Raw genomic sequence first — 1134534 nt, forward strand, 5'->3', positions numbered from 1 at the left:
GAAACAAAAACTAAGCTACTTTGGACACACACAATTCATTAGAAAAGACCTTAATGCTGGGGAAGATCGAAGGCACAAGGAGAAGAGGGCGGCAAAGAATGAGGTGGATTGATGGCATCACAGACGTACTAAATTCCAGCTTGGAAAATCTTCGGGAGGCAGTGCAGGACAGAAGAAATTGGCGTATTTTAGTTCATGGGGTCATGGAGAGTCGGAATCGACTAAACAAATAGAGAGAGAGAATAATACTTCCTGCTTGTTCAAGAACATTTTTTCTTGAACAAGCAGGAACGAACTAGAGAGTAAGAAACTGTTTTGTTTTATGCTACACATGCATTCTGGCATAAGTCATAATATAAAAATAGGGCTTGCCTAGTAGTTCTCAGCACATATAGCAAGAGAATTACGAATAACGAAGACTAAGAACATGAGGGTAAAAACAAAGTACTAAAATACAGTTTTGCAAGAGCATTTTGGTTAAGCCGGGTTTCGGTTAAGTGGGGTTCTACTGTAGTAACGTCTAAATATTTACCAACTTCAACAACACTTTTCCCTCCAAGTTCATAATCCCTCTTTCCTGTCATTTGTTTTGTACTGAAACACAAGTGCTTGCTTTTTCTGCTGTGGGTTTTCATTTGATTTTCACGCACCCATTTTTCAATTGTTTCCAAATCCTGCTGAAGCAATAGTTTGTCCTCTTCTGTCTTTATCTCCTGATATATGATGCAATCATCAACAAAGAGGTGCATTTCCGATTTTATCGAATCAGGCATACCATTCGTGAAAAGAATTGCCCTAATAACGCTACCCTGAGCCACACCAGACATAACACTTATTGGAGAAGATAGAGTTTCTCCCACACGCACCCTCTGAAGCCTTCCATAAAACCATGCTACCCCTTAAATATCATTCCAGAAGAGTCCCATTTTAACCTCAAATAATATAATATTAAGTGCCCCATTTGTTTGCATACGATTGACGTCAAACTTACCGGTCTGTGGTTCTTCAAGTCGCTGTTGTCACTCCCTTTGTGAATAGAAACTACTATGGCCGATTTCCAATCTTCTGGTACCTTTGTATTGTTCAGTGATATATAAAGATTCTTATTAAATATGGGAGGATTGCTTCACCCCCGAGTTTAAGTGCCTCCCCGGAAATAAAATCTGGCCCACAAGATATACTTCTTCTGAGTTTAGAAAGACCTTTATGCGATAATGAAGCTTTAATTTGGAAATCATTATTAGTTTTCAGAAAATTGTCCCTGAGTAACTGTGCCGTTGGATTAAAAACCTTTCCGTAGTGCTTATTTAATGCTTCCGCTTTACCAATATATGTTGTCGCCAATAAATCCCCTCCTCTACAAAGAGAAGGAACTGACTTGTTCTCTCCCTTCAATCTTCATATACAGGGTGAACAAAAAATGCCGCATGTGGAGGTCGGCATGCGGATTCCTCGTCGAAATTCACGACAAAAGCTTATCTTGCAAAACCTAGTCCTACCAATAGGTTTAATAGAAATGCGAGTTGAGAAACGAGGCTCTGGCAATGCTGTAACGGCATACAGTGTGACCAAGCACAGGTCGCATGAACTCGGCGTTCTGCCGGAGCTGTCTCATTAGCTCAGTGAAGCTAGGTAATGCCATAAATGCTGGTTGTGCGGACACGCCGATGTTCGAGTCGCGTTTGCGCCAATTTTTTTTTATAGTTAATGTATCAAATTGTATCCAATGTACACCTCCACTATGCAATACACTACGTTCTGTCTTACTGTTACAGTTACCTTTATTTAATCATTCAAACATAACAATAACTTCTTACAGACGTAAACGACCTCTTTGTTTCATTCATGGCACAAATAAAGCCAATACGTAGAACATAATAGAACATAATAGTGGATACAGAAACATCGTCTCTATCCAATGAGGTACAAGGAAACACAATACAGTACAGTAGGTAGGCTACACTGGATTGTCCATTATGCTATGCACAATTGGACCTCCACGACCAATCCATTTCCCTGGAATCGCTTCATTTAACCAGATACGCACAGTCATTCCAAAGTGTGGCAGTGCACCATCATGCTGAAAACATAGCTGTTGCCAAACACCAAGTGGAACATTTTCTAAACCGGCAGGCAAAGTATAGCGGGGTGCATCAACTTGTCCGGCAATAGGTAAGGGCCTAAAAGCACTCCTCCCACGATTCCAGAATACAGGTTTATGCCAAAGCGTGCCTGAAAGCCACGTTCATGGGCGACATGTGGGTTGTGGTTAGACCGATAATGGCTGTTGTGATGGTTGAAAATACCTTTCCGAGTGAAGTTTCATTTGTCACTCCATATCACATACTTTATAAAATGTTCGTTATCTTTAACTTGTTGCAAAAGCCATTCACAGAACTGTATTCGTTGAATGCGGTCTTCTGGCTGCTGGTGTTGAGTTAACGTGTAATGATATGGATGCAGTTTTTCGTCGTGCAACACGTCAACAACCAATGTTTGAAATACCTGGAACTGCCTTGCAATATCACTGGTACATTTTTTTTTTTGCTATATGCTTTAAGTCGCACTGACACAGATAGGTCTTATGGCGACGATGAGACAGGAAAGGCCTAGGAGTGGGAAGGAAGTGGCAGTGACCTTAATTAAGGTACAGCCCCAGCATTTGCCTGGTATGAAAATGGGAAATCACGGAAAACCATCTTCAGGGCTGCCGACAGTGGGGTTCGAACCCACTATCTCCCGGATGCAAGCTCACAGCTGCGCGACCCTAACCGCACGGCCAACTAGCCCGGTCACTGGTACTTTGCCGAGGTGATTGGCGAACGGCTTCAAGAATATCATCCTCTGTTTGTAGAGTACGTCTAGTCCTTAGATGACCTCTGTCCACTACTTGTGGACGAAGATTACCGATTTCCCGCAGGCGTTGCACAAGTAGACGAAAAACATTCTTATCGGGATGGCGCCTTAGAGGGTACCATGCTGCATACTCACGAGCAGCAGCAGAAGCTTGGTTATCGGATCCACCCAACACTAAAAGCATATTGGTGTATTCGCCGTTTGTGTTTTTTTTTTTTTTTTTGCTAGTTGCTTTACGTTGCACCGACACAGATAGGTTTTATGGCGACGATGGGAGAGGGAAGGGCTGGGAGTGGGAAGGAAGTGGCCGTGGCCTTAATTAAGGTATAGCCCCAGCATTTGCCTGGTGTGAAAATGGGAAACCACGGAAAATCATTTTCAGGGCTGACGACAGTGGGGTTCGAACCTACTACCTCCCAAATACTAGATACTGGACGCACTTAAGCGACTGCAGCTATCGAGCTCGGTCGCCGTTTGTGTACTCCATCAGAAAGCCACCCTACCTGCACTTGACAGGACCAGTTATGGTTGTGCACTGAGTGGTTAGTCGACTCATGCATTCAGTTGAATGGATCACACTGTCATGTGTTCGACTATTATCATGTGACAACAGGTTGTCATGCTTACAAACGCAGTTACACGACGAGAACTAGAGACCTGATGTCACACGCACAAAAGAAAAAAACCAACCTGACGTAGATTCGAGCCGTAGCTCCATGGTGCATGTGGGTTTGATAACCCAGCAGTCTACCCAGTAAGCTGCAAAGTTGGGTACGGCAGAGCGGGATGATGCACTTTATCTATTACATTAAGATGCGCTGCAGGATGTGACTGTTGGCAGCTTCTTGTTCTTGACTTTTTTTTTCCAACAGCAACAGATCTGATTTGGCTCTAGAAACTTTTGTCTTGCAATGGGATGAGGAATCGCATGCCGCTCCAAGTGTGGCATTTTTTGTTCACCCGGTATATTTAAAAAAAGGGTTCAAGGAATTTCAATTTTCATTTAGGATATTGTCAAGATACTTCTCTTCTGCCCCTTTCTTTTCTGCCAGCAAAAGCTTCACCAACCTTCTATACTCCGCTTTGCACGCATCGTTATTATTTCTTCTGTTGAACGCTCTTCTAGTCTTACGTTTAAGCTTCCTAATATTTTCTTTTTGCTATTTGTTTTACGTCGCACCAACACAGATAGGTCTTATGGCGACGATGGGACAGGAAAGGCCTAGGAATGGGAAGGAAGCGGCCGTGGCCTTAATTAGTACAGCCCCAGCATTTGCTTGGTGTGAAAATGGGAAACCATGGAAAACCATCTTCAGGGCTGCCAACAGCGGGGTTCGAACCCAAGATACTTCTCTTCTGCCCCTTTCTTTTCTGCCAGCAAAAGCTTCACCAACCTTCTATACTCCGCTTTGCACGCATCGTTATTATTTCTTCTGTTGAACGCTCTTCTAGTCTTACGTTTAAGCTTCCTAATATTTTCTTTTTGCTATTTGTTTTACGTCGCACCAACACAGATAGGTCTTATGGCGACGATGGGACAGGAAAGGCCTAGGAATGGGAAGGAAGCGGCCGTGGCCTTAATTAGTACAGCCCCAGCATTTGCTTGGTGTGAAAATGGGAAACCATGGAAAACCATCTTCAGGGCTGCCAACAGCGGGGTTCGAACCCACTACCTCCCGGATGCGAGCTCACAGCTGCGTGCTCCTAACCACACGGCCAACTCGCCCGGTAAACTTCCTAATAGTCACGGTGTAGTATGGTGGATCTAAATTTTCCCTAATTATCCTTTTGGGAATGAATTTATTCAGTCAAGTATTCAAAATGGTTTTGAAATTCTCCCAGATGTCGTCCATCCTCTTGCCCTGCTTTAACCAATTAGTATAGCACAACCTCAAATAGTTTTGAAAACCTACGGAGTCTCCCCTCGCATAGCACCAAACAGTCTTAAAAATTCCCACATGCTTCATATTACAAGTTTCCCAAGAGAGATCGGTACCACTGCATTGTGATCACTAATCCCCTGAATTACATCACAAGATATAACTATGTCATCTGGTCTGACCAGAAAAACATCTAAAAGTGCTCGTTTACGTGTGTTCCTACGTGGAGAATTACTACTTCCTCATTCCCGTCGCATTCATCCTCTATTTTCCTGTTCAACTGTTCCGTTCGAATTCCCGGCATGCACATCGCTTTCATTGACCTATTTTCCCGTCCTAGCCGCACGATAGAATCGCCTATCGCCACACAATGTACAGGTCTTATATTCTCCACATAGAATGGCGATGATGGGACGTTTGGGTCTATAAAATTCTAAGATGTCATCATCTTGTTGATTGTAATATGTGACAGGTTAAACTTTAGTCTTTACAAAGTTTGAACGTTTGTTGTCATTTAACACCGGTGATGTTGTTTTTGATTATGTATTTGTCAACATCAAAAGCTTTGAAGCAATGAATTATTGATTATACTAATTTTTCAATTTATATAGCCATTGGTACGAACGAACCACCAATGAAATCTTTCAAGCTGCTGTTTCAAGAGTTATCATAATCAATTGGATCACCAACCTTTGTACGGAGATGGTGTCCTAAGAAGAAGTAATTTATTCTCAAATACAATGATGTGTGTGTACTAATTGGTCATCCTGAATTAAATTAGATCAGTAAAACAGACAGTTGTTTATTTGTAATAAAAATAGTGAAGTGGGATTAGACCTCATGTGTGATGTATCATTGTAATCGGCATGAGTCAGCGGACCAGATACTACAGGTTTCGACCTCCGTTGGGAGCATGCCAGAACATCTGTGATAGTACACACTTGTATAAATCTTTATAAATTTCTTCTTGTAGTCATTTGCTGCACGACAATTGAGACCAGAAGTCACACGAAAATGGAGGATCAGTTAAATGTGCTCTTCGAGATGATAAAGGACATGAAGGAAGACCAGAAGGAGATAGCAGAAAGTCAGAAGATGATGATAAAGAAGATGGAAGAATGCCAGGAGAGGACAGCAGAAAGCCAGGATAAAGGGGATGGAAAATGGAAGAAAGTCAAAAGATAATGGAGATAAAGATGGAAGATTGACAGAAAAAGATCAAAGAGGGTCTCCTTTAAATAAAGCAAGTTCCACAGGTTAACGCTCTGTCCCAAAGACCCTGTCCAGAAAACTCCAAGTCCTACTCAAGAGGGAGGGTGAACACAAAGTTCCTTGCTGAAGGACCACCACGGAGTTCGAGGGAAGCTGGAGCTGCAGTGCCTAGATAGAAGCGCAGAGGCACTGGGATCATCACCTTCTCCCATTCCTCTTGGCATATCGGTTCGCAGTGTATGAGGTCATGGGATATACACCTGCAAGGACACTGTTTGGAGGAGAGCTGTGCCTCCCAGTGGATGTAGTGTTCAGCCAACCTGTGAACCATCCTGCCCTAACCGACCAGTACTGCCTTGATCTGACAAAAAAAACTGGAGGATGTGCACGCTACTGTCCATAAGTGTTTGAGAATAGAGAGTGACTGAACGGAGGGACAATAAGACCAATGAGCGGATTCTTCTGGAAATCATAAAAATGACTTAAGGCTGGCTGTATAACCCCATAAGGAAGTGAGGCTTGTCTCCAAAGCTCCAGGAGGCATGGGAAGATCCTTATTATATAGCGAAGAGACAAAATGACGTTATCTATCACATGCAACAGCGCCCAAGATACACGATGAAGGTGGTACATCTGGATGGACTAGCACCTTACTGAGGAACAGCTGAAAAGAAAACTGATTGAGGATGATCAGTTCTCAAAGGACGGCAGTGTTGTGTGTTCAAGCGGCAATTTTTTTCTAGTTGCTTTACGTCGCATCGACACAGATATAGGTCTTATGGCGACGATGGGATAGGAAAGGCCTAGGAGTTGGAAGGAAGCGGCTGTGGTCTTAATTAAGGTACAACTCCAGCATTTGCCTGGTGTAAAAATGGGAAACCATGGAAAACCATCTTCAGGGCTGCTGACAGCGGGATTACAACCCACTACCTCCTGGAAGGGATGAGTGAATCAGGCTGGTGGCATTCCAGCTAGCCTGGGGGGCATGGCTAGCCTCTTCTTTTTGTCTGGTTTCTCAGTGGACATTCTCAAAATTGAAATGAGGATGTTCCTGCTCTTGTTGCAATAGGAAGATTCCAGTACTTCATCAGCAGGGATATAAAAAAAAGGAGGCTAGCTGCAAACAAGGGAGTTGGAGCAGGACAGCAACAGTGCTGGCTGTCACCGGCATTGTTGTATGGTCGCTGTTCAATGGTCAGTGTTGGCGGCAGTGTTGTTGTGAGACAGTGTGTGTCAGGTTAGTTATTGTGGGAGCAATTGAGCAGTAGTAGTGCTTGTCATTGAGTGTGTTGGAGGAGTATGACGGAGAATAATGTTAAAGTGTGGTCACTGTTGTTTAGTGGTGCTGTGTTATTGTCCTGCCGAGTAATATAGGTTGAGTAGCCCACTGAACAGAACGGCCACTGTTGACCGTGGAATAATCAAGTTTACTATGCTGATTGTGTGAGATACCGAACTCGTGAGCCACAGAACAGTAATTGTGTGTTGTGATTACTAACAGATTATGTGTTCAAACCTGTGTGTGTGAAGCTGCTGTGAGGAGTGACCAGTAGTGCAAGATAAGTGAAAGCCAACCTGTCAATCAGGATTATCACTCATCTCAGGCAATACCAGCGAGCCAGACTATTCACAATGAGGAGGACATACTTTGTAAATAGCCACTAATTAAGAACTGTTGCCGTTTTATTTGATCATGGTAAATGACTTAGATGAGAATGTACAGACAAATAGTGTCCTACCGAGCTCGATAGTTGCAGTCGCTTAAGTGCGGCCAGTATCCAGTATTCGGGAGATAGTAGGTTCCAACCCCACTGTCGGCAGCCCTGAAAATGGTTTTCCGTGGTTTCCCATTTTCACACCAGGCAAATGCTGGGGCTGTACCTTAATTAAAGCCATGGCCGCTTCCTTCCCACTCCTAGCCCTTTCCTGTCCCATCGTCGCCGTAAGACCTATCTGTGTGGGTGCGACGTAAAACAACTAGCAAAAAACAAAATAGTGTCCTACATGCAGACGACTCTATTTTTCTGAGCTCATGCAAAAATCTTAATGAAATATTGTTGTTGTTGTTGTTGTTGTTGTTGGAACAGAAATTACAGGAAGCTAAATCATGATTTAAAATAAATGGTTTTTTTTTTGCTATTAGCTTTACGTCGCACCAACACAGATAGGTCTTACGGCGACAATGGGACAGGAAAGGGCTAGGACTGGGAAGGAAGCAGCCATGGCCTTAATTAAGGTACAGCCCCAGCATTTGCCTGGTGTGAAAATTGGAAACCATGGAAAACCATCTTCAGGACTGCCGACAGTGGGGTTCGAACCCACTATCTCCCGAATACTGGATACTGGCCGCACTTAAGTGAGTGCAGCTATCGAGCTCGGTATAAATGGTTTGCTTCTTAATGAAGAGGAAACTCAAAACCTAATGTTTAATCATAAAAATCAAGGGAATGAATTAAAGTATGTTAAACTTCTTGGATTACATGTTGACTAAAATCTGACAGTTAACCATATTTGTGTCAGCTTATCCCAAGTAGTATGTCTACTCCATCATCTGAAGCATGTAGTGACTAAAGCATGTGCACGTTCAGTATATTTAGCATTTTTTTTGGTATGGTCTAATTTTTTTGGCAACAGTTCACACATAGGTAATATTTTACAGTTGCAAAAGAAAGCTATTCACACAAATTGCCTGCATTCCCCCTTACTCTCACCATAAACCACTATTCACTAAGCTGTCTATCCTAACAGCAATCAATTTATACGTGTGTATATATATATAAAAAGTAAGCCCAGTAATGATTTACCAGGATGTTGGAATACCATTTATACCTATGTTATTATCTCAATATGCCATGGTGTAGGTTAAAGAAAACTCAAAAATGTCATACGGTGTTAAGCATAACCCTATATAATAAATTAGGTCAAGAATTCCGTCAGCTACCATTGAACATTTTCAAACAACGTCTTTATAAAGTGTTGTTGGTAAATCCATGGCACTCCATTGCCACCAGGCAACTTGGCCGTGCGGTTCGAAGCGCACAGCTGTGAGCTTGCATCCGGGAGATAGTGAGTTCGAACCCCAATGTCGACAGCCCTGAAGATGGTTTTCCGTGGTTTCCCATTTTCACACCAGGCAAATGCTGGGGCTGTACCTTAATTAAGGCCACGGCTGCTTCCTTCCCATTCCTAGGCCTTTCCTGTCCCATCATCGCCATAAGACCTATCTGTGTCAGTACGACGTAAAGCAAAATAGCATATACTCCATTGCCGAATGCATTGAAGAGGACTGGAGTAGTCTACACTAATTAGGTGTATAATGTCTTCCATTGTACTTGCTTAAATATGATGTATATCTTCTTCTCCTTATTCTCTCGGTGCCTATCCGTTTCGGATATTGGCGATCATGATGGCTATTTTCGTCTTGTTTGTGGCAGTGTGGAACAGTTCAACTGATGACATATTGCACCAGCCTCTAAGATTGTCAAGCCAAGATATTCGTCTTCTTCCAGGACCTCTTTTGCTGTTGATTTTCCCCTGGAGTATTTTTTGGAGTAGGTTATATCTATCTGTGTTGCACATTATATGTCCCAGATACTGCAGCTTTTGGCATTTCACTATCTTGATCAACTGAGGTGTTGTGTTCATCCTTCTCATTTCCACGTTTGTCATTCTCTGGGTCCAAGATATTCTCAGGATCCACCTATAAAGCCATGTTTCAAAGGCCTGCAGCTTCTTCTCTTTTTTAAAAATGTAAGGTCCATGCCTCTACACCATATAAAAGAACAGAAAATACATAACAGTGCAGAAGTCTGATTTTAGTCCCTAAAGTCAGATTGTGGCTTTTAAACACATTACTCATTTTCTGGAACACACTTCTTGCTTTTCCAATGCGTACCTTGACTTCTTGTAAGCAATCCCAGTCTTCGTTTATTATGGTTCCAAGGTATGAATATTGTTTTACCCCTTCTATACTCTTTTGATTTATAACCAAGTTTATTCCGGAAATATTTTCCTTATATATATATATGTATATCTAGTTATTTAAATATGGTATGCATAACTGTATTCATTGCCGATGTCTTTAACAATTGTTTTTGTTCTGATTTCATTTGAATGACAGTCTTTGCTAGATGTTATCAGGATTCAAAGCCAAGATGGACTGACTGGGAGCATGGATGGACATCAACATCACTGCACCACTGATGGACAATTCCTTTTTTTCTACAATTCCATAATTATTTTCTTGTTACTCTCATATCTGTCAGTTGAGTAATTTATACACAGAGCATAAATGTATGTTGATATATAGAAGTATATCCATTGGCATGTAAGATATTTGGAGGTGTTTATAGTTTTACTAGCTGTAGTACCCGTCGTTGACAGGACAATCATATAGCATGTGCAAAGTTATCTAATTCTCCATCTACTTTTCGCCAATATTTAGGCATGCTGTTTTAATCGGGATGCAACAGTAATCCCATTTATTGGAGATGAGTGACAGCAGAAGAGACAAATCACATCACAACAGGGGTCAATGTAATGTTATTGTTGATCAGTTTTATGAGCTTTTGATATTGTAGGCCTTCACAGTTTTCTTTCGACTCTGGGATATTAAGGCATCTAATGTAAAGGGAGTCCTTCCTTCTTTCATGGCGCCCTCTTGTCTTATTTTTCACGCGAGCGTTCGTTCAGGATTTTATCTCATTTTTTTTATAATCATGCCATTTTACACTTAAGACAATCATGACAAAAACCATCACCAGTTAACATGACTGAACAATATTTCCCTGTTAGCAATGCTCAGCATTGATATGGACTAAGCAACAAAAGTCTAAATTCATGAATTCTATTATTATTACGGTAAAAATTAAAAAATACATGGCGTATGGCTTTTAGTGCCGGGAGTGTCCAAGGACAAGTTCGGCTCGCCAAATGCAGGTCTTCTGATTTGACACCTGTAGGCGACCTGCGCATCATGATGAGGATGAAATGATGATGAAGACCTCACATACACCCAGCCCCTGGGCCATCGAAATTACCCAATTATGGTTAAAATTCTAGACCCTGCTGGGAATCGAACCTGGGACCCCTGTGACCAAACGCCAGCATGCTAACCATTTAGCCATGGAGCCGGACATCATTACAGTAAAACTGTATAACACATAAATGATCGAAAAAAGTATTCTTATGTAGTACTTTTCGATAGGACCAATAACATAAGTATTTAGAAATTAAATTTTAGGTGCCTTCCCCTAAACTACCACTTCACTCAGTGTGAATAAAAATTATTTAAAGCCCAGATTGTAATGACTCATCCCCGACTTTGCATACCGATTTTCATTAAATTCTCTTCAGTCATTTTCTCATGATGTGCATGCATACATACATACATACATACATACATACATACATACATACATACATACATACATACAGAGATGACTGAAAATTAAAAAGCGCATTTCCTTGTTACTGTAACACACAAGCGGTCGATACAGATATACCATTATTTTTAAATTCCGAGCAATGTACAGAAAAAACTCTATTTTTTATATATAGATTATTGAAGGCAAGGTTAGCATAAGGATCATGAAGAACATGCCACAGATAGGAACAGCATTTGTAATCAATAACTTCAGTTATAGACTTCCAGTCTCCAAATGGAAGGGTCTCACTACAAACCATTAAGTGTGCAAAGAAAATATACACCCTCATTAATGCTCATGTGCCAATTAATGATGACAATTGAACTAACCCACAAAAGGTTGATGACTTTTGGGAAGAATTAGAATTGGTGACATCAAAAATTCCTGATAATCATGTGAAAATACTACTTGGGGATTTCAACGCACAAGTAGGACGAGAAAAAGTCTACAAGAGAATAGTGGGGGATTTCCCAGCTCATAGAAGAACCAACAGAAATTAGCAAAGACTTACAGAGTTCTGTAGGAACATTAATTTGAAACTGATATCCAGCTTTTCAAGAAGCTTCCTAGGAAACAAACGACGTGGGCATCACCAAACAAACTATTAGGAGAATATCAAATTGATCACGTTGCAATCTCCCATAGAAGTCAAAAAGAAATCATGAATGTTAAAGTTAAGAAAGAAACAGATCACTATTTAACAATCATCAAGATAAAGTTTATTCCCAGCAGCAAGAAGAAACGCACAAACAACAGATTACTAAGATTCAACACTCAAAAGCTGAAACAGAACAACAACAAGTACCAAGAACTGATGAACATTGAAACAACTGAATGGAAGAAAATGCAGCAGACCATGATAGAAGCAGCCAAAGAAACAGCATTAGTCAAGAAATCACGAAAACATCCATGTGGAATGAAAGATGTGAACAGGCAATATCACTCAGACTACAAAGATGGAAAAAATGGTACTCATCAAAGAAAAGGGAAGATTATGACAGCTTCAAAGAACAAACAAAATCAACCGCAAAAATCATAAGAGGAGAAAAAAGAAAATTCGAGAAAGAACACCTGGCTGCAATAGAACAAAACTTCCAAAAGAATAACACGAGGGACTTTTACAAGATATTTAAGAGGAGCCTTTCTAAATACCAACCACCCAGCTTGTGTTTCAAGAAAGAGGATGGCACCATCGCAACAAACAATGAAGAAAATTGCCAACTGTTAGCAGAATACTTTAAACAGCTACTTAACTGCCCAGTGCCAGAAGACAAGCTCGCCACAGAACATATGCAACAGAACCCTTCAACACCGCCAGATGAAACAGAAATCACAAATCTAATCAAGAAGCTTAAGAACAACAAAGCAGCTGGTGAAGACTCAATAATGAGTGAACTATGTACACATGTGAGCCCCCAAATGATCAAGAACCTATGCCAGTTAATGCAAGAAATCTGGAACACTTGTAAGATTCTCGATGATTGTAAATTAGCCTTAATACACCCACTACACAAAAAAGGGGACAGAACAGATGTCGGCAATTACAGAGGCATCTCACTCCTTGAAGAGACATACAAGATACTACGAGTATCTATGGCACTGCTATCAAAATTAGAACAACAAATTGAACACAAAATTGGCGAATACCAGGGAGGCTTTTGGAAGGGACGATCGTGTGTGAAACAAATTTGGAACCTCAAGACAATACTGAAGGATGGAGTTGCCAGGGGCAAGATGTATGTAGCATTTTTTGTTGACTTCAAAAAGCATATGATTCAGTTAATAGGAGCACATTGTTTAACGTCCTTAGAGAAATGGGTACAGATAACAAGATGTTACAGCTAATAAAGGATACTTTAACAAATATGTACTCAAAGGTTAAGTTTATGGGAGAGATATCTGAACCCTTTGAAATCAAGACAGGCATAAGGCAAGGAGACTGCCTATCCCCACTGCTGTTTAATTGTGTCCTGGATAAGGTCATCAAAGAATGGGAAAAAGAACTTGCGGAAAAAGGCTTTAAAGACCAAATAAGGATGGGATACAAGAAAGAGAACATCACTATCAACTGCTTAGCATTTGCTGACGATATTGTACTGTTATCAGAAAATATTGAATCAGCAATAATACAAGTTAACACTTTAAAAGAGGTAGCAATGAAAACCGGCCTGCAGATATAATTTGAAAAGAAAGACACGTTTCATGACCAACATTACAGAAGCTCTAAGATACATAGTAACAACAAATGGTAAGATAAATAAAGTTCTTTAATTCAAATATCTTTGTGATATAATACAACCTAATGGGCTTGATAAAGAAGCAAATAGCAAGAGAGCCAGAAAAATGAAGCTTGCAATCCACCTTACAAAAAAAACACATACAACAAGAAAGCGATCTCTATTAGGACAAAACTACGCCACTATCAGGCAGTAATTCAACCAGAGTGCTTGTATGCTTCAGAATGCCTGGGATTAACAACCAGGAAAGACATTGAAGAAATTGAGAAGAAGGAAAGAATGATTTTAAGAAAAATCTTCAGTCCAAAGAAGTGTACTGACACATATGGATTATGCAGTAACAAAGAAATATATAAAACATGCAGTAGGATTTCAGATGCCATTCGAAAGCGAAGAGTTAAATTTTTTGGACATATTTCAAGAATGCCTGATGAGAGACTTGCTAAGAAAATCTTTAACCACTTCAATAAGCCCAATAGGAAAGGCAGCTCTTATGAAAAATGGTTTGTTAATACGAAGAAGGATTTGCAAGAAATGAACATCTCACATCAAGACATCCACAATAGAACCATCTTCAGAAGAAAAGTTACACACATTTAAGGGTTTCCTAGAGCCAAAAACAGCGACCAAGAAGAAGCAACAATAGATGGCTGAAAGGAAAGAAGCAGCAAGCAGGAGGATGAAGGAGTACTGGTGCGACAGAAAACTTAAATCATGAGGAGTTATTTGCGTGGCCCACAGCTGGCCAAAATCGATAAAAATAGAAAATTACTGGAGAATGTTTTCAGTTTATATGGAAAATATATGTATTAATGTGTGTGTGTGTGTGTGTGTGTGTGTGTGTGTGTGTGTGTGTGTGTGTGTGTGTGTGCGCGCGCGCAATTGGAAATATATTGAACATCTCCCTTGGTAAGTTATTCCCATCCCTAACTCCCCTTTATATAAACAAATATTTGTCTCAATTTGTCCTCTTGAATTCCAACTTTATCTTCATATTATGATCTTTCCTACTTACAAAGTCACCACTGAAACTCATTCGTCTACAAATGTCATTCCATGCCATAGTAATAATAACATCCTCCAGTGCAAGATAATTCACCATTCACTGTTCCATATTAAAACTGGAGTGATCAACTGTATTTAATTAACCCTGAAATCCAATGTCAAAGAAGTATTGGACCACTAGATCATATGATATCCCTGAGTTACAGGACCTCCTATGGTTAAAATATATATTTAGTAAAAAAATGACCAAATATAAATGTGGATAGCTTCTACACTTTTAAATGCATTTGGCTGAAATTAAGTATACACATTTTCAGAACTGTGTGTGATATTGTGGTGCATTTTTATGACTTAATTTTGAAAATTTAAAAAATAAATATATACATACTGAACCCTATCGGTCATTGTTATAGAGGCATGATTTTAGCGTGTGGTATCACGTACATTCAAGACCACCCTGATGAACCTTGGAGATCTTTGTATTTTAATTTATTGCCTGGGAGTAGTTGAGTGGTGCAGTGCGCGTGGGAATGGAACAGCTAAATAATTAGGAAATCTCTGGAATCTCATAAGACAAATTTATGACCCCAAGCCAAGCGAGTTAATTTAGACGCAGGACGCTAAACCCTTTTAAAGAGGTGGCGTGTCAACAAAGATTTGGAGCGAAAAAGAAATGAATTTATATCTTAAAGCACAGAAGAAATGCATTTAATCTGAGAAGAAAATTGCAACCTCCATAAACTGAGCAAAATTTTGATATGCGACTTGGGCATAACTAAAAGTGCATATGCGAGATTAGTACTTAGCGCGCTTCTTGCAAGGAGACCGCCGGAGGGAGAATCTCGCGGGGAAATCATTAGCTTGGGTACGCGAGACGTGTTATAAATATGCAGCAGTAGAGCACTCGAGACGGCACTCTTTGACTGTCTCGCAACTGCGACGGTGTGATACGACTCCAGGAGGACATCGTGAATCAGATCTAAGCGGCGAGCTGTTAACATCCAGTACAATCTACTTGGGAATCGAAGTAAGTAAATAATCTGCATAATCTAGTTGAATCTTTCAGACTACCTGTGTTTGTTTGCCTGTCATGGAAATGTACTGCCAATAACTCCACTATCTCGCTTGTAATTCGAATAGCTTTAAGGGCCAAGTATTAGAAACAAGGTTCGTAATCTTATTATAGCTCAGATGATTTCTGGCCGTTTGGAGAAATATTTCTGTGATAGAAAGACTGAATCTAGGCACAATATGTGAAAATGTGAATGATGGGTGTACTTGACGTCGTTCTAAAAGGAGCTTTAAAACGTGTGAAAAGGGCGTGAGTGGAGACTGACATTGTAGCAGAACTCTTGGTAACTTATGTCTCTTTTACAGTTTCCCTTCATGTATACAACGTGAGAAACGTCGCAGAGAATGAGAGAGAAGAACAGCAAGCTGTAGCAACGGAGCAGCTGTCGAGACAACCGAGCATTGACGCAGGGACTCCAGGAAGGTGAAGCTCACCACAATACCGGAAGAGACACTGGACCACTTTCACGGAAGCTGTCGAAGAATCATTCACCAGCCAGCATGAATCCAGCGATCTACATAACTTCGCAGATGGCAGTGTCATCTGTCAACATGAGATAAGTTCCTGGGTTCCATAGAGAGCCGCCTCACAATGTCATCGGTACTCCCAGGTCAGACAAACCAAATTTTTAATTAGCATGGGCTAGATTAAAATTAAAATTCAAGGTGGCGTCAGCCACGACAGTTATGTAAATAATGGTTTGTATAGGATAGGTTTGCACAGACCTCGAACTCTGGACGGTAGAAATGGTTGTAAATTTTTATATTTTCACCTTGTATTATGTTTGTTTCTGTTCGCGGCATCTTTTATGCATTGGTCACGTTAGCTAGGTCTTTTAGCCAGACACGGGAATTTCAGAAGCAGAGGATTTTTATTTCATTGGTTATTGTACGTAAGTTTTTCATACTGGAGACAGATTCCTTGACTTGCACAGGTTGGCATGGCTGGAGGTGTTAAACATGGTGCTAGTGCTTCATATGCACGGTAGAGATAGCTAATCGCACACATGGACATTATATGACTGAGTGCTGTTGATATGATGAATAATTTTGGTAGTGCCAGGGAATTGAACCCAGGTGTCATGATGAAAAGCCCTATGGAGGCAAAGTATGTGAGAGTAATATGTATGCCCAAGCCCTATGAAGGCAGATATAGATGATTTCAGCACTAAATGGTTAGATGTGGGTTAATGTAAGGGGGTAAGAAGTCCCTGTAGTTGAACAGCTGTGCGTAGTGTAGGATTGCGGGGGGAAAACACTCTGCCATGTGACTTGTGCGAGGCAGGGCAGTCAAGTGTGACGTCAGAGACGAGAAGATTTGGTCTCTGTCTGCGTGTTTGTTTTGTTTTCAAGTGCTTAGGGGGAGTCGCCCTCGGCTTGTGACCTTGACTGTAGCTGCCTGTTAGGACCGCAGTTCGTTTGTTTGGTTTATTTTTTCTTGTCTACTTAATCTCGCCACATGTTTACTTCGCCACGTATTGTTGGAGCGGGGATATGTTTGGGGTTTATTGATAAGTGTGTGTACCTTAGTTAGGTTGGACTGTGAGCTTTTATCCAGTCCAGGTCTTTTACTGTAAAGCTTTGATTACGGAAGAGTATGGGTTCGAGGTCATGTGATGCAACGTTTTTACGCAGGGGAGATTGCCTTTTGATTTTTCCTTTTGCCCAGATAGTTCTCTTATCTTCCTATTTCGACTTATTCTGTTGTTCCAACCTTGTTTCAGCCCGGCAGACCGATGGTTTTGTGACATGGAGGTCCTCGGCGATATCAGATTGGAATATATCAGATATTCAAACTCTTTGTATATATAATTTTGGATTTAAATTTTTGTAATAAATTCATCGTGTTATTTTATGAATGCAGCTTGGTTTCTCGTGTTTTTGTCATTTTTATTTTAGATTATTCTTACCTGATATGTCACATATCCTGTTGTTTATCGTAATTTCGCCCTTTGTTTTCCCTTGAACCCCTGAGATGTGCGTGACTGAGTTGCTGTGCGAGGATATGTGTTCAGGTAAGACTATGTGCACAAGCTTACGATTGTGGGAGTTTTTTCACTACTGTGCTCTTGGTTCAAGACCAGTATCCATCTGGCCGGAACCATAGGGCCCTGTAGGGCACAATACATTATCATTAAAGACTGTTATGCCTTCCAGCGTTCAGTCTGCAAGCCTCTGTGAATTTACACTAAACGTAGCCACAATCCTCTATTTGCAGCTAGTGCTGTGGCCTCATTTAGTTCTACACCTCTTATCTTTAAATCGTTAGAAACTGCATCTAACCATCGTCGTCTTGATCTCCCTCTACTCCTTTTAGCCTCCATAACAGAATCCATTATTCTCCTAGGTAACCTATCCTCCTCCAATTGCCTCACATGACCTCACTACCCAAGCCGGTTTATGCGTACAGCTTCATCCATCGAGTTCATTCTTAATTAGCCTTTATCTCCTCATTCTGAGTACCCTCCAGCCATTGTTCTCACCTGTTTGTACCAGCAATCATTCTCGCTACTTTTATGTCTGTTACTTCTAACTTATGAATAAGATATCTCAGTCCACCCAGCTTTCGCTCCCGTAAAACAAAGTTGGTCTGAAAACAGACCGATGTAAAGACAGTTTCGTCTGGGAGCTGACTTACTTCTTACAGAATACTGTTGATCGCAACTGCGAGCTCACTGCATTAGCTTTTCGACACCTTGATTCAATCTCGCTTACTCTATTACCATCCTGGGAGAATTTAAAGATATCTTATTGTTGATCCTGGGAGAACATACAACCTAAATATTTGAAATTATCGACCTGTTCTAGCTTTGTATCACCAATCAGACATACAATTCATTTGGATGTCTTACCTACTAACATCAATTTAGTCTTCAAAAGGCTAATTTTCATATTATACTCATTGCATTCAAGTTGCAAGATATTAGACTGCAGACTTTCGGCACAATCTGCCATTAAGACCAAGTCGTCAGCATAGGCCAGACTGCTTACAACATTTCCACCTAACTCAATCCCTCACTGCCACTTCATACTTTTCAGTAGATGATCCATGTAAACTACGAACAGCAAAGGTGAAAGATTACAGCCTTGTCTAACGCCTGTAAGTACCCTAAACAAGGAACTCATTCTACCGTCAATTCTCACTGCAGCCTAATTGTCAACATACCTAAATGCCTTTGATTGATTTTAATAATCTACACTTGGTCCCATAGTCCCCCAGTATGGTGAAAAACTTTTCTCTTGGTACCCTGTCATATGCTTTCCCTAGATCTATGAAACATAAACACAACTGTCTTTTCCTCTCCTAGCATTTTCAATTACCTGGAGCATACTGAAAATCTGATCCTGACAGCCTCCCTGTGGTCTGAAACCACACTGGTTTTCATCCAACTTCCTCTCAACTACTGAACGCACCCTCCCTTCCAAGATGCCAGTGAATACTTTGCCTGGTATATACTAATCAATGAGATACCTTGATAGTTGTTGCAATCCTTCATGTTCCCTTGCTTATAGATAGGTGCAATTACTGTACTGCTTTTGTCCAATCTGAGGGTACCTTATCAACACTCCATGCTAATCTTATTATTCTATGAAGCCATTTTATACCTGCTTTCCCACCGTATTTTACAATTACAGGTCTAATTTCATCTATTCCTGCTGCTTTGTGATAATGGAGTTTATTTACCATCCTTTCCACTTCCTCAAGCGTAATTTCACCAACATCATTTTCCTCCTTCCCATGAGCTCCGTTGTTCAGGACACCACCATGAAGTTTTATGTTGAGAAGATTTTCAAAATATTCTCTCCACCTGTCCAGTGATTTCCTGGGATCTATTATGAGTTCACCTGAATTACCCAAAATACTGTTCATTTCCTTTTTTCCTCCCTTCCTAAAATTCTTTATTACTGTCCAGAAAGGTTTCCCTGCTGCTTGACCTAGCCTTTTAAGGTTATTACTAAAATCTTCACACGACTTCTTTTTGGATTCAATAACTATTTGTTTCGCTCTGTTTCTTTCATCTACATACAACTCTCTATCTGCCTCGGCCCTTGTTTGGAGCCATTTCTGATAAGCCTTCCTTTTACGTTTACAAGCTGCTCTCACTTCATCATTCCACCAAGATGTTCGCCTTTTCCCATCTTTACACACAGATGTTCCTAGGCATTCCCTTGCTGTTTCTACTACAGCATCCCTGTATGCCACCCATTGTCTTTCTATATTCTGAACCTGCTTACTGTCTACTGTTCGAAACTTCTCACTAATCAAATCTATGTACTTCTGTCCAATTTCCTCGTCCTGGAGATTTTCTACCCTTATTCGTTTGCAGACAGATTTTAAAATTTTCCACATAATCAAAACTTTATGGTGCATTTGCTTGAGAATGACTGGGTATTTTTTCTGATATTCAGCATGTTTCGATAGCCTCAGCTTAAAATCCTGTGAACAAAATGTTGTTATCTTTTAAATCACTTACATTAAAAAATGAACCTTTTATATTTTTAAATTCCGTTTTAAAATGTCCATATTCATATTCTAATTTCTATATTAAATCATCAACTGAAAATTTGTTGCACAGAGTTGTGCAAGTTACCATTCTCTTCATGCAGTAGGTTTTGAGAAAGTGCACCTTTAATTCAAAAAAAAAAAACATACATACATACATTATCATTATAGACTGTTATGCCTTTCAGCGTTCAGTCTGCAAGCCTCTGAGAATTTACTAAACGTCGCCACAATCGTCGATTTGCAACTAGTGTTGTGGCCTCATTTAGTTCTATACCTCTTATCTTTAAATCGTTAGAAACCGAGTCTAACCATCGTCGTCTTGGTCTCCCTCTACTGCTCTTACTCTCCATAGCAGAGTCCATTATTCTCCTAGGTAACCTACCCTCCTCCATTCGTCTCACATGACCCCACCACCGAAGCCGGTTTATGCGTACAGCTTTATCCATCGAGTTCATTCCTAAATTAGCCTTTATCTCTTCATTCCGAGTACCCTCCTGCCATTGTTCCCACCTGTTTGTACCAACAATCATTCTTGCTACTTTCATGTCTGTTACTTCTAAGTTATGAAAAGATATCTCAGTCTACCCAGCTTTCGCTCCCGTAAAGCAAAGTTGGTCTGAAAACAGACCGATGTAAAGATAGTTTTGTCTGGGAGCTGACTTCCTTCTTACAGAATACTGTTGATCGCAACTGCGAGCTCACTGCATTAGCTTTACGACACCTTGATTCAATCTCACTTACTATATTACCATCCTGGGAGAACACACAACCTAAATACTTGAAATTATCGACCTGTTCTAGCTTCAAGGGTTATGAATTTCATGTTGTTGGTCCGTACTGAACTGAGAATAACATATGAATAGTAACACAGTAAGGTTTCCACCTATTCAGTACTAATATGTATTTACAATGTTATAAATTACATGGAACTAGTTTCGACCCGCCTAGGGGTCATCATCAGCCATATTAAAGCATACATACGTATTTTGTCGAATCCTAAAAACATGTTATTTTTAACTGTAATAATCGTATGGATTTTATAATTTATAAAGTGAAGTTTGGTAATGAGAAATGTTAGTATGGTACAGGTGAGTAGTAAATAATAATATATATACAAACAAGTTTGGAACAAAGTACTAGTGGGGTGCATAGAGTTGTAAAATATAACCTCGTGGATGTCAGTAGTCCTCGTACTAAAGAAACAATGTAAAATAACACATATAAACATATATACAAGTATGTACAAAGTCTGGAGAGTAAAGAGTGATACTCTTTTTAATGTTTATCCATCGAGTTCATTCCTAAATTAGCCTTTATCTCTTCATTCCGAGTACCCTCCTGCCATTGTTCCCACCTGTTTGTACCAACAATCATTCTTGCTCAACATTAAAAAGAGTATCACTCTTTACTCTCCAGACTTTGTACATACTTGTATATATGTTTATATGTGTTATTTTACATTGTTTCTTTAGTACGAGGACTACTGACATCCACGAGGTTATATTTTACAACTCTATGCACCCCACTAGTACTTTGTTCCAAACTTGTTTGTATATATATTATTATTTACTACTCACCTGTACCATACTAACATTTCTCATTACCAAACTTCACTTTATAAATTATAAAATCCATACGATTATTACAGTTAAAAATAACATGTTTTTAGGATTCGACAAAATACGTATGTATGCTTTAATATGGCTGATGATGACCCCTAGGCGGGTCGAAACTAGTTCCATGTAATTTATAACATTGTAAATACATATTAGTACTGAATAGGTGGAAACCTTACTGTGTTACTATTCATATGCTGTTCTAGCTTTGTATCACCAATCTGACATTCAATTCTGTTGAATTTCTTACCTACTGACATCAATTTAGTCTTCGAGAGGCTAATTTTCATATCATACTCATTGCACCTATTTTCAAGTTGCAAGATATTAGACTGCAGGCTTTCGGCACAGTCTGCCATTAAGACCAAGTCGTCAGCATAGGCCAAACTGCTTACTACATTTCCACCTAACTGAATCCCTCCCTGCCATTTTATACCCTTCAGCAGATGATCCATGTAAACTACGAACAGCAAAGGTGAAAGATTACAGCCTATTCTAACTCCTGTAAGTACCCTGAACCAAGAACTCATTCTACCATCAATTCTCACTGAAGCCCAATTGTCAACATAAATGCCTTTGATTGATTTTAATAATCTACCTTTAATTCCATAGTCCCCCAGTATGGCGAACATCGTTTCTCTCGGTACCCTGTCATATGCTTTCTCTAGATCTACGAAACATAAACACAACTGCCTATTCCTCTCGTAGAACTTTTCATCCACCCTACAGTCCCGACCTAGCGCCATGTGACTTTCATCTATTCGGTATGCTCAAAACGGAGCTCGGTGGTCAACGTTTCCAGACCGATGAGGAGGTGAAGGCCGCTGTCTCCGAGTGGTTGCAGAACGCTGGAGGAAATTTCTATGCATCCGGCAACGACAAGTTGGTTGTGCGTTCGCAGAAATGTTTGGAGTCTCTTGGAAACTATGTGGAAAAGTGACATTACAGTGTATGTCGTTAAAGTCGTGTTGCTGTTGTATAGGTGGTGTAATAAATGGCCATAACTGGGAAGTGCAACTTATTTTCTGATCCGCCCTCGTATAACTTTTCTTCTTGTTAATGTCTGGTAAAATACCTTCATTGTTTTATTTATTTTTAAGTGCATTCACTCTTATTAAACAATCAGTGAGACAATTTTCTAAACTATATTTACACGTTAAATCCCATTTATCTTCATTGCATAATACTTCACATGTATGTATGTATGTATGTATGTATGTATGTATGAGTTGCTACCTAAAGTTTCAGAGAATTTGAATATCCTGTGTGGTACCAAGTTCTGAGGCTAGATGCCTCGTGATGTTTCCTCTATTTGTCTGCTAACTGCACATGTTTCTGAGTTTTGGTGCTTTTATTTTACACTTCACACTACTGCTTCTGTGAGTCCGACTCGTTCAGCGGGTCCCAGGTTCGATTCCAGGCCGGGTCGGGGATTTTAATCGCTTCTGATTAATTCTTCTGGCTCAGGGACTGGGAGTATGTGTCCATCCCAACACTCTCCTCATCATATTCAGACAACATACTACACTACCATCCACCACAGAAACACGCAATAGTAATTACATCCCTCTATATATGGTTAGCGTCAGGAAGGGCATCCGGACGTAAAACAGGGCCAAATCCACATGTGCAACGCAGTTTGCACCCACGACCCCGCAGGTGTGGGAAAAAGCGGTAGCAACAGAAGACTAGTGCTTCTGTGAATTTCGAAATGGTTGGTGTCGAGCAAAGAAACTGTACTAAATTTTGTTTCAGGCTCAATTAAACTGCAACTGAAACCTATCAAATGCTAAAGGAAGCTTTTGCTGACAAAGTTTTAAACCAAGCAGAAGAATCTGAGTTGTTTAAAAGAAGGCCGGGAATCTGAGTAAGACAACTAACATTCAGCTTGGCTATCATCATGCACAACTCTCACAACAATCTCAAAAGAGCATTAATTTATATGTGCAGAGAGAAGACACAAATAGCCTGACATGTGGAACAATGGAGACTGGTTACTGCATCATAAAAATGCACCTGCACACACCTTACTCATCATCAGGGACTTTCTGACGAAAAACAGCATGATCACTATTTCACAACTCCCCTACTCACCTGATCTCACCCCTGGCAACTGCAACCTCTTCTTTAAAATGAATCTTCGGTTCAAACAATGGTATTTTGATTCCACTGAAGAGATCCAAGCGGACTTGCAAGAGGTGCAGAATGCAATGAAGCCAGAAGACTTCCGTGAATGCTTCCAACAATGGGAAAATCTCTGGAATCACTGTATTCAAGCCCAGGGTGACTACTTTGAAGGTGATGGTTTTTTTTAATTTCGTGTGGCTATTACTAGCCGACTGCAGCCCTTGTAAGGCAGACCCTCCGATGAGGGTGGGTGGCATCTGCCATGTGTAGGTAACTGCGTGTTATTGTGGTGGAGGATAGTGTTATGTGTGGTATGTGAGTTGCAGGTATGTTGGGGACAGCACAAACACCCAGCCCCCGGGCCATTGGAATTAACCAATGAAGGTTAAAATCCCCGACCCGGCCGGGAATCGAACCCGGGACCCTCTGAACCGAAGGCCAGAACGCTGACCATTCAGCCAACAGGTCGGACAAGGTGATGGTGGAAATTAGGCATTCATAATTGGTTTACAGTTTCAGTTTCCAGGGCGCTGTTGACAAGCCTCTTCCATTCTCTTCCATTCATAAATGTCCTGTTCCTAACGACATCATCCCCAAACTGCAGTGTCGGTCTTGACCGTATCCATTCAGCAAATTCTAGGTCTTCCAATCTGGCATTTTCCTTCTCTCTGTCGCTCCAAGTGCACTTGGGCTGTGCCATTTCTTAACTTGTCCGTATCTTGGTATTCTGGACAAAGGACCTTGGAAACTTCATCTGCAGTCTTAATGAGTATCTCTAAATGAGGGCACATATTTTGATATCTTAAGTCAGATCTGTATGAAGTAGTTGCTTAACATTGAAATTTTGCTTTCTTTGGAATTTTAACATCCCAAAGAAATAATATGGGCTGTTGAGCATATGCCGTGTCAAGAAAACAAGGTGAAACTCTTTACATTTCACAGAGAACTTTGCTCTGTGTCTTCAGAAGAAAATTTGTACTGTTTCCGAGGAAGTCTTCTACAACAATGAGGGTTTGAATTTAAGATTGTTTTACCATTGGAACTGTAGTGGTATGCTCGTTCGTCACCAGGTGGCTCACTGTATGCTGGCACAGCGTTCCAAGCAGGAGCTGACGACAGCATTACGCTGAGAGAGAGAGAGAGAGACACTAATAGAATAAAATGCAACAAAAGACACCAGGACAGATGCATTTCCACAGCTTTGTTAATCCTAGACCTGTAGTGTTTAGTGTGGGTAAGAGCTTGAACATCTTTGAACACGACATCATGACCCGATGAAAGGGCGTGCTCAGCTACTGCTGACTTGTCTGGCTAGTTGAGAAGGATTTCTTTGGTGTTCCTTGCGAGTCCCTATGGACCAACATGTTTGGCCAATGTATACCTTGCCGCTAGTACAGGGAATTTTGTACACCCCCGGATGTAATAGTGGGGACAATTTGTCTTTGCTTTCACCTAAATTGTCAGCAATTTTAGTGACAGTGCCAAACACGGTTTTTATATCATTGTAAAAGACTTCCTTAGGAACAGTCAATATTTTTTCTGATGATGCGGAGCAAAGTTCTCTGCAAAACGTAAAGAGTTTAACCTTGTTTCTTGACATGGCATAAGCCCAAGAGCTCATATCATGTCTACAAGTACGGGCCATGACAGCATCAATGTTAACGTCCCAAAGAAAGATCCTCACTTGGTGGTAGAAGAGGGAACTTTTGTGGCTAAGTTGTCTCTGGAGATTATACTGCCGAGGGAGGTGGAACTGTCCATGCTCTCCACCTGGTGGTCTTTTAGTTTGATGCTTGCTGGTTCATATTCATACATATTCCTGTTTTTGTGAGCAAATTCTCAGAAATTGTGGGTAGCAGCGTGTATGTTGTTTTGTGATAAAAGCATTAGGACTAAACCAAAGATGTTAGGTATACAAATTCAAAACATCAGTCTTTGAGTTTTTACTATTCAAAGTGAAGAGTAGTCTACTACATAAATCATACATGAGCTGATAAGAATAAGAAGAAAAGTCACAACAAAAATGAAGCATCCTGCCCACTCAATGAATTAGTCTGATTCAGTAGCATATGTAAGTCAGTTTTATTATAAAAAGAAGTTCAAGGGGGAAAATATTGCATTTTCAAGCCAGAAAAACATTTTGTTTTCAGGTGATCTCTTCTTTTTACATATCGACAGTAAAATAAATACATCCACAAACACATACCTAAAAATATGCAAGCACAGCCATCTTTTGACTGAATACAATTATTACAAACACTATTTGTTTCAAAAAGGAAGCTACCTCCAAATAAAGCCATCATGCAATTTTATTTTTATTTGTACTATAACAGTAAGCCACAACTGGATGAGAAATGGTAAATGCTGACTGGATGAATTATTGTCTTAGAAATTCTAGCAAATGAATGCTTCTTGATTTTTCAGCCATCCTGGAATCTCAACCACAAGCAGTAAGTGAATTAATGCTTTGTACAATGAATACCATTGCATAACCATTGATAAAGACATTACATGATGCCAGAAATTATTTGGCAATTTCTCAGACTAAAGCTTGAACATTTAATGATAATTTGTTCTTTGGACAGCCTAGCACATCTAAGTATTTAACATAACATTCAGGTCTATCTTAATGCTATCCTCTCCTCACATCAAATTCTGAATGGCCCAAGTTCTACAGCATCCTCAAACAAAACAATAAACATGAAAAAAAAAACCAACAATCTTATTATCTAATTTTATTGTACAAATTTTCTGGGTTTGTAGACTGTGGTTCAGAATGGATATGTGGTCTCCCGACAATTCACCAATATCCGAGTTCAGCATTCTCAAGTATCCGCTCTCTCAGAAGGTCAGCAGTGGACTGAGGCTGAGCTCTTTTGCTCCCCGTATTTATACTGCAAGTGCCGCTCTTTCTCTGCAGGGTCCATATTGTAGGATGGGGTGCTTTCAGTTACTTGATTTCTATATTCCAAAGCACTGGAATTCAGGCTTTGTTAACATGTTCTGCTTAAGCAGTTATGTTGGTTTCTAATGTTTTGTGAATGATAGTTATTAAATGAAAATTGATATTTTGTAATGACTTTTATGTACATTTATTTACCTACTCAGCAATCCCAGGTCATATATTTAACAAATAATCTCCCAAGCAATACTCCACATTGCTTAATGACTACTTTGGTTGTTTTTTCCCTACATGTTTATATTTGTAATGTGTGTTTATTAAAGGTCAAGAATCTAAGCTCGCAGAATAAAGAAATTGAGAACTGCATTACATTCTTGGATACCGTCATATCTATTTGCTTTACTCTTGTCTGAATACCGAGTGAGTTGGCTGTGTAAGTCAGGCTTTTTAGTTGTTATCTTGCGTTCAGAAGAAGGTGGGTTCGAACCTCACTGTTGGCAGCTCTGAAGATGGTTTTCCATGGTTTCCCATTTTTACAGTAGGCAAATGCTGAGGCTATACCTTAATTAAGATCACACTTACTTCCTTCCCAGCCCTAGTTCTGTCCTATCTCATCGTCAACATAATCCCTTTGTGAGATCGTGAGACAAAAAAACAACAGCAACACATCATGTGTCTGAGCGGCATGACCCCACTGGCAGTGTTTTAAGTCATTACATCTCTGAAGCAGTATTGCCATTCTGCATGGTCATAAGGATTTCATGGGCACTCTGAAATGCTAAGCCAGTGATTGCTTTTACTTATCTCACCGTCTACTTGCTTGTGGTCTGTTACAATCTGGTCACCTCATCTATGCAACATCTGGTGTGATACTGCTTCACACTTCATACATTTCTCAACAGTCTAGCAAACCTTCATAACCAGAAATGAGATACTTTAACCAGTTATCAAGGGCTGAAGGCAAAGTAGAAGTATTAAGCACAGTACTATTCTTTCTCCTTGGTGTAGCATTTTCCCATAGGTGCAGAGTCACTAGAGCTTGATGAGTGCCATTTTACACAATCATATGCAACGTTCGGTTCAAGCTTGGTGATCTTTATGTCAGTGAGGTCAGTGAGTAGAGAAACTGCCTTAGTGGATCGGCGGTAGAGTGCCTGACTCATGATTATTCATGGGTTTGATCTTGGCTAAGGTAGTAGATTTTCAAAGAGGGGTCAAAAAATCTTGGCACTCATGTCATTATTTCTCTACTGGCACAGTGAGTGTTGCCTGACAAAAATTAAATTACTCAGCCATTCAGCCATAGCATCTGTCTGACAGAATTTTGCTTTCTTGCTACATAACAGCACAATCAGAATGTCAAAATTGGTAGGCAGGCCACCTAGACGGGACCACCTCAAAAGGCATGCAACTTGGTTGCTGAGGCCATATGATATTATTTTCCTTTGTTACTGGTTTTATAAGTTGCACCAATTCAGATAGGTCTTATGGCAAAGATGAGTTAGGACACGGTTACCGGTATGACTAGGCTAAACTATGGCTAGAAAGGAAGCAACCGTGGCCTTAATTAAGATACAACTGGAGCATTTGTCTGGTATGCTAATGGAAAACCATCTTCAGGGCTGCTGACAGCAGGGTTCAAACCCAACATTACCTGAATAAAAAGTCACAGCTAAGGGATCCAAACTGTGCAGCCAACTTGCTTAATTATCATCATCATCATCATCATTATTATTATTATTATTATTATTATTATTGACTAGTGTATTTTGCCACCATTGCCTTGGTCTTCCATGTGGTCACTTGCCCTTGATGGTGAAATTATAGATATCATAAGCAACTGTACCAGTCACTGCTCCCAAGACAAGGTCTTACCATCTCAGGTGTTCATCCTGCATTTTCTCTTTATTAAGACCAGTGTAACATGCATCTTCACAGTGTGTAGAGGGCACTCAGCATTTTTGATGACTGCCCAGCTCTTAGGTCCATAGTGCAATATCATTTTGATTTGAGGTGGACCAGCACATGCTTATCACATTGTACCTGCAACTCCCTTCCTTGTCCAATAATAATAATAATAATAATAATAATAATAATAATAATAATAATAATAATAATAATAATAATTATAATAATAATAATAATAATAATAATAATAATAATAATAATAATTTTTTTTTTTTTTTTTTTTTTTTTTTTTTTTTTTTTTTTTTTTGCGAGGGAGTGTGGAAAATCTTTCATAAGACGCTTGTGAGGGTCCGCACTCAACAAGTGTGTGGAGATTCTTACCCACTAAAAACCACACTCCCTTTTCCCACGACGTTTATCTCCGCCCCGGAACCGCTCTCGCATTACTTCAGGGCGGATGTCGTGCTTAATGCATCTTGTGCTTCATCTTCCTTCTTCTGCTTTACTATCTGTCGTAATCGTCCAGGTCCTTCTTCTTCTGACGCAGAATATTTTCTACGTAGACTGCCACCTGGTCCCAAGATTCTCGACTTCGTAGCATTACTGACACGACCCCTTCTGGCGTCAATTCTCCGTGCATAACTTCTAAGCATCTTCTTTGTGGCAGCCAATGAACACACACAAAGAAAGTATGTGATACGTCATCGATATCGCCGCAGTATATACACACCGGACTAGTTGCTAGCCCTAGCCTATGAAGAAATTTTCGGAAGTATCCATGACCTGTCAGGAACTGTGTGAGATAGTAGTTCACTTCACCATGATTTCGGGCAACCCATACGCCCAGAGAAGGTATCAGTCTTTTCGTCCATTTCCCTCTGGAATCATCTTCCCATCTTGTTTGCCATCGTTGCATTCTGCGACTATGAGCCAAAGCCTTTGCCCTTTTCCTTCCTAGCTCTTCTTGTGTGAGCCAAATTTCTTGTCTTTCGAAGGCCAACAAGTCAATGGGAGCTACTGCTGCTACTACTAGAATCGCGGGTTCTGATACTGTGCGATATGCGCAAGCAATTCGTAAAGCTGCTCTCCGTTGTACAGCCGCAATTCTTCTCCGATATTTCACAATTTTTAACGATTCAGCCCAAATTTCCGAACCGTATAGCAGTATCGATTGAACAATTGACATGAGAAGCCGCCTTTTACTAGATATCGGTCCCTTGATATTTCCCATGAGTCTGCTCAGTGCAGTCATGGTTTTCGCTGCCTTATCTGTTACCTGTTGGATGTGGTCCCAATATGTAAGCTTAGTATCAAGCGTTACACCAAGATATTTTGTGCTCCTAGTTGTTTCGATGGCTATCTGTCCGATCTGCATCGGTACAGCAGTATTAATCCTTTTCCTCGTCAGGAGGACAATTTCCGTTTTGTGATCTGCGAGTTCTAACTTGTGATTTATCATCCATTCTTTGACACGTCGCATCACCTGATTCAATTTAAATTGAGCCAGCTCTAGGTTTCGGGTTACTATCACAGCAGCCACATCATCAGCATAACCCACAAGTTTTACATCTTCTGGCATCTCCAGCCGTAATAAATCATCATACATGATGTTCCAAAGGTGTGGTCCGAGAATTGAGCCTTGCGCTGCACCAGCTGTGAGCCGTTTTCTTCTCTGACCGTCTTCCGTGTCGTATAACAATGTACGGTCTTTCAAATAGTCTCGCAGTATATACATGAGATATTCTGGTACCTTGAAAGTTTCTTCTAGAGCTTCCAAAATATCACTCCATCTTGCCGAGTTGAAGGCATTTTTAACATCTAGAGTCACAAGAAGCGTCAGTTTCCTAGAATAATGATTACCCGTTTGAGCTCGTTCTGCTGTCTTCACCACTTCCTTCACAGCATCTAGCGTTGAGTGACCTCTGCGAAATCCATGTTGTTGGTCGGATAGGTCGCCAGCTAATCGGACTGCTGCTAGTATTCTCGGTTGTAGAAGCTTCTCTAAACCTTTCCCGGCAGTGTCCAGCATACATAGAGGTCTGTAACCCCCAGTTTTCCCTTTACTGATCAGAACCAATCTAGCTATCTTCCAACGAAAGCTAAAAATTCCCGCTTTCAAACAATGATTATACATTCTCAACAGCAGTTGAGGACATAATTCGGCTGCCACCTTTAGTACTTCTGCTGGAATACCATCTGGACCAGGGGCTTTCTTATTTCTAAGGGAATTAATTGCTGTTATCAATTCTTCAATTGTAAAAGGTGGTACATTGTCTAGTTCTTTCTCGGCCTCATCATCAATCCTCTCTGCATGATCAGGGAATAGTGTGTGTACTATTTCTTCCATGGTGCGTGGATCCATGATAGGGCTTGGTATCATCCCGAATTTCTTCATGACAATTTTATACCCTAATCCCCATGGATTTTCATCCACTTCCTTGGACATTTCCCACCACTTGTCGGCTTTACTCTTTTTAATTGTATTTCGCAGTCTTTTCTTCATAGTCTTATACTCTACTGAGAGAGCTGGGTCGTTATGTCGTGCTCTTTGTGTCCTTCGTCTGAGTCGCAGGCATTGTTTCCTCAACTCAGCAATTTCTTCATTCCACCAATATGCTGGACGCTTGCCTCTCCGTTGTTTGATTCTGGTCATTGATGCGTCGCATGCTTGCTGTAGGAGTCTCATGGTGTGTTCCACGCATTTATTAGCAATAATGCTTCTTTTGCCTCCGTGACATGTATCCGTCATACAATCCATTCCATTCTGTATTACTTCATGAAATTTTTCTCTGTCCATAGTGGCTATGTTCCATCTTTCTGACTTGGGCGTGGTAATCCTTAGATTCGGAGTCTCTTGAAGTACACAAAAAGTGATATACTGATGATCGCTTCCAGTATATTCTTCAATTACTCGCCATTCAGTTATCCTAGACGCAATGTCTTCAGAAGCAAAGGTTACATCTGGTATGGTTCCCTGACACCCTGGTCGCCGAAAGGTTGTCACATTACCAACGTTGATAACCATTAATCCCAATCTCGCGACCATCTCCATTGTACGCCGCCCTCTAGAATCTGTTTGAGGCATGTTCCATTCAACTGCTTGGGCATTAAAATCACCAGCAACAACTAGGTTAGTGTTCATCCCTTGCAGAGTATCTTCAAGCACATCTAGTTTTGTCTGGAAGTCAGAAATAGCCTCGTTCGGGGTAAAATAACAGCTGACAAAAATTACCTTCTCAACTTGGACCCAGACGAACCCATCTCCGCATCCTTGATTTGTAACTGAGTATTTTCCAAGGTCTGGTACCCATATCGCAGCTGTCCCTAGATTGTCTGAAAACCAGCCTGGTTGTTCTCTGTCTTGATATTGTTCGCTGAGAATCAAGATGTCTGCTCCTATCTCATAGATTATCTGCGTCAATAGATCATTGGCAGTTAGACTCCTGTGTATATTGGCTTGAAGGATCTGTACCATTCACCACTGCTTTTTGGCCTTTTCTAGTGCTTCACGAAACACAATACACTTGCCTGAGCCAAGAGCATGATGTCGTTTTGGCTCTTCAACGCCCATATCTGTGCAAATTATGCATCGTGGATTCGTTTTGCATCCTACTGCCTTGTGACCAGCTTCTCCGCACTTAAAGCAGAGCTTACTTCTGTCCAATCCTTTACAGTTTCGTGCTTGATGCCCATATGACAGACATCTAAAGCACCGAGGAACTACGGCCCACCGTCTTACTCTGCAGTATAGCCAGCCTAGTTTAATTTTGCCTGTGTCTAACAGCTTTCGTGCCTCGCTATCTTCTATCTCCACGATGGCGAGTTTTTGTCCCCTGCTGTTCGGATTTGTGATTGAGACCTTCAATTCTTGATTAAGATTTTCTAATTCACGTCTTACAGCCTCCTCTACGTCGGAAATAGTGGTGGCACTGTCCATATCCCGAATTTCCAATGTAGTTCTAGGCGTTAAAACCTTTACTTCGCCATCATGTCCAAGAGCGCCTTTAAGTGATTTATTAAAATTGTCTCTATTCTCCTTTTCCGTGGCCTTATTAAATTCAAGAAGAACTGCTCCAGACATAGTTTTCCTGATCGATCTAACACTGGCGCCACTGTCTTCTGGGTTCACCTTGCTGCGGATATCCTTCACAACATCTGCAAAAGTCTTGCCATTCATCGGTTTAATAAGTACGGCTTCTGGGCGGCTTCTTATAGTTGAACGTTTCCGTTGCTCGTTCTTTTTAACAGTTTCACATACCGGTACTGGTTCAGGTTGAGTACCTTCATCTTCATCTGCCTTCTTCTGCCTCTGTTCCCTCTTCTTCTTCTTCTTGGATAAAGCTATTTCCCAGTTATCCTGTTCTACGTTTCTGTTTGCGGTGCTCTGTTCTACTTTCTCTTGATCGGTCAAATCCTTTTGCATTAATGCTCTAGTTGCTTTCCAGGCTTTTCTGTGCGTAGATCCCGCATCCAGGGCTTCCTCCAATTTCCTTAAACCTTGCTGAATTTCAATCTTCATATTTTTCTGCTGAATTGCAAGAATACTTTTCAACAGGCCCCTGGCGATTTCCAGTTGTTCTTCCTCTTTTAGCATATCCTCCATAATTTGTTGAGTGATATCAAGCCTCAGATTCGTTTCCGCATTCTGCTCAATACTTCTATTGCATGTATCATGCGTGCGCTCCACGTCCATGATATTGTGGCCATGTTCCATAGATGCTGGATTCAAATCCACAGAATCGCACTGTATTCCAGCTCCCGACATCGTGCCGTGAGTAGGGAGTCCAGCTGGCCGTGATTCAGGTCGCAGAGATATATCTATTCTCTGTTATTTTCTATGACGAAACTAGGTAACCTTTAAACGCATTTTCACTAACACACAATGTCAATGTCTTGAACTTTTCACCCACTACCGTAGTTTATCCTATTAAATATTGAAAGCACGGATATTAAATATTACTTACACTCACTTTCCATGTCAATATCCGGGTGATTACCAACGAAATCTTCGATCATTTCATTTTCTATGATGAAACTAGAACTAGGTAACCTAAAAACGCATTTTCACTAACACACAATGTCAATATCTTGAACTTTTCACCCACTACCGTAGTTTATCCTATTAAATGTTGAAAGCACGGATATTAAATATTACTTATACTCACTTTCCATGTCAATATACGGGTGATTACCAACGAAATCTTCGATCATTTCATGCACAACAGACTTACTGATCTTGTCTATAATAATAATAATAATAATAATAATAATAATAATAATAACCGTGCCCGGTCAGCTTGCGTGGGGGTCTAGCTCTGAACTGAGTAGGAGTTAGGCATAACTCTATGCAAGACACTGGGGTGGGGGCCCTCAACCCCGACACGGCGCGTCCCAATGGCTGATAGGGAAAGTTCCTGTAGATATGCAGGACAGGTGCGAATAAGGCATAGCCAAATAAGCACCCGCGGATCAACTGAGGGAACAAGGAAAATGGTCAACGGCCTCGACGGCATAAGAGGATTCATCCCGATGGCGGAGAGGGCGGAAGAACCGACTGAAATCCACTTCGCGTCTGACTTGCAGCAAGCGGCAAAGTGGTCAGCGTCTGTTCACCAGAGGTGCGGCTGGAAATGTATGTTCTGGAACTATCCACTCCAGTCCTATGAAACTGGACTACGGTCCAATACTTGGATAATCAAGTACCATGAGGCGTGGCAGAAAACAAATTTGTACCCCAGGTGGTAACCAATCCACTGCTGACATTAGCAGCACAACCAGACTATCGGATTCTGGGGAGTCTGGCTGGACACGCAAACAGAGGGAGTCGGAGACCTCTGGCCAACTTCGCCCAAACAGCAAAACATTTTTCGGAACACTGAACATAAATTCTCTCTTGCGGGCAGGGAAGTTGTACGAACTAGAGCAAACCCTAAATGATCAAAAAACAGAAATACTGGCACTCCAAGAAACGAGGCTGACTGACGAACACGCAATGGATTTCGGGAATTACAGACTCTTCAAAAGTAAAACAGACAAACGGATTCTCAAAAACACACCCCATTTAGGAGTTGCATTTGCAGTCAAGAAGAGCATACTTAACTCAGTAATAGGTGTGAAATGTGTAAACAATAGGCTAATGACAATCACCCTAAAGTGTGCAAACAAATCATACACACTGATCAATGCACATATGCCAGTCAATGAAGACAATAAAACAGATCGCGAGAAGGTAGACAAATCCTGGGAAATACTAGAAGAAACAGCATCAAAAATTCCTCAAAACCACGTCAAAATTCTGTTAGGAGATTTCAATGCTCAGCTAGGCAAGGAAAGGAAATACAGGAAAACAGTTGGAAAATTCCCAGCACATAAATGGACGAACCAAAATGGACGGAGATTAGTCGAATTCTGCAGGGCATTCAACCTTAAAGTCATGTCGACTCACTTCAGGAAGAAACCTTCTAAACAAATGACATGGAGATCACCCAACTCCCTCTTGGGCGAGTTTCAAATTGACCACGTGGCAATTTCGTACCCAAACCACAGAGAAATTATGAATGTCCAAGTAAGGAAGGGTGCAAACATAGACTCAGACCACTATCTGACAAGAGTCAAACTACAGTTGATACCCCAAAGGTTCAGAAGAAGGAAGCAAATAATTCCGAAATTTGATACCAGTCGGATCCAGCCATCTCTCACCGAAGAATTAGAGAAAAAGCAGTCCAACAATTGGCAGCAACTCAAGACCAAACTAATTGAAACAGCACAAACACTGATTCCTCTGCAGAAAAGAAAAAAACACCCTTGGTGGAACGCAGACTGTGAACAAGCCATCCAATCCCGGCAGAATGCATACAATAAGTGGAACAGCAAAAAGACCGATAAGAATCACAAAATGTTTTTGGCAGTCAGGAAAGAGGCAGCGAAATTAATCCGACAGACCAAAAGGAAATTCGAGAAAGATCAACTACTGGAAATTGAAAAGGACTTCGAAAAAAACCACACACGAAATTTCTACAAGAACCTCAAAACAAAGCTAACAGGGTATCAGCCACAAAACCTTTGCTTTAAGAAAGTAAATGGGCAATTTGCACTGAACAATCAAGAAAACTGCACCGAACTTGCAAGGTATTTTGAAGAACTGCTTAACTGCCCAGAGCCAACACAAAGATTTCCACCGCAGGAACCTGACTTCAAAAACCCAAATTCAGTGCCACCGGATGAAGAAGAAAAAATGAATAAAGCTGCAGGTGAGGATGGGATCATAGCAGAAATTCTCAAATCAGCAGGCCCAAATACTATAAAAGAATTCACCGGTATCATCCAAGAGATTTGGGAAACAGAACAAATTCCAGAAGATTGGAAAAGTGCACTAATTCATCCTTTACATAAGAAAGGAGACAGAACAGATGTAAATAACTACAGAGGAATCTCATTGGTATCTGTTGCCTACAAAATTTTATCTCAGTGCCTTCTCGATAGAGCCCAACAGCAACTAGAACCAAAAATTGGAGAATATCAAGCAGGTTTCAGACCAGGCCGTTCATGTCCAGAGCAAATTTTGAACCTAAAGTTAATCCTAAGGCATCAGAGAATTTGTAGCAAAAATGTAGTTTGTACTTTTGTTGATTTCAAAAAGGCCTATGATTCAGTTGATCGTCAATCACTGTTTCAAATATTAAAAGAACAGGGTCTAGACCGGAAAACACTCGCAATTGTAAAAGAGACATTGACAGACACAAAATCTAAGGTTAAATTCATGGGGGAAATCTCAGACCCTTTTCCGATCAAAACAGGAGTAAGACAGGGAGATGGGCTCTCTCCACTACTCTTCAACTGCGTCCTTGAAAAGGTAATACAGGAATGGCGCAAACAGAAGTCTGCCCTCAAGATTGACCAACCAATCACTCTTGGTAGGGGCAAATTAGCAGTAGACTGCCTGGCATTTGCGGACGATCTGGCAATCTTAACTCGTGACGTTTCAACAGCCATAAACCAGATCGAACTCCTGAAAGAAACAGCGGAAAAAGTCGGCCTCCAAATATCGTTTGAAAAAACTGAATACATGACCTGCAGCAAAGAAGCCCCTAAATTCATGGAGACAAAATATGGCAAAATAAAACGGGTCCGGCAATTCAAATATCTCGGTGAAATAATTCAGGAGAATGGAATGGAAACAAAAGCCAATGAAGTTAGATGCCAAAAAATGGAAACTGCGTATAGACTCACCCAAAACATCTATAACAAAAAGTGTCTCTCCAAGCATGCTAAACTACGACACTATAATACAGTTATTAAACCAGAATGCCTCTATGGATCAGAGACACTAATTTTGAACAGGAAAACTGATCTAGAAAATATTCAGAAAAAGGAACGCAAGATCATTAGAAAAATTTTAGGCCCAAAACTCGTAGATGAACAGTACCGCCTTAGAGGGAAACAGGAAATCAAACAATTTTCTAACATTCACAGCGACATCAGAAAGCGCAGATTAAGATTCTTTGGACATATAAAAAGGATGAACCCAGATAGACTTACCAAGCAAATAGTTGAATTTTATGAAAACCGAAGTAAAGCTAAAACGGACACAATAAAATGGATTGGCGAAATTAAAACAGATCTCAAACTGGCAGGAATTACACCTGAAGACATCCAAAGCCGGGTTATCTTCAGAACCAAAGTTCATAAGTGGCAAGTTGACCAAGAGGAAAAACCAAAGAAGAAGACCGGAACAACATGGTCTCAAGAGAGAAAAGAAGCACACAGCAAACGAATGAAGGAAGTGTGGGCACAAAGAAAGGCAAATGCCTGTCTCTAAGTACTTTGCGTAGTCCTAATGGGCTCATTCGCAATATTATAATAATAATAATAATAATAATAATAATAATAATAATAATAATAATAATAATAATAATAATAATAATAATAATAATAATAATAATAATAATAATAATAATAATAATAATAATAATAATAATAATAATAATAATAATAATAATAATAATAATAATAATAATAATAATAATAATAATAATAATAATAATAATAATAATAATAATAATAATAATAATAATAATAATAATAATAATAATAATAATAATAATAATAATAATAATAATAATAATAATAATAATAATAATAATAATAATAATAATAATAATAATAATAATAATAATAATAATAATAATAATAATAATAATAATAATAATAATAATAATAATAATAATAATAATAATAATAATAATAATAATAATAATAATAATAATAATAATAATAATAATAATAATAATAATAATAATAATAATAATAATAATAATAATAATAATAATAATAATAATAATAATAATAATAATAATAATAATAATAATAATAATAATAATAATAATAATAATAATAATAATAATAATGTTATTGGCTTTTCGTCCCACTAACTTTTACGATTTTCGGTGAATCTGAGGTGCCAGAATTTACTCCCGCAGGATTTTTTTGTGCCAGTAAATCTACCAATACGAGGCATATTTGAGCACCTTCAAATGCCACCGGACTGAACCAGGAACGAACCTGCAAAGTTGGGGTCAGAAGGCCAGCAGGCCAGCGCCTCAATCGTCTGAGCCACTCAGCCCGACAAATGCAATGTGCAACAGATTGAATGCTACTTCCTTAAGTTCCCTCTGTAAATCAGTAGCAGAGTGTCAGCATACAGATCCCAAGATCACAGGTTCAAACATGGCAGAAGTAGTCAGATTTTTAAAGGGCAATACAAAGTACATTCAACACTCCATGTCGTACGATGTTGGCATGTAAAAGATATTCTGACAACACATTTGGTCTTTACCTGGCAAAATTAATTAAAAACTCAGCCAGAGACCACCCAGCAGAAGTCTTCAACACAACATCCCACCTGCAGAGCGACAGTGATATTGATTGGGAAATGAGTCCAGTATGACTTTGATGGAAGGGAGTTGCAGGTAGATGTGATAAGGATGGAACATCAAAACTGGCATACAGGCAGCCTAGATTTTGTTAAATTAAAATGACTACACATGGTAGCTGAGGCAATATGATTTTATTATTATTAATAATCTTAAAAGAGATTAAACTACCAGCAACTGTGAAAGAGATATTTCTGCTGAAAAATCGTCTAGCATTTGGAAAGAATCTAGTCTTCCACATTTTTTTTCAGTTTTCTGTCATCACCGAACAGCATTTAGGGCTGTCATCCAGGTGACAGATTCCCATTCCAGGATTAATAACAACCCACTGTGTCATAGCTATGTGAATGCTCACCTTAACTCTTTGAAGTTAGAAAAGCAGTTGGGAGTGATGAAATTTCTGGGAATATACTAAAGGAAATGGTTGGGATATAGCGCCATACCTGAAATACTTTGTTGATTACTGTTAGCATGAAGGAACTATAACAAATGAATGGAGAGTTGCTTGGCAGCCCCATCTACAAAGAAAAGGGTGATAAACATAAAGCGGATAATTACAGGCCTTGACAAGTTGTTTGATAAATGAATGGAGAATTGCTTAGTAGCCCCATGTACAAAGAAAAGGGCGATAAACATAAAGCAGATAATTACAGCCCTTGACATGTTGCTTGAAAGAACTGGAGAAGCATTCTTTCTAATTAAATTACACACATTTTGTAAAATGACTAACTGGTTTGAAAGAAGGCAGTTCAGGTTTGGGATTTCACAGATGATGTATAAAGTAGTGAATAAGTTACAAGATAGTGAGCTACTGCAATACGACCTCGACAAAGTTGGAGATGGACAGGAGCAAATGGTATGATGGCAAACAGGATGAAAAGTCAGGTTGTAAGTTTCACCAAGAGGAAAAGGTCTCTCAATTTAAATTAATCTCGATGGAGTGATAGTACCTCATGGGGATCACAGAATGTACCTAGGTGTTAATATACAAAAAGATATTCATTGAGGGTAATCACATTAACAAGGTTGTAAATAATGGCTAAAGACCTCTTCATTTCATTATGAGGGTATGTAAGGGTTGTAGTAAGGAATTAAAGGCAAATGAAAAGTCTCTGGTAAGACCCCAATTGGAATATGGTTCCAGTGATGGGACCCTCACCGAGATGACTTGATTCAAGTAGTGGAAAAGATCCAAAGGAAAGCAGCACAGTTTGTTCTGGGTGATTTCCGACAAAAGAGTAGTGTTACGGAAATGCTGCAGACTTTAGGCAGGGAAGACTTTGGAATAAGGAGATCAGCTGATCGATTAAAAGTGGTACGTTCTGAGCTGTCAGTGGAGAGATTGTGTGGAATGACATTAGTAGAAGATTAAGCTTGAATGGAGTTCTTAAAGAAAAGAAAATCATAATATGAAGATATAGTTGGAGTTCAAGAGGACAAATTGGGAAATATTCATTTATAGAAAGAGGAATTGGAATAATTTATCAAGTGAAATGTGTGATAAATTTTCAAGTTCTTTGGAATCATTTAAGTAAAGACTAGATAAACAACTGATAGGGAATTACCACCTGGGCAACAACACTAAATGTAGATCAAAGATGATTGTCAGACTGATTCCTTGAATGACATAGGCTGTTTTTCTCATATATTGACTTCATCCTGTCACAGCTCATCCAGTCATCAACTGAGGAGGAGGAGGTTTAGGATAGAAACTTGCATTTTCATACAACAACAAAACCATTCACTATGAGGAAATAAGTTCAAAGTGGTTTTATGTTTCACAGATTCAAAAATATGTTGAGTACATCTTTTCAATTCAGTGAAATACAGTAGAAGTCCGTTATAACCAGCACGGCATATAACAAGACCCCCTCTATAATGACAGTTTTTGTCTGTCCCTTCAAAATTCCTATATTAAACTGTACATTATCCTTCGGTTACAGCGAGAGCCCTATCACTGATGCATCCATTATTACGAGCAATTAGGTGCGCATGATTTCTCCGTTACCAACATTTATGCACCTTGCGATTATATTGTATACAATCGATCATTCTTGATATTGTTTCCTCGCAAGCTCTCTCATTGAAATTTGAAGGTGATGTCGGAGTCGATAGTAATACCCGTCGACTGCTGTTCTTAAAGTAAAATGGAAATGAAAGATGAGAACATGTGTTCGTAATAAATGCATAAATAACATGTCCGATAGCAGTTGTTAACTCTTAAAAATAAAAGCTGAAGTAAACAATCACTTAATTTTAATGCTAAATACTGCAATTAAGTAAGAATGGGATACACCTCAAGATATGGCAGAGGGCATCGTTGATTTCAGAGGTTAGTTTTATATTTTCTCACATCTGTTAAATTTTGGAAAGGCTATTATGTAAATTTATAGCGAGTAGGTTATAATTTCTCTACTGGCACTTGATATATATTTTCATCGTAGACCTACATATGCGGTTAAGTTTGGTTAGGTGACGCTGTTTGAATAAAGAAAATTGAAGCATTTACCACAAAATGCAACCTTTGGTATCGTTTTCTCACTATGTGCACTTACGAGTTCTCTCGTCGACATTCAAAGGCAATGTCAGAGTCGGTCAGTAATATGAGTCAACTGCTGTTCCATAAAGAAAATTAGAAATGAAAGAAGAGAAGATGTTTTCGTAACAAATACGTAAATAACATGGTCGATAGCCGTTGTTAACTTGTTAGAAATAAAGGCTAAGTAAACGATTGCTTAATTTTAACACTCTACACTGAAATTAAGTAAGAATGCGATACACCTCAAGATATGGCAGAGCGCATCACTGATTTCAGAGGTGAGTTTATATTTTCTCGCATCTGGTTAAATTTCGGAGAGGCTGTTCCCATGTCAATTTATGGCGAGAATGTTATCATTTCTCTACTGGCACTTAGAATCTGTTTTCATGAAACACATAGTACGGTTAAATTAGGTGATGCTGTTTGAATAAGAAAACTGAAACATTTGCCACAAAATGCAATCGGTCATCTTTGGTATGGTATCGTTTTCTTGTAATGTACACTTGGAAGTTCTCTCCTTGACATTCGAAGGCGATATTGGAGTCGATTAGTAATGCCTGTCAACTGCTGTTCTCTAAAAGAAAAATCAAAATGAAAGAAGATAACAAGTTTTCATAATAAATGCATAGATAACGTCGCCGATAGCAGTTGTTAATTCGTTAGAAATAAAGGCTGAATTAACGATGACTTAATTTTTAACGTTATACACCGAAATTAAGTAAGAATGGGGTACACCTCAAGATATGGCAGAGTACATCACTGATTCAGAGGATAGTTTATATTTTCTCGCGTCTAGTTAAATTTCAGAAAGGCTGTTTCCATGTAAATTTGCAGTGAGGAGGTTATCATTTCTCCATGTGCGCTTGAAATACGTTTTTATGATACATATTTGGTTAGGTTAGGAGACGCTGCTTGAAGAAGAAAACTGGAACGTTTGCTGCCGAGGCCTCCAGAGTGATACTATAAGTTTTCAGAATTAAATTAAACATACACTTTCACATAGTATCGGATTTCAAAAAATAACAAACGAGCAAGCCGTAGTGTGGATATCCGTGAAAAAACAAGTTTGATTCTTGTTGTTCTAAGTGGTCTAACATCGAAGGTCATCGGCCCAAAAGGCAAGTTTTGAACAAACGGATCGCCGTTTCATACTGATTTTAATGTGTATGGGGGTTTTGCTGACTTTTACGAAAAATCGGATATAACAACAATCCGTTATAGCGAGTAAATTTTTTTGCCATTGTGAATTCTCGTTGTAATGGAGTTCTACTCTAGTAAAAATTTTGAGCATAAAACAAATATTTTGATGATATGTGTGCATTTACTGATGTCAAATGTACAGGAGCTGAGAAGGTTGGTGGTCTCTTGCTTGGAGGAAATGCCACTGAAGACCAACGGGCAGCATCTGTACTCCATGTTAGGAGCGACTGCAAGAGGTGTCTGTTCCCATGTAGGGGCAGGCTAGCAGTAAGTATAAAATGCCCTTGACGACAGGCTGAGTGACATGCCATGTGAGGCATTCTTTATCTTATCAACAAGCAGTTGACTCCTCTTTGCATGGACATAATAATGCTAGGGCAACCCCTGTAACTGAACTATGTGAAAAATGGATGGGAACTACTGTACTGATGTAAGGTCAACATCGGCTAAAGAAAATAGATTAAAAACATCAAAACAAATCCAACTAGCCACTTTCATTACTGGACAATGACGGGCCAAAGCTGAGAACTGCCTGCCTCTTTGATGCAGCAGTATGTGGACATATCTTGCGTTCATGAAATCAGATGGAAGGCTACAAGCAAATTAACAATGGCAAGAAAAGAGCTAATGTTGCAGGTGAGATAGTATGACAGCTGATATATGACAGCATCTCTAAGTAACACACATCAGTGATAACCCGATGTCAATGAAGATCAACTTGGGAATAAGTTTGAGTTGTGACATGCTATGTCCCACAGATTGGCTGCCTTGATGAAGAGAAAGACAGATTTTTGAACAGTCCTGCATCACACATTTAATCCACTAATGATAGTGAAATTACTTTCATTGGTGGAGATCTTAATGGACAATTTATCATTGCAAGGGATGACTTGAACGAAATCATGGAGGCCATGGATATGGTTGCAGAATCTTAGATTTTGCTGTCTGTAACAAACACCTGTTTTAGAAAGCAGAATTTCACACCTTATCATCTACTTTAGTGGAAGCCTAATGTCCCAAATAGACTACTAAATAGCAAGGCAAAGATACTTCGTGAAGGTCACAGATACAAAAGCGATCCCATACGACAGCATTGCTCTTCACTACTGACTACTTTTATCAGATGCCACAATCCATGTAGATTATGTTTCTATGAGGCCCACCACCAAATGTGAATGTATTAAAAGGTGGAGACTACAGTAGAAGAATATTGAGATACTAGCATTGGAATCATAAATCATCAAGCTCAAATTCTACAATGCCATTAGTAGAAGATAGATGAAATGCACTATCTGAATCCACAACCACCTACGTGTTACCAAACCAAATCAATACCTTATTGACAAGCAGATCTGGTGGTGGAATGATAATGTGCAGCAGGCAACCAGGACAAAGAAGGCTGCTTGTAGCACATGGCATAAGACATGCAGCACAGAGGATTTAGAACAGTACAAGCCCCTTAAGTCCACCGCAAACCAAGCTGTAGGAGCTTGGTTTGACAGGGTAGTACATTACCAAGTCATCTTTGACCAGCTAGATAAGCCTGGTAGAATGAATAGAATCCTTTCTTGCAATCATGCCAATCAAGATCTAGGGCATGCTGTCAATATCAAAGACAAAAGTGGGCTGCTGCTATAAAATGTAAATGACATACTACATCACTGGAAGGAGTATTTTGAAGATATGTACAATAAGAGTTCCCTTACCCACCACTATCTACAGCTGATCCTAGCCCCAGCTCAGTGCCCACTATCACTACTGTAGTGTCCGCTGCCATCAACTAAATGAAGCTTGGGAGAGCACCTGGCTCACATAATATCCCAGCCAAAGTATGGAATCTTGTTACGGACACAGTACCCAAGGCCTGGCAGACCTTTATCACAATTCCAATTTGGAAAGGCAAAAGAGACATACAGTATATGAATGCTCAAAACTTTGGCCTTTTTATGCAATACTATGAAATTTTTTAAAATGTGTTCTCAATGCAAGATTATAAATCGTTGTCACTGTCTCACTTAACCAATGTGGCTTTGTTAAAAACAACAGAACAACAAATACCATCCATGTACTTTGTCTATTGATGGGAAGACACCATGAGAAAAGGAAGACTGTTCATTTGGCCTATCTTGATTTGGAAAAGTCATTTGACAGGGTACCACATTACCCCCTCATCTGGCTGGCAATGAGACTGTACAATGTACTTGAAGCCTATATCAACTGGGTATAACTTCTGTACCTAAAGTATGATTCGACTACCTTCTAAATCAATGTTGGCGTCCATCAAGGATCAGCCTTGTCCCCATTGTTCTTCATACTCTGCGTATATGCCATCACAGATGACATCCAGACAAGGCATCTGTCGACATTATTATATATATTATGTTGATGATGCCTTGGTAGCTAATAAAACATGTAAGGGCCTCGAACAGCAAATACAACAGAGGAGATGCATCTTGAAGAATTTGTGATGAATTTAAATCTGAAGAAGATGGAGTACCTAGAATGTAGTGAACAAACAGATGGTACGATACTGGGTGCAGGGTTCAAGTTAATAAAGTAACCTGATTCTAATACCTGGGGTCATGCATCACCTCTGACTGTACTACAATTCATGATGTCATGACAAGCGTCAGGGCCATAAAGATGAAATGACGCCAGGAGTCCTATGTGATAAGAAAATCCCATAGCATCTGAAGTTTACAGCACAGTGGCCAAACGAGTGGCTCTTTATGGAGCCAACAGCTGACCTACAACATCGAAGCATGAACAGGCACTTCATGTAGTGGAAATGAAAATGTTGCGATGGTCCATTGATTTTACTCAACTAGACCATGTTAGGAACAATGATGTGTGAAAGAAATTCAAAGTTGCCCCAATTACAGAGAAATGCAAGAATCACATCTCCATACCATTGAAATATTAGTTGCAAAGATCATCCTTCAGCTGAATGTGAGGACGACCTCAAACATGCTGGCTAGACGAGATGAGAGATGACATGCCCTTCACAAAACTCAACCCCCAGGACATTATGGATCAACAGGATTCTGAGAAAGTTACAAAGCTACAATTTATAACTTCAACAGTTAAATACACTGAAAAAAAAATTAATAATAATAATTACCATCAAAATAAGGAGATGTACAAAAGAACAGGAGACCTGGAAACAACAATTAGGAAAAGACTGTTGTGATTCTATGGACACATGGTTAGAATGGATCCAGCAAGGTTAAATAAATTTTTTAAAATAAAATAGGCCTATACTACTTGAAGATCCAGGGGGCATATACCAAGCAGTTGAAGGAAGAACTCAAGAGGTTAGGATCTGCAGATGAAGAACGTCGTGATAGAGACCAAATCAGGAAGACTTTCCAACATAAAAGTTCTTGTGGAAGAAAAGAAACAGCGCAGAGGGGGAAGATGGGAAGAGTGCAACATTCTGAAAGTATGAAGGCACTGTGGAGAAAGAGGAAGGAAGAAGGGATGATAAGAAGGAAGTGAAGTGGTATTGGCGTGGTCCTAAGTTTGGCCGGTTCGCAAGAAAGAATGATGATGATGATGATGATGATAATGATAATGATGATGATGATGATGATGATGATACGTGCCAGCACTGTCATACCTCCCTTCGATATTTCTTGGAAGGGATAAGTAAGTCAGGCTGGTAACCTCCTAGCTGGCCCGATGATGTGGCTAACCTCTCCTTGTATTGGTTTCGTCTGGTTTCTCCGCAGGTTTTCTCGAGGGCAAAACAAGAATGTCCCATCTCTAGCTTAGCTCCAATGATTCTGGCGTCCCACCACCAATCATATAAAAGGAGACCAGCCGCAAACAAGAGAGAGTTGTTGGAGTTGGATAGCAGTAGTGCTGGCTGTCGTCAGTGTGGTAGGTGTTCCACTGGAGTCAGGGTCAGAGTATTGTTGTGTTGGAGTGTTGTTGGAGTAGAAAGAGAGAGTGTGTGTGCATGCGAGTGTTTGTGCTGTGTACTGCCTCAAAGTACTGAGTGGAGTATTGTATGTGTACCGATGTGGAGTCAGTATGTAGAACAGTTGATGTGTGTGAATAGAGTTGGAGTAATGTCAATTGTTGTCACTGTGAGGAATACTGTAGTGCTGGCTAGCATTGTTGAGCTGTTGCAGTTATGCGACTGCTGTTTACTTGTCAGTGTTAAGTAGTTCACTGTGTGGAGCAGTTACATTGTCTGTGAATTAACTAAATTTATTGACTGTGTTGACTGTGTGAGTTACTGGACTCACCTGGAGTCAAACCAAGGAACAGTCATTATGCGTTGTGACTGCTAACAGTCTGTGTGTAGCTGCTGAGTGAAGTGACGGAGTGTGTGAAGCGAAGTGAAAGTGAAAGGCAAACGGTCAATCAGGATTACTGCCGTAATAACAGCGAGTCAGACTACCTGCTGTGAGGACAGAGACATAGTAAATAGACAGCAATTAGTGGAGTTTGGTCATTCATGGTTGAATATAATTGTGTGTGAATATCTATGTGTATGTGTTCTAACTGGGTCATTCTAAATTAAATTAGATCGATAAAACAAACAGGGTTTTATTCGTAATAATAATAATAATAATAATAATAATAATAATAATAATAATAATAATAATAATAATAATAATAATAATCAAAACCAAAATTTTCAACAACATAAAATCACATTAAAAATAAAATGGAAAATGCAAGTTTCTATCCATTTGATTTCAAAGGACATAATTTAAAGGGCAGACAAGCTCAGTGCACAAAACATTCTAACAAAGAACTCCTTCACACACAAATTCATATTAACAACAAAACAAACTCAACAGAGGAAGTTAAGTACATAATGATGTGTGACTGGCAGTTGTACGAACAGGAACTGGAAAAGAAAGAGACACACTAGAATTAATTAAAAGGAACTAAACATACAAAAGAATTATGTTGCTTTAAATCAACAGTCACCAGACTACAGGAAATATGTAGGACAATTTCAACTGGTACTCAGATCCCAACAAAATAAGGCTTAAAATGTTCCCAGTAATACATTCTTCATATTCTTTAAAGAAAATATTTAACATTTTTGACGAAGTTTCAATCATTAATAAAATGTAAAATAATGTCCTTGAATTTTGGCAATATGGCTCCCCTACAGTCAAGATCTAGGTGATCAGTTATGAACAACAGGTAAGTAAAGCTACACCAATACAGGTAAAATAGAAAACTGATGAGGCTATATGTAACTAAGGCTAGCAATCTGTTTCACAGATATTCACCAAGTCCACTAAAAGTATTTTCAGCAAACTTAGATCTATGTGAGTGACGGCACCTCACCAGCATTTCAAGGATTAAGAACACTTTTAAAAAATTACAGTAAACACATTGGCAATCAATGAGGCAATATCATTATGGGAATTACGGAAGATTTACGGAATTGACTGAGTCACCCAATAAGGATTAAATTAGATGAATTAGCAGTTAGTGATGCTCAGGTAAGAGGAAAAAATATTAAGGTACGGTACATCATCACTTGTGTTTAATCCCTTTTAAAAAGGCATAGGGCATATAGAGGAACAACAGAGCTCTTTATAAGGGAAATCAATACATACAAAATAATTTCTGCTAAGCATATAAAAGAATAAGGTTTTTATTTTTAAAAAAAATTTTAAATTATTTTTTATTATTACAATTTCCTTTACATCGCACCGACACAAACAGTTCTTACAGCGAGATGCCATAGGAGTGGGAAAGAAATGAAAATGACCATCTGCCTGGTGTGAAAATGGGAAACTACAGAAAACCATCTTCAAGGTTGCCAAGAGTGGGGTTCGAACCCACTGTCCCCCAAATGCAAGCTCACAGTTGTGCAGCCTTAACCACACCGCCAACTCGCTCCATAAAGAACAAGTAACGTGGGTATGTTTGGGGACTGAGAAAATGACAGCTAAGAACTGCCTCACTGTATTCACAGATGAGTTCTATAAGGCACTGTGAAATATGGTAGAAAAACTCAACAACAAATCATATGCAGTAATGACAAATGATTTCAAAGCCATGAGGACAATGGGATTAATAGCCTTGCTGTATGGGCTGTTGCTGCTGCTGATGATGATGATGATGATGATGATGATGATGATGATGATGATGATGGTGATGATGGCAATGAGATGATTTACTTTAGGAGTTTGCAGTGTCTTTAGCTGTCAAAACTCATTTTTGGACCAAAGCTGGATGGGACAAATTTGTACTGATGTATACGAAGGGATGGCGGACCCATAGGGAGAAGCATTACTGCTGCTACTCCATAGAAGCTACTGGCTATATTATCCATCACTGATGAATTATTGGGTAACTAACAAACCAAAGGGTTAGCAAAAGAAGCTCTAATGATGAAAAGGGCCCTCATACTGTTGAATAAATTTTTGTCTTGCCCGCTCCTAGATATTTCATTCTTGGGACCACATTGCTCATATGATGATGATGATGATGATGATGATGATGATGATGATGATGATGATGATGATGATGATGATATTACCCAAACAAAATTTAGGTCAGTGATCGACAGATTTCAGGGATTCCATGACAAACCAAAACTTATGATATACTAACAATTTGTTGGTTGTTTTGATCCACCTTTTCAATACAAATTACAGTTTGTGTTGCTAAGTTGTAATGTTACAACACTAATTTACCGGGACATGTTTCGCTTTATTCACAAGCATCATCAGCCTATACAATTGTCTCAAGGTTTGTCATATTTGGATTGTTGTTACACAAATTTCATTATATTGAATGTAAATCTAATTTCAGTGACAACAATATTTAAAACATAAGAATAATATACACATTAAAAATTATGACAAAATGATTTGCAATGTTAAAATGGAGTAACTCTTAATTCTAAAACACATTGACGTCCAAAACACAGTTTATACAATTTGAAAATTGTTTGCAATGTTAAAATAAAATTGATTCAATTATAATTTGGCATTAAAATGTGAGTCATAAATATAAATATTGGATGTTAATATATAGGAGCCATAGTTTCTAAAGTGCGTTGGTTTCTAGAATACAGTAACATTTCAGTATTGAGAATTTTAGTTAAGAATTGTGCTCTCTAAATAATGTTATTTAAAAAGACTGTAATTTTGCATTATGCGTGATTAGAGTCATGATGATAATCTAGAATTGAAGTCTTGGGTTCGTTGGAGAATGGCTTCTAGATTTGATGAGGCTTGCTGCTGCAGTTTTGCAATTTGATCAGAAAAAGTATTGACATATTTAATTCTTGTTTGTAGCGACCAGACTCTCCGTTGGAAGTTGATTGTTTTAATGTAAGTTATGGTTAAAAGGGGCTTCAATCCAAATTTTGAGTATTTGATTATATTTCTTCTGAGTTATAGAATGGAAGAAGCATCTGGAACAAATGGAAATGAACTTAAGTAATATTGTGTGTGTGTGTGTGTGTGTGTGTGTGTGTGTGTGTGTGTGTGTGTGTGTGTGTGTGTGTTGTGCTTGTAATGTGAGTGTTGATGTTGCATTATTACTTACCCCTTTGTCTGCTGCTACAGAATCTTGTGGACCTTATTGCATTACTGTGACTATTGTCTGTTGTGGTTCTACTCCTTATGTTGTACGTATGAAAGAGCTGTTGTGAAGGGCGGGTAGGGGGTTGAGGGGAAGAGATGTTGGGCGGGGCGTTTGCTATTGACGTGCTATGTGGTAGGGAATTCTTATCTGTTGTCGAGGTGGGGGTAGAGGACGATCCTGTAGGCGGGACGTTAAGCTTTGGCGTGTTATGTGGAGGGGGATTTTTTTTGCGTTGCCGAAATGGTTTCAGTTGTGAGTGTATTTAGATTGAATATTTTACATTATTTAGAGAGCACAATTCTTAACTAAAATTCTCAATACTGAAATGTTACTGTATTCTAGAAACCAACGCACTTTAGAAATTATGGCTCCTATATATTAACATCCAATATTTATATTTATGACTCACATTTTAATGCCAAATTATAGTTGAATCAATTTTATTTTAACATTGCAAACAATTTTTAGCCAAATTTTCAAATTGTATAAACTGTCTTTTGGACGTCAATGTTTAGAATTAAGAGTTACTCCATTTTAACATTGCAAATCATTTTGTCATAATTTTTAATGTGTATATTATTCTTATGTTTTAAATATTGTTATCACTGAAATTAGATTTACATTCAATGTAATGAAATTTGTAACAACAATCCAAATATGACAAACCTTGAGACAATTGTATAGGCTGATGATGCTTCTTGTGAATAAAGCGAAACATGTCCCGGTAAATTAGTGTTGTAACATTACAACTTAGCAACACAAACTGTAATTTGTATTGAAAAGGTGGATCAAAACAACCAACAAATTGTTAGTATATCATAACATAGTTCAATACGGGTCTAATCATGAGATTAGTCACATGTAACCAAAACTTAACAATGGGTGGACGGAAGAAAGAAGACAGGCTGCCAGAGAAAGGATGTTAAAGTTCTGGGCTGTGAGGAAGGCTTCCAGAAAAATGTAATTGTTACCTAACATGGTCTCTAATGGCTGTAAACGAATATTATAAACAACAACAACAACAACAACAACAACAACAACAACAACAACAACAACAACAACAACAACAACAACAACAACAACAACAACAACAACAACAACAACAACAACAACAACAACAACAACAACAACAACAACAACAACAACAACAACAACAACAACAACAACAACAACAACAACAACAACAACAACAACAACAACAACAACAACAACAACAACAACAACAACAACAACAACAACAACAACAACAACAACAACAACAACAACAACAACAACAACAACAACAACAACAACAACAACAACAACAACAACAACAACAACAACAACAACAACAACAACAACAACAACAACAACAACAACAACAACAACAACAACAACAACAACAACAACAACAACAACAACAACAACAACAACAACAACAACAACAACAACAACAACAACAACAACAACAACAACAACAACAACTTGAAGATCAGTAAGGCTACCGGATTCTAAGGAATTCTGTTCAGCTATTTTCCCGTGATGTCAAAACTTTATACTTACAAAAATTGAACTGAACTTACATTTAACCGAGCAAGTTGGCTAGAATGTTACCGACTGAGTTGGCTATGCATTTTGGGTTGCATACCTGTCAGCTTGCATTTGGGAGATAGTGGGTTGAACCCCACTGTCAACAGCCCTGAAGATGGTTTTCCATGGTTTCCCATCTCCACACCAGACAAATGCTGGGGCAGTACCTTAAAGATCACAGTTCCTCGCTCCCAGTCCAAGCCCTCTCCTATCCCATCATTGCCATAAGATATGTCTGTGTCGGAGTGACATAAAAAAATAGAAAAAATTACATTTGACATTTGTATATCCAATCTGAGATAAAAACGAAGTACAGTGAAACCTCGGAATGCGAGTAACTTGGTCTACGAGTGTTTTGCAAGATGAGCAAACATTTTAAACAAATTGTAACTTGATAACCAAGTGAGGTTCCGCAATGCGAGCGTCACGTGTGCCTAAATTTTCCCCACACCTGTTCGTTTGTTGAATGGATGAACGAGGTCTTTGGTTCTGTAGTGAAGAAATACCTTTCAGAAAATAATCTGCCACTTAAACTCTTGCTGGTTATGAACAATGCTCCTGCTCATCCTCCAGGCCTTACTTACTGGAGGAATTCAAGTTCCTTTATAAGGTTAAATTCCTTCCTCCCAACACTACTCCAGCCTATGGATCAGCAAGTCATTTCGAACTTCAAAAAGCTATACACCAAAGCACTATTTCAGCGATGCTTCGAAGTGACCGAAGAAACAAACCTTATCCTCCGAGAGTTTGGAAATCATTTCCCCATCGTGAACTGCCTGAAGATCCGATAAAGCCTGGGGTGGAGTCACCAGGAGAACTCTCACTTCCGCTTCGGGAAAGCTGTGGCCTGACTGTGTTTTTGGACGTGACTTTGAGGGGGCTGTTGGTGACAATGAGCCATCGACTGTCGATGAAATTGTGTCCTTAGGGAAGACTATGGGGCTGGAGGTGAATGACGTGGACATTCAAGAGCTGGTGGAAGAACATAGCCAGAAACTGACCACCAACGAACTGATGGAACTGCATCGCGAGTAACAGGTGGAGGTTATGGAGATCTCGTCCAGGGAAGATGAGGAGGATAAGTCAATGGAATCTCTCACTTCAACTGAGATTCGGAGAAGTGCAAAATGTGGGAAATGGTGCAATATTTTGTAGAAAAACACCACCCGAATAAGGCTGTAGCAGTGCGAGCGATGAATCAGTTCAATGACAATGCAATGTCACATTTTCGTGAAATACTCAAAAAGAGGCAAAAGCTACAGTCATTGGACAGGTTCCTCGTTAAAGTTGCACGAAATGAAAACAATTCCAGTGAGCCAACAGATATTTTAAAAAATTGCAGTGATTCCCTTAGTGAAATTCGTGCTACACAGTAACTCTTCTCATGTCATCTCTCGTCTCCCTCACATCAACAATGATTCTGTTGTAAGGAAAAGTGCACTTTAATTTGTTTTAGAAATGGTATGCGAATAAATATTGTGTTGTGGACGAATCATCCGCGTTTCAATTGTTTCTTATGGGAAAACTTGCCTTGATATACGAGCGCTTTGGATTACAAGCATGTTGCCGGAACGAATTATGCTCGCAATCCAAGGTTCCACTGTATGAGGCAATTTTTTAAGCGAACAGAGAAAATTATAATTTTATTTATATAGATGAAAATAGTCATCAGCTCCATTTAATTGCATGTAAAGTCTGTCTGATAAGCATAGCTATTATAGTGTAGAGTTGCCATATCACCAACCCACGGAAAGAGGACCACCAACCTGAAAAAAGAGATCACTGCTCCTTAATTACTTTTATTGGCTTCACTTTCATCACAGATCATTGGCTTATTACCTTTGTCATTGATGGTTTTTTTTTTTTTCCCCTGTGTCATTCGTACTTTTCTGAAGATGAAATCTTCTGTAAAAATGCATTTTGTTCTTTAAGAAATAGTGGTGAAACTGGATTCAACTGAAATGTTTGAAGTTATACTGCAAACACACTACACCTTTAACAGTCTCAACTGTGAACCTGTTTCTGTCCTAGGCCCACTGTGAATTAACCAATGAAAATATTCATTCTGAGTTTGCATTATGACTTGGGATACAAAAGAAAAAAATTCAGCTAACTTCACGAGTTCTGAATGGCATGATGATTTTGGTGACTCATTAAATATCTGCACCACAACTGAGCTGCTGATTCCTATTGCTTGTTTTAATTTTCTCATAAAATTCAGAAAATTACAAAACTGATCAAAACACAGTATATCATCAATTTTGATATCTGTACTATTCTATTCACATAAATGTACTATTCACATAAATGGGATTGTAAATAAAGGGTACAGATCTCTGCACATGGTTATGAGGGTGTTTAGGGGTTGTAGTAAGGATGTAAAGGAGAGGGCATATAAGTCTCTGGTAAGACCCCAACTAGAGTATGGTTCCAGTGTATGGGACCCTCACCAGGATTACCTGATTCAAGAACTGGAAAAAATCCAAAGAAAAGCAGCTCGATTTGTTCTGGGCGATTTCCGACAAAATAGTAGCGTTACAAAAATGTTGCAATGTTTGGGTTGGGAAGAATTGAGAGAAAGAAGAAGAGCTGCTCGACTAAGTGGTATGTTATTACATGTAATAAATATCATTTTTGGTCCGTATTGATGATATTAGATTGAAATAATAACATTAAGTTATTTATTAGACCACCTAATCAATACAAAATCGTCTTGGATGATTTACATAAATTTGTTAGCTAATAGTGGGACATGTTTCGCCTTCCCTGAAGGCATCATCAGCCATAGTCTTAACCTTAAATTAAAAATAAGCGTCTAAATAACATGTAGTAATGAAATGAATTTTTAAAATCTTGAAGAGATTTGAAGTAAAATAACATTAAAAATAACAATGATGGTTTGAAAATACAATGTGATGAGATACAATAGTGGAAGTATTAACAAAATTAACATTAGAAGGCTGCTAAAATAAGTACAATGGATAAAACAACAGATTGTTATACAACAAGTAGTAAGATTGCATAAAAGTAAAGTTGATAGTCATGGCGGTTATAATTAGACGATGGCGAAAAATCTTATATAATCAAAGTAAAGAGGAGAGAATAAAAGTCAAAGTTAGTCGAGAGATCCAAAGTTCATCATGATCTTGAAGATAAAAGACGAAAGTCAGATGCATATGGTGAAGTTGTAGAACACGTTGAGGATATGAAGTAGGTGGATAGAAGTTGAAGAACAGTTTCAAATAGGATCACTATGGACCATCTCAAAATTTGAAGTGATGTTCAAATGTTGTAAATTGTGAGTTTGTAGATATTCTAGTTGAAAAAGCATATAAAAGTGGAATCATTTGACGGTGACAAAGATAGCTTGTAATATTATGAGTAATATTATGAGTTAGAAGAATCTTCTAACTCATAATATTACAAGCTATCTTTGTCACCGTCAAATGATTCCACTTTTATATGCTTTTTCAACTAGAATATCTACAAACTCACAATTTACAACATTTGAACATCACTTCAAATTTTGAGATGGTCCATAGTGATCCTATTTGAAACTGTTCTTCAACTTCTATCCACCTACTTCATATCCTCAACGTGTTCTACAACTTCACCATATGCATCTGACTTTCGTCTTTTATCTTCAAGATCATGATGAACTTTGGATCTCTCGACTAACTTTGACTTTTATTCTCTCCTCTTTACTTTGATTATATAAGATTTTTCGCCATCGTCTAATTATAACCGCCATGACTATCAACTTTACTTTTATGCAATCTTACTACTTGTTGTATAACAATCTGTTGTTTTATCCATTGTACTTATTTTAGCAGCCTTCTAATGTTAATTTTGTTAATACTTCCACTATTGTATCTCATCACATTGTATTTTCAAACCATCATTGTTATTTTTAATGTTATTTTACTTCAAATCTCTTCAAGATTTTAAAAATTCATTTCATTACTACATGTTATTTAGACGCTTATTTTTAATTTAAGGTTAAGACTATGGCTGATGATGCCTTCAGGGAAGGCGAAACATGTCCCACTATTAGCTAACAAATTTATGTAAATCATCCAAGACGATTTTGTATTGATTAGGTGGTCTAATAAATAACTTCATGTTATTATTTCAATCTAAGTGGTATGTTCCGGGCTGTCCGCGGAGAGATGGCGTGGAATGACATTAGTAGACGAATAAGTTTGAATGGCGTTTATAAAAGTAGGAAAGATCACAATATGAAGATAAAGTTGGAATTCAAGAGGACAAACTGGGGCAAATATTCATTTATAGGAAGGGGAGTTAGGGATTGGAATAACTTACCAAGAGGGATGTTCAATAAATTTCCAATTTCTTTGAAATCATTTAGGAAAAGGCTAGGAAAACAACAAATAGGGAATCTGCCACCTGGGCGACTGCCCTAAATGCATATCAGTACTGATTGATTGATTGATTCTGCAGGTATAATATACTTCATCTGCATCTTCCCATGTTGGAATGTTCCCTAGTTTCATCCATTTAAAATGGTTGAAATTGTTCTTACTGAAGCAGCCACTTTTTCAGATACTATTTATGGCAAAATAATACTTAACTAGGACGAAATTCTAAAAGAATTCAAATATATTAGGTCCACCTATTCAATACACTTCTGCCATTTATTAAATGTTCTGTTTAAAAGTTACATAGCTGTTTAAAATACCTTGGACATGTTTTGACCTGGCTTAGAGGTCATCATCAGCAAAATGTTCGACTTGTTGGCTGAACGGTCAGCGTACTGGCCTTTGGTTCAGAGGGTCCCGGGTTCGATTCCCGGCCGGGTCGGGGATTTTAACCTTAAATGGTTAATTCCAATGGCACGGGGGCTGGGTGTATGTGTTGTCTTCATCATCATTTCATCCTCATCATGACGCGCAGGTCGCCTTCGGGCGTCAAATAGAAAGACCTGCACCTGGCGAGCCAAACCCGTCCTGGGATATCCCAGCACTAAAAGCCATACGACATTTCATCAGCAAAATAACAATGAAGACAGTGATACATAAAAATTCGAGATGAAATACAGTCAACAAATGCAATGGGAGTTTATGTTAAAATGTACACAGCTTCAATATTAAAAATATGTTCAACAAGTACAATGGAAACTTAAAAAAGACAAAATAAGTTATGAGTGTGGATCCAACCGTATTTAATACAATATTAGTTGGATGGAGGAAATACTTAAAGAATAGTGATGACAGTTGGATGTTGTTCTAATCTGTCGTATTTCTGGAAAACTGAGTAAAGTTTTAAAAACATCCATTTACTGCATCACAGAGAACACAAGTATAGCCAGGATCTGAAAGATGAAATAAAAAGCCGAGTATGAGAACAAAAAATAAAGCAGAGGTTAAAGATAGTATGAGGAGTCGCAAAATATTACTCACGTCCTCTTTCCTCCAGCCCTATGCTTGTGTAGATCGGGTTGGGTCGGTGTTGACCTGCACACTGACTGGCAACTGTTCCGATGTTGCGTTAGGTGGGAGAGATGACGGGTGAGGGGAGGGAGAGTGAGTGGAAGTGTGGGAGGACGGACCGGTAATGTGTGTTGTGACAAATTTAATTGAGCTTTGCTTAAAATCTCTCTCGATTATTGTGTCAACCAGGATGTTCGTTTTTTCTTGGGTTTCGTTAAGATTATAGATGAGATTTGATTTTTGATCGAAGTTTATATAAATGTTCTAGTTACAAGTAGGATAATTAGATCTTTATCTATGGTGGAGAATGAGCGATTGTGATCTTTCATGTGTTCACTCATAGTGGAAAATCTTTTATATTTAGCTGCATTAACGTGTTCTCTGTAGCGGATATGGAAGTTTCTCCCTGTTTGTCCGATAGAGCTGGCGTTGCATTGGTTACATGTCAATTTGTAGACTGACTGCAAATGTTTGTTGGATTTGTTAAATGTGTTTGTGTTATAGAAAAGTTTAGAGCAGTGTAGTTGGTTCTAAAGGTGACATTAACGTTCTGTTTTTTTAAAAATGTTTGAGATTTGGTATATGTTACTGCTGTTGAAGTGTGGATGGTTTTCATTTCTTTCTTATAAGCTTTCTTGGACATGGAAATGTTCAAAGCTCTATATACCATGCTATAAAAAGAGGCCTTTTTGTGGGAGCCAGGTAGCAGTGAATCTTGTCGGATCATGTTGGCTGTCTGGGTGGGTTTTCTTAAAATTTCAAATTTTAGATGCTTGTCGCTTCTCCTAATTTTAAGATCTAGAAAATTTAAGGATCTATCTGCTATTCAGCTGTGAATTTTATGTAGAGGTCACAAATATTTAGCTTATTGAGGAGGGTTGTATGATCAGTGATACGTTGATCAATAATGGTAAAATTGTTGTCTACATATCTCAACCAAAGGAATATACCTGGTAAATTACTGAGTATTGTGGGTTTTTCCAGATTGTCTATATAAATTTCTGCCAAAATTTCAGAAATAGGGGATCGCATAGGGAGTCCTTTCTGCAGATAAATTGTGTTATTACATACATACATCATCATTATAGACCGCTATGCCTTTCAGCGTTCAGTCTGCAAGCCTCTGTGAATTTACTAAATGTCGCCACAATCCTCTATTTGCAACTAGTGTTGTGGCCTCATTTAGTTCTATACCTGTTATCTTTAAATCATTAGAAACTGAGTCTAACCACTGTCGTCTTGGTCTTCCCCCACTTCTCTTCCCCTCCATAACAGAGTCCATTATTCTCCTAGGTAGCCTATCCAATTCCATTCGCCCCACATAACCCCACCACCGAAGTTGGTATATGCGTACAGCTTCATCCATCGAGTTCATTCCTAACTTAGCCGTTATCTCCTCATTCCAAGTACCCTCCGCCATTGTTCCCACCTGTTTGTCCCAGCAATAATTCTTACTACTTTCATGTCCGTTACTTCTAACTTATGAACAAGATATCCCATAAAGCAAAGTTGGTCTGAAAACAGACCAACATAAAGATAGTTTAGTCCGGGAGCTGACTTCCTTCTTACAATTACAAAATACTGTTGATCGCAACTGCGAGCTCACTGCATTAGCTTTACTGCACCTTGATTCAATCTCGCTTACTATATTACCATCCTGAGAGAACACATATCCTAAATACTTGAAATTATCTACCTGTTCTAGCTTTGTATCACCAATCTGACATTCAATTCTTTTGAATTTCTTACCTACTGACATCAATTTAGTCTTCAAAAGGCTAATTTTCATACTGTACTCATTGCACCTATTTTCAAGTTGCAAGATATTAGACTGCAGCCTTTCGGCACAATCTGCCATTAAGACCAAGTTGTCAGCATAGGCCAGACTGCTTACTACATTTCCACCTAACTCAATCCCTCACTGCCACTTCATACCTTTCAGCAGATGATCCATGTAAACTACGAACAACAAAGGTGAAAGATAACAGCCTTGTCTAACGGCTGTAAGTACCCTGAACAAGGAACTCATTCTACCATCAATTCTTACTGCAGCCCAATTGTCAACATAAATGCCTCTGATTGATTTTAATAATCTACCTTTAATTCCATAGTCCCCCAGTATGGCGAACATCTTTTCTCTCGGTACCCTGTCATACGCTTTCCCTAGATCTACGAAACATAAACACAACTGTCTTTTCCTCTCATAGCATTTTTCAATTACCTGGCGCATACTGAAATTCTGATCCTGACAGCCTCTCTGTGGTCTGAAACCACACTGGTTTTCATCCAACTTCCTCTCAACGACTGATCACACCCTCTCTTCCAAGATGCCAGGGAATACTTCTCCTGGTATACTAATCAATGAGATACCTTGATAGTTGTTGCAATCCTTCCTGTTCCTTGCTTATAGATAGGTGCAATTACTGTACTGCTTTTGTCCAATCTGAGGGTACCTTATCAACACTCCATGCTAATATTATTCTATGAAGCCATTTTATACCTGCTTTCCCACTGTACTTCACAATTACAGGTCTAATTTCATCTATTCCTGCTGCTTTGTGACAATGGCGTTTATTTACCATCCTTTCCACTTCCTCAAGCGTAATTTCACCAACATCATTTTCCTCCTCCCCATGAGCTCCGTTGTTCACGACACCACCATGAAGATTTCCACAATTAGAAATAGGAAAGGATTTCCACCTATCAATACTTGTTTATTGCACTTATTATGCTACAGGACCAGTTTCGACCCTTTACATAAGGTCATCTTCAGCTGAACCATGCATACATATCTATGTGATGAAGCTATGGTTAAGATTGCATTGTCAAAGGAATGCCATACGATAATAAACATTGGGTCACATCCAAATGGGGCATGCCGTAACGTGAACTGGCGTATATGTCACTATGTGCAACAATGCATTGTATGTCTAAAATACTGTGTTTAAGGTCTTAAAATTAGTTGATAAAACACATCGCTACTTAAAACTAACATATATATATATATATATATATATATATATATATATATATATATGTAGAAGATGAATACAATATATGGGAGCACTTCATGCACATGAACGTTCGTGTCTTGTTTGTTATTCAATTCATCGGCTGACTCCCGTGTTCAAGTCTTATTTACACGGTTGTACACTCAGCTGCTGTTCCTGGAGTTTAAATGATATGGTTTGCTTGTAAAATTGTATAAGTAAAAGATTTGTCTTCATGTATGTACATGGAATAAAACACTTTCCAGTTTTAAAAAGGTGCCAGGCGTATGGATAAAATTAGGCTAAAATATGTTCAGCTCTGCTGTGTGTGTTACCTTATGTTAAAATCAAATCACGTTGTCCTGTGACGTCCATAGAATTTGAGTGACATTGGGTTCAAAGTAGTGGCTCCTTTCCCATTTGTAGCTGTGCAGTGATGTTATATTTATTGTTGTTGGTGTGGCCGAGATGTGTTTGATATGCGAGCTTGTTGTGTACTACACAACATGCCCCATTTGGATGTTTGGATGTGCTTTTCTTTGGATTTTTTCCAGTTCCTGAATCAAGTAATCCTGGTAAGGGTCCCATACACTGGAACCATACTCTAGTTGGGGTCTCACCAGAGACAAATATGCTCTCTCCTTTACATCCATACTACAACTCCTAAATACTCTCATAACCATGCGCAGGAGATCTTTACCCTTTAATTACAATAATATTTATGTGATTACTCCAATGAAGATCTTTCCTTATATTAATACTTAGGTATTTACAATGATCCCCGAAGAAAACTTTCACCCCATCAACGCAGTAATTAAAACTGAGAGGACTTTTCCTATTTGTGAAACTCACAACCTGACTTTTATCCCCGTTTATCAACATACCATTGCCTACTGTCCATCTCACAACATTATCGAGGTCATTTTGCAGTTGCTCACAATCTTGTAACTTATTTATTACTCTGTACAGAATAACATTATCTGAGAAAAGCCTTATCTCTGATTCCACTTCTTTACACATATCACTGAAATAAGAAAATATAAAGGTCCAATAATACTGTCTTGAGGAATTCCCCTCTTAATTTTTACCAGGACAGATAAAGCTTCACCTACTCTAATTCTCTGAGTTCTATTTTCTAGAAACAAAGCCACCTATTCAGTCACTCTTTTGTCAAGTCCAATTGCACTCATTTTTGCCAGTAGTCTCCTAAGATCTACCCTATCAAATGCCTAACACAGGTCAATCGCGATACAGTCCAATTGACCTCCTGAATCCAGGATATCTGCTATATCTTGCTGGAATCCTACAAGTTGGGCTTCAGTGGAATAACCTTTCCTAAACCCAAACTGCCTTCTATCAAACCAGTTATTAATTTTGCAAACATGTCTTATATAATCAGAAAGAATGCTTTCCCAAAGCTTATATACAATGCATGTCAAACTGACTGGCCTGTAATTTTCAGCTTTATGTCTATCACCCTTTCCTTTATACACAGGGGCTACTATAGCAACTCTCCATTCATTTGGTATAGCTCCTTCAATCAAACAATAATCAAATAAGTACTTCAGATATGGTACTATATCCCAACCCATTGTCTTTAGTATATCCCCCAAAACCTTATCAATTCCAGCTGCTTTTCTAGTTTTCAACTTTTGTATCTTACTGTAAATGTCATTGCTGTCATAGGTAAATTTTAATACTTCTTTAGTATTAGTCACCTCCTCTATCTGGACATTATCCTTGTAACCAACAATCTGTACATACTACTGACTGAATACTTCGGCATTTTGAAGATCCTCACATACACACTCCCCTTGTTCATTAATGATTCCTGGAATGTCCTTCTTGGAACCTGTTTCTGCCTTAAAGTACCTATACATACTCTTCCATTTTTCACTAAAATTAGTGTGGCCACCAATTATGCTTGCCATCATGTAATCCTTTGCTGTCTTCTTTGCTATATTCAATTTCCTAGTAAAGTTCCTTCAATTTCTCCTTACTTCCACAGCCATTTCTAACTCTATTTCTTTCCAGTCTGCACCTCCTTCTTAGTCTCTTTATTTCTGTATTATAATAAGGTGGGTCTTCCGCCATTGTCCGGTCCCAAGTCCGGAATGAGAAAGGAGGAGGGTTTGCTGGTCTGGCACCCAGCTGTAAAATTGCCAACGCCGAGTGTTGGGCGGCGGGAAATAACCTGACTCCCTAAGGGGGCCAACGGCTTCGGGCGAATGAGCCCCTTTGGGTGGGGTGATGGTCCCCACAGTGGAGGAAATGCCACTGGAATCCATTATGCAGCGTCTGTTCTCCAGGTTAGGGGTGGCTGCACAAGGCGTCTGTACTCCAGAGGAGCGGCCTCATTATCACCTCACTGGATCACATCCAGAGTTGTAATTTGGGACCTAGTCCCACACAGGTGACACCTTGACAGTCAACCATGGAAGGTCTTTTAAGGAATACTCCACCGGCTGAACCAAGAGTTCAGAGAAGGCAGCATTCGGATACGGTGGGCTGCCACCTGAAAGATACCGTGAAGTCGGAGGCACGGAAATACCCCAGTACTACATACACGAATGAGACAAAATCAAGAATCAAACCAAAGCAGATAACATACTTCTCTACACACAACATAAACTCACTCATGCAAACCGGTAAACTAAAAGTGATCACCGACATAATGGACCAACACAAAATTCTTATCATGGGATTACAGGAAATTAGAAACACTGACCAGGATGCCTTGGAATCTCAAGGATACAGACTTTATAAAGGTATACCCGGGAAGAGAGTGATGAAGAATGTCCCACAATTTGGAACAGGATTTTTGGTCAGCCTTAAAATAATAAACTCAGTTCAAGAATTCAGATCACAGTCTCCACGACTCTCAACGCTCACCTTAAAGGCATCTAATAAAATCTATACTATAATAAATGCCCATGCTCCCACTAATGATAAAAACAACTCCTCAAAAGACCAGAAGGAAACAGGAGAATTTTGGGACCTATTGGACCAGACCATAGATAACATCCCCAAACACCATATAAAATTATTAATAGGCGACTTCAACGCTCAACTAGGCAGAGAAAGAAAATACCGTGACATCATAGGAAAATGGCCAGCACACAAGAAAACAAATAAAAATGGAGAGAGACTAGTTGACCTGTGTAGAAACCATAATTTAATCTCAAAATCTACATGTTTTAAGAGGAAACCTCAAAAACTCAAAACATGGAAACACCCTGACTACACTAAAGGAGAATGGCAACTGGACCACGTCTGCATGGACAAATACCACCACAAAGAGATCTATAACGTCAAAGTCCTCCGAGGAATAGACACAGGTTCAGATCACTACGTAGTTAAAATTAAACTCACTCCCCAGAGGAGACAACAAAAGCAAGCCCTTAAAACTAAAAGAAAAATAGGTCCTACCCAGCTAATCAACAACAAAAATTACCAGAAAGCAACTGAAAAAATAAAAATCACAGACAAACTTGAAGACTTAGTACACAACCTTAAACAAATTGCAGAAGACCTAGCTCCAATTAAACCACGTAAAAAACACCAATGGTGGAACAGTGAATGTGATGAAACAGTGGAGAAAAGACATCAGGTATGGCTATTACATCAGTCCCAAAAGACAGAAATATCCTATCAAAAGCTAGTAAAACAGAGAAAAGAAACTACCCAAGTCTTAAGAAGAATAAAAAGACAACATCATAAGGACACCCTGCAGTTAATTGAAGAACAGTTCAGTAAAACTAAATCAAGGGACTACTACAAAACCTTCAGAAAGCAGCTCCAAAAATATGAACCCCCGACCCTACTGATGAAGGATGAAGATGGTAAGCTGGCCCATAACAATAAAGACAATGCAGAAATTCTGGCTAAACATTTCAACAAGCTTTTAAATTGTGAGGAACCTACAGAACTCCTTCATTTGGACACCAACACCCCGATAAAAACATCACCAGAAAACATCAATCCCCCCACAATAAAGGAAGTCTACCAAGCTCTGAATAAATTAAAAAACTACAAAGCGCCAGGAGAAGATCAGACCTTTGCGGAAATCTGGAAATATGCAGGAACCTCAGCAAAAGTTGCCCTCCATCAACAACTTGTCTCTATCTGGATTAAAGAAGAACTACCAGAACACTGGACAACAGCCCTCATTCATCCTCTGCACAAAAAAGGGGACAAAACCGACCCTAATAACTACAGGGGAATCTCTCTCCTAGACATAACATACAAAATATTTTCAATAATCATCCTTAATAGGATAAGTTTACAACTTGAGAAAGAACTAGGAGAATATCAAGGAGGTTTCAGACCCTGGAGGAGCTGTCCTGATCAGATCATGAGTCTTAAGTTGATAATGGACTATAACAGGAGAAGAAACAGAGATATGGTGATAACATTTGTAGATTTCAAGAAAGCTTATGATTGCATCCATAGAGAATCTCTGTTTAAAATTTTAAGACACCTTGGACTACACCCCAAATTAATAAACATGATAAAATTGACTCTCACCAATACCAAGTCAAAAGTGAAGTTTAGGGGTGAAACATCAGAGACATTTGAAATTAAAACTGGACTACGGCAGGGAGATGGGCTCTCACCACTATTATTTAACTGTGCTCTAGAAATGGTAATGAGGGAATGGTTTAGAAAATGTCCCCCCAAAATAAAGATTGGCCGAAAAATCAAAACAAATTGCCTGGGTTTTGCTGACGATTTAGCATTACTAGCAGTGGACATAAAAGAAGCAAAAACCCAGATATCAGAACTTCAAAACATTGCAAATAAAATTGGCCTCAAAATATCATTTGAAAAAACAGAAATTATGCCCCAAAAACCAACACAGCTAAAAGAAGTCACCATAAATGGTAATAAAATCAAAATAGTAACTCAGTTTAAATATCTTGGAGAAGTAATAACACATAACTTAAATGAAAAAATCTCAATCCAAGTAAGAACAAATAGATTAGCTAAAGCACAAAAATTAACATGGGATATCTACAAAAAGAAATGTCTATCAATAAATACAAAAATAAAACACTACAACACAGTTATAAAACCGGAAGCTACATATGCAGCAGAAACACTCTTTTACCTGAATAAACAATCAAAGACTGACAGACTTCAGAAAATTGAAAGGAGGATTGGAAGAACCTGTATCAACAAAAAATATCAGAAAGATGGACAGTGGCGGTTAATACCTAACAAAGTCGTGTACAAAGAGCTAGAACCCATTACAGATACTATGCGTAAGAGGAGACTGGGATTCTTTGGACATATCATGAGGATGCAGGACTCGAGACTTCTGAAACAACTAGTACAACACAATCTCGTCTCAAAAAATACCACAACAGGATGTAAATGGATCAGAGAAGTAAGAGAGGATCTGAAGGAAATAGGCCTTACAACAGAAGACACCAAAAATAAGATAAAATTGAATACAAAACTCAAGAATACAAACCTCCGCTTTACCCTTACACAAAACAAACCAACAACACGCACATTTTCAACTGAGGAAAGGGCACGAAGATCGGAGCGTCTGAAGAAGTACTGGGAGGACCGCAAAGCCCGAACAATCCCTTCAAAGAGACCTGAACGACGGACTGACTAAAGTGATCCTATGTGGTCATAAAAGAAGAAGAAGAAGAAGAAGAAGAAGAAGAAGAAGAAGAAGAAGAAGAAGAATACGGTGGGTCTTTACCATTCCTTACCACCTTGAAAGGTACAAATCTATTTTCACATTCCTCAACAACTGCTTTAAACCCATCCCAGAGTCTGTTTACATTTTTATTTACCATTTTCCACCAATCGTAGTAACTTATTAAAAACTCCCTCATGCCTGTTTTATCAGCCATACATACTGCCTAACAGTCCTAATTTTAATCTCTTCCTTTCTTTCACATTTATTTCTAATTATCACAAAAACAGCTTCGTGATCACTAATAACATATATTACTTCGGTTTCTCTATAGAGCTCATCTGGTTTTACCAGCACCACATCCAGAATATTCTTCCCTCTAGTTGGTTCCATCTTTTTCTGAATCAGGTGCCCCTCCCATATTAACTTATTTGCCATTTGTTGGTCATGCTTCCTGTCATTCACATTACCTCCTCAATTGACATTTGGTAAACTGAGATCACCCGCTATAATCACGTTCCTTCCCTTATCGTTTCCCACATAGCTGATTATCTTATCAAATAATTCTTAATCAGCATCTGCGCTACCCTTTCCTGGTCAGTACACTCCAAAGACATCAAGTTGCCTATTATCTTTAGAAATGAGCCTTACCCCTAGAATTTCGCGTTTGTCATCTTTAACTTTTTCGTAGCTTACAAATTCTTCTTTCACGAGAATGAATACTCCCCCTCCTACCATTCCTATCCTATCTCTATGATACACCTCCAGTTCCGTGAGAAAATTTCTGCATCCATTATATCATTTCTCAGCCATGATTCAACTCCTATTACAATATCTGGTAAGTATATATCTATTAAATTAATTCTATTCCTTTCTGTACAATACTTCTACTTAATGGTAAAAGTTAAAGCATATCTCAGAGACCTAGTAATAGTACAGGTTTACTTCCCTAAGTTGAACAGCCCTGAAGAGGAAGCAGAAAAGATAACAAATCCATTGATGATACTTGGAAACTAGTGAAAGAATCAGATAATGTTATTAGGGGAAATTTTAATGGCATAGTTGGATCACAGTCTGTTGAAACTAATTTTGAATAAAAAGTATAAACTACCTGAAAACATCATCAATGTCCCACTCCAGTCGCCCAGGTGTGGTTAAGAAGCCTCCTCCACTCCTTTCTGTCCTTCCACTTTTCCTGCTCCATTACTTCTGCCACATCCAATCCAGCTTCTCTAATGTCCTTCCAAATCTGATGCATCCAACTTCTTCTTGGTCTTCCAACTGGTCTCTTTCCCTTAACTTCTCTTTCCAATTCCCTTCTTGCTACCTGTTCCTTTCCCATTTTTTTTACATGTCTGAACCATCTCAGTCCTGCTTTCTGTATGTTCACTAACGGTTCTATATTTAGCTCTTCTCTGATTTTAATATTTTAAATTCTATCTCTTCTTGTCTTTTTAACCGGGTTGAGCAGCGGTCGCTTGGTAGGCCAAGGCCCTTCAAGGGCTGTAGTGCAATGGGGTTTGGTTCTTAAAAATTTCATTTCTACTGCTTGGATCTTACTATCTTGTCTCTTATTAGTTACCAGCGTTTCTAGCCCGTATGTTACAATTGGTATAATATACTGTTTATATAATGTTAACTTCTTTCTCTTCAGTACTTTGTCATCCCATAAAAGCTCTCTGGCTTGATGATAAAATGTTGTACCTTTACTTAGTCTGTTATTAATTTCAAGGTTGATTTCATTACTTCCATTAATAATGCTACCCAGATATGTAAACTATTCTACATTCTCTAACCGTTATCCATCTATGTTCACTTGGCTTCTCGTTTTCACAGTGTATGACTACAGTTTACTTTTTACTAATTACCATTCCAAACTCCTTCAGATTTTCATTCCAAATGTCCAGTCTCCTTAGTACTTCCTTTTCTCCCTTTCCCCAAATCACCACATCATCTGCAAATACCAAAGCATTCACTTCATCACTACTGATTCTCTGTTTTACACATTTTATGATTTCATCCATCAATATAATAAACAATAATGGCGACAGTGCACTTCCTTTCTTGAGACCTCATGTGTATAAAGTATTTCAGAGTCAGCACTCCCTACCTGTACACTGCTTTTACTCTCATGATACAACATTTTTATCTTGTTAATTAATGATTTTGGTACATCCCTTTTCAGTAGGCATTTCCATACATGTTTTCTCTTAACTGTATCCTAAGCTTTTTCCAAATCCAAAAATACGAAGATGATTCCTTGTTCCTTTCCAGATGTCTAACTGTGTTTCTATTACATCCCTCAGTCTTTTGTCAATGATTTTCTCCATTATTTTTAGCCCATGTGATATTAGGGTTATACCTCTATAATTTTCACATTTCTTCCTATTTCTTTTTGAACAGTGGTACAATGCTTCCTTGTTGCCAATCTTCAGGTATCCTTTCATCCTTCCATATGGCACTGAGGGCCCTGTATAGCCACTGTAGTCCAATGCTTCCTGCTGCCTTAATCAGCATTGAATTTGTCTTTTCCGCTTGCTTTACGTTTGGTCATTGCTTTCGCTGCTCTTTCATGTTCCAACCATGTTATTGGGTTCTCTTCTTTTTCTCCATCTATTGTTTCTATTTTCTTATCTCCTTCTTCCTCCAAGCAGTCATCCTCATTATGAAGTTTTTCAAAATACTTTGCCATCACCTTCTGAAGTCCCTTTTCGTCATGTACTATCGATCCATCTTCTCTCTCTAATGCCTTGATTTTTTCTTCATTTATTCTTTTCAATTTTATTACTCTGTATAATGGTTTCTGATTTCCTCAACTATGTTTCTCAATTTTGTTGGTAAACTCTCCTCAACGTTTCTCCTTTTCTTCCTTGATACACCTTTTTACTTGTAGTTTCAATCTTTTGTATTCCACATGTAACCTTTCTATCTTATTCTCATCCCTCTGATATGTTTTTTGCTTTTCCTCATCCATTTCTTTCTTCATCTTGTTCCTTTCTTTTATTTCGTCTATCCACCACCGTGTCTCCTTTCCCTTAATCTTTGGTTTTGTTTTCCCGCATACCTCAATGCTGCTTTCACAAAGGTCTGTCTTAGATTGTCCCACTCTTCTTCTCCATTTCGTATTTACATGTTAGGCAACTTCCTTTTTATCCAATCTTGGGATGCCATTTTTTATCCTCCTCCTTCTCCAATTCCCAAATCTTGATCTTCGGTTTCTTCTTCAATATAATTTTAGGGATTTTTACTTGTTTTAATTCCACAATCAATAATCTATGATCACCTTCCATACTTTCACCGGGGATTATCTTCGTATTCATGACGTATCTTCCCCATTCTCGGTCTGTTGTTATAAAATCGATGAGTGTTCCATACTGTTCATCCCAACTATATTGGCTGATCTTATGGCTATTCCTCTTCATAAACCATGTGTTCTTTATTATCAGGTTATTTTTGATACAAAAGTCCAACAGTTTCTCTCCATCTTCATTTCTATCGCCATAACCATGTGGCCTAAAACATTCTCGTATCCCATTCTATCAGTTCCCACATGAGCATTCAGATCTCTCATTATCATGATCCCATTTCCATCAATATGTACTTCCATTTCATTGAGGAACTCTTCTTTTTCTTCCACGCTACATCCTGTCTGTGGAGCATACATCTGTACTATCTTCAGTAGTTCCTTGTTTACATGTATGTGCATTATTATAATTCTTTCATTGATACTCAACTTCAGCTATTGGTTTGACATTCTGATTCACTACAAATCCCAGTCCATTTCTTTTCTCTTTATTGTTACCCATCCAGTACAAGGTGTACCCATTTATTAATTTCTTCATTCCATTCCCTTTCCATTTTACTTCACTTAATCCCATGATGTCGAGTTTCCGTCTCTCCATTAGGTCAATCAAATAATTTTCCTTCCCATTCATTGTTAAAATATTTATTGTTCCAAATAAGGTTTTGCTCTCTGATCTAACACTTGCACGAACATCAGCATTACCATCTTACTGTGCAACTGTAGTCAGAGACTTGTCAATTCCATTTCCATTTTTAAACTTCCATCCGAGGCTTGTATTGTAGTTGAAAGCAAGTACAAATTTACTCATCTGCTGACCTATTAAGCTTAACGCATCTGAGGATTTTCTTTCGGGGTTTACTCCCTTAGCCTTTGAAGATCCCTCTTCTCCACAACGCAGTGGTTTCCTCTTCTAATTTTCCCCAGAGAAGATGGGTTGCCTCATCCACCATCTTCACCATTCCGAAGATCTCCTCTGCCTAAGTTGATGTTAAGGTCTTCACCCGTAACCTTGGGCATGGGTTCCTCGTTATACCCTATGAGACTGGGTCCCTGCCTGAATTTAGCTCTCCACACCGGCCTACTGATGTGGAGGATACCACCCACGCAACGTGGATGCGCCACACAAGAATTACTCAAGTGAAGAATAGGGAAGATGACCCTATCTCCCTTGAGCTGGGTTAATGGTTGTGTATGATGCCACAACCAATACCTGAAAACATATGGTAACATAATTATACCTGAAAAAGAAACAATTCTGGTATAATTCTGTTACCACATGTTTTCAGGTAGTTTATAAATTTATTTATTCAAAATTAGTTTTACCAGACTGAAGAACCTAACAGTTATAAATTATCTTGGAAGTAGTGAGACAATAATTTTCCATACCCTCATTTGTTGGACATATACATTTGTGTGTGGGGACTTTTATCTGCAATTCTCGGCCATTGTTTGCATTGCCGTTAAATTATGTGCCTGAAACTGTGGCGATTTAAAATGTATCTTCTTGCCATTGTTACGTCGGTTGCTTCGAAATTCTGATTGGCTCAATAACCAAATTTTTGACTTGAGCGTGCGCAGTGTCGATCTTCAACTGAGCGACCCGCGGCTTGACTGGACTGAATGCCAGTCTGTTCCCGGCAGATCGCCAAGATGGACGCGTTTGGAGAAGTTGTGTACAAAATGCAATTGAAAGTTGTTGGAGTGGAGTTTGATAAACCAGGCTAATAGCCTCGTTAATTAAGGCATTGCCTTAATTGAAGCGCGATAATGTTGTGTGTTTCATATTTACAGTTTTTTTAATATTAGTGTGACCGAACTATCTGAAGGAGGGTTCTTCATTAAAAAATGAGCTAGAATGTAAGCTATTGGATTACAGTATATTAAATTGGACACCCAAAAATGTAAGTACAAGTATCTACTTAATTGTTTCGAAACTGTTCTGCTGCCGGATTATTTGGAGAAGTACGTGTGTATCAAGCTATCTGCGACAACTATTATATTAGAAGAAATGTTTTGGCAACGCTGTTAATATTACTTCGTCTCTACTCCGCTACTGTAATTGAAATTAGGCCTATAGTTTATGGACCTGGTGACCACCGTTTATTCATTAAATTAAGCTGGACTTTCTTCTTCATCGGACATTTTAATGATATAAATTGTATCTGCTAAATATTAAAATGTAACTTAACGTGATTTTGGTAATGTTCTATATCCAAATTATTCTTATGGAGTAATTCTGGAACATGGTATATGCGCGGGTGAGAGACCTATTATTCCATTACTTTAATTTAACTGAGATTATCGTTGTGCTGCCTTTTTCTGTTTCTTAAAGTTATTATTATTATTAATTTTGTTGGTGGATTACCTTTTACATTTCTTGGTTCATATTTGTGGCATCCGATGGACTGTTGACAACGTTTTGAAAGACGTTATGTACTAGTATTGTTTTCGTAATGGCTCATTGTTTAATTACTTAATGGGATAGTTTATTTCCGGTCTTATTCGGCCATTACCGTTTTCCAAGGCCTCCTAAAATTAAAATTGTGTAACCGGCATTTAAATCCTTTATTAATATTTTGGTTGGAAGAAATGTTAAATTTAAAAGACTATACATAATTATTGTAATATTCTGGTTATAATAAACTGGAATTTGTTCCCTATTTCTTGATGATACTTTTGCCCTCCTCAGATTATTCGCGTCCGTTTTTCTTTCCTTCTTCTTTCATTATTGCGTGCCATGTTTTTATCTTATCTCCGGTACGCTAATTTTGTGTGGGCTTTGCCTATTGTCTCTTTAAGTCGGATGTTGGCTTCGGTTTTGGGAAGCTGTATGCTTCGTGTGTACCATTGTTTTGTTGTCGGTGAAATTTTATGTGTTTCCCTTCGTAATTTGTAGTTTATTTGAGACATATTTTTATTCGGGTTCGTGCGATTTTCTCTTGTGTCCTTTCAATTATTTACGTGTGGAACCTTTTTTTGGGTCTGCTATCGTTGCCTTAAATATTGAGTGTGTTTCCGTGTTTCGGGGTGATTGAAATCCTTGTGTACTGGTTCCGGAAGCAAATTCCAGTTTATTGTGATTAATTGTAGTATACTTACTCACAAAGAAAAGCTGGCCAGTTATGTAATTAATATTTAATGCACGGACCCGTTTTAACATTTGTCATTCATTGATTCTAAGGCAAAGTGTAGCTTGTAATCTGAGTGTGTTTTCACGATTTTATTTATCCTAAAAATAGACATTTGTCTCCTAATTTAATGAGTTGAATTATTACAATTTTTATCTTTCTTCTATTTACTTATTTATTACTACATAAAAATTATTTTACGTTGTTATCCGAGTGCGCACTCATAGTATATTTTGCTTTGAAAATTGATTTTTATCTATAATTTAAAGACATTATTTACAGATTTATTTTTTTTGCTCTGCAGTTTTCATTCCTAAATTCTGTTTAAATTTTTCCTAATTATAAGTAAAGTTCAAGTTATTTAAACATTAATCTTGCTTTCATTTAGCAATCTTGACCTGGCAACCCCTCAAGTAGTTAGCTCGATCCAGTCCTTTCCCTTATGTTCTGTGCCCTCCACGCTGGTTTTGTTAATACTGCTCCTGCTCGATGGTAAGTATTTTGCTTCTTGTGCACATTTGGTTATATTTATGGGGTTTTATTATCATTCCTGTTTTTATCTTTGTCGGGTTACAGCAGTAGTATAACACAAAACAACAGGTGTAGTATGGAGATCAAGAGGAGGATAACATTGGCCAAACAGGTGTCACCAACAAAGCAAATTTGCAGGCAAGTAAGCACAAATATTCACATCAGAAAGTCCTTCACAAAATTCCTGTCTGGAGCTTGCTGGTAAATGAAATAGTTGTGAATCCTGGACATTAAGTAAACAAGACAAAAAAAAGGAAGTTTTGAAGTGTGGGTCTGGCGATGAGCACTGAGGATTAATTGGACAGAAATGAGATCCAAGGAAAGTGTTCAGCACAAAATCAAAGGCAAGAAAGATCTACTCATGATGATGAGGAAGAGGACAGCCAAATTCTTTGGGCATAACCACCGAGCACAGAATAACATAGAGATGACAATGTGTCGTCTGAGTTGAAGTCAGTGGACACAAGCGGCCGCCATGTTGTTTGTACCAAAACATTGGAGACCAGTTAGTGTAAGTAAGTGAACAGTGCGCCACGTGTGAAGTAAATAAAGGAAGTTGTGTTATGATTTTAAAATGCCGACTTGTGTAGCGTATGGATGTGCAAACAGAGCTTCAAAGAAAATACCAGGGATAACTTTTCACAGGTAAGCAATATCTTTTTGCGAATATTCAGTGCCGAATTGTTTTCCACTTGCACATGCAGTACAGGTTAAGAAGCCCCTTTATCATTTACAGTTTTCCTAAAGATAATGAACGACGGAAGAAATGGATAAGAGTTATACGAAGGGAAAATTGGTACCCCGCACCTTTCAGCACCATATGTTCAGCTCACTTTTCTGAACGTGATTTTGATCGTACTTCATTGTGTGTCGTATGGCTGAGGGAATGGGCTGTGCTGAAAGGCATAAGTCTATAATGATAATGTATGTATGTATGTATGTATGTATGTATACATTACAAAATAATCCTTGAGATGAATTAATTAATTTCATCAAGTGTACTAATGTAAAAATATTTCTCTATTTTTTATATGATTTACTTGGCTCAACAATTCTATAAGAATTAGGCCTATTTACCTCATACTTACTGGTCTTCCAGGATATCTTTATTATTGACCGTGTATTATTTTATTTATAAGCCTAAAGACTGTGTATATTTTTATTGTATATGAAATTTTGAGTGGATTTGTACTGTATATGGTATCTACATAAATATTCATGGTCCATAACCTGTCTTGTTCTTTCTCTAAAATAGGTCTTTATGAAAATTTTTCATTATTCTGAGCTGCACCTTGCAAATCAGCAATTCGTTTGAGCTAAATATAATCTGATACAATAACAGGCTATTTGAGCTCGTATTTCTGACTTTTAAACTACCGGTACTGCGATTAAAACAGTGTTCTGGGCTGTCCTGTGCTTATCATTACGACTAAGGTACTTTTCTACTGCGTTAGATACGTTAACCAATGAAATAATGTTACAGAAATCTTTTAAAATGACAGACTCGGATAGGAATTAATTCGTTTGAGCTAAATATAATCTGATATAATAACAGGCTATTTGAGCTCGTATTTCCGACTTTTAAACTACCGGTACTGCGATTAAAACAGTGTTCTGGGCTGTCCCGTGCTTATCATTACGACTAAGGTACTTTTCTACTGCATTAGATACGTTAACCAATGAAATAATGTTACAGAAATCTTTTAACATGACAGACTCGAATAGGAATTAACTAGCACGGCTGGTAATGCCAACATGGCGATGCGCGCAAAACTCGGCTTCAGCGAGCCAATGCACTGCGGTAGGCATTGCCATCTCTATGTTATTCTGTGCTCGTTGGGCATAACCTACCAACATTAGTGAGGGAAAGGTTCTGGGAAAGAGAAGGTAGGAAGATCAAGGACTATTGTACTTTCAAGATCTGATGCCAAATCTTTTGTATACCCCACCTACCATGAAATGAAGCACAAAGCTCAAGACAGAACTGCAGTTGCATTGGCAATATATTGTCTTTAGAAATTAATAAAAACCCAATAGGTCAGCACATCATCTATGATTTGCTCCAATTCTGTTCAAAGTAAACAACGTTCTGTGACGCAAATTCAGAGTACCAGGTTTAAAAAGGCCTCTAAGAAAACTATGCAGCTCCCCATTATAGCTATGCAGCTATTCATTCATTCTTACTTCCAGATCTTGACTGGAGGTTGTCTAGTACAATGCCTGTTTATTTTAGTGCCTGTAAGATCCTCATGGAATAGCACAATAGGGATGGCAGTTATCTAGTTATCTTCTGTTGTTTGTTGTCTCATACACTTTTATCAGAGCTTATGACTGGAATAAGTATTCTATGACTTGGAGGTAAACAAAAAATCAATAGACTTTCATAAAATCCACTGCAAGTTGCTTTAGTTCAGAATCTTCCCAGTCCCCTTATGCAATATGTATTAAAAGAAGTGGTATAGGATGTGTGCTCAGTTGTTCAGAGCAGCATACCATACTGTAGACAACAAAATAGGATGATGAAGTTTTGGTGATAATTCTGAAGTTCACAACAATCAAATGCTTGCACAATTTACCTGAAGTCTGACCCTGTAATAGTTGAGAGGGGAGTTCCTCAGGGCAGTGTTATCGGACCTTTATGTTTTCTTATATATATAAATGATATGAGTAAAGGAGTGGAATCGGAGGTAAGGCTTTTTGCGGATGATGTTATTCTCTGTAGAGTGATAAATAAGTTACAAGATTGTGAGCAACTGCAACATGACCTCGAAAATATTGTGAGATGGACAGCAGGCAATGGTATGTTGATAAACGGGGCTAAAAGTCAGGTTGTGAGTTTCACAAATAGGAAAAGTCCTCTCAGTTTTAATTACTGCGTTGATGGAGTGAAAGTTCCTTTTGGGGATCATTGTAAGTATCTAGGTGTTAATATAAGGAAAGATCTTCACTGGGGTAATCACATAAATGGGATTGTAAATAAAGGGTACCGATCTCTGCACATGGTTATGAGGGTGTTTAGGGGTTGTAGTAAGGATGTAAAGGAGAGTGCATATAAGTCTCTGGTAAGACCCCAACTAGAGTATGGGACCCTCACCAGGATTACCTGATTCAAGAACTGGAAAAAATCCAAAGAAAAGCAGCTCGATTTGTTCTGGGTGATTTCCGACAAAAGAGTAGCGTTACAAAAATGTTGCAATGTTTGGGTTGGGAAGAATTGAGAGAAAGAAGAAGAGCTGCTCGACTAAGTGGTATGTAATACCAATATAATGGTCCGTTATTGGACATTATAAATTTTCCAGCTAACACATTCTTGGTTGCCTGCGTTTCGCCCTCGTGTGCTAAGTTAGGCTCGTCAGTTGGGACTTAGCACACCACCCAAGATGCAAGGCTAGTGCATACCGTGGAGGCCACTGCATAGGCTACTTGAAGCCACCAGCAGTGCCAATGCACTATGAGAGCTATGTCTCATTTTCAAAAAATGATGCCTGCCTGGCCATCAAATGATGTAGATGTTGATTCCCATGAGGAACCTAAATTATTTGTCCCGAATGAGTAAATTTATAATACCAATATAATGGTCCGTTATTGGACATTATACATTTTCCAGCTAACTCATTCTTGGTTGCCTGCGTTTCGCCCTCGTGTGCTAAGTTAGGCTCGTCAGTTGGGACTTAGCACACCACCCAAGACGCAAGGCCAGTGCATACCGTGGAGGCCACTGCATAGGCTACTTGAAGCCACCAGCAGTGCCAATGCACTATGAGAGCTATGTCTCATTTTCAAAAAATGATGCCTGCCTGGCCATCAAATGATGTAGATGTTGATTCCCATGAGGAACCTAAATTATTTGTCCCGAATGAGTAAATTTATAATACCAATATAATGGTCCGTTATTGGACATTATAAATTTTCCAGCTAACTCATTCTTGGTTGCCTGCGTTTCGCCCTCGTGTGCTAAGTTAGGCTCGTCAGTTGGGACTTAGCACACCACCCAAGACGCAAGGCTAGTGCATACCGTGGAGGCCACTGCATAGGCTACTTGAAGCCACCAGCAGTGCCAATGCACTATGAGAGCTATGTCTCATTTTCAAAAAATGATGCCTGCCTGGCCATCAAATGATGTAGATGTTGATTCCCATGAGGAACCTAAATTATTTGTCCCGAATGAGTAAATTTATAATACCAATATAATGGTCCGTTATTGGACATTATAAATTTTCCAGCTAACTCATTCTTGGTTGCCTGCGTTTCGCCCTCGTGTGCTAAGTTAGGCTCGTCAGTTGGGACTTAGCACACCACCCAAGACGCAAGGCTAGTGCATACCGTGGAGGCCACTGCATAGGCTACTTGAAGCCACCAGCAGTGCCAATGCACTATGAGAGCTATGTCTCATTTTCAAAAAATGATGCCTGCCTGGCCATCAAATGATGTAGATGTTGATTCCCATGAGGAACCTAAATTATTTGTCCCGAATGAGTAAATTTATAATACCAATATAATGGTCCGTTATTGGACATTATAAATTTTCCAGCTAACTCATTCTTGGGCGAAACGCAGGCAACCAAGAATGAGTTAGCTGGAAAATTTATAATGTCCAATAACGGACCATTATATTGGTATTATAAATTTACTCATTCGGGACAAATAATTTAGGTTCCTCATGGGAATCAACATCTACATCATTTGATGGCCAGGCAGGCATCATTTTTTGAAAATGAGACATAGCTCTCATAGTGCATTGGCACTGCTGGTGGCTTCAAGTAGCCTATGCAGTGGCCTCCACGGTATGCACTAGCCTTGCGTCTTGGGTGGTGTGCTAAGTCCCAACTGACGAGCCTAACTTAGCACACGAGGGCGAAACGCAGGCAACCAAGAATGAGTTAGCTGGAAAATTTATAATGTCCAATAACGGACCATTATATTGGTATTATAAATTTACTCATTCGGGACAAATAATTTAGGTTCCTCATGGGAATCAACATCTACATCATTTGATGGCCAGGCAGGCATCATTTTTTGAAAATGAGACATAGCTCTCATAGTGCATTGGCACTGCTGGTGGCTTCAAGTAGCCTATGCAGTGGCCTCCACGGTATGCACTAGCCTTGCGTCTTGGGTGGTGTGCTAAGTCCCAACTGACGAGCCTAACTTAGCACACGAGGGCGAAACGCAGGCAACCAAGAATGAGTTAGCTGGAAAATTTATAATGTCCAATAACGGACCATTATATTGGTATTATAAATTTACTCATTCGGGACAAATAATTTAGGTTCCTCATGGGATCCAACATCTACAACATTTGATGGCCAGGCAGGCATCATTTTTTGAAAATGAGACATAGCTCTCATAGTGCATTGGCACTGCTGGTGGCTTCAAGTAGCCTATGCAGTGGCCTCCACGGTATGCACTAGCCTTGCGTCTTGGGTGGTGTGCTAAGTCCCAACTGACGAGCCTAACTTAGCACACGAGGGCGAAACGCAGGCAACCAAGAATGAGTTAGCTGGAAAATTTATAATGTCCAATAACGGACCATTATATTGGTATTATAAATTTACTCATTCGGGACAAATAATTTAGGTTCCTCATGGGATCCAACATCTACAACATTTGATGGCCAGGCAGGCATCATTTTTTGAAAATGAGACATAGCTCTCATAGTGCATTGGCACTGCTGGTGGCTTCAAGTAGCCTATGCAGTGGCCTCCACGGTATGCACTAGCCTTGCGTCTTGGGTGGTGTGCTAAGTCCCAACTGACGAGCCTAACTTAGCACACGAGGGCGAAACGCAGGCAACCAAGAATGAGTTAGCTGGAAAATTTATAATGTCCAATAACGGACCATTATATTGGTATTATAAATTTACTCATTCGGGACAAATAATTTAGGTTCCTCATGGGAATCAACATCTACATCATTTGATGGCCAGGCAGGCATCATTTTTTGAAAATGAGACATAGCTCTCATAGTGCATTGGCACTGCTGGTGGCTTCAAGTAGCCTATGCAGTGGCCTCCACGGTATGCACTAGCCTTGCGTCTTGGGTGGTGTGCTAAGTCCCAACTGACGAGCCTAACTTAGCACACGAGGGCGAAACGCAGGCAACCAAGAATGAGTTAGCTGGAAAATTTATAATGTCCAATAACGGACCATTATATTGGTATTATAAATTTACTCATTCGGGACAAATAATTTAGGTTCCTCATGGGAATCAACATCTACATCATAAGTGGTATGTTCCGAGCTGTCAGCGGAGAGATGGCGTGGAATGACATTAGTAGACGAATAGGTTTGAATGGCGTCTATAAAAGTAGGAAAGATCACAATATGAAGATAAAGTTGGAATTCAAGAGGACAAACTGGGGCAAATATTCATTTATAGGAAGGGGAGTTAGGGATTGGAATAACTTACCAAGGGAGATGTTCAATAAATTTCCAATTTCTTTGAAATCATTTTGGAAAAGGCTAGGAAAGCAACAGATAGGGAATATGCCACCTGGGCGACTGCCCTAAATGCAGATCAGTATTGACTGATTGATTGATTGATTGATTGATTGATTGATTGATTGATTGATTGATTGATTGATTGATTGATTGATTGAAGTTCAAGATTGAGGGGCTCGGGAGTAAATAATGGTAAGGGACATGGCAAGTTTAATAGCAACCAAAAATTTGCCAACGTTGTGATTCATTTGTGGTTGATATTAAATAAATAACAAGTAATAAATAGATAAATACACCAAATGAGTAAATAATGATAAGGGGCGTGGCAAGTTTAATAGCAACCATAAGTGAATCATGACGTTGGCAAGTTTGTGGTTGCTATTATACATGCCATGACCCTCCCCATTATTTACTCCCAAGACCCTCAATTAATATTTTAATAAATGCATTTAACAAGTGGAACAATGTTTGATCAGTCCTTGTAACTCAAGTGGTAGGATTTTCTTACCAGTTTAGGTGAGCAGAACCTTCCAGTCAAACCTCATATTATTGGAATGCGTGACAGGAGGGAATGGAAGTTCTTTCAGTTCCCACTTGTGTTCACTCGTCTCCTGGATAACCACCATACTGCAGTAAGGTATCCTCTGAATAAGTCGCGTCATCTCTTGACTCGTACGGGGGGCATGACCAGTCAACTGCCGAGAACACACATCTAAGGTTGCTGAATGACCCACTAACAAGATGTTACCTCCTACAAAAGAATACAGCATAACACTGATAAAAATGACTTTAAAAAAATAACAACAAAAGAAAAAATAGGTAAAAAGGTTTATAAATACAGTAGAAAGTCAATTAGAGAGATGTGAAAAGTCTGTACTTCTTTACAAGGAATATATGATTCTTTTAATTACTAAAGATTATAAAATATTAGATTAAAATAAGTATATTTTAAAAATAAATCAATTCATTTAACCCATTCACATCATATCTAAATTTGTGTTTACTCAGAAACTAATTTATGAATTTATATATGTTTTATTTTATGTGATAATAATAATAATAATAATAATAATAATAATAATAATAATAATAATAATAATAATAATAATAATAATAAAACTTAAGTGGCTATAACGTATGAAATTTCATGGGGAATTCGGAGGACAAGTCCGTGGGTATGCTCCTCAAAAGCTGGCTTTCAAAAGATCAGACGGAAAACTTGCACTCAGTAATCAGGAAAATTGTCAGGAACTAGCACTTTACTTCGCTGATCTCCTCAACTGTCCAGAACCCCTCACAAGATTCCCTCAAGAACACCCAAGGCACACTTTCCCAGACTCTCCACCACCAACAGAGGAAGAAATCCGTGGCCAGATCCACAAACTTAAAAACAATAGGACCTCCGGAGAAGATGGCATTATTGCGGAATTTCTGAAATATCTTGGACTTAACTCCCTCAAGGAACTCACTCAAATCATTACAGATATCTGGCAATCGGAAGAATTACCTCAGGACTAGAAGTGTGCCCTCATCCATCCATTACACAAAAAGGGGCATTTCTCTTCTCCAAGTGGCATACAAAATTCTTTCAGCTTGCCTTTTGAAGAGAACGCAAGAACAACTTGAACAAAGTATTGGCAAATATTAAGCAGGCTTCCGCCCTGGCCGCTCGTGTGCAGAACAAATATTCAACTTGAAGGCATCACTTAAATACAAAGCATCGAGGAACAAACCGGTCATCTGCATTTTTGTTGACTTCAGGAATGCGTACGACTCGGTTGATCGTCGGTCTCTCTTCGTTATTCTTGAGGAACTGGGGCTTGATTCCAAGACCCTCAACCTCATCAAGGCAACACTCACTGACACTATCTCTAAAGTTAAATTCATGGGGGGGGGATCTCTGAATCATTCCCGGTTAAAACTGTCATCAGACAAGGTGACGGCCTATCTCCGCTTCTTTTCAACCTCATCCTAGACAAAGTCATCCGCAAGTGGGAGAAGGCATTCAAGGACACGGGATACTGGCGCCCCATATGACTAGGATGACCCAAACACGGTATTGAGATATCCTGCCTCGCTTTTGAAGATGACCTGGCCATACTAACAGATGATGTAGTCACAGCCGTTAAACAAATTGAAACCCTTAGCGAGTGTGCTGGAAAGGTTGGCCTACAAATTTCCTTTGAAAGGCCGAGTTCTTCTGCTCAAAACTTGACATCCAAAATTTGAACACGACATATGGGTAAATCAACCAAGTACCACACTTCAAGTACTTGGGAGAAATACTTGAACCAACGGGAGGTGAGAAGGCCGCCCAGAAAATTTGCCTACAAAAATTTCGGAAAGCCTACGGTAGGGTTCACAATATACACAACAAAAAGTGCTTGTCCCGCCATGCAAAGATCAGACACTATAATACAGTAATCAAGCCCGAAGTCTTATATGCCAGTGAGACCCTTACACTTAACGGGAAAGGTGACCTAGAAAACATTTTAAAAGAAGAAAGAAGAATCCTGAGGAAAATTCTTGGCCCATGAAAAACAGAAGATGGATATAGACTGAGGTCACGCAAAGTGACAGAAGAGCTTTCCAACATTGCAGCAGACATCTGCAAAAGACGTCTGAAATTTTATGGGCACGTCCGCAGACTGCCGGTAAGTAGACTGACACACAAGATTCTCCCCAACATAGAACATCTAAAAAATATTTCATGGGTAATGGAAGTGAAGAAGGATCTGGAAAAAGCCCAGGTGAACTCTACTGACACTGCGAACAGAAACCTCTATAGGAAAAAAAATAATGGATGGGAAGTGCAACCAGAGAATGAAGTGAAAAAGAAGACTGGAGCAAAGTGGACAGAAGAACGAACAAGGATCCACGGAGAAAGGATGAGAGCTGTTTGGCACCTCAGAAAACAGAATTGTTAGAGCTTTGCGTGATCCATTGGGTCCATACGCAAATGATGATGATGATGATGATAATAATATTGGCATATGGAAACAAGTTAGATACATAAATACAAGTATATAATATTTACAAATATACACAGACAAGAAACATTTTTTATAGCAGAATGTCCAGTTGGGAGATCCACTGTATGGCTTCCTCTGTTGGTTCCAAGAAGTACATTATTGCTTCACATCCATAGGTTTAACCTCAAAGTGACCTACATGTGACCCCCGGGTGGTGCTAAGAAAGCAACAACTTTGGCTGCTGGACCTATCTTACAACAACAACAACAACAACAACAACAACAACAACGACGACGACAACATCAACAACAACAACATCAACAACATCAACAACAATAATATTGCTTTACATCCCACTAACTACTTTGACGGTTTTTGGAGACGCCAAGGTGCCAGAATTTAGTCCCTAGGAGTTCTTTTACATGCCAATAAATCTACCGACACAAGGCTGACGTATTTGATCACCTTCAAATACCACCGAACTGAGCCAGGATCGAACCTGCCCAGCTGGGGTCAGAAGGCCAGCGCCTCAACCAACTGAGCCACTCAGCCCAGTAGCAATGATTGAAAACATACAGCCCATATTTTATTGACCCCCAAAAGTGTATCATTAATGTCTATCTTATGTATATCATATCTAGGCTTGTATTAATTCACAGCAATCAGTGATATGTATAATTTATACAAGGCATGGTTTTTAAGTACCATTTTGAGATAGAAAAAATTAATGCAGACGCTACAAGTTTCCCTCTTCCGCCACCGATGCCGTACTGAAGTCCACCTCACTGCCACTGATGCCGTTGGGGTCTTCATCCCTACCCTGGGCTTGGACCCTCCATATTTGTGATCAGAAGGCATGTGCAGAACTTCCCCCGTTATTACTCTGTTAATTTTACAGTGTCCAACATGCACTTTAAACTACTTCTCAACATAAATTTCAACTATTTTAAGGCTCTTGTCATATTGTGAAACCAGCTTCTGAATTCCATCCTCATAGAAATCTGCCGCCTGATATGCCAGCCACTGCAGCCTGGTCGTTTTTAGGTCATCGTCATGGTGCTGGCCTCGTAAATGCTTTTAAAGTGCAGGAACAAATGGTGGTCACTAGGTGTTAGGTCAGGACTATACGGATGATGATAAAATTGTTCTCAACCAAATGAAGCGATGGGGTATCGGGTTCGATTAACCGAGTGAGGTCGCGCATTGTCACGAAGCAAAAGAATCCCCCTTGTGATGATGCCACACCATTTGTTTTGGATTGCACGACCTGTACATTCAGATCTCCCATAATAACCACTTCCACACCTGAAATTTCTCTTTCTACTTTCTCCAAGAATCCTTCAATATCTTCTTCCTTGTTTCCTGTCTGTGGTGCATACACTTGTATGAAGTCCATCACTTCATTCTTCATCTTTAATCTAATCTTCATTATTCTGTCACTCACCCATTCTACCACTACAACTTACTCCTCCATTTAATTTGAAATAATTAGTCCCACTCCCGTTTATTGCCTCTTGGCCACCACTCCAGTATAATGTGTATCCTTTCCTCAATTTCTTCCTTCCATAAACTTTCCATTTCATTTCACTCAGCCCCATCATTTCCACCTTCTTCTCCATGAAGTCTACTACTTCCTCCACCACCGGGCGAATTGGCCGTGCGGTCAAGGGCATGCGGCTGTGAGTTTGCATCCAGGAGATAGTGAGTTCGAATCCCACTGTCGGCAGCCCTGAACATGGTTTCCCGTGGTTTCCCATTTTCACAGCAGGCAAATGCTGGGGCTGTACCTTAATTAAGGCCACGGCCACTTCCTTCCAACTCCTAGGCCTTTCCTATCCCATCGTCGCCATAAGACCTATCTGTGTCGGTGCAACATAAAGCAACTAGCAAAAAAAAAAAAAAAAAAAAAAAAAAAAATTCCTCCACCTTTCCTGTCAGGGTCATAAGATACTGGCCGCCCAATTCTCACAGTTCCCCCCAGTACACTGAGAATTGCACGTCGCCTGCAGGGGACGCCCTAAACTTTTCCGAGGTTGATTTACTAGTACCATATCATGTATAGGTATTATTACGATGGGGTCACCACTCTCAAAGGCATTTTATACCTTTATACCTACTGCCAGGTGTTATTCTAGGCTGCTCCACTTGAGTACCAACGCCTTCTGTAGCCGCTCCTCTGGAGTACAGACGCTACAAGTTTCCCTCTTCCGCCACTGATGCCGTACTGAAGTCCACCTTCTCTGCCACTGATGCCGTTGGGGTCTTCATCCCTACCCTGGGCTTGGATCCTCCATATTTGTGACCCCTGGAAATAGGGGGTCCCAGTAGTTTAAAGCCCCCAGGAAAAGGGCTGCCTGTTGGTCCGCGGATTGTATTGGGTATTTCAACTAGCCCTACTGAATTGTAGGGCCTCCCTATCCGCCACCTGGGGACGTGCCCCCTTGGGTTTAACAGGCTCCCCCGAGGGTTCACATTGCATAATCCCTAAATATTAATGTGTCTAACCTTTGGGCTTTCAGATTAAATGTGTTGCTTAAATAAAAAATCTGAATTTAGAACCGAGACAAGCATTGAACAATAGCATTTAAAATTTCCATACTTTTCTTTAAAGTGATGAGAGAAAAATAAATAATAAACTGCACTGACTAATCTTCAATAAAAGTTAACATTCAATCAGCCAGTCAATACTATTAGTTTATTACAAGTATTGACTAGCTGACTGATTTTTATTTATTCTTTTTTTCTTAAGAAGGAAGCCATTCTTTTCAGTATTTACTCAGTTAATGTAGCTTTAAAGCTTTCTAGTCTGTTGAAAATACTAATTAAAACAAAACACTGTAATATACCAGTAAAAGCTACACAGTATTAAACAAAGAATGACATGTTTTGTTTTATAAGAACATCCTCAAATTCTATCAAATCACTTTAAATCATGTGCATATACTGTATGCACAATATTGTTTACTTGCTTAAAATTATCAATGATTATGTTTTAGTTAAGTGTTTTCAACAGACTGAATAGCTTTAAAGTTACATTGGCTGACTGAATGTTAACTTTTATTTCAAATACTCTACTTTTCTTTGGAATACACTTCAGTCTTTCACATTATTTTCGTAGTTTGATTTGAACTGACCTATTTCTGCCGTGCTCTTGATCACACTCTGAGCTAGATAGAAGCTACGCATGTAGTACTGTTCTGCACTTTCTCGTCGATCATGAAGTTCTTCTAACCGAACAAATGGTTTGTAATTGGTTCGCACATTATAACCGGCAGCTTGGAAGTCTTCAATGGTCATCCAATCAGGTAAGGAATCAGGATACCAAGCCAGCCATTCAAATAAACCAGGTTCTATGGCAATAGACTGTTCTGAAGTCTGGCCAAGTCCTAAAAGGATAAACACACTTAATAACAAAATCATATTTATACAGTGGTTTTAAACAAAATATATCAACCCACAACAGTCTCTAGTCATGATCTGGGCCATGCTATGTAGCAATGTTACACAGGGACATGATCAACGTCCTTTAACCCCTCAGTGTCGCAGCCATTTAAAGAGCTTCCTACCTCGCGGCCGGATGAGATTTCAACTACGCGCGACTGAAATACATTGATTCACTTACAACGTTACTACAAGTATAAGAGTAGACCAATATTCACGAAATTTGGAATTCCTTATGACAGAACTAAGTACGTGGAGATAATTAAATAATTGTTTCACATTTCCTTAGTACTTTAGTTCCGTTTGATAGAGTTCGAAGCACTCTTCGAGACAGGGACCCAAGTCACACTCCTGGCAGCAGTACACTGATGTCTTCTTTTCGTCGTGTTTTTAACACACGAAACAACGTCTCTGAGGTTTGTATTTCTCACTCTTCGGTGCTAATTTCCTGATAAAATGTATTTTCTGTAACGTTGGAACTGTATTATCTGATGCGCGCCGGCCTTGAATATTTCTTTCCCCGCCCGAGCGAGCGTATTTTGTAAACAAACCTTTCACCAGTTGCTCCGATAAGGTACCCCTAATTGCTCAATATTTGTCTCTGTGACATGTGTGAATATTATTAGAGAATTTAAGAATCATAATTCACTGTTGAAAATTTCCCTTTGACCTGTATAATTATCTATAGTCTCCCACACGAAATTTCTAAGTACTGTTTCCTCCTCATCGTCACTCTCATCATTTACCACTGCCACAATATCTATTTCATTATCAGTGCTGCTAATACTGTCACTACTACTTCCGACTAAACGTTCATCTGAATTATACAATATTCCAAGCATGTTACTATCAGTCAAACCACGGCTGAGCGCGGCGCGCCAGACTGATAAAGCTGCAGCGAGACCGAAAGCAGCAGGACGAAACTGAATGAGGGGAATAACACTTACTGTATGCGAAACAAACCAACTCGATACATATTTCAGATGAAAGGTCGAGACATAGCCTTTCAAGTGAGATATATACCATGAACAACTGGCTCTCGTATCGTATGACAGAAAGCAGCACTTCCTGATGCCTACACAGAGCGCTCGTGGAGAGTTACGAAAATATTACGAGCTGAGAAATAAAGACAAATATAATAAATAAACCGCACTCCCAATGTTCAAATAGAGCAGAGAATATCACGCGAAAAGACAAACTTCTCAGATCATCATTTCTTTATTTTTTTCTGTGGGAAAGAATGAAGCAAACAGGCTTTTAAAAAAAGCAGAGATTAGTGCTCAGACTTACTTGACAAACAATTAACCTTGCAAAAACAACTACATTATAACGATTTTCAATTCTTATTTACAACACTGATAAACCTGAAAATGTCTTCTTGGAAACAAAACAATTTGCATATCAATAACTACAAAACTCTTCGCGCTATAGTCGTAAATGTGAAACCATGTATGGGTCTATACCACGTATAGAGGTTGGCGGCTACGGAAGGAAAGGGGGTCTATACCACGTATAGAGGGCGGTGCTGAGGGGTTAACTAGACATAGTTACTTGTATTTCAAAACAATAATGAACTATTGTTGACTTACATCAGTCAACATTGTCTGGTTAAAGAAGTCAATCAACAAAATAAATATATACAATGTCATTAAATCTTATTTATAACTAGTTAAAGTTCTTTGTATGGATTTATGAGCAAAAATCTGCTCCCCCCTTTCTCCCTGACAGGCCTTGGTCTACAAAGCGACCAATGCTCATCCTGAAGGCCTACAGATTACAAGGTGACACACGGTCTGTGCACTGAATCCTCTCTGTCATTATTCTTGGTTTCTTTAGACCAGGGTCGCCATCTCACTGTCAGATAGCTCCTCAACTGTAATCATGTGGGCTGAGTGAGCCTAAAACCAACCCTCAGGATCAGATAAAAATCCCTGACCTGGCCAGGAATCGAACCTGGGACCTTCGGATGAGATGCAGGCATGCAATTCCTAGACCGTGGGGCCATACATGAGCAAGGATCAAAGTGGTTAAATTATAAACGACTTGAAAGAGGAAGAAAGACAGTCCAAACCTACAACAAATGAAGTTATCAGCAAAGAAAAGGGAAGAGCCAATAAAGGTGAACTCAATTCCCCATTAATAATGATGATGAATAATAAAGAAAGAAAGAAGTTACAAGGCATTTGCAAAGAAAGCTTGCATCCGGGAGATAGTGGGTATGAATCCTACTGTCGACAGCCCTGAAGATGGTTTTCCGTGGTTTCCCATTTTCACACCAGGCAAATGCTGGGGCTGTACTTTAATTAAGGCCACAGCCGATTCCTTCCAACTCCTAGGCTTTCCTATCCCATCATCGCCATAAGACCTATCTGTGTCGGTGCGACATAAAGCCACTAGCAAAAAAAATCTTCTCCTTTTGTTTTTAATCAGCTCTTCTTCATTTCTTTTCTTTTACAACCTCTTTCTTGAGGATGAACAAAACTATTATTATCCATTTAAGATTAAGATGTTATATTCATCTTTGTACCTACTAGAATTGGGATTCCATATTCACAACCTCATGCAACAACGATGCAACAAAACAACACACTATTGTTCTCAGCCTCAGCTACTCTGTTTACAAAATAATAACCAGTGTAGACAACCTGAAAAACAAAAGCATCCCAGCCAAATTTGTTATTGTGGCAAATCAGTCCCGATTAATACAGTATAAGGTTAATAAATACACAACATGGAAGAGGCATGTTTTGAAATTGAAATTGAAATAACAACTTCCTTTGCCATATTTATACACTGCAGCATATGACAGTTTTTGGAATGGAGTGGAGAAGGCATGTATTGCAATAAATTAGTTGAGGATTAGACTACTTTTGGAATAATATTTTGTCAGTGTTTTTCCCTGAGATAAGTTTTTTCTTCTTTTTTATACAAACCAAGAGTTGATATCTGTAGAGCTTCTGCCATTTTATAATTTGGTGTAAATATCTTTTTTTTGGGGGGGGACAGGTTTTGGAACTATACGACTCATATACAATTTAACTGTAAGTGATAGGAGAATATGAATGTACATATGTATGTCCTACCCTTGTAGTGTTGCTCTGCACGGTTGGGTATGAAGTGAGATGAATCTTCGTAGCGAGTTTTTATGACTGGATGCCCTTCCTAACATCAATCTTATCAGAGGAATTAATGAGATGAAATAAACGATACGATATATGATAGTAGGAAGGAAGAGGGTGAAACTTGATGCCAGCACATAGCCTGCTCCTGTCGAAAAGCACCAACAGGTCTGCTGAAGGCTTAGCATCGCCATCTGATGGATGAATCACCATCAACAGCAACGTATGCCCTCATTCCATACGGACACTGTGGAGAAATGTGGAATTGAATCCAGGCTTCTGGCATGCAATCTAGGGATTATAAATTGTATACCACCACCTCTCCTATCCTGCCAGCCAACATTCTGATGGTGAAAATTCTTTTGACCAATGGGGCGTGAACTGGGTAAACATGGTGTCAAATCATATAGACTTGATGCCTTAACCATGGCCACCAGACGGGCTGATAGGAGAATATGAATGATATGTTGTTTGATTCCCTAAAACAGTGTCGCTCATTCATGAACATGACAAGTTAATTTTTTATATTTTCTTTTTATAATTTTTTATATTTTCTTGTTATTATTCTGATTCATCATAAATATAAATTTATTCTTTTTTATGTTATGTTTTATATCAATATAAGGTAAATGTACAATTCTTTTTTTATATATATAAAAATGCAATTTGTCTGGGGCGTCGACCTATGAAGATCTTTTGCCCCTACTGGCACCATATATGAGGAATATGTATGTATTTGGAATGGTGGTAGTGTAATGTGTTGAATGGGAGGAAAGGAACATTAAGGGCCATTTTCTCCAAATCAAGTTAAACCTGGTATAAATTAAACCCGTTTAACTTTAGTACCTAGTTTAAAGTTGAGTCCATTTTCTCCACCAATTTCTGACACTCGTTTAGTTTAAACGGGCGAGCTGTCGTTGGCGCTAACGTTGGCTGCACTGAAGGAATAGTCGAAGGCATGGTCGATTGGAATTGGCCAATCAGAGCCAAGTAATTCATGACCGACATTTTTGTAATAATATCAGCTGTTTGTGGCGAATTAATGCTATCGTACGTAGTGAATAAAGAACAAATTCGGCGGGATATTAGCTTTACTGATAAATAAATTGTTTACATTTGTGCGAAGTGTTGTGTCATATAATTCCACCTCTAGCTGTCTACAATTTATTGGAACGCACTTTTATTTCTTATTTTTCTCTGTCATGCTTTACCATAAACAAGTACCGTGGGCCTAATACGTGTCTTTTGATGTCTGTATTGTCTTACGGAACACACGGGAACGTTGAAATATTAAAATCCTGGTCTTTCAGCAATAGACCTACGGTATTCCTTTCCTCAGAAAATCAACATTTATGTGAATTTCAAGTAAACAAATTCCAAGCATGCTCGGGATCTATCTCCTATCAAAATCCATCGCCCTCGGCCGGGATCAGTCTCACAAACCTTGGATCCAGCAGACAGACCACTGAGGATGTATTATTTTGAGATGTATTACTTGATTCCATATTCGTTTATAACATAACCAAGTTCGCGATATGTTGTACTGTATGCATAATACTCTTCTCCCTATAGCATTAATATTTCTATTGCTGGTATGCTGGCAATAGATACGATGAAACATTCTTAACTATAATCTATTCTATTACAAGTTTACTAGCAAGCATGAAATACTTTATTGTTTTTCTGATCCTATAAATATACAATCTAGCGATTAGAAATTGTATACCACCGCCTCTCCTACCGTGCCAGTCAACATTCTGATGGTAAAAATATTTTAGACAAATTAGATTCGAACCGTCTTGTCACAGATCCGGACGATGCTGACTTCACGCTTTAGCGACCACAGCCACCAGGTACCGCATGAAGAGTATACATATTACACGACTTATGTAGGAATATTTTTTTGCTTCACATTACAGTATTCATACCACCAACAGTATTTTACAGTATATAATATTATAAGGAGACTGCAATTATGGTCTGTGGTCCCCGTTGTTAATGAAAAAAATGCCTGCTGCATCATATCTTAAAGCAACCAGAATCATTGCTTCTAGCGAAATAGCATTATTTCGTGCAGTTGACGTTTTAAATGAATCCTTCTTCGATACTAGACAATCCTTGCTGTTCGCTTATGAATTATAAATCCATCAAAGAACTCCGTTACATCCGATTTTCCAAGATTGTAAACTTTTGTTGGAACGCGGTTTCTTAACCTCTCTTGCACATCAAAATTATTTCCTATTTAACCAAAGCCTTCAATAAATTCTCCCATTTTTCTAATGCTAATACTAGGTTATAATTTTAGTACGTTTTTCATTAAAGTGCTGCAGTACTGGTAGTCAAAACTAACCCTTCTATTAGGAAAATCACAGATACGTTAATAAAATGTCAAGAAGGTTGAATATAAACAGCAGTTTAAACCAACAATATAGAAGGTTTAACTCTGAGCCAGGTTTAAACTTGATACAAAGTTTAAACCAATATGGGGAAAATGAATGTCAGTTTAAACTCAGACTTAAACCAGATTAAAATAAACCTAGCTTAAACTCATTTGGGAAAAACGGCCCTAAGGATGATACAAACAGCCAGTCCCCAGGCCACGGATATTAATCATTACAATTAAAAAACCCTGACCCAGCCGGGAATTGAACCCGGGGCCGCCAGGTGACAGGCGGACACGTTGTCCCCTACACCGCGGTGCCCGACACAATTTTATTATACTTTATGCATTTTTATTTCACTATTACCTGTATACAAATGCAATTTTAATTTAACATTAATATTTTCAATTATTCATATTATTAATATTATCAGAATCAACACTTAACTCACATGTTTTTTTTGTTTTTTTCAAAATGGTACATTACAAATGTTTAAATGCCACAAAATGCTAAATTTCAGATTTCAAAATTCACAAAATCACCACCCCTATATTTCCGATCAAACTCTGAATTAACAGTACCTTTCTTTAGCCTTGTGCCAGTCATAACATGTTTTTTTTTTTGCAAGCTGCTTTACATCGCATCGACACAGATAGGTCTTATGGTGACGACATAACATGTTATTAACGGTACTAAATACTACCTGGAAAGGGAGATCATTTACTCAAAAACAAAACAAAAAAGAAACAATAACACATTACACATAACACAACTTGTTCACGGCCTCTTACGTTCGTATCTACTCTGTGTAAGAGCACTGAAAGAGAAAGAGTGCTGACATCTTGAACTGTCCTGAGTATACAGATAGCACTTTGTATTTTGCCTGTTGCTTACCTGTGAGAACACCAGCACACGTCTGAACACACCTCAGTGATGGTGAACAGAAAGTGTGATGGATGGTTATGCCTGCTTCCTTCATAGCTTCTCCTGTCAGTGTGGCTTGCAGCATCCCAACATTTGTGAGTGGGCAATCTTTGAAAAAGCCCAATGGCCAGCTCTTACGCTCAGGAACTGTCTTTGGCATATTAAGATCCTTCCGCACATATTTCCCTGTAATAATAAATACACTTTATCATCATCATCATCATCATCATCATCATCATCATCATCAACAACAACAACAACAACAACAATAACAAAATTCTGGCTCTGTTCATATTTTGAAATTAATTAATTTAGCATAGCCTATAGAGTCTGATATCTCAAGTTGAGAAATTAAAAGATACATAAAAGACATACGCATCAGAGATACTCTACATAAAAGACACTAAATATTAAAACAAATTTAAATTTATACAAAAGTAAGACTACAAATGATTTGAAGGGAAAAAATTGATTTATCCAAAGCATCACAATTTAAATTTCAAAGTCCAAATTTATTATTCAGTTTAGTGCTTCTGACGATGTTATCAGGATGTAATTCCAGCTTCTGTAGTAGGCATGAGGCCACACTCACTCATAAAAGGAATGGTTTAGCAAGGGGTACTACAGTCACACTCGGCAGATTGAAGAGGCGGCAAACTATCGATAGTAATCGATAGTTTTCAAAAAGTGGAACGAATCATATCATTATGCCTGAAAATAGAACATTTATTGAACACAATCCACAAAAATCAGTAGAAAGCACAACTATTTCATGCTATGTAATTTCTGAAATTCAAATCGGAATCGCTCATAAATCTCTTCAGTGGCACGTCCGAGACATTCTCGGGCTGCACGCACTTGCCCATAACAGGACCGCCCAAGAAATTCTCGTTCAGCTGCAGTGTCCATTTTGCGATCGCCCTATAATTTCTCGGGTGCGAGGGCTATGCCGAACGTTTTTAGCAGAGTGTGAGAAAAAAAAATGATTTGCGAAACAACAATTACAACTTTTCAAAATACTCTCCATTAGCACGTATACATTTTTCCATTCTCTGAAACCACTTAGAAAACATTTCAGTCCAAGCTTCTTTTGGGATGTCACTTAGTGCACTCTCGTACACTGCAATGGCCTCTTCATCTGACGAAAACCGCTGCCCACGTATTTTTTCCTTGGTCTTAGGGAACAGAAAGAAGTCACATGGGGCCAGGTCAGGTGAATAGGGGGGATGAGGTAACATTCGCACTTTTTCTCTTTCAAAAAAGTCCATTGTTCTGGCAGCCCTGTGTGCAGATGTATTGTCATGATGCAGCAGAAGGTGCCCACTCTTGGACTTTAGGTACTGTGACCTCCAAGTGGCGAGGACTTTGGGAAGACAGTCATTCACATACTATTCAGCATTGACTGTACGATGTGTGCCCAAGGTCACAGAGGTGAGATACCCCATTTTCGTAAAAAAAAAAAAAAAAAAAAAAGTTGCCACCATCTTCTTTCCGGAGCTCCGACTCCGTCGAATTTTTGTGGGTGGTTCCTCCCCAGGAAAGCACCACACAGAAGACTGTCTCTTTGTTTCAGGGTCATAATGGTAGACCCATGTTTCATCACCTGTGACAATATTGTAGGTATCTTCGGACTGCCCTCCATTGAATTTTTCTAGCATGAAATGACACCAGTCCACTCTCTCCTCCATTTGGCTTTCTGTCAGAGAATGTGGCACCCAACGGGCACATCTCTTGGTATGGCCTAAATAATCATGAACGATGGTCTGCGCTGTTCTTGACCCAATATTTAAGGTCCCTTCAATGTCACAAAATGTAAGATGTGGATCTGCTTTGATCATTTCCCTCACAGCATCAATGTTTTCTTGAATCACAGCTGTTGCTGGGCGACCAGGACGAGGTTCATCTTCAATTGACTGCCGACCCCTTGAAAACTTGCGAAACCAATTTCCAACTGTGGCTCTAGAAGGGGCAGCCTCACCAAAAACGTGCAGCAAAGAAGAATGGCATTCTTTGGCACTTAATTTATTTTTATAATCATAAAAAATCATTGCTCGAAAATCGCGGCGCGACAGATCCATCTTGCACCGTGTCTGACTCAGCACTGCCTGTGCTTTCTTCCCTCGCTGTGGAGGAACTACCCCTAGGAGGGGTTGCGTGCGCATGTTCCAAGGTCGAAAAACATCGCTCTTTCAAATGAAAATAATCCCATTGTCCTCAGAATTACGGTTTACGCGCTGCTAAAAACTTTCGGTATAACCTTCGTATTGTAATATCTTTGGAAAAATGTTTTACAGCATTCTCAACAGATGGCAGGAGAGTCTTCTTTTAGCACTATCGATAGTTTTTCGCCTCTAGCAGATTGTATTTTCCACTAATGTACCTTACTGTAGAGAGCGTTTTATTCTTATTCTATTGAGGGTAATCATTTTTGGGTCTGCTCATGGCCACAAGTGTTTTTTATTAAAAAAAATATGTTTACATCATTACAAATTTTCAAAAAATTATTCAAAAAACCAAAATACAGTATTCCAAGTACAATATAGTGACTGACAGACTCTGCTGAAAGCTTAAATTGCAAGAATTTTATTAGAAGCCCATGAATACACTATGAACAGAAAGCACAATAGCAATATACATACTGTAAATTATTTCTTTTAGTATATGCCCTCTAAGCTTTTCAAACTGATAACAGTCCAAAAAATTGAACTTTAACAGCCTAGGCTGTTGTCACAACACTTTAAACTGTTCGTATAATTCAGAAAACATGTACCACATAAGGAAACACAGGATTCATCCAGTGAAGTTTTGATTTTCATACGTGAAACAAAAAATAGCCACTGACAATGTTGAGTATGAGCAGAGGGAGCAAATTTATATATATATTTTTTTTTTCTTTACTTTTCCATTCAGTAATATATACTGTACATGATAGAATTATCTTCTGTCTCTTTTTATAGCTGAGCATTGCTCGTTACAGTCCAAAGCCATGCCAGTGATTGGCTGCACTGATGGACAAGATCAACCCTCATTTCTACAGTAGTGTACAAATAAATCTGAGCAAGATACCAAAAAGGTACCCTGTAACAAACATACAAACTAAAGAAGATAAGTTCTGCAAGTAAAGAAAAATCATGCTTTAGTACTTGGTGTGACCTTCTTTGATTTTTAGAATAGCAATGACATATTTAAGCATGGATTCCACTGATTTTGGGAAAATATTATTTATTTCTTCATCATAAAAACACACCTAGATAAGGGAACATATTATCATGTTCACTTTCCTTTAATTTATCCCATTTTGTCATTTTCTTAAAAATGGCCCATGTTTGTATTAAAAAGACATCTTTGTGAACTATGTAGTTTAGAGTTTACCTAATAATAATAATAATAATAATAATAATAATAATAATAATAATAATAATAATAATAATAATAATAATAATAATAATATATTATGTATATTATATTATATGTATATTAATATATTATTATTATTATTATTATTATTATTATTATTATTATTATTATTATTATTATTATTATTATTATTATTATTATTATTATTATTATTATTATTTCTGATAGAAATAATCTAAAATAAATATACTATGGCATATTTGGATGATTTGATCATTAGTTTAGTTACATATCGTAACATCTGGCGACCATGACAGGATGATCTTGCAAATATGGATCAATCAAAGAAGGTACAAAGTGTTTGTTGTCGTGCATATAACCAGTTATACAAGAAGATAGCTGATCACAAAAATCCTGATTCCGCTGAAATTGAAACAAAATTCAACTTTCATGGAGTAAATCGGGAAGAATTACGTATACTTGATGAGTGGAAATTCAACCTACTTCTTGAAGAAGATGCTGACGAAGATGCACTTCAGAAAGAGCTTAATGCTTCCGATGACATTACAGGTTAATTCAATACACCGACTGTACTGATATGTTTCCATCTAATTTCACCTTTCACACTCACCATATGCCTATTACTACCTTATTTTATACTGTAATTGTAATTTTGGTAGTGTTGAGAAAAAAACTTGTTTAAAGTTGTAAATACCTGAATCATCAAAACAATAGGGAATCCAAGTTCCAAAAGTGAAGTCGATTCTCTCTCCATGGCGAATAATGTATATGTGACGTGGACCAGGAACAGGCTCCAAGGTTTTTGACAAAGGAGTTTGTGTCTGAAATGCAATATTAATATTGAAATCAATATTTTTTAAAGTCATCATCATCATCATCATCATAATCATCATCATCATGTCTGACTGACTGACTGACTGACTGACTGACTGACTGACTGACTGACTGACTGACTGACTGACTGACTGACTGACTGACTGACTGAATCCTAACTGGCATTTCTAATGTCAGATAATATCCTATCAAATAGTGTAATACCCTGATTATATTTTCATTTTTTAATGTTTCCTTCAAGTATTTGCTAAGTTGATGAAGTTCCTCTTCTTCCTCCTCACCTTTTTCCCTATTTCCTGGGGTCGGCACTTTGTATAGATTCAGTCAAGTTTTTTGGCCAGATGCCTTTTCTGATGCCAACCATATGGTAGGGAAGATTTCACTGTGGGGCATTTCTGTGGTGGTTTGTTGTGTGATGTGTTGTATGTAAATGAAGATATCTATTAAGAAGAACACAAACACCCATTTCCTGAGTTAGAGGAATTAACCAAGCTATATTAAAATCCTTGACCCAGCTAGGAACTGAATCCAGGGTCCTCTGAACCAAAGGTAAACTAAGAAGTCAGACTGCTATGTTACTGAAGTTACAATTATGAAATAAAATATGATTCATGACCCTTTAACATTTGACTTGACAAAATAATGAATTTGAAGCATTTGATTATATTGCAAAAAGATTTTTAAAAATACCAATGATCAGTGTTAACTCATACAGTGGGCTAATTCACAATCGGTAATTTATTTTGTTTGATTTTTTATGTTTGTCTCTTATACAGAATACTGATGAAAGTTTTACTCTATTTTAACAAATATTTATTAATATAAAAACCTAAAGACATGACAAATTGTCACTTAAATTATTAGAATAGTATAAAATAACAGATTAGAATTCTTCAAGCACAACATAATGTACAACAACACTATTTAACAAGACTGTTCTACCCAGTCATAAAAAAAAAAAGAAGATAGAACATAAAAGGGACGTTAAACATATTAAGAAAAATGTTACAGTTTAAAGTCACTAATTACTGACTCTCTGGACAAGAATGTACTGTAGTATAACTTGCTACTCTCACAACAATATACGGTATTCTATATCAGAGGACAGAAACTTTCCTCATTTGCAGTACGATGATTCCAAATTTTCCTTATTTCTGTAATACCAATTAGCATGTCATGAAGTGTTATGAGTAGGGCTCGGAAGTTGAAGACCTATAAAATGCCTAAAACAGACCTAAAAATATCCAAAATGACCTAACACATAGCCAAAATGACTTAAAAATGCAATCCAAATTCATTCATAATGAAGGAATATAATGTTTAAAAAGGCAAAATTCCGGTGGCATGCATCATCATCATCATCTGGAGCAGTTTCCAACCACATACTGGGTTTGCTTGGAACACAAACCTCTCCATTGTCTTCTGTCCATTCACCACTTCTCTTCTCTTCTCTTCTCTTCTCTTCTCTTCTCTTCTCTTCTCTTCTCTTCTCTCACTGTCGTCCAGTTCCCTCCCTTGCCTCGATACTCCTCTTTACACCTTTCAGCCATCTCTCCCTCGGTCTTCCTCTAGGTCTTCTTCCCTTTAACTCCATCTTTCTTGGTATCCTCTCTTTTCCCATTCTCTTAGCATGTCCATACCACTGCAGCCTTGATTTTTCTATCTTTTCCTGCAGGGTTACCTCATTTACTATTTCCCAAACTCTCTCATTTCTTAGTCTGTCCATTGTAGTTAAACCTAGAAACTTCATTTCCACTTCACTCCATTTCATTTCACTTTCAAAACTTCATTTCCACTGCTTATATTCTACCTTTATCCCTCTCCATCACCCACGTTTCTGATCCATATGTCAAAACTACACACAAAATAGGTCGTGTAGATAATTCCTTTACATCTCTGTTGTACATCCCTGTTCCATATCAGTCCTCCCACACTCATAAAGAATCCATTTGCACACCTTCCTCTTTCATTGATTTCCATTCTGTTCCCTTCAATTACACTTCCAGGTATTTAAAGCTTTCAGCTCTTTTCAACTGCTCCCCTCCTAATGAATGAATATTTATTGCAGCAAATAAACAAAACCAAAACCCCATGGCTCTACAGCCCTTGAAGGGCCTTGGCCTACCAAGCTACTGCTGCTAGGCCTGAAGGCCTGCAGATTACGAGATGCTGTATGATCAGAATGACAAATCCTCTCGGCCGTAATTCTTGGCTTTCTAGACAGGGGGCTGCTATCTCACCGTCAGATAGTTCCTCAATTCTAATCACGTAGGCTGAGTGGACCACGAACCAGCCCTCGGGTCCAGGTAAAAAATCCCTGACCTGGCCAGGAATCGAACCTGGGACCAAATAACCATAAATATTAATTATCTCAGTACAGATTCCAAGTTATTCAGTTCATAGTTCATAGTTAGTGATATTTGCCTTTCCCTGCATTCACTAGCATGATATCAACTACATTGATCATTGCAAAACTCACAGACACAGTCCTCACTTGGATGGTGAAATCTCTTGCTGGCCTACATCTTATAGTGAAAACCGTGTACTGCAAAGCATGTGATAGTGTGTCACAGTTGGTAGTTGACTTCTTTCCATTCTTCTTTTATCATCGTATCCGTAATGTCAAGCTATTATACACTCGGTTCTTGTTCTGTGTCGTTACCAGCACTTCACTCTTTTATGCTGAGAACTTCATTCCATAAGATGACACAACTTCCTGCCATACGTTTAGCTGTTTCTGCACTTCACTTTCACTGTTTCCCCATATTAACAGATCATCTGCAAACAACACTGCATTAATTTTTCTCTCCTCAATGGTCTGTGCTACCTTCTGTATTGTATTATCCATTACCACAATAAATAGCAGAGGTGAGAGGGCACTTCCTTGATTTACACCATTTGTTAACTTAAACCATTCAGTTCTTTTGGTTCCAACTTTAACACAGCATAACTGATATACTGACTAAGATTCATTGGGTAACTGGTAAAAAAACAAAAGATCCTCTGATGGATAAATTAAATAAATCAGAACTAATGATTTGGTAATGATGCTCTAAGAGAGAATGGCACCAAGATATTAAAGTAGGCCTAGACATTTTAATGCATCTACGGAAGGAAACTTGAACTAGCACAAGGGGCATGTGACACTTTCAGAAGGATAACCTTGTAAGGATTGTCTTAGGGCAAACAGAATAAAAACATAGCCACATTTTTACAACCCTTCAAGAAGTACAGGAATAGCACTACAAAATTAAGAAAGTTCTACTACCACTTCACTGCATTTCAATGTCAGTTCACAAAACTGTTAGTGTTTAACACATGCAAAATAAGGTTAGGTTAAACTTAGGTGATATACACAAAACACACTGAGTACCTAAAACTTATTTTAAAAATATTACAGGGATGTAAAAGACTGTTATAAACTGGGATGTTATATGCAAAATTTTGGGAAGTTTAACACAAAATTACTAATTAATTAACATATTTATCAGAGCCCAAACTCAATGAAGCAATATGGCAGCACAACAGTCGACAGTATTATTTATATATTATTTATTTATTTACTTACACTGTTTACGCCTACATTGAAACTCCAAAATCAAACCCTATACAACAAAGTCTTCAAAGAATAAGTTCAGTTTTTAACACTTGACAACTTTTTCCTTTCCCAAAACTTCTTCATTCTGGATGATCTTGCGGCCCGTTCTTCTGCAGATATAACATACTGCTTATGCTGCGATACTTTTAGTGATGGTCTTGTGTACTTGTTATTTAGAATCTGTTTCTCTTCTATATTTTCAATTTGATCTTTAGTCATTTTCAATTCATCTAAATCCATCTGTATTTCTTTAAACCATGTGTTTTTTTGTTTTACTATTCCAAAAAAAAATCAAAAAGTTGTTTCAGGAGTCTAGTATTTGATAAGTGGTATATGTGTCCAAAGAATGCAATCCTCCGTTTTTTGTATCATGTCAATGATCAATTCACTTTCTTTGTAAAGTACTGAATCTGACAAAAGTCTCCACTGGCAATCAATCTGATGTTTTTTATTAATAATTGTCTGAAGAATTCTTCTATCAACTTTCTGCCGTTTGTCTGTTGTAGACTGGATATTCAGTTTAAATAATGTTTGACTTGCATATGTTGCTTCTGGCTTAACAATGGAGTAATGATGTTGAAATTTAGCATTAATCAAAAGAGACTGTTTCTTGTAACTCGGCCAGGTAATATGTTGCACTCGTCTGAATTTCTGAGTTCTACTATCTATTGTACCAGGAAGGCCTAGGTCCTGGCACATATCAATTGAAAAATCTTTATTTCAGCATACGATTTCTGTCCGCCATGCGATCAGCTGAGCGAAGGAACATTCCAGTACGTACCAAACTCCATGACCGACCAGGCGAGGCCAAGTGACGTCACCTACCGCTTGAAACTTGCCTCCCCTACAGATATTTCTCAAAAGAATTTTTCTCTCGTGAACTTTTTAACACCTCAACCGATTTGAACAGGACCAACGCCAAATTGCAGCAGACATCGTAAAAGTAAAATCCTGCAAATTTCGAAGCAATCTGTCCAGTAGTTTCTGAGTTATAACAATATAAAGTTTAAGAACATCGAGCGCTCTCGGTCACATGACTTGGAACCCCACCCCTCCTAGCGCAGATATATATGTCACTAGGTCAAGGCTAACAAGCAGTTCAGTTCAGCAGTACAGTCTGGCAGTGCAGCAGTGCAGAGCAGTGCAGTATGTGTGTGTGAGTGAGACAGAGGGGAGACTGACCCTCGTACAGAATGTCCGTGCAGTCTCGAAGACAGTACTTTCCGTCGCGTTTCGCGGAGACGAAATTATGGGATAATCAATCGCTGTCGCACTTGTAAAAGACGTCGCACCGTAATTAGTTTATCGTGCCGCGACTACGATATACTTCACAGACATTTCGGAGTATAACACGTGTGAAATTATTGAAGTACGGAGTTAAATATTGGACATTCACAAACTAGAACACGACGTGTGGACTTAATTAATTTCACTTAATATTAAATTACTACAATAAACAGAAACTGTCGTGTACAATAACTCTAACTACTCTAGAATTCATTTTTTTTTTTCTAATACAGTACATCCTTGAACTGTGTCTCTTTATTTTACGTGTCATATTAGGACATGACTTACTACAGTGATAAACTTGGTGAATATTAAGAACTTTTTCTAAAGTAATATAATACCATCACCACCAGAAAGTCAGTGTTATCTGCTAGGATAACGATTCAAAGACTGTGGTCAGAGACGTACACGTAACTTTTTCAAGTGTTTGAACTGCGTATTTATGGACATTCTCAGTGACGATTTAAAATAGTGTTTTATGCAGCAAGGACTGTAATCATTCATTTGACATCATAAAATTAACATACGAACTGAACTGTGTTTAACTGTGAATGATAGCATCTGTAAATACTACTTGCACTAAATGAACGTTCCATGTGCTAAAATCACCTCCACGAGCAGCGGAAATCTTGATGAAATTCTACAAGATCCAGCTACCTTCAACATCATCTCATCTATGGTACCCATCGAGGGACGTCAACGTGGTTTCTTCGTGGAACATCGAGTTCGAGTCTTCATCCGCACCCCGCGGAATGTTCCAGATTCCCATCAACATTTGTAAGCCAAATTTTCTTTATTAAGTGAGTAGTCACAAACTGACTGACTTTTTCTTATCAATCTTGAACAGTGATTTACTCAGTGCTGCGTGTGACGATATTTCATAGTTTTTCACCATTTCTCAAAAGTTCATCTTTAATAATAAATTTATTTTATTAAAAATTTAATATTCATATTACATAGAAGAACTCTAATTTTTCAAGTGTTCTATATTTCAACGCTAACAAACTGAGAAACTTTCAACAGAAATTTAAATTCTTTTTTCAATTTTCAATTATAAGTGTGTGTTCATTTCATGAATTAATGCTTAGAAAGACTTTAGGTGAAGAACTGACACTTCGTGTTTTCACAAAAGACTATAGAATCTGTGAGATTTATTTATTTTCATAAACTGAATTCAAGAAGATTTACGTTAACATTTTTGATTTCAACAAAATATCTGAGTCCTATATTGATATTGCAGGGTGCTGAATCATTTAACATTCTTAATAAATTGTTTGGAAAAGGTATAACCATCTATTATTCGCCCTGCGATTCTATCCTGCTCTGTACCGGCTCCAAAATCAACTTCCACTACCTGAGATCCTTCTCATGCCCTACACCCCGAACTTTTCCTGGTACACTATGGATGCTTTTTCGTTAGCATTCCAAGTTATAATCCCACCAAGATATTTAAATTTGTCTACAACCTTTATCTTCTGAGTATTATTTAACATAATATGTGAAGTGTCAAATTGAAAAGATGGCATCGTTTCTGTTTTCTCAAAATAAATTTTCAACCCAACCTTCACTGCTAATCGTTCCATTTCCTCTATTTGAAATTTAGCTTCTTCAATACTATTTGCTAATAATGCTAGATCATCAGCAAATGCGAGACAATTTAGTTTAATATTTCTTCCAATCTTATTCCATTCACGCATAATTTTTCCAGCACACAATTAAACAATAACAGGGATAATCCATCTCCCTGCCAAAGACCAGTATGAATTTAAAATGGCTCAGAGAATTTCTATTTCTGAACCTAACTTTAGATTTTGAATTCCTAAAAGTGACCGCAATAAGGTTAACATGTTTCCGATGTAAACCAAATTCAGTAAGGATATGCAATACTGATTCACGATGGATATTATCACAAGCTTTTTGAAAATCAACAAAAGTGATTACTAAATTTTTGCTCCTAATCCTTTGACGTTTTATAATCCATTTAAGACTGATAATTTGATCTGGACAGCTTCGTCCTGGACGGAAACCACCCTGATATTCACCAAATTCACTATCAAGTTGTTCATGAATTCTGGAATATAAAATCTTAGGAAAAAGAAATTCTTCGATAATTACTAGGATCTGATCTATTGCCTTTTTGTGTAGTGGGTGTATAATTGCAACATTCCATTCTTCAGGCAATTTTTTGTTATTCCATATGTCAATGAGATGTTTATGTAAATTCCAAATAGTCTATACATTTGCATTCTTCCAAATTTCCGCTACTAGTTGATTCTCTCTCGCCGCTTTAAAATTTTTAAGTGAATCAATAGCTGTACGCACTTCATCGTAAACTGGTGGTATGATCTCTTCCAGAGGTGTTTTATTTCTGTGATACAGATCAAATTCAAAATAATCTTCAGGTTCATCACTATTAAGTAGTGTTTTGAAGTATTCAGCCGAAATTATTTTAGTGTCATAATCATTATGGGCCACCTTTCCGTTTGTATCCTTCATCAGAAGAGTAGGGGGAGTAAAATTTGTTTAAATGTCCTATAACAGTCTCTTGTTTCATGGCGATTGAAAGCTTAATCAATAGATTTTAATGTTTCCTTCTAATGGTTACCTTTAACCCACCTGATTTCTCTGGCCGTTAATCGTCTAGCATCGATTAATTTTTCCCTAGAACTTTCAGTTTCTTGTTGCTGGTCATACAACCAAGCTTTATGCCAGCGTAGTATTACTACATTACACTCTTCATTCCACCATGCGTGTTTTTTCATTTTATTATACCTATATTCATCAACATCATCATCATCATCACCATCATCATCATCATCAATGTCCCACTCCAGTCGTCCGGGTGTTGGTAACAAGCCTCCTCCATTCCTTTCTGTCCTTCCACTTTTCCTGCTCCATTACTTCCGCCACATCCAATCCAGCTTCTCTAATGTCCTTCCAAATCTGATCCATCCACCTTCTTCTTGTTCTCTTTCCCTTCTCTTTCCAATTCCCTTCTTGGTACCCGTTCCTTTCCCATTCCTTTTATATTTTATTATTACATTATTACATATTCAGTGCAAAATATAAGTCAAATACTTCTTCTTTAAGACATTACACATTTCAGATTAACACAATAAAGGAATTCCATGTTTGATAAAAAAGTACTTGCAGAATTTAGAATTTTTTCCCCACCTAGAATGAATTCAGCGAACCAGCAACGGACATCCTGGAGAAATAAATTGAAATTAGTACAACTGGAATCATATTTGGCTTAACCACACTACGGTTACAGAAACTGAAATCTGGCTTTGCAGTATATCACTGTAGTCATCTCCAGGTTCTTAGGCATACAGGATCGTCAGTTTTCAAACTGTACGTTGCGAAACATCAAGAAATTTCTTATCGTCGCCATAAGACCTATCTGTGTCGGTGCGTCGTAAAGCAACTAGCAAAAAAAAAAAAAAAAAAAATTTCTTCCCACATCAATGGATGTTAAGGGTTCATACTTGAAGCAAGTGACATCTTACTCTTCAAAAACACTCACATCAAAATTTTCTCCTCTCAATATTCCACTTATCTTGCACATAATTTGGTACTCCTGATTTTTTCAAGCACTAGTTTCATTTTTTAATTTCATTTCATTTTCTCTCTTGTCAGATATGGTTTAAATATATGTATTTACTAGAGAAAATATGTTTAAGAGGTAATGGATGAATTAATGATAATTCAAATTGAGAATGCGCAGTAAAATGCAGTCAAAAGAAGGTCAAGTTCCACAAAAAGCCGTTAAGACCTAGAAATGCTAAAAACCGGTCGAGTTGGCCGTGTGGTTAGGGGCGCGCAGCTGTGAGCTTGCATCCGGGAGACAGTGGGTTCGAACCGCACTGTCAGCAGCCCTGAAGATGGTTTTCCGTGGTTTTCCATTTTCACACCAGGCAAATGCTGGGGCTGTACCGCTTCCTTCCCATTCCTAGGCCTTTCCTATCCCATCATCGCCATAAGACCTATCAGTGTCGGTGCGATGTAAAGCAAACAGAAAAAAAAAAGAAATGCTAAAAAAGGAACATTAAAAGAAAAATGCCAAAAAGGCAAAAAAAGGAAAAATAAAACTGCCCATTTTCTGGCCTACAATGACCCAGAATGAACATATACTATGTTGAGCCTTGTCTTCGGATGTTCGAGATAAAAAGGATTGTTCCTCAACTTCTGAGTCGAAGTTATGAGTTACTGGTGCTGCTTTACAGAACTGAAGAACAGACACTATACCATTTGTCAATGAACCAACTGCAGGTCTTTGAAATGTGGATGTATTGCACAATGTTCAAGATCCCATGAGTAGACCACATTACCAGTGAGGAGGTACACCATCAGGCAGGGAATCATGTGGAGTTATAACCCTCACAGGAAAGCAGCCTAATTTCGTCGCATCTTTGGAAATGACAAATCCAGCCTAATACATCTGATCATGTAAGGGAAAGGTGAATGTTGCTGGAAAAGATTATGCAGGCTGTGCAACTTCCAACATCGATTTGACATCCACGATAAGCAACTGATGCAGGAAACATAGAATAGGAAAACTTATTTCATGATGGTTGCCAACCTTCTGTGAGATGATGACACAAGAAGAAGAAGAAGAAGAAGAAGAAGAAGAAGAAGAAGAAGAAGAAGAAGAAGAAGAAGAAGAAGAAGAAGAAGAAGAAGAAGAAGAAGAAGAAGAAGAAGAAGAAGAAGAACCCTTAAAATGTCCAGATTATCTAGAAATACAGAAATGCCAGGCAAAGCTTCATAAAATTAATGGACAGAGAACTGAAGAAGTTATCACCATAGATGACCTGGCCCCTGAAATATTTCTGAGAAAGGGAATAAAATTTTACTAAACCAGTTCTCAGACATGGTTAAATCAAACCATCTGCTCATGTTTTGGTAGTAAACACCTCCCTTGATCCCTCCTCTGTCCAGGTATCCTATAGATGCTCGTTTTTCCAGACAGTGAATGGTGATAACACTGCTCCGTCTGCTGTCACAGGCACTGTAACATCGATGCTGTTTGGATGTGTGTTAATTCCACTTAGGATATTTAACACCCTGTTTCATGACTGTCTTCACTTGACCTGGATTACAGCTATACTTTTTTGTCACAACTAATAATATTTGAAAATGGGACTCCTTCCAAGGTTTTCTCTAGGTCCTGAAAGTATTCCAGCATGATGTGCCAGGTAACAGCTACCCTAGCTCTTTCGGTATCCTCCCCAAGCACCATCGTGAGTTTATGATTGATCCAATTTTTAACACAAAACTAAATTAAGACGCAAGTTATAACTGGTGCAACAAGCAAGTTGGCAGTGTGTACAGGCGATATAGCATTTAGTTTGCATTTGAGACATGATAGATTCAACTCCAACATCGGCAGCCCTAGAAATGGTTTTCTGTGGTTTTCCATTTTCATACCATGCAAATATCTTAATTAAGGCCATGGTCATTTCCATTCCTGTCCTAGCCCTTTCCTATCCCATCATTGCTGAAAATGAGTTAGTACAATATTAAACCACTAGTAAAAATATAATTGGTACAGAGTTTTATGAAGTTGTATTTAACAACAACAACAACAACAACAACAACAACAACAACAACAACAACAACAACAACAACAACAACAACAACAACAACAACAACAACAACAACAACAACAACAACAACAACAACAACAACAACAACAACAACAACAACAACAACAACAACAACAACAACAACAACAACAACAACAACAACAACAACAACAACAACAACAACAACAACAACAACAACAACAACAACAGTAATCCCATCATTATCATCAGTATTTTAATAATCCTTTAACTACAGATGATTTTAAGAGATACTAGGATGCTAGAATGTTGTCCTCATGATATTGCAACGGTTATTCCTCCAAATACAAACTGTATTTATTTGAATTTCTCTCTAACTTTTCCAAGATTGCCAATCCTACTTCTGACAGATTCATGTGTGTTTTCATTCACATTCAATCAAGCTGTTTTCTTTGACAAGTTGACAACAGACAAGAAGCATAACTGCCATTCACATAATCCATATACAGTATTGTATTTCTGTTTTACTCTAGTTTATTCACCATATGGCCATATGGCTGATAAAGCAGGCATGAAGCAGTTTTTAAAAAGTAATTATGATCGGTGGAAAACGGTAAATAAAAATGTAAACAGACTCTGGGATGGGTTTAAAGCAATTGTTGAGGAATGTGAAAACAGGTTTGTACCTTTAAAGGTGGTAAGGAATGGTAAAGACCCACCTTATTATAATACAGAAATAAAGAGACTAAGAAGGAGGTGCAGATTGGAAAGAAATAGAGTTAGAAATGGCTGTGGAAGTAAGGAGAAATTGAAGGAACTTACTAGGAAATTGAATCTAGCAAAGAAGGCAGCTAAGGATAACATGATGGCAAGCATAATTGGCAGTCATACAAATTTTAGTGTAAAATGGAAGGGTATGTATAGGTATTTAAGGCAGAAACAGGTTCCAAGAAGGACATTCCAGGAATAATTAGTGAACAAGGAGAGTGTGTATGTGAGGATCTTCAAAAGGCAGAAGTATTCAGTCAGCAGTATGTAAAGACTGTCAGTTACAAAGAAAATGTCCAGATAGAGGAGGTGACTAATGCTAAAGAAGTATTAAAATGTACATATGATATCAATGATATTTACAATAAGATACAAAAGTTGAAAACTAGAAAAGCAGCTGGAATTGATAAGATTTCTGGGGATATACTAAAGACAATGGGTTGGGATATAGTACCATATCTGAAGTACTTATTTGATTCATCAGTCTAGCTCGAGCGGTCGAGGAGAGAGGTCGTGTAGAGTAGTGCGTGCGGTGAATATGGTTGGCATCGAGCAATACCGGGCCGCTATTGGCAAATGGCAGGTGAAACGGAAGAAAGAGAACAAGAATGGATTGGTGATAAGTAAGGACGGATTAAAAATGAGTGAAACGGTGCTGGTAGTGGCAGTGGTAGCGGTGCTACTGGTTATTGGGGGGGTGGAATTAAACCCAGGCCCAAATACCAGTGGAAAATATAACACAGAGGATTTGGCCGCACTCAGGGTGGTTGTGAGTGAAGTCATGCAGGAGAAATGCCAGTGGGAGAAAGTGCAGGAAATAAAGGACTTGATGGAGGAGCAGAGAAAGGAGATAGGCAACATGAAGAAATGGCTGGAAACGAGGACGGAGGAATCAAGCAGAAGAGTGGATAATAATGAGAAAGAAATCGAGTTATTGAGAGGGGAAGTGAAATATTTGAAAGAGGAGATGATGAGGATGAAGAAAGAAGGGGAGGAGTACAAGCAGGAGAGATGGAAGAAAGCCATATTTATATATGGAGTTGAGGAAGATGTGAGGGAGGACAAGTTGGAACTGATAGGCAAGGTGATCGAAGTTATACGTGATACAATGAAGATAAATTTCAGTAGTGCTGACATGTAGAGAGAATTGGTAAAACTAGAGGTCGGAGGCCAATTAGGGTAAAATTTTTATCTACCCTAATGGCAGAAATTGTGGTAGGTAACAGTAAGAATTTACAGGGACAGAGAATAAGGGTGAAAAGAGACATGGGAAGAGAAGGAAGTGAAAATATGAGGATCTTGAATAGGCACCTATGGAGAGCGAGGAACCAGGGGCTAAAGGCCCGAATAAGAGGCCTGAGGTTGGAGGTGACAAATGGGCGACGTTGATAGGTCAAAACGGTATGGGATGATGTGGTGGCTTTTAGGTTTGCAAAGGAATACAGGGTGGATACGGGGGAGAGATAAGACAAGGTGTGTACTTTGCAGAGATGTGAATGATGATTTTCACTTGCTAAGAGACTGTGAGGTAACGAGGGGGTTAAGACATGGATTATTGAGTGCTGAGCATCGGGAAATATTGGGGAGAGGGGATGAGAACGCAATCCTGAGATGGATTATTAAACAATGGGAAAAAGGGGGGGAATTGAACAGGTATTTATGTGCGACAAAAAAGGCCTGCGAGAGTAAAATGAAGGAGAGTGAGTTAGAGGGTGGGCAGGGGAATAGGGGGGTGGAATAGTTATGTATATAAGGGAAGGGGATAGTGTGATAAAATTCTAATGGATTAGGGAATATAGGGACCGAGTACTTAGTTATGTGGAGTTGGATAATGATACAGGATTGCATGGTCTGTTTGTTTTAAAGTTAGCTGGAATGCAAGTGCTGAAATGCTGAGTGTTGTTGTTTGATTTATTGATTAGGTGTAGGTCAGGAACAATAATGTGACGCAAGTACAGAGCAGAATAAGGACACTGGATGAATATGTTTGAACATTGAGTGAGTGACTGCTACAGCTAATGACTGCTAGAAGAATACTATATTATTATTATTATTATTATTATTATTATTATTATTATTATTATTATTATTATTATTATTATTATTATTATTATTATTTATTTTGCTCTGCATGTGAACATGTATAGGGGCGATGTCGCCTGTTATGTTCAATAAATGTTCAATATATACTTATTTGATTATTGCTTGGTTGAAGGAGCTATACCAAATGAATGGAGAGTTGCTATATTAGCCCCTGTATGATAAAGGAAAGGGTGATAGACATAAAACAAAAATTACAGGCCAGTAAGTTTTGACATGCATTGCATTAAGCTTTGGGAAGGCATTCTTTCTGATTACATTAGACATGTTTGTGAAATTAATACCTGGTTCAATAGAAGGCAATTCGGTTTTAGGAAAGGTTATTCCACTGAAGGTCAACTTGTAGAATTCCAGCAAGATATAGCAAATATTTTGGATTCTGGAGGTCAAATGGACTATATCGCGATTGACCTGTCTAAAGCATTTGAGAGGGTGGATCATGGGAGACTACTGGCAAAAATGAGTGCAATTGGACTAGACAAAAGAGTGACTGAATGGGTTGCTATATTTCTAGAAAATAGATCTCAGAGAATTAGAATAGGTGAAGCTTTATCTGACCCTGTAATAATTAAGAGGGAAATTCCTCAAGGCAGTATTATTGGGCCTTTATGTTTTCTTATATATATTTAAATGATTTGAGTAAACAAGTGGAATCAGAGGTAAGGCTTTTTGCGGATGATGTTATTCTCTATAGAGTAATAAATAAGTTACAAGATTGTGAGCAACTGCAAAATAACCTTGATAATGTTGTGAGATGGACAGTAGGCAATGGTATGATGATAAACGGGGTTAAAAGTCAGGTTGCGAGTATCACAAATAGTAAAAGTCCTCTGAGTTTTAATTACTGCATCATTGTAAGTATCTGGGTGTTAATATAAGGAAAGATCTTCATTGGGGTAATCATATAAATGGGAGTGTAAATAAAGGATACAGATCTCTGCACATGGTTATGAGGGTGTTTAGGGGTTGTAGTAAGGATGTAAAGGACACGGCTTATAAGTCTCTGGTAAGACCCCAACTAGAGTATGGTTCCCGTGTATGGGACCCTCACCAGGATTACTTGATTCAAGAACTGGAAAAAATCCAAAGAAAAGCATCACAGTTTGTTCTGGGTGATTTCCGACAAAAGAGTAGCGTTACAAAAGTATTGCAAAGTTTGGGCTGGGAAGAACTGGGAGAAAGGAGACAAGCTACTCAACTCAGTGGTATGTTATAATATGCTTACAATATTGTGATTTTTTATTCCACCTTTTCAATACAATTGGTTTTATGCTACAACACTATTTTATACGGACACATTTCGCTTGAATTTCAAGCATCCTCAGCCTATATAATCATATCAAGGTTAAGACCAGTCATATTTGATTTGCTTTGACAAATTTGTGCTTAATTATAATTCTAAAATTAAGTAATAAAATATATAAACATAGGAATTTATGAACATATTAATAGTTTAACAACATGAATGACTACACTAAAATTGGAATAACAACAATTGTAATTTGACTTCTATGTTAAAATTTGAGTCATAATTATAGTTAAAACTTATTGGTGTCTGAAGATTAAAATCTTGGATACGTTGGAATTCAGTTTCAAGTTCTTTTTTTTTTTTTATATAGGATGAGCTCGTTTGACATTACTAATATGTATTCAAACATCCCTATTAAAGAAACAGTGAAAATTATTAATTCAAACCTCTCCAAACATAGTAACCTAAGTAAGCACGAAATAGATGAATCTATTAAACTACTTAAATTCATATTAAATAATAACTATTTCACTTTTAACAAAAAATTTACCACCAGTTGAGTTTAGCTACGGGTGACCCCAGCTCAGGGAAACTGAATATGGAAGGACTCTGCCTTTGGCTAAGATTTGTAGATGACGCATTCGTAATAATAGATAACCGGAAAAATAATAGCGAAAAAATCTTACATTTTTTAAATAATATTGACAGTTACATAAAATTTACTAAAGAAGACGAATAAGACAATTAAATTTCCTGGACGTTACCGTAACATGCTTAAATTCTAAATTTGATTTTCAAATATTCAGAAAGCCGACACACGCTTCAGTAACAATAAGAAATGATTCACTCCACCCGAAATCCCACAAACAGGCAATCTTTGTTAGTATGGTCTACAGAGCTCACAAAATACCCTTATCACCCACGAATTTCACGATGGAACTAAATTGAAATTCAAGCGAAACATGTCCGTATAAAATAGTGTTGTAGCATTATGATCTAACAACATAAAACCAATTGTATTGAAAAGGTGGAATAAAATATCACAATATTGTAAGCATATTATTGCAAATTCAATACGGGTCTAATCATGAGATTAGTTACATGTAATGAGTGGTATGTTCCGAGCTGTCAGCGGAGAAACGGTGTGGAATGACATTAGTAGACGAATAAGTTTGAGTGGCGTCTTTAAAAGTAGGAAAGATCACAATATGAAGATAAAGTTGGAATATAAGAGGACAAATTGGGGCAAATATTCATTTATAGGAAGGGGAGTTAGGGATTGAAATAACTTACCGAGGGAGAAGTTCAATAAATTTCCAATGTCATTGAAATCATTTAAGAATAGGCTAGGAAAACAACAGATAGGGAATCTGCCACCTGGGCGACTGCCCTAAATGCAGATCAGTATTGATTGATTGATTGATTGATTGATTGATTGATTGATTGATTGATTGATTGATTGATTGATTGACTCTGTTCTGATGAAAAGCTGCTCTTACCTCAACATTCTCATATGCAGACACAACCTTCTCATCACCTGAATCACTGGTCACATCTGATGGCTTGTTGCTGCTAGTAGTGTCCCCCATACTTGATAACCTCTCCATATGGGTAGCAGGAGGAGGTGAACTATTTCTACCAGTCTCTGGTGAGCCTTCTATACTACATAAACTAACTGTCCTAGAAAGAAGGAAAAAAATGGGCCACATTTAATGCTTTACTTTGCAAGTGCCTTCAGTTTCGTGAACATATACAAGTAGTTGTACTTCTGACCCCAACTTGACAGGTTCGATCCTGACTCAGTCTGGTGGTATTTGAAGGTCCTCAAATACTGTATATCAGCCTTGTGTCAATAGATTTACTGGCATGTAAAAGAACTCCTGCAGGACCAAATTCTGGCACCTCGGTGTCTCCGAAAACCATAAAAGTAGTTAGTGGGAAGTAAAGGAAATAACATTATTACAAGTAGTTGTAGATTTTTACATTAATTATAACAATCAAGTTCATAAAAATCGTTGTCAAATGTTAGTTGTAGAAACTTTTATGAATTTATGGATTTTGTACAGATACTAGCATGTACCCGTGGCTTCGCCTGCAATTACTAATTCAATCATTAGATGTTTTTAAACCATTTTTTTTACAGCAAAATTTTTTAAAAAAATAACACACATTGTTTTTACATGGTACCATGAATTACATTTTTTCATTTTTAATTTTATTCTTTCATTCAATGCTTAAGATACCGGACTGATGGATGGTGCAAACAATATTAAAACAATATATAAAACATATTATTTAAAAATCAAACTAATTTTTCCTTATAGAGCTTAGGGATAAACTGTTCAACTCTTGAACAACCCACATACAGTTGACCATGATAGAAGCACCGTTTCCCAAGATTGAGTCCTACAACTTTAAGCGACTGTCCTCGTCCTTGTACCTTGTTGTTGCACATAGTGAAACAGAAACAAATGGGGAACTGCAGACGACTAAACTGAAATGGTGTCCAAAGAGATGATTTGAATTAGAGAAATTAATACTACTTTGCTTGCGGCATGTCCAGCCATGATGATGGCTTCAATAATATTTGGCATCAGTTTCTTGACTGAGAGTCCTGTTCCATTGCACAGGAGAGGAGGATTCATATTCGTGAGAAGGATAATTGGTGCCACAACCTTCAGTTCCAAGATATTAGAGGGTACTTCAGGTTACTCTAAGTTGTTCAAAAGCTCTATCATGTAGTTGAGAGCATCAGCTGTATTATATGTCATATTGATATTCTTGTTAATATGTAGAACACTGGGTAATTCTTATAAAAATTTGCTTGTTTCTTGGAGCAAGAATTGCTCTTTGACACAATCATGTATGATCAATAGTGAGGGAATTTTAAGGTGCAGCCATTTTCACACAGATAGCTCAATATATGTATTTGGGGATATGAAATTAAAGAAAATAAACACAAATTTTGCACCTTATGCACATTTTTGTGAGATTACTACTTCTGCCACTTTTTCCCTGCTGTTTCATGCTTCAGCACCTTTGCCCCTCACATTTATTTGACTTTTTAAAAGATTAGACAGTTTTTTTCTCTTCTTTAACAGATTTTTAAAATGTTATTTAATCAAAAGTCAACAATAGTAAATTAATCAGCAATTCACATCCCAGCAATAATGGTCAACCTCAGCAAGACTGGCCAACCTGCATGTGTAAAACTGAATTAAAATTTAAACAATGATGCTGTAATGATTTAAACTAGGTTCATTTGTACTGGCATGAATTTAACAACTCCACTTATCGACTGTGTACTCTCTTGTTGGCCGTGTTAGTGTTTCATCAGTCCCGATCAGAATGTATTTTTCACAACACAAAATCATGCCGAAGGTTAAAAAGGAGAAGTTGTATGCACTTTTAGAAGAATTCAAGATGTAATTTATCAAAACTGATGGCATCATTCTTCAATGTGCCTTCTGCAAAATAAATATTGCAACCGATGACAAGCATCAAAGAAACCGAAACATAAGCAAACCATTCTGATACGTGCCTTCACTTCATAATCTGAAAAGCAGCTGTCATTGCATGGGTTCAGTGTGGTTCTTACCATGGCATTAATCCATTCAGGAATTCCAGTCCAAAAGGTATACAACCCTGCATTCAAAACATTCCTTGAGAAGTACATGCAAAGGTCAACACCAGATGAGAGCACTCTGAGAAAAATTACTGTACATACAGCCAATTTATGAGAACGTCTTCAAAAAAATAAAAGAGGAGATCAGCAAAGATGAAGTGGGATTCATTTTGTATGAAACTACTAATGAGCTGTAAAGACGTATTTTGAATACCGGTATATTTCCATTACCTGGTGAATGGGTGAAACCTATGCTTTCGAAAAACCAACTCAGGAATACAAATGCCTGCACAATAATGCAATCATTCAATGAGTCATGTATGAGCTGGTGGCCAGCAGGCATAGAATAAGAAAATGTCAGGGTTGAGGTGACTGATCAAGCACACTACATACTTTTGGCTTTCCAACAACTGAAAGACATATACCCCAACCTCAGCCATATGACATATATTGCATATGGACTACACCATGTTTGTGGAAGTATCAGGGAGAAATACAGTAGAATTCATTGCTGCTCTGAAGTTCTCGTAAAGGCTCCAAGTTGTCAAGTTTTGTACCAAGAAGTGACAGAAGTGACAGAGCTCCAATTTCGACAGTTTCCTGTCATCACAAGGTGGGGTACTTGGATAAGATATGCAGTTATCTTTTACGATGATAAAAACAAATGCTTCATATGTGCCCAAGACACAATAGACACAGCAGGCATCAAGCAGGCCCAACAATTACTCAACAACAACAAAGACCTAGAGTTGGAACTATTTGCAGTGCATGGCTACAAGTATTTGCCTGATGTGATTCAGAATTGCAGGACTGCATTGTATTTTCCAAATAGTCTTTAAAAGATAATGAGTTCTTCCATATTTAAATTTTGTTCAGTTTCTGATTTGAGTTTTGTAATCTACCACGTGATTTTATGGCTGAACCTACTGTTGGTGTTTACGCTATTCGAATTAAACAATAAATTATTATTATTATTATTATTATTATCTGTCCTAAAGGATACATGGATATTGTGTTTTCTAAATAGTTTAACCAAACTGTATGATTGTTTATTAATGTAAGTGAATGTAGCGAATTTCTTTTTTTCTTCCTTATTTACAAGTAGAGTGTTAGGTCTATTCACGACCTTACTCTTTATCCTATTGACATAGCTTTTGGGGTAACCATTTCTTTTGGCAATATCTTATATAATGTTTATCTCTTTATTAAAATCATTTCTGTCTAATGGTATTCTTACTGCTCTATTGATGAAGCTGTAAAATGCCGCTTTCTTATGTTCTCCTGGGTGGTTCGAGTCTTTCCTAATAACAACATCTGTGTGTGTAGGTTTTCTAAATACTTGGTAAATCAGGTTTTTATTGTCTCTAGTTAATGTTACGTCTAAGTAGTTTAGACTTTTATTATCTTCTGACTCGATTGTAAACATTATATGTTTATCAAGGTTGTTTAATTGGTCTAACAGTTCGTTTGGCTTGAGTACTTGTTCGTTAATGATAGCGAACGCGTCATCAACAAACCTTAACCATAAGTCTAATCCTTTTATTTTACCGACTATTTTATTAGATTCCATATGGTCCATAAATATATCTGCAAGGATACCAGACACTGGTGATCCCATGGCCAACCCATTAACTTGTTTGTACACGTTGTTGTTGAAAGTAAAAAAGTTGTTTTCTAATATAAACTTTAATAAGTTGATGAATTCATCAATTTCTACTTTACTCAACGAACTATGTGTGTTTAAGTTGTTTTTAACAATGTTGATAGTCTCCGTAATCGGAATATTCGAATACATATCTTTCACATCAAAGCTATGGGTAGTATTATATTGTGATAAAATTAAATTTTTTGTCCTATCACAAAAATCTATGGTATTGCAGAGACTTGTATCTACATTAAATCTGTAATGTTTCTTTAAAAACGTGTGTACAAATTTGGCCGTTTTATATGTAGGACTGTTTCTGAAGTTTACAATCGGTCTAATAGGTATGCCTTCTTTGTGTACCTTAGGCATAGCCCTCAATTTCGGTAATCCTGGGTTCATATTTACCAAGCGTTTTGTTTAATTCGAATTCATCAAAAAATTAGTGTTAGCTAAAATTTGTTTGAAAGTCTTTTGCATGTTGTTAGTGGGGTCCTTCTTTATCTGACGAAAGTTGTCTCCCTTCAAGAAATCATTCGTTTTACTGATGTAATCATCTTTATTCATTAAAACTACAGTGTTACCCTTGTCAGCCTTCGTGACAATTATGTTATTATCTTTAATCTTCTTATTAATCTTTCGGAGATTGTTATTTGTGTGGGTATCTGCGATGGTTTTATGTTCCATTATTTTACAAATTTTATTTTTAGCCTCGAACCTCATGTTCTCTTGTTCGTCTATAGGTACCTCTGCAATTGCTACTTCAGATTCCGCTATCAGTTTCACTAGTTCTCTATTTTGGACAGTCTTACTCGTGTGTGGCCAGTTATGTTTGGGACCCTTACTTAAGATTTCGACTTCGTCATCGTTGAAATCAACGTTGGTCAGGTTTTTGAGTGGCGGATAAAATGTGTGTGTTGTCGTGTATGTGTTGTTGTTTCGCATTTCATCTTTGGTGATGCATTTGTCTTCAATGAGCCTCTGGTATTCTCTATCTAAAATATCTAAAATATATTTTAATCCACTAGCTGAAGAAGAGAATGCATAATATTCTCGAAACATGTACTAGATGTTAAGGTGAAAGGTAAATAAATTAATAGTACTGACTAGGCGGACTATCTTCCAACATATTTACTGTTACTAAGTCAATACGGATCCAATCCCGACCATCATGGTCAAGATTATTAATAATAATGCAGCAATGTCGATGTTAAGTCTTGCTAGCTCATGAGTGACAAGAGCTGTTCGCCTTTCAGGTCTGGTATTACTGTCTAGTAAAGTTTTGATATTGAACAATCCTATAAGCAAAGTTCTCTCATGTTTACGACCGCAAAATTGGGGTGTCCCTCTGGCTGCAGTTTCCCAGCCGGGATTTGAGTGTGGCTACCAATGTTTAGACCACATTTTCTAGGGCTTTCCCCATTTGGGGTGGGCAGCGGTGATCCTAAATAGGCCTGCCCAGACACAGATGAAGGAGCGGATCCCTGAGTAGCCACTAAGGAAAGGCGACCATCACACATCTGCCGCCAACGTGCAGGTCCAGACTAGAAGCTCCCGATTTCACCCTAAATCTGCTTCTGCCATCTTTATCTCATTGCCGTTGGACTTTGTAGGAGTAGAAGGAGAAAATGCCACAGGCATGACTTTGTTTAACACGTTCAGTGCGGATCACGCGCTGGGCACGTGACGCTACTTTATAAGCACGTGCGGAGCACGCGCCTAGCGCATCATGGGACAGTTGCTAGGAAATGGGAATCGCAGGTTTCTCGTATAGTAAGAAAGGCTCTAATTGTCATCCCACACATTGTGTAAGTCCAGCCTACTAGCAGATTCATCCGTAGCCATATTTGCGCATGCATATTCTGTTTCCCGCGTATTTCCTCTCCAGAGTTGTCGTCATACGTCATCATTCATTTATGGGATCTTCGAGCAGCAAGACCACTTCAATGTGAGGTAAGACACTGGATTTTCTGTTTATTAATTATTTAAGAGAATTACGAGTGATTCTGCTTTTGAAATAAATAAATTCCACTATTGCAATATGTTCAGTAAAAGAACTGAACTTGTAATTGTCATATATTCTTGCATCATATATGTGTATAACATGAAAGAACTTCTAATTGTTATTTATTCCTGCATCACATTTATAAGTAACTTGGAAGAACGTACAGTAATAATTTTTGACTGCGTCGTGATGCTTATGTTATCGTTTTATTTATAATTTTTCAGATGGTTCCTTCATCATGAGACCCACCCAATTAGCTAAAGTATTTCATTTTTGTTTGTCAAATTCTGCAATAGAGAAGTGTAAATATGAATATATTTATGTCTGTAACATACTTTATGCATCTGTTTGCTATCCGTGGTAAATAATGCACAGGAATCTACCAACGCGCGTGGCGTGTGATCTGGTGACCAGTATTACTTCTCTATTTCAACCACCGTGCGGGTCACGCACCAGGCATGTGAGTGGGATAAGTCCACAAGTTCGATAGAACTCATCCTACCAACGTATAAAACTTCGATAATTATAACTTTTAAAGAGTCCCACACAAATATTTGTCTAAGGTTGGCGGGTATGTCACGCTCTGCTAATACGCAGTGAATGTGTTAAGGTGGACCTCAACTAGCAGGGAGGAGGCCTACACACTATGATTTCAGAACCTTTCACCGCGGCACATATAGTATAAGAGAGGCAGTAGCAAGCTCCAAAACTGCAATGGACTGCCGCAGACTCCAAATTAGTTGAGTAGCGCCTTTATAGCCAGTCTGTCTGGCTTTATCATCTTCCACCTCCACAGCCGTTGTATGTATGTTCAGTCCATCAGCGATTCTGTTGGTGGGATCCTCAACAGCTCTGCCATCAGCTGTCATAGATGGCCTAGGCATCACTGAAGAGGCGTACTAGGGAAATGAAGAGTGAGGTAGTTTCCCGTTGCTTTCCTCACTCCACAGCCGTTGGAGAACCTTAACATTGGAAATGGATCCTCTTCTGCCTGTTTACCAAACAATGTATTCACTTATTAAAGGAATATACAGTTATATGTCAAGGAGGACATGTTTCGTCCTTGATCTAGGACATCTTCAGCCTTAATAAGAATATGTAAGCTTTGTCTTTTTTGGCAGCCTCCAAATGGGGGAAGCAGAAATAAATGCATTTCAATGTAAAATGCAGAAGAACCAGTTACAGATAGGAGATGGTATGGAGATGTCTGACAGATGGAGGAACAGCAATGACCACAGTGTTTGCTTAGTCTCTACCAGGGAGATAATGTCAAGGGAGACTAAAGGCAAACTGGAGGGGAACAATAGCTAAAGCTATGGAGAGGAGAGATCTTTCTGAAGAAGACTGGCAGTGTAAGGAGATGTGGCATCTGAGAACAGACAACTGCTGAAAAGTGGAAATGCCTGCAAACATAAAAGTAAGTTTTTGTTTTTGTGACTTGAAGCATCAGTAGCAGACCAAAAAGATATTTTTTTGTTGCAGGTATTCACAAGAACCACAAACACTGTAAGGTGCCAACAAGTCTACAGCAATAGCCTCTGCTTTGGTACAGCACAACTTGCGAGATATAGACAAATCTTCAAATATCACTTTTGTTCAGCTTGTTTTGAAAATCAAGGCTATTGTAGCTGTGATGATGACAAACACCATGATATAAAGATGCCACTTAATTTGGAATTACATGTAAAATACACAAAAGGTGTAGTTGCAAGTTTTATGAATTATGTCACACTAGTATGTAAGCCTGTTTTTGAAAGCCAAAATTAGCACGTAAAATGCAATTGGAAAATTGAAATGAACATGCTAATATATCTAAGGGAAAAACTTACACTTCTTATGTTACACGCATGTTAAATGTATAGAATCATAAAAGGTATTATGAAAATTCCGTATGAACCATACTGAGTGTAGCTGTAGATGGGAGTTGTAATTTGACAGCTATGGATCTGTGAACTCTTGAGAAGGTTCCATACAGATGTCCACAGACAAACACCGGAGTAGAGAGATTTATCACAACGTTGTCCCTGTGGCTTGTTAAATGTGAAAAAGAATAATAAATTTAGAAGAAGAATGAATAGGATGTCAGAATTTGCAAATCTATAGATGGAATTAAATACACATTCTTCCTGAAGTTAAGCCCATCAGAATTTCTGCATGATCAATACTTTTGTCTAGATTTACCACAGTCAATCTCATTATGCTGCACAACCAGCATTAGTATTTAGAGAGTGACGAAGAATATTACAACACATCCAACTTTTATGTCTAACTTGTGAGATGGCACGGCTGAAGGATTAAGAAATTCAACAGGATAATGAACTGCTTCATTAACATCAATGCATTCTACGTAGTCAGCTCTAATGTACGTTACAATGACACCTTCGAAAATGTTCAGAACCTGTTGGTTGATGACGTTAACATATTCTACAACTTTTGGAAAAGAAACTGAATTCAGATTTGGAAGCAAAGGAAAACAAAATAAATATTGCTCAACATGTTTTGAAATCTGGTTTTATGAAATCTTAATTATGTCATTTTAGCCCAGTTCTCAACTGCTAAGTTTTAGAAGCCATTCTTCTTCTTCTCATTATTATTATTGTTATTATTATTATTATTATTATTTTTTTTTTTTTTTTCCCGTGATATAAATTGGAATAAATCTACAGCACTTACATAATTTCCTATTATAAAAATCTAATTTTGGGCCATAGAAAATGATATTTTAAAACTGACTGAGCAGGGTTTGGAAACAGCGCAGACATAAAATCCTGCTGGCACTGACATTTGAAGAAAGTGATATTTGAAAATATGTCTATATCTCGCAAGTTGAGTTGTACCAAAGTAGAGGCTATTGCTGTTTCCAAAACTTCTGTAGCTAATTTGACCATAATTTTCAATTTCAAGTCATGTATATACAAAGTGATGATTTTCTTTCCTAAGTACATACCTTCCTGTTTGTTTCAACTGCTTTCAACATCTCAATCAACTCAAATCATAATATGGAATTACTGTATTTACTTTAAACATTATAAATTGATCAATAATAGACAGGCAACCAGTCTATAATGTTTTAGCTGTCGGAAAAAGAAAGCCACGTGTCCATTGGCTTCAACTCCTGCAACAGTGATGATGTGTTCTACCTTATTCTGTGCTAGGTGGCTCTCGCTGATGGTTTTGCTAATGTGGCAACAGGGATAAAACTTGGCTTCAGCAAGTGAATGCATTGCAGTACACGTCACCATCTTTATATTATTTAGAACTCTCTCTTAATCTTTTGTAGAAGATCTTCATCCTCCTTTCCCCTTATCCAACCCTTGCCGGGCTGGAGCATTTATGGCCCTTCTCCACATTCCTCCCTCTTTCCACCATTCCTCATCCATCACTTTGTCCCAGTCCAGGTTTCTTCTTCTTGCACTCCACTTTACTGAATCAATCCACCTTGTTTTAAGTCTCCCTTTCACTCTCTTTCCCTCCAACTTCATTTCCATCATGTGTTTTGGTATTCTTTCCTCCTTCATCCTCTGCCCTGTTGCACCTCTTGTTAATCTGCATATCCAGCCTTGCATTCTGCATTAATTCACTCCCTAGGTATTTGAAACTGTCAACAATGTCAAGTCTTTGACAATAAATTTCCACAATCTTTTGTATAAGATACATACAATATTAATTTGTATACTTTGTCATAAGAGGCAACCCATACTTATGGGAAGTACTGTACAAGAAAATAAGTATGATCATTGGCAACCACCCACAATGGAGCTTTGACCCTAATTTCTAAGAACAAGGCTACAAAATCAGCATTCTTGAATGCCTATTATGCACAGATTACAATATGCAGGCCAGAGCATGAAAATACAGGACAAACCCTAAAGTTACCTAACAGCACCAGTAACTCTCAGCTGTCTACCGAGTGAGACGTATATTCCAGATGTTTCAAGATGCCCCATGGGGACTTACAGCCAGAGGGAGAGGAGGCTATTTAAAGGTGAGGTATAGCAACAACATTTGTAATTGATTGTAGCTTCCTGGGGAGACTGATACCTTGGATCAAGTAGGGGTACATTAGTTGCCTTGACAAAGAATACTGCAATGCACTTGAAACATCAGTGAACTGTACATAAGGCATGTGAAACAAAAATGTGGTTCAATCCAGAAGAACTAAATAACTAACCAAACCACAGAAGCTTAACATCTAACATTAAGCTAATTACATCATCATCATCATCATCATCATCATCATCATCATCATCATCATCATCATCGTTGACCAACTCCAGTTTTCCAGGTGTGGTATACGAGCCCCTTTCATTTTGTTCTGTCCATGAACCATTCTTCGTTAACAATCCGTTCCCAATCCTGACCTCCCTCCTCTACACCCTTCTTCACTAAGTCTGTCCATTTTTCTCTAGGTCTGCCCACTGGTCTCTTTCCCCTGATTTCTCTTTCATACTCCTTTGTTGCAGACCTGTTGGCACTCATTCTTTTTACATGAGCAAACCACTTCAGTCTTGACTTTTGGATCTTCTGGAGTAAGGAGTCTTCTAGTCCTACGTCTTCTCTAACTTTCATTCCTGATTTTATCCCTCCTGGTCTTCTGGATCATTGTGCGTAGGAACTTCATTTCTGCTGCTTGGAGTTTCGTGTTGTCCTTTCTTGTTAATGTAGTGGTTTCCAGGATGTATGTGAGGATAGGGGTGTAGTATGATTTATACAGTGTCATCTTGGTTTTGAATGGTACTTGTTTATCCCATTGTAGCTGTCTTACTTGGAAGTAAAATTGTATTGCTTTGCTGATTTGCCTGTTTACTTCATATTTAGCTAAGTTATCCTTGGACATTATACTACCCAAGTATTTAAATTCTGTCACACTGTCCAGCTTAGTGCAATTTAGCATGATTTCTGGCTGATTGTCACCCTTCTGTACCTTCAACACCACCATTTTAGCCTTGTTGATGTTTAATTCATACCTCTCAAACTCCTGACTTCATACCTGCAGTCTCTCTTCTGCATCTTTCTCTGAGTTACCCCAAATTACTACGTCATCTGCAAATGCAAATGCTTTTAAGTCTTGTTGCCCCTTTTCTTTTAGCGCCTTTAATATGGTATCCATTACAATGATAAATAATAGGGGCGACAAAGCACTACCTTGTTGTACTCCCCTTTGTGTCTCAAACCAGTCTGACAGTCCAGAACCGACTTGTACACAGCTTCTGGTTTTCTCGTAAAGCACCTTAACGTTTGAAATTAGACTGACTCGAACTTCGAGCTTTCTCAGGCACTCCCAAATAAGCTCCCTTGGTATGCTATCATCGGCCTTTTCTATGTCAAGGAACAGTAGATATAAAGGCTTCTCTTTTTCCCAATGTTTTTCCATCAGCATCCTGACAGCAAATATAAGATCTGTTGTTGATCTTCCAGGCCTAAAGCCATATTGTTCCTCTTCTAAAAGTGGTTCTACAATTTCTCTATAGTCTATTCTCTATAATTTTTTCCAGAATTTGTAGTCCATGAGAGAGTAGAGTGACGCCACGGTAGTTGGTACAATTCCGTCTGCTGCCTTTCTTGAATATAGGTATAATTATACCTTTCTTCCAGTCTTCTGGGATGGTATTTTTCTGCCATACTATATTTAGGAGTCTAAATTGCTCGGGTTCCTCCTGCTCTTAACATGTCCACACTTAACTCATCTATTCCTGCAGCTTTCCCTTTCTTCATACTTTTAAGGCTCTTCTCTATCTCCAGCCATGTGATTGGTGGCTCCATATTTTTACTGGGCTCTTCACTTTTTCCAGATTTTTCTCTGTTTTGAATTACATTTGATGCTTCTCCATTCAGGAGCTTGTCAAAGAAGGTCTTGAATTCTCTCCTGATTCCATCTTCCTCTTGTACTACTGATCCACTGCCGTGCTCTATCACCTTGATGTCTACTAGATTATTTTGCTTGTTTTTAATTACTCTGTAAAGAAGTTTCTTGTTTCCTCTGCTCTCCTCTTCCAACTTTTCCACAAACTCATTCCATTTTTTCTCTTTCTCTTAGCTGTAAGTTTTTTTGCCCTGTAGAGTTCCTGTAGTTTAGTTATTTCTTGGCCATCTGGATCTTGTGCATCTCTTTGCTTTTCTTTGTCTATCATCTTTTTTGCCCAATTACTCTCTTTTATAGCCAATCTGACTCTGTCATTCTACCAAGGTGTCTCTTTTTCTTTCATGGTCGATCCTGTTACTCCACAAAGGTCTTTAGCTTCATCCACCAAAGTATCCTTAAAAATTTTCCATTCTTCTTCTACTGTATTCATTGCTCCTTTTGGTAAGTGTCCCTGTATCCTTATTTTATATTCTTCCTTCAGCTTGGTTTCTTCTAATTTCCAAGTCTTCACTTTACGTTTTCTTTTTCTTTTCTTCAGAGCTGTGTTAGCCACATGATTTAGGTCTGCAATCAATAATCTCACTGTCCATACTCTCACTGGGGATAACTTTGACATCAGTTAGTGATGTTAGTGATGATATAGTCAATGAGAGACATATGTTTTCCATCCCAGCTATATCTTGTTATCTTGTGGCTGTCTTGTTTTTGGAAGAAGGTATTTTTGATGATCAATCCATTTCTTCTGCACAAATCAAGCAGTTGTTCACCTTCTGCATTTCTGTTCCCAAACCCATGTGGTCCAATGATTTCCTCATAACCAAGTCTGTCTGTCCCAACTTGTGCATTTAAGTCCCCAATGATGATGACATTTTCTTCATCAATTATATCTTCTAGATCTTGACAGAATTGTTCCTTCTCTTGAGCACTACATCCAACCTGTGGTGCATATACCTGCACTACCGTGTAATTTGTGGACTCCAGCTGCATAGGTAATTTAATGATCCTATCATTCTTATAGGATACTTTGGTAATGGCGTCCATGTCTTTTGTTATCAGGAAAGCTACACCATTTCTGGCCTCTTCCTTGTGTCCACTCCATACTAATTTGTAGCCATCTCTGAGAATCTTGCTACCTGCCTTTCTCCATTTTGTTTCACTCATTCCCAATATGGACAGATTTTTACTCTTCATCATATCGATAAGTTCTTCAGTTTTTCCAGTCAGGGTCAAAATATTCATAGTCCGAATTCTTACATTGTTCTTCAGACATATCTGTCTTTCATAGGAGCCATGTTGGCCGTCATACCTGCCAGATCTGCTCGAAGACTTTGTCAATTTTGGTATTATTTTTGATCTCCATCCGAGGCTCGTTTGATTGTTGAAAGCAATTCGAAGACACTACCACTGGCTTGCTAGGCCTACCATGGATCTTCGCGTTGATGCTTTGTTATGCACTAGATGATCAGTGCCTGAAACGCATTTCCTCATGTCAGTTAAGTCTATGGTTTACCCGCTACTAATGACTTCATGAAGTGAAATTAAAAATAGATACAGTAGTTGATGTAAGGTCATCACAGCTGGACAAACACAGATGGAGAAAAGGAATCTAACAGATCAAAGTAATGGAAAGGAAAAAGGAAGTGATAAGTCATATATATATATACTCCCAAAGACTACCAAAGATTATTATTACAATGCAAATATTGTAATGAATGGTCATCTATATATATATAAAATAAGAGTTTTGTCTGTACATTGCTCAGAATTAAAACAGAATGGTATTTCTGTTTGGTCATGTCCAAAGCAACAAGGAAATGCAATTTTTAATTTTTCGTCATCTCTGTCTATCTGTCTGTCTGTATATGTGTACATGCATCACAAGAGAGTAGATGAACAAAATTTAATGAAAATCAGTATGCAACATTGGGAAACAAGGCACTACAATCTAGGCTATAAATAATTTTATTCAGGCTCGGTGAAATAGTAGTTTAGGGGAAGTCCTAAAATTTAATTCTCAAATATCTTTATTAGTGGTCCTATCGATAAACACTACACAATGAAAGTTATAGATAATACAATATACTATCACTTAGGTCTTATACAGTTTTACAGTACCAGCTATGATAATAGAGATATTCATGAATAAAAACCATGAGTAAGTTTACCACGTCAGAATCCTTCCATTAAATTCACTATGGAGATATATTTGAACAGATGCCTTCCATTCTGCGATATTCTAGTGAAAAAGAAACCGGGTGGCTCCCTAGAACACACCATTGATTGTAAGCCCACCCACTCAGATCGCTATCTCCATGCAGATTCTCACCACCATCCAGCACAAAAGTAGGGTATTCTGACAACACTCACCATGAGAACAAAACAAATTTGTGAGCCATCCACTATCCAGGTAGAGATGGACATACTCAGAGTCATGTTGAAGGATAAATGGTTACAGTGATGTACAGATTTATAGAGCTCTGCATCCCAGAGGGACTAAGCAAACCTCACAGAATAAAGAAGTGAAGGGAACTGCCTACCTTTCTTCTATCCACAATATCACAGAGATATTCATGAATTTAGATTTTTTTGATGCTTAGTCCATATCAACGACAAACCACGAGAAAATGGCTGAACAAAATTTAATAAAAATCGGTATGCAATATTGGGAAATAAGCCACTACAACCTAGGCTATCAATAATTTTATTCAGGCTGGGTGAAATAGTAGTTTAGCAGAAGTCCTAAAATTTAATTCTCAAATATCTTTATTAGTGGTCCTATCGATAAACACTACAGAATGAAAGTTATAGATAATACAATTTACTATCAGTTAGGTCTTATACAGTTTTACAGTACCAGCTATGATAACAGAGATATTCATGAATTTACATTTTTTGATGCTTAGTCATATCAACGCCAAACCACGAGAAAATGGCTAAACAAACTTTAATGAAAATCGGTATGCAATGTTGGGAATAAGGCACTACAGTCTAGGCTATCAATAATTGTAATCACGCTGGGTCAAATGGTAGTTAGGGAATGGCCTAAAATTTAATTTTCAAATATAGTTGTTATTAGTGGTCCTACTGACAAATACAACATAACAAAAGTTGTAAATAATAAAATTTCCCGACCATTTATGTCTCGTACAGTTTTACCACACCACAGAGGTATTCATAATTTAGACTTTTGTTGCTTACTCGCTAACATGGAAATACTGTTCAGTCGTGTTAACTGGTGATGGTGTTGCTTTTGTCATGATTGTCAAAAGGTGAAAAAAGCACATGCTCATCACTGCATATTGGCAAGAAAAATTGTAAAGATGACTATCGAAATAAGAAAAAGTCGTGAAGGAACATAATGAAAGGAGGAAGGAGGACTCCCTTTACATTGGATGGCCTCATATCGAAGTCAAAAGAAAACTAGATGTGAAGGCCTGCAATATTGGAACTCGATACTTAGCTCTCTTTACACCGGAAGGAAGAGATCAAATCAAGATCAGCAATAATACAAAACAAAACACACGAAACTGTTAAGGGCCACAGAGAGCAAGGAAGCGAGTACGTCACTACAAGCCACTGACAGGCAAAGGCATGCCCACTTACGTGCCTCAAAATCTTGGGAACAACATGAGGGGTGGACAAAAAATTTAATCATTCACATGCTAAGTAATTATCCCGTCAACGACAGGTACTTCAGCTCGTAAAATACATACTTCTGCCATTTGGTCTATTTTGTCATTTGAAATAAAATCTCACTCCATATACATACATACATACATACATACATACATACATACATACATACATACATACATACATACATACATACATACATTATCATTATAGACTGTTATGCCTTTCAGCGTTCAGTCTGCAAGCCTCTGTGAATTTACTAAACGTCGCCACAATCCTCGATTTGCAACTAGTGTTGTGGCCTCATTTAGTTCTATACCTCTTATCTTTAAATCATTAAAAACTGAGTCTAACCATCGTCGTCTTGGTCTCCCTCTACTTCTCTTAGCCTCCATAGCAGAGTCCATTATTCTCCTAGGTAACCTATCCTCCTCCATTCGCCTCACATGACCCCACCACCGAAGCCGGTTTATGCGTACAGCTTTATCCATCAAGTTCATTCCTAAATCAGCCTTTATCTCCTCACTCCGAGTACCCTCCTGCCATTGTTCCCACCTGTTTGTATCAACAATCATTCTTGCTACTTTCATGTCTGTTACTTCTAACTTATGAATAAGATATCCTGAGTCCACCCAGCTTTCGCTCCAGTAAAGCAAAGTTGGTCTGAAAACAGACCGATGTAAAGATAGTTTCATCTGGGAGCTGACTTCCTTCTTACAGAATACTGCTGATCGCAACTGCAAGCTCACTGCATTAGCTTTACTACATCTTGATTCAATCTCACTTACTATATTACCATCCTGGGAGAACACACAACCTAAATACTTGAAATTGTCGACCTGTTCTAGCTTTGTATAACCAATCTGACATTCAATTCTGTTGAATTTCTTACCTACTGACATCAATTTAGTCTTCGAGAGGCTAATTTTCATACCATACTCAATGCACCTATTTTCAAGTTCCAAGATATAAGACTGCAGGCTTTCGGCACAGTCTGCCATTAAGACCAAGTCATCAGCATAGGCCAAACTGCTTACTACATTTCCACCTAACTGAATCCCTCACTGCCATTTTATACCTTTCAGCAGATGATCCATGTAAACTACGAACAGCAAAGGTGAAAGATTACAGCCTTGTCTAACCCCTGTAAGTACCCTGAACCAAGAACTCATTCTACCATCAATTCTCACTGAAGCCCAATTGTCAACATAAATGCCTTTGATTGATTTTAATAATCTACCTTTAATTCCATAGTCCCCCAGTATAGTGAACATCTTTTCCCTCGGTACCCTGTCATATGCTTTCTCTAGATCTACGAAACATAAATACAACTGCCTATTCTCCTCGTAGCATTTTTCAATTACCTGGTGCATACTGAAAATCTGATCCTGGCAGCCTCTCTGTGGTCTGAAACCACACTGGTTTTCATCCAACTTCCTCTCAACGACTGATCGCACCCTCCCTTCCAAGATGCCAGTGAATACTTTGCCTGGTATACTAATCATATAAAAAAGCAGAAAAAATTTGAAATCATGTCAACAATACTGAAAAATATTAACTACTTCAGCTATTTTGAAAAATTCAATTGGAAGACTAGGAACTTTAAATCAGCAGTCTATTTTTGAATTTTACTTCATGAAGCTTAATATGTTTAATGTCATGTCCTTGTCTTTATATGTTGTAATCTTTCCTAATCTTCCTTTCAAGAGATAGTCAGTAAAAGTTACAAAACAAGAAATGGTAATGACAATTTGAAAGGGGGAAAACAATTGAAGACTTGTACCTCACCTATGAAGGGTCCAGGCGTCTGATTCTGCTGTTCTTTCTGTGTAGTTTTCTGGAAGGTAGCCACTACACCCTAGAATAATACACAATATTACTATAGCTTGATAATATTTTACTCACTGAAGTTCACATTCATTAACATCATCTGCTGACTATGGATGATAATGAGAACAGGAAAATGTATGTTTTAATATATTTCCTTGTCTCTGTTTTCTGTTACTCTACCCCCTCTACCAACACCAGCATGTCATTCAGTTTATCCTCAAATTTGTCTGTCCCTCTCTTTCATCCTATCATCCTATCATTCCCTATCACTAAGAGACCCTGATAATTTCACATCTGCCAATCCTTTAATAACACCAGTACATATTCAACCAGAATGATACTTTCTCTTTGCTCATGCATTCCTACAATCAAACCCTAATAAATTAGGAGGTGTAATTGCATTAGTAATATCTATTGCTATTCTCCTTATTCTCCCTTTTACTGCTAACAACAAATTCCCTGGAATGTTTATAATACAGTCATCATCAATCATGAGAGATCTGTTTTAGGGCTGTCACCCAGACTGCAAGTTCCCTATCATTGTCTATCTCATCTTTTCTTAAATGATTTCAAGGAATTTGAACATTTATCAAACATCTTGCTTAGTAAATTACTTCAATTGCTAGTTCCTCTTCCTACAAATAAATATTTGCTCCAATTTGTCCTCTTGAATTGTACCTTATCTTAACATTCTGATCTTTCCTACTTTAATATGCTTCAGAGGAGTATGTTATTGCAGGTTACCTATACAGTGTCAACTCGAAAGACCTGCCCCAGGCCTCTCCGAAAGCCACACAATATTATTATTATTGTAAAAAGTACACGTGAACTTCAAAGCTACAGGATAGCTCAAGAAAGTGAGTTTATAATGTGAAGGTACTTACCGAAGCAGGTTTGTACCGTTATTTTAAGCTCCATTGTATGGTAGATGTATTTGTTTACAATTGGGATGACAGAATATTGAGTGAAATATTGGAAAGCTTGTGGTGAAATAATCTTGTTGTGAGCAGCCATTTTTCCAAAGATCAAAATCACGCAGAAGAAGCACTGCAGTAGATAGACGATCATTTTCCAGTGCAAGCACTCCTAGCGCTCACTCAAGACACCATCCCCTCGGTTCAAGTCACGACCAATTAGACTCCCTCATTGGCATGATGGCAGAAGCAGAAATTCAGTGTGATACAGTAGAGCTGTCTGGAGTATCAAGGGGAAGCATCCACAATGTCGGAAACGGTAGGAGCATTGACTTAAATCTGATTGATGATATCAGTCGGCACAACGCGGAGAAACAGTATGAAGGAGAGGTGCATCTTGAGTCTGCAAGATCACTGTTGAAGTACATCATGGCTATTCCTCTTAAGAATCTAAAATGGGAAATAAAAAATGGCCTCATGAAGTTGGAAGAAGCTTTAGAGGCTGGAGTAATATGTAAGATGTCATGGAAGAAATCTACAGAAGAACTGAAGCAGAGATCAACTGCCACGGAGAACAAAGAATTGTCCAGGACATCACCAGTGATAAATGACATGGAGGAAGACCAAGGAAAGTGGGAAAAGGCTCTATCCAAGAAGAAGAGAAAGAGTGAGGATAGGAAGCACAAAGATATTCCAACAAAACGGGCCGGAAACGATCTTGAAGGTACAGTGGTTAGTGAGAGTGGAAAACAACCTTATTCTAAATCAAGAAGTCGTTCAGAAGCCGTAATCATCAAACCAATGAACAGTAAGACTTCCGTTGATGTTTTGAAGGATACTGGGAACAGGGTGAAGCCAGACGACAGTGGAGCAGGCATCCGATCTATTCGCAAAATAAGAGCTGGGGTTGTTCTTCTTGAGTTCAATAAAACAACACAGACTGAAAACAGGTAGATATTCTGTAAATCTCTGAGAGATGCCCTCAGAGAAGATGGCGATGTAAAGGCTTTAATCCCCCGAATTACACTGGAGATTCGAGACATGGATGGCGTCAATACCGCTGCAGATGTGGAGGAAGCTGTAAGATGAGATTCTGGAAATCCTCATGGCGAGCTGAAAATATCGGTTACAAAACCAAACAGCTGGGGACAGAAACTTGCCATTCTAAACTAAAGATGAGGATGTTCAGAAACTACTGGAAGCAGGAAGAATTAAGGTAGGATGGCTATACTGCAGAGTACGTGCTAGAACCACGTTACCTCGCTGCTTTCAATGCCTATCATACGGACACCTGGCAAGAAACTGCACAGGCCCTGACAGAAGTAAGCTCTGTTTTAAGAGAGGAGAAGCTGGTCATAAGGCAGTAGACTGCAAAAAGAATAATCCGCGATGCATGCTTTGTACAGACAAGGGTGTCAATGAAGCTAAACGAAATCATGTTCCTGGATCGGGTGCATGCACAATATTCTGTGAAGTTATTGAAAAGGCCAAAAATCACAGCAAATGACACCAATCCTTCAAGCAAACATGCACAGGAGTCAAACAGTTAACGACCTTCTGACACAGCTGATTTATGAGATGGAAGCAGACGTTGTCATTATTAGCGAACCATATTAAGAGAGGAACCATCCAAGGTGGTTTGTGGATAATCTTGGAACAGCTGCAATTTGGATACCAGATCTAGGAAAATTTTCAATAACAGAGCATGGAAGCGAAGATGGGTTTTTTTGGGTACAGATTGGGAGAATCACTATGGTAAGCTGTTATTTTATGCCAAACTTTCAGATGAAACTTGATGGCCTTGAGGATGCATTATGCGGAATGGAAAACAGACTAGTGGTAGCTGGTAATTTTAATGCTCAAGCGTTGGAATGGGGCATGCCACAAACAGACTCCAGAGCACGACATATAATGGATGTGGCAGCCAGAACGGGTTTGGTGGTCAACAACATTGGAAATGTGCCAATATTTCGACGGCCTGGATGTCAGGGAACAATACCGGATGTAACCTTCTCATCGGAGGATATTGCGCCTAAGATTACGGAATGGCAAGTGATTGAGAACTATACGGGGAGTGATCACCAATATATCATCTTTTGACTGCTCCAGGAAGCTCCTCAAGTAAGAAACATCTTGCGCAGGTCAGCATGGTGGAGCATAGCCGGTATCAATGAGGAAAAGATTCTTGTTGTAATACAGAATGGAATGGAGAACATAACAGAAAAATGTTTCGGCTGTACAGGGAAAGAAGCAGCTGGTGTATGTGTTGACCTCACCATGCAGCTAATGCAGAAAGCATGCAATGTCTCAATTTTCCAAAAGAGACCACGAACTAGCAAGCCCCCAGTGTACTGGTGGACCGAAGAGATTGCTGAACTGAGAAGGAATTGTCTGTGAGTTCAACGCAAGCTCAGAGGATGAGAGGCAGTCCAGAGAATACCTCATTCTCAGCGGAGTTCAAGTCAGCGAAGAAGGAACTCCGTAACGCAATTAGAAAGAGAAAAGCCGATAAATGGTGGGCACTGGCTAAGGAAGTAGATGATGATCCACGGGGAATAGGTTATAAGATTGTAATGAAGAAACTCGGGACATTTTCAAACCCGAGCATGGATCTGCAAACCATTAAAGAAATTGTGGATACACTATTCCCCGACCATCCAGAGAGGATTGAATGTGATGATGAAAAAGAACTGGATGATATACCCCTCTTCATAGCAGAAGAGCTTAACAGAGCTGTTAGCTCTCTTAGAAACAAGAAGACTCCAAGACCAGATGGTATACCTGCAGAAGTGCTAAAGATAATATCAGAACTCTGTCCAGAACTGTTGCTGAATATGAAGAATCACTACCTGCAAAAGGGTGTTTTTAGTCCCTGATGGAAAATGGCCTGATTGGTTTTGATCAGCAAAGGACAACCTGGTGGTTATAGACCTTTATGTATGCTGGACACAGCTGGAAAGGCCTGGAGAAACTTCTGCAGCCCAGAATTCTCTCCAGTTCAGCTAGCAGGGGACTTATCTGTTTACCAGCATGGATTTTGGAGAGGGCACTCGACGATGGATGCAGTGTGGAAGGTGGTGAATACAGCAGAAAGAGCAAAAACGGGCAATCATCATTTCCGTAAATTGACACTGCTTGTGACCCTGGATGTGAAGAATGCTTTCAACTCGGCAAGGTGGAGCGACATGTTGGAAGCTCTTGAAGGAACTTTCAAGCTACCACAGTATCTTATGTGCATAATGAGAAACTACTTCAAGAATCACACTCTGCTGTATGATACGGAAGACGGACAAAGAACAAAACGGCTGATGGCTGGTGCAGCGCAGGGATCGATCCTTGGCCCAGATCTTTGGAACATCATGTATGATGGCTTGTTACATTTGGAGATGCCAGAGGATATGAAGCTTGTAGGCTACGCTGATGATGTGGCTGCCTTGATAGTGGCTCATAATGTTGAGATGGCTCAAATCAAACTGAACCAGGTGATGCGGCGCATAGAAGTATGGATGATGAGTCACAGGCTAACACTAGCAGAACACAAAACAGAGATTGTTCTTGTGACGAGGATAAGGATCGAGACTCTTGTACCAATGACTGTTGGAGAGTTAGTGATTGAAACGTCTACGAGCACAAAATATCTATGAGTGACACTTAACTCCAAGCTCACATTTTGGAATCATATTCAGAGAGTGACAGATAAGGCAGTAAAATACATGACTGCAGTTAGTAGACTGATGAGAAATATTAAAGGTCCGAAATCCAGTAAACGACACCTTCACATGTCGATGGTTCACAGTCAGTGTTCCTGTATGGCTCTGAAATCTAGGTTGAATTCTTGAGATTTGCTTGGTATCGGAGAAGGATAGCTGCCGTACAATGGAGAGCAGCTTTATATGTTCCATGTGGATGCCACATGGTTTCTGAACCTGGAATCCTCACGATGGCAGCAATAGCCCCAAAAGATCTACTTGTATTGGAGCGACAAGAAATCTGGCATACCCAAGGATAGCTGGGAAAGAAATGTGCAGAGAAGCATGCCCTCAGTCAATGGATGAGGCGATGGCAACTCAGATGGGAAAGTGACACTCGGGGTAAATGGACCAAGCGACTGATACCATGCTTGAATATCTGGGTTGAAAGGGTTCGTGGTGAAGTCAACTATTACCTCACACAGTTTCTAATAGGACATGGATATTTCCGGAAATTCCTGCATAGAGTGGGTGGAGCGAGTAATGCAGCATGCATATACTGTGACGACATTGATGATGCACTTCATATTGGATGATAAAGAGGAGATGTGTCGAAACTGAACTGGGAGAACTGACACCAGATAATATTATTGCTGTGATGCTACGAAACCTGGGATAGGGTGGCAGTGTATGTGGAGGATGTCCTTCGTCAGAAGAAGAGGGATTTGGAAGCGTACGAACACCCATAAAGGCGCAATGAAGAAAGAAGAAGGCTGAAAGACTAAGTAACCACAACATCACACTGAAGTAATGTGACAGCAGTTCTGGGGTGATGATACAAATTGTAGAACAAAGGGTATGTGGTTTTTAGTGGGTAAGAATCCCACACACTTGTGGAGTGCGGACCATTCACAAATGTCTTTTGAAGATTTTCCACAGTCCCTCTTGAAAACATTATTATTATTATTATTATTATTATTATTATTATTATATCTCATGTATATACTGCGAGACTATTTGAAAGACCATACATTATTATATGACACGGAGGATGGTCAGAGAAGAAAACGGCTCACAGCTGGTGCAGCGCAAGGCTCAATTCTCGGACCACACCTTTGGAATATCATGTATGATGGTTTGTTACGGCTGGAGATGCCAGAAGATGTAAAACTTGTGGGTTATGCTGATGATGTGGCTGCTGTGATAGTAACCCGTAACCTAGAGCTGGCTCAATTTAAATTGAATCAGGTGATGCGACGTGTCAAAAAATGGATGATAAATCACAAGTTAGAACTCGCAAATCATAAAACGGAAATTGTCCTCCTGACGAGAAAAAGGATTAATACTGTTGTACCGATGCAGATTGGACAGATAGCCATCGAAACAACTAGGAGCACAAAATATCTTGGTGTAACGCTTGATACTAAGCTTACATATTGGGACCACATCCAACGGGTAACAGATAAGGCAGCGAAAACCGTGACTGCACTGAGTAGACTCATGGGAAATATCAAGGGACCGATATCTAGTAAAAGGCGGCTTCTCATGTCGATTGTTCAATCGATACTGCTATACGGTTCGGAAATTTGGGCTGAATCGTTAAAAATTGTGAAATATCGGACAAGAATTGCGGCAGTACAACGGAGAGCAGCTTTACGAATTGCTTGCACATATTGCACAGTATCAGAACCTGCGATCCTAGTAGTAGCAGCAGTAGCTCCTATTGACTTGTTGGCCTTCGAAAGACAAGAAATTTGGCTCACACAAGAAGAGCTAGGAAGGAAAAGGGCAAAGGCTTTGGCTGTTAGTCGCAGAATGCAACGATGGCAAACAAGATGGGAAGATAATTCTAGAGGGAAATGGACGAAAAGACTGATACCTTTTCTGGGCGAATGGGTTGCCCGAAATCATGGTGAAGTGAACTACTATCTCACACAGTTCTTGACAGGTCATGGATACTTCCGAAAATTTCTTCATAGGCTAGGGCTAGCAACTAGTCCGGTGTGCATATACTGCGGTGATATCGATGACGTATCACATACTTTCTTTGTGTGTGTTCATTAGCTGCCACAAAGAAGATGCTTAGAAGTTATGCACGGAGAATTGACGCCAGAAGGGATCGTGTCAGTAATGCTACAAAGTCGAGAATCTTGGGACCAGGTGGCAGTCTACGTAGAAAATATTCTGCGTCAGAAGAAGAAGGACCTGGACGATTACGACAGACAGTAAAGCAGAAGAAGGAAGATGAAGCACAAGATGCATTAAGCACGACATCCGCCCTGAAGTAATGCGAGAGCTGTTTCCGGGGCGGAGATAAACGTCGTGGGAAAAGGGAGTGTGGTTTTTAGTGGGTAAGAATCTCCACACACTTGTTGAGTGCGGACCCTCACAAGCGTCTTATGAAAGATTTTCCACACTCCCTCACAAAAAAAAAATAATAATAATAATAATAATAATTTTATTATTATTATTATTATTATTATTATTATTATTATTATTATTATTATTATTATTATTATTATTATTATTATTATTATTGTTGGACATGAAAAGACAAGTGAACTTCGCAGCTACAAAATAGCTCAAGAAAGCGGGTTTACATTGTGAAGGCACTTACCTAAACGAGCTTGTATGGTTATTTTAAGCCCCATTTCATAGTAGATGTGTTTGATTACAACTGGAACAACAGAATATTAAGTGAAATATCGAAAAGTTTGCGTTGAAATAATCCTGTTGTGAGCAGCCATCTTGTCAGAGATCAAAATCATGTAGAAGGTATACTGCGGTAGATGGACGATCGTTTTCTAGTGTAAGCGCTCCCAGCACCCACCCACAACTTCATCTCCTTGACTTAACACACGGCCAACTAGACTCCCATATTGGCATGATGGCAGAAGCAGACATTCTGCGTGATACGGTGGAGCTCCCTGGTGTATCAAGGGAAAGTATCCACAATGGCCGAAATGGTAGGAGTATTGGCCTAAATCTGACTGATGATATCAGTCGGCAGATAATGGAGAATCAATACAAAGAAGAGGTGCATCTTGAGACTGCAAGAACACTGTTGAAGAAGATAATGGCTATTCCTCTCAAAAACCTAAAAACGGAAATAAAGAATGGCCTCATGAAGCTGGAAGAAGCTTTAGAGGCTGGAGCAACATGCAGGATGTCGTGGAAGAAATCTGCAGAAGAAAAGGAGCAGAGACCAATTACCAAGGAGAATAAGGAATTGTCCAACATATCACCAGTGACATATGACTCGGAGGAAGATCAAGGAAAATGGGAAACGTTTCTGTCCAAGAAGAAGAGAAAGAAGAAGAGTGAGGATAGGAAGCACAAAGATATCCCAACGAAACAGGCCAGTAATAATCCTGAAAGTACAGTGCTTAGCGAAAGTGGGAAACGACCTCATTCTAAATCTAGGAGTCGTTCAGAAGCCGTAATCATCAAACCAATGAACGGTAAGACTTTCGCTGATGTTTTGAAGGATATCAGGGACAGGGTGAAGCCGGAAGACAGTGGAGCAGGCATTCGATCTATCCGTAAAACAAGAGCGGGAGCTGTTCTTCTTGAATTTAACAAAACAACTAAGATGGAAAATAGGGAGGTATTCAGTAATTCTCTGAGAGATGCCCTCGGACGAGATGGCGATGTAAAGGCTTTAATCCCCCAAACTACACTGGAGATTCGAGACATGGATGGTGTCACTACCGCCGCAGACGTGGAGGAAGCTGTAAGACGAGATTCCGGCAATCCCCATGGAGAACTGAAAATATCGGTCTCGAAACCAAACAGCTGGGGACAGAAACTTGCCATCTTCGAAACCAAAGACGAGGACGCTTAGAAACTACTGGAAGCAGGAAGAATCAAGATAGGATGGCTATACTGCAGAGTACGAGCTAGAACTATGTTACCTCGCTGCTTCCGATGCCTATCATATGGACATCTGGCAAGGAACTGCACAGGCCCCGACAGAAGCAAGCTCTGTTTTAAGTGTGGAGAATCTGGCCACAAGGCAGTAGACTGTAAAACGAACAATCCACGATGCATGCTTTGTTCAGACAAGGGTGTCAATGAAGCTGAACGAAATCATATTCCTGGATCGGGAGCATGTGCAATATTTCGTGAAGCTCTTGAAAAGGCAAAAAATCATAGTAAATGATGCGAATACTTCAAGCAAATATGCACAGGAGTCAAACAGCTAACGATTTTATGACACAGCTGATTTACGAGATGGAAGTAGACATCGTTATTATTAGCGAACCATATCAAGAGAGAGACCATCCAGGTTGGTTTGTGGATAACCTCGGAACAGCTGCAATTTGGATACCAGATCCAGGAAAAGTCCCAGTAACACAGCATGGATGCGATGACGGTTTTGTTTGGGTACAGACTGGGGGAATCACTATTGTAAGCTGTTATTTTACACCAAATGAATCTGTTTCCAACTTTCAGATGAAACTTGATGGTCTTGAGGACGTAATACGCAGAATGGAAAAAAAACTAGTGGTCGCTGGTGACGTAAATGCTCAAGCGTTGGAACGGGGCATGCTACAAACAGACTCCAGAGGACGTCGTATAATGGAGATGGTAGCCAGAACAGGTTTGGTGGTCAACAACATTGGAAATGTGCCAACATTTCGACGGCCAGGATGTCAGGGAACAATACCGGATGTAACCTTCTCATCAGAGGATATTACGCCTAAGATTTACGAATGGCAAGTGATCGAGAACTACACGGGCAGCGATCATGAATATATCATCTTTCGACTGCTCCAAGAATCTCCTCAAGAAAGAAACATCTTGCGCAGGCCAGCACGGTAGAACATAGCCGGTACTGACAAGGAAAAGTTCATTGATGTAATTCGGAATGGAATGGACAACATAACTGAAAAATGTTTTGCTCGTAGAGGGAAAGAAGCAGCTGGTCTATGTGTTGAACTCACTATGCAGCTAATCCATCAAGCATGCAACGCCTCAATGTCCCGAAGGAGACCGCGAAACAGCAAGCGCCCAGCGTACTGGTGGACCGAAGAGATTGCTGAACTGAGAAAGAATTGTCTGCGACTTCGATGCAGGGCTCAGAGGATGAGAGGCAGTCAAGAGAATACCTCACTCACAGCGGAGTACAAGTCAGCGAAGAAGGAACTCCGTAATGCAATCAGAAAAAGTAAAGCCGATAAATGGTGGGCACTGGCTAAAGAAGTAGAAGATGATCCATGGGGACAAGGTTATAAGATTGTCATGAAGAAACTCGGGACATTTTCAACCCCGAGTGCGGATCCGCAAACAATTAAACAAATTGTGGATACACTATTCCCAGACCATCCAGAGAGGATTGATTGTGACGATGAGAAAGAACTGGATGATATACCCCTCTTTACTGTAGAAGAGCTGAATAGAGCTATTAGCTCTCTTAGAAACAAGAAAACTCCAAGACCAGATGGTATACCTGCAGAAGTACTAAAGATAATAGCAGAACTATGCCCAGAACTGTTGCTGAATATGTACAATCATTGCCTGCAAATGGGTGTTTTTAGTCCCCGATGGAAAATTGCTCGTTTGGTTCTGATCAGCAAAGGAAAACTTGGTGGTTATAGACCTTTATGTATGCTGGACACAGCTGGAAAAGGCCTGGAGAAACTTCTGCAGCCCAGAATCCTCTCAGCAGTTCAACTAGCAGGGGATCTATCTGTTTGCCAACATGGATTTCGGAGAGGACACTCGACGCTAGATGCAGTGTGGGAGGTGGTGAATACAGCAGATAGGGCACAAACGGGCAACCATCTTTCCCGTAAATTGACACTTCTTGTGACCCTGGATGTGAAGAATGCCTTCAATTCGGCAAGATGGAGCGACATGTTGGTAGCTCTTGAAGAAACTTTCAAGCTACCACAATATCTTATGCGCATAATGAGAGATTACTTCAAAGATCGCACTCTGTTGTATGATACGGAAGATGGAGAAAAGACAAAGCGTCTGATGGCTGGTGCAGCGCAGGGATCGATCCTTGGTCCAGATCTTTGGAACATAATGTATGATGGCTTGTTACGTTTGGAGATGCCAGAGGACACGAAGCTTGTGGGCTACGCTGATGATGTGGCCGCCTTGATAGTAGCTCGTAATGTTGAAATGGCTCAAATTAAACTGAACCAGGTGATGTGGCGCATAAAAGAATGGATGATGAGCCACAGTCTAACATTAGCAAAACGGAGATAGTTCTTCTGACGAGGAAAAGGATCGAAACTCTTGTACCAATGACTGTTGGAGAGTTAGTGATAGAAACATCTGCGAGCACAAAATATCTAGGAGTGACACTTGACTCCAAGCTCACATTCTGGACTCATATTCAGAGAGTGACAGACAAGGCAGTAAAATACATGACTGCACTTAGCAGACTAATGAGAAATATTAAAGGACCAAAATCCAGTAAACGACGTCTTCTCATGTCGACGGTTCAGTCAGTGCTTCTATATAGTTCTGAAATCTGGGCTGAATCCTTGAGATTGCTTGGTATCGGAGAAGGATAGCTTCCGTACAACGGAGAGCGGCTTTACGTATTGCATGTGCATACCGCACTGTTTCCGAACCGGCAATCCTCACGGTGGCAGCAATAGCCCCAATAGACCTACTCGCATTGGAGCGGCATGAAATCTGGCGTACCAAAGGAGAGCTGGGAAAGAAATGTGCAAAGAAGCGCGCCTTCAGTCAACTGATGAGGCGATGGCAAATCAGATGGGAAAGTGACCCTCGAGGCAAATGGACCAAGCGACTGATACCACGCTTGGATATCTGGGTTGAAAAGGCCCATGGTGAAGTAAATTACTACCTCACGCAGCTTCTAACAGGACATGGATATTTCCGGAAATTCCTGCATAAAGTGGGCAGAGCGAGTGACGCAGCATGCATATACTGCGATGATATTGACGACGTATATCACACCTTTTTTGTATGCGGCCATTGGACGATTCAGAGAAGATGTGTGGAAACTGAACTAGGAGAACTGACAACAGATAATGTTATTTCGGTGATGCTGTGAAACCAGGAATCCTGGGATCGTGTGGCAGTACATGTGGAGGACATCCTTCGTCAGAAGAAGAAGGATTTGGAAGCATACGAACGTTCGTAAAGGAGAAATGAAGAAAGAAGACGTCTGAAAGACAAAACACGATATCACCCTGAAGTAATACGAGAGCGGTTCCGGGGTGATGACTCACATCGTGGGAAAAGGGTGTGTGGTTTTTAGTGGGTAAGAATTCCACACACTTGTGTAGTGCGGACCCTTCACAAGTGTCTTTTTGAAGATTTTCCACAATCCCTCGTAAAAAAAAATTATTATTATTATTATTATTATTATTATTATTATTATTATTATTATTATTATTACTATTATTATTATTATTATTAATGTCATTCTTTACCGTGTCTCCAATGACAGCTCAGAACATACCCCCTTAGCCAAGCAACTTGTCACCTTACTTCCAAGTCGTCTTTGCCCAAAGTTCGCAACATCCTCATAACTTTACTCTTTTGTCAGAAAATGTAACTTTAAAATGTTTCAGTCTGTCAAAAACACTAAATATAACACTAGAATATACCTGTAAAAAAAATACATTCTATTAAACAAGGAATGAGATGTTTCATTCTACAAGAACATGCACACATTCTATCAATTCACTTTAAATCATGCTCATATATGTACAGTATTGTTTATGCAAACGAAACATGTCATTCTGCTATGTAATAGTGTTGTATATGTTATAATTAGTGTTTTTGACTAACTGAAAAACTTTACAGTTACATTGACTAAGTTGACACTGAAAATTTTGGCTTCCTTCTTAACAAACTTATGTCAGAAATCGAAAAAGAAAAATTGTGCTGCTTTCCTTCGAGTCTTTTCCAGTTCTCGAATCAAGTAATCCTGGCCAGTGAACACTTTAAATTCTAGAAGTTAACTCTGTAAAAATTAAACTACCGAGCTCGATAGCTGTAGTCGCTTAAGTGCGGCCAGTATCCAGTATTCAGGAGATAGTGGGTTCGAACCCCACTGTCGGCAGCCCTGAAGATGGTTTTCTGTGGTTTCCCATTTTCACACCAGGCAAATGCTGGGGCTGTACCTTAATTAAGGCCACGGCTGCTTCCTTCCCAGTCCCAGCCCTTTCCTGTCCCATCGTCGCCATAAGACCTGTCTGTGTCGGTGCGACGTAAAGCCAATAGCAAAAAAAAAAAAAAAAATTAAACTTTAAATCCTAGGAAATTAGCTCTGTAAAACTACAGTAATTATATACAGACTTTACTGTATACAAAAGAAATTACAAATGGATCATACTTTTACCTGTGAGCCAAGATGTTCCTTCTACCCAACCATCAGGTGAAAGAGTAAGAGCTTCACTCTGGATATAGATGTAGTCCCCAATCCTCAGCTCTAACTCATCAGGTTCCCTTGGTGTATGTGCATATAGTACTTTGTGTACCTAGAATTAAGATTTGAGCATTTGTTTATGAAAATACTGTATTTCATACATACATGAAGTTTCATGCATCACACATCTATACATATAAAATAAGAGTTTTGTCTGTACATTGTTCAGAATTTAAAAAGAATGGTATTTCTGTATCGATCATGTCCACAGTAACACGGAAATGCAATTTTTACTTTTACGTAATTTCCCTCTGTCTATATGTATGTACATACATACATACGCGCATCACGACAAACTGGCTGAAGAGAATTTTATGAAAATCGGTATGTAAAGGTGGGGGATGAGCCACTACAATCTAGGCTATAAATCATTTTCACGCTGAGTGAAATGGTAGTTTACGGGAAGGCTTAAAATGAATTCTCAAATATTTATGTTATTAGTAGTCCTATCGATAGGTCCGGCCCCGCGATGTAGGGGGCAACGTGTCCGCCTGTCACCTGGTGGCCCCGGGTTCGATTCCTGGCCGGTTCAGGGGTTTTTAATTGTAAATGATTAATATCCCTCGCCTGGGAACTGGGTGTTTGTGTCATCCTTAGTGTTCCTTTCCTCACATTCAACACTTTACACTTTCACCATTTCCAAATACACGCAGGTTCAAAACATATGGTGCAAAGTAGGGGCAAAATATCTTAGGTCAACGCCCCGAATAAGTAGCGTTTAAAAAAAAGTCCTGTCAATAAATAATACATAACTAAAGTTACATAGAATTAAATTTCCCATCATTTATGCCTTATACATTTTTATAATACAGTCTATGATAATACCCAGGTAGATATACACATGAATTTGTATTTTTGTTGTTAAGTCCATAACAAAGCCGAGCCACAAGAAAATGGGTAAACAGAATTAAATGAAAATCGGTATATAGAGTCGAGGAATAAGAAACTACAGTCTAAGCTATAAACAAGTTTGGCCCCGCATTGTAGGGGACAACGCGTCTGCCTGTCACCCGGCGGCCCTGGGTTCGATTCCCGGCTAGGTCAGGGGTTTTTCACTGTAAATGATTAATATCCCTGGCCTGGGGACTGGGTGTTTGTGTCGTCCTTAATGTTCCTTTCCTCACATTCAACACTCTATACTTCCTCCATTCCAATCACACACAGGTTCATATCACATTGTGCAAGATCTCTACAGGTCGATGCCCCAAACAAACAGCATTTTTTTTAAACTAGACATTTACAATAAAAAATCACTTTTTGTAAAATGAAAATCCAACTCTAGAACACTCATTAAACGAGAATGCGTTCATGTAGTGGAACATTTAGATCTAATATTTTTAAAGGAAAAATTTAAGAATTAGAGAAAAAAGAGACAGGAAAGTACTAAAGAAGATACTTGGATCAATGAAAGTTGGGAGTACTTGGATGAGAAGGAGAAATAAAGAAATATACAGTCAAATGGGAAAACTATCAGATGCCCTCAGGAAAAGAAGAGTTACTTTTTATGGTCACCTGGTCTAAATGAATATGGAAAGACTGACTAAAAAAGATATTTGACTATTTTGACAATAATCCCAAAACACAAATGAGTTGATTCATTGAAGTGAAAAGGGATTTAGTAGAAATAAAGATTACAAAAGCAGAAAATCTAGATGGACATTAATTTTGCAATAAGAATAGAAAGTTTGGGTTTTTTCAGGAAAAAGTCACAAAGTGTGCAACTCTCTGGATGGATAAAAGAAGGAAAGGATACAGTGCAAGGATGCAGAGACTTAAAATCAAGAAAGAAGACAAAAACAACAACAGTTAATAACAGAAATAATAAAAGAAGAACGGGTACAAATTGGGGAAGAAAAAAGAATAAATCATCATCTTCCTCCTTGTTAATGAACAGAATATCCAAAGTGACACTTCACGTAAAGAAAGTCGGTGGAGGAACCAGAAGAATGATTTCCTACAGCATAGTGTCCTTACACCAAATCCCTTCTTTGTACACTAATGATCAACTTACACGATTGAATACCAGGCATTTCCTACTTGCTGATGATCTGTGAGTTGGAATTCAGTCCAGATCATTTTGGGAAGTAGAATCCAGTCTGCAGAACTGCTTCAATGAATTGTCCAAGTATTTTTTTTTTTTACACTCTGCTTTACATCGCACCTACACACATAGGTCCTATGGCGACGAAGGGATAGGGACTGGTTAGGACTGAGAAGGAAGTGGCCATGGCCTTAATTAAGGTACAGCCCCAGCATTTGCCTGGTGTGAAAATGGGAAACCATGGAAAACCATCTTCAGGGCTGCTGACAGTGGGGTTTGAACTCACTATTTCCCGAAATGCAAGCTCACAGCTGTGCGACACTAACTACACGGCCACTCACTCGGTTGGACAAGTATTACAGGGACAACTACCTCAAGCCAAATCCTAGGAAAACATAGGTTACACTTTTCCAACTACTTAATCATGCTGCAAATCACACACTTTACATCAACTGAGAAGGCAGGCAACTGTAGAGTTCACCCTTGACATCAAATACCTTGTAATTTAGTTGATCAACCTCTTAATTTTAGTGAATATTTTCATTCTGTCAGTATGAAGATCAGAATCAGAAAAAGAAGGTAAAACGGAAAAGTAAAAAAAAAAAAAGAAGGAAAACTGAGTATGTGGGTCAACTCTGTCCATTCCAAGAAAGTGGATATTGGTCTAAATAATATGTACTATGCAATTTCTGGCTGCCTCAAACCAACAAACGTTGAAAATCTATACCACACTTGTGGCATTTTCTTTCTTTAATTGCTACTTGTTTGGGGCGTCGACCTAGAAAGATCTTTTGCCCTACTTGCACCATATGTTAGGAACCTGCGTGTATTTGGAAATTGAGGAAGTGTAAAATGTTGAATGTGAGGAAAGGAATGTTAAGGACGAGACAAACACCAAGTCCCCAGGCCAGGGATATTAATCATTTACAATTAAAAACCTCTGACCTGACTGGGAATGGAACCCAGGACACTTTTGGCATTGTACCACCTTCAATGCAATGGTAAGTAGCAACTGAAATTGAGAAACTCAAACAAGAGGTGGACAACCGTCATCCTTTCTATGGTCATGAAATAGTACAACATGGAGGAGTTTCATTAACAACACCGGGGCAGTTCCAGCCACACCAAGCATTCTTATAAATCAATACTAGCAGCAAGTCTGATTAGAATCAGCCAAGAGAAGGAACTTCAGCACATACTTTGCAATCTTGGCCTGTCTGTAAGACCTTTAATAAGATCTAGAATGCCTTTTTTTTTTTTTTTGCTAGTTGTTTTACGTCGCACCGACAGAGATGGGTCTTACGGCGACGATGGGACAGGAAAGGGCTAGGCGTGGGAAGGAAGCGGCCGTGGCCTTAATTAAGGTACAGCCCCAGCATTTGCCTGGTGTGAAAATGGGAAACCACGGAAAACCATCTTCAGGGCTGCCGACAGTGGGGTTCGAACCTACTATCTCCCGAATACTGGATACTGGCCGCACTTAAGCGACTGCAGCTATCGAGCTCGGTCTACAATGCCTAGAACCAAGTTTACACTAAACAATGTGGAAACCCAACATGAAGACTTCATTGCGGTCAGTGATAAAGCTATTGTGACTACTTCACAATGGAGCATTTTCAACATCTGATTATGCTTGGATTATGATCACCGTTGTCATCATCATCATCATTAAAAAGAAAATTGAGAATCTTTATCTCCCTATTCTTCTTCATGCTCTTTGTACACCGATATGTGTAACTATAGCAATTATATACGTCATTTCCTGGTACAGGATTGGGGATGAGGTGAGATGAAATTATACAGCATGATTTTATGGCTAGATGCCCTTCCTTATGCCAAACTCAGTTGAGGAGTTAATGAAGATGAAATAAGTAAACCCGTGTCCTCATCTCAAGGTGCTGCAACTCCTTTCAGGCACACCCCCAATAGTGGTGAGCTGCACATGCCATTTTAACAACCTGCCAGCCCTCTGCCTTTCTTAAATCTGCGGCAGTACTGGGAATCAAACCGAGGCCTCCCAGGAAATCAGCTAATAGTGCGACTGCCCCCCCCCCCCCCCCTCCCCCCTTGCTGCTACTGTTCATAGATGCCTGGTGTCTCAAGAGGTGATTTTTCTTCGATTGATTGAAATAGGGATTTGAGCTTTTGGTCTGTGGTCTGCACCATATTCTGTCAGTTATACCTGCCATGTGAGGAAGAAGACTCGTTAATATAAAGTGGCTTTAATCCAGAAATAAATATTTATTTATTTATTTATTTATTTATTTATTTATTTATTTATTTATTTATTTATTTATTTATTTATTTATTTATTTATCTGAACCATTGCTGTGCCGATTCAGTTAGACCCATGTTGCTGTCGCCACCTTGTATGTTATAATGATGTATCTTGATGTTCACAGCATGTTTCTAATTTCAGTACTATTTGTTTTGCAGCATACTGTATCTTCTGGCAATGATCTCTACAACTGTTTTTCATCATGTTCTGGGCCTGGCTCTTGGTCTCCTTCTTACCATCTTCTCATTGAAGTTTTGTCTTTGGGAATTGCTCTTCTGTCATCCTCCTCAAGGCACCAAACCATTTCAGTTTGAATACACCTATTTTTTTTTTTTATTAGTTCCTTCTACTATTACCTACCTGACCTTCATTCCATACTCTTGTCTCTCCTGATTTTGTCCAACATACTCTTTAGAAACTTCATTTCTTCAGACTGGATTTTACTCTGTTGATTTGTTTCAGTCCAACATAAGTCAGGATTGGAATGTGGTATGCTTTATACAATTTCTTTTTGCATTATAGGCATTTCTTTGATAATATTATACAGAATGTAATTGAAATATTGTTTTAAAAATTATGTATTAAAAGCTTACCTGTTTTGAAGTGACCCTTGTATCTCGAGAGTACAGTCTTATTTCCCATGCAGCTGAAGCTGTAGGATCCAACTCCTCCACAAGGACCTTGAGAGTTGGAAACTGGGCTTGAGGAAATTGGTAAGCCAACGTTAAGTGAAGGGACTTGACGTGCGGTTCTAGAGTGATCGCTGAAAAAAAAAATTTATATACACACACTGTAAAGTGAGGTTATTCCAATCAGATTGTGTGAATACGATCAATTAATGCTTTTTTTTTTTTTTTTTTTTTCAACAATCAGAAATCTACGTGCAGACCATAACAAAATCCCTTAGCTGATCACTGTTTTGAATTCTAGACTAACTGGTCTACAATAATGCTAAGCTGTACCACACAGAACCAACAATTGTGAACCTGGGTGCAATACGTGGTCTAACCAACCTCACCATGATTTTTGAAATTTGTATAGTTCATAAATGCCAAAGGGAATTATTGCCTACCTAGCAATTCCGAATGGAAAATTCTAAGTTCCCATGGAGGGAATTAATTAATAATTCCATTGTGGAGATTTATCTCCCGTATGCAGTTATCAGACTGTGCCTCTTATAATGGGCATCTGATAAGTTCACCTGCATACACCTCAGCGTCAGTGGGTAGGGTCTGACACATCCCACTCTGATGAGTCTAGTGTCAGATCTAAGACGAAACACTGATTAATAGAGCAAATGTCTGAAAAGCCTTACATCTGATCTGTATATGAGAATGTGGCATTTCCCACATAGTTCACGGTTCAATCCCGTGTCCGGTTTGTAATGGCCTATCACTTTGCAGATTTTATAGTAATAGCCTCTCTGGCTATTCACAAAATGTCGGAGCGCTTGATTCGTGCCTGTCCAAGATCGGTTCATCATGGCCTCTACTGAATAGGATTCCAGTCAAATATTCTTACGTTTTTTTCTCTCTTTCTTGTAGTAGTCTCATCCAGCAAACTGTAGCTGGCAGGTCAAATATCAGTCATAAATCTTCACTAAGGAAAACCTCCACAAAAAAGAGGGTTAGACATCTGTATTTTGTTGGTAGTGCTGAAAGTGATACATAAGAAACAACATTTTAGAGAAAGGAATTTGCTGATAGTAATGTTTAATTTGTCTTTCTTGAAAATGAACATGCACCTTACGGAGAAAAAGCACAAACTGTTCGATAAATTGTACTGGGATATCGATTTTGTCCCAGATTCTAGTCACAAACTCGCATGATTGGATTCACCCTGCAAAGCTGCAATATTATAATTAGATATGAGTAGTGTCGAAAAGGTGTTAACTATGGACACAAAAATAAATAGTAGTATTTAAGATGTTCGTATATGAATAAACACATCAAAACTTAACAATTCCGCAACTGAGGTACTTAGAATTTATAAATTTAACCATATTGATGGTTTATATTGGTCCATATTGAAACTTTCAGTGGTAAACTTATTGCACTGAATAAACAGGAGATAAAGAATCCGCCTTGGCAATACTAATCAAAAAACGATTTAATACAGTTTAATACATGTCAATTACTCGTACATATTTCAAGAACATCGTACATGTTTCAAGAACATGTTTCATGTTTCATGTTTCTTCACCGATAGTAGGTATTTCACAATTTCAATGAATTTATTAAATTAAATACGTGTTCAATTATTATCATAACATTACTTAAAGTGCAGCACACATGAGAAATATCGGCTGACAATGACAATTGTTACTGTGTGCTATACCATACCATTATTGTAGACCAGTTCGTCTAGACCTCAAAAGAGTGATCAGCTATGGGACTGTTGTCACGTACCGCACCAACATTTTCTCTTGTTGAAAAGTAGGTAAATGATCGGAATAACACCACCTGATCAGAATCATCCCATTTTACAGTACACAAAGTAGAGTGCATCAGCCTGTTTCTGAGTGCCATTACAGATACATATCTAACCGTGATTCAATATGTTATTTGGCATACCAAGCCAAAATATGTGCAAAGACTAACAAAATACATATACAGATAAAGAGAACAAGTGATGAGGGATACAAGAAAAGGCTTTGAACTCAAACTAGACCAACAAAAAAGATGATGAGTCAGCGTAACATGCAGGATAGTAAACGATCAAAAGAAGATCCATCTATTGTGGTAGCTTCTTGTTTAAAAAAAAAAAGGCAGGTGCAGTGTTAGAACTCAGGAGTGCACAACATGGGCACAGGTAAAGCAAGTATGTTCTTATGGTGTGAAAATGAAGCTAGCCATGGAGCAGATGAAATAATGTCTTGCATTCATAAGTTTGTGTCCAACCTGTCTTCAGATACACAAAACCTAATACTTTACTCAACTCTTGTTTTGGACAAAACAAGAACTTTTACAGCTGTGGCAATGTTTCCTAGTCTTGTAAAGAACTGAAGATTCGATAGTGTGGAACACAAGTTTTTAGAGTCGGGTAACACATTTATGGTCTCTGACTGGAATTTTGGACTAATTTTAAAAAGAAAAATGGAAATTACAGTATTTCTTCTTACATTGTGAATGGATTGCTGTTGTCATTGATGTTGTTGCAAAAGGATCGACTTGAAATTTTGAAATTTACAGAAGAAACAGAGCAGTTTTCTAGACTTTATTACAAAAGCATACTTTGACAGATAATAAATGAAAGTGGATTTTCATACCGCCAAGGTTATCTGTATCCAGAAACAGGCTCCCAGTTTCATCACGTGGTCTCACAATAACACTGATTTGTTTAAAAATATAGACATATTAAAAAAATATTTTAAAAACCATGCCGGCCATAAAATTTTGTTAAAAATTTGCATGAATAGATGTTCAACTTTGGCAAAAACACTCTGCACAAAGAGAAGTTCAGGCTACAAATTTCAAAGATCTCCAAAATCTTCCTCAGTTTCTTCCTCACCGGGTGAGTTGGCCATGCGGTTAGGAGCACGTGGCTGTGAGCTTGCATCTGGGAGATAGTGGGTTCGAATCCCACTGTCGGCAGCCCTGAAGATGGTTTTCTGTGGTTTCCCATTTTCACACCAGGCAAATGCTGGGGCTGTACCATAATTAAGGCCACGGTCGCTTCTTTCAACTCCTAGGCCTTTCCTCTCCCATCGTCGCCATAATAAGACCTATCTGTGTCGGTGTGACATAAAGCAACTTGCAAAAAAAGTTTGTTCCTCCAGCATTTCTGCATTTCCATAATAGTTTTGCACACAGAAAAATAACCCTAACTGCAGAAATTGAAGATGATATTTTAGATTTTGAGGACTTATGGCGAGTGAGCACATGATAACACTAATGTTACAATAATAAACGAAGTGATAATGGCACTATAACATAAGAGTTACAGTGCACAATTTTCAATCAATAACTACAACCAGTTTGTGTAAAAGACTGAAAAAATTATAACACCGCTTTCCTCCTTTATTAAACACTTGTATTTATGTCCCTTTAAACAATAATAAATAATTTATTGTAAATAAAGTAGTATGGCTAAGTTGGGTTTTGTGAGAAGAATGGTACTATTATGGGCAACATAGTTTTGGAAGAAAAACAGAAGGAAAATTACAAGATATGGTTGGGGTGACAGAAGAATAAAATCAGAAATTGATTACTTTCTGGTGGAAAGGACTATGCGCAGACAGTTGATGGATATAACAGCTTTATCAGGAGAAGTATTCAATAGAGATCACAGAGTTGGGATAGCAAAATTGAGAGTGGGAAAAATAAAAAAATTAAAGGAGATAAGAGATCATCATCATCATCATCATCATCATCATCATCAATGTCCCACTCCAGTCACCTGGGTGTGGTTAACAAGCCTCCTCCAATTCTTTCTGCCCTTCCACTTTTCCTGCTCCATTACTTCTGCCATACCCAATCCAGCTTCTCTAATGTCCTTCCAAATTTGATCCATCCACCTTCTTCTTGGTCTTCCAACTGGTCCCTTTCCCTTTACTTCTCTTTCCAATTCCTTTCTTGCTACCTGTTCCTTTCCCATTCTTTTTACATATAAAGAGATAGTAAAATAAAAGTGTGAAAATTAAAAGATAATAAAGTAGAGGAAGAATTTCTGGAGAGACTGAAACAATAAATTCCAGGTACTGAAGTAGGAAATATAGAAGATGAATGGTCGAACTTCTAAAGGGCATTTGTTAGTGGGGCAGAGAGGGCCAGTGGTAGAATGAGGCTGAAAGAAAAGGAGACACTGTGGTGGAGTGAGAAGGTGAGAGAAGCAGTGAAAGAAAATATGAAAGCATGGCAAGAATGGAATAAAGATGAAAAGAAAGCAAAAGGATCTTGATAATAAAAGGAAATGCTAGAAATTTATAAGAGAAGAAAAGTTTACACAAAAGATGCAAATGGATGGAGCTGGCAGTAAAAGAATGCTGTATGGAATTTATACAAATATGATGAAAGAGGAAGGTGGAGAGTTGACAAAACATCCAGAAGAAATAAAGAGAAGATGGAAGGAGTAATTTCATAAATGGCTGAATGCAGGGTGCGAAATCGCAGGGGGAAAGGGAGAGTTTTCCCCCCCACCGATGATTTTATCTCAAAGGTTCCCCCTGACTAAAATTGCCCAGGGGGCTTCTTACATTATAAAATGAGGAAAATGTAACGCATATATTACTGAAATCAGTGCTTATTTTTATAAAAACAACACCAATAATACACATAAGATGACTGCCAGACCTTGAGCAATAAAACAGCTCCGCACATGCAGCCTATATTTCACTCTGGCTGGTCCATCTGAAGCCCAGGAATATTTTTCATTAGACACCATTCTTATTATAACAACAGAATTCAAACAAAAACATTTAAAATTTATATTTTTCAGGAGAAGGGGGTAATTTACTTACAAGGGAATTACATATCCCGTCCCCAGCCGGGTACTGCTTGAAGTAAACACTAGTAGTTAAGCCCTATGATCCTTCCCCCCCCCCCCACCATTTTTTTCCAATTTCGCACCCTGGCTAAATGTGATAGATTGTGCAGAGGAGACAGTAGCAGACATGGCAATTTTAAAGTGTAAAAAAAATCAGGAGAAATTTGGCAGTGAATCGTGACATATTACAACACATCACTGATGGCAGAACATGTGCTACTTCATTATAATTCAATACATTTAGCCTACATATACATATTTTTCATTATTTATATGTGAATACCAAATACTGGACATACCTGAACATTAGGAACATGTGACTTCTCACCCTTCAACATGCTGAAAACATTACGACTAACTGTTGTTCAACACACCCGTAGCTGACTTAGCCCTCTTCGGATACTCGGAACTAAATTTTGGCTCAAATCACTTGCCTTGCTGAAGTGATTTCAAGGTTAAAGTTTATCCAAAGTTTGTTCAGACAGCAAGGATCTGAACTGTGTTTTTGACTTTGTAACTCTGATAAAAATCCTTTCACATTCTGCATTGCTATGTGGAATTGATAAAATAGCAAGCATCATCTTAGAGTCGGTCATATTTAAGTATACCATCAGCTGATTTCACCTGACCTACAAATGCCCACTGAACATCAATTCTTCCTTTTGCCAGGTCTGTTTCTTTGAGCTGAAAGTTACAGAACTGGGGGTGCAGAATATCTGTTTCTTTATCTAAATGTTCCGTTTCACTAGTCAGAATGTTTGGAAACTTGTTAATCAAAAATCTAAGGCTAGAAAATGATACCTGACTTACAGCAGAAATATTAACTTCTGCATTACTTAAAACTTTACCTTTAAACAGAAATTTGTGTTCCATGTAGTCACATGATGAAGAGAAACACTTTCTAACAGACTTAAAGAATATGCACTTTTCCTCAGACTTCAAAGTGCTCACCAAAATAAATGCAGAGTTCTCTATGATCAGATCACAATCATCCTTTTGATTTGCTGGAGTATTATAATCTACAAGATTTTAATAATGTGTGGTTTCACAAACCTTGCCATCACATTCTTCAATAGTTCCTCCAAAACTGAGTTAAGAGGATGTGCGGCATACCTGAATGAAGAACTACATTTGGATTCTCAAAGATATCCATAAAACTTGAGAGAAAAAGGCAAAAAGATTTATTTTAATTTGATGAAAGGAAAATGAACAGTTGTTCTTCACATGACAAAGCACGGCTCTTAGTGTCATCAGTAGTTTCATTTATTTTGGGTGAAAGTGATGACTGGGTTTTCCTTTTAACTGAGGAGCGTGGTGAAATGCTATGACAATGCTTCACCTTTTCAGACAAACAAAGACACATCTGCACTTAGACTGCTTAGGTTTTTGTAAGTCCTCAAAGTTACCATCTGAGAATCCTTACTCACAATTTTGCTACTGAATAAAGTAACCAAAGGGTCCCACTGCAGCAAAATCCTATATAAACACCTTCTTAGTGATAACTAGTACCCAGATTTCCATGCACTACCAAATCTCAAAATTTGCATGCATTCATGCACTATCAAATGATGAAACATGCGCAATAAATCGGAAAATATGCACTATCAAAGTTCAGTTCAGTATTGTTATATTTTCACTTCCTTTTGAAACATTGTACAATAACTAATTTCTCCACATTTTCTTCATTCAAATTCATTTGTTTATCTGACACAAAATTCCTAAACACATAAAATGGTCTTTCTATCTCACAAAAAGTGACAGGTTCAGACTTAAATGAAGACATTTAGGACAAAGTATATCTGAAGTTATCTCTTTTCGAAAATTAACTTAGAAATTCCTTACCTCTGTCCACTTAGACACGAAGACTTCCATAGACTTTTAACACCAACATTTCACAGCACAGTCCAACACTAAGTTGCAATTTCAAGCGTGTAAGCATGCTGCTTTCCAACTCCCTTCTTTTCTCAATTATTTTGGCCTCAGACATGTGAAGAGTGAGAGTTCGGAGTTCGGGGTAGGAAATTCCGGGAAAAGAAAACGGGATTCAGAGCAAAACAAAGGTTCGTAAGCTGCTATCTCAGTAAAGTGGCGTTACAGTAGTGTGATTCAAGTTTTGATTTCTTCGTCTAACAGTTTTTACTGGGACACCTTGTTTCTAAGGATTAGAGCGGTCGTCATAGGGTCTTCCCGCTTATGTCAATGTATACTCAAGCACCAGACAAAGTGCTTGGCTAACTGGATTATAGGACCTTTGGTTGTCAAGTAGTATGTCAGGAATACATTTCCTTTCTCTCTCTCAATAATATACAAATAACGTGGATGTAGGTCCCTAATTCTGCAAACCCATGTCAAAAAAGGCACTATCATGCAAGTTAACATAATATATGCATCAAAGTAAGAAGAAAAATCATATAATCCAATACAAATGTCCAATTATTTGCTATTAAATTCAAATTGTCAAAATATGCATTATGCATGAATTTTCTCCCAAACAGGCCAAAATATACAAACATGCCCAAAAAAAGTACGATTGTTTGGAATTGATTAGTCATAAAACGAATATTTGCAAAGTTTCAAATGTGTAACCAGCTTATTTAGGAACATGCATTTGCATGGAAATCCGGGCTCTAGTGATAACCATCGAGTAGGCACATGCTTCAGAATTTTCCTGATCTCTGTGTTGTGTAAACTCTGAAATTCTCTGAACTTTTCTTTCCTCTTTGCAATCCTTTCCAGATAAAAAAATAAATCAATTATACTTTCACCTACATTTACAGACAAGCACGCTGCACCCTTCACTGCAGCAAGATTAATTAGGTGACAAGAGTAGCCTACGATGATTATGTTACTATTTTCCTGCTTAAAACATCCTGCCACACCATTCTTTAATCCTACCATTACAGGAGCATTATCAGCACCAAGAGCTAGGCAGTTTTTTAATGGAATGGAGAATTACTGAAAAGTTGAGAGCAAACGTTTGGCAATGTTAGCTCCTGTAGCATCCCCTTCTAAATTAGGCGCGGAGAGAAAACAACTCTGAATTTCACTGAATTCAGGCCTAAAAAATTTTCCAACAATAGAATATATTTTCAAGTTGCTTTTATTGCTACCATCAGTAGCAACAGAAAATGCATTCACCTGCAGATGTGATACAATTTTCGCCCTTTCTTCCATGTACGTTTCTGTAATGACATGCTTTTTTCATTCTAGCACACCCATATCGTTTAGCGATTTCCAAATCAGGAAACATTTTGTGAAACAAAGGCCCCAAAAAAGCCTTGGCATTCGTACAGGATTTACATCCTGATTTTTACATGAAAAGTTCAGTGTTTGGTTTCCTTCTACACACTGGACACTCTCCTTAATGTTTTTTGTTTGCACATGTTTAAGTATATCGCACTTCCTGTCGTGCGCAAGTGAAAAATCACAGCTACATATAGTACAGAATGTGAACGTTGGTCCCTTCCTGGATTCACTGAACCACGGAAACTCTTCCCTATAAGCGCTTTTAAATGATGCATCATATATCTTTTTTGACATTTTGACCAAAACAAATATTAAGACATACAACCAAGAAGCACTACTACATGACGTAACATGAGCAGTTATGCAGGTCCTGCCCTGGGTAGACGTCTATGGCATGCTACTTCTGAGGTTAGGTTACTCATTTGCGACTTCCACTTCCTATTATTAAGCTATTTGAGTATTTGACTGTATTATAGACCAAGGAGGAGCACATGGCTGGCCACCGTGCCCCATACTGGCATCCTATTGTGATTATTAGAACTACTATCGACCAGCCATACTCAGCCATACATCGATAGAATGAGGAAACGCGCGGGAGTTTAAAATAATACAAAAAATACTGAAACTGCTGTGAAAATTGGGGGATCGGTCCAGGAGATTGGGAAGAACGATGAAAAAATCGGGAGTCTCACGCTTAAGTGCATATGGTACTGACTAAGTCCTACTTTTACAAAATTTCCTTCTATCGTATTTATTTTTAACTATGACATAAACAGCTTCATGATCACTTATACCTTCTATCACTTCAATTTCTCTATAGAGCTCGTCTGGTTTTATCAGCGTGTCTAGAATTGTTTTTCTTCTAGTTAGTGCCATCACGTTCTGATTCAGCTGTCCGTCAAACATTATCTTATTTATCATCTGTTGATCACGTTCTCTGTCAATCACATTACCTTTCCAGTTAATATTTGGTAAACTGAGATCATCGGCTACAATAATGTTCCTTTCTGTGTTGTTCCACATACAGATGATTATCTAATCAAATAATTCCACATCAGCATCAGTGCCACTTTTTCAGGTCTATACACTCCAAAAACATGAAGTTACCTAATACCTTTAGAGACAAGCCTTATACTTTGAATTTCATGTTTCTCATCCTTAACTTTTTTGTAGCTTACCGATTCACCCGTAGGAATACTCCTCGTTTTAGCGTTCATATCCTATCTCTCTGATAAACACTCCAGTTCCATGAAAGATTTCTGCATCCATATCACCACTTCTAACGAGGGAACGGTACGAAGTCGGACGGCGAATTTCGATTTGATTTTTACATATTCGTGAAGGTCTCCTTAAGCTGAAACAGGTAGTGGAAGTCTAATTTTTCGCTGGTCCTTTTTAAGGGGCCATTTGGGAGTCCAAAGTTGGCGGTGCGCGCAATGAATTGTACAGTACATGCCGGCACACGTCAGCGCTCACAGCCAGCGGCTGTCTTGCCTCGCCTTCCCTCTCCACTCCTTCGGTTCTCCTCTGTCTCCCACCACATACGCACATACGGCTGCCTACAGTTGTGTACACGGGATTGCGGGTGAAGGCTGACGTTAGTTGGGACATTTTCTTTACAAAGATGAATTCAATATGGAATAGATAAACAATAAAAATAGTTTGCAAATCACTACTTAACATACAAATAATACATAATCAAATATCATCCGCATCATCATGACATTCAAAGTGTTCAAGAAATGACGTTTTCTAACACAGTATGGCATTGGTTCATTGTTCATGGCATGATAGTGAAAATCTAACACAAAATGTGAATAACAAAGCACAAGACAACAATGTGCGCACCTTGTAAACGAAAAATTGGTACAATCATTTCCAGCACACTTTTTATCAGTCAAATCATGAAAATTCGTTTGAGAGACAGTATGAAATTGTAGTATAATATCATTAATGGAATCACCACCCGCTTTCCAACCATATTTCACCATTGGTACAACACAATCAGCTTGTAATTGGTTATGCGCTAGTATTTGATTAGTTATAATGAAAAGTCTGTTTTTTGGTTGTAATTTTGCCTGACCGTGTAAATTCCTTACCCGGCAAATGTTTTCCATTCGACGGACTAAACATTTAGTTGTCGGAAGAGTCCAAGATCACACGGCTGGCAAAGATACGTAGTTTCTTTCGGTATGTATTCAATGTGTACATGTTTGTTCGTCAGGGATTCAAGTTGTGCATTTTTGCCCTGGCCACTGAATGAATCTATGAGAAGAAGATTTCTTCCGTCTTCCTGTAATTGCGGATGGAAAACGTTTTGGAACCAGTCACGTACATGCCCTTTCCCCATTTTACCGGAAGATGAACAATCAATTACGACATATTTAAAGGCATCCATGTAGGGTTTGATACTTTATTGTACTCTAGGTCTAAACTTTCCATTAATTTTTTGGAAAACGATCAAGAACAAATGTCCCATTTCTCCGGCTTTAGAAATGTGATATTGCACTGTGTGGGAGTGCATAAAACTATTTCGGCAAACAACCGTAGCAAGAACGTCTTTTATACCACGAAAATCATAACTTCTCTGTGTTGCCATTTCGTACACAAATCGGGGCTGGTCCGAATTCCAGATATTGGCCTCCGGTATCTCTTTCTTTTCTTACACTTCATTAATGAATGTTACAAACTTTTTAGCCACTTCGTGTCGAACTTCTTCGTCTGTTTTAAACGTTTTACTCACTAGTTTGGTTACTTTTCGGAACCGAATTTTCAAACGCCTTTTATGGTTTGTCAAGTGTGAGTCGCTTTGGAGAGAGTGTTTGGGGCAATACAACTCTCTACCCTCACCAATCCAACGCTCAATGTCCGATTTTGTGACATATAAATAACGCATCCTTGCCTTGGTGAACTCTTCTTTCACATAAGCTCGAACCATTGTACATTTCCTAATTTCTCCATTGTGTTCAACGTGGTTGACGATTCCAAAAATTTGTCTCCGAGTCTTCTTATACTTCCGTACAGCGTACATAGGTCCTCGTTCCTTTATTTTTTGATACATGTCCAGCAATGATTCGGAATCATAATCTTCCACTGACTTACAGGATCTTCCTCGGCCATTACAAGACTTATTATCTTCGTTAAACTCATCTCCGTGTTTGCGTTTTTTCGGTGATGTTGTCCCCTTTTCAACGCCATCTTCGTCTTCTGAATCAATGAAAACGGCTTCTTCCTCCTGAATAAATTCGCATTTTCCCTCCAAAATTTCATCAAACTTTGTCTTTATTTGTATATACAGCACATAATTTGCTGTTCATCAGAAAGCCCTGTAGCTTTCTGAATATTAACACCGAAGGCATTAATAAGAGCTGCACTAATGTTGCAAGCGGCCATAACAAAGTGAATAATCCAATGCGATCTCCTGTATGTGGAATAGCCATCAGTCGTGGAGAACTTAACCGAATAGAATAGGACTCGCCGTCCCATATACACAACTGTAGACAGCCGTATGTGGTGGGGGAGAGAGGAGAACCGAAGGAGTGGAGAGAGAAGGCGAGGCAGGGCAGCCGCTGGCTGTGAGCGCTGACGCGTGCCAGTATTCATTGCGTGCACCGCCAACTTTGGACTCCCAAATGGCCCCTTAAAAAGAACCAGCGAAAAATTAGACTTCCACTATCTGTTTCAGCTTAAAGAGACCTTCACGAATATGTAAAAATCAAATCGAAATTCGCCGTCCGACTTCGTACCGTTCCCTCGTAAGCCATGATTCAACTTAAATTACAATATCCGGAAAATATACCTTTATTAAATTATTTCATTCTATACAATACTTCCACAGTTTAACACCAACAAGTTTATGTCAAACTTACTTGACTTCCAGCTTCCTAGTCCACCATGTTTCCCTGAATATACCTCCTTATAAATCTTCTAACCAAACCCCTAACTCATACATACCCTTACAGTTCCAGTGAAGGCTCTTTGAGCATAGATCCCTATCTACTACCCACCCATTAGGATATACAAATCTCATTCCCAATTTCCTACATACCCACTCCATTGTCTCATTTAAATCCCACTCATCCTCTAGTCAATATCCCTTCTACACAGTACCCCACTGATAATAATATCTGCTCCTTTAAACTTCTCCCACCCTGACATAATCAGATTCCACACATCCCCATTGACTTTAGTACCTATTCCTATTTTCCTTATGCTGTTGGTACTTAGCTCTTAACTGCAGCCTGTCCAAAAAATAATCCTTCACCAGAATAAGTTGGTAGCATTTATGAACACTCTTACCTTCTCAGAGGTTCTTCTGGTTCTTTGTCATTTACTGACAGGACTGCAAGAATAGTTAATATTCTACTTTACATGAAATTAAACACTTGTAGAGGTTAAGGCAATATTTATTAAATCAAGAAAAATTGGAGAGTAAACTTTCTTAATTAACGGGAATGATATTTATCAAAATCTGTGTCAGTATCTCTGGGTCACATGGCCAAGTTCCTCACAATGTTGCCTGAAGGGCTAAGAAGAAGAAAACCATCATGAGTAAATCTAACTTCCTCCAAAAACCACAGTAATAACCTGAAAGTCGGTGTGTCAGATTCTACTAACAACCATGGGTTGTTCCATATGATTCTGTAAAGTTTAGCTCCTGAGACTTGAGCTCGAGATTTTATTTTAATTGTTAAGGCAGTTCACTAACTTCAACATTGTACAGGATAATTGGAGTCAAATGAGCCCTTAATGGAATCGGACTGACCTCGGATGTCCTTGTAGATTGACTGTCACAAATACCGTAGTTTAAGTCAAATCGACTGAATTGTTGGATTGAAGATCCCAAATATATTAATTGTATCAGCATGCCAAAATAAAGAAGCTAAACATGACTTGTTAATTATTCAATAAATGTTCAAAGGCATTTGTCAACAACAAAACTCCAATAAAACATTTAAAAGTTAATCATTTGGAAGTGAGGCTTTCACAATAAAATATACAAATGAAAAGACTTTCAGATTTAACACCTACTTGACACTTGGGATTAAGTTTGTGACTATCACCACTACACCTAACAAGATTTAATTATTAACGGTAGATTTAACCTGACATGGATGTCATTAACAAGCAAAAATATAAGAGGAAAATGGTTTTCTTACGAATTTAATTACAAAGAAAAAAAACTTTAGTTGGTTGTATTACTTCATTTAATGGTCAGATCGCATTACCATCACTCGTCTGTAGCTTCCTGAAAAATAATACATGTGCTTCAAGGTAGCGGCCATGGCCTTAATTAAGGTACAGCCCCAGCATTTGCCTGGTGAGAAAATGGGAAACCACAAAAAACCACCATCAGGGCTGCCGACAGTGGGGTGCAGTAATTTTAAGAAAAGTGTTGTGAAATAGTGACAAAATTATATACTGTATATCATACTGCATGTAATAAATTGGAGGAGTAATAATTAACAAATCAGAATACTACAGTACTGTGTACATCAATCACGGATAGTCAAGCATCGTGAGTAGGCAGATACAGGTTAAACTCTAAATAATATTTAAAAAAATAATGTATCATATTTTGTGTAACAGTGGTTGTTTTAAGGCAAATAAACAATGTTTTGTGTAGTGCAAAAACTTGTCTAATTCATAAAGAATAAAATTTGGTCCCTTCCAATTTCGCTTTGAGCAAGTTATACTGTATACACTAAGCTGCATCGATAATAAAAATATTATTCAATTTAGTATATTATTTTAAATATCTAACTGAACATTACAAACACTCAACTACTTCATACAAAATGAGAGAATGCACAAGCACAATCCACAATTGATTTACAAATCTAAATATTCACATTTAAAACACCTAACTAAAGTAAAATCCTTTAATGTTCATCATGTCACATATGAACGACATCAATCAACTACGGCAAAGAGTAAGCTAATGGTTTTTGGTAATATCTACTGCATACACATCTTAGAATTTAAAATGCTTTCTTTGGCCACTTATACATTTACATTTTATTGGCTGCAATATAACATACTAAAAAAATATATTACAAGACAAACAAAAAAAAAGCAAACCATGCACCATGCTGTAACAACTAAAGGTTAAAACTGCACCGTACTTTGTGGCTTGCAATGTACTCCCCTTGGGACGTATCTGTCTGTAGCAGTAGTGCACCACGGGAAACAAGCCGACAGTGCATCAAGGTGTTCGTAGTTATCATTAATTACTGGAAAAGAAGTAATAAATGTCTCTGATTTTAAAAATCCAAATATGTATAGATCACAGGGCATCATATAACCCAGGCCATTCCAAGTGGGCAACCTGCATGCTCGACCCAGGGCAGCTACGGGCTCTGAGGGCTGAGAGCAAGCCCCGAAGGAGAGAGACGGCCAGTGAGTGAAAAAGAGATGGAGGGGAGGAAGGTGTACAGCACATTTTATGAAACGCAGAGAGAATTACAAAAAAAAACCTTTAAAAATAAAAACTTTTTTCTTCCCTACATTTAGGATAACACCTGACATTTCTTTAATTTCACCTGTCTAGTGATATCAGTGATGGAAGTCCACTTGGAGGCCAGGATTTTTAAGGCATCAAGTCTGCACACCGTGGTTTTCTGGTTCGAGTCATGTTGGTAGAAATAATTTCACCACCAGAATGTTATTTATTATTTAGCATATGATGAATAGAATATTACATACAATATGTACAACTACCATCTCAAGTTCATAACTAAAGTTCCATACCAACAGTTGAGAGCCAGAAGAGAGCTTCGCTTGAGAATGTTGACTAGCAGGGTAGGAGTGGTGGTGGTAAACTATTACTAATCACTAGATTGTGCACCATAAGTCTGGATTCAATTCCATACCTCTCCATAGTGTTTGTACGGAGTGAGACGCTGTTGATGGTTATTTGTCCGACAGATGGGGGAACGTTAAGACTTGAGCAGACACCTTGGTGCTATTTGACACAAGTACGCTATTTGCTAGCACCAGGTTTCACTCTCTCCCTTCCTACTAACATAAATCACATCATTCATTTCATCACATTAACTCCTCTGATGAGGCTGACATCTGGAAAGGCACCCAGTCGTAAAAACTCGCTACAAAGAATCATCGAACATCATATGCAATCCCGTAGAGCAACGGGACAAGGGTTGAACATACATACCGTGATGCCAGGGAAAACTGTTTGAGCAGAATGAATGCTTAACACTGCTTCCAATGCAACAATGGTATGACATTAAATGGGGTGAAAAGTCAGGTTGTTGGTTTCATTAGGATGAAAACTCCTCTCAATTTTAATTACTGTGTTGATGGAGTGGAAGTAACTCATGGGGATCACTGTAAGTACCTAGGTGTTAATATTAAGAAAGACCTTCAATTATTATTTTTTTTGCTTTACATCGCACCGACACAGATAGGTCTTAGGCAACGATGGGATAGGAAAGGCCTAGGAATGGGGAGGAAGTGGCGGTGGCCTTAATTACGGTACAGCCCCAACATTTGCTTGGTGTGAAAATGGGAAACCACGGAAAATCATCTTCAGGGTTGCCGACAGTGGGGTTCGAACCCACTATCTCCTGGATGCAAGCTCACAGCTGCGCGCCCCTGACCGCATTGCCAACTCGCCCAGTGATCTACAATTATCAGGGTTATAAATAAAGGCTACAAATCTCTTTATATGGTTAAGAGGATATGTAGGGGTTGTAGTAAGTCACTGGTACAACCCCAATTAGAGTACGATTTCAGTGTATGGAACCCTCACCAGGATTACTTGATTCAATAATTGGAGAATCAATCAATCACTACTGATCTGCATTTAGGGCAGTCGCCTAGGTGGCAGATCTGTTGTTTTCCTAGCCTTTTCTTAAATGACTGCAAAGAAATTGGATATTTATTAAACATTTCCCTTGGTATGTTATTCCAATCCATAACTCCCCTTCCTATAAACATTTGCCCCAATTTGTCCTCCTGAATTCAAACTTTATCTTCATATTGTGATCTTTCCTACTTTTAAAGATACCACTCAAACTTATTCATCTACTAATGTTATTCCATGTCATCTCCCCACCCACAGCTTAGAAAATACTGCTTAGTCGAGCAGCTCGTCTTCTTTCTTCCAAGTCTTCCCAGCCCAAACTTTGCAACATTTTTGTAACGCTACTCTTTTGTCGGAAATCACCCAAAACAAATCAAACTGCTTTTCTTTGGATTTTTTTTAGTTCTTAACCAAAGTAATCCTGGTGACGGTCCCATACACAGAAGATCCAAAGGAAAGCAGCACAAATTTCTGTGAGTGATTTCCGACAAAAGAGTACAAAAATGTTGTAAATTTTGGGCTGGGAAGACATGGGAATGAGGAGACAAACTGAGACGGCATGGAAATAGACAAATAAGCTTGGAGTTTTTAAAAGAAAAAAGAAAGAAAGAAAGAAAGAAAATCATATGAAAATAAAGTTGGAATTCAAGAAGACATATTAGGGCAGATATTTGTTTATAGAAAAGGGAATTAGGAATTCTAATAATTTACCAAGAGAGACGTTCAATAAATTTCCAATTCCTTTGAAATCATAGAGTATGGAAACAACTGATAGTGATATGTAAATTGATGCTTTCACAGCCCATGTTGATAAACATGCTATCTTATGGGTTTTTGCCATGTCAAAGGAAGAAAAGATAAATTATTTACATTTCATGGAGACTTTGCTCTGCGCCTTCAGAAAAGAAAACATATCTGTCCATAAGGAGTTCTCTAATAACTAATAATGATGGTTTGAACTTGAATATACTGGACCACTGGTCTATTGTAAGTGGTACTCTCATTCATCACCAGATGGTTCACTGTGCATACTTTTCCTAGTGGGAAGGTCATCACCAGATGGTTCACTGTGCATACTTTTCCTAGTGAGAAGTGACAATTACATTTTGACTCAAAAGAAGATGTTTTGCTTACAATACATATGTGTGTTGCAAAACAGACAACAGTCATCAGATTAATCAAAGATAATGGGGGAGGAATAAGGAAGAAGAAATAAACAAAATGAACTGCAATGAGATACCAACAAGAACAAAAGAATAGAATTGAAGAAAACAGTAAGGGGGTGAGGGTGGGAGGAAGGACATACTATAACAAAGTTGAGGAAACGAGAGTAAAAAGAAGTAGTAAGAATTAGTACAGTAACCGGTGCACATAGATTGTGAAAATACTGATATGAGTACCAATGGACCGACATGTTTGGCCAATGTACACCTTGCTGCGAATAGAGTGAACCATTTAGTGATGAGGAGAGTAATAAATTTTGAAATACCAAAATGAAATAATGGCATTGAAGGGCATGGAAAAGAACTATCTACATAAATCTTCAATAGCTGTCAATTGCTTAACTGATAGAGTCCTTGTTAATATTATTAAGATTTTTATGTATATCCACCACTTCCTGTATGATCCTAGACCTGTAGTGTTTTGTGTTGGTCATCATCATCATTGTACAGTTCCAGTTTCCCGGATACTGTTAATGAGCCTCCTCCACTTCTTCCTGTCCATATACAACTTGTCATGTCCATCCATCAAGTTTCAGGTCTTCCTGCAGGTCTTTTCCCATCCACCTGTCTTTCCAAACTTATCCCGGCTGTTCTTGTAGGCTCCATCCTCATCAAATGCCCGTACCATCATAGTCTGGATGTGCCAATTCTGTCTAATAGGGATGTCTTTATTCCGGCTTCTTTCCTCACCTCCTCATTTCTTAACTTGTCCATCTTGGTCTTCTGGATGGTGGATCTAAGTAATTTCATTTCTGATGCTTGCAGTCTTGATGAATCTCTTTTTGTGAGGGTGCACGCTTCAATACCATACTGTAGGTCAATATTGTTATGAAATAGCTGTTAAATATCATCAGTTTGGCCGGTTTTGGAATCGTGTCATCTCATAAAAGTGTTATTACTTGTTAGTAGAATTCTGATCCCTTTTGCACTCTGTTTGTAATTTCCTTTCTGACCAAATTATCACTGGAGATTACACTTCCAAGGTAAGGAAAACAATCCACACACTCTAGCTGGTGGTCTCCTAGTTTTACACATTGCTGGACGCCCTTCTCTGTTGACTGCCATTGCCAAAGTCTTGGTCTCGCTGATGTTGACGTTATATTCCTGAAACTGGGATTTCCATATGTTGAGTCTGGTCTGTATTTCCTCTTCTGTTTCACCCCAAATCATATCATCAGCAAAGGCCACTGCATTCAGTTCACCTAACTTTTCCTTGATGTTCCTCATTATATTGTCCATAACAGTGATGAACAGTAGTGGGGACAGTGCACTTCCTTGTTGAACTCCACTCTTGGTCTCAAACCATGATGATTGACCTTCCCCAATTTGTTACAAGATACAGTCTTTGTACAACATCTGAATTTTCCTTACCAGTCCTTCAGGCATATTTCTTTTCCTCAGGAACTCCCAGATCTTATCTCTTATAACACTAGCATAGGCCTTTACTTTCTTTTTTCTTTTTGCTATTGGCTTTACGTTGCACCGACACAGATAGGTCTTACGGTGACAATGGGACAGGAAAGGGCTAGGACTGGGAAGGAAACGGCCATGGCCTTAATTAAGGTACAGCCCCAGCATTTGCCTGGTGAGAAAATGGGAAATCACGAAAAACCATCTTCAGGGCTACTGACAGTGGGGTTCGAACCCACAATCTCCCGAATACTCGATACCGGCCGCACTTAAATGACTGCAGCTATCGAGCTGGGTAGGCCTTTTCTATATCCAGGAATACAATGACCAGGTTCTTGCCTTTCTCCCAATACTTTTACATCAGCATGCGGATGCTAAAAATGAGATCCATTGTGACCTATTACTTCTGAATCCATATTACTCCTCCTCTAACTGTGTTTCAATGATGGTTCTTAATCTCCTTTCTATGACCTCTACAATTTTTAGCCCATGAGACAGCAGTGTTATTCCTCTATATCTGGTGGGTTTCCACCTGTTGCCTTCTTAAACAGGGGAATTATACCACCCTTGTTCCAATCTGCAGGTTTTTTGTTGTCTGTCCATATGGCATTTAGTATTCTGTGCAGCTATTGTATACCCTGCATGCCTGCTGCCTTTATCATGTCCACATTTACTTCATCTGCATCTGAAGATTTTCCTTTAGGCATAGATTTTAAGGCTGTCTCAGTTTCTGTCCAGGTGATAGGAAGTTCCTCATTGTAGGCTTGGATTTCTGTTTCTGTATTTTGTTCTTGAAAGGGTCTATTCAGTAGGTGGTCGAAATGGTTCTTCAGGACTTCTCTCATGTCACTTTCTGTCCTAACCAGATTTCCATTTTCATCTTCAAGTGCCTTTACGGTATTCATTGGTTTCCTTTTACCTCTGATAACACTATACAGTAGTTTCTTATTGCCTCTGCTGTCTTCCTCCAGTTTCTGAGTGAATATATTCCATGCCTTGATCTTTTCTTCTGTAACTGTTCTTGTTTTGGTATAATTGTTCAAGGTTTCTGATCTTTGCCTCGTCTCTAGTATGATCGGGTTTATTTTTCTCCTGATCCCTTTCTTTCCCTGATTGCTGCTCTCACTCTTTCATTCCACCACGGTGTTTCCTCCTCCCTTGTTTTCATACTTGTCTTTCCACAAACTTCAGTTGCTTTCTTAAACAATGTGTCCCTTAGTCTGGTCCATTCTGCCTCTCCATTTTTCCTTTCATCCCTTGGTAACAGGGTTTTTATCCAGTTCTGATACTCAGTTTTTTTTATCTGTTTTCTGGAGTTCCCATACTTTGATTTTTGACATTTTCCTGTTCTGTACTTTTGGAACATAGAAGTTTCTCAGGTCCACTATTAATAAAGGGTGGTTACTGTCAAGGCTCTCGCTGGGTATTACTCTGACATCTGTTACCATTCTGCTTTCTTCATCTGAGATGACATAATCAATTACAGTCTTTTGTAGTCCACCCCAACTGTATCGTGTTATATTATGGCTCTGTCTCTTCTTGAACAAACTATTTTTCACCACCAACCCATTCCTCATAAAGAAGGACACCTTCTATATTTCTTCCACCATATCCATGAGGTCCCATTATGTTCTCATATCCTATTCTATCTGTCCATGTGCATTCAGATTTCCTATAATGATTACTCTCTCTTTACTAATCATCAAGAAACTGATTCTTATCCTCTTGACAACATCCAGTTTGAGGTGCATACACCTGTACCAAAGTTAGTTTTTCTTTCCCTACATGCACAGCCACCTTTAGTATTCTCTCACTAACATACTGAATGTCAGCGACTCCTTCTAGATCTTTACTCATGATGAAACCAACACTATTCCTCATCTCTTTGTCATTTCCATGCCAATACAGTGTAAACTGTTTTCTTAATTTCTTCATTCCTTTCCCTCTCTATTTGGTTTCACTCAGCCCCAGTATCATTAATTTCCTCCTTTCCATGAGGTCAACTAGTTCTTCACATTTTCCTGTGAGACTGAGTAACTTGATGGTCCCAATCCGTGTTAGTCTCCTCCGATAATTTTGCAAGACTCTGTCTATCATCAGGCCACACACCATCATCCCTGACATGAGTCTGCTCATGCTGGCGTCTTAATTTAGTTGATAAATGCGTTCCGAGGCTCTTATGTGTTTTGAAAGCAACTACAAATAAGCTCTTTTACTGGCTTGCTAGGCCTAACATAATTGAGGATTTTCTTTCTGGGTTTTCTCCCTTAGCCTTTGAGGATCCCTCCTCATCCCACAAGGTAGTGGGTTCCATCTGTACTACCCCCAAAGGAATGGGTTGCCTCCTTCGCCAGTTCCACCGTACCAAATCATATTCTCTGCTTTTGCTGCCGTTGAGGTCTTCATTCGTCACCCTGAGCTGGGACCCTATACCAGATGTTACACACCAGATCAGTGTGCTGTGGAACTCACATAGGCAGGGGCGCCACTCCCTGGGCAAGGCTGCCTCTAAGAGGGTCCCTACCTGTTACCTGTTTTGTGTTGGTAAGAGCTTAAAACATTTTGGAACATTTCATCATGACCTAATGATAGGAAGTGCTCAGCTATTGCTGATTTTTATGGCTGGTTGAGATGATTTCTTTAGCAATCCTTGATACGAGTACCAATGGACCAGCATATTTGGCTTGATGCAAGTACAGAGAATTTCATACACCCCAAGATGTTATGGTGGGGACAATTTGTCCTTGCTTTTACCTACACTGGGACCAATTTTTGTAATGGTGCCAGATGCAGTTTTTATGGTATATTGTGATTGCAGGGATCTTGGCAATTCGGTCTGTGATATTGTGGATAGAAGAAAGGTAGGCAGTTCCCTTCACTTCTTCATTCTGTGAGGTTTGCTTAGTCCCTCTGGGATGCGGAGCTCTATATATCCTTCAACATGACTTTGAGTATGTCCATCTCTACCTGGATAGTGGATGGCTCACAAATTTGTTTTGTCCTCATGGTGAGTGTTGTCAGAATACCCTACTTTTGTGCTGGATGGTGGTGAGAATCTGCATGGAGATAGCGATCTGAGTGGGTGGGCTTACAATCAATGGTGTGTTCTAGGGAGCCACCCGGTTTCTTTTTCACTAGAACATCGCAGAATGGAAGGCATCTGTTCAAATATATCTCCACAGGGAATTTAATGGAAGGATTCTGATGTGGTAAAGTTACTCAGGACCTCCTGTCCAGACCACAAATGTAACATCAACATCTCCACCAAGCCATGGGTTTGATGGATGCCAAAGAAATAGTCTCCTCATCAAAATGTTCTGTGAATACATTAGGTATGACCAGCAAAAGTGGACTTCCCATAGCCACACCATCTTTCTGCTCATAAAATTGCCCATCCTAGAAGAAATAGCTAAAAGTCATGCAGTGGTGAAATAGCTCAGTAATGTACGCAGGGAACAGATGGGACTGAAGCAATTTGCTTGGATATTTTGCCGGAGCATATGTAGGAGAACTATCACATTTTTACTATTGGCTTTAAGGAAATGTACTTTCTTAATTTGCATGCACCGTTTACTGTACAAATCTCACTTCCTTTTACTCTCATTTCATTAATTTTGTTGTAGTATGTCCTCCTTCCCATCCTCACCCTCTCCCTTTTCATTTCTATTCTATTATATTATTTTGTCCTTGTTGGTTTATTGTTGCACATAATTTTATTTTTTTCAACCATATTCTTACCCCATCATCTTTGATTAATCTGATGATCTCGCTGACTATTTTTTAACACACAGTCATATTCGGCGTATTGAACAGAAACATCTTGCTCTGAATTACGATAGCATCATAACTTCCCACTTGGAAAGCTAGTGATGGTGATGATGAATGAGAGTACCATTTACAATAGACCAACACTCCAGCTGATTTAAGTACAAACCATCATTGCTAGGAAAGTCTTCCTCATGGACAGATATGCTTTCTCTTCTGAAGAGATGGAATAAAGTCTCTGCGAAATGTAAAGACTTTTGCTTTGTTTCCCTTAACACGGCAAAAACCCAACAGATTATCATGTCTAACTGATAGGGAATGTGCCACTTGGGTGATAGCCCTAAATGCAGATCAATGCTGATTGATTGATTGACTGATTGATTGATTGATTGATTGATTGATTGATTGATTGATTGATTGATTGATTGATTGATTGATTAGTTGGACCAACGTGACTTATCTTTACTCTTATTCAGGTTCATGACTGATAATATCTGGTCACAAGGGTATGTAAAACCAAACATAGTAATAATTTTATAGACATGATACTGTAAAGCCTATACAGTATCATGTCTATAAGTATGGGCCATGAAAGCATCAGTGGCAACAATAGTAATAATTTGTATGCCAATGCATGGAAATGCAGAAACTCCTTCTGTTCCAAGTCCTTAATGCAAGGAGGCCACCCGGAATATTGTAATACCTATATTTCAAAATTTTTTTACACTGAAGCATTATCAATTCTCTTTGAAACCTCAATGGAGCCTGCTCAAAATTTACAGAAAGGAAATCATTAAAATGTTTAATCTGGCGACATTTCTTCAATATTTCTAAACCACTATTTAAAACCTTCACAGTAACTATCAATGTTACAATTGGACAAGTCACATGGTTTTAAAGATGAGAATTCTTCAACATCTTCCTTCTGTAAATGTTTTTTCAACATTTATGCATAAATTCTGTCCCACACAGCACTAAATGTTTATATCACCCAAATGGTTTGTAATGTTGGCTAAAAAAGACCAGGTCCGTAACCCACACCGTGCATTTATATATTACAGCCACAGCGACAGAGAGTAGTGGCAGGGTCAGCTCTGGGTAGACATGGGGCGGTGTCAGGGGTCCCTAGCCCTCAAAAGCTTAGTTGGAATGGCCTGCTATAACTGATGATATTTTCGGAAGATGTTCAAAATTGACTACAGATTCAAAAACAATTTATAAGAATATTACTTAATTTGTACAAAGGAATACAGGAACAGATTTTTAAAAATTTATACCTATTACTTCAAATCTGAATTAAAAGATATTTTACATCCATAGTTGCATGTTTAAAAAAAATTGATTTGAAATTGCTTGAATGACTTGCACATTAATAATGGCAATCTGTTCTCCCTAGGTCATGTCACCTTAGTCAATACTACAGTTTGAACTCCTAGGAGTAAAATAAGAACATTAAGTCAAAAACTGATCAATCCTAGGACCCTAAATACGTAATGTTGAGGTCTTGTATTTTTAGAGAAATTCTTAATTTCTTCTTTCTAAATCTGGACATTTTATCATTCTTCATCCGACATGAGTTCTCCACTGACACATCATATTCAGCTAGAGATTATTTTTATTGTTTTATTACCAAACTTATATATTCATGGCAAACCCACAAAGTTAACAACTGATGTTAATTATGAAAGTTAATGACCAAAGTAAATAATGTTTAAGTTATGGAACCACACTTCTGAGTTGTTGGACTGCACGTGCGCACAGCACTTTGCCCAGAGTATGCCATCTGGGCTCATCAGATGGCCTGGAATACCTTTCTAAGATCTCAGTCCACTGCGTTAGCAAATAAGGATTGCTAACCTGCTAAATGAGAAGCGTTTCTTTGTTATCCAAAAATTTTGTGCTCCCCATAGAGATACAATGAAGACTCTCACAGCTGCAGAATTTAAAATCACAGCAATGGAATCAATGGAACCCTATCAGTAGCAGTGAAAGCCCTAACTGGCATTGTATCTCTATGGGGAGTACAACATGTTTTGATAACAGAGAACACATCTCCTTTAGCAGGTTAGCAATCCATATTAGCTAACAGAGCAGGGCTGAGCAGACAGTTTATCACTGCTAAGCAGCATCTTGGAGGAGAGATCTGCCAGTCCAACCAATTAGCCCAGATGGCACACGACTTAATAACCCAAAAGCATGTATCCATTGCTGTGATTTTTCAATCTGTGGCCATGACAACCTTAACTGACAGTGTTAAAATTGTTGATACATCATTATCCACAAAAATTAACTTCATCTATGTTCTATACCAAATTAGGTTTAGCACTTATTAATTCCAAATACATTGGCGGAAAAAAATATCCAAACACCAAGAAGGGGTTGTGCTAGATTAACAAACATTGGTAGGCGTGTTCATCATCTAAAATATGATGTTGATTCTAATTTCCTGCAAATCCCATTAGTGTGGCGCTAGTAGTGGCCCCATGATGTTACACATCAGGTTTGCTTTAAATACGGGCTGTACTGTGCGAGAGCGTTACTTACCTGTGAGATTGGACGGAGTGACTGTGGGTGGGTTAAGAATGCCTCTACAATGAAGAAGAGACCAGTTTCAACAGCTCACTGCGGTTAAACGAAGCGGTATAATGGGGCTACGTGAAGGTGGATTTTCCTTCCGTGCTATTGCAGAATGACTTGGCAGGAATGTCTCCAGTGGGCATGAGAGGTGGCAGCAGTGGCCATGAGAAGAAGAAGACCTAGCTCCAAACGTCCCCGTGGCACCACCGAGGGGGAGGACCACCATATTCGGCGTATGGCTGTGGCGCAGCAGACTGCATCTGCAGCAGGAATTTGAGTGGCAGTTGGCACCACAGTGACGCAAAGAACTGTTCAAAATCGGTTACTTGAAGGACAGCTCCGAGCCAGATCCTCTGTGGCATGCATTCCACTTACCTCAACCACTGCCACCTGCGACTTCAGGTGGTGTCAAACAAGAGCTCATTGGAAGATGGAGGGGAGGTCCGTTGTGTTTTCCGATGAAAGCCAGTGCCGCCTTGGTGCCAGTGATGGCCGTGTGTTGGTTGGGAGGAGGCCAGGTGAGTGCCTGCATTCCACCTGTTTGCGGCGTCAACACACTGGACCTACACCAGGTGTTCTGGTCTGGGGAGCAATTTCCTATGACAGCAGGAGCACTCTTGTGGTTATCCCACACACCCTGATTGCAGGTGTGTACGTCCATCTGGTGATTCGACCTGCTGTGCTGCCATTCATGAATAGCATTCCCAGTAGTGTTTTCCAACAGAATAATGCATGCCCCCATGCTGCTGTTGTAACCCAACGTGCTCTACAGAGTGTCGACATGTTGCCTTGGCCTGCTCGATCTCCCGATCTGTCCCCAATCGAGCACGTATGGGCCATCATTGGACGTCAACTCCAGCATCATCCATAACTGGCATTAACTATCCCAAGAGCAACAGGCACGGAACTTCATCCCATAAGCTGACATCTGGCACCTGTATGACACAATGCATGCAAGTTTACATGCCTGCATTCAACAGTAAGGCGATAACATTGGTTATTAATGGACCAGCATTGCACATTTGCGATAGCTTTTCTCGCGCGTGTATTAACCTGTAATCTTGTACCTTTAATGAATTAAATGTTACCTCGACAAATATATTGCCAAAATTTCCATATTCTGCATTCCTTATTTCATGGTGTTTGGATATTTTTTTCCGCCAGTGTCAATATACACAAGAGAGATGGTAATGTTGTTAATTCAGTAACACCAGGGCAAGTTATCAAGTGTTGGAACTTCCATAAAGCTCTGTTGTACAGAGAATGTAGTTCCATTTTTAAACACCATGCGTCGCACGCATTGTTTGGCATGTCATAGATTATGATTTTAATTTCCGTGGTGACCCAAATCCAAGAACTTTCTTAAAGTGCCAAGTGTTTCATGTCATTGTGTACGTAATTTGTCATTATGTTTTATGTCAACGTATTGATATGTATTTAGGCAATTGCCATTGTGTATATAATTTTGTCATGTTTCATGTCAACCTATGGAGATGTATGTAGGCAATCCTTATGATGATTGTTATCAAATTCCCTTTGATTTCATTATTCTACAAGAACTGACGATGACTCCAAAGAAGTCAAAACCGGTTTTCGCTTAATAAATTTCAAATATTTTACATTGTGTTGAATGGTGGAACATCCTTCTAACTCTATTATACTGTTTGGCCTGAATGAGTAGCTGTTGAGCTGTTGTATAGGCGGGACGCACTATATTAGAGCGTAAAATATTATTTACGTGTGAAATGAGTGGTGTTATTCATTGTAATCATCATCGTGAACATGCCAGGCTGTTTTGTGCCAGGTCGTAAGTCTGGATATAGTAAAGGGGATTGTAGGTACTTGTTCAGACCTAAGAAAATTGTTTGAGTGAATGGAGCAGAAAAATTCCAAGGAGTGATAGACTGTTAATTTTGAACAATCGTGTGTGTGACATACATTTTAGTGACGACATGCTGATCAAAGTGGATGCCTTCATTATAGATGGAAAAACAGTGGAATTGGTTTGTAACAGGATGAAGTTAACATAAAACGCTGTGCCATATCATTTTCCGGGAGTACCAAGCTACTTAAGTTTTGAACCCCATAAAAGGAGAGCCCTGGTAAATTGCTCTCTACCAACCAAGAAAATATAAACTGTTAAAGGAATTGAGGGGAGTTTGACAGAATCGAACAATACTACCACCGTATTTAATTATGATAATTCTCTGTCACCTAACAACTTTGGAAATGAAGTGATACGACTGCGCAGAGAAATGAAACTTTTAAAAGGCATCATTGTTGAAAACAGCAGAAACGTTGTGATAAGGCCAAAGAAATGGCTAAATTAAAGTCTGTCGTACTCAAATATAACACGGACAATTTACCAGACAAGATAAAACTTGTAATTCGCACCATGACTGAAAAAAATTCTAAAAAATCGCATGGATTGTGTTATGAGCCAGAATTTATTTTGGAAAGTTTGCTCTTCTTGATAAAATCCAGAAAAGGATATGAACATTGCAAAAAGCATCAAATGCTTCCCTTTCCAACACTCTCATTATTAAGAAAATGATCTTGTATACTGAAGTGTAACTATGGTGTAAATCCTCATGCTTCAGCAGCTATCCGCAGTGATATGGAGGGAAGTGACGAAAATCACCGTAACCGTGTACTTATATTTGATGAAGTGAAGTTAAGGGAGGACATCCAATATAACTCTGCCATGTGCAGTTTTGATGGATTTGTACACAAGGGTGAATTCACAAAACATGAAGATAAAAATGTTCTTGGTAACCACGCACTCATGTTTTTTGTTGCTCCACTTATGAAAAACTGGGTCAACCTATTGCAATTTTTCTGAGCAAGAATGCAACTGATGGCTGTACCATTGCAAAACTGATTTTGTAGATGTTCATACAGCTAGAAAACAACAATACAAGGGTAGAAGCCTTTATTTGTGATGGTAGTAAAGCCAATAAAAAGGCAAAGAAGGAATTTGGCATTTCAGGACAGGTGGTAAATGTGAAAAACCATGTATTAAATCCGTGTAACACAAGTAGAAAAATCTTTGCTGTGGGTGATATTTGTCATGAGATCAAATGTGTGCGAAATCATTTTCATAAGAACAGAAAGCGAACGTACAACAGTCACACTGTGACTTATGAATATTACAGGTAGCTTTATGCCACTGAAATTAGTTCAAATGTTAGCAAGAGAGTTGCGCCGCGTTTAAAGTTTGCTCACATAAATCCGAAGGTTTTTCAGAAGATGAGTGTCAAGCTGGCAATGTAGCTTCTAAGCAGGTCGGTTGCAGTAGGTCTTGTGTTTTATAGAGAACTTGGTGTGTTTAGCTTCGAAAACAACCAAGCAACTAAAAGTTTTATGCATGATATGAACATTTTCGATGCTATGAATTTGAAGTTGCCAATTGAGGTTCTCCAAAGAAATGACAAGCATCACAACACTCTGAAAGAGCACCACGAAGTTATCCTACATAGTGATAACACTTTTGCATCTGTCGTGGCTCTAGAATCGCTTTGAGTCACCCTCAAGAACACAATGGATTTGGCTGACTTCCTTTGGTCTTCAGGATATAAGTATGTCTTAACAGCAAAATTGAACCAAGACCCTACTGAAAGGCACTTTGGTCTTATACAGGGCTTAAGCAGTGACGACCATCTCACCTCTACAGACTTCTTTCACCTCCATTTGCTTCAGTCTATATATGTTTCTTTCCTCTACAGTGAACTGAGAGGATGTTGTTGACCACAAGCTGTCATCCTTTGCGCAACAGATAAGATCAATGGCATGAGATGAAAGACAGAAGTAGGGATGTAAAGGAAAATATTCATGAACAGATAAGGGGCACTACTACCCTGACAGATATTGAACCAGGCCTCAGTCCCATAGGTCTGTGAGTTAATAATAACAGTTCAGCTAAAGCAGGCGATAATCTCATATATTATTTATGTGGCTACTTCATTCACACAGTGGCAAAGAAACTTGCATCTGGCAGTGAGTGTGTGAAATCATTAGAATGTGATTCTGAAACTCAGTGTGTCCTTAGTGACATGAAAATTCTTTCCAAATTATGGGACTTTGACGGTAGTGTATCTAAATGCCTCAAAATATCCTTCGTTAGCCTTCTACGCGTGATGAAACATGTAGATGCAACTATGAAAGAAAAGCCGAAAGGAGAAAGCACGTTGTGGGTGATTTTCAGACTCATGTTTCAATATTCTGGAACATTTTTGCCAAAATTGTTACTTGTTTAGCACCACCCAGGGGACACGTACAGCTTAAGGTAAGCTGCGGACATGACTAATTGTGTGTGACCTACATTACATGTTTTACCATTTATTTCTGTAAACACTACATTAGTGCGTTGTATAGTGCTTCCAATAATAACTGCATTAATGTGTATTTAAATTATGTACCAAAAGCTCTAGCTCTAAGTGTTGATTCTGTCATCATGGAAATGGGAGGCAGTGTTGAGAAAAATGAGAGAAGCGGGGAGAGATCTGACATTTTAAATGAATACATATATTGAAGTTATTTAAACTTTCAACTTTCAGCCACAATCCTTCTCATGTTGGAATAACAGGTAATGAAGAGGCAAACAGATTAGCCAATAAAAGGTACCGCACTACAACAACCTGCCAGTCACACTGATTTTATCTCAGCAAAAAGGATTCTGAAAAATACTGTTAAAAACAGGCATGAAGAAATGGCAAAGAAAACAACAGAAACCAAATTATGGAAAGATAATGATGCTAAATAGGATCAGAATAAAATAATACCAAGAAGAGAAGCTGTAGCCTTCTTCAGACTTAACACTGGCCATGACTGTCTTGCAGCTCATCTGAAACGAATCAACATCCTGAGATCTGAAAAATCTCACTCAACTATACTGGAACACAAGAAAGCTGATGGATTGGAATCCGAACTAGCCGTAAGATACAACAATAAATATTTTCAGATTGTGTGGAGATGATATACGAACTTCCAGTGTTTTGAAATTTGTGCTGCTCATAGGATCATCTGCTAATATATTTGCCCTTAAGTGCAGATTTATTTTTCGGGCACAGGAAATCAAGAGAGGCTAAGTCCAACTCGCCTTCTAAAGCAGCAAGAAAAGTACTGAAAGTTTCTTCCAATTAGAGGTAAAGCATTTTTAATTGTGTGTGCCCTACATTAAATTTCTTACCATTTATTTCTGTAAATTTCTGTTTTAACCCTTTCAGACCTGAAAGAAAACTGGAGGTGTGAATTTTTGTTTGTACGTCAAGAACTGACTAAAATGCTCCTCAATACACATATTAATAGTTTATTTTACAAAATAACAACTAACATCCGAAAAACAGGACCCACACAATTGTGCGTATCAAAATTCAAAACCTTGTTGTATCACGTACGACGGTGTAGCTTCAAAATTTACGTTCACTAACCAATGTACACACTTCATTGAATATATTCCGGTATTCAGTAAAGCTTCTAGATTAATATAAACGCAGTAAATAAATACTTACTTTCGGCACTACTGCTTCCTGCCATCTCGCCGATCAACTGTGCTTTTTAAACTCTTCTTCCTTCGCCCTGGCGGTCAAGCGCATACTAAAATCAATTGAAATACACGCCACGTGTCCTGCACAATCACTGCAGTCCGGTGTAGCGCCGAAAAAACATCAAATACGGTCAGGGATAACTAAAATACGAACCCGCACAATTGTGCGTACTCGGTCTGAAAGGGATATAGGGCTCACAGTAATAATTGCACTAATGTGTATTTAAATTATGTATAAAAGCTCTAGCTATTTCATGTTACGGTATGCAGTATTGCAGTCGCGTTTAAGGCCAACTAACACTAGCTCCACCGTGCGGCGGGAACGTTGAACTGCATGAGTTCCACCGCTTAATATTTCATTTGCCCTGATAACAGTAATAATATCAACATAATTTCTGTACTTTCTATAAAGTGCGTTGTGAAAGGGGTTTCAGTCAAATTAACCTTGTAAAGAGTATCGTGTCATCCCTGAAATTTGAAAGTTTAAATAACTCCAATATATGTATTCATTTAAAATGGCACTTCTCTCATTTTTCTCAACACTGCCTCACATTTCCATGATGACAGAATCAACCCCACTAACTATCAACAGTTCCTGCAATATGACAGTTTCCACCCATACCACTGACTCCTTATGGGCCATAAGTGGTGGAATTTGAAGTGTGTAAACCTCATAAATGAAGTCAGCCAATAAACACAATCAGTCATAGCTCACTTTCATCTCTTCATAAATAATATCTTCTTGGTATTCCTTCCACTCCTTTCTGTAAGCAATCATCTTGATATTAAAGCCATGAAAGGGATGAAATATTAGGGATAAAATTAATTTGTGATAATATGATGGAGGTGGGAATTATAGGAACATACAGGCCAGGAAGAGAGGAAAGGGACGTGGAAATATTTGAGAAAATAATAGATTATACTCATAAAAACAATAATAATGATGTGGTAATAATTGGGGGAGATCTAAACTTACCTGAAGTTGAATGGAATGGAGCTACAAGTGAAGCCCATGAACAGAAACTGGCAAATAAGTTAATCTGGGAGGGAGGATTTACACAAGTAATACACGAACCAACTCGTCTCAATAACTTACTAGATGTATTCTTGATTAAACCATGGGAAATTGTTGATAAAACTGAGGTAATTGACAGAATAGGTGACCATAAGGCTGTAATAATGGATGTAGGACTGATACCAAAAAGGCTTAATAAGAGGGTCACACAAGACAAGAAATTGTACAGAAAAACTAAAGTTGATGAATTTGGGACTTACCTTAAATCACAATTCAGTTGTTGGATAAGTGAAGGGAGTAATGTGGATACACTTTGGGCTAAATTCAAAGGAATCATTTGGGAAGGAGAGAAGAGATTTGTACCTGTTAAGAAGGGTAAAATGACCTCAGACCCTGTTTATTATACAAAGGAAATAAGAAAATTTAAAAGAAAATGTAGAATAGTAAACAGGAAAATCAAAGAAGGTAGGGAGAGTAGAGACACTAGAAAACAGCTAATGAGGGAACTGAATAGAGTGAAAAAGGAAGCAAAAGAGAATTATATGAATGGCATTCTTCAAGAGCGTAATGACCACAAAGGGAAATGGAAAAAGCTGTATTCATATATCAGGAATCAAAAAGGAAAAGGAATCCAAATTCCTACAGTGGTGGGAGAAGCGGGTGAACACTATTTAACAGATACTGAGAAAGCAAACCTCTTTAGTAAGGAATTCAGATATTCAGTAGATGATTGTCAGGAGTTGGAAACCAAAACAGAAGATACAGAAGGAGAGACACAGAGGGAAACAAGAAGCTTCTCATTCACAAATGAAGATATTTTCAGAGAAATCCAACTGCTTCAACAAGGAAAAGCAGCAGGAAGTGATCAAATTACTGGGGAGGTGTTAAAGACAATGGGGTGGTACATAGTGCCTTATTTAAAATTTCTCTTTGACTATGTCATAAATAATAGTGTAATACCAAAGGAATGGAAGGAATCTATAATAATACCAATTTATAAAGGAAAGGGTGATAAAAGGAAACCAGAAAACTACAGACCAATCAGCCTGACCAGTATAGTTTGTAAAATACTGGAGAGTTTAATATCAAAGTACATCAGAGGGATATGTGATGATAAAAATTGATTCCCATTTTCACACCAGGCAAATGCTGGGGCTGTACCTTAATGAAGGCCACGGCCGCTTCCTTCCAACTCCTGGGCCTTTCCTATCCCATTGTCGCCATAAGACCTATCTGTGTCGGTGCGACGTAAAGCCCCTAGCAAAAAAAAAAAAAAAAAAAAAAAAAAAAATTGATTCATGAGGAGCCAGTATGGATTTAGAAAGAAATTTTCTTGTGAGGCACAACTGGTGGGATTTCAGCAGGACATATCAGATCAATTGGATTCAGGAGGCCAGTTAGATTGCATAGCCATAGATCTTTCCAAAGCCTTTGATAGAGTGGAACATGGAATATTATTAAAGAAATTGGAGGGAATAGGACTGGACGTAAGGGTTACACGTTGGGTGAAAACATTTCTAAATTCAAGGGTTCAGAAAGTCAAAGTAGGAAATAATGTATCTCAGGAAGAGAAAGTTTGGAAGGGAATTGCACAGGGTAGTATAATTGGTCCGTTACTTTTCTTAATATACGTAAATGATTTAGGGAATAATATAACATCAAAAATAAGGTTGTATGCAGATGACATAATTGTTTATAGGGAAATAAATACCATTGAGGATTGTTCAGAATTACAAAGGGACGTTGAGAGTATCCAACAATGGGTTGAAGAGAATAATATGAAGGTTAATGGAGGCAAATCAACTGTTACAACATTTACAAACAGGAGTTTTAAAACTGAATTTGAATATACTTTGGATGGGGTAGTTATCCCAAAAGATGGCAAGTGCAAATACTTAGGTGTAAAATTTGAAAGTAATTTGCACTGGAAGGGTTATGTTGATGACATTGTTGGGAAAGCATACAGATCATTACATGTCATAATGAGGCTACTTAAAGGATGCAACAAAGAATTAAAAGAGAAAAGTTACCTAAGTATGGTTCGTCCATTACTGGAATATGCAAACAGTGTTTGGGATCCTCACCAAGAATACCTAATAAAAGAAATAGACAGTGTGCAGAGGAAAGCAGCAAGGTTTGTAACAGGGGATTTCAGGAGAAAGAGTAGTGTATCAGAAATGTTAAAGGAACTAGGGTGGGAAACTTTAAGTAAGAGAAGGGAGAAAACTAGACTTATAGGGTTATATAGAGCCTATACAGGAGAAGCAGCATGGGGAGATATCCGTGAGAGGCTTCAGTTGGAAAATAATTATATCAGCAGGACTGACCACAAATGTAAAATTAGAAGAAATTTAGTAGAAGCGATTGGGGTAAATTTTCTTTCATTGGGAAGGGTGTAAAGGAGTGGAACAGTTTACCAGGGGTAGCGTTTGATACTTTTCCAAAATCTGTACAGATATTCAAGAAGAGAATAAACAGCAACAGAGAAAATAAATGAAATGTTAGAGGGCATTCGACCAGTGCAGGTTAATGTAAATAAAAAAATGTGTGTGAATAAATTAATTCCATCCCCTAGTCTAAGGAGTTTGGACAGCCAAAGTAGGGGACTGCCTGTAGGGGTGAAGTACAGTGGGGACTTTGAGGGCCCTGGGACCGCTACGGTAGCTGTGAAGGCCCTTCAGGAACTCTGAAAAGTGGTGGCAAAAGGGGCTCTGGTTAAGACGCAGCAGGTCGTTATGCTACTTAGGTTCCAGAATGGGTAAAGGAAAACAGAAAAAAGTAAATAAATGCAATGTAAATTTTAATCTTATACCAGTTGTACAGTATCATTTGAAGTAATTCCACATAAAGTATATCAGTTGACTATATTTGTAAGTAGTACAGGAGATATTATTAGTAGAATTTTGTAAACAATATAAATTTACTAAGGATGAGCTGTGTGTTTAATAGAAAAAAATTGTTAGCGTAAATTGTATAATATTGTATTATAGGAAAATTTTGTTCTCTTGTTAATTTAATATTTAGTGCTTGACAATAATGTATTTTAGTGTACCATTTGCCACCGAGGTAGGCACCTCATTTGCAAATAAAGAGATTTTGATTTGATTTTGATGAGTGCTTTACAAATTCGTCATGCAAAACCGAAAGAAACTTTTATCTTCTTCTACCGCTTTTTCCCACCCTGATGGGGTCGTGGGGGTGAACTGTGTCATACATGTGGACTTTGTTCAGTTTTACGTTTGAATGCCCTTCCCAATGCAACTCTATGTGAAAGGATGTACTGTATTCACTACTGCATATTTCGGTGATGGTTGGTAGTGTGGAGTGTTTTATATATATGAAGAGGAGTGTGTTGGGATGAGCATAAACATCTAGTCCCTGAGTCCGGGTGAAGTAACCAGGCATGATTAAAATCCCTAACTCAACTAGGAATCAGACTCAGGATCCTCTGAATGGAAGCTCTCAATGCTGACTATTCAGCCAAGGAGCTACACTGAAAAATCCTTATACAGTCGAACCGACCCAACGGACACCTTTATTCAGCATTTTTCCATGGAACTGATTTTATTTTTCATAAGACACATGTTAAATAAGCCTCATTTAAATGGACACCTTGAATTCCAGACAGCGGAAATCAACATTAGTTCCATCCACTTGTCTTAAGCGAACAATTTACACATTCCCAGAAAAAATGCACACCCAGGTATGTTGTACTTTCTTTTAAAACCATTCTACAGACAGAAAATCCTTTTGAATTTTTGTACTATTTCGGGTCCAAGGAAAAAAGAGAAAAATGTACATAAGAATGATGTAGTAGCCAAGTTAATTCTTCTGTACAGGGCTCTTTCCAAACTTTTCATTATGGTCATTACGTTCTAATTAGTGTACATTCTGAGAATTCTACTTGCCCAGGAATGCTGGCAGTGACTCTGTTTACTCACAAGATACCAAGGGATTTTCCAAACTAGCTTGCATCATTCTGTTTATAATTCAGATTGTTGCTGATAAGGTTGAGGTCAGGTAGTTCAGTTAAACTTAAGAGGAAGAGACTTGTGTGCTTTTATTGTTGGGACAGAAAAACAAACGCCTAAAAAGCCTTACATCTGATATGTTTTTGACATTTTTGACATGCTCTATTGGTGAAAAATATCTAATTCCCTCCATGGGAATTTAGAATTTTCCATTCGGAATTGCTAGGCAGGCAATAATTCCATTGTGGAGATTTATCTCCCATAAGCAGTTATCAGATTGTGCTTCTGATAAGTTCACCTGCATACACCCCAGCGTCAGTGGGTAGGGTCAGACACATCCCACTCTGATGAGTCTAGTGTCAGACCTAAGACGAAACGCTGGTTAATAGAGCAAACGCCTGAAAAGCCTTACATCTGACATGTTTTTGACAGAAAAACCATGCGCTCAGTAAACATGAGTTACAAGTGACAAGGGCTTTCAGGGAGAAAGCTCTCTGAAAAATTCAAATGCAGGAAAAGTCAAACACAACTGTAAAGAATTAAAATGAAATTTTAAGTCAGTGGGAGGAAAATAAGAATTGAGGAGTGAAAAGAAAGTGGGAGCGATTTTTGCACAAGTGAACGTTGTGGTATATAAGTGGTTCAAGTGTGTTCAAGCAAAGAAACTGTGAGCAAGTGGGCCAATGTTACGAGAAAAACAGCAAGAAATTACAAATTATCTGAAAGTTGAGATTCTTCAGTAGTTGAAGAATTTACATGTCACGCTGGATCGCGAGTATGGGGATACAACAATGGAACAATTTAACAGAATTTATTCCCTTTTCGAGAATGTTGCAGTAAAGAAAAACTGTGCTAAATTTACACACACATTACTTCCCGAAATGGTTCATGTTTGTGGGTTACTGTAGTCACGTCCTAGTTCGTGAACCATGGGCAACGGCTGAGTGGCCTAGTAAGTGGTCCTGAGAGTCGGGATACCAGTTGCTATGGAATGGGAGTGGGCATCTCGGACATATTCTGAGTCATGGCCCTCCTTGTGCTCAAGCGGCTAGGACTATACAATCCACCGGTGGTCCATAACCCGTTAGAGGAGAGATCCTCACTTGGACTATGTGCAAGTAGGGCAGCATCCTGCTTCATGAATCGACCGAGCTCAGAACATTTTAAGCAAGCCTCGGACCTATGGGAGTAACGGAGTCCCAGTCCCATTTGACAGGCGAGGGACTCCTTGGAAACAACTTGGCGAACGAAATGGAATTCGATGGGGAGCTATCAATATTAATGGGGCTTATGGAAGAAAGAAAGTAAAACTGGCTGAGTCACCAAAGAGGATGCATCTGGATGTGCTAGGAGTAAGTGATATTCGGGTAAGGGGAGATAACGAGGAAGAGATAGAAGATTATAAAGTGTACTTGACGGGTGTTACAAAGGGAAGGGCAGAGTCTGGGGTAGGGCTCTTTATCAGGAATACCATTGCACGGAACATAGTTTCTGTTAGACACGTAAATGAGCGAATGATGTGGGTAGATTTGTCAGTTGGAGGAATTAGGACTAGAATTGTGTCCGTGTATTCACCATGTGAGGGTGCAGATGAGGATGAAGTTGACAAGTTTTATGAAGCATTGAGTGACATCATAGTCAGGGTAAACAGCAAGGATAGAATAGTGCTAATGGGCGATTTCAATGCGAGAGTTGGGAATAGAACTGAAGGATACGAAAGGGTGATTGGTAAATGTGGTGAAGATATGGAAGCTAATGGGAATGGGAAGCGTTTGCTGGACTTCTGTGCTAGTATGGGTTTAGCTGTTACGAATACATTCTTCAAGCATAAGGCTATTCACCGCTACACATGGGAGGCTAGGGGTACCAGATCCATAATAGACTATATCTTAACAGACTTCGAATTCAGGAAATCTGTTAGGAATGTACGAGTTTTCCGGGGATTTTTCGATGATACAGACCACTATCTGATCTGTAGTGAACTAAGTATCTCTAGGCCTAAGGTAGAGAAAGTGAAATCTGTCTGCAAACGAATAAGGGTAGAAAATCTCCAGGACGAGGAAATTAGATGGAAGTACATGGATATGATTAGTGAGAAGTTTCGAACAGTAGATATTAAGCAGGTTCAGGATATAGAAAGTGAATGGGCGGCATACAGGGGTGCTGTAGTAGAAACAGCAAGGGAATGCCTTGGAACAACTGTGTGTAAAGATGGGAAAAGGCGAACATCTTGGTGGAATGATGAAGTGAGAGCAGCTTGTAAACATAAAAAGAAGGCTTATAAGAAATGGCTCCAAACAAGGGCCGAGGCAGATAGGGAGTTGTATGTAGATGAAAGAAACAGAGCAAAACAAATAATTGTTGAATCCAAAAAGAAGTCATGGGAAGATTTTGGTAACAACCTGGAAAGGCTAGGTCAAGCAGCAGGGAAACCTTTCTGGACAGTAATAAAGAATCTTAGGAAGGGAGGGAAAAAGGAAATGAACAGTGTTTTGAGTAATACAGGTGAACTCATAATAGATCCCAGGGAATCACTGGAGAGGTGGAGGGAATATTTTGAACATCTTCTCAATGTAAAAGGAAATCATCCTGGTGGTGTTGTGAACAGCGAAGCTCAAGGGGAGGAGGAAAATGATGTTGGTGAAATTATGCTTGAGGAAGTGGAAAGGATGGTAAATAAACTCCATTGTCATAAGGCAGCAGGAATAGATGAAATTAGACCTGAAATGGTGAAGTATAGTGGGAAGGCAGGGATGAAATGGCTTCATAGAGTAGTAAAATTAGCGTGGAGTGTTGGTAAGGTACCTTCAGATTGGGCAAAAGCAGTAATTGCCCCTATCTATAAGCAAGGGAACAGGAAGGATAGCAACAACTATCGAGGTATCTCACTGATTAGTATACCAGGCAAAGTATTCACTGGCATCTTGGAAGGGAGGGTGCGATCAGTCGTTGAAAGGAAGTTGGATGAAAACCAGTGTGGTTTCAGACCACAGAGAGGCTGTCAGGATCAGATTTTCAGTATGCGCCAGGTAACTGAAAAATGCTACGAGAGGAATAGGCAGTTGTGTTTATGTTTCGTAGATCTAGAGAAAGCATATGACAGGGTACCGAGGGAAAAGATGTTCGCCATACTGGGGGACTATGGAATTAAAGGCAGATTATTAAAAGCAATCAAAGGCATTTATGTTGACAATTGGGCTTCAGTGAGAATTGATGGCAGAATGAGTTCTTGGTTCAGGGTACTTACAGTAAGCAGTCTGGCCTATGCTGACGACTTGGTCTTAATGGCAGATTGTGCCGAAAGCCTACAGTCTAATATCGTGGAACTTGAAAATAGGTGCAATGAGTATGGTATGAAAATTAGCCTCTCGAAGACTAAATTGATGTCAGTAGGTAAGAAATTGAACAGAATTGAATGTCAGATTGGTGATACTAAGCTAGAACAGGTCGATAATTTCAAGTATTTAGGTTGTGTGTCCTCCCAGGATGGTAATATAGTAAGGGAGATTGAATCAAGGTGCCGTAAAGCTAATGCAGTGAGCTCGCAGCTGCGATCGACTGTATTCTGTAAGAAGGAAGTCAGCTCCCAGACAAAACTATCTTTACATCGGTCTGTTTTCAGACCAACTTTGCTTTACGGGAGCGAAAGCTGGGTGGACTCAGGATATCTTATTCATAAGTTAGAAGTAACAGACATGAAAGTAGCAAGAATGATTGCTGGTACAAACAGGTGGGAACAATGGCAGGAGGGTACTCGGAATGAGGAAATAAAGGCTAATTTAGGAATGAACTCGATGGATGAAGCTGTACGCATAAACCGGCTTCGGTGGTGGGGTCATGTGAGGCGAATGGAGGAGGATAGGTTACCTAGGAGAATAATGGACTCTGCTATGGAGGGTAAGAGAAGTAGAGGTAGACCAAGACGACGATGGTTAGACTCGGTTTCTAACGATTTAAAGATAAGAGGTATAGAACTAAATGAGGCCACAACACTAGTTGCAATTCGAGGATTGTGGCGACGTTTAGTAAATTCACAGAGGCTTGCAGACTGAACGCTGAAAGGCATAACAGTCTATAATGATAATGTATGTATGTATGTACTTCCCGAAGCTGTAATTTTGCAAAGGCTGGAAAATAACTTCTAATATCTCCCAGGCAAATATTTAGTTAGAAATGATTTAGAATAATCAGAATAAAAATATATGCTTATATTTAAGGTGGATGTTCCTTGACATTAAAATGTTTGATTAATTTTTACAACCTTGTTTCAGTGGACAGCTCTCTTAATGGACATTTTTATACGGAACCGATGGTGTCCGCAGAAGAAAGGTTCAACTGTATATATATATTTTTTTATTTTTTTATTTTTTTGGTATAGAAAACATTGACAGAGGCACAGATTGGGAATGAAACAATGCAGATGGTAATAGCACTGTATCAAAATTGCAAAAGCTGTTACAACCAAAGTGGGTCAAACTGAATGGTTCGGAGTTGAGACAGGCTTAAGACAGGGAAGTGTATTGTCTCCCTTACTCTTTGTTATCATCAAGGATAGAATTCTACATAATGTCAAGGAGAAGATGATTGGTGAGCAAGTAAAGTCTATGCTTTTTGCTGATGACATTGTAGTTTGGGGAGATAATGAAGAGGAAGTACAGACACAAGTTGATTTATGGATCAGGATATAAGAAATTTTGGAATGAAGATTAGTACTGCAAAAAGCAAGACTTTGATCGTAACAAGAGGTAACAAAAAATCCAGGGGACCGATAAAAATAGGAAATGAACCTCTTGAAGTAGTGAAAATTTTTAAATATTTGAGTAGCATGATGTCACAAGATGGAAATTTGGATGGAGAAATTGATTTAAGAATACAGTAGTCTGCAAGTTTCTACCAGTGTGTGAGAGACATTGTATGGAACAAAGATGTGCCAATGAAGTGCAAGAAGGTTTTATACTCGTCCTATTATAAACCTATACTGACCTATGCTTCAGCAGCCTGGATGTTGACTAAGCAGAACCAAAGTAAGATACAAGCAGCTGAAATGAGGTTCTTGAGGAGCATACAGGGAAAGACAAGAGGAGATAAAATATGAAATAAGGAAATAAGGAGAAGTGTGGGAGTGTGTAAACTTCAAGAAGAGATTGATATAGTAAAGCTAAAATGGTTTGGACACATGATGAGAATGTCAGGAGAGAGAATACCAAAGAGAACATTCATGGATACAGAGACTGCAAAGAGGCCTAGGGCACAGCCTAGAACGAGATGGAGGAGTTCTGTTGTGAAATGTATTGCAAATAGAGGAGTCGATAGCAATGAAGTACTAGATGAGGAGTGGTGGAAAGATCGAGTAAGGTGGAGGGCTTTAGTACACTACCCTACCCAGAGAGAATCTGGAAAAGGAAATGGAAGAAGAAGAAATACTGTATATCCCTTAATTGGTCTTCTTTAAACCGAAAAGAACTTTAGTTACTCAAAAAATTAGTAATAATTGGAACTGTTTTACAGAAATAACACAAACATTCTCTTGCAATTTTAAAAATATACTTGGTAAGAAAGGCATCACTATTTGTATATCACTTTTCATTTCATCTTATCCAGCCATACTAACACCTCACTAACTCGTCCTTTCTATCATACTTCTTAGGTATTTCATTTTACTGGCTTGAATTCTACTCTTCTCTCAGTTCTCAGCCACGTAAGTCAATATGAGTACTTAATATATTTTATCTCCCTACTCTCATATGCTTCCTTTGCATCCTTTACAATTTCATCCATCATCATTAATAATAATAATAATAATAATAATAATAATAATAATAATAATAATAATAATAATAATAATAATAATAATAATAATAATAATAATAATAATAATAATAATAATAATAATAATAATAATAATAATAATAATAATAATAATAATAATAATAATAATAATAATAATAATAATAATAATAATAATAATAATAATAATAATAATAATAATAATAATAATAATAATAATAATAATAATAATAATAATAATAATAATAATAATAATAATAATAATAATAATAATAATAATAATAATAATAATAATAATAATAATAATAATAATAATAATAATAATAATAATAATAATAATAATAATAATAATAATAATAATAATAATAATAATAATAATAATAATAATAATAATTGCTTTACATCCCACTAACTACTTTTATGGTTTTCAGAGACAATGAGGTGTCGGAAGTTTGTCCTGCAGGAGTTATTTTACATGCCAGTAAATCTACCGACAAGAGGCCAACATATTTGAGCACCCTCAAATACCATCGGACTGAGCTAGGATCGAACCTGCCAAATTGCGGTCAGAAAGCCAGTGCTTCAACCATCTGAGCCACTCAGTCCAGCCCATTAGAAACAAAAGAGGTGATAGCACATTCCCCTGTCTTAATTCATTTTAGTTTCTAAACCATTCTGTTTTCCCAACCAAGTCTGAACACTGCTGACACAGTTTTTGTACACTGCTTGCACTATTTCTACAATTTGTATACCTAGTCTCTTTTGTTAGATCTAGGAATGTCATGGATCGTGCTCAGATACTTTCCATATTCCTAATTCTTTTCAATTAATTGCTTCATGCTGAAGATATGATCCATTGTAGATCTTCCACTTCTAAAGCCATACTCTTCCTTTTGCAACTCTCCTTCTACCTACCTTCTCATACTCTTGTCTAATATTCTTCCCATTATTTTGACCACTTCTGATAAGTGTGCGATTCTTCTACAGTTAATAATACCAATATAAAAGGTCCATTATTGGCCATTATAAATTTTCCAGCTAACTCATTCCTGGTCGCCAGCGTTTTGCCCCAGTGTGCTAAGTTGGGCTCATCACTGCACATTTTTTGGTCCCTTTTTGTAAATACGGATATTATTATTCCCTTTCCCCAGTCCTCTGAGACATGTTTCTGTTTCCATATGCACTTTAATGTATGTATACCCATTGTAGTACAATAGGTCCAGCAGTATAATTTCCACACTAATTTCATCCGTCCTTGGTGCCTTCCCTATTTTCATTTTACGGACTGCTAATTCCACCTATAACATTGTTATATCATTTTCTACTGTTTGAGTCATCACACTGTATTATTCCCATCTCCTCTGCAATTATTTTATTTATTTATTTTTTTTGCTAGTGGTTTTACGTCGCACTGACACAGATAGGTCTTATGGCGACGATGGGATAGGAAAGGCCCAGGAGTTGGAAGGAAGCTGCCATGGCCTTAATTAAGGTACAGCCCCAGTATTTGCCTGGTGTGCAAATGGGAAACCGCAGAAAACCATCTTCAGGGCTGCTGACAGTGGGATTCAAACCTACTTTCTCTCGGATGCAAGCTCATAGCTGCGCACCTCTAACCGCACGGCCAACTCACCCGGTGCACAATTTCTCACATTCAGCAATTTATGAAAAGACTCCTTCCATCTCTTCTTTATTTCTTGTGGATGTGTTGGACATGATGGCATCTCTCATAGTTTCTTATTTTGTTCCTCCTTGTTTCCTGAATCCTAGTTCTTAAGAACCTCATTTCCACTGCTTATAGTTTTCTGATATTTCTGTTGGTTTGGATGCAGATTTTTTGACTGTATGTTGTAACCGGTACAAAAAAAGCTCTTGTAGAGTACTAATTTTGATCTTAATGGAACTTGCTTATCCCAAAGGAGTTTTCTCAAAAGATGATAAAACTGTGCTCCATTCTGGACTCTACTAGTGATTTCTGCAGATGGTCAGCTGTGTGTTGTTACTACACTGCCAAGATAACAGAACTGATGGACGTGTTCCAACTTGGTTCCATGTAGAGTGATGTTAGTATGGATGTTCTGTCAACTAACAGACAATACTGTTGTTTTGGACTTGCTTATCTTGAGACCAAATTGCTTGAATATAGCATTCCAGTCATACAGCTTCATTTTGGTTACTCTAAAGCATTCATAAACATACTTGCCATAATAGCGCTCAAAGGTTCCATTAGTATATTAAGGAAGCATGCTTATGAGCCTTAACACATGTCATTGTAGGATGATTTTACCAAGATCATTTTAAGTAAGATTTCTGAATACCAATATGTAATTTTACAGTGCAACTTGGGGGTCAACCTTAGTGCAGAGGTTAGCTGCTGGCATTCTGCCCGGACAGCCCAGGTTGGAATCCCAGTCGATCGTGGGTTGGAATTTTCACCTGAAAACTCATGCGGTGCCAGGAAGAGTATGTGGCCTTAAAACCCTGGCCAAAACCTGGCTCCAGTGACCCTAGAAATATCTGGAAAATTATGAGAGAGAGAGAGAGAGAGAGAGAGAGAGAGAGAGAGAGAGAGAGGAGAGAGTGTGTGTGTGCAGTCAAATGTCAACGCAATCAATAACAGTTGAACAAATTTTTCAGTTGAATGAAAATAAATCATAACCCCCATCTACAGTTCCATAAGGCACAATGTCAAATACTTTCATACACTGATAGGACAAGGATTTCATTAGAACATAAAGGTTGAACAATATTTTTAATTTTTTTTTTTTTTTTACATCTCCAGTTACTGTGTATTGTGAATCATAAGCTGCATAAAGGCACAGCCACTGTCTGAAAGCGCCATTACAGTATTCTTACAAGGAATGTGAAGATGTGGGAAGCAGCCAATATGAATGGAATGTATTAGCAATTAATAATAATATTTAATATTAAACACAATGTGTACATACGATTTTAAAAACATAGAAATTCACTGTCAATACAAGGTTTCACCTTTAGCATAATGAGAAAGAGGAAGTGTTCTTTGTGTGCTGCCGAACAAGTGGTAGAGTGAACAATGCGAACCGCAGATTTCACAAATACAGTCGTTGGATACCTGGTGAAAACCTTTCTTATTACAAATACGGTGATGAAAACCATGAATTGCTATTCTTGTATAGAGGTAACGTAGCTCAAAATTAGCTCATTTCCATTCATCATTGTTCATGGCAGGAGTATTAAAGAATTATAGATCTATTTCTGCAGTTTTCTGGAGTCATTGGTCCATGAACCTTTTGGTAGCTGGGGTTGGTGTCAGGTTATAAGTTGTCATCAAGTCTTCTAGCTGGTATACAAGTCAATTTGGTGAAAACTTTGAGATACAGAGTGCTCTTTTTATGTATCCGGCTTTAGTTCTGTCCAAATTTTTTAGATTTCTGTATGAAAGGTACGGCCATGTTATCTCAATTGCATACGATGCTACTTGTGCAACTTTCAGCTTGAATAATGACATTGCTATTTTTAGTGAAAGGCATTTGAGATTGTGAATCTCCATTGCAGCCTTTATCGCAGTCACAGTTATATCTTCAATGTGCCTTGTGAAAGTGGATCCAGTGAGTGGTAGAGACACCCCTAAATATTTGAAAGATTTGACTATTTCAATTGTTTGGTTTCTGCAGGTAAATATATCCGTTGAGGAGCGTTTCCCTCCTTTCCGGAACTTTATAACCTTCGTCTTACTCTGGTTTATATGCATATAATTTTTATGAGACCATTCCACTAGTCTATTAAGAGATTCCTGTAATGAGCTCTTGCTGTTGCTCAATTTAACTACATCATCTGCATATAAGAACATATTCACATCTCCAGTTACTATCTTTTTGTACTACATCATGTGTGATCATATTACACATCATGGGGCTCAGGGGGTTACCTTGTAGTATGCCATTCGTTTGTATGATGTCTTTTGACTGAAGAAGACCATCACTGATGTTTATTACATTCCCTTCAATGATGTTGATTATTAACTGGTGGAAATGATCTTCAGGTCCTAAAGCAGCTTCGAGCTTCTCTATGATGATAGCAAAGCAAAGTCACCTCCGTACAGGCCATGAAGGCCCTTGGAGGAGTGGAAGGTAAACGCTTCCACCATTGGTAACCTCGGCACGTGATGGGGTAGAGTGGTTAGCTCTATGCCCGGCCGCCTTTGCCCCCAGGAATTAACCTGGTACTCATTTTTGGTGTAGGCTGAGGGAACCTCAGGGCCATATGCACCTCCAGAAATGGAAATCTCGTTTCTTAAATTTTACGACTTCCTGACGGGGATTCGAATCCACGTCCTTCCGGGCGAACCGAGCACCGGTTGATCCCATCAAACATCCTTGTACAGTCGATGAATACAGCGAAAGCGTGCCCTTTTCTGGTTTCAAAATATCCCATTATTTCCGATATCATCTACAGTCTACTATCAATCATTTACTGTTGATGGGGGGGTCCAGAGAGAGTTACAGCATGGAATTACTTTAACCAACTGTTACATGATACAAATTTCATTTTGTATTCACATTCACACTTTCACAAAGTAAATGTTTACTAAATCCTCTTGTTCAATCATTTAGAAATAGCATATTAATAGGTGAAATGTATTGTTATGAACAGGAGGATTTAGTCAACATTTACTTTTTGAAAGTTAACCAAGTGTATATGTACAGTACTGTATTTCCAGACGAGGGTATTGCTTGTGGTCTTGCACAATAAGCAAAACTGTTTTGTTGTTATATTTGTAGGGACAACGATGACTGATCCTATTATGTAAAACTAGATTGTAGACAGTCATCTCATCTACAGTTAACATGGATAAGAGCTCTCGAATTGTAGGCCCTTCGTTGCTAATTTCAGTATGCAGAGAGTATGTTCTGTGCACACAGTACAATTTGTATCCTTAGGTCATGTATGTCAGTTAACTCAACAGGGAAGAAAAAATACAAACAGTTCTCAATAAAGGAGAAATTTAAATTTTTAGGAGAAGTTGACGAAGGTTACAAGAAGTCTGACGTTGGAAAGAAATATTCCATCAGCGCATCTACACTTTCAAAATTCATTAAGGACCATAAAACAGAGGAGAATGTTGAATCTGATGCTGTTGGTCCGCAATGAAAGAGAATGAGAGCCGGAGACTATGAGGAAATTGACAAAGTTGTTTATGCATGGTTCGTGCTCAAGCTAGATCTTTTGCATTTAAATGTCACTGACTTCAAAGGCAGCACCAGATTGTTACATCATTTTAGAGAGGGAATCGTCCAATGGATGACTGCGGAAACTTATCACTTGTGACTGTTTGGACTGAAAAAAGAAAAAAAAAAGCCTGTACACAAAAATTGTTGTTGACTTTTTTTTTTTCTTACAAGTTGCTTTATGTCACACCGACACAGATAGATCTTATGGCGACAATGGTACAGGAAAGGACTACGAGTGGGAAGGAATTGGCCAGGGTCTTAATTAAGGTATAGCAGAAAACCATCTTCAGGGCTGCCGACAGTGGGGTTCGAACTCACTTCACCTCACTTCTAGTAGACAATTGCTCTTCCCTTTACAATATTCCAAGGCAGATGGAGTTTGGTGAAGTGATGAAGTTATCATGTAACTGTACATCTATACTGCAGCCTCTCAATCAGGGGATAATCCATACAATCAAAGTGCATTGTTGGTCACAATTAACTCGGTGAATTCTCAGAAGACTCCCTGTTAAAGGGAGTACAAACATAACCTTTCTAGAAGGTATGGAAATATTCACAACAGCATGGAGAAGCTCGCCTTCGATACTGATAATGAATTGTTGGCGTAAGTCAGGGATTTCATCTGTGATCGAGAATGAATTAAGGAAACAATAAACCTGTTGATGTCATAGAAGAACTGGACTCAGAAATTTGGAAAAAATTCCACCCCTGCAAATGTAACCATAGATAAGTTTACTAACATGAACAGAGGAGTGATTGTGGAAAACAAAATTACAGAATAGCACATAATTTACAGCGAGATGCAAGAAAAGGAAGATAGGGATGCAAGTGAAAATTGTGAAGGTGACGATGGTACTAGTGCTGGTGAAAGTGAAAGAAAAATCCTGTTTCTTGCCGAAGCTTATAAGTGTTTCTTAGTGAATTACAGCATTTTTCTAAATAAACAGAATAATGTTCCTTATAAGAGATAAAGTGTGTAAGTCTTATCATTGATGATTACCTAGAAGAGTCCACCGTAAAATGTTCAGTGCAAAAGAAAATGACAGATTTTTTTTCTCTAAATGAAAGAGTAGAGTTATAATACACTCAATATGAAATTCAAGATTTCTGATAAGGTATGCCTAAGTAAATAAGTATATTTGTACTTGTATAATTTGTATATTGTTGTGTATGCTTGTGTACGTGTACAATTTCATGTCTAGAATGGTTAGTTGTTGTGTATGTTCAGTTGAATGAAATTTCAATACAACAAAAATAATTTCACAGACCCTAGCATTTTGTTATACTGACATTTGACTGTACACAGGCTTGCAGACTGAATTATGAAAGGCATAACAGTCAATAATGAAGATGTATATACTGTACTAGCAAAACCCAACAGACGTTGTCCTGCCTGTGTACATTTATTTACCTCAGCATATACGACACTAATATTGGTCGTTTTCGATTACTTTTACATTTCATCCTCTTCCCTTGGGCTGGGAGGGGTATCCTGAGCCCACACTATTTGATAAAAGCAGAAATAAGTTTTAAGGAACACATCATCTTCACATACTGTTGGGTAGGCAACCCGCTGATCGGACTTGTCTTGCAGTTTGCTTATCTTCCCCTATTTTACTTTTCACCCCTTAGTGCCGAACTTCCAATCAGATTTCGTTCAAACCACTTCATAATCCCTCTCAGATGTAATAAGAACAAATTGTGAAAATTTCAGCGAAATCGGTCCAGTAGTTTTTGAGTCTATTAGCTTCAAACATACCAACATCCAATGTATATAGATGTACTGTATATAATTATCACAGTCCCCTGCAAATGCTGCATAAAAGATTATTTTATCTCTATGATTTGAAATGTAGTCTACTTCTACATAAATATTGAAAATACTGAATTATGGTTATACAGACAACAAGTATTAGTCTAGTATACTTTTTAGGTAAGATAATATAGTTTCATGACAATCAGTGTTGAGTGACAGGCTATATGGAATAAAAAAAGAAAAAAATATGTCTAAATGCACTCACTTGCATTAGAAACTTCTTTTACATACTGCATAGCTATTCTCTTCAGTATATCTGCATGTTCTTCAGCAACAAAGAATCCCATAAAGTTCTGTGAAATGTACGTTTCCAACTTAAGAGGCTCGCTAAGGTTCACTCTCTGTAATTCCACAACATGCTTCAAAGTCCGAGCTAACTGCTGGGCACATTCATCTGGTGCCTGAAAAATGAGCAAAAAAATTATTATTATTATTATTATTATTATTAACAACAACAAGAAACAACAACAACAACAACAACAACAACAATAATAATAATAATAATAATAATAATAATAATAATAATAATAATAATAATAATAATAATAATAATAATAATAATAATAATAATAATAATAATAATAATAATTTCAATAAACTGACTAACAGCAAAGATCCACGGATAAATGGCCAAGGGTGTCTTCAAAACAAAGAAACAATGATTCAGTTCCACCAAATTGGGAAGAAATTCTGAAGATAGTTGCGAAGTGAAAAAACAATAAAACATCCAGAGAAGACACAATAACAGCAGAGATGATCAAAAGTGGTGGTGAAAGCACGATCAAATTATTATGCCTAGAAATGGCAAAAGTTTGGGAAACGGAGAAGATACCTGATGATTGGAAAATGGCAATGATTCACCCTCTATACAAGAGAGGTGAAATAACTGAAGTCAACAATTACCGTGGTATTTTCATTTTACCAGAAACATATAAAGTACTCTCTAAAGCACTTCAGAATAGGCTAGTGGGACAGACAGATCACCAACTTGGTGAATACCAAAGGGGATTTAGGAAAGGAAGATCATGCGTTGAAGAGATATGGAGTCTGAAATGAGTACTGGAAAATTACATCTCAAAGGATATACTAGTAATCTTTGCAGATTTCAAAAAAGCGTAGGATTCAGTTGACCAGGAAGTACTACTTAATATCTTAGCAGAATTTGGAGAGAACTTGAAAACAACAGACATCGTCAGAGAGACCTTAACACACTCTCTCAAAAATATAATTCACGTGAGAAATTTTTAAATTGTTTGAAATTAAAACTGGAGTCACACAGGGTGTGTTAGAGAAAATTATCTGTGAATGAGAAGAACAACTTTCCAAGGAAGGTTTATTAAACAAAGTACACATTGGAGGATCAAAGAGCAATGTCAAGATCAATTGCCTAGCATTTGCTGATGACCTAGCAATCTTGCCCTGAAACACAGACACAGCTACAGAACAGATCAATCTACTTGAAAAACAAGCAGGAAAAGCAGGGGTCTAGATTTCCTTCGAAAATACAAAGTTCATGACAAACATTAAAGCTGCACCCCATCACTTAAAGACAAGGTATGGTAGGATTGAAATTGTTGAGAGCTTCAGATACCTTGGTGAGATTGTTCAAAAGAAAATATGTGAAAGGGAAGCCAACAATAGCAGGCAAGAAAAGATGGTTACTGCTTTTTGTAGAACTTAAAACCTTTATAAGACGAAAGCAATCTCATTACAAGCAAATATCAGACACTACAATGCTGTGATTAAAAAGGGAGTGTTTATATGCTGGTGAGTGCCTCTGAATGACTGGGAAGGCTGGTCTAAGAGACAGTGAGAAGATTGAGAGAAAAATCCTTTGCAAGAAGATAATGGGTCCAAAAATTGTAAATGGACAACATAGGTTAAGGAAACATGAAGAACTGTATCGGAAAAATGAATGACTGATGGAGACTATTAGGAAAAGAAGACTGAAATTCTATGGACACCTCTTCAGAGTGCGATTGATGAAACAAATCTTTCAGATACTTGATAGTAGGCCTAAAGTTTCTGACAAATGGTTCCAGGAGGTGAGGACGATCTTCAACAAGGCTGGACAAAGGCAAGAGGATACCTCAAACCGAGCACAGTAGCAGTTACATATCAACAACTTAAAAAGCTTCCGTGAAGAACAAAATCAGAACAGTGGATGGACGATGAAAAGACGGCAGGCTGACACGGAAAGAATGCAGCGATTCTGGGCTGCAAAAAAAGACTTTCAAAAATGTGTAACTGTTATTTAGTGTTATAATTGTAGCCCACCTGGTGGTCATGATTGTTAAGGCATCACGTTTATATGGTCTGACACCGTGGGTAGCCGGTTTGGAGCCCCGTTGGTCGAAAACTGTTCATAATCAGAATGTTGACCGGCAGGGTAGGAGAGGTGGTGGTATAAAATTTCTGATCACTGGATTCGCCTGGATTCCATCCCAAACCTCTACTCAGTGTTCATATGTAGGGAGGGCATGTGACGCTGTTGATGGAGATTTGTCCATCGGATGGAGATGTTAAGCCTTGAGCAGACCCCCTTCGTGCTATTTGACAAGAGCAGGTTACGTGCCAGCACCGGGTTTCATTCTCCCCCCTTCCTACTATCATATATCACGTCATTAATTTCAACTCATTAACTCCACTGATGAGGCTGATGTCAGTTGATGTCAGGAATGGCATCCGATTGTAAAAATCACTATGAAGGCTCGAGGTTCATCTCACTTTATACCCGACTCCATAGAGAAAACGGGACTAGGTTTGTGGATGGGGGGGGGGAATAATAATAATAATAATAATAATAATAATAATAATAATAATAATAATAATAATAATAATAATAATAATAATAATAATAATACTTTCCCTCCATCCATATCTTCAACTAAATTAAAAGAAACCAACAGCAAAGCATATGCTCTTTGATCTCAGAGATTATGCAACTACAGAAAACCTTCACTACTGACATTAATCCACACTACCAAAAGTATTCTTACACAAAAAGATATTTTTAAAAAAGCAAATGATAAAAGAACAGAGCAGAAAAGAGGGATAACAACATTGCCATGGCTTCAACATCAGGCAGTGGTACCTCTCTGGCTACATTGGGCCACTGCAATTAGATACAGATGAGAACAGCAAATAACTGATTAAGTACCATTCTAAATGTAGTCTATGAAGTTCCAATACAGACTTGTCAATTTTTATGACACGGTGCATTATCAAACCTGTTTGATATACCTTTGAATATTGTAGCTTCTATTTGTTTAATCGCACTGTCCTATGATAATATTAGTTGCTTATATATTAAATGTACTATACTCTGCAGTATTTCAGATAACAACAACAACAACAATTACAAAAACGTAGATTTATTTAACCATTACAGACATAGTATATATAATGTAATACAATAATGTAGAGTTTGGTTAAACGTCAACACGGAAAGAAGATCATAACCTACGATGTAATACAGTATCATATCCCTTATTATTGCTTGAGAAAACTATTTTAGGAAATATTTCTATAAATAAATGAGACTTTCAATTATTCAGACCAGGTTTTGCCCCATATTAGTCTGAAATAGTCTGGCCAGTTAAATCTGCTATGGTAATGGAGTAAACCATACAGCCAGTGTCTCCACGCCGAGCGTTAGGCGACGGTATATAGCCTGACCCACTATAAGGACCAACGGCTAAGGGCGGAGGAGTCCTTATAGAAGGGAAATGGGCCCTCAGTAGAGGAAATGCCACTGAAACCCCATATCAACTGTAGCATCTGTACTCCAGAAGAGCGGCTACAAAGGGCGTCTGTTCTCCATGTTAGGAGCAGCCTACTAGTTTCAGCTGGCAGTAGCTCTAAAATGCCTCTGGGAGTGGCGAACCCATCGTAATAAAAGCCTATATAATGACAAGTGTACTGAAACCTCGGAAAATGCAAAGGACGTTTCCCACAAGCGACGTGCAAAATGCTAGGGCGTTCCCCACAAGCGACGTGCAAAATGCTAGGGCATTCCCCACAAGCGACGTGCATTTCTTGTGGTGCTGGGAGAAATGTGAGAAATGGGCGACTGGTAAACAAATACATCAAGATAGCGACCATCAATTTAGTGTCATTAACAGGTAAAGTGGAAGAAATTGTAGATTTTATGGTTGACAAAGATATAGCATTGCTGGGAAGCAGTGAGACCAAATTAAAAGGAAAAGGTGAGAGGAAACTAAAGAAAGGATACACCTTATACTATACTGGAGGAAGAGAAGCCAAAAATGGTGTAGGTCTCATAATTAGAAACGACCTAAAGGAATACCTAGAATTGGTGGTAAACATAAATAGCAGGTTATTAAGGTCAGATTGAGACCTGAAACTGTTGTTACAGATATAATTCAAGAGTAGGCTCCATAAACAGGAAATACAGATATGGATCTACAGAAATACCTTGAATATCTGGAAGGCCATATACAGGACAAACAAGTCATGATCATAGGAGACATGAATGCTCAAGTAGGTCAGGAAAAAAAAAAAAAGGAGATGAAGAGATTATAGGACCATTTGGATATGGGAAGAGAAACAAGGCTGGTGATATTTTGGTAGACTTTTGTAGAAGAAATGAGCTGATCATTGGTAACACATGGTTTCGAAAGAAAAACAGTCAGAAGATAACAAGATATAGTTGGGATAACAAAATCAAAACTCTGATAGATTACATTTTGGTCAAGAAAGGTAACAGGAAAATGTTGGTAGATGTAACAGCCCTCCCAAGTGAATCTTTTGAAGGAGATCACAGAGCTGTGATAGCTAAGTTAAAGATGGGAAAAATACAAAAGATGACTGAGATTAGGCAGAGAAAGCTAAGGGTGTGGAAATTGCAGGAGAAGGAAATAAATGAAGAGTTCCAGAAACACACTAAAACAAGTATACCTAAGGAAGATGTCGGAAGGGTCAAAGAAAAATGGGCGTACTTTAAAACAGTCATGGTGGAGTCTGGAGAAAAGACCTGCAGATGAGTATCCGTAAGGAAGAAAGATCAAGAAATGCCCTGGTGGAATGACAGGGTAAAAGTTATAGTTAAACAGAAGAAACAAGCTTGGAAAAGAGGGCTGAGAAACAGAATAACAGAATGCAAAACAGAACACAGGCACTGCAAGAAGGAGTGCTACAAGGTGGTTCAAGAAGAGAAAAAGAAATGCTGACAAAAATTCACTGAATCTTTGCAAGAAGATACAACCAGAAGCAAAAAGATCATATTCCAGTCGGTAAAAAAGAAGAAAAACCCAGGTGAAGGAGCTAACTTCATTAAAAATGAACATGAGGAAGTGATGACACAGAAGCAGGATATATTGCAGAGGTGGGAAAAATACTGTGAACAGCTTTACAACATGCAAAATACCTCGGTACAAGGAGAAATCGAAGAACCCGATTTAGTGCAGATGGAAGATAAGGAAAACGAGGTGTCCCATGGTAGAGATTGAGTGGGCCACTAAAAGAATGAAACAAGGCAAGGCAGCTGGAATTGACGAGGTCGCCATTGAAATGATAAAGCAGCAGGAGCAGTTGGTCTACAGTGGTTGTACAGACTCTTCAGAATGATATGGAGGGAAAAGCTGTTCCAAAAGAGTGGACAAAAGGGGTCACTATACCAATTTTCAAGAAAGAAGACAGGAAGCAATGTGAAAATTAAAGAGGGGTGACACTGATATTTCATACAGCTAAGATCCTTGAAAGAACTGGATAAACAAATAGGAGACAGAGTAGAGGGAAAATTGTCAGAACACCAGTATGATTCACAAGAGGCAGGTGAACATTTGACCCAATATTTACATTGCGGCAAATGATGGAAAGGTATTGGTAGTATGGAAAGGATACGGTAGTAACGTTTCTAGATACTGAAAAGGCATATGAGAGTGTCCTAAGGCATTTGGTATAGAAAACATTGACAGAGGCACAGATTGGGAATGAAACAATGCAGATGGTAATAGCACTGTATCAAAATTGCAAAAGTTGTGTTAGAACCAAAGTGGGTCAAACTGAATGCTTCAGACTTGAGAACAGGCTTAAAACAGGGAAGTGTATTGTCTCCCTTACTCTTCTTTATCATCGAGGATAGAATTCTACATAATGTCAAAGAGAAGATGATAAGTGAGCAAGTAAAGTCTATGCTCTTTGCTGATGACATTGTAGTTTGGGGAGATAATGAAGAGGAAGTACAGACACAAGTTGATTTACGGAATGAGGAAATTTTAAAATGAAGATTAGTACTGCGAAAAGCAAGACTCTGATCATGACGAGAGGTTACAGAAAATCCAGGGGACCAATAAAAATAGGAAATGAACCTTTTGAAGGAGTGAAAATTTTTTAATATTTGGGTAGCATGATGTCACAAGAGCCGGCCCCGTGCTGTAGGGGTAGCGCGCGTGCATCTTACCCGGAGGCCCCGGGTTCAATTCCCGGGCAGGTCAGGGATTTTTACCTGGACCTGAGGGCACCTTATTTTCTTGACACGGCATAAGCCCAAAAGCCTATACAGTATCATATCTACAATATATGTTGTACAAGATTGTTATTTTACAACATAGTTTATTTGTGGTACCGGTTTTAACTCATTTTCTGAACTGTTGATTTTTACCTATGATGACAATGACATTTACAGTAAGATACAATATTTGAAAACTAGAAAAGCAACTGGAATTGATAAGATTTTTGGGGATATACTAAAGACAATGGGTTGGAATATAGTACCACATTTGAAGTAGGCCTACTTATTTAAGGATTATTGTTTGCATGAAGGAGCTATACCAAATGAATGGAGAGTTGTTGTTTTATACCAGTCACTGAGAAAATAACTGATGATAGACTCTTTACAATAGTTAGTACCTTCCACAAAGAACACTGATTACTAAATTATCCAGCTCCAGTCTCATATTTTTATCTGAAACTTCTTATCAAACAATCTTCAAAATATATGGATGAATTCACTGCGTGATGTTTATCATTGATAATAACTGATAACATATTTGAATTTACAGGCCACAGTAATGAAATGCACTTAACACTACATTTAATTTAAACTATTTGAACCCGACATGAATATCAAGTGCTTTCTATTTCCAGTTTCCTTTGGTATATTCTCAGCATTTTTTTCTTTTTAAGTTTAAGCCAACAGTTTATGTTCATTCAGTACAGCTCATGGAATCTACAGTGACTCACATAATTATTCGGACATGTTAGTAATTATAGTCTTTGCTACACACTGGCCCTGTATTTCAGAAAAAATATCCTACACGCAAACTAGTTTCTGACAGAACCCAGTTTGACAGATTCAACACGACGTTCAAATGAGTACTTTTAGAAAACAGGAGAGAACCAGTGACCACGGAACCTCAGAACGCAGTTAACGTGCTTCAACAAAATTATTCGGACAAAAGTCAGTTGCTGTGCAGAGGTCGTATGTAAAAGAGCCACGGACAGTGTGAACATAAACATTCAGTGTGTTAGAGTGCTGTGTACAACGTAGGTGAAAATGGGCCGCAGAGGAAGGGAGAGCACAATCGAACAGTGGCAGCTAGTAACTTTTCACCGTGCTAAATGTAAAAGTTGTCGTAAAATTGCTGAAATGTTATAAATGAAGAAAAGTACAGTCTCTGATATTATCACAAGATTCCGGAAGGAAGATAGGATTGACATCTACCACATACGGGACGTCCAAGAACTTTTTTCTGTGAGGGAAGAGTGTTATACCATCAGAAAAATTAAAAAGGCACCTAAGTTAAGTGCTCCAAAACTCGCTACGGAGATTGCTGCAGACACCGGAAAGAAGGTGCATCCATAAACAACACGGGAGTGCTCAGAAGAAGTAACTTTCACGGCCATATTGCAAGAAGGAAGCCCTTCATAAATCAAGTAAATCGAAGAAAGAGAATGCTGTTTGCAAAAAGCATGTTAAAGAAGACGCTGTTTGCAAAGACAGAGGTGCCAACCTTTGAATGGGCTCTTCAGTAATACCCACCTACCATCAAAGTTTTCGAGTCAAATCGAAATCACCCCTTCTTCCCTCCCGACAAAAATCTATTCTAAGTTATATCATATTACACAGTAAAAGTTGCACATTATCAGTCAGTTCTGTCATAAGACATTCTTAATAGATAGTTTTTTGCAAACAGCAGCTACTTAATGTGGGTTTTCTAGCTGCGTCCTTCCCCCTGTGATGACATTTTCGTCTTCTGATCAATAAGCGAGTTCAGTGCAGATGTTCTTAATGTAGGCCTTAATTCCTTTAGTTTTTTCCTATTAACACTGAAAACTCATTATGTGGGAGACTTACTGTCAAGTACACTTAATCCTGGAATAATACATTACATTTTATAGTGGAGAAGAGCAGAGTACAGCTCCTTCATTTACAATGAATTTCACAACGCTCACGGGTAGCAAACTGAAGTGATGACTGAAATATTGTTGCCAACTCACAAGCAATGAAACGAGGAGGATTGAGCAGTAACCCTCGAAACGATATTTTTTTTTCCTTTTTCCCGTAGAAATTATTTTTTTCGTGACAATGTAGCTTTTCCGTAATAATTTCCCATTAGACCGTAATACCGTAAACTTGTGGAGAAACCCGTAATAATTACGGATAATCCGTAATAGTTGGCACCTCTGCAAAGAGCATGTTAAAGAAGACAATTAGTGGTGGAATTACGTTACATTTGCTGATAAGAGTAAATTTAACATATTTCAATCTGATGGGAGGATAACAGTTTGGCAGCGTCCTAATACTGAGCTTCACGAGAAAAATCAGAAAGCAACTGTGAAGCATGGTGGTGGACAGGTAATGGTGTGGGGGTGCATGTCAGTGAATGGAGTTGATGAATTGGTTTTTATTGAGGGTAAAATGGACCAATTTCAATGCCTTAAAATACTGAAGGACAATATGAAAAAGAGTGCCGAAAAGATGGGGATTGGTGAACATTTTAAGTTTTATCAAGATAACGACCCAAAGCATATGGCCTGGAATGTAAGGATGTGGTTATTGTTTAATTGCGCAAAGGTGCTTCATCCTCCCCCTCAATCACCAGACTTGAATGGGATTGAGAATCTTTGGGACAAACTGGATAAAGAAATAAGGAAAACAACAATCACATCTAGAGAATAACTGAAAAATGGACTTCAAGAAGAGTGGCAGAAGATATCTCCCGATTACATCTGGAAATTAGTGGAGAGCATGCCAAGTCGACTCAGGGAAGTAATTAAAATGAAATTAAAATTGCTGAAATGTTACAAATGAAGAAGAGTACAGTCTCTGATATTATCACAAGATTCCGGGAGGAAGATAGGATTGACATCTACCGCATACGGGACGTCCAAGAACTTTTTTCTGTGAGGGAAGAGTGTTATACCATCACAAAAATTAAAAAGGCACCCAAGTTAAATGCTCAGGGAAGTAATTAAAATGAAATTAAAATTGCTGAAATGTTACAAATGAAGAAAAGTACAGTCTCTGATATTATCACAAGATTCCGGGAGGAAGATAGGATTGACATCTACCGCAAGAACTTTTTTTCTGTGAGGGAAGAGTGTTATACCATCATAAAAATTAAAAAGGCCCCCAAGTTAAGTGCTGAACCTTTAGGACCATAAGTAAAACGGCAAGTGTCTGAATAATTCTGTGCAACATTCGTTTTGATTTTGATTTTGTTTTTAATGATTATATTCTCATTGAACGTGTTCATTAGAAGAATGATAGATGTTTAACTTTTATATTCCATACAGAAACTTGTATCTAATTTATATGAGTGCTTTATTATTACTGAAACCACTAATGCAAAGGAAACTATAATAAATCATGTCTGTCCGAATAATTATGCGAGTCACTGTATATTCTTTTACATCCAATTATATTCAATACCTACCTTGAAAAATGATACCAATGTAATATGGGGCATATAGTTGTGAGCTCCATTCCACCCACACTGTGCATGGGACTTATCCCAAAATCTTTGAAGCTGATCGAAGAATGAGCCTGTTGGGCATGCATATAATATATATTCGCGAGGGGAGTTGTCATCCAATGCAGGATCATTTACATGCGCTAATAACCAGTCGGAAGCAAGCTGAACGCTTCTGTGTCCTGTTGCTGCCAATGCTTTTTCTCTGAAACATAAATCCCATTTTCAGTACCTGTATGGTTTTGAAATTTAAATTCATAGTAATTTTTATAATAAGTTCATCGCACAGGTATTTATCAAAGTAGCGGCGATATTCTGAAGTAAAAGTGGTTGCCAGGTGAAAGTTATAACATACACATTTTGACAGAACTACCTACAGTTTGAGGTTAAAAATGACAACATGGTTGTTGCAAAATTTTATTACTTCTGAAAAAGCTTTAAAAAAGTATTCTTACGCTCTGTGTTTCGGAAAGCCCATCTGTAATAAAATTTGCAATGGAGATAAGTGCTGTTTATGTATTTTTGTTGGTGTTGAATTTTTTCTGGGTGGAAGAGTCGCCATGATTGCACTTTACTTCCAAGTCATGCTGAACACAGTACTCATAAAGATAACAAGTATTAATATGCTAATATTACTTCAAAGTAAATATTTTGAATGAATGATTATACTGTAAATATAATATGGTCTTATTTTTATATGATATTATTACTTAGGACTTTGTAAAAGAGAGCTTTTATTTTGCATCCGATAGTAAGTTCCGTTTAACCATGGCGGGTGTGCTTTTTGAAGATATATTCAATGTGAAGGATATTGATCCTGAAGGGAAGAAATTTGACAGAGGTGAGTAAAGAAAACTACATAATATGCTAATTATAGATAATATTCATGCTAATGTCCAATATCACTGTGGTATGATGACCACAGATGAAAATTCCTCGATGACATTGATTGAATAGGTTATGGTCGTCAATCATAACAACGTGTTTGGCTGCTGCTCACGTTTGACAGAGTGGTTCGGTGTTCTGATGTTATCAACTTCATCCCTTATCCCGTTTCTGTACGGGGTCGGGCATAAAGTGAGATGAGTCTTCGGAGGGAGTTTTTAAGACCAGATACCCTTACTGTCGTCAACCTCATCGAAGGAGTTATAGTACCATGGAATTAAATGAATGACGTGATATCTGATTGTAGAAAGGGTACGGGTGAAACACGATGCCGGCACATAGCGTTCTGTCGAATAGCACCAGAGGTTCTGTTCAATGTTTTACGTCTCCATCCGACGACGGATCACCTTCAACAGGGCCTATATGCCCTTACTTCAAATGCACACTTCAGAGAGGTTTGTAATTGAATCCAGGCTTTTGGCACGCAATCTAGTGATAAGAAATTGTTTACCACCACCTCTTCTACCCTGCCAGCCAATACTCAGATAATGATTTTTTTTTATTTACCAACTGTACTCAAACACTGGTGTCAGACCACTCCAGTAAACCTGATAATATGAATATTTTCTAATCCTTTTCATTCATTTTGTTCTTGATGTCCTAGATAGGCAACAATGTCATTAGTAGAGACCACATACTGGTATCTATTTTCTTTCCTGGCTCTGAACTTTGGAGCGTGGGTTGGCAACCACGGGGCCCTTTGCTGAGTCCTGGCATTGCTTCCACTTACTTATGCCAGGCTCCTCACTTTCATCTATCCTATCCGACCTCTCTTGGTCAACTCTTGTTCTTTTCTGACCCTGACGCTATTAGGTTTGCGAGGGCTAGGGAGTCTTTCATTTTCACGCCCTTCGTGGCCCTTGTCTTCCTTTGGCTGATATCTTCATTTTTCGAAGTGTCGGGTCCCTTCCATTTTTCTCTCTGATTAGTGTTATATAGAGGATGGTTGCCCAGTTGTACTTCCTCTTAAAACAATAATCACCACCACCACCACCACCTTTTCCCAATCATCTGAGTTCTGCACTCTGCATACCTATATGGGAACAATAACTTATTGTTGTTATTGTAGTATTATCGTTCCTTTAAATTGTGAAAATGTACTCTTCTGTAATAATTAATCTTTAACTTTTTCACTCTCATTTCGTTTAGCCCCTTAAACTGTTATCCATGCACTTCATCATATCGTTAGCTTTCTTTTAAAACCTTGTATGTCCCAATGCTATTGCTACCCATTATATTAATTAAGACTGGTCATGCCTCCCAGCCACGTATTTATATGCAGCTCATCAGAATAATTTTTGTTCCCTTCATTTTCCATTGCTAATGTATAAAGGAAAATGGACCTTATCATACCGCATTGTAGGGATGCCATTTGCTTAACGAATTCAACGCTCTCCTACACTATAACGTAAATTTCTTTGAACTAAAAAAAAATATTCACAGAAATCATAAATCTTTGGCTACCCTGTAAATATAGCTGGCCCATTGACACATTCCATTCCACTCAAAGGAGTAGAATGTATTTGTCACAACACAGCAGAGGAAGGCACTGTGGAGTGTTTCACCTTAAATTGTTCCTTTTCTTTTGTTTGTTCTTTGTACACTGATGAGTTCATCTGATAGCACATTGAACTTCTAAAGCATTGTTACTGAACACCTGAACACATTTTGATTTGTGATTTTTATCTTATTTTTGTTGTAAGTATAATTGCATGTAGTTCATATAAGTATTTATCAACAAGTTTAAAGGATGTCATCTCTTATAAGGGAATGTTATTGACGACTAAAGTTAGAAAAATGTGACTCCTACTCTCAAGATGATTTTTTGCTGGGGTGATTGACTCAAATGGTAAAAGAGCCTGCCTTCTGAGTACCAGTTGGCAGGTTTGATTCTGACTCTTTGATATTGATAAAACTGCCTGTAGAGAAATCTTTAGTAAAAGATCTGAATTACTATGGAACTAACTGTGATATGTATAGGTCTCCAGCAGCTTACATAATAGACTGCGTGCTTTTGAAAATTCATCATCGTATGGTCCTATGGACATTGTGTTGAGCAGCAAATATTTTCTGGAATAGGCTTGAAAATAGTTAGGTCTATACGAGGAGTGCCCTCAAATATATAACCTCATGGCTTTGCAGTAGGTTTCCGCTTCTGGTAGACCAAATGGAAATGAGTTTGCAGTTGCTTTGACAAAAAGGATGCGAAAATCTGTGTGAAGACATTTGAATGAGTGAAGCAAGGAAAATAATGGAATGGACAGGGAATGCCCAATATGACATATTTCTCTACTTTAATATCTACAAGCTCTACTGATATGCCAGAACTGAAAAGAAATAATTTTACCGTTACACATTGGAGAATAGATTACTGACCAAATAGTTGATACTAGTGTTAGGCCTACTCGACAATTATAGTTTGGTATTATCTGATTTTTAATTGTTTTTCTTCTATTCTTTATTGTTGAGGAGCTGTATATTTTGTAGACAGTTATAGCTCAGTTTTGAATTATTGTATTGGAGAAACTTTATTCACGTGATAAAATATTGTGCTACTTTATATTGTGCTTATTCTTCTAGCAGAGGAAATTTATAGGATGCTGAGTCGAGTAAAGAAAATAGATGCCTGATATTCATTTGCATTGGCGCTCTTGGAATCTAGACTAGCACTTGTTGAATGGCAGGTCACAATACTTTAGTAATATTCTTTTTTAAATTATCAGTTTAAAGTATTTTTGAATCTGGAACTCCAAATCGTTGGGTTCTGTTTGCGTATTCGTACATTAAGAGGAAAATGTCCTCTGTGACTGAGCCGTAGTACGTGGGTTAGGGAGAGAGTGTCAGTTTTGAAAATATTGGCACAGAAAATTTGGATTAAACTGAGACTATCATTAGTTTTTATGTGACTATGATATGTCAAACTGGATGAAATGTATCATTACTCACCGGGCGAGTTGGCCGTGCGGTTAGGGGCGCGCAGCTGTGAGTTCGCATCCGGGAGATAGTGGTTTCTAATCCCACTGTCGGAAGCCCTGAATATGTTTTTCCGTGGTTTCCCATTTTCACACCAGGCAAGTTCTGGGGCTGTACCTTAATTAAGGCCACGGCCACTTCCTACTCATTCCTAGGCCTTTCCTGTCGCATCGTTGCCATAAGTCTTATCTGTGTCGGTGTGACGTAAAAGCAAATAGCAAAAAATATTATTACTCATAGAATATCTTTAGTTATTATAAGACTTCAGTACAGCATTATCTGGGCTTGAAAATTATATGTAATAATGGATAATGTTTCTGTTCTTTTCTCGATTTTGGCAATCTTAGGACCACGTAAAATAACCCGCTGTATTCATTTCCTGCTTCTTTTCTTGTTTCCCAATACTGCTTCATTATTTCACTGCGTTTTTTCCTCCTATCCTTTGTCCAGATGTTCTTACGTTCCTACCTTTCTTTTTCCTCGAAAGCATCGAAATTTTGTATTAAGCTCCTAAAAGTTATTCTGCCCTGTTCGTTTCAAATCTGCTTTTCGTCGCATCGACACAGCGACGATACAATACGATAGGAAGGTTACGTGCCAGATGCGACCGTGCCGGATGCGACCCGGCCATTATCGTGCCAATAGCGACCGAGCGGATATGCATCGTGCCGCATGCGACCCATCAATCACTTACAACTGATCTGCATTAAGGGCTGTCACCAAGTGGCAGATTGCGTATCAGTAGCTAACTTACCGAGCTCGATAGCTGCAGTCGCTTAAATGCGGCCAGTATCCAGTATTCGGGAGATAGTGGGTTCGAACCCCACTGTCAGCAGCCCTGAAGATGGTTTTCCGTGGTTTCCCATTTTCACACCAGGCAAATGCTGGGGCTGTACCTTAATTAAGGCCACGGTCGCTTCCTTCCCAGTCCTAGCCCTTTCCTGTCCCATCGTCGCCGTAAGACCTATCTGTGTCGGTGCGACGTAAAGTCAGTTGCAAAAAAAGTAGCTAACTTGGTATTTTCTAAAATAAAGAAAGAAAAATATGGTAATGTTGCTGGCTTTACGTCCCAGTAACTACTTTTATGGTTTAAGGAGACGCCGAGGTGCCGGAATTTAGTCCCGCAGGACTTATTTTACGTGCCAGTAAATCCACCGACACAAAGCTGACGTATTTGAGCACCTTCAAATACCACCAGACTGAGCCAGGATCGAACCTGCCAAGTTGGAGTCGGAAGACCAGCATCTCAACCGTCTGAGCCGTCGAGCCACTTAGCCCGGATGAAAAAAAAAAATCACTATGAGAATGTAGGCCGGCAGGGTAGGAAAGTTGGTGTATACAATTTGTAATCACTAGATTGCGTACCAAAAGCCTGGATTCAAATCCAAACCTCTTCGCAGTGTTCAAATGAAGTGAAGGAATATGATGCTGTTGATGGTGATTCGGCCGTCGGATGGGGACGTAAAGCATTGAGCAGACCCCTTGGTATTATTCGAGAGGAGTAGGCTACGTGCCGACACCGGGTTTCATCTTTCCCTACCTCATTATCATAATCTCACATCCAGACGCGCAGCCCTCCCATGTGTGTCAGGTAGAAAGACCTGCACCAGGCAAGCCGAACACGTCCTCGGACACTCCCGGCACTAATAGGACACGATAAGTAAGTAGGCCTAAGTCGTAAATAATTTCAGAGAATTAGGACTTTTTTTTTTTTTTGCTAGTGCTATAACGTCGCACCGACACAGACAGGTCTTAAGGCGAGGATGTCCGACTCGTTGGCTGAATGGTCAGCGTATTGGCCTTCGGTTCAGAGGGTCCCGGGTTCGATTCCCGGCCGGGTCGGGGATTTTAATCTTCATTGGTTAATTCTAATGGCCCGGGGGCTGGGTGTTTGTGCTGTCTCCAACATCCCTGCAACTCACACACCACACATTACACTATCCTCCACCACAATAACACGCAGTTCCCTACATATGGCAGATGCCGCCCACCCTCATCGGAGGGTCTGTCTTACAAGGGCTGCACTCGGCTAGAAATAGCCATACGAAATTATATATATTATAGGCGACGATGGGAGAGGAAAGGGCTAGGACTGGGAAGGAAGCGGCCTTGTCCTTAATTAAAGTACAGCACCAGCATTTGCCTGATGTGAAAATGGGAAACCACGGAAAACCATCTTCAGGGCTGCCGACAGTGGGATTCGAACCCACTTTCTTCCGGATGCCAGCTCACAGCTGCGCGCTCCTAACCGCACGGCCAACTCGCCCGGTAGGAAATTTATTGAACATCTCCCTTGGTAAATTATTCCAATCCTTAACTCCTCGTCCTATAAACAAATATTTGCTGCAATATGACGTCTTGAATTCTAACTTTATCTTCATATTGTGATCTTTCCTACTTTTAAAAACACCACTCAAACTTATTCGTCTACTAATGTCATTCTACGCCATCTCACCGCTGACAGCTCGGAACATCCCGCTTAGTCGAGCAGCTCGTCTTCTTACTTCTAAGTCTTCCTAACCCAAGATTTGCAACATTTTCGCAACGCTACTCGTGTGTTTTGTTACCAAACATTATCGATTGTTTTCTGAAAGGGATTCAAACTTAATTTCGGAGTCCCCGGTACAGCGTAATTAGATTCTGATACAAATTTAGATACGACTAGCTAATGTACCCGTGCTTCGCTATGTAATTCTACATTGTATTTAGAATTCTATGTTAAATACTCTACACGTTGTGAATAAGATTATATTAAACTGCATAGCTCTTAAAGTTACTCAGAAAAGCGACGGGCAAGTCACCATACGTATTTTCGCATGTGAAGACTTGGTCAGAAAATTGTAATGGCAGGTCCTCTTGCCTACCGTCAGTCACAATCAACTTGGTAAGTTTTCATTATGATGGTAGGCCCACTTACCTACTGCCGCCAGTCAGTGGAGTTAGGCAGTTTGATGATAATGGCAGACACTCACTTTCTACCTGTCTTTTTACATCATCAGAGACTGTCTTTGTGGTTTTGCCAAGTGAAATCATCATAGGTCATTACAATGAAGTCAACAGAAATGTTGTAGTTACAAGCAATACTATCATAATTATGAAATACTCGATAAAATAGAAAACCGCATATTTTCTCACTTTTAACAGTACTATGCTGCCGATCTAACAGTCCAAAGTTCCCGACCTGGAATGACGAGGCCGCAGACAGCCGTGAACAATCCTCTGCCATTATTCCTTTAAGTGTGCACACTGCTCATTCCAATCAGTGCCACAGAGTAGGAATCAAATGCGTGGAGTACTATGATAAACCAGTATGTTACGTACCAGTAGTACCAGAAAATCGATGAACCAGAGGAAAGTCATGCTAAAGAAGAAAGTTATCTAACTCCACATTCCCCTGTGGAGGGGGGCGGTAGAATTACACCCACGGTATTCCCTGCGTGTCGTAAGGGGCTCTCAACTTGGGAGCGTGGGTTTTAGTGACCTCGGGGCACTGAGTTGAGTCCTAGCACTGCTTCCACTTACTTGTGCCAGGCTCCTCACTTTCATCTATGCTATCCGACTTTCCTTGGTCAAATCTTGTTCTATTCCAACCCCGACGGGATTAGAACTTTCTAGGCCTAGAGAGTCGTTCGTTTTCACGCCCTTCGTGGCTCTTGTCTTTCGCTATCTTCCTTTTTCGCAGTGTCGGATCCCTTCCATTTTTCTCCCTGATTACTGTTAAATAAAGGATGGTCACCTAGTTGTGCTTCCTCTTAAAACAATAATCACCACCACCACCACCACCACCACCACCACATTAACACGTAGCATTTCTCCTCTAATAGTTGGCGTCAAGAAAAGCATCCAGCCGTAAAAGAATGCCAAATCTGCTACACACCCTGACCCGCAGTAAGAACCGGATAGAGTGGGGAGTAATAGAAACGAGCCCAGTGGCATCACTGCTTGCTTCTTACCAAGGCAGTCCGGGTTTGATTCCCGGCCAATACGTGTGGGATTTACGAAATGAAATACCACGCCCATTTTCCTGGAGATGAAAAATGGGAAACCACGAGAAATCATTTTCGACGATGGCCGACGGGGTATTCGAACCCAGCAGCCTACCGAAGTAGCTGTAACTAGTCGTCCGGCAACGCACTGACCTAACCTGCTTGGTACCTTCTCCCAGACATGGAGGCGCAGCTCCATATATGGAGATATTTTAGGAAAATACTCTGTATTTTCTAATGGCTTTACGTCTCACCGACACATATAGGTCTTATGGCGACGATGGGATAGGAAAGGGCTAGGAGTTGGAAGGAAGCGACCGTGGCCTTAATTAAGGTACAGCCTCAGCATTTGCCTGGTGTGAAAATGGGAAACCACGGAAAACCATCTTCAGGGCTGCCGACAGTGGGATTTGAACCCACTATCTCCCGGATGCAAGCTCACAGCCGCGCGCCTCTAACCGCATGGCCAACTCGCCCGTGGGAAAAGACGTAAACGCATCACCATGTTTCGTGTTGTAAAACGAGTTTCCCCCAGAAGTGTTATGTAAAGTAGGGGCAGTAGCTGCTTATAAGACTTTTTGAAATTACAGTACACTTCGCTTAGCTTACCTTGGGTGATGACTCAACTTATCAAATGACAATTTGCTTGTCAACGCCGGTCGCATCCTGTCAACGCCGGTCGCATCCGGCACGGTTACAGATTATGCGGTCGCTAGTGCCACGGGTCGCATGCGGCACGGTCGCATCTGGCACGCCACCGATAGGAAAGGGCTCGGAGTGGAAAGGAAGCGGTCCTCGCCTTCACAGTCCCCGCATTTACCTGTGTGAAAATAGGAAACCACGAAAAACCATCTTTAGGGCTGCCGACAGTGGGGTTCGAACCCACTCAACTTCCGAATGCAAGCTGATAACTACTATCTACGCACTTTTTAGCGATAGATTTACACTCTTAGTGCTGAAGCGGTCGAACTCGGCAATCTTCGAAATTGGTACTGGCAATCTTTGAAACACAAACTAAGAATCGCTCATGTTTCGCTGTGCGACGTCTGGCGTACACTTTACGTACTAGTACTGTTGTTATTTACACGCAAAGCCAAACTATAGAATTCACTCTACGAATAAGATTCGCATCGAGAAATGTTTTATAATGTTATATAATGTGTGTGTGACACAGTTGTTGGCTTAAAATAACAAAGGTTTAGAAAATTCATATCGATCGATCATATTATCGATTCAATTCAGATTTCATTTCCATTCAGTTGGCAGTACTAACGGAACCGGAAGTGCTCCCTCCTTACTCCTCAAACCCGTACACAAATCTATCGCTAAAAAAGTGCGCAGATAGTACGTGACCCAAACCGCGCGGCCACTTGCTCGGTCTGCCCTGTATTATCTTTAAAGTGTTCACCAAAACAAACGCCGAGTTTCCTATCATCAGTTCACAATCATCCTTTTGATTTGCTGAAGTATGATAATCTACTTAACGGAGAAAGGAGGAGCTTTTAATAACCTGTGGTTTCACCAAATACAGTATTTGGTTTCACAAACCTTGCCATCACATTCTTCAATAGTTCCTCCAAAATTGAGTTAAGAGGATGTGCGGCATATTTGAATGAAGAGCTTCGTTTGGATTCTCAAAGATATCCATGAGAGAAAACGCACAAAAAGATCTATGAAAATTTGATGAAAGGAACATGAACAGTCGTTCTTCACGTGACAAAGCATGGCTTTTAATGTCATCAGTAGTTTCATTTATTTGTGGGTGAAACTGATGATTGGGTTTTCCTTTCAACTGAGGAGTGCATATTCTTTAAGTTTGTTTGAAAGTGTTTCTCTTCATCATGTGACTACATGGTACACAAATTTGCGTTCGAAAATGTTTTAATTAATGCAGAAGTTGCAAATACTTCTGCTATAAGTAAGACATCATTTTCTAGCCTTAGATTTTTCATTAACAAGTTTCCGAACATTCTGACTAGTGAAACGGAACATTTAGATAAAGAAACGGATATTCTGCACTCCCAGTTCTGTAACTTTTAGCTCGAACGAACAGACCTGGCAACAGGAAGAATTATTGATGTTCAGTGGGCATTTGTAGGTCAGATGAAATCAGCTGATGGTGTACTTAAATATGACACTCACTAAGGTGATGCTTGCTATTTCATCAATTCCGCATAGGAAGGCAGAATGTGAAAGGATTTTTGTGTTGTTTGAGTCATCAGTCCATAGACTGGTTTGATGCAGCCCTCCATGCCACCCATCCTGTGCTAACCTTTTCATTTCTACGTAACTGCTGCATCTTACATCTGCTCTAATCTGCTTGTCATATTCATACCTTGGTCTACCCCTACCGTTCTTACCACCTACACTTCCTTCAAAAACCAACTGGGTGTCTTAAGATGTGTCCTATCATTCTATCTCTTCTTCTCGTCAAATTTAGCCAAATCGATCTCCTCTCACCAATTCGATTCAGTATCTCTTCATTCGTGATTCGATCTATCCTTCTCACCTTCAACATTCTTCTGTAACACCACATTTTAAAAGCTTCTATTCTCTTTCTTTCTGAGCTAGTCATCGTCCATGTTTCACTTCCATACAATGCCACGCTCCACACGAAAGTCTTCAAAAACATCTTTCTAATTCCGATATCAATGTTTGAAGTGAGCAAATATCTTTTCTTAAGAAAGCTGTTCCTGGCTTGTGATAGTTTGCATTTTATGTCCTCCTTACTTCTGCCATCGTTAGTTATTTTACTACCCAAGTAACAATATTCATCTACTTCCTTTAAGACTTCATTTCCCAATCTAATATTTCCTACATCACCTGCCTTCGTTCGACTGCACTCCATTACTTTTGTTTTGGACTTATTTATTTTCATCTTGTACTCCTTACCGAAGACTTCATCCATACCATTCAGCAACTTCTCGAGATCTTCTGCAGTCTCAGATAAAATAACAATATCATCGGCAAATCTCAAGGTTTTGATTTCCTCTCCTTGGACTGTGATTCCCTTTCCAAATTTCTCTTTGATTTCCTTTACTGTCTGTTCTATGTTAACATTGAAAAGGAGAGGGGACAAACTGCAGCCTTGCCTCACTCCTTTCTGGATTGCTGCTTCTTTTTCAAAGCCCTCGATTCTTATCACTGCAGACTGATTTTTATACAGATTGTAGATAATTCTTCGTTCTCGGTATCTGATCCCTATCATCTTCAGAATCATGAATAGCTTGGTCCAATCAACATTATCGAATGCCTTTTCTAGAATGCCATGTACGTGGGCTTGTCCTTCTTGATTCGATCCTCTAAGATCAGACGCAAAGTCAGGATTGCTTCACGTGTTCCTACATTTCTTCTGAAGCCAAATTGATCATCTCCCAACTCAGCTTCAACTTGTTTTTCCATTTTTCTGTAAATAATACGTGTTAAAATGTTGCAGGCATGAGATACTAAACTAATGGTGCGGTAATTTTCACACCTGTCAGCACCGGCTTTCTTGGGAATAGGTATAACAACATTCTTCCGAAAATCAGATGGGACTTCTCCTGTCTCATACATCTTGTACACTAAATGAAATAACCTTGCCATGCTGGTTTCTCCTAAGGCAGTCAGTAATTCAGAGGGAATGTCATCAATTCCAGGTGCCTTGTTCCTCCTTACGTCGCTCAAAAGCTGTGTCGAATTCTGACCTCAAAATTGGTTCTCCCATTTCATCAGCATCAACAGCCTCTTCATGTTCCAGAACCAAATTATCTACATCTTTACCTTGATACAACTGTTGGATATGCTCCTGCCATCTTTCTGCTTTGTCTTCTTTCCCTAGAAGTGGCTTTCCATCTGAGCTCTTAATATTCATACACCTAGATTTCCTTTCTCCAAAGGTTTCCTTGATTTTCCTGTATGCAGCATCTACCATTCCCAGGACCATACAGCCTTCGACATCCTTGCACTTCTCCTTCAGCCATTCTTCCTTAGCTACCTTGCACTTTCTATCCACTTGATTCTTTAATCGCCTGTATTCTTTTCTGCCCTCTTCATTTCTAGCATTCTTGTATTTTCGTTGTTCATCAATCAGGTCTAGTATCTCCTGAGTTATCCACTGATTCTTAGTTGATCTTTTCTTCCTTCCTAACATTTCTTCAGGAGCCCTACTGACTTCATTTTTCATGACTCTCCACTCTTCCTCTATAGTGTTTCCTTCAGCCTTTTCATTTAGTCCTTTTGCAACATGTTCCTTGAAACAATCCCTCGCACTCTTTTCTTTCAACTTGTCTAGATCCCTTCTTTTTGCATTCTTTCCTTTCTTCAATTTCTTCAACTTCAGATGGCATTTCATGACCAACAAGTTGTGGTCAGAGTCCACGTCTGCTCCTGGGAAAGTTTTGTAATCCAACACCTGGTTTCTGAATCTCTGCCTAATCATAATGAAGTCTATTTGATACCTTCCAGTGTCTCCAAGTCTCGTCCACGTATACAGCCGTCGTTTGTGGTATTTGAACCAAGTATTGGCAAGGACTAAATTATGATCAGTGCAGAATTCAACCAGCCGACTTCCTCTTTCGTTCCTTTGTCCCAATCCAAATTCTCCTACTGTACTACCTTCTCTTCCTTGGCCTACAACTGAATTCCAGTCTCCCATCACAATTAGATTCTCGTCACCTTTTACATATTGTATTAAATCTTCTATCTCCTCATATATTCTTTCGATTTCTTCATCATCCGCTGAACTTGTAGGCATATAGACCTGCACTGTTGTGGTGGGCATTGGTTTAGTGTCTATCTTGACGACAATAATTCTTTCACTATGCTGGTCGTAGTAGCTTACCCGCTGCCCTATTTTCTTTTTCATTATTAAACCAACTCCTGCATTTCCCCTGTTTGATTTCGTGTTGATTATTCGATAGTCGCCTGACCAAAAATCCTGATCTTCCTGCCAACGTACTTCACTTATACCAACTACATCTAACTTTAGCCTATCCATCTCCCTTTTCAGATTCTCTAACCTACCACAACGATTCAAACTTCTAACATTCCACGCTCCGACTCGCAGAATGTCAGTATCCATCTTCCTGATGATCGCCCCCTCTCGTGTAGTCCCCACCCGGAGATCCGAATGGGGGACTAGTTTACCTCCGGAATATTTTACCCGGGAGGAAGCCATCATCAGTACATCATTCATACAGAGAGAGCTGCATGTCCTCGGGAGGTAGTTACGGCTGTAGTTTCCCGTTGCTTTCAGCCGTGTAGCAGTATCAACACAGCTAAGCCATGTTGAGTATTATTACAAGGCCGTATCAGTCAATCATCTGGACTGCCGCCCTTGCAACTACCGAAAGGCTGCTACCCCCCTTTCGATGAACCAATCGTTAGTCGGGTCTCTCAACAGATACCCATCCGATACGGTTGCACCTGCGGCTCGGCTATCTGCATCATTGGGACACGCAAGCCTCCCCACCGCGGCAAGGTCACATGGTTCGCAGAGGAGGAAAGGATTTTTAGCAGTCACATAGATAAAAACATAGTTCAGATCATTGCTCTCTGAACAAACTTTGGAGAAACTTTTAACCTTGAAATCACTTCAGCAAGGCAAGTGCTTTGAGCAAAAATTTAGTTCCAAGTTTCTGAGGAGGGTTAAGTCAGCTACGGGTGTGTTGAACAACAATTAGTCGTAATGTGTTCAACATGTTGAAGGGTGGGAAGTCCCATGTTCCTAAAGTTCACATATAAATCGTAAAAAGAACATATATAAGTAGGCCAAATAGAGGTGTTAATGTATTGAATTATAATGAATTAGAACATGTTCTGCCATCAGTGATGTGTCGTAGTACGTCGCGTTTCGCTGCCAAATTTCTTTTGACCTTTTACTTTTGAAAGTTGGCATGTCTCCGAATGTGTTTCCGTTTGATTTGCAATGACCTGTACATATGGTTTATATTTTACTTACAGTTTAATATTTTGTAAAATAGTATTAAATGTTTTAAGTATTCTTGTTCTTCTTCCATAGGGTTATACCGGCGTATTTTTTCACCACATTGAAATATACCGCAAAATTCTAACATTTTATAAATACGTTTTGAAAGAAGTAATTTAAGTTGGTGTATCATATTTGTAGACGTGTAAAATGAGAGTCAAAACAACGCAGCACCAGAGCGGAGGTAAGAAGCAGTAGACACTGTAAGATCCGATCGACTGAATCCTTCAGAAGCTTCAAAGTCCTATAATATTCCACGGACTATATTACTTAGACATAACAATGGATTGTGCCCTCTGCCTTCTGTACCAAGGAAGAAGAATACACGCAAGTCGCGTTGATGGCTAGAGGATGACTTCTGCACAGCATATAATAGAAAGAAGAAAGCAAAATTAAACCCCTTTGCATTGTGGCATAGTGATTTTGTATATGAAAAGTGTTCATTAGCAACATTTTTATTGGTGTCCGGCTCCATGGCTAAATGTTTAGCGTGCTGGCCTTTGGCCGCAGGGTTCTCGGCTTCGATTCCCGGCAGGGTTGGGAATTTTAACCATCATTGGTTAATTTCGCTGGCATGGGGGCTGGGTGTATGTGTCGTCTTCATCATTATTTCGTCCTCACCACGACGCGCAGGTCGCCTACGGGAGTCTAATCGAGAGACGTGCACCTGGCGAGGCGAACATGTCCTCGGTCACTTCCGGCACTAAAACAGCCATACGCCATTTTATTTTTATTGGTGGGCATATTACAAAACTGTCCTCTAAAATGGCCTATTGTGTCCTGTTACACAACGATTACAAAGAAACAGGAAAATTTGATCCTCAGTGAGTTGACATATTTATTTTCGCTCTTCAGTTGTGTGAGCTGGTACTGGGCGGTTCTGAGGGCTCCACAGATTCACTTCCCTGAAATGAATATTTCTGGCCACTAGTTACTAATGATCGTGAGTTTAGAGTAACCACCACCGAGGTACTCAAACTTGTTCGACCCAGATGTGTGTGTGTTTATTCCGAAATATGCCTTCTAAACCACTGAGGATTGAAGGGTTGAACTAGGCCCTGCACCATTAGTCATATGAGTTTCTAGTATTTAACAGTAGTTCTCTTTTTTCTTACTTTTTTACTGCTCATGTTCATTATCCAAGTATTCAGGATATGTACTCTTCCAGGATGATAGTATACTAAGCGCAATGTAATCAAAATGTAGCAAAGTTAACACAGTAAACAAGCAGTTGCGGCCAACAGTATTCTGTGAAAAAGAACTGAGCTCTCGGACGAAATTACCTTTGCATCACCCGACTATGCTGTACAGGAGCGAAAGCTGGATTGACTCTGTTGATGAATTGGAAGTAACATACATGAAAGTAGCGAGAATGATTGCTAGTAGTAGGAGACGGAAGCGGAAAGAGTGAATAGATATTGCAAAGAGAAAAGACTTGAGAGAATAGCGGAAACCATAAACAATCTTAAGAGAACTAGGTATACGGGGAAGGGAACAAACATAGAGGAAAAGGAGTGGGTAGGATACTTACAGTCTTTTGAGTGGGAGAGGAGACTGGCAGGAGGTAAGAAGTATGACACATATCCGAAGGGATTTACAAGTAGGAGTGCAGTTACTAGATGGAGAAATAACAATTCAACAAGTAGTTAGTGTGTTAAGTAAAATAAAAACGAAAGCAGCGGGCGGGGCGAATGGTATTAACAACAGAGTTTGGAAGGAAGTAGGAACAAATGAATCGATGCTGAAGGTGATGGTAAATTTTTTTAACAAGATATGGGAATCGGCGAAATTTCCTAGAGAATGGAGAAAAGGAGTATTATGTCCGATATACCAGAATAAAGGGAGTCGAAGTGATCCTAATAACTACAGAGGAATTACACTCCTGGACTCGCTATCGAAGGTGTATACAGGAATTTTAGCTAATAGGATTATAAATTGGGCAGAGAAATGTGGAAGGATTTCGAAGTTTCAAAATGGGTTCAGAAAATAGAGAAATACGGTGGATAATATATGGATTTTGGATACCCTAATTACGAAATATGTCAAGATAGCAGGGATGAGATTATATGTAGCAGCAATAGATTTGGAGAAAGCCTTCGATGCAGTGAATAGGGAGACGTTGTTTACTAGGTTAAGGGATATTGGGTTATCAAAGAAAATGAGGATGGCAATAGAAGGGATATATGAGGAGGTAATGGTAATGATTAAATTGATTAAGTTGAGTAAGTGCATAGAATCCAAAAGGGACAAGGCTGTAAACTGTCACCGATTTTATTTTTATTGTTTATAAACAATATATTAGATAGACATGGGGGGGGGGGAGGTCTGGCAATGTCCTTGGATAAGGAAACGGGAAATACCGGGTCTGCTTTTTGCGGATTATTTATTGATTTTGCAGCAATGGAACATGGAAGGAACAGACCAAAAGAGCTTTATTAAAAGGGCGAGGAGCACTTGCAGTAGTGGGGGTTTTAGAGAATAAATTCCCGGAAATTAAATATAAAATTCAGAGAATGGTGTTCCAATCAATGGTGAAAGGAAAAATGCTATATGGAGTAGAAGTGTGGGGATTGGAAGAGAATAGAAAGGAGTTAAACCGGGTGGTGGCAAAATATAGTAAGATTATGATGGGGGTTCATAACTGTACAGCTAATGTTGGGTCTAGATTAGTATGTAAAGAATCGGTAGATATTACTATAGCAAAGAGGATAATGAAGTATTGGATGAGATTGGAAGAAGGAAAGGGAGGAGATTTAGTTCAAGAGGTGTATAGGTTCCAGAAAAGTATGGAGAACGAGGAATACTGGGTGAATAAGTGCAAAAATATACTACGAAGGATAGGGTTAGGAGAATGGTCTGAAGGATGGGGAGAGAGGAAAGAATGGGTATTGAGAAAAGTGGAAAAGAGAGTGGCTGATATAGAAAGACAGAGTTTAATAATGGAATGTAGGGAAAGAAACTCATTATCAATATTAAACAAATTAGTAGAAATTACGAACCCGAGAACTATATTTGAGGGTAGGAGGGATAAAAGAGGTTTATACTGGTGGATTATGGGAATTCCAAAAATATAGGATGGATAGGTCGAGAAAATAAGAATAGATGCTATGTGGAGAGGGATGGTCGGATATGCATATATTTTCTAAATGTAGTGAATTAGAAGAGATGAGAAGGAAAGTATTGAATAAGAAAGATAGATATAGTAGAAAAGGGTTATAAGATGACGGCATGGCTATGCAGAGAATGGGAAAGAGGATCTAATATATCAAAATATTTAAATTTGGTTAGAGCTAGGTTTGTAAAGAAATTAAGTGAACAATAGAAAGATGTCATGTGCCGGAAAATGAGTGTCAGAAGGAAAGTTTGTAGAATTAAAATGGTAATAAGAAGTGGGTTTTTTATATCTTTAAGTCTAAGAGATGTAAATAGGACGAAAGATCGGTGAGGAACAAGGAAACTGTAGAACTATTGACATTTTGTGTTGAAAAATGGTGTATAAAATATGAACTCCAAGTTATAATGTTGTCAATATAGTGGATAAGTTATGTAAAAGTATTAGAAGATAGTTGAACATGTGTAGGTATAGAAGGGAGTTGGAAAGATGTGGAAAAGTGAGGGAGGGGGATATAAGAGGGAAGGATGGGGTGAGAAAGACCCATCCCTAGATGAGATAAGCAAACATGCCCGCATATAAATGGAGAGTCATGATGGGAGTAGGCAATGTGTAATAAGACGACGTTGACTAGTAGACGGGGCAATAGACAAGAACGAGACGAATCGCATGATGGTCTGGGTTCCAGCTCAGCGATTCGCCACGCAAAGAATGGGAAGGAACACATTGCAATAGAGGTTTAGGTGGGGATGACATCTGACCCACGGATGTGGCTGATAGCGGCATCATGGGTGGAAGGGGTTCCCTCATTACCAGGGGATGCCGTGATCAGCCAGTTGTTTTCTTTTTTGCTTTTGTTTTTAGATGTATGTAGTATAACTTTAGATTTAGCGAAGGGTGGTGCAGCTTATGGTCCGGCTTTCCGCCTCTGCTGCGCCACCAAATTAGAGTAGTGAAGGGTGGTGCTGCTTATGGTCTGGTTAACCGCCTCTGCAGCGCCACCAAATTAGTTAGAGTACTGGAGTTAGTGGTTTTATAGTAGATATATTGTTTGTTTAGTGTAGGGTGGCGTTGCCCATGGTATGTTTATCCACCTGGGTGGCGCCACTAAATTAGAAGGGTATGTAGTTAGTAGTTTAAGGGGTATAGATTAGAGATTGTTTGTCTAAAGATGTTTTTGTTTTTTGTTTCTGTGTATTTTGTAGTATTTATTGCCTGAGATTGTTTGTCTAAAGTTTTGTTTTTTGTTTCTGTGTATTTTGTAGTATTTATTGCCTGTAAGCCGATGGTGGATACTAGGGTGGGCGATAAATAAATAAATAAATAAATAGATTGCTAGTACTAACATGTGGGGACAATTGCCGGTAGATAGCAATGTGTTAGGAATGAACTCGATGGATGAAGCTGTGCGTATGAACCGTCTTCGAAAGTGGAGACATGTGAGGCGAATGAAGGAGAATAAGTTACATGGGAGAATACTGAAGTCGGTCATTGATGATAAAAAGAAGCTTCATCAATCAATCAGTCACTACCAATCTGCATTTAGGGCAGTCGCCCAGGTGGCAGAATCCCTATCTGTTGTTTTCCTACCCTTTTCTTAAATGATTGCAAAGAAATTGGAAATTTATTGATTTTCTCCCTTGGTAAGTTATTCCAATCTCTAACTCCCCTTCCTATAAACGAATATTTGCCCCAATTTGTCCTCTTGAATTCCAACTTTATCTTCATATTGTGATCTTTGCTAATTTTAAAGACACCACTCAAAACTTATTCGTCTAATGATGTCATTCCACGCTATCTCTCCTCTGACAGCTCGAAACATACCACTTAGTCGAACAGCTCGTCTCCTTTCTCCCAAGTCTCCCAGCCCAAACTTTGCAACATTTTTGTAATGCTACTATTTTGTCGGAAATCGCCCAGAACAAATCAAGTAGTCCTGGTGAGGGTCCCATACACTGCAACCATATGCCCCTCCTCCTCCTTCTCCTCCTCCTCATCATCATCAAAAGTGGTGCATTTGTGTAGAGTGCAGAAAGGAAGGAGTGCTATAACATTTTTTTATAATTAGGCACTTTCATCCTATTCCTAAATTGGAGAAACATTGTACTTTCACATATAATCAATGATTTTATTTTGAAACAAGAACTGCAGCCAGGTTAACACATTGCGCTTGTATGCTGACCTCATTGGATTATATCCGTGGTGTCAACAGACATACTAGAATGTCACTTGAATTTTGTAGTGCGTTTTACGAAATCATTATGTTCATTTCATTTGTATAATTGTCAAATCGGCAAGTAGATCATGGCAGTACAGTTCGAGAAACACTGGTACTTTCAAATTACTATTGCATTTCAAATGTGAGCCAGTCATTCTACGAATCAACTCTCCAGACGAGTAAAATCGTAGTAGTGAATGCAGTGAGTATTGGAAGGAAATCAGAAAAAGATAACCCTGGCGCTACAGCCGTGAAAGGCCTTGGCCTACCACGCGAACGCTGCTTTATTCCAAAAGCCTGCGTATGGCGAGGTGACGCGTAATCAGCACGACGAATCCTGTCAGTCGTTACGCGTGGCTTTGTGGATCGGGGCCGCCATATCATATCACCGTCAGATAGCTCCTCAGTAGTCCTCTCGTACGCTGAGTGAAACTCGAACCAGCCCTCAGAAATTGGAATCGAACCCGCGGCTTCCTGGTAAAAGGCAGTCTGGGTAAAAGTATATCTGATTGTTATGTGAGCCTGTTCAGTAATAGTAATACATTTAAATAAGACATGAGGACTTCGATCATGTTGGCTATTGAACTCTTTAAAGTTGGTGCCTACCAAGTGACCGCTGCTCAGCCCGAAAGCCTGCAGATTATGTGTCGTGTGGTCAGCACGACGAATCCTCTCAGCCGTTATTCTTGACTTCCTAGACCGGGCCTCTACCTCACCGTCAGATAGCTCCTCAATTGTAATCACGTAGGCTGAGTGGACCTTGAACCAGCCGTCAGATCCAGGTGAAAAATCTCTGACCTGGCCGGGAATCGATCCCGGGGCCTCCGGATAAGACGCAAGTACGCTACCCCTACACCGTGGGGCTGGCGACCCAGAAGTTAGATCCCTTTAAACATCAAGCATCATCATCATCAAACATTTTATTTTCACATATAATCAATTATTTTATTTTGAAACAAGAACTGCAGCCAGGTTAACACATTGCGCTTATATGCTGACCTGATTGGATTATATCCGTGGCGTCAACAGAATTGCTTAGAATCTTTCCAAAAGTTCCATTTTTAGCTTTCAATAAAACCTCTACTTTTCCCTATTTCTTGCTAAGTTGTTGTTTGTTTAATTATTAATACATGAAATGAAATGGCGTATGGCTTTTAGCGCCGGGGGTGTCCTAAGACAAGTTCGTCTCGCCAGATGCTGGTCTTTTGATTGACGCCCAGAGGCCACATGCGCGTCGTTATGAGGATGGAATGATGATGAAGAGGTCAATACACCCAGCCCTCGATCCAGCGGAATAAACCAATTAGGGCCTATGGTTAAAATTCTTGACCCTGCTGGGAATCGAATCGGGTTCCCTGTGACCAAAAACCAGCACGCTAACCATTGAGCCATAGAGCCGGACATTATTGCTACATATATCGGTACTAAGGACATGAAAGCTATCTCTCTCTCTCTCTCTCGTGATTTTTTTATCATAGTTCCGTATCCGAAGTCCCTGAGAGAAGGAAGAACAGCAAAATATGCAAGGCTAGTGTCATAGAGTTGATATAAGGCCGCACAAATAATATTTTTTAAATTGAATGGGTTCCTTCTACCTCCGTATGCAGTGATTCAGCTAAAAGTATAGGATTTTTAATGTGACCACTGGCAAAAAGCAGTAATCAGACTATAGAGTTACAGTTGTATCAACAATTTTGGCTCGAGATAAATGCAGCTATAAGATAAACATAATTTCATACCATCGCTTTAGCACATTATGTAACGGCTATGCTGCGTAGGTAGGAGTATGAGAATATCCACGTTGTTGGCAGCCAGAATAGCGCTAGTCACATGTTGATGTTAGGACGAAAATAGAATTGGTTGTACATATGCGAACAGCTTAATCTTTTCAAGCATTGTCATTCAAATATCTTGGATGTTAAAGAACATTAGGCATGGCCATTACTGAGGTGAGTAACCGCATGTTGTTGGAGTAGCGTAACAAAAATGTTGCAGAGTTTGGGCGGGGAAGACTTGGAAGAAAGGAGACTAAGGGCTGGTTCTACCACCTACTGGTAAAGTAGCGCGTAACCTGCCCTCCGCGTAAAAGGATGTTTCCGTTCGACCACCCCCAGGTAGCGCTATCGGCAGCATAAATCGTAGTTACCCGGCGCGTAATTTGTCGGCCACTTCGAGGGCCCGATAAGACTTTTGTTTTGAGAGTTTTGAGAGTTGAACATTATTAACTATATTTTTCTGTTGACATACAACTTAAATTAGCTTAGTATACTGAGAAAAGCATGATAGTGTAACAGTGACCGATACTGTATTGCAGGATCTTGAACATTAATGCTTCCCTTGAGTTGCAACGGTCACACCAGCCTCTCGCATCGGTAGCTTAGGGAGCAAGCACATTTTATACGTCAAGCTTTCGTAAAGAAACTTTAAGAGAATATAAAATCAAAATCTATGTGGAAATTATTTCAAATGAGCTTTAATTTTCTACTTTTTCAATTTTCAGACACGAGGTATAATTTAATGTATGTATCCTAACTACCTTCAGCGTTCTTGTAGCGTAATGGCTAACACGCTCAGTTCGTAGTACGAAGTATGCAGGTTCGAGTCTTTATAGTGATGAATCTTTTTTATTTCTATTATTAGCGTTGTGTTAATCTGCATGCCTCTTTTCATACGTTCTTTTGTTAATAATATATTTCATTGAAATATTTAATCACAATATTATGTCTACTAGGAAATTGCTTTATATGTATGCTACTTATAGAAAGTGATGTTATGATTAATAGCATATAGGACTGTCGCCCATGTAGCAGATTCCCTATTAGTTGTTTACATAATCTTCTTGGAAATTATTTCAACGAACCTGGAAACGATTCCATTCCCGAATTCCTCTTCCTATGAATGTATATTTATCCCAATTAGTTCTTTACATTTACAGTACCTTCCAACTTTATCTTCATAAAGTTAAACATTAGAATGAAATGCATTATCAATAAATGGAAGCATTTGGAACTAAACAAGGTCACAGAACTAGTTGCAAATAGAGCATCGTGGAGATACTTAATCAATTCACAGAAGCCTGCAGATAGAATGCTCAAAGGCAATAAGTCCGTAAAGAAGATGTGTGTGTGTATACACGTATATGGAAGCGCGTAAAAGAGAGTTAAGAACAACGGCAGGGAACGAAAATACATTGTAAAATGTAAATTAGAAATACGTTGAAAACCTGCATACCTTCTATTACGGAGCGAGCGACTTGACCAATCTACTACGGTACGAGAATACTTTTCAAAAACGCTGTCTTACATGACAGGTTGTAACTGGCGTAAGAAAATGTAATCTCGAGATTTTAATCCCAATTAGGTATTTATATCGAAGATCATAGATTAAAATCACGAAAGCTTGACATAAATCGTTGTCCATAACTCTTAAGACTCCCCTTATTAGGCATTTTGGTGATAATTAGCAGACGCAAGCACAGGAAAATAAGATAATCGAAATGATTTTCATACATCTGACGAAAGATAGCACCACACTCGAAAGCGAGAAGTCGCTGAAAATCAGTCTAGCCAACTTCGTATATCGGTGTCTAGCTCCGGGTAGCTACCTAGCGCTTGCGCGGAGGTGGTTGGACGCAAGCCAAAATACCAGCCGATTTACACCTCCAGGTAGTTTACCTCCCGGGCAGCTACCAGCCACTTTACCAGCAGATGGTAGAACCGGCCCTAAGTGGTATGTTCCGAGTTGTCAGTGGAGAGATGGCGTGGAATGACATCAGTAGACGAATACGTTTCAGTGGTGTCTTTAAAAGTAGGAAATATCACAATATGAAGATAAAGTTGGAATTCAAGAGGACAAATTGGGACAAATATTCGTTTATAGGAAGGCGAGTTAGGGATTGGAATAATTTACCAAGGAAAATGTTCGATAAATTTCCGATTTCTTTGCAATCATTTAAGAAAAGGCTGGGAAAACAACAGGTAGTGAATCTGTCACTTGGGCGACTGCCCTAAATGCAGATCAGGATTGATTGATTGATTGATTGATTGATTGATTGATTGATTGATTGATTGATTGATTGATTGATTGATTGATTGATTGATTGATTGATTGATTGATTGATGAGGGCTCGGAGTTCCTGTTCGGTGACCGCTTGGCATAGGGCACTGATTTGTAAATTCCGCGGATTATACATAGCACTAAACTTTAAAGAATTAGCTGTGGTTTCCATCAGCTATCCACATATTGTTTTATACGTATGCTTTGCGAAGAGAAACAGATAAACTGCCATTTTATTTTAAAAGCCATACCGGTATTTCTGGCATTGGGGGAGAGAAATTCACTTATGTTTTATGTGACGATTCCAGCCATATTTCAGGACAATCACCTCAAGTTGTTAGATGTTGATCGAGACTAACGTTACGTTGCCTCTGACATGAATTTGGTTCTTTATATTATCTTCGTTTCGCTTGGTCTAGATTACACATATATGTGCCGAGTTCCTTTCTTTTTAGACACGCCATTTTAATGTCAAGTACTTGGAACCTGTTTCTGCTTTGAAGTACCTATACATACTCTTCCATTTTTCACTAAAATTTGTATGACCTCCAATTATGCTTGCCATCATGTTATCCTTAACTAAATTCTTTGCTAGATTCAATTTCTCCTTACGTCCACAGCCTTTTCTAACTCTATTTTTCCAATCTGTACCTCCTTCTTAGTCTCTTTATTTCTCTGTTATAATATAGTGGATCTTCACCATTCCTTACCACCTTCAAAGGTACAAACCTATTTTCGCATTCCTCAACAATTGCTTTAAACCCATCCCAGAGTCTGTGTACATTTTTATTTACCATTTTCCACCGATCATAGTTCCTTTTTAAAACTGCCTCATGCAGGTTTTATCAGCAAAATATGCAAGGCTAGTGCCATAGAGTTGATATAAGGCCGCACAAATAATAGTTTTTAAATTTAATGGGTTCCTTCTACCTCCGTATGCAGTGATTCAACTAAAAGTAGAGGATTTTTAATATGACCACTGGCAAAAAGCAGTAATCAGGCTATAGAGAGTTACAGTTGTATCAACAATTTTGCCTAATAGTCCTACTTTTAAGACTTTCTATCACATATATTAGTAACTACGACAAAAACAGCTTCCTGATCACTAATACCGTCTATTACTTCGGTTTCTCTATAGAGCTCATCTGGTTTTACCAGCACCACGTCCAGGATATCTTTCCCTCTAGTTGGTTCCATAACTTTCTGAATCAGCTGTCCTTCCCGTATTAGCTTATTTGCCATTGGTTGGTCACACTTCCTTTCGTTCGCATTTACGTCCCAATTGACATTTGGTACATTCAGATCACCCGCTACAATCATATTCCTTTCCATGTCGTTACCCACATAGCTGATTCTTATCAGACAATTCTGAGTCCGTATCAGTCCTACCCTTTCCCGGTCTGTACACTGCAAAGATATCAAGTTCCTTATTATCTTTAGAAGTAAGCCTTACACCTATATGTCTTCACGAGAGTTTAATCCTGATGTAAACAAATAGGCGGAACACGTTGCCTTTACACGTGGACGTGGTTGACTGGAGAAGGAACCGTCGCACTCACTCGACTGTATGAGAGCTCGAAGGAAAAGTAGTACGTGGCATTAATTATATTTTATTTTAGTTTATAACATTTAGAGAGTTTGGAAGAGTACGTAATCAAATTAAAATATGGTTGTCATATATACCGGTGTATATATGTTTTTAAATATAAAATAGTGATTAAATAACGAGAAATGAAGGTACAAGGCATGGTGTAATACAGGAAGTCTTCTCGCAATGAGGGAAAGTCCCAAGCTGTACAAAGGGTTCTGTAAAAGTTGCGCCGAGTAAAATTTGCGCCGTGGAGATTCCTCGCAGAGAGTAGAAGTGGTTTTACAACGGTCTTAACCAACTGCTACCTGCGCTGCACCGCAGGGGCTTATTTCCAGGTCCAGCGAATGGTGTGAATGTCTGTAGTACTGAGATTTTGAAATTAATATAAATAAAATGTTACTCACTCTATCAAAGTTAGTTTCTTGCACATTTAGAAGACCTGTATGTATGTTTAGTCCTCAGCCCGAAGGCTGGTTGGATCCTCAACAGTTCCGCCATAAGCTGTCATAGATGGCCTAGGCATCACTGAAGAGGCGTACTAGGGAAATGAGGAGTGAGGTAGTTTCCCGTTGCTTTCCTCACCGAGCCAGAAGTTAGTATTACACATCAGTCTGCCAAGCCCACTGAAATGCATGCACCAACTGACCCTATGAGCAATATTTCACACCATTCATAGCAGGGACTGGCTGCAGAAGGAATGGAATTACTAGCATCACTCATACCTCAGTCACTTTCATTTTGTCAAAGTCAAGGATAAAGCTGAGACAGATCAATGAAAGTAACAAAATTGCTCTAGCCCATACCAGAAGACATAGTGCACTGTAAATACTAGGTCCCGCCAGCAAAGGCTGCATCGTATTTATATCAGTGTGTGAAATGTGTATAACTACGTAGTTTAACTTTATTTACAAACCAAGTGTCGAAACATGGAATCAGCCTTTCAGTCTTACGAAGAATATCCACAGCCTGTTTGTAGCTAACTGACAGGGTCAGGAATACAATAAATGAAGAATGAAATACCGCTAAAGGAAGAAAATGCTGCCGAATGCGAGGTCTGACATGCTTTTCCGGACAAAGATTAATGGATGGCAAATGAAATGAAATAACGAATTTGTTGAATAAAGAATGACCAGTGAAAACAGAAAAAGCTATCTCACCCTACGTTTCCCCCGATATGCACCCCTTATGAAGTGATAGGGATCAAGAATGAACCATAACTACTGCCAAGGAAAGAAAATTGTGTGCCCTGGCGAGGTCTTTCGCATTCCCCGGGGTATAAAAGGTTAATAAATGACCAATGAAATTGTTTCAAACAGTGATGCTGATATAAAGATGAAGAAACCAGAAATAACCAGCCTTGTCCAGCATAAATGCTACCTAAAGTGATCGGACATTGAACCCTCGAAGCAGTGATGGGAGGCCTACGTTCCACCATCAGCGTCATGAAGAAGCTTTTTCAATCTTAACAATAACTGAAATTTACAAAAGTATTGTAAACATTCGTAACATCGCCATACATTTTTCAGAATATTAAACTGAACATGTATTACATTGAAATTTTCCTTCGCAAATGTTCATTCGATCTGCGTTGTTTCATTATGTCTTATTGAGACGATCTCCGTTGAATTTAAAACAGCCGCTTAAGTATTACTTGAATGATTTGACATTTTTTTAACAAACCAAGTCGAGCAAGTGGCTGGAAAACACTGATAAGAGGTAAGTAGGCAGTGGACACTGTCACATTCTGAAACACGAAACTTCCCTGTGGAATTCCCAGACAAACAAGACCTCTCGCTAATGAGATCCTGGAATGATTAATGACCACGGCGCAAGTTTTACTGATTTTAACTCGGCGCAAGTTTTACGACACCGTACAGAGTGGAGATAAGGTGTTGCATCTTGCAGCAGCAGTCAGTGTCAGTATTCATAGTGAGAGAAATGGAGCAATAGTTAGGACCATCGCGTGCAGTGAAGCACAAATAGGAAAACCGCTCAGAAGTGACCATAGGCAGTGCATTGTGCATGTGTTCAGTAAACTAAGTGAAGAGAATCCAGGTTTAGTCGTTTATTCTGAAGTGCAGATCTCTCTGTTATCGTATGCGATGCGCAGCCCTGTACGGCCGAACACAAGACGTTGACGGGGTGGAAGTCGGTACTACACGCTCAGCGAATCACTACTGTTTCTTTGGCGGAGGCGTGGACATACCATGTTTACATCAGGATTAAACTCTCGTGAAAAGACATATAGAATTTCATATTTGTCATCTTTAACTTTTTCGTAGCTTACAAATTCTTCTTTTACCATAATGAATACTCCCTCTCGCACTATTCCTATCCTATCTCTACGATACACATTCCAGTTCCGTGATAAAATTTCTGCATCTATTATATCACTTCTCAGCCATGATTCAACTCGTAGTACAATATCTGTTATGTATAGATCTATTAAATTACTTAATTCTATTCCTTTCTTTACAATACTTCTACAGTTCAACACTAACATTTTTATGTCATCCCTACTTGACTTCCAGATCTTTGTACCCTTATCACCGCTCCCTAGACCACCCCGTTTCCCTGAATGTACCTCCCTATTACCCTTTCAAACAAATTCCCTAACTAAGGGCCGGTATTATAATAGAGGTTTAAACTGTTCGTTCAGTTTAAACTTCGGTTTATCTGTTAGTCGTGTATTATAAAACTCAATCTCAAGTTTAACTAGAGATTCATTTTACTGCCACTCAACTACCGTTTAAACTGAAGTTTAAGGATGCATAACCTTACAACATGGCAGAACGAATGGATCTCGAAGATATTTTCAAGGTGTTTGAAGAAATGCTAAGCGATGATGAAGAAGTGGTTCAAATTATTGAACGACCACGAGCACTACGAGTTTTTCGAGCAAGGGTACGTCACCTTCATATATGGAATGAAAAAAAATAATTTTTAAATAGGTTTAGGCTTTCAAAACAGACTGTCTTAACCCTATTTCAGCAAATTGGTGCAAGAAAAGGTAAGAATTTAAAAATGACCTTTTGAACGGTTTGAATGTCAAAAGTGTAAATTTTAGAAAATAAAGTAACTACCTTCTATTTCAGAAATCATGCTGTAGAACCCCTCAGTCGGCTACTAATAGCATTGCGGTTTTATGTCTCCCGTAGTATGTTTATTACAATGGGAGATTTCGGAGGAATTCGTAAGGTCACTGCTTCACGGACTGTATAAATATTTCTGTACTGAATGCACAAGCAATTCTATTTCCTTACAAGTAAAATTAGGACAACGTTAATATTGCTTTTATCCGCCATTTTACCTACAACAAGGAAACAAAAACATCGTTAGTCATCTTTTCTTCCAAGTCACTGCAAAATATTATCGACAATCATCTTTTCTCGCAAGTCACTGCTACCAAGATAGTATAATTCGTTCTTCACCTCAGTTTAACTCAGGCTGGCCATTATAAGACTCAACATCGGTTTAAACTCAAGTTACAGTTTAACTCAATCTTCAGTTTAAACCTTCATTATAATACCGGCCCTTATACGTACCACTGCGGTTTAAGTGAACGCCATCTGAGCGCAGATCCCTATCTCCTACTCACCCATTAGGATCTAGAAATTTCACTCCCCGTTTCCCACATACCCACTCCATAGTCTCATTTAAATCCCCAATCACCCTCCAGTCAGTATCCTTCCTACACAGTATTCAACTGATAACAATCTCCGCTTTCTTAAACTTCCCCGTGCTGCATTTACCAGATCCCACACAACCCCAACTATATTGGTAGATTACCCACACCAGCTTGCCTTACGTTGTTGGTACCAACCCTCCTCCTTCTGTTCTACTTTCCTCAACATCTGCCTCAACCTAATTCCTGGATAACACACTATCCTGGTTCCCTTTCCTCCACACATTACCAAGCGAGTTGGCCGTGCGGTTATGGGCGCGCAGCTGTGAGCTTGCATTCGGGAAATAGTGGGTTCGAACTCCATTGTCGGCATCCCTGAAGATGGTTTTCCGCGGTTTCCCATTTTCACACCAGGCAAATGCTGGGGCTGTACCTTAATGCCACGGCCGCTCCCTTCTAACTCGTACCCCTTTCCTATCCCATCGTCACCATCAGACCTATCTTTGTCGGTGCGACGTAAAGCCAGTTGTAAAAATACCACATCCCATTACCATCACAAACACACGCGATAGTGAATACATCCCTTCACACAGGTTGGCGGCAGTAATGGCATAAAACAGGGCCAACTCCTCATGCGACGCTGTTTGCATCCAAGGTTCCACCAGGATATGGCAAAAGCGTCGAAAGTAGGAGAGAAAGGAAAGGGAAAAGAAAAGTGCTGTCCACACAACCTTGAAACGTGGGAACAATTGGGAAGAGTCAGAAATGAAAATTAGGATGTGTAACTGGTGGTAAATAGCCAGAATTTTATACCTCCTTTTTTTCTTTCAATATAAGTGATTTGTGTCCTTGAATTGGGCTCACCTCTGGTCACGTCATACTCTTTGTCCGTTACAGTAGCAACGGCTGGATGAGTTGATACGTGGTTGAAAAGTTAGTACTGTAGGCCTGCATCAGTTGGTAAAGATTTTGAATCTTGGATGTATTAATTGTCGTCTTTGTGTTCAGATGACTAAGCATTTTAGGTACGGCTAAACAGGCCTACCCAGTTCACATAGTGCAGTACATGCCTGTGTTGACGATCATCTCTATAGTTCCCAATGTTGCGAGGTCGAATGTCGGCGTTGTTGGTTAGCATTTTAAAAGTATTCGTACTTAATGCATGAGAACCATGCCAAAATATTTATGGGCACGGTAAGGAACCTGATTCCTGCACTCCTACGTCTTATATAGTAAAAAGAATGAACAATGAAAGGACCATTGAAGTGCGTTGCAATCTGTATAAGTATACCTAAACAGAAACGTATTGTACATACAACCCATTGAGACTTGACTTACCAAGATGATAGCTTTCATTCCCTGTGGAAGGGGGGAGGAGGATGGGGGTAGTCATACCAGCGCATCCCCTGATTTTCATAAGACGCGACTGAAAGTGATAACCCCCGGGGACTGTCAGCTTTAGGAGCGTGGGTTCGAGATAACAGGTCCCGTAGTTGTGTCTAGGCTTGCTTCCATTTGGTTGTGCCTGGCTCCTCACTTTCATTTTCCCTGTCCGAACTCCTTTGGTCAACTCGTATTCTTTTCGGATCCCGACGGTAGTATGTTTCCGAGGCGTAGGGTGTCTTAAATTTTCTTGCCCTCAGTGCCCCTTCCCTTTCTTTAGCAGGTACCATACCCTCGTTCCTTGAAGGGTTAGCTTTATTCTGTTTTTCGCCAAGAGAGGATGGTTGCCCAATTGTACTTCCTCTTAAAACTGTACTTACTATCAACACGACTACTGCCTATCCTGATGGTCTGCTCTGGAGTGAACCATGGTCAGCGTAACGACATCTGTAGCCACATTGCTCGTCTTTTTTGACCGAGGCCGCTGTCTCTCATATTAACAGCACCTAAATTGGGGTCACGAGGGTGGAATAAACCCCGTTCCACCCCTCAGTTCACTTTTAAAATCCGTGGACGAGCCTTCGGGTAGAGGCAGACACACTACCCTATACTACGGGTTTGGTACAGTGATTAAGTAAGGCTGGCAGCAATTCTGCTTGCAGTGTTATCATCTTCCTTATACACTATATAGGTTGTGTTAGGAAAGAACGAAATATGTAGTATTTTACAATGCGGGAAGTGCACTGGGAGAATATTAGTAAGATTCGTGTTTATTAGATAAGAGGAAAAACAAAGGAAATAATCAGGTAAGGAAGATTGGGGAGTAGAACTGCTCAAACCGATGACATGCTGAAGTCAGTGTTTGGATTGTTCAGGGTATTCGTAGAAAATTCTGTCAGTGTTTTAGATGCTACGTAATAAAGTAATAACGTGACCAGTAGAGTTGTATTTAGTAATGTGGCAACGACTTTGAATAATGTTGTTAGTTGTACAAGTTGCTTAGCCCACATTCTACAGTGTAATGAGACTGTAGGTGGTTGACCTTGACCGCCACAGCAGCTCTATCGACCCGGGGAGAGGCTCCGCGCAGCCGCGGGCCCGGGGTCGATATTATATCTAACCTTCGCCTTCAAAGCTGTATCACTACAGCTATTTTTTTAATCAAATTTGTTTTTCCGTGGTATTCTTTTTATTTCGTTGTTCTAGATATACAAGTAACGTGTGGTATTTAATTAATGCCGTAATAAGGTCGTGTTCCTAATGGCGACTTGGGACATTATGGCCTCTTGTACTTATTCTGCGTGTGGAACGTGTCTGATAGCCTTGGGTGGCATGATGTTTTCGTAATAGACTAATACAGAGAGGAATTCGTGATAGGCGTGATTTCAGGGTTGACCGTGGATGGGATTTGATAATAGTTTTATGGGTCCGGCTCCATGGCTAAATGGTTAGCGTGCTGGCCTTTGGTCACAGGAGTCCCGGGTTCGATTCCCGACAGGGTCGGGAATTTTAACCATAATTGATTAATTTCGCTGGCACGGGGACTGGGTGTATGTGTCGTCTTCGTCATCATTTCATCCTCATTGCGACACGCAGGTCGCCTACGAGCGTCAGATCGAAAGACCTTCATCTGGCGAGGCGAACTTATCCTCGGACTAAAAGCCATACGCCATTTCATTTTCAGAGCTTTATGGACGACTCTATAATGTATTGGCATGTCCTTGTTAGTAAATAATAATAATAATAATAATAATAATAATAATAATAATAATAATCGTTATATGGCCTCAGCTGCCGTGTGTAGGCATTAGCATTCAAATTTGTATTATGTTTTATTCTCCTTTCATCTTCACTTGTTGCTTTTCCCTTGTCGTGTGTTCTCGCATTCGGACGAATATTCTTTTTTTGATAAGAAAGAGCTAGCAGTGGGAAGGAAGCGGCCGTGGCCTTAGTTAACGTACAGCCCCAGCATTTGCCTTTGTAGAAATGGGAAACCACGGAAAACTATCTTCAGGGCTACTGACAGTAGGGTTCGAACCCACTGTCTTCCGAATACAAGCTCACAGCTGCACGCTCCTAACAGCACGGCCAACTCGCTCGATGAAAATTCTTCTGAGTTGCTTTATAAAACACCTCATGTTTTTGACTATCAAACAAATATTTGATGTTCCATTTTAATTACTGGGAACATCAGTTGTCATTACCGGGTTAAATGTATGTTTTTCTGTATTATCCTGTTGTTTGTGAGGCAATGTGTGTGTAACATTATTAGCCCCAGATTGGAACTTGATGGCCGGGACATCAAGTAGATATTATCCAAGCATTTTCCTACAGTGGAGAGGAAAACTGGGGAAAGGTTCGCACAACGCCTAACGATGTTGCTTTCTGCTATACTTAAAATAGACTTTGCAACACCATAAAGGGATGGGACTGCAATGTTCCACTTGAACATGCAGGACGAGAATTGGCGAGTAAAAATAAATGCATGTCCTCGCTTTTCCCCGACGTGGTGGAGGAGGTTTTTGCAAGTGCACCCACAATGCAGATGAGCTGCATGAACAACATGTCAGGTACCCTCTCAACCTCAAGTCTCTGACAGAGTTGGGATTCGAAACCAGGCTTCGAGAATGGCAGCTAATAGCTTGCTAAGCATATCACTACGGAGTAGACACTTTGGTAGTGTTGTATACGGGTTGTGACAATCTCGAGCTATGCCGTCAATAAGGTTATGGATCACTTCTTGCAGAATTGCGACCTGTACTTGCTGCACCGCAAGGCTCAGTTATTCCACAGTTTGGCGTGCTTGAGAAAAATTGTTTCGTTGTCTGCCCATCATGTCTCACTCATCATAAGAACAACCTTTGGATTCTGTACTCTTTCATCATATTGTCGAGAACTTATACTAGAATCACCTAGGGCTCTCTAAAGACTAGGTATGCTCGCCCGCCATTATGGTTCATTCCTACACTACGTTGAGAAGGCAGTTGACCACCCCAGCCTTGTATATCCTTCTTTTTTTACCGTTCTCCAAGTCGGAAAATAATGTTAAACTAACATAATGTAAAAATACTCATTCTCTGTATTACTCAAACGGTTACTGAACATAAATGTTAGTATATTTCGTACATTGTTGTGTAGTTTTTAATCGAGACGGTAATTGTAAAAGCAAAGTCGACAAGTCGTTGATAATTTGCCTTTTAAGAAACAAACAAACTAGGCATATGTTCTCACTGGAGAAAAATTAGAAAAAATAGCTTACTAATAAATCGGTTTTTATTAATATTATTATTATTATTATTATTATTATTATTATTATTATTATTATTATCATATATTTTTGATAAGTAGAATAGGTTGTTCGTAACCTATGTGCCGCGGTACCGTCAGATGAAACGAAGGACACCGTGGTGTTGATATAGGCTACTGTCATTCTTAAGCCCTGATTAAAATTTCCAGTCATGTTACACAGGTACCGGTACCACAGAATCTTAAGTGTAGGCCTATTTATTAACAAAACAAAATCCTCAAACATGTACACCTTGCCTACCTCCACATCAAAACTATCAAGGGCTTATGATTATTGAGACAATATTTAAAATAACATAGTGGTAGGGAACAAAAAAAACAAAACAAAAATTTTAATGGAAAAATCTTTACTTGGGTGGACAGAAGTATGACCTTTCTAAGTATGCTTTTTATCAGCGTATAAGAAACTTTTATTCTGAATTAGGCATATTACGAGCAAATTTTAGTATGTTTTGAATAGGCATTATTCCCATGCAGATAGCCTCTCTTCTAAATCTATACGGCTATTATCGGTAGTTTGCCCTTTTTCATTAGACCAAAGCTGTATCATGTCAATGCATAAGAAGTGATAATTGATCGTACTGTGCATACTTGAAAAGAATACCGATAACAGAGCTACAGTGCTAAAAATAAATTACTCTTCCCAGCTTTAATCATTAAAAAGGTACAGTAATTCTAACCCAGTATTTAATGTGAAATAACTTATCTCACAAAGCCTCGAAGTTGATGTTGGTTTCCACCTGTCACGTCTACAGTTTTGAAGCCAGATTGCTTTCCTAGAACTTTCAGAAGGGAATCTAAACAACTCGTATCCTGAACTAGAGACATTACTACAATTAGGTGCAGAACAGCCCACCATTATGTAATAAATATGCACACACACATATGGCACTATTCTGTCCAAGCATGTGGTGATTAAAGCGATACCTTCAATGTGAAGATGCGAGCGCTCTAGGAGAAACTAGAGCCCATTGCGCATGTTGAACCAAAATGGCGGCTAAGCATACCCATCTTTTAGAGCCTTAGAATCACCCGTTGCCTACGTTATAATACAAGGCCTGGAAATAGAGCCCGTAAAACGCTATGGAAGTGGTTACACTGAAGTTCAATGCCGGGCCGCTAGGATCGCTATCTTGCCCCCTGTCTACCAGGCTCGCGCCTTTAAACGTGTTCATTAACGGAGTTGGTTGTGAATGTATTATGTATTCGTCTGATGTTGAGCATTCGCAGTTCCAGTCATGGTTTATTCGCGAGAAATTAAAGGTAGTGGAATTTCGTTTCACAAGTTTCCAGTGAATGTTCAATGTTCGAAACATTATACAGAGGAAGTATTACGCATGAGATACGACTTCAAGCTGATCGAAGTACAGTAGGCCCCTGTTCCTAAGTTTTGATCCGAGTTACGTCATAAGAATCGGGCGATCCCAAAATTTGTCACTGGACTTTTTTTAAACTCTGCTACCGTGACCGGCAATCATTTGAGAGGCATCTTCAAACTCAGAAATCTTAAATTAGGAAACCAACGAGGAAAATAATGTGCCCAACAAATTTCACGAAAATGAATGTAGCAAGAGCTAAAAATATTGTATTTTACCCTGAAACAATCTCTGGTTTGTAATGTATGGAGGTGGTTTTGTCCCGAGAGCATAAAATACAGTTTAAAATAAGCCATTTGTTTTATGGAGCATTTTATTAAATTTTTGAATGCGCATAACGTCTGCAACACCTCACATGGGACATATTCAGGAACGAGAACAAACGAGCATCTTTTAACCGGGCGAGTTGGTCGTACGGTTAGGGGCGCACGGCTGTGAGCTTGCATCCGGGAGATAGTGGGTTCGAATCCCACTGTCGGCAGCCCTGAAGGTGGTTTTCCGTGGTTTCCCATTTTGACACCAGGCACATGCTGGGGCTGTACCTTACTTAAGGCCACGGCCGCTTCCTTCCAACTCGTAGACCTTTCCTATCCCATCGTCGCCATAATACATATCTGTGTCGGTGCGATCTAAAGTCACTAGCAAAAAAAAAAAAAAAAAAAAGCATCTTTTAGTACTGAAGATGAACTCATCAGTTGGTTAATTAATGATTTCCTGTCATATATTAAGAAACTTAAAATGCATTCAGGGAAAGTAAAAAAGAATCATGAGAGAAATGTATCAGGCATAGATCTTGACTACCAGTCCACTGTGGCCTGCGTAAAATACCTCATAAGTATACATTTGCATTATGCATTGATGAGGAACCTAACGAAATATGACATCGAGCTCTTCTTCAGCTACCTAAGACGCCAAGCGGAATACAATTACATTATGGTTCTTGTGGCAAAAGAAAAAACAGACTGTAAAGGCTGTTTAGAACATATCTGTTCTCCAGCTACTCAAAGCCCAACATTGTGTCTTATTCGTTTTCAAGATCGAGGAGCCCTCAGATACCGAAAATCGTCTGTGGCACTTCTGCAGCGAACGACGGAATTTGTCACTTCCGCTACGCAGTACTTGTCCCGAAGAGTGTTACTAAAAGGTGTATGTTTATTTTTTCGAAAGACGTGTTCAACAGTGAAATTAAGTGTGGAAAGTGTAAAGGCGACAAACCACCTCTTTTTCTACTATGAAATTTCTGAGACTTCTGTTAGACAACATTGCTTTGAGCCACTCAAGTAGAAGAGAGAAAGTTTTGAAACTTGATAAGAAGCCCCTCAGAAGGAAAGTTTTGAAACTTCAATGACATATCCAAGCCAATGCAGAACCGCTCTAAAAACAAAGTACTGCTAATACTCGCAAAAACATTCAGTTCTTTTTATTTAGGATATACTTTACTTATTGACATATACGGCCATGCGAATACAAGGGGGCAAGACCGCGATCCTAGCGGCTGAATGGTGAACTAGGATGCAACCCGTTTCCACGAGTGCATTTCAAGGCCTTGTATTATAGCGTAGGCAACGGAATCACCAGTTACGATTTCACACAGAAGCCATCTATAGTGGAACTGAACAATCTGGAAATCATCGGCTTCAATCTGAAGAAGGAAGGCGACCTAAAAGGAAGGTCCAGCGAAGTATTCAAACAAAGCGATCTCTTCCAGACCTGCATGAACAGTAGTAATAATCATCGTTATTGTCGGGCGATCTCTCGTACACGAGTATGATGTTCTTCCTATGCAACACACTTCTAAGGGTGTGTCTTCAGATGGCTGAAATGACCAATACTTGAATCGCATATTTTTCCACAGTGCGGGCAGGCTTTCCGGCCTGGAAGATATCGCTTTGCATACCTGCCAACTTTTACGGTTTGTCCGTAAAATTTACGGAAATTGCAGCATTTTACGGTTTTACGGATGGACGGTGTCATTTTACGACTTCGCGGACAAAAATTTGAAACGTTAACATTAAATAATCGCTCCACTTCCGTACAATCGATTGTTTGCGTGGGTCGAAGCACGCTCGGTCTTGGCAAGACCGACTACAATATATCGTAGTTTGTCTTATTATTATTATTATTATTATTATTATTATTATTATTATTATTATTATTATTATTATTATTTATTTATTTTCCACTAATTGTAGTTACAATTTAGGGATGGTGAATGGAGAAAGGGCATAGCCCCACATACACAAAAGTGCCTCCATCACCACTTAAAATTATAATATACAAGTATAAAATTACATTCTACATGGTGTTCTTATATAAAGTTACCGTATTTACATAGGCATATTTACATAATACTCTTGGTCGAAGGCAAGTCCACGATAGTCAATAACTCATTCTTTGATATGATTGGCAGTTTTAATCGTGTGATGTTTGTGTCGTTGTTGGAATTGAATTTAAAGCCGGGATAACAGTTCTTCCGTGTGAATCTTAGGTGTCGGTAGGCTCTGCTCCGCAAATTCTTTGTTCCGGTCCGTTCGTTGGATTGTGGAGTGAAATGTCTGAGAGTTATAGGCTGCTCTTTCCCTTTTTTAATCCTTTTTATACAAACTATTATGATGCTCCGTTCGCTTGTGATTTAACCTATATTATTTGACCACGTGATTGTTGTTCTCTGGTGGCCTTTTGAGGTTATGACATATTTTAATGAAGGGTTCCAGGTTTTGTGTTATAACTTCGTGCTTCGCAGTTTACTGTATTCCTTGGACTAATCACACTCGTTCCAATGACTGGGTATACCGCTATTAGTGAAGCCCCTTAAATTACAAAGAAGAAAAATAATTACATTCGTTCCACGTGTGTATGTTTTTTTTTTTACCATGTGCACATTCTTCATTCACGAGGTTGGCGTCGTGTTCATTTAATCTTTTAAGGCTTTGTGTGCTTTGCCATGTTTTAATGAAGTGTTTGACTGCCTTGAGTGTTTGTTATAATTTTATGTGACGTTCAGTGATCGATGTTTGGATGGATATAGAGACATTTTTTTCTCGGACATTTTCATACGCTATATTCCTATTATAGGTTATCATGAATAAATCCAACAAGAAACAGTACTTCCAGACATTTAAAGAATCATACTCTGTTGATTTTCCATGCATACTAAAATCAAGAAAGGGAGAAAAATTTGCCTTTTGTACGGTATGTGGGTGTGATATTAATATTGCACATGGTGGAAGAAACGATTTAAGTAATCATGTGAAGTGCGGTAAGCACGTAGGTTACGTTAAATCGAAGGATGATAACAAGAAAATCAACATCTTTTTTGCCAAGTCTGGAAACGTCGACAGTGACGTAATTAGGGCTGAGTGTCTGTTTACTTCCTTTTTGGTGGAACACAATGTGCCTTTAAATGCGGCTGATCATGCTGGGGCTTTATTTAAGAAGATGTTTCCCACATCAGAAGTTGCAAAGAAATACAGTTGTGGTCGCACAAAAACGGCATGCATTGTGAATAAAATGGCCAAAAAAATGCATCGTCTGAAGTTAAGTGCCTTCAGAATGGACCATTTTCTTTGGCAACAGATGGAAGCAATGATACGAATGCCAAGTTGTATCCTATTGTTGTTACATTCTACGATATTTCGCGGGGAAAAGTAGTGAGCACTGTGCTATCCATACCAGCGTTAGAGGGTGACTCAACAGGGCGAAATATAGGTAACCTGATGTTATCACAGCTGAATTCTCATAACATACCGATTGAAAACTGTGTGGCTTTCTGCTCCGACAATGCTCCTGTTATGATATGACACAAAAATGGGGTTTCAGCAGTTCTGAAGGAAATTCAACCAGGTATTGCCGTCATTGGTTGCATTTGCCACCTGATTAATCTAGCAGCTGAAAAAGGTGCTGGAAAATTACCACTTAAAGTGGATGAGATCCTTGTTGATATATTTTATTTCTTAGAGAAGAGTGTCAAAAGGAAAGAACGCCTTCAGAAATTTCAGAACTTGCACAATAAAGAGGCAAAGAAAATTCTGAAACATGTATGTACTAGATGGTTATCTTTAGGCAGATGTTTGGATGGACTACTTGACCAGTGGGATCCGCTTCTTTCTTTCTTCAAGGAGGAAGTAATATTATGTAGTACGCAAAGCATTTCCACAGGCTTGACATCTTTCAAACTAGAGTTGAACAAAGTGGATCCAAAGAGTATCAGAAGAAGAGAATTCTTGATTCTGCTACTACACATGGCCCCAAAAGAATAGCATATTCTTCCAAATGTGACAAACCCATCCTAAAAAGCAAGACTTCTGCTAGAACACGTGAGGAAAAATTGTTTATGTTCCTATCCTCAAACTTGAACAAGGCCTTTTGCACTTTCCTTCATGTGACTATTCCTGTATTTGACAAATTCAATGTTGCCCTTCAGACTTCTTCCCCACAAGTTAATTTTTTATTAGAACTTCTAATGGATTTGCTAAAGCAGTTGTTCACCAAGTTTGTTAAGCCCAAAATTGTCAAAAGCTCCTCATTGCTTGAAGTTGAGTACAACCTGATTAAAAATCAAAGAAGTGATGATGTGTTAGTTATTGGCATTCAGACTTCGAACATAGTGAATGATCTCCATCAGTGAGAAACTACTTTTGTACTGCCTGTGACTACATCATCAACAAGTTTCCACTCAAGAATGATGTGTTAAAGCATGCTCAAGTTGTTAGGTTAGACAAAATTGAAGATGCACAGTTTTCTTCCATTCGTTTTTTTCTTGGAAAAATTTCCTATCATGTAATGCAAGAAAGAGAATGAAACTACAGATGAGGTGGTGAATGAGCTTCAGAGGCAGTTCACAGCTCTTCAGGTAGATGACACTTTGGTTGCAAATCAAGACGCTGCGAGTGATTCCAGTTGGGCACAAATATCAAGAATTCGTGGAGCCGATGGACTTCTTAAGTATAACCGAATTTCTAGGGTAATGTTCTCTATTCTCACCATACCCCATAGCAATGCAGAATGTGATCGTGTTTTCAGCCTTGTGAAGAAAAATAGAACAGAGTTCAGGTCATCCATGTCCATTGAATCTCTGGAGTCTCTTTCTGTTTTGAAGACCAGGAGTTCTGGTCCCTGTTATGAGAAAATATTTTCTCAAGACTTTTTGCTGGAAGCTAAAAAGGCCACAACTATGAGTTTAAAGTCGAACTAGCGTGTGATTTGCAGTGTGTATTATATTTTTTCTTGCCTGTGTTACGTTAAACAAGTTTTATTGTGTAAAGCCTTTTTCGATTATCACGTATCTGCTTAATTGATCAAGGATGTCCGGTTATGTATGCTCCAAACTAATATTCACCACGCCTGCTGCTGTTTAACACGGATTTCTTCTTGATTGTTATTTCCATCTACAAATCATTGGCTTATGATGTAAGTAGATTTGATTTCATTGAAATATTCTGTTTAAAGCATGAATTATTATATTTTGTAGCCCAGAAGTATTATTATTTTCGTCAAACCGTGGTATGTCGAAAATCTGAGTTTTACTGATAGCCCTTTTCAAAAGTTGGCTGGTATGGATTTGTTTGAATACTTCGCTGGATCTTCCTTTTAGCTCATCTTCCTTCTTCTGATTGAAGGTGAGGGTTTTCAGATTGTCCAACTTCACTATAGATGGCTTTAATCCAACCAGTGCGATCGTGAGCAAGATCTTCCCAGTTGTTCGAGGAAATGTTACAGACTTTAACGTTTTACTACGTTTTCAAAACTTTTTTTGGGACCACCAATGTTTCTTTACCTTCACTTAATTCTGAGTCCCTTTTACAGTTTTCGGAGGCGCTGAGGTGCGGGAATTTTTTGAAGCAGGAGTTCTTTCACTTGTTGGTAAATCTTTCGACGCGAGGCTGGCGTATTTGAGCAACTTTACATACCACCGAACTAAGCCGGGTTCGAACCCGCCAACTTCATGGGCTTCTTTTGTTCGAGTCTCTCAGCCCGGTCGTCTTCCCATACCATAATGTTGGGTGTTGTCCCCATCTACCTCTCGCATTGGCCCTTCTATCAGGTACGTCGTTTGACACAATTGCGATGCCCTTTGTGGCCATGTTGGAAGTGTTTTTCATCCCGAAAGACTATTCATTGGCCCAGTGGGATCTTTTCCAACATTGAAGGCCAATTCTACTCTTCTGTAAATAATAATAATAATAATAATAATAATAATAATAATAATAATAATAATACGACTTTAGATACTGTACTGCAGACATTTTGCGTGTCATTTTCAACGTCTAGACAGCAGAGAAACCAGTAGACATACTCTGTTTGGGTGACCTATGAGCGAGTTTAATTCATTTTGTTAGGCAAACACCAAACGTGTAGCCAGAGATAAACTCACCGGACAAAAAATTAATCACCCCTGGAGAAATCATTACAAGCATCATTTAATACTATGTTTCTCCGCCTCTGGTCTTGATAACCGTCCGGATTCGATTAGGAAGTCAGTCTACAAGGTTGTACAGGTACGTCACATCCAGGTTAAGCCACTCGCTGAATTGCGATTCCACCAAAATGCGGGGGTGCTAATGTCGGCGTTTTACCCGCTGTTCCAACATGTACCACAGATTTTCATTGGGGTTCAATTCAGTCAGGTCAATCCAGATGTAATAGGGTGAGGAAGAGTCCATAAAACTAGTCACATATGCGTCCAGCCCATTGAACTTTGCTGTTGTCATCTTGAAAGATCGGGGTATCAATAGCATACTCATCAGGCAGATATTGACTGAAAGACAACACATGAACAACCAGAATGGTTTTTTTTTGTTTTTGGTAGTGGCTTTACGTCGCACCGACACAGATAGGTCTTTTGGCTACGATGGGATAGGAAAGGCCTAGGAGTCGGAAGGAAGCGGCCGTGGCCTTTATTAAGGTACAGCCCTAGCATTTGCCTGGTGTGAAAATGGGAAACCACGGAAAGCCATTTCAGGGCTGCCGACAGTGGGATTCGAACCCACTATCTCCCGGATGCAAGCTCACAGCCACCGTCACCTCAGTGAGCGGACCCAATCCATCATACGAAAAACACCCCCGAAACATCACAGACCCATCTTCGGCTTGAACCTGATCTTGCACACTCCCTGAATTAAATGCTACATTTGACCTTCGGTGCACTCGACGATGCGCGCCGTTGGAATACAGACAAGAACATGATTCGTCAACCACATTACGTTCCGCCAGTCAACGACTGCCCGCGTTAGATGATTTTCTAGCCCATTGAAGACACGTAGCTTTATGTACCTATGTGAGCAATGGCCTCTTGCGAGGTGACCTACTCCAACTGTTCATTGTATGCAGTTCCTGTCGCAATGTTCTCTTGCCAACAGAATGGGATGGACCTTCATTCACTGACTGCAGCAATTCCTGTCGGGTTTGGAAGCGATTTTCATTCACAAGCCGCGAAACGCGTTTCCGGTCCCTCTCAGTCAGGATCTTTATCCGACGTCGTTTTTCGTGGCCACGTATAGTACACCACTGATTGTAGGCACGTTTAACAGTCCGCTGCAAAACACCAACAAATCCAGCAACTCCACGCACCGTATGGCCATGGGCACGACCAAACACGATTGCCCCTTTTTGCCACTCTGTCACAATTTTACATCTACCCATGTTGACGTACTCTGTCCGCTTGAAACATCAATGTCTCACTGATCGCTTCTCCTAATGCTCACGTAGAGCCAGTTCGCGTGCGGTTGAGCACGGGACTCGTTCGCTTCTCCATCTGTAGGCTACAGGCTTAACGATCCATCTGTGCATGCGCACTAGGGCGACTGTTTCTTTCAGTGAGCTTAATATACATGTCGACATCGTATGCTATGAATGTTGTGGCCCTTGATCTTGGGATCCGGAGGCCGGCACAACGCCTCTGGTACTCTTCACTGATCCATGCTGTGGGTTGAATGAAACACTTGCTAAGGGACGCAGGCCGTAAGCCAGCAGTACGCGATTACCGTTTCTTGCGTAATGTGGGGCGCCACAGTTGCTCAAATTTGCACCGATGTGCCCATAGGTCCTTCTGTACTGTTGTTTGGTCCTGCGCCAGATATACGAGCTTATATGCCTTCATTTTATCCCTGCTTTCGCACACTTTGTACTATATGTGCATGTCGACCAACAGGTGCAACTGCTGTTCTTAAGATGGTTTTTCATTGTTCCCCATTTATACACAAAACAAATACTAGAAGTGTTCCTTAATTAATGCCGTGCCCGTTACCTTCTCAGTCCTAATCTTCCCCATCCCAGCGTCGACGAAAACAAATCAATGTTATTACGACTTTAAACCGCTGGCAAACACAACAAAAAGGAGCTCTCACACAGAGCCGTATTAACTGAGATGGTTGATATCGTGTTTTCCTCTGTCATCAAAGTGGAGGATGACTTACCTGCACTTCACTTTCTAGCTGATGTGAGTAGGTCAATCCACAGAAGCGCTGGCCTTCTCTATTTACAAGAGATTCTCTTTAAATATTTTAAAACTCATAGAAAGAGCTATCTGCCGAGATACTCTTATGGTTAATGGATCCACATTTCTGTACTCTTATCACGATAATGATTGTGAATAGCACCGAAGTGTTGCTTTCGCTATTTACAAGGCCAAGAAATAGAAAGAATATCCTCAACAAAACCTGGTCGTAGCCAAGGCGCCGTTCATGTAATATTGTTACATGCCAGGCCTGTGGTAGCCCCTTTCGGTGCTTCCTAGAAGAGACGAGTGAATCAGCCGACTGGGGAACTCCCAGCCGGCCTGAAGGGCATGGCTGGTATTTCCGTGTATTGTTCTTATCGGCTGGCTTACCTGCGAGTTTATTTGAGATTAAACGGGAATGTTCCGCCTCTAGCCACCTCGTGAATGGGCTGGTTCCCATCACGTGAGATATAAAAAAGGAGGCTAGCCGCAGACAGTCAGTCAGAGTTCGGCTCCGCGGTGGAGCTTTAGCCAGAGTTTGGCTCTGTGGTGAAGTCACTGTTGGTGTTGGACTTGGGGTCAGTGTTGGACTCCGTGGTGGAGTCAGTGTGAGACTCAGTGTGTCGAAGTTCGGCGGCTGGGTTGCTGGGATGAGGGCGACAGACGTGTTGGCTGTCGCTAGTGTCCCACCGAGGTCTGAACGAGGAGCCGTCGTTGTTTATATCGGAGTGTCTAGAGAGTAGCCGCACTGAAGACGCTGTGCGAAACGGAAGACTGTGTACTACTTGAGAGTACTCTGTGTTTGTGTAGTTCCGTGAACCGAGGATCGCCGTGAGTCAGCGAGGGAAGCCGCTATCGTAGGTGTGAGGGTAAATGGACCTGTGTTAATATTCGCTGTTGTGAGTATCGTCTTGCTGTTGAATCCTGTTGTGCCGTTGCTGTTTGATTGTTCATTGCATGTGACTGTGTGAATTACTGGACTCTCTCTGGACTCGAACCAAGCAATAGTCATCGTGTGTTGTGTAGCCCAAAGCCCTGTGTTCAAATCCAGCCGTCTACACATATCTGCTTGTATTGGGTGACTGGACTTGGGGAAGTGAAAAGTAAGGATTATTCGTCCCCAGGTAATAGCAAGGGGCCGAACCGCTTACTGTACCATAAGGAAGAGAGACTTGTAAATAGACAGCAATTAGTGAGTGTGGCCATTCATGGTTAATTAGAAATGTGTGTGTGTATACATTTATTGGGTCGTCTTGAAATAAATAAGACTAATGAGACAGACAGAGTTTTATTCGTAACAATATCAAATAGCATGCTATATCAACCATCATTGCATACGAAGAAACTCAAGTTAAACGTATAAATTCCCTCTCTAGAAGTAATGCTCATTAATGTGTATATTGGAGCTTTATTGTGTTTTGTGGCAGTTCAGTGCCGTTATAGAAGAACCCGGGAGTTGTGTCTTACAGCAATACAATCAGGCGTGCTTCTGCGTGGAGATGTCTCATTTACAGTAATGCGACCAGAGGTTTTTCCGTGTTCTGTTACAGCTTTATACTAGTCATTTAACTAACTTTCATTCGTCACACATTAATGTATGAATAGGAGCTTTATTTTGTGTTGTCGCAGTTTATTGGCTCAGCCTGTATTGATCTTCTTTTCTTTGTTGGATCATTGTTACTGAAATTACGGCCCAGTAACATATCATTTTGAAGCCTGTACAACATAATTTGTTAAGATATATGCTATTTTATTTGGAGCTTTTGTAATCCACAACTCGACTGTGACTGGCAGTAGGAGACAGGATTTGACGTTTTAGTGAGAACTCCCCAGCTCGACTTGACTTGCAGTAGGAAAAGGTACCTGCCATTATAACCAAAACTCTCCAACTTTATTGTGACCGGCAGCACGCAAGGGGACTTGCCATTATAATGAAAATAGATACACCCTAACTCGATTCTGACTGGTAGCAGACACGTGGGGCCTGACATAATGAAAACTCTCCAACTTGGTTGTGACTGGCAGTAGTCGGGGGTGGGGACAATATAATTAAAGTTTTTTTTTTTTTTTTTTTTTTTTTTTTGCTAGCGGCTTTACGTCGCACCGACACAGATAGGTCTTATGGCGACGATGGGATAGGAAAGGCCTAGGAGTTGGAAGGAAGCGGCCGTGGCCTTAATTAAGGTACAGCCCCAGCATTTGCCTGGTGTGAAAATGGGAAACCACGGAAAACCATCTTCAGGGCTGCCGATAGTGGGATTCGAACCTACTATCTCCCGGATGCAAGCTCACAGCCGCGCGCCTCTACGCGCACGGCCAACTCGCCCGGCAATTAAAGTTAAAATAACGTGGACTTTACATAAGGAACGCCTTATGGCGACCTCCCCGTAGTGTTTCTCGGGTAAGGCAGAAGGCCATGTAATTTGATAAAATCTTACAACTTTTAGAGTAATTAATATACAATTCTATATACAATGTAGAATTACGTAACGAAGCACGGGCACGTTAGCTAGTTATTAATAATAATAATAATAATTTCACATACTGCAGGACAACTAAGCTGCACTCAGTTCCATTCTGAAATATTTTTTTATTTTTTCAATTTGCTTTAGGCTACGTTGCACCGACACAGATAGTTCTTATGGCGACGATGGGATAGGAAAGGGCTAGGAGTGAGATGGAATCGAGCGTGGCCTTAATTATGGTACAGTCCCAGTATTTGTCTGGTGTGAAAATAGGAAACCACGGAAAACCATCTGCAGGGCTGCCGACAGTGGGGTTCGAACGCACTATCTCCCGGATGCGAGCTGAGAGAGAATGGGGTGGGAGATGGTTGCGTATTTCATTAAAATATTGTTCAAGTTTTGTTGCGTTGAAAATTGCTGTCTACCTGGAACCTTAAAAGTGACGCTCATGTAACCATTCGCAGGACACGAATACGTTCCTGGTCGTGGTTGGAGGAGTACCTTTTTTCACTTCATGTATTATAGGTATAATTATAGATATTATAACTGTGTTGTACACTTCCAGAGTCAATTAATGAAAGACAATGAAACGATCAACATCTTCGTACAAAAATAAGACAGGTTGAACAATAAAATGTGAAAGGAACTTCTCAGTTATGGCTTCTGGGATAATCATTCCTGTATTCCGTTACTGTTAGTCTGGTGAAAGTCGTTAAATCATTACGTTATTATGACTACGAAGCACTTAAGTCATACGTTAGTACTTAAGTTTCATATTAAATGGAGGTCGATGCGAGTTCTGCATTGATCACGCTTTTTATGAACGCCTCTGCAGCAGCAGCAGCGGTAGCGCTTGAATAACTCGCCGTTGTGAGTGGGCTGGAACACAGCACGAAGCGTAACCATGGCGACAGTTAATTGGTCGACGTGCACAAAAGCCTTTTGTCGTCTCGCTTCTAAGAAAAAATAATGATTGACTTATTTTTATCTTTGTGTTATTGTGTAATATTTACATAACTGCCGAACTCATCTCGCTCTTTCACCATAAATTAATTAGTTTCCTTTGGTGTTATGACAGAGGATGTGCTGCGAGTTGTTGCAAGAAAGAAATAAACATTGTAAAGTACTGAGCTTAGTATAAGCCAAGTTTGGAGTTTAAAAATATATTAATCTTAATTAGGTTACGGGTTTTATATATTTATTATGTGGAATCAAAATCACTGAGATGTAAATTTCTGTTTCGAGAATCCTTCTTACCTTTACCAGGGATTCGAATCACCGGTACTTAGGTGAAAAACTAGTGACGACCGAGCAAGTGACTGCGTGGTTTTGGTCACGTAGCTATCAGCTTGCATTCGGGAGACAGTGGGTTCGAACCACACTGTCGACAGTCCTGAAGATGGTTTTCTGTGGTTTCCCATTTTCGCACCTGGCAAATGCTGGGAGTGTACTTTAATTAAGGCTTCCAACGCCTAGCCCTTTCCTATCCTATCGTCGCCATCAAGACCTGTGTCGGTGTGACGTAATGGAAATTGTTAAAAATGAGTGACAAAATCACTTCGCTGTCGTGTGCAACTAACAAGGTTATTAAATGCACGACTAATTCAAGTAAACTTCGATTTACTTTTGAGCTCAGTGTGACATACACAATTTTTTCAGCTTGCCTTTTGAAGAGAACGCAAGAACAACTTGAAAAAAGTATTGGCGAAAATCAAGCAGGCTTCCGCCCTGGTCGCTCGTGTGCAGAACAAATATTCAACTTGAAGGGAACTCTTAAATACAAATCATTGAGGAACAAACCGGTCATCTGCTTTTTTGTTGACTTCAGGAAAGCGTACGACTCGCTTGATCGACAGACCCTCAGCCTCATCAAGGCAACACTCACTGACACTATCTCCAAAGTTAAATTCATGGGGGAGATCTCTGAACCATTCCCGATTAAAACTGGCGTCCGACAAGGTGACGGCTTATCTCCGCTTCTTTTCAACTTCGTGCTAGACAAAGTCATCCGCGAGTGGGAGAAGGCATTGAAAGACATGGGATACTGGCTCCACTAGGACGACCCAAAGACGGTATTGAGATATCATGCCTCGCTTTTGCAGATGACCTTGCCATACTGACAGATGATGTAGTTACAGCCGTTAAACAAATTGAAACCCTTAGTGAATGTGCTGGAAAGGTTGGCCTATAAATTTCCTTTGAAAGGACCACACTTCAAGTACTTGGGAGAAATACTTGAACCAACGGGAGGCGAGAAGGCTGCCCAGAATACACAATAAAAAGTGCTTGTCCCGGTATGCAAAGATCAGACACTATACTACAGTAATCAAGCCTGAAGTCTTATATGCCAGTGAGACCCTTACACTAAATGGGAAATGTGACCTAGAAAACATTTTAAAAGAAGGAAGAAGAATCCTGAGGAAAATTCTCGGCCCCCGAAAAACAGAAGATGGATATAGACTGAGGTCACGCAAAGTGACAGAAGAGCTTTCCAACATTGCAGCAGACATCCGCAAAAGACGTCTGAAGTTTTATGGGCACGTTCGCAGACTGCCGGCAAGTAGACTGACACACAAGATTCTCACCTACATAGAACATCTAAAAAATATCCAATGGGTACTGGAAGTGAAGAAGGATCTGGAAAAAGCCCATATGAACTCAAGTGACACCGCGGAGAGAAACCTCTACAGGAAAAAAAATGGATGGATGGAAAGTGCAACCAGAGAACGAAGTGAAAAATAAGACTGGAACAAAGTGGACAGAAGAACGAAAAAGGATCCACGGAGAAAGGATGAGAGCTGTTTGGCAACTCAGAAAACAGAATCGTTAGAGCTTTGCCTGATCCTTTGGGTCCATACGCACATCATAATAATAATAATAATAATAATAATAATAATAATAATAATAAAACCTTACATCCATTGTATCCTGGAGAGGTCGTGCATTAGAGAAAGAAACCCTGGAATATCGGGACAAAGCATGGAAACACCTTTCCAAAAACCCGTATATTAGTACAGATCTATCTCATAGCACAGCAAATATCGCCACTACACTACAGAAGTGTGTTCTGAAGCCTTATATGGCTCCGAGTGCTTGAGCCTCACACACCAGGGTGAAATAGGTGGGGAGAGGGTAATTAAAACTGAGGAATTCCTTCGAAGGATCCTGAGCTCTTGTCAAAATTCTGAGGCCGAATATCTCCTGAAGTCACTCGTAATGAGGAAGCGCTGTCCCATGTTTATGGTCGTATCTTTCGAATGGATTGATGAATGAATGGATGCTTCGCATATGCTTATCTTCAATCATGGATGACCACCAACTGGGGAGAGTGTATTCGTTTATAGTAGGCTAATCATAACAATTACATGCAGTTAGGTTCCTTAGTATTACAAAATACCACATGTATTCCAAGTAACAAAGCGTGTCAAAATAGCATTTACTGATACAGTACATATCCCATGAATAGTACTTGAACATATCTTAAAAGTTGGACAACCTTATCCTTCTGAGGTATTTCCTGGACTTAACTACGTTATATAGTCAAGGATACCTTCTCATATATATCCTTACTACACAGGCCTATTAACTACGTGTATTGTCTTTGTTTTCGCCTTCTTTAGATTTCCTTTCCCATATCCCTCTGATAATATTACGTTTTTTTGCTGTTCTTTCTGGTTTCTTCCATTCTGTAGCTATACTTTAGCTAGAAGTGTGTAAGGCGCAGGTTAATTTTCAGTTTCACCTATTTATTTCCCAGGGTTCTCTCTGGTATTCGTTTATGTACAGTCTTTATTGCATAAAATCCATTGGTTTTCGTTTTTTTTTGTTTTCCTCGAGGCTTTATTCTTGTGTAACTTACTCTCATTAATCACCAAATTATCCCTTTCATTTCCCTTTTTTTTTTTAACATTTCAGTCCTTATTGCTATATTTTGTCTTATTTTACAAAATTCTACTATTGCTATTACAGTCTGCCCTCATTGTTTGTCTTTCTGTGTCTTTCACTCTTTAAACAACCTCCTTACACAATCTTCTGTTATCTCTTGATAAATTTCTTTCCGAGTAGTGCCCCATTCCTATGTAAAGTAGTAGCTGCTTCTCCCCTTTCACCAAATAGCCTTCATTTTGATGTTTCATGTGGTGCTTATCGCTATAACTAGAATTTCACCTCCTGTCCCCGTTTGTAGTCTGAACCAATACTTAAATATTCGTTACACAATATCTATCCTATACTGATCCCTTCGCACATCATTCTCGCTCCACTGTGTGCAGTACAGATTGACAGTGCCATAATTATTTTGGTTTACTTACGACTACATCTAATGCTACACTTCCATGATTACTCCCCAAATGTATGCTCCATACAATAACTTTGCTTTAACTGCTGAATCATATGCGTTTCTTAAAACTTTATGTTCATATTTGGCATCTTTCTATCCAGTATTTTTAGACTAGCAAAAGCACATACTCCCTTCATTTGTACTTTCTTTGTCTGTTCTTCCCTGTGCCATTGCTGCGTATAATTGTCCCTAGGTATTCATTTATATTTTTTCCACAACTTCTAGCCTTGTCTTATTTATCCGCCGCTGTTGACCCTTTGAAAGCTTGTCACCCCTTTTAGAAACCATGGCTTTGCTTTTATATGGATTAAATTCTAGATTCCACTCTTGGGTACGTTTTTATCTCATTAATAATATTTTGCATCTTGACAGGTGTTAAAGCGAGTAGAAGGATGTCGTCAGCAAAGATCAAGCATGGATATCTTGGTTGTCGAGACACCGAGAAACTTCTTTCTCAACGCTTTTCGTTTGGAGATACCATTAATAAACAATAAAAACAGTATTCGCGACAGTTTAAAACCCTGTTTGAGACCTAATTTTGATAATATCCCCTCCCCCACTACCACTTTGACTTCGATAGAACATTTCAGTTACGAACATGCATTTTCATTTGCTCTTATTTTTGCTGATATTCCGAACTGCCTCAACTTTTAGATGACAATCCTTCTACTTACCGAATCAAAAGCTATCTGTAAATCGACTGCCACAATGTACAACCCGTCTTTTCTTATTGTATTCATCCATTTTTTTACCTCCATTGTATTATTACTTGTACTCATTTCATTTCTAAATCCTGTCTGGAGTCTCGACAGGAATGAGCTCCTCTTTGCCCAATTCGTTAGTCGTTTTGCCATTATCCTCATGTATATATCTTGCTTAGTGAATCTAACAATGTTATCCCTCGATAATTACTTTGATTTGATTTTTCACTACCTTTCTTACGTATAGGGCAGATTATTCCTTCATGGCATGTATTTGGGAATCTCTTTTTGGACATTTTATCTGTGCTTTCAAGAATAAAATTATTCTTACATACAAACAACCTAGATATAAAGATACAGTTTATTTTCTTAAGCCGGCCTCGTGGTGTAGGCGTAGCGTGCCTGCCTCTTACCTGGAGGCCCCAGGTTCGATTTCCTGCCAGGTCAGGGATTTTTACCTGGACTTGAGGGCTGGTTCGAGGCCCACTCAGCCTACGTGATTAGAATTGAGAAGCTATATGACGGTGAGATAGCGGCCCCGGTCTAGAAAGCCAAGAATAACGGTCGAGGGGATTCGTCGTGCTGACAACACGACACCTCGTATTCTGCAGGCCTTCGGGCTGAGTAACGGTCGCTTGGTAGGCCAAGGCCCTTCAATGGCTATAGTGCCATGGTTTTTTTCTTCTTAAATCAGTAAAGTCATACGCTAAATAAATAAATAAATAAATAAATAAATAAATTCTTACCTACTTCCTTCTAAAATTCGTTGTTGAGTAGCTGAAACCCGTCATGTCATGACGGTCAATGAGGTAAATATTTATTGATGGATTTCCTTATATGCGACATTCCTTGTACTTTTTTTCTTTTTACAGTTTCTATACGTCGCGCCAACACAGATACGTCTTAATGGCGACGATGGGATAGGAAATGGCTAGAAGTGGGAAGGAAGCGACCGTGGCCTTAAGATATTGCCCCAGCATTTGGCTGGTGAGAAATTGGGAAACCACGGAAACAGTGTTCAGGGATGCCGACAGTGGGGTCGAACCCACTATCTCCCGAACGCAAGCTGATAGCTAAGTGAACTAAACCGCTAAGCCACTTGTTCGGCGCATTCTTTGTATAATTATTACCTTTTGGCACTTACAACTTTGTTAAACAGTGTAATTACAAGCAATCACATAGTAGTTCATACAAAATGTATAGAATATAACTTAAAATATTTCCTTCGTAACAATTACAGCGCAGTCAAGAAATTCACTCGAAATGTACAAAATATTCCATTACGAGTAATGTAGCATTTCTTTTTACAAGTTGCTTTACGTCGCACCGACACAGATAGGTCTTATGGCGACGATGGTATAGGAAAGTGCTTGGACTAAGAAGGAAATTGTCGTAGCCGTAGAGGTACAACCAGTAATGTAGCATCATTACCAATACTTGAACTCTGCGACTTATAGTAGAATAGATTGAGTAATATGACGATTTACTATTAGCTTTACATATAATTACAACAAGATCATATAGAAATGTATTGTTGAAGTTTTCACTTGGGAAAGCGTTCTAAGATTTTTACAGGTAGTGCATTCCAACTTGTTCGTTTCATTTTCAGTTTTTACTAGAAAACTGCTGAAGAATAAAGAGAACTGTTTAACGAAAAAATAAAGGTATGGTGATCCCAATCAGTGAGTGACCAGCGTAGTCATCTATGTTGGTTCGAATATGACACGATCTAGACCGGAGGTGCTCAGCTGAGCGCTCGTTGAGGCCCCTAGTGCGGCTTGGCTGGCCTGACATAAATGCGGGCAGCTTACGTAGCAAGCGTACGTCACAGTGAAGCGAGAGAGCGAACACAATTTGCTGGAAAAGGAACAGTGCCGTTCGATTGTGATTACAAAGCTTTCATCCACTACTCAGCGAAATGCTGATTGGGATAGAATTATTTTTAAAACGCTCTAATCGCAAGAAAACTGGCCTTTTCAAGATATTCCGGTTTGATTTATACTGCGCTCGATATACAGTGTTTTATTTCCTTTAGTTTATACACTCATGGAAAACTGACAAGCTATAATTTACAAAGGTACAGAATTCAAGCGTTCAAGCTACGATTTACAATTTCTTGGATGGGAATGACAGTATTCCCATTTAAAAAGTAAAATTCCTGTTATTCATTCAGCAAAAAGTAATATAAATTCAACAAGTTTACTGCTTGATTTTGCAGTGTTATAGTGTTGTGTGACTTTCCCTGTTCAGCGAATTTCTGAAAATAGCAAGTTATTTCAAACTTGCCAGGCGTCCGATGACAATAGCATCTAAATGGTCAGGGAGTTTCATCACGAGTGAGGACATAGACGTTTACTCTTCTTCTTCTTCTTCTTCTTCTTCTTCTTCTTGTCCTGCAGCTTTTCCACACCTGTGGTGTCGCGAGTGCGAACTGCGTCGCACATGTGGATTTGGCCCTGTTTTATAGCACGAAGACATAGATGTTTACTATTCAAGATTAAAGTACAGTAGTGTAAATGTATCTACCAAATATCTACACTTTAATCACCGTATTATATTATATTATATTATATTATATTATATTATATTATATTATATTATATTATATTATATTATATTATATTATATTATATTATATTATATTATATTATATTATATTATATTATATTAGAAATGTTTCTAAAGCTGTTAACGTTAATATAGGTAGACTCATAGAAAAGGACCTAATACTAGATTCTAAATCTTCAATCCAAACCAAACTCCATGGGACTACCAACTACCAAGCGACCGCTGCTCAGCCCGAAGGCTGAGGTGTCGTGTGGTCAGCAGGACGAATCCTCTCGGTCGTTATTCTTGGCTTTATAGACCGGGCCGCTATTTCACCGTCAGATAGCTCCTCAATTCTAATCACATAGGCTGAGTAGACCTCGAACCAGCCCTCAGGTACAGGTAAAAATCCCTGACCTGGCCGGGATTCGAACCCGCGGCCTCCGAGTGAGAGGCAGGCACGCTGCCCCTTACACCACGGGACCGGCTAAGTCTTCAATAAGAGGAATTAAACCTAATGAAATAAAATATCAGGAAGTTACTTTCAGTGAGGAAATAAAATTTAATCAGGGTAAAATAATAATGGACTTCGTAATGACTTGGAGGTTTTTGTGTCTTCTCCACCGGGCGAGTTGGCCGTGCCCGTAGAGGCTCGCGGCTGTGAGCTTGCATCCGGGAGATAGTAGGTTCGAATCCACTATAGGCAGCCCTAAAGATGGTTTTCCGTGGTTTCCCATTTTCACACCAGGCAAATGCTGGGGCTGTACCTTTATTAAGGCCACGGCCGCTTCCTTCCAACTCCTAGGCCTTTCCTATCTCATCGTCGCCATAAGACCTATCTGTGTCGGTGCGACGTAAAGCCCCTAGCGAAAAAAAAAAATTGTGTCTTCTCCAATACTACACCTTGACCAGAAAATAAATTCAGTCAGTCAATATTTGTGGCCAGTGCTTGTTTATTCCTTGCAAATGGCGCCATTACATCAACTGTCGCGATTGTTCTTGGAGGACGTTGGTATATCAATTCGAAGCTCTGTTAATGAAATGTTATTTTTGTTTGCTGATATTCCCAATAGTATGCTGTATTATAACAAGAATGTAAGAGGCCTTGGGTTAATTTGAGGTACATGGGAGGCCTTTTCATATCACTAACATATGTATATCTTTAACCCTCTCATGCATCATGTCCACTACAGTGGACGGCTACTATTGGCTGATAGTAGAGCTCACTAGCACTTTATCCGTATCCCTTATTGCACGAAGTCCACTCTGGTGGACGTGTTCTATTCAGTGCTGCTTTCTTATGGCGAAAAAGCAACTATTGGAGCAGCAGGCGCCTTTCTTCTACAAGTGTGTGACCAAAATGGCGGGGAGAAAGGATGGCTATGTACATGGTCCAACAATAACAACAAAATCCTTCTGTGGAAGAAGTAAAGATAGGGTAAAAAATCGTAATATCTTTTATCATAGTATATAGGGTGTTGTGAGACATTTCCTTTATCCAGAAACATCCTCACTGTATGTGTACTGCGCTATATGTTCATGTCCACTGTGGTGGACGTTATGCATGAATGGTCACAACCATATGCATGGCTGTATCCACTGTGGTGTACGTCATACATGCGCAGTACTCGGGATTATTCTGATTTCTGTAGTTAGTATGGTATATCCGTGTATTTTAAATTTGTTTTTAAAACCGTACCTATACTTATAATAATAGCCTAACATTAGAAATATAATGTTAGAAATATAATGAGTATATTTGCTCACTGATTTGTAAAATCATCATGTAGTTACTTTCAACCATCATATGTTTATTACATTATTATTATTATTATTATTATTATTATTATTATTATTATTATTATTATTATTATTATTATTATTATTATTATTATTATTATTATTTATTATTATCTTTTTCCAATACGGGTGATAATTTAAAAAATTCTGGATGACTGACTGTACAATTGCTGATGATAATGACGCAGATAAAGACTGAGAAGCAACACCTGTGATCCCCCCAATGTCGTTATTCCCGAGTCCAGAAGAAGTTGAGGAGGAGGAGAACGAACAGCATTTTGATCCCCCTGCTACAGATACATCCCAAAGGCAGGCATCCACTTCTATGAGACGGAAAATAAGCCCAGTTCCACATGGACAAGGACAGACAATAAGTTTTGTGGTTCTCTTCCTCCATATTTGGGAGAACTAAGTGTAATGTGTCACTTTGTCCAGACAGCTTTGCCATTTTCCACACAAGAAAATGAAAGACAGTGAATGAAATGATATGCATAGGATGAATCATGCATGAAGTCCACTCCAGTGGACATGGTGTTATTTCCATGGTGTTTGGTGTAAATTACTGAAATAATGCTTTGGGTGATCCATTGGACCCCAGATATTACAAATACACTGTATTTAACATTTTATCCTCATCCCATTAATTTATGCATGAGAGGGTTAATTAAAGCAAATAGTCTTTTTTTTTACAACTTGCTTTACGTCGCACCGACACAGATAAGTCTTATGCTGACGATGGGGCAGGAAAGGCCTAGGCGTGAGAAGGAAGTGGCCGTGGCCTTAATTAAGGTACAGCCCCAGCATTTTCCTAGTGTGAAAATGGGAAAGAACGGAAAACCATCTTCAGGGCTGCCGACAGTGGGGTTCGAACCCACTATCTCCCGAATACTGGATACTGGTCGCACTTAGCGACTGCAGCTATCGAACTAGGTAGCAAATAGCCTAATCCATACAGTCTAATCCATACATCAATGTCTTACGCTCCCTTCAGGAAGAACTTCAAGCTTCGTGTAAACATCTTAGTCTACCTCAACCTGAAGTTTTGTTAAAAACATCAGGTGCTTCCTAAATATCTAAAAACTCGCGAATTTGAAACTTGGAAGGCATTACCTGGACAAGGTAGGGGGTGTTGAAGTATTAGCAGATGTATCTGACTCTAACAAATGAATTTTTAACTAATTTGGATTATCCACATCTGAATGGATCACTTGCCTCAAAAGGAACGCAAACGTGGCGGCTGTCCGGACCATTCCAGGCAGATTCTTAGTCGGTACGCAATGCAGATACTGCACCGAGAACGAATCGCTTGGACATGTGTTAGGTTTCTTTGACAGAGGAACATTACTACGTAATTTACGCCATCACATGGTGAGGTCTAAGATCGCTAATGCTTGCGACAGAAAGGCTGGCAAGTGCGCGAAAAAATCTCATGCGTTTCCTCAGATGAGTCTACTGGAAGAGTTGATATTATTGCATATTATAACACCTCTAGTCGTGGCGTAATATTTGACCCTTCTCTCCGATTCCAGGTTGGTTTTCAACAAGCTGAGGAGGTGGATAAAGAAAATATGAACCTACTGTCAGTTATTTCAAAGACAGACATAAACTAATATCCATTTATGTAATAATAATAATAATAATAATAATAATAATAATAATAGGAGCACGAGCACCTCGTTTCTTGGAGGAATTTCGAAAAAATATCGCATTCAAACTTCCGTACGAGATGAGATAGTCACCACAGTCCTCAAGAAGAGTTGTCAAATTTTGAATCACCATGCTAATCCACGCTTCTAGGTGTTTGAAAATTTCCATAATATTATAATATTGTAGTTCTAATTATTATTACTGTCCTGTGGATATACTGAGTCCTTTAGGACTACCTCCATTGGGAGGCAGTTTTGAAAATACAATAAATATCACACGCTCAAACTGATAGCACAGTTGTACGGAATATAGGGTAGTAGTATTCACCTATGTCCGCCTCTGTGGTGTAGTGGTTAGCGTGATTAGCTGCCACCCCCGGAGGCCCGGGTTCGATTCCCGGCTCTGCCACGAAATTTGAAAAGTGGTACGAGGGCTGGAACGGGCTCCACTCAGCCTCGGGAGGTCAACTGAGTAGAGGTGGGTTCGATTCCCACCTCAGCCATCCTGGAAGTGGTTTTCCGTGGTTTCCCACTTCTCCTCCAGGCGAATGCCGGGATGGTACCTAACTTAAGGCCACGGCCGCTTCCTTCCCTCTTCCTTGCCTATCCCTTCCAATCTCCCCATCCCTCAACAAGGCCCCTGTTCAGCATAGCAGGTGAGGCCGCCTGGGCGAGGTACTGGTCATACTCCCCAGTTGTATCCCCCGACCAAGAGTCTGAAGCTCCAGGACACTGCCCTTGAGGCGGTAGAGGTGGGATCCCTCGCTATGTCCGAGGGAAAAACCGAACCTGGAGGGTAAACAGATGATGATGATGATGATGATGATGATGATGATGATGATGATGAGTATTCACCTATGACGAGCAACACGCGCCTTCCCGCCTTGCATACCTCCCGGATCAGACCAGGCCTTGGCTTTGGCTGTTTCCATGGTGTGTGAAAGGGGTGATAAGCTTCCTAGGAATTAATAATAGTGAGTAAGTTAGAAGTTATTAAAAGAATTTGATATCTACGGACACTGATAAGCAGCAATGGCAAATGAACAGAGCATATACATTGAGCAGAAATTACTTTGGCTAGTGTAAAAATACTGGACAGAAAAATGTCAACCATTGAATTCTAAAGTACACTGACTGACAGAGCAAATGCAACACCAAGAAGGAGTGGTCAGAACTTTATGCCAATTGCAGGGTAGACTGACGTCACTGAGGTATGCTCATGATGTGAAATGTGCCGCTGTGCTGCGCACGTAGCGAACGATAAATGGGACATGGCGTTGGCGAATGGCCCACTTCGTACCGTGATTTCTCAGCCGACAGTCATTGTAGAACGTGTTGTCGTGTGCCACAGGACACGTGTATAGCTAAGAATGCCAGGCCGCCGTCAACGGAGGCATTTCCAGCAGACAGACGACTTTACGAGGGGTATGGTGATCGGGCTGAGAAGGGCAGGTTGGTCGCTTCGTCAAATCGCAGCCGATACCCATAGGGATGTGTCCACGGTGCAGCGCCTGTGGCGAAGATGGTTGACGCAGGGACATGTGGCACGTGCGAGGGGTCCAGGCGCAGCCCGAGTGACGTCAGCACGCGAGGATCGGCGCATCCGCCGCCAAGCGGTGGCAGCCCCGCACGCCACGTCAACCGCCATTCTTCAGCATGTGCAAGACACCCTGGCTGTTCCAATATCGGCCAGAACAATTTCCCGTCGATTGGTTGAAGGAGGCCTGCACTCCCGGCGTTCGCTCAGAAGACTACCATTGACTCCACAGCATAGACGTGCACGCCTGGCATGGTGCCGGGCTAGAGCGACTTGGATGAGGGAATGGCGGAACGTCGTGTTCTCCGATCAGTCACGCTTCTGTTCTGTCAGTGATAGTCACCGCAGACGAGTGTGGCGTCGGCGTGGAGAAAGGTCAAATCCGGCAGTAACTGTGGAGCGCCCTACCGCTAGACAACGCAGCATCATGGTTTGGGGCGCTATTGTGTATGATTCCACGTCACCTCTAGTGCGCATTCAAGGCACGTTAAATGCCCACCGCTACGTGCAGCATGTGCTGCGGCCGGTGGCACTCCCGTACCTCCAGGGGCTGCCCAATGCTCTGTTTCAGCAGGATAATGCCCGCCCACACACTGCTCGCATCTCCCAACAGGCTCTACGAGGTGTACAGATGCTTCCGTGGCCAGCGTACTCTCCGGATCTCTCACCAATCGAACACGTGTGGGATCTCATTGGACGCCGTTTGCAAACTCTGCCCCAGCCTCGTACGGACGACCAACTGTGGCAAATGGTTGACAGAGAATGGAGAACCATCCCTCAGGACACCATCCGCACTCTTATTGACTCTGTACCTCGACGTGTTTCTGCGTGTATCGCCGCTCGCGGTGGTCCTACATCCTACTGAGTCGATGCCGTGCGCATTGTGTAACCTGCATATCGGTTTGAAATAAACATCAATTATTCTTCCGTGCCGACTCTGTTTTTTCCCCAACTTTCATCCCTTTCGAACCACTCCTCCTTGGTGTTGCATTTGCTCTGTCAGTCAGTGTACTTTGTAGGGTACTCTTATATGGAAATCAGAATGCATTTATACCATTGTCATTTCCAAGTGTTTTGAAATGTACCTTCGCCCTCTCCCCTCCCACCATCCCCCCCCCTTTTTTTTTTTTTTTTTCTTTCAGTCCATCCTAACAGTTGTTAGACTAGTATATTGTATTGCATGTATGGTTGCATTCAAATTGCATGCGGTTTAGTGTCACGTACTCGCAAGGCTAGCCAGTCTAATTGACGAGCAACACGCGCCTTCCCGCCTTGCATCCCTCCCGGATCAGACCAGGCCTTGGCTCTTGCTGTTTCCATGCACTTTCATATTTTGAGCGACTGTGGGCTTGTTGCCAGGACATGGATCACAATGGCACGATGTTCGCTTACAGCCCAGGTTGCATTCATTAATCATGCCGGTGGGTTCCAAGGCCTACTACTGGGTGCATCGAGAGTCCGCCGCACGGTCATGGCTTCTGCAAAAGGCCTTGCACGGTTGAGTTCAACATTTTGCCTACCCACGCTGGACTTAGAGCTTTATTAGGTTTGATTGATGTTAAATACTTTGTGCTAATTATATTGAAACTCTCGTTACTTTTACGTTCATTCTGTACTCAGACAAGCTTTTTAGTTTCAAGTTATCGACGATGTCCTATGCTTTGTATAGTTTAACTAGAGCACCAAATTTCTCGGTCTCAGATATCCAGAGATTGAGAACAGTGTATCTTACTATTTATTGTAACGGTCTGCTTTAGGTACGATTTAAAAAAAGAGGTCTTAAAACATACTATAAAAATACCACAACGTGGGTAAATCAGTATATTGATAAAATACTAATATATATATGTGTGTGTGTGTTTGTGTGTGTGTAAATGAGGTTCGCAAAAGAGTGCTGTATAATATAAATAATGAACTCCTACTGTAAACAGAAAAAGAACATGCTTATTCATGGATGCCATGCAATATATTGATATCATCTGCTTGGAGTTTTAGGTAAATAGATATTTTCACTCCAATGACATCTCTTAATTGCTTCGTAAATATAATCTCCAGAGCACAATATATATCTACATTTTTATTTTACATAAAAGTATTCTGTGAAAATTAATATATGAAACATTTTCATATAACTACATAAAGACTTCCTTTTAAGAAACGACAGTCACACGTCTTACATATTCGCAGAATTATTATTATTAAAGATTTTTGCTTGTTGTCCTCATAAAATTATTCGTTGACTATTCTACTTCTTAACTCATTCAGTTCTCTGTGCTTCGTCTCGATGAATCCCTTGTGTGAGATTTATCGGCGTCATACTTCATATTACTTCATAACATTGATATGAATTTCCGGCGCTATGGCTAAGTGGTTAGCGTTCTGGCCTTTGGTCCAGTGGGTCTCGGGTTCCATTCCTGGCCGGGTCGGGAATTTTAATCTTCATTGGTTAATCCGATGGCTCGGAGGCTTGGTGTGTGTGCTGTCTTCATCATTAGAATTCATCATAGGTAGGGCCCCATCCTCATAGAGGCGCAGGTCGCCTATACAGTGTCTGCTCATGTCATGTCTCATTGGGACATGGAGTGGCAGGCCACTCCGCTTCCAAATAAGCTGAGAGCGATAAAATCTACGACGAAGGTATGGAGGACTTCCCTTTGGGCTTCTCAGTGGGAAGCAGTGGTATTATGTCGTCTTCGGGTCGGCCACGGTATAGTAACGCACTCCTATTTACTGAAAAGGGAACCGCCTACGGTGTGTACTTGCGGCGATCATCTTACCGTGATACACATCCTTACGGAGTGCGTGGACCTGCTCGATCTGCGCCGTAGGCTGAAATTCCCGAGTACCATCTGCCTCATCCTGCGGGATGACGAGCAGTCAGCAGACCGCATCATCCGGTTTATGAGGGATAGTGGTCTTTTTTATTGTGTATAATAGTGTCGTTTGTCTTGGTGTATTTGTGTTAACTGCGCTTTTATCCCATTGACTATTTTAGTTCCTGTTTGCGTATTTTAATGTGTTATTCTAACTTCTAACATGAATTATATATAGACTATATACAGGGTGAAGCGTAATTCGCGCACTCGGGCGTCGCAGCGCGACTCCTCACATGCCAGCAATAAAAAAATGTCTCTTACAAAATTTCGTCTTGCGAGTATATCCGGCAGAAAAACGACGTTGAAGAGTAGCAATCTGGCAACACTGTAACCACATGTATGGTAACTACCTCTGTCAACAGCAGTTAGGCGTACTGTACAGTTGGTGCAGTGGATCGAGTTTTGGGTTACCATGCAGGAGGTCGAGTGGTCGATCCTGGGTTCAGGCGTATGTTTTTTCTTTCGTAAATGTAGTCCAGGTTGTATGGTATCTGGCATCTTAATCGTCAACAGCGATTGCAGTGGGTCCTCTAGAAACCATTTGCACTTACATACTACGATCCTAGAAATGGACGTTAGGGGCCGATGACCTCCGACGTTAGGCCCCTTAAAACAACAAGCATCATCATCATCAGAAATGGACGAACAATCGTTTTCATTGGTCAGCTTTGAAAGGCGCCCTTTCCACGTCGTGAGCGTGAATTTATTCGCACCACTTCATCTACTAGATGTGAAACCTGTTTGTTTCAGCTGTTTATTTCTTATTAGTCTAACCAGATATTTGTTGTTTCAGCGTTACAAAATGTTGTAAATGTAGGACACATGTCACCTCAGAAACGGTGTCTTACTGTATGACAGTTTGTAATGTCAGTTGGAAATGGCAAATAAAAAATGCGCCTCAACCCAGGATCGAACCATCGACCTCCTGCATGCCAACCAAAAACTCTACCCAATGCACCAACTGTACAGCACGACGTGAATGTGCTGACAGCGGTAGTTACCCTACATATGGTTACAGTGTTGCCAGATTGCTACTCTTCAACGTCCGTTTTCTACCGGATATACTCGCAAGACGAAATTTTGTAAGAAACAATTTTTTATTGCTGGCATGTGAGGAGTCGCGCTGCGACGCCCGAGTGCGCGAATTACGCTTCATCCTGTATATTGTAACCGTAACTGTTGCTCTTTGTGCCTAGACGAGCATGAGACCAACGCAGGGCGTGTGCGTATCTGGAGTGTTACAGGGAGGGAGAGGTTTGCTTGAAATAAGGAATTCAAAGAGAGCTGATGAATTTATTAACAACAAAGAAAGTTCAAATTTCATATCACCTCTGTACAGGAGATATACTGGATATGCCTTCTCTTCGTCCTGAGCTGGCAAAATGCGTTGTGGTACCGCTGCGGTTCTCCTTCGATCCTGGAACGCCTTCCGATGGAGATCTATACGGTCTGGATGATCTGGAAGTTCTCGAAATTCTGGATGGTCTGGAAGTTCACGTGATATGAGTGTTGGTCGATCTTATATACTCCGCACTTGCGTGTGTTTGAGTTATACGAACAGCTTCTGCACAGATGAAAATTATTATAGAAATAGCCTCAGAATGATTTGCAACACTTATAGATCGTGCACTCAAAGAATTAATTAATTCCACTCGATAGAATGTTAATAAAATCTGACTTGTGTGCTGAAATTAATCACTTGAAAGAAATTGAATACGGTAGAACGTCACTAAAATTGAACACGCAACTCGACATTGCTTCTGGAAATGTTAGTGGACTGAGTCGAATGTCAATAGAATCGAACTCCTAACACAGAATAGCCACTCAGAAAATCGTATAATTGTATAGCTTTGCACTGTCGAATGTCACTGGAATCGACTTAAGAAGTAATACAAATAACGGGATACTTGGCAAAATAATTTTTTCACCAGGTGATTATTCACAAGTTTACACGATGTCTTATAAATGTTGAGATAATCGCTTCAATTAATTAGCAATGAAAATGTTCATCCTGTGAAATTAGTCTCGTTCACTTTAGTTAATCACAAATAACATCGTAACACAAATGGAGTTGAGTCTGTTTATAGGCTGTCCTTGGTTCGACTGCACGAAAATTAAATACTATTTACAGAAGCACAAGTTTAAATATATTGTTCGTAGTCGAGAACCTACGGAATGTTTAGGAAGTATGTGAGAAATGATCTCCACTTCGCGAAAATACAAGTTCATTGAAGCATCCAAAGTACTGTCTCAGTCGTCTATCACTCAAGAAATCCTAAGCTCAACTATAACGTTATACTTTGTCAGAGTATTTCAATCACTCGATTAAAACTTAGGTTTTAATGCACTGTTCGAAGTCTATCATTCGAAGAAATATTATGATCAATTTGCAATGTAAGCACTCGGTTGTTTAACGAAATATTTCAATCACTTTGAAACGTAAGCATTGGGTAGAAAATAATACAAGTCCCAGAAACACATACCTTGAATTAAAGAAATGATTAGTCACTTGGAAATGAATCCAAGTTAAATTACACTGTTGAAGTTCACGTTGAAAAGTTTTATCACTCGCGAATGGACAACACTGAAAATTAATAAGTCCGGTTTATGTTACCGTGCAGTTAAAGTTTTCTAAGTACGAAGAACTTCATCAAAGGCTTGACATTCGGCGAAACCGTAGTTTTGTGATGAATATTGCCACCAGCCGACCGTCCGGTCTCGACTGTTGTACATGACTGACTTTGACCTGCTAACTGGCCCTTTTTTAATACAAGAATCGTGGGAATTTAAGTTATTGTATTCTGTTGGAATATCTCCCTCGATTCTAGTCGGATTCTTCGGATTCTCGTCAAAGTTGGTGGAAATGGGGACATAAAATCGGTCAAACGATTATTTGTGCTCTTGGTTTTATGTTAACCCCCAAAAGTTATTAGCAATAGAACGTTTCGAATGTTCTACCGTCTGACGTAATCTAGCTGTGACAAGATAAGGTGGGATGTGACGTCAAACGTTCCACGTCGCACTCTGCCTGCTGCTGCAGCCAGCTGTGAGCTAGCGCACGGCGCGGCGCGTAGTTCGATTTCAATTGGCAGGGACTGACTTGGACCAGCGTTCCTGGTACAGTATATATATGTACTTCCAGGCAGTGCCTTATTCCATTGTCACCTGTATTTTCTATAATTTTATCATAAAATAAGGAAGGCATTGCGAATTAGATTCACTGAATGTTTTAATCTCATAATCATTTCTCATCACCATTTATTTTAAATTCTGGTCAGTGGATACATTTTAAAATTTTAATTATCAAATCATGTCGCTCATCTCGTACCATTAGGGGCCGATGACCTTAGATGTTAGGCCCATCAAACTTAAACGTAAGAGATATGGGAGAAAACTTGTGTGACTCGTGAACGGCCAAGTTAAAGGCTAATGATAACCAGTGTAAGGAAATGTCCCAACGAGAATGATCTTCGTGGTGGAAAGCAATCAGAGCAGATCGAGGATTACGATTAACCTGCTCAGCTAGAGATGGCTGTGGGTAGTACGCAGACGTCGTGACTTGTGAGATAAATAGATAGATAGATAGATAGATAGATAGATAGATAGATAGATAGATAGATAGATATGGTTTATTTTAACTGGCAAATTTAAAGACACTTGTCCCTGTCTTACACTTAACCAGTGAAACACATAAATAACATAAAATGAAAATAATTAAAATATTGAATAAAGGAAAGGAAAGAGACTTAAATGAATTACTATGCTAACCTACTGTACATAAAATATCTTCTACAATGTAATATATAAATGAACGTTTTGCTTCCTAAGTACAATAATATAATATCTACGAAGAGATTAAAATGCAGTGAATTAAAATAATAATATAAACCTACTATTATGTACAATTAATTTGTGTAATTCCAAAACTTTCTCACACTGACGAATGTTACAGTCTTCATGTTATAATTGTGGGAGAAAAACATTACAAAATGGGGATCGGGATAAGGATAACTATGCAGGGAACCTCAGCTGAGTACCCTCTAACACTATTAATGAATGATAGAAGAAGAAGAAGAAGAAGAAGAAGAAGAAGAAGAAGAAGAAGAAGAAAACTGTCGTACAACGAGCTCGTCTCATGGTGATATTTTGAGCACCTACTTTTAAATCTTCCATGGTTTGATATCCCTCTGACCTGCGAAAGGAAGTTGCATTCACGGCTGGCCACAACAGTGAAGGAATTATTGGAGATTGCGAATTTGTGTTTAGGAATAGCGAGCAATGTCGAGTTCAGCGTTCTAGTGTTTTTATCATGGTGTTCAGAAAGTCTATGAGATCGTCCATACAAGTAAGTTGGGGATTGTAATGTAAGGATTTGGCGCAATAAAGTCACGGTAAGCAGCGTAGCCATCCGAAGTCGACGCAAAACTGGGGTAACGTGATCTGAAAATTTTCATATTAGATATAAATCTTACACAGGCATTCTGTGTACGTTGTAGTTTATCTCGAAGTTCGGCTTTCGCGTCTTTGTAAACTACGTCACAATAATCGAATATTGGAAGAACGAGGGCTTCGACTAGTTTCTTCTTTAAACTGAACGGGAAAGTAAATTTGAAATTGTTTAAGTGTGCAATAAGATCGAAACAGAACTTACGAAATAAATTAGAAATATAGCGTTATCAGAAACGATATATTGACAGGATCCAAACGTGCAAAAATAGTATTGAGACAAGAAATAGTGGACTGAGCAGTGGCAAGCGTAGTCGGAAACTGCCATGAGAACCGTGTGAAACTATGTACACACACACACACACACACACACACACACACAAGAATGAATTTATTCTCATTCCCTTTAGATTGAGGGAAGGGTCCGATATAATCTATGTGTAATCACTCTATAGGGCGAGATGCTTTGTGTGGTGTCAATAGATAGCCCTATCTTAGTAGACAACGTGGGCTTGCTAATTAAGCAAGACTCACATGTTTGAACCATTTCCCTAATCTCGCCCTCCATACTCTTCCAAATAAACGTTCCCCTTATCTTCTCTCTAGTTTTGAAGATGCCCAGAAGTCCCCCTTATCGGGTCTCTTGGTAATAGTTGAAAATCATGGGCTCTAGAACAGCTGGTACCACAATTCTCATTTTCTGATCGTGCCTCATAGGGCAACACAGAGCCCCATTCCTCAATACATAAGGGACAACATGTTTCCAAGAAGAACGGGTTTTCATAGTAGGAGCAGCATCGGATCTTCACGTTGGTATTTTGCTGTACAATGAAATAGCATAGGGGCATCAGTGAAAATTGCATTTATACTGAGAGGTATGGAAATAGAAGGTGAAGGACTTTCCTCCGGGTCAACAGAATCAGAATCGCCAGAAAACATTCGGCTTAATCCATCGGCGATCACATTCTCAGATTCTCGAATGTGTCGCACGTGAAACTGAAGTGCTGAAATTCGAATCGCCCGACGGACGATTCGCCCGGTACGACGGGGCCTATCCAAAACGCAGCTCACAACCTGATTGTCGGTCTCTAATTCAAAATTAACATGCTCAAGGTAAAGACGGAATTTTTCTAAAGCAAACAGGACGGCCAGTCCTATCTCATATATAGAGTACTTGGCTTCTTGAGATGACAGGGTAGACCTGTGGTCTACGAAACTTGGAACATGTACGACGTAGCTAACTGGCCACAGATCATCATCTCATCCTCGTCCAACCCAGCACTATACCTAATGCAACGATACGTACGGTCTTTTACAGAGTCAAGTAAACATATCAGTCCTTGCAAGCTATCAAGTACCGAGCTCGATAGATGCAGTCGCTTAAGTGCGGCCAGTATCCAGTAATCGGGAGATAGTGGGCTCGAGCCACACTGTCGGCAGCCCTGAAGATGGTTTTCCGTGGGTTCCCATTTTCGCACCAGGCAAATGCCGGGGCTGTACCTTAATTAAGGCCTCGGCCGCTTCCTTCCACTTCCTATGCCTTTCCTATCCTATCATCGCCATAAGACCTATCTGTGTCGGCGCGACGTAAAGCAAGTAGCAGAGAAAAAGGCTATCAAGTATGCAGCCTTACCACATTCCAGGCAACTGGTTGTTAAAAAATCTTATGTGGGATTCGAAACTCCTGCCTCGAGCACTGTTCACTGTCACATAACTCCCCGCCCGCTTGCCAAGTGAGCTACTGCGACATTTTACCTACGGTGCCCACTTCCCAGCCTATATAGTACCGTGCTCCCGGTCTGTGCGTCCACCTCCTGTTTTAAAGTACGTGTTCTGCGTATCTGTACTCGTTTTACGGGTTCACCCGAGGTACCCGTAGTGAATGAATGGTGGCGCTCACGATTCCTGCTGTCTTCTAGCCCGTAAACACACATCTCGTTATATTACCCCGGTGTAGGGAGAGGGGCCGATATCTTTCAGAATTATAGTTAATGTAAAGGGATGCATAAAACTGGATCATAAGGGGCTGGTGGACCACCCGGTATAAGCAGGGGAACAGAAAGGATTGCAACTGCTATCGAGATACCTCTGTGATCAGTGTACTTTACAAGGTGTTCTCAGGCATTTTAGAAAATATAGTACGAAAATGGTGGAGAGGATGTTGGATGAAAACCAGTGTGGTTTCAGACCACTGAGGGGCCAGACCAGATTTTCAATATGCGTCAAGTAACTAAAACATGCTACAGTAGGAATAGTTAAGTTTGTTTAGTAGATCTAGCAAGCCGTATACCATCAAATGAAAAGAAAGATGTTGACCATACTGGTGAATTTTGGGGTCAGCGGTAGGTTATTACAGCTGTTGATGTGGGAGGTGAACTTTGATTACGAAGGTGCATGATGTCCGACCGACACAGTACAGAGGAGCATCTCAACCCCTACAGCGTTTGGTGCTCCAGAGCAAACGGATGAACACTGCACCGTTGCCAACGAAGATGAATCGGCGGACAAGGCTATTAATTTGCACAGCATTATCGGTATTCGACTTCCGCTGATCAGCGAAGTGTTCACTTCTCCTCGAAGTCGATTAGGACTATCTGAGTTATGCGTACGAATAAGTGGGTGGAGTTTCCCTCAGACCTGTTACAGCTGTAAGCTAACAGGATATATGAATCACACAGAGCAATAAAAGAGGACACATCAATTTTAAACCTTATTACATCCATCCTTGCATGTTAGCAAAACTAAAAGTTAATACATATCTCCAAAATCCTTGCCTCCCTCACTAGGCTATTCATCGAAATGAATCACCGTGGCTCACTTAGCATCTGTTGTGCTCGCCGTAATTTCAGAAGTTATCCACCCAAAGATTTCGATCCTCATTCCCTGAAATTAGAATTATATCTGTCGTTTGAAGATCGGGGATAGATTGCACTCACCCTCGAGAGCACGACAGAATGTGAGATGAGAAAAAGTTAAAATCCCAAGAAGACATTTTGAAACACTTCCCTTAACTGTGAGCAAAGTACACTGTACAGTCATTGTAGCATGTGACTGTAACATACTAAGACTGTTTTCTTGTTCATTAAAAACAACTGCACTTCTACCAAAGTATCTAGCAACTTCCCTTAATGTTGTATTGGTACCTTTTCCTAACTAGGATGACGTTTATACACAAGTCAGTGGTGGCTGGTAACCACAAATTTTAAATTATCTCGCAATCGGCTCATTTGCGGATCCATGTTTACTAAAACTATTTTGTTTCTGGTTTAGTGTTCTTACAGCTGTTTCAGTTTGCATTAGTAATTATGATACCGACCTCGATAGTTGCAGTCGCTTAACTGCGACCAGTATCCAGTATTCGGGAGATACTGGGTTCGAACCCCATTGCCGGCAGCCCTGAAGGTCTTCCGTGGTTTCCCATTTTCACACCAGGAAAATGCTGGTGTTGTACTTTAATTAAGGCCACGGCCGATTCCTTCCCATTCCTAGCCCTTTCCTATCCCATCGTCGCCGTATGACCTATCTGTGTCGGTGCGACGTAAAGCAACTTGCAAAAAAGTAATTATTTGTGATACACCCTGTATCATTCCCATCAACTGTTCCGCAGGTAACATTAATCAGCTGTGATTTGCGATGAAAGCTTAAATTACTTCTTGCACCAGAACGAAATGGTGGTTGATTCATTTTTTACACGTCGATACAATGCGGTCGTAATACATTTTTCTTACACACTTTCAATATACCATTGTCGATCTCCGTTCTGGTATATTTCCAGGTTTAATAGCGGAATGTAGTAGACTAACGACGGAAGCTGTACTCGCATCATGTTGACATAAAAATCTATAATTCGAAGGTCTTTGCCTTGTTAGGAGCGTTGGCTGTAGCTTCAAAGCCTTTCTATGCTATACGATATAATGGGACGATAAACAAATTCTGGAGAATTTACTTGTAACATAAAATGTGCGTTGTGAGTGACAGAAGTTGCATGTGTGCTTGCTGTTTAAATTAGTAAGTTGCTGCAGAAGTTTGCAAGGAACTACCGTAAATCCTGCAGTACATTTTTTGCATTTTTAAATGAGTGCTTTCTGTAGCTTTTAAGATATAACATTTTAAGGAACCATTTCTCTTTTTTGCTACACTTTTATCCTATTGAAATAATTTATAATCGCAGTTAGGACTGGAAAGATGCAACGTTCTGAAATTCGAGTTTCGAATCCAGGCGCTGAATGTGGCTATGGTTATTGTGGGGTTTTCTTGGAGTTTCTACGTAATGACCTTATATCTTACAGTATTACAGCTCCTGCTTTACCTATTCAACTTCAGATACAGTACTCAGACTTTTTGATAATATGTGTTATCGGGTGGTTTATCCACACAAACACAGAGTGAGCAAATACCCTAAGCTCTTTATATAAATCGGTTACTACTACTACTACTATTTTAATACTACATCATCATTGCGAAGTATTGTTACGTGGCAGTCCTCTCGTAGCTCCCTGCGGTATTTCCTGGAAGGAACTAGTAAGTTAACTGGGAACTCCTAGCCTGAGGGCGTAGTGTTGGCCTCTCCCCTCTATTGTTCTCTTTGTCTGGTTTCCCCCTGCACCGTCTGGAACACGAAATGCGAATATTCCATCTCTAGCCGGGCCCCGAATATTCTAGTAATCCATCATCAGTATATAAAAAAAGAGGCTAGCTGAGTTCGGTTTTCGGACTAGAGTGGCAGTAGTGTTGGCTGTCGTCAATGTCCCACCGCTGTCAGAGTATCTGTGCGTGTACTGCCTTGTAATACTGTGGGTATATGCTACCGTGGAGTGTACACTGTCGTGGAGTCAGTGAATGGAACAGTTGGTGTGAGTAGAATTGGAGCAGTGTTAACTGTCATTGTTGCGAGGAATATTGTAGTGCTAACTAGTACTGTTGTTTGTTGTTGTTGTTGTTGTTGTGTGACCGCTACTTGGTTTTCAGTGTTTAGCAGTTTTCTGTATTGAACATGAGAGTGGTGTACTTTCTGTGGAGTTGAACCAAGGGACAGTCATTGTGTGTTGGGGTCAACAACACTGTGTTCAAATCTATCTGCGTGTAGGTGTTGTATCTGAAGGGACTGAGCGTGCGAGCGAAAGTGAAAGGTGGAGCCTATCAATAAGGATTATTGCCCGTTCAGGTAAAGACTGCACAGCTGGAGTCCTGCTGTAAGGCACTTGTAAATAGACAGCAATTAGTGGAGTCTGGTCATTCGTGATTCAGTAGAATTCTGTTTGTTTTTATATGTGTGTTTACTTATTGGGCCATCCTAGAAGTAAATTAGAGTGATAAAACATAGTGTTTTATTTGTAATGGTATGGAAGCTGCTGTGTCAAGAGTAAGACATTCAGAGCACGACTAGTGAGTCTAGATGCTACCAACACTGTTACTCATGAGATCATTTATGCTACAATAGCACTTTCTAGCTCGATGAGGAAAGCAATGGCAAACTAGCTCTGTCCTCATCTTGCATAGTATGCCTCATGACACTGCTATAGGATTTTGCTGTTTCTGTATATCTACATAACCTTCGGTGGAGTTATGTGAGTATCCAATCAGCCTACAGGCTGATTATTTGACGGAACACAACTACCGCGCTTGACTCAGGCCTTTAGTAACGTCATGGCCCGCAAGTAAACAAATGAGATTTTCTCAAAAGATACGATAGCTGTTGGTGATATTACAACGAGGCATACATTTGGTAAGGGACATGATGGAAGGAAGTGGACGACAACATTAGGATTTAATTCTTACCTAAACATGGCAGCATACTAAAGAGTGTCAGAATTGTGCGATTATTTTGAGTGTAGGTGTGTTACTCAGCAAATATTGTTTTTTTGCTTTTTCATGCTATGTGAAGAATACAGCAATGCTGTTTGGTAGCACCTGGGTTATATTATTGATATGTTTAAATCTATAGCCCACGCAGGCCTAAAGAACCTTAGATCTGTTGGTGACTACTGCTGCTAAAAATAGAAGCAATAAACATCTCCACTATCAGCTGTCATAGATTGCCTAGGCGTTCTTGAAGAGTATATTAGGGATTATGGAAATGAGGAGCGAGATAGTTTCCTGTTACTTTAATAACTGAGCCGGAAAGTGCTGTTACATTTCGGCCCGCCAAGCTCACTGAAGTGCACCGGCGGTGTGTGAACAACACATTCACACCATTCACTATAGGGACTGGCTGCATAAGGAGTGGCTTTACTAGCATGGCTCATACCTTAAGTCACTCTCATGTTGGGCTAAGCCAAGGATAAGTCTGAGATCGGTCAAAGAAAGGCACGATGTTTCTCAGATCTGCCATAGAATTTGACAGGCCCTCGGCTATAAAGAGTTACACGTTAATCACAAACCTCTGCAGATATACTGTTATTGTATCTTAGATACATTAGACTCACCGCAGTCTCAATCCTCTATAGAGATTGAGACGGCGGTGATTTCCTCATTTCAGCCTCACATTTTAGTATGTGGAAGGAGCAGTATTTTGTATGTCGAGAACATTTCAACTGGTTTCTCTTCATGAGAGGTCTTTACAAGTGTAATTGAACTGTAGCGTGCTGGTACCATATTGATTTTATTTTCTTCGTCTCATGGTATAGTAATTAATAGTGCAGTCATTATGAAATTACTGTATTGTTAGCCACGTATTTATCGCTCGTATCATACCAAGCACGAGACCGACAGCGTCTGTAAGCCTGTGGGCAGACAATCCCGCTAAGCTTAGCGGTTGGGTGGGCGGCATAACGTGTACGGCGCTTGTCAGCACACAGCATCCAGTCTTATCCAAGACCGTGTCAATCCAAAGACCTATTGATATGGAAATGAAGTGGTTCTGTTTAATCCATAGTGAAAAAATAATGGAAGTGAGTCTTGTTTGCATACTGTGAGAATGAAGAGTATTTTAAAGACTGTGATATAGTCCGCGACTAGAAACGTAGTCGTTCGTCTTATTTACTACACTTTAAATTAAAATATCTAGTAACTCATCTTTCCCATCTCTAGATATTGAACAAATGATTTTATTATTTACCAAACGTGGGATATGATTTCATTTCAATACCTTATTGAGTCAACGCTCCGATGAAGTTGAAAATAATTGAAACTCATGACCCTCATACTTCGTATCGATTTATGTAACAAAGATAAGGAAAACTGATTGTTTTTAGAATAGCGTGAGTTTGTAAACGAGGTTATGAATGTGGCATATAATATACATCATCAGAGCCCTTTCTAGAATTAATATTTTCATTCTGAGTTGTGTATGCTTCATAAACTGACTTCTTCCTTCAACGCCTTCAGAAGGTAATGATAGGAACGTATTAGACGTTGAACTTGACCCGAAGTTTTAAATCATTCAGGTTTTGTGTGAGGAAGTTTCCAACTTTACAATGTTATCTCCAAATTAGTACACATCTGCAGTTACCCCAATGCGTACTCTTCCAAAGGACATGCGATGATAGGTGTAAAATCTGTTGAAATAAATTTCACGCCAGACAACACAATTTTAATTTCTCGTACATTCTCGAATATAATGAAAGAAATGCGTTTGGACCTATATTTGTGTTGTATGCTTGTGTGTGGTAAAGTCGAAAATATTTCATTGATGAAATACAAAAACTCAGAATTTCGCGGTGCGTAATTTACATGAAAAATATATGGCACTGAGATGGGATTTTCTCATCTACAGTGTGATTCAGCAGCCCCCTCCAATATCGTTTGCTGTATCCCAACTCACGTGCACGTGGTTATATGAGTTATATTTCCCTGCAGGCGTACTGTATGGTACTAATGTTCAGTGAGCTCAGTTTGCACACGATTCTGAACTCTAGCGAAATGTTATATCATCCGTTCGCAAAACATGACGCCTTGAAATCGTGTAGCTGGACTGATGGTGGTGGTGATTAGAGGAAGTACAACTAGGCAACCATCCTCTATGTAACACTAATCAGAGGGGGAAAATGGAAGGGATCCGACACTTCGAAAAATGAAGATATCGGCCAAAAGAAGACACGGGCCACGAAGGGCGTGAAAATGAAAGACTCCCTAGCCCTCGCAAACCTAATAGCGTCGGGGTCGGAAAAGAACAAGAGTTGACCAAGGGAGGTCGGATAGGATAGATGAAAGTGAGTAGCCTGGCACAAGTGGAAACAATGCCAGGACTCAGCTTTGGGCCCCGTGGTTACCAATCCACGCTCCAAAGTTCAGAGCCCCTGGGGCCCCTTTTAGTCGCCTCTTACGACAGGCAGGGGTATACCGTGGGTGTTATTCTATCGCCCCCACCCACAGGGGGATAGCCGGACTGAATGGCTCAGACGGTTGAGGCACTGGCCTTCTGACCCCAACTTGGCAGGTTCGATCCTGGCTCAGTCCGGTGGTATTTGAAGGTGCTCAAATACGTCAGTCTCGTGTCGGTAGATTTACTGGCACGTAAGAGAACTCCAGGAGGACAAAATTCCGGCACCTGGGCGTCTCCGAAAACCGTAAAAGTAGTTAGTGGGACGTAAAGCTAATAGCATTATTATTGAAATCATGTAGTGCCGGGCTGAGTGGCTCAGGCGGTTAAGGCGCTGGCCTTCTAACCCCATCTTGGCTCCCGGCTCAGTCCGGTGGTATTTGAAAGTGCTCAAATACGACAGCCTCGTGTCGGTAAATTTCCTGGCACGTAAAAGAACTCGTACGGGACTAAATTCCGGCACCTCGGCGTCTTCGAAGACCGTAAAAGTAGTTAGTGGGACGTAAAGCAAATAACATTATTATTATTAAATCATGTAGCAAGGTCCTTTTACCGTGTAACTATGTTGATGTGTCGTAGCATAGAGAATGTGGTTAGGCGTTCGCCTAACAATCGACGGAGTGTGCCAGCGGCGGTTCGAATCCTGCATGGTTCAAATATTTTTGTATCGGTATGATGTTCGAATACGTAAACACAGGCCTACGTTTGCCACATTCAAAGAGTAGAATGACGCTATTATTCTTCTTGTGCCCTGCGCATACGTCGCTGGTTAGGGCCTGAATGTACTGTAATCTCTGCTGTCATTCAGCATGTTTTCCACAGAAGAATACGTTGACATGCTCCTCATTTATGGGGAAGCAAGACAAAACGCGTGTGAGGCACTACGTGTGTACCAGGTAGGCCCATTACATCGGGTGAAACAGAAGAGGCCGTTTTGGAGGCAGCTCGTAATAATCCACACATCTGTACAAAGGCGATTAAACGACAGGTGAACACCATCCAACCGTCCGTCTGGCGAATACTGCATGAACATTCATTTCACCCATACCATCTTGAGCTACACTGAGAGCTCCATGCGCGGGATTTCGAAGCTCGAATGGAGTTCCGTCGGTGGCTGTTAGGCAGGCTGGACAATGATGCAGCATTCGTATCGCATACCTTGTTCTCGGACGAATCGCGCTTCCACAATAATGGGAATGTCAGTCGCTGCAACATGCACTATTGGAATCCGGACAATCCTCACTGGTTGCAACAGGCGGCCCATCAAGTACGATGGGGAGTGAATGTTTGGTGTGGAATCTTGGGGGATCGTCTGATTGGAAGGGCCATTGGACGGGCTCATGCTACCTGCACTTTCCTGCGTCAGGAAATCCCACTGCTGCTGGAGTATGTGCCCTTGCACGATCGTTTGACGATGTGGTTGCGACACGATGGAGCTCCACCACATTCGACTCTGCCCGTTCGTAATCATCTGAACGAGGAACTGCCAGGGAAATGGACAGGACGAGGAGGCCCTGTTTCTTCGCCCGCCAGATCACCGAATTTAACGCCGTTAGACTACTTCTTGTGGGGACATTTGAAGAACGTCGTGTACACTCAAGCGTCGAAAAATCTCGACCAGCTCCGGCAACTCATAACGGACGCCTGCCGAGCAATTACACCGGGAATGCTTCAGCGCGCAGGACGATCTATTGGACACCGGGCTCGTATGTGCATAAACCAAAACGGTCGTCACATCGAGCATTTGCTGCGATAAAACATTATCAGGGCAGTTGTGTTTCTATTATTTCCGGTCTGTATGTGTCCGGCCTGCTAACTAATCGGTCCTTCTTAGGGCCACAAACACATTCATTCACATACAATTTGCATGAAAGCGGGTATTGAACTTATATTGCGGGCGGTATGTATTAAACAAATATTTCAAAAATGTATATTCTTCGCCGCAGAATAAAATCACCCAGCTGACATGCAAGCCCTCTCCGCTACGCCTTTACCAACTACACTACGGTTCCGTACGGCACACTGGGCAGCTTATAGCAAGTTTTAGGTTTACTGCGATCACAATATCAATTTAGTGTTTCGCCGGCTTGTCAGGTTCATATGAATCGAGACGGCGCACGCATGTCTTCCAATGTTTAATACGGGTATAACATTACGGCGTCCTATCATGGTGAGGCGATAAATACCAAGAAATCCGGTTGTGTTGTCTGAGCCTACCGGCAGGGCAGATGTTTTCAGGGCGGAATGAATATTATGGGTTGCATAAAACTACCTTGGAAGGGGCAGCTAATCACCCTGTAGAGTGCTTGGATACTGACGACCTTCCAAAGAACCACAAACAATATTTAGTAACAAGAGCTGTCGAGGTTTAATTAAGCTCGTTAATATATGTATTATTCCCCGCCATTATCAGAAGAATGCCGTGGTCCGCCTCTCCGCTTTTGCGTGTTGAAGTAATTGAGGCTTGGCAAAAATCCTCTTTAATTTGAGAACCAGTTAAATTGGGTGTCGGACCAAGTTTAATTCAGGGTATTATATTTCGAAATTCAGCTATTCAAAGCATATATGATTTTGTAACTTATTATTACTAGTAACGTTTTGAAATTAAAATTTTGTTTTTCTGAGTTCTGAAGGAACTTACCTGTTTTGTTTTGTTTTTCCCTGACCCTTCACATAAAGTTCAAGTTTAGTTGAGCCGGCTGAGTGGCTCAGACGAGAGATTGCATGCCTTCTCAGCTCTGGTTGGTGGATTCTATCCCGGCGCATTCCAGTGATATTTGAAGATGTTCAAATACACTAGCCTCGTGTCGGTAGATTGAGTTCTCACCTCGAAAGCTGGTTGGATCGTCAACTAATCCATCATCAGCTGTCATGAAGTGAGTAGTGAGGTGATTTACCGGCGCGTAAAAGAACTGCGGAACACATTTGCAGCACCCGGCGTCTCCCAAAACAGTAAAAATAGTTAGCAGGCCATACAACTAATACCATTGGAATACCGTCATCATAATACTACCACAACAACAACAGTATTATTATTAATAAGAATAAGAATAATGCATTTTTATAGGTTTAAGTGTCGGGCTTCTTCGCTGAATGGTCAGCGTACTGTCCGTTGGTTCAGAGGGCCCTAGGTTGTATGCCTGACTGGGTCGGGGATTTCTACCGCTCTGGCTCTCCTGCTCGGGAACTGGGTGCTTGTGTTCATTTTTAAACATTTACATACATGTCACACTACAAACCACTTCAGAAGCACGCAGTAGTTAATATATACCTTCATATACGGCTCGCGTCAGGAAAGGGACCCGACCGTAAAACTTTGCCGATCCACCGAGCTCGATAGCTGCAGTCGCTTAAGTGCGGCTAGTATCCAGTATTCGGGAGATAGTGGGTTCGAACCCCACTGTCGGCTGCCCTGAAGTTGGTTTTCCGTGGTTTCCCATTTTCACACCAGGCAAATGCTGGGGCTGTACCTTAATTAAGGCCACGGCCGCTTCCTTCCCAGTCCTAGCCATTTCCTGTCCCATCGTCGCCATAAGACCTATCTGTGTCGGTGCGACGTAAAGCCAATAGAAAAAAAACTTTGCCGATCCCAGGTAATAGGGAAACGTCAAGGAGTAATAATAATAATAATAATAATAATAATAATGAACAACATACGAGAAGAAGAATTATTGGAAAGAAATATTTTTAGGAAGAAAGTCTTACAAATGTAAGGATTCCAAGGGAGGAAGGAAAGGAAAACAGGCACAAAGTGGACTGAAGACAGGAAAAAGAAACACAGTGAAACAATGAAAGAATACTGGAAGAAAAGGAAAGAACAACTAAGGAGGAACAATTGAAATTGTAACGTGGTCCTTAGAAGGCCGGAACGCAAGAAGAAGAAATAATAATAATGTTATTGGTTTAAGTCTCACCAACAATTATCGGTTGTCGAAGACGCTGGACTGAGCTGGAATCGAACTCGCCAAAATGGAGTCAGAAAGCAAGTGCTTTACCGTCGAGTCACTCAGCCCGGTGAGATACTAGAAGTTCCAAATTGGAATAAATATAGTTCGTCTTAGGTTTCTTTAGTGATGAGTGCTGGGAAGTTGTAAAAGGTATTGTCTGTGATTATGCTTTTACAAAGTTCTGAAATAATTGAAGGTGAGTTTACTAAATTGTATTCAGTAAAATTCGGTTTGTGTAAATAAGGACTGAATTGCAGTAACCTGTCCCCTGTCATATAATGGACTAACTGATTTACCAGTGTTTCGCTACGGAATTCTACGTTGTATACAGAATTCTAGGTTAGGCAGTGTACACGTTGTGAGTAAGATTTTATTAAATTGAATAGGTCTTAACCTTACCCCAGAAATGCGACGGGGAAGTTGCCTTGCGCCTTTTCTCATGTTAAGACTGGGTTAGGACATTTTCAGTGTAATAGCAGGCGTTCTTGCCTACCATCAGTCACAATCAAGTTGGGAATTTTCATTATAATTGTACACCTCACTCTCCACCTGCCTTTTTACATCCTCAGAATGACTGTCTTAGTGGTTTTTCCATCAACTTAGGTCATTACAATGACATCAGTAGGAATGTGGCGATTAAAAGCAATGCTGTCATATGAAATACTCGATCAAATTTAAAACCGCACATTCTAACAAACAGTACTATCTTGCCGATCTAACAGTCCAAAATTCCAGGGCTGGAATGACCAGGCCGCAGACAGCCGTGAACACTCGTCTGCCATTATTCCGTTAAGTGTGCACAATGCTCATTCCAATCAGCGCCTCTGAGTAAGGATCGAATAGCTGGAATACTCTGATGGACCAGTATGTTAGGAACCATTAGTATCAGAAAATGTATGAACCAGAGGAATGGCATGGTAAAGAAGAAAATCATCTATCTTCCCAGCTGTTTACCGCCAATATTCATGCAGGCTGTTATACTCGGTACGCAGCAGTACCCCATCAGTCGGAGATGAGTGATGGCGGAAAAGACAAAGAACATCACAACAAACAATGGTCAATGTAATATTATTGTTGATCAATTTTATGAGCTTTCGATATTGTAGGCCTTTACATTTAGTTTTCTTCCGACTCTGAAATACCACTCTTATCATAGTCGGTACGGTTAAACTGAATAAAGCATAAATGATCGGAAGTTGTTTTCACTGTAACTGTTGTTATGTAATACTTTTCGATAGGACCAATAACATAGTTATTTAAAAATTAAATTTTGGGCGCCTTCCCATAAACTCCCATTTCATCTAGGATGAATAAAATTATTTCTAGTCTAGACTGTATTTTCTTATTCCCCGACTCTACATACAGATATTCATTAAACTCTGTTTACCCATTTTCTCGTGACTCGGTTTTTATATGGATTAACAACAAAAATACTAATTCATGAATATCTCTGTTATCATAGCAGGTACGGTAAAAATGTATAAGACATAAATTGTCCAAAATTTGATTCTATAATATAACTTAAATTGTGTATTATTTGTCGATAGGACCACTCATAGCATAAATATTCGAAAATTAAATTTTAGGCCTTCCCCTGACCTGCCATTTCACTCAGCGTGAATAAATGATTTGTAGCCTAGATTGTAGTGGCTAATTCTTCGACTTTACATACCGAGTTTCATTAAATTCTCTTCAGCCATTTTCTCGTGATGCGCGTACCTACATACTATACGCGTAAGTTTTAGTGATACTTTGGCACCCTAGTGCTGAATCGGTATACCTCGATCATCTTCGAGATTCGTATTGTCAACCTCTGACGCAAGAAAAGATTAATCGATTATGCATCGTCGTGAGACGTCTGGCGATATTATTGCAACAGTTTAAATGCTGTTGCTATTTACACAGCAAAGTCAAAATATAGGTTAAGCTTGAACATGAATGAAGATAGTCAAAGTACATCACAGGAACAACGTAGAACTCCTACACGGAAACGACGGTTTAGAAAATTCATATCGATCGATCATACTATCGATTCAATTCAGATTTAATTTCCATTCAGTTGGCAGTATTATCGGAACCGTTGTAACTAGCTCCTTAATCCTCATCCCCCTCGTAAAACGAAGTGCCACTAAAAGTTTCGCGGATAGTACATATATACAGACAGACAGAAATGACGTAAATTTAAAAAGTGCATTTTCTTGTTATTATGGACATGTCCGATGCAGAAATACCATTCTTTTTAAATTCTGAGCAATGTACAGATAAAACATTTATTTCATATATATATATATACAGTAGATGGACGGCTAAATGCTGCCAGTTGGGAGGTAGGCCAGTCAGTGTATCGAAATTGAACTTGCAAATGATAAACGAAAGTGGAATATTCGTACGCTGTCACCGAACAAGTGAAGAGTTGATGAAACGTATACGTTTCTAGAAATGAATATGATATAGGCCTAGTGAATGATTTGTGTAAGAGAAAGATACTGAAGCGTAAATTAAAATGAAAAAGCAACATATGCATATTTTTCTTCCTGAGTTTTCCCAATTTAACGAGGTCGGCACTTTATATGGATTTAGCCTAGATTTGGTCGGTCGGATACCCTCCTAACGCCAACCATTTGTGAAAGAATGTATTCACTACTGCGTGCTCCTGTGTTGAATGGTAATGTGATATCTTATAAGTAAATGAGGATATGTATTAAGACAAACAGTAACACCGAGTCCCCGGGCCATTGGAATAAACCAGACATGGCTAAAATCCTTGGCCTGGCCTCGTCGGGATTCGATCCAGGGCCCTCTGAACCGAACTCCACTATACTGACCATTCAGCCAGAGAGAAAAAAAAAGTGCTGTTTAGACCAAATTCATTACCATAAAGACTATTATTATTAGGATTTTACTTCAGTGATCTAAGGAGTACTAGGCCCTAATTAGGAACATTATGATTGGGCATGTCGTTGTTAATTGCTTTTTCTTAAAGGATTATCAATTATCATACATTCGTTCCTGAAATACCCTGTCTGTACAAGAGTCTCCCAGTTGACGAAATATGAGTGCTTCTGATGAATCATTGCGAGCTTATCAGTAAAGGACAAAGCCTGATTGGATAGCCCTCTAAGCTGAAGTTAAATTACTTCAGCTAATGTCCCTACCGCTTATCCGCTCTTCTGGGTAACTAAAAACATAATATTTGAAACGAACTCTTAGTAATCTTAGAAACTCATTGTGCCGAGAAGACATGTTCTGTATTCGAATCCATGACAGCTCGACTGATCATTTGGTATATGATTTCTGCACTAGCGCGGATTAGGCAGAAATCAGTATCAAGAAAGCTTATATTCGACTTTCTAGTAATCAGTTGTTCCCGGGTTTCGAGTTCACAGTGGATCTTATATTTTAACATTGGGATATTTAAAATACATTAGTAACTGACATCGTTGTGCGCCATAATCTCAGCATTAGCTTTGCTGTGTCTGTATGGAGTTATAATTTTGACCATTAACTTTGCTCATTTTCCTGTCGTAGGCCCGCTGTACAATCAACGCAGCATCGAGCTAGGTAGCTGCAGTCGCTTAAGTGCGGCCAGTATCCCTGACGATGGTTTTCGTGGTTTCCCATTGTCACACCAGGCAAATCCTGGGACTGTACCTTAATTAAGGCCACGGCCGCTTCCTTTCCACTCCTAGACCTTCCCTGTCCCTTCGTCGTCATAAGACTATCTTGTGTCGGTGCGACGTAAAGCAGCTTGTGAAAAAAAAAAAAAAAAAATCAGTACAGTATGCAAATAACGTCGTGCTGGGAACCGAACAACATTCAGGTACACCATTGTTTTAATAGTGGCAGTCCTTGTGCTCTGAGCTCAATATCAGGATCAAAGACTAACAGTATACAACACTAAAATTGATTTATATATGGCTCGGAAACATCGAACAGAATATTCTGCGTTGAGAATTCCTTTAGATTACGGAAGGGCTGAAAATAGCTCAGATTAACGGCTTAGTCCAGTCATTTCAGTAGATGTTGCTCTTGGAGGCGCCCCACTTTCGCTGTGTGCACGGCTTGTTTGTGGAGAATTCTATTACAAGCCTTGCCTTGTCGCTGAGTCCTGATGGAACGAAACCGATACCCGTTCTTTACTGAGGGCAGTCTTGTCCACACTATGACATATGATGTCCTCGTTTCCCTTAAATGTTAACTCTACTGGAGCTAATGGACTCTTAATTCAGTCCCGCAGTTTGTCATTACTGGGGTTCATCTGCCGCTTTAGAACTTTATTCGTTCATCTACTACCGCAGAGCTGGGTAGAGTTAGAAAATGATCCGTAAACGTGTTGAAATGGCGTATGGCTTTTAGTGCCGGGAGTGTCCGAGGACAAGTTCGGCTCGCCAGATGCAGGTCTTCTGATTTGACACCCGTAGGTGACCTGCGCGTCGTGATGAGGATGAAATGATGATGAATACGACACATACACCCAGCCCCCGTGTCAGTGAAATTAACCAATTATGGTTAAAATTCCCGACCCCACCGGGAATCGAACCCGGGACTCCTGTGGCCAAAGGCCAGCACGCTAACCATTTAGCCGTGTTTATCGTCCGGAAAGTTATCCTACCTGCATTAGCACTGTATACGCATACCAGTTATCAAATTATAATACTTAGCAACACTCACTGGTGATCATTAATACATATTCGTTCTCTCACTGATTGGCTGTTCTGTCTTCAACTTCCACACAATATGTTGTTGGAATTGTATTACTATACACAGAGTACGAAAAATGCCGTCCAGTAAACACCATCTGTGATAAAGGGGATCAGAACAATTAAAATGTGAACGGGAGCTAACTATATAACTCACAGTTTCCATCCAGAGTCAGCAGGGGCTATGGCCCAAATATCCCCTGAAATAAATAAATAAATAAATAAATAAATAAATAATAGTAACATGTGGCCTCCGGAGAAGCCTGGTGCAGGTCTTTCGATTTGACCTGCGCGTCTGTGGCGTTGGGGCCCTACCTGAATTGAATTTCAATATTGAAGACGGCACAGACCTCCGGCCCCGAGCCATAGGAACTAAATAATGAAAGTTAAAATCCTAGACCTGACCGGGAATCAAACGCGGGACCCCTTGAACCAAAGGCCATCATGCTAACCTTTTAACCATGGAGCCGGGAAATCAATCACCATTGATCTGCATTTAGGGGTGTCGCCCAGATAGCAGATTCCTTATCAGTTTTTACGTAGTCTTTTCTTAAATTATTTCAAAGAACTTGGATATTTATCGAATATTTTCCTTAATAAGTGATTCCAGCACCCCGTCCCCAATTTATCTTCCTATAAATTAATATTTACACTCGTTTATCCTCTCGAATTTCAACTTTATTTTCATATTATGATCTTTCCTACCGTTAAGGACTCCACTCGAGCTCATTCGTCTGTTAATGTCATACCACGCTATCTCTCCACTGACAGCTTGGAACATACCGCTTAGTCGAGCAGCTCATCTCCTTACTCCCAAGTTTTCCCAGCCCAAAGTTTGCAACATTTTCGTAAAACTACTGTTGCGCTGTTTTCCTTTAGAAATTCTGCAGTTCTCATATCAAATAATCCTGTACCCTGAATGTAAAGGAGCGGGTGTATAAGTATCCGATAAGTAGAGCTCGGAAGGTGAGAAAAAATCCTTTTTTTCTCGAATGTCCGAAGGCGAGGCCTAATATATGTTTATTGTGGGTTATTGTAGGCCAGAAAATGGTGGGGTTTGTTGTTTCCTTTTTTAGCTTTTTTAGATCTTACCGGTTTTCTTGCTACTTCACCTTCTTTCAACTACAATTTTGATACCCTTTCTCAATTCCGATCATCATTAGTTTATCCATCACCTCTTAAACATCTTTTCTCTAGTACATATGTTTCAACCATATCTGAAAAGAGTGGAAATGAAATTAAAATGAAATGAAATGAAATAAAAAAATGAAATTAGTTCTTGGAAAAAAACAGGGGTATCAAGTTGTGTGCAATATAAGTGAAATATTGAAAGGATGTCGTCATAAATCGCAGGTATGTAGCGAAATCCTTTGTTTCGATAATTATGGTTTATGAGACGTCAAAATGCATCGAAATCCGGAGGTAGAAGAAGTTTTTCTCTAATATAATATTCCGTTAACTCCTGTTGTCGTTCGGAAAAAAAAAAGGAAAGAAAATTGTCACCTATCAGAAAAACCGCGGAGACTCCCGCCTGACAAATCGTGCGTAACATTACGTTGACTCTGGATGAAAATTGCATGTTATTGGGCTGATTCCTAGCCTCACTGTAATTGCCCTGATTAGCTTTATCACCTGGGCCCGTGGTCTTGGGGGAGCGTGTCTGACTTTTACCCGGAACCCCCGGATTCAGTTCCCCGCCATGTCAGGGATCTTTACCTGGATTTGACAAATTTATCCCCCTGTGGGTGGGGTGGTGAAATGCACCTGCTATATCCCCTGCATGGCTTTTAGCTGAGTCTGGCATTGCTTCCACTTGTGTCATGCTCCCTGATTTAATCTTTCTTGTCCGACCTCCCTTGGTCAATTCTTGTTCTTTTCCGACCCTGACGATATTATATCTGGGAGTCTTATTTCCACGCCGTTTGTGGCCTTTCCCTTCCTTTCCCCTATGCCTTCGTTCTCTAAAGTGTCGGACCTCTTTCATTTTCCTTCTGATTAGCGTAGTATTAATAGAGGATGGATGCCCAGTTGTGTTTTCTCTTAAAACAATACCCGCCGCCACCACCACCACTACCACTACCAAGCCAACTTTTACAGGTTTGAAACTAATAATTCAACAGAGAGCGCTCTATGAAATCAGTTGTATGGCGAGCGTCGTGTGAGATGGAAGTAACCCGTGTTGAGCAGCGCGCATACATCAAAATAGCCGGAGGAGAAATGCGAGAGAATGTCACAGTGAATTGGTGGAAACCCTTGGAAATAATGCCCTCCCATACCGTACAGCAGCATGATGGGTAGGAACGTTTCAGCAAGGACGTGTGGCAACCGGTGATCAAAACGGGACGACTTGTCAGTGTGTGGACGGACGTTGCTTGCTTCTTGTTTAAAGAGGCCTAACATCTAGGTCATCGAACAGCTCATAGAGGAAGACAGGTGATGGACGCTACTGGAGGTATAGAGAGCGCAAGTGGCATCGAGAAACGCACCATTCATAGGATGTTGCGGACAGAGCTGCAACTGCGCAAAATCGCATCGCGGTGGGTACAGCATGCAACTGCTGCCTGCGTGCTAGCTCGTCGGAGCATGTTGCATATCGCATCCACCGTTGAACTTCCGTTAGTGCTACGGTGGAGGGCATGCTTGTATTGTTTCATTGTTATAAAAACTCTGTATGTTTTCATGAATACGATTTAAATTTGTTAAGCATATTTTTCGAATGCTTTGTATACCATTCCTGCCCCTGCAATACTTGTTCCTGTGAGTTCTCAGATTTGTAGCGTGTATTTTTGGAGTGAATGTTATTTTAATTTAGTATTTAACTCTTCTGGGCAGTTAACAGGTGGGCGACGTTATTTTATTTCTCTTCATGTTCGTGAACTTCTGCGGGTCTGATTGTTCTTAATAGCTCATAAATCAGAAGACGATAAGGTCGTGTTATTTACATAACTTACTGCCGTAAATCATGTGTTATCCACTTATCAGAACTCCCGACATTCAGAAATGAAACATTTAGTCATGATGTTTGTCGTTTATGAAATGTTCTGAGAAATAGTGAGGATATTACATCACTACATTACCCAGTGCCCATGATGAGTAAATAATAATTTCAATCGAACTGAAAATGTACATCTTTGAGCCATGAACCTGTATCCTCAGATGTCTTTAATTCCTGGTCGCGAGGATTCAGACATCCATTTTAAAATTGGCCTTTATTTGAAACTTTCATATACCCCGAAACCACGTCTGATAGGCTATTATTACAATCCTTTGTCATGTTGACGTTCTAGGAATTAATTATAGTTTATTCTTGGTAGTTCGCAGCAGTTCCGAAAATGTCGGATGTATCTTATTAGTTAAGTCTTTGAAAGCTGAGAGAGATTTCAATGTCAGCGTTTTGCGAGAATTTAGTTTCGGTTTTTCAGTTATTTTTTCACGGTGTCCTGTTTATTTTATATTTTGTGGTTTAAATTAAACGTTTCAAATTTATTTTGCTTGTAAATATATCGTTGTCTTACTTCTTTAAAATGTACAATTACCACCTATCGTCTTTAGTATTCTCCACACCTCTTGACTTGTCTCTGTCTGCTACCTGTGTGACCCGTGGATCGCTGTAGGTACCCAGATATAAAATGTAAACTAATTCCGTTAATATGGCAAACGAAGATTTTTATCGTGAGCCTGTTAACTCTATAAGCTCCCATCTCGCTGTCAAATTTATCTGCAAGGCCGTGCGAGTTTTGTGGAAAATTTTCTGATCGTGGAATCGCATTTTAGTCGTTTTTCGGTGTCATGATGGTGGGTTAGATATCGTCTGAGGTCAGCAGCATTTGAGGGTGTTTAAAATTGACACCTCCATGTCATTGGGTTCCAACACGTTAAATAATCTATTGTTATTTGTTGTACGTCTCACCGACTCAGGCAGACCTCATAGCGACGATGGGATAGGGGAGAGCTAAGGTTGGGAAAAAAAACGACCATGGACGTAATTAAGGTACAGCGCCTGGTATGAAAATAGGAAACCGCGGAAATTCATGTTCAGGGATGCCGACTGTGGAGTTCGAACCCACCATCTCTCGAACCTGCAAGATCATAACTACGTGATCCAAACCACGTAACCAACATGTTCGGTCGTCTTATAATGTGTAGTCATTGAAAATACGTTAAGCAGATAACAGTATTATTCGTTTCAGTTTGATAATATGATCCTAAAAAATGTCCCTGCAAGTACTTAACATTGAAGAGAGTAGATAATTGGTAAGTTTCTTGAGTTTAGTGACAATAATGATTATTATTTGTCATATTAGAAATGTTATACTGAAGTGCTGTAAATATAAGTGTTGCAGTGGTCTACTGATTAGAGCACTAGCCTACTGATGGAATTTCTAGTGGCAAGACACAAACAAGATTTACACCGATTGCATTGAGCAGTGAAATTAATGAACGGGTGTCTCGATTCCTGGTCGCCTTCGGGGTCGACGGCCAGAGTTTTCTCCCCAGAAGCCCCTTTCTTGATTAGCAATTCCGTAGAAGATATAGTTCGTGGCGAGATGACGAAATAAGGAAGCTCCGTGATGGAACCGCCCTCATTAAGACAACGATAGAGTAAACGGGTAATGGAGGCTGCGACGTTCGGCAACATGGCTGTTAAGATAGAACAGTAGAAATCCTGGAACTCCTGCAAAGGAGTAATCATCCACAGTGGTTTGGTTATGGCTTTCGATGAAGACCTGATCAGCGATCTTTCCGGTGTGAGAAGGTTACGGAGGGGAGTCAGTGATAAGCTTCTCTATACGGGCACTTCCACCTTGACCTTCGACGCTCCAGCTCCAGAAATTCGGCCAAAGCTCATTGTGTTGTCAAGGAGCTTCGACCTGTGGGATGTGCAGATAATGCGAGCCTGCTGGTATCGAGTGCACCTGTGCGCGTCAACTGCATGGGTGAGCATACTCCAAAATCCAAGAATTGTCCACTTTCAGGGAGGGGAAGAAGATCCAGGAGATCAGAACTTTTTATACAAATTATCGTATCAAGAGGCTCGGAAGAAATTCAAATCTGTGACTGTTCCGGTGTTCCTCGTCTCCGCTGGAAAGGTCGCGAGGGTCTTATATCTGTCGATATAGTAACCACCAGTAATCTAATGAAAGTACGAGTAATGACGGCCCCGAGAAGGTACCCATACCTCTTACGAAACCATGTAGTGTGTCATTGCTGACGTCTGTGAAGTACTTTTCCAAGTCACGTTGGGCTGGGAAGTTCTGCCCCACCAGCGCGGGGGAAAAGACTTCCCCAAGTAGCGCTGGAAAAATCTTCCAGTCGTCCTACCAAAGCCCAGACCAAGAAAGGGAAGAGGGGGAAGCCCTACTACTCCACTCCAACACGATCGGGGATCCCCACATCCTCCCAAGAGCACAAAGAAGTTGCGCAAGAATGAGATGACTCAACGCCCTCTTGCTCGATCCCTTTCTGAGGAACCTAGTTCTACGAAGGTCTACCGTTCCCGTTCAATGAGTTAACCATCTGCGGAGTGAATAAAATAACTGCACTACGATCTACGATCTTTAATGCTGAAACATATGAAGTACAAAGAAAGATGCCCAATATAATTACTCAATAACTTCTCTCGAAGCTACGCTGGAGACTTAAACTACAAATATCGGAATATGGGAAGGGGTAATTAATTTTTACTAGACCGTATGCCAACTGTGAAATATTTGAATACGAAAAGCAGTAATGACCACTGAAAATGCAAAAACCATTACTATCTTGCTAGTGAAATATCGTATATTCTTTGGAAATTCTTTTTTAAAACAAAATGTACAAGGCTAGTGTATTATTTATTTAAATAAATTATTCTTCTTCCTTTCTTTCTTTCTTTCTTTCTTTCTTTCTTTCTTTCTTTCTTAATCTGTTTACCGTCCAGGGTTGATTTTTCCCTCGGACTCAGCGAGGGATCGCACCTCTACCGCCTCAAGGGCAGTGTACAGGAGCGTGAGACATTAGGTCCGGGTATACAACTGGGGATAGGACCAGTACCTCGTCCAGGAGGCCTGGAGAAGAAGTGGAAAACCACGGAAAACCACTTCGAGGATGGCTGAGGTGAGAATCGAACCCACCTGTATTCAGTTGACCTCCCGAGGCTGAGTGGACCCCGTTTAAATAAAGTATTACCTTGTGATAATTGTAATGGATCTTTAAGTGATGTATGTAATATCGAGTCTAGTACAGTACTTAGGCCTGCACGATTGTAAAAACTGCGGAAGTTACAACTCCATATAATAACCTGTGTTTATAAGCGTTATACCATCAAAAGTACAGATATTTTAACATATAAGGAATATTATTTCCTATTTCCCCATCGAAACGAAGTAAACCTAACCTTTATAACCTACAGCACGGAACCTAAAAACCCTAAGAGAACTACTTAATATAAAATTGCAAAAAATATATATTTCTAATCTTGGGTACTTCTACAATCACCAAACACAATATTGATTCCACCAACTGTATTACTCACACACAAAATGTATCAATTCTACGGTCGGTACTGTATGTGAACTAACGGATGAAGCTGCGAAAGAAGCTGTACTTTTACCACCTAGACCTATGAACATACCTGCTAGAGATATTTGTTGTCAGCTACGCCGAACCATCTAAAGCAATGCAGATCTACATTCCATTGAATTTCACTTAGTGAGGAGATTATTTTGGACCAAACTATAGTTTACAATTTCCTCCTCGGGATATAAGCTCAGTGACTTGTTCTCAATAGTGTCGGGCAAGATATTTATATTTATTTCTTAAAGGACATTTGACGCAACCGGCGAACATTAACACCATATGCTTAATTCATGTTGCATTCCTTCATTTTATTTCCCTTTTAGTCGTGGCAACACTGCCACTTGTTCGACCTTCACCGTGAAAGCGAATGAGTGTTACGCGAGGCGGTTGTGCCATCGAGTGTGATGGATACCGAGCATCGACGAGTGAATCTTATTACGACCTGCAATATTCGCTTTCTCCCTCTTGGCAGTAGGATTATAATTCTTCGTTGTTTGGAAATCTGACATTTTCGTAACCTATTTCTGGCAATGACCGTCATAGTCATAAGTCTAGACTGTTTCTCAAGACTCGTCTCTGGACAATTCTGGGAAAATACTTTATTTCCTATAATTTCTTGCCCAGTCTTGGAACAAAATAATTATTGTTACGAAGATTTCTGTGTACATGACAGGTTAACACAGTGATACAAGTTTACACTGAGCGAGCTGGTCTTGCGGTTAGGGTCGCGTAGCTGTGCGCCTGCATTCGGTAGATGTTGGGGTCGAACCCCATTTTCTTCCGTTAGGGTTTAGTTTTAACATCATCTCGGAACGTTCGGAATGTTCCAGTAATTTATCCTCCTTGTCTTCGTGAGACGTGTCTTCATGATTCTATAACGAACACAGATGCATTCTTTTATCAAAAAGTGTAGATATATCAAACACATGCACACGATACAGTGTTGTGGTTGTAGTCAAATGGATTCTGATTTCTCCAGTTCACTTCTTTGGAGTGGTTTTCCGAACTTTCTCACTGAAGATGTTTTTCCGTGGTTTCCCATGTTCACACCAGGCATAGCCTATACTAGGGCTGTAGCTTTATTAAGGCCCCGGCCACTACCTTCCCAATCTTACCCATCCTTGCGTCGCCGAAAACCTGCGATGTGTTAGTGCGACTTAAACCACTAGCAAAACAAGATAATAATAATAATAATAATAATAATAATAATAATAATAATAATAATAATAATAATAATAATAATAATAATAATAATGTAAGGGTACAGCTATATGACCGTCACCGCGGACCCACCTCGTTTGGTTTTTTGACATGTTGGTATGGTGCAGTTCGATTTTTTCAAGAAATCCTGTAATAACATCCTCGCTTGTAAAGGTGTCGCAATTCCTGATCTGTAGGTTTTTTAAAAACAAAATAAGCATCCCGAAGGCATTCTCACGCGTAATATACAGGGTCATTACGGTACATACTAAGCAGACACTGCTTTCAAAATCAACTATATTCTTGTAGTGTATGATTTTCCTTCGTTGGTTATCAGGGTGGATGTTGAAGACTATATTACGATTAAACCGTTGTTGTTTAAGCTAGCTGATTTCTGAGCAAATATTTTCTTCCTTTAGGGTTTAGATTTAACATTATCTCGTAACGTTCGGAGACGTGTCTGCATGCTTCCATAACGAACACAGATGCATACTTTTATCAAAAAGTGTAGATGTATCAAACACATGCACACGATACAGTGTTGTGGTTGCAGTCAAATGGATTCTGATTTCTCCAGCGGACTTCTTTGGAGTGGTTTTCCGAACGTTCTCACTTCAGCTCTTACAAGATAGATTTTAAGCTGGTGCTTTTCTCAAGGCTATGATCGATCGTATCCCAACCATTGCACCAATCATTTACATTTCCATACACTAGTATTCTACTTGTGTATCATCAGACATATCTTGCATTCGTATAAACGTATGTTTCTAAAGACCATTATGTTTCTATTACCTCAGTGTAACAGGAACGATTGTTCTGGGTGATCTCATGAAGATTATGCATGCACATTTGTAACATGTGGAGTTTTATTGATTTATCCTTGTGTGAAATCAGTTTTTCTTAACCTGAAGTTGCGGACGTACAGTTGGAGAAACATGAGAGTAATTTAGTTTTAACTACGATTCAAGAATGTGTTTTAAACACCAGTAAAAAGTAGGCCTATACAAAGACTTAACATCGGCCATTTGCATATCTGTGTATGGGAAGAGTTCATTAAAACTGTGAAACCTGAAATGCTATTTTTGTGTAATATTATTCAGTAGACCACACTCATTGCCGTATTTCTAATGGTAGACAGATCCGGGAGCAGACAGCGACCATCGATTTTTGCATTTAAAATGAATTGTTGAAAATACTTTACGTGCTAACTTGACACGTGCCTAACATGCCAGGCTGAGAGGTCAGATTGTGGAGCGCTGACCTTCTGAGCTCAAGTTGACGGGTTCGATCCTTGCTCTGTCCGTTGGTACTTGAAGATGCTAAAATACGTACACCTGTCTTGTGTCGTTGGATTTACTGGCATGAAGAAGTATTTCTACGTCCGGTTACTTGGTTGAGCAGTCTGCGTAGTGACTTTCGGTTCAGAGAGCCTCAAGTTCGATTCCCAGCTGGGCCAGGAATTTTAACTGCGTATAGTTAATTTATCTGGCTCGGGCACTGATTGTTTATGTTCGTCTTATTACACATCTCTTCATCTACATACAACACAACACACTACCAACCACCACAGGCAGGTCCGAATTTAACTACTGAAACGTCTCTGGACCCAAATATTTTTGCGCCCCCTCCCCCAGCACCCTTTCCTTAAACTTGATAAGACAAAATTCCCATTGTTTGGGAAACCAGGCTCTGCCTGTCACTAGTCAGGACTAAGGGCAAGTGATAAAGGAGTAACACCTCTTTAAAAAACATTGGTCCAGCTGACCCGGCTGGTAGTCCCATGTAAGTGTCCCGTGCCAGGGTTACGGTGAAGATCTCAACGGCAGTGAAGGCGGAGAAGAAGGATTTCAGAACGGTGGAACTGACGGAAGACGCAGCCCTCCTATTCGGGGTTAATAGAACAGGATTACAGAGAAGAGCTCATCGGTACTGAAGGCGGAGATAATAGGTTTCAGTACGGCGGAAGTAGCGGAAGAGGCAACTTAAAAGAAAAAATCCACTTCGCGTCTGTCTTGAAACACAAGCGGCTAAGTGGCCAGCGTCTGTTCACCAAAGGTGTGGCTGGAAACCTTTCCTCGGAACTAACAACCTTGAGCAGAATCTTTAGAGGACTTGTTCCCCTAACCCAAGAATCAATCGATGATGAATACGCACTTTGTAGGAGATTTTACCCCAGGGAGTAACCAGTCTCCATTTTCCAAGGAAATGAAAAGTAGGCATTCGAATTCTGGGGGCCTACAGCAATGTTCGAAGGATGAGTCGGAGCACCCTGAAACCTGCTTTAAGCAAGAAACACATACAATTAAATATAGGAACATAAATTATCTGACGACCTTTAATGTAAACTCACTTTTGAAAACAGTCAAACTTAAAACGTTAATACATTTTGTAAAGGAGAAAAATATTTTGATAACAGCAATTTGAGAAACAAGATATACTGATGATGATGAACATCCCTTTGATTCAGAAGGATTCAGCATATTCAAGGGAAAGCCTGGAAAAAGAGTTATGAAGAATGTACCTCAATTTGGAACAGGGTTCGTTGTAAACCAAAAACATATTAAACTCAGTACTGGAATTTAAATCCTTTAATGAAAAAATTCAACACTAACCTGTAAATCAGTAAACCAAGTATACACTATTTTAAATACACATGCACCAACAAATGAGAAAAATAGAACGCAGAAAGAACAGACAGAAAATTTATGGCAAGAACTCTCAAACACCTTAGATCAAATTCCATCCAAAAACACACCAATACTGCTTGGAAACTTTAATGCTCAAATCGGCAAAGAACGTCATCATCGATCCATGGTAGGCGAATTCCCTGCACATAAAAGAATCAATGCAAGTGGAGAAAGACTCATTAGTATTATGCAGAAAACATGACATAATCCTAAAATCTACATTTAAAAATCTTCCTTGGAAACAAACCACATGGGTACTCCCAAATCAAATCTATGAGGAGAAACAACTTGACCATGTAGCTATAAGCAGACAGTCGGCAACGGAGGTACTGAATGTAAAAGTTGCTAAGAGGGCAGGTTTAGATTCAGACCACTGTCTGTCTCTCATTAACCTCCAAAGTAGGCCAATATATAGAAGAAAGGGTCAATATCAACCCAAAAAGTTCGACATACAAAAGTTAGCTAAAGAAAATTATTTCAGAACACTTTTAGAAAAGAGAGCAGCCAAAACGTGAGCACAGCTTCAAAAGGACATAGTGCATACAGCAGAAGAAACCATTCTTCTTAGAAAAAAACAAAAACATGCCTGGCGGAATGATGAATGTGATGAACTAATCCTAAAATGACAACGAGCTTGAAACATCTGGAATGCAAATAAAAATAAGAATTGGAACAACCTTAAAGTAACTCGAAAGCTTGCATCAAAAGACATCAAAAATTCAAAATACAACACATGAAAGACCAACTAACATCAATGGAATCAAACTTCAAACAGAACAACGCTAGGGACTTACAAAACCTTCCAAAGTAGTTTGAAGGTATACACTCCTCCAAGTTTACTTTTCACAGATCCAAAAGCACAGAAAACTTCATATAGTAACACCGAGAATTGCAGAATACTTTGAAGAACTACATAATTGCGATTCACCTAAAGAGAAATTTAATTTTGATACCAGAATCCCAATACCACCGGACTCCAAGTCACCAACAGCAAAAGAAATAAAAAATCATAAAATAACTTAAAAATAACAAAGCACCTGGAGAAGACAATATAGTTGCTGAATTATGGAAATACTCAAGTGACAATATGATACTTTGTTTAACAGAAATCATCAATGGCATTTGGAAAACAAACCGTTTACCATCAGAGTAGACATCTGCATTAATATATCCACTATATAAAAAAAGGGAAGAAATCAGATCCTAACAACTATATGGGAATCTACCTCCTGCTTATGATCTACAAGATCTTGTCCAAGGCACTTTTAAAAAGAGCAGAAGAAATGCTTGACCCACAACCAGGAGAGTATCAGGCAGGATTCAGAAAGGGACGGTCATGTGCAGAATAAATATTAAACCCAAAGAATATAATAGAAATGAGGAAAATCAGGAACTTGAAATATGTAGGCTAGTTACTATTGTGGATTTTAAGAAAGCCTATGACTTAATTGACAAAAATACACCATTAGACATTAGAAAGGAATTTGGACTCGATAATAAACCAACCTGAATTAGTAAAATAACATTAACAAACACAACATCCAATGTAAAATTTAGGGGGAGATCTCAAAACCTTTCGAAATAAAGTCAGTTGAAAGAGAGGGAGATAGTTTGTCGCCTCTACTTTTCAATTGTGCATTAGAGAAGGCAGTTCGAGAATGGAGGAAAGTAATCAATACTAAAGGTATTCAACTAGGAAAAAATCTAAATAAAATCACTATAGATTGTCCAATTTTTGCGGATGGCATGGCATTAATTACTGACTCACTGGAAATTGCTCAAGAACAAATCAGAGAATTGCAAAAACAAGCATGAGAAGTAGGATTACAAATTTCATTTGAAAAAACGAAGTTCATGACACACATCAGTGGCGCCCCCCCCCCCCCCCATCATATCACAATTTATATCAACACAATATGCAAAAGAAATTGCTTTAAATACCTAGGAGAATGGATAACGAACAACGCAAAAGAAAAGACAGCCATAGAAACCAGAGTACACAAAATGGAAAGGATGTTTTATATGACAAAATATATACATAACAAAAAATTCTTATCCTGGAACACGAAATTAAGACACTATCAAACAGTGGTCAGACCCGAAACAAATGCAGCAGAGACACTTAAACTAACTAGAACTGGAGACATCGAAAAAAACTAAAGAAAGTTGAAAGAAGAATTTTGAGAAAAATACTAGGAGCTAAAAGAAATAATAATGCAGAATACAGGTTAAGGCCAAACAGAGAGCTATATTTGAAAATTGAAAAAGTAACTGATGTAGTGAGGAAGAGAAGACTACGTTTTTTGGATGCATTTATAGAATGGAAACCAACAGACTAACTAAACAGATTTCAACTTATTGAACAGTTACAAATCCAAACCCACATGGTTTGTTGAAATTAAAAAAGATATGAAGAACACTAGAATTAAAACAGACACAATAGAAAACAGAAAACTTGTTAAAGGAGTATCTCAAAAGGCAAGATTTCAGGAGAGGAAGAAACCGACACCTAGAAGAAAGTGGACTCAGGAAGAGAAAGAACGACACTCTCGAAGGATGAAGGAAATTTGGAAGCAAAGGAAATCGATTCAATGAAAAATATCCGAAGTTCATTTATTGTACCCTCCAAATGAGTTATTCGGAAGGAGAGGAGGAGGAACAAGAAGTAGAAAAAGATGAAAGTAATGCAGTAGAATGCCTCCAAGGTAAAATACCAGATATTAACACCATTAAATAATATTAAATAATAATAATAAATCCAACTGAGAGAGCAGTCGGCTGTCAATTGTGTACAATTCAATACCGTGGCTTTTAAACATTACCACGTGATGACGATGAGAGTGGAAATTCTCATGTTCCGTTAACCGCTTTTTTCCGTGCTTCCAGTCAAAGCAGCACGTTGTTGCAAATTGGGATGTCCCTCCAAAAGACTTATAGGGGCCGATGACCTAGATGTTACACCCCTTTAAACAACGAGCATCATCTTAATCATCAAAAGGTGGACAAGGAGCACAAGAACAGAAATCAACCAGATATTCACGTTTCATAATGTCTCCATTTAAAAGCTTTCTTTCAGACAGCACTTCAGTCAGAAGTCGCTAATGGTCTGGATACATACGTATAGAATTACAGAAAAAGTCCTGTTTTTACTGCACTCCACTTTCAGCATAGTAGTCTTTAGTAACATCATTCATAAGGCAAAAATAAAGGTAATCGTTTGGTTTAAAAATACCTTCTCTTGGTACTTATGGAAACGCAACTAAAATGGGCGTACACTGATCAGAGTTTTTTTTTTCTGTCGGTAACATCATTTTTATTTTCGTCATTGCATGAGAAGTTGAGTCATACGTGTAATTTTGTTGTTTGAGAGAACAATTCCTTTTCCCTCCTCTTAATTCTCTTCTGCTAATCTGCTATAATTGCGCCACTTACAGTAATCATTTTCGACCATCCATGAGACGAGACGGGTTTCGAAACGCTGGCACGGAGTGACACTTGACACTGCCGAGCGATTGACAGAATCACAAATTGGGTCGTGACACTTGCCTGGAATAACGTCTTAATGGGACACTCTGGAGTCCATAATTCCGGAACACCAATCCCTAATAGCTATCCGCTATCTGGACACTAAGGGGAACCAAGTCCACCCGTTCATGTCAACAGTATTCCCTGACGGTGACGGCCACTTCCAACAGGACAATGCGTCGTGCCACGCTGCCGGGATTTGTGAAGGACTGGCCCAGATATTTAAATGCTCTGTTTAAAGGAGCAAGTGGCAGACTGTCATCATTCCATCGGGTGCACTGAAACACAAATTCTTACGTAGAAACTTTACAATTTACACTGACTGACAGAGCAAATGCAACACCAAGAAGGAGTGGTCAGAACTTTATCCCAATTGCAGGGTAGACTGACGTCACTGAGGTATGCTCATGATGTGAAATGCGCCGCTGTGCTGCGCACGTAGCGAACGATAAATGGGACACGGCGTTGGCGAATGGCCCACTTCGTACCGTGATTTCTCAGCCGACAGTCATTGTAGAACGTGTTGTCGTGTGCCACAGGACACGTGTATAGCTAAGAATGCCAGGCCGCCGTCAACGGAGGCATTTCCAGCAGACAGACGACTTTACGAGGGGTATGGTGATCGGGCTGAGAAGGGCAGGTTGGTCGCTTCGTCAAATCGCAGCCGATACCCATAGGGATGTGTCCACGGTGCAGCGCCTGTGGTGAAGATGGTTGGCGCAGGGACATGTGGCACGTGCGAGGGGTCCAGGCGCAGCCCGAGTGACGTCAGCACGCGAGGATCGGCGCATCCGCCGCCAAGCGGTGGCAGCCCCGCACGCCACGTCAACCGCCATTCTTCAGCATGTGCAAGACACCCTGGCTGTTCCAATATCGACCAGAACAATTTCCCGTCGATTGGTTGAAGGAGGCCTGCACTCCCGGCGTCCGCTCAGAAGACTACCATTGACTCCACAGCATAGACGTGCACGCCTGGCATGGTGCCGGGCTAGAGCGACTTGGATGAGGGAATGGCGGAACGTCGTGTTCTCCGATGAGTCACGCTTCTGTTCTGTCAGTGATAGTCACCGCAGACGAGTGTGGCGTCGGCGTGGAGAAAGGTCAAATCCGGCAGTAACTGTGGAGCGCCCTACCGCTAGACAACGCGGCATCATGGTTTGGGGCGCTATTGCGTATGATTCCACGTCACCTCTAGTGCGTATTCAAGCCACGTTAAATGCCCACCGCTACGTACAGCATGTGCTGCGGCCGGTGGCACTCCCGTACCTTCAGGGGCTGCCCAATGCTCTGTTTCAGCAGGATAATGCCCGCCCACGCACTGCTCGCATCTCCCAACAGGCTCTACGAGGTGTACAGATGCTTCCGTGGCCAGCGTACTCTCCGGATCTCTCACCAATCGAACACGTGTGGGATCTCATTGGACGCCGTTTTCAAACTCTGCCCCAGCCTCGTACGGACGACCAACTGTGGCAAATGGTTGACAGAGAATGGAGAACCATCCCTCAGGACACCATCCGCACTCTTATTGACTCTGTACCTCGACGTGTTTCTGCGTGCATCGCCGCTCGCGGTGGTCCTACATCCTACTGAGTCGATGCCGTGCGCATTGTGTAACCTGCATATCGGTGTGAAATAAACATCAATTATTCTTCCGTGCCGACTCTGTTTTTTCCCCAACTTTCATCCCTTTCAAACCACTCCTCCTTGGTGTTGCATTTGCTCTGTCAGTCAGTGTACATTACTTAGGTTAGGTAGCAGAGAGAGAAGCCTCCATGGCTCAGGCGGCAGCGCGCCGGCCTCTCACTGCTGAATACCGTGGTTCAGATCCCGGTCACGCCATGTGAGATTTGTGCTGGACAAAGCAGAAGCGGGACAGGTTTGCCTCCGAGTACTCCGGTTTTCGCTGTCATCTTTCATTCCAGCAACACTCTCCACTATCATTTCATTTCATCTGTCAGTCATTAATTATTGCCCCAGAGGAGTGCGACAGGCCTCGGTAGCCGACACAATTCCTATCCTCGCCGCAAGTTGGGGGCTTCATTCATCCCTTCCTGACCCGGTCATTGACTAGAAAACAGGTTGTAGGTTTAGAGAGAGGTTAGGTAGCAGAGAGCAAGCAGTTATTTTTTTACGTCGCACCGACACATATAGGTCTTATGGCGACGACGGGATAGGAAAGGCCTAGGAATGGGGAGGAAGCGGCCGTGGCCTTAATTAAGGCACAGCCCCAGCTTTTGCCTGGTGTGAAAATGGGAAACCACGGAAAACCATCTTCAGGGCTGCCGACAGTGGGATTCGAACCCACTACCTCCCGGATGCAACGGCATGTACCGAGCTCGATAGCTGCAGTCGCTTAAGTGCGGCCAGTAACCAGTATTCGGGATACCGTGCGATCTGAGTCACGTGCTCATGTCTGTGCTCCCTTCGCTATTATAGATTCTGATAATTTCTGCGTATCCCATGAATTTTCCTTGGGAATTTCGAATGGTAATATTAACACTTCACCGTTAACGTTCTGCTGCGAATTCAGTGTACTACGTGGCAGGGCATCCACCAGGGCCACCACTAAGCTGTTTCATTGCCTTTTTGGAGGACCTTTATGAGTTAAAATTGCATTTTTAAATTTTCTTTGTGTTGTTGTTTCAGTCGTCAGTCGATAGACTGGTTTGATACAGCTTCCCATGTCACTCTATCCTGTGCTAACCTTTTCATTTCTACATAACTGCTACATCCTACAACTGCTCTAATCTGTTTTTCATATTCGTATCTTGGTCTACCCCTACCGTTCTTAACACCTACACTTCCCTCAAAAACCAACTGTAGAAGTTCTGGCTGTCTTAACATGTGTCCTATCATTCTATCTCTTCTTCTGGTCAAATTTAGCCAAATATATCTCCTCACCCCAATTCGATTCAATATATCTTCATTCATGATTAAACCTACCCATCTCACCTTTTCTGTAACACTACATTTCTAAAACTTCTAGTCTCTCCCTTTCTGACATAGTTATCGTCCATGTTTCACTTCCATACAATGCCACGGCCCAGACGGAAGACCTTTACTTCAAAAACATCTTTCTAATTCCTCTATCAATATTCGTGGTGAACAAATGTCTTTTCTTAAGAAAGGACTTCCTTGCTTGTGCTAGTCTGCATTTTCTGTCCTCCTTACTTCTACTATCAGTAGTTATTTTACTAGCCAAGTAACAATATTAATCTACTTCCGTTAAGGCTTCATTTCCTAATGCAATATTTCCTGCATCATCTGACTTTATTCGACCCCCCGCCCCGCGCTTTACTTTTGTTTTGGACTTATTTATTTTCATCTTGTATTCTTTCTCCAAGGCTGTCTTACCATTCAGCAATTTCTCTAGATCTTTTGCAGAGTCAGATAAAATAACAATATCATGGGCAAATCTCAGGGTTATGATTTCCTCTCCTTGGACTGTGATTTCATTTCCAAATTTCTCTTTGATTTCCTTTACTGCCTGTTCTATGTAAACATTGAAAAGGAGAGGGGACAAACTGCAGCCTTGCCTCATTCATTTCTGGATTGCTGCCTGTATTTCAAAGGCCTCGATTCTTATCACTGCAGACTGATTTTTGTATGAATTTTAGATAATTCTCCTTTCTCGGTATCTGATCCCGATCACCCTCAGAATCTCAACAGTTTGGTCCAATCAACATTATTGAATGCCTTTTCCACGAAAGCCATGCACGCGGGCTTTTGTTTTTGAGTCGGTCCTCTAAGATCAGACGTAAAGCCAGGATTGCTTCACGTGTTCCCACATTTCTTCTGAAGCCAAATTGATCTTCTCCCAAATCAGTTTCAGCTTGTCTTTCCAATCTTCTGTCAATAATACGTGTTAAAATTTTGCAGGCGTGAGATACTAAACTAATAGTGCGCTAGTTTTCACATTTGTCAGCACCGGCTTGCTTGGGAATAGGTATAACAACATTCTGCGGAAAATCGGATGGCAATCTTATGCACTAAACGGAATAACCCCTCCATGCTGGTTTCTCTTAAGGCAGTCAGTAATTCTGAGGGTATGTCATCAATTCCCGGTGCCTTGTTCCTAATTACGTCGCTCAAAAGCTGTGTCGAATTCTGACCTCAAAATTGGGTTCCCATGTCATCAGCATCAACAGCCTCTTCTTGTTCCAGAACCCTATCATCTACTTCTTTACCTTGATACAACTGTTGGATATGTTCCTGCCATCTTTCTGACTTGTCTTCTTTCCCTAGAAGTGGTTTTCTATCTGAGCTTTTAATATTCATACACCTAGTTGTCCTTTCTCCAAAGGTTTTCTTGATTTTCCTGTATGCAGCAATTACCTTTCCTAGGACCATACAGTCTTCAACATCCTTGCACTTCTCTTTCAGTCGTTCTTCCTTAGCTGTCCTGCACTTTCTATCTAGTTCATTCTTTATTCTCCTGTATTATTTTCTGCCCTCCTCATTTTTGCATTCGTGTATTTTCGTCGTTCGTTCGTCATTCAGGTCTAGTATTTCTTGAGTTATCCTTTGTTTCTTAGTTGATCTTTGCTTTCTTCCTAACTTTTCTTCAGCAGCCGTACTGATCTCATTCTTCATGACTGTGCATTCTTCCTCTACTGTTTTTCCTTCAGCCTTGGTAATCCTTGTGTTACTTGTTCCTCGAAACAATCCCTCACACACTTTTCTATCAACTTGTCTAGATCCCATCTTCTTGCGTTTCTTCCTTTCTTCAACTTCCTCAATTTCAGATAGCATTTCATGACCAACAGATTGTGGTCAGAATCCACGTCTGCTCCTGGGAAAGTCTTGCAATCCAATATCTCTTTTCTGAATCTGTGCCTAATCATAATGAAGTCTATGTGATACTTTCCAGTGTCTCCAGGTCTCGTCCATGTATACAGCCGTCGTTTGTGGTGTTTGAACCAAGTGTTAACAAGGACTAAATTATGATCGGTGCAGAATTCAACCAGCCGGCTTCCTATTTCATTACTTTGTCCCAATCCAAATTCTCCTACTATGTTAGCTTCTCTTCCTTGGCCTACCAATGAATTCCAGTCTTCCATCACAATCCGATTCTCGTCACCTTTTTTATTGTATTAAATCTTCTATCTCTTCGTATAATCTTTCGATTTCTTCATCATATAGGCATATAGACCTGCACTATTGTGGTGGGCATTGGCTTGGTGTCTAACTTGACAACAATAATCCTTTCACTATGCTGGTCGTAGTAGCTTACCCGGTCCCCTATTCTTATTAATTACTAAACCTACTCCTGCATTTCCCTGTTTGATTTTTGTTGATAATTCTCTAGTCGTCTGTCCAAAAATACTGTTTTTCCTGCCAACGTACTTCACTTATACCAACTACATCTAACTTTAGTTTATCCATCTCCCTTTTCAGATTCTCTAACCTACCACAACGATTCAAACTTCTAACATTCCACGCTCCGACTGGCAGATTGTCAGTACCCATCTTCCTGATGATTGCCCCCTCGTATAGTCCCCAGCCGGAGATCCGAATGGGGGACTATTTTACCTCTGGGATATTTTACCCGGGAGGAAGCCATCATCAGTACATTATTCATACAGAGAGAGAGTTGCATGTCCTCGGGAATTAGTTACGGCTGTAATTTCCCGTTGCTTTCAGCCGTGTAGCAGTATCAACATAGCTAAGCCATGTTAAGTAATATTACAAGACCATATCAGTCAAACATCTAGACTTCCGCCGTTGCAACTTCCGAAAGTCTGCTACCCCCCTTCCGATGAACCATTCATTATAGTCTGGTCTCTCGACAGATGCCCATCCGATATGGTTGCACCTGCGACTCGGCTACCTGCTTCATTGGGACACGCAAGCCTCCCCACCGCGGCAAGGTCACATGGTTCACGGGGGAGAATTTCCTTTATAGAATTTATTTTCATTACTACAAAAATATCTTACCGAGCTCGATACTGCAGTCGCTTAAGTGCGGCCAGTATCCAGTATTCGGGAGATAGTAGGTTCGAACCCCACTGTCGGCAGCCCTGAAAATGGTTTTCCGTGGTTTCCCATTTTCACACCAGGCAAATGCTGGGTATGTACCTTAATTAAGGCCAGGGCCGCTTCCTTCCCACTCCTAGCCCTTTCCTGTCCCATCGTCGCCATAAGACTTATCTGTGTCGGTGCGACGTAAAGCAACTAGCAAAAAAAAAAAAAAGTCTTTGTGGATGTCCATGTATATCACTTGCTACATCCCGCGGTGTCATATGCGTGTTGCTCATTTTCTGTAACTTTTGCCCTTACACATTGTTTTATCGTAACTTAAAACCACTGAAGATATTTGCATAAATGCTTGCATGGTAAGGTATTTTATTTATGTGAACAACATATTCTAAGCCCTTTTATTTGCCCCAAATAATTTAACTTTTCAGAAATAATTCGCAGAGCAAACATCAGAAAAAAAATATTTCAAAAGTAACGATTAAGAAAAAGAAAGATTATCGTCAAGATTTTAGATTATGTTGTTGATATATCTTCAGATTTCAGCTAAGGAATCGTGCATATATCTTGTTAATTGTATGTATAGTGCGAACGCCGTTTGACTAAATTTAATCTAGCAAAAGGAGAGCCCTTCCCCTCACCCCACGCCATACCCAATCTCTAGATAAATAATGTATTTAAGCGATACTAAATTTAGGCAGCATTCTTTTTTCTTTTTTTTCGTATAACTCATTATCACTATGTGATTCGTATTATTGATAATAATCTACAGTTCATTATAGCGAATGTTGTGACAATAGTACTAGTTTCTGGACAGGCACATACGTAGAATTGCCATCAAGTTTTGATCTTGCGGTTTTATATCGTTTATGACACTATGAATGGCATTCCAGCTGATTTTCATAACCTGCAATAATCTCCAATACCATGACAAACCTTATACTTTATTAAGGCAGCGCAAGCTTCTGAGAACTTGGTAGTGAATATTTAACGGAGGAGTTTCAAAACGAGGTCAAACGTACAAGTGGAGTCGCATTAAAACATGGTAGTTGGTCATGGTGAAGGAGTGGTGGTGGGGTTTTTTTTTTCACCGCAGGTAAATTCTCTTTCAAACTCACAAGGTGACATTCCCTACTTGCCACCAACGATTTCGCTCAAATTTATAGAACATGCTGGGTTTGGCTAGAAGTGAAAGTACCTGAAGTGGGAACTCCAGATGGCCAATCGTATAGAAAATAAAAATATAAATTTTGACGCGGCTCTCGCACCGTATAAGCCACTTGCGTTAGTGCGCACGCCGAGCAGTAGTTGGCGTAGCGGTAAGAGCTCGGACGGGTAATTCGATGGTCGTGGGTTCGACTCGCCCTGTGCAGACTTTTTTTGTCAACTTTCATGTTCCAGTTAAGCAAAGAGGTGAATAATTCATTTTATTTACTTATACACAAAAGGCATAGAAAAGATAAAATATGGGATTTCATTGTCAGACCTTTTCCTTCCTGCGCCAAGAATCTATTGTTTGTGTACAGCCGCCAGGAGCAACCGTCACTTGTCAGGTGAAAACGAATCTTACAGCGAAACGACTATTCACGTTTATGGCACATTCCCCAACGAGGGGAGATAGCCAAAAAAGGTGAAGAAAGAAGAATTTCTGTTTGAACACGTCGGGAAAGTTCGCAACTCCAACTTTTCTACATTTGTGCGCTCATTAAAAAAAAAAAGACGTCCTATATGCCTTTTGCATATAAATAAATAAATAAATAAATAAATAAAAAATAAATTCAATGAATAATATAAAAATTGAGAAAAATATTCTCGACACGGGGAGTCGAACCCACGGCCACCGAATTACTAGTCCAAGCTCTTACCGCTACGCCAACTACTGCACGGCGTGTGCGCTAACGTAAGTGGCTTATACGATGCGAGAGCCGCGTCAACATTTTTATATTTATTTTCTATACGCTTGGCCATCTGGAATTCCCACTTTGGTTACTTTCATTTCTAGCCAAGCCCTGCATGTTCTATAAATTTGAGCGAAATCGGTGGTGACGAGTAGGGAATGCGCCCTTGTCACACCATTATGGTATATGAATGGAAATGAAAATCCACAGCCTGTTTCCAGTCATTCGACCGGGCCAGACAGGAATGGAATGAATGAAGCCCCCATCTAGCGGCGACGATAGGAATTGTGCCGGCTGCCGACTCCTTTCGCACTCCTCTGGGTCAATGATTAATGACTGACAGATGAAATGAAATGTTATTGGAGAGTGTTGCTGGAATAAAAGATGAAGGGAAAACCGGAGTACTCGGAGAAAAACCTGCCCCGCCTCCTCTTTGTCCAACACGAATTAATCTCACGTGGAGTGACCGAGATTTGAACCACGGAACTCAGCGGTGAGAGGCCGGCGCGCTGCCGCCTGAGCCACGGAGGCTCTCGCCATTATGGTATATTATTATTATTATTATTATTATTATTATTATTATTATTATTTTGCTTCCTCAAAGTTTTGAGATGTAAAATAGTTCATGTAATTTTATAGTAGACCAACGTTACTGGATAGCTAAATCATGATCGACCTTGAGCTCAACTGCGTGCTCTGTGAAGAGATTCTACTATTCACTATACCGAAAAAAAAAAAATACCCATCAATAGAAGATAGCTCCAATATGCATAATATATTTTAAAATACATTATAATATTTAATTTTGGGGATGTTAGGTCGTGTAATACTTGTTATATGCTGACGCGTTTCGAACCTGCAACCAGAATCGTCTTCAGAGCAATACAAATGTTAGTGGCAACTGTCACTCCATAGTAACTAGACTCAAGGTGGTGGTGGTGGTGGTTATTGTTTTAAGAGTAAGTGCAAATGAACCACCATCTTATATTAACACTAATCGGAAGGGGTCCGACACTTCGGAAAATTAAAGTATCGGCCAAAGGAAGGCAAGGGCTACTAAGGGTGTGAAAGACCCCCTAGGCCTCGTAACCTAATACCTTCGGTTTGGGAAATGAACAAGAGATGACCAAGGGAGGTCGGATAGATGAAAGTGAGGAGCCTCGCACAAGTAAGTGGAAGCAATGCCAGGACTCAGCGAAGGCCCGGCGGTCGCCAACCCATGCTCCCAAGTTAAGAGCGCCTGGGGCCCTTTTAGTCGCCGTGGGTGTTATTCTGCCGTCTCGACCCACAGGGGGATCTCAAGATACAGAGACCCTGTTAAAAATGTAGCTCATTCCAGAGCCTCTGGAGTCGATGAGAAAAATGTTGAAGAGTTAACTATGGAGGGTATTTATGATCTACTAAGTATATAGCCTTCCGCTTTGTTAAAATTAATCGGCCTTTTAGCAGCTTCTGTCGCCTCACGAGTGATTCTAAGTATAAAATATTTCTCTTTAAAATGACAGAAATTACATTAAAATGATTTGATGGTCATTATTATTGGCATGTCCGCCACAGCAGACATCCCCAAAATTATATACACTGCCGGAAAAAAAATTAGTACATCTTCTTAGAGTTTCCCAATTCACTCAAGATTTATTGTTGAAACAGTGCATATGGCATACATGAAATGATTACGTTTACAGATCAATAGCTCAAGTGGTACTGAGGTACTAGGTGTCGATCCATGCTGAAACACCCATATTAGTACGCGGTGTATCCTCCATGGGCGGAAATACAGGCGCTGATTCTGGCATCCGTTCGATCAAGATGGCGAATACTGTCTTGGGATACATTATTCCACGCCTATTCGACCTGTTCACGTAGTTCTGCAATAGTTGTGGGTTGACGAGTCGCACGTGTCTTTGTCGTCCCATCATATCCCACAGGTGCTCTATGGGAGACAAGTCCAGAGATCGTGTTGGCCAGGGAAGTTGCTGCACGTCTTGCAGAGCACGTTGAGTTTCACGCGCAGTGTGTGGGCGAGCATTATCATGTTGGAACAACACATCACCTTCCTGTTGCAATAATGGCAAAAGAACTGGTCTTACAACATTCTGCGCGTACCGAGCGCTGGTCAGCGTTCTCTCTACAAACACCAAATGTGAACGAGAGTTGTAGCTTGTCGCACCCCAGACCATAAGGCCTGGGGTGGAGCCAGTGTACCTTGGACGAATGCACTCTACGAGGCAGCGCTCGCCAGGTCTACTTCGTACACGTAGACGACCATCACTTGCGTGCAGGCAGAATCTGCTTTCATCGCTGAAGACCACGGCCCGCCATTCCATCTTCCAAGTGATCCTCTAACGGCACCAGTCGAGCCGTGCACGTCGATGCTGTGGCGTGAGTGGAAGACGGGCTAGAGGTGTGTGTGCCCGTTGTCCCACTGCTAGTAACCGGTTGGCAACAGTTCGTGTTGCCACTTCTGGGCTCACAAACCCTCTTATCTGTGCTGTGGTAACTGTATGATCTGCCACTGCTGTCCTTACAATAGGATGATCTTGGCGGACGTCTGTGCTGCGTGGACGTCCAGAACCCCATCTACGGGTGTGAGAATGTTCACGTGACCATTGCAACCTGCATCGTTGCACAGCTGACGCAGCATGTCCAACTTGTACGGCAATTCTCCGAAAGGACCATCCCGCCACTCGGTAGGCCACAGTTTGACCCCTGATGTGGATAGAATGTGCAAGGTAGCTAAGGAAGAATGGCTGAAGGAGAAGTGTAAGGTTGTTGAAGGTTGTATGGCCTAGGAAAGGTAGATGCTGCATACAGGAAAATCAAGGAAACCTTTGGAGAAAGGAAACCTAGATGTATGCATATTAAGAGCTCAGATGGAAAGCCACTTCTAGGGAAAGAAGGCAAAGCAGAAAGATGGCAGAACATATCCAACAGTTGTATGAGGTAAAGACGTAGATGATTGCGTTCTGGAACAAGAAGAGACTGTTGATGCTGATGAAATTGGAGACCCAGTTTTGAGGTCAGAGTTTGACAGAGCTGTGAAAGACCTAAATAGGAACAAGGCACCTGGAATTGATGACATTCCCTCTGAATTACTGACTGTCTTAGGAGAAACCAGCATGGCAAGGTTATTCCATCTAGTGTGTAAGATGTATGAGACAGAAGAAGTGCCATCCGATTTTCGCCAGAATGTTGTTATACCTATTCCCAAGAAAGCCGCTGCTGACAAGTATGAAAACTACCGCACCATTAGTTTAGTATCTCTTGCCTGCAAAATTTTAACACGTATTATATACAAAAAGAATGGAAAGACAAGTTGAAGCTGAGTTGGGAGAAGATCAATTTGGCTTCAGAAGAAATGTAGGAACACGTGAAGCAATTCTGACTTTACGTCTGATCTTAGAGGGTCAAATTAAGGACAAGCCCACGTACATGGCGTTCGTAGACCTAGAAAAGGCATTCGGTAATGTTGATTGGACCAAACTATTTAAGATTATGAAGGTGATTGGGATCTGTATAAAAATCAGTCTTCAGTGAGAAGAATCGAGGGCTTTCAAAAAGAAGCAGCAATCCAGAAAGGAGTGAAGCAGGGCTGCAGTCTGCCCCCCCCCCCCTCCCGCGCCTCCTTTTCAGTGTTGACATAGAACAGGCAGTAAAGGAAATCAAAGGGGAATTTGGAAAGGGAATCACAATCCAGGGAGAGGAAATCAAAACCTTGAGATTTGCCGATGATATTGTTCTTTTAGCTGAGACTGCAGAAGATCTCGAGAAGTTGCTGAATGGTATGGACGCAGTGTTGTGTAAGGAGTACAAGATGAAAATAAATAAGTCCAAAACAAAAGTAATGCTATGGTGCTTCTTAGTAAGGTGCGGGCTGTTTATCCGCTCCCGTATCGCTGTCGGGGAGCTGAGGTGGATTGATTCGTCCCTTATCTTACTGATGAGTACAACCCTCATCATGTTGTAGTTTTTATTTCAATCTTTCCTCGCTTGAGTCCTTGTGCTGAAAAGAGCTGTAACATAAACATACATAAACTCTCCTCCCGCCCCCCTCCTAAGAATGATTTCCTTCTATTGGGCGCTCTCAAGCCGGTCAAGGGCGTCACGGCGTCAGTGCGCATGATCCAACTGATATATTCCTCACGTGTGTGTGTTTGGGACCGAGGTGCTTATACTTGAGGTCCTAACTGGACCGAAAATAGGAAAGCAACAATATTCTTACTGACATAAAATTATAACCCGTCTCGAGTAGAGCTACTAGCAGGGATGGCGAACCTGTGACACGCGTGCCACTAGGTGACACATGAACACGACTTCTGTGGCACATCAGACAACATAGTAACACATTTGAATGTTTTTAACATGTAATAAATAGGTCGGAAATCTAGCTACATGAAAATAAAAATCCACAGCCTGTTTCCAGTCATTCGACCGGGTCAGAAATGGAATGGATGAAGCCCCATCTAGCGGCGAGGATAGGAATTGTGCCGGCTGCCGAAGCCTGTCGTATTCCTCTGGGGCAATTAATAGTGAATGACAGATGAAATGAAATGATATTGGAGAGTGTGGCTGGAATTAAATATGACAGGGAAAACAGGAGTACCCGGAGAAAAACCTGTCCTGCCTCCGCTTTGTCCAGCACAAATCTCACGTGGAGTGACCGGGATTTGAACCACGGAACTCGGCAGTGAGAGGCCCCAAATCTAGCTACATAGCATATTTTAATATTACGCTTTAATGTAAAGCATGTGTCAATTCTATGGTTATATTTATTATAAATGTTATTAGGTTAAAGCAAGAATATCTCATTCTTGAAATGTACACTGACTGACAGAGCAAATGCAACACCAAGAAGGAGTGGTTCGAAAGGGATGAAAGTTGGGGAAAAAACAGAGACGGCACGGACGAATAATTGATGTTTATTTCAAACCGATATGCAGGTTACACAATGCGCACGGCATCGACTCAGTAGGATGTAGGACCACCGCGAGCGGCGATGCACGCAGAAACACGTCGAGGTACAGAGTCAATAAGAGTGCGGATGGTGTCCTGAGGGATGGTTCTCCATTCTCTGTCAACCATTTGCCACAGTTGTTCGTCCGTACGAGGCTGGGGCAGAGTTTGAAAACGGCGTCCAATGAGATCCCACACGTGTTCGATTGGTGAGAGATCCGGAGAGTACGCTGGCCACGGAAGCATCTGTACACCTCGTAGAGCCTGTTGGAAGATGCGAGCAGTGTGTGGGCGGGCATTATTCTGCTGAAACAGAGCATTGGGCAGCCCCTGAAGGTACGGGAGTGCCACCGGCCGCAGCACATGCTGCACGTAGCGGTGGGCATTTAACGTGGCTTGAATACGCACTAGAGGTGACGTGGAATCATACGCAATAGCGCCCCAAACCATGATGCCGCGTTGTCTAGCGGTAGGGCGCTCCACAGTTACTGCCGGATTTGACCTTTCTCCATGCCGACGCCACACTCGTCTGCGGTGACTATCACTGACAGAACAGAAGCGTGACTCATCGGAGAACACGACGTTCCGCCATTCCCTCATCCAAGTCGCTCTAGCCCGGCACCATGCCAGGCGTGCACGTCTGTGCTGTGGAGTCAATTATAGTCTTCTGAGCGGACGCCGGGAGTGCAGGCCTCCTTCAACCAATCGACGGGAAATTGTTCTGGTCGATATTGGAACAGCCAGGGTGTCTTGCACATGCTGAAGAATGACGGTTGACGTGGCGTGCGGGGCTGCCACCGCTTGGCGGCGGATGCGCCGATCCTCGCGTGCTGACGTCACTCGGGCTGCGCCTGGACCCCTCGCACGTGCCACATGTCCCTGCGCCAACCATCTTCGCCACAGGCGCTGCACCGTGGACACATCCCTATGGGTATCGGCTGCGATTTGACGAAGCGACCAACCTGCCCTTCTCAGCCCGATCACCATACCCCTCGTAAAGTCGTCTGTCTGCTGGAAATGCCTCCGTTGACGGCAGCCTGGCATTCTTAGCTATACACGTGTCCTGTGGCACACGACAACACGTTCTACAATGACTGTCGGCTGAGAAATCACGGTACGAAGTGGGCCATTCGCCAACGCCGTGTCCCATTTATCGTTCGCTACGTGCGCAGCACAGCGGCGCATTTCCCATCATGAGCATACCTCAGTGACGTCAGTCTACCCTGCAATTGGCATAAAGTTCTGACCACTCCTTCTTGGTGTTGCATTTGCTCTGTCAGTCAGTGTATATGTTTTAAAAGTGTAATTTTCAGTGTTGTTTACAAAATAAAATCATGAAACATTCAGTCGAATGGATTTATATGTAATGCAATCTAATACCTAAATGAAGTCAGAAAATGGATTTCATGATAATCTTAAAGAAGCATAACCCATGGCAGACTAGACAGTAAAACGTAATAAATAAGACCTTAATTGACACGCTAGTCGGTAAAGGTTTGCCATCCCTGTACTAGACCGTTTGTAGAACGTTTAGACTTACAACAAACATCGCAAGATTTGTACTTCCGAAAATTTTTCTGGTAAATGGGGTTGGGAAGACATAACTTAGGATGAGTATGCCCATAGAAATTAAACGTTAAAACGTTTAAGGTGAGTTTTGGGGGACAGCCCTAAATGCGTATCGATTGGTTTATTTATTTATTTATTTATTTATTTATTTATTTATTTATTTATTTATTTATTTATTTATTTATTTATTTATTGTTATTAGTTTCATTAATAACAATGAGCATAACTTAAAAATGTAATGCTATAATTTGTTTTCTGTATCTTTTGCCCTTCGTACAGTGTTATTTCGTGTACTAATTCTCGGTCCAATCAGCTTATCACTATAACTTTGTACAGTGCATGCAGTAGTGGATCGGATGTACGACAGCGGGCGAGTTGGCCGTGCGGTTAGGAACGCGCAGCTGTGAGCTCGCATCCGGGAGATAGTGGGTTCGAACCCCACTGTCGGCAGCCCTGAAGATGGTTTTCCGTGGTTTCCCATTTTCACACCAGACAAATGCTGGGGCTATACCTTAATTAAGGCCACGATCACTTCCCATTCCTAGGCCTTTCCTGTCCCGTCGTCGCCATAAGACCTATCTGTGTCGGTGCGATGTAATGCAAAAAAAAAAAAAGATGTTCGACAAGCACTGTGTCCTCCTCATAGCCCACTGTTTCGATTCCCCTGCCTGTACATTGGATTTCCATTTCCCCATCATTCAGATCTGCCCCTCTTACAAGAACCGTGTCTGCACTCGGAAGTAGCATGTCTGATTACTAATAACTTGCCTTATTGTGGTTCTTATTGCACTGTGTACAACTGAAGGTGATTGGTACCGCGGGACGTGAAATAAAATACCGTCATGTCAGTTTCCAGGAGTGAATATGGAAGGCATCTAGGAAAAAATATGTTTGGATAACTATTGTATTTATTCTCTCTCTGAAGTTTTCCTATTTTTCTCATTTCCTTTTATTTTCTATTTAAGAACGACGCACACCCAGTCCCCGAGCCAGTGGTGAAAATCCCACCTCGGCCGGGATTCGAACTCGGGGACCCTTGAACCAAAGTCTAGCATACTAACCATTTAGCCTTGGAGCCGGACGCTGTTAGTACCGGAATCTAAACGTAACGTATAGGATGGATGTGCCTTCTCATTGCCTAGTCGCACAGTCTTCTGACCTACTCCAGTTGTTGCAATGGATGTAATCTAATGTTTGGGATCTCAAATGAATGTAACAGCAGCTACCTCTGTTTCGCATGCCGTCTAGTTATGTTCCATATCGTAAAATACACCAACACGTATGATAATTGCTTGGTTACTGCCATTCTATGGCTCTGTTCCATTGTGTGCTGACTTCATTGTGTGGTACGCTGCATTTCAATTAGAACGCTCTCTGTAGCACTATGTTGCTATTCTCTCGCAGTATTTCAATCAATTCGAATTTTAGTTGCCAATTAATATAAGCCACAGAGTTTGCTGTCGCGGACATTAAATAGGGAAAAAATCGATACTCTGTGAATGTTGTAACTGTACTCCATCGTCTCTTAATGCTCTTCAACATACATTTTTCCAACCTTTCAGTGAATTTCTCGCACGTGATAAGAAACTGCATTATCAATCAATCACAATTAATCGTCGCTTCAAATCGTAAGCAGAAATTACAAATTATTAAATCATCATTTTTATAAGACCTAGGGGCGGTATGGCCAATTGGCGTTGTCTGTGCCTTCTCACCAAAGCAGCTGCGGTTCAAATCCCGGCTAATGCGTCGTGTAGGATTTTTGAAATGAAGTCATATCACTGTGGTTGAGATTCCACATAAAACTGGAGGTCCCATGGCTATGATCAACAGTCACGTAAAACGACAAGCTTGCTTGCTTGCTTGCTTGCTTGGCTTTATAAGATCTGATTGGTGCAACTAAATAGTATTTTATTACATTGTTTTATTTTCTAATATCTCTATGTCAGTAGCCATTAAAAAAGTACGTAGAAGCTCTATCTCGGTTGCCTCTCTGTGCATAGTAGATAGCACAGCCTGCTGCTTCTCGTACGCCTCTGCGTTCTGTATGCCGGCTCTTTCACTGGTTGGATAGTCTGAAAGGTTTCACTCCACCGAAGAGGGGTGTATGCATTTATTTATTTTTTTATTTCGCAATTTCAGATAATTGTTTAGTGGCAGTCAATGCTTGGATCCACAGTTCTAGAACTGGGTGCAGCTGATTCTTTGAAAATTCAGACATGCTTGACTATTACACCGTTTGGGAGTTCAGATGGCGACGTATCGTGTTCCCTAAGAGTTCAGATTCTACAGTTTCGGCGAGAAGAAACAGCAGTGCGTGAAAGAGCCTTTGAATGAGCGGAATTGTTGCTAACTATGAGCTGCTGTCATAACGGGTCATGAAACTATCAATCTAAACATTTTGGAAACCGTATTGCAGTAGTATAGCGCAATATTGAAATAAAGCATCACCTGTATTCATTCGCTTGATTACCCCTCAACGTTTTCTCCAGCTACATCACATTGGAGTAGACTGCTATGTAGCAATCTAGCACTTAAAATATTTTAGTAACCAAAACCCAATGACCAGTTGATGTCGTCGAACTCGTGTTTGATTGCTGGGCGCCCTTGAACGGCCATGAAAGCAGAGGAACGTCGGATGAATTACACATGAGACGTCAGTTGTAAAAGCCGTCCGACACTGGTTCTGTCCATGGTTGACTCCATCTTTGTTCATCGGTATTTGGAAGAGTCGCTACATTGTTTAATGTTCTCTTTGTCGAATATCTTTCAGTGCGAGTGCATTACAGCGTCCCTGACAGATTTACCAGCAAAGTTCTTTATACTGTCTGATTCAAAAGGTTGCATAGAAACTGAAGTAGCCGATGTGACGTCTGCGAAGAATGTTGTGTGATCAGCTTTTGTAAACAACTTCCGATGTCCAGCGTGTTACTTCACTGTGTGCACAAATAACTATCACTTCATTGATTGTCAGTTCTGAATTGTTTAGGAATGTAGAGCCTTTGGTAAAAATAAATTGTTCATTATGTCGTACAATTACTCAAATTAAAAACAGTCTATATCAGCACACATTAAAATGGTTTTATTCATAACCGGTTTTCGGAATCTTACTTTCATCATCAGTGAATCATTAAAATATTAAAATTCAGATAGCTGTTTCGTTAATTCGATTCCATTGGATGGAAATACGGTAAATTGTTTTATCTTAATGTCAGAAGTGTGTTGAAAGTCGGCAGTCATCTTGTGGAGCTTGAAAAGAGGTGCAGTCGAATGGAGTGACTCAGATGGTGGAGCGCTGGCTTTCTGAGCCCAAGTTGGCGGGTTCAGTCCGGTGGTATTTGAAGGTGCTCAAATGCGCCAGTCTCATGTAGATAATTATATTCACCAGCACACTAAGAATACCTGTGGGACAAAATTCTGGCACCCCAGCGTGGGATGTAAAACGAATAAGTATTATCACATCGCTCTTTTCAGATTGACTTTACTGTACAGGAGTGAAAGCTGGGTGGACTCGGGATATCTTATTTATCAGTGGGAAGTAACACACTACGAAGTAACACGCATGAAAGTAGCGGGAACGATTGCTAGTACAAACACGTGGGAGCAATGACAGGGGGAGGGGGGCACTCATAACGAAGAGATCACCAGATTAGAAATAGTATCGCTGGGTGAAGCTGTACGTGTGTACGTTAAAATATTTAATAGTTTATAATGATAAACAGGGTGGGCCATGTTAATCTGTCGGAGCAAATATCTCGAAAACTGCACATCGGATCAAAAGAAATGGGTAATGAAAGTTGTTTGTTTCGGCAGGGGACATCCAATAATAACAAACTCCACCCCCTACCCCACACGCCCTGGGGGTGGGGAGGGGGAGAAGGAAATCTTAAATAGGAACCCCCTTTTTTATTGCAGATTTGGATTCCCCAGAAAAAATACCCCAATTTGACCTATGATTAAAGCCATTTTGGCTGACAGATGGCGCTGTAATCGACAAAATTTAAATTGGTTAAAACATTATCAAAAATTGGGATATTTCGAGAAAACTACACGTGGCTGTGTGCCTAATATGGAATACTGTGGTGTTCCAATTATGGAATAGTATTCCATATTAGGAGCCAGATTTTTGCACTATCTATAGGCAGTTTTTCTTTCCTTCAGAACCATGGCCAGTTGGAAGGACAATTCGGAGGGGAAAGTACCGAAGAAGTGGAAGGAAGTAGACATGCAGCCAGCTATCAATGCAGTAAGGACAGGAAAAATGGGGTACAAAATGGCTGCTAGTGCATTAGGTGTAAGGAGAACAACTCTGTTTCGTTTAGCAACAAGGAAGAACACAACAGCAGAGGAACAGCTAAAACTAAGTTAGGTAGACCAAGTGTTTTTCCACCTGCCTTGGAAAACAAGTTGGTGAATTATTTACTGCTGATGGAAAATAAATTTAAGGATTGACTAGAAGGGATATAAGAAGACTTGCGTATCAGATGGCTACCGCAAACAACATAGCTAACTCCTTTTCGAAACATAGGCAGTGTGCTGGGCCCAAGTGGCTTAAGTTATTTCTCCGGCGTCATAAAGACGTTATTTCTTTCAGAAAACCAACGGAAACTTCATTCCACAGAGCGAGGGGATTCAATAAAGAAAACGTATTCGCGTTTTTCGATTTATTAGAGGCTGAATTTGAGAAATGTAAGTACCCTCCGGATAGAGAGTTTAACGTGGACGAGATAGGTCTGTCTGTAGTCCAATCAAGAATCCAGTCTGTTTTCTCATTAAAGGGCTCAAAGCAGGTGGGTTCACTGACTTCGGCAGAAAGAGGTTCTCTTGTCACTGCAGTGACCTGCATGAGTGCTGGAGGAACTTTTGTTCCTTCGTCATTAATTTTTCCAAGGAAGAATAGCAGTAACCTGCTAGAAAAGGGGGCTCCACCTGGCAGCATTGTTACTTGCCATCCGAGTAGTTGGATTCAGTCGAACATTTTCACGCAGTGGTTCCGCCATTTTATTGACAAAGTGAAACCTTCCTCAGGCGACCCTGTATTGCTAATCATGGACGGTCACTACACACATTCTCGGAACCTAGAACTGATTGATTTGGCACGAGAGAATTCGGTGCAAATTCTGTGTTTACCCCCACACTCTACCCACCGGATGCAGCCCCTGGACAAAACCTTCATAGGACCTTTAAAATCACACTATAGTGAGGAAGTTCGTATTTTTATTAGAACAACTGGGAGACCTCTTACACATTATGACACAGCTGGAATCTTCGGGAAGAACTACCTGAAAGTGCAAACTGGGTCAATCGCCGTCAATGGGTTCAGAACAACGGGACTCTATTCTGTGAACCGGCATGTCTTTGATGACAGCGATTTTATTGCTGCTGAAAAAGAACCAGAAGAAGCGGATGTTTCTAGACTAATTCCAGAAAGTCCTGAACGCCATAAGGAATCACAAGAGAAACTAATCGGACCAGAAGACATTTCTTCTGTTCCCAAATTAGCTAGACGAAAGGGTCGACAACGAGGAAGGGCTCCAGGGAAGGCTGAGATTCTAACATCACCATACTAAGATAAACTGGAGACCTCTCAGGAACTTTCCTCAAAGAAAGCTAGACCTAGAACTGCGGCAAGAATAGCTCAAGAACTCAGTCAACCTTCGTGCAGTGGTTTGAGCAGAGCTAAGAGTACGCGAAAGGGAAATAAGTGAACAAGAGATGGCAGTTCCTCTTCGGATGAAGAATCAATCAGTATAAGCGATGAATCATCTGATCTTGATATAGAGGAACATGGAAAAGTAAACCCGAGTGATGAAGATGCTACATGCTGCTTCTGTGACGGCAAATATTCCCGAGTTAGAAGTGTTGAGAAATGGATTCAGTGTTTGGAGTGCATGTTATGGTGCCATACCGAGTGTTCAAGTGCAGAAGGTGACATATTCGTGTGTGAATATTGCAAATAATGATCTATTATTTTAAATTCTGTTCACGAGTTTCTTATTTCAAACATGTAGTCTATAAATATTCATTAAAACAAGAGGCTTACAAGTAGAATTATAGTATTCCATATAAGGAACGCTTTTTTTTTAGAACAAGAAAAGTACAGTTTCCAGTATATTTTGTAATTTACAAACATATGAAGTGTTAAATCAGATTGAAAATAAGTTGCTGTAAAGTAGACATATCGTAGCAATGTGACATGCATCTAGAATTTTAAAATGTCAAAAATGAGTTCGTCATTTTTAATAAAATAAAAAGGTATTCCATATAGTCGTAGTAGTCCCCCCAAAGTCGTGATGCAACTGACGGCTCGGCAATTTAAAAAGCACTTTTTCTAAAGCAGGATGGTCTAATTTATAAAAGCGGCGTTCGCCATATGCATTGTAGAATGTGGCTTTCTGATACGTGCGATCATAAGATTAGTTTGCAGTATCACAATTACATAATTTGTCTCAATCCTGCATTTCCGATTTAAGTACATGATGACGGCTATTCCTGTCATTTTAAGGAAATGGATGAAAATTCTGATGTACGTACTATTGTCGGAATTTTCTATTATTCTTACGTCAGTTGGTCGGATCGTTGGGTGTTCGGTTATTTCACCGTGAAAAGTTACGCATCCAAGTCAACAAATTTCTGTGAACGGAATTTGAATATAACTCGACACGTGCTCCAATTTATTAGTTTTTCTTAAAACACCGTCTGTTTCATTCCCATTTTTAAATAAAAAATAAATGTAGGCTATTTTATGTAATACGCATATGGAAGTGGCACATCTGCTCAAGGACTGTAAAGAAACGAGAACTATCAGAGAGAAATATATAGATAGGAAAGAGATAGGTAAAATTGAAAATGAACATGAACTTTACACACTTGCTAAACTATTAAAAAGAAAATGGAGGAAACCTGGAAGAACAGCAAAATTATGTAATATTATCAGAGGAATTTGGGAAAAGAAGTGCAAAGAAGGTGAAGACGGAGAAAATTGCATGTAGTTAAGAGAGAGGTATCCTGGGCTGGATAACTTAGTTAATATCCAGGAAATGTCTCAAAAAGATACGGTTGTCTTTCAACGATATTTCTAAACTAACTGTTAGCGAATATGTACTGTAGCAGTAAATTTAAGTTTAATGATGCGTTATGACAGTTTGTCAGTTGGAATATTTTGGTACATTTTGAAAACGAACAAAACCAGTGGCATATGATAGCGATGATTGCGGTGGTCTCCTCCAGGTTGGCGGTCATCCGTGACTTGGGACGGGGTGGGGGGGGGGGCGGAGAGAGGTGTCTGTTCGTTGTTGCATCGGTCATATGTGATACAAATATGTTTGAAAAATACTGGTTGCATGTGAGTGCAGTGGTTGCGCAGACGGATATTCTCTCCCCCGGTTGATGGATATCCGTGACTGGGGAGGGGGGGGGTTGTTTATTCGCGGTTTTCGTTTGCTCATATGTGGTAGGAATATGATTGGTATGTTCGAAAAATAACAATACGGTTGCATGTGATTGCAGTGATTGCGATGGACGGATGTTCTCACCTCCGCCCCCTGTTTGGTGGTCATCTGTAACGGGTGTGGCGGGGTCCTGTTCGTTGTCTTCGTTCATTCATATATGTTTGATTTCCTAAAACTAACAACAGTGGTGGCATGTGATTGTGATGATTGCAGTGGACGGGTGCTCTCTCCCACGGTTGGTGGTCATCAGTGACTGGGAGGGGTTCTGTTTATTGTCTTCGTCCATTCATATGTGGTATAAATGAAGTTGTATACGTATACGTAAAGAAAGGAACGCGTCTTCATAGATGTGCTGGCTAGTTAATGCACGGAGGTTTAATCTGCTGTACACTTTGCTAGGAATAGGGTGCACTTCTAGGCTCCTATAATGAGTTAAAATAACATTCGCTACCAATTTCCCTGTCACTTTTCGAACTTTGACGAAGTGTGTATTGAAAAATGTATATTAAAAAGTGAGAAATATTTAGGAAGTGTATTTGTTCCTCAACACAGTGTTTCATGTGAGGAACCGGAGCTTTGTACACATTGTTTCACGATCTTCGTGGGGAAAAATACTTTGCTAAAGGGAAGTATAAGGGCCTTATAAGGGAAATGGGTTTGAATCCTACTCTAGTCTTCCCATGAAGAGGTTTTCTGTAATTTTCTCGCTTCAGTCATACTAGCATAAGTACTAAATACTTGGTGGTGCTGATGACCATAATTTCATGAACTCGAAAAAAGAACTTGGAGTGCTAAAGAAGGAAAAACGATACGGTATGTATAGGTCACGTACGATGAAAGAAAAACTCTTTGGCGTGTCCACTATTCGAGATTCAAGGTATTATATTTTTACCCCCTGTGGGTGAGGGCGGTAGAATAACACCCACGGTATCCCCTGCCTGTCGTAAGAGGCGACTGAAAGGAGCCCCAGCGGCTCTTAACTTGGGAGCGTGGGTTGACGACCACGCGGCCCTTAGCTGAATCCTGGCATTGCTTCCACTTAGTCGTGCCAAGCTCTTCACTTTCATCTTTCCTATCCGACCTCCCTTAGTCAACTCTTGTTCCTTTCCGAACCCGACGGTATTAGGTTTGCGCATTCAAGGCAGTCTCATTTTCACGCCCTTCGTGGCCCTTGTCTTTCTTTGGTCGATGCCTTCATTTTCGAAATATCCGATCTCTTCCATCCATCTCTGATTAGTGTTATAAAGGGGATGGTTGCCTAGTTGTACTTCCTCTTAAAATAATAATCACCACCACCTTCAAGGTATTCTTTTTCTTCTTATCCTTCTTGCAAGTTGCTTTACGTCGCACCGACACAGATAGATCTTATGGCGACGATGGGACAGGAGAGGGATAGGAATGGGAAGGAAGCGGCCGTACGAATCAATCAGTCAGTCAATACTGATCTGTATTTAGGGCAGTCGCCCAGGTGGCAGATTCCCTATCTGTTGTTTTCGTAGCCTTTTCTTAAATGATTGCAAAGAAATTGGAAATTTATTGAACAACACCGTTGGTAAGTTATTCCAATCCTTAACTCCCCTTCCTATAAACGAATATTTGCCCCAATTTGTCCTCTTGAATTCCAACTTTATCTTCATATTGTGGCCTTAATTAAGGTACAGCCCCAGCATTTGCCTGGCGTGAAAATGGGAAACCACGGAAAGCCATATTCAGGGCTACCGACAGTGAGGTTCGAACCCACTATCTCCCGAATACTGGATACTGGCCGCACTTAAGCGACTGCAGCTATCGAGCTCGGTAGGTACTTTTAGCTTAGCGCTAATTCCATTTAAACTAGAATCATTTTCATGATTTTTGTTTTTTGTTTACTGTGTATGCCAGTTTCCGATTTACTCCTAACATTTTTTTTTTTTTTTTTACAATGGCATAACATCGCACCGGCATAGATATGTCTTTATGGCGAAGAAGGGATAGAAAAGGCCTAGCAATAGGAAGTAAGCGGGCGTGGCCTTAATTAAGGTACAGCCTTAATTTGCCTGGTGTGAAAATGGGGAACCATCTTCAGGGCTGCCGACAGTGGGGATTGAACCCACTATCTCCCGGATGCAAGCTCACAGCTGCGCGCCCCTAACCACACGGTCAACTCGCCTGGTAGACAAATGTATTGTAATGTTCGAATGGTCACGCTGTGGGTAGAGTAATCGGTAGATACCTGTCATGGTTATAGGTCACGATAACTGTTGTTTTCTAGACACATTCCTTTTGGTGCGTGTACAAATTATTGTGACTTGCAGGATTGGGCCTTGACCTCTGTTCGGTTAAGGGCCCGCTGAACTCGTGATGCATTAGCGCCTGGTTGAACAGGAAGTTGGGCTGAGGCGCTGCTCAAGGCCAAAATCAGCGGCTTTGTTGTCTATTCTTTTTACCTTTCCTTTTATAATGTTACAGCACAACTGTGGGAGATGTAGTCCAAAGAATACTTTTTACATGGTCCGCGCTTTGTTTGCAGAATGCTATTAACTGGTCTTGTATTACAAGAGAATGATGCAAATGTATTCTTGTCGAAATGTCACATCCACATTTCATAGCCCGCCTGGTGGCCATGATCGGTGAGGCTTCAACTCTATACAAACACCGTGGGTAATTGGTTCGAATTCCGTTGATGGAAAATAAATTCACCATCATATTGTTGGCCGGCAGGGTATTAGAGGTGGTGGTATATAATGTATAGGCTAATCAGTAGATTTCTTTCCAAAAGCCTGGATTCAGTTCCAAACCTCTCCGCAATATTCATATGGAGTGAGTCCATATGCCGCTGTTGATGGTGATTCGTCCGTTGTATGGGGACTTTCAGCATTGAGCAGACTCCTTGGTATTATTCGACAGGAGTAAACTACGTGCTCACACCGGGTTTCATCTTCTCCATTCCTTACCACCACCACCACCACCACCACCACACGCGCAGGTTGCCTATGGGAGTCAACTGAAAATACAAGGGGTCTCCGGAGGTTACACGCAATCAATCAGTCAATCAATCAATCAATCAATCAATCAGTCAATCAATCAGTCGGTCAGTCATCCACAATTCATACATTCTTTTCAACTATTTTTGAAAAGTCCTGGTGGATATTTAGTGAAACATGAATATTCCGTTACTTATTTATGTTGAAATTGTGGTTTTCTATAAAATTAAATTCCTGTAGGACATTAATAGTATGTCAGTCTATATGTCTGTGGAACACGCAGTGTTCAGTTATGTTGACAAAATTTCCAGTCTAGTATCTTGTGCTGTACGGTCTGTTAATATTTCCTTGATAAACATTCCTTGGGATGTCTGGGTTGATAGATGTACTATAGCCTACATGGTGTGTGTGAAGTCTAATAACTTGTGTCATTGTGGATTGACCTAGTTAGTTTACTTGATTACTTAGGACAGCGGGTTGGAAAGGTAGGTAGGTAAAATGGGAAAAACTGCGGAAATCCACATCCAAGATGTTTAAGATTTCAACCTTCTTCCTGTCTCTGTTGCGAAAGCTGAGTGTACCTTAACTCCAGTCAAGACCAACTCCAGTACTCGACCTTAATGCTACTCTTGATTGTTCCAAAATGGCGATTCGAGTGGCCAGGCATATTCCAAACGTAGTTTCCTTGTTTCTGCATGCAGTGGGTGGAATTTCATGAAAGTTAACAATAAATATTAGTTTCTTTTTGAAAATATAAGTACGCGAGTGTATTTATATGAGCCAATCGACTTTTAAGATCTGTAATTATACGCAGTGGGGCTGCCTGGCCGAGACGGAAGGACGTGGGTTCGAATCCCCGTCAGGAAGTCGTAAAATTTAAGAAACGAGATTTCCACTTCCGAAGGTGCATATGGCCCTGAGGTTCACTCAGCTTACACAAAAAATGAGTACCAAGTTAATTCCTGGGGGGAAAAGGCGGCCGGGCGTAGAGCTAACCACTCTACCTCATCACGTGCCGAGGTTAACAGTGGTGGAAGCCTTTACCTTCCACTCCTCCAAAGGCCTTCACGGCCTGTACGGAGGTGACTTTGCTTTGCGTTGCTTAATTATACGCAGCAGTGTGAGAATATGTTTGTTTGAAATGGTGCTGTGTCAGTGGAACCATGGCAGTGCCGCTCATACAACCACTGTGTTTTTAAGTTTGCTAAGGGGAAAAAAACATCAAGGGAGAAGTGTGTTGCAATTATACACTGTGGCTGTTTTGAAGTCGGTGATAAAACAGTAGTGCGCATACACAATTTTGAGAATACGTTTGAGGTTAGAGAAGACGTTCTTCTAAATGGTGAACCTATTCATATTATTCGAAAACATTATTTGGATAGACTAAAATGGATATGGTGATCTTCCATCTGTGTCTGTGTGCTTCATAGTGGCGAGTGATTTACTTCGGCGGCTGCAGAGTAAGCTTCGACCCACAAGTGGCCACGGTTGGTTCTTGGTCTGACCGCTCTGAACTCAGACCGACGAACCGAGCAGAGAAAGGATGGCCACAGCTCTATCTTGGCTCTACGCCTCTGTATTCGGAAGACTGAGAGATGCTGGTCCCCGCTGTAGGCTGTCCTGAGAATGGTTTTCCGTGGTTTTCCATTCTCTTACACTAAGGTGAATGCCGGGACAGTTCCTAGTGTAGGTCACGCGCCACGGCCGCCAACCCCCTCACCTTCTCCCAGGATCTCCTTCACCATAACAAATCTCCTAGACTGAGAGATTGCGTTATTGCAGCGCAGGTCTCGGGAATAATTACTCCCAAAGACTGGGCTGAAATTGCAGTGGACAATTTCAGATCTTCGTACCTTCTTCCGGTTGCTAGAATACGAAGTGTGACGCTCAGTCGTTCATGAGGCGTTATTTCCCGTCTTATTGCACTGGCAGGCACGCTTGCTGATTTGTAGTGCTACCAAGTGAAGAAGGTATAAATATATAAGTTTCACGGACCATCCTCAAATAATTGTACCAGTCACCTGGTTCAAGAAATATTGCATTAAAGTTATGTGGAACAATGTGTCTAGTATAAGCAACAAGCTTTTGCCTATTTTGATTTAGTCTTTTTTTTTTTTAAGCTTATGATCTCACAGCTAATGCTGCAGCGGTGTAAATTAAAGGTTCCTCTAGCATGTTACTCCGTGCATGACTCACAAAATTGACCATATGTCCGACAGCAAAACGGAGCGTCTTTGTCCACTTCCGGGTTTCGACTTGTCATCTTAGAACTGCATAGGAAAGACAGACCGTCTATGGAGCCCTTACGACACATTCTTCAATCCCCACTGTCGGCACCCCTGAATGGTTTTACTTGCCATTTTCTTAAGGCCACGGTCGCTTCCTGGCCATTCTTAGCCCTTTCATCTATCCTATCCGACCTCCCTTGGTCAACTCTTGTTCTTTTCCGACCCCGACGGTATTACATATGGAGGCCTAGGAAGTCTTTCATTTTCACGCCTATGGTGCTTCTTTGGCCAGTACCTTCATTTTTCGAAATGTTGGACCCGTTTCATTTTTACCCTCTGATTACTGTTAACCCCTCAAGCTGGCAATTTAAGCCAGAGCTGCTCACTTCTCGGGCAGTATTTAAATTGAAGCTGAGCAGAGGTTTCGACACCATCAAGTATTTAATGTTTCTGAGCAATATATATGACGGCTGCTGTTCAGGGCTGTCCATAATCACGTGCAATATTTACAAAAGTATATAAGGGAATATCAATTTTTATTCCAAGTCTACCTTTCCAGAGTGTAAGGGACTCGTCCACAGAAATATTTTCGGTGGGGATGTAAGCCGTCTGAAGATTTCCGTTTATAATTTCCAGGAAAGGCTGAATTTTGAAAAGCTTTCCATCCCGTGTAGAATTTTCAACAACATGTAAATTTCGCAAGATGAATTCAAACCTGCCCCTTGCCATTGTTTGAGGGAATGTAGGGGTTTCTAAAAATCCATCCCAGGTGAAACAGCTTTTCAGGGGGGGGGTGTTCTGTCCCCATGAACATTACAACCCCCAAGAACACAAATTTACTCCGCTGTCACTGGGTTCCACTTCCGGGTGCGCGACCTTTGTTTCAAGGGCGCGCCAAGTATACACACTGCCGCGTACCTGTTTGTTTGTCGAATAATCAGGTCAATCACTTTGTCGTCGTAAAATAGCAAAGAAAATATCTAAAATGGACACAAAATGCTTTCTTGTACCTGGCTCACCCGTGAAAAGGATCTTTTGTGTGCTCGTGACATCTACCTCTCGCCACAACCACTGAACAGCGGACGAAGTTATTACGGCTGAATCTATTTCTTCTTCATCTGCGCTGTCTGCCACTTATCCAGCAACCTCTTGCTGTGCATTGTCCGTATCACTGCCGAAAATATCGCTTCCCGGTACATCACCTCCACTACTGTCATGAACGAAACCAATAATCTCCGCACCCGTAAGAGAATGAGACGGCCCAGCCATTTCTCTGCGACAGAGTAGCTGCTAGCCTGCGAAGCAAAATAATATCTGCGCAGTATTTGCTTTCGGTGCTTTCCCTTCCTAAGTGGCAAGAATCTTCAAGTTGTACGGTAGTTCACAAAATATTCTCGAGATGGCAGGAAGGGACGTGATGTGATACCTCTTAAAGCAAATACCTTGAAACTAAATAGAGCGCGTCTCATGTGCTATCCCTTATCGATATGTCCGGCTCCATGGCTAAATGGTTAGCATGGCCACAGGAGTCCCGGGCTCGATTCCCGGCGGGGTCGGGAATTGTAACCATAATTGGTTAATTTCGCTTATACGGGGGCTGGGTGTATGTGTCGTTTTCATCATCATTTCAGCCTCATCACGACGCGCAGGTCGCCTACGGGAGTGAAATCAAAAGACCTGCATCTGGCGAGTCGAACTTGTCCTCAGACACTCCTGGCACTAAAAGCCATACACCATTTCATTTTTTTCCTTATCGATATAAGTCAAAAGCAACAGATATCGATCAATTTTGTATTCGTTTTAATTATAAAACAGAGATGGCATGAAAGTACGTAACTTCTCGATTCATAAGGTGAAAACAAATCCCGCAAAGTAGCAGTTTTACATGAGTAATAGGCATTCTAACTTCCGCCTGCACCGGTCGTTTTTGGTACGTCGAACCGGCCTAACTTGGGAGTCTTTCATTTTCACACCCGTAGTGGCTCTTGCCTTTCTTTGGCCAATACCTTCATTTTTCGAAGTGTTTGGACCCCTTTCATGTTTACCCTCTGATTACTGTTAATAGAGGATGGTTGCCCAATTGTACTTCCTCCTAAAACCATAACCACCTCCTAGCCCTTTCCTATTCCATTGTCGCCATAAGACATATCTTTGTCGTTGTGACGTAAAGCAAATTGTTTTTTTTTTTTTTTTTTTTTTTTTTTTTGCTAGGGGCTTTACGTCGCGCCGACACAGATAGGTCTTATGGCGACGATGGGGTAGGAAAGGCCTAGGAGTTGGAAGGAAGCGGCCGTGGACTTAATTAAGGTACAGCCCCAGCATTTGCCTGGTGTGAAAATGGGAAACCACGGAAAACCATTTTCAGGGCTGCCGATAGTGGGATTCGAACCTACTATCTCCCGGATGCAAGCTGACAGCCGCGCGCCTCTACACGCACGGCCAACTCGCCCGGTAAGCAAATTGTTAAAGAAAAACATAGCCTACTTCTCAACCTGCCTCTCAGCACCATATTGACGCTGTAGTGAAAGTAACGTGTTTCTCCTGCAACTTGACTGTCATGCTGTACGTGGTTGATCGGGATTTTGTGCTTAGTTCGCCCGTCAGGAAGTCGTAAAATTTAAGAAACGAGATTTCCACTTCCGGAGGTGCACATGGCCCTGAGGTTCACTCAGCCTACACGAAAAATGCGTAAAGGGTTAATTCCTGGGGGCAAAGGAGGGCGGGCGTAGAGCTAACCACTCTACCCCATCAGGTGCCGAGGTCACGGATACTGGAAGCCTTTACCTTCCACCCCTCCAAGGGCCTTCATGGCCTATACGAAGATGATTTTGCTTTTGCTTTTTTGAGCATTCAGGAATGTTCTGACGTTATTGCAGGTCTTCCAAATTGCAGCCTTTTATGTAGATGGGGGCCTTAGTATATTTAAATTTTCTGGAAATGATTTTGGCGTAAGGCCAGTGGGAAATGGGGGAAAAAGGGAGAAATGTCACTCTCTTGTTTCCAGATTCTTGCTACTTCCATAGTCAGATCTTCTGCAGAAGAGTATATTTGTCAATATTCTCCCTGTATTTCTGTTGCATATTTCTTGTGATCGTTCGGGATGGCGATGTCAGTGAGATATGTGTGTTCGTTCTTTTTGTCTGTTAATATGATGTCGGATCTGTTTTGAAGAGTTGTTTTATCTATTTGTATCGTGCGATCCCAGTAGAGTTTTTCGTTTTCCATTGCACTTTATGGGGAGTATTTGTAGGAAGGTACCCTGTTGTGGATCAAGGATCGGGTCAACGTAATTTCTTGCTGTGTAACTTTGTCTACACCATTATGTCTGTCAGTGTATGAATTTGGTGCTAGGAATGTGCCGTTGCTGATGACGTGCTCAATGATTTTAGTGCTGCTGTTGCATTTCCTGCACTCTTCATTTTTAGTAGTGGCATCTTTAAAGATATGTTTCCTGTAACGCTGCACGTCTTGCTTAACTGTCTGACTCTCAGCAGTTGACTGGTAACAACTTATCAACAACAGGACGATGCCATCACGAATGCACTCTGGTGGGCGTTATACACATTACAGATTATTGTAAATCTAATAATTTACTCACACATCGATGGTATGCATGTAAAACGAAATGGGAGAATATTGGACCACTCCTTCTGGGTGCTTAACTTTTTTTATCAGGCAGTATATGAATAGTCAGGTCTTTCCAACTCGAGCACTTAGTGCTGGGGCGCACCAGCGCTGCACTCAACAGCACCGTTCCCCTCCTTCCCCACCTACTCCACGCAGTACGTTGTATTTTACATCAAGAACAATTATGTGCAAAAAAATTTCGCAACTTTAAATCTGTTATGGATACTGTGTCAAAATGTGTACATTTCTGCAGAAAGCAAGGTTTGAACCATCGGCAGTTCAAATAATTTTTAAAGGATCTGGAGGCAGAATGTAGCGACATTCCCTTTTATCATATTGTGCGCTGGTTAAGTTCCGCGAAAGTGCTAGCAACCTTCTTTGTAATAATTGAAGAAATTGCTCTGTTCATGGAGATGAAAGGTTCTCCATAACCAACTTTGCGGAATAAACAATGGATAGCTGATCTCGCTTTCTTGGCGGACATAACGTCTTATTTGAATGCTTTAAATATTTAATTGCAAGGGAGAAACACACTGATTAGCATCATGTCTGATAGAGTTAATGCTTTCAAAATGCACAGTTTGTTATTGAAAAGTCAGCTTGAAGCTGGAAATTTTGAAGGTTTTACTTCATTAAAATCAAGTACTACCACTACAGCGGTGATTTAATTTCGTTTTACAAAGGTGATCATCCACAAGAATTTCCCAGACTTCATGCACTTGCCTTAAAATTTACTTCAATGTTCGGTACAACTTATGCACGCGAACAGATGTTTTAATTCTGAATTTAAAGAAATGTAGAACTAGAACTTCTCTGTCTGATGTTGTCTTAGAGGCCGCGCTTAGAATTTCTACTGCCAAATCAATTGTACCCAATATTGGTAAATTAGATGCCGCAAAATGATGTCAACAATCGGCTTAAACGCTAAATGTACATTAAGGCAAACGCAATGTACGTACAGAATAAATTGTTTGTTTATGTGTTCACAGAATTGTCATAAATAATATTGTTTTCGTAAGCTGCGCGCTGACTTGACCTGTGGTTCCGTCTCTGGCACTTCCCCTCCTTCCCCCACCATCTCACCGGGGCTACAGCACAGCGCCGGGGCTGCTGCCGGGGCCGGCCGGGGCCATGGGAGCACCTCAGTTGGAATAGATGGATGTATGGTTCTTTACTTTATCAAGAAATGATGGCAGACACTAGTTAACATCCTCATAATTCATTAGTACTGTGATTTGATTTCAGTTTCGGGATGAAGGTACTTGAAGTTGGATCATTGTCTCCCCATGTCCGACTCGTTGGCTGAACGGTCAGCGTACTGGCTTCGGTTCAGAGGGTCCCGGGTTCGATTTCCGGCCGGGTCGGGGATTTTAACCTTAATTGGTTAATTCCAATGGCACGGGGGCTGGGTGTATGTGTCGTCTTCATCATCATTTCATCCTCATCACGACGCGCAGGTCGCCTACGGGAGTCAAATAGAAAGACCTGCACCTGGCGAGCCGAACCCGTCCTGGGATATCCCGGCACTAAAAGCCATACGACATTTCATTTCATTGTCTCCCCATTTGATAAATTCTGTCTGTAGAATGTCTATTATTTTTCTGTTTTTCTCATGTGTGGTTTTGTTGATTTCTGTTTCTAAATGTGTGGATTATTATCTGTTATTCCCTAATTGTGTGTGTGTGTATCAATTGTATGATGATTTTCATTAAAGTTCTCCTGCATTGGTTGTAGTTCTTTGGGGGCTTCCTGTTTGATTGCTTGCATTTGAAAGTCCGTTAAAAGGCTATTTCTTATTGTAGTTCTACGCTGACCACTTACTCGTTGTTCAGTTATATTCACGTATGAGTGTTATAGATTAACATCCGATGGAGAGTAGTTCGTTATCCAGTCGTGTTTCTTTCCATGTCCGTTTCTTTGAACTCACGACGTCTGTATTCATTTCTCGAGTCCGTCACAAGCGTTGTCTACTGCGGCCAGCCTTGGCGGTTGCAGAATAATTCTACAAAGCACTTTCGGTGGTGCCGATATGTTGTTGTTGTTGGGTATCAGCAGTATTGTCATTGGCAGCTGTGCCTCTCTCGGGTGAGCCGCCAGGTGTCCGCAGTGTCCACAGCCTGCCTCTGGGGACTTGTGAGCTGTCAGGTCCAGCACCAGCTCTTCACGTGTCCGGACGTTCCTCCAGTAGCGCCTGTTTCTTCAATTCTTTATTCACCATTGCTATGAGTCTTCGGGTATTGTTCTTTAAACCTACGACCAGGTTTTCAGCCACCTGTTACTGATTATCAAAGTTGCCTGTAAGGATGATATCTATTAGGAAGAGAGTGTCTAAGTACAGTTATGCAGAAGAAGGCAAGGCTCGCGTGGCGTTCATTTTTTAAACCGTGAAGTTCTTTTATATATTCTCATGGTGTGTGCTTTTTGTTAGTCTGATACAGGGCTATTTTTGTGTTAAAGGAGAAATAAAATGATATGTCATAGATTGTGTAGGAGATGATTGTGATGCTGCTATGTATAAAGCCTATAACATTAATTAGTTCGAGTTCTTGCCAATTAGCTGATGCTGTTTTGTTGTGTAATTCTCTTCTCCTAGGGGCGCGGCTTTAGAGATTACCACAGCTCGCTTGAGATTATTATCTTCAAACTGGGTGATCAGTCCCAAACGAAGGTTAAACAAAATTGCTGCCCTTCTACATTAAAACAATATTAGAAGAAATAAACAGCAATCTCGTCACCGATAGCATAGATAATACAGAGCAGATAACACCATCACATATGTAGAACTCACTTCACTAGGACAGGTAGTTACAGGCCCCTAAAAGACAGCACTGTTTGATTAAGTATGTCATGTGTATCAGAGTGGTGATATTTAAATTTAAAAAAAATACAATTTGCTTTACGTCGCACCGCCGGGTGTCTTATGGCGACGATGGAATAGGAAAGGGCTAGGAGTTGGAAGGAAGCGGCCGTGACCTTAATTAAGGTACAGCCCCAGCATTTGCCTGGTGCGAAAATAGGAAACCATCGAAAACCCTCTTCAGGGCTGCCGACAGTAGAGTTCGAACCTACTATCTCACAGTTGCGCGACCCTAACCGCGTGACCAACCCGCTCGATGGAGTGGTGATATAAAGACATGCCATGTTCACCGCCATCTTATTACTTATTATCATGATGATGATGATGATGATGATGATGATGATAATTATTATTATTGTTATTATTATTGTTATTTTTTTATAAAGTGAAACATGTTATCTTTGTAATAATAACAAACCGTGATTAGTCGGAAGTGTTACATTCTATGTAAATGGATCAACTAAAAGGATTTCAAAGAGGATTTAATTTCAGTTTGAATCAAATATTATGGAAGAAAATATTTTTGTCAGAATATTCCATTTATGCCAGTTCCCATTTATTATTGGGCTGAATGACCTAGATGTTAGGCCCCTTCAAACAACAAGCAGTATCATCATCATGAAGTATTATTGATTGACTAGCTGCAGTTTCCGTCGTTGACGGGACAATCATGTAGAAAATGCAAAGTTATCTAACTCCCTAGCTACTTTCCGCAGTAATCCCATCTATCGGAGATGAGTGGCAGCAGAAGAGACAAATCACATCACAACTAGGGTCAGTGTAATGCTATTGTTGATCAGTTTTATGAGTTTTCGATATTGTAAGCCTTCACACTTAGTTTTCTTCTGACTCTGGAATATTAGAGCATCTAATGTAAATGTAAATTATGCGCAGTTTGTATATTCCTTTGAGATACTTCTGGGCATGTAACGAATTATTATTATTATTATTATTATTATTATTATTATTATTATTATTATTATTATTATTATTATTATTATTATTGCGGGTTTTTTTGTGGAACGCAGAGGTGAAAGAAGGTGCCGGGGTGAATGGGTCAACTACAATGTCAAGAATTGAATTTAAAACTTAAACTGAAGATTATATTTTCAAAACTTCTAACTTAACAATTTTTACAGGTAAGCCTACAAGTAGCAATGGGGAAAAATCCAAGATACAGAATCTTAACACTTTGGGCTTTAAGCTCCTAGCTTTACATTTCCTGAGCTACTAGCTCAAATTTACCAAAAAGCACAAATTCATACAAGGGCAGAAATCCTCTAATTCAAAGAGCACTTGCTCCCAACATCTAGCCCTCAAGAGGTATTCATTAATCATACAAAACTTTGAAAAAGAGCTAACAGGCTCTCAGTTTCTCAAGCCTACTGAAGGCAACATTACATGAAAATTTGATAATCTCTGGCCTTACGAGGCACTATTTACACATAGAAATCTTATTACACAAGGTATCTAGTAGGCCTACTCAACCTACAGGGCCTTAGTGAAAAAAGAACAGGTTAAATAAACGGCCCGAGTACAATTTGAATGGAGTCGAAGACTGAGCTCCAAGGAAAAAAAAAAACTTAAAACCTATAGGGCGCTTCGGCGATAAAACAGGGGCTATTCCCAACCTACTGAGGTAGCACGCATGGAAATCACTTTAATACATCGCCAAAACTAAAGGTTACAGAAACGTTGCACCTCAAACCAAGATGAAGGGGAGCTCGAGGGGGTACTTCACTCTCTATCCCCGATTTACAGTTAAAGATTTGTGAAGTTTTTACATTAGCCGAAAGATGATTTACAGTTTAGAAAAGTTGGTTACATAGTTAAAGATTCGAACCTTTCCCTCGGGTTAAACTGCGGAGCCGGCAAGAAATAAAGATGTGGCCATTACCCTGTCGATGTACTGCTGCCTGATGAAAGAGGCCGCCCGCCTCCTGCTTTGACACACACACTCAATAAGATGACGATCAATTGGCCAAGAGACGTGAAAATCCGCAATTTATAAACCCTCGGGGAAAGATTAAACTAGCGACACCCTCTCACTTTTATTGGTCAGTTTAAAAATTACACTCAAAATCAAAGAAGGAGACTGTGATTGGTAGAAAATTAATTACAGAAATTAGGGATTGGCTAGATTCAAACCTGGCGGAAATAAAAAGGAAATATTGCCAACGCAAAAATAAATGAGCATCAATCAGTAAAAAAAACCTTCTGAATACAAAAATTATTTGAATTATAAGTTCTTATACCTTCCACCAGGGTGCATGGTCATAGTTTTTTGGTAGAGTCATCTATGAGAGTATGTCCAAACTTCTTGATGAATGGAAAACAAAACAAGTAGAAATTCACACAGTTCAGGAAACTTCACAATAACAAAATTATAAAGTTCTAAGCAGGTATAGTTTCAGTTTCACTGTTTCGCCAATAGGAGTTCTTTAGGCGCTGATTTTGAATGCGCGGCGTTGGGGTGTACCTCCCGGTAGAGTTATTATTATTATTATTATTATTATTATTATTATTATTATTATGTAGCCCGCGAAATATGTGGGTTGGTATCCAAGAAATAGGTAGGAAACTGGTGGTGTTATCCAGTTCTTGAGTTGAAACACTATAAGTTAACCACGCCTTCTGACACAGGCAGCCTTCTGAGATTAGAGTCATCTCTTTATCTCCCTCGCACAATACCAAGGCAATACCAAGGTCGCGCTTACTCAGAGCTTTCTCCCTCTCTGTACGCATAATTAGGGCTCTTGTCTCCGAACTCGCGCAGCGTCGTTCGTATCCCGGACTGGGCGTAAAATTCTGCTGCAACCAAATACTTCATAAAATGATGCGGAAAACTGCACATATATCTTACTGGGCTTCATGACATGTCTATTAACGTGGTATTGAACGGTTTCAATACATGCATGCATACATACATGCATACATACATACATACATGCATACATACATACATACATACATACATGTATGCCGACAGACAGACAGACAGACAGACAGACAGACAGACAGAGAGAAATAACGAAAAATTAAATCGTTCATTTCCTTGTTACTGTGTACACGACCGATACAGAAATACAATTCTTTTTAAATTCTGAGCAATTTACAGACAAAACTTTTTTGTATATATATATATATATGACACTGCGTAATTTACGTTTGGGAGATAGTATTTGCAAGTGAAAAGTTTTTAAAATGAAAAGTTACGTCTCGGTGGTTCGGATTCCATGTAAACTACAAGTGCTGTGACTCTGAACAGGATATCAACTGCCTCATAAAACTATAAGCTTGCCTTTTAAAATACTTATAAACATATGACTAGGAAAACATTTAGAGAGATAAGTGAAGACTTGTAACGCTCGATTTATTCCTGAGAGTGGTCTGGTGACCAAGTTTGAGGAGGAGGAAATGATGCTGTCTTGTGGATGGATACTTGTTAAATTCTCGATCAATGACTGTGCTGAGGAGAGTGCCCGTCTGTTACGTAAGCTGCGATGCACTTCTGCTGCAGCATCCTGAATTGTTAGACTGCGCGCGCATCTCATTGATTCTATTGCTTTTACGACTGGTGAATGCTAATGGCGGGTGTTGGTTCGAAGAAACGAACTTTTCAGCCGCTGATTATGCAGAACTCCAAGCGTGGGGCCCTAAGGGTAAAATTCATATCATGCTGCCTATGTCCATTCGTCGGTGTTGTAATGAAAAAAAAACTGCTTTAAAATTGTTGTGGTATAATTATATCGAGAGCGTAACCGAATCACCTAAGATAATACGAGTGCCAATCATCTGGTATTGAGTTCCAGGTTAGCGTGAAAATAGTATTTTGAACTCTCCGAATTAGGAAATCCAAATCTGATGAGAACTTTATTATTATTATTATTATTATTATTATTATTATTATTATTATTATTATTTTATCTCTTATTGTAACACAGGGAAACAATTAGACGAAGAAACGTTGCTTATGTGCTTATGACCGAGCAAATTGGCTACGCTGTACGAGGTGTATAGATGTGAGCTTCCATTAAGGAGATGATGGGTTCGAATCCCACCGTCGCCAGCCCTGAAGATGGTTTTCCGTAGCTTGCCATTCTGACGCGAAGCAAATGAAATTCCTCGCATGTACACTTTTCTCAGAAACAAGTGAACCTGTAGATACAACGTTTATTCCACAGGTTGTGTATCTACATGGAAGGTGATTTACATTTTGATAATACCGTAATTACGATTAATCTGATAACACATAAAATGCTAGGAACAAACAATACCATGCTTTGATTTATTTTTTTCTAGCAAATGTACCCGTGCTTTTCTACGGTATTCTACATTGTATATGGATATCGAGGTAAATACTGTACGTGCAATAAATATTGTTTTAAATTGCATGTCTCTTAGCGTTATCCGAGAAATAGCATGGGGAGGTCCCCATACGTTGTTCCCAGTATAAAGCGTGGGTTGCGGAGTTGTGATAATAAAGCCACGCTCACTTGCCTACTGCCATTCACAATCGAGTTGGGAAGTTTACATTATAATTGCAGGCCCCATTGCCTACTGCGCGGTCGCAATCGATTTGGGGAGTATTCGTTACAATGCCAGCCGCCTTTCCTACTTCCAGACAGATAACAATTGAGTTTTGATTATAATGCCAGACAACTTCCCTACTACCACTCAAAAATGAGTTGTGCAGTTATCATTATAATGACAGGCCCGTTTTCCTTCTGCCAGCCAGCTTACTGCCAGTCACACAGAGTTGGTGAGTTTCCATTAAAATAGCAGGCCACTATGCCTAATGTCAGTCACATTTTAGATGGGTACGTTTGTTTATATTGGTGGGCACCCTGGCCTACAGCTAAACTCAATCGGGTAGGGGAGTTTTGAACAAAATTGCATGCTCCCTTGCCTTCTGCAAGTCAAATTGAGAAGTGAATTATTCATTACAATGATAGCCCCTCCTTACTAATGCCAATTACACAGGAGTTGGAGGAGGACACCATTCCTACTGCCAGTCATAGTCGGTGTGGGGAGTACTGATTAGAACAGCAGACAAACTCTCTCCTATCGCAACAAATCAACATCATTGAATATATATATACATCGACAAACGAAAATATATGCATGTTTATAATATTGCAGACCTTCATTTACAGATTAACTGCTGCTAAACGGTACTTCATATCGACAAAGGATTGTACCATAAGACGCAGTATTTAGTGGCCTAAATGGCTGGTCCTATGATATTTTCTCGCATCTCATCTATTCATGGGTCAGATTGAGTTAGAAACTTTGAATAGGGTGAAATTTGTGTAAGATTATCTTACATTGCATTACTTTTCGGATAATTATGTGACATAGCATCTGGCTGGGTGGGCCAATATTTGTGTAGAGTTAGATGATACTATCTTTCCTGTAAGTGACTGAAAGTATGAATTATGCATGTAAAAATTCCAAATTTACTTAAAATCGAGAAATAGAGACGAATCTAACGTATAAGGGATACAGATACGACACACAATCATAAGACCAAGGTTGAAGATCACTCCAAATTGAACGGAGATTGTTCCATTCGCTATGTGATAGGACTTCCCGTTTATCCCACGAAATACCTCGAAACGAAGGTCTGCACCATCATTAAAATTGCCTCCATATTTCGGTATTCTTCGGGGATCAAAATTGAAAAATTTTAAGATCTTGGAAGTTTTCCGTCCGTTACATGTTAAAACGTATAATTTTGCCAAAATTTCAATTTTCTTGCTCGTTTGGCAGATTATGCCGCAATCTGGATTTTTGGTGAGGAGGTAAAAATTAGGACTTTCAGTAAACTACACCAAAAATATGCAGATGGTCATTATTACCCCTCAAACGGCTAGCTGTACGAAAATTTCACAAAAATAGTTCATGTACAGGCACACACAGTCGTTACGATTTTATTTATATATAGTTAGATAAGGAATCTGCTCCACGTACAACTCCTCTTGGGCTACGTCCGCTGGATTTAACCTGTAAACCGACCGTTCATGATATCTCACTTATTAATCCTCCTGCCGAAAAATGCACACGAGAAACAAGTGTTAGAAATGGATTTCCATTAACGATTGTAGATTTCCATTAATTTCGGATGTGCATATTTTGAGGGAGTGCAAAATCATGGTTTCCATTTCGGATAAACCCCCAGTAAATATAGGTATTCCGAAATAATATTGGCTCTAAAACCTACTCAAGGACAGGTGGATTCTAAATATCAAGTTTGGTAGACATATAATCAGTAGCTTTCAAGTTATAAGGACTCATACAATCAAATTGACAGACACCAAAGCTAAGAAATATGCAGATGGTCATTATTACACCTGAACCCGATAACTGTACGGAAATTCCGCCAAAATAGTCAATGTACAGACAGACGGTCGTTACATTTATATAAATAGATGACAGATAAGCATGGGCACGTTTGTAAGTGCGACCCTTCATTTCGAGATTTACTGCTCCTAAACGGTAAATCATACCAACAAACGGTTTGCACCCTTAGACGTCCCTTTTTATCACTCTACATGTTTGGTCTTAAAACATTTTCTCGTATCTCCCATATTTATGGGTTCGATTGAGTTACAATATTTGAATGGAATTTCAAATTTCCAGCTCGTGTGGCAGGTTGTGAGGCAATCTTGATTTTGGGCGAGGGGCGTAAAATTTAGGACTTTCAGGAAACTACAGCTGAAAAATATGCAGATGGTCATTATTACCCCTTAAACGGAAAGCTGTACGAAAATTTCACCAAAATAGTCAATGCACAGACACACGATCGTTACGATTTGATTTATATAGATAGATAAGGAATCTGCTCCACGTAGGGCCTATAACACATTTTGGCCTATGTCCGCTGGACTTAGCCTGAGAAACCGATCTTTCGTGATACTTCTCTTATTAATCCTCCTGTTGAAAAATGCACATGAGAAAAAAGTTTAGAAATTAATTTTAATTAAGGCATGTAGATTTCCATTTTGTTGTGTATTAGTTTAGGGAGTGCAAAATCACGGTTTCGGTTTCGTATAAACCCCCAGTCAGCTCAAGGATTCAGAAACAATATTTGCCCTAAAACCTACCCAAGGATAGGTGGATTCTAAATATGAAGTTTGGTGGAAATATATCCAATAGTTTTCAAGTTATAGAAGGACAAACAAACAAACAGACAAACAAACAGACTCCAAAGCTAAAAATTATGCAGATGGTTATTACACCTGAAATGGATAACTGCACGGAAATTTCGCCAAAATAGTCAATGTATAGACACACGGTCGTTACGATTTTATTTATATAGATTTCTTAACTATGACCACAGCCACTTTCTTCACAGTTATAGGCCTCTCCTATCAGATGGTACCCGAAAATCTGTGAGTTAGTGTGACTTTAAACCACTAGCTTGGTTGTACGAACAGGGTGCAGGTGAACTTAATCTCACAATTCAGAAGTTGTAGTTCATTACTGTAAGGTGAAAATCACACTTAACCTTTACCATATATGATCGCAACTTTTTCATTATGCTTACGTACCTTAGTAGATCCTGGGTTGAATTCTAATTTGTTCCATACAATTCCTAACCGACATATCTAGTTCGAGTGGTTCTGTAGGTGTATTAATATGGAGTACAGATTATTTTGTTTACAGGCCGCGTGATAACATTTACCTTGTAACTATGTAATTCCCTTTTATTTTTTAGCCTTGCAATTAGTTTACAATTCGTAAGTGCTTTATTTATATTTCCGAGGTGATTTTGATTTGATTTGTAATGTTTTGTGGAATCCGAAAATATCGTCCTAATGGAACGAAATAGTCTTTCTACGTTCGTTTCTTGTGTTCTGCTATATAAACTTGTATTTCATTTTATAAAGTGCATTATAATTTTCTCCGTTTCTCTAATATAAAGGTATTGCGCTTCGGTAGTATACACTATAACATAACTCCGCGTGTATCGTAAACCTGTTTCCTTTTCTAGCGAATCAACGCCAAAATTGTATTTTATCATGAGTGAAATGCAACATAAATGGACATATTAATATTTCACGGCATGGTACCTTCAGCATCATTTGGGGTAACAGTGTGTTTGGAATTAGCCTGCGGTACTTTTCTGGCTTTTTTTTTTTTTTTTTTTTTTGATGAAGTGAGTAAATCCTTGCACGCTAGCATGCGAATATGTTTGTACATCTAGTGACGTTTACAAATTGTCACTATACCAAATCTAAAATGTAAATAACTTTTGATTTTCGGCTACGCTAATTCCGCTGCAAGAAATTAAACTGCGTGTGGCTGAATTCGGATGCAATTAGCAACACTGTTCTGCACTGCCTTGCCCCTTAATTGATGAGATCGCTGACGCTTGAACTGCAAGCGCCGATGTTTCTCTCAAGATTCCTCTTCTCGTGCTGACTAAACTAGTCCTGGAGATGGAACGTGCATTTCACTGTTATCGCGAAGTTACCAACAAATAGGTGTTTATTGAACATTATTAATATCATATGTACGTATAATTTCAGAATATTAACTTAACCAAATTGGAGATATCTGATACCTTAAATATTAACCATTACGTGTAGTGCAGCCGATTCACGCCTGCGCCTAGCATCTTCAGCAGCCTTCCCGTGACTGTCGGTGTACGTTTAGGTTCAGTCTCTCACCACTACTATTGATCATGCATGACGTATAGAGATAGTGAGCTCCTATGGACCTTCCATTACGCTGACGAAATTCTACTTACCGGTACCATTATCAGCACGTTGGATCTTCGTCAAATCCATTTATGTAACGAACATCTTAGCCAGTATGGCCTTCGTTTCAACACTAAAGACATGGAGACTAGCCCGAACAATGGTATTCTTCAAGTTAATGGTGAAGATCTTATAAAATCTACCTCTTTCATATACCTCTGATCCCGTTTACAGAGTAACGGCAATCTGAAAATGAGATGCAGGCAAGGATTAACGCCTCTTTAATGCGATGGCGAGACGTCATTGGTGTGCTTTGTTAGCTCAGCATACTAATCCATCTTAAATGCAGAATATATCGCACTCTGGTTCACCCGGTCGCGCTGGGTGGATCGGATTGTTCGCCAGCAGCTTAGTGTGTAGGGTCTAGATCCCGGGTATTCAAAGTGTGGTACGCAGAGTCGTCTCAAGGGGTACGAAAATTTATCGGAGCTTTTGTTTTCAGTGAACAGTTCAGAAGTAAGTTGAGGCTACTGTTTTTCAATAAAAATTGTTTTGATTTAGTGTTTTTGGTCTACCTATACAGAGTTTCCTCTCCGAACTATTCATTGTAAAGCATGTGTCAGTTTGTACCTCCCATTGACTAGGTATGTACAAATGCTTACTTACGCTGCATTGCTCTTTTTTTAATTTTTTGTTCTGAAATTCGCTCATTCACTTCAATTTTTTCAGTAGCAGTGTATGTAGTAGGCCTACAATAGTAATTGTTACATTTAATTATATTCGTATGTATATATAGATATCGTTGCTAGGCAATGGAAACCTCGCAGTTCCACTCGTGAGAAAACCACGCTTCTCCATCTGTCTTGTGAAGATTCCAATGGTCGAGTAATTGGGCTATCGTTCAGCAATGGAAATGCAAGGAATAGTGATCCGGCCATTGTTGACCGCTCAGTCTTGGGCTTCTGTAAACTTTACTCCGAAGGAGTTACTGTAAGAGGTTCTCTTTGCTTAGCGACGATGTACTGTATATGCAATACATTATTGTTATTACTGGGGAAAAGGGTGGTGTAGCGGCTTAGCTGCTTGCGTATCATCCGAGCGACCGTGGTTTTGATTCCTTGTGTTGCTGGGGTGGGATATTCCTCTTCATTTGAAAATCCCTTGGTGTCAGGAAGGGCATGCGAATGTAAGTTCCTAGTCACAACTCTTTCATGCATCGGCGTGTGCAGGGATCCTGAGCAAGCGAAATAAGCCGAGGAAAATGATGATGATGATGACGCTTATAAATATTTAATTTGTTATTTCTGGTGTAATTACAATTTTACTCGTCGCTCGAGGGTATGAAAAGGTAAAACAATAACATTTTTGGGGGTACGCTAACCGACAAGTTTGAATACCATTGATCTAAGTCATTAACTCCACGTCCTAGAGATGCGGATGCCTCGATGTGCTATGGGAATTGTGCGGTCGTACCACGTCTGCAACGACACATTCACGTGCCGAATGAGTGTCACACTAATCTGTGGAGAAAAAAGGGACGTCTGCATTGGTACGGCAATTTCAGACATTTTATACCGACACTACTTAAATTTTGTGGTCGATGGTCGACGCCCGCGTGGAAGACCTAATCAACGATAACTGGATACTAGTAAGTCGGTGATGTGGTCTGTTTAGTAGATCAAAATAGCGTTCTGCGATCCGAAAAATCGGCCCTGCACTTACAGGACAATTCAACTTATGTTTCTGACGCATTTATTTCTACCATTTAGTTTTTCCTGTGAATGAGAATTGTCGTGTTCATCTGAATGATATCGCCTGGCTACGGTCAATTTTTGAAGAATGCTTTAGGTATCTTATCTCAAATTACGAAGTACAGTACAGTAGCTGTAGAGGTTTCTCATATTAACTTAGGTATAACTCCTGAACTGAAATGGATAATGTGCTGACCATGACACCGAAGGAACCTTGCGTATAGAGTATTTTGTGACTATCCTTCTGTTCTGTTAAATCTGTTAGCAACTCTGTCCTATGAAGGGGATCTTTGACCCTATCATGCGTCACATCATTGTTCAGGAACATTCGCCAGGCATTGCTGCACTGTTAAATATATTTTTAAGCAGTCGTGTTAAGGCAGGAAGGATTCGCCTTAAGGGCGTAGTAGTATCGCGGGCACTACCACCTTCAACTTTAAAAGGGGTCTTCCAGCACAGTAGACAACTGGTATGCTTAAATGCGAAGATGTAGCCTTCGAGAAACGATGGTTTGTTTCAGTTTCACTCTTCTGAGTTATTTTTGTTTTGCTAGTGGTTTAACATCGCACTATTACATTGAAGGTTTTCGGTGATTCAAGGATGGGAAAGGGTTAGGATTGGGAAGGTAGCGGCCGTGGTCAGAGCTAGTTTGAAGTTATTATGAGACTACATTTTTACTAAGATTACTTTCATATTTCACACGAATAATGAATGTTTCAGTCACTTTCTCGTATCTTGCTGTCAGTAAGAGAGTAGCCGTCAGTATATATTGTGTGTCTTAGGATTAGTAAGGACGCGACCGTGGCATTAATTAAAGTGCAGCCGCAGCACCTGCCTGGTGTAGAAATGGGAATCCATGGAAAACCATCTTAAGAGCTGCGAACGGTGGGGTTCGAACCCACTATATATCGAATGCAGGCTCACAGGCACGTGACCCAAACCACGCAATTAACTCCCTTGGTGGCCATAACTACTAAACATAAGTGTATTATTTTATTTCCAAATCTACGTGTAAAGCTTTGCTGAAGATTATCCAGTGTTTATACCCCCTCCCATTTGCAGGGTCTTCGAGGGGTGCCTGATCAAAGAGGTGTAGTACTCTTGTTACACCATTCAACACCCGTTGAAGACAAATGTGCCTTAATCTTGTCAAGTGTATCAGTTCTTTTTGTGTGTGTATGTTGCTATTTTGCTTTACGTCGCACTGACACTGATAGGTCTTATGGCGACGATGTGACATGGAAGGCCTAGGAATGGGAAGGAAGTGGCCGTGGCCTTAATTAAGGTACAGACCCAGCATTTGCCTGGTGTGAAAATGGGAAACACGGAAAACTATCTTCAGGGCTGCTGACAGTGGGGTTCGAAACCACTATCCCCTGGATGCGAGCTCACAGCTGGGCGCCCCTGACCGCACGGCCAACTCGCCCGGTTATCAGTTATTTTATTCTTGTACTAGCAGAAGTACCCGTTCTTCGTACGGGTTATCAGAAACTGGCTTTAGTTACTCATACTATCGGTGTGACTGACTTCATTAGATATTTATATCACTGGTGTATTTACTTAAGTACGTAGAAATTGTCATGTTTGGAATTATAGTGTGTTTTCTTCTTCTTCATGGGGGCCTCTAAATATTAGTTCCTAATTAGCATCGACCTCTAAGATCTTTTGCTATCATGTTTTTCCTTCATTCCCACCTAGATATACCTGCTCCCTTCACAAAGCTGCAGGTTTAGTGTAAGTATACTTCCGCTAGATAGTACCACAAATATAAATATTATTGAATGTATTTGTTTGATCCGACATTTCGTAACTATTACAAATGATCAAGGAAATACGCGATGCATAAAAGAAACTACTATAATTATCGAGAATTATAATTCTCAGGGATTGTCACTCATGTCGCACATCATATAATAAATCTGAGTATAAATGTTGAGACATTCTTTCAAGTCAGGGGCGCACCATCTTGACAATTGTGTACAGTATATACTGTAGATTGTTTTCATGGTTATAATGAACGTAAAAGTGGACCAAAATATCTGCACTAATAACATCAGTGATCCTACTACTCCATGATTTGATAGAAAATAGTTTAAACTATAGGTAACAGACTCCGCAAAATGCTGAAACCTAAGGCAGTACGTAAAAACGGAGGCCCGTCGGCAACCGGTGGTCGCTGTACTACGGAGATCCCCGAGGCTACTATTTTTATACTTCACTCCCTTTCCATCCCCGCCCAAAGGAGTGCTATGGGCGTCTTACACAACAATTTATTTTTTCCAGATAGTAAGTCATATGTGTATCAATTTTGGTTGGCAGCTATGTCCAAACGTACATGAAAAATCTAGCTTCTATAGAATCCTGGAGCTGACGTTGTCATGGTTACGGCCGTTCGTTTCTTTATCCGATTCCTAGAGCAGGGGTAGTGTGGTTCCAATATCTTCATAACGGTTGGTTTTAGGTCCTTAAGACATGGTTTTCGGGCCCGAAGGGTTCACCGAGTTTTGTTCTTTGCGTCAAGGGGCTTAAAATGAGCTTTGTCTCGTCCTTGTACGACAAATTCGATTTCGCTTACTTTAGCCTATTATTTTAATATTTTTATATCTTCCCCCTCGCCCCCCGCTCGAATTGTTTTGAAAATAAAATACAGCCCATGTTACTCACAGGCAATGTAGCTTTCTATAGGTGAAGTAATTTTTAAAATCAGTTCAGTAGTTTTTGAGTCTATCCGTTACAAACAAATATACAAATTTTTCCTCTATATAATATTAGTATATAAGTATAGATTGCATCTCTACACACACGGTTACCGTCAGGAAGGGCATCCAACTGTAAAACAGGGTCAAATCCACATTTGCGACACAGTTCGCACCCGCAACCCCACAGGTGTGGGTAAAGCGATAGAAAAAGAAGATAGGCCTACTCATTTTTAAAAATTCACTCACTTTCTTATTCTTTTCACCCCCTTAGGCGGATTTTCCAAAAAGAGTGCGTTCATTTTAAAGGTGATTCCAAGTACCAATTTTAGTGTCTGAAACATCTTCATTTTTTTAGATATATGTATCCTCATATAAATAATTCAACTCCTTCCTCACTTCTTTTCACACCCCTCCCCCCCTTAAGTGGATTATCTGAAAACGAATATTTGCGATCTTTTATTTTTAAAGGGGATTCCGAATATCAATTTTCATGTCTCTAACATGTTAGGTTTTTGTGATTTATTGTAGATAATTTCGCTGCTGTAGAATTCTGAAGCTGATGTTGCCATGGTTACGGCAGTTCATTACTTTATCCGATTCCTAGAGCAGGGGTAGTGTGGTGCCAATATCTCCGTAACGATTGGTTTTAGGGCCTTAAAACATTGTTTTCGGGCCCGTGGGGCTTACCGAGTTTTGTTCTTTGCGTCAGGAGGATTAAATTGAGCTTTGTCTCGTCCTTATACGACAAATTCGATATTCTGCCTATATTAGCCAATTATTTTTATATCCCCCCCCCCGTGCCCCTCACCTCGAATTGTTTTTAAAATAAAATACAGCCCTTGTAACTCACTGGCAATGTAGTTTTCTATAGGTGAAGTAATTTTTGAAATCGGTTCAGTAGTTTTTGAGCCTATTCGTTACAAACAAATTTTCCTCTTTATAATATTAGTATAGATATATGCTGAATTTTTTCAGTCCCTGAGAGACTAATCGGCTCGGAGCACGTCTCCTCAGGATGCCCACAGAAATGTTAGAAATCATTTTTGTTGGAAGAGATCATATTGGAGAGTGAGCGAGACTGAAGAAGAAAACGTAATCGATGTGGTTATAGTCTATAGTGTAACTTAAGTTGGAAATTCATTGTTGGGTAACTTTACCTTGCTTAGCTTCTATTTAAATGTACGGTATGCTGTCTTATTTTAATGAAAGTTCATATTATTTGGGAGTCCCGCAGCAGGCCCTAGCGCCCTCTTGTCTACAGGCCTCAGGCTCCCGCCTACGCTATATTAATCTTCGAGTTAGGAGGACGTAAGTAGAATGCGTTCTTTATGGCGGGAACATTTCTTCTAAAATTTAATTGTTGCAAACCAGTACACCTCTAGACTCTCTGCCTTAGGTTAAAAACAAATGTTCGTAGGGAGAGTGCATTATTGGCTGCACTGCCCTGCGCTTTGCTGCGGTAAGCGTGACGTCATGCCCGTGTTGATGCAACAGCTCCCTGCAGGAGCCCCTCCCTCTCTCTCCTGCCCCAGCACTGTAGTTTCGGGCCTGCCTCACTGTCATCGGCCGCAACGAAGGTCGCTAACAAAATATCCCCCCTCCCCCCTTTTCCCTTCACATTACGCAACGCGGGCCAGCCACGTAGCGCTCTGCTCGTTGTGCTTGGCCTGGCCTAGCCTGGGTTGTCAGGCAGAGTGGATCGGCGGCGGCGTCCCGGCACAACGGAGGCGGCACCATGATCAGGTACAGTAGTTGTGTGTCTGTGTGTGCTTCGTGTTCAGTCAGTGACACTAAGTGTACGTGCTTCGATTTAGAAAACCTCACATGATGCTAACATTATCACTAGAGAAAGGAGATGCAAGGGAAATTTTGAGGTTTTAATGTAATATGTTCCCCATCTTTTTCTTTTATTTATATGTACTAGATGTACTGGTTTGCAACAATTAAATTTTAGAAGAAATGTTCCCGCTATAAAGAACGCATTCTACTTACGTCCTAGTAGATATTTATTTATATGCATTATTAGATTGAACTGTGATTGTCCTTAGTGTTCATAGCTGAAGAAATCGTACAGCAAGTAGTAGGTAATTATTTTTATTCTCTTCTGTTCCCCCACTCCCTTGCTCTCATTACCATAAAAACAGTTTGTTTTAGCCTCTAAAATAGGCATACATTCTTGAGTTAATAGGTTTATCATCATCACCATCATCATCATCATCATCATCATCACCATCATCATCATCATCATCATCGATATTTCAGATGCACCTTCTTCTGTTGGAACATGTGTCAATTCGGTAGTGATTTTATTCAGCACACTAGCGCAGCGCTGTGAACAACGAAACATAGGTCTGCATGTATTCAGTAAAACGCCGTGTTTACGTGCCGATCTAATGCGGGAATTGATGCCCCATGACAACAACGACGTAGCTGTAAATTTTATATCGTAATAAGTTTCCTTTCTCCTCTCCGAAGTATAACTTCAGGCAGTATGAGAGTGCATTCGATAACTCGGTTAATTTGTTGGTAATATATTTAGCATTTCACGTATATCGATGCAGTTACATTGATTGTCGTTTTACCGAGCTCGATAGCTGCAGTCGCTTAAGTGTGGCCAGTATCCAGTATTCATATGTTGAAACAAACTTCTAAAGATGAAATCATTCATATGTTAAGTAACAAAAATGGCGGATGCCTACCCAAGACTGTAAATACACATTCAATTCACCCTGAAAGACATGAGTTCGCGTCAGAAAATTCAGAAATGAAAACTTCCTCTTCTGAAGGGGCATATGGCCCCAGGGTTCACTCATCCTACTACATAAATGAGTACCGAGTTAATTTCTAAGGATAACGTTGGCCGGGCTTGCCACTCTATCACACATACTGCCGAATTGTGGAAGCTTTTGACTTACTTTCATACAGGGGCCTCCCTGTTCTGACGATATTGGATGTTGTACAAATATATTCCAACTTTCGTACGACGTTTTCAGAATGTAACTACCTGATGTACCCATGCTTCGTCACCACAGAATTCTAGGTTAGGTGTGTACACGTCTCGTGTGAAGACTGGGGTAGGGAATTTTCATCGTAATGGTAGGCCCTCTTGCCTACCATTAATCTCGATCAAGTTGGGGGTTTTCATGATAATGGCAGACACTTACTCTCCAGCTGCCTTTTTTACATCCTCAGATAGACTCTCTTTGTGTTTTTTGCAACTGAGTTCAGCATAGGTCATTACAATGATGGATCCCCTCTTCGCTGCTACTTTGGAATAAAATGAATGTAGTTTTTTTTTAAGTGAAGAGGAAGGAGCTTTTCTCAAATTTCTAGACCAGGTCATAAGTTAGCCTCTGCTATTATTCCGTTAAGTGTGCACACTGCTCATTCCAATCAGCGCGCGAGAGTAGGGAGCGAATAGCTGGCATACTATGATGAACCAGTGTGTTACATACCAGTAGTATCAGAAAATGTTTGAACCAGAGGAATGGCATGCTAAAGAAGAAAGTTATCTAACTCCCCAGCTATTTCCCGCCAGTATTCAGACAGGCTCTTTTACTTGGGACGCAGCAGTAATCCCATCTATTGGAGATGATTGGCAGCATAAGAGACGAAGAAAATTACAACGAACAATGTCACTGATATGTTGTTGTTGATCAGTTGTATGAACTATCGACATTGTAGTTCTTCACATTTAGTTTCCTTCCGACTCTGAAATACCACTCTTATCATAGTCGGAACGGCAAATCTCAGTAAAACATACATGATCGGAAATTGTATTCTCTATAACTTTTGTTATGTAGTAGTTTTCGATAGAACCAATAATATAGGTATTTCAAAATTAAATTTTAGGCGCCTTCCCCTAAACTACCATTTTATCCAGGGTGAATAAAATTATTTATAGCTTAGACTGTAGTTTCCTATTTCCCAACTCTACAAACGATGTTCATTAAATTCTGTTTACCCATTTTCTCGTGCCTCGGCGTTAGCAACAAAAATATAGATTCATGAATGTGTGATATCGCAGCCGGTACGGTAAAAAAAGTAGAAGACATAAATGATCGGAAATTTAATTCTATATAACTTTAGTTATGTAGTGTTTATCGATAGGGTCATTAATAACATAAATATTTGAGAATTAAATGTTAGGCGTTTAAATAAAATGTGTACTGGGCGAGTTGGCCGTGCGATTAGGGGCGCGCAATAGAGCCCTGCGCGGATGTACAAAATATTATCCGCAACTGGTTATCCGCATCCGCGAATATTGTAAATATTAACTACAGTATATAACACCCAAGGTACTGAAACGGATAGATCTGTTACCATAATACAATAGGCCTGATACCTGGTATCAGACCCCCAGAGTCACATGTTTATGAGGGATTATCTCTCGCGACAACTACCGACGTATTGACCTTTGTTCCTTCCTTCCATTAATTGCGGGCAGGAGCCAGTTAAGCTCAGGTCAGATTTATGGCTTTATGGTCTCAAGGCTGTATATCACAATTCTCCCATACCACTGTCAAGGGTCACTTAACGAGAAGCAAAAATAACAGTATACCTGAGGGAAAATTAATAACCTTAATTATCAGCGAATATTGTAAATATCATCAGCAAAAGTATCCGCACTGCTATACAGTTTGCATCCACCAAGACAGTAACTTCGCGGATATCCGCGGATGGATATCTGCATCCGTGCAGGGCTCTAGCGCGCAGCTGCGCTCTCGCATCCGGGAGATAGTGGATTTGAATCCCAATGTCGGCAGCCCTGAGGATGGTTTTCCCGTGGTTTTCCTGTCCCACCGTCGCCATAAGAGCTATCTGTTTCGGTGCGTTGTAAAGCAAATAGAAAAAAAAAGAAGGTAATACTTAGTTGGACGTCGCCTGACGCTTGACGCCTTGAGCTCTCCAAGTATAGGCCTATAACGTGGATTGGATTTTCTTTTGTAATATTCGAAGTACATTCAGTGACGTCCATAGCATTTAACTCTTGTGACTATTGACGTATAGTGCAAACTGAGAACAATGCATGACCGTTTTGTATCTTTGAGCTTTGTTAGTCTGAGATGGTACTTTCAACTCTACCTTAATTATGAGCGCAGATACATTATAATGATGACGAACTCCGATGATTTGGATTTTATGGGTCTGGTCTGACTCATTCATAATAATAATAATAATAATAATAATAATAATAATAATAATAATAATAATAATAATAATTACCTTGGACATATCATGAGGAATGATTAGTACAATCTACTAAAATTGATGAACGTACAGGTCGCGGTCTAAGGAAAGAGTCTTGGCTGAGGAACTTACGGGGACTGGACAGTACTAGATTCGCATTGACTGATGAGGACAGCCGAAAATCTTGCAGACTTCGCTGTGATTGTGGCCAACCTCCAGCAGTGGAGAAGTCACTACAAGAAAGATTACATTAAGCAGTGTATTGGTTGCGATTTAGGCAATGAATAGCCATATTCATAGGGAGTAGATAAATGCCAATAGATGGTGGTTTAATATTAACGCGACCGAGCTCGATAGCTGCAGTCGCTTAAGTGCGGCCAGTATCCAGTATTCGGAAGATAGTGGGTGTGAGCCCCACTGTCGGCAGCCCTGAAGATGGTTTTCCGTGGTTTACCATTTTCACACCATGCAAATGCTGGGGTTGTACCTTAAATAAGGCCACGGCCGCTTCCTTCCCACTTCTAGCCCGTTCCTGTCCCATCGTCGCCATAAGACTTATCTGTGTCGGTGCGACGAAAATCAGCTAGCAAATAAATAAATATATATATTAACGCATTTTTGCCGTTGATGAAACGTGAACTTTTTTACGTCTGGTACCCGTACATTTGCATTTGTTTATCCGTGGGATCATACGGTCATCTTTGCTTATGTTCCGATAGCGGATTATTTAAGATGGTCATCGACATTGAATGACAGAAGATATTCTTAAGCCTAAATTCTGAATAAATTTCCTTTCGAAATATTTCATAGCTTTCCATACGGTTGGATAGCTCTCATGGTGCTGTTTTGTGGTGATGTGTAAATTCGCCACTTACAGTAGGTTTAGAGGGTTAGGCTGCAGGAACAGTACGTATTACTATTAGTCCACTTGTACCCTCGTCATTATCATTTCGTCATTTATTGCACTTAAACGGCCCATTTATGCCCAAGACAGAACGTACAAAAATTAACACATAGGCCTTATCGAGATAAAAGTTCAGTCGTGACATGATATCTATTTCTCATCACACGTATTTGTCACCGATGTTGGCCTGTTTGCTTCTATCTCAGACATTCTCAATGCTGGCTGTTGGGTCTACTGGGCCCATTGTCAACAATACTCTACCTCTCCACCTCGTCTTTGGACGTCTAGTCCACTTGTTTAAATTGGTAAATTACTACTTCAACCCAGGCTTCAGAATCCCACACTTGGAACTAGACTACGTCACGAGGGAAATTGCTAGGTGATAACATTACATGGGAATTGTTACTTAATTGGTTGCAAGGAATAGTTCCGAAGTTCCTAAACTAGTTGCTCAGGAATTTCCAGTCGATGTCTCGGTGGCAAAGATAACAGAAATGACTTTAATTAGAGAGTATTTTTGGCAATCTTTAAAAGATACACGGTCGTTGCCTCTAGAAAAATCGTTATGTGGAATGTTTCGGCTTAGAACTCTGGCTCGAAAGGTTATGTTTTCTAAGGTTCAATATTATACGAGTCATTTCAAAGAATTATTGTTCTTTAATGATATACTCTATGTGCTGCGGGTCAGTATTTCTCCGACATCGTCACATAGCTCTAAGTGCAGATCAATTATGTTTGATCCATAGTGGTCTTTTCAGGCGCAACAGCGATATCTAATCATATAAATTGGTGGTTATTAGAATAAAACAAAATGCTACTTCAAGAATACTTTCCCATTTTTATTTTTGCTTTCCGATATCAGCATATTGTTTGACTTGTGTTAAAGCCTATAAATCGGTTTTAACATTTTATCAACAAATAGGTATCTCTATAATATTTATGTCCGTTTTAAAAGTTTTGTTGTCAAGTGCAGCAACATCACTGTAGAGTATTGTATATTATAATAAACCACCAAATATAGACACCCGTCTTTTAATATTTTTTGGGTGGGACAGGGTGGGTTTTTCATGTATCGTTACATTGTATTCTGACTTTCTAAGGTTCTTACTACCCTCCATTTCCATTGAAATTTAAAGGTGGAATAGGAACATATTTACGAAGTGAATTCAACTATTATGTTTTGAAAAGTCTATTAGATCAAATATATGCTAATACATACAATGTGATGCATAGGAAATTATACTAACTTCCAAATCAGTGTATTATATAAAGCCGAATACATATGAACAAAGAATTGACATTTGAGAAATAATTACCGTGGGCATATTGTGAGGAATGATAAGTACAACCTACTAAAATTCATCATAAAAGGTAAATTTATGGACGTAGAGGTTGCAGTCTAAGGAAAGACTCTTGGCTGAGGAACTTACGGGACTGGACAGAGCTGGATTCGCGTTGACTGATGAGGAGAGCCAAACATCGTGCAGACTTCGCTGTGATTGTGGCCAACCTCCAGAAATTGAGAACTCGCTACAAGAAGAATTACAGGAAGCAGTGTATTGGTTGCGATTTGTATTAAAACTTTTGTGTCCAGCTCGATATAGATCTGTCATGTTGTGTGTCCTTACGTGTGAGTCGTAAGTTTTTTTTTTTTTTTTTTTTTTTTTTGCTGGTGGCTTTACGTCGCACCGACACAGATACGTCTTATGGCGATGATGGGATAGGAAAGGCCTAGGAGTTTGAAGGAAGCGGCCGTGGTCTTAATTAAGGTACAGCCCCAGCATTTTCCTGGTGTGAAAATGGGAAACCACGGAAAACCATCTTCAGGGCTGCCTACAGTGGGATTCGAATCCACTGTCTCCCGGATGCGAACTCACAGCTGCGCGCCTCTATCCGCACGGCCAACTCGCCCGGTGTGTCGTAAGTTGACCGTGGACTGCGGTCTAATTTCGAGTTCACCGATCCTTAAAGAGTTGTTGATCCCTTGCCTTATCTTGCATGTAACAGGAGTTTGGCGGTGTAATATGGTTATGAATAGACAGTGGGCCTTGTGAACCACCCAGCAACAGCTGATGCTAAGTTGTCTGCTATAGAAGTGAGCTAAATGAGTTAGATCTCAACCGCCCAGTGTGTCGGCTTTTCTGGTGGTTATGCTGCACGCAGTACAGATTCGCAGCTCCGTTTTGTATCTACGCTGGTTACCAAACAGAAGTGGCACTGCTTTATAAATCATGCATTTTATTGTGTTCCTGGAAATGGGGTATTTACTTTACTGTTTACTTTTTCTGGCAGTATAGGCGATTATCTCCCAGTAGTATGGAACAACATGTAAATAATGAGGGAGGATTTTAATGATTACTACGGTGGGTTTGTTTTTCTTTACCGGGCGAGTTGGCCGTGTGGTTAGAGGCGCGCGGCTGTGAGCTTGCATCCGAAAGATAGCGCAGCCACTCGCTCGGTTTTTGGCGATGTCTGGTTTGACTTTATCCTTAGTACAATAATAATAATAATAATAATAATAATAATAATAATAATAATGATGATGATTGCCACTTGGGCTTTTCTTAGAGAGCATGAATGTGAGAGATACTGTCTAAACAAGGCGGTAAAAGCGTGCTCGGTTCACCCTGAAGGACATAGGTTCGATTGCTTGTCAAAGGGTGGAAAGATTTAGAAACGTGGTACTCGACCTCGGGGTCCACTCTGTGTACACTAAAAGATGAGTACCAGGTTAATTCCTGGGAGCGAAGAGGCCGGGCCAGCTCCCCTTAGACCCGAGGCTATGGATGGTGGAAGTCTTAACCTTCCACTCCTTCAAGGGCCTTCGTAGCATGAACGGAGATGGCCTTGCTTTGTTTAAGAGTGAAAGACCTGTTTTAGGGGATTTACTGGCCTCTTCAAGAAAAAGAAAATCCGTTCTCCAGTTTCTCTTCAAAACCGTTAGCAGTTGAACGGGGACAATAAACCATTCATGGCCTGTTTCTGGTACACCACAGTTACCTGCGAGTTACCTAAATGCACTTGTAACTTTAACTGCGCTGTTATTAATGAGTTTCCGGAAACTTAAATCCAGATGTATAAGCCCTGGTAATAAACAGTACAGTTATCGTCATGTTTAGTATCTCTCGTCCTCCAATAGATGTCTCTACGCAAATGCCTTTAGGGTTATTTTGTTGTTATTTTTACTAGCAGAAGTTTTCTACAATGAAAAATGGTTGGCAAATATGTACACTGTCATCTCAATCAATCTGATTCAATGTGTAATAATCTCGCATAATATGAATATATGTACTATCTAATAATGAACAAAATAGGTATATTTTCCCTTCTTATTCACAGTACGCAGACATCCTTGATCGTTGTCGTCAGTAAAATTATAAAAATACACCGCAATTACCAAACACGTCACTTTTCACTGATCCAGAACACAACAAGCGTAAATGAAAATAGTCCAATAAATGAAAACGTGCAGCACACATTGGAATCTATCATTCCGTCACTGAAGTTCTGCACTGATGGTGCGATATCCATTTGTTCTCGCTGCATCTGTTGCAGATTTTTTTAGTAGACTGCAAACAAACCGAGAACTCCTACTTAAAACGCGCATATGCTGTTTTCCTCTTCAAGGATGCTGACATGTACGGCAAGATTGCAATTTCTTCAGTTTTTCTTCCGTATCTCGGCGCCGAGTCTTACGTGCAAAATGTTGATTATTCCTGCTCGTATCTCCCTGGGAACTCGCTCATTTATCATTCTTAAAAATGTAGTTTCAGCTGATCAGATGCCAAACCCTTCAAGAATTCAATTTTTTTTCTTTTCCGGGCTTTCATGGCACAACTTGAACAACACGAAAGCATTACAAACTACGATCGCCAATAGCCAAAAGAAAATAGCCGTATCACTAAATTTGTCATTAGTATTACCTTAATGTACTCCTCGAACTGAGAATTTGTAATTCTAAATAACTGCAACGGACTAGTAATTTGAGATGTTTTACTTACACTGACCACGCAACATGCATTGACAAAAATACTCTCGTAACTGCTGACGTGAAGTCCACTTGAGAATTTCAATCGAACGTAGTGAGCTAACCCTGACTCAGAGTGTGAAGTGTGTTGACACAGATAAGAAGGTAACAAAGTACACCTCCCTGCAAGATTTTTTATTAAATAAGTCCAGATGTTTTATGTTTAGTGGGAGTCTATGAGACCTCACGTCACCGGCTTAACGATATAATACCGAGCTCGATAGCTGCAGTCGCTTAAGTGCGGCCAGTATCCAGTATTCGGGAGATAGTGGGTTCGAACCCCACTGTCGGCAGCCGTGAATATGGTTTTCCGTGGTTTCCCATTTTCGCACCAGACAAATTCTGGGGCTGTACCTTAATTAAGGCCACGGCCGCTTCCTTCCCACTCCCAGCCATTTCCTGTCCCATCGTCGTCATAAGACCTATCTGTGTCGGTGCGACGTAAAGCAACTTGTAAAAAAAGGATATAATAACATTAAAAAGCAATGAAGAATCTATATTTATTATTCAGCAGGCTTATATTAAACGCATACCGTTACCTAAGATATTATTATTATTATTATTATTATTATTATTATTATTATTATTATTATTATTATTATTATTATTATTATTTAGTACAAATGTAAATATTAATGGTAAATACTCCATAATTTCAGATTGGGTGTTCACTACCTGTTGGTGGGATTCATGATTCAAAGCCTGACGAAAGAGATCTTAACAGTATAGCTACACTGAAAGATCAATTTGAGCCTGATGAAAATCCGTTTGGTTCGAATTTTATTTTATTTGACGATTCATTTCCCGTATTGGAAGATATGTCTACAGTTCAGGCGCCATGTTCCGAGGAGATTGTAACTTAAACAGCTGAGACAGATGCCACTACTGTATACAAGTGGAATCAGTGACTAAAGCCAGTGACAACGTGGAAGTAAACATACTGATCGAAATATTGTCGAATTCAGCACACCCAAGCACGTTAAAATTGCAATGAATGACTGTAAATATATTATAACCAGTTCAATATCACTTACTAATGTTTGCGAAACTAATATAAGACCTTGTACGAAACGGTATGGAGTGACGCCTCATATCGGTATTTGTTGAAATCACTTCTAGCACTAGCTGCAGTTACCATTCGTTGCGCAAATAACTGTTAAGAAGCCGATAACTGTCGTTTCGGAAACTCATTTTAAACGTCTCACCATGTTAAGTCACTGATAACTACACTCTACAGATATAACTGTCATTTCAGAAACCGGCCATTACATTATTAGTAGTAGTATTATTAAATAAATGCTAAGAACTTACTAGGTCATTCAGAAATGCTGATTACTGTCGGTTTTCCCTGATATTCTGCTGGTTCATTTTTTAAGCTAGTGCCATCTTTATCTTCGATCATGTGTATTTAGAGAGAGAGATATATCAATAACAAATTAAGGCTGTATGATAATAATTGCGTTTGTCTCTGTAACAGTCACATTTAAACCACACTGCACTTCGACTGTTGGAAGAAATTGTAGGCAATGAAAGGGAAAGTGGCAGGGACTAGATACGCAGGGTATCCCAAAAGGTACTTTATTACTTAAACATCTTGTAAATCGACTTCTAATTGACATAGAGGAAAAATACTTGATTTATATCAATTTCCTATTCCAAAAAGATGTTCGGTCTATTTTTAAAAATTCAGATATTGAATAACTGGGTTCTCTATTCCAGGTGATAGCAGCATAATTTGAACAAATTAGCATCTGCATTGGGGAAGGCTGAGTGTGTGGCTTAGTTCATTGAAACCAAAACTGACACTGAAGTGAAATTACAGAAAGTCACCACCTTCTCGGTCATCCATACGCCAATTCCAACTCATTGGCTTGAAAGAGAGAGTTTGATATTCTTGCCTAGATTCCATAACATTACTGTCAAGAAACAGTGTGTTCAGAACTCCAGTGGCTTATCTATAGCCAAGAGGGTGGTAGCTTTCTGTAACTTTTGACGTTCCCAGGGTGAAATGGGCAAGATGGCGGCTATACACGGGCTCTTACGGGACAAGATGGCCGCCACGCGCTACGACCTCTGACACCTTCAGACAATAGCATGGTGTTATCTTATGGAATACTGTCGAAAGAGGCGACTAAAAGGGGCACCTGACTTGAGAGAGCCTGGGTTAGCGAACTAGGGGTCTTTAGCTTAAGTCTAGACATGTTGTGTGCTAAGCTGTGGCGAATTCTTGTAGGACACTTTATTCCGAGGTGGTGGGGGTCGAGCAGAGTAAAGCCTCTCCAGAGGCACCCTTGCCTTAGGTAGGAGCCGAGCAACCTGTGCCGTTGTTGTGTCTGCATTGGCGAAATCGCGGGGTCTTTAGCTGAGTCTACATATGTTGTGCGCTAAGCTGTCGTCTATTTAACTTTTTCGGCTTACTCTTGTAGGGGACACTTAAGCCCTAGGGGAGCAGAGTAAATGTCACTTCTAAGGATTCGAACGTGGAGTTGACATAAACTCAAAACTAAAGAGCTTGTGTGCAATTCAAATATCCTTACTTTGAATGAAATGTGCGCACGGTGATTTACTGGCTGCAGTAAATGTGGAAACATACACATCTCAGCAGAAAGAAATAAAAATGACTTCGCGAGCTAAGCTGTATTTTTCCGATCTGGTGTTGTAAAGGAATGCGACTGTATGTGTTATGGCGCGAGACACCTAACTTGAAAGAACTTAGAGTTTTTAGCTGCAGATTAAAGCTTGTTCGCAGTGACGTTGCTACAACTCTTGCTACTAAGATAACGTTACTCTACTTCGATCTGAATTATGTTATGAGGTAGAGTGGAGGGGTAGAATTTTATTAATGGTATACTGCTAGTCGTGCACCTGATTGTCCGATTAGATTTCAGTAAGCCATGCCACTCACTAAGCCATTTCCACTGCAGATGCCATTTTATAATTATACTCTGTCTCCAGAAATGGAGAAATCAGTTATTCAATATCCGAATAAAAAGGTGGACAGAACAAGCCTTTTTCAGTGTCAGTGTTTTATATAAATTAAGATTTTTCATCGATATCGATTACAAGCCGAATTGATGATGATGATGCTTGTTGTTTAAAGGGGCCTAACATCGAGGTCATCGGCCCCTAATAGTACGAAATGAAGTAACAACAAAAATTGAAAAGCATCCACTGACCAAAAAAAAAAAAATGTCATGAATGAATGGATGGACATGAACACAACAAAAACAAAAACAAAAAACAGTGGATCGGACTCAAAAAAGATTGTAAATAACAGTATTAGTGACCAAGGGACCACTTATAAAGCACAATGATGCTAATGGCACTTATCGGTAGTAAAGGAGAACCATGATATTTCTCAAGCTGCGGTACTAATCAAAGGTAGCGTAAACTCACGGTGTTCCAAACATTAAGGTACTACTCACAAGTATTGTACGTTGTAAAGGTAACGCAGACCTATGTTGTTTCTCACACAATGGCGCCACTCATAGCCAACGCAAACCGATGAGGTTCCTCACCTAGGTGTACTAATCACGGGCGCCAGTATTCCCGTGGTGTTCCTACAGAGTGGGTACTATTCACTGGCAACGCAGACCTACGGTGTCGCTCGTATAGTGGTACAACTCACAGGCTACGCCCAGTCGCGTGGTGTCGCTCACACGGGTACAACTCACAGGCAACGCCCAGACCCGCGGTGTTGCACACATGGGCACGACTCACGGGTACTGGAAACCCACACTGAACCCCACTCGAGTGCTACGAATCACAAAACTATGGAGTACTTAACCGAGTGGTACTACTCGCAAGTAAAAGCGACCGATGGTGTTCCGCGCGTGATGGTACTAATCAAAAGTAGTTTCGTGGTTCTAATACAATCATTCCTTGGTGGCCCCTCTTAGTCGCCTCTCATGACAGGCAGGGGATACCGTGGGTGTATTATTCGTCAGCCTCCCCCACCCACAGGGGGGTGTGTTTGTTCCGTGAGAGGTATTTTATTTCCCTCAAGTCCGCCGGCAAGCCGGTTAGGACCCCCCTATCCGCCACCTGGGAGGCGCCACGTGGGAGTATCACCTCTCCCCCTGCTACGCTAGCGTAGTAGGTTCGTGGACAAGCCGAATTACATGTTAAAATTGTGAGGTACCTTCTAAGTTTTGTATATGAATATTACTCCTGGAAAGTGACCATATCGATCAGTTTATACGTTTTACTTTTCAGGATATGTGGGTCATATCAAGTGACCGTTATTCATAGTAGATTTGAAAGATGCAAGAATCCATTTTTTGTTTTAAAAGCTTTGTGGAGTCAAAAAGCCTGGCACCGAACTCTAGGTGTAGCGAGCCTATCTCCCACGGGGAGGTCCTGGTTCGATTCCCAGCCACGTTAGGGAGTTTTTCTTCTTTATAAACGTGGATGTGAGGGCTCAGTTCTGAGTTGAGGAACTATCTAATGGTGGGATAGCGGCCCCAGTGTAGAAGCCAAGAATAATGGCCGAGAGGATTTGCTGGGCTGACCACGCGTCACCTCGTAATTTGTAGGCGTTTGGGCTGAGCAGCTGTCGGTTGGTTGGCCAAGGCCCATCAGAACTGTGCCGCCTACAGTATTTTGTTTTTGTTTTGTTGTTGCTAGTTGTTTAACGTCGCGCTAGCACATCGAAGGTTTTCGGCGGCGCGAGGATAGGAAAGGGCTAGGATTGGGAAAGGGTAGCGTCCTTGGCCTTAACTAATGTACAGCCCCAGCATTTGCCTGGTGTGAAAATAGGAAACCATAGAAGGCCATATTCAGGGCTGCCGACGTTGGGATTCGAACCCACCCTCTCCCGAATGCAAGCTCACATCTACGCGACCCTAACCGCAAGAGCTAAGATTGAAAGGTCGCAGGCGACTTAAGATTGCGTATGATGTCGTCCTACTCGTATGGTGGAGAGATCGCGACTCTATGATGGTTTGTGGTGGCTGTATATTCTTGGCCGCCCCCCACCCCACAACAGAGAAAGATATCACGTTTGCAAGCGGCGCAACTGCATTGTGCTCATGCTTACACCTTTGTAAACATTAAAGGCATTTCGGACACTCCAATGGAGATTTCCGAATTGTAGACATTGATTTCCTAAAGGGAATCAACTCTATTTATAAACGACCTTCTTTTGCCTCCGAGCTTCGAAAGAGATCCTTCCATTGTTAACCCTTGCTCCCGGGAATTAACCTGGTAAATTATTTCTTGTGTAGCCTGACTTAAACCCAGGACCATCTCTCTGACGGGGAATCGAACCCACATCATTCCGGGTGAGCCGAGCTCGTCATTATGACCCTCGGCCAAGCAGCCCCCGGATATACTCACTGTAATGTACCTTCATATTTGATAGTCGGTCGAAATATTCCCATTCTGTTGGTGAAGTTATTTATTTGAATAATTACTTAATTTCTAATAGGGCCTATATTGACTAATCCAGCATCCAAGTACCAGAAGTCTGTGTTGAAAGTGGGTTCTTTTGCGTGTAGTAGATGTGTAAAAGCTGTTCTCTCGTATTTGAGCTCTTTTAAATGGCAACCGACTTCGCCGGGTTTCAATCCTACAAACTGGATCATTGAGCGAGTACTTCTCCAACTACAATTTGCAACCGGTTTATCGTAAGTTACTGTACTTGTTCATTTGCCTTTTTTCTATATAAATATAAAATGAGAGATTTGTCGCCGGGGCTGAGTGGCTCAGATGGTTGAGGAGCTGGCCTTCTGACCCCAGCTTGGTAGGTTCGATCTTGGCTCAGTCCAGTGGTATTTGAAGGTGCTCATATATGTCAGCCTCGTCTCGTTGGATTTACTGGCACGTACAACTCATGCCGGACTAAATTTCCGCACCTCGGCGTCTCCGAAAACCGTAAAGGGACGTAAAGCACTATTACTATTATTATTTACATTATTTAGAGATTTGTATGTACATTGCTCAGAATTAAAAAAGAATGGTATTTCTTTCTGTATCGGCCATGTGCACAGAAAGAAGGAAGTGCATTTGTTAATTTTCGGTCATGTCTGTCTGTCTGTCTCTCTTTTTGTGTGTGCGAATCACGAAGGCATAGATGAACAGAACTGAATGAAAATCGGTATGCAAAGTCGGCAAAATTCACGCTGTCTGAAATGGTCGTTTGAGCGAAGGCCTAAAATTGAATTCTCAAATGTCGATGTAATTAGTGGGGTCCTACCGATAAATATTACTCAGAAAAAGTTGTAGAGAACACTACAGTCTAAGCTATAAGTTTATTTACACTGGCTGAAATGGTACTTTAGGGGAAGGCCTAAAATGTAATTCTCAAATATATTTGTTATTATTGATCCTATCGATAAACACTACATAACAAAAGTTATAGATAATTCAATTTACGATCACTTTGGTCTTACACTCTTTTACCGATTTTTGTTGCTTAATCCACATCAACGCCAAGACACGAGAAATGGCCGAATAGAAATTGTGAAAATTAGTATGTAAAGTAGGGAAATGCAGTCTAGGCTATAAATAATTTTATTCATGCTGGGTGAACTGGTCGTTTAAGCGAAGCCTCAAATTCTCAAAAATCGATGTTATTAGTGGGGTCCTATCGATAAATACTACTCAGAAAAAGTTAGAGAACACAATTTTGGATCATTTATATCTTATACAGTTTTACCGTACCAGCTAGAGATATTCATAGTGTAGACGTTTGTTGCTTATTACATGTCAACACGGAGCATCGCGAACATGGAGATTCTGTTAAATCGTGTTAACTGGTGATTGTGGTGGGGTTTTTTTTTCTTTCATGGTTGTCTTAAGGTGAAAAACCGCGTGCTCATCGGCTCATGTCGGCAAAGAAAGTTGTAACGATGACTATCGAAATGATAAAAAGTCGTGAAGTGATGTCATGAACAGAAGGCAAAGTATTCCCTTTACATTGGATGCCCTAATACCACAGTCAGAAGAAAACTAGATATGAAGGTGTACAATATGGGACTTTCATGAAATTTCTCAACAATAACATTACATTGACTATTGTTTGTAGTAATGTGCTTTGTCCACCATGAGACGGCGGTGGCTTTGTCTCTTCTACTGCCACTGATCTCCGATAGATGGTGTTGCTGTGAGTGTCAAGAACAGCCTGCCAGAATATTGGCTGGAAGTAGCTGGGGAATTAGATAACTCTTTTTTTTTTTTTTTAGCATGCCATTCCTCTGGTTCATCTCTGGAACTTGGCATTGTTAAAAAACCAGCGTAGTAGGTACGGTACTGTTCGTGAAAAGTGAGAAATTGTGCCGTTTTTCATTTGATCGAGCATGTCATATGATAGCATTGCTTTTAAACGCGACAGTCCAGTCAGTTAATATGGCATTCTGACAAGAATACTTGCGTCACTGTAATGACCTATATCGAGTACAGTTTAATGTCTGTGTCTATCACAGTGGTGGTGGTGGTGGTGGTGGTGATTATTGTTTTAAGAGGAAGTGCAACTAGGCAACTACCCTTTATATAATACTAATCAGAGGGAAAAATGGAAAAGATCCGAAGGCAAGGGCCACGAAGGGCGTGGAAATGAAAGACTCCCTAGGCCTCGAGTGCTCTAATACCGTCGGGGTCGGAGAAGAACAAGAGTTGACCAAGGGAGATCGAATAGGATAGATGAAAGTGAGGAGCCTGGCACAAGTGGAAGCAATTCCAGGACTCGTCTACGGCTCCCGTGGTTGTCAACCCACGCTCCCAAGTTGAGAGCCCCTGGGCCCCTTTTAGTCGCCTCTTATGACAGGCAGGGTGTATCGTGGGAGTTATTCTACTGACCCTACCCACAGGGTGATGTGTCTCTCACAGCGTCATGGAATAATGGATGGGTGGATTGTAATGAAACTTGGCATTTCAGTTTAGAATAAGGTCGAGTCTGATTTTAGCTGTAAGTTATTCAAACATTTCAGGAGGAGGGGGCGGTTCAGAAGGACCTTAAAACATAAAAATATCTTCATCACTCTTACGATTAGTTTGTTCTAAACTTTTTTCGATATAGCCAAAAATAAGGGAAATATCAAGGGCAATCGTGTGTAAGCTGAAGTCCAAGAGTCTGTAACTTACTCTGTAGTCGACACTGTAAAGAGAGTTGCTATGGAGATCGGTTCGGCAACGTTTTAGGCTTTGTATATGCCAGTTTTTTTAAAATAACCCGATACTGGCTTTCGTTTATACCGGAAGGAAGAGATCAGGTCAAGATCAGCAATAATACAAAGCAATACAAAACAGCAAAGGGCCACGGAGAGCAAAGAAGCGAGTATGTCACGACAAGCCGGTGATACGAGAGGCGTGCGCACTTATGCGCCTCATAATCTGGGGAACAGTATGAGGGGTGGACAAAAATATAATCATGCACATGCTAAGTAATTATTCTGTCAACGTCGGGTATTACAGCTAGTCGTAATATACAGCTGGGAAGAAACCCCTTCTTTTATTTTTACGAGTAGGGTCACGTAGCTGTGAACTTGTATTCTGGAGATAGTGGTTTTGAACCCCAATTTCGGCAGCCATGAAAATTGATTTCCGTGGTAAATATGCGAATTCCCGTCTTCGTCCCGAGGTGGTGCAGCTCTTTTTAAAACACACCTCCAATTGAGGTGAGCTGGATGAACCTTTTAAACATTCTGCACTCTGGGCGTAAAAGTGTTGTCACTCAAAGAAAAGTTTATTTCGAGTTGCCGACAGCTCCATATGCAACTTTGAGTGGTCTGTCTTCTTGTAAAACTGTTGCAACTCTAAATTAATTATTAAAAAACGTATAATAGAAACACCAGTTTAGAAATTATATCAAAGTTGCATACCATTCATACATAACTTTCGTATCCGTAGTTACGCCAGTTTTGCCTCATAATAGTGAAGTATTTGTTGAGTTTTGCTGTTTTTTGTGAAATAATTCATGAATTCAGAATCCAACGTGTATGTTTTATAACAGTGTTGCAAGTCTGAAGAAACGCAGATTTTGAGTTACGTCACTTTTGCATTCAGGGTCGATTTGCTCCCAAACTTTTCCAGTTGGCGCTCCCCTTTGTACGTTCTGTAAATCCCATTCACCACGAACCCCTCCCCTAAGAATTCGGTTGTTACAAATCTAGTGGGTTTTATTTAGAAACATCTATACTTGGGAATATGTGGAATAACCGAGGGGATTTTGAAATTTATAATACTGTAGTATAACTTCAACAAAAGCTGAAACAAGAATGTAATTTGAAATGTATAGTATCAGTATCAAACTGTTGCTTCAGATCCAAAGTGTTGGCCTGAAAGAGACGTTTAAATAAACATGCACGCTAATTAATTACTTCCTCTCACGTTAATTTATTTGATTTTTAAAAATATCAATCTGCCTTTGGTTCAGTACGTGGACACTCTGAGGCAAATCTGGAAGAAGCATGTTCGGAGAAGTGACAAGAGGAGGATATAGAAACAAACCCTTCTATATGTGCCTACTGGCTAAAGATGTGTTGGACGTCCGATAAAAAGATGGATTTCCCACAAGTTTCGTATAATCTTCTGGAAGTTGTATGTGCTTCCGTCGTACATCTCTCACCCAAGTTTGGGAAGCGCTGCTTTTAAATCACTCACCAGCCGTCCTGCTAATCTTCAATTTCTGACACTACCGGTAATCGAACCCGGGCCTCAGAGGACGGGAACTAATAGCGCTAACCGTTACACTACGGACGTGGACTTTCCTGTGGTTTCCCTATTTTCACAACGGGCAAATGCTGGGGCTGTACCTTAATTAAGGCCACGATCGCTTTCTTTCCATTTCTAGCCCTGTCTCATCGTCGTTATTAAGCCCTGCCTGAGCCTGTGGGACTTAAAAAATAATAGCTAGAAAAATACCACACTTTTTTTGTTGTTACTGATTCTGAAATGACCGAACTCGATAGCTGCAGTCGCTTAATTGCGGCCAGTATTCGGGAGATAGTGGGTTCGAACCCCACTGTCGGCAGCCCTGAAGATGGTTTCCTATTTTCACACCAGACAAATGCTAGGGTTGTACCTCATTAAGGCCACGGCCACTCCCTTTCCTGTCCCATCTTCGCCGTAAGACCTACATGTGTCGGTGTGACGTAAAGCAACTTGTAAAAAAAAAAAAAAAAAAAAAAGAAATGTGAATGCTGTTTAGTAATTATCCTATCACGTGAAATTTATTTAAATAGCTATTGTTTAGCTTCTGTAGAAGCAAATCTCAAAGTAACAATGTCCTGATTGTAATCTGTTAACTTGAGAGGCAGTATGACATGCTAAGAGTAATGAAGAGGGCGAGGGGGATGGAATACTGAAGCTGACCCTGTTCCTGAGTTACAGTCTCCGTCTGGTCTGGAATTAATGCGGCGAGCACTTGCCCAGTAATCTACGCCTGGTGATTATCGATCCACCACCCTGCTACCAACTTGACTGCGACCCTGTTTTGCATCGGAAGGGGACACTATAAAAGTGACAATTGCTAACCAGATATCTTCCTGCATTGTTTGTTGTCTCATTCAGTACCGAAATACTGGTTTGTTGATTCTCTTCACTTATAGTACATGTCTGAATATGAATGTTATAACGTGCTTTTAAATTATCGAATGCAGGAGAAATATACCGCTCGGGTAGTCAGATGTAGTTAGAGTCGTAAAGTGGTGTTTGTGGGGCTGGCTGGCTCTTTTCATTGCACAAGATATAGAATCTCGCTCAAATCCCAAAGCAATAATTATTGCAAACTAAGAAAGCATATTTTCTTCTTTAAATAATATTTGGTTCTACGTTGTCAAACGTTACATTTCAGTGGATATTACCTAAAATGCTTTTTCTTCTTCTGAGACGCGATAAGTGAACTTATCGTCGCTGAGTTCTTACAAAGGTAGGCACGGTTCCAATCCCTGCTAGTGTAAGTGGGATTTTTGAAATGGAAAAGTAGTTAGTGGGGCGTAAAATGAATAACATTATTAATGAAATGGAAAGTCACACCACATTGGCTTGTATTTCGCGTAAATGTTGAGGTTCTGTTGCTGTGACCATGATGTCAACTGTCGCGTGAAAATTATCGTTATTTAATATTCGTAATAAACTCAAAAATATATGTAGTATATGTTGAACATTCGCTTTGAAAACGATGTAGGCCTAGGTGCTTAATTGTGAGACCAGACTTCAAGAATGCAGATTTCGTTAATCTTTTCTGAAGGAAAATAGCTTTAGCTATCCCTTTGAGTCATTAAGACGTAGGTCGACAATATTAATAAGTCGGTTAAATAGCTCTTCATTGTTTGCCCTGAAACGTTGAGCCCAGGTTTTAGTAAAGATACAGTAGATTAGCCTGCAGACAGTTTTTATGTCGCTGTTTCACACCGAACAGAACTTTTCTTGGGTCCGAAATCTCTGCCAGTATCAGTAATGGTAAACAAGAGACTCAAATACACTCGTTTGACTCGTTAGACTCGAATGCTAGTTTTCATGTCCTTCCAGGTTCGTCCATTCTCAGTTTATATTTATCGGCTGCATAGCCTATTGCATCATCTGTAAAAGAAAATGTAGGCTAATGTATTTGCAAATCATGTGCGTTGTTTTAACTTATTGCGCTGGGTGTTACATTATGTTAATATCTGAAACATTGTTTAATTTATTATTCGCAGAGGGTAGTTTATGTTCTAAATATCGTAACTTTCCCCCGCCCCCTGCATATCTATGGCTTGAAAATGGTTTCATATTGTTCAGATGGCAGCATTAATCGTTTCCGCAGGTTCATTCTGTAAACTATTTATCGCTAATTTATACTGAGCGATGTATTATCTTCACCTACTATATCATATCATTGGTCTGTAAGTCGCGGATCGTTAGGACATAGTTGTTAAATCATGAGCCGTATTCCGCTGCGATAACGATTCGTGTTTCTCACTTTCTTTAAAGGGTACATTTTTTAAAACTAGAAGTGTATGTGGTTATATTAGACGTCGTAACGTGGATTAATGTCACAGTTGGGGTTGAAAACTCAGCAAAAAAGAGGCAACGCATCAGTGACTGCATTGCAGTATGAGCAGTGAAGAACGATATCAGTAGTAGACTGTTACCTAACAACACCTGCACAAAACTCATTATCATATTAATAATAAAGACGTGTATTAATTAACAAAGAGAAACATCCAAGCTATACTGTAGTCCAACGTGCGTTACTGTCAATGGATGTGCAGTGTTGATTTAGATCTCAGATCTGACTGTAATTTACACAAATAACTGTAATAATTACTCCTAATTGATTAATTAAGAAAAGGATGGCTTTATGCCTAAGTAAGTAACATATCGCCCCCTAGCCCTATATTGATATGCAGTCCATCAGAACAATTTTCGTTGTGTGAAGCAAATTGAAACTCACCGTATTTTACTGTAGGAATGGGTGTTTGCATAACGTATTTACCCACTCATCCCTTATAGTGTATACAGGGTTCATTTTCCTTTACACCCATGCATAGAAAAATGAACAACGAAAATTGTTTTGCTGGGAGGCGTGACCCGTCTTAAGGAAAATAATGGATAGGTAGAGCATTGTCAGACACGCGGTATTCTTTCTTCAGCGGCCATATGATGAAATACATTAAATTAGATCAGTTCGCTATGGGCATTCTTATAAAATTTGGCTTAAAAGAGCTTAATTTCATCATGTTGCAGTTATGTTTGTTTGTTTGTTTGTTTGTTTGTTTGTTTGTTTGTTTGTCCAACCCTTGCCCGTTTTCCTACGGTCGGGTATGAGGTGAGATGAATCTGTCGTGGCGGGTTTTTATGACCGGATGCCCTTCCTGACGTCAACCTCATCAGAGGAGTTAATGAGCTGAAATGAATGACGTGATATATGATAGTAGGAAGAGGGTGAAACCCGATTCTGGCACATAGCCTACACCTGTCGAATAGCACCAAGCGCTCTGCTCAAGGCTTAACGTCTCCATCCGACGGACGAATCACCATCAACAGCGTCATATGCCTTCACTCCATATGAGCATTGCGGAGAGGTTTGGAATGTTATCCAGGGTTTTGGCACGCGATCTAGTGATCAGAAATTGTATACCACCATCTCCCCTACTCTGCCGGCCATTATTCTGATGGTGAAAATGTTTTCGACCAGCGGGACGCGGACCGGCTAACCACGGTGTCAGACCGTTTAGGCTTCAGCGCCTTAACGATCACGGCCACCAGGCGGGCTTGTAGTGAATATCTTTCTTTAAGTAGAATAATTATATTTAATAGCGCGCTTACGTAGTGCTGAAAACTATAGCGTGCTTGGGTTTTTACGACACTGCTGATAAAGTGATCGTAGCTATGGGACCTACAGTTTTACATGGAGTCCGAGTCACAGGGAAGTGACTTCGTTTTTAAAATCCGGCATACATTGGACCGCGGTAGCCTTGATGAGAAGTCAGTGACCATGCCAATCGGTTATTACGCCACTACTGAAAAATGTCTGTTCTAAAACATCAGTATTGCACGTTCGGCATTGTTGGTAAGTTGATAACTTTCAGTTCTTCCATGATCCCATGAAGCTAATGTTGTATAAAGCAAGCTTGTAGTTTTACGTGATTGATATCGTGATCATAGCTATGGGTATGTGAATAATAAATTACGTAATGGTTAAGCGTTTTGTTTTAGATAATGTCCCTTTCATGTTCGCTTCTTCCTGTCCAGAATTATCGTACGGACTTTTTTCCCCCTAGCGGTTCAACGCCGTACTAACTCCGGTTTTCGGCGACAACTACACTGTATATGAAAGGGCTGGAACTGGAAAGGAAACGGTCGTGTCCCTAAGTAAAGAACAGCCCCATCATTTACGTGGCGTGAAAATGGGATATCATAGAAAACCATCTTCAGGCTGCCGATGGGGGAATTCGAACCGGCCAACTCTGGAATGCAAGGTTACAGCTGAGCGGCTAACTCGCTCCGTTTACCATAAAGAAATAATGTAAGCAAGTGAACATTCGATCTAAACTTTGACAGGTCTTCTGCCAAGATTGATACCAATTTTCGGACATAAATTAATCATCAGTAAGGGGATTTTCCTTTTCCTTTTCTAAAATAGTGATGTTCGCAACAAATAACATGTCTTCCTGTAGGTTGGACGAGGGGCCGGTAAACAACCCATTGTACACTGCTGATTCCGTTCACGTTACGAAATCAATACAGTGATCCGATTCACGGCACAGTAGAGTCACCGTACCTTTTGCATCTGTGTAGTGTGTACTGATAATACAGCACCAACAACATTCAATGCTTGCTGCTGTCATCTGGTCTTCATTCTATGAACTGCTTTCCTACGAGTCTTTGTAAAATAGAACCAGGTGGATCCTCTTGTGAATGAAATTTAGTTATTGGTCACAAACTGAAGAGGAAAACAAGGCATTTTTCTTCAAAGAACCATGCAACTCAGGCTAGCACTCGCTAGATATAAACTTACGCGAAATGGAGCTACAGCCTTGTGGAGTTTGATGCAAGGCAGCTCCAGAAGCAACCTGCGTCTTCATCAAAAAATCCCAATACACTCTTGTAAATCTTGTAAATCTTGTAAATTAAGGGATGTGCTACCGCTTGGTGAAAGCTTTGTGCCTCTGAGTGAAAATCTGGTTTAATTTAGCACTACCGAATTAAGATGGGATATTTGATTCATTTTACTGAATGGATTCATTTGATTCCGTTCACGTTACTGAATCGATACAGTGATCCGATTCACGGCACAGTAGAGTCACCGTACCTTTTGCATCTGTGTAGTGTGTACTGATAATACAGCAGCAACAACATTCAGTGCTTGCTGCTGCCATCTGGTCTTCACTCTATGAACTGCTTTCCTACGCGTCGTCTAGCTTTCAGATTCAGTTTTCTCCTGCAGCCACCTCTTCGCATCCAATTTTGATGTTATAGTGCCTTTTCTCCACAGTAACAACTCCATTAAATAAGTAGGCCTATATCGAATTAGATTAAAAATATCTGTACACACAGTAATCTACGATCTGCATTTAGAGCTGTCGCCCGGGAGGCGGGGGGGGGGGGGGGGAGAACCCTATCTATTGTTTGCCTAGTCTTTTCTTAAATGATTTCAAAGAACATGGGAATTTCATTGTATTCACGGTAAGTACATAATACAAAATAAAGAAGTTAAAAAATAAAATGCAGGAAAAAATAGGTACTTGTGCAGTACTATGCATGATCGTTATATTACAGTACAAAACTTACGTAGTTAATAATAATAATAATAATAATAATAATAATAATAATAATAATAATAATTGACGTAACTCGGATTTTATACACTAACTTATGGTTTTTCGACAGTTTTCTAAAAGTCACAACTCTATTATACATACAGAATTTGATGTAAAAATACCTGTGTTCACAATAAATAGCCTACATATTAAATGTAAATCAAATAAGTTGCTTTACCTCGCACCGACACAGACAAGCCTTATGGCGACGATGGGATAGGAAAGGGCTAGGAGTGGGAAGTGAGCGGTCGTGGCCTTAATTAAGGTACAACACCGGCATTTACTGGTGTTAAAATGGGTAACCACGGAAAACGGAATTAACGGCTGCCCACGGTAGGATTCGAACCCACCATCTCCCGAATTCAAGCTCATAGCTACGTGACCCTAACCTCACGGTCAACTCGTTCGGTCATCTTTGAAAATATGTCTTTTCTATCGGCAGGTGACTTTTTAAATCGTCATATTTTGTATAGACTGCCTGAAATGTACAGTAGCCCTGTGGTTTTTCTCATTCATTTTTTATATAAGCTGTTACGTCAGTCGGCTCACTTACCCATTGTTCACGTTCACCGGTGATCTCGTGATTCGATTATTGAAGTCTTGTGAAGTGATGCGACATACGAACTGAGAAAATACTGAGCGGTTCTTCCCAATATAAAACAGACAATTTCGAGTGGTCATGAGCGTGACTTATATTCATAGGGTAGGCTAGAGAGTTGAGTTGAATTAATTGTCGAATATCAGCTAAGGTATAACAATACTGATTCATTAAACTAATAAATAGAATAACGTAATAGCGTACCTACTTCTAGCTAGGTACTTTGGAATTATGTTTTGACTACTTTTTTTAATACTTCATATAAATCCATCTATTATTTAAACCTCTCTGTAAGATGAGGACAGTGAATGAAAGTGTGTACTCTTTTCAAATGAGCTGAGAGCGGGAGTCCGTTATACCGTACGATTCTTTCAGTGTCTCATAGCTCTGTATGTCTCGTTGCAGCGGTAGTTTGCCTCTCTGTCATTGTCCAGTGTAAACGTTTCTGTCTATCTCTGGGACCAGTGATTTCGAACTTTGGTCCTTTCGTCGTCAATATTCTACTTCTAACTTGTTGATAATTACGATTGTGCAAATAACACAGAGCTGAAAGATATGGAGTTGTTCTGGCTTCTTGATCTTCGAAATAGGTAGAACGAAAAGAGGGGCATATTAGAAGTAGATTATATACACTCTGCCTAAAATCATCCAGGAATGAGAAATTTTGCCTCACTAAGGAATTCCTTGAAACTACCTGTTTTCTAATTCATCACTCATGTGCCATAACATCTTCAGATTTTGTGCCCTACACTTTATCGATAGTCACCGTGTGAATTAGCTCTTTTTGTTACATCTCATGACACTTAAGAACCAACGCGGCCCTATTCGCTCTCTAGCATTACGGGCGTGATAGCCGAGTGGTATGGTCACTGGTTTCTCGCCAAGGCGACCGCGGTTCGCATTCCGACCAATCCAGCGGAGTTTTTGAAATAAAAAAAATCACGTTCCTTTGGTTCAGATTTCTCGTAAAGCTGGTGGTTCCACAGTTTTGATCATGGTCTCAGTAGTCATGAAAAACCACAAGCTTGTTTCTGTTTGCACTCTACCATCAGAGAAAGTGCAAATAAAGTTGTTCTGATCTCTTGAATAATGAAAGGCGCAGGTTAGAAAAGCGGACACCTGCGTTTAACGTTCCTTTAGTTGTCGATTATCTTCAGATCAATGCTGATTAGTTTAGTCCTCAGTATTTTATCCTGCACTACCAAACAGACTCTTGGCACAGGCTAGAACAAAAATGTAGCTTCCACTGAAGTCACAATCTTATTTAGGGCTGCTTCAGTATGGTAGATGATGAGCTGATGTTTAGTAATAGGCCTATTCAGTGCACGACTGGTAGTTATGAAAGGTGCTACTCATAGGGGTGGTCGTGTTGCAGTAGCACTTCTCGGCTCAATTCGGAGAGTAATGGCAAACTACCTCATCCCTCGTATTGCCTTGTACGCCTTGTTATGATGCCTTAATTGGTTTTTGTAGTAGTCCTACAGTATAACTGCATAATCTTTGGTGGTGTTAAGTGAGGATTCAACCAGCCTCTGAATTGAAGACTTAACAAACCGAAGAGAAAAAATGGCAGGGTGTAGATGGATTTTTGAGATAATTTTGCCATGGTGATTAAGTTTGAAAAAGAAAGGAAATAACATTTCGAGCTGTGAATTTGGAATACAGACAGTAAGGGTTGAAAACTCGAGCGTAATTCAGCATTTTAACTCGCATACGGAGATGAAAAATTGATATAGAGATGATATTGTCAGGACTGAACTTGGAAGTATCTTGTATAGCCGGCGAAGAACTGAAGAAATAAGCTATTGAAATTGCCACGTTATGATAGAAATAAAATTAAATCAGAATGAATAAAACATGTGTGCATAGATAACAACAGGTTCGTACTGGCCATTGATTAAATAATCGATTTAGTCGTTGCAATCTGTTGTTGCTATCGGAAAAAATCAAATTGGCCTGAAATGACGTAAGCTCACAGATCCTTAAGCAATGTGGTTATCAGAACCAAATGAAGCGTGAAAAATATCTTTCCCACCTTTGTTATTTTCTAACATATTAAATCGGAATACTTCCTCTTCCATTCAGATCGCTGGAAAATTTTAAATTTACCTGTCTATACTGCACATGGCAGCCAACAGGTTTGCAGGTGGTTGTGACGCCATGTTAGCGTCGGCTCGCATCCGTCGGGTCGATACATTTCTTTATTGCGACGCTAATGGCGCCTCTGCCGCCAGTGTGCGGTGGACTGCTCTCTTGGCGCCCATCTGCTATAAACGTGATGGGTACTTTCCTCTCCAAAGAGCACACTGGTAATAAAGAATTAGTATGCTTGATTAGTTTTGCTGTGTCAAGTGTATAAAGTGTTGGATTGTAAAGTTCTTTCCATATGAGTCTTCTATTATCTTATCATAAGTCACTGATATAATCAATTGATCTGCGATGAAGCGAAGCTGACCGCTTTTTGTGGAACGAACCGACTTGCAACATCAAAAAATATATCATACTTTGCCGATGAAAACAAGGGCAAAGCGAACAAAAGTTTTTTGAAATAAACAAAATAGATGTCCATACATAACATCGATGAGGTATATTTATAATGTTCTTTATGCTGCAGTCTTTCGGAGTTATTTTTCCTTTTTCGTTTATGACGGCAATCATGTGTCCAAACACAGTATATTCATTCATTCATTCAAATTGTATCAGATATTCAGTATATTATTTTCATGTGACTGCACTGAGACTGTAAAAATCGATGTTTTGATTTACCAGGATATAGGCTACCTCACAACTCTTCATTTTGAAATTGTCGCGCTTTGACTTTGTGGCACTAATGCCTGCTAATTTACTTCCTTTGTTATATTTCTGGCTAGCGATTCATAGTGGTTATTTCCACTTCGTGCAAATTGTGTTATTGTAGTTAACTGTATATTTGTTAGGTGACAAATCACTTAATACCCAAAGTAAACACTGCCTCCAAATATTGTCTATAAATTGGTGTTGGTCACGGATTACACGGTAGCCTGTTGAACATAATGCTCATTAAATGACGATTGTTATCCAGCCAGATGGTCTTCAGTAGTTAACATGAAGACATCCTCAGCCGTATTGCATGGCTTTCTTTACCAGGTCCGCTGCCCTTAATATCAGACAGCATCTCAATGGGTTTCACAATGCTGAATAAACCCTGCTCCAGTACTCAGCCATTGGACCAGCCGACATTCGAACCTGGGGCCTCCTTATAACAGGCAAACGCACTAACCCTACAACATGAGACTGGCAGGATAGCTTTGGTATTACATGTTTCTTATGTAGGCACTAATAAACCAAGTAACTGTTTACAATAAGCAAAAGTCTGAGCAGGCCTACTACGGTACTACTACGCTACATTTCAAACTGTATAGAATATGCCAGTAACTTTTTGGTGCTCACTAATTTCATCTTTGAATAATTTATTTAAATCTCTTTTTGTGCGTTGGTATAGGCCTAGAGTATACTCTTATTACTCTACCACGAGTATGTTTTACTTCTATTTTCATAGAATGTTGTGCCAGAGCTAACTTTTCTGTTTCTTGTATTTCATTTCCGTATCCTTGATTTTTCAAAACATGTATTTCCGAATTTTCTACCTGTCCTTCTGTCGTGTATTTCTGGCCATTTTTCCCCTCGTCCTGTAGCTTTACTTGGATCATCTACAGTTGAACCCCGATATGTCGAACCTCCATTACTCGAAGTTTCAGTATCTCGAAGTAACGTAAATTTCCCGACTGTTTGTCCTATTCTTCTCGTGTATTTATTTCTCTATTACTAGAAATTCGGTTACACGAATTTCTCGATTTCTCGGAGCAAACATTTTCTCCCTTGAAGCAAAGAATACTCTGTAACTCGAATCTTGTGCAGCATTAACTGTGCAATACGGCTTTTGTGGTTTGTGAGGAACAGTTAACAAGTAGCTTAAAGAAAGAGTTATAATGATGTTTGGATCTAATATTACGGGAACCGAAAAACTAAAACTTCTAGTGATGGGAAAGTCGAGGAAGCCTCGCTGTTTACCGTGCGTGAATTAATTACTGGTCACGTGTGAATGCAACCCCCGAAATCGGGGATGACAAGCTCCATTTATGAATCTCGGCGGCGTGATATTGACGAGAAGTTTCAACGTGAAGGGAGGAAAGGTTAGTGGTAACTAACAGAAGAGACTAACGGATTTTTTTTCGAAAGGTGTTAACGGAGGTGTGTTGCTTGTTTCACTACTGTATGCACTGTATCCTATCTTCTAAAAAGTTACTATAATAAGGGTTATAATTAAAGCTATGCTGTAAAATAGTTTGTTTGTATATTTTTAAATACTGTTGAAAATAATGTATTCAGTATAAGCCCGTAGATACATATGACTCAACTATGTGCAATACATGCTCAAAAACGGTATTCTCTCATTTCTCGAAATTTCGATAACTCGAAGTAAAATTTAGCTTCCGAGGTGATTCGAGATATCGAGGTACCACTGTACATATAAGATCTTCGATTCTTCAGTCTAACGTATTCATTACTATGCAAATCAAACGACTTTCTAATAATTAGAAATGTTCATGAAATTATTTACACTATTTTTTTCTCCATTGTGCACGTTTCTATTTACCAACGGTTTAGCTGCGTTTTGTTCGATCTCTGGAATCGGGCTCTATTTTGCATCTGCTCTATATCTTACATTATTATTATTATTATTATTATTATTATTATTATTATTATTATTATTATTATTATTATTAAATCTTATGGGGGAATTAGTCTCTGAAACACTCCTGCGCACTAATGCACCTCTGTCCTTGCTGTTATCTCTTTTAGAAAGACTGTTCACCAGTTTGGGAGATGTTCTTGGGAGGCACGTTAATTCTTCTTGGGCATGCAGCTGTAGATAATGCCCTTACTTTCGTTGTCTAAGAATACTCCCAGCTAGCTTTACACTTTGCTCTTCCCCAGTTCGGTTCCCGGGACGGTGACAAGATGGCTGCTTCCACAGCGGCTCCTTATCGATCTCAGTGTTTGCATGTGCATTGGTTATGGCTGTTTATATCGCGTCATCCTTTTTACCGTAACATTATTATAGATTCATTCCTTAAAATTTAGATCAGAGAGAAGTAGTAGGCCTAGGCCAAAGACTAGTCCACTTTACGTAAAACTCTACAACTACGTGAAACGACAATTGTAAAGTTCAGTTTCCCTACGCGGTATTTCACGAGGCGGCTCGTATGGAGGACGAGAAATGTAATTCCTAAGTCGGTACGGAAGTGTGGTTCCTGAATTCATTACTGTAGTACCTGTGGTTTGTGGTTTGTGCTATATATTTGCTTTGTTCCTAAGGTATTATTATTATTATTATTATTATTATTATTATTATTATTATTATTATTATTATTATTATTATTATTATTATTATTATTATTATTATTATTATTATTATTATTATTATTTACTATTATTACTATTGTTGTGCTGGTTGTTTGAATCATCAGTCCATAGACAGGTTTGATGGTGCTCCCCATGCCACCCTATCCTGTGCTTTCCTTTTCATTTCTACATAACTGCTGCGTCCTACGTCTGCTCTAATCTGCTTGTCATATTCATACACTGGTCTACCCCTACACTTCCTTCGAAAACTAACAGCACAAGTCCTGGGTGTCTTAAGATGTGTCCTATCATTCTATCTCTTCTTTTCGTCAATTTAGCCTAATCGATCTCCTCTCACCAATTCGATTCAGTATCCCTTCATTCGTGATTCGATCTATCCATCTCGCCTTCAGCATTCTTCTGTAACACCACATTTCCAAAGCTTCTATTCTCTTTCTTTCTGAGCTAGTTATCGTCCATGTTTCACTTCCATACAATGCCACGCTCCAGACGAATGTCTTCAGAAACATCTTTCTGATTCCTATATCAAAGTTCGAAGTAAGCAAATTTCATTTCTTAAGAAAGGCCTTCTTTGCTTGTGCTAGTCTGCATTTTATGTACCTTACTCTTCAATCGCACTGTTTGTAAAATTTCGGAGATGAGGTTGAATGGTAACAATATAAAATTATTGTTATGGTATTTGAGGATTGTAATATCGTTTTGCTCGTGAAATAGCCTTATTTTATTCACCACTGTTAGCAGACAGGTTAAGACTTTACATAATCTATTAGTGTTCATTTGCCTCTATCTGGTTGTCCCTTCCTTTGCTATTATTAAAAGTATATCTTGCGTTTTCCTACGAATGTAAATTTTATATTTATTTAGTGCATTATGTGGTTGATTTCGGCTTCCGAGAGTAGATAACCTGCTCTACACATCTGTGGAATATTTTCTCAAAATGCCTCTGGTTCCAAGGTCGGACGAACCTTCGAGATGAAAAGGAGTTGGGAATAGGTTATACAATCAAAGGTAACTAGGCACGCTTCTCTAATAGTAAACTAAGAGCTAGGTGTCCATTTGACCGCAGTTACCTATATAAAAGGAAGCGGACTACTGTGTGATGTTCTTTAAGGAGTACCAACAGAATGGATACGTTTGAGTAACTCAGCTGCTTCAAATTTGGAATAATTATTCGTTGCCTCTGTCAGAATATTTCAACCTTCATCATGTCGACTGTTGGTGATGGAATTTTGTAGAAATATGAAGGCACAATTATAACAAAACCACGATCGGATAGGTCGCGATTAATAACAAAGACCGCCATGCGTTGAAGAAAGCTATGTTTGTAAGTTCATACACGGTCTGGGTATGAGCCAAGTTGGATGTATAAATTACTACACAGATCAGGATTGCCCTTGAGAGATGATGTATAAGTTCTTTAACATCACGAACACGACAAACAAAAATTTCCCTCCCACTTTATGCAGATTGGGAACTGCTAATAAAATAATTTGTTCGGTATGGTTAAAAATGTTGTCATTTGTTCTTTTCTTGTCCTTGTGTTTCATCCATTCGTGTCATCGTCAACTTTTTAACGGGGAATTTTGTTTCTGTACGAAACTGCATTTACATAATGAAATCGGGATATTCTGCCTTCTGAACAGACATTATATAATTTTTGATGTAGCCTATTGGAGTTTATTATGCGAGTGTTTTGTCTCTTCTATGCTGAATTCCTAACCGGGCACTACGGATCCTGATGCATGTGTATGTCTGTATTGACTTCAGAACTTCCAGAAAGTTAAAGATGGATGGGTGGTGATGGTAGAATTTGGAGTCGAGGGACGAATGAGAAGATTCACCGGCATTAGTGTCCGGCTCCATGGCTAAATGGTTAGCGTGCTGCCCTTTGGTCACAGGGGTCCCAGGTTCGATTCCCGGCAGGGTCGGGAATTTTAACCATCATTGGTTAATTTCGCTGGCACGGGGGCTGGGTGTATGTGACGTCTTCATCATTATTTCAGCCTCATTACGACGCGCAGGTCGCCTACGGGAGTCAAATCAAAAGACCTGCACCTGACGAGCCGAACATGTCCTCGGACACTCCCGGCATTAAAAGCCATACGCCATTTCATTACCGGCATTAGTGATATTTGATGAAGTATCTGTTGTAGAGGACCATATATCTGTAGGGAACTGAATTTCTTCACTAATATAGTTATCTAGTAAATAGTGACAGGACTCGTCAAGGTTTTACTACCGGGCGAGTTGGCCGTGCGGTTAGGGGCGTACAGAATGAGCTTACATCCGGGAGATGTTGTTGTTTGAGTCATCAGTCCATAGACTGGTTTGATGCAGCTGTCCATGCCACCCTATCCTGTGCTAACCTTTTCATTTCTACGTAACTATTGCATCCTACATCTGCTCTAATCTGCTTGTCATATTCATACCTTGGTCTACACCTACCGTTCTTACCACCTACACTTCCTTCAAAAAACAACTGAACCGGGAGATACTGGGTTCGAACCCCACTGTCGGCAGCCTGGAAGATGGTTTTCCGTGGCTTCCTATTTTCACAGCAAGCAAATGCTGGGGCTGTACCTTAATTAAGGCCACAGCCGCTTCCTTCCCATTCCTTGGCCTTTTCTATCCCATCGTCGCCATAAGACCTATCTGTGTCGGTGCGACGTAAAACAAATAGGAAAAGCAAGTTTTACTGCTGTGGTTTTATTGCCTTTAACTTGTAGGCGAATCATTCACTTGGCTTCCTTAGGTGAAGGAAAGGGAGTCTGTTGCTATGGTTTAACCATTTTCCGATTTCATGTTCACAATTGTATTCTTGTGCTAGACTGTTATTATGACAAACCAGGCTTGATCCAAGTGAAAACGGCATCTTTGAATGATAGATTGTTGAAAATCTTTCTCAGTTGCTATATTTGTTGCGATTTCAGAATCCATAATGAACTTTGAAGGGTTGACACCAACATTTTAAAATTCGTTAATAACTGAGCTTATGTGTCACAGGTTTTGTCTGGCGAAATAGCAAATCGAAATACCGTTATATGACAATATTGAGGTGAGAAACACTGACCCGCAACACATATATCACAACGAAAATTCGTTGATGTTGTTCATACACTACTAAACCTTGGAACACAAAACATTTCTGGTCAGAGTTTTAAACTGAAATATTAACACACAGCCGATTTTCTAAGCGCAATGACGAAATGCTAACGGAATATACATGTAATTTACAAGTCCATGTATGGTGGATAATTGATAGAAATGTCAGAGATATTCGAAAGCTCCATTCATATACCCTATGTTATTTCCTCTAAGCAGTAGAATCACAGGACAGCTTCACAGATTCATAGTAAAAGTCATTATCTAACAAACATTGTTCACTACGGTTAGTTTGACGATGACCGAATCAGAACTCACTGGACCTCGCGTCTTGACTTAGGCCTACGTAGAGTAAATAAATTTCCACACATTTTCGTTTCCATGTATTACTTACTATTTGCCTGTTGATTGTGTTTTCTTCATTCTGGTTATGGGCGAAATTACCATCGCCCAACTTACACTTGTTCAAGTCACATGCTTACGCTATTTTTATCTTCTATATGAACTTACGCGCGCCAAGTTTTATGTGGATGTATGTTGCCTAAAGAATTCGGTAGAAGGAAGTGTGTGTGTTTGTTTGTTATCCTTTTTTTTTTTCACATCCATAGTGCGCATTGTGTTGCGTTGCGAGACGTTGTCCGGGAAAAACTCATCTCCGCCACCATCGCAGTAAATACCGGTATCTCCAAAGATTGTCTTGACTCCACCACAGGATCTCAGTTCTCGATTTTTTTTTCTACTAGCTGACTGGTTACAGGTGACAGAGTGCACGAGCTATCGATATGATGAGTGTTATGAAGTCCTCGGCCAAAATGGCAAATAGCTGCTGGCTGTAAACGGGTACAATTTTTACTTAAAGCATGAAGCAAAAAGAGAACTATGCCACCAGCGACATTTTGCACTTTTACAAATTTAACATAAGTTTGTAATTCAAAATTTCGCAGTAGTCCCAAGTCTTGAAAGTGAGAAGGAAAATCATAGATAATTGTGTATGGTGGAGCTAACAGTGTCAGAGATGAGACCTCGTAGTGGATACACGATCTCGTGTGGAAGCTGACGATGCCATGTAAGTCATTAGGGCAGCCGTGTCGGAAGTGGCATATGGCCCGTTGTGCTGCTGCTTGCTGGTTCAGAGTCAGATTACTGTCAGTTGTTGAACTCTGCTCCCTGTAATCAGTACATCGAGAACTGTGAGCGAGTCTCGGAGGGATTGAACCGATTTGCCACTAATGAAAATTTCGGCGCTGGTTTTAGTTTACTCTGACTGTAGAAACTTACAAACCACCTTTTAGAATAACTCTGGTATCACAATTTATCACGTGGTTCAAATCCCGGTCGCTCCATGTGAGATTTGTGCTGGACAAAGCGGAGGCGGGACAGGTTTTTCTCCGGGTACTCCGGTTTTCCCTGTCATCTTTCATTCCAGCAACACTCTCCATTCTCATTTCATAGCATCTATCAGTCATTAATAATTCACTTTGGGAGTGGCGACCCCATCGTACTAATAGCCTATATCTGCTTCATTCATTCCATCCCTGACCCGGTCAATGACTGGAAAACAGGTTGTAGGTTTTCATTCATCACTATGTATCAATTTACACATCCAAGTTGCTCATGCTCTAACCCTGTAGGAACTTACATAGGCTACGCCAGAGCAAAGTGATCTGTGAAAATCACGAGAGTTAAGAGGAATGATGTTTTAGCTGCTCACAAAAACAAATTATGTGTCTTGTGAATGTTAAGCACTGGACTATTGATCGCTGGAAAGGTGTGAATTTGAAATGACGAATCATGCTAAATCATGTGGAGCACGATGAGAGGTTTTGGATGTAATGAAGGTCTTGGGAACGATACCTGTCAGTATGCGTAGTGCCATAAGTGAAAATCGGGTATACGTATCGCCTGGCGCTCTGGTAATACTTCACAGAAATCAAGGGCGCCCATACACTGGGGCAAGGTGGGGCAGACCCCCCCCCCCCTTCCAGCTCTCAGGGAAAGGCAAAAATCTAATGTAGTCAGGTGTTTTCCTTTCAAGAAAATTATTTAAAAGTCAGTATTACGTAGAAGAGGTAGTACCGTCTCCCACCTACAGGCAGGGTATACCATGAATTATTCTACCGCAGAATACAAGTCGTCGTTTATCTTTCCAAAATGTGAAAAATACTACTTAACCCCAGGTCTAGACCTCCCCCCCCCCCCCATACAAACTGTCATATGGGCGCCTATGACAGAAATCTAACCGTGGTAGATTAAAACGGTAATCTTGTTGTAAAGGTTCATTGATGACTGTTGTCTGTATCAGCATGGCGGTGCTCCCCCCATAAAATATAATCTCTGTGGAAAGGTGTGTTGTTTGGGTCACGTAGCTGCAAGCTTGCATTCGGGAGAAAGTGGGTTCGAACCCCACTGTCGACAGCCCTGAAGAAGGTTTTCCGTGGTTTCCCCATTTTTATACCAGGCAAATATTGAGACTTTGTCGTAATTATGGACACGGTCGCTTCCTTCGCAGTCCTAGACATTTCCTAGCGTCCTATCGTATCGTTGCCATAAGACTTGTCCGTGTCCGTGCAACGTAAAAAAATAACAAAAGAAGGTTTGTGGATAGTCAGGTTCAATCATTAGCCTGGTCATCCCAGATCCCTGACCTGAATCCCGTAGAAACATTTTGTGATGAATTACAACGTAAGACTCCAAGGAACTACTTTACAAACTGAGTGGTTTGGCTACAACTCTTCAGAAAGAAGACCCGTGGTGTATTAATGTCCACTATTGGAAAGTGTGTCGCTGGGACAGGTAATTACAGTTTCTAGTAAGTGCCTGGCTAGTTTTGATCAGATATAGCATATCCTGGAAATTGTGTCTCTTTGCAGTCACACATTTTTGTGTCCGGGCCCCGTTGCGAATTTGTTTCACAAGAGTAACTGGTGAAGTAGGTTGTAATTTAGAACATTTAGAGTATCTACTACACACTATGCATGCCTGTTCTGTAACGAAGTGCCTTTGTGGTTATATAGATGGAATGCAGTTATTCTAAGAGTATGAAGGTAAATTTTGTGTTTTTATCCTGTAACATATCTATTATACACTGACTGACAGAGCAAATGCAACACCAAGAAGGAGTTGTTCGAAAGGGATGAAAGTTGGGGAAAAAACAGAGACGGCACGGACGAATAATTGATGTTTATTTCAAACCGATATGCAGGTTACACAATGCGCACGGCATCGACTCAGTAGGATGTAGGACCACCGCGAGCGGCGATGCACGCAGAAACACGTCGAGGTACAGAGTCAATAAGAGTGCGGATGGTGTCCTGAGGGATGGTTCTCCATTCTCTGTCAACCATTTGCCACAGTTGGTCGTCCGTACGAGGCTGGGGCAGAGTTTGCAAACGGCGTCCAATGAGATCCCACACGTGTTCGATTGGTGAGAGATCCGGAGAGTACGCTGGCCACGGAAGCATCTGTACACCTCGTAGAGCCTGTTGGGAGATGCGAGCAGTGTGTGGGCGGGCATTATCCTGCTGAAACAGAGCATTGGGCAGCCCCTGAAGGTACGGGAGTGCCACCGGCCGCAGCACATGCTGCACGCAGCGGTGGGCATTTAACGTGCCTTGAATACGCACTAGAGGTGACGTGGAATCATACGCAATAGCGCCCCAAACCATGATGCCGCGTTGTTTAGCGGTAGGGCGCTCCGCAGTTACTGCCGGATTTGACCTTTCTCCACGCCGACGCCACACTCGTCTGCGGTGACTATCACTGACAGAACAGAAGCGTGACTCATCGGAGAACACGACGTTCCGCCATTCCCTCATCCAAGTCGCTCTAGCCCGGCACCATGCCAGGCGTGCACGTCTATGCTGTGGAGTCAATGGTAGTCTTCTGAGCGGACGCCGGGAGTGCAGGCCTCCTTCAACCAATAGACGGGAAATTGTTCTGGTCGATATTGGAACAGCCAGGGTGTCTTGCACATGCTGAAGAATGGCGGTTGACGTGGCGTGCGGGGCTGCCACCGCTTGGCGGCGGATGCGCCGATCCTCGCGTGCTGACGTCACTCGGGCTGCGCCTGGACCCCTCGCACGTGCCTTATGTCCCTGCGCCAACCATCTTCGCCACAGGCGCTGCACCGTGGACACATCCCTATGGGTATCGGCTGCAATTTGACGAAGCGACCAACCTGCCGTTCTCAGCCCGATCACCATACCCCTCGTAAAGTCGTCTGTCTGCTGGAAATGCCTCCGTTGACGGCGATCTGGCATTCTTAGCTATACACGTGTCCTGTGGCACACGACAACACGTTCTACAATGACTGTCGGCTGAGAAATCATGGTACGAAGTGGGCCATTCGTCAACGCCGTGTCCCATTTATCGTTCGCTACGTGCGCAGCACAGCGGCGCATTTCAAATCATGAGCATACCTCAGTGACGTCAGTCTACCCTGCAATTGGCATAAAGTTCTGACCACTCCTTCTTGGTGTTGCATTTGCTCTGTCAGTCAGTGTATTTTTTATAATTTTGTGAGATGAGACGAGTCATCAACTCTTCCTCCTTCCCACCTGGTGGATTTTAGTACTTCATACTACAAGTTGTATAGACTATAGCCATAATTTGTTACTCTTGACTCAGTTTTGAGGCATCACTGAGTAGCGACGAAACTGAGCAGATATTAAGTACTTAACATCAGTGGGCATAAAAGTCACAAATTAATGACGTATTGTAAATATTACCCGTTTATTCCTAGAGGAATCGTTTACTTTTGTAGACGTTGGTCTCTTTTGAGTTACCTTCGGCACTGTGCAATTCCCAATTTTTGAAGGAAAGACCCAACATTGTGTGACATTCGTCGAGAGCTCACAGGCCCTATTAGTGTTAAAATGCACCGCTGTTATGTTGACCGTAGGGTGCTGTTCTCTCATCGCCGCTGTAATGTATAGGCTAGTGCCGCCTTTTCCGTGCTCGATCTTTCACATCATTCGTCTGGCATAGATTGTAAGTCAGATGTTCAATGAATGAACTGGAGAGCGATGAAGATTAAAATTATTGCTACTTTTTCGTTTGTTGTATCTGTGGACGAATTGCATAAAGTGTTTAGCGATGTATTGGGTATACCGTTCAGCTGTCCGGCTCCATGGCTAAATGGATAGCCTGCTGGCCTTTGGTCACAGGGGTCCCGAGTTCGATTCCCGGCAGGGTCGGGAATTTCAACCATCATTGGTTAATTTCGCTGACACCGGGGCTGGGTGTATGTGTCGTCTTCATCATCATTTCGTCCTCATCACGACGCGCAGGTCGCCTACGGGAGTCATATCAAAAGACCTGCACCTGGCGAGCCGAACATGTCCTCGGACACTCCCGGCACTGAAAGCCATACGCCATTTCATTTCACCGTTCAGCTGTACAAGAATTACAATTGTGTAGTTTGGCGTCTATGTATAAAATAAGGGCTTCGTTACAGTTTGGAAATAGTAGCCTACATTATTCATACGGTACTCCATAGAGCAGAGGTGCTCACGCCGGGCTTTTCGTCCCGTGGGCACACAGCATGTTCGTGGGCGGACGAGCGGGCGAGCGATCAGTGTGTGCACTTCAGCGACAGCAACGTTGTGGTTACGTTACAGACCATTGTCAATGAACGGTGAACGTTCATTTGAATATTAAGGGAATAGTGTTGTTGTTGTTGTTGTTGTTTTTTTCATTGGGCAAAAATCCAAGCAATTTTCATTATAACTTACGTTGTAAGAAATTAGTTATTTTTGTTCTGTTTACATATATTTACCGGATACAGTAAAGAGTTTACCGGTACCTGAAAATATTTTTGTATACGCATGCAGATAAATGGTGTCTCGATATAAACAAAGCATGGAGTCCCCCACACCATTTCCTCGCATAAAGCATTGCTACTGGTAGACAGACAGCCCACTACAAGACTGTTGTTACTGAAATGGCCACAGTGACAGATGTAGGCTATAGCAATACACACACACTGTACCTTTAGTACTACCCGTTCACTCCATTCCCCTCCTTTTCGGCACTGAAGTGGCCTTCACCACTACCCGCTTCACTCCCTCCACTCTTCTTCAAAACTGGAGTGGGCCAGTGTTAAATGTTTACGTCGGGACACCATTTTTGTGCATGCGTGTACACTACCTAATGTATTACAGTTTTCTCTGTTGTACTTTAAGAGGTGCGTTCTTTAAAAACATTCCTAATAGAACACATAGTAAAGCGGATAAGCTGTGACTTGTCGTTGCGTGAATTTAAATGATCTGATAAACACATCAACAGTCCTACCATGTTTACCGAGAATAACGATAGTTAGATTATGTGCTTGAATACATACTATATATCTGCTTGTTACTGCGTTTACAATGTTGTTGCTCTTGGATCGTAAATATCTGTGCTTTCATTAGTGATGAAATTCACTCGCTATTTTGAGACTGTTATCAGTGGATGTCTGATGGAGTTTTAAATACTATTTTCGGTAGGACTGTGCAAAATCAAGCATTAAACTTGAAGTATGTAAATACCGGGCGGGAAAAATAAAACTGGCCCGGGAGATATTTATAAGATCGACGCGGAATTGACCCTTGTTAACGAACAGAACTGCCCATCACAGGAAATGCTGGAAACCATGAATTCAGTGCACCAATCTGTTGCTGTCACATGTCTGCGCGTGTCCATCTCCCGAGTACGTCGCTGTGTCGTTACGTGTTAGTTAGAGGAGTGTTCAGTGACCAGTTGAATGCGACATAAAATGGTGCTCACGATAAAACAGTACGTGTCCATTGTCGAGTGCTATGCGAGGCACGATTCGTGGAAAACCTGTGCGGGACTGGAAGTGTTGTGGCAAAACCTCCAGCAAAGTCTGCAATGTAAAAATTAGTGGCAAAATGGCGTGAAACGGGTTCTGTAGCGAATAAAAACCGTAACCATTCGAAAGGAGTTCGAACATCAGAAAACATTGCTCGAGCAAAGGAAAGCCTGGGACGAAATCCGACCAAATCTGACTGCCGTTTATCTGTGCAAGTGGGAATTAAGAGATCATCGTGTCGAAACATTATCAAACAGGGCCTGCATCTGTAATCCTTAGAAATGTATTATTCGCACACTTTTTAGTGATTTATTTTTGTACAGGGGTGAGGAGTAAGGAGGGAGCTCTCCCGGTTTCGGTAATACTGCCAACTGAATGGAAATGAAATCTGAATTGAATCGATAATATGATCGATCGATATGAATTTTCTAAACCTTTATGATCTTAAACCAACGACTGGGTCACACACACATATTATATAACATTTCTCGATGCGAATCTTGCTCTTAGCATGAATTCTATTAATAGTTTGGCTTTGCTGTGTAAACAACAACAGTACTAGTACGTAAAGTGTACGCCAGATGTCGCACAGCGATGCATAAGCGATTCATAGTTTGTGTTTCAAAGGTTCCCAATACGAATCTCGAGGATAACAGAGGTCGACCGATTCAGCACTAGGTTGTCCATGTATCACTAAGAGGTGCGCGTACTATACCTCTACTGTTGTGCATACGTTAAAGCGTCCAGACGAACTCTCGCGTGTTGAGTTCCGCCGGTGGTTTTTGTGTGAAACGGAATCACGAGTTTTGGTTCCTTAGTTTTTCATTTCTTCAGGTGAGGCAATTTCCAGCATCTTCTGTAATTAACAAGGGTCAGTTTTATTTTGCCCACCCTCATTATTACGTTTTACTGAATAAATGACAAGAATTGTACTTTTTTGGTGGAAATTCTGTCATTCCCATCTATGAAATTGTAGCGTGCACGTTTCAGACCCATATATTTGTACATTGTAACACGGAACTTGTAACGAGTCAGTTTTCTTTGAATGTGTAAATATAACAAACTAAAACTATGCCTATTAATATCGAATGCAGTATAAATCAAACCTGAGTATGTTTAAAAGATCGGTTTTCTTGCGATTATAGTGTTTTACTCTACTCCAATCAATATTTCGTTGAATGTTGCAAAGATAGCTTCGTATTGACAATCGAACGTCACTGCTCCTGTCCCGTTCGCTCTCTTGCTTGAGTGTGACGTACGCTTGGTACTAAGCTATCTGCATTTCAGAAGCAACTGAGCCGTAGACGCTGCTACTGAACATTTTTGCTGTAGGGTTGGCAACCCGTGCTGCAGGAATTGGTTGTCCTAGTTTTCACAATGACGCCCCCGACGCAGAGAGTGATATTTTACGTTAAACGTTTCAAACATTAGATGATGTGTAGGGTACTGATTGTGGTTTGCAAATTGGCACGAATATTTCTGTGATGGACGGCTAAAGATTAGTATATGATTGACCTAATTTGACACAAGGGCAGTTTTTAATATCTAAACCGCCTGCAGCCTCCAGATATAAATGATACAGAAAATCCTGACTCACAAAAATAAAAACAAGTTCTATATTCTGTTCGGGACCTTAGAATCCCCGTCTACAAAATTGACATTCGCTAGTTGCAGGAAATCTGTACAACCCTGCTTTTCGCCTCGTCATCAATAAGCTCTTCTCATGAAAGGAAGAAATAAGTTTCCCGAAATACAGTTGATATATGTGTTGTAGTTTTATCGTTTTCAGTTACTAATGGCTCGAAGTTCTGTCTTCCTTGGCTGAGGATCAATCACTTCGTTCTTTATTTTGTGCTGGCGGCTGGGTGATATATCGTGGCTTTCTACAGTTTACGGAATGAGTCTATCTCCCATCGTCTGTCTTAAATAATCGATCGGTGCGTTTAACTGCATTATAGTGTATTGAATTCCCAGTGCTTTTTGATGTCTTCCCTCGCCAATTTTTGGAGTTATGGTATCTAGTACTCTTAGAGTTATTGTCTCTCATTTCTTGAATTTACACGAATAGATGTTCCTTTCAAACGTTTGCGATCTGAGCTTTTTGTTTTTGGTGGACAGCTATTAGAGGCTAGAGAAAAATGGTTAACTCAGCCCACAGTTTCATACGAATTTGCAACGATTTTCGCCGCTTTGGCATTCCATAACATAGTTCGTAGAACCGGTGCTATCTTAATTGTACGGAAGAGTATTTGCAAGGTTACTATGATATGCCGGTACTTCGTGTATTTTTTGGTGATGGTCGTATTGACCGAATGGTTCTCACATTCCTCATAATCAGTGGCCTGGCTTTTTTTAAATTCTTCAAAAATTGTGTTGTTAATTTATTTTGGAGACCGAAGATATCCTTGCTCCACAGTCCTGTTTACAGTATCCGTACGCATGATTTTCATATATTTATATTTTTTTTGTAATGGCATGAGATTGATCAGTACCGTAGTTGCATAGTTAGTCAATCTGGCGTCAGGAAGGGCATCCGGTCTTAAACTCCCGTCCAAAACCGAAATGCGCCTGGTTGCTCCAGCGATCCCAGAAATAATTGGGATAAGTTGAAGACAGTTTATCCGGCTCCTTGACTGTATGGTCAGCGTAGTTGCGTTCTGTTTAGAAGGCGTAGGGTTCAATTCCCGGTCAGAACGAAGATTTTAACTTCGTTTGGTTAATTCATCTACCTCGTCTTAATACACATCTTCATTTGGATACAACACATCATATTACAAACCACCACCAGAAACGCGCAATAGTGAATACATCCCTGCACATAGGAAAGGCATTCTGGAGTAAAACTGGGCTAAATACGAAGACCCGACTCCAGGTAATTGGGAAAAGGCACCATGTCTCCAAGTAGAAAGCATTACCACTCATCGTGAACAGCGCAACTATTGATTGCAGATGCATAATAATCGTTAAATGTAAATTTAAAGCTTGCACTGTCTGTGGCAACATACCTCTACACTAGCTGAAACAATATCCACGTCATTTAACGAGATGACCAGGCTCGTGTCGAGGGGAATAGTGAGAAGCTTTGTAGCTTTCATAAGAGGTGGAAACAGTAAGCCCACCATATTGGCTCTGTTTACGTCGTGACATCGGACGCACCTCACCTGGATTAGTGAAGTCACTAATTGAACTCTGGAAGACTGGCAAAACTTGGCGTGGTCCGATTAGTCAAAGCAGCTGTTGTTTTAAGTTGATGGCAGTGTTTGGGTGTGGCGCAGATCCCATGAGCCCATGGCCCCCAGTTGTTAACAACGCACCGTACTGACTGGTGGCATGGGCTGGTTCACTAGTCCACGTCATTCAATGATTACCGTCACGTTGCATTGTTTGCTGGCCGTTTGAATGCCTCTATGTTCATACACAGCATTCTTATATTTTCTGAAGGTTCCAATCCTTGCGTCGAAAGGTAACATTTTGAGTGCTGTGTTTTCCCTTGTCCTCTCCTATTCCATTGAAAGTGTTCTTTAGAAAGCGTCTGAAAAAATAGGCCGAAAATACTATACTCTCACTAACATCACAGGAACACAAGTTTTCAGACAATTCTTACACTTACCTGTACAGTCAAAGATATCACTAGCCACGAAAATGGATCAATTACATGTACTAAACGGGAGTTTTAAAAATATTTTATTACTTCAGTCATTTAAATAATTACTTAAAAATGACTGACTAATCATACTGTAACGTGATGGTATGTGGGAAATAAACACACAACTGGTAGCATTAAATTCTGTGACTAACATTTATTTACTGCTAATTCTTAGCAAGTGCGCATGTTTCTAATAAAATATTTGGCCTTCAGCTTAATGTAGTAAAGTACGTAGAACCTGCCTCATTCCGTCTTCGCCAGCCATTCAATCAATCCCACGTAGCTGGAATTGATTTTCTGTTCTGTACTAACATGAGGAAGCTTTTAGAAAGTCCAAATTGGGTGGAGCGAACAGAAAAATTTCCAACTCTAGCTTTAAGTTGAAACCTGTGGAATAGGCGGTATTGCGTCATGTTTTATTTAGGCTTTCGTAACATAATCTGTAAACGATCTAGAACTCGCTAATGTTGCTACGTCATTGCAGAATAAACTTCGTGAAACTTCATCAGTAGGAGACAACTCGGTGAGCTGGAGCTAAATGGCACTATGCCTTGTTTTTACGAAATTGAGGTTTTGACTTATGTTAACTGTGCTCTTTTCTCGGGTGGAAAACAATATCTCCTACACACAGCAATAAGCGAGCTAGCCAGTTTCAGATAAAAGGCACCATGTCCAGTATACTTCCAAAACAAATGAAAAAAAATCCAAATTTGATAAATGCATATTGTAAAGGCGAAAAAATATTTTTATGATATAAAATAAGTTTTTTCAGTAAAAGATGACCAAGTGAAACAATCACTGGAAAACATTATTTTAGCTCTCCTATAAAATTGCACATCTGCGTCACAGTACACGCAGTTCGCAACAAGTAAAATAATGCCCTTAGTCATCGAAGTGCAAATGTTAACGAATTTGAAAAACGTCACTTCAGAACTAGCAGAAATATACCAACGAATTTAGGGAATTTCAGAAGTTACACGCGTCGATTTTTCTCTATTTACTAGGTCAGATGCCGATGACCTAGATGTTTGGTACCTTAAATTAACAATTGTCATCATAGACTTGGTAGACGTGTGTTAAAAAGCTGTAGTGGACTTTTACCCATAACACGATTTCTATTACAGTTTATTAGAAAAACTTTGGAAATGTGAACCCGAAAGACAAATGGTGCAGATGCAGTAGCTACTTGATTATTATTTCCAAAAGAATATACTTTGAAAATATGAAAAGCGTTCATTTACATTCTCAACTACCGACAGTTAATTTTATACACCATTCTTCTTCTTCTCCTTTTCTTATGCTTCTTTTCGTTTGAATAGGCTTAATTGGAAACGCACTTGTTCAACTGTTGGGCTGTGATCTTCGCCCAGTATTGTCGCACCTTCTCTCGGTGTAGCTCCTTTCTATCCTCCTACCAGGGGTACTATTCTTCTTTAATTATTTTTCTTCAGGATCTTTCTCGTAGCCTGTAAGTTTGTCAGCCCTATTCTATCATGTCTTTGTCTCCGTCAGCCATGTGATGCAGATTTGTTTTGCCAGAAGATGAATAAGCGGGTTGTCAGTCTGTTGGGAGACAATCTCGCCAATCTACTCTTCTTTTCCTGGCTCAATCGGAGAACCTCTCTATCTGGGAGTAGAGTTCTGTATTGTGACGTGTCCAGTATTCCTCATCTTCCAGTGCTAGGACTAGGATCTTTCTGAGAATTAGTCTTCTTTGACTTCCAGAGTTTCAATGAAGACGTTTCTATTTAGTGACAGACAGGCTTCCGGGCCGATGACTATTGAGTAGTGTTTCAGCTGATATCATGACAGTCATCGCTTGTTATAGGTGTTTTGAGTCAATCTGTAGGTCAGTTCCAGCATGTTTACTCTCGCGGAGAGGGGTGCTTTCTCGGATAAGTTGGGTTCAGTTCAGTCGCCGAGGTTCCTCAATTTCCCCAGTTGCTTGATTTTACTCTCTTCTAGTGACCTCTCTGTTAACCTCTTTGATGTTGGTGAAGTACTTGGTTTTCTCCAGTGACATTTGAGTTCCGCTTTCGCCATTTGTCTTTTCAGACATATGAACTGGATCGCCGATATTTCCAGATATTCAGCTATCAGTGCCATGTTGTCTGGAAAGGCCAGACAATTTACTTTCAGACTTCCCTCTCTTGTGACCCAGCTAGACCCCATTCTGCACACCCAAATTGACCAGTTCCTTGTGTCATGGCAAGGACGCAGCTGTGGGAAAGATACGGAAAAAAGCGCACAATGAAATTAGCACAAACACAAATTTGTGAAATAAACGCACACACGATGGGATAATCTTTTGGCGATGCCAGGCTTAACCTAATCTAATCTAACCGCGGTACACACTTTTTTCACTATACCGAAGTGGAGTGGGAAAAGCCCGTCACCTTGTTTAACCCCTGTTGTGATTTTTTCCTTTCATGCACAGTTTTCTTCCTCGTCTTAATTTTCTTTCTCTTCACCTCTGTAATGAAGGCGATATTTCGGTATCTTCTGGAAATTCCTTTTTTTTATTTCTTACTAGCTGATATACCCATGCTTCGCTACGGAATTCTGCATTGTATACGAAATTCTAGTGTACACGTTGTGAGTAAGATTGTATTAAATTGCATAGCTCTTAACATTACCCTAGGAACGCGACCGGGAAGTCACCGAACATCTTTTCTCATATGAAGACTGAGTTACGGAATTTTCACTGTAATGGTAGACTCACTTGCATACCATCAGTCACGATCAGGTTGGAGAGTTTTCATTATAATGGTAGACACTAACTCTCCACCTGCCTTTTTACATCCTCAGAAAGACTGACATAGTGGTTTTTCCGAACTGAAATGAATATACATCACAATGACGTCAGTAGGAATGGCGCGATTAAAAGCAATGTTTTCATATGAAATACTCGATCAAATGAAACACCACATAGTTTCTCACTTTTAAAGAACAGGACTACACTGCCGATCTAACAGTCCAAAGTTCCAGAGCTGGAATGACCAAGCCGCAGACAGCCGTGATTCGTGAACACTCTTCGTCTTTTTTCGGCTGGGAGAGGGTCGAATAATGGAGACTCGCAGGGCATAAACTATGACCTTTTAGTAATCTGTTTCTTAGGAGTACCCGATACGTAGGAAAATATCAATTCACTATACTGGCAGCGAAAAAATCTATTTGGCTTGGAGGCAAACTTTTCCTCCAAGCCAGAGGAGAAACCCCCTCTTCACTGATAATTTGGAATAAAATGAATGTAGAATTTAATAAAAGTGAAGATGAAGAAGCCTTTCTTAAGAAATGGCTCTTTTCACGGTTGAAATTTTAGTTATTTAGTGAATTGTGCTGCTATAATTTGGAATAGGCCTAAATTGTTATTCTACACCAGGCCATACTACTACTACCACTACTAAGTCAGCCAAGTGCAAGTTTGTGGTGTTTTTCAGTAGTTCTATACATTCACCAGTTGTATAAGTGCAAATAGCTGGCATTAACTTTTCATGAACTGAAAAGTGAAAAAGATTATGCATTTGAGAAGTAGAACGTATACTTTGACATATGCTTCAATTTACTGCCGCATGTGAATATGCCTACAACTTGCAATGTCCCGGGTTGTAATTCGGGTTACAATAAACATTCGAATGATAAGCGTCATTTTTATTTCACCCCCAAAAGATCCTACTCTGTTCTCAAAGTGGTCGAAGGCTATCCCGCGTCAACATCTGCCTTAAAGTAATAGTACCCTTAACATAATTTTTCAGTCAGATTAGAGCCATGGCAAAAGCTGTTGTCAAAGAGAATGCCAAAATCACAAGTACAGCTCAGGAAAAAAATTACAGCACGCTTACCTTTGATCAGCCACAATTTTCTTTTTTTGCTAGTTGCTTTACGTCGCACCGACACAGATAAGTCGTATAGCAATGATAGGATAGGAAAGGCCTAGGAGTTGGAAGGAAGCGGCCGTGGCCTTAATTAAGGTACAGTCCCAGAATTTGCCTGGTGTGAAAATGGGAAACCACGGAAAACCATATTCAGGGCTGCCGACAGTGGGATTCGAACCCACTATCTTCCGGATGCAAGCTAACAGCTGCGTGCCCCTAACGGCACGGCCAACTAGCTCGGTCTACCATTATCAAGTTGGGAAGATGAACAAATAGCTCCTTTCACCAGTTCAAAAATTAATGTCATTCATCTGTTCTATGGGTATATTGTTAAACATGCAAGCGAAGTGATAGGCTGTGGAGCATGTATTGGTTCTATGCAAAACAATACAGAGGAGGACCTAACAAGTCTAGAAGAATATTTTAACGCATCCAGCTATCTTATTTATCCATCGAGTGAATTATTATTTATGTTTTCTCATGTAGAGGAAGTTGTTGTGAGAAATATTAGTGTACAAGAAGCATATGGGGTGAAATATTTCAAGAACACCTGGATAGTTTACCTTCAATTACTGTTTGTTATAGACTTGGGTGCTGTACTGAACATTAATTTTTCATTACATACGATGCCGATTTTATTTCCGAACAAAAGAAGTACGGAAAGAAGTGCAAGCTTGTATGACCGCAAAGCATACCCGGAAATGTCCGGTTAGTGTTATTAGCTGCCGTCCTCGGGGGCCCGGGTTCGATTCCCGGTACTGCCAGAAATTTAAGAATGGCAGGAAGGCTGGTATGTGGTTGAAATGGTACATGCAGCTCACCTCCAATGGGGGTGTGCCTGAAAAGAGCTGCACAACCTCGGGATGAGGACACGAGTTTATTGTCCGACTCGTTGGCTGAATGGTCAGCGTACTGGCCTTCGGTTCAGAGGGTCCCGGGTTTGATTCCCGGCCGGATCGGGGATGTTAACCTTAATTGGTTAATTCCAATGGCCCGGGGGCTGGGTGTTCGTGCTGTCCCCAACATCCCTGCAACCCACACACCCCACATAACACTATCCTCCACCACAATAACACGCAGTTACCTACACATGGCAGATGCCGCCCACCCTCATCGGAGGGTCTGCCTTACAAGGGCTGCACTCGGGTAGAAATAGCCAATGTCCAAGGTGTCCTGTTAACTGGCTGATGGGGTGAAGTGCTGATAAGATTCATTAATTTGAGCATATTAATATATAATTTAACTTAAGTACCGGTAGTTATGCAGGAATTACATATGTATGACATACCGGTACGTAACAATCATGTGGATGCCTGCAGTTTTAATGCGTTTATATTACGCAGCATGTACACTAACAGTCGAACATGTGTTTTTTAAAGGTTATAGCTGATAATTGCAACTGAGTTTGATTTTGTGGTGAATTAGGGGCCTAATGAAATAGCTCTATACACACATACCCGTTTGACATATTCGTTAAGACACTGACGAAACAGTTTCAGAAGTAATGTCATTAAATCATTACTAAATGTAAAATATTTTCTACAAATTTGTCACATATTACTTTCAAAACAAGGAACACTATAATCTTAATTTGCACGAAACACAGTCTTCGGTCAGTACAGAGAATGCACATTCCTGAAACATAACAATAATAAATACACGGTTTTCAATAATTTATTTAAACGATAAATTCCGACTTAAGTCACATCAGATCTACTTTAAAATCACATGTTCAAGGACAGCTGATCCCTGTTTACCTACACCAGCGCCGCGTAGTGTAGGAACATATCAAACAGCAGAAGTCGTCACACTATGTACTTCTATTCGTCCTGGTCATTATACTCGGTACACAGCAGTAATCCCATCTGTCGGAGTTGAGAGACAGCATAAGAGACAAATAACATCACAACAAACAATGGTCAATGTAATGTTATTGTTGATCAATGTTATGCGCTTGCGATATTGTAGGCCTTCACGTTAATTTTTTTCTGACTCTGAAATACCACTCTTATCATAGTCGGTACGGTGAAACTGAATAAGACACAAAAGATCGGAACTTTTGTTATGTAGTACTTTTCTGTAGGACCAAATACATAGGTATTTAAAATTAAATTTTACGCGCCTTCCTCTAAACTACAATTTCATTCAGGGTGAATAAAATTGTTTATATCTTAGACTGTAGTTTGTTATTCCCAGACTCTATATACCGATTTTCATTAAAACCTGTTAATCCATTTTCTCGTGGCTCGGCGTCGATTTGGACTTACAACCAAAATGCAAATTCATGAATATCTGTGTTATCATGGCCGGTACGGTAAAAATATGGCATAAATGGTCGGAAATTTAATTCTATATAACTTTGGTTATGTAGTATTTATCGATACGACCACTAATAATGTAAATATTCGAGAATTCAACTTTAAGCCTTCCCCTAAACTACCATTTCATTTAGCGTGAATAAAATTATTTGTAGCCTAGATCATAGCGACTTATTATCCGACTTCGTATACCAGTTTTCAATGAGATAGGGCCACTAATAACTTAAATATTTAAGAATTAAGTTTTAGGCCTTCCCCTAAACTACCATTTCACTCAGCATGAATAAAACTATTTATAGCCTAGATTGTAGCGATTTATTCCCCGACTTCGCGTACCAATTTTTATTAAGATAGGACCACTAATAACATAAATATTTGAACATTAAATTTTAGGCCTTCCCCTAAACTACCATTTCTATCAACGTGAATAAAATTATTTATGGCTTAGATTGTAGTGACTTATTCCCCGACTTCGCATACCGACTTTCATTAAATTACGTTTTCTAGTGATGCGTGTACATACAGACAGACAGACAGACAGACAGACAGACAGACAGACAGACAGACAGACAGACAGACAGACAGACAGACAGACAGAAATTACGGAAAAGAAAAAAGTGAATTTCCTTGTTACTGTGGACATGATCCATACAGAAATACCATTATTTTCAAATTCTGAGCAATGTACAGACAAAACTCTTATTTTTTATAGATAGGTCTATATAGATGTTCTTTTACTTAGTACATAGGCCTATACTTTTGTTAGATTAAGTTATTACTACTATTTACACTGACTGACAGAGCAAATGCAACACCAAGAAGGAGTGGTCAGATCTTTATGCCAATTGCAGGGTAGACTGACGTCACTGAGGTATGCTCATGATGTGAAATGCGCCGCTGTGCTGCGCACGTAGCGAACGATAAATGGGACACGGCGTTGGTGAATGGCCCACTTCGTACCGTGATTTCTCAGCCGACAGTCATTGTAGAACGTGTTGTCGTGTGCCACAGGACACGTGTATAGCTAAGAATGCCAGGCCGCCGTCAACGGGGGCATTTCCAGCAGACAGACGACTTTACGAGGGGTATGGTGATCGGGCTGAAAAGGGCAGGTTGGTCGCTTCGTCAAATCGCAGCCGATACCCATAGGGATGTGTCCACGGTGCAGCGCCTGTGGTGAAGATGGTTGGCACAGGGACATGTGGCACGTGCGAGGGGTCCAGGCGCAGCCCGAGTGACGTCATCACGCGAGGATCGGCGCATCCGCCGCCAAGCGGTGGCAGCCCCGCACGCCACGTCAACCGCCATTCTTCAGCATGTGCAAGACACCCTGGCTGTTCCAATATCGACCAGAACAATTTCCCGTCGATTGGTTGAAGGAGGCCTGCACTCCCGGCGTCCGCTCAGAAGACTACCATTGACTCCACAGCATAGACGTGCACGCCTGGCATGGTGCCGGGCTAGAGCGACTTGGATGAGGGAATGGCGGAACGTCGTGTTCTCCGATGAGTCACGCTTCTTTTCTGTCACTGATAGTCACCGCAGACGAGTGTGGCGTCGGCGTGGAGAAAGGTCAAATCCGGCAGTAACTGTGGAGTGCCCTACCGCTAGACAACGCGGCATCACGGTTGGGGCGCTATTGCGTATGATTCCACGTCACCTCTAGTGCGTATTCAAGGCACGTTAAATGCCCACCTCTACGTGCAGCATGTGCTGCGTCCGGTGGCACTCCCGTACCTTCAGGGGCTGCCCAATGCTCTGTTTCAGCAGGATAATGCCCGCTCACACACTGCTCGCATCTCCCAACAGGCTCTACGAGGTGTACAGATGCTTCCGTGGCCAGCGTACTCTCCGGATCTCTCACCAAACGAACACGTGTGGGATCTCATTGGACGCCGTTTGCAAACTCTGCCCCAGCCTCGTACGGACGACCAACTATGGCAAATGGTTGACAGAGAATGGAGAACCATCCCTCAGGACACCATCCGCACTCTTATTGACTCTGTACCTCGACGTGCTTCTGCGTGCATCGCCGCTCGCGGTGGTCCTACATCCTACTGAGTCGATGCCGTGCGCATTGTGTAACCTGCATATCGGTTTGAAATAAACATCAATTATTCGTCCGTGCCGTCTCTGTTTTTTCCCCAACTTTCATCCCTTTCGAACCACTCCTTGGTGTTGCACTTGCTCTGTCAGTCAGTGTATATTGCGACTAATATTTTATGATGAGACGTATGCATGATGCATAGATGATACGAGCCTTTTTAATATGTCTAGGTTAGGATTTATTATTATTATTATTATTATTATTATTATTATTATTATTATTATTATTATTATTCACATGTAGTTCCTTATTAGTAATAATCTCTTCAGTTACGACTGGTTAAGTTTAAGAAAGGGAATATTACCCTTAATTTGCCAGGATTAATACATCATCTTGTCTTCGGCCCTCACAGTGGAGCGTGTCATGTTTTTATGAATTAATGTACATCGCTATGATGAATTTTTACGTTGTTACTAATGAGCAACTGAATCACGTTACGTTAGCGTATTGGCATGTCATCCAGCACTGCTGAATTTGTTATCGCTGCAGTTTGAAATTTGAGCTTTGACTTTAAATCTCAATGATGTCATACATACTCAAGCAAATCTCTACCCACTGGGATTCTCAAGTAGGCATGGATCTGCTGTCTGTCATGTTTGATTGCAACGAAGGTACAGTACGAGTCCAAGCTGTAAAGAGGTCGGAAAAAGAATGGGTGAAAAATATATTCCGAGTTGTATTTTAACTCTTTACATATGCAATGCAAATTTCGGCTGCACCATACTAATTATTTGCACATAAAATGCGCTAGGTCGTGGAATACTTGGAGCGTTTCGAAACTTTGTTTTAGAACGGATGCGCCTTTTTTTCCCCTTTAATGTTTCTTTAATGCACTCGGTTTTATTTTTCATCTTAAAATATAAGCCTAATATAGAACGACGAACAGCATCCTCACAATGCTACGTTTTACTAATTCCACATGCGTAGGTTTTCTTCACTTCATGACATGATTCTCTTGACAGTAGCGTTTCAGTTTGAACTGTGGTCAATACTTAAAGCAAAATATTTAGAACCTTCTGATTTGTAATGGGCTTAGTAGGTCATTATTTTTATAATAGCGACCTTTGTGTGAAACAATTAAAAGGCAAAATTTGTGATATGGAATATTTAGTTCATTATCATTAGTATTCGGTGAAGACATTTCAGGTATCCTTTTAAATATCAAGTAACATTCGAATGCTATTGTTATAGGCCCGAAACCTTCATTTATTGGCGTGATATGGCTTTTAAATGAACATATGGAAAGCAGAATTCTTCAAGATATGAATAGGCCTATAGCGTTTTAGTGGTAGGCCCTACTTACACGACATACAGTATACCCTCTGTGGGTGGGGGACGGAATTCCCTGCCTTTCGTAAGAGTGACTAAAAGGGACGACCGAGGGATGATGACATCAGAACCATGATACTACTTGAAATCAGTACCATTATGCGCGAAACACCATGGGTCGACGTCACTTGCGACTAGTACCACCTTGCGAGGAAAATCATGCACGTACATTACATAGGAGCAGAACTATTATGCGAGGAACGCTACGGGTCTTGGCGTTACTTGTGAAAAGTGTCATCGTGTAGGCCTACATTCCACGGGTCGATTCCATTGTGTTCGAAATGGGTCTGCATTACCTATGAGTAGTACCATTGTATGAGAAACACCATGGGTCTATGTTGTCTGTGATTAGTACCACTATGTGAAAAACACCACGGGTTTGGCTGGCGTCCGCGATTAGTACCACTATGTGAGGAAAACCATGGGTATGCATTACCTTAGAGTAGTACCGTTATGTGAGGAACACCATGGGTTTTTGTTGCCTGCGGTTGTTACCATGAAGTGTGATAAACCGTGGTTTTACATTGCCTATGATTAGTACCACTATGTGAACATCACCATGAGTATACATGGCCTGTGATTTTTTCCGCTTTGTGAGGAACACCCCGGGAATACCAGCGCCCGTGATTAGTCCCACAGTGTAAGGAACACCATAGGTCTGCGTTTCTTGTGAGTCGTACCTTTATGTGCAAAACACTATGGGTTTGTATTACCTTTGAATGGTGCCGGTGTGCGTGACATACCATGGGTCTACATTACCTAACATTAGTACCACCATGCGAGAATCACCATTACCTATGATTAGTACCACTATAGGAGAAAAACCATGGTTCTGCTTCACCAGTGTGATTAGTACAGTTATGAGGGGTCAGTGACCTGGATTTTGGACCCCATTTGATAATACGTATCAACTCAGTAATTAAGACATTGTGAATTGGATCCACTGATTGTTTTTGTTTCACGATCAATTTTTCATCGCATTTTTTTAAGATTCTATTCAGCGGATACGTTCTGAAGTTTTAATTTGCATTTCGTTGCACCTCGTACCATTAAGGGCCGATGACCTAGCTTTTAGCGCCCCCTTAAATAACAAACAACATCATTATCATCGCGAAATGATATAGGCCGTACAGTATTATGTTAACATCCTTCAAGCAAAAACGTACGTCTTCAGTTATACGAACTCTTTAGAATTTTTTTTTTTTTTTTCAGTTATCACTAGTGGACCCGTGCTGCTCCCCAGAGTTCTTTATAAATAGGTCAGATAACTCGTCTTGGTATGCTTGTCGTAGTCATATTGTTTTGCCTGCCCTTTTCAGTAGTTTTATGAACATAATGCCTGATTCATTCATTGTGTAGTTTACAAAACTTCTTTACATACAGCATTAACTGTGCTTCGACCATTCGGACGTATCTGGATCTTAACATTTTCAAACGATCTTGCCCGAGATAGTGCAACATACCATCAGTAGTGGCGATTAGGAAGTAGGAGACATCCGCCCCCCCCCCCCCAACACTGCGTGGAGAAAACATTACATTTTATTACATTTTAGTCGGCTGAAACTAAGAATTATTAAAAACAAGTAATTTGTACAAGCTTTTTGTCTTATCAGTCAATTCCTTCCTTTATTTTCTTTAATTATTAACAAAGTTATTAGCGTAAATACGCACAAAATGTCGTTCGCCGCGGCTAATCGATTTGTATAGCACCACAGCAAGTAGAGACTTTTTAGCAGGTGTATATATTTTAGCCAAGGTCATGGACATTCGCCTGGCAGTGTGTTAGTTTCTTAATGTGTAGTCAGATGCTAACTGATTTGGAATTGTATAATCCCGCCTCACTACAATTTAATAGTAATGCATGTGTTATATTGTTCTTTTGGTGGAAGTTTTATTGTATAGACCCTAGTATTGAATCAAAATTTCAAAGAACTATTAATACCGCACGGTCAACTTTTACCTCTCTGTCGACTGTCGAAATTTGCTTACAGAACATTTATAAAACTTACAATTTTGTAACTTTTTTCCCCTGCAGTTTTGATGTATGTACACCGCCCCTCCCACCCGCTATATCCTTTAAACCCGGGCACATGTTGTCTGTACAATTTGTTGTCCCCTGACTTCTAATTCCCAATCGCCGCTACTGAATACTGGTGACTGAATACTGATTTGGGTAAGTGGACACCCACTTTATCAGCAGGTTGTCCGTGCGCTTTATTAAGGGTCATACAGAAGGCTAGCGGACTTGATACCTCCCGTCTGTACGTACGTGGATGTTCTCTAATAGCAGCATGTAAGTTTATTAGGAAAGTTCTGCCATCTGCTGAGTACATTAAGAAGCTGGGGAAGGTCAGAGAATCAAAGAGTATATGCTTCCATGATCGGAGCAAATTTATAATCTCTGACTTGACAAGTAGTAATCAAACATGGCTGCATGCAATGACATTATTTAGGATAAAAATCACATAACCTATATCAGAATATTATTGAAAGTGTTAGTCGCTTAGCAACCTGCTGAGTACAGAATGTATTGCGGGTTAGGGTAAGCCTTCGCCTGCAATTTTTGGAGTGACCGTTTAATGATTTTATGATTACTCAAAGCTGACTGAGCTTGGAGACCTATCAATGAGATTCACCGGCGGGTAATTCCGGAGAGAATAAAACTAAAATGAAGCATATAGGTCCAGTAAGTTAGAACGGACGGACGGATTTGCCAAAACTGTTTTTAGTGAACTCTTTTAACGTATAGATTGTAGACCAGCAATCATTGTTTAGCATCTTGAGCCTCCCGAATTTCTGCCCGCAACTAAGTGTTCATTGGCTTTGTATATAACTGAAAGAGGAACAAAGAAAGAGACGTTCAGGCGTTCGAATAAACTATTTTTTAAAAGTTTGTGTATCAGAAGAAGACTGTGTGAATTAATGCATTTTCCAGTCTTCTGGGATTTGTTCTGTTTGCCAAACATCTTGTAGGCCTATGATTTTGGTGATTTCTTTTATGGTGTTGGTCCTGCTGCTTTGAGGACTTCCACGGCTAAAGGTTAGGGGATTTTTCAAATTAATTGATATCAGTTCAAAATATCGACGGTGCGCGAGCAATACCTTTCATTCCACAATGCTCTTTCTATCCATTATTTTCCTTAAGACTGGTCACGCCCCCCAGGCTCATATGGATATGCAGTCCGTCAAAACATTGTCCGTTGTGTTCATTTTCCTATGCAAGATGTAAAGGAAAATGAACCGTATTGTACCGTGCTGTAGGAATGTATACTTTCATGAAGTATTTACGCACTCCTACGGTATAATGCATTTACAGTTCATTTGCGTACTCCTGTATCTTTGAATTACGTAATGAAATTTGAATATTTTGCTTGTCTGTTTAGACCGATGGCGGTCAGAACGGATATTAAAAGAATAACTACCGTGCTAAGTGGCTCAGACGGTTAAGACGCTCGCTTTCTGACCCCAACTTGGCAGGTTAGATCCTGGCTCAGTCCGGTGGTATTTTAAGGGGCTCAAATACGTCAGCCCCGTGTCGATAGATTTATTGTCACGTAAAAGAACTCCTTCGGGACAAAATTCCGGCACCTCGGCTTCTCCGAAAACCGTAAAAGTAGTTAGTGGGACGCAAAGCAAGTAGCATTATTAATTAAAAAGAATAACTTACTTTATTATTAAATGTTTGCGAATTAACCCCTGTTTATTCTATCATTTCAGTTCATTTATTCTCCCAGAGCATCTAATTTTCCTTCCACAATGTTGTCCATTTGTATATTTGAATATAGATATTTTCCATTCACCGAAGATGTATTTTCTCTTATATTGAATACATTTTCTTTTTCAGTGCGTAATATTCTGTTCTGTAACTGTTTTATTGCGTATTTCTTTTCCGTAAATGCAGTTTCTCGATTTTAGTTGTTCCATTTTCAAGAAATCAGATTACGTTATCGGATATTATACAAGGCGGGGTTATAAAATGGCCGGCGGTGTGATTGGGCGGGGCATACGGCCACGGCGCATAGGGTTGGCACGGCCCTCCCCTAGCTCATATTGATCGTTTAGTATTATCAGCATGGAGGGAGTACACACGTGACAGTGTTGCCAACACTTGTGACATCAACAAAAAATTGTTTTGTTATAACAGTTTTCTTTCATTCTCGCTTTGTAATCGTACATTAAATCTCTGAGGATTATTTTTATTATTACACATAATATATTGATGCTGCTGACAGTTGTGAACGAGATCACGTAGTATGACTTCCAGTCTTACTAGCTGCTGCATTAGGCCTTTCTTTTAAGCCTTTAAAAAATCGAAACGCCTCAGTAATTCAATAACTATATAAAAATATACTGACTGTTCGTTCCACACTACTCAAAATCAGAATTACAAGTTGTAAAACTTGAGTAATCATCTTTGTTTTTCAATACCACCTTCGCATTATGATATAGGTTGACCGAGTTGGCTACGCCGTTTGGTTCACTTAGCCGTCAGCTTGCAGTTAGTGGGTTCGAATCCCACCGCCGACAGTGCTGAGGATGGTTTTCCATTTTCACTCAACGCAGGCTACTTTATCGGATATTATACAAGGCGGGGTTACAACATGGCCTTAATTAAGGTCATGGTCGCTATCATCCCAGTTCTAGCCCTTTTCTTATCCCATCGTCACCATAAGATCTGTCTGTGTCGGTGCGACATTAAGTAAAAAACAACAACAGAAAAGGAATGTGTTTGGTGGAACACTGTTTTATTTTGCCACTGCATGCTGGTCTTGTTGAAAATTCGAATACCTGTGTTAGGAGTCATGTTTCCTTGAGTAACTTGTAATTATTACACAGATATATTTTGCCGGCCGCTTAATTATATTCAGAAAGGTATGCCAATTGAAAAATGACTGTGTGAAAAAAAGGATACACTCCATCTACCAAGTTTTTGGGAAAGAAAAGCTATTTGCTGCCCAAACCACTAGTCGTATTGAAATATTCAGTATTAGGCTAATTGTAATTGTAATAGTAACTCATATCTCAGAACATCGTTTGAAGCGTTCTGGTAGCCTACTTAATGAATAATTAACTAGCCTATTGAAAGTGCTGGAATATTGAAGAGTTGCTTTAGTAGCCCCTATGTTTAAAGGAAAGGGTGATAAACATAAAGCTATAATTACAGGCCAGTCAGGTTGACATGTGTTGCATGTAAGCTTTGAGAAAGCATTCTTTCAGATTTGGGTAGGAGACCAATACCCGGACAGCTCCTATTTCCGGACACGCGTAATGTCTGTGTGGTTTACATTCGAAATAAGCGCCAGATGTGTTTTCGAAACAGTTAAATAGATAGCTGCACCCCCTTGCAGTAGATTGGAACAGGACTTGCGTGGTTCTTGCTCCAGACAATATCAAAAGAAGTACGGTAAGAAGAGCCTCCTATACTTTTCCTTGGCTGTATATTTATTCTGAACTTCATTTCACTTAAATCGAGAAAATGTACAACCTGAGAGTAAGAGTTTCTGTAGTGTTGGAGATGAAATGTATAACAAGGCAGCGTGTGGGTGGTAATATCTATGTAGGTCACCACACGTGTAATCGTGGTGCGAAATTTGAATGATGGACAGACTTGTTCCTGTTTCCGGACGCTCGAGTGTTCCCAATTCCAGACTCCAATACATACCAACCATATATTCAAAGCCGGTTAATTGTAGCCTGCAGGTTAAAGAGACCACCGACATATAAAGACATACGTATTAAACATAATTACCCTTTTACGTTTGATAACTTTGGTTCTCAAACTATCAGTTCAACTTACAGGGGTGCCCAAGATAAAGGGGTCTGACTTTTACTTCACGTATCAGTACAATAGCGCTGTAGATACATTCTGAGATGAAGAAAGTACACAGTAAACACAAGATACTATCTGCCTTCTGACGAGAAGTCGCGGCAGCTTGTACTGTACTCATTACAACATTAGTCGTGACCGAAAAACCAGATCCATGTTCATTATTACGCTTTTCATTATACAGTACTTAAAATTATAATAAACTAGCTGATGTACCCGTGCATCGCCCCGTGCATCGCTACGGGATTCTCAGAAAGACTGACTTGGTGGTTTTCCTAACTTAATTCAACATAGGTCATTACCAAAAAGGTCAGTAGGAATGTAGAGATTGAAAGCAATGTTATCATATAAAATACTCGATCAAATGAAAAACCGCACACTTTCTCACTTTCAACGAAGAGTACTACGGTGCCGATCTAACAGTCCAAAGTTCCAGAGCTGGAATAACCAGGTCGCAGACTACCGTGAACACTCCTCTGTCATTATTCCGTTAAATATGCACACTACTCAATCCAATCAGTGGCTCAGAGTAGTGATTGTATAGCTCGAATACTATGATGAACCAGTGTGTTACGTACCAGATATATCAGAAAATGTATGAACCAGAGGAATGGCATGCTAAAGAAGAAAGTTATCTTATACCCCAGCTACTTCCCACCAATATACAGGCAGGCTGTTACAGTCGGTACGACCAAGCGAGTTGGCCGTGTGGTTAGGGACGCGCAGCTGTGAGATTGTATCCGGGAGATAGTGGATTCGAACACTGCCGGCAACCCTGAAGATGGTATTCGGGTGATGGTGGGTTCGAGTTCCGCTGTCGGTAGCCCTGACGATGGTTCTCCGTGGTTTCCCATTTTCACACCAGGCAAATGCCGGGACTGTACCTTAATTGAAGCCACGGCCGCTTCCTTCCACTTCCTAGACCTTTCCTATCCCATCGTCGCATAAGACATATCTGTGTCGGTGCGTCGTTAAGGAAAAAATGCTATTCCGTGGTTTCCCATGTTCACACCAGTCACACCTTAAAGCCAAGGCCGCTTCCTTCACACCACTATTCATTTCCTATCCCATCGACGCCATAAGACCTACCTGTGTCGGTGCGACGTCAAGCAAATTTAAAAAAATCTCGGTACGCTGCAGTAATCCTATCTATCGGGGATGAGAGGAAAGAGAAGAGAAAAAGGACGTAACAACAAACAATGGTCAATGTAGTGTTATTGTTGATAAAGTTTATGAGCTTTCTATATTGCAGGCCTTCACATGAATTTTCTTTCGACTCTGTGATATTAGGGTGTCTTACAAAATTATTTATATCGTAGACTGTAGTTCCTTATTCTCAGACTTTACATACCGATTTTCACTAAATTCTGTTTACCCATTTTCTCGTGATTCGGCGCTGATATGGACTTAGTAACAAAAATCGAAATTCATGAATATCTCCGATTATATGCGGTACGGTAACAATGTGTAAGACATAAGTGATCGGAAATTTAATAACTTCTTACATAACTACTACTAACGTACGACATAACTAAAGTTAGGTTAGTTATGTAATATTTATGGATACGACCACTAATAACATAAATAACTTATTTGAGAATTACATTTCAGACCTTCCCCTAAACTACCATTTCACTCAGCGTGAATAATATCATTTATAGCCGAGCTTGTAGTGGTTTATCACCCGACATTACATACCGATTTTCATTAAATTCTCTTCAGCCGTTTTCTATTGATGCGTGTACAATCATGCAGACAGACAGAAATTACGGAAAAGTAAAAAATGCATTTTCTTGTTACTGTGGACATGACAGATACAGAAATACCATTCATTTCAAATTCTGAGCAATGTACGGGCAAAACACTTGTTTTATATATAGATTACATTTCAGGCCTTCCCCTAAACTACCATTTCACTCAGTGCGAATAACATTATTGATAGCCTAGATTATAGCGACCTATTCCCCGACTTTGCATACCAATTTTCGTGAAGATACGACCACTAATAAAAGAAATATTTGACAATTGAATTTTAGGCCTTCCCCTAAACTACCATTTCACTCAGCGTGATTAAAATAATTTATAGCCTAGATTGTAGCGGTTCATCACCCGACTTTACATTCCGATTTTCATAAAATTCTCTTGAGCCGTTTTCTCGTGATGCATGTACAGACAGACAGACAGACAGACAGACAGACAGACAGACAGACAGACAGACAGACAGACAGACAGAAATTACGGAAAAGTAAAAAATGCATTTTCTTGTTACTGTGGACATGACCGATACAGACATACCATTCTTTTCAAATTCTGAGCAATGTACAGACAAAACTCTTATTTTATATATACAGATGTGTAACTAAGGCACAATATTATACTACCACTTTGAAACTACACAAGAAGTTACCACGGAGGGAACAGGTAGGCCTATTTATTGTCAGGCCCCTTCGCACCTCTTACCCCACAACCTTACGACTTCTCTCACTTCTTATTCGAATGCCAGATGGAATGAGGAAGATACAGTTACAGGAAAACCCACCCCGTCAAATTATTTCTCTAAGCCCATTGTGTATTGCGTTCATGATGACTGATCAGGTAGCCTATCCCTATCAGGCTTTTTTTAAAGTTGCTTTACGTCGCACTGGCACAGGCAGGTCTTATGGCGACGATGGGACAGGAAGGAGCTAGGAGTGGGAAAGAAGCGGCCGTGGCCTTAATTAAGGTACAGCCGCAGCATTCGCCTGGTGTGAAAATGGGAAACCACGATAAACCATCTTCAGGGCTGTCGACAGTGGGGTTCGAACCCACTATCTTTCGAATACTGGATACTGGCCTCAGTTAAGCGACTGCAGCTATCGAGCTCGTGAGAGTCGCGATATGTCTAGCTATGTTGAAATTATCCCGTCCACACAAAACTGACACTGTATTTCTTTTAATATTTCTATATATCTGTATTTCTCATATCAAAATCAAATCATGAAACTAGGGCCTATCTCATCAGGGTACATTATGTGTGGGAACAGAATGAGAGAGTGGTTTTTTTTGTGGCAAATGTGTTGTAAAACAATATGAAATGTTAATAATAATGTACTGTGCATGTGTTTAGTTGAATAGTGGGAAACGAAGCCGTCGTAACTGACAAAAATTGCAGAAACATTGTTTAGACGATGTCTGTGGTTAAACAATGTCTAAGTATGGCCACCGCATTGCAGAGACGTTATTTATCACTTAGACACTGTCTAAAACCGATGTTCAACCGGCCATGTTTAAGCACTGCCGAGAACACTGTTTAACCTCATATGTGAGGAGTGAATCACAATCAGAGGTTATGTACCATGAAGCGTGTAATGTGTAGATCATGTTGAGGCGATCCCGGGAATAAAGGTTAGTCCGACGGCCTCTCTGTGGGTGGTCCGCTGAGAAATCGCAGCAATTCATTTGAAATGTACGGGGAGGTAGGCTACAACTTAAAATGCTGTTTCGCTTTTCAAGAGACTTGTTTCTTGAGGCTGACAAAGGGACAGTCTGGTAACTGTCCACTTAACTACAATTCTTGGCAACCGATATATTTTCTTATATACCGTATGGGATAATTTCCGTGGAATTATAGGTCACTTCGACTGCATACATGTCAGAATTACTTGTCCCAATCATCAGAGGGCTGCCACATACATCAACCGGAAGGGATTCACTTATATTAAGCTATATTTACTGCCGAGTAAGCACACATACGGTAATAGTGACAACTAAAAAGTAGGTTGTGCGGTGTTTTTTAATCATCGTCGCGTTAATTCGGATAAGTTTTGGCAACTATGAGATAGGAAAACGCACGTGGTGGTGATGGTGATGATTATTAGGGGAGGACTGGGGAAGAAGAGCCGTGGCCATAATAACAGCCCTAGTATTTGCCTGGTGTAAAAATAGGGAACTACGGAAAATAGTCTTCAGGGCTGCCGATGATGCGTTTCGAACCTATGATTTCCAGAATGCAAGCTACATCTATATGGTCCATACAACTCATTAGGTTACACAGTACTGTTGTTTCATCTTCCCTTCGTCGAAGCTATTTAGATTACACTCACCGTAGCAACACTGTAATCAAAGCTACAGTTCCTCGTACGATGGCTTGTCTCTTTAGTGTCGATAATATTTAATTATGACATGTAATTTCCTCCGAAAGCGATATTCTTATCTGTGGGCTATTCATGCTCATGCTTAGCCATATTTGAGTACTGTGTAAGAAGACAACAGCTGAATAGCGTTCGGCGCGCACACCGACTTAATTCCTTTGGTTGCGACAAGCAAAGAGTTGCATGAAAGATACTTCCATCTCCATTTTCGAACCAATATTGAAACTTTGAACCATATCTAGTTAAACACCGACTGAACATTGTTCATGCAATGGATGACCGTGCGCAACTTAGACGTTGTTTAGGTAGACGTTGTCCTAAGGCTTAAAACTACTCATCGTTTCTGCAGTCGGCCCATAATGTCCAGGAAATGGCACACTATGTTTCAGTGATGTCCGAATTTAAGAGCATCTGTTCCAATTATCGGACGTTTTCAATTATTTTTTTAAATATTGTTTTTATGTAAGTATGTAATATTATCAGTGTTATTAATCCCATTAGTATCATCAAAGCATATAGTACGGAACTGTAGGCCTATATATTTCAGTGGTAGAAATATTTACTTCTATGTGCTACATCCAAAAACATCTGAATCGTCCGGATGTAGGGCCCCCTACTCTATATTAGACATGCCTGGGAGATAATGACTGATTTGGTAGAAGGCAGTTCTGTTTTAGGAACTGTTATTCCACTGAGGCTCAACTTGTAAGATTCCAGCAACTTACAGTATTGCAGATATCTTAGATTCAGGAGATCTAAATCTGTATGACTTATCCAAGGTTTTTGATTGGGTAGATCATGGGAGACTACTGACGAAAATCAGAGCTATGGACTAGACAGTAGAGTGATTGAATGGGTGGCTAAATTTCTAGAAAACAGAACTCAGAAAACTAAGTAGGTAAAGCATTATTTGATCCTGTCTGGATTAAGATGGGAGTTCCTCAAGGCAGTACTGGACCATTATGTTTTCTTATATAATTATGTAAATGATATGTGTAAAGAACTGGAATCAGAGAAAATAATTGTGAGCAACGGTAAAAAGACCTCGGCAGTGTGGTGAGTTGGACAGCAGACAATGTTATGATGGTAAAGGAAGTGGAAAGTCCTCTCAGATGTAATTACTGTGTTGATAGGACGAAAGAAAGTATCGCAAGGGGATCATTTAGGTGTTAATACGAGGGTTGGGGCAGAAGTCATTACAACCATTTTCTTTCTTGCAGATACCAGCCCGATTGAAAAACGCGACATATGCAGATGAAAGGAGGAGGTGAGGATTACATGTGTGGACATTGAACAACACGCGAACATTGTGCCTCACATATTTATTACAGTAGTGTACAGGAGAATACTGGTTTCATGGTTCAAAATAATTACGGCCAAGAACACTTCCTACATTACAGCACAGCACACACAGGCTACAGTTGACATGACAAACCTGGGTCTAAAGGACCTCAAAGTAGTCCCTTGCAACGTTCACCACACACTGTCAACGACGTGGGAGGCGAGAGACGTTTCAGTTCTGGTTCGTATGCCCTGGCTCAAAATTCATCAGTGGCGATTATTTGTTAAAGGAAGTGATCGCCGTCCTGTTGCCAGCGTGCTAGGTGGTCGGAGCATGTTGCATATCACATCCACTTTTGAACTTCCGTCAGTGCATGCGGTACCCACCGGGATGCGATTTTGCGCATCGTCGCCATAAGACCTATCAGTGTCGGTGTGACGTAAAGCACATAAAAGTAATGAATTAATGAAGAAAACAATTATTATTTATATTTGTAAATAGACAGTTTACTTATAATACTTGGCCGTTCGTGCTGAAATTTACAATACTGTTTCGAACTACCTTACCCATCCACTGAGTTTAAAGTAGGCCACTTAAGAATCTCGTCAAATGACCTGTATTCTTCAGGCACAGCTGACTCAGATATTTTCTTCGAAATACGATATATTTCTGTAATCACTGGGTAACGCCAGCTACTCAGTATGAAAATAACAATGAGAAAGGCAGCTGGACCGATGACCTAAACAGAAACGCAACTACAGTTTTCGACTAGTAGGCCTACGGAAATAGTCAACAAAAGAAGCCTACATTGTCGACTAATTGAAACAATTTGTAATTTGGAGTAGAAAAATTATCTCCCTTCTACTCAACCAAAACTTCACCTTCCCTTTTAATATCAACTAGCTGGCAGTTACAGTTCATTCTGAATGGCTACCTTTGTTTTATCTTCAAATTCGGTCGAAAATAAATCAATTTGGGTTGTTGGTAAGCTATTTCTCAACTACCATTTCTGCATTGAGTTCCCATTTGTCGTGAAAACGAATATCATATTTGATCAACTACCAGTTGTTGTGACATACAGATCGTTGCCATGGAAAGGTTTCGATTTTGGTGGCCTAGTTTATGTTAGCTCGTCTATTGAATGTAAAGGTGTTGTAACGGGTTAACTCCGCTCTTTGTCCGGAGCTGCTTTGTTTGATTTTGTGGAAGTCGTCTTATCTTACCTGTAGATGAAGTAATTAGATCCTTCATGGTCAATGGTGAGTTCTGTATCTTTATTTTTAATGCAGGGAAGGTTTGTTCGGACGGCGGTTTCAGGTTTTGATAGCAATTCTTGTATATTAAAGACAATCTTCGGTAAATATGTAGCGTTCACTAGCCAAATAGTCGAGTAGGCTACCCATGTACTCACGAAACAGTACGAGTTCAAATGCCCTGTCTGTTATCATTGAAATTGTTTTCCATGGTTTCTTCATTTTAATTCCGGGTGAATCATGTTACTAGTATGTTTGCTTACCTTTTTCAAGTCCACAGTCGTTCTTTTCCCTATCCTAGCCCAGTTAACAGTATTATCTAGAGGCATCAGAATGTATATTGGAACAACACCTGCTGAAGGTAAAATTGCTACACAATTCTATGAGGCTGGTGACGAAGATGAAACGATGACGACAAAACAACTACAAATATCCAAGATGAGATTTTTAAGAGGTGCTGGAGTTCCAGAAATGTATGTATACTTGAAAGGAAGTGATTTTTGAGGTGTCAGTTAAATCTACTCTTAAATTGCCCATTAGTTCACTTTAACACAGCGACTTTAATCTTATGTAGGCCTACTCCATTACACTCACCGAAACTCCAAATGCTAAGTGTTATAAACTCTCGTACTGTGGCAGGTGCTATGTCAAGATTGGAGTAACAAGGTTAAAACGTCCTCTTCAGACTGTATGAATTTTTAGGATTTATCCTTTTGATTCAGGAGTCCTATAAGTTGAAGTGGTCTTACGTTCAGATACTTGAAGGTACCAGTCATTCGGACGCTGAATAAGTTTCTGTTCTTGTCATATGAACATGTCGAACTAAGAAGGGGACATTCCCTACTCGTCACCACCGATTTCGCTCATATTTATAGAACACGCAGGGCTTGGCTAGAAATGAAAGTACCCAAAGTGGGAACTCCAGATGGCCAAGCGTATAGAAAATAAAAATAAAAATACAAATGCTGACGCGGCTCTCGCACCGTATAAGCCACTTACGTTAGTACGCACGCCGAGCAGTAAGAGGCGTAGCTGTAAGAGCTTGGACTAGTAATTCGATGGCCGTGGGTTCGACTCCTCGTGTCGGGAATATTTTTCTCAATTTTATATTATTCATTTATTTTATTTATTTATATGCAAAAGGCATATAGGACGTCATATTTTTTAATGAACGCACAATTGTAGAAAAGTTGGAGTTCCGAACTTTCCCGGCGTGTTCACACAGAAACTCTTCTTTTTTCTCCTTTATTGGCTATCTCCCCTCGTTGGGGAATGTGTCATAAACGTGAATAGTCGTTTCGCTGTAAGATTCGTTTTCACCTGACAAGTGAAGGTTGCTCATGGCGGCTGTACACAAACAATAGATTCTTGGCACAGGAAGAAAAAAGTCTGACAATGAAATCCCAAATTTTTACCTTTTCTATGCCTTTTGCGTATAAATAAATAGAATTATTCACCTCTTTGCTTAATTGGAACATGAATAATATAAAAGTTTACCGAGCTCGATAGCTTCAGTCGCTTAAGTGCGGCCAGTGTCCGGTATTCGGGAGATAGTAGGTTCGAACCCCACTGTCGGCAGCCCTGAAGATGGTTTTCCGTGGTTTCCTTTTTTCACACCAGGCAAATGCTGGAGCTGTACCTTAATTAAGGCCACGGCCGCTTCCTTCCCACTCCTAGCCCTTCCCTGTCCCATCGTCGCCATAAGACCTATCTGTGTCGGTGCGACGTAAAGCAACTAGCAAAAAATATATATGAAAGTTGACAGGAAAAATCCAGTCTCCACACGGCGAGTCGAACCCACGACCATCAAATTACCTGTCCTAGCTCTTACCACTACGCCAACTAACTTACTGCTCGGCGGGCGCGCTAACGTAAGTGGCTTATACGGTGTGAGAGCCGTGTCAACATTTATATTTTTATTCTTGTTTTCTATACGCTTGGCCATCTGGACTTCCCACTTCAGGTAGGCCTACTTACATTTCTAGCCAAGTCCTGCATGTTCTATAAATTTGAACGAAATCGGTGGTGATGAGTAGGGAATGCCTCCTTGTAAGTGCGTAAACATTTCTTATGAAATTACTTGTGGGTTAGCTATTTTGGGAATATGACATCGGAAATAGTTTTTTTTTTTTAATTCCCATTAACTTGGTATGCTCTTTTCTACCGCCAGTGAAACCGTACTTGCTTTAGATGCTTTCCTGAAACAAATCTAGTTTTTTTCGTATGTGGTGAATTGTATATTCCTTTGCTGTGGTGATTGACGCAGTGGGTAGGCTTTTTCTGTATTGTTCTTCTAAAATACTGACGGGTGCGAATATGCTACCCCGTACGCGTCGAGTGTCAAACAACGCATCACACTTCTTGCGACAGTTAATCCAGAATTTTACTCTATTTTCTGTCGATTCAAATGGGATGCCTAGTGGGGGTGTGGGTTGGATTTACTAATGTTTAACAAGTGGAGATTATTGTTCGTCCTGTTTGGAAATTCGAAACTTTGTAGCATCGTGGTGATTTGGAAAACTACTCTGATTCTTTGTTATCAGGATCATCATGGCTTTTCGCATACTAAATCTCGGTAGAGGAAGCAGGCGAGTTTAGCGGAAGAGAGTACGCTGTCGAAGTTCTTCCTCAAGCCGGGCTGAATCATGGCCAACTCGATAGGTAGTTCGGGCCTGCTACACTTGACAGTTCATATGGATGACGTCACACTTTTAATGGATAACTGTACGAAAAAGCATCAGTGAAAGATGTGTTTTCGAAAATAGTATGTCTTCGCTACTACAGCATTGTAATTTAAGCAGCCTGATCTTAGGAAGCATTGCTAAGTTATGTCGTAGATTACGTGAACCCATTGTGGCATAATAAATTGTTTAACGTACTTTAAAGCTTATCGTTTAATTATTTAATTACGATTAGTATTATAATGTGTTAGTATAGGCTCCTCCTTGCTATACTGGACGAACGTGTAGTGTACCTGGTTGAACGTATACTGTAATTACCGTTCAAATAAGGAAGGGGCAATCTCATCATCTGCGTTTCCTAGCGATAAGGAGAACGAAATAAATAGATTCATGATATACACCGGGCTAATTTTGAACCCAGTAAATATGCCTGTGTCTGCAATGGACATTCTTCTGAAAATCATATAATTCGGTAGACGAGGCTAAAAGAACAGACAGTTTCGTTTCACCTGTGCCCAGGAAAAAGCCAAAATTAACTGATGATGCTGGACAATCGTCATATGTCACAACACAGTGGAAAGCATAGGGATGTTCTGAAAATGAAAGTTGAAGAACCTGACCAATTTCGGTGACAAGCGTGGATATGTGGTGCAGAATTAGTGTTGTGTCCAAGGTCTGTCATATTTTGGGAAATACGTTCTAACAGTTAGCCTATTCATAAATGATTATAACAGTAACATGTGCTCGAACAAGCATAAAACTATTATATTATTTTTAGAGAGAACAGTTCGCCTAGTGACTCATCGTACGGCCCAGTTGAGTAGCCTTCATTAGAATATATTGAATATGCAATATATGTTGAGTGCATATATTTCTGTATTTGTAGGTATGTAATTTCTTTTGATTATGCTTCTTCAATGTTATGTGTTTATAGGCTTATTTTTGCGTTTATTTGCTATATTATGATAAATATCCTATCAGTAGTATAGGAATTACACACGACAACGAAGACAGCACTAAGCGTGTGACGTCACAACTCTTGGTAGCAGGCTTCTATATCAAGATGGCTATGCTGAATGGTTCTCCGAGGTGGCCTTGGTTCGAGTTCCGGCCGGCGCATGTGGCATTTTTGAAATATAAATTACTTTCCAGTGGTTTGGATTCCACATAAAATTGGACCCCCCATGGCTATGATTACGATATCAGCAGATACAAGCTTGCTTGCTTAAAATAATTGGAATCATACCGTGACACTGAAGGAGCTTCAAACGGCGCCATAGGTGAACTCCTCAGTGAATAGGGATGTATCACTCAAAACTTGTCCGCTAGGCAGAATAATGGTAATACCCGGTATGCGCTTTCTGCTGCTCGATTGTTTTACATGAGTATTCCTACATTTGTGATAATCGAAACGAAACTTTCGCTTTAAATGCATTAAAATGGGGTTACCATATTCTGCTAATGTTTTTAACAAGACGGGAAATGGTATAGGTGCAATGACGATTGCAGATTTGGAAGCAGAATTGAAGAAAAGGGACGGAAAAAATATCCGGAAAAATGCAAGAGTTGATTGAAAGGTAAGGAATAAATGCAGCAACACTTTCTTACAGCGTTTTAGTTAAGATTGAATTATTAAAGTACAAATAGCATTTTGAAAACATTCCTAATACGGCATTTTTCTTTTCTTTGCAGGTTATAGGCCTACATAAGGCTTGACATTGGTGTGACAGTAGTGTCTGGGGCTACATCCAGTACGACTGAACTTCATTTCCTTGCAGCGCACGAGTTTCAGGATCTTGTTTCGGACCATAAGACAAATATAAAGATTTCAAATTTGGAAGTAATGAATTATTTCCTGTTCAAGAAGTCTGAAATTGATGGTGCTCCAGTGTCAAATTATAGGTCATGGTGTGATTCAGGGTACCGTACCGCACACGGTGTTATGGCTGTTTTCCTACTTCTATATCTTCTTGCTCTCTGAGTTATTTCCAAGGTACCGGTCCCACACCATGAAAATATCCTTAAGTCTTCGTCTCTCGCGTAAAATTATTGAAATAGATCATATTAACTTTTCAGAATGTCACTACCTTATTATAAAATTATTTCTTAATTAGTACTAATTAGCTTACTTGCCAGTTTCAATATTGACATAATCTTCATTTCGAGCAGACTTTGATATCAGGAGTCATATTTTTATTTCGTAGGTCCTGCCTACGAATCACATGCAACCACTTTTTTACGGAAAGGATCTCGCTTAGGAAATTGATGGAATGAATACGGTCGACCTTGATTTAGGGATATTGGGACACAGCAATAGTCAGGCATCACAATTTTCTTGTTGTCTTTCTTGTCGTAACGATATATTAAATCTTCATCGTTTAACCAGGTAACTTCCATTAAAAACACATACAAACAAATGACGATCGACAAGCGCATACCGGGTACTACACGTGAGACATCTATCGGTAGTGTTTCAGTACATCCCTATTGTTGAGCTCCCAGTTTAATCTGTGTGCGAAGAGACATAAGGTTACACAAGTAAGTGGACTATTAGTCTGCGAGATGTCTGCTTCGTGGAAGTGTCCTAAACGGCGCTGATAGGTTTTGTTCTCCCTCTAATGGCTGGCTTAGGGAAATATTGAAATTAACGCTGATAGATTAATAATTACACTGCATCAACTCGGATGGATTGAAAGATCATGCTGATGGCTTTGAGGGGAAAAACAGCAAATTATCAGCCCCTCGCACTTGGAACGTTGAGATGCTTTGCCTGCCGAAACATAGTTTACTGACGTTCACAGGAAAATCTGTCTGCTAATACTAGAGGAATCCATGTTGCATTAATTTTGTCTCAGAATCAGTGTGCATGGTCAAGGTACGGAAATGACGAATGAAACTTAATCGAAGAATGAAAAAGTGAGAGCATTAGGAAAAGGAAAGAAAGTAGCCTACCATGATGTGCAGGAAAGTAAAAGACTAAGCAAATCTAATACCGTTATAGTCGGAAGAGTTGACGAATAAAAGTTGGACAAGAAAGATAACAGGAGTCTGGCACACAAGACACGAGTAGGTGAAAGTACGAGTAGTACCATAAATAGTTGATGGGATGAATTACTGCTCTGTTCCTTCTCAGGCTGTTTGGGGGAAGTGGTTAATAGCGCTGGTGGATAGACTAATCTAAGATATATTGCGCCTAAATTGGGGTAGACTCTTAAATGGCCCTGGAGAGCTATTCTTTCTCTTTCATAGCGTTTATCCCAACGTACGGGATCCGCTGTTTTGCTATAGGCCTATCTCCTCCATTTTGGTCTGTTGCTGACATCTTCAGGTTTTAAGCCAACGTCAATAAGCTCACTGCCAGATTTAATATCCACGGCCCCGTCTTATCACTGAAAACCAGTTTGCTCCCCGGCAGGAAATAAGAGTGGTAGGCTTACTCTTTGTTCTCTATATCGATGACACAATTCTTTGCGCTCAAAACAGTCATTGTTCCCCTTATTCTAAGCCGATGACCTGAAGATCCTAAGGCAAGTGTCTTATACCTGATGATTGTCATAAATTACGAACAGTTCGTGTAGTGACTGGTTTAAGAAATGGAATCTTTCCCCCAATGTTAAGAAGTATAACACAAAGACAATATTATTTTCACTGCTAAACTATCCGGGGAAATACACTTCAATCGGCTTCTCAAGTGAGAGACCTAGGTGTTATAATTGACTGTAAAATGACCTTTTCTGCTCATACCTAGTCAATAAAATACCGAGCTGTGCGTAACCTATCCATTCTTTACAGGTTCACTGAAATTAATTATATTAACGCCTTAAAATTATACTTCGTCTCCTATGTTCTCCCCATTATTGACTTTTGCTCCCCCATTAGGTCCTCATTTGCTGTGATAAACATATATCAGCTAAATAGTATTTTGAACCTTTTCACTTTCATTGTTAAGACTCGCAATCCTGTAACTAAATCTGACATCTTGATCTACCTGGATATACTTGACCTGAGAGGGCGTTTACAGTTCACCGATCTTTTTTAGTTACGTAAAATAATTAATGGACCAAATGCAGTACTCTTCGAACGTACATCCCTATACACGTCGTTGCTGTCGTCGTCGTCCTTCCCGTCCTCCCCGCCCATCACGCAATCGGCATATTAATCATGTGTCCCGTCCCCGCCTAACCTTACAACGCTCTGTAATGCACCGTGTTCCACCTCTAGATAACTCACTACCAGATATTGACATATTCACACCTTTTCCATCATTCGGACACAAAATTACAATATTCTTCTGAAGTCCTTTCCAAGTTTCCATTTTATTCCGTCCTACCAAACCATGACATTTCCTCTTGCTAACTCCGCAACCGACACTTGCCTGTTATTGTTGCCATTCTTGTTACTTTGTTATTGTTGTTAACGTATTGTTGTTACTTAATATTGTTGTTTATCCCTGTTGTTACCTTCTTATACTTATTTAAATCTATATATATATATATATATATATATATATATATATATATATATATATATAATAAGAGTTTTGTCTGTACATTGCTCAGAAATTGAAAAGAATGGTATTTCTGTATCGGTCATGTCCACAGTAACAAGGAAATGCACCTTTTACTTTTCCGTAATTTCTATCTGTCTGTCTGTCTGTATGTATGTATGTATGTATGTATCAATAGAAAACGGCTAAAGAGAATTTAATGAAAATCGGTATGAAAAGTCGGGGGAATAAGTCACTACAATCTAAGTCATAAATAATTTTATTCACGCTGATAGAAATGGTAGTTTAGGGGGAGGCCTAAAATTTAATTTTCAAATATTTAAGTTATTAGTGGTCCTATCTTAATAAAAATTGGTATGCAGTGTCGGGGATTAAGTCGCTACAATCTATGCTATAAATAATTTTATTCACGCTGAGTGAAATGGTAGTTTAGGGGAAGGCCTAAAATTTAATTCTTAAATATTTACGTCATTAGTGGTTCTATTATTATTGCTAGGGGCTTTACGTCGCACCGACACAGATAGGTCTTATGGCGACGATGGGATAGGAAAGGCCTAGGAGTAGGAAGGAAGCGGCCGTGGCCTTAATTAAGGTACAGCCCCAGCATTTGCCTGGTGTGAAAATGGGAAACCACGGAAAACCATCTTCAGGGCTGCCGATAGTGGGATTCGAACCTACTATCTCCCGGATGCAAGCTCACAGCCGCGCGCCTCTACGCGCACGGCCAACTCGCCCGGTCATTAGTGGTTCTATCTCATTGAAAACTGGTATACGAAGTCGGAGAATAAGCCACTATAATCTAGGCTATAAATCATTTTATTAACGCTGAACAAAATGGTACTTTAGGGGAAAGCCTAAAATGTAATTCTCAAATATCAATACTATTAGTGGTCGTATCGATAAATACTGCATAACCAAAGTTATATAGAATTAAATTTCCGACCATTTAGGCATATGTCTTACACGTTTTTACAGTACCGACGATTTTACCACAGATATTAATAAATTTGTATTTTTGTTTACTAAGTCCGTATCGACGTTGAGCTACGAGAAAATGGATTAACAAAATTTAATGAAAATCAGTATATAGAGTCGGGGAATAAGAAGCTACAGTCTAAGCTATAAACAATTTTATTCACCCTGGATGAAATTGTAATTTAGGGGAAGGCACCTAAAATTTAATTTTTAAATACCATTGTTTTTGGTCCTATCGAAAAGCACTACATAACAAAAGTTACAGAGAATACAATTTCCGATCATTTATGTTTTATTCAGTTTTACAGTACCGACTATGATGGTATTTCAGAGTCGGAAGAAAACTAAATGTAAAGGCCTACAATATCGAAAGCGCATAACATTGATTAACAATAACATTACATTGACCATTGTTTGTTGTGATGTTATTTTTCTCTTTTGCTGCCTCTCAACTCCGATAGATGGGATTACTGCTGCGTACCAAATATAATAGCCTGACTGAATGATGGCGGGAAATAGCCGGGGAGTTAGAAAACTTTCTTCTTTAGCATATCATTCCTCTGCCTCATACATTTTCTGATATAGGCCTAGCTGGTACGTAACACACTGGTTCTTCATAGTATTCCAGTTATTCGATCCCCACTCTGACGCGCTGTTTTGATTGAGCAATGTGCATACTTGAGGCAGAGGCTGACTTGTAGTAGTAGCATGGCCTGGTCTAGAATAACAATTTAGGCCTTTTCCAAATTATAGCACCACAATTCACTAAATAACTCAAAATTCAACCCTGAAAAGAGCCGTTTCTTAAGAAAAGCTTCTTCCTCTTCACTTTTATTAAATTCTACATTCATTTTATTCCAAATTATCGGTGAATATTTGCCTCAAAGTCAGATTTTTCCACCGCCAATGTAGTGAACTGATATTTTCCGACTCATCGGGTACTCCTAGGAAACAGATTAGTAAAAGGGCATAGCTTTTGCCCTGGGAGTCTCCACTATTCGACCCTCGCCCCGCCGAAAAATGACGAGTGTTCACGAATCACGGCTCTCTGCGGCTTGGTCATTCCACTTCTGGAACTTTGGACTGTTAGATCGGCAGTGTAATCCTGTTCGTTAAAAGTGAGAAAATGTGTGGCGATTCATTTGATCGAGTATTTCATATGAAAGCATTGCTTTTAATCACGCTATTCCTACTGACGTTATTGTAATGTATGTTCATTTCAGTTGGGAAAACCACTAAGACTGTCTTTCTGAGGATGTAAAAGGGCAGGTGGAGAGTGAGTGTCTACCATTATAATGAAAACTCCCTAACCTGATTGTGACTGATGATATGCAAGCAGGTCTACCATTACAGTGAAAATTCCCTAACTCAGTCTTCATATGAGAAAAGATGTTTGGCGACTTCCCCGTCGCGTTTCTAGGGTAACGTTAAGGGCAATGCAATTTAATACAATCTTGCTCACGTGTACACTAGAATTCCGTATACAATGTCGAGTTCCGTAGCGTAGCAGATGTACCCGTGCTTCGCTACATGATTCTCAGAAGAATGAGTTTGTGGATTTCCTAACTAAAGTCAATATAGGCCATTACAGAAACGTCAGTAGGAATGTCGGGATTAAAAGCAATGTTACCATATAAAATACTCGATCAAATTTAAAACAGAACATTTTCTCATTTTTAGCGAACAGTACTACGGTGCCGATCTAACAGTCTAAAGTTCCAGAGCTGCAATGACCAAACCAGCCGTGAACACTCCTGTGCTACTACGAAACAGTGTGTTACTTACCAGTAGTATCAGCAAATTTATGAATCAGAGGAATGGCATGCTAAAGAAGAAAGTTATCTAACTCCCCAGCTATTTCCCGCCAATATTTAGGCAGGCTGTTACACTTGGTACGACCGGGCGAGTTGGCCGTGTGGTTTGGGGCACGCAGCTGTGAGCTTGCATCGAGGAGATAGTGGACTCGGACTCCACTGTCGGCAGCCCCGAAGATGGTATTCCTTGGTTTCCCATTTTCACACCAGGCAAATACTGGGGCTGTACCTTATTTAAGGCCAAGGCCGCTTCCTTTCACACTTCCAGCCCTTTCCTATCCGATCGTCACCGTAAGACCTATCTGCGTCGGTGCGACGTAAAGCGAATTAAAAAAATACTCGGTGCGTAGTAATCCTATCTATCGGGAGTGGCAACAGAAGACACAAAACACATCACTACAAACAATGGTCAGTATAATGTTATTGTTGATCAATTTTATGAGCTTTCTATATTGTAGGCCTTCACATATAGTTTTCTTTCGACTCTATGATATTAGGACTATTATAAAATTATTTATAGCGTCGAGTGTAGTTCCTTATACTCCGACTTAACATACCGATTTTCATTAAATTCAGCTTACCCATGTTCTCGTGACTCGGCGCTAATATGGACTTAATAACAAAAATCCGAATTCATGAATATCTCTGTGATCACAGTCGGTAACAATGTATAAGACATAAATGATCGGAAATTTAATAGTATATAACTTTAGTTATGCAGCATTTATCGATACGACCACAAAAAAAAAAAATATTTGAGAATTAAATTTTAGGCCTTCCCCTAAACTGCCATTTTTCTCAGCGTGAATAAAATTGCAAATAGCCTAGATTGTAGCGTCTTATTCCCCGACTTAGGGTATCAATTGTCATTAAGATACGACCACTAATGGCATAAATACTTTTGAATTAAATTTTAGGCCTTCCCCTAAACTACCATTTCATACAGCGTGAATACAGTTATTTGTGGGCTATATTATATCGACTTATTATTCCGACTCTGCATACCGATTTTCATTAAGATACGATCACTAATATCATAAATATTTGAGAATTAAATTTGAGACCTTCCCCTAAACTGCCATTTCACTCAGCGTGAATAAAATTGTTTATGGCCTAGATTGTAGCGACTTATTCCCCGACTTTGCATACCGATTTTCATTAAATTCCCTTCAGCCGTTTTCTCGTGATGCGTGTACATACATAGGCCTACAGACAGACAGACAGACAGACAGACAGACATAAATTACGGAAAATTAAAAGGTGCATTTCCTTGTTACTGTGGACATGACCGATACAGAATTATCATCCGTTTTAAATTCTGAGCAATATACAGACAAAACTCTTATTTTATATATATACTAGCTGATGTACCCGTGCTCCGCTACGGGATTCTCAGAAAGACTGACTTGGTGGTTTCCTAACTGAATTCAACATAGGTCATTACCAAAAAGGTCAGTAGGAATGTAGAGATTGAAAGCAATGTTATCATATAAAATACTCGATCAAATGAAAAACCGCACACTTTCTCACTTTCAACGAACAGTACTACGGTGCCGATCTAAGAGTCCAAAATTCCAGATCTGGAATAACCAGGTCGCAGACTGCCGTGAACACTCCTCGGTCATTATTCCGTTAAATATGCACACTACTCATTCCAATCAGTGGCTCAGAGTAGTGATTGTATAGCTCGAATACTATGATGAACCAGTGTGTTACGTACCAGATATATCAGAAAATGTATGAACCAGAGGAATGGCATGCTAAAGAAGAAAGTTATCTTACACCCCAGCTACTTCCCGCCAATATACAGGCAGGCTGTTACAGTCGGTACGACCAGGCGAGTTGGCCGTGTGGTTAGGGAGATAGTGGTTTCGAACCCCACTGCCGGCAACCCTGAAGATCGTATTCGGGAGATAGTGGGTTCGAGTCCCACTGTCGGCAGCCCTGACGATGGTTTTCCGTGGTTTCCCATTTTCACACCAGGCAAATGCTGGGACTGCACCTTAATTAAAGCCACGGCCGTTTCCTTCCACTTCCTAGACCTTTCCTATCCCATCGTCGCCATAAGACATATCTGTGTCGGTGCCTCGTTAAGGAAAAAATGCTATTCCGTGGTTTCCCATGTTCACACCAGTCACACCAGGCTGTACCTTAAAGCCAAGGCCGCTTCCTTCACACCACTATTCATTTCCTATCCCATCGTCGCCATAAGACCTACCTGTGTCGGTGCGACGTCAAGCAAATTAAAAAAACCTTGGTACGCTGCAGTAATCCTATCTATCGGGGATGAGAGGAAACAGAAGACAAAAAGCACATCACAACAAACAATGATCAATGTAATGTTATTGTTGATAAAGTTTATGAGCTTTCTATATTGCAGGCCTTCACATTAGTTTTCTTTCGACTCTGTGATATTAGTCTGTCTTACAAAGTTATTTATATCGTAGACTGTAGTTCCTTATTCTCAGACTTTACATACCGATTTTCACTAAATTCTGTTTACCCATTTTCTCGTGACTCGGCGCTGATATGGACTTAGTAACAAAAATTCAAATTTATGAATATCTCCGATTATATGCGGTACGGTAACAATGTATAAGACATAAGTGATCGGAAATTTAATAACTTCTTACATAACTACTACTAACTTACGACATAACTAAAGTTATGTTAGTTATGTAGTATTTATGGATACGACCACTAATAACATAAATAATTTATTTGAGAATTACATTTCAGACCTTCCCCTAAACTACCATTTCACTCAGCGTGAATAAAATAATTTGCAGCCTAGATTGCAGTGGTTCATCACCCGACATTTCATACCGATTTTCTTTAAATTACCTTCAGCCGTTTTATCGTGATGCGTGTACATACATACATACATATATATATATATATACATACATACAGACAGGCAGACATTACGGAAAGGGTAAAGAATGAATTTCGTTGTTACTGTGGACATGACCGATACAGAAATACAATTCTTTTCAAATTCTGAGTAATGTACAGACAAAACTTTTATTTTATATATATAGATTTATCGATACGACCACTAGTAACATAAATAACTTATTTGAGAATTACATTTCAGGCCTTCCCCTAAACTACCATTTCACTCAGCGTGAATAAAATCATTTATAGCCGAGCTTGTAGTGGTTCATCACCCAACATTACATACCGATTTTCATTAAATTCTCTTCAGCCGTTTTCTATTGATGCGTGTACAATCATACAGACAGACAGACAGACAGACAGACAGACAGACAGACAGACAGAAATTATGGAAAAGTAAAAAATGCATTTCCTTGTTACTGTGGACATGACAGATACAGAAATACCATTCTTTTCAAATTCTGAGCAATGTACAGACAAAACTCTTATTTTATATAGATTACATTTCAGGCCTTCCTCTAAACTACCATATCACTTAGTGTGAATAACATTGTTCATAGCCTAGATTATAGCGACCTATTCCCCGACTTTGCATACCAATTTTCGTGAAGATACGACCACTAATAAAAGAAATATTTGACAATTAAGTTTTAGGCCTTCCCCTAAACTACCATTTTTCTCAGCGTGTATAGCCTATATTGTAGCGACTCATTTCCCATCTTTGTCTAGCGATTTTCATTAAGACACGACCACTAATAACATAAACATTTGAGAATTAAATTTCAGGCCTTCCCCTAAACTACTATTTCACTCAGCGTGTTTAAAATAATTTATAGCCTAGATTGTAGCGGTTTATCACCCGACTTTACATTCCGATTTTCATTAAATTCTCTTCAGCCGTTTTCTCGTAATGCCTGTACAGACAGACAGACAGACAGACAGACAGACAGACAGACAGACAGACAGACAGACAGAAATTACGGAAAAGAAAAACATGCATTTTCTTGTTACTGAGGACATGACCGATAGCCTACAGAAATACCATTCTTTTCAAATTCTGAGGAATGTACAGACAAAACTCTAATTTTATATATATAGATAGATTATGTAAAGTCGTTCTCCATCAGCTGTATCTAATAATGGTTCTTGGTTCTTATCGCTCCGTAATTACTTATAGTAATGACGGAAAGAAAGCCACTAGTGATCAACGGGAGTATCGTTGATAATTGGGAATTTTTTAAGAATATTTAAGAAAAATCTAGGAAAACAACAGATAGGGAATCTGCCACCTGGGCAACTGCCCTAAATGCAGGTCAGTAGTGATTGACGATTGATATAGGCCTATATACAGTTACTAAGATGTCAGAGAGGGCTGAACTTGTTCTGGGAGTAGTTGCCCGTGATTCATCTCTGTGACTTCACGCCTGTCGCCATTCATATCCTGTTCTTATTGTATGCTGCCACTCCTGTCGTTAAATTAGTTCAGACTATTGTATGCAGTACTAATTGAGCAGGTGTACTACACGTCAAGTAGCTATTCCATAACACTCTTGATGACGTTATTAATTGCCGGAAACTACGTATTATATTGTTTAAGGAATTACGAAATTAAATTTTTAACGTCACCGCGCAAAATAGTTCGTGATATAATTGTAATGTTTGAAGCAAGCTTGTAGCCTATCATGTCATAACCAAGTTAAGTTAGCCTTGAAATTTTAACATGTCTATGTATTTTACTCATTGTGTTTTTCCGGCAACTACGTTCCACCTCACATTGCCTTCAGAAATCTCCTTGTTGACATCAAAACATTACCGCAGGAGCTTCATGTACGAGGGCTGTTAATAAAGTAGTAGCAACGTACTCCAGACACTCGCAGGAGATGGGGCATGCGCAAATGGGATATGGGAGCGGTCAGGTGGCGCTGTTGTCGATGTGTAATGTGTGTGTGCATTTGACGAGCATCCAGTTGGGAGTGTTGTTGCTGTGTGGTGTTGAAGTGAAGAGTGTCGATGTCACCGCTCTAAAGTAGGTTTTCAGAAGGTGTTCAGCGTTCGTGAATTAAAATCGAGGTTGCCCGTGGCAGAAACGCATCAGAATGTTATCGAGAATTACGTGAAGACTTTGGCGAGAATGCATTACCATATAGGAAGGTTGCACAGTGAGTCAAGGCGTTTCATCTAGGTCGGAATGAGACTGCGGATTTGCACCGCAAACGTGGCCGAACATTCCTCAAGATCAGATTGACATCGTCGAGTGGTCTCATTTTCGTAGACCATCCGAATTATCCGGGAATTATCCGTAGATGTTGGTATCAGTCATCAAACGGTGTGACACATAATGACGAAATGAAAAAAAATGAAATGAAATGGCGTATGGCTTTAATAGTAATGTTATTGGCTTTACGTCCCACTTACGGCTTTTGGAGACGCCGATGTGCCGGAATTTAGTCCCGCAGGAGTTCTTTTACGTGCCAGTAAATCTACAGACACGAGGCTGATGTATTTGAGCATCTTCAAATACCACCGGATTGAGCCAGGATCGAACCTGCCAAGTTGGCTTCAGAAGGCCAGCGCCTCAACCGTCTGAGCTACTCAGCCCGGCCCGCATATGGCTTTTAGTGCCGGGAGTGTTCGAGGACATGTTCAGCTCGCCAGGTGCAGGTCTTTTGATTTGACTCCCTTATGCGACCTGCGCGACGTGATGAAGATGAAATGATGATAAAGCCCCCGTGCCAGCAAAATTAACCAATGATGGTTAAAATTCCCGACGCTGCCGGGAATCGAACCCGGGGCCCTTGTGACCAAAGGCCAGCATGCTAAAAATTTAACCATGGAGCCGGACATACTGACGCAATGTCTTAACATGAGGAAAATTGCGTCCCGTTGGACTCCACATCACCTCATCGACGTACAAAAATGGCACCGGTATGCACTGGCTGGCGTCCACCTGGACAGATACCGCAACTAGGGGACCCATTTCTGCAGCGTATTGTTGCCATGGATGAGACATGGGCATGAGCATACGAGCCTGAATTAAAGCGGCAATCAGAAGAATGGAGTCATCCAGGTTAGCCACGTCCACAGAAATTTCGACGGGAACCCAGTCGGGTGAAGCTTATGTTAATTGTAGCATACGACTACGAGGGTGTTATTCTTACACATGCTGTGCCTGAGGGACAAACCGTCAACAGTCACTACTGCTGCCGATTTCTGGAGCGACATCTGCGTCTGGCTATGTGGCGCAAGCGTCCACGTTTATTGCGAGACGATCGGTGTATCTGTCGCAAACAATATCAAGCTCTTATTGCAACGGTGGCATTGGGAGGTCTTTGAACACGCTGCGTACTACCAGACATTAGTCCTTGCGACATCGACCTGTTTCCGAAGTTGAAGGAACCCCTCCGAAGCCGACGATTTCCTGACGTTGCATCTGTACTCCGCGCAGTAGGACGCTCCGTCGCTGTCATTAACAGAGAACGCCTTGCCAACGGTCCCCAACGGCTTCCCGACATTTGACAGATGGTAATAGACTTTGCGGGTGACTACATTTAAGGAATGCAATGCAGTGTCAAACTGGCTGGTACCAAAGCATGTATGTACCGTACAGATATAGATATTTGAGTGCCGAGCGAGTGGCTGCGTGGTTTGGGTCACGTAGCTGTCAACTTGCATTCGGAGGATAGGGAGTTTGAACCTCATTGTCGGCAACCCTGAAGATGGTTTTCCGTCGTTTTCAGTTTTCATACCAGGCAATTGCTGGGGCTGTAACCATAATTAAGGCTACGTTCGCTTCCTTCCCAATCCTAACCCTTTCCTCTTCCATCGTCGCCATAATACATGCCTGTGCCGGTCCGACGTAGAGCAAACTGTATGGAATAAAAAGACAGTTGAGTATTATAATGCAGTTCAGTATCGTCGCTGCTGTGTCAGAAATGCGAATGTGACAATGCTCTCCCTATCCATTATTTCTCTTAAGACTGGTCGCGCCTCCCAGCCAAGTATTTATATGCAGTCCATCAGAACAATTTTTGTTGAGTTAATTTTCTTATGCGCGTGTGTAAAGGAGTGGGTAAATATGTCATGCAAGCATGCATTCCTCCAGTAGGCCTACGGTACAGTATGGTTCATTTTCCTTTACACATGCGTATAGGAAAATGTACAAAACAAAACAAAAATATACGGACACTGTTGATAAACTATTAATATCACTATCAAATTTATTGCTAGTTTCACTCAGTTTTTTGTACGAGACAAAATATTCATGCGTCTGGTTAATTCCATTGGCTCGGAAGCTGGGTATTAGTGTTTGTCTTAGTACACACCACAGTACCAACCACCACGGTGAATATTAAATACTTCTATCCTCAGTACAGTAAATGTACTGGCCGTAAAACAAGACCAAATTCACATATAGTGCCGGTCCCAAGCAGCTCAAAACAAGGCAAAGAAAGAAACCACAGTAGAATGAAAGGAAGTGAGATAACCAGAACTCCGTGAGGAAATTTATCGAACCTGAGATTTCCCAATTACAAGTTTCATTTGGACTGACCAAGATAGTTTGCCTCCCGGTTCGGACCTTGTAGCTGTTAGCTTGCGTTCGGTAGATAGTGGGTTCGAACCTCATCGTCGGCAGCCCTGGAGGTAGTTTTCTGTTATTTCCCATTTTTACACCAGGTAACTGCTGGGACTGTGTCTGAATTAAGACCACAACAGTTTCATTCCCAGTCCTAGCCGTGTTCTATCCCATCCTATCCCATCGTCGCCGTAAAATTTCTCTGAATCGGCGTGACGTAAATCCAGTAGCAGGGGGAAAAACACCACATGTGGACTGAACGATTGAATCCTGAGGTGCAGCTGTTATTTTTCCCATCCGTGCTTGTCATCAGCGACTCTTTTTTTTCGAGCAGGAGTGTAGCTCCCAGTGTTGCCTGGGAGCGCCGATCGATGGAGGACAAACGACCTCTTAATTATGCCTTGTTTATTGTTCGTATTGGAGCTTTGAATTCATTTTTAATATACCGGTGTAGTTGCTCTGAACAAATCTGTTTTGATGTAGCAATGTACACTGAAGAAAATGGAAATTGCAGCACGCAGAAGGAGTGGTACTACATTGCTGCAATTGAACATGCAGGACGAGTGTTCGGTTGTGATTCCATGATTACACTTTCAGGTCCCACTGACCGCAAGTTTGGACAACAATCAATACAGGATGTGCCCACCACGAGCTGCAATACATTGATGAATTCGTCGAGGCATGGAGTCAATAAGGCCCTGGATCGCTTCCTGAGGAATTGTGGCCCATGCTTGCTGCACTGCACGGGTCAGTTGTTCCAGAGTTGTGGGTGGCTGAGGACGGTTGGCCAGTTGTCGACCCATCATGTCCCATACATGCTCAATAGGACTGAGGTCCGGGGGTCTGGAGGCCCATTCTAAGGTTGTGATGTCGTGGAGAGCTTCTCTGGAGATGCGTGCAGTGTGAACCCGGGCATTGTCCTGCTGAAACATCCCATTAGCAATGTTCGCCATCATAGGGACAACCACTGGATTGAGTATCCTATCAACGTACTGTCGAGCAGTCATAGTGCCCTCAACAAGCACTAACTGTGATTTCACATTAAAGCCAATAGCTCCCCAGACCATAATGCTTGGTGTTGGCCCTGTGTGCCTCTCGACAATAAGATCTGGGCAGCCCCTCTCCCCGGTACGTCGGCGCACACGATTCCGGCGATCACTGCGGGCAAGACAGAAGTGCGATTCATCACTAAAGACGACCCTATGCCATTCGTCGACCCACGTCGATCTTTCTCGACACCAGGCCAGCCTTACACGTCGCTGTTGTGGGGTCAGTGGAACACCTTCTGCAGGGACACGGGCTCGTAAGCCAGCTGCACGCAGGCGATTACCAACTGTTTGTTGTGTAACGTGGGGTGCCACAGCTGCTCGAAATTGGGCTGCTGTTGCATGGGGTTCCATCCGGGTCATCCGAATGATTCGGCGATCCTCTCTCACAGTTGTCTGTCGCGCTGGGCCTGTGCCAGGTCTACGAGTGTGGGTGCCTTCATTTGACCACTGCTGTCATACACGTTGTACCGTACATACCTGTCGGCCAACACGTGCAGCGACAGTCCTTAGCGATAATCCAGCCTCACACAGCCCAATTATCCGAGCCCTCTCAAACGACGATAGTTGTTAGCGTGCTCTTCTCTGTCGTCGAGGCATGTTTGACGAGGAACACTTCACTGCATAGACTGCAAGTCAACTACGCTACACCAGAGTTCCGTATACTAGAGTTGATTCCTCCGCGATCAATCACGCGGGGAGACCTGTAGCAACAATCCAATGGGTCTGAAACTTTGATCGTTTACATACCTACATGGCATCGTTCCATATCTTGAAAATCAACACAAACGGCCAATGCCTTCATGGTGTTGCAATTTCCGTTTTCTTAAGTGTGTAATGAACAGTACAGGTACATTTCAGTGAAAAAATTGTCACCTTATTTGTTACCTGTTAGTTGCCACAAACTTACTATAATCGGCCTCTTGATGTTTTATTTGTATCAAATAAATGCGTAGTGCCTTACAAACATGTGCAGGTTACCTTCTTTTTCTTCCAAAATCAACGTAATGTTAGATTTTTACTTCGGATGACAATAATGAGTTGAAAGCGTCACCATTTGTTTGCCGTTAGCCCTTTTGCCAATACCCATAATATTGAAAGAAGCATTCTGACAGATAGGGCTGGAGGGAGGAGCATTTCATGTGTCAATGCACGGTGTTGCCACATTCCTGAATTCCTGTCTCTTTCCCCTCGCTTCTGGCTCACTGTTCGTTCGTTCAAACCGCTCTGTTCTGTCCGTGTCGTCTCAAAACTCACGAGTGCCGGGCGAGTTAGCCGTGCGGTTAGGAGCGCGCGGCTGTGAGCTTGCATCCAGGAGATAGTGGGTTCGAATCCCACTGTACCTGGGTGTCTCAAAACTCACGAGCAGGGCCAGTTCTTCTTTGAATGTATAAATGTCTACTCTATTAGTGATGGCATAATGGAATACTTTTAATAACCGAATAATTCATACGATTGTTTAGATAATCGAATGAATAATCAAATCAAATAATCGAATGAGTTTCAAATATCATTCAGTTATGTCGCGCAGAATAAATTAATCGGATGCGGCATGAATAGTTTTTTCTGTTTACGTGTTTCGGGTAGATAATTGATTGAAATAGGCGACTGGATGGACGCTTACAAAAAATAGAAATACACCTTTTTCCAAATAAATCTCAAAATGTTGAAACTAAATGAGTAAGTTAACTGTCTTGGTCTCTAATATCTCTAAATAAAAGTTCGTATTCAAGTAAATGCCGCTTTCTGGCCGCATAATGGAACTAAGCTGCAGTAGCCTATTGCCAACTGACATTTTCTTTTAACTAGCAGCGGGCAGTGTACCTACTTTAATTTTATGTCGTCCGGCTGCATGTATGCATACATGGTTAGCATGCTGGCGTTTGATCCAGAAGGTCCAGGGGAGCCCCAGGTTCGGTTTCTGGTCGGGTCGGAGATTTTAACTTTCATTAGTTAATTACTATAGCTCGGGGACTGGGTATTCGTGCCGTCTTCAGCATTAGACTTCATCTTACGTAGGGCCCATACGGCGTCAGCTCTAAAGTCCTGCACCAGACCTTTCCGGAGGCCACACGTCATTATTATAAATTTACGTATGTTAAAGGGGAAACAGTGCATTTTATTAGCTTCAAGACAACAGGAAAATATGTTTAACATAATGATAATAACATACCTCTGTTTCTTTCATTCACTAACCATTAGTTTTCCCCTGTGGGTTGGGGTGGCAGAATAACATTCGCAGTATCCCCTGTCTGTCGTAATAGGCGACTAAAAAGGGGCCCCAGATACTCTTAAATTATTTAATAAAAGACTAGATAAACAACTGGTACGCAATCTGCTACCTGTATGACTGCCCTTAGTCGGTGGGAAAACATGGGTTGAAGGAAAGGGTGAGTCACCGCGCACCTCATCCCTCCTGTAGTCATCGCAAGCACCTGTTGTCCCGTCCGGATTAGTGGTTTTTAGAGACTCACTAGAATGTTTACTTTAGCTACAAATGTTTACTACCAGTTTGTAGTCGTGAGTTTTGATACTATTTGTTACTAATTATAGCCCGTGAGTTTTGAGACGTAACCGTTCTGTTGTACACAACTCAGAAGTGAGAGGTTTGGCAACTCCAAGCAACACGAGCCGGTCAGCAGGCTTATCTCCGTGGCAACCGCTGTGGACCCGCCCCCGTTTCCAAGGGAGCCACATCCCCTACTCCGTTATTCCTACCCAGGCAGGTAGTAAACGGACCTTTCCCCTAAGAAATATTAGAATGCTTCTTACGACCTTAGTTCGTCAAATAAATATTAATAATATGCATGATTTATAGAATTTAAAACTGTTAGGTCATTTAACCAAACTTCGATTTCTTCTGACATATAAGCCTACTCTCGTAGTGGTACTATAAAACTGATGTATTGTTTACGTCTTCCCGGGTTTTGCTGATAGATCAGAATTTATACTGTATGTAGGTACAATTTTGGTCACAAATTCGATTAGGAAAGAATACGTTTGATGTTCCTAAATCTTAATCATATGTTTCCTGACTTTAAATTAAGATGATATCCTGCATTGCATACTTACATCTTTCCTGATGATTTTCTCGTGAGCAAAGCAGATACAGTAGTTGTTTCATGAACTGAAAACCGGATTGGTCGTCCGCCTCCGGTGCGTTCTGGTGTGAAAGATTATTTCGTGCTTTTTTGGTCGTTTACTGGTCTCGGTCATTGCTTTTAATTCAGATCTTGGATGAGGAAATATGTCTCCGGATTAGAACTAAGGTTTCCTGTAATGAATTTTAACAACTCTGGTAAGTACGACACTTAAGATGGTTGCTGTCGAACTTCGAAATTCTGTGTTGCTCACTTGTGAGCTGCGAGAGTTATTATTATTATTATTATTATTATTATTATTATTATTATTATTATTATTATTATTATTATTATTAAAGCGTCTTTATTGTGGCGAAGTTAGGGCTCCTGGTCCTTTCTTTCACAACCACTTCATGTATATACAATATAATTTTTACATAAAATTTAAACATATGAGAGTAGATAATTGGATTAAGATATCTCTCTCATTTGGGCTAATGGTCTTGATGTTTGGACATTGTGGTTGCCGTTTACTACTATATTTGAATAGACGTCATTTACTTAGTAGAATTTTTAATTCTCCTGCATTTTAATTCTGTACTCCGAATTTTATTCATTATTATTGTTATTAATTCAGATAATATATCCTATATAATCTATGTATACGAAAATATAATATTTTAAATTCCCAGTGCTTTTATAGTGCATACGTCGGATGCTGTTCTGAAAGCTGTGAATGTGAACATCAAAATTTGCATATTAGATTTATTGGAAGCGACAGTGGACGTGTCTCTTCTCTTTATGTTTTATTTACGAACCGTCCTAATGTCCCAACCACATTAAACTCCGGGCGACATACATCGCATTGGTCAGCTGTGTTTGTTGTGGATTATTTTTTAGCCCAGTACTTGGCATTGCTTCGGTTCTACAGCTGACTTGCGACGTTGGCAACATCCTATGAAACTGTCTTAACTGCTTTGTTTTTTGGCATTGCATATTGACCTGCTTGGTTGAAAGGAAACAGGACCATAGCCTGGTGGAGTTACCTGAAAGCGCGTCTATTTTAAGAATAATTACACCGGGATATTTGACAGGTAATGGCATGCATCAGTAAAATAAAAATGCTGCTTTATTCATCTGTTGGAACTATTCCTATTCCACGCTGTAATTGTTGTTCCCAAACTTATTCAGTTCATGGCGTTCGTGCTAAATAAGGGTAGGTCTATTCGCGTGGCCCCTTGTAGACCTGCCCGTAATATTTAAAGAAGCATTCTGACAGATTGGGCTGGAGGGAAGAGCTTTGCACGTGTCATTGCACGGTATTGCCACATTCCAGCATTCCGTTCTCCTTCCCCTCGTTTTCGGCTGACTTGTTCGTTTGTTCAGACCGCTCAGAAGTGAGAGGTTTGGCAACTCCAAGCAACTTGACTCGGCCAGAGCTTGTCTCCATGGCGACCGCAATGGGCAAGTCCACGTATCCAAGGCAACCATACCCCCTACTCCCTTCTTTCCACCCAGGTAGGCACTAAACGGATCTCCTCTAAGAACTGTCAGAATGCATCTTTCAAAATTACGATCATAGATCAGAAGAAGCCTAATAAATTACGGTATACCTTGCTAATGTGGCTAGGTTAGTTAAAAATAACTGAAACATGTATTTAATACTATACAAGTGTAATAAATATGAATTAAACAAATTAAGCTGATCATAATTTGTGGGATGGATGTCGCATCTTATTACATTGCTTTGAAAACTGAAAAAAAAAGAAGAAGAAAATATACCGGTACCATTCCGCAGCGCCCTAGTTATAGAGCTGCAACTCCCAAGCTGTCATGGTGTACACGTTGGGAACCACTCTTTTAACCTTTGATGTTCTATCGTCCATGGAATGAATGAATGAATGAATGTAATTCGTTTAGTAAAAGTGTATTTTGGTGTTTCAATTTCTGTAGAATACCTTTGCTACTTAGCTCTTTCTACATGTGCATGTCTGATATTTTAATCGGTGTTGTTCCTGAGACTCTGTCTGTCTGTCTGTCTGTCTGTCTGTCTGTCTGTCTGTCTGTCTGTCTGTCTGTCTGTCTGTCTGTCTGTCTGTCTGTCTGTCTGTCTGTCTGTCTGTCTGTCTGTCTGTCTGTCCGGAGGCTACTTGGAGCCACAGATAGCAGAACCTAAGGGTACGCAGTTGTGAGGAAACCGCAAAAACCAATGGCGGCGCTATAAGGAGGCGTATTAGACAAGATGAATAGTTTGGTAGTTCGTCATTCCTTTCTTCACTAATTGAATAAGAATGATATTGGCTTTACCCACACTAATTGAGAAAATGCTATTGCAGCATGACTGATCGTGCTCTGAATATTGTTATTCAGCAGCTTTCATACTGTGTCGAGAGATAGATGCAAAACTACTGCATCTAGCAACAAATAGTTACAGCCGGTAGTCACGGTTTGTGTGGGTAATATTTAGGCCTAATCCAACATCAAATTGTGAAACTAGTACAGGTGCCCTGAATTGTTGCACTAGGCACTGCCCTAGCATTCTTCTCAATTGGATTTGAGACAAGTTGGGATTAAACCGTACTTGCATCGTAAGCACCGGGATTTATATGACAAATGTCCAATTATACAGCTCTCTGGTCATATCATGGAGCGACATTTTATGTCGAGAACGGGTAATGGCTTAACTGAATTTGTTCTTATTCATCACAGTGCAGAAAAATGTCTTCAGAAATGAGATTTCCTGAATGACAGGGCTGCATTCTCTGCGGCTTAGTGAAGACTTTGTGAATTCTTTTTGAGAATATTTACTCATTCGCAGTTTCTAATCACAAGATACTTTCTACAAAGACAACGGGCTAATAACTAGTAAGAAATATTGCAATATATTCTGACATTAAAGAGGTTTCCGTTGTAAAACAAAAATCAGAGTAAGGGAGTGTTGCAATTGGATGATACAGGAACGATCTTCAGCTTATGTCGTTTATATCAGGGGTTACCGTCGCTCGTTTTGAGTTTTGGCAGAGCTTTTTCCTGACGCTGCGAGATTTTCACGTGAAAATTCCATCCTGTAGTCATTGGTATACCGGCCTGAGCCAGCTGCAGTAACCATATTTCCAGTTAACTGATGTAATGTACTTCATCTGAAGACACTCGAAAATATGGACTACTACAAATAAAAATATCAGTATGTGAATTGATCAAGTATCTTTTCGGCTGTACACATTACATATAGGTAACTGGATACAGTAGCTCCTTAGTAGCAGACACATCAGATACTTGAGGTTCACTGTTGCCCGACTGCTATTATAAATTGAATTACTCATTTGAGCATATGTTAAATATTTCGTTTAATATGAACCTGAATAGAAATTACTTCCAGTGGTAATGTCTTACCCATTACGAGACTCAGCCGTCCTATTCTCTCAAACAATACTCGGAGCATGAACAGAAAAATGTTGCTATTTCTGTGTCTTCAACCGGCTTCCGAACGCATGCTGTTATAATGTTAAAAAAAGGAGATTGAAGCGAGCCTTTATAAAGTGAATGCAGAATAATAGGTACTGTATGCCACCTTTTCATGATGATAAATTACTTGAATGATAACGTAGTGCAATGTCGCAAAAGACGAAGGTGGACAATGTGACTAGCAAACGAATCATGCTGTAAATAAAGCTATGTCCATTATTACTGTATATATCTATGGGCCTATATATAAGAGTTTGGTCTGTACATTGCTCAGAATTTAAAAAAGGATGGCATTTCTCTGTCGGTTATGTCCACAGTAACAAGGAAAATGCACTTTTTACTTTTCCGTAATTGCTGTCTGTGTGTCTGTTAGTATGTATGTATGTATGTATGTATGTATGTATGTATGTATGTATGTATGTATGTATGTATGTATTTATGTATGTACGTGCATTACGACAAAACGGCTGAGGATAATTTAATAAAAATTGGTATGTAAAGTCGGGGAATGAGCCACTACGATCTAGGCAAATAAATCACTTTATTCACGCTGAGTGAAATGGTAGTTTAGGGGAAGGTCTAAAATGTAATTCTCGTCGCCATAAGACATATTTGTGTCGGTGCGACGTAAAGCAAATAGCATTATTATTAATTATTATTAAAATGTAATTCTCAAATATTTGTTATTAACGGTCCTGTCGATGAATACTACATAACAAAAGTTATATAGAATTAAATTTCCGATCATTAATGTCTTATAGATTTTTACCATCCCCGGCTATGATGACCGAGATATATTTATGAAATTGTATTTTTGTTGCTAAGTCCATGTCAACCCCCGAGCCACGAGAAAATGGCTAAACAGAATTTAATGAAAATCGGTATACAGAGTCGGTGAATAAGAAACTACAGTTCAAGCTATAGGACTAAACAATTTTATTCACCCTGGATAAAATGGTAGTTTAGGGGAAGGTGCCTAAAATTTAATATTTAAATACCTATGTTATTGGTCCTATCGAGAAGTAGGCTACTACACAACAAAAGTTATAGAGAATACAATTTCCGATCATTTTCGTATGTTTTTATTCAGTGTTACCGTATGGAGTGGTATATCAGAGTCGGAAGAAAAGAAAATCTGAAGGCCTACAATATCGAAAGCTCATAAAATTGATCAACAATAACATTACATTGACCATTGTTTGTTGTGATATTCTTTGTCTCTTATGCTGCCACTCATCTCCGATAGATGGGATTACTACTGCTTACCGAGTATAACAGCCTGTCTAAATGTTGGTGGGAAAAGCTGGGGAGTTAGATAATTTTCTTCTTTAGCATGCCATTCCTCTGTCCATACATTTTCTGATACTGTTGGTGCGTAACACACTGGTTCATCATAGTATTCCAGCTATTCGACCCCTACTCTGACGCGCTGATTGGAATGATCAGAGTGCACACTTGACGGAGTAATGGCAGAGGCTCACTTATGTCCTGGTCTAAAATTACAATTTCGGCCTATTCCAAATTATAGCACCACAATTCACTAAGTAACTCGAAAATAACCCTGAAAAGAGTCGTTTCTTAAGGAAAGCTTCTTCCTCTTCACTTTTTTTTTTTTTTTTTTCGCTATTTGCTTTACGTTGCACCGACACAGATAGGTCTTATGGCGACGATGGGATAGGAAAGGGCTAGGAGTGGGAAGGAAGCGGCCGTGGCCTTAATTAAGGTACAGCCCCAGCATGTGCCTGGTGTGAAAATGGGAAACCACGGAAAACCATCTTCAGGGCTGCCGACAGTGGGATTCGAACCCACTATCTCCCGGATGCGAGCTCACAGCTTCGCGCCCCTAACCGCACGGCCAACTTGCCCGGTCCTCTTCACTTTTATTAAATTGTAAATTCATTTTATTCCAAATTAGCAGCGAAGAGGGCTCTCTTCTGGCTTGGAGGAGCAATTTGCCTCGAAGTCTAATTGGTTTTTCCCCCCCACCAGTGAGTGAATTGAGATTTTCCGACTCATTGGGTACTCCAATTAAACAGATGAGTAAAGGTGCGTAGATTTTGCCCTGGGACTCTACACAATTCGCACCTCTCCCCCCCCCCACCCCCACCCTCAGCTTGATTTTGACCGATGGTAGGTAAGAGGGCCCACCATTACAATGAAAATTTCCTGACCCAGTCTTGACATACAAAAAGACGTTTGGTGACTTCCCCGTCGCGTTTCTACGGTAGCGTTAGTAGCTATGCAATTTAATACAGTCTGGCAACGTGTACACTACCTAACCTTGAATTTCTTTATACAGTGTAGAATTCCGTAGCGAAGCACGTGTACATTAGCTAGTTTTATATAAAATTATGCTGCTGTAAATTTCTTCGTTCTGTATTTCGAAAAAAAACAGTCGCATACTCTAATAAAGCAACTTTATAACTTTTACGTCTCGGAAACTATTGTTGCAATTTTCGGAAATGCTGAGTGCCACAGTTATATTCCGCACGGCAAATGTACTGGCACGAGGCTGTTGTATGTGAGCACCTTCAGTACTACACGCTGACGCGGGATCTAATCCGCCAGCTTGGCCTCAGAAAGCCACTGCTCTACCGTTTGAGCCACTCAGTCCGGCTCTCCCATACTCCACTTGAATATGTACGTGGGTTATATTCCCTGCACTGCATAGGAATTTTGGAGTTTTTATTTTTAGCGGCGACACTTGTGAAGTCTTTGGCGAGACTTGTCATGTTTTGCGTCATATTCGCGCGCACCTCTTTTTCTCTGTGATTTGATATTATGTGCTGTCTGAGTGCTTCTTTCCTCTCAGTCATCTTGCATAAATCCTTCGTCCAAGGGAGTAAGAGTCATGTTATATTGGGTCCTATAGAGCAAGTCACTGATTTTTTTTTCAACAGTTAGCAGAAGGAAACGATTATTAAAATATGAACATTCTTAATTTTCTGAAATATGTTGATGGAGGCCTATTTATTTCAAATCCTCTAAAATTAATACTGTCTGTTTTTAAAACTTCAAACATGTCCTGAAATGCAGCTACTTTTGACTTGCACTCTTTTTAGTTTTGGCACGAATGAAATTCTGCCATTTGTAGGTTATTTTCGTTCTTTTTATTCAGACCTATAATGTGTATGTTTGTTGTTTGTGTTCTAGGTGAGTAACAACTTGATGCCTTTGGTCGAAGTGGTAAATGATTTTCCCTTTACCAGTGGGGCGAGTTCTGTGGAAACATTTAGCCTACAAATAGCTGAATTCAGTAAGTTATTGTTAATCCTTTGTACTTTATATAATGTTCCAGGACATTATCTAGTCCTGTATTTTTGTTAATACAGTACTCTTGTTTTATCTACTTGATGCGTAGTTTTGAGCTGCCTTTAATTATGCTCATTGTTTCGTATGATTCTGATTAGGCTACTTAAAATGCAGTATGAATTATTTGCTGAATTCTTTACGTTGCGAGGCTGGCACATTTGAGCTTCTTAAAATAGGCTACCACCAGACTGACTTGGATCTAATCGACCAACTTGGGCACTAACCACAGTTGCCGTTATTGTTCAAAAATGCGAAGTTTTTTCCTCTGTAATTTGACAAGCTAGAAAACAGCAACAACTCGTGTTGTTTTATTGTAAAAGAAGGAAAAATAAGTTTGAAGTGTAAATTTACCAGCCTTCATAATTCACTCAAATATGTTACAGGAACCGCAACACACTATATGATGCCGTATCAATTATTTGTGAATTGTTGAAGTAAATAATAATAATAATAATAATAATAATAATAATAATAATAATAATAATAATAATAATAATAATAATAAACTTTGGAATCTGAAGCAACAAGTAGGATGGACTAAGGAAATTAGAGAGGATATGGAATAATAATGGAAACTCTGGACGATTTTCAAAACAAAGCAGGAAATTTAAAGAAGCTGAAAAACGTAAAAATAAGATTTAAACCAAATATAGACAAACGACATAGAATGAAAAGGGTATGTACAGATGAGGAACGACAGAAAGATCAGAGCGAATGAAAAGCTACTGGGCAATTCGGAAAGAAAACCTATTGAAGACGATGACCAGAAAATGATAGATTGAAGTGGTCCGATGAGGTCGTAAAAGCAGAATAATAATAATAATAATAATAATAATAATAATAATAATAATAATAATAATAATAATAATAATACTCACGTGGCATTAGCTGCCATGTTGTAGACATTTTGATTTGACTCCACTTAGGCTGCATGCATGTCAACCTCGACGTTTCATTTTGCTCTGACAGGTAGCAGAGGAAACGGACGATCTATGGCTAAGTTGTGTCACCAGACATCTTTTACATACCCACACTGTAGGATATGGGAGTGCTGAACGGATGTTTTTCATCCTTCGAAAATCCCATTGCCTCTGTCCTGTTGAAACTACGATATTGGAATCCGGAGGCAGGCACACTGCCAGTGATCCTTACAGGGAGCTTGTGAAAGTCATAGTAATTGATTTCCATTTTTTTCTTTTCAGTATTCTTTCCCATGGTTCATGGTGCGGATTACTGTAGTCACGTTTTAGGTCGTGAACCATGGGCAACAGCTGAGTGGCCTAGTAAGTGGTCATGAGAGTCGGGATACCAGTTGCTATGGAATGGGAGTGGGCATCTCGGACATATCAGTCACGAGCGAGACATCGGGAAGTGCGGACGTGTGAATGAGCTGAGGTGCGCAATATGGGAATAACGATACAGCAGTACAGGCTAAGAATTGGAAGATGGCATGGTGCAAGGCAGTGTTGGAAGGAAGGTGGAGTTGAGAGAGGAAGAGAAAATAGTGGTTATAAAGGACTGTTGGAGATTATGTTGTGTGCGACGGTTATTGCGACGCTGCTGGTGGTAGGAGGTATAGAAAAAAATCCGGGTCCAAACCAGGGACCGTTCGGCTGGGAGGAGCTTGAAGAGATCAAGAGAGTGGTGAAGGAAGCAAGCAAGGGAGAAGAAATTAAGGAAATGATGCAGGAACACCAGGCAACCCAAATGAAGGAGATGAAGGACTTAAAAAGTTTTATAAAAGAAGAAATTGGAGGTGTAAATGACAAGTTAGCGGAGATAGAAGATGAGGTAGGGAGCTTGAAAAAGAAGGTGGTGGTACTGGAAGAGGAATTAACAGCAATGAAGAGAGAAGTGAGGTTAGCGAGGAACGAATCAGCAAGAAAAAATGTGTTTGTGTATGGTGTACCTGAGGAAGGAACAGAATCAAAAGTGGAATTAGTATTGAAAGTGGTGGACATAGTTTCGAACAAAATGAAGATAAACTTTTCTGAAGTTGATATAGATGATATATATAGAGTGGGAAGAAACAAGGGACATAGGCCGGTGAAGTTAAGATTAATATCAACCCTGATGGCTGATATACTTCTGAGGAATGCTGGAAATTTGAAAGGATCGAACATTTATTTGAAGGCTGAGATAGAGAAAGAAGACAGGATGCGGTCGGATGTCTATAAGCGGCATATGTGGCGTGCTAGAGCGCAGGGATTGCGAGTCAAGATAGTGGGGAGGTGTCTGGTTACTTCAGGCAGAAATTGGTCGCGATCGTGGACACAGGAGGAACTGCTGAGGATGGAAAATTGTGAGGAGGAAATGAGTTGCAGAAATCGAGAGCAGGGCGACATCAGTACGGAGAAGGAAGAGAGAAGAGGGGACTGCGGTGTCAGCGGGCAGGTAGCGAAGACAGCAGAGTCCTTGGTGAGTCAGAACAGCCCAGGAAGGGGTGAATCAACAAGTAGGACACTAGACCGAAGTGAAGTGGATACAGGTAGTGAAGAGGTGACGGGAAGGGAAAGGAGTCAGGGTAGTGACTCAACCTCCCCGAATAGGAATAATGCAGAAATAAACCTGGAGAGAAAGCAGGCGTTAAATAAGGCGAGATCCTTAAGCTTAAAAGATCTATGGGGTGGGAAAAAAGGCTCTGGCACGGAAAAGGGGAAGGATGGGGGTGAGAAGAAAGAGAGGGGTGGGGTGGAGCCAAAAGGAAGAATTACGAGAAGTAAGGGGGGAAGTGGTGAAATGCAGAAGTATAGGGAGGGAGGGGGAGGAAATAAATAACTAGATATGGTGATAGGGATGCTGAATATTGAGGGGTTGATGGGGAAGTTAGGGAATAAGGAAATTGTGGATTTAGTGAAAGATTTTGAGATTATTGCTCTAGTAGAGACGTGGTTAGGGAAGGGGGTTGAAATTACATGGGACGGTTATAGAGTAGTTAACGTGTTAAGGAAAAAAATAGGGAAGAGGGGCCGAAACCCAGGGGGCATAGTAGTTTTAATAAGAAATGAGATAGCTGAATGGGTGGAGACGTTACAGACTAGGGTAGAAGGGGTAGTGTGGTTGAGAGTAAAAATGGGGAAGGGGGCAGCGGAAGCAATTTGTCTGGCACTGCTTTATAACCATCCGAGCGATTCAGTGTATGCAAATAAACATTTTTTTGACGAACTGATTGAAGAAATAAACACAATTAAAGGAATGTATGTAGAAGATGGGATGATTTTATTGGGGGATTGGAATGCGAGAGTGAGCAATAGAGTACCGGTATACGAGAAAGAAGCAAAAGTAGACGGGGTACTGCAAAGGAAGAGTAAGGATAATGTTGTAAATAGTTATGGAGAAAGGTTATTAGAGTTATGTGCTCTAGAACATTTATTTATTTTAAATGGGTGGATGAAGGGGGATAGTGTGGGAGATTTGACGTATATTACAACAAATGGAGGGAGTGTGGTGGACATAGGAATAAGCTCAGAGATAGCGTTAAGGAGAATAATAAGTTTTGAGGTGTTAGAATATGGGTTGACAGAACATATGCCTATCAAAATAAAATTGAGAACGTTGGTCGCTGATGAGAAGGGAAAGATGGAGGAAAGTAAGGAGAGGTATAGGAATGGAGGATGGAAGTATGTATGGGATGATAATACTAAAGAGAAATTAAGACGGCATTTGCAAGAGGAGGGAGATATATTAAGGGTAGGAATTGAAAGGGCGGTAGAAGGGAATGATATGGATAACGTGCTAAAATTAATTGAACTCCCTGTATGGAGGGTGGGGAAGAAAGTGAGGAGAAGGGTAGAGGGAAAAAAGAATAAAATGAATGGATGGTTTGATGAAGACTGTACGAGAAAACGTGAGGTTGTAATGAGAGCCCTAGCGGAGTTTAGGAAGGAGGATGTGCAAGAAAAAAGGAAGGAATATTGTAAATTGAGAAGGGAATATAAGGAGGTATTGAATGAGAAGAAAAGAGGATGGAAGGAGGCGGAAGCTGAAAAAATAAATATATATTGTAGAGAGAAGAAATTTGAGAGAATTTGGGAGTCAATAAACAAGATTAGAAGAACGAAACCGGAGGGGAAGGGGGATAAAATAGGAGAAAACGAGTGGGTTAGGCATTTTAAAAGGCTTTTAGAAGGGGAGAGGAAATTGGATAGAGAAATAGACAAGTCACAAATTGGAAGGGAACTGGAAGTAGGCATTACAATATTGGATGGGGAGATAACAAGGCAGGAGGTAATTACAGTATTAAAAAATGCTAGACCCAAGGCTGCAGGAGGTGTGAATGGTATTTCCAATAGTGTATGGAAAGAGGTAGGGGCAAATGAACCGATGTTGAGAGGGATTGTGAAATTCTTTAATAGGTTGCTGGAAACGGGGAAATTTCCTAGAGAATGGAGGAAGGGGGTATTATGCCCTATTTATAAAAATAAAGGAGCTAGTAGTGATCCAAACAACTATAGAGGAATTACACTCCTAGACTCGCTATCAAAGGTGTACACAGGGGTTTTGGCGAATAGGATAACAAATTGGGCGGAACAGTACGGTAGGATATCTGAGTTCCAAAATGGATTTAGGAAAGGATGTAATACAGTTGATAATGTTTGGATTCTGGACACTTTGATTACAAAGTATGTGAGGATAGCAGGGCGTAAATTATTTATAGCAGCGATTGATTTAGAAAAAGCCTTTGATACGGTCAGTAGGGAGGCGCTATTTTTGAGATTAGGGGAGGTTGGAATGTCGAAAAAAATGAGGGTGGCAATTGAAACTATTTATGAGGAAGTGTTTGTGATGATTAAATTGCAGGATGGAAGGTTGAGTAAGTGTTTTGAGTCAAAAAGCGGGGTGAGACAGGGTTGTAAGCTATCCCCGATATTATTTATATTATTTATAAATAATATTTTAGAGGGTCATGGTGGAGACGCATGGCAATGCCCTTGGGTAGGGAAAATGGAGGTTCCGGGGTTGCTATTCGCGGATGACCTATTGATTTTGGCTTTGACGGCAAATGGCTTACAAAAAGCGTTGGACAAGGTAGTTGAATATACTAGGAAATGGTCTCTCAGAGTAAATGTAAGAAAGACTCAGATAATGGTGTGTAGGAAAAGGGGTGGGAGAAAGAATAAGGAAGTCTGGAGGCTTGAGCAGGAAGAAATTAAACCAGGGGGGAAAATTGAGTACCTAGGTGTAATAATTAGTAAGAATGCTTCTTGGAAAAATCAGTGTAAGAAGGCAAAACTTAAAGGAAGAGGAGCGCTTGCTGTAGTAGGAGTATTAGAAAAGAAATTTCCAGACGTTAAATACAAAATTCAGAAAACGGTGTTTAAATCACTGGTAATGGGCAAAATGCTATTTGGGGTTGAAGTATGGGGAATGGAGGAAGGCAGGAGTGAACTAAACCAGGTGGTGGCGAAATTTAGCAAGATCATGATGGACCTACCGAATTGTACTGCCAATGCCGGGGCCAGATTAGTCTGTAAAGAATCGATAGAGGTTGAAATTGCTAAGAGGGTGTTCAAGTACTGGATGAGATTGGAGGAAGGGAAGGGTGGGGCGTTAGTACAAGAAACGTTGAATTTTCAGAAAGGTATGACGAATGAAGGTTACTGGGTGAATAAGTGCAAAAAATGGTTACAAAAGATTGGATTGGGGGTATATGGAGAGGTCTGGGGGGATGGTAGGAATAAATGGGTATGGGAAAGGATAAAGGGAAGACTACTAGATATTGAAAGACAGAGCTTAATAGAGGAATGTAGAGAGAGAGTCTCTTTATCAGTATTAAATAAATTGGTGGAAGTAATAAACCCGAAAACGGAGTTTGAGGGTAGAAGGGATAAGAGAGGTTTGTATTGGTGGGTATTGGGTCTTCCGAGGAATAGGGGGTGGCTTGGTAGTGAGAATAGGGATAGATGTGTGTTATGTGGAGAGAAGTGGGAGGACCTGCATATTTTTAATCAATGCCGACCTTTGGCGGAGATAAAGATCAAACTACTAAGTAAGAAGGAGCTGCATATGGTAGGGGAAAGCTATAAGATAACATCTTGGTTATGTAGAGAGTGGGAGAAAGGAACGAATATAGCGAAATTCTTAAATGTGGCCAGAGCTATATTTATAAAGAAATTGAGGGAGTAACAGGGGTTGTGCAGATAATGTGGTTCGTGCTGAGGGAGAAAGGGGGAAGGCATTCTGCTCAGAGGAATGGATATCCGCCCTGAGCAAATGCGGGAAGGGTATCATGGTAATCATGATATCAGAAGAGGGGGCTGTAGTGTTAGGGGAAAGGGGGAGAACACCTTGCCCTGTGGAAAGGTGATCCGCCTGGGGCAAAGGGAAAGCCTGAGAAAATTAGGTAAGCGTTGAGAAAAAGGGAGGTTGAGTAGGTTTGAGGGTAGTGTAAAGCTTAGGTGGAAGTAAAAAAAAAAAAAAAAAAAAAAGCGAGTTGACTGAGTGAACTAATGGACTTGGAATGGAGTACTGTCTGTTGGTGTGTAAATGAGGAGTGAAAAAAAATGGATTGTTGAAGTGTATTTGTGTGAGGAGGGAGTATAAAGAAGGTATATGTGATAGAAGTGTGATAGATTAAGTGGGAAGGTAGTTAAGGAGAAAATGTTGGCAGTATGGAAATTATGAAAGTAGGTCAAAAAAAAATTCTTTTAAAAAGAATTTAAATGGTGTAGATGCCTTGATGAGGGGTGTAAAAATTGAGGGATTCTTGATGTTTATGTATTAAGTTTAATAGGATGGAAGAAATGGGATCTAACAGTTTGATGTAATTGAGGTGTTGTAGTCTGAGAAGACGGAGTGAACTAATGGATTTGGAATGGAAACTGTTTGTTTGTGTGTAAGTGAAATGTTTAAAACAAAAAAGTCAAATTGTTTTAAGTGCGATATAAAATGATTGTTAGTTGATGTTTAAGTCTGAAGCTTAATAAGGTGAATCGGTTTGATATATGAAGTGTGGTGCGGTAGGTGGAGAAGACTGAGTGAACTAATGGACTTCGAATGAAAAAAGTTTGTCTGTGTAAAAAAAAAAAAAAAGTGTTAATTGTTTTAGGTGCGTTGATGAGGGATTTTAAATGGTTGTTAGCTGATGTTTAAGTCTTAAGTTTTTATAAGGTGAGATGTAAATAGCGGGAGTAGTGCGTGAGAGGTGAGGGTGACGTATCAAGGGAAGAGGGAGGGGTGGGGGACTTGACCCCACTCCAAAGAAGATAGACTTGAGCATGTCCGCACGGAAATGAAAAGGATAGGGAAGGTAGTGTGCTGACAAGGGACAAGAGTATGTGTGACGTACATAGCGGAAGTGTGTTGCAGGCCACCTGTTGGGTCTGGTTTCAGCCAGGGTGGCTTGTAACACATGATAAGGAAAGGAACACAGTGTTTGTCAGCGAGGGTCGGTGAGATACGATACCAGTTCTCACGTGGCAAGGCTGGTGGCTGCTGTAGACGGGTTGGTGGGCGTGTGTTCCATGCCAGGGCTGTTGCAGCGACCAGTCTAATTATTTTTTTTTTTTTTTAGGTGGTAGTTAGGGGTTGGGCTTTGGGTAGTTAGTAGTGCGGTATCGTCCTGCATGTGTGCTGGCTATCCGCGTACGTGTGGGATGATACTGAGTAGATGTAGAGGTAGTAAATGTAGTTAAGTAGTTTTAAGAGATATGTAGTTGTTATTATTGCTTGTTTTCCTTTGTTTCGCTCTGTCTGTCTTTATTGCCTGTAAGCCGATGGTGTACACTAGGGTGGGCAATAAAGATATGTATGTATGTATGTATCTCGGACATATTCTGAGTCATGGTCCTCCTTGTGCTCAGGCGGCTAGGACTATACTATTCACCGGTGGCCCATAACCCGTTAGAGGAGAGATCCTCACTTGGAGTATGTACAAGTAGGGTAGCATCCTGCTTCATGAATTTACCGAGCTCAGAACATTTTAAGCAAGCCTCGGACCTATGGGAGTAACGGAGTCCCACTCCCATTTTCCCATTTGACAGACGAGGGACACCTTGAAGACAACTTGGCGAACGAAATGGAATTCGATGGGGAGTTATCAATATTAATTGGGCTTATGGCAGAAAGAAAGAAGAACTGGCTGAGTCTGGATGTGCTAGGAATAAGTGACATTCGGGTAAGATAGGAGATTATAAAGTGTACTTGACGGGTGTTAAAAAGGGAAGGGCAGAGTCTGGAGTAGGGCTGTTTATCAGGAATATTATTGCACGCAACGTAGTTTCCATTAGGCACGTAAATGAACGAATGATATGGGTAGATTTGTCAGTTGGAGGAATTAGGACGAGAATTGTCTCAGTGTATTCACCACGTGAGGGTGCAGGTGAGGATGAAGTTGACAAGTTCTATGAAACATTGAGTGACATCTTAATCAGGGTCAATAGCAGGGATATGATAGTGCTAATGGGCGATTTCAGTGCGAGAGTTGGAAATAGAACTGAAGGATACGAAAGGGTGATAGGTATATGCGGGGAAGATATGGAAGCTAATGGGAATGATAAGCGTTTGCTGGACGTACAGTATGTGCTAGTATGGATTTATCAGTTACGAATACATTCTTCAAGCATAAGACTATATTCACCGCTACACATGCGAAGCTAGGGGTACCAGATCCATAATAGACTATATCTTAATCGACTTCGAATTCAGGAAGTCTGTTAGGAATGTACGGATTTTTCGGGGATTTTTCGAGAGATACAGACCACTATCTGATCTGTAGTGAAATAAGTGTCTTTAGGCCTAGGATAGAGAAAGTAAAATCTGTCTGCAAACGAAAAAGGGTAGAAAATCTCCAGAACGAGGAAATTAGACAGAAGTACACTGACTGACGGTGACAATGCAACACCAAGGAGGAGTGGTTCGAAAGGGATGAAAGTTGGGGAGAAAACAGAGACGGCACGGATGAATAATTGATGTTTATTTCAAACCGATATGCAGGTTACACAATGCGCACGGCATCGACTCAGTAGGATGTAGGACCACCGCGAGCGGCGATGCACGCAGAAACACGTCGAGGTACAGAGTCAATAAGAGTGCGGATGGTGTCCTGAGGGATGGTTCTCCATTCTCTGTCAACCATTTGCCACAGTTGGTCGTCCATACGAGGCTGGGGCAGAGTTTGCAAACGGCGTCCAATGAGATCCCACACGTGCTCGATTGATGAGAGATCCGGAGAGTACGCTGGCCACGGAAGCATCTGTACACCTCGTAGAGCCTGTTGGGAGATGCGAGCAGTGTGTGGGCGGGCATTATCCTGCTGAAACAGAGCATTGGGCAGCCCCTGAAGGTACGGGAGTGCCACCGGCCGCAGCACATGCTGCACGTAGCGGTAGGCATTTAACGTGCCTTGAATACGCACTAGAGGTGACGTGGAATCATACGCAATAGCGCTCCAAACCATGATGCCGCGTTGTCTAGCGGTGGGGCGCTCCACAGTTACTGCCGGATTTGACCTTTCTCCACGCCGACGCTACACTCGTCTGCGGTGACTATCACTGACAGAACAGAAGCGTGACTCATCGGAGAACACGACGTTCCGCCATTCCCTCATCCAAGTCGGTCTAGCCCGGCACCATGCCAGGCGTGCACGTCTATGCTGTGGAGTCAATGGTAGTCTTCTGAGCGGTCGCCGGGAGTGCAGGCCTCCTTCAACCAATCGACGGGAAATTGTTCTGGTCGATATTGGAACAGCCAGGGTGTCTTGCACATGCTGAAGAATGGCGGTTGACGTGGCGTGCGGGGCTGCCACCGCTTGGCGGCGGATGCGCCGATCCTCGCGTGCTGACGTCACTCGGGCTGCGCCTGGACCCCTCGCACGTGCCACATGTCCCTGCGCCAACCATCTTCGCCACAGGCGCTGCACCGTAGACACATCCCTATGGGTATCGGCTGCGATTTGACGAAGCGACCAACCTGCCCTTCTCAGCCCGATCACCATACCCCTCGTAAAGTCGTCTGTCTGCTGGAAATGCCTCTGTTGACGGCGGCCTGGCATTCTTAGCTATACACGTGTCCTGTGGCACACGACAACACGTTCTACAATGACTGTCGGCTGAGAAATCACGGTACGAAGTGGGCCATTCGCCAACGCCGTGTCCCATTTATCGTTCGCTACGTGCGCAGCACAGCGGCGCATTTCACATCATGAGCATACCTCAGTGACGTCAGTCTACCCTGCAATTGGCATAAAGTTCTGACCACTCCTTCTTGGTGTTGCATTTGCTCTGTCAGTCAGTGTACATGGATATGATTAGTGAGAAGTATTGGACAGTAGGCAGGTTCAGTAGAAAGAGAATGGGTGGCATACAGGGATGCCGTAGTAGAAACTAGCGAATGCCTGGGAACAACTGTGTATAAAGATGGCAAAACAGTCGATTGGAGCCCTGCAAACGAAGCAGACGTGTGTGCGGAGTGCTGAGTGTTGTGGCGTAAGCATAATGGGAATAAGCATAGAACTCTACCGAGCGGTCATCGGCCGATGGAACAATCGAATAAAATATCAGGTATGTGGTTTAAAATGTGATATAAAATACTCTGAAATCGTGCTGGCGGCGTTAGTGATTGCTGCATTATTAGTAATTGGAGGAGTGGAAAGCAACCCTGGGCCACTGAATTGGGAAGATATAGCTAAGATCAAGGAGGTGATAAAAGAGGGCAGCCAAACAGACACAACGAGGGAGCTCATTATAGCACAGAATAAAGATATTCAGGACATGAAAGACAGCCTTCGGGGTGATATGGCAGGTATAAAAGAATCTCTAGATAAATACCAGGAAGAAATGAAAATTGCTAAGGAACACCGACTGGTATTGGAGCAGCGCACACGGGAGCTGGAGATGCAGGTCCGGAGATCAGTGCTCGCCCAACGTAGCAGATGTCTGGTCATACATGGGATTAAGGACAATAGAAGCGAGGACAAACTGGCGTTACTAGATGCTGTGTTGGAAGTGTTCACACAAGGAGTGAAAGTAAATTGCACGGAATCCGATGTGGACGACGTGCAGAGAATAGGAAGGATCCAAGGGAACAGACCGATTAAAGTACAATTGGTATCTGGAATGAAAACCCACCAAATTCTCCGGAATGCCAGGAATTTAAAAGGGACGGAAGTCTGGATCCAGAGAGACCTGGGAATTGAAGAAAGGAAAGAGATGAAAATCCTACGATTCCACTTGGGGAGAGCAAGAAGGGAGGGTCTTACAGCGTTTATTAGAGGCAAGAGACTATTCATCACAGGCGATGGTTGGAGAAAGAACTACACCCCATCCCAGCTGGAAGCCCTGGCGCGAGGAGGAAGTGCGGTACCGGGGCAACACGGAAGAAAGAATGATGACGTGCAGGAAACAGGAGCAGAGCTCGTGTCGCCAAGGTTGCTGACACCTACTGACAGTGAGGGCGTTGCCACTACTACTGAGAGACGACCTGTAAGTAAATGTTTTACACCTGATGAGGAACCGGGTAATAGCTCGTGTACTACTCCGGTAGCTGAAAAAAGCAGCTGCAGGACAGAGGACGATAAGAAAAAGAAGCAGGGACAGAGCTTGAAGGACTTATGGGCTAAGAAGGGAGTGTTATCAGATGGAAAAGGTAATAAACGGGAAGGAAAGAAGTTAGGGGAAATTTATAGTTCCCCTCATGGAAGTATAGTACAAATTGATAAAACAATAAACACACGTAGTAAAACAGGTAGTGTCTCAGATAATAGGAAAGTGAAATAACTAGAATTGAAAATTGGTTTTGTAAATATAGAAGGCATATTAAGTAAACTGGGGAATGATGGAGTGTCGGAGCTTGTGGAAAATTTTGAGATATTTGCTTTTTTAGAAACATGGATGCCGGAAGGAAAGATTTTAACATGGAAGGGCTATGTTACGAGAAGTGTAATAAAAAGAAAACGAGGGACTCGAGGGAGAATTCCGGGAGGAATAACACTTCTGATAAAGGAAGAGTTTAGTAGTCAGATAGAAGAATTGCCTAACGATATGCAAGATGTAATTTGGATCAAACTTAAACTGGAAGGGAGTAAACAGAGAGACATATGCTTAGCCTTTATATATAACCATCCGATGGGTCACCATATACCAATGTGAACTTTTTTGAGGATTTAATAGAGGAGATTAACCTAATGAGAGGTAAATATGAAGAAGCAGGAATCATTATGTTGGGGGATTGGAACGCACGAATTGGAGAGTCAATTCCCGCATATAGTAAAGAAGGAATAGAGCCAATGAGAGGTAGCAGAAAGAGTCGGGATAAGGAACGTAATGTATATGGGGATAAACTACTAGAACTATGTACCGCAGAGAATTTATATATTCTAAATGGATGGTGGCGGGGAGATGAAACGGGAAAGCTAACATATATTACAGCGCAGGGAGGTAGTGTAATTGAATTGGTTGTGTGTACGGGAGATATTTTAGAGATGGTAAAGGAAATAGAGATATTAGAATGGGCCGAATCACATCATTCCCCGGTATCTGTTACCCTAGAAGTGTATGAGAAAGAACAGGAGGAACATAACACTGTAACAGAAAAAGATAATATTAGGATAATTAATAAATACAAGTGGTGCGAGAATACCCCAAAAAGAGTAGAGTCATATTTAAAGGGAGAAGAATTCCAGATAATTAAGAGTGGAATAGAGGTTGCGTTACTGAGTAGTAAGGTGGACTTAGTGGTAGAACTGGTAGAGAAACCCTTTAAAACTATAGCTCATGTGCAAAGGAAACAGAATAATAATAATAAAGATAAAAGGAAAGGATGGTACAATGATGTATGTAAAACAAAGAAAATGGAGGTGATTAGAGCCCTGAAGGCATATAGAAAAGAGGGGGAGCCTAAGGTTCGGGCACACTATTGTAAACTAAGAAAAGAATATAAAGTGTTGTTAGTAGAGCAAAAGAGGATATGGCAACAGGAGGAGGCAAAATTAATAAACATAGACTGTAAGAATAATCAAAGTGATAAGGTATGGAATAGAATTAACAAAATAAGTAGAGGTGAGAGAGGATATGCCAATGTTAAAATTGAGAATGGAGTCTGGATTGATTATTTTAATAAATTGCTAGGAGGACAGGATACTTGGATAAATAATAGAACATGTATGGATATCTCGAGGGGCTTGGAGATTTGTATCCCCTGCTTAGATGAAGAAATAACAGAATGTGAGGTTTTAGAAATGATTAGAAAGGTCAAATGTAGGAAAGCGGGGGGCTTCAGTGGTATAACTAATGAATTTTGGAAAGAAGCAGTAAAAAGTCAACAAATGCTGGAAATATTAGTAAAATTGTTCAATAGGATATTTGATTCTTTGGAGTTTCCTAAGGCATGGCAGACAGGTATAATATGTCCAATTTACAAGAAGCGTGGGGAGAGAAGTAATCCAAACAACTACAGAGGTATAACACTATTGGACTCCCTAAGTAAATTATATACAGGAATTCTGGCAAATAGACTGATGAAATGGGCGGAAGAATTCTCCATCCTCTCGAAATATCAAAGTGGTTTCAGAAAACGCAGAAGAACAATAGATAACATCATGATTGTAAAAACAATAATAGATAAGTATATAAAACCGAAAGCAGGAAAATTATATATATCGGCTATAGATTTTGAAAAGGCCTTTGACACAGTCAGCAGGGGTGCATTGTTCGCAAAATTACGCCTATTAGGGGTATCTAGTAAGATGGTACAAGCATTGGAGGCAGTTTACCGAAGGGTGCAATGCAGTATAAGGGTAGATGATGGGGTAGCATGTGGTCAAATTGATTCTTTATTGGGTTTGAAACAAGGATTAAGCTATCTCCTATTTTATTTCTGTTATTTATAAACGATATATTAATTGGACATGGAGGTGATAACTGGATGAGTCCAGTTTTAGTAAATCAAGAAATACCAGGCCTAATTTTCGCGGACGATGTCCTGCTGATGACGTTAACGGCCGGAGGCATGCAACAGAGCATTAATGCTGTGACAGAGTTTGCTAAAACGTGGTCATTAAAAATTAACATTTCCAAGACGAAAGTTCTGATCTGTAAGAAAGGCTGTAAACGAGCGAAGAATGAACAATGGACGATTGATGGTTGTCAAGTGGAGGTCACAAATAGATTAGAGTACCTGGGAATATATATAGCAAACAATGGGAAGTGGATCCATCAAATAAAACAAGCCAAATGGAAAGGTCTTGCAGCATTATCAGTAATTAGAATTCTTGAAAATAAATTCCCAAATATAGACTATAAGATTCAGAGAAATGTCCTGCAAGCCGTAGTTAAAAATCGAATGCTTTATGGAGCTGAGCTATGGGGTGTAGAGAAAGAGTGTGAGATGCTGAATCAGGTTATAAGTAAGTTCTGTAAAATTGTAATGGGGTTACCAAATTGTACAGCAAATTGTGGAGTAAGATTAATATGTGAAGAAAATATCCAAGTAGATGTTCTTAAGAGAGTTCTGAAATATCTGTTGAGATTGAAAGGAAGAGAGGGTGGCGAGCTTCTGCAGATCGCATATCAACATCAGAGAGATAATATCCAGGGAGAGTATTGGTTAACGAAAATCAGAAGTATATTAGATAGGTTGGGATATGGAAGTTATTGGGAGAGGTTGGAAAGATCAACGAATAAACTAATCATTAGACGACTCAGAGATATTCAAAGACAGTGGTTGGTATCCGAGTGCAGAAGCAAGGCGACCCTCTCAGAGTTTATTAGGATAAGGCAGGATATGAACATAAATATTGTGAGTGTAAATAGAAGAGAAATCAGGGGTTTGATATGGTGGTTAATGGGAATTTACAAGAATAGGGGATGGATTAAAGTGAAAGATGCAACAAGGTGCCTTCTCTGTGGTGAAAACAGAGAAGAATTTCACATGTTGAAATCATGTAAAGAAACCATAGCGGTGAGAAGGAAATTTTTGAATAACAAGGAACAATATATGATAAATGAGGATGAGAATGGCTATAGGATTATTAAGATGATAGGCAAAGAATGGTATAAACCTGGTAATCTCAGTAAACTGTTAATTGTAATTAGAAATTCATGTAGAAGAGTGTTGAAAAAGCCTACAATAAGGGTAGGTCATATTACGGATGGATGATTGTGTTGCGAACCGATTAGTTAAGAAATTGCCAATAGGGCTATGTAAAAAAGGAATATTAGTATATGTAGCACTGTAAAGTCGATATGTTAGTAAGCCATAACGTAATTAACTGTCAAACTGTTTGTAATGAGACAGGGCCCAATAGATATAATGTTTCATCCTCAGCTGCTGGCGATCCGTGGCTGAAGGTTGATAACATTCACTCATTCATTCACTACTCATTCCACATATATTATTCATTCAATCATTTATTTAATTAATTCATAACAAGGGCTCTCTCCCCAGTTACTGGTTATCCGTACTGGGAGGGATGAGTATTTTTTCCTAACATGCATGCATGAATATCCATATACCCATTCATAAATCCATCCATACGTGTTTTCTCAATACAGTTAGGGAATTGGCAATTAATTAATTAATTAATTCATTCATTCATTTATTCATACACTCATGTAGATAATCGTAGGCGTGGCCCTTGCATGTGGAATGGCGATCCGCCTGTGCAAAGGGCAATATTTTAGATAGGGAATCATAGCCAATTAATTAATTCATTCATTCATTAATTCATACACTTATGTAAGGCTATAACCGAAGTAGGACGGGATAGGACGGGCCTATCCCAATCGAATATGTAGATTGATCTAAATGCAACAGAGAAAGAAGAATAGGGAGGGGGGCACATGGGGTGCGGGATTTCCGCTTACGTGTGCCTCGCAGAAATTAGGGAATGGTGAGAAATTAGTGTTTGACAGCTATTAGATCAGGTGGGGTCTTCCGTTTGGGCCTCAAGGGAAAGGGCCGGACGTGTTATCCTTGGGAAGGTGGCTCCTTTTTCTCACCAGGGTTGGATAACACGACCGGGCAGTAGTCATGCATAATCCCGTCCATGCATTTATCCTGCCAACCGAATGCTCTCTCCTCAGTTGGTGGCTATCCGTGACTGGGAGGGAAGTGTTCATTCATTTATTCATGCATGCATGACAATATTATTCGGTCATGGAATCATTCAGAAAAAAACCTCATTCATGCATTTATGTACACCTATGTATAGTGTCTGTGAAAATGGAGGAGAACTCTGTACAGACTTATGATAAATAAATAAATAAATAAATAAATAAATAAATATAAAGATGGCAAAAAGCGAACATATTGTTGGAATGATGAAGTGAGGGCAGCTTGTAAACGTAAAAAGAAGGATTATCAGAAATGGCTCCAAACAAGGGCCGATGCAGACAGGGAATTGTACGTAGATGAAAGAAACAGGGTGAAACAAATAGTTGTTGAATCCAAAAAGGTCGTGGGAAGAATTTGGTAATAACCTGGAAAGGCTAGGTCAAGCAGGAGGGAAACTTTTCTGGACAGTAATAAAGAATCATAGGAAGGGAGGGAAAAATGAAATGAACAGTGTTATGGGTGATTCAGATGAACTCATAATAGATCCCAGGGAATCACTGGACAGGTGGAGGGAATATTTTGAGAGCCTCCTAAGCGTAAAAAGAAATCTTCCTGGTGGTGTTTCGAACAACCAAGCTCATCGGGAGGAGGAAAATGATGTTGGTGGAATTGCGCTTGAGGAAGTGGATAGGATGGCAAGTAAACTCCATTGTCATAAAGCAGCACGAATAGATGAAATTAGACCTGAAATGGTGAAGTATAGTGGGAAGGTAGGGATGAAATGGCTTCATAGAGTAGTGAGATTAGCATGTAGTGTTTGTAAGGTACCCTCAGGTTGGACAAAAGAATTGCACCTATCTATAAGCAAGGGAACTGGAAGGATTGCAACAACTATTGAGGTATCTCATTGATTAGTATACCAGGCAAAGTATTCATGGCATCTTGGAAGGGAGGGTGCGATCAGTGACTGAGAGGAAGTTGGATGAAAATCAGTGTGGTTTCAGACCACAGAGGGGCTGTCAGGATCAGATTTTCAGTATGCGCAAGGTAATTGAATAAAGCTACGAGAGGAATAGACAGTTGTGTTTATGGTTCGTAGATCTTGAGAAAGCATATGACAGGGTACCGAGGGAATAGATATTCGCCATGCTGGAGAACTATGCAATTAAGGGTAGATTATAAAAATAAATCAAAGGCGTTTATGTTGACAATCGGGCTGCAGTGAGAATTGCTGGTAGAATGAGTTCTTGGCTTACAGGGGTTCGACAAGACTGTAATCTTTCACCTTTGCCGTTCATAGTTTATATGGATCATCTGCTGAAAGGTGTAAAGTGGCGGGAGGTATTCTGTTAGGTGGAAATGTAGTAAGCAGTCTGGCCTCTGCTGATGACTTGGTCTTAATGGCAGATTGTGCAGTCTAATATCTTGGAACTTGAAAGTAGGTGCAATGAGTTTGGTATAAAATTAGCCTTTGGAAGACTAAATTGATGTCAGTAGGTAAGGAATTCAACAGAATTGAATGTCAGATTGGTGATACAAAGCTGGAACAGGTATATAATTTTAAGTATTTAGGTTGTGTGTTCTCTCAGGATGGCAATATAGTAAATGAGATTGAATCAAAGTGTAGTAAAGCTAATGCAGTGAACTCGCAGTTGCGATCAACAGTGTTCTGTAAGAAGGAAGTCAGCTTCCGGACGAAACTATCTTTACATCTCTCTGTTTTCAGGCCAACCTTGCTTTACGGGAGCGAAAGCTGGGTGGACTCAGAATATCTTATTCATACGTTAGAAGCAACAGACATGAAAGTAGCGAGAATGATTGCTGGTATAAACAGGTGGGAACAATGGCAGGAGGGTACTCAGAATTAGGAGATAAAGTATAAGTTAGGAATGAACTCGATAGATGAAGCTGTACGCATAAACCGGTTTCGGTGGTGGGGTCATGTGTGGCAAATGGAGGAGGATAGGTTATCTAGGAGAATAGTGGGCTCTGTTATGGGGGGAGGGGGGTTAGACTCAGTTTCTAACGATTTAGAGATAAGAGGTATAGAACTAAATGAGGCCACAGCACTAGTTGCAAACAGAGGATTGTGGCGACGTTTAGTTAATTCACAGAGGTTTGCAGACTGAACGCTGAAAGGCATAACGGTCTGTAATGTATGTATGTATGTATGTATGTATGTGTGAAATATTCTTTCCCTTCATAGATCCTATATCAGGTGTAAAATAAGGTACGTTATTGGAACTGGTGGTGGTAGATTGTATTCTAAGCAAACATTTTCAAAACATTTACTCCTGTCGTAATGGGGAACATGCATGATCCGGGGGTTTTAATTAAAAATGTGCTAATCTCATTAAAAATTTCATTTCTACTGTATGTTAGTGTTTGGTATAATCAAATTCGAGGTCGATACATTGGGCATTAATCTGAGTGTTATATTTCGGACTTCAAATGAATCCTGCGCGGACAGTGAGGCAGAACACTTATAAATGGTGTATAGTTTTGATGTGCAATAATACATCGCATACCACCCCAAACAAATTGCTTATAAATGTGTCAAAGGACGTTATAACTAGGAAGAAATGGATTTTGGCGAGCCGGAGAAATGCTGGTGTTTATAATTATCTGAAAAGTCTACAGTTTATTTCTGTGATCATTTTAACGTAAGTTGAATTTGTTTGAATTTTCAATCACTTTTCCATGTCAACTGTGCTAGTAGTGAAACTTTATATTTTAATGCATGAAGCTGTAATTAAATGCTTCAGTTACATCTTGGATTATGAAAGTAATAAAGAGTGCATTATTTAATGCTGATTATGATTATTAGATTATTTTTCCAAACCTAACCCAAGTTTTGGGTAATCCAGGTCAAGGTAATAAGTCAAAGGGGTTTTGAACTATATTGGTAGCTCTAATTATACCAACTTATCTTGGCATGCGACAGTTATGTATTTCTTTATTGAAGAGCTTACATTTGCAAACAAGTTTAGGCTATAGTAAATAGTCTGTAATATAACAAAAAGCAGGCGTGCACATCATGAAAGAAAACGTGAAATGAACAAATGCATATCTCTGCAAAACCAATGCGTGTCAGTTAGGTTGGTCTCAGTCTTGTAAGTTAACTATCCTCAATTATAATAATTATATAATATTAATGAAATAAATAACATAATTGTACACAGGTGAAAATACATTACTGGTACAAAAGTAACATTGATGTTGGTGTTAAAAATATTATCCAAACTTAGCCTAAGTTTTAGGTTATACGTGCCAAGTCAGTAAACCGAAGGGTAAAAATCACAATACCCAAAGACATTCCTATATTGAGCGACTCAAATGTCGCCAAGACGCTGTTCTTACTTGATATGCTTAGCTTGTGAAAAACTAAATATAATTAATGTATACCTGCCAACTTTCCCGATTTAGGCGGGAGACTCCCGATTATACTATTATACCTCACGATTTAAGCTTATTGTTTGGTGAACATCGAACGTATGTTTTCAAATCCCGCCATTTCAGCTTTTTTACGCCAGTGGCCGGAAGTCCTTCGCTCATTGGCCGCTTTCAAACGAAATATCGACGTTTATTAATGCTAGAAATGTGCGCGAATGTGCGATGTTTATTGAAACCTGTGTATAGCGACCCGTATATCGATTGTCAATCTCTCGTGCTCACGTGCCATGTTCAAGACCGACTCGGTCTTGCTATGTTCGTGTTCGTTCACAGTTCACATCAGTGTAGTCGATTCTAGAGAGTAATCTCTAGATATGGAGTATTTTTTTAGTAATTTAGTGGCAGTATTTCAATGAAAACGACTAGTGACTTTTCTAGAGATTTTAGGAGCCATTTGGAGACAATTCTGACTAATTTTAATTTATCTCAATATAATTAAAATAAGAGTTTTGTCTGTACAATGCTCAGAATTTAAAAAGAATTATATTTCCGTACCGGTCATGACCACAGTACGTTTTATTTTTCCATAATTTCTGTCTATCTGTTTGTCTCTGTCTATGTATGGACGCATGCTCATCACGAGAAAACGGCTGAAGAGAATTTAATGCAAATCGGTATATAACGTCGGGGAATAAGTCGCTATAATCTAGGCCATAAATAATTTTATTCACGCTAAGTGAAATGGTAGTCTAGGGGAAGGCCTAAAATTTAATTTTCAAATATTTATGTTATTATTGGCCCTATCGATAAATACTCATAACTAAAGTTATATATTATTAAATTTCTTATCATTTATGTCTTATACATTTTTACTGTACCGGCTATGATAACAGATATATTCATGAATTTGGATTTTTGACGCTAAGTTCATATCAGCGCCGAGGTACAAGAAAATGGGTGAACAGAATTTGATGTATAGTCGGGGAATAAGAAACTACAGTCTACGCTATAAATAATTTTATTCGAAGTTTTTATTCGAATTTTGTTCGAAATGGTAGTTTGGGGGAAGGTGCCAAAAATGTCATTTTTAATTACCTATCTTACTGGTCATATCGAAACGGGGCCTCCTCGTCCTATCCCATACTACTTATCTTCACAACTCAATTTCCTATCCTCTTTCCACCAGCATAACACACGCTCTGGCAGTACACTTGCTATCCCTCTCAGCAGGTCAGCAGCATTTAGCCGTTCCTTTGTTGCAAATGGAGCTAGAATATGGAATTCTCTCCCTCACAACATTAGAACCATAAAATCCTTAAATTCCTTCAAGTTGTCTTGCCGTGAGCATCTCCTCGATGTGTGCCGCCAGGCTGAATGAATCTGGTAGAGTGAATGTGTGTATGAATGTACGTTTACTGTGCTTATGGTATTTAGTGTCAATCAACTTTTAATTTGTAACGATAGTTTTAAGACATGACTAAGAATATTTATAGCGTTTATGTTATTTTGTTTCATATTTTGTTTCTAGTTTGTAATGGTAGTTTTAAGATAAGATTATGAATATTGCTCTCAGATGTACAATGTTAGTGAAGTGTGGTTAAGTGTAAGAGAGGACCATGAGTCCTAACTTCGCCACTACAAATAAAGGCATATATATATATCCAGTTCCCTCGTTCAGATTGTTACGAACGGGCAAAGTCGAATGTTGTGGAGCTCCATCGTGCTGCAACCACATCGGCAAACGATCGTCCAAGGGCACACCCTCCAGCAGCAGTGGGAGTACCGGGCGAGTTGGTCGTGCGGTTAGGAGCGCGCAGCTGTGAATTCGCATCCGGGAGATGGGTTCGAATCCCACTGTCTGCAGCCCTGAAGATGGTTTTCATTGGTTTCCCGTTTTCACTCCCATCGTCGCCATAAGACCTAGGCCTATCTGTGTCGGTACGACGTAAAACAAATAGCAAAAAATAAAATAAGCAGTGAGAGTTCCTGACGCAGAAAGTGCAGGTAGTGTGAGCCCGTCCAATGGCCCTCAAAGAAATAAGGTCCAGTCAGGCAATCCCCCAAAATTCCACATCAAACTTTCGTTCCCCATCGTACTTGATGGGCCGCCTGTCGCACCCAGTGGGGATTGACGATTGTCCGGACTCCAGTAGTGCATGTTGTGTCGATTGACGTTCACATAATTATGGAAGCGTGATTCGTCCGAGAACAAGATTGCGATACGAATGCTGCATCATTATCCAGCCTGCCTAATAGCCACCGACAGAACTCCATTCGAACTTCGAAATCCCGCCCATGGAGCTCTTGGTGTAGCTCAAGAGGGTGTGGGTGAAATGTATGTTCATGCATTATTGGCCAGATGGATGGATGGCTGCCTGGCTGGCTGGTGTTCACCTGGCTTGCAATCGTCCTTGTACTGATTTGTAGATTATTACTAGGTGCCTCCCGAAGACCTCTTCTGTTTCACCCGATGTAACAGGCCTATCGCCTACTGGTGGCTGGTTGGAAATCACACCTGTTGTCCTTACGCGTCTTTCAACACGGTGGAATGTCGTAGCAGCCGGGTGTCGCCTGTCGGGATACCGTTCCTGGTACAGACGTAGCGCCGATAAACCCCGACCAGCTCTGGCAACTCATCACGGACGCCTGCCGAGCAATTACACCTAGAATGCTTCACCGCGCATGACAATCTATTAAACACCGGGCCCGAATGTGCATAAACCGAAATAGTTATCACATCGAGCATTTGCTGCGATAAATCATTGTCAGGGCAGTTGTGTTTCAATTATTTCCAGTCTTTATGTGTCTGGCCTGTAAACTAATCGGCCCTTCGTAGGGCCACAAACACATTCATTCACACAAAGTTTGCATGAAAGCGGGTATTAAACTCGCATTGCGTGCGGTATGTATTTTTAAAAATGTCAAAAATTTCTAATCTTCGCCGCGGACTCGAACCTCCCACCTGACATGCAAGCCTGCTCCGCCACGTCTTTACCAACTACACTACGGTTCTGTACGACACAATGGGAAGCTTACAGCCAGCATTAGGTTTACTGCGATCACAATATCAAATTAGTGTTGAGTGTAAACGACGTTCTTAAAATGTTCCCACGAGAAGAAGTCTAACGGCGTTAAATTCGGTAATCTGGCGGGCCAAGAAACGCCTTTTGTCTTGCTTCCTCATAAATGAGGAGCTTGTCAACGTATTCCTCTGTGGAAAACATGCCGACTGACATTCAGGTCCTAACCAGCGGAGTATGCGCAGGGCACAAGATGAATAACAGCGTCATTCTACTGTTCGAATGAACAGGTAAACAATTGATAGGAAATCTGCCACCTTGGCGACAGCCCTAAATGCATATTTGATTGATTGATTGATTGATTGATTGATTGATTGATTGATTGATTGATTGATTGATTGATTGATTGATTGATTGATTGATTGATTGATTGATTGATTGATTGATATAAAAAGCGTATGTTCAAGAAACTGAATTTTAATGCAACTGCATTTTAAGCGTTAATGTTGCTTCTAAAACGAAATAGCGGCATTGAATGTAAAATATTATCTTGATTATATTTTCGGGAGGAATGGTGGGGAAAACCTGGCATTTATTCGAAATAATCATAACTTTTCAAGAATACTTTTATTCAGTATCTCCATATTAAGTTGGCGCGCTCAGTCTAGTCCTGGCATTTTAATTGAAATAATAATAGCTTTTCAAGAATACATTCATTTAATATCTCCATATTAAGTTGGCTCGCTCAGTCTGGTCGCATCTGGCTTTTATGATCTATGTAGACTGGATAACCGTAGGGCTATTGATGATAGAAAATTGCACCTAATTGGCACTTTGAGTCGAAGACAATCTTCCCCTTGACGATCACTGAACACAAAAACATTTTTCTGTAATACCAATCGAAAACCTATTTTGCCCAATGATTTTACCCTGTGTGATAATCTGTGTAATAAAAGATCTCGTTTTCTATTGGGGTAACGCTTGGTGTTTAGCGTTTTAACATTTATTCATCAGAATATTGGGAAAGTGGTCTGTCTGCTGAACCATAACAGATAAGTTAATGTACTCTAAATGTATTTCGTTTCAGGTTGTCTTGCATGTCTGCTAATGAGCGAGTTCCTGGTAGATCGAAACACGTGAACTAGGATTTATTTTTAAAATATACTTCACTTTTTGAGAGCTAAAATAGCCTTGGTGTGATGGAGTCAAGGCCGCGAAATTCTGCGTAAATCCCGTTACTTCCGGCCTGCTAACACGCAGCCCACTTCTCTGGTCCTCGCGGTGATGACTGTAGGACTCTCCTATCTGCTCTCTGCTGTGGACTCGGCTTTGTTTTTCTTAAATATTTTCCTAATTTATTTGTGTCCTGTAGTCATCCTGGCTTATATTTCCCAAGTTACACTTCATGTTTTTCGATCTCAGTGCCATATGTTATTTTGTACTGTCTTTGTTCCAAAAGAGCCTTGGAACTTTCATTAGAAAACATACGTTTACCGAAAAGCCGCTGTAGAAGTACCGTGGGTCTCGACTTCTTACGGATATTAATTCCAAGATCACTTTCCAGCTTCGGTTTCTTTAAAGTTTGAGGAGAGGGCCTCGTAAGGCGGTTTCATTATTTCGTTCGTGATGCACGAATGGCCCGTTTAACCTTCGCGTTGGTGTGTCACTGTTAGAAATCACGACATTCCGTTGTCCCCACCGCGTTGCGCCAATGTAGACAGTGTTCCTAGGAGCAAAACCGAGAACTCGATCCAGATGAATAAAAACAACGAGAGAATAGGGATGTAGGCGGAGAAAGTTCGCACCAGATAGCGCTCGTGTACTACTGGGTAAGCGCAAGGCGATCGTCTTATGTTTTTCCCAGTCAGCTGCGAGAAATATACAGATTGTGACCGAGTTTCCTAAGCTAAAGCCTACTATATATTCTCTAATTTTACTCCAAGACTATATTAATTATTTGTACAGGTATATCCCCTAGTATATTATGGACGATTTTCAGCGTTTAAGCGTTAAACAGCTGCAAAATGAGCTACGGACCAGAGGCGCTAAAACTAGCGGGAGGAAGGAAGAATTAGTACAGCGGTAATTACAAAATTCTAACACGCTTTATTATCTAAATAATAAATAGGAGTCAGCATGCCTTTTCCTAAAGAATACAATTACTTGATTATTGTACATTGAGAAATATATAAATATACCTCCACAAGACTTAAATCATAAATAGAGATTTAAATACGCATTTACTCTACTTGCATATAGTCTTCAATTCACGTATTTTTTTAGGTTGATGGCTTACATGAAACTGCAGATACAGCCTTGTCCACCACCAAAGGCATGTGAATTTCTTCAGTTTCCTAGTACCGGTTCCTTTGAAGAATTGACTATCAGCCATAAGGTGAAGATCACCATCACAAATGTGCATTTGATGGATTATTTTGTACTTAGAAAATCGGAAATAGATGGAGCACCTGTTTCCAACTACAAATCATTGTGTGATGCTGGATACAGACTTTTCAGTGAAAAGTTTGTTTTGTTTATAAAATGTTTTTTTCAATCGGATGAAATTCTAATATGCAGTGCTGTGAAATCCGAGTACACAAAACATAAGAGCTATAATGTGAAGCTTATTTTAGGAGTACCTGGTGACATTATAGGAGCGGAATGTAAATGTGTTGCTGGAGCAGGCCCCAAGGCATGTTGTAAGCATATTGCTGCTGTAAGCTATGCATTAGAGCACTTCTCCAAGACTGGTATTGTTCAGTGTTCAGAAACATGCACCCAAAATTTACAAACTTTTCACCATCCCCCTTCCAAACGGTTGAGGCCAGTTAGCTCTATGAAAGTGGAATGTTTGCCCTTGGAACAAGTTTTCCAGGAACCCTGCCATGATGTTAGGCCATTGTCAGGAGTTAATCAGCCTGGATATCAGCAATATGTTGAAGGTATTGTGAAAAGTTCCCAACATAAGCTTGCTTTTTCTTTTGCTCTAAAAAAAGAACAGGCCAGCTGCTTTGATGTCATTCATGACCACCATTATGGTGTGGATCCATGTGCGACACAAGCTGAAAATCTTGTAAGAGTCAATGATGAGGAAAGGAAGAAAATTGAGGAAAATACTAGACAACAATCCCAGCAAAGTCTATGGTTCAAAGAGAGGAAATATCGTTTGACAGCAAGTAATTTTGGGAAAATCTGTCACTCAAAAACACCTAAAGCCCTAGCAAAATCCTTATTCAAGGGAAGTTTGTTTTGCTCCAGTGATATGAAATGGGGACTTCAAATGGAAGACTCAGCAAGGGACAGATATTCTCAGCTAACAGGCCATGTAGTCCAAAAGTGTGGCCTCATTATTCATCCTATCAGACATTATCTGGCAGCATCTTGTGATGGATTAATTGGACAGGATAGAGTCTTGGAACTTAAAGGGTTGCCAAGTAATAAAAGTGAAGCTATTTCAATCAAATGTGTTCCATACTTGGGCGAGAGCAGTGGTGCAGTGATACTCAAGAAAAATCACAACCATTACTTCCAAGTGCAAGGCCAGCTGTTTGTTACAGGCAGACATTATTGTAGCTTTGTTGTGTACACTGCTGTTGACATGCTAGTGTTGGAAATAGAGAGAGATGACATTTTCATTCATGAAATGGTGGCAAAATTAGACAAGTTTTACCATGAATATTTTGTTCCAGTCATCCTAACCTGACATAATGGTTTTCCTGAAATTGCATAACATAAAACATACAAATATTATCCTCCCTGAAAGACGAATTTTACTGACATGCAATTTTGACTGCAGTATTTTGTATGTTTTAGCAAGTCCTATAGCCCGTTCTATGTGTATTCTTTTAGAGGCTATCCTCCTTGTTTCAATGTTTTCTGATGGAGTAAACTGCCTTTTGCCTTTCAGAAATGGTGGGATATTTAATGTTACACCTTTAGTGCATAACAGATCCTGAATGTTGAACCCCCTATCTGCCATAACTGAATCTCCTTCTTCCAAGAGATCCAACATTCCTGATCTGATAAATAACTGTCTATCTGATATTGCCCCACCATATGCATCAGATATGAAACTTATGAAACCAGATGGATTTATACCTATTAATACCTTTGTTGTGTTTGCATTTTTGTATGTAGAAAATGTAGCTTGCTGTGCTGTAGGGTTCTTAGGTTTTGCTATTGTAATCTCAGTTGCATCAATTATTACTCTAGTCGAGGGGTATTTCTGTCTAAAAGCAAGGGGGCTGTTTTCAAGGACAGTTTCTCTATCAGGCCATATGTTCAACTCTTTAAATTGGCAGTACATGAAATTAATCCAAACATTAAATATTCTTCCAACAGTAGTTTTATGGATTCCAAAGTTAAGGCCTAGTTCCTGGTCAGATTTGTTAGTCCTTAGCTTCATAACTGTCAATAAGAAACACAGTCTGGGTTCAAGAGGGAATATCTGTAAATTGTATCTGTTTTCTCCCAAAACAGCAAACACCAAATTAAAATGTTGGACGTCTGCAAACCCTGTATAAAGCAATACGGCATCAGGATTATTCATTATTTGCTCAACAACCAAATTACCTGTAGTATTTGTCTGAGTACTGACGTCTATGAAAATGGGAGTCACAGATGTTACATTCACTTCTTCGGGTATATTCACGATTTCTTCCCGTACTTCAATGGGGATGATTTCTGAAGATTCCAATATTGTAAGCTTATCGTGGTAATCCGGCGATTTTCTTGTGTATGGCCTCTTCCTTCTTTTTGTTGTGTTCGTGGTCCATGGAAAAAGCGATGGAACAGCGCCCGGTTTTAATCTTGCTCTCTCACCTTTAAATAGAAACATAAATTCTGTGGTTGTTATCGAAATGCCTAATCACTTTATAGGTAGAAAATACGAATTATTTCCGTTCGTAAGTCGCACTTACCCAACAAAGTTTTCGTGAAGTCTCCGGGTTGAAAATGATGGGAACACACTTTAATATTTTCGGTCAGATTCTTCTCACTGAAATGTTTCCTTCTAATAGTATGTAACCATTTCTTCCTCATTTCTTTATTTTGTGGAAACTGATGAAACGAAAACGAGCTTCCCTGATTTTTACAAAGAGGAACACTGCAATAGCTCGGCATAGTCACGAAAATAACAATTTAAACAACTTAAATTCGTGGATATTAGCGGCATGAGTACACAGGAGACAAATGAAGAGCGCCTTGCGCTTACCCAGTACAACAGCACTGCGCTCTATCGGTGCTAGTTCTATACATCCCTATTAAGCCGGGTGGACACATAATGCATTCATCAGCGTTTACAAGTGCTTAAACTGAAGAGATCCATATCAGATTTACTACCTTTATTAAGTGCCCCGTATGTAGGGCCTATGCATGTTTAGTCATCAGCCCGAAGGCTGGTTGGATCCTCAACAGTTCCGCCGTGAGCTGTCATAGTTGGCCTAGGCATCACTGAAGAGGCGTACTAGGGAAATGAGGAGTGAGGTAGTTTTCCGTTGCTTTCCTCACCGAGCCAGAAGTTGCTATTACATATCAGTCTGCCAAGCCCACTGAAATGTATGCACCAACCGACCTTATGAGCAACAGTTTCACACCATTCGTAGCAGGGACTGGCTGCATAAGGAATGGCATTACTAGCATCGCTCATACCTCAGTCACTTTCAGATTGTCAAAGCTAAGGATGAGACAGAGGCAGATGAATGAAAGTAACAAAATTGCTCTAGCCTACACCAGAAGACATAGTGCACTCTGTAAACACTAGGTCCCGCCAGCAAGATCAGAGCAAAATTCCGAAACTCTGACGTTTCATAAAAACAATATAATTGAAAATGGTCTAACGTTAATCGCGTAGAATTACGAAAGGAGTGAGAATCAGTATTGAGATATGCGAATTCGTCTTTCCGTTACAATCCTGAGTGAAATCACACTCCCGCGCACGTACATAACTTACGCCATTTCAAGTCCTGGAGGACATTTGTCAATGTAGTCTCTATTAATTACTAATGCATACGACTTTAGTCACTGTTAGACAGCAAGGACAAAAAATAGTTAGGGTAAATTGATATTTACACATTTGTAGATACAGTAAATTACGTTTAGTCCATACATTATGAAAGTACCGAGCTCGATAGCTGCAGTCGCTTAAGTGCGGCCAGTATCCAGTAATCGGGAGATAGAGGGTTCGAGCCCCACTGTCGGCAGCCCTGAAGATGGTTTTTCGTGGTTTCCCATTTTCATACCAGGCAAATGCCGGGGCTGTACCTTAATTAAGGCCACGGCCGCTTTCTTCCAATTCCTAGGCCTTTTCCATCCCATCGTCGCCGTAAGACATATCTGTCGGTGCGACGTAAAGCAAATAGCTTTATGAAAGTAATCAGTTTCTTCGACTAAAAAATCTTGAGGCCAGTGGAAGCGCCGTAATAATTTGCGCGGCAACACGACGCCTTTTGAGAGAAATCCAGGTCGTTTTCTACAGTTTGCTACCCGCAAACGCTTCTGTGTGCTACACTAATTGAGAGAATTCATTTTCGCTCTCCTGGTGAGGAAATTAACATCTGGACCAACCTCCCTAGAGCCCCGACCTGGCCATTTTCCATCTTTTAGGATTGTTGAAAATCACTTGGGTGGTAAGCGATTCAACGGCGATACGGATATTCATCATGACGAGACTTCAGGAACTGGACTCAGATTTATTTCATGCTGGCATCGATGCACCGTTGAAACAAGTGCTTGGACAATAATGGTGACTGTGCTGAATAGTGTCAGTGTGTATCAGTGCCATACTTCTGTGTATCCTGTAACGTTTCTCCGTGCGAGATCCTGTTGCCGTGTGTTTTGAAGCGTCTATGTATGTATGTATGTATGTATGTATGATTCGAGTATCACGAGAAAAGGGAAGACTAGACTTTTATTAAACTCGATATTACTATTGTGATAACTTAAATGCTGTTTTTTTTTGTTTGTTTTGTCTGTGTGGCTGTTGCTAGCCTAGCGCAACCCTTGTAAGACAGACCCTCCGACGAAGGTGGATGGCATCTGCCGTATATCGGAACTGCGTGTTATTGTAGCGGTGGATAGTGTTGGATGTGCCATGTGAGTTTCGGGGATATTGGGGACAGTACGAATACCCAGTCCCCGAGCCGGAGGAATTAACCATTTAAGGTTAATAGCTCCGATCCGGCCGGGAATCGAACCCCGGACTCTCTGAACCAAAGGCGACTGCGCTGACCATTCAGCCAAGGATTCGGACTAATGCTGGGTTAATTGTTACGATATTCAAAGGGGGAAAGGGGTATGAGTGGATGAAGTGTTGAAATGGTTTTTTGGTAATATTTTGAAAACCGCCAACTTTATTTAGAAATATTTTAACCAAAACTTACTTCAAATGTTTGAACATTGTAGGCTACGTCATGATTGCTTTTTTAAAAATATTTTGAGTGCTCAGCCCGGAGATTGGTTTGTTCCTCAACAACTCTGTCAGAGATGGCCTAGGCATCACTGAGGGGCGTACTAGGGAAGTGAAGAGTGTGGTAGTTTCCCATTGCCTTCCTCGCCGAGCCAGAAGTTGATGTTGTCTGCCAAACCCACTGGAAAGTATGTACGAACCGACCCTAGAGCCAACATGACCATCGAAATGAGAAAAAAGCACGTCATGGAAGGAGTACTCGAAATTTTTTTTTTGCTAGGGGCTTTACGTCGCGCCGACACAGATAGGTCTTATGGCGACGATGGGATAGGAAAGGCCTACTCGAAAAATGAGGCGAAACAAAATCTAAAAGGAAGTGAGTGATACTCCGTTGACCTCGGAGGAAATGTGATGGCCTACAACGTCTAAACCACTTAAAACTGATCAACAGTAAAAGAACAGTGATTTACTGTTGTTCGTTGAGGTGTGCTAGATGTACAGTCTTTCCGTATAGACGACCTGCGTGTATGTGAGTATGGGGCCCTACAACAAATTAATTCTAATGCTGAAGACGGCACAAACACACGTCCCCGAGCCAGAGGAATTAACTAATGAAAGTTAAAATCCCCGACCTGGCCGGGAATCGAACCGGGACCCCTTGAGCCAAAGGCTAGCCTGCTAACCATTGTTGTCACTCATCTCCGCTAGATAGCATTGATTATGCAATTGTACATGTCCGTCAGCGATTGTATAAATCTTGCTTGGTTAGATGGTGGGGTGCCAGATGCGACCGTGCCGCATGCGACCCGTGCCACTAGCGACCGCATAATCTGTAACCGTGCCGGATACGACCGGCGTTGACAAGCAAATTGTCATTTGACAAGTTGTGCGATCACCCAAGATAAGGTAAGCTAAACGAAGTGCAATGCCATTTCAATAAGTCCTATAAGCAGCTACTGCCCCTACTTTACATAACACTTCTGGGGGAAACTCGTTTTACAACATGAAATATGGTGATACGTTTACGTCTTTTCCCACTGGCCATGCGGTTAGAGGCGCGCGGCCCTGAGCTTGCATCCGGGAGATAGTGGGTTCGAATCCCACTGTCGGCAGCCCTGAAGATGATTTTCCATGACTTCCCATTTTCACACCACGCAAATGCTGGGGCTGTACTTAAATTAAGGCCAGGGCCGATTCCTTCCCATTCCTAGCCCTTTCCTATTCCGGTGCGATGTAATGCCACTTGCAAAAAAAAAAAAAATCCTAATTCTCTGAAATTATTTGCGACTTAGACCTACTTACTCATCGTGTCCTATTAGTACCAGGAGTGTCCGAGGACGAGTTCAGCTTGCCTGATGCAGGTCTTTCTACCTGACACCCATGGGCGGCCTGCGCGTCTGGATGTGGGTTTATGATAATGAAGTAGGGAGAGATGAAACTCGGTGTCGGCACGTAGCCTACTCCTCTCGAATAATACCAAGGGGTCTGCTCAATGCTTTACGTCACCATCCGACGGACGAATCACCATCAAGAGCATCATATTCCCTCACTCCATTTGAACACTGCGAAGAGGTTTGGATTTTAATCCAGGCTTTGGGCATGCAATCTAATGGTTAGAAACTGTATACCACCAACTCTCCTACCCTGCCGACCTACATTCTGATGGTGATTTTTTTTCATCCAGGCTAAGTGGCTCAGACGGTTGAGGTGCTTGTATTCCGACTCCAACTTGGCAGGTTCGATCCTGGCTCAGTTCGGTGGTATTTGAAGGTCCTCAAATACATCAGCTTTGTGTCGGTGGATTTACTGGCACGTACAATAAGTCCTGTGGGACTAAATTTTGGCACCTCAGCGTCTCCTTAAACCATAAAAGTAGTTACTGGGACGTAAAGCCAGCAACATTATTATATTTTTCTTTCGACCAACGGCAATCGAACCTGCTAACCACGGTGTCAGACCTTTATTTTAGAAAAGACCAAGTTAGCTTCTTATAAGCAATCTGCCACTTGGTGACAGCCCTTAATATATATCAATATTGTAAGTGATTGATAGGTCGCATGCGGCACGATGCTTAACCACTCGGTCGCTAGTGGCACGATAATGGCCGGGTCGCATCCGGCACGGTCGCATCTGGCACGTAACCGAATGGTTCATCGAAAGGGGAGTAGCAGCCTTTCGGAAGTTGCAAGAGCGGCAGTCAAGATGACTGATATGGCCTTGTAATAATATTCAATATAGCTTAGTTGTGTTGATACTGCTACTGAAAGCAACGGGAAACTACAGCCGTTACTAATTCCCGAGGACATACAGCTCTCTCTGTATGAATGATGTACTGATAATACCTTCCGGAGGTAAAATAGTCCCCTATTCGGATCTCCGTGTGTGGACTAGACGAGAGGGGGCGATCATCAGGAAGATGGACACTGACATTCTGCGAGTCGAAGCGTGGAATGTTAGAAGTTTCTTGATATACGTTCATCTCTGCAGCTACGTTATTGTACCTACTCCTAACCGAGTGCAAGATCAGCGAATCACGAAAGTCACCGACAAATCCAGAGAAAAATATCGTCTCTCGTGCAAAAATCTGCAAGATTTCTTCCAAAACTTTTTTAGGGAAAGGTTTCCTTGCATACACAGACTGCACGCTAAGATCTTTAGTATGTTCGGTACTAAGTAGGCCTACCTGTGGGGACAGCTGTTTTCTAAAATTAAGTTATGTAAAAGCCAGATTTGTGCTTTCATGTTAAACATTCACCTAGGCACTGTCTTTTACACGTTCTAGTGGACCGAGTTTTGGTCCAGTCAGTTATCGGAAGATAAGTTTACCGAAGGAGGTGGGTCAGAAAATATGAAGATAGCAACCACTTACAAGAAAGACAAAACCATGAAGGGCTTTGATCCGCTTGGGAACCTTTAGTCACTATTTACAGGTCATCAAACGTCAGTTCCTACCTGGGAAACAGAAGTTTGAAGTTGTTCTACACATCAATGGGGCTACCGTGTATATTGTATTTTTTTATGGGACTAGGACATTGGTAAACAAATAGTAAGCAAAATTCCTTCATCCACCATACGTCCTTCTGCTAAATTTACTCGCTCACGGAATATCCGGATATCGTGATGCAAGTCACGCAGAAGCGAAAAGAAAAAAGAAAGAGAGATAGTGACAAAGTATAATGTAATTTATTATCTAATTAACTAAAAATGTACGTATGTCAGCAATTATAGCCAGGCAGAGCAAACAGTAAAACCTACAAACAAGGGCAAGTAGTAGCACGCACGGCAAGCACAGATAGCGTGACTAACGATGTACGCTAGCGGCAGAAACCCATAGGCCTATGATCTTACGGGATTTGTTGACACGATGATCAGTGAGCAAACTGCAGCCCAGGATGAATATAAGAAACTTTAAAATGTCCACTCAAAACATCTTTCCGACTTCCAAGCCTCATTTGGTTCAAGTGCGCGACACTCGATGTCAGATATGATCTACAACCGATATCTAACCGGTTACGTGCCAGATGCGACCGTGCCGGATGCGACCCGGCCATTATCGTGCCACTAGCGACCGAGTGGTTAAGCATCGTGCCGCATGCGACCTATCAATCACTTACAATATTGATATATATTAAGGGCTGTCACCAAGTGGCAGATTGCTTATGAGAAGCTAACTTGGTCTTTTCTAAAATAAAGGTCTGACACCGTGGTTAGCAGGTTCGATTGCCGTTGGTCGAAAGAAAAATATAATAATGTTGCTGGCTTTACGTCCCAGTAACTACTTTTATGGTTTAAGGAGACGCTGAGGTGCCAAAATTTAGTCCCACAGGACTTATTGTACGTGCCAGTAAATCCACCGACACAAAGCTGATGTATTTGAGGACCTTCAAATACCACCGAACTGAGCCAGGATCGAACCTGCCAAGTTGGAGTCGGAATACAAGCACCTCAACCGTCTGAGCCACTTAGCCTGGATGAAAAAAATCACCATCAGAATGTAGGTCGGCAGGGTAGGAGAGTTGGTGGTATACAGTTTCTAACCATTAGATTGCATGCCCAAAGCCTGGATTAAAATCCAAACCTCTTCGCAGTGTTCAAATGGAGTGAGGGAATATGATGCTCTTGATGGTGATTCGTCCGTCGGATGGTGACGTAAAGCATTGAGCAGACCCCTTGGTATTATTCGAGAGGAGTAGGCTACGTGCCGACACCGAGTTTCATCTCTCCCTACTTCATTATCATAAACCCACATCCAGACGCGCAGGCCGCCCATGGGTGTCAGGTAGAAAGACCTGCATCAGGCAAGCTGAACTCGTCCTCGGACACTCCTGGTACTAATAGGACACGATGAGTAAGTAGGTCTAAGTCGCAAATAATTTCAGAGAATTAGGATTTTTTTTTTTTTTTTTTTTTTTTTTTTGCAAGTGGCATTACATCGCACCGACACAGACAGGTCTTAAGGCGATGATGGAATAGGAAAGGGCTAGGAATGGGAAGGAATCGGCCCTGGCCTTAATTTAAGTACAGCCCCAGCATTTGCGTGGTGTGAAAATGGGAAGTCATGGAAAATCATCTTCAGGGCTGCCGACAGTGGGATTCGAACCCACTATCTCCCGGATGCAAGCTCAGGGCCGCGCGCCTCTAACCGCATGGCCAGTGGGAAAAGACGTAAACGTATCACCATATTTCATGTTGTAAAACGAGTTTCCCCCAGAAGTGTTATGTAAAGTAGGGGCAGTAGCTGCTTATAGGACTTATTGAAATGGCATTGCACTTCGTTTAGCTTACCTTATCTTGGGTGATCGCACAACTTGTCAAATGACAATTTGCTTGTCAACGCCGGTCGCATCCGGCACGGTTACAGATTATGCGGTCGCTAGTGGCACGGGTCGCATGCGGCACGGTCGCATCTGGCACCCCACCGAACCATTCGTTAGTCTGGTCTCTCAACAGATACTCATCCGATATGGTTGCACCTGCGGCTCGGCTATCTGCATCATTGGGACGCGCAAGCCTCCCCACCGCGGCAAGGTCACATGGTTCGCACTCATCAGATTTCGTTTACTCAACTATACGCGGAACTGCGTTCATGAAATTATTAATAGAACGCTAGAAAAGAATCCCGATCGAATGTTCTCTTCAATAGATTGTGGGAGGAAGAACGAGGAGAGAATATTGATAAAACTGGCGACGTCTCGTGTATATTGCTGTGGGTTCAGGGGACGCAGTGACCTTTGCAGATGATCAATTGAACACGGCATAATATAATAAAGGGGCTATGTTTGTATATTTTGGCAATATGTGTTTACTGTATGATATGTCAGAATTCATCTGAGAAATTGATTGACGACGGTACTCACAACTCGTGGAAGAGCTGTGTAATCACGGCTTTAGCCCTTCATGTTCTTCGTCTTTGCACCTGAATGTAACTTGAGAAAGCTCTGTCCCTTTTAGTGCCGTGGCGTAAAAATGAAACTTCTTTCCAGTTCACTGTGTCTTCAAGCCTCCCATTTGTAGCTGGTCGACAGCGTTTAGTTTACGGACGTCAAGGGATTGATTGCCCCTTCATAAGAAGTTCTTTGTGACCGAGATCAATGATACGCCTACTGTCGCTTCGGTCTGGTCAGCAATAAGCCAGGAAGTACTTTTTCTACGCCCACTGTAGCTTAGTTACGTTGGCAGTGTCAAATTCGTCTGCGCCATCATTGGAGTAGACATGTTCAAAGCAAGTAGAGGGAGCTATGATGTACACAGCTAATTGCATCTCCTGCCGAGCAGTAGTAGGAGAGAGATTACTAACTGCCGTTGCTTATATTCAAAAAGGGAGAAGTGTACTATTAGGAAACTCAGGATTTCAAACCCAATGCTGTTAGCAGCCAACCTTTGTGTGGTTCCGCTATTAGGCCTGTTACTTCATGGGAATGCTGGGTGTATATCTTAATTTTCAGTCTTACGGTTCCTTACATTACCCACTCTCAAACGAATTGTAATTACATTTTCTTATGCTTGAACTGATAGCACAATAACCGAGATTGCATTTATTTTCATTTGTGAGTACCGAGCACGTGAAGAAATGTTCATCGCAGAGTTGATGTCGCTAAAGCCATGATACATCACCACATCACCATTAACAAGATTTCCTTTATTTTATATTACTTTGAAATTAACCGCTTTAGTAGTTGTTTTTAGACTTCCGGAAAAAGTCAGAACAAAACGAAAGTACTCTCCTTTTCAGATTAGATTAATAATTTATTGGACATTATTTAGGACTACTAGCGAAATTGTGTTTAAAAAAGGGGATCAACTGTCCCAATACAGAAATCGATATGCTGAAACGTAATTTAACTTCGGTGTGCTTTATTCAGTTGGGATGGGTGGTGAAATGTATTTTGAACATTTCCTTCACCCATCCTGACTCTGAAACGCGTGCACTAACAATGTGCATTCATACTACTTTTATGTAAACATAATTAGTAATAACATCTACCAGAAAATGTAGTTTTTTTCGCATCCTGTTTATTAAGGACGTCTATTGTATAATGCTACACTAACGGAACGATGGAATATAGACTACTTCGTTTTTGTAATGCTTCATATGTTTTATAGCCAAATTTGCATGCATTCTGTCGGATAAAGCTATGCGTATGAACCGTTCTAAGAGGTGGGATTATATGATAAGAATTGAATGTAGATTACACAGACAGAGGAAATCAACCGTAGAGGATAAAATATTCAGTAGTACTCTGAATATTCGAAGGTTAGACTCGGTATTTTGATGATTTCAATGAAACATGGAAGGCTCGTAATGACATTTACTTCGTTGCAAACTGGACGTAGAGAGACAATACCAGTGCAGGCTATATATAGGCCTACTGTGTGTGTTTTTGTATGCAGAATGATGGAAAGTTCAGCGCTCAAACTGCTCTGTGTAGCAAAAGCAAATTAGAGTAGTCTCTTATTTACTTCGTTACAAACTGGGTAGTGAGAAATACCAGTGTAGGCTATAATTATGTACTGTATGTGTTTTTTATACGCAGAGTGATGGGAAGTTGAGTGCTTAAACAGTTCTGTGTAGTAGAAAAAACAAAAATGAGAAGGGAGATTTTTAATGTTCCTTGTACTTGGTCGACTTCTGTTGAAAAACAGATGATTGCTGTTATTTTAAACCAGTCTTTTACTAATTTGTTTAATACCAGTTTATGACCACAAAAGAAAATCCGGAAAATTCTTCTGTAGACTCTGAAAGAAATATAGATAGATCTTGTTTATTCTAAAACAGTCTCTAGTTGTAGTCACTTTGTGTTGTTTCCCGGTTAATCTGTAAACCATTTCCTTTATGATATCACCCGCGCACAGGTCTTTTGTGGCCATGATATCTTCACTCAAGGTCACAAAGAAGTGGCCGTGTTTTGCGTACACCAGTCTCTCCATAATTAGTTAAGATGGGAGGCATTCTTTTCAATAGATAATATAACCCTGAAGTTTTTCAGTTTGTTGAACACAAAATACAAACACTGGAGCATACCTGGGAAAGAAAATATGTTATTGATAACGGAATGATATGTTTAAACATGTATTTCATAATAAAATTTGTAATTTATGTTCGACAAACTGAAAAAGTTGTAGGTTTGCCCGTAATTAGTCGCTTTGTCCTTCTCCATCTTCTGAATTCTTGATACGTGGTACGTACAGTAGGTATAGCAATTACAGTTCTTGACATTAGTCGTTCACATCAGTTTGAATTACTTCAGAATACATTGCACAAGTTTTATTAATTTGTGCCGTACCACAGTTGCACGAGAAGTCTTATCTGTGAGTGGGGCGTTCCGTTATGCGGGAACATGCGGGTTGTAGATCAATACACAGTTTTATGAAAGTTTGGTTTCTGCCTGATGTGACTCCGGAATAAATGGCCCTTTTGTATTGACACTGCTATTTAGAAGCCATACAAACTAATCCCGTCGGTCGAAAATTGCACATAACCTACTGGTGTGTTGTAGGAATGTTGGCTACATTACTGACCAAGTCCGGCACTGGTTCAGAAATACAACGCATCAGAACTCTGTGTGTGTTTACTTATTTATTTTTTATTATAACATCTTTCACCCACAGTGAATGACCGGATAATCTTGATTTCTGAACTTCATGGTGTATCTTAATTAAGGCCACAGCCGCTTCCTTCCCACTCCTAGCCCGTGCTTATCTCAACGTCGCCATAAGATATCTATATGTGTCGGTGCGACGTAAATAAAATGTTAATAATAATAATAATACACCGTGGGGGTTTCAGCCTGTTCCCCTATCGGGCGCGTCCCAGGTGGCGGATCGGGAGGCTCGCCGGACTTGTCCGGAGGATTTGAGGGAAATAAAATACTTCTCGCGGACCAAAAACAGGCACAGCTCGCCAACATCTTCAGCAACCTCTGAAGCTCACTACTTCAGTTGTAACCATGACACCGACATAGATCGATGTCCTCAATACTTTTAACTTGATAGCATGATGGAATCAATCTACAATATAACTACCCCAGGCCCTAGTAGACATACTAGTTTTTCTCGGTCATCGGATTCTGGGGGACCGAGAACATCATGCGGGAATGTATCGGAGCTTCCCAAATCTCTTCGCCCAAAATGCAAAACTTTCTTTGGTAGTCTAAACATCAACACACTTCGGAAAACTGGGAAGTTAAAACTATTAACAGACATGTTAGATAATTTAAACATCCAAATTTTAGCACTCCAGGAAACCAGATACACGGATGAAAATAATTTTAACTCAGGAAATTATAGAATTTACAAAGGCAAGCCAGCAATCTCCCTTCATAAGAGACCATTACAGTTTGGCACAGGATTCGCTGTAAGAAGAAACATTGTAAACTCAGTACTTAACCTTTCTTCGCCTTCTGAAAGAATTTCAACACTGTCCATTAAATCATGAAACGAAGCTTATACATTACTTAATGCGCATGCACCCACCAATAACTACAATCAACAAGATCCACAAATGGTGGAAGACTTCTGGGAACTACTAGAAGAAACTACAGCCACAATTTCAAATCATCACATAAAAATTCTGTTAGGAGATTTCAATGCCCAAATTGGTAGAGAAAAGAAATTCAGGACCATTGTAGGACTATACCCAGCGCACAATAGAACTAATAATCTCAAATTAATGTCAACCCATTTCCGGGCGCTTCCACACAAGAAAACAACCTGGAGATCCCCAAATTTTCACTTGGGAGAATTTCAACTAGATCATGTAGCTATTTCTAAGAAAATTCAAAAAGAAAGTATGAATGTTAAAGTTAAAAAAGGGATCATTGACTCTGACCACCATCTATCCTTAATCGAGGTCAAATTTCAACCAAACAGGTCCAAACACAGAATAACAAAAAACCTGCATGTCGATCCGGAATTTCTTAAACAGAACACTACTACTTTCCTTGAAAGTATTCCCACGCACAATCCTTCGAACTGGTTAGAACTCAGACATACTTTTGAAGGCTTCTCGAAATGTTGGCACACCACCCAGGAAACGCAAACATAGTTGATGGAATGAATCCTGCGACAAGGCCATAAACTTTAGAACGAAAGCCTGGCAGAATTGGAATTCTCATAAAACTGAACAAACCTGGCAGGAATTCACCAAAATACAGAAACAAACATAAAAAAGATTATCAGGTCTGTAAAACGCAAATACGAACACTACAGATTGGCAGAAATTGAACAAGATTTTACAAAAAAAAATAAAAAATACACGAAACTTCTACAAAACGTTCAGAGAAGAATTATCAAATTATCAGGCACCTGGTCTTTGCTTCAAACGCCCAGATGGGACATTGGAAACGAATAATCAAGAGAACCGCAAACTTCTAGCAGTTTATTTCCAGGATGTTTTAAACTGTGAATCCCCTAAAGAAAAATTCACCTTTGAAAAACCCTTATCTAATCAAGATTCAGAACCCCCAACACCGGAAGAAGTCAAAGAAATAATCCATGGACTCAAAAATAACAAAGCCCCGGGGGAAGATGGTATAATTGCCGAAATGCTGAAGATAGGAGGTGACAGCGTACCCGGAAAATCCACGCAATTCTTGAGAACATCTGGATTACTGAAGAAATCCCGGAAGATTGGAAATATGCGCTAATCCATCCACTACACAAGAAAGGGGATAAAACGAACATCAATAATTATAGAGGAATTAGCTTGATACCAGTTGCTTACAAAAATTTTTCCAAAGCCCTGCTCACTAGACTTGAGAAACAAACAGACCATCTAATAGGTGAATACTAGGCAGGTTTCCGAAAAGGAAGATCTTGTACAGAACAAATCCTTGATCGCAAAACTATCCTCCAAATGCGCAAAACCAGACAAACAGTCATTCTTTTGTAGATTTCAGAAACGCATATGACTCTATAGACCGTCAAACACTTTTCAATACTCTAGAAGAATTTCAAGTGGATAAGAAAACAAGAGAATGAATCAAACAAACATTAACTGGCACTGCTTCAAAAGTTAAATTCCTAGGCGAAATATCTGAGCCTTTTCCTTTTAACACCGGGGTCCGTCAAGAGGCTGGTTTATCGCCGTTACTGTTTAACTTGGTACTTGAGAGAGTAATCAGGACCTGGGAAAAGGAAACCAAATTAGTAACCCTTGGAAGACTACGTAAAGACAGAATTCACGTGCAATGTCTGGCCTTTGCTGATGACATAAATCCTTTCCAATAGTAGGCATGAAGCAATTCATTCCATTGAAAAACTACATGAAATTGCCATCAAAACGGGACTTCAAATTTCGTATGAGAAAACTCAGTACATGGAAGGAGCCTCACGTTACTTAGATGGACAACCTGTGATAACTAAATTCGGCAAAATTGTTCAAGTGAACCAATTTAAATATTTGGGAGAAATTATTTAGCCCTCTGGTTTAAACCGCGAAGCAAATAAAGAAAGAATTTCCAAATTACAGAAAGCACACAGGATCACTTGGAACAGGTATAATAAAAAATCAATATCTTGAAATGCAAAACTTAGGCACTATAATACAGTGATCAAACCTGAAGCGTTATATGCCTCAGAAACCTTAATCATTGGTGGCGGATCTTTAACCAAAGACATTGAGAAACAAGAAATGAAAATTTTACGAAAATTTTTGGCCCAGTTTGTATAGATGGAATATAGGGAAAAAATCATCCCAGGAGATATATTGTCATTCTGAAAAAAAATTCACACTTTTCGGAAAAGACGATTGAAAGTTTATGGACACATTATCAGAATGAACACTAACAGGCTAACTAAAAGAATTCTCAACCTGGCCCTTTCATTAAAAACCAAGAACAGCTGGCTTCGTGAAATTGAAACAGATCTCCAGGAAATTAACATCTCAGAAGACATTATACAGGACAGATGTAAATTCAGAACCAAAATCGACAATCACCACTTTGAAGACAAACCCAACACCCGAGCTACTATAACTTGGACAGAAGAACGAAGGAAGCAGCTCAGCGAGAGGATGAAGAGATTTTGGGAGGAAAAGACGGCCAACACATCAGCTAAGAAAGTTCGACCGTGCTCCTGAGTAGGGCATAACGATGTAAAAAAAAAAAAAAAAAAAAAAAAATTACATCAAGGGATCTGCTCAAGCCTTGGTAACGTCTCCATCCTTTGGACAACTCGCCACCAACTGCGTCATATGCCCTCATTTCATATTGCAATATGTTATTACATGAGAAGTTGACCTAGTTTTACAAGTGAATGTCCATCCTGATGCAACCTTAATTACAAAGGATGGTTACACCTGTGCAGTATTCCTTCCACTCACGCTCATGCATCGGAGTCATCTGTGTTTGGAGAATAGGATTTCCTCTTTGCGTCGTCGTAGACTGACAGGGGTATTGCTTCTTGTGCACAGTATTGCATAGCTGACTCCAGCGAAAAGAATGTGAACCTTTAATTCAAGTTCTTAAATCGAAAATAATTAAGATATCCCTTAAAGGCCCATATTATTGCAGGGTAATTAAAACCTTTAAATAATTGTTGATGATGATGTTGCTTGTTGTTTAAAGGGCCCTAACGTCTAAGGTCATCGGCCCCTTTAAATAATTAGTCTTTGGGATGAATATTCTCTTATCACTATTCGATGTGGTAATGTCCTTGTAGCGTGTCTATCCTCATTATGTTTTCTCGATTAGGTTAACTAACATGCTAATTAGTGCCTCAATGATCTACGTATCTAACGTTGACTAATATGTTCAGTTAGAACCGGTGCTAGAAATTGTAACAAGAATTTGCTTGCTATATTTTAACAGTTTAATAATGAGTTATATGAGCTTGTTCACCTTGTGTTGTGTTATGTTTCGCAGCGCTGACGGTTATTATCAAGAGAACGCCCTAAGTTAAATATACCAACCTCTGTTTTCGTAGACCAGGGCTTTCCAACCTTTTCCAATGGGTACCTCCTATTGAAACATCTTCCAAGTTCGATACTCTCTAGGTATTCTTCCCAATCGGCACCCTAGATATCGAAATGAGCTCGGTGGACAAGAAGAAATTTATAAGTTCCATGCAAAGTTTCAGTTACATGTGATGAAAGGTTTCAGAACACCTAGAGGAAGGACAAATTGGCCATAAGTAAAACACAGTTTATTGTTTTATGACTTGTTTGTGGAATGAATAAGTGTGGACAAGCAAAACGTTGGCGACAATAATAACATACAATGCTATATAATTAATGTCCTACTTTCAACAGAGAACAATTTTGCTACATCAGAAATCCGAATTGTTAGGTATGAAGACACCGATCATTAAGTGCCGTCAAGCAGGATGGATATCGCATGTAGCAAGATGATAGTATGATGGCCTTAGGAAATGATCAAAACAAATGATTCTAATTTGTCCTGGGTAAGCTCCAGTCTGATCCTGACGTGGTAGCAGACAAAAGAAACCACTATCACAATCTGGTTAAATACTTCACTGCTTACTTGTCTGAAAGTATTGACTCTCTAGACTGGATCAGGGATGTGTTTTCCGATAGAGGCGCTTTGCCAGCAGTGTTTACAGATCGAGAAAAAGAACAGATCATTGAACTTTCATGTGATATCGTATTGATGTCTTCTCTAAATATCTTTCTGACTTTTGGATTAAGCACAATGTGATTATCATGAGCTCGCCGCCGGAGTAGTCAGGTTTTTACTGCCCTTTTCGAAGACATACTTATAACAACGGTTTTCGAAACTTGAGTTCAGAGTGACTACATACGAAGGCCAACCTAAGGCTTAATACTGAGCAAACTTTAGCCTGATATAAATAAACTGGTTCATTGATGTAAGCTCTTTAGTGTTTCTCTTTGTTCCTATATAATCTAGGCTACTCATTAAAACATTTGCAATATTTATATTACTTTGCCATTAACAAAGAATATATTACTTTTCTACGACTCGGTCTTTATTTACTGTTTTTACAATTTAGGTATTGTAATACTTTTAAAAAATAATTGGAACTGATTTTTTCTGTCAGGATGAGGGACCACTGAACGGAAAGCCACACTTCAACTAGCTGAACACTCAGAAAATTACACGGGACTGTGTTGTCAGAACAAATGAAGATGAAGAATAACCCTCGTCTTCTCCAAAACCTTTTCAGTTAAACTCGGTTTTTATCGACGTATTTACTTTGAGATTTACTATACAGAGAGTAAAAGAAACACTCCCATTCTGCGTTACCAGCATTTATGTAATAATATTGATTCTTTTATTTTCAGTTTGAGATTGGTATAAGAATATTTTCGTCCTAAGAATACATAGCAGTAGGTGTTTACTTTCCCATGGGCAAACACAAATAGATTTAGGTAACCAGTGAAACGTAGTCCCACTAATACATCGACGATTTTCGGCGACAGAAGGTTGGGAGAGGGCTAGAATTGGGAAGGTAGCGTGGCAGTGGCCTTAATTAAGGTACAATCCCAGCATTTGCCTCGTGTTGGACGAAACCATGAAAAATCCTCTTCAAGGCTGTCGACGGTGGAATTCGAACTCACCATCTCCCGAATTGAAGCTCACAGCTACGCGACCCTAACTGCACGGCCAGCTTGCTCGGTTCGGGGCATTGATTTCACTTTATTAAGACATTGCTTTAGCAGGGTCCCGAATTGAAGTTTGACACACGATCTGCTGATTTTGTAGTGGTAATGATGGTATAAAAATACTACGTATTACTGCATTACAGTTATTTCGTACCGTTTGGAGAATCATCTCGGACTGCAATGAGGTACATTTTTCATAAATTTTGCGTTCTAGTGTGCTGTGATACGTTATGAAAATAGTTGATAAACCTTTTTTCAATATGAAGACTTGATAATTTGCATATTATGAAAGTCCATTGCATTTTTTCTTTTTTCCTTTTAATAAGTATTGATCCTTTGATGGCCTTCCTTTTGCGAGACAGCATAATTAACACGAAATTATTGCGGTTGCTGTTGGACGGTGGTGTAATAATTTAATAATTTCGTGTGGCTATTTCTAGCCCTTGTAAGGCAGACCGATGAGGGTGGACCGGCATCTGCCATGTGTAGGTAACTGCGTGTTATTGTGGTGGAGGATAGTGTTACGTGTGGTGTGTGAGTTGCAGCAATGTTGGAGACAGCACAAACACCCAGCCCCCGAGCCATTGGAATTAACCAACGAAGGTTAAACTCCCCGACCTGGCCGGGAATCGAACCCGGAACCCTCTGAACCGAAGGCCAGTACGCTGAGCATTCAGCCAAAAGTCGGATGATGGTGGTATGACAAGCATTCATTCGATGTTATGGAATCTATGGCATTTGCAGAGGCTCTTCGCGGTAGAGGGTTGTATAGCATTGTACTTGATACACATGGAGAGTCAGTTGTGGAAATCCTTCAGAGTGCTGTTGTTCATAAGTTAATTACATTGTGTTATTTTCGAATACGCCGTGGTCTTGATTGCCTAATATACGAGACCATGAAGGTCTTTAATCTCTTCTACCCTACAGTCTCTTCAAGTTGTGTGATATTGATTGTGTACATGAATATTATATCTTCTTCTTCTTCTCCTTAATCTGTTTACCCTCCAGGGTTGGATTTTTCCCTCGGACTCAACCAGGGATCCCACCCCCTACCGCTTCAAGGGCAGTATCCTGGAGCGTGAGACATTAGGTCGAGGGATACACCTGGGGAGAATGACCAGTACCTCGCCCGGACGGCCTCACCTGCTATGCTGAGCAGGGGCCTTGTGGGGAGGATGGGAAGATTAGAAGGGATAGACAAGGAAGAGGGAAGGATGCGGCCGTGGCCTTAAGTTAGGTACCGTCCCGGCATTTGCCTGTAGTAGTAGTAGTGGGAAACCACGGAAAACCACTTCCAGGATGGCTGAGGTGGGAATCGAACCCACCTCTACTAATTTGACCTCCCGAGGCTGAGTGGACCCCGTTCTAGCCCTCGTAACGCTTTCCAAATTTCGTGACAGAGCCGGGAATCGAACCCGGGTCTCCGGGGCTGGCAGCTAATCACACTAACCACTACACCACAGAGGAGGCACATGAATATTATATACATGCTTAAAATTATCAGGCCGGGTTGAGTGGCTCAGACGGTTGGAGTGGTTTGGAATTTAATCCAGGCTTCTGGCACGCAATCTAGTGATTAGAAATTGTATACCACCACCTCCCCTACCCTGCCGGCCAACATTCTGGTGGTGACATTTTTTTCGACCAACGGGACTTGAACCGGCTAACCTCGGTGTCAGACCGTTTAGACTTCAGCGCCTTAACGATCATGGCCACCAGGCGGGATTATAATAATAATAATAATAATAATAATAATAATAATAATAATAATAATAATAATAATTATCAGGCTTACCATATTCTGACCCCCTTTTGGTGGCGGCAGTAGATTCACACCCACGGCATCCCCTGTCGTAAGATGGGACTAAAAGGGGCCCCAGGGGCTCTTAAATTGGGAGCGTAGGTTGGTGACCACGGGGCTCTGAGCTGAGTCCTGGCATTACTTCCGCTTGCTTGTGCCAGGCTGCTCATCTATGCTATCCGATCTCACTTGGTCATCTCTTGTTCTTTTCTGACCCCGGCGGTATTGTGTATGAAGGCCTAGGGAAGTAGGGAAGTCTTTACTTTTCCCGCCCATCGTGGCCCTTGTCTTTCTTTGGCCGATAGCTTCATTTTTCTGAGTGTCGGATCCCTTCCACATTTTCTCTCTGATTAGTGTTATAGCCTATAGAGGATGTTTGTCTACTTGCACTTCCTCTTAGAACGTAAACAACCACCACCACCACCACTTACCATATCATGTTAGTGAACAGGCGCTCTAAGTTACAGCGCTTGTTATTCAGTCGTTTGTGGAATACAAAATCTTCAAGAACTAAATTTCTATTTCGCGTGAGAACTAGAAGTCGAAGTAATGCAGTTCTTTATTTCGAACGTTTATTTCAACAAATGTATATGATGTCTCCTATTTAATGAAACATTATTTTGATCTTTGGTGGTCCTTCCAAATGCGTTTTCCTGTATTAATTTCCTGTACATTTCACGTGACTGCTGCGAGGTGTTATAAGGGAAGAGGAAAATGGAGCAAGACTCTTGTGGTAGAACAGAACTGAAAAGTCCGGATTACAAGTTTCAAACAACTATTTATCTCCCCTCTCTTCAGTTTGCAGTGAGTTCGAAATCAGAATCTGAATGAATCCTCTTTTGTTTTGCATATATCAGTTGTCATAACGCATCACACTTCCCGACAGATATAATGAAGGTGTCTGCGCTAAAATGCAGTCAGCCAACATCGTCGACAAGGTCGGAGAACGAAGGCTATGTTGCTGGGGCCATGTTGAGAGAAGAGAGAAGAATGATCACCTGATGCAATGAGACGGCTGACGCAGGTGGAGGGCAAAAGACGTCCCAGGCTGTCTGTGGAAACCAACATCCGGGAAGATATAGCCTCACTTACCGAGCGAGTTGGCCGTGCGGTTAGGGGCGCGCAGCTGTTAGCTTGCATCCGGGAGATAGTGGGTTCGAACCCCACTGTCGGCAGCCCTGAAGATGGTTTTGCGTGGTTTCCCATTTTCATACCAGCCAAATGCTGGGGTTGTTCCTTAATTAAGGCCACGGCCGCTTCCTTCCCTCTCCTAGCCCTTTCCTCTCCCGTCTTCGCCATAGGCTAAGACCTATTTGTGTCGATGCGATGTAAAGCAAATTGCAAATATATATATATATATAGCCTCAGTTGGACCACGTGACGCCGATGCCAAGGACAGATTACGATCGTACGTACATACATACATACATACATACATACATTGTCCTTATAAACCGGTATGCCTTTCAGCGTTCAGTCTGCAAGCCTCTTTGAATTTGTTAAATGCCGCCACAGTCATCTGTTTGTAACTAGTTCTGTGATTCCGTTTAGTTCTATACCTCTTATCTTTAAATAATTAGAAACTGGGTCTAACCATTGTCGTCTCGGTCTCCCTCTACTGGTCTTACCCTTTATGACCGAGTCCCTTATTCTCCTAGGTAACCTATTCTCTTCCATTCGCCTCACATGAGGCCACCACCGAAGCCGGTTTGTGCGTATAGCTTCATCAATCGAGTTCATTCCTAACTTAGCCTTCATCTCCTCATTCTGAGTACCCTCCCTGCCATTGCTCCCACTTGTTCATAGCAGCGATCATTCTCGGTACTTTCATGTCTCTTACTTCTAACTTATGAATAAGATATCCTGAGTCCACCCAGCTTTCGCACCCGTAAAACAGAATTGGTCTGAAAACAGACCGGTGTAAAGATAGTTTCGTCCAGGAGCTGACTTCTTTCTTACAGAATACTGTTGATAGCAGATGTGAGCTCACTGTATTAGTTTTGCTGGACCTCGATTCAATCTCACCTAATATACTACCATCCTAGGAGTATACACATCCAAAATACGCGAAATTATCTACCTGTTCCAGCTTTGTAATCCCAACGTGACGGTCAGTTTTTTTCTTGTTTTTTTTTTCTTTTACGTTTCTTCCCTGCTGATATCGCTTTAGTATTGGATAGATTCATTTTCATATCGTACTCATTGCACCTATTTTTAAGTTCCAAGATATCAGTCCGCAGGCTTTCTGCACAATCCGTCATTAAGACCGTCATTGGCAGAGGCCAATCTGCTTACTACATTTCCACATAACTGAATCCCTCCCTGCCACTTTATACCTTGGCAGTAGATGATGCATGTAGACAATGAAAAACAAAGGTGAAAGACTTGTCAAACCCAAGTTCCGTGAACCAAGAACTCATTCTACTATCAAGTTTTGCCGCAGCCCAGTTGTCAAAACAAATGCCATTGATTTGTGTTAATAATGTGCAGTTAACATAGTCCCTAGTACGGCGAACGTCTTTGCCCTTGGTACTCTGGCATATGCCTTCTAAAGCTGTACGAAACATAAACATAGACTGTCTGTTCCTCTCGTAGCATTTTTCAATTACCAGGTACATACTGAAAATTTGATCCTGACGCCCCTCTGTGGTCTAAAACCACACTGGTTTTCATCCATCTTACTCGCAGCCAGTGCTCGTACCCTCCCTTCCAAGATGCCAGTGAATTCTTTACCTTGAATAATGATCAATGAAATACTTCGATAGTTCTTACAATCTTTTCGGTTCCCTTGCTTATACCGTATATAGGTACAATTACTGCTTTCTTCCAATTAGAAGGCACTTTACTAACATTCCATGCTAACCGTATTACTCTCTGAAGCCATTTCATTCCTGCCTTCCCATTATTTCACCACTTCAGGTCTGATGCAGTCTGGTCCTACTGCTTTATGACAATGGAGTTGATTTACCATTCTCACCATGAACTTGGTTGTTATTTACGTCATAAGAAAACTTCTTTTTACATTGATAAGATTTTCAAAATATTCCTTTCACTTGTCGAATGAATCCCTGTTATTTGTAGGTATCTCTTATGAATTCACCTCATTAACCCAAAACACTATTCATTGCCTTTTTCCCTCCAAGATTTTTTATTACTGTCCAGAAAGGTTTCCCTGCCGTTTGACCTGGCCTTTCCTTGTTGTTACCGAAACTCTCCCACGACTTCTACGATCGGAAAGAGATTTTCATGACGGGATAAAACGAACAAAAAAAAAAAAATTCCGTTTCGGACTAAATTTGGTATTCCTCTTTCTTTTTTCTTCGTTTCTTCTAAATTTTGTGTTGAATATTCAGTTTCTTATTTATTTATTTATTTATTTATTTATAAATTATTTATTTATTTATTTATTTATTTATTTATTTATTTATTTATTTATTTATTTATTTATTTATTTATTTATTTATTTAATGGTTTCTTTTAATGTGTTTATGGGGGTAGATAATCTCCCGTCACTGGATATACTGAGTAGAATGCTTTTAACTGAAAAGTGATACTAGTGAAGCTATCATTTGGCTGTTATCACTTTCCCTTCTACCTTGGGCTCAGCTTTCCTTTATTCATGTTAAGGTTTTTGTGCGCAGCATCCGGCAGTTTATATTAGAATATCTAACTTGGGGTATATTTTTCAATCCTGAGCACACCTCAGTTCAGACACCACGACAATCACAGGTTATTAAACAAATTTCACTCAATAATTATAACGATGATATCCTCTGCTCTTCGAAAATAAACTTAAACTGTGGAACGTACAGTTGAAGAAGTAGTGGCTTTAGAGCTCATCGTTTCGATAGCCTTCATGTGGCTAGCGCTAGGTAGACCGTGGTCTATGAAAGGATGCAATTTTACTCGTGGTCGAGGTTGAAGCAATGCTAGCCAAGTTCCGCTCGAGTGGTCTACGGCTCGTCTAGGAGCTAGTGTTCGGCCTTGCTAACTGAAGGCCGGACGAACTGAACAATGCCACTCAAGACCTTGCGAGATCAGATCTGTCTGCACCTCACCTCACTTGGTCAGGTGGGTGTGACAGCGTTATTGACTGACAGTCGCCTTGAAACATCCGTAAACGATGAGAAAAGCCTTTCAAGTAAAGATCTTCCAACATGTTGTGGACTTCACTGTACCATACCCTTCATAGGAACCCAAACAAAAACTACTTTGTCCACATCTCTGCACCACCGATGTAGACTCTGTAATACAATTAATTAGAGGTCGACACTTCGAGCCCCATTGGTAATTTAATGCACGATGTGATCTCTTGATGTGTCGGTGAAGGTTTCTTCAGAAAACTTAAAACGCACTCTCATCACCATATCCGGAGTGGTGTCAGATTTTGAGGCCTCACATCACCCAAACCATGCATTTCCGGACATCGATCCCCTCTTGGCATTGTATTGAATCACTTGTATATCTGTCCAGATTATATCGATATTACAGCAATGTACATTAGCAGTCTGGGGTACTGAAGGCATAACGTGGCCTTCCAGTTGGTCGTTTCAAGGTCACTCTACTTACTACTATAATCAGTGCAAGATTGGTTCTGCGTGTTACAATGTGATATATAATGATGCAGGGTGTTAAGTTATATCCAGCAACATGTTGCTGTACAGCTGTTAATAAGTATTGCTGGGTAACGACATCTCCATTCCGTACTGAGTGCACATTCCAGCATTTTAAATTTAGGATGGTTGGCATACACAATAAAATCAAATTAAATATGAATTTACGTTCAAATAGCAAACAAAAATAACCTCTATGGCGCTATGGCCCTGACGGAGCTTTGCGCACCAAACTACCGCTGCTCAGCCCGAAAGGTTTGCAGACTGCGAGATGACTCGTGGTCTACGCCACGAATCCTCTCGGCTTTTATTCTTGACTTTCTAGACATATTGAGTAAACAAAAAGGAAACACTGGAAATGCAGTTGTAATAATTTAACTCGCTCAGATAAGTGCTTCGATATAGGATCTGCATATCATTGTGATTTACATGTCATGTTGTTTAGACCAGTATCGTTCGCAATAGAAGTGTTTTAAACAAAAATGGTTCACTGATCAACAGCCAAGCGAAAATTCATCAGTTTTCCAGTCTGTTCTTTGAAACTGCTGGTAGCAGCTCCTATTTTTCTCACTTTTTGACATAAATTTTACTCGCTGACTAGATCATGCGTACTATAGCATTTCGCTTAGCTACACGAGTTAAAATTAACTCTCCTAGTTGAAGATGTATGTTTTCATATATGCTAAAGAACGTTTTGTAACAAGGTAGTAGCAATTGCGCTAGACGATACTTGACAACATGTAGATCGTCCTTGGATGAAATGAATTGCTTACCTTAGTGTTTCTGAGAATTCGTTACGGTACTTCAGTGGCGTAGAGTTCAAGTTGCCACTGTTGTCGGCGACTACAGACAAAATCGGAAATACGTAAATTATATTCGAAATTAACTTTGTTTAATAACAGCCTTAGTCCTAGAATTATTCATTGAGAATAATATGGGGGATTTGATTGAATATATCCCACTTCAAACTTTCTCTTAATAGGCCTACACATGAAACCGGGCGAGTTGGCCGTGCGGTTAGGGGCGCGCAGCTGTGAGCTTGCATCCGGGAGATAGTGGGTTCAAACCCCACTGTCGGCAGCCCTGAAGATGGTTTTCACACCAGGCAAATGCTGCTGAGGTTGTACCTTAATTAAGGCCAATGCCGCTTCCTTCCCACTCCTAGATCTTTCCTATTCCATCGTCACCATAAGACCTATCTGTGTCGGTGCAACGTAAAGCAAATTGTTTTTTTTTTAACGTATGAAACTCTGTACAGTGTGTTCCGTACAGTATTAGTTGCTCTGCCTGCCATTCCAAGAGTACATATTAGCAATCATTTATTTGTAATAGTTGCAACTGTATGACCTTATTAATTGTGTAATGGACAACAAATTTGTGCTTTCAGGAATATTAAACACTTGTTGTCGTACCTGGCGTTGCTCGATCTAAAGATTACAACGGTTCCATATTTTCTGAAGTCCCTCGCCTTATATAACAATATAACAAATTATATTGTACAGACTTCAAAATATGTCACAAGATCATATGGAAATTATTAAAGAAGGGATGATCTAACAAAGATAAGAAGATTAAAACAGACTTGAGGTAATAAACTACGATAACACAGAATAAAACTCCTGTTCATGTATTAATAATAATTTCGTGTGGCTATTTCTAGCCGAGAGCAGCCCTTGTAAGGCAGACCCTCCGATGAGGGTGGGCGGCATCTGCCATGCGTAGGTAACTGCGTGTTATTGTGGTGGAGGATAGTGTTATGTGTGGTGTGTGAGTTGCAGGGATGTTGGAGACAGCACAACCACCCAGCCCCCGAGCCATTGGAATTAAGCAATACAGGTTAAAATCCCCGACCCGGCCGGGAATCGAACCCGGGACCCTCTGAACCGAAGGTCAGTACGCTGACCATTCAGTCAACGAGTCGGTGTTCATGTATTAAATGTGTATGACGAATAAATTCCTTCTATTTACCGGCCTTGTAAATAGGGAAAGCAACACTTTGATGCTGTTCACAATCATTATGCTTATAAGAGTATGGGAATGTGGATCCAGTAGCCGTAAGTATCCCGACAGATTAACGCTAGTTAGATATCGGCCTTGGTGCTATGCCCATTAATTATGCTGATAAGAATATGGCACTATGAGAGACTTTGTGGTAGTATTACTCTCCATAAACCTTTAAAACATAAATTTGGGTTCCTGCATGCTCTGTTAAAAAATTGCAAAAATTTTAATATAAAGAAGGCAGCATTTAGAAATCAGTGACGGAAAAGGCAGGTTTTGGAAATAATAACTGCAGAACAGAGAGATTTTGGAACTGACTACAATGTAATTTGTTGACCGAACTTATTTATCAAAAGTCATATAAAAATGAAAGCAACAATATGAAAAATCACACTAGAATGAAAATACAAAACGGTTACTAATCTAAATTTTAAGATCACAATTTATCCGTGAAATACAATAATTTTATTCTTATGCGACTTCGTGTGTGTCATTTTCTATCCAGGAATCGCCAAAGTGGTTATTCAGGTGTCTATCTAGTCCCTCAACTTCAGGGAGTTCATGACAGCACTTCTGGAAGCACCACAGGGTTCATAGTTCGGACCGATTTCCCCTTTTTGTTAATTGGTTTTGAAACACAAGTGTGTATGCGAACGTACTGTTCTCATCTGGCAGTGATATTTAGAGGATGGTTTTTACTCCCATGTTATAATAATCCTTTTAGAGGAGTGACATTTGAAAGCCACTTTCCAGGGAGAAGGAGAGTATCTAAAGCACAGCTTTTCCATCTCAGATCCCAGACGTACCACAGTCCCATGATTACAAAATAATTCCACACATCTGTTTGGCCAAACGAAAATATCTTTTCTTTTCATTTCCTTTTCAATTCGGGCGAATGCCCTGTCTGGAAGAATAAAGCAATGGCCTCTCACTGGGAATATAAGCTAAACACATTTTACCTGTTCTGGAGCGTTACACAGAAGCCATCTAAAAACCATTGAAGCCATTACAGAGTTTTTATTTTGTTATTTATTTTGTTATTAAGGTACAATGGGGAAACCACAGAAATCCATCTTCAGGATTGCCGACAGTCGGGCTCAAACCCACAATCTCCAGAATGGAAGCTGGTAGGTACGTGACTCAAACCGCGTGGCCACTTGATCGGTACAGACAGGTCTTATGGCGACGATGAGATAGGAAAGGGCTAGGAGTTGGAAGGAAATGGCCGTTTCCTTATTTAAGGTACAGCCCCGGCATTTGCCCGGTATGAAAATTGGTAATCACGCAAAACCCTCTTCAGGACCGCAGACATTCGAATTCGAACCCGCTATCTCCCGAATGCAAACTCACATCTTCGCGCCCCTAGCCGCATGTCCAACTTACTCGGTAAAACATCATTTTGTTTCCCTTTTAATAAACCATAGAATGCTTTAGCCCGCTTCGAATGAACGCGGTTTGCTACCGTAAGATCATTTTTATCCTGGATATTTGGACAATTTCTCATTTTTCTGACAACTGCAGGCATGTTAAAAATTAAATAATTGAAAAGGAGGTTCAACCTATTCAATACTTAAAAGAAAGAAATGCAGTAATCACATTCCTATTTAACTGCAGGCATCTCAAACACGCATCTGTTTTAGGTGCAGCGGTACCAAATCCAGTATTATATTGCCTATGTATGGTATTACGGAAGATATGTGTTTTCTTACGTAGTTTGACATCTTGACATCCACTATTGAACATGCTCCAAAGTTTATTAATCTACAGATCACTAGATAAATACTTTTTCTGAGATATACCTCTGCAATAATGAGATTCGATGGGTTTTATGATGTCCATGAACAAAGAAATAGCCTGATGTTTTGCATAATATTCCTTGGAGCTTGCATCACAACCCCTATGTTCCTTCAGTAAATGTCCCATTACATGTTTCCTACAAACATTCTAAACTCTGGTACTTTTTAGATTGAGGACTGACAGAAAAATCTTTTGTCAAACAGGTATTCTGAATGGTTCTCCTGGTTTCATAGTGGCCTTTTTTTTTAAGTTTAGAGAATTGGTTTCTTTCGAAATTCCATTAGTTATTTTCCAAAGGCTGCTATTAGTGTATATCAGTATTATATGATCTTGTTCTGCCTTTGCTGGCAGGACGTAGTGTTTACAGTGCACTATGTCTTCTGGTATGGGCTAGAGCAATATTGTTACTTTTATTGATCTGTCTCAGCTTTATCCTTGGCTTTGACAAGATGAAAGTGACTGAGGTATGAGTGATGCTAGTAATGCCATTCCTTATGCAGCCAGTCCCTGCTATGAATGGTGTGAAAATGTTGCTCATAGGGTCAGTTGGTGCATGCATTTCAGTGGGCTTGGCAGATTGATATGTAATAGCAACTTCTGGCTCGGTGAGGAAAGCAACGGGAAACTACCTCACCCCTCATTTCCCTAGTACGCCTCTTCAGCGATGCCTAGGCCATTTATGACAGCTGATGGCGGAGCTGTTGAGGATCCAACCAGCCTTCGGGCTGAAGACTAAACATACATACATACATGATCTTGTTGTAACTATTGTAGAATACTGCGTGGAAATGATTATGTATCTAGTTGTTAACTGGCTGCTCTCGAAGCCTTTAGTATTACGTCCACAGACTGGTTTACCTGGGGAACCACTTGCAGAATACCCAAAATGAAACAAAATAGTACTAATAATAGAACTATAAGCGTTATCAAATTAATAACATTAATGTTCAGCGTTTAATTTATGTTAATTAATATCAGTGCAAGAGTGCTTTGAATTTTAGGCATTAGCAAATCATCAACATGTCTTACCTTTCAGTTTTTCCTTGTTCTTGGCCCATTCATCCATATTTGTAACGTTCTTTCTGCCCCTTCCCTTGTACTTTAAATATCGTCCACAATTATCACACACACAAAAAAAAAAGACAGCTTTTGGAAATGATCTCCAATTTCATCCCTCAATTCCAACAGGAATGGACTCGTTTTGGAACATTGTCACTCATGGATCATAATGGCATTGTGATACAGAATACGCTGGTGCAGTGAACTTGATACGCCATTTTTGGGGAGTTCGCGGGTTTTGGAACTATACGACTCTTCTTTTATATAAAATACTCTGCATTCTACTTTTATTGTGTCGTTTTGAAATTAACAAGTCTAAAATCAGCTCTTCCATATGCTTCTTCGGCAGATAACACACCTCAACAAACATTTGGAATAATACCGTGAATGCATTTTGGCTTTTCGAATTCCCAATTGTGTTCTACGTGAGCACAGCCAACTCAATTCTCCATAATATTCAACTCTGCTGAACGAAAGTAAAAACTGATTTTCCATGCTGAGTTGGTCAGACGACATAGCGATGGCTTTCTGAACCCAAGTTGGCGGGTTCGATCTGGCTCAGTCCGGTGGTATTTAAAGGTTCTCAAATTCGTCAATCTCGTGTTGGTGGACTTACCGGCACGTAAAGTAACTCCCGTGGGATATCGATCTAGAGGCCTCAGCGTCTTCGAAAAACCGTAAGTATCGTTAGTGGAACGTAAGACAATTATTATTATTATTATTATTATTATTATTATTATTATTATTATTATTATTATTATTATTATTATTATTAAATATTGGATTCTTAACATGATGATCATAAGCTGATCATCCAAATTTTCGTTGAGCTTGGTATATTGTTTCTTAAAAAATAGCGATTTTTTAATTGATAGGTTTACTTAGTCAAATAAAAGCTGTCCCATTGTCTGCCATTTGGGGTACGTTATTGATGAAAATAATCGTAAGTAGGCCTAGTAATTAAATGTCGAGGATATTTTTAAATTTTATAAGCGCGTGAGTTCGTTTTACTGTAGACGGACTAAATTTTGTACTTCCAGGACATTATTTTATTTTTCAGTGAGTTAATTTGTTTTGCTATTGTATGTGTCTTTGCAGGGCGTGCATTTTCACACCCTTAGCGGTAAACTTGCATACCACTTAAAATGTAGTTTCAATATACGAAATTCCGTTAGTTTCCATTAATGAAACAAAAAAGCGAAGTCATCTCCGTGTTGTCAATGAAGGCCCTGGGAGGGGTGGAAGTTAAAAGGCTTCCACTATCCGTAACCTCGGTACTTATTCATTGATGAAACACTGATGGTAATTGATTCTAAATGTTTCGAAGCTTTATCTCAGCTTTAATTAAATACCACACTCAGATAAGATCATCGGCATAGTTTACTGCTTTCTCCACACTTCATTTCCGATGAGAAATTGCGCAAATAATGTTCATTAATGAAGTTCGCCGACCTTAGAAATTCCTCCAGTTAGTTTCTGACTGGTAAATTATTGCTTTTATAATGAAAGTGGATTTTGAATGTGTTTAAAGAGTTTTGATTGCACTTGTTTAACGATCTCATTTCTACTCACGAATACCTGTAGATTATGGTTGTGGTTTGCTGGTCTTGTTTCATACGCAAAGTGTCCTTTTATTGTAGTAAATTAATTCTCGAAAATGATATCTTAACAAGTTTTCATCTACTTTCTTAGACCTACGTGTTAAGATGCCTGAGTTGAATGTTTCAATTGTAGACGTGCGTGACTTAATTTTACGTGACTCTTCACAGCGGGACTATAGTCACCGTGGGCCACACTGATTGTCCGTTCCAGTCGCTTATCCACCATTCCTTCCAGGCAGATGCTATGGAATAGAATTTTATGTTAAATCTTGCATCACCGAGCTCGATAGCTGCAGTCACTTTAGTGCGGCCAGTATCCAGTATTCGGGAGACAGTAGGTTCGAACTCCACTGTCGGCAGCCCTGAAGATGGTTTTCCGTGGTTTCCCATTTTCACACCAGCCTGTACCTTAATTAAGGCCACGGCCGCTTCCTTCCCACTCCTAGCCCATTCCTGCCCCATCGTCGCCATAAGACCTATCTGTGTCGGTGCGACGTAAAGCAACTAGCAAAAAAAGAAAAAAATCTTGCATCACCTTTTCGCTCCTCTGAGACCCAAATGTTTAGTCAAACACATACTACTTCAGTCAGTCAGTCAGTCAGTCAGTCAGGTATGTTCCACACAGTGTGTGCACAAATACATCGCTTGAGTCGAAAACGATTTGGCAACAACAACAACAACAACTACTACTACTACTACTACTACTACTACTACTACTACTACTGCTACTATTATTACTACTACTACTACTACTACATTCCTTTCTGTTCTTATTCTCTCGTACAGTCATCCTCATCTTCGACCGAGTAAATTGGCTGCTCAGTTCGGGCCGTGTAGCTGTTAGCTTCCATTCTGGAGATGGTGGCTTCGAACTCCATTAACGACGGTAGCTTCCTTCCCAATCCTAGCCCTTTACTATCCCATCGTCGTGAAAAAAACGTGTCTGAGTTGGTGCGACATTAAACCACAGGAAAAAAAAATACGTCCCTTTTGACCGCATCCGGACATCAGTCATCATCATTTGGTGAAGTTCGAGACCAATTTAGGCTATAAAAATGTTCTAAAGTAGGAAATGGTAAGAGACGTCTTAGAATTAGCTCTCGGAATCATTGTAGCGGTCACCTTTGATGAAGCAGTTCGTGGAGGAACATACGCAGTGTTCGCGCGTGCGCAAGGCCAACATCGCTCTCCCACCTTACGTAACGAGCTTCATTCGCAAAGGTTATTCTAAATTGTATGTTGCAATGTTTGGGGGCCCAAGGCCGTTATTGCCATTGCTCATCCATCCCCGCCGAAGGAAATAAGAAAAGTTACTTCCTGTAAGCCAGTATTGTAAAAGATCTGACGAAGAACGGTATGAGAACTGTAAGTTTATAAGTTGGTACTTGAAATACGTCCACATATAAAATGTAATTGCTTGTGATAAGTTTTATGTAATACTAGTTTTTATCGGCGATTTCGCAGGCTTGTAAATGGGTTTTATGGTCAGTTATGGAACTGATGAAAACTGGAAACTGTATCAAAATGGGTTCAATATATTTTTGATCATGTTAGAACAGCTTTGTTTCTGTTTATTTCTGGATAAAAGTTGAATATTTTTGGAAAGAAGAGAATAGAGGTGTAGAGAAACTAACAGCTTATAGAAAACCCGTTTAAAGTGGACATAGGGTATAACACCACGGCCAGGACAAAGCTCTAGTACTGGCGGAAGTTCTAAGCACAACCGATATTCTTAGCTAGTAACAAACAATGGACCTGGGCGTGGTATCGGTATCGCGCAAGGGAAATAGCTGATTCATTGTTCGCTTTTCTCTTTCTGAGAGGCGGTATTCTCGAGGTTAAAATTATTTCTCAGCTCCTACTGAATAGATGCCCGCTATTAGCTGTCGTCCTTGAAAGCCCGGTATTGCCAGAGCTTTAAGTAAGGCAGAATGGCAGGTATGTGGTTACAATTGTAAAGTTTCCTTTACTTTAGTGAACAGATTGAGATAAAGCCAAGTCCATGCGAAATTCTGGATGCCTGTAATGTTTACAAGTTTAATGAAAAATGGGTTAGCAGTTTTCTCGCTTGTTCATTCCAAACCGAATGACAGACTGACGAAACTTTCAAAAATGGGTGTTTCTGTATCTTGTATGCTATTAGTCTTCTTAAATTACGACAAGAAGGAACGAATTCACGGACAGACATCCTTCTTATATTAGTAAGATATACGGTGAAAGCCTTTCAAATTCCTCCTGTTGAAAGAACCAGAAAAACACTTATTGGCGGGAAATCCTTCACAATGAATCAGCAATTGGTAGCAACAGTCGTTTGTTCCAGGCAATCGTTTCTGTCTGTTGTACTGATTTGTATGAACATGGAAATGAGAATATGTCGCGCATATGAGTGAGCAGTCATTCACCGCCTGAATTCAAGTCGGCGCGGTATGTGTTTATAATGAACGTTGTCCCTAAAAATGCCTCGAGTGACAGTAAATGAAGCCCGTCTACTATCGCATTCATATGTTTCGTTGTTCGTAAAAGTTGATGTACAGTAATAAAAATAGACATCATATTACATCAAGTTAGATTCGACAAGTTCGTATAGTAATTCATTGCCTGAATCGGCACGTTGTTAGTGTGTCAGTCGTGGTTTATACTGAAGTTTTTATCTGTGTTTTGAAACCGAAACGAAAGTAGTTTTTGTTCCTCTTGAAAAAAAAATTGGCGTGGAGAAAAACTACAGCTTCCTTACGTGTCGTTGGAATGGTCCAAAGAACGTAGTTTAAGACGGCTCCCTTAAACACCAACCGTAAGGTATGTTGACACATCAGTGTCTTCCAAAGCTTCACAAGAATAATATGGGAACGCTCTGCTAGTCACATCTTTAGATTTAAGCACTTGGATTATGTTTTTCAAAACCTCAGTGTGCTGCCCTCTTTTGATAGTCCTCACTCAGAGTCAAGAAAATGGAAGTAACATTGGATAAGTTTGCCTTATTTCCAATATTGTTTCGACCCTAAACGCACGGCCAACTCGCTCGGTACTATCGAATACGAAGTGATAACAACCAGTGATTGAATTGTTGAAAAGCAGATTGTAATAATAATAATAATAATAATAATAATAATAATAATAATAATCGATAGCGATTAACTGCAATGGGACGAGAAGCTATTCTTTAGCCAGTGACTCCCAAACTGTTGACGCCCATGGCTCCCTTTCCCTGTTAATCATAGACTCTACCGTGGGTGCCCTCGTGGAATGATTACAGTCGTATAAGTCGGGTATAGGCTATTTATTTTTGGATAGGGAGACTGAATATAAACCAAGAATAGAACAAGAGGAAATAATTTCATACAATTGTAAAATCATAAAATAAAGAGTGGATTGCATCGTGAAGAATAGTAACATATTTCTGTATTTTAAAAAGTGACAAAAGAAAAATAATAGGAAATAAATAAGCACTAATTTAACCAGTGAACGTGTAGGACACATGTTTGTCCTAGAATGTATAACACTGTATGCACCCACGACAGTTTTGTTAAGGTGATAAATTTGTAAAATTTGCATAAACACTATTACATTTAAGTATAATATTTAATGTAGGACCAGAATATTCTCTAGTTGGTTCCATTACTTTCTGAATCAGCTGTCCTTTCCATACCGTATTAACTTATTTGCCATTTGTTGTTCATGCTTCCTGTCATTCAGATCACCTTTCCAAGGCCTAATACTGTAATTGACAAAATATTTGTAATAAGGAAAATCATTTGCATGTATCAGAAAAAATTGATTGCTATAAATGAATAAGTACTCTCTCGCCATTTTCAGGTGATCCGGAACTAGGGAATGGGAGTGTTCTATTACTTTAGATAGAGAAATGAAGTTACTTCCTGAATGTTTCGCTGAAGTCAGGGACGTTAATTTGGCGCTAGAATGTGACAGACCGAAAGCACTACACCATGTGTGGAAAAGCTTGCGCGTGGATTCATCATATCTTTATTAATGTTAATTTACTGGGCTCCTTGATAGGAAATGTACGATAAATAGCAGCAAAGTCAACACACTCCCATAGAAATTCGTTTATGTACTAAAAATAGTAAACGTATTTTCTAATCACTGAGTGAGCACACGATAATATCGGTGCGTCGCCCATGCCAAAGTTTGGTGCACCCCAGGCAGACACGGCGCGCACATTGGGAGCCACTACCTTATCCTACGACTATCGTCCTGCTAGACGAGAAGAAGTCACGATACAGGAAGAATAGCAGTTATAAAAGCCCATTGACAATGAGCATTAAGCACAATAATCGGATGAAACATTGCCCCCATGCTATTTAATGAAAGCATTCACAACGAAATACGTAAGCAAAAATGTGATCGTAAATGTAAGAAGCAAACTTGAGAGTTTTCTTGTTCGCGTTGATGAAATTCGATAAGAATTTTTTTTTTAAACCAACAACTGTCACTTTATAGAACTGCGCCGGAACAAACCCGAAAACGTACTATCATAGTCGTTTCGTGAGGAACTGATCGTTTCGTTTCAAAATCGTCTGTCTCTATGACAAAATGTATCTAAATTATATACATACCATTTGTTGAAACAAAATATATAGAAAGAAATAGCTAATGAAATTAAATCTATTGGTGATTTTCATTATATATATCCACATTATGAGAATGAAAACTCTTTAGGTTACCATGTTATTATTTGTTTAAAATACTTGATTTTATGCGTGACAAAAAGGGGAATAGTTATAAGCATCAGTCCTCTAGTTCACCAGATGAAGCCGCCATCGTCTACATATATATTTCCTGCATTTTAAATATACCACAGTACAGTGAACACAAAGACTAATACAGTTTATATGAACTTAAATTGCACTGCCACTTCATCATTCGTCATACAGCCGAAGCATACACTTTTATTTGTTTTCACACTCTGCCATTGTTCTGTTTAGACGTTAGCGTTTTGTTGACATTGTAAATGGTAAGACGAATCTTAGATATGTCATCACATACGTTTCGACGCCTTATTGTTCTCATTGTGAACGGAAAGGATTACCAAGAGACCATCCACAGTGTAAAAAAAAAATGACAGAGATCACACTAACAGATACTGTTCACGTGAAAGAAGGGAGATCAGGTGAATGTACCTAGTCATATGGCTCATATGAGATCTGGCGCTTCAAACAAACCTGCTTTCTTAGGGTTGATGGTCATCGAGATTTAACTTTCCTGGGTTCTAACGAACGTAGCAACAGCGTGTGACATCGCCATCGATAGCAATGACCAGTGATATAACGCTGAAAAATGTCCTACTTGTGCAAGAAATCTCCACTGAGCTGCTTCCTACTCCTCAGTGCATCGGAAACCTACGTATATTAAACAGTATTTACATAACTTCCTGGTATTGCCGTTAACTATAGGAGGCGGAATTTAAAAATATTACCACCTACCTAACAGTGTTTAGCCCCTAGGTGAGGGAGGAGGTCAGCCGTCATCTTTACACGAAAGGTATTTTGATATAGGCCTACACCCTCTTTCATGTTCTCCATTTCAATAATCTATTTGCTACTTAGCAACATTTCTCCAGAAACCCTCGAAAGAGATTTAATTTCTCATACTGAAAACTGGCATTGGTTTAATGAAATTTGTTGAGAATGTGTATTTTTCTCATTTCTGATGTTGACTTTTGTTTACTGTGATTTCCACCCTGAGATACTGGATTACGCATATCATCAATAGTACGGGTCAACATTTTTTGGAATAGGCGAAATAATTGCATAACGTCGGGGAAATATTTATAGATATTTTAATGTGAATCTGTAATTACGATGAGCGGAGAAGAGAATATGTGGGAAGAGGTTTTTTTTCATGCGATCATCAGCGCAGTAAAGTGACAAATCCTTCTCTATGGTTGCGGTGGTTAAACCACCGCGCCAACGCACTTCCAGTATTCAGTAGTTCATACAGTTGACAGCGATATGCGTGTATTGCACCCTTGCCCTATTTTCCAATGATTACTCTGTAATTAGAGTAAACGTTATAGAATGATTTATTTAGAACGTATACATTTGAAATAACTACAAGTATGTTCAGAATAATTTTGTCAATATAAAAATTATACTCAGTTCAGTTCGTGATGGAATTAATCGAGTTAGAGATACATTAACAACTTCCTAGGAAGACTGACTTCTTCATTAGAGCGTCGTTCTTGGCTGTTACCGAGCAGACTATTGCAAGAAGTCCTTGAAGTCAATCTGAATTCATTCGAATAGAACTTGAATTCGCCCGCGGCTGTGGCTTCATTCTCTTGTTTTAGTACCGGGAAAGTTTGTATCAATTATTTTGTCATAGTTATAAAATGCTGTTATTAATGTACAATGCTGTTGCAAAATTTCGTTTTCCAGTTGGACAGTATATTCATGGCCATTGCAATATTGCGGGTGGCTGCAATAAATATCAACTGACCGTCGGCAACCCTGAAAAATGGCTTTCCGTGATCTTCCATTTTCACTCCAGGCAAATGCTGGGGCTGTACCGTAATGAAATCCACGGCCACTATCTTCCCAGCCCTAGCCCTTTCCTATCGTTGCGTCAGCAAAAACCTTCTATGTGTTAGTGCGACGTTAAACCACTAGCAATATACTGTGCAGTGGTCTACTCTATACAGGCTGTATATGGACTTTTGTAAAGTACAATTTGCTTCTTTATATCGGCTATTGTTAGTGTCGACAACTGTCCGACCCATTGGCCCAATGATCAACGATGAGGCCTTCGGTTCAGAGCGTCCCGGGTCGAGGTTTTTAATCGCGTCTGATTAATTATTCTGACCCGGGGACGAGGTGTTTGTGTTTGTCCCAACACTTTCCTCACTAGTAAAATGAAATGAAATGTCGTATGGCTTTCAGTGCCGGGATATCCCAGAATGGGTTCGGCTCGCCAGGTGCAGGTCTTTCTATTTGACTCCCGTAGGCGACCTGCGCGTCGTGATGAGGATGGAATGATGATGAAGACAACACACATACCCAGCCCCGTGCAATTGGAATTAACCAATTTAGGTTAAAATCCCAGCCAACGAGTCGGTCTCCTCACCAGTAGACAACGCACTACACTAACAACCACCACAGAAACACGAAACACATATAGGGTTGGCATCAGGAAGGGCATCCGGCCGTAAAACAAGGGCAAATTCACATGTGCGCCGCAGTTCGCACCCGCGACACCACATGTGTGGAAAAAGTTGTTGAAGAAGATTGTTATTACCGACAACTAAGAGTGAACAAACGCTCGCGGGAGCATTTGAAACATCTTTGGGTTGAAAGGAAATAGCTACGGTTGCAAAAGCAGTCGATATTTGAAGACCACCTTGGGGTCACTTGCTGAGGAGAAATTACGAAACGAAACATAATACATGAGCTAAGAACAATGGTTGTGTGAAGTGAAAAATTACAGGGCCTAATAACTCAACATGCTTTTACCAGTGATGTTGTCCGGCTCGATAGTGGTCTGTGGTTTAGAGGGCCTCGAGTTCGATTCCTGGTCGGCCCGGGGATTTTAGCTGCGTATGGTTGATACCTCGGGGGATGGATTGCTATGTTCGTCTTGATACACATCTTCATTTATATACGACTGTCACATTACCAATCACCATAGAAACACACAATAGTGAATACCTCCCTCCACGTAGTGTTGGTGTCAGGAAAGACATCTGGCTGTAAAACTGGGCTTATTCCGCGTACAGTGCTGATTCCAAGGCCAGTAAGAGGAGGATTAGTGACGTCATTGCTTCTCGTAACTGCTCCAATAAGATTATCCAAAGTAGGCTACACCTCACTGAACAAATTAGAGTACGGTACGTAAGAACGTAAGCGAAATCACATATTAATTAACTGCAGTTATGCTGAATTAAGGATATATCTACATTAAGAATATACTGAAATTAAAGTGGTGTTATAATTGTTGTTCCATTTCGCCTCATCTTTGTGCATAAATTGCAGTAATCTATTTTCTGCTTTGTTTTCCGTGATTTCTGTACTATTGTGACGAAAAAGAATTACCAGATAGCATATCAAGTGTGCCATAAAGAACGCTTTATTTATATAGTCACGGACATACGTGTTGGAACAGATCGATATCGGCAGGATATGTTAGTATAAAGTCGTAAATAACAAGCTGACGACTTTAAGCCTACTACCAGTTCCTGTTATAACATAGGCCTAGACCTTAATCGTTATTACATGTATGTTTACAAAGAAAACTAGCGTACAGAATTTCTACTTGACAAACTTATTGGAACAACATTAGATTTACAAGCAATTCAATGTTGTGTCCCTTTTCTGCAGTAACTGCGGAAAGTATTTTGGACATCAAATGGGCATACTTTTTTTGATATGCCTGAGCTGAAATTTTCCCATTGCCGGACTGAGTGCTTCAGACAGTTGAGGCGCTGGCCTTCTGACCCCAACTTGCCATCTGTAAATACGAGATTCTAACACCATTACTTGCCATACATCCCACCAGCCGGATGTTTCACACTACCAGTCATGTTCTAAGGGTCTCAATCCGTATTGGTTTTTATTTATCCAAACATACAGTAGGGGACATAAGTATTCATACAGCCTGATATCGGCACGAAATTACTAATTGTCTTATCTACTCAGTCCAGACCACTAAAACATACATAAAGATGCTTCATCACTAAACATCGTAAACGACACAACGTGAATAAAAGGCAAAAGTTTGTAAATAATAACGAAATACGTAATTGGTCTGGATTGAGCCAGTGACATAAGTATTCATACACCTGGTTTGTACTTCAGCTGTACAGGCAGTGGATATATCCCCCTCCCTATTCAGCGCCCAGCAGTTGTTAACAAGACGTCGATGAGCAGGGCACAGCACTGGTACAGAGTACAAGCTGGTATTGTTATCCGAATAATTCACAAGACCAAGGAAACTATGGTTGCTGAGAGAGAGATTATGGTACGGCTTCATAATCAAAATAAATCATATTCTGAAATCGCAGATGCAGTCTTAAGTATCATACGGCGATTTAAAGCAAACAGTACCATTGTAAACAGTGAAGGATCAGGCCGATCATGCAACCTGACGACTCGAGAAAGGAGGATGGTAGTGAAAACTGTCATGAAGAATCCGAAGGTAAGTGCGATGGAAATAAAAGCCCATATAGAAGCATATTTTGGTAAACAAGCCATAAGTAGAACCATCAGAATAATCCTTCATCGCGCGGAGTATAAAGTTAGTGTGTCCAGGAAGAAAACCTACATTAGTAAAATCAATTAGCCAGATTGCAGTTTTGCCAGTGAGTAAGTAGGAAAAGATAATGGATTTTGGGACCGAGTATTATTAGTGACAAAAGTAAATTTAATATATTTCATAATGATGGACGAGTGTTGGTCAGGAGCTGGTCATCAAAATTATCTAGGCTACTGTGAAGCTGGAGGATTTGGAGCAATGGTATGGGGCTCTGTGGCAGCTTCAGGTGTAGGAGAACTCTGGAATTATGGACAGATTTGGTTACCTGAACATACTGAAGGAAAATTTGCAGAAGAGTGCCGACAAACAGGGCATTGGAGACAATTTCTATTTCCAGCAAGATAATGATCCCAAAGATACTGCGGAAATTGTCCGTCTCTGGCTGCTCTATCATACACCTCACACCCTGAAAACCCCAGCTCAGTCCCCAGGCCTCAATCAAATCGAGCATTTGTCGGACGAGCTGGGGACAGGAGTAAGGAAGCATGCATGACATTACCAGCAAACAAAGGTTAAAGGAACTGTTGGTGCAGGAATGGAACACAATTGGATCCGAAAAAAAAAAAGGAAATAAATATATTCCATGCCAAAAGGGCTTACAGAAGTCATCCATAATAAAGGAATGCATACCAAGTATTAAGACACGATTTGGTGGAGGTGTTACTTAGAGAAACAACATACTTTTTGTTCTTGTATGAATACTTATGTCCTACGTAAAAATTATATTCCAATGAGTTGTATTTTTTATTTAGTAATTGTCATTTTGTGTTGATTTTCTGTATGTATATGTTTACGTCGAGATGATAATAAACAAGTGTTCATTACTTAATTAGTTCTGTTGTATAATTAATTCTGATAAAATGTTTTTCCATATAAACCCATCTGCATGAATACTTCTGCCCCTCACTGTATATCCGCTCGTCAGTCCCATAATGTTAAATTTACTTTCATCTGACCAGAGGACGTTATCCCAGAAGTCCGGATCCTTCGTTATAAATTCGTTTGCAAATTGCAAACGTTTCTTACGATAAACCGTATTTACAAATGGCTGTCTCGTGGGAGTTCTGGAATTAAACCAAGCCGTATTAAAGACCCTGCGAGCAGTCCTAACATGAATGTGCTTACCTAAACCTTCTTTCATCTGTGCTGTAATCTCCGGCGCAGTAACCATTGGATTTTCCTTCATATGTCGCACTATTTCTCTTTGTTCTCTTCGACTAAGCTTCGGCGGTCGGCCGGTTCTTAGTTAATTGAGTACCGTGTGGAACTTTTGTATCGATGAACAGTGTTAATATTAGCGTTCGACTTATATTTATTAATTCTGCCCTGTTTGAATAGATTTGGCATTATGTTTCGAACTTCTAACGTGTTCTCCGCTCCGCTACGTCCCATGCGTGCACTGTCTCACACTGGAGAGAAGAGTGTGTACTGAACAATTCACCCATGACAGAAAACTGGGAACGACTTCATTTACTAATGTAATGGAAGCGTTCCATTACTTTCGTCCTAGTTTCAAGCGGTCATATGCGTAACTATTGACTGATCTGTATTAGAATATCCTTCTCGATAATTGTAGGGTAGGAAGTGAAGGATACTGTTCGGAAAACCAATGAACCAATACTTCGCAATCTGCGGTGAATGTAAGTTCATAACTTCAACAACACTTCTGTTCAAATACTTATGTCCGTGACTGTATGCTCTGGCCGTAGCCTACTACATCAGTGGGGAGTGTCGAACTGGAGACCTTACGCGGCGACCTTGGTGAGCTGTTGAACTAACACACGGAGTGATTGTGATGTCACTTTCACTCTTTATAACAGCGTGTTAGCCTTCACCAAGCCTTGAACTCATTGCGAGGTTTACGTACGTTGGAGAGTCTCGTTATCTGTAGTAAATTACTTGTACCTAAAGGCTTCTAATGTAATGGACGGTGCTTCAACGGTACTTAATGCTTGTTGTATGTCAGTTTTATAGCTGTGGTAGGATGTATGTTACAGGTAGAGCAAGCCTCAGCTGCTTAGTTTTAAGCCTGGAATCGAATTGTTTTACTCCCCATTATTCTGTATATGGCGCGCTGTTAAGGGGCACTCATAAATCTCAGTTCTTGATGTATTTGGTCTAAGAATTTCGTAAGTTACATTGAGGCAAAATGAAACCCATACACTAGGGAAACGCTTTCTAATTTGGATTCAACAAAAAACTTATAATTGTAACCTTATTGTGTCTTGGTCTGGTTTAACTACTACACACTTCTCTACTAAGGTACAAAGTAAATTGACTCCTATTTCTCATACTTACAAAGAAAACTAATACGTTGTCCTTAAGCATGCATGAAACAGGTCAAAGTTAAACTCATATACTGTACCTTCAAGTAGTTAATTGGCGATCTCTAATAACACCATGTTTTTAACAGTCAGTATTTTAAGAGACCCTACGCACTGTTCACGGCGTTTAAACGGCTAGTTATAGATCGTATAAACTTTTCGCAATAAGATGGACCTATTTTCTCACATTCTTCACTTAGTCATTTTCATATCGCCTTTGTTCGAAATCTGGTGTTTTCTTATCGCTACTTCCAAATTATTTTTTTATTATTAACAAATACAACACGATTGGGAAATATCCTGGTGGCAATGGTCACTTTCAGTAGTGTGAAAATAAGGTATAGTTAAAACATAATTATCCAACAACAACAACAACAAAAGTACAACAAGCAGTTCCTTTGAAAGCAAATATTACAAGAAATGTTACTAGTTTAACATTCTTAAGTATATCCAGTGCTTAACATTGCGGCTTACAATACTATAGGTTGAGCTTACTACTAGCTTAACATTACAAGTGATAATAAAGTTAAAACATAACTACACAACAATAACAACAACAACAACAACAACAACAAGCAATTCAATGGAAAGACAAGATTACTAGAAATACTACTAGTTTAACATTCTAAATCCAGCATCGTAATGTACGAATTCATACACAACTTAAATATTTCCAGTGCTTAAAACTACGGCTTACAATACTATAGATTGACCTTACTACTAGCTTAACATTACAAGTGATAATAAAGTACACTTAAAATATAACTACCCAACAACAAGAGTACAAAAAGCAATTCCTTGGAAAGAAAATACTACTATTTTAACATTCTAAATCCAGCATCATCATATACAAATTCATGTAATGTAATGCCATACATTTTCTGTCACATTTAATTCTGGTGACTGTGGAGGTGTCTCGAGTACTTTTGGGCAAAAATGCAGCAGCCATATCCTTACTTTGTCAGCTTTCTGCTTCAGATCGTTATCTTGGTAATAAGTTACGTACTTAAGCGATCGCGTATTCCAAGGTTTTGAGCACTAGGTCGTGAATGTTCTTTCAGTTCTTACACAGTGAGTGTAAATAGTATTCGTACGACTTCGCATATTTTAGAAAATAATACATTTTCCATACGTTTAGGTACGTTTGTGGATTTTTAAAAAAACCATTCATGTAGTATTCACATACCTTTATTCATTCCATAAACAATATGAAACCAAAACATTGTCATAAACTTGTAAACACAGTAAGAAACAAATAATATCACTTTTGGGACCAACAAAAAGTATTCGTACGACCCCAGTTTTCTGTACATTTCTCCATCAGTCCGTGGAAATCAATATTTTGTAGGATTGCCCTCAGCGGCTATGACAGTTTGGATGCGATTGGACATTGATTTTACTAAATTAGCACAGTAGGAAGGGGGTATTTTCTCCCATTCCTCCTCGAGAGCATTTTGTAAATCGCTCTTGTTTGAAATGCGTCTAGACCTAATTTTTGTTGCAAGGTAGTACCATAAATGTTCAATTATGTTTAGGTCAGGGGACTGGGAAGATTTCCAAGCGTTTGGGGGTGTTGTGCAACAACCAGAGCTGGGTATCTATAGCTTTGTGTTTCGGATCATTGTCCTGTTGGAAAACCAACACTAGCAGGTAAGTTTTGCTTCAAAATATTGATGTACATTCGATGGTCCATCTTGCCTGCAATGAAATGAAGATTTCCTACTCCCTTTGCGCACATACACCCCCCACCATCACTGAACCATCCACATGTTTCACAGTAGGAATTAGGTTTCGCTGCAGTAGCTCGGTGTTCTCTTGCCGCCACAGCTGGAGGTTCCCGTGTGACCCTAACTTGATGTACTTGCTCTCATCAGTCCAGACAGTCCTGTTGAAGACCTCCAGACCTGTGCTTCGGTGCTCCGTGGCAAAGTGTAGCCGTTTCAGACGATTGACCTTGCTCACATAGAATTTCTTACGTCCCCGACGTTCGTGGAAGCCCATGTGGAGAATGGTGTTGCGCACTGTCGACTCATTCACACTAGCACCTCGCCGTTCCAGCTCAGCAGCAATTTTCGGGGCACTGCATCGCGGATCTTTCTTCACTTCTCGGACAATGAAGCGCCTGTCTGCCTAGGTCAGGGCCCGGGGACGTCCAGTTCTAGGCTTGTTATTGTAGCTTTTTGTTTCGGAAAATTGGTCGATGATCGACTGCACGGTTGACTTAGGCCTCCCAACTGCTTCTGCGATCCTTTTGAACCACCATGTCTTGTTGTGAAGGCGGATGATGACTTTTCGTTCTCTGCGAGTAGTTTCCGGACTCTTTCGCCCCATTCTGACAACGTGTGAATGCACTCGACCGGTGTCCTGTCAACATCTGTGAATGGGATACGTCCGAGCCACAGCAGCATGCACAACGTCATTAGTATGGAGTGGAGGGCTGATTTTACTCGCGAAAACCGGGGTCGTACGAATACTTGCGGGTCCTCAAACGAAAATATACTGTCTGTGATATTTTACAAGTTTTTGACAATGTTTCGTTTCCATATTGTTTATGGAATTTATAAAGGTATTTTACATATCGGTAGATCTACAGACACGAGACGCGTATTGGAGCACCTTCAAATACCGCCGGACTCGAACTCACCAACCTGAGCTCTACCATCTGAGCTAGTCATGCAGTCTCTTTCACTTGCTTAATTTAAAACATTTCTTGCCTTTATGTTGATGAACGCATTAATATAACCGTATTCTTAAAGGGAGATAGATTCGGGAGATAGTAGGTTCGAACCCCACTGTCGGCAGCCCTGAAAATGGTTTTCCGTGGTTTCCCATTTTCACACCAGGCAAATGCTGGGGGTGTACCTTAATTAAGGCCACAGCCATTTCCTTCCAACTCCTAGCCCTTTCCCGTCCCATCGTCACCATAAGACCTATCTGTGTCGGTGCGACGTAAAGCAACTAGCAAAAAAAGAAAGAGGGAGAGAGAGGTCTAGATTGTAGGCTATAATTTATTGTAATTTCCAAAAGTTCAAGGGCTTACCACGTACGGAGGACCTATCTGTCCTTCCTTTTGCTTGGATGTTGTTTTCTCCTTTCTTCAATAAGTAGTAGAGGACGGGCATTTTTAAACATATTTACCGCTTGCAAGTTGGTGAATCTCAAGCTTACCACATGAGAGAAACCCAGGAAATGTACAGGGGTCAGACATTACCAGATTTTTATATACTGTATATTGGCCTAAATCACACTGATTGAAGACAGGTTGTAAGACAAGAATGGAATAGGAAAGAGGGCTAGGACTGGACTGAAAGGAAGCGATCGTTGCCTTAATAAAGGTACAGCCACAGCATTAGCCTGAAGTGAAGATGAGGGAACCACGAAAATGAAAAACAAACTTCAGATCTGCTGACTGTGGGGTTCGAATCCACCATCTCCCGAAAGCAAGCTCACAGCAATGTGATCCAACTGCTCAGCCAATTCATTCAGTTTCTTGTGATTCGTAATACCACATGGGCTTACTCTCCCATATTACACAGTTTGAACTTCTACCATAGGACGACCCGCTTTTCTATGTATGGATCTTCAGTTCTTCAGTTATACATATATGTAAGAATAGTATGCACCTTAATAAAAGATACTTCCATAGTTTGTTGGCTGATTGGTGCAGGTATAACAAATCTATTTGGGAAGAAATAATTGTATATTTACATCACAAAGAAAGCATGTTGTAATAGCAATAACAATATGTAATGAAATAAATTAATGCAAAGAAATAAGCATAATTTTACTGTATTAAATATTAGTTTCTTTACATTTTAAAGAATATGTAATAATAATAACAATAATAATAATAATAATAATAATAATAATAATAATAATAACAATAATAATAACAAAAGTATGCAACAAAGATATAAGTATAATTTGCAATATCAAGAGCCATTCCATGGTCACTGAATTACAAAGCAGGGTGTGTGAATTAATAAACATCATAAACATGAGTACTAGTATTTAAAAACCAAAAAGCAAAAGTCATCTCCGTACAAGCCATGAAGACCATTGGAAGGGTGGAAGGTAAAGGCTGTCACTATCCATAACGGTGGCACTTGATGGGGTAGAGTGGTTAGCCCTACGCCCGGCTGCCTTTGCCCGCAGGAGTTAACCTGGTACTAATTTTTGGTGTCGGCTGAGTGAATCTCAGGGCCATATGCACTTTCAGAAGTGGAGCTATTGTTTCTTACATTTTAGAATTTGTAGCGGAGAATCAAACCCATGTCCTTCCGAGTGGACGATCCAAGAATGCTTTTACCGCCTCGGCCACGCAGCCCCTAACGCGAGTTTTTAGTATAATTCGTTATACTTAACTTGTATTGAGCAAATACTCCGCTTCATAAGAATTAAGTTCCTGGGATTGTACCCTTTAACTGAGCATGTGTTATGGAGGTGGTGTAGCTTGAACCGACATTTCGAACAGTCTCAGAGCAGAATCTCAATTGTGGTAAAGGAGATTATCTTCTCTGATTAATACGTATGCTGATGAACAATTGAATCGGTGAGACTTGGCTGGTAGCATGTAGACCAACTTTCGCACTGATGATTGTGACGATACGGAGTGGCAAGGGCTCGAAAAGACACTGGAAACGTTGGGAAGCCATCCTGATCCACGTCCCCTGCACAGCCTCCCATATTGCACAGAGGTCTGGTGGAACAATAACCAAGGCGTGCCTTGAGACCATCCCAGATGTGCTCCATGGGGTTGAGGTCGGATGTCCTTGGGTGGTTGGCCATGGGGGTGGTAAATCACTAATGCCCACCGAATGATAATATCATACGCAAAACATTCTTTCCAAGTTACGTTATATCCCTGTAACTCACGTTAAGCCTACTAGGGTGGTGAAAACACAAATAAGAATGCCAATCAAAGTATTTTCCTTCTGGACCTTCATGGTCGCCGTAATGCCGGACAGATGTTTTGTTTAAAAACGAGTTTATTCACTATAATATGATTTATCTGTAGAGCGAGACCGCTACGCAGTGTGCGTCTCATAGCTATCGAGATGGAATTGGGAGACCGGGGTTCCATCCTCACTGTCAGCATTCCTGAATATGGTTTTCTACACTTTCCCATTTTCAGACATTGATTCAAGACTTGTCTGTATCAGTCCGACAAAAAACAAATAGCAATATATTTAATTGATATTTTTCATTTCGTTATCGATGTCTTGTAATTTGTTTAAACTGATGCCCAATCCTCATATTTTTCCTTCTGAGACTTTTAAACAGGACAGTCCGCATATCATTGTCATGAAGAAAGACGGTGAAAGTATTAACATAAATGCCCTGTTATAGGAAAGTAAGGATCATAATGAATATGGAGCTGAGAAATGTTAAAGCTGTGAACATAGATCAAGCGTAGCAAATCGAGGGCGATTAGATTGTGTGAAACTTTAATAACTGGTTTGTGACAGGGAACATGACGTAAGAAGACCATAACCATGGCTAGTGACAAGAACCTGACAGAATATGATATACGTCCGACTAGTGACCAAACCATTGGCCCCCAGGTTAGGTCCACGAAGTGGCCAGCAGGCCTCTAGTAGCCCCTGGGACAGTATTGGCTTAAGACAAGACCATTGTAATCTTCAGAAAACCACTGATAGTAGCAGGTTAGGTTGTGATCCACCGAAAACCACTGATTGACACAGGGTTAGGTTCGGTTAGGCATGACAGAATTTGTAATTGTCCGACTGTTGTCATTGCAACCACAGTCGTGACGATTGAATGCAATAAACATAAAACTGAATCAACTATTGGTCTATAAAGTTGTGTCCAGTAGATACGCCAGGAACTGGCAAACCAACACCATACCTACATGGTTTACAGGAATCAACAAATCAGGATATTAATTCATGGGACTCACAGTTCTTTAAAGAGAAGAAATATCCAAACAACAATAGTTGCACTGAACTTGGTTTTTCACTATTATTGTGTAAAATAGCAAGCTACTAGTTTTGACAAGCACAGTATCCCGCCATACGCATACACACAGACAACATGTTCAACAGAAACTCATGTACGATGACAGGCAGGAGGTCCAACCTCACTAATTCTAATTTCTACTTAAAAAAATTGTATTTGTCCTCTACTGTGATTTTGCCATTTTTGCTGAATATTTATGTGGCAATTAAATTCATAATTTGGGTAGTTTCCCTAATATATGTTGATAGCAATTCAGTCATGTACGACGACGACGACGTCTTCTTTCGTGGTAAAAACGAATTACTTCGCAATGCTATCTGTCTTAATGGTAATGTACTGTGTATCTGTACAGCCTACATGTAAGACGTTTTACAGTTAACTGTCAAGTGACATTTTAGCTGAATAATAACGGTAAAAGAATATGGACTTCGAGATTGGTGTTTCAAGTCGACCCGTCGCCAGGAATTTATAACCGGTAAGTTAAATTTGCGTAAGATGCAAATATATATACGGTGTAAATAAATATAAGATAAAATAAGACAAGATAGGTGAATTGAAGGCGGCAGGAGAATGAGAAATAAATAAAAGAAAAGTAAATTGGTAATTCACTAATTTTAGTTTCTGCCCATCTAAAACCCCTACTACCCAGGCAGTTCATTTAAGTATGACGTCATAGATGTGACGGCACATTCTGACCTCCTTCCCTCATTGCTCCTCTGTTGTTGTTCTCACGTAGGCTCTGTCCCCACATCCAGGTTCAAATCACCAACCTGCATGGGAACTGAACCCAGATCATCCCGGTAAGAACAAGACATTACAAGAAATGAAATTCATTTTTAGCCCATATTGTCGACCTTAAAAAGTGTTATGGTACTTTTAAGAGAATTCCAAATTAAGTGTATTCCTTGCAGAATAGCATAATCATTCCTAATTCTTGTGTACCTCACTAGTTACTGTTGGTCAAAGTTTTGTTGTGCTTGATAAACAGAATAGAAATCTGAAACGAAACCACGCTGTAATAACACACATGAGGAAATATATTATATACACATATGTCGTAAGCAAATAGGAATACACAAAGATTAGGCCTGCAAACCATAACATAGTCGAGACAGGACATGCTTAGGTTAGGTTAGGTTCATAACAATTTTTTTTTCATTTCAACTGATTCTCATTGTCAGAAACTTATGATAGAAACAAGATTAAAATAAGCACTGCCGGGCTGAGTGGCTCAGACGGTTGAGGCGCTGGCTTTCTGACCCCAACTTGGCAGGTTAAATCCTGGCTCAGTCCGGTGATATTTGAAGGTGCTCAAATATGTCAGCCTCGTGTCGGTAGATTTACTGGCACGTAAAAGAACTCCCGCGGGACAAAATTCCAGCACCTTGGCGTCTCCGAAAACCGTAAAAGTAGTTAGTGGGACGTAAAGCAAGTAGCATTATTATTAAAATAAACACTTACCCCAATTAATTGTGAAACTCTCGTCATAAATTCCGTATCACTACGATTGGTAACTTCATCATCGTCTTCCTTTTTCAATACCTCGTAGCAATGTCTGAATTGATTTTTGTAAACGAGGTAGCGGTGCTTTCCTTCTCGGAGGAGTTCTTGCAGATTTTTCTTGCTTCTTAGACTTTCTAATCGAATTCTATACGTAAGTATTGGAGGAAATAAGACCAAAATTAATAAAATGCTGCGTTCGTCATTTCACACAAACTATGTTATTAAATGCATTATTCGAACATGCCACAATTCTACCGACCTGGTATTCTACCGAACAGATTTACAATCCCACAAAAGACAAAGACAAAGAGGGGTGGTTAACCGCGGCACGTGATGGGGTAGAGTGGTTAGCTCTACGCCCGGCCGCCTTTGCCCCCAGGAATTAACCTGGTAGGGGCTACTCATTTTTGGTGTAGGCTGAGTGAACCTCAGGGCCATATGCACCTCCGGAAGTGGAAATCTCGTTTCTTAAATTTTACGACTTCCTGACGGGGGTTCGAACCCACGTCCTTCCGGGCGAACCGAGCACGCCTTTACCGCCTCGGCCTGGCAGCCCCTTTTACAACTCCACAGACAAAGCAAACATGCTTTAATTATACGCGCAAATGTAAGACTAGTAGCTTGAACAATACTGCAGTAATTCTGGCAATTCACGAAATATATTATGACTGTAGAGTGCCAACGTGCCAGATTAACAGTAACTGTAAGACGACGTATCGGCAAGTAGGGTCCGTAAACTGTATGGTTAAAGACACTGAAACGAACCCAGCAGTTAGGAAATAACTATAAATCACTACCTTTAGTATTAAGAGGGGAGAAAGGGTAAGGTTGTACCGTTAGTGTATAGGCTTACGTGCCCGGGAGTATAACTGCCTCATAATCGGTAAAAATAAGCTTTATATTCCAGTGCAGTTGTAATTTATTTTGTTCTTCTTTTAAAATTTGTAGAACTCGTAGAACTGGTCGTTTTTTTTTCCTGCATCAGTACCTTGACGACTGGAAACCATTGTTCACAGATGAATGGCGTAACCTGTAATATTATATTTGGAACTGATCTGAAAGTTCCATCCATTATCCAAAAAGGAGAATTCAACAGAAACTGTAAATGGCGATCTGTTGCAAAATAAGCCTTTTGTAATATAGGAGCCATCTGTTATCATCTAAAATTACCTTTCTTGGGGACCTTAACATTTCCCTCACTACTTAAGCTGTTCGTTCACTCCTTGCTGAATTAATGGACGAAGTAGCTTCTCTTGACGAGCGCGTTCGAGCTCTCTTTCATCGCCTCGACACATTCTTTTGCTTGTACATGACCCCAGTCTGGAGCATGGTTTACATGGTGTGATGGTCCCATCACTGCACTTTTCCGAACACGAGAAATGGTGATCATGGCACTGCACTCTTTTCTGTTATCACACCTTCAAACATTACCATCATTCTGAATTCGGTGTCTCGTGTACATGTATCATCTGTATATTCATTTTTCTCCATTTCGCTTAGTGGTAGTGAAACGGAGTTCTTCATAATTTCAACACCAGGCTAAATTACCAAAAACTGTTAACATAAAACAAGTATCCCCAGTGTCTGTGTAACATAGTTATCCACTCATAATTTTAAAAAAATACCAAAGTTGAGAATGATGATGTAAGTATGGAAACGGGATCTATTGTTTTGAAATGTAATGGGTGTCCAAATCGGTGGGTGACGATAATGTAATGCGTGACCAAATTTCCGTATGACAAAAAAATTGCTGCAATTAATTCCACATTTCAACTACTTTCGCGTACTTTTACTTGTATATGAGCATGAAATTTAATAATATTGAGGTGTGCTTACGGCTGAGATCCAGGGCCCCTCACGCTGCGTGCGAGTATAATGTACGTTTAGTTGACCCCACGGTCTAGTATAATTTTTGGCTCAACCACTTTATATCTTCGTGGTCGGTTATGAATGTTATAAATATTTGACTATTGGTTTTTAAGATATTTTGCTACGTGCATAAGATTAGTACATAAATAACCATATCAATGATCACCCACGTCATATATCCATAAGCCCATGACGACATGTTATGAATGTTATAAATATTTGACTATTGGTTTTTAAGATATTTTGCTACGTGCATAAGATTAGTACATAAATAACCATATCAATGATCACCCACGTCATATATCCATAAGCCCATGACGACATTCATAAGGCCACGAATCTCAAATCTTTAATATTTCGAACTCATAACAAGCAAGGAACAATGTTCTTTATGCCATCTGGCCCACTTTATGTACATCAGAAATTGAACACCGGCTGGTTCCTCACTTCCATTTTTCTTGGTCGATTGTGGAAGCAGACTTTGACATGAGAGAGCCATCGTCGTCCGTTGTTGAGTCAAACGATGAACATACTTTAATATCACTAGAATGAAAGTCTTCCGCTCGGTCTCTAGAAAATGAAAGAATGTCTGAAAGAGGCTCACTTCTTTTGAAAGCCACTGAATTGAAAGAACTTGTTTCCAGTTCTTCAGAGTTTTGTTCGTTTTTTGCCTTGGCTGTATGTGGGTAGGTTAATTTGCGGTGGATATCTGTTTGATCAACTAGTGCACATGGCGCTGTTTGTCGAAATTCTGATGACGAGGAGATCTTCCTGGAAGAAGTGGTCAGTAAATTTGTCGTCCCGCTCGAGTAACGTGGATAGCAAAGTAGATCACGCGAGGAACTTGGTTTTGATATAATTTTCGAGGAACTTGTGCGCATCTTTCTTTTTGATACAGTGAGACGAACATTACTTTTCTTATCATCATCTAGATTTACTCTAGACTGATCCGATGCTCCAGAATTAAAGGTTTGCATCTTGCTGTCTGAATATCGGAGTATAGTTGTTACAGAACTTGAAGAATTGTCGCCTGAGGTTATTTCTGATTCATTTGTTACACTCTTCCTTTCGAGAACTGAGCTATATGGGTATCTAGTAGTTCTTTTAACACTTTCATGTTGCTCCCGAGCTTGTAAGTTGCTTGAACATTTCTCTTTCTTTAAAAAGGGCTGATTTTGTATTGGTACTGAAGGAATGCATGTAAACACCGCTTTTATTGACCCGGGGGCAAGTTTCCTCTCTGCACTAGGAGCAGTGTAATTTGAGAAGACCTCAGTTTCACTTTCGCCTTGCCGTGTGTATTTTGAAAATATGCCTTTTGGAGGCATGATATCGCAGTGATCACTTGGAGAATCTGTCGTTATTGTAATGGAGTCTTGGTTCACTGTTATATTGTTCGATGATAAAGATGAGCGTGATAATGTTCGATCTTCAGTTGACTGCAGAGTAGTGCTTGGATTGTCCGTTAGTTGTGATGTATCTGAGGCAGAGTTCCCTGAGTAACTTAACTTGCTCTTAGAGTCTGTTGTACTTACAATATTTGTTGAACCGGAAGAGTTATTATCTTTACTTTTGCTTGGAGTTTCTGGGAAGTTTTGCAGTGAATAATGCTTCGCCTTTTCGTTCACTGTATTCGAACGTATTTTTGTTGACGCTGAAGACTGCAGCTGTTGAAGTGATGATGTTCTTTTAGTCCGTAAATTTTTCGAATCCCCTTTCTCCATAAACAGTGGTCGATAAATTACAGTTTTCTCATCTGAAGATGTAGTTTTTGACTTGCTTGGAGGTTCCTTTCTATCACCCGATATAATTGAATGCTGCTTCTTTCTTTCAAAATCTCCTCTTGAATCTGCTGACGCACCGTGGGGGTATTGATTATCTGAGCAGAAAGTTACTGTTTCCGATGAAATTGTTTTCAGTTTCTCTTTGGGGTAAAAACAGAGGGGTCTGTATTCAACGGTAGATGCAGGAGCTGTTGAACTAGCACAAAAATCGGCTTTTCGTTTGCCGGAAAAACTGAGGATTGTTGATATGGAAGTAGAGCTTTCAGATGAATCTTCTGGTTCCAAATCTTTCTCAGGGGGATGATGCTGCCTTTTTGCTACGCATCTTCGAGCAACAAAACAGAATACATAATTAATGAGAACACTGAGTACAAGAAAGAAAACCATAAGGCCTATTAATGGCCATGAGATGCCTGCTTGCAGCGACTCTTTAATTGAAACTCTGTTAATCTCTTTATTATCAGTTTCATCTCTGGTGCGTGCAGTCAGCTTGGCATTTTCATTGTTCTTTAAATGTGCTGTCCCAATTTCACCTACCTGAGAGGATTTATCATCGTTATCACTGTCAGCGAAAGGGTTGTTGTCTTTCAAGCCATCATTCCACTGCAATCCACTTAACTGAAATTCTTCTGGAAATTCTACCTTTGTTCCGTCATTCTCTATAATGCTTGTGGAGAGCAGTCTTTTCTTTTCTTTGTGGTGTATCTGTGGCGTCGATTGCTTGTTGTCGAGTTGCTCTCCTGTAGAAAAACAGATTGTATTGTGTCATTAACATATCGAGACAGGCCTATATATTTGACTTATTGTACAATTTTTGTTACTGCATAGAAATTCCAGCAAGTTTTCGTACCTTTCATTTGGAAGAACCAAATTTTAAAAGGTCTAACCCAGTGCACAACTTAAGTTGGCGGGCTATGATGTTAAGGAACAACTGACAGCAATTACGATATTTTAATAATCTGTTATAACTATCATCCTAATGACTGAATAATAATGACACGTGTCGCTTCGCTTGTCTTTGTCGCTTCATTTCTGAAATAGGCCTACAATGTTTTATGACGCACACCTGTCTTTGGACTCCTTAGTATCTAATGCCGCAGGGGGCGATGCAATATATATACACACACTAGCAAGAGAAATCGTAGAAAGAAAAGGTCGCCTATATTCTGTTAGACTTGGAACTTACAAGGGGAAGCCACTACCTTGGAAATTGACTTTGGGAGCAGGCTTCGTGTGGTGGTGGTGGTGGTGGTGGTGGTGGTAGTATACCCTCAAGGTGGTGTAATATTAAAATATTAGTTCGCACTGGCCAGCCAGTCTCGAAATAAAATACAATTCGTAGCAATTTACATATTAAAAAGTGTTTACCACTTACAATTCGTCCAGTGGCTGAAGCGGTACCGTTCCGGCTTCACGAGCACGACGTTTCGGATTCGATTCTCCATCGGTGCATTTTTACTTTACCCGAATAATTGTTTCATAAATTTTATTCACCGCCCCTTTTTACAACATTTCTAAACGCTATTTTCTAAACTTTCATTTCTTCCCGAAAAAATTCAGGACGTTTCTAATATCCAATGTTATTTTCCAAGTGTATATTTTTAATTGAACTATTTACGTGATATTTTATGCAGAATATTGTGTATGAAATCAGAATTTTGAAAGTAAATGCACTGACTGTTCCAATACATTTTTCATTGTGAGCCTACGGATTTTACCTAACAATGTACCTGAACGCAAAAGGTATGGGGGTCTACACATGCCGTGTCCTGAGATTTTCCCAACTGGGAGAGAAGTGGGAACGTATGGATCACCAAGTGATTGAAGATACGAGCGTCTACATTAGTTTATTGTTGGCTTTTTAAGTGGTTACAAGTATTTTGTGGTATCTTGTGAAATAAATCAGTTTGTAGAAACGTTCTTCCAAGAAAATGTCGATGGGTGAAGAAATTCCTGGCCCTTCGGGAGTAAAAGAGAAAATTCCTGAAGAATCTATGCATAGCAAAACGTCGAAATTGCTATTAAAAGATGCAGTGATTGCATCAGAATCTTCAGCTACAATCTCTCATGAGGCTATTGTGATTAAATAAGAACTTTTTGTAAATACGTTAGAAATGTTGGGTGAGAAAAAGCTTGTGAGAAGACAGTGATGCATATGAATTTCGAAAACTTAACAAAAAGACAGGATGAAGGGCGAGTTTGTCGTGCGCTTAGGGGCGCGCTGCTGTGAGCTTTCATCCGGGAGTTAGTGGGTTGTAATCCCGCTGTCGGCAGCACTGGTTTTCCGTGGTTTCCCATTTTTACACCAGGTAAATGCTGGGGCTGTACCTTAATTAAGGCCACGGGCGCTTCCTCATAACTCCTAGACCTTTTATATCGCATCCTCACCATAAGACCTATCTGTGTCGGTGCGACGTAAAGCCACTAACAAAAAAAGACAGGATATTCCGTAGTATTTTGAAAAGAAGTGTGTATATATCCCTATTGGAACAACATATGAAAAATAGAATGGAAAATACACTCGATACACTCTGATATTCTATAATATGAATCAGTACGCGTAGTATGCTTCAAAACTTTCCAACGAAACATACATACATTATAATTATAGACTGTTATGCCTTTCAGTGTTTAGTCTGCAAGCCTCTGAGAATTTACTAAACGTCGCCACAATCTTCGATTTGTAACTTAGTGTTGTGGCCTCATTTAGTTCTATACCTCTTATCTTTAAATCGTTAGAAACCAAGTCTAAACATCGTCGTCTTGGTGTCCCTCTACTTCTCTTACCCTCCATAGCAGAGTCCATTATTCTCCTAGGGAACCTATCCTCCTCCATTCACCTCACATGACCACACCACCGAAGCCGGTTTATGCGTACAGCTTCACCCATCGAGTTCATTCCTAAATTAGCCTTTATCTCCTCATTCCGAGTACCCTCCTGCCATTGTTCCCACCTGTTTAACCAGCAATCATTCTTGCTACTTTCATGTCTGTTACTTCTAACTTTTGAATAAGATATCCTGAGTCCACCCAGCTTTTGCTCCCGTAAAGCAAAGTTGGTCTGAAAACAGACTGATGTAAAGATAGTTTCCTCTGGGAGCTGACTTCCTTCTCACAGAATACTGCTGATCGCAACTGCGAGCTCTCTGCATTAGCTTTACTACACCTTGATTCAATCTCACTTACTATATTACCATCCTGGGAGAACACACAACCGAAATACTTGAAATTATCGACCTGTTCTAGCTTTGTATCACCAATGTGACATTCAATTCTGTTGAATTTCTTACGTACTGACATCAATTTAGTCTTCGAGAGGCTAATTTTCATACCATACTCATTGCACCTATTTTCAAGTTCCAAGATATTAGACTGCAGGCTTTCGGCACAGTCTGCCATTAAGACCAAGTCGTCAGCATAGGCCAAACTGCTTACTACATTTCCACCTAACTGAATCCCTCCCTGCCTCTTTATACCTTTCAGCAGAAGATCCATGTAAACTACGAACAGCAAAGGTGAAATATTACAGCCTTGTCTAACCCTTGTAAGTACCCTGAACCAAGAACTCATTCTACCATCAATTCTCACTGAAGCTCAATTGTCAACATTTAAAAAAAACATTTTTCCAACGAAAGAGTTTAAAAAATGTAAACGTGATATGTGTTACAGCGGATCTCTTCAAAAACCTTGTTAAGCAAAATATCCTCATGTACAGGGTCTCCCATATAAACTAAGACCGTCCAAGCGGCGTTTTTACTTTCCGATACGTAAGCTGCAGTATTGGAGGCGCGCGCATAATTCTTGACCTAGAAAGCAGCGTGCACGTGTTCGATTTTCGTAAGCATCAGTCGCCAGTCTTAATCTCAGCTGTTAACATCGTGAGGCAGTTATCACAATAATGCTTTATTTTCGTTTTAAGTAGGCCTACGAGTTGGTTCGACGGGTTCACGATACATTTGTTCAGCAATTTCCTGAAGTTTAGAATACCGATAGCAAAAAAAATTGAAATAGCATATGGCTTTAGGTGCCGGGAGTGTCCAAGCTCAAGTTCGGCTCGGCAGATGCAGGTCTTTTGATTTAGCTCCCGTGGGCGACCTGCGCGTCGTGATGAGGTTGAAATGATGGTGAAGTCGTCACATACACCCAGCCCCCGTGCCAATGGATTTAACCAATTATGGTTCAAATTCCCGAACCTGTCGGAAATCGAACCCGGGACCCTTGTGACCAAAGGCTAGGGGCTAACCATTTGGCCATGGATCCGGACAGAATACCGACATGAAACCGAAATAAAAGACATAAACGAGTGTGAGAATCTGTAAAGAGTTTTTAAATTGACTACCCGCCCAGTTCATTTGGAAGTTTATCACTTGCTGACTGACTGAAAAGCGCATTGCTCACACTAGGCCTCCTGAGGTTACCCGTAGTCGAAAGAAATTACACTTAGTATTTGACAGTTCGCACCACCCTTAATTTTAAATTAGACTAGGGAGTGCAAGTGCGTTAAGAATGAATGAATGAATGAATGAATGAATAAATAGTTTGCGTACTGGTCTTCGGTTTAGAGGGTCCCGAGTTCGATTCCCGGCCGGGCTGGAGATTTTAACTGTATGTGGTTAATTCGTACGGCTCTGAGTCTGGCTGTTCGTGTTTGTCTCAACGCATTCCTTCTCGTATTCATACAACACTGTACACTACAAACCACCACAGAAACACGCGGTAGTTAATATATCCCTTCACATAGGGTTAGCGGCAGGAAGGGCATCCGGCCTTAAAACCAGACGAAATTCACATGTGCGACACAGTTCGCACCCGCGACTCAACCACTGTGGGAGTGTATGCCTTTTCACGAGAGTTTAATCCTGATGTAAACATGGTATGTCCACGCCTCCGCCAGAGAACAAGTTGTGGTTCGCTGAGCGTGTAGTACCGACCTCCACCCCGTCAACGTCTCGTGTTCGGACGTAAAGGACTGAGCATCGCATACGACAACAGTGTGAAGATCTGAATTTCTGAATAAACGACTAAACCTAGTTTCTGTTCACTTAGTTTATTGAACACATTCACAATGCACTGCCTATGGTCACTTCTGAGCGGTTTTCCTCTTTTGTGCTTCACTACACGTGATGGTCCTACCTCTTGCTCCATTTCTCTCACCATGAATACTGTCGCTGACTGCTGCTGCAAGATCCAACACCTTATCGCCACGCTGTACAGCTTGGGACTTCCCTCACTACGAGACGACTTCCTGTATTACACCATGCCTTGTGCCTTCATTTCTCGTTATTTAATCACTATTTTATATAAAAAAGCGAAAACCATTTTTAATTTCATTACGTACTCTTCCGAACTCTCTAAATGTAATAAACTAAAATAAAATAAAGTTATGCGACGTACTATTTTTCTTCGAGCTCGCATACAGTCGAGTGAGTACGACCGTTGCTTCTCTAATCAACTACGTTTGGGCCGATGACCTCGATGTTAGGCCCCTTTAAACAACAAACAATCAAATCAACTACGTATATGTCCACGTGCAAAGGCAATGTGCTCCGCCTATTTGTTTACATCTGGATTAAACTCTCGTGAAAAGCGGTGTAGTAGTAGTAGTAGTAGTAGTAGTAGTAGTAGTAGTAGTTAGCAAGACCTCAATCCAGAATGCATGCGAATATGTTTCATTAGTTGATCAGATATCCTGCCCTGGATAAATTACCTGCGAGCCATGTTCCTTCGTGAGCAGATCTGATAGCATGGTCTTCATCAGGTGACCACCCATCGGCGTCCTCTGGCCGATAGGGCCTGAAGTTGAAACCTTCACGATATGGAAACTGAATGAAGTTATTCCTACCACTTGAGATCGGCAAGCATAAAATAACACTAATGTGTAGTGCGAATAAAATTATGAGCCTCTGGAACTTTCCAGGAACGCTCACTGAATACGTGTTTAGGAAGTCACTATGACAACAAGCGGAGACAATACTTACATTATTGAAGGATGATAACATGGTCAGCAGCTAATATTAGAAACAAAACAGTGCATTGTGTTGTTAATAGCGTGGGTTTTCTGTTCCATTCCTCCTCAGTCACAATATTGAAAATGTCTCACAACATTGAAAATGTCTATGTAACTGTGTCCGCCCGATTTGATTAACACCGATGTTATGAAAACTCTAGCCCTAATCTGGAGTTCGGATTAAATCTACGTATAGACCGAGTGAGTTAGCCGTGTGGTTAGGGGCGCGCAGCTGTGAGATTGCATCCGGAAAATAGTGTGTTCGAATCCCACTGTCGGCAGCCCTGAAAATGGTTTTCCGCGGTTTCCCATTAATTAAGGTCACGGCCGCTTCCTTCTCACTCCTAGTCCTTTCCTATCCCATAGTCGCCATAAGACCTATCTCTGTTGGTGCGACGCAAAACAAATTTTAAAAAAACTACGTATAAATCAATACGCAGTCGGGTGTTCAAATGACATGGACTGGAGCCTTTATTTTTCTGTTTATTGGAACATGTTGAGACGTCTTTATTGCCCGTGTGGCTAGTACGTCTGTTCTCATGTATATTTATAATTACACGTACTTGGTGCTTGGATTTAGAAGGACATACAGGTTAATCTGGGAAAAGAAAGGTACTATGGATCGCGATTCAAATCTCTGGAAGAAATATACAAAGCCAACAGCAAGGAAGTTAAAGTTGCTCGTTGGACAGTTCCAAATTTTCGGCTCCAAGGCTATGTGGTTAGCGTGCTGGCCTTTGTTCCAAGTGATTCCGGGTTTAATTCAGCCGGATCGGGGACTTTAACCTTCATTGGTTAATTCCTCCTCCTTGGGGACTGGGTACGTGTGCCGTCTTCAACAATAGACTTCTTCATATGTAGAACCCCATCCTTACAGGCGCGCAGGTCGTCTATAGCCGCCAATTGGAGAGATCTGCACCAGGACAAGCGTCCTGGTATAACACTACGAAAATACCTAACCAATCATAAGGTATTCCCATAATTCTCTCGCTTTGGTGATGGTGACTAGCATTACTAGTTTGTTTACGTGGATCAGCTGATCAGTTATTGTTATCTTCAAATCCTTCCTGCTTATGCCAGGTAGGCCTACACTAAGCTTGACGGATAACCTAAAGCAGAATAATTTCATGAAAGGAATATTTAATTGTTAGGCCCCTTAAAACAACAAGAAGCATCATCATCATCATCATCATCATCATCATCAGGAATATTTAAAACTCGAATACGAAATAATAAGATTTTGGTACATTTAAGATATAGGCCTACACTTCAGAATGATTTCAGGTTATGTTACTCAGAAATTCGACTCATTGTAATCCACATTTTCAGTTGCGTAACCTATAGTTAAGTTTTTTTCAAGCAATAAAAATGAGGATTAGGGATGTTATTTACTTATTCTAATGTAATTGGTGAATTATGAAAGATGGATTGTAACACCAACTACACTGTAATATGTAGGAATTATTTTCAGTAAATATCAACTCATTATAGGTAAAAAAAAGTAAAGTCACCTCCGTACAGGCCATGAAGGCCTTTGGAGGAGTGGAAGGTAGAGGCTTCCACCATTGTTAACCTCGGCACGTGTTGGGGTAGAGTGGTTAGCTCTGCGCCCGGCCGCCTTTGTCCTCATTTTTGGTGTAGGCTGAGTGAACCTCAGGCCCGTATGCACCTCCGGAAGTGAAAATCTCGTTTCTTAAATTTTACGACTTCCTGGCGGGGATTCGAACCCACGTCCTTCCGGGCGAACCAAGCACGCCTTTACCGCCTCGGCCAGGCAGCCCCTTCATTATAGGTACATGTAATTATTATTATTATACAGTATATTAATACAATAACATAGAAGTAAACATGTCAAAATGGTACACCTCCTCATCTTACAGCCATTAAGAACCTAACGGTTCTATTTTACATTATTAAAGCTAATCAGGATACCTCTAAAGAGAAAGAAAGGTACAATCCTATTAAAAAATGCGGAACAGAAATTGAAAAATCAAAAATAAGTGCGTATGAAAAATTCATTAGAGATCTTAAAATAAATATACTGAATGATTTATTTATACTGTAAATACTGTAAAGAACATATCTAAACTAGAAAATAATTTTGAGAATAACTTGCTGATATGCTGAGTAACTATAAACTACCGTAAAAATGAAATAAAATATATCTAAATGGCATGAAGTTACACCTAGGAAAATTTTCAAAATAGTGAAAGGACTCGGTAACTCCGAGACAGGAGACTACTGTCTCGTTTTAAAAGTAGCGCTCTCTATGACCTTTCTCATTAATTGCGTATTAAAAGAAGGTATTTTTTCTAGATTGAAAATTGCAATTACTGCCCCTAAGGACTGGACAGCTGGAGTCGGCATAAGCAGGATTCAGGAAAAGAAAGTCATGCATAGACCACATTAATACGCTCAGAATCATCATGAAGAATGTAGAAGGCTGTGAAGGCTTTTGGGGTCCTGGACAAGATTATAAATCTGACGAAGGTAATGTACGATATATATACATTTCAAGTTGAACATCAAGGTTTGCTCTTGGAAGCTATCAATGTGGAAACACGAATATGGTACTGGTGTGTGCTTCTGTCATGTTCCTGACAGTCAAGAAGAAGGCAGTGTCCACTAACGGAGGAATACCGTGAAACCGAAGATTCAGCCTTGAGGACATAGGCGATGCAAATAAATTATGTCTGCCGGCTCAAAACTTCAGGAGCATATCAGAAAAGCTTGAGTCCATAGAAAAAGAAGCCAAAACTGCTTGTCTCAATATTAATGGTAAGAAGACCAAAGTAATACGCATCAACACAATATCTGTGGAGAAGCTTTAGCTGGAAGGGCCCCAAGTAGGGGAGACCGGGCAAAGCGAATAAGTAAAATTTACGAAAAATTACGCTGTCGCTGAGTTGCTTCTGCAGGAAGTTTGGCAATCTGCTGGGGACATAAGAATCAGTGGTGCAAAGACTGCAGTGGTAAACAGAGTGAGACTGGAAGTGTTAGAAGATTTTTGCAATATTTCTTTAAATTTTATCAAGGTAAGAAATACGCTGTTATTCCTAGATATTTATAACTATTTTAAAAGTGATTAGATTGTATTTTAATGTTCTTCCCAACCACTTATGGACACACTTTGCTTGCTTTTTGCTACATTATATTTAAGCGTTCAGTCACGATTTCCTTAATGGAGCACAGCTGGGGAAAGTGGATAGGGCAAAGCGGATATTTATTCACTTTGCCCGGGCAGGTTAACGTTGTTGAATACGTTGTCCATAATTACTTTAGAGTGAATAATATTTTATCTTGATAGAAATAACGAACTATTTCTTTCTTTCTTTCTTTCTTTCTTTCTTTCTTTTACCACGCAGACCAGTGTAAACTGGTAGGTCCAGTAGGATTGTAACCTGTTCAAAGCAGATTCATTTTAACAATTACTAAATAACATGAAAAAATTAACATATCAAGTGTATCAATAATAATCTGAATATTGCAAATTTTTTTTGCAGATGGTTTAAAATTACAAACGAACCAGTGATCAGGGCAGCTGGTCCGAAGAAACGATAAAGAAATATCTGGAGGAATGTAGGACAAATCCTGTTAACTTCGTTGTTACGAAACACGGTCCTCCTTTTTCTACGCTGTGCCGGCACTACAAATCCGGCTGTAGCAAGAAGCAGTTAGGCAAATTTAGAATAGTTTTCAGTGAGCGACAAGAACTCGAACTGGTTGACTATTTGAGAGAAATGGACAGTCTCTTCTATGGACTTACAAGATGGGAATTTATGAAAGTGGCATATGATTTTGCCAATAGAAATAAAATCCCTTGTCCTTCAAGATGCTGGAGTTTACTGGCTGAAGGGGTTTCAAATTCGACATCCCGAAATTGTATTGCGGACACTAGAACCAATATCAGTTGCAAGGGTTCGCGGGGTTAATCGTCCTCATGTTGATCGATTCTACAGTATTCTATGGGGAAAATAAACAAAAACGACGTAACAGCAATTACTCTGTTGAATATGGACATTGTGATATCAAGTATAGATTTCACTTAAAGGAACGGAATAAGAATTATTAATTTTCAGTTTATTGAATGTGTGCTTATTTTCTCTCTCTTTTTTCTGTGAAATTAGCTGTGAACGTTATAAAAAACTATTGAAAACAAATTTCTGAATTCCTTTTGTATGTAAATATCAAATATATCTTTTCTTAATAATAGCATTCCCACTTTTAAACAATTCATTTCCTTATCCACTTTGCCCGCATGTGAATATTCACTTTGCCCGGCAATTACAATTACAGTAAAGTTCATGTCATTGTCGTTCGTAATTACAGAAATAAATTAGTTTATTCACTTTGCCCGGTCTTCCCCTACTGCTATCCCGGCAGCTGCATCACGCCAAATCACATCAGAACCTCATGAACAAGGCTAGGGTTGCCTTCCTACAACTAAAACCCATCTGGAGATCTCAACAACTTCACCGGAACACCAGCTTACGGACATTCAACGGCAATGCTAAATCAGTGCTGCTGTATAGGTGTGAATCGTGGAAAGTGGCCGAAGGATTGACCAATAAATTCTAGACCTTCTTGAACATATTAGGGATATGGTAAATGAAATGGCGTCTAGCTTTTAGTGCCGGGAGTGTCCGACATGTTCGACTCGTCAGGTGCAGATCTTTTGATTTGACGCCCGAAGGCGAACTGCGCGTCGTGATGAGGATGATATGATGATGAAGACGGCACATAGGCTACACCCAGATCCAGTGCCATTGAAATTAACCAATAATGGTTAAAATTCCCTACCCTGCCGGGAATCGAACCCGGGACCTCTGTGACCAAAGGCTAGCACGCTAACCATTTAGCCATGGAGCCGGACAGGGATATGGTGGCCAAATATGATACTCTACGTCCTGCTCTGGGAAACAGCAAACCAAAGACGAATAGAGGATCGGGTCAAGAAGAGGAAAACCGGGCGAGTTGGCCGTGCGCGTAGAGGCGCGCGGCTGTGAGCTTGCATCCGGGAGATCGTGGGTTCGAGCCCCACTGTCGGCAGCTCTGAAGATGGTTTTCCGTGGTTTCCCATTTTCACACCAGGCAAATGCCGGGGCTGTACCTTAATTAAGGCCACGGCCGCTTCCTTCCAACTCCTAGGCCTTTCCCATCCCATCGTCGCCATAAGACCTATCTGTGTCGGTGCGACGTAAAAGCAACTAGCAAACAAAAGAAGAGGAAATAGAAGTAGACTGGGCACATCCTGAGGCTAGACGAAGGAGCAATTGCGAAGCAAAATCTTGAGTGGAATGCGCAAGACCGGAGGAAGCCCGGTAAACCGAATAGAGTGCGGTGGAGTATCTTCGTAGAGGACCTATATCCTACTGGAAATTAAAGGATGATCGATTGATACGTTCTTGGTTCAGACTACAGTAGGTAGGCTACAACGCTTAGACAAGGTCTAATCTTTCATTTTTATTGTTTATAGTTTACTAGGATAATTTACTGAGAGGTATAAAATGGTAGGGAGGGATTAAGTTCGAAAAGAAATGCGACACATAGGTATAATATCAAAGTCGGCATTTCCAAGGCTAAAGAGATATCAGTTGTATAGAGACTTCAGAAAATTGAATCCTGGGGTTGAGAATACGAACTAGAACACGTGGATCATTTCAAGAATTTGGATTGTGTAACCTCTCAGGATGATCTTCAGTATGGAGGCTGGTTGGATCCTCAAAAAGCATCAATAAAGATGATGGGGTTTTAGACAGACCGCAAAAAAAGAAAACCGTTAGCGGCGTCATAATGAGGCGTACAAGACATAAGGAGTGGAGAAGTTTGCCATTGGTTTCCTCACTAGGCCAGAAAATACTATTGCGGCACAATCGGCCGTTTGAGTAGCCTACAGCCAGTCCATAGCATCCGACGCACTAGTCATGTTGATATATGACATTTCTTTGTTTCATTTCCTCATCGCCCGAGTGTATATATTCTCTCATTTTCCGTTTTTAGGTAGCCTATACCACAGTGTTTTAATTTTAACTTTAACGAATTTCGTTTTTATTGAACCCACCACGGTTTATTAAAATCGTCAAAAGTTGCGAAAACTTACCTGGTTATCTCCAAACTCATTACGCTACAATAGGCTGCCAATATCCGTTCTTAGATTTCACATTTTTCTCTTCACTTAGACTTGTGTTCACGTGCTGTTGACTCCCGGCTCAGGGTTTCTCCAAGGCTTCAGGTAGGGTCAATTATTTTGCACAGTGAATAAGCGGAAATCATTCTAATAACTTAACATTCATATGAAAAACAACGCGAGTTTCCTAATAGGGTAGCCTTACCCATGATACGTCCTCCTCACTACCCCATAATAGGGAACTAGCCATGTTGGATCGCTCAAACTTCCAGCTAAAGTAGAATTGCAGTTAGGCCACGATCTAAAGCAGCAACGGATAGCTGCATGTTCTTACTGTTACTCAAGAAAAAGTTTGTTGCGAACAAAAATTACCTTCCCATCATTGTAGGCAAAGACATCAGTATCAGCAAGTTATCTCGAGGAGCGAACTTTTTTCTTCAATTCACCATAGTGGTCTCTCATGCAAGAATACGGGAGCGTACTGGCAGAATGTGTTTCAGCATGCGCTTTTGTAGTTCGTTAAGTCACAACGCGATTTCACTACCTCTCGGTTGAGATAGGTTAGGATGTACCTCATAATAGGAGCCACCTCATAACTTATACCTAAGGATACTTTCCTCTGTGCTTAGAATTGGAATCGGGCATCCATCAGTTTTTCGTAAATTATTATTAGGTTGCGGACCTTACATGTATAAGTAAAATTTGTTCGCCTTTTAATGTTCTAACACATCCACTTGGTCCGGAGCGGATCCTGGGTCGTGACATTTCACCTCAGTGTTTCTGAAAACGAAAGCGTATTGACCTAAACCCTTATACACGAGTTACTGTTCAGTGTCCCCCAACAAATATCGAAGCTCGTGGAAATCGGTTGGACGCAGAGTCTGGCTTCTCCTTGTCAGTGTGACTTCTTCCCGAGGTGGCTACGAATAGCACTCTCGGTATGCCCGCTTGGCCCTATTATGGCGAGTTACCATTTATATTTCTATATAGGCCTACAATAATTGTGTAGGCCCTACGTACAATTTGTTTTAACTTACGTATGATGTTAACACGTTATTACCGGGCGAGTTGGCCGTGCGGTTAGGAGCGCGAAGCTGTGAGCTCGCATCCGGGAGATAGTGGGTTCGAACCCCACTGTCGGCAGTCCTGAAAATGGTTTTCCGTGGTTTCCCATTTTCACACCAGGCAAATGCTGGGGCTGTACCTTAATTAAGGCCACGGCTGCTTCCTTCACATTCCTAGGCCTTTCCTGTCCCATCGTCGTCATAAGACCTATGTGTGTCGGTGCGACGTAAAACAACTAGCAAAAAAAAAAAAAACACGTCATTAACCAAGTCATCGCAGGGTTTCTATTTCTACGGTGGTAGTGCGTAGTAGTATAGATTTCTGATCAACAAGATTAACTGATGTTAGGCTACTCTGTGGGACTCTTCCCTGTTCGTTTGCTTGATGGTTTTACTTTTGAGTTAAGTAACAGAATTGTGAAAAGGTACGAAGGAGATTTAGACCTCCAATGTCCCCATTGTCGCGTAGATTGTTTTGCTGTATCCTGTAAGACGAAATTATCAAACGGCCTTAATTCGTTGAAGGCGATTACGAAGCATTATTGTGTTAAGTTTGTATTAAAGGCCTGTTGCTTTTGAAGTTGATCATTACAATAGAACATTACACCTGATTTTATTTGCCGTCGGGTCATATGCCCACTCAGCCAGTTACCTGTAATTGTTCTTTTATATCATTTATCATTCGTTTTAACCTATATGAGAAGCATAGAGTGTATCTGAGTGTATCTTTATTATGTATAAAAGTACAGTCTAATAGACCTATGTTCAACATACACAATCATGTATTACATGCTGTTATTTCGATAGAATCTGGCTTCGAAAATTATTAATTTAACAGGTTTTAATACTATTATTTTGCTTACCGTATTTTTCGGACCATAAGACGCACTTTGTGTTCCAAAAATTACTGCCTAAAATATGGCTGCCGTCTTGTGTTCCGAAGATCTATCATATTTGGACGCTGAGTATACGTGATTTGCTACACCAATGCTCAAAAAATTCCTTGCAGTACTCTCAGCATTTGACCCCTTTTATAGCTGCAATTAAGAAATAGAGTTTTTGGCATAGACCCCTACCTGCATTTGTCTTACAGGAAAGGGAGTTGCGAGGGAATACCTAACAAGACGGATCGAAACCCCTTCCCCGCCCGTCTCATTATCGTACTAGGTAAACCACGGCATTCTTAAGTTAACAAAGAGCTGTGACCTTAACTACCGTTATAGGTAACCTTCAAGGAAGGGTAGAAAGAAAATCTTTCACTTTGTAATCAGTAGCAAGTTCCGGTAGTGACAATTTACGGTACTCAATTTCAGCTGTACAGAATAAGTTTACTTTCAATATATAATTTAAACTGAAAATTGTGGAATGCCCAAACTGACATAGTGTTAGGGCAGCAGAAAGACAATTGGGATCTCCATCAACTGAGAAATTGTCATGAAATAAATTAAGAAATGCGTTATAAGTAATGCCGTTGATGGTACTGAAGACGATATATTGTTTGAAGAATCGGAAAATAAAAGTGAAAGTTCAGAAAACAGTGTTATGAGTGACGAATAAGTGTGAGAATTGTGAGTACCTACCTACTTGTGCATTGTTATAGTGACGGTATTGCACTATCTACCGGCAATTTGTGTTTGTATAAAATTATTTCTGTAAACAATAAAATTATATTTTTCCTTAAATTTTTATCAAAATATCAGGGTGCATTTTATGGTCCGCAACGTCTTATGATCCGAAAAATACGGAAAATAATAAAAATATAGCCTATCATTCGAGATTCAAGCCTATAAGTTTCTTTACGAGAATACGTTAAGACACAGATATTTTGCAGCACGTTTATAGACTTGATCGTGTGTTTCTTGCTAATTTTCGACCACAGAGTTTCATGAATTTTGGCTACTTCTTCGAATTTATGCAACCCGCAGTTCAAATCCTAACGTAAAAGCGGTCACCCCTGTCGTCTGATAATAGGTATAGAGCATCCAGAGTTAAGAAAAGACTACAGGCCTTATGGGCTTGCTGTCTTCCACTGTTGCCATATTCGCTCACTCACCGCGGCTCGGTCACTGCTTGTGATGTACAGTAATGACATAAAATTATACATCGCTTGATTCAGCTGTTTCAAGACTGTGTAGTAGATATAATAATAATAATAATAATAATAATAATAATAATAATAATAATAATAATAATAATAATAATAATAATAATAATAATATAAATGCCCTATTATCTCAATCTCCATTATCTCTGTTAATGAAATTACAGTTATGAAATTTCGTTTTGCCATAACGTTTCTAAGGATATCAACCCACTGACTGTATCATTCGAAATAGAGTAAAAGTTTGAACATGTAGGGATGCGCGAACTGAATAATAAAAGAAGCAAAGTCATCTCCGTACAGGCCGTGAAGGCCCTTGGAGGGGTGGAAGGTAAAGGCTTCCACTATCCGCAAACTCGGCACCTGATGGGGTAGAGTGGTTAGCTTTACGCCCGGCCGCCTTTGCCCCCAGGAATTAACATGGTACTCAATTTTGGTATATGCTGAGTGAACCTCACGGCCATGTGCACCTCCGGAAGTGGAAATCTCGTTTCTTAAATTTTTACGACTTCCTGACGGGGATTCGAACTCACATCCTTCCGGGCGAGCCGAGCACGCCTTTACCGCCTCGGCCAGACTAAATAATAATACCGGTAACATAAATAATAACATGCATGTCCAGAACCGGAAATGATTATCTTGCTTCTTATATCTGAGAAAGTTTCTTGATCGTTGTTTTGCTTCAAGGGAGCGTAGTGCTGAGTTTATTAGCCCCCAGAATCATTTCACTGTTAAAGGCTAATACTGTGTGGTTACAACACAGGAAGCTCCGTTGAGGATTGATGACAGCGAGATATCTCTATCCTACAGCTCATTTCAGATAAATTTACTTGTAACTGACAACAGATGCAAGGGCTTCGTCTTTATCACAAAATACGATAATTTAAATATTCTTCTGCAACATACAACACAGAATGCCGAATGACCTATTCGTAGGAGAACGCGAAAACACACAAGCACAGATAGAAAAATACAGTAAAATAAAAATATAATTTTAAAATAAATCCATCTACTGTTCTTACCTTGTCAGCAATGTACAAATTTCAAGGCGGAGGTGGAATGTTCATCTCTTCCATCTACGTACTGCTTGAGGAATCTTCGTCTGAAGAGTCACCGAGGTGGACGATAATGGGTTCGATGTCGTCCTGAATTTCATCAGCCTTCCACATATCGTCTTCAGTTTTCTTAACGTGATTCACATAATTCCTCCAGTTATCAGGTGTGACACACGCTAAACCTTCCTCAATTAATCTTTGCATTTCTTTCACTTTGAAGTCCGTATTATGTAAGCTCACATAATGTTTCACCTGTGCCCATACAAGCTCAATGGGGTTTAATTCGCAGTGGTAGGGGGGCAGCCGAAGTACTGTGTGTCCTCTTTCTAAAGCAAATTCATCTATCTTATATTTATCGTATTTTCCCTTTTCCAAAGCAATAATGTCCATTAAGTCTTTTTTCAACATTTCATCTTCGTACTGAATACAATGTTCCTTCATCCATTCTTGCATAGCGCATTTTTTCCAGCTTCTTGTCGGTATAGGCTCCTTCTTTCTGCTGTGATAAGAAGCAGTATCAATAACAATAACAGAATTTGGAAGCAAGTTTGGCAAGAGCTTTTCTAAAAAGTATGTTTCGTAACACACTCCGTCCATCTCATCGTGTGCGTCGGCAGTATTTTTTTTACACAAAAAGATATATTCAGCGTTAGGCACGAACCCGTTTTCGTTACCTGCGTGAACGATAGCAAATTGCGGCCCACGAGCGGTAGGACTTCTCAACCCAATTGAAAGCCCTGCAAGAAAGGCTTGTCTTGGCGTTGTAATTGTTTTATCTTTCCACTCTTTAGCAACAGTTATTCCAGTGTTAGCTCAACTTTCGTCTGTATAAACAATGTTCCGACCTTCTTCTCTGTACTTTTTAATTTGTCGGAGGTACTTATGACGCCAAGACACAAGATCTTCCCTTTCTATTAACATTGCTCTATTTCCCCTTCTCTCGTACACAAAGTGCAACGTAGATTTCTTAAATTTTGGTAGTTCGGGGTTAATGTTTACGGAAGTGAGGATTGTGTTCAGAGTTGGCGGCTCATTTCTAAAATAGAATTCGTGAACAGTGCGCCGTATTCCGCTTCTGACAAAATCGTCGTATTTAATGAGTCTGGAATTACTGCGAATTAACTTTTTCCTTTGCCGCTTCTTGCTGGGACTCTGGAGTGGCCCTTCGCTGACTTCCTTCCTTATTTTGAAGACGGAAGACCTCGAAATTCCTAAAGCCTTTGCGGCTTCATCTACTACCCAGCTTACACTTTGTCCTGGATGCTTTATTTTCAAATATGAAAATGTATTAAGCACCATTTGCCGCTCCTTTCTCCTGAGAACTTCACCACTTCTCCTTTTCACATGTTCAGCCATAATTAAAAAAAAATATTACTGGCTGATTGATTATATAAAATACTAAACAGACACAAACAATACACGACATACACAACCAAAAGCAATGCAATACACCAAAAACGAAACACAATATATTTAGGGCCTATAACGAAACACTATGCACTATGCACCCTGAAAGACGATCACTTCAATCTCAATCTGCCGAATATCTCCCTTACATAAGCAATTACTGTAATGAGTGACACACGCAAAATGAGAAACATGCCGCGCTGGCCTCACCAATGATGATTCGCAGTAGTTAAGCTGAGTTATTACACGTGTTGACTACTGTACACAACATACACTACACGCTGAAATGTGGCGCGCGATACGACAAGCATGGCTGGCTATTCCGAGTAATGAACTGCATATATAATATTTAAAACGATAAACTCAAAGATATCAAATTGATATTATGGCTTCTTCAGAATTGTATGGCACAACCAAGGTTTGTTTCATAAGAAAAATTATACATTTTGATAGGAATTCATTATAATTATTATATATATTTAGAGCTAAAGTGGGTAACACCAATAGAAGTAAAAGCCCATAAGACCTGTAGTATTTTCTTAACCCTGGATGCTCTATAGCCTACATGGCTTGAAATAGAGGTAGGCCTATTCGTTGCTGATAAACCAACAATAAGGAGGTAATAGTGACTAATGAGGGAATGAACGCATAGAATGCTCCTTGTTTATCAGTATCTAGGTTGACACTGAAATATCAGGGTGTAGGAACAATCCATCAGACTTCTGCGAGGCCGCGGTAGATGACTGCCAGCGCTGAGTTTTGCGTTCGAAGGTTCAAACTCGGTGCTGGCAGAATATTTGGTTCCATTACAAACATTATCCGGTTTGTAGTCTTCGTCTAGAAAATCATTCTTGGTATAGTCTAAGCATCATGCTTTCAATGCATTAGGCCTACGTCTTGCTTTCACGAACTCATTACCCGAATGCACAGGCCTAGTGGTTTTCTATTCAAGGACTATGACTCGAATGAGCAAACTGGTTTGCTTTGGTACAAACACCACAGTATTCTAAAGAATCATGTATCTAAGCTCGAATAGTTGCAAACTTTCCCTACGAGTGGAGTATGTAATAATAATAATAATAATAATAATAATAATAATAATAATAATAATAATAATAATAATTTTGGAGAAAATTTAATTTCAAAAGTTTGTTCTTGCTAAATTTCTTTCAGTCATTGTTTAAGTTGGCAATATTAACCCTTTCTTTCCCCTTGTTTTGAATTTAGCCAATCCCGAATTTCTTTAATTAATTTTCCACCAATAATGTGTTCCTTCTTCATCTTGTGTAGGGGTTTTCTTTATCCACCAATAAAATGTTTGTGGGCGGGTGTTTTCCTTCCTGAAACGCCTCGAACTTTCTGCGAGAGTATATAAACTGCTGATTTTAGGGTCTTCGGGCCACTTCAGTACCATCTTTCAGTGTGTAAAGTACATAGCAAGGGGCGGGTAGCGCCTCTTTCTTCGGGCAGCAGTTCAGCAACCAGGTAATGGCCGATTAATAACTTATTTTCTTGCGAGCTCAGCAGTTTAACTCTCGGGGCAGGTTCGAAGCCGTTCTACCATGTAACTTTTCCCCTAAAATGTAAAGACACCTAGTATCTATTCTATCTTTTAAACTACATTATTGGGATAGAGAGTGCTTAACCCTCTCGAGCTCCCTCTCATATTGCATTGAGGGGAACTTATTTTCACAACCGTTTCTTCCTTAACGTAATGTAAATTGTTTCCTTCTAAAAGTCACCTCTTTAGTATGGGATTAGCCCTTGCATTAACGGCCTAGTGCCAAGTAGGTTTTAAACAAAGTGTATTAGGAGCGCAAGTTCGCCTCCTCTCAAATTGGTATTTTAGAGGCCATGCAATTAACTTTTCTCACTTAATAGGCCTCAGTAGGTTGGGTATCTTTACCCCTGTGTTTATGTCCTTAGAGGACAACTTGAAGGTGGAGTTTGGTGTGGCCTTTGATAGGCTTAATCTTTGAGAGCAGATCGCTCTTTTGAAGTTTGTTTCTGCGCGCCTCGAGGAGGCTTTATGATGTAATTGGGAGCAAGTGCTCCTGGACTTGATTGGGGTCTTCTGCCCCCTTGTTGAATTCTGCATATCGTATAGTTGGGCTAATTGTTCAAGAATTGTGGGTCTGGCTCTCGGAGCCCCAAATCCTGTAATTGTACATTCTCGATTAGTGGTTTTGCTACTCTGTACCTGCCATTATTGTTATTTCTTGTTTTTTGCTAAGAAAATATAACCTTGTTAAATTTTAAATTCACTTTAATTTCGTAGCCTGAGACCTGTTCACCCCCCGCACCTTCTTTCACCTCTAACTACCACGGAAAACTCCGTAATAATAATAATAATAATAATAATAATAATTATTATTATTATTATTATTATTATAATAATAATTATTATTATTATTATTATTATTTGTTTTCCGTCCCACTAACTACTTTTACGGTTCGCCGAGGTGCAGGAATTTTGTTCCGTAGGAATTCTTCTACGAGCCAGTAAATCTATCGACACGAGGTTGACGTATTTGAGCACTTTTAAATACCACCGGACTGAGCCAGGATCGAACCTACCATGTTGGGGTCAGAAGGCCAGCGCCTCAACCGTCTGAGCCACTCAGCGCGGCACGAGTGGAGTATGCACTCATTACTTGGTTGAATGAGTCCAGCATGTTGAGAGTGGTATTCACAATGCGTTTGTTCTTAGTCGGTGCTTGTTTGGCGATATTTATTATGTCTGCTTAGGCCTATTATAACTCCCTTATAAGGATATCTGACAAGGAGAGGTCAGACCCTGCGTCCAACCGATTTCAACGAGCTTCAATATACCTGTAGGTATATCTTATATATATATAAGACGTGTGTGTGTGTGTGTGTGTGTGTGTGTGTGTGTGTGTGTGTGTGTGTGTGTGTGTGTGTGTGTGTGTGTGTGTGTGTGTGTGTGTGTGTGTGTGTGTGTGTGTGTGTGTGTGTGTGTGTGTGTGTGTGTGTGTGTGTGTGTGTGTGTGTGTTTTTGTTTTAATTTGAGGTAGATAATAAAGTTCACTGCAGTTTGCCCATTATTTTTATTCGCATTTTTATCTTCACATTCCCTCAAACCATAATTTCTTTTGTACAAAAGATATAGCCACGACGAGACTCGAACTCACGTCATCGAGATTCGTAGACAAGTACGGTGACCACTCGGCCACCGCTCCTCTTGATTGTGTTGTAACTCTCCAAGTATATTTTATATGTGTTGCATTGGAATCGGAGATTCATCAGTTTTTCGGAAATTATTAGGTTGCGGACCTGACCTGACATTATCACCTCTACTTGGTTAGAGGCGGGTCCTGCGTTATGACAGTTGTCCTAATTTTTTTCGAAAACGAAAGCGTATTGGCCTAGACCCTTAGGGCCTATAGCCTACACGGGTTACTGTTGAGTGTCCCCTAACAGGTACATCGAAACTCGTTGAAATCGATTGGACACAGGGTCTGGTCTCTCCTTGTGAGACTTCAGAAAAGTCAAGTGTTCGTAAAGAATGGTTAGGCTACCTGAATACGAAATGAAAAAAATTTCGGAAAAAAAGGATACTGAAGAAGGGTTTGAACCCTCACTGCTCCGAATAGTCAGGTAGCCTATATCTGCTGTGTCTAGTTCCGCACAGCTAGGCTACTTCAAGCGTGAAAAATAAAAATAAAAATGAAATGGCGTATAGCTTTTAGTGCCGGGAGTGTCCGAGGACATGTTCGGCTCGCCAGGTGCAGGTCCTTTGATTTGACTCCCGTAGGTGACCTGCGGGTCGGATGAGGATGAAATGATGATGAAGACGACATACACACCCAGTCCCCGTGCCAGAGAAATTAACTAATTAAGGTTAAAATTTACGACCCTGCCGGGAATCGAATCCGGGACCCCTGTGACCGAAGGCAAGCACGCTAACCATTTAGCCATGGAGCCGGACCAAGCGTGCAAGTTCAAGCATTATAGGGCTTAAATCTGTGTTCACGAGGAGGGTGAAAGTTCTCGCTTCGAAAAAATTACTTATACCTCGGTTTTAAGTTTTTATTGAACGTTCTAACGGTAGGAAGTGCATGGCGTAATATATCATATCTGCTGTACAGAATTTACATGCCATTGATGATAAAATAATGTGGAAAACACGTTTCTATCAATTTCGATGTGATGGAACTGTACAGACTGGCGGTGAATTGGCATGTCTGAAATTGGTCCTAATGGATCACGTCTTCTGTGGTACCGCGGCCACTCTTTTCTATCGAATGCCACTTGAACAAATCAGGTACGCAGTTCTCTACCGACTGCTATGGGGGTGGATATGGTTTGCACAGTACAATAACATTTCGTAAAAATGATTAGGGACTTGGAGCCCGCTCTACATAACAGGGTAGACTACAGTGCTTTTGAGTTGGGCCTCATTAATTGCCTCCTCTACGATTTTTGCATTGTAAGGGGAAGCCTGTCTCACGGTACGTGTACATAAAATTGGTGTAACATGTTTCGTGAGACACATTTAATTCCCAGCAGGTTGCATATGTTCAAGAAAAAATAGGCGCAGCTGATCAACCCGGTGTAGGCTCTTCTTTCTTTCTTAATCCGTTTATCCTCCAGGGTTGGTTTCCCCTTGGACTCAATGAGGGATTCCACCTCAACAGCCTTAAGGGCGGTGCCCTTGAACGTGAGAAGTTGGTTCGGGGATACAACTGGGGAGGAGAACCGGTACTTCGCCCAGGTGGCCTCACCTGCTATGCTGAGCAGGGGCCTTGTTGGGGGATGGGAAGATCGGAAGGAGTAGACAAGGAAGAGGGAAGGAGCGGCCGTGGCCTTAAGTTAGGTACCATCCTGGCATTTGCCTGGAGACGAAGTGGGAAACCACGGAAAACCACTTCGAGAATGGATGAGATGGTAATCGAACCCCTTTCTACTCAGTTGACCTCCCGAGGCTGAGTGGACCACGTTCCAGCCCCAATCAAATTTCGTGGCATAACCGGGATTTGAACCCGGGCCTCCGAGGGTGGCAGCTAATCACGCTAACCACTACACCACAGAGGCGGACTGTATCAATATACAGTACGTAATATTGATAAAAACTCGAAAACATGGTTTGCCCCTTGTTCATTATCTGGAAGTATGATTTTGTTAAATTTTTAGTTAGTGGGTTTGTAAGCAGTCGCACTGTTTACGTCTTTTTGTTGGCATCTCAATTATACATAGATCGTTAATAGTGGAAAACATCCATATGTTCAATCTGTTGGGTGATTAATAATCCGTGTGAAGTGAGTCGTTCATGGTACCCTCTCACTTGGTAATACAATAATTAGAAATTTGGTGTGTCTGCCGAGAGCGGGCGAGCGTAGCAATGGAGGATCGCTCCTCACCACTCCCCTTTGGCCGCATTTCTGTTGGTGGATCTGTATCTGAACGTCACTTCCATGCCCCGCCCTTGCTCCGCCTTCGCAGTGCTTAGCGTCCTTGCACTTGACCGAAGGAGGTCAACTGTGTCGCTGTGCGTCGCTGCTGCAAACACTCACAAACTGAGAAATCAACAATGTTCTGTGTAAACTGGTGAATTCCTCTTCCGCAATATAACATACTGTAGGCCTACTGTACATCTTCTTACCCATCTTCGTGGCTTGGCTCGTTAATTGAAGCACTGCCATAGGACTGGAAGTATCTTCGTCCGCAGACCTGAGATTTGGTGTTTTCAGAAATGTTATTCTCTCTTGTTGCGTAACTATAGCCTACTTCCCAATATTTATTCTGCAAGATTAAGGTTAGGTGTCCGGCTCCATGGCTAAATAGTTGGCGTGCTGGCCTTTGACGCAGTGGTCCCGGCTTTGATTCCCGACAGGGTCGGGAATTTTAACCATCACTGGTTAATTCCGCTAGCACAGGGGCTGGGTGTATGTATCGTGTTCATCATTTCATTCTCATCACGACGCGCAGGTCGCCTACGGGAGTTAAATCAAAAGGACCTGCACCTGGCGAGCCGAATATGTCCTCGGACACTCCCGGCACTGAAAGCCATACGCTATTTCATTTAAGGCCTGGTGGTCATTTCTTATGTCTAGCCATACCAATATAAGGCGACCAGTAGGCCCTGCATATTTCGTATTTTTTTCTAACATGGCATGGATGATAACTAGCAGCCCAGAAAGAAAGGGAATAGAAGCTTTTGGAATGCCGTGTTACAGAAAAATGTTGAAGGTTACATGGATAGATCTAATCACGAATGAAGAATTGGTAAGAGGAAAACTATTTGCCGAGATCTGACCGGAAGAAGAGATAGAATTATAGGGCTCATCTCAAGACATCCAAGATTTGTTGAGTTCATTTTTGAGGGAAGTGTAGGTGGTAATCACAGTAGGGGTATACCGAGGCATGAATATGACAAACCGATTAGAGCAGATCGTGTAGGTAGCAGTTGCGTAGAAATGAAATGGTTATCGCAGGATAGGACGACATGAAAAGCTGCAAAACCAGTCTACGGATTCACAACCCAAACAACAACAACAAACTAACAAAAATATCCTTATTCAGTTATCAATGGGATGGCAGATGATTAATTGTATAGCTATATAATTCGCATATAAACGTAAAATCATAAACAGATAAGTCTACTATACTCAGTGCTTTTAAATGTGTAGACTACTAAGCAGACTAACCACGAGCCTAATGTTGTAATGCAGTAGGCGTATATGTAAATAATTAAGAATTTGAAATAATGAAATTACTGGGAGGTCTGCTTCTGTGGTGTAGTGGTTAGTGTGATTAGCTGCCCCTTCGGAGGCCCGGGTTTGATTCCCGGTTCTGCCACGAAATTTGACAAGTGGTACGAGGGCTGGAACGGGGTCCACTCAGCCTCGGGAGGTCAGTTGAGTAGAACGGGTGCGATTCCCACCTCAGCCATACTCGATGTGGTTTTCCGTGGTTTCCCGCTTCTCCTCCAGGGAAATGCCGGGATGGTTGGCCTACCCAACTTAAGGCTGCGGCCGCTTCCTTCCCTCTTCCTTGTCTATCCCCTCCGATCTTCCCATCCCCACCCCCCGCACCTACAAGGCCTCTGTTCAGCATAGCAGGTGAGGCCACCTGGGTGAGGTACTGGTCCACTTCCTAATTGTATCGCCCCGCCCCAAAGTCTCACGCTCCAGGACACTACCCTTGAGGCGGTAGAGGTGGGATCCCTCGCTGAGTCCGAGGGGTAAAAACCAACCCTGGAGGGTAAACGGATTAAGAAAGAAGGAAAGAAGAAATTATTGTGAAATTATGAAGATAGCCTACATCTATATAGGCTATATAAAATAAGAGTTTTTGTCTGTACATTGCTCTGAATTTGAAAAGAATGGTATTTCTGCATCGGTCATGTTCACAGTAACAAGAAAATGCATTTTTTTACTTTTCCGTAATGCCTGTCTGTCTGTCTGTCTGTCTGTCTGTATGTATGTATGTATGTATGTATGTACACGCATCACGAGAAAACGGCTGAAGAGAATTTAATGAAAATCGGTATGTAATGACGGGTGATGAACCACTGCAATCTAGGCTACATATGATTTTATTCACGCTAAGTGGAATGGTAGTTTAGGGGAAGGTCTGAAATGTAATTCTCAAATAAGTTATTTATGTTATTAGTGGTCGTATCGATAAATACTACATAACTAACCTAACTTTAGTTATGTCGTAAGTTAGTAGTAGTTATGTAAGAAGTTATTAAATTTCCGATCACTTATGTCTTATACATTGTTACCGTACCGCATATAATCGGAGATATTCATGAATTTGGATTTTTGTTACTAAGTCCATATCAGCGCCGAGTCACGAGAGAATGGGTAAACAGAATTTAGTGAAAATCGGTATGTAAATTCTGAGAATAAGGAACTACAGTCTACGATATAAATAATTTTTTAAGACACCCTAATATCACAGAGTCGAAAGAAAACTAATGTGAAGGCCTGCAATGTAGAAAGCTCATAAACTTTATCAACAATAACACTAAATTGACCATTGTTTGTTGTGATGTGCTTTTTGTCTCATGTTTCCTCTCATCCCCGATAGATAGGATTACTGCAGCGTACCGAGGTTTTTTAAAATTTGCTTGACGTCGCACCGACACAGGTAGGTCTTATGGCGACGATGGGATAGGAAATGAATAGTGGTGTGAAGGAAGTGGCCTTGGCTTTAAGGTACAGCCTGGTGTGACTGGTGTGAAAATGGGAAACCACGGAATACCATATTTTTTTTGGCTTAACGTCGCACCGACACAGATATGTGTTATGCGACGATGGGATAGGAAAGGTCTAGGAAGTGGAAGGAAGCGGCCGTGGCTTTAATTAAGGTACAGTCCAGGCATTTGCCTGCTGTGAAAATGGGAAACCACGGAGAACCATCGTCAGGGCTGCCGACAGTGGGGCTCGAACTCACCATCTCCCGAATACCATCTTCAGGGTTGCCGGCAGTGGGGTTCGAATCCACTATCTCCCGGATGCAATCTCACAGATGCGCGCCCCTAACCACACGGCCAACTCGCTTGGTCGTACCGACTGTAACAGGCTGCCTCTATATTGGTGGGAAGTAGCTGGGGTGTAAGATAACTTTCTTCTTTAGCATGCCATTCCTCTGGTTCATACATTTTCTGATATATCTGGTACGTAACACACTGGTTCATCATAGTATTCGAGCTATACAATCCCTACTCTGAGCCACTGATTGGATTGAGTAGTGTGCATATTTAACGGAATAATGACAGAGGAGTGTTCACGGTAGTCTGCGACCTGGTTATTCCAGCTCTGGAACTTTGGACTGTTAGATCGGCACCGAAGTACTCTTCGTTGAAAGTGAGAAAGTGTGCGGTTTTTCATTTGATCGAGTATTTTATATCATAACATTGCTTTCAATCGCTAGATTCCTACTGAGGCTTTTGTAATGACCTATGTTGAATTCAGTTAGGAAAACCACCAAGTCAGTCTTTCTGAGAATCCCGTAGCGAAGCACGGGTAGGCCTACATCAGCTAGTTTATACATAAGATAAAAGACACAGTTAAAAAAAAATTCGAGGAACATGGTTTTTAACGTCTGTTATGTGAACGTTAATTTGGCAAATGGAGTTCCAACGGTCCTACAGCATACCTTGAGACCTTAGCTACTCAGGGTATGTCAAATCGAAGTTATACTCCATCTGTAGGCGTAGGTCAGGTGACCCCTCAAAACAAAGCGAATAGCGGTGCTTCCGTGTGTCGTTGTGAGGTACACAGACTACTGCGGTCATTTGAGCACGTTATACGTCAACCAGCACATCTCATGAGACATCTCAACGAGGTTCAGGTCGCAAGGGTCGTCACTTTGATCCAGGAAGGAGGGACTTTTCGTCGTGTTGCTGTGGATCTCAATGTCTCTCCGTCAGTTATTCACCGCTAGTAGAATCCCTACAGTCAGACAGACCAGTTCACAAGGAGGGTTGGACAAAGTAGTGGACCCATGACAACCCCACAGGATGACCGATATCTGACCATCTGTATGTGCGTTGCGGTGTCGTTCGGCAACTGCCAGAGAACTGCAACAATACCTCAGGAGGGTCACTGCAGTCACGGTGTCTGAGTAGACAGTAAGGAACAGGTTAAGAGAAGTGTCCTTACGACCCAAACGTCCTGCTCGATTGACCCGTGTAACGCAGCAACATCGCGCAGCTTGCATGATGTTTGCCCGTACCCACGTCAACTGGCAACCTCGCCCATGGAGACCTGTGTTGTTCACAGACGAGTCCAGATTGCCCCTGACACAGCGTTATGGACGTTAATGTGTATTGAGACGCCGTGGCGAGCAGTACATGCCAAATGTTGTCCAGGAAGGCGACCAATTCGGACAAGGTTCTGTGATGGTGTGGGGTGGCATCAGTAGGCCTATTGATGGCATTTACGGATCTTGTCGTCGTCCGTGGTAATCTTACCGCTGCGGGATACATCGAGCAGATACTGCTACAGCATGTGTTGGTCGCTGCATATGGCGTTGGCCCTGAATTCTTACTCGTGCACGACAATGCCAGGCCTCATGTAGCACGCTTCACCAGAGCTGTCTTGGGAGAGCTTGACATTCAAGAGATGGAATGGCGAAGAATGAGTCCCGACCTTAATCCCATCGAGTATGTGCGGGATAGGCTTGACCAGAAGTATTCATGGACGTCCTGTTCCACCACAGACTCTCCAAGACCTCGAACAGGCTCTCGTTGAAGAATGGGACCCGATACCGCAACGTGACCTCCGTCGACCACGTAGGTGCCAAGCTGTGATGAAAGGTTGTAGAGGACATACACCATACTGAAGCTCTCCAACTGTGAAAAAAATCCACCCTGGAGGACTGATATTACTTTGTTTTCGCCCCTCTTTGGACATTTTCGTTTGTGTTCTGAAAATGAACGTGAATCCATCGATGTTCTTTTGTACACTTCAACGGTAAAGAATAAAGGTTTAGTTGGTAATATACCTGGGTGTGAGGTATTGTTTTGTGGAGCATGGAAAACGTTCAAAAACATGTTCCCCTAAATTTTTGAACTGTGTAGTTTATGTACCGGTACAGTGTGAATTTAACATGAGTAACACTGTGACTTCTTATATGTTAAGTCTGAAGTCAGTTCGTAAGTTCACTCAGGTTTAGTCACACAAGAACTCCTCCTGCTGTGCTTTAAATTTGCAGTATGTCTGTGTTCTGATAAAACCCTAATTTTATTGCGAATTCTATTCCACTCACGGGATGTGAAAACGAAAGAGTTGCCATATATTTCTGTCGTGATATTAGGAAAAGTGTTTAAATTTCTCAGGTACCCGTCGACCCGTTGACTTTAGGCCTACTCTATTTTTTGAAGTGGGATTCAGTAGTCAGCTATTTATCAAGTCCTCATTACGCCCCTGGAATTAACCTGGTACTCATTTCAGGTGTAGGTTGAGTGTATCTCTGGGTCATGTGCCTTTTTTCCTAGAGGGGAACTAAATAGGCTATGTGGACTTACGAGTGAATCGAGTGCACCATTACCGCATAAACTAGGCGGTCCCCTAAAGGTTTGTCAAATTTATTTCCACCACATAGACCTGCACAGTAAGTTTACGGGATGATGGCCTTCACGAGATGAAATGTAACATTTGTGCGTTATTTTATTTTGTGTTAATTTACATTTTGTGCAAAAATCGTTTTACATACCTTTGCTTTCGGAGTTTGGATTGGCCTCATTACTTTTTCGGTAACTCTAAAATAATTGACACCGAGCGAGTAGGCTTCATGGTATGGATCCGAATAGTTATGAGATTGCATTCTGTAAATATTGGGTTCGATTCGCACTGTCGATAGCGCGGAAGACGGTTTTCCGTGATGTTTAGGGCTGCCGACAGTGGGGTTCGAACCTACTATCTCCCGAATACTGGATACTGGCCGCACTTAAGCGACTGCAGCTATCGAGCTCGGTCATTTTCATACTGAGCAAGTGCCAGGGCTGTGCATTAACTAAATCATGGCCGCTACCTTCCCTTCCTAGTCGTTTTCTTTCTCCAAGCCGCCAGAAACCTGTAGACCTATAGGCCTATATTATGCGACGTTACAGCCGTAGTAAAAAGAAAAGAACTAGCCTACTTCAAACGAATATAGATTCGCATGTGTCTCACTGGCTAACTTCATCGATCGTTTCCATCTGTAATCGTCTACTTATCGACCCAGTAAATAATTTAGAGCATGTCATATTCTCATTGATCTTGAACCAAGGTTGTATGGTACGTGCTTGCGTGTTTGATCTTATTAATTTGAGACATTGCTCGAAGGAGACATCCGAATAGCGTGTTAGGCCCAGGTATGATTTTGTAGTCCGTATGATGTTGTTTTGATGAGAGAGCGTAGTAAAACGTCTAAGATGTAATCTAGTTTTGCTTTATTTTTAAGCTCATGTATACGCTGAGAACAGTCAGTATACGCATATGACCGTTTGAAACTAGGAAACTATAATAGACCCAAAAATGCGAAAACAGAACAAAAGTCATTATGATCTGGAGTAGTTTCAAATACAGGAAAGGGAATGCTGCTAGCCACGGAGGCTCATAGCTTCTCATAATAAGGGTCCCAAATTTCAAAGCAAATGTAAACATTATTCACGAGTGTATTGCCTTCTTAAGTTTCAGTTTTTGTTCTACAATTGCGTGGGTTAGTACTTCACAGTAATACATTATTGAAAAGAGTGACTTGGCCGTGCGGTTTAGGACGCGAAGCTGTAAGCTTGCATTCGGGAAATAGTGGGTTAGAATCCCACCGTCGGCAGCCCTGAAGATGGTTTTCCGTGGTTTCCCGTTTTCGCTCGAGGTAGTTTAATTAAGGCTACGGTTGCTACCTTGCCAATCCTAGCGATTTTCCATCCTTCCGTCGCCGAAAAACCTTGGATGTATTAATGCGACGTTAAACAACTAGCAAAAAAATTGGAAAAAATGAGTGTTCGAATAGGCCTTACTGTTATTTTTACATACTGTGTGGAAGAATGGATTGTTTAATTTTTCGGGGATAAAGAAATGTGTATACTTTTCTGCATACAGTTATGTGTTCATTCCAGTTTAATGTGTGTTCTTCTTACAGACTTTCTTAAAAGTAGAGCTTATCCAAAGAGCACCAGAGTAGACAATGTGTGATGTTTAGAGCATTTGAAAGCCTACGTTGTCCTGTTATGATTGCTTGTTTTCTTTGGGTTAATTAATAGGCAGTTCTCTTTTGCATAGGAGCTAATTGAATTTAAAATCGACTTCATTTCGTGTATTTTGTCAATGTCAGAGACTTTAAAGTGTGCATATATTTGAAGGTCATCAGCATAAAAGTGATAGTTGCAGTCATTCAGTTGTGAAGAAATGTCATTAATATAAATAAAAGGGGTCCAAGAACAAATTCTTGAGGGAATAGCTTAGTCTTCCATTCTGTTCTCGTCGTGTTTGGTACAACTCGCTGTCGTCCATTGTTTACCTATGTAGGCCTACCCAAGAGGTGAACAGCAGTTTGTCTATATTAACAGTATCTAACTACTGAAATCTAGAAGGGTAAGTACAGTATAGGTAGTCATTTTCGTTCGTCCATTGTCCATCTAATCTGCGAGGTATCAAATAAATATTTTTCGAAGTGCGGTATTTAACAATTTGTTTGTTTTTTTTATATATTTTTTCCAGAAAGTGCTGGGAAAATGCAGATAGGTCGGTAATCTGATGTGTTGTTTGATGGAGATTTTTGTTTGGGACTGAAACGACGAGTGCGTCTTTCCATTTAACTGGATTATTGCCGGAAGTAACGCATGTATTAAATGTACAGTGATAGGCAATATTATGTCGACTATGTAGATCACGAATGAACTAGGAATTTCATCAGCTTCTGTTGTGTGAGATTTAGTTGATATATAAATCCCCTTCTTATTTCATACGGTACTCTCTAACAATAAAATTAAGTTAATATAGGCTAAAGGACGGGCTGGACATTGTTACTTTAATATTTTGTCGGTGGTGTTTTGTACTTCCTGTGTCTTAGGAGTGAAACGTTGCGTGGAGGAATATATTCCGTGGAGGAATATAGATTTAATTCCTCAGGGGCGGATGTCTCAGGATCAGAGTGCTTCACAAGTGGTTTGTCAATACCAATTGACCGAAGTTGTCGCCGTGTGAAACCATTATTAATATTTTTGTTTAAATGCCGAAATTAATTAAATATCTTATTCAGAATTGCGGTAAGCTCACTTAATTCCGTGATATTAAGACTGAAAGTGAAGAGTGAAAGATATGTTTTTAGAGTAAACTCTTGTTGAAACCTAGTGTTATCAGTTGTATAATAAAAATCTATTCATTGTATCCATTCCGAAGGAAAAATGTAAGGATATAAAACCACATTCTCCTCATATAATTCCGTGATACTGAGACTAATTATTCCGTGATACTACAACCTTAATTCCGTAACTCATAGTATTATATACATAAATGCATTTATTTGACTGTGTATGGATAAAAGAATGTAGCTAGATAGTTACACTTAGGACTATGACTTATATTAACACATTCCATGAATATTGTGAATTAACGTGATTTTTAATGAATTATTATTGATATTGGATTTCTCTTTCTTGCACTTATCAACAGTGATGGTTCCATTACAGACTTTAGACAGCACCATTATCAATTTCAGAACTAGCAAAGTTTTCACACATGACCTTTTCGATATTTACTTTCTGCTACTTGACAATCATGATAAAGTATCCCACAGAACATATCAAATTCGCTCCGTTCCTTTCGAACATCAGCGTTGTATGATCCCTTGCAGACTCCACACACCCAGTCATCATGTCCGGTGTCCGATTGCGATGTGGATGGTTCTTTGCACGGGGGCTCATTCCCGACTCCCGCACTTTTCTTCCGGCTTAACATCGCCTCATGCTGACGTCACCTGGAGGGTTCCTATCGGCAGCTGTTGCGGTGAACGATACGGCTCTTTCATTATAGGTATACATTGCGAGCAGAGTCTTATAATATTTTCCTTAATTTTTTCGATTGCTGTGTTAAACGGATTCTAAATATGGATTGTGAGAATGGCTTTGCAGTTATTGTCCAGGCGCACAGCCCTCTACCTACCTTGGGTTCTTCGTAAGCAGCTTGTGCATAGAGCCCTGCGTGTATATACAAAATATTATCCGCATCCGCACTTCCTTCATCCGCATCCGCAAATGGTTATCCGCGGATATTGTAAATATTTAACTACAGTATACTACACCCAAGGTATTGAATCGGATAGATTTGTTAACATAATACAATATGTCTGAAATCTGGCACCAGACCCCCCACAGTCACAGGTGTATGAGGGATTTTCTCTTGCGACAAGTACCAACGTATTGACCTTTGTTGCTTCCTTCCATTAATTGTGGACATTAGCCAGTGAGGCTTAGGTCAGATTTACGGCTTTATTGTCTCAAATCTCTTTATATATCACCATTCTCCCATATCACTGTCAAGGGTTGCCTAACCACAAGAAAAAATAAGGGTTTACCTGAGTGAAAATCAATAAACTTCATTATTTAGAAATTATCTGCAAAATTATCCGCACTGTCATACGGTTTGCATCCGCCACAGTAACTTCGCGGATATATCCGCATCCGTGCAGGGCTCTACTTATGCACACCTCTGTGGTGGTTTATCTGATGCAGGTTTGCTAGGAGGCATTAGACACTTCGCTTTGACATCTCTCTTGCGGGTTGCCATCCTCGTTATCTTCAAAGGATCCGCAAATGGTTTGGAGTAAATTGGCTATGGCTTGTCGTCGTTTCCGGTGTTGATAGAGGCACGCGAACTGTTTCATTTTCTCCACTGGGATCTGGTTCATTCCTTACAACATTCTGGAGTTCTTGACTGCTAAAAGCAGCCTTATCTGTTGATCTGCTGACATCTGGTACAGAAGAGGTATTGAATGGATGAACATCCGTCTGTGAAAATCCTGAACGGATATGTGCTTGTGTCCCTGCATTCTCATATGTCGCGTTGAGTAGCATATGGAAGTGTTGTGGCAGCATTTGCGTTCTCGATTCAAAATTGTTCCAACTCATTCCTCCAAGCCTGCTTCAAGGGACGATAGACACTGGCATCCAACGGTTGCAGTATGTGATTGGTATGAGAGGGTATTTTGAAAATAATCATGCTGTTTTCTCTTGTGAAATCTATTACATAAGGGCTTACATGACTTCATTGAGAATCCATCAGCAGGAGAACTGGGAGTCTCATTTTCATGCCCTTCGTGGACATTCTTTCTTTGGCCGATACCTTCATGTCTCGAAGTGTCGGATCTTTTCCATTTTTTCCTCCGATTAGTATTATATCACCACCACCACCTTAGGCATGCACAGATAATAATTATTATAATTATGGACATGGATGACGATGATTAATAATATATCCGTGATACTTTATGAAATAAGTCACTCTTTGGCAGCAGGGCACAATATCTTCCACGTCGGGAAATAGGTCGACAGAGAAAATAAAGGATAACCGCACGCTCCTCCATAAATTTGTAGCCAAAATATAAATAAAACACTGGCCTGTTCAACTCTAGGTCGTAATGCGACGCTGGGGCTACTTTAATACAACAGGCATTCGCGACCTGCTAATTCCTAAATCAACTACCAAGACTTGTCGGAAACTCATATAATTTGTGAAACAATATTTACTGGCCTTTGTCTGATGATTCATATGTTCATAACACAGTGGTGCAAAGATCCATACGCCCTATATGGTATTTCTACCCTCGTATTTACGACAATATTTGAAATTATTCCTACCGAAATGACATTACCTCTGCAATATGATCTCAAGGAAAACTTCGATTTACCACCACTACCATAACAACAAAAACACGCATGGAAATGATCCTAGCTTGCGGTTGTAAAACACGAATTTAGACAAATTCCCCAAACAATCCACCATTGAAATATAATTAATGCTTTTTGGTGATCCTGAATACGCCACCGAGGACCTGCACATATGTCTGAAGTACCTCGACATTCTCATCGTGGAAATTTTACACTCGTTAAAGTTAAATTATCACCAATGACTATATAATCCCGTCTGTTAGCTAGCCACAAGTGACCACCATCGTGTTGCATGAAGAAATAAATACAATAAACATCTATATTAGATGATCCACATTCATTAGCAACATTGTACCTTCTCGACTACACACATATGGCACTTATACACAACATTGCACTAATAATAATAATAATAATAATAATAATAATAATGGGAGAAAATGAGGTGGGATTAAAGTCAACTGAAGAAGTGCTTATCTTGGAATTCCAAATTAAAACATTACAACACCGTGGTCAAAACAGAATGCCTGTATGCCAGTGAATGCCTGTCCATGAACTACAAGCTGGAGAAGCTAGAAGTCCTAGAAAGAAGAATCCTCAGAAAAATTATGGGAGCTGTCCAAACTGAAAGCGGATGGAAACTTCGGAGTAACAACGAAGTTTACCAGAAGGTGGAAAGAATCTCAGAGACCATGAAGAAAAGGAGGCTGGTGTTTCTTGGACATCTATACAGAATGAACGCAAATAGACTTACCAAACAGATATTTGATTACTTCTGGAGAAAAAAGACCACTACAGCATGGATTAAGGAAACGAAGAAGGATATCGAAAGGTTAAGCATCTTAGAAGACCAGCTGTTAGAAAGGAATGCGTTTAGGAACACACTGAAGAATTTGGAAGGTGTTCAAGCCGCAGGAAGAACTAGGAAGACCGGACCGGGCGAGTTGGCCGTGCGTGTAGAGGCGCGCGGCTGCGAGCTTGCATCCGGGAGATAGTAGGTTCGAATCCCACTATCGGCAGCCCTGAAGATGGTTTTCCGTGGTTTCCCATTTTCACACCAGGCAAATGCTGGGGCTGTACCTTAATTAAGGCCACGGCCGCTTCCTTCCAACTCCTAGGCCTTTCCTATCCCATCGTCGCCATAAGACCTATCTGTGTCGGTGCGACGTAAAGCCCGTAGCAAAAAAAAAAAAAAAAAAAAAAAAGGAAGACCGGAAGAGCCTGGACAGATGAACAACGGAAGCAGGCCAGCGAACGCATGAAGGAGTATTGGACACAGAGAAAACTCCACACGAAGAGAAAGAAATGAAGTTGTAGCGTGATCCTTAGTGGTCAGTTCGCTTGTAAAAAATAATAATAATAATAATAATAATAATAATGGCGTGAGGTCTGTTCTTTTGATTCGTCGCCCGTAGGTGACCTGTGCCTCGTGATAGGATGAAATGATGATGAAGGCGACACATACACCCAGTCCCCGTGCCAGGGGAATTAGCCAGTTATGGTTAAAATTACCGACCCTATCGGGAATCGAACGCGGTACCCCTGTGACCAAAGTCCAGCACGTTAACCATTTAGCAGGTCGCCTACAGACGTCAAATTTCTGGCGAAACAATTAACTCCTTAACCTGTACTGGTTAAGTATTTCAGCCGTATTTTATATTTATACTAGCTGATGTACCCGTGCTTCGCTACGGAATTCTACATTGTATACAGAACTCTAGGTTAGGTAGTGTACACCTTGTGAGCAAGATTGTATTATATTGCATAACAACGTTACCCTAGAAACGCGACGGGGAAGTCACCAAACGTCTTTTCTCATATGAAAACTGGGTTAGGGAATTTTCATTATGATGGTAGGTCTGCTTGCCTACTTTTTTTTTTTGCTATTTGTTTTACGTCGCACCGACATAGATAGGTCTCATGGCGAAGATGGGATAGGAAAGGCCCAGGAAGTGGAAGGAAGCGGCCGTGGCATTAATTAAGGTACAGCCCCGGCATTTGCCTGGTGTGAAAATGGGAAACCACGGAAAACCATCTTCAGGGCTGCCGACAGTGGGGCTCGAACTCACTGTCTCCCGATTACTGGATACTGGCCGCACTTAAGCGACTGCAGCTATCGAGCTCGGTTGCTTGCCTACTGTCATTTACAATCAGGATGGGGAGTTTTCATTATAATGCCAGACACTCACTCTCCACCTGCTTTTTTTACATTCTCAGAAAGACTGCCTTAGTGGTTTTCCCAAGTGAAATGAACATAGGTCATTACATTGACGTCAGTAGGAATGGCGAGATTAAAAGCAATATGAAATACCGATCAAATGAAAAACCACACATTTTCTCACTTATATCGAACAGTACTACGCTGCCGATCTAACATTCCAAAGTTCCAGAGCTGGAATGGCCAAGCCGCACAGCCTTGATCCGTGAACACACTGTCTTTTTTCGTCGGGGGGGGGGGGGTTCGAATAGCGGGGACAAATCTATGCCCTTTCACTAATCTCTTACCTAGGAGTACCCGATGAGTCGGGAAATCTCATTTCACTACACTGGTGGCGGAAAAATCTAACTGACTTGGAGACAATTTTCCTCCAAACCAGAAGAGAAAACCCCTCTTCACTGCTAATTTGGAACAAAATGAATGTAGAATTTAATAACAGTGAAGTGGAAGACGCTTTTCTTAAGTAACGTCTCTTTTCAGGGTTGAATTTTGAATTATTTAGTGAATTGTAGTGCTATAATTTGGAATAGGCCTAAATTGTAATTCTAGACTATTAATAAGTGAGCCTCCGCCAAATCTGCACACTGCTCATTCAAAACAGCGAGTCAGAGTAGGGAGCGAATAGCTGAAATACTGATGAACCGGTGTGTTACGTACCAGCAGTATCAGACAATGTATGAACCAGAGGAATGGCATGCTAAAGAAAAACGTTTTCTAACTCCCCAGCTCTTTCCCGCCAATATTGAGTCAGGCTGTTATACTCGGTACGCAACAGTGATCCCATCTACCGGAGTTGAGGGCACGATAAGAGGCAAAGAACATCACAACAAACAATGGTCAATGTAATGTTATTGTTGATAAATGTTATGCGCTTTCGATATTGTAGGCCTTCGCATTTAGTTTTCTTCCGACTCTGAAATACTACTCTTATCACAGTCGGTACGGTAAAACTGAATAAAACATAAATGATCGAAAAATGTATTCTCTGTAACTTTTGTTATGTAGTACACTTCTATAGGAGCAATAACGAAGGTATTTAAAAATTAAATTTTAGGCGCCTACACCTAAACTACCATTTCACTCAGGTTCAGTAAAATTGTTTATAGCTTAGACTACAGTTTTCTCTTCCCCGACTCTATATACCGATTTTCATTAAATTCTGTTAACCCATTTTCTCGTGGCTTGGCGTTGATGTTGAGTTAGCAACAAAAATCGAAATTCACGAATATCAGTGTTATCAAAGCCGGTGCGGTAAAATTGTATAAGACATACATGATCGGAAATTTAATTCTATGTAACTTTAGTTATGTATTATTTATCGACAGGACCACTTAAAATATAAATATTTGAGAATTGAATTTTAGGCCTTCCCCTAAACTACCATTTCACTCAGCGTGAATAAAATGATTTATAGCCTAGATTGTAGCGGCTCATCCCCCGACTTTACATACCGATTTTCATTAAATTCTCTTCAGCCGTTTTCAAGTGATGCGTGTACATACATACATACATACATACATACATACATACATACATACATACAGACAGACAGACAGAAATTACGGAAAAGAAAAAAGTGCATTTCCTTGTTACTGTGGACATGAACGTTACATAAATACCATTTTTTTTTCAAATTCTGAGCAATGTACAGACAAAACTCTTATATATATAGACGTTAATTATACAGTAGGTAATTAACAATGTTTGATATCTTGTGATCGTGACTTAAAGGCGTACGGTCACAGTATTTAAATATTTTAAATATATTTTCTTTCTTTTCAGGTATGTGATATTACCGTCGGAGGATGGGCTTCCTGTTTCTTACATGGTATCATTTTTAACGTCTTTACCCTCACAAGACGTTCTTATACCGCAAGATTCCACTTCCCTTATGGTGACGGTTTGTGCTATTATTTATTACTTTTGATTTACCGGTAATTGTTACTGAACAAGTCGAAAAGTGTATTTTTTTAAATACTGCAAACGAAGATCCTTACCAAAACGTCCAGTCTAGAAACATGGTCCTTCAGTGGCAATGTTCAGGATATGTAAAAGACTGAGGGGAATTAGATGTCTTGCTTCAGTTGATTTACGTAGGCTATGTTTCTGAGGCTGATAAATTATTTTCCGTGATACGAATTCCAGTTTACATGAAAATTATACTTCTTTCTTCAAAGCTTAGAGCCCTGAACGGTTAATATCATTTCTTTATTTTGGGTCGGCCTGAGTGGCTTAGATGGTGGAGCTTTGGTTTTCTGAGCCCAAGGTTGTGGGTCGGCTCAGACCAGTGGTATTATGAGGTGCCCAAAAGCACAGTACGGTATTAGTGGAAGGTTTTACAGATGTATGGTTCTCGGATTTCAGTACTTGTATTGCACGACAGAATTTAAGAAAAGAATTGCCATAGCAAAAGAAGGCTTTAAGAATAAATCAAAATTACTTTGTGGACCACTAAACAAAGATTTGAGGAAAAGACTTGCTAAGTGTTATATTTGGAGCATATCGCTGTATGACGCAGAGACTTGGACATCGAGAAAGGAAGATGAGAGAAGATTGGAGGCACTAGAGATGTGAGTATGGAAGAGAATAGAACAAGTGAAATGGGAAGACCGGGTAAGGAATGAGGAGGTATTGTGAAGAGTTGGAGAAGAACGAAGTATGTTGCAAATCATTAGAAGGAGCAAAATGAACTGGATCAGACATTGTTTGAGGAGGGACTGTTTACTGAAAGAAGGATTAGAAGGAATGGTGAAAGGCAAACGAGGAAGAGGAAGGAAAAAATATCAAATGTTGGATAATAGCAAAGAAAATACATATTCGGACATGAAAAACTTGGCGCAGGACAGACAACAGTGGAAGAGGTTCGTCCCATGACAAGACCTGCCATAAGTCAGAATACCTAGATGATGAGATAATGTATTCTAACTTTCAATTTTTTTATATACAGGCTTTTAGTTTTCTTCCTTTAATTACATTTTAAGAGTAGAAAGACCATACCCATTTTTGTTTTACGGGTAGTTAAACTAACTTGAAATAAAACTATTTCAACCTGAATATAACTTATGCGAAGAAGAATTCATCTTCCAATTGTACCTATCAACATTCGACGTATTTCATTGGCTGTAGAAAGCAACGGTAGCTTCCACCTTCCCGATCATAGAAAATATTGTGCATATCTTCGTATTGTAGCGTATTCCAGCACGGTCTGTTGGCACTTACGGAATTTTAAATCTGAGAGACCCGTATCAGTAAGTTTACTGGTGTTTAAGAACTCCATTTTCATAGCAGATAAATCAAGCACTAAAACAACTCTCACAATTCGTGGCAATTTAAGTGGTATTCGTCCGGCTCCATGGCTAAATGGTTAGCATTGTGGCCTTTGGTCACAGGAGTCCCGGGTTCGATTCCCGGCGGGGTCGGGAATTTTAACCATAATTGCTTAATTTCGCTGACACGGGGGCTGGGTGTATGTGTCGTCTTCATCATCATTTCATCCTCGTCGCGACCCCATCGCGACACGCAGGTCGCCTACGGGAGCAATTCGAAAGACCTGCATCTGACGAGCCGAACTTGTCCTCGGACCCTCCCGACACTAAAAGCCATACGCTATTTCCATAAGTGGTATTATTATTATTATTATTATTATTATTATTATTATTATTATTATTATTATTATTATTATTATTATTATCTGGCTCTTTGGCTGAGCGGTCAGTATACTGGTCTTATGTTCAGTGAGCCCTGTATTCGATTCTTGGCCGGTTCAGGGATTTTAAATAGCGTATGGTTAATTCCTCTGATTCGGGGACTGGCTTTTTGTCTTAATCTCAATACACATCTCTTCATCTACACACGGAACTACCAACCAGTCCAGCTCCATGGCTAAATGGTTAGCGTGCTGGCCGTTGGTCACAGGGCTCCCGGTTTCAATTCCTGGCAGGGTCGGGAATTTTAACCACCATTGGTTAATTTCGCTGGCACGGGGGCTGAGTGTCTGTGTCGTCTTCATAATAATTTCATCCTCCTCATGACGCGTAGGTTGCCTACGGGTGTCAAATCAAAAGACCTGCACCTGGCGAGCCGAACATGTCCTCGGACACTCTCGGCACTAAAATCCATACGTCATTTCATTTACTACCAACCACCCCAGAAACATGCAGTACTGATCACATCCCTTCACATAGAATTGGTGCCAAGACAGTAATCCAGCCGTAAAACGAGGCCAAATCGCTACACGTTCCAACCCCAAGAAAAGTAGGAAAAGGTCCAGGAAGATGTGTATTATTATTATTATTATTATTATTATTATTATTATTATTATTATTATTATTATTATTATTATTATTATTATCATTATTACTCCATTTTTGTTTTCTGCTGTTTTTTCATTCCATAATTCTTCCAATGGGAAGTTATTGTCGTCAGTGTGTAAACCTGCGCATCAGTCAACCAATCATTCAAGATTTGTTTAAGTAAACAGTTTTTAGATGCTTCCTTTTGTTGCGGAATATTTATTAGGCTTTCGTTCGTAAGGATGGTTGTTTAAATAATAGTGATTTTTTTTACAGAATGGAGTAAAACTGTTTTTATTAAATAATAATAATAATGGTAATAATGAAACAACTAATCGGAATGTATTAGAATTATTCTATCGGTGATAAGTAATTAAAACTTACAAGATTATGCCTTTTTAAATAGAACGTATTTGATTACTGTCTCACGAGGAAGTTACCTATACCGTGCCTGTTTAAATACGTACGAAGTATTTTATAAATGTTTCATGAGGAGGTTAACTACGCACATGTGACATAACAGATCTCGCGTGGCTGCAGTTAGCTGATCTGGGTATCTTTATGAGGGGCTTTGGAGAGCCGAGATAATTTTAATTCGTATCGTACTTCACAGTATGCACGTGTAATGTAAAGGGCTATGTCCTCAATAATAACTTTCAATTATTTTACAATTTCCCTCGGTTTTTTAATCCTAGCTTTATTTTCAGTACCTCAAAGCTATCTCTGAAAATCGAATGTCCAGTTTCACATTTTATTAAAGCTTTGTTTAATTAATGTTTCTCTTTTCCTACCATTTCATTGTTTCTTGCAAGATTTCGGGGTTTTGCTCCGAAAATAACGAATAGAATTTCATGAGTAGGAATGAAAACTTTCCTGGTATATTAAGAGTGATGAAGCTAAAATTTGGATATTCATTACTGTAAGTTCTTCATTGTACCGCTAGATGGGACGACTAGTCGCAGCTCTGTGTACGATAGGCCTAATGTTGTTCGAGCACTTCATGTGTTGGCGGTAGCTAGACTGGTATTAAAGGCATCCCAGAGCTGATTGCCATGCTATATACTATCTTGTCAATCTTATCATAGAAGGTAAAGCTTTCCGTAGATTGTACTTTCAGGAACATAATTCCTCCATATGTTGTTGTTGTTGTTGTTATTGTTAATTCTTTTTAGGGGGCAAAACAACGTGATTATCAATTCCATCGACATTTGCGACTTATCTTTATTGCAGTCTGTTAAGTCTTCAGTTTGGAAGCGGATTGAATTCTCATATAGCACCACCAACGGCTATGCAGTTGTAGGGCAACTGCTGAAACCGATGGCGCCGCCATGAGGAGACGTATAAGACATGATGAGAAATGAAGTAGTTTGCCAGTGCTTTCCTCACTGCGCCAGAAAGTGCTGTTGCAGCATGAACCATATGAGTAGCATCTTTCGCTCCGAATATCATGACCCAGCACGCCTAGATACCAGCAGCTTCCATACTGTCACGATTATAAATGAGACTGAGACTGTGGTGGAAAATACTTTTTGCTCTGGCCTGTGCCAAGTGTTCCATGTAAAAATACCGCACCCGTCAGAAATTAGCAACAAGGTGGACTTATTCTAGTAGCATTCGTATTACTAGGTATTTATTTACTATGGAGCGAGACACGTATCTAGCGAAATTCTTTTTTCATATCCCAAGTAACGTTACTTGATTTCGTTGAAACCCTTTAGTATCTTTTGACGTCTGGTTTGACTTTGTATGTATATTTTCCTCTTCAGATACGGCACTTCAACGTCTGGTTTTTCGTACATGTTTCTTGAGAGTATAACACAGAGTTAGAACCTTGTGATGTAATATTTTATTCACATTTCTTCTATATCTCGCAATTTGCACTACATTCGAAACGTTTTCGGTATATCCTAGGGATTGCAGCAATTACATATATCAGATAAACATCGGATTCTTCAAATGATGAAATCTCTAAGTTGAGCAAGTTTCGTAAATCACCCGCTCCAAGTATGTTCACTGAATGGTTGCTGTAAAAATTTACTACCTAATGGCACAGCACTTCTCGACGTTTGATGAAGAACGGCAGTGACAGTTGAGAAGAAGCAGGAAAACTATTCTCGTCACCTCGAGGCTGAGGTACAGGAAGTTGTTTTTAATTTATATGTTTTTAATGCGGGCTATACAGCCAATTCCGTCGTCTCTAGAGATCGCCGAGTAGACCTATGGCGCAGTTTTGTACATGATGGTCATTGGAGGAATGTCAGAGAGGAACCTGCTGCTTGTTATAAATTATAAGCAGTATTTCCAACTTACATTTTCAAGATCCGCTAAAGACTACTAAAAATCCGCTAAAATTCCGCCAAGAAATCCGATCTCAAATAATGAGCAATAATAATAATAATAATAATAATAATAATAATAATAATAATAATAATAATAATAATAAAAGTAAATGTCTGTTCACCTGATCTGTGAGTTTCACTGGGATTAACCCCCTGCCTACGAGCCGGCGAGCTAAAACTTGTGGGCGTTTTACTGCCGGGTGCCAACTAGGTGAGTCCCCTACCTCAAGGGCCACACACAGAACAGACCAGTTCATTAAACGGTCTTCATAGCATAAATATAAATGCCACTCTTTCAGAGTTTCATTATCTGTCGTCATTCGTCAACTAACAGATAAGTATACCCTTTCCCCACGCATTAAAATTTATACCATGATCTCATAACATCAAATCCAAATAACATTTTTTCCTCATGTGACTGCTAGCTCCTGACAAGAAATACGGAACAGCTCGGAGACAGACTGGAGTACAAATTTAAAAAAAAACGTAAAATGGATAAAACACTAAATTCCGCTATAATAAATCTAGAATTCCGCCAAAAATCCGCTGTCCGCTAAATGATATATTTCTCCGCCGACAGTCTTCTAATTCCGCCAAATTTAGCGGAAAATCCGCCAAGTTGGCAACACTGATTATAAGCTACTGTGTACCACGTGGAAGGCGCTGAATAAACTCAGAACTGGTGTGTCTCGATGTGAAACAAATCTCAAAATGTGGATCTTTATGGAAACCTTCAGGATCCAGAATACCTTTCGATTTATGGAGAACTAGAGAGACTGCACACTGGATGACCTATTTTCAAGAAGAGACAAGACTGTCTGAGTTGCTGAATTCCGGGTTTCACGGCACATTTAATTATGCGTTGTTATTGTCTCTACATTTTAGGTTCACGTCGTAGGGACATAACGACTTGTGCCTTAATTAAGATACACCCCCCAGCATTTGCGTGGTGTGAAAGTGGGAAACTACTGAAACCCATCTTCAGGGCTGCCGGCAGTGGGGGTTCGAATCGACTATCTCCCGAATGGAAACTGACAACTACGTGACCCAAACCGTGTAGGCAACTCGCTTGGATATTCTTTTTTATGAATTTTGTTAACTATTTGATGTATGTATGTTTACGTTTATTGTTTAGTAATTACATGTCCTGGACACGTAAAATGAAATAAATAAAATAATGTAAATTACTTCGTAATCACGTTCTTCAATACAACGAAATACGTATCTGCAGTATACATCAATCGCCTCGGCCCATGAACTGGTCGCATTTCTGAACAAACCGCGCTATCGATATGGCTGTTCTCACCGCACTGTTCTCAGATCCTATTCCATTATGTTAAGCATATTTACATAACATCCTGAAACTGTCTCGTATGTTCGTGACATCACCAGTGACGTGTTCACGTAGTATGAGAATACTCTGCTTTAAGCAATGCAAACTGCACCCTTGGGTTTCGGCATTGAGTCCTGTTACAATTAAATTACCTTTAATGAGACTGAACTATATGTACTGACAAGTTAAGGAGCTCGGTGCAAAATTTGGGCGTATGCCGTCTCTTAAAACTTGGAAGTTAACGTCACCCGAAATGGGGTTTTTCAAACACATTGTGTGATTATTCTGTTGATGAATCGTCACACAAAATAGACGTTTGTTTTATCAATATTATAATGCAGCACATAAAGTGTGAAAATCTCCTTTCTAGTAGGCTACTTCAGAAACTGGGGTATTTATGAGGAAATACATAATTTCGTTAGCATTAATTCATACATTGGAGTAGCTGAATTATATTTTCATTGGATGAATCTGTAGTCAAGTTACGTGAAGCGCATATCAACAGTGTATTAACGGATTTTTGTCCTATTGACATGCCACAATATGTTTCTCAATCCATCGTTCTAGTATACGCCTAGTCTATTTAAACTGATGAATATGATAAAATGATCGTTGAGTAAATGGGACTGATAAGAGTAAGTCTGATATATACCTGCGTAATACAGGGCCATGTAGCTGTACGCTTTCATTTAGGATATAGTGGGTTCGGACCCCACCTTCGACAATCCTGAAGATAATTTTCCATGGTTTTCCATTTTCCCACCAGGCAAATGTTTCCTTCCCCATTCCCAGCCCATTACTAAATCATCGTCGTAGAAAATATGAATCTGGTAGTGCGACTTTAAGCCGCTAGCAAAACTATATTATTTTGTTGCACATTTCCTGACAGTTTTATGGATTCTTTAAACTAGACATCGTAGGTACGTAGTACAAGGTGCAGTGGTTTGTGCACTTCCTTCTGAATTGTTAGACTATAGAAGACATTCGCAGAATTTTATAAAATTTATATTTTTAAATTAAACAGCTCCCTCTGTGGGATCAGTGTAGATTTTCAGCCTCCGGATCAGAAGAGCACGGATTCAAAACCGACAGACGTGGTCGGATTTTTTAAGGGCAAATAGGAGTCCATTCGGCACTCCACGTCGTACGATGTCGGCATATAAAAGATTTCTGCACGCACATTTGGTATTTACCCGACAAATTAATTAAAACTCAGCCATAGTTCCCCCAACAGAGATAGTTTTCTCTCCCATCTAGTAGCGTAACACTGAACGACGAAATTGACGAGCAAGCTGACTAATGGCGTCAAATCAAAATGCCAGCTCACTGTAGATGAGACCATACGATTCTTCTTCTTATTATTATTCTTCTTCTTATTATTATTATTACGAATTCGAAATTAACAAACCGTTTGTAATTATTCTGTACCCATAATTAGTGCCGAAAAATATAATGTGAATGAACCATTAAATATGGTGGCTCTTCTGGAAGGTACTTAAAATATTTATCAAAACAGTGTCTCAGTGTTTGGTTGTGTTTTGAGGTGGGTGTTCCTGATTCTTTAACTCCCACGTCTGCCTTTGATTTTCATACCCTTTAACTGGCCGAGAAATCATTGAAAAAATGAAAATCCAGCAGCCTGTTTCCAGTCATTCGACCGGGTCAGGAATGGAATAAATGAAGCCGTCATCTAGTAGCGGTGAGGATAGGAATTATGCCGGCTGCCGAAGCATGTTGTACTCCTCTGGGATAACGATTAGTGACTGACAGATGAAATGAAATGATATTGGAGAGTGTTGCTGGAATGAAAGATGACAGGGGAAACCCGGAGTACCCGGAGAAAAACCTCTCCCTGCTCCGCTTTGTCCAGCACAAATTTCACATGGAGTGACCGGGATATGAACCACGGAACACAGAGGTGAGAGGCCGGCGCGCTGCCGCCTGATTACCCGTCTTGTTTCACTGTAAAAATGTAATTCATTTTCAATTTTCTATTGTCATTGTTGGGTATTCAGTTCTTTTTTGTCATGACAAAAAACTTTCATAAATCCTTCTTAACAATAAAACACAAATTGAAGTTGTAGGAAAATTCCAGAAGAGTCCGTTGCTAAGCTGGTGACAGATAATGCTCTTTGTTATCCCAAGTAACCGGGAGTTTAGTGTATTTGAATTTCATGTTCGATCACGAGTACTTTTTTTATGAAGAGCGAATGGAAGCAAGCGTACTGATGGTATCTGGCGCTGCAATGAAAGAGCTGGCACGGTCGTCAGAGATAGAAGACAGGTGCACGGAAGGTGCCACATTGCAAGCAAGTTCGCACGTACATTCGAGTTGGCAACAGCGTATTACGTGATGTAACTGTAGATTATGTCAAGGTGATGAGGAAAATTCGAACCGTTCACGGTTTCAGTGGGCAGCACAATGCTCTCTGTGATTATCATGCCATTATTGTGGTCATTTTGCTCCGAGGCCACGTATCTTGTGCCGTGTGGAAGAATGATTTATTACCAGTGCCGAATATATTGAGGAATGTGCGATTCTGCTTGTGGATTGACATGGAATTAGATGTTTAACAATAATCACTTTTGTTCGAATAATATCTGGCCGGGATCCTTTCCCTTCCTATTTCACGAAGTGAGTTTGCTGTGTGGTGCAGACCGTATAGCTGCTAGCTTGCTTCCGAGAGATTCGGGGTTCGAAACTCTCAGTCGGCAGCTCCGTAGATCCCGTTTTGATCACCAGGCAAATGGCAGAGTTTTACCTTTAATCGAGGCCACAGTTGCTTCTTTCCCATTCATAGACCTTTCCTATCCCATCTTCGCCGAAAACCTGTCTTGAGTTAGCCTACAGCTACGTGTTACGTTAAACTGCTAGATGAAGAAAGCTCGACATAAATAGTAGTTGCCAGAAATGCCGTGGATGCCGCAACAGGATGTGATACCTTTACCTCTGCTTGTGATCAAATTGCTTACAATTTTGATTTATTTTCTCTTCACTAAATCTCGCCTAATGTGAACATTTTCCTTTTGTGATGTATATTTAATCACATTATTTTCTTATGGCATCTCTAAGCTGTTTTGTTTTATGTTTTGAATATCTTGATTAATGTTGATCATTTAGGAAATGAAATGTACTGGCGTTTTACTACTTACGGCAGAGTTAAGTCTTAAGTCATCGTTTTTTTCTTTCGTTTTTCGTTTTTATACAAGTTGTTTTACGTCGCACCGACACAGATTGGTCTTATGGCGACGATGTGGCTGGGAAGGGCTTGGGAGTGGGAAGGAAGCGGCCGTGGCCTTAATTTGCATGGTGTGAAAATGGGAAATCACGGGAAACCATCTTCAGGGCTGCCGACAGTGGGGTTCGAACCCACTATCTCCCGAATATTGGATACTGGCCACACTTAAGCGCTGCAGCTATCGAGCTCGGTTAAGTCATCTTAAAATACTTTTTTTTTTCTGTATTTTTTCATAGTCGTTTATTCAAAAGCCACAACTTTCATGTTTTCCTAGTTAGAGTTAATATAACGGCTTGGGCTTTTCAGTCGGTCAGCACGTGATAATATTTTAATAAATTGTGTCAGTTAAGAAAAATGGAAAGCATTGTTGCTGAATGTATAAAACCAATCACATATCTTCATTAAATCTTCTTCTTGTTCTTTCTTGCCCTTTTTCCACAATTTTCTGGGGTCTGCATCAGTATGGATTAAAAGTTTTACGGCCGAATAGCTTTCTTGACGCCAAACCTATGGAGAGGGATGTATTCACTATTACTGATGTGTCAAGATGATCGCAAATACACAGCCTCCGAACTAGAGGAGTTAAATAAACGCGGCTAAAATCCCTGTCCTGGCCGGGAATCGAACCCGGGGGCTCTGAACCAAAGGCCACTAGGCTGACTATACAGCCAAGGAGCCGGACATAAGACTAATCACATCCCTTCTCTTCAGTGCTACAGCGTAGAGAGGATTTTGGCTACCTTTATGTATTTTCTGCCTTCATCTTTGTACCTTCAGCATTTTATGACCTTGTTTCACAACATCTGGCCACTTTTTGTTGGGTGTTCCTCTCTTTTGTTTTTCAATAATCCATTCGTGCAGGAATGCCATTTTCCTTCCCTCCATACGTTACACATGTCTCAACCAAGTCAGTCACGAAGATTTTACTAAGCCGACTCTGTTATGATCTCATGTGAAATTCTCCGTTGGATCTTTCTCTCCAGATATCCCATTCTCTCACAGGGTCATGGATTTTCCAACACACGGAGGTCGACTTCAGTACTGTATCATACGTCACAGCTGGTCTATCAGGGTTTTATAAATACTCGGTTTGGTGGTTCCGGACAACAAAGCTTATTTGAGGTTGGCAAGATATGCGTTATTACTAGGTATCATACGTTTATTAGTTCTTTTAAATACTGATATAAAACTAAAATGAAATAGGCCCTACATGAAAATATGGATACAAAATAATCAACACAAGTGCGATAAGTACCTGGAAGAGATTAATATTTAGATTAGAGTGTGCGTAATCTGTCATTCACAACTGATAAGGAATATTTATGAGAACTCCACGAGTGCTTTTTATATTTTATATAGTCTATTACGCCCCATGCAGATTTAAAGAAAATGAAATACTAACTTTGTGAAGAGTTCCTAATTCAATTTTATATGCCTTGTGATTCAGAATTTTCAGCATCTTAGAAAGAAACTACTGCGACTGGTTAAAGTGTCTGAGCATCGACGTCATCTGCCAGAAATTGATTTCATCCTTACTCATCATTTTAGACTTCCAGACCAATGTAGAAAGAAAGTTCATGTGATGAAATCTTGTTGCATTTTAGGATTCATTTTCAATTCCTTTTCTTTGTTGGTCATTGCAGTGCCCTGCATATGCAAGCTATAGTGATGGAAGAAGATTCCTTGGTCTTCTTTGAGATGTGTTTTGTATGGTCCGAGGTGTTTACAAATGAAGCTGAGATTATTGTTGTGTAATGTGAGAAACTGTAAGATACTTGGTCAGGGGCTGGCATCATCCTCCAGCCGGATGTCTGACAGTGTACTAATTCCTTCTCCGTGCTCCTCACAAAGCAGCTAGTTGGCCTCAAAGTTGGGGTCAGTCATCCGGTCCTTTGAATGTTGGCCGGACATTGCTCCTACCAAGAAGGAAATGTTCATCGCACAAAGCATATGGTATACGAAAGGAATTATAATGGAGCTATTCTGATTCCTGTAATTAATATTTTCATTTTATGTCCAGAAAGATCAAGTTGTATGTATAGTTTTACAAAGCGCTAAGCGTGATAGTTCATCTTTCTTTAAAGAGTTGCTGCATAATTTGTCAGATTCCAGCGTGGTTTTCTTCTTGTTGTGGCTGTATGATAATACAGAGAATTGTTTAAGAACATTTTCATCAGTACGATCGATAAGGGTGAAACAACAATTACGAACAAATCTGTTGCAGCATGATACTTAGATTATGAAACACAGTAGGATTTAATTTCTGGTATTAATTTTTAACCAATGAATATGTTTTCAGGTTATAAATTGAAGTGTATTAATTTGTTATCTTTATTCTTAAAACTATGAAGGCGTATTTTAAAATAATGTGCATTGTACTATGGCAATTTTTTACAAATAGGTAGTGATAGCACTGCATGAAATTTTGCTGTAGTTCTTCGGTGTGTTTTCAGCCCTCTTCTCTTTCATTTAGCTAGTCTGTTTTGCGGGACATCTGATTGCCACGTGGTCATTGTAACGAAAACCACTTCCGTGATTGTCAATTTCCGCGAGCTTTCATATCGGTAACTCTTCAGCTGGTCTCACTAGGATGAGTGAACGCAGTGAAAATGAAAATCCACAGCCTGTTTCAAGTTTCAACCGGGTCAGGAATGAAATGAATGAAGCCCCCATCTAGCGGTGAGGATAGGAACTGTGCTAGTTGCCGAAGCCTGTCGCACTCCTCTGGGGCAATGATTAATGACTGACAGATGAAATGATACTGGAGAGTGTTGCTGGAATGAAAGATGACAGGGAAAACCAGAGCACCCGGAGAAAAACATGTCCCGCCTCCGCTTTGTCCAACACAAATCTCACATGGAGTGACCGTGATTTGAACCATGGAACCTAGCGACGAGAGGCCGGCGCGTTGCCGCCTGAGCCGCGGAGGCTTAACTTGAACACAATCTGATACATCTTTGTCAAAGCCCTAGGCACTGCCAGTAATCGAACCTGCCAAGTACTAGGGGCAGATTTATGTAACCATACTTTCTCGTAAATCCAAAATTCCAAACGTATTCAAAAAATATTGACAAGAAATACGTGTAACAGCAAATTTGTTTGAAAAATATTAATGTTACTAAACATAATTTGGACATGTAGGTACAATATGTTGAAACAATTTATTTTGCCATCTCGTATCTCAGACCTCTTTTCTTGTTATTGGTCATCATTTCAAATCCTTTCTCGTAAGTCATTTCGGTTTGTACAAGTAGGCCTACTCTTGAAATGAATACATTTTCAAGGATGTTACTGGAACTATCTGATATTTCATTTGTGTGCTTTTTTATTGTCTGCAGAAGAATCAGAAGGAATTAATTGCAGGCAAATCATTAATAAAATCCTAACATTTTTATATCGTCCCTGCTTAGGACAGTTTGGCCCAAGAATTCAGAGAGACCGATTCAACTACTCTAAGTAGGAAGAGTATGTTCATTATATATGATTTCATCCAATTTCACCTTTTGTGTGATTCGCCGTGGAGGAAACTCTATTAAGGACTTTTTATCTTAAAAGATTCGTTCATTTTTCAGTATCTTTATGGGTGAGCTGAGGTGATGAAGTAATTTTAGAGTTTAGTTGCCTTTATCTTGGAAATTAACGACATTAAACAGACAAATGCCATGTTAATAATCTGTATCATACTGGTATTAGTCGTTCGGGTATGGGTAATATGATCTATAATTATGCATGTAAATACGTGTATTTTGTTGGTATGGAATTCGTTGATAATCCACTGAATAGCAGATTGAGTCGGTTTAGTTTCTGCAATAATTAACTTCAGAGCTCTTTTGTGGCTAACCAAATTGATATGGTGAACATGTTAAAGTGATCTGTTGAGCTTTATACTTAGATACGTCGGTCGTTATTTCTCCGTCTCCAGATAATGATAGTTTGATATAAGGGTTTTTACAGGATCCTTATGAAATATTTACTGACATAACATTTCGCGGAAATGTCTTCAACTTTTTCCTTATATCTTACGGATATATTACTCGGAGAACTTATAAGTTAGGAGCACAGATGCTGCTAGCATTTTTGTTTCGGCTTCGATCTCGGCATATCGTATCTTAATGGTAAAATATTGCTTCTGTGGAATTTTCAGTCAGCAGGATCTCACATTCTTCGATGTAAATAGGTGAGGTTATGTGATAAAGATAATGGTAACAACGGATAAAAATTGAAATCACCATAAGCCTCCTTTTATATCACGACAGCTTAACTTAGGACTAATTACTACAAGATCGAATCCTGGCTCACTGAGTGGTCAGAGGACGTTCAAAACGGGGTCTACAACCGAGCCTAGCACTGCGCCCAATTACTTCCTCACTTGTGTTAGGCTCCTCTGTCTTACTTCCTACTTCAACCTTTCATTTTATCCTTCATCCTTCATTTCCTTATATAACTCTTTCGTGTCTTCTACTCCGACATTTTTATTACTGGAATAATAGAAGGGTGAGACTGCAGAAGATCTTGAGAAGCTGCTGAATGGTATGGACGAAGTCTTGGGTAAGGAGCACAAGATGAAAATCAATAAGTCCAAATCAAAAGTAATGGAGTGCAGTCGGACGAAGGCATATGATGCAGGAAATATTAAATTAGGAAATGAAGTCTTAAAGGAAGTAGATGAATATTGTTACTTGGGTAGTAAAATAACTAACGATGGCAGAAGTAAGGAGGACATAAGATGCAGACTAGCACAAGCAAGAAAGAGCTTTCTTAAGAAAAGAAATTTGCTCACTTCAAACATTGATATAGGAATTAGAAATATGTTTTTGAAGACTTTCGTGTGGAGCATGGCATTGTATGGATCTGAAACATGGACGATAACTAGCTCAGAAAGAAAGAGAATAGAAGCTTTTGAAATGTGGTGTTACAGAAGAATGCTGAAGGTGAGATGGATAGATCGAATCACGAATGAAGATATACTGAATCGAATTGGCGAGAGGAGATCGATTTGGCTATATTTGACGAGAAGAAGCGGTAGAATGATAGGACACATCTTAAGACACCCAGGACTTGTTCAGTTGGTTTTTGAAGGAAGTGTAGGTGGTAAGAACGGTAGGGGTAGACCAAGATTATGAATATGACAAGCAGATTAGAGCAGATGTAGGATTCAATAGTTACGTAGAAATGAAAAGGTTAGCACAGGATAGGGTGGCATGGAGAGCTGCATCAAACCAGTCTATGGACTGATGACTCAAACAACACAATAGAAGGGTACTCTTCGCACTTCAAGAAAGAGCTGTAATACGTATATATATAAAGTCACGTAACACTGACGAATTAATGGATTTACGTGACGGATACAAAGAATACTAAATGTTTGAAATATGCAGAATAAGGGAGGTTAAACACGGATAACGATCCGTCTGTCCGTCCATCGATTCTTTTTTCGTTTGCTTTTGGTCGATGATTTTGCGAATCTGTGGTAGCTTCAAAACAAAATTCCTACACCAAGTACGATAGATAAGGTTTAACTACACTTGATATCTCAAGAAAAGAGCAAACTTTTATAACACGAAAAGAAATATGAACGCAAACTACTTTTAGAAGTACAGTGTACAATCTTCTCTTCACCCAACGCCATGCCAAAGTTGCGTATCAAATGTTTTTCTGCTCACGATCTATTTGGAAAGAATGTCAGCACTCATCAATTCGTTTCTCTACAATGGTGAATGTAGGTAGGGCATGGAGTACCGTGGTTATTTATTTAATCATGATTTTGTAAATCATTTTACGTTCACTTGTAGTGCTAATTTTGTGGATCATCTTGATATACGGTATGAATAATAGGCTACAACGTATAAGGTCTACGCTGCTTTTAAAAATGTCCATCTTGATCATTGAAATCCTTATTTGTACCTTCGATCCTTAAACTGTATAACGATTTTGGGAAATATAATACGAAGAAGAAGAAGAAGAAGAAATAGTAGAATACTCTTCTCTCCCAATCACGGGTGACTACCAACAGGTGATAGCGTATTCGATTATTGTAATCATAACAGTTTCATGTAGTTAGTTTTTGTTACTATTACAATATAATAAACAAATTCCAATTAACAAAATGTTCCAAGAAATAATTAACATATAATGTACTAATACACATCTCATATACATGACTTGGAAGTATCTTTAAAATTCGGAACAACCTTAGCCGTCTGAGGTATTTCCTTGGTTTTAACGTATATATATATCTTCATGTACCTGTATATCTTTATTACATATTAGCTCCATGTATTTTATCTGTTTTCACCTTCTTTATATTTTTTTCGTACGTTTCTCTGATAATATTACTTAACTTCTTATCGAAATAAACTTTCAACGTATTAGGTAGGCCTACAGAATAAAAATGGCCAACCAGTTACCAGTGGGATCCGAACCCACAACCTTCCGATGAACTTTAAACTACTGAATCAAATACGTTTTTCTGAACTTTATATTTGATGTTTGGCATTTTTCTGTCAAGTACTTTTATACTACTCCCTTCATTTTTGCTCTCTTTATTTGTTCTGCCCATCTGCCACTGCTGCTTATAATCGTCCCTAGGTATTCAGTTATTTTAACAAATTCTAGCTTTGCCTTCCCCATCTACCAACTCTTTGAAAGCCTGCCACTACTTTTACAAACCATGACTGGTTTTCTGTGGATTAACTTTTAGATTCCACTCTTGACCATAATTTTCGATCTCTTTAATACTATTTTGCATTATGAAATGGTGTATGGCTTTCAGTGCCGGGATGTGTCCGAGGACTTCGGCGCTCGCCAAGTGCAGGTCTGTTGATTTGACGCCTGTAGGCAACCTACGCTTCATGATGAGGATGGAATGATGATGAAGACGACACATACACCCAATCCCCATGCCAGCAGAATTAACCAATGATGGTTAAAATTCCCTACCCTGCCGGGAATCGAACCCGGGACCCCTGTGACCAAAGACCATTACGCTAACCATTTAGCCATGGAACCGGATATTTTGCATTATGACAGGCATTAATGCGAGTAGAAGGATGTCGTCGGTGCAGATAGGGCCTAGAAAATCTTGGTTCTGGAGACATAGAGAAGCTCCCTTCTCAAAGCCTTTCGATTGGAGATGTTATTTACGAAACGGTATGTAGGAAGAAAATATAAAGCCGTGCCTAATAATAAATAACTTATGCATAGGGCTATATGCATATTATGCATTTTGATTTCCAAACTAAAAAAATATGTTTTTGTTCGAGAAATGCATCTTTGTGGCCTGTTTTTTCGCCACATCCTGAATTTCGCGAGGTCCTCTGTTGAGTTGTAAATACAAACAAGCGAAGCGTAGGTCTTGGAATGCAGAGCGCTGGCGGGCGGCCTTGACCGTGGATATGAAGTGACGTGATGTGGTATGGCACTAGCGCTCCACGTGGATTAAGACAAAGCTGCGCACTGCGAGGCCCCGGCGAGGTCCCTGTTAGGAGAGGCAACTTCTTTCCGGGTGTCCGATCTGGGTTAATCATGCCTAGTCAGTCTGCTGTTGTGGACGTCACATATCTGCATATATAGCTCTGTCTGGGCAGTAATATTTAACGAGGTAGTGGTCAGGACAAGATGTCTGTCTGTTAGGTCATCAGCCCAGAGGCTAGTTGGATCCTCAGATAGCACCACCAAAGGCTATGCAGTTATAGGAAAACCACAAAAACCAATGGCAGAGCCCAAATTAGGCGTACTTGGCAAGATGAGGAGTTACTTTGACATTGCTTTCCTCAGGACAAGATATGCATTATTATATACAGCTAAGCTTGATGCCCTTCCTTAGTAGCCGTGCGGTTTAGTTCACTTCTGAACTAGGAAACAACACTGGAGATCTGAAGCTCGAGTCTCTGAGCTCACATCATATCCTGAATGTAGTTGTTCGCCCGTTTTTATCCACATACTTCTGGTGAATCCCAGAATAGTATACTTTTTAAAGTCAAGAGCACTCACTACTACAACGAAGTAGAGATATGCATCAGCTGGGTTCGAAAAATAGTTTACTCAGTTTAGGTAAATGCAAGCGTGATTGCTAGCAGGATGGGTTAACTTTGTATGAAGACAGTCTTTTATCCAACCCGCTGTTGGTGGGGGGACGCAGACGAAGAATACACCCACGGTATCCCTTGCCGGCGACCAAGGGATGATTGAATTATAACCATGAAATTACTTGTGATTAGTACCATCACGCGGAGAAAGACGTGGGTCGCCTTTACTTGCGAGTAGTATCACTATGTTAGGTACACAATAGGTTTGTGGTTTGTAGCAGCAGAGAGCGGTTCACTGTGGATTTCCAGTACCTGTGATTAGTACCACTATATGCGGAACATCACCGGCTTACGTTGCCTGTCATTTGTACTCACTTTGTGAGGAACACCACGGAATAGTAAGAGTCCCTGTAATTAGTACACCTATGTAAGGTGCACCATGGGTTTGCGTTGCCTGCGAGTGGCGCCATTATGTGAGAAACACCATAGGTCTGCGTTACCTGTACGACGTACAATAATTGTGAGTAGTACCATAATGTTTGGAACACCGTGAGTTTACGCTACCTTTGAGTAGTACCGCAACTTGAGATGGTCCTACTTCACTAGCGCCATTATGAGGGACCGTTGACCTGGATATTGAACCCCGTTAAACAAGCATAAAAGCATAATTGATTCAAGATTGTGCTTTGGAAGCAGTCTCTTGGTCAGTAATATAATTTCTGGTTAGGTGAGGCATTGCGGGTAGGATACATTGAGTGTTGTAAATTCATATTCATCCATCCATTCTTCATCATCACGTTTTGAATTCTGGTCGGTGGATTGATTTTGTACTTTTAAATTGCCATTGCATTTCGTCTCATTTCGTACCATTAGGGGCCGATGACCTAGATGTTAGGCCCCTTTAAACAACAAGCATCATTATCATCATCAGTCTTTTATCCAGAGTTATTCATACTAATACAGGTAAGAGCAAACTATAGCTTCCACTGAAGTCCAAGTCTCATTTAGGATTGCGACAGTATTGGGTTGTGCTGAGCAATGACATTCGTAGCACAATTCGTGCATGTGAATGATATGTAAGGTGTTGCTCATAGGGTCAGTCGTGCTGAAATAGCCCAGCGAGGAGAGCAATGGCAAACTACTTCACTCCTTATCTTACGTGGAACGGTCCATTTTGGCGCTGCCATCGGTTTTTGAGGCTGCCCTATAACCGCATGATCTTCGGCAGTGCTCCTTGAAGATCCAGCCAGCCTTCGGGCTGATGAGTTGACGGATAGGTGAAAGATGACCAGTGTAAAGGTAGGGGGGAGCGATACATCACGAGGTAGACTGGACTTAATGACCTAGTCCGGAAATTTAATACATACATACATGTTAACTTATGCATAGGGCTATATGCATATTGTGCACTTCGATTTCCAAATGAAAAATGTATTCATCTTCGTGACCTCTATTCATCGCCACACCCTGAAGTTCGCGAGGTCCTCTGTTGAGTTGTAAATGCAAACAAGTTATAAAATAAACTAGTCCGGAGACTCTATGATTAACTGCTTGGCTTCATGGCTAAATGGTTAGCTTGCTGGCCTTTGGCCCAAGGGGTTCGGGTTCGATCTCCAGATGGGTCGGGATTTTAATCTTCATTAGTTTATTCCTCTGGCTCGGGGTTCGGTGTTCGTGTCGTAGCCTTAGAATTAATCTTAGGTAGGGCCCTATGCCCACAGAGTCGCAGGTCGCCTGTACTGCGTCAGCTCGAAAGACCTGCACCAGGCCTCTCCGTAGGCCACACGTCATTATATTCTCTCTCTGTAACTGCTAACAGAGTACCGGAAGTTTGTCCTCTAGAGGCGGATTAGCGCGTTGTTTTACCCCTTTTAAGCACCCGTTAATCCGGTTTATCCGGTCCGATTATGTAGATAATATTTGTACTCAAATTCATACTTGAATGTAATCCTTGTACATCTAATGAGAATGGTCATTTCAATTTAAAAGGATTTCATTGACAAAACGAAAATTCCTTAATTTGTAAGCGATTATTCTGAAATATTCCGAAATGATTTTCAGTTATGATTAAAATGAATCGTTTTACAATAAAAGATTTTCGATTTGTCACTGAAATTCTCCTGATGTGAAATAATAGATTTATGGTTGTTACTTCGTTATGCTTGTCTACGAATAATAGGCGTGGGTAAGTGGACCAGAATTTACTTAGAAACGAAGGAATATTTCCTTTTCGGAATAGGCTTTCGTCAGTGCTAATGTTCCATTGATGTAGGTGGGAGTTCACCTTTTCCTTTGCTTTATTAGTTCTGTAATTAAAATCGAACTTTTATTGTAGGCCTAGGTCTCTTTATGTATTGTTAAATTTAGATTCGTATTGTGCTTTGTGTTGTTAACAGTGCAGTAAAACATGTACATAACTCTGTTATTTACACCGATAACAACATTTCCGGATTTGTTAGCATCTGGTCCCGATCCCGTTTGCAGTGTTACCAGGTCTCCCGAAATTTCAGGAGATCTCCCAGTTGTGTTTTTTTTTTTTTTTTTGCAACACACCAGAAAACCCAAAAACCAAAAAATCTCCCGAAATGTATTCTAATCCAAAGTGAAGGAAAATGAATAATAATGATTAATGACTATATAATATATTTGTGCCGAAAAACTCTTTCCTCGTCTTACTGCGTGACATCACTCGTTAGATACTTCTCCGCATTCATTTTAGGCTAGAATCTCTCCCCTCTTATTGAACTCAACACTCACGCTTGACTGCATCATTCGAAGGGAAATTCCCGACCCGAATACAGAGTATAAAATCTGCATCATGCTGGAAATTCCAAATACCGAGCTCGATAGCTGCAGTCGCTTAAGTGCGGCCAGTATCCAGTATTCGGGAGGTAGTGGGTTCGAACCCCACTGTCGGCAGCCCTGAAGATGGTTTTCCGCGGTTTTCCATTTTTACACCATGCAAATGCTGGGGCTGTACCTTAATTAAGGCCATGGCCGATTCCTTCCAACTCCTAGGCCTTTCCTATCCCATCGTCGCCATAAGACCTATCTGTGTCGGTGCGACGTAAAGCCCCTAGCAAAAAAAAAAAAAAGACGACCACACGAAGTGGCATGCGTTGATCCGAAAAGCGGGTCCCGCCCCAACGGGAGACGTGACGATGATTTTTGAAACCTCTGCATCCTGGAATTTTTAAATTTTCACAGATGTTTTCGGCATCGCTTGTAAGTTCACTGTACGAGAATTGACTCTTATGGTTTGAATTTTACTTGAAGGCATTTTCGAAGGGAATAAATAGTATACGTCTCTCTAATTCAGACAGTGAGAAATATGTTGTTATGATTTTGGCTCAGTGACTTTTCATAATTCTTCTAAGAAAATTGATGAATATTTTAATAGGCATATTATGCGTTTAGTTGTTCGTCAGTTTGAGGTACCTATTATAATGACTCTTTAGCTCAGTACTCCAGACCAATCTGGATAAGCATATCAGGAACTTCAGCTAACCTACAGCTGTATATCGCCGCAATTTTACCATTTTCGTGTTATCACATTCATTTTATCGCACTTGCGTTCTTCTGTCTATATATAGAAAATAAGAGTTTTGTCTGTACATTGCTCAGAATTTAAAAATAATGCTATTTCTGTATCGGTCATGTCCACAGTATCCAGGAAATCCACTTTTTACTTTTCCGTAATTTCTGTCTGGTCTGTCTGTCTGTATGTATGTATGTATGTATGTATGTATGTATGTATGTACACGCATCACTAGAAAACGGCCAAAGAGAATTTAATGAAAATCGGTATACAAAGTCGGGGAATAAGTCGCTACAGTCTAGGCTATAAATACTTTTATTCACGCTGATAGAAATGGTAGTTTAGAGGGAGGCCTAACATTTCATTTTCAAATATTTATGTTTTTAGTAGTCCTATCTTCATAAAAATTGGCATGCAAAGTCGAGAAATACGTCGCTACAATCTAGCCTATGAATAATTGTATTCACGCAGAGTGAAATGGTAGTTTAGGGGAAGGCCTAGATGTAATTCTCAAATATTTATATTATTAGTTGTCGTATCGATAAATACTACATAACCAAAGTTATAGAGAATTAAATTTCCGACCATTTATGTCTTATACATTTTTACCGTACCGGCTAGGATAACACAGACATTCATGAATTTGTATTTTTGTTGGTAAGTCCATATCAACGCCGAGCCACGAGAAAATGGGTTACCAGAATTTAATGAAAATCGGTATATAGAGTCGGGGAAAAAGAAGCTACAGTCTAAGCTATAAACAACGTTATTCATCCTGGATGAAATTGTAGTTTAGGGGAAGGTGCCTAAAATGTAATTTTTAAATGCCAATGTTATTGGTCCTATCGAAAAGTACTATATAAAAAAGTTATAGAGAATACAATTTCCGATCATTTATCTCTTATTCAGTTTTACCGCACCGACTGTGATAAGAGTGGTATTTTAGAGTCGGAAGAAAACCAAATGGGAAGGCCTATAATATTGAACAATGACATTACATTGACCATTGTTTATTGTGATGTTCTTTGTCTCTTATGCTGCCTCTCAACTCCGATAGATGGGATTACTGCTGCGTACCGAGTATAACAGCCTGACTGAATATTGGCGGGAAATAGCCGGGGAGTTAGAAAAATTTCTTCTTTAGCATGCCATTCCCCTGGTTCATACATTTTCTTATACAGTTGGTACGTAACAAGCTGGTTCATCATAGTATTTCAGCTATTCGATCCCTACTCTGACGCGCTGTTTTGAATAAGCAGTGTGCATACTTAAGGCAGTAAATAACTCAAAATTCAACTCTGAAAAGAGCCGTTTCTTAAGAAAAGCTTCTTTCTCTTCACTTCTGAAGAGAGGGTTTCTCTTCTGGCTTGGAGAAAAAAATTTGCCTTCAAGTCAGATAGATTTTTCTGCCGCCAGTGTAGTGAATTGATATTTTCTGACTCATCGAGTTCTCCTAGGAAGCAGAATAGTAATTGGGCATAGTTTTTGCCCTGGGAGCCTCCACTATTCGACCCTCTCCCCGCAGAAGATGTACGGCTGTCTGCGGTTTGGTCATTCCAGGTCTGGAACTTTGGACTGTTAGATAAGCAGTGTAGTCCTGTTCGTTAAAAGTGAGAAAATGTGTGGTGTTTCATTTGAACGAGTATTTCGTAACATGAAAGCATTGCTTTTAATCGCGCCATTCCTATTGACGTCATTGTATGTTCATTTCAGTTGGGAAAACCACTTAGACAGTCTTTCTGAGGACGTAAAAAGGCATTATAATGAAAACATCCCAACCTGATTGTGACTGATGGTATGAAATTGGGTCTACCATTACAATGAAAATTCCGTCAGCATACTGTATGAGAAAATATGTTTGGTGACCTCCCGTTGCATTTCTAGGGTAACGTTAAGAGCTATACAATTTAAGACAATCTTGCTCACAACGTGTACACTACCTAACCTAGAATTCTGTATACAGTGTAGAATTCCGTAGCGAAGCACGGGTACATCAGTTAGTTGTTATATAAATTCATCAGAACTGCGCACTGGAACATCTTCAGGAATACATTTGACCACAGACCGCATAACGAAACTGTCTTATTCCGTTGAAGCCGGCAACCGACATACTGGGAGTCTGTCGCCCATGCAGTTTGAATACAAAAATAAAACGGTATATTTCCCTGCTGAAAGTTTTTATCTCTGAATAGATTATGAATACCCTTGCAGGTTATTTTATTTATATTATTTATGTAATTTTATTACCATTGATTTATTTTTGTAGATATTCGCTATAAACAATGTTAGGGGTATACATGCAGATATTTTGCTAGTCGGCAAAGAAAAATACATGTACTTTGTACCTTGTCCTATTAATTTTCCCATAACTGAGCCAAATATTTCAGGGCGTAATGTGTTTTGAACGGCCGTAGCAGGATACGCCGTTTATGTCATTCTGTCCATGTGTAGTGGAAGTACAGGAGCAGAGTATAGGGATTGTTGAACCTGCTTCTTATCGGAGGCCAACACATGTTGTGCACTTCCCCTATGGGCTGGGCAAGTATGGGAGGTTGACTCACGTGCCAAGCCACTTGCTGTACTCGAAAACCAGTCTAGGGTATTGTGTGTGAAAAGTACACAGAATACTTACAGTGACCTCGAAGATCCGTATCAGCACATACATGCGAATCAAGTGTTGTGTAGTTGTGTGTGATTCATAAGACGTCAGTAGCATTACTCAGCGATCCAAGCTGACAAAACGAAAGGAAATAGTTAATGAGAAAATGAAAAATGGGCGCAACATTTCTGTGCTGTTATTGCGACAGTCTAGGATGAATTTCTGACAATAGACAATGCGAGTGGTCTATGCTTAATCATAAAATGTTCAGGTCATTGAAAGGACGGGGAACACTGAAAGAAAAGGCTATAAGTATTCAGTGAAATTGTTATTAATGAGACCTATTTCAAAAACCGTACTTGCATCTATGCGTGAACATTCCTCAAAGGAAAAAGAGCTACTGTGGAATTGCCGCCGGGTATTTGTAATATAAGGCTTATTTTTCTTCTTCTTAATCTGTTTACCCTCCAGGGTTGATTCTTCCCTCGGACTCAGCGAAGGATCCCACTTCTACCGCCTCAAGGACAGTGCCCTGAAGTGTGAGACATTGAGTCGGGGATGAAACTGGGGAGAATGACCAGTACCTCGCCCAGGCGGCCTCACATGCTATGTTGAACAGGGGCCTTGCGGGGGGATGGGAAGATTGGGATAGACAAGAAAGAGGGAAGGAAGTGACCTGGTCTTAAGTTAGGTACCATCCCGGCATTTGCCTGGAGAAGTGGTAAACCACGGAAGACTTCCAGGATGGCTGAGGTGGGAATCGAACCCACCTCTACTCATTTTACCTCCCGAGGCTGAGTGCACCGCGTTCCAGCCCTTGTGCCACTCTTCAAATTTCGTAGTAGAGCCGGGAATCGAACCCGGGCCTCTGGGGGTGGCAGCTAATCACACTAACCACTACACCACAGAGGCGGACAGAAGGCTTATTACTGGACAGTAAGTGCCGATAGGTAAAATGATGACTGTAATTGACCCGTTCAATTAGAACTTCCGTATTAATAATAATAATAATAATAATAATAATAATAATAATAATAATAACAATAATGTCTTTACGTTCCACTAACTACATTTCGCGGTTTTCGGAGACGCTGAGGTGCCAGAATTTTGTACCGCAGTATTTTTGCTATGCAAGTAAAACTACAGACATGAGATTGGCGTATTTGAGCACCTTCAAATACCACCGAACTGAGCCGTCATCGAACCTGCCAAAGTGGGATCAGGAGACCAGCGCTCTATCGTCCGAGCTACTCAGACCGGCATTAGAGCTTAGAGTAAGTTGGTTGTGCGGTTAGGGGCGCGCAGTTGTGAGCTTGCATTCTGGAGAAAGTGGGTTCGAACTCCACTGTCGGCAGCCGGGAAGATGGTTTTCCGTGGCTTCCCATTTTCATACCAGGAAAATACTGGGACTGTACCTTTATTAAGGCCTCGGAGGCTTCCTTCCCACGTACATCCCTTTTCTCTCCCATCGTCGCCGTAAGACCTATTTGTGTCGGTGCGACGTAAAACAGTTTGTAAGAACATGTTTCGGTAATTTCGGAGACATGTCCGCAATTATAAGAATAATAATTCGGATTTGTTGACAGTTCACTATTTTCTTTGGTGTTTTCTGACAGATTACGAGCTACGAAGTTTGAGTGGGGCGATTAACTTTTATTTTCATAATAGTTATTAATAGACTAACACAGTTATTATACTCGTAATAATAATAATATTGCTAGTAACTTTAAGTCGCACCGACACAGATAGGTCTTATGGCGACTATGGGATAGAAAAATCCTAGGAGTTGGAAGGAAGCGGCCGTGGCCTTAATTAAGGTACAGCCCCAGCATTTGCCTGGTGCAAAAATAGGAAACCACGGAAAACCATCTTCAGGGCTGCCGACAGTGGGATTCGAACCCACTATCTCCCGGATGAAAGCTCACCGCCGCGCGCTCCTAACCACACGGCCAGCTCGCCTGGTAATAATAATAATAATAATAATAATAATAATAATAATAATAATAATAATAATAATAATAATAATAATAATAATGTTTACGTCCCAGTGGAGACGCGCGGTGTCGGAATTTTGCCCACAGGTATTCTTTAACGTGCCTGTAAATCTACCGATCAGAAGCGGACGTATTTGAGCATCTTCAAATACCACCGGACTGAGCCAGGATCGAGCCTGCTAAGTTCATGAAACCAGTGCTTGAACCGTCTGAGCCACTCAGCCTGGCAACGTTTATTTTGATAAGTTTAATAGGCACTGCAAACGCAGCAGTAAGCTAGAATGCTTTGATTTACCATTAAACATGTTCTTTTCGTTTCGAAGCACGAAAGGAATGTACGTTTAATTTATTTATTTTTATAACATTCCCCTTATTGGTATGAAGTAAAACGTTCCATGTGCTTTGACAATTAAATTCCGATACTGCTCACTTGGACATCCTATCCCACGCATTCTTCCGTTGACGTAAGGAACTTTATTTACGTACACGTCAATACGCTTTTGCCTAGCAGACTAACAGGACATCCTATAGGTTTTGTGTTTGAGTTATGTTGTGTAAACCTATTATAACAAAATGAAGAAATGATGTTTGGGGTGTTTCTGCATACGGCGAGTTGGTCTCCCAAAATTCCATGATAATGAAATCACACTGTGGGAGAATATTCAACGTAAGCAGTTCGACATAAGCACTAGACGTGTCACGTGCCGGTTTGGTTGACTGCTGTTCCTAGCGACGGAGATGTGGTTGGACGGGTTCCCGCCCCCTACATGAAACCGCACTAGAGGTATGAGCTGCCTGCCTGACCTTCACCTGAATAACAACTGTCAGAGAGGCGAATTATCGTCCGTACTAGTACGCGAGTTATTTTTAGTAGTAGTAGTAGTAGTAGTAGTAGTTTGAAAAATGCCAGTGTATGAACACGAATACCATCATATGCTGCTAGTGTATCGTGCGGTAGAACAGAATACCGGTCGCGCTCCATGAATCTGTTCGGAAGCCTGCCGAATCCAGCAACGATACTTGCTGTACTGTAGCGTATTCGCGATACAGGTTGTGTTACATCACGCTTTGAAAAACGAAGGCCCGAACGACCACGTGTAATCCTAGACGCGTAAGATGACATCCTGACGATAGAAAACGATGATCCCGGGCATCGCACGCGCAGTATAACACATGTCGTTGGTGTTCCAACATGGACCATACGTAGGACACTGCATGAAGAGCGAAAGCATCCTGACCACATTACCATTTTTTTACAAGTTGATGTACGTCGCCACGACACAGATAGGTCTTACGGCGACGACGGGACAGGAAAGGGCTAGGATCGGGAAGAAGCAACCGTGGCCTTAATTAAGGCACAGCCCCAGCATTTGCCTGGTGTGAACATGGCAAACCATCTTTAGGGCTGCCGACAGAGGGGTTCGAACCCACTTTATCCCACTCATGGGCTGTGGAATATCCCCATTCTGTAGGACAAGGCAATTTCCAACACCGGTTCTGAATTAATACCTGGATGGGTGTAGTAGGAGGTCGGTTACGTGGACTAATAATCTTTTTATTAAAGTTACCTTGCTCCTGTAGATACTGTACGTTACTGGAGCTTTCAGAACGCGTGTCGCTTCGACTACGCAAAACTACGTGGATTTTACACGATGGTGCAGACATTTCTTCAACGGTGGACAGGACGATGTGGAACTATCAATTGGCCAGCCAGATCTTCAGACCTTATTCCAGTTTAATTTTATGTCGGGGGACACGAAACACAAAGTATATCGAACTGTAGTAACCACTTCGGATGACCTCTGTGAACGTATTATTTAAGTAGCAGTGGATATTCTGAACAACCCTTGTGTCTTGGCTCGAATGCGTCGCGACTGGATTCGGAGAAGTGAAGCCTGCAGAGAAGCCCAGGGTGATCACTTTGAACAATTGCTACGAGTTTTACTTTGGTATGTCAGATGTTACGCCATTTCTGCAGCGTAATGACTTGGGAGTACAGTACCAAATCGATATAGTATTTTGAGTCTCGATAATTCGATATTCTCATAAATCCGAGCAGAGAAATTGTTGTACCGGTAACAAAAATATAAATCGAGAGTTTCAGTGCGCGAATGCCTTGTACGTGGCGAAAGCTGAACACGACACACGGAAGCCGTGCTTTTAAAACGCTAGACATTGACTTTGAACGCAGTTCGACAGCTCCTCAATCCTACCCTGCACGTGGTATATGTTTACTGCGTGTGTTCGAGCAGTTTATATTTTGTTTCTTATTCACTACGATTTAAAAGAGAAGACACTTTGCGTTTTTAAGGGCCGATGACCTTAAAACAGCAATCATCATCATTATCACGTTTAAAAAATTAAATAAAATGTTTTATTTTCATCACTACTGAAATAGGAACAATAATTTACCATTTAACTTACGAAGGTTGCCTAGAGAGTTTAGTTAACTTACAAAAGACAGTTTAAAAATTCGTTTAGTGTAAGGCAATCTGTATGTTTTTGTTTTCTAAACTGTTGCACTGTAATGTTTAACATAGGTACATTTCTTTGTACTCAGGCATTTTCGTGTACGGTCGTAAATCCGTGCTTTTCTATTCGAGATAGTTACCGTCCACTTGGAATTACGGAGCCCCTACTTTATGTTAGTTCATTCTTTTCTACAACAGAGTGTTACTATTAAGACTGTAGTTCCTACAACCACGCCACTCTTATGTCTGTGTCAGTAATGTGCACCTTGTTCAGCTCTGTCCTGCTTGACTATGTGGCTCTCGTTATCTTCCTCTTCCTCTTCTTCTACTGGAGCCTTGTGTCTTATCAGGTACACTGTATTCTACCGACATCATCTTAACACGCGGTAGCGTAATCTGCTGCGATTTGTTATTAGCACCATCATAGTAAAATGTAGGATGTAGTTGTGGCGGAATCTTCTTAGATACGTTCGACATCTGTGAATTGTGTATAATTTGATAACTCATCTTGTACTCATGAACGCGACCGTCGGCCTGGCGTTCAGGTTAATAGCTACATATCTCTAACATGTAGCCTTGTTTATGTTTCTCAGATTTTTTGATGTGTATGTTTGATGTTTATACGCAAGACCGGGGTACAGCCGACTCATCCCCACGAGCTTTACCTGGTTCTCGTTTTACGCGACCGATGTTGCCTCACGTGATGTACATTTGATCTTGTTTCCTCCTCAACCACGCATATTTCACTATTTTCTTCCGCGTATTTCAGCTCTTAATGACCTAATAATAATAATAATAATAATAATAATAATAATAATAATAATAATAATAATGATAATGTTAAGGGCTTTACGTCCCACTAACTACTTTTACGGTTTTCTGAGACGCTGAGGTATTTCTATGGTAGATATATTCTTCGCTTGCTTGGTTCTTTCTCGGTGGAATGTCTCTCATTCAGTGAGGTGATGATTTTTTCATGTTGTTACACATCGCAGTATTAACATCATCTACTGACATAAGTCCTATTTCCTGCTTTGAAGTTATTACGTACGGAGTGTGGTTTCTTAAGAAATTGGGCTTGGAGCTTCATTGTAGGTCACAAGAGCACAGAAGGTACTGCAATGCATTCGCTCGCCGAAGCTGAGTTTTGTGCCTGTCTCCATCTCAACAAAACCATCAGGACCGGGCAACGGGCACAGGATAAGATAGAGCCGAAGTTGAAGCAGAGAGAAACGCGTTGCCACTATGTTGCTTCAGCCTAAACATTATTGACCGGTTGCTGTCTATTATTTATCAATTTATAACGTTTAAAGCAAGTAAATCCTCATTAGATACGATTTGAGTTTATTGGGATATTGAAAGGAGTTGCAACAAAGATGGAGGTATACATTTAGGGGGGAAAATAATCAATTTACGTACAAACGAAAGGGAATTGAAAATGAAAATCAAATTAGATACAGATGTTTTGAACCATTTCAAACGACTTAAATTTTTCACGCCAGCCGGATTTTATATCTACGCCGTTCCTGTCTCTGTTCATTTTTTAAACGAAGACAGGAATGTAAATTTCTGTAGATCACAACTATAGTATAAGGCTTTCAAATCTCAGCAGTGGAGAACTAGGCTAAAATGGGTATTGAAATTTCACAAAAACACACTTCACAAAATATTGTAATATAATTGTTTTTCTGCGCATCCTAAAGAGAGTGCACTTTTTTCTGAAAGTAATTTATCGCCATCAATCAACAGGTTCTGAACATTCTGAATGGTGATAGAATATCGCACAGTCCTTCAAAAACATAATAAGCGTATGTATTTTATAAGTTCCTTGCAGGTACACTTTTTTCAGAAACAATTGAACGTATAGACATAATGTTTGCCGTCGATATCCACAGGGTTTCTGTCGACATGGAAGGGGAATTACGAATTGATAATCATTAAAATTAAGTCTGATCCAATATTAAATGCAAGGAACACTAATACTGTGATGTTTTGAACATCACAGCATGTACAAAATTATGAAACTGTGTAATTAATTTGAAAGATGTATAATATTTAATTGGTGGTAGGTCATTTTAAATTATTATGTTTATATATATATATAGGTTTTTCAGTTATCCATTTCACATTATCATCTCATTTCTGTGTATCACGGCTATAACGTATTGTGAACGAACCAATTCTTGCGTAAAGTATTATGTCATTACCCGTATTAATAGCTTGCAGTACCGAGCTCGATAGCTGCAGTCGCTTAAGTGCGGCCAGTATCCAGTATTCGGGAGATAGTGGGTTCGAACCCCACTGTCGACAACCCTCAAGGTGGTTTTCCGTGGTTTCCCATTTTTACACCAGGCAAATGCTGGGGCTGTACCTTCATTAAAGCCACGGACGCTTCCTTCCCACTCCTAGCTCTTTCCTGTCCATTGTCGCCGTAAGACCTATCTTTGTCGGTGCGACGTAAAACAACTTGCAAAAAAATAGCTTGCAGTAAATTTCCAGTAGCCGATGTCATGTAACCGGACGCGACATGCTAATATTAGCTCTTTACCAGGAAAATGACGTCATCAAGCTTGCAATATTGCGTACCCCACTCCATATTCTGAAGAGACAGTTACAACTTGTTAACGCCTAATTTTTGAAGTTCGCTACATGACGCTTTGATTGCCCGCGAAAGTTCAACCTATGTGATTGAACGTTATGAAACTATATGATGGACATACAGCGATGGATAGGAGAAGGGATAGAAAATCAGATCTTACTGGACGATGTGATATGGTAGATGGAGGGAGATTTTGGAGTCTGTATACATCCACGGCAAGAGCTGGAGAGCGTCTATCTATCTGGCGATTCTATCATTACATCAGGAGTGCTGTACGTCTTTCTTTAACATCGGAGAACGTCTTGACATCGGGGAAGGTCTTAACTGCTGAAGGTCTTAACATCTTAGTTCACTTCGCATCTGAGTAGAGCACTACTCAAAATTACTCTCATTGGGACCTAGTTATCTCAATGACGAGAGATAAAGTCTACGAGAGACCGTTTTTGGCTTGTCTAGAAAAGGAGATCTTTGTCATGTATTTAGTTACGCTACAGTTCTGTAATACGGAGGAATACAAGTGTATTCTCTCCATGAACGTAACCCAATGTGGTTTTGATATTGAAATTAGGGTTCAATACAACATTATATAAGGAATATTATAGGAAGTGTTGAAGTCGGGAAAGTCATTGTCCAAATAGTGGGCTATGCACGAAACAGAAAGAGGACTGGTACGCCGGTACGAGAGGCCCATCAAACATCAGCTACTACATCGAACGTGTCCAGATAACAGAGTCCACAAATGGTGGTGAGCTAATTGCATAAATTACTGCAAGTCTCCGCGTAACAGTTCATCTTCTTAAATTTTATTTCATTAAATTTTTCTTTTGTTTCCGTAAGTTCAGTTTTCGTAAAATCGCCGTCGCGTTTATCATCCTAACAAATCGTCATTTTAATTGGTACTTTCTGAAATTCTTATTAATGATCCTTAATTTTCAAGTTTGTGTGTACTTAATGGTTAGTGTTCTGTCACCTCACCTCTGGGAGTATTTAGAGTCTCATAGTCATTACCTATGATTATTCGTCCTATTAATAATTATAAACTATCGGCTTCAGGCCTTAAGTTTGAAGGCTGGCGCCCATGGAATATTGTTTATGGAGAAGTAAATGAGCGATTGTTTATTTATATTAAAATTAAGCTAACCCACCACGTCACACACTGTCGCACATGTGTGGGCAAGAGTGGGTGCATCACAATACCATACGCTCATTTTTATTTATTTATTTATTTATTTTTATTTTGTATTTATTTATTGAGAATTGACCCCGTAAAATGCGATGATGTTCATGAAGTAGTACATTATCCTACTGAAATTCTTAAGTCATCATCCTTCAGACATGCCACCTCGTAAGTTAGACATAAAAGTTGGATGTGTCATAATATACTTCTTCACAATCGAATAATATTGCTGGTTAGTGCAACGGAACGAGATTGACTGAGGTAAAGGTATAAAAAATATTGTTTGTGCAGAAATTCTGATCGACTCAACTTCAAGAACATGTTTCCTTCCAAGGAAATTGTGACGTAACATTCGTTCTTAAACGTAGGCCATTTTCTCTAAATTCACCCTTCTCTGTAACATTCAACAAGTCACAGGGATAGACTCAACATACATAAGGGATAAATCTCTCCATTCCGCTTTATAGGCATAGACAACTACTGTATATGCAGCTTTCTCAAGATTTCGCAGATTCATAGACATTGAAGTACAACCCCCATCTACAAACACAGTCAGTACTGTTCGTAAGGAAATTTCATAATACCTGTTGTGATTCTATACTGTTGACATGTATATGACATGGAAAGTGTAATATTTTTCCCTGAGATACTAACATTAACAACCTCATTTCAATTTTCTAAGTACATTTTACATAGGCTGCTAACTCTGATTGTCGAAGACTAATTTAGTGCTTACAAAATTATTCACCACAGCCGCATGCGCTGTCTTCACGATGTTGCTAGTCTATGCATAGGTTCACGAACCACAGATGTTCTCGACCTTTGCGCAAACTATTAAGAAATGACACTGCAGTAAGTAAATTAACCCTGATTTTAGTGAAACAATTGCATATGAAGAAAGGAATATAATTAAAGGTAAAATCTTGTATAATTGACTATTTTTTCAGTATAGTCTAAAGTACAGGTACATCTTAATCAGTATTTGTTTAAGAATTAGCAACCCCCATTGTACTCGTCCGTTTGTCCTTCCAGTTACTGGTTTGTTCCGAACTAATTCGTGTTTGCTGGCTTTGCCGATTGCTTATCAGGTGGTTCGGGGTTTATTCATACGAATACTAACTCATTACATGAAGCAGCTGGGTAACCTGGGGAACGAGAGGTGGAAATCCATCGTTATAGCTGAATTAGCTTCACCTAGCTGAGTGCCTTCTGACTCATTTTCAGACTACCGTATTGCACATTAGACATGGTCATAAGTTTACATTTCTCGCGTACGTCGGCTTCGTCACAATATGAAAACTGGAGAGGGCATCAGGAGAGACGAGGATGGGTGATAAAATGTTCTTGGCAAAGGAGTTAGTATACATTTTTTTGACCGTGAGCTCGAACTTGTATTATACCTGTTGTTCGTGAAGAAATGTTGGAGTTTGGGGGGACAGCCAATACTGTGATATCCACAATCTGAATATAGCTGGTAGACGTTTTGTATGTCGGCAACTGTCGGTAGTTGGGGTGACATCTGTGTGCTGGAACATAACATTTCTAGTCACTTTCGGTGATCTTCCTGAATAATAATGCTTAATTAACCAGCTTTCTCGTTTCGCATGAAGTGAGAGCTACATAGCATATCCGAAATAAAAGGACAAGTAATTTGCGTGCTCGAGGGACTGTATCGTTATCGGCTCGGCACGGCACGTGCCCCAGTGTCAAGGACGTGACGACGAAGTGTGCTAGCGCACGCGACTTGCAGGTGGACAACCCACTTCACAGCACTGTCGAGTTTTCGTGTACCTGCGCTTTTTTTCTCGATTATTATTATCATTACTATTATATTGCTCTAACTGTACCAGCATGGGCATGATTACATTTTTGTCGATGCCTGAAGTTCTGAGCGACATAGGTGAAAATGCGGCTGTCAGCGGCTTGTCGTGACGTAGGCTGCTTGTTTCTTGGCTCTCTGTGTCCCTGTGCAGTTTCATTTTTTTTTCCACTATCGTTGCTTTTAATTCGATCTCTTCCTTCTGGTGTAAAATCCATCAGGTTAATATTCAAAAAGTAGACTACAGACAGATTATATAGCCTTTAAAGGTTCACAGGATGATTTCCATAACAACTCCTCCAAGAGTTATTTGACGGTTCTTGGCCTTAAAACTTTCGCACGACCGGCACTAATATTTACCTTATTTTTCACTTTATCGGTAATCGGTATCGAACAAAAAAAATTTGTAAATAAATCTAAATAAATTTCATCGTGATCGATTTTTCTATAAAACCAACTGTCTAAGAGATACGTCGAGTTTATGTTCAAGGCCCCCTTTGAAACACCCCGCCTCCCATCATGCTATTGACTTTTTTGAGCGAATTTTAGCTAAGATCCCACTCACCCTCCTATACTTATATACGAAGTTTGATGAAAATCTATCAATCCATTCCCTCGTGATAAATATACAAATATACAAAAATTAAACTGAATCTATCATAGGCTATTATCTGTTCTGTTCGGTGTGAAAACAAAGTATCAGGTCGTTATTCAGAAAGTACAGACGCAAAGGCGATTTTATGTATATAGATTAGTATTTTAAATCTAGATCATTTTACAGCATATGCGAAACTAACTAATTAAAACTGAACATCGAAATTCAAACTTAAATTGACTATACACTCAAATATAAATTATTACCATTGAGACCTTTGCCATTAGTAGGGAGATCGTAATGTCCATAAATGGTTTCAGAATTGTCAGTTGGCAATTACTTGTACGAAAGAAATGAGCGTAAAATTATAAATGACCTTATAAACAGTTTCGTCTCGCCTTATATTTACCTTATAAGCAGGAGAAGCTTCACCTCGAGTCTGGCGAAATATGGACTTAGTAACGTACGGAAACAAGATGAAATGCGATAACTACTTTTTGAGAAATACTGATGGGATATGAAAGAGGAAATCATTAAGGAAAATAGCAATAGGGGAATTAAATTTACAATAACCTTGCGATAAAGATAAATGTATGCCGGAGTAGCAAGGAAACTGATTGCCTTTTAGAACTTTATGAGAAATATTTTGCCCGAGTCTGTTAACTTCTGGAACACCCCACCCCCTGTTTTTCTCTCTAGACGCTAATTTAGGTCCACTTGGTGAATTTCGGGTTTCCTGAATACAATGCTGTCGGTATATCTACAACCTCGTTGCAAACTCCATTCTAACAAAATTGCTGTTCCTCTTTGTGTGTGTGTGAAAAACACTATCGGTTAATACGGCAGTAAAAGATATATGATTATCATTAATCGAAGCAACCGATAATTTTTCAGAAAATGTCAACTTTTACATTTGTCTCGGTTTCAGAAAATGAGGTGGGGCTACTGAAAGAATTGAAGGATAGTTAGTTGACAGATGTTCTAACTATCTGTCTCCCGAGTGCATAGGTACTCACCGCGCTGCGTCATGCTCGAACACACCTAGCTGTGTGCATTGTTTCTGGCAACTGGTTGAATCTTGTCAGATTGGTATTTTGGAATGTCTTGTGTGGTATGGGAATATACAGTGACCGTCATAATTTTTCGGACAGGCAGAGCTCCTTTATATTTAACATAAAAAAGATTAATTACAAGCATATACATATAGTTTAATTTCGCTTACTCCAGAATAGTTACACATATAGGTACCAAAAATAAATATGCACTTCATTTCATGATACACATACAATTTTTGAAACTTATGAATGTAATTACAATAATACAAAATTGCCTGTTCATAAATATTCGGACAAAAATGCAAGTAAAAAATATGAAGGATGGAGTCCATGTAGGAATATCAATACTTTGTGAATCTTCCCTTGCTGCCAAGCACTTCAGTCAGGCGTCTCGGCCTGCTCTCCACGAGTTTTCTTGTAATGGAATGGGACAATTTTTCCCACTCCTTGCAGTCGTCTCTTCACATCAGCTTTGAAATTTATGGGGAGTTTCCGGATGATGTTTCCCAATATATCTCATAACTTCTCTATGGAGTTAATATCAGGACTTTGTGGGGGAGGATTCACAACTTAGGACAGTTGTACAACAACATAGCCATACATTATGGGCCGTATGTTTCGGGTCGATTTCCTGATAAAATTTAAAACAGTCTTTTCTTCTGCACTTTTCTTTAGGTTGTCTTTTTTAAATCTGAAGATCGTGGCGGTGGTCCATGTTTCCGTCTATAAGAACCAGCTCACCTACTCCTTGAGTCGACATACAGCCCCAAACCGTAACATGTCTCCCTCCATGTTTTACCGTTGCCTTCATATTTCTTTCTTCAAACTCTTTGTTGGGCTGTCTCCAAACTATGATGCGCGCATCTGAGCCAGAAACGTTGAATTTCGATTCATCGCAGAAAATTAGTCTTCCATCAGTTCACGACTTTGCTAAGATGAATATGATGATTATCGTCGCCATAAGACCTATCTGTGTCGGTGCGAGGTTAAGCAACTTGCAAAAAAAAAAAAAAAAGATTGATTCATTTTAGGGGCTTACTAGTCGCGTACACTTATTACTGACTGCGTCCGGCTCCATGGCTAAATGGTTAGCGTGCTGGCCTTTGGTCACAGGGGTCTCGGGTTCGATTCCCGGCGGGGTCAAGAATTTTAACCATCATTGGTTAATTTCGCTGGCACGGGGCCTGGGTGTGTGTGTTGTCTTCATCATCATTTCATCCTCATCACGACGCGCAGGTCGCCTATGGGTGTCAAATGAAAAGACCTGCACCAGGCGAGCCGAACATGTCCTCGGACACTTCCGGCACTAAAAGCCATACGCCATTTCATTTCATTACTACTGACTGCGTACATGAAGTCTCTTTGGTAACATGCGTGTGTGGTTTTAGTAAGATGTGGATTTCCTTTCACTTTTCTTACTACTGCCGTATCTTCTCTCCTAGTAAGGACCCTCGGGCGACCTGTCTGTGCCTAATTTTCAATTCTGTTCTGTCTTGAATATCGGCAGATAATATCGTTAATAGCACTTTTCTTCATCAGCAAATCTGCGATTTGTCGACATCTTTTCCCCTTTTCATGGTGGAATATTACTAATTGCCTTTGATCAAATGTACTCTTCATTCCTCTGCGTCCCATTTCACTCATTAATCGTTGCGTCAGTTTTGTGCATGAGGAAGGCACCGACTGGGACCTGCCTGCACAGCGCATAACAAGTTCAAAGCATGCCTTGAGTAGCTAAACATCTCCTGTCCGAAAGATATTGGCCAACAAATTTTCGTATCTCAAATAAGTAAAAGGTACGAAGGCTGATCAACAAAGACTGAGACTGTTTTTGTTTCTTTTGACAGATGTTTATTGCTCTGTTTCAGTGTTTATATGATCTTTTTCAAAGTAGTCCCCCTCCTACTTCAATGCACTTCGTATATCGTCTCTGCCAGTCCTTGAACACATGCTGCAGACCCTTCTTTGTCAGTTGCTTGAGAATCAACTCACTTTTCTTGAGCACTGCTTCAGAGTTCTCAAATCGAATGCCCCTAAGCTTTGCCTTTAGTGATGAGAATTAAAAAAATCACAGGATGCAAGATCAGGGCTTATAAGGTGGATGCGGTACACAGGTAATGTTAAATCGAGCCAGAAACTGCATGACTTGATTTGCGACGTGAGGCAGTGCATTGTCATGATGAAGTCGCAACCCAGTCCGAGAAAGCTCTGGTCGTTTCTTTGCAGTGTGCTTCCTCAGTGTAGCCAATAACTTACTGATGTGTAGTAACAGTAGTGTGAGTGGGGGGGACTGCATGCTGGTAAATCATTCAGTCAAAAAATGTGATCACCATCACTTTCCCTGCAGATAGAACAACTTTTGCCTTTTTTGGCGATTTCCACACTGTGCTTGTTTGTTTTCCTTCAGGATCATAACGATGCTTCAGCTTTTCGCAAGTTTCAGTGGCTGTATGGTTTAAACGAAAACAGAATTTGATTGCGCTGTACTGCTCCCTCTCGCGTCACCTCCATTGTCTGGTATGCGAAATGCGCGTAGCGTCTACAAAATAGAGCATTACTACCAACGTACCGATACGAGAGTGCTGCCACCTACGTACATTATACATAAAAACCCGCTCTTTTCAAGTATTTATGTTACAGATAGGAAACTATCACGGAAGCTCCAGGAAAAATTCATTCTCAGTCTTTGTTTATCAGCCTTCGTATTATTACTTTGTAAACTCATGTACAAATTTCAATTGGATAAGTACAGTACCTTCGAAGTTCATTAAATTCAGAGTTTATTACTTTCGTATTTATTATCTGTTCTTTCTTTAATAACAGGTGTATTACATGTATGCTGTAGAACATTTTGTCCGAGAAATTCTGACTCTTACTGTAGCTGTCTCAAGCCTGGAATATAAATCAAGTCTAATTGATAACATCTACACCCAAAACAGGTGTTTATAAAGCACGAATTAACGTACATCTGTTTTCTTTTAAAACTGAGCTGTGATAAATTAGTCGATTGCACTACCCAACCAACCAGTGCAAGAACGAGTTTCCGAAGTCGATCATTTGAATACAACCGTTCGAATGGAGCGCATTCTGCAGAACCGAATCGCCCACGGAGGTTTGAAGAGCAGAGCACCTGGAATGAATCGAGGAGCTTTGTTATAGGAACAAGTGCAGACATTCTATTGTAAACTTACTGTAGGAATAACTTTTCTTTTTTGATTTACATCTGATATGTCAGGCACATTTGTGTGAGTTCGGTTGTTCTCAGCATCTCGTAAGCCATTCACAAGTCTGGCAAGCAAGGGCATGTGGATTAGTGTATATATACAACTTTCTCCTCATTGGCCTGAAAGTTACAAAAAGATACTTGTTCTTTTGTAATGAATGATAGACTTCCTCGTCCTACCCGTGTACTTTTAGATGTCTTACGTGAAATCGGTGATCATTACTTTCACGTTTTGAAATGCCACGTAATGCGACACAAATTACTGATTTTACCAGACATGTCTAGTCTACTTAAAATAATGGTTCATTTTTCTTACAATATTCGTTAGCGTTCATGAATTCATAGAAGCTGGAAGAAAGTTTATTTGCCCTTTTCATGAGGTGTCACAATATGTGTTTGCATTGGGAGGAGACGAGGGAGAACATTCTGTCATCTTTTTAAAAGTTGAGTTTCCTTCTTTACTCGTATGTTTAAAGTGACCCATATATTCTGACATTGACATAACGAATTGATAAATATTGCTTTAGAAACTGAAGCGGCACCAAAGGAGCTGAATTAAATGAAATTCTGCTATATGCGTGTCTACTTCTTTCCTGCGGCAATGAATTTAGCTGAATTGCTTAGAAATTATTACAAAATTTGCTGAGAATATTCCCTGACATGTAGCGTCATATAATGCAGTAACTCAGAAATTGACCAAAAATTTATAAAATATTCCATTATATGTAATGTGGCATAAGAATAACAAGACAATCTCATACACATTCACAGACAACTTAAATATTTTTCAGTGCCTTAACACTACGATTTACAGTATATTGAGTGGTACAGGGGCTTATTGCTAGTTTATTTAATATCATAAATGCAATACCATTACGTAGAAATGTAACACAATAGTCTACACAATATTTACAGGATATTGGAGTCTGTTCTTGAAGCATATGTAATTTGGGGGGAAGGGCTGTAAGGCTGCTGCAGGTAACGCTTTCCAATCATCATTTCCCTGATTAACAAACGTATATATACCATCGTTTCTTTCTGCTGTCTACATTTTACTTTACGGGAATGATCGGTCCTGCTGATGTAACAGGGCTTTTCTTTGTCGGCCATTAAACTCTCCTCAGGCTGGCTTATTCGTACAGGCATTGTGTGTGTGATACGTAACCGAGCTCCTTTCTTTCCAGCCCTATGCGTCTCCCACATAAATTTGTGTATCATACTTGTCATACTTCTAGGATTGAAATCATTAAGCACCAACCATGCAGCCTTTCGCTGTACCATTCCTAATTCATATACTACCTGCCAAAAGAATTGAAGCACCCAGATGGAATGGTCGGGTCGTTTCCTCCCCTTTATGGGTGCTTCAATATTTTTTGTTAGGTGGTTGTTTGCTGACTGGAAGTCACTGGTCATCGTTTCAGGAAGCTGACCCGCGGGTTCTCCTACTGGGACATCCATCAGAGGAACCAAAGCTCCATCCATCGTTATGAGTGGCTTAATGTTATACATACGAGTAAATACTGTATATGCCGTTGCGGGAATAGAGAGCCCATGCCCTCGTCGCTCCGAATTTCTGCTAGATCATTTATTATCGAATCGTGCTTTATCTCCATTAACTATTTCCACAGAGCTTCAGTCACGTTTGTCAGTTACCTTTAACATTCCTCGAATAAATTTATCTGCTTGTTGCCGGGAATGGGTTTATTCTTGAATACCTTCCTTCGATACCTTGTAGTCTGCACTAGATTTCGAGGTGCAATCTTGTATCGAGCTTCAGAGTTCCCCTTCCAAACGTTGGTGCCAGAAACTTTTATTACTATTCAAGGGATCAGTCTCGACCTTGAGAACCATTGCTCAGATTCGAAGGTTGCGGTATGTTGTTTTCTGGTGTCTGGAAATTGAAAGAAGTCGTCACGATTTATAGGTTATTGCAGTTTCTTCACATTTTGAGAGATGTTAAAATACGTTGATATTTGTATAGGACCTGTTAACTCTTGATTTAAGTTTTTATTCTTCATAACTGTTTTAATATTACGACACTGTCGTTTACTGCCAATGTATTTGCAGAAGGTGCAAAGAATCGGAGGATTAGAATGTCTTTTTTCGCTTGTCTACCTGGTCCGTACGGGAAAGGTGACGGGAGCTTTTCGTGGCGGTGACGAAGCATATGTCGAACCACTACTTTCAGTTCACTCGTTGATGATGTTATATAACTACTGTGTTATCTCGAAATGTTACAGATTCTTCACCGAAATCACTGCTTTCGTCGTCGTTGTCACTGTCGGATTCCTTCTCATTCATTTTGTGGGTTCTGATTCAAAAACAACTTATTTTTGCAATAACTGTTCTTTGATTAATTTTGAAATCAGATGTGCGCCACTTGTTGATGTATCATCCAACACACAGACGATAGGCCCCGGGATTTTTTGAGCCCTGTTCATTGCGGTTACGGATATGCACTTACAAAAATGAATATGCTTTGCATGCCATTTTCAACCCCAATTTTGAAGTAGTGTTCTGTGGAGGTTTATGACTGAAATGTGTATCATCTTCATCACTGATCATTAAATCACGTTCTACGGCAGATGTAGGAACCTACGAGGGTGGACTGTTTCAGGTTAGAATCCGGCTGCTGGTGTTGGTGGTGGTGATTGTAATTTTAATGGGCAAATACCATTATTAACCAGCTCTGACCACGGCTGCGCTGACTGAGCATGGTCTCGCTACAACAAAATTCACTTCAGGATATTGAAGAAATGCGACCAACATAATTTTCCACATAGCATTGTTTTCCTTTTTCAGCCAAGAAGATATTCCGAGCGTAGTATTTAAAACTAAAATACTCATTACTTTTGTGTTCATTCGGCGTGACTAATTTAAATGGATTAATTTTTAAGGAGGATCTTTTTATTATAAGACAGGTTTTTGTTTGTCGTTTTGACAAAATGTGTAATATGCCTTGGTCATTGGCCGCTTCTGTGCTGTCGCAGTCCATTGTACGTTGACAAAATTGTGATGTGGGTAATATCCCGCAGGTAGTAATTACTGTTCGTAAATATGTGGTGATGCGATAAAGCATTACGCGTGCGCTTGTTACGTGACGTTGGTATTACGTAAATGTCTGCCGATCGATGTATGACCTTATGTAAGCTGCCACGTCCTGTGGGAGGTGACGTAAGGGGCGTACAGCACAATGCGCTTCGTATATTGATTTTTAAAATGCTCTCCAGATGTGCTGTATTTTTGTCATTTTTTTCAGTTCCAAAGGTTTCAGGTTATCTTACATAATCCACAATTGTGTTATTTTGTGGTGATTATAGGAAGTGATAGTTCTGCCAATGAACCTCTCCTTAGCTCATACGGTTTGATATCGGCTTTTCTGTGCTGTATTCCGCATTTCAATCTCGACTCGATGACTCAATGTGAACTTCGTGCTAGACAAAGTGGAGATGGACTCCTTTGTTGGAAACTCTAGCAGTTTGATGTTGAAAAGTTACTTGTGTGAGACTGGTTTGATATTGAACATTATTGTTACTGCGCGTATGCCTTTTCTACACACTGGATGCATATTACAACTAAGAAAGTACAATTTTAAACTTAAAATTCGGACATATTCAGTTGCCTGGGTTGTTAAAAAGAGGAAGTTTTCGGGTCTCCTGCGTAAGCATATATAAAACACTCCGGAGTGATGTGCTTAACAGTCTATCAGCGTCACATTCACACTATGGGGAAATTTTCTTCCATTTAGACAGGATGTCCCCTCATATTCCGTGTTTATTCCGTATGCGGTTAAGTGTTGACCAGGCTTTCCTAGGTAGATCAAAACCAGGAACACGTTCTGTGATGCAAAGTAAATCACGAACTTCCAAAGATGAGGATATTTGTAATTCGTATGACTATTGTTCAGGTCGAAATTACTGCCAATGAGGTTTTCGGCCAGTCGAAGAGGAGGGTGCCTTGAACATTGTCTGCCGGTATGTTGCCTCCTTCTATTGTATTATAAGGGAAGGCTACTGGATAGTAATTAAACTCGATATTTAAGGATTAGAGTACTTGGTTATTGACTTGATCTACAAAATGAGCGTTTGGAGTGAATTTTTATTCTTTGGCGCAATAGAAGTTATTATCGCACGTTACTCTTAATTATTACTTAAATATTGCAGAATCTCTTGACGAGAACGGAAATACGGTCTGCGTGAACGTTTTCGCATAACTTACGCTCAGCTGAACTCGGCATAACCTGAACAACAATGTGATAGCCTATGTTTCCTTGCAGGTACATTGGGTGCACACCGGGAGCAGTACTGACTCCCAAACCTAGCCATTGAGGATCCCTGACTTGTTCGCTCTAAACAATGCTTCGTGGGTTTTTATTAAGGGTCATTCAACAGTGCTACAGAATAACGGATGAAGTTTTTCTCTGTAACGCTTCTCCCTCACCTGGCGTCGTGTTCCGTTGTGTTCTACTAACGATGGTACCCATATTCTCAATCCTTGATGAACGATACATGCTATAATATAACGAATATAACAATATTGGGTGTACTTACGAAATACGAGGGATGAACCACGAATTATTGCCCGCCCTATCTGTTGACGATAAATATCAGAAGCGTCGGAAGCTGATGAGGACCGTAAAATGTATGTTTCATATTACATTAGCATGAATGGCTGTATCCAAAAATCTAATAAGGGGACATATGTCTCCTGAATTCAGTTACCTGCAACTCAGTCTTTGCATAATTCATGAGTGATGAAGATTCCTCTGGAAATTATCTAGCATTGAGACGCATTTTGAAACATGTATCGCTGCTATTTGCTTACATTTTTACTGTTAGCCATTTTACCTTATAAAGACCAAAGTTCGACGGACATCAGTTAGGAACACCGTACTGTAATTTTAGGCAAAAGAATATTAATTTTAACAATGAAAGTTGGTTTCTGTGGTTATTTCTAGTGACAGAAGCGTAAAGAGAAGCGTAGAAGGAACTTAAGAATATCGTGTCACTAGAAAGGCAACTTTGCATTATAATTTCTATGATTGCCTTGCACTAATTGGATAACATGGAACTTCCTTCTTAAGTCGCATTCTTGTTTCAGCGATTACAGTGTTGTTCGTAGGTTTTTACTGCGAGAAGTGAAAAGGTGTTAACAAGTAACTTCGATTCCGAACAAAAGTCATTCACTCATACAGTTGTACGGCACACGCCGGATAAGGAAACATTGCCAAGGAGGGCAGTAATCTCTTTGACATTCCAATTCCTAGATTTTCAGCGAGAACACACACAAGAACTGCTTTATACCGTATGCTCACTTTGTTAGGGTGCTCGTCATGTTTTCGAACCATGTCGTGTTGATCTAGTATCTCCTTTATTTTCTTACTTTTCTTTCTCGTTAATCATTCTTCTAAAATAAGCTTGCATACCCTGCCGTGCGATTACGGTATCACGACTTCTCAGCCCTCCCTGTTTGTGACAAGTGGGTCGCGTGCTCCAGGCTGCGTAATGTGTTTCTGTCTTGCACGCAACCATGACTCACGCTTTCGACTGGAGAGCCTGGTTCTCTGCAGTTAAGACTAAAAGCAGTAACGCAGACGCTAAGCTGTGTTGGCTATTATCCAAAATACTTCTTAGCTGATGTTTAATCAGTCTATAATCGTATGGCCTCAGCTACTGTAATGCAGGCATTTAGGCTGCCTGTATATCAATTTTGAAGTTTCATTTCACTCTTTCAGATGGGAGAGAAACAGGGATCTCTCTTCGGCAGTCTGTGGCTGAGTTTGTAATTAATGTTGTCGGGTAAACACCGAATGTATCACCGGATATCTTTTACATGCCGAGTATACTCTTTTCTTCAACTCTGCCGGGTTTTGATTCCACGATCTTGATATCCGGATGTCGACAATCCAACTTACTACTGATACACAGAGGCAGCTATTACGTACGGTTGCTCTCACAACTGAGTGTACATGAGACATATATATCGGATTACAAATGTCGTCACTGAGAGTTAAGTGAAGGTATGAAGCTAGAAAGTTATGGTACTCTGCTGTGACCTTAATGCATCCTTTCAATCCCAAAAATAATTACCTGCAGCCCTTCGGAAGGTACATGCAATCATGAAAGTCATGTAGGACGTACAAAACCGACGCACAAACTTGAGCGTACTCCTCCTCCCTGTTTGTTTACGTGTCTTAGGCTGTAAAGATGAAAGTCGGGTGTTCAGTGCAATTTCGGCAGTGTCAAGAACTGCTGTGGTGTGATGTCAGACGCAAAATGAGTTGTAGAAGAGAGAGAACTATTGCAGAACGCGGTGTAATTGTGAAAATGGCTCTATAAGGTAAATATTGGACCGATTATTGGTGTACGTCATTCTACGGCACAGCAAATCGTTGATAACTTTACGTATGAGGGATCAGTGCGCAAAAATGTGGGAAAGTTCTACGAAATATACTTTTAATGAACGAACTCAGCGAAATGTAAAGCCTATTATTACAAGCGAGAAGGAATCCAAAAGGTACCAAAACTTTCCGCGACAATTGCGTCCGAGATCGGAGAATCCATTTTCTGTGTAACTATTCGTAGGACTTTAAGAGAAACTGAATTTCTAAGACTAGGAGTCAGAAAAAAGACGTTAAAGCATGTAAGTGATTGATATTCGGAAAATAAGGAATATTAAGTGTCATACTGAATTTTGGGTTTCGGTCATGTTCACAAACAGAAGCAAAATTATCGGCCCGATGGACACCAGTATGGATGGCGTCTGCGTAGTGAGGCCCTAGAAGAGAAGAATCTACGACCCTCTGTCAAACATGAAGGCGGCTTCCTCATGATGTGGAATCTGTAGCGAGAGTTGGAGAAGCACGTGCAAAGGCACGAAGTATCCAACAAAAGTACACTGAAGCACATGGTGCAAAACGAATGGCAGAAGATTCTTCCTTCAATGACCCAGGCTAGCAGCTGTTGTAAAAACTAAAGCAGGTTCTGCCGGTTGCTGAAACTGTGGTATTTTACAAATATAACGGTGAATGTTGAATAGTGCGATGCGTATGGCCTCCGGGGAGGCCTGGTGCAGGTCTTTTGATTTAACACCCTTAGGCGACCTGCTCGTCGTGATGAGGATGAAATGATGATGAAGACGGCACATACACCCGGTCCCCCTGCCAGGGGAATTCACCAATTATGGTTAGAATTCCCGACCCTGCCAGGAATCGAACCTGGGACCCCTGTAACCAAAGGCCAGCACGCTAATCACTTAGCTATGGAGTCGTATAAAACAAATATTTTGATTCTTAACTCATTTTGCATTTTGTAAAGTATTTGGTGGAGTCATAAGTCTGTTCGCATTGTAATCCTTACAGCAGAAATATTCAGCCTGGGGAGGTTACCAGTCATTTACGCAGGCAACGACTCAGCTGTTCAGTGAGTACGTAACTGTCGGTAACATCGCTAGCGTCTGCAACGGTTCGTATACGCTAGTGTTTATTTACATGGAAAGTTTATATGAGTATATTACACACCTTATGCTCTTTTATTTTTGCAAGGGTAAAAACGCTTCGCGAACTTGGAGGATAATTTCTGCTGTTTACGGTGAAGACGTGTAACGGTTCGGACATGCCAGAAATGTTTTTCTAGATTACGATCTGGAATTCGTTCCTTAAAGGACAAACCTCGTACCAGAAGACCCATTGTTACAGACGAAGAAAGACTGCAGGAGTTCGTTGATAGTAACCCAAGGGTGACAGCAGGGGAAATAGCTCAGGTGCTAATAGGCCCTATATCGTCTCGTAATGTTGGAAAACGCCTGAAGAGGCTTGGTTACATACTTCGTTGCGGTGTTTGGATGCCACATGAACTCAGTGAACGGAATTTGGCACAGCGCGTGCCCTTTTGTGACAAAGGCGCAATGAACGTATCCATTTCTAAAACGTCAGGTGACGGGCGGTGAGAAGTGTATCATTTATGATGATGTTGTCATGAAAAAGTAATGGCGAAGAAGAGGTGAATCTCCGATCACAGTTGCTAAACCAGGTCTCCATTCCAGAAAAGTTACTGCTTTGCATTTGGTGGGATTGGGAAGGCGTTCTCCATTACGAATTGCTTCCTAATAGACCATCAATTGAGTGATATATTGTTCTCAACTGCACCATCTAAAAAAAAGCCATTCAAGAGAAATCACCAGAATTAACAAACAGTGAAGTGGTGTTCCATCATGACAACGCGAGACCACCTGTGTATGTTGCGACTCGTCAGAAGTTGCTGTCTTCTGATTGGGAAGTATTACCTTACCCGCCCTATTACCCTGATATCGTTCCATCGGATTATCTATTTCTATCTCTGCAGAATTTTCTAAATGGTAAACGCCTTGCTTCGTTGGAGGATTGCAAAACAGTTCACCCAACAAAAACCTACAACTTTTTGGGAAACCTGTATTTTTAAGCTATCCAGGAAATGATAAGTCATTGGTAACAATGGAGATTACTGTATAAAATAAAACTTGTGCGATGAAATAATGCAGATTTAGAGAAATGGAAATAATTTTGATTACACCCTGGTATAGATTTGAATAAATGCATTTATGTTTCCTTTTATCTACTTCACTGTCAGTCGATTGAAATAAATTTGACTGCTAGTTTATCCATGTTTCCCATTGCACCGATGGTGCTGCTCTACTAACTTACTTCCTTCTATGCTGTTAATATAGAGAACATTTAAACATAAACACAGGTGTCCTTGCATTGGGAAGCTAAGAGTTACGTCGGCAACTTGTCCGCCCACGCCGTTAATTGGGCATACACACCTTCCAGGCGTTACGAATGGTGATACGAACGGACATATGTCCCCACCAAATACAGGGAGTATAATTTAAGACTCCGTAGCGAAGTACTGAGGCATAGGAACGCAGTAAAGCGGTGACACCGAACGCAGTGCCCGCAATGGCGAGCGGACGTAATTGTGTCAAAGAAGCGGCATATTAGCTTATAGAAACTAAACGAAACTGAACTCACTAGCTATATACATGCTCAGGACAAATAAATATATATATTTGCATTACGTGCTGACGAATGTGAAATACCAGTTTGACAAGTTACTGTCCGACACGGCATATGTGGACTGACAATTTTGCCTGTATATATTCTAACCTGTCCTTTGTGAGAGCTGTTCTTCTACGCTGTTCTTTCTTGTTAGTTACGGACTCGGTACTACACCACTTGCGAACGAGTTGCACGTAATGTTTTGATGGTACTGTAGGACCGGGAAACTGTCTACGGTTTTTCGAAGACACCTTTTAACTGTTTTTGTTCTTCTTGTGCAAATAACACTCGAGCAACAATATTATCTGCGCTGTAGTGTACTTAACCATCGCGAAAATAACCTCACAACCCCCCTTAACACTCCAATAGTTCCTAGCGGAATGCTGCTTTTGCTGTCAGGACTACTTATCACGCCAAGCTGTACACAAGCCATGTGACGCTCGCTTGGGGATTTCCGCGGCCTGTGAGCAGAACTGGGAAGTCTATTTTTTAAATTTGTTTTACGTCGCACCAACACAGATAGGTCTTACGGCGACGATAAGAAGTCTTAAAGGGTGCATGGCATTTGCGAAAAACTCGTCGTGGGATACCGTGACATCCGCATAAATGCAGGTTAAAATACAGCAAAAATTCAGATTACAGTACCGCAAGTGAATATGACAAATTAAGCACACAGTCAAAGTGATATATGGTGCTGGTGTGGCAATACTGCTGAACGGTAGATATTCCCGGCATGGGGCTTGTAAACACAGTGACCAGTCATGGAGTGCAATGTGTAGTCTGGGATAAATTTAAATACCGTAGACAACGTGTAATGAGTACTGGAAATATATCGTGGCGGCGCACTGTTAAAAACTGTGTAGCTACATTATAGACTAACTCAGATGTTGATGAAGTTGTGTTTACAAGAGGTGAACATACGCATGAAAGTGAAAACGAACAAAATATCGAAAATCATATAATTAGAAATAGTTTTAAACACTTAACTGCAGCGGACCTGACTACACAACCACGTAACATTATTCGTGAGGAAAACTGGAAGTCAAATGCAATTCATATTCACAAATGAAACATTAATGGTATTCGTATATCAATGTCCTGAGAATGAAGGAAATTGCTACCACTTTTACCTCGTTCTGCTGACGAGGCACTAGTACATGTATATATTTGCTATTTGCTTCACGTCGCACCGTCACAGATATGTCTTGTGGCGACGATGGGACAGTAAAGCCCTAGGAATGAGAAGGAAGTGGTTTGACTTAATTAAGGCACAGCCCCAGTATTTGCCTGATATGGAAATGGGAAACCTCGGAAAACCATCTTCAGAGCTGCCGACAGTGGGATTTGAATCCACTATCTCCCGGATGCGAGCTCTCAGCTGCGCGCCCCTTACCGCACAGCCTACTCGCCCGGTACTAGTACAGTTACACGAATGAAATATTTTAAGTAACAGACATGAGAAATGTTGTTATGTAGATCTTAACAACAAAATGGTGTTCTTTACGTGTGAAACAAATTTATTTTTTATGCAATAATTATAATACCATATTAGCAGATGGCACATTTTATGTGAACCCAAAGCATTTTTATCCGATGTATACTATTCACCCATATACAAATGCCGGATACATTCAACTTATATTTTGTTTACTTTTATCCAAAACTGTTGAAACGTATGAAAACATGTGGAACGGCATTCGGCAGTTATGTAAAAAACAATGAACTCTGAATGTATAATTTTAGACTTTGAATTAGCAGCTCTAACTGCTGTAAGAAATGTGTTTCCGACAGCGCGTCTTAAATGTTGCAGCTTGAATGGCTCATGGTGTGGATTACTGTAGTCACGTCCTAGTTCGTGAACCATGAGCAACGGCTGAGTGGTCTAGTAAGTGGTCCTGAGAGTCGGAATACCAGTGGCTATGGAATGGGAGTGAGCAGCTCGGACATATTCTGAGTCATGGCCCTCCTTGTGCTCAGGCGGCTAGGACTATACAATCCACCGGTGATCCCTAACCCGCTAGAGGAGAGATCCTTACTTGGACTGTGTGTAAGTAGGGTAGCATCCTGCATTTACCGAGCTGAGGCAGGCGACAACATAGCGAATGAAATGGAATTCGATGGGGGGGCTATCAATATTAATGGGGCTCATGGAAGAAAGAAAGTGGATGTGCTAGGAGTAGTGATATTCGGGTAAGGGGAGATAAGGAGGAAGAGATAGGAGATTATGAAGTGTACATGACGGGTGTTTAAAAGGGAAGGGCAGAGTATAGGGCAGGGCTGTTTATCACGAATACTATTGCACGCAACATAGTTTCTTTTAGGCACGTATATCAGGGAATGGTGTGGGCAGATTTGGCATTTTGAGGAATTAGGACGAGAATTGTCTCAGTGTATTAACCATGTGAGGGTGCAGACGAGGATGAAGTTGACAAATATTATGAAGCATTGAGTGAGATTGTAGTCAGGGTCAACAGCAAGGATAGGATAATGCTAATGGGCGATTTCAATGCATAGAACTGAAGGATACGAAAAGGTGATTGGTAAACGTGGGGAAGATGTGGAAACTAATAGGAATGGGAAGCGTTTGCTGGACTTCTGTACTGGTATGCGTTTAGCAGTTACGAATACATTCTTCAAGCATAAGGCTATTCACCGCTACACATGGGAGGCTAGGGGTACCAGATCCATAATAGACTATATCTTAACAGACTTCGAATTCAGGAAGTCAGTTAGGAATGTACGGGGTTTTCGGGGATTTTTCGATAATACAGACCACTATCTGATCTGTAGTGAACTAAGTATCTCCAGGCCTAGGATAGAGAAAGTGAAATCTTTCTGGAAATGAACATGGGTAGAATATCTCCAGGACGAAGAAATTAGAGAGAAGTACATGGATATGATTAGTGAGATGTTTCGAATTGTGGACAGTAAGCAGGTTCAGGATATAGAGTGAGAATGGGTGGCATACAGGGATGCTGTGGTGGAAACAGCAAGGGAATGTGTGTAAAGATACGAAAAAACGAAAATCTTGGTGGAATGATGAAGTGAGAGCAGCTTGTAAGCGTAAACAGAAGGCTTCTCAGAAATGGTTCCAAAACAAGGGCCGATGCAGGCAGGGATTTGTACGTAGATGAAAGAAACAGGGCGAAACAAATAGTTGTTGAATCCAAAAAGAAGTCGTGGGAAGATTTTGGCAATAACCTGGAAAGGCTAGGTCAAGCAGCAGGGGAAACCTTTCTGGACAGTAATAAAGAGTCTTAGGAAGGGAGGTAAAAAAGGAAATGAATAGTGTTTCGGGGTAATTCAAGTGAACGCATAATAGATCCCAGTGTATCACTGGACAGGTGGAGAGAATATTTTTAAAATCTACTCAACGTATAAGGATATCTTCATTGTTGTGTCGCGAACAACCAAGTTCATGGGGAGGAGGAAAATGATGTTGGTGAAATTACGCTTGAGGAAATGGAAAGGATGGTAAATAAACTCCATTGTCATAAGGCAGCAGGAATAGATGAAATTAGACCTGAAATGGTGAAGTATAGTGGGAAGACAGGGATAAAATGGCTTCATAGAGTATTAATATTAGCATGGAGTATTGGTAAGGTACCTACGGATTGGACAAAAGCAGTAATTGCACCTATCTATAAGCAAGGGAAAAGGAAGGATTGCAACAACTAGCGAGGTATCTCATTGATTATATACCAAGCAAAGTATTCACTGTCATCTTGGAAGGAAGGGTGCGATCAGTAGTTGAGAAGTTGGATGAAGTTGGATGAAAACCCGTACGGTCAGTATCAGATTTTCAGTGTGCGCCACATGATTTTAAAAAATGATACGAGAGGAATAGACAGTTGTGCTTATGTTTCGTAGATCTAGAGAAATATGTCAGGATACCGAGGGAAAAGATGTTCGCCATATTGGGGGACTATGGTATTAATGGTAGATTATTAAAAGCACTTGTTGACAATTGGGCTTCAGTGAGAATTGATGGTAGAATGAGTTCTTGGTTCAGGGTACTTACAGGTGTCAGACACGGCTGTACTCTTTCACTTTTGCTGTTCGTAGTTTACATGGATGATCTGCTGAAAGGTGTATAGTGGCAGGGAGGGATTTAGTTAGGTGGAACATTTAGATGTCTGCATTTTCACATTTCAAACCACGAACAGTACCATCAGATTAGAAAATTACTGCGTAGTTGAGAACTGCCTTGTTGTTGAAATGCCTCTCTAAACTGACCTTTAAATCTTGTCTCAAACGTATTTCCCCCAAGTGCTTGATTGGTGGAAGAGGCTAAACGAGTTCTTTAAACGTCAGAACTACACCCTTACTACTTAAGTTTCATCTCCATATAAACTCCGTTTTTTATTTGTTTGTGGTGATTGTAATGTCAGGCGAACAAGGAACGTCGCGAGACCAAATTCGATGTATCCATATTTATCTCGACATATTCTTATTCTTTTTTTTATGTCGTATCGACACAGATAGTTCTTACGGCGACGATGGGGTAGGAAAGGGCTAGAAGTAGGAAAGAAGAGAAAAACTAACCCACCCCGTGGCACTACAGCCCTGAAGGGCCTTGGACTACCAAGCGACCGCTGCTGAGCCCGAAGGCCTGCAGATTACGAGGTGTCGTGTGGTCAACACGAAGAATCCTCTCGCCTGTTATTCTTGGCTTTCTAGACCGGTGGAAAGAAGAGACCGTGACCTTCATTAAGGTACAGCCTCAGCATTTGCCGGGTGTGAAAATAGGAAACCACGGAAAACCATCTTCAGTGGGGATTGGTACCCACTGTCTCCCGAATGCAAGCTGACAGCTACGTGATCTAAACCCCGCAGTCAGTTGCTCTCTACTGGATATATTCTCAGTTATCTGATTTTTTTTTTTTTTTGCTAGAGGCTTTACGTCGCGCCGACACAGAGAGGTCTTATGGCGACGATGGGATAGGAAAGGCCTAGGAGTTGGAAGGAAGCGGCCGTGGCCTTAATTAAGGTACAGCCCAGCATTTGCCTGGTGTGAAAATGGGAAACCACGGAAAACCATTTTCAGGGCTGCCGATAGTGGGATTCGAACCTACTATCTCCCGGATGCAAGCTCACAGCCGCGCGCCTCTACGCGCACGGCCAACTCGCCCGGTTATCTGATTTTTATATTGACATACTCTGTCATATCTTTGTTCACCACCTTTATTTTTTTTTTCTGTTTTATTTCCACCGCTTTGTATTGTAGGAAGATATTTTTACTGTTTATGCAGTACACTACATTAATTTTACTTTATTTATAACGCGTTCTCTTTATAATCACCCTTACTAATACTGCTGTAGAGTGCATTCATAGACACGTTGCGCTACTTGTGAAAAAAATCAGCCTTTCAGGCGGAGCGGCCAGTGTAACAAATCTCTTTTTTGTCCTTCACAACATCACGACTAGCTAATGGCAGCGTTCCCTCGAGTGTTGTGTATGATTGGTGCTCCTACGCGTTGTGGAAAGGTTAATGTTGGCGATAATGAAGTACATGAGCATCATGCCGATTCATCTATTCTGTGATCACCATTCTCCAAAATATATGGAACGTTCCACTCTTGCTTTCTTTGAACCCCGACGCTGTAAGACTTCATTCGTTCAGCATATCCGTGAATCATCATCCACTTTCGAGTTTTTAATCCCTCTGTGTGCACCATCCTCGTGTGTTATTTGCAGGCCCACTCTGTAAAACTTTTGTATTGAACGTGAAAATATTCTCTTCAGTGTCATTATTTTTCAGTATGGACCTATCTTGGTATTGGAAGTTACTGGTTGGTCATATCACATATGGTGGTTATCGTCGTAAGGCTCCTACATATCGCACACATTGTTTAGGACATTCATGAAATTTCGTTGCAGAAACACGGGCGGGGAAAATCAGAGGTCATTGGAAAGAAATCGACTCAGCCATCGCTTTGTCTCGTCCAGATGGAGCCCGTCCAGATAAACATGTCCGAGTATAGCTCGGGATATTATTTATTACAAGGTCCATCAGCGGCCAGACTTATTTTCAATCAACTGTGCTATGCTCATGGCGTAAGGTATAGTTAACTTTATATAGTTCGCCGTTTTGTCAAAAATAGTAATTTTATTTCAAAAGGGTGGCAGTTTTTAACCAAGAAACTCTGTTTGTTTACATTAAACCGAGTGAGATTGCTGTGAGCTCGGGAAATAGTGGGTTCGACCGCCGGGTTTGCAGCTCTGAATATGGTTTTCCGTGGTGTGCCATTTTTACACCAGGCAAATGCTGTCCCGCAAAATACTTATAAGACTGACGCGGTATTGACCGTTGTTAATGAACAGAACTGCCCATCACAGGAAATGCTGGAAGGCGTGATTTCGATGCTCCAAATGGTTGTTGTCACATGTCTACGCGTGCACATCTCCCGCTGCTCTCGAGTACGTCGCTGTGTCATTACGTGTGAGTGAGTGAGAGGAGCAGACGTGTTTAGTGACCATTTGTGAATGGTGCTCACGATAAAACAGTGTGTGTCCATTGTCGAGTGCTATGCGAAGAACGATTGGTGGAAAACCTGTGCGAAACTCTTTACGCAAGAGTTTAAGACTGGAAGTGTTTTGGCAAAAACCTCCAGCAAAGTCTGCAATGCAAAATTTAGTGGCAAAATGGCGTAAAATGGGCTCTGTAGCGAACAAAAACCGTCACTTTCCGAAAAGAGTTCGAACACCAGAAAACATTGCTCAAGTGAAGGAATGCCTGAAACAAAGTCCGACGAAATCTCCACGCCGTTTATCTGTGCAAGTGGAAAGTAAGAGATCGTCGTGTTGAAACATTATCAAAAAGGATCTGCATCTGTATTCTCACAAATTTACTGTGTGCTTGCGTTAAAGCGTACTGACGAACCTTCACGTGATGAGTTCTGTTGGTGGTCAGGAGTCAGGTCTTTCGGATCCTTAGTTTTCCATTTCTTCAGAAGAGGACATTTCCAGCATCTTCTGCGATGTTCATTAACGAGGGTCAGTCCCACGTCAGTCCTATTCTAAATATTTCCTGGGCCAGTTTTGTTTTGTCCACCCGGTTTATGAGTGCCTTCTCAGTTGAGCTGAACGTATTCTTCACTCACATCTACCCAGAAGTAGGCTACCGCGCGATGTGTTTTTTTAATTCGAAAATAAAAAAAGAATGGGTACGTGCACCACTGGCTGGGAACCGATTTGTTAGACTTATAGTAGGTCTCCCTTGCTTTTGTAGTTATAGACTTACATAGGTGACGACAAACTAAATAAATCCGTTTAACTACCATCGATCTTCCGACGCACAGAATTTTCCTCGTATGGAGTTCTGTTAAAAGTCAATAAAACTGGTGTTGCTTTTTAGGAACTCATATCGCGCCCGACTACTGAGATTGGATCCTACCCACAACCTTGGGTGGAGGAGACGAGCGTTTATCTAATTGCATTACACAGCTGGCTTTTAGGAAACACAAGTGTTACTTAATAAGTTGCCATCTTTGCGGCGACAGTATGATCACTTTTTCGTCCCTGAACTTACGTTGTGTAGATTGCAGATGTGGTGTTTAAAATTACGACCTTGCCCGCTAAGGTGCGTGGAATTGTTCGGAAACTGAAGTAGTGCATTTCAGGTGGGAATGGGAGAGCAGTTATTATGAATGAGTCACCCATGAACCGGGAAATCAAACGAAGTCCACACGCTCGCGAAATGCGGGAAAACAGCCTGTTTCGGTCACATCTTCCGTAATTGGAACTATATCTTTATACAACTCGCCGTAGAAGGGAAATGAGGGCATGTGCGGAGATGATTAGCTCGGGCGCGGAACCTCCGATAGTGGTAGGGCAACCCTGATACGGAAAACGCAAACTACGAAAACTTACTCCACCGGGCGAGTTAGCCGTGCGGTCAGGAGCACGCAGCTGTAAGCTTGCCTCCATAAGATAGTGGGTTCGAACCCCACTGTCGGCAGCCCTAAAGGAGGTTTTTCCATGGTTTTCCATTTTCGCACCAGGCAAATGCTGGGGTTGTACTTGAAGGCCACGGCCGCTTCCTTCCCACTCCTAGGCCTTTCCTATCCCATCGTCGCCATAATATCTGTCTGTCAGTGCGACGTAAAGCACAAGTAAATAAAAAACCTTACTCCATGACCTTCTGAGAGGAGGCACCATCAGAATAACTTATTTTATCTTTCATATTCTTAACAAATAAGGAGATGGGACTTTTAAATTCTAGACATTCTTTTCTGATATAATCTATAAGGGCGGAACATGGTGTGTATTACATGAATGGTGGTGGTCCCGGCATCGAGGCTATCGGCATCTGTATTGCAAGGAGGATCAACTGTGTCTTCACCGTTCACTGGCGTAATAGGCGGCAGCTGGTAAGCCAGGGTGGTGTTTTCTAGGTTCCCTTACCTCAATGATTGGACTCTATTCGTCAGCCTATATATAGCAAATAATTAATTATACCAAATACTAGCTTTCGATCTCTCGTTGTGCTATGATTACATTTATTGAATAAAACATTTCGAAGGGAGTAAAGAGTTACGTTCCAACATTCCTGTGAACATTTTGTCTGTACTCGCTGAACCTGTTTTTTCACGATCTGCCCTGAACTTACTGTATGGATTCTGCTAGCATTTGAGCTTGCCGTAACTGCTATATAAAGACCAGGAACTTTGTTTATAATAAAGAGCGGAAATTCTTGTAACTTTGCCCATTCCTCAAGGCTACAACATACTGTAGTTAGAATATTGACATATTATCATTTTCCTGCATTAGATTACTAAGCCTCGCAGTATCTCTTCGTGAGGACTGCAGCATCAAGAACTCATTGAGTTAAGTTTCCGTTATTCACTACCGCAAGAAAAGTACAGTGTCTCCATGTTCAACTCTCACTGATCCATGTTTTGTGGGGATGAACACTACTCTAGATGAACTTCGACCTCTTGCTTGGACGCCAATACGCATATGGGGAGTTCGCTGGAGAAACCACCCACACATGTATCTCTCTGTGCGGGGAAGAATCTATGGGGCGTGGCCTTGTAATTCCATCAAAATGCAAATTCGATTTTTTCTGGACATTGTTTGGTTACTGAATATATTGGCTAAATGTCGAAACTTTCACTTTGTTTCTTAGGAAACGATGCACTGATCTGTGTTAATGGGTTACCTTTACGTGAAATACCTAAGACTTGATTCTTTCCTGCTTTAGTCCTGTTTTTAGTGTCCCAATTATTTGCTCCTATTCTTGTGGAGGAAAATATTGTTCATTCTATTTTGATTTTAGATTAGGTCTATACAAGTTCAGTATCAGTCATCAATTCTGCCTCTAGATTAATTAAAGAAAGTACTAATGCAGTTACTATTTTGGCTTTTTATCACAGCCATCAACTAGGAATTTAGGAAGTGTAAGCACAAAACCGAAATTAAATGGAGGAAAAAACTGGCTGCTAGAGCTCACGAAATCATTTTTGAGCATCCTTATCTTAGTCGTAGGGGATGAATTGCGAGGTTGCCTACTTCTGTGATGTATAGGGCACTTGCTAACCCGCCACAGTTCTTCGAGACATCATAAGATTGTTGAGATGTAGGAGGTGACCAGCTGAAATCTTTCTATTAAATATAAATATAAATAATAATGACTAATGGAATTTGGGAGCCATAAATATACAAATAAATAATTCTTAAACTTTGCCGGCTGTTGAAACTCATCTTCAGGGTCGTTGCCTTGTGACAAGGAGATCTGAATCACTTGATACCTAAAAAATTAATATTGGAAAAGGAGTCCATCTGGTAATTTCCCCCACCCATAGAAATTAAACAGAATATATATTAATCTCATACAATATACTTAGTCAATTAAACCTGTATTTACCTAGAAATCCGAGCAGAGCTCGTCGTGATACACCCTTGAACATATATAACAAAATAAAGAGAATATTGATATAAATAATAAATGTCTTAATTTATGAAATAACTCTCTCTCAATAACTGGTACTCAGTTTATTCCGCAACGCAAAATATTCACACGCAGTCATGACTCATTTTTCAAGAATGGACTCCACTTTGCTGATGGCGTTGGTATAGTTTGAAAAGGCCCAACACGTTACCTTACGTAGACTCTCCGTAGAATTATATATGGCTAACATTCATAACCATAGAATGTTGTTACACTCCAGCATCTTTCTCCCTGGTTCCTTCAACAGCAGATCTCGAACTCCCAACATGGCATGGGACATCTTCCTCACAACTCGTACAAAACACCTCTCAGATTACCACCAGTATCACCTCTGCACACTGCAAGCTGCAACTTCCAACTGCCGACGCGTGCTTGCACCACACTAGCCCAAGCCAACACAACAGCATCTTAAAATAGCCCAGTTCCTGGAATTTTCCACCTCAGCTCCGTCAACACGTAAACCCTCGCTCGGAGACTCGTCACGTACACAACCGGGAGATAAACTGAGTGATCGAAACACACTAGTCCCAAATAAAATATAGAGAGTATCCATAATAACGAGAGTTCCAAAAAGAGTTACTAAGCCGCGACGGCTAAATACACACATAAATGAAATATACACATGAATAAATAATAATAATAATAATAATAATAATAATAATAATAATAATAATAATAATAATAATAATAATAATGACAATAATAATAATAATAATATCTGACCGGGGTTTGTCAGGTTACACAGCGGACTCTAACTTGGTTCTGGCATTGCTTCCTGTAATTTGAATCCGTATTCCCCGTTCATCTTTCCTATCCAAACGATCTTGCAGTATATTTGTTTTGTTTCGACTTGTATCTTGTAACTAATTTTTCCAGGATACTGGATCCCAAGGTCGTGGTTTAGAGCCGACAGAGGTAATTGGATTTCTGAAAGGCGAAAAGGAGTCCTTTCGGCACTCCATGCCATACGATATTGGCATATAAAAGATTTGTGGGTCTTATTCGGTGTTTAAACAAAAATAATAATAATTATTATTTTATGTAATAGAATATTTCTAGTCCGGCTTCCTGGCTCAGTGGTTAACGTCGAGACCTTCGGTTTAGAGGATCCTGGATTCAATTCCCGGTCTGTTCGGGGATTTAAATCGCGTTTAGTTAATTCCTCTGATTCGGGGACTGGATGTTCCAGTACACTCCTCTTTATTTATATATAACGTAACACATTACCAATCACCATAGAAACAAGGAACAGTGAATACATCCATAAAAGAGTGGCAAGGCCACTTGTATGACATAGTTCGCACCCACGAAGTCGCCACGGTAGATATAACTATCTCTAGTCTGGTGGTGAGATCGGAAGAGGAGCCTTGCTTATTACAGTCTCTGATCCCTCATGTCAGCGCGTGATTCACTTGATTTTCCTTGTTCGATAGATGGATACGATACAGTATTTTTGCATCTGTCGCATATAGCATCCACATATGAAGATATTAGTGGTGCTGAGTAATGACATTCAAAGCGCGAATAGTGTGTCTAAATGTTATGAAAAGTACTACTCTTAGGGCCGGCCGTGCTGAAATAGCACTTTTTGACCCAGTGTGAAAAGCAATGACAAACTACTTCACTCCTCATCATGCCTTTCACGCCTCGTTATGGTGCCGCCATCGGTTTCCTCGGTTTCCCTGTGACTGCATAAACTTTCATGGTGTTATTTGAGGACCCAACCAGCCCCCGAGCTGTAGACTACTTGATGGACAGACAGACTTGTATTGCCCCAGCACCTCTGGTCAGGAAAAAAGATTGTCCTGAGTCTGAATACATTATGACTTTTCGAACTTTTTTCTTTGTTTCCTGGAGCTGAGTCCGTTTTTCAACTGGAGTTGCACAACCACACGTACGTGATAGATAGGTTGCGATATGTTAGTTTCGCAATGTGGGGCGCTGGCGATCAATACCGGACTCTAGCTGCTGGAGATGGCACTCCATCTTGTGGCCTACTATTGTGACATGCTCAAATAAATCTTAATAAAGGTCAGAGTTTGAGTTTCTTGATCCAAGGTTAGACGGCATCATGTGACGGACGGGTAGTCACCTAGTGTTTCTGTGTTACACTAGACGAGTAGGGAAGAGCTGACCTCTACTGGGTGCTGCGATCGATACAGAGAATTGCGCAGTAACCATTCAGCTTAAAGGGGATAGTGTAGTATGGCGCTCGCCTGGTGAAAAGGCTAATCCCTGCTATGAATCATTATCCAATTCTTGCAAGATAAAATAATTGCTTCATCTAGCCATTAAATTAATTTTGCCTGTTTTTCGCGGGAGACTTCAAACCTACGTAATGTCGTCGTCCCCCCCCCACACACACACACTTTTCTTTTGCGTGTTGGTTGTTAATAAGGGGCGTATTCTGTGTGTTTAAACCAAGGAAGGGGTAAATGATCGAACTCGACGTCTGCTACACCCTAGAAGTTATGATACTACGAGGACGGAATTTGGCTGGAGGTCAGTTGGCGATCACTGGTGTTGTCAGTCAGCTGTTTACTGATAACCTATGTGTGCCGAGCACATGTGCAGAATCGTTCGCGGTGAGTGGTACGACGATAGTACTATTAGTATTTGATATCTTCGTCTGAACAGCTGAGAGATGCGCCTGATGTAACCAAATGTATTATTTTTGATTCAATTATGTTGATGTGTTGAATTGTATTGCACTTTACCGGTTTGATTATGGTTTTATTGCTGTTGCATCGTGGATATAATCTTAATCATTATGCCTGTTAACAATGTAGTACGATTGATGTTGTAAGACGCTTTTGTACGGTTCTATACCGAAATACCAACACATTGTAGGATATTTGTTCATAGGAATATGTTTTCTTATTTTGATCCCAGGAATGTTTAGATATACCCTGTAGATTGATCTAACAGTGATGATGTTTTGAGTCCCTGACAATTGGTTATGGGAGTTAAGCCCAGTTGTTGCTAATGGCCAAAGTCTTTTCAGATCCGCGCATCTTTGGACTGAAGTACTACTTCTTTCCGTGCCGCCTTATCACAAAATGTTGGCAACCGTGGCGTATTTTGTGTTTCCCTTATCAGAGTCGTCGTATCATAGTTGTGGAACCACTGACGGAGGTTCCGCACCCAGGATAGTTTTCTCCGCCTGCATCCACATGAAATTCTTGCGTATGATGTTTAGTTGAATTACAGTCACTGCGACGAAATGCTGCGCTTGTAACATTAAAATGCCCATTCCTTGTTTCAACTTAGCTGCCTCCATGTTACCATCTTGATTTAATGGCAGCATAGCAGTCGACGCATATTTGATCTGACTGTGAGTTGACTACGCGATTAGGCGTGTATCTGTTAGTTTGCATTCGGGAGATAGTGAGTTCGAACCCCAACCCTGAAAAAATGATTTTCCGTGGTTTCCAGTTTTCACACCAGTAAATCCTCGGGCTGTTCGTTAATTAAGGCCAGGTCGCTTCCTTCGTAGCCATAAGACCTGCCTGTGTCGGTGTGACGTTTAACAAATAGCAAGAAGGAAAAAAGGATCTACGTGTACAATTGGGAGGTCTAACTACATGCGAACACATTTTGAATGAGGCTTTGTTTATTAGTATTGGCAAGACTCAAGATGTTTCATACGACTTCCAGATGGAAATTCTTCTTAAAATGTCTATTATAAGCCGTTAAACCCGTAGAAAAGAGACAGCAGAAGTCTGCCCGGGATTGCCATCCGTCCAAACTCCCCAGTCTGTCATTTCCACATGCGATACACTCTCCTTGTTCGCCTTTTTCTTAACCGTCCGTACAGGAAACCTGTTATAAATTGGATACCATAACGGTTTTGGTTAATGTTTTGTCATTGTCATACAGAAAGAAAGAAAATAAAAACAGGTCGGTAAGAGAATAGTGTAAAGTTATTTGATTCCTGTGATATTCCCAACATTTTGGTGACCCGGGCGTGATCTTCATGACTATATGGTAAGATTAAGACATTATAGATGTTGTTAGTTTGAAGATAAGAGTGAAATGCAATTCTTGCGAAGAATTTGACGCCATATATGAACCTCGTGTGAAGATAACATTTTATAAGAAAATAGTACTGTTACCATTTAAATAAAAATAAACCAAGAAATAGAGAAAATTACAAAAGCGAGACGACCAGCGAGAACTATGTTTACTAGGAAAATAAGAGAAATGAATTAGTTACTCGCGAATAGTGAGGTTATGTCGCCCGATAATATCGATCGTTTAAAGGTTATTTTTCGGCGACTAGAATAATTAATTAAAGGAAATGAGGGGATAGAATGAAAAGGTTATGGATATTTTATTATAGTATGTTGTAAGTGAAAAAAGGATTTTAGAATAATTTGAGAGGGTTGAAGTGTATCGTACAGAATTCGAGAATATGAGACTTAAAAATAGATAAAGCAGTAACAACCAACACAACATCCGAGGATGCTGATGGTCTTTCCTCTATGAATGATGGTTTCAGAGGCTTAAATCTGCCAACAGAAGAAAACTTAAAACAATTAATGGGGATTTAAAGGAATGGCTGAATGTCCCAATTCAAGGAAATTCATGAAGAAAAGACTTTCGATATAAGTGACAAGTTTCAGTATCTGCTGCAAGCGGTGGAACCTGGGACCGAGAAAAGATCAGTTGTTCTGAGCTGTCCGCAAACCGCAGAGAACTACAGCAAGGCAATTGAAGCATTAACTGAACGTTTTGGGAACTATTGAAGTTAACCATTTCGAATGCAACGAGGAAGAAAAAGCTACCATTATCGACACTTATGATCAAGTTGGAATCTCAGCTTTGATCGTTGAAGTTGTTAAAGCTTGATTCTGCAGATCCAAGGATCTGATTGTTTTATCTTGTTGAATCGAGTCTTCCTGAATAAACTTTGCGAGTATGACATAGACATTCAAGCTATAGAATAGCAGAAACCCAAGAAAGCAGTTCTCATACACGACTTTATTGTTTAATAGAATTCGTTAGAATGGAAGTCCGAAGTGAAAAACAAATTAATTTGAGAATTCTTCAGTAAAAGAAAAGAAAATTGTCAGACGTTCCATGAAGCGAGGAAAGCAGTTGTAGAAATATGACAGGATTCACACTGTAGCTGCACTAAATGATGGCAACATGGAAGAGCGCATCTTAAGAATGTTTCTCCACTACGTCTATGATGTTGGAAGATGAAAAATCCAAGACCAAAGAGAAAAGAAAATGTGTCTTCGGCCGAATCATATGGCTTTTAACTACAAAGCAAAAGCGAAATGTTTGATCTGCCGTTGGAAACATGTCCCGGTGATGTGTCCTCAAGCTCTCTGATGGAGAAGAGATATCTGAAAGCAGTGTATCAGAGAAGCTGTTGCCAGAGGAGGTTGGCATTATCTCAGATATGGTCAATTTTACATGTACTAGTAAGCCAGTGCTTCAGACTCTGATGATCACTGCATATGGAAAAAAGAAAAAAACGAAGACAATTAGCCATTTCTAGATTGCGGTTCTTAACGTTCCTACTTACTCAGGAGGACAGCAGAAGATCTGGAGTTGGAAACTGTTGCTGAAGAGTCAGTGGTTCGTGTTCGTTTTGAAGGCAGCCAGACCTAGAAAGTAAGGCGTCTGAATCATAACCTGAAGGTACAAAAGATTGGAGGTCAGTATCTTCGATAAATCCAAGTGAGAGACACAGAAAGGATTTGTCAGTCTATCCCTCAGATATCAAATAACTCTACAGCACTGATGGAAGAATTAAAGGAAAATAAGATATTAATCGGTGGCTTAGAGGAATGCTGTCCTGAGATTGAGTTGCTCATAGGGATGAATGTCTACGCAGATATTCTAACAGGGAAAATTGTTTCACTAACTTCTGGATTTACTAATATAGAGACCAACTTTGGTTGGACACTAGGAGGCGAGAGACGTGATAAACTCTCTGAGACTAATATGGGTAATCTTACCACAGCAATGACTTGCAGTGATGGATCTATTGCACATTTATGGTATCTTGAAACTATTGCTATTCAGGATCCTGTAGAAGTGCCGTAATCAACAGTTCCAGATCAAGCAGTAAGATTTACCTTTTAAGTACCTTGAAGGAAAATTGTGATGGTCGTTATGTGGTTGGACTTCCATGGCCTGATGGACAGCCAGAACTTTCGTCTAACAAGCAAGCTGGCGAGAATAGACTTCAGTCTACCTCACAGAAGTTAGAGAAAATTAATCTTTTTTTCTGTGTGTAACGAGATATTCAAAGATTGAGAAAAAGTTTTCATAGAGGAGCTACGTATACAACAGTTACAAAAGAGGTGCCATTACCTTCCCCACCGTCCAGTGTTCAAAAAAACTAGTCTAACCACCCCCGTGCGCAAGGTGTTTGATGCTTCCTGTAAGATATTGAAGGACTGTCTCTCAATGACTGTTTAGAGAAAGGCCCCAACTATATCCAGGAGATCCCAGAACTTCTGTTCAGGTTTCTCGAGAAAAAAATTGGCGTTATATCAGATATTAGAAAGGCTTTTCAGATAATTGAAGTACAAGAAAAAGATAGACTTTTCACAGTTTCTCTGGTGGGATAATAATACGAAGAAGAGAATAAAGTACTTCAGGCACAGGAGGATAATATTTGGAGTCTTGTTTAGCCCTTTCATCCTAGGGGTTGTTATCGATTATCATCTTTCAAATGTAAGTGAAGAAGAGGCAATGATTAGGAAAGTGAGAGATCATTGTATGTAGACAATTATGTTACACCAGTTCGGTCTTTGAAGGATAATCAAGAGCTTCGCAACAATATTACACGTATTTTATCTGGAGCTAAAATGGATGTAAGATGTTCGGAACACACATTAGAGCACACACCATATAGTGACGACAATTTTGGTTGTAGTTGTGAAACTAAAAATGAACCAAACTCGAATGTTTTATACCTTGAGTGGATTAAGAGGTGATATGCCTTGGGAATGGAATTCCTGCAAAACTATAGGATCTTACACATGTATTGACATAGGGAGTCGTTCTTTCAATAGGATTTTTGATGTAGGCTACTAGGATTCCTTTATCCTGCTCTTCTGCCATTTAAAATACTATTACAAAGGTTGTGACAAGCAACTCTGCATGTAAATCCAGTATGAATGCAGCCAAGTCATTGGGATTTAGCCATACCGGAGGGTCTGGGAAGAGAGTTTTATATAACATACGAAGAAATCCCATTGTTGAGTGAAATAAAGGTTCAACTCTTGGCTACTGGTGGAGAAATGGACAGACAGCACCGATCACTGCATACAATCACAGATGCTAGTCAATATGCATATGCTTGAGAGCAGAGACAGTTGATGGAATATTAGTACAATTAATGGTAGTCAAGGCTCCACTGAAAGCTGTAATAATGCGATTGGGTTGCCTTATAGGTAGGGGCCTTCGATGTTAGGCCCCTTAAAACAACAAGCATGCAGCTTTGGTACGGAGAGTGCTTTCACTAGAAGATGCAAAATTTGGGCAGGTTCCACAACAGCAGCAGCCTGGATAAGTAGAAATGAGAACTGGGCAACATTAGTATGAAACAGTGAACAAGAAATCAATAAACGGACAAGATCTCAGAATTTGAGACATATTCCGGATATGCATAATCCTGCACACTTAGCATCACGTGGTTGTTATCCTTCCGAACTAGTTGTATCAAAATTGTGGGAGGGACCTGAATGAGTGCGACGTACAGAAGAGTGGCATTGTAACTCCGGCGAAGATGGAGCAGATGAAAATGTAATCGCAGATGAGATCAACAGTCGAGATGAATATGATTGTGATACACCTGGAAAGATTCAAAACTACAAATTTTCACAGGTGATGAGAGTTAAGGTTCGATTAGGAGATTCGCAAATAATGCAAAAAGAAATACCTCAATAATTTTCGGCCCACTGACATTTCAGGACTTAAAATAAACTGAATTGACTTTGATTCACAGTGTGCAGTTGGAATCCTTTCTTCAAAACAGCACATCATTGGGGGTATTCTGATTGTTAGAGCATAAACAGGTCTCATACGTGTCAAAACAAAAATACTTATGTGTGAAGACTGTTTAAGTTTCACTTATCCTCTCTTGCTCCCAAGGAAGCAAAAGGTAGTCGATGCACTTATCGAAGAACAGCACCGCCTCTATTGTCATGCAGGTGTATAATTTTTGATGACGCAGCTTCGAATGAAGTTCTGGATAATTCAGAGTGGAAGAACCATAAGAAACATTCTGTCTAAATGCGTTCAGTGCAGACGACAAACAGAAACCGACACTGCTCCATTCCCAATTGAACGCATAAAAAATGCAGCCCCGTTTGAAGTTAAATATTGGATCTTGAAGGCCACTGTTACTTGAAACTAAAGAAAATGTGTGGGTTTTTCTATATGCATGTTCTGTGTACAGAGCTGTTCATTTAGAATTAACATAGTCTTAGCACAGAAGGTTTCCTGCAGACTAGGAGACGTTTCATAGCTAGACGAGGACGTTCTTCTATTACTTATTCAGATAATGGGAATAACTTTGTTGGAGCCCGTAACGCTTTGAAAACTGTGAAAATTTAACCCTCCTACGGAAAGTTGGTGGGAGCGTCTCGTGCGTTCCATTAAAGACCTACGGTACTGAAGAGAACGCTAGGAAAAGCCATCCTCACGATGAACTGCATTCAACATTGCTAGATGTTGGTCATAAACAATAGATCACTAACATATGTATCTGAAGGCCCAGAGGATTCGACTCCTCTTACTCTAGCAACGTTCTTGCAAGAAATAGGACAAATCAGACTTCCAGATATGGGCAAGTTGGAAAATCATAAGTTTCAACAATACGATTTTGGCAGTATTTATTGAAAGAACTGTGGCAGCGGTTTAGTACAGAATGTTTCCCAGCTGATCCAGTGACCTAGAGAAGATGATCATCCTGAAAGAAGGAGATGATGTCCTAATTGGTTCGGATAAGCAGACGAGAATTGACTGGCCCATGGCCCGAATACTGGCTTTGATTCCAGGAAGAGATGGTATTGCCAGAGTCGCCAAACTCAAGACCGAGGAGGGGATGTTGGTGCACCCAGTCCAGCGTCTGTATCCCTTGGAGAGGAATCGAAATAATAATGAACTATGGTGGACTATGATTGATCTCCTCAGCTCCTTCAGTGTTATGTCTGTGCTAGTGTTATTATGATGTGTGTGAATTAATTGGATAACATGACTTTTACAAACTGGTGTGTTGAATTGGGGGAATGTTATAAATTCTGAAATACGACGGTTTTGGTAGGTGTTTTGTCATTGTCATTTTGAAAGAAAGAAAATAAAAGCAGGTCGATAAGTGAATAGTGTAAATATTTTTTATTTTCTTGTGATATTCCCAACAAGGCCTCTTTATTAAGAGCCCTTGATGAAAAAGAGAAGTCGATTTCGCCATGCGAAGTACTGTTTTATTTACGAAGAACACAATCTGTCTAAATAATAATAATAATAATAATAATAATAATAATAATAATAATAATAATAATAATAATAATAATAATAATAATTTCTACTTCCTCTCAAGAAAGGTTAAGACATTAGCGACACTTGTTGTATTAAATTCACAGTTATTGCTTTGGCTAGCTTGAGAGAGGGAAGCACGAAGAAAGTCATCAGACAGGATTATTCATATTCATTTTGATGAACTTGACAATTTGAAATTGATCGAAGTTCTTACCATTATTTTCTGGTTAAGTATGTTCATGTTTCCATATTCCGTGTGCAATAGAATTTGTGTTCGATCTAAGTTTTAATGTTTCATGAATTAGAACGCTCATCTTTTCCAAGAAACAATACCGTATGAAGTTCCGTAAAACAGACTTGTAGATTGTTTTTCCTACTAATCCACGTCACCTTCCTATATGTCTTGATTAAGTATTGCTGTTTTTTGTTTGTTGAATTACAGTTTGCGCTGGATCATAATGTTTCTCGAAAAAGAACGGTATCTTTCCCAAGATGATACATCTGGATTATGTTCACTGCGAGCAGTTGTTCCTTGTCATAAAAGTGCGAACATATTCATTCTTTATTTATGGTCATTAGAAGTATTAAGAGTTACTTCCAGAATCCCTGTAACTATTTTATAGTTTTTTTTTTTTTGTTTTTTTTTTTACAATCTGCTTATCGTCGCACCGACACAGTTCGGTCTTATGGCAACGAGGGGATTGGAAAGGAGTGCGAAGGAAGTGGCCGTGGCCTTCATTGAGGTTCAGCCCCAGCATTTGCCTGGTATGAATATGGGAAACTACGGAAAACCATCTTCAGGGCTGCCGGCAGTGGGGTTCGAATCCACTATCTCCCGAATGCAAGCTGATAGCAATGTGAGCCAAACCGCACAGCCACTTGCTCGGTACTATAGTAACTACTGGACCTTGGAATTGTATGGAACTGCCATAGGATAAATCTAAGATCGGAGTCTTCTGAGCCCATACTCCGTAGTCATAAAAGTACATTTCCTATGCTGTAATGGGTATAAGTTTGTCTTTGTGCCTCTTCTTTGGTGCTTCTGGTTGGTCACGAATTTAGTTCTAGTCCTGACTGTTTATTCATCTGAGAACCTAAATTGATATTAGGAGACAAATTTTTACCCATCATTATGTTGAATTTTACCGCAATCATGCCATAGTAATAGTAGCCTGTGTGAACTGAATTGGAGGTGTAATACGGCTATACAGTCCAGACCAATGATTACGCTTGGAACTGAATACTTAAGCCACGATCAAGGCTGAATGTCGTATTATCACCTTCCTCCTTGTCACGCTGTCTATCACTACATTGTTCCATTGCATTATAAACTAATATCGCATTATAGTCAGTTCCTTTGGTCTGCAGGACGAACAAGTTGACTAAACTATACAGGTGGCCATGTACGAGTACTCGTAAGTTTACATTTGGGGGATGGTGAGTTTGAACGCCACCGTCTGCTGCTCTGAAGATAGTTTTCCATGGTTTATTTTTTTCACACCTAGTAAATACCCGGACTGTGCCTTAATTAAGGCCTCAACTACACCTTGCCAGTCTTGGGCCTTTCCTGTCCCAGCCTCACGACCTTAAACCACTACGAAAAAACTCCATACCAACGCATTCCGCTCAGTTTAGTCAACTGATGTGGGGGCCATTGAAATGTACGGTTATTTAGTAAAGCAAAGAAAAGTCATCTCCGTGCAGGCCATGAGGACCATTGGAGGGGCGGAAGGTAAAGGCTTCCACTATCCGTAACTTCGGCACTTGATGGCGTTGAGTGAATAGCACAGTAATTTAGTATGATATCTTATTACTTACCGCATACATGCTATTCTAATAATATTTTGCAAGTATTAGCTACTCGGAAGTTCCTTTTTTTTTTTTTTTTCATCAAAAAGCATACTTTGAGATTAAAACTCTACCCCGTTATTGATATATCTAACGCCGGCTCTCTAGTTTTAAACAAACGCCTTGTGGTACGATCCAATTCCAGGCTAGCTTATATACGTCCCTTTAGAATATCTTCAGTCGACCGCGCGGTCTAGGGGTAGCGAGCCTGCCTCTTACCGGGAGGCCCTCTGTTCAGTTACCAGCCACGCCAGAGATTTTTACCTGGATCTAAGGGCTGATTCGAGGTCCGCCCAGCCTACATGACTACAGTTGAGCAGCTATTGATGATAAGTAAGCCCGGTCTAGAAAGCCAAGAATAACGATCGAGGGAATCCGAGGCGACGCGTCTCTTCATTTATTCGAAATCGACTTTCAACCTATTAAGTCGTGTTATACGTACGTAGTACGTGTTGGTGAGATGTTAAGTACAGAACAAAAATGGCCAACCGGACACCAGTGGGATCCGAACCCACAACCTCCCGATTTCGCGTCTGTTGCTCTACCAGTTGAGCTATGGTGGCCTCGGTCATATTTGTTCTGTTGGAAAGGATCTAAGCTACAGTCTGGCACAACTGGCATCACACTGTAGAGTGCGTGCAAGTCGCCTGTTGTGGGCCAGGTCAATGAAAATTGAAAATCTCGTTTGATTATTTCGCAGTCCATGTTTATTAAATGTTAAAAATAATCAAATACGAAAGTATATACCAACACAAAGTATGTTGGGTTGTTGAGTTGAAACAGACAGAGTCGGCAACCCTGCAAATAATTGGCGGGACAGCGAAGTGTGGGTGTACACGCTTGCACAGAAATGATGTCCCGATATAAACAAAGTATAGTATCCCCCCACCCCACCCCCCACCCCAACCTCCTCGTTTAACGCATTGCTGCAGGTAGACAACCCGCTGTAAGATTTTGTAGTGATTCAAATGGGCACAGTGGCGGATCTATACCAATACGTACACTGTGCCTACAGTACTATTATACCCGTTCAATCTCTTCATCTCCTTTTCGACACTGGAGTGGCCTTCAACACTGCCCCTTCACTCCCTCCCCACCTTTTCAGTACTGGAGTGGGGCAGTGTTGAATGTTTACGCCGGGATACAATTTCTGTGCGTGCTTGTACTCGTTGATTTGGTGTTCGTAGTAACAGCCTAGAACGTGGTCAGTCTGAAACATACATCCGCTGAGTTGGGAAAAGGTTGAAGCAACATTCGTGCTTAATGGTTATATCCAAACTTATCATACAACGTTGCGTGATTCGATTCTTGTCCAAAGAAGGTGCTTCAGCCGGACGAGATATGCTTGTACGATAAAGTACAGTACGTCTAAACGCGCCTGATGCAACAATATACACCGCGCCGCTTTCACTGCGGTCTACGGATCTCCCAACCTTAGTTCGATCCATGAGCTCTCCCCTTGAGATTGTAACATCTTGGGTCCTTTTGAAAAACACCTTAAGGAATGAGTGTTTCACCACCAATCAAGCGGCTCGTGGCGCTGTGGAAGAGTTTCAGCGGCAGACTTCCTTGAACTGTCGTAGGTATGTTATCGTTGTTGTATTTATGCTTGACCATTACATTCAGTGTAAATTTCTAGGCACCAGCATTTGTTTCGATTGAACACCACTTACTTGTACACTTATGTGACGTGCTAAAATAACGGCAGCTCTTTTCCATACAAATGAGGTACGTCTTTGTGACAGGCGTAGAAATATAGCATGGCATTTTGCTTGCAGTGTTGCTGCATCAAGCACGTTGAGTTTTTAACGAGCGTAAAATAACGGGTGAAAAGCGGTGAATAGAAATCTGTACCCGAAATAAACGGAAACCATTTTATTTATAGTAATTCCTTTGGGGTTTTTCCATGCTTGCTTTTGGGGAAAAGGCTCCTTATTACAAGTTCTGGAGCTCCTTGTCAGACTGTTTACTGAAACGAAGATCACAAATCCTGTAAATCAGATATGTTCGTAATATGTAAAGGAAATAAGCAATAAGATTATATTTTATTTCGGCAGCCAGGGACGAGTGTGTCAGCATTATCCTCTTAGTGTGTGGCTGCGTTAAATAAGAAAGAAGCTTTCATGTGACGAGCACTTATAAAATAATTAATTAGAAAGATAAAGCCCTTATTTAGTCGGTTCTTTTGCTTTCTTATAGCTATAGTTTAATCTCTGAGGATGAGTGGAAGTCTTTCAGTGAAACGTGTATTGTCAGGAATCAATTTAATTTGGATTACGGCTGTCTTTACAGTCCCTATTGTTTGGTCGAGTGTAAACTACAGTGTGCCCGTTCATGAGCTGTTAAGTTTGCATGTAACTTGACTGGCACAGTTTGTGCAAAATGATGGTTACGGTGTTTCAACACGTTCCTTCACTCTCTATGAACTGTTCAATTTCTGCTCTATTATATCTTGATATCCTTTAGGATGATATGGATATGTACAATATATAAAATGACGGGTTTATTATCGCCTTAATCCCTGTTTGAGAGTAGTATCTTTTAAGATATCATATTAGTGATTTGTAAAATCCTTTTTAGGTTAATTCTTGATTTGTTTTGCGGATGGTCTCTGTGGAGAGCAGTGAAATGTGCAAAAAGTGAAGTATATGTTTATTTCTAAGTCTACATCGTCAATCATGTTAAGTGATATAGAAGCAGCATTTAGGTATCTCTAGAAGTTCAATTTCGGGTGAGGATTTGATGTTGCTAATTTTACTCAGACAATTGTTATTTTACTCAGTAACAGCACTAATGTGCGAATGATATTTATTAAGCTTTTACTACTTATACGTCGTTTCTTTGTTAATGTTATTTCTCTTTCTTTACTATTGCGCCGTCTCCCGCGTCCAGGATGCTTGGCGTCGAAGAAATCCACGGCTAGGTTCGGTAGGCATCTCATGGTAAACGTTAAATATATATTCTCATTTTTTACGTGGATCGAAATATGAGAGAAATTCGATTACTCACGCCTTGGTTCAAAACGCTTTTGATGGACGTCTCCACCAATATTCGAATGTAACGATGAATATTCAAGATGTAATTGTCTTAATCTAAACTTTCATACTATACCAATTATCTATAAATAACGTCAAGATTTATCCTACAAACGAATATTTATTCAACATACATACATACATACATACATACATACATTATCATTATAGAATGTTATGTCTTTCAGCGTTCAGTCTGCACGCCTCTGTGAATTTACTAAACGTCACCACAATTTCAAGAGAAAAATAAACTAATATGATGGATACAGAAGACTTTTATGCTGGCATTTAATTTCACCGCCGCACAGCCGAAACAGTATGTCAGTCTTCTTCGGGAACTTCTGAAATTGACCTGTGCTACTAATAAAAGTACGTCAATCGTTGCCTGAATACGGGAGACTTACATGCAGCTTGTTTACCTATCAGCCTTTTATCCTGACATTCCAATGCCTTTGCCCTCGTTAAGGAATAATCTTCGGGTACCTATTCATAAACGGCTTTCTCCCAATTTTACCGCGATTGGTTTGAGATCAATCTGGATATAACGTATCCGCCAATGGTCGTCTTTGATCTGCTCTTGCTTCCAGGATAGTTTCATGAGCTTTCTTTGTGAAACACTAACCCGTTTTAGTAACATCTTATGATCCACAGAGATTATTCTCTCTCACTCTGTCGACTTGTAGGATAGAAAACTATAATTATAGCCTATGTAATAAGTAGAGAATAATAATACAGGTATTGTTCTTCTTATTCGCCTTTCCCCATTTATTTGAGGTTGGCAGTATATGTGAATTAAATCCGCAAGTTAGAGGAATTAACCAAACGGATTTAAAATTCCCTGCCCAGCCGGAAATGAAAGCCAGGGCTGTCGGAATCGAAAGCCACTTCACTGACAATTCAATCAAGAAGTCGGAAGATGTTTCCAGACGTTTGGTATAGTATCTTATGTGTAGTACCATTTCGTCCAATATGTCCCCTTTCAAATATGTTTTATCCAACCTTCTTTCGTCCGGGCGATGCACGTGTCCAATGCCATTTCGTAGAATTTCTTTGCGTCTAATTATTTTTTGTGTAATATTATTTTGTCCAACGGCATTAATTTCAATGACGTTTTATCCTGTGGTATTGCATTTCCTTTGTTTTACGTTGTCATAGGTATACTGTATATTTCATTTTCTGCTTCAATTTCTGGTAAATGAGCTAAATGAGTAAGTTTAGATTTTCATTCAGTGAAGAGTAAGAAAAGAGTAACCAAAAAATACTGGAGTTGTGAGCGAAAAGATATATGCTCAGCAAGATGCATTGCGAATGTTGATGTCGATGAGAACATTGTGATTTGTAAAACGGGTAAATCGCATTCGTGAGAAGTGAAGCGAAGAGAAGAGCAGTCTCAAGAGACGTCCAGTGACGCATGCGAGTCAACCTCTTGTTGCTGTATTTCGTGATACCACAATTTCTATTGAAGAGGACGAAATCATAACGAATTCGTCGGAAAGAACAAGTCTGTTACGCTGATATCAAAATATACATAGGCCACTTATACCACGAACTCTACGAGCAGTTGAAATTCTGCCTCCATACGGCAGAACTCTTCGAAGCGAATTGAATTTACAACTTGATACAAAGAGGGAGAAAGACAACTGAGAAAATGAGAATAGAAATTAACTATGTAAACATCTAAATGTTTGTAATGGATATTCATGAGTGTGTTACATGTTATTTCGAAATAATAGTTTTTTTTTCGTAAAACTGAACGTAATAGTCTTTGGATTAAAAAATACATGGAATATAAAAATATCCGGACAAATTTATCTTGTGGATGAATTTGAAAATTGGACGTAATGTCCCTGTATCAAACATGTAGGTACCTCAGACTGTAATAATAATAATAATAATAATAATAATAATAATAATAATAATAATAATAATAATAATAATAATAACACTGAAAGGGTGTAGAATAGTTTTAGTGGGAAGCAGTCAGTTTGCGACTCTGGTTTTACCCATAGCATAATCACGAAATTGTGATCTCGTGGGGAGAGAACATCCATTAGTTACTCTTTACCAAAGTAATTTATAGTGAATTATTGTAGTTTGTTGTTCTCGGTGAAGTTTTATCGTATGTGTTCAGGTCAAATATATTTTCTTCCCTTGTTAGGTAATAATAATAGGCCTGATGTTATTTTGCTTTACATCCCACTAAGTACATTGACTGTTTTTGAACACGCAAGGTGCCGGAATTTAGTCCCGCAGGAGTTCTTTTACGTGCCAGTAAGTCTACCGACACGAGGCTGACGTATTTGAGTACCTTCAAATACCACCGGACTGAGCCAGGATCGAACCTGTCAATTTGGGGCCTAAAGGCCAGCGCCTCAACCGTCTGAGCCACTCAGGCTGGAGGCTGTAACCATGCTCTGTCGTAAGCAATGGTACTATTTTTGTTGGGGGATAATTACTATCTTAGATCATGCGACTCCTTATCAGCATTGTTTGCAGCTTAAACAGCATTATACAGCGCTGTTCAAATGTTGACGAGCGTAAAGTTATTTCTAGGAATAATAAACATTTCGTACGTTATGATAACCAGTCCTTTCTTGCGATTAGCAATTACAGCCTCTATTGAACAAAAGAAAAGATCAGATGGCCAGCAGTGTTCAAAGAATAAGTTGAAAGGATTTCATTAATGTGATTATTTAATTTTGGTATTTGAAACAATAGATTATCTTAGAATAACATACTCCTAATTAATTCTGTTTCCAACTGTTTACCTTTCCACAGTCATGTGAATGAGCACCATGGCTTGAAATGTACTGTGACTCGTCATATCATCTCACTACATTACACAGAAGGGATGATAACAGAATTTTGTTCATCGAAAAATACATCAGTTCACCATTCTTAAAATTCACCATTGAGATCACCTGCCTCCGTGGATTAGTGGTACCGTGTCAGACTCATAATCCCAAGTTCGCGGGTTCGATCCCGGTTTTTTCTAGCGGTCAAAAATCTTGGCGCTCCTTATCATTGTTGTGGACATGTTAAAGATCTCTGGAGTCGCATTCATTCTCATTCGCCAAAATTGAATTAAATTAACTCAGCCATAGTATTCGTCCACTTGAATTTCGTATAATAATAATAATAATTTATACGGAAATTCCGTGGCTCACAGAAGAATAGGAAGCGCCTGGTTTGGATGACTGGACGGGGGATTACTGAGAGCAACTTGTAGTACAGGGCCTCTCAAACGCCCAAAATCTCACGCGTGCAAGTTGAGGCGCAGTTTTCCTGTGCACAGTGCATCGGTCCCATTTGGCTCGGCTCGGACCAACGCTTCGTCTCTGGGCTACTCGGCTAAGCTCGGCTTAACTCTGCTCGGATTTGGGAGCGCTACGGAGCAAGTGAGGAAGAGGGAGATAGGCGTGGGGAAAGAGAGCGACAGCGCTATTGCTCCAAATCGAGGAGTGGGGGTCTGCACTCTGGTCAACCAACCGAAGTCGTCTTTTGCACCATGCATGGCACTGTGAGAGGCCCTGTTCGAGTATAACAAATTTGGAAATTTTATTTCTTTCCTTCTTTTTTTAAATTGAGAGATAGAAATTCAATAGTATAACAAAGAACAGTTGAAAATATTAACAAGAAGCTCGTCAGCTCTAACAATGCCTTACGCTTAGAAGTCCTAAATCAAGTACAAAATAACTTGGGAGAAACTCCCAGTCGTTAAATTATATACGAAAGAGCATAATTGCTCCTGACAGGTACAGTTTTATGTGAAAGAGCATATTCGCTCCGAACAGGTACACTTTATAGGAGTCTCGGTTCCAAAATACAAGAGTCTAGTTTCGAACAGGCGATCAGTTGCTTTTGACACTCTTAATTACACGAGGCAAATCATAGGGTGACCCCACTTCAAAGTGTAAAAACGCGGTTGCCCCATATTGAGCTTATCAAGGGGAGTTATGACTGAATTTTAAAACTTCTACAATTTACATGCTATTGGAACCAAATTTTATGTACACATGTATTGTAATACAGTTAGACCCTGTACTAAATTTTAGCTGTGCATGAACCTTGGTTCTGAAGTTATTATTTTTTTGTCATTTAAAATGCACTCGTGCAGAAAAGTCCCTTGCGATGTTTTTATCTGATGAAGCTAAAAATTTGCTGAATTGTAGCTCTTGCATACAGAAACAAATGTTATCCACGGTTTTGTTATCAGAGTTATAGTTTTCCTTCCAGAAATTCTGAAATCATTTTTTTTTAAAATTCACAGCATGACCCAAATTCTACATCATGAAATCAATAGAAAAAACCAGTCCATGTCAAAACCTATGATAACTTCCTATTCTAACACATATAAGAGTAGACTCACCAAGTTTCATTAATTTCAGGTCACAATTGTGTCGCAAGGAGTATTTTTAAGACACAAATACGTGAGAAGAAACAAATGCGAGAAAAATGTATAAGAAAATCAACTCATTTCAGAACTGTCCTGCAGCATACGTTGCACCTTCAGACCTCCTTAATCTTTCTTCTGTTGATATTTTTACCAGTTTGTGATGTTTTCTCTCCTTTTTGTGTTGTTCACTGCTCCTCTTCCTGCCCCGAGCCACACGACGGTTGTCTTGTGATTTACGCGATGACTGGGTGTTTGAAGAAAGAAGTGAATTCCTGATGGCATGAAGGGTCTCAGCTGTCTTGTAGTGTCCCATGTTGAACTATGAGACTGCCCTGAGTACACCTAGTTCAAGTTTTCACTTGGAAATGAATACCTCCTTCGGACACTTAGACCAAACCATACTGTGAAGTGACTCGTTGGCATTCTGGGTCTTGCCAGCACAACAACGTCGCAACATTTCATCCGAAGCCAGTCGCTGATATACTGGTGCAATCTTGGTTACAACAGATGGCCTAAGCTTGCAAGTCATTCGACTATGACTGTTAACTGGTTTCCCCTCTGCCTGCTGTCTATTAAAGAAGCACCAGGAATCGATACCTTTGGGGCAAGTTATATGCTGAGGGTTGAGATCTGTTGACATGCAATGTTTAAGGGTAGAATAAATTGCCCTCTTCATTTTAGCCACATCTGGGATGTTGCTGAGTATGGCATGTCTGAAATAATGCCCAAGCTTGGTCATGGTGGTTTCCGTCAAGCTGCCCTCTTTCCGCCCACCTAGTGTTTCACCCTTTGCCTTGCAATCTCTAACAGTATTGTGAAGAGCAGTGCCAAGGCGTTTCGATTCATACCTGCCAACCCTTCCGATTTACCCGGAAACTTTCCGGTTTTTAACTCGTCTTCCGATTTTCCGATTTATATTTACTTCTTCCGATTTTCGACTAATATAACCTCTAGTACGACCAATACTCTTCTTCTACGATACGTGCTTGTGTAATTTACGAAACCTCATTTTCAAGCGTATTTATTTGATACTTTATTTCGTGAGTGTTTCGTCCGTCGCCTTCGTGTATCGTGTTTCCCGCTCACCACAGCAGCGTGTGCGCTTGATACAGCTGGGGATTCGAGGCGGCGATCGTCCTGTAAAGGCGCGTCCAGACTTGCAACAGAACATCGTAACGCAACCGCGTCGCACTCCTGTCTGGGCGGTACTGCGTAACTTCGTCGCGCAACCTTAGCCCGCAACATGAACGATACGGAACGAGGTTCGCTGTGTTCCACTGCTTGTCGGTTTTACCGCGTCACATCAAAGAGCTGCGTGCTCGGATGCTACAACAAGCTTGGACGTACACAGGACCTCGGCGCGTAACACGCATTTGCCTCTGTCTGCTTGATCAGTAAACATGGAGTGGATGGAGCAAAACACACTGCATTTTATTGAAATGTACAGAGCTAAGGAAATTTTGTGACTAGCTAGCCATCCCAGGCATTTCAACAAAATTTTAAGGAATGATGCATGGGAGGAGCTGGCGACGGAACTGAACAACGGCCGAGGAATGCCGGAAGAAAATGACGTCCTTGCTTCCTTCACTCCGAAGGGAGAAAGGCAAAATAAAGAAGAGCATGGGAACAGGGTCAGGTGCGTATAAATAAAACTATGTAATATTACTTATAAAGTATGGCATCAGACTTTAAATGCGACGACGCATTCTTAAGCTTTCCGCTTTAAACAGTGTGTACGGTACTATATTACGATGTTGGAATATATGCATTGTTTCATTTTCAGCAACTGACGAGGTGTATCAGAGCACATGGTTTGCTTTTAAGAGTCTGCAGTTCCGATGGGAAAGCCGCGAGATGGTTTAAGCACTTCATGTTTACTGCAAAGTAAACACATAACAAATGAAGAGTAAACAATTTTTAAGTGAAACTAATAACACATTTATTTTCCGGTTTTTGATTCTTCAACACACATAAAAAAAATTCAAAAAGGTTTCTTATAAAAGATTTTCTAATTGCGTAATGCTGTTGATAACACTATGTAAGTTCATAATTGATTGCACCTGTGTTCATTTTTTGGAGTGAGTAGTTATCAGAGATCAAGAATGGTAGAGGCTAATATGGATCGCCGTGTATATTTACTGGTTGTTTCTTCACTGCACACTTGAACGTGTAAATCTGCGTTTTTGTGGCTAGGTCCACTATTTGTTTGGACTATTTAACAGGTTGTAGAGTAACAGCAAACTGTTCATATCCTATAGCATGCGAATTTCACGAAAATATTCACGCGTAATTTATCTTGCCTTGGAATCTGTCCCTCATGTTGGAGAAATTGTGCTAACTCGTCTCTTATCGCTTTCACCGATGAGCTTGTAATTGTCCGTTTCATGATCTAATGTCCCAGGTGGATTGTAAAGATTGAGCGATTCAGGGCTTCGTCTTAAGAAATTGTGTAGATGAGTCACTGCCATCACAATCAATTCAGCCCTCTCAGGTTGTAGCAGCATTGGCTTTCGAAGTACTCGAAAGACAGCCGGCACAATACCGAACACATTTTCCACCACTCTACGTGCTCGGCACAGTTGATAATTGAAACGCCGTTCTAATGAATACTTCGTTTCCGTTTGGTTGCATAATGTAAATAAACATAGGCTGCTGCAGCTATGTCCATCTTTCAAAGCTGCACTGTCTCAACTGGCGGAACGCTGGTAGGTTACGCGTTACGACCTGCGGCGCGGGGTAGAAAAGTTTACCTCGCAACCGCTGTGCGTAACATTGTCCCGTTTAACCTTGGCGCGCGATGTGGTTACGTTACAGAGTTAGGCGCGCATGTCTGTACCCGCCTTAAGCAAGAGGCTAGCGCGCGCTAACGACTCAGTTAATCGGGACGAAAGAATGAGTTTGTTATTGTGTTGTTCGCACGTTGTTAACATCGTTTCTGTGCGTAGTTTCGTCGGAGTTATAGGCATGCGTTTTTTCTTGCATTTTTATGCTTTCCCCCCTCTGTCAAAGTCGTACCGGTATGTTAATAATGTATGGGACACATTGAATTGTTTTGTATGTGGTAGTTTCGCGTTTTTAAGAGCATAATTTTAATGAGTTGAATGTTTTTAAGGGGGTTCGTGTCGGTGACAGTTTATGGCATTTTCTTTTCTCGTTATGGCCAAAAAATGTAACAAACGTTATCTCCAAGTATTCAGAAATACCTATACATTTCCGTTCATTTTACCGTCTGATAAAGGAAACTACCGTATTTTCTCGCGTAATTAACGCCCTTGCATAATTTACGCATCCCAATAATTTTGGGTCCCAAGTGGAGAAAAAGAAATGTTCACGTATTTGACGCACCCACAACTTCGAACATCCATCACTGAGCTCCGGATGCGTTTTGAAATAAAGGTGTCAACTACTCAAGTAGCAGGCTTCCTATCGCGGAGCGGGCATTCCAAACGCAAGGCAACGTGCTGTTATTAGCCGTCAGGAAATCCCACTGCACTAGTTTTACGAGTGTTTCGGGTACGGGACATTCTGTGATCTCAAAATTGTTTGTCAGTCCACAGTATTGGAGTAATACTGCATCATACAAACTCGCGGTGATCAGTTACGTCAAAACATACGGGAATAGAGCAGCGGGCAGCAAGTATTCAGTGTCCAAATGAAACGTGCACTACCGCGGTAACAGCGGCCAACAAGTCTCGCAAAGCATTTCGCGGACGAAAAAGCGGCAAGTTTCCGCAAGTAGAGGATTATCTGCTTAAATATATGATTTTGTTACGTAATGTTGGATAAGCCGTTTCTCACGAAATGCTGTATTTTAAAGAATGAGAAATAGCCGCGGCAAGTGGAATCAATGTCTCGGATTTGAAGGTTAGCCGAGGCTTGATTAATTTTATGAAGAGAAATGGACTTTCTCTTCGACGAACAACAACATTATGTCAAAAAATGACGAATGATTTCAACCATTTTCATCGCTTTGTGATTGAGAAGCGTGAAGTGAAGGAATATTTGATCTCCCTTATAGGAACCGCAGGTTAGACGCCAATCAGTTTCCATATGTCACAAAGTCGATAAGAAAGGAACGTACAGTGTTATCGTACGCGCTATCGGAAGCAAAAAACAACGATGTACCGGTACTGCAGTGCTTGCTGTAACAGCTGATGGCAGAAAGCTTGCACCTTACATTGTTATAAAACGAAAAACAATACCTAAAGCAAAATTTCCGCGAGTGATCCACGTTCGTATTCAAGAGAAAGGGTGGATGGACACGTCACTCGTACAAGATTGGATACGAACGGTTTGGGGTAATGTAGCAGGGTCCCTCCTTCGATGCCTGGCCCTTCTCGTGTGGGATAGTTTTCTTTTCCTGCCGGTATGCCATTCAGGTCGTATTTTCAGCTCTTAATAAGAACAATATTTTCTAGTGTCGGTACTTATACCCACGTGTCTAACTTACCTGATGTACCCTATTTTGACTATTCAGAAAAAATCTCACGCCGGAAGTTCACGCTATATGACGATAACCGCAAATGAGTTGAACCAGTTGTGTTTATATTATATTTAATGTATCTTTTAAATGTAAATGAATTGTAAATAATTTGTAAAGATCTGAATTCCTTGAATAATTTACGCATCCGAAGTTTTCGCCTGTATTTTTCGTCAAAAAAGTGCGTTAATTACGCGAGAAAATACGGTATTATGCATTTTGTTGTGTGTGTGTGTCGGTATGACAAATATTATTTGTATGTGTCATAAATGAGAGTGATTAGGTACATTTTCGTGTAACCAGTTTTATGTTTTCTTAGTTTAAGATATTAAATTTAGTGGTCAATTCGCATTTTAACTGTAGATATGTATGCCTTTTATTCTGACCTATTTTCACGTAGACTGTGGTGAAATATATGTGATAAAATACAATAATTAAAAATCTTCCTATTTTTTGTTTCTAAAAGTTGGCAGGTATGGTATTAAGACTGTGTTTGAACAAAGACTTCGGCAAGTGTTTGAATTATCAAGTAGTGTACGAATACTTTGTTGTGTCAAAAGACGAGTTTATTTGTTTATTATGTTGAGCGCTGAAATCTCATAGCAAATGTACAGCTAAGTGTATTTTCTTTATGCATATGCCTCACTGGATGTGGTTATATTACTTTATGGTGCTTAATATACAAGGTATACATTAAAATGTTGGTGTACGAATACTTTCTGTGGCTAGTGTACTTCCCTGCCGATAACAAGGCCTATTTTACTATTCATCAAATTATTGTAATTATTTTGCATGTTATATTGACTACATTTTTAAAAATCACATTAAACGATATAGAATAGATCATTAGAATAGTCCAGGTGCAAATTCATTTCGTACGTAGTGCATGATGGCCAAAAATAGATTTTTAAAATACGGGTCAAAAACACCCATACGCCAGTCTATACGCTATATTTCTTCACGCCAGTCCTCAAGGGTTAAACATACCTATGGGAGATGGAGTGGCAAAAGGTACAACGAAGGTATGAAGGACTTCCCTTCGGGCTTCTCTGAGGGAAGCAGTGGTATTATGCCGTCTTCGGGTCGGCTACGGTATAGTAACGCACTGCTATTTACTGAAAAGAGAACCCCCTCCTCCGGTGTGTACTTGCGGCGAGCATCTTACCGTGGTACACATCCTTACGGAGTGCGTAGACCTGGTCGATCTGCGCCGTATGCCAAGGGCCTTATCACACAGGGCTGCCAGGTCGCGCAGCCACTCATCGGGCATGGACTGTTATGGAGGTTATTACACGAGGGCAGCCAGTCGCGCGACCACACATTGTTGACCATGAGGCTTCTCTACCCGGCAACCAATCTGGCGACCACTAGTGGTGGCCGGGTATTGAAATATATGGGGCTTATTACACAAGGCAGCCAGAGACCGGCAGCCGCAGTTTAGTTACGTATAGCCACGTGCTACCGTGTACTGTTTTCTTGACGGCAAGTGTAAGTGGGCTATGGATAAAATAAGTGCTACTGGAAGTGCAGAGAAAGGAGAAAAGAAGAAACAGAAACAACTTTAGAAAGAGTGTCAAACGTTCATAAACTCAAAAGTGAACACTGAAGTTTTCATCTGTGAAATAGAAAGACGCCCTCCGATTTGGAACAGTAGTATTGAAGATTTCGACATTCGCAACTAATTGAAGAACTTGTCGTCTGCACAAAGCTCATCAAAAATAGTATAGTAGAACCCTTTAGATTGTCTTAAAGATAGAATAGGATGCACATGCATCTTTCTTTTCCTTCTCCTCTTCTTCATCAGTAGTACAAGGAGAAGCATATACTCATCACTCATCTCAACTAGTCAATTAATAAACTAACTTAATAATCGAACTCACGAGCACTCGTGTCTTCACTGGTCAAAAAGACACTGAGCGACATGGAACTGTCTGGTTGCTCCACCAGTCGCTCGGCTTAAGACAGGTCGGGCAGCCATGGGTGTGCGACCTGGCTGCCCTGTGTAATAAGGCCCTAAAGCTCCCAAGTACCACCTCCCTCATCTTGCGAGATGACGAGACCCTGTAAACAACAAGGACCATCATCATCATCATCAAACTTACCTATATCTTAGGCATGCAACCATCTTCAGGGCTGCCGACAGTAGGGTTCGAATCCACTATCTCCAGAATGCAAGCTGATAGCTGCATGACCCAAACCGCGCAGCCATCTCTCGGTCTATATTGTTGTAAAGTAAAAACATAAAAGTTATATTAGAATGTTACATTCGTTTATTGCTGATTTATAAATTAGAACTTACAGGAAGTCACTCCACTTAAGTTTGAAATGTGATTTTGTTGCTTGCATCTTATTGTAGAGCTCTCACTTGTATCTCTTTGAGTGTACATCTTACAATATAAGCTACTGACTTCATTTCGCAAAAAAATCGTTTATCTCTTTCACTCCTTCATGCATACATAACTCCGAGAATACATTTGGTGGGGTTGTGTTTATCTACCCGAAAACTTGTCTCTGTTGCAATGTTTCCGGTAGTTGACAGGTGGACGAACAGCATCCATTAGTGCTTGCTCATATCTGACGGTTTGCTGGACAATGTGGCAGCATCAACAAGATATTGCAGCCCCCCTCCAGTTGTATAGCATGTTCTTCAGATGAGTGGACAAATTGCTCTTAACATCAGATGGTAGAACGAGACGTTGAATTCGAACGTATCCGCTGCTGTACCTTAGACATGACGAGCGGCAGACAAGGAATCTACAGTATACTTTCGTAACTTTGAGGTTCAAATTGTGCCTCTACCGCCTTGTTTTTCACTCTTTCTCCAGGTAATTTTTAGTTACGTAGCTTCTTTCAGCATTTCAGACGCAAATGAATGAATTCATTCATTCTTATTAATTAATTAATCAATTCATTGGTCAGTTACTTTCACACATACTCACCTTTCCTTTACATAGATTAAGTAGGCCCATACATTCTGTCGTAAACAAAAACAAACAGGAGGAACGAACGAATACCAACAAACTCGTAAGAGCTGTACTTAATTGAAGTACAGTTTGTGATGATGTTGGTATAGGAAATTTAGTTCCTCAGCGTTTATTACACGGGAAGGTGCATAATTATTTTAGATTGTGATGTCAGCCTTTTTTTATGGAATTAAGTGTCTTTCACTCTAGTTTATTTTTAGAAAGTCGAGACTCTGTAATAACATATTATGAATGGAATGCTCGTAAACCCTTAATATCAAGAAAATGTGAACAACGTTTAATTAATAATGCTCTTAGCATTTGGTCTTCTTCACCTTCTGGAATTGCCTGTAGATTTACTGGCACATAAAAGGACTCCTGCGGAACTACATTCCGGCACCTCGGCTTCTCCGAAAACCGTAAAAATAGTTAGTGGGGCGTAAAGCCAATACCATTATTATTAATTAGTACCATTGTGAGGGGTCGGTGATCTGAATGTTGGGCCCCTTTGGACAACAACCATCATCTCAGAAAATAAGTCATTGTGAATTGGATCCACAGATTGTTTTGGAGCATGGTCATTTTTCATCATCATTCGTTTTAGATTCTAGTCAGTGGATACATTTTGAGTTTTTTTTTTCATCGTTTCATTTCGTTGCACCTCTTACCATTAGGGGTCGACGATCTAGCTGTTAGGTCCCTTTAAACAACAAACATCATCATCAATAATAATAATAATAATAATAATAATAATAATAATAATAATAATAATAATATTAACAGTGGGCCGTTGGCCTTACGTTAGGCCCCATTAAACAGCCATCTTCAGTTATTCTCATATTATGTCCACTTCTAGCAAATTGGGATGCATTCTATTTTTGTAATAATACACATCATAAATGCTATAATCACTGTAGCTTTTCCTTCGACGTGTGTCATTTTTAACAAGTTCTGCATATTTTTAAATATTCATTGTTTACAATTCTGACTCTTTCCTGTTTCGGTACAGACACACAGTAATAGAAAGGTCTGCTGGAGAAGACCTTTTTATTTTTTCTACAATAACCACTCGAGAGATATCGCATCCGAGCCTCTGGCTGCTGCCACGGAGAAAGCAGCTGAGCAGAAACGACGAACCTGTCCAGTACAATGTACGTTATTCACGGGGAAATCCGTAATACTGTAGAAAGGAGATATTGTACTGTGTTTTCTCCTTAGTATTTGACATTTTCGGAAAGAGTTGGCGTAAACTGAGCGCATGAAATGTTTAGAATATCAGAATATTTTATTACTGACTTGCTGCGTAGTGCAGTTGATTGACGCACGCCTCATGTGCTCATGGTTGCACGTTCGGAATTCGGATCCTGACCCATGTTGTCATTTACATAAGTTATTAGTAAAGGAATTAATAAAGGCATTTGAATACAACATGATGATTTTTTCAATCCATAAACCTACCTAAACGTATGAAAAATTCATTATATTCTAAAATATGCGGGGTCGTACGAATACTTTTTTACACTCACTGTAGTATTATTTATTTATTTATTTATTTATTTATTTATTTATTTATTTATTTATTTATTTATTTATTTATTTATTTAAGGAATTTGTTAGCTTATCACGAATATTCTCCGGACTTTTTGATAATTCTAGTATTCTAATTCCGCTATTAAGCTATACATTTTTTTTTTTTTTTTTGCTAGTTGCTTTACGTCGCACCGATGCAGATAGATCTTATGGCGACGATAGGACAGGGAAGGGTTAGGAGTGGGAAGGAAGCGGCCGTGGCCTTAATTAAGGTACAGCCCCAGCATTTGCCTGGTGTGAAAATGGGAAGCTACGGAAAACCATTTTCAGGGCTGCCGACAGTGGGGTTCGAACCTAATACTCCCGAATACTGGATACTGGCCGCACTTAAGCGACTGCAGCTATCGAGCTCGGTCCTATACATTCTAGTAGTTCCAGTATTATGTTGCAGAATCTATTACTGCATATTTACATTTAGTTATTTTCTATCTACCTCAATACCCCCTATTTCTGCCCATGCAATGTTCTTGATATCACAAGAGCATTTAGAATATTTTTATGTACCGTAGCTTATGTTCAGTATTTGGAATCTTCCTTTCCAAACACACCGTGCTACAGTACCGGTCAAAAGTTTCGGACCACACAAACAAATCCTGAAATGTCATCTAGAACCTAAAATTGTGCTACTAGACCTCTGTATTTTTTTCCTGAGCTCTCGCATCTAATATGGTATACGTCTCCTGATTTCATTAGGCCAAGTGTTGTAGAAGTTATACATTTTTAACTGTTGGAAGGTCACATCAGAATGTCAAAATTTTTCGGAACATTATGTACTATATACTCCAATTGGTTTCAAGTATCACCACCAAGATTCATTTGTAGACTTAAAAATAAATGGGGGTCATTGTAGTATAAATGTTAAAAAAATCCGAAAAATGCGGCACCGATTTTCGTGCGTTTATTGTTTTTAAACCAGCGCTAAGATGGCCAGTTTTTTCTTGTTCTTGTCATAGGTCTCAGTGTGAGCTGTTGGCATCAGAAATGTGTTCTTGGATGTCACTGCAGAGTGCAAATGAAACTATCAGGACAAATAAGTCTGATGCCGATAGCTCGCTCCGAGACCTTGGGCCATACATGACAAAGACAAAGAAAAGTCAAACATCTTGGCGCTGCTTCGAAAAAAAAAAAAAAACACGCAAGAAACCTCGTGCCGTATATTTTTGGAATTTTTACATTTATACTAAAATGGCCCCAATCTATTGCTAAGTCTAAAAGAATCTTGATGGTGACACTTGTAACCAATTAGAGTATACAGTACATTAGGCTATATTACCAAAAAATCTAAAATGTTGGAGTTAAAAATTCAGAACTTCTACGGTACTTGGAGTAACTCAATGAAATCAGGCGACATATATCCTGTTGTATGTGAGAGCTGAGAAAGAAAATGGCAGAGGTTTTGTGGCACAATTTTAGGTTCTAGATGACATTTCGTTATTTGTTTATGTGCTCCTAAAATGTTGACCGGTACTGTAGATAGAGCGGCCATCTCTTTCATTTTTGTTCGTCTTATTTGTTGATTACATATCCTATTTGATGTTCTTGTAATTCCTAAGTATTCTGTTTTATTGACCACTTAAATTCAACAACTTCTAACCGCCACCTTTCTTTTTCTTTTAATTGCTTTCCTTTTTTTTTAACATACCATTTGTTCTTCTAATGTTAAATTTAAAATTCCATTTTCTGCAAAATGCAGCCGTCTTCTTGATACTGTTTTGCATACCGACTGATGTCCAAGAGAAGGATGTCGTCTGCGAAAACCAGGCCAGGAATGTCTCTATTATTCAGACGTGTGCTTGTCCTATCCTCCTTTCCTTCATTATCCAAAACATCATTAATAATGAGTACGAACAATATTTACATCCCTGCTTAAGTCCAATATTTGAATGTATCTCTCCTACCGTTAAGCATTCCTTTACTTTAATTGTGCATATCACTTTCGCATACAGATCTTCGATCAGCCGGTAGAAACCATCACTGATCACATACACACGTCAGCAGCTGTCTCAGGAAGACAAAATCAGGCAAACCGGTCGTGGGCCAACAGACTCGGTCGTGGAACGAAGATGTAGAAATGGCTGAGAAGGCTAAATGGGAGGCTTGTAAAACTTGGCGGAAAACAAAACTACAAGCGGATCACAACCTGTGTAAGATACGGAAGTCTGGCGCACAATCACTCTTGTCCCAACAAAAAATTGCCACTACCGAGGCCGCAGAGGGTGCAAATATGATCTACCGTCTAGCCAAATCCTGGTATCGAGTAACGGAAGGTCACGTCCTGCAAATTAAAAATGCAAATAGCCAACTTCTCCGAATTAATGTAATTGGCTTTACGTCCCACTACGAACTACTTTTACGATTTTCGGAGACGGGGAGGTGTCGTAATTTAGTCCCGCTGGAGTTCTGATACGTGCCAGTAAATCTACCGACACGAGGCTGACGTATTTGAGCACCTTCAAATATCACCGGACTGAGCCAGGATCGAACGTGCCAACTTGGGGTCAGAAAGCAAGCGTCTGAGCCACTCAGCCTGGCAACTTCTCTGAAACCCGATATCTATTTTGCACCTTTGGAGGGACTACAACAAGAATGTAATGACGAATTTCCACACCAACCGATATCTTGTGGTGATGCAGTTGCTGGACATGTCCTGCCATTTAATATCCAGGAAGTATCACAAACTATGAGCAAGATTATAATGGCAGACCAGGCGACATACCATCTGAAGTCTGGGAGATATTTGGCCAAAGCGGAGCTGAAGTCCTTGTAGCCATTTTCTGTCGACGAAGGATGCAATCCCAGACCTATCTTGCCTATATGGTACGGAAAACAAAACTACAAGCAAATCACAACCTGTAAAAGATGCCGAAGTCTGGCGCAAAATCACTCTTGCCCCAACAAAATATCGCCACTACCAAGGCCGCAGAGGGCGCAAATAAGGTGACGTTGAATGTTCAAACTACCGCCCAATCCGACTACTGTGCCACTAGTTGAAAGTCTTCGAGCGAGTTCTAGACCGCCGCCTACGCAACATTGCCTAGATCTCCCAAAAACAATGCGGCTTTGTCAAGAGGCTTAACACAACGGATGCAATCCATGCAGGCCGCCTCCTCATAGAAAGGCGTAGAAAGAAGACTAAATCTCTACATCTGGCCTTCGTGGACTTGGAGAACGCTTTCGATAGGGTGAGCGAAATTAAAATATGTCCTTTAGTTATCAAAATACAACAGGTGAAAATTCATGAGAGGGGGGGGGGTCCATTTTTTCAGAAGTAGCCCTTCCATAAATTTCAATTGGACTTAAATGTTGGAAGATAACCGCATATTAATGTTGTATATCGTTGAAATAGGCACAAAAATGACGAATCTAGTGGTATGTATTCCATTTCTGTTGGTTAATTTAATCAGAAGTTACTAAGTTGCAAAATTATATATATATATATCAGTTTATTGTCTCAGATATGTGCTTATTGTGGAGCGTAGTGCAATGCACACGTTTAAAATATATTTATTGTACCTTACTTCGGTTATCACAGACGTGTATTTTTATAAAAGGAAACAATAGATACTTTTTAACATTTGACTCATTCTTTCCATTCTGTATATTGTTAGGAGGGAGTGGTTGGCCAGTGGTGTACGCCGTGTTAAAATAATAATCATCACCTTCATGTACAAACAACGAATCACACTACTAACCGTACACGCAATACTGAATACATCCCCCCCCACATAGGGTTAGGTTCAGGAAGGGAATTCGGTCGTAAAACTGGGATTCATCCGCATTAGTGCCGACCCCAGATAAAATGAGGGAAAAGCCAAGAAAGAAGGAAACGTTTATTATCTGGAAAACCGCTAAGTTGTTACTTCAAAAGTTATTGCAAACCTTCCTGTGTCCATGTTTGTAATTTGGTGTGAAAGGGTGTAATCCAGGTCCATGTTGGTGATGTTCTTATTGACATCTGTTAAAATAGTATTCATTCGAAAGTTATTATATCGTATCAGACGACGTGTTAAAATGCATGCAAATCTGTTAATGCGAGGACAAAAACTCTCGTAAAACTTAATTGCAACAGCTGTAACACACAAATGAATTAACATAAAATTCAGGTTTATATGTAAGAAACTTAAACAAGTTTGACGGCTTACAACTAGCCATTCATATGTCTCTATTCTGCAGTACATCAGCCGCTAACAACCTATGTCTGTGCTTGACATTGCTTTAAGAAACCTATATCTCTGGTAGTTTTAAAACCATGAATAGGATGTAAGGAATACTAGTGAGTTAACTGGACGGGACTTTGTGAACTGGGTCCTATCGACGGAAAATGCTGTGAATTAGGTCCTTCAAGAAAGGAGAAAGTTCCATGTAAATTAGATCTCTCAAATGTTAGTTTCTCTGTAGGTGAATACGAAAGGCTTGAAGGTTAACTTGAATCATTCCTTAAAAGTAACTAAAATGTTAATCTTTCTCTGAATATTTAATTCACACGGATTTCGCAAATACCTAGTGTAACAAAATTCAAGACTAAAACTTCTAAGGGTAATAAAAGAGATCAAATCACGTATGTTTTATTAAATAACCGTAGGTCTGAAAATTATAATTGAGATACTTTGTGACGTTGAGAATGGAAATATTAAATTTGAATGTTATTGTAATCGTTTATTAAACTGTTCAAAAGTACGGCCTCCTTCTGCAATACAATAAATTGCCTGTCTTACACGTTCAGAAACTTCAGGCATGTGCTGTAGAGTGTAAGCAGCTGGAAGCACCTGATCGACGAACTCTTCCACCGATTCAATTAGAGTTTCATACATCAGCTTCTTCAAGTGCCTTCCCCGCTTGGTGAGTGTATCTGTTCATTTTCTAAGGACAGAGGCCATATTGATTTAATTTGAAGGGAGAGTGCTGTTGATGATGGTGCTTCATCTACGGGGCTTAGATCATTGTTGTCAACAGCCCGTTGTAATTAGTGTGTACGAAGTCTATCTGATAACCTGTGTGGTATACGTTATTTGCAGGGTGGGGGCTAGGAATAGGAAGGAAAAGCCTGTGAAGTGTATGTTAGGTAATATCCCGGTGTTCTCCTGGAACTGAATTGGGGAAACTATTCTCAGGATGGTAGAAAGTAAGATTTTAACCCACTTGTCTTCACAGTTGTGTTTACCAGGCAATTGCTGACGGAGCCTGTAACACTAAACAACAAATTTTAACCAAATGTTTGCTTCGAAAATAAAAATAACCGATTCTTATGTATTTTGACTGCTAAAGAATAAAGATTGGTTTCGATTTATTAGAAATTTTTAAAAATATGCAATAATATAGTACATATACATACATGTGAAATGTCGTAGGGCTTTTAGTGCCGGGATATCCCAGGACGGGTTCGGCTCGCCAGGTGCAGGTCTTTCTATTTGACTCCCGTAGGCGACCTGCGCGTCGTGATGAGGATGAAATGATGAAGACAACACATACACCCACCCCCGTGCCATTGGAATTAACCAATTAAGGTTAAAATCCCCGACCCGGCCGGGAATCGAACCCGGGACCCTCTGAACCGAAGGCCAGTACGCTGACTGTTCAGCCAACGAGTCGGACTACATACATGCATGTAAGACACTGAAACTATTGGCTTACCTGACTTATAAACATCCCTAGTTATCCACCAATAATAATCGGCAATCATAGCGGTGGTACATTTCCCCTGGTATCATCATTCCATCGTAGCTATTTGCTGGTGAAAACGCTCACCATGTTAATCACTCACATTCACGTTGTCAGGAAAGAAGTCCAAATGGGATTGAAGGAAGTGAAGTTTGAGTGACATATTGGACGCCATTTGTTTGTAAGCAGCCAATAAGTTTCCCACAAGTTCCTTATAGTTTGCGGATGTCTTTTTTTTCAAGAAGTTTAGCGCAACCTGTCGCAAGGCATTCCAAGCCACGAGTTCATCACCAGTCAGCATGTTTTGAAATTCTTGATCATTAAGAATTTTTCGAATTTGGGGACCGATAACATTTTCTTCCTTGATTTTGGATTTAGTTATGGGTGGAAATTTATTAAGGAGTTATTGGAAAGCCGCACTATTTTTATTCATGGTTTTGACAACATTCTTCATTAGGCCCAGCTTTATGTGTAACGGAAGAAGCAACACAGTAGTAGAATTTACAAGAGGGACATGGGTTATATTAATTTTATCTGGTTCTGCAATTGTTCTCTGTGGCCAGCCCTTCTTTACGTAATGGGAAGCCTTGTCCTGGCTGCCCCATTCGCATATGAAACAACAGTACATGGTGCAACGTAGTTGCGAACCAAGTAATAATGCAATTACCTTCAGTTCACCGCATATACAGAGGGGTCCAGAAAAATGCAGACACTCTTTGATAGTCAATATTAATGAGACAAAATGACATACCGTTACAATTATTGCACGGGGGGTGGGGGGTATTTTGTGTGTTCAAAGTGACCCCCATTAGCAGCCAAACAACGTCGATGCCTCTGAATTGTTGACCGAACTACGGCTGTCAGTGTTGCCGGTGTGATAGCCGCACAGGACGCATCAATGGTTTCTCGTAGCTCGTTCTGTGTAGCTGGCTTCTGTTGATAAACTTCATATTTCAAGCCCCCATAGGTAGAAGTCAAGAGATGTAAGTTCTGGAGACCGTGGTGGGTACTCAGCAGCTCCTCTTCGACCTATCCATCGTACAGGTAGATTTTTACTCAAATGGGCTCTGACATCTCTGCAGTAGTGAGGCGGAGCGCCATCTTTTTGTAGGTAAAATCTTTCGTTTCCAAACACCTTTCGGATGGCAGGTAAAATCGATGTTTGCAGGATATGAAAATACACCTCACCAGCCAATCAAACCGCGCGATGACAGACCACACCACACATTAACACCGGAGAGATTAACATGTTTGTCCACGTGAACGTGAGGATTTTCAGGAGCCCAGTACACGCAGTTGTGGCGGTTTACAGTACCGCTCAGTTTGAATTGCGCCTCGTCAGACCAGATAACCATCCCTGCAAACCGTTCATACCCGCGAACCACTCTCAGTACTCCTTCCTTCAATCCGGGTCGTCCTCGATCATAGCGTGTAGCGATCTTGTAATGCACACTTTCCACATTGCAGCCTTCAGAATTCGTCGTACAGTTTTTCGGCTTACCCCGCTTTCACGTGCATCCTGATTCACAGATTTTTGAGGTGATCTAGTAAAATGTTGCAACGCAGCAGCGCTGGAAGCTGAACTTGAAGTTTTTGGTCGGCCAGACCTTTTCTTATGTACATCCTGAACAGTACCGTCGGCTTCAAATTTATTCCGAATACGATAAATTGTTGTAGGTGTTGGTGGCTGAGTTCCGTACACATTACGCCATTCCCGTTGTACCTCCATCATGTTTTCGTTCTTCCAGTACCACTTCAATGCGGCCTTGCGTTGCTCCAACGACAATCGTATTTCATTCATTGCTGCACTGTCATCTGCTGAAAAACGCGCGCCAAGATTGTCGCGACATTCACGTGACCTCCATCATCTGTTGAGAAAACAATGGACTACGCTACCTTGCAAATATTGCAGCGATATGTCATTTTGTTCCAAATGTATTAACTGTCAGTGTCTACATGTTTCTGATGCCACGGATATCTTTCACAATTTAAACACCTGATAAGTTTTTCCATGTTTGAATGTGTTTCCTTCATATGTAGGCCTACTGCATATGCAACAGGAATTGGAAGGTAAAGAATTTCCATTATGCAGTAAAACTGCTTTTAAGCTTAATTTGGATGCGTCTATAAACAATCGCCAGCTTTTAGGTTGGTGTGGGATGTTTAAAGAATTCATGAGACCGTCAATGATACTGCAAAATATAAAAAATATAATACCGTCTCTACTAGAAAAAAAATGTTCCAGAGGTTTTTGACGAACACGAAATACTGACACTTTACCTCCTGCCAAAAGGTTCCACTCTTGAAGTCTGGATCCAAGAAATTCAGCTTTAGCCTTGGACAGTTCCGGATCTCTTATTAGCGCTTATGATAGGAGGGTGCTTCTGTAATCGTGGAGAAAATAATTCGAGGAAGGTGCAGTAGTTTTGAAATCAGGATTTTGTGATGTTCATGGACCTGGTACGAAGAGCATAGTCGTAACTGACGTGTCACTTTTGTCTTGTTTTTCGTCAGAATTGATGAAATGGAATTCAGGAGGTTTCGGTACAGGAAGCTGTTCATGATGCATTACCACGTTGAGTGCCAGACCGATTTTCATAGGATTGCCGTATAGTGCCGTGAGCTAATAACATCGAGTTACTCCCTGGTGCCAAAACGTTCACAGGCTTAACCAAGCAGATGATCGCTGAAATGAGGATGTATTTATGATATATTAGGTTAAATTATTATGTATATTAGGTAAAATATTGCGACCGCATATGGGGTCGTATTGGTCATTACGAACTGTACACGTAAACGCGCCCCCATATGGGGTCGTACTTATACAGTAGTTACTGACACGAACCTCGGTAATATTTACCTTTTCCTTTGCAGGGACGCGTTAAATGCTGTTGATTATGAGAGGTGTGTTAGCTTGTTCATACTGGAGCCGTAAAAATGTACGATCCCCGATTTTAGGTCAGGAAATGTTTGTAAATGACGATCTTCCGATTTTAGGTTAGGCAATTTTCGTATAGAATATAGTTATATAAAGTAATGAAAATCATGTGAATTTGGTAAATTAGGATGTAACAGAATAATATTATAAGAAGAATTAGTAGTTAAGTAATACTGAACAAGTATATAATTTTGTTTGTATACATTTTAATTTGAGTAAGAGAACCTAGCAGCGATGATTGTGCAACATGGGAAACCAGTGTCCTATATCATTGAAGACGGTCATAATTTTTGCAACAGCTGGCTTAGACACCCGGATTACATTGGGGATACGTATGCTGAAGACAGTAACATCAATGTGGATGAACGTGCGAGATCGCTATTTGCTCTGTACTGGGTTTAAAATCACTGTAACTATATACTTCGTCTACATCATTGTCCGACTTGTTCGATATATCGTCCAGACTATCTGCACTAAATCTTTTACTGTTCGATTTACTCGTAACGACTTAAAAAAGAAAAGGAAACTCACAGCTCTGCACACTTACATAAACAATCCGTGCGCGAGATAGACAATGACTTTGTCACCCTAAAAAGCACTTTGACGTACCCATATATGGTCGCGCCAAAACAGGAATTGAGGGATGGAAGGTGGACTATGCACGTACTTAAATAGACGACCAGCAGATGGAAGGAAGATACTTTATAGAGCTTCGAAACACATACCTACTGCGCACCCAAATGGGTTCGCACAGTTCTTGAGTTAGAACGAACGTACGACCCCATATGGGGACGTGAAGTTCAAAAACTTGACTACTCTCACGTACCCAAATGGCGTCGCATGGCACTCAACGTGTTACTGGACAAATGTCAGATGGAATGTTAAGGTACTTGATAGTCCACTTTTTCTTTTCAGACAAACCTTGGATTTTTGGTACCATGCAAAAATAATTATCGACATGATAACTTGGTTATCGCCATATCATTGGTATTGCAAAGTGCATAGATGACCTTTCTCCATTTAACCAGTCCCGTAGATTAGTACTACAAGTATTACAACACTTTTTTTGGTGCTCATTAGTTATCTGCATCACCAACTTTGCAGCCGAAGTAGAGTAGGTACCATTTCTTTATTACTGGTGTAATGTTACGCTTTTGAGAAGACAATGTTACTTCCGCACATAAATAACAAAAGTTATTTACACTGTTCACACACTTGCGAGGGATGATAATGGAAATACTAATCATTATCACTTATGCTAATACAATTACTTTAAAAATGCTGCTGCTTTCCTTTGGCAGAGAAAACTATACTTTCAAATAAATGAAATAACACAATACTTCTTTACAGATAAACAGCTGCAAATCAACTGAATCATCTTCCCACACAAGTACCTGCATTTATTGGTGTCAAAAAACCCACCCTCCTGAAAACAGGTGTATGATGGAAGTACCGCTATTGTACCTCTTGTAACTAAATTCCAGTTAAATTTTAGTGAATTCAGCCAGATGTTACATCATACGAAATAGAACCAATTAACAAAAAATATTATTAGTATAGTGACATTTCCCTTTCCTTTGCCGATAACCTCATCCTTCGTAGGTCAGAACTTTTCAATTTTTCCTCTGATTAGTGTAAAGGGGGGATGGTTACCTGGTTGTACTTCCCCTTAAGACAATCACCAATAATAATAATAATAATAATAATAATAATAATAATAATAATAATAATAATAATAATAATAATAATAATAATAATAATAATAATGGCGAATTATTACCGTAAAATATTATTTGTTTTACCTCCCACTAACTATTGTACTTTAACGGTTTTCGGAGTCGCCGAGGTGCCTAAATTTGATGCCACAGGAGTTATTTTACGTGCTGTTAAATTTAAATTTACTGCCACGAAACTGGCATGTTTGAGCATCTTCAAATACCGCCGGACCGAGCCGGGATCGATCCCGCTAACTTGAGCTCAGAAGGCCAGCGCACTACCATATGAATCATTCATCCAGGCGAATTATTACCATTGAAAATTATATTTTCAAGCTGTTTGCTTGAGCCGCATCATAAAATGAACAATACTTGTGAACATCCTGAGGGAAAAAAAGTTATCCAAAAAATGTTATTGCTCATGTTTAAGTTTTTTTTTAAGGCGTAAAATATAATGTAAAAGTTTAGAGTTCCTGATTATGTTTAAGGTTACCTTCAGACTGTGACGATATTATGTAAGATGAAGGTGATCAAGTGTGCTGAGGCTGAACAGCCATGCCCTTGGCCCGGATCGACCTCGTGACTTAAGGAAAGGCTACTGAACCGCCGCTGCACTCCTTCTCTGGCGTTAATACATTTACATATTATTGAGAGTAACAACAAAGCTGCTTTGATCAGTCAGTATTTCTTTATTTTGTTAGAACCAGCTGCGTAACGACATTGATAGGTTGTTTTGGTTTTTACGTCCCACTAAATTGACGGGTTCTCTGTTTATGTACTCAAGATCGTAGGATAATAATAATAATAATAATAATAATAATAATAATAATATAATCGCCGCCATAATAATAATAATAATAATAATCATTTGGCCCAGCTACCGTGTTCAGGTATTATAATTAGAAGCCATTTAGGATGCCTGTTTGTAAATTTCGACGTTCCGTTTTGCACTACCAGATGGCAGAGAAACTGAAACTGTTTTGGGGAGACCTATATGCTGAATATAACACCGAATATATATCCAGATATCTTTTGCATGCCGACATCATACGACATGGAGTGCCAAGTGGACATTTTTCCACTTTCAGACATCGGACCACCTCTGCCGGGCATAAAATCGCAATCTTGCATCTGGAGGTGGACACTCAACTACTGATCCACAGAGGGAGCTGGTAAAAGTACTTCACTGTGAGAGGTCCGTTTAGTAGATTTTTCAGCACGTTCAAGAATTTGGGAAAATACCGAATACCTCACTTCTCTTAAAACCGATGATAATTGAAGGGATGTTTATTATTATTATTATTATTATTATTATTATTATTATTATTATTATTATTATTAAGCCTCTGTGGTTCAGACGGCAGCGCGTCGGCCTCTCGCTGCTGGATACCGTGGTTCAAATCCCGGTCATTCCATGCGAGATTTGTGCTGGACAAAGCGGAGGCGGGACAGGTTTTTCTCCGGGTACTCCGGTTTTCCCTGTCATCTTCCATTACAGCAACACTCTTCGTTCTCATTTCGCAGCATCTATCATTCATTAATATACCACTTTGGGAGTGGCGACCCCATCGTAATAATAGCCTATAAATGATTCATTCATTACATCCCTGACCCGGTCACTGACTGGAAAACAGGTTGTAGATTTTCATATTATTATTATTATTATTATTATTATTATTATTATTATTATTATTATTATTATTATTATTATTATTATTATGATAAACCATAAGGCTCTAAACTGCTGTACGCCCAGTATCATTTCTACTTTCTCTTCGAATTGTGTTTTTTTAATAAAGCTAGAACTGGATAAAAATTATGCTATTTTTAATGTCGACTTACTAACAGCGAGAATTTTGGGCACAATCCTGGCTTTGGCTATGAGTTGCAGTGGAAAATTTAAAAAAAGTTCTTAAGGTAGTCTAGAATGTAATTTTAACTCATGAATATTAGTTATGTTTCGTTACTTGAAGCTTGTTACTTACGTTAGTTTCTCAGTCCACTCTGGACGTGGGGAATTAAACCCGCGGCTTACCAGCATATGTTCACGATATGAGAAAAACATTAACTCTCTGTCACTCACTCACTTGAGGGGAATGCTGGTGTTGTACCATACTGTTTACACCAAAGACACCTGAATACATCTTTGTCGTACTCTAGTTGAAGAAAATACTTTTTATTTTATTTTGTGTGATTGGAATATTGTTCTTGTATGTAAGATCTGTTAGTAATAACGTTAAATGGTTTTCTCTGCTGACTTTCTTTCATAAAGGAGCACCGAAAATAGGGCCTAAGTTCACATCTTCTGTATTATCCTTTTTCCAGTTTACTAAGCTTAGGCCTTGGATTAACTAAATGATAAGAATGATTTAATTATATTAACAAAATTTACTTCCCTAGAGGCCAGATTTCGTTGGTCTCCAGAAGCTGAAGGAGGAAAAATCGAGAATCCCTTTTTATAATTATGGTATCTCATGCTATGTTTTTGTGGGCGAGTGACGTGGGCGCAGCCTGTATTCTGGCGTCACGCTGACGTCACGAGCCTTCTCCCTACCTTATGTTGGGTCGGCGCTGGCTGGCACACGCTGGCCTGCGACACGTAGCTTCCTTCTGACACCTGCCGGCGTAGTGTCTTCGCTCAAAATTACCGACACATCGTTTGTTTATTCGTCCCAAACAGTGAGGCACAGTCAGTAACTATCTCGAAAAGTTCAGTCTTGAGTGGCTTCATGCTAGTGTATTGTGTCGGTTATTTGTTCTAGTGTCGCCTGAGGCAAAGGGCAGTTGGAAATCTAACGAAAGATGAAGAATTACGTTGATATACCACAGAGGTAAGGTTACTAATCTATTATCGGAGTGTTGTGTTATATAAAGAATAAGGAATGTTTCATTCTTGCTTCGATGTTTCATATGTAGTTTTATTTGTCATTCAGAAACTCTAGCGATTTTATTTGTGAATCGTTCGTGAGTGCGCCACTCTGGCTAGTGTTTTACAAAAAATATTGCATTTAAGGAACTCTGGCCTTCAGTAATAGTATTTAAATTAAATGTAATGCGTCACAGCACGAAACATCAAATAGCGTAAATTAGGAGCCTTTGTGAATGCGAATATGTGAGCATCAAAACATTCTTGGAATGTATCCTTCGAAGCCATTCTCGAAGTATTTATAAATTTGCCAGCTGTTAAAAGACATATGTTTATCGTTAAGATATTTTGACCAGTGCTATGAAACACGGAGTGTTAGCACTTATTTCCTCCTTATGTTTAATTCATGTTAGTTTTTTGTACAATTTGAATATTAGATGTTTTGATGGCGATCCGTGAGCTAAGGGATGCGCACTACCTGTACTTTTTCTATGTCTATGGTATGAACGCGCTGTTTTCGCGCGATCAATAACTTGCTCCTTGCGGCGGCATCACTGTAACGCAAGACGGCCCAACTCGGCTCCCATCGGCCGGCTCCGGGGACCTATTTCCGGGCGCACTGCGGTTCGGAGGTCGCGCGTGTTCCAAACATCAACAAGAGTTGAGGACCTTACTGAATTTTAGGCCATTGTCATGATCTACGACTGCGCTGTTCACTGTATAACGCCTGAGTATGTTCATTGCAATAGAAGTACAGTCGTTTGTAGATTGTAATTATATCCAGTGGCGTGTTACGTCCTGTCGGTCAGCCATGATGAAATCCGATTATTTTTATTAGATTTATTTATGACATTTGTATCTTCTATCTGGTGGTGGACAGTTTGAGTAAATGTGACAGACTTATTCCACAGAACTGCTGTATTAATAGTTCGAGGTATAACTTCATGGTCACTAAATATGTGTTGACAGTATTTCATTGACGCCACAGTGAACAATTTGAGATAAGCAATGTGCGTTTGTGACATGGCAAATTGTGTGTGGCCTGTGTATGTCAGGTACGTTTTGAACCTTGCTATAATTTTCGATGTGTTGTCATTTTCATCAAGTGTCCTGATATATTGAATTGATAAATATATGATTTGTTGTAGCATCATTTCCGTTATATGTACTGAACTGTATAACATCCGAACCAAGACTATTCAAAGAGCATTCTGATCAGTTATTACAATAACATTTTGTGCATAACTGTTGTTTCAAATACAAAATGTGCTGTAAAGAGTAACAGTGTTTCATTCCAGAAAGGAGCTTTCTTATACTTTTCCAAATAATATCAAGTCAGAAATTAACTTCCCAGGGTTAACTTTTTGGTATAAATTTACGGATTTATCAGCCAAACTTAATGGACAAATGATGTTAAATTACGTAATCATCATCAGGAGTGGCGCCACAAAAAATTCGTCAGCCATATGTTCAAAGAGAGGATCATTGGCATTTAAGTAGTGATAACTGTTTCCTGATTTCTGAAAGATAAGAAATTAGTATGCAAGTACTGTCGACTTTTGTGATTGAAAAGCCTGATTACTTTCAGTCTTTGTTGCTTTAGTGTGTCACTTTCAAGGCTGAAGAATCATTCAACTAGCTCGAACTTCACTGAACATACTTTCGTCCATTCTGGAGTAGCTAGGTCTCGTCTCTTTCGTTTTCGTCCTAAGTTAGACATAATATTTTCCAACTTTGGTTGAGATTCTAATTATGTAACCAAATTTCAGATGCCTCAAATAGCATTAGGACAGTTAATCAGGACTAGTTTCATTCTGCTCTTTATACTCACATTACACTTATGAATGACACGAACAAAACAAAATGTATACAGAATATTCTACACTCTTGTCTTGAAATGTATGTACTTGATTTTAGTGTTATAGTAAATACTGAAGTCGAGAGCCTTGACTTTTTCGGCATTTAAACGAGAAAAGATCTTCCCTATAAGACATCGTATAATTGATTTTGAAGGAATGTTTTGTAGTCCGTGGTATTTGCTTTTGACTGCCCTGTATATAAATATTACATGATTAGAATTCTGCTGAAATATACAGTAATATTTGATCGCTTAGTGCAAATGCATTTTTACTGAGTACAGCACTCTATGATTTTTAAGTTACTCACATTTATTCGAAGGTTTGAAAGAAATAATTCAGTTTGAAATCAAGCTTATGTTACACCTCAGCAGAACCAAACAAGAAAAGTATTTTATCCGAGCTAAAAATACAAAAAGTAATTAAAAATATTTTTTACATTAACTAATACTTAACGGTTATTTCATTACAGACTTCTTTTGGGTATGAATTTGTGGATTTATCAGTGAAACTTAAGCGGGCAAATCATATTGCATGACGTAGCAATAGTCAGGAGCGCCGCTGCAAAGTTTTCGTCACCTCTATGTTTAGAGAGAGGGTCATTGGCCTTTTATGTAGTGGTACCTACTTCCTGTTTGTATTTATGAGAAATTAGAAAGACCGAAATTGTTTAGTATGTTTCAGGATCTTATTTATCAGGTTCAATATAGCGGTGGTATGAGGGTGATGTGTGAGCAAATATCTATGTTTTCGTAAAGTAGAAATATATGTAAACAGGTATATTCGTGGATTAATGTGAAAGCATTAAATTTACAAAAGATTTCGAGGTGTAGAGTGTAGCGTATTCAGGTACGAAACATTATGTAAAGCGACGGGTTGATGAGTTATAAAACAGACTGTGGTTATGCAAGTCTTGAGATGTCTCAAATAATGGTTGTCATTACCAAATGACCAGGAAAAACAAAAGAACAGTGTGTAAGAAAAGTATTGTAATTCTCTCATTTACGACAGACGCATGTGAAGTGTGAGTAAGATTGAGAACTAGGATAATATTTTATATAATTTCTTCATTTATTGCATCATGTAACTTATACAAATATATTACTATTTCAAAATATTTTGTATGAATGTCCTCTTTCTGATTAAGGCTTAACTATGTAATATACTGGAAATAGTTTATGTTGTTTACATGTCTAAGAAGTATATTTTTTGTTTAATCACTTGTGAATTCGGATCGTATTGGAACCATGAATTGTACTGTCCCGGAGAATTCCTATATTGCACGTGCTAAATGCTGAATTAAAAATAGCTTTCGGGAATTCATCTGCAAATATAACTTATCTTCCCTGTACCCAGTTAGTTGACCATGCGGTTAGGATTGCACTGCTGTGAGCTTGCATTCGGGAGATAGCGGGTACGAACCCCCACTGTTGGCAGCCCTGAAAATCGTTTTCCGTGGTTTTCCCATTTTCACACCAGGCAGATGATGGGGCTATACCTTAACGAAGTCCACGACCGCTTCCTTCCCACTCCTAGTCCTTTCCTACCCCATCGTCGTCATAAGATCTATCTGTGTCGGGGCGACGTGAAGCAAATTGTAATATATATATCGCCAGTCTCTGACGTTGTTTTGAAGTAGTATCGTGAAGTCCATCTGGACATTCTAAGTGTTCAGTCGCCAGAATTCTGTAATCTTAGTAGAGCATTCCGTTGATCTTCTTCATTATTCAAGAAAAAACTGAATGTGTCACTGAAAATAGTATGTCACATGTTTGTACTCGAACTTAAACATATCGTTGCTGTAAATATGATACTAGAGAAACACCGTTTCTATTCATATTCCTTTAATCTTCGCTTGCTTAGTGCAATATGTTAATATTGCATGATTATTTAAATACGTATTCAAAGATTGCTTGTCATAAACTGATGGCATTGAATGGAATAACATTTATTTATTTATTTATTTATTTATTTATTTATTTATTTATTTATTTATTTATTTATTTATTTATTTATTTATTTATTTATTTATTTATTTATTTATTTTCCGAATTTTTTTACGAGATGGGTGCAAAATTTGGAGTGCAAAATGCAAACGTTGATTAGTGTCTTCCATATGTTTATGTCGTTCATATGTCTAATATACTGAGGTCTTCATTGATTTCCAATGACTCAAATATTGCACCGAAACTCCAGTTTTGTGACTTTATATCGGTGTCACTTGGCCAGAGATTTCAGTAAACATGAACATACCGAGCTCGATAGCTGCAGTCGCTTAAAAGCGGCCATTATCCAGTATTCGGGAGATGGTAGGTTCGAACCCCACTGTCGGCAGTCCTGAAAATGGTTTTCTGTGGTTTTCCATTTTCACACCAGGCAAATGCTGGGGCTGTACCTTAATTAAGGCCACGGCCGCTTCCTTCCCACTCCTAGCCCTTTCCTGTCCCATCGTCGCCGTAAGACCTATCTGTGTCGGTGCGATGTAAAAAAAACTAGCCAAAAAACAACAACATGAACATGTTTATGTAAACGTATTGATTTCCTGCATAACGTAGTGGTTAGAACATCAGCCTGTCGTAAGGATGGTACGGAATTGATTCCCGATTTTTCGCAAGAATTTGAAAGGCTTGTAAGTCCAAATTACTTGCTGCTACAGCAGGGCACTGTATTTTACATAACTGCTGTTCAGTAATCTCTTAGATCGGAGCCGACCATTAATACTATATATACTGTGTGTGGGCATCCGTCGCTAGTTCATATAAAGCATGCTTGAAATACAGCTCAGTAAGTTGACTTGTCTGAAGTAACAGGTACTTCGGGGTTCAAGCTCTCCATATGTCGACAACCTTGACTTGTACAGCGTTGTACTCCTCTGCAGGTTCATTTAAAAGCACGGAGGTTTTTTTAATTTTTTTTTTTTAACGTTATGCCTTAGCTTACAGTAGAGCAGTAGTAAACGTTACCGTTGTGTGATGTTTGTTACTGAATGAAGCAAGAAAGTTATGATGAGTTGGTAGATATGCTTTTAGTGTGTGGGGGAAAAAGTGTTTTTGTTGCTTCATTTGTGACAATTTGCGTAACATTACCTGAAAAATATGAATGATATTGTGGGAAGATTAGGGTGGCAAGTGAAAGTGTCACACCCTTCGTACAGTCCAGGGTACAAGAAAGCGTTATGAGCTGTACGGAACAAAAGTTGGGTAAATAAAATGGTACTGCACCGTAACACAATTACACTTTTTATTTACGTTTATTTTCATTTCATCACTCGAAGCTCTCTCCTTCAGAGTATATCATCCCGCAGCACAGATAACGTACAGAGGTACGGCACATCGGGTGTTTGGACTAAAAATCTTTCCCGACGCACATATTACTTTAGGCAACCCAACTTATTTAGCTGTATGTATATGAAGCACGCTGTACAGACGCTCAGAAAAAAATAATGAGCGCATATGAGGAGTTTTCTTCCAAACTCCACGTAAGTAACTTTTAATAACTTTACAGGAGGAACAAAAGCATAATTTGTTTTATTGTATTTTAAATGGGGATTATTCTAACCTTATTCAGTAGGTGTTGGTATATATGACACCAAACTAAAATCAAGGAAATGTCTGTTTTAGGTTCGGGCACAAAGGGCACAACTAACACAACTAACACGCATTTGTTTCCAAAACCCAACTTAAGTCATCGCACATTTATGAAAGAATGTTCACAGAAGTGAGTAAAAGTAGATATAATTTATTATACAATGCACTTCAACATCAGCCATTAATATACTGGGTATTGATTACACTTGTAACTATTCTTTCTTGGTTTGTGTACACCAGCACATAATTCACTTCTATGAAAGCTTTGTGTAATTGCCTTCCTCCTTAGGTCAGTTCAAAGGACTTCCTTCTATATAAGATAATAAGAATGCCAGTATGGTCTTTATTCGTCGCACGAATTGGCAAATAATTTCAAACTGGTGTACTGACCGTGCTGAATTTTCCCTTTAATAACTTCAAGGAATTTGCTAAGCACTTCATTCTATCTTTTTGGTCGGTCCTTTTCAATCTGTGCGTAAAATTAAGGTAGATATTGTTCTTGTTGAGCGTCCTATCATTCATCACAATTGCCATTATATGCTGGCAGTCGACTATGAATGCAGTTCTGGAACGAGGATGTGACTTAGAAGGGATTTGGAAGAAAATTTTAATGACTTGCGAGGACTGAAAAAAAGAAGCAAGTTTTCGAATGTAAACTGGGCGTGACTTAAATGAGTTTTGCACGTTCTTAGAGTGGAGCACGGGTACGTTATCCTAACAAGCATTTTAACACAAAAACAAACGAAGTGTTATATTACTTAAGTGGTGTTTGCAAGAAAGCTCCTCAGAAGTTCCTTACAGGTACTCTTTTCTAAAAAAACGATTGAACCTATAGATATAATGTTTGTTGTCGTTATCCGCTGGGTTTGAACCTGTATGGGAGGTGAATTACTTTTTGGTAGTAATTGAAATTAAGTCTGCTGAAATGTTAAATGTGAGTAACATACAATACCACGCGATCATTCCTTTTGAGTGACTGTACGTACATCTCCTACCATTCTCGTCTGCCTCCTCTCCCAACGTTTGCGTAGTAGTGTGTTTATATGTATATTATATCCCACCTTTTCGCACCGCACCCGCCTGTTCCCAAAGCACTCTATTTGAATACAGGTTTAGCCGATCCGCAGAATCAGTGCAACTTCAGAAAACGCTATTGCTATTATTGCTGTCGTCATTGATATCGAATGACTCAGTTGCTACAGCGGAACTCCCGTCTTGTGACTTAATAATAGTGATCTTTTACGTGGACACGAAGAACAATCTCAGGCATATCAACCATTCACTCGAAGTTAATATGTGTCCGAAGTTATGGATTGATTCAGCAGAATGAGAGCTTAATCAGTTTAAATGTTTTCATCGACTATGTAGAGCAGAATGGTTGAGAATATAAAAACATCTTGTAATGAAAAGGCAGTCATATAAACAGTAAAGCACAGAAACGTCAGTACCGGTATTACACTTCCGATACCTGTGTTGTGAATAAAATCACGGTTATGTCAGGTCACGAATAAAGGTGATTTCGTAATTTATCGTAATTTGTTGAGTTTCATGAGTTGACTGGCAAATTTACGCGGAACTGGAAAGGAAGCCCACGACATTACTTAACTTTTTGCCAGCTATTCTCTCGTACACCCATCACTTATCATATTAGCCTGCAGGTGGTTGCACTGTGGTAGGATAGGCGTGCAAATATTGCGAATTTGGCTAAGAGGCAATCATCAGATCGCCAAGGTGTAGGGACTAAATGTGACGCTAAGTAAGTGTAAGTTTATTACACTAATGGTGCAGTGTGACATAGGTTAAATCCAAACCAAATTCCATGGCACTACATCTCTGATGGCCTGCCAAGTGACTGCTGTTCAATTCGAAGACCTTCAGATTACGAGGTGACACGTCGCCAGCGCGACGAATCCTCTCAACCGTTATTCTTGACTTTCTAGACCTGAGCCGCTATCTCACCATCAGTTGGCCCTTCAATTGTCAGCCTCGGTAGCGTAACGATTAGCACTATTAGCTGCCGTCCTCGGGGGCCCGGGTTCGATTCCCGGTACTGCCAGAAATTTAAGAATGGCAGGAGGGCTGGTATGTGGTGAAAATGATACGTACAGCTCACCTCCAATGGGGGTGTGCCTAAAAAGAGCTGCACCTCCTCGGGGCGAGGACACGAGTTCACTTCACAGCCCTTCAATTGTAAATCAGAAAAAAATCGACTTGTCGTTTTGTCATGACAAATATAATAGTAGGCCCTAAGCACTCGTCATTGGCGTGCAAAGAGTGGCAAGTCAGTAGATGTACTAGATCCGTTCCTATGCTCGACGTAAGACGGAAGGTGTGACAGATCTTCGAGGTCTGACCTGTTCCACTGTGTTAACAGTAAACAGCGTGCTTTATTGCTATTACCTGTCTGTAAGAGTAATTTAAGTGTCCTAAATGCCTCCGGAACTTATTCCATTCAGAATGGTAAGACTTTTTTGTTTAATGATCGTCCCGACAATATGACATTCATAGTCATTCTTCGTTTTTGTACATATGCAGGCCTACTACATTTATTTCGTTGTTTTCTTTGTGTAGGGTACTAGTAAATGCCAATATAGGTGCCGTGATTTCGCTGAGGCCAAGATCCGTAAGCATCATACAGACTTTTGGAAGCAGCCACCTGGTAATCGAGGTAACTTTCTCTTTGGTTTAATAAACATCTTCAAGATTAAGTAAAGAAGACTACGCAAAATAGACGATCCCGCATAGAATAAAAGACAGATTTCGCTTACATATTGTTTACCTTCCAACTGAGGTAATGTCCAAGTGTGCAGCAAGTTGTTTAAAGATACGTTAGGAAAAGAAGAAGAAGAAGAAAAGAAGAAGGGGATGTTGTGTTTCAAAATCGCTCACTTGCAGGATGAAATACACCGGACAGGATAACGATCCGATCAAGGCTCACATCAGTTCATTTCTAACTGAGGAAAGTCGTTATTCGCGACACAAATCAACCAGGCTATACCGGCGTTCTGATTTAAAAATGAATTGAATGTATCGTGCTCTTATAAGAGCTATCATTGGCCAACACTTTTATCAGAAAGTTAAAAGAAATCCTCAACATTCATTCCATCGCCCACGAGCGGATAATTGCACGATCTGTGACCTGCTAACAAATCACGTTTCTATACCACATGGGTCCGAAAATATTAAGATCACCTCACAAAAAGAATTGCCTCTCAGAAAAACGGCGAAAGGAATGCAAGAGGATAATGCTGAGTCACGAATGCCCTCAAGTGCAACTTTGTGCATGAATATGCAACAAGTGATTTTCACTCCAACACTGACTCATTCAAACATGTTCTATAGCCGGCAGCTTTCGAAGTACAACTTGTATGTGCTGGGGACACCAGACAGCGTTTGCATGCATGTGGCATGAGAGGAATAGCCGGTCGAGGAGGGAGTGAGGTAGCACCAAGTCTCCTGAATGTGATCACATCAGCTGATATTACAAGGAAGACGGTGTAGGTAGGTCTATGGCGCGATAACTGCTCTGTTCAAAATAAAAAATCATGTGATTCTGACTGTGTTGACTTTTGTTATTACGAAAGAGTACTTACGTACGATTGACTTCAATTTTTTGCTGTCTGGTCACTCATATCGTGTGACAGGAACTTTGCATTACTGAGAAGAGGAAAAAAGTGTGCCGAACAATGGTCCCAGAAGAAAATTGTCACAGAGGCTAAACTCGTTCAACCTTGTAATGTAATCACGGTGATTTCTGATGATTTTTGTGACTTTGCCAAATAATGTGATTCTTAATACTGTGCCTCTCCTGGATAAGGATATCAAGAGCTGACTCCCCATTAGTAAAGACAAGGCGGTCATTCAGTAAGGACGAACCGTGGAAATAATTCAGCATCGTCAAAGAATGCCAGTCTTTCCAGGCCATCGCAAATGTGTACTCATTACAACCTGTTAAAAAGAGACCGGTCATACATGAGCCCAAAATAGATTTGTTAGCCATTTTCTGGACATCAAGTACCATGTGTATTATCCGAAAATTTGTGCTTGAAAAATAATTTGTTTTTGTTAAACTCAACCTGCCCCTCCTCGACTTAAGTCTAGATCTCCACCCTGGCGCACTGCACTTACACTGGAAGAATCTGGGTTCTCCATCACGAACGCCTGGTTACACCAATGGCAGCAGTCTTCTGTTCCCAATCAACATCTTGTGACTCTACCTCTTGTTCAACCTCCTAGATTCCATGTACCCAGACGTCAATGGAGGACTCTAAACAGGATAAGAGTCAATCAAGGAAGATGCGGCTATACGCTTTATAAATGGGGCTGGCAGAAGTCTTCTGGGTGTGATTGTGGAGCTACCTCACAGACCATCCACCACGTAATTGCCGAGTGTCCACGGAGAGCATTTCAAGGTCCTTTGGAGGACATTCATAACGCAACTGAGGAGGCCTTGAAATGGATCAATGGACTTGATTTGGAACTATAGGCTTCTGCTTGTATATATTGTGTATATATTGTATACTTATTTATATAATCTATCTGTGCACATCATACGATAAATAAATAAATTTTTAAATAATTTCATACGGGTAGAATAAGGTTTTTAGATAAAATCGGCTTGCTGGTGTTATTTCAACACTAATACAGTTTTTGTAATCATAAGTTTTCTGGTGTTCTCTTAACAATTATGCAGTTCTTGTAATCGTCTTCTTCTTCTTCTTCGTTTTAGCTTTCTTCTTCTCCTCCTTATTTCACTACCGCTTTTCCCACGCCTGTAGGTTAGCGGGTGCGAACTGTGTCGCACATGTGGATTTGGCCATGTTTTACGGCCGGATGCCCTTCCTGACGCCAACCCCATACTGAGGGATGTAATCACTACTGCGTGTTTCTGTGGTGTGTTGTATGAATATGAAGAGGAAAGTGTTGGGACAAATACAAACACCCAGTCCCCGGGCCAGAAGAATTAATCAGAGGCGATTAAAATACCCGACCCAGCCGGCAATCGAATCCGGCACCCTCCTAACCGAAGGCCTCAACGCTGGCCATTCAGCCAATGAGTCGGACAATGTAGTTGTATTAATGTACTTTAAAAAATAAAATATACTTCGTGATGTTTCCAAAACTACTTGTTGCCTCTCCTCTAAAATTTAACTTTTATGACTCTCAAACTTCCCCATCTCAGCGCCATAATTCTTCTTATGTAGGCTGAGCGGGCCTCACCCAGCCCTCAGATTCAAGTACGAATGTCGGATCTGGATGGGATCGAACCCGTGGCCTCCGGGTAAGAGGCAGGCTTGCTGTCTGTAAACCACGAGGCCGGCGTATGACATTGGCACTCGAGGGAAATTTCTCACATGTAAAATAGGATGAAAATCGCGACGAGTACTACAACACTTCTCGAGAGGACCAGAATCACTCTACCCCTTGCTCAGCAAATAACTTGCTGTTGACGATAAACTTTATAATTGCCGAATTTTCTCGCTTTTAGGGGATATATTTGAGCCCCATGTTTCTCAAGTGGAAGATTCCGGGGGGGAAAAACTGTTTGCCTCCTCCATCTGCTGCCCTTTAGTCGTGAAGTGATCTGGACTATTGGCTTTCTACTAATGTGTTAACAGATATTTTTTATTATTTAAAATAGAAACTTTCGTTAACAGGGAGACTGATGGTACTTTTCCTCGGGCTGCATCCAAGCGTTATTACGTTATTACATAGTCTCTTATATCTTGGAATGCGACTGTGGTTCTGTGCAGATCTCGGGTAGTGGTTGGTACCATGGGTATTCATCACATTTCTTATCTGGAAACTGATGCAGATAAGATCTTGTTTAAATTACGACACTAATTCTCGTGATATGTGAGTAAAATCGATATGATGTTTTTGCAACGGTGTGGTGCAAAAACAGAGCAGATTTCTGCACGGAAGAATCCCCGTTAAATTTGCTTTGGGCCTACTCTGTCCATTTCACTACCTAGATCCACAGGGATGAGTCTAATATTTAAACATAGGGATAGGAAGAAAAGATTTCAGGGCAAGGCAATTACATAAAACTTTGGAATGTAATACATTCACCTCATATGATCCCACCACCGAAGCTGGTTTATACGTACCTCTTCATCCATCAAGTTCATTGAATAACTTAGCCTTTATCTCCTCATTTCGAGTACCCTTCTGCCATTGTTCCCACCTGTTTATACAAGCGATCATTCTCGCCACTTTCTGCATCTGTACTGACCAATCTTGAACTGTAAATCCAGCGACATGATTATTGTTATAGGGAGTGAACCATATCTGGAGTATCGTACATTAGTTGAAGATCCTTCCAAGCATAATCCTCCGTTAATTAAACATGATTAGTCCATGACTGAAATACGAATGGGTAACTTGTCTAATCTAAGTCGAACATAACCCTGATGGAAAATCGACAGAAAAAATCAACTTAATTCAGAAGTGCGAGTTGTAGGAATACACTAAATTCCTATCCCCAACATGGGCCACTCCTATTTCTGTTGAGGGTATAATAAACTGCATAAATCCGTATGATCCTCCACAAGCACACCACAAATGCTTGCCCGTTAGTGCTCCAAAATATGTTCATATTGCTGTTATAAAAGGCTCGATGACTTTACTTGCCAACAGTACCAATCGAACGCAGAATAAATATGAGCATTATCATCAGTAAGTATCGTCCACACATATAAAACACTCAATTCCAATTATGAGCATGATTGTTATCCCTATAACGGTTGATGCTAGGTTTAATGAATTAATATATTACCATCATTATCACCTTCAACTTGTCTGCAAAAAACTTTAAAGGAAATTAGTTAAGATGACTTCCTATCTGCCCTTGACATGAGGTAACATGTCTAACTTGACGACGTCGCTTACAACTATTCCTAAATGTTCACATAAGAATATTACTTAACTTTTGTTTAATAAGGCCCATTTAATGTAAGAGTTCATGGTTATTAACTTTTGAGTATTATATTATGACATTGTGCTTAACGAATAATCATAATGGAAGACTTCACTTCACAAGCTTCCTGACTGCAATTCTCCTGATTGTTATTCTCAATTCTACAACAAAGTACAGAAGTATGTAAAATGGAGAAAATTCTACTATATAATCAAAACAAATAAATTTACTTCACGTTAAAGGAAACTAATAGAAAGCGAAGATCTTAACATTTCTACAATTTGGAAAACCTATGTAATAATAATAATAATAATAATAATAATAATAATAATAATAATAATAATAATTTGGTACTCATTTTGATGTCTGTGATAAACCCGGTGGTCTCGTTACTCCTCCCGGGGTCCATTATCGACATCAGGGCCTCGCGTGCGTGCTTAACCTCACATATTTCTCGTCCAGATTTAGGACCATTCCTTCTGCCTTTCTAAGATCTGTCTGTAACTATCCGTGAATGAACTAAGCACCTTCATCTGCCATTTATTTAAACTTGCTAACATAATCGTAGTGAACGTTTTACTTTGAACAGTTTTGAGATCATTTGTTTATTTGATGACCCCAGCTGCCTCAGCACAAGCAGGAAGCCTTGCTAACACATAATCCTAGAGAACCTTTTATTCTGAATGGTTTAGAGACACTCGTTTGATGACCCTGGCTGCCTCAGTACAAGCAGGTCGTAGATAATCTTTCTTCTTCTTTCTGGCCTTTTTCCAGTTTTCTTGGGGTCGGCAGGCGTATGTATTTGGCTCAGATTTACAACCGGATGCCCTTTTTGACACCAACCCTATGATGGTGTAATCACTATTGCATATTTCTGTGGTGGTAGTATGATGTGTTGTGTGTAGGTGAAGAGACATGTATTGAGATGAACACAAACATCCAGTCCCAGAACCAGAGGAATTAACAGCAGTTAAATCCACGGTCCAGCCGAATCAAACCCGCGGTCCTCTGAACTGAATACCAGTACGCTGACCATTCAGCCAAGGAGTCGGACAGAATAAGTGGCAGACGATCGCTCCTATTTTATTGTAATCAGTATTTCGACGCCTCGGGTACGAATACAGGGAACTACTACTACTACTACTACTACTACTACTACTACTACTACTGCTGCTGCTGCTGCTGCTGCTGCTGCTGCGTTTCTTTCAAGCTTGCATGTAAGCAACTTCCAGTTGGTGCTTATTCTAGCATTTGCCGAATTCCATTCGCTCTTTTCAGTGGATAGTGCTCTTCTCTAAATTGAGCCAGGCTGAGTGGCTCAGACTTCGGACGCGCTGGCCTTCTGAGCCCAAGTTGGCAGGCTCGATCCAACCAGGCGCAGTCCAGCTACGTCGGCATCGCGTCAATAGATTTACCGGTGCGTATAAGCTCTGATACCACATGCCAGCGAGGTGATGCTGAAAACCATTCAAAGAAGATTTGAACCATATATGGAGCGTGAAATGTGAGCCTCCGTGGCTCAGACGGCAGCGCGCCGGCCTCTCACCGGTGGGTTCCATGGTTTAAATCCCGGTCACCCCTTGTAAGATTTGTGCTGGACAAAGCGGAGGCAGGGCAGGTTTTTCTCCGGGTACTCCGGTTTTCCCTGTCATATTTCATTCCAGCAACACTCTCCAATATCATTTCGTTTCATCTGTCATTCATTATTCATTGCCCCAGAGGAGTGCGACAGGTTTCGGCAGCCGGCACAATTCCTATCCTCGCCGCTAGATGGGGGCTTCATTCATTCCATTCCTGACCCGGTTGAATGACTGGAAACAGGCTGTGGATTTTCATAGAGCGTGAAATGTCCTCTACTGAAGCTGATTTTAGAAGAGGTAGAGGAACCGGAGACTTCATTAGTGAGGTACGGTGGATGATGGAAACAGCAAAGGAATACCAGAAGGAGCTGTACATGTGCTTTATAGATTACAGGAAGGCCTCTGATAGTGTAAGTCATGAGAAGGTGTGGAATTCACTCAGACAGATGAGTATACCTGAAAATCTGATGACCCGATGCGTAACCTCTACTTGGAACAAGAAGCCAACATCTTTATATATATAAAATAAGAGTTTTGTCTGTGCATTGCTCAGAATTTATAAAGGATGGTATTTCTGTATCAGTCGTGTCTACAGTAACAAGGAAATGCATTTTTTACTTTTCCGTAATTTATGTATGTATGTATGTATGTATGTATGTATGTATGTATGTATGTATGTATGTATGTATGTATGTATGTATGTATGTCATAGACTGTTACCATGCCGGCTATGATCACAGAGATATTCATGAATTTGAATTTTTGTTACTAAGTCCAGATCAGCGCCGAGTCACGAGAAAATGGGTCAACAGGATTTAATGAAAATCGGTATTTAAAGTTGGAGAATAAGGAACTACAGTCTACGCTATAAATAATTTTATAAGACAACCTAATATCACAGAGTCGAAAGAAAACTAGATGTGAAGGCCTACAATATACAAAACTCATAAAATTTATCAATAATAACATTACTTTGACCATTGTTTGCTGTCATGTGCTTTGTGTCTTCTGTTGCCATTCATCTCCGATAGATAGGATTACTGCTGCGCACCGAGTATTTTTTTTTTTTAATTTGCCTTACGTCGCACCGACACAGTTAGGTTCTGTGGCGACGATGGGATAGGAAAGGGCTAGGAGTGTGAAGTAAGCGGCCTTGGCCTTAAAGTATAGCCCCAGAATTTGCCTGGTGAGAAAATGGGAAACCACGCAATAACATCTTCAGTGGGGTTCGAATTCACTATCTGCCGGATGCAAGCTCACAGCTGCACGCCCCTAACCACACGGCCAACTCGCCCGGTCGTACCGAGTGTAACAGTCTGCCTGAAAATTGGCGGGAAGTAGCTGGGGAGTTAGATGGCATTTCTTTCCCATTGCTACATCTGATTTTGAAGTCCGAGTCGTTGGCTGAACGGTCAGTGTACTGGCCTTCGGCTCAGAGGGTCCCGGGTTCGATTCCCGACCGGGTCGGGGATTTTAACCTTAATTGGCTCGGGGGCTGGGTAAGTATGGCGTATTCAACATTAGAAATCATCCTAGGTAAGGCCCTCATCTTCACAGACATGCAGGTCGCCTAATAGGCCGTCTACTAGAAAAAGACCTGCACCATGCCTCTCCGGAGGCCATACGCCATTATTATTATCTGATTTTGAAAGCTGGACCATAAGAAAGCGAGCTAGGAAGCCTATTGAGAATTTTAGTTCTGGTGTGAGAGAAGGATAATCCGTATCCTTTGGACAGCCAAAAAGACGAGTGCATGGGCCATTCAGAAGATTAAACAAGATCTGTCTCTTGATGCATTCATTACAAGATTACAGCAGTCATATTTTGGACACATTATGTGACGAACTGATTCATTGGAAAAGGCTTGGGAAGGTGAATTGGTCTCGGAGAGATGAGTGGCCAGCATTGAGATTAATAGACCCCATCAAATTCACTATGAATATGTCACTGAAGAATCTGAAGTGTATGATTGAACACCGAAACATCGAATAAGTGGCTGCGCGGTTTGCGTCACGTAGCTATCAGTTTTGACGTGGAAAGAAGTCCTTTTACAGACCATTAAATTTACTTACAGAAGTCTCTCATGGATAAACACCCTTAAATGCCTACTGACTGTGCTAAAACATAGGCGATGATCGGCTGAACATTTTATTTGCCCAACCTCTTCTTTACCTTTTCTATTGTATAATGATCCTCCCATATCAGGTTGGCGCTAACTCTCGCGTGCCAGTCATTTCACTTCGTTTGATACTCAGCGGGCCTTTCTTTTTCAACTCTTCCACTCATACCTTCTTTGCTAACTTTGCAGTTTTCGTACAAACTTGTTCGTTTGTCTCTTAGACTGCAGGAATCCTTGTTCTAATTATATTAAGGATCAGGGACTCTGAGGTTCGCCACAGAGATTGATTCTAATGAAAGCCAGGAAGCGAAAATTGAGCGAATCGATCTTGGATCTCGACAGTTTCTTTGTGTTTCACTTTTTCCATTGTTTTCCTCCGCTCTCTTGAGAAAAGTGGTAGGATCCGATAGAATATTCCCTACTCTAGGCCTATGTACACCAAACTGATACTTACGGGAACATTGGTTCTCAGCGATCTAATGTCAAGTGTTTTGGAATAGCGGCATGATGTCTCAATTCTCATGATGCAGACGTAAACGTTAAATAAAAGTGGGTATACTATTGGAGTTTCGTCCATCCTTTAAATTTGAGCTTGCAATGGAGCGAATATTTCGTGCAGAGAAGTCTTAAATTTGACCTTGGGTGCGTGCAGGCGTCGATGGCTGAGAACTGATGAGGATAAAAGTTAGGTTAGGTACAACTTTTGTCGCATTGCTGAATGGAAACGCGGCTTGATAATTTGCCAACCTGCTTGTACAGCAGCTTTTTTTTTTTTTTTTTTTGCTAATGTTTTGGAGTGAGATTTTTAGATCCTAATTGGCGGGTAGGATATAGGTATCTACGTTCATATGGCCTTCACTTCAACCGCAATCGTACATGAAAGTTACGGGGTTTGTTTAAAGAATTATAGGGAAGTACATTCAGGGAAACGGGGTGAACTAGGGAGCGGTGATGACAGTATAGAAAGCATGAAGTCAACTAAAAATAACATAAAGTTGTTAGTGTTCAATTGTAAAAGTATTGTAAGGATAGAAATGGAATTAAGTATTTTGATAGATATACATTTACCAGATATAGTAATAGGCATTGAATCGTGGCTGAGAAGCGATATAATGAATGCGGAAGTTTTCTGACGGAACAGCAGTGTTTATCGTAGAGACAGGTTAGGAACGGTAGGAGGAGTATTCATACTGGTGAAAGAAGAATTTGTAAGCTACGAAAAAGTTAAGGGTGAGGAATATGAAATTCTAAGTGTAAGACTTGTTTGTAAAGATAATAGGCTGACGATGATGCGGAATTATTTGATAAGATAATCATCTATGTGAGGAACGACACAGAAAGGAACGTTATTGTAGCGGGTGATCTGAACTTACCAAATGTTAATGTTTTTACGTCCCACCAACTACTTTTACGGTTTCCGGAGACGCCGAGATGTCGAAATTTAGTCCCGAAGAAGTTCTTTCACGTGCCAATAAATCTATCGATTCGAGGCTGGCGTATTTAAGCACATTCAAATACCAACGGAGTGAGTCAGAGTCAAACCTGGCAAGTTGGGGTTAGAAGGTCAGCGTGTCAACCGTCTGACCCACTCCACCCGACAATCTAATTTCCTAAGGCTGTCTTCAGCATCTATTCATTTGATGAAATTAATCTTGTTTGTTACTTAAATTGCCGTAAGTTATGATATAGTATCGATACTTACGCAGCAGTATCTCATTACACTTCTGACATCGGGATGTAAAGACAATAACATTTTCTTGGGTGTTGTCCCCGAGTAAGATTGCCACCGTCTTCTATTGCAGTTCCATGCTATGAAAATTGTCGGTCCACAGGAATCTGAAGGCGCTGGCGTCGAAAGCACAGCAATATGTTATTGCGAAATTGTAGCGAACCTGGCAGTAAGAAAAGGTCAGTGAATGATGTAATGAAGGTTTGTTTAATTCAACTGGCAGGAGCGTGCTTGTTGATATGAAGTCCGTTTGGCAAAGGAGCTCCAAAATAGCAGTGTAGCTTTGCTTGTGCCTGGCCTTACCTTGCGCTTTCCGCCAGTCTGGCCTGTCCAGTCCTCCGCTGTGCGCCTTTTAAAGAATGAAGGCCGCACATGCACTCAGCATGAAGGCCAGCCAATATTTGATTACATTAAGTTGAGGTGTAATTCTAAATGTCAGTTGCACGTGCTGCCAGGTGGCCTTGGTGGAAGCTGCCTAATTTTACTGTTCATTGTCCACAGGAACTACTCCATTAGTCTCGGCTCTTTGTATTATATTCTGCAGTCCACAGAGACGTAGATTTGAAATCATGCTGAATAAAACAACTAGAAGGCTCTAGATTACTCTTACTGTATCGTCATGAGGTCTTTGGGAGGGATTCAGTAGTTTTAAAGAAGCGCAGAATTAACCGTTCATAGTTCCAAAAGTGTAGTTAATTGACCGTTATGGACTTTTTGAGCTTAGTATTTAAGGCCATCAGTCCTAGGAAATATAAAGAGGGGGGCTACTAAGCTTTCGGAAATGAGGATACTAGGATGCACAAAATGAAGGACTAGGAGAGGCAAATTTGAAAGGAGATACCCTAGTACTGTCAGGTCAAAATAATCAGGATGGGAGCCAAACAAGGCATGATCATGACAGGGGTGTCTTGTATACAGTTAATGCTATAAGTATTCGTACACCTGTGCTGACGAACGGTGTGTAGCATTGAGTCAGCTGCTATGCGATACTTGTCGGAGCTAGATTAGTAGGACTGATGGTATTACAAAACAATACATTCCTTTATTGTTATACATCGAAGATTTGAGAAAAATATGTATACAATCAGTATTAAAGACATAATGTCAAAAAACACAAACTGTTATCGTGTCATAAATATTCGTACAGACTAGAAAGCATTCTGTAAAGAGGGTTCTAAGCGCTGTTCCCATACGGTGAAAATTCGTCCGGCAAGTAACTTAGTTGTTCAGTCCGAGGTCGACTGCAGCTGTGTTTGTATGTGTGATTGTTGTAAAGTGGTGTCAGTATGAGTCGTAAGGGAGAAGAAACCAATCAAGCGGAGCGCAAGCTTGTTATTAGACCCTACAAACAGTGTAAATCTTTACAGGAGATCTCAGTGCTTGTCGGGATTACTCCGATCGACAGTGCAGTCTATAATAGATCGGTATTGTGCTGTTAACTCTGTGCAAAACATGCCAAGAAGTGGACGTCCAGACAAACTGACTGCCAGAGACAAGCGTAAAGTGGTGGGTCTGATTAAGAAAGATCCAAACTGAAGTGGCTGAGCTATCGGCGAAAACATTAGTATCTGAAAGCACAGTGCGCCGTGCTTTTAAATGGTCGAGTTGCTCGCAAGAAGTTTTTTGTTTCTGAAGCGAATCGGAAGAAACTCCTTGCTTTCGCAAAACAATACGTCGACGTACCATCCGTGTTTTGGGATAAAGTTATTTTCTCCGATGAAAGTAAATTTAATTTATTTGGGTCAGACAAGACGAATACTGAGCTAACGCACAACAACCCATGTCCCACAGTGAAACACGGAGGTGGAAATGTGCTGGTCTGGAGATGCATGAGTGCTGCTAGAGTAGAAAAGCTTCATATTATAGACGGTATAATGGATCACAAAATACATATTGACATTTTGAAAACAAATCTAGCTGCCAGCAGCCTGAACCTCCACAATGACTTCGTGTTTCAACAAGACAATGATCCCAAGCACACTGCACACTACATTTTCACACTGTTGTATAATGTTCCAAAACAGCTTCATACCCTTCCTCAATCCCTGGATATTAATTCAACTGAGCAGTTACGGAGCATTTTGGAGACCACTATACGGAAAAAACCAATTACGAGCAAGGCTACCGTGGAAACGTATTTTCAAGAAGAATGGGTCTCCATTTCCAATGAGGTAACGAAAAAACTCATCGAATCAATATCACGGCGTCTTCAAGCTGTCATTAAAGCGAAGGGAAACCCTACAAAGTATTGAAAACCTGGAGAGAGAGACTGCATTCAGTTCGTTCGCAACAAACATCGTACGTGTACAAATACTTTTGACACGACAGATTTTGTGTTTTTTAAGCATTATTTCTTTAATATTGTAGATTGCATGCACGTTTTGTTCAAATCTTTAATTAAAGGAATGTATTTTTTGTAGTACCATCAGTCCTGTTACTCTAGCCCCAACAAGTATCGTATGGCAGCTGACTCAATGCTACACACCGTTCGTCAGCACAGGTGTACGAATACTTATGGTGGTATCTGTAAATGGAAGTGATTTCAGTGTCAACTGGAGCCCCACATACAGCGCAATCATCTCACAAGATATCTCTCTCTCTCAATTGCGTGAATAAGAAAATTGAGAGAGGAAGCCCGATTACTAATTCTTCTCCCATGAATAATTCTGAGTCATCCTGAGTCGTCTTTTCATGCAATAGAGAAAGAAGCGTATGTTTTCTATATGTTCGTAGTTATGTATGGCGTACAGACCAATGACGTTCTTAGTCCCTAAAATAAGCTTACAGTTATTAAAAATAAATCTCGGTGTGTGCTTACAGGACTGTGGTGAACAGTCGAGAGGTAAAAGACATTTTGTGGATTCTGCTCTGCCTTACGTCTCTTATCCACTTCTTTTTAGCTCATAGATTTCATTTTAGCTTCTAATATGAATGCACCGCTTCCGATACTCTTTTAACATTATGAAAAACATCCCTACATTTTTAACAGATAGGCCTACGATACTGTAGTATTTTTCGTTATTCCATCGACCAGATATCGCCTCTTGTTGACGTTGTTAATAAAATTACTACAGTATCTTTAAAGCACTTGCGATTTCAGACGATTCCTTCATCACTTGCGCTCAAGATAAAATTATACCTGATCGAAACGAATCAGTTGCATTCGTAGTTGAAATTTGGAAATACATTAGATGCTCTGGATGATAAGTTCCTTTCCATTTTAAAGAGACTTACAAGCTGCATGCAATAAACGGGTATGGTTAAAAATATTTAAAATAATCGTCCCACTGCCGGCAGCCCTGAAAATGGTTTCCTTTTTTCAAACCAGGCAAATGCTGGGGTTTTGCCTTAATCAAGACCACGGTCGATTCCTTCCAACTCCTAGCCCTTCAAATGTAACCGCGCAGAGAGTTGAAATGGGGATAAGATCCGAAAACAAATATATTATTCATTCCTTTATCCGAAACTGTTTAACTTATGAAGACAAAATTCCAAATAGCGGTATATATTTTAAATGTTAGGTGTGAAATAGGAAATATTTTTTAAAGTTCCACCCTTAAAGTGTTAAATGAGGTTAGCTCCGTAAACGATATTATTCGTCCCTCCAAACCAGTTTGACGTACGAAGTTGTAATTTTACGAGAAGGATCTTCTTTTATGTCCTAGGTGTAAAAGATCGTATACTTCTAAACATTTCTCCCCTAAGGGGTTTAGATGGTGGTTGGCCCTCAAAAAGACAATATCCATTCTTCCGAAACCGTTTCAGGCACGAACATAATTTTTTGTGAAGTGTGGTCTTTTATATCCGAAATGTTAATAAATATTTAAAAACATTCACCCCTTAAAAAGTATTCATTCCTCCATTACTGTTCGTCGTACAAAATCAAATTTCACAGGTTGGTCGCTTTTACATCGTAATGTTAAATAATATAGGGTTTAAACATTCAAATTCTTCCGTATGGTGTTCAAATGAGTGTTAGATCAGAAAATAAATAATCATTCCCCCAAAGCCGTTTGACGTACGAAATGAGGGCGTATTTTTCAGGCTCCGCTGACCGTGGACTGTCCAAAATGTAAAACATTGAATAATAACTTTCAGTTTAAGACCGTAGCGAAGCACGGGTATCTTGCTAGTCTTAGAAAACATAGTCGTCACTATTGTATTCTTAGTTAAAGAGCTTGCCGTCTCGATTAACTTACTGTTTACATGCACATTTCTAGAAAGAGAATTCTGTTATAGGCATGTGACGGTTAAATTATAGCATTGTCAAGGCGGTGGCGTTTAAACACAAAGGGCCTTGGAAAAGTTACTTCAGTTCAAGTTTCAACCGATGCAGAGCGTCGAAGTTGTCTGTAAGAAAGCAGCTTCAGAAAGTAATGACCGAGAGAAAAGTTTTTATGGACGGATGAGGTAGTAGTGCGAATATAGTTTTCCGAGAACCGTTCCGTGTTTAAATAAGCTTGCAGTGCTCGCTTTCTTTAACCTACTCCAAGATGTCACGAGAATGTGGGCTTCAATGGAAAAGGGAAGCCGGTCTTGGAACAGCTAATTTCTTTGTTGAACTGTGGTTAACAGGAACCTGACATAAACTATTGGACGGCACCTATGCATAACAAAATAAGTAATCTAGGAAACTGCTTTGTTCTGTCGTATTGAACTGTATACTTGCGTGCAGAAAATGTGGCCTATTTAGGAATGGTGATGTACATTGGCAATGAAGAGTCTAACAGACCCGCCCTCCCCAGCGACATCCTCCTTCCCCTTCTTACATACGTTTTACATCTCCTCCTACAAGGCAAGGTCTCTATAATCGTATTTCATTGGACTATCTCATCTCTCTGTATTACTCCAACCGTATCAGTTCCATTCAAGGAGGCTATTACTGTCCCCTCTTCATTTCACACGAGGGCATAACGTCGGTCATTCCTTCATTCCTGCCATAGAGAGAGGTAGCAAGGACTGGTTGGAGTCAAGTGTGAGTTAGGTAGATGTGGAAACCTTACGGAAGGGAAAACGCTAGTGTGTGTTTACGGAAACGAGCCTCATTGTCTGCACGCAAGTGAACCTACCGCTATAGCCTTGGTCGTAACACCACGTGTTTTGAAGGACTGTTTTGTTTGTCTCACCAGCACAGAGGCTTATTTCATTCTAAAAAGTGACCAAGAACGCTATCAATAGGCCCTGGATTCTTATGTAATTACATATTCCATTCGTTTACTTGTAGACAGCTGAAAATGAAAAATATCGGCGAATTGTGGTGCTGATATGGTTATATCATTTTACATATTTTTACTTATTCTTAGTAATATTACATATTTTTACATTTATGTGAATGCAGTATTTTTTTTGCATTTGTACGTAATTATTCAAAAAATGTAAAATTGTGTCAACTTGTTTAATTTTTAGATTATAGTAAAATAATTCATCTCCTAAAGATGACTTTAAAATTGCATTACAATTGGGATTTCTAACCCTTTGTCCATGAAATACAGTAGGTCCGAGTGCCTCAACTGCATACAACAGCACTAATCCTTTATCAGAATCTGGTATGGCTAGGTGCCTTTCATTGGTTAAAGTTTTTTTTTAATTGGCTTTACATCGCACCGACACAGATAGGTCTTATGGCGACGATGGGACAGGAAAGGGCTAGGACTGGGAAGGAAGCAGCCGTGGCCTTAATTAAGGTACAGCCCCAGCATTTGCCTGGTGTGAAAATGGGAAACCACGGAAAACCATTTTCAGGGCTGCCGACAGTAGGGTTCGAAGGCACGATCTCCCGAATACTGGATACTGGCCGCACTTAAGCGACTGCAGCTATCGAGCTCAGTGGTTAAAGTTTCCAACAAACTCTATGCAGTCTCGAAATGAAATCTAGGTTATTCAAACTCTGTTCGAAATATTAGTGGCGAACAAGGAGAGGCTCTGGAAGATCACCTAACTAGGGCTTTTGTCTTAATATGAACCGGTGACTTCCTACGTTGTTGAACAGTCCTTCACAGCCTACAAGAGAATTTAATTGGATCAGCGCCCAAAACATTTCAATAGAAAACATGGAGAAGTACTTGGTGACACACTGCACATTGGGATTAACATGTTACCGTACTATTTGTGTTACTTATTAGGGATTTATACGCAGATTCTCTCTTAACTTTATTTAGTCGCATTTTAAATTTCACTTTCAGGGCATGTGGCAACAGGAAATTAGCTACAACAATACATTGTGTAGTCTAATATATTCCGCGATTTACAATACATAACATTATTTTTAAACATTTGAAATATTTTGATTATGCTTTGAATTTGATTATTTAATACTGTCAAAATTAGAAAGCAGTAGGCTATATGAATTATCTAAAGCAACAGCGATGACTTTGTCGTAATGTATGGAGATATTTAAATTAAAGCAATTGTATTGTCTCATATCATTACCATAATTCATAGTGAAAGTAATATACGAACTTTTTTTAAATTTAGTGCACTAATACTATCACATATTTTGTACTTTGATATTACATAAAAATCCGGGCCCTAGTTATGAGGTTATAGCGAAACATCCAAAACGCACGGCAATGCAATAATGAAACTGTTATTGCTGTCCACACCAAACTAGAACTGACCTGATGAGTAAGATCTTTCATATCTACATTATTGGTCATGCCGTGAATATCCTTACTTAGCACAATCCGTACTCAAGCAGCCGTAAATAAGAGTGAAACATTAGTGAAAGCTACAGTTTGCTCCAACATAATGTCAGTGAACAGATGAAAAATTACTACATCCATCAAAACATGTAGTTTACAGAATGACTTGATAGAGGAAGCCCAATTGTAATGCTTCTATTTTGGGATTTGGCGACTTCATGTGCTATCCATAATATACTATAGTTGTACTGTTATTTTTTTATAATTACTCGAGAAATATCGTGGCATCCTATATCATAGCAGTTCCTAATTCTAGGTCCAAATAATTATTGTTAATCACTGTAGTATGCTTGTTAAATCTTCAGCCCGGAGGTTGGTTGAATTCTCAAATAGCGCTACCAGTGGTTAGGTGGTTATAGGGAAACTACAAAAACCGATAGTGGTGCCATAATGAAGCTTACAAGGTATGATGAGGAGTTGTTCGCCGTTACTTTCTTCACTAGGCCAGCAAATGTTATTCCAGCACGGCCGGCCCTTTGAATAGCAATCTCCACAACATCCAGACGCACTTTTCGTGCTCCGGATATCATTACTCAGCTTACGTACAGCCACAGCCGCAAGTGAGCCTTCGTTGGAAACTACATTGTGCTCTGGCCTGTATCAAGAGACTCAATAATACTTCATCCATCGAGAAATAGCAACAGGCGATACACTACCATAGGAAACGCAAATACATTAGACATTTTCTACACATTCAAGTAGGCTATCTGGTATCGACGACCACCCATATCCGAAATTATGATATGTTTGTGTTGTTGTTGTTGTTGTTGCTAAATGTCAGGGGCTGGGAACCTTATGGTCAGCAGCCCCCAACCACGTACTAGTTTATGTACAGTCTGATAACTTGTGGGGCTATGGTGCCCCATGAGTCATGAGTATACGTATATGTAATTAAGACTTGGATTGGGCAGTATGCGACTGTGGACACGGCCTGTAGTTGAATATACTTTCGGAACATACCTGAAATTCGTGTCAATGTTGGATTAGTATCCACATCCAACGCTTAAATACTTGCCTACAACATCTATAAAGTTAATTGCATCTTAGTGGTAGATAAAGTGTCATTTTATAACTTGAGTTTCACAAAAATGTTAAACAGAAAAATGACATGACTTTACACCAATACATTAGTTACTTTGATTTTTGTTACCGTATCTTGTTTCTTTCCCCATCCATGAGATAGACAAGTGTGTATTGATATTACGGGACGAGATGACATGTTTATATCGACAGTGTTGGTCCTTTGATTTTTAGGGGAGTTGTGAAAAATTAATTCCTCTAAAATATGCATATTTCATAACAAGGTGGGTATTCTATCTCTCTTGTCCGAAACAGCCGGGCTGAGTGGCTCAGACGATTGAGGCGTTGGCCTTCTGACCCCAACTTGGCAGGTTCGATTCATATCACATGTGAGAATCTACTCTCATACTCTTCGGAAGGTGAGTATATACTCCACCACCTCCATAACATGAGTATATACTCAACTAGTGAGTACATTCTCAAGAACTTTATTCTTATCAGGTGGAGTATATTCTCTGAAAAGTTGAGTACATACTATATTCTCATTTTTATTCATACCACCCAATGCATTTAAAACCAGGATACGAATCAAAAATTTTAAAACCAACCACCGTTTCGTCAATAACACGAAATAAACAAGTCGTAGCAGCAGCATGTTCTGATAGATCATAAATTCATAAATAATAATAGTGGCAATGGCTTTACGTCCTACTAACTACTTTTACGGTTTACGGAGACCCGAGGTGCCTGAATTTAGTCTCATAGTTCTTTTATATGTCGGTAAATATACCGATACGAGGCTGAGTCTCTAAGCACCTTCAAATGGCACCAGACTGAGCCAGGATCGAACCTCACAGAAAAAATTGATGAGTATATACTCACTTTGTTTTGAGTATGGCTGATAGTTGCCTCAAACATGAGTATATAGTCATGTCTTGCTTTGGGGAGAAAGATTTCAAGAACATGGCTCAAAAATGTATGCAAAACAGTTTATTTTTTAAAATATATATACTCGACTATCATTCTTTCATCTCTGATTTTAACTTTTTTCTGTGAGTTCCAACACTCTTATCTGCTTTAACAGCACCAAGCGCTGCAGGTCTGTATTATTTAGAGTTCTGGTTTCATCATTTTCGTAGTCGTCCAAAACACTTCTTTTCCGTTTAGGGGTGGCTACATTTGGAGAGTTCACGATTTCTACAGGACTCCCTCCTTCTCCTCCCACTTCCAATACTACAAATTCCACTACAGGTGGAGGAATGTGTTCTGGCTGAAATTCAGGAAGCCCTACTCCAATCGCAGTTGCTCCTACGAAAAAAAACGAAAAGCGTTTTAATTCACTAATTCAGTTTTCTACGGACAATTGAATTAAACGGAGCTAAAGTCTCAGGACCAGGATTCAAACCCGGGTACCCTGAACCAAAGGCCTAGGTGCTATTTGGTTCTTATAAAGCAATAAATAGAAATATCTTAACCTTAAAGTTTGCAGTGTACTTTCTACAACCTCTATAAACCTGTTCAAGAAAATAATCGTGAATATACTTTCGGAACATACCTGAAATTCGTGTCAATGTTGGATTAGTATCCACATCCAACAGCTCGTGGATAATATTCTCCCACTCCTTCAGCACTATCCTTCTATTCCCAGTTTGATTTACGTCGCACTTTTGTTTCACCCTCATTTTCATATTGTTTATCCTTTTCGTTATGGTGCCAATCTCAACTTTCTTGCCGCACATGGCCATCAGTTTCGTTTGAATTGCCTCCAACGATTCGGATTTTTCTTTCCGAACCGCCGGCTGTTGGGAATTACTGAAAAGTACCGCAATTTCCCGCAATATATTCGCAAATGTTACCGGATGAATACTTTCCATATCGACGAACTTGACGAACGAACAATCAGTGCAAACTACAAACTAAACCGGATCCAGTTGAGGTTATGTTGCGATTGGAACCAAACATGTTAACAGTTGACGATCGTACACAACATGAGTATCTACTCAGTTTCAAACGATCCACATGGCGGTGCGCTTGAGTATCTACTCCATCAGAGGAGAACCTTTTTATTCTTACCAAATGGAGTACATACTACTTGGGCTGAGAATATACTCCTAATAAATGCTCATGCTCATTAGTATATAATTTGAGTAAGTACTCGCGTTTTATTCATACCACCCATTATATCTCGTTACTTTTTAATGTTTGGGGTGAAGGTGATACTGAACCCAGTGGTTCGGATTTCTTTTATCGGTGTAAGGAAGAAGAAAACTACAGATTTGAAGAAAGCTTGAGAGTAAAACAAGTCGCATAAACATACTTCTGAGAATGCAATTTTTATCTAGATGTTTCATTTGAAGTTTTATCGTCTAGTATACTTTGTAGTTGTGAGAATTTTGGACTGTAATCCTCACAAGAAGCCCTTTAAGGGGCGTTTATACTGGGAAGAATGTTGAGCTGCTAAGTTCAGATTTTACCTCCAGCATTGGCCAGTCGACTGTTCAGAAATTCTTGATTTTCTCTCCGCCTACCATGTTAATACTGGCTCCCGTCTCCCCTGACAGTTGTTTGATCTTCAGTGTTTACACCCATAGCCTCTTCTGGCTCGAGCTTACTATTACGTAAACTAACAAGCACGGCCTTGGACTTGAAATGCACTGATGCGCCTCACTGCATGCCAGATGTTCACTTGATCGCTCGACTCCTCCTTCGCATTATATCCGTGTACCGTGCTCTGCAGCATCTTGCTGTTCTCTTCAGGTCGAGTCCAGATCATACCACTGTTTGCTGTCATTCTTTGGAAAGAGAACCGAAATGTTTGTAGGAGTGAAAAAATTACCTAAAATCCATACTTGACTGACGGTAATGGAAAGAATATGTTACCAAATATGCGACAAGTAGATAGAAATATAAATTGTGGAATAATATTATCAGAATAATCTATATATATATATATAATAAGAGTTTTGTCTGTACAATGCTTAGAATTTCAAAAGAATGGTGTTTCTGTATCGGTCATGTCCATAGTAACAAGGAAATGCACTTTCTACTTTTCCGTTATGTCTGTCTGTCTGTCTGTCTGTCTGTCTGTCTGTCTGTCTGTCTGTCTGTCTGTCTGTCTGTCTGTCTGTCTGTCTGTCTGTCTGTCTGTCTGTCTGTCTGTCTGTGTATGTACACGCATCACGAGAAAACGGCTGAAGAGAAAATGAAAATCAATATGTGAAGTCGGGGTATGAGCCACTACAATCTAGGCTATAAATCATTTTACTTACGCTGAGTGAAATGGTAGTTTAAGGGAAGGCCTAAAATGTAATTCTCAAATATTTATATTATTGGTGGTCCTATCGATAAATACTACATAACTAAAGATATATAGAATTAAATTTCCGATCATTTATGTCATACAATATACCGTACCGGCTCTGATAACGCAGATATCATGAATTTGTATTTTTGCCAAGTCCATATCAACGCCGAGCCACGAGAAAATGGATTAACAGAATTTAATGAAATACGGTATATACAGTCGGGGAATAAGAAACTACAGTCTAAGTTATGAACACTTTTATTTGCCCTGTATGAAATTGTAGTTTAGGGGATGGCGCCTACAATTTAATTTTTAAATACCTATGTTATTGGTCCTAAAGTACTACATAACAAAAGTTATAGATAATACAATTTCCGACCATTTATGTTTTATTCAATTTTATCGTACCGACTATGATAAGAGTGGTATTTCAGAGTCGGAAGGAAACTAAATGTGAAGGCCTACAATACTGAAAGCGCATAGCATTGATCAACAATAACATTATATTGACCATTGTTTGTGGTAATGTTTTTTGTCTCTTATGTTGCCGCTCAAGTCCGATAGATGGGATTACTAATGCATACCGAGTATAACAGCCTGACTGAATATTGGCGGGAAATAGCTGGGGAGTTAGAAAATGTTCTTCTTTAGCATGTCATTCCTCTGGTTGATACATTTTCTGATACCGTACTGCTGGTACGTAACTCACTGGTTCATCATAGTATTCCAGCTATTCGATCCTTACTCTGACGCTCTGTTTTGAATGAGCACTCTGCACTCTTAAGGCAGAGGCTCACTTGGTAGTAGTAGTAGTAGTAGTATGACCTGGTCTAGAATTACAATTTAGGCGTATTCCAAATTATAGCACCACAATTCAATAAATAACTCAATATTCAACCCTGAAAAGAGCCGTTTCTTAAAAAGAGCTTCTTCCTCTTCGCTTTTATTAAATTCTACATTCATTTTATTGAAAATTAGCAGTGAAGAGGGGTGTTTCTCTTCTGGCTTGGAGAAAAAAATTGCCTCCAAGTCAGATTTTTCCGCCGCCAGTGTAGTGAATTGAGATTTTCCGACCATCGGGTACTCCTAAGAAACAGATTAGTAAAAGGGCATAGTTTTTGCCCTGGGACTCTCCACTATTCGACCCCCCCCCTTCCCCGAAAAAAGACTAAGAGTGTTCACTGATCACGGCTGTCTGCGGCCTGGTCATTCCAGTTCTGGAACTTTGGACTGTTAGATGGGCAGCGTACTACTGTTCGTTAAAAGTGAGAAAATGTGTGGTTTTTCATTTGATCAAGTACTTCATGTGAAATCATTGCTTTTACTCGCGCCATTCCTACTGACGTCATTGTAATGACCTGTGTTCATTTCGGTTGGGAAAACCAGTAAGACATTCTTTCTGAGGATGTAAAAAGGCAGGTTACGTCTCAAAACTCACGAGTTTCAAAACTCACGGACTAAAATTAGTGACAAATAGTATCAAAACTCACGACTACAAACTGGTATCTAAGTAAACATGCTAATGAGTCTCAAAATTCACGACTCCGGACAGCAGCGATGACCGCAGGAGGGATGAGGTGCGCGGTGACTCACGCTTCCCTTTTTAGTCGCCTCTAACGACAGGCAGGTGATACTGTGGATGTTATTCTGCCACCCCAAGCCACAAGGGAAAAATAATGCCTTGTGAATGAAAGAGACCGAGGTGTATTATTATTATTGTTGTTTAAATATTTTGCTCTTGTCTTAAAGCTAATATAATGCATTTTTTTACCTTTCGCATAAATTTATAATAATGACGTGTGGCTTCCGGGAAGGTCTGGTGCAGGTCTTTAGAAATGACGCCGTACAGGTGACTTGCAAGTATGTGAGGATGAGCCCTACCTAAGATGAAGTCTACTGTAATGCTGAAGACGGCACGAACACCCAGTCCGCAAGCCATAGGAATTAACTAATGAAAGTTAAAATCTCCGACCCGACCGGAAATCGAACTCGGTACCCCCTGGACCCCTTGGACCAAAGGGTAGCATGTTAAAAATGTATGCTTGCAGCAGGACGACATAAAATTGAAGTAGGTATATTGCCCGCTGCTAGTTAAAAGAAACTGTCAGTTGGTGGTGCTGGGGCTTAGTTCTATTATGCGGACAGAAGGCGGCATTTACTTGAATAAGGAATTTTATTCATTTTTTTTCCTAGTGGCTTTACGTCGTACCGACACAGATAGGTCTCATGGCGACGATGGGATAGGAAAGGTCTAGGAGTTTGAAGGAAGCGGCCGTGGCCTTAATTAAGGTACAGCCCCAGCATTTGCCTGATGTGCAAATGTGAAACCACGGAAAACCATCTTCAGGGCTGCTAACAGTGGGATTCGAACCCACTATCTCCCGGATGCAAGCTCACAGCCGCGCGCCCCTCACCGCACGGCCAACTAGCCCAGTGAATTTTATTTAGAGATATTCAAGATCAAGTCAGGTAATTCACTCATTTAGTTTCAACACTTGGAGATTCATTTGAAAAAAAAAAAGACGTATTTCTATTTTTCGTAAGAGTTCATCTATTTGCTTATTTCAATAGATTGTCTACCCAACACACTTAAACCGAAAAAAATATTCATGACGCATCCGATTATTCTGTGTGATACAACTGAATGATATTTGAAACTCATTCGATTATTTATTCGATTATTAAATAATCGGATGGAAGTTATTCGATTATTAAAAGTATTCCATCATCACATCACTAAAAGGGTGGACATTTATCCATTCAAAGAAGAACTGGCCCCGGTCGTGAGTTTTGAGACAAGCCCAGGTAGAGAGACCTGTTCTTACTAATCCTCTTCCTGGAATTCGTGAGTTTTGAGACTCGTGACTTTTGAGACGACACGAAAAGGCAGGTGGAGAGTGAGTGTCTGCCATTATAATGCAATTCCCCAACCTGACTGTTACTGATGGTTGGCAAGAGTGCCTACCATTACAATGAAAATTCCCTAACGTAGTCTTCGTATGTGAAAAGACGTTTGGTGATTTCTCTGTCGCGTTTCCAGGGTAACGTTAAGAGCTATGCAATTTAATACTGTCTTGCTCACAACGTGTACTCTACCTAACTTACAATTCTGTATACAATGTAGAATTCCGTAGCGAAGCACGGGTACATCAGCTAGTACATAATATGGATTACTCTCAGAAATTGTCACCGATCATGTATTTATAGCATTATGTGTATATTGATTTGTACTTTGGAATTTCGCATGACGGTGATGACAATTGCTTGTTATTTCATTAAAGACTATCATAGTCCATCATAACAAAAGTAAACTTTACTGGAAAATCAAGTTGCACTGATCTCTTTCTTTTTGACCTGCAATGGTTTGATTTTTAAACATGTATATTGCCTGAAAAGAAATGTTTAACTTGCTCATAGCCGTATAGCAGCCATGCTTTGCTGAACACTTTTGAACAAAAATCCTCGATGAATATATTTTATACATGTTACTACTGCATCGTTATTTCGAGTAGAAACCATACATCGTCACATTCTTTTCGAATGTAGGTCCTACACTCATTCCTTCACAACGTGTGTCCGTATTCGTAGTGCCATAGTGTGATTATTGCAATGATGCACTCTATAGATTTTTAAAAATGAAATCCATTACACAATCTTGAACTTTAACTTCGGCAAACATGCATGAAGTGATGCGTCTTTTCCCCGTAGGCTAATCTATTTATTTTTTACAAAGTTAATAATCGGTCCTCTTTTTCGCTATTAGGCCTACTCCTTTGTATGTTATCAATAAGCTGAGGACATTTGGGTATTAAAATCCTGTTTTAGGCACCAAAATAGTCACCGAAAAGGTTTATATACGCACTATCAAAACTTGTATAAACTCGTACCTTCCGAACAAGTAGCTGCGCGGTTTGAGTCACGTACTGTAGCATCGACACAGATAGGTCTTATGGCGACGATGGGATAGGGAAGGCCTAGGACTGTGAAGGAAGCGGGCGTTGCCTTAATTAAGGTACAGCCCCAGCATTTTCCTGGTGTGAGAATGGAAAACCATCTTCAGGGTTACTATTACTACTACTACTACACCGTGGTGAGGATGCGTACGTGAACTTAGCCCTAATTTACGACCGGATGCACTTCCTAATGCCAAACATGAATGTGCAGAGATGTATTCAGTATTCCATGTTTTGGGGTAGTGTGGTGTAACTTCGACTCTGACCATTCTTTTCGATTGTGCACTAATTCCTTCACAACGTGTGTCCTTTATTGTAGTGACGTTGTGTGACTACTTAGCTATTTAAAATGTAAATGATCTCCTGAACAATGTTAAGAAGAGGTGTTGCTGTATTTAGAAACATAAATTTGGTACCGTACTGATTTCAATTCTGTGAAGATAAAATGAAACTGTACTGAAACTATGGAAACAGCTTGCTCTCTAACTACATTACAGTTGACTACTGTGTATTTTTCGACAGTTTCTTGCGTAAATGTATGTGTCATTTCAGTCAGGATATTTCTGAATCGAGTGAATGTCCGCTCAACCTTACAGGATGTGCTGCACCATACTCTTTGCCGACAAACGAGATATATCGATGCAAAAAATGAAAATCCACAGCCTGTTTCCAGTCATTCGACGGGTTCAGGAATGGATTGAATGAAGTCCCTATCTAGCGGTGGGGATAGGAATTGTACCGGCTGCCGAAGTCTGTCGCACTTCTCTGGGGCAATGATAAATGACTGATAGATGAAATGAAATGTTAATGGAGAGTGTTGCTGGAATAAAAGATGACAGGGAAAACCAGAGTACCCAGAGAAAAAACTGTTCTGCCTCCGCTTTGTCCAGCACAAATCTCACATGGAGTGACCGGGATTTGAACCACGGTATCCAGCGGTGAGAGGCCGGCGCGCTGCCGCCTGAGCCACGCAGGCTTTTGATGCAAAAAATAATATACATAAATATTTTAAATATTAACGTTTTAGACACTTACATGAACATGTATCACAAAATAGGCGCTATCAGTCAAAATAGGGATTTACAGTCACCGACAGATATCTTTTATTCGTCATAATTTGACCTAAAACGGAGAGTCATTAACCTTACTCTGCAAGTTTAGGAGTTACAGGAATAAATAAGCATTTTAGGAATTATGCTCAGCTTTGTTATCAGAAATGAAAATACTTCAAAACAGTAGTCTAATGGTATTTCCGGTATGAACTGCCTCAATTTGTTTGTACTGCGCGTGCCAGTAATTCTACCGATATTGCACTGGCGTATTTGAGCACCCTCAAGATGCCACTGGACTGAGCCGGGATCGACCCCACCTATTTTGGCTCGATGATCAGTGCTCTATCATCTGGTCCACTCATTTCGGCACCCAGTTGTGAAAAACTATTTGTGACGATATTGAGTGTGTGAACTAGGAAGATACGGTGGCGAATCGTGTGCTGAATTAGTATTTAACAAACCATAGACGTTCATGTGATACTAATTATAACTTCTAACCACCGTCTGTTGGGCATTTCGATTATACTGCCCACAGATGTGTCACCTAAGGATGTTAGGATTTCAGTGCTCGGCATTTCCCGATGCTCACTTGCTGGGTTTGACAAGGGGACTCTTACGTGACTGTACTGCTGGAGTTCCCGTTGAGTCGAAAAATCGAGATGGGTTAATGAGATCACCAGCTTGTATACTACGCACCTACTTTCCTGGTTACATTTGGCTGTGAACTAAAGAGTATTAATGATAATCCTAGAAGCTGACGTTCATTTCACAATTGATAGCTTCTCCATGGTTTTCACGTAAGATAGCTATCTTATCAGAATCTTGCTGGATACGCCTGACCTCGCTATACATTTTCCAGGACGTACTCTTTACATATGTTCTAAATTTCTTTTAAAATTGTATATCAGACGATCTTTTGACCTATTATCCAGTGATCTGTCTTTCATTGGTATGACAGTGGTCTTCGACGTTAGTTCGTGTGTACGTATATGACTTTGTTTATGTAGGAAATGTATTTGGTTGCATACTAGCATCTGTTAAATCTGTTATACATATCACAGAATCACAGGACTACTTGCCATTGTCACTTACGTCTACCTTCATTTTGGGAAGTCACTACTTTAAGACTTTCGAGTTGAATCTATGTAATTTTTCGTATTTGAAACGTTCACTACCCCTCTGAGACGAGTCATTTTAATGTATTTTGTAGAATATAGTGGATTTGTGTTTATTGGTTCTTTATTCTTTACATTCCGAAAACGTTTTTCAGCACAATTGACGCTTATATTGACAGCCATTATATCACACTAATTCACATAACTACTACCGGGCGAGTTTGCCGTGCGGTTAGGAGCGCGCAGCTGTGAGCTCGCATCCGGGAGATAGTGGGTTCGAACCCCTCTGTCGGCAGGCGTGAAGAGGGTTTTCCGTGGTTTCCTATTTTCACACCAGGCAAATTCTGGGGCTGTACCTTAATTAAGGCCACGGCCGCTTCCTTCCCATTCCTAGGCCTTTTCTGTCTCAACGTCGCCATAAGACATATCTGTGTCGGTGCGACGTAAAGCAACTAGCAGAAAAAAGTAAGCGTTTCTTTAACCATAGCTCAGATGATAAGGGTGGTAGAATGTGAAACTGTTGTTTGGAGATAAGTTCGAACCTCCACATTCAAGACGTAATATGCTTATGTTGAAGTGACATGTATTTTGCCTTTGTTGAAAATGTCGAAGCCGGCCCCATGGTTTAGGAGTAGCGTGCCTGCCCTTTACCCAGAGCCCCGGGTTGGATTCCCGGCCAGGTCAGTGATTTTCACATGGATCTGAGGTCTGATTCGAGGTCCACTCAGCCTACGTGATCACAATTGAGGAGCTATCTGACGGTGAGATGGCAGCTCCAATCTTAGAAAGCCAAGAATAACGGCCGAGAGGATTCGTCGTGCTGACTACACGACACCTCATAATCTGCAGGCCTTAGGGATGAGCAGCGGTCGCTTGGTAGTCCATGGCCCTTCGGGGCTCTTGCGCCATGGGGTTTGGTTTGAATATGTCTAAGTCGGCAACGTTCGGCTATCACTTGTTAAAATTGTATAATCATTATCAACCTGTATTGCTACTATGGTGAAATGTTTTCTTCGTCTGTCCATTTCTTATGAGGATTCTTCCAGGGCTGAGTGGCTCGACGGTAGGATTGTTGTCCATCTGAGCTTAAGCTGGCAGGTTCGATCCTAGCACAGTCCAGTGGTATTTGAAGGTGTTCAATTACACTAGTCTCGTGTCGGTGGATGTACCCACAGGTATTCTTATGGGGCCAAATTCTGGCACCTTGATGTTTTAGAAAACCGTAAAATAGTTCATGGGACGTAAAACCATTATTATTATTATTATTATTATTATTATTATTATTATTATTATTATTATTATTCAGTATTTCTACATTCCTGGTCTAGCATATAACCTCACCTACACTGAAGAGTGTCTTGTTTCAGCTCCTCTCTCAGTTTAGCTTAAGATTGAAAATTATACTCTTGCTATCCTCCGCTGATTGAAAATTTGAAATATAATTCCTAGAATACTGCAGTGAAGATGAGGATCTTGTATTTGCAAATGTTCTTAGTTTTGATACTATTGAGATTTTACACGTCATTTGTATGCGAAGACATGTATCTTAATGTTTTAACTTATGAGTACGTTCTGTGTTTCAGTGAGCCGTCTGCATTGCGAAAGCGAGTCTTTCAAAATGGACCTCATTTTGGATGTGAACACGTGGCTCTACCCGATGGAGCTGGGTGAGTAAATGACCTTTGTTCGTAATGTGCATGCGAATATTTCCTTGTTACAGTCTCGTTATTTTGCTTAATCTTGGAGCTCAGTAATTAGTGCATCCGATCTAAAATCTAATTCCCGTTATGTTAAGGTTAGCCATGATAGAAAGTTGGGAAGTATTATTCCTATCACTGTGAAATTTTCGCAAATAATTGCTACTAATTTCATAAAAATAATTTCAAAATTTCAAGTAAATAGCTCGTATACTTTCTGAGCTATTAAATATGTTCCAGAATTATTAGCTACTTTACAACAATTACTCGGGTACTGGGTTAATATTTTACCCCAAGCTTCACCTTACATGCCACTTACTAATTTGCATTTAATTTTTAGGTACAGTAATTAAGTTGTTACTAACGTTTTGGCTTAAAATTCTGTACTGTATTTTTTTTTAACTTCATATAAGATACGCCTTACACGATTAAAGACGTACGGCTATCTGCTGCTGAAACCTGGATTCATATAAAGTTGTGTTCTCTGTATGTTGGTGTAGGCCCTACATCTGTACCGAATTGTAACCTCCTAATACGCAAGGAACTATTGATGAAGAGAAGCATCAATATTTTTAAAATAGAAATAAGTAGATAAATATTTTCATGCAGTGTGGCTCATCCAAAACTGCCCTACCCACAATTGAGTCCTTCTGCCAGTTTCTTCTTCTCTTACTGTGACATCTTATCCATTCTGATCTGCTTTCTTTTACCTCTTCCATTTCCAGAGCATCCTTGTTTGCTTCTAAATTAAATCAGCTCACTGTAACTCTATACTCAGTCACGCGACTAAAATGAGGTGAACAGAACACTAAGTGTACAACACAGTTCATCACGTAAGAAATCAATTTTTGGACGAATTTGGCTATCCTTTAAAGGGACACTTTGTTTTAATTCCTCTTACACTGTGGTTTGAGATTAAAAATGAAATCAGTGACAGAATTTTAGTCCAATTACTTTAACCGTTGTTCTGGTTGTCATTTGTGTATCCCTACCAATAATTAACTGTACACAGTAGTTCAGACATTAAAAACTAACTTCACCTGTAAAAGTGACCACGGTGACCCTAGGTCATAAAACATAAATTTGTTTTGGCCTTGCTATGTTGCTAAGGTTGGCAGCTATTCCCAGCACTAAGTGGCACGATTAATGGGCCTGAATAATGGCCGTGGTGTGATGTCATCCTCTTGATGTTCCTGGTACGCGATTACAGTCTTATCTCTCCCAATTCATTCCGTTATACTGGCCTTTGTATTCCAAACTGATATGTCGGGGAAAAGGAGATTCAGTTGTTTTACACCACAGCAAAGCTTAAGGTATATTTTACTCAGCGTGTAAATGTTTTTATCGTTTCCCTCACTGCACACTCGTGTTAGATTTGCATGTGTTGAAGTATTCTCAACGATCCAGCATGCGTAAACGACGGTTCCTCATCCTTTAGGTTTATTTGCCTGTTCTTGTTTTGTACTTAAAAATCGATTAGGAAACCTTGACGTTTCGTGGCCTCAGTTAGTTGCACATCATCATTTAAATCATTAAAAATTGAGTTTAACTATCGTAATCTAGTACTCTCTCTGCTTCTACCCTTCGCGTTCGAAACCATTATTCCCGTAACCATTATCCCGTAGGTAATCTATCCTCATCCATTCACCTCACATGATCTCATCGCCGAAGTCAGTTTATACGTTCAGCTTCATCCATTGATTTAATTTCTAACTTAGCCTTTATTCCCTTATTCCGAGTACCCTCCTTCCAAAGGTCCTATATGTTTGTACCAGAAGATATTCTCGCTACTTTCATGTCCGTTACTTAGAACTATTGAGTAAGATATCCTGAGTCCATCCGATTTTCACTCCACAACAACAAAATTCGTCTGAAAAATGTGAAGATGATTTCGTTCGATAACTCGCTTCGTACAGAATACCGTTAATTATTAGTTTTATTCTTTTACAACTTGCTTTACGTTGCACCGACACAGATAGGTATTATGGCGACGACGGGATAGGAGAGGTCTAGGAATAGGAAGGAAGTGGCCGTGGCCTTAATTAAGGTATAGCCCCAGCATTTTGCCTGGTGTGAAAATGGGCAACCACGGAAAACCATCTTCAGGGTTGCCGACAGTGGGGCTTAAATCCACTATCTTCCGGATGCAAGCTCACTGCTGCGCGCCCCTAACCGCACGGCCAACTCGCCCGGTACCTTAGCCACATCCTCAGTTCTGAAAATGATCCATCTTTATCACTTTTTGTTCTGACCTGACCATTCAAGCCCCATTAATAATAATAATAATAATAATAATAATAATAATAATAATAATAATAATAATAATCCGGCCGAGTAGCTCAGATGGTAGAGCGCAGGCCTTCTGAGCCCATCTTGGTAGGTTCGATCCTGGCGGCTCAGTCCGGTGGTATTTGAAGGTGCTCAAATCGTCATCCTCGTGTTGGTGGATTTACTGGCTCGTAACGGAACTCCTGCGGGACGAAATTCCGGCACCTCAGCATCTCCGTAAATCATGGAAAGGTACTTAGTGGAACGTAAAATCAGTAACATGATTATTAATAGGCTAAGTAACACCGAGTGGAGTGGCCGCGCATGTTAACACGCTACGGCTTTGGAGCCACGCTCTGCACTCGGGAGACGTGTGGGTTCGAACCCCACCGTCGGCTGCCATGAGAATGATTTTCTGTGGTTTCCCATTTTCACTTCCAGGCAAATGCCATAAGAGTTTCTATTCATAGGCCACAGCCAATTCCTTCCACCTCCTTTCCGAATGTCATTCACCATCATTCATTTCATCTTCATTAGCTCCTCAAATGAAGATGGTGTCAGGAAGGGCATCCGTCCGTAAAAATGCTTTATAAATCTCACCTCAACTCTGTATCAAGAAACGGCACTAAGCGGAAGACATACAGTAACACATTTTCCACTGTCCCAACTACGAGTTAACTCAAATTTCAAATGCCATACTCTTTCCCAGTCCCGGTTTTAGTCTGACGCTGCAGTTCCATTGCTGAACACGAGGTGATATCATCTGATAGTACCTTATGTAGACGACAGTCGGTTCGATTTCTCACTACAGTATTCTTACGAAAATGTTACGTCTTGTGTTTAATGTCGATATATGTCTTCCTCCATCCCTCCGCCCAGGTGTAATGAAAGTATGATGAAAGGTTATATTTTAGATATTGTCGGAAGTCTTTTATAATGGATAGTGAAGCCAATCTTGCAGTGAATGAATCTAAGGATACTGATCAGATCACATTTGTTCGTCAAGGGACAACTTTTGTAAATAATTTCCTTCCATGATTTTTCCGTAACTTTGTAAAGATTTGTAAATATATGTTTTTAAACGTAACCTATTCCAACTATTGTTCAAACATCCAGAAAAGCCCGGGTTCAGCATTCATAAGGGTGAATAAAACTTGATAGAGAAAAAGTTAAGAAGAGGACGAGCAACGGCATTTCGTGCAGTTCAGTGAGACAGTTTAGTGATAAGTAGTTATAGTTGTTTTAAGATACAAAATAGCTAGCATATAGGCCACAGAGAACCTATGCAGTATTTATTCTTCAAAGAAAAAGCTCTCAGGGGGACGTGATAGCCAAGTGACAATGGCTTTTCACTAAGTCGTTTACGGTTCGAATCTCAGTCAGTGCATGTGGGAGTTTTGAAATGAAATGTCACGTTCCTATGGTTTGGATTCGATGTAAAACTGAACGCCCCATGGCTATGATCACTATATCAAAACTCGCGTAAAGCTTGTTGTTTGAAACTTCCTATCCATGTTTCCTGGACTTCAAGTCGTTAGATACGAAGAGTCGGTATAGAAATGCCAACAGAAAGCTTCTTACAAGCAGGTCCCGAGATAACACACGTACGTTACAGTTCAACAGTCGTCTAGATGGTAAGTAGAATATCCGTTGAGCGTTATCAAGAGCTTACTACTGAGCTGCCCATGCTCATTATGTTGTACTCAAACTGTCTCTACGTAAACCAGACCTCTCAGAGCAATTTCTAATCTTGTGAGAATGTTGATATGTAGGGCTACTATAATATCCCGTGTGAATGCAATGTTTAGAGAAAAACCGAGCAAGTGGTCGTGCGGTTAGGACCGCGCAGCTGTGAGCTTGCATTCGGAAGATAATGGGTTCGAACCCTTCTGTCGGCAGACCTGAAGATGGTTTTCCGTGGTTTCCCATTTTCATACTATGCAAATGGTTGGGATGTGCCTTACTTAACGCCACTACCGCTTTCCTTCCATTCCTAGGCCTTTCCTATCCCATCGTCGCCGTAAGACCTGTCTGTGCCGGTGGACTTAAAGCAAATTGTTAAAAAAAGGTTCCCTTTTTACGTGTAACTGTGTATTTTTCTACGAGTAGCAGTCGTGATAGTACAAATGTTCAAATCGTGATATTAGGACAGTTGAACCCAAGGCTGTAGAGTAATTGTTCTTATTAGAAGTTAGTGGAAGTGGAGCTCCAGTTTCAACGTCATTGGTTTGATTAATGTTCGAGAAACTTTAGCTCTGGATCAGGCTCTGTAGCCGAGCTGACATTATTGAACTAGCCTGCAAGCAGTGGATGAGGAAACGGCAAGGCGTTGGATGAACAAATTACATTTACTCTTAAACCAGTGGTGTTTTCTCCTCGTTTTTTTTAGAAGTTGTGGCTTACAATTCCATATTGCTTAAGGTCATAAGATGAAAACTAACTCTGAGATGTAGTTTAGAAAATGTTTAAACGATGAGGCTGTTTATATAGTGTTAGTACGTCGTAAACTGCAGTCACCATCAAAGATTTAAATATGAAATATTCCTCAAGCACTGAAGTTAACATTATGTAATCATATAACTGTAGCTACATGATGGAAGTTTCTTAAACGACTCCGTCTGCCGAACTGATGAGTTTTTTCGGATGTTCGCCAAACTCTTCATTATGTTGCTTCTACATTTCCTGCATGTACGATGTAGAAATTTGTGGATTTTTCTGTCCTCACAAATGAATCTACGTCGGATGGAATCGGTTTCGCGATCTTACTGGTTTAATAACGTTGACGATATCAAGATGCTGAACACTAAAAGGTATGGACGTTCCATAGGCCGTTGATTTCTGCGCTATAGTTCTGATGATTTGGTCTGCATATATTTATGATGGTGAACGGATAACTTACTTTGAAGTATTTTTCGTGCGTTCTGTTATTATATCGGAACGATGTTACTTATTACCTCTTTGTGAAGCACGTTATATCAATGGGATATATTTAAGTTTCGCGTTTTATCCCTTGCAGTTCCGAAGCTGGATTAACAGCAGATCTATGCGACCCTGTGTATTGAACCCCGTGATATAGAATGAATAGGCACCTTCTCGATCAGGTCTGTTTTGCGGGTTGCACACAATTCTCCCTTGACCAGCTGTCCCTAAAGTCGCGTGGCACTGAATGGGCGGCAATATTTCTAAGACTGTGCAGTGCATCCCATTATAGTTTACTGTATGCTTCAGCGTAAAGGCTCTCGATCTGGTTTCTCCACATATCTCTAGTAAAGAACCTGTTAATTTACTGGCTCTTATTATCTCCTTGTTGTAAACTGCGACTATAAATACCCTGTTTCTGCAATTGCAAGTAATTTGCCGTTCAGATACATCACTGTGCAAAGACTACATTCTCTTTCTTAAGCTACTATCAGTCGGTTAGAATCGTTTTATTTACTTTCTCTCTCGATCGTAGAAGTAGTTTTGATTTTAAGTGTATTGTTCTCAGCGAATACATTTTGTGAACTCGAATTCCAGGTTGAATATCTGGATGTTGGATTTCATGATTTCTTATTAGCACTTTTTGCGAACACTGTTAATCTTCACGCTAAAGCTGTAATCACGGTGTCAAGTACTAACTGACGCGGATGACAGGCGGATTCGAATCCCACTGTCACACATTCTCGGTATCATTTTTGCCGTTATCCATTTCATTTCCGAAAATAAGAGGATGGTACTTTTCTGAAAGAGCAGAGGTAGAACTGTAACGATATTATCTGGCTGAATTAATGAGCAGTAAGCAGTTAGTGTTGGTCTTGTTTGGCTACTTGGCTGAATGGTCAGCGCCGGGTCGGGGATTTTAATGTTAAATTGTTAATTCTCTTAGCTCAGAGACCGGGTCTTTGTGTTGTCCCCAACATCTTTGGAACTCGCACTTGACATACAGCACTATCCTCCATCGCAATAACACTCGGATTATGCCCACATTAGCTGTAGGGTCTGCCGTACAAGGGCTGCATCAAGGCTAGCATTACCGGGCGAGTTGGCCGTGCGTGTAGAGGCGCGCGGCTGTGATCTTGCATCCGAGAGATAGTAGGTTCGAATCCCACTATCGGCAACCTTGAAAATGGTTTTCCGTGGTTTCCCATTTTCACACCAGGCAAATGCTAGGGCTGTACCTTAATTAAGGCCACAGCCGCTTCCTTCCAATTCCTAGGCCTTTCCTATCCCATCGTCGCCATAAGACCTATCTGTGTCGGTGCGACGTAAAGCCCCTAGCAAAAAAAGGCTAGCATTAGTTACACGAAATTATTATTATTATTATTATTATTATTATTATTATTATTATTATTATTATTATCTCTAAGATAAAGCAACATACGCTACAAAATTATCGTATGAAAAGTAGTAAAGATCTTGGTCACCAGGAATAAGTATATCACCTCTCTTTATTTAATATATTTCAGCGTGCATTGCGATTCACAGATCAGCTGAGTATGCTTCGACGAAGCTTACACTAGTGTATCAACATCGAGTGATGGTTTACTCAAACTACCAGATGGGTAAACTAAAACTTGCTCACCGAACTCGATAGCTGCAGTCGCTTAAGTGCGGCCAGTATCCAGTATTCGTCAGATAGTAGGTTCGAACCCCGCTCTCGGCAGCCCTGAAGATGGTTTTCCGTGGTTTCCCATTTTCACACCAGGCAAATGCTGGGGTTGTACCTTAATTAAGGTCACGGCTGCTTCCTTCCCACTCCTAGCCCTTTCCTGTCCCATCGTCGCCATAAGACCTATCTGTGTCAGTGCGACGTAAAGCAACTTGCAAAAAAAAAAAAAAAAAAAAAAAAAACCTTGCCCAGAAAATATTTTTAAGACTGACGCAGAATTGACCCTTGTTAATAAACTGCCCTTCACAGGAAATGCTGAAAACTGTTATTTCGATGCACCAATCGGTTTTTGTTACATGTTTGCGCGTGTGCATCTCCTGAATCTTCCTAGTAAATCACTGTGTCATTACGTGTGAGTGAAAGGAGCAGTCGTGGTGTTTTAGCGAAACGTCCTACAGAGTTTGCAAGCAAAACATTGTGACAGAATGGCGTGAAAGGGGCTCTGTATGGATTAAAAACTGCAACTATCCGCAGAGAGTTCGAACCAAAAAGAAACATTGCTGGAGTGAAGGAAAGCCTGGAACGAAGTCCGACGAATCTCAACGCCGTTTATCTGTGCAAGTGGGAATTAAATAAATCGTCGTGTCGAAACATTTTCAAAAAGGACCTGCATATGTATCCTTACAAATACTGTTGTGCTTGCGTTAAAGCGTCCAGACGAACCTTACGGTGTTGAGTTCCGCCGGTGGTTTATGAGTGAAGTGGAGTCAGAACTTTGGGTTCCTTAATTTTTCATTTCTTCAGATGAGGCTACTTCCAGTATCTTCTACGATGTTCATTAACAAGGGTCAATCCCGCGTCACTCCCATTGTAAATATTTTCCGGGCCAGTTGAATTTTGCTCACCCTGCATAATACACTTTTTCCTTATTATTGAAACCATGAAGGTTCACCTGTTGCGTTGCAAAACTTCCCGGATCGCTTAGTATGATTCACTTCAAAATACGAAACAGAGGAATGTGTGAATGGCAGTGTGTTTTGTTACGCTTTCTATCACTTCTCGATATGGATCTCGTCCAAAAAAACGTAATGTAGTTTAATCTCATCTCTGTTTCTTCTAAGTATGGTTTAAGTAGCAAATTACGAGAAAGGAGAACATATGATCTCATGTCTCATTTTTATCCTCTAATATGTCATCCGATGAACATTGTGTCTCAAGGTGGGAGACCCAAAATAAATATGCTCCCTCATTTGGAACGGGTGCAAGACTACAAGGCAATTTGTAAGATTATTCATGAAAGAAAATGATATATAATATATATCTGAGCTCAGTCATGACTTAATTGCATGTCTAACAATACCATTATTCCCAGATGTTTTCCTTCTCCTTCAGGCGGTTGTAAGGAAATATTATTCTCATGGGATCATATGACTACCATTTCTGCTGTTGATCACCTTTCTTCATGTTCAAGGTATGTGTGTTTCTTTTTCCTTTAAGTCTACTGTGACTGTGACTGTCACTTGGCATTACGCCAATTCTTACTATACAGTACCGGTGCTGAAGTTGTCCTGCATTCATTTTATGCGCCCAGAATTCCAGTGTCTATGATGACGCACATTTTTGACTGCTGTCATAGTCTGTTTAGCCTTCGGAACTTCAACTCTGAGAAGGACGGAGAAACCCACGCATTAACACAAAACGTTGTCAGGTTGTCATAAAGTAAATAAGATATACTGATAGGTATATTGTACTTTTCGTAGTAATAACTTTCTGCAGACATATATTGTATTTTATTAAAGAATGAAGGAAAGTGCAGGCTATTAAATTAAAATTCAAAGTTGTTATATATATTGTTATATGCATTTTATTGTTTCTCGCTGTGGTTAATAGCTCTCCCATTTTAATAGTTACTGTTATGATCTAGTTTAAAACTATTACCGATCCTAGTTTTTTTTATGTATAGCTTTGTTGGTAATAATATGCTCGTAAATACAGTGTCTCTGTGGTGGTAATTCTTATCTAAGGAGCCCTTATTTAAAGCTAATCTTAGGAGAAAGAGGAAGTGGTCCGACACTCTGAAGAACAACGGTTAAATGAAGATCATGGGAGATCGGAAAGTGAAAAATTCTCTAAGCTTCCCAAACCAGACACAGTGAGAGTCGGAAGATTAACTAGAGTTGAGTAAGGTAGATAAGTGGAAGCAGTACCAAACTCAACTGGGGCGTGGTGGTGGTTCCCAGTCCAAGTTCACAAGCAGTGAACTACTGAGGAATAAAATACCTTTGGCTCGGTCCAAATATATACTGTAGCTGTTCAATTTAGATGGCTCTTTTGTTTTTGTTTTTCAGTGATTCAGTGATTCGGTTTCGAGCAGGCTAGTTTTGGTTTTCATTGGTAAGCCATTTACGTTGACACTAAGGAAGAGTTCTTAAGTTCCACCTGCTGAATGAGTAAGTTCATAAGTAATGCACTCATTTAATAAGGTTGAAGTTTGCATGATATTGTTGATTCTTAAAGACAAGGTGCGAGTCTGTTGATGTATATTCTTGTGGGATCAGAATAGTACGTTGATTGAGACACTATACATTTTAGATAAACCCCTCAAATGCAGTGAGTGAAACCAGGTAAGCATTCCAATCCAGTTTTAAGACCTACATTAGATCAGACAACTTGTAATTCAGTTTCAATCCCAAGTTTAATGCTTACAGGTGAAACGTTTCCTTCACATCAGAACTACGGTATAAAACTCGTGTATGTCAGATGTTCGGAAAAGTACACTTTCAGTGTTGTAACACTAAACATTTAGTCCTTACTTCCAACATCTCGTACCTCTCTTCCGAAATGTTTATCTTTTATTCGTACTTGTTTTATCGTGGGCTTTAACAAACTTCCGTAGACTGAGTAGACTCAGTCGATGTTATCTTACGTAATGTATATATAAACGCTATTCCATTTACCACACTATGCACACATGCTGCTGGATAAACGTAATACTTTCTGTAGGAATCAAGAGGCAGTAGGGTTAAGAAAGCAAGTTTCGCTGTTACAAATATCTGAACTGCTTGACATTCTTCACAGGACATAAAATATGCAGAGGTCCTGTAGAAGTACTGTCGTAAATGATAATCTCTTTATACAAATACAATGTCTAGGACTACAGTACTGGAATTTAGTTAAATGTTGCAATTACTACATCCATTCGAACATTCAGATGAAGTTGTCTCTTCAGTTTGTACGTGCTGCCCTGCGTAATCCACAAACCTCTTATGAGGATCACATCCCTAGACACCACACTATGCTCTCCTACCTCGAGTGAAATTGGAGGGAATTGTAATAATGTGATTTTGAGCGGAACATTGCTTGAGGACAGAACTGGAGTATTAGTCTTGCTTGTGAGTTTAGTGGATACAACACACACACATGTTCAAGCTAGTGATAGTGGTGATGTGATGTTAGGTGCAAGTTAGAGGTGCATTGTAATGCAAGTACATGACTAAAAAGTTATCGTTTGTACTCGACATCGATAAAAGTAATCTATTAAATGTTTGTGAATAGTGTAGGTCTATACATAAATATCAAAGAAAATAAATATAAAATGATATAAAATATAAGAATATTAAATATTTCCGTTATTTCGGTCATAAAAATTGGCGATCAGGCGAAGAATGTACAATAAATAGCCTATGTTGAATAACCTGCATAACTAACCTGTAGAAAGGGTTAAATGAAATATTAAAATATTTACCTTTGGCTATCCTAAATCCACTATTTGTGAATCATGCATACGACTGTTAATTTTGTTTAACCCAAAGGTGTCTGGCATGTGACAACCAGAACTAAATGTGGTAGTCTATTTGTTATCCTAATGTGCCAATTTCTGTTCCTCGTACATAATGTACCCGAGATTTCAGCCCTACCCCTCAATGTTATCACACTTTGGTGTTAGAATTTTGGAACAAAGACGTAAAATGTGCATGATCTTATTTTTGTATAAAATATTGAATAGTAAAATTAATGACAAAGAGTTACTTGGATGTATACCATTTACGTTCCTCAAAGAGCTGGCAGGTTCAAGAAATTATTTTACATTAAGAAGTGCGACACAGAAGCGCATAAGAATTCTCCTCTTAATATAATTCTGAAACTTTATAATGAAATACACATAATGTTGATATCTTTTCTATGAATCAGTTCAGCTTGAATTGGCATGCAGTACTTTCCTATAAACCATATACTGTTGAAGATTATCTCCCTTTTGTGTACGTGTCTGATTTCAAACTTCTAGTTGTTCTTTGCTTTCTTATAACTACATTCTACTGTTAAATTCATCTTTTGTTATTTGAATCCACAGCTTTTAAATCACCTATGAGGTAAACATTCTGCTTCTCTTCTCAGAATATTACTTTGCATACTGTGTCATGCTTATTTCTTACGTCCTGTTCCAATAATGTTCGTATAATTTAACTTCATAAAAATTGTTGTTTGTATTATACATCACTGCAAAAATAATTTATTGTAGTAACTGTATATTTTTATTGTATTTCCAATTCTTTCTTGTTTGAAATCCTCAAATCTAAATTAGGAAAGTTCATTGCATTCTTCAGTTTGTATTCAATTAATGTTTAGTAGTGTAATTTATATTTGTGTATTGTGAACATTGTAATTGGGAGAAAATCTGTTATGTTCATCATTCAATAAATAAATTAATTAATTAATTAATTAATTAAATAAATTATATATATACATATACATAAGAGTTTTGTCTGTACATTGCTCAGAATTTTAAAAGAATGGTATTTCTGTATCGGTCATGTCCACAGTAACGAGGAAATGCACTTTTTTACTTTTCCGTAATGTATGTATGTATGTATGTATGTATGTATGTACACGCATCACGAGAAAACGGCTGAAGAGAATTTATTGAAAATCGGTATGTAAAGTCGGGTGATGAATCACGACAATCTAGGCTATAAATTATTTTATTCACGCTGAGTGAAATGGTAGTTTGGCGGAATGCCTAAAATTGAATTCTCAAATATTTATATTATTAGTGGTCCTATCGATAAATATTCCATAACTAAAGTTATATATAATTAAATTTTCGATAATTTGTCTTATACATTTCTAACGTACCAGCTATGATGACAGAGATATTCGTGAATTTGTGTTTTTGTTGCTAAGTCCATATCAGCGCCGAGCCACGAGAAAATGGGTCAACAGAATTTAGGGTAAACTTGGCAAATATGGGCACCATAAGGTATATCTGAAGAAAAGGAACACTAAAACAACTTCCATTTTCCTGGTAAAAAATCCTTGAAAACTTACAACTATTTCCATTCGAATAAAGCTTGAACTAGCCTCTATCCCATAGTGGTTGACATACTGTGCAGCTTCGCAGCAAACCCTGCAACTGCCCATATTTGCCAAACTCTTAAGGTAATATGGGCACATTTTCTGGTAATATGGGCACAAGTTATTAAATCACAATTAGAGCCACTGATATGGTTATATTCATTTTGTATTGTAACAAGGTGGTTGTATTGAACATACATATATGAAATAAGGGTAAATATATATTATAATTAAACACTGATCATGAACAAATGCTACCAAGGAAGTAGAACTAATACCATTATTAAGTTATCAACTCGGAATCACTTGAATTGAATTAGAAAATGTAAGTAAGATAAAACTGGTCAAAACTGTGTGTAATATGAAAAGTAAAAGGATTAATCTAACAGAAACAGTCACATGAGAGCACTCTGAGTCATAAATACTGACAAAGTTTTTTTAACTGCCCTCATCACAATAGAAAGAATCGCCTTCCATCTCTACGCACTACTCATGGAACCACTTAGCACATGAACCACAACACTTAGACCACTTCTGCCCTTCATTCTCATCATAATAATTCCCCTTACACACAGGACAAATACAGGAAACTTTGTTGCTCCGTATGGCTTTACGCTTTGCGGCTAAACCTCCTCTACTGACTCCTGCGATAGGCCCCCCTTTTCTGCGCTGAAGCCAGATTTTCTTCACTTGCAAGTTCTCTTCCAGAACACTTACGTCTTCCCCGGTTACTAGTCTTCTTCAGTTTTGGACTGGACTAATTTTGTTTCCTTTTTCACATACAACATGGCCACCCCTCGTGTTCATTTGGAGTCCTGACTCGTCGGCATTAAATATTCTGGCCGGCTTGTTTAGCAGATTCAAATCCTTCATCTTTTTTTTCGAGAATTTTAAGTTTGTCTAGGCACATAAGTTCTAGATGCTTGTACCTGATTACAATCGCAATTTCTTACTGTTATTACAACACGTGACATATCCTCTTTATCCCATTTCTGGCGGATACCCGCTCGTTCATTCCCATTTTGCATCATAATCTGGAAAAAAAGGAAAAAAAATATTTCTTTTTTGCGAAATAGCTACGTGCTATATTAATCGATTAACATGAAAACGTACAGATTGCCATAGAAATAAAAAAGAATAAGTCTATCTCAGAGCCCGTCACGTAAATACAATGTAATTTGATGATGCCCATATTACCTACAATGTCACTGCCCATTTTTGCCTTAGTGCCACATTTCAGAAGTTGGCATTAATGGGAAAGAACTAACTCCCAAGCGCGTATCCTCTCGCTACAACATACCCTACACTAACCTTGCAAGCTACCCCTAGTAATATTTCTTGAAAAATAAACTTATTTTGCGTGTAGTGCCTTAAGTAAATTAACTGAGTTATTATAACGCCTCGATTTTGGAAGAGTAGACTGGTCTACTTACCTCAAACCATGTTCTTTTCAGCTTCCGTTAGCACAGTAGAAGACAACCTTTAACATACTGAGCAGGCATGACACTTCACGATCACCAACCTAGCAGAGCGCATGCTTCTACTCGCTACCATTGCGTGAAAAATGAAGAATTTCTTAAATCTGCCCATATTACCTTAGTGCCCATATTTGCCAAGTTTACCCTATTGAAAATCGGTGTAGGAGAGTCGGGAAATAAGAAACTACAATCTAGGCTATATACAATTTTATTCACCCTGGATGAAATTGTAGTTTAGGGGAAAGCACGTAAAACTTTACTTTTAAATAGCTATGTTATAGGTCCAATTCAAAAGTACTACATAACAAAAGTTAAGAGAGAATACAATTTCCGATTATTTATGTTTTATTAATTTTTACCGTATTGACTATGATAAGAGTGGTATTTCAGAGTCGGAAGGAAACTAAATGTGAAGGCCTACAATATCGAAAGTGCATGACATTTATCAACAATAACATTATATTGACCATTGTTTGTTGTGATGTTCTTTGTCTCTTACGCTGCGACTCAACTCCGATAGATGAGACTACTGCTGCGTACCGAGTATAACAGCCTGACTGACTATTGGCGGGAAATAGCTGGGGAGTTAGAAAACTTTCTTCTGCAGCATTCCATTACTCTGGTTCATAAATTTTCTGATACTACTGGTGCTTAACACACTGGTTCGTCATAGTATTCTATCTATTCGATCCCTACTCTGACACGCTGTTTTGAATGAGCAGTGTGCACATTTAAGGAGAGGCTCACTTAGTAGTAGTAGTAGTATGACCTGGTCTAGAATTACAATTTAGGCCTATTCCAAATTAGAGCAGCACAGTTCACTAAATAACTCAAAATTCAACCCTGAAAAGAGCCGTTTCTTAAGAATATCATCTTTCTCTTCAGTTTTATTAAATTCTACATTCATTTTATTCCAAATCAGCATTGAAGAGGGGGTTTCTCCTCTGACTTTGAGGAAGAATTTGCCTTTCAAGTCCAATAGTTCTTTCTACCGCCAGTGTAGTGAGTGAATTGAGATTTTCCGATTTATCGGCTGCTCCTAGGAAAGAGATTAGTAAAAGGGCATAGTTTTTTCCCCGGGAAAAGAGTGTTCACGAGTGACGGCTCTCTGCGGCTTGGTCATTCCAGCTCTGGAACTTTGGATTGTTCGTCAAAAGTGAGAAAATGCGTGGTTTTTAATTTGATCGAGTATTTCATATGAAAGCATTGCTTTTAATCGTGTCATTCCTACTGACGTCGTTATAATGACCTATGTTCATTTCGGTTGGGAAAACTACTAAGGCGGTCTTTGTGAGGATGTAAAAAGGCAGGTGGAGATTGGGTGACTGCCATTATAATGAAAACTCCCCAACTTGATCGTGATTGATGGTAGGCAAAGGGGCCTACCGTTACATTGAAAATTCCCTAACCCAGTCTTCATATGAGAAGAGACGTTTGATTACTTCCCAGTCGCGTTTCTGGGGTAACGTTAAGAGCTATGCAATTTAATACAATCTTGCTCACAAAGTGTACACTACCTAACAATTCTGTATACAATGTAGAATTCCGTAGCGAAGCACGGGTACATCAGCTAGTAAATAAATAAATAAATAAATAAATAAATAATGTATTGTACCGAGTGACGACGACGATGGTGTACTGTTTGATGAGAGTGTGCGAATTAGACCGTAATTGGCACGATTTGTTTTCAAATTTTCGTCCATTGAAGGACCATATTTGCACTAATGTTTATGCTGGATTAAGAACCCGCTATAATTCTGATGAGTGGCAGTCGATTGTTGACTCTTCAAAATTAAGCTTAAAATCAGTTATGATCCGTTAGCCTATAGAAATAAATTTGATATCAGTTTCCTTATATCTCGCAATGGGTGCATTTCACTTACGGAGCGTTGAACGCAATAGCCTGTTCTTAGTTTAGGTAACCATGAACAATAATCTTGACATATAGTTGGTGGTTTACAGGTAAACGAACTGCTTACAAGATTGCATGGAAGACATTTCAAAATTTGTTGTTTCCATGTTTATGGGACAGTCAAGAGGGGAATAGGGAAGGAATTTAACTCTGGTCAAAGTAATGTGAAACACATTCCACTAGAGGAACCCGGATAGGAGCTCTTTCCCCCAAAGAAGGGAGAATTTTTTTAAAGAGAAGTGTTTCCTAGTGTATCATGTCTGTTAGGTCATCAGCCCAGAGGCTGGTTGGATCCTCAAATAGCACCACCAGAGGTTATGCGGTTATAAGGAAACCGCAAAAACCAATGGCAGCACCAAAATGAGGCGTACTAGGCAAGATGAGGAGTGAGGTAGTTTGCCATTGCTTTCCTCAGTGGGTCAGAAAGTACTATTACAGTACGACTGACCCTATGAGCAGCACCTTTCATTACACTCAGATGTACTACTCATGCTCTGAATGTCATTACTCAGCACTACTCATACCCCAGCAACTTCCATATTGTCACAGCCATGGATGTTGACTGGGACTTCGGTGGAAGCTACACTTTACTCTAGCCTGTGCCAAGAGATGGATGCAAAAGTACTGTATCCATCAAGAAATGACAGCAGGCAGTAGTGTATCATATACCGAGTTAAATGCAGGTATATTCCATCTGAGCAGAGAATAGGAAACTACATAAAGATGAATTGTTTGCAACTTAGATAACAAGAGTGGAATTGGTGGCTTGGTGAACTTCTGAGGCGGTTATAGAAGGTTTTGTTAGCACCACGAAGGACGAATATTATGATACTATGATTCATGTTCCTCCAGAGTCTAGAAGCACGCCAAAATACTGGTTATTCTGCTAATATACACGTCCATATGCATTAAATGAACCCACGTCCCATCATTAACTTGCATTTATTTATTGTCCGCTTCCGTAGCGTAACGGTTAGTGTTATTAGCTGCCGTCCTCGGGGGCCCGGGTTCGATTCCCGGTACTGCCAAAAATTTAAGAATGGCATGAGGGCTGGTATGTTGTTAAAATGATACATGCAGCTCACCTCCGTGGGGGTACGCCTGAAAAGAACTGCACCACCCCGGGATGAGGACACGAGTTTATTTATTTATTGCTTAAATCACCACTGTTTCTCGGCTGAAGGAAAGAGTTGTAGTTTCGTACTCAGGCGATTGCTTCTCTTGGGCTTAAACGTTTGTATTTCAGCATTACATTTCATTTTACTTCTTGCTTTTTCTGTGGAAACGTGTGGCATAGTAGTTGCTGCACAAAATTCTGACAGATTTTCTTAGGTATTGCTCTAGTCTTTCATGAACTCCCCAAAGTTTTGTTATCTATTGATAAATCACGCGTTGACACATCTGCACAGGTAAATTGTTCACAAATTCCCTTCTACTTCCTCCGAAAGATTCGTATTTTAAGAATCTGTGGTACTTGAAAATATGCTATACAATAGGTAGCCGATAAGCTGTCGGTTACTTGAAAGTACTCTGTACAACAGGTGGCAGATAAGCTGTTAATCTTGCAACGATAAAATGTCATTTATAATGGAAGTCTTCGAGGTTTTACACTCCGATTTTGTTCAATTTTTGCGTGCGGGTAGCTGACCTAGTGAACATTTCGAAAGTGAAAACCGTTTGTGGCCAGATTAATAATTAATGCTGTTTAACGTCGAAAGTGGTCAAATTACTTGTGAGAAAGCACCGTGCAGTAGCTGAGGTAAGGTTGAGTCACAGTCATACTGTTCAGTGTTAGTTGTTCTTCAACGCCTGTTCACTCACCTATTTCCTGATTATCTATATAAATTGTTCGGGGTATCTGTGGAACGCAGAGGTGAAAGAAGGTGCCGGGATGAATGGGTCTAACTACAAAGTCAAAGTTAAGTTAAAATTTTAACAAAGGTTATATTTTCAGAAGAAACAACATTATAACAACGTTTCACTTGATGAAATGTCCGACTCGTTGGCTGAATGGCAGCGTACTGGCCTTCGGTTCAGAGGATCCCGGGTTCGATTCCCGGCCGGGTCGGTGATTTTAACCTCCATTGGTTAATTCCAGTGGCCCGGGGCCTGGGTGTTTGTGCTGTCCCCAACATCCCTGCAACTCACACACCACACAACACTATCCTCCACCACAATAACACGTAGTTACCTACACATGGCAGATGCCGCCCACCCTCATCGGAGGGTCTGCCTTACACGAAATTATATTATTATACTTGATGAAATAACAATTTGGAAACAAGACTTAGAGAGATCCAAGATTTCAGAATTTTAACACTCTTGGGCTACAAGCCCCTAGTTTTACAATTTTGAGCTCCTAGCTCAACATTACAAAACACCAATTTGTTCAAAGGGCAGAAATCCCCTAACACATGGAGCACTTGCTCCTAATTACAATATCGAGCCTACCAGAGGCATTCTTAGAATACTTGAAAAGAGCTGAGGTGCTCTCAGTGTTCCCAGCCTACTCAAGGCAACACAATGTGAAAATCTAGTAATTATTGGCCTTACAAGGCACCTTTTACAAATAGCAATCTTATTACACAGAGGTATCTAGTACCCAACCTACGGGGCCTTAGTGAAAAAGAATATGTAGGTTCAATAAACGGCCCAAGTACAACTGGAATGGAGTCAAAGATTGAGCTCTCAAAGAGAAATTTAAAACCCTATAGGGCTCTTGGCCAACGAAACAGGGGCTAACCCCAAACTACTGAGGTTGCTCGGATGAAGATAACTTTAATACATATTAGAAACAAATGCGGTACCTCAAACAAAGATAAAGGGGAGCTCGAGAGGGTATCAGTCTCTATCCCCGATTTACAATTAAAGATTTTATGAAATTTTTACATAAGCCGGCAGAAAATTACATTTTAGAGAAGGTGGTTACATATTAAAGTTTCGGACCTATCCCTCGGATTAAACTGCGGAGCTAGCAAAAGATGTTAAGTGGCCATACCTTGTCGAAGTACAGCTGCCTGATGAAAGAGGCACCTCCCGCCTCCTGCTTCACACGCACACACACACACACACACACACACACACACACAGTTAGATGTTGATCAAATGGCCAAGAGACGTGAAAATCCGCAGTTTATAAACCCTCGGGGAAGGTTCGAGACCTTTCATGAATAATCAAGACACACCCACAGAATTTTATTGGAGGACACAAAAGTTACACACAAAATCGAAGAAGAAATGTGTGATTGGTTGGAAATTAATTACAGAAATTCTTGATTGGTTGGATTCAAAACAGCCGGAAAGAAAGATAAATATTGCGAACCCAAAAATGGATGAACAAAATTTAGTAAAGAAAAACTTATGTATACAAAATTTCTTCAAAAAGGTTCTTCCATTTCGCACCAGGGTGCATGATCAAAGTTTGTTAGTAGTGACATCTGTTGCAGAAAGTCCAAACTTCTTGATAAATGGTAAACAAAACACGTAGAATTTTATACAGTACGGGAAACTTCAAAATAACCAAAATATTCGGTAGTGACATCTTCTGAGGAAAAGTTTAAGTAGGTCTAGTTTTAAGTTCAGTGTTTCTCCTGTAGAGGAGGTTTTGTTAGGCGCAACATTTAAATGTGTGGCGTAGAGGTGTACCTCCCGGTACATAAATAGATAAATAAATATGGACTGGTGTAATGTTAGAAGATGTACATCCATAACAGCGTGTATTCGTTCCTGACAAACTTAACATTGCAAGACGTGAAGGTGTTAAACCCTGATGTTTTGCTGGCTGCATGGCTACTTGCCGAATGTCAAATATATGTTTAAGAAATAAAAGGTGTTAACCGATAAAACACAAAACTGTATAAATAAAGTGATGATCAAGAAATGCTAAAGTGTATCATGTTTGACATGTTTGTCGCCGTATCACGATTAGATGTATAATAAGGAGATTAAAGATACCATTACAGCGCGCTCCAATCACTGAATTCCGACGAGCAGTTTCTACAATCGTTTTATGTTTCATGGGTTTAACACCTTGCCCTCTTGCAAAACCATGTCTATGAGGAACGGACACACGCTGTTATGAATATACAACTTCTAATACTACACAAGTATTCACTCATGGTCGTGCAGTAGTACCTGCCATAATGCGTTGGACATAGGCAAATGCTCTTCTTCCCACCGAACTTACCCAACACACTCAGCTGTACGAGTGTGACGCATGCCTCCTCTCAACCTTACCTTGGCCGCTCGCTACTACATCCTACGTCTTCGCACATATGTTCACCACGTACAACGGTAAATAAAGGACATTAAATATAAATCTGGCCACATACAGTTTCACTTTTGGAATACACATTTGCTCAGCTACCCTTAGCCTATGCAAAGTTCGAACGGAATCGGAGTAAAACACCTCCTTGTTAGTATTGTATAAATGTAATTACGATTTACAAAGACTTATCTTAATCTACTTTTACGGTTTTCGGAGACGCTGAGGTACCGTAATTTAATCCCGCAGGAGTTCTTTTACGTGACAGTAAATCTACCGACACGAGGCTGACTTATGTGAGCACCTTCAAATACCACCGGACTGAGCCAGGATGGGGTTAGAAAGACAGCGCCTCAACCGTCTAAACCACTCCGCCTGGCAATCTAATGTACTAAAACTGATTTTAGACTGATGAATCACACTGCATAAACTCTTCCCAACCGGATAATAATGTAGGTGTGAACAAAACCACGCGACTTCGACCACTTCACACTTCTTCGTCCGGCCGCCCAGTAGTATATTGTAAATACTGTCATCCATTTCTAAATTCAAAAATACGATTGTAACGAGTTGTTTCTGAAAGTTTTGAAGTATTGAATGCGTTTTACCGATTGGAAACAAAAACAGTGTTCTAAGCTTCTGGTCAATAATTTAAACTTCCGATATCTGTTCGCGGAAATCTCCAATTTATCTACTATAGCTGCGAGGAGGTCACGCACGCTCGCAAGCACGCTCGCACGCACGAGTGTACGACCTTGATTCAGTTCGCTGCAATAGCTATGCAATTGCACACAGCGATTCCAACGTATGTAAAGCATGAGAGGGGAAAGCTCTGAAAAGTGGAGAGAAGACAATTGTGTTAAATGTATTTAAAATAGTTACAATATCGTCGCCATAAGACCTATCTGTGTCGGTGTGACGTAAAGCCCCTAGCAAAAAAAATGTATTTAATGAGTTTATGGAAACTTATTTCGACCGTATAAAGGATAATATTGCAAAATTAATATCTCATTTCACCGGTGTGTCTATTTCAAGAGTTCGCAGTGCACGAAAAGAATTATCCTCTATTAGTCGTGTTTGCCGCCCCGTGCAAAAAAGAGGCCGCCTTTGAAAAATGCTTTGGACGTGGAGTGGACGAATTTGTAATTCATTTAGGAGAAGATTCTAGTAATGCAAGTGACAGCGAATCTTCCGATCTATAAGCCTCTTGATAGTTCGAATTAATGGAGTACCTGTCACATAAGTAGGCCTAATTGTTAATTTTCCTAGCCAATATATGTTATAGCAATGATAATGCATGTTTATTATCTCAACTATGTCCAGGCAAAGCGGCTCTAGCAGTCAGTTTTGATTTATGTCTGTATTTACGTAAAGAGCTCGTGGACCTCGCGGAGTGATAGGAACTTGTTTATGCCTACTTTACTCAGCTCAATGACTTGGGAGTGCGTGTCTGGTTTGCAGAAGTTGGATCACTGGTTGCAGATTGATGGCTCGGTGAAGCAGCGAATACAATATTGATAATCTCACTGTAGAAGAGTCTGATGTCCAAATATAGATCAGGCGCCTAATCTGAATCGACATCATCATCATCATCATCATCATCATCATCCATTTGCTACCTGCATTATAATAGAAATAGCATATTTCCTATAATTTTCCATGACATTGCACCTAACTGTAACGAATGTATTGAGTGATCCAAATTACATGATGATGGTAATAATAATTGTTACCGTGTTTTTGTGGCAGTTAGAGGTGAAAGAAGGTGCGGGGTGGTGAACAGGTCTCAAGCTACGAAAGTAAAATTAATTTAAAATTTAACAAGGTTATATTTTCTTTTCAAAATAAAGAAATAACAAGCATGGCAGGTACAGAGTAGCAAGTCAACAAAATGTAGTTACAATATTTACTGGATTTGGGCTTCGCGCCCCGACTTCACAATGCTTGGGCAATCAGCCCAACCTTACTTCAAAATAAGTATTAACAGAGGGGCAGAAATCCCCATTCATGCTCAGGAGCACTTGCTCCAAATTACACCGAAAAGCCTCCTCGAGACATACAACACTCAATTTTCAAGAAAGAGCCGCTCGCTCTCAAACTTTAAGCCTCTCAAAGGCCACACCAAACACCACCTTCAAGTTGTCCTCTCTGGACATAGACACAGGGGTAAAATACCCAACCTACTGAGGTCTATTAAGTGAGAAAAGATTAATTACATGACCTCTAAAATAACAATTTGAGAGGAGGCGAACTTGCGCTCCTACTACGCTTTGTTTAAAACCTACTTGGCACTAGGCCGTTAATACAAGGGCTAATCCCATACTAAAGAGGTGACTTAAGAAGGAAACAATTTACATTACGTTAAAGAAGAATAGGTTGAGAAAAAAAATATGTTCACCTCAAAACAATATGAGTGGGAGCTCGAGAGGGTTAAGCACTCTCTATCCCGATATGCAGTTTAAAGATAGAATAGATACCAAGTGTCTTTACATTTTAAGGAAGGTTACATTATGGAAAAACTTCGGACCCGCCCCGAGAGTTAAACTGCTGAGCTAGCAAAGAAAGAAATTATTAATCGGCCATTACCTTGTTGTTGACCGCTGCCGGAGAAAGAGGCGCTTCCCGCCCCCTGCTATGTACTTTACACACTGAAAGATGGAACAGAAGTGGCCCAGAGACCCAAAAAATCAGCAGTTTATATACTCTCGCGGAAAGTTCGAGGCGTTTTAGGGAAGAAAACACCCGCCCACAATCACTTTATTGGGTAGGGTACAGCAACATATCCCAGTTGGGGGAAGATACATCAGATTGGTCAGAAATTAATTAAAGAAATTCGGGATTGGCTAAATACAAAACAAGGGGAAAGAGAGGGGTATACAGCCAACTTAAACAATAACAGAAAGAAATTTAACAAGAAACAAACTTTTGAAATAAAAATTTCTCCAAAAAACAGTTCTTTCACATCGCACTAGGGTGCACCATTGTAGTTTTTCAGTAGTGTCCTCTAGAAGAGAAAGTTCACACTTCTTACTACCGGTAAAACAAAAATACATCGAAAGTGGCACAGTTCAAAAACTCCAAACTCTCCACTTAGTGACATCTTCTGAGAAACTTGAAAATTAATACCGTCAATAAAGTTCAGACTTCCTCCAGCAGAGGAGTTTCAATTGGCGCACATTTTAAATTAGCGGCGTGGAGGTGTACCGCCCGGTACAGACCTCCCCCCCCCCCAAAAGTTCCTCCAGGGGTGACACATGCAATTTGTTTGGAAAGGTCCAAGTTTGGATGTTGATATGAAGATTAATTGCAGAAGTATTTATAAGATTTTCTTAATTTGGTTTGATTCAGTTTCAAAAATTCTTGTAGTAACAACGGAAGTACTGTCTTAATGTTTGTAGAAGGTTGAATTGAGAAGGAAAACTTTAGTTTTAAAGTTGAGGAAAAATTTTCTAAGTCCACCAGATATTGTTGTTGAATTCTCAGGTGTAGTAATTGCTGATAGTAATAGTCCATGTAGTTAATGTTGATTAAGTTGGATGGCCAGACCGGCCGTTGCAGCTTGCGTCCAGAGGAGGCCGCTCGGACCCCTCAAGTACCCTGAGATACCGCTCGCCCGCACTATGAGGGGAGCAGTGGTGTTGAAGCACGCCGCGCCCGCGGTGAACATATACAGGCTGCGGGCAAGTAGCAGGTTGTGCGCCGCACATCAGCCTTGGCCGGGAGGAGGGCTCCGGCTCGCCGTACACTGGGCGACCTCGCTGGAAGAGAGGGGGCCCTTCCTCTATTCCAGTAGCGGTACAGCGCCGCGCGGGTGCGGGGGCACTGAAACATTAAAGCTAGGCGGCAGAATTGTTGGACCATCATCATTTTTTGAGGGCACAGGCTTGTGGAGAGGTTGAGGGGCGAGCGGCGTGCAGATATCCATGGCATTAATTAAGCCACTGTGTAGAGTGGAGCAGGAGACGGGAGCGTGGTAATGGCCGTGGCAAGGACAGGATGGCAGTTCAACGGTTCGGGGCAGGTTTCACAAAAATGCTTACATATAAAACAAAATACTATAGAAGGGGCAGAAAGCCATAAAAGTGAAACTCAAAAAAATATATATATATAACCTTCATATTCCTTTCAAGATAATATGAGGCAAGTTAGCACAGAAATTACACCGGTTTCACCTGTGACAGGTGAACCCTAAATATCCTCTCGGTGGCTGGATTGCTTAATAATAATGTGACCGGCGTAAGGAAATCTAGAATGATACACGGCCCATGAAATCTGGGGGCAAGCTTGCCCGCAGGAACAAAATTCTTGACCATCACCTGGTCACCTACCTTCAAATGGGTGGGTCTCCGTCCACGATCATATCTTTCCCTAACCTTTTCATGAGAGACTTTAAGATTGGCTTTAGCCTTCTTCCAAAGATCTTTAATGTTGTCAGGGTCTATTGTCTCAGGTAGAATGTCACTCAGAGACCAGAGGTTGGAGAGCGGCGTGTTGGGAACGAACTTAAACATCAAAGAAGCTGGAGTAAACTTGTGAGATTCATGAATCGCCGAATTCAAAGCAAAAGCTAACCAATGCAGGGACGTGTCCCACCTAGAATGATCTTCATGATGATAGGCAATAAGCGCAGATCTGAGATTACGGTTAACCCGTTCAGCCAGAGATGGTTGAGGGTAATAAGCAGAAGAAGTTACATGAGAGATGGACAAGTCAAAACAGAATTTACGAAAAAGATTTGATGTGAACGCCTTAGCATTATCAGACACAATATATTGGCACGGACCAAAAGAGGCAAAAATAGAATTTAAACAAGTAATGGTGGACTGAGCGGTAGCCAGCTTAGTCGGAAATAACCAGGAAAATCTTGTAAAACCATCTACGCATACAAAGATGAACTTGTTGGCATTTCCCTTTGACTGGGGGAAGGGTCCTACATAATCAATATACAGGCGTTCCATGGGGCGCGACGCTTGATGAGAAGACAAAAGGCGTACCTTGGTGGACATGGTGGGTTTACTGAGCAAACAAGATTTACAAGCTTTTACTAGTTCACGGATTTCACCGTCCATACCCTTCCAGATGAACCTTTCACGAATCTTTTCACGAGTTTTAAAGATTCCAAGATGCCCCCCTAATGGGGTCTCATGATAGTATTTGAAGATCATAGGCACAAGAACAGCTGGAACGACAACCTTCATCATCTTATGCCTCGAAGGGCAACATAGAACACCATTCCTCAGAACATAAGGGACACATGTTCCCCAGAAGAAAGGGTTTCCATTATCGGAGCCAGCGTCGGATCTTCACGTTGGTATTTCTCGATATCCCTAAAGAGCATGGGAGCATCTGTTAAGATGGCATTAACACCAGATAGTATGGACTCGGGAGGTGATGAACTATCGACCGGTTGATGGTCCTCAACGTCGTTGGAAAACATACGGCTGAGTCCATCAGCAACAACATTTTCGGTACCTCTGATATGCCGGACATCGAATTGGAAGGCAGAAATACGGATGGCCCAACGGGCTATACGACCAGTACGACGCGGCCTACCTAAGACCCAGCTTAAGGCTTGATTATCTGTCTCCAGGTCGCATTTGACATGTTCCAGATAGAGACGGAACTTCTCTAAGGCAAATAAGACTGCCAACCCTTCGAGCTCATAGATAGAATACTTGGCTTCTTGAGCCGACAAGGTCCTAGATGCATAGGCGATGGGTCGCCTCCCTAGTTCAGTCTCTTGATGAAGGACTGCAGCTACTGCTGACGACGACGCGTCGGTTTGGACAATGAATTTCTTCGAGAAATCAGGCATAGCAAGTACAGGGGCATTACAGAGAGCTAATTTAAGATCTTCAAAAGCGGCTTGTTGAGAAGGTCCCCACTCGAATTTGATGCCTTTCCTACGAAGAAGGTTTAAGGGCGCCGCTCTATTAGCGAAGTTAGGAATAAACTTCCTGAAGAAATTCACCATACCAATGAACCTGGCGATACCTTTAACGTCCTTGGGAGGTTTAAAATCACGGATGGCCTGTGTTCTAGAATGATCGACTGCAACACCATCAGGTGACACAATATGCCCTAGGAATTACATAGAGGGCTTAGCAAAGGCAACCTTGGACAACTTGACAGTTAACCCAGTCTTACGAAGGCGATTGAGAACTTCTCGCAGATGATCTAGATGTTCTTCAAAGGTCTCCGAAAATACGACGACATCATGTAAGTAGTGATACAAGTACTCAAATTTGATGTCGGAGAAGACCCTATCTAGCAGCCTAGTGAGTACAGCTGCTCCCGTGGGGAGCCCGAAAGGCACGCGGTTGTATTCGTATAAATTCCAGTCCGTGGCAAACGCTGTAAGATGTTTAGACTCTTCGGCTAGAGGAATTTGATTGTAGGCTTGATTCAAGTCCAAGATGGTGAAGAACTTGGCCTTACGGAACCATGAAAAACAAGAATGAAGGTCGGGAAGGGGCACAGATTGTAACACCACCTTCCGATTGAGAGCCCTATAATCAATGACAGGCCTGAAGCCCCCCCGGGGGTTCGGGACTAGAAAAATAGGCGACGAATACGCCGACTTAGAGGGCCTAATAATACCATCCTTCAACATCTGATCGATGATTTCTTTCAGAGCCTTCATTTTAGGTGGAGATAGCCTATAAGGTGGAAAACGGACAGGAATCGAATCCATGACCTCAATTTTGTATTCGATAAGGTCAGTAACACCAAGAGTATCAGAGAACACCTCAGGAAACGACTGACACAACTTACGAATACTATCAGCCTGCTCCTCAGGTAGATGTCTAAGGTCTAACAACATCTCATCCTGGGTAGGCGAAATAGATGAACATGATACAGAATTACATTTCAATAATGGGATTTTACAATTAAACGCAAATTTGAATGTGCACGACCTACTCTGAAGATCGAGCACAAGACCAGTGTAAGAAATGAAGTCGGCTCCCAATATAATGTGGCAAGACAAGTGCTTAGCCACAAACAATTTGATTTTCCATGTAAATTTAAAAATGCGAATTTTGACATTTACAGAACCTAGGATTTCCAGTGGAGATGAATTAGCCGAAACATATTGAACAGGAGATGAGACATAGTCAGGTAGTTTACAAACAGATTTCAATTTTGAATACCATTGGTCCGAAATAATTGAACAAATACTGCCTGAATCTAATAGAGCTGTTATAGGCTCGTTATTTAACTCAATCTTAAGAAAAGGAACAGGTGCGGGGGTATCCGCCGCAATCCTAAGACATTCTTTGGGGCATTCGAAAGATGAATTTGAAGATAGAACATTCCCTGAATTTTCGACCTGTTTACCAGGGGCTGAGCCTCGGGAAGAGGGATTAGTCGACTCAGCCGAAGCCACTAGTCATTTTTTATTATTGGCATTGGTGGAATTTGCACCAGAAGTTGAGCAGGAGGGGGTGCTATCTGAATTTGGGCAATTTTTGGCGATATGTGAGAAAGCCCCACATTTAAAACAGCCTTGTGATGAACCAGCCCCATTCCTTGTCCCACTCGACTTGGTCAGTGGACACTTATTGCGAAGATGGTCGGGCGACCCGCAAGCATAACATTTACGGGGTATGACTGGTCGGCGAGCTGGAGGCCGAAGATTACTAAAAGAGGGAGGGGGTTCTTTCGCGACACGCAAAGAGTCGGCGTATCTAACTCCTTCCGCTGAGACGGCTAATGCTTCAAGTTCAGAGAAGGTTTGCGGGCACGCCGCGAAACACAAATATGACCTATAGGATGGTGAAATTCCTTCTACAGTAGCCTGCACAATCTGATCTTCAGGAAAATGAAGGGCAAACACCCTAGTATAGAATTTAATATCTTGAATGAAATCAGCCAGATTTTCATCCAATCTCTGTACTCGATAATAGTACTTCTGAATCAGAGATGACCTCGCGCGGGCAGGAATAAAATTTGCAAGCAAGTGTGCATGAAAATCTTCAATAGATGACTGTTCAGCCATGGCTCTTACTATTTTGTCAGAGAGAATACCAATTGCATAGGGATAGATGATTTGCAAAATCTGACATGGGGAAAGAGAAAACACAAGGGCATGATCCTGAAATTCAACTAAAAATCTTAAAAATGAAATTACGTCACTGGTGGTATTAACGGAAAACTTAGAGATACCTCTGAGCAACATTGCCAATGGATGAGGCAAGCTGCTAAACCCGGGTGACATAGTAGATAAAGGTTTCAATGGCAAGGAAGTTAATTCCGAACGTATATTATTCAACGATGCACGGCGTCCAGACTCGTTGTCCAATGGGGCAGAGATAGTTTGAGCAGCAACGGTTATCCTATTGGCTTCTCCCTTAGGAGGCTCTACCTCGCTACCTAAATTCATCGTGGTGGGTTGATCAATTTTGGGAGGAACTTTCCCAGTTAACAATTGAGTGACCTTGCTAGATAATTCAGAAATACTTTCAAGCAACGTACTAGCTTCCTTCCTCTGAACGTCATTCAACTTCAGAGACAACAGATCGTTAACTCTATTTGAAAAATGATATAGCCTGGCTTGCACACGCTTAATTTGATTAGGAGAAGGATCATTTTCGTCCAAAAAACTAACTACCGATGCTAGCCCAGTAGTATTCTCGGTGATCGTGGAAAGAGAGTCATCAATTTCTTTCTCTCCCAAATTGGGGATGGAAATGGGCAAATCAAGGGACTCTCTAAGCTTGTTGGTGTCTATCGCAACCGTGCCTCCAGATTGCACATTTCTGATAGTTAACTCATAGATCAACTCCTCTTTGCGCAAATAGTTAAGATGGAGAACATCGCGAGGGCCGGACATGATGTCAGAACAATTTTGAAAAAATCAGAAGATTCCAGCAACTGAGAAAATTGTTAGAGTTTGAATCAAAGCAATGTTTAGCCGTCAAAAGGGGCTAAATTGAGACCCATTCAACCACGCTCTGCTACCACTTGTTACCGTGTTTTTGTGGCAGTTAGAGGTGAAAGAAGGTGCGGGGTGGTGAACAGGTCTCAAGCTACGAAAGTAAAATTAATTTAAAATTTAACAAGGTTATATTTTCTTTTCAAAATAAAGAAATAACAAGCATGGCAGGTACAGAGTAGCAAGTCAACAAAATGTAGTTACAATATTTACTGGATTTGGGCTTCGCGCCCCGACTTCACAATGCTTGGGCAATCAGCCCAACCTTACTTCAAAATAAGTATTAACAGAGGGGCAGAAATCCCCATTCATGCTCAGGAGCACTTGCTCCAAATTACACCGAAAAGCCTCCTCGAGACATACAACACTCAATTTTCAAGAAAGAGCCGCTCGCTCTCAAACTTTAAGCCTCTCAAAGGCCACACCAAACACCACCTTCAAGTTGTCCTCTCTGGACATAGACACAGGGGTAAAATACCCAACCTACTGAGGTCTATTAAGTGAGAAAAGATTAATTACATGACCTCTAAAATAACAATTTGAGAGGAGGCGAACTTGCGCTCCTACTACGCTTTGTTTAAAACCTACTTGGCACTAGGCCGTTAATACAAGGGCTAATCCCATACTAAAGAGGTGACTTAAGAAGGAAACAATTTACATTACGTTAAAGAAGAATAGGTTGAGAAAAAAAATATGTTCACCTCAAAACAATATGAGTGGGAGCTCGAGAGGGTTAAGCACTCTCTATCCCGATATGCAGTTTAAAGATAGAATAGATACCAAGTGTCTTTACATTTTAAGGAAGGTTACATTATGGAAAACTTCGGACCCGCCCCGAGAGTTAAACTGCTGAGCTAGCAAAGAAAGAAATTATTAATCGGCCATTACCTTGTTGTTGACCGCTGCCGGAGAAAGAGGCGCTTCCCGCCCCCTGCTATGTACTTTACACACTGAAAGATGGAACAGAAGTGGCCCAGAGACCCAAAAATCAGCAGTTTATATACTCTCGCGGAAAGTTCGAGGCGTTTTAGGGAAGAAAACACCCGCCCACAATCACTTTATTGGGTAGGGTACAGCAACATATCCCAGTTGGGGGAAGATACATCAGATTGGTCAGAAATTAATTAAAGAAATTCGGGATTGGCTAAATACAAAACAAGGGGAAAGAGAGGGGTATACAGCCAACTTCAATAACAGAAAGAAATTTAACAAGAAACAAACTTTTGAAATAAAAATTTCTCCAAAAAAACAGTTCTTTCACATCGCACTAGGGTGCACCATTGTAGTTTTTCAGTAGTGTCCTCTAGAAGAGAAAGTTCACACTTCTTACTACCGGTAAAACAAAAATACATCAAAAGTGGCACAGTTCAAAAACTCCAAACTCTCCACGTAGTGACATCTTCTGAGAAACTTGAAAATTAATACCGTCAATAAAGTTCAGACTTCCTCCAGCAGAGGAGTTTCAATTGGCGCACATTTTAAATTAGCGGCGTGGAGGTGTACCGCCCGGTACAATAATAATAATAATAATAATAATAATAATAATAATAATAATAATAATAATAATAATAATAATAATAATAATATGAGAATGAACAAATGAAAATAATTGAATGCTATTTCGACCCTCCATTACTCGAATTTTCAGTATCTAGAAGTAACTTCAATTTCCCGGCCGTTTGACCTATTCTTCGCGTGTATTTATTTCTTTATTACTCGAAATTCGGTTACCCGTATTTCTCGATTTCTCGAACCAAACGTTTCTTTCCATGAAGCAAAAAATACTCTGTGAGTCGAATTTTGTACAATACTGACTGTGCAATACAGCATTTGTAGTTTGTAAGGAACTGTTAACAAGTAAAGAACCGAAAAACAGACTTCTAGTGATCGGAAAATCGCCGAAGCCTCGTTGTTTTTCGAGTTTGAATTCATTACCGGTCACGTACGAAAGCAACCCCGGAAGTCGTAGATGACAAGCTCCAATTACGAATCTTGGCTGCGTGGTTTACTTAGTCGAATATAAATGGCAGTGTTTCTCAAAGAAATATATATTGTTGAAAAGTATCTGGAAGAAAAGAAGGTTAACAGTAAAAAACAGAAGAGACTAACGATTTTTTTTTTCCAAAGGTGTTAACGGAGGTGTTTCTTGTTTCACTACTGTATGCACAAAGTTACCTTAATAAGGGTCATAATTAAAGCGATGCCGTAAAATAAGAGTTTGTTAGTATATTTTTAAATACTGCAAAAAGTGCTCTATTCAGTCTAAGATTCAATGATGTGCTATATATGCTCAAAGACGGTATTCTCTATATCTCGAAATTTCGATTACTCGAAATCAAATTTAGCTCCCGAGGTGATTCGAGATATCGAGGTTTTACAGTATTACCTTTAAACAACTGTAGTTACCGGTGAGCAATCTTTTCCTAGAACCGATACAATGGAGATGACGTAAGTGGCTCGGCTAAACACAAGAATTTAGCGTGCTAAAACATCTTTTATGCAGTGCTGGCCACCAATTACTTGATACTGTATTTCGAAATTCTGCTTAATACTTTTGACGTGAAATTTCCTTTGGAATATAGTTTCTGACTTAGATATTGAATTAGATGTCCATTTTATGCATAAGCAGCTGTAACCTGGGAGTGTTATTAAACAGGAGAAACAGAGTATGCATGTTACAAAACAAACATTGGGGCCGTTGACCTAGATGTTAGGCCCTTTTAAACAACAAGAATCAATCAATCAATCAGTCAATCAATGAATCAAACATTGATTGTTAGAAAGTACAGCATAATCAAAGCAGCAATTAGTTAGAAATTCTGGAGAAATTCGTTTGCTTGTCATTATATCCTCTTATCTTAATACCTCACGTATTGGGTACGGTACTTCATTTACTCCACTCTGAAACCGACAGTGCATTACTATTAATAAATACACTTTTATTTTATGATATTTATTTACTAAAAGTGTGTCGTTGATTAAATTCAAGGCGGCGTGTTTAGCGCAGTGACTTAGTTCGTGCGTTCTTCTTCTTCCTCTGCACTTCCTGTGAATTAATTCTGGTTGTACGGCCGGATGCCGTTCATAACGCCAACCCTATGTGGATGGAAGTGTTCACTATTGTGTGTGTCTGTGGTGATTGATAGTGCGGTGTGTTGTATGAAAATGAGGACGTACATTAAGACGAACTCTATTACCCCAGCACCCAGAGGAATCAGCCGGACGTGGCTAAAATTCCTTGCCCGGCCGGAAATCGAACCCTATGTCCTCTGAACCAATGGCCACTACAGTGACCATTCAGCTAAGGAAACCGATGCTTTCCATCCGGATAGTTGAGGTTCGAATTTTCATATGAACGATCGTGTGGTGTCAGGAAGAACCCAGAATGAGCCAAAGTGACTAGTGATCCCAGGAATAACTGGAATAAGCTGAAGGTTATTTTTATTCATTAAATTTAACGTTATGACAAGTATCTTAGAGTTGAAGCTTTCGTAGTCTGTTAAACTACTGTTACGTTCTTCGTTCGGATGCGTTGTGTACCTAAAACGACACCGTTCAAGGGTTCAACCCGAGCGAAGAGGGCGAGTGCCTCTAGCTGCGGTGCGAGAAGTGTCGTTGGTGACGAGCGCAGAGGAGTTGATCATTTTGCTACCATGTGTAGCCAGTTTTACAGTAAATGTTAAGTGACTGGCATACAGTTAATGTTTTCACTATTAATCGATATTTAGGATAAATAATTGAAAGGAAAAACACTACAGAGATCAACTTGACTGACCACGACATTCTCAGCCCAGCCCCGTATGAGATTCATCACTGGATCTACGATACTCTGAAACTTGATTAAAGTGACTTCAAAATATACAGTTAAACGAAATATCAATACAAGTGTACATTCGGGTGAAGAATCAAGAAACATTGGATAAGACACTTTCAGAATGTTCAGGTGAGCAAGGTTTCCTTCACAGCAATGGTTATCGTAGTAAGATTACAATTGACTCTGCAGGACTTGGAACTCGTTTAGTACGGGTTTTTAACGCCGCAATAAAAATACCACATATGATCATTTGAGAAATTTTGAACACATATGGCATAATATTATCATTGTCTGATGAAACTTGCAGGGCTAATTTTAAGTACAAAGTGAGTAATGGGGTGAGGGCAGTTAAAATGATGTTGAAGGCACATATCCCCTCCTTTAAGGAGTTATAAGGCGTTAATTAGCTATGGTAATGAGCCTACAACATGTTCATTTTGCAATAGCATAGGATATTTTAGGACCAGTGGTCCCAAGTGTAAACAGCCAGTTCAGACGCCAGCGAACCGTGACACACCAACTTGGGCAACCTTGTCAACAGGTAAACTACCTACGCAGACAACACTTACACACAGGTCAGCTAATATCAACACAAAACCAGATTTCAACGTCATCAACTCAAGACCTGACCTTCCCTGTGTTGCAAACAGCTGACGAACTTAAGCTGCGAGAGACAGATAAACAGCCCCAAGGTACTTCTGACTCAATAAGCTCAGCCGATCAACAACAGCCCGAGACATCATCACAGTCACAACAGCTCCACCTAATAAACATGCCAGATAACCAGACAGGTACACAACAGCAATGTCCTACAAAGATAACCGATACAGACGAAGGAAATAATAACCTGGATAAGAATGCAACACGACACACAGAAATATGTGAAGATAATGTCAAGATGTAAACAAGTACTTTCAAGAGAATTCATTTGGGATTGTTACCTAGACGGCCTATTCTTACAAGAAGTAAACACTGAAAATATTTCCGTTCTAGGCTCACAATACAGTTACGTTGTTAACACCGGGGAAGATGCGAGAGGAACGGCTGTCGGCTACAGGAACGGAATATCAGTTAAATGAAGTGAAACTCATCCAAGTGGCAGGATCACATAAATGTTGACAGATGGCAATATACTTATTTTCAGTGTGTATCTTCTTTCAGGGAAATCGCGCAGACACGAACGAGAATCTTCATTATATCACATAAACCGTATTACGTAATTATAATTACACTACAGTATTTGTAGGTGGTGATTTTAAATGTGTTATGTGAGCTTGCATTCGGAAGATAGTGGGTTTGAACCCCACTGTCGGTACCCCTAAAGAAAGTTTTCCGTGGTTTCCCCATTTTCATGCCAGGTAAATGCTGGGGTTGTACCTTAATTCATGCCACGGCCTATTCCTTCCCCCTCCTAGCCCTTTCCTATCCCATCGTCGCTATAACACCTATCTGTGTGGGTGCGACGTAAAGCAAATTGTTAATAACTGTGTTTTGAATACCAAAGATCAACCCCGTCAGCAGCACTTGGTATGTTCTGTCAGTGTCTGGGAAATGAAACACGGCACTACAGAACAGTTAAACCCTCCACTGAGGGACGGTGGCCTCGCGTATCGCCAGAATTTTATATTAACCAAGAAATTGGTTCCAAAGTGCATGAAGTACTAGTTAAAATACCACCGTTTAGTAATCATGATTGCGTATTAATGAAGACGGCGGCTGATAACCGTATGTAAAAACGGTTATTGGAAGTTATATAATTCGCTGTGCTAGATGAGGAAATTAATTTTCTCATACGTGGCGGAATACCGTAGACAGAAAATCTCTGTAACATTCAGTCTTCGCTAAATATAGTTAAAACCAACAATCCAGTCATTCTTTAAGATATTAGGAATAGAAAAGGCACACAAAAGGATGGCGACGTTACACTCCCATTACGTGATATTTTTAATGATCTTATGACCCGCCATCAGACAGGAGAGAACTTCTGCAATCATATGGTTGTAGTTAAAGAAAGAATAATGTCTATTTAGAAAAAGTAGCCTATTCCAGCTATTCGATTCCTACTCTGACGGGCTGTTTTGAATGAGCGGTGTGTTCATTTAAGGCAGTGGATAGCTTAGTAGTAGTAGTAGTATGACCTGGTCTAGAATTATAATAATTTAGGCCTATTTCAAATTATAGCACCACAATTCACTAAATAATTTAAAATTCAACCCTGAAAAGAGCCATTTCATAAGAAAAGCTTCTTCCGCTTCACTTTTATTAAATCTACATTCATTTTATTCCAAATTAGCTGTAAAGAGGGGCTTTCTCCTCTGGCTTGGAGGAAGAATTTGCCTCCGAGTCAGATAGTTATTTCTGCCGCCAGTGTAGTGAATTGAGATTTTCCGATTCATCGGGTATACGTAGGAAACAGATTAGTAAAACGGCATAGTTTTTGCCCTGGGACTCTCCAGTATTCGACCCCCCACCCTGCCGAAAAAAGACGGAGAGTGTTCACGGATCATGGCTGTCTAAGGCTTGGTCATTCCAGCTCTGAAAATTTGGATTGTTAGATCGGAAGCGTAGTACTGTTCGTTAAAAGTGAGAAAATGTGTGGTTTTTCATTTGATCGAATATTTCATATGAAAACATTTTAATCGTGTCATTCCTACCGACGTCATTGTAATTACCTATGTTCATTTCAGTTGGGAAAATTACTAAGACAGTCTTTCTGAGGATGTAAAAAGGCAGGTGGAGATTGAGTGTCTGCCATTATAATGCTCCCCAACTTGATTGTGACTTATGGTAGGCAAGCTGGCCTACCTTTACAATGAATATTCCCTAACCCAGTCTTCATATGAGAAAAGACGTTGGTGACTTCCCCGTCGCGTTTCTATGGTAACGTTAAGAGCAATGCAATCTAATACAATCTTGCTCACAACGTGTACAGTACCTAAACCAGAATTCTGTATACAATGTAGAATTTCGTAGCGAAGCACGGGTACATCAGCTAGTTAATGAATATATCTGTTATAGCTGGTACGCTAAAAATATTTAAGACATAAATGATCGGAAATTTAATACTATATAACTTTAGTTATGTAGTATTTATCGACAAGACCACTAATAACATAAATATTTAAGAATTAAATTTTAGGCCTTTGCCTAAACTACCATTTCACTCAGCGCGAATAAAATTATTTATAGCCTAGATTGTAGCGACGTATTCACCGACTTCGCATACCGATTATTCATTAAGATAGAAGAGTTAATAACATAAATATTTGAAAATGAAATGTTTGCCTTCCCCGAAACTACATTTCTCTCACTCAGCGTGAAGAACATTATTTATGGCCTATATTGTAGCGACTTATTCCCCGACTTTGCATACCGATTTTCATTAAATTCTCTTTAGCCGTTTTCTGGTGATGCGTGTACATACATACAGAGACAGTGAAGTAGACAGACAGAAATTACGGAATATTAAAAAGTGCATTTCCTTGTTACTGTGGACACGGCCGATACAGAAATACTATCCTTTTTAAATTCTGAGCAATGTACAGACTAAACTCTTATATAGAGAGAGATATAGGCCTAGACTTAACATAGATAGTTTCCACTTACTGAAAATGATGACTGTATAATCAGGGGGCAAACAGAACTGACGTAGACTGATATATGCAGTGCATCAAAAGGTGAAGAAGTGCTTGATAATTGGTGTATCTACGATATTTGTGATATTTTATTGTACTTGTACCGAAACTGGTTTTAAATATTAGACATAACGTAAATGTATAGGCAGTGTTGTTGTTGTTGTTGTTGTTGTTGTCGTATAATTTACCCTGTGTCAGCTTAATAATAAGCGTTCTTTGTAGAACTGAATATGTTTGAAAACCTGTAAAATAATATTAATCATTTTATGTAATAAAATATATTGCGTTTAAACAAAGTACGCAATAGTAGTTATGACAGGTCTTTGTTTTTATTTCTTAGCGTTATACTTATACACTACAAACATCATTGTAATTCATCTAAATTAGTGTCCTTTTTAGGGGTTGTTGAATTGTCTGTAGTTTACTGTTGTAAAAGTAAAGCGTATCTAGGCAGATGATACATGCAGTACTGTGGCATAAAACATTATTATTATTATTATTATTATTATTATTATTATTATTATTATTATTATTATTATTATTATTATTATTATTATTATTATTATTATTGCCTGTTGTTGATTGATGCCTGTTGTTTAAAGGGGCCTAACATCTAGGTCGTCAGCCATCATTATTATTATTATTATCATCATGTGTGCGCAGAAACAGTTTGTTTAAGATATTCCGTTTTGTGGTTCCTATAGTACCACATAAAGAATTCATTATTGACTTAACATGCTAACAGCAAGAAGGTCCGTGTTAATTTCATTTTTATAAACCTCTTTCACACCAAACTCTAGCCAAGGCTCTCTGCCCAAATATTGCACGAATGCCCTCTCCCACCTTTAACTGTATGAAAATCCACAGCCTGTTTCCAGTCATTCGACCGGGTCAGGAATGGAATGATTGAAGCCCCTGTCTAGCGGCGAGGCTAGGAATCGTGTCGGCTGCCGAAGCCTGTCGCACTCCTGGGGCAATGATAAATGGCTGACAGATGGAGAGTGTTGCTGGAATGAAAGATGACAGGGAAAACCGGAGTACCCGGAGATAAACCTGTCCAGCCTCCGCTTTGTCCAGCACAAATCTCACATTGTCTGTTGTCTACTGCTGTAAAGCAAGTAGTCCGCTTCATGACCGTATCGATGAGTATAATCAACAAGAATAATTAAAGAACCACCTAATCGATGTTTATTTAATTTTGCCCAACGCAAAAAATAAAGTATCGATTAGGTAGTTCTTTAATTATTCTCGTTGATACTGCTGTAAAAGTAAAGTGGCTGCCGCCTGAGCCACGGAGGCTCAGCCTTAACTGTATGTGTGATCCAATTCAGAGTGTAGAGAATTATAAATTTTGCTGCGTGTTACAGGATTTACTTTCGACATAACGTAGCAATCGAGACTGGAAAGTTCCGTAAACGGAGTTTTATCCCGATTTCAAAAGATGACATCAGATTGCGCCATACCTTAACACACTGGCAAACTGAATCGTTAAAACTATTGCGGGCTAGGGCCACTGCATTGCAACGCAGTGCACCGTCTCTTTTCCCCTGACCACGTGCGTACCGCTTCCCGTGGCTTGTCCCTCACACCCGCCAGAGTAGCTCCCGGCATTTCAGTTATAATCGCATTGGATGCAGTGGAGCGGGAGGAATAACATGTCCTTTCTCATACATTATGACTGCGTCTATCTAAATTACAGATTACTGGTTTCGATTCGCCCTAAGAATTCGAGATATTTAGAAAGAAATATTATTATAGGCGTGCGCAGAGGATAAGTTCAGTAGAAGACACCGAAGTGCCGAAATGTTCTCCCGCATGATATTTTTTCACGTGGCAGTAAATATGGTAATACGAGGCTGGCTAATCTTAGCAACTTCAAATACCACCGGAATGAGCTGGGATCGAACCCGCTAACTTCTACTCAGAAGGCAGCGCTCATCCCGGCCGACGTAAGTATACATAACAAATTAAAAGTGATTTTCATATTTATGTGGTGTAACCTGACAGTTTATGGTAAATCTTTATTCACTGATAAAATTAATTGACAGCCCTGGAGATGGTTTTCCGTGTTTTCCCATTTTCATATCGGGAATATGCTGGGGATGTACCTCAGTTGAGGTCAAGGGCGCTTCCATCCCAGTCCTAACCATGTCCTATCCCATTATCGCCATAAGACCTGCCTTAGTCGGTGCGACGTAAATCATATAGGAAAAAGAAGACTCTACACACTGTTTGTACTATAGTAAGTGTAGTAGGAAGAAATGAGGATGGCATTTATTGTATGACTCTCTTCGATATCTCGTAATGTCTGTAAAAAAATGCAAGCGGGAATCCTCAAGCCAGAATTACACCTACCGCGTACTGGACCGAGACAATGCATTCGGCCGAGTGCAGGGCTAATGTGATAAGTACAGCCAGTACTCCACCTAGTAGCGAGACAGTGGATAGAAACGTGTCCCAATTGCTCGGCCGAATAAGTTCTTCGACCACCTGCCCACTCACCCCGGTGCTTCACTCGCTCTTCACTCGGTCGGTGTGATCAGTCAAGTCAGTTAAATGTAGGAGTGTTCTTGTTTTGTCTGGCGCTCTTTGATTCGATTTATTCAATAAAAATGGCTAACTGGAGTAGTGAAACAAAGTTAAAAGTTCCTCCTCTATTCTCTCTTGTTAATAGGCATGTTCTATTACTGCTGATTTCATCTTCCGTTTAGTCTATTATGACAGATATGATCAAGTTGCAAATTTAAAAAAACTCTCAATTTTTCTCATTATCCTCCGCCGCGGAACAATGTTTACCGTACCCTTTAAATTAACCTCAGTGATCTGACTCGTCCACTGACTCTTTCACGTGTGATCACCTTTACTCTTCAATAAGTTTCCGGTCGAGTAACTCGACGGAAAGAGACGAGGCGAGTATGACCAAATTAATTATTTTCTTATGATGAATCAGAGTTTTAGGCTGAATAAGTGTAACACCTTGTGTACTCCAAGTATTTCGATGGGAACATTATAAAAACAGAAACAACACAGAGAAAGAGAGAGAGAGAGAGAGGGGGGCGGGGGTTTCTATAACAAATTATATTTCGTATGACGAACTGATGTTGCAAAACCAAATATCTACTTTGGAGAAGAAATAATTATTTTACTGCGAAAACCAACATAGCACAATAGCACAGTAATTACACTCCTCACACGAGGTTGTACCTTAATTAGGGCCACGGCGGCTTCCTTCCAATTCCTAGGCCTTTTCGTATCCCATCGTCGCCATAAGACCTATCTGTGTCGATGTGACGTAAAGCAACTTGTAATTACACTTCCTCGTCTTTTCACTCTGTTGAGTAATTCTCTGTTTACAGTTTAAGTACTCGTTTTCCATTGAGCGTTAAATACAAGACTGGTTTTCTGGTGCTCAGATGGCCCTATTAGCTCGAAAAATACATCTCTCGCCACTTTTAAGTAGTTGCTGTCAGCCAGCAGTCTGGTGACTGGGGCATCGTTGCTGTGAACCTCTATATTGTTACTCCATGCATGACTTCTAGGATATAACTTCTGTATTTGGTGTTTGTACAGGTGGATGATTTCGTATCTGGGACTAGGATTAGAAATATAATTGTTGTTGCAGCGTATTCATTTCTGAAGTGTTGAATTAATTGGCAAAGTTAAACAATATCAAGAATAGAGGCAATCAGTCCCTGCCAACGGAACAAGAATGATCAAAGCTACCGGCGCACAGTTGGGACAGCATCAGATGTGAATTCCAAAGGTTGTGGGTTTGGTTCCTACTGGTGCCTGGTTAGCCATTTTTGTTTTGTACCTAATATCTCTTTGGTATGTGCTATATATATTCGATATATCCAAATAATATGCAAGTGAGTAGTTCGGATGGTAGAACACTGGCCTTCTGAGCTCAAGTCCGTGGGTTCGATTTCGGCTCAGTCCGGTGGTATTTGAAGGTGCCCAGATACGTCAGCCTCGTCTCGGTAGGTTTACCGGCACGTAAAATACCTCCAGTGGAACAAAATGTGGACACCTCCGCGTCTCCAAAAATCCTAAAAGTAATTAGTGAGATATAAAACATTATTAGGTGAAAATCCATTTGAAATTTCAAGAGAGGATCATTCAGATCCACCTGTCTTCCGAATCATAAATGAAGCCAGCCATTGCGAGTGACTTCAGACTTCAGCGTTTGTTATTGGTGCAAAACAACGTGATTGTGAGCCGCAAAATGCACAGCATTATCTTGATACCGACTAGTGTGTCCCCTAACTGAGTCGATAGTTTTCACTTGCTTGTGTCAGGCTCATCGTTATTGTCAACTCTTGCTCTTTTCCGACCTCGAGGGAATTAGAACTTGCAGTGCCCACTGGTGCCTAAATTATGCTTGAGGGTCCCGCATTAATGTTATTGAGAAATGTATCGTCTTCCCATGCTCTTGATAATTTTATGACAAATGTAACATTGCAGAAAGTTGCGACAGAGAAAATCTTGTACCGATGTTTTTGGAGAGACATCAAGTTTCCTATTACTTTTAGAGATGAGCCTAACACCTAGAATTTCATATTTATTATCTTTAATTTTTTCGTAGTTTACGAATTCTTCGTTCACCAGAATGAATACTCCCCTCCTACCATTCCTATCCTATCTACGATACACATTCCAGTTCCGTGAGAAAATTTCTGTATCTATTATATAATTTATCAGCCATGATTCAACTCCTATTACAATATCTGGTAGGTATATATGTATTAAATTACTTATACTCTATTCCTTTCTTTACAGTACTTCTACATTCAACACTAACATTTATATGTCATCCCTACTTCACTGCCAGATCCCTGTAGCCTTATCACCGCTCCCTAGACCGCCCCGTCTCCCTGAATGTACCTCCCTATAACCCTTCTAAACAAATTTCCTAACTTATACGTATCACTGCGGTTTAAGTGAAGGCCATCTGAACGCAGATCCCTGTCTTCTGCTCACCCATTAGGATCTAGAAATCTCACTCCCAGTTTCTCACACACCCACTCCATAGTCTCGTTTAAATCCCCAATAACCTTCCAGTCAGCATCCCTCCTACACATTATTCCTATGATAACAATCTCCGCTTCCTTAAACTTCATCCGTGCTGCATTTACCAGATCCTACAACTGCATTATTCTGTTGAAGCCGACAGCCGACATATTAGGATACCGCGGCCCAAAGATCTTACGTTAAAAATAAAACAGTATAGTCCTATTTCCGTACTGAAGGTTTAGTTCTCTGTATAGGTTATGAATACCTATGTAGCCTATCTGATTTGTTTCATATTGATAGACTTTTATTATCATTCGTTTTTTTTTTTAGTTTTAGTTATTCCTTAGTACACTGAGAGTTATAAATCCGTATGGCGTATAAGTCGCACTACGACATGCATGCGAAGTAATCCGCTATTTCTATTACTATCACTATCAGCCATATTCGATCGTTTTTGCGATGTGACCTCTTTTAAGTCCGAAGCAAGGTAGGTTTTCATGAGGTCTCTCCATCTGGGACGGCCTTGAGCGATGTTCTGCCAATTGATCCCAGTAATCTTCCGGATGTCTTTATCCCATCTGTCCGGTGGTCTTTCCTTAGGTCTCAGATGATCTTTCGGACTCCACTCAAGCACAAGCTTTCTAAACCTACCATCAGTTTTCCGAACAACATGGCCTGCCCACTGCCATTTTAGGGTAAACATCCTTTCTAAAATGCCACTGACCTGATGTAATCTGCTCTCTTCCTGTCTTTTTTCGTGAAGCCTAGCACAAACCGTTCCATAGCTCTGTGGGCTGTTCTGAGTTTTTGCTTAACAAACACTGTGTGTCCAGGTTTCACAACCGTAAATCAGTACAGGGAGAACACTCCTGGTCAAAGACTATCTTCTTTAGGTAGGTTGGCATGTTCCGCTATTTAGTGTAAGTTAATCCTAATAACCGAGTACTTTTAAATGGTTATCAATGCGCCCGAAACCATTTTTCAAGTGGTAGTTACTTTTAAATATATTCTTGCTTTGTCATTTAGGAATTCATGGTCACAAGTTCGTTCTTAATGCGTGTGAAACCTGTGAGGCGGTGGTGTCTGTACGAATAGGGTAGTGAAAATGAAAATCCACAGCCTGTTTCCAGTCATTCGACCGGGTCAGGAATGGATTGAATGAAGCCCTCATCTAGCGGCGAGGATAGGAATTGTGCCGGCTGCCGAAGCCTGTCGCACACCTCTGGGGCAATGATAGATGAAATGAAATGATATTGGAGAGTGTTGCTGGAATGAATTATGACAGGGAAAACCCGAGTACCCATTGAAAAACCTGTCCCGCCTCCGCTTTGTCCAGAACAATTCTCACATGCAGTGACCGGGATTTGAATCACGGAACACAGCGGTGAAAGGCCGGCGCGCTGTCGTCTGAGCCACGGAGGCTCAAATAGGGGTGTATACTTTCATAATTAATTTGGTCTAGATTTGAGAAGTGTATGTCAAGTGTCATCCTGATATCCGTCAGGAGTGGAAAGTGGGAAGCCACCTACAGGATGACCGAGCAAGTGGCTGTGCTGTTTCGGTCACGTAGCTATCAGCTTGCATTCGGGAGATAGTGGGATCGAACCCCACTGTCGGCAGCCCTGAAGATGGTTTTCCGTTGTTTCCCATTTTCACACCAGGCAAATGGGCTGTACTTTTTTTTTTTTTTTTGCAAGTTGCTTTACGTCGCACCGACACAGATAGGTCTTATGGGATAGGAAAGGCCTGGGAGTGGGAAGGAAGCGGCCGTGGCCTTAATTAAGGTACAGCCCCAGCATTTGCCTGGTGTGAAAATGGCAAACCACTGAAAACCATCTTCAGGGCTGCCGACAGTGGTATTGGAACCCACTATCTCCCGGATGCAAGCTCACATGCGCGCGCACCTAACCGCACGGCCAACTCGCCCGGTGTGTACTTTAACTAAGGCCACGGTCGTTTCCTTCCCACTCTTAGCCCTTTCTATCCCATCTTCGCTATAAGACCTAACTGTATCGGTGTGACGTAAAGTAGATTCTAAACTTACAGGATGGCTGACGTAAGGCTCTTAACCCCTCTAGAGTACTGAATACACTCCATGTTAGGGTATTTAAAATAATGTATGTATGTATGTATGTATGTATGCATGTATGTATATATGTGTATGTTGAGTCGTCAGCCCTTCAGCTCCATCATCAGTTGTCATAGATGGCTATTACTGAAGAGGCGTCCTAGGGAGAGGGGAGTGAAGTAGTTCCTCGTTGCCTTTCTCTCTGAGCCAATCAGTCTGCCAAGGCCCCTGAAATGTCCACACCGGCCGACCCATTGACTAACAATTTCGCACCAAGGAATAGCATTACTTGCCGCGCTCATTCTTCACTTACTTTCATATTGTACAGTCCATAAAAATGGGAGAACGAGCGTTTGTTAATTAATGTAATGTTCTGTTAAACATTCATTGAAAGTTTCGACTTTGAATAACGAGTCTTACGATCATGCACTTTCTTGAACAATGCTTACAGATTTGGTGTCATTCGTTTCGTACCCTGTGGATGGAAAATCATTCAGTAGTTTTTTTTTTTTTTCCCACTGTAATAAACCAAGATCTCTTTAGAACCCACGTGTCTTGCGCCAGTTGTTCCCTTCCACCCTCTTGTTTTAGGGAGGTAGGTACTATATTTGCCTCTGTCAACAGACTTCAGTTGGATGTAAATCTGGAAACCATTCGCTCTATTTCTGAATATTTCCGTCGTGTAGTTCATGCGCTTGCGCAGGCCAGCGATGTATCGACCGGACTTGTGACGCAACTGTGTGCCTCACGGCCAAGGTCAGTGACAAGGTCACCCAGCTGCTCTCTGGGCCACAGCGCCGCCATATTGAGCGGCCACGCGAGGATTGCTCTTCACGAGATTTACTTATCAAATGCGCCTTGCCACCCCTCCTGTTATGTCATACTATACTTGGTGTGAGATTTACTCGCCCTTCTAGGCATTCGGTTATCGCGTTGTATGGAATAATAATAATAATAATATGCGCAACGTTCATTAATGGTGTTATGAGACGCTGTAGGACTGGATTTGTTCTCTAGAAAGGGTTCTTAGCCCACCAATAAATTTAATAATATTATTTGCTTTACGTCCCACTAACTACTCTTTAAGGTCTTCGGAGACGCCAAGGTGCCGGAATTTAGTCCCGCAGGAGTTCTTTTACGTGCCAGTAAATCTACCGACACGGGGCTGTCGTATTTGAGCACCTTCAAATACCACCGGACTGAGCCAGGATCGAACCTGCCAAGTTGGAGTTAGAAGGCCAGCGCCTTAACCGTCTGAGCCACTCAGCCCGGCACCAATAAATTTGATAAGCATTCTCACATTTAATGACTTTTTTCCAATACCTTATAAAACAGTGGACCGTCAAAGCTATTCTAGAGAATTTAAATGTATGTATCAAAAATGTTTCTTTTGGGACATGTTTCGAGTATCCTATTTCGGTGCCGGCTTTACTTGTGTTCATGATAAATTTGGTGAGATCATTGTACTCTGGAGAAACATGTCTGGCGAGATGTATGTTTATAATGCACCATGTCTTCTGAATGAGCTAGAACAAATGTGTTACTTTCATTCAGTTGTTCCGCTTTGGTGGAGGTGGTAAAATAGGCCTACACTCAAGGTATCCCGTACTTGTCGTAAAAGGCTTCTGAAAGGGGACCTAGGGGCCTTCATCTTGGGAGCGTGTTCAACTGTGTCTGACATTGTTTCCACTTACTTGTGTCAGGCTGATCGGCTTCATCTTTCCTGTCTTACCACTCTTGGTCAACTTGTGCTCTTTTCCGACCCGGACGGTACGGTATTAAGGCTAGTACACACTAAGCGACAAAGTTGCGGAACACGTGTATCGCGACAAGTCCCAGGGATGTGTTTCCGTGTTTGGGACTGTCGCGATACAAAAGTTGCATGTCGCAGGTCTCCCATTCGAAATGGGATACATGATACAAATGTTGCGCAACATGATGTAGTCTGGGCGTGTCGCGAGACAAAGTCCCGGGACACGTCGATGCCAGTGTGCAGATAGCCTCCACGTGTTGGTGTTGTGTTTCGTGTTCTGTTGTTTGGCGATGGAAAGTACTCTAAAAATCACTGAGGATTTACACAACCCTTTCTTACGGAATCAAAAAAGTGGCTCTTCCCCCAAGAAGATTTTACTGCAAACTGTTCCACCTCAAAAAGAATTTAGAAGTCTACCGATACCCAAAAGAAAGAACAGCGTTAATCAAAATTACATCGCGAAGGAAACTGTTAACTGCATGAAAACATTGACAGAGACGGTTACTCGAAGAGATGAATTTTCGGTTTACGGTGAGCATATTGCTTATAAACTAAAACTGCGGAAAGAGTCCAATGCAAGTTTAATTAGCTCAGCGTGAAATTGATGATATAATAATTAAATTGCAAATGGGAAACTACAGCACAGACCAGTCAACTTGGGTAACGCTGGACCTATTAACCCATCCAATCAATAGTTCATCATCAACAATCCGTAACATAAATAGCAATCACTCAGTCTATTCGAGTTCCTTTTCACCATCTTCCGAAAGTGTCCCTACTCCAGATTCAGATGCGATGAGACAAGACCAAACAATACAGACTTTTTAACCGCTTTTAAATGATGAAATACCACTAAACTTGTTACCAATTTTGCGTAAGTTGGGAGAAATATTTCATTCATTATCATGTTAATTAGTTATTATGTTCAGCATGTTTTTTCATTAGCACGGACAGAATTGAGTCAATTTATTGTTACCAATATTGTGTTATTTTGGATACACATTCCTTTCATTATTATTATATATAAATAAATTACGTATGTAGTAGGTAAATAAAATTTGTATTATATCTTAGCTTTACAAATCATTTTAGAGAAGTAATTACAGCCTCACAGACTTCTGGAACGATACGTGAAATAGCTTGTTTTGAAATCCGAAAGGTATACATTAAGCTGGTAAAAGATTAACCACTAGCAAGGAACCGCAGAGTGACAGCTAGCCTCACAGAACCTGGAATGGTATCCCGAAATACAGTCTGATTCTTCGAAATCTTTCCTCCAACCATTTGCAAAAAGATTTCAAAATCGGTTGAGTTCATTACGATATCCCATGCCATCTTCTAATTTCAGTCTTTCAAGAAGGCAGTGCCTCCCGAAAAAAGGTTTCTCCTCAAGTACCGCTTACTTTTCGTGTTTTTCTTTGTACGGACAATAAGTAGTTTAAGCACAAATTAAAAGCACATAAAGCAATTTCTTACGCCATTTCGCGCCGATTCCTGTGCTGCAACTGGCTCTATAGATGTGGACGCGGGACATTGTATTGCAACAGTCTAGGTACAGTGTCTCGCAACTGTTCCCATACAATGTCCCGCGACTTTGTCGCTAGGTGTGTACTAGCCTTTAGATTTGCGAGGCCTAGGGAGTCTTTCATTTTCATGCCCTTCGTGGCCCTTCCCTTTATTTCGCCGATACCTTTATCCTGCGAAGGGTCGGACCTCTTCCATTTTCCCCTCTGATATGTGTTAGAGGATGGTTGCCCAGTTGTACTTCCTCTTAGAACAATAATCACCACCGCAACTCATTCCTCTCAAGTGTCGTTCATAAGTTTGGTCGGTGCTTGCATTTCGGTGGGCATAGCAGGCTGATGGCACCTTGACTCAGTAGGCCTAAGGAAAGCAACGGGAAACCTTTTCAGTCACGTATAAGCTATTTATGACAGCTATTTAGGATCCAACCAGCCTTTGGACTGAGGAAACGCCGACGATGACGATGACGACGACAATGACATCAACAAATGTCAATCGGCTATGCCGGAATTCGACCCTGCAACCTGTAACATAGGAGTTAAGAGTATGATCAAGTTCATCACGCAACCGTTCTAAAATGTTGGCGTGAATGTGTATGAGTGTAGAGAGAACATGAAGTCTGCATTAATGACGTGTCCATTTCTCTGTTGGATATCTCATTCATAGAATGATTTAGAATCACTGCCTTCACTAGGGATTTTAATCTGAAAGACCGGGCGAGTTGGCCTCGCGGTTAGGGCCGCGTAGTTGTGAGCTTGCATCCAGGAGATAGTGGTTTTGAACCCCACTGTCGGCAGCCCTGAAGATGTTTTTCCGTGGTTTCCTATTTTCACACCAGGCAAATGCTGGGACTGTAGGCTACCTTAATTAAGGCCATGGCCGCTTCCTTCCCACTCCTAGACCTTTCGTATCCCATCATCGCCATAAAACCTATCTGTGTTGGTGCGACGTAAAGCCAAATGTAAATGATGATGATGATGATGATGATGATGATGATGATGATAATAATAATAATAATAATAATAATAATAATAATAATAATAATCTGAAAGTGTGGAGTGGATGTGAGGCTGAGGGTTGTTTACAGACTTACGACAGCCTATTGCATTATTGTTTTAAGTTCTCAAACGAAACTTAGGCATAATAATGTTATTGGCTTTGCGTCCCACTAACTACTTTTGCGATTTCCAGAGTTGCCGAAGTGTCGGAATTCAGTCCCGCAGGAGTTCTTTTACGTGCCAGTAAATCTACCGACACGAGACTGACGTATTTGAGCACCTTCAAATATAACCGGACTGAGCCTGTATCGAACCTGCCAAGTTAGGTCAGAAGGCCAGCACCTCAACCGTCTGAGCCACTCACTCGGCCGAAACTTTCGTATCACAGTTTAGAAATTGCGAAAGATCAGATGGGAGTGAATAATAATAATAATAATAATAATAATAATAATAATAATAATAATAATAATAGCCTAATAGGTAAACACTTTTACGGTTTTCGGATACGTCGAGGAACCGGAATTTTGCCCGGTAGGAGTTCTTTTACGTGCCAGTAAATCTATCGACAATCGACTGGCGTGTTTGAGCACGGATGGGAAGAAGACGGCTCTCTGTCAACAGAGCAGGTTTTTGTTGCGTGCACGACGAATTAAATGGAATTTGGTGTAGCCTGTGTCTGAGCCACTCGGCCGGGCGACATTATTCGTTATTAATAATTAAGACATTCTCGAATACTGAAATTGAAATATGTTTATCGAATTCCTTGATTTGAGAAGTAGGAGGCAATAAAATGTCTCAGAATCTGATTTGTGGAATAATAATGTTCTAAGGAGGTTGTGTAGTACTTACTCTTGTGCTTCTAATAACGGGAAGGGGAATATGAACTTAAACCTTGTAGCCCCTAAATGAGAGTGAAATTCGGATAACATTCCTGAAATTCGGAAAAGAAATGGACTTATTCTCTTCACTGTTTAGGCCCAGGTAACTGCATCTTCGTCTTAAAGGACAGCTCGGTATGCTCAAATGTACAGTACATGTCCTTAGAAATATAACGTTCTGCCTAAAATCGGAAGAATGATAAAAACTTGCAACTCTGGTAAGCTGCCACTTCTGTAATGATTAGGTCGTGTTTTTTTTTCTAATGGCTTTACGTCGCTCCGACACAGATAGGTCTTATGGCGACGATGGGGCAGGAAAGGGTTAGGAATGAGAAGGAAACGGCCGTGGCTTTAATTAAGGTACAGCCCCGGCATTTGCCTGGTGTGAAAATGGGAAACCATTTTACCATTTTCAGGGCTGCCGACAATGGGATTCGAACCCTCTGTCTCCCGAATACTGGATACTGGCCGCAGTTAAGCGACTGCAGCTATCGAGCTCGGTTGGTCGTGATTTTGCTAGTCTTGGAGTGACATAAGGTCTAAAGAGCATTGTATTTATTGTCTTACTTCAGTAGAGTGGGAGTGTTCTTTATGACGGAGGTGTACACTAACTTTGTACTAGCGTATATTTTATTCTTGTACCGAGCGAGTTAGCCGTGCGTTTAGGGTCGCAAATCTGTGAGTTTGCATTCGGGTGATGGTGGGGCGAATCCCACCGTCGGTAGTCCTAATGATGCTTTTTCGTGGTTTCCCATTTTCACACCAGGAAAATGTCCGGCTCGTTGGCTGAATGGTCAGCGTACTGACCTTCGGTTCAGAGGGTCCCGGCTTCGATTCCAGGCGCGGTCGGGGATTTTAACCTCACTGGTTAATTTCACTGGCTCGGGGGTTAGGTATTTGTGCTGTCCCCAACATTCCTGCAACTCGCACACCACACATAATGCTATCCTCCACCACAATAACACGTAGACCCTCCGGTGAGGGTGGGCAGGATCTGCATGTGCAGGTAACTGCGTGTTATTGTGGTGGAGGATAGTGTTATGTGTGGTGTGTGAGTTGCAGGGATATTGGGGACAGCACAAATACCAAGGCCCCGAGCCATTGGAATTAACCAATGAAGGTTAAAATCCCCAACCCGGCCGGGAATCGAACCCGGGATCCTCTGAACTGAAGGCCAGTACGCCTACCATTCAGCGAACGAGTGGGACAGTTATACAGTGTTTCCCATAAATAGTATTGGGACGAATCTTTATTTAATGAAAGCTTAGCATTTGAGATATTTCCTAGATCTAAGTCAAAGATCTAGGATACCTCAACGTGCATAACCTTATTACTGTGTATGTATGTATGTATGTATGTTGGTTATTCAGCCCGAAGGCTGGTTTGATCCTCCACAGTTCCACCAACAGCTGCCATAGATAGCCTAGGCGTCATTGTAGAGGCGTACTAGGGAAATGAGAAGTGAGGTAGTTTTTCTTTGCTTTCCTTACCGAGCCAGACGTTGCTATTACATATCAGTCTGCCAAGCCCACTGAAATGCATGCACCATCCGACCCTATGAGTGATATTTTCACACCATTCATAACAGGGACTGGCTGCATAAGGAATGGTATTACTAGCATCACTCATACATTGGTCACTTTCATATTGTCAAAACCAAGGTTGAGACTGACACAGGTCAGTGAAAGTAAAAAAAAAAGATATATATATTCTAGCCCATTCCAGAAGACATAGTGCAGTGTAAACACTATATATTACCAGCAAAGGCAAACCTTGTTACTAGCTACCTGAATCTTTTCTGTTTTCATCCTCTTTAGATTCCTTTTCCCACATTCCTCTTATAATAACATACTTTTGCTGTTCTGTCTGGTGTCTTCCATTCTCTGTTGGATAAGTTAACAAGAGTATACATTTCAGGTTCATTATCGATTTTACCCATCTTCTTCCCAACTAAATATTTCTCTCTGATCTTTCTTGTATTCTTACTAAGTAAGTATGCCACTTCCATATCTTCATTGCATAAAATGCATTTTTCTATTTTTTTTCTTATAGTTTTATTCTTATATTCTTTGATGACCACCAAATTATCCCTCTCATTTTCCTTTTTGTTAACATTTCAGTCCTTACTGCCATATTTTTACTTATTTTACAAAATTGAACAAGTGTTCTCTGTCCTGTCCGTATGGTTTGTCTTTCAATGTCTTTCACTCTTTGGACCACCTTCTTACACAATCTCATATCATCCCTCGATAAATTTATTTCCCAATTGTACCCTATTCTTATGCCGTCCAATAGTTTTTTCACCCATCCGCCCAGTAACCCTCATTTTGATGTTTCATTTGGTGCTGGTAAGCTATCCTTATAATTTCACCTCATGTCGCCTTCTTTATCTTCAACCATTATTTATTCATTCGTTTATCAGTATATGCCTGCATACTCACCCCTTTACACATCATTCAGTTCATTCTCACTCCAGTTTGCAGTACAGCTTGGGAATTATTTGGTCTCCATTTGTGGTGCAAGTCCAACAACGAAAATCGCGGGTAGAGGGGAGGGGTGAGAACAAGGCAAAGGAAATCTACGTCTGGGATCATTAAAAGGGAAAACACTGCTTAGTTTGTTAGGAGTGAAAGTAATGCTCCCAGTTATGGGAATTATCTTGTTAATTGATGTAGAGTTTGAGGAGAGAGATGAAACGTGGGAAGTTGATCAGAGATAAGTTGTTATTGGACAGTTCACTGCCTTTAACAGCAGTGCTCAATAACCGCGCGTACTACTAGCCTATTTTTTTAAAATAATTAAACCTGATAATGGCTTTCATCTTTCAATGCTTTGACTGTTATAACTACTACAGTATAAGCTGTGCCGTTTGTTGTTACCTCATAAGTGTCTTGAAATATCGCTTTCGCTTAGCTAATCATAAACATGCACTTTCGATTGCTTTACGTGGAAACGTGACGGCATCATAAGCTGGCTCTTGTCTTTTTTATTATTTTTTTACCGCAGCCCAGAACTATTTTGTAGACGAGTCTAACAAGTAAGTACAGCATGAAGAGTCACATCCAAGGTTAAACTCGAACCAGTGGCCCTGACTGCATAGTTCCCTTCTCTTTCATGGTGGCGGAGACCATGTGCTAAAAGTGAAATGTCCTCACATATGTCTGAGACATTAAACTGTTGTTAATAATAATATATTACACGTACATGTTTATTAAACATTAAAGTCTTTGCCTTTCAGCACCTCAGAATGAACAAGATTCATTTACAAGTCTCTATTCACAGCTAGCACTGCAGCCTCTTCTGCTTCTACGCCTCTTACCTTAAAATTATGTAGCACTATCGCATCGCCTTTCATTAACCTCACTGAAGTCGGTTCATACACCTAGTTTTACCCCGGGAGAAGCTGCCTCTGTGGATCAGCGGTAGAGTGTCGGCCTCCGGATCCCAAGATAGCGGGTTCAAACCCGGCAGAGGTAGTCGGATTTTTGAAGGGCGGAAAAAAGTCCATTCGACACTCCATGTCGTACGATGTCGGCATGTAAAAGATCTCTGGTGACACATTTGGTGTTTACCCGACAAAATTCATTAAAAATCTCAGCCATAGACGCCCAAGAGAGTTTCGGTTTACTCGGTCTGCCATCTAGTGGGGGCCTAGAGTAAAACGGAACGTCGAAATTGACGAGCAGACAGCCAGATGGCGTCAAATTGAAATGTCTGCACACGGTAGCTGAGGCCATACGATTATTATTATTATTATTATACCCCGGGAGATACTCTAGAGAAATGTTTCTCAAACACCGGGCCGGGAGATAATTTCCTGGAATTAGTCCTTTAACTTTTCCAAGCATTTTCCACGCATAATTGCTTTATAGTGGAAATATTTTTAGGAGAAAATGTTCGTGATTTTGTGGAAAAGCTCAGATACAAGTCGTCTCTAAACTGTAAAATCTGATTATATAACATCTTTGTAGCAAATGGCAGTGAGCAAGCCACTTGATATTGAATAATTTTCAGACATAGCAATATTTAAACATTTTAGAAAAGAAATACCGCCTTTTTTTATTGGTAATAAAAATTGCTTGGAAACCGATTATAACAATGGGCGACGAATGCTCTTTTTCCAAAACTAAACGAAGTAACATCTGTCTTTTAAACGTATTTACAGTACAAGTATGTAGAAAAACAATTTACCGGGTCACAGTCTCTCAAAGGTTAAGAATGCTGTAGACCAGTGGTCCGCAAAGTGGTGGGGGTGTGGGTGCTCCGGGAGGGCGGAGTGAGTAATGCAGGGCGATCGCTGCTTGGATCGCAAGTTCACGTAATGTTACAAATGTCATCTCTTCTGTGAACAGTTATTGCTGTTTTCAGATTCTCGGTACAATGAACCCTGTGAGTTAGCGCAAGGACAGTAAACGGAACGCAGTGTAGGAGGATTATTGAGTGTACTGGGTGGGAGTAGTGGACCATTCTTAGTGGTACAGTACATGTAGGGGTGTACCGTCATAATCATGGATAAATGTCCGATTAACAATGGTAAAAGTCTATTCCTTGAAAGTGATTCGTTGAGTGCCTAATATTCCTTAAAAATCCTCGAATAAATAAGGATCAAGATTAAATGTAGTGGAGGTACGATCACCTTCCACATCCGTTTCTGCTCTCGTCGGTAATGCTGAGTGGTAAAAACACCAATGTGCGTAAGTATCAAGGATATTATCTGAAATTGGGTTTTATCAATATTATTGTGAATAACCAGGAACGACTGCAGTTGCTGGGCATTTTAGCCAACGACAGCTTGAAGCCTGTGAAACTTACAAGCGGTGTACTGTTCATGCAACCACTAATATTTCCGAATTAGTTGTAATATTAACTCTTCGGTACCTTAATACACATACAGGTTTCTTGTTCTTCTTCTACCGTTTCTACTGTGCAACACATGTAGATTTGGCCCTGTTTTACGGCCGAGTGCCCTTCCTGGCACCAGCCCTATATGTGTGTGTGGGGGGATTTAATCACTATTGCGTGTTTCTGTGGTGGTTGGTAGTGTAGAATGTTGTTTGAGTATGAAGAGGAAGAGTGTTGGGACAAAACACAAATGCCCTATCTCCGAGCCAGAAGAATTAATCAGACGCGATTAAAATCCCCGCCCGGGAATCGGACCAGGACCCTCTGAACCTTAGGCTTCAACGCTGACCTTTCAGCCAAAGAGTCGGACTGATATGTTAACTGTACCTATTAATTTATTTTCTTTTGCCCTTCAGGACCTTCCTCCACATTGATAATGTACCTTACTCTGCTTAGTAAAATGGTGGCTCAGTTTCCGTTACTGCAGGGATATTGCAATGTGGAAATGAAGATCTAGCATCGAAGCTCTACGAAGTACTGTATTTAAAAAAAATAAGACATGAAAATGTTAATATTTTTATCATTGTGTTGAGTGCCTACACCTGTTGCCATATGCTGTGAAATTTGTAAAATCAGAAAAACGTGTAATATTACATTCAATACTAGTTTATTGTTTTACTTATTACAAGACTTAAAACACATGAATTCATTACATTTTGTAGCACAGTGAACAATTATATAGTTTTCGAAATTCTCTGGGGGTGATTGAAAGACGTTTATCGCTAACAAATACGTCACATGATATAGCTGGGGCACATGTTTGGAGATGAATGTATTTAGGTGGATCAACATAATCTTGGTTCTCCATTCACAACACGTATTTTTTCAATAGCATCCTCTATGACAGCAATAGAATCTTGCAGCAGTCCTTAAGTTTCTGAGAATGGATGTCCATTTGTACTACATCTTAAAACAGTAATCACCACCACCACCATCTTGAAGTTTCTAGACTCTTGATGCTTTCTGGACACCAGCTGAAGTTGCCCCTGATTTAGGCAATTGAGCAGACTAGGAATCACTAAGGCACTCTGAGATTCACGAAAAGATGCAGCACTTTCATGATAAAAAGAATCTATAACAGTCTTTTTAGCATCTAGATGCTTAATACAGAAGTTAACTGCTTTTACCCACATTCTCCATCTTGTTAACACTAGTTCCGGAGGCAACGGGATCTCTGGCACTTGCTGTTCGATGACGGCACTCATGGGGCCTGTAGAAAAAAAAATGTTATTGAAATTAATCTGTTTACTTGTATAAACTTAGCTCTAATATTTTCGGCAACACGTTGCAGTGCAAGGGCCAAGCTCGTAAAAAAGCATATATGCTCCAGCATCGGAATAGAGCGCTAATACATTCTGCTCTTGCATTGCTGTATACTAAAAAGTCTTTAATCCATCACTCACAAATCTACCAACAGTTGAGTTATTTGTATGGTCGAGCTCTTTACAGTAGGTGAAACATGGCTTTGATGGCCTAACTGGTTCTTCCCAGCACGATTTTAGCAATAAATCGACCATTTGCATCCGTTGTTTCAGCAGCGGCATATGAAAGCATTTTCTGTGTACTCTCGTATGATGCTCATTGCATCGTCACCGCAGACTTGAAGATAAATTCTTGCGTAGCATTGAATGATCAGGAACATCTAGCTCGTTGATCAGGAACATGTTGGTTTAATATTTTTCTAGGAATGATCTGAATTGGGGTACGTGACTTATACCATGGAATATTTGTTGCAGTCATCGCACTGCGTGAGTCTTGAAGAGGGTTATTGATGGTGAAGGATTCAGCATCTGTGTTAAACGTAGGCTATTTGTTTCTTTTCTAGACATAATTGTTTGTTTTTTCTTCTATGTAGAGCACTTCGTACGTGCTGTTCAAGCTGGGATTCAATTAACATCCGATATTTGCATGTTTGAGAAATCTCTACTGTACCATCGGTTGTAAGAGACTCGTCAGTTGATTTTAATTTTGAAACCAACGAAGAGGCGACTGATGTCATAATCACTATCGCATTAGTAAAACTGATGTTGAATTAACTATTTTCTTCAACTGAATAAAACTAGAAGGTATGTGGTGGGTCAAAAAAAGTTGCAGTGTTCGTCTGAATTAACCCTCTGGGTACCCCTGTGATCTGTCAGTTAATGTCACGTTAGTTTAGAAAACTGTTTCTGAAAACTCCAATATGGAGGTTGTTAGCTTCGTTAAAATTTATTAGTTCCTGTCCAAATAAGATGAACGATATAAAGATAAGCAAAGACAAAGACACCTCCATACAGGCCATAAAGGCCCTTGGAGGAGTGGAAGGTAAAGGCTTCCACCATTGTTAACCGCGGCACGTGATGGGGTAGAGTGGTTGGCTCTACGCCCGGCTGCCTTTGCCCCCAGGAATTAACCTGGTACTCATTTTTGGTATAGGCTGAGTGAACCTCAGGGCCATATGCACCCCCGGAAGTGGAAATCTCGTTTCTTAAATTTTACGACTTCCTGACGGGGATTCGTCCTTCCGGGCGAACCGAGCACGCCTTTACCGCCTCAGCCAGGCAGCCCCTTATAAAGATAAGCATACAATATATAATTAAACTAAGAATGGAGTGAGTTTTCTACAACTAATTTAAACCTTTGGTAAATCCAATTATGGAGGCGTCTTTACCTGCGATGATGATCCTTCAGCCTTTCAAATACATGTCAGTCATTTTTAATCCACCTTTTGTGGCAAGTGACAATAACTCGAGCTTGAGTTTAGAAATTCAGCACAGCAGTTTATGTGTGAATACGATATTGAAATATGTAAGCATTTGTAAAATGACATTCAGTTATAATAACCCTGGTATAGTGTTTTATGGATTTTGTTTCTTCTCGGTGTCTGAGTAGCAAGAGACAAAATATGGAATTACGGAACATAGAAATTCCAGCTCTAATGATCACCTGTCCTATTATATTCCTTTTTCTGTTCTATATAAGAAATACTTTGCCTAAGACTATAATTTTGTCTGCTCTGGATTCCTAGGCCCTGGTTTTTGTTTGGTGTTCGGAACAATGACCGAAATCAATTATAAACATTTATTTATTTATTTATTTATTTATTTATTTATTTATTTATTTATTTATTTATTTATTTATTTATTTATTTATTTCCTTTAGAGTCGCGTGCCCTACTTCTTGCTGAATAGTTAATGTTTCACAGTGATATGATCATTAGGAGCCATTGTTCGTTGCCTCGTGCTGTCGTCTGTTGCAGATTCTCCTGCAGCGCTCCTCGAGGTCATTCGCTGTCACATTGTTAACGCTCAGTACTGGATTCACGTGTGTCACAATCAGTGTATGGTCTTCAGGAAATTGCCACTTGACATTTAGGTTAATTTATGCACGTGCCTTGCTCACTGCTTTTACATTATACTCTCGATTTAACGGACTAATAGGGGGTAAGGCTTGTCCGGTAAATTGAAAATCTTAGGAATTGTTTTGTCACTAAAAGACTTTCAGTAGTAGTAGTAATGTACTTTATACCATTTTACAGTGGATTCGGCTTGGAAAAAAACACATAAGTTTCAGTTGCTTTCCGCTTGTATACTGTTCCTTGATAATGATCGTAATTGGTTATAACGTCGCCCGTTTGTTCTCTGGACACCGATAGTTTCGGACCAACTGAAACCGCTTCTTCATCATCGTCGTCGTCGTCGTCGTTTTCTTCTTTGTCATCGTCAGCTTTCTGATCGCTGCGTACAGCGTCTTAAGAAATCTCCTCCTGGATTATAATTTCGTAGCCTGAATCACCTTCGTCGATATCTAGTCATTGTTCAGTGCCATTCGCACGTCAGTTATCACCAGCCTGGTTCAAATTTTAACCAAAGTTAGTGGTTTGTAAACCTCTACAATCGTTCAGAATGTTGTTAACGCTCAGCACGAGATTCACGTGTGTCACAATAAGTGTATGGTCTTTACAAAATGCCTGTTGTATCTAGGGTTGACTGTGATGATGATGATGATGATGATGATGATCCTTGTTATTTAAAGGGGCCTAACATCTATGTAAAACAAATGATGAAAAATGATTGTTAATTTAAAATGAATAGTGGGTCTAATTCGCAATGCCTTATTTTCTTACAAAATTATGTAAAAATTTATTAAAATGGAATAAGGCATTCCCTTGAAGTAAAATCATACGCTGCCTGACAAAAAAAAAAAAAAAAAAAAAAAAAAAAAAAAAAAAAAAAAAAGCACCCAGAAGGAGTGGTTGAAAGTGAATGAAACAACATTTGCTGAAAGACTATATGCCTTTATCGAACTGATTACAATATGGGATGAAGGAGACAATGCCGTTGGCAGTTACAGGTGGAATGTTGGTGCCAGGTCAGTAGGCTGTCCCCTACCCCACCCCCATCCCCGGCCACAGTGCATGTCCTCAAGCGGATCGGAATGGTGTCAGACAGCCTTTGGATCCTCTCCTGAGGCAAGTTCGTCCACAGTTGTTGCAGCTGTCCCTCCATATCTCGTAGGTTGGTACTGGGACGGAGTCCCCTTCCAATGTCATCCCACACGTGTTTTAATGATAGAGAAGACCGAGGATCTTGCTGGTCACGGGAGGACCTCAGCATGCTCTAGAGAGACCCTAGACAAACGTGCAGTATGTGGACGTGCATTATCTTGTTGGAACACTGTCCCTGGGTGCTGTGCCATAAGGGGTAGGACGTGCGGACTCAGAATGTCTGTGACGTATCGATGTGCCGTTAAAGTCTTCCGATGCACTATTAGAGGTGACCTGAACGCATATCCTATGGCTCCCCACACCATGATACCTGTGTGTCTTTCCATAATACGGATAGGATCTTCCTTCTGCCTTCGACGCCGCCAAACCCGCACACGATGGTCAGCGGATGTTATGGAGAAGCGTGACTCATCACTGTACATGATGCGACGCCAATCGTCCTCTGTTCATGCCTCCCGGGCAAGGCACCACTCCATACGCAGACGTTGGTGTTCTAGTGTCAATGGCAACCGACACATAGGGTGGTAGGCCCCAATCCGGCGGATGCGAGTCGTCGAGACACTGTGTGGGAACTCACACGATGTTGTAGAATCTCCAGTACATGTTCGCGGATGGCGAGTGTCGAATTTATGGGATCCCGCAATGCTTGGCACACCATACGACGGTCCTCCCTCAGCGTGGTGTTTCTTAGTCGAACCGAACCTGCAGGACGTGATTGGGTACCCTCATGTACCCATTGAGCCCAACATCGGGCCACTGTGACATCTGAATGACCCACATGCCTGACAATTGCACGATACGACCAACCAGCCTCATGCAGTCCCACAATGAGGCCTCTGTCAAATGCTGTCTATTGGTGGATAGGCTGTATAACGCGTCTGTGAGGCATCGCGGGTGCTTCGTACTGTACGTAGTCCTCTCTGCACGTCTTGCTTAACTGTCTGACTCAGCAGTTGTCTGGTAACATCTTATCAACAACAGGGCGGTGCCATCACGAATGCACCCTGGTGGGCATTCTACACATTACAGATCCTTGTAAATCTAATCATTTACTCACACAGCAATCGTATGCATGTATACCGAAATGGGATATTATTGGGTGCTTAACGTTTTTGTCAGACATTTGTATATCATTCAAATTACAACTTTAAAGCATATTAAATTACACAAAAACTAAAACAGAGTCAGTAGAATAAAATGTAGTTAACAACAAAAGAAAAGTTAAAAGCAAGTAGAAAACTCACTTTTATACTCGATAAAACAGACCACTATCCCTCATAAAACGGATGACGAGGTCTATTGACTGTTCGTCTTCTCGTAGGATGAGGGAGATGGAACTCGGAAGTGTTAAACAACGGCGCTGATACGTCAGGTCTACACACTCTGCAAGGATGTGTATACTACGCAAGAACATACCTGGGGGCACGGTAACTAGACTAGACGGTAGGGGTCACGCGCAGGCTGGCTTTGGCTGATGACGTCATCGGGTCTCCTCAGGCCGGCTAGCAGTGAACGCGACCCATTGTATTTGTGCGTTTCTGTTAATGATTAGCTTGTTTTTATTTAACCATTTGCTTAATATTTTTCAATTTTGTCAAATGTAATTGCCGGTTGTTATGTGTAGATAATTATGTTGTAATTTATTTGAGTATTTTTCAGAAGATTACAAGTAATATAATGACCCTGTGCTTAACGAACTATTCCAGTAGCTTTCTCAGTATTAAATTATCTTTCGCCTCGTAAATAAAGTATTTACGGTTCGGTTTTCGTATTTTCTATCCATCCAGTGATTTTAGAATGATTTTATACGTAGATTCATTTCTAAAACTCGTTACTAAAATTAAAAAACATGACCAATCGCACGGGATGTTTTTTACCGTTGTTTTGGCGGATTGTTGGTGTTAAGTAGTGTTGTAAACACCTAATATTATATTTATGTATAAGTAGCTATTTATAAATGTGTATTGGTCGATTGAATGTTGGTAAAAAGCCCCTGAAGAAACGTCAACCTCTTCCACCATATCAGGGGGTCACTCTTTTTTTGGGGGAAAGAGGCTTCCACAGGCTTAGGCCATATAGACCTGTGGTACGGAGAAAACCCTCACAGTCAGAAAATGCGATCAAAAGTTCAATATTTAAAAGCACCTAAAAATACACCCGATTTTTATGATGGTGCTAAAACTGCATACATATTTACATTATATAGGTACCACACAAAATATTTTCATCTAGATGTTATTTCGTTGTTTTACATTATTTAAAATCAGTCTATCCAACAACTTTCTTAACTTTTTTCACACACTTCCTCTTTTCATTAGGAGTTCGTTTACACCTCTTGTAAGAATTCATGTGCCTAAGTTTGTTTGTGTTTTTCATCCTTACGAAGGTTCTGGTTCTAACAAAACATGAAACAACAAAATCTTCAAGATCAGGATATTTTTCTTAATTTTTTCATTTAACAATCTAAAGACTCCTGGACATTTCATAATGTAGTTTCCATGGAAGGCACTAAATTCATTTTCCATTTTAATAATAGAATTAATGCACTCATCCGTGGGTTTCATTTAGTACCCTCTCGAAATGGTTTCTAGCCAATTCCTAGGTGAAGGAGAAATGTTCACGGTTTGGATCCCGTACATATTATCTTTCTGGGGGTACTTTTTCTTCACCCTATAAGCTACATAGCCAGCAATCATTTCTAGTAGCTCGTTCTTCTCTCTAACTACTTCGACAGACACGTTTGCATTATTTTCATCTTGAAAATGTTCCAGAAGCCCATTGACAGCTGAAGTGAAATCATCATCCTCATCCTCATCATCCTCATCCTCAACATTACAATTTTTGTCGCAAGCTTCTCGATTTTGGTTGGACACTGCTTGGCAATGTTCGTCATTATCAAGTATGAAGTATTGAGGCACCTCATCTTGCGCAGACAAAACGTCTGCGCTCAGAGATTGGACATTTTTTTCATCTGGACAGTTTTTGCTGTTTATCACTTCACCTGCATTCCGGCTTAAAATCAATGATTTAATTCGCTGCGATACAATGGTAGGGAGAGGATGATCATAAAAGCGACCAAGTCCTCGGATCTAGTAAAAGTAGCTCTCAATTATGTCCTGGTTACATTTGGCCGCCATTACGTAAGTATAGCCTTCTGATTTTAAGTCCTTATATAGACCACGAAGGCTACTTATAGACATTAGAAAACCTTCTTGAAAAGGAAGGAGTTTGTTTTTGCAAATTATTCTCACGGTGAAAATTAATTCGAATAATTTGTCAAGAGCATGATTTTGTTGCTCTATACAATTCCCATAGGCATTTTTAAAGCTGTTTGTGCCACACACGTGGACACGGGAGTTTAGGACGTCAAATCCATTATTAATCGTGATTACAGTCTCTCCTACATAGCTGAGCTCTGGGAAGTTATGGCATATTGCTTTCCCCACAGTCAGTGATAACAGTTCAGCGGCTTACCGTATATTTTGCCTCTCCGTTCCAGTCACAAGCATATGCTTCATTGAAAGCTTGTGAGCATATTGTAGGTCTTCGCCCTCACTTTGCATTTCAGTTAATTTTGTAAATGCTTCTTTTGTGAAACATTGCCCACTTTCCAGTTTATATCCTTCATCAAGAAGGTGATTTCGCAGTAATTTAAGTACATGAGGCACATCACAAAAAAACCATATGTTACGTTCTTTACTTGGGTTTTCCAGCGACGGTTTTTGCCACGAAATATTCAGATCTGTCATACATTTCCTATTTGAAGGTCCCATGTCTCATACAACTGCCCTAACTTTAAATCCGGTGCTTTCTACGACATGAAAGTTGTAGTAGATAGGTTGCATCCACTTTTGAACTAAACTTCTTATTACAATGACTTGGACATTATCATGAGGTCCTCTAATCATTTCTTCATTTTGATCAAAGCACAAGTCATTGTTAACCTTCATTTCATCAAAGCTGAGAACAGCATCTCTTTCAAAATTTGTAAAAAGACTTGATTGTGTTTTTAAGATATTAATGCTCAACTCAATGAATCCAGGAGAAATAGAAAACTGTCTTAGCCGTCGTTTGATTGTAACTTCGCTAGGAAGAGGGTAATTAATCACGTCTCTAACAAAACACAATGCTTTATATGATATAGACCGTAAGGTTACCGCCTTAGCAATGTCCTCAGATGACCAACTTGAGCACCTGCCTTTTACTAAAGCTTGCTGTTGACTTTTAGAAAAAGTACCCTCAAAAACTTGAACATTATTTTTTCATTTTATTATCTCGGTATTAGCTGCACTAAGACGGTCCAGAAGATCCTTATTTTGTTGTTTTAAGTCACAATTTTCTAGTCTAATTAACTCCAATTCTGCAGTCAGTTCAGCAATTTTCTCATTACAGAAACACTGATGTTTACTTCTGTCATCTAATTCCTTCCTCAAGATTGCATTATTAATATTTTCTGCTTCAATTGGCGCCTGCGATTGTAAAATTTGCCGTATCTCCTTACGATGATTTCGCTTTTGTGCCCTTATTTCACGATCTTTACAGGACTGACTCGCTAAATTATTACTACTCAGTGGTAAATTTAAATGTGGTACTGCGTCAGTCCTTAAATTACGTTTAATTGGAAGGTTTAACAAATCACCCTTCAAGTCCCTTCTGTAGTCCGAATTGTCGAAGTGTACAGAGCATACACGAGCATTCTCAATAGTAAAGGAGTCAGCCCGTTTACAGGCATTAATCCACTTTAATTTAATGTCACTGTTCTTTGGAAAACGATGAAATTTAATGCATAAATCCTTCTGGTGTCTATCGTGGTTAGAGCAACCGGCGACAGCACAACACACCATGGCACAGCACAGCACAGCACAGCACAGCACAGCACAGAAAAATTAAATTCTTACACTGTTGACAAGGTAAACACCATCACTAGACTAATAGCACTCTGCTTCGCTTAGCGAACAAGGGTGCCTTGTGACGTCAGGAGGCGTGGCTTGCTATTGCGCACCCAACTGATGACCCCTACCGTCTAGTCTAGTAACCGTGCCTGGGGGCTTCTCACTGAGAAAATAGGAGTGCTATACCGTGGCCGACCGGAAGACGACATAATACCATTGCTCCTTTGGGAGAAACCGAAAGGGATGTCTTCCATACCTTCGTAGTTCCTTTTATTTTTCTCAGCTTATTTGGAAGAAGGGGGAGGAGGGCTGCCACTCGATCTCCCAAAGGTACATAACCAAGTGTCTCAGCTGAGAACGATTATCACTGGTTGGAACATCGTAAGGCAACGGGGGCAATATGATCGCCTCTTTGGCAGACTATCAGCTAATTCGTTTCCCGCTACACCCACGTGGCTTGGGAACAACAAAAATGTGATTCTGGTGCTAGCACTCCAACACCCGGCCAGCAGGTCCTGGATCCACTGCACCACAGGGTGTCGAGGGAAACATGAATCAATAGATTGTAACGAGCTCAAGTCGGAACACAGCAGATAGTGCCGGCTTTCATTGGACAGCCGAGCGCTAAGGTTATCACAGAGCTCTGCTGTGAACCCTTTTATTATCGACAACGATCGCAAAGCCTACTTTCGCTTCTGGCCTCGAACCATCCGTGTAAATAACTACTGAATCTGGATACCGGCCACCAACGGACAGGACGAACCTCCGCAAAATGGATGGGTCCGTGTTCACTTTTGGGCCGGTGTGTAGATCCAGGATTATTTCTGGTCATATTAATCACGTGGTACCTTACTTGGTAGTCTAAGAGGAAAAGGAATTTAAGGTATATCAAATGATCTGTAAATGCTATCCAAACGTATGCCAACCGTCTGCGTTGCCCGTGGATAAGCAGCATACAGCCGACGGTTTGTATTGTCGAATACGCAGGGATAGCTTGGGTGAAGTGGCATCTGTCGCAAATTCTCAGCATAGGACAATAGTATTTGTTGGCGCCTCACATGTAAAGGCGGCACACCAGATTCAGGGAGAAGGCTTGCAATGTCAGCTGTACAGAATGCTCCAGTTGCCAACCTAACTCCGATGTGATGGATACTATTCGGTTTCACAAGGACGCTTTTCCTTGCTGATCCATATGCTGCACTGCCATAATCTAGCCTGGATAAAATATGTGCTCTATAAAATCATGGGAGTACCGTGCGGTCTTCATTCCCTCCAACTAGTGCCGCTAAGAAACTTCTAAATATGCAGTTTCTGAGCTCATTTGGATATTAATTGGCGCACTCGTGGCTTCCGCAATAATTTAATATCGAAAAGGTGCCCAAGGAATCGCTGTCAGCTACAGGAAGAGCTAACCACCCCCTCCCCTTAAATAAAGCTCAAGATGGGGGTGAAGTGTGCGCTTCCGGCAGAAGCCAACAATAGAGTTCTTTGCAGTTGTAAACCAGAAGCTATGTTCTAAGGCTCACTGTTCCACTCTCCTAATAGCTTGCGGTAATTGTCGCTCTGCGACTGCTATGCTTTGTGAGCTATAATGCAGAGCAGTAAAGCGATGGTATTACTGCTGAGAACCAGCAGCAGCGACAATACTGTTTATGGCAATCGCGAACAGATTGACTCTGAGAACCGATCGTTGTGTGACTCCGTTTTCCTGAACATGATATTACGAATATGCCCTCCCTACTGTGACACGGAATAGACGGAGGGGCAAAAAATTCAGAATAAAAACTGGTAAGTTACCTCGGAATGTCCATTCATTAGGACTGAAAGAACGCCATATCGCCAGGTGGTGTCATACGCCTTTTCTAAATAGAAGAAAACAACCCGTAAATGCTGTAATGCTGGGGCTGTGCCTTAATTAAGGCTACGGACGCTTCCTTCCCACTCCTAGCCCTTTCCTGTCCCATCATCGCCATAAGACTTATCTGTGTCCGTGCGACGTAAAGCAGCTTGCCTAAATGCTGTTTTCGATAAAAATACTTCCTGGATAGAACTCCCCTGGCGTACCAAGTGATGAGTGGTGGAGCGAATGCATCCTCACAGCTACGCGACCCTAACCGCACGGTCACTTGCTCGGTCTCAAATAGTTTACACAGACAGTTAGTGAGACAAATAGGTCTATAATTTCCTGCATACTTGGAATTTTATTCGGGTCCTCTCACTACTCACCCTATGTTCAGATTGGGTTGAACACCCGAAGAAGATACAAGAGGCTATCCTCGCTGAGGTGCTTCAACATTTGGTTATGGATATCATCTGGTACGGGAGTCGCATCCTTGCAAAGTGCCAAGGAGCTGCGGAGTTCTCGATCCGTAAAGGACACGTATAATCCTCTGAAGCTTGACTGGCAAAACTGAGATGATGGCGTTCTGCCTCCGGCTTCAGAGCCAGAAATCAGGATAGTAATTCCCTGCACCAGACACGTCAGCGAAATGACTTGCTAGATGATTAACAAGCGAGGGTGGATCAGTGACGATACTGCCTGCAATGGAAATTCACGGTACTAAGGATTGTCCTTTTACTCCCTAAATGCGTCGAAGTTTAGTCCACACTTGAGATGACGGTGTGTGTGACGTCATAGACGGCACACATCCTTCTCATGAAGGTTTCTTACTCTGTCGAATAAGAACTCGCGCCTTAGCGCGGGGCTTTTTAAATGTTACCAAGTTGGCCACGAAAACGTTCATGAGCACGTCGTCGTTCTTTTATAGCTTCTGCAATTACTGCGTTCCACCATGGAACGAGTTATCTTGGAGGAGTTCCAGAAAATGTTGGAATGGAATCCTTAGCAGCAGCAAGGAACACTTTTACGATACAAGTTATATTATCGTCTACACTCCAGCTATTCGCGTTGTTAAATACAGCTAGTGGTATGAACTTTGGCCAATCAGCACGTTTAAGAATCCATCGGGGAGGACCTTCGATGGATTTCTGCTTCAACAAAGTAAGAAAAATGGGGGAAATGATCACTGTTACAGAGGTCATCATGTACATCTCACCGAAACAGGGGAATGGGTGCACGACTGCATAGACTAACATCACTGCGCGGGAAGGTATCGTGCGCTACGCTGAAATGTGTTGGTTCACCTGTATGCAAAATTCATAATTCCAACTCTCCTGTTTACTGTTCCAACTCCCTTCCTCTGGGGCAAGGTATTTCGGAGCCCGGTAATGGCTAATGGGCGTTAAAATCACCCATTAAGAGGAAAGGACGGGAGAGCTGATCTATCAACTACATAATTGATATTAAGAGGCTGGCCTGGTGGGAAATAAACATTATAAACTGTAGTTATGACAGGCAACGAAACACGTACCGCTACTGCCTCCAGCTGGGTTCTTAGTGGAGCCTCTTCGCTGTAGGTATCAGAGTGAAGAAAAATACCAATGCCACCGGAAGTTCGGTAAGCATTTTCTCATTCATTCAAGTATAGCCCAAAATTTCTCAGGACCGTATGATGACCTGGTCTCAGATTTGTTTCTTGAATACAGATTATGCTCCCCGCGAACTGACTGATAAGCTGGCACAGCTCAGTGAGATGCCTGTCATAACCGTTACAATTCCACTATAACAGTGATATAGTGTGGACGTTTTAGAAGTGTTTAGGTCGTAAGCGGCGAGACCCTTCTTAACCTAAACACCAACATCTACATCCACGTGGATGTACATGAATGCTCGACGTCCATCTCCTCATCATTGGATGAGGTGATAAACGTCGAGAATTACTTCGGCATTTTACGGTGGCTGGCTTTCCTCTTACGAGGGTTGAGTTCATGATTCATTTTTCGAGAGAGGGGTGGGGGAGCGCATGGTATGGGCGTCCCTCTTTCCTTCCTTGTATTGTTTAGACTCTTGGGTGCGTCTATCGCCGACCTCTTGGAGGAAGGTGACTTTGTCTTCTTCCCCTGCTCTGCCGGCTCAAGATACCCAGCTGGCACAGGCTTTTTCGTGGTCGAAGGCTAGGTGGTCCCTACCTTCGAGCTTTTATTCTTGGGCGTAACGATTTTCACAGGTGTTGCTGAAGTAAAAGACGAACCTAGGAGGCTCTGTGCTATCATGCTGAAGTCTAGTGCATTGGCAGGTGCATACATAGAATTGAACTTATGGCGCGCTTCCTGGTAGGAAAGGGGCCGATGACCTGCGATGTTAGGACCCTTAAAACAACAGACATCATCATCACCTGGTAGGAAAGACCAACTAGGGACTTGATCTCCTGGATCTTCTTCACACTAAGATACACGTTACAGTTCCTATCTCGAGTAGAAGGAAGACCAGAGCAGTTACTGCATTTGTTCGGAGGATGTGCGCTCTTCCGCCCCATGAGCTCCTCTTCCACATGTACCACACACAGTCGGATTCGAACAACGAGATACCATGTGTCCGGATCTTTGGCATTGATAGCACTGCGTGAGAAGCGGGATTTAGGCCTCGCAAATAGTCGTAGGGTAGGCTAAAGAGTTGAGTTGAATTGATTGTTGAATGGCAACTAATTATAATACTAGCTCCGGCAACACTGTCGAGTTGAAGGAGGCAATGAACGCACCCATGGCAACGTTTTCGCCGTTGACTATGCGCGTAATGCGCCGGGCGATGTCACGCCACGGTGTTTCATGTCTTCCATCAACACATCTTCATTGTTCAAGATGAGATCATGGTGGAAGATAACTCCACGAACGAGATTAAAGCTTTTGTACTCTTCTACTTCGACGGGGATTTCGCCAAAGTGGTCGCACTTGAGCAACAGATCAACTTGTACGGCAGTGCGCGTCTTCAACTACAAATTACCATTGCGCATTTTCTTAAGGTCTTCCAGTTCCGGTAGACACCTTCAATGTGTCTACTGAACAAAATATAACTTCACCAGCTTGAAATCTTGCCCATCGGTTCTGGTTGCAGCCAGGAACCTACGGAAGCTGGATCCCATGCTTTCACGTTGCGCTTGTTCCCGTAGGCTTGACCCTCTGAGGGAATCGAAAGTTAAGGACTTGGGTGGGGGATCGCCCTGGGCAGACTCTAGACGTTCGTTTCCAGCCATTCCCAGAAACATCCTCCCCGAATGCTACCCACTCTGATCAGGGGCCTCCGTAGCCGAACTAAGCGGCCAAGGTAATTCCCACCTGGTCGTAGCAGGTGTTGACTGAAGTCTCATGTTAGACGAAGCCTAATACGAGCTGACTGAGGCTATGAACACTAGGACTCTCTTCCTCTAATCACCATCAGTAGCATGTATCCCATAGCGCAGGGCTTCTCAGAGTGCATGCACCTGGTTGCATGCACTGTGCACGGTGCAAAAGACGACTTCGCTTGGTTGACCAGAGTGCAGACCCCCACTACTTGATTGGAGCAATAGCGCTGTCTCTCTTTCCCCACGCCTGTCTCGCTCGCTCCCCCTGTCTCCCTCTTCCTCTTGCTCCGTAGCGCTCCGAATCCGAGCCGAGAGTTGAGCCGAGCTTAGCCGAGTAGCCCAGAGACGAAGCGTTGGTCCGAGTCGAGCGGGACCGATGCACTGTGCACAGGAACTCTGCGCACCAGTTTGCACGCGTGAGATCTTGGGCGTTTGAGAGGCCCTGCCATAGCGTATACAGAGTGATAGTATAAATTTAAAACAATAATGAATTATATATCCTTCTGGCATTGGGGTGTGCGGGTACCTGCGTTGTCAGGCGGATACTATTGCTGAGTATATGGCGCTCCTACTCGACTGGACTGGGGTATACCGACTGGGCTTTCGAGCGTAATCGCACACGTAAGCACAAAGTCTTTCCCCCACAGTGTCAACTCTATGAAATACGTATATCGATTTAGATGAAACATATGTACTCAAACATCAATGCTCAGAATTTAGGGCTGTCGCCTAGGTAGCAGATTCCCAATCAATTGTTTGCCTAGTCCTTCCTTTGTGATTTCAAAGAACTTCGAAATATCACTGTATTCATGGTTTTCTGATGCAACGTCTTTTAAATTAAGTTATTGAATTGAATGCTATTTGCTTTACGTCGCACCGACACAGATATGTCTTATGGCGACGATGGGATAGGAAAGGCCTAGGAAGTGGAAGGAAGCGGTCGTGGCCTTAATTAAGGTACAGCCCCGGCATTTGCCTGGTGTGAAAATGGGAAACCACGGAAAACCCTCTTCAGGGCTGCCGACAGTGGGGCTCGAACCCACTATCTCCCGATTACTGGACACTGGCCGCACTTAAGCGACTGCAGCTATCAAGCTCGGTAATTAAGTTATTGCCTCAGTCATTTCAGTTACTCCCTGCCCACGTACACCGGTGATCTCCTGATTCGATGGTTGAAGTCTTGTGCAATGATGCGACATACGAACTGAGAGAATACTGAGCGGTTCTTCCCAATATAAAGCATATAATTTTGAGTGGTCATGAGCATGACTCAAAGTCATAGGGTAGGCTAGAGAGCTGAGTTGAATTGATTGTCGAATAAGTTCGGCTCACCCTCGCCGCCAATGTCCAGTCTTCCGATAATGAATCTTGCGTGTGTTGTGTCTCACTGATCTGTCTGTCTGATTCGAGTTAGCTGAATCGTGCGCCATGAGCTCGCAGTTGCTGCGATTCGATTTACTATGACCGTTGAATGAATCTACACACTGCTTCGAATCATACACAGTAGCCAACACTACTATGTTGAGCCGGCGCTGTGGTGTAGGGGTATAGCGTGACTGCCTCTTATCTGGAGGTCCCGGATTCGATTTCCGGTCAGGTCAGAGACTTTTACCTGAATCTGAGGGCTGATACGAGGTCCACTCACCCTACCTTATTACAATAAATATTGAGAAGCTATGTGACGGTGAGAGAGTGACCCTTGTCTAGGGAGAATAACGGACGAGATGATTCGTCGTGCCGATTACACGACACCTCGTAATCTGCAGGTTTTCGGATTGAACAGTGGTCGCTTGGTAGGCCATGGCCCTTCGGGGCTGTTGTGCAGTGGGAATTGGTTATGAAATGCTATGTTAGTATAGGATTATGTATATATTTTAGACCTGTAGACCTTTAAAACACGACCACAACTTTGACAATTAGAAGAGGACCATTTGTCATAAATAGGATGAAGTCTCAGAATTCTCCGATTGTTCAATATATATATGAAATTCCGTACAAAGGAAGCGTTTCCTGCGATGATAGACATCTTGAAATCGAACTTTATTTGAAGTTACAGTCCATGCCGATTCTCCCTTTTCTAAAATCACGTGGCATATTAAACATGCGTGGGGTTGATACCCTGTTTCTTACTTACTAGTCTGAGATCTTGGCGTATAACTACTTTTCACGCACACACAAAAAATAGCCTCGTCTTAACGGTTTAGTTTGTATCGAATCATTTATTTGTCTACAGTAGATCATTTCACTGCATGGCTATCCCCCAGTGATTGCATCACATTTCACAAAATTTCAACTTCGCGACGGAATTCATTCTAAAAGGACGTTGTATCCCATCCTTTCGTTTATGGTTGACTGCAGTATTGACCCATTGGTAGGTCGTGCCGGATGCGACCAGGCCATTATCGTGCCAATAGCGACCGAGTGGATAAGCATCGTGCCGCATGCGACCTATCAATCACTTACAATTGATGTGAAGGGCTGTCACCAAGTGGCAGATTGCTTATAAGTAGCTAACTTGGTATTTTCTAAAATAAAGGTGTGACACCGTGGTTAGCAGGTTCGAGTGCCGTTGGTCGAAAGAAAAATATAATAATGTTGCTGGCTTTACGTCCCAGTAACTACTTTTATGGTTTAAGGAGACGCCGAGGTGCCGGAATTTAGTCTCGCGGGACTTATTTTACGTGCCAGTAAATCCACCGACACAAAGCTGACGTATTTGAGCACGTTCAAATACTATCGGACTGAGCTAGGAGAGAACCTGCCAAGTTGAAGTCGGAAGACCAGTATCTCAACCGTCTGAGCCACTTAGCCTGGATGAAAATAAAATTCACCGTCAGAATGTTGGTCGGCAGGGTAGGAAAGTTGGTAGTAGACAGTTTCTAATCACTAGATTGCATGCCAAAAGCCTGGATTCAAATCCAAATCTTTTCGCAGTGTTCAAGTGGAGTGAGGGGATATGATGCTGTTCATCGTGATTCGGCCGTCGGATGGCGACGTAAAGCATTCAGCAGACCCCTTGGTATTATTCGAGAGGAGTAGGCTACGTGCCGAAACCGGGTTTCATCTCTCCCTACTTGATTATCATAATCCCACATCCAGAAGCGCAGGCCACCCACGGGAGTCAGGTAGGAAGACCTGCACCAGCAAGCCGAACACGTCCTCTGACACTCCTGGTACTAATAGGACATGATAAGTAAGTAGACCTAAGTCATAAATAATTTCAGAGAATTAGGATCTTTTTTTGCTAGTGGCATTACGTCGCACCGACACAGACAGGTCTTAAGGCAACGATGGGATAGGAAAGGGCTAGGAATGGGAAGGAAGCTGCCCTGGTCTTAAAGTCTGGTGTGAAAATGGGAAACCACGGAAAACCATATTTAGGGCTGCCGACAGTGGTATTCGAATTCCTATCTCCCGGATGCAAGCTCAGGGCTGCGAGCCTCTAACCGCATGGCCAACTCGCCCGGTGGGAAAAGACGTAAACGCATCACCATGTTTCGTGTTGTAAAACGAGTTTCCCCCAGAAGTGTTATGTAAAGTAGGGGCAGCAGCTGCTTATAGGACTTATTGAAATGGCATTGCACTTCGTTTAGCTTACCTTATCTTGGGTGATGATACAACTTATCAAATGACAATTTGCTTGTCAACGCCGGTCGCATCCGGCACGGTTAAGATTATGCGGTCGCTAGTGGCACGGTCGCATGTGGCACGCCACCTGGTAGGCCATGGAACTTCGGGGCTTTTGCGCAATAGGAATTTGTTATGAACTGCTATGTTAGTATAGGTTTTTTTGGGCTGAGACAGACAGTGAAATATTTTTAGACCCTTAACACACAACCACAACTTGGAAAACTGGAAGAGGACCATTTGTCATAAATAGGATGGAGTCTCCGAATTCTGCGATTGTTTGATATATTTACGAAATTCCGTACAAAGGAAATTATTCCTGTGTACTATATTTTTGTGCATGTGGAAGAGTAGTTAACATTTTGTCGTATTGGTGTAACAAAATCCAGCTGCCAAACTGATAGAATGCATCCGAAGTGACCAACTGGTGAAATGAAAGAGAGAAACAACTTAAATGTAACACCCATCAGTAGAATTTCTAAATGGCAGTGTTACCAAAACAGAACGAGCTTTGAGACCTTCTGGTAGTGCTGGATTGTTTGATAATTGTATCTAATTAGAAACAGCAGGTTGCAGGTAGCGAACCGATTGCTTCATACTCAATATCGGCATGTGATAAACACAACATCTTCACGGTGGATCACTAAGCTGGTTAATTCCTGTAGCTTGGGGTCTCGGTGAATGTATTTGTCTCAGTGCACACGAGACTACCGACCACCACTTACAGTATATCCGACCTCGCCAGGGTATAGGATAAGTGGCAGGAGTGTTTGAAATACGACATAATACATTGTACTAATTATCAAAATTAGGGGTATTATTATGGCTGATGAAAGGAAGTTTGCCCTGACTGCCGAGTACAATTTTCCCATACATTGCAATGATTAGATTAAGAACAGTGTTATATGAAACTTGATGCCAAGACTCAGTTGAAAACCGAATATCGTCGAACGCGTCTCACGAGAAAGAGATGTTAGTCCACTAGCTAACCTTTGTAGTGAGCGGGCCTTGGAAAATGTCCGACGCCGTTTCCAGAGGAACGTTGGGAGCCAGGAACCCATTTAAGACCACTGCGTACAGGCCTGAAAACATTCTAAAAATAGATGATCCAGATTTTATTTGCTTTACCGTCCCACTAACTACTTTTGCTGTTTTCGGAGACGCCGAGGTGCCGGAATTTAGTCCCGCAGGAGTTCTACGCGGCAGTAAATCTGCCGACACGAGGCTGCCGTATTTCAGCACCTTCAAATACCACCGGACTGAGCCAGGATCGAACCTGCCAAGTTGGGGTCAGAAGGCCAGCGCCTCAACCGTATGAGCCGCTCAGCCCGGCATTCTAAATACAAGGTGCGGATTATCTCAGTGTACAGTTTGGATCAGAACCTCTAGTTTTACAGGTACAGAGAGTAGCTCTCCTTGCTCTAGCCTCCATTGAGCCCACGCCACGTACAGTGTTTGTTTCCAACCAGGATTATCGCGCTGAGTCACGCGTGACGTAACACCGGACAAGAGGAGCCGCGTGACCTGGAATCTGCTGTGGACCAGTGAGATAACACCATGTTCTCCAACACAGGTTAATATCGATCGCGTTCATTTAGTTGTTGGGAACTTTCACTTCGTCCCTAGTGCATACCTTGATTTGAAGTTATTTTATTTCATAATATAAAATATGCCGAATGGCGTAGGTTTATGTTTTCAAAGTAATGTACTACTTTGTATTATAAGAAGACGCTACATAAAGGGGCTTTTCAGCCTCAGTGGCATGTAAATCATGATCAATAAATTCAATTCAATTCAACATAAATCATACCACCTCTCAATGCATATAAAATCATAGGCGGTGGCCTGTGGGGGACTTTCTGCATCCCCAGCTCACAAAGTCAGGGGCACCTCCCGCCCGCCCCCACCCCCAAAAAAAATTATTGATGGGCCCTGGCTCCCTAATAAATTTTGTTTAAATAGACCGGAGTTTGAAAGTGGTTACAGCTGTTTAATGCAATTAGAGTTCAACTGCTGTTACGCAAACGGAAGTGAAGATGACGCAACCCAGGTCCCAGTTATCATATGATCGGAATAGGAGCACACGTGCAATGTTATCTCTCTCTCTCTCTCTCTCTCTCTCTCTCTCTCTCTCTCTCTTCTTTCACATATCTCACGGGTGTCCGGACATTTCGTACCACTGACATTCCGTACCACTTGATTTTTGAGGACATTTCGTACCACCTAGGCGTTATCTATAAAGATACATTTGCTGAAGAATACTTGTATAGTATTTTCATAACTGCCCTTTAAACTATACTTATCACTTACGTTTACGTAAATATTAACATAAGAAAGTCGATTTTTTAAAAGAATGATGATGTTTAAGGAAATATGAAAAGGATATAGTTGGAAGGTGAGTGGAGTACGGTTGGTAAAGTGCTGAAGGTGGAGAGATATGGTGATATGTATGTTTATAGTGAGCAACGAGAGGTAACGAGAAAGTTGAAAGTTTGAGATAATGGAGTGATTGTTAATAAGGAAAGATGCCCTGAAGATGGTTTTCCGTGGTTTCCCATTTTCACACCAGGCAAATGCTGGGGCTGTACCTCAGTTAAGGCCACGGCCGCTTCCTTCCCATTCCTAGGCCTTTCCTATCCCATCGTCGCCATAAGACCTATCTGTGTCGATGCGACGTAAAGCAAATAGCAAAAAAAAAATTTAAAAAAAATTGGAACCTCGAAATCATCAGCTCTATCTAAATAGTGAAATTAAACCTCTCTCAATAAAGTATGTACGATGTGTATTTTTGAAATTTAATCGAATATTGGGGAGAAAAATGCCACCGTTATCAAAAAGGCAGCATTTTTTTACAGGGCAAACCAGGGGGGTCTCTTCCCGCATCGCGCTCACTTTTTTCTCTCCCTGGCCGCCTTCTGCGTGACGTCATGTGATATGAGACAGCGCTTGCCCTTCCTGCTGACACGTATTACCACTACAGTCTAAAATGGTCATAACTTCTGAACCATTCATGCAAATAATGTCCTGACAAGGTTATTCTAATCCTTATAAAATACTGGAGGAGGTCAAACAATTTATTTTGATGAGGAACTCGAGGATAATATCGAAATATTTATTTAATTTTAAGGAGTTATATTTTTTACCGCGGACTGTTGCATAAAATCGCTTCTAGAGGGCAGCCGGTTGGAAATAGGTATGTGCCATCGGGGACTTTTTTGTAGAGGTTTCTATGCTCTACATTTCGTACGCTTACACTTGGGGTCTATCGTTGATGATTCACGCAGCGTAAGCCAAGAAAGCAAGTGACCGACCGACCGCCCGACATTTTAATCTCTTTCTACGTATTTACTGTATATCGGATCACGGATACATAATACTTTTATAGTGGTTCACTACGTGAACAGTGTTCGTGTTGTCAGTATCTGACTGATTAAAATGCAGTCAACATATTATGGAAACGTGTGTGGCGCTATAAATTTTCGGCACGTAAAAGAACTCCCGTGGGACAAAATTACGGCACTTCGACTCTCAGAAAACCGTAAATGTTGTTAGTGAGACGTAACACAAATAACATTATTATTATTTTGCATATTATAAAGACAATAACAACAACCATCATAGCCGGTTAGTTTGCTTCCTCGTCAGCAATGCTTGGTTGTTGAAACACTTTGTAATAAACTCAATATCTCCATTATTACAGCTCGTACGGTAAAAAGGTGTCAGATATAAATGACTGAATAAAATCATATTTTCTATAATTATTGCTATGTGCTAATAGCCGGGTTGAGTAGCAACTCAAATGGTAGAGCGCTGGCCTTCTTAGCCCAACTTAGCAGGTTCGATCCTGTCTCCGGTGGTGAAGGTGCTCAAATACCTAGTTAGTGGGACGTAAAATCCAATAACTTTAACATTATTATGTGCTAATAACTTATATTTCTGAATATATTTCGAAGCTCGTGAAATAATACAGTATCCGTGATCCGATATATAGTAAGTACGAAGAAAGAGACAAAAATGTCGTGCGAAAAGAGACCTGTTACTGGATCTCGGTTATTTCAAAAGGAGGCTTCACACATCCCAGTCATGAGTAGTTAAATAATATAACCCAGTTCGAAATTTCGTATGGTGTGTTTCACGTTAAGACTGTATCCAGATGCAAAAACGTAATGAAAACTCTTATTTCTATTATTTAGTCAAAATTTCTAGTATTCCATGACAAAATAATTTGTCTCTACGTAAGGACCAGGACATTTATTAGGATATGGCATTTTAATGCAAAGAGTAAGGAGCTAGCGCTGACAAAATATGCCAATAAGAAGGCTAAGCTTTGGGCTGGTTCATCAAGTAATTAAGTCTCCTGAGACGTACGTTTTAATAATTTAATATAATTCCATAAAGATGTCCATATGATGTATATTTTCCCATGCCATTTGATATAAACATTTACTTCATCAGGAAATAAATAAATTATTTTGAGTTGCATGGCAATATTTTATTTCTTATCGTATTACCGGTATATGTCATGTATTTGATAGTTGATGCTCTACATGCTCAGCATGTGACGAATTTTAGCGCATTTTCACGTTTTTAAATCTATTGGAAGTGCCGTTACTTATCGAATCGGACTAAACCAGGCTATTATTTGATGAAAGATTGAAAAGATGTTTCACAGGCACGAGAAATCACAGGCTTGCTGTACTACGACTGTGTACCTTACTCGCTATCGTTCATATCCCGTGACGTCATAGCACTCCAGCCAATGGAAGCTTCAACCGCCGGAGTAGCCTACCTTTTATTCTAGTTACATTGAGGGTAAACTACGATAATGAATCCGGAGGACGGGTGAGAGGTTGCGTAGCGTTCGCCTGCTGTGTGCACGATTTGTGGGTCGAATCTCGGTGTTGTCAATTGAACTTCGAGAGTTCCTGAATGCGAAATACTCTTGTCAGTAGATGTATGTAGCAAAATAACGGTACTCGTTGGTCTTTTGTGCAGGAAGGTTAAATCATCTTTCGGCCGGGAGTTGACTGCATGTATTTGCGTAGCACCTGGCTTTCTCGGGAACGAATAAAGCAGCCAGTAACGTGACCGTCAACTGGCTGTGCCCCGCCTCACGATCGAGCTCTGTACCAGCCTCTTCCGAAAGGTAATCTAACCTATTATTATTAGTAGTAAGTGTATTATTATTATTATTATTATTATTATTATTATTATTGTTATGGAAATATTGTGGTTTACAGAGGTGAAATAAGGTGCAGGCATGAATAGGTGGATATTGAAAAATCAGAAGATTAATTTAAAACTTTAAAATTGGAGCTATATTTCTTCCTTATATCTTTTGCTTTTCTCTTCAAATTTTATACTTTGCCAGTAACATAACAAAATCCGGTACAGATTTAATTCGTGAGCTCGAAAGACAATCTAGAATAATCAGATGATTTTACAGGCTGAGCTTGAAGCTCCCAATTACACATTTTACATGAGCGCCACTGGTCCTTTCAACCAACAGTCGCGGAGACGGATCTCTCAATTTCTTTTACACCAATAGGAAGAGCATCTTTGCTCTACAAATTTACACTTTCCAGGTCTATCAAAGGCAAAACCTACATTTAACAAAATTAAACAGTACTCACTGTCATAACTGCTCAACATTCTGATATCTTCAACATGAAATGAATGAAGTAGAGTTTAACAGGGGTAACAAGTACCCGTTCTCACACGGCCTTTTGTAAAAACAAAAGGTCAAAATTACTGGCCGAAAACGGTAAGGAGGCGAACACTTGCACTCCTTGAAATTTGCATGAAATACATAAAACCCTATTTGGGCTTACGGCCCGGCGTTACAGAAGCGAAGCCTATACTACGGAGGTGACTAGATGGAGAAAAATATTTAAGTTACAGAAATTACTAGATAGATAGAAAATAAGAATGTACATTACTAAAAATGTAAAACCTTCCTCTCGAGCTAGCTTTCAAAGACTATCACAGAGTTAATCAGAATCTGCCATTACCTTGAGCTGGTGGACTTCCAAAAAGATGGACGAGGCAGCCTCCGCCTCCGTTACGAACACACTCTAGACTGAATTGATCACAAAGACAACATGGCCCGAAATGTGCCAATTTTTGTAGCGGACAGGAAGGTTGCAGATTTCTCTGGGTCGAAACCCTGATACACCCCCAATTTTCATAGGACTATCAAATAAATATAAAAATCCGTGATTGGTTGATTAAATAAATGTACAAATTTTCTCATTGGCCATCATCTTAAGTTGGCGGGAAGAGATAGAAGTGTTGATAACTTTTAAACATCAAAAACAAACTGTAACCAATTCAGTTTAGGAATCCTTGACATACAAAATTACTTTTAAAATGAATAGTCTATCTCCACCCCAGAGGGCGCGACGTAAGTTGATAGTAGCGACATCTGTTAAAAATGTTCAAACTATTTCCAAAATGAGTTTTAGATTTCCTGATCTAGATGGCCTGCTACAAGGCGCTAGTTTTAAATGCACGGGTACAATCCGGCACAATTATTATTATTATTATTATTATTATTATTATTATTATTATTATTATTATTATTATTATTTGCTTTGATTGATTTTTTCAGTGAAATAAAAGTTCTAGCATGGATGAGTCTCGCTCAGACCGAACGAGTTGGTTACGTGGTATTAATCGCGTAGCTTTAATCTTGCATTCGAGAGTTAGTGGATTCGAACTTCACCATCGGCAGCACTGCAGATTTATTGTTTGTTGTTTACCAGTTTTCACTCTAGGTGCTTATCGGGCCTTTAACTAAGGCTCTATTTTCCTAATCCTAGCTCCTTCCTATCCCACCGTCGCAGAACTCTAGTGCGGTATTAACCATTTATAAAATATATTTCAGAAGACGATGTGGTGATATTCTCCTCTTCCCCGCTTTCTTTCATTGGTAGTAACAGCCCACATTATGCAAGACCAGGGCAAGCTAGTAGGCCGTGTGGTCTTGCGACACACATGTTGATGTTGCGGTTGGATCCTTCCAAGAAGCCCATGTATTGTTTCCTCGTGTTAACGGAAGTGACGCACCGGCCAGTGCTTCCAGGAAGCGTTTAGGTGCGGGTGGAGTACTTTTCGAATTTTATTTGCTCTCTGTTATAGTTGACGAGCTTCTGAAAGAGTGTCGTGAAATGTGTTTAACAAAATAATCTCAAATACTCTCGTAAAGCCGAGAAGGATTTACTCTCTCAAAAGCACTTTCCGAAACAAAGGTCTCGAGCACGGCTTGGTAAATGGTTAGATCATAGCCGGTGAGACACTATAGGTTCGCAGAAACGATGCCAACACCTCATCATGGGGCATCTAAACTCAGCAAGCAGTGCGTTTATTTGTCGTGCATCGATATGTGTAAACTGTATAATGATAATGACCTTCCGCTATGAATCAGTGGTAGAGAGTGGGCTTCTGGACCCCAATATCGCCGGTTGAAACCCGGGAGAAGTAGTCGACTCTTCACGGCAGAAACAAGTCCATTGGACACTCCATCTCTTGCGATGTCGGCACTTAAAAGATCTCTGTTGGCCCGACAGAATTAATAAAACTCAACCATTGCTCCTACAACGGAGAACTGTTTCTCTCCCATCTTCAACAGTAAAACGGAACGTCAAAATCGGCACGCGGCCAGTCTAAAAGGCTTCATATCAGAATGCGCGTACACGGTAACTGAGCCATGCGATTTTTTAATTATAACTATGCAGAACGAAAATTATCACAAAGCCTTCGCCAGCATATTAATTACTGGGTTTAAAGGTATCCATTGATTTTTTTGTTTACAAAACTTCCCTCAGTTGAAGGTTGCCACAATGGGCAAAAAATAGCGAAACAAATTACATTATAAGTACATCATGTACTCCATTAAGGTAATCTTTTCCTCTTGATATAACTGTAGTCATTAAAATTATTCTAATTTGGGAAAATGTGTATTTCATTGTAAAAAAAAAAAAAGGATTGACAAAAGTGGATTATTGGTCCTATTAGTATAATCCGTAAATGATCAATCCAACTGTATCTCTCGGACGGCTACAAGGGTTTGAAAACAAACGGAATATATAGACTTAGTAATTAGCAATCATTAGGGGTTGGAGAGGATTTGAGAATTCCTTTTTTTTTTTTTTTCTCAAAGGCTGGTAACTGACGGAGCATAAATGATGATGCGATGCACTCTTATGCATCCAATCGCCATACTGAAAAGGAAGAGTGACTTAAATAGTTCTAAGATACATGTCACATGACTTACAAAACAAATATACTAGTACACTAGTGTCCAAAAGTTAAGCATAAACACTAAACGAGGACATACCGCCTGATAGGAATGTTAGACGGATTGCTGAACAAACGGAAGCTGACTCACACACCGTATGTCACACAACTTGTCTAAAAACAGTGTCAGAAAGGTTTTGATAGCTAAGGTACCGTGCACCTTTGACAGCAATTAACAAAACTTGGCAACGTCTTCCACAACAAAATATGCTGTTAATAGGGTGTATGGTTACCCCTAACGGCCACACATGTTTCGCAGCGACGTGGCATGCTCCCTATCAGATGTTCCAAGAGCTCTTGTAGCATTCGATCCCATTCCTCCGAAAGGGCAATGGGAAGGTGTTGAAGGGTCCTTGGTGGAGGCTGTCGGGATGCAGTTCGCCTTCCCAATGCATCCCAGACATGTTCTAGAGGATTCAGTTCCGCAAACCTCGCTGGCGAGTCCATGCGATGAATGTCTTCCCCAGCCGGAAATTCATCCACCAGAATAGCGCGTAGGCGTTTGGGCGTGTTATATAGCACCCACAGCCGCGTGTTTAGCGCCGTATGCTTCGGATCATTGGCATGTTGAAGTACAAAATTGCCACGAATTCCTAACTGTTCTGCACTAGCTACCAGATTGTTCTTTAAAACGTCGATATATTTCATATGGTTCATGATGCCGTCGATGACACGAAGTTTTCCGACCCCCGAGGTGCTCATGCAGTCCCACACCATTACCGAGCCTCCTCCATGTTTCACCGTAACTTTTAGGTTCGCCGGTTGTAGTTCCTGATTTGTCTTGCGCCATACCGTTTGGCGTCCATCTGAACTTAAAATATTAAATTTACTTTCGTCACTGAAAATAACCTCGTCCCAGACCTGAGGGGAGTCATTGCGATGCTTCTTCGCAAACTGCAGTCGCTTCTTGCGATTTGCTTCACTTATCCATGCCTTTCTACGGGCTGCTCTACCATGAAAGCCTTCTGCGCGACACACATTACGCACTGTACTCACGGATACATTCATTCCCCTCTTGCGCATGTCGTCTGCTATAGTAGGGGCACTGGTCTTGGGGTTCTTTTTTATCTGTCGCACGATGAACCGCCTGTCCGCGTCCGTGAGGGAGCGAGGACGCCCACTTCGTGGCTTGTTTCCCAACATTTTCCTGTGCCCGAAACATTCATTGACATCATACACTATCGATTTTGGCCTTCCAATGACCGTTGCAATTTCTGGGCGTGTTTTACATTGATTGTGCAGCCGTTCAGTCAACTTGCGCTATGATTCCGTTATCTCCCGTAATTTGCGACCCATGTTGACTCACTAGCGTTCGTCCACTGACCTTTTCGTCTGATACTGTAAGTCGGACAGGTCGATGGGAATCATATGGCCACGTTATCGCACTCGTGATCTCCACGTAAACCCTCAAATGTCCAGGTGTCGGAATACTTTTTGTGGGCGCAAAAAGACATATTTTTCTTATTGTGATTGTTACTGCTATGTTTGTATTTTTTTTTTTTTGCTACGTATGAATACATGCAGATGTTAATGGACAGAAAATGCAGTTCTTAAAACGCTACATTCCCGTCTTCACGCATCTTAGGGCGCCTCCTCGCGATAGCCGTGGTTGGCCGAATACTTTTTACACGAACTGTATTAGGGCATGCAAATCAATCATTTTACAGCCATAAGTATAAGTGTGTTGGAAGCACGTTATGTAGGCCTACGTGTTCACAAGCTTTTGGAGTATCAGTTAATAGTACACAGTTGAGTCACGTTATTTTGGCTACTTCTTACATTTGACGTTGGCACCGCCTAGCCTACGAAGTACGCTGCGTGTCATAAGTTGGCATGGTGGGTTTAAAGGTGTCCGATTGGCCGTCTGCACACACATCACTCGCTGCTGTCTTGGTTAAATGGACATTTTATCCGAGTTGCAAAAAGGGATGGATATTGTCTTTCAGACTAAGGTTGGCAGTATTAAACAGCGCAGTTTGTTAACTGTTCGCGTGCTGCTATGGTGAAAGCGTATCATGAGTGGACAAATGACTCCATTGCAAATAACTGTCGTAGAAACTCTGGAACACTACGTGCCATTGATGTAAGAGGTGAACGTCGGCCTTGACCGTGCACTAGGGCTGACCCATACGTTGCAGGGGACCAACGCACCGTTAGGATGAACCAGCGTGCAACGGACATGTTGTTCAGCGAACCCTTCTGCGTATGGGGCTTCGAAGTAAGCAGGTGGTCACTACACCTGCTCTATAAAGACAGTGGATCGGCGGAAGTAGCTTCACGGTAGTATCGGGATTAAACCTCCGCTGATTAGTGAAGGGTTGACTTCTCCGACGAGTCCCGCTTTCTCCTTCACGTTGGCTATCAGGCGAGAAACAGGGGAGAGTGAACCGCTAGCTTTGGTTCCATGTGGAAGGCACTCTCGACCAATTTGGTTATGAATCCATCCTTTCAGATCATGGACACAGCCAGGAATGAACAACCGAGAGTTCCAAGCACTAACCTGCTTTTAATTTTTTAGTCCTTAACTAAGTAAGAATTGTCGGACCTTCTCGATCGTTGTGTTCATTCTGTGGATCCTCTGTCACACTCTGCAGCAGCTGCGGTGTGGCTCTGCATACTTGTGAAAACCTGCCAGCATTTTGATGAGTCGTTCCCAACCCGTCTAGCTTGTGACCGTTCTGTGCACGGCGGTTACTATGGATGTTAACTGGTTTGTCACAATAGTGTATCTCGACTGTGTATATGGCTCCTGATTGTCTTCTCTCAGTCGGATAGGATCTTCCAGAAAGACAGTGCTGAACACAGCTAGAAATGTACGACCAAGACTTCCAGAGTTTCTACGTAGGATTAAGAACGATGCATGCTATTCTTCAGACCTTACCTCTGATCTGATATTCTTTGTCAGTTACTTCGAGGAGAATGTTTCATAAGTTCTTCCTTTTAAAATCATTAAGTTTTCCTGTAGTTAGAGTACAAAATGGCCAGGTTTATAGCTACCGACTATCTGTTCAGAGGCTGTTCAGAAATGTGTCATTATTTTCATAAAGTTATTTAATATTAAACAGTCAAACAATTGGAAGGTATAATTCCATATATTTCACTCATTAATTAAGCGTTTACTTTCAATCCTGCGTTTTTATAGACATCGTTCTTCATCAGACGTAGAAACTCCGGAACAGGTTTGAAATCCTAGCAAGATGTATATTTTGTATTCCTCTTTGGGAACGCCTTGGAATGACGTGATAGCCTGTATCTTGTGCTATTATTTTAATTTTGTTTTTACATTCTGCTTTACGTCGCACCGACACAGATTGATCTTATGGCGACGATTCTTGTGCTAATATCCCGGCGCAGTTAATTGTCATTTGAGAGTGCTTTCATTTGGGAGACTCGTTAATTTGACAAGTTATAATAACTTCTTTGCAATGCAGTATATCAGCACTCTCGCTACTCTTAAAACCTACAGTAGTTGAAGAAAAGTTAAATACACATATTGCATTCATGCTCAACAATAGAGGTTTGCATATAGTCATTTGTATTTTTGAAATGAGGACGGGAGAAAATTGAAATATTTCCTCCTAATTTCATACATTTTGTAATTTCTTAGCCAACGGCCGTAGTCGTGTTGAAACACCGGATCCAGTGAGATCTCCGAAGTTAAGCAACATTGTGCGTGGTCAAGAGTTGGATGGGTTGCCACGCGCATTTGGTTGGGGGTAAGGGAATGGAGGAGCGGAAAGGAACTGGCCACCTACCGCACGTAAACTCCGGCTCAGGAACACCTCTGCGGAGGTTCGGACCTGCCTTCGGGCAGAATAACCCTTACCCTGTAATTTCTTAAATGGAAATTTTCCGAAATTTCAGAGGACTTGGTAACACTGCTAGTATCTTTGACCGAATATTCGTGTACGTTGTCTGATGACTTACTATTCGAAGTGAAGATTTTGATAATCGCCATACCGTTTGTATTTTATTTGGTATTATATGGTCATTTATATGTAAATGGAGGAATAGTTTGAAAGCACATTTTCTGACTCAACTTGCGAATATCACAAATTAAGGTAGATCCTTAGTCGATCATTTCATCAATTTGAGTAAACCATGGGTTTTAGAGAGTTATGTTATTGTTTATACAGTATTACGTCACAAATCCGTGTACATACGTAGTAATAATTCCGTGGGTGCCTAGTTTGATTTGTAATCTGAAAAAAATATTTACAATAAATAACTTGGCTTTCTTGGGGTAAGGTTTAAACAGTTTATAAACACATACGAATATTTTTCTTCAAAGGTGGGTAATCATAATGCTTCCATACTTCTCTCCGTCCGTCGCGATTGATAACTGAAAGAGATAAAGATAAGTTGTTGTTGTTGTTGTTGCTGCTGCTGCTGCTGCTGCTGCTGCAAAAGGTATTTCAATTGTTATCGTCTTCCCTGAAACTACTTTTCATCATTTGCGTTCAGACACTCCTGAATTTATCATTTGTATTTTGCTTGAGCATTTAATCATTTTTTCTGTCCTTCTAGTATTTCCAGAAACTCCAACACTCTGCGATGCTTCCATTCTTTTATCGGTATGTTTGCCATACGTTCGTAAATATGTATGTTACTTCAATAGACTTTTGTATGGACCAAACTTAGTAATAATGAGCGTTCACACATTCTACATTATAGTATTGCAAAGCTGCAACATTCGGAGATTCGATATTCGAAACTTGGGTTATCCTGGGGGTGAAGTTCCTCGGGATATATCGACACTCACTATAAGGAAATGTTGCCTGGGATAATGCCTTATATCGAGTTCTGGGCCCCTCGTCCTGGTGTTAGACCTATACTTAACAACATACATCCCTCTTTACCAGTCCCCCCCTCTAACCCCATGGTACTACCGCCCCAAAGGGCCTTGGCCTACCAAGCGACCGCTGCTCAGCCCGAAGACCTGCAGATTACGAGATGTCGTGTGGTCAGCGCGACGAATCCTCTCGGCCGTTATTCTTGGCTTTCTAGACCGGTTTACCACACTTCACTAACCTAAATTGTTTCTTCACTCCCAAGTTTTTCTAACAACATGACCATGACTGTTAAGTGACCACGGACTGTAGGTTTGATGAAAAACAGATAGGAAAACCTTATCCTTCTTCAATTTAGAACTGAAATGCATCAAAGGTGTAGAGCGTCCTTCATCAATGTTTAGACAGTATGATGTATACAAGATATGTGAAGTTGGAGTTTCAGTTAGGTCTACTAAGAAGTGCCACAACGTTCCCTCTGGGTTGGACTGGCTGTCAAAGAACCTTTCTTCAAATATATAAAGGAAATAACAAGACTCTCCTCATTGTATATGTAATGAAGTTTCGTTTTATTTTTATTTTTTAGCGTGCATGTAGGATTTCATTGGACCCCAGGGACAATGAGGTCTACAGCTATTGACAGCGGTCACTGTATAACAGTAAGTGGTTTGTTTCAACTCGGGACCTGTTCGTTGACCAAGAGGTACAAGCGTAGGTTGAAGTTAGCAACCATGGAACCATCTTGCCTGTATTGAAGACTTGTTTCTTGGATTTATAGAATAGACCCATGGGTAATGTATTCATGGAATCGTCCACTTCACTATTTCAAAATATGGGTTCAGCACGTTTCCTTTCTTAGGTGGATCTGAAATATGGTTTTCTGTCCTGGTTTTTCTTTAGTAGGAATTGCCCAGTGGACGTTCCATTAGCAGGGAGAGTTATGCGATTTACGCTCGAATTTTTGCCAGAATGTGAACCAGGGGTCTAAAAACAATTTCCTTGGCAACTGATGTTCCATCATCAATAATAATAAAACCACTTTACTGATACCATTGCCAGAGCAGTATAATCATCAAAACTGTAGGTCTTATAATTATTTGCTGGAGGGAGAAATGATTTGAAACAGTAGATTTTTCGGTGTTTGTATTCTGAACTAAAATGAAAACTGCACTGTTTGTTGTCTTTCCGTATGCATTAGCTACTACGAATGTCGGGTCTACTGAACTGTCTCCAGATATACGCTAAGTGGAAGTGAAATGAAGTACGTATATATTTAAAACAATATGGAGGTCATGATGAAACATTATCCTTATTGTAATTCCGATTTCTATTAATGAGCTCCTGCAGTATTAGATGTGTAAAATAAAAATCCTGTATACTCTCTTTAGTTAAACAAATATGTCACATTATTGTAAACATTGAATTATATTATTCATTTTGTAGGATAAATTCTAATGTTTGTCTTCTAAGAGTAAATTAGTCATAGGCCTAAGCAAGAATGTATGCAAAATCAGTTGTACCAGCCTTGAACAGTGTTCCTTAGAATACATGTCGCCCATAGTTTCTAAATGAAGGAACTACGAGTTCAAGAAGGAATTCGTTGTAATCACGCCGCATTTTCTGTTATGTACTCTTCTATAAATAGTAACAAAGGTGAAATGTGTAAAGTGGACATTAATAAAGATCCATTGTTATTTTTCTAATTAGATTTCTGTACTCAGTGATTGTGTTAGACTTTAATATCCCTCTCGCGTCTCTGAGGCCGACCAACAAGCATTAGCGAAAACAGAAAATGTGGCAATTAGTAAATAAGAAATAACCACAGTAATTAATAGTTACAGCAGACACTGTGCCAGGTCAGGTTAGGTATTCATTATAGCCTTTAAAGATGATGTATGCTATGATATACTACAGTAGCTCTCATAGCCTATCGTATGTTATCGAGCACGGTTGTTCCGTCTTGTCTACATGGACGCTGTGAGTGGATGAAATGAGATGCCAAATACATGTGATATACTTATACAGGGTAGTTAAAGGACTTGTCTGAAAAATGTCAGATCTTACCCAGGAGCTAACATCAACTCTGACCACAATGTAGTAGTGGCACAGGTGTTGCAGGTCAAGTTAAAAAAGATGCAGGCAGGAAAAGTGACAGACAGAATAGATCTGGAAGTGGTAAAGGAGGAAATCGAGCACAAAGAAGTGGAAATGAGATTTGCAGATAGATGGAGAAGAGGTGAAGTTCAAATTAATGTTAATGAAAAGTGAAATAAGTTCATAGAAACTCTAAATAGACCACCAAAGAAATAATTGGATTTACGAAGTGCAGGAGAGCAGGAAAATCGTGGGTTACCGAAAACATGATTGTTAAATTGAGAAAGGAGAAAACAGAAAGAAAAAAAAGCAAGTGAAGAAGAGACTCTGCAAAGGCTAGAGAAAATGGATGGGATACATCTGTTTCGAAATGGAGACATTAGAGAAAGAGGACGAGTATGGAATGATGTATTAATTAGCGAAAGAGATAGTGTTGCAGGAAAGTAAGAGCAAAGTTAATACGAAAAACTTGAGTGAGTGACCAGCATGAAGTTACGAATAGGTGGAAGGAGTAGGCCTATATTGAAAACTGTATGGAGCAGACCAAAGACATACGATTTAGAGACTGAAGGAAAGGCGAAGATGAAATGGTGTACTCCATTGTATAGATAGAGGTGACAAAGGAACTGAATGAAATGAATAACCACAAAGCATGTGGTACTGATGAGATACCAGCAGAGATTTTTAAAATGCTTGAGAGAAATAGGCGTACAGGTGATAAACATCAGTCACTCAGCAGTGAAATATATCTGAGAGATGAATGGCCACAGCTATCCCAAAACCGAAAGAGAACTTTACGTTTGAAGAATACTGGACAATCAACGTAATACTGTATCACATGCAGCCAAAGTGCTGCTAAGAGTTCTAAATAGAAGACTATACGCAATACGTGAAGACGCAGTTAGAGAAGAACAGTATGATTTTATGAAAGGAAATGGAACAAGAGATGCCATTGATCTACGAAGAACGATAGGTGAAAGAACTACGGAGAAGGGCGAAGAGAAATAGAAAAGACATTTGACAGGATGCAATGGGACAAGCTGATAGAGATTTTGAGGAGAAAGGGAATGAGCTGGAAAGAAAGAAAGAAAGAAAGAAAGAAAGAAAGAAAGAAAGAAGGCTCTCAAGAACCTGTACATCCAGAAAGCAAGAATGTGGATAGGGAATGAGACGCCGCAAGAAAGCAAGATTGGGAAAGGTGTTAGGCAAGGATGGTCTCTTTCTCCAACCCTATTCAATATAATTTTTAAAAGATTGTAGGACTGTGCTTGGATAGGAAATGAGGTGTCAGTATTGTTGGGAGGAGGGTTGAATGTAGCATATTTGCTGACGATTTGGCACTTTTAACAGAAAACGAAAGGATATTGAATGAATGTTCAGTGATCTAAGTGAGACATGCGAGGATTATGAAATTAAAATAAATAAAGGGGAATCAAAAAGGATGGTTATAGTAGGTGTAGAAGACAGAAGAGTGACGTACATGCTAGGGCATGAGGGAATAGAACAGGTATCAACCTTTCAGCCTTCAAGTATCTGAGACGCTGGAAAAGGGAGAACATGCAATGTGGACAAGAAATCGGAGTCAGACTAGCAATGGCTAGAGAAGTTTTTAAAAGGAAGAAGAGCCTTTATACATAACTGAGGAAGCGTGTGGCGAAGTGCTTGGTGTGGAGTGTTGCCTTGTAAGGGTCAGAAACCTGAACGATGGGAAAATAGGATGAGAACAAGTAGTGGACCTTTTGAAATGACGATACGGCGAAAAATGGAAAAGAGAGAAGTGAAGAGGTGTTAAAGAGAGTTGGAGAGAAAGGACGTATGGAAAGGAGGAAGAATTGGATAGGACACAATTTAAGAAGGGGATGCTTGCTAGTAAGCGAAGGGAAGAGAGTCAGGGGAAGAAGAAGATACCAGATGTTAGACGATTTAAGCAGAACAGGAGGCTGTGGAAGAATGAATAGGAAGGGGGAAGTAGAGAAGAATGGTAGGTAATGAAGGAGAAACCTGCCGCTAGCCGAACACTAAATGATGATGATGATGATGATGATGATAAATACATTTCTTAAAAATCTCAGAAAAAGCCTAGTTCAGAAGCAGGAAAAACAAAGTACACTTCGCTACATTAAATTTATTTTTTCAGTGATACTGTTTTCATTAGCTTGCTCGATTAACTCGCAAACTAATAACCCACTCACAGCTCCAGTGCATAGCGTTCTTTAAACTAGACGTGTCCTTCGTATTACCGCGATAGAAGCGCCCAGTCCGACCGTAGGACCTGTTGAGGATCACCTCCAATGGCAGCGATGTTCACTGGTTTTTCGTGCCCTTAAAATATAATAATCATGTCAGTTGTTTAAATACTATTCAGACTGCTACGGGAGTGCCGAGGGCAACGTTTAGTGCATTTTAGATCAGAGATACTCAAAGCGATTTCTCACTTGTAATTATACTGTACATCAGCAGAGCCTTCAATCAACTGAAAAGTCTTGAAAAGCTGGTTAAACTGACTGTCAAGGATAACTCGCCATAACTTGTATTAATACGAAGTAAGCTAAATGCAAATGCAAAGTGTCGAGTTATGTCGCTATATTTCTGTTTATTGACATAGGAAGATGTAATTTGATTATAGCCCTCCCTATTCAATTCGAGGCTGAACAGCCAGCCGTACATAGATACAGTTTGGTCATTCTGTTGCTACATGTGCTTTTTTATGACACGAGAGGTATAGTACTGGTTCAAAAATCATCAACAGATTTAAGCCATGTTTTCTAAATTAGTAATCAGCACTTTGCAGATTCAAGCCACCTTAGTGTAGTATATGGAATTAAAGGACATTGCTGCTGTATTGATACTTTCATTTAAAACTGATCAAGGTGTTCACAACTTCGAGAAATAAATTTTCTCAGATACGAACTGCATCGGGTATTTTTCCACTTATGCTCCCGTTGTCCGGATGGTTTAGAAACGTTGAACGAATTCTGACGATTTTCCTTAGAAGAAGCAGTAAACCAGAACAGTTCTTCAATGCGTCGTTGGATGAGCCACGGTTGTAAACAGGTGGTACAACTAGCTCAGCAGTGGAATAGCACGTATAAATGAGGTAACAAGTGTGGAAGTAACACCGAACAGCTATGGCTTGAAACAAAGCTCTGCATTCTGGAGGTGGTGGGCAGGTCGCACCGTCGGCTGTCCTGAGAATGGATTTTCGTGGTTTTCCATTCTCTTCACTAAGCCGATTGTCGGGACAGTTCCTTTTACAGGCCATGATCGCTCCCTTCTCACCATTCTCCGCACCTCGTATCACCGCAACATATCTCCTGGTGGCCTGAGAGAGGACGTCACCATACTCCATCAGGGTACGGAATGAAAGCTTTTAATAGTCGTACTTGTAGTGGAAGTAAGTAATTGTACCCATGCGCGTTCTTGGCTTGCCAAGTGTGACAGGTGAATTCTTAACGATCCTTGAGTTGATCTCGGTGGAAGATAACTTCCGAGGAAGGAGTGTGCAAGTAGGCCTGTACCCAGAAGCTTCATTATTAACAACTCGTATCGCTGAGTAGAATCTGCTTGGCTTTGGCTCCTTAGCTTAGTGTTTTCTCGGAATAAAATTTGTTAAACCTCCCTGTGACCTGGAAAACTGGGTGTCTGTAACCTCACAGCCTTGTAGCGTTCGTCATTAATGGTTATAAAATACACATATAATACAGTACGCTAGCTTTTTTTAAATCCTACTCTTCTGTTCTTTCCAGTCCTGGGTCTGCCGTGTGACTATGTATAACTCAGTTTAAAATATAAGACACCTGGCGAGTTGGCCGTGCGGTTAGAGGCGCGGCTGTGAGCTTGCATTCGGGAGATAGTGGGTTCGAATCCCACTGTCGGCAGCCCTAAATATGGTTTTCCGTGGTTTCCCATTTTCACTCCAGTCAAATGCTGCGGCTGTACCTTAATTAAGCCCACGGCCGCTTCACTCCTAGGTCTTCCCTATCCCATCGTCGCCGTAAAGCCTATCTGTGTCGGTGCGACGTACAGCCCCTAGCAAATATATATATGACATGTTGGCTGCCCAAACTGTATCCCAGAGCTCAAGGCATGCTGAAGTGAAAAGAGAGAGACTGAATAAGGGGTTGGTTGCCACTGAAATACATACTAAACGTACACATTCAGAAAATCTGGCCCATATAGAAACGATGATTTCGTTTTTAATTGATTATGGAACAGATCCGCCCTCTCTAGGGTTAACCTCTTTCTCTCTCTTCCATGCTTTCAACAGAATAGTGAAAACAGGGCACAGTGAAATCCAAAAAAATTACAATATTTGCTTTACATTGCGCAGACATTGATAGGTCTCACGGCGACGATGGGCTAAGAGAGTGGGAAGGAAGCGACCGTGGCCTTACTTAAGGTACAGCCTGAACATTTTTCTTGCGTGAACATTGGAAACCACGGAGAACTATCTGCAGGGCTGCCAATAGTGGGGTTCGAACCCACTATTTCCCAAATGCAAGCTCAAAGCTGCGCGACCCTAACCGTGCGGCCAGAGTTAAATAAACGCACAGTAAAAAAAAAAAAAAAGCAATCAGCCAATCTTTTGTGTACCGCGATAGATCTTTTATTCTACCACCTCTCAATCATAATACCGGGAGGGTCATAAATTGCTACCCTGAAAATGCGGAGATTACAGCTTAGTTGAAGGAAGACCTAGGTAAGCATGTTCATGTTCAGACTGTCGTAGGGTCAGTTAGAAGACTGGGTATAATTCCAAAATTCCCAGACGAAAGCCATTTGTAAGTACGGTTAATCGAAAGGAACGTTTGCAGTTTGCAAACGAATTTATAACGAAAGTTACTTTTTCGGGATAACTCGCTCAGACCATATGAAAGTAAATGTAACAGCTATCGGACTGATGGGTGGGCACATGTTTGGAGAATGCCAATACGGAATGGGACCCTAAGATCGTGATTGCTACTGTGGAACATGGGGCTGGAGAGATGATGGTGTGGGGATATATGGCATCTAATGGTGTTCGTAATCTTGTATTTATAGATGGCAGTATAAAAGCATATTATAGAATAGCCTCAAGATCAGTGCTGAGAAGTTGGGCTTAGAAAACAACTATTACTTCCAACAGGATAATGATCCTAAGCATACATCAGAAATTGTTCGTCTGTGATTAGTATACAATACACCCCACACGTTTGAAACCCCCACCACAGTCCCCCGACTGCAATTCAATTGAACACATAAGGAAATAACTCAAAGATCGTATGAGAAATATCACCTCAGACGTAACAAAAACGTATATCCATTTGATGCCCAAAGTAATTTCTGCAATTATTACAAGAAAAGGACATATAACAAAGTATTGAATTTCTTGTAAAATTAATGTTCCAATTATTTTGTCAAGTAGGAATACGTTAGTTTAGTGTGTAGATATTCATACATAAGGTTAAGGTTTGTTATAACAGGAACTGGTAGTCAATATGTTAAATTTGTCGCACAATTTTCCATTTCTTTCAACTTGTTATTTTTGAATTTATACCAACGTAACCTGCCGACATCGGTCTGTTCCAGTACTTACGTTCGTGACTGTCAATACACGAAGTGCCTTACTTATTATAACTTAACCTAGAAATTTAAATTATGATACTAGGAATTCATTATGCCATAATAGTAATACGATTGCCTCGATATTTTCTCACACAATGCAATATTACACATTAATAATATAAAATTTACCAAAATCGCCTTGCGCGAAACATGGTAGTCTACATGTTACAGTATGAGAGCGCATTTCCATTCTTCTGCACTTTTCTCAGTTTCCTAAATTTCTTCTATAAGTTTATGAAGTTTTCCTCAATTGAGGAACTTCATGAAGTAGGCTTACTCTACTAATATTTCAAAGGTTTCTTTATTATTAATAGCAACTTCTCCAAAAAAAATTAAACGTAAACCGGGGTTAATACTTTGTTAACTTAGTTTTGAAAGTTTTATAGAAATTTCTTGTGTTGTTTTGGAAGTCATCTTCAATATAATTTAAAAGAGACCTTTTCAGACTTTCTCTTAGCGGATTTCAAAACCTTTCCTGTTATCTTTCTTTGGTTTTAATCACCTCTTTTCTAATACCATCTTTTCCATGCCCGCAATATTTTTTTTTACAGAATTTTTGTTAAATTTCACTTTACTACTCCTCTTTCTGGTTTATTAAATCTTCTGAATTTTGTCTAAACTACTTTGATTTATCCTGTATTTTAAAAGCAAACTTACATAACATGCTGCGAAACTACCTCATTCTTTGAGTATGATTCTTACGTACAACGGCGTAGAAAGAAATTTAAAGTGAAGGCAAAAATGTCAATCGACGATGATTATTGAATAACGTATTTTGCTCCATTATATTATTTTGTTATCTGTTTTTATGTAAATGAATGTCCTTCGTCGTCTTGGTAGATGTGAATTAAGAATGCATAGAAGCAAAAGAGTTTGCTGGCGAATAATCTCGGATACGCTCAAATATAGAACACTAGCTTGGAAGGCTTAATGATAACTACAGCTTTCTAAGCTTGCAGAAACTCATCCCAATAAATTGCGGATACCCCTAATCAAGGGTAGTATTAAAATTGCAATAACCACAACTTTCTTTCAAATATCAATACTTCCGTCTATGTGGAGGATGGGGCAAAAAGCTTAATTGATTCATGAACTTCCATTTGTTGCTGGGAACAATTAAAGTGGCAGGAGGGTAGGGTGCTTCGGCAAACAAGCACGAGCGGTCTGTAGCCATGGTAACGTGGTGAACAGATGAGTAGTGGGCGGTGCTAGTGGGGAGTTTGTTCGGGATTGGATGTCGGAGCGGCAGGTCGGGTGTCAAACACGATTGGTTGCCGCATCCTTGGGGGGTGATTTTGCAGGAGTCATTAACATGCAGAACAACGCCCTCTGCTTTGGTTCTGTAAATATTCCCGAACGTGGGGAAACTTGCTGTCTCCAGCGGTGTGCCAGTCTAGCATTCGAACATTTTTCGCTAAAGCACGCGATAAGGAAACCGCCTGTCAGTTAACAATATCGGTGGAATGATTGACTGCAGTAAACCCACAGGCTGGAAGCACTTTTTAAGTCGAGGCATTGGTACGGTCAAAGCGTATCAATCCTGTTCTCAGATTATACTTCTCTTCCACTCCTGTCAGCCGTTTTATTATTACCAGATTGTCAAAAGTCATTAATTTATTGATTATGAAATTTTACTTTTGTATACGAAATTAGATCTAATTTGTGCTTAGAGGCTTCTAATCTGGACATAAATTCTTTCGTTGATAGGTACACATACCACACGATTGTGCTGAATAGAAATTTAATTTTAATATTGATTTACTAAGTTTAGTATAAAACATTATGACAACATTCAGGGTTATTCAGCTAAGTTGTCCACTTCAAGTATTGACATTCTGTTTTCACTTCGAGTGGTACCAAGGGGCTCATAGTCGGACTTACAGTACTTTCTCATGGCGGCAGTAACTTCTGAGATAATGGCACTTTGTTTTCATAAATGGAACTGTACTGTTTTCTACACACAGCCGCGTAGTAGCATTAACTCAGAAGATATTGGTACCATTACTGAAAGTGAAAACAGAATGTCGATATCTTGAATTGTTCACGAGTTATTTGAGGTGGACAACTTACGGTAGCTGTATAAACCTGTATATGGCCTTTTTCTACCCTTTAGGCCTATTACTTTCAATAGATACAACACAACTAGAGACATACGTTGACCACAAACACTCTCAAATAGGACGGAACGATTGTTTCAGCAGTTATATGGACCGATATCTTTAATCATGACCTCATTGTTGCTACACTATGACTTATAAGGTATAAAGGAATTAAACCAACTCGATGTGAATCATCCTCAAATCAAAGACAGTTTGTTACAATTCCCAGTAAACTTGCCGAAACACAAAGACATTTCGAAAAATGAATATTGGTTTACAGAAGAACTAAAATCCCTTTACTTCAAAGATTGCACTGCGTTCGGAAAATTGCTATAAAATTAACGAAACATGGATTACAAAAACGAGTGCAAGTCATGTGTGAATAAAGTAAATAAAATTAGATACAGACAGAAATAACATTGCATTCGGAAAATAGTGGGTTCGAGCCCCACTGTCGGCAGCCCTGAAGATGGTTTTTCTTGGTTTCCCATATTCACACCAGGCAAATTACTTTACCTTAATTAAGGCCACGGTCGCTTCCTTCCAATTTCTAGTCCTTTCCTATCCCATTGTCGCCATATGACCTATCTGTGTCGGTGCGACGTAAAGCAAATAGCGAAGAGAAATAAAAAAGAGAAAAAACAATGCAGTGGACCATCGATTATCCGAAACATTTGGGGGACTGGGGATATTCGTATAAATGCTTTTTAGGATAATCGATCATTTTGAAAAATAAACAAACGCAAAACTGTAATATATTTTGTATTATACGTCTTACAAATAATAACCATGCATAAAATAACACATTAAAGTAGGCCTATAGTTTAGGAAAAGAATTCCAAAATTTCCTTTTGCTTCAGAATTGAGACTCGTTTTTCCCATGCCAAATCTCGCAAATGTTTTAAAGACAGCAATTGGAGAACATCACATTCTTCTTGTTCTTCTAACCTCTTCAAAGCCGAATCAAGGCAGTGAAAAACTTCCTCACTGGATGGCAAGCTTCCGTCTTCACTGTCAAATACACTCTCAAATATTGTAACGGCATCACTGTTCTGTTTAATGTCCGATATTGTTGCATTTCCAACGCCGTAATTCCCGAGCTAAGCTTGATCCACTAGTACCGTTCTTCTACTGCTCTATTAGGCCTAGTTTAACTTTATCTGAAACACTGAGAACAACGCGTTTACGTTTAATCGCCATTGCAAACGTCACAACTGGCGGAACTTGTAGGTCTACATTGCGCTCAAATTTGAATTTGTCCACTGCAACCCTTTCGGTTAACCGATGTTTCGGTTGGTCGGTATTCGGATAGTCGATGCTCTCCTGTACTACAAACAATAATAAATCCAAAAATGGTACCAAAGGTTCGTGGAATCCTATATTAAGTCGGAAAATTTGCTCACTTAACGAAGAAATTAATAAAAATGTGTGATTACATTTCACGAATTATTGTCAGTAAATTTCATTTTTGATGAAACATCCAAATACTAAGTTACAACTGCAACAGTGTCATGCATTACCTCTTTAATAAATTCGTTTATACTGTATATTACCGAAATTACTAGTAGGCCTATTACGTACACTCTAATAAAAGATAAGTCGCCTGGAGTCCCATTTTTGAAAGAAACTTTGCAGCTGACATTTTAAAATACATACAGTAGCGGCGATTGGAATTTAGAAGTTGGGGGGGGGGGGCAAAAGATTGTACATACAGCACATTTACCCGGAAGGTAATAATAATTTTTTGAGATTTTGATTCAGTACTATACAATAAAACTTTCACCAAAGGAATAATAATTGCACATGTATTACTGTTAAACAGAAGTGCGGCATGTTTATACAATTTCAAAAATATTTACTGTTTGACTACACACCAAGAAAATAATGCACTAAAGAGACTGTCAGGTTGACGAATGCGTGTGGCATACCTCAGTGTTCATGACCTTGGTAAATAAATATAGAATGTATACAGCATATATACCCCTGTTACCCTTCCTCACAGCACATGCAAGATCTCCACTACTGCTTTGGCGCTATACAAATCGGTTAGCCGCGACGAAAGACTTTTTGTGCATATTTCCGTTAATAATTTTGTTAATAATTTAAGAAAATAAAGGAACGAATTAGCTGATAGGATAACAGGGCTTGTACAAACGGCTTTTTAAAAAATAATTCCTAGTTTAGCCGGCTAAAATGGAATACAAATGTAATGTTTTGTCCAAATGTGGGAGGGAGGGAGGGAGACTGCCCCCCTCCCCCCCTAATCGCCGCTACATACATACATACGTAGGCCTACATCTTCTTTATAGACTGTTATGCCTTTTGGCGATTAGTCTGCAAGACTCGCCTTCCCAAGAGCCCAAAACCCCGCACTGGGGCGAAACACTGGTCATTTTTGACGATTGAGTTTCCTGAATTTTATTTAGCTAACTCAGTCGGAAGTCATATTTTTAGTTAGTGGGACGTAAAGCAATTAACATTATTATTATTATTATTATTATTATTTTCCTTGTCTGTTAGACCTACTTCCACCTTATGAATAGTATCTCCTGAGTCCTCTCAGTTTTCTCTCTCCCTGCAGCAAAGTCTGTATGAAAACCGAGCGATATAAGGATAATTTTGTCCATATTACTCTATGATGCCTTTTCAGCCCTGCCTTTACAGTGTACTTATCGTTTTCATGTCTAATTTCATCTATTCCTGCTGCTTTATGACAATGGAGTTTATTTATCATCCTTTCCACTTCCTGAAGCGTAATTTCACTAACATCATTGTCCTCCACCTCATGAGGACGGTTGTTTGCGACGTCTACAGAAATATTTCCTCTTACGTTCAAAATATGCCTTCAACCTGTCCAGTAATTCCCTGGGATCTAGTACGAATTCACCTCATTTACCCAAAAAACTATTCATTTTATTTTACCCTCCCTTTGTAAGATTAGTGTTATTGGTGTTTACGTCCCACTAACTACTTTTACGGTTTCGGAGAAGTTGAGGTGCAGGAATTTTGTTCCGCGGGAGTTCTTTTTACGTGCCAGTAAATCTACTGACACGAGGCTGACGTATTTGATGATTGAACCTGCGAAGTTGGGCTCAGGTCAGCACGGTATCATCCAAGCTACTCAGTTCGGTCGCTTTGTTTCTTTATTATTGGCAAGAAAGGTTTCCCTGCCGCTTGACCAAACCTTTCCAGTTCATGACTATAATCTATGAACATTACTGTACGTTAAAGACACGCATATATATTGGTAGACCTACCCACATTAATTATTATAGCGATTTAAAAAAAGTAACAAATACAATACAGAATATACCCATATACAAATTTAGTTCAGAGGATGGTTTTGCCCCGAGGTATGGGGCAATATGATCCCTCTTTCTTAGATAGTTCAATATCTTTGTTCTTATCTTAAGATTTAGGCCTACTACAACGATTATACTCTTTGCCATATGTTTGAAACAATTTTTACTGGTCCCGAAGTATATTTTTTTGAAACTGGCAGAGTTGGCGTCAATTATGCATCATGCGCTGCTTATCTATTTCCCCCAGTCATAACACTGTATGGCGTGGACTTTCCACCGAGGACAGATTGTCAAGATGAACTGCATGCGGTAGGGTCTACCCGCACGACTTTCTTTGAATTAAACTTTTCATGGAAGCAAAACAATGTGACTATTGAAATAAAATGAAACCTGAAATAAAAAAGTAAACTCCTGTCCTCATCCCGAGGTGATGCAGCCATTTTTAGGCACACCTCCAATGGAGGTGAGCTGCATGTACCATATCAACCACATACCAACCCTCCTGCCGTTCATAAATTTCTGAGAGTACCGGGAGTAGAACCCTGTTCCCCGAGGACGGCAGCTAATAACACTACCAAATCCGCTATGGAGGCGGGCAAACCTGAAATTATTCCGTAAAACTCGTCATTTTCGTAACTTGACACCCCCTCCCCCAGTAATTAGGTCGAGTATCTGGTACTGTAACCTATTTGGAAGGAGGTAAGCTGTAGTTTTACGTGACTGTTAATCTGGCTATTATAAGCTACCGGATCTATTAGTTACGTGCAATCCGAACCACCAGAGGTGACATATCACCATGAAAATGTCAAATGCATTAATCAGGAATCGAATCCGGTCCGTCTTCTTGAGAGATGAAGAGCGCTGTACCATCACGCCCTGTTTCGGGACCCTACGGTAATAATAATAAGTAATAATAATAATAATAATAATAATAATAATAATAATAATAATAATGAAGAAGAAGAATCATAGTGGGACATTATGATCCTCTTGGTGCCTCCGTGGCTCAGGCGGCAGCGCGCGGGCTTCTCACCGCTAGGTTCCGTGGTTCAAATATCGATCACTCCATAAGAGATTTGTGCTGGACAAAGGGGTGGTGGGGTAGGTTTTTCTCCGGGTACTCCGGTTTTTCCTGTCCTCTTTCATTAAATGAATTCCGTCGTTAAGGGGGTGAAAAGGGTGGTGAAATTTTAAAATGAGTGTATATTTCAAAACTTTAATTTACAGATGTAAAAAATTGATATTTAGAATCTCCTTTAAAAATAAACAGGTATTTTTTTGTTTTTGGAAAATCCCACTAGGAGGAGTGAAAAAAGGTTTGAATGCCTTTAATGAGGATACTTATATCTCAGAAACTGAACATTGGTATTTGGAATCTCCTTTAAACATAAAGAAACACATTTTTGGTTTTTGGAAAATCCAATTATTGGGGGTTAAACAGCAGTGACAAATGGGGTGAATTTTTAGAAATGTTCAAAATGAGTGTGTCTATAGATATCTCAAAACTTTAAAAGTTTACAGATGTATAAATTGGTATTTAGAATCTCCTTTAAAAACACGTAGTTTTTTTGTTTTTGGAAAATTCAATTAATGGGGATTAAACAAGAGTGACAAATGGGTTGAATTTTTATGATCTACAGCATATCTCAGAAACGTAAAATGTTACAGACGTAAATATTGGTATTTTGAATCTCCTGTAAAAGTAAAGAAACATAGGTGATTTTTTTTTCGAAAACTCCACTTAAGGGGGTGAAATTTTAAAATGAAAAAGTCTACAGTATATCTCAAAATCTTAATATGTTACAGAAGTGAAAAATGGTATTTTTAATCTCTTATTAAAAATAAAGAAACAAGTATTTTTTATTTTTTTAATTTAGGATACTGATATCTCAAAACTGAAGACGTGAAAATTGGTATTTGGAATTTCCTTAAAAAATAAAGAAATACGTATTTTTTGTTTTCGAAATTCACTTAAAACGGAGGGGGGCGGGGAATTGAAAAATTAGTAAAATTACTTGTATGAAGATACTATTATCTCAAAAACGAAAGATGTTACAGACGTGGAAAATTGGTATTTGGAATCTGCTTTAAAAATAAAGAAACACGTATTCCTTTGATTTCGGATAATCCAATAAAGGGGGGGGGGATGAAAAATTTGAAAAATGAATTGAATTAATTGTATGAGGATACTTACATCTAATAAAAACTAAGGTTGTTACAGACGTGAATACTGGTATTTGGATCTCCTGTAAAAACAAAGAAAACGCATTTTTTGGGGGAAAACCATCTTGGGGGGCGGGGGTGAAAAAGAGTTGAATTCCTTTTATGAGGACACATATCTCAAAAACTGAAGATGTTGCAGTCGTGAATATTGGTATTTATAAGATCCTTTACTAATAATAAATAAGCATTTTTCCCCGGAAAATTCGCTTAAGGGAGGGGAGAGTGTGAAAGGAAGTGAAAAAAGTGAATTATTTTTATTGGGATAATTATATCTCAAACGTGAAGGCAACAGACGTGAATATTGGTATTTGGAATCTCCTTTAAACATAAAGTAACCCCTCTTTTTTGGCGGGGGGTGGGGGGTGTAAATCAACGACGGTGGGGTGAAAAAAGAGTTGAGACCAATTGATTTTACTGTTCATAATGTACTTTATTCTGATCATAAACCGATCACTTTTAATCATTCCTGCGTTCGTTTTCAAGAGCCATATTTTCCTTTGGAGAACTTATAGTTATCCTGGCGTATAATAAAAAAAATGAACACATTTGAAATCAACGATAGGAAATCAACGATAGGAATGAGATTCACCGTGCAATTGTTCACCTTTATAATAAGGTCAATAATGCACGGAAATATATCATTCGTATCGCCAGAAATCCCATGCGCTTGCCTACGCGCGACAATGGTGCTGGTCACATTGACAGCAATGACAATGGCAGCAGATGTAATTTACAGCCAAGTAGCGGTCTTCCATCTTGCTTCGGGGTACATAACATCAATAATAATAATAATAATAATAATAATAATAATAATAATAATAATAATAATAATAATAATAATAATAATTCAACTAATATCGCCCATACCGAGCGAGTTGGACGTGCAGTTAGGAGCTCGCATCCGGGAGATGTGGGTTCGAACACCACTGTCGGCAGCCCTGAAGATAGTTTTCCCGTGGCTTCCCATTTTCACACCAGGCAAATGCCGGGGCTGTACCTTAATTAAGGCCACGGTCGCTTCTTTCCCATTCCTAGGCCTTTCCTGTCCCATCGTCGCCGTAAGACCTATCTTTGTCGATGCAACGTTAAGCACTAGCAAAAGAATATATCACCCATCCTAATAATAATAATAATAATAATAATAATAATAATAATAATAATAATAATAATAATAATAATAATGTTCTGGACCGTCGTCAAAATGTGCGGACCGCGCTGTAAACGGGTCCTGGCCGGGTAATGACTACGAATGCAGTCCGACTGCGGGTTCAGTACCGCCAAGGCACCCAAGACGACACCACGTCGGATCTCCTCAGGGATTTGATGTATGTAAAAAAAAATTATAGGAAAAGGCAAAGATTTGGGGAACCAACTGACCGAGCGGAATACCTGGAGCTAGCCCGGGAAGTACGAAATCGATTGCTGGAAGGAAAGATTGAAAAATGGAAGGAACTTCACCTGAATCTCTCAGAAAACGAGTCAGATCGCGAATTTTGGCGGATTCTCTCAGAAAACGAGTCAGATCGCGAATTTCGGCGGATTATACACTGACTGACAGAGCAAATGCAACACCAAGAAGGAGTGGTGAAAGTTGGGGAAAAAAACAGAGACGGCACGGACGAATAATTGATGTTTATTTCAAACCGATATGCAGGTTACACACTGCGCACGGCATCGACTCAGTAGGATGTAGGACCACCGCGAGCGGCGATGCACGCAGAAACACGTCGAGGTACAGAGTCAATAAGAGTGCGGATGGTGTCTGAGGGATGGTTCTCCATACTCTGTCAACCATTTGCCACAGTTGGTCGTCCGTACGAGGCTGGGGCAGAGTTTGCAAACGGCGTCCAATGAGATCCCACACGTGTTCGATTGGTGAGAGATCCGGAGAGTACGCTGGCCACGGAAGCATCTGTACACCTCGTAGAGCCTGTTGGGAGATGCGAGCAGTGTGTGGGCGGGCATTATCCTGCTGAAACAGAGCATTGGGCAGCCCCTGAAGGTACGGGAGTGCCACCGGCCGCAGCACATGCTGCACGTAGCGGTGGGCATTTAACGTGCCTTGAATACACACTAGAGGTGACGTGGAATCATACGTAATAGTGCCCCAAACCAAAACCATGATGCCGCGTTGTCTAGCGGTAGGGCGCTCTACAGTTACTGCCGGATTTGACCTTTCTCCACGCCGACGCCACACTCGTTTGCGGTGACTATCACTGACAGAACAGAAGCGTGACTCATCGGAGAACACGACGTTCCGCCATTCCCTCATCCAAGTCGCTCTAGCCCGGCACCATGCCAGGCGTGCACGTCTATGCTGTGGAGTCAATGGTAGTCTTCTGAGCGGACGCCGGGAGTGCAGGCCTCCTTCAACCAATCGACGGGAAATTGTTCTGGTCGATATTGGAACAGCCAGGGTGTCTTGAACATGCTGAAGAATGGCGGTTGACGTGGCGTGCGGGGCTGCCACCGCTTGGCGGCAGATGCGCCGATCCTCGCGTGCTGACGTCACTCGGGCTGCGCTTGGACCCCTTGCACGTGCCACATGTCCCTGCGCCAACCATCTTCGCCACAGGCGCTGCACCGTGGACACATCCCTATGGGTATCGGCTGCGATTTGACGAAGCGACCAACCTGCCCTTCTCAGCCCGATCACCATACCCCTCGTAAAGTCGTCTGTCTGCTGGAAATGCCTCCGTTGACGGCGGCCTGGCATTCTTAGCTATACACGTGTCCTGTGGCACACGACAACACGTTCTACAATGACTGTCGGCTGAGAAATCACGGTACGAAGTGGGCCATTCGCCAACGCCGTGTCCCATTTATCGTTCGCTACGTGCGCAGGACAGCGGCGCATTTCACATCATGAGCATACCTCAGTGACGTCAGTCTACCCTGCAATTGGCATAAAGTTCTGACCACTCGTTCTTGGTGTTGCATGTGCTCTGTCAGTCAGTGTATAAAACGTTAAGCATTCAATTGTAAATTTCAGTATAATACCGTAGTGAAGCACGGGTATCTTGCTAGTCGTGAATAAGTTAATTTATACACCGTGGGGCACAAAATATATCCAAAACAATCACTTTCCTTCGATCTAGATGATTTTGACTTTACAAGCTTCATCATTCCACCACAATTTTAGCTTTCTTTCCATCTTTTCTTATGGTTGTTCCTAGGCATTCTCGTGATGTTTCAACTGTAGCATGCCTCTATACCACCCATTGTATTTCTGTATCCTGCACCCGCGTACTGTCTATTGTTTGGAACCTTTGACAAATTATATCCATGTAAGTTACTGAGTGTCCACATTTAAATTGACTGGGTTCAGCGCGGCACGGCATGAGCTGTAGATGTCAAAAATTTCGTAGATATATCCTACACTAGTGTCCGAAAGTTAAGCATAATCACTTAACGAGGCCATACTGCCTGATAGGAATGTCAGACAGATTGCTGAACAAACGGAAGCTGACTCACACACCCTATGTCTCTCAACTTGTCCAGAAAAACAGTGTCAGAAAGGTTTTGATAGCTAAGGTACACCTTTGACAACAACTAACAAAACTTGACAATGTCTTCCATAACAAAATATGCTGTTGATAGGGTGTATGGTTACCACTAACGGCCACACATGCTTCGTAACGACTTGGCATGGTCTCTGTCAGGTGGTCCAAGAACTCTTGTGGCAGTCAATCCCATTCCTCCGAAAGGGCAATGCGAAGGTCTTGGGGAGTCCTTGGTGGAGGCTGACGGGATGCAATTCGCCTCCCCAATGCATCCCAGACATGTTCTATAGGATTCAGATCCGCAGACCTCGCTGGCCAGTCCATGCAATGAATGTCTTCCCCAGCCAGAAATTCATCCACCAGAGCAGCGCTGTGCGGTCGGGCACTATCGTCCATAACGAGGAAGTCTGGACCAACCGCACCTCTGAAGAGTCGAACATGTGGTCTCAGTACCTCATCCCTGTATCTCCGAGCGTTAACAGTGTTCCTTGGACCACCCATGAAGATGTGCAGCTCCGTACGGCCATTCAACATGATGCCACCCCACACCATGTCGCCACCACCACTATACTGGTCCCATTCCACAATGTTCCTGTGGTTGTATCGGCTACCCGGTTCTCTCCAGTGCGGGATTCATCTGTGAAGAACAGATGCCTCCATTCATTTCATGGTCCAGTTTCGATGTTGACGGCTCCCCAGTTAACGGACCCGTCTCTGTTCTGGAGTGAGTGAGACGCACACCGCTGGACGTCGGGCAATCAGCCCTGCTGTTCTGAGCCTCCGGTACACAGTTTGCCGGGAAAAGACAACCCCTGAGACGGCTGCAAACTCCGCCGACAATTGTCTTGCAGGTGCACTCCGAATTCGTCGGGCGGTTAAGGCCAGTTATCGGTCCTGCTGTGGGGTGGTTACCCTTGGTCGACTTGGTACTGGTCTACGACTACCATCTCCTGTGTCTCGAAATCGTCTTCAAAGCCTGGAAATGACACTTTGTGGCACATTCAAGGATACGGCGACTTCGGTCTGTGTCTGGCCTGCTTCCAGGCGGCCGAGTATTCTACCCTGCAAAACGGGGTCCAAATGGCGTCGTTGTGCCATTATGTTGTCACGTTCACCACGAGGCTACACTCCGCACACTATAACAGGGCAAACACGATTGAGGGAATATGGGGCGCAGGCACTGGCTGTGTTCACGTTGCATTTACGCCGCTAGTCAAAGCAAGAAACACTCCTTTCCTATACAGAGCGAGCACGCAAGGTTGATAGGTGCATATGTTGTGCGATTTGCGGTCTATTTCCTGTTGCACTGCATACTCGTAACGTATGCTTAACTTTTGAATACTCGTGTACTAAGTAAGCAATGAGCTCCCAAATTTTACCACAAAAATTATTAGTTCCTAGTCTTTTTAAGTCACTTTAATAGTGGGTGGGAGGTGTTTGAATAACGCCCACGTTGTCCCCTGCCTGTCGTAAGAGGTGACAAAAAGGGGCCCTAGTGGCTCTCAATCTGGGAGCGTGGGTTGACGACCACGGAACCCTTAGCTGAATCCTGGCATTGCTTCTACTTACTTGTACCAGGCTCCTCACTTTCATCTATCCTATCCGACCCTCTTTGGTCAACTCTTGTTCTTTTTCCGCCCACGACAATATTAGAGCATTAGATGCCTAGGGAGTCTTTCATTTTCACGCACTTCGTGGCCCTTGTCTTTTTTGGCCGATACCTTCATTTTTCGAAGTGTCGGATCCCTTCCATGTTTTCTCTGTGATTAGTGTTATATAGGGAAAGGTTGCATGGGTGGTGTACTTCCTGTTGAGGCAATAATCACTACCACCACCACTACATCTGCACCCTCACATGGTGAATCCATTGAGGCAGTTCTCGTCCTATTCCTCCAACTGCTATTTCCTACCCATATCATTCGCTCGTGTGCGTGCCCAACTGAAACTAGGCTACACTCTGCAAGTCCTATTTTTAACACCTTGTCCGAGTATCTCTTACTCCTAACACATCCAGACGCATCCTCTTTGCTAACTCAGCTAGTTTTACTTTCCTTCCTTTTCTTTCTTTCTTTCTTTCTTTCTTTCTTTCTTTCTTTCTTTCTTTCTTTCTTTCTTTCTTTCTTTCTTTCTTTCTTTCTTTCATAAGCCGTATTAATATTCGGAGAAGTACTTCATACCAGTCTACGGGCTGATGACTCAAACAACAATAAGAACAACAGCAACAACAAATTAATATTGATAACTCTCCATCGAATTCCATTTCGTTCGCAAAGTTATTTCCAAGGAGTTCCTCGCCTGTCAAATGGAAGTGGGACTCCGTCACTCCCCTAGGCCCGAGGCTTGCTTAATATATTCGGAGCACGGTAAATGGTGTGAAACAGGATGTTACTCTGTTTACATACCGGGTGGTTCACCCGTCCCTTGCGATATAGTTTTATGTATCCCGCTGCGTTTTCCACAATTCTGAAATACATAGGTCTCGCTCCCCTAAATCGTGGTAATACAGGGTGGCGCAAAATCACTGGACAGTTGGTTAAAAGAAAAATAAAGTAACAGCATGATGTAGTACAGTAGGACGTTTTAACCCGTTAAGGTATTATTATCAAATGGCGATGATTAGGCTCTGTCAAGTTGGTGACAGGGGATAAGTATTTGGACACGCTTCAGAATTAGGCTTACGTGGTACAGGACTATGACGTTTGCTGAAAACTTTCAAGAAATTTACTTTCAACACGATGGGGCTCCATCACATTATGCCACTGTCGTCCGCAATTATTTAAACGAAACTTTGCAAAGAAAAGTGATTGGTCGAAGGGCAGAGATTGGCATGCCTCCACGTTCACAAGATATCACGCCCATGGATTTTTTCCTCTAGGGTGTCGTCAAGGACTCTGTTTATTCTAAAAAGCCTCGGACCATTGCTGAAAAGAATACTGCATACACGACGCATTTCATGATTTGGACAGTGATACCACGTCATGCCATAGAGTATGTAAAAGTGTTCCAAAAAGATTTGAAAGATGTATTCATACAGACGGAAAACAGTTTGAACATAAAATATAATTGTAAGCATTGTTTGCATTTGTGATGAAACATCAATTCGATCTTTTGTTTAAATTAGTGTCCATTATATTGAGATGTGTGGGTACGGGCTAAAAACCAGCAGGAATCGTGAGCGCCACTATTAATTCATTGCGAGTACGACGAATGAACCCGTAAAACAATCACAGATGCGAAGATCATATACCTTAGAACAGGTGGTGCACACAGAGACCAGGAATAGGTATTGTATAGGCTCCGTGCGCTTCTGGGGAAAATGCACCGCTGCGCTGCGAGTGGCGAACATTGTAAGTTAATACGATCACCGCGCACATATCTCTGTCGTTTCACAGCGTGTTGCCATGGCCGACTAAATAATAACAGTGGGATTTCAGAGTGTTTTATGCAACGACAATCGGCCAAATTATTCCAAACTTCAAGTGGCCATGTATTAAATTTACAAGAAAAAATGTTTGCAGGAAATAGCAATAGAGCGAATAACTGCAAATATAAGAGAAAAACGTTGGTTCACTAGAGACTCTACCATTTCACGACAGAGGGAACATAGTAATTTATGTATTATTTGTGGTGATAACGAGATTAATTTTCATGCACACATTTAACAATGCTGTCTTCAGAAAAATATATTTGGCCTATCTCTAATACGATATGTTAAGAGTACGTTAATGTTGTGAGGGAGGCCTTGGTAAAAGCATAAAAATATTTCCATGAAATGTAAGCATATTTCTGCTGTTATTTATACAGTTTACTCAGAACATGTCACCTAGTGCACTGATCAACCCTGTGAATTGTATGGACCTCGCATCTAAAAAGCGGGGAAAGAGAAATACAACAAGAAGAGCTTAGAGGAACTTTTTCCGATAAAAAGGTACAGGTTTGATGTTGGACTAATTGAAAATATCAGAATATCTTAATGTTGCCAATCAATTATTGTGTCTGTATTTATATTATCATCGCGACCACCTCTGTAATATAACGGTTGGCGCTACTAGTTTCCTTCGTTGGGGGCTCGGGCTTGATTCCCGTTACAGACAGAAATTTACAGACATGAGGGTACATGCAGCTCATGTTCATTAGGGCTTGCTTGAAAAGAGTTGCACCACCTCGGGGCGAGAATAGAACTTTACGTATGTAAAATGCGGTATTTCTGTGAGCTATTGATATTGTGTAATGGAGGCCTATTTCTATAATTACAGTATATTTGTCCACTGCCTTTTTAAATCCATTTCGTGAGGTTGTGACAGAATACTATAAAATTTCACATTGTGGTTTGTTGTACAGTACGGTATATTATTATAATTTATTTTGCGCACTTCCGTAGTAATGATATTCAAGCAATTGTACAGATTTTAGGAAATCAAAGCAGAATAAACCTTAATTTACACTACAGTTTTACGTAGAATTTGAACTCATAAATTTTCGAACAATTCCAGTCGTGGCAATGACCACCGTCTTCTGCATGGTCTTGTAAATGTTGTTGACATCCAACTTCTTCAGTATTATTATTATTGATGATGATGATGCTTGTTGTTTTAAGGGGCCTAACATCGAAGGTCATCGGCCCAAATTATTATTATTATTATTATTATTATTATTATTATTATTATTATTATTATTATTATTATTATTAAGACTATGTTAATAGAATACACTGTATCTGTTAGAGTATGATGTGTGTGCTTTTTAAAAAAAGGTGGCCTATTGTAGCTTACTTTGAAATTTAACGATGCTATAATAATTTGTTTGTAATTGTTAACCTTTACATTGTGTAAAGAGTTATTGTGTATTAAATACTGTAAATGTACAAATCCGGAATCACTTCCTGCAGTTTACTAATAAGATCCACCGTCTTTTCAAATCCATTTCGTGAGGTCGTGAATGAAAGCTCTGTATTACAGTACCTATTAATGCAGCCAAGAACAAGCACATCATTCTGTCTTAACGTTGTGACATTAAAAAATAATCATCTGAAGACAGCACTGTAAAATAATTGAATAAATGCATGTAAACGTCACACATTCCAGCTTCTTATGGCGAGCTGTTGATGAAGATGCCTCTGTGTAGTTCTCGTAGTATCCACCCGCAGCAGCACAGTGCTATACGCACGGAGCCTATAGGCTGGAAACTGCGCGCTGCTTGTCAAGCTTCGCATTAGCTCACTTGGCAGGAGCGTGGTGTGAGTTGTGATTCTTGACGGTTCTTGAAAGTTCGAATTCCACGCAAGTATTTTATTTGTTTACAGCCAATTGATTGGGATGTGACAAGGTTGCATACTTAATAGTTTCCACAAACTGATTTGTTTATTTGGCCTTGAAAAAAGGCCATTTGTATTGTGGCATATGGTATGGAGCTAGGTTGGAAGAGGCTAGGAAATATGTGACAGTATTTCGGTTACCTACGTCGTTCAACGCAGTACCTGCTTTAACTGACGACCTGCGTTGTTGATACGTCAGAGCTGCGCGCAATGTTGTAAGGACCGTCTGGCACGTTGCAACATCTCCGGCGTAACGGATCGCCATGCCTCGGTGATGAGCTGTCTAAGTGACGAGAATTCCTCGGCCCCTGTGCATGGTCCCACAGAAAAAAATTCAGGGGTGAAAGATCAGGGGATCTGACGGGCCAGGGGACAGGTCCTCCTCTTCCTATCCATTTATCAGGATACATCGCATGGATCGACCACCACCGCGTGCGGTGGAGCTCTGTGATGTTCAAACTACATCCTGCAGCAGCCAAGGAGTGCTACATGTTCCAAGAACGGTGGTAGGTCATCTTGGAGAAACCGCAGGTAGAGTTCTCCCGTCAGAAGTCCCTCAAAGGAATGGGGACCAATGAGGTGATCACACACGATGCCACACCATATGTCTCGCCACATTGTATGTGAAAAGCTGCCTGTCGTACCCAATGGGGATTATCTACACTCCAGTAATGCATATTAGGTCGATTAACGGTTCCGTTATTGTGAAACCCCGTTTCGTCCGTAAATAAGATGGTCTCTAAAAAGGCAGGATCAATGTCCACATGCTGTAGAGTCCATTGACAGAACAGGAATTTACGGTGTAAGTGCAGATGGTACGGGTGAAACAGCTGGGTATGCAATATCCGCATAACAGGAGCCCATCTGAAGTTATCTTCTGTGCAGTGGCCCGTGCGGGACAGCATCCAACGCAACCTCTTTATTGTGACCAGACGTCACGGGATGATCTCGAACAGGCCGTGTCCTTCCCAGGGACGCAATAGCCCGCAGATGTCTTTCCACACTCATGTCTGTCGGTTGTCGTCTATCTGAATAGTGTCCTTGACACAGGCGTTGTAGCTGGTGTGCATTCTATCTAGTTTCTCCATAGATAAGAATCATATCCACATACTCGTGTTGGATTACACCACGAGGCAGTGAATAAGCTTTGTTGTTTTGTGACTCGCCTCGAAGGCGAGGAGTTCGTGCAGCTACATATCTACCTGCGATCCCATGTTGTTAGGGCACACTTTGCCCTACCTGTGGCCTACGATGCTTGGAACATGTACAACGTAGCTAATTGGTTGCCTATGTCCTAGGCACAGACCATCACCTCCTCCTCCTCCTCCTTCAACCCATTTTAATACATCTCAAGACTATACGTACGTTCCATAACAGGGCCAAATAAACAAATCAGTCTGTGGAAGCTATCTAGTATGCAACCTTACCATATCCCAGGCAGTTAGCGGCGAAATTTAAAAAAAAAAAAAATACCTGCGTTGGTTCGAACACTGTACACTATCACATCTCGCACCGCGCCCCTGCCAAATGAGCTTTGCGAAGCTTGACATGCAGTGCATAGTTTCCAGCCTATACAATATCTGCTTCTGGTCTGTGTGTACACCTCCTGTTGTAAAGTACGTGTTCTTCGTATCTGTGCTTGTTTTACGGGTGCATTCGAGGTACCGATAATTAATTAATAGTGGCGCTCACAATTCCTACTGTCTTCTAGCCCCTAAACTCACATCTCGTTGTATTATCCCGGTTTAGGGAGATGGACCGATGTATTTCAGAATTGTAGTAAAAGCAGCGGGATGCATAAAACTAAATCGTAAGGGGCTGGTGGCGTATGGCTTTTCGTGCCGGGAGTGTCCGAGGACATGTTCGGCTCCCAGGTGCAGGTCTTACGATTTGTCGCCCGTAATCGACCTGCGCGTCGTGATGAGGATGAAATGATGATGACTACACATAGGCCTACACCCAGCCCCCGTGCCAGAGAAATTAACCAATGATGGTTAAAATTCCCGACCCTGCCGGGAATCGAACCCGGGACCTCTGTGAACAAAGGCCAGCACGCTAACCCTTTAAAGCCGGGCAAGGGGCTGGTGAGCCACCCGGTATAGTACCAGCGAGACTAACAGTAACGGGTTAGGACAGCGGGTGGATTATAGTGAATTATAATATATATATTATAGTCCTAGCCGCCTGAGCACAAAGAGGGTTACGACTGAGAATATATCCCGAAATGCCTACTCCTACTTCATAGCAACTGGTATCCTGACTCTCGGGACCATTTTCTAGGCCACTCAGCCGTTACGAACTAGGACGTGACTACAGTAAACCACACCGCGAACCACCTATTTATGTGTTCAATTTCCTCATTCTTCTTCCTCTTCTTCTTCTGCTTCTGGTGCCGCTTTTACAAGTTGCTTTACGTCGCACCGACACAGATAGCTCTCATGGCGACGATGGGATAAGAGTGGGAAGGAAGCGGCCGTGACCTTAATTAAGGTTCATCGTGGTGCCTGGTGTGAAAATGGGAACTACGGAAAACCATCTTCAAAGCTGCCGACAGTGGGATTCGAACTCAATATCTCCCAAATGCAAGCTCACGGCTACCCCACCCGAGCTCCATAGCCGACTTCTTCGTTGTGTGTTCAGTTAAACGAATCAGCTCCTTGGCCATATTGGCTGGATCTGGTTAACTGAATATATTAAGTATTATGCATTTTTGTGGATTGATATATATATATATATATATATATTATTATTCTCTCGCGCTTGTCCCACTGCTTTGTATGCATACGTCCTGTATTAATGTGTGTATCGAAATTTGTTTTCCATCATATTCAAAATAAATAATGCAACCGTACGTCAGTCGCTCAGGGGCAGTTTAAAAGTTAGGTGGTTCGCGGTGTGGTTTACTGTAGTCACGTCCTAGTTCGTAACCGGGAAGAACAAACTGGGTGCTACAACGATTACGCAGGAAATTTTAGGTATCTGTTTCGTCCCTTTGTGTAAACGAATTTCTGAGAGTTCTAAGAGGAGTCTGCCTGACTAGGATGAATTCCGAGAAAATAATATGCCGAGCGGTTTTAAGTTCGAGTACAATTAGGCCCTAACCAGCGAAACTGGTCCCAACTTGAGATCGCTGGGTTGAGTAGTGGACACACTCGTAGTCTTCCACTAATTATGAGACTATCAAGAATACATCGACTTTACACATGTATTGTGATGTCTATAACATAAATTCAGAATAGAATATAATATACAGACGAGAAATATTGTGGAATCGAGTCCTGGAAAAATTGGTCGATGCATAAGACCTCTGTCAGTATATTTTAAGGAAAACAAACAAACAATGGAGCATTTCGTCGCTCCAGCGTCTCTAAGACCAATGAGAAATATAATGAAATGGCGTATGGCTTTTAGTGCTGGGAATGTACGAGGTCATTTTCGGCTTGGCAGGTGCAGGTCTTTTGCTTTGACTCCCGTAGGCGACCTGCATATCGTGATGAGGACGACACATACACCCAGCCCCCATGCCAGCAAAATAAACCAATGATGATTAAAATACCCGACCCTGCCGGGATTCGCACCCGTGGCCTCTGTGACCAAAGGACAGTACGCTAACCATTCAGCCATGGAGCCCGGACAATGAAAAATATAGAACACGAATAATAATAATAATAATAATAATAATAATAATAATAATAATAATAATAATAAACTCGTGGCGCAACAGCCGATCAGGACCCTCGCCAAAATGTCTGCTGACCTGCCAGAAAGCCTGCAGATACTGGAGTGCCCCACGTGACCAGTGTGACATCCTCAGACTATTGCTTGGCTTTCTTGACCGGGTCTGCCGCCTCTCGTATCATTCAGCTCCTTGATAGATCTGACGAGGCTCAGTGAACTCCATTCCAGCCCTCGGTCCATAACTAAAATTCCTAGACTGGCCGGGAATCGAACCCATTGTCTCCGTTTATAAGGCAGGCGCGCTACCCTTACGCTACGGGGCCGGCCAATAATAATAATAATAATAATGAATGAAAAAACCTACAACCTGTTTTCCAGCCATTGACCGGATCAGGGATGTAATGAATGAAAGGCTGTTATTACAATGGGGTCGCCACTCCCAAGGTGATTTATTAATGAGTGATAAATGCTATGAAGTGATAATGGAGAGTGTTGCTGGAATGAAAGATGACAGGGAAAACCGGAGTACCCGGAGACAAACCTGTCCCGCCTCCGCTTTGTCCAGCACAAATCTCACATGGAGTTACCGGGATTTGAACCACGGTATCCAACGGTGAGAGGCTGACGCTCTGCCGTCTGAGCCACGGAGGTTCTAATAATAATAAATGGCTTGACTCGACCTGATCTATCAGGTGGGCTGCAATCATTGTCTACATCACCCTTATTCCAGTATTGCCGTGACCGGGTGAGTTGGTCGTGCGGTTAGAGGCGCGCAGCTGTGAGCTTGCATCCGGGAGATAGTGGGTTCGAATCCCACTCTCGACAGCCCTGAAGATATTTTCCTTGGTTTCCCGTTTTTCACACCAGGCTGTACTTTAATTCAGGCCACGGTCGCTTCCTTCCCACTCCTAGACCATCGTCGCCGTAAGTCCTATCTGTGTCGGTGCGACGCAAAGCCACTAGCAAAAAAAAAAAAATGTATTACCGTGTCCTTTTGAAACCCTTGTCCAGAAATGTATAGCTTTTGTGTATAATATTATATATCTGTCATTGAATCTCAGAGTCCTTGGTTTCCAGTTGTCTCATGCAGTATTGCTCCCCACCCAAGGAGAGCAGAGTTAACATCATTAACTGATAATGTCCCCGCTTCCACCCGCCACTGCATTTATTAATTCCCGGTTTGCGTCTCCGCTCGCCTTGCAGTGATGCAAGGAATAAAAGATGGCGAACTTGACCTTGCTTGTGCTCTGCACGACTCGTATCGGCTCGGTTCAGTTCGACACGGAGTTACCGTGCCGTGCCGAATGGAAGAAGGCGAGCCATCTCGCTTGGGCTACGGCGCACTTCGCAATGCAGTTAGTTGGTTGTCAGGCGCGGGCTGCACTGCCCATTGATTGTGACGAGGTAACAGCTGGATGCAGTAGACTACTGTGACTTCCAGTTCCGGCTCGTAGTTCAGCGCTTATTGATCGTCTTTGCATTTTTTCTAACAGTGACACAATAGGGAATATTCCTGTCTCCAATGTATGTGTGTTGTGTAGTCAGGTGCAAGCTGTCATCATCATCATCTCTAGTTGCGCAATCACCTTGCTGGGTACTACCACAACAATGTCTTCTCCGAAACCCAGAAGATAGCAGGGCAGGAGCATCCTCTCGTTTTAACCAGGTAGTGTACTAGTATTTATCAGTATTCATCTCTTTGAGACCATAGTTGTTATATGGGAACATCGTTACTGTCGTTTCAGGTAAACTTATCGTTTTTATACACATATCTTACTATTAGGGTAAAATTTTTGTCTTTTAACTATTGTATACTTAACTTTATATCTACCTCAGAAGTACAACTTGTCGGTATTTCATAGTAGTATGGCGAGGAGTATTATCCCATTAATTCTTGAGATTTCATCATTAAGTAATGAATTGTGTTATGATGACAGATGCATTGCAATTTTATCCGACTGGAGAAGCTGGAACCATCTAGATTTGTGTATGTTCTACATGGTAGTGAATAGATATTATGTAAACACGAGCTTGTGATAACTCTCTAAGTGTAAAAGTGGAGTGTTTGTGAAGATAGAGTTTTGGCCATGTAATTTGGCCGTATTGTGAGAATGCCCGGTTTATTGCGCTGCAATACGTGGTGTATTGATTCGAGTTGGTGGGCGGGCGGGGAGTTCAAGCGACTACGCAGTACGAAAATGAACGAACTAACTTCCTAAACAACAAGTTGCGCAATAAAGATCGCCGGTTCGAGGATCGGCTAGTGACAGCTGGAGTTAGCTGTACCGATGGTAACATGACGTCACACTAACCCTGCAGTGACGTGGATAACCGCCGTTCGTGACTGACTGGCCGACAGACCAGCATAAAACAGAGTAGCGCATATGTTTGCAGCATTTCTCAAACTTGTCTTTCAGCAAGTCAGTTACGGAACAAATACTATAATTAATTATTAGAGAGTACTTTCGTTGTTCTAATTTATCACTTTGTTAGTATCACTTTGTGGATGTACACATTAGGGCTCCAATTTTCAATTTACAGCTTTTCTTTCCCAACATACTACCTCTTTGAGGGTGGCAGAAGACCCTGACCAGGATGCTAGACTGCATACCCTTCCTGCCACCACGCGCAGTGAAATTGTACCTGATTTCTCCGGTTTTCGAACCCGATAGACGCGGGTTGTGACACAGCTGGCTAAACCACTGCTCCACTGCGCCTTCTTGCAAAACCTAGGGCCTGCAGTGTACTTTCTTTTACTTCTGCTTTGATGGTGCACTAACTTCGGATGTGGGCACCGATGGGTTGGACTGGGAAGGAAGTGACGTTGGCTTTAATATTGTAGCCCTGTGTGAAAATGGGGAACCACGGAAAACCATCTTCAGGGCTCCTCCGAAAGTAAGATTACAGCCACAGCAAGCTTACCGCGCAGCAATTTAGCTCGGTTTTAATTTACCGTGGTAAAAATGTCTGCTGTTCCAGGTGGAGTGTTCTGCACTACTGCCATTGTAACGACGACCTCTGTCAAGTTGTAGATACATCGACATATTTAAATCGGTGAGTTTTCAGCACACAGTTATTATGATCGAATGAAGAAGTGATAGGTCTTGTTTTCATATTGTTTGTTCAAAACAGGGATATAAATAGTTTTCACTATTTTGAATCGAAACCCCCAACGAAAACTGTTTATATTCGTTAATAATACACCGGTACGTTTTTCTTTTGCGAATATCTTTTCTCTCTGTATCTAAAATCGTGTTTGGTTGGTCTCTTAATTTATAGAAACAATTTTGAATTCTAGGGACTTACTGTCTCTATTATCCCTTCCTATCCTCCAAACTCGGTCATGGCCCCGTGAATTCTTCTTCAGTAAGTAAAAAGTAAACTCATTTCTTCCACCCGAAGTGATGCAGGTCTTTTCAGGCACACCCCCAATGGAGGTGAGCTGCCTGTACCATTTCAAGCACATACTAGCCGTCCTGCCAGTTTGAAATTTCTGGCAGTAGCCTACCAGGAATCGAATCCAGACCCCCGAGGACGGCAGCCGTTACGCTACGCTTCTTCGATTATTTAGTTAGGGTATCTTTGCCAGCATTGCGGGCGTGTCCTTAAATTGGTCTGTGGTTTTAAATTTCAGTGGGGAGGGGACTGCAAACTCTTCGGTAAGATGATTGAGTTTTCGAAACCGCAGAAAGGGGTAGATAGTTTTTAAGCGAGTTTGTTCTTATCCTTATTGTATTCGGCCTTAATATGCTTGACGAGACTGCATTTCTCCAACGTTTTGGAAAAGGGAGTCTGTTTTTAATATAGGTTTCAGCAAAGAAGCGGACCGTTGTCAAAAAGGGGTTCTAGGTTTTTTAAACATATTAGCCTAATTTTATGTCCAGAAAGTAAATTTAGTTGCGAAAATCATGAATTTTCTCAATTTGTGTGGATTGGCATTTTCTACTGCTGTCAAGTCGGAAGATATTTCACCAAATAGTGATCCACGTAACTTCACGCTTTGTGGAGTTACAGCTACGGTCAAATTTCACTCGTATTTGGGGCACGTTACACACTTGAGCCAAATGTATTTGGGTATCCATAGTGCGGTATTATTTTGGTCCAGAGCATAGTGAAATGGCGTATGGCTTTTCTTGGTGCCGGGAGTGTTCGAGGACATGTTCGGCTCGCCAGATGCAGGTCTTTTGATTTGACACCCTTAGGCGACCTGTGCGTCGTGATGAGGATGAAATGATGAAGACGAGACATACATCCAGCCCCCGTGCCAGCGAAATTAACCAATGACTGTTAAAATTCCCGACTCTGCCGGGAATCGAACCCGGGACCTCTGTGACCAAAGGCCAGCACGCTATCCATTTAGCCATCGAGGCGGACCCAGAGCATAGTTCTGTCGCATAAAGGGAAGATCCTTATCTACATAAACTGCATAAACTAACGGACCGGATTCTTAACATGTCCCTGATGTACTTCTCTATATTTCACAACCATGTCCGTCGAAGCAATGACTTGCAATAAATTCCAGTTATACACATATATGCATGACATTATTTTTCACACATTCACGAAGTACACGAAGCTAACGCAATAAATTCCAGTTATTCACATATAAGCATGGCAACAATATTTTTCACACATTCACGAAGTACACGAAGCTAATTACCACGATTTGTCAAGCAATGAAGTGAATATCAAAAGCAAAGCTTGAATATGGTAATTGAAAGATTCGTGTACGAGCACTGATGTTTGCAGTTTACATATTAGCGATGTGTGTGGAGAGAACGGTACGAAGCCAAAATTGAGCAGATGGGTATAGGTCGGCAGCCTGACCAAGCAGGTAGGCAGTAGACCCACTTGATGATCTAAATTCTCATTTTACGAAAGCAGCATACACTAATACTGATAGTACTAATAATAATGACTATGATAATAACTGTACTAATAATGATTATAATGGTGAAAATCATCATCCAGACGATGACCTAACTGCTGCTGATGATGATATTAACGTCATAAATACTAATTCCCGAGTAAATAAAGTAAAATTCACATTCAAAAAAATTAGTGCGAACGATGTGAAGCGTGTAATTTACTCAAGTCAGATGCTCCGGGTAATGACGATATACCATTATCTTTCATTAACAAATATTATTGGTGCAATATTACCTATTATGACTAATCATTGCCTCGTACAGGGAGTATTCCCAACTCTGTGGAAGTATGGTATCGTCAATCCCATTCCTAAGAATAATTCTCCTAGGTTACCATCAGGTTATCGCCCTATATCCATTCTCCTGCCCCTTTCCAAAGTACAAGAACGCTTGGTACACGAACAAGTCCATACATACTTGACTAACTACTCACCGATTGACCCTTACCAATCTGGTTTCAAGAAAGGACACAGCACAACGACTGCCTTACTGCAAGTAACTGATGATATCCGACATGCAATGGACACTCGACAAATGACTGTACTGGTTCTACTCGATTGTTCTATTGCTTTTGATACTGTTGTTCCTCAACTGCTACTTTCAAAATTGGATTCATTAAATTTCAGCAAGACGGCAATACATTTTTTCAGTTTGTACCTCAATAATCGCCTTTGTTTTTCTCTATGACTAGCTTGAAGTAATCCAGAGAAACAACTATGAACCAGTGAACAATGTTACATTCAGTGTAATATGAAGACTGGTTCATAAATAGCCTCCCGTAGTGAATTTGGCTATGACTAAGAGTAAATAAGAAGAGATGGGATTCGCCCAGCATAATGTGGTTAGAGATTCGACTTTCTAGAGGTAGGGGTGAATGTTACTCGTCTTTCAGGGAGAGATAAGTAAATGGTAAATCACATTATTGGAAGGGTACAAGAGGGGAAAGGAGATGGACACCGGAGAAGGCAAGGCTGTCAGACGGTTATTTTTCTTCCCGACATTTTTTCATGTTTGGAATGGTAGTTGGTGGGCATTTGGTCCAGATTTACGGCCTGATGCCCTTCCGGACTTCAACCTTATGCGGAGGGATGTATTCACTATTTCGTGTTTTTGTGGTAATTGGTAGTGTGACGTGTTGTATGTAGATGAGGAAAGTTCCATAGCTAGAGGAATTAGCCACATTCAGTTAAAATCTTCGGTCCAGCCAAGAATCGAACCTGGGACCCTCTAGGCCGAAGGTCATACGCTGACCATTCAGCCAAAGAGCCGGTTTACCAACCTACATCGCCGCTCCTATATGGACCATATTTTTTACTCACAAGTGTACATGGAACTTGTATTTATTAATATGACTGAAAGAATATAGGCTTACCTTTCCACCGAGAGGGTGAATGTATTTCACGAAATAAAGACTACGGTGGTGATTTTTGTTCTTAATGGCCGCGCAGCTGTGAGCTAGCATCCGGGAGATAGTGGGTTTGAGCCCCACTGTCGGCAGCCCTGAAGATAGTTTTTCGTGGTTTCCCGGTTTCCCATTTTCACACCAGGCAAATGCTGGGGCTGTGTTTTAAGGCCACGACCGCTTGCTTCCCATTCCTAGGCCTTTCCTATCCCATCGTCGCCATAAGACCTATCTGTGTCGGTGCGACGTAAAGCAAAAAAAAAAGAACTAAGATGAAATGTAATGCTGGAAACGTCACAAACAGCCAGCCCCCGAGCCCTAGGAATTATCTAATGAAAGTTAAAATCCCCGGCCCAACCGGGAATCGAACCTGGAGCCCCTTCAACCAAAGGCCAGAATACTAACGATTTAGCAGTGGAGCTGGACAAGGTTCTAGGTGAAGGTTCAACAGTAAAATCTGTTTGCTATATGTTACTTCCTTTTTGATTCTATGTTGTGAAGTATCTTCTACCCGGTAGGGCAACGTTGAAGTAAAACTGATTAGACACTTTACATATTTTCTACGGAGTCCGTGTTACCCCATGAAAAGTATATAATCCGTATGTACTGTGTTAGCGAGAACAATGTTGACAACGACGTGCGAAAGAATATCATAAGTTGCACCATCGTAAGGAAATTTCATAGTTTGCAGAGTAGAGTACAAAATGAATTGTTTGTGCGAACCCATAACGGGATTGACAGTTGCAAACGTGCAATTATGCCCACTATGTCAGGTGCTGCAATAATCCGACTCGTTGGCTGAATGGTTGGTTCAGAGGGTCCCGGGTTCGATTCCCGGCCGGGTCTGGGATTTTAATCGCTTCTGATTAATTCTTCTGGCTCGGGGACTGGGCGGATGTGTCCATCCCAGCACTCTCCTCATCATATTCAGACAACATACCATACTACCAACCACCGCAGAAACACGCAATAGTTATTATATCCCTCCATATAGGGTTGGCGTCAGTAAGGGCATCCGGCCGGAAAACAGAACCAAATCCACATGTGCGACACAGTTCGCACCCTTGACCCCACAGGTGTGGGGAAAAAGCGGTAGCAAAAGAAGAAAAAAAAAAATATGTCAAATACTGCAATAGAGTAGATTAATTGTTCCTTTATATATACACAAGAACATCGTTTATCCGGCTCTCATTAATCCGGATCTCCGGTTTATCCGGATCGAAAATAAAAGTTTATTTTCACTTGTACAGTATTTCTTTTACGGCATCGACTCTTCTTGAGTGTCTCTTCGCCAAGGATAGTTAACGACGAAACCGTTAACCATTCCCAGGACGGCCGAGGTGGGATTCGAACCCACGCTCTTCTGAATGCAACGCACTATTAATTCACTGATGGTGAATTCGAAAATGAAACCGGCGCTCCATCAGAAGAAACAATGACTTATGGAGAGGCAACAATGCGGCTGAACAAACTGATGGCCTATTTAGAATCCTTGACTGAAACCACACCGCCAGAACTGTTGTTAGGAAAATGTCCTCGTGATCATGCAGCCCGCAAACACTATACAAATGTAAAACAAAAGAAACTCGCACATTATTTTAGTGCCATAAAACAGAGTTGTAAATGTACGAAAAGTGTTCTAATATTTTTTGTACAATTGAAAAAAGGTATTACTGTACAACTTATGTTAATAGGTTATATAACATATACTGCATTTGTTTTTTAGTTTTATCCGGATTTTCGATAATCCGGATCAGTTCCGGTCCCACTTAATCCGGATAAATGAGGTTCTTATGTACAACGCAACCTTTAAGGAGGTAGCTGGAGTTTCCTGGAATAGAATTAACTGCGTAAGATAACACTTAACTTGCAAGATTAAGAATAATTCTATTTCTGGCGAGATATTTTATTTACATGGTGTCTTCTCTAGGGCAAAAAGCAAGATGGTGATTCGGGAGGTGATAAGGAATATAACAAAACCCAAGATGTATTGTGCAGTTCATTACCATCTTTGTACAACTGTATGGTATTGAGACAGCAACTTGTGAATCTATTTATGATCAATCAGTCATCGTTGATCTGCATGTAGGCTTGTCGCCCTAGTGGCTGATTATCTATCAGTTATTTACCTAGTTTTTTTTCTTGAACATCTTCAAAGAATTTCGAAATTTATCGAACATTTCCTATGGTAAATCATTCGAATCCCCAGTTCCTCTTCTTTTTAGATGAAACGCTATTTGCGCCAATTTGTTCTCCGCAATTCAGACTCTATACTTACGTCATTATCTTTCATACTTTTAAAAGCTCCACCGAGCTCGATACCTGCAGTCGCTTAAGTGCGGCCAGTATCCAGTATTCGGGAGATAGTAGGTTCGAACCCCACTGTCGGCAGTCCTGAAAATGGTTTTCCGTGGTTTCCCATTTTCACACCAGGCAAATGTTGGGGCTGTACGTTTAAGGCCACGGCCGCTTCCTTCCCACTCCTAGCCCTTTCCTGTCCCATCGTCGCCATAAGACCTATCTGTGTCGGTGCGACGTAAAGCAACTAGCAAAAAAAAAAAAAAAATAAATAAATAAATAAATAAATTAAAAGCTCCACTCAAGCTTATTCGTCTACTAATGTAAATACAAGTCATCTCTCCACTGACAGCTCGGAACATACCGCTTAGTCGAACAGCTCGTTTCATGTACATATATATAAGAAAACACAAAGGTCCAATAATACTGCCTTTCACGACCAACCACCATTCTAATCCTTACAGGATCCAATATTGTTTCAGCTATTCTAATTCTCTATTTTCTATTTTCTATTTTCTAGAAATGTAGCCACTAAGTCAACCACTCTTATCTAGCCCATTTGCCCTCATTTTTTCCAGCATTGTCTACCCTACCAAAAGCCTTGGTTAGGTCAATAACGTTGCAATCTATTTGACCCCTGAATCTACGAGACCCCTGTATCTTGCCTACAATTTGAGCCTCACTGGAATACCATTTCTGAAACTCGAACTGCCTTCTATCAAATCAGTTGGTAGTTTCCCTAACGTGTCTAATACATTATAATGAAAAATAATTGTCTTTATTATGGGTTCGAACCCTACTATTGGCAGCCCTAAAGGTGGTTTTCTGTGTTTCCCATTTTCACTCCAGGCAAATGCTGGAGCTGTACCTTAATCAAGGTCACTCTCCTTGTCAGTTAATGATCCCTGGAATGTCTTTCCAAGAACCTTTCTCTACGCTCATTTAGTTTTCTTCGTACCTGCTGCTACTCTCTGAAAAATGCTAGTAATGCTCATAATGTGCGCAACTTAAACGTAAGTAACGTGTGTATGCACGAGACCTTTCCATGCTGCGATTTGCGGGCTGACTCTTCCTGTGAAAGGGTCTACGTTGGCCCAGCCAAAAAACGACGTAGCGGTGCCTTCCACAGCTGTCAACGTTGAGTAGACCTGTTCCACTTGCTGGAAGCAACGCAGCAAGATGAACGTTCTCTCCATCTTTGATATACTGTGATTAACAAAGAGTAGTAGCGTATTTGACCATATTTCTTGGCTTTTTAACCTCCTTATAATCGCTAGTCATCTGCATTTTGCCATAGAGGATAGACTTGACATGTATTTTCTGGTATGGTTTAGAAATAGAAATTGACTTGTCTGGCTCAGTCTCATCCTTGGCTTTACATTATGAAAGTGACTAAGGTGTGAGCGATGCTAGTAATGCTGTTACTTAAGCAGCCTGGTGAATGTTGTGAAAGTGTCGTTTGTACAATCAGTTGTTATGTACACTCATGCACTGAAATTGTGTTCCGACATAGACAATCAACACTACCCCACTCCAGTACTGGAGAGGAGGGGTATGGAGTGAAGGGATAGTGTTGAAGGCCACTTCAGTACCAAAAAAGAGGGGAAGGGAGTGAAGTGGTAGTGTTGAAGACACTATGTGTGTACTGTTGCACAGATTCCGTGGCAACCTAGGTTTTGCTGTACTGTAAAACTGGCTCTTATGTTATCAGTTATCACAAGTGAATCGAGGCCGTATTGTTCGCATGTAGGTGGTTCACATGGCCCCCCAACCAATAGCTCAAGCGATACCATACAGTCTTAAGATAGTTTGGAGATGGGTAAAAATATGGCTAGAACGAGGCGAGAAGGAATGCTAGGTCATAGGAAACAAAACGAGGCTACTAGGAGACGATGATGATTATGTAACTATCGATAGTACATTCATTTTATTTATATATTTTCTAGAAAGATGTCATAGATTCATATTTTCGGTTATGAGACATTTCTGTAAACATTCGTTAAATTGTAATGTTGAGATGATGCAATACGAAGTAATAGCATTTTTGTTGTACAGTATATTTTACGATAAAATAATAATATATTTCAGATTTCATTTCTTATTGTTCAAGAAGTAAAGTGTATTTTTAGTTAATGTTATAAATAATTGAAGAGTAGTAATTATACACAACGAGCTAGAATAACATAGAAGGGCTGTATGCCTGACATCAGCGCTCCTTGCGGAAGCAAGTTGATAACGGGCAGCCATGTTAACGGTTGTCAAAATAAAGCGAGTTGGCGCGAGAACATATTTTGAGGTATAGGGAGATTTTGCATGGCAATTTAATTTCGTACGTTTTTGTTAGTTTTAAGAAGTGAAAATATAGATTCTCGCTTTCAAGAATACCAGCCGTATGCTCAGCGTACGGTTGTACTAATCGGAGTAGGCTAATAAAATCAAGGATATATCGTATTTTAAGTAAGTATTACTGAATGATAGCCGAGATCACTTTTGTATTGTATGTTTGTAATTAAACCCATTTTAATGCTTACACAAAGAAAGCTCTGATAGCCACGGTAATTATTTGTCGGATTATGTTTCAGATTTCCTTTAAAGAACAAGGAATTAACGGAACAATGGGGTGTGAGGACGAAAAGAGATGAATGGTATCCCACCCAATACAGTCGCTTATGCTCTGTACATTTCGAAGATAAGTACATGTATGAAACAAATGACCAACGGCGATTACTGTCAAATGCCGTTCCAACTCTTAATTTTCCTTCACATTTACATAGAAAATTGAGCGTCCACCGCCAAGGAAACGTAACCACGAAAAGTCACCTATTCCTGTCAAACGTACACCAAGCATGGTGAATACAATATTTTACTATTTGTGAAATTTATGCAGCCTTTATTGTAGATGTCAGTTGCATTGGTATTTAAAACTAGGTTACACTTCATAATGGACAACTTTCAAGGTTACCCTTCAGCTAGTAATCCCAGTACGATATGGTAATAGAAAAAAATATCTCTCCTATATTACGTTTATAATAAATAATTACATTGAACAATTATAGGCCTAGTGTACAGTACTCTTGGGCCGCCTCAATGGTGTAGTAGTTAGCGTGCCACTCCCGGAGGTCCGGGTTCGATTCCCGGCTCTGCCACGAAATTTGAAAAGTGGTACGAGGGCTGGAACGGGGTTCATTCAGCCTCGGGATGTCAGTTGAGTAGAGGTGTGTTCGACTCCCACCTCAGCCATCCTTGAAGTGGTTTTTCGTGGTATCCCACTTCTCCAGGCAAATGCTGGAATAGTACCTTCCTTCCCTCTTCCTTGTCTATCCCTTCGAATCTTCATCCCCACATAAGGCAGCATAGCAGGTGCGCAGCCTGAGCGAGGTGCTGGTCCTCCTCCCCAGTTGTATCGCCGACCCAAAGTCTCACGCTCCAGAACACTGCCCTTGAGGCGGTAGAGGTGGGGTATCCCTCGCTGAGTCCGAGGGAAAAACCAACCCTGGAGGGTAAACAGATTAAGAAAGTCAGTACTCATGGGGATGCAATACTTTTAAAATTGTGATCAGAATGAGGTTGTAAACTATTATAGGTCCCTATCCTTTTAAGGATTTCTGTCATAAATACTTACGTCCACTTTTTTTAAATTTACGCTTAACCACAACAGCCAAGCAGGGTAACGCTCTTGTTCCTATTTCGAGATCTATTCGTATGTCACTGTGCGGCGATTTCGAACTACCCTACAATCAGCTGATCGTGTTGTTGGCCTCGTGCCGCAACATGAAGTGGCAGTGTTCGCAGTCGCATGAATTTTTAATGCTTGAAGCTTTCAGCTAACGGTCTTTAATTCTGCCCCAGTGATTCTAAGATGCGTATTTTCCACACTTTTCGTCATTCAATAATCACTTCCCCTTGCTTGTGTGACCTCAGGAAACATGGCGGACGTTCGTTCTATTAGCTTCACTCAGACAGCGCTTCCGCCTCTCTGTTATTCTAGCTCGTTGAATTATACATCAAAATATTATTTTAGCATATAAATTTTCTATCTAGATCTATATAGAATTTATCGTAAATTCCTACTACTGCACTTTAATACAGGATGGCGCAAAAGTCATTGGACAGTTGATTTAAAAAAAGCGAAAGTAACAGCAAGACGTAGTACAGTAGGAAGTTTTAACCCGTTAAGTTATTACCAAATGGCGGTGATTACGCTTTGTCAAGTTGGTATACAGTGCTATAACAAACAAAACAAATACGATAATAAAACTAGTGCATTGTTGAAAGCGTGATTTGTGAGACGTGTTTACACCTGTAGTTTACCGAATTGTCAGGATGTTAAGACAGAAGAAATGATTTTCGCATTAAAAACATTTTATAAAATTGGTGCTGCTGCAGTTGTTGAAATGTCGTATGGCTTTTAGTGCCGGGATATCCCAGGACGGGTTCGGCTCGCCAGGTGCAGGTCTTTCTATTTGACGCCCGTAGGCGACCTACGTGTCGTGATGAGGATGAAATGATGATGCAGACAATACATACTCCCAGCCCCCGTGCCATTGGAATTAACCAATTAAGGTTAAAATCCCCGACCCGGCCGGGAATCGAACCCGGGACCCTCTGAACCGAAGGTCAGTACGCTGCCCGTTCAGCCAACGAGTCGGACCTGCAGTTGTTAATGAATCGGGACAACACTTTGGATCACAACCTCCGTCTAGACAAACGGTGTACAACATGCGGAATAGATTTGAAGAACATGCATCTGTTATGGATGTACCAAGATCTGGCCGCCCAAGAACAGTCACAAGTGAGGAAAATGAATTGTGTGTGTGTTTAGCTGTGACCCAAAGTTCGCGAAAATCAACTAGACGATTAGCAACTGAGTTGGATTTATCATGAAGGTCAGTGCAAAGAATGTTACACAGAAGTTTAAAGTTTACATTCCACGTTTACAACATGGGTTACTTGAAGATGATCCATATCGACGTCTTCAGTTTTGTGAATTGATGCTTGACCAACGAAAACATGATCCTAACCTATTCAGTAAAATTGTATGGTCTGACGAGGCCAGTTTTAAGTTAAGCGGACAAGTTAGCAGACATAACTGCACTTACTGGTATACTGAGAATCAACATCTTTTCTTAAAAGAAGAACTAAATTAACCTGGTGTGAGTGTCTGGGGGCAATATCACCATTTGGCGTACTTGGACCATATTTTTTTTGACGGAACATTGACAGGGGATAAGTATTTGGATATGCTTCAGAATTACGTGGTACCAAGACTTGCGTGTGCTGAAAATTTTCAAGAAATTTACTCAGATGCAGATAAAAATCCCTGATTTGGCCGGGAATCGAACCCGGGGCCTCCGGGTAACAGGCAGCAACGCTACCCCTACACCGCGGGGCCGGCCCTCTAAATTAACCGTGCAGTGGAAAAAAAATGTGAATATGTAATTTTGTTTCTTAACAGTCCAAGGTGAAAGAGGAGGGATTCTATTTTTATAACTTACTGAGGATGCATCCAGTAGTTTTGGTGTTGCTTCAGTAAGTATTTGCTACAATAAGTGTAGTTAAACAGATAACCATTTTAAAATTATCAGTGACTTTCTGAAAATTACCCTAAAGTGAAAATTCGTTGCTTCATATTTCTAATTTGCGTTATTATTGTGAGAATAAGTTTTGGGAAGAACTGATCGCGCTAATGAACATACAACATCCTGAAGGCAAAAGTGGCATCATATACATTTTTAAAGGCGATTTTGAGTAGCTGACATCTCCATATGCAACTTTGAGAGGTCTATCCTCCTGTGAACTTTTATTTTTACAATTGACTTTACGTCGCACCGACACAGACATAGCGACGATGAGATAGGAAAGGCCTAGGAGTGGGACGGAAGCGGCCGTGGCCTTAATTAACGTACAGCTCCAGCATTTGCCTGGTGTGAAAATGGGGAACAACTGAAAACCATCCCCAGGGCTGCCGACACTGGGGTTCGAACCCACTATCTACCGGATGCTAGCTCACAGCTGCGTGGCCCTAACCGCACGGCCAACTCGCCCGGTGTGAACTGTTTTAACTCTCATTTCATTATTAACAAAATTATAATACAACAGTGTAGGCGTTCTGTAAAAGTTGCATGTCATTGATGCATAACTGTCGTATTTATAGTGAACTACCGTTTGTGAAATACATCCCGAATCCTAAGTGTGTATTCTATAACAGTGTTGAAAACATAACATGTTGATTTCTGAAGGAACATAGATTTGAACTAGACACTCTTATTCAGTAGATCCTAGACCTAGAGTGTTGCCCATTGAAAGTACATCATTAAGTCGATGAAATTGAGGACATGTGTACAAAGCTAAATTTTCGTCTTGTAATTCTAGGGGCTGCTTGACGTGGCCTAAATGATGTACCAGTGAGCGACGAATTCAGTCTTTTTTTTTTAAATAGCTCAAAACGGAATTGCCCTCGTAGAAATATTTCAAGGGTAGGTTTTTCTAGGAAGGGACGGTGGGGTGGTTAAGGATACCACTCCACTGCTCTGTACAGTAGGCCTATATCCAGCGTCGTAAAACATGATAAATACGATTCATATATAATGCCGAGTGCAGCTTCGTTAGGTGTGTTATATTGAGCGTTGTAAAAGTTGGTGGCAACAAGGTGAATACCCGTAGAAGTAGCGGTCACCTTGTTTGGAGTGACTCATCCTCTAAAATACAAACTACTGCTTAGAAATGTTTTACTGAGAACTGGTGTGTGTCCGTAAATGACGACGCATATTGTTCTTTGACTTGAGATTGTATTCTTGTATTTCTGGAAATGAAAATTGTGTGATTTAATTTTTAAGGGACTCTTATAATAAAACTTAGTGAGTTGGCATGGTTGTGGTGTACTCCATAAGTGCTGTGCATTAGTAGTGTGATACCTGGTTGTTGACCTTGGAATTCCATGTTTGAATTTGCTGGTTCATGCCCAGTTGAAGTCGTCGTGGGCGTTGTAAAGCACATTTATCACTGTTTATAACCACTTTATATTGCTGAAGAAATAAATACCATACATTACGTAGTTTCTGGAACAACCGTTGTTACTTCATTAATTGCCTGTGTGAATCAAAAGAAAATCTCATTACCGAATATATTATTTCCTGGGAAGTGCTGTACTGACGATGAGAGCATGTAACAGACGTTCCAACCTGTGTAAAGCGTGTAGTGTAAAGGCTTTTGTGTTGGAAATTGTAGAAGGGTTGATAAACCAAAACATTTTGAAGCTGTTATTGTGGGCCATGCTTATTTTTATCCGTAAGCTCACGTGAAAATAGGTTTTACGTATTTATATATATCAAGTGATAATGAACTGACCTTTATAATTTCCGCTTACCTAAGATATTTTGTTATAATACTTAACATTTACGTGCACATCCTATAACTGTTAGTTGCACATCACGGGGATCGATCCGTGAGTGGTCGATAACACAGTCCTGAATAAAAGTACCTCGGGACCAGGTCGACTTTGACTCATCAACAAATAACATCCTCTCACCAAGCACTGGGTTTGCTTACGTAGATTTTTGCGAACTCTAACAGCTTCTTTTCATGTACCGCGCTGATGAATGGTTTCGTCCTAGCTCTTCTCCCAAAGAACTCATTCATTCGCAGTGCTCATCGCACGGTTTCAGTACCCACTTCCTTTCCACACTCCTCTAAAACAGCTGCTGCCAGTTTCGGAGCACTAATTTTCGGATTTCGTTTCACATTGCGAAGCACAAACCGCTCCTCGTTCTGTCAGCCTTCTTGGTCTGCCTTTCTAGGGAACTGAATCAATTCTGTCTTCATTTTTGAATCGCTTAATTATATCTCCAACTATTCTGCTATGGTAAGCATCTGCGATTATCTTTTCATGCGATTTACCTCGAGCATGATGTAATACTACGAGCTGGCGTTCTTCAAACGTGGTATTGTGTTGTCTTTTGCACCCCATTTGATACCAGTCCGCAACACTGGAGCAAATGACTTCGGCGCGACGTGTCCTGCGGCACCACACTACTGAACCGAACGTTTTGCAACGTTATCTGACCTGTTTCTGTTAATGAACTCGACGGCAATCCCGGCCTTTCCGGGTGACCGAATATATTTGGGGCGTGCCATTTCACCCATGTGAGCAATGTCCTTTCTTTTACATAATACTGTAAATCAATGCTCCGTGATTCCTCTTCGACATGAGAAACCACATGTAGTTCCATTACTTAGACAAATTTGGTTTCACATTCTGCTCATGGTTACGTTATTGTCGTCACTTTTTTGCGGATTTTATCAGTGGCCGAATATTTATGGGAGTGACTGTACTCAGCGCGTCATTCGGAAGTTGCGTGCTGTGCGTATGGAGATTGTTGCTGGGTAGTTGCATAATAATGACAGTGTGTTGCCTTAAGACTATTTACCTGGTATGAGTGACTCACAGGCTGTCGTGCGATATATGCAAAGTATGAAGTATAGCCGATAAAATCAACTGCCTGCAGTAAAGTTGTAGATGAGGGCCTTTTATTGACGGTGAGCATAGCGTGATGGTATTGAACTGAACATTTTGCCCGTTACATGTTGAGTTGATTTGAGGCTTTTGAAGCATTCGGGAATAAGTTTTTCTCAACTTTTAAGATTAATTAATGAGTACGGTTGAATATGACTTTTTATTTTAATGATAAGTGTGTTCAAATATTTTCCACCGAGCTCGATTGCTGCAGTCGCCTAAGTGCGGCCAGTATCCAGTATTCGGGAGATAGTAGGTTCGACCCCCCACTGTCGTCAGCCCTGGTTTTCGGTGGTTTCGGATTTTCGCACCAGCTGTACTTTAATTAAGGCCACGGCCGCTTCCTTCCCACTCCTAGCCCTTTCCTGTCCCATCGTCGCCATAAGACCTATCTGTGTCGGTGCGACGTAAAGCAACTTGCAAAAAAATCCTTTGTACTTGCTCTTTTTGCATGCGTTTTTTTCTTTTAATGATATGTTTGTCCGCCCAGTTTTCACTCCCGTAAAGCAAAGTTGGTCTGAAAACAGACCGATGTTAAGATAGTTTCGTCCGGGAGCTGATTTCTTTCTTATAGAATACTGTTGATCGCAGTTGTTCGTGCTGTTGTGAATTACAAGGTTTTTAGTGGGATGCAGGGCAGCAGTTCGTACATTCTTTAGCGATGTTTTTGCTTGCTGTGGTGGAAGTACTTAAGTAATTGGCGCTGAAGAGTACCATTCAGATTTTTATAAATCCTTTGAACTCTCAGCATCAGTAAATTAAGCAAATTACACTGTAAATCATTTTTCTCTTTAACCTTAATTGTGTAATTTAATTAAGCACATTTTTACGGTATGATTTCCTTAATGGTAGCCTATAATCTAGGAAGCAATAATTTATGTTTTCAGTAATGTTTCTCGATATTGTACGCAGACTCGTGGAAGACGTCTGTAGCGCCTCGGCCTCTCGCCGCTGGGTTCCGTGGTTCAAATCCCGGTCAGTCCATGTGAGATTGGTTACGTCTCAAAACTCACGGGCTAAAATTAGTTACACATAGTATCAAAACTCACGACTACAAACTGGTAGCTAAAGTAAACATTCTAATGAGTCTCGAAATTCACGACTCGGGACAGCAGGTGCTTGCGATGACCGCAGGAGCGATGAGGTGCGCGGTGAATCACGCTTCCCTTACGACAGGCAGGAGATACTGTGGATGCCATTCTGCCACCCTAACAGACAGGGGAAAAACAATAACTGGTGAATGAAAGAGACCGAGGTGTATTATTATTATTATTATTATTATTATTATTATTAAAATATGTTGCTGTTGTCCTATAGCTAATATAATGCGTTTTTTACCTTTCACGTAAATTTATAATAATGACGTGTGGTCTCCGGGGAAGTCTAGTGCAGGTCTTTAGAGTTGACGCCGTATAGGTGACCTGCATATCTGTGAGGATGAAGCCCTAGCTAAAGTGAAGTGTAATGCTGAATACGGCACGCACACCCAGACCCCGAGCCACAGGAATTAAGTAATGAAAGTTAAAATCTCTGACTCGACCATAAATCGAACCCGGGAATAATTTATGCATGCAGCTGGACGACAAAATTAAAGTAAGAATATTGCCCACTGCTAGTTAAAATAATCGGTCAGTTGATAGTACTGGGGCTTAGTTCCATTATGCGGCCAGAAGGCGGCATTTACTTGAATAAGGAATTTTATTTAGAGATATTAAAGATCTAGACAGTTGTTTCACTCATTTAGTTTCAACACTTGGATATTCATTTGGAAGAAAAGGCGTATTTCTGTTTTTCGTAAGAGTCCATCTATTCGCTTATTTCAATAGATTGTCTACCCGACACACTTAAACCGAAAAAAGAATTATTCATGACATCCGATTATTCTGTGCGATATAACTGAATGATATCTGAAACTCATTCTATTATTTAAACTGATTTTTCATTCGATTATTTAAATAATCGGATGGAAGTTATTCAGTTATTAAACTTATTCTATTATCCCAACACTAATAGGGTGGACATTTATCCATTCTAAGAAGAACTGGACCGGGCGAGTCGGCCGTGCGCGTAGAGGCGCGCGGCTGTGAGCTTGCACCCGGGAGATAGTATGTTCGAATCCCACTATCGGCAGCCCTGAAGATGGTTTTCCGTGGTTTCCCATTTTCACACCAGGCGAATGCTGGGGCTGTACCTTAAGGCCACGGCCGCTTCTTTCAAACTCCTAGACCTTTCCTATCCCATCGTCGCTATGAGACCTATCTGTGTCGGTGCGACGTAAAGCCCCTAGCAAAAAAGAAGAAGAAGAACTGGCCCTGCTCGTGAGTTTTGAGACTGGCCCAGGTAGAGAAACCTGTTCTTACTAATCTTCCTGGAATTCGTGAGTTTTGAGACTCGTGAGTTTTGAGATGACACGGTGAGATTTGTGCTGGAAAATGCGGAGGCGGGACAGGTTTTTCTCCGGGTACTCCGGTTTTCCCTGTCATCTTTCATTCTAGCAACACTCTCCACTATCATTTCATTTCATCTGTCAGTCATTAATCATTGCCCCAGATGAGTGCGACAGGCTTCAGCAGCCGGCACAGTTCCTATCCTCGCCGCAAGATGGAGGCTTCATTCATTCCATCCCTGACCCGGTCATTGACTGGAAAACAGGTTGTAGGTTTTCATTTCTTTTATGGAAAACGTCTGCCTCGATCCTCCGTCTTTTAGGGTAGACTTTACCATCCCGTTTGTTCTGTAATAGGACCTGGGTAAAACCCAGTAATGACCTGGCCATCATGACGGACACGGAGCGTCGAATGCGGTCACACGTACATACTTAACGTGCACATGCATATACATGTTGAGCCACGTCCTCATCCGTGTTTGTTACGTGTGAAAAAAACGTGGCAACCGGCCAGTTCGCTGAAGAACACCTGGCATATTTAAAAATGTATATTTTAATTATTGATTGGTTAGTCGTGGACTAAAATCTACAAAGTTTCAGCATATCGGCGAGCATTGCTTGTGTAGGCCTACTGCAAACTGTAAATAATAATAATAATAATAATAATAATAATAATAATAATAATAATAATAATAACTTTCTTAACTATTATAGTTGACTGTTCTCCGTGTGATTCTGGGCTCGACGCCAGTTTGTATAATGTCATTACCTGCGCCAAGTAGATGGACATCATACTTGCTGATCGCTCAGAATATCATCAGAGAATCAGTAATAGGCAAAGAAGACCAGAACTTACTGTGAATCACGTTTCTGGTATGAGATATCTGGGCGAATAAAATAAAACACCATCATGGCATCACAGCACTGATGGACATTGGCCTACCAAGCTTAGCCCGAAGGTCTATATATTAAGATGTGACGCGTAGTCAGCGCGACGAATCTTCTCGGCCGTTATTCTTGGCTTTCTAGACCGGAGCCGCTATCTGTCGGATAGCACATCGAGTAAGCAGAATGGACCTCGAACAATTCCACAGGGCTTCGACTTAAGGTCAGCATGCTAACCAGTTAGCCACGGAGTCGAACATCTCGTCACGAATATGGTTCTGGTTCTTCTTTTCTTCTCTTTCTTCATGTAAAGGTCTTGGTATACTTTGACCATCAACTCGTATAAGCTTCATCACAAGCGTACCTTTACTCAGTTATGACACCCGAGGCCATCCGGGCGACCGGTGAACATCTGACGGATCTCCCTGATTAGCCAGATTTCTTATCATTGCACTTGCTGGCTCTTTATCAGCAGGTCATTAGGCCGGAACAGGTTATGGATATCATACTGAGGTGCTATTTATCCTCTGCTCACTGCAAGCAACAACATTCCGATTTCGAAGTACTTCCCCGCTCGCTTTCCTGAAAAGGACTATGTAAGAACATACCCTCTGGTCTGCTAATGTTGTTAGATCAAATCTAACGTTTATCAAAATCATAATGCAGAATCTGTCAGTATGAACTTCAGCTGCATAATGAAAATTATGTAAGTTGGTCTGGAAGCCCATGTGAATGGACTGTAGGCTCCCCAATCCATTATTTCCTACTGATACTAATCCGTATGTCCTTGATTTCATTAAAAACTGATCTCCGTTTGCTTCTTTTACCTTTAAAATCAATCTAACCTACTCTTCTCCATTCACCTTAGATAACAGCACTACGGAAGCTGCTTCATATGCACGTCATCCAATGTATTCAATACTAATTTAGCTTTTATGTCATTTCTGATACCCTCCCGCCATTGTTCTAACACTTTTGTCCCAGCTATCACTCTCGCTGATCATGTCTGTTTCCTTCAGCTTAAGCATAAGATATCCTGGGTCCATCCAGTTCACTCCTGCATTGGAAAATCACTGAAACTAGATTGCAAGAATTTCAATACAGTATAAAATGTATGCTTTCCTGAAGACGTTTGAACCAAACAATGGTGAGACGCGTGGAGTCCTTCAGTGAAGGAATGTTCTAATTACAGGGGCTCTATAATTGAGCGAAGGTAATTGAACAGATGGTGAAAAAAAAACCCAGCCTCTTGGTGTAACAGTAGATTTGCCTATTATCCGGTGATCCCGGGTTTGATTTCAGTCTCGTTCACATATTTTAATCCTAGTCTTTGGTTTGAAACAAGCTTTATTCGGCCGCATGAGGTCATTTGATCAACTAACTGGTTGATGTAAGAGGCCGTGAAAGTCCAGCAATACGGCTGAGCAGTAGGCTATTCACGCTGACGACATGATTGCATGTGGCGGGGCACTAATTTGTCTTGGCATGTCAAGATCCTCGACAGGCTGTATGGACTACGATTTTCTTATTTAACATTTTAAATAGCGAGTTGGAAAATAATTACTATAAAAATGGAACATACTAAGTGTGTATTTTACAGGGCTATGATTTAGATTTGGAGATGCGCATGCTTCGCTGGTCACTTGGACTGACTCGGCTAGATCATGTCATCAAACTAGAAATCCGGAAAATCATTGGGAGTTGGCTCCGATCGTAGACAAGATGCGTGAGACCCGACTTCGGTGGTATGGCCACGTGATGAGTAGAGAAGGTTCGTCTATTGTATAGACGACACTTCGCAAAACGCCATCTGGAAATAGGTCCCGTGGTCGGCCCAAGAAACGCCGTCAAGAAGACATGCGTTATGTTGATCTTGTTCCAAATGATGCGCTTAATAGAACCAAGTGGAGATTGGCTTGCAAAACAGCGGACTCTGCTCCGCTGCGGGACAAACGCTAGAAAGATGATGATGATCCGACGAAATTAAACGGAACACCGCATTCAGAATCACTCGGAAGAGGAAAGTAAGACATTTCTGCCAAAGGATTATGAATGAACGTAACTCTGTTATTAGATAAATCTAACTTTTATAAAAGCCCGTCTGTGAAACCATCTTAATAGAGTCTGTCAAAATCACCATACAAATGGGACTTAACTCCAGAGATCAAATTTGAACTAATTTGTAGTTACAAACTGTAACAAATGTAAATATTATTTTAGTTTTCCCTTTTTCATTTTTTATTTGACTGATCAGTACCGGCCTAGTTGGCCGTGCGGTTAGAGGCGCGCAACTGTGAGCTTGCATCCGGGAGATAGTGAGTTCGAGCCCCAATTTCGACAGCCCTGAAGATGGATTTTCATTTTCACACCAGGGAAATGCTAGGGCTGTACCTTATTCAGGCCACGGCCGCTTCCTTCCCACTCTTAGGCCTTTCCTATTCCATCGTCGCCATAAGACCTATCTGTGTCGATGCAAAGTAAAGCAAACTGTAAAAAAATAAAAAATAAAAAAATTGCATATCCTGAATGGAACAGCCTCACTATTGCTGAATAAATTTGTTTCTCAGAAGGAAATAGAATAGCATTATTTTTAAATTATACGGAGAATGCTTTGGGATATTTTTGGGCGAGAGGAAATTGAAATATATGGAATTTCTAATAGACAGTAGCTGATGGGTCCGCTAACTGAGTGGTATCTTTACTCGCTTCTCACTAAAGCAACCGCTGTTCGAATCCCGGCCAGTGCATGTGGCATTTTTGAAATGGAATGTCACGTCACTATGGTTCGGATTCCACGTAAAACTGAAGTTTATGTGACTGTGATGACGATGTCAACAGTCATGTTACTTGCTTTATCTTTTTAATGAAGAGTAGCTATAAAAGAGAAGGCTAAGAGTTAAGCAAGCTTGTAGTTCAACCTCGTCGTAAGCCACAGGAGCTACAATTTTTATGTGGACTCTGAATCATTGGGTCATGACTTTCTATTTCGAAAATTACTCTTACATTGAACAGGATTCGAAACACAACTGCCTTGATTACACGATAGTGGCGAAATTATTTTGCTATCATGCTCGTGAAGCAAGGAGATGAAGTAAAAGAGGATGTAAAGGTGGTTGACTATATGAAGGATAACTAGGGGTAGAAGTTCGTCTGGAAAGCCATATTTCGGTATGAGGTTTTCTTATGCGAGATATTTCATAGTCCTGTTACAGCTAAGCTGTTGCCTCGCTGGAGGAACATACCATATGCAGTTAAAATCCCCGTCCGGCCGGGGATCGAACCCGGGGACCTCTGAACCGAAGGTCACTGCATTGACCATTCACCCAAGGAGCTTGTCTATGATAATGCATAGGATACGTAATGTTGTGCACCATTATATATTGGTACTTGCTCGTGCTTTTTTCATTTTTTATTTTTTAATTTCTTCAAATTCACTTCTTATATTGCAAGATTTGATTTGTGGTTAATTCAGCCTTATCACCATGTAACCTTGCTAATGACTTTTTAAAACTAAAGGTCGGCCTACTTACGGAAAATACTTGTCTTAGATCTTTTGACCAGTTACGTTGTCAGGAAGTCTACTTCTTTGGAAAAGCGACGAGTTGTTCAGAGATACTCCGTGGTGAAATATCCTGTACCCCCCTGTGGGTGGGGGACGCAAATGAATACACCCACGGTATCCCTTGCCTGTCGTGACAAGAGGGGCGCCAGGGGCTCTCAACTTGGAAGCGTGGGTTGGCGACCACGGGCATTGCTTCGACTTACTTATACCAGCCTCCTCGCTTTCATCTATCCTGTCAGATCTCCCTTGGTCAACTTTTGTACTTTTCCGACCCCGATGGTATTAGAGCATTCAAGGCCAAGGGAGTCTTTAATTTTACGCCCTTCGTACCCCTTGTATTTCTTCGTCCGTTACTTCATTTTTCGAAGTGACGGGTCCGTTCTTTTTTTGCTCTCTCTCTCTCTCTCGTGTGGGTTGGGGACGCAGACGAAGAATACATCCACAGTATCTCCTGCATGTCGTAAGAGGCGTCTAAAAGGGGCGATCAAGGGATAATTTATTAGAACCATGAAACTACTTGTGACTAGTACCATCACGCGGGGACAACCATTGGTCGCCTGTACTTGCGAGTAGTACCACTATGTTAGGTACACAATAGGTTTGTGATTAGTAGCAGCAGCGAGCGGTTCACTGTGGGTTTCCAGTACCTGTGATTAGTACCACAATATGCGGAACATCACGGACTTACATTGCCTGTTATTTGTACCATTATATGAGAAACACCACGGGTCTGGTCATTGCCTGTAATTAATATCACTTTATGAGCGACACTGTTGGTCTGCGTTGCCTGCGATTGTACCCACTATGTGATGAACACCACGGGATAGTACGAGTTCCTGTGATTAGTACACCTGTGTGAGGAACACCGTGGGTTTTCGTTGTCTACGAATGGCGCCATTATGTGAGAAACACCATGGGTCTGCATTACCTGTGCGACGTACATTACGAGAGTTTACGCTACTTTGATTACTACCGCAACTTGAGAAATACCATGGTTCTACTTTACTAGCGATAAGTAGGGTGAAGGACTTTTATTTGGTGATACACCTTATTATAAATTATGTAAAATATCGCAATAATAACTTGGATACATTATAGAGCATTAGGAAAAGGCCATGTAAAATAAGGATTTCAACGTCTCATTCCATGTGAAGGTGAAGCTTGTAGATAAACTGGGTAATTAGATAATAAATGATGAAATACTTTTGTAAATGTATTACGGAATTTTGTAGTTATTTTCGAAATCTACACTATCATCAAATACGGTATACCCTATATATATATCACACTGTAGTTATTTTCGAAATCTACACTATCATCAAATACGGTATACCCTATATATATATATCACACTGCCTATCACCAAATAAAGACCAAACCAAACCAAACCAAACCAAACTCCATGGCACTACAGCCCTTGAAGAGCCTTGGCCTACCAAGCGACCGTTGCTCATCCCGAAGGCCTGCAGATTACGAGGTGTCGTGTGGTCAGCACGACGAATCCTCTCGGCCGTTATTCTTGGCTTTCTAGACCGGGGCCGCCATCTCACCGTCAGATAGCTCCTCAATTCTAATCACGTAGGCTGAGCGGACCTCGAACCAGCCCTCAGGTCCAGGTAAAAATCCCTGACCTGGCCGGGAATCGAACCCGGGGCCTCCGGGTAAGAGGCAGGCACGCTACCCCTACACCACGGGGCCGGCCTATCGCCAAATACAGTTACCAAATTTGGACATTTTACTTTTTTCAGTACGATTGCTTCCATTCACAAACTGGCATCTAAAAAAAATGAGGAACAGAATGCAAAGACTGGTATCGTATTATTTTCATAGAATATTCAAACCTCCATTTGTTGAAGCCATGTCTTCCAAAACTATAAAACATGCTTTTAAAGTACCATTCAATGAACAAAGCAATTTCTCAAGAAAAACTTGCTCCATCCCTGTTAACAGAGCGAGTTAGGCCCACTTCCAGCATGTAAGAACAATTATTCCCTACCTTCAACCATTGATCACCTTTTCAAAAACACTCGAGCCTCGGCACCATGAAAAAAGAGCCCTCAAGGAAAACTTCTGACCACATTAAGAACACTATCCCCATCAAACGCTGAAGTAGGCGTTCCATCTTCGACAACAATGCCACTTCCAAAAGAAAGGGTTCATGAGAAACAGCCAATCTCGGTCGTCTAAAAAGCTGCTAGGTCTACCTCGGGAAAGAGAAACATAGAAAAGTCTACACTAAAACATCGTGAAAGTCAGGAAGAAGACTGAATTTGTGGTATATGTGGTGGGACATTTTCCGAAGACAGCAAGAAACAGAATGGAAGAAAATGAAGAAAATGGTTCCAGTGTTCTTTTCGTAACATTCTTTACCACGAACTTTGCCAGAATGAAACGGAATTTGATCTTGTTTTCATGTGTGATCAATATAGTACTGATGAAAATTCACGCTAAACATGTAATGCAGCGCAAACGTGATTTGTAAATTCATGTTTTCTACTTTACCATTATGAGGGGCCGTTGACCTGGATTTTGAACCCCTTTAGACAACAAGCATAATTGATTCAGGATTATGCTTTGGAAGCAGTCCCTTTGTCAGTAATACAATTGTTTTAATATAGTTCATGCGAAGGTGAGGCATTACGGGTCGGATCCACTGATTGTTTTAAATTCATATTAATCCATTCATTCTTCATCATCACGTTTTGAATTCTGGTCAGTGGATGAATTTTGTACTTTTAAATTGTCATTGCATTTCGTCTCATTTCGTACCATTAGGGACCGATGGCCTAGATGTTAGGCCTCTTGAAACAAGCATTATCATCATCATCATCATCATCATCATCGAAACATGCCGTGGCTATTGCGGAAATACAGCATTTGTCAAGATGTAGCCTTTGCTGTGACCTGCTGTGTACATCCGCGTCACTCAGTCCAAGATGTGACGTCAGTCTTCAAGGTCACCCGCATTGTGCTATAGTCCGTTTTGGTTGAAAGCGTCCTGCGCGAGAAATGGTTGCGCATGCAGTGGTGGGAGCTATCGTCCCCCCACTCCTACAGCAGGTCCAGTCGCCAGGCTAGCGCTGAAGTGAAAACGCCTCTCAAGCGGCGCGTGTTGTTACGTGCGGGCTAAGTTGAAATTACTGAAGTGACGAGCATGGCTTCTAGGTCCTCTTCTAAATCTGGGAGACCACTGCGAGGCTAGGCACGTGAAAGTGTTTATACCATGAGTGAACATATGAAACATATCCAGATCTCAATCACACTGAGTCGGTTTGGGGAGATATCAAAGGAGAGGTCCGTGATAAGAATATATCTCACCGGGCGAGTTGGCCGTGCGCGTAGAGGCGCGTGGCTGTGAGCTTGCATCCGGGAGATAGTAGGTTCGAATCCCACTATCGGTAGCCCTGAAGATGGTTTTCCGTGGTTTCCCATTTTCACACCAGGCAAATGCTGGGGCTGTACCTTAATTAAGGCTACGGCCGCTTCCTTCCAACTCCTAGGCCTTTGCCTATCCCATCGTCGCCATAAGACCTATCTGTGTCGGTGCGACGTAAAGCCCCTAGCAAAAAAAAAAAAGAATATATCTCAATTAAAAGTAATACAGCATAATTAGTTTTTAGCATAAAAATGTGTGCCATAGCATCTCTAATGCCTTCACTGTTCATAAATGAGGCGCTCCTACTCCCAATATAAATAAAAATGCTTATTCTGTACGAAATATTTCTCTGTCTTATAGATCACTCGTGACTTGACAGCAGACACACTCGACAAAAAGGAAGCTCTTTGCGGATATTGCTTGCACAGTATTCGCAAGACAAACGGAAAAAATGTTGCGACCACGTAAAAGACACTGAGCTGGAATACTGGGAGCGTGACAACACCATGTATAAGGAATTAGAATTAGACCAGTCCGACATCAACCTCGGTGAAACTTCAGATGACACTGATTCAGACGAGAGTGAAGATTATTCTGAATTATTTGTAAATACGATCCCTGAACTCCGAATATTAAACAAACGTGATCATAGAACACGTAAGAAGTCCGATAATATTTTTGCTCTGATTTTATGAGACAGATTTATATTGTCTATTGTTCCGGAGCATTTTGTTGCTGTTTTCGTTGTTGTTTTTGTTGCTGCTGTTGCTGTAGGAGACCTGTTCTCTCAGTCATAACAATAGCAGGTTATTCAAGAGTATTATATATTATTACATTTCTTCTGATGGACAAGAAAAGTAGACATTGTTAATGTTATTATGAAAGTAGCTGAAGTATTTCTACTAATGCTTCTTCTCTGCATTTTCCCGACAAATTTGCATTAATTAATCTCTTTTATACGTATTTCACTAGAAATCACGTTAAGTAGATTATATCTCCAAGCTGTCAGTGGAAACAACTTCCTCCTATTCGTTAGGCGATTGATGAACTGATAGCGCGTACCGATGCGCCTTTCCTTGGTATACAGTACAGTACAGTACAGTTTCAAACGAACTTCCTTTATTCGCAGTATTACCAGTTGCAAGTTACTGTCTTATGTTCAATTGATTTTCTACCAAATGGTTCAAACCTTTCAATTTTATATAACAGATTTCATATTCGTAAGAATGTATAAGAATAAATTAAAGGCTACAGAGTGCCAAAATATTGACCTCCACTTTTACTATACACTGAGATTTATTTCACGTTGTGTCGAAAGCATCATCCGATATGAATTCTTTTAGGCATGACCCTCTGATTTCTTGACGTCACCAACATTTACGACGAAAGTTACGAAGTATTTCCGTACTGGAATAGAACTGAAATTTTAGAATGTTATGCTCAAAGGCCTGTGTAGTTAATTGACAAGGTTTTAAGGCAGACAATCGAAATATGACTCGATTTGTACAATGAACGGTACTATTTTATTTTCACTAGTTTATCATATTAAGTAATTCCTACACCTTTGAGTTAGTGTGATGTATGTACACCGATGAGCCATTGCATAATGACAACCCCGACCCGGGAACGTATCGCGCCTAAGCTTTCCACACTATTTCAGTCAGTTCCCAGGGCTACGTCCGCTGCCTGAACTCGACTGTGTCAGCTGGAGGAAAGGTTCAAGTTTTTCCCCCACCACTAGCGCGAACGCTCCCATAGTTCCTCGCACACGAGGCTAGGCCACACCTCCGGTCGTCCAGAAAGACGCTTACTACGAAGATGGACTATAGGCACAGGTGTTTCAAATATTCTACGTGTGTATGCTTCAGTCCACCTGGTGCGTTAGACCCCTACGAGATAATTAATCCATGGCTTTCTTGTATTCTGCTCCACTTTTTCTTTTAAAACATCTGTTACTATTCTCCTACCGAAAGGTACGCTCGTAAACCAAACACATGACTCCTTTGCGTTCGTAATACAATTTGACCGCATTACTCGTCCCTTTTCTTGATTTCTGTTCCCCGTCCCAGGTTGTGTGTTATGCTTGAATCGTCTATCTCAACCCAATGAGATGTTTCCATGTCTGTTGGATTCAGGAAATCGTAACCTCATGTCCATGAGCTACTTCGCTTAATTTCTATGCTATTCGTTGGCAGAAGGTGCAAATTTTTCAGATGAGATCACACTGTGTAAGAAATTTAATGATACCTGATGCACCCAAGCAGCTTTTAATTTTACAGAAGCTGATGCAGAGATGCTATTTAATTAGAACTTGAGAACAACTATTACACTTCTGTGTTGCATGTGTCCGGCTCCTTGGCTTAATATCAGCGTACCGGGTTGATTCGTCACTGAACTGGGGAGTTTTAACTGCGTATGGTTAATTTCTGTAGCTTCGGGACTGGATTTTTGTGTTAATCTCAATGCACATCTCTTCATCTACAGACACCACACTACAACCACTACAGAAACATAGAATACTTGTTACATCCCTCAACATTGGTTGGCGTCAGGAAGGACATCCGGTCTTAAAACTGCCCCGCCCCTCCCCCAAAATAACAGCGCGCGCACCGACCCCAAGAAATTTGACAAAAAGGGCCATGAAGAATTAGAGGAAGATTAGCTTTCATGTGTATGATAATACAGTTATGTACTTCTGTATTACTGTGTATATTTACACTCATCTTGCGAGTCAGCTCTTTGAAAGATTGTGCATTGTGTTTTTGTTTAATTTATTTATTTATTTTCCACTATGAAACACCCCGTGGTTATTGCGGAAATGGAGCTCTGTCAAGATGTATTATTTGCTGTGTGCCCGGCTGTGTATATCCATGTCGCTCAATCCATGCTGTGCCAGACTCCATGGCTAAATGGTTAGCGTTTTGGCCTTTAACAGACCCGTTGGTGGTATTCGACAATAGGCTGTGTGCCGGCACCGAGTTTCACCCTCTTCCTTCCTACTGTCATATATCACGTCATTCATTTCATCTTATTAACTCCTCTGATGAAATTAACGTCAGGAAGGGCATCCGGTCGTTAAAACTCGCTACGAAGATTCACTTCACACCCGACTGCGTATAGAAAAGGGACGAGTTTTGGACATACATACATACATACATACATACATACATACATACATACATACATACATCTATACATATTGACCACGGCCGACTTACTCCAGTGCAGCTATCGCCCAGATGGCAGATTTTCCATCACTTGTTTACCTAGACTTTTCTTAAATGATTTCAAAGAAATTGGACATGTATTGAATACATTCCGTGGTAAAGTATTCCAATCCCTAATTCCTCTTCCTATAATCGAATATTTGCCCTATTGAATCTCTATCTTCATATTATACTTCTAAAAATTCCAAGCTTATTCGTCTACTAATGTCGTCCCAAGCAACGGGAAACTACCTCGCTCCTCATTTCCCTTGTATGCCTCTTCAGTGACGCCTAGGCTATCTATGACAGCTGTTGGCGGAACTGTGGAGGATCAAACCAGCGTTGAGCTGTTCGTCTTCTTATTCCCAAGTCTTCCCAGCGCAAAGTTTGTAACTTTTCGTGTCAATATTTGTCGAAAATCACCAAGAACAAATCGTGCTGCTTTCCTTTGAACATTTTCCAGTTCCCGAATCAAGTAATCCTGGTTAGAGTCCCATACACAGGAACTACACTCTAATTGGGGCTTACCAGTAACTTAGAATACCTCTAGTGATCTTTTGCCACTACTTGCACCATGTAATAAGAACCTGCGTGTAATTGGAATTGCGGAAGTGTAGGGTGTTGAATGTGAGGAAAGGAACGTTAAGGACGACACAAACACCCAGTCCCCAGGCCATAGATACTAATAATTTACAATTAAAAAACCCTGACCCGGCCTGGAATCGAACCCGGGGCCGCCGGGTGACAGGCCACCTACACCGCGGGGCCGGACACACTAAACATTACAGTTAAACTTTTTCAATCCAGTTTCTAAAGTTTAGTTTTTTCTTTAAGTGTAGACCTATGTATTTTGTCCTAGACGTTAACAGAGTTATATAGTCTATGACAAACGTGTATCTTCCCTTCCCTAATTTGTATTAGTGCTTACTTTTGTCTCATCAGACTTTATAGAGTTATCCTACAATTACAACATACATTTTGAAGAAATTGAATCACTGAAAGAATAACTGAGTGCCTGTATGAATTGGTGAGTGAATGATTTCATGATTGGATTGTGCTCGTGCATGAATGAATAAATTTCTTCTCACCCAGTCACGGATAGCCACCAACTGGGGTGAGATCATTCATGATTGAGTGGATGAATGAAAGAACTGTATTTTTTTAAAAAAAAAAACATCTTGTTCTCTCTCCCAGTCACTTACGAGTAACTTAATCGCCCTCTCCTTACTGCAACCCTTCAATACGCCATATGAAGAGATCTGTAACCTTTATTTACAGTACCGTTAATGTGATTACCCCAATGAATATATTTCCTTATTTACCACCTAGGTACTTACAATAGTTTCCATGAGGTACTTTCACTCCAACACAGTAATTAAAACAGATGAAGTTTCCTCGTGGTGAAACAACTTGACATTTCAACCTGTTTACTATCCTACCATTGTCTGTTGTCGATCTCACACCAGTGTCAAGGTCTTTTTACAGTTTCTCACATCTTGTAGGTTGTTTATTACCTTATGCAGTATTGCATCATCCACAAAAAGCCTTGTGTATATTTCCAGTTCGTTATGCATACTATTTATATATAAGAAGAAAATGGCCCTGCAATATACTGCCTTGGGGACGCCGAGTCTTCTTTTCTATAGATTCAGCTATCCATTCAGTCACTGTTTTCCGTAGTTTAATAGCCCTCATTTTCGTCAGCAATCTCCTATGAGACAGATAACAGTAGAGAATTGTCCTCTTGGCTGGTAGTTCAGGGGTGCACTATGTCGAATATTTCCATATCACCGGAGAACTGTACGGAACTTTGTCTCTGTGTCGAAACAAGAAAGTTGAAAATGGATGCGTGTGTACGTTTAACAGATGATTATCTTATCAGCTTTATGTCTATGTACGAAATGCTTCGTGAGGTTGGTTGTGTTCACGATCTACAGCACGTAAATGATTTTGAGTGCCTTATTGTCACAAATGCAATACACTATTCCATTTTGTATTATTAATAAGATGAGTATGAAATAAACCATACATAATTTACTTTTGATGTTGATTTCGAAATGCATACTTCTGGCAGACATGTTCAGTATAAATGCATTTTAGCACAAGATTTGCACACCCCTAGTCAGAAGGGAAGACCGTGCATGACGTCTTGATGCAAATAACAGCAGTTACGTCCGAAGTAAGTGGAGTGAGTAAATATTCTCCTACCGTACACATTTCGTTAAATATTGCCCAGGTCCTTTTCACGTCTTATTCCGAAACGATAGTCCCTGATCTGGGCTGTGTGGTAATGCAAGTCATTTTATTGATATAAGGTTATACATTTGGTTATATTTTGTGCATTTTTTACTTAAATTGAGGCGGCGTTTTTGACAAGGTATATGTTATCTGCGTCGAGTTTCGAACACAGGATTTCCAAATACTGTTGTAGACATACTTTTCTTTATTTTCCCAGAACAGACAAATAGCAGGTTTAGAAGATCTCATTCCGAGAAAGAGTTACTATACAGGAGTCTCATGGAGGAGGATGTCATTTCAGTAGATATATTTAGCCGAGACGCAATTAGCATACAAGGAAATTCCAAGTTTTCTCTCGCCCAGTATCCTCGACGGATCCACACTGTTGCCAACTTAACTTGTTTCCCCCCTAAATCTAGCTTGTTTAGTCCAGCGTTTAGCGGCAAAAGAACGATCTTCCCGCTGTAGCTTCTCGCCCCGCTAAATACAGTATGTGTGTCTGTTATTCGTACAGGCTTCAGTTTATTATGAAGACTCGTATATTCACATTAAGGACTGAAAAATTGAAATAAAACGTACTTTACGGGTAAAAACATAGTTTGTCAATGATAATTCGTGAAAACCATACTTATTTCCATACAGGCAAGAATATTTTATATGAATGTGCCGGCATCGACAAATGCGTGTACCAGTTGTATTCGTACACATGGACAGGATGATGCCCACTGTTTGTTTGCGATGCACGGAAAAGTCTCAGTGACGGCATAAGACTGCTCAAGTGCGTTACTCTCCTTCGTAGTGTATCTGTGGTGGACATGGGTAGGAGTGCAGAGTTAAGTACGGAGCTTAAGAACACTGTACATAAACCGGCACTTAAAGGATTTTCATTACGAAATATTGGGCAGCTAGTCAATAGAACACATTCTACGGTGCAATATGTGGTTAATAAACTTAAATACAAAGGCACTGTTAAGAACAAGCCAAGGAAACCCAGGAGAAAGTGTTAAACTGAAAGGGAAGAACGATTTGTTGTTCGGCTGATTCCAAATTAAGTGCACCATTATTGAGACAAATCACGGAGGAACGAACTGGAAAGAATATCAGCAACTCCACCATCCGTCGGATCCTGTATCGGCATGGGTACTATGGAAGAATCCCTCGGAAAAGGCCATATGTAAGTAGAAAAAACAGACGGCTTAGACTGGCATTCGCAAAGTAGCATATAAATAAGGAAAATGAATTCTGGAATGATGTTATCTGGTCTGATGAGACAAAAATAAACCTATTTGAGTCAGATGGCATCCACAGAATATGGAGAAAAATTGGTACGGACAATGATGTGGTGAATACACTCCCAGCTGTAAAATACGGTGGTCTGTATGTAATGCTTTGGGGCTGTATGTCGGCCAGAGGTGTGGGTAACATACATTTCATTGACGGAATAATGAACAAGGAGGGCTATAATGCAATCCTGAGGGAAAACGTGAAGCAGGGTGTGGAAAAAATGGGAATGCCACCTGTTTATATGTTCCGGCATGATAATGACCCAAAACACACTGCTGATATTAATAAGACATCGTTTATCTGGAACATTCCTAAGCAGCTTAGAACACCTTCCCAGTCACCGGATTTAAATCCCATCGAACATCTTTTGACTACGTTAAAGAGAAATCTCCGTAGACAATGTGTGCGTACGAAGGAGGAACTTAAAAGTGTGATTCTTCAGGAATGGCAGAAAATCAGCCCGGACATGTGCAAAAAATTAGTGTATTCTATGCGGCGACGATGTCAGACAGTTATAAAGGCTAGGGGACATTCTGCTAGATATTAACATGTTCCAGGAACCTTTCATTTTTTGTTTATTTCAAGTGTTCAGTTTGCTTGTACGAATAGAAAAGATACAAGATTATGGGCGCGCTATTCTTAATTAGAAACTGTATGTTTTGTTAACATGATTGCAAACAAATACAGTAGATATGTTTTATGAAGGCTTTGTTGAATATATGTTCAGTGAATAAAATCCTCTTCAGTTTATCATTTTCTGGCAGTGCGTTGAAGTACTAAAGCAAACAGCCCGTACGAATAGAATTGGTACATACTGTATAGCTTATTTCCTTCAACGTGCCTCATGTGATGTGGCGTTGTGGTCCCGCTAGTATGAACACACACACACACACACACACACACACACACACACACACACACACACACGCGCGCGCATCACACACACACACACACACACACACACTCTCTCTCTCTCTCTCTCTCTCTCTCTCTCTCTCTTTTTTATGATGTCGTAGTAACAGCGAAACTATCTATGATTACGGTAGGTGACTCACCTCTGGTCCAGCGGGAGCATGGAATGTGCCTTTATGATGTAATATTACGACATTCCTTCTCATACTTCAGTTTTACTATCGTCCGATCACCTGACAAAACCTTACTTGTGCCAGGCTCCTCAGTTTCATCTGTCCTATCGACCTCCCTTGGTCAACTCTTGTTCTTTTCCGGCCCCGACGGTATTAGGTTACGAAGTCTTTCACTTTCACGTCCGTCGTGATCCATGTCTTTCTTTGGTCGATATCCTTATTTTTCAAAGTGTCGGACTCTTTCCATGTTTTCTTTCTAATTAGTGTTTGATAAAGGATGGTCGCCCAGTTGTACTTCCTCTTAAGACAATAATCACCGCCACCTCCACCTATCAGGACTAGCTCAGTGTACATAATTAAATATCCATGGTTTGCGGTTATAGTACTTTGCTAATTGAACAGGACAAAGAACAGTTTCATTCTCTACCCGGTGAGCAGTGCTATAAATATTTGGCTTTTAACTTTTTCTAGTTCTGTATTTCCCAGTTTAACCAAGCCAGAATTGTGGCATTGATTCAGGGTGGGCATACTCAAGCAGCAATATCATGCATGTAGAGATTACCCAAGGTGCAGTGTCAAAAACATGGGAAGGTACCATGAGACCAATGGTATGACTGATAGATCGAGGGTGACAACGCCACGTCAAGGTCGGTGTATCTGCGTATCAGCGCGGAAGAGACCAACTTGGACTGCTCGACAGTTACGAGGTGACTTCTTGAAGGGAACCGGGGTCCATGTATCTCCACAAACTATACCCAATGGGCCGCATAGTGCCGAACTAAGATAATTTCGACCAATTCGACGTGTTCCACTATAGAATCGTCATTGTGTTGAGAGGAGAAGTTGGGCAATCAAACATCTTAATTGGTTGTTGGATCAATGGCGTAATGACATGTCTGCAGATGAAATACTGATATCACTTCGGCCAGGTACAATATGACGGAGGGTGTGGAGACGTAAAGGACGCAGTGGAAGATACCTGCATGTTCAAGAGGTGCGTGCGTTTAGTGGTGGTGGTGGTGGTGGTGGTGGTGGTGGTGTAATGTTTTGGGCTAGGATTATGCATGGCTGTCCCACATGTTTCATACCAGTTCCAGGGATGTTAACTGTCCAGCGGCATACCGATGAAATTCTTCGGGCATTTGTACGTCGCCCTCATCGAGTGCGGAACTTCATAAGAGAGGTGGTTATCAACCATATGGATCAGTTAGCGAATTCGCCGTACACGAACTGCATTGAACATGCATGGGACAGTCTGAAAACAGCTGTTTTTGATCCACAACCTCCTCAGGCACTTCAGTCCTCGTTAGAGTTGTTCAGATGGAATGCTACCTTCTTCCTCAAGATGATGCCAATGGACTGTTCACAAGCATGAAACACCGTTTCAGAGACCTGGGGACTGTTCATCGAACGAACTTTGCAACTTTTCACTTTGCACTTTTCAGTTCAGATTTTGTTCCACCATCACTTTTCAGATTTAGCTTGCAAAGTGAAAAGTTAGAAATCTTTTCACTTTTCAATGCAAAGTGCAAAGAAATAAAGTGAAAACTTTTCAGAAATCTTGCAAAGATTCCTCTGTTATTTAACAAGTAGGACCTATGTACACTGGCTTCTCGGCATAGAATTTGGTTTAGTGATATAAACACGTTACGACGAGAGCTTTTGTTATCATCAAGTGAGGACAGTGATTAAGAATCCAACAAGAGAACCTCCGAAGACAGGATTAATTTTCATAACCTCACTTCGATGGAATTTCGCGAGTGATTTCGTAGTACCCCAACACAGGCTGACTGTATTCTTGAAATGATCGGTCATTTATTGAAACATGCAACAAAAAGAAGTTAATCCCTTTCCGAAAAAGAACAAATTCTTATATGCTTACATTGATTAGAAAATGGTGCCCAGCTTCACGGTGTAGCAGCAGTGCATGGGACATCAAAATCAATTATTTGCAGAACTGTTACCAAAGTCGTAGATGTTATTGTAAATGTAATATTTCCTAACATAGTACGTTGGCCTGATAATTCACGTAATACCAGCGGGATTTCTAACGAAGGGTGACTTTCCTTCTGTGTGTGGATGTGTTGACGGTACTTTCGTTAATATTGATGCGTGTCATTATTTGAGAGATTTTTAATGTTGCCAAAAAGGATGTCCCGTTTCTCCTTCCAGCACAGCCAGCTTCTTGTGATAATCTTTCTTTCCCATGATAAAACTTTAAAACTAATGGTACCACAATTATACCGCCAAGTTCGCCGCAAAAAATAAAGTATTAAAATCATACGGTATTATACAGTTTGCCCATGGAATAAACTTGATCGTATCACTCATTCGCAAAGACTTTTCACTTTGCGATGAAATTGAAAAGTACGGTGTAGATCGTGGTGGAACAGGAAGACTTTGCAAGAATTGAAAAGTGACAAGTTGCAAAGGTCGTTCGTGGAACAGGCCCCAGAACAATGCCAGGGAAGGGAGGCCATACAAAGCACTAAGGCAGAGTGAAGAAAAATATCCTTCGCTTTTAAAAAATGTATCCTGCTCCTTATTACTGTTTATTTGCTTTAGATATTGAAAGAAAAGCTTTTGAGTTTGTAAAAGTTTACATTTCCCAGTTGTGTCTCTGTGATACAACATTCTGTGACTATTATTGCATTGCATCCTTGATATTCTAATTTTTTTAAATATTGTTTTGTGGTGTATATGGCGACGAGAACATTGGTATGTGGCCTTACTATTATTTCTTCTTCTTAGTCATAAAACAGATTCTGCTATCGATGTTCATTTCATCGAATAATATAAGCAGATTCGTTCTGTCGTTCAGCTTGTGTTTAATTAGGAGAAGAATGTCTTGTCAAATGCCTGACCGACAGTGAAAGGACCGGTTTATCCCCGTTCTTAGCGTTGAAATTGCAAGTATAGCGTTTCTATGTAACAGCATGTAGTGTGGTAGCTTTACTACGTCCTGCTTATTCGATTGACATCATATAGATCCATTTGACGGAGTCTCATTTGGTGCGGTGAAAAGATTTTCCTTAATATTCGTTGAACTTCATGAGACACAGTAGCGCGCATGTTGTTCGTAATTTGCGTCCATTTTTCTGTGAAGGGGGCAGTTTAGTTGCAAGTGTTTGTTTCGTGATTTTGTTTTCATGTTAACATTGGTTAAACAAGTGTTTCTTGCTGCAAGAGCTACTAGTTTCTAATAAGTTGGTCTGTTTTGAAGTGGCAGTAGAATTATCCAGTCTGTCAGTACATCTGTCAGCTATGCTCTTTATGAGTGACAGATTTTTAAAGGTCTCAGTAGCTCATATTTGCATTTGCCGTTTTTCGCGCCGATCATTCCTTCTGTAGTAGTTGAAGTTATTCAGGCACTAGCTACGGGCGTATTACCATTCCTATTTACTGTAACAATACTCATGTTAATGCACAACAATGTAAATTAGGGAACAGCACCTGGTTTGAATACCCACTCCCGAGGCAAATTCATGCTACGGCACTTCGACCCACAAACATTTTGTAGTTTAGTAATGCGGGAATACATGAGAAACTATCTCAAATCCTTAGGTATTCTCATTGTGGGATTTACAGTTCACTACACTACGGCGCAACGCGGCATTGTTTGCCACATTATTGATGAACAGAGGGAATAATATTTACAAAGAACTAGAGATATAACTATCACGACCGGGATGTGTCTGCACGTGCACCTTACAACTTCTCCTCACACCTTGTACTGAGATAGGCGCAGCTAAACAGCAGAAACGCATATAGGGACTACGTCCTCATCCACCTATTTAAATACACAACACTTTAAAGATGAACAAATACATCTGATAACTTCAAGATTTGGCCAATCTACTTCGGTTGCGCACTGCTCAGTGCGTTCCCCTGCTTAAAACCTCACTTTCGACCCTAGTAACTTAAATTTTCCTTGGTCGAAATTCCTTCCATGAGTAACTTTACTTCACAACAGTGTGAGAGCTGTACGTTTCTTGTTATGATCATTCGTTTTACATTCGGCCTCTTGGTGTATGTGGCTATTTCGTTCTGTTTCTTTTGTGAGTAGGACATTAAAAAAAATGCATTAGTGAATGAAAATCACGCTCGCGTTATAAAGCTAGATTGCCATTCAACTGCGTGTGGAGTATTTAAGAGTGGGAGTTTTTAAAACCCTCTCCAACCAGTTTCTGGCTTTACGAAGGAGTTTTTTTTTTTTAACATCCTATCGAGCGTTTTTCAAACCCACTTTAACGAGTTTCTGGCTCTATGAAGTCGCGTCTCTGGTCTTGATATTGAGTGGTAATTGGTGACAAGAAGTATGTAGAACGGGAGTGGTTCACTTGCTCATGAATGAAAATTCGTGATAGTAACTTTCCACTACGTGACACCTGCTCCATTTCTGGTTAGTGGCCTTCCGCTAGCCTCGACCTTCACCACGCACAAGGAATTTCTGAATGAACGACTAATATGCATTAAATTTAAATAAATACACACTAGTGTTTCCATAACAGTCACGCTTGTCCTTCCGGGAATATTTTGTGGAATACGGTCGGTACAAGTTTAGGTAATTCGGTGTGACAGGTCTGGCCTGCAAAATTGATATCCTGGCTTTCGTTTGCTTGTTCGGTTTCATTGTGAGTAGATATATGTCCCAGCCGTGAAAGCCACACTATACGACTGAGGATGTCATTACGCTGACCACGCAGTACTCCAATATCTGAAGACCATCTGGTTGGGCAGCAGTCGACTTTACAAACCCAAGTCCCTTAATGAACTGCATGTTTCTCGGATTGAGGAACATGCCAGTAGACCAGATTATTTCTCTGGTGACTCCCGGGAAGTTGAGGTTGCTGGCTATCTTTTCCATTATAATATTCCGTCCGAGCAACCCCTGGCTGACAGTTTCACATGACCTACTCATATACAAAACTAATGTAAATATATATACACCGGGCGAGTTGGCCGTGTGGTTTGGGGCGCGCAGCTGTGAGTTTGCATCTGGGAGATAGTGGGTTCGAACCCCACTGACGGCAGTCCTGAAGATAGCTTTCCGTTGTTTACCATTTTCACACCAGGTAAATGCTGGGGCTGTACCTTAATTAAAACCACGGCCGCTTCTTTCCCACTCCTATCCCATTGTTGCCATAAGATCTATCTGTGTCGGTGAGATCTAAAGCAAATTGAAAAAAAATAAAAATAAAGCAAATAGAAAAAATATATATAGGACGGGTAAACCGAAGCATGCGGTATAGAGGAAATGCCAGAAATCCACACGAAGTTCTCTCCAAGGATCACAACCTTGATCGTAACTTCGTCGGTGGGAAATATCGCCGGCTCCTATCAACTGTTTTTCGACTGTCAAAAGCATGACGCAAAGTTCAGCAGAGGAGGTTAAGTAAGAGAGCCAGGAGCACTAACTTCGCCCCGGATAATAAAGGTTTCTGTCTATCTTATCTATATTGAGCCTTTCCTGCGTCCAGGGCCGGTCGCGAAGAAATCCAGACCAGCATACTCTCAGGGTTAGTTGTCTGTCATTATTTTTAACGCGAATTCCGGAAAGATCTGAAGTACTTCTTGACGAACGAATCATTTGCCCAAGTTAACGATGGACGTCTCCATCCTACGAATCAATAGTTTCAGCAGGAAAATAATTCCTATTATACCTCAAATCTAAAAAAAAGTATGAAATGCCTAAGCTAGGTGATAAATAGGAATACCAATATATCTTAATCATAATTATTTATTAATATTCTAAAAAGTGAGAAAAGAAAAATGTAATTGAGGAAAATCATCCTTTGATATTAAATTCATTAATTCTGCTTCGTCGTAGTAAGTAGGATTGTTGATCAAAAATATTATAATTATATACAGTAAAAGTTATTTAAATTTGAAATCTTGCAATAAAATTTGAAATGAACTCGCACATCTTCGCATCATCAACCACATTATAAAAATGTTCATAAATCGAAATCAAAGTCTCTCTAAATTATTTACAAAACATCTTGGAAAGTATCATATTTCACTCTTCTTCTTGTAATTATTTAGGATGGGCATTAGGTTTCGTTTGTTGTTGGATTGTTAATTCATTTAAATGCGTCAGGAAAAAGATCAGTATCAAGTTAGCAATAGCATGTGCTAATATTTACATTAATATCTAATATCATTTGTCAACACAAATATATCACTCATCTCATTTATCTTTAATTCAATTTGACCGTGAAAATTTAACTAATGAGATATATTCTCACGCGAACATCTGAATTCTGACATATTACCTTGTCATTTACTAAAGTAGGTAAAGGATATCATTCATGAAGAGTTTATGAATTATCTAACCTCCTGGAATTATTTATATAGAAATAATAATGTCGATGCATATGATTCGGTGTATGCCCTGCTTATCTTCAAAGTAAATTCAACCTTACGGTAGAAATGTAGGTAAAAATTAATCAAATTACTACTGAACACTTCCTAAAATGATTCATTGCGATGATTTACTTATGCCATAACCTATTATAAACTCAATATGTTTTCATCATCGTAGGATATGGATTACTTGTCAACGAATGATCATCATGGTATCATGAATATTAATGATCCTGGATTGCGCCATATATCCTTCTCTTTTTTTTCATAATCATTTTCTTCTTTACCGACGTAGCAACACACATTCCAGTTCTCTATCCTTCAATATCACTTTCTTCTCATATATATTTCCTTTTCTTCCCAATAATTCTCATATGGATTTCGACTTGATGCTTGGAACCATTTAATTCTTAATTATTCACTTCATTAATCCAATCTCTTCTTAACTGCTCTCGTTACCACTTCGAATTATTCTCATATCGATATATGATCCTACTCTGACTGCCTATGGCACTGTTCAATCTTCATACTCCATGATATTAATCATCTCTCATATAACATTGAATATTCTACCGATATACATTCCACAATTCATATAGATTAACCTTTCAATATGTTTAAAGGTCATAGCAATGGCACTAATGTATAATTCACTTCACACTCCCTAACCAGGATTGGTTATGTCTTAAAATGACTACCTATATCCATGTATTCTGACACAAATATAACATTATTCCGCGAGAATCTAACATATTTGAGATATTTTGAAGACTACAACGATCAACCATCTATTCACAAACAAATATGAATGATTACATTGGATTTTATAACATTGATTTACCTTACTTTACTGGAAAACTTATCCTTCGGCTCCTGCGGGATTGGATGAGTTTCTCCTCGAAATCTACGGCTCTGGCTTGGCAATCGCATCCTGCCGTTGGTCATCGGGATGCTTTGGGAAATGAGGACCTTCGTTGCCGTCATCTCAGCTCAGCCTCCTCCGGACAATCTCACCTTAGTTTCCTTAGAAGTAAGTGGCAGCCAGATCTTGAGCAAATGGGATACAAATATTTATATGAAGTTAGTTGTGTCATAATGTTGAATCCAAAGCCTTCTAACATTATACTGTAGTTTCAATGACAATTCTTTCGTCTTGAATTTAATCTTAATAACGTTTGCAGATTACCAATATGTCTACCCTTGTCTCAGTTTTATATATTGAAATTATTGTTTTAGAAGTTAATTCAGCTATATACGCGTAGTATCGAATTCTCTTCCTTGTAAATGAGTCAAGGCCTAGTCTTCGCCATGATGAAATTTCGATGTATGAATTCCTTTATAACTCTCTTCTTATTTGGCGGTTTTAATTACTGCTTTTGTAATGACGCGTCCTCTAATAAATGTAGACCTCGTAAATCTTGTTCTTTTAATGATTCTCTTCCAACTCTTGAGATTTTATACGCGTTTTCAGTCTCTTCATATCGACACGTCCGTTCATTAAGCTTGCTCAATCAGTTATCATTTTTCAATAATACAGTGTCTTAACAATTCGGAGTCTTTTTTTTTTGTCTCAGCCACTGCCATGTTGATCTTTACTGTTCCGATCTCGTTATATATCGCATCTCCTTGATATGAATGATTGAGTTTATGCATCATGTTTAACTTTGGTATCTGCAATTGCGACCATTTTAGCTCCATTGAATTATCTTAGGACAGTGAAATGGCACAATATATAATATCTATCTATCCATCCCAGGATATAACCAATCAACCTTCACCTTGAGTGACGCATGCCGGCATTCGGATTCTGGTGAGCCTCCACTGTCACGTTTGGAGGTATCGAAGACTCCTATAAACAAGATCAGGCACAGACAGCGCAACTTTTCTGCGGCCTTTAACAACATTATCTTGTGAAGATCGGCAAACTAAAACAATTTACTGTTCTGTCGAAACATCAAATCCTAGTTGCGCCATTTCAGGAAACAAGATTTACTGATAAAAGTATAAAAGATTGTCTTCCCCCACGGCACAGAATTTATCGTCAGAAAGGAGATTCGAGGTTCGGTCACGGACTTCACCTCCCCGTAATAGTTACGTCTTGAATGTTTCCTTCCAAAGCACAAAGCGTGCGTGCACAAATCAACCAGGCAAACAAAGATCGGGAAGGAGCAGTCGGTTTTTGGAAGAACTCGAAGAACTCCTCTCTGAGGTTCCTAATAAACACACCATCATGCTGCTTGGAGATTTCAGTGCTCAGCTGAGCAAGGAAAGAAAATTGATGGAACAGGCAAAGGCCGCTTGCCTGGCAGAGGTGGAACTCGCATAAGAATTAAGCTAACAGGACAAACTTCCCGGACGCCAGAAAACATGCTGCAAAGATTGCCCGTAATCCGAAACGTGCATTCAAAAAATGGCAGCAGACACAGATTGAAGTAGACTTTCATAGGACCAACACGTGAAACTTCTACAGAATATTTAAGCACAATATTCAAGCCTGCATTTCAGATCCCATCGTAAAGTAGCTCACATTGATAAATGCCAGATTCTGGCGAATTACTTAAGAGTCCCTTCTCAGTTGTGAGGTTCTAAAGTCCACATTCCCTTTTGGGGATAATGTACACGTTCATCCAGGTTCATATCCTCGCTCGAAAGAAGTCAAATAATTCAGTATCTCAAGGACAACAAGATGCCGGGTGATGGCTTTAAAATTGCCGAACTTCAGAAGTACGTGGGTGAGAAGACTGGATAAACCAACGGAAATGATTTGCACGAGTTAGAAAACCTAGAAATTTCCTAATGGCTGGACTTCTGCCCTGCTTCACCGCTTCATAAGAAAGATGACAAGAACGGACCTGAACAGCTACCGCGGCATCGCTCTCCTTCTAATAACTTATACAGTTTCCTCAAAAGCTCTTCAGGCTTGGACAGAGGAACAACTAGATCCACAACTGGGAGAGTACCAAGGTGAGTTCAGGAAAGAGCGCTGATGTGCCGTGCAGATTTTGAACCTGAAATCCATCCTTTGTTATCTAAAGCTCAGGAATATGAAATTTGTGGCAATTTTTGTAGAGGCCTATGATCGATGTATCGTTCCACCCTAATCCAAATTCTGAAAGAAATTGGTTTAAACAACAAAACAGAAGCGATCATCCAGTAAATCCTCACCGAAACCACCTCTGAGGTGAAGTTTACGGGAGAGATTTAAAGTGCCTTTGAGATCAAGACAGAAGTTAGGCAAAGAGTTGTGTTTTCACCCCCTACTCTTCAACTGTGTCGTCGGGGAAGTCATCCGTGAGTGACTCAAAGAAATGACTAACGATGGAATTAAAACGGGGTCAGACTCAACTACAGAAAGCTAAACCTTGTAATCGATTGGTCTAACATTTGCATAATGATCTCGCAGTCTGTTTCTTTAGACACAGCCACAAAACAAATTAATCAGTTTAGGGCACAATGCGGTACTCCAGACCTCCGATGAGAAAACAGCGTTCATAACTAATATCAAGCTTGCGTCAGAGAACTAGTGTTGGGGACAAGCAACGATAAAGCTAGCAGAATTAAGTACCTGGGAGAGTGGATAGAACCAACATCTCCGAGAAAGAAGCCTTCGCGTCACGCATGAACTAAAACGGCATACCAGCTAACTAAGGGTATCTACAGCTAAAGGTCAATATCGTTCAATTCGAAGCTGAGGCACTGCTGCAGTGCCATCCGACTAGAAGTCCTGTCCGCTGCGGAATTTCTCACAATGAACCAGAGAGGCCTGATTGAAACGCTGGAAGCCAAAGAAAGAAAGAAAGAAAGAAAGAAAGAAAGAAAGAAAGAAAGATTTTAATAAAATTCTTGCCCCCTATCAAAAAAATGGTGAATACAGAAGACGGCATGAAATATACATCGATGTGGAGAAGATAAACAGACTTTATCCGGAAATGAAAGATCACGTGTTTTTTTTTTTTTTTTTTTTTTTTTGCTAGTGGCTTTACGTCACACTGACACAGATAGGTCTTGTGGCGACGATGGGATAGGAAAGGCCTAGGAGTTGAAAGGAAGCGGCCGTGGCCTTAATTAAGGTACAGCCCCAGCATTTGCCTGGTGTGAAAATGGGAAACCACGGAAAACCATCTTCAGAGATGCCGACAGTGGGATTCGAACCCACTATCTTCCGGATACAAGCTCAGAGCCGCGCAGCCCTAACCACATGGCCAGCTCGCCCGGTGATCACGTTTTATGGACACTTGACGCGAATGAACCCACCAAGATTGACCTCTCGGATCATTAACTACTTTCAGGAGCAGGAAATCAAAAGGGACCTGGTTCAGTAAAATAGAAAGAGATCTCGAAGAGCTGGAGGTCTCGCGTAATGATATCCAGGAACGTGTCCCACTCGAGAAGAAACTTCAACCATGCTGTGGTTTCCAGGAAAAGTCGAAGCTAAAAAAAAAAAGAAAAGCATAAACACATGAGAGAAGAAATGCGAAAGTACTGGGCAAGTGTCAAAGCCCAAAGAAGGGGATAGTTGAAATGACGTGGTCCATAGTTGGCCGAATTCCGAGGCTACTATTTAGAACGCCTCGTTGTACACTGTGTATATTTTCTGAAGGTGCTAGGTATGCTGTTTTCTCATGAAGTATCATAGGATCATTTTTCTAGCGTTTGTGGAATAAGTACTATGTCTTACATAATTGGTATCGTCGGGTCTCTTTAAGAATACGTTTTTGGTATTCTTCTTAAAGTGGGTGGTAAATCAAAGATTTGCCATTAGAAGTCCATAAACTCAATGCTCAGTGGTTCTACTCTGTACCATGCCTATTCTGTGATTTTCAATTAGGTTTTTGGGCACTCTTACAAACGTGGTATTAGAGAGCATCCCACTTTCAAAATCCAGAGTACGTCTCCAAATCGTAGCCTCATAGAATTACGATCGCACGGATTTCTCCTATACACCATAGAATCGTACAGTAACTCGAGGGTGATGATCGCGACGTCCCTTACCTCTAATATAACGCTATCAAAGAATATACTAGTTAATTTCGTACTGTGAACCAGATTTGAACACCTGCTGCTTTACGGTTGCTTGGTGTTTTCTGAGAAATGAACTGTTTTGAAGACATATTTCTATGAAGGGAGGAACCACTTTTGTTTTGGTTTCCAGAGGAGTTCTGCACAATGTCTAGATATTTAAGACATAGGTTAAAGATGGTCGCAGTGACAATTGCTGCGATAAGCTATGGGAAGGCTTATCAATTTAGTCGTGGTTTTGTGTAATAGCACTAAACTAAGCTTATTGTTTCTGTTTCAGGGGATAAGTTCCGGCTTGTCTTAGCTACAACTCTACGCGAAGACGGTTATCCGGATAGCGGAGAATGGAACCCTATTGACTCAGAGGGTTCGCGGGCAGATAGTTTCGAGTATGTGATGTACGGCAAGATCTACCGCATTGAGGGCGACGAATCATCTCAGGAACCATCAAGTCGTCTGTAAGTACCTATGCTGTGTCAATAGTATATTATATTTTATTATTGTATTATTCAACAGCTTACCGTGTGTGTATGATATACATGTTGACGAAGTTACATTTAAAATATTAACTGCTGACTTGATCATTCTTATTTGATCGAGTTCTGTAATAGAGAAGTGTCACCTATTTAATGTGGCGCTGTCGTGTTGAATAGAGGTTCTAAAACTGGCACAACGGCAGGAAGTATGTTGGATAATATTCAATTAATGAATTGGTTCTTACATATTTCTTATGTTCGCTAGGAGGTGCTCATATTTTTGTCCAGTAGACTGATTATTAATTATTTTACAACTGGTAATTTTATTGATATTTCATTCCGATGATTATTAGAATGAAAATTGAACAACAGGACTAGTAGTTTGTTTTCTGGAGATTACATTACATTACATTACGTTTTTTAAAACATGACTTGCTTGCTAAACCCTGTGGCCGAAGAAAACAAGTATTTAGACACCTCGTGGCATGATTTGTATTTGAAATACGATAACTGCAACATCTGGTCCGTCTGTTTTAATAGTGGAAAGGGGAGGACAAACTCTCATCGAAAAATGCGACTGTTATACTACAAAAGACTAAATAGGCTACCAATAATAATGTGTGAAAATTAAGTACATCCTAACGTTCTATGCTTTTCTAGCGTCCTAATCGGAAAAGCGGGAGACATAACAAAGTTTACCATTTGTAAAAGGAGAGACTGGAAATACGAGAAGAAAACTGCAAAATTCAGCTTTGATATCGTGATGTCCTGCACCCTGTTTCGCCATTTGAGCGCCTCTAAGGTGCGTTCATAGTTCACTGGTGTTGAATCATTAATTGCCTTATTCTGGAGTCGCTCAGCCTTTCTGGCTCTTCTTGGATTTTGTCTTATTGTCCTTCCTAACACAACGCAATTTTTCACTTGGTGTTACCGGGATTTCAACTTCTGTCGTCTGTGTAAAAAAAAAAAAAAAAAAAAAAGAAGTCGGCGGCTTAGCCCCTGCGCTTCTCACGCCCTCTTTCGTTTTCATCTTAATATAGTGTTTAAAGCAATTATTTAAAAAATATGCATCGTTATTAAATTAGACCTCTACAATAGTATTCTGTTGCAGGTAGTTGAATTCAATCAATATCTAATAAACTTGTCTTAATTGACCGAATGCAGTGGCGGTATTGAAGAAAAAAAATGCGCTTGGTACTTGGCATTGAAATCGCTCCCACGGCGCTATGTGCTACTGCTCGGTTATTTCCGTCAAATTGGTGGACTGACGTCACAACATGCATTGTTACACAACTTGGTCTTGTATTCTCGCTGAAAGCCAGGCAGAAGAACGGTGTCATGAAAGTAAAGTTGTCGATACTGATTTATCTCTTGTCAGTATTGAACTCGTTAACTTCGAAATTGTTATTTTAATGGTAGGCTGCCGTCCGTCCTCAAAGGACGATGGGGTATTGCACCCTGGTTCGTTTGAAATATCGGAAATGACTATTGAGTCCTATTCTGCAGTGATGGTCGTTGGTACAGTTTTGGCACGTGGAGGAAGTGGGAGCCCAAACTGTAAACTCGCACAGAGTTCTTTGTGCGAGATTCGTTTCAGATCTTCTCGGTTGTCTTGTCACCTTTCTTTACTATTTCCAGGCATATGCCATTTGCAGCGCTTTCCCAATTGTCAATGTCGCTAGCAGCGTGCCTCAGGACGTTCTTCCAGACATCCTTGAAATTGTTATTTTAACTCTTAATGAGCGCCATGCCATGTTTGGGACACAGCTGAAGTTGCGAGATTCCTGGGACTGCACATATTTTTTAGCTTATACATTTTCTAGTTTATACATAGAACATTAGATCGGCGTTGCTTGGTTTGTTATACTGCCTTGTTCTCATAAATTATAATTTGTTTAAATAAAAATAACCACTTCACCAAGCCGTTATGTAAAGATTTTTAGTAATACCCCTCTAATGTATCTCGTAAATATACAAATTAATGTATTAACATGTTGTATTGCACCCGTTCTGTTAACATGTGTTAAATCTCTGATCTCATAATCAAAGTATGATTTAAGGTTCTTAAAATGGAATTGTGAAATAATTTTGTCAAAAAATATAATTCAATGGGAACCTGTAAAGCTTACAATATGTCTACTTTGCGAAGATCGCGTTCTTCCGAGTTGTCACATCCGGGCAAACAAGCGAGGAAATGTGAGACATCAAACTCGATGTTCCTTGAAGTACCAAGCGACCGCTCCTTCAGTTCAAAGGCCTGAAGATTACGAGCTGTGCGTGGTCAGCACAACGAATAGTCTTGGCGGTATTCTTGGTTTTCTAGACCGGGGGCGCTATCTCACCGTCGATAACTCCTCAGTTGTTTCGACGTAGACTATGTAGACCTCGAACTTTCCGGTTAGAGGCAGGCTCGTTATCGCTAGAACGCGGGAAAGATTGCACATACTTTGTGACATGAGACATCGCAGTTCGGAAAATGTCTCAACCTGTGCCGTCAGTATCAAAGAGTGATCGGATACGTCCTCTTTATTACACTCAAAGGGCAATTTATTTATGTTGTATTAGTGTCCCCTGAGATCAGTTCAATTTAGGCTACAGTAATTTACACGGACCTTCCGCGGTCGATTGTACGTCCAAACTGTTAACGTCGAATAAAAATGAAATGTCATATCGGGTTAGAGAAGCAGCGCAACCGACGTTGTGATGTCTAGCGGGCCACCGAACAGCTCACTCGACAGCCACGATGTACTGCGGTGACCAAGGTAACCGGGCATTAGGGCTAACACAGAGCAAAGAAACAAAATCCGCACGACGTCTGTATAGGGCGGCTAGTCGGCTACTACTACTACTACTACTACTACTACTACTACTACTCACATCATTTTAGTTACTGCTGGTGTCTGAGAGACATCCGGAGTGCCAGAATTTGGTTATGAAGGGCGTTTCTTTAAGTGTCGGTAAATATATTGACATGTCTGCCACGTCATCAGCGCAGAGTCAAGTTGGATTCTCAGATAGCACCACGCAGTGTTATAAAGAGCCACAAAAAACCAATAGCACCTCTATAATAGTGTGTGCCAGTAAGACCGGAGTGGGAGGTGGGAATTAGGTAGTTTGCCCTAGCTTTTCTCACTTAGCCAACACGTGGTATTGCACTATAACTTACCCTATGAGCTGCACTTTTCACAGCATCCAGACAGCTGCGCGACGCTAACCGCATCTCCATCTCGTTCGATAAACGAGAAGTACCATGCGTTTTACCATGAAGTCTGTGCGTGAATGGTCATGATGGCGTGATCTGCCAATAAACTTGATATTTTGTTACAACTCAAATGTTAACATGTAGTCACTACGTTGCTCGTTAGTATATACAACACAGTTCCTTTTATATCGTTTGTGGAAGAGTTTTCATTAACAAATTGTCGTTTTCTATATCGTAAAACATTTTTAATAATAATGTTATTGGCTTTACATTCCACTGACTACTTTTTCGGTTTTCGGAGGCGCTGAGGTGCCAGAATTTTGTCCCGCGGGAGATATTTTACCTGCCAGTAAATCTGCCGACTCGAGGCTGACGTATTTGAGTACCTTCAAATACCACCGGACTGAGTCAGGATTGAGCCTGCCAAGTTGGGGTCAGAAGGCCAGCGCCTCAACCGTCAAAACATTTTGTTGCTTCTCCTTTAAACTTGTTGTGATTTACTATCTTCCCCACGTCAGCACCTCAATTTAGTATCAGATTCTTCTAGAATTAAATTGGAAGGCCAAACGATGCTCTGAAAATGAAGGTTTCTTTCAGTTTTCTTAAATCATGATGAATATATCGAACATAAACGTCTTCTCTTCAGTTTCCCCGGCCTATGCTATAGGCCTACGTACCGTACCTTACTCTGTTCGAACTATTAGAATGAGTAGACTCAAATCAGAATAAATACATACAGTACATAGGCCCACATCTTAATTATATAATGTTGTTTACATTTTTTTAATAAGCGTTGGCTATTCTCTTGAGAGACAGAGGCTTATGCATACTTAACATCCATTCAGCCTCATCACAGTGAGCCTGTGTGGAATCTAGTCCAGTTGAGCCTGTTTCAGCGGTATCTGAACATCATTGTATTAGATTTCTTCTGTTTGCATGGGACGTTTTCTAGGCACACTCCCATAGTCTGTGTTATTCTGATGGTTGGTAGGATTGTTTAATTCCTTACCTGTTCCCTCTTCCTACAAGTTGTCGAAATTTTGGTACAATTAATCTGAAAATGAATTTGACCAATCCCCTGACCAGTTGAAGCTTTTTGCAAATAGAGGATTGTGAAGGCACGTAGTTAATTGACAGAGGTTTGCAGACTGAAAGCTGGAAAACTTAACCGTCTGTAATGCAGATGTAGTCAAGTCCCATCGTGTAAAGTGAACAGTCTAAGATCCAGATTGACAGTAGTTTGTAGTTCTATACTTTTGCTGTTTTGGATACAAATGACCTAGAAAATAATCCATAATTTAAAAAAAAATATCGTATCACTGTGTCGCTCTAAGACACAGTGAAGACTCGGCAATGTAAAGCTCAATACTATTCATCACGTTACTATTTTAGTAGTAATATTTTTTTCTTTTAATTTTTCTTGTGATTATTGCCAGCATGGTGAAGCCCATATAAGGCAGACCCTCCGACGACGGTAGGCGGCATCTGCCGTGTATGGGAAACTACGTGTTATTGGGGTGAAATATAGTGTGGTGTGCGTTGTGTACGAGTTGCAGGGATGTTTGAGATAGCACAGCCCAGTCCCCGAGATAAGGGAGTTTACCATTATTAAAATCTCCGACCCGGCCGAGAATCGAACCTGGGCTCATCTGAACCGTAGGCCACTGCGCTAACCATCCAACCAAGGAGCCGGACATTATATTATCTTCTATATATTAAAAGTTTACTAAAACAGCTTTGGCAAATCCGTCCGTCCGTTCCACTGAACCCGTTTGCTTCATTTTTGTTTTATTCTCTCCGGAATTACCTGCCGGTGAATGATGAGACACTGATAGGTCTCCAAGTTCAGACAAGTTTGAGTAATCATAAAATCAAATCATTAAATGATCACGCCAATAATTGCAGGCGAAGGCTTAAACTAACCCGCAATGCATTCTGTACTTGGCAGGTTGCTAAGCGACCAACACTTCATTAATTTTCTGATATATGAGAGTTTTTTCCAATAATGTCATTGCATGTAGCCATGTTTGATTACTACCTGTCAAGCCAGAGAGTATATATATATACATATATATTATATACACTTCCTCTGATTACAGAAGAATACTATTCCGTGCTACATATATCTTACACATTATGTGGGAACACCTATCGAAGGGTAACTAAGGTACACTAGAAAGAGTGAAGGCATGTATCTTTAAAAAGTTCTCCGCCTGGCAAAAAAACCCTCCTTCCAGACTTACCTATGAGCTCACGAGACAACCGTTCTGTACAGAAGAACTGCGATTAAAAATGCTATTGCCTTCTACGGCACAATACTAAAATTTACATCAAGAACTGCAGGATTAAAAAAAAAAAAAAAGCGAATATATGGACAGATTTACACCAAATAGCGGCATCATGTCATCAGAATGGATGAATTCTGACTACGAACTTTGGCATACCATAACGCGCTTCTTATTAAATGTTCATAAAACCATTGAAAAAGGCAGGCAAAACAACATGACTGTTTATAGACTAACGAATGCTTCGGAGCAGCATGGGTCCTTTATTATTATTATTATTATTATTATTATTAATCTTGTTTAACGCCCATTCAGCTATTATCGGTCATAAGAGACTCGCGAGTGCCTGCATTTGCCACTGAAAAGGAAGGTCTTTAGAATGTGCACAGGTCTACAGAAGACGTGAGTCACTGATAAGCACGTATTCGTAGATGCCAACAGACTGCGCTGTAATTCGATTCCGGAAACCTGAGCACAGAAAACTATTGTACTACTATGCCAGTATGTTATGCTCATGCACATTATTATGAAAGGTATGTTTTCATACAATAATTTCTAGTGTGCTAGAATTTATGCGTATTAAAGCTTTTTGTTTATACATACAGTAACTGTTGTTAGAATTGCTTTGATGCAAACCATTTTATATGATTACTTCATGCACTACAAATTTCATCACATTAAGTTAATAGTCTAGTTTGGTTGTCGATGAAATTTGGCGACTGTTAACTTATTTTCTTTCTTGCTATTTGCATTGCCAACTGTTATTGCCAAAAATTGCAGTGCTTTATTGACGTAATAGTAAGGCCACGTTCATGTTATCCACGATAAGTGACCTGTTGTTAACAGTTTCCTTTTTCCTTTCGTTACACTGTACTACTGGCGCACAATGTAATACACGCACATGGCAGACCATCGGTATGTTCTGTGTGAGGGTTAAATTGTTTACGTGGCGCTTGTAGGGTGGCGCATTATCGTAACTTGTGACGACACGCAGGGAGGGAATGAATGACTCAGTTCCCTTCCCCGGATGCTGTCTGCGCCCCTGACTCACGCAGTCGCCCGCCTGGCGCGCTGCTTGGGGTTGCTGTGTCAGTGTGATTTTGTCGGGCGGTGGTGAGGAGTTCTGCAGACTATTGTCGTAAGTATCCTTGGTTACTGATCTAATTGCGTGGTTCGTGTTAAGGTAGACTACTGATTAGGAGTACTATAGAGAGTTGAACATTTCAGAACTTGCATATTGCTTCGTATGATATAGCGTACCTAAATAACTTATTTCTGGTAATTATTACAGTAACACTTATATCGCATTGACGTACCCAAGATATTTTATAAAACGCAGTTCTGTTCTATCTTTGTTCATGCAATGCCCTGGTCTGTGGAGCGGCCTTAGCTGCGTTACTCAGTATTATGTAAGAATTCGATATTCTTTCTTTTGTGTACGAAGAACTTCACAATTTACTTTCTGTGGAGAACTATCCAATAACTTGTTTAAAACTGTATTCTTGCCCGATTTTTTTCATTTAGCTTTTTTTTCCCTTGGTGCATTGTGCGCGAATGGTACCTTTCTGAAACTCTTAAATCATATTTCTCAGTCGGAGTTAGCGTTAATCAATCTGCATTTAGGGTAGTCGCCCAGGTAGCAGATTCCCTGTCTGTTTTCTTTAATTACGCACTTGTCGATATTGTCGTCACAGTTGCGTAGAATATGACGGTGACAACATACACTGAAACTACTTCAGGTTTGCTGATGAGGTCCTGAATACCTCTTTGGAACAACAGAGCTAAATGACTCAGGTAAGAATCCAGACTGCTGGGTTGGATCCCTATTCAGTCACGATGGGATCAGAAAGTGGTAATGTCGATAGATTTATTAGCATATAAAATTATTCCTACGGGACAAAATTCCCGGCAACTCAGCGTCTCCGCAACCTGTAAAATTAGTTCGTGGGACCTATATGTCAAAGAACGAGACTATAACAGTTGAAGCAGTTTGTTTTATTTATTTATTCATTGTCAGCTCGTTAGGCTATACGGTGGGGATAAGAGGAATGTCGTCATATGGAACAGACTGTTCCAAGAATACTGCTGCAGTGTAATAGGCCATGAAATTAATTTCGGTGTTGCAACAGAGCAATGCTTCGGGGAATTTTTAGATTTCTACTACTCTTAGATATCATACAATAGAAATACTTGTAGAACCACCACGTTGAAATACTGGATTCCGTGAGATCTTAGGTTAAAGGTGTTTGAACGTGATCAGTACTTGTAATGGTGACTTGCCGGAGGTTAATAAAAGAACAAAAATAAACGGAGCATCCTACTCAAACACTTGCGTAGCAGAACTGTTCAGTGCTCTCTTGGTTTTGTTGGGAAATCTACGCCAAGGGACTGGAAATGACTCTAAACTTAGATAGGGCACGTTAGGGTAATCCAGATGTTCGACCATACTTTGACCATAGCAAGAAAAGAGAATCAAATAAAATGGTCCTTGGTTTGAATTAGGATTTGGAACCGTATTGTGGTAAAATCAACCTTAAGATATATCAAACTCAAGTCTCATCGCTCTTCAGCAATAGCCTTTTGATGCTAATATTGTTAAGGTATCATGTCATAATGTACTGAAAATCCACAGCCTGTTTCCAGGAATGGAATGGAATGGATGGATGAATGAATGAATGAATGAATGAAGCCCCCATCTAGCGGCGAGGATATGAACTGTGCCGTCTGCCGAAGCCTGGTGCACCACTCTGGGGCAATTATTAATGAATGACATATGAAATGAAATATTGGAGAGTGTTGCTGGAATAAAAGATGACAGGGAAAACCGGAGTACTCGGAGAAAAACCTATCCCGCCTCCGCTTTGTCCAGCACAAACCTCGCATGGAGTGCCCAGGATTTGAACCATGGACCCAGCGGTGAGAGGCCGGCGTGCTGCCGCCTGAGCCTTGGAGGCTACTGTCATATGTACTATCGGAGGAAATAGGTCCAACAATAGCATGCTAATATTATTAAGGTGTTATTTTGTAGGTGAGAAAATGGATCGTGAACAGAGTAGTTAGTTCCTTCAAGAAAAGTCATGTTATACGGCACAGTCCATTGTTAAATGTGTAGTATGCGCACTTTTTAGTGATAGATTTTTGTACTCGTTGGAGAAGTAAGAAGGGTTCCGTTAATACTGCCAACTGAATCGATAATATGATCGATCGATATGAATTTTATAAACCTTTATTATTTTAAGCAAACAACTGTGTCACACACACAATATATAATACTATATAACATTTCCCGTTGCGAAACGTGTTCCTAGCATGAATTCTAGTTTGGCTTTGCTGTGTAAACAACAGTACGAGTACTTAAAGTGTACGCCAGATGTCGCACAGCGATAAGTGATTCTTAGTTTGTGTTTCAAAGGTTGCCAATACGAATCTCGAAGATAACCGAAGTCGACCACTTCAGCACTAGGGTGTAAATCTATCACTAAAAAGTTCGCAGATAGTAGGTTAGTCTTCAGTATTTAGGTATTGCTCTTTGTGACGTAATCCCTTTTCCATTGTAATGTTGCTGTCTCATTGGATAAGCTGTTTTAGTATAGATATGGAATTGATTTGTTTTATGCAGCTGGGCTGAGTGGCTCAGACGGTTAAGGCGCTGGCCTTCTAACCCCAACTTGGCAGGTTCGATCCTGGCTCAGTCCGGTGGTATTTGAAGGTGCTCAAATACGACAGCCCCGAGTCGGTAGATTTACTGGCACGTTAAAGAACTCCTGCGGGACTAAATTCCGGCACCTCGGCGTCTCCGAAGACCTTAAAAAGTAGTTAGTGGGACGTAAAGCAAATAACATTATTATTGTTTTATGCAGATAGTGTGGTTGATCTCGTTTCATCTTCAGACGTGTTACGATGTTAAAATGTGGTTCAGGACGTCGATAGATTTAAGGAATGTTGATCGTATCTCGGGACCAATCTAAAACATTTCGCTTTCCAGAATGTGTATGGGAAACCGAAAAGTGAAGGTCCTTTCGAAGACGAAAGGGTTGAATATTGATATAAAGTCTCTTTATCAGTACAAAATTCAGTTAAGTAATTCTTTTATGCCAGTGTCAGCTGTTTGTAATGGTTTTTATGTCCCGTTCCTTCCGTGGAGTTGAGTTGCTCTACTGTGTAAGTGATTAAATTATTCATTGTGCATTGCGATTACAACGCTGTGGTCACCGCTGTTTGTAAGAAATAGCTTTCAAAGAATGTTCTCTTAAATTGTTCCTGTCTTTGTGCTAGAGCTTTCTGTTGCACAAAGCGATTTGGTTACGCGGTACGAGTACGGTAAACATGCTTTCGGTAGATAATGGTTTGAACCCAACCGTCTCAAACCTGTTGATGGTTCTTCTTGGTTTCTTATAGCACTTAAACAGTCGCCAGTGAAAGCTTTCAATGCACTTTTTCTGCTTTTTGTTAAACTGTTTCTTCCGAATCAATCGCTTATTGAACGAGCAGCATTTCCTCTCTTACGAGGTCAGTTAAACGAATATTTTTAGTTGTTACTAATGATTTATTTCTTGTATGGCATTTAGTGCCGAGTGTGTCCAAGGATTTGTTCGGTTCGCCTGGTGCATGTATTTCTATTTGACGTTCATGGGCGACCTGTGGGTCTGGATGTGGGGTGATTATGATATAGGTTGGGAGAAGGTGAAATCGATGTCGGTACGTAGTCTACTGTCGAATAACACCAAGGTGTCTGCTCAGAGCTTTACGTCTCCATCAGACGGACGAATCACCAACAGCGTCATATGCCCCTCACTCCGTATGAACAGTGCGGAGAGGTTTGGAATTGACTCTAGGCTTTTGATTACATTCTAATGATCAGAAATTGTATTTTTTGGATCAACGGGATCAACGATCATGGCCACTAGGCGGTGATTTCTAATGAAAATCATACCAATTAAATTACTATGTACCTCTACTTAGAGAGATACTGATACTGATACTTCTATTTGAATTTGCCACATTTTCAGATTTGTGGTGAAATCCTTAGTCACGAGTCATTGTTAACCGCGTCACTGTCCATTGATGTAATGATTTGAAGTAATGAGTAATGGCGAGTGGAAAACGTGGCGTAGTGTCAGAGCTGAAGGCCAAGGACACGCGCACTCGTTACTGGCTGGCACAAGAATTCCCGTAAAAGTTATCTTAATGTGATGTACAGCCAGCTGCAGGTGACGTTTGATCGTCCGGCCGCCTAGCAACAAGACACACCCTACCCGCAAAAAATAATTATTGCCGTATGAAAATGGGAAATGGGCTCTTACAGATTATGTAATCATCATTGTCTTAGACGTACTTAGCAGTATACATAATCATTATGGTCGTAGAAATATCTAGTGGGGATAAATTTCCTCTTACCCAGTGACCCATTTATGCTTCATATAGGGGACGATCATATGCTCTTGAAATTCAAGGCGATAGTCCCATACAGCATACTACATTTCAACACATGCCTTGTGAAGTCTGGCTGGCTGTGGTGATGGGGACAAAATTGCTGAATAAGCTAGTTATGCTCTGTTTGACCACGACATTTTTTTTTTCTAATTTTGATGTGCTTGTGAAACTTAAGAATTAAATTATCGCGACATCGTTGGCTATGCAGGAATAGAGAATACTAGTTGGAAATTTAAGTTAAACTGAAAATCGAGACGGTGAACTAGCATTTTAGAGATAGTGGTTTCAAACCTCACGGTCGATTCTTCTGAATGTGGTTTTCCGTGCTTTCCCATTTTCACATCTGCGATAAAAATATTATGTAAATTATACGTTCGAAACCTACATGACCTAATGTGAAATGAAATTAGGAAAATGTTACTGGATTATCTGTAGGCCTATTGGTTATTTCATAAATAACCACAAAACTCGAGTGCACATATTATCCGCGAAACTTTTAGTGACACTTCAAATTTTTTTTTTCTTTACGTCGCACCGACACAGGTGGGTCTTATGGCGACGATGGGATAGGGAAGGGCTAGGAGTGGGAAGGAAGCGGCCGTGGCCTTAATTAAGGTACAGCCCCGGCATTTACCTGGTGTGAAAATGGGAAACCACGGAAAATCATTTTCAGGGCTGCCGACAGTGGGGTTCGAGCCACACTTCATTTTACGGCGGTGAGAAGTAAGGAGGGAGCTACTACGGTTCCGGTAATACTGCCAACTGAATGGAAATGAAATATAAATTGAATCGATAGTACGATCGAAGGAGTTACAGCGGCGGAAATTTGCCAGAGATTGACTGCACAGTTCGGTGATCAAACATTGTCAAGGACGCGTGTGTTTGCCTAGCATACAAAGCTCAAGGAAGGACGAGAACGTGTGAAAAATCAGCAACACGATCGCCGTCCTCGGACCAACATACAGACGAAAACATTCGTACGGTTTAAAGACATTGACGATGATCGACAGTATCAGAAATTGAACTAGTCGGAATCGGTTGTGGGGAGCTGTCAAGCAATCATCACAAACGACCTACAGTTCCGTTAAGTGTGTTCTCCAGATGGGTCCCTCGCCTTTTGACCGAAAAATCTGAAGTTGAGACGTTTGGTGGTCTCGTCAGAGGCTTACAGCAAGGTTTGCGGAAGAAGGTGATGCATTTTTGAGTCAGATCGTCACCTGCGACGAATTATGCGTCCACCACTACACTCCCGAATCCAAACAAACCAGTAAGGAGTGGCGGAGGAAAAGGGAGGCAGTACCAATGAAAGCCAAGACCCGACTGTCATCTGGCAAGGTTCTTGCAACAATTATTTTTTCCTGTCGGCGAGGCATTTTGCCGATTGATATTTTTGCATGAGCGACGCACAATAAATGCTGCTAACTACTGCGAGCTGTTGAACAAGGCGAGGGTTGCTTATCGCCACGAAAGACGAGACCAACCGATTCGACAGGTCCGCCTCCACGACAATGCGCGGCCCCATACCAGAGCTCTGTCTCCAAGCTACAGGAAGTGCACTGGACTACACTTGATCATCATCCTCCTCCGGGACTTACCGCCCTGCGATTTCCATTTGTTCCGACCGCTTAAAGAAGCTTTAAAAGGGCAACGATTAGAAGATGAAGAGTGGAAGACTTCGTGTGCAACTGGCTGGTGACACGACTCTGTTATTTTTACGATTAGGGCATCAAAAAGCTACGCATACGCTGGGACAAATGCATTTCCAAAGCAGGAAACTGTGGCAAAATAAATTGTAATTGCCTTGTGTTTTTCAGTAAATGAATTTAAATAGAAAATAAAATATTTGATCCCTCCCCCCCCAGTCTAGGAAACCAAGCATAACGGCAGACAGGATTCGTCGCGCTTACCACCTGTCATCTCGTAATTTGCTGGTCGTCGGGCTGACAAGCGGTCGCTTTGGTAAGCCAAAGGCCCCTCGGAGCCGCCAGCGCCAGGGGGAATAATAATAATGGTAATAATAGGAATATTATTATTGGTCCCACTACCTACTTTTACGGTATTTGAAGACGCAGAGATGTCGGAATGCTGTCCCGCAGGAGTGTTTACGTGCCGGTAAATCTACCGACACGAAGGCTTGACATATTTAAGCACCTTCAAATTCCACCGAACTGAGTCGGGATCGAACCCACCAGCTCAAGTTCAAAAGGCCAGCGCTCGACCGCCTGAGCTATCCAGCCCGGCAAAAGGGAAACTATTTATTCCTGTAAAAGATGGACGTTTTAGACAGCTTCTTCTTAGATTAAGATACAGTGCCGAAAAAAAAAAAAAAATATCTTGCAACATCCTCAAGGACTGTGTTCAGTGGCACCAGGGTATAATACATACTGAGGGCTGGTTGCGATTCATTTGTCACGGACATCGGCGATCAAATTGCGCTCAGGAGGCCTGTCCGTGCGCACTTCGTTTTAACTCTGCAGGCAGTAACTTTGCTGAGGTCAGATGTGAACAACGTTTGCAACATTGCCCTTGCAACAACCATGCCCTGCCGACGAGTACCTGCTCCTGTTGAACAACTGCAGCCATTTGAACGGGGTCGCATTTTGGAAATGCGGGAAGCTGGATGGACGTATCGACTGATTGCTGCACATGTTGGGCACAATGTATCGGTGGTGTGTCGCTGCTTTCAGCTGTGGTCTGTGGAACATTTCCACACCCGTAGACCAGGCTCCGGACATCCGCGTAGTACAGACGCACGTAAAGATCGACGCATTGTGCGAGCAACGGTGGCGACCGAACATCTTCCACAAACAAAATCCAGTCACATATTGCACCTGCTGTCACCAGGGACCATTGGGAACTTCCTGCTTGCAGCAGGATTACGATCACGTGTGCCTCTGTCCAGGCTAGCACTGACACCACGACACCGCAAAGCACGGCTACTCTGGTGTCATATACCGAGCTCGATAGCTGCAGTCGCTTAAGTCAAGGCCGCACTAGATAGACAGGCCACAAGGCTCGGACCGTGACGTCACGCTAGTGGCTGGCGTTCATCATGGCAGTGTAGGGCCCGCTCTCACTTTCACCATGATATTGTTCATTTATTTTACCTTAACGATAAAATTGAACACTCCTTCAATTGTGGCTTTACTTAGGCTTGTATACTACACGAGTTTTATGCGGGGAGAAAACTGGAAGGGCAGTACATGTACATTTCTTTACGTAAAATTATGATGACATCTGTCACTTGTAACTCAACACGGTATCTTTAAAAGATTAGAACGCATAATACGTATACAAAAAGTTTTAATGTTACTAGGAAAATGCATGATGGCAATTCACAACAAAAGTCTGAAACCTTTCTTAGAAATTAAGCTGCAACTTAAAAACTTACCTAAGAATTCCTAAGGTTTCAGTTTGTACATTTTTATTTTCCTGAGGATTTCTTCTTCTCAGCGATGAGTTTATCTACGGTAACTTTTCTATTGTTATTCAATAATATATTACAAAAGATGTATATACATCTGTCAACGAAATGTTTAAAACTATTTATTTAATCACAGCATGTTTAAACATTTTCGTTTTCCAGAACATTGTTGACAAGCGAAGTCAGAATTTTTCTCTGAGAATCCTCATGTAAAAACATTAGTATACAGGTTTACATTTTGTAGCTCTAAAAGAGTCTGGTACGACACCTTTTTATACAGGGCAGGAGCAAGCCAAGGCCGCACTAGATAGACTCAGACATTTTTTTGTCTGACTCAGAGTTGTCAAAGTCAGGATAAGTTGTCAGCTTGATTAAGCCAGTTATTTATTAAGATTTTAAATAAATGACCAGTATCAAACAATTTTGTGTGTGTGTGTGTTTCGTCAAATGGATTTTGAAAAGTGGTTTGTAAATTGCTTTTGCACAGCTTTTCAAACATTTTCCTGTTATTATTAGAAATTATGCATGCTACCTTATAAGCTATAGGACTATCTGTTAATACTTTAAAGACTTGCAAAGTTAGTTCTTCTAAGAAATGTCATATTAGGTTCTTACATGGAAACAAATCAACAACGTCTTTATTTTTTTAAAGACTGGATGACAACATAAAAGTTTGTGCAGTTGTAGCTAATGTAGTGTTATTTTCTCCGCTTTTACTACTAAAAGCAACTCCCTCTACCTTTCCTCCTAGCGGGCGATCTGGCCGTGCGGCTGTGAACGTGCATCGGGAGATAGTGGGTTCGAATCCCACTGTCGGCAGCCCTGAAGAAGGTTTTCCGTAGTTTCCCCATTTTCACACCAGGCAAATGCTGGGGCTGTACCTTAATTAAGGCCACGGCCGCTTCCCTCCAGCTGTTATGCCTCTCCTATCCCATCGTCGCCATAAGACCTATCTGTGTCGGTGCGACGTAAAGCCACTAGCAAAAACAAAAATAAAACCTTTCCTCCTTTATAGTTCAGCTCACGTTTTATGTAGACTCCATTCAACAAGTTACAAAATATGTCATGCTCCTTTAACAATTTTAGTTTCTTTTTTCAAGTAATTCCAATGTGAATCATCAATACCCGAATTTCCCGTGCCTAGTTTTGCAGTAAAAGACTGAATAACCAAGTGGGGCATTGTAAGAAACGTTGACTGTCTTATCTTCTTTTACGCCCCAGGAAATGCGAAAAATATTGAAGTGAACCATGTTATTAGAATACAGGAGTAAGATACTTTCTTTGCAAAGGCTATATTTAACTGTTCCTTAAAAAAATATAATTTATCAGTAATGATACACTCATTAACTTCACTTTCAATTTCATCGATTATTTTGTGTACAGATTCTATTTTATCGTGGACAGTCACTTTTGAGTTACGAGCAGGTCTAAACAGGAAGTTATAAATACTTTTCTAATTTGACCATTTTAATATCTTGCCCCCATCACCTAATGCACGTATATCAGGGTTATAACTCATGAAAATATCATGTTTAATGGATTTAAAATCAAGAGCCTCGTTTAATGTTAAGGAAGTACCAATTTTCGGAATATTTTCCTCAGTCACATATTTTGAAAATACAGACTTTGGCTGTTAAAGTTGACGGAAACTTTGTCCAAATCTAATTTGCGTTTAATACTGAAATTACCCTGAACTTCGTCGAAGTCCTTGATCCCGTCATATTCTTCCTCAGCTTTCTTTCTTTCCTTCCTCTTCCCGTTTTTCAATTTCTTCTTCTCTTTGAATAGGATTTTTGCTCGTTGTTGGAAGATGTTTTATACAGATAGGCAGGCACATTTTAAAACTTAGGAATAGCATCGTTTGAGAGTTTTAAATGGTTAGGTTTTACAGTTAAAAGAGACTCATCAGGTCTTTTAACGGAATCGTCCCTAATTACGAAACTTCGTCGAAGTGTTTTATGCACACAACTGAGCTTGCTGAAGGGATGAATTCGGTTCGATGGATAGCTATGATCCACTTTTGTTTCCGAAACACGCCAGTAGGAAATTTAAACACTGAAATATTAGGCTGTTTTGAACTGTAGTTTATTCTACAACCAGGTATACAATACGACGTGGCCATAATTCACAATGTTCACACACGTTTAAATCATTCAACACCATCGATAGCCTCACTGCTGCGAAGTTCAGATCAGCTTATAAGTCACTGGCGAGAAGTGAAGCGGCTGGCGACTAGTGTGACGTAGCGCCCGAAGTGGAGGGGGAGCCTTATGGCCTGTATATCTAGTTGGCCTTGCTTAAGTCCGGCCAGTATCTAGTATTCGGGAGATAGTAGGTTCGAACCCCACTGTTAACAGCCCTGAAAATGGTTTTCCGTGGTTTCCCATTTTCACACCAGGCAAATGCTGGGGCTGTACCTTAAGGCCACGGCCGCTTCCTTCCCACTCCTGGCCCTTCCCTGTCCCATCGTCGCCGTAAGACATATCTGTGTCTGTGTGACGTAAAGCAAAAAAAAAACAAAAAAAACCCTGGTGTCGTGAAAGAGTCGGCTGGAGAGGGGAATGGCACTCGTTTGTTTTCAGTGACGAGAGTAGGTTCTGCCTGTATGCAAGTGATGGACGTACACGTGTACGGCGTAGACCTAGTGAGTTGCCTATTCCAGAGTGCATTCGCCCACGACACCCACATCCCACCCCAGGCGTCATAGTGGGGGGGCATCAGTTAAAACTCACGCAGTGCCCGCTACATTGCACAGGTTGTCCCCGTGCTACTGCCATTTCTTCGACAGGAAGGTGATGCGCTTTTTCAGCAGGACACTGCATGTCCATTTACAGCTTCTGCGATGCAAAGTGCTCTACGTGGTGTACTACTGCCCTGACCAGCAAGATCACCGGATCTCTCGCCAGTTGAACATGTATGGGACATGATAGAGCGGGAACTAACGGGTTCTCCAGAGCCTGCAAGAACCATTGCCGATTTGCATCAAAAGATGCAAGATGCTCGGAGCAATCAATAGCAGGATGCCATTCGGCGCCTTTTATGATCGTTTGCATATAGGAATAAACTCCTGCATTGGCACAACAAGGGGGTGGGAGTACACTGTGTATTTATGCGACTGTTTTCGCACCCTTTAATGTGAGTGTTTTATTTGTTGTGAATTTGCAATCACATAATCCTGCAGTGATCAGTGATCACATCGCTTGCGAATAAAATGACCTTGACGGCCTTGTGGATGTTACATGATTTGTTCTTTTTTTACCGGCCGTGTACTTATTCTGTCACTGTGTTTCATCCAAGAGGTTAATAGGTTTCTTTAAAAGTATTTTTATTTATCTGTTTCAGCAGACGAAACCTACTCTTTATGCTTCTAGTGTGCTTATTGCGATTGCCTGAGACTGAATTTAATCGAAAACGTTTATAATTCCTATCACCTTGGCTATGATCACGATATCAACGGTCATGCAAAACTGCAAGCTTCAAATCACCATAATCAAACGGTTTCTTTAACGATGCACAATCAACTTACGTTCCATTAAGAGCACGATTAATTTTTCCACGGAGGTGTTTTCTTGACCATTCTTCCAGCTGTTTTAATGGACTAGGAATCATTTTATATGCACGTGGATTTCGCCCTTCATCAGAGCCGAGTTTCTTTTATCAGATTTGTGGTAAATATGTAATACTAATGGTTTCTGCCTCTTCTGCAAGTTTTTGAGAAGTGTAATTATTTTCTGTTAGTATTACTGGTTTATGAACTGTCGAAATGAGTGTTGTCAGGTGTTTGTAATACAGATAAAAGATTTGTAGTTGGAAGTTTGATTTCCATCGTAATTTGTTACGTAAGTGTAATTAGAAATCATTGTCTTGACTAAACCGAAAATTTAATAAGTGTAATTAAATATTTTATTTAATTAAATAGGCATACAGAAAGTTAATTTCGTGGTAAAATTTACATTTTGATGTATACTACCGCTGAAAACTTTAACACTCTTGTGTTTCTTAGATAATAGGAGGTATTAATAAAATAAAATGTGTTTTTCTTTCTTAATCTGTTTTCCCTCGGACTCGGCGAGGGATCCCACCTCTACCGCCTCATGGGCACTGTCCTGGAGCGCGAGACTTTGGGTCGGGGGATACAACTGGGGTAGAGGACGAATATCTCGCCCAGGTGGCCTCACCCGCTCTGCTGAACAGGGGCCTTGTGAGGGCATGGGACGTTTGGAAGGGTTAGACAAGAAAGAGGGAGGGAAGCGGTCGTGATCTTGTTAGGTACCATCTCTGCATTTTCCTGGAGAAGTGGGAAACCACGGAAACACACTTCGGGGATAGCTGAGTAGGGAATCGAACCCCCCTCTACTCATTTGACCTCCCGAGGCCGAGTGAACCCCGTTCCACCCCTCGTACCACTTTTCCAAAAATTTCGAAGTAGAGCCGGGAAGCGAACGCGGGCCTCCGGGGGTGGCAGCTAATCACACTAACCGCTACACCACAGAGGCGCGCATACAATTTTAAGATTATTTAAGGCGACACTCCGGAGATAAAGATATTTTTACCTAATGCATGGATTTTCACGAAACTTTGTGGGAATGTCACCTACATAAAAGAAGATATCACGAACATCTTTCATATACAATTAAGTTTTCCAAAAAAAAAGTTTTTTGACATTTTAAATTCCCTGTTTTCATTAAATTTAATTAACACGTTAATGTAAATTCGTAATTAGGTAGATAATACTTCTTTTGAAAGCACTGCGTATCGATTTTTCTGTACATAATGTATATAAAGAGATACAGTATATCGTACTGAAATTTGTGTAATTATGTTGTAAAATTTTGGACTTTTAAGTCTCTACTACATCTGCAATCAAAAATTCCATACGCGGGTTTCTTAATATAGCTGTGATACACATACCATACAAATTTTGTTACATTTGGCAGAATATTATGGGAGAAAATGGGATTTAAATGTAAAATGACATTTGACAAACAAAGCATTATTACAGTGATGAATTGTTTCAATTCAGCGGAATAACTTCGTGACAAGAAAAAGAAACTCAATCTTTCCAATTTCAGTCATAACAAAATGTTCACCCAAATGACCATAATATCGATTTTTATCTCCGGAGTGTCGCCTTAAGGTGGAAATCCATGGAAAGGCTAATGCATTGCATTATTCTACCTTCGTTTGATGATATTCATTTCAAGGTGAAGCATTGATGACTCTTAAATCACCAATGATCTGCATTTAGGACAGTCGCCCAGGTGGCAGATTTCCTATCATTTAGTTGTTTACCTAGTCTTTTCTTAAATAATTGTTAAGAATTTGGAATTTATCGAACATCTCTCATGGTACATTATTCCAACCCCTATCTCCTCTTCCCTTAGAGGCACACTCACCCTGAAGTTCTTTTGGAACACAAAAAGCGCGTGTAAACCAATGTCGATCACGTAAGCTGACTAAATAAGTAGGCTATTGCCAGTTAAAAGCAGTTCACCACTTCACCAGCAAGCTTAAGGTAGACATTGTTTCGTGTATAAAGCGTAGGTATTGAAATGAGCAAAAGAAGGGAACTTTCAACAGAATACCGTGCTGCAACAGCTTACACACAGCAGATAATAGCATACATGAAATAGCAAAGATAGAACATGTGTCCTTGGGAACTGTACATTGTACTTTAAAGTACGTCTGCTCAGTAGTAACTGTCGCTATCGCGAGGGAAGACTTACGAAGACGCCAAAAAATGAAGTACTTGGAACAGTGGTGGCTAGTAAACGTGATCACTTCAAAACATCACCCATGCTGACAGGAGAAATGAATCAGTTTAGGGATGTACCTGTTTCTACAGTAGACGACTTCAGGATGCAAATCTTATTAAAGACTGCACTGCAGCAAACAAACCCCTACTGAGGGCTGTCGGTAATAGGCAAAGACTATAAGTAACACGAAAATAGGACTATTAGTCTGTGGAAAATGTTAGGTACGAATGAATCGAAATTCGAAAGGTTGGGCACAAAACTCCAAGTTTGTCCCGCGTGTAAAAGAACGCATAGCACCGAGGTGCATATCAACTAAAACTAATTCAAGCATGGAAGGGGTTCAATGGTGGTACCGTACGTGGTTTTAGGCGATAGTGTTCAAATTGAGGGTCGTGAAAACGGAACCGTATCATTCTCCAACGCCGTGCAAAACTATCTGGGATACTTTGAATAGACAAGGGTTCCATATTGCAGCAAGATAATGATCCTAAACATTCATCTTCACTATGCAGGGGGTATGTTGAACGATTGTAAGCGAGGAAGAAACTGAAGCATGGATGCCCCTCTAAACCTCCTCCCCCCCTCCACTCTGCTACCCGATTGGGCTACTTTGGGATTATTTGGATAGGAATAGATCGACTAACGTAAATGCACTGTGGATCCATTTGCAGAAGGAATGGACGGACATTTCCTCAGAAACTTAATCACACTTTCTATAAAGGATGCAGTGATCGAAGCAAGGGCCAGGTTACTTTGAAGAACTGAAATTGTAGCAAGTATCTTAATTCCGTTACAGTAAATAACACTCGAAGAATTAATACTAAACGTCGTTAGTCCCATTTTTTAAATAAATTCTGAGAATGGGAGGTTTTCAAAAAACATTTTAGTACCATAAATCTTTTAAGAGGAAGGGTGTTTTTACTTGCGTCTAGACATAGGCCCTATTGTTCTCTTTCTAGAAATTACTGACAGTAAGATACCTCCGTACCGCTTCTCAAATTACTATGAAAATATTTACTGTATAACGATAAGCCCGCGCATTCTTATGTGCACAGGCTCTTTTGTTTCTATATGGTACAAAAATTTGGAAAATAATAGTCTAATTGAAGTTCCCTCTTTATAGTAGTTCAAAACTGATAGCCTTTAAATAGCTGAGATGCCTACAATTTAAATAAGCTATACCCTTGAAGCTAAAGAACTCCTTGCGAATTAACATATTGATTTCAATGTAATAAGACATCGCCGGACCGTATTCACAATGCGAAATGCGAACGTACATTGATATTGAAGCTTCCTGTTGTTTTATGCTGTAGATGTACACAGATGCACCGCAAATTGGTTTGCCTATTGATATTACATGAGAATCAGAAAAATGAAGTAAATGTCTTAATTTTGGCCAAGGAAATATTTTTTGACGTAAGTACGAAGATTGTGCGATCACCTCACTCTCCTCGAAATTGTAAAATTAATTACAAATTTAATTTCTTCCGCAGAATTGAGTTGCTTTGCTGAATTATAGCTCTCCAATGCTGTTGGCTGTAAGTATTTATTTCATATGTTGAGATTGTTTCATAATACGTTCGTATTGATCGAGTGGAGTGCATTCTGTATGTGTTGTGAACGAAAATTTTTGTTGTGTATTTTTCTGTGGCGTTTACTGGGAAGCTCCGTACTACCACCACGTACATTCAGACGATAAACTACTACATTTATCTAGTGACTGGTACTTTTTTCCAAAATTTCTATCGTTAACTCACGTGGCTACAAAATTACTGCAGTCACCATTGTGAATACGGACTACTGGGATTTCCCTGTTCGTTTTTTCCTCTTTGGTTGTGTGCGTGTATAGTGTTTATTGCGAGCAACTTGAACATTATTTGATTTCCAGTTACCTTTGGTTATCTCCATTCGTTCATAATGTGAGAACTACTGGGTACTTAATGTTTGTTATTGTCGCTCACCTCAAATTAACCTTGGCCTTCACGTTTTTACTGCCTTCGCTTGTCACAGCGAAAGAGAGCTCACGCCATCTCTTGGTTGGTGATAACTACAACGGCAACGCCATCTGTGAACAACCTGGAGAGCAGAGCAGAGCAGCAGTGCTGGCACCTGTGTGCAGAATGTAATACTGGTGTGGAGCAGGGAGCCACTCTGAGTTCACTCGGATATTGGGAGCGCGTGAACACAGCTGGTGGTATCTCAGTTGCACACCAGCTTCTTCGTACGACAAGCACCATTAGTTCAGATAATCACCCCTTCAGTGGACACACTGCAGATGAGATTACTGGCCGCCGTGGGAGCTGGTTATCCTTTCATTATCGGATTGTCTGCGTACTAGACTTCGCCTCTTCTCTTCTGTCACGTGTAATGTTATTGTTTGTGTTTACAAATACGCGCATTTGGGATTAATCATTACATTCCCATGGAACGTAAACTTCTAGGTTTTCAGACCAGCTTCTCTAATGGATATAAAATAAAACTGGGGATGTACATATTTTTCTCAATCAATCAATACTGATCTGCATTTAGGGCAGTCACCCAGGTGGCAGATTCCCTATCTGTTGTTTTCCTAGCCTTTTCCTAAATTATTTCAAAGAAATTGGAAATTTATTCAACGTCTCCCTTGGTAAGTTATTCCAATCCCTAACTCCTCTTCCTATAAATGAATATTTGCCCCAGTTTGTCCTCTTGAATTCCAACTTTATCTTCATATTGTGATCTTTCCTACTTTTATAAACGCCACTCAAACTTATTCGTCTACTAATGTCATTCCACGCCATCTCTCCGCTGACAGCTCGGAACATACCACTTAGTCGAGCAGCTCGTCTTCTTTCTCTCAATTCTCCCCAACCCAAACTTTGCAACATTTTTGTAACGCTACTCTTTTGTCGGAAATCACCCAGAACAAATCGATCTGCTTTTCTTTGGATTTTTTTTTTCAGTTCTTGAATCAGATATTCCTATCTGTGAAACTCACAACCTGACTTTTAACCCCGTTTATCAACATACCATTGCCTGCTGTCCATCTCACAACATTTTCGAGATTACGCTGCAGTTGCTCACAATCTTGTAACATTTATCACTCTATAGAGAATATCATCATCCGCAAAAGGCCTTACCTCCGATTCCACTCTTTTACTCATATCATTTATATATATAAGAAAACATAAAGGTCCGATAATACTGCCTTGAGGAATTCCCCTCTTAATTATTACAGGGTCAGATAAAGCTTCACCTACTCTAATTCTCTGAGATCTATTTTCTAGACATATAGCAACCCATTCAGTCACTCTTTTGTCTAGTCCAATTGCACTCATTTTTGCCAGTAGTCTCCGATGGTCCACCCTATCAAATGCTCCTAGTCCTTCAAATATTGCTTCATTGTAGTTTGTCATTGCTCATTGCCTCCGCGAAGGATCCCACCTCTACCGCTTCAAGGGAACTGTCCTTGAGCGTGAAACTTTGGGTCGGGGAGATGCTACTGGGGAGGAGGACCAATACCTCGCGCAGGCGGCCTCACCTGCTATGCTGAACAGGGGCCTTGTGGGGGGAATGGCAAGATTGGAAGAGTTAGACAATGGAGAGGGAAGCAAGCGGCCTTGACCTTGAGTTAGGTACCATCCGGGCATTTGCCTGAAGTGGGAAACCACTAAAACAACTTCGCGGATAGCTGAGGTGGGAATCGAACCCCCTTCCACTCAATTGAGCTCCCGAGGCTGAGTGCACCCCGTTCCAGCCCTCGTACCACTTTTCAAATTTCGTGTCAGAGCCGGGAATCGAGCCCGATCCTCCGGGGGTGGCAGCTAATCACACTAACCACTACACCACAGAGTTAGACATTAATAATAATAATAATAATAATAATAATAATAATAATAATAATACGGACACTGCAGTTGGGGCTGATGACCTCGGAAGTGAGACCTCTTAAAACGGTCACCACTGATCTGCCTTTAGGGCAGTCCCCAGGTGGCAGATTTCCTGTTTGCTGTGTACCTAGTCTCTTCTTAAATAATCGCAATGAATTTGGAAATTTATTGAATATCTCACTTGGTACATTACTCGAATGCTTAACTCCTCTTCCTATAAACATATTTGCTCAAATATGTCCTCTTGAATTCCATCTTTTATCTTCATATTGAGTTCTTACTTTTAAAACCAACACTCACACTTATTCGTTTACTAATGTCATTCCACGCCATCTTTCCACTGACAGGTTGTATTTGAAGGTGCTCATACGTCAACCTCGTGTCGGTAGATTTACTGGCACGTAAAAAAACCCCTGCGGGACAAAATTCCGGCACCTCGGCGTCTCCAAAAACTCTTTGGTTGGACGTAAAAACACTAACATAATCTCTCCACCGACAGCTCGAACATATCACTTAATCGAGCAGCTTGTCTCCTTTCTTTCAAAGTCTTCCCAGCCCAAACTTTGCAACATTTTCGTAACGCTACTCTTTTGTCGGAAATCACCCAAAACAAATCGAGCATCTTTTCTGTGGATTTTTTCCAGTTCTCGGATCAAGTAATCCTGGTGCACTGGAACTATATTCTAGTTGAGGGTCTTACAAGATACTTTCATGCCCTCTCTTTTACATCCTTACTAAAACACCTAAATACTATCATAACAATGTGAAAGATGATTGCGATAATCACGTGGTTATGAGATGGTTACTCCAATCCATTTGCTGGACAATGTCATCGGTAATGCGGTGTGGCATTCCAGACTTCCGACGCTCACTCTAACTCCTTTAGTCATAGGGGTACCCAGTTCGATTCCCGGCAGGATCGAGAATTGTAACCATAATTGGTTAATTCCACTGGCATGGGGGTTGGGTGTATGTGTCATCTTCGTCATTTCAACCTCATCACGACGCGCAGGTCACCTACGGGTGTCAATTCAAAAACCTGCACATTGCAAGCCGAACTTTTTTTTACAAGTTGCTTTACGTCGCACCGACGCAGGTACGTATTATGGCGACGATGGGGCAGGAACGGGCTAGGAATGGGAAGGGAGCGGCCGTGGCCCTCCAGCTCCAGCATTTGCTTGGTGTGAAAATGGGAAACCGCGGAAAACCACCTTCAGGGCTGCCGACAGTGGGGTTCGAAACCATTATCTCCAAAGTACTGGATAGTGACCGCACTTACGCGTATGCAGCTATCGCTTACAACGGACATGAAGTGCTCTCCGTACACTTGCTCCATTCTTCGATGAATTACCGTTCCCCGCACTCCCGCTGTCAGGAAACGTACTACACGACGGCAAACAACCAAGGTACCTAGGTACTTAGTGATCCCAATGAGGAACTCTTCATCCCATCAACGCAGTAATTAAAACTGAGAGGACATATCCTATTAGTGAAACTCGCCATCTGACTTTTAACTCCGTGTATCATGCCATTGCCTGCTGGGTAAATCTCACAACATTGTAGTCATTTTGCAGTTGCTCGCAGTCTTGTAATTTATTACTCTATACAGTATAACATCCGCAAAAAGCCTTATCTCTGATTCAAGTTCTTATAATATATAAGAAAACAAAGGGCCAATAATAATTTCCCCTGTTAATGATTAAAGGACCATGTAATGCTTCACCTCCTCTAATCCTCTCGAGTTGTATTTTCTAGAAATATACCAACCTATTCAGTCACTCATTTGTTCCGTCCCGTTGTACTATTCTACTAATAGTCCTCCATTATCTACCCTATGAAATGCCTTGGGCTACGGCGTGATTTCCAAGTTGCGTTACTGAAAAATGAAATGTCGTATGGCTTTTAGTACCGGGATATTCCAGGACGGGTTCGGCTCGCCAGGTGCAGGTCTTTCTATTTGACACCCGTAGGCGACCTGCGCGTCGTGATGAGGATGAAATGATGATGAAGACAACACATATACCCAGCCCCCGTGCCATTGGAATTAACCAATTAAGGTTAAAATCCCCGACCCGGCTGGGAATCGAACCCGGGACCCTCTGAACCGAAGGTCAGTACGTTGACCGTTCAGCCAACGAGTCGGACAGTTGCGTTACTGCGTCCTTTTTACGAAGCTGGACAATCTGCGAGGTGGGTGGCCACACGTGCATTTTGTCACGCTGGATTTCTGCTGCGTGTTTTTCACTCACCTGGACGACATGCCGCGTGGCCACACTTGCGTATTTGCATGGCGTGATTTTATTATTGTGTTGTATATTAAGTAGCAAAGCATCGCCATTGCTCTGAATGTGGAAGCAATTCCATTAAATAACGCCGTTGTTGCGTTATATGTTGCGTTGGTTGTTTGCCGTCGTGTAGTGCGTTTCCCGACAGCGGAAGGAGTGCGGGGAACGGTAATTCACGTTAAACACTTAGTATGGTTGTTGGTTAATGGAATTGAATCTTATTTTTAAATATCGGGGTATCTACGGCAAACTTCGGCTGAAATGACCAACTTCAAGACTCCCTCGTACTCATCACAAATTATCGGCCAATTTACACGTCAAGGAATGTAAGAGTGATCACCAATGATATCTCTAATCTCTAAATGAAATAGTAGACGTACGTATTAGTTGAGTTGTTTTACAATTTACGTTACATCTGTCGTGATCCTAAGGACTGGACTGGCTGGGGACTTGGGTTCGACTTTAGGGAGCTTACACTACGGCAATAACAAGACTTCACTTCCAATTCAATCTCAACTCCCTTCACCTGTATTAAATGCAAAGCATCGGTACACCCTTACAAATACACAAACAAGGAAACTAGTCATTAAAAATATGTACCTACAAACGTGATGTGAGACGGATTTTCTCAAGTCTGTCCTCGAATTCTCTCTAGACAAGCTAATTTACAATTGAAATATGCCTGTGTAACAGGGTAAATACTTAGCTCATGTTTCAGGATCATCTTTCTTCTCTCTTCCGCCTTCCCTCTTGATTCTTCTCTCTGCGACGCCGTAGCCGTCTAGGACGACGTGAAGTTTAGTTGAAGGAAAGTGCAGATCCACAAAGGCGAACTAGGTACGCTTAAATACTGTTGTTCCCCAACTAACGTCCAATTTTCTGTACTGTAGTTTTCTGAATAATGCGTTTATTGAGCATAACAACACTGCTGTTACTTAAATTTCTTTAACAGTGGAGTAGGTTCACTCTCGCGGTGCCTCTGTGGCTCATGGTTGCGATGCGTAATTCACGGTAGCTGGAACAGTTTTCCCTTACATTTTCCCCTTAGACTCTCCCTGTGACTTACTGCCACGGCACGTCTTTCACAGTAACTGGACAGATTCTCCCTGAGCGCTTCCCAAACTCCAGTTATGTTTATTCGCCACTTTCTCCCATTTTTCCAGTGCCTTCCTGAATATCATCCCCTACTACCACAAAGATCTGTTGTCTGTCCGATTGGCTCACGTGTTCCTATCGCTAACGGGGTAGTGTCGTGGAATACTCAAGAACAAAGTATTTTTCTGATGCGTCAAAATAACCGCGTGGCCTAGGTGACATTTCTTTCCACTGGCTTCTCGAACTACCCTTCAAGGTTTCCTCTTGCGTTTCTGTTTTTACATTGGCGCCGTTCTGTCGGATGTTTCACAATGTTGCACACACACTGGCTCGCTTCCACTAAACTTCGCTTTGTTAAATTGTACTGAATTATATGCTTTCGAATATTTCGAATTTCCACTCAAAATTATCAATCACTTAAGTATTCGAAGCACCGTAACTTCTTGCCGTTATACATTCGCTTAGGTTCTAGACCATTACTTCCAATCTCTTCTTTCTCGGCTGTCGCGGATTCCAGACTCGCTCGAGTCCGTTCGCTTGGCACTGAGATATGAAGGGGCGCGTCGCGACACGCGGTCGTGACACGTCGCACCGACACAGATACGTCATATGGCGACGATGACAGGAAAATTCTAGGAGTGAGAAGAAATTGACCGTGGCCTTAATTCAAGTACAGCCCCAGCATTTGCATGGTGTGAAAATGGGAAACTAACGATAACAATCTCCCGAGCTTCTGATAGTGGGGTTTGAACCCACTGTCTCCCAAATGCACGCTGACAGCTACGTGACCCAAACCGCGAAACCACTCGCACGGTAGTTAGTTCTATCGATTTGCAATATTTGGAATCGCATCTGTATAAAATTGTAGATTGCGAACATATTTTTTATTTTGATTTAGTGTAAAGTAATTTAGCCAGCACTTTAGTGTAGGAATATTATGAGTGCCCCTAACCCGGATTCCACGAGTTCGGCCCCAGGCTCATGGAAGGATTTTAATCTTGGACTGAAGGATGGAACGGGATTCACTCATAGGTCAACTGACGTGGCGCCTGATATGAGAGGCAGCGGACCCAGTTAGTCTACAGACGCCTGCAATAGGATAATTATGGCGACACTCCAATAACTGCTGGCCATTGGTTTGGCGTGCTGAGATCTTCAATGGGCTATTCGTGCCATAGGGTCGTGTGTTTTGTGTAAAAGAGCTGTCTCCAGAGAAATAAGTTAATTAACTCACATTTTATGATGGAATGAGCCTAGAATAGTGTAAAATGTTACTTCAGATCATTTTATCTAGTTTAACCCTATTCTGTGAGACTCGGTTCTAAAATAGACATGTGGACCAGCGACCTCTTGCTGTTCATTTTGTAACTAAGTATAAACACATTCCTGGCTCTGCTGTGCGAGAGGAAGAAGTTGGCTTATATTGGATTCTATAGTCTTCATGTACTGTCTATTACCATTTCTTGATGGGTGAATTTTTATCTGTCTCTTGGCATAGGGCAGAGCAAAATGTAGCTTCCACTGAAGTCTGTCTCATCAACGGTTATGACAGTACAGTATAGTGGTGGGGACGGCGCGAGTAGAACTGTAGAGTAACTCGGTTCTTCAGGTTCATGTGAAGCACCGAGTCAACTCGAATACTCCGTATAGCGCTGCGGGTGCTTCAGTAAACCTTCCAGCTAGGCTCCAATCGCAACACCACTGTGCTGTTCTTCAGACTCCAGACTGAGACGTCTGTTTTTTTTTTTTTGTGTTTTCTTATACTACATATATATTTGTTTAAAGTTGTTGCGCTATATTTTCTACCGATATTTGTAATAAGAAAGAAGCAATAATGCCATGACAGTCCTCCCATGCATGGCAGTATTTTACTAGCAGTCCAGGTAGAAAATCCGTTACTTGTAAAAGTTGCAATCAAATCTATTGTACAGATGGAGGAACGTCAAATTTATGGAATCACATAAAACGGGAGCGTCGTAAAGACATGGTACAAATACAGTTGCACATCGTAAAAGTAATTCCATTCCTACGTGTGGATGAGACAATGCAGGAAAAAATTAAGTTGCATAGGAGTTTGGCTACTTTTGTATGTGAAGAGTCACTGAGGGTTGCAGAGGATAGAACCAGACCTGTAGCTTAGATCATTTCCAACAGAACAAAATAGTACTAGGCCACCATAGCTCAATTGGTAGAGCTACCAACGCGAACTCGGGAGGTTATGGGTTCGGATCCCACCGGTGTCCGGTTGGCCATTTTTTCTGCACTTAACATCTCTTCGACACCTACTAAATGTACGTAACACAACCTAATAGGTTGAAAGTAGATTTCGATTACAGTGCGGTCGTGAAATTTCAATATTCATTGACCCTTAAGTGAACTTGCTCTTGCTTACCTTAGCGTACCTGCCACATCTGTGCCCGCATAGGAGGTGTTTTCATGTACTGGACAAATTATTTCAGACCGGAGGTTGTTGCTTTCTGCAAAACGAGCGGAAACTCTATTTCTGAATGGAAATTCCTCCTATATAACACCTGTTCCATGCAGTACAAAACACTAACGGTACTTCCCATACTGTCTGTGTACAACGTGTTGTCTTGATTTTAATGCTTGTCATAAAATGGAGAATTGAGTTCATTTGTATACTTTACTTATTTCCATTACTGATGTTATCTTAACAGATTTTTCTTTTCACTCCTTACCACATAGTTATAAATGAAATGTTTGACATTATATGAGTTTAGGCACATTTCAAAGCACTATATTTCGTTTCGTCAGTTATCACATTATGGAATACGGTACGTTTATCCATATGAATTAATATTCATTGTATTTATTTACTCATTTGTATGTTTATTTCTTTCTTTATGTCTACTTGATATGCCTCATATGAAGCACAGAGTTGTAATTACACTGTTACGTTATCTGTTATATTTATATTACATTATAAAAATTGCGCAAATAACCAATAATAGATAGTACAGAGCATTGTACCACTGATAATTGATAATCTTCTTTATGAATGTAAACTGTAGAAGGTCAATATAAAGTTTAAATTTACCGCTATAAAGTTGTATTCGGTACTGTACTCGGTTTAACCGAGTAATGACGTCACAGTACTTGCTCTTAACCGAACCGCTCCGTCTCCACGACTAGTACAGTATGGAAGTTGCGGTGGTGCTGTGTAATGCCAGTCGAAGCACAACTAGCGTGCGAGTGTTATGAAAGGTGCCGCTCGTAGGGCTAGTTGTGCTGCAATAGCGCGTTCTGACGCAGTGAGGAAAGCAATGGCAAACTACCTCACTCATCCTACGTAGTATACCTTATTTTGGCTTCGCCTTGGGATTTTGTGGTTTCCTTCTAACATTTGGTGGATTTGAGGATCCAGCCAGCCTTCGGGCCGACGACCTAACATTGTCTTTATATGGCAGATCAGTAAGTAATTGATTGGTTGGTTGCCACTTGATTCTGTCTAAAAGGCATGGAATTCGTCCCGACTGGACAAGCAGAACAGAGACAGAACAGGTGAATGCACATAAACTATTTTCATCACTATTGGTTACAAATGAAGGTATGTCAAACCCATTTTGTTGTACGATACCACTATTTTACCTTTTTCCATGTTTTTAATAACGAATTTTTGTAGGTTTAAGCATGGCTTTAAATGGTCACTTGTCATTTATATCAAAGTAGGTGAAATTGTGATCGCTCACGCGACTCGAACTCAATTCCTTCGCTTGCTGGGCAAATACGTTAACCGATTCTGGGAAAGTCCAAACACGATAGAATGACAGCGTGCTTATATTCGGATAGTTGTAAAATTGTGGCCTTTGACATTACAGAGAAGAGGTGTAAAAAATATGGACTTTCCGTACGTTGGTTGTCCCGGAAAAATTGTAATCTAATTGTCTGAAAACCGATAGCATTGAGTTTAGTCTTAGAAGCGTCCAGTTTTTTTTTTACCGAGCTCGATAGCTGCAGTCGCTTAAGTGCGGCCAGTATCCAGTAATCGGGAGATAGTAGGTTCGAACCCCACTGTCGGCAGCCCTGAAGATGGTTTTCCGTGGTTTCTCATTTTCACACCAGACAAATGCTGGTGCTGTACCTTAAGGCCACGGCCGCTTCCTTCCCATTCCTAGGCATTTCCTGTCCCATCGTCGCCATAAGACATATCTGTGTCGGTGTGACGTAAAGCAAATAGCGTCCAGTTTTTTCATCTGAAATGTAAAGTTTTAGGTCGTATTTAGAATACCGTTTGTAGTGTGTATTTACACTTGTGTTCATAAAAACCAGAGCACCTTAAAAGACTAGAAATAGGAAGTTCATATTCATAGGACATGTGCATTAGTATGTTCTAAAGAAACGATTAGCACTTCAACCATGTCAGCCCTCAGGTTCAAGGTCCACACCGATATCTCGGCACACCACCACCGACTGGTAAAATGTGCCTGCGGCTCTCGTTGTCGCTATAAACCGAAGGTAATAGATCAGTGTGACTTGAGAAGACGTGCAGGATGCCTGGCAGACGTATGCGAGAACCGTATGAGAGAAAATGATTCATCCATACGGGAATTTGCTGCTCGTTTGGGACGAAGTGTGTTGGCAGTGCAACGGTTGCGCACAGAATGGTTCACAGAAGGCAGTAGAACACGACGAGATGGGTCTAGTCGCACCACCCACACCACCCCCCGAGAAGACAGACACCTCATCCGAATGGCATTGCAGGGCAGATCTGCGCCCTCCTCGGCCTTGGCCCAACAGTGGACCAGTGTAACACATCGTACACTATCACGAGTCACAGTCCGCCGCTGTTACGTTCTGGTTTACCGGCGCGTCGTCCACTTCTTCGCCTACCTTTGACTAATGTGCATAAACATGCTAGTCTGCAATGGTGTATGGAACGACGTCACCGGGAACAAGAATGGCAGCAGATAGCATTTTTGGACAAATCCAGGTTCTATTTGTTTGAAAATGATGGGCGCATTTTGGTTCGGTGCAGACAGGGGTAGAGGCATCTCATTGACTGCATTCGCACAAGACATACAGCGCCAACTCAAGGCCTTATGGTGTGGGGTGCTATTGGGTACAACCAAAAATCGCACTTGGTGGTGTTAAGGGGACTGTGACCAGTTGACCGACGTGAATGACTATTACGACCCGTAGCCATTCTCTTTCTGCACGATACCCCGGACAACATATTTCAGCAGGACAATGCGCGACCACATTTGCTGCACGAACACGTGTCTCCTTGTTGTCGCAGGATGTCAGACTGTTTCCCTGACCCGCCCGATCACCGGACTTGTCGCCAATCGAAAATGTGTGGGATATGGTGAAACGATGGGTGCGACGCTGTGACCCAGTGCCAACCACCAAAGATGAACTGTGGAACCAGGTGAATGTAGCATGGATGGCTATAGCCCAGGACGCCATTCGCGCCTTATACGCGTCGATGCCATCATTCATCGAACAAGTTATCAGTGCTCATGAAGGACCCACTGCTTACTAGGCAACAGGACATACGCTGAACCTAGGTGACCGAAACGCTAATCGTTTCTGCAGAACATACTAATGGACATGTCCAGTGAATATGAACTTCCTATCTCTAGTCTTTCAAGGTGTTCTGTTTTTTTTTTGTTTTTTTTTTTTTATGGACATGGGTGTAGTTTCTACTTTTCTCTTGAAGCTCTGGATATAAAGTACGTTTCCCAGTAACATCCTTGCAATTAAACTTATACCCTTTGGCGGTGATGCTCTGGTTAGTGATTTTCTCATCCATATTCGCCAGGTTGAGTGGCTCAGACGGTTGAGGCGCTGGCCTTCTGACTCCAACTTAGCAGGTTCGATCCTGGTTCGGTCCGGTGGTATTTGAAGGTGCTCAAATACGTCAGCCTCGTGTCGGTAGATTTACTGCCACGTAAAATAACTCCTGCGGCACAAAATTCCGGCACCTCGGCGTCTCCGAAAACCGTAAAAGTAGTTAGTGGGACGTTAAGCAAATAACATTACATTTATTACATCCATATTCAAATAATCGTAATGCAGTATTTTGCTTACTGGTTGTGTTGTTGAATTCGGCAAGTTTCCGCACTACCCATCTGTTTATACAACGAGATTTTCCAGTTTTCAACTGGACACTCGGTAACGCTGTAGTTGCGTAGTTTTTATTAGGCTGGTAGATGTTCTAGGCACGGTAGAACAGATAGAGCTCCGTACTTTTTGAGGTTACTATGAACACCGGTGAGATCACATCTGATGAAAGCTGGACTTCGTGTGTCATGTCTGTAGTTTCGTTCATTGTTAATACATTCTGTGCCAGTGTTTATTCAACCACTTTCAGAATGTTTTATTTTTCTGTCTGATTGAATATGGCAGTTAATTCTAATTGTTAAGAGGACCCCATCTAATTTAGGACGAAGTTGATTCGTTGAAAGTGCCAAACAACCTCAAGTTCGCATGCGTGTACCCACACTTGAAGAACGCATGTTCAACCACCACACCATACGTGGCGTCAAAAAAGCTTTATGAATGCTATTAAAAAACAAGAAAAACTGAAGATACAAACATATTTCCTGTATTTCCCTTCAACATAATTGCCAACCGCTACTAGACACGTTTATCAACCTTCAGTTTCTGGAGATAGTCAACAAAGGCTTCTTTAGAAATCGATCGCTGAATGGCTGTCACGTCTGCAAAGCGTGCATCTTTTTCATGGCTATTCAGGTGGAGAAACAGTCTTAATGGAGTCAAATGACGGACGTATGGTGGATGCTGAAGAACGGGCGCGCTGCGCTGAGCCAGGAATTGTTACCTACGGATTGCACTGTGCACAGGGGCATTTTCTGCTCGCAGCTTCCCTCCCGTAAACTTGCAACAACATTCTCGCCGCAGCGGGTTTACCATGCCGGTCACATGTACTTTACACTAGGTGGTGTTTCTCGCTACGTCTTTCACGAGCCGTGTGCGTACGGACACACCTGCGCCATGTCGCCGTTCAGATGTTAACTTTGACGCAACGACGTGTAAGTAGTTACGATCGTCTTGAATGGTTTACCAAACCCAAGGAGTTCGCTTTTAATTTAGATGGAGTGAACTTTCGTGATCAGTGCAATGACTCGTTCTTCATTCGCTGCTCATGGTGCAAGTTCAAAGTCTACATTGATAATTTGTAAATTCTGGCGATGACCACTTTGTGAAATGTAACTCTTTATCTCGGATCTCTTATACAGAGGTAGGTGCTTTTCGCACCATCCAGAGGTAAACTTATAGTTCTTCAATGGGCTGTATTTTCCATTAGGTGATATTCCGTGTGCGAACTAAACGTTGTGGCGACTTCAACGATATCAACAATATTGTGCTCTTCCGGCTTCGATGTGGAATGAGTTTCTCGTTAATTTCATGCTGACAGATCTTCAGCTATGCATGGAGTTCGGACCGTCACTGAAAGTAAGGCATTCCTTATAGCTGGAAGGTCTATTTTTATTTTTTCGATAAGAATCTTCATTACACTACGCATTGCTCAGTCTTGCTTGCTTTTAAAAACTGACAGCGATAGAACCAAGCTTTTGGATTATTAGGCCGTGCAGCTTTTTCACAAGGGCGTGCCGTGAAAGCCTTTATTGGCACTGCTCGCTTTTCTTTGTACGTTTTCTTGCCACTTCTCCAGTGTTCTTGCCACTTTTCCAGTGCGATGAGTTTATGAATTGGATATCCTTGATTTGGAATATAATAATAATAATAATAATAATAATAATAATAATAATAATAATAATAATAATAATAATAATAATAATAATAATAATAATAATGTTGTTTTATCTTGATACACGCTCTTAATGTGGGATTCGATGGATTCAATTGTATGAATATCTTTTCTATAAGCAGCATATTTTAAAAAAAACTAGTTATGCATTGCTATGCAAACAGTCACTTTTTTGACCCGTTCAGTCTATAATATGTCCAGATTAACAACATAACTGTTAAACTCCGTACTCGTATCTTGCCGACATGAGTAAGATAAGAAACTACAGCCGTCAGTTTTTTATTTATTTTGGAGTTGCATTTTATTGGCTTGTGGCACCATGGTAAAGGGAAAGAAGCTGCCATTTAGGTTCCATCTCGGCAGTGGAGAAACGATAGAAAATTACATCTGAGATTTCTGAGAATGGAATTCGAATCTTGTCTACTCAGCATGGTCCCGTTCCAGTCTTCGTGCGACGATATCAAATCTCCATCAGTCATCTTTCCCACGTAAAAGATTGTGCAGTTTCATTTTCGACGTGGCCTCGGTAGCCAAGTTGCGTAATCTATGGAAGGAAAGTGATGTGAAAATGTAGATTGTACAAATGTGTATCAAAATGTGTACTTGGTGAAAGCTGACTTGATTAATTTGTTCGATTACATTACTTGTGGCTTTTAAAGGTGATCGATTTAGTTCTTGACTTCGGTGTTAACAGTCGCCGCTTGGAAAAGCCGAGTTAATGTAAATACGTGTAGATCTACCCCTTAGTCCCGTTTCTTGGTGCTGTGTCGGGGGTAAGGTGAGATGAATTTACATGGCGAGTTTTACGACCGGATGTCCTTCCTGACGCCAATCTCAGTCGAGGAGCTAATTAAGATAAAGTGAATGATGGTGAATGGAAATTGGGTTAAGGAGATGGAAGTAATCGGATGTGGCCTATGAATAGAAACACTCTAGACGCAGCTCGAGACACCCAGGAATCTTAGTTGGGAAATGTGTGCAGGTGGAGAGGTGCATAGGGGATGGCCTAAGACATAGTTACAATAAATATTGGTCGCATTGCGTACGTAAATGGGTTAACAAATGATAGATTGACATGAAGGACTAAATCAGATTAGTTTTATGAAATAATGGTCCAGTGAACTTAGTATTGCCTCTGTGAGATTTTGACCTTATACGCTTCCCACCGGAATTCCGGTCGGTTGTTTCACGATTTGGTTAAGGTTTCTTCTGTGCTCTGTTCCATTTGCCATTTCCCTCTTCGGTTTGGTCTAGAATTTTTTAATCCTTTGAGAGAGTTTGAAGTCGTGTTCCCGTAACAGGAAACATCCTTATTGAATGAAGTCTCACACCACTCACATTGGATAGGAAGTGATGTCGAATCTCGGAGCGGACTTTGAGTACTTGACTTGACATGCCATGTCATTCAGAAGAGACAATTGCGATGTTTGACCCCATACAAGAAGTCAGATCGTCGGATGAATTTGATAAGTTTAAAAGCTATGTTCCAAAACATAAAATTTAGTAGGTCAGTATAAATTGAAGAAACCGGATGACATTGAACTAGTCACATGAATCAGATGTTCCTGAACTCGCTCAGGGAAGTCTAAAAATTGTACTTGCAAAGAATCGATAATTTTCTCTACTTTGTATTAGACACAGTACTATCCCAGTATAGAGCCTCCGTGGCTCAGACGGCAGCGCGTCGACCTTTCACCGCTGGATACTGTGGTTCAAATCCCGGTCACTCCATGTGAAATTTGAGCTGGACAAAGCGGAGGCTGGAGAGGTTTGTCTCCGGGTACTCCGGTTTTCCTTGTCATCTTTCATTCCAGCAACACTCTACATTCTCATTTCGTAGCATCTATCAGTCATTAATAAATCACTTTGGGAGTGGCGACTCCAGCGTACTAATAGCCTACATATGATTCATTCATTACATCCCTGACCCGGTCAGTGACTGGAAAACAGGATGTAGATTTTCATTCACTATCACAGTAGACTATGTATTACTACTAGTTCATTAGGTGACTTTCTGAGCTGAAGTTGGTCAGTCCGGTGATATTTGAAGTGTGCTCCAATAGACCCTACGCCAGCCTCGTGTCGGTAGATTTAACGGCGCATGAAAGAACATCCGTGGTAAAAAATTCCAGCACCTCGGTGTAATTAGTGGAACGTAAAACAAATAGCATTATTAGTTCATTAGCGCGTAAAATTACTTTATTGCTTACAGAATACTTTATAGCTGAAATGAGTGGCTCAGGCGCCAAGTTGGCGGCTCAGTTTTGTAATACTTGAGGGTGCTCAAATATACCAGTCTTCGTGCGACGATATCAAATCTCCATCAGTCATCTTTCCCACGTAAAAGATCGTGCAGTTTCATTTTCGACGTGGCCTCGGTAGCCAAGTTGCGTAATCTTGACACTAGGTTTTGTGAGACAATATTCCGGCACCTTGGCATCTCCGAAATCCGTGAAAGTAGGGAGTGGGACGTAACGTTAGTGACCTTGACTTCGCTTTTCTGAATCTGTCCAAGAATACTGTTAGTGTGGTTTGAGATCCGTGATCTCGAGATTGTATTTTCTGGATTAAGTTTGAAAGTATAGATTAAATTATCCACATTTAGATACTCGTTCAAATAATTAGTGCAGCTAACGACGAGCTATGGACCTATACTAGTGTAGGAATCATTCGGGAAGTGATGTGATCCTGGTATGGTGAGGTGAAAAAGCTGTTCGTTCTATTGAACCTATTACAGTATATTGTTTTTATTTCGGATGTAATGTGCTGGATACTTTTGTCTTTGTAATGAAATGTTCTCAATTAACTTTACATTTTCAATGTTAACAAGTCTATACAGAAAGGCAGAACTTCTACATATATTGGTGTAGACATACGCAACAAAAATATAAATATAATTTTCGGGCAGAGGTCAGAACGCGAAATGTCTGGTGTTAACGAGAGGTCGCAGATTTGACTGGCGACTAGTTCTTTCGTGTCCCATTGTAGGGAAGTTACCACGTGATCTTCCTGTGCCTGTGTAAAGCTGTACCCTAATGAACAGGTATGTAGCAGGACAATCGTAGTTGAACTTTCTCGGACCACTTTGCGAATCTGGCGATGGGTTTTAGTGGCAATTATGTGACATTTGATTTCGACCTGGCCCGGTATTACTAGTGTAGTACAGTTGATGTGATGTATTTATAGCTTGGTCGGTAGAGGCGCTGCTTGTCACCGCTACAGCACTAGCGCCGGTAAGCTGTAGTGCGGTTTAACAGTACGTCTGTGGCTCTTGTCACCAGCAGTCGGTGGTTTTCGGGGCTTGGAGCTACCACTTGGTCTATAACGACCAGCACTGCGTTCGCTAGAGGAAGATAGCAGTAGCAAAGAACAGTGGCTCTTTTTCTATTGGCACGTGTCTACTTATTATTGGTGCTGGTGGATTGTTGGCGCAGTGACAATTGATCGTGGCGCCGCTAGGTCGCTGTGGCGAAAAGCAGAAACTGGTGCATCAAGATCGGATTTCCAACATTATCGCGTCGTCATCGGCCCACTGAAATAATTAGTGCTTCAAACTCTAGTGGAAGGAAGAAGTGTTCTTTCTTAATATTTCATGGAAGAGATAATGCTAGTTGCTCACTGATATATTTTGATATGAATATTTATGTGCATGGCTTGGACCCTTCTCTTTTCCTCGTTACCTCTGTCTACCTTTGGGATCAGTTCGATGATCAGGCAAAGCATTCTTGTGTTTCTTTAGCTTCTTACTGGTGCCTTTTTTTGCATTATTTATTAGCCGTGCTGCCAGGGGAGTAGTGATAGTATGAAGTGTCCAAAATGGTCTATAAACCATTCTAAAAATTTTGAGCCGATGCATATATTGCGAATGCGCAAGAAATAAACGTTTGATCGTGCGACTAATAAGGATGGTGATAACGTTGGATATTACTATTGCATAGTATCGTGTAGCCGATGAACTTACTTGTGTTGTATTACACTTCTAGAGTTCGAGGGTGCTTGGTCATTTATTCTACTGCGAATTATTAACTCGACTGGTGTTGGTTACATTTAGTATAAATACTGAGTTACTATTAGACTTTTAATAAAAGTTTCATTTTTTCCGAGAAGTTATTTGGTTAATTATATTTCCAGGTTTTGTTTAATTTTATGATCCAGAATCCTTTGAGACGACGTTTTAATTTTACAAATTAACAGAATTAGCTACTGACAGCGGCAGCAGTTGTTTGCGTGCAGGAGACTCAGTGTTGGAGGTGGGGCACTTAGGCCCTTCCTGCTTATCACTTACTGAAATATTCATTAATTCCATTTTTACGTAGTCTCAAGAGATGAACTGAAAATTGCTAATCCAGAGTATATTACTGAAAAAGCATTGTTAACGCATGCGAATGAAAAAAAGTCCCACAGTGTAGATCTATAACTATATCTCTGTACTGGCAGGAATGCATTGAACTGTAAGCAAATTAGTTCTGTAATATGAATTTATCGGTAGGCCTACATTTAGATTCTATTGTGAAACTTAACTTTATTGATTGTTGAGAGAATATTTAACGTGTATTGGGACAGGAAGATGTGTTCTCTTCCAGTGCAACGAACATACAGTATTGTACCATAGTTCGTTGTAACTCGTGCTTGTCTTGAATATTATTTTCTTCACTTTTTGTTCTCCTTGTTTTTAAGTTGCACGACTTGGAGGCCATACGGAGACTGAGATAGGATAGGTCTAGTACCTTAAGGTACAGCTCCACTATTTGCCTGATTTGAAAATGGGAAACCACTTGGGGAAACAGTCTTCAGGGCTGCCGACAGTGGGATTCGAACCCAGTCTCCTGAATGAAGCTAACAGGCTTTCGTTCTCGGTGCTGCATTATCTAAGATCTAAATTATTAGTTGAGCAACTATTTTAAAATGGAATTAACTAATATTCCCATAAATGAACCATAAGGGGATAACTCCTACATGGAGTTTCCTGCAGGCACAACTACTGCTACGGTTGTCTTGGAAAACGACGAAACGTCTATTAACGATAGGTTAATAGTAACTCTGTATTTGTTATCAACTAGTTCAAGTAGGTTTTTATTATTTTATTTTTATTTTATTTTTTCGGTAAGAGAGAAGTCCTAGTTTATTTCGGAGACCCAAGGGTGAAAATGTTCGATTTTGATTGTTGGATGGAGGACAGGTGCAGACTGGCAGAGCTCTCGGAATAGCTCGCCCAGGAGTGCTAGGTGTACTGTTGCTAGGGGCATGTGCCAGATTGATAAGTGTTGTCCCTCTGTTAATATCATTCTACTGTTGCTACGGTGTGTTTATGGCTCCTGGCGTTGATAAGGCCCAATGCCGATAAGCTCGTATATTAACATCCATCCGCTCTCATCGTCTCTTCTAGGGGACGATGTTTACCTTGGTCTAAAAAAAAGAGGCTATTGAAATGTCTTAACTGTGATGAAGTTCCTGAATTTACGGTGCTCTTTTGGGCTATTGTTCTGATTAGATTCTGTCAATGGAAGTCTGATTTTTAAGAGATATTTATTGTCGAGTTTAATTCCGTTTGAAACTACTTTCAAATCGTAGATTCAACTATCGCATTATTTCTAAGAAACTTATCGAATAATCATTCCACTTATATGCTTATTGTGCGACTTGAAATTATTTCATCATTTAAGTTAACAGTTGAACATTATTACTATATGGTGAAAGAACTCGCAATGTTCAAATATTATTTGCAGTCTTTGAAACAAACTTTCTAGCTTTAACACTTTGTCAGTGGACCACAGTACAGAGTTTTTCCTTAAAACCACCAACACTAAAGTTACGAATGTTCCGTGATCTAATGTACGTACATTATCAACGTTTACAGATTACCGTACTTGGATTTTATAGTGCCTCTCCGATGTAAATACGTACTTACTTTTTGGAACTTTGCAGAACTTTTATTTGTTTTGATTTAAAAATTAAATGTGGATTGATTTATAGCTGATGCACCAGGAACTTGACAAGCTATTGAGAGTTCGTTTTATTACGTCCATAGTATAAATATATCAGAGTGAATGCCTTACTACCTTTGATGTTGTTTCATATTACCTATTCATGGAACGTAGTCAGAATATGAAACCTACTTCTACATTCTGACTAGCCATAGTAAATATATATGTTTATGCATGTATCTCCCTATATACGTGATCACTGTTGTTCTTCAGAACTTCGAATTCATTATGATTTCACTTAAGGATTCATTTACAAGATTCCGTTGTGAAGGGACCTTGACTTAGAAAATAGCGGTATAGAAACTGTTGCCTCGCCGTTGAAATTGAAATATTAGCCGATGAAACGGGTTGGTTGATTGTGATTTCCGTGGGATATTTGTAAGTTCTCTGTTGCATCAGTTCGAAGAGTGTTTATTATCCTCGACTGGCGAATCGTGTCCGTCTGCAGGTCTTTCCACCTATTTTCGGATTTCCTGCATGGTAATTGCATTACCATTCGGTAGCATATGTTAAAAAATGATTCTGTGCCATTTGTAGTGATTTTGAAGTACTAATAATTACCATATTTCTAAATTGATGATAATTATGTAAGCAAATGCCCGTTCTTAAATTTAAAAATACCAAGTAGAAATATCAAGATATTTATAGTTATCATAATTAAAAGCTTAATATGCGGCCATAATAAAGATGAAAATATGAGTGTTCGCAGTTTTCTCATGGCTTTGTGAATTGGTCAGTCTTCACATGGGATTTGGGAAACGCTGTACGATTTACGCACAGCACGGCATTATATTTGTCTTTGTTAAAACTGGTTGGAAATTGTTGAAATTTCTCTCACCATCTCATTTATATTATTTTGTGCGGTATTGAGTGGCTTACAGTAGATTACTGGTCGAAGTTGGCTGGTTGACCCCCGCTCATTCCGGTGGCATCATGGTGCTCAGATAAGCCAGCCTCGTGTCGGTAGATTTACCGGCACATAAAAACTCCTGCGAGACAATTGTTGCACATCGGCGTCTCCGAAAACTGGGAAAGTATTTAGTGGGTCTTAAAAACCAGTGGCATTTCATTAGAATGTGTACATCTCCTCTTTACACGAAATTCCATTCTAGAATATTAATGTTCGTACCCCTGTTCGAACCAAGACTTCGATGTCTTTATCGCAAAGGCGTGTGGTGTAGGCCGGCGCCTCGTGTTTTATAATGCGGCAGTACATAAGATCTCTTGATGGCGAGCTCGAGAAGCAAGGGGGCTCGAAGTCGCGTAGGGCAGAATTGTTTCGCTACTTACTTCTCTCTTGAATTCAGGGGTTATGTTTCATGCAGTCTCGGGTTAAAATGTCATTTAGGGACATTGAGATGATAATTTTCTCATGCGTTTGCAATTAGAATTAAGGGGGGCAGTGACTTATAGGAATGATACACAAACATTTGATATCCGAGCTAAAGTATATATAACTAGTGGATGTTAATCAGCATGGCTATCACTTAAACATAAAGCAACGACGGTCGGGCTGTGGATTAAAGTTTATCGTAAATATTTCATCTATATGTATCAAGAGATCTAATCTTGGTAAATCATTATTATATGTAAACTGTTAACTGCGAACTTGGCATAAGTTCAATTTTTATGCGGTACTTGGACGTTGTGTGTGGGCAGTCCAGTTCAATTTATAACCTACATGCACTGAAATATTGTTTCCAAGCTTCTTTTCTATTGTTTCCTCCTTTTTTTCGCCATTTCAGTAGGTCCTTGATATGAGAACTGCGAGCTTGTTACTTAGTTGATAAGGTTGTGTACCTAGCATGATTAAGATATGGCTGCACTATTTCATTCGTTTACGACCTGACTGCCGACATTGTGTTGAATTATGCATTAAGAGAACAGTTATTGGTTTTACAACGTTATACAGGATGTAACAATAATATAGGCCAAAATATGTCCCTACGTGCGAGGAATGTGTCCTGAAATTTTAGCCGTACCGTATTGTTACATTCTGTATTTAACGGTGGAAAATATTTCTCTTGACATTGTAGACGACATTGCATATGTAGTTCGTGTTAGTCTGTTTTCGGGAACAAGAACATTATGCTATTAGACGTATTAGTTCAATTAAGAATAATTCACTCATCCAGGAACCATTATAGTATCACCATCAGCAGTTTTTACCGAACGATTTCAGTGGATTAACAAAATAGCCTTTTCATTCTAGAGGATTCTGTATTATTTTGGAATTTGCTACACAGATAGTGTTCCTCACTGGAGGTTGCTCTGGTAAGTTTATTAGTCCGCCTACGTATCACGAAATTCTTAATGTGATTTTTCTCACTCTTTCGTGCGTCCTTTGCCCTTACAGGAGCATGAGCATTTAAAAATGGTTGCCCAGGCTCTTGCATTGAAATAACGGTGATAAATATCGATGCATCCGGACAAAGATAATCCACACTTCATTTTAATACTCGATTTTCCCATGAATTGACAAAAGTTTGAACCAGAGATTCGGCAGTTAAAATATTGTATCTCTTGAAGGTTTTTATCCTTTCGGGGAGGTTTGACGTATAGTTTAGGTATAATTTCTGCCAGTCTCTCTGAAGCAGCAATTTCTGTAAACGTATGTTTTTAATGGTTTTCCTGAAGTAACACGTTGTAATAAATTTATCACTTAAAGTAGTAAAAGACTTCACTGGTACTGCATTTAAAGTTGGGGCTGAGAAGACCCCCACTGTTGGGAGCTCTGAAGATGGTTCTCCGTGGTTTGCCAGTTTCAAACGAGACAAATACTGGGTCTGTACATTAAGGCCACGGTCGGATCCTTTCCAGTTCCAGCTCTCTCCTATCCCATCGTCGCCATACGACCTTTGTCAGTCTGTGCGACGTAGAACTATAAGGGGGTGTTCCGGCTGAATGCATTGCTAATTACTTCTAAAAGTCGCGATTTTTCAAATAAATTTTGTGGAATAACCCCGATTTTAATACCCTAAATGAATGCCTCAGGCTTAACTAGAATCGGAAAAGTTTGGACGCGATATAGATGGGTTGTTAGCCTTGAAAGTCCTTTTCGAATTTTGAAAGTTTGCTAAGTGTGCGGCTTATATTATTAGCAACTACCGATCGGAAATCTGTAGTTATTTCGGTCGAAGGATATGGGACCTCCAATAGAAAGATCTAATAACGTGGTTCTAGCAGTGCAGTTTTTACATCGGGATGTCACGCTCGGTCTTCTGTACGGTGTTGTAGCGTATTCCGGCGGTAGAACGGAACAGGGAGCGAGCCTCCTCACCTAAGATTCGTAGCCCGCCAGTAACTGTCCTGTGATAACTCTCCTACTTAAAATAACTGTGCTGGGTATGGTGCTTACCCACAAATGTTGTACACTTCTCTAAGGTACTGCAGCACATTTCCACTGTTGCAAGAGATTCTCTTTTGGTTTACATACTGACTTTTTAGCGATTACTTCTTGGAAGGTCTGCGTTTCATGTTTGTGGTGATGGCGGTGGCTGTTTGTTTTGTTGTTTTTTTTTTTTTCAATAAAATGGCACCAAATTTGTATAACGGTTTAATAATGTTTTAGATCAACATAGGCCTTTTAAATTTTCCTTACGTAAAGACAGTATTCCTCTTCAAATGTATGTTTGTGTTCCATTGATAGATATACTATTAACTGGTTGAAGGGTGGGATGATACTTAAATTTCTGTTCATTTTAGTTCCTTCGGATATATATATAGTGAACCATGGACTGGAATGGTTATTTTCTGAACTTTAATTTGAATGTGGTATGAGTGATAACAACCTGAGTTCTTATAGCTTACGACTTATCTGCTAGAATATTTGACTCTTGGACAAGTTGTTCCCATATACACGATTTTGTTTCAGAAAGCTTTTTAGTATTCTTCTACGACACGATTTCGTTCTTGTGTCTTTAACTGAATACATTGTTCTCATTTCCTGTATACATCCATATTAAGTCGATTGAGCAGCCTTCCCCATTCAGTTGATATTCTGTTGAATTGGAAATTCTCCAAGAAGTTAATAACGTATTTGGAGGCAACTGATTGATGTCGTGTGGCCTCCGGAGAGACCTGGTGCGCGTCTGGTAGAAAGTGAAACCCGTTGTTACATTGCCTACTCCTGTCGAATAACACCAAGGGATCTGCTCAAGGCTTTAACGTCTCCATCCGACAGACGAATTACCATCAACAACATAATATGCCCTCATTATATATGAACACTGGAGAGATTTGGAATTGAGACCAGGCTTTTGGCACGCAATCTAGTGATTAAAAATTGTATACCACCACCTCTCCTACCCAGCCGACCGACGTTCTGATGAACATTTTTACCACAAACAGGACTCGAACCGGCTAACGTCTGTATCGGACCATAAAGCTTTGACGTCTTAATGATCATGGCCACCAGGGAGGCAAATGACACAGGGAAAATTATTGAATTTTAGAACTGACTAGACAACAGTTCGCTGTGAAGTATATAACATGCTAAAAATGTGACTACTCTCGTGACTCGAACCCACATACCCTGTACTATTGAAGGGTACTTTAGATGCGTTCATAGTTCATTCTTGCGGAAATCACAGGTCTAACTCTATTGGACCGCATATCAGTAACTGCTCAGAGGTCACTAAATATTATGATTTTGCTAGTAGTTTAACGTCGCACCCACACATCAAAGGATTTCGGCGACGCACGGCTTAACGTTGCCACCTGGGTGACAGTCCTAAATTCAGATCATTGATTGATTGGAAAGGGATAGGATTGAGAACGTAGCGGTCGTGGCCTGGTACAGCCGCCGGATTTGCCAGGTGTGAAAATGAGAAACCACGGGAAACTATTTTCAGGGCTGTCGATGGTGGGATCGAACCCTCCATCTCCCGAATAAAAGCTCACAGCCACGCGTCCCAAACCGCACGGCCAATTCGCTCGGTTGTATACATTCGATATAGTTACAGTATATCCTCTATGATGCTTCTGTGTCCGAATACGCCTGTATTTTAACCCTGTATAAATATTTTATTTATTCACTCGAAGAAATTGTTACTAAAATCTTTAAATTTTCCTATTTCTATAAATTATCTTAATGGAAGATTGGCGTGTAATAAGTTCTCTGAGCGTCCATTTCCGAAGTACAGTATATGGAACATCGCCCACTGTAAGACGCAGATGCTAGGAGTGCTTTTCAAACACAGTACTTAAAGTTTCTCGTCCTGTAAAAGTATCACGGAGGTCTTCCACAACATTCTTAAAAATCAACATCTCAGCTTGCTCATATATTCGTGCAACCGGCCTTCGCACAGCTACGTACTGTATTAGTTAATAACACGAAACTGTTCTCGTAAAATACAACACGTAAGTGTCCAAATCGACTGATTTATTGGTGATGTTACATTTACCTGTTGTGGAAAACAAAATGAATCTGGGAACTCCTTCAAAACAGAGGAAAGTTATCGAATTTCCCTATGAGAAAATTAAATAATCATAAATGTCTTTCTCTCGGTCACGGCTATCCAACGGTTCCTAGGTAATATCGCGTATCGCTAATTTCGGATGAGCGCCGACCGTAACATAGTCGGCTCGGTTGCTAAGCAACATTGAATGGCCATCCATACATACATACTTAATATCACAACTTATATCCGGTTCCATGGCTAAATGGTTAGCGTGCTGGCCTTTGATCACATAGGTACCGGGTTCGATTCTCGGCAGGGTCGGGAATGTTAACCATAATTGGTTAATTTCGTTGGCACGGGGGCCGGGTGTATGTGTCATTTTATCCTCATCTCGACGCAAGGTCGCCTACGGGAGTCAAATCAAAAGACCTGCATCTGGCGAGCCGAGCACTGCCGGCACTAAAAGCCATACGCCGTTTAATTTCATCACAAATTATGCCCGGTTGCTAGGTTACACTTCCGTCACACATTTTGTTACATGCACTATTTCGTTGCACAAATTTTCGGATGACCCCCAGCTCTAAGACATATTTGTCCAAAAAAAAAAAAAAAAAAATGATTACGTGCTTTGCCCTATATTTTCTGAAAAGGCAAGGTGAACTGAACAGTCGAGACACGTTGTTTAGGCCTGTAAGTGCAATTTTTTGTTCAGAAATTTAAGGAACTCTTATCACATAACGTAGATCGACAATGCTTTACATTACAACGTTTGTCTTTTTCGATTTGGATCATTATCTTTTCATGATCATGTTCCCAGCTTTCGGGATTTGATTTGCGCGGCAGGATTGTGTGTTGGCAACCGTGCAGCAAAGAATGCAGCTGCCTAATGGACACAGATTGGCTCGCAATTGGACCGCGAGGACGTAGGACGTGGGCCGTGAGGCCACCTTATGATGCCTCGTGTTTCTAGAATATGTATAGTCTTCGCTCATGTTAAATATCGATAATTAAAATGGAACATGTATTTGGAACAAGTTTTCGCGCGTGGGGCAGCAGGGGTGTGCTGTGCTTCAGGTATTGGAGCACAGTCAACGGAACAACGTAATGACTTCGAGCACGTGTGGCAATTAGTACGCTTGACAGGTGATGGAGAAACGCACGAGCCAATTCATGTTCATATCCACAAACGTACTGTCGTTCGATTATACATGTTTCATCCCTCTAACGGGATTACTTCGAACCTTAGTCAACAAAACTGTAGAACAATAGCTATGGAGTTAAACTTCCAACATAGGGTGAACGTATGGTAGGAATGCTGTAATTACTAAAACAGGACCTGGAAGAAAGTTGTCCAGATATACATGTGCATATGTTAAAAACCATAGTTCTGGGTGGGAGGCGAAAATGTTTAATACCTTACGCACCCGCTAATACTCCTTGATAATATTTATCAAGCGATCTACTTCGATTTATTGTTGGCTCCGTATTTAAATGCAAGTGCGTGTACACAAAATGTGTTTTGGGTAATGCATGTGTAAATCAGGAAGAGAGGCAGCCTCGATTTAAAGTTGTACTAAGGGAAATTGCATCATTTTATCTCCCGTGAGATAGATATAGACTCATGGAATTGGACACTTCCTTTCGAGCTATACGTTGAGTTACAGTTATTAGAAAATTTCGGATTTCAAGGATGCTCGATGAACTGAAATTGATGTCGGGCGAATTCCGTTGGCTCCGTGTCTTAAATATGCAAACAAGAATAGTACTGGCTCCGGGAAACTGCAGTGAGGAAAACCTGGAATGCTTTGCAGTAATTCCGTGCATGATCTCTCAACTTGCTTTGTATATTTTCTTTCTCTTTTTTCTTTCTTTCTTTCTTTCTTTCTTTCCTGCACTGGTGCATGTATTCTCGAGCTTTTTACACTTGTTTTCCACAGTATTAGTTTCTGATTTTGGAGCATGATGCAAAATTATGCTGAACACTTCTGGAGAAGTCAAATGTTCCACTGCACAATTAGACCTATTTTATCGTCGATTTTTTAAATTTGATTGCAATAAACGAGTGTAGGGAACATTTAATCTCCTGGACATAGGCCCCTAGTCGTACTCAGGTCTCCATAGGACCTCAGTGACGAAAGTAACTAGTTATTTAGCTACTTTTTTTTATTCGAGCAGGTTCGTATTGGGGTTTATGAAGCTCATACCATGCTGCTGCTTTTATGGGACAGCAAGAATATCGATTTGATTACTTTGTTTTATACAGTTGGCTCTACATCGCACAGACTGAGAGGTCTTATGACGACGATGGGATAGGAAAGGACTAGTTGGAAGGAAGCGGCCGTAGCCTTAATGTACAGTCCCAGAATTTCCCTTGTGTAGAAATAGGAAAAATCGGAAAATCATCTTCAGGCCTGTCGACGATGGGGTTCGAACCCACTATCTCCTGAATGCAAGCTCACAGCTGCGCGCCCCTAACCACACGGCCAACTCGCTCGGTGATCTGAGTACTGCCTCAATGATTGTTGTTGTTGCTAGGGGCTTTACGTCGCACCGACACAGATAGGTCTTATGGCGACGATGGGATAGGAAAGGCCTAGGAGTTGGAAGGAAGCGGCCGTGGCCTTAATTAAGGTACAGCCCCAGCATTTGCCGCTTCAATGATTAGCTTTCAGTTTATTCGCAGGTAAGGGTATACATTTCTACACCGCATACAGGAATATTTAAAAATAAACATTAATATTGTAGGAGAAGGTTTTTGCGGAAATTAATAGACTTAATTCGTAGACATTTCCGTGGTGTAGAAGTAGCATGTCTACCTCTTAGCCAGAGGCCCCGGATTCGATTCCCGGTCAATCCAGGGATGGAACAGGGTTCATTGAACCGTGTGAGATCGAGGAGCTTTCTGATACTTGAGGCAGCCCGCGGACCCGGTCAAGAAGGCCCATCAGTACAGCTGAGATTGCTGTAGATCTGACTGGGCAGCGAAGACCCTAATGGGCTGTTACATTACCCTCTTTTAAAGCACGCTTGGTAAATATTGTTCGTAAGTAGACTGCAATGCAGTGTCACGTTTCATGTCTAAAACAGTGAAGTATTGCTAACTGATCTAAGATGTGAGTTTCTGTTAAGTAAAAATAACTTCTGCACCGTGGAAAGGTTAAATCACTTGGGAATCGATCTGGCTAAGGTCTTAGTGTCAGAACAGGGTTGTGAGCTTGCATCCGGGAGATAGTTGGGTTCGAACCCCACCGTCGGCAGCCTGAAGATGGTTTTCCGTGGTTTCCAATTTTCACACCAGGCAAATGCTGGGGCTGGACCTTAAGGCCACGGCAGCTTCCTTCCTATGCCTAGGCCTTTCCTATCCCATCGTCGCCATAAGACCTATCTGTGTCAGTGCGACGTAAAGCAAACGGCAGAACAGGGTTGTCACAGTTACCATTAAATGGTACGAGATGACGTATCAATAATTGGGAGTGACAATTTTTTCGTCAGTCCTAGCATTAGAATGCTACAGTTGGCATTTATACAAAATACTGTGAGATTTGTTTATGCAGGTTTTCCTGGGAGAAACAGACTTTTACTTGGCGTCAAGTGGCTAGTTACTTTTCGTCTTCTATAAATCCACGAAATGGAGTTAGCGAAATGAAATATTTAGCGCTCTCTTTTTTCTCTCTTTGAACTTCTGTCAATCGTGCGTGTAACTGCAGATGTAGTAGACCTCCCTGTCGACAGGAACAAGTTATGTAGGCGATCGAAATAATACGTAGTGTTTGGTGACATGCTAGAATGTGGATTTTAAAAAAGTGGCTTTCGGTCTCATTCACCCATGCAGCCAGCCTCGGTTTGTTTTTGCCCATGTTGAAGAAATTCCTGTAACTTATTTACTACGGTGAAGCACGGCAATATGTAATGAACTTAGGCTATATTCAAGACGAACACAAACACTGTCTCCGAACCAGATGTTGAAATTTCTGGCCCAGCCCTGAATCTAAACCGGGGCTCCCGCATATAAGGCCGCTATGCTGACCATTGAGCACAGGAACCAGCAATAAACATAGTACTTGCTGTATGGCTATTCAGTAAAGTAGCCGAGAGTAAAACTCTTATGTTAGTATGTTGCGAATTTTTTACAGGTAAATAAAAGAATCAGTCAAAGGCTGTTATATTGATGTATTGAATATTGCCACGGCTAGTAAATTATACAGTTCTTCAGTGCACGTTCCTGAGAATTAGTCATTTCTTTGCATGATGGGAGACAAAAGATGGATGTTTTCTACGCCATTAGGATGCGTGCCTGTGCGTGTAGTAGTCCTTGTTGCCAAGGAGTTCCCCGACGATTAAACTTAAATCGGTTTTATGCGAAAGTCGAGGATGAAGAAACTGCCCCATCGAGGCCAGAAAAGGTGCTTGTTTCACCCGGGAGGACATAGGTTCGATTCACCGTCCGAAAGTCTGGAAATACAGACCCTGGGACTCATTCGGTCTTCAACTAAAACGAGTACCAGGCTAATTTATTCCGAAGCAGTGGCTAGGCATACCCTCTCGATCCCACTATGCCGAGGTGACGGGTAATGGACGGCTATCTTCCGCCTCTGAAAAGGTTTTTATGGCCTTAAAGGAGACTATGTAATTACTTGCTTTTTGATGTTGGTTTAATGTAATAGGATCTGCCTTTGTGAGGCACTAAAAGCGTGCTCTGTATTCCCGGAAGGACATGGGTTAGATTTCATGTCAGGAAGTCCCTAATGTATAAACGAGATTTCCACTTTTGAAGAGGCATATGGCCCTGTGGTTCACCTACCCTACACCAAAAATGAGTACGTATAATTTCTAGGGCTAAAGGTGGCTGGGTATAGAGCTGACCATTCTGTCCCACATAACGCCGAGGTTACAGATAGCGGAAAGCTTTCTGCCACTGCTCAAAGGTCCTTTACAGCTTGTACAGAGGTGGCTTTGCTTTCTCAAGGACGTTAATACACATTTTAATTAAATCCTGAACATGCATAGCAATAAATTTATAGCTGTTCCTAGTTGCGTGCGAAATCACCAAACATATTCAGTTCAATGTGGCAAGTACCGGAATTAACAAATTCGAGAAACTTTTAGTAGTAGTCACGTTGAACAATATAACTCGATAGTCGTATTTAGCTACGTTAAAAAGCTCGAGCGTCCTTGCTTTCCTACCTGCTTGTCCTTATTCTTGCATGCAAGCCTGCACATTCCGTGGTTGTTCTGTTTTCAGTCCGTGGCTGCCCGACAAGCGCGTTCTGGGGTGCGTACCAGAAGCGCGTTTACACGGCTGCGGTTGATATCTGTAAATGCACTATCTGGTACGACATTCCAGCACACACACTCTGTCAGTGTTTGCCTGCCTGCCTGTCTGTCTGCTACTGTACACAGCCGTAATGACGCATTTGGTGTCGGAACTTTTCCTGTCTCCAGCTTACGACATCAATGGGCACTAGATCTTCGCAACAGTGTAATGTTGCTAATCTTCTGCGCCCTTCTGCTCGCGAGGAACATCACTCACGTCTGGGAATGGGCATTTTTCCGAGTGCTCTTCTGTTCTGGTGATGGAAAACTTGGTGTTTCTTGAATAAATCATACGGGATTTTTAACAAAAAAATATACCAGTGTTGCCAGATTCGGATGTTAAAAATAATTCCGATTATTCCAAGTGATCGTATTTTGCCTAACTGGACGTACACTAGACATAATAATAATAATAATAATAATAATAATAATAATAATAATAATAATAATAATAATAATAATAATAAAAATAAGAATAATAAAACATAATAATAATAAAAACTAAATTAAGATTGATTCTATATTTTCTCCCGACTTTTTTATTTTTACATGAATGAGTATTATTTTGCGCCCCAAAATTGATACACCGTGTAAACCAATATATAACCGATTGTTGAAGATACATTTGCTTCAAAAGGCTGCCTCAACTCCAATAATTGAGCTGTATTTTATAAGCACTTTGTCCCCCAATGATTCTGAGAATGGGAAATATAGGGAAACCAATAATTACCTGATGTCTCCCTCCGGGAGGTAAGGACTTTTCCATTTTTTCAAATCTGTGTGAGGGGGCTGCGTAACCGAGTCAGTAAATGCGTTATTTTTATTCTTATGAAGGATGAGGGTTTGATTTCCCGTTAGATCCAGAACGTAGGAACGCGACTACTTCTTCTGGGCACACATGGCCCTGGAGTTCTCAACTTATAGACCCAACTAACAGGTAACTAAAGTGGCTTAGTGTTGAGCTAACCGTTCTGTTTCACTGTTGTCGAAGTTATCAGTACTGGAAGTCGTTACATTCCACTCCTCCAGAACTTCTGAAAATTAATTGAACTAGTCTACAATTGTGCCTTGATTGGAGATCGAATCCAGGGCAGTCTTTATCCAAGAAATTGTGCGGAGCTTCTCAATATATCAATCATTGTTGCATTCTTCAGATAGGGGGCGTGTGAGTCGAGAGACACTGTCACCGATGCCTCATCTAGGCTGCCACGGTTCGAATCCCGGTCATTCCATGTAGTGATTTTGAACCCCCTTCCCTGTGGTCTGAATTCCACGTAAAACTGAGGATTCTGTAGCTATGACCATGATGCCAACAGTCGCATAAAATTACAGATAGATTAAGAAGTCCCATGTGGTCACATTTGACAAAATCATTTCCTTGATGTTATCTTGTTGGACTATTGCTCGTCTGGCGCAGCCCTGGCAAAGCACTCTCTTAACGAGGGTTGGCTGCATATGCTCTCTATGGGAACTGTGTGTTATTGTGGTAGAGGGTAGTGTTGTGTGTGGTTTGTTAGTTTCAGGAATATTATAGAGAGCACTAATACAAAGTCCCCGAATCAAGGAATTACCCATTTAAAATTTAAAATTCATTACAAGATTAGCAGTTCACGTTTTTCATCACCTACTCTGCAAATCAAAACACTTCCATAACCCAAGTATAGACTGTGAGTGGAAAAACGTGTGAACAGTACCACATTGAATTCTGTACAAGAAGAATGCAAATATGTAACCCATCAATGTAATCTATATTCTCTGCTATGGCTATTTGGCTGCATTAAATATATTATTAAAATTCGGAGGACCAAAGGCCAAGGCGCTGACCACTCGGCTATGGAGCCGAACATTCCCACGATCATTATAGAGCTTCGTCGCCGTAAATTGGGGTCGAACAACTGTACGACTGCACATAAATGCTTATGTCGTACTGAAGCCATACATCTGACAACCCTAGGAAATCGGTACATGGACTTAGGGTACATGGTTTTAGTTGTTCCGTTATTGAACTGTACGGCAGTTTTTGTTCGAAATGCACGTTATTTTTACTGCTACTAACTTCTGTCTACTGAAAGAACTTCGGGAGGCAAACACACGTGTCTCGGCAGTGTAATCAGACTGTTAAAAGTTCGAAGTGTGTGTGTTTTAGTGTAATCGGTAATGGGAAAGGATGTACTCGACATAGGCCTGCTTGTTGCCAAACTAGTTCTAATCTAACTTAATTTGCTACATTCATTGTTCTAATATTGTTGCTGAGTAAGGACATGGGTTCATTCATTGAACAGTTTGTCTTTTGAAACATCCACCGCCAGACCCCCCCCCCCCCCCCCCCGCTTCTCTGTTAAGTTGCCACCTAGACCAGAAATGTTCAGTGTTTTCCGTGCTGTATTTTTAGTATTTCATTAATGGTAAATTCGTTTGGAACTGTCTCATTTAACGTACTGACCGACAGAGGGAGGTACCGGTTATGGAGGAGCTGAAGTGGTGTGCTAGTTTGCTGTAAGCCTACGTATCGAATCTGTAGACGGGAATGTCACAGCTCAGTAGATCGAGGACCTCATTGTCTTGAACTGGAAGGTCATACATATTAAAGGAATTCCTTATGAAAGAAAACTGAACAAGTAAACCGAATGATCATAATAGTGGCGAACGGGAAAAAAAGTTATTTCTGAGACTTGATTATTAGATTCCCATTTCAGCTCAGTAGATTTGGAGGAATATTTGATTGACATTGGCATATTCATAAATTGCACGGGATGAATAGACCCATACATAAAAATACTTCGATAGGTCACGTAAAACTACAGGCTTGCTCTTCTGATCATGCGGTTGCGATCAAAATTTCTTGTTGGAAGTCAGAAATGCTAATATTGCGGAACAGAATTAATGAGCTAAATAACTGTTAATGATCGAATTATGGAGTATGCTAGAATAAAATTAGTGCCGACTAGGAAAACTTTATAAAGGAAGAACTTCAGAAATGTGGTGTTCATTATTTGGGAAATAACTAAACTGTATGTGCTTTCTCTTCGCTCCCGAAGAAGACACCACTCTGTTAGAATATACCTCCGAATGAAATCACATACCATTCCCTGTTAATCGCAAAACAGGGCTGTGAATCGAACTAGGATCTTCAGAGATTTCGTGCTAATGGCGCAGGAAGTAAGGTCTAGACCGGGAAATAAGCTTTTGAGAAGAGTGGGAAATACAAGGTGGTTATTCAATGAATTCTTATTAAAAGAGCAAGCATGTTTGGTAAAATGGTCAGGGATGCTAGGACAATAACCGTTTTAAGAAGACTTAAATAAAGTTCGATTGCCCCGATTTGGGTGTAGTAGTTTTGTAGAGATAGCCTCCTTCACACAGTAGCTTTAATAATCCTGCTCGAGGTTTAGAAAGATGGTTGACACGTCGTCTTATCCCTGCCTTCCACAGATTCCATCGAGGAGCACTTGTAGCTCATGCGATGATAAAACATATAAACTGAGTGTATAATTCTCATGCAGTCACATACATTTGTGAAAGGCATCTTGCATCGATCTTTCTTTACATTCTAAGTCAGGTGAACTCATCCGAACAGTTCACTGTATTGTCGTACTGAGAGAGAGAGAGAGAGAGAGAGAGAGAGAGAGAGAGAGAGAGAAAGAGAGAGAGAGCTGATTTTCTTCTATCATATTCCCCAAGTTTCATCTTTGAGTTTCCTGCTAAAATGGTAGTATCCATCAATTCATATTTGCAATTCAGATGTTGCTTCTGCTAAAAATGAAAAGTGTTTCAAACCATTTGTACATAATTTACAGGTCGTGACGACAGGACAGACAGATCGTGCAGAAAACTCGAGACCTATTTGTGTCGGTGCGACGTAAAACAAATTGTTAAAAAAAAAGTTTCTGTTTTGCAACCCGAGTTTCGGCTACCAAACACACGCCTTTTCGTGCAAAAACAACCAAATCGCTATTACAAGTAACTGTAACATTATTGAATATACAAAATAACCAATAGATAATAAAAGCTCTTCCACTTGAACACATACAATATTATTTTTAAACACAGCACTTAACGCCCTTGAAAGGGCCTTGGCCTGCCCAGCAACCGCTTCTTAGCCCGAAGGCCTGCAGATTACGAGGGGCCGTGTGGTCAGCACGACGTATCCTCTCGGCCGTTATTCTGGGCTTTCAAGACCGGGATCTCCATCTCACCGTCAAATAGCTCCTCAATTGTAATCACGTAGGCTGAGTGACCTCGAACCAGCCCTCAGGTCGAGAGAAAAATCTCTTACCTGGCCGGGAATCGAACTCGGGGCCTCCGGGCGAGAGGCAGGCACGCTACCCCTACACCACGACAGTACTATAAACCAATCATGATGTGAACAAACCCGATTACTTCGTGCCCATTTCATCAGATAAGCTTTGTACCTGAATTGCGCTGAAAACAATGTTATTTGCTTTACTTCCATCCTAAACGCTAGTTCTTGACAGACGCCGGGGTGTGGAAATTTTGTCCCGCAGGAGTTCTTTAACGTGCTGGAAGCCAACGACATGGAATTGTTACCTTTAAAACAGTCTTTACTGTAGAGTACTGACAGAACATATTGAACACAATGTGATAAAATTGTACGTTTTGGTTGTTGAATATTGCAGGCCTTTTCTCTGCTGTGAATGTATTTTCACAGAAGTAAGGTTGGTTGCGGGTAATAAAGCCGAATAAATCATACTTTCATTCTGTAACGAGCCAACGGAGGCCACGGATCTCTGGTACCGATATACACAGATGATGTCCCGGAAAAATTTCCGAGACTTTGGCGGGGAGTTCAGTTTTATCCAGGTATACATGCGTTCAGGTCTGATGATATTGTAGTTGGTCTTGAATGATCCTTTTCATGGAAACGATCTATTTGTTTATATACTAATATACAAATTTCAAGAGTCCAGAAGGAGATTTAACCCTAGAACGAGTCCTTTTTCAGATACATGCACACACATGCCAATATCTTTATGCCATTATATTTTCCATCCTGTTCAAATTATTACGGTATTCGATGCGTCTTAAAAGAATTAGTTCCAGTTAAATCTTACAAATACGTCTCACTCTTTATTACTATTTAACCATAGGAACTAATCAATGAAGGATAAAATATCCTACCTGACCGAGAATCCTACCTGGAGGCGCCGTGGACCAAAGGCCAGCACGCTAACCGTTTAGCCATGGAAGCAGATAGTGCCCAGGTACTGTAAAATTCAGGAAGTACGAAAGTTCACTCAAGAGTAGATGAAAAAGTGGGCGTAACGTCGTTAATTATCAGACAAGGTATAGTCCAGGGATAACACACCGCATGCCCATGATGTCCCGATTCAAACTTCGAGATAGGATTGCGGGGCATGGAGTGCGTCGGTTGCTCAGAATGCATCGAGAGCTCTCGATACGCTTCACAGCACTACCTCGAGACGAAGACCGCATGCGCTTAACGTCACTATACGACATCGAAATAGCTTCACGCGACCGATCAGTACTCTTAACCCATTTCAATCAATCAACACTGATCTACATTTACGGCAGTCGCCCAGGTGGCAGATTCCCTATGTTGTTTCCTAGCCTTTTCTTAAATGATATCAAAGAAATGCGAAATTTATTGAACATCTCCCTTGGTAAGTTATTCCAATCCCTAACTCCCCATCCTATAAACGAATATTTGCCCCAATTTGTCCTTGAATTCCAACTTCATATTGTGATCTTTCCTACTTTTAAAGACAACAGTCAAACTTATTCATCTACTAATGTCACCCCACATCTCTCCGCTGACAGCTCGAAACAAACCACTTAGTTGAGCAGCTCGTCTTCTTTCTCCCAAGTCTTTCCAGCCCTAACTTTGCAACATTTTTGTAACGCTACTCTTTTGTCGGAAATCACCCAGAACAAATCGAGCTGCTTTTCTTCTCTCCCCCCCCCAGTTCATGAATCAAGTAATCCTGGTGAGGGTCCCGTATACTGGAACCATAGTCCAGTTGGGGTTTTACAAGAGACTTATATGCCCTTTCCTTTACACCCTTACTACAACCCCTAAACACCATCATAACCATGCGCAGAGATCTGTACCCGTTATTTACAATCCTTTTATGTGATTACCCCAATGAAGATCTTTCCTTATATTAACACATAGATACTTACAATGTTCCCCAAAAGGAACTTTCACCCCATCAATACAGTAATTAAAACAGGATTTTTCCTAGTTGTGAAACTCCATCCTCACTTTTAACCCCGTTTATCATCATACCATTGCCTGCTGTCCATTTCACATTATCAAGGTCATTTTGCAGTTGCTCACAATCTTGTAACTTATTACTCTATACAGAACATCATCTGCAAAAAGCCTTATCTCTGATTCCACTTCTTTACTCACATCATTCATATATAAAAGAAAACATAAAAAGTCCAATAATACTGCCTTGAGGAATTCCCCTCTTAATTATTACAGGGTCAGATAATACCTCGCCTACTCTAATTCTCTTGATCTATTTTCTAGAAATACAGCAACCCATTCAGTTACTCTTTTGTCTAGTCCAATTGCACTCAGTTTTGCCAGTAGTCTCCCATGATCCACCCTATCAAATGCTTTAGACAGGTCAATCGCGATACAGACCATTTGACCTCCTGAATCCAAAATATCTGCTATATCTTGCTGGAATCCTACAAGTTATTACTTTCGCAAACATGTCTAATATAATCAGAAAGAATACCTTCCCAAAGCTTAGACGCAACGCACGTCAAACTTACTGGCCTGTAATTTTCAGCTTTATGTCTATCACCCTTCCCTTTTTACACAGGGGCTACTATAGCAACCCTCCATTCATTTGGTATAGCTCCTTCAAGCAAACAATAATCAAATAAGTACTTCAGATATAGTACTATATCCCAACCCATTGTCTTTAGTATATCCCCAGAAATCATATCAATTCCGGCTGATTTTCTAGTTTTAACTTTTGTATCTTATTGTAAATGTCATGGTCATCATATGTAAATTTTAATACTTCTTTAGCATTAGTCACCTCCTCTATCTGGACATTATCCTTGTAACCAATAATCTGTACATACTGTTGACTGAGTACTTCTGACTTTTGAAGATCCTCACATACACTCTCCCCTTGTTCATTAATGATTCCTGGAATGTCCTCCTTGGAACTTGTTTCTGCCTTCAAGTACCTATACATGTACTTTCATTTTTCACTAAAATTTGTATGACAGCGAATTATGTTTGCCATCATGTTATCCTTAGCTTGCTTCTTTGCTAGATTCAATTTCCTAGTAAGTTCTTCAATTTCTCCTTACTTCCACAGCCATTTCTAACTCTATTTCTTTCCAGTCTGCACCACCTTCTTAGTCTTTCTCTATTATTATAATAAGGTGGGTCTTTACCATTCCTTACCACCTTTAAAGGCGCAAACCTATTTTCACATTCCTCAACAATTGCTTTAAACCCATCTCAGAGTCTGTTAACAGTTTTATTTAGTTTTCCACCGCTTTTTAAAAACTCCCTCATGCCTGTTTTATGTGCCATATGGTACTGCCTAATAGTCCTAATTTTACGACTTTCCTTTCTGTTATATTTATTTTTAACTACGACCAAAACAGCTTCATGATCACTAATACCATCTATTACTTCGGTTTCTCTATAGAGTTCATCTGAAGTAATAGATGGTATTCCTATCCCGTCGTCGCCTTAAGACCTGTCTGTGTCGGTGCGACGTCAAATTATAATAATAATAATAATAATAATAATAATAATAATAATAATGTGATTTATATCCGTCTTCGCTCTGTTAATGTTACTTAAATAGATCTCGCATGCATTTTATCAACTAACCGTTCATTCGTTGGCTGCAAGCAAACTAGTATTGAGTAGTCATTGTTAGTCCCTTACACTACAACGCTGTCTGGTGTAGCTCTCTTAATGAGGATTTATGGTCTTTGCTATAATTTACACGCATGCGACGTAAATTATTTAGCCCTTCCTCATAAAATTATGCATTTCGTGTTCTTCCGCCTGCAAAGGTACTATAACGCCATGTAGTTTGAGTACAGTATTTAGAGTTTAGTTTTCTGCAGTGATGTCATAATTAGGCAAGCAGACGTACTGTAGGTTTTGGCTACTTATCGAAATACTAATTTGGTTTTCTCAATCTACTGGAGAATCTCTTTTCCCCGGCATACGGATTTTTGGCAGCTGTCAAAAACAGTACGTTTCGACGACGGCTGAATCCTAGAGAAACAATTTCATCTTGAATAGAAGAAAGGGACTAAGAAAAAAATATTGTTGGAAACTATTATTGTAGAAATCTTGCACAGAGTGGGCAAAATGAAATTGGCCCCGAAAATATTTACTAATAGGACAGACGCGGGATTGACCCTTGTTAATGAACGTCACAGATGATGCTGAAAATTGCCTCATCTGAAGAAATAACCTGGCGATTCAGAAGTCGTGACTCCACTTCACTCAGAAACCACTTGCAGAACTCAACACGCGAAGGTTCGTCTGGACGCTTTAACGCAAGCACAACAGTATTTGTAAGGATACAAATGCAGGTCCTTTTTGATAATGTTTCAACACGACGATCTACTTAATTCCCACTTGCACAGATAAACGGCGTCGAGTTTTCGGACTTCGTTCCAGGCTTTCCTTCACTCGAGCAATGTTTTCTGATGTTCGAACTCTTTTCGGATAGTTACGGTTTGTATTCGCTACAGAGCCCGTTTCACGCTATTTTGCCACTAAGGTTTGCATTACAGACTTTGCTGGATCCATCCCGCGTCCGTCTTATTGTAAATATTTTCCGGCCCACCCGGTACATCCATTCATAGGTGTGGTTCCAGATTCATTAGTAGAATAAATGCTTAACTGACAATGTTCATTAAATAATTACATTGATCTGATTGTATGGCTGTCGCCCAGGTGGCAGATCCCCTGTCATTTTACCCAGTTCTGCTCGAAGGATGGTTTGATCCTCATCAGCTCAACAATTAGCTGTCATAGGTGGCGTAGGCGTCACTAAAGAGAAAAATGTTAGGGAAATGAGTGATGTGGTTTCCCGTTGCTTTCCTCACAACCAGATGTTGCTATTGCACATCAGTCTACAAAGCCTACTGAAGTGCACGCACCAACCTAACCTTATCAGCGACATTTTCACACTATAACAGGGACTGGCTGCTTAAGGAATGACATTGCTAGCATCGTTCATATGTCACTCAAACGCCCAAGATGAAACTGAGACAAGGCAATGAAAGTAACAAATTTGATCTAGCCTATGCTAGAAGACATAGCGCACTGTAAACACTAGGTCTCTCCAGCAAAGACTTACTTACATTATTATATAACTACATTTAAGTTTTTTAGGGGACGTGGGGGTGGCCTATATGTGAAGATTTTAGCAGCTTTAAGAAACTCTCAAGTAGTAATTTCTCGTGATGTACCTGAAGGTTGTAGAATATGTATTATTTCCTAATCTCTTCACCAATTCTTGTAATGGATGATGAAGATTCTGTAGAACTTCGGAAAAATTACCTGTGAATTCTTCTCAGAACGGAAACTTCCTCTATTCTGAAAAAATATGCACATGAAGTTTATTGGATGTGCTGTTATACATTATTGTTGTGTGTTCGTTAATGTAGTTTGATTTTTTTTTCTCAGCTTTTCAGACATGCGAAATTCCTCTTTGATCGAAAATATACCAAACAGAAGAAAATCTTAATTACAAGGTAAAATGTGCACGTTATATTTAGAGTATATCATGGTATATACTTTTGTTTGAAAGCATCTCTGACACTACCGGAATTGGCAAAAAATGGTTACAAGTAAGATGTGAAAGAAAAGCAGTTTTCCAAATACATAATGTGGAAGGAATGTGAAATTTGTTAGTGATTTTGGACACTGGCCCAGAACCAATGTCCTGGTTGATACAATAGCATTCCAAGGTTTTGACGTCTTGAATTTCCGATCAAATTTATTTCACATAGCTATTCTGTGTGAATGATAGTTATTCTTAATAACCGAATAGTATTGAAAATCGACGCTTTCATACCTTGTTTTATACATCAGAAAGGAATCTCGCAGCTGTACTCCTTCCTGTACAAAGTTTAGTGATTTAAGATCAGCTAACTTCAACGTTGCTGATTAAAGGTAGTTTTTACTGAAATAATTGAATTTTTATCACTGATATAGTTTTTATCAAGATTTTCTTTGGATTTGTAAATACGAGTATCTTCATTTTAATAATAGAACTTGCTACTTTATAGCTAATGTGATTCTCATGTGATGACTTGGTAGGACTTTTAAATATGTTTTCATAAGGAATGCCTTGCGAACTTTCAGTAGTTCTTGAATGCTTGCACACTAGTTATAAACTCTCACTGCGAGTGTGATGTAATTATATTATTTGAAGTCTGTTTAAAGGGATTTTATTTTATTACCTTTGCACATTAATACACCCTTATAAGGATTATGTTCAGTCCATTTCCTGATTTTGTGGTTCGAGTTCGATAATTTATGTACATTCTGTAATAGAAAAATGTATTATTGTATTTTTTATGAAATGTTGTTAGTCCTGACTTCCAGGTTAAAGAAGCTGTGTTTGTTTGCCATTTCGAAATGCTGAACATTGCTCATGTATAGTTTTGTATATGTCAGTATTGAGCTGAGAATATTGTAATTATATTCTTATGGAATTTGGATTTCTTCCTATTCATTCATACAGTAGTCGTAGCAGACCTCTTACTTTCAAAAATTAAACTTTGAAGATTGTCATTTTCAGTGAAATCTCCGAAAATTGAAAAGTACGGTCTGAGCTTCGAAAACTGAAGGGTTCGAATGAAAAGGATTGAAGAGGCTTGCGGAATTTTCAGAGGTTCCGTTCCTACGCAGTTTTTCTAAAATATGTTTAGTCTGTTGTACTTCCGAAGATGAGGTCGCTAATAATCTATTTCCCTTGTCGAAAAGTATTCGAAGCTTTGGTCTATTTTGAAGGCTAATAATTCTTATTTATGAAGATCAGAGGAAGTAAACCGCTTGATTTTTAAAATTAAAGAAAGTAATGCCTGAGGTGTTTTCTGTGGACATTTTGTTTACTGTGGATATTAATTTCATATTTTCTTTTTTTGAAATACATGTCTGTTTTCAAATCTATTTCAGGTTGTGGTTCAATGTGTTTTGTAGAACTGTTATTTTAATGTATATTATTATTATTATTATCATCATCACATGTAACACTTGTTATTCCCACTCATCCTGCTTGCTAAGCACATCCGTTAAGTTTCCTCAACTCTTTCGTTACCTATTAGATGTATTTGCTTTATTCTGAATTGCTGTTTATTGTACTGTATACTCATATGAAAATGTTGGACATCTCAGATATGTGGAGACCGTGAAATTATGCAGTAGAAATAAATGTTATAAATTGTGGAAACTCTGGTATTTGGTGACTAAGCTAGCCCTATCTCCTTATTTGTCTTGTCTAACCAAATATAAGTTCCCATTGTGTACTCCGAGATAACTACAATATTCATTGTAAAATTTCTTTCCGTCAGTCACACTACCACCACCACCACCGAAGGGAAGAAGCAATTATCATAAACATGTATTGGCTAATTAATACTTGTATATTTATTTACACTTTGCCAATAAAAGAGCCTACTTCTATATTCATAGAACGAGCTTGATTGATAACATTCACTGCCAATTCCGATGAAGATAATAGATCTACGCAAGTTTATTGGCAAAGTATGTATTGGACAAATTAAAAGAGTAAGACTAGAAATATGTTATTTAAAAAAGCCACAGGAGTGAGCAAAGTATGCACAGTTCATATGATTTCTCTCTTCTCAGGTGTAAGCTTAAGTGACTCGAATCTGAAACAGTGTCTTCAATAGGGAAGGAAAAAGAATAGCTCTCCCGTATAGAACTGTACCACTGCGATGCGTGTGAGCTTCGTGGCTCAAGCGACAGCGCGCAGGCCTCTCACCGTAGGGTTTCGTGGACAAAGTTGGGGCTCTCACACATTGCACTAGAACAGTTCTGCACGGGAGCGGTTCGACTAGTAAAGAAAATACAGTAGTTCATGATTAAGAAATACTGTGGTCTAGTAATATATCTACTTAATGTAAATATAATATACTATCGTTATCATTCTTATCATTTGACTCCTAGAAATAGACTACCCTTCAGTTAAGTGACTTCTGCTTCGTTCTTAAGTTTTTTAAAATATTTTTTATATTAACCGACGGCAAGCTAAGGCCAGTATGTTATACCTTCACCACATCCTCCTCCTCCCCGCCCAATCGTGAATGTTATTCATATTTATGAAGTAATGTAGTGGTAAGTTTCGTTTAACATTTCAGTACATTCCAGATGAAGCCTCAAGATTTTATACTTTTCCACTCAGGTTGAAGGTTTCCTTCATGTTGCCATGAAAGATAGCTGTGGACTAAAGAAATTGAATCACATTGGATGACATTAGTATTTTCGCTTATTCTCTCATGTCATAATAATTCTGCCTTTGCCATCTGTACCAGTATTCTCGTCCATTGCCTTCGTTGGACGCTACAGCAATATTTCAAAGCGCATTCACTTGGCTTATCCGGGGATGTTCAACAGGTAAGTATAACTCTCGTACAATGACTGTTTCGTAAAAAATATAAATCATTCGGTATGTCCGACAAAAGAAAGCCGTGCTTCATACTTCTGGTGATCTCATATTAAATTTGTCGCTATCCTGGCTGATCGTCCATGTGCTATTGACCAACAGACTTCCTTTCTGAGATGTAGTGTGGATAAGGTACGACTAATTAGTATGATGGCTTGGGACATACTTTTATCCATATTCCAGAATTATCATAGTATGAAACCTTTCCTTGAGCCGTATAATAATAATAATAATAATAATAATAATAATAATAATAATAATATATAGTCGAACCTCGATATCTCGTACCTCCATTACTAGAATTTTCATTACCTCGAAGTAACTTCAATTTCCCGGCCGTTTGTTCTATTCTGCATGTGTATTTATTTCTCTATTACTCAAAATTCGGTTATTTGAATTTCTCGATTTCTTGAAGCAAACATTTCCTCACTTGAAGCCAAAAATACTCGGTAACTCGAGTTTTTTGCAACACTAACTGTGCAATACGGTATTTGTGGTTTGTGAGGAACAGTTAACAAGTAAAGAAAGGTTTATGGCGATGCTGGGAGCTAATATGACAGAAACTGAAAAACTAAAACTTCTAATGATGGGAAAATCGGTGAAGCCTCGCTGTTTCTCGGGTATGAATTAATTACCGGTCACCTTCGAAGGCAACCTCCGAAGTCGCGGATGACAAGCTCGATTTACGAATCTCGGCTGAGTGGTATTGACGAAAAGTTTCAACATGAAGGGAGGAAAACTTAACGGTAACAAACAGAAGAGATTAACGGACTTTTTCACTACTGTGTGTTCTGTATCCTGTCTTCAAATAAGTTACTGTAATATAGGTTGTAAGTAAAGTGATGCCGAAAAATAGAGATCGTTTGTATATTTTTAAATACTGTTGAAAATAATTCAATATGAGCCCGTAGATACATATGATTCAATTATGTGCTATACATGCTCAAAAACGGCATTATCTATATCTCGAAATTTTGAGAACTCGAAATAAAATTTAGCTCCCGAGATGATCCGAGATAGAGGTTGTTCCACTGTATACGTTAATGGAGAGAGAGAGTGTGTGTGTTTTTTTTATCGCATTTCCTTGTTTACTAGACGGGGAATGAATTTGTTTCTTAGGAGTACGGCTTTTTAACTGGTCTAGATTCGTAATACAGTAATCAGATTCGTACGTTCAAATGTGGGTGCGTGAAATATAATTAGTTTCGCATTGTGTTCTCAATTGTAGCTCGTTCCATGCAATTAAGGGGTATTATTTTTTCCTACAGGAGTACCAACATTTACTAAACGAATTGAAAGATGTAGTCTGTACAAAAGATTGCGGTAATGCATGTTGACTCAGTCGATTGGCATTTCAGGATTCTTAAGTTGGAGACATTTATTGGCTCAATAAAGAACTCCCTTTCATGACAAAATTACGGGACGGTTATATCCAAATATCCATAGTAGCTAAAATAAAGATACTTGTTATATTATCGAATGATCAGTGAGGCCTGCCTGATGGATTAGAAAAAGAAAAGAACTACCCTATAGAATGCTAATTCCGGCTTACGGCTGTTGCATACACACATCGCAATGAAAATCCACTGCATGTTTCGTCATTCGACCAGGTCAGGAAAGGAATGAAGCCCCCATCTAGCGGCGAGAATAGGAATTGTACCGACTGCCGAAACCTGTTTCACTCTTCGAGGTCAATGATTGACTGATGAAAATGATAGTGGAGTGTATTGCTGGAATGGAAGACGACGGGGAAAACCGCAGTACCCGGAGAGAAACCTGCCCCGCCTCCGCTCTGTCCTGCACCAGTCTCGCATGGTGTGACTGGGATTTGAACCACGAATTCCAGCGGTGAGAGGAATGCGCGCTGCCGCCTGAGCCACGGAAGCTCTCACACATCTAATAGCACAGGTAAATTTACACCACTACAACTCTAGCCCTAAAATCGATAAATTGATTTTAACAATACCTGAAAGTTAATACACGGGAAATTGTAAGAAGAAATAGCATCCATTTATTGCTTAGGTAAAATACACGTTTCCAAAAAGTACCAAATTTTATTAACACTTTCGACGTCTGATTGGAAATCGCGTGCCGAAGCTGTGTTGAACAGTGTTTAGTTGACTTGTACCTTTGCCTACAACTGGACGATTTCCGGGTGCGCACGTCACACCGCCGGAAACGGCGAAGGTTAGGTCATGACCCTCGACCTCCGACCTCCTAGGAGTGATCACCATGCAATCCATTGTCCTGCCACTTCTCTGAGAAGGCCGAGGATCGTATTCACTACTATAGCTTAGAAACATGCGTGCTGTGGCTTGTTTAAACACTATCGGATATAGTTTCGAGAGACAATCGCCAAGTAAATTAGGTTATACTGTTCAAGTAGAAAATAGTCTCCATTTGGCTGGTTTAGGAATTTTTCTAACCTATAACGTGTCTCAAAATTTGTATGAATTGGCTTGGTATGAGAGTTTATGTATTGATAAAAGACCTAAAAAATGCCCTATTATTTGGGCTGTGGTTAGCAATGAATATTGAGACAAATCTTCATTCATTAATCGTTGCCCCAGAGGAGTGCGGTAGGCTTCGGCAGCCGGCACAGTTCCTCTCCTCGCCGTCAGATGGGGGCTTCATTCCATTCCTGACCCGGTCGAATGACTGGAACAGGCTGTGCATTTTCATTGAGACAAATCCTACCCGATAGATTTCAAAGCCATACTGGCTAAATTGATCGTGGATGGTTGGAGCTGCCTACTTTGCACTCAGTGTGACAGACTTTGTGTGAAAATTAGAGTAAATATTTCACGATCCTCATATCTTTAAAATCAATATTTATTATGATACGTCCATAACAAAACGTCTCGCTATTTGGGGCCATGGTGAATCCTAGTGCCAGTTACAGTGAAAAGCATTTTCTGGCCTTCATATCACCACCTCAGTTGCATTGATGAGGTTAGGACGTCGTCGTTTCAAATCACATACCAAATAAACTCTTCGGCAGAGCAACGAATCGGAACTTCGCTGCCTACCTGCGGTGAATGTAGTTTTAGGTACCGATATCGTGATATTCATTCCGGTATATATAGGTTCTCATTCGCCTCTCAATAGTTTCGACCTCTAATACTGATCTGCAATACAGTATCAGTGATAGTATTCTCTACTGCACATTGTGCAGTATCCAGCCTTCTGACCAGAGGCTTGGATGGTAATTGTTTTTCACCATTGCTCGACTGTTGACTACTTTGATTTAGATGAAAGGAGATAAACAACTCTTAAATCGCAGGGAAATTTGAGGACAGGATTATTTTTATTGGGTACTCAGCCAGAAGGATGGTTGGATTCGCATCTGCTGTCAAATGTGGCTGAAATGTCACCGAAGAGGCGTAGAATACTAGGGAAATCGATGAGGAAATTCCCTTTGCTTTCCTCGCCGAGCCAGTCTGCCAAGGTCACTGAAAAAACCTACCGAACTAGGGACGCTTCAACACCATTCATCACGAGGACTAACTGCATAAGGAATGGCATTACAGCACTAGCACTGTCACTTTCATATCATCAGATCAAAGGAGATGGAGACAAGTAAATGAAAGTAACAAATTGGATCTAGCCCATGTCAGAAAAGAAGGTACACATAGCACACTATCTCATCGGAAATGGATCTAGGCAGAGAATTCATGTAGAACATGAAAATCGATTTGTATACTCCAGTTTAGTTTCCTCGAAATTAAGTATTCTTCCAGCAAGATTTGAATTTCGGTTTCATAATGGTAATCTTCAGTGAAAATTGGATTAGACACCAAAATACAAAGAATTTGCACAATGCGACATGCAATATGGTGATACTTTTTACTTCAGTTAGGTATATTAGTGTCCAAAATTAAAGTAACGAGTCCTTTCCTCGTGTGATTTTTATCACAAAATGGTATCATGTATAGTCAAATATGAAGTGTAAACAATGTAAACACTGTCACGACGCGTTAACTCATGGAGAGTAAGTACATGGTTGAGTCGGACACGAAATAAGTCTTCTAACAGCATCCCACTCGTGCTGTATCGGATTTGTCATGAGATCAAGCAGGTCAATCCATCCGATCGATATCTCCAGTTTACAAGTAGAAATTAACCAGCTGCGATTTGCGATCGTCCCTCAGTACGAAATCTGGGCCCGTAGCGCCTCGAAACGAACATGCGGTGCCAAAATCCCGTCACGCTTTACCCGTACAATGTCATGGAGTGGTGTTGTGTGGTTATCATAATGCCTTTTCACGCCATTATTGATCCACCTCCATATTGGTCTTTTTTTTTCGCTATGTTTGAGGGCCAGAGCCGTGTTCGAGGTTCTCTCCACACGCAAATCCGTTGTGAATCATTCTGAAGACCGAATCGGGACTCACCCTAAACAGAACATTGGCCCTCTGTTCAGCTGTGCAGGCATGTTCACTCTAGACTACTACTACTACTGTGCACATGCGTCAGGGGTACACACACACACACAGCTGGTCGCAGAGAGTTAAGGCCTCTCTAAGTTTTCTGTACATCTTTGTCTCTGTAAAACAGTGCAGGGTGGCTGCTGCGAGATCAGATGCTCTGCCATGCAGCCCTACGGTTGTGCCGTATCGCTGTTATTGCCAGATAACGGCACTCTTTCTGATGTCACTCTAAAAACTGGTTCCACAACCGAGAAAAACAGACCAATGCACATTAGGCAATCTGGCTACGTCAGTTTGAGATTCATAGTGATGGGACAACCTAGAGGTAAAACTATTCTAGACATTAAGCTGTTAAAATCAGATGAGTTCTATAGAGAAACTGTTGTGATTGATCGTGTAAGTGATCACGAAGCTGCCTTATCGATTTTTTTTTTAAGGAAGAAAGCTCCAATTCGCCCAATCGCCCTCTACCACAAGGAGTCCAGGCGTCTTCTCTGTGCTATAGCTGAATGTTTACACAGAGAACGTGGAAGTTGGACGAATACGACAGTTCATACCACGTACACCGGCTAATAGGGGCATTGACGTCATCGCCTTCATGGTTGTACGAAGGCAGGCATACCATCTGCCGGGCCAAATACGGGTGTAGATTATATCACTTGTTTGCACGTTGCTATCACCCGATCGTATTACGGGGGGACGAATTTGTTTGCAGTGTATTTGCATGATATACAGTGATTCCTTTACTTTTTGACCGCATAGAGCTATCGTAGAAATGACTTCAGGCTGCATTAAATATTCACAGGAGATTTCTAGATTTTCTTTATTTTTGCCTCATCTAAGAAATTACACTATATTTTAATTTCGAACGAAGCGATGCCATTTTAAATTCCTGTAACCCGATTATGATTATGCTGGTTATATGCCAAAAACCTGCCAGTAAGGATACACATATCTCGCATTTGACACACTGAAATTCGAACAGTTTGCGCCAACCACACATTGACTTCGAAGTACGGGCGATTGGCGACTTCGAAGCAAAGTCTCGGCCGAAGTCTACTTTGCGCGAAGTCTCGACTACGAAAAGGAAAATGGTAACTTTGGTGGGTACAAAGTCGACTTTGCCTCAAAATCTTGTTCTTGAATACGATACTTAGTTGGCAAAGCAGTGAAATTGGTTTCTGTAGCCGGGAGAGAATACGGCCCAATACAAAATCAAGTCATATATTAGTATGCCTAGAATCTGACTTAACGCTGTGAGAGTTTGTTTCTAGTGGCTTATATCATGTTTCAAGAAGGTAGAACAGTCCTATTTGCCTATTGTACGAGTTAAATTAACATATCATTAGTATACTTCACAGCAGATGAACGTTGTCCGATAACTTGTTTTTTTCTCTGGCTTTGCTTGCGTAGTGGCTGATTTGAATTGGGATTGGGAAAACATCAGTTTGAAAGTTAAGGCAGCAGTTCAACTTAGAGTAAGCTTGAGAAAAACCCGTGGAAAATTTCTCGGAATGGGTTCTGTTAGTATTGGGTTACGAACGGAGGATCTGCCTAGTCCGCAGCTCGAGCACTTTAATGGTTTCGTAGAATAGCTTACAATTGCTACCCCCTTTTTTTTTTCTGAAAGTAAAAATGCAAATTTTTGTCCTCGTCCCGAGGTGGTTGTGCTCTTTTGAGGATAATCACAATGGAGGTGAGCTGCATGTACCTCTTTAACTACGTAGCAACCCTTCTGCCAAAGATTCTGGCACTATTGGGAATCGAACCCGGGCCCCTCGAGGACAGCAGTTTTACTACATAGGTTATTCCGAAGTGAGTGAAAGTAAGTAAATGCTGATTTTTACCCCATAAACTGGACTATTACCGAGAGATCTGAAGCAACTAGAGCAAGCAGTGCTTTTATAGTCCAGCTTGAAGTCAGGCCCACGTGGTTAAGCACCAGCTGTACAACATGTGAGAATGGTTGCCCAACTCTGTTCTTTACGTATTTCATAAGGGACACTTCGAAGTCGCTAAAGGGTAAAATTTTATAATCAATGAATAGTAGCACTATTATTCTGTTTGGTTCAACAAGGAAGGAAAGCATGAGCATTCGTGCCTCACGAACACTTCTTTTTAATTGTATGACGAGAACATCAATATCATTTAAAGAGTACCGGGTTGAGGAGACCTGGTGGAGGACGTGATATACCACACAGCCTGCTGGGATTATGCGTAGCGTATCCAATGCCGGTAGAAATTGGTAGCGGTGAAAATACCTCTTAAACACTTAAAACTGACAGTTTTTCGTTTCTGTCATGAATGAAAACTGGAGTCAGACTCGCTCCGAAAAAATCTGTATTCTGTACTTACGAGCGAAGTTTTAGTACTCTTTAAAAACAAAGTCTACTGAACAATATAGGATTATTTTGTGAAGTTTGAGTCATGTCAGCATGAAGACAGGAAAAGTGTGTTGTGAAAATGGTATAATTAAAATGGGCCAGTAAAGTTCATCAATTACCATTGATCTGCATTTAGGGGTGTCGCCAAGGTGCCACATTTGTTATCAGTTGCTTACCTAATCTTTTCTTGAATGATAACAAAGAAGGTGAAAATTTATCGAAGATCTACCTTGGTAAATTATTCCAATCTATAGTTCCTCTTCCTAAATGTGAATATTTCGTGAAGCTAATAGCATTCAGAGTAAAATAGCAATTTGGAAAAGTAGGTAGGTTTGGAAAGGTCTAGTATAAATAATTCGGGGGACATACAGAATAAGGTAAGTATTCGTAGACCTGTATTATAAGGGAGCCAAAATGAAGTATCTCAAAGATTGTGACAGAGCTGTCGAGTTAACGTGTGAAAGGATTTGAGAGCACGGTACGCAGTGTGTGTAAACACGTAGGGTACAACGGTCGCGTTACTCGCAAGACGTTTTCATTTCCGCAGTGAGTCGGAAGAAACTCCGGAAGAAACTCCTTGCTTTTACAAAACAGCACGTTGATAAAGGACCCACTTTTTTTGAAATAAAGTAATTTTCTCCGATGAAAGTAAACTTCATATATTTGGGTCGGACGGACGGCAGGGTATGGTGGAAGAATACGGAGCTAAAGCCCACAGTCAAACATGGAGATAGAAAAGTGTTTATGTGTAGGTGCAAGAGTACTGTCGGATTTGGAAGCCTTTATGGACTGTATAATGGATCATGTAATATATGTTGACGTTTCGGAAATACATTTTGGAAACACATCTGGCTGCCAGTGCTGAGCAAATGAACCTCCAGAACGACATGTTCCAGCAAAACAACTATCCCAAACATACTGCCCATTTACATTTGGCTGTGGTTGTTGTATAATACCCTGAAGCATCTTCATACCCTTCCCCAATACCCAAATATTAATCAAATTGAACACTTACGAAGTATTTCGGAGAGCAGGATAAAGAAAAGGCAAATTCAGGAAAAGTGGGTCTCTGTTTCCGAAGAAGTGACGAAAAACTCATCGAATCAGTCACGGCGCCTTCAGGCTGTAAATAAAGCGAAGTACTAACCAAAACAAAGAAACCCTCTTTTCAATTCTTCGTAAAAAATATCCCATGCACGAATACTTTTGACACTAAAGATTTGTGTATTTTTGCTTGTAAATATACTTGACATCGTGCATTGTTCAAATCGTACGAGATGTCGTCAGCCTCATTATCCTGGCCCCAACAATTTATCGTTCAGCAGCCTATTACGTGCAGCATACGGGTATGTACAGCAGAGGTGTAAGGATATTTGACATTCGTTATAGCTTGGGGATTCATTCTTGCATCTCGTCAGTTTAAACATACAGGACGATAAGGGGAACCTCCGCGTGGCATCTGGCATATTTCTCATAAGAGGAACAGTTAAGGTCGGGGTTAAATGTCGGATACTTACACCATCAACGCCTGAAGGCTAAATGAGCAGTTCTTTCAGGTATTGTGTTGTTTTTATTGGACTATGGCTTAAATGTAAATGCATATATTGCAGCTCAAGGGGAAAGAAACCTAAAATTAAACACACAAATCACTGTAGGTAGTTCTGGGCAAAGTGACACTGCAGGCCTCTCCCGCGACTCTGGCCTGTCCACGGTGCGGCTATTATGGCGCAGCAATATTACGTAAGGGTGGCGAGGTCGACCTGCCCGAAATACTCTGTCCCGGCCGGACCGGGTGTTGCATTTGCACATGCAGCAGCATACGTTCACCTCCTCGAAATAGCGGCTGGCGCTGTCCTGCAAGTGCCATCACATTCCAAGCTTGCACATATGAATGCAGCGCATTCATTCCCGCTTCTCATGATTGAGTCATTTCTTATCTCCATTAAATAGAAGAAAAGGAGAAATCTAAGATTGATAGTAGTGCAGCGCTAGACTTTAAGAAGGTTAAGAGCATGTTGAGAACAGTGAGCCCAAGTTATCGGATTCGATCCCGGCTCAGCCCAGTAGTACTTGAAGGTGCCCATGCACACCAGTCTTGGCTGGTTAGATTTACCGGCATGTAAAAAAAATTGCGAGAGAAAATTTCGTTACCTCGGCGTCTCCAAAAATCGTAAAAGTAGCGGTGGGGCGTGAAACCAGTAACATTATCTTCATCTGAAACAATCGACACAAATGATCCCCAACTCATCCACATAGTCAATCTGCGACGGGTACAACAATACGTTTTAATACAAATTTAGTAATGACTCAAAGTACGATCCGGTTCTGCTTTAATTTTATCAGTACGTATATAAACACTAATTTCATTCGCCGTCCAAGGCGTAATAGGCATATTAAGAACCTGTTAACCGACTGAAATAAATGAAAGTTAGGCCTATGGAAGAAATATTTTGAAATGTTCTGGAGATTGAGTCCCAAAGTTAGAAGTACCAGACAGTGACATGTCACCTAATTCAGTTATGAGGCATGTGATGGATATGAAAGAAAAGGTTACTTTCACCACTGTTATAATTTGCGAATCATATATTATGCATATACAAATATTACTCATCAATTGTCGTTAAACAGCTGGTACACGTACTCATGTCACTTTCGACACTGGGACTATATCAACAGCCGGAAGTCACAAGAAATGTATTCGCATCTTCCGCTGCATTCTGTTATATTAAGATAGTTCAGGGTATTTGTGTCCTCTGATTAGTTTTAGTAGTAGACTTGTCATTACACATATTTTAGACAGCCAAATTTGTAGTTTTACTGACTGTTCATATCGTGATCATAGTCGGGGGACCTCCGATTTCACGTGTGCGAACCAGGATGACGCGACTTTTCATTTCAAAAAATCTCACACGCATTGAACGGGATTCGAACCACGGTCGCCTTCGTAAGAAGCCGATTACATAGCCACTCGGCTATCACGCCACGCAACTATCATACATGTAGTAACAAGTGACAGAATTGTCAAGATTGCAAATAAAGGCGTTTTACCTGCCTCCGGACACTTTACATTAATGATCCACCCGGTTTTAATAAAGCGGGCGTGTTCCATGGTATCACATTTTGCAGCACGATTCTTTATGCAGAGCTATCTCGCCTGTAAGGCAAAATACAAGGTGGTGATTCGTTAGATGAGCCAAGATAAAGCAGGTGATACAGCTGCGCTTTTTTCTCGAATATATGGAACCTGCTAGGAATTAAATGTATCTTAGTCGTATCGTACGCAACATCTTAGAGCAGTTTTATGTAGCATATTCTTTGCCCGATATAGGCTACCCGCACAGTGCAAAAACCGTACAAGAGGCAGTGAGACTTATCTCGGAAACACTGTACCCTTTTATGTAGAGCGGAGTTCAATTCTCTAATATTTTTTTACGAAATATTACTGTACAGTACAAACCATATCCACACGTATAGCTGTCGGTAGAGAATTGCGCACCTGATTGGTCCAAGCGGCTATTATTTTTTTAATAGAAAATGGCGGTCACGGTATCATAGAAAATGTGATTTGTTAGGACCAATTACAGACTTGTCGTGTTAGTTCATCGCTATTTTGTAGTCTCATGACATCGAAATTGATGGAAACGTGTTTTACAGTATTTTATAATCTATGGTATGTAAATGCTGTACAGCAGATGTGATAGCTTACGCCATGTAATTACTACAGTTAGATCGGGCCATAAGGCTGTTCGATAATTTTTTAAAACGAGAACTTGAGCTCTCCTCGTGAATACGAAGTTACAATGCTTGCACGATTTGGCTACTCGGAGTAGTGAGGGTTCAAACCATCCTTAACGAATACTTTTCTGAAGTCTCAGATATCCTTATAAGGAAGTTATCGCTAATAGATATAATAAATATCGCCGCGCAAGTACGACTACGTTCCGTTTTACGCTAAGCCTGTTAGGTGGCAGAGTGAACCGAATCTCTTGGGCGTCTATGGCAGAGATTTTAATGAATTGTCTAATAAACACAAAATGTCACCAGAGATTATTTTACATGCCGACATCGTACGACATGGAGTGTCGAATAGACTTCTTTTCCGCCCTTCAAAAATTAGACTTCCTCTGCCGGGTTCGAACTCGCTATCTTAGGATCCGGAGGAGTCCAACACTACCACTGATCCACATTGTGGTAAACGGCTATAACGAACGAAGCGCAGTGAACTTGTCGACACACTGAAGTAAGAGCGCACTTTCGACTCGAAGAACGGTTTACGACTGTTTGAACTTCGGACTGAAGCCTGCAGACAGGTTCCACAGTGCACTGTGCAACAATGCCTTTCTTCCACTGTGCTCAGATTTTAATGAGGGCTGACCATTTTAAACATCCGCTTCATTAGTTGAATGATCATACACGAGCCCATTGCACGTCTGTCCGTAATAGTTTACTTAACTGCAAATAGCTCTTTTAAGAGCTACTTAAAAATAAACATAGCAGAGTACCTGCAATATAACTGACCATGTTTTAGATTTTTCACAAACGCCACTCTCAACATAACGAAATGAAAACATCCATCCTACATTGGATTCATCCTCAGACTTGAGCAGCATCTATTTTCTTCTCCAGCTTTCGGCACGTTAGGTTATCACCAAGGTAGGCATCACGAAATGTCACGTTGCTCTTTTACGTCAATACAGCTACTTAGTCATTCAGCCCGTCAGTCGAACGCTGTACACGACGTTTACCTGATATGGAATTTTCAGAATTCTGTACAGTAATTCGATATTTTATAATTAATCCTGATTTGGTTGACACGATTGAACGAATTATAGAAAGCGTAATAAGACCAGACATTATTGCGAGTAGCTAACCTCAGTATTTTTAGGTTAGGCTATAATCTGCGGGTTTGCATAAAACTGAGTGTGTAGGCGCAGCTGTACAGCACGGTATAGCGCAGTTCACTACCGTTTTTGTGCTACAATCTCATGCTGCTGAAACAGCAATTGTTCATTCTTCCTGCATTTGATGTCGCTAGAGCAACTCTCTCCTTAGTAACGTACACAGTTTAAGCATAAATGTGAACAGTGGATGTGTAAGAGAACTTTTCGTATTTCAACGTGCAGGCAGACTGTTCAGAACGCTTCGTGCAACAGGTAGGTTGGGCCGGACGAGAAACAATATCGCAGCAGTTGCTCGAAGCAAGCTCGAAGTGACTAACGTCGGCACGATAAAGGCAGCGCAGCACGATGCTCAGTCTCCTCCAATTTTGTCAAAACTGTAGTAGTGTGTTGGGCTGTAGTTCTTGGCTCATCAGCACCACCATCGCCCAGCGGAATGAAGTGGCACTGTACCTTAAGGCAACGGCCGCTTCATTTCCACCCCTAGACCTTTCCTATCCAATCGTCGCCATAATACCTCTGCGTTGGTGCAATGTAAAGCAACTTGTAGGAAAAAAAATGGCGTCTGGCTTTTACTGCCGGGAGTGTCCGAGAAAAAGTTCGGCTCGCCAGATGCAGGTCTTTTGATTTGACTCCCGTAGGCGACCTGCGCGTCGTGATGAGGGTTAAATGAAGACGACTCGTGCACCCAGCCCCCGTGCCAGAGAAATTAACCAGTTAAAATTCGTGCTGACCGTTCTTGTGCTTTTCTGTAAGCAGAATTGACTACATAGCATATAATCGTCCAATGAAGCCGATGTGCTGCTGATGTGGTGTCCTGACATTCCGTACCACTTCATTATTGAGGATATTTCGTACCACCTAGGTCGTTATCTACCTGCGAACGGTTTTCCCGTAATCCCAAAATATTTATGCCAGGACAATTCGTGAGATTGGAATTCCATTCCCACGCCAGCGGGCGTAATGAGCCTGACACACTTCAGAAATCGAGATACAGAAATAATTTTCCATTTGCTGAAGAAAACTTCTATATTATTTTAATAATTGCTCTTTATACTTAAGATAATATTTACATAAGTTATAAGAAAGTTGATTTTTTCAAGTATAAATCCTGAAACAAAACAATACAATAGAAATATACAACATTGTGTTCGGGCGCAGTGTTGCTGACGAGCATAAGGATGGATAATATTACTGTTATTGTGAATATGAGGCCACAACACTAGTTGCAAGTCGAGGATTGTGGCGACGTTTAGTAAATTCACAGAGGCTTGCAGACTGAACGCTGAAAGGCATAATAGTTTATAATGATTATGTATATATGTGAATATTTATAAACTACTGCAGTATTTCAGCATCAAGTAAAATAAAATATTATGATGAACTGGCCGATATGGGTTTGAAGGTCACGCGGAAACAGGAAACTAGGTCCCCGCGAATGACAAATACGAGATAAGAATGAACACGTGTGACAATCAGGTTAACATCAGTAGTGGTCGCGGAGGCTCCTGCGCCACTAGTGGAACAACGAATATACAAATGAATACATTAATTAGGATATCATTTTTACTTCGCAATACTTTCTACTCTTTCAAGTGGTACGGAATGTCCTCTCCTAAATAAAGTCATCAGCTGACACTTCGCAGGTAATCAGCCGATCTAGTGGTACGAAATCTCCGTAGCACACAATGCTACGTCGCGAGTTACACACTGCCTCTCGACTTTTATTTGATCCAGTAACTTTGTCAAACTCTCTTTATAGAGGTAATGATTTACAGAAGTTCCACTTGGCAGTCGTATGTTTCCGAGATATGCATAATGTATGTGTTCATGAACTCGGAGGTCACTGCATTTTAATTAGTCGGTTTTGAGGCAGACATTTTTCAAACTTCTTACGTTTTAACGTTTATGTGAAGAGAATGTGTTATTTTGTTCCAGAAAACTTGTATTTTAATATCTTGTATTTAAATGTAAGGACTTAAAAGAGAACAAACAAAAAATGGCAGTTCAGATTATAGAAGAGATAAATTAATGGTCTTAAATCGACTAACGGAAGTGCAGAGGCCTACTTGCTTGTGGTTTACTTCTTAAATTACCGTACCTTTTTCTAAATAAGTGATTCTTGTAAGATAATTTATTGACGTTTCTCTGATATGGAACAAAGTTTTCCTTCTTATAACATTTCCTTCTATGCATTAACATTATAGGTATGCGCCCGTGATAGGCCTAAGGAATCACAGATTCGAGTGAAACTTCGAGACATTTCCAGCATGTATTCTGTGTGTTTGATTAAAAGCCTTACTCTTCAGTTTTGCCTTGTTAATAAAAAATAATTTGGGCTTTTAATCGGTCAACCTATAAAATAATAGTTCAAGAAAAGCATTGGTTAAATACAAATGAAACTGAAATGGAGGCGATTGTCTAATTGACAAGGACTGAAATTATTTTATTGTTTCAAAGATCCCATTAGCTAATGCTCGTATTGGAACAGTACATTAGAGCTGGCTCAGTTACAACAAAAATGAATTATGTATAATACAGAGCTTATAAAAATGTATAATTTAAATCTAAAATACAACATTTTTCAAAGATACAATTGTTGTTTAAAAGTGTATATAAACAGAACCATTTAGCTCGAAATGAAACCTGGTAGTAAATTCATTTTAACAGATTAAATCCAAGAACATTAAATTTTGAATTTATTGAAATTCTGACAAGCTTTCATTGAGTCTGGAATGGAATTAAATTCTATTATAGCCCTATACAATACACCATTAGTTCCATACTTCACTGTATTCATTCTAGTTTCCAGATTGCCGTGTTGCATGATCATGAATAGATGAATTACGGATGAATTTGAGTTTTATTTTTCCCCGAGACAAACTGTTCAATTTTGAAGGCAAGTATTACCAAAGAGTACGCAATAGATAACCTAACCGGAGGAATGCCTGTTCATGAGTATATTATTTGTCTGGATATTAAGAATGGAAAACTCTTAAGGACTCTCGAGTGCTTTATTTTGAAAAATTTGAAGTTATGCTATTTGAACTTGAGTGCAGCAACTCCATACAGCATTAGTGTATTGTAGATGGCTATGAATTAAGACGTAGTAAACACACTTTGCGTTAGAATCAGGAATTATTCCACATAGTCTGTTCAACACACCTATAGTAGGTACTATTGTACCGTACTCTTAATAAATTGCAAATGATTGTCTCAGTGTAGTGTGGAGATTTAAAAACCCCTAAATTTTAATACAATCAACTTAACGTAATCATAATCAGCGTATTACTCGGCCCTATAAATATATCTCCAGCTCTTCGGAAAAGTATAAAGTTTTTTGGAGTTTCTTGTAAGATAATTACAATTAAACCATTCAGTTAAAACAAAGGTTATTTCTTATTTTATGTATGGCAATGTCTTGTTTTTCTCCTGAGTAAAAAAAAGACCACCGTCATCTGCGAACAGAAGCAGATTCACTTAAAGATCAAGATAAGGAAGTCATTAACATAAATAATACAGGACCCAGTACAGTTCACTGAGGTACACCTTATGTGAATGACAAGATAACTGTTAGTGCTGTTTATATAAACTGTTTTCTTTTGTTTAAATTTCAAACCACCGAAAGTCCAATTCCTCTCACTCCAGCCATCTCCAATTTTACAATTAACAAATTGACTAATTGTCTCAAAGGCTTTGCACAAGTCGAAACTCCAGAGTTTGTTGTAATGCCTGCGGCTGCAGTTGTGCTTAACTTTTCCAGAAACCCATACTGTTCATTGGAAAATAAATGTTATATTCTAAGAATTTCCGAAGTCTTGTTTTTACTGACATTTCCAGTATCTTTTCCAATCCCGAGAGAATGAAAATCGGCGTTTAGTTGCCAGGTTCATCTTTACTGCCTCCTTTGTATATAGGGACTACTCTGGCTACTTGAAGGCTATCAGGCACGTAACAATTAGCTAGTGATAAGTTCCATTATGGGAGTTACTAAAACTTCTTTGCATTCCTTTAGAAAGTAACTGCTAAAAATATCACCATTATTAGAACTTCAATTATTTAAGCTGTCTATGTAACATAAAACTTCAACATCAACTGGTTTTAAAAATAATTCCTTATATTTTAAATACGGGCTGCAACTTTATCAGTATAAGGAATATTTTTGTTCAGCTCTCCGGTAACCGAGGTGAAATAAGTATTAAGGTAAATCAGGTATTTCATTATCCGTATAACACTACCGTTAACTTTCAGTACATCGATATTCTTAGTTATTGTTGTTAGAATGCTTACTACCCCTGAGAACCTCGTTAATAACACCCCAGATCCATTTAGGTTTATTTAGACTGTGTTCAAATTTAGAGCTGTAATAGTCACTTTTAAGATTCCATTTTAATTTCGTGATATTGCAGATCCTCTTATCTGCAGTAGTTCGTAGTGACACTAAGGACTGGAGTTTCTTTTAAAGCCGGTCTCTCCTATTTATTAATGAAATTGATCATTAGCCTAAGGCTGAAGAGGAATTTACTTTGTTTGCCGTAAGCTGACTGGAATTAGAACAGTGCTTTACAGCCTATGAAATAGTATCAGTAAAATAAGTATATGCATCTTCAGCGTTACGATTTTCAAACGTATATATTTTTTCAAGTAATTTAACAGTAATTTATAGTGTATTTTTGATCTGGATATACTATGAGAATTTAGGCTATCTTGGAATTTCCTTCATACTAAAAATGTGTAAAATCGAATTGTGATCACTTAAATTTGAAATATTACAGCTCCTGCATGTGTGACTATTTGTAAAAATATGGTCAATTAATGTTTTAGTACAACGAGATGTTCTCCTAGGAGGTTTTCGGTTACAGAGCTTAAAGTTGTTGCATAGGAGTAAATGCAGGTATTGAAGACTTTCTCTATCCATAACATGTCTTAGTTGGGGATGCAAATATATTTTTTTTACCAGTGGTTAAAGATAAAACCGATTCCAAGTCCTCAAAATACCGGTAACTATTGCCATTTTCTGGGTTGTATTTACCAATAATATTCAGATTAAAAGTATTACTTGCGATATTTACTAAAATCCTATGTTTATCTTCCACTACACAGAGAACTTTGGCATTAAAGTTAGCACTTACATATATTGCTACCCCTCCCCCTCTCTCAGATTTTTTAATGGCATGATTGAGAGTATAATTAGGTACTAAGTAATATTTACTATCGTTATTAAGCCAGGATTCTGAAACTACAGTTACTTCCGGGAAGTTAGCCTGAGTTATCAATATCGTTATGTCATCAAATGTGTTCCTTCCCTATACTTCTAGCATTTAAGTAAAGAATTCTGAAATTTGATTGGGGTAAAGGAGCAATTGAGTCCTGAATATATGAAAAACCTAGCTCTTCACATGTTATATCACAATATTTATAGATTTGGTTTCAAACATTAACTTTACCCGTTTTCGTAACTTACTATTAAATAATATTGCTCATTATGTTGTATTTCAAGCTGAGCATTGACCTAATTCGACCTCCATAAGTTGCTGCTCATTTGAAGTGAGTATTTTCCTGGCGTCCCCTTCCTTAATTCTGCCCAATACCTTATAATCGGTGATACATATAGAGTAAATGAGACCTTTCCGTTTCATATCTCTGGCTCTTTTTGCTAAGCTACCCTTATAGCTGGTTAGATGGTCACTGAAGTGATGATTCTTTTAGGACCAAATAGACCCAACCTGCTGCGTGTCAAGGCCTTCATTTCGACGAATAGCTTGGATAAGTTCATCCTTTTGCCAGCGTCGGATAAACCGGACGAGCATATTGGATTATTAGGACCTGCTTTATGCGGCAGACGATGCACGGCGTCGATGTCATTGGCAGTAACACTGACACCCACCGAGTTACTGAACTTTTATGGTCTCTGTGAGCTTGCTAATGTCCTCATTCTTTTACACAGGAACTTAATAATCAATTTTTATATTATTACGTCACTGATATTGAATGTCTTCACTGTTCTGGTTAGAAAGCTCACACTTTTGCATGTTATTTTTGCTAACGGTTTCCTCAAGTACACGTACCCCCACCACGCAGCTCTTCTAAAACATCACTCATGTAGTTAACAGCCTTCGTAACTTCTTTTCACTCTTTCTTATCTGCAACCCTTAGGACTGGACTCTATATTGAATAATTTGTCATTAAACTGGTTGATTTTCTGTTCTATGATAATCTTTCTCGATTCTAAATCTTAATTTTTTTTTCATATTCATAAAGTCAATATTGTTATTAATACAGGCAATAACTTTTTCGACTAGGCAATCAACAAAAGCTTAAAAGAATTTGGGGTTTCAGAGTATCTCTCTGGTCATGTACTTGATATGTTCGATAGAAGTTGTAGCACACTGATCTCCATCACTTCGATCCGAAGATACATTCCCTGCCATATCATTGCGTTGATGTAGTTCCAGAGAGCACTGTTAGTCAGATTGCAGTCTTTGCTACATTCTCTTTGCGAACAGTCTTGTTTCCCATGCACTATCTTTTACTCAAAAAAAGAAAGAAATATCGCCATTGCCTTGGTAAACCGCTATCAGCGAAGCCTATTTTTTTAAAGAGAAGAAATATTTTCAACGAAATCTTATCTCCCGGCATAGTCAGTAACACTCCCAAAAATCAGTCACTATTGATCTGCATTTAGGCCAGTCGCCCAGGTGGCAGATACCCTATCTGTTGTTTTCCTAGTCTTTTCTTAAATTATTGCAAAGAAATTGGAAATTTAATTAACATCTCCCTTGGTAAGTTACTCCAACCCCTAACTCCCCTTCCTATAAACGAATATTTGCCCCAATTTGTCTTCTTGAATTCCAACTTTATCTTCATATTGTGATCTTTCCTACTTTTAAAGACACCACTCAAACTTATTCGTCTACTAATGTCGTTCCACGCCATCTCTCCACCGACAGCTCGGAACATACCGCTTAGTCGAGCAGCTCGTCTCCTTTCTCGCGAGTCTCCCCAGCCCAAACTTTGCAACATTTCTGTAACGCTACTCTTTTGTCGGAAATCATCCAGAGCAAATGGGGCTGTTTTTCTTTGGATTTTTTTCAGTTCTCGAATCAAGTAATTCTGGTGAGGTTCCCGTATACTGGAACCATACTCTAGTGGGGGTCTTACCAGAGACGTATATGCCCTCTCCTTTACATCCTTACAACCCCTAAACATCCTCATAACCATCTACAGAGATCTGTACCCTTTATTTACAGTCCCACTTATGCGATTACCCCAATGAAGATCTTAACATTAAATTTACTACTGTATCTACAGCTGGCAAATATTCACCTAGAACACTTCTTTTAACCTCCCGATTTCACTCTAAATCAAAAGCACAATATTGCACAAAACTTTGCGCATTTTGTGTGTGTACGAGGTAAAGGGAGTGATAAACACTGCGTACGATAAGGAACATTTACTGCAACCTCTCCCGTTAACGTAAGGTAAATTATTTATATGTTGATTGATAATCATTGGATTCCATTCCTAACACAACACGAAGCATGAACATTATTGCAACTTATGAAGATAATTGACTTGCTGACGCATTTTATTTCCTCCTCGAAATTATTTATTTGCTATTGGTGGGTGATGTAATATAAATAGATTACTCGTATTAGAAGAAAATGTTTTGACAGTTAAGAACTGATTACACACTCCCCGCGCCATCTTTTCTGTGGAGCTTTTGTATATTCGTGAAATCAACTAAAATGTAGTAATTAGTAGGGTAGTTAGTTAAACTAGAAATGTGGTTTATTGATGTTTTCCCACCAGCAATTTGGGTATACAATTTTGTATCTACGTTGCGGAATTTATTTTCTCAATATATCTGAGGTTACCTTTATAGAGTTTCATTTAACATGCACTTTTGGGATATTTAGTAAAGCAATATGTGTGATATCCAACCTTTGGGCAATAATATAGGCATGCTCTCCTCTATCTTACTAAGGGTAATGAATTTGTTTCGTACCCTGTTTTATTGTACTGAATAGGCATTCACATTAAGCGACTATAATAAACTTAAAGTATATTTGGTGGTTTTCATGCCACTCCACTTCGGATTTGTTTCATCTTCAGAATGAGAATGGTCATTACACCTCTAAAACCTTGACATTTGGGGAAAACTAATTGGCTGTATTAGTTATTGTGTTTATACTAATATAAATGTACGGAGATATTAGTGAAGTGTGACCTATGGCTTCAGGTAATGCCGACAGTGGAAGATTATTAACCTTATTAAAACACGAACCGTTGTAAATTGTGTTTGCAATTGTTTTGTGAGGAAGTATAACTGGGCAACTATCCTCTCTTAACACTAATAAAGGGAAAATAAATGTCAGACCCTTCGAAAAATGAGAGTATCGTCAAAAGGAAGGAAAGGCAACAATGCCAGATTAAATTAAGGGTCCCGAGGTTACTAGCCCACGCTCCCAAGATGAGAATAAACTCTTTGACAGGGATAACGTTGATGTGTCCCCCTCTTCCCCACACTCACGCACAAGACAAACTTGAAAATTCATTTTAGGATTAGGCTGTTATGGTTATTAGCAGGGAACGTATTTCCGTGTTAATACAAGTCTATTTAGGAAACTAAAATTAATTATATATTGCATTATCTTTACGAATCATAGTGTGTGGAGTTGAAAAACGCTGTTTATTTTCCATATTTTGGAGTTTAGCACGTATATTCCATATTCTTGGTCTTTAAAGATAATATAGTCCATATTTCGGGTAACAAATATTAAGTCCTCAATAATGGACAAACTAATTAACAATCCATATTTAAACATTTAATATTTTTACTTATTGTACAGCTCAGTGGTGCCAGTGGTTTCCCGATTCTTTTGAATGATCGGTTTTATAATATTAAGTCTCATATATAGCCTAATTCGTATTTCAATAACAATAAATATGTACATATTTGATTCATTAGTACATATAAATCCGTTCCCTGGTTGTTAGATTTTTTCCGACCGAGCGAGTTGACCGTGTGATTAGGGTTGCTGTGAGCTTGCATTCTAGAGGTAGTGGGTTCAAATGCCACCGTCGACAGCTCTGAAGATGGTTCCGTGGTTTCCTAGTTTCACACCAGGCAAATGCTGGGGCTGTACCTTAAGGCCACAGCCGCCACCTTCTCAATCTTTGCGTCGGCAAAAACCTTCGATGTTTTAGTGCGACGTTAAACCACTAGTAAAAGAAGTTCATCATGTATATTACGGTTATCAGCTCCATGTACCTATGTGTGCAGAAACTTTGATATTTCCAATTATTGTGAAGATGTGTGCTAGTATAACTGTGTTTGGGTCTGGATTAGGTCTTTGGATTTGAATGTGTCATCCAGATATTTTTTCTGGAATTGGTGGGGAAATACGGCATAGTTTCTCAGTGCTTCTATTGAGTGGGTAGACCATTTGAATAAGGAGGTGAGTTAACAGCACCCGCGTATTTGGTGATTGTGAGGCATATTGACCGGCATTCCCACTTTGACTGCTTGGTGTCTGTTAAAAGTGGAACGTCGATATATCGACTAGTAGGTCGCCAAATGAGGTCTCTTTAAGATCTACAGTAACCGAGGCCATGCGATTGTCACTAGTTTTGAATAATTCATACGGGTTATGACTGGCTGATTGACGTTGGCCTAAATTCATGAAAAAAGCAATAGTTCATGTATTAAACTGCCTTAATTTTCGTTATGTATTGCTGCAAAGCAAGGCGAGCCTTTTGTTGCCCAAATGAAGAGGGGGGGGACAGGTAGGCTTCCTTTCAACTTTGTGTGTCCAGTTTCACATTTAATGATTTAAATATAGAACGTCAATAATGATTACATATTCGAGCGGCAGTAAGAACGAGTTATCAGCACTACTGAATTTCAGCTTATATCTGGCACTTAGAAAAGTTTCTTCTGGTGATTTACCGCTTTTTTTAAAGTCATGATGATTGTCGTTTAAAGGGGCCTAACAACGAAGTCATCGGCCCCTAATGACACGAGGTGCAACGAAGTGAACAAAATGTGTCCATTGACTAAAATCTAAAACAGATGAAGGAATGACTATGAATCCAAAACAATCAGTGAATCCGATTCACAATGCCTTATTTTCTGGGATGATGCTTGTTCTTCAAAGGAGTCCAAAATCTAGGTCACCAACCCCTCATTATAGTATTAACCACTGGTAAATCAGAACCAAAGTGTCTCTTCCTATAGTAGTACCCTAATCACAGGTAATGTAGACCCAGAGTATGTCGCTCATAAATGCACTACTCACAGGCAACACAGACCAATGTTCTTCATAAAATGGTACTACTCCCCCGATGATACTAATCGCAGACCCAGCTGGAGGCAGTAGTAGTGATCCTTAGGTAGTAGTGTTCTAAGAGGGAGCACAACCAGGCACATGTAGTAGTAGTAGTAGTAGTAGTAGTAGTAGTAGTAGTAGTAGTAGTAGTAGTAGTAATCGCAAGTAAAGTCGACCCATGGTGTTGATCGCGTAATGGTACTTATCACAGATTGTTTTCATGGTTCCAAAGAGTATCATTCCTTTTTCGCCCTTTTATTCGCCTCTTACGATAGTCAGGGGATACCGTGGCTGTATTCATCGTTTGCGTCCCCTACCCACAGGGAGTGTCGCAGTTTAAAAAATTCAAAGCATTCATGATCGTAGATGAAAGTCGCTGTATTATGACACTCCTTTCACGTTTCCTTATTGTCTGTTAAGCCTGACGGGACGGCACCTGTAAGATACGGTTTCATATCCGCTGCTCTGCTGACTCCGCACTGCTGAGCTGGCTTGCTGCCGGAGCACTTTGCTTTAACATTATCTCCTTATAATTTGAATTTTGCTCCGCTTATTCTCTCTAAGAATCCCAGAATGCTGTTATATAGACCTGATTTCACGTATGTTGATGCAAGATACAAAAGCCGAAATAACCACAGTCGTAGCTGCGACTGAGAATTATGAAGGTGCTTGGGCGTGCAGACTAAATGAATCGCTTCATGCAGTAAGGGCCTAAGTCCAAAATAGCACTTTTTCGGAAAAACATGAAAATAAAACCAAGGTGCTGATACCTGTAGGTAGAGACTTTTACAGCGTCTAAATGGAAAATGACGTAGCTGAACATCGACATGTTCGTACACAATCCATAACCGAGCTGCAACCTACCTACTGAACTTGTTTTAAATGTAATGCGAATGACAGAAAAGATGAACAAATTGTAAATAAGTTAAGCTAGAAAGGACAACTGAATCAAAGTGATGGCACCCTAACAAAATGAAAGAATATCCTAGACGTGGTGCTGGTAAAATCAGCTGATATCTATAGACACATTGAAATGATACATGGTATAAATTATCACGAAACTGTTTGTCGCAGTTAAAAGTAAATGTGATATAAAGGACGGTTGTAAAATTCGGACTAATACGTAGTACAGTATTGTTCATAAGAGGCACGAGGATTTAAAAATGTTACGAATGGTGGAAAATGGTAAATAAAAATGTAAGCAGCCTATAGGATGGGTTTTAAACAGTTTTTGAGTGGTGTAAAAACAGGTTTGTATATTTAAAGGTGGTAAGGAATAGTAATGACCCGCTTTAGTAGAGGGATGCAGGTTGGAAAGAAATGGAAATACTTCTGAAAGTAACGAGAAATTGAAGGAACTTGGTACCAGCGAAGTACTGAAATGTATATATAACAGATATTTGCATAAAGGAACAAAAGCTGAAATCTAGGAAAGTAGGTGGACTTCATGAGATACGGAGGTATGTATACTCCAGCATAGCTCTCAACCAAACTTGGTACTATCTGGAAAAAATGTTGTGGGAGTAAGACACTCCAAGCACCCCTACGGTTGGGGGTTGGGAATGAGTGCCATGTAAAGGTCATCAAAAATATTAGTGTTGGATCCATACTTCTCGGGATTGCTGGGATGAATTGTAACCCTCTGGATGCCGTTTAAGTCCAATTTCAGCCTCCATCGGCGTGAGTCAGAAGGGTTGAAAAAGAAAATGTCCAAAATGATCGAGATTGGTGATAAATCCGCAGTTCTCAGATTCGCTAGGCTAATTGCTGACAGTCGCAGTGACAGTTGGAGTCGTGTACATCGTATCCATAGCCCGACGTATAAATACATACAATTATCACTTATTGTTTGAAAGGACTGGATACTTCCTAGACAATATGGGCTTGAACAAGGACCAAACTTCACGCAAAACAAGATAATCTAAGACTAAAACTTTTAAACACATACAATGCTCAAAAAATAAATCGTCACAATAAAGAAATCTACAAAAAGTCACTTGACACAAAATTAACTAATAATATAAATCCAAAAAATTAACTGAAGAGAGTACTCCGGCAGCGCATTGAGCAATTTCATGTCGAGACACGTTTTTTCACCTATTCATAATTAATGCTGCGGAGTAGCACGTTGTTGTTAATTACTGTAAAGTCCTAGTACATCTTAACGTAAGTTAGTATATAGTGCTGTAGTCTTAAGTCTGGCAGATGATTCCTTACAGTATAAACTAATGTTAGCATGTAATAGTGTAGAGAAATTTAAAATGCCTATAGACTCCATAATTCCTTAGTCGAGACTTTTTTTTATTGTAAGGTATGCTGAAACAACTGAGAACTTCAAACATATTCTGGAGCTTCTTGGCAATAGGCAAAACACGAGAGGAAGAGTGCAAGCTGGAAGTTGTCTTTATGGCGTGTTTAAACTAGCTAGGATGAGGCACGAGTGGCGTTGTCGTTGGATTCTCACCCAAGGGTATGTGGAATCGAAATCATAATGTCAAGAGTTGGGTAAAACTAAAACCTTCCGTCCTTGAGAATGAAAAAATAAAGCTGGTGAAGAGAAGGGCTTTTGAGGCCATAATGGCGGCTTCGTGTGATTCCATACTTCTTTCATGGAAAATAAGTGCCCAGTCTAACTTACGCAGTCTACGTGCAGTAGTTGGTTATCTCCTTCAAAAGCTAAGTATATTGCCTTCTTCGGTGATCTTTACTCATTTCACGTCGTCGATTCATATACACAACTCCTAGAATGAGCATTTTAATTAATCTTTCTTTATCGGTTTTCTTCTGCTATTGTGTCGATCTCGTTTCTGCTACCAACCAGCCTCATTACTTTCATAGTCGTTACCTCTAGTTCATGAATCAACTCTTCTCTCCCTGAACACCAAGCGGTGAAGAGAGTTCGCTACTACTTAATCCTGTTCTTACTTCTGTACTATTTCGAGAGATTCAACCCGTGCAACTAAAATATCTGCTATTCAGCTAGTTCACGTTTAACTTCCCTGTGTTTAATCCTTAATGTACCATATATGTTGGTGAAATTAGTCTGTTGCCGAGCGATTGTATTCGGGATTAGATGTCACAACCTTTGAAACAAATGGGGACGAGGAGCGATGAACAAGCGGAACCTCTGTCTCAACTAAGGAATCACAGTAATAGCATACTGTCTAAATACTAAAGATTCGTGTTAATGCATTTACTGTCACATTAAAGAGCTCGTATCAGAAAAAAGTATTTCCTGCTACTCGTAAAACGTATGATGATCAAGATATTGAGCATGCTGCCTTATAACTCGTACAAGAAGACCCGTCATATTAGAATGCAAGATCTCAGCACATTCAGATGAAGGTTACTTAAGGAAAACCCAGGCTGAGTAGCTCAAGACGGTTGAGGCGCCGGCCTTCTGACCCCAACTTGGCAAGTTCAATCCTGACTCATTCTGATGGTATTTGAAGGTGCTCGAATACGTCAGCCTTGGTTCAGAAGATTTACTGGCACGTAAAAACTCCTGCTGGACAAAATTTCGGCACCTCAGCGTCTTCAAAAATTGTCAAAGTAGTTAGTGGGACGTAAAAACATCAAATTAAGAAAAACTGTTGACATTTTATACCCCGTTGAGAAGTGTATCTTTCTAGCATATTAATCTCTGAGCTCGGTTGTATGTAGAAACTCGCCTCAGTAGCCTATTCGGGAGATAGTGGGTTCGACCCCCCACTGTCCGTAGCCCTGAAGATGGTTTTCCGGGGTTTCCCGTTTTCACACCAGGCAACTGCTGGGGCTGTACCTTAATTAAGACCACGGCCGCTTCCTTCGTACTCCTAGCCCTTTCCTGTCCCATCGTCGCCGTAATAGCTGTCTGTGTCGGTGCGACGTAAAGAAAGTTATTTTAAAAATTTCGTCTTGTGCTTTTTTTTTTTTTTTTTTTCTCCGTGCTACAGAGTGGTCCCATTTCTGAACGTATATGAACCCCAGTTGCTGGAACACACATCACACCACTGAGCATAAAATATATATTGTTTGTTACATACTTCGTGATGTTTTGGAAGGTGTGAAGGTTGTTTGTACTGCTGGCAGGACGCGGTGGCAGTGTGGTTAGCTGGTTGTGTACTCTCATCCACCGCCACTATCCGCACTGCCCTTGCGCCCCGTCACCTCGCCGCCTCGTCCAACCACTACACTGGCGTCGTTGGATCAAGACTAATCATTCCGGGAGGTCATACCAGGTTTGTATATTCGTTCAAATGGTGTACTTTTTACATATTCATTAATCTTTTTTCCAAGTGTATGGTACTGGTAATTGCCATTCAAAGTAACCGCATGCTGTCTAACAAGGGGAGGTCACGATGTCCGCATCACCGATTTTGTTCAAACTTTTTAGGTTGGTAGTACTTCATAACAAATACACACTGGCAAAGTAGTAGCGCGCAACTCTCAGAAATTTGCAAAAAAAAAAAAAAAACTATTATGAAAATGTCGAAAAAAGTGACGAGAGGTTTAGCATGCCAAGTACCATCAAACCAGAGACTGGTGCGGTGGTCGAGTGGTTAAGGTTTTCGATTTCAGTTATGAGGATGGTGAGTTCGAGTCACGCTGCCACCAGCTTTATACCCCTCCCCATTTCCCCCCTTTTTCATCTATTACAAGTTTATTTTCTTCTGTTACTCTCAAAATAGATGTAATCATTTTCTTTCTCAATAATTGGGCCTCCTATGTAATATCTACAGCGTCGCCGGGATCCAGTAAGCGATTTATACAAAGAAGGCCCTTTTCAGCTGTTTTTTGTTGTTGTTTGCTCTCCCGGGAACTCGTTTGCACTTTGCGTAGCTTCACATTCAAAAACACTTCCGTTCGAACATAATTCAACATGCGAAATTTCCATACCGATCGAACTTACGAGCACGTCTGGTTACCTCACACGCAACCGTTACACGACACAACGCGGTCAGACAGTGACTAACTGCTGCTCTCATTCGCAACATGAGGAAAAAGGGGATCAGGAAATGTCAGGAAAAAAAGTTGGTGCGAGCGTGACTCGAACTCGCCATCTTCATAACTGAATTGGACCACTCGACCACCGCGCCACGGTCACTCGCTTGATGGTACCTGGCATGCTAAAACCTCTCGTAACTTTTCTCGACATTCTCAAAATTGCGTTTTTCGGAAAGGTTTGAGAGTTACGCGCTACTACTTCCCCACTGTGTTTCTGATGTACTACTACCAACCTACAAACTTTGAACAAAATCTGTGATGCAGACATCGTGACCTCTCCATGTAAAATACCTTCAGGTTCTAATCTTTGTGGCTGAATGCTATATAAGGGATAGAATTGCCTTTCTTTCGTAGTGTTGTAAATTATTTTAAAATCGTATTTGAAGAGCACGTGTGCGAAAATAAAGGTCAGAATCACATCGTGTCATGAATTTCACAAATATTATTTCACACTAAGTTGGGTAGAAAATATTGTTGATAGGTTTGTGTCTTTGTGTTTGTAAGAAATAGCAACTATTTTTTTAAAGTTGCTAGACCCTAATGGTGATCAATTTACTTTGGATCGTTAATTGCTAAATATTGGATTTTATGTGCCTGGAGCGGGCTCCAAAACGGAAATTGGCATTAAAAATTAGCAGCAGTTGCGAATAATCCCCTACAAACGTGGAAATGTGACAGAATGAGACTGCTAGACATTCTTATGCAAAGATACTAACGTACTTGTCAACTGGGATGTGGACGTAGATGTGTGGGCGCCTGTTCAAAAGTGATCAACATTAAAAACCACTACATCTTCGTTTTTTCTTGATGGATGCAGTATTTTTGTATCCGTCTCTTGGCACAGGCCAGAGCAAAGTATAGCTTCCACCGAAGTCCCAGTCTCTTCCATAGCTGTGACACTATGGAAGCTGCTGGGGTATGGGTGGTGCTGAGTAATGACATTTGGAGCACAACTAGTGTCTGAGTGCTATGAAAGGTGTTGCTCATAGGATCAGTCGTGCTGCAGTGGCATCTTCTGGTCTATTGAGGAAAGCATTGGCATACAACTCCTCGTCTTGCCTAGTACGCCTCATTTGGGCTCTGCCATTGGCTTTTGCGGTTTTCCTATAACTGCATAGCCTTTGGTGGTACTATTTGAGGATCCAACCAGCCTCTGGGCTGATGACCTAACAGACAGACATCTTCGTTATGCACAAACTCTGATACTAAGTAAAGCGTTGCACGTCTTGGTGTTGTGAAGGTGCCAAGTACTGATAAAATCACAACTATGGGAACATACCTTTGCTGTTATCATTCCTGTAATACTAAAAGTTAACATGGGCTCGAACCTCGCGCGCTCGCTCAGGGCATGCCACCGGCAGCAGCTCCAGATATAACCTGCTGCCTGGCATGCGAGGGGGAAGCCAGCCCGCTGCCAAGTCCTCTTCGGGCTGCTCCATAATTTACGATCTGTGTTCCTGAGAGAACTCTACCTTTTTAGGACAGCCATATTGATATTGGAATGGTAAAGTCCGTTAAGCGTGGGTACTTCTTGAGTTGTGTTACGTGAATTTCACTCTGATCTTGTCCCTTCCAAGAAATAGGCCCGAGTTATGTCGGCAGTTCTTGTGATGCCTGTTGTTTTAAGGGGTGTAACATCTAGGTCACCGGCCCCTCGCCAGTTCTGGGAGGATATTTCCGTTTTCTTTTTTACGTCTGGGTTACCGATGCCATTGAATGAAAGCGATATGACACACACAAATTAGTTCGACAATTTGAATACAATAATGGCGTGTGGCCTCCGAAGAGGCCTGGTACACGTCTTTCTGTGAGGATATGGCCCTTCCTATGATGGATTCTAATGCTTAAGACGGCGCACACACCCATCCCTCGAGTCATTGGAATTAACCAATGAAAGTTAAGTCCCGACCCATCCGAGAATCGAAACCGGGACCCCCTGGTCCAAAGGCCAGCACGTTAACCATTTAGCCAATTTGAGCGTGCCCTTACGATGAAAAACACATTTCTTATCCTCAGTTGCGATAGAGATTAGTTTTGGGTAGCAAGGAGAAGGTTCAAGCATGTGCTAAAACGGCTCCTCTTAAATTTTGGAAGGATTTCTTCTATATTTTGTGTTTTAATTATCGGTTACTGATCACAGAAGTGAGGAGTATGAAATTCAGAAATAAAAATTCAACTTTGAACGCTTTCTAGATGGAACTGGCATTTGGCACTTCTTTTTGTATAACGAATCACAAATAAGATGAATATTGTCAATACTATTACACTCTTAAACAAAACACTATTACATTTTTCTATTCATACGTTTTGAAAAAATAGTCCATTCTCTTCCTCAGTGAAATAATTCCTTAGCAAACATCGACTTGATTAAAAACGCATTACATTATAATTAAAAACTTACAAATAAGACTGTTATGACTAATTCTTCACCAGTCTTCTATCCTGCTGCAATCTTGGCCGTCATTGTCACAATACTATTGAACTAGTACTCGCATCATCTGTTTGATTGGCTTGCAATACTATTTGTTCCAACCCCCAACCCCGCCACCTCTTTTCAGTTTCGACTCGGTTAATTTATAACTGTCAGGTTCTTCAGACTGCCCAAACTAATGTTGAATAAATAAATCTATAAACTAGTTTTAAACTATAAACTATCATATTCTCGTGTCTGAACTAATAACTTAAACACTTAGTAAAAAGTTTGTTCATTACTACGTTAGAATGTACTCTTATTTTCCCATAGAAACCTACTGTATACAGTGAGATTATTCCTAGCAGTGATTTTAAAAGAATAACTCTGGGTAAACACTTTAATTAATTTCTAAATCTGTTACAGTGAAAGCAAAGCAGTTGCACTTTTTGAGGTACTCATTTCTATTATTATTATTATTATTATTATTTAGCGTATGCCTAACACGACACATTACATATAAATACAGTAGTAATACATATTTACAGTTTGAATTATTTACAGGTTCAAGTTACTTGCATAGTCAGCACACTAAGGTGAGAGCAGAAATGTGTCTAGGATTTCCCTGGTTGGCGGTGAGAGGACACTGCTCCACAATGTGCCGAACTGTTTGCTTCACAGCACCACAACTGCACGCTGCGGAATTAAGTATTCCTCATTTATGGAGGGAGTCGGCACATCTGCCATGGCCAGTGCGAATCCTGTTTATGGTTGTCCAGGTCTTCCGTGGAAGATCAAAATCCTTTGGTTCCTTTTTAAGCCGTGGTAGATTGTGATATTCTGAGGGAGCACTGGATATCCAAACTTGATTCCAGGCCTGAAGCAGATGAAAATTAGCGTATGCTAGGTTTCTGGCTGTTCTAACAGGTGGATGTGTAGTTTCTAGCCTGTTGATAAGAGCATCATTCATGTCACCATGGCTTGGCAACTGACTGTTAATTATTTTCTTTTAATCTCGTAGAAGAGCATTTTCCCGACGGAGGTGAAATGGTAGAATATGAGATAGAACAGGTAGCCAGAAAGTGACAGTAGATCTAATTGTCCCGATATCATACGCATAGTGTGATTCAGCTGAGTGTCAGTTAATTTGGTGTGACTGCTGTACAGTCATATCGATAAGCAGTATTCTGCAGCAGAGTACACATGAACAAGAGCTGAATTAATTAATTAATTAATTAATTATAGACCTTATGGTAGATGCTAATGATCTCCAGGTGGTTCCACACAGCTTCTCTAAGATGATGATCCTTGGTCTAACGTAGCAGCCGTTTCCTGAAGATGTTTCTTGAAGGACAGTTCTGTCGAGTAATCCCTAGATATTGTGGATGTCTGTTGTGGGCAAGACAAGTGTTCCCAAACTGAACCTTCAGTTCACAATTGGCCATTTTGTTGCTAAGGTGAAAACGTGTAACTTCAGTTTTATTTGGATTCGGTTGTAATCTCCATTCGTGAAAATACTGTACTAAGGTGGTAAGATAAGATTTCAGTGTTTTCCATGAATTTATCTTTTATTGCCAGAGTCCCAATCATCAGCATATCCAAATTTCCTAGAGCCTAGTTTCAGGTATATCAGCTATGTACACGTTGAAAAGCAGAGGAGCTAACAGAATCTTGGGGAAGACCATTGTTTATAGAGTTTTCTCACTGCTAGTGCCATTTCCCAGTATTACACAAACGTACTCTTGGTGAACATACTATCAATAAGTCGTGCAATCTTCTTCCATGGCAAAACGCGTAGTTGTTAGCAGATAAGCCCTTGTTTCCACACAGTATCATAAGCCGCAGTAAAATCAATAAATGCTACAGATGTTTTCAGTTGTTTTTGAAAGCCAGCATCAATAAATGCCATTAGTGACAAAACCTGATCTGTACAGCTACGGTTTGGTTGAAACCCTGCTTGTTCAACAAGCAAATTCTGAAAAATGACGGAACTGTTAGAGTAGCCTTTCCAGAAGTTTATATACTATGCTCAGAAGTGTAATGGGACGGTAATTTTTGGGTTGATCGTTGGATTTTCCTGGTTTTAGGATAACAATGATCTTTGTCAAATTCATGATTAGAACGATAGACCTCTCTGTAGGATGTCAGAGCAGAATTTAGCGAGCCATATTCTAGCATATTTTCCACAGTGTAATGAAAAATTCCGGGTGAATGTCATCAAACCAAGTGACTTTGCCTGACTACATATCTTGTGGAGCGAATGGCCTGGAATAAGTGCTCTCTTCTGGACTGATTGCCTTCAGTGTTTTCAATTCACATTTTATCCGTGTAGTATGGTCCCGATCTTCTGGAGCTTTTGAGTCGCCACAATCGGTGTTGCAACCATATCAGGAGTTATCGGAGAACTAATTCGATGTACCCGACAGCCCCCTCCTAGCTTTCTTAGAATGGAACATGCTTTTTGACTTGAGCGTTTGAAGGCAAAGCTTTCAACTGTTTCTGTCCATTTCTGCCTGCGATCAGCATCCAGACTGTGGAGTAATCCATCTATGCACGGGTCTCCAGTTGTAAGGAACTCTTGGTAGAGAACATCACTGTTTTCATTCCAACCAGGGATACATTCCTTTTGGTAGCCTCTAGGTATGAACTACTTTGCTGTGCTTTTTACAGTTGTCTTTTACATGTGGACTCCATCCTAGGCACTTATCAAGGTGTTCGGCATAGCCAATCCAATTTGCTCTCTGAAAGTTCCAGCGTGGGCGAGGAATTGAGGACACTATTGGAACTTTAATTTCAATTTCCACTACAACTGGTCGATGTTGGCTATGGGAAAAAACAGGGAGAACTCTTCGTACGGTTGGTAGAGGTGTAGTGTTGTAGTCGGTAGACACGTAGCATAAATCAGGATTATACTCTCTCCTCCAAGTAGATGATCTGAAAGTCCGCCGATCTTTAGTCATAAAGATGGAAACTGTGCTCTTCAGCCCACGAAGTCAAAGCGTCCCCGTTGGAATCAGTCACAAGTATCCCCATTGCTCATGATGGCTGTTAAAATCACCTAGACAGACAGCTGGGTGAGAATATGGTTGAATGACATGTGCTGGCCATGTGGAAGGAGGTGGTTTATAGATATTGACTGTAATATCTCCTACTTGATTACAATAGAATGGACATCATCTCTTATGCTTGTGGACATCTCTACTATATTTCGTATATATATTGCAGTTCCGTATGCACGATGGATTGTTGCACTTAGCTCATAACTTGGTATTTTACCTCTGGTATGCAATTGATCTTCATTTGCTACGTGAATTTCCTGTAAAGCAATTACATCAATATTGTTTTCCAGGGATAGTCTTGATAATAACTGACACTTTGATCTGCTTAGTCCTATGTTGATCTGTATTATTTAAATACTTCGACCTAGGTTCCTATATTGTTGGTCCTTATAAGGACCGTTTCCGTGAGGTCTAAGTCATTGAGATATGTTTTAAGCCAGGAGATCCCAAGGATTGTCTGGCTGCCAATGTAGTTGCTTTCTTGGCACCACCCACTTACGGACGTGAAGTACCAGCGTACCCCATTTCTGATATTAAATGTGGTAAATGCACCTCTGAAATTAACATTGTCATCGTTCGGGATGCTTATTTTATGTAGTTCTAATAGTGCATAAAGTCCCTAATTTCCTAGATACCTAAATTTTGTTTGAAACCTCAAGGTACCCTCTAGCCCCGGCCACGGTTGACGAGCGCCATCGTCCAATCTCTTTCTCATGTAACGAAGCAGATTCCTTTGAAACCAGTGGAGAAAGAATGTTTTTAGCATCAGATAAGGAATAATTACGACATTTTGTTCAACGCTCACACTACCACTAACACATTCAGATGTTTTAATTGATTTATTCCTAATATTTCATAAAATACCGTTTATATGTTGTATAAATGTTACTAGTAACTTAATGTAAGAATATTGTATGTCATTCGAATATAAAAAATGGCTATTTATGCAACTCGTGTGTAAAGTGAACGTTTTTCTGTACGAGTGGACGTTTTAAGCAGATTGCGTAAATTACGTAAACGTTCATGCTGCAAGAGTTGCATAAATAATATTTATTATTATTATTATTATTATTATTATTATTATTATTATTATTATTATTATTATTATTATTATTATTTTATATGGAAAGAAACATACTGCAGAGAAGTAGGGTTAAATATAACTTAAATTTCTAATGTTAACATTTTTATATGAGAAGCTTACAGAAATAACAAACTGTATTATCGTTAAGTTATGAACTACATTCCCATTAAAACTGAAATGTACCCTGAAAGTAAAACACTGGAAATAAGAGCCTAATTATGCGGTATAACTACAGTTACTCTTACCTCACTTCAATTGAAAATTTGCTCTCCTATTTTTCGTTGTTTCAAAATGTTGGTAATGTTTGACGTGCGAAAGAAATTACCGTTGCGAGAGGAGAGAAAGCAGGAATGAAGTCGTCTCCGCAAAGTGGTGCAATCTAACGAGGGCATTTGGAATTTTCTCGATAGGGGCGCTTGCTGGTCTCGTGCAACACCCAAGCACCGATAATGGCGAGCGTGCTACCTGATGCTTAGGCCCCTCCCTGCTAAAACTACATTGCACCGCGCTGTCCGCTTCGGAGTTGCCGTAGGAAAGCAAACTTCCCAAGTTTTATTCGAAACCGGCAGCGTTTATTGATCCATTACGAAAGATTAGTACATTGAATGACAAAATATGGTGGGTTTTAACACATTTTAGATTAGGTTTATTACACTAAAGTTTACAAGAAAAAACTATAAATGAATATTGAGAGTTGTGCAACGCTGCAAAAGTACCACGCACTGCCCCTGGTAACGATGTACTTTGATATTATACATCATAATTGTGTTTTTGGAACTCATAGAGAAAACTAAGTGGTCCATGAATCGTTTATGGAAGGAGATGTATTATATTACATCGTATCGTTCATTTTTCTTCAGTACATAGGCGTCTTTAAAAAAATAATCTGAATGAAGTTGTGTATAAATATAAGTAGTTGAAATATCTTCCTTCATGTTATTGCAATAAAAACATAGTCGCATTGCAATGTATTATCTTCTCTTTGTATTTGAATATGTGATAATCACTGCGTGGCACAGATACATTGTTTATTTTTACGTTGCACCGGCACAGATACTGTAGGTCTTATGGCGACGATGGGTTAGGAAAGGCCTGGGAGTGGGAAGAAAGTGGCCGTGGCCTTAATTACGGTACAGATCCAGCATTTGCTTGGTGTGAAAAATGGAAAACCACAGAAAACCATCTTCAGGGTTGCCGACAGTGGAGTTCGAACCCACTGTCTCCCGAATGCAAGCTCACAACTGTGCAGCACTAACCACACGGCCAACTCGCCCCGCAGATACATTAAGGCAGTGATAAAATATAGTAGGCCATGAAGTGTGCAATAAAATAACTTCTTTGCAATGTACAGAAACAGCCTACTTTTCAAACGCAAAACTGTCTAGAAAACGGCTAGTTTTTGTTGTGTTGTTGGTGGAAGGTAAGACATGCACTGATGGAAACTTACTGCTCATGAATACATTCCTAATTTATTTTCTTATTAAAACGATTTAACTATTTTCAGAGTATTAAGCGGATTACACTTCTGCTGTGTTGTCCTATTTGGTATCTAACTGAAAGAAATTCCGATCTTGTTATTCATTGTGACGAGAAAGCTAAACAGCAGATTCTTTTCTGTTCAGAATAGTACATGTAAATATGCCACGGTTTCTTGAAATAATGTAAACGAGTAGGCCCTATGCAGTATCTTTCTTAAAGAAGTGCTGCAGTTTACCAATTGAATAGTAGTGTCCGGCTCCATGGCTAAATGGTTAGTGTGCTGGCCTTTGGACACAGGGGTCCCGGGTTCGATTCCTGGCAGGGTCGGGAATTTTAACCATCATTTGTTAATTTCCCTGGCACGGGACTGGCTGGGTGTATGTGTTGTCTTCATCATCATTTCATCCTCATCACGACGCGCAGGTCGCCTGCGGGTGTCAAATCAAAAGACCTGCACCTGGCGAGCCGAACCCGTCCTGGGATCTAAAAGCCATTCGCCATTCCATTCCATTCCATCACAGGTAGTACCGAGCCGTACCAAACATCTGCTGTAGCTAGTCAATATACACAAACCATACTGCCCGTGAAGTTAATATAGAAATGAAAATTCAATATTCATTTGCAATGTATTGAAAGCTTGGTTCGAAAATTACTATTATTAATCGTCTAGATTTTTGATGTAAATTTTTCCCGTCATTGTGTTCTTAAAAAATAAAAGAATAATCTGTTCATTGTCGTCCATCTTCAGAGCTGATTTTTCTGTGGAGAGCCCAGCACCTTTGTCTCCTTTTTGTGAGCTGTTTTATTATTCTGAGTGCTGAATTATTTTTGCAATTCCTTTTATGATGAGTCGATTTATTGTGTACTTGCATTGTATATCAACTCGCTTCCCCCCTCAACATGAAGTTAATTTATAGTTTTCCATTGCATAACATGACATTTGCTTGTTTTACAGGGCGGCTTACGTGTCTTTTGGCGGATTACTGATGCGGTTACAAGGAGACGCTAACAATCTTCACGGCTTCGAGGTCGACCAACACATGTACCTGCTCATGAAGAAGCTCGCCTTTTAATCAAGAGCGAAGTTTCATCAATATTATCATCTTTATCATGTGACATTTTTACGAACCAAACTTGTATATTTGTTACGAGATTAAAAATAAAGTGAAGCATTTGTTTTTTAAGCTGATTGTCATGTTCTGTTCTGCAATAGGGTTTCTGTGCGAAGCCATATAGCGCTTTCCTTATCCCATCAGTTCTCCGGTTCAGGGTTATCGTGGAGGAATCCTGACATACTGTCCCATTCCTGCTGTTAGAAATGTCCACACTCCCATGCAGTATAGAAACACAAAACGATCGGGCCCTAAGTGAAAACTTAAGATTTCGCGATATAGGTAGATAACCAAACATTTTTATAGAATCCAGTTTTACCCATTTTATGATTAACCGCTCATACGAAAATTATCTCCATTTTTACGAACCAGATTTATGGATTTTGTTTTTGTACTTTGATAGCATAATGCAGCCTATTTGTATGATTTATTTAAGGCATTTTTATTTTTCACACGACGAAAGATGCTTTAATTTTTGCTGACCTCTGATAGATATTGTATATCTTATGATTGGCAATTATTTCATCAATAAATTTACTGGAAAATTGATATTTGTCTGTTAAATTCGTGATACATACATACATACATACATCTTCATTATAGACAGTTAAGCCTTTCACCGTTCAATCTGCAAGCCTCTGTAAATTCTTTTAATGCCTCCGCAATCCTAGATTTGTAACTAGCTCTATGGCCTCGTTTAGTTCGGTACCCCGTATCTTGAAATAATTAGAAACATAGTCTAACCATCGTTGTCTTGGTCCCTATTTCTCTTACCCTCTGACAGTTCATTCTTCTTCTATGTAACCTATCCTCCTATATTTACCTCGTATGATCCCACCACCGAACCCGGTTTACGCGTAAAACTTAATCCCTCGAGTTTTTTCCTAACTTAGCCGTTTTCCTCATTCCGAGTACACTCCTGCCATTGCTCTCGCCGTTTTGTACTAGCGATCATTCTCGCTACTTTCATGTCTTTTACATCTAACTGATAAATAAGATATTCTCAGTGCCCATTTTTCACTCCCGTACAGCAAAGTTAGTCTGAAAACAGACCGGTATAAAGAAAGTTTCATCCCAGAACGGACATTTTTTTTCTTGCAGAATACTGTTAAATGCAACTGCGAACACACTGCATTAGCTTTTCTGCACCTCGATTCTATCTCGCCATAGGCCTATCACCATCCTGGGAGAATACACATCATAAATATCAGAAAATGATCTACCTGTTCCAGTTTTGTATACCCGACGTGACATTCAATTCTATCGAAATAAGAACAATACTACTGATTAATTAGACCTATTAGGTCCTTTATTTTACTATTAAAAAAAGAAACACTGGTATATCAATTTACAAATGCTTTATAATAGCCAGCCAGTTATAGACTGATCTATGGTCAAATCTGTTCCCATTCTCTGTCTGACAGCATGATTCGCACATATTTTCAAGTGCAGTGATGCAGTTATACTAATAAGGCGTGCCAGGCTGTGGTTCAGACGGTTGACCTTCTGATTCCAACTTGGCAGATTCGATCCTGGCTCAGTCCGGTGGTATTTGAAGGTGCTCAGATACGACAGTCTCGTGTCGGTAGATATACTGGCACGTAATAGATCTCCTGCAGGACTACATTCTGGCACCTCAGCGTCTCCGAAAACTGTAATCGTAGTTAGTGGGACGTAACGCCAATAACGTCATTATTATTGTCCGACTCATTGGCTGAATGGTCAGCGTTGAGGCCTTCGGTTCAGAGGGTCCCAGGTTCGATTCCCGGCCGGGTCGGGGATTTTCATCGTCTGATCAATTCTTCTGGTTCGGCGACTGGGTGTTTGTGTTTGTCCCAACACTTTCCTCTTTATATTAACACTACACTACCAACCATCACGGAAACGCGCAATAGCGGTTACATCCCTTCATATAGGGTTGCGTCAGAAAGGGCATCCGGCCGTAAAACAGGGCCAAATCCACATATGTGTGACACAGTTCGCAAGTTTCCGGCTTCACTAGCACCAATGCTACGAGATAGAGCGCTCCCAGTCTATTTACTATGTATGTGGCCTACAGATACACGGAGCTGAATGTTGTTTGTGCAAAGTATGCGAAGAGGCAAACACGGGCGTTATCTACTCCGTAAATACATGTCAGCAAGTGACTAGGCCGTTCATTTCTACAGAGATCTATTATTGACGCAGTATAATATAATTACAAAGGATACTCATTCCCGCAATGTATGCAGCGGAAAGTATACGGATGAGTAGCCTAAATACAGAAACTGACGGCCGCTGTAGGTGTATATCGTTATCATAACTTATCAGACCCCACATTCAGTATCCATCTGACCAGTGCTTGTGTTTACCGACATCATGGTGTTTAAGGAAATAATTCCTTAGAACATTAGCGTCATAATTAGGTACTTCGGTATATGACAGTGCTATGTGTAATTGTGTCTAATTGTACGTGGCAACTTTAAAACGATGTCCGAAGCGCAACGTAAGTCGCGGACGGGGATTATTTTGAAAAGATGTCACATAGTACAATTCGTTGTGTTATTTGTTCAAAAGAAGTAAAATACTTAAGCAAAAATAATTCAGGGATGATCCGACCTTAAAAACAATCTCACTGAAGGGGAATCGTCACAGAGAACACATCCGGCCTGGTCTGCATCACAAGAAGCTACACTGTCTACAACAATTGTGAGGTATCCAGGTAGGTGTACATCCTATCTACAGTTATTAACACATTATTATACAGGGTTATTCAGCAAAAATGTCACCTCGAATATCTCGTGAACAGTTTAAGATACTGAAATTCTATTTTCATTTTCATTAATGGCATTAAGGGGCTCATAGTTGAACACGCAATACTTTAACAGGTTTTTGACAAAATGTATCGCTTTACACGTTTCCATGTGAGAAAGTTATTTCACTCAATAACTGCCGACGATAAACTATGAAACTTACGCTCGTAGTTACTGGGACGTCACACAGATCGCAGCACAGGAGAATCGGTCTCGAGATTCTCGCGAGTCTCGAATTTGTGACGTCAGTCTCGAGCGAGAGCATTGCCCGTCGCTAATGGTGATGAGTTAATAGTATATGCAATGCTCATTTCGTTACGGATAATGAAGACAGATTCATCCTCGGTGGAAATCATAATCACGAACCGTGAATCATGTTGCCACACCAGTTCATCTCCAATAGTTTGAAAAAGGAAAGCAATGGAGGAAGTCAACGAAAAGTCCTTCGAAACTCATACTTGAAAAGGTATTACAAGCACATTTAATGATATCCGAAACGTTAACCAACCCTGACCTGGGCAGTATACGAAGTAATTTCTTAATCGAGAACAACCTACCTATCACTTCTACCTAAAAATACGCAAGAGGTATGTGGTGCCCTCAGAACAATGAACATGAAATAACTGTATCTTGAAGATGTTATTTTTAATGATGATATCATAGTCATATTTTCCACGAAGTCGACCGTACCGTATATGATTGAGATGTCATTTTAATGAACGACACATTTCGGTATTGCGCGAAGAATTTCCACCAGCTTTTTACTATCCATAGCTTAGAAACTTCACCTACATTCCAGAGAAGAGGCAACGTACATTCGTGAACATGTTTGAGAAAATTAAATCGAGTCGGATGATGGGAAGACTGTTTCATCCTGTAAACATTGTAATTGATTCTGAGATAGTCAAAGGGCTATTGAAGCTCCCTTGCCTCTCGCATCTTGTCCTGTATCGGGGCGACTTTGAAAGAGGCCCGGATGGCTTCATTCCATTTGTGATCAAACCGCGTGGCTCCCGGGGACCATGGTAAAGAATCTGCTCGTGTCTCGTAGTCCTCCCCACAAGAAAACTACTAGTCGGACAATCGTGAGGTATATCTTTGACTTCAGATTCCTCTGACAGGGGACGCCTTAAACCTTCCGCCATTTAAGCCAGGTAGTGTTTACTCGAGCTTGAACATCCTCGAGCATCTGCTGACAGGCTAGAACTAAGATATCTGAACTCGCAGGACATCGTAAGCGGCATTCCATTGGCCAGACTTGTGCCATCTGTCTGTGTGTCACATTCCAGATGTAAAGCCTTAAGAGACCATATCCAACCTTTCTTTCCACTGGCTGAGAAGTTATTCAAGTCTGTTCCGGGAGTCGCTAGCCAGCATTATCAGCGTAAAACACAGATAATGGCCGAGGGATCTGTATTTCTGCAGTCACAGTCCATGCAGAGAATGAACAGCAGTGTGATAACGCTAAACCTTGATGGTTGCCCACTCGAATGTTAAACGGTTGAGTGATACCGGCAGCGCAGCAGACAGAACTGGTAGTACTGTTGTAAAGGAGTTGTACCCAGCGCACATAAACCTCAAGAACACCACGGGAAAGAAGAGAGTACCTGAGCAGTTCGTGTGGATCCGTTCGAATGCCTTTTCTAAGTCCAGAAATACGTCGTGGACTGTTCTTTTCTCCAAATGACCCTCTGTGGGTGGGGGACGCAGATGAATACACCCAAATATCCCCTGCCTGTCGTAAGAGGCTACGAAAAGGGGCGATAAGGGATGCTGAATTTTGAAGCATGTCATTATCTGTGATTAGAACCATCACACGAAGAACACCAGAGTTGACTTTTCTTGCGAATAGTACCATTATGTGAGGAATACCATGGGTCTGTAGATGGATCACTATGGGTTTACAGTGTCCGTGTATGATATCCGCCACTCTGATAGGGCTCCCCTATGTCCAGGTTCGGTTGGAACACCCCAAGGAGGAAAAGAAAGAGGCTACACTCGCTGGGGTGATTCAGCATCTGGTTGTGGACATCATGAGTCCGCTTTTCGAGTAACACCACGGGTCTGGGCGTTGTCTGTGATTAGTACCAATACATGAGTGACGCCGTGGGTCTGCGTTGCCTGCGAGTAGTCCTCACTATGTTAGGAATAGTACGGATCCCTGTGATCAGTACCATTATGTGAGGACCACCATGAGAGTGCGTTGCCTACGAGTGGCGCCGTTATGTGAAAAGCACGATAGGTCCGAGTTGCCTGTGCGGAGTACATTACCTGTGAGTAATGGACCCCTTTTGTCAACAAGTATCATCCAGTCAGGATTGTGCTTTCGAAACAGCCCCCTAGTCAGTATATATATATCATTGTTTTAAATTACCTCCTAGAAAGGTGGAGCCTTGTGGGTTGGATACACTGATTGTTTTAAGTTAATAATCATTGTTCATCGTTCGTCTTTTTTAATTCTAGTCGGCGGATTGAGTTTGGAATTACTTTTAACTTTCAATATTGTGAGTTCGATCCGCTAATGTTTTTAAATTTATATTCATCCATTCATTCTCCAACTTTTGAATTCTGGTCAGTGGATGAATTTTGGAATTTTAAATTGCCATTACATTTCGTACCATTAGTGGCCGATGACCTAGATGTTAGACCCCTTTAAACAACAAGCATCATCATAATTTCTCCAAATGTTTCTCTAGCAGCAGACAAGCAACATGGATCACGTCAAGCGTTCCGCAGTCCTTCACAAAAGCATACTGGTTTGGTGAACAGTCACAGTGCCGTGAATTCGGGCATCAAGCACACGCTGTAGGACTTTCGCGGTGTCATAAGAGACTGATAGGGCGGTAATTGGTACAGACAGTGGCATCACTTTTTCCTTGCCAGATAGTTACTGTAATACTGATCCGCCATGTGGGATTTCATTTTTCTCAAAGCACTCGTTAAAGAACCCTGCTAGGAATACTGCTCCTTGATGTCCCAACTTCTTCCTAATATCTGCCAGGATGTCATCCGATCCAGTTGCCTTGCTATATTTCATGGCACGAATAGTAACCATAACTTCAGCTGCTGTAATGGAAGGTAATGCGCCTTCTACAGGTTACAAGATCCGAAGTTAGAACTGGTGTATGCAGAAATTTCTCACGCAGACTGCATCGAAGTAACCGCGCCAGAGATTCAAAATGCCCGCACGTTTTCGCAGAAGGCGTCCATGTTCATCTTTAATGTGTGCGACGTATGCAACATCGTGTGTACTCCGATGTCAAGGACTTGGTTAAGCTGTAGTCCAAGTCACTTTGTTATTCATACACTAGTATAGATGGCGTCATCCGACAGCACTGAACGGGGCATAAGCCTACGTAATTAGGTGTGGTGCGAGGAGAGGTGTTGCTGGTTGTGTTCGTTTTAAACCTGTGATAGTGCTGGTAGAAATGGGCAAGGGTAAAGAGCTTGGATATGAGCTGAAACAGACAATTGTCAATCTAGCACTTACAGGATACTCCCTGTAAAAAGTAGGACTCATGGTGAAGGAAAGTCATGCCACTGTTCAATATATTGTGAACAAGCTCAAGCACGAAGGGTCAGTGAAGAATGCGCCAAGAAAACCCAAATTGAAACTAAGTCTTCAAGCAGAAATACTTATTGTGAGGCGAGTGAAATCCAATCCTCTCATAAGAGCTCCAAAGCTGTGGGCAGAGCTGGAAACTGCTACTGGGAAGGAAATGTTTACTCAGACGGTTCGGCGAGTTTTACATCGACACGTTTACCATGCCCGTGTACCAAGGAAGAGGCCCTATGTTACTAAGAAGAACCATGCTGCAAGACTGCTCTTTGCGAAAGAACACGAAAACAAGGGCCAGGAGTTCTGGAATACTGTCATCTGTTCCGATGAAACTAAAATCGACCTTGTTTGGTTCCGATGGTGCCCGCAGATTAAGGAGAAAGACCAATACCGACAACGATGTGGCCAATACAATTCCCACAGTGAAGCACGGAGGTGGATCGGTTATGATGTGGGGGTGTGTGTCGGCACAAGGTGTAGGGAATATTCAGTTTATTGAAAGCACGGCGGACAAAGTAGTGTGCAATAATACTTTGAAGAACAATGTTAAACAAAGTGCTCCAAAATTGGTAACGCTACCGACCTACATGTTTCAACAGGATAACGACCCTAAACATACCGCTGCTCTGAACAAGGAGTGGTTAATTTGGAACATTCCAAAACAATTAAAAACACTCCTCCAGTCTGCTGACTTAAACCATATTGAACATTTATGAGCGTTTTTGAAGTCTAGGGTTCACAGTAGAAAGTTTTCATTCAAAGATGAGTTAAAACGAGTGGTGACCCAAGAATGGTACAGTATCAACCATGAAATGTGTGCGAGGCTAGTAAATTCCAAGCAGCGTAGGTGTCAAAGCCGTCATTACAGCCGAGGGTTACTCCACAAAGTACTAGGTTCATTCATATGTTTAGTTGAAGAGCTGGCATCTGTATGAATAACAATGTGACGTAGGGAAAGGCCATTTTTGTTATATTCTCTAGTAATTTGTACTATATGTTATTATAAATATTATTTTTGGATGGCATTGTAAATAAATCTACCAGAAATAAATTTACCAAGCTCGATAGCTGCAGTCGCTTAAGTGCGGCCAGTATCCAGTATTCGGGAGATAGTAGGTTCGAACCCCACTGTCGTCAGCCCTGAAAATGTTTTTCCGTGGTTTCCCATTTTCACACCAGGAAAATGCTGGGGCTGTACCTTAATTAAGGCCACGGCCGCTTCCTTCCCACACCTAGCCCTTCCCTGTCCCATCGTCGCCTTAAGACCTATCTGTGTCGGTGCGACGTAAAGCAACTAGCAAGAAATAAATTTATTAAAATATAATTACTATAACATCCATTTGAATGTCCAAAACATACTGCCCTTTTCACAGTATGAAACTGTATGAACAAGAAAGTGACATACTGTATATACCCGCACCGGAGTCGCGCTACGTTGCATGTCCGCTGCAGCAACGCCCTCAAACGGAAACTTTTTGATCACGCCTTATATTATGATTATTATGATTATTATGATTATTATTATTATTATTATTATTATTATTATTATTATTATTATTATTATTATTATTTATTTGTAGTTTTCGATGCAGGTAACATTAGCGGAGAAATTTTCATATCTTGTTTTCGACCCCTTAGTATTGCTACGTCACTAATAGTCATCAAATATAAATATCCTGTTGAACAACTCGGCTATCTCTGAACTTAAATCCTGAATTTAGAGAAATTCCGTTAAATTGTTTTCCCATTGTGTCATAATAAACAGATAGAGAAAAACTGAGCTGACTTTCAACTTTTGTATATCTGAAGGCCCCAGGTTCGATTTCCGACCAGGTGAGGGATTTTTAAAACTGGATCTGAGGGCTGGTTCGAGGTTCACTCAGCATACGTAACAACAATTGATAATAATAAATAATAATTTTATTGGTTTTTACCTCCCACTAACTACTTTTGTACAGTTTTCGGAGACGCCGAGATGCTGGAATTTAGTCCCGCAGGAGTTATTTAACGTGCCAATCTACCAAGACGAGAACAATTGAGGAGCTTTCTTACGGTCTAGAAAGCCAAGCATAGCGGCCGGGAGGTATTCAAACACTGTCAACACGTCATCTGATAATATGCAGGCATTCGGGGTTGAGCAGGGGTCACTTGGTAGGCCATGACACATCGGGGCTGTAGCGACATGAAGTTTGGTTTTGGAGATGTATAATCAGAGTAAACTTTTTTTTTTTTGCTTTACGTCGCACCGACACAGATATGTCTTACGGCGGCGATGGGACAGGGAAGGACTAGGAGTGGGAAGGAAGCGGCCGTGGCCTTAATTAAGGTACAGCCCCAGCATTTGCCTGGTGTGAAAATGGGAAACCACGGAAAACCATCTTCAGGGCTGCCGACAGTGGGGTTTGAACCTACTATCTCCCGAATACTGGATACTGGCCGCACTTAAGCGACTGCAGCTATCGAGCTCGGTATAGAGTAAACTAACTAAACGTATAGGATATCCAGAAATCATTGTTAGATTGAATTACAGGTGATTCATTGTGGGAAATTCGTGCTACTATTTGTGATTATAAAAACAAGGGAATATTTAGTGCGTAGCTTAACGGATGTGCTCTCTAAAGACACAATCAGGACAATGCAAGGCTTATCTAAAGCGAACTGTCCTAGCAAGAGCCACACACATATATTTTTAACCTTCTTGCGGCTGCCAGCAAAACAAATACACGGTGGCCCATTAAATTAGAGTCTGTGGCATATGAGAGACGCCAGCCGTAATCTTCTGGTGACATCGTACATATCTTCCTTGTCTGGGGCTGTCCTTGCCATTCGCACACAGATGTCTCAACAACGATAGTACGATGCACTGCATATTGACTTGTAATAACTTATCCTTTTTACTTGGTCATCACGTGCGTTTTGATATTTATTGCACAGATGGTCAGTACAAACAAATTAAAAGCACTTATTAGATAGAAATGATATAGTACATAAACTTGTATCCGAGTCATTAGTCCATAGACTGGTTTTGACGCAGCCCTCCATGCCACCGTACCCTACGCTAACGTTTTCCTTTCTACGTAACTACTATATCCTTCATCAGCTCTAATCTTCTTGTCATATTCATACCTTGGACTACCCCTACCGTTCTTACCACCTACACTTCCCTTAAAAACTACCTGAACAAGTCCTAGTTGTCATAAAATGTGTCGTATCATTCTATCTCTTCTTCTTGTCATGTTTAGTCAAATCGATCTATCTATCACCAATTCGCTTCAGTATCTCTTCATTCGCGATTCGATCTACCCATATCACGTTCAGCGTTCTTCTGTAACACCACATTTCAAAAGCTTCTATTCTCTTTCTTTCTGAGTTAGTTATCGTCCAGGTTTCACTTCTATAAAATGCCACGCTCCAGATGAAAATCTTCAAAAATATCTTTATAATTTTTATATCAGTGTTTGAAATGAGCAATTTTTTTCTTAAGAATGGCCTTCCTTGCTTGAGCTAGCCTGCATTTTATGTCCTGTTACTACCCAAGTAACAATATTCACCTACTTCCTTTAAAACTTCATTTCCTAATCTAATATTTCCTGCATCACCTGACTTCGTTCAACTGCACTCCATTACTTTCATCTTGAACTGATTTATTTTCATCTTTTACTCCTTCCCCATAATCCTGCCTATACCATTCATCAATATCTCCAGATCTTTTGCAGACTAAGACAAAAACAATAACATCGGCAAATCTCAGAATTTGAGATCCTCTCCCTGGATCATGATTCCCTTTCCAAATTCCTTTTCGATTTGCTTTACCCTCTGTTCTATATAAATACCTTAACTGCATCTATTGTTTAGATTTTTTTAAAGGCGTGTGGATTTTAGTGCCGGGAGTGTCCGAGGACAAGTTCGGCTCGCCAGATGCAGTTCTTTTGATTTGACGCCCGTAGGCGACCCGCGCGTCGTGATGAGGGTGAAATAATGATGAAGGCGACACATAAACCCAGCTCCCATGCCAGCGGAATTAACCAATGATGATTAAAATTCTCGACCCTGCCGGGAATCAAACCCGGGACCCCTGGGGCAAAAGGCCAGCACGCTAACCATTTAGCATTGACATGAAACTGAAGTTAAAGACGTAAACGAATATGATACACAATAAATTATTCACCTGGAAGAAAAATGTATTCAGGGTGAGTGAATAAGATCGACCCTGATCCCCAGATCAGTTAAAGACACAGTTGGTATGATTTTATATTCTTAAAGACCTCGTACAGGGTCTTCTTTCACGTGGGATGTTGATACTAACTTTTTTATACTGAGTTGGCCGCGCGGTTAGGGTCGCGTAGCTGTGAGCTTGTTTCCGGGAGATGGTAGGTTCGAATCCCACCGTCGGCAACCCTGAAAATGATTTTCCGTGGTTTCCCATTTTCACACCAGGCAAGTGGTGGGACTTACCTTAATAAAGGCCATGGCTTGCGTTGCCGAATACCTTTAATGCGTTAGTGCGTCGTTAAACCACTAGCAAAAACAAACAACAAAAATCTGTTTTCTCACACTCTGTCAGAGGTGGTGGCGTATAAAACAAACAATATAATCATACACGATGACGCTACAGCCGTGATGGGCCTTGCCGTATGAAGCGACCGCTGCTCAGCCCGAAGACTTGTAGATTACAATGTAACTCATGATCAGCATAACAAATCCTCTCGGCCATTATTCTTAGCTTTCTAGACCGAGGCCATTATCTTACAGTCAGATAGCTCCCATATTTTTCTAACTTAGGTTGAGTGGACTTCAAACCAGTCGTCAGATCCAGGTAACAGTGCCTGACCTGTTCTTAAATCGAACCGGGTTCTTGCAGATAAGAGACTGGCTCGCATAACTATTAATAAATTCAATTTAATTCTCCGTTCTTTCACACTTTCCTCAGACACTCCGTCATCGTAACCAGCAGACGTTTTTACTGTTACTACGAAACCAACCAAATCCTTTGTAAACGGTAGTACAATGAAATACGAGATTTCTGCTGTTGTAATTCAGACTGTTGTACTGCGTCTGGAGTTGATGAGGAACTGACGTTTCGCCAACCGTACAGCAGGCTTTCTAAAGATGACTGATTAGAGAGTAAAAAAAACAGGGGTATTTATGCTTGTGTTCTGTCCGTTTTAATAATCTTGCACAGCTTTCAGCCACTGGCCTCTGTTTGGAACATAAACCTCCCTATGATCTTCGGTCTTCCCATCATCTCTCTGTAGTCACTTTGGTCCAGTCCTCTGCTATTTTCTTCACCCGCTCCTCCACACCTCTTAGCTATATATCCCTTGGTCTTCCTCTTGATCTCCTGCCTTCCACTCCCATCTATGCATCTTCCTCAGAATCGTCGTCGTCTTCGCTCTCTTCATGTATTCATGCAATTTTATCCCATACTGCAGTGGTTCCACTTGCGCTAGTTCTCTAATCCTCCGATTTCTTATCTTACCCTTTATTGTTACTGTACTCCTATTCCGCTTCCCAAAATGTTCATCTCCCTGGCCTGGATCCTACTTTTCTTTCTTACCCTCATTACGCACGTTTCTGAAGCATATGCCAATATTGGGATATAAGGCGTCGGGTGTGTCACTCTTCTGATGTTTTGGGAGACGTCTTTACCCCACACAAATCTTCTAATATTTTTTAGGAATGTTTCTGCTTGTCTCCCCTGTTCAAACATTTCCTTATCATGTCTTCTATTTTCTTGTATTAAGCTACTTAAAGTAAATCGCATCTATTGGTTAGATCATTGGTTCTCAAACTGTGGTACACGTAACCCTGGGGCTACGCCTGAGAATTTTAGTGGGATACACGAGCACCCTTTACGGAAAAAATGAAGAAAAATTAAAATATGGAAATAAATAAGAAGAAAGTTCAGGCTTCGCTTGAAAGTTTCACCTGGACTGCATGCAAGACATCAGGAAACTGTCTCGCCACGCAGGCACAACCATCCCATTGAAATGTTGATGGTTCGCAATGTCTGAATTCCAGAATTAAGATCGAAAATTTTTCATTCTTGTTTATTAATTTGATATTGAGGCTAAAATCTAGCGTTTTCTGAGTTTTCCATGCAAGCAGCGTATCCTGTATTACTTTATTATCATTGATACAGACACAAACTCTTTAATTTCTTGTGATGTGTTATAAAAATGTATTTAATTTCACAGTCTCGTCTTATTTACGATGCGTATTTAAAATAATGGTTTATAATAAATTTCCCCACACAAATCGTCTACTAATAACATTTAATATTTTCTTGCCTAATTTCCTCTGAGCCTCTCATCATGATATCATCTACTACTCCAATGAAGAGTAATGATGAAAGTGCACTTCCTAGTTTCAAATCATTCTTCTTTTCTAGCCAAACTGTTCTCTCTCCTACTTTCAAAACACTAATAATAAGGTTACTTGCGTTTTACGTCCAACAAACTACTTTTTGTGGTTTCCGGAGAAGACGCCGAGGCGCCAAAATTTTATCCCGCAGGAGTTCTTTTACGTATCAATAAATCTACCGACACGAGGCTGACTTATTTGAGCACCTTCAAATACCAGTGGACTGAGCCAGGATCGAACCTGCGAAGTTGGACTCAGAAAGCCAGCACTCTACCGTTGAGCTACTCAGTCCGACAGATTGTAAAATAAAGACAAATTTCTTCATATACTGTAATTTTGAGGGTGTTTAGGGGTTGTAGTAAGTATGTAAAGGAGAGGATGGGGTAAGACTCCGGGTAGAGTATGGTTCCAGTGTATGGGACCCTCACCAAGATTACTTGATTCAAGATCCAAGGGAAAGTAGCACGATTTGTTCTGGGTGACTTACGACAAAGGACTAGTGTTACGAAAAGATGTAAATTTTGGGCAAGAAAGACTTGGAAATAAGGAGGCGAGCTGCTCGACTAAGCGGTATGGTCCGAGCTGTCAGTGGAGAGATGGCGTGGAATGTCATTAGATGTCTAATAAGCTACAACTGAGTTTTTAATCGTAGTAAAGATCATAATATGAAGATAAAATTGGAAATCAGAGGAAAATTGGGGCAAATGTTCGTTTATAGGAAGATACATTAGGAACTGGAATCATTTCCAAAGGGAGATGTCCGATATAGTTCCAATTTCTTTGAAATTTTATTCCGCTAGGTAAACAACTGATACGGAATCTACTACCTGGACGACAGCCCTAAATGCAGATTTTAGGTGCTTGAGTATGAATGATGTTTTCCTTTAATACCCTTCCCTGGTTTTCTTATTTTTAAGCTCGATCTCATCCTTCACCAGTTGAATCAATTTCCATATCTTCGGTCTGGACTTATTGTTTCTTCAATAATTTGGCTATATTGTCTGTCTGTATGCATCAATAAATACATAAATTTAATTAATTAGCAGCTATATACCAATTTCCCTATTCTTTATATACAAATCCGAGGTCTTACAGAAATCAAATCACCGGGCGAGTTGGCCGTGCGGTCAGGGGTACGCGGCTGTGAGCTTGCATCCGGGAGATAGTGTGTTCGAATCCCACTGTCGGCAGCCCTGAAGCTGGCTTTTCGTGGTTTCCCATTTTCACACCAGGAAAATGCTGGGGATGTTCCTTAATTAAGGCCACGGCCGCTTCCTTCCATCTCCTAGGTCTTTCCTATCCCATCGTCGCCATAAGACCTATCTGTGTCGGTGCGACGCAAAAAAAAAAAAAAAAAAAAAAGCTCAAATCTCTCATGTACTCATGTTTGCTGAGTGGATGTGTGACTTATGCTGAAGCGTAACGAATATGGTACGGGCCCACCTGCAGAAAACAAACTTGGACCCCTCAAATAAATTGTAAAACAATAATACACGGAAATTTAACTACAGCAGATACATCAGTACAATCTATATCAATTTGATATATACAAAGGACTAACTATGATATTACAAAACTATTTAATGTATTAATAGATTTTATTTCGATAGTTAAATATTTTTCATTGTTAATGTAAATAAATATATTTTTTATCTTTCTTCTTTACATTTTTAAAATGCTGTATTCACATTTGATTCTAAAGAAAGTGGATTGTACAATGTACGACCTGGGATGCAAAGGCAGTGAGGATTTTAATGGTCGTTTTGCGGCAGAAACAGCGACAGAAATAAGTAGGTCTAAAATTGGATATTTTATTAGTAATTTTCACTGCTTCTTTAATAATAACTTGGCGCAGATATTTGTGAGAGAACATACTACTAGGATAGTTCTCTTAGAGCCAACGCAATAACTTGCAGGCAGATATACCCATTCTACTATTACTCTACACAGATACTGTAAAACAAACGTTTTCGGTCCATTCTACAAACACATCACGATGTCACCTCTACGGTGGGAAGTGGCATTCGGGTCAAGTTATTTATTTACATTTGGGCGGGGGAGTCTGCGGGCATTATTTTCACTAAAGCCTATTTGTTCCAGGTTCTGCCTGTCATCTTTCCTACTCGACTTCACTCTGCCAACTTTTAGCAACTACAAATGACGTTAAATAAGTATCATCTGACAAGGTGTTTTTCAAACCAACCAAGTATTTAACAGTCTTTTCAATATACTATCCTCATTTTACGAAGGATAGATCGGAAGATATTTACGAAATGCGTACGTACCCGCTTTTCGCACGGGAATTGGTAATCGAGTTCACGATTCCTTAATGAATTTATGCAAAGTTATATGCCTGTATTCAAACGTTTGATACGGCATATTAAACTGATATTCTTCCATGGAAGCACGTGGCAGTAACATGAAGTACTATAAAGCTGAACAAAGTGGAGACTGAATGGGGCAGATCACAGAGTTTATTGATAAAGAAATGAAATGGCGTATGGCTTTCAGTGCCAGGAGTGTCCGAGGACAAGTTCGGCTCGCCAGATGCAGGTCTTTTGATTTGACTCCCGTAGGCGACCTGCGCGTCGTGATGAATATGGAATGATGATGAAGACGACACATACACCCAGCCCCCGTACCAGAGGAATTAACCAATTATGGTTAAAATTCCCGACCTTGCCGGGAATCGAACCCGGAACCCTTGTGGCCAAAGGTCAGCACGCTAATCATTTAGCCATGGAGCCGTACACTGAGTGTGAACGATACAGTTCCTGGTACGAAGTTGTCCGTAATTCTCCCACTTATTTCTACCATGTTCCGAGCCTGAGATTTCGGATGGTTTACTTGGGGCTGCGCCTTGAAAAGATGAATTTGCCGACTCAGCCGAAGCCACTAGTCATTTTTGATTATTTGCATTGGTGGAAGTTGCACCGGAAGTTGAGCAGGAGGGGGTGCTATTGGTATTAGGGCAATTCTTGGCTATATGGGAAAACGAGCCGCATTTGAAACAGCCTTGGGATGACCCTGCTCCATTCCTTGTCCCACTTGATTTAACTAAAGGACACTTGTTCCGGAGATGATCTGCCGACCCACAAGCAAAACATTTGCGGATTGTGAAAGTTCGGCGAGGAGGAGGCCGAAAATTACTCGAGGACGGAGGGGGCTCCTTCGCGACACGTAAGGTGTCGGCATATCTAACGCCTTCGGCTGAGACAGCCAGAGCCTCTAATTCAGCAAAGGTTTGAGGACGCGATGCGAAACACAAATATGACTTGTAGGATGGTGAAATTCCTTCCAAAATGGCCTGTACGATTTCATCTTCAGGGAAATGAAGAGTAAATACCCTTGTGTAAAACTTAATATCTTGGATGAAGTCGGCCAAGTTTTCATCCAGTCGCTGTACTCTATAATAGTACTTCTGTATTAGAGAGGACCTTGCCCTAGCCGGAATGAAATCAGCTAACAGGTGGGCGTGGTAGTCTTCTATAGATGATTGTTCAGCGATTGCTCTAACAATTTTATCTGAGAGGACACCTATGGAGTAGGGGTAAATAATTTGAAGAATTTGACACGGAGAAAGAGAAAACACCAGAGCGTGATCTTGGAATTCAACTAAAAACCTTAAGAATGTAATGACATCATTAGTGGAATTAACTGAAAACTTAGAAATACCTCTAAGCAACATAGCCAAAGGGTGAGGCAAACTACTGAACCCGGGTGACATAGTAGGTAACGGCCTAGGGGGTGGAGAAGCTGTTTCAGAGAGCGCATTATTGAAAACAAATGGAGGAATGGATGTACGACGACCGGACTCAGTTTCTAATGGGGCAGATGTTTGTTGGACTCCTATGGATTTTCTACTTTCTTCCTCCTTGGAAGAATCCTCCTCATTAGCTATGTTTGCAACCGTGGCTTCATCGGTCTTGGGAGGAACTGTCCCAAGTAACAACTGACTAACTTTATTGGACATTTTAGAAAGGTGTTCTACAAGATTACTAGCCTCCTTACCCTGAAGTTCATTTAACTTAAGAGACAATAGATCGCTCACCTTATTATAAAAATGGTACAGTCTAGCCTGTACTCTCTTAAGTTGATTTGGAGATGGATCACCTACTTCAAAAAAACTAACTACAGTAGTATTGTCAGTGATAGTGGAGAGAGCCTCATCAATATCTTTCTCTCCCAAGGTTGGGATACTAATCGGCAAATCAAGGGAATCCTTAAGTTTGGTGGTATCGGCCGCAACCGTGCCTCCAGACTGAACATTTCTAATGGTTAATTCATAAATCAATTCCTCCTTGCGCAAATAGCCGGGATGGAGGACTTCGCGAGGGCCGGACATGACGGCAAAAACTTGACAAATTTAGAAATTTGGAAAAGAAAATTCCAGCAACTGAGAAAATTGTTAGAGTTCAAATTAAATGCAATGATTAGCCGACAAAAGGGGCTTAAATGAGACCCATTCAACCACGCTCTGCTACCACTTGTTACGAAGTTACCCGTGGAATGCAGAGATGAAAGAAGGTGCGGGCTGGAATAGGTCTATCCACAAAGCCGAGATATGAATTAAAATTGCATTAAAGGTTATATTTTCGAAAATATCAAAACTTAACAATATTCACATAAAATTTCAAGAAATAAGTCAAATCAGGTACAAGACCAGGAAAGCCAAGATTTAGAGACAATTTAACAATCTGGGCCTCAAGCCCTAATTTTTACAATTTCTGAGCTCTTAGCTCACAACCACATATTTACCAAAGGGCAGAAAACCCCTAATAACATGGAGCACTTGCTCGAACCTTGGAATATCAAGCCTTTCTGAGGCACTTTTACCACAAATAAAAGAGCTGACCCGCTCTCAATGTCCTGAGCCTATCAAAGGCCACCCCAGACATTACCATTAACTGCCCTCAAGGCACACTTACAAAGAAACAGGGGTATCTTGTACCCAACCTACTGGGCCTTAGTAGAAAAATAACAGGTTATGTTAATGGCCCAAAATGCAAAATGAATGGAGGCGAGAATTTGCACTCCTACATGAAACTTCTTAAAACCTACGAGGCACTAGGCCGATGAAACAGGGGCTATTCCCAAACAATGGAGGTGACTCGTATACAGAATAAATTTAACACATTAACGAAGAGTGGGAAAACGGTTACGAAAACCTAGTCACCTCAAATCCAAAATGAAGGGGAGCTCGAGAGGGTAAAGCACTCTCTATCCCCGATTTACAGTTACAGATATATGAAGTTTTTACAGAATTCTACATGTTAAAGAGATAGATTACATGGTAAAGGTTTCTGACCTTCCCCGCGGGTCAAACTGCTGAGCTAGCAAGAAATAAAGATGTTACGCGGCCATTACCTTACTGAAGACTGCTGTCTAAAGAAAGAGGCGCTTCCCGCCTCCTGCTACACGTCCAGACACTAAGTTAACTGTTGATGATGTGGCCGAGAGACAAGAAAATCAGTTTTTATACCCTCGAGGAAAATTCGAGATTTTTCATGAATAAAACAGCCACACCCACAGGCTTTTATTGGCTAGCTAAAAGTTACACATAAAAATCGAAGAAGAAAGACACGATTGGTCAAAAATTAATTACAGAAATTCTGGATTGGCTCAATTCAAAACTGGCGGAAAGAAAAGATTAATATTGTCAATCCAAAAACGAATGAACGAAGTTTAGTAATAAGGAAACTTATGAGTACAAAATATCTTCAAGAAAAGTTCCTTCACTTCGCACCAGGGTGCATGATCATAGTTTTTTAGTAGAGACATCTATAAGAGAATGTCCACACTTCTTGATCAATGGAAAACAAAACAAGTTGAACTCCACACAGCATTGACAACTTCGTAATCACAAAATTTACTGTAGTGACATCTTCTGAGAAACTAATGAGTTGATCCAGTTTTTAAAGTTCAGAGTTTCTCCTGTAGAGGAGTGCTTTAAGGCGGAAAATTCAAATGTGCGGCGTAGAGGTGTACCAGCCGGTACAATAATAATAATAATAATAATAATAATAATAATAATAATAATAATAATAACCTCAGCTGTCATGTGCAGGTATCTTGATTTGAAGTAATTTATTCTACCAGATGGCAGAAAAACCTAACCGCTATAGGGTGATCCACGGCCGAGTTTTAATCACTTTTGTCGAGTAAATACCGAAACAGAGATCTTTTACATGTCAACATCGTAAGATATAGAGTGCCTAACGGACATTTTTTTCCGCCTTTCAAAAATCCGATTGGCTCTGCCAGATGTGAATCTCCGGTCTTGGCACCAGAGACTGATTCTCTACCACTGATCCTGAGAGAGAGAGAGAGAGAGCTTTATAAACTATCGCTTCTTATCTACTCGATCCAGAACACCCGCATTTAATGTCTTTCTCATTCAGGTTATCTATTTTAAACGTCGCCACCACAACATTTCAAAAGCTTCCAGTCTTAACTTGTTTGGCATATCTGTTATAATTTGTTAATCAAAACTTACATTCGTTACTTGGACTGTTGGCAGCACAAATGAGAATTTAATTGTTGACGCACACCTACCTTGTCCTGTATGAGTAAATAAATTGTGGGCGTTAATGGCAATTTGACGAAATTTTCTAGTGGAGGATTTTCGCATCGAATGTTAGTAAGGTACTTTGTGATTGGACGAAAGCAGTAATTGCACCTTTCTACATGCAAGGGAACGGGAAGGATTGCAACAGCTCTCGAAGTATTTCATTGATCAGTATACCAGGCAAGGTGGAAGAAAGGGTGCAATTAGTGACTGATAGTAAGTTGGATGAAAACCAGTGTAGTTTCAGACCACAGAGGGGCTGTCAGGATTAGATTTCCAGTATGCACCAGGTAAATACAAAATGCCACAAGAGGAATAGACAGTTATGTTTATGTTTCGTATATCTAAAGTAGGCATATCCCATGCTACGGAGGGAAAAGATATTCGTCACGCTGGGGACTATGGGATTAAGGTTAGTATAATATTAAAAGCGATCAAAGACATTTATTGGGCTTCGGTGAAAATTGATGGTAGAATGAATTGGTGGTTCAAGGTCCTTACGATGGTTGTAATCTTTCACCTTCGTTGTTCGTAGTTTACATGGATCATCTACTGAAACATATCAAGAGACAGGGAGGGATTCAGTTAAGTGGAAATGTAGTAAGCAGTTTGGCCTACGCCGGCGACTTGGTCTGAATGTCACATTGTGCTCAAGGCCTCCAGTCTAATATCTCGGAACACGAAAATAGGTGCAATCAGTATGATATAGTAATTAGCCTTTCCAAGACTAAAGTGACGTCAGTAGGTAAGAAAATTAAGATAATTGGATGTCAGGTTGGGAATACAAAGCTGGAAAGATAGATAATTTCAAGTATTTCGGATATATATTCTCCCAAGATTGTAGTATATTAGGTGTGGTTGAATCAAGGTGCACCAAAGCTAATGCAGTGAGTTCGCAGTTGCGATCAACAGTATTCTGTAAGAAGAAAGTCAGCTCCAGGAAGAAACTGTCTTTACACGGGAGTGAAAGCTGGGTGGACTCAGGATATCTTATTCCTAAGTTAGAAGAAACAGACATGAAAGTAACAAAATTGGTCGCTGGTACAAACAGGTGGGAATATCGGCAGGAGGATACTCGGAATGAGGTAGATGAAAACTAAGTTTGGAATTATCTCTCTTGATGAAGCAACGAGATCTTCGTCACTTCCTGAGGTAAGGGCGGGTTTCATTTTATCTACTCGAGCTACTAGAATAAAAGGTCATCTCAAGAAAATTCTATGTTTTTATTAAAGATATAACGAGGAAAATTTTAGAAATCATCATTATAAATTGAACTCATCTGGTCCAATCAGTGCAACAATAATTACAACGCAGAGGAGCGGTATACTGGTTTGAGACTTGACTTACCTGCCTGATGGGCATCCTTACTAGAAACCATTGTCACAGGTTAAGAATGGAGAACGACCCAAGAGATAGATCTCATGCTAATTGCTGAAAGGTAACGAAGGTAGGTATCCTTTATGGACCACCAAGGGTTCAGTATGTATGTATGTATGTATGTATGTATGTATGTATGTATGTATGTATGTATGTATGTATGTATGTATGTATGTATGTATGTATGTATGTATGTATGTATGTATGTATGTATGTATGTATGTATGTATGTATGTATGTATGTATGTATGTATGTATGTATGTATGTATGTATGTATGTATGTATGTATGTATGTATGTATGTATGTATGTATGTATGTATGTATGTATGTATGTATGTATGTATGTATGTATGTATGTATGTATGTATGTATGTATGTATGTATGTATGTATGTATGTATGTATGTATGTATGTATGTATGTATGTATGTATGTATGTATGTATGTATGTATGTATGTATGTATGTATGTATGTATGTATGTATGTATGTATGTATGTATGTATGTATGTATGTATGTATGTATGTATGTATGTATGTATGTATGTATGTATGTATGTATGTATGTATGTATGTATGTATGTATGTATGTATGTATGTATGTATGTATGTATGTATGTATGTATGTATGTATGTATGTATGTATGTATGTATGTATGTATGTATGTATGTATGTATGTATGTATGTATGTATGTATGTATGTATGTATGTATGTATGTATGTATGTATGTATGTATGTATGTATGTATGTATGTATGTACGAGGATTTTTGCAAACTTAGCAATCTTGAAATCTGTATTCCGAAAAATTCCAAAACGTAAAATCAAACTCGTACATTTCAACCCATGCATACTACACTGGTCTAAATATTCAATAGAAGAGAATTCTGTCGTTAAGGAGCAGCTCAAATAATTATTTAACTTACATCTTGCAGATATTCTTCAACGACGGTGGCTGACAAACACGTAATCCGGACACAAAACTACCGAAGTGAAAATTAGTGTATGAATTTATAACAATGGCATCCTTGAAACTCTCGAAGCATAACCGATTATTAGATTCTCTCCAGATTAGCAAACTAAATCAGACACCCATTTATTACCTAAATAAATTAAAGAATATAATTCACACTTCGTGGATATTTTGGGTTGGTTTCATACGTTGCTATCAGTTCATCAATCCATAATTTATATTATGATGGATTTCTATCGACGCACGAATTATTTGCCACCTCTTATGGAATGTTGCATTTATTTTTTTAAATGAGAACTTGTACAACTCCCATAGTTTAATGATTGAACAATATTCATGTACACAACACAAGTTGATAGCAATATAAAAGGAACTCATGAATTTCAACTTATTTAATTAAAGGGTCATTGGTTCAGCTACAGAGAATAACAAAAAAGATTCCATACTCTAAATTTACGCGTAGTTCGGACCAAGTGTGAAGTAAAGACGAGTGACATTGATTCGTCTTCAGTGATGGAAGTTTCGACACAAGGAGTTACATCAATAGAGAAAATAATGGTGGTGGCGGTAGTTCGTAAGTGATTTTTACCCTGACTAACAACGCTCCATATATCACCGATTTATGTGCGTATTGGAGAGTTGAAAGGACCCTTCTAATGGTTTAAAGCAGGGATTTTAAATTATTTTTACCCGGGGTCCGGATTGATAGTAATATTGCAATAAACGGGGCTCTATAGTCTAAATCAGGGCTGTCCAACGTTCGTTTCTACGCGAGCACATTCACATGATAACGAAGGGTATGCGGGCGCCAGGTACGATTCCACTAATTCGACTACTGTTATCGGTACTACAACGACTATATAATAATAATAATAATAATAATAATAATAATAATAATAATAATAATAATAATAATAATAATAATAAATCTAGAATTAAAAATTATATGAAAATATATTTACTCACATAATTAATGTGAAATCTGGCACTGCATGTTCGCTGCAAGTTGAGGAAGGTTTGGTGTATAACTAGAACAGACTGCTCTTCACATGTCATCCAGGTGTAAGTGTGTCAGGCAGGATCGGTATTTGTTTTTTATTATGTTCATAGTCGAAAACGCGACTTCACAAAGATATGTTGAACCGAAACAAGATTGCATCTTCAGAGCAACACTGCGGGTAATGGGATATCTTTTACCGCCCACCAGAGTCCAGAAATTGCCACATTTTGCGTAGGAGGATTTCAAAGAAAGGTCTGACTGAAGGCTTAAAATTTCCATTTCTAATTCTTCAGGATTATAATTTTCGAATATTTACACACCCTCCCTCCAAGCTCACAAATGTCAACAGAAGCGAAGGGATTATTGACAAACATGATCACTGGTTCAAGCACTGAAAACTGGCTAAATCTGCTACCAAATTCGGACCCAAGAATTTCAAGATGTTTCGCAAGAGATGAAAAATCACGCTTGCCGCCATTTACTGTATCTGCCATAGATTTCAAACTTTGAAAATGTGAAAGGGAATTTCTATTTAAATGGACAATCCATACCTTAAGTTTCTTTTCAAATGCATTGACAATACTTATCATACATGAAATAATATGATCTTTTCCTTGCAATTCGAGATTTAACTCATTTAATTTTGAGGTGATGTCTGCCAAGAATGCTAATTCGATTAGCCAAGATATATCATCAAGTTCGTGATAATATTTCTCAGGAGATGATTTCATAAAGTCTCGTATCTCATCCAACAGGCAGCAAAACCGTTCGAGTGTTTTCCCCTTACAAAGCCACCTTACGTCTGCATGAAGGATGACGTCACCATACTCCGACATACTTAAAATATTTCTGAACAATAGATGACGAGTAGACGACGATCTTATATAATTCACGACATGAGTAACAATTTTCATGACATGATCGAACTTTAAAACCTTTGCGCATAAAGCTTCTTGGTGAATAACACAATGATAAGAAATAAATTTTGGAAATGATTCATCCTTAGCGCAAAGAGAAAGAAATCCATTATTTCTACCAGTCATAGACGGTGCCCCATCTGTTGTTATAGCAATAAGCTTTGACGATGGTTAGTTACTCTCTTTGGTGAATTTAACGAAAGCATTAAATATGTCTTCTACCCTAGTACGTCCATGAAGTGGCAATAGCTTGACAAATTCTTCCTTTACTGTAAAATATTTAAAAACCATTGTAGCAAATACACACAACCCAGCAGTGTTAGACATATCAGCACCTTCATCAAACTGGAGCGAAAAATGTTCACACGATTTCAAATCCTGATGTAATTCAGATTCCATATTATTAGAAATCTGTCCAACCCGCCTAGCAACAGTTTGGTGAGACAACTGAAGTCCTTTGATTGAAGATATCAATTCAGATTTATCTTTGTGAGAATCGAACAGAGATTCAGCGGCATTTAGCATAGCTTCTTTCACTAGTTCACCATCACTGAAAGCTTTTTTCCTTTTAGCTAGGACGTAACAAACTTTGTAAGAAGCTATTGTCACGTTACGCGTTTGCTGAACTGGCTTCTTAAACGCACATTGTTGCAATGCTAATTTAGATTTTAGGTCTTTCACTTTGTGTTCTCTTAGTTCAGAATTAACAGGAAACTCACTGTCAAATTTCTTGTGATTAGTCAAAAAATGTCGCTGTACATTACTTCTTTTAGGAACAGACACGCTAGCATTACACAATAAACACACAGACTTTCCTTTGTTTTCAAGAAAGCAATACCGGTCCTCCCATTCACTGTTGAAGTTATAATTTCTTTGCATTTTAGCCATCTTAAGAAGAGTTATGATTACTGAAATATAACTGATTATAAAGTGAATAATTTAAAGTTTAAATAGTAATGAAGAAAAGCACACGAAACATGTTGAATGTACAACTTATCACAACACAAGGCACTCAAAACGTATTCCATAAGCCCTGCATAAGCTCACAAGTAATACAGAATGTTCGCCTGAAAGCTAGGAACTGGGAACATCCCAATTGCAAGACTTTCATAAATCGTTTGTTCATTTTTAACGGCACAGCTTTGTTGGGATTAAAGTTACTTTGTGTGCAAATTAGGTGTCCCATTGTCGTCCTGGTGAAACTCTGTCATGGTAGGTAGTTTATGGCATTGCAATCAAGTGAATCATAAGGAAGCGGTTCTGTTTGGCAGAATAAATATGCGGCTATATTTGGCTCCGTGATCAGAGATGGCCTTATACCTGGCGCTAGCCCCAACACAGTGAGGGGTTTGTGGAGGATTTCCCTTTGTCGCAACTACTTACATGTCGAATAGCTCTCTTTCTGAACCTTTCTTCTATCTCTTCACTAATTGCGGACACGAGTCAGTTAGGCCTAGATCACATTTATGGCTTACTCAAAGCTCTTTCTGTATTTGGAGGTACGGATATAACAAATTTCCTGACTGAGGACGGTATTTTTAAGAGAAAAGTAAGAATATTTATTGAAATGCAAAAGTATTGTTTTCAACTATTAAGTAAATTTAATTTGGAAATTAATTGCGAAGGGCGCCTCGGACGCCATGGCGCCCGCGGGCGCCGCGTTGGACAGGGCTGGTCTAAATACTTGGTTGAGTAAGACAGATGCTGGTCTTGCTTACAGTGATTGGTTACTCCGTATAATAATTACAGAAAAATGTAATTACAGTGTATATTAGTATCAATTAGGACTGTATTTCCCTGCATTTATTAAAATTCCAACCAGTTAATTGTTCATATATAATACATTCACATAACAAAATTAACTTATTATATTTTAAATGCAGTGTTCATACATAAGCTTGAAATATATAGTTCACCCACCCAACCTCATTAATGAGAGAAATGGTATGTCCTGTCTTGTGAAATCTTCCAAAATTTGGAATGCACGAGGTTCCAGCAATGGTTAAGCAGCTCTCAAGTGTTCGTTAGTAATTCTGGATCTGAATTTTTTTTCTTGCATTATCAAACATACTTTTAAACATATGTTGACCCAAACATTGTCAGTAAATATTTAGAAAACTTGCGGAATTTGGGTAAGAATCTCTATCAAGAAAAATCCAAAACGACACATCAACTTTCCCTGCCCTTTCTTCTGTCATCTCTAGCTGTAGCATTTCCATCTGTAATTCTGGCGCGGCGAAGTTCTACAGTTAAAATTTCTTTGTTATATTGTGAGTTTTATTAAATATCTAATGTTACCTTATTAAATGATAAATGCGAGCCAGTTTAAGCCTCTAATGTAACACGTTTCCTGTGCTATTTGTTAATGGGATACCTTTAGAAATCTGCTTGCGTAGAAAGTGGTCTTGATGCTCCTGCTGTTCTGCTGTTACCTACAGAAATATTTTTACAAAGGAGTACATCCCGACAATGACCAGTGTCGCTTTTGCATGGCCTCCGACATCCTGGGATCATCAATGACGAGATTAAAGCTGATTATGACACTCATCTGTAAGCAAATGACATGGCCCGACCCGAGTTAAGGCAAGATAAGGAACGAGCTCTAAACTCAAATGGTGCATTGCTGCATTCGTAATCTGCTGCGGCATCGATTTACAGCAAGTTTTATTGGCTTAAACTGATCCAACTAGCAATGCTGTCTTTTACGAGCGACGTTTCAAATCTTTTCACTTCACAATGCCTATCACGTGAATTCAAAGCAAAGGGACTGTCTCATGTTGTTGGAAGTAGAGAGAAAAAAAGAGGAAGCTGTGAATTGCAAGCTGTTTGTATGAATATTTTAGATTTATTCTACTAAAATAAAACACATTTATTGTTTCAGCCAACCTTACCTTGGACAGAATGAAACAAATTTGTTGCTTGGATGTGCTTGACGGCTGTTCAGAAATTACGCAACCTAGAAGTCACACGTCTGAAATTTAGTGTTGTTGGTCACAGTAAACTGAAATGTGACTCAATGCATTCAGCCACCACTACAGAGCAAAGAAGGGTTGGAAAAGTGAACTGACTTTCCGAAAGGAAGACTACTGCCAGAAGTATAATAATAATAATAATAATAATAATAATAATAATAATAATAATAATAATAATAATAATAATAATAATAATAATAATAATAGTAATAATAATAATAATAATAATATCATTGGCTTTACGTCCCACTAACTACGGCTTCCGGAGTCGCCAAGGTGGTGGAATTTCGTCCCGCAGGAGTTCTTTTACGTGCCAGTAAATCTACCCACACGAGGCTGACGTATTTGAGCACCTTCAAATACCAACGGACTAAGCCAGGCTCGAACCTGCCAAGTTGGGCTCAGAAGGCCAGCGCATCAACCGTCTAAGCCACTCAGCCCCGCAGTGTAATAAGAAAGGGTGACAAACGTCATGTTTAGGGGCATGATTTTTTCGCATTATGTTCGACTTCGCGAAAAGGAAACCATTTTTCGGCTATATTTCGCGAAATACGGATGACCCCATCGCTTTAATTTGGAGTTAATCATTTCCAAAAATGATTCATAAAAATTTTAGTTCGTGAGATTTGTGAATTAGTTATGTGAAAGATATAAAATAGAGAGAAATAATATTGATAGTCATTCATTAGTCCTTAGGTAATCTTTCTTAGAGCTATATTATTGTTCTAATCACGATTACGTAACAAATTACCCTTTCACCCTATATGGCCGTACTGTTAAAGGATTTTATAGAATACTAGAAAGATACCTGTGTTTAGTTATGGGTTTGAACTGAAAATTATTATTCAAAGTTTTACATTTGGAGAGTCCACAGTTAGCCGAGCCTGTAAAATACGCCCTCAGTTCGTACGTCAAACGGTTTTGGGGAAATTATTTTTTTCTGATCTAACACTCATTTGAACCCCAAACGGAAGAATTTTAATGTTTTAAACGCTATCTTATTCAACTTCTAGGAAGAATGGACATTGTGTTTTTGAGAGCCAACCACCATCTAAACCTCTTAGGGGAGAAATATTTTGAAGTATACCGTATTTTACACCTAGGACATAAAAGAAGACCCTTCTCGTAAAATTACAACTCTGTACGTAAAACCGTTTTGGAGGGATGAATAATTTCGTTTACGGAGCTAACCTCATTTAACACTTTTGGGGTGGAACGTTAAAAAATATTTCTCATTTCACACCTAGGATTTCAAATATTACCGCTACTTGGAATGTTGTCTTCGTACGTTAAACCATTTCGGAGGAAGGAATGAATATATTTGTTTTCGGATCTTAACCCCCATTTAACACTCTGAGCGGTTAAATTTGTTTCAAACCTTCTGTTATTTAACACCTAAACCAAAACAAACCAAACCAAACCAAACAAACCCCATGGCACTACAGCCCTTGGAGAGCCTTGGCCTACCAAGCGACCGCTGCTCACCCCGAAGGCCTGCAGATTGCGAGGTGTCGTGTGGTCAGCACGGCGATTCCTCTCGGCCGTTATTCTTGGCTTTCGAGACCGGGGCCGCTATCTCACCGTCAGATAGCTCCTCAGTTCTAATCACGTAGGCTGAGTGGACCTCGAATCAACCCTCAGGTCCAGGTAAAAATCCCTGTCCTGGCCGTATTTAACACCTAGGATATCATAATTCAAACGTTTTCATATAATTGCATATTGTCCTCAAAACCCCCTTTGGGGTGTATTGTTTTAAGTACGCATTCAACTCCTTTTACACCTCCCTTAAGTTGATTCCACCCTTTTCCCCCACCAGGGATAATGTATCATTCTGTTAGTGAAATAATTTTTAGAATCGGGCTGAATAGAGTGCTGGCCTTCTAAAGCCAACTTGGCAGGTTCGGTTCTGGATCAGTCCGGTGGTATTTGAAGGTGCTCAAATACGTCACCCTTTTGTCGGTAGATTTGCTGGCACGTAAAATAATTCCTGCAGGACAAAATTCTGGCACCTCGGCGTCTTCGAAAACCGTAAAAATAGTAAGTGGGACGTAAAAAACAAAATTATTTATCATTATTCGATTAGCCTCCGTGTCTTATGCGGCAGCGCGCCGGCCATTCACCACTCAGGTTCCGTGGTTCAAATCCCGGTCACTCCATGTGACATTTGTGCTGGACAAAGCGATGTTGTCATGGTTACATCCACTTAAGGGGGTGAAATTATTTTATAAAGCGGGTGATATTTTAAAATCCAGCTACTCCGGTTTTCCCTGTCATCGTTCATTCCAGTAACACTCTCCAATTTAATTTCATTTCATCTGTCAGCCATTAATCATTATCCCAGAGGAGTGCGACAGGCTTCGGCAGCCAGCACAATTCCTATTCTCGCCGCGAAATGGGGCTTCATTCATTCCATTCCTGACCCGGTAGGATGACTGGAAACAGGCTGAGGATTTTCATTTTCAGTATTATTCAATAATTTTTATGTGAAAGGCGAAGACTTAAGGAGAACGCTGTACCTTCGATATTTCCATGGAGTGGCACCGGCACCTTCAAAATAATCCCAAGAGCAAGAAGATTTAGAAATAGGGAACCAGCCATAACACCGTGTGCGTCGGAGTACTCTGAATCACAGAGTGCCCTATAATTTCAGTCTTCCTGATCACGAAATAATTCATCAATTCCAAATTTAAAATATTTATATCTGTCTTATGACCTGAAATAATCTCTTGAATCTTGTGCGCTGAGTGCTATAGGCTATATTTTATATTCGAAACAATTCGAGGGGGGTGGGGGCGAGGTGGAGAGAGATACAACTACTAGGCTAATATAGGCGAAATATCGAACTTGTCGTACAAGACGAGACAAAGCTCATTTTAAGCCCCTTGACGCAAAGAACAAACCTCGGTAAGCCCTACGGGCCCTAAAACCAACCGTTATTGAGATATTGGCACCACACTTCCCCTGCTCTAGGAATCGGATATGGATATGAACTGCCGTAACCATGGCAACATAAGCTCCAGTATGCTTACAGCAGCGAGATTATCTACAATAGAACACAAAAACCTAACATGTTACAGACATAAAATTTGGTGTTTGGAATCTCCTTTAAAATAAAAGAACACATTTTTATTTCAGAAAATCCACTTAAGAGGTGAGGGTTGAAAAGAAGTGAGGAAGGAGTTGAATTCTTTATATGAGGGTACGTATATCTCAGAAACGGAAACGAAAGATGTCACAGACGTTAAAATTGCTAGGCCCTACTTGCAATCTCTTTTCAAAATAAATGAACGCACTTTTTCTGGAAAATCCACTTAAGGGGGTGAAATTATTTTATAAAGCGCGTGATATTTTAAAATGAGTATCTTCTTCTCTTCTACCGGTTTTCCAACACCTGTGCGTTCGCGAGCAATTATATTCAGTAGTACTGGATGTAGCCTCTGATACTGCACTCATACCAATATCGTGCTTTATGTACACCTCTAACCTAAAATATAGGCTATATTGCTCATGTTTCCAAAAGGCCATTTGCACTTAAAGAATTCAATCTTAAACACTAAAAGAAAAGGTTACTACTTTTAGTCCTTCCCTTTCAGTCAATTCGCTTCCTTCCGGATAATTTTCCGCCCTTTTCCTTCAATTCCCCTTTCAAATCTACAATCGTCATTGCACCTATATTATTTCCCATTTCTTTCAAAACATCAGCGAAATAAGGTAAGTACATTTTCATGCATTTAAAGTAACAGTTCCGTTTCGATTATATATATATATATATATATATATATATATTTTGCTAGTTGCTTTACGTCGAACTGACACAGGCAGGTCTTATGGCGACGATGGGGTAGGGAAGGGCTAGGACTAGGAAGGAAGCGGCCGTGGTATTAATTACGGTACAGCCCCAGCATTTGCCTAGTGTGAAAATGGGCAACCATGGAAAACCATCCTCAGGGCTGCCGACAGTGGGATTCGAACCCACTGTCTTCGGATGCAAGCTCACACCTGCGCGCCCCTAACCGCACGGCCAACTCGCCCGATATCATAAATTTTAAGTCTCTTGTAAAACAAGCGAGAAGCGTATACCGTGTATTACCATTACACTGCCTAGGGGACAAGTTTTGCGTGATACATCCCTATTCACCATGTGGACAGGATCCAAGGACATGCCCAAGTGTTTCTATCTCTCTGTAACAGCGTCGAGGCTATTGCCCTGAGATATGCACAGTACAGAGGGCGCGGGTGACATTTTCAGTCATCTTGATCGCTTCTATCCATTCACTATGGTAAAGCCCTTGTGGTCCCTAATCCATTTCTTAGATGGAGTATGTTGCTTTAAAAAAATTACTCCCTCTTCTTTAAGAGACTTATTACTCCAGTTCTCGAACGCTTTGAGTCGTTACACTTGTCTTACTTTCCTTGTATCAACACAACCGTGCCGCTTCGCCAGAATTCATTCACATGTGGTAGTGATTATTGTTTTAAGAGGAAGTACAACTAGGCAACCATCTTCTATATAACACTAATAAGAGAGAAAAATGGATAGCATCCGACACTTCGAAAAATGAAGGTATCGGCCAAAGGAAGACAAGGGTCATGAAGGGCGTGAAAATTAAAGACGTGTTGGCCTCGAGTGCTCTAATACCGTCGAGGTCGGAAAATAACAAGAGTTGACCAAGGGATGTCGGATAGGATAGATGAAAGTGAGGATCCTGGCACAAATAAGTGGAAGCAATTCCAAGATTCAGCCGAGAGTCCCATGGTCGCCAAACCACGCTCCCAAGTTAAGAGCCCCTGGGGGCCCTATTAGTCGCCTCTTACGACAGGCAGGGGATACCGTGGGTGTTATTCTACTGCCCCCGCCCACAGGGCGAGAAGTCGTTCACAATCTATAATACCTGATCATATAAGCCTGTCAGAACCTTCTTGAGGGAAATTCTCAGTTGTATTAAGGATGTGATTATCTACGAGTTGAAGGATCTTGCCTGTGTTTATATCCCAGGCCGAACAAAATAGACCCAAGCATTTAAATTTTGTGTCCGCATATATTATATCGCTGGGGGCATCGGCAGGCACTTGCAGCAGTTCTTTTAGTGTCCCTCTCATCATGACGTTCGAATCTTTAATGCATCTTTATGGATTTTGTAAGGAGAAACTGTTTGGAAATAATATTAGACACGGGAGTATTGAGGTATTCTAGACCGAGCAAGTTGGCCGTGCGTTCAGGGGCGCGCAGCTGTGATGGTGGTGATTATTGTTTTAAGAGGAAGTACAACTAGGCAACCATCCGCTATATAACACTAATCAGAGGGAAAAATGGAAGGGATCCGACACTTCGAAAAATGAAGATATCGGCCAAAGGAAGACAAGGGCCACGAAGGACGTGAAAACGAAAGACTCCCTAGCCCTCGCAAACCTAATAGCGTCGGGGTCGGAAAAGAACAAGAGTTGACCAAGGGAGGTCGGATAGGATAGATTAAAGTGAGGAGCCTGGCACAAGTAAGTGGAAGCAATGCCAGGACTCAGCTGAGGGCCCCGTGGTCGCCAACCCACGCTCCAAAGTTCAGAGCCCCTGAGGCCCCTTTTAGTCGCCTCTTACGACAGGCAGGGGTTACCGTGGGTGTTATTCTACCGCCCCCACCCACAGGGGGTGCGCAGCTGTGAGCTTGGGTTGGAACTCCACTGTCGGCAGCCCTGAAGATGGTTTTCCATTACTTCCCATTTTCACACCAGGCAAATGCTGGGGCTGTACCTTAATTAATGCCACGGTCGCTTCCTTCCCACTCCTAGCCCTTTCCTATTCCATCGTCGCCATAAGACCTATCTGTGTCGGTGCGACGTAAAGCAAGTTGTAAAAAAAGAGGTGTTCCTGTCGGTGAACTTCTGATCCACTGTAAAAGTGGCGACGATACGAAGATCTGCACAGTTGACTGTAAATGTTTCAATACTTCCCCTTATTTGAACACTATATCTTGTGAGTAGTTAAAGTCAAGGTAGCGAATCAAGTCGTTTTTCGTTAGGCATATTATTTCTTTCATAGGTGTGATGTCCCTTTTCACTGCATATCCCCTTGCATTTTGTTGTGTTAACTTCAAGACCTATCTCGCTGAACAGCTGGATAGCACAGTTTGTAACTGTCAATGCTGAACTCCCTCTATTACCGACGATAACTATGTCATCTGCAAACCCCATGACTGTCAACGGCCCATGTACTGGACTCAACTGAAAGCCATGGTGGGACATCATTGAATTTTTACTCAATTCATTCATTTATTTATTTATTTATTTATTTATTTATTTATTTATTTATTTATTTATTTATTTATTTATTTATTTAATTTATTATCGCAGGTGATAGTGATGACCAACGACTCTCCTTTTCATAACAATGGTTTGTGACATGTCTGTAAATTAACGACAAGATTACTGAGCTTGGAACCAGTGATGTTCTTAAGATTTCCTCCAGGTGTCTATGGTCTACGTTGTCAAACGCCTTCTGTAAGTCCAGAAATATAACAGACACATCAAGTTTTCTAGACTTAGCCTCGCGAAGAATCGAATCAAGTAGTGATGTGCGTACCTGAGGAGTTTGTGAGTCCTTAGGCTGGCGAATTCTCGAAGTCTCTCGAGCCCTCTCTACCATGCGACGAATTATAGAGCAAATTGTCACGGACCTCGAGGTTCTTGGGTCGATAGTTTCGCCACCTTTGTGAATCAGTACAGTCTTAGCTTGTATTAGTGTTTGAGGGACTACTCCGGTTTGTAGCATGCGTGGTGCGATGATAGCTACGGTACTATTTTAGCAGTCACGCCATTTCTGATCACCCGACAAGTACCCGGGGAAGCGTCTACAGCAATCCCATGAAGAGCTGAGTTGATTTCTTCTTTACTTATTTCAGCTAAGAATGTGCTTTGAATAATGCTCCTCCCAGACTCTGTTCTTTTATGTAGGTATTCAGTCCTTACATTGTTCTTTGGTTCGCTCCTTATCGTCGAAAAGTGTCTGGATATATCCTCCAAAGATATTTTACAGGATTCGGCACTGGAATTCAATACAGATTTTATCGCTTTCCTACAGTGATTATAATATTAAAACTGTGTTAACTGCTACCTGTACTTTTCTCTCCTTTTCTCCCGGTCTCGTTTTGTTCGGCGCTCAGGGTTTGTTGATTGCATGTATTTCCTTTATTTATCAGTGGTTTTGTTTCTTTTCCTATACTCAAAATATTTCCGGGCTGGTTGTTCGAGACCTGGAAGTAAATCAATAGCTGAGGAGATGCATTGCATGTAAGCTTTGGGAAAGCATTTTTTCTGATTATACAGTATTAGACATGTTTGCAAAATTAATAACTGGTTCGATAGAAGGCAGTTCGGGTTTAGGAAAGATTAGTCCACTGAAGCTCAACTTGTAGGATTCCAGCAAGAGGTCAAATGGACTGTATCGCGATTGACCTGTCTGAGGCATTTGATAGGGTGGATCATGGGAGATTACTGGCAAAAATGAGTGCAATTGGATTAGACAATAGGGTGACTGAATGGGTTGCTATATTTCTAGAAAATAGATCTCAGAGAATTGAGTAGGCGAAGCTTTATCTGACCCTGTACTAATTAAGAGGGGAATTTATTAAGGTTGTATTATTGGAGTTTTATGTTTTCTTATGTATATACATGAGGTGAGTAAAGAAGTGGAATCAGGCGTAAGGCTTTTTGCGGATGATGTTATTCTGTATAGAGTAATAAATAAGTTACAAGATTGTGGGCAACTGCGAAATGACCTCAATGATGATGTGAGATGGACAGCAGGCAATGGTATGATGATAAACGGGGTTAAAAGTCAGGTTGTGAGTTTCACGAATAGGAAAAGTCCTCTCAGTTTCAATTACTGTGTTGATGGGGTCAAAGTTCCGTTTGGAGATCATTGTAAGTACCTAGGTGTTAATATAAGGAAAGATCTCCATTGGGTAATCACATAAATGGAATTGTAAATAAAGGGTACAGATCTTTGCACATAAATATGAGGGTATTTATGGGTTGTAGTAATGATGTAAAGGTGTGGGCATATAAATCACTGGTAAGACCCCAAATAGAGTATGATTCTAGTGTATGGGACCATCAGCAGGATTACTTGATTCAAGAATTGTAAAAAATCCAAAGAAAAGCAGCTCGATTTGTTCTGGGTGATTTCTGACGTACGAGTAGCGTTACAAAAATGTTGCAAAGTTTGGGCTGGGAAGACTTGGGAGAAATGAGACGAGCTGCCGGATTAAGTGGTATGTTCCGAGCTGTCAGTGGAAAGATGGCGTGGAATGACATTAGTAGACGAATACGTTTGAGTGGTATCTTTAAAAGTAGGAAAGATCACAACATGAAGATAAAGTTGGAATTCAAGAGGACAAATTGTGGCAAATATTCGTTTATAGGAAGGGGAGTTAGGGATTGGAATAACTTACCAAAGGAAATGTTCAATAAATTTCCAATTTCTTTGAAATCATTTAAGAAAAAGCTAGGAAAACACAGACATGGAATCTGTCATCTGGGCGACTGCCCTAAATGCAGATCAGTAGTGATTGATTTGATGAAGTTGATCCAGTTATTCATTTCTGCGTTACAATCTTCATCACTTACAGTAAAGTACATGTTACTTCAGTCGATTTTGTGGACTCGATCAGTTCTTGTTTGTGTTCGTCTAGAGGAGCATGGGTAATAGGATGTTCATTGGTCTCACTGGCAGCTGTCCTACAAAGATCGTGCTATTGAGCTGCCCGGAGTATTTTCCTAGCCACAAGTTCTTTTCGATGAACTCCAGGATGTGCTCTGCTTTTATGTATATTTACACCTCTGTCTGAACGGAAGTATTTACCACAGTGTGGGCATTGACTTCCAATTCCATCATCAGTATTTCCATTCATTAGTTCTATTTTAAATATAGACGTATATGTTGGACACAGAAGTCCTCATGCTTACTCAAAAATTATTTACTGGGAGAACATGCGATGTCAATTGAAGAATGAGGTAACCCTGAAATCAATTCTACCTATATTCAAATTGCATGGAGCATATAACTTCGTTCATCTACCAGATCTTCAGTTAATGTAATTCTCTTCCAAGGCCCACTGCAACAGCAGCCATGACAACCCCGGTCTTGTCCACAATGACTAAAGGAAAGCTTACTAACATATAACCTCTGTGCTATACCTGATCTAAGAGGAACCGGGCGAGTTGGTCGTGCGGTTAGGAGGGCGCAGCTGTGAGCTTGCATTCGGGAGATAGTGGGCTCGAACCCCATTGTCAGCAGCCCTGACGATGGTTTTCCGTGGTTTCCCATTTTCACACCAGGGAAATGCTGGGGCTGTGCCTTAATTAAGGCCACGGCCGCTTCCTTCTCACTCCTAACCCTTTCCTATCGCATCGTCGCAATAAGACCTATCTGTGTCGGTGCGACGTAAAACAAATAGTAACAAAAAAGTTCTAAGAGGAGTGCTTATTGTGTAACACAGAAGCTTTGGCCTATGGAAGGAAAATGGCAGCCTCGAAGGATATTCTGCAGTATGATGTAAAAGTAAATGCTTCCTTACTTTTATTGGTTGAAATTACTGGACAATACTTCTTCACATACGTGGGGAAACGTGATAACTACTGTCGTTTATGAGATCCTATTAAGAACACTTGGAATCTTGGTCTTCTTTGCCAAAACTGCACACCCAGAATCTGGTTCAACTCATTGCAACTTCAATTGTTTCCATACAGTTCAAAGAAAACTTTGATGAAGAATTCAGAGATCTAGACTGAAACAGAAGGACAAGAAACATGAACTCGGCCTCACTTTCAAGCATCAAACCCCTATAAACGTCTTTCCTATCTGTATCAAAAGGAAAGTACGACGACTTGACGTCTCTGTTCAAGCCCATTCGACCAGCACTAGCACCTGAATTCAGGCCATTTTATGAGCACCTTCCCTATCAGGGAGATCCGAAACTGTGCATCGTCGGAAATCGTGTGATAAAAGCGGTCGTGTGAGTAGCTGAAAGTAATTGCAGTGTTTCCTTTCAAATTTGGGGTGGTAATATACATTTAATTCTTCAAGAATGACTGACTCCTGCTAATTCTTTACTATTAATGTGTTAATTTAAGATTGTCTGTTAAATAAATATGCTGAAGTATTTTTATGTTTGCCTTTTTTGAAATCACTGTTAGTTAACTCATCGTAGTGCAGACTTCATAGTAAATGTTACAAGTGATATATAATTTTATTGATAAAATTAATTTTCACATAAATATCAGCATTTCATAAAGTACGATCCCATTTTCATCCTGTTTTCATATTTTTTGCGAAATCTTTGAATACGTTAGAGAATATATGTTTATTGAAACTTTCAAACCAATTTTCTACAGTATTACTATTGTGAAGTATGGTACATAAGTGACGACATTATATTAAACAAACTAGGCAACACTGAAAATTACGGCTTTCAAACAAACCATAGTGTCTGGAAGAATGTTGCGACCTCTTGCTTTAAAACATTTTCCAAAAGTACGAAAGCTGACATATTTATATAAAGGATAAAGCAGTAAAAATAATAAAACAATAAGTCTGAAAATGAATCATAGTTCCAGAATATCGCTTTCGACACTCCCAAGAGTACTGAGGTATCGAAAATATCGAGAACCCGCCTCTAGCAACAACGAGAGCTCGAAAGGTCACAGACAGAGCGTCAGTAACATATACCTAAAAGCTGAAAGAGAGGTAGAAGTTACGCGGCTCTGGGATCTCCTAGTTCATTACCGCCACATCTCATACAGTCCTCTCCAGGACTTACGTCAGCGGTGATGACGACACGCCATAGTTGGCACGTGGACAGCAAGACACGACACAAAGGAGGACTAGTACCAAATTTATTTATAGTGGTACAAAAACTACCTCACTACACACCTCGTATCTTACATTAAAACTTTCCACGCATACTTAGGATGCAACTAAAATGCTTTGTCTAGAGGTTGATGCTAGCTCCAAATGTTTCTATTTCTTTAATGCCAGTTTCTAGCAAAATTCTCAGCTTAATACGCTAAGATAATCTGGCATATTGACTTTTCCGTCAAGTACCGTTTGAGAAAATAGGAAATAAGTTGTGGTTTAAAATGACTGTTTAACTCATGAACCAGTGACCAATCTGGTATAAGAAATTTGGGAGTTTCAATCAGAGCCGCCTATAGCTGCAATTTTTAGCAATTCATTTTATCGCACCAATGTGCACTGTTTTTATGTACATTTATGAGAACAACGCACTGAAACTTCTTTATTGAACATATGGCCTCGACATCAATAATACAATTGACCACAGAACGCACAAATAACGTGACGTATGTAACTCTGTTATTCGGATGGAGCCGACAGCTGACATATTGCGGGAATGCGGCGCAAAAAGTATAAATGGAAAAATAAAACAGTATATTTGGTCTACTATGAAGTCCATTGCGTAGCAGATGATGATAGCAATCGTCACATAGACATAATCGCCATTAACCGCTACAAAAATTCAGCTGAAATATAGTTCCCACTATTCGATGTGAAGAGACTATTTCGCAACCTAAGGAGGTCGACGGAGAAAAAAAGCAACAACAAAAAACAGTAATTCCCTTCTTTCGAATTATAACGTCGACAGAATCACCGTAAAAGACCTATTCTTTGAAGCCAGAGGAACGGCTGCAAAAGGATTTGTAAAATGGTGGTAAACATATACATTGGAAAAACAACTTCAGATGAGATTGTAACAATCATAATAACATTTTCAGAAGCAATCGTCAGGAATCATCTGTACGAATGTTACAGCACTTGAACTTTCGCTAAGAAGCTATGGCTCGAAACTTTACTACAAAACATATGTAAATCACTTGTGTATTGTTCTGTGTCTCGTGGCAGGCACTATTATTATTTTTATTATAATAAGTAATAATAATAGTAACATTCATTCATTTTACTTCGCTAATTGGCCACGATAAGCCTCACTTTACATTCTGGCATTTGTTCATTTTTCACTTGATCCACATCGTCTTCATTAGCTCACTGTGTTTAGCACGACGTTCTTCTGTCCATTTCGCACCAGTTGCCCGTTTTTCGTCCCGGAACGTCCCAAAAGTCTTGATGGCTGCTCTGAAAGGATTTCGGTCTTGTGCATCTTCTGCTTGTATGCCCAGTTCTTTAAGATCTTTCTTGACATTAACATACCATGGTATTGCCGTTTTGGGTTTTGAGTCAAATATACTGAAGATACGTCTCGTCCATCGAGAGTCGATCATCCGTCGTATATGACCGTAGAATGCCTTTACGCATTGTGTCCGTGATCTTCTTTATCTTAGAGTATACTCCTTGCCTTGATTTTCTAATGTAGATGCCATTTTTGTAGTTTGAGCCAAGTATGGTGTGTAGGATCTTTATTTCCTCTCTAAATCCGCAAGCAAACATTTCTCGGACATGATAAGGCATTTATATGCATACAGCGATACTGGTTTGATGGCAGTGTTGTAGTGACGATTTTTTGTGTTCAGAGAAAAGAACTTTTTGCTGTGTATGTTGCTGGTGGTTTGGAAAGTGACTTCCATTTTCTTGATTCTTGCTGCTATGGCCTCTTTGTCAAGTCCATTTTGCTGCATCCATTCCCCAAGGTATTTAAATTTATTAACACGGTTTATCGTTCCATATTTGGTGTTCAGTTGTGCCGTATCATCTTTGCTGTTCGACATTACTTCTGTCTTTCGTAAGAAAATTTGTAAACCTATTTGTTCTGCTACTTCCTTCAACACATTGATCTGTTCTATTCCACTCCCGAAATTTCCTGTCATCAGGGCTATATCATCAGCGAACGCTACGCAATCTATTTCCACTCCGTTCTTCTTTGTCCCAATCCTTAAGGGTTTGTGAAGGTTTCTTTCTTTTAACGCGTTTCGCCACTCCTGTATTACCTTCTCAAGTACGCAGTTGAACATAAGAGGTGACAGCCTATCTTCCTGTCGAACGCCTGTCTTGATCTCAAAGGGTTCAGAGAGACACCCTTGGAATTTTACTTTGGATTTGGTATTAGTTAGCGTTTCCCTTATTATCGCCAGCAGTTTCTCATCGACTCCCATTTCTGCACGTATGTTAAGCAACACATCACGGTCGATGGAGTCGTATACTTTCCTGAAGTCTACAAGTGTCGATACATAGCTTCGACCTCTCAGCATATGGTATCTTATTATGGTTTTTAGGTTAAGTATTTGTTCTGCATTGATCGGCCTCTCCGTAAACCTGGTTGGTATTCTCCGAGTTTGTGTTCAACTCGCTGTTCTAGTCTTTCAAGCATGGATAGTGATAGGATGTTGTAGGCTACTGACAGAGAGAAATACCGCGATAATTGTTCACATCTCTTATATTTCCTTTCTTGTGTAAAGGATGGATCAAAGCTAGCTTCCATTTCTCTGGTAGTTGTTCTTTTTACCATATATCTACAACGGTTTGGTGTAGGATGTCAGTTGCCTCTTCCGGGACATGTTTCCACAGTTCCGTAATCATGAAGTCTTCACCATGAGCCTTGTTATTTTTCAGTCTCTTTATGTGGCGTTTGATTTCATTGCGATTTGGTGGAGAAGATGGCATGTTTTGGCTCACTGGTTTGTTTGTTTTGGTGGGGTTGGCTGGTTTTTCACAGTTGAGAAGGTCGTTAAAATACTTAGCTTTCGCAGTTTCCTTCATTTGATATTGCAAGAATTCAGTCTTTCTTTAGAAAGCAAAGGGAAGGTGACTTGTATCCTCGTGCCTTCTTTTTAAAATTCCTGAAGTATTCACGGGTCCCACCTAAATGAAAGTCTTGTTCAATCGTGTCCATTAGTTCCTTTTCATACTTGCGTTTCTCACTGCGTATTATTTTTGTTGTTTGTGCTTGATGTGTTTTGTACATCTTCCAATCTTCTTCTTTTTCGAGGTGTAATACTTTTTCCAGACATTCAGACGATCCCCTGAGGTCTTCTCGCAGTTATCGTTCTACCATGTGTGTTTCTTCCTGTTCTTCATTTCGGCCGCTCCTTTTGCAGCTTGTATTATCTGCTTTCTCGTGCTGTTGAAGTCTTTTTCCACTGGTTGGGCAAGTTCTTTGAATTCATTCCCTCATTCTCTGAGCTTTTTTGTGTCAAAGCGAATTGTGGTAGGTTCGGGTTTTTTTTGAGAGGGATTGGCCGAAACAATTTTACTGATACGTAGTGATGTTTATTCCCTTTTTTACGGTAACTTTAATGATTTTCGGACTGAATCTTCGAGATATAGCAGCATGGTCTATTTGGAATCCCTCTATTGTTGTTTGGCCATCTCCATGTCGTCTGTTTTCTAGGTAAGTGACGAAAGTGTATTGACATCAGTTGGAGGTTATGGTTGTCACATAGTTCAATGAGGCGTTCTCCATTCTTGTTGGTTCTTTTGTGTGCTGGGTAGAACTCAACCACTTTCATGTGTTTCCGTTCACGTCTTCCCTGTGTATTAAAATCACCCATTAGGATCTTGGCGTGGTGTTTCGGGATCTATCTGTGCCTTCCAGTTTTTTGTTTTGTTCATTAGTTGGAGCATGTGCATTGACTAGCGTATATGTTTTGTTTGCACAATGCAGGGATAGTAGGCATAACCTATCATTAACAGCTTCAAATTTTAGACTGACCTAAGGATTCTGGTGTTGACAGCAAAAGCTGTACCGAAGATAAGGGTGTTTTTCAGTACTCTCTTATGGGATTTTCTCTTGAAGAACCGATACCCTTCAGACTCAAACGTATCTTTGTCAGTGAAGCGAGTTTCTTGCAGAGCCATTACTGCGATTTTATTTTCGTGGAGGGCATTGGTCAGCTGTTTCATCTTGCCAGTTTGTATTAGACTTTTCATGTTGAACGTTGCCAAAAAAATAGTCTTAGATATGGGTTTCAGCTTTCGTGACTGTTCAGGATTTCCAAGACGCGCCGAGTCGTCTTTAGCATGATGTTAAGTCCCCCTAGAATCCGACCGGGATGCATGCGTAGTTTGTCGGCGACGGTGGATTTCTTTGAAAAGTTGTCACCTGGGGTATTAATTTCATGTCTTTTATTTTACCATCCTGCTTGAGAAGCTTTAGCTTGGCTTGGAGAAAATTGCTTATTCTGAATACAACCAAGGTTGTTAGCCCTGGAGGGCCTCAAGATGTTCTCCGGCTGCGGGCAGGCATTTCCTCCTAACCCGAATAGTTAGGGTTTCCCCGCCAATACTCGGGTGGCTGATTGCAGTGGTTTCCCACTGGGCGATGGGTTCGTCACATCCCTACGCTAAATAATAACATTATTATTATTATTATTGTTACCGTGTTTTGGTGGTAGTTATGCATGAAAGAAGGTGCTGGGTGGTGAATAGGTCTCAAGCTACTAAAGTGAAATTAATTTTAAAATTTAACAAGGTTATATTTTCTTTGCAAAATTAGGTAACAACAAATAGAACAGGTACTTAGTAGCCGAAACACGATTGAAAAAAATACATTTACACAGGTACCCCATTTGGGGCTTCAAAAGTCAGAAACCTAATTCTTGGGCAATCAGCTCAGTTTTACCCCAAACACAATTTTAACAGAGGGGCAGAAAACCCCATTCATACCTAGGAGCCCTTGCTCCAAATTACACTGAAAAGCCTCCTCGAGGCATACAATATACAATTTTCAAAAGAGCCACTCGCTCTCAAATTTAAGCCTCTCCCAGGCCACACCAAACTCCACCTTTAAGCTGTCCTCAAAGGACATATACACAGGGGTAAAATACCCAACCTACTGAGGTCTATTAAATGACAAGAAGGTTAATACATGACCTCTAAAATACAATTTGAGGGGAGGCGAACTTGCACTCCTAATACACTTTGTTTAAGACCTACTTGGCCTTAGGCCGTTAGTGCAAGGGCTAATCCCATACTACAGAGGTGACTTAAGAAAATAACAATTTACATTACATTACGGAAGAATTGGTTGAGAAAATAAGTTCACCTCAAGACAATGTGAGTGGGAGCTCGAGAGGGTTAGCACTCTCTATCCCAGTATGTAGCTTTACAAGAGAATAGATGAAAAGAGAAGTTACATTTTAGGAAAAGGTTACATAGTGGAACGCTTAGAACCCGCCCCGAAAGTTAAACTGCTGAGCTAGCAAAGAAAGAATTTATTAATCGGCCATTACCTTGTTGTTGACCGCTGCCGAAGAAAGAGGCGCTTCCCGCCCCCTGCTATGTACTTAACACACTGAAAGATGGAACAGAAGTGGCCGAGAGACCCAAAAATCAGCAGTTTAAATACTCTCGCGGAAGTTTCTAGGCGTTAGGGGAATGAAAACACCCTCCCACAAACACTTTATTGGGTAGGACACAGCAACATATTCAAGTTGGGGGAAGATACATCTGATTGGATAGAAATTAATTTAAGAAATTCGGGATTGGTTAGGTTCAACACAAGGGGAAAGAAGGGGTGAATATTGCCAACTTAAACAATGACTGAAAGAAATTTAACAAAGAACAAACTCTTGAAATTAAATTTTCTCCAAAAACAGTTCTTTCACTTCGCACTAGAGTGCACCGTTGTTGATCTTCAGTAGTGTCCTCTAGAAGAGAAAGTTCACACTTCTAACTACAAGTGAAACAAAAACACATCAAAAATGACACAGTTCAAAAACTCAAACTTTTCCACGTGGTGACATCTTCTGAGAAAGTAGAAAATTAATACCGTCAATAAAGTTCAGACTTCCTCCAGCAGAGGAGTTTCAATTGGCGCACATTTTAAATTAATTGCGTGGAGGTGTACCGCCTGGTACAATTATTATTATTATTATTATTATTATTATTATTATTATTATTATTATTATTATTATTATTATCATTATTATTATTATTATTATCTATGCTGGAAGTTTTTGTTCCCTGAATGGCATAACCAAATCAAATATATTTGACTTGTTATATATTTATTCACTTTCATTATCATTACTTTATTAAACCCTGTAGTTAATCGCTATCTAGTCAGCAACTCGAGCTCCAGGTAAATTCTGGATCTCTTGATATACTACCATAAATAAATGGCATATGGACACATAAACGAGGCTGCAAGCCCTCTGCTGTTACTCTGGAAGTACTGCGTCACTGTATTCCAGACACACCGCACTTTACGGAAATCAACGAGCCGATTTTCTTGCAAAAGTCAGTTCTAGAAAACAGAGGATAAAATAGGAATATTTCAAGACTGTAAAATCTGCATTGAGCTACCGTAGTAGGAACAGGAGGGAAGGTAACTACGGTACACTATATTCACAGACGGATCTAAGACGGAGGGAAATGTAGAAGCAGGAATAGTTGTCTTCAGGAGTAGGCCTACTTCATAAATTTATTCAAAATCAGTTCAATTAACACGCAGTTTATAGTTTCAAGTAGAGGTACAAGGAATTCAAATAGCTGTGAACTAGATAACCACAACATAGAAACAAACAACAGAAATACGATCAACGTCGATTCACAAGCAGCTCTAAAAGCTGTATCATCTAATGAATCCACCAATCCTGCAATCAACAAGACTAGAAAAGATCACGCTGTACTTTCTATCAACCAGATCATGCGTCACTGTATTCCAGACACACCGCACATTACGGAAATCAACAAGCCGATTTTTTTGCGAAAGTCAGTTCTAGAAAACAGAGGATAGTAACATGTGATAAGCTCACGTCATTCCTTTGTAAGCAGAAACTAAGAGACTTCTTTAAATAGTAATATTTCTTAATTTACATGTGATAGTGCTGTATTTACAATCTTCAGTTAGCAGTATGTTACTCCGCCGTTCAAACTACTGTAAATCGTAGTGTTAAGGCATAGGTTAGGTTAGGTTAGGTTTGTAAATTGCAGTGTTGAGGCTTCGGGAATATTTAAGTTACCTGTGAATTTGTATGTGATTATCTTGTGATTATTCTGTTACGCTACTTGTAATGGAAGATTTTGTAAATTTTGGATGAATTTGTGTCTACGTTGTAGCCTAATTATGTTACTCTACATAGAAAGGAAAAAGCCTCCGTGGTTCAGGCTGCAGCGCGCCGGCCTCTCACCGCTCGGTTCCGTGGTTCAAATCCCGGTCACTCCATGCGAGATTGGTGCTGGACAAAGCGGAGGCGGGACAGGTTTTTCTCCGGGTACTCCTATTTTCCCTGTCATCTTTCATTCCAGCAACACTCTCCACTATAATTTCATTTCACCTGTCATTCATTAATCATTGCTCCAGAGGAGGGCCGGCAGCCAGCACAATTCATGTTCTCGCCGGTAGATGGGGGCTTCATCTATTCTATTTCTGACCCGGTCGAATGACTGAAAACAGGATGAGGATTTTCATTTACATGGAAAGGAGTGTCATTTTTAGCAAATTTCATATTTATTCCTTTGCGATTGCGTTTAATTATTATGTTACAGTACTCGTATGCTATTTTTGATTGCCATTTCTTTTTGTTTCTTGTTTTATTTTACTTGTCTTTTAATCTTTATTATAGTGAAATTTATTGTGTCAATTTCATTTCTTGTTATAGTTGGTTTTTGTGGAATTTTTTGTTTCATTTCTTGTTGTTATGTAATTTATGGTTGTCACCGGAATAGCCTACCTTCAAATTGCAATATATTATCGTTAATAATAATAATATGCAATTCTGTTGTATTTTTGTTGTTATGTAATTTATGGTTTAATTTAAATTTCATCTACAGGGTTCGAGCAGTACCCACTGCTGTCATCCAGACTACAGGACATGGGCTTGGATCTGTAAGGAGAACAGACATCGTTGCGATCCATGGTCAATAGCAACGAGCCGTGGTGATAGATCCAACTGTCCGACTTGAGATAGAGAGTGAATTCGAATCTGAAGAGAAGAACATCTACAAACCATGCATCCTGTTCGTCAGTAAACACTACAACTTCCGTCCAGATAGATGGTCTGTACTAGGCTTGTTATTCGGCTGCAGAGGCAGTGTAAGCAAGTACGAGGACGGTTTGAAAAGTTCTCGGAATCACCGCTAGATGTCAGTGCTAGAGCAACGAGGTTCCCACGCAATAATCACACATCCTTTGTGAGTGAACACGTGGCGCGTCAGTGCTCTAGCTGCAGGAGTGTGGTAGTGAAGACTCTTTGTTGTTGTTCCCGCGTAGTGACAATGGAAAAGTCTGAGATTCGAGCAGTGAATAAATACTTTGTAAAGAAAGGTATGAAAGCAAAGGAAATTCATGCCGACTTTCAGAACACACTGGGGGACTCTGATCCTTCATTTTCAACTATTGCCAAGTGGACCAGTGAGTTTAAATTTGGTCGGGAGAGCTTGGATGATGATCCGCGTAATGGACGGCCAAAAAGTGTTACGACCCCAGAATTTATCGCAAAAGTGCATAAAATGGTCATGGAGGATCGTCGACTGAAAGTGCGGGAGATTGCTGAAGCTGTAGGGATGTCTTATGAATGGGTATATTATATTTTAACCGAAGAATTGGGTATGAAAAAATTATCCGCAGGATGGGTGCCGCGGCTCTTGACATTGGACAATAAACGCACCAGACTGGAAATGTCCGCACAAAGTCTGGCCCGTTTTCAGTGCAACCAACAAGATTTTTTGCGCCGGTTTGTGACCACAGATGAAACTTGGGTTCACTACTATACCCCAGAGACAAAACAGCAGTCAAAGCAGTGGAAACATGCTGATTCACCACCACCAAAGAAAGCAAAGGCAGTGCGTTCGGCCGGAAAGGTCATGGCCTCAGTTTTCTGGGATGCAAAAGGCATTCTGCTGATAGATTATCTTCCTACTGGCCAAACAATTACGGGGCAATACTATGCAAACCTCCTAGACCAACTACAGGAAAAGATACGCGAAACAAGGCCTGGTTTGGCAAGGTAAAAGGTCATCTTTCATCAGGACAACGCTCCGCCGCACACAAGTGTTATTGCCATGGCAAAACTTCATAAACTGAGGTACGAATTGTTGCCACATCCACCTTATTCACCTGATTTGGCACCACGAGACTTTCATCTATTCCCCAAGCTGAAAATTTTCCTCTGTGGACGGAGATTTTCTACAAGGGAAGAACTGACAGCCGAATTGGAGAGGTATTTTGCAGGCCTGGAGGAATCTCATTTTCGAGATGGGATCAAGGCATTGGGACATCGCTGGACCAAATGCATTATTCTACAGGGAGACTATGTTGAAAAATAAAAGCAGTTCCGCCGAGGTAAGATACTTAATTCTAGTACATTCCGAGAACTTTTCAAACCACCTACGTACACATGGAGTCTCATGAAGGGGTTGGATATATTCATCACCCTTAGAGAACGTCATCGTAAATATCATAAAAGACTTAGTCAGCTTCCTAAATCACCATGTCCATTACCCATAGGTCACGGCATTTTACACATTGTGATTCCTGCTATTCACAATACTGTTATTCTATAGAGTAGTGCGTACCATTCTAACAATTTGGTTTCCATTTAGAATTTAAGATCCCCGTGATCATTCACAATTTGAGAACTGATGTCATCCTAGAATATATGTATATATATAATAAAGAGTTATCTCCCAACTCCGATGTATTTATACATATCCCTGGAGCAGACTGTATATATATCCTAACCTAAAGTCTCACCCAGAACATACTCCCCTCATTCACCCTAATACAATTCCTGTAAAACCGTTCGTTCAGTAATTCGGTCAAGCCACGTTACCTACAGTAGAGAAGAATAAACTCACAATGGAATGATATTTTAGTATAGAGTACCGGGTATCGTTGTCGCTGTGGGAGATCCAAAACATGTGCATTGCAGAGAAGGGTACCAGAGATGTTAATATACGAAATTTAAGATACAATGGTCAACGGGAATGATATGGAAAAGGCATTAAATCACATGAATGAATTGCTAAATGAGAACTGCGGCATGAGAACAAACCAAAAGAAGACCAAGCTAACTGCCTTTAAAAGGGATAATTACCAAATTTCTGATGTGCTGATGGATGGAAGAAAAACGAAATCAAGTAAAGGAATTCAAATATTCAGCTGACGGAAAATGAACGAGAGAAGTAAAAGCCCGGATTGCACAGGCGAAGGGAGCATTCTCAAAAAAGAAATCTCTACTAACCTCTAAGAGCATCTGCATGGAGGTATGAAAACGTGAAAAGTTTTGTAAGCTACGGCTCAGAAACATGGACCCAGCGAAAAACAGAAGTCATGAAACTCAAGTTCTTCGAGGTTTGATTTGGCGTCGACTATTAAGAATACCTTGGACTTATAGTCACAAACGGGAACGTTCTCAAAGGAACAAATGAGACACGTACTGTACCCGACAGGCACATGAACCAAGGACTAGCGATCAAGCGGACGCCGATTTCTTTGTCTGGTAGCGAGTTCGCGGGAACTCGAAGCTTGGAACGCTACGAGCGAGGCTAGAATGTATTTCCCCCAAGCAGAGGTAGGGAATTCCTGGATGAAAATAAGGGAGAAGTTATCCCCACCACAAGTTGTTGATGAGTGGGAGAGGTAAACGTTTTAGCGTAGTAATCTTGGAACCATCCTTAAAAACAGCTTGGCTAACTTCGTTTATATATTAAAGAAATTAACGATTATAATAATACTGCAATGTATAACGATTTAAAAGAGCTGTTCGTGATTTTTGAATTTATTTATAGTGTTTGACGTCCTTTATGATGATAATTTTCTGTTAAAGGAAGGAATATTAGATTACATAACAGTGGATAGTTACAGAGGTCATGTGTTAAATGTCTTGACGCCCACTTAACAGGGGGAATCCCGTGAGTGAGCTGAAAATTGAAGACAGTTATTTATTAATTACTGGGGATTTTGTGATCAGATATCTTCCGGGCGAGTCTTAACAATACTACAAAATCACTGGTCACCTGATTATCGCACTATTGCGCCTCGAATACACCGAGAATAGAGTGTGTAGGAAATTTGAGAGGGGAAACTTCTCAGCTAATATAAGGTTTGGGAAGCGTCATCCCTAAGCAGACTGTGTTTTAGTCTCGTGAGAAACAGACGTGTGACCGTCTCGAGTAAAAGTTTCTTTGAATGTGAACTTTTATTTTAAAGAATAATAGTTAATGTCTTAAACAATTGATGTACGAGAAGAAGTGATATCGGTGATATATGAGAGTGCGCGTTCGGGTTATTGGTCGTAATTCTGAGCACGGACTTGAACTAGTATTATTATTATTATCGTCACTGTAATCACTCAAAACAAAGATGAGACGATTGAAACCCTTTTAATAACAGTTATTGTGAGCAGAGTCACAGGGCTTGATACTAAGGCGTCACTACTAAATAAATGTGGGCGTTTAATTGGTAACTCTGTATTTGTGTTTTGATACCGAGACTTGCATCGAAAATCGGGCAGTAAAGTGCACGTTTGAAGCAGACGTTGTAATGCGCCTAACTGTGTGTGTTCTGTGCCGTAGACCAAGGAGATTCCAGTGCCAGGGATTAAGAACTTTCATCATAGGAGTTCCAGTTTGGACCTGGTCATCAAAGCAGTCGACATGGAAGCTATGAGGCAGTAAATCAATTCGATGGGCAGGCATCCCGTAGCTACACGAGGTGTCCAGAGGGTCCCTTATTTTACTAGCATGACTCGTATTACAACGGAATATCCATTTAAAGTTCATTAATTTGTAAATAATAATTTATAGGGTTTATTTCCTTTAATGTGTAAATGTGCTAATTAAGGGCACAGTGTTCAGTTAGTAACAGGTCTGAGTGAATTAGTGAATTGGACATTTTCTCGTTTCTTTTTTTTTTTTTTTTGTACATAGCTTGACTTACTGTAGAATGTTTAGTGCCAGTAGTGTCCACTGGAATGTTTTCTTAACTTGATTGGCACTCATCCAGCTGTATCATCATGCATGCGAGTAGTATATTGATGTAGTTTAGTCGACGGATGAAAGGAGCGCCGGAATGAGCCGTCATGAGGTTCGAACCATGTCCTCCAATGTAGCTACGTGAGAGACGGAGATATTGAATCCGTTCATAAATTAAATACATGGCTGTGAGTTGTGAAGGTAGTAATATTATCCTAAGAACTTAGTAGAATCTTTGATGGAAGTATTTTTAATTGCCAATTATTTGGTAGTGAGTTTGTCTCAATGCACAAGGAGAAATGTAACATAGGGATACAGCAGAGATTGGAAGCCGGGACTCTGAGTTGGAAAGATTAAACACCCGCTATGAATTGGAATACCAGATGAAATGCCTCTGTGAACTAGCATATTAACGGACTAAGTATGAGTTGATAAGTAACGATAATATGAATGCCTTGAAGGAGATAAAGGTATATTTGAGAGTGAAGTTGTGGAACCGAGTTAAGATGTGTATCGGCTGACCGACTTGAGCAGCCATGTGTTAGTATGACAGAGACACGCTCACAAGGGGTTTCCTCCATAATGAAGACTGAGTGATGATTTTTTTGTGTGAGGCGAAACATAGCCAGTGTTTTAGACAGTTGGGTCCCGTTTTCAAGACATGTGATTTATGTGTTATGTTACTCATTAAGAAGGTAACTTTTCCTTTAAAGTACTCTGATCAGAGATAGACTCAATTAGCTAGATGCAGCCATTTTGACTGAATATGATAGTTAGGGTTTTCAGTGCACATTTGCAGAGTCCAGTGATCGTTTGTTTGAACCTAACACTGTGGAGATCCGTGTTCATTTGTATCTATTTTATTCTGTGTTGATTAATTGTGGTGGGTGCATTTTATTTTGATTTGGAAACACAGGTTCCAATCCTGGAGTTGATTTGTGTGTGTGTGTGTGTGTGTGTGTGTGTGTGTGTGTGTGTGTGTGTGTGTGTGTGTGTGTGTGTGTGTGTGTGTGTGTGTGTGTGTGTGTGTGTGCTGGGTTTGATTCCGATGTGATTCCGAACCAGAGCATTTCGTGTTTATATATTCCTGTGTGTTTAGTACGCATTCTTTTAAATGAGTTTATTATATTGTTTATCAGGTTGGATCTCGGTTAGGCTTCACTCAGACTTGTGTGTAAGTTATGTAAATATACCCCAGTGTTAATGGGGATGTTTGAGTGATTTATTTGTTTAATATTCCGTATATGCGAGGTAATGATCAAATATTGTTCTTATGGTACTTAGTCTCGTCCTGAAGACAAATTGAAACACTCTTCAACATGTTAGCTGCGAAACTCTTAATTATTCCTGTATATTCAAGATGGTTGTTTTGCATCAGATTCCACAATCATCAGGAGGATAATAAACTCTTTGATTTTCATATTTTAAAATAGTGTTCTCATTCGATTTTACTTATATGACACCCGTATTCTCCTACCCTTTATACCGCTAAGTTATTCTTATATATTTATGATGCCCACTTAACCCAGTTAACGACCCTGTAGATTCATCGCCAGAGACTCAATGTGTAGGGGGCAGGTGCAGTACCTTGGTTGAAACCTTGAACAAAAGAAGAAATAGCTTCGTTTGCCACTTGCTTCATCATTCTGACTGATGTGCCACCCTGTTTGATGGAAAAATGGAAGATAGAAGGAGCAAAGGAAGACCTTGAGCGCAATTTATAGATAACATTAAAGGCAAGCACGCCGATTCTCACTTGAAGCTGCTGGCGGAAGAACGGAAACGCTTGGAAGACATGCAAGTTGCCCACTAACCTTAGGTTTGAGGATAATAATAATAATAATAATAATAATAATAAGAAGAAGAAGAAGGTCACAAGAGTCCTATTCATGATCACTATGATATTTCTTATATGTATACTGTGAGTGTTACGTTGCGACGTTCGACAATTGTTTTCCTTTTCCAGGAACAAGTAAGGAAACGGTGAGGCACAACTTGTCTGGAAACGAACGTGTATGATACACATCCACCAGCAATGGAAAATATCACTCTGGCAATAGTAGTGATTTATTGGTGGATTTCTTCGGTCTATCAGAGCAAATACCACGTCAAATTTATCTTGTGAAATTTAATCTCTCTTAGGTTCTTCAGTCTGCTGAAACTAATTTGGAAAAAAATAAATTAATAAACTACCTGAAAAAGAAAACATGTGGTAACAGAATTATACATGAAAAAGAAATGTAGACAATTCAAGAATGTGGAGGAGAACCTACCTGTGGAGGAAATCCATACACTCGTCCATGATGATGCATTGTCCTCCGAAGAGGACATAGAATAGCGATTTTGGAGATAACACCCCAACATATGACTAACAACAATCGCCACGTCATGAAAGCAGCGATTCCTTATACGCACCGTCACCACAGAGGGTTTAAACTGATTTCCAGATTGATACAAGTGTAATATGTATACACAATCATCATTCTGCGCTTAGAGCTGTCGCTCAGTTGGCAGATTCCCTATCAGTTATTTATCTGGTCTTTTCTTAAATGATTTCAAAGGAGTTGAACATTTATCGAGGAGTTAAATTACCATGATAATTGGTGTCTTCATATTGAATACAAAAAGACTGGAATACGAGTATATAGAAAATTAAGATAACATATGGCATCACTGAACAGGAAAAGGTTAGTATATGAAATTGGAAAACAAATAAGTAGCCATTTAGTTTCATCCCACTTATTTTCATATGTTTGAGCCTGTAAATTAATTGAAAAACACATGCCGGTGGTCTTAAACATTTTAGTAACGTCCGTACACTAGAATCTAGAAAATGCTAAAGGGAGTTGGAGTGGCCTCCATTCTTATCGTCGAAACTGCTGAATGTATGAACTCTGTGCCTCTGAATCTTCTGCAGCTAGAGCTTTTAAATTAGTAGAGCTGCATTTGATATCTCTACGTTCAATCTACTAGTACTGACTAATCCTTATGGTTTGAATACAATTTATGATTTCCTTTTGCTTAAAGCCAGTTTTCAAGGGGAAACAGTTTATTCAAATCTCTCTAATTCAGACAGCGGGTAAGATTTTACTACGGTTTTGGGTTAAGCGTTCTGTATTGTTTCAAGAGTTAAATTTAACTTCAAATTAAAATGAAATACTTAACTGCTAAACACGTACTGTGCTCTAGTTAAATGTATTGACAATACTACCAACGTAAAGAATGAACTTTCTCTGCAAATTCATCGAAACTAAATCCTACTGTATCAGTTTCTATAGGTATAACTTGCTATAAACATCGGAAACTTATTTTTATAGAGCTTTTCTAAAGAAAATCACACGAAATTTTAAATTGTTTTGTAGGATGAAAATAAAAAGAATCTTAAGTTTGCTACTTTTAGGATTCTGACTCCTCTTAAGTTAGTTACCATCCCAACATTTGCCTGAAGATGAAGATAATAACAGTTAAAAATCTCATCGAGAAATCCCAAAGGTTGGAGTCAACCCACATACACTCCATTACTCATATGAGGCCCAGTGCACTCCGATCGGGCGCTCATGCCACGTATTTGACCCAGGAATTGAATACGGGACCTTTCGGAATCAAGTTTAAATTGCGAAGGTAAGAAGAATAATAATAATAAGAAGAAGAAGACATAATCAAAACAATATACTGTATGTAATAAACAACTTAAATTATCTATCAATCACCATTGATCTACATTAAGGGCTGTCGCGCAGGTGGAAAAATTCCCTATCATTTGTGCACCTAGCCTTTTCTTCAATTATTTCAAAGAACTTAGAAATTTATCGCACATCTCCCTTGGTAAATTATTCCAAACGCCAGTTCCTCTAATACTCTACTACAAAGACTGGTGGCCAAACTATTACAAAAGACATTTTCTTTACGTCAGACCGACACAGATTGGTCTTGTGGCGAAGATGGGACAGGAAAGGGCTAGGATTGGGAATGAATCGACTGTGACTGTGATTAAAGTTCATCCCCAGCATTTACCTGTGTGAAAATGGGAGACCACGGAAAACCATCGTCTGGGCTGCCGACAGTGGGGTTCGAACCCACTATCACCCGAAAGCAAGCTGACAACTACATGACCCAAAAGGGGCAGTCACTCGCTGGGTAATTACAAAATGAATGCTTTTTTTAAATTGCTCACAGGAAAAATACCAAAAGAACAGAAACACCAGTTCCAAATTCCTAAGTTTGTTCATTTTGAATACAATGTAACCAAACCTGGTACTGTCATTGTCTCAAACAGAATCGACGTGTTAGACCTATATCACTAACCAGCACATGGTTAGGCCAATAGAGGACGAGTGCTTCAGTAGCTGTGAATTATATGGGACCTTGAAAAAGGTAGTTGCTGATTGTATCACTTAGCACCTAAAATACATACTTTGATTATTAACACTATTGTAACTGAGGGCAAACGATTGAGGCTATGGGCATAGGTGCACTCAAACAGTCTGTTAAGTACCGGCTCTCACCATCGGTGCTACTCAATAACTGTCATTTCTGCAGGCTCCACACAGTCTGGAACTGACCATAGCAAGGTCCTAACATCAAGGTAGTGATAATGATGTTAATCGTCTGTTCTACCCATTAACGTCCTTAACATGTATTGTGGCGTCAGAATTCTTGTCCCACAGGAGCATGTTAACCCTTAAAAATGACCAAAGACTATCTGTAGCACTAACGCAAGGTCTCATTGACAGCTTAAATTTATTTTGGAAGGTAAAGGGAATCAAAGTCGATTTTTATTGTTAAAACTTATCTATCAAAGATCCCATTTTCATTTTTAATTATAGGCCCTAACGTATTTTTATTTTGTGCTTATAACTTCTAATCACTCCAAACAGACATGATCGAATTGCAACGTTTGAGAGAACTGTAGCTGTATTTTATCATTCTAATTTGAATATTAAAGGTGAGTGACGGGGTGGTGATTATTGTTCTAAGAGGAAGTACAACTGGGCAACCATCCTCTATTAACACTAATCAGGGGGAAGAAATTGAAAATCGACAAATGAAGGTATCGGCCAAAGAAAGATAAGACCCATGAAGGGCGTGAAAATTAAAAACTCCCTAGGCTTCGCAAATCTAATACTGTCCAGTGACGGCGATTAAGAGGGAGAAAACATTAAATTTGTATTCCAATTTAGCCGCCTGAAACTAGGAATTACCAGGCGAGTTGGCCGTGTGGTTAGGGGCGCGCAGCTGTGAGCTTGCATTCGGGAGATAGTGGGTTCGAACCCCACTGTTGGCTGCCCTGAAAATGTTTTATCGTGGTTTCCCATTTTCACACCAGGCACACCTTAATGAAGGCCACGACCGCTTCCTTCCCAGTTCTAGCCCATCGTCGCCATAAGACCTATCTGTGTCGGTGCGACGTAAAGCAGCTTGCAAAAAAATCTTGGAATTAATAAAAAAAAAGCAATTTGTACAAGCCCTGTTGCCCTATCATCTAATTCTTTCCTTTATTTCCTTTCCTTATTTGGTCCGACTGATTGGCTGAATGGTCAGCATTGAGGCCTTCGGTTCAGAGGGTCCCGGGTTCGATTCCCAACAGGGTCGGGGATTTTAATCGCCTTTGATTAATTCTTCTGGCCCGAAGACTAGGTGTTTGTGTTTGTGCCAACACTTTCCTCTTCATATTCAGACAACACACTACACCACAGAAATACGCAATAGTAATTACATTCCTCCATATAGGGTTTGTATGGTAACGGTGCACCAAGGTGGATCGAAACAAAAGGGAGCTGTTCTGTTTGGACGTGCGCATAGCCTCACAGAGAATGAAGTTGCGCAGTTTGTTTGTATATCAACGCGGACTGTCCAACGTGTCTACCGGGAATTGTGTACCGTTCGGACAATGAAACACGACGCAAGGACTGTGGTCGTAAAAACATCCTAACCGGCAGAAACCGGAGACAAATGTCACAATTTGTCAACGAAACTCGGTTTCAAACCCGACGGGAATCGCTGCTGTCAGGAAATGTAGGTCCACCACAGCCAGTTTCCGAACGAACATGCGAAGGGAACTGCCTGCAGAGAACATTTAATGTCGGATACCTCGAAATAGGCCATTGCTCACAATGGCACATACAGTATACATTTGAACGTCTTCGATGGGCCAAATAACACGGAACATGGATAGTAGCTGACTGGAAGCCTGTAGTGTGGTTCGGCGATTCGCCATTTTGCCCGTTTTCGAATGACGCAAGGCGCTGAATGCACCGGAGGTTTAATGATGCGTTTAGCCCGCGATATGTAGAGGGTATAGTTGAGGCCGGAGGCGGTTCTATGATGTTTAAGGAGTGTTTTTGTACTATGGCTTCCTTCCACCGAACACAAGTAAACTTCATCCTTAAGACCAGGGCATTATTGACAGTTTTAAATAGGAAATAGGTCGTGCGACACATTATTTAATATCTGAACTATGGTGCTTCAAGTGATGAGCCTATACTAAAAGTGCGGTTCTCTGCTACCAAGGAGACAATTCTGTACTGCTTTAGGAAGACCGAATTTGGGACGACATCAACGGAAGGTATTGAACAGGCTGAAGAAGAAATCAGACCGAACGAGCGGGAGTGGGCTAGTGTAGTCAACACTGAATATAATCCACCACCGTTTGACGACTTCGTCATTGTGGACGAGAAAGTGATAATTACGTTAGAACAAACTGATGACATCATTGAAAGCTGGGTGGCTGAAACTGTTGAGGGAGTTGTGAGTGAGAGAAAGGTGATGAGGAGAACGGAAGTTGCGATTTGAAGGTAAGCCCACTGTAAAAAGAACAGAAAAACGAGACGTTATGAAGGCTTTGGAGACTCCGAATAGTTTATTTTTGAGTGCTTGTCCGACTGCGAACAGTCTGATTTTGATAAAGTTTGTGATCTAGTTGTACAACCAGACACCCGAAAAGCAATCTAAAGTGACAGACATTTTAAAAATGAATCTTGACCTTCGTAAGGCAGTATTACTGGACATTTATGTTTTTTTATTTTTATATAATGTAAATGGTAGGAGTAAAGAACTAGAATTACAGATGAGGTGGTTTTTTTTTTTTTTTTTTTTTTTTTTTTTTTTGCGGATGTTGCTATAAAAATGAATGCCATTGCTTGTACTGTGTGTGTGCTGTACCTTGCAGATATCAGTGCGACTGCCTACGTCAGAATTGCTCCAGGGAGTTCGGAACTCTTTTACACGTCCTGGGAGCCTGTCTACATGGTGATTTACTAGGAATCTCACGCCAAAATACAATCAGATCAATTACAGTTAACGCCATGAGAGGACAAGGATATAACGTCTATGAAGGAGTACACGGTCTCTCCAACAGTGGCAGCAACTGATGCATTGGCATACTTGCTTTTAAGCCATCCTGTCATGAAAGCTTCATCATTGACCCCACAATTAGGTTTGAGACGAACGAAAAGCAGCCAGAAGAGGTCGCTGGAGAAAAAATAATTTATGAAGAAATGTCAGACTGCTGTAAGTAAGAGTACACGCTCGCATCCACCTCAGTAATCGGCTTGATATTAGTTCCCGAGGAACCATTCCTAAATATTTTGTCAACTTTTGGAATACCTTTGGACTGGGTAGAAATTTCACCTATAACATCGCAATTACTACCCTCAAGAATTCCATCATGATCTGCAAGAACGATATTGATGGACCTCAAATAAATGTTTGCCGTGCCTCATTATAGTTATCTACACTAGTACCTATTCTTATGTAAATTCATACTGTCTCGTGTAGGACTAACCAGTTCACCTGTATCTACTGTTCTTCAGGTACTCTTTGTACTTAGGCAACCTGCAGCTATTACAGGAAGATTTTACAGTAATTAGTCTTAGGATGGGGAGCGACTGCAAAAAGACCTAGACAAAGTTGTGAAATGGACAGTAGGCAATGGTATGATGGCAATTGGGTTGAAAAGTCAGGTTGTACGTTTCAAGAGCAAACGTTCTCCCAGTTTTAATTACTGTTTTGATGGGGGTGAAAGTACCTCATTGTAGGTAACTAGATCTCCATTGGGATAATCATATAAATGGGATTGTAAGTAAAGGTTACAGACCTGTTCATATTGTCATGAAGGTACAGTATTTAGGGGTTGTCGTACGGATGTAAAGGAGAGGGCTTTTAAATCACTGGTCTTTATTTACTCGAGCTAGAAGCTATATAAATTTTAACATGACATAATTGTGTAAAATAATGCAATATGTATTATAAAACAAACCGTGAAAAAGACAGGAACTCTACAGGCACTCACCAGCGTTGCATAAGTCATGGAATATATACGTCTCGTTGCCATTATATTGGACGTAATGATTTTATAATATTTTTATCTGCATTTATATGGTCAATGTCCTAACAAATTTATTGTAGCGGACCTTTATCAAAACCAAGACTTGCATTGTAGTGGAAGTTTTATCGAGCATTTATCGAACATTTATGTTCATATATTGTTATTCAACGCTCCAGGAACTGACAATCCCTGGTTCTAACAAACACAGTAAGCGATTACTGGACTCTTGATGACAAGCAATCATGACTCGTGCAAGTAATGACAGCAATACCCGAGGTGGTAACCAATCCACCCGTCCGCAGACGGCAACCGGGCACTCGGATTCTGGTGGACCCAGGCTTACACTATTACAGAGAAAGTCAGAGTTCTCTGGCAAACTTCCACAGAAAACACAAATTTTCATGGGCACCTTCAACACCCTCATACAACCTGGAAAGCCGCCTACTCTAGTGACAGAACTTGATAGACAGAAGATTCCGATTCTTGCGTTACAGGAGACGCGTAGTACTGACGAAGACACCATGGATTACGGGAATTACCGTATCTTCAAGAGCAAAACTGACAGGCGCGTTGCCAAAGGAGCTCCACTACTGGGGATGGCCTTCGTGATCCATAAGACCATACTTGATTCTGTCACAGAAGTTACACCAGTCAACAACCGACTGATGATTATGCGCGTCCAGTGCGCCAATAAAATGTACACTCTGATCAACTCACATGCCCCCACTAATCAGAGTAACAAGAAAGACCTAGAGTCAGCAGAGAAACTCTAGTCAACCATCGAGAAACTGATGTCCAAAGTTCCCAAGGATGACATCAAACTCCTCCTGGGTGATTTCAGTGCCCAGATTGGCAGAGAAAAAATGCACAAGAAAACAGTTGGAAATTATCCTGCACATGAATTCACTAACAAAAATGGCACGCAGCTCATAGAACTCTGCCAGCAGAACAACCTCAAGCTCATGTCAACATCCTCCGAAAACACCCCAGAAAACAGAAAACTTGGCGCTCCCCAAACCAGCAGTTATATGAATTCCGAATAGACCACGTGACAATCTCGTACCCAGGCAGAAAGGGGTCCACGATGTACAGGTACGCAGGGGAGCCAACATCGACTGAGGCCATTACCTTACACGTGTCAAAATCAAGCTCACCCCGAAGAGAAATGTCCGTAAGAAAATTCCTCAACATAACTTTGACACAAAGAAGATTAAATTGAAAGAAGTTATATAACGGTTCAACCTTTTCAATACAAAGAAGATTGCAGACTAAGGAGTGACTGAAGCATGGGAACAAGAGCAAGCTTAAGGCTGGCAACGTTTCCACTGAAAAATCACAGAAAAAGCACGAGAACTCGTTCCTCTGAGGAAGAACACCAACATCCCTGGTGGGACACTGACTGCGAGAAAACACTCGTCACCAGAAAATTGACATACCAGAAATACAACAGCAAACAAACTCCAGAAAGCTTACGGGTTTTCAATTAAACAACCGCAAAAATCATCCGACAATCCAAGAGGAAATATATGAAGAACCAGCAGGATTCCATAGAGGAAAATTTCCGCAATTACAATGTAAGGGACTTTTACAGGACGTTTGCAGGACACATCCGAGGGTACACACCACCGAATCTATGCTTTAGGAAAAATGATGGAAAATTGGCACTGACGAACAAGGAGATTTGCCTGGTGCTGGCACAGTACTTCTCAGAACTTCTCAATTGTCCGGAGCCTACAGAGAGATTCGACGTGAAAGAACCCAAAGAGAGACAAATTGGCTCCCCACCAACGACTCAAGAGGAGATCCACCAACATATCTTCAGACTCAAAAACAACAGGACATCTGGGGAAAACGGCATAGTGGCCGAACTGTTGAAACAAACTCGGACCAAACTTACTTAGAGAACTCACGCAGATTATCAGGGACATCTGGATATCAAAACAGCTGCCAGAAGAAAGCAAATGCGCACTGAAACACCCACTGCACAAAAAAGGTGAGCGCACAGATGTGAACAATTATAGGGGTTTTTCACTGGTACAATAACTTACAAGAACCTTCCAGCGTGCCTACACCAAAGGACACAGTATCAGCTGGAACATAAGATCGGTGAATATCAGGTGGACTTCCGCCCTGGTCTCTCTTGCGCAGAACAAATCTTCAACCTAAAGACTACTTCGAAAATCAAAACCCTCCGGAACCCTCCAGTCATATGTACTTTTGTTGACTTCAAAACGGCCTATGACTCTGTTGACAGCCAGTCGTTGTTCAACATCCTTCACAAACAAAGTCTGATAGCAAGACACTGCGCCTGATCAAACAGACATTGACAGATACAACATGTAAAGTAAAATTCATGGGGGAAATATCTGAACCCTTTGAGATCAAGACAGACGTTCGTCGAGGTGATGGTCTTCCACCGCTGCTCTTCAACCTAGTATTAGATAAAGTGATCAAGGAATGGAAGAATGAGCTGAAAATGCAAAACCACTGGAAGCCAGTGCGACTAGGACGACGCAAGTATGGACTAGAGGTCAGTTGTCTTGCTTTCGAGGACGATCTGGCACTAGTAACAGATAACGAAACCGCTCAGATCAGACAGATAGCCGTACTTAAAGAGTGTGCAGAAAAGTAGGCCTACAAATCTCCTTCCAAAAGACTGAGTTCTTCTGCACAAAATTTGATATATCGGTTTTGAACACGAAATATAACAAGATCAACAGTCCCATACTTTAAGTATCTAGGCGAAGTGCTCGAACCGACCGGAATTGCGCAGAAAGCTATGTTACTGGAGATGAAGAGAGCCTTATACAAAACACAGGGTATCTACAACAAAAAATGTTTGTCCACCTCCGCGAAACTTCGTCACTACAACACTGTGATTAAATCGGAAGTGTTATATGCAAGTGAGATCCTGATGTTACACACCAAGAGCGATCTGGAGAACCTACTTAAAGAGGAAAGAAAAATCATCAGAACAATTATCGGCCCAAAGCTCACAAATGAAGGGTACAGGTTTCACTCCAGAGATATCAGAGAGAGGTTGTCTAACCTCGCAGAAGACAGGACGCGTAAGCAGACTTCCACAATCTAGACTTACGTTCAGAATCCTCAGATACGTCCAGGGGGTCAAGACCACTACACCATGGATGACTCAAGTAAAACTCGATCTGGAAAGGGCGCAGGTAAATTCAGCGGACATTGCAGACAAAAACATCTATGGGTACAAGATATACAAGTGGGAAGTAATGCTAGAGAATGCAGCACCTAAAGCAACAAGGCCGAAGTGGACCGAAGAACGGAAGTTTTAATTACTGCGTTGATGGTGTGAAAGTTCCTTTTGGGGATCATTGTAAGTATCTAGATGTTAATATAAGGAAAGATCTTCGTTGGGGTAATCACATAAATGGGATTGTAAATAGCTATTTGCTAGTTGCTTTACGTCGCACCGACACAGATAGGTCTTATGGCGACGATGGGACAGGGAAGGGATAGGAGTTGGAAGGAAGCGGCCGTGGCCTTAATTAAGGTACAGCCCCAGCATTTGCCTGGTGTGAAAATGGGAAACCACGGAAAACCATTTTCAGGGCTGCCGACAGTGGGGTTCGAACCTCCTATCTCCCTAATACTGGATAAGGATTGTAAATAAAGGGTACAGATTTCTGCACATGGTTATGAGGGTGTTTAGGGGTTGAAGTAAGGATGTAAAGGAGAGGGCATATAAGTCTCTGGTAAGACCCCAACTAGAGTATGGTTCCAGTGTATGGGACCCTCACCAGGATTACTGATTCAAGAACTGGAAAAAATCCAACGAAAAGCAGCTCGATTTGTTCTGTGTGATTTCCGACAAAAGAGTAGCGTTACAAAAATGTTGCAAAGTTTGGACTGGGAAGAATTGAGAGAAAGAAGGAGAACTGCTCGACTAAGTGGTATGTTCCGAGCTGTCAGTGGAGAGATGGCGTGGAATGACATTAGTAGACGAATAAGTTTGAGTGGGGTTTATAAAAGTAGAAAAGATCACAATATGAAGATAAAGTTGGAATTCAAGAGGACAAACTGGGGCAAATATTCATTTATAGGAAGGGGAGTTAGGGATTGGAATAACTTACCAAGGGAGATGTTCAATAAATTTCCAATTTCTTTGAAATCTATTAGGAAAAGGCTAGGAAAACAACAGATAGGGGATCTGCCACCTGGGCGACTGCCCTAAATGCAAATCAGTATTGATTGATTGATTGATTGATTGATTGATTGATTGATTGATTGATTGATTGATTGATTGATTGATTGATTGATTGATTGATTGAAGAGGGCCTTTAGTGACCAAATGAAAGAACACTAGAAGAACAAGCAGTCATGAATGCTTCATGTTGTCTGATATCGGCCTATTACGTGTGTAGTAATAATAATAATAATAATAATAATAATAATAATAATAATAATAATAATAATAATAATAATAATAATAATAAAAGAATTGGGCAATTCCATCTCTAAGGGAAGAAAATGGTAAGACTCCATTTAAAGTATGATTCCAGTGTACGGGACCCTCACTAGGATTACTTGATTCAAGAACTGGAAAATATCCAAAGAAAGCAGCACGATTTGTTCTGGTCGATTTCGGCAAAAGAGTAGTGTTACGAGAATATTGCGAAATTTGGGCTGGGAAGACTTCGGAGTAAGAGACGAGCTACTCGACTAAGTGGTATGTTCCGGGCGGTCAGTGGAGAGATTGCGTGGAATGACATTAGTAGACCAGTAAGCTTGAATAGAGATTTTAAAAGCAGAAAAGATCATAATGTGAAGATAAAGTTGGAATTCAAGAGGAATGGTTGGGGCAAATGTTCATTTAGAAGAAGGGCAATTAGACATAGGATTACTTTACCAGGGGTGATGTTCGATACATTTAAACTTTTTTCAAATAATGTAATGAAATACTAGCTAAAATAGAGCCTCCGTGGCCAGCCTAGATACCGTGGTTCAAATCCTGGTCACTCCATGTGAGATTTGTGCTGGACAAAGCGGAGGCGGGACAGGTTTCTCTCCGGGTACTCCGGTTTTCCCTGTCATCTTTCATTCCAGCAAAACTCTCCATTAACATTTCATATGTCAATCATTTATCATTGTCCCAGAGGAGTGCGACAGGCCTCGGATGCCGGCACGTTCCCTATCCTCGCCGCTAGATGGGAGCTTCACTTATTCTATTCCTGACTCGGTCGAATGACTGGAAACATGCTGTGGATTTTCATTTTCACTAGCTAAACAACTGATAGATAATCTGCGACCTGGGTGACAAACTTTAAATTCACATCAGGGGTGACTGATTGACTGCGATATAATTCCAAGAATGGTAAAATTTTGAAAGAAAAGGTCACTAGCTAAGATTCGCGGAGCCTGAAGGGACTCTGCATGACTCCTTTTCTCATACTCCCAGAGCTTATTGTGAAATGGATGTTACTCATTAGTTTCAGGAGGCGCGTCCTGCAAGTGTAAGTTCAAAGTAAAATCAAATCTCTCGTGCACAAGGAGAGGTAGTATTCATGTTCATGTGTTACTTAGAAGACACTTTCGTCTCGGGTCACTTCATCCGTTTCGTAGATCGTTCTGTTAACCTTGACTTCAGTGTTACTCAGTCAGCATGTCTCAGATATTCTACTTTTCATCCACCATGCATAAATATCTTACGTTAGCCAAATGTGCTTGACTCCTCTTCTGCAATGATCGGCTTTTTATTATCATCCTTAGTTTCACAACCAACTTGCCCAGTCATGTAGATAACTTACAATATTCTAGGTCAGAGATCGCGTTACGTATGAATACCACGACAGGTAATCTCTGATAGTAAATTCTGCACGTCACATTCATATGACAGTTAAGTTCATTTGCTAGTGAAAGCCTTCTGGTACACCTGTTTGCAGTCGGCCACCACATTTAATGCAGCTTTTATAAACCAACCTCCGCGCCCGGTTTCCAACTTGCCTGTAAGCAAACACGCTCTCACTTCGGTGATGTCAGATTGTTCACACTTCAGTTCTCGGCTCATAATTTACGGTTGCATTTTGGAAAAATAAATAAATTGACCATTACGTCGTTTCTGACATGCTCAAGCTTGCCCTGATATAGGCCTAGGGTTTTGTACTAGACTATACTGTATGTTCCTCTTCGGAAGTTGTCGTATTTCAACCCCCATATTGGCTTCTTTAGTTTCTGCTTAACCTTTTGAATCGCTCGGTATAGGATGATAATTGCCTCCTCACGAGAGATTCCCGTTCGGCAACTATAGATCTCTAAGTCGCCATTCCCTTGTAATCTTCCTCTGTATCGTCCTGCCACCTCATTCTCGCCCTTCATTTACTTCTCTGACTAAACACTTAACTAATCTTCCAGGAATATCATTCGGATTTTAATTATTGTGACAGCGTCAGATGGGTTGATTTTACCTCACAGTTCCTGATTATTTATTATGTTTCTGAAGGAGAAAATTAATTTCATCTCCCATGTTCTAAGAATTTGGTCGGATTTTCCCGTCGTCTGCGTGCTCTTCACTGTATACTACTACGATACACCGCCTTATACATTCCAATTTTGACACTTTGAGATATACGTATTTCATCCTAATAATATGTATCTACCGGGCGAGTTGGCCGTGCAGTTAGGGGCACGCAGCTGTGAGCTTGGATCCTGGAGATAGTGGGTTCGAACCCCATGGAGATGGTTTTCCATGGTTTTCCATTTTCACACCAGGCAAGTGCTGGGACTGTACCTAAATTAAGGCCACGGCAGCTTCCTTCCAACTCCCAGCCCTTTCCTATCCCATCGTCGCCATAAGACGTATCTGTGTCGGTGCGACGTAAAGCAAATTGTTACTTTATAATAATAATAATAATAATAATAATAATAATAATAATAATAATAATAATAATAATAATAATAATAATAATAATAATAATAAACTGTACATCATAGCCTTTAACGTCGCACTAGCAGCACTAACAGATTATTGTATTTAATTTATTTATTTATTTATTTATTTATTTATTTATTTATTTATTTATTTATTTATTTATTTATTTATTTATTTATTTATTTATTTATTTATTTATTTATTTATTTATTTATTTATTTATTTTGGCCTTCAATCCGTACCCTGAAGGGGCACGGTGTGCAACTAAAGCTAGCCATACACGTACAGGAAATCCTCAAGGAAAAAGCCTCCAGGATTCCCTTGGGGATTTCCTTGGGTATTTCCTCAACCGAACCGTCGCCCACACACGGAGAGGATATCCTCAAGGAAATCCTCAAGGAAAAGGCCTTGGGTATTTTCTCAAGGTTCAACTCCAGGTTGACTGGTGGTTGGTTGTTCACATGGTGTTGTAAATAGTTTTCATCATGGTAATTTTTTGAACTCACTTGCCACAAGCAAGGTTTATTCTGGTATATTTGCATAAATTCTGTTAAAAGTTCTCGAGAAATGACAATATAGTACACTCCCGACAATCACTTCACTTCACAAATCCTTACGGCCTACTGCCGTCAACACATACACCCAGCAAGAGACTGGGAAAATCCGGCCTGCTTGGCCTCAAGACGGAAAAGAATTGAATTTTGTTCGGAATTTTTGGATCTCTCGCACCCAGCGCGGCCTCAAGGACGCCGCCACACACGTTGGGGAATTCCTCAAGGCTTGAACTGTTCAGGCCGAACCTTGAGGAAATCCCGCTCGTGTATGGCCGCCTTTAGAGAAAGACGCCCTCTCGCAGGCCAGAAGATGTGTAGCGGTGATTTGAGTTAAAGTGAAGTGTGAGAGGGGAGCGGCGGCGGCGGCCTTTAATAAGAACTGTCCCGGTATTCTCCTGAATGGGAAAATGGGAAACCACAGCAAACCATTCTCAGGACAGTCGACGGTGGGACCTGCCTACCACCTCTCGGATGTCACTTTGCTCGGCGTAACAGATTTTCGGTAATACAATTATAATTTCGCGTGGTTATTGCTGGCCTGGTTCAGCCCCTTATAAGGCAAACCCTCGGACGAGAGTGGACGGTGTCTACCGGGTATAGGAAACTGCGTGGTATTATGGTGGAGGATAGTGTTGTGTGTGGTATATAAGTCGCAGGGATGTTGAGGACAGCACAAACACACAGTCCACAAGCCAAAGGATTTACAATTCAAGATTAAAATCCCCGACCAGGCCGGTAATCAAAGCCGGAACCCTCTGAACACAAAATAAATTACACTTTTCTAACTGACACTCATTCACTCATCCAGTCATACAAAATAGTCAGCTGCATTCAGCACGTTGTCTCGGCAAGCAGTATTAAATAAAGTAATGAGGTATTATTTCTGACACTGACTGGTAGGGAATTCCAAAGTCACAACAGTCACAACAAAACAATTTAAATGACGAAAAATCAAAAACAAACAAAAATAACAACGTATTTCTGTATTCAGAGAACCATGACCAGGATGTTAGCAATGTGTTATGAAGCACCAGTTAAAAGAGAACAGATATAGCAGATATCTTGGATTCAAGAGGTCAATGGACTGTATCGCGATTGACTGTCTAAAGCATTTGGTAGGGTGGATCATGGGAGACTACTGGCAAAAATGAGTGCAGTAGGACTAGACAAAAGAGAACTCAGAATTAGATCAGGCGAAGCTTTAATCTGAACCTGTAATAATTAAGACAGGAATTCCTCAAGGCAGTATTATTGGACCTTTATCTTTTTTATATCTATATAAATGATATGAATAAAGTTGAATCAGAGATAAGGCTTTTTGCGGACGATGTTATTCTGTATAGAGTAATAAATAAGTTACAAGATTGTGAGCGACTGCAAAATTATCTCGATAATGTTGTGAGATGGACAGTAGGCAATGGTATGATGATAAACGGGGTTAAAAGGCGGGTTGTGAGTTTCAGAAATAGGGAAAGTCCTCTCGGTTTTAATTACTGCGTTGATGGGGTGTAAGTTTCATATGGTGATCATTGTAAGTATCTAGGTGTTAATATAAGGAAAGATCTTCATTGAGGTAATCACAAAAACGTGATTGTAAAGAACGGGTACAGTTCTCTGCACATGGTTATGGGGGTGTTTAAGGGTTGTAGTAAGGATGTAAAAAGGGGCTGCCTGGCCGAGGCGGTAAAGGTGTGCTCGGTTCGCCCGAAAGGACGTGGGTTCGAATCCCCGTCAAGAAGCCGTAAAATTTAAGAAACGAGATTTCCACTTCCGAAGGTTCACTCAGCCTACACCAAAAGTGAGTACCAGAATTCCTGGGGAAAAAGCTAACCACTCTACCCCATCACGTGCCGAGGTTACGAATAGTGGAAGCCTTTACCTTCCACCACTCCAAGGGCCTTCATGGCCTGTTCGGAGATGAAGAAAAAAAGAAGGATGTAAAGGAGAGGGCATTTAAGTCTCTGGTAAGACCCCACCTAGAGTATGGTTCCAGTGTATGGGGCCCTCCAAAGAAAAGCAGCTCGATTTGTTCTGGGTGATTTTTGATAAAAGAGTAGCGTTACGAAAATGTTGCAAAGTTTGGGGTGGGAAGACTTGGGAGAAAGGAGACAAGCTGCTCGCCTAAGCGGTATGTTCCAAGCTGCCAATGGAGAGATGGCGTGGATTGACATTAGTAGAAGAATAAGTTTGAGTGGTGTCTTTAGAAGCAGGAAAGATCACAACAAGATAAAGTTGGAGTTCAAGAGGACAATTTGAGGCAAATATTCGTTTATAGGAAGGTGAGTTAGGGATTGTAATTACTTACCAAGGGAGATGTTCAACAAATTTCCAATTTCTTTGAAATCATTTAAGAAGAGGCTAGGAAAACAACAGATAGGGAATCTGCCACCGGGGCGACTCGTCGCCAATTCATAAGCTGCCAGGCTAGCGGTTCCTAGTAGACGTTCAAACGTTCTCGGATATGCTCAGACCGAAATGGTACACGTTGTAAGGGATACCACGGCAGCTGGAAATATACCTGTCCGACCACCAGTACCATATTAAGGCGACTGACAATGTAGGATCTGTCATTGTGATGTTCAGCGACGAATCACAGTTTTGTCTGAATACAGGTAACCGCTGAATTCAAGTCTGGAGACGTCCTGGACAGCCGCTTTATTGTAGAGTGGCGTATAGACCCAACGAGAAGTGTCAAGTTGTGGGGGTGTCATTTCCTATGATTTCCGCTTCCCATTGGAGGTAATTGAAGGAACCCTGACTTCCAGAAATGCTGCGACCGTGTGTTCCTCTTTTCCTGGCGGCTTCACACAGCACGGGTATCTCTGACAGCCTTCGTGATGACAGCATGCTTCATTGACCACAAAGTTCTTCAGACCTCTCGCCTATCGAGAACGTTTGAGACCAGACTGGACGGCAACTACGGCAGATCTGGAGAATCAGTTGCACCACCTGTACAAGATCTTTCTCAGGAGAACATGCGACGTCTGTAAGCCACCACCACCCCCTGTCTCCGTGCGACGGGTGGTCCAACTCCTTACTAACTGCATCTTGAAAGTGTTCTCCCCCTTTGGGTAGGGTGGTTGATTTCATTCAGGTAAAAAGGTGACTAAAAGGGAACCCAGTGGTTTTCGTCTTAGAAACTTGCCGGGCTGAGTAGCTCAGACGGTTGAGGCGCTGACCTTCTGACCCCAACTTGGCAGGTTTGATTCTGGCTCAGTCCTGTGGTATTTGAAAGTGCTCAAATACATCAGCCTCGTGTCGGTAGATTTACTGGCACGTAAAAGTACTTTTTTTCAAATGATTGTATTACTTTTCTTAGTCGACCAGACTTGTTTTTTATTTTATTACAAATTGCTTTACGTCGCATCGACACAGATAGGCCTTACATCAACGATGGGATAGGAAAAGGCTATGAAGGGGAAGGAAGCGGTCGTGGCCTTAGTTAAGGTACAACCCCAGCATTTGCCTGATGTGAAAATGGGAAACTACGGAAAATTATCTTCAGTGGGGTTCGAACCCACTATCTCCCAAATACCAGCTCACAGCTGCACGCCCCTAACTGCACGTCAAACTCGCTACCTCACCAGACTTGGAGACTGGGGATGAAGATCATAAATGAACCATATTTGAAGTTCGATTATCTAAGTGAACATCCGGTTCCTCCCACAACCTACGTATTTTCCGCACCATGATGTAGCTCTTTATGCACTTCCTATGATACGCCAAGGGCAGAGCTCTGAAAACAGCTCTTACAATACGATCTGAATTCTTGGCTCCAGTTCTACATTTCTTTCGTCCACAACTTGTATCTATCGTCTGAGCCAAACACATTTAATTTATTTTCATCCTTCCATACCTTCCTCTCGACGTCTATTGTGTTATTTACGGGTAAGTTGTAGCACATTTTCCTTTCCTATGATCAACAAAGTAATGCCGGACTGAGTAACTCTGACACTAGAGCGCTCGCCTTCTGTGCTCAAGTTGGCGGGTTGAATCCTGCCCCCCCCCCCCTTCCCCGTGATGCTACAGCCCTGAAGGGCCTTGGCCTACCAAGCGACCGCTGCTCAGCCTGAAGGCCTGCAGATTACGAGGTGTCGTGCACAATTGTGAGAGAGAATTGTCTATTGTTCACAGAGGAGCTAAGGTGTTTTCCTGTTTTTAAAGCGTCCAGCAGGGATTTTTCTTCTGGTCAGATATGTTCAATAGCGTGACGATAGGATAGAAGGGGGAGAGGTACAAAGGTCCCGTGTTATTCTTTTAAAAAATTGGCAGCCCTAATTATATTGCCAACTACTGAACTGGATTGGCACTGTCGGCTGCCAGACGGCCCAGCAAACACGTGCCGCGTTCATACCATGCATACGAGCTACCTCAGCCAAACACTTTTATGTATTATTACTTATCACCTCAGCTCAGCTCGGCGAAATGCGATGTGTTGCACGTGGAACTCGATCACTAGACTAGAATGTGGTGTAATGTTGTCGAGCCGGCACGAACTGGGGGAGTGCGATGAACATTTCTCTCCTATGTGGAACGATGTTTTCACTATTGCGTGTTTCTGTAGTGTGATATATTGTATGTAAGTCATCTTCTTCTGCTATAGATTTTCCACACTTTGGTGGGGTCATGGGAGCGAATTGTGGAATTGGTCCAGTTATATAGTCGGATAGCCTTTATAAGGCTAATCATATGGAGGGATGAATTCACTATTGCGTGCTTCTGTGATGATTGGTAGCGTGGTACGTACAAGACAAACATAAACACTCCTCGAGCTAGGGGAATTAACCAGACACGGCTAAAATCCTGGACCAGCAAGAACTCTCTCCACCGATAGTTCTGGCAAGGTGCCGGACTACTTGCCTGAAAACAATACCTCACAATGAAGTCCCTTTTAGGAATACTCTCTCATCTACTACTTACGTCACTTCATATCATCTTGCTATGGTTAACTACGGGACACAGTTTTGCCAGATTCAATGTAAAATACTGCAGTTACGCGGGTGCCCAGCTTAGTAACTGATTAGTAAGGCCCGGATATTTCGAAAATGCATATGCGCATATGCAAGTGCATATTTTGAACGTTAGTGCATATTTAGATATATTTTTCTCTTATGTGTGATCGATTATCTAAGATTTCTGAACGAAATTAAAAAATCTAATGAACTCTCTATGTTGTACATCCCTTGGCAACACGAGAAGCCTTCCCTGATCAAGGAAAGTGCTTTCAGTGTTGTAGGCGGATAATTACTCTTTTCACAACAGCTATTTCCTTCTTTGACATTCAATCCATAAGCAACTATATAAGTAGAATCAGGCAGTATTTACCAGAAGAATGTTCCAAGCAGTCAGTGCCAGTGTACAAGTATTGCCCAGTTACGTCCGTCGACGTAGGATGAGCATTTTCAATGAATAAATTAATTCTCTCCAACAACAGAAAGTCGTTGACTCCTGAAAACATTGAAAACTGTTCATAGCCCACTGCCATGCATCGTTTTGCAAGGAAGGAAACATGGTTATCAATTTGACACTGAGCTAAAATTAAATAATGCGTTTGGTAGGTGTATTTATTTTTATTTTTAATGCTCATTTTAGTGCTTATTTTCAACATTTTTAGTGCATTTGTGCATGCTTATTTTAGGAGTTTTTAGTGCATATGAATCCGGGCTCTACTGATTAGTCAGCATCTTGTCATTGGGTCTCGGTGACCTGAGTTCGATTCTCGGTCGGGGCGTTGGATTTTAATCAACTGTCAATTCACTTGGCTTGAGAACTGGGTGTTTATGATGTCCCCAACATTCTTGCAACTCACACACCACACACAAGACTCTTACATATACACACATGCGCTGGCACAACAATATCCTTTAAGACAAGAACACGGAGTTTTCCCATACGCGGTAGAGACCGCCCACCCTTATCGGACGGCGTGCCTTGACAAGGGACACCTCAAGCTATAATAGCAACAGGAAATGATTTACTTAACCCATAAATATTTCCTCCGCTAAATTTTAGATGAAAATCCGCTAAATTCCACTAATTTTTGAACTGAAGCAAAATAGCATATACCAGCTGTTTTAATAGAGAAGATTATCTCAACACTCGGCAGTTTCAGAACATCAGGTCTTTTCCTCCCCGCACTGTATCCTCTGAAGCAGATGTGCTGGGTTGAGGCCCTGTGGTTTCATACGAAGCCACATGGTACTGTTCTTTTTCAAAATACATGCTGGCAGTTCACAGCAGCAAAGCACATATGGAAATTTTCAAATCTATTTCGAAAGTTATTTTCTCTTTCATTACTATTTTCACTGTTTTTGATAAGTGCGGAAAGAAATAATATCAAACAATTTCGCATTTATATTGCAGTGCCAACAGATGCACCGTCCGTGGTTGGGATCACTGGGAAACTCAACCAACTAGTCTTTTAAAGTTTAATTATTTAACCACTCTTTACGAAATATCTGAGTGTAGTTTTCAAACTTTTCTTTCGACATATTGACGTACCAAATGAACCTAATATCAAAAGAAACACGATATCGAATACGACATTACCTGGCTCATCAAGAGTACAGTAAGGATTGCAACACATTGACCGAGCTCGATAGCTGCAGTCGTTTAAGTGCGGCCAGTATCCAGTATTCGGGAGATAGTAGGTTCGAACCCCACTGTCTGCAGCCCTGAAGATGGTTTTCCGTGATTTCACATTTTCACACCAGGCAAATGCTGGGGCTGTACCTTAATTAAGGCCACCGCCGTTTCCTTCCCTCTCCTAGCCCTTCCCTGCCCCATCGTCGCCATAAGACCTATTTGTGTCGGTGCGACGTAAAGCAACTAGCAACACATTGTGACTGAGGCTGTGGGCCAGAGCTGGTTTGAAAACGAGTGGTAGTACGCAGCGTAAGTTCAATACAAAGGTATTTGCCAGACTATGATACCGTGGTAAGTTCTATACCATTATTTCTCCTGGTGATGGAAGGTGATGTTGTTACCGCTAAAAATCGTTAATAGAAGTTTGAAAATCCACTGTCCGCTAAATAGAATTTTTTTCCGCTATTCCATTCAAAAATTCGCCAAATGTAGCGGAAAATCCGCTGAGTTGGCAACACTGCTTATGTGAGTGGTGTCTCTAGTAACTTAATTGAATTGGATGTATTGATTACAGTTTTCAAATGTGACGCTAATGAATCCTTTTATGTATCTTCTACATTGAATACACAATACAATTATTACAGAAAAAAGAGAAACTAAAATATACTCAATTTAAGAACATACCAATTTATTTAGAATACAAGTGTAAATACAAACTTGAGTGAAAATCCGTAAAAGTAGATAGTGGGACGTAAAATCAATAACATTATTATTACAAACATGAGTGAGTACATAGACTATTATACTTAAAACCTACTTTGCAGATGGTTCATCTCAAATAATACCATTACTTTTTTAATTTATAATCCGCTTTACGTCTCCCGAATGCAAACTCACAGTTGCCCCTAAATGCACGGCCAACTCGCCCGGTGTATTATATTTATTATAATTATTACGGAGGTATAAAGGAGATAACTTGTTTGCAATAAATAACTATGATGGTGATCTACAAGGAGAAGATATTTTTATTAGGCCTACCTTAAATGCTGCAAAACGTAAGGACTTTATTTACAAGAAAAATAAACTACAGTGCGGTACCGTACTTTTAAATATTTGCTGGCTTATAGAAAATAACATGTTGTAGCGAACGCATTATGCACAATAATTCTTCACTATTAATTAATTCATCGAGCTCGATAGCTGCAGTCGCTTAAGTGCGGCCAGTATCCACTAATCGGGAGATAGTGGGTTCGAACCCCACTGTCGGCAGCTCTGAGGATGGTTTTCCGTGGTTTCCCCTTTTCATACCAATCAAATGCTGGGGATGTACCTTAATTAAGGCCACGGCCACTTCCTTCCCATTCCTAGGCCTTTCCCATCCCATCGTCGCCATAAAACCTATCTGTGTCCGTGCGACGTAAAGCAAATAGCAAAAATATATATATATATAATAATAATAATAAATTCCAGTTGTATTCATCCAAGAAGGAGGTTGTTAAGTAATTTTGAGAGACATGGTGCCAGCGAATTCGTAAATCAGTGATCAAAAGCATTAAAAAGCCATTACGTTGTGCAGAGGAAACATTTTTTGAAGTTAACAGTTTTGATGTATTAGAATCTGATTAACACGCTAGTGTAATAATAATAGGAAGTGCTGCTGAAGGCAGGCTGCTTTTCGAAATGTACGGATGCCGTCGACGTCGGGCAACTATCTGATGTTTAATGTATCTATACGTTATTATGACATTATCAGCACTGCCCACAAACACCCGGCTCTCAATGAGGGCGGAGCAGGGAACAGGAAAACAGTGTACGCTATCATGAGCTCATGTTTCTGCTTATCAGTGACACTCTAATGATAAGTGGGGTAGTCTGATAGGAAGAATCCGGGGAACTTTACGTCGGTATGACGGTGAGATAAAATATCCCGTCGCTACTAAGGGCTGTATTACTTTTTTTTTAAAGAATTTGCTTTACGTCACACCGATACAGATAGGTCTTATGGCGACAATGGGATAGGGAAGGGATAGAAGTTGGAAGGAAGCGAACGTGGCCTTAATTATGGTTACAACCCCAGAATTTGTCTGGTGTGAAAATGGGAAACCATAGAAAGCCATCTTCATGGATGCCTGCAGGGAGGTTCGAACCCCCTATCTCCCAAATGCAGGCAGATAGTATTGAGACCCAAACCACGCAGACACTCGCTCGGTCCATGATTGTTAAAACGTTAAGTCTTTAAGGTTTGACACCGTGGTTAGCTGGTTCGAGTCTCATTGCAGGAAAAAAAGTCACCAACAAAATGTTGGCCGGCAGGGTAGGCGAGGTAAGGGTATACGGTTCTAGGACATTTCATACCACTTGACCGGCTGATTAACTGCGAAATATCAGTTAATGACTTTAAAATATTTGGGAGAGGACATTCCCCTCCGTACTACTGATGTTAAGTGTTAACGTTCCGTTGGGGACAACTGACTTGATTGGCGCAAGTGTTAATTCTTATCTCGTATTCGTTATTCGCGTGGACCTAGCTACTTACAGGTTTCGGTAGTTTCCTGTTTCCGCGTGACCTTTAGGCCCATATCGGCCAGTTCATCAGAATCTTTTATCTTACTTACTTGATAATGAAATAGTGCAATAGTTTAGAAACATTCACAATAATAGTAATATTATCCATACTTGCATCCTAACACAATGTATATTCCATTGTATTGTTTTGTTTCAGGATTTATACTTCACAAAACGGATATCTACATAAACATAAGTGATAAGTAGAGACGGGAATTTGCCTATTTGCCTATTTTATTCCTGTGTTCAGAAACGTAGGCTTTAGAGATAGAAATCCGTTTTAGGGCCTTTTTAGCTATATTTCGTTGGTTTTATTGTGCGTATAAATACCTATTTCAGGGGTTTGTGCCTATTCGGAGTATAATTGCCTATATGATGCCTTTTGACTGTATTTTAAAACAGCCGATTTTCTTCCAGTGCATTATATTGTAGCTAGTGTGCTCGACAGAATTATCTTATCTTTTCTCAATATCTGTTTACCCCACGAACAAAAATCGGAATTCTTAGAAGTCACCAAAACTAGTTCTAGGAAAATTTCCAACAGGAGAAACAAGGAACAATTTCACCTCGAAGCCTTCAACCCTTCCAACCTCGTAAGACATATGCGAGAACCAGTCAACGGTGAACTATGTTGCACAACCCATATGCCCTGTACATCCCTTTTGATGCGAACTGTTGTACGCGTACGCTTTATGTTCAGAACGTGCTGTGATTTATTGTGAAGTGGAAGTGGAAGAATAATAATAATAATAATAATAAGAAGTGTGTTTGCGGCAATGCTAAAACAAAAATCCTACCGGGCGAGTTGGCCGTGCGGTTAGGGGCGCGCAGCTGTGAACTTGCATCCGGGAGATAGTGGGTTCGAACCCCACTGTCGGAAGCCCTGAATATGGTTTTCCGTGGTTTCCCATTTTCACACCAAGCAAATGCTGGAACTGAACCTCTATTAAGGCCACGACCGCTTCCTTCCCATTGCTAGGCCTTTCCTATCCCATCGTCACCATAAGACCTATCTGTGTCGCTGCGACGTAAAGCAAATAACAAAAAAAAAAAAAAAAAAAAATTCGAAGTCCTACTGGCTGAAGCAGTGGATCACAGGAGATCCCAATTTCACTACGGATCTGTGAAGCTTGCTGTAAGGAGGTACGTTCGTTTGTTCTTTTTATCTTCTTTGTGATTGAGAACTACGAACGCATTTCATTGTACCATATATAGGCCTATTAAATTACGTATTGTGGCAAGTTGTTTTGTTGCAATGCTGTATTAGTTGTGAACTTTCAATAATTTATCTTGCTAAAATGTAAATAATCATTAAATTACTGAATGAGGAGTTAGAACGCTTGTGGTCTCTTGTCACAGAATGGATGAAAATTAAATCTGTATGTTGAACTGTGATTCATTTCCTGTGAAAATAGAGATATACAATTGAAATGCAATTTTTAAAACTCCCTTTAAAAATTGTGAATTCTATTACACTTCCGCAAAGACTTCGTGAAACATAGGTTGCAGATCCAATGTAGCCCGGCTAGGACGATGTCACAGCGTGTTTTACAAGGTTGCCAAGACTATCTCTACAAGACTAGACCAGCGGAAAGACCGTTGGTCTCGACTGGTGAGGTCCGGTTAGTAACCGTTGTGCTTGGGGGGGGCAAAGAGAGTCTGAGGCGCGTGAGCTCCCAGGTTAGCGCCGCGAAATCGCCAACAAGCCTCTAGCATCCCCTCTAGAGTCTTGCTAAACTGTGACAAAAATACGGTTATGGGCGCATGTCACGACAATTTCAAATTACGCGGTTTTTAATTTTCAACGAGGGTGCCGGTCTTGTGGGCACACATGATGCAGGATCTATTGCAGGCAACAGAAAATAGTCTTCATGACAGCTGACCCAGCTGACCAAAGCTGGCGAATAGAAACAAATGAAATGTTCATAAATCTGAGATTTATAGTGCCTCCGTTTTCATTCTTCTGTACAGGTAAGAATACTGCTAGGGCCAGCTTGGTGGGTCCTTGGCAAGCAAAAAAGGACGGATCTCTTCTCTATGCTCCTCCGGTATCGTTTCACGTCATTTTTATTATATTTTTCACCTGGTGAACTCGACACGATACTGCCAAATTATAACTGAAAATCCTAGAGGACATATTTCCATGTAAATTACTAATTTCCTTGTTCCTACTTTCAAGTTTTGTACTTTTAGAAACATCATCCCTAATAGTCTTTTATGGAAACAAATGCATGATATATACTAAGCATTATTGCCAATTAGCCCAAGTGTAGACATTTAAGATATAGGAGCAATGCAACTTATGTCAATTTTATTATTTTTCAGATCAAATGTGAGAAACTTAGAAATACTGCGATGCATCTGATACGAGTACAGGAATCTGTATCAACGCAGCCCTTCTACCATCCACTTTGGGCAGCGACCAACAACCATTTTCTTCAGACCTATGCCCTGTAATGTTGGGAGTTAATACGCCCCTGCATAAACCGGAGCATCTTCAAAATTCTACAAGCTACCGGGAGCAATTACCAAATTGGAGAAGCGTGGCATGCCCCTGGTGGAGTCGTTTAGGATTGTGGAAGAAGTCAGGGGAAGTTCTGACCAAACCTCTGGGAAGGCTGCCGCTATCAGCGAAATAAAACCAGATGAAGTGACTTCATTGAAGTTTTGTCCAGTCACTTCATGTGATGTGTCTCAGTACAAAAACATCATGCGTGAGAGGAGAACAAGATTGTTACGGTAAAACATTCAAACGTTGCTTGTAAAATCCTTTTATAGTAATTGAGAGTATTATTGAAGTATAAGTAATTTTTTCATGCCTATTTTGTTGCCTATTATACACGTTAGTGCCTATTTTGGCTAATTTAAAAGCCTATATGCCTGCCAATTTTAACTGTTTTTAGTGCCTATAATTCTCGTCTCTAGTGATAAGTATAGTTTAAAGGGCAAGTATTAAAATAATATAGAAGTTTTCTTCAGCAAATGTTGTAAATTTTTTTTTTCAGATTTCTAAAGTGTGACTGTTAGGCACATTACGCCCGCTGTAGTGGAAATGGAATTCCAGGTTGTACGGATTGTCCCGGCGTAAATATTTGGGGATGACGGGAAAACCGTTCGCAGGTACAGTGGTACGAAATGTCCTCAAAAATCAAGTGGTACGGAATGTCCGTGGTACGAAATGTCCGGACACCATGCTATGCAGTATTAGCAGCTTACTGAGTTTGATCGAGGTTTTCTTGCTAGGACACTGCCGCTGGAGGGCACACCAGAGACAATTCGCCTTAACTTGCCTTAACGGAGGAGCTCATTGCCCACAGGTACGTCACCAGAGGAAGAACTGGCTCCCTCAACCGCTTAACAATGGGCGTCCCTCGATACAACACCATCCTGAAGAAATGGGGGATTCTTCCAGCAAACACAGGCACATCGTGTGAATATGGTGCTGAACAAGATCCAAGCCACCTACTTATTTGCCCCCACATGGACAACCCATGCAAATCACAAGATTTTTTCTTTTTTGGAGGAAACGACAAGGACACCGCGACTGAATTTTATGGAAATGCTGACCCGACACGGAAATGAAATGAGTGATAGGGCTACGAGAAGTTACATGCCCTTTCCACGATTTTTCAGAAAGGCTTGGCAGGAATGTATCTACAGTGCATCGATGTTGCCAACAATGGTCACGGGAAGACACTTTCTCAAGAAGACCGGTGTCTGGCCACACGCGGGTTACTATGGAGAGGGAAGACCGCCGTATTCGCAGGATACCGGTGGTGGCTGCCTGTAAAGAAATACACTCTATAAAGAACGCGGTTGCTCAGGGTAACGGATGATTAGCGCCTTGGATAAATACAGAACAATTTCTAAAAGTTACTAAAGTTACAGTGGAGGACTACCTACTACAATCATTATTTGCTCTCAATTGTTCATAATCTCACCAATTCACAATCATTGATAAGCGTATTCAATGTAAACTATATTGTATATAGTAAGCATGATTTAAGGTGATTTGACAGAATCTGGGGACGCTCCTCTACCGGGTGGGCACAAAAAAAAAAAAAAAAAAAAAAAAATGGCCTGCAAAATATTTATAAGACTGGTGTGGAATTGATCCTTGTTAAACCGGGCGAGCTGGCCATGCGGTTAGGGGCGCGCAGGCAGCTGTGACGTCGCATCCGGGTGATAGTGGGTTCGAACCCCACTGTCGACAGCCCTGAAGATGGTTTTCCGTGGTTTCCCATTTTCGCACCAGGCAAATACTGGGGCTGTACCTTAATTAAGGCCACGGCCGCTTCCTTCCCACTCCTAGCTCTTTCCTCTCCTATCGTCGCCATAAGACCTATCTGTGTCGGTGCGACATGAAACAACTTGTAAAAAAAAAAAAAAAAAAGAAAGAAAGAAAGAGAGAATTACCCATCCCTGGAAATGCAGGACCGACAGCTGTATCCTTAGAAATGTACTGTTGTGCATGCGTTAAAGAGTCCAGACGAACCTTCGTGTGTTGAGTTCTGCCGGTGGTTTCTCAGTGAAGTGGAGTCGGGTCTTTTACATCCTCAGTTTTTCATTTCTTCAGATGAGGCCTGGTTCAGCCTATCAGGGTATGTGAACTCACAGAACACGCGCCATTGTGAATCAGAAAATCCCCATGACTACGTCGAAAAGCCGTTGCATAATCTCGAGATTGGTGTGTGATACGCAATGTCTGATATCCCATCGCAACACGATTCTTTCACCAAACTGTTAATGCTAACCGGTATGTCCAGACACTGTTTAATTCATATGTGGATTAACTCACAGAAGATGAACGACTGTACGGATGTTTTCAACAAGACGGTGCAACAATACACACCGCCTTGACAACCTTGTCACGGGTGCGTGAGGTGTTCGGTGAAGAGAGGACGATCACAAGAGGCAGTGCAATCACCTGGCCACCTCGATCACCTGATCTCTTCCTCTGTGATTTTTACCTCTGGGGCAAATTGAATGGTCAGGTGTACTCCAATAATCCTCACACACTAGAAGATCTAGAGGAGAGCACTGAAAACACTATTGTTGCTATCCCTCAGGCATAGCTTCTACGCATGTCTCACAGTTTGACAAATCGAATATAGCACTGCTTCGATGTCAACGGTGGCCATTTCCAGCATCTTCTGAGATATGCATTACCGGGGGGTCAATCCCGCGTCAGTCCTATTGTAAGTATTTTCCGGTTCAGTTTTATTTTGCCCGCCCTCTGGGACGAAAAGTATCTTTCATTGTTTTAATAGTATGTATTTTATACAGGTATGTTATAGTGTTGTATGATGTTATATTTTTGACAGATTAAGTTACATTAAATAAGTCGACAGTAGAAAGTACGGCTTCCTTCTTAACAAATAACACATGTCTCGAAATATAAAATAATCTACATCACATATCTAACTAAAATAGTTCTTAATTAATCCTACACATTTCCTCCCAATATGCACTTGATCTATTGTAAACACTAGATCTCCCCAGCAAAGACAGGCATACCTTTTTCTTGATGACCCTAAAATATTATCGATTTCTGTCGTCACGAGCTCATTGTCTATGGATGAGCGTCTTCTTTCAGAGCTGCGTTTTCGTTGTCAGGCTATGAATTATTTTGCTGAAATGTACCTAGTAACAATGTCATGTTGACTTTGATGACGGAACTTCATGGAGCTCTACTTCGAAACATACAAACATATTTTTTGCACGGCGTTCTCCTTCATGACGCCGGCCCCGGGGTGTAGGGGAAGCGTGCCTTCCTCTCGCCCGGAGGCCCCGGGTTCGATTCCCGGCCAGGTCAGGGATTTATCTCTCGACCTGCCGGCTGGTTCGAGGTCCACTTAGCCTACGTGATTAGAACTGAGGAGCTATCTGATGGTGAGATGGCGACCCCGGTCTCGAAAGCCCAGAATAACGGCCGAGAGGATGCGTTGTGCTGACCAAACGACCCCTCGTCATCTGCACGCCTTCGGGCTGAGCAGCGGTCGCTGGGCAGGCCAAGGCCCTTTCAAGGGCGTTAAGTACCGCGGGGTGTTTTTTTTTTGGTTCTCCTTTACGATCCTTTTTTTGCTAGTGGCTTTACGACGCACCGACACAGATAGGTCTTATGGCGACGATGGGATAGGAAAAGCCTAGGAGTTGGAAGGAAGCAGCCGCCTTAATTAAGTTGCCTGGTGTGAAAATGGGAAATCACAAAAAAACAACTTCAGGGCTGCCGACAGTGGGATTCGAACCCACTATTTCCCGGATGCAAGCTCACAGCCGCGCGCCCCTAACCGCACGGCCAACTCGCCCGGTCCTCCTTCATGATTAGTGCCGTATGAGCAATAACATAGCTCTACAACAAAGACGGAGATACTGTTCTGCTTTAAAAGTAAATTACCCTTCTATTCTAGCACCAAGGACCATTGCAGCCTTCCTCCCTCTCGCCCTTTCTGTCCCGAACCTTCCAAACCCCGTGGTAATAAATGAGTCATCTCAACCAAGGAGGCGCTGGCTTTCTGACCCCAGCTTGGCAGGTTCGATCCCGGCTCGGTCCGGTGGTATTTGAAGGTGCTCAAATACGTCAGCCTCGTATCGGTAGAATTACTGGTACGTGAAAGAACTCCCGCGGGACTAAATGCCAGCACCTCGGCGTCTCCGAAAACCGTAAAAATAGTTAGTGGGACGTCATGCAAATAACATTATTATTATCAATCAACCAACCTATCACTACTGGTCTGCATTTAGGGCAGTCTCCCAGGTGGCAGGTTCCCTATCTGTTGTTTTCCTAGCCTTTTCTTAAATGATTGAAAACAAATTCGAAATTTATTGAACATCACCCTTGGTAAGTTATTCCAATCCCTAACTCCCCTTCCTATAAAGGAATATTTGCCCCAGTTTGTCCTCTTGAATTCCAACTTTATCTTTATTTCAGTCTGGTCTTCATTCTCACATTGTAGAGTGAGTCTGTTGCGAGTGTTGCGGCTGTTGTGCGAGGCAGGTAGCGGTTATTAGTTTAACTCTTTCGCTGCGGAAGTCGACTTTTGTCGACTTACTTTCCTATAGCATTCGCTGCGGTAATCGACTTTCGTCGACTTGGTACTTCCCTGCTATATTTTCCCCGCGCTTCTTTAATAAAGGCTCATTTAATAATACAAACATCTATAGTCATGTATTGACTATGTACTAATCATTGTTTGAAAACGTTGCCGCCAACACTGGACCTATGTTTATCTTTCACCCGCCCGCATATTTGTAACTGCACGCCTACGTCTGCATGAATTAGTTTACGTCAATTCAGTGTCTTAAACCATCGTAAAATGTTTTCCCTTTTTAAGAACAGTGAATTGCTGGAAATGGAATCTGAGAAACGAAATAGTAATGGCTAATAATAATAATGTCGTATGGCCACCGGAGAGGCCTGGTGCGGGTCTTTTTCTCGTAGACGGCCTAATAGGCGACCTGCATGTCTGTGAAGATGAGGGCCCTACCTAGGATGATGTATAATGCTGAATACGTCACACACACCCAGACCCCGAGCCACTGGAATCAACCAATTAAGGTTAAATTCCCCGACCCGGCCGGGAATCGAACCCGGGACTCTCTGGGCCAAAGGCCAGCACGCTAACCATTTAGCCATGGAGCCGGACATAGTAATGACTGGGCTAGCAAAAAGAAAGTTATGTGAATTTTCGGGAAAGTACTGGCAGAGACAAATCTATATAAATAAAATAAGAGTTCTGTCTATACTTTGCTTATGTTCAGATTAAGAGGAAAATTTAATTTTTGAATTTCTATTATGGCTGTATGTATGTATGTATGTATGTATGTATGTATGTATGTATGTATGTATGTATGTATGTATGTATGTATGTATGTATGTATGTATGTATGTATGTATGTATGTATGTATGTATGTATGTATGTATGTATGTAAACTAGGCTCATCACAAGGAAATGGCTGAACAGTTTTAATGAAAAGTGGTATTTAAGGTCAGGGGAGAAGGAACTGTAATGTAGGCTATAAACAATTTTGTTCATGCAGGATGAAAAAGTAGTTTAAGGGAAAGTCTAAAAATTAATTCTCCTCGGGCTGAGTAGCTCAGACGGTTAAGGCGCTGGCTTTCTGTGTCCAAGTCGGCAAGTTCGATCCTGGCTCAGTCCGGTGGTATTGAAGGTGCTCAAATAGGTCAGCACTGTGTCGGTAGATTTACAGGCATGTAAAATAACTCTCGTGGGGAAAAATCCGGCACTTTGGCGTCTCAGTAAACCGTAAAAATAGTTAGCGGGACGTAAAACCAATAACATTATCATTACTAAAGTAATTCTCAAATATCTCCGTTAATACTGGTCCTATCGATAAATGATACTTAAACATATTTTTATAAAATAAATTTGTTGATCTTACGAGCAGTACAAATCTGTTCTACAGCGAATAACTACGGAACCATTTACTATTTTTAATTTGTATTCCGTGTGTTCTACCGTTGTAAATGTTAATCTTAATGAAGAGAGGGGAAATATTAAGTTCTGATATTCCATCCTTCAGAGCCTCTCACCGCTGGATACCGTGGGTCAAATCCCGGTCACTCCATGTGTGATTTGTGCTGGACAAAGCGGAGGCGGGGCAGTTTTTTCTCCGGGTACTCCGGTTTTCCCTGTCATCATTCATTCCACAACACTCTCCATTCTCATTTCATAGCATCTATCAGTCATTAATAAATCACTTTGGGAGTGGCGACCCCATCGTACTAGTAGTCTATATCTGCTTCATTCATTTCATCCCTGACCCGTGTGAATGACTGTAAAACAGATTGTAGGTTTTCATTTTCATTCCATTCTTCATATATTTTTGTCGTGGTAGTAAGGTAAACTCGTGTCCTCACTCGAGTTTGTGCAGCTCTTTCAGGCACATCCCCAACAGACCACATAGCAACCCTACATTTCTGATAGTACCGGGAATCAAACCCAGGCCTCCGAGGACGAGTAGTAAGGTTTTTGGAAATGGCGGGAGTGTAAAGTGTTGAATGTCAGGAAAGGAACGTTAAGAACGACACAAACACCCAGTCCCCAGGCCAGGGATGTTAATCATTTACAATGAAATCCCCTGACCCGGCCGGGAATCGAACCCGGGGTCGGGGGGTGACAGGCGGACGCGTTGTCCCTAGAACGCAGGGCGGACAGTAGTAAGGTTGTCCCGATATTTAGGCCTAATGTATTGTCTGTCCCAAAGCAGGCCATGAGCGAACGTCTGTATGACGCGCGATCTAGGGGTATTTTACCTTACCGAGTTGAAGAACAGTCTCCGCCTGAAGGGAGGAGCTGGAAACTGATAACTTTCTTTCAACGGCGGCCAGTCCAAATAGGGCAGGGAGGATTCGTGGCAGGCATTTACAATTCTACAGCACCGAAGACACACATTGGCGTTCTCTTTCCTAAATATACTTTGAATAAACACCAGTCGATGTATTTAGTTTCTCTGTTATATGGGGGGCGTGATTAGCTCAGTGGTTTTATCCGGCTCCATGGATAAATGGTTAGCGTACTGGCCTTTGGTTCAAGGAGCCCCGGGTTCGATTCCAGGCCGGGTCGGGGAATTTAACCTTAATTGGTTATTTCCACTGGTTCGGGAAGTGGGTGTGTGTATCGTCCTTAAATAGAAAATAAAAGGAATATAAGAAAAGAATGAGAAAAACAAGAAGCGATATCATTAATGGAAAAAAGAAATGTAGTAAAAAAAATATTGGCCTAGCTGCTGGCTTCCCATCCGGAGGGCTAAGGTTCGAATCCCGGTCGATCCTGGGTTGAGAGTTTCATCTCTAAAATCACATGGCGCAGGAAGGGCATCCGTTCTAAACCCCCGGCCAAAACCAAACAAATGAGCTTGGGTGGCTGAAGACAAGTGACTATTCTCTGTTATCTAGACTTGAACCCAACGGTATCCCATTTTCACACCAGGCAAATGCTGGGGCTGTACCCTAATTAAGGCCATAGTCGCTTCTTTCCCACTCCTAGCCATTTCCTATCCCGTCGTCGCCGTAAGACCTATCTGTGTCGGTGTGAAGTAAAGCAAAATTGAAAAAATAAAATAAAAAACAGACTTGAGCCCTCACAGTCTGATGGTGAGCAGCCGCTGCTACTTTCCTTTCTTCAAATCTATCTTTTTTATATAGTTGGCACAGAAGTTACTGGAAACTATATTCTTTTCACTGCCATATTGAACCGAGTTATTAGTTCACATGCTCTCCCAGAGTTGGCATCTTTGTAAAGAACAACATGATGAGAGTTGTACAGTAGTTTCCTTGACAGCCATACTGAACCAAGTCCATATTATAGTAGTGGTATATTACAAAACTTACGATCAATCAAACAGCTAGCGAAAATGAGAAATTATTTTAGATCCTCTAGTGAAGAATATGTTCCTCATTGATCAATAAAATCCTTAGATGAATTCAACCACGGTAATTGGTATTCTTAATAATTAATGTCATTGTAATTTGAAAATATAAGACAGCACGAAATTTATAGTTATCAGTGTGTACTGCCATGTTTAAACTTACATTAACACTAAAATTGAATTTATCATCTACTGAAAACTTGTAGCCTTCACTTTTTCAAATATTGTCAGATGGACTTAGTCCACTACGGTCCTGAACCCCTCATATTCTGATATCTACTGGTACTTCACACACTCTTCCATCATATCATTCAAAGTTTATTCACGAGAAACCTGGCCTTTGACAGACAGACCGCCATATTCATACATCCACTCCAGTGGCGACTCAGATTACTTTTAAAAACATGCAAGGTCTTTAGACCTTTTCGTTCGTTCATTCGTTATTTGTTTACCCTCCAGGGTTGGCTTCTTCCCTCGAACTCAGCGAGGGATCCCACCTCTTTCGCCTCAAGGGCAGTGTTCTGGAGCTTCAGACTCTGGGTCGGGGATACAGCTGGAGAGGATGCCCAGTACCTCGTCCAGGCGGGTTCACCTGCTATGCTGAACAGGGGCCTTACGGGGGGATGGGAAGATTGGAAGGGATAGGCAAGGAAGAGGGAAGGAAGCGGCCGTGGCCTTAAGTTAGGTACCATCACGGCATTTGCCTGGAGGACAAGTGGGAAAACACGGAAAACCACTTCCAGGATGCCTGAGGTGGAATCGAACCCACCTCTACTCAGTTGACCTCCCGAGGCTGAGTGGACCCCGTTCCAGCCCTCATACTACTTTTCCAAATTTTGTGGCAGAGCCGGGAATCGAACCCAGGCCTCCAGGGGTGGCAGCTAATCACACTGATCACTACACCACAGAGGCGGACTAGACCATTTCAATCATGAAATGACCAGCGTTTTGCCCCAGTGTGGCAATGAGCTCGTCAACTGGATTACCACACCTTTCGAAGATCCAGGCGGGTAGTAAGTCGTTGCGACACCATTACAACCCTCCTTTGAAGGAGGAATGCAGATGACTTTTCTCCATTTACCTGAACCACCTACAATAGCTAGGAAACTTACAAAGACAGTCAACCTCCCACTAAATCCTTCCCCTTCTCTGATAAAATCACAAATCGCACGCGTTGTTTTGCAGTCAATTGCTCACAAAAAAAAGTCTCTACTAACTCTTATGACACATTCGTGCTATAAAAACCAACAGTAAACGAATCTAGCTGGGATTACCTTAATTAATGCCACGGTCGCTTCCTTCCCACTCCTAGTCCTTTCCTAATCCATCGTCGCCATGAGTCCTATCTGTGTCTGTGCGAGTAAGGCAAAATTGTAAATCATACACTGACTGACAGAGCAAATGCAACACCAAGAAGGAGTGGTTCGAAAGGGATGAAAGTTGGGGAAAAAACAGAGACGGCACGGACGAATAATTGATGTTTATTTCAAACCGATATGCAGGTTACACAATACGCACAGCATCGACTCAGTAGGATGTAGGACCACCGCGAGCGGCGATGCACGCAGAAACACGTCGAGGTACAGAGTCAATAAGAGTGCGGATGGTGTCCTGAGGGATGGTTCTCCATTCTCTGTCAACCATTTGCCACAGTTGGTCGTCCGTACGAGGCTGGGGCAGAGTTTGCAAACGGCGTCCAATGAGATCCCACACGTGTTCGATTGGTGAGGGATGCGGAGAGTACGCTGGCCACGGAAGCATCTGTACACCTCGTAGAGCCTGTTGGGAGATGCGAGCAGTGTGTGGGCGGGCATTATCCTGCTGAAACAGAGCATTGGGCAGCCCCTGAAGGTACGGGAGTGCCACTGGCCGCAGCACATGCTGCACGTAGCGGTGGGCATTTAACGTGCCTTGAATACGCACTAGAGGTGACGTGGAATCATACGCAATAGCGCCCCAAACCATGATGCCGCGTTGTCTAGCGGTACGGCGCTCCACAGTTACTGCCGGATTTGACCTTTCTCCACGCCGACGCCACACTCGTCTGCGGTGACTATCACTGACAGAACAGAAGCGTGACTCATCGGAGAACACGACGTTCCGCCATTCCCTCATCCAAGTCGCTCTAGCCCGGCACCATGCCAGGCGTGCACGTCTATGCTGTGGAGTCAATGGTAGTCTTCTGAGCGGACGCCGGGAGTGCAGGCCTCCTTCAACCAATCGACGGGAAATTGTTCTGGTCGATATTGGAACAGCCAGGGTGTCTTACACATGCTGAAGAATGGCGGTTGACATGGCGTGCGGGGCTGCCACCGCTTGGCGGCGGATGCGCCGATCCTCGCGTGCTGACGTCACTCGGGCTGCGCCTGGACCCCTCGCACGTGCCACATGTCCCTGCGCCAACCATCTTCGCCACAGGCGCTGCACCGTGGACACATCCCTATGGGTATCGGCTGCGATTTGACGAAGCGACCAACCTGCCCTTCTCAGCCCGATCACCATACCCCTCGTAAAGTCGTCTGTCTGCTGGAAATGCCTCCGTTGACGGCGGCCTGGCATTCGTAGCTATACACGTGTCCTGTGGCACACGACAACACGTTCTATAATGACTGTCGGCTGAGAAATCACGGTACGAAGTGGGTCATTCGCCAACGCCGTGTCCTATTTATCGTTCGCTACATGCGCAGCACAGCGGCGCATTTCACATCATGAGCATACCTCAGTGACGTCAGTCTACCCTGCAATTGGCATAAAGTTCTGACCACTCCTTCTTGGTGTTGCATTTGCTCTGTCAGTCAGTGTAAATAAACGAATCTAAACTGTTCAAACAGCTGATCAGCTTTCAGTCCTACAACACAAAATCAATCACTTAGCACTGCAACTACGATAGAGAAACGTACAGTTATCTCAGATTTATGTCCGGCTCCATGGGTAAATGGTTAGCGCGCTGGCCTTTGGCCACGAGGGTCCCGGGTTCGATTCCGGCAAGGTCGGGAATTTTAACCATAATTGGTTAATTTCGTTGGCACGGGGGCTGGCTGTATGAGTCGTATTCATCATCATTTCATCCTCATCACGTCACGCAGGTCTCCCACGGGAGTCAAAACAAAAGACCTGCATCTGGCTACCCGAATTTGTCCTCAGACACTCCCGGCACTAAAAGCCATACGCCATTTCATTTTTATCTCAGATTTATGAATCACCCTGTCAGGACGTTCCGCGATGTATGCGATTGCTGTTTCACGGCAGGTGGAGAAGCAAATCTAACATCAAATATCTCCTTTCGTAACAGGACTCCAAACTTTTACTTTGCTTATTTGGATGCGAAAGAAACAAACGTTCTGTTCTAACTCAGACAGACGGCGAAAAAATATTATCCTGTCTTTAGGACAACAGACTGCCAACACTAACCTGACAAGATCAGAAGGAGAATTGTCATGTTCTCACACGAGCACAAACACCAGCGACCAGACGTCGTGATGAGGTGTCAGCTATATCTATGAATATGAAGCTAGAACTACTTTGAATTTTGATTAACCTTTTTTTTTTGCTAGGGGCTTTACGTCGCACCGACACAGATAGGTCTTATGGCGACGATGGGATAGGAAAGGCCTAGGAGTCGGAAGGAAGCGGCCGTGGCCTTAATTAAGGTACAGCCCCAGCATTTGCCTGGTGTGAAAATGGGAAACCACGGAAAACCATCTTCAGGGCTGCCGATAGTGGGATTCGAACCTACTATCTCCCGGATGCAAGCTCACAGCCGCGCGCCTCTACGCGCACGGCCAACTCGCCCGGTTTTGATTAACTTAAAGAGGACAGGACACAAGGGAAGGTGAAAATAAGAAGTTAATACACTTTCTTCACAATGTACAGTCCATGGCAAGTAAAACATGGACACTTGTAAAAAAATCTAGGTCATCTGCAATATCTAAAAGAACGTCATGACTCAGCAGCCCGTTAAGGGACTTGGCATGCCAAAACGGCTGCTGCCTAGTCAGATGACGTGCACTTATTAAAGTATCTACTACGTGTTCAGCGTGAAGACATCCTCAGCAGTATTGTTTACCTTTCGTAACACGGCCCACTACCTCTCATATCGCACAGTTCCTCATTTGGTCTCAGGAGCGTAAGTGTATCCCGTTTCATTCCTTAGTATAGAATTGCAATCCCTGATTTTGGACTGGTATTACACCTACAGGGAGTCTCCATGGCTCAAGCGGCAGCACGCCGGCCTCTCGCCGCTGGGTTCTGAGGTTCAAATCCTGGTTACTCAATGTGAGATTTGTGATGGATAAAACGGAGGCAGGACAGGTTTTCCTCCGGATACTCCCTGTCATCTTTCATTCCGGCAACACTCTCTAATAACATTTCATTTCATCTGTCAGTCATTAATCATTGCCCCACAGGAGTGCGACGAGTTTCGGCAGCCGGCACAGTTTCTATTCTCGCCGCTAAATGGAGACTTCATTCATTCCATTCGTGACCCGGTTGAAACTGAAAAAAGACTGAGGATTTTTTATTACACTTACACCTCTTGTGGTTGTCCGGACAGACTTAAGGTTTCAAAGTACGGGAGGACGCACTCAAACCAAAAGTGCAGCCATATCGCCACTAATCCGGATTAGATTTCATGTTAATGTACGATAACTCTCGCGTCCATCGTTAACATCTTCTATTGGTCGCACAACTTTAACACTCATACCTCCGTCTTGTATGATATCTTTCCCTTCCCTAAACTCGACTCCTATGTCCTAACCCACTTCTGACGTGCCTACCTTCGAGTGCTCAACCGCGATCACTCCTCCCTTAACATCTCCTAAGTGATCCACATCCCCCTTCCCTACACTTTATCCAAACTCCTCTACAGCTTTATCGGCCCGTTCCCCCACCATGAAGTGATGATTTACTGTGATCTGTGACGGAACGCCCTCAACCCTATTATCCTCCCATCTCACACACAAATAAAAAAAGAAAATGGACTATATAATCAACATTAACAATTGTTGTGGGAAAACCGTGTATGTAAACAACGTAAATAGACACTTAAAACCAAATATGTATTATGTAGAACATATTGATAGAACTTACATTGTAAATATCCCAAAATGTATATGTATTATGAATAAAGATGTAAAACGTGCAGAATAAAAAAAAAAGAACAAATACGACGAGCCAATAGGCTAAACCCCTTCTACGTCCCCATTTCTTCATATCCCTTACCCAACTCCTAAATCACACATTACAGCTTTAACCCGCCTGAATCTCCTGGCCAATGAGAAGGCGTTACGTTCTAGGTGGACCGCCTCCCCCTTCAGGGGAGGAATGAAAACTTGCTTTTTAAAAACCTTAACATGAAAGACGAGTGCTGAACCATCCGTGCTTCCCTACCTGGCTTGAAGATAACTGTCATCTAAACCCTCATGGATCTGTGAGAGTTGTGACAACAACAGCCCTTCGTTTCGTATTTCTGGGATGTTTTCAGGAACTCAGTATCGCCTCTAACGTCGCCGTATGGACTAGAAAAAATAGAGAGCTGACCGAGCGAGTGGCTGCATGGTTTGGTTCACGTAGGTGTCAGCTTGCATTCGGGAAATAGTGGGTTCTAATCCCGCTGTCGGCAGCTCTGAAGATGATTTTCCGTGGTGTCCCATTTACATATTGGTCATATGCTGGGGCTGTAACTTGATGAAGGCCACGGTCGATTTCTTCCCACTCCTAGCTCTTTCCTGTCCCATCGTTGCCATAAGGCCTGTCTATGTCTGTGCGTCGTAAAGCAAGTTGTAAAAAATAGGAAAGAAAGTAAGAGTGCTGAGAAGAGAAGAGAAGAGAAGAGAAGAGAAGAGAAGAGAAGAGAAGAGAAGAGAAGAGAAGAGAAGCGAAGAGAGAAGAAGAGTGAAGAGAAGAGAACTTAGTAGAAGAATGAAGAGAAGACGACGGGGAAGAAAAAGAGAGAAGAATAGCGGAGAGGAAAAACGAGAAGACAAGTAAATCAAGAGAAGAGAAGAGAGAAGAGAAGAGAACTTAGTAGAAGAATGAAGAAAAGATGACATGGAAGAAGAAGAAGTAGAAGATAGAAGAATAGCGGAGAGGAAAAACGAGAAGACAAGTAAATCAAGAGAAGAGAAGAGAAGAGAAGAGAAGAGAAGAGAAGAGAAGAGAAGAGAAGAGCAGTGGAGGAGGAAAGTGATGTGAAGAAGTGAAGTGAAAGAAATGGAAAAGGTGAAGAGAAGTGAAAAATGTGAACTAAAATGAAGAGAAGAGCAGTGGAGAGGAAGAAAGAGAAGTGAAGGGAAGATAAAAGAAGAGAATAGAAAAGTGGTGAAGAGAAAAGAGAAGAACAGTGAAGAGGGAAATGAGAAAAAGAAAAGAGAAGAAACCGAGTAAGTGGCTGCGCGGATTAGGTCACGTAGCTATCAACTTGCATTCAGGAGGTAGTGGTTCGAAACCCGAATGTAGGCAGCCCCGAAGATGGTTTTTTCTTTTTACAAGTTTTTTTAACGTCGCACCAACACAGATAGGTCTTATGGCGACGATGGGACAGGTAAGGGATGGGAGTGGGAAGGAAGCGGCGATGGCCTTAATTAAGGTACAGCCCCAGCATTTGCCTGGTGTGAAAATGGAAAACCACGGAAAACCATCTTCAGGGCTGCCGACAGTGGATTTCGAACCCAATATCTCCCGAATACTGGATACCTGATAGCGACGGCAGCTATCGATCTCGGTAAGATGCTTTTCCGTGGTTTCCCATTTTACATCAGGCACCTTAATAAGGCCATGGTCGCTTCCATCTCTTTCCTATCCCATCACCTACCTATCTTTGTTGGTGCGACGTAAAATAAATTGAAAAAAAAAAGAGAACGTATTTTTAGCTCCTCTACGAGTGATATTCCGTGCTTTCTCACTCCAGCTACAGAAGAAAGCTGGGATAGTTTCTAGAATAAAGTCCACATAACTGCTTTAAAATTATTAATACATTAAATAATACTGCAGAATAGTCTATGTAGAAAATTATATGCACCACTTCTTCCGATTTCTAATTTTTTAAAAGACGTTGGGTAGTTAGGCGTACGTTTCTAGAAAGAATTAAAGGTAGGAGACAAAAATATATGATCTACATTCCTTTTTATGAATATATAATGTAATTCAGATATTGTGTTGGTAATGAAAATTTACAATTTTATGACTGTTTAACATGGTACTTTAAATAGAGAGATATTATAAAATGCCATCTGGTGCGAAAATGTACGTACCAAAGTAAAGCATATGAAGTGTAGATAAATGTTACTCCTCCAGAAGGCGATTAGGAAGGACTGGCAAGTTGTCAGGAATCAGCTATTGCCAGGAGTACCCACAGTGGACAAACCAACAGCTATTTTTAAGACGCCTGTCTCGAGACAGGGAGTGAAAAGAATTCTGTCCAGCGATGCTTAAAGTGAACTGACATTTGTATCGGAAATAAATTAGAATTTAGGAGTGCAAAGCAGCTTCATTAGCTATGGAACAGCTTTCCTAAAATCAACCATTAACTTTTAACACTGGTAAGAGAGAGAAAGGTAATTTGTTGTAAAAATGAAACCATCACCTTCTTGTAATTTACAGGCAGCTAACAATGGACAAAGTGAAACATACCAATAAAATGAATGAAATATATGAATAAATCTATTTCGGGGTATTCCAGGTTTTTTATTTGGGTCACTAGAACCATTCTGGCTTATTTGAGGGTGTTCCCTCCTGAGGCCACTAATTTTTTTCAGTTTATGATTTCAGCCCGGAATAAACTTGGATTACGAAGCGAGTTGGCCGCAGCTGTGAGCTTTCATTCAGGAGATAGTGAGTTCGAACCCCCCTGTCGCCAGCCCTGAAGATCGTTTTTCGTGGTTTCCCATTTTTACGCCAGGCAAATGCTGGGGCTGTACCTTAATTTAGGCTACAGCCGCTTCCTCTCTAGTCCTAGCCCTTTCCTGTCCCATAGTCGACATAAGATCTATCTGTGTCTCTTCGACGTAAAGCAAAATCGTTATGTTACTTAACTTCAGAGAACTCTCGTTTCCACTATTTCAACAAGGCCTGGTGAGACTATTTATGTGCTTCGAATTGAGAAAATTCGTTTCGGTCTGGGAGGGGAGTGGGGTGTGATAGCCGAGAGGTATAGTCAATGGCTTCCCACCTAGGCAGTCGCGGTTCGAATCCCAGCCAATACAGGTGGAAATTTTGGAAATGAGAATTCACCTCCCTGTGGTTAGAATTCCTCTTGAAACTGGATGCGTATGGCTATTGGTAGCTCTAACTTGCTCTCTCTGTTCAATTTGTCTATCCCTAATCCATCTACACGCCCAAAACATGTTACTTTCTACTGCTCTAGATCAAGAACCCAACAACATAGTAATTCACCAGTGTTAAACTCAATGAAAATATGTAATAAATATAGCAATGAGTACAGACTAGATATATTTGCAACTACATACACATCCATAGTAAAACAATGTAAACAAATAAATTCTTTCCTGTTCTAAGTTAAAATCCCACTTTGCTGACTCCTGTTGTTAAGCTCATAACTTTAGTTATATTTCTAATTTCTAGTTATACCATCTACCTCATCATCATTATTATATTCGATAACATCACTACCATAATGTACAATAACAGTACTAATGCAGCTTTAAAGCAGTTCGTAAATCATTTTAATTGTAATAGTTTAAATACCTTGTTATACTATGTGCATATGCAACTTACTGAATATTGGTAATTGTACCGGGCGGTACACCTCTACGACGCAAGTTCAAATCTTGCGCCAATTGAAACTTCTCTACTGGAGAAACCCGGAACTTTACCACCGAACTAACTCTACTGGTTATCAGAAGATGTCACTGTGTGGTTTTGATTTGCTTTAGTTTCTCATTGATCAAGAAGTGTGGACTTTCTCTAACAGATGTCTCTACCAAAAACTATGGTAATACACTCTGGTGCAATGGAATGAACTCTCTTGAAGAAATGTTGTATTCATAAGTTTGGTCTTTACTAAATTTTGTTCTGTGGTTTGTGGTAATATTAACCATTTCTTTCCGCCTGTTTTGCATTTAACCAATCAGTAATTTCTGTAATTAATTTTCCTCCAATCATAGCTTTCTTCTTCAAATTTCCGTGTGTCTACCAATAAAAATTGAGGGGGTGTGTCTACTCATTCTTGAAAGGTCTCGAATTTTCCACGAGGGTATAAAAACTGCTGATTTTCTTGTCTCCGGGTCACTCGTATAACATCTAACTTTGTGTGTGAATATGTAGCAGGGGGCGGGAAGCGCCTCGTTCTTCAGACAGCAGTTCTTCAACAAGGTAATGGCCTTTTAACATCTTTATTTCTTACTAGCTCAGCAGTCTAACTCTCGGGGAGGGTTCGAAACCTTTAATACGTAACCCATCTCTTTACAATGTAAATTCCTTTTCAGTCTAGGTAAAAACTACAAATCCCTTTTACTTGTAAAGCGGGGATAGAGAGTGCTTTACCCTCTCGAGCTCCCCTTCATTTTGAAATTGAGGTGACTACGTTTTCATAACCGTTCTTCTCTTCCTTAATGTATTAAAGTTTTCTCATACGAGTCACCTCCCTAGCTTGGGATTAGCCCCTGTGTATCGGCCTAGAGCCATTTAGGTTTTAAAATGTGTATGTAGGAGTGCAAGTTCACGCCTCCAGTCCTTTCTGTACTTTGGGCCAGTAACTTAACCTGATGTTTTGTTTTCTTCATGCGAAGGCCCTGTAGGTTGGGTATTAAATACCCCTGTTTCTTTGTGTGCCTTGAGGGCAGATAAAAGATAAGTTTGTTGTGGCCTTTAATAGGCTTGTAAAATTGAGAGCAGGTCCGCTCTTTCTGGTATTATTAAGCGGGAGCAAGAGCTCCATGTAATTAAGGGTTTTCTACCCTTTGGTGAATTGTGGTTGTGAGCTGAGAGCTCAGAAATTATACTTGGGGCTCGAAGCCCAGATCTTGTAATAATCCCCTAACACTTGTGATTTCTTTGTACCTGATTTTGGCTTGTTGTTGACTTGTTACTTGGTGAGTTTTGAAAGTCTATTTGAAAATTGTTAAGTTTTGCAAATATAACCTTTATTGAAAATTTAATTAATCTTTCGGACTTGTAGTTAGACCCATTCCAGCCCGCACCTTCTTTCACCTCTGACTTCCACGGATAACTCCGTAACAGTAATATTATGTTACTGAAGAAAAGTGTATGTTTATTTCATTTATGACTTTATTTTACAAGGACTTTCATAAGAGATATTATAATTTTAATTTAACATTTGTCTTTATCTAATGTAATTATATATGTGTATGTGTTTCACATCATTAGGTTTGTACCTGTCTGAAGCACAATAAATAAAATAAATAAATGAAATAAATAAATGACCATAAGAGCAATAGTCACGTAAAACAAACTTGTTTCGTTCAGATATTGCAGTTGCTTTGATAATAAATAGCTGACTAGGGGTAGCGTGCCTGCTTCTCATCCTGAAGCCCCGGGTTCGACTCCCGGCCGGATCAGGGATTTGACTTGGATCTAAGGGATGGTTCGAAGTCTACTTACACTATGTGATTACAATTGAGGAGCTTTGACGGTGAGATCGCGGCCCCTAAGAATATATGCCGAGGAGATACGTCGCACTCTCCATGCATCACCTCGTAATCTGCAGGCCTTCAGGCTGAGCAGCGGTCGCTTAGTAGTCCAACGCCCATGCGCTGTAGTACCATCAAATTGCATATTGAAAACTATAAAATGGTTTATCCCACATCCACATGTACATTCAGCTTCAGATCAGCGTGAGCGTACGTTCAGATTCTCAATGCTTATGATTCAATATTAAACTTGGTGAACGTAAAGAATTTGTATGCGTTAGAGTAACATGTTCTACATCGAATTATTCTATAATTAATATTTCTTCATGTATCTTCTTCCTGTTATTCTGTTTACCTTCCAGGGTTGGTTTTTTCCCTCGGACTCAGCGAGGGATCCCACCTCTATCGCCTCAAGGGCAGTGTCCTGGAGCTTCAGACTCTGTGTCGGGGGATACAACTGGGTAGGATGACCAGTACCTCGCCCAGGCTGCCTCATCTGCTATGGTGAACAGGGGCCTTACAGGGGGATGGGAAGATTGGAAGGGATAGACAAGGAAGAGGGGAGGAAGCGGCCGTGGCCTTAAGTTAGGTACCATCCCGGCATTTGCCTGGAGGAGAAGTGGGAAACCACGGAAAACCACTTCCAGGATGAATGAGGTGGGAATCGAACACACCTCTACTCATTTGACCTCCCGAGGCTGAGTGGACCCCGTTACAGCCCTCGTACCACTTTTCAAATTTCGTGGCAGAGCCGGGAATTGAACCCGGGCCTCCGGGGGTGGCAGCTAATCACACTAACCACTACACCACAGAGGCGGTCTTCCTCATGTAAAATGAATATAATTCCCCCTTCTCAAGGGTAGTTGGACAGAAATGAGCACGCGCGAAGCAACCGGCCAGCGCAGTGTACGGCCAGCAATCAATAACGAATGTAATCCTGTTAGGACATTTCTAAATGTCAGCTTGAATGCATTCACTGCTGGTAGTTGATTATTCTGCTGTGTTCTTTACTGCGAACTCTTTTTGTGTGTTTCAAATACAACATTAACATGTAAGATTTGAATGCAGGTATACAGAATTAAGCTACAAAAGAATAGATGAATCTAACTGTGAAGAGACGAGGGATGTGATGAGATAATATTTGCGGTTCTAAATATTCTAGCGCTGTATGTACTGAGGTAACATTAACCAGTCATTCTTACATGGACACAATTCATAACGCTTCTTGAAATATGAACTCTGCTGCTATTTGTAGTATCAGTTAACTAACTTGAGTTATATCAGGAACGAAAAGGATTTACGCCTTCATAAAAGAATCTGGAGATTTTATTTAACTTACTATATAATTTGTCTTCCTATTTTCACAAAGTTGATATAATCACTGAAATGTCTCTGAAAACATATGTGTGAATCATACTTTAATTCTTACCGTTTAATTCATAATTTTATACCTGGATAAATTTTAAGATATTTTTAATAAAAGAGATGCAGAAAGAAAAAATATATATTCATCAGCCATGAAAAACTGGAGAAATTCAGAAACATAGTTTAATAAAGTACCACTAACATAAAGGGTGGACTCACTCGTAATAGACTGTGCAGGAATACTGTTATTTTTCTTATGAAAATAGCCTCTTTCTCAAACTAAAACAGAAATTGGCATTATGCAGTCGTCAATAATTGGTGAAAACAAGTGTGCAGATTTCAGGAGATAGAAAAGAAAAGAAGAGAAGAGGTGAAGAAAAACTGAAACGAGCTATCTTGTTCTGTACCGCAATCAGTCACTAGTCATCTGCATTTAGGGCAGTCGCCCAGGTGGCAGATAACCTATCTGTTGTTTTACTAGCATTTTCTTGAATGATTTCCAAGAAATTGGAAATTTATTGAACATCTGCCTTAGTAAGTTATTTCAATCCCTAACTCCCCTTATTCTTATTCTTCTTGTTTATTTATTTACCCTCCAGGTCGGTTTTTCCCTCGTACTAAGCGAGGGATCCCACCTCTACCGCCTCAAGGGCAGTGTCCTGGAGCGCGAGACTTTGGGTCGGGGTTACAACGAGAAAGGAGGATCAGTACCTCATCCAGGCGGCCTCACCTGCTATGATGAACAGGAGCCTGGTGGGCGAGATGGGAAGATTGGAAGGAATAGGGAATGAAGAAAAGAAGCGGCCGTGGCCGGAAGTTAGGGACCATCCCGACATTGGCCTAAAGGAGAAGTGGGAAACAACGGAAAACCACTTCCAGGATGGCTGAGGTGGGTATCGAATCCACCTTCTCTCAGTTGACCTCCCGAGGCTGAGTGGACCCCGTACCAGCCCTCGTACCACTTTTCAAATTTCGTGGCAGAGCCGTGAATCGAACCTGGGCCTCCGCGGGTGGAAGCTAATCACACTAACCACTACACCACAGAGGCGGACCAACTCCCTTTCCTATAAATGTATATTTGCCCCAATTTGTCTCCTTGAATTCCAACTTTGCGATATTTCCTACTTTTAAAAACACCATTCAAAGTTATTCGTCTACTAATGTCACCGAGCTCGATAGCTGCAGTCGCTTAAGTGCGGCCAGTATCCAGTAATCGGGAGATAGTGGGTTCGAGCCCCATTGTCGGCAGCCCTGAAGATGGTTGTCCGTGGTTTCCCATTTTCACACCAAGCAAATGCCGGGGCTGTACCTTAATTAAGGCCACGGCCGATTCCTTCCAGTTCCTAGGCCTTTCCTATCCCATCGTCGCCATAAGACATATCTGTGGTATCTGTGTCGGTGCGACGTAAAGCAAATAGAAAAAAAAATAGCTTCTACTAATGTCAGTCTACGCCATCTCTCCACTGACAGCTCGGAACATACCACTTATACGAGCAGCTCGTCTTCTTTCCCTCAAATTTTCCCAGCCCAAACTTTGCAACATTTTTGTGACACTACTCTTTTGTCGCAAATCACCCAGAACAAATCGAGCAGCTTTTCTTTGGATTTGTTCCATTTCCTGAATCAAGTAATCCTGGTGAGGGTCCCATACACTGGAACCATACTCTACTTGGGGTCTTACCAGAGATTTGTATGCCCTCTCCTTTGCATCCTTACTACAACCCCTAAACACCCTCATAACCATGTGCAGAGATCTGTACCCTTTATTTACAATCCCATTTATGTGAGGCCATAACAGGTACAACTCTGTCTGGAATGTCAAAATTATTGCACACATCATTTTTATAAGTTATGCCAATATTGTGAAGCACAGCACAAGCAGCTATTACACGAGTTGTTGTTCTCAGATTGGTATTCAGTTTTTTTGAAAGGCAAGAGAATTTTCTTTTCCATACACCAAATAAACGTTCCACAATATTTCTGGTCCTTATATGGGCACGGTTGTACTTGTTTTCAGCCTCATTTTGTGTGTGAAGTACTGGTGTAAAAAGATATTGTTTCTGGGCATAACCATTGTCACCCAAAAGAATTCCACTTAACCTCCTTTCCTCGAATGCAGTCATAAGAGCACTGTTTTCAAAAATCCTGTTGTCATGTGCTTGTCCAGGCCAACGAATTACAATATTCAATATTTCCATTTTTGAACCACACACAACTTGTACATTTAAAGACATCCAACCTTTCCGATTCCTATAAACTTCAGCAGTAGGACCACCTGGACTCCTAACAGGAATGTGTGTGCAGTCAATACACTCCATAACGTCGGGAAAACCAGCTATTTCATAAAATACCCTTTTGTTGTGGTTAATAGCTTCCTGGATTGATGGAAATTTTACATATTTTCCCAGATGTCTGGCTAAGCATTCTGATACCTCAGCAATGATTCTACTGACAGAGGGCTGGCTAATACATTGGAGATCTTCACATACGATCTGAAATAATAAAAATAATGTTGTGTCTTAACTGTTACTTACAAAATTGGCAGAGATTACCTACGTATTCATATTTTTTTAAATTGAGTTTTTAGCTTATATCAGTTATTTTATTTCAACCATTAGTAACCTATTAAATAGCACAATAGATGTAATTGGTCTCAGAGCAAAGAATTACACTGGAGGGTGTTGGTGGTGGTGATTATTGTTTAAGAAGTACAATCAGGCAATCGTCCTATATTAACATTAATCAGAGGGGAAAATGGAAGGGATACAACACTTCGAAAAATGAAGATATCGACCGAAAAAAGACAAGGGCCACGAAAGGCGTGAAAATCAAAGATTCTCTTGGCCTCGCATACCTAACACCGTCAGGATCAGGAACGAACGAGAGTTGACCAAGGGAGGTCGGATAGAATAGATAAGAGTGAGGAGCGTGGCACAACTAAGTGGAAGCCATGCCAGTACCCACCTAAAGGTCCCGTGGTCGCCAACCGACGCTCCCAAGAGCCTTGGGGTCCCCTTTAGTTACCTCTTACGACAGGCAGGGGATACCGTATGTGCAATTCTACCACCCACAGCGAGGTATACGTTGTCGGTATGTACATTATGGAATGTGCGAGTAAAACTAAAGTATGATTGAGAAGTTATGGTTGTCTATGTGTACTTCAAAACGTCTGCAGTAATAATAATTAGGGACCAAATACAAAAAAGAAATCTAAATTGCTCTTAAACAATAATCACCACCACCATCACCTTACTTATTGAATATTAGTAGTAATAGTGTTACTTGCCTGCATACTGCCAGTTTCATAAAATCTTAGAGCAGTCAATAATTTGATAGGTACTGGCAATGGCAGTCCTCTGCTGTTACGATATCCAACATGTTCAGGCATCACCAGCGGCATTACAATGTTATGTACACATTCTTTAGAGAATCTATATCGTATTTTGAATTCACGGTCTGTGAGAGTATCGAAGGGATTTTCATCATTTCTCACATATATCCGTGGTACCAGCAAATTATCTTCGTACACGTAATCCATGAATTGGTGGAAATCATCGTCTTCGAAATCCATTTCAATCCTAATCGTACTGAACAGATGTTATTTAGGCAAGCTGTACCAAGAAAGTGAGGTGTAAGGTTGGTCTCTAGCTGTCTTGAATCTCACTAACTTTTGGCTAGATTAACACTTAAGTGTAAGTTAAGTTTGATCTCTGAATACAAACTCAGGCTTTCCTACACGTGAAAGTAAGATGTAAGTGAAAGTTAAATTGAAGTGATGTCTCTGAATACGGCCCATTTAAGACTTAGAATGGCTTCGCGCGTGCCTCTTCACCTCCTAAATCCAAAGTGTTCTTCTGAAATATTGTCATCTATCTTTCTCTCTCTAGCCTATCGTAGATAATTCGAGTTACGATTTTAGAAGCATTAGAGAAGAGGCTCACCGTTCTATGATCTTCACACATCTGTGCTCTATGCTTTTTTTGGGACAGGAATAAAGATAATTTGCACAGAAAATCTGTTGGTATTCCTCCTGTTATGTACCATTTAATGACTTGTAAAGAATGTCCTTCGCTTTATCTCCTAGGGACCATAAGATCTCTGCAGGGATTTAATTTGGTCCTGAAGCCTTTCTGTGTCTTAATCTTTGAGAGCCTTATCAAATTATTCTCTGAGTATTGGTGATAGTCATTGCAATACAATTTTATTTACAAGTGGCCAAGTGGATTCAGTTACAAACCTCCCCAAAGTGTGTATATGGAGTGAGAGCATATGGCGTTATTGATAGTGATTCGTCCGTCGGATGAGGACGTTAACGCTTGAGTAGACCCCTTGATGCTATTGGACAGGATTAGGCTATGTGCCGGCACTGGGTTTTACCCTCTCCCTGTCTTCTATCATAATGTCACGCCATTCATTTCATTTCGTTTATTCCCTTGATGAGGCTCACGTCAGGAAGGGCATCTGGTCGTAAAACCTCGGTATGAAGATTCATCTCACTTCCTGCTCGAACCCGTAGACAAACGGGTCAAGGGTTGAAAACAAACACAAGAATGTAGCTTTATTGTATAGACTCGTCACATCAAATTCTGAGTTGAAGTTGTAAGTAGTATCTGTTCTTGAAGGAATATTTGTATTGAATAACGAGGATAGGAATCCAAAGAAATATCAGTGGCGTCGAGGAATAAACTACTCCAGCCATTACCACGATGTGAAATGCAGAAGCTACTTTAAAATGGCCAAGTTTAATATTCAAACCCAAACTCCGTGTAGGTAATTATTCTACTAACTGACTAGTACTTTAACGAATTAAGTTAATCTAGTCCGCTGTAGTTGTTTAGTAAATTCTTTCGAACTCTGTGGTCCGAGTTCGATTCCAGACTATGCCACGAATTTAAGACTTGTTGAACGCACAGGAGTGAGATGCACTTTGCCTCAGATACCACAACTAGGAAGAAAAAAGTCAGAAACCTACTCTTGTTCACCCTAGAAGTGGCTACCTATCAACAACTCCAGGTTGTAAGCTGTAATTGCAACTACTGTTCGTATAATCGTTCAATATACCTCTATACATCTTGCAGGACATTAACAGTATATAGAGTTTTCGCCTGAAGGCTGGTCTGAACCCAAACAGTTCCGCTAACAGTTATCACAGAAAGCTCAGGCGTCACTGAAAGGGATATGGAATGGAGTAGGATTCACTATTTTTTTAAATTTTAACTTATAGTATTACTGGGCGGTGCTGACTATGTGAAAAATCAGACGGAGCTCATAGTTGCTACTGGTGGTAAGTTATCGTTTGAAAAAACAAACAAACATATAGACCAGGATAGTACACGTTCTTCCATGCATCCCATGCAATTAAAGCGTTTCTGTTGCAGTCGTTAAGTTGTAATTTCATCGCTCGTGGTGGCAGTAGAATTCACCCGTGGAAATAGCGGGATGAGAATACGGGAGAAGGATTTTGAGTAGCCACAACTGCTGGCTGTTGGTAGATGTTTATGAAATGACAGTTGCATTTTTTTTATTTTTTTTTTGCAGCAACTTCATGTAAGTTATATAATTAATTATTAAGGTTTGTTCTGTTCAAGAAGGCGTTCTCTACCGTATTCCGCACATACTTTATGTTGCAATCCCGTATACTACTTGATGGTGTGTTGCACCTAGGAAATCATATCCTGGTACTTCACCTCTTGATTGTCTGACTCGTTGGCTGAACGGTCAGCGTACTGGCATTCGGTTCAGAGGGTCCCGGGTTCGATTCCCGGCCGGGTCGGGGATTTTAACCTCCATTGGTTAATTCCAATGGCACGGGGGCTGGGTGTATGTGTTGTCTTCATCATCATTTCATCCTCACCACGACGCGCAGGTTACCTACGGGTGTCAAATAGAGAGACCTGCACCTGGCGAGCCGAACCCGTCCTGGGATATCCAGGCACTAAAAGCCATATGACATTTCATTTTTTACCTCTTGATTTTCATCATCTGCATGTGTTTAGTGGGTAACGGCCACATCAGTATTATTTTTACGACAGATTTTTGATAGGTACTAAAATTTGTATCTACTATTGTTATGTTAATGCTAGTGATAGATCCAAGACTTCTGGATCTTTGGTTCGCACAAGAACCGTTGTCAGCAGTAGTAGCCATTATTCAGTGTGCTGGGAGATAGCAAGGATTATCTAGCAGCCAATGTTGCTGCTTCCTTAGTACAACCCAGAAATCATGTGTGGGATACACAAAGATCAAACGTTCAGATGTGAATCAACAGGATCCCCCACTTCGTATGCATTTCAGGTGTTATAAAGCATCTTTAAAATGTGACCAAAATCCCAAACAAGAAGTATTTTGGGCACATGTGGGTTAAAACAACATTCACTACTTGACTCGATTATTACTCTAGATTCTAGATGAAGCCTGCACAACTAGGGTGCACTAGGGCAGCAGTAAGTCATGCTTACTGTGCGGGACTCACCGCGCAAGTTAGTTGATGCTAAGTGCATGGAGCAAACACTGGTCGGCCTTTACGTCGTAGATCTCCAATATAATATTTAACGTAACGAACATTTCAACAATACATTGAACAATATTAAAAATGATGAACATATATTTAAACAACGATGAATCTGTTACAAGCCAAAGAATGAATAAAACGCTACATGGCATGCAATTTAAATACTGTACTGACATATTTATCATCTTTATTTGGGGCAGCTTCAAGACCTCTGGCACTTCCTTTTCTTTTTGGATGAGTTTTTCAATGTTTGAAGTCGGGTTCTGCGCACTGGTTAGTCTCAGACAGTTGCACGAGTGAGAAAACATTGCTTTAATAACTCTGTTAATTTATATGAGTCATGCGGCTACCCCAGTGTCTTATGAGATGTATTTGTTGTTGTCGTCGGGGACTTCTATGAGCCATGTATATATCCCAGCCTGATGAGATGAGCTTGTTGTTCTACTAGGGAAGTTCGATGACTCATTTAATAAACCCGAGCGTTTGTTTATTTCTTGGGACCAAGTATGAGTTCAGGGCATAGTCTTGACGAGAGCATCACTCATGATTGGCTGGCAAGGACCAATCCAGACGTATTATCTGAGAGGAAGGGGAATGCTGATGTTTATAAAGGTTGATCAAACGGCGGGAACCAGAGAATCACTACGGAAGAGAACCACAACTGACACACTGTACGGGAAGGAAGTGGTGCTGATACACCGTACTGGAGTGACACGCCTGCAATGGACTGGACTTCAAACGTTCGTGGAGCGTAGTCTTGTTATGTTCGTGGAAAGTGGCTGATTGTGGAGTGCTTGCGCATTAAGTATTGTAGCACTTGTGGCGGCCTGGCATTATATGTTGGTGAAAGCTATCTCAGACTTTCCATAATTTATGTCCAGGATCGATAAGCGTGTGTTACTTAAATGTATATATCTTTACAACAAGTGTTAAAGTCTGTGAACACAGTATTACGAGGTACAGTATCTGTGTGATGTTAGAAGTGCTGATTATGAGAATTGGCAAGTAGTCCTGATACAGAGACAATGAAGGGTATTTATCTACATACACTGACTGACAGAGCAAATGCAACACCAAGAAGGAGTGGTCAGAACTTTATGCCAATTGCAGGGTAGACTGACGTCACTGAGGTATGCTCATGATGTGAAATGAGCCGCTGTGCTGCGCACGTAGCGAACGATAAATGGGACACGGCGTTGGCGAATGGCCCACTTCGTACCGTGATTTCTCAGCCGACAGTCATTGTAGAACGTGTTGTCGTGTGCTACAGGACACGTGTATAGCTAAGAATGCCAGGCCGCCGTCAACGGAGGCATTTCCAGCAGACAGACGACTTTACGAGGGGTATGGTGATCGGGCTGAGAAGGGCAGGTTGGTCGCTTCGTCAAATCGCAGCCGATACCCATAGGGATGTGTCCACGGTGCAGCGCCTGTGGCGAAGATGGTTGGCGCAGGGACATGTGGCACGTGCGGGGGGTCCAGGCGCAGCCCGAGTGACGTCAGCACGCGAAGATCGGCGCATCCGCCGCCAAGCGGTGGCAGCCCCGCACGCCACGTCAACCGCCATTCTTCAGCATGTGCAGAACAATTTCCCGTCGATTGGTTGAAGGAGGCCTGCACTCCCGGCGTCCGCTCAGAAGACTACCATTGACTCCACAGCATAGACGTGCACGCCTGGCATGGTGCCGGGCTAGAGCGACTTGGATGAGGGAATGGCGGAACGTCGTGTTCTCCGATGAGTCACGCTTCTGTTCTGTCAGTGATAGTCACCGCAGACGAGTGTGGCGTCGGCGTGGAGAAAGGTCAAATCCGGCAGTAACTGTGGAGCGTCCTACCGCTAGACAACGCGGCATCATGGTTTGGGGCGCTATTGCGTATGATTCCACGTCACCTCTAGTGCGTATTCAAGGCACGTTAAATGCCCACCGCTACGTGCAGCATGTGCTGCGGCCAGTGGCACTCCCGTACCTTCAGGGGCTGCCCAATGCTCTGTTTCAGCAGGATAATGCCCGCCCACACACTGCTCGCATCTCCCAACAGGCTCTACGAGGTGTACAGATGCTTCCGTGGCCAGCGTACTCTCCGCATCTCTCACCAATCGAACACGTGTGGGATCTCATTGGACGCCGTTTGCAAACTCTGCCCCAGCCTCGTACGGACGACCAACTGTGGCAAATGGTTGACAGAGAATGGAGAACCATCCCTCAGGACACCATCCGCACTCTTATTGACTCTGTACCTCGACGTGTTTCTGCGTGCATCGCCGCTCGCGGTGGTCCTACATCCTACTGAGTCGATGCCGTGCGCATTGTGTAACCTGCATATCGGTTTGAAATAAACATCAATTATTCGTCCGTGCCGTCTCTGTTTTTTCCCCAACTTTCATCCCTTTCGAACCACTCCTTCTTGGTGTTGCATTTGCTCTGTCAGTCAGTGTATATGTACAATGTTCATCGGACTATCTACAAATGGTAGCTTAGTTCTCGCTTTCGTTTTCCCACTCTTTTCATTGTTATTGTTGTAAATATGGAGTCTTCCAGCAATATTTTATGTGTGTATTATATGTATAGTTTTGTGTGTTGATGAGGTGCTCATGCACGGATTTTGTTAAGAATATAGTTAGCTACTTTTGAATCAGTGGAGTTATTGATGATGTAACTGTTTCCTCTCATCAATACACTTGGGGAGATGAAAGTTATTATCTTGGGACACATTAATATTAAATAAACTATTTGTGGCTTGCCCGCAAATTGCCACGCAAATAGAAACAATAAACATTCCATGGTTCCCCATTTCTCTATGTAATGTTTGGGCGCCATGGTTACAGTTTTAAATAAAACTGTAAACCAAAATTTATATTTACTAGCATAGAGACTTATACTGAAATCACAGGGGTAGGATTGTAAATAATTAACCATTAAGTATCGCTTAAGATAGAAAATAAACGCAATATAAAATACAAAAGAATTTATTATACAAACAATGAGATGAATCGGAAAAGTTTCCTTAAAGCATGGAGGAGTTTATAATTTACTGAATTTACTATTGTTTGCTTTATCTAATTGAAGCTCACCAATTGCAGCTTTCGTTGACGTCATCTGGCTTCCGTGGTTACTCGTTCTCTTCTTCTTGTAGACTTTTCTCCATGGACATCCTTCCTTCCTTCTCTGATATGGTACGGGCTATCTGAACTAACATTCCCTACTTGCCTAGTTTTTAAATTAGACATTGGCCCTATACTTGTAATAACTGATCAGCGTTGATCGTATGAGGAGAAAATTCAGAGATATGAATTTTTCCATATTAGTAGAAATCTCAAACCAACTGAGCTATACTATTTATACGGTACAGACTTGTACCAAAATTCCGTAGACTTGAACTAAACATAGTTCTTCGTCCACAATATTTACTGAATATCACACAAGCCATAAGCTTGTTTCGTTTCTCGTAGATCCGATAACATAACCGAAGCGACAACACATTGTACAAAAGTAACTATGTCGCGGAGCGACCACACACTGTTTCAAAATCCAATCACGTCGTACAAAGTAGATGTTCACAGTAGAAGTAGTAGTGATGGAGTTCACGTAGTTAGGTTGTAAGGTCGTACGGTTGTAAGGTTGTTAGGTTCTAAGGTCCCGTTCTCGTGTTGAGAATCAGTATATATCCGGGCTCACCCCCACTCTTGGTAACAGTTCAATCTCAAAACTCATATACAACGAAGTATCTGATTCGATAGATCGAAGCATCAACTCCCCTTCCCTTGTTCCTCGACAAGTCCAGAAGGCGTGGCGATGATATAGCTGAACAGCTTGAAAAGCCTCGCACACGGGTCGCTGTTTACTAGCCTTGGTCATAAAATAAACCCATGACTAACGCAAAATCCCAAGCTTCAAGAATAACCCTCCGTATACACAAACATGAGATGAAATGAAAACAACTATGTCTCAACATATTGACCGTATTTACAACATAATGAATTCTTATCCTACATAATATAATAATTTAAATAATAAAACTATGTTATCATATATACAATATGATTCCAAAAAGCCTTGATTACAAATGACTGACGTTGAATAAATATGTTATTACAAATAATTGCCGATGGCGGATAAACTTGATATCAAATGATATCGCGTAAAATGATATTATTAAATTAGTAAGGCTGGAGAAGCCTGGACGGTTACAATGAACCTAGGTGCAGCTCCTACCTATTTAGTCGTTTTCAGGAGGTTAGGTAAGGCCTGCAGCAGCATTATGTACGCCCTGGGATATAAAGTTTATCATGCTCTATCAAAATTCGAGGGATCCATTCTGGTGAACTCTGGCGCCCATACTACGGACATTTCGATACATTATTTTGAGTAATGTTATTTATTCAGTCATTTATATATATTCTTATTCATGATTTTATTTATTAGTATTCATCAAAAGTGTTACACATGTAAGGGTAGATCTAGCCTTTACATAATTTTCAATCTAGAAGACAGCTGGTCGCACAGGTACGTAGTACGTAGCATACTGTAGATTTTGGCAGCTTGTCTGTGTAAGCGTGGTAACTTTTCTCTAGAAAAGTGTAGAAGGCGAAAATATTTCCCCACGGTAGATTATATTTTTCTCAGATTTGCCGGTTTGTAGCGTCGCGGACCAAGAGCCAGTTGTGCAGACCTGCTCTAGATCGCCATCATCCGTTTCTTGTTTCAGATTAATTCTGGGTAGGTTAGTACACATATGTCCTCCACTTCACTCTGTCCATTCCTCTTTGAACAATCTGTCGACGTTGATTCTTCTGTCCTGTCTCTGCATTCTCACACTCTATCCTTCCATCTAGGTTTGTTTTTTTTTTTTTTTTTGCTAGTTACTCTACGTCGCACTGACACAGATAGGTCTTATGGCAGCGATGGGATAGGAAAGGGCTAGGAGTGGGAAGGAAGCGGCCATGGCCTTAATTAAGGTACAGCCCTAGCATTTACCAGGTGTGAAAATGGGAAACTACGAAAAACCATCTTCAGGGCTGCCGACAGTGGGGTGCGAACCCACTATCTCCCGGATGCAAGCTCACAGCTGCACGCCCCTAACCGCACGGTCAACTCGCCCGGTCCCATCTAGTTCAAGGACAGTCTCGACCCCTCTTCCTTGTCGTAGTTTCTTTGTATGCTTGCTCTGACATTCTGTCTTCTGGCATTCGCATCATGTCCCTAGACCACATTAGCTTCTCTTAATCATTTCCGTCCTGCAATCACCCTACACCAACTCTCTGTATTATCAGTTCATTCGTACCCTGTCTCGTCTGGTTTTCCCTGTGGTGCTTCTTAGGAACCTCGTTTTAGTTGTTTGTATCGTACTTTTGCTTCTTTCGGTCTGTGTTCAGGTAGCTGAAGTGTATATCAGTATCCGTGTAAAAACCTGCTTGCTTTTCAGCGGCACAATCCTTGTCCCATACAACTTGTCTCACAGGCTGGTAAATCTTTGTAGCATGTTCAAATTTCTCTTTGTTCAATGTTCCATCCTCTGACAAAGTACTCTTCTTCTATAAGTGCCAGATCCTCAATGGACCGTGGCTGTCAATCTGGTCCAGGCTGCTTTAAAAAAGCCAGCTGATGAGGAATTGGACCATTGGCGGAGGTTTCCTAATCGGGAAATGCGTCGTTGCCCACGGCGTCTTCTTCCATTTACTTTTCCTTGAATTATGAATTGTTGGAGGTGGTATTTCTCGTTTCGCAAAATGTGGCCATCTCTTTGATTGTCTTTGTTATTTGTATTTTTTTCTCATGTACTGCATAACCACGTCATTCGTTACGTGATGCACCTAAGATACTCTGAACTCAGAGGCATTTAACAGTTTAGTTATTACGCCCGTGATTGTACAAGCCTCCGAGCCGTAATACAAAGTGGACTCGGGAACTACCTAAATATTTAAAGCTGTCAACTATGTCCAGAGTTCATTCCTGATCCTTATGTCACCTCTTTCCATCCTATTTACCCTCGTCACCACCATTTCCTTACTTTTACTTACAATTGTGGTCACCTTGACTTTATGGTCATTGTTTTACCCATTAAAAGCACAAATACCATCATTAAAATAATTTTCCTGGTCAGAGATAAAGGTAGCATGTTAACTGTATTAGGGAGTATTTTTAGAGAGCGATCACACCCACCTAAATTTTGATTGGCGTTGATGAACAGAGGAATAGTTATTCCAAAATTATGTAATTGTATTTCCGCTGAAGTATTCACGAATTCTCTTGGTAGATTGTCCGACTGCTGATCCCAGACTCGACCCCGGCCGAGCAAGCTGATTTTTGAAAGGCCAACAAATTTCTTGGCAGTCCATACCATCACTGCTGGCATGTTATAGAACTCTGATGACTCACTTCTAGTGCCCACTCGACAAATTTAACTCAGCTTAAGGAACCGTGCAGTAAATTTTCTCCTCGCTAGATTTCGGTAGCGCCGGAACATCCAGATTGATACGCAGGCTACCGAAATGGTACCACACGGTAGCTGAGGCCATGTATTATTATTATTATTATTATTATTATTATTACTATTATTATTATTATTATTATTATTATTATCAGTATTGTTATTATTATTATTAGAGCCTCCGCGACTCAGGCTGCAGCGCAATGATCTCTCACCGCTGGATTGCGTGGTCAAATCTCGGTCATGCCATGTGAAATTTGTTCTGGACAAAGCGGAGGCGGGACAGGTTCTTCTTCGGGTACTCTGGCTTTATCTTTCATTCCAGCAAAACTCTCCAATATCACTTCATTTCATCTGTCAGTCAATAATCATTGCCCCAGAGGAGTGGGACAGGCTTCGGCAGCCGGCACAATTACTACCTCGCCGCTAGATGGGGGCTTCATTCATTCGATTTCTGACTCGGAAACAGGCTGTGGATTTTCATTATTATTATTATTATTATTATTATTATTATTATTATTACTATTATTATTATTATTATTATTATTATTATTATTATTATTGTTATTACGGAGGTACGAAACTACTTCGTGAAAAGTTGTGTATGAAGTGTTGTAAGCATGGAGCCTGCGAAAAGCGGAAGTACTGAAACTCATGGCCTTTGATAATACCAATGTTATTGTTTTTACATTCCACTAACTACTTTGACGGTTTTCGGAGACGCCGAGGCGCCGGAATTTTGTCCCACAGGAGTTATTTTACGTGCCACTAAATCTAGCGACACGAGGCTGACATACTGTATTTGAGCACCTTCAAATACCACCGGACTGAACCAGGATCGAACCTGCCAAGTTGGAGGTCAGAAGGCCAGCGCCTCAGCCTTCTGAGCCACCGAGTCCGGCTGAAGGCCTTTGAGATGTGGTGCTGGCGTCGACTAGCATTACAAACGAGAACGTTCCCAACAGAGCAATTGAGACACGGACCTTGGTTGAAGCCTTAAACAGGAGACTGAATCGCTTCGTTCGCCATTTGCTTCGTCATTATAACTGGTTCATCAGCTTGTTTGAATGGAAACTGGAAGGTAGAAGAAGCAAAGGAAGACCTAGAGTAAAATTTATAGACAGCATTGAAGGCAAGCACACCAATTGCCATTTAAAGCTGTTGGCTTGGAAGACATGCATGTTACCCACCAACCTTAGGGTTGAGGGTATTATTATTATTATTATTATTATTATTATTATTATTATTATTATTATTATTATTATTATTATTATTATTATTATTATTATTATAGTATTCGGTTAACGCCTCGTGCTTAAAAGAAACGTCCACTTTAGGAACAAGTTGCATAAACATCTGTTTTCCTTCATAACTCCTATAAAGAGCAGTAATTTTTCCCGATGTCGACTAAGACACCCCTGCTTCCCACAAGACCCTATTGTGAGCTGCGGCTCTCACCTGTGAAGGAGCTATATAGAGCGAGCTAAATGCGGCCGATGATGCACAGTAGGCGACATTTCCGCGAGCTGAAGCCAATTGGGTTAATTACCAACTGGCACTGGGACACACCGACATAGCTGCTCTTCTATTTATTCTGACCGAAAGATTAAAAGAACTGCTCATTTCCAGGCGCATACGAGAGCTTACTTCTGCACCTTTATACAGTGGCGAGACGAGGTTTAGCTTCTGAGAACTGAATTAATCGTTGACGACACATTTTAGTGTTGACTGAAATGGCAATCTGTTCCATTAATTACAGATTCTAAAACACATCAGTTTAAAATGAAATGCAGAATATTGTGAAGTTATTATGGTCCAAATTTATGGACATTGTGGTGAGTAGCATCGTGTACAACCTGCAACACTGTAGTATCTGTACTGATGTTTGGGAGCTGGGATTCATCATCACTCGCTAACGAGTATAATGATGTCTTCTGAGGGCATCAAGGTTGCCAAATATGCGTTATGAAATAGCTGAAGAAACCATTTCAGAATCACAAGTTCTGCCGCAATGCTGATGCATCAAAACTGCCAATGCTCCTCGTTGTTGTGATGGTGATGATTACTATTTTAAAAAGAAGTGCAACTAGGCAACCTCTATTAACATTGATCAGAGGAAAAAGATGGAAGGGATCCGACGTTTCAAAAATGTAGGTATCGCCCAAAGAAAGAAAAATGCCATGAAGGGCGTGAAAATGAAAGACTCCCTATATCTCAAATGCTCTAATACCATCGGGATCGGAAAAGAAGATGATTTAACCAAGGGAGTTCCTGGGACCATTTTAGTCACCTCTTACGACAGGCGGGGGTTACCGTGAGTGTTATTCTTCTGCCCCCACCCACAGGGGTCGTTGTTGTCAAGGATGCTGGCCACTATGAGAGGGTTACGGCAAGTATAGCAGACATGAAAAACGGCTGTAATTGATGTACGTTGTTCTGGGTCAAAACGCTCGGACGTTTCTAAATTAAAAACGGAACACTATATAACCTTAGGAAGTTCTTACGTGCAATTCACACTGTATGTAAAATTAAAAACAATATGTTCGTTGACATTTAAAAATATTTCACATGATGGAATTATGGTGAAATAGTGGCCATGATCGTTAAGATGTGAAGTCTATATGGTCTGGCACCGTGCTTAGCTGATTCGAATCCCGTTAGTCGAAAAAAAGAACTTATCAGAATGTTGGACCCACCCCAACTCTTTATCCGCACGAATATACAAATTATCTATTAGTTAGTTTAGTTATTGTATGGCTTTTAGTGCTGGGAGTGTTAGAAGACATGTCTCTCTATTTGACGCCCATAGGTGACCTGTGCATCTGGGTGTGAGTTGATGATGAGGTAGGGAGAGGATGATGCCCAGTGTCGGCACGTAGCCTACCGCTGATCAAGGGGTCTGCTCAAGGCTGAACATCTCCATCCAACGGACAATTACCATTAACAACGGAGAACTTTAGAATTGAACCCAGGCTTTTGGCGCGCAATCTACTGATTATAAATTGCACTGTATACTGATAAAAGAGACGGCCGAGGTCATGTTCGCCTTACCTCGTGCAGGTTTTTGTATTTGACACCCACGGGTAACCTGTCTGTCTGTCTGTCTGTCTGTCTGTCTGTCTGTCTGTCTGTCTGTCTGTCTGTCTGTCTGTCTGTCTGTCTGTCTGTCCCTCCATCCGTGTGTGTGTGATGGTAATGAGGTAGGAAGGGGATGAAACCCGATGTCAGCACATAGTCTACTCCTGTCGAATAACACCAAGGGATCTGGTCAAGGCTTAACGTCTCTCTCCGACGTACGAATCACCATCAACAGCGTCATATGCCCTGACTCCAAATGAACAACGCGAAGATATTTGGAATTGAATCCAGGTTTTTATCACGCAATACAGTGATTATAAATTGTATACCACAACCTCTCTTATCCTTCTTCCTCTTCTTAATCCGTTTACCCTCCAGGGTTGGTTTTTTCCTCGGACTCAGCGAGGGACCCCACCTCTACCGCCTCAAGGGCAGTGTCCTGGAGCTTCAGACTTTGGGTCGGGGTTACAATTGAGGAGGATGACCAGTACCTCGCCCAGGCGGCCGCACCTGCTATGCTGAACAGGGGCCTTGTGTGGGAGGGGATGAGAAGATCGGAAGGGATAGACAAGGAAGAGGGAAGGAAGCGGCCGTGGCCATAAGTTAGGTACCATCCCGGCATTTGCCTAGAGGAGAAGTGGGAAACCACGGAAAACCACTTCCAGGATGGCTGAGGTGGGAATCGAACCCACCTCTACTCATTTGACCTCCCGAGGCTGAGTGGACCCCGTTCCAGTCCGCGTACCACTTTTCAAATTTCGTGGCAGAGCCGGGAATCGAACCTGGGCCTACGGGGGTGGCAGCTAATCACACTAACCACTAAACCACAGAGGTGGACTCTCTCTAATCCTGCCGGTCATTATTCTGATGGTGAAAATTTTTTCGAGCAACGGGACTCGAACAGGCTAAACACGGTTTCAGACCATGGAGACTTGACACATTAACGATTTTGGCAACAGGTGGGCTATAACGGATGTTAATGACGGATTTGAATGATGAAATATCGTGTCATTCATCACATCATTTAAACGTTTAAATAGAAAGGGGGCCCGCCTCTGTGGTGTAGTGGTTAGTGTGATTAGCTGTCACCCCCAGACGCCCGGGTTCAATTCCCGGCTCTGCCACGAAATTTGAAAAGTGGTACGAGGGCTGGAACGGGGTCCACTCTGCCTCAGGAGGTCGACTGAGTAGAGGGGGATTCGATTCCTACCTCAGCAATACTGGAAGTGGTTTTCCGTGGTTTCCCACTTCTCCCACTTCCTTGTCTATCCCTTCCAGTCTTTGCATCCCCCCACAAGACCCCTGTTCAGCATAGCAGGTGAGGCCACCTGGGCGAGGTACTGGTCATCCTCCCCAGCTGTTTTCCCCGATCCAAAGTTTCACGCTCCAGAACACTGCCCTTGAGGCGGTAGAGGTAGGATCCTCGCTGAGTGCGAGGGGAAATCCAACCCTAAAGGGTAAACGGATTAAGTAAGGAAAAAAAAAGGGAAAAAATATACATTTTAGAAGTACTGTACTTCTTCTTCTTCTTCGGAAGCGCGAGTGTGAGACTTTGTGTCGGGGATACAACTGAAAACTCACGGTTCATTCAACTTATTGCAAACAAACAGGTTTTCAGGACTCTGCCTTTCTTCACACTCACAGAGGTCATTATCACCGTGTCACTCCACTTCTCAGTCGTTCAGGTCTTCCAAGTCCAATATTAAAGATGATACCCTGTCGATATCTTCTCTTTTGCTGTCCACAACCTCTAATGGACTTTGCTCTGCACAGTCCAATTCGACGAGCTTCAGCTGAAGATTGAATTGATGCCGTTGTAAGGTAGAATAATAACATATATAAAAATAAAAAAAACATAAAAATATATGAATATTCGGACATAGCAATTAAAAGAACGTTTCAAAAGGATACACATTTCAAGAAAGTACCGAAATATCCATGGACGCCCGCTGGATCTTTTCCAGGGAGGATGGTGGGGGGGGGACACACTAACAAATTTCTTGAATATACAAACCAATATAACGTCAGCAACATTAAATTGTTTACAGAAATTTCCAGTTATAACAGATGCTAGATGACTGTCAGTAAGTTCAGTTTATGAAATAATCTTGTGTGATATTAAACCAATTGAACATCAACCTTTTAGAATTCCAGGGGGGCGGGCACCCACCCCCCCTTCCCACCCTTGCGGGCGCCCATGGAAATATCGCCTCCATTTTATAGTACGCGAACCTTTTCTTGAGCCCTGAGCTCCATAGTGCATAATGGGAATTTGGGCTCAAGAAAAGGTTCGCGTACTTTTAGAAGCATTTTTAATCATGTTCGGCACTCGATGCGAAGACGAGTGGATACATGTATTCAGGTAGGGGAGTTACTTGGGATATTTCAACTGATATAAATTAAATGAGTCCGCCTCTGTGGTGTAGTGGTTAGCGTGATTAGCTGCCACCCCCGGAGGTCCGGGTTCGATTCCCGGCTCTGCCACGAAATTTGAAAAGTGGTACGAGGGCTGGAACGGGGTCCACTCAGCCTCGGGAGGTCAACTGAGTAGAGGTGGGTTCGATTCCCACCTCAGCCATCCTGGAAGTGGTTTTCCGTGGTTTCCCACTTCTCCTCCAGGCAAATGCCGGGATGGTACCTCACTTAAGGCCACGGCCGCTTCCTTCCCTCTTCCTTGTCTGTCCCTTCCAATCTTCCCATCCCTCCACAAGGCCCCTGTTCAGCATAGCAGGTGAGGCCGCCTGGGCGAGGTACTGGTCATTCTCCCCAGTTGTATCCCCGACCCAAAGTCTGAAACTCCAGGACACTGCCCTTGAGGCGGTAGAGGTGGGATCCCTCGCGGAGTCCGAGGGAAGAGCCAACCCTGGAGGGTAAATAGATTAAGAAGAAGAAGATAAATTAAATGAGTAAAGAAGTCAATCATAGATAAGGCTTCTTGCGGATGATGTTATTCTGTATAGACTAATAAATAAGTTACAAGATTGTGAGCAACTACTAAAGGACCTCGACGATGTTGTGAGATGGATAGCTGGCAATGGCATGATGACAAACGGGGTTAAAAGTCAGGTTGTTAGTTTCACAAATAGGCAAATTCCTCTTTGAATTACTGTGTTGATGGTGTGAGTGCTTCCTTATGGGGATCATTGTAAGTACCTAGGTGTTAATGTAAGGAAATATATTCATTGGGATAATCACATAAATGGGATTGCAAAGAAAGGGTACAGATCTCTGCATATGGTTGCTCAGGCATATCATACCTCTTCCCTTTCACACGGATCACAAAATTCTAATATACTGTAAAAGCCAAGACATATCAGGTTAATATTCAAAGAGTAGACGACAGACAGACAGACAGACTGAACAAATCGTTTTAAACGTTGTCTTTGTCTCCGTACAGATAGTTATCGGCTCTTGGACTTAAATTTTCCTTTATTTTTCACCATATCCGAAAATACCATATAACAAAAAGTTTGCCATGAACTAGGCCTATGCTGTAAAACTAATCGTAAGAGAGCCCCCTCCTATTATTTCCCCTTTTTTCACTTTTTAGGAAAAATGTATAGGAAAAATAGTTTGTTAATAAGATTCGAAATAAGTTTTGTCGTGAGAATTTTTTTTTTACAAATTGCTTTACGTCGCGCCGAGACAGATAGGTCTTAATGGCGACGGTGGTATAGGAACGAGCTAGGAGTGGGAAGGAAGCGGCCGTGGCCTTAATTAAGGTACAGCCCCCCAGCACGGAACCCACGGAAAGCCACCTTCAGGGTTTCCAACAGTGAGGTTCGAACCCACTATCTCCCGAATACTGGATACTGGTCGCACTTAAGCGACTACAGCCATCGAGCTCGGTAGAAATGTTATTGTAAAATCAACCTAAAGAGAGAAACATGGAGTTTTATATTTTAAGCTTCATCTGAAACCCCCTCCTACTGAATTATTTTGAACAGCGTGTAGCTAAGATCCTACTTCGCCTTAGCCTAAACTTAAATACCAAGTTTAATGAAAATCTTCTTATCCATTTTCCCGCCAAGGTGTGAAAGTTTTGGTGGTAGGTTGTCAATATTGTAACGGCCGCAGGATTTTGAGGATTCCGTAGACTGGTTTATTAAATTGTTTTGGCTGTTTCAGCCAACCTCCAACTGAGCGCGCGGGTCAACACAGCGCCATCTTATAACAGAGTGTGCATGTGACGTCACATATTTAGTACAAATTTTGCCTTACTTTGAAGCGCTATTTCATTTTCAGATTTTTTTTCTTTTTTGCGACAGGTAGCCTCCTCTTTATATGTCAATAGAGATCTTTCTTTCTTTCCTTCTTAATCTGTTTACCCTCCAGGCTTGGCTTTTCCCTCGGACTCAGCGAGGGATCCCACCTCTACCGCCTCAAGGGCAGTTTCCTGGAGCTTCAGACTCTCGGTCCTCGGTCTGACCAGTACCTCGCCCAGGCGGCCTCACCTGCTATGCTGAACAGGGGCCTTGGTGGGGGATGAGAAGTTTGGAAGGGATAGACAAGGAAGAGGGAAGGAAGCAGCCGTGGCCTTAAGTTAGGTACCATCCCGGCATTTGCCTGGAGGAGAAATGGGAAACCATGGAAAACCACTTCCAGGATAGCTTAGGTGGGAATCGAGCCCACATATACTCAGTTGACCTCCCGGGGCTGAGTGGACCCTGTTCCAGCATTCGTACCACTTTTCAAATTTCGAGGCAGAGCCGGGAATCGAACCCGGGCCTCCGGGGGTGGCAGCTAATCGTAAGTTAAATACTCTGTACGATATATGCATTCTACTCAAACAATAACAGCGTCTTAAAACGTTTCTTCCCATGTACCCGTTGTCTACGTTAAACAGACAGAAATTAAACTGAAACCAACATGGCTATTTGTGCTGTCCGGCATAAAAGCTAAGTACCATATTAATATTCGAAAAGTAGAGGCAGAAAGATGAGTTTATATTACATATTTGTATCACTACTAGAACAGTGTATCTGAAAGTAATAAATCACAGGTTGTGAGAAAAGAAGTTGGATGTGCTCTCTTTGAACTTGTGTATGTGTTTACCATACCATTCACACACACTTAGACTTAGGACGTAAACAAAGGAGTCAATGCACTGCGTTAGTACAGTCTGGTGAGGATGAAAACTGAAGTTCATGCATGTACATACCTCAAAAATGTATTCATCTTTGGTTTCGTCGATGACGTTGAACGTATGCACGTTACCGGTGGCGTGATAGCGGCATCGTCAGTTGTTTCCCACCTAAGTTCATTTTCATCCACTCTATCTATCTACTTTTTCTGCTAATCCCGTCAGCTGTAGCTATCAGAAATTTGGTTCAAACATGAAGATTTATTATTATAATTTTACTGAGTAATGCTGCTTGTGATCTCACCTCCTCAGTTGTACAGTACTTTCTCTTAAAACAAATTTCACCACCACCACCCTCTCACCTCCTTCCCCTTTCGGTTTTCTTCCTTATTTATACACTATATCATCTTTCTTTCTGACAGAGAAAGTTCAGGCTATTAATACTGTCGTTTGCCCTCTTAAATCAACCATCACCATCCCCGCTGGGCACACAGCTTGAGACATCTATGGCAAGAACGAAGCCTATGTTAAATCGGACCTTGCTTTAACTTAGTTGTGCACAGGTCCACATTTTCATCTTTCCTGTTCGATACCCCTAGGTGCTTTCTTCCGAACCCGACGGTTATGGGAGTAATTCTTTTTCATCCCTTTCATTTTCCTGCTGTTTTTTAAACCGATTCTGTCATTATTCGAGGAATCCAAAGTAGTAACTAGCAACAATGAGTGTCACAATTTTATTTTATGAAACGGAATGAATATTGAATATTTCGAGTTCGATCACAATATTTTATTCTAAACAAGGAAAATAAGGACGATTTTAAGTAGAATAATAATAATAATAATAATAATAATAATAATAATAATAATCATCATCATCGTATGGCCTCAGCTACCGTGTGCAGACATTTCGATTTGACGCCATCTGGCTGTCTGCTCGTCAATTTCGACGTTCCGTTTTACTCTAGATCCGTTAGATGGCAGACAGAGTAAACCGGATCTCTCTTGGGCGTCTATGGCTGAGATTTAATTAATTTTGTCGGGTAAATACCAAATGTATCACCAGAAATCTTTTACATGCCGACATCGTACGGTAAGGAGTGTCGAATGGACTTTTTTCCGCCCTTCAAAAATCCGACTACTTCTGCCGGGTTTGAACCCGCTATCTTGGGATCCGGAGGCCGACACTCTACCACGGATCCACAGAGGCAGCGTTAAAGTAGAGGGGTTCTATAACGGAACTCTCACGTCACCCCGTCCTTTCAGCCATACTGGACAAGACAAGCATGTCTCACCTCAATAATTTCCTTCTCTGCTCACTGTTATGTCTACATCAACTGAGTTGACCTCTTATAAATACGTAACTCACTTTATCCTGTGATCACTAGCGCCCGGATTTGTATGTAATATTTAAGTGTGAAATATGTAGGCCTACATCAAATGTAGTAAAAATCAGAGAAATATATTATTAAAAATGTAATATTCATAAAATATGTAGTAGTATTCTTTCTTTCTTTCTTTCTTTCTTTCTTAATCTGTTTACCATCCAGGATTGGTTTTTCCCTAGGACTCAGCGATGGATCCCACCTCTACCGCCTCAAGGGCAGTGTTCTGGAGCGTGAGACTTGGGGTCGGGGATACAACTGGGTAGGAGGATCAGTATCTCGTCCAGGCGGCCTCATCTGCTATGCTGAACAGGGGCCTTGTGGAGGGATGGGAGAATTGGAAGGGATGGACATGGAAGAGGGAAGGAAGTGACCGTAGCCTTAAGTAAGGTGCCATCCTGGCATTTGCCTGGAGGAGAAGTGGAAAACTACGGAAAACCACTTCGAGGATGGCTGAGGTTGGAATCGAATCTACTCAGTTGACCTCCCGAGGCTGAGTTCACTTCGTACCACTTTTCAAATTTCGAGGCAGAGCCAGAAATCGAAGCTGGGCCTCTGGGGGTGGCAGCTAATCACGCTAACGAATGTAGTAGTAATAATGCATTAAAATAAAAAAAAATGTTCGTGTATTCCTTTTATTATGAATGATGGTTATGATTTGAGAAAATAAAATTGTTTTCAATAGCTCCATATTTTAGGTCAACGGTACCGTTGTTGCTTTAGATCATTTACATAGTTTAGTGTTTTCCAATTATGAAAGTAAGTATAGCTTCTTGTTACATAGAAAACAAATAAGGGCGCAATCAAAATACTTCAGATATATAAAAAGAACGTTATGCTCTGTGAATGGTGGAGTGTAAGTCCAACCCTTGTCTCGTTTCTTCACGGGATCGAATATGAAGTGAGATCAATGTTTGTAGCGAGATTACACGACTGGATGCCCTTCTTGACGTCAACCTCATAAGAGAAGTTAATGAGATGAAATGGATGGCGTGATATATTATAGTAGAAAGGGATGGGGTGATACCCGTTACTGGCACAAAGCCTACTCCTATCGAATAGCACCAAGGAGTCTGCTCAAGGCTTAACGTCGCCATCCGACGGACCGATCATCATCAACAGTGTCATATGCTCTCACTCCATATGAGCACTGCGGAGTGGTTTAGAATTAAATCCAGGTTTTGGCAGGCAATATAGTGATTAGAAATTGTATACCACCACCTTTCCTGTCCGCCAGCATTCTGATGGTGAAGCATTTTTGGACCAATGGGACTCGAGCCGACTAATCACGATACCAGACCATACAGAACTGACGCCTTGACGACCATGGCCACCAGGCCGGCTACACTGTACATGGCGGAGTATTTTACACAATTTACTGTTGCAGTTAATTTCCTGTTGTTCTCATACCCTGAAAATGAAAGAAATAAACGTTACTAAATAATAATAATAATAATAATAATAATAATAATAATAATAATAATAATAATAATAATAATAATAATAATAATAATAATAATACCCGCCTCTATGGTGTAGTGGTTAGTGTGTTTAGCTGCCACCCCCGGAGACACGAGTTCGATTCCCGGCTCTGCCACGAAATTTGAAAAGTGGTACGAGGGCTGGAACGGGGTCCACTCAGCCTCGGGAGGTCAACTGAGTATAGGGGGTTCGATTCCCTCCTCAGCCATCCTCGAAGTGGTTTTCCGTTGTTTCCCACTTCTCCTCCAGGCAAATGCCGGGATGGTACCTAACTTAAAGCCACGGCTGATTCCTTCCCTCTTCCTTGTCTATCCCTTCCGATCTCCCCATCCACCCACAAGGCCCCTGTTCAGCATAGCAGGTGAGGCCGCCTGGGCAAGGTAGTGGTCATTCTCCCCAGTTGTATCCCCCAAACCAAAGTCTCACTTCTACCCCTTGAGGCGGTAGAGGTGGGATCCCTCGCTGAGTCCGAGGGAAAAACCAACCCTGGAATGTAAAGAGATTACGTCGGGATGACGGAATTTTGTCCCGCAGAAGGTCTTTTAATTTCCAGTACATTTATCGACACGAGGCTGACGTTTCTGAGTACCATCAAATACCACCGGTCTGAGCCAGGATCGAACCTGCCAATTTGGGGTCAGAAGGCCAACGCCTTAGTCGTCCAGAGCCACTCAGCCCGGCATTACGAAATAATGATGATGATGTTTGTTGTTTGAAGGGGCCAAACATCGAAGATCATCGGCCCCTTACAAAATGAAGTTAATCTAGTTTATATGCAAAAATGTTACATTCCTCACATAATATGTACACATATGTAAAATGAAACCGAAGTATTGCAATATCAGAACTACAATTCGTCGACATTTATCGTTTTCAGTCGTCTACAAGTAGTGGGTTAAGGAATGGAATACGTAATCTAATTGAATCCGAGCCCTAGTAAGCTGTTACTACTCCTGTAAGATCACAAGTATATGCATAACCTCATTTACGCTGCACATGCGTCAACGGTAAGTTGTCCATCGTTATTTTGAACTACGTCTGCCCAAAAAGGCTACCACTACCTCAAACATCATTACACTTCACCACTCTACTTCTCGTGATTCCCACATTTATCTCGCAAAGTATCAATTTAGATTCCAATTCAAAACAAGACTATTCGGTAGAGCTTAAAGCGTGCATGTTACCGCATTTTGAGGACTCAGACTCATAAGTTCCTAAATAAACATGTTGCTTCAAATTAAATACATGTAATTATGAAACTGGTGCGTGTTCTGTACGAAAGAGTTAATGACATGGACATATGCCTATACATGGGTATACGGCGTGATTCAGCCGCTCCATCCAATGTAGTTTTATGCAACCCACAATATTCATTACGTCCTGGAAACATCTGTCCTGCCGGTATGCTCAGACAACACAACCGGATATCTTGGTATTTACCGCCTCACCATGATAGGACGCCGTAATGTTATACTCGCATTAAACACTGGAAGGCATGCGTGTACCTTCTAGATCATATGAACCTGACACGCCGGAAAAACACTAAATTGATTTTGTGACAGCAGTAAACCTAATACTTGGTATAAGGTGCCAAGTGCGCCGTACCGAACCGTACTGTAGTTGGTAAAGACGTGGAGGAGCGGGCTTGCATATCAGGTGGGAGGTTCGAGTCCGGGGCGAAGATTACCGATTTCTGAAATATTTGTTTAATACGTACCGCACGCAGTATAAGTTCAATACCCGCTTTCATACAAATTGTGTGTGATGAATGTGTTTGTGGCCTTAGCAGGCCGGACACACATAGACCATAAATAATAGGAACACAACTGCCTTGACAATGTTTTACCGCAGCAAATGCTCGATGTGATGATTTTTTTGTTTATGCACATTCAGGCTCGGTGTCCAATAGATCATCTTGCGCGCTGAAGCATTCCAGGTGTAATTGCTCGGCAGGCGTCTGTAATGATTTGCCGGAGCTGGTCGGTGTTTTCCGGCGCTTGAGTGTAAACGACGTTCTTCAAATGTCCCCACAAGAAGAAGTCTAATGGCGTTATATCCGGCGATCTGGTGGGCCAAGAAACAGAGCCTTCTCTTATCCATTTCCCTGGCAGTTCCTCGTTGAGATTGTTACGAACGAGCAAAGTCCAATGTGGTGGAGCTCCATCCAGTTGCAACCACATCGTCAAACGCTCGTGCAAGGACACACCCTCCAGCAGCAGTGGGAGTTCCTGACGCAGAATGTGCAGGTAGCGTAGGCCCGTCCAATGGCCCTCAAATAAATAAGGTCCAATCAGGCGATCTTCCAAGATTCCACACCAAACATTCACTCCCCAACGTACTTGATGGGCCGCCTGTCGCATCCAGTGAGGATTCTCCGGACTACAATTGTGCATGTTGCGGCGATTGACGTTACCATAATTGTGAAAGCGCGATTTATCCGAGAACAAGATATGCGATATGAATGCAGCATCATTGTCCATCCTGCTTAACAGCTACGGACAGAACTCCATTTGAGCTTGGATATCCCGCCCATGGAGCTCTTGGTGTAGCTCAAGATGGGTATGAGTGAAATTTATGTTTATGCATAAACGGACGTCTGGTTGGTGTTCACATGCATGCAGTCGCCCTTGTACTGATGTGTGGATTATTACAAGCTGCCTCCAGAACGGCCTCTTCTGTTTCACCCGATGTAACGGGCCATCGCGGGTTGGTGGCTGGTTGGAAATCACGCCTGTTGTCCATAGGCGTCTTTCAACACGGCGGAATGTCGTAGCAGCCGGGTGTCAACTGTCGGGATACCGTTCCTGGTACAGACGTAGTGCATCGCGCGCGTTTTGTCCTGCTTTCCCATAAATGAGGAGCATGTCAACATATTTCTGTGTGGAAAAAATGCCGAATGACATTCAGGGCCTAACCAGCAGAGTATACACAAGCACAAGAACAGCGGCAAACTTCTTCTTCTTCTTCTTCTTCTTCTTCTTTATATGTGTGTCCTCCAGGGTCGGATTTTCCCTTGGCCTCTACCGCCTCAACGGCAGTGACCTGGAGCTTCAGACTCTGGTTCGGGGGATACAACTGGGGAGGATGACAGTGCCTCGCCCAGGCGGCCTCACCTGCTATGCTGAACAGGGGCCTTGGTGGGGGATGGGAAGATTGGAAGGGTTAGGCAAGGAAGAGGGAAAGAAGCAGCCATTGTTTTTTAGCTAGGTACGATCCCGGCATTTGCCTGGAGGAGAAGTAGGAAACCACAGAAAACCACTTCCAGGATGGTTGAGGTGGGAATCGAACCCACCTCTACTACTCAGTTGACCTCCCGAGGCTTAATGGACCCCATTCCAACCCTCGTACCACTTTTCGAAAAAATGCAGGGCCGGGAATCGAACCCGAGCCACCGGGGGTGGCAGCTAATCACACTAACCACTACACCACAGAGGCGGACAACAGCGCCATTATACTGTTTGAATGTGGCAAACGTGGGCCCGTGTTGACGTATTCGAACATCATACCAATGCAAAAGTATTTGGACCATGCGGGGTTCGAGCCGTTGCTGGCACATTCCCTCAATTGATAGGCGAACGCCTAACCACATTCGCCACGCTGCACTGCTGGAACCATGCTGGTAGTACGACGAGAGAAGTGTACATACGCCATCCAGCTCGGTATTTCAGACATTAATTACTCCACTGTTCTTTCTTTCTTAATCTGCTTACCCCCATGGTTGGTTTTCCCCTCAGACTCAGCGAGGGATCCCACCTCTACCACCTCAAGGGCAGTGTCCTGGAGAGTGAGACATTTTGTCGGGGGATACAACTGGGGAGGAGGATCTGTACCCCACCCAGGCGGCCTCACCTGCTATGCTGAACATGGGCCTTGGTGGGGGATGGGAAGATTGGAAGGGATAGACAAGGAAGAGGGGAGGAAGCGGCCGTGGCCTTAAGCTAGGTACGATCCCGGCATTTGCCTGGAGGAGAAGTGGAAAACCACTTCGAGGATGGCTGAGGTGGGAATCGAACCCACCTCTACTCAGTTGACCTCCCGAGGCTGAGTGGATCCCGTTCCAGCCCTCGTACCACTTTTCAAATTTCGTGGCAGAGCCGGGAATCGAACCCGGGCCTCCAGGTGTGGCAGCTAATATTAACATAGTTACATGGTAAAAGGACGTTGCTACAATGATTTCAAGGCGTAATGTTTTGCGAACGGATGATATAATATTTCTCTAGGGTTCAGAATCGTTTGCAAAACATGCTCACTGAACATTAGTAGGCCTACCATGCAGTACGCCTGCAAGGGAATAGCACCCCTAAAACCGTGTGCACGTTAGTTGAGCTGCATCAAACGATATTGGAAGGGGCTACTGAATGACACTGTATTTTGTTACTTTCATTGACATGTCTCAGTCTCATCCTTGGCTTTGACAATATGAAAGTGACCGAGGTATGAGCGATGCTAGTAATGTCATTCCTTATGGAGCCAGTCCCTGTTATGAATGGTGTGAGAATATCGCTCATAGGGTCGTTTGATCCATGCATTTCAGTGAGCTTGGCAGACTGATATGTAGCTAGATAGATAGATAAGAAATGGGTGAGCCCTGTCTTCGCAGAGCTCCACACGTAGGTCTATGAAGACCCTTTGTGCCCCTTAAACAGGTTTGTCTAGTCCAGCCCTAGTACTCCTATAAAGGATACCAGTGTCCGGATATTGGCATTCCTGATGTCTTCCAGGCTCACAAAATGTGAGCCAAGGTATCGATGTCTAGTGCTAGCAAGAGCCTCGCACTGACATAACACATGCGCGGAGGTCTCTTCCTCCTTACCGCATCTTCTACACATCGGATCCTGAGTGATTTTCATGATGTGTAGGTGTCTCTGTAAGGTATTGTGGCCTGTTAACAGTCCAACTACCATTCTCATTCTGGTCCTATTCAAATTCATTAGGACCTTTTTATAACTTTGGCCAGGCCCTTTGATAAGTTCACGTGCCTGCCTTGCTATAGTTAACCTCTTCCAAATATCTAAGTGAGACTGGTTTGTCCATTGGGATATTACCAGTCTCACGCTTCGGAGTGACACTCCCAGGAAAGGCTCTGGTCCTGTAAAAGAACCTTTTGAGCCTTGTTTCGCTAGTTTGTCAGCTTCTTCATTTCCACTGATACCTGTGTGCCCAGGGACCCATAATAGGGTAACTGAGCTAAATTCACACAGCTGATCTAACATCCTTTGGCATTCCCATACCAGTTTTGATGTTGTTTTAACTGCACAAAGTGCTTTTAGTGCTGCCTGGCTATCACTACAAATAGTGATATGTCTTCTGTGTCCAGGCATATTCCATATATATACAGCACAGGCTAGTATTGCGTATACTTCAGCCTGGAAAACAGTAGCATATTTACCCATAGGAAGGGAGAGCCTTGTCTTAGGCCCCCAGACCCCGGCGCCTGTGCCCGTCTCCGTCCGCGAGCCATCTGTGTACCATGTACAGCCCCCAGACTTAAGACGGGCCCCAGCATCCTCGGCCCACTCCTCCCTTGTGGGTATCACCACTGTAAATTTATAATCCAAATTAAAGCTAGGCTTCATCAGATCCCTGATCATCATTGTCATAGGGCAAGTCTGGTGAAGCCTTGTAAGAATAGAGGCATGACCTCTATTCGGGTTTTTGAAGGACCATCCTCCGAGTGACCAGAGGCGATAGGCACTCATTCCCGCTATTGCCTTAACATATAAATGTAAGGGGGGAAAACCTAGGATGGCCTCCATTGCACATAATGGTGTAGTATCCAGTGCTCCTGTTATTCCTAGATACGCAAGTCTTTGGACACTGTTTAACTTGGTGGTCACAGTTTTACTCTCCGAACCTGGCCACCAGACTAAAGATGCATAGGTGATCGTGGGCCGTACGATAGAGATATAGAGCCACTGGACCACCTTAGGTCTTAGGCCCCAAGTCTTCCCGACGGCCCTGCGACAGGCCCACATAATCTTGCGAGCCTTATCCACCTTGTAATCTATATGTTTCTTCCAGCTCAGTCTTGCCTCAAGGATTACCCCTAGGTACTTAACAGGTTGTCTTAGCTAGTTTTTTCCCAAATAGGAAAGGCTCTGACAGTCCGTCTAGCCTCCTCCTCTTGGTAAATACCACGAGCTCCGTCTTATCGGGGTTAACCGACAAGTCTGTCTCGTGGCACCATCTTTCCACCCTACGTAGAGAGCTCTGTACGAGCTCGGAAACCGTGCTGGGGAAATTTCCTACCGCCATCAGGCTTATGTCGTCTGCATAGCCTTGGGCGTATATTCCTCCAACATTTAACCTGGTAAGTAATTCATCCACTACCAGACACCATAATGTTGGTGATAATACTCCTCCCTGTGGACACCCCCTGTCTATATTAGCTCTCAACATTACAGCGTTGAGGGTAAACAGAACTTGACGGCCCTGCAGTGAGGCCATAATCCATTTTATGAGCATACTGCTCACTCCTCTTCTCTCTAGACTACGTTCTATGGAGCCCAAAGATGTATAATTAAAGGCCCCTTCTATATCTAGGAATACAACCATAGCAAGTTGCTGCTGATCCAAAGCACTCTCCAGCCTAGAAACTAGCTGGTGTAGTGCCGTCTCAACCGACTTCCCTGGTCGATATGCATGTTGATGAGAATGCAGGGGAAAAGTCTCTTAATACTTTCTCCCTGATATGTCTATCCACCAGTCTTTCCAAGGTCTTAAGTAGAAAAGACGTTAGACTAATGGGTCTATAATCCTTAGGTCTAGTATATGAAGACCTTCCGGGTTTAGGTATATACACCACCTTCGCCTGACGCCACAAGGAGTACACGTACCCCATAGTGAGACAGGCTCTGAATATTCTGACCAGGTATGGTATGAGGACCCCCCCCCCGCTTCTTGAAGAAGTGCCGGGAAGATCCCATCCACCCCTGGGATTTTGTAAGGGGCAAAGGATTCTAATGCCCACTTGACCCTTCTTGGGGTAACAATCTCTGCGGCTTCCTTCCAGCCACTTTTATCGGGTCTGAAGGATCCGCTCGATTCTACCTCACTATTCGTGACTACCGAATCTGGAAAGTGGGCATCAAGCAGTAAGTTCAGGGTCTCCCTCTCTGTGGATGTATATCCACCCGAAGGAGACCCCAGTGAGCCCAGCCTTCCCCTTCTATCCAAGGTTAAAATTTTATGAAGCCTTGCCGCTTCATGTTGACTTTCAATGGAGTCACAAAACTGTCTCCAAGATTTCCTAGAAGCCTTTTTGACTTCTGACTTGTACCTTCTTTGTGATTCTTTGTAAGAATCTAGGCTTTCTTGATTCTGAAGTTCCCTGTATTTATTCCAGAGCCTTCGTGTATTTCTCCTCAGGTGTTCAAGATAACTATTCCACTTGAAACTTCCTGTTACTCTTTTTGCCTTAACAATAGGGCAGTTTAATTCATAAGAGATAACCAGTGTCCGTGTGAGAAAACTCACACTGAGCTCCAGCTCCTCTTTGTTTTTAATTATATTTGAGGGTCCTCCCTCCAGTCCCCTCCTCACATCCTCCCTAAAAGACGTCCAATCGGTTCGTCTAGGGTTTCTATAAGACGGGACCTCGAGGGAGCCCTCTATATAAAACACAATGTGTCTATGATCTGACAAGGAAGGCTCCAAAGAAACCTTCCAGTCTTTAAATTCCTGTATGATTCCCATGGAACCCAGGGTAAGATCTATGATCCCCTCACTCCTATTATTAATGAAGGTAGGAGTATCACCAATATTCATGATCTCAAGATCAGTTGTACATAGAAATTCTATGAAGTGCTCTCCCCTTCGGTTTGTATATTTACTTCCCCAAATGGTATGATGAGCATTGGCATCGCATCCTACTATGAGGTTTAATCCTTGTTTCCTACATTATATCACCAGTCTCTTGAACTCCTCCGGCGCGGGTGGAGATTCAGAGTCTCCTGGGAAATATGCAGAGCAGACAACCAAGTCTTTTGGCTGTCCGTCCTCTTCATATCTCACTAGGACTGCTACCAGGTCTCTAGTAATGAAACCTGGTATAGCCCAGGCGTTGTGATCTTTAACTAATATACATGCTCTAGGCTTCTCCTCTGCTATTCCACTGAATAAAGTGAAACCTGCACATTTTAGTCCCATGATATGCCCCTGTCTGAGCCAGGGTTCTTGTATCAGGGCGACCGAAAACCTGCCCTTCTGGATACTTCTAATAAGTACCCTAGAGGCCGCTATGCAATGTTGTATATTTGCTTGTATGAAAGTAATCATTCTTACCCTCATGCAATACTTTACCTTATGCGGTCTCCGGAAAGTGCTGCTCTGTTTCCCGCGATGTGTCTTGAGGCTTGGCTGGCCCAGGTTCCTGTCCGCGCTCCCGCTCTTCGCCCCTGTTAGTCTCGGTATTGTCAGTGGTGGGGTTGGTTCTCTGCTTGTCACGCTTGCCCTCCACCAAGGTGAAGGTAGCCACATGCACCCCGCAGAAGATCTTCTTCCCCACCACTTTCTCCACGTCTCTGGAGTCCATGCTGACCACAAGTCGGACACCTCCCTTCTCCTCCTTGCAGTCGTAGACCCTCCAGCTGGTGGGATTTAAGCCATGGTTCTGGCGTGCCATTCTTCCCAAAAGAACAACTAATATGTAACAACAACTTCTGGCTCAGTGAGGAAAGCAACGGAAAACTACCTCACGCCTCATTTTCCTAGTATGCTTCTTCAGTGACACCTAGGCTATCTATGACAGCTGTTGGTGGAGCTATAGAGCAGGGCCTCTCAAACGCCCAAAATCTCACGCGTGCAGATAGAGGCGTAAGAGCTCCGTGCACTGTGCATCGCTGCCGCTCGGCATGGCTCGGATCAGCGCTTCGTCTCTGGGCTACTCGGCTAAGCTCGGCTCAACTCGCCTATGCTCGGCTCAAGTCAGCTTGGATTTGGAGCGCTACGGCGCAAGTGGGGCAGAGGGAGACAGGCGGAGCGAGCGAGACAGGCGTGAGGAAAGAGAGAGTAAGCGCTATTGCTCTAAATCAGGGCCATCCAGCCATTGCGCTCCGAGAGCGCGCCCGCGCTCGGGGAGCACTGGGCAGTCAGACTAGCGCTCCTTCCCCTACCACCACTATAGTGTGGCAGCGAGGAGACCTGAGACATACGATGTTCGGACCGCGCTGACCCGATGCGTACGTACAGCCGTGCGTCCGACGGCTTTTGTGGGTTTGTTGACATTGTATTGATAGGGCTGTTTTGACGTAAAAATATACAGCATCTACAAATCGAAAGGTACTCCGATGTATGGAATATGCAGGAAACGAAATCAAGTGCTAAGTAAAGAATACAGTAATGTGATTTATTCAAAACTGAAATTTGAACATATCTGAGAGGAAAATTCAACAACGTGACTTTTGGTCAGTCGTTTTTACGAACTTTTACTTTTGGAGCAAACAATCATCTCCAAATTGAGTAGGCCTACAATATTTCTGGACACAGCTATTCTTAAACAATTGCGCAAGTTTCTATCGCTTATCGTTGCACGATGTTTACTTTTGGTAAACTTAAGAACCGAAAAGAAACACTCACAAATGAACGTTGAGCCGATCATTGACAGAACTTTACATGCATGTTTACACATCTTGCGGAAAGCCGCTGCAAAATTCTTCTAAACTTCATGACATTAGAAAGCTGTCTTTAAGACAAACATTGCACTGCAGTTTAAGCAACTCTAATTGAAATAGCTGTGGAGCACTGTCTGCACTAAGAGAGAATGGTCGAAGAAATACATCTAACACCGCTTGGAGTTCTGTATTCTGAAAATCTCTTTTTAAACTCTTCTTGTAGTTGGCGAATTACCTGCAAATACTCATCCAAGTCGACACCGTATTTCATTGTTTCAAGCAATGAAAAATGTCCTGTGTTCCTTGCACGCAACTGGTTTTCCCACAAAATCAATTTTCTTTCGAACGCTTAAATTTTTTCCACCGAATCGGAGACAATGTGTTTTTCGCCCTGAAGCGAAATGTTCAAAGTATTCAGATGGGCAGTAAAGTCACTTCAAGGGGCCAAGTCCGCCACCCACTTAAGATCGCGCAAAAGAACTTCGAGCCACCCTTTCATGTCATAACAGGTATCTATTGCATTCCGCAAGCAAAAAACTCGACGAGGCACTTCGCGTTGCTCAGCCATCTTACTTCTGCATGGTGCGGGATATCCGGATACTCCGGTTCGATGTCATCCAAGAACTCTGATTTTTTTCTCTTGCTACTTGCTTTACGTCGCGCCGACACAGATAGGTCTTATGGCGACGATGGGACAAGAAAGGCCCGGGAATGGGAAGGAAGCGGTCGTGGCCTTAATTAAGGTACAACCCCAGCATTTGCCTGGTGGGAAAATGGGGAAACCACAAAAACCATCTTCAGGGCTGCCGACAGTGGGGTTCGAACCCATTGTCTCGCGATTGCGAGCTCACAGCTGCGCGCCCCTAACCGCACGGACAACTCGCCCGGTGCTCTTTGAATTGACGGTGCGTGAGTTCATGGGAGCGAAGAAAATTTACCATTCGCACAACTGTTCCCATTATGTCTTTAAGCTTGGCGACTTTTGCACAGATTGCCTCCTGGTGTATAAAGCACTGGATCGCCACCATTAGGGTACTACCGCTCTCAGCCATGTTTAATTTTACATAGCCGAGGAACCCCGTGCGTAGACCACGTAAAGCAGGAGCTCCATCCGTCGTTACACTCGTCAACCTATCCCATTTTAATTCCATTGATTCAAAAACACCCTCCACTGCTTGGAAAATATCGAAACCGGTAGTGGTGTCTTCGAGAGATACCAAGTCTAGGAAATCCTCGGTGACCCGAAGATCGTCATCTACCCCTCGAATGAAAATAACGAGCTGAGCTTTGTCCGCAATGTCGGTTGATTCGTCGAGGGCGATGGAAAAGGATACAAAATTTGCTGCCTTCGCCATTAATTGCTGTTCCATATCAACGGCCATATCGTCTATTCTGCGAGCCACAGTTTGAGGAGAAGAGAGATTTTATCAAATTTCTCAACTAGCTCCATAGGACAAATACATGCCGCCGCATCTATTAGGCACTCCTTGATTACATTCCCTTCCGTGAAGGGCTTCCCAGCTTTGGCAATTCGCGGCGAACATTTGTAGCTTGCTCGTAAAATGGGTCCACCAACCTCACTCTCCTCAATCATCTGTCAGACAAAACTACGGCAAGTCACAATTTTAGTATTCTTCAGATAATTCAATCATTTCTTCTTTCCCGTTTATAAACAAGCATTTAAAAATTAAAACAATAATATTTACAAAACAATGCTGCTTGAAATTTTCTTTCAATTCTTCCAACTTCGATTGGTGACTGACGTCTGTCAAATCACCATAATCATCCCCGTGGTTGGCACTGTAGTGCCGTTCCAAATTGTGCTTTTTTAACAAATTAAATCTCGGTGGCACACTAAAAATTTGGCACGCCCTTATAAGCTGTACAGAAAAATGAAATTTTCCATCCTGCTTTAAAGGCTGCTGCACCACCACTCCTTTTTTGTATGATGTTCAGTCATGACAACTGCGAAACTGATTTAGTTATTTAGTTACACGGTGTCAACAAAGCACATTGGACTAGAATACAGTGACACTATATGTATAGAGTCACTGTAGACTAGACTACGACTGATGGATCGACTGCTCTCTTCGGCGCGGCAGGCAGACCGCTCTCTCAACCAGCCAAGCTTCTCCCACCACTACCTTCCCCAAAGCGCTCGGAGCACTGGCTTGGAGCGCGGCCAGAGCGCTAGCGCTCTGGGAGCGCTGTTTGGATGGCCCTGCTCTAAATCGAGGAGTGGGGATCTGCACTCTGGTCAACCAAGCCAAGTCGTCTCTTGCACCGTGCACAGTGCATGCACCACGCGCATGCACCCTGAGAGGCCCTGCTATAGAGGATCAAACCAGCCTTCGGCCTGAATACCCAACATACATACATGGTGGAAGAATAAGACCATCGACATGAAACATGTAATCTATCTTTCCACAAGAATAAGAACACTATCCATTGTACGCATTCATAAGTATTACGAAGGGGAAATCATTTATGCAATAGGGTGAATATTATTATCTAAGTTTTTCCTCATTCCCACTATGTGAAATCTGTTTGTAAACGAGAATAATAATAATAATAATAATAATAATAATAATAATAATAATAATAATAATAATAATAATAATAATGTCCGCCTCTGTGGTGTAGTGGTTAGCGTGATTAGCTGCCACCCCCGGAGGTCCGGGTTCGATTCCCGGCTCTGCCACGAAATTTGAAAAGTGGTACGAGAGCTGGAACAGGGTCCACTCCGCCTCGGGAGATCAACTGAGTAGAGGTGGGTTCGATTCCCACCTCAGCCATCCTGGAAGTGGTTTTCCGTGGTTTCCCACTTCTCCTCCAGGCAAATGCCGGGATGGTACCTAACTTAAGGCCACGGCCGCTTCCTTCCCCCTCTTGCTTGTCACATCCAATCTTCCCATCCCTTCACAAGGCCCCTGTTCAGCATAGCAGATGAGGCCGCCTGGGCGAGGTACTGGTCATTCTCCCCAGTTGTATCCCAAGACCCTAAGTCTGAAGCTCCAGGACACCGCCCTTGAGGCGGTAGAGGTGGGATCCCTCGCTGAGTCCGAAGGAAAAACCGAACCTGGAGGATAAACAGATTAATAATAATAATAATAATAATAATAATAATAATAATAATAATAATAATAATAATAAGCTTTCTTCTGCTGGGCTGAATGGCTCTGACGGTTGAGGGGCTGACCTTCTTTACTCCTCAGTGAACTGCTGTCTTGGGAGCAGTCCTGGGCTATGGCTGGACAGCCATCGTCTGGTGGGCCGGCGTCGTCTTCTTCTTCCTTGTCCGGGGACGGTGTCTGCTAGCTAACGGTGGGGGTCTCTTCTCGGCGGGGGAAGAGGCCTCGTCCTGGTGGCCCTCCTCCCAGCCTGGTGACCCTTGGGTAGCGGGTGGCCCCGCTGCAGCGCCGGTTTCTCCCTCCTCCCGGTTGGCGGCGGCGGCGTCGGTCGTTGCTGACAACTTGTTGCATTCCCTGTCCTGTGGGGCGCACTCCGATGTCTGCATCGTGAACGAGGCGCTAGGAGGCTGAGCTTGCACAGCAACCTCTGAATGCCCGGGAACGTCCGTCTCCGTGCCACCTTCCGCCATCCGGGTCGCCTTCCTTTTCTGCCCCCGTGTGGCCCGGGCAAGTGGTGGACGATCCTGGTTGGCGGCCTTGTCGGTTTGCGTGTACTTCGTGAAGTACAGCAGTTCAACTTGGGTCGCGCCGTCACGACGCTCGAGAGCACCGCCGTCTTCCTCGGTTCTTGGCTCCGGGAGAGCCAAAAAGCGTGGGTCCGTGCCCACCTGCTTGTGCCTCTGCCTCCTGGCAGTCTGCGTCTCCATGGTAGACGTCGCTTGTGACGTCTGAGTGGCTGTCTCTTGACTGCCTGTTTCGTCCGGCATTTCTCTGAGACCTGGTATCCTGACAACCTGGAAGTGTTGAGACACCAGACACTCGTAGACGTAGATGCGGCTTGGGTCCTTTGGGCGAATGATGACCGCCCAGGCTAGGACCTCGTGGACGAGCTCGGTGATCGTCTCCTCTCCAGTGTGCTCCGCTATCGCTGTAAGGAGATAGATTATAGTAATCGTCTTCCTGTAGGTGTACTTCCCCCACCGGCTGTACACCATCAGCGCCGGGAGGCGAAAGTCGGGGACGAACTCCGTGCATGGCCTCACGCGGAAGTCCTCCACCACAGCCACGAAGTCGTAGTCGGCCCCTCTCGCTGGGATCAGAAACGAATCCGTCATTGTCCTCCTGAAGTAGAAACCTGGAAAAGAATGTGTACTCTGTAGACAAAGCTCCTTTGGAATTGTACTAACAAGTACACGTGCTTGACTAGTAGGCCTACTTGGAAGGTACAGATAGCCTGGCGAGAAGAGTGAAGCGGGAAGCACGCGCATCCTCTCGCTGTGACTGCCGAACTCCTACTCTTCGCCCCCAGAAAGGGCACTTCTTATTAAATATTCCTGACAGTTTTCCCCACCACCTCTCTTTACTATTTAAGTTCAACAGTATTCGGCAGGCCAGTGTTACACTGACTCCGCGAGTACATCAGATCTGTTCGGGACAACTAACTGATTCTCAGGTAAGGTTAGGTTAGCTCTTCCTGTGACTGTTCGTTGAAACTTCCATATGAAGTACAATTAGAATGCACTAAATGATTATGACCAGACACTATGAAGCTCGGCGCGAAAATGAGAGGAAGTAGGGCTAGCAGGCAAGTGCAATTTTTGGAGTGAAAGGGATAGTCCTGTGGAATTTTCCGTGGATATTCCAGCAGTCATTGTCTCAGGGGAGGGGGCCGGACATTGAGTCACGCGCAGGTGTAAACAGATGGGAGCGATTGTCACTGGTGACGAATGACTAAAGGTGGCCATACACGAGCGAGATTTCCTCAAGGTTCGGCCTGAACAGTCCAAGCCTTGAGGAATTTCCCAACGTATGTGGCGCCGTCCTTGAGGCCGCGGTGGGTGGGGAGGGGCCCAAAAATCCCGAACAAAAATAAATTATTTTTCCGCCCTGAGGCCGGAGTTTTGCAGTCTCTTGCTCCGTGTATGAAGCCAAGAATCTCAATGTTGCAATGAGTCTGTCGTGAGGGAGAATGGATTGCCGCATAACCGTTAAAGAAGATGTAAATATGTATCGTGGTTCATCCTCAAGTACTTGTGGAAATCTTTCAGGAAGACCTCTATTTCAGTAATTAGGTTGTTGAGGGAATACATCTTCTCTTCAAAAGCCACTCCCATGCAATCACACAGCCAACAACCCCTAGAATATCATCCATTGAAGCCATTATGAAAAATGGCCAACTGGGCACAGAACTGGCGTGTTGACCTGGAAATGAACCTGGAGAAAATCCCCAAGGCCTTTTCCTTGAGGAAAATCCTCTTCTTGTGTAGGCGAGGGTTCGGTAGAGGAAATCCACAACGAAATCCCGGAGGTTTTTTCCTTCAGGATTTCCTGTACGTGTATGGGATCACCTTTACAGTATATTCCATGATTTAGCCACCGTATCTACGGACTGGTACGTATGGAATCCGTTCGCATTTCTAAAAGACACTCCCTGTCCAAAAGTAAGGTAATGCCATTCGCAACTGTGATCGTTTTAAACATTAATTATAATTTACGTCACTGAAATAATATTATCGCTAATGATTTCATCTATATTCTCGAGCACAAACTCAACGGTATAGTTGCACTAAGGCAGTATAGGACTAGGTAATAAAGTTTCTAGGTTGGCTATCATATATGAATTCACTGGGTTGCGTATCTCAAAAAAAAGAAAAAGGTGGGGTGGGTAGGTGGACGGGTCACTCGGTATGTGCCTGGTGAATCAGCTATCCCTACCAATATTTTGTTCTGTAGCCCAACAAACGTACGAAATCGTCGTAGGCTGGATATTATTTCTCCGCTAGCATCCCAAGTGGTACTAACGCCTTGCAAGCACACCCTGCAAACGATTCTGACCCTAACACCTACACCTCCAAACAATACCCTCACACAGCGATACATGTAGCTCACCCCCGTGGGTTGTGCCGGGAGAAGCAGCTGCAGAACTGGTGAGCCGAACATGTCCTCGGACACGCTCAGAACTAAAAGCCATAATGTATTTATTGAATGTGTACCTTCCAGGGTTGGCTTTCCCCCGGACTCGGTGAGGGATCCCACTTCTACCGCCTCAAGAACAGTGTCCTGGAGCGAGACATTTGGTCGGGAATGAAACTGAGGAGGAGGACCAGTACCTCGCCCAGGAGGTCTCACCTGCTATGCTGAACAGGGGTCTTGTGGGGAATAGGAAGATTGGAAGGGAGAGGCAAGGAAGGGGGAATGAAGTGGCCATGGTCTTAAGTTAGGTACCATTTCGGCATTTGCCTGGATAAGTAGGAAACCAGGGGAATCCACTTCGAGGATGGTTGAGTGGACCCCGTTCCAGTCCCCGCACCACTATTCAAATTTCGTGGTAGAGCCGGGAATCGAAACCGGACCTCCGGGGGTGGCAGTTAATCAGACTAACCATTATACCACAGATAAAAACCATAATACAAAATAAAAATAAAGAAAACATTATCCCCCAGCAGCAGTAACAGTTCCTGTCCTGATTAGTTAAGTTATAACCGAAGAAACAATATTCATTCACTTTTTATAGAGTTCTTAAATATTAGCTATGATGTAAAAGCAAAAGGAGTGGAAGGCGTAACGTCGGCACTAAGTGGGGTAGAGAGTTTAGCTCTACGCTCAGTCGCCTTTGCTCACAGGAATACACTGATTTCTAATGTAGGATGAGTGAACCTCATGACCAAGTAGCGCCCCAGAAGTTGAAATCTCGTTTCTTAAATTTGTCGACTTTATGACGGGGATTTGAACCTATATCCTGTCGGTGAGCCAAGCACGCTTTTACCGCTCGCCTAGGCAGCCCCAGCTGTGATGTAAGAAGGCACAATTATCATCGCTGGAAGTAGCATAAGTAAATAACAGCAATGTTATTATGTTTACGTCCCACTAACTACTTTTGAAGGTTTTCGGAGACGCCGAGGTGCCGGAATTCTGTCCGGCAGGAGTTCTCCTACGTGCCAGTAAACCTACCAACACGAGGCTGACGTATATGAGTACCTTCAAATACCACCGGACTGAGCCAAGATCGAACCTGCCAAGCTGGGGTTAGTAGGCCAGGGCCTCAGCCGTTTGAGCCACTCAGCCCGGCTATCATAAAGCAGACCCTACACGATCAATAAAACTGCCAGTACCGAAAAATATTGACAGTAATACTGATCGCGTGTGGACTGGAATGATGGAATGAAGGCCAGTACTGAAGCAGATCCGGATTTCCTGATCTGCGAGCGTCAGTACTGTAGAGTGGTGGGGATACTGACAGTTATACTGACCGTCTGAGTGCGCTTGTCATTATTTCTGTCAGTATCAACGGAGCAGCGGCGGACGACGACAAATGCGTTTCTCACCAAGGCCAAGTAGAGGTGCTTGTGGAACCGTCAAGTAGGCCTACCGGTATTGCAAACGTTTATCGAGCTATATGAAACGCTGCCAGAATAAACAATACTTTACATGTTTCCACAACTGCTGTACTGATGGAAACTGGTGACATTATAGCGGAAAACTTTAAATCTTCAAAATTTATACCAGTTGTAAGATACCTACCTCACTGTCATCGCTAATCTCTCTGCCACCGCATGTTTGTATTTTGCCTTATTACAAAAGGCTCTACCATTCGTAGTAATTTCGCAAAAGTACCCTCACGCATTCGGAGATAGTTCTGATAATCTTCTGCTTCGGTATATTGTGTTTCCCTCAAAACTTCATATGAGAATAGTCTTCTCGTTTCCTAAGCCAATCTTTAACCCATCGTTTCCGTTTAAAACTGCGTTTCGTGCAGTACTAATATGATAGCTACAAAATGCCCGTCTTTTACGATCCATTTTGATAGAATACCGCAATTGTATGTTATAAATCTCATTCCGTAGTGACGGTTATTGACTTTATTTGTAAAGTGAGAATGCCGCAATGGTAAGCTAGTGCACTGGTACTGACCAAAATATTGACAGTAATAATGATCGTGTAAGGTCGCTACAATATTGATGCGTACTGTAATACAGTGAAATCGACTTTCACCTGGCTGGGTACAGATAAGAGCGCTTTGTATACAGACAGAGGTCGTGGATAAGGAGAGAATGAAGTTCATCTGAATGACTCATGGTCAGCTAACTGAAGATTAACGGTCTGTGCTCCGTAAGGCACCGATAAGATTATACAGCAACTGTAGAAATATATCATAGCGTATTAAACTTTGTAATGTGCTAGGTAATACTGTGAGGGAACTTTTACCGCTTTTCCCCAAACTGGTGGGGTCACGTGTGCGAACTGTGTCGCACATATGGATCTGGTCAGTTTTTACGGTCAGATATTCTTTCAGGTCCGTCTCTGTGGTGTAGTGGTTAGCGTGATTAGCTGCCACCCCCGGAGGCCCGGGTTCGATTCCCAGCCCTGCCACGAAATGTGAAAAGTGGTACGAGTGCTCGAACGGGGACCACTCAGCCTCGGGAGGTCAACTGAGTAGAGGTGGGCTCGATTCCCTTCTCAGCCATCCTCGAAGTGGTTTTCCGTGGTTGGTTTCCCACCTCTGCTCCACGCAAATGTCGGAATGGTACATAACTGAAAGCCGCGGCCGCTTCCTTCCCTCTTCCTTGTCTATCCCTTCCAATCTTCCCATCTCCCACAACAGGCTCCTATTCATCATAGCAGGTGAGGCCAACTGGGCGAGGTACTGGTCCTCTTCCCTGGTACCCCGACCCAAAGTCTCGCGCTCCAGGACACTGCCCTTGAGTTGGCAGAGGTGGGATCCCTCGCTGAGTCCGAGGGAAAAACCGACCCTGGAGCGTAAACAGATTAAGAAAGAAAATAAATAAAGAAAGAAAGAAATATATTCTTTCAGACGCCAATCCTGTGTGGAGGGATGTATTTCCTATTGCTCGTTTCTCTGGTGGTTGGTAGTGTGATGTGCGTGTGAATATGAAGAGGGATGTGATAGGATAAGAAATTAACCATACGCGGTTAAAATTTCCGATCCTGTCGGGAAGCGAACTCGGGGCCTTCAGAGCAGAAGGCCAGTACGCTGACCATTCGGCCAAAGGGTCGGACAGTCTGAGGGAAATTACAGTGGTCTACCAACACCTTATTACAAATTTTTACCATCTCACCGTTACGCTTAAAGGATTATACAGTACGTGGCAAAACTCTCTCCTCCTTGGGCCGATGACCTTAGATGTTAGGTCCCTTTAAATAACAAACTTCATCATCATCATCATCATCAACAAGCAAAACTCTCTCATCAGCGAGGTGGGTACGCTAACGTACTCAGTTGTCCTCGGACAACTGAATGTCATGCGCTAAATAAATATTATTATTATCTTTCTTTCTTTCTTTCTTTCTTTCTTTCTTTCTTTGTTTACCCTCTAGGGTTGGTTTTCCCTCGGACTCAGCGAGGGTTCCCACCTCTACCGCCTCAAGGACAGTGTCCTGGAGCATGGGACTTTAGGTGTGCGATACAACTGGGGAGGAGGACCACTGCCTTGCCCAGGAGGCCTCACCTGCTGTGATGAGCAGGGCCTGATGTGGGGGATGGGAAGATTGGAAGGGAAAGTCAAGGAAGAGGAAAGGAAGCGGCCGTAGCCTTAAGTTAGGTACCACGGAAAACCACTTTGAGGATAACTGAGGAGGGAATCGAATCTACCTCTACTCAGTTGATCTCCAGAGGTTGAGTGGATCCCATTCGAGCCCTAGTACCACTTCTCTAATTTTGTTGGGGTTGGCAGCTGATCACGCTAACCACTACACCACATAGGCGGACATTATTATTATTATTATTATTATTATTATTATTATTATTATTATTATTATTATTATTATTATTATTATTATTATTATTATTATTATTATTATTATTATTATTATTGTACCGGGCGGTACACCTCCACTCCGCTAATTTAAAATGTGCGCCAGTTGAAACTCCTCTGCTGGAGGAAGTCTGAACTTTATCTACGCTATTAATTCTCTACTTTCTCAGAAGATGTCACCACGTGGAAAATTTTGAGTTTTTGAACTGTGTCATTTTTGATGTGGTTTTGTTTCGCTTGAAGTAAGAAGTGTGAACTTTCTCTTCTAGAGGACACTACTGAAGATCAACAATAGTGCAACCTAGTGCGGAGTCAAAGAACTATTTTGTTGGAGAAATTTTTATTTCAAAAGTTTGTTCTTTGCTAAATTTTTTTCAGTCTTTGGTTAAGTTGTCAATATTAACCCCTTCTTGCCCCTTGTTTTAAATCTAGCCTATCCCGAATTTCTTGAATTAATTTTCCACCAATTATGTGTTTCTTTTTAGTATTGTGTAGGGGGTTTATTGATCTACCAATAAAATCATCGCGGGAGGGTGTTTTCATTCCCCTAACGCCTAGAACCTTCTGCGAGAGTATTTAAACTGCTGATTTTAGGGTCTCCGGGCCACTTCTGTTCCATCTTTCAGTGTATAAAGTACATAGCAGGAGGCGGGAAGCGCCTCTTTCCTCGGCAGCGGTCATCAATAAGGTAATGGCCGATTAATAAATTCTTTCTTTGCTAGCTCAGCAGTTTAACTCTCGGGGCGGGTGCGAAGCGTTCCTCCATGTAACCTTTTCCTAAAATGTAACGATCTTTTCTTCTATTCTCTTTTAAGCTGCATATTGGGATAGAGAGTGCTAACCCTCTCGAGCTCCCACTCACATTGTCTTGAGGTGAACTTATTTTCTCAATCTATTCTTCGTTAATGTAAAACAAATTGCTCTTTTCTAAAGTCACCTCGGTAGTATGGGATTAGCCCTTGCATTAGTGGCCTAGAGCCAGATTAGGTTTTTAAAAACAAGTGTATTAGGAGTGCAAGATCGCCTCCTCTCAAATTGTTATTTTAGAGGTCATGTAATTGCCCATTTTGATTTAATAGACCTCAGTAGGTTGGGTATTTTACCCCTGTGTCTATGTCCAGTGAGGACAACTTGAAGGTGGAGTTTGGTGTGGCCTGGGAGAGGCTTAAATTTTGAGAGCGACTGGCTCTTTTGAAAATTGAGTGTTGTATGCCTCGTGGAGGCTTTTCTGTGTAATTTGGAGCAAGGGCTCCTAGGTATGAATGGGGTTTTCTGCCCCTCTGTTAAAACTCGTGTTTGGGGTAAAACTGAGCTGATTGCCCAAGCAGTGTAAAATCAGGGCGCTAAGCCCAATTCCTGTAAATATTGTAACTACCCTTTTTGATTTGCTACTTTGTACCTGCCATGCTTGTTATTTCTTTGTTTTTGAAAAGAAAATATAACCTTGTTAAATTTTAAATTAATTTTGCTTTCGTAGCTGGAGACCTATTCACACCCGCACCTTCTTTCACCTCTACCTACCACGGAAAACTCCGTAACAAGTGGTAGCAGAGCGTAGTTGAATGGGTCTCAATTTAGCCCCTTTTGACGGCTAAACATTGTTTGTTCCGAACTCTAACTATTTTCCCAGTTGCTGGAATTTTTGAGTTTTTCAAAATTGTTCTGTCACCATGCCCGGCCCTCGCGATGTTCTCCATCTTAACTATTTGCGCAAGGAGGAGTTGATCTATGAATTGACTATTAGAAATGTACAATCTGGAGGCACGGTTGCAGTAGACACAAACAAGCTTAGAGAGTCCCTAGATTTGCCCATTTCCATCCCCAATTTGGGAGAGAAAGAAATTGACGACTCTCTTTCCACGATCACGGAGAATATTACTGGGCTAGCTTCTGTAGTTAGTTTTTTTGATGAAAATGATCCTTCTCCTAATCAAATTAAGCGTGTGCAAGCTAGGTTATATCATTTTTCGAATAGGGTTAACGATCTGTTGTCTCTAAAGTTGAATGACGTTCAGAAGAAGGAAGCTAGTACGCTGCTTGAAAATATGTCTGAATTATCTAGCAAGGTCACTCAATTGTTAACAGGGGAGGTTCCTCCCAAAAGCGATCTACCCACCACAGTGAATGCAGGTAGTGAGGAAGCGCCTCCCAAGGGAGAAGTTAATAGGATAACCGTTGCTGCTCAAACTATCCCTGCCCCATTGGACAACGAATCTGAACGTCGTGCATCATTGAGTAACATCCGTTCTGAATTAACTTCCTTGCCATTGAAACCTTTACCTACTATGTCACCTGGGTTTAGCAGCTTGCCTCATCCATTGGCAATGTTGCTCAGAGGTATCTCTAAGTTTTCCGTTAATACCACCAGTGATGTAATTTCATTTTTAAGATTTCTAGTTGAATTTCAGGATCATGCCCTTGTGTTTTCTCTTTCTCCATGTCAAATTTTGCAAATTATCTATCCGTATGCTATTGGTATTCTCTCAGATAAAATCGTAAGAGCCATTGCCGAGCAATTATCTATTGAGGATTTCCATGCCCATTTGCTAGCTAACTTCATCCCGGCTAGGGCCAGGTCCTCCCTTATTCAGAAGTACTATTACCGTGTACAACGCTTGGATGAAAACTTGGCTGATTTCATACAGGACATTAAGTTTTATACTAGGGTGTTTGCTCTTCATTTCCCTGAGGATCAGATTGTACAAGCTATTGTGGAAGGGATTTCACCACCCTACAGGTCATATTTGTGTTTCGCGGCGTGCCCGCAAACTTTCTCGGAACTTGAAGCATTGGCCGTCTCAGCGGAAGGAGTTAGATACGCCGATTCTTTGCGGGTCGCGAAAGAACCCCCGCCTTCCTTTAGTAATACTTGGCCTCCACCTCGCCGACCAGTCAATCCCCGTAAATGTTATGCTTGCGGGTCGCCTGACCATCTGCGCAACAAGTGTCCACTGATCAAGTCAAGTGGGACAAGGAATGGAGCCGGGTCATCACAAGGCTGTTTTAAATGTGGGGCTTTCTCACATATCGCCAAGAATTGTCCCAATTCGAATAGCACCCCCTCCTGCTCAACTTCTGGTGCAAATTCCACCTATGCCAATAATAAAAAGTGACTAGTGGCTTCGGCTGAGTCGACTAATCCATCTTCCCGAGACTCAGCCCCGGGTAAACAGGTTGTAAATTCAGGGAACGAGCAATTTACAAATTCATCTTTTGAAGGTCCCAAAGAGTGTCTTAGGATTGCGGCGGATTCCCCCGCACCGGTCCCCTTTCTCAAAACTGAGTTAAATAACGAGCCTATAACAGCTCTCTTAGATTCAGGTAGTGTTTGTTCTATTATTTCGGCTGATTGGTATTCAAAATTGAAATCTGTTTGTAAGCTTCCTAACTATTGTTTGTCGGCGATCCAATATGTTTCGGCTAATTCCTCTCCATTAGAAATTCTCGGTTCCTTATATGTCAAAATTCGTATTTTTCAATTCACATGGAAAGTTAAATTGTTTGTGGCCAAGCATTTGTCTTACCCCATTATATTGGGAGCGGACTTTATTTCTCACACTGGTCTTGTGCTCGATCTTCAGAGTAGGTCTTGCACTTTCAAATTTGCCTCTAATTGTAATATCCCTCTATTAAAGTGTAATTCTGCATCATTTTCTTCTATTTCGCCTACCCAGGATGAGATGTTGTTAGACCTTAGACATCTACCTGAGGAGCAGGCTGACAGTATTCGCAAATTGTGTCAGTCGTTTCCCGAGGTGTTCTCTGATACTCTTGGTGTTACTGACCTTATTGAATACAAAATTGAGGTCACGGATTCGATTCCTGTCCGTTTTCTACCTTATAGGCTATCTCCACCTAAAATGAAGGCTCTAAAAGAAATCATCGATCAGATGTTGAAGGACGGTATTATTAGGCCCTCTAAGTCAGCGTATTCTTCGCCTATTTTTTTAGTCCCGAAACCCCAAGGAGGCTTCAGGCCTGTCATTGATTACAGGGCTCTCAATCGGAAGGTGGTGTTACAATCTGTGCCCCTTCCCGACCTTCATTCTTGTTTTTCATGGTTTCGTAAGGCCAAGTTCTTTACTATCTTGGACTTGAATCAGGCCTATAATCAAATTCCCCTTGCCGAAGAGTCTAAACATCTTACAGCGTTTGCCACGGACTGGAATTTATATGAATACAACCGCGTGCCTTTCGGGCTCCCCACGGGAGCAGCTGTACTCACTAGGCTACTAGATAGGGTCTTCTCCGACATCAAATTTGAGTACTTATATCACTACTTGGATGATGTCGTCGTATTTTCAGAGACTTTTGAAGAGCATCTAGATCATCTGCGAGAAGTTCTCGATCGCCTTCGTAAAGCTGGGTTAACTGTTAAGTTGTCCAAGGTTGCCTTCGCTAAGCCCTCTATGTCTTTCCTAGGGCATATTGTGTCACCGGATGGTGTAGCAGTCGATCATTCTAGAACACAGGCCGTCCGTGATTTTAAACCTCCCAAGGACATTAAAGGTATCGCCAGGTTCATTGGTATGGTGAATTTCTTCAGGAAGTTTATTCCTAACTTCGCTAATAGAGCGGCGCCCTTAAACCTTCTTCGTAGGAAAGGCATCAAATTTGAGTGGGGACCTTCTCAACAAGCCGCTTTCGAAGACCTTAAATTAGCTCTTTGTAATGCCCCTGTACTTGCTATGCCTGATTTCTCGAAGAAATTCATTGTCCAAACCGACGCATCGTCGTCAGCGGTAGCTGCAGTCCTTCTTCAAGAGACTGAACTAGGGAGGCGCCCCATCGCCTATGCGTCTAGGACATTGTCGGCTCAAGAAGCCAAGTATTCCATCTATGAGCTCGAAGGTTTGGCAGTCTTATTCGCCTTAGAGAAGTTCCGTCTCTATCTGGAACATGTCAAATTCGACCTGGAGACAGATAATCAAGCCTTAAGCTGGGTCTTAGGTAGGCCGCGTCGTACTGGTCGTATAGCCCGCTGGGCCATCCGTATTTCTGCCTTCCAGTTTGATGTTAGACATATCAGAGGTACCGAAAATGTTGTTGCTGATGGACTCAGCCGTATGTTTTCTAACGACGTTGAGACCCACGAACCGGTCGACAGTTCATCACCTTCCGAGTCCATACTATCTAAGGTTAATGCCATCCTAACAGATGCTCCCATGCCCTTTAGGGATATCGAAAAATACCAACGTGAAGATCCGACGCTGGCTCCGATAATGGAAACCCTTTCTTCTGGGGAACATGTTGTCCCTTATGTTCTGAGGAATGGTGTTCTATGTTGCCCTTCGAGGCATGATAAGATGATGAAAGTTGTTGTTCCAGCGGTTCTTGTACCTATGATCTTCAAGTATTATCATGAGACCCCATTAGGAGGGCATCTTGGTATCTTTAAAACTCGTGAAAAGATTCGTGAAATGTTCATCTGGAAAGGTATGGACGGTGAAATCCGTGAACTAGTAAAGGCTTGTAAATCCTGTTTGCTTAGTAAACCGACCATGTCCACCAAGGTAGGCCTCTTGTCTTCTCAGCAAGCGTCGCGCCCCATGGAACGCCTGTATATTGATTATGTAGGACCATTCCCTCAGTCAAAGGGTAATGCCAACAAGTTCATCCTTGTGTGTGTAGATGGGTTTACCAGATTTTCTTGGTTATTTCCGACTAAGCTGGCTACCGCTCAGTCTACCATTACTTGCTTAAATTCTATTTTTGCTTCTTTTGGTCCGTGCCAATATATTGTATCTGATAATGCTAAGGCTTTTACATCTAACTTATTTCGTAAATTCTGTTTTGACTTATCCATCTCTCATGTAACTACTTCTGCTTATTACCCTCAACCATCTCTGGCTGAACGGGTTAATCGTAATCTCAGGTCCGCACTTATTGCCTATCATCATGAAGATCATTCCAGGTGGGACACGTCCCTGCATTGGTTAGCTTTTGCTTTGAATTCGGCGGTTCATGAATCTCATAAGTTCACTCCAGCTTCCTTGATGTTCAAGTTTGTTCCCAACACGCCGCTCTCTAACCTTTGGTCTCTGAGTGACATTCTACCCGAGACAATAGATCCGGATAATATTAAAGATCTTTGGAAGAAGGCGAAAGCCAATCTTAAGGTATCTCATGAAAAGGTTAGGGAAAAGTATGATCGTGGACGGAGACCCACCACTTTGAAGGTAGGTGACCAGGTGATGGTCAAGAATTTTGTTCCCGCGGGCAAACTTGCCCCCAGATTTCATGGGCCATGCATCATTCTCGATTTTCTTACGCCGGTTACATTGTTAGTAAGCAATCCAGCCACCGAGAGGATATTTAGGGTTCACCTGTCCCAGGTGAAACCGGTGTAAATTTTGTGTCAACTTGCTTCATATAATTTGATAGGAATATGAAGGTTATATTTTTTTTGAGTTCCACTCTTAAGGCATTCTGCTCCTTCTATTTTATTTTATATGTAAGCATTTCTGTGAAACCTCCCCCGATTTGTTAAACTGCCATCCTGTCCTTGCCACGGCCATTACCACGCTCCCGTCTCCTGCTCCACTACACACAGTGGCTGGCTTAGATGAAATGCCATGGATATCTGCACGCCGCTGGCCCCTCAATCTCTCTACATGCCTGTGCCCTCAAAAGAAACATGATGGTCCAACACAATTCTGCCGCCTAGCTTTAATGTTTCAGTGCCCCCGCAGCCGCGCGGCGCCGCGCCGCAACTGGGTTTGAGGAAGGGCCCCGTCGGCCCCAGCGAGGACGACATGTGCACGGCGAGCCGGAGCTCTCCTCCCGGCCAAGGCTGATGTGCGGCGCACGACCTGCTACTTGCCCGCAGCCTGTATATGTTCACCGCGGGCGCGGCGTGTTTCAACACCTCTGCTCCCCTCATAGTGCGGGCGAGCGGTATCTCAGGGTACTTGAGGGGTCCGAGCGGCCTCCTTTGGACGCAAGCTGCAACGGCCGGTCTGGCCATCCAACTTCATCAACCTCAACTACATGGACAGTTACGATAAGCAATGACTACACTCGGGAATTCAACAGCAATATTTGGTGGACATTGCAAAATTTTTCATCACTTTTAAGTATTAAAAGTTTATCCTCAGAATTCTACTTCTACAAACTTAAAAACTATTCTTCATCTGCAACAACAAAATTTTGAAACTAAATCAAACCAAATTAAGAAAATCTTATAAATTTTTTTGGCAATTAATCTCCATATCTACATCAAAACTTGGACCTTGTTTTCAAACAATTTCATGTGTCACCCCGGAAGGAACTTTTTTTGGGGGGGGGGAGGTCTGTACCGGGCGGTACACCTCCACTCCGCTAATTTAAAATGTGCGCCAGTTGAAACTCCTCTGCTGGAGGAAGTCTGAACTTTATCTACGCTATTAATTCTCTACTTTCTCAGAAGATGTCACCACGTGGAAAATTTTGAGTTTTTGAACTGTGTCATTTTTGATGTGGTTTTGTTTCGCTTGAAGTAAGAAGTGTGAACTTTCTCTTCTAGAGGACACTACTGAAGATCAACAATAGTGCAACCTAGTGCGGAGTCAAAGAACTATTTTGTTGGAGAAATTTTTATTTTAAAAGTTTGTTCTTTGCTAAATTTTTTTCAGTCTTTGGTTAAGTTGGCAATATTAACCCCTTCTTGCCCCTTGTTTTAAATCTAGCCTATCCCGAATTTCTTGAATTAATTTTCCACCAATTATGTGTTTCTTTTTAGTATTGTGTAGGGGGTTTATTGATCTACCAATAAAATCATCGCGGGAGGGTGTTTTCATTCCCCTAACGCCTAGAACCTTCTGCGAGAGTATTTAAACTGCTGATTTTAGGGTCTCCGGGCCACTTCTGTTCCATCTTTCAGTGTATAAAGTACATAGCAGGAGGCGGGAAGCGCCTCTTTCCTCGGCAGCGGTCATCAATAAGGTAATGGCCGATTAATAAATTCTTTCTTTGCTAGCTCAGCAGTTTAACTCTCGGGGCGGGTGCGAAGCGTTCCTCCATGTAACCTTTTCCTAAAATGTAACGATCTTTTCTTCTATTCTCTTTTAAGCTGCATATTGGGATAGAGAGTGCTAACCCTCTCGAGCTCCCACTCACATTGTCTTGAGGTGAACTTATTTTCTCAACCTATTCTTCGTTAATGTAAAACAAATTGCTCTTTTCTAAAGTCACCTCGGTAGTATGGGATTAGCCCTTGCATTAGTGGCCTAGAGCCAGATTAGGTTTTTAAAAACAAGTGTATTAGGAGTGCAAGATCGCCTCCTCTCAAATTGTTATTTTAGAGGTCATGTAATTGCCCATTTTGATTTAATAGACCTCAGTAGGTTGGGTATTTTACCCCTGTGTCTATGTCCAGTGAGGACAACTTGAAGGTGGAGTTTGGTGTGGCCTGGGAGAGGCTTAAATTTTGAGAGCGACTGGCTCTTTTGAAAATTGAGTGTTGTATGCCTCGTGGAGGCTTTTCTGTGTAATTTGGAGCAAGGGCTCCTAGGTATGAATGGGGTTTTCTGCCCCTCTGTTAAAACTCGTGTTTGGGGTAAAACTGAGCTGATTGCCCAAGCAGTGTAAAATCAGGGCGCTAAGCCCAATTCCTGTAAATATTGTAACTACCCTTTTTGATTTGCTACTTTGTACCTGCCATGCTTGTTATTTCTTTGTTTTTGAAAAGAAAATATAACCTTGTTAAATTTTAAATTAATTTTGCTTTCGTAGCTGGAGACCTATTCACACCCGCACCTTCTTTCACCTCTACCTACCACGGAAAACTCCGTAACAATTATTATTATTATTATTATTATTATTATTATTATTATTATTATTATTATTATTATTATTATTTTACAATATGCTTTACGTCGCACCGACACTGATTGATAGGTCTTATGGCGACGACGGGATAGGAAAGGGCTAGGCGTGTGAAGAAGGTGGCCATGAGATTTGCCGATGACAATACTATTTTATCTGAGACTGAAGAAGATCTGGAGAAATTGCAGAATTATATGGACGCAGTCTTGATGAAGGAGTACAAGATGAAAATAAATAAATCCAAAATAAATGTAATGGAGTACAATCGAATGAAGTCAGGTGAAGCAGGGAATATTTGATTGGGAAATGGAGTCTTAAAGGATGTGGGTGAATGTTGTTGACGATGGCAGATGTAAGGAAGACAAGCACAAGTAAGACAGGCCTCCCTTAATTAACAAAATAAATTTGCTCACTTCGAGCATTGATGTAGGAATTAGAAAGATGTTTTTGAGAACTTGTATGGAAGTGAAACATGGACAATAACTCAGAAAGAAAGGGAATAGAAGTTTTTGAAATGTGGTGTTACAGAAGAATGCTGAAGATGAGATGAGTAAATCGAATCTTGAATGAATGGATACGGAATTGAATTGGTGAGAGTAGAACGAAGTGACGTAATTTGACCAGAATAAGAGATGTGATAGGATACATTTTAAAGCACCCAGGACTACTTCAGTTAGTTTTCAAGTGAAGTGTAGACGGTACGAACGGTAGGGGTAGACCAAGGCATGAATATGACAAACAGATTAGAGTAGATTTAAGATGTAGTAGTAACGTTGACCTGAAAACTTCAGCACAGGATAGGGAAAGCTGCATCAAACCAGTCTTCGGACGGATGAGCCAAATATGACTCACTATCATTATTTGGCTATTATTATGTCCAGTCGCAATTGTTTCTCTGAATACGATAAACTAACAAAAAGATTAATAATATTTAATGTACAGTATTATTGTTGTATGTTTCAATGTTAAAGAAATTTAGGTGTTCAGAGGGATGGGGGTAAACCCGGAAATTTTCTCCCTTGTGTATTCCGCAAATATAGGCCTACATACTGTACATACATACATACATACTGAGTGACATAAATGATCACGTAATAATAATAATAATAATAATAATAATAATAATAATAATAATAATAATAATAATAATAGGGACAAAGAAGGAAAAAAATATTCTTCAAAATGTTAACTAAAGATAATTTTTTTCATTTAAGGGAAATTGAAGTGTTCTTCATTCTTTTACCTTTTCCGAAAGTCCAAGGATTTATACAAAAACAAATTTTTGTCAGGGTGGCCAGCCTGTAAGGCAGCTGATGTTTTGGCGCCAATTTTTTGGTTCAGGAAAACTTTAGTTGGTGAGCTAATTTCAGAGTCTGAAACGGTGTGTTAGGATTTTAATTACATTCGGTGATATTCTTTGAACTACTTCTGACGTTTCTAGAAGATTCCTGTGACTAAACTGCATTATTTAATCTCTTTTAGAGACTTGTACCGTATAACTTGAAAGTGGGGTGAATAGGGACAACGGGAAGAAAGTATAAGATAGACCCTCATTCAAAAAATCATTTACCTGTGGATGCTGAAATAGTGGAAAATGCAGTTTTGAAGGTGAAAAGTGGCATGTTAATACTTTCAGTAGCGGAGAAATTCAACATTTCAAAATCTCCTTGACAAAGATATGTTGCTAACACAGATGGAGTCGTAGTGTCTATGAAGAAGAAAGGTGGGCAGACATTTTTATCACATGATTTCGAGAAGGAATTGGTAGAGTGTATTCTGACAAGTTGTAGAACAAGGAATAGGGGAAGGAAACTGGGTGAAAGTGAAGTTTTTATATGATCGAGGTGTGGAAAAGGTCTTTGTAGGAAAGGTACTGAAAGTGATAAACCCAGGACGAAATTACCTAGTAACATTTCTCAGACAGTCTACGAAAGTGTCTGGTAGTTATCTGTTCCCAAATGTAACTGATGAGTTTGAGTTTGAGCAGACACAGGTGACAACTTTCTGAAGCCACCGGTTGTAAGAAGGGGAAGATATATTTTCAGTGAATTGTAAAGATTTCTGTTTGTTTGTTATGCCAAACATGTAAATCCTGCACCCATAATAAATACGTTGTACATTAAAAGGTGTTTAGAAACATACATTGTGTCCCAATCAAGTCAAAGACGGGTTAGAATTGGGTAATCCATTTAAAATACCGCGTGTCCCTATTGACCCCATCACTGGGGTGAATAGGGACAGCCCTTTAAAATAATGTATACAGTTCTACAACTACAGGATAATTTTCTGTATGTATAAAATATAAGTCCGCCTCTGTGGTGTAGTGGTTAGCGTGATTAGCTGCCACCCCCGGAGGCCCGGGTTCGATTCCTGGCTCTGCCACGAAATTTGAAAAGTGGTACGAGGGCTGGAACGGGGTCCACTCAGCCTCGGGAGGTCAACTGAGTAGAGGTGGGTTCGATTCCCACCTCAGCCATCCTGGAAGTGGTTTTCCGTGGTTTCCCACTTCTCCTCCAGGCGAATGCCGGGATGGTACCTAACTTAAGGCCACGGCCGCTTCCTTCCCTCTTCCTTGCCTATCCCTTCCAATCTTCCCATCCCTCCACAAGGCCCCTGTTCAGCATAGCAGGTGAGGCCGCCTGGGCGAGGTACTGGTCATACTCCCCAGTTGTATCCCCCGACCAAGAGTCTGAAGCTCCAGGACACTGCCCTTGAGGCGGTAGAGGTGGGATCCCTCGCTAAGTCCGAGGGAAAAACCGAACCTGGAGGGTAAACAGATGATGATGATGATGATGATGATGATAAAATATAAACACGCGAGTTCCTTTTTAATACAAAAAAATACCCCATTTAAGTTAACCAATTCCTTCAAAAGTTACTAAACAAAAACCGAAAAAACTGTCCCTATTCACCCCATTTTACGGTAATAATAATAATAATAATAATAATAATAATAATAATAATAATAATAATAATAATAATAATAATAATAAATATCAACAACAGCATGTTTGGACTGCTAGATTGTCAATGTCGCGATGCTTACGATCTCCCACCAAGGATCAGTTATATTATATCAAAAACAGACCAAACAACATTCTTTTTTAAATAACCTTGGTTTCGGCCGAACAACTCCACGTAAACAATCGATTGTAGCTTGTGTTTATGATGCTCTAAACACAGTGGCCTTGGGCGTAATTAACAGGGTGGTTAGTAAGTAATTTGTTCATCCATGTCCTTGGATAGCCTCTACCCTGAAATTCATTTTGTTAGAATATTACTTTTATTATCCTTCAAATAACGAGGTCCCAAGTTGGTGATGGTTGTTTTAAAGGGCAAATAGCAGTGTTATCAGCCCAATTCCCATGAGCTGTAAAATACTACACAGATTGAACATACTTGTTTAACTCAATATGTGTGTGAGAAAACTGAAGAACTTAACAGTTATGAATTAACTCATAATATCTGAGGAATTCCTACTTTTGTCAGTGGCAAAATGTATAACATAATTTGTTTGTTACATGCCTTGGAATCATGTCAAAGCTTCATACTATTAAATATTTTTATTTTCCATGTTTTATCGACTTTCTTCCCTAAGTAGGTATTTAATTATTCTTGTAAAATATCCGTTGTTTTGAGCCTCCCCTGTGAACCATGTGACCTTGCCGCGGTGGGGAGGCTTGCGTGTCCCAATGAAGCAGATAGCCGTGCCCCAGGTGCACTAATATCGGATGGATATCTGTCGAGAAACCAGACTAACGAATAGTTCATCGAAAGTGGGATAGCAGCCTTTCGAAGTTGCAAGGGCTGCAGTCTGGATGATTGACTGATATGGCTTTGTAATAATACTCAACATGGCTTAGCTGTGTTCATACGACTGAAACTCTCTGTATGAATGTTGTGCTGATGATGCCTTCTTTCTTTCTTAATCTGCTTACGATCCAGGGTTAGTTTTCCCTTGGACTCAGCGAGACTCACCTCTACCGCCTCAAGGGCATTGTCCTGGAGCTTCAGACTCTGGGTCGGGGGATACAACTGGGGAGGATGACCAGTACCTCGCCCAGGCGGCCTCACGTGCTATGGTTAACAGGGGCCTTGCGGGGGGCGCTGGCAAGATTGGAAAGGATAGACAAGGAAGAGGGAAGGAAGCGGCCGTGGCCTTAAGTTAGGTACCATTCCAGCATTTGCCTGGAGGAGAAGTGGGAAACCACGGAAAACCACTTCCAGGATGGCTGAGGTGGGAATCGAACCCACCTCTACTCAGTTGACCTCACGAGGCTGAGTGGATCCCGTTCCAGCCCTCGTACCACTTTTCAAATTTCGTGGCAGAGCCGGGAATTGAACCCGGGCCTCCGGGGGTGGCAGCTAATTACACTAACCACTACACCACAGAGACGGACACTGATGATGCCTTTCGGAAGTAAAATAGTCCGCCATTCGGATCTCCGGGTTGGGACTACACGAGAGGGGGCAATCATCAGGAAGATGGATACTGACATTCTGCGATTCGGAACGTTGAATGTTACAAGTTTGAATCGATGTGGTAGGTTAGAGAATCTGAAAAGGGAGGTGGATAGACCAAAATTGGATGTAGTTAGTAGAAATGAACTACGGTGGCAGGAAGAGCAGGATTTTTGGTCAGGCGACTACAGAATTGTCAACACAAAATCAAACAGGGGAAATGCAGGACTTGGTTTCATAATGAATAAGAAAGTAGGTCAGCGGATAAGCTACTACGACCAGCATAGTAAAAGGAGTGTTATTGTCAAGATAGACACCAAACCCATGCCCACCAGGTCTATATGCCCACTAGTACAGCAGATGATGAAGAAATCGAAAGAATATATGAAGAGAGAGAATATTTAACACAATATGTACACTGACTGACAGAGCAAATGCAACACCAAGAAGGAGTGGTCAGAACTTTATGCCAATTGCAGGGTAGACTGACGTCACGGAGGTATGCTCATGATGTGAAATGCGCCGCTGTGCTGCGCACGTAGCGAACGATAAATGGGACACGGCGTTGGCGAATGGCCCACTTCGTACCGTGATTTCTCAGCCGACAGTCATTGTAGAACGTGTTGTCGTGTGCCACAGGACACGTGCATAGCTAAGAATGCCAGGCCGCCGTCAACGGAGGCATTTCCAGCAGACAGACGACTTTACGAGGGGTATGGTGATCGGGCTGAGAAGGGCAGGTTGGTCGCTTCGTCAAATCGCAGCCGATACCCATAGGGATGTGTCCACGGTGCAGCGCCTGTGGCGAAGATGGTTGGCGCAGGGACATGTGGCACGTGCGAGGGTCGAGGCGCAGCCCGAGTGACGTCAGCACGCGAGGATCGGCGCATCCGCCGCCAAGTGGTGGCAGCCCCGCACGCCACGTCAACCGCCATTCTTCAGCATGTGCAAGACACCCTGGCTGTTCCAATATCGACCAGAACAATTTCCCGTCGATTGGTTGAAGGAGGCCTGCACTCCCGGCGTCCGCTCAGAAGACTACCATTGACTCCACAGCATAGACGTGCACGCCTGGCATGGTGCCGGGCTAGAGCGACTTGGATGAGGGAATGGCGGAACGTCGTGTTCTCCGATGAGTCACGCTTCTGTTCTGTCACTGATAGTCACCGCAGACGAGTGTGGCGTCGGCGTGGAGAAAGGTCAAATCCGGCAGTAACTGTGGAGCGCCCTACCGCTAGACAACGCGGCATCATGGTTTGGGGCGCTATTGCGTATGATTCCACGTCACCTCTAGTGCGTATTCAAGGCACGTTAAATGCCCACCGCTACGTGCAGCATGTGCTGCGCCCGGTGGCACTCCCGTACCTTCAGGGGCTGCCCAATGCTCTGTTTCAGCAGGATAATGCCCGCCCACACACTGCTCGCATCTCCCAACAGGCTCTACGAGGTGTACAGATGCTTCCGTGGCCAGCGTACTCTCCGGATCTCTCACCAATCGAACACGTGTTGGATCTCATTGGACGCCGTTTGCAAACTCTGCCCCAGCCTCGTACGGACGACCAACTGTGGCAAATGGTTGACAGAGAATGGAGAACCATCCCTCAGGACACCATTCGCACTCTTATTGACTCTGTACCTCGACGTGTTTCTGCGTGAATCGCCGCTCGCGGTGGTCCTACATCCTACTGAGTCGATACCGTGCGCATTGTGTAACCTGCATATCGGTTTGAAATAAACATCAATTATTCGTCCGTGCCGTCTCTGTTTTTTCCCCAACTTTCACCACTCCTTCTTGGTGTTGCATTTGCTCTGTCAGTCAGTGTAAAAGGCGATGAGAATTTAATTGTGATGGGAGAGTGGAATGCAGTAGTAGGCCAAGGAAGAGAAGGTAATACAGTAGGAGAATTCGGATCGGGCCAAAATAATGAAAGAGGAATTCGGCTTGTTGAATTCTGCACCGATCATAATTTAGTCCTTGCTAATACTTGGTTCAAACACCACAAACGACGGCTGTGTCCGTGGAGGAGATTTGGAGACACTGGGAGGTATCAAATAGACTTCATTGTGATTAGGCAGAGATTGAGAAACCAAATGTTGGATTGCAAAAATTTCCCAGGAGCAAACGTGACTCTGACCAAAATTGTTGGTCATGAAATGCCATCTGAAGTTGAAGAAATTGAAGAAATTAAGGGATGCATGGAGACGGGATCTAGACTAGTTGAGAGAAAAGAGTGTGAGGGACTGTTTCAAGTAACATGTTGCACAAGGACTAAATAAAAAGGTTGAAGTAAACACAATAGATGAAGAATGGACTGTCGTGAATTATGATATTTCTAGAGATGCTGAAGAAATGATAGGAAGAAAGGAAAGATCAGCTAAGAATCAGTGGATAACTCAGGAAATAAGTAGACCTGATAGATGAACGACGGAAGTACAAGAATGCAATAACTAAAGAGGGCAGAAAGGAAAATAGGCGATTAAAGAATGAAGGGAAAAGGAAGTACATAACAGCTAAGGAAGTATGGCTGAAGGACAAGTGTAAGGATGTTGAAGGTTGCATGGTCCTAGGAAATTTAGATACAGCATACAGAAAAATCAAGGAAACATTTGGATAAAGGAAAAGTAGGTGTGTGAGTACCTAAAAGCCTAGATGGAGAAACCACTTCTAGGGAAAGAAGACAAGGCAGAAAGATGGCAGGAACATATTAAACAATTGTATCAAGGGAAAGAAATAGATGATAATGTTCCGGATCATGAAGAAGCTGTTGATGTTGATGAAAAGGGAGACCCAATTTCGAGGTCAGAATTTGTCAGGGAGTACTAGGCACCTGGAATTGATGACATTCCCTCTGAATTACTGACTGCCTTCAGAGAAACCAGCAGGGCGGAGGTTATTCCACTTAGGGCCGGTTGCATAAAAAACGCTAACTGTTGTTCAGTTTTGATCGAAGATCGGAAATGAACTTCGTTCATTTCTCTGTGTGAGTTGTATAACACTAATCTGAGATCACTGAACCAAGTTCAGTTTTGATCTAAGGTCGACGAAACAGAGTTGACAACATCGCTAAACAAGAGAGATAATTGCGATTGTATCGAATCGAGTTGTATCGAACATGCGATTTAGATAGAAACGATCGACAATTCTCGACGCCATTCGACTTCATTTGTCTGCGATACGTAAACAAAGCCGCAAAATGGAGAAGAAAGATGAGTAACAAGAAGACGCGTACTGCAAATTTTAAGAAAGAGGAAAAAAATATGTCCTTCTTACTTCACCCTCCTCAGCAGGCATCTTGATGAATTGAGGTTTTAGACCTGCAATCTCTCTAGTGACTTTGTGTATAGTCCTACTTGCAGTTCCTTTATTTACATTGAATACATCTCCAATTACTAGCCTATTTGGAAGCTTCCAGTTGCGTAAAATCTTTAGTGTGAGAAGGATCATGAACGTTGGATTCAGTGCATGATTTCGTTTAGTTTGTGTCCTTAATTGTAGATGTAATCTTTGTTCTAGTTCTTTAACTACACGTTTTCCTAATCGAAACCGTATTTTAAATTGTCGATCATTTAGTTCTAACAAGGGATTCCTTCTATGTTGAAACACGCGAGGAGCTCTTTGGAGTTCAAACTCTCCATTCTCGGATGAAACGTCAGAGCAATCTGAAATCTGAAAATAGCATAACCTATAGGCCCTAAGCATAAAACAGTGGAGAACAAACAACTTGTTAATAGTAGGATTATTGCTCATTACAATTAGCATTAGGCCTACTTATCATTTTACTTTAGTCAAGAGTAGGCCTATTTATTATTTTTCTTTGTAATTATGTCATAGACACCTAAACAGATTTATTTCCAACAAAAATAATAATTATATTCCTTCTGATGAACTTAGTTCAACCAGGTTAATCTGAGAAAATTCACCAGTCAGATTTGATCTTCCATCAAGAAGACATGATCTTGGATTAATGTTTATACAACCAAAATTCTAAGTTCAGCTTGACTGGAGATCAGTTTCGGGTGGTTGAACTCAGATTAACTTTTATGCAACCGGCCCCTAGTGTGTAAGGTGTGTGAGACAGAAGAAGTGCCATCCGATTTTCAGCAGAATGTTGTTATACCTATTCCCAAGAAAACCGGTTCTGACAAGTGTGAAAACTACCGCACCATTAGTTTAGTACCTCATGCCTGCAAAATGTTAACACGTATTATTTACAGAAGAATGGAAAGACAACTTGAAACTGAGTTGGGAGAAGATCAATTTGGCTTCAGAAAAAATGTAGAAACACGTGAAGCAATCCTGACTTTTCGTCTGATCTTAGAGGATCGAATTAAGAAGGGAAAACCTACATACATGGCGTTCGTAGATCTTGAAATGGCATTTGGTAATGTTGATTGGACCAAGCTATTTGAGATTCTGAAGGTGATCAGGATCAGATACTGAACCCGAGTGACTTAGTCCCAAAGTCAATCATGATTTGATTCATGAAGGGAAATAGTAAATTTATTGAAATACAGAAGTGTAGTTGAAAATATTTCATCTGTGTAGTGTTGAAATATGAGCTAAGGAACACGACAGACTGGAGCCTGACGGATTAGCTCGACACAACAACATTTAGCTGCTTCACAGCAGGGAAGCCCATTAGTTGGCGACCAGGAAAAATACAAGTCCACAAATAAGTCTTGATCAGAAAGAGAAGGAGGTAGTTTGACACAAAGGAAGCTTGCAACATGAGTAGTGCGCTGGGATATTTTGGGCGGACGGAAACTTCCGCGACGTCATGAATTCCAGGAAAGGTTGAATGGAAAAGTACAGTGGTTGCGAGGACATTCGCTAGCCTAGGTTATCGAGGTGGAAACTTAAATCACGTGACCACTTGCAGGCCAATCGCAAAAAGTTGATGGAAGACTCAGGGATACCATCTTAATAGAAGGGGGATGAGACACCAATATAACTTCGAAAGTAATCAGTAATAAATTATTGTGAGTACACGGATCAATGTAATGAACTGATTAGATGTCACGCATGGAAAAATTATCGATAATTATTGGCAAATTAAATAAATTGAAGGCTGGATTTCTTGGAAACCAGACAGCTTGAATGTCATTGGCTGGACGAAAACCACGTTGTAAGGGACGCTTCCAAAGGCGCGAAATGTGAGGAGCTAAATCCACCCGTATCTCCTAAATCTATGATCGTCAGGAGTTCATATTTAATCCAGCAAATAAGCTAGAGGAGTGGATTAATTTGATATAAATTTTAACGTACAATTCGGAGTGCAAGTGCCGATATTAAAAATCCACCCCTCCCTCATGGGTATGACGTCAATGAATCCGCGAGGGAAAGCTTCATCCATATATACGGGCGCAAGGGATACTCGCCAACACACTTGAAATGAATATCTGGAGCTGAACCGTCGTTCGCAGCTGACTTCAAATCCGTCGGGCGTACAGTAACTCAACATTTAATGGCGCGAGCATCCGCCAGTACTTATAAAATGTGACCACGCTCGAAAACCGTGAATTGAAAGTAATTAACTTAGGACAGTGTGTGCCAGTTACAAATATCGTAGTAAAGTTAATTAGTTGCATTGCAAGAGTGACTAATATAAAATTGAATTGCACAGTAATAAGTGGAAGAGTAGAATACTGTGTGATGAACAGTACTTGGGGAAATAATAGCCTGTACTTAGGAGGATCGAACCGTTATCATGAACACTTCAAGAGGGAGACATGCGTCGGGCGTACCGCGTCGGACAACATAAATTCGTGCCGGGCGAATAATTTGACACCTCGTCGTACGTGTCCAGGTCCATTGTGCGGTAAGTGGATGAAGCTTAAAACAGTGTAAAATATTAAATTTTGGGTATAGGGTATTAATTTGTTTTATAAAAGTAAATTTTTCACTGTTAACACTGTCAATGGTGAAGTATTGTGATAGTTAAGGTATTAGTGTAAAAATGGTAATGTGCCAGGAATTCATTTGTGGAACTACGCTATCAAGAATGAACGAGTAGTACGGAGGATAGGGGCCGAAAGGAGCCTCTCATCTGCCAAGCTGCAATGGATTACCAATGACCAAGATGAGTACTAAGATGTAGATAATATTTGGGAAATGTTAGCGTGATTGGATAAATGGGAATAATTTGATTAGAATTGGTTACCGTCTGTAACAAGATGAGTCGCTTAACGACCCCATCCTAAATTTGTAGCACGGACAGTATTAAGTAATAACAATGTAAATAATCGGGTCTTTTCTTTATGTATTCGGTTTGTTGTAGATGTAAATTTTGTAGATAGAGGGTAGTACGTTAAGTCATGCATGCATTCATATTTCTTTGTAATAATGAATATTTTTACATTTGATTTGTTATCATAGTCAGATAGACCCGATCTGTGCCTTTCTGTTAGTCATTTTGACGAGTTATGTAATGACATTGAAGGAAAGTCCAGCCTTGTCATGCCAGCTGTGTTTTGTTGTTGATCAATGTGTTCATATTTTCAAAGTAAAGTTGTTAAATTTGTGAGAAGCGATATTAATAATAATAATAATAATAATAATAATAATAATAATAATAATAATAATAATAATAATAATAATAATAATAATAATAATTCAAGAGGTATTGGAAATTTTAGTGAGCAGTGCGTAATAATAAAATTCAAGTGATAAGATGTTGAGTTTATCGGGAATCATTTAATGACGGGATGTCGTTTTTAATTCGGAATTAAAGTGTGTGATAATTTAATTTGATCAATTAATAATATTGAAATTTAATATAAGTGCTAATAATCCGTACATGTTAATGAACGTGTGGTTTAAATTACGGTCCAATATTTTTTTTACGAATAAATGTCGTGTCTTAAATTTGCAATTCGTTAGCCGGAACACGTAGGACTAATATTACGAAACCATGATTGTCAAATTTTGGTAAATATAATTTCAATATGTTACGATTATTTGTGGAGAACGAACTAAGGCGTAGATCAAAATGAGATAGAAAAATGTTAAAGAATATGCAGTCAGATAATAAAAAGCCGTACGATGTCAGAAGTGGAATAAATAAGTCAGTTGATAATTCTGTGAGAAATAAATGAATCAAGGAATCTTGAGATAGAAAGGGATATAAATTCCGTACGAGAGACACTTAGGATATTGAAATGAGTGTAAAAATGTACGGGCAGTGTCACAGAGAAATACTGAGTTACGTAGCGGGTAGAATTCGAACCCGTGACAGCATGTACGAAATAAATAGACTGTACCGCTATTCGTCGAGCTACACTGACTGACAGAGCAAATGCAACACCAAGAAGGAGTGGTCAGAACTTTATGCCAATTGCAGGGTAGACTGACGTCACGGAGGTATGCTCATGATGTGAAATGCGCCGCTGTGCTGCGCACGTAGCGAACGATAAATGGGACACGGCGTTGGCGAATGGCCCACTTCGTACCGTGATTTCTCAGCCGACAGTCATTGTAGAACGTGTTGTCGTGTGCCACAGGCTAAGAATGCCAGGCCGCCGTCAACGGAGGCATTTCCAGCAGACAGACGACTTTACGAGGGGTATGGTGATCGGGCTGAGAAGGGCAGGTTGGTCGCTTCGTCAAATCGCAGCCGATACCCATAGGGATGTGTCCACGGTGCAGCGCCTGTGGCGAAGATGGTTGGCGCAGGGACATGTGGCACGTGCGAGGGTCGAGGCGCAGCCCGAGTGACGTCAGCACGCGAGGATCGGCGCATCCGCCGCCAAGCGGTGGCAGCCCCGCACGCCACGTCAACCGCCATTCTTCAGCATGTGCAAGACACCCTGGCTGTTCCAATATCGACCAGAACAATTTCCCGTCGATTGGTTGAAGGAGGCCTGCACTCCCGGCGTCCGCTCAGAAGACTACCATTGACTCCACAGCATAGACGTGCACGCCTGGCATGGTGTCGGGCTAGAGCGACTTGGATGAGGGAATGGCGGAACGTCGTGTTCTCCGATGAGTCACGCTTCTGTTCTGTCAGTGATAGTCACCGCAGACGAGTGTGGCGTCGGCGTGGAGAAAGGTCAAATCCGGCAGTAACTGTGGAGCGCCCTACCGCTAGACAACGCGGCATCATGGTTTGGGGCGCTATTGCGTATGATTCCACGTCACCTCTAGTGCGTATTCAAGGCACGTTAAATGCCCATCGCTACGTGCAGCATGTGCTGCGGCCGGTGGCACTCTCGTACCTTCAGGGGCTGCCCAATGCTCTGTTTCAGCAGGATAATGCCCGCCCACACACTGCTCGCATCTCCCAACAGGCTCTACGAGGTGTACAGATGCTTCCGTGGCCAGCGTACTCTCCGGATCTCTCACCAATCGAACACGTGTGGGATCTCATTGGACGCCGTTTGCAAACTCTGCCCCAGCCTCGTACGGACGACCAACTGTGGCAAATGGTTGACAGAGAATGGAGAACCATCCCTCAGGACACCATCCGCACTCTTATTGACTCTGTACCTCGACGTGTTTCTGCGTGCATCGCCGCTCGCGGTGGTCCTACATCCTACTGAGTCGATGCCGTGCGCATTGTGTAACCTGCATATCGGTTTGAAATAAACATCAATTATTCGTCCGTGCCGTCTCTGTTTTTTCCCCAACTTTCATCCCTTTCGAACCACTCCTCCTTGGTGTTGCATTGTCACTGTCAGTCAGTGTACTACGGATCTAAGGATAATGAGAGTTCCGATTCCACATAAATGATCGTATATTGTAATCATTGTAATGAGGAGTGATGACAATCATGATGGCGTGATGATAATAATAAATATTGCAGATAAAGGATTGGACCGCCTTAATTAAATGAGCGTTGATAAAGATGTTAAACGGGAATATAAATGAGAATATGCAACCGATAATAATAGTAACAATGTTAGGACGATGTCAAATCGTCGCGGTCAGATTAATAATAATTGTCATACTAATAACCGTAATGATGTCGTTGGTTGATCAGTGAAATAATTGTAATTTACGACCGATAACCTAATGCATTTTTGGCGGAAGTGACCGGTTCATTAATAATAATAATAATCTTGAGTGACATTAATAATAATAATAATAACATCTTGAGTGACGTTAATAATAATAATAATAATAATAATAATATCTGGAGTCACCTATTCATTAATAATAATAATAATAACCACAAGAGGGATATACTAATAATAATAACAGTAATAACCATTTGTGTTTGCGTCCCGCATAATAATGGCGATATTAATCAAACATGACATGCCAGGAACCGTTGAGTATAATAATAATAATAATAATAATAATAATAATAATAATAATAATAATAATAATAATAATAATAATTTCAAGGATGATAATTTCGTGGATAAATGAATATTCTGACGATAGTGAATTAATTAATTGGTGACAACATCCCTCTACTCGTATGTTTGAATAATTTGAATAATAAATATTATAGTCATTTGTTACCTCGTTATCGTACAGTTTCCGCACGGGACGAGTTGCAGTAATACTTAGTGTGTTTGTTTACTTCGCTTGTGATGCGAGGGGAGGTCGCTGGCACGGTATTTCCCACCGCTTCTCGTTATCTCATCTGTGGCAGTAGTCTACTGAGGCTACTTTGTAACATTTCAGATCATGTGTAAATAAAAAATAAATGCCAATTCAGTGGTATGGCATCAGCTGGACATCGTAAGATAGGAACTGTCCGTGTAATCCATTTTTCGTAATTCACGAGAAACATTACCCAGTCCGAGTACCGGTCTCGGAAAAATGTATATAGCCGGGGTACGTCATCTTAGTTAAATCGAGAAGCCGACCGTAACATGGGTTATGCTCGGGCTCCCGATAGAAGGAAGCTATATCCTTGAACAACGGTTCGATTCAAATGGAATCGATCCATAAGTTATACTCCATTTGTAATTTCTTTCAGAAGCAACCCAGCAACATATTGATACCACTTGCGGTATAGCAAGTGATTTATTTATGTAACATGTGTGGAAATTTAAATATCATTGCCAAATGTATCAAAGTTTCGTACGTCGGATGGCGTAATAAACTGCTCCTTCTGGCAATTATTTCAAAGGAAACCATTCTCATAATCTTTTTATTGTAGTTAGATGATACCCTTTTTAAAGTTAACTGCAAATTCCTAGTCCTATCATGGAGTCCTTAAATTCAAGTTTACAATCGAGCTTTCCCCATTTTAATTTTAATTGCTCCGTTCATTCCCGTGTTCTATTATGCCTCTATATTTATATATTCGTGGACTTAAAATAATGAACCGACACCCCTGAGATAAATGCTAGTCTGGGACTCGGGAGGTGGACGGGTGCAATACCAAGAACGAAGAAATATCTACAATTTGTATAAAAATCAGTCTGCAGTGATAAGAATCCAGGGCTTTGAAAAAGAAGCAGCAATAAAGGAAAAAGTGAGGCAAGGTTGCAGTTTGACCTCCTCCTTTTCAATGATTATATAGAACAGGCAGTAAAGGAAATCAAAGCGGAATTTGGGAAGTGAATCACAATCCAAGGAGAAGAAATCAAAACCCTGAGATTTGCTGATGATATTGTTATTTCATCTGAGACTGCAGAAATCGCTGAATAATATGGACAGAATCCTGGGTAAGGAGTACAAGATGAAAACAATTAAGTTCAAAACGAAAGTAATTGAGTGCAGTTAAACGAAGTGAGGTGATGCAGGAAATTTTAGATTAGGAAATGAAGTCTTAAAAGAATTAGATGATTATTGTTACTTGGGAAGTAAAATAACTAACGCTGGAAGAAGTAAGGAGGACATAAGATGCAGACTAGCACAATCAAAGAAGGCCTTTCTTAAGAAAATATATTTGCTCACTTGAAACATTGATATAGGAATTAGAAAGCTATTTTTGAAGACTTTCGCCTGGAGCGTGGCATTGTATGAGAGTGAAACATGGACGATAACTATCTCAGAAAGAAAGAGAATACATGTTTCTGAAACGTGGTGTACAAAAGAATGCTGAAGGTGAGATGGATAGATCGAATCACGAATGAAGAGATACTGAATCGAATTGGTGAGAGGAGATCGATTTGGCTAATTTGACAAGAAGAAGAGATAGAATGATAGGGCACATCTTAAGACATCCAGGACTTGTGCAGTTGGTTTTTAGGGAAGTGTTGGCGGTAAGAGCGGCAGGGGTAGACCAAGGTTTGAATATGACTAGCAAATTAGAACATATACAGAATGGAACAGTTACGTAAGAATAAAAATGATAGCACAGGATAGGATGGCATGGAGCGCTGCATCAATCCAGTTTATGGACTGATGATTCAAACAACAACGTTGTTTTGAAATACTATTGAGTGTGTTTCCGTCCCTTGTCCCGTTTCTCTACGGGGTCGGGTATGAAATGACATGGGTTTTCGTAGCGAGTTTTATTCAACCGGATGCTCTTTCTGAAGGTAAACTCGTCAGAGGAATTAATGAGATAAAAAAGACGTGAAATATGATAGTAGGAAGCCCGGTGTCGGCACACAGCCTATTACTGTCGAATAACACCAAGGGGTCTGCTTAACGCCTCCATCAGACGGACGAATCACCATCAGCAGCATCATATTCCCTCACTCCATATGAACACTGCGAAGAGGTTTGGATATGAATCGAGGCTTTTGGCACGCAATCTAGCGATGGTACATTGTATATTACCACCTCACATACCCTGCCGTCCAACATTCTGGTGGTGATTTTTTTTCGACTAACGGGATTCGAACCTGTTAACCACGGTGTCAGAAGAGATATAGTCAGGGAACAGAAATAGACAGTGCATTGAGGGACATAAGAATCAATCAATCAATCAATCAATCAATCAATCAATCAATCAATCAATCAATCAATCAATACTCATCTGCATTTAGGGCAGTCGCCCAGGTGGCAGATTCCATACCTGTTGTTTTCCTAGACTTTTCCTAAATGATTTCAAAGAAATTGGAAATTTATTGAACATCTCCCTTGGTAAGTTATTCCAAACCCTAACTCCCCTTCCTATGAATGAATATTTTCCCCAGTTTTTGTCCTCTTGAATTCCAACTTTATCTTCATATTGTGATCTTTCCTACTTTTAAAAACGCCATTCAAACTTATTCGTCTACTAATGTCATTCCACGCCATCTCTCCGCTGACAGCTTGGAACATACCACTTAGTCCAGCAGCTCGTCTTCTTTCTCCCAGTTCTTCCCAACCCAAACTTTGCAACATTTTTGTAACGCTACTCTTTTGTCGGAAATCACCCAGAACAAATCGAGCTGATTTTCTTTGGATTTTTCCAGTTCTTGAATCAGGTAGTCCTGGTGAGGGACCCACACACTGGAAGCATACTCTAGTTTGGGTATTACCAAAGACTTATATGCCCTCTCCTTTACATCCTTACTACAACCCCTAAACACCCTCATAACCACGTGCAGAGATCTGTACCCTTTATTTACAATCCCAATTATGTGATTACCCCAATGAAGATCTTTCCTTATATTAACACCTAGATACTTACAATGATCCCCAAAAGGAACTTTCACCCCATCAACGCAGTAATTAAAACTGAGAGGACTTTTCCTATTTGTGGAACTCACAACCTGATTTATGGTTTATCAACATATCATTGCCTGCTGTCCATCTCACAACATTTTCGAGGTCACGTTGCAGTTGCTCACAATCTTGTAACTTATTTATTACTCTATACAGAATAACATCATCCGCAAAAAGCCTTACCTCTGATTCCACTTGTTTACTCATATCATTTATATATATAAGAAAACATAAAGGTCCGATAATACTGCCTTGCGGAATTCCCCTCTTGATTATTACAGGGTCAAATAAAGCTTCACCTACTTTAATTCTCTGAGACCTATTTTCTGGAAATATAGCAACCCATTCAGTCACTCTTTTGTCTAGTCCAATTGCACTCATTTTTGCCAGTAGTCTCCCATGATCCACCCTATCAAATGCTTTAGACACGTCAATCGCGATACAGTCCATTTGACCTCCTGAATCCAAGATATCTGCTATATCTTGCTGGAATTCGACAAGTTGAGCTTCAGTGGAATAACCTTTCCTAAAACCGAACTGCCTTCTATCGAACCAGTTATTAATTTCACAAACATGTCTAATATAATCAGAAAGAATGCCTTCCCAAAGCTTACATACAATGCACGTCAAACTGACTGGCCTGTAATTTTCAGCTGTATGTCTATCACCCTTTCATTTACTGTATACACAGGGGCTACTATAGCAACTCTCCATTCATCTGGTATAGCACCTCCGACCAAAAAAGTAAGTACCGGTACTTCAGATATAGTACTATATCCCAACCCATTGTCTTTATTATATCCCCAGAAATCTTATCAATTCCAGCCGCTTTTCTAGTTTTCAACTTTTGTATCTTATTGTAAATGTCATTGTTATCGTATGTAAATTGTAATACTTCTTTAGCCTTAGTCTCCTCCTCTATCTGGACATTATCCTTGTAACCAACAATCTTTACATACTGCTGACTGAATACTTCTGCCTTTTGAAGATCCTCACATACACACTCCCCTTGTTCATTAATTATTCCTGGAATGTCCTTCTTGGAACCTATTTCTGCCTTAAAATACCGATACTTACCCTACCATTTTTCACTAAAATTTGTATGACTGCCAATTACGCTTGCCATCGTGTTATCCTTAGCTGCCTTCTTTGCTGGATTCAATTTTCTAGTAAGTTCCTTCAATTTCTCCTTACTTCTACAGCCATTCCTAACTCTATTTCTTTCCAGTCTGCACCTCCTTCTTATCATGTTAGAAAACAAAGAGAAGAAATCATTAACATTCTGTGGATTATTGGCGAGCTTATTAGGCTTATAAAACGACGAGACGCTTACATGCAAAATTTAAGAACATTATTCACAAGGATAATAACAGTCTCAAAGAGGAATGCTGTAGGTGTAGGAATAGCATTGTATGTCTAACCCTTGTCCATTTCTCTACGTCAACCTCATCAGAAGAGTTAATGGAATGGCATGGAATGGAATGGAATGGAATGGAATGGAATGGAATGGAATGAATTACTTGATATATGATAGTAGGAAGGGAGAAGGTGAAAGCCGGTACCAGCACATAGCCTAGTCCTGTCGATTAGCGCCAAGAGGTCTGCTCAAGGCTTAACGACGCCATCCGACGGACGAATCAACATCAACACCGTCATGTGCCGGATGTAGGAACAGGAACAGTATTACAAATTTTAATAAGAAAAACAAAGTAGGCTATTATTCAGGCAAATTTAGAACTTTCAGCAATAATTCAAAGGAAACATGGAAATTAATGAAATAAGAAATTCATAACGAAAGTTTGTTAAGAAGGAGGCCATAACTTCAGTGTCGATTTAATTAACCTCTTCTCGCATAGATGTAACCAAATACAGTAGAGACAATACGCGACACTCAGCGAGAACACTCTCTAGCGGATTGACCTGAGAACTACTGATTCTGTCATAAGAGCACATGTATTTGTATGTGAAGTTTTTCGTGTTATTTATGAGTTTTCAGTGAGTTGACATAATTAAATAGTAGCGTGTGTCATTCTTTGATATCTGCTCTCAACATGAGGGGAAAGGTATGTGTTGTGTTTGGCTGCAGTAACTATGAAGTAGAGAAGAATGCGCGGTCTTTCTTCAGTTTCCCTCGTGACAAGAAAATGTAAGTAATATTGTGTTTGCATATATATTCTTCCAGTGACAAAGAGATTTTTATAGTACTTCATAATCTTCTGACCTGCTCGACCCATATTTTAACTGGCTTAAAACATAATAGGCCTACGCATGTTTTATTGTATAGTGCAGCAGTTAACCTTCAATACCGATGTGTTGTTGTAGGTGTGATCTGTTTGATTTAATTCAGGAAAATACATATGCATATGAGTGTGGCTGGTTGTGTTCCAAGTTACCCCATTTGGAGTGCCGTAATGCGTTGTCAAGCACGGAAGAAAATTTGGCTGACTTAAGAAATGTACATATTTTGTTGAAACAATATGATGATGCAAATTTGCTATACCCTAATGTAATGGCATTGTGGCAAGTATTGCTTATAGGGAAAGTTTTAAATGTTTTTACGGCTAAATTTATCGATTTTCTTTCTGTTAGTAGCTTCAAGTTAAAAGGAAAATTGTCCAGCTCTTAAATGTAAATTCATTGAATCATGTGTGTTAAGGGCCCCATACATGCGCAGACTTAGACCAGTCTCTTCAGGCATGTCTCTGTGTGTATGGCCGATAAGTCTGCCGACAAAAAGTCTGCAGGCAAGTCTCTGACATTCTGGCGCTGCTTGAATTCAGCCGGAGACTTTGCGACGAAAGCGCTATCTCAGAGTTCCGGCAATAAATGTAAACGTGGTAACCTACAAATATGAAAACTGAAATCTCTTTTTGCGCGTCTTCTTCGTGCAGAGCGCTACATTATGTCAAAATAACAACTCATCTTCTATACCGACTATCTAATTAATTTCAATCGGTATATATTTTTCAACCATCCAAAGCGCAAAATCGTAAACAGAAAACAGCTGAGCGCGTCGTATTCAACTTCCTCGGTAAATAATCATTTTGTATGAGCGTATGTGTGCAACTGCATACTTCCGACTTCAAGTCTATGCAGGTAAGTACTCCAGAAGTCTGCGTGTGTATGGGGCCCTTAAGGAATGTGCCGATATTTTTGTTGACAAGTGATTTAATATGATGATACAATGCTTTTAAATGAGAAAAAAAGAAAAATCTAGCCATGAACGTTCTGGCAGGAATTCTAAAGCTAAACAAGTAATGCATAGATGAAAGATCAAGTCCTTTCACAGCAGTCCATTTCACATATTGATTATATGTCTAATTTTAGTCTTTAAATAATAACCTGTTAAATAATTCTTCATTCATTTATCCAGAATTGCTTTAGCAACTTTGAAGTTAATATCTTAGTAACACTTTATTTTCTAGACGTAATTTATTTATCCATTTCCATATATACATTTCCATTGATATTTGAATTTAGCGTGAATTTTCTGGTCAAGCCACAAGGAGCGCCACTTGCGACTTCTCTCCCATTTTAACAAGGCTAAATCCGGAAGTGTAATAACACGCGTATTGTCTCTACTGTATTTGATGTAACACATGTTGCAGGATAATTATTCGTCCGTTGCTTGGTTACGAAAATCATTCTAGGTACCTAACATGCATGGTGGCATCAGAGGCCATCTGTAAGTTATTGTACTCCCAGACAGGTAGCAGCAGCATTCGAAGTTGAGTTGCTCTTATATGATCCTTGGTTGCAACGACAAGGACGAGTTCGACAGCCGTAGTGGAAGGACGTGTTCCTCCCGCTCGCTTTCTCTCTCCTTGCCAGGCGTTCTGTACTTTCCCAGTACTAGTCAGGCAGCTGTACTTGTTAGTACATCTTCGAAAGAGCATTGTCTGAGCTGAGCACTTCTCAGTGCTCGCTCTTTCTCTTTCAGAGTTTGTTACAGGAGGACCAGGATGGACAACCAGGCGGATACGATGACGACCCAGGAACGGGCGGTGGCGATCGGGCACTTGCTCCGAGATCTCTTCACCGGCATGACACCGACACCGGAGAGCAACACGGAGCCGCAGACGCTGGAACCTGTGCCGGAGACCCCAGCACCCGAGCCGGAGCTGCCACAGGAGGACCCGGAGATCGAGGTGGAGACGGAGCCTTACAGGGACGGGTGTGACCCCCCTAACGGCTTCTTCTTCTCCGAAGGCTACACCGACCCGGCGCACGAAGCGCTGCTCGTGTACTACAGGCCGGGGCGCCCTGTAACTTCTGAACGGGGCCTCGTCCTCGACAGAATGCGGCGCCCTCGCCGAGGAGGCAGGATCATCTCGACAACCATGGCCGTCGAGAGCTTCCTACCAGGAGGCCTCATCATCAGGCATCACGACCAGGAGCGGATGCGCGACGCAGAGAGGGAGCTTTCTTCTCTGTTCCAGGTCATCCGTCTACCAGGGAGGGACGGAGTGCCAGGGATGAACACCGGCGCAGTCAGGGCCGCGACGGAGACCAGGGAGACGCCGAGGAGGCTAAGGAATAGGGCGGTTAATACCGACCTAGTCCTGGCCACCCAGCCGGCGACCAGCAACGCCACCACGGAGGTGGGGCATGACGCCCCCTGGCGTCGCGACTGTGCGACTTCTGTGGAGGAGGACGCCCCCTGGCGTTCTGAGGTTGCTGTCCAGGCCCAGCCTGACAGCACGTCTGTCGAGCTGCAGACCTCGATGTGCGCCCCACAGGACAGGGAACGCAGTCAAGCGTTAGCAGCGACCGACGCCGCCGCCGCCAGCCAGGAGAAGGAAGAAGACGGCGACGCAGCGGAACCACCAGCTACCCTGGGGTCACCAGGCCGGGAGGAGGGCCACCAGGACGAGGCCTCTTCCCCCGCCGAGAAGCAACCCCCGGGAAGAAGAAGAAGAAGACGCCGCCGCACCAGGAAGCAGAAGGCATCGCTGGCTCACCAGGAGAGGACCGCCAAGCCGCAACCCAGGACTGCTCCCAGGACAGCAGTCAACCGAGGAGCCAATCAGGAGAGGACCTCAGCGGGTAGCGGCAGTCAGGTGAGAGTCAAACGTCCCCCTCAGCAGCTCTTGCAGTGTTTCCGCTGTCTGAGGTGGGGCCACCGTCAAGTTAGCTGTGGACTCCAAGTGAAGTGCAACCGCTGTGGTGGTGATCACCACTACACGGCCTGCGCAACACTTAAGGAGGCGCCGGTGTGCGCCAATTGCGCGGGGGGCCACCCGGCCTCCCACCGCAGTTGCCCAGTCTACAGGGCCATGGCGCGGGCAGAGAGGAGGGAGGCCCGGCGCCATGACCCACCCCATTCCAGGAGGCCCCCGCCTCGGCGGGCTTGGCCTCATTCTCCGGGATCGGAGACTGGGTACGAGGTACCCCAAGGAGGTGGAGTCGTGCGACAGGCCCTAGTGGTACTTGACGCATGGCTCCGCAGCCGGCAAGGACCGCGCTAGTCCCAGCAGTGCCCAGACGGACTGATCCCCAGGCGATGGAATGGCGAGGAATTGGTTTATGTTTTGTGCATGTTACCTGTTCCTAACTAACACAACCTCTGGTCTTTTTCCAGCCCACATCCTTGCATGTGCTATCACAAGATGTCAGGTTTTACATGTAGGCTCTTTCTTCTTTCTGCCTATGTGGATTTTCCCTGACCCTTCAATACCATACCTTAACACTATCCAACCAACACAAACTTTGCCGTGGTAGCGAGTCTGACTCGGAAACCGGCAGATACTCCTTGTATCACTTCCCACTCTTCCCTGCTATCTCTTTCTTCTTCTTAGAAATAATAGCATCTCGGAGGCCATGTAGATTGAGTCGTTGGTCACGCGGGGGGAGCGGGCTTCGGACCCCCCCCCCCGAAGAAAAAAAAAACTGTTTGTTCCCGCCAGTGCACACGTGTTCTCAAGTCTGCTTGTGCTAGGAATGTAATCCCTTCGTGTACGCATCAGTATTGGATTTCAAAAGTAGGTAAGTAAACATACTGGGATTTGCAGTTTTGAATGCTTTACACAACAATATGAAAATATAAATACCATAATCATTTTGAGTAGTACTAGAAATCGTAACACATGTGGTATCATTTGATGCCAGTATGCAGAATGTTACACACATAGAGTTAGTAAATTATTATTTACTAACTCTATGGTTACACATAACCTCTAAGTCTTGGTCGGTTATGTTAGCAAAAAACCATTTGATTTAGGTCAAAATTGGAGTTTATATTATTGTTAATTTACGAAGTAAGATGTAAGTGGTCAAGAAATACTTACTACGCGGATGTTGCTTTCAATGTAATTTTAGGTGCCGTTCTTCCTAGGTTATTATATACAGCAGCCTGTAATAGGACTATGCCACATATAATGTGATGATTGTTAGAAATTACCAACGAGGTCATTATTTCATAACAGATTCCTAATGGCTGAGTTTCTGGATCCAGATGAAATCGAGGAACACTTGTTGGAAGATTCTCTGCCCCTAGATTCTAATGCCAGCTTTTCGAGTAGTTTTGACGATGAAGAATATGAAGTCAAAGAAGCATTCGTGATCGCGTATTTCTAGATAGTGATAACGATGATAATGTTCCACAGCTACAAAATGTCCAAAATTCTACACAACTGCCTCCGTTTCTTGATAATGGAACATGTAACCTTGAATCTGGAACTAGTCATTTATCACTGGCTCCCGACCCTAGTAGTTCTAAAACTAACACCCAAGGAAACAGGGTTACTCCATTATCCGCCGCTGATAAGGTAAAGCAAAGACTCAGACTATGGTTCTCAGGGGAGGGAAGGACAATGACTACACCAACAGAATCCCTCATTTCCTTGATACCTACAGTATACAAATAGATGGAAATGATCCATACGATTTTTTCATTCGTCTGTCCCAGAAACATTATTTGCTGATATGGTGTACCGAACGAGACTAACCGTTATGCCTTTCAGAATGGGAAAGTGTCATTAAGGGTTACAGAAAATGAACTAAAAATCTTCCTGGGAAGAATATTATAATGACTTACATTATATATCGGCAATCAAGAATTGGTCATCAGTGAAATGTCTTCGAATGGATGTAATTGCAGACAGCATGTCAGTCAATATATTTGAGGAAATAAAACGTTACATCCACTTTGTGAATAATAACTATAAAGATGATCAGATGCCTGATAAATTCTGGAAAGTACGTCCAGTTGTTTCCACCTTGCACCAAACTTTCCATGAAGCTGTTAATTCTAAAGAACAGAGTATGGATGATATGTTGGTACCTTTCAAAGGCAGATAAGTCATTTGAAACAATAGTTGAAGGGCACGCCAAATAAGTGGGGCTTCAAAATTTGGGTAAGAGCTAGTGTGGCTGGTTATGTTCACTGTTTTGAACTTTATGAAGGAGCCAAGCAACAAGATACGAGTGCACTAGGACCTATTGGTGACAGTGTTGTTGGCTCTGCCATGGAATTGAAAGGAAGAATCACAAATTATTCATATAAAATTTATTTACACCAGTCCCTTTGCTGGAGCACTTGAAATAGCAAGAGATTTATGTTATAGGAACTGTACATTTGAATAGAATTCCCAACATTTAGAAAAACTTGTGAATGGGAAGCAGCTTCCACGAGGATCATGCTCAATTGCAATCCTGTGACAACATGACTGGTGTACGCTGGAAGAACGTGAGGGAGATGCACTTACTCTCAACATGTTGGTGCACAACCAGAGGATGAAGTGCAACGATGTGACAGGGAGGAGAAAACAACTGTATCCATTGCAAGACATTTTTCTGTTAGAGAGTACAATACATTCATGGGTGGTTGAGACTTGATGGACAGAATGATTGCCCACTATTCCCATTGAGTTTAAAAACAAGAAATGGTACGGTATCTAATACTGTTTTTTCACCTCCTAAATATGTCCGACTCGTTGGCTTCGGTTCAGAGGGTCCCGGGTTCGATTCCCGGCCGGATAGGGGATTTTAACCTTTATTGGTTAATTCCAACATCCCTGCAACTCACACACCACACATAACACTATCCTCCACCACAATAACACGCAGTCACCTACACATGGCAGACGCCGCCCACCCTCATGGGAGGGTCTGCCTTACAAGGGCTGCACTCGGCTAGAAACAGCCACATGAAATTACATAACCTCCTAAATATGGCTATTGTGAATGCATTGCTGTGTTACAGGGAGAAGGTTGAAAAGATCCCTCTGCTTACATTCAAGGCTGCTGTTGCTGCATCTCTTATTCTGATAGGGACCACTCCTCAAAGCTGAAAAAAGAGGTCACCCTTCAACTGAGGCGGAAGATGAACCAGTTGCCAAGAAGAGGCAACCAGTGAAAAGAGCTGACGGACAGGTACGGTATGATGGCAGAGGACACTATCCAAAGAAAGTAATAGCAAAACAAGCGCCAAGATGCCATGATAAATTCTGCAAGAAACGTACCAGATACATCTATCAAATCACTTTAAATCATGCGCAAATATCGGTGGCCGAGGCCGAAAGGGTTAGAATTCAAAATCCATGATTTTTCAGGAGAGGTGTTTAAAGTTTTAGCAGTGTTCATACTGTGTACATACTGTAGTTCTTATGTCATTTATTATAATCTGGAAAAGGGCCACAACTCAAAAAGAGCCTTTCGAATTAACGCTGCACTATCGCATCGAAGGTTTTTGGCGACGCAGGGGTGGGAAAGAGCTAGTATTAGGAAGTTATCAGCCGTGGCCTTTAAGTTACAGCCCCAGCATTTACCTGGTGTGAAAATGGAAAACCACGAAAAACCATCTTCAGGGCTGCCGACGCGACGGTGGGATTCGAACCCACCATCTCCCGAATTCAAACTCACAGCTATTGGACCTAACCACAGGTCAAATAGCTCGTTCCTAACATAATCACCGGCGACTTTAATGCAAAATCTCTCGTTACTACTTACTAGATTTTATGCCCGGCGAGTTCGACGAAAACTTCTCCCGAATACTTCTATTGAAATTTCGATGCCATTTTTGTATCCTACTTTTCACAATCAAAGACCTATCATTAATCAAGTTTTAGTGGAATAATCATTTGTTTCATTGACTTCCTTCTCGATACCAATGACAATATTTGTTTTCCAAAATAAAGAGACACAAAGATGTCAGTGGCATAAAACAATTCTATTTCACCTGGTAACTTATGGTAAGAAATACTAATACCAATGCACTCGCATTCACATAAAAACCCATGGCCGGGTCCGCTACACTACGGCGAGGTCGGCGAGGACCTTTTTATGCAGTGCTGGATTAAGGTGTTTGGGGGCCCTGGGCTATTTAAAAATGTGGGGCCCCTTCTTCGTAACATCACGTACGACTAGCATACTGAAGTCGTTATAGAGCTACTTGCACTTAAATTGATGAATAGGGAAGTATTGAAATAGACTACAATTTTTCTCTATTTTTCACGTTAATATTTCATAATGCCAAAAGATATTTCACATTTGTCTCATCATCACTATCAAATCGACATACAAAACAGAATTTACGTTTTTTGGCACCACTAGGATATTTTCTATCAATTTTACAAAAATATTACATTTGTAACTTACGAATGGTTCAATAATCAGAGGTGAACTGGAAGTTCTCTTCCTGATGCAAAGGTATAGTATACATGCACATTCCACCGTGCTTCCCCTGTCTCCTCCTGCTCACTTCCTAGACCTCTTCACCCCCTTCCCCCTCTGCCCGTAAACGCAAGCTACCAGATTTAAATTTTTGTCAACAATAACCTTTACAATAATTACAGCGCGTAAGTAGCGAGGATTCGTGTCTCTGGACGGTAATTGATTCTAGCAGTAATGAAATACTAACGCGGACAACTGATAATAAGGAAGGAAGAGTGCGTGTTCGATACTTTGCGAGCGTAAATATTCATATACATGCACGGAGGTGGAGCAGAAGGCCTTTTTATCCTCCTCAGTCCAGGTGTCCAGCCGGCTGGACACACTTATGTACAGCCGTAAATGGAAGAAATTCAGTTTCACTCTCTCTAAATCCTGTTGTCCAGCTTGCTGCACATGTACCTTTTACTCTTTGGTTTTTTAATCTTTGATTTTATGTTTCTGAAGTTGGCTATTCGCGTTTAGGCATCATGACATTTATAGCTGAGATGGGTAGGAAGACTTCTCAGCGAAATAAGGGTAAGTACTGAAGTAACTCACAAGTTATTGTACGGTTAAGTATTGAAATTATTTGTATATATAATGGAGAAGCTCTCTGTGTAATGTAGCATACTGTACATATATTATTTATTTGCTTAATCCACTATTTCTTATGAAGTCCAGTCGGCTGGACACCAGGTCTCTGTTCAGTATCTCAGCTTTTTGGTGGGAAAATATGACGTCTTTGCAAAGTGAAATCTTAACTCAGTTCAGTCCGTATGTTTGTTGCATTGAAATAGAATTTATCCAAAATTAATTTATATGTTAATCTGTTATTCTTGTATTGTGTGTTAATAATAATAATAATAATAATAATAATAATAATAATAATAATAATAATAATAATAATAATAATAATAATAATAATAATAATAATAATAATAATCTTCGTTTTATCTGTTTAGTTTACAGGAAACCAATCACAGATGAGGACATATTCACTCTGTTGGAAGAGAGCAGCGACATTGAAGATTTATCGGATGATGATGTTTTTGATGATCCAACGTGGGATGTTGTTTCTTCCGAAGAAAATTCTGATCCTTCACCTGAGCCAGAAGAACTTGAAGATATACATACCCCCTGCACATCAAAGTCTACCAAGCAAAGGAACATGAAATGGAAGAGGCAGCAATTTGATGACAAATTGAAGGATCTACCTGAGAAAGAATGGTCTGTGGGAGGGAGAGAACTATGGACACCACTAAGGTACCACTTCGAGCAGTACTTTCCTGATGAAATATGGAAGATTGTAGCTGAACAAACTAATATCAGAGCCTTGCAGGATAATCAAAGACCACTTCAAACCAATCCGAAGGAAATTAAACAACTTGTGGGGCCACATATTATTACAGGATGCATGAAATTTCCTAGATTTCGGATGTACTACCGTCAGAGTTTAAGGGTACCTGCAGTGACTGTCATTTCCAGAGACAGGATGTTTAAATTGAGGAATTATCTGCATTGTGTGGACAATTTAGGTGTTTCAGATGATGAAAAACAGCAAAATAAATTGTGGAAGGTGCAGCCGATACTTGATACTGTTCGGAGGAAGTGTTTGACCCTTCAAGTTTCACGTAATCTGTCAGTAGATGAGCAGATGATTCCATTTACTGGAACTACGTCACTGAGACAGTTTGTAAAAAACAAACCAAATCCAGTTGGTATTAAGAATTTTGTTCTTGCAACTCCAGATGGACTGGTACTAGATTTTTTCATCTATCAAGGAGCCAAAACCTGGCCTAATGGCCAGCCTTCCCCTAACTTAGGTATTGGAGGGTCAGTTGTAGTGAAACTGGTGGAAGATAGAATTCCAAGTGACCATATAGTTTACTGCGACAGATACTTCACCTCAATCCCACTGCTCGACTACCTTCTTGAAAGACGCATTTTTGCCACAGGTACGATACTCTCTAGCCGCATAGACAGTTCAATGAAATCAAAACTTCCCAGTGACAAAGACTTGCTGAAGAGAGGAAGAGGTTCCTGCGATGAATTTGTAAGAGAAGATGGAAATATGTGTATGGTAAAATGGATGGATAACAGGTCAGTCCTCTTAGCCTCGACCTGTACTGGTGCATTCCCTACACACTTTGTCAGACGGTGGGACAAGAAAAGCAAATCCTACATTGATGTTGAGCAGGCCAAGCTTGTTCTCACCTACAACTCATCAATGGGAGGGGTAGACTTATGTGACCGAATGGTATCATTTTACCGCATTTCCATGAGAACA

At 40.6% G+C, this 1134534-nt stretch overlaps 2 protein-coding genes across 5 annotated transcripts; one reads left to right on the plus strand and one right to left on the minus strand.

Annotated features, from left to right (window-relative positions):
* Positions 1 to 47059: 47059 nt before the first annotated feature.
* Epp (Ecdysteroid phosphate phosphatase) lies at positions 47060 to 206002 on the minus strand. Of its 2 annotated transcripts, none has more exons than XM_067137574.2 (12): positions 205889 to 206002; positions 205398 to 205638; positions 195701 to 195896; positions 147212 to 147381; positions 142213 to 142351; positions 129233 to 129302; positions 112176 to 112356; positions 95968 to 96094; positions 91866 to 92081; positions 85165 to 85416; positions 79567 to 79809; positions 47060 to 47282 (listed from the first exon to the last, which is right to left on the minus strand). In XM_067137574.2, exons 1-11 carry the CDS (start codon positions 205993 to 205995, stop codon positions 79571 to 79573), a joined length of 1938 nt encoding a protein of 645 aa, XP_066993675.2. In that variant the 5' UTR covers positions 205996 to 206002; the 3' UTR covers positions 47060 to 47282; positions 79567 to 79570. The 2 variants fall into 2 exon arrangements, with proteins under 2 accessions (XP_066993675.2, XP_066993676.2); XM_067137575.2 differs by lacking the exon at positions 47060 to 47282 and adding an exon at positions 56339 to 56545.
* Positions 206003 to 206185: 183 nt separating this feature from the next.
* Positions 206186 to 956667, plus strand: Polr2H (DNA-directed RNA polymerases I, II, and III subunit Rpb8). Of its 3 annotated transcripts, XM_068225446.1 has the most exons (5): positions 501819 to 501843; positions 561308 to 561425; positions 696327 to 696410; positions 855740 to 855917; positions 956439 to 956667. In XM_068225446.1, the coding sequence occupies exons 1-5, from the start codon at positions 501835 to 501837 to the stop codon at positions 956554 to 956556; spliced, it is 507 nt and encodes a 168-aa protein (XP_068081547.1). In that variant the 5' UTR covers positions 501819 to 501834; the 3' UTR covers positions 956557 to 956667. The 3 variants fall into 3 exon arrangements, with proteins under 3 accessions (XP_066993677.1, XP_068081547.1, XP_066993678.1); XM_067137576.2 differs by lacking the exons at positions 501819 to 501843; positions 561308 to 561425 and adding an exon at positions 206186 to 206274; XM_067137577.2 differs by lacking the exons at positions 501819 to 501843; positions 561308 to 561425 and adding an exon at positions 660659 to 660863.
* The last annotated feature ends 177867 nt before the right edge of the window (positions 956668 to 1134534 follow it).

This window comes from Anabrus simplex, chromosome 1 (genome assembly GCF_040414725.1).
Source record: "Anabrus simplex isolate iqAnaSimp1 chromosome 1, ASM4041472v1, whole genome shotgun sequence".
Taxonomy (NCBI): domain Eukaryota; kingdom Metazoa; phylum Arthropoda; class Insecta; order Orthoptera; family Tettigoniidae; genus Anabrus; species Anabrus simplex.

Bases quoted from the DNA above. Each gene is read 5' to 3' on its own strand.
- Epp (XM_067137574.2), bottom strand. From the start codon at position 205,995: ATGGCGACTCTTCCACCCAGAAAAAATTCAACACCAACAAAAATACAT. The intron at 195,897-205,397 runs GTAGGTATTGAA...CTCATTTTTCAG, and splicing joins CATTGGTATCATTTTTCAAG to GCACCAGATGAATGTGCCCA. The intron at 112,357-129,232 runs GTGAGGTACAAG...CCTTCTTTCTAG, and splicing joins GACGCCTGGACCCTTCATAG to GACAGTTAGTTTATGTAGTA.
- Polr2H (XM_068225446.1), top strand. The intron at 561,426-696,326 runs GTTTGTGCTATT...TCTGTGTTTCAG, and splicing joins CCACTTCCCTTATGGTGACG to TGAGCCGTCTGCATTGCGAA. The intron at 696,411-855,739 runs GTGAGTAAATGA...TTTCTGTTTCAG, and splicing joins GCTCTACCCGATGGAGCTGG to GGGATAAGTTCCGGCTTGTC.